The sequence below is a fragment of the Crinia signifera genome, chromosome 7 (assembly GCF_055691185.1).
Source record: "Crinia signifera chromosome 7, ASM5569118v1, whole genome shotgun sequence".
NCBI lineage: Eukaryota > Metazoa > Chordata > Amphibia > Anura > Myobatrachidae > Crinia > Crinia signifera.
In genome coordinates, this window is record NC_139223.1 from 182,245,119 (window position 1) to 183,398,551 (window position 1,153,433).

Here is a 1,153,433-nt window from a genome sequence, read left to right on the forward strand (position 1 = left end):
GTCACTGTCCCCTTTCAGAATGGCCGCCTTAATGGCTGATCGGTGTAATGCCATTCTTTCCTTGAATTGTCTTTCAGTTTTTCCCACATATTGTAGCGAACAAGGACAGGTGATGATGTAAATAACATATCTGGATGTACATGATAATCTGTAATTAATGTTAAATTTTCTTCCAGAAAAAGGGTGATTAAATGAACCCCCAGTTTGCATGTACCCACATGTAGTGCAATTTGGGCATCGGAAACAGCCCTTCTTTGGGGCTCCCAAGAATGTGCCACCTTTTTTCTTTGACATATCAGTAATGTCAGTATGGACAAGGTAATTTCTAAGATTCTTGTTTCTGCGAAATGCTGGCATTAGCCTAGTATTTAACAGATGCAAATTAGGGTCTGTATTAATGGCTGGCCAAAACGATTTGATTTTCTTTGTGAGGGAAGGGGATTGGTGATTAAATGTATTGGGCCAAATAAACCTATTGTTCTGGCTCTTTTTATCTTTCTCTTTCCTCCCCTGCCCCATCAATTGTGCTTGTGGCACTTTCAGAGCCCTGTCTCTCATTAATTGAATAGTGCTTCTATCATAGCCACGTTCAAAAAATTTCTCACTCATGTCATCAAGTGCTTTAATGGCCTCCGTCCTATCGCTAGTGATCCTGAGGACCCTGAGAAATTGGCTGTATGGGAGTGCTTCTTTTAAATTCTTGGGATGTGCACTAGATGCTAACAATAAATTGTTTCTGTCTGTTGGTTTTCGATAGATATTGGTACGAAGGGTGCTACCCTCTTTGGTGTCTTACTACCGGAGAAACCGCCTGCGGCAGACACGGATTTTAGGACAATCTGGCAAGGCACCCACGCCCTGATTTCAACTAGACCATATCCAGCAACAGTGGATCCCTCCTCACTTCACAGCACTGAAGCACCATATGGGATTAAGGTCCCACTTCCTATTTTTTACTTGTTATATTTTGTTCACTTTTGATCATTCACTATCAGCTTTTTAATTACTGGCCTATTGTTTGGTGTACCGACCATATCGACGATTGGTGACATAAAATGTCTCAGAAAAGGACCGAGACACCTGAACCATTGCAGCAGCGGGTGACACTGATTCCTGGCAAATTGCATAGTTACTCGGAGTCTGATGCCGAGACAATTCTTTTTGCTGATGAAGCCGACACTGAGCGCAATCGAGATCAACCACATGATGTGTTTAAAGAAATATTACGCCTCAAGAAAAAAGAGTTTGATTTTTTCCAGCATGGTGTGACACTGTCAAACTATTATCGGGATAAAAAGATCCCACGCGGATTTAGGGTGAGGAATGTCCCGACAATTGGGCGCTATAACAATGATTTTTGTGTCAAATGGACATCTATTTTGAACAAATGTTCTTTTGATCTCCTCCTCCTCGTTATTGAGGAGTCGAGGAAGGAGATGGACATATACAAAATGAAGGCTGCAACATATGAGGCGACCAATAAAGAGGCATTGCTTGCCGACACGTCAGTGGATTGGATGTCAAAACTCTCCAATGACTTGGATAAATATAAAAATGAGTTGACACAATTCAAGAGAGAGAAAAGAGCTAAGGTCGACCAAGATTATGAACAGCAGCGCATATACCCTTGGCTCACTGGAGCATATCAAAAGAGTGACAGTCGTCCGCTCTTTAGACGTAGATTACGACGCCCAGGCGGTGATACATCCGACAACCCCTCAACCGGCAGCGACAGTGATCTTCCCCCTGGTCCTCGCCCTTTAGGCGTCCGTACCCGTGCACAACGGGGCCCTATAAAACCAGACGCACCCGCCGCGGTGGGCAGAGCGCGAGGCAGAAGGGGCAAATAAATAAGGATCCTAATAAGGACAATATTTTCAACTTGTCATCCCGGACATTGTCACCGGCAGAAAAATCGGTGCTCAACAAGGGTCTTTCTTTTACACCTACTGCCAAATTTGATACACTACAATGGAAGGTGGATGCCTACAAGCTTAATAGAAAAATCAGATTACGTGAACACTTTGGTGATAAAGCTACAGTGAAAGAAAAAGACACCCTCCCAGATCATCTGATTCCATTACGTCCAAAATCCAAATTTGATCCCCCTAGTAATAATCCGTCTTTAAAAACATTCAGTCGATTGATTGATCAGGAAACCCCCAAACACCCGATGGACATTATTCCAAAATTCTGGAACATGTCCAAGGATGAAAGGAGTGCGTTGAAAGATCTTGCCTCTTATGAGGACATCACCATTAGACAATCGGACAAAGGGGGAGCGATAGTAGTGCAGAACCTAAGTGATTATAAAACCGAGATTGAGAGACAATTATCGGACATTAAGACCTATAGAGCACTACCATCGGATCCTACTATTCGCTTTAAACAAGAATTGGATGGACTGTTACGGAATGCATGTGCTGAGGGACATATTACTGATCTAATTAAAAGTTGCCTCACTGTAGACAAACCGATTAGACCATTATTATATACACTTCCCAAAGTGCACAAAAGTATGTCAGCACCACCAGGTCGGCCGATTATATCGGCCAGGGGATCCATTTTCCAGCCCATTTCCATTTATTTAGACGGGTATTTACAGCCGATTATACAAGCTAAAAAGACGTGTCTTAAAGACACAACAGCATTACTATCAGCTATTCATGCTTTTAAAGATTTGCCAGCAGATTGCCTGTTATGTTCGGTAGATGTATGTAATCTTTATACATGTATTCCACATACTGTGGGACTGGAGGCAGTACGCAGGACCCTTACCAATAATCCCTTATATCTAGGGCCAGACCTTGATTTCTTTATGACACTCCTGGAAATGATATTAAGTAAAAATTATTTTTACTATGATGGAGGTTTTTATCTGCAGACGGCCGGGGTTGCGATGGGATCGAATGTAGCCCCGGCCTATGCTAATATTTTCATGTTTCAGGTGGAAAATGATTTATTGTTTACTGCACCCTCAGTGTCAGAGAAAGTCTATGCCTATTTTAGGTATATAGACGACCTCCTAATTTTTTGGAGAGGTTCAAAAGAGGAATTTACATCCCTCATTGACAATCACAATAGCACTGATAGTCCAGTAAAGTTGACGTATCAGATCAGTGAAAACTCAGTAAATTACCTAGATGTCACAATCACCAAAGAGGGTAGCACCCTTCGTACCAATATCTATCGAAAACCAACAGACAGAAACAATTTATTGTTAGCATCTAGTGCACATCCCAAGAATTTAAAAGAAGCACTCCCATACAGCCAATTTCTCAGGGTCCTCAGGATCACTAGCGATAGGACGGAGGCCATTAAAGCACTTGATGACATGAGTGAGAAATTTTTTGAACGTGGCTATGATAGAAGCACTATTCAATTAATGAGAGACAGGGCTCTGAAAGTGCCACAAGCACAATTGATGGGGCAGGGGAGGAAAGAGAAAGATAAAAAGAGCCAGAACAATAGGTTTATTTGGCCCAATACATTTAATCACCAATCCCCTTCCCTCACAAAGAAAATCAAATCGTTTTGGCCAGCCATTAATACAGACCCTAATTTGCATCTGTTAAATACTAGGCTAATGCCAGCATTTCGCAGAAACAAGAATCTTAGAAATTACCTTGTCCATACTGACATTACTGATATGTCAAAGAAAAAAGGTGGCACATTCTTGGGAGCCCCAAAGAAGGGCTGTTTCCGATGCCCAAATTGCACTACATGTGGGTACATGCAAACTGGGGGTTCATTTAATCACCCTTTTTCTGGAAGAAAATTTAACATTAATTACAGATTATCATGTACATCCAGATATGTTATTTACATCATCACCTGTCCTTGTTCGCTACAATATGTGGGAAAAACTGAAAGACAATTCAAGGAAAGAATGGCATTACACCGATCAGCCATTAAGGCGGCCATTCTGAAAGGGGACAGTGACCAGCCTCTAGCGAGACATTTCGCTAGAGCCAAACATAATGTGACAGCAATACGTTACATGATTATTGATCAAGTGCCACCCTTGAAGAGGGGAGGTGATAGAAATGTCATGCTCCTCCAGAGAGAATCCATGTGGATCGAAAAATTGGGGACCCTGGCCCCTAGGGGGCTTAATGAAACGTTAGGGCTACACTGTTTCTTATAATGATTTAATGACATGCTGACCAGTTGTGATTGAATGCCTTCTTGCAGTGTGTATTTTATGAATTTATGATATATACACTCACAGTGGTAATGGTTCCAGTTGTAAATGTAAAATCTTGTATTTCTGCTGTATTTTTTTGCACACAGACCTGTTTGTGACCGACACGGGATAGACACGATGAGTTATAGACTTAAATATGTTAAGGATAGTTCCTTAGGAACGTACTAGATGAGTATATCTTCTGATATTTACAGTTATAGCACTTTCAGTGAATAGTCGACATCGTGTCAACCGTTAGCGGCGCAACAGCGATGTTGAGCATCCTTATGTATTCCGTTATGTCCTATAAGATCGTAATGTTATGGGATGGTCAGCACCTTATAGAGGCTAATATGCACTTTGCACTTTACTGTTTTAAATTGATATGTGAATTTTTAACACTGTTTGGTATTTGTTTGTAGTTGTTGCTATGCAACATGAACACACGGGGTGAGTCTGACGTCAGAGCCGTGCGACCAGCAGCTGACTGGAGCGGGCGGAAGCAGCGTCTCTTCAGAGGGGTTGGCGTGCTATTTATGGGGGTAAGTTATGTTTTCTCACTGTTACACTGTTCTTGATAAAAGTGCTATGCACTGAAACGTTGGACACTTCTACAGTGGTATTGTGTCATTATTCAGTCTGAGAGTGCCGCCACCACCAGAGATATTCATGTACCCGTTACACTAACGGGGAAGCTTTTGGAAGGCACCGGGCAAGTTCATCTTTAGTGGCCACGGAGTGCCGGCCCCACGCAAGTTATATATATATATATATACACAGTGTACAAAGGGGCGCTCCATGGTGCATGTGAAAGACATTTAATATAGAGTACACACTCCCTGTATATTGATTCATCCTGACCCTGGATGCTGTGTTCGTTATAAGAGAGCTGCAGTCCCGATTGTGGACTTTGGTGACTTTCTAATACCCCTATTTAAGGGCTATATTGCTGGACCAATATTGGACTTCAAGATTGAGCGCTGCTCACACAGATATTTTTTCTAATATATATATATATATATATATATGAACCAAACCCCTTCTTTTTCGCGCTAAATTCTGAGAGATTATTAGTTTGCTGCCTGTTTCCACAATACCCCTGTTGGCTGAGGGGAATTAGAAAAGATACGAGAACAAGTGTGGAAGGGCGCACTTCTCAACTTTAGTCCATAATATAGTAAACAATGTCCATAACTTGGTGTTATTCTCTTTATTAAAAGTCTTTTTAGACAAAAAGTGCTGTTTTCACCCTATGTTCACCCTTGTTCAATGACAACCCATTGGACCAATGGACTCTGATGAATTTGAATTGTCCGACCTATACCTACCCTCGATGCATTCAGGTCCCGTCCAGATACCTTTCTGCTGTAAAAACAGAAACACACATATAGGTGTACTTATGGGGAGTTCCTAAATAAACACTGCTGTTCTGATTGCTTCACTGTAGTCTGACCAGACCCGATTAATTCTCCAGTCTCCATTCTTTGAAAAAAAAAAAAAAATTTTTTTTTTATAAATATAAAAATAAAAAATAATAAATACAAAATTAGAATAATAATAATAAAAATGAAATATTAACACTTATTGTTTTTCCACTATGACTGAGATGAGGATGGAGGGTGAGGAGTATATCTGACGCTTTTTTTCCCCTGAAATCGTTCCTTTTTTTACCCAGTATCCATGTCCTATTAGAGATCTATAACACTTAGCCAGTACATGCTGATTACTAATTTATAATAAATTTTCACTTAAAAATCCGTGGACATGAAGAGTATATCTCCTCTAAATATTTACTAATAGAAACTGGCAAATATCACCGTCCCCGGCTTTCCCTCTATAATATCGTATAATGTATAACATTTGATATATAAAAAAACTCATCTATATCTTTATATTAAATTTTTTCCTCCAGTCCACGTTTGCGGTAAGCAAATGACAGCCCGCAAATGACTATAAGGATCTATGAACACCCGGAACCATAAGTGTGGGTGTTAGATTACATAAAAGTACACGCACGGCTCCAGTGAATGACAGGAAGCCGTGCGTTCCACCGATGCGTGCCAGCAGCCGAGACTTCCGGGTCCCGAACTTCCGGTGACACCGGAAGCAACGTTGTTAGAGCGTGGACGTGGCGTCCACGCGCTGATTGCCTATTAGAGGGATAAATAACCGGGCCCGGGCAGTTCAAATTCAGCAGCAGCTCCAGTCACCATTGGGGTTTTCTCCTCCTTCACACCAATGATTATGATGAAACTTTGCTGACTAAGTAAGATTATGTTTGGCTTATTTTTTTCTATGTACTATGCACTGTCTCTTTATGTATATGAAATTATTGAAAGATTTTTGCACTGTATGTTATAGGCTCCTTGAAAAAGGTCCATGCAGGACCGAAACGTCGGGGCATAACCTATATCTACTGGTGATTAATACCTGCTTGAATATTTGGAAAAAGGATTGAAAAATAAAAACCACCATTTGGATTTTACTACACTTTTCTTTGGAATTATTATTAGGCGAGTGCCTGACAATCCACAGCTTGATAGATGTGGATACCCCCTGGACTATGATTGGATGCATGCTCACTACATGTATTCTTTGTCTGGGCACCCCGTAATACCTAAAAACTGAGTGTGAGTGCGGTCTTTGCACAGAACTATATATATATATATCTAGAAAAATAAATTAGAGCGCTCCATAGTGCAGTATATCAAAGACATTTATTTTGTAAAAAGCAATTTTAGCCTTGCATAAAAACAGGCGGTTATAACGTACCGCAACAGGCGGTTCAACAACCGCTGGACAACAGCATATACAGTGGTCTTACACACTGAGCAGTAGGAGCGGTTACACTCGTTAGACGTTTGCTTGCATCAGGTAGGTAGGGACAAGGACTCCAACGCCAGGCCACGCCCCAACGCGTTTCGTAGTCACGTACTTCGTCAGAGGGCTGGCCTGGCGTTGGTCAGATACCTCTTTTATAGCCCGAAATTCCTGCACAGCTGTGATGCATTAATCATTTAAACCAACTCCATAGTATTCTATCAGCATACAAACACTGCAGATTGCGGGCCAGTACTGTCTCAGAACTAAAAGCTCTCACCTTAACAGTATTTTACCGCAGGTGTGCAGACATACATGTACATATTATACAACTTAAAAACATTTACATACACACATTACAATTAACTGTTTAAACACTAAAATGGGCAAAGTATCTTTCACATTGATGGTTCTACATCGATATCTCAGCATCAACAAATTTATCATGCCGAGGTATCACAAGTATATAAAAATGTTTTTACATCATATATTCTAAAAGATATATTTTAAAAATTACATAATAAAGATTACATTTAAAACATTTGAAGGAGAAGAGAGAGAAACACATTCTGTTATATTAAGACACATTGGCACGCATGATCACATACAAAAATCATCACCGCATTTAGTGACATCGCTAATAGTACACCATCATTTGGGAGTCATACATGTATGAACAAACATTATCAATCAATGGATTTCTTATCAGATGTTTTTTTTTATTGATTTATCGAATCACTTGTTCATCATATCAGTGCGTGTCTTTGTGTCCGCTTTTTAGGCAATCATGTTCTTTTCTTTGCAAGATACAACAATGGTGGAACGGGTTGTTGTAATGAAGGAAGAGAAAATAACAAGTTATTAGTTTCATAGAAACATTAGATTTCACTAGTCTATTATTTACTTTCAATACGGCAGACTGAATGAATGATATGGCCGATACATTGTTTCATTTAAAACATAAATATACAGAAAAATATAATACATCACTCAGAAGTCCCAATCATTTTTGTAATGACATTCTGAGTGATGTATTATATTTTTCTGTATATTTATGTTTTAAATGAAACAATGTATCGGCCATATCAACCACTGTATATGCTGTTGTCCAGCGGTTGTTGAACCGCCTGTTGCGGTACATTATAACCGTCTGTTTTTATGCAAGGCTAAAATTGCTTTTTACAAAATAAATGTCTTTGATATACTGCACTATGGAGCGCTCTAATTTATTTTTCTAGAAATCCTACACCTGTGAATTCAGGTGATTTGGAGCTGCTGGGCTAATTGAAAAGACCCAGAGGGCTTATTGAAATTGGCTGAGACGGATTATCTCCCGTTGTGTGTGCACAAGTCACACTATTTCCATTTGGTCTCTAAGGTTTTGTTTTCGCGCACTTATATTTTCTTTGTGTATATATATATATATATATATATATATATATATATATATATAGAGGTTTAGAAATAACAAGCAGCGGCACTCAGTCGGGATTTCAAAAGTGTATTCAAATGGTCACAAAATATCCAACGTTTCGGGGATTAAACGCCCCTTTGTCAAGGTGTGGTGATACGTTTAATCCCCGAAACGTTGGATATTTTGTGACCATTTGAATACACTTTTGAAATCCCGACTGAGTGCCGCTGCTTGTTATTTCTAAACCTCTACAAACTGCCTCCGGAAGGCACCCGGGTAATTGCACAAGAGTGGGAGTGCCGGACTGAAAACTAACCTATATATATATATATATATATATATATATATATATATATATATATATATATATATATATATATAAAGATGTGGTTGCGGGCCGGCACTCCAACTCTAATAGTTCAATCACCTTGGTGCCGCCATCCGGATAAATGGTAGTAGAAAACAAACAGCGGCACTCATAGGATTTTTCAAAATGTATTCAAAAAACGTGACCATAAACCAGCCTTTCGGGGACTAGCCCCTTTGTCTGGTGGGAGGACAGCTTGCTTGACTGCAGATATCTTCAGTTCCCGGAAATAGATTTAGATTTAAGATTTGGAATTAAAAACTGGAGAATCCCACATACCAAATGATATTGGGCAGTAGGGGATCAGAGTTAGGAGGTAGAGCAATCTGCCAACGAGAATATAAAACTACATACCAGGTGTGTGGAGCTGGAGCAGTAACCAGCTGCTGGAAGGCTGATATCTCTGGTTGTGGGAACAGTAGAGATAAGCTACTAGTGTCCATCAAAGGGGGAGAGTCCCAGCTTTTGGAATATACCCGAATCACAGAGGGACAGCAGGAGGTTATTGTTTATAATATATATGACTACCAACTTACTAGTTCTGAATTAGCTGTATTGAATAAGGGACTCAGTTTCGTTCAGACCCACAGACAGAATCCATTTGACTGTGAGGTTGAGTTATATAAGTTCCAGAGACAGCTTCAATTGAAAGATCATTTTATTAGACACCCAAGTGGTACGTCGGGTTCTGAAGACACCAAAAGTGTTAATCCCTTTAAGGTGAGGTCACAGTTTGACCCAGAGTGAATAACCTCTCTATTGACACGTTCATTCGTTTGGTCAGACAAGACGTAATACCTCAGATTTGGCGGTCTAAAATACGCAGATCTAACCTTGCCAAAACAACAACTGGCACTGAAATCCCTGCAGGAAAATTCTACAATTATGGTTTGTCCCACGGATAAGGACGGGGCAACTGTAATTTTGAACTGCATTGATTACATTAATGAGGTAATGCGTCAATTGTCCGATGGGGTCTGTTATAAACAACTAAAAAATGACCCAGCAGTGGGTTACAAAAAGGAACTTGACTCTATCCTGAATATGGGGAGTTTGAATGGGTGGATTGATGATGGCACTCTGGATTTCCTGATGCAGGAATTCCCCAGGGTGCCACCGATATATATCTTACCCAAGATACACAAATCGTTGGTCTCCCCACGAGGGAGACCAATAATCTCGTCAATTGGTTCCCTTTCACAACCTGTATCACAATTTGTGGATTATTTTGTACAGGATGTGGTGCAGAATACACCGTACTGGCTCAGGGACACAACTCATTTTTTGAATAGGCTTAACCAGTTTGGCATGCCATCACAAGAGTGTATTTTAGTGACGCTCAACGTCACCTCCCTCTATACCAACATTGGTCATGATGAGGGAATGGCAGCCATCAGAAGGTGCCTGGAATCCAGTCCACACTGCAGGACCACCGGTAGATTTTTTGTTATTATTTATCGGATTTTGCATAAAAACTACTTTCTGTTTGATAACGCCTTTTATTTACAGTTTCAGGGGACTGCGATGGGGTCCAACATGGCCCCATCGTATGCCAACCTATTTATGTATGATTTTGAAAAAACACATATCATGGCGGATCCGGAGTATTCTCAGTTTATTGCATTTTATTTATGGTTTATTGATGACTTATTCATAGTGTGGACTGGATCTCAGGTGGCACTGGATGGCTTTGTGGATAAGCTTAATATGACTGTCTGGTCCATTAGGTTTACTTGTACTAGCAGTGTAGACCAGCTTAATTTTCTGATGTGTTGGTGTCCAAGACAACTGAGGGTTTCAAAACTACTTTGTATAGGAAACCCACCGATAACAATAATCTATTATTGGCAACAAGTTTTCATCCCCAACCCCTGAAACGTGGTCTCCCATTCTCACTACTGGTGAGAGCAGCTAGGATCACGTCTAACAAGAGTGATCTGATCAGTACCTTGGATGAGATGGGACAGAACTTTATTTCCCGTGGGTATGACCAAACCGAGGTGAGATCAGCTAAAGAGAGATGCCTGCAACTTAAAAGGGAAGACTTGCTGGCACCACGAGTGAAGAGTGCCCAGGAGACCAAACTATTGTTTCCCAATACTTATTCTATCAATTCGGGAGTGCTGAGGGGGGCCATTATGAAGCATTGGCATATATTGAAAACCAATCCTGTCATTGGCGTACACTGTGAGCAGACTCCAATGTTTTGCTAAAAAAAGGAGTTCTAACATTAAACAACAAGTGGTCATCACGGATGTGGGCCCGAAACCAGTGACCAGAGCTACATGGTTGAATACTGGCACAGGAGCCAAGAAATGTACAGGTTGTGTCAATTGCAAATATATACTCAGTGGCAGTAGCTGGCAGCATCCATTGACGAAACAGGTATATCACCTTAAGCACCAGATGGACTGCACCACCAAATACACGGTAAATATTATACAGTGCCCATGTAACAAAATATATGTGGGCAAACCCATCAGGATGCTTAAAGAGCGTATCAATATGCATCGTTCTTCAATAAATAAAGCCCTGACTAAGATGGATGGGAACACACCTCCTGTTGCTAGGCATTTTGCACTTAAGGGAGATCGCCTGTGTGACTTTCGATGCTTACCTTTTGACTATATTTCACCACTAAGGAGGGGTGGGGATAGGCATAACTTGTTGCTACAAAGAGAGCTATTGGACCTATACACTCCAGTCTATGGCACCCTTAGGCTTGAATGAGGATCTTAATTTAGCGGTGTTCTTGTAATTTTGTAGACCCCACAGTCTATTGACATGTTATATTTTTATATCCAATTGTGAGCTGCTGTTGGGACACATTACTTATACCACTGTCTTATTATATGTTTTTCTTTTTCTTTTTTGTTTTAGTATTTTGGTGTTCTTTGTTGTATTGCAGGAATTGTGTCTATGGGTTGCCATGGCAACATATGCGGTGGATATTGGAGGCATGAGATTTATATATATATGGATGTGCGGTGGGCACTGGACCCGTTTTGGGGACAGTTATGCTGCATTGATATGCAGATTACCGCAGCCGTTAGTTTAATGTATCTGCTTTTGTTTAATGCCTAAGAGCCGCGTTGTCTAGGCAACCGATGCCGCATTTCTGGTGCCTAGGAACCTTTCCTGCTTCCCTGAGAACACAGACACAGTACATTGGTTCCAGGTCCCGAGGTGACTTCCGGGACGCCGAATACATGTGCTGTGGGTGCGGGAGCATTGAGGGGAGGACCTGGCGTCTCATGGTAATTTTTGTACATATTGTTCAAGTGAGATTTTGCTATACAGTATATGATGCTTGTGATTCATTGTATGGTTGATGCCCTTTGATGAAGGTGGTTGAACACCTAAACGGCCCGTCAGGGCTAAACTTGAGGATATAAGTGTATTGCTGTCTTCAGCTACTGCCACGGATATGATGAGTATTATGAATCCTTGTATTGTACCTCATTAAATTGATTTTTATTGCATATTATGTGCTAAGGTGTGCTGGACCTGTCTGTCTCAGGATTGGATTTATCTATCTGGTGACTGATATACAATATTGGATACCTGTCCCTGCACCCCAATTGGTTCCTTACTAAGAGGCGTTTCCCCTCTACACCTTATATATATATATATATATATACTAGGTGATTCATCGCGCCCTACGGGCGCTCTTCACACCGTCGTAAGGGGCTGCGCCCCCTTAATTTGTGAACATTTGTATATGAAAAAGATGGTTAGAATTGTATGAAAGATGGCCTGTATTGCAACTTGAGTTATAGGTGAAATGTGTTAAATAGAGAGCATATGATGTGGAAGGGGGTGTGTATTGTTTTGTTTAATTAAAAAGCGGTTACAGAGTAAGATGTACATTGATAGTGTGGATGGTACAGTGACATTTGTGGGTGTGGGGGGGGGGCTGTGTGTGCATGTTGTTTAGGTGTGTGTGTGCACAATAGTATAGTAGGGTGTTTCTGAGTCAGCGGCTCCCCACTGGCGGAGGTCACGACACAGGAAAACAGGAGGCTGGGTAGTGATAGGGGTGTGTGGGCATAAGGGGGACTAAAGAGGAGGGTGGGAGATACTGTGCAGCTTCTGCCAGTGGGTGAGGGTCCAGCGTGGCAGTACAGGAGTACAGGATGGTGGCTCTTAGTCAGTGTCTCCTCCTACTGGGTGGGAGTTCGGGTGCATGAGAGCAGGAGGCTGGGCTATGAGGCATGATAGGGGCATGTGGGCAAAACAGCATCAGCGACTCCCCAGTGGTGGAAGTTACGGTTCAGGAGAGCAGGAAGCTGGGTAGTGATAGGGGTGTGTGAGTATACGGGTGACTAAAGAGGGGCTTAGGGGTGCTGCCGTGGGTGGATGCCGTGAATTGCGGGAGGGGGGGTCGCGGGGGGGGGGGGGGTACCGCGAATTGTGGGAGGGGGGGCCGCGGGGGGTTGCAGTGAATAGCGGGAGGGTGGGTCTCGGGGGGGCGGGGGGTTGCCGCAATGACAGGAGGGGGGGTCAGGGGTGGGGAATCGTGGTAGGGGGGTCGTGGGGGGCACCGTGAACAGCAGGAAGGGGGGCCCGGGGGGTTGGCGCGAATCGTGGGAGGGGGGGTCGCGGGGTGCCGCAATCGCAGGAGGGGGGGGTGTGTCACGGGGTGGGGCCGCGAATCGCAGGAGTCACCGGGGGTGCCGCGAATTGCGGGGGGTGTGCTGCAAATCGCGGGAGGGGGGTCGCGGGGGGTGCCGCGAATCGCCACAAGAAAAAATCAACACAGAAAGTTCAACACATGTAAATGTTGACATAAGTGTGGCACTTCATCGGTGTCCATGTCGACACATGAGAATGAATATGAAAACATAAAAAAAAAGAAAAATAAATCTTCAAAAACTCATGTCAACCTTTTTCAATGTCGACCATAGCCGTGCCAGTGTTTTGCATGTGCCATTTAATCCTGAGGTTGTCGTGAATCGCACGCGGGGGTGGGGGGGAGGGAGGAGGTGAGGGGTGTCCGCGAATCACGGGAGGAGGGGTCGTGGGTGGATGCCGTGAATTGCAGGAGGGGGGGTCGCGGGGGGGTGGGTGCCGCGAATTGTGGGAGGGGGGGCGCGGGGGGTTGCAGTGAATCGCGGGAGGGTGGGTCGTGGGGGGTTGCCGCAATAACAGGAGGGGGGGTCAGGGGTGGGGAATCGCGGTAGGGGGGGTCGTGGGGGGCACCGTGAACAGCGGGAGGGGGGGCCCAGGGGGTTGGCGCGAATCGTGGGAGGGGGGGTCACGGGGTGCCGCGAATCGCAGGAGGGTGGGGTGTCACGGGGTGGGGCCGCGAATCACGGGAGTCACCGGGGGTGCCGCGAATTGCGGGGGGTGTGCTGCAAATCGCGGGAGGGGGGTCGCGGGGGGTGCCGCGAATTGCCACAAGAAAAAATCAACACAGAAAGGTCAACACATGTAAATGTTGACATAAGTGTGGCACTTCATTGGTGTCCATGTCGACACATGACAATGAATATGAAAACATTGAAAAAGTGAAAAATAAATCTTGTCAACCTTTTTCATTGTCGACCATAGCCATGTCAGTGTTTTGCATGTGCCATTTAATCGTGGGGATGCTGTGAATGGGGGGGGGGGGGGGGGGAGGGAGGTGCATACCTCCCAACTTGACCCTCTCCAGGAGGGACACATTGCTCTGTTTCTGGACTTTCTTCTTAATTTATGGATTACCATCACCTGTGCTTAAACACCTTTCTTATCAATTACCCTGTTTAAAACAGGTGATGACAATCATAAATTAAGATGGAAGTCCACAACCCAGCGTTACAGCTCCAGACACACTTTGAGTGACAGATGTAGCCAAATATATAAGAGATTTTTTTTTTTTTTTCATTTATGTTTTCGTTTTCCATATAATATAATTGGGTTCTCCTTTTCGGATAGGTCACTTATATTCAAACAACTGTTGAAGCCTCAGAACCCCTTTGACAGTCACCTATTTCAGGACACCTAGGAAATACTTCATCCCCCACCATGGACAATGTCCCATCTAGATCAGACACAATATCCATCACACCCCTTAACCAGGCATACATCACCTTATACACTTCACTAAATTTCTATTTAATAACACTAGTGAGTCAGTTTGGCACCTTCACATTTTGAAAATATTTTTAGTTTTTCACAGATTTTTATATTAGTGCTCACTGATTTAATCGACACATTTCCTGCATTTTCTTTCCCATTTCATCACATTTTTAACTATCATCAACAATATTTTTCACTTTATGTATACCAATTAGAGGTCGATAAAGGACATCGCATTTGACAGTATACTCTACTATTCCTGTGTCAATTGTACATTAATTTCTACTTCACTGCATATCTATAAACTTAGGTCTTATATTTAATAACAATTATTCCTCTAATAGGGACGGGCTCATCACTGTAAATACCCCCCAATTTCATTACCAGTTCCAGGCATTGGCATCTAACAATCACATTTTAATCAGCGGCATGTCAATGGTACACACCAATATACCAATATAGTGCCTCTAGCTCCGTGACATATACAAAAAAGTTTGCCCCCAAAAACAACCACATACTGTATTGTGGGAAATTTACTAAGAATACGAATACGATATTTCGTATTCGTATCTCTTATATATTTACTCAGATCTGTCACTCATCCCCTGTGCGGACCCCCCCGCGATTTGCGGAACCCCCCGCGACACCCTGCGATTCGCGGGACCCTCGTGAACCCCTCTCCTGCGATTCGCTGGACCCCCGCCCCCCCCTCCCGCGATTCGCGGCACCCCCCAGCGACCCCCCCTCCAGCGATTCACGGCACCCCCCCCCCCCCCGCGATTTGCAGCCCCCCTCCCACGATTTGCGGACCCAAGCCCACTCCCGCGATTCGCAGACCCCCCTACCGCTATTCACGGCACCCCCCGCAGACCCCCACCCACAATTTGCGGCCCCCCTGTGACCCCCCTCCCGTGATTCACAGCAACCCCGCAATTCACGGCACCCCCGCGCCCCCTCCCTCGATTCGCCGCTCCACCTCCCGTGATTCGCTGTGCCCCCCTCCCGCAATTTGCAAACCCCACCCCCTCCAGCGATTCACGGCACCCCCCTCCCTCGATTCACGGCACCCCCCGCGGCCCCCCCAAGCCCCCTCACGCGATTTGCGGACCACCTCCTGCGATTCACGGACCCCCTGGCACCTCCCGCGCCCCCCTCCCGCGATTCGCGACCCCCGTGATTCACACACCCCCTCCCGCTCCCCTCCCGCAATTTGCAGACCCACTCCCGTGATTTGCGGACCCCCTCCTCCCACGATTCACACCCTCCCCACCTCCCGCGATTCACGGCACCCAGCACACCCTCTTCCCACGATTCGTGACCCCGTCCCGCAATTCGCGACACCCCCCTCCAGCGATTCATGGCACCCCCGCGCCCCCTCCCACAATTCGCGGCCCCCCCTGTGCCCCCTCCCGCGATTTGCAGACCCAAGCCCCTCCCGCTATTTACGGCGACCACGGTGGACCCCTTCCCGCTATTCGCAGCACCCCCGCAATTCATGGAATCCCTGCGCCCCTCCTGCGATTTGCGCCCCCGTGACCCCCCCACGATTCGCGGCACCCCCGCAATTCACGACATCCCTGCGCCCCCCTCCCGTGATTCGCTGCACCCCCCTCCTGCGATTTGCAAACCCCCTCCTGTGATTCATGGCACCCCCCCTCCTGCGATTTGCGACCCCCCTCCCACGATTCCCGCCCCCCTCCCGCGATTCATTCCGCCCTGGAATATGCAGACCCCCGCCCTCTCCCGAGATTCACGGCGCCCCCCCCCCCGCGCCCCCCTCCAACGATTTGCGGCACCTCTGCAATTCACGGCACCCCGCGCCCTCCCGCAATAAGCCGCGCCCCCTCCCGTGATTCGCTGCGCCCCCTCCTGCGATTTGAAAATCCACGCCCCCTCCCGTGATTCACGGCACCCCCACCTCCTGTCGATTTGCGCCCCCCCGAGACCCCCCCCTCCCGTGATTCCCACCCCCTCCCGAGATTCTAACCCCCCCCTGAGCCCCCCTCCTGCAATTCGTGTCCCCCCGGAATTTGCAGACCCCCCTACCACGATTCACGCCCTCCCCACCTCCCGCGATTCACGGCACCCCGAGCACCCGCTTCCCGCGATTCGCAGCCCACCGTGACCCCTGTCCCGCGATTCGCGGCACCCCCGTGACACCCCCCCTTCCTGCGATTCATGGCACCCCCGCGCCACCCTCCCACAATTCGCGGCCCCCTCTCTGCCCCCCTCCCACGATTAGCAGACCCAAGACCCTCCCGGTAGCAATCCCATTCTATTCCTGTAGCCACTGACACCCTCAGGCACCCTGCCTGCAAACAAAACACTGAAGTCTCCTCCTGCACATTGGATTGTAAGCTCTGCTGCCCGCTCTGTGTTCTGAAATCCTGCATTTGCTCGTGTGCCGCAGTGGAGCTTGGACAGTATCTTCTTCAGCCTTGCCAGTCCAAAAGGAGCAGAAATCCTGCATTTGCTCGTGTGCCGCAGTGGAGCTTGGACAGTATCTTATTCAGCCTTGCCAGTCCAAAAGGAGCAGGTCACCATCCTCGTATCTCATCACTGTTATCCTATACGGGACAATTACCTGGAGGTATTATAGGAACGGACACAGGACATATCACGACCAGACTGTGGGTGACTATCCCTGCTCTCCATCTATTTGTGGTACCCACCATTTTTTATATTGTAATTTTTCTTATTGTATTTTATGCAAAAATTATATGTGAATATCTTAATTAAATATTTTAGAGACACCTGTTGCACATCATTATATCAAGCGTAGTCTCAAATCCCCTTTTTCCATTGTACTTTTTTTGGGCTAGACTTCCCAAACCTAGAGACTGCTGCTCAAGCAAAGCAGCTCTGCTCAGGCGCCCCAAGACCCCCCCACGATTCGCGGAACTCCCGCAATTCCTCCCGTGATTCATGGCACCCCCCCTCCCGCGATTTGAAACCCCCCTCCCGCGATTCTAGCCCCCCTCCCGCGATTCTAGCCCCCCCAGAATTTGCGGACCCCTGCCCTCTCCCGCGACCCCCGGCACCCCCTACCGTGATTTGCGGACTCCCGCGACCCCCCCTCCTGCGCTTCGCGGCACCCCTGCAATTCACGGCACCCCCGCGCCCCCTCCCGAAATACGCCGCGCCCCCCTCCCGTGATTTGCTGCGCCCCCTCCTGCGATTTGAAAACCCACGCCCCCTCCCGCGATTCACGGCACCCCCCTCCTGCGATTTGCAGCCCCCCCGTGACACCCCCCCTTCCAGCGATTCATGGCACCCCCCGCGCCACCCTCCCACAATTTGCGGCCCCCCTCTGCCCCCCTCCCGCGATTAGCAGACCCAAGCCCCTCCCGCTATTCACGGAACCTCCCGTGGACCCCTTCCCGCGATTCGCGGCACTCCCGCAATTCATGGCATCCCCGCTCCCGCGATTTGCGCCCCCCACGACCTCCCCACGATTTGCGGAACCCCCGCAATTCACCCCCTCCCGTGATTCATGGCACCCCCCCTCCTGCGATTTGAAACCCCCCTCCCGCGATTCCCGCCCCCCTCCAGCGATTCTAGCCCCCCTCCCGCTGTGTTGCCCACATGCCCCTATCATGCCTCATAGCCCAGCCTCCTGCTCTCATGCACCCTAACTCCCACCCAGTAGGAAGAGACACTTACTCAGGGCCACCGTCCTGTACTCCTGTGCTGCCACGCTGGACCCTCACCCACTGGCAGAAGCTGCAGTGTCCCCCACCCTCCTCTTTAGTCCCCCTTATGCCCACACATCCCTATCACTACCCAGCCTCCTGTTTTCCTGTGTCGTGACCTCCGCCAGTGGGGAGCCGCTGACTCAAAAACACACTACTATACTATTGCACACACACACCTAAACAACACGCAAACACCCCCCCACACCCACAAATGTCACTGTACCCTCCACACTATCAATGTACATCTTTCTCTGTAACCGCTTTTTTAATTTAACAAAACAATACACACCCCCTTCCAAATCATATGCTCTCTATTTAACACATGTCACCTATAACTCAAGTTGCAATACAGGCATCTTACATACAATTCTAACCATATTTCACACAATACAAAAGTTCACAAATTAAGGGGGCGCAGCCCCTTACGACGGTGTGAAGAGCGCCCGTAGGGCGCGATGAATCACCTAGTTCTTAATACGAATGCATACAAATGCATACGGCTGTTTCAGCAGTATACAAATTCGTGTTCCGGAGGGGAATTTACAAAGCAGTCAAATATGACTGCTTTGTAAACCCCTGATAGCGTATTAATTCGTATTAGCGGCCATATATACGGCCGCTAATACGAATTTGTCTAGCCAGTCTGTATGGATCAGTCAGATCTGTGCAGGCTGCAGTGTGTAAAAAAAATAAAAAAATAAATAAATGGAAAAAAATGGCATGGGGTCCCCCCCACAGCCCTAACCAGAACCAGGCTGAAAGAGCCGGGCTGGTTTTAAAAAATCAGAAAACCGGCCAACTAGGGGCTCCGCTGACTTTTTAAAACCAGCCCCTTACTCCAGGGCCGGGGCTGGTTCCCAAAATACAGGGGACAAAATGACTAGGGGTCCCCCGTATTTTAAGAACCAGTCCCAGGCCCAACCAGCCAGCAGGGTAATGTCACAGCCGGGGGACACTTATTATATAAGGTCCCACGGCTAAAACATTAACCCTACTGACCAGTCAGCCTGGCCAGGGGTCCAGGGGGAGTGGGGACCCCCCCTATAAAGGGTTTCCCCCCCTCCAGGACTAACCTGGCCAGGCTGAAGCCTGGCTCTGTCCCCGGTGCCCCTGGGCATTGGGCACCGGGCTGATTAAGTCTAAAAAAATAGAATTAACTATTGTCTAATACTGTAGAACTATGAGTCCCAGCAAGCCTCCCCCGCATCCTGGGACTTGGAGAACCACAAGTCTCAGCATGCGGGGCATTAAAGGGCTTGCTGGCACTTGTAGTTCCACAGTATTAAAAATAGTAAAATAAACACACTGACACACATTGAAAAGAAAACTTGATTTCATCCAAAGCCCATATATACTGATACTTACCTATCTTGAACCCGTAGGTAGGTCCCCGGGTCCGTAGTCCTGGGGCTCAGGGTCCGTGGTCCTGGGGTCCTGGACGTGGGGTTCGGTGTCCGACGAAATCCATAGGGGTACCTGTGGAAGGAAATTTTACTTACAAGTCTCCTCAGGCGAAGATCTGGTCCTCTTCCATCCAAGTAGGCATCCACGGGACATAGCAAGTCGGCCAATAGCGCTATTCGGGTAGCGGAGCCGCACGATGTAAACAAAGACATTGTGCGGCTTCTGCTCAGTCTGTCTGGGTACACGTATGTCATTTTGTCTTCCCTAGTCATTTTGTCCCCCCTAGTCATTTTGTCCCCCGTATTATGGGAACCAGCCCCAGCCCTGGAGCCCGGGGCTGGTTTTTCAAAAGTCAACGGAGCCCCTATTTGGCCGGTTTTCTGATTTTTTAAAACCAGCCTGGCTCTTTCAGCCTGGTGCTGGTTACGGCCGTCGGGGGGACCCCACGCTTTTTTTTTTTTTTTTTTTTTTTTTTTTTACACTGAAGCCTGCACGGATCTGACTGATCCGTGCAAGCTAAAGCCAAATACGCCAGAAAAATTAAGTGTATTTTCCTGGCATATTTGGCCGGCAATTAGCGGTCGTTTTACGCTAAATAGCGGCCGTATTTTCAATAAATTAGTAAATTAGGAATCACTTTCTATTCGTATTTTTCGATGGTGTATAAATTTGTATTTGTATTTTTGGCATAGTAAATGCCAAAAATACGAATACGTAAAAAAAAATCGTATTTTACTATGAAAATACGATTTTCTTTTTCGAATTTAGCTTAGTAAATTTCCCCCATTTTCTCCAGAAATAACCATATATTGAGCAGCAGCACTGATAGTGTAATGTTTAGCATTACTGCCTCACAGCACTGAGGTCATGGGTTCAATACCCACCATGGGTTTACTACGGGTACTCCGATTTCCTCCCACAATCCAAAAATATACTGTAAGGTTATTTGGCTTCCAAAAAAATTACCCCTACACTGTCTGTGTGTGCGTGTACATGTGGAAGGGAATATAGATCGTAAGCTCCACTGGGGCAGGGACTTGATGTGATTGTTCAACTATACTCTGTAAAGCGCTGCTTAATATGTATGCGCTATATAAGAAACTGTTATAAATATATATATTATAAATAAATAATAACTAAATAATATTCCTATCCGGACATTCCATAGAGATTGATAAGGCTACAACCAATAGGAAGAGGGGCCACCCCCCCAACCTCATGAATATTGATAAAAGGATGGTATTTGAGCGGCTTCTGGATGCCCGCCCAGTACGCATTGAGAATTGTTTCACGTGAGCGGGGGTCTAGCCTTGATCAATGAATGTATTTTTAATGTTTAGCTTAAAATTACTTAGCTCCAGTGGTGCTCCAATCTCTGCCTTTTAGTCATGGCGATTCACCGCACACCACTAGTGATGGCAAATGCCGGTACAGACTGCACATAGATTGAAATAGGCTGTGGGGCTGACCACGTCCTTCACATGGTAGTACACAGGCTCCGGCTGCACTGCAGTGATATATTGAGTAGCGACATACTGAGCTGGGTACTCACACAGGGGTGAGAGGACGTCTCTCTCCCTGGTGTCCATTAGCCTAATAGGACATAACGGGTGAGATTTAATAGGATGAGAGATTCAAAAAGTGAGAGATTTGGTAAGAAATCTCTAGGTTTTTGAAAGCGGCAATCATTTCCACTGCAAAACCAGTTTGATTTTGCAGTATAAAGGATTGCCGCTTTAAAAAACCTGGAGATTTCTTACCAAATCTCTCACTTTTTGAATCTCTCATCCTGTTAAATCTCACCCAACGTCTCAGCTTGTAATGTACACTTGCTAACAGGGTGACAGGAGTGGCCAGGACGCTGCCCGCACCTAGTCTCCCTGAGTGTTACCTTATTTATCAGATTTATGCTGACAATCAGCGACACGGTTCCCATAACAACAAACCTCATGTCACACTCAGCCACGGCGGTGCGCGGCGGGCTTACTACTCACCCGTTCGCGCCCGCCGTCGGCTAGCGTGTAGTGGTCTCCAGTTCAGCGGCAGCAGGCAGCGGCAGTCTGGTGGGCAGCAGGCCATCTTGGTTAAGGGCAAATAGCAGATTGGTCCTTGTCTGAGGTTTCCGCCCATACTGACCTGACAGCCAATGGCAGCCGTCCTCTAGGGATATAGGGGATCTGCCTAGGCCTGTTCAGTGTCAGTACAAAGAGTCTCCAGAGGCGTTCACAGCTCCCAGCTGACTCCGGCTCTCTGACTCACCTCTCCTGACTTGGTGCCTTGCTTCAGTGCTCTGTGTTGGTCTCGGTTCAGCTTAACCCCATCGCTGCCAGTTCTCTCCACAGTCTGGTCTCTGCCTGCATCCCTGAGCTTCCTGGCCTAAGCTCTTCAAGCCGTCTGCTTCCACGCAACTTCCCATTTCTTCTGTCATCATCCATCTTCTTTCAGTCTTCAAGGATCCCTCATTACCATCAAGTACATTATCTTTCCGGATTTCTTCATTTCTCAAGACCCCAGCCTGCCGTCCGCAGTGCTTGAACTGTCATTGTTTAAATGAACTTTTTCTTCTTTCAAAGTGCCGTGCTAGCTCAATTCTTATTACCACTAACTGCCACTTAAAGAAAGTATTCAAGTGTGTATTGTTCCATTTATGAATTATATTATTAAACCTGCACGATTTAATCCTTCCTCCTCTGGTCCGTCTCCGGTTGCTACACACCACACGACTTCATCCAGCCCTTCAGTTGTGACAGTTTGTACTGACCCGATGGAGTCGGGTGAAGAACAGGCTTCCATGGCGGACGCACTTCACAGCATCATGGCTCGTCTGGAGCAAGTAGAGGCTACCCAACGTCAAGTGGCTCAATTTCTTCAGGCCTTGGCTCCGCCCCAGGCGGCTCCCTCAGTTTCTGTGGCTTCTGCACCAGAGGTTCCAGTCCCTGTTCCTACACCTGGACCCGTGGTTCCTCATCTTATGCAATTACCAACCCCCAGCAAATATGATGGTTCACCGAGAGGATGCCGTGGGTTTCTGAACCAATGCGATGTTCATTTCACCTTGCAGTCTTCTCACTTTCCTACCTCCAAGGCAAATGTGGCATATATTGTGTCTCTCCTGGCAGGATCAGCTTTGGACTGGGTGTCCCCTCTCTGGGAACGCGCTGATCCCCTGCTCAATGACTATGAAGCTTTCATTACCTCTTTCCGTCGCATCTTCGACGAATCTGGCAGAGTGTCTTCTGCCGCTACTGAGATCCTGAGGATTCGCCAGGGCAGTCGTTCAGTGGGACAATTTGTTGTGCAGTTCCAAACTTTGGCTTCGGAATTAAAATGGAACGAAGAGGCTCTCGTCTCCGCCTTCTGGAATGGGCTGGCAGGTCGTATTAAGGACAAATTAACTACCCGTGACTCTCCTGCTACCTTGGTTGAACTCATCTCCTTGTGCAACAAAGTAGCTCTACGGATGCAGGAGCATCAACTAGAGAGAAATCGCTCCGATCGTCTCCGCCCTCGTCTCACTACCAACGCTGTTCCTGTTCCTAGACCAAGTCCCTCCACAACTACACCACCAGATGAACCCATGCAGATCAACCGCTCTCGGCTTTCCTTTGAAGAAAAGTCCCGTAGACGTTGAGAGAATCTTTGCATGTACTGCGGTTCTTCCGCTCATCTGCTGTCTTCCTGTCCACTGCGTCCGGGAAACGACCGCTCCTAACCTCCCCGAGGGAGGTCAGGTTAGGAGTCCTGCTTTCATCTCCCTCTTCAACGGTGCCCACCATTCCTGTTACCCTTGTGTGCCCTCAGGGAAAAATCAAGATCCAGGCTCTACTAGATTCCGGAGCGGCCGGGAACTTCCTTTCTTCTTCTTTCGTCCTTCAACGTTCCTTGACGGTGCAACCTTTGGCCCATCCGTTGGTTCTCACTGCAGTAGATGGGAGTCGCATCAGCAGTTGGCAAATCACCCTTCAAACCAATCCAGTGACAGTTCTCGTGGGTGCTTTACATCAAGAGACTCTAGAATTTTTTGTCCTTCCTCAGTCCTCACACCAGGTAGTCCTGGGCCTACCATGGCTTACTAAGCACAACCCTCATATTGATTGGACCAGTATGGAGATCAAAGCCTGGGGTACGAACTGCCTAACTACTTGCATGCCTCGTGTCATTCCACTCCCTCAAACTAATCCTCAAGAAGTAGGAGGTTCCAGTCTTTCGTCTTCACCAGCTTCACCCTTGTCGTTACCCACACCATATCTTTCTTTTTCTGATGTCTTCAGCAAGGGAGGTGCCGATACCCTGCCGCCTCATCGTCCCTGGGACTGTCCGATAGAGTTGATACCTGGGAAGTTCCCACCGCGAGGCCACATCTACCCCTTGTCTCTGCCTGAGACCAAGGTCATGTCTGACTACATTCGTGAAAACTTGAATAAAGGGTTCATTCGCCCATCTACTTCGCCAGCCGGAGCGGGGTTTTTCTTTGTAAAAGAAAAAAGATGGAACCCTCCGGCTGTGTATCGACTACAGGGGCCTGAACGATATCACGATCAAGAACCGCTATCCTTTACCCCTTATCACCGAATTATTTGACAAAATCCGTGGGGCTTCCATCTTTACTAAATTGGATCTAAGAGGGGCGTACAACTTGATCCGAATCCGATCTGGAGATGAGTGGATGACGGCTTTCAACACCCGAGACGGCCACTATGAATACCTGGTGATGCCATTTGGTCTTTGCAACGCTCCAGCCGTCTTCCAACAATTTGTAAATGACATATTTCGAGATTTACTGTATCATTCCGTTGTGGTGTATCTCAATGACATCCCCATCTTCTCGTTTAACCTCCATCTCCATCGGCAAACAGTAGCTGAAGTCTTGCGGCGCCTTCGCCAAAATAAATTGTTCTGCAAGCTAGACAAGTGTGTCTTTGAGGTCACTTCCATTCCATTCCTTGGCCACATCCTCTCCAGCACTGGGATAGAGATGGATCCAGAAAAAGTAAAAGCCATCTTAGACTGGACAGCACCCATAACGCTCAAAGGCATCCAGAGGTTCCTGGGCTTTTCAAACTATTATCGTTGTTTCATCCGGAACTTCTCCACCCTTGCTGCACCCCTTACTGCTCTCACCCGTAAGGGATCCGATCCAAGTCAGTGGTCACCTGAAGCCTCCCAAGCCTTCCAACAACTTAAGGATGCTTTTGTCTCCGCCCCAATTCTTCTCCAGCCAAACCTCGACAACCCCTTTATTCTTGAGGTGGACGCATCCTCAGAGGGGGTAGGGGCAATCTTGTCGCAGAGAGGGGAGGACCAGGTGCTTCACCCCTGTGCCTTCTTCTCCAAGAAGTTTCTTCCAGCAGAGAAGAATTACCCCATTGGGGAGCAGGAGTTACTGGCAGTCAAATCTGCATTGGAGGAGTGGCGGTACCTCCTGGAGGGGGCACGACATAAAATTACTGTGTATTCCGACCATAAAAATCTCTCATTCCTCAAGCACGCCCAATGTCTTACAGCTCGTCAAGCCCGCTGGGCCATGTTCTTCGAACGCTTCGACTTTCAAATCAGATTCAGACCCGGGACGATGAATGCCAAGGCCGATGCTCTTTCACGCTCTTTTGAAACTTCAGCTGACCTAGAGACTCCTCCTCTACCCATCCTCGACCCTCTGGTCTTTGCTCAAGTAACAGTCCAGCCTTCACCTCCACCAGGCAAGACCTTCGTTCCCCTCAGTCTCCGAAAGAGAGTACTGTACTGGGCACACGCTTCCCGCTTCGCAGGGCATACCGGGGCACAGAAGACCTTAATGTGCCTGTTGCGTTCATACTGGTGGCCTACCATTCGTCGCGATGTAACCAGCTTTGTCGCCTCCTGTGTAAAGTGCGCTCAGCATAAGTCCTCCAGAACGGCTCCTGCCGGTCCTCTTCTACCTCTAGCCATACCAACAGAACCATGGTCCCACCTCTCTATGGACTTTATCTGCGAACTTCCTCCCTGAAAGGGCATACGGTAATTTGGGTGGTGGTTGACCGGTTTTCAAAGATGGTGCACTTCTTCCCATTAAAAGGCCTTCCATCTGCTCCAGTGTTGGCTCAGCTCTTCATTTCCACCATCTTCAAACTCCATGGGTTGCCGAAAGAGATTATATCTGACCGTGGCGTGCAGTTCGTCGCAAAGTTTTGGAGGGCCCTCTGTTCTGCTGTACAAGTCAAGCTCAAGTTCTCCACTGCTTTCCACCCACAAACCAACGGGCAGACAGAACCAGTCAACCAGGACTTGGAAGCCTTCATTCGTTTGTTCGTCTCTTCCTCTCAAGAGACTGGGTAGACCTTCTGCCCTGGGCGGAATTTGCGCACAACAATTCTTATCATTCTTCCTCCGGCACCACTCCCTTTTCACTGTTTTTGGCAAGCATCCCCGATCTCCGGAGTTCTCAGATCTATCGCTGCTATCTATCTATTGCAGCTGCTTCTTCCCTACAACGGTTTGCAAAGATCTGGTCAGACATTCATACCGCTCTCCACAAAGCATCCGCTCGATATAAAAGGATGGCGGACAGGAAAAGAAGAGCGGCTCCTAAGTTGAAGGTTGGAGATCGAGTATGGCTGTCTACCCGCCATATACGCCTTCGGTTACCATCCATGAAGCTGGCTCCTCGGTTCATCGGGCCGTACCCAATCACTCAGGTGATTAATCCGGTGGCCTACAGACTACAGCTCCCTTCTTCCTTAAAGATATCAAACTCTTTTCATGTGTCTCTTGAAACCTTTGCGATTGAACTTATATCAGAAAAAGGTGCCTAAACCGCCCAAGATTGGCTCAGAGAGAGAGACAGAGTTCGAGGTGAAGCGCATTATCGACTCACGTTGCCGCAATACCCATCTTCAGTATCTGGTAGAGTGGCTTGGATTCGGTCCTGAAGAGAATTCCTGGGTTGATGCTGCAGATCTCCATGCTCCCCGTCTGGTGAGACAATTCTTTCAAAGGAATCCACACAAGGTGCGTAGGTGCCCTGGGGTCACCCAGAAAGGGGGGGGTACTGTCTCACTGAGACGCGGCGGTGCGCGGCGGGCTTACTACTCACCCGTTCGCGCCCGCCGTCGGCTAGCGTGTAGTGGTCTCCAGTTCAGCGGCAGCAGGCAGCGGCAGTCTGGTGGGCAGCAGGCAGCGTGGGACGTCGGCAAGTGTAGCGGTATGTGCTGTAGGGGCGCCGGGAGGCCGGCGCCGCCATCTTGGTTAAGGGCAAATAGCAGATTGGTCCTTGTCTGAGGTTTCCGCCCATACTGACCTGACAGCCAATGACAGCCGCCCTCTAGGGATATAGGGGATCTGCCTAGGCCTGTTCAGTGTCAGTACAAAGAGTCTCCAGAGGTGTTCACAGCTCCCAGCTGATTTCGGCTCTCTGACTCACCTCTCCTGACTTGGTGCCTTGCTTCAGTGCTCTGTGTTGGTCTCAGTTCAGCTTAACCCCATCGCTGCCAGTTCTCTCCACAGTCTGGTCTCTACCTGCATCCCTGAGCTTCCTGGCCTAAGCTCTTCAAGCCGTCTGCTTCCAAGCAACTTCCCATTTCTTCTGTCATCATCCATCTTCTTTCAGTCTTCAAGGATCCCTCATTACCATCAAGCACATTCTCTTTCCGGATTTCTTCATTTCTCAAGACCCCAGCCTGCCGTCCGCAGTGCTTGAACTGTCATTGTTTAAATGAACTTTTTCTTCTTTCAAAGTGCCGTGCTAGCTCAATTCTTATTACCACTAACTGCCACTTAAAGAAAGTATTCAAGTGTGTATTGTTCCATTTATGAATTCTATTATTAAACCTGCACGATTTAATCCTTCCTCCTCTGGTCCGTCTCCGGTTGCTACACACCACACGACTTCATCCAGCCCTTCAGTTGTGACACCTCATACAAATAATTATATTTAATAAGCACAATCTGACCACTGGATACATTGTAATTCATTGGCAGTGAATGCTACAAGTGTAATATCACCATTTACATCAGTGATTCTTTTATTCAGATGCACCACACATTCTTCAATTCTTTATTATAATAAGACCCGCAACGTATAATCCCCGCCAGGGCCAAAAAACGTAAACATTATGTGATTTGGGTGTTTTTTGACCCTTTTTGAAAAGATTCTAATCAAAATCCTTCAACGCCGCTCGATTATTCAAAGGAGAGCATTTGTACAACACTAAATAAGCATGTCTTCATATTTTTAATCCACTTTCAATTTAGTGATCCTAAAAACTCATTGGGGCAGATGATTTAAAAACTTGGATGTGGGAACTGGAAATAAATTTTATTGTTATCTATGTTTATTCATCCCCTATTTTATAGGCTATTCTTTTCGTATATTTTATTTTTTATTTAACTGACAGTGATGTCTGTAATTATTTATGGCAACTCTTGATGTTCAGTTAAATTCAGTAGCAACACTTTGGGTGACATTTAATAGAATGAGAGTTTTTCGCACTTAGTAAAATTGCACCATATCGCCGCAAATCGCACTCCCCCCCTCAGTTTTCATGTGTAAATCGCCTATTTAATGGGATGCGCATAAGCAGGTAAAAAGTGCGATTTGGTGCGATGTGGTGCGAGATTATGACACAGAAAAGTGTGATGTAATGCGCCGGTCATGTGCGAGTTTTGGACCAACCAGAATGCGATTTACAACACTGCCTCCGCATGCCAAAGAACCCCCTAACCTATTGGCCCACCTAAGTCCCCTACATTATGCATCACACCCCCTATATAAAGGGGCACTGGCCATTTTAATCTTTGATAGGGAGTAAGGAGCATGGAGAGGAGAGGAGCGATTGGAGTGAGAGGACAGACCAGTGGAAGGGGAGTTGGAAGAGGCAGCAGGGGGCCAGTCACACCCAGCACTACCAGAGGAGCCAGGGGGAGAGGCAGCAGAGGTATGCTGAGAGGCAGCAGTGGCAGAGGGAGAGGCAGCAGTGTGGCAGGCAGCATGGCCACAGCAAGGCCAGCACAGGTTCCGGAGGAGCAGTCCTAGATGGAGGAGGTGGAGGACCCTCTGGCATCCCCATCACAGTCTCTCACCCAGGATGTGTTCATCACCCAGACAGAGCAGGAGGCCCACATCTCAGAGGTTGACTGAGTGAAGTGGGGGAAGATGGAGGTGAGGAGGAGGGGGATACTGGCCTTGAGGAGGAGGTGGACATGGCCATGGAGGAGCTGGAGGAGGAGGGAGATACTGGCCGCAAGGTCAAATTCGCATATGAAGAGAATGTCGCATTAGTGAGGGCAATGCTACCCGTATATGATCGGCTGTTGGGGAAACACCATCATAAGAGCACTGCACAGCGTAAGAGGGCCATGCGGCTGGCCATTACTCAGGCCGTCAATGCAGTGAGCAACCACAAGCGCACTGTCCAAAATGTCAAGAAGCGCTTCAATGACATTAAGAGGCACCAGAAACCCAAAATGGGCGTTGAGATTAAAGAAGCTACCCGCACTGGGGGAGGACCTGCAAAACCAGTATCTTTTACCAGCTATGAGAAGAAACTGAGGAGGATCATACCTCCCGAGGTGCTTCCTGGCCTCCATGTGGCGTATACTGATAGACCACCAACGCCACCCTGCGCTGGGAAGTTGAACAAATGTACAACTGACCCATACATTGCAATGTTTTTTACATCTAATGCTGTCTTATAATGTTAGCATAACAATAGTGCTGGTGTGGAACTACATATCCCAGCAAGGTCATTATAGATACATGTAATGCTCATACATACAATCTGTTTATTATGCTGGGCCATGTAGTTCCACACCTGCTGCTTTTACACAAATGTATACCAGTTTCTGTAGCAGCGTAACATGGATGTGAGCCCACACTTTTAGGTCTCCTGGTGGTATACCATAATCACCTATATACCAAACATATCATGCCAGTCCACAGTAAGATTTTTAATGGCACTCAATAAGTGTAAATAATTTTCATAAATGCTGCCCATGCATGGTCCATAAAGTCTGTCCATCTTTTCCTTTGCAGATCATCCGTCCCAAAGTGCTCACGCACCGCAGCGCCCCAGAAAAGATCCCGCAGAGGCTGCAGGTAAGGGGAAGCAAAAAAGCACCATTACACATACAGTACACACACCCATTTCACATACACAATTGCCAACATTACATTCATATCCGGGTGCCACATGGCTATGGAAATGAATGTAATGACAACCAGCCTTCACTCTTATTACCAATGCTACCATGACATGAAGTCACAGGGTACATGTGTACGTACATAATACCCATTGGTATGTGACATAACCCTCAGTATAGCTTAATCACATCTAAGTACACATAAACTTCACTATTCTGCTTCAATACTTACCATTTTTTATGTATCCACAGGACAATCACAACTAGGGCAACACCCCACAACATCATCACAAGTGGTTGAGGAAGATATGGAAATCATTCTACAGCCGGTGGACTCCTGGGCACCTGAGGAAGAAAGGAAGCCGACATCAGAAATAGGTATGCAGGCGCAAATTACCCATATAGACCTCAATTTGGTAGGTGAACCTACCTCTACTGTTAGTAGTGTGTCTAGCACAGCAGTGAGTGGCTCACCCACTTCTCCCCTATGTCGGAGTGTTAGGACCAGCAGGGAGATGGAAGTCTCCCTGCCTGCCTCAGAACGTTTGTGGGGGGGAGGTGGGCTCCCCGGGAGCCAGGCAGCACAGGCTGCCCCCCGGGATAGCCAACAGGGGACCGGGTATTCACTACACCCTATTGTGCATATGTAATGATCGGGTGCAGTGAATATATGAATATCGGTACTTATGTATTATCTGGACTCCCATGTTAAATGCACCCCATTTTTTCATACCCCTACTATCCAAATACGCATGGAGTTGATTTTATATAGTGTGGCGAGCGCAGCGAGCCACCGTGCCCGAAGCGTGGCGAGCGCAGCGAGCCCCGCGAGGGGACACGGTCTCATAAGAAAAACGGGAGCCCAGATATTACATAAGTACCTGAATATCTAATGAGCGGCTCGGCTCCCGGCCCCCTGCTGGCTGCTGTGTAAAAAAAAAAAAAAAATAGCATGCCCCTCCTCAGAATAAAATTCCTGATTTTTTTTACACCAAATGTAAAAAACAAAACACTTTATTTTATAAGTTCACATTCCACTTCACCATAAAAAGATATCGATTGCTACTCGGTGAATCATGGCGATAAAAACCTTGAAATGTATTCGCCATCTGGTCATTGAATAGGGTGATTCACCGTTTTAGTCAAAAAATCGCCGTACAGCACGAAAATAGCACAAAATCGCCATAAAACATGGCGAATCAGCCTCATTGAATACTGCCCTAAATAAGCGATTTGTATACTTTTCTGTGCGAAAACATCTGGATGCAAATTAAGTGCGATTTTTTTACGCACTTTTAGAAAGTGCGATTTATGGCCAAAATTGCAAAAAACGGGCCGTTGCGCACCCTATTAAATGTGCGATTTGGCCCAAAAATGCGATCAAATGAGAAATCGCCGTTTTTATGCGAAAATATCGCAAAAAAACACAAATCGACTCCTATTAAATGTCACCCATAATCTCTTTGTCGTTGATACAGAGTATTTATATTAACAAACCGTGTCAGTGTTGTAACCTTTCCCTCTGTATATATTCCTTGAATTATAATTGTGACAATGCTGCCCTTCTATGTTGAATTGAGACAGCACTCTGGCCTTTATTCTGATCGGTGCGGATATTCCCGAATTCTTACGGTGCGGTCCGCACGCCACGCAGTGCGGCCGCGTGCGGCCATCGTCCGTAGAAACGCCCACGTGTCCTCCGCATTCGGACGGACTCACTCTTTAAGAACAGGGCGTGTTTACGGACGACATACAAACCATGCGTGTGCGGGGGAAACACTCAGATTCTGCACGGTATTACAGAGTATGCACGGTGATACCGCATCCGAATGGATGGCAAGCGGTGCGTCCGCACGGAAGCGGTGTATTTACGCAAAACTACCCACTATTATGTCTATTCTGCAATACATCACATGACCCACTTATTCAATTACCTATCCTCATAAAAAAAAGTTTATTTGGAATTGGAATCAATTACATGCCAATATATCCTTACAACCATGCCTAACACATCCATTGCACACATTAACCCTTACAGCAATTGAAGTGCAATGGTTTGTATTTGTCCCTGTGTAAAATATTATAAACAATCTACACATATACTGTTTAATGTGCAAAGAAAACCAACAACTTCGAACTTGCATAAAATATTTATTTTTACTACAATTAAACATTTAAATATAAAGCAATAAAACAATAAAATTAAAGGAGCAAGTCCCGAAGGTCCTGCAGGTCAGCAATTAGGAGCCGCAAATGGTGGCCCATCCGCATGAGGGCCCCACGAACACCCTCATCTGCTTGTGTTGTGGCATCTGTGGGCATGTCAAAGGGGCAAAAATTAGTCATGATATTCATGCATACATTTCACATACTGCTACATAAATCGCAGAAATGCTAGGTGACATGTATATATATATATATATATATATATATATATATGTAGAGAGATAGAGACACACATAGATAAATAGATATGACACATACATATATACATACATGCAAACTTATTTAATAAATACTGTGTTTTTGTCCCTCTACCCTTTACTCTGCAGAAGACATAACAGTCATAGTCTTTCTTCTGATTCACAACCCACCCATGACTAACCAATGACAAGCATGTCATGTCCTCCGTCAATAACAACTTGTCACAATCTCCTCAGTATAAGTTCAGTGATGGTTCGTGGCATGGGAGTTATGCAAATGTCAGGAATGCACAGTACACATCCTCAAAATCATAATTCAGTCTAAACCAACCTACAATTCTGTGAGGGGAAAAAAACAATCTGAACCACAGGGGGTGTTTAGGTAGAGGAGGCTCCAGGGACACTGTCAACTTGTGACTCCATTCCAAGGTAGGCCGGCCCATACTCCATTTATAGCATACATCATATAGTTTATAAATAACATTCACCTAAAACATATATTCCGCTATATGATGGGACAGAATCTACGCTTGCAGCAGGTGAATTTAATCCAAAAATGATACACTCATCCCTTTACTCCAGGAGCCTGTTTAACTACAACGGTTATGTGGCAGTCAAAATGGAGCTCCAAGCCATCCCACAAACCTGTGTAATTAAGAGGTGTCCTGGATGAAAGGGATGCCTTGGACACCCCATCTTACCCGTACCTGTATCTGTAGCTACCCACTTTGGGTTATGTATTAATAGTATTGTAACAAAATTTATCCTCACCAGTGCTACATAACAAATACCAGTACAACTAATTGATGAATGATGCATTATGTATACATACCGATCTGTTCGGCCTCCACCGCCTCACACGCCTCCTCCCCCTCTGAATCGGCCGACTCCGGGACAATCCTGGCCTCCTCAGCCACCTCCTCCGCCACCAACATCTCCTCAGCCACCTCCTCCGCCACCAACACCTCCTCCACATCCTCCTCCGCCACCAACACCTCCACATCCTCCTCCGCCACCAACACCTCCTCCACATCCTCCACCACCACCTCCTCAGGCACCTCCTCCTCCTCCACCACCTCCTCCACCACTTGCTCCTCCTCCACAACATACTCCTCCTCCACCATCTCCTCCAAAACTTGCTCCTCCTCCTCCACCTCCTCCTGCACTTGCTCCTCCTCCTCCTCCACAAGCACATCCTCCTCCTCCACCACCGCCGGCACCTCCTCATCAGCCTGTTGCCTCTCCTCAGGCACCTCCTCCTCGGCCTGGGCTGCCTCGGCCTGTTCCCGTGCCTGTCGTGCTCGGGCTCGTGCTGTGTGGTAGAAAACAAACATCATTGTCAATGTAGGGTCATTGGGGCACATGTATTAATCCATAACAAGAGATACATGGAAGGGTGATAATGATCGAAAACGATGCTTGAAAGTTGCTCCTTACTGTTAATGGACTCCAAAATGTGACATTTAAGTTATTATGTGATTGTTAGTAATTTGTTCAATCATTACAACCCTTGCATTTATCAATGTTTAACACATATTAGATCAGGCACATTGTATGCATCAGAATCAATAATGCTATGTAATTACATATAAAAGGCACATGACTGCATGTTAACCAGGAAGAAGCACACATAACAGTCTATGGACTTTTAAACCCATGGACACCCACTTATCATTCTACAATTTTTATTGTTTATATATGCTATGATGTAATTGCGAAATTTCATTGCGAAAATACTCACAAACAGCTATCTCCCTCCTAATCTCCTGGAGTAGCTGTGGCTGGCGCCTGCGGAGGTCTGACCAGCGCCTCTCTAATTGCCCGATGCTCCTCCGCACCCGGGTGCGGGCGTAAATACGGCGCCCTGCCGCAGCATAGGCCCGCCGCTTCTGGCCATTTGTAATAAAGGGCCCCGCACGGCCCAGCCTTGTCTCCATGACGGAGACCAGTGCCCGAAGTTCCGCAGGCGAAAATGCCTCTGCTCTGCGTGTCTCCGCCATGTTAGCACTGGCATCAATCAACCAATCATGTGCTGTCATTGGTTTATCACAGTTATTTGTGTTAATAACTTTATTGTTCATCTTTACATGAACAGCGTCTCTGCGCCAACACAAATGGCGAAAAATTCGCATGCCTTAAAAACGGTAGTGCTGATGTATGGCAATGAACAAATCTGATATATATAAAACACAGTGTGTATGCACTTTGCAAATCGAATAACGCATCGCACCGCCAAGCAACGCGTGCTATAGCTTGGCAACGCATAGCTGTACTTCGCATTACTTACTCTATGCATCTATGTGTATGCGTACATTTATGTTTAAAAGACACATACACATACGTGCAGGTATCCTGAGTCCACCATTATACACCAGCGCTGCCTGCCTGCCTGGCTGCCTGCTACTTGAAATTTATAAACATGTTAATAAATTCAAATATCATATATATATATATATATCTGCAAACAAATCATACATCAACACAGAAAAAAGTCACCACCACATTAGAGAATAAATCAATGTACTCACCAGACATCAGTGATAGTATCAACTACAATAATGAAGATATAACAAACACATAAGATCCCTTGCACAAGGTATAATAATGACCACCTATATTGTACTTCCACCAAAACTAAGCACATATGATAAATATCTCCTATTTCTTTGCCATTAGGAGGGCAGGCTGGCTAATTGTCGTTTTGTAAGACTGACAACTAACACACTGTACTTATTTGAAGGGGTGATTTTTCCAACAATTGGTGTGTTCTGGTCAACTATATAAAATGTACCTGAAGAATCTTTGCACCACAGAGTCCCGCAGCTGGTATCCCCTCCGGCATTCAGGGGCGCGGGATGGGCGCATGGGCGGATCTTGCGGCTCAGATGGAACCTCCCACTCATCAAAGGGTATCTCACGCCGCACAGCAATGTTATGGAAAAATACACACAGGCCCACGATCCTCGACACCATTTCAGGCGCATACTGTAAGTCACCACCAGTGCGGTGGAGCACTCTAAATCGACCCTTTAAAAGGCCAATTGAGCGCTCCACCACTTGCCTGGTGGCAACATGCACCCGATTGAATGCCTCCTGTGGGCCCGGTGCTGGGGAGCTGTACGGCGTAAGTAGCCAGGGCGTACATGGGTAACCGGAGTCACCCAGAACCCACGCATCACGGCCTTCCAGCTCTTGTAGTCTTTGCCAAATCCCGGTTTGTCGGATAACATGAGAGTCATGGGCACTTCCGGGAAACTTCGAGTTGAAGGAGAGAATTTCCATGGATGGGCCACATACCACCATCACGTTCAGTGAGTGGAACAATTTGCGGTTCCTATATATCTTCTCACTTCGAGATGGAGGCACAAATGGTACATGGGTGCCATCCACAGCCCCTATCACATTAGGGAAGCCAGCAATTTGATGGAAGGCCTGCTGGCTTCTGCGCAGGGTCTCGGTGGCAAATGTCATGGCCATGAAGTGCCCCTTGCGCCTAAACATGGCCGACGTCACACGCCTCAGGATTCGGCAGAAGGCCGGCTGAGATATTCCAGCAAGTACTGCCACTACTTGTTGGAATGATCCTGAGGCGCAGAAATGCAACACCGCCAGCAGCTGTGTGTGAGGCGGAATTGCTGTCGTGATCCCGTGAAGAGGTTCCAGATCACTCTCAATTAACGAGAGAAGATCCAGAATGACATGTGGCGGTAACCGGTACCTAGTAAGTACCTCATCATCGGGCATACCAAACAGAGTCACCCGTGTGCGATAGATTCTAGCACGTCCTGGCCTCCTTGGCCGACGAGTGGGGAGAGCCGCAAGTGCCCTTAGCCTCCTAGCCATGAAAGCCATCATTGCTTCAGCAACCTATAAAGAAATGAACATAAATAATGATGCACCTATGCACATAATGGCCATATCCGGCAACAAATAGATTTGTAGGCTTCAATACGTACAATAGATGGCCGCCCCGTGAAATCACGAATATCCATTTGACTCTATAATGATGTAACAATAATATGAACTCAATACACACCGTCCTAAACACACAGATGCTTACAACATCTAACTACTAAACACTACTTGAGTATCATAGGTGTCTGCATTTGTTGCCGACATCATGTACTATGAGACATTTCACCTATTGCTGGGACATGTTGTCCTGCAATAGATGGACACACACAGGTTTAAGACCTGTGAGTGAAATAGTGAACATGTGACATGTTGCAATAATGCTACAAAGCCTTTGCTGGCCCAACAATCTGTAGTCAGTGAGGCAATGGTGCATACATTAATACACTTACATTGTTAATGGATATCATATCTACAAGGACCATGGAAGAGCTTACCTTAGACCCTGACAACTACAGATCTGGAGACAAATGATTCTACCAGCAATTCACTATTTATAGGCCTCTCACATGTGTTGTCTATAACAGTAGTGATGAGTATTGCATGACTTGTGGCCTGGATTTTCTAAGGGATTGGGGTACTTTTAGATTTCAATCAAACTCAACAATACCACAGTAGTCATGAACCAAATGTCATGTCATGCTACCAAATAGCATGTATATTGTGCGATAGTCACAGGTGTATCAGAAGATTCTATGCAATGTTAGAATTGGTGACCGATATTTAATGTAGAAGTTTCGCCAGGTTTTACACAATGGAATTTCCGCAACTATGGGCGTGGCGTATGCGGCGCGAAAAAAACGCGCCGTACGCAGGCGGCCGTTACGCTCGCGCACGGAACGCAGCTGCCGCTGATGTACGCCAAACAGGATACACAAACAGTATATAAAGGTGTATTAGAATGTGACAAAGTTGCTGCTAACATGTCTGGATCGCAATCTGAGGTGGACCAGGAGTTGCAGCAACTGTTTGCCAGGATGGACTCCAGCACCTCCTATGTGCCACTGCACAGGCAGCCAGTGGGAAATGATGAGGCTGCTGGCCCTTCAACAGCAGGGCAACCTGCAGCTGGCCCTTCTACAGCAGGGCAACCTGCAGCTGGCCCTTCTACAGCAGGGCAACCTGGAGCTGGCCCTTCTACAGCAGGGCAACCTGCAGCTGCCTCATATGCAGCCTCAGCAGAATCATTTGGAACACAACCGGGGACTTCACAAGATACTACCATGGCCAGCACTTCAAGTACAGCGACACGTGCCAGTGGGCGTGGGCATGGACGTGGCAAGGGGAAAAAGAGGCCAACAGAGGAACCAAGTTCCAGAAATAAGGCATATGAAGCAGAGGAGCTTGCCATCCTGGTTCCGCGAGCACGTGATTGGATTGAGTGTCCACCGGAGAGGCTGACACACACACGCAGATGGAAGATTTGGGAAGACATAACGGCAGAGATTAATGAAGTGGCGCCACAAGTTCGTGAGACGGAGCACGTCAAGAAGAGGCAAGTTGTTTTGTGATACATGTGCCCAGTAATAGACAAGTAATGTTTGAATTCATGCTTAGATGGATTTGGCAAATGGCCGGTGAGGTTGGTACGATACACAGACATTATTGCCATGTTATTTAGTTGAGAGTTAGAGTAGGGTGAGTGTGAATGTGTATTGTAAGGGTTGATATCATAGTTGAATGTAATGTTATCTTTTTGACATTAAGCACATGTCGTAATATGTAGCACAGAGCAATGGCTGCAACAGCAAACATCTGGAGTGACATGTATTAATATGTCAACTTACATTGCAGGTGGCACGACTTCAAAACCAACCTGAAGAGGAAGATGACCAAGCGGTGGGAACACAGCCAGAGATCTGGGGCCGGGCCCATGCCATCAGGGCTAGAGTTCACCCCCCTGGAGTTGATGGCCGAGTGCTGTGTAGCAGTTGAGGAGGTCAGGGGGGTGAGCACCATGGATAGCGAGGCCCCAGCTGAAGTGTTTGCGTCTTTTATGGAAGGTAAATATTTGTCATGCCATAAGCTTGTGCAAGTAATTATCTTAGAATGTGTCCTAATTGTGTTTATCATTTTCAACAGACACCCCACTGCTTGGTGAAGACTCTTCTCAGGAGGTGGAGGAGTCCGTGCCACCTGGCCCCAGTGGTAGGCGTGTGCAGCAGCAGGCATCGGTCCAAGCCGATTATGCCAGCTTGGCCCAGATGCTTGGAGACATCAACCAGCAGGGAGAGTTGGCATCAGAACGGATGCGTAGGACAGAGGAGATCATGGCGAGCTTGGTCAGCACCCAGCAGTCTATCGCTGGGAGCATGCAGGCCATGGCTGAGGCGCATCAGGCCATGGCTGCAAGTGTTCAGGTGCTGGCCGAGCAAGCCACGCGTCAAAATGATCTCCTCCTCCACCATAATGAGCTTATGGTGGAGCTAGTTAACAGCAATAGGGTCCTAATGTTATCCGTTTCTGGTGCATTACCACCAGCAACACTCCCTGCTGGCAGGAGGGGTAGACCATCCACCCCCTCACCAGCATCTGCTCCACCTGGGCCAGCATCTGTCCGTGGCCGAAGAGCTGCTGCACAGGCCAAGGAGCCTACCAAGGGCAAACGTGCTCGCAAATGAACTTGTGGCTGCATTAATCTCCACCGTTATGTGGTCCCAACTCTTTCATTGTGCTGTGTGTGTCAGCTTCTTGTGTCCAATCACGTGCTGAGGGTAACCAGATTAGCCCTTGCTTCATATGTCATTTTTGGTTCCCCTGTTGCCCTCTTTTGCCTGCCATTACTGTCAGCTGTACTTGAAGTGATGTTGCTAAGTCCCTTTGTGTTCCAAATGATTCTGCTGTGGCTATGAATGTGTGCAATTATATTTATTTTCTATTATAATTTATTTCTGTACATTCCTGCCATGGTTTTTGGTATTTATTTTTTTTTGTTTTTTATTGCTTCACAGTGTCAGTGTCTGTGAAATGTATTTAAATAAATTTCTTTAGTTAACCAAAATTGTGTGGTTTAATTAGTACATGTAGAATACACATGTGTATTGATAGTATTAATATTCAGTGATGTCCATTCTTAGCAGTTTCAAAGTGTGTGACAAGTACAGCATATGTGTGTGTTTAGTAAAGGTTCCTTGAAGCAGCAATGGTTTCAATTAAAGCACTGACAAGCGTGCCATTAGTGAGTAATGAGTAAAGGAGTCGATTGTATTGGGTTCAGGTGTTAATGCTTGTAGTCATTAGGCGTTCCGTTCGCCTACCGCAGGACCGAGTGGTTTCCGCAAAGCAATACTTGCTTATGGACACCGCACATTTCTATCGGTTTTGTTCGCGTGCATTCGGAGTGCTATCCGAATGCACGCCCCCCAACATAAGTGTACTCCCCCGTGTCCGCCCATGTTTCCTCCCAGTTTTGCCCACTTTGAAACTACGCCCATGTGTGATTCCGCATGACGCCCATAATACGCCCATATTTCCAGACTGATTGCGGTGCACAGTTTTGTACGGGATTTGCACGAACAGGTACGGAGTCAATGCGTGGCACATGCGCGTTGCGTTCCCCACGCATGCGCAGACGCCGTAAAGACGCTATCCGAAAGTATGCGGAAAAGTACGCATCAATCAGAATAAGGGCCTATGTGTCACTCTGGGCCTTATTCTGGTCTGTGCGTACTTTCCCGAACTCTTTCGGATGGCGTTTTTTAGCCGTCTGCGCATGCGTGGGCAACGATATGCGCATGTGCCACGCAAGGTCTCCGTACTTGTTCGCACTAATACCGTACAGAGATATGGGCGTATTAAGGGCGTCATTCGGAAATACACAGGGGTGTAGTTTCAAAGTGGGCTAAACTGGGCGTAAACATGGGCGTACACGAGGGAGTGCACTAATTATGGTACGCGTACATTCGGACAGCACACCGAATGCACACAAACAAAAAGGCAGGAAACATGCGGTCTTCATACGCAAGTATTGCTTTGCGGACACCACTCGGTCATGCGCTAGGCATTCGGAACGCCCAATCAGTACGGGCGCACCTCAACCAATGTCAGCTGAACACAATACAATCCACTCCTTCACTCATTACTCATTAATTACACTCTTGTCATTGCTTCAATTGGAATGGGGAAAAAAACAGGCTTTTCATTTAGTATGTATGCATGTATGTATAGATGTATGTGTCATATATATAGTTATATATGTCTCTATATACATATATATATATATATATATATATATACACACACACCTGTCACCTTGCATTTATTACATTTATGTATGACTATGTTAAATGTATTCATGAATATCATTACTAATTTCACCCCCTTTAACATGCCCACAGATGATCACTTCACATGATGTAAGAGTTAATGTGTGTAATGGATGTGGTAGTAATGTGTTTAAGTATGTATTAGGATTTAATTGATTCCAATTCCAAACAAACACTTTTTAATGAGGTTACCTAATTGCATAAGTGTGTCATGTGACCGATTTCGGAGTTCAGATAAGAGTGGTGATTTTTGCGAAAATACACCACATCGGTGCGTACGGCCAGGTTCCCGTCCGTTCTGACGCGGTAAGACCATGCAGAATATGTGTGTGTCCACCGCACACGCAAGGTTTGGATGTCGTCCGTAAACACGCCCTGTTCTTCTGCTGTGAGTCCGTCCGTATGTGGAGGTCCTTTGGGCGTTTCTTCGGACGATGTCCGCACAGCGTGGCGTGCGGACCGCTCCGAAAGATTTCGGAAATGTACGCACCAACCAGAATAACCTCCTCTGTTATATTCATGACAGAGTTCAATTAAGGCTTGTTGTTATATTGCTACCATAATTTTGTCCTTGTGTATGATGTGTGATTCTGTTAGTGTTATAACACATAGATCTTTTAATGAAGTGTGGTCTGTATTCCATGAAGTGCAGGGATCCAGTATAATAGCCTTTGTTATTGGCGTATGTGTTCTTATTAATACAGACATTTGTTATACTTCATTTGTGGATTTAATACAGCCAATATTATATGCGGCTTCTGTCACTATATTTTTATGCTGCACTCAGCGTTTATATTCTCCCATGTGCAGCCAGGACATATGCGCCGCTCACCCTGATAATGGATGCGGCTATACACAGCTTCTGCCGCTGTGTCAGTTCTGTACCCGGCATCTATGTTCTGCAGCGTACAGCCAGGGCATACCCGCCGCTCACCCTGATATTGGTTTGCGGCTCTGCACAGCTATTACTGCTGTGTTTCTATTATGCCCGGCGTCTGTGCTCTGTTATGTGCAGCTAATTAATTACTGGATCCTATGCTTGATCTCCTTCAGTATGTATATACAACATTGAAGCCCGCTTCACATTGCACCTTTGACACGGTATATTGCTGTTTTTTTACCAATTTAAAACGGGAACAGCTGCAGTGTTAAAAGCTCCATTGTCAATTTACCGGTTACAGAATACCGTTATTTTGAAACGTGTTAAAAGCAGGATCCTACATGTTTCTGAGCCGTTTTCCCTGCAGTCTGAACAGCTCAGAAACAGTATTTGCTACAAATGATAACCACACATGATCCCCGCCCACAAGCAGGAAAAAAAAAAACATTTAAAATTACATTCTATAGCTTTCTATGGGTGAAACGGGTTGAATCTGAAGGTAACAAAAATGGTATTGAAACTGCAATATACCTTTACAACATGCAATATGAAAGGGGTTTAACTGGCTTTTGATCCATTTTACAAAAACGAGTTGAAAGCAGGTTTTTGCAATGTGAAACCAGCTTAAGTATGCATGTATGGCCTGCCTGATGCCGTTGGCTCTTGTGGCCTTTACTCTGGGTTAACTGTTCTGGTATTTCTTAAACGTTCCCGGCTCCACAGTACTCCATTTATAACCAGTGTCCCTGTGTTATTTTATTTCTTCAAGCAGGATTCTTTTACATATATTTATTCGTGTTGCCACACTTTATATTAGTATATATTTTACTCTATAACATTAATATCACTGTCGAGCCGAGTGTTTTTTCACTAAGTTTCCACTGCATCCAGCGTCTACTGCCTTATGCAGCTGGAGCCCGCTCGCTGTTTTCCTAATATTGGTATACGATTTTAACAGCTATCCATTGATCTATTCACACATAATTCTGACATTCTCAATTTAGGGGAACATAGATATATTTATGACTTTTTTTTATAGTATTTCCTCATTTCTACCGTTTCCAACAACCAGCGCCTATGCACATTTCACCAGCTATACCGGCTTCCTCAGGGCAAAGGTCCCTTCTGAGCGATATCTGTTACTTTCTTGTCTACCGTGTATGGGCTTATGATACAGTAAATGACTGGTGGAAGATCTAATAGACTAACCTACCCCAAGATAAAGAGTACTAAAATATCTGCTGCCGACATCAAAGTAGCACTTTTAGGAAGCCAGAGGTTACAGATCAGGCGTCAGTATGGCACCAAGCCACAAAGAATCTGCGTGATCATTTTCACCTACAGTATACCAGTGAGTCTCATGAGTATAAGATAGATATACAGGAAGGCCCCCAAGACAAACATGTTTAGGGCGTGCAAGCAACCCTTCAGCAATACTAGACATCACTGCTCTAACTGACAATTTTGTAAACTTCTCAACAAACAGGTATAGATACTTCTACCTCCCACACAGGGCTGTGCCTTCTGCACAAAGAGCAAAAGGCTTTCATACCCATCGTTGCTGTAAGAAGAAGAAATACCAGTCCTTCAGATCCAGCAACATGTTTTCCGGGCCACCTGTGAATCTGTAGAATGTGTTAGGATTAGGAAGGAATGTAGCACAAGTTTGAAAATGTGACAGTAATGAATAAACCTGTGCCCCAACTAGGTGGCGTGGAAAATGTGAACTGTTAATAGATCTCAAGGACCGGTTTGGCCAGCCCAGTTCTAGACTTAAGAACACTAAAAACATTTGTTCATGTAAATCTTAAAAATAAGAGAATATGGGCCTCTATAGATGGGAGTAATGTCTATTTCCTTTGTCCACTTCCAAACAACATACAGGTAGTCTCAGATTTTATAGTCCAGGCAACCAGTATACGATGACATACCTCCCAACATGACCCATTCCAGGAGGGATACAATGCTCTGTTCCAGGATTTCCCATTACATTATAATTGCCATCAACTGTTTTAAACAGGTTATTGGATAAATAAAGATCCGTCATGACAGATGATGGTATTTATAAATTAAGAGGAAAGTCCAAGAATAGAGCCTTCTGTCCCTCCTGGAGAGGGTATGCACTGAGACATTGATAAACACTGGCAACTACAGTATATTAGAGTGACACCTGTAACTGTGTATTACTGACAGGGATGTGCGCCGGGCTCTTTTTTCAGTTTTAGATCTGTATTTGGTTTTGCAGAACCATCCTTGCAGGTTTTGGTTCTATATTTATTTATTTTAAATGAAAAAATCTGCTAAAATATCAGAATTTTGTCCTGTTTTTGTTTTTACATTATTATTAACCTTATTTTCCACTCATTTCCAGTTGATTTTGACAACCTCACATTATTTTCAATAGTTCACCAATATTGGTCTAATATAGCAAGAGGGGACACCCCCCCAACCACATGAATATTGATAAAAGGATGGTATTTCAGCGGCTTCCAGACGCCCGCTTCGCCTTGAGAAAGCTCACTGCGAAGCGCGTGTCGTGTTTAGCTTAAAATTACTTAGCTCCCCTGGTGCTCCAATCTCTGCCTTTCAGTCATGTCGATCCACTGCACACCACTAGTGATGGCAAACACCAGTACAGACTGCAGCACATAGAATGAGATGGGATGTTGGGCTGACCACATCCTTCACAGCGTAGTACACAGGCTCCGGCTGCAGCGATGTATTGAGCAGCGACATAGTGAGCTGGGTACTCACACAGGGGTGAGAGGACGTCTCTCTCCCTGGTGTCCGTCAGCCTAATAGGACATACAGTAATGTCTCAGCTTGTAATGTAAACTTGCCTACAGGGTGACAGGAGCAGCCAGGACGCTGCCCGCACCTTGTCTCCCTGTGTGTTACCTTATTTATCAAATTTATGCTGATAATCAATGACACAGTTCTCATAACCACAAACTTCATACAGATAATTATATTTAACAAGCACAATCTGACCACTGGATACATTGTAAGTCATTGCCAGTGAATGCTACAAGTGTAATATCACCATTTACATCAGTGATTCTTTTATTTACATGCACCCGCAATGTATAAACCCTGCAAGAGACAAAAAATTTAAATCCAAATCAATATCCTTTCAGCACCGCTCGACAAATCCAAATCCCAGTGACAAATCCAAACCTTTGGCTCCGGCGCCCATCTCTAGTACATACTAGGGTAGATGATCTAGCAAAATATATAACTCAGAAGGTCCCTTCTGAGCAATATCTGTTACTTGTCTAGCGTGTATGGGCTTATGATACAGTAAATTCCAGTGGAAGATCAAACAGACTAACCTACCGAAAGATTTACAGTACAGCACATACAGTATGGGTTACAGTGAAGGCCAGTTACAATGCAGGATACAGTACGCATCAGATACAGTGCGGGATATAGTGTGTTTCATATACAGTGTGGGTTACAGTGAGCATCAGATACAATGCCTGTCGAATACAGTGCGCGCTGGATACAGTGTGGATTATAGTACAGGATACAATGCATGTGGATACAGTGCTGGTTCTATATAGTTTGGGTTGGATACAGTGCTGGTTGGATACAATGCAGATTAGATATTAGGGCAAATTCAGACATGTTTGCACAGGTCCGAATTCGGACCCTCTGTCTATGGTGCCTGAACTGCACATGCGCATTGTCTGTAATGCACAGGCCACAGCTGGGAGCACTTTTGGTACATTTTTCCTATGCCGAGGCTCATGTAGCCTGATTGACAGGTAGGGGGCGTCCTGGGGTGGACCCCAGATGTTTCATGGGCGCGCCCATAGAAACGCTTGTCGGGCCCCAGTGAACACAGGCATTTCCCTGATTGCTCGGGTCAAGCACATGACATTGGTGACAAGTTTACATCGCTAAAAGCAAGTGCTGTGTGACTCCTGGGTCACGCAGTGGGCAGCGAGCGCCGGACAGAGGAGGAGAAATCCTTTGATGGTAACCATCAAAGTAATTCTCCTTTATCCGCTCACAGCCTAGCATATGGGCTTATATAGCTGAGGGGGGGCAGTGGCAAACGCAGGATTTCCAGAAGGGGGTTTCCAGAGGGGCGGAGCAAAGCACGGAGATGGACACTTAGGTGACCCAGTATATGCCGGGTCAGTTAAACTATTATAGATAGACCAAATGTATATAAATAATAATAATAATAAAAAAAAAAATATATATATATATATATATATATATACACACATACAGTACATACAGGGGCGTCAACAGCAGTGTAGATCCCTGGGCATATCAATGTATTGGGGCCCCTACCGATCCTCCAATGGTAGGGGTGGGGGAAGCTTTGATGTCCTGCAGGTGGTAGGGGGTATTATATCAACCGCTCAGCATGTAGGGCCTGGATCAGTAATTTCCACTAATTACCCCTTTACTGCACAGATGGTGGGAGATGGGGTGGGAGAAGGGGGCATTGGGCTGAATGAAGGGGCCCTTATACATAACTTCCAGGGTGGTAGAGGATGTTTAATATGCAGAGGAGGGATGTATAGAGGAGTGGGCTTATTATTCATAATTTTCTGGTGGGAGGACAGCTTGCTTGACTGCAGATATCTCCAGTTCCCAGAAATAGATTTCTTAGATTTTAATGGAATTAAAAACTAGAGAATCCCACCTACCAAATGGTATTAGGGGATCAGAGTTCAGGAGGCAGAGCAATTTGCCAACGAGTATATAAAACTACATACCAGGTGTGTGGAGCTGGAGCAGTAACTAGCTGCTGGAAGGCTGATATCTCCGGTTCTGGGAAAAATAGAGACAAGCTACTAGTGTCCATCAAAGGGGGCGAGTCCCAGCTTTTGGAATATACCCTCAGAAAAAGTCAGACAGAATCTGAAATATCTGACTGGGAAGAGCAATTAACAGGCTTAAAGGCCCATACACACTTGACGATTTTCAGCTGAAAATCGCTCAAAACAGCCGTTTTGAGCGATTTTCTGCTCAAAATCGCCTAGTGTGTATGGCACAGAGATTGCCCACTAGCGATGATGCGCGCTCCCGCATCATCGCTAGAAAAGTGGTTCATCTGCTGGTTTTACCAGCAGATGAGGCGATGATGGATGGTTTTTCATCCATCATCGCCATGTGTGTACGCCTGCTGGGCTGAAAGATTAACCACTTTCAGCCCGTCGGACCGCCCGCTGCCTCGCCCCGCCGCCCCCCCCCCCCGCCTGTCATACTCACGGCACCCTGCGCTCTCCCTCTGGCCGCCCGGCTGCTGCTGCTCCCCGGCCAGGTTAAACACCCGGCTGGCCCCGCCCTGCACAACACGGAGCAGACAGCACAGAAGTGCTGTCTGCCCAGCTAAACACACTGACCACCAATGTTTATATATTTCTGCCCACTGCCACCAATGTAATAATTTAAAGGCAGCAAATATTATTATTATTAATATTATATATATATGTATATAAATATATATATATATATAATATATATTATATATATATATTATTATATATATAAATATATATTATAATATATATATATTAATATATATATATATATATATATATATATATTAATATATATATTATAATATATATCATAATATATATATATATATATATATATATATATATATATATATATATATATATATATATATTATATGGCCAGGTAGCGCCCCAGGCGGGGGGGAGCTCTGGCACTACTCGCTCCACTGGGGAAGGGGGTGTGATGCGGGTGCCGCGTTGCTCCACGGGGTATCGCTCCGAGGGAGGGAAGGGGCTGCGGGTGATGCGGCCGGCGCTGCATGGCTCCACGGGGCGAGGCCGGTGGGTGATGCGGTGAGGGCTGCCACGTCAGAACCCTTGGAATTCAAACCCAGCCCATTTATAATGAAAGATTTTCAGCAAAGTCTTTCGCCCTTCTGAAAATCTCTTGCTCTTTGGGGACAAAAGCTCAGTGTGTACGCACTACTTTAGTGAAAGATATATCTATCAAAGATTTTGGCAAAGTCTTTTGAAATGAAAATCTTCAAGTGTGTATGGGCCATTAGATGGGGACCACTGCTTTGAAGTCAGATATCTCCAGTTCCTAAGGGCCGATTTTTTAAATTCTTGTGCCCATGGAAAGAGGGGACCCTCAGCTTTCAGCCTAGGGCCCTTAGATGCCTGGGTACTCAGAAACCCCCCCTGCGTGCGCTACTGGTGGGGGGGGGGCATGCATTGATTATGCGGGATACAGTGCAGGTTGGTTGTACCTGCACTGTCGGATACAGTATGGGTTGCACAGATTTGTTGGATACAGTATGGTTTGGATACAGTGCGGTATACAGTGCGATCTGGATACAGGGGGTCATTCTGATCACCACGCTCCCCTGCGTGTTTGCACAGGGGAGTGATGGTGTGCAACTGCGCATGCGCATACACATGTATGTGCATGTTCTGGCGCTTGGTGCAAACTGGCACGGCGAACTTCGTGTTCACCCTCATGTTTATACATATAAGCGTGGTGCGGTGGCAAAGGGGCGCGCCCATGTGAACGCCCAGCATTTCTTGGGCATCCCCTTACACAGGGAGCTCGCTGATGTAAAACACCATAGAGGTGTTTGACATCGAGCTCTGTAGAAATCATTTGATGGTCGGTGCCCATCGAATGATTTCCTCCCTGCACACAAGGCTGAGTATGGATTTTTATGGTTAACATCCATTTACACGCGTGAAGGGGAACCCTGCGAATGAGAGGGGGGCGGTCGTTCGTGCAGGTGGCGTTTAACCACATGCAAAACTGCTAATTTTGACACTTTTGTTGTGGACCAGAATAAGGTCCACAGTGTGGTCTAGCTACAGTAAGGGTTGGATACAGTGCAGATTAGATACAATATTGTGTGGGATACAGTGCAGGTTGTTTGTAGTATTGGTCGGATACAGTATGGGCTGGGTACAGTGTGGGACACATTGTGGGCTGGATACAGTGCAGATTAGATATTGTACAGGACACAATACATGTTGGCTACAGTGCAGGATATAGTGTGGGCTGGATACAGTATGGGTAAGATACAGTGTGTTGCATACAGTGCAGGTTGGATACAGTGCAGGAAACAAGGTTGGCTGGATCCAATGCGGGATACAGTGCAGGTGGAATGGGATCATTGGATAGAAAGTAATTAGGTTGACACCACTAGGTTGACATGCATGAAGGTCGACGTGACTGAATGTCGACATGCATGAAAGTCGATGTGGGATAGGTCGACAGTTCATTAGGTCGACACAAGCATAAGGTCAACAGTCAAAAGATCGACATGGGGTTTTTCACTTTTTTTTTTGTCCCGAATTTTGACACAGTGGACATGGACACTAAGGGCGGTATTCAATGAGGCTGATTCGCCAGGTTTTTATGGCGAATTTGTGCTGTTTGGCGAATTTCTGTCAAAAACGGTGAATCACCCTATTCAATGACCACATGGCGAATACATTTCTAGGTTTTTTTCACCATGATTCACCGAGTAGCAATCGCTATCTTTTTATGGTGAAGTGGAATGTGAACTTTTAAAATAAAGTGTTTTGTTTTTTACATTTGGTGTCAAAAAATCAGGAATTTTATTCTGAGGAGGGGCATGCTATTTTTATTCATGTGCTGTAAGCACATGAATATATATTTAATTTTAAAAATAATATTTTTTTTTTTTTTTTTTTTTTTACACAGCATCCAGCAGGTGGCGCCAGAGCGGAGCCGCTCATTACATATTCATATATTCACTGCACGATCATTTTGATCGTGTGTAGTGAATATACGTGAGCCTGCTGGCACCGCCGGGGGGGCAGCCTGTGCTGCCTGGCACCCGGGGAGCACACCTAAGCCCCCACAAAGGTCTGGGCTAGGCAGAGAGACTACCATCTCTCTGCCTGGCTCCGTCCTGAGGCTCCCTGCGGCAATCGCCGCAGGAGCTCATATTCGCCTGTCAGGGGCAGCGAGCCCCTGACACGTTGAATACCGGAGCCCGCTGGCTCCGGAACGTGGCGAATGTGCAGCGAATCCTAAAAAGGATTCGCTGCACCTCGCAGGTATTCACATTGAATACCGCCCTAAGAGTTAGCACTGCGTCCCCTCGCATGGCTCGCTGCGCTCTCCATGCTTCGGGCACAGTGCATAGCTACGGCACACTATTTCATTCTCCCACCATGCCCTAGTGGATGGTAGGGCATGAAATACCACCTTTTGTCCCATGTCGTGTCGACATGGACACAGAAACGTACCACCGCGTCCCCTTGCTGCGCTCGCCATGCTTTGGGCACTGTGCCTCACTGTGCTCGGCACACTATTTCATTCTCCTACCATGCCCTAGTGGATGGTAGGGCATGAAATACCGCCTGTCGGCTCATAAAAAAAAGTAAAAAACACAATGTCGACCTTTTTGACTGTCGACCTTCCCCGTGTCGACCTAATGCTTGTGTAGACCTAATGACCTGTCGACATAACCCATGTCGCCCTTCAGTCATGTTGACCTTCATGCATGTCGACCTAGTGCTTGTCGACCTAGTTACTAGAGACCTAATGACTGTATCCCATCACTGCAGGGAATAGCCATTACTTTTGGATATTATCCACCCCGATCGCACTGTACATTTTGTATAACACAATGCATCATAGATGGGTTTAAAAATGTATGCGCAGTTGCGAATAATCACCCATCATCACTTGATCCCAGCATTGCATTCAGCTTGCGTGGAACTAAATATCCAGGCTGGTGGGTAGATGTGGGGCTCATCAACAAATTAAAACTGTGTTTATTCATTTAGTTAAATTAGGAAGTTTTCAACAACCATAATAGATACTGACTGCGACAAAGATGGCTGCAATAATATAAGTACTTGAGTTCCATTGAGGGAAACATCATCAACAAAATAAATGCAGTAAACTAGGTGCTGCAATACAATATATCAGGGTTGCCGACCCTCCCGGAATTCCCGGGAGTCTCCCGAAAATCGGGTCCCCCTCCCAGCCCCCCGGAATGGTGGGCAACCCTCCCGGAATCTGGGGGACCCCCCTGAGCCCCCCGAATCGCGGCATGTAAATGCCGCAAACCGCGGGTCTCAGAGGAGGGGGCGGTGCTAAAATGGCACAATCGTGTCATTTTAGTCCCGCCCCCTCCATGGAGATCAGTCATTTCTCCTATTTCCCGTAATGGGGTGGGGCTTAATGACGTCACAGTCAAGCCCCCCCCCCCCCCGATCGGGTAAGGAAAGTCTCCTCTCCGCGCTTCACCCGGAGAGGAGCATTTATAAGTCGGCAACCCTGCAATATATACATATTACATAAGTCTTGCAGTCTAATGTCACAACTACTTATCGTGTGCTAATGTAGTACAGCCATGGAAGGGAAAGAACATATTTATGAATGGCCATTATCCACCGATGTTTAATAGCTGTATTAGTAAAATGTGTTTGGGTGACATTGAGCGCCCCAAGGATGCTGCCCTCTTGTTATGAATAATCTCACCCTAGAGATTATGAAATGTAATGGATATGTTGTAGAGGTATAACAAGGATGGACGCTTCCTTTGTGGATGGACTTCTGGAGGAAAGGAGGAAATGAAAGAAGGAGGAAAGAGAAGGAAAAAGAAAAGGGGGGAAGAAAGAAGAGAAAGGGAGAAGGGAAAAGAGTTTGAACTTCCCTGTACTGTTTCCTTTCTTTATTTTAACGTTGTTGTACTGATTCTTTCGGTTCTCCAATCCACGATATATAAAAAGAGAAAGAGTCCATCCACAAAGGATGTTTAATAACTGTCAATGGTTTGTCAACAATTGCCATTGATTGTGTATATATTTGATTGTTCTCAGCCATCAATGGCACAGGGGCATAATGTTTTCCTTGTCCCAACATAGGGAATAAGAAGCTTAGCCCTCACCCCGATGTTCCACTATGCGCTGGCGAATCCCCTGATTGTCCATCTGCTGACACAGAACAGGGATGTCTGGGATTGATGGATTTCCATTGATGGTTTCCTGCCACTGAGGTCACAAACTGATTGATACAATCAATGGTCACCCCTTAGGATATTTCAAGATTGTACTGCTTATATTCCTATCATGGGCATTTTAAGAGAAGAGAAGAGGAGGCCTGTGTGCAGCCTCCCCGGTCCTGGTCCATTTCTCCCTGTCAGCAGCTGCGCAGCACAGTGCTATAGAGTCTGAGCATACTCTGCACTAGAGGTTCAGAAATGGCATGTGGTCATTTTTCCAAAGAATTACACTATCATTGGGGGATTCCAGAGGGGCACCCTTTATAAATACACTACTAATTCCTATGTTCTTACTGTATTTATGCAATTGGGGCAGTACGGATGGTGTAATGGTTAGCATTACTGCCTCACAGCGCTGAGGTCATGGATTCCATTCCCACCATGGCACTAACTGTGCAGAGTTTTTATATTCTCCCCGTACTTGCGTGGGTTTCCTCCGGGTACTCCGGTTTCCTCCCTCAATCCAAATACATACTGGTAGGTTAATTGGCTTCCAACAAATGTCTGTGTGTGCATGTACATGTGAATATAGATTGTAAGCTAAACTGGGGCAGGGACTGATGTGAATGTTCAACTATACTCTACAGCGCTGCGGTATACGTTTGCGCTATATAAGAAACTTTAAAAAAAAAAATCACATGTCATTACTTGTTATGGTTCATACAGAATGAATGTCATGTAATAATATGAACAGCAAGTCAGCCAAGGGTTAATGGGGTTTCCTGTAGAGCAGACATGTGTATTCTTTCTAGTAGAAAATTCCTTGATGTATTTATCATGTCATCCTATCTAGGCTGGGGGCTGGGCTCTAGGTGAAGACTATATAAATCATAGCATTCTACCTGAGCAGGCAGAGCAGCCACTGCTTGTGTGGCACCGCAAGGATCCTGTTCTCAGGTAGTGTTACTGTGTATATGGTCTCAGGTAGTGTCACTGCATATATGGTCTTGGGTACTGTCCCTGTGTATATATGGTCTCAGGATATGTCACTGTGTATATGGTCTCATATAGTGTCACTCTGTATATGGTGTCAGGTATTGTCACTGTGTCTTTCCTTTCGCTCTATCTGTCAATACTTTGAATTCTTTGTACAGCAATGTGTATATAGGTTTATACCAGTGTAATTATTATGGAGTTTATCTGATTTCTAAAAGCTTTTTCGGACGCGGTAGAAAAGTCTCACCTTTGTGGCCGACGTGGGGGTTAAACGACGAGGGTCGATTGTTTTCAGCGATACCCGCCATTTAACCCCCTCGCTAGATGCATTGAATACGGTATTGTCAATACTGCAAAGAAAATCATTGGGGTGCGGTTGCCAAACATTCTGGAGCTTTATAGAACTAGGGTTTTAAAGAGAACCAGGAATATTTTTATTGAATCTGAGCCATCCCTTGTATGAAAAACAAAGGAGTGGAATCAACGTTATCTAGTGGCGCAAAAGTATGAATAGTGTGCACACTTACAAAGGTCAAAACAAGAAAGAATAAAGGAATTTGTTATGTCTCAAATGGTGAGTACTGTAGTTATTTTGTAAGTGTCTCTGAATTGTCCCAATCCTGGTGATCACAGAAGATCCCGTGATGTCCAAGAGTCTGAGGTAAGTGATCCTGTGGTGACTCCAATATGTGATGAGTGATCAGTGCTCAGCAGACACAGTATGTGGCAAAATACAAATAAAACAAATGTGTAAATAATACATTTTCCTTGTTTTAATAAAAAAAAATCCTGTGATTTCTGAGATTCCTGTGCGTATCTCACCCACCTCTATAGGAGGGACAAGAAAACATACAGTAATGTACTGATCAAATTTTTGAGTCACCACAGGATCACTTACTTCAGACTCTGGGTCATCACAGGATCTTCTGTGATCACCAGGATTGGGACAATTCAGAGACACTTACAAAATAACGATTCACCATTTGTTTCAAGAGATGTAACAAATGCTTTTATTTCTCTTTTTGATGTTTTATGCTTTGTAAGTGTGCACACTATTCATACTTTTGCGCCACTAAATAACGTTGATTCCACTCCTTTGTTTTATATCAGTTATAGATCTGGTGAGATCTATTTAGGCACGGGTGAGGATCGTATTATCGACCACACTTAGATCCTCAGTCATTTGGTCAACACCATTGGGTCGACATGCAACTAGGTCAACAGGGTTCTAGTTCGACATGGATGAAGGTCGACAGGTGTCTAGGTTGACATGGGTTTAGGTCAACATATCATTAGGTCGACATGGGTTAGGTCGACATGGGTTTTTTCTCTGTTTTTTTTTTTACCCGAATGTTAACACAGTCGACATGGACACAGTTGGAAGTCAACCGCAGCCTCGCCATGCTTCGGGCACGGAGCCTCGCTGCGCTTGGCACACTATTTTATTCTCCCCCCATGACCTAGTGGATGGTAGGGCATGAATTACTGCCTGTCGGCACATGTCAGCTCAAAAAACAGTGAAAAAAACAACGTCAACCTCGAGACCTGTCGCCCTAACCCATGTTGACCTAACGCTATGTCACACACACACACATATACAAATACATATATACAGATGTAGCCACTCTCATTGTTGCCAAATAATATTATATATAGAGAGATAGCCGGTGTTGACCGGCATGCACCTGTCTGTGGTGGGCCCATGGTGTGACCGGCATGCACCTGTCTGTGGTGGGCCCATGGTGTGCCCGGTATACACCTGTCTGTGGTGGGCCCATGGTGTTCCCGGCATACACCTGTCTGTGGTGGGCCCATGGTGTGACCGGCATACACCTGTCTGTGGTGGGCCCATGGTGTGACCGGCATACACCTGTCTGTAGTGGGCCCATGGTGTGTCCGGTATACACCTGTCTTGGTGGGCCCATGGTGTTCCCGGCATACACCTGTCTGTGGTGGGCCCATGGTGTGACCGGCATACACCTGTCTGTGGTGGGCCCATGGTGTGATTGGCATACACCTGTCTGTGGTGGGCCCATGGTGTGACCGGCATACATGATGTGACGGGCATACACCTGTCTGTGGTGGGCCCATGGTGTGACCGGCATACACCTGTCTGTGGTGGGCCCATGGTGTGACCGGCATACACCTGTCTGTGGTGTCCCATGGTGTGACCGGCATACACCTGTCTGTGGTGGGCCCATGGTGTGACCGGCATACACCTGTCTGTTGGGGGCCCATGGTGTCCGGCATACACCTGTCTGTAGTGGGCCCATGGTGTGACTGGCATACACCTGTCTGTGGTGGGCCCATGGTGTGACCGGCATACACCTGTCTGTAGTGGGCTCATGTTGTGACTGGCATACACCTGTCTGTGGTGGGCCCTTGGTATGACCGGCATACACCTGTCTGTGGTGGGCCTGTGATGTGACTGGCATACACCTGTCTTTGGTGGGTTCATGGTGTGCCCAGCATACACCTGTCTGTGGTGGGCCCATGGTGTGACCGGCATACACCTGTCTGTGGTGGGCCCATGGTGTGACCGGCATACACCTGTCTGTGGTGGGCTCATGGTGTGCCCAGCATACACCTGTCTGTCGTGGGCTCCCAGATCTGAGCACTGTTTTTAAACCCCATGTCCTCTACCCTCTTTTAACTTTGTAGTGGCCAGACCCCTTTTTAGGGCCCCTGGTGGGGTCAGTATTGGGGGTCTAAGTGGCTGTGAATCTAAACCGTAATAATGTCCTCTACCCCCTCTATGCAACTTTACCATATATTGCATCCTTGACCCACTTTGTATAATGGGCAGACCCCTGTAAGTCATACAGTATGTGTACCAAGTTTGGTATAAATTGCTCCAGGCATTCCAGAGTTATGCTGGATAACTTCCGTCCCTGACCCACTTTGTATAGTTAGTGGACCCCGGGGTGCTAGGGTTTTCTTACGCCCACAGTATTTTTTTTCCAGAATGTTAATCATATGTGTAACAAGGCCCTCATTCTAACTGGGTGGCCCCGTTGCAAATTCGCAACAGGGACCGATGTTTAAGATCTGCACATGTGCATGTGCAGTGAGGCCATGCACTTTTGTGCGTGGTGCACGCAATTTGTTTCATTAAAATATATATATATATCTGACATTTGGAATTGGGACCACCCACTACCAACTTTGTAGTTTTGCCTTGGATAGCCCATAAGTAATTTTAGAGGAAAGGCCAATAATTCAATATAATGTAACAAAAATATTATTTAGTACAATTACATTTAGACATCCCGGGTGACATTCTATGCTATGCGCTAAATGCGCATGTTTTATTTGCGCACCACATCGCCGCAAATCGCCTATTTTAAATTTGCATTTTTCTGTCTAAATGCGCATATTTAATGTGATGCGCATTGGAGGCTGAAAAGTGCGAAGAGGGGCGATTTGCAGCGAAGTGGTGCGCTGTATTTAGTCCTGAAAATGTGCGATTTTCATGTCTGAGAATCGCACATTTGCAGGACAGCGCAAGGTTGTAAAAAAAAAAAACGAGCGCGGGGTCCCCCGCCCGAGTATAACCAGCCCCAGGCTCACTGAGCCGGTGCTGGTGACATAAAATCAGGGTCCCCGACAAATAGGGGTCCCCTTGATTTTATGAAACCAGCACCAGACTCAAGGTCCGGCGCTGGTTCCCAAAATACGGGGGACAAAGTGACTAGGGGTCCCCCGTATTTTAAGAACCAGCACCGGACACAACCAGCCAGCAGGGTAATGCCACAGCCGGGGGAAACTTATTATATAAGCTCCCGCGGCCAAAGCATTAACCCCCTGGCTGGTCAGCATGGGCAGGGGTCCTGGGGAAGTGGGGACCCCCCAATGAAGGGGTCCCCCCCCTCCAGGACTTACCAGCCCATGCTGATAGTCCGGGGCTGTCCCCGATGCCCCTGGGCGGTGGGCATCGGGCTGATGATTTGTGTAAAAAAAAGAATTAAATCTATTGTTTTACACTGGCGAACTATGAGTCCCAGCAAGCCTACCCCGCATGCTGGGACTTGGGGAACCACAAGTCCCAGCATGCGGGGCATTAAAGGGCCCGCTTGCACTTGTAGTTCTGCAGTGAAAAAAATAGTGCACAAAATCACACTGACACCCTGACGCCGAGGAGGTAACATCTCAGCGCATCCAGAGCAGAGATGTTTCCTCCTCGGCGTCTCTAGTTAGAATGATTTCTGGCCAATCAGGAGCCGACTTTCTCGGCTCCTGATTGGCCGAGAAATCATTCTGTGCAGAGACGCCGAGGAGGAAACATCTCAGCGCCGGTCAAAGTCCTGCAAGCCGGGTACCAGTCTGGAGCAGCGCTGTCACCGGAGGTCGCCGCCGGGGAGCAGGTGAGTTGGATTTGCCTCCTTAGGTACCCCTGGGGACTACCACGGATCCCGGACCCCGGATTCTTCACGCCAGGAGCCCCGGAACCCCAGGACCAGCCCCGGAACCAGGACCAAGGCCCCGGAACCGGACTCTTCTGCCCTGGAGCCCCGGAGGACGGACCCAGGATCCAGGGACCGACCTACGGGGTCAAGGTAGGTAAGTATCAGTGTGTGTGTGTTTTGTGTGTATTAAAGTTTTATTTTACAGGGTGTCAGTGTGATTTTGTGCACTATTTTTTTCACTGCAGAACTACAAGTGCCAGCGGGGCCTTTAATGCCCCGCATGCTGGGACTTGTGGTTCCCCAAGTCCCAGCATGCGGGGTAGGCTTACTGGGACTCATAGTTCGCCAGTGTAAAACAATAGATTTAATTTTTTTTTTTACACAAATCATCAGCCCGATGCCCACCGCCCAGGGGCATCGGGGACAGCCCCGAACTATCAGCATGGGCTGGTAAGTCCTGGAAGGGGGGGACCCCTTCATTGGGGGGGTCCCCACTTCCCCAGGACCCCTGCCCATGCTGACCAGCCAGGGGGTTAATGCTTTGGCCGCGGGAGCTTATATAATAAGTTTTCCCCGGCTGTGGCATTACCCTGCTGGCTGGTTGTGTCCGGTGCTGGTTCTTAAAATACGGGGGACCCCTAGTCACTTTGTCCCCCGTATTTTGGGAACCAGCGCCGGACCTTGAGTCTGGTGCTGGTTTCATAAAATCAAGGGGACTCCTATTTGTCGGGGACCCTGATTTTATGTCACCAGCACCGGCTCAGTGAGCCCGGGGCTGGTTATACTCGGGCGGGGGACCCCGCGCTCGTTTTTTTTATTTTTGAACCCTTTCTTTTATTTTTTACAGCAGAACCCTGCACAGAACATTGTGATCTGTGCAGGGTTCTGGCTAATTCGCCTAACAGACCCAGGTCTGAAATTAGTGCGATAATTAGTCACCTAAATAATGCGATGTGCAAATGCGCATAGCATTAAATAAGCGACTTGTATACTTTTGTATTGGAAAACATCTGGATGCGATAAAAATGCGAATTAATCTCGCATTTGTATTCCGCATACCTTAATGCACATAATATGCGATTTCAGTCCCTGAGCGCATCACATTAAATAAACGATTTAATGGGAAAATGCGATATCGCCATTTTGTGGTCTAATTACCGCAAAATAACGATACTCGCATAGCATAGAATGTCACCCCCCCTGTCTTCCCCCTTGAAAATAAATATGGTAATATTCTTATGTGGCGTGGAACTATTACAATTATCAAACTAAGTATATGAACCCTACAGATGACAGGGGCAATACTAATAACACAACCCTCCCCCCCCCCCCCCCCCCAAAAAAAAAAATATATATTTTTTTTAATTGTCAAAGATATTTCATCAAATTTAGAGGGGGAATTTAATAAGGTTTTTTCATAAAAATAGAAATACACCTATTTTTTACAAATTCGTATTTTCAGGATTTACTATCCTGAAAATACGTCAATTCGTATTCATGGCACTTTCGTATTTGTGTTTACAAATACGAATGTATGCGCCATCAATAGAATACGAATAGGAAGCACCATTCAAAAGTATGGTGATTCCTAATTTACTAAGCGGACGTATGTAATATACGGCCGACTAATTTTTGGCAATTAGCGGGATATGGCCGCTAATTGCCGGTAAAATACGCCTGGGAAAATACACTTAATTTTCCAGGCGTATTTGGTAGAAGCCTATACGGATCAGACCCGGACTTGGCAAAACAAAAAAACGCAAATACCTGAACCATGCCGAACTATCTGAAAGAGATGCAGGATGTGTGTTTACATCCTGCGGCTCCTCCTCCCAAATGTCGCTATTGGCTGCCTAGCGGCTCCTGACTGGCCTCTGGGCGACCAATAGCGGCATTCAGGAGGAGGAGCCGTACAATGTCAACACAGACAGCATGCGGCTCCTACCTCAGTCCGGTGGTTCGGTTTCAGCATTTTATTTTTTAGCCAAGTCAGGGGATCCTACTTGGAACGAAGAGGACCAGATCTACGCCGGAGAACCCTTTTAAGTATAATTTGCTTCCACAAAGGATCGGGTCATCTTTCAAGGCTCTCAGCCAATCAGCGGTCCCCCATTGAATTCAATTGGACACCTCAAAAAAATGGCACAACCTACTCCCCTGTAACTGGCACCCACAACCGCATTATACCCCCCCCCCGCAAGATGTGCTAGACCAGTCCCTACAGCCATGATAACCCCCCTCACCCCCCAGGTACTGCGCACACACAGGCACCCACCCCCCCTGCAGTACCGACACAGCCTGCATCCCCCTGCTTTGTGGTCAACTCCATAACCCCACACTGCTTACACAGCTGGTAACCCCCTGTCTGAGGACACCGCCAGCAACTCCAACACTGCCGACACCACCAGCACCCCTGCACTAAGGACACAGCCAGCACTCCTGCACTGCCGGCACAGACAGCATCTCCCGCACTGTTGACCCTGCCAGCAACCCATGATCTGAGGACACCGCTGGCACCCTTACAATGCTGACACAGCAGATAACCCTATGCTGAAGATAGCCCCAGCACCATCAAACTGAGGATACCGCTGGCATTCCCATACTGCTGACACTGCCAGCACTCCCGCACTACCAACACAGCCAACAACCCTGAAGTGAAGACATTGCAGGCACTCCTGTACTGCCAACATTGCAGACATCCCCTGTCACTGTAAGTGCACTATATATGCACACTGTAATGTACACTGTATCCTGCACTATATATGATACGCACTGTAGCCCTTATTCTGGTTCACTCGCAAAGGCAAATTCCTTCTGAAATGGACAAACCATGTGCACTGCAGGGGGGGGGGGGGGGGGCAGATGTAACTTTTGCAGAAAGAATTAGCTTTGGGTTGGGTTTTACTTCAAAGTGAGATCTACAGTATATTGCAGTTTAAAAGTAAAGCAGTCAGTATTTTCCCTGCACAGAAACAAAATAACCCTCTCAAATCTAAATCTCTCTGCACATGTTACATCTGCCCCACCTGCAGTGCATATAGTTTTGTCCATTTCAAAAGGAATTTGCCTTTGCGAGTGAAGCGCCTGTATCCTGCACTTTATCCAACCCATACTATATTCAACCCACACTGTATACAGCTTGAACTGTATCCTACTTGTACTGTATCTAACCCACACTATATCCAGCACTGTATCCGACGCATACTGTATCCAACCCATACTGTATTCAACCCACACTGTATACAGCTCGAACTGCATACTACCTGTACTGTATCTAACCCACACTATATCCAGCACTGTATCCGACCCATACTGTATAAAAACCCTCACTGTATCTCACACCGTATCCAAATGTATCCAACCCACTGTATATCCTGCATTGAATCTATCCCACAATTTATCCAACCCGCACTTTATGCAACACACCCTGTATCTGACCCACACTATATCCGACCCACACTGTATGCAGCACAATATCTAATCTGCACCGGATCCAACCATTACTATATCCAGACTAATCTATCTGACCCAAAGTATATCCCACGCTGTATCCGACCCATACTGCAACCAACCTGCACTGTATGCAGCCTGCAGTGTATCTGACCCATACTGTATACGACCAATACTGTATTAAACCAGCACTGTATCCACACGGATTGTATTCTGCACTCTGTCTAATCCACATGTATCTGACGTGCATTGTAACCCGCACTGTTGGCCAGATGCACTAAGGTTCAAAAGTGATAAAATGGAGAGTGATACCAGCCAATCAGCTCCTGCCATGTCACAGACTGTGTTTGAAAGATGTCAGGCAGCAGCTGGTTGTTTACCACTCTCCATTTTTTCACTTTTGAAGCTTAGTGCATCTGGCCCTGTATCTGAAACACACTATACCCCGCACTGTATCTGACGTGCTATATCTTGCACTGTATCTGATGCATACTGTATCCTCCACTGAATGCGGCCTGCACTGTAATCCACACTGTATCCGAGGCTCAGGAATGGAGGAGGGATGTAAAACCAAAAAACATGGCCGGCGCACATCTCTTTAAGTAACACACACAGTTACCCCAGCCACTCTAATATGATTGCCAGTGTTCATCAGTGTAATAGTGATTGCACAAACATGTTTAGTGCTCTTAAGTCTAGAACTGGGCTGCCTAATGCGATGCTTAAGATCTATCACCCGTTCACATTTTCCAGGCCACCTATCTAGGGCACATGTTTAATCATTACTGTCACATTCCTTCCTAACTGACACATTCTACAGATCCACATGTTGATTGGTTTGGTCACTCTTGGTCTCAAATATCCCCTGAGGGTATTTCTTCTTTTAAAGCAAAGATGGGTTTGCTCTTTGTGCAGGAGGCACTGTGTGGGAGGTAGAAGTATCTATACCTGTTTGTTGAGCAGTTTACAAAATTGGCCGTTAGAGCAGTGATTTCTAGTTTTGTTATAGGGTTGCTTGTACACCCTAAACATGTTTGTCTTAGGGGCATTCCAGTATTTCTATCTGATACCCATGAGACTCACTGGTATATATTAAATGGATCACGCCTAGGGCGAGATGCAGCAAAGTAAAAAAAATGTGGCTAAACCTCTAAAGATGTAATTTGGCTGCAGCCCCCATATGCACCAAGCCCAGTATGGCGTACCTTCTGGGGCTTTGGTGCGGTGGGCAACATGATTTTAAAATCAGCATTGAACATAGAAGACTATGGGCTTCTTTCGCATTTCCCCTGCTGTGAGGGATCCTAATGGATCCCTCTCAGCAATTCCGGCGACTTGCTCCTCACTTGACGCATGCGCAGATAGAACTTGGGGGGGGGGGGGTATATACCAGAAGTCCTATCATCGCAAAGGATGGCTCTTACTGCAAGAGAATTGTTCATGCATACGGTGCTAGTAAACGCCGGCATGCATGCAGAGGCTGGCAGCAAGCATTGCAAGTTTTTTATGATGCTTGCTACATCTCGCCCCTAGTCTTTGTGGCTTGGGGACATACTGACGCGCCTGGTTTGTAACTTCTGGCTTCCTAAATGTGCTGCTTTGATGAAGGCAGCAAATTTTTGGTACTCTTTATCTTGAGGTAGATCTTCCACCAGTCATTTACTGTATCATAAGCCCATACACACTAGACAAGAAAGTAACAGATATCGCTCAGAAGGAACACTCGGAGTGATACCTTTTATTATATCGTCTGCTGTGTACACTCAAAGGCGGAACAGCGGGAGACAATGGAGCCAGCTGCCACCGTGAATCTTTCTCTCCATTGTCTCCCGCTGCCCAGTGATTCATCTCCTTAGTTTTATCTTTATTCTTCAGCAGATGGAGTCACGGCAGCTGCCTCCTCTTAAGGGGCCTAAACATGGGGAGATTTGATGAGTGTTCTGAGTGATGCTACATTGTATATTTTTGATTGTTATTTGCTTCCATACACTATCAGTTTTTTTTCCCCCCACCAAACAGATTGGACAGATAAATGTGTAGGTTTGTACCCCGCTTTACTCTCACAGAGATTGAGCTGTGAGCCGGCGGTACTCTTTACCTAGCACGGCGCCCATCGCGGGCATCGCGGCCATCGCATGCACTAAAAAACGGGTGCGACGCGATGCCCGCGATGCCCGCGATTTTCCATAGGGATCAATGTTAAAAGTCTCAATGGACGTGATTTTAGTGTTCAATGCCTCAATGCCCGCGATTTTTCCATAGGAAACAATGTTAAATGGGCCACAGAGCCCAAATAGTCCCCCTGAAGTCTGAAATGGCCCCCACAATTGTTAACGCCACCCCACGATCAACGTGAACCTGAAGCGTGGCGAGCCCGCGAGGAGCGGCGGTACGGGTCCTCCGACCTTTTCATACCCCCACTATCCACGTCGGCGTGGAGTTGAGAACAGAACAGTGTGGCGAGCGCAGCGAGCCAACGAGCCCGAAGCGTGGCGAGCGGACGCGGATACCTTCACAGGTAAACGCGTCCCTTCGCGGGCTTCACAGGTATCCGCTGCGCTCGCCACGCTTCGGGCTCGGTGGCTCGCTGCGCTCGCCACACTATTCTATTCTCAACTCCACGCCGACGTGGATAGTGGGGGTATGAAACGGTCGGAGGACGCGCACCGCCGCCGCTCGCCACGCTTCGGGTTCACGTTGATCGTGGGGTGGCGTTAACAATTGTGGGGGCCATTTCAGACTTCAGGGGGACTATTAGGGCTCTGTGGCCCATTTAACATTGTTTCCTATGGAAAAATCGCGGGCATTGAGGCATTGAACACAAAAATCGCGTCCATTGACACTTTTAACATTGTTCCCTTTGGGAAATCGCGGCCATCGCGTCGCACCCGTTTTTTTTAGTGCATGCGATGGCCGCGATGCCCGCGATTTTTTACCCCCGATGACCGCGATGCTAATCGCGGGCGCCGTGCTAGGTAAAGAGTACCGATCCTACTGTCAGGAAAGCACAGAGAATATAGCATTACCTGGAAGTGCCAGATTCTTGGAATGTGGCACGCCAATTAGCATGAAACCTGTGCCAATAAACAAGGAACCCACACAGTTAAATTGAAGCACTATGTCTAGGTCCATGTCTGGATCCTTTTGTTGACATAATTGTGCCGATATGGCCAAGGTGGATCTAGTGAATGTCGGCATGCTGACCACATACCAGACAGACTACTAGCTTGCAGTATTCAACGTAGCTCTTTAAAATTTTGCTGTTGGTGCTTAACCTGATGGACAGTTGTGGACCTTGTCTTGAACTATTTGCTGTGATTTACAATTGCTGCATGAAGAAAGCTTAAATCTGTGTCCACAAGAGACTAATCTCAGCATCCTGCCAGAGATACAGTATAACTTGCATAGGTGAAGCTGTAGGGTGGTTTAGGGGTGCACCAGACCACCCGTTCTCCCAGAGCCGGATTCTGACTTATTCTGAAAGGGACCCAAACCACAGATCACGCCAGTCTTACAGATATGCCGTGCTGCGCTCCTGGCTCCATGTGAGTTGAAGCCTGCTACTGGGCACAAGGCACCAAGTATATATATATTTATGAAATGTATGTTCAGCACTGACCTGGGACTGCACCATATATTTTGTATATTGTATTGAGTATTGAGGAATGCATTCTAAACTTAAAATGCACTTTTCTTAAAATGTCCTTTTGCTAACAGAATGTCGGTAGAATGACACTGTACAGCAGGAGCAGGCTTTGTGTATGTAGTTCCTGTGTAAAGGTGTTAGTAAGGGAAATTGTGTATGTGATGTGTCAAGGAATCCATGCTTTCCTGTCCATTTGGTAAATATTTTAAGGAAATTGGATTGAACCCTTTGACATGTAGGGGGAATTTACTAAGCCTAATTCGTATAAAATAGGCGTGTTCGTATCAAAAAATACGCCTATTTTATATGTATTCGTATTTTGGGGATTTACTATCCCGAAAATACGTCCATTCGTATTCGTATTTATGGCACATTCGTATTTGTATTTACAAATACGAATGTATACGCCATCGACAGAATACAAATATGAATCACCATTCAAAAGATGGTACCATTTCATACCCCCACTATCCACGTCGGCGTGGAGTTGATTTTAGATAGTGTGGTGAGTGCAGTGAGCCACCGAGCCCGAAGCGTGGTGAGCGGACACGGAATACATGTAAAGTTGTCACAAACAGCGGTGCGCAGCCCCGTTTGCGACCGTGTCCCTTACCATCACGATGGTCCGCCCTGCGCTCCAGGTCCAATACCTGTGCTTCCTCAGTTGGTGGATCGTGGTGTAATGTCCCCTGTGCCTCCGTGGGCAGTTGGTGATGCCCTCTGCCCATCTCATGCCAGACCTGCCCGGCGTGGGCGCCGCCATGACCAGCAATGTGCAAACCAATCACACTGACCGCTGGTCTGAACTCTGACCTGTACACCTGTAGCAGATCCAAGGTGTACACAGACACTTCCTGGTTCTGATTGATGCTGCGGCTTGCAGCGAATCACGAACAGGCAAGGGAGATATACATCAGGCCTTGGGCCTAACTTCCTTGCCTTGAACAATTGCTTCCATCTGTTCTCTGAGTGTAATCCTGTGTCAGAGAAGTTCCCAAGGCTCCTGGCTATCCAGTCTCCAGCAATACCATCTCCTAGTGTCCTGCTGCTGCTGCTACTTACCTGGTTCCATTCATCTCCAGAGACTCCTGCTAATTCCATTACTGCGGTTGAGTGAGTAAGCTATCCCCTGCAGAGGATACCGCTGGCACTGGCTAGCAATCCCCACTAGCTCCCAGGCTAGACCCCTTGGCTCCCAGGCGCAACTACTTTTAAAAACCATCAGTGACTTTCTCCATCACAGTCCTGATCTGTTGACAGGCACTGTCTACATCACAGTCGACACTCAGCTTCTGTCGTCTCCTAGTGACTAACAACATCTGTGTCATCTCTGACATCCATCAGTTGCTGCATCTAAGTATTGTCGCATATTCACCTGTTGCCAACATCCCATGTCGACTTTATACTAAAGTGCCCCCAGAGACTGTGTTACACTCTTCTGGTTATCGACATCGTGTACCAACGACTTCCAGGTCGTCACCCCCGGCTCCCAGGCCATCCTGCAGCTCCCAGGCTGCCAACAGTCATCACCGGCTCCCAGGCAGTCTCGCAGCTCCCAGGCTGCCAACTATCACCACCGGCTCCCAGGCCGCCTCGCAGCTCCCAGGCTGCCAACTATCACCACCGGCTCCCAGGCCGTCTCACAGCTCCCAGGCTGTCTACAATCATCCCCGGCTCTCAGGCCGTCTCAAAGACATTGGCCCTTATTCTGATTGACGCGTACTTTACCGCATACTTTCGGATCGCGTCTTTACGGCGTCTGCGCATGCGTGGAGAACGCAACGCGCATGTGCCACGCCTTGACTCCGTACCTGTTCGGCCAAATCCCGTCCAAAACTGTTCCCCGCAATCAGTCGGGAAATATGGGCGTATTATGGGCGTCATGCGGAATGACACATGGGCGTAGTTTCAAAGTGGGCAAAACGGGGCGGAAACATGGGCGGACACGGGGGAGTACACTTATGTTGGGGGGCGTACATTCGGATACCACTCCGAATGCACGCGATCAAAAAGGGAAGAAATGTGCGGTGTCCACAAGTGTACTATTGCTTTGCGGACACCACTCGTTCATGCGGTAGGCGAACGTACGCCTAATGACTACAAGCATTAACACCTGAACCCAATAGAATCGACTCCTTTACTCATTACTCACTAATAGGACGCTTGTCAGTGCTTTAATTGAAACCATTGCTGCTTCAAGGAAACCGTACTAATCCCCCACATATGCTGTACTTGTCACACACTTTAAAACTGCTAACAATGGACATGACTGAATATTAATACTAGCAATACACATGTGTATTCGACATGTACTCATGAAACCACACATTTTTGGTAAAGTAAACAAATTTATTTCTATACATGTCACAGTCAATGCCACTGTGATGCAATGACCAAAAAATAAAAAATACCAAACAAAAACAACATGGCAGGAATGTACAAAAATAAATAAGAATACAAAACAAATATAATTGCACACAGATGGACTCCAGCACCTCCTATGTGCCACTGCACATGCAGCCAGTGGGAAATGAGGAGGCTGCTGGCCCTTCGACAGCAGGCCAACCTGCACCTGACCATTCTACAGCAGGGCAACCTACACCTGGCCCTTCTGCAGCAGGCCAACCTGCAGCTGGCTCATATGCACCATCAGCAGAATCATTTGGAACACAACCGGGGACTTCACAAGATAGTACCATGGCCATCACTTCAAGTACAGCTGACAGTAATGGCAGGCAAAAGAGGGCAACAGGGGCACCAAAAAGGACATATGAAGCAAGGGCTCATCTGGTTACCCTCAGCACGTGATTGGACACAAGAAGCTGACACACACAGCACAATGGAAGATTTGGGACCACATAACGGTGGAGATTAATGCAGCCACAAGTTCATTTGCGACCACGTTTGGCCTTGGGAGGCTCCTTGGCCTGTGCAGCAGCTCTTCTGGCACGGGCAGATGCTGGGGCAGGTGGAGCAGATGATGTTGAGGGGTTGGCTGGTCTACCCCTCCTGCCAGCAGGGAGTGTTGCCGGTGGTAATGCACCAGAAACGGATGACATTAGGACCCTGTTGCTGGTAACCAGCTCCACCATAAGCTCATTATGGTGGAGGAGGAGATCATTTTGGCGGGTGGCTTGCTCGGCCAGCACCTGAGCACTTGCAGCCATGGCCTGATGTGACTCAGCCATGGCCTGCATGCTCGCAGCGATGGCCTGCTGGGTGCTGACCAAGCTCGCCAGGATCTCCTCGGTCCTATGCATCCGTTCTGATGCCAACTCTCCCTGCTGGTTGATGTCCCCAAGCATGTTGGCCAAGGCGGCCAAATCGGCTTGGTCCGATGGCTGCTGCTGCACAGGCCTACCCCTGGGGCCAGGTGGCACGGACTCCTCCACCTCCTGAGCAGAGTCGGCACCAAGCGGTGGGTTGTCTGTGGAAAAAGATAAACAAAATTAGGACACATTCTAAGATAATTACTTGCACAAGTTTATGGCATGACCAATATTTACCTTCAATAAAAGACGCAAACACTTCAGCTGGGGCCTCGCTATCCATCGTGCTCACCCCCCTGATCTCCTCAACTGATATACAGCTCTCGGCCAGCAACTCCAGGGGGGTGAGCTCTAGCCCTGATGGCATGGGCCCGGCCCCAGATGTCTGGCTGTGTTCCCACCGCTTGGTCATCTTCCTCTTCAGGTTGGTTTTGAAGTCCTGCCACCTGCAATGTAAGTTGACATATTAATACATGTCACTCCAGATGTTAGCTGTTGCAGCCATTGCTCTGTGCTACATATTACGACATGTGATTAATGTCCAATAGATAATATGACATGCAACTATGATATCAACCGTTACAATACACATTCACAATCACCCTACTCTAACTCTCAACGAAATAACATGTCAATAATGTCTGTGTATCGTAACAACCACACGGGCCATTTGCAAAATCCATCTAAGCATCAATTAAATCATTACTTGGCTATTACTGGGCACATGTATCACAAAACAACTTGCCTCTTCTTCACATGGTCCGTCTCACGAACTTGTGGCGCTACTTCATTAATCTCTGCCGTTATCTGTTCCCAAATCTTCCATCTGCGTGTGTGTGTCAGCTTCTCCGATGGACACTCAATCCAATCACGTGCTCGGGGAACCAGGATGGCAAGCTCCTGTGCTTCATATGCCTTATTTTTTTTTGGTGCTTCCTCTGTTGCCCTGGCTCTCCCCTTGCCACGTCCATGGCCACGCCCCCTGTCACGTGTCGCTGCACTTGAAGTGCTGGCCATGGTACTACCTTGTGAAGTCCCCGGTTGTGTTCCAAACAATTCTGCTGATGGTGCATATGAGCCAGCTGCAGGTTGGCCTGCTGCAGAAGGGCCAGGTGCAGGTTGCCCTGCTGTAGAATGGTCAGGTGCAGGTTGCCCTGCTGTAGAAGGGCCAGCAGCCTCCTCATTACCCACTGGCCGCATGTGCAGTGGCACATAGGTGGTGCTGGAGTCCATCTGGTCAAATAGTTGCTGCAGGTCTGGGTCCACCTCTGGTTGTGATCCAGACATGTTAGCAACAACATTGTCACCTTCTAATACACCTTTATATACTGTTTGTGTATCCTGTTTGGCGGACATCAGCGGCAGCTGCGTTCCGTGCGTGAGCGTACGTCGCTGTTTTTTCGCGCCGCATACGGTGGCGGAAATTCCATTGTGTAAAACCTGGCGAAAGTTCGACATGAAATACTGGTCACCAATGCTAACATTGCATAGAATCTTCTGATACACCTGTGACTATTGCACAATACACATGCTATTTGCTAGCATGACATGACATTTGATTCATGACTACTGTGGTATTGTGGAGTTTGTTTGCAAGCTAAAAGTAGCCCAATCCCTTAGATAATCCAGGCCACAAGTCATGCAATACTCATCTCTACTGTTATAGACCACACATGTGAGAGGCCTATAAATAGTGACTGGCTGCTAGAATCATTTGTCTCCAGATCTGGACTTGTCAGCGTCTAAGGTAAGCTCTTCCATGCTCCTTGTAGATATGATATCCATTAACAATGTAAGTGTATGAATGTATGCCCCATTGCCTCACTGCCTACAGATTGTTGGGCCAGCAAAGTGCGTGTAGCATTATTGCAACATGTCACATGTTCACTATTTCACTCACAGGTCTTAAACCTGTGTGGGTTCATCTATTGCAGGACAACATGTCCCAGCAATAGATGAAATGTCTCATAGTACATGATGTTGGCAAAAAATGCTGACACCTTTATCTGTGTGTTTAGGACGGTGTGTATTGAGTTCATATTATTGTTACATCATTATAGAGTCAAATGGATCTGCGGGATTTCACGGGGCGGCCATCTATTGTACGTATTGAAGCATACAAATCTATTTGTAGTCGGATATGGCCATTATGTGCATAGGTGCATCAGTATTTATGTTCATTTCTTTATAGGTTGCTGAAGCAATGATGCGCTACATGGAGAGGAGGCTAAGGGCACTTGCGGCTCTCCCCACTCGTCGCCCAAGGAGGCCAGGACGTGCTAGAATCTATCGCACACGGGTGACTCTGTTTGCTATGCCCGATGATGAGGTACTTACTAGGTACCGGTTACCGCCACATGTCATTCTGGATCTGCTCTCGTTAATTGAGAGTGATCTGGAACCTCTACACGGGATCACGACAGCAATTCCGCCTCACACACAGCTGCTGGCGGTGTTGCATTTCTGCGCCTCAGGATCATTCCAACAAGTAGTGGCAGTACTTGCTGGAATATCTCAGCCGGCCTTCTGCCGAATCCTGAGGCGTGTGACGTCGGCCATGTTCAGGCGCAAGGGGCACTTCATGGCCATGACATTTGCCACCGAGACCCTGCGCAGAAGCCAGCAGGCCTTCCATCAAATTGCTGGCTTCCCTAATGTGATAGGGGCTGTGGATGGCACCCATGTACCATTTGTGCCTCCATCTCGAAGTGAGAAGATATATAGGAACCGCAAATTGTTCCACTCACTGAACGTGATGGTGGTATGTGGCCCATCCATGGAGATTCTCGCCTTCAACTCGAAGTTTCCCGGAAGTGCCCATGACTCTCATGTCATCCGACAAACCGGGATATGGCAAAGACTACAAGAGCTGGAAGGCCGTGATGCGTGGGTTCTGGGTGACTCCGGTTACCCATGTACGCCCTGGCTACTTACGCCGTACAGCTACCCAGCACCGGGCCCACAGGAGGCATTCAATCGGGCGCATGTTGCCACCAGGCAAGTGGTGGAGCGCTCAATTGGCCTTTTAAAGGGTCGATTTAGAGTGCTCCACCGCACTGGTGGTGACTTACAATATGCGCCTCAAATGGTGTCGAGGATCGTGGGCCTGTGTATATTTTTCCACAACATTGCTGTGCGGCGTGAGATACCCTTTGATGAGTGGGAGGTACCATCTGAGCCGCAAGATCCGCCCATGCGCCCATCCCGCGCCCCTGAATGCCGGAGGGGATACCAGCTGCGGGACTCTGTGGCGCAAAGATACTTCAGGTACATGTTATCGAGTTGACAGAACACACCAATTTTAGTAAAAATCACCCCTTCAAATAAGTACAGTGTGTTAGTTGTCAGTGTTACAAAACGAAAATTAGCCAGCCTGCCCTCCTAATGGCAAAGAAATAGGAGATATTTATCATATGTGCTTAGTTTTGGGGGAAGTTCAATATAGGTGCTCATTATTATACCTTGTACAAGGGATCTTATGTGTTTGTTATATCTTCATTATTGTAGTTGATACTATCCCTGATGACTGGTGAGTACATTGATTTATTCTCTAATGTGTTGGGGATTTTTTCCTGTGTTGATGTATGATTTGTTTGCAGATATATATATATATATATATATATCTATATATATGATATTTGAATTTATTAACATGTTTCAACATTTCAAGGAGCAGGCAGCCAGGCAGCCAGGCAGGCAGGCAGGCAGGCAGGCAGGCAGGCAGGGCTGGTGTATAATGCTGGTCTCAGGATACCTGCAAGTATGTGTATGTGTCTTTTAAACATAAATGTACGCATACACATAGATGCATAGAGTAAGTAATGCTAACTACAGCTATGCGTTGCTAAGCTATAGCACGCGTTGCTTGGCGGAGCGAGGCGTCATTGGATTTGCTAAGTGCATACACACTGTGTTTTATATATATCAGATTTGTTCATTGCCATACATCAGCACTACTGTTTTGAAGGCATGCGAATTTGTCACCATTTGTGTTGGCGCAGAGACGCTGTTCATGTAAAGATGAACAATAAAGTTATTAACACAAATAACTGTGATAAACCAATGCCACCACCTGATTGGTTGATAGATGCCATTGTTAACATGGCGGAGACACGAAGGGCAGACCCCTTTTCACCTGCGGAGCTGAGGGTTCTGGTCTCCGTCATGGAGACAAGGCTAGGCCGTGCGGGGCCCTTTATCAGTAACCGCCATAAGCGGAGGGCCTATGCTGCGGCAGGGCGCCGTATTTACGCCCGCACTCGGGTGCGGAGGTCCATCGGGCAGCTCGAGAGGCGGTGGTCGGACCTCCGCAGGCGCCAGCCCCAGCTGCTACAGCAAATCAGGGGCGAAATTGCTGATTGTGAGTATTTTAGCTATGAAATTTCGCACTTACAACATAGCATATATAAACAATAAAATGTGTCTCATGATAAGTGGGTGTCCATGGGTTTAAAAGTCCATAGACTGTTATGTGTGCTTCTTCCTGGTTAACATGCAGTCATGTGGCTTTTATATGTAATGACATAGCATTGAGGATTCTGATGCATACAATGTGCCAGATCTAATATGTGTTACACATTGATAAATGCCAGGGTTGTAATGTTTGAACAAATTACTAACAATCACATAATAATTTAAATGTCACATTTTGGAGCCCATTAACAGTAAGGAGCTACTTTCCTGCATCGTTTGCCATCATTATCACCCTTCCATGTATGTCTTGTTATGGATTAATACATGTGCCCCAATGACCCGACATTGACCATGATTTTTTTTTCTACCACACAGCACGAGCCCGAGCCCGACAGGCACGTGAAGAGGCCGAGGCAGCCCTGGCCCAGGAGGAGGCCCAAGACCCTGAGGAGGAGGTGGCGGCAAGGGTGGAGGAGGAGGAAGTGGAGGAGGAGGAAATGTTGGAGGAGCAAGTGGAGGAGATGGTGGAGGAGATGGTGGAGGAGGTGGTGGAGGAGGAGGAGGTGCCTGAGGAGGTGGTGGAGGAGGAGGAGGTGCCTGAGGAGGTGGTGGTGGAGGAGGTGGAAGAGGAGTTGGTGGCAGAGGAGGAGGTGTTGGTGGCGGAGGAGGAGGTGGAGGAGGAGGTGGTGGTGGTGGAGGAGGAGGTGGAGGAGGAGGTGGTGGTGGTGGAGGAGGTGGTTGTGGCGGAGGAGGTGGACGAGGTCATGGTGGCGGAGGAGCTGGCGGAGGAGGGGGCTGAGGAGGCCACGGTTGCCCCAGAGGTGTCCGATTCCGAGGGGGAGGAGGCATGTCAGGCCCCGGAGTCACATCTGATCGGTATGTTTACATAATGCATCATTCATGAAGTAGTTGTACTGGTATTTGTTATGTAGCACTGGTGATGATAAATGTTGTTACAATACTATTAATACAGACCCCAAAGTGGGTAGCTACAGATACAGGTACGGGTTAGATGGGGTGTCCAAGGCATCCCTTTCATCCAGGACACCTCTGAATTACACAGGTTTGTGGGATGGCTTGGAGCTCCATTTTGACTGCCACATAACCGTTGTAGTTAAACAGGATCCTGGAGTAAAGGGATGAGTGGATCATTTGTGGATTAAATTCACCTGCTGCAAGCGTTGATTATGACCCATCAAATAGTGGAATCTATATTGTTGGTGAATGTTATTTCTAAACTATAGGATGTATGCTATAAATGGAGTATGGGCCGGCCTACCTTGGAATGGAGTCACAAGTTGCCAGTGTCCCAGGAGCCTCCTCTACCTAAACACCCCCTGTAGTTCAGATTGTTTTTTTGCCGTCACAGAATTGTAGGTTGGTTTAGACTGAATTATGATTTGGAGGATGTGTACTGTGCATTCCTGACATTTGCATAACTCCCATGCCACGAACCATCACTGAACTTAGACTGAGGAGATTGTGACAAGTTCTTATTGACGGAGGCCATGACATGCTTGTCATTGGTTAGTCATGGGTGGGTTGTGAATGAGAAGAAACACTATGACTGTTATGTCTTCTGCAGAGTAAAGGGTAGAGGGACAAAAACACAGTATGTAGTAAATAAGTGTGTATGTATGTAGATATGTATGTGTCATATCTATTTATCTATGTGTGTCTCTATCTCTCTACATAGATATATATATATACACATGTCACCTAGCATTTGTGCAATTTATGTAGCAGTATGTGAAATGTATGCATGAATATCATGACTAATTTTTGCCCCTTTGACATGCCCACAGATGACACCACACCGGCAGATGAGGGAGTTATTGGGGCCCTCCTGCGGGCGGAGCACCATTTGAGGCTCTTACTAGCAGATCTGCAGGACCTTCGCGATCTCCTGATCTAATTTATAATTTTATATTTTTTTATTTAAATGTTAATTTTGGTTTATAATAAATGTTTTATGCAAGTTCACAGTTGTTGGTTTTCTTTGCACATTAAACAGTATATGTGTAGATTGTTTATAATCTTTTACACAGGGTCTAATAGAAACCATTGCACTTCAATTGCTGTAAGGGTTAATGTGTGCAATGCATGTGTTAGGCATGCTTGTAAGGATATATTGGCATCTAATTGATTCCAATTCCAAATAAGAAGTTTTTTATGAGGATAGGTAATTGAATAAGTGGGTCATGTGATGTATTGCAGAAGATACATAATAGTGGGTTGTTTGGCGTAAATACTCCGCTTACGTGCGGTAGCACCGCTTGGCTCCCGTTCGGATGCGGTATTCCCGAGCATACTCTGTAATACTCTGTAATACCGTGCAGAATCGGAGTGTTTCTCCCGCACACGCATGGTTTGTATGTCGTCCGTAAACACGCCCTGTTCTTAAAGAGTGAGTCCGTCCGAATGCGGAGGACCCGTGGGCGTTTCTACGGACGATGGCCGCACGCGGCAGAACACCGTGGCGTGCGGACCGCTCCGTAAGAATGCGGGAATATCCGCACCGATCAGAATAAGGGCCATTTTCTCAAACCTCCTGTGTCATCACTCCCAGCCTGCGTTCTGAGGACCAGGGCAGGGGGCCAGGACCTGCTTGTCATACGCAGCCAAGTCCATAGTTCCTTGCGGAACTCCCTGGTGAATACCGCTGGCAAGTTAGACTCTGCGCCCCTGCTTCTGGTCTCCGCCAACCCTCTGGTTCGCTGTGCCCGGGTCCCCAGTGCATGTCATGTCATATATAAAACCTCCTGCTTTCTACTATCCAGCACCCTCCACTGGTCCACCACGGTCACAGCCGGGAACACAGAAACCCGATGCTGACAGTTGGTTCAAGGCCGATGGACTCGGCTCACGACCCAAGCGTGGGACCAGATGTTACCGCCCGAATAGAGACCCAAGAAACTATTCAAAAACAGGTGACAAAAATATCTTTAAGAGGTATCCAGTCGATTGGATACACTGCAGCAGTCATTGTCAACTCATGTGTCGAGTGCCCAAAATTTTTATCGCTTCTCATTACTGTCTCCAATTGCCGGTACCAAGCAAATATGATGGTGATTCCACGCCCTGCAGAGGATTCATTAATCAGTGCCAAATACAATTTGAACTGTTACCTCACAACTTCCCCACAGCCAGAATCAAGATTGCATATATTATCTCATTGCTTTCCGTATCTGCCCTCGATTAGGTATCACCACTGTGGGAGAAGTCTGATCCTCTCCTAGCAGACTATGACAAGTTTATCCAAACCTTTCGCCGTATATTTGATAGACCAGGTCGCTCAGCCTCTGCCTCCACAGATTTCCTTTGGGTCAAACAGGGACCCCGGCGGGTGCCAGACGGGTTCCCGACAGTCGAAATCCCGACAGTCGTTTACCAGAACGCCGGGATACCGACTGTCAAAATGCCGACAGCCGGGTGCCCGACGGCCACCCTCTATTTTCCCTCATGGGTGTCCATGACCCCCATAGAGGGAGAACGCGAGCCACCATGCCCGCAGCGTGGCGAGCGCAGTGAGCCCGCAAGGGGCTTTTTTGTGCTCGCCATGCTGTCTGACTCTGGGCAGTCGGGATCCTGACGTCGGGATAATGACTGTCAGGATCCCGACTGTTGGAGTCCCATACCACACCCGACCCCGACCCATGGGGCAATATGTGGTCCACTTTCAGACTTTGGCATCCGAGTTACTGTGGAACAATGAAGCCTTGACAGCTGCGTTCTGGTTAGGAGTATCAGATCGCACCAAGGATCAGCTGGCAACCTGTGATCTTCCAGATCGGTTGGAAGAACTTATCTCCCTGTGTGTCAAGATAGATAGTGCCACCACTAGTTGGAAGTTGTGTGTGTGTGTGTGTATATATATATATATATATATATATATATATATATATATATATATATAAGATAGTGCTCGAAGTGGACATTTTGAAGTGGGGGTATGAAAGTTTGAATGCTGTACACCCCAATGCTAGGACCCCTTATACTATCTAGTACTAGTGCCCCTTACACATTTTACCACACCAAATGAGCCAAAATCCCCATTATGCCACACAAAATGAGTCAAAGTTCCCATGGAATGAGCCAAAAATCACATTATGCCACATAGAATGAGCCAAAATTCCCACAGAACAAATCAAAATTTGCATTTTGCTGCACAGAATCAGCCAAAAATCACATTATGTCACACAGTGTGAGGCAAAAATCACATTATGCCATGCGGAATAAGCCCAAATTCCCACATAATGAGCCAAAAATCACATTATGTCACACAGTGTAAGGTAAAAATCACATTATGCCACACGGTATGAGCCAGAAATCACTTTATGCCATACGGAATGAGCCAAAATTCCCACATAATGAGCCAAAAATCACATTATGCCACACAGAATGAAAAAAAAATTGCACATAATTAGCCAAGATTCACATTATATCACATGGTATGAGCCAAAAATCACATTATGTCACACAGTGTGAGGCAAAAATCACATTATGCCACACGGTATGAGCCAAAAAGCACTTTATGCCATATGGAATGAGCCAAAACTCCCACTTAATGAGCCAAAAATCACATTATGCCACACAGAATGAAACAAAATTTGCACAGAATTCGCCAACATTCACATTATATCACATGGTATGAACCAAATATCAAAATTTGTTACACAGTATGAGCCAAAATACAGAGACAGAGAGAATTGGGTACTTATGTAGTATCTGGGCTGCCGATTTCTAAATCGGGTCGGATCGGGCACATCGCATCGCATCGCATGCGACCATCGGATGCATGCGATGCGATGCGATGACCCGATTTTTCCATAGGAATCAATGTTAAAATGGACTGAGTTCATTTTAACATGGAATTCAATGGGAAAAAGGGGTCCTTTTCATACCCCTACTATCCAAGTGGGCATGGAGTTGGATATAAACCTGTGGCGAGCGTAGCGAGCCACCGAGCCCGAAGCGTGGCGAGCGAAGCGATATCGCATCGATGCGATATCGCAAGCGATGCGATGCGATATCGCATCGCATCTGATTGTATGCCTTAACTTAAGGCATACAATCAAAAAAATCGGCAGCCCAGATACTACATAAGTACCGAGAATTGCAACAGGGACAGAGAGAGAGGAATGACAGGGACATTGGGACGGAGTGAGACAGGGACAGAGAGTGATAGCAGGGACAGAGACAAAGAGAGTGACAGCAGGGACAGAGAGAGTAACAGCAGGAACAGTTAGAGTGACAGCAGGGACAGAGAGACAGGGATTGAGACAGCAGGGCCGTAAAGAAGATTACCTAAGGAGGAGGTGGCTCTGGTCGACGGCAACTGCTTTGGTCAGCAGCAGCAGTGGTGACTCTGGATGGCGGCAGTGGCAGTGAGGAGGAGGCTCTGGCTGTGAGGCCCCCTGTGTACAGTCCTTGTATGGTCACCGTAATTTCAAATCTGCCTGCGGACTGGCAGCCAATCAGGAGCGGACGTGCTGTTACTCCTTACTGGCTACCGGTTAAGAGCTCCAATTGGCACATGAATTGCGCTGAATCTGAAATGACGGTGCCAGGATTGTTCAATCAGTGCTTGAAGTGCCGATATGCCTTACCGATGTATACCAGCCCACTTCAAGCACTGATTGTATTTTAATATTCTTAAGTCTGGTTCTGATTGTGGGTATTTAAACAATTGCATAAAAGCAGTGTAATGTAAATATGGGTCACTACGTGCTGTGTAATAATGTGAATATGGGTAATTTCACTCAAGCTTTATTAATCTGGGATCAGGTACAGAGATTTACGCAGTACAGGGATATCGACCCGGACTTATCTATCCTTGCGATACCAGCAATAAATAAGATATCTCATCAATTAGGAACGGTATGGGGTAGGTACGGATTACGGACGGTGGGTCAATTCATACAAGAAGGCCGTATTCGATCCTTTAATGAACTTCAATGTTCAAATGATCTTCCTGACCAGATGGCTTTCAGATATATCCAACTAGGTAGTGTACTAACCCAGTTGCAAAGAAGTGGAGGGATTGTCAGGCCATCTCCGTGTAAAGACTTCATGTTACGTTTGGGTCCCCACCATCGATTGTCTAGGTTTTATAAATTTATACAATCTTATGCCCAAGGGGAGGAGCTATTACATCTGAAGGCACGATGGGTAGAGGACATTCCTCGGTTGGACGCCTTTTCGTGGAGTGAAATCTTGGCGGCCCCCAGTAAAGCTACCACCTCAATGCGTATACAGCAGGTCCAGTTCAATATTCTGCACCGTATATATATAACCCCGGTGAGCAGGAAAAGAATGGGCCTTTCGGGTAGTGACCGCTGCCCGAAGTGCCAGAGAGAACAGGGAACCCTCTGGCATTTATTGTGGGATTGTCGGGAATTGCAGGCCTTTTGGGGCGATATTATTAATATTTTGGTGGAAACGGGGGTTCCTCAGAACATACTTACCCCCTCTGGTATGATACTGGGGGTGTGGGAACATGGCATTCAGAATGAGCCTTTGTTGCAATTGGTTAGGAATGGTTCTGCCATCGCCAAGGTTATTATTGCCAGGCATTGGATGGGAAGTGCAATCCCTTCAAGTATTGAGTGGATACATCTAGTGAACACTAGGGGTGACATTCTATGAAATGAGATTTTTTTCGCACTTTCAAAATCGCCCATTATCGCACTTTTTTAATATCGCATTTTTGCCGCGAATTCGCATATTTAATGAGGTGCGAATTCTGGAATGAAAAGTGCGATTAGGTGCGATAATGTGCGAATTTTAGGCATGAAAATGTGCGAATTTTAGGCATGAAAATGTGCGAATCTAAGGAAATGTGCGATTTTTTTGTTCATCAAAAAAAAAAAAAAAAAAATTGGCGTGGGGTCCCCCCTCCTGAGCATAACCAGCCCCGGGCGCATTGAGCTGGGGCTGGTTCCAAAAATACGGGGGACAAAAAGCATAGGGGTCCCCCGTATTTCTGAAACCAGCCCCGGACTCTTGGACCGGTCCTGGTTCCAAAAATACGGGGGACAAAAAATCTGGGTGTCCCCCGTATTTTGAAACCAGCACCGGGCTCCAACAGCCCTCGGTGTCATGCCACAGCCGGGGGACACTTTTTATATAAGGTCCCCCGGCCGAAACATGAGCACCGTGGCTGGTCAGCCTTGGACGGGGTACCTGGAGGAGTGGGGACCCCCCCATAAAGGGGTCCCCCCCCCCCAGGCTTCACCCGTCCAGGGCTGAAGCCCGGGGCTGTCACCGGCGTCCGTGGCCAGTGGACGCCGGCCTGATAGTGTTAATTCTTCCATACATAACATTGCTTGATACAGAAGAACTACAAGTGCCAGCAGACCTCCCCCGCATGCTGGGACTTGGAGAACCACAAGTCCCAGCATGCGGGGCATTAATGGGCCCGCTGGGACTTGTAGTCCACCTGTAAAAAGAATGTTAAAAAACACACACACACACACAGAGAAGTATAACTTTATTACACACACACAAACACACACCTCACTTTTACACCCACATACTCACCGCTCCAGGATCCAGCGCTGCTCTCCCTTCTGCTGCAGAGCCGGTCAGCCCGCACTGACAGCGGGGACAACCGGCTCTCTCCGATGCCGCTAACAGCCTCTGTAGCGATGTCCCAGCGCTACAGAGGCTGAGAGCGTCTTTGGCTTATGCGTCTCCATGGAGACGCATAGCTCAGCCAATCAGGGCTGAGCTATGCGTCTCCATGGAGACGCTTCGGCCAATCACGCTCTCAGCCTCTGTAGCGCTGGGACAGCGCTACAGAGGCTGTTAGCGGCATCGGAGAGAGCCGGTTGTCCCCGCTGTCAGTGCGGGCTGACCGGCTCTGCAGCAGAAGGGAGAGCAGCGCTGGATCCTGGAGCGGTGAGTATGTGGGTGTAAAAGTGAGGTGTGTGTTTGTGTGTGTGTAATAAAGTTATACTTCTCTGTGTGTGTGTGTGTTTTTTAACATTCTTTTTACAGGTGGACTACAAGTCCCAGCGGGCCCATTAATGCCCCGCATGCTGGGACTTGTGGTTCTCCAAGTCCCAGCATGCGGGGGAGGTCTGCTGGCACTTGTAGTTCTTCTGTATCAAGCAATGTTATGTATGGAAGAATTAACACTATCAGGCCGGCGTCAATTGCCAAGGACGCCGGTGACAGCCCCGGGCTTCAGCCCTGGACGGGTGAAGCCTGGGGGGGGGGGGGACCCCTTTATGGGGGGGTCCCCACTCCTCCAGGTACCCCGTCCAAGGCTGACCAGCCACGGTGCTCATGTTTCGGCCGGGGGACCTTATATAAAAAGTGTCCCCCGGCTGTGGCATGACACCGAGGGCTGTTGGAGCCCGGTGCTGGTTTCAAAATACGGGGGACCCCCAGATTTTTTGTCCCCCGTATTTTTGGAACCAGGACCGGTCCAAGAGTCCGGGGCTGGTTTCAGAAATACGGGGGACCCCTATGCTTTTTGTCCCCCGTATTTTTGGAACCAGCCCCAGCTCAATGAGCCCGGGGCTGGTTATGCTCAGGAGGGGGGACCCCACGCAATTTTTTTTGTCAAAAAACACTTTTCCACATTTTTTAACACAGGGCCATGCACAGATCTCTATGATCTGTGCAGGGTTCTGGCCAATTCGCATATCAGAACCTGGTCTGATTTTTTTGAGATTTTTAGACACATTTTTCAAATTCGCATCTCATTAAATATGCGAATTGTATACTTTTCAATGTGAAAACATCTGGATGCGAGTTCTGGCGAAAACTAAAAATCGCACTTCTAAAAAGTGCGATTTCGCGGCAAAACCGCACTTTTTGCCGATTTTCGCATCTCATTAAATATGCGAATTCGGGAAAAAGTGCGAAAACGGCCGTTTTTGCGATAAAATTCGCCAAAGTCAGATTATCTCATCCCATAGAATGTCACCCCATATGCTCGTATGAAAGATTTACTTATGCCAGTAGAGGGTCCCATTCTAAGTTTTACAGAGTATGGGGGATATGGCGCAACTCTAGGTTCTATAAACTGGAGTAATGTAATGAAACACAGTCACAAGGGATTATATTTAATAGTTATTATTGTTGTTTTTATGGCTTTGCGGCACCAAATTATGACGCACTATGCACTTTAGATTCAGCTGTTTCACATATATATTAGAATTAAACATTTTGGATGCACTACATATATGTTATTATGAAATGAAGTGATATGATACTGTTTATTGTGTATGGATTTTCGTTTCACGTTTTAACCGATAAAGATCCACAAATTGCACTATGTACTAAGCACTTTAATTTACTTGATTTGCATTGTAAGAGTAATTGTAAAATTGATTAATTAGCTATAAAGAATATAGTACCTCCAGTACTTACGATTTGTGCTATAACATTTTGCTCCCCGCTTGCACTGGAAATGTAACTGCTCGAATTTCTTATCTTGACCGGTTTTTCTGTTTATTCTCTTTTTACCTATGTAAGAATCAGCTATAGGATTTTCGAGTCCTTGGTGTTTGGATACGATGATGTGTTTTTCTTTTTTCCGTTTGTTGTGTATTTTCTTTTTACTATTGTATTGGAATGTCTTTGTATGTCTTTTGAAGGAAAAAATAAAATAAAGACTCAATTTAAAAAAAAAAAAGAATATGGGTAATTTCGCACTGGCCCTTATTCTGATTCACTCGCAAAGGCAAATTCCTTCTCATATGGACAAAACCATGTGCACTGCAGGGGGTTCAAATGTAACTCGTGCAGAGAGAATTGGATTTGGGAAGGGTTTTACTTCAGAATGAGATCTGTATAGCAGTGTAAAAATAAAGCAGTCAGTATTTTCGCTGCACAGAAACAAAATAACTCACCCAAATCTAATTCTCTCTGCACAATGGTGGGTATTGCTGGCTGCTACTGTGATCTGTGCTGCTGGGTTATGGATGGTTTTCTGTGAGAGGGGTGCTGGATCAGAGATGGAACTAGCAGCACTGCTAGGGGGCACCATACTCTCACTGTGAGAGGACTGAACGCGCAGCTCGCTGTGAGTCCGGGGCATATGCAGAAGCTACTGAAGGACGCTGGGTCTTCAGCCAGCACCATTTAAACTTACAAGGCTGGCCAACATCTGGCTGGTGCCTATCCATGTCTAGCCAGTCCCAGTGTGCCCAGTCCACTGCTCCAGTAAGTCCATGGCAAGTGCAGTGCTACTGTGCTCCAGGCTCCTGTGTGTGCTGTCCCAGAGTCCTCCTAAGCCCTCCGAGCATGTAATCCCACATGGCATTAAGCGTAAAGGCCCTAGCATCGAGCATGAAAGCCCTGGTATCAAGCATGAAACCCCTAGCAATTAAAATGTAGGTAAGCAACATTTATGTGGCATCATATGTAATAGCCATTACGGTGTATGGTATAATATGTAATGGGCATTTCAGCATGTGACATAGGCCCTTATTCAGATCGCTTCGCTTGGAAGTGAATTTGGGCAGCGTACTGATGTTGTGCGTATACGCATGTGCAGAACCATTTCTGCACATGTCTGTAAGCAGGGAGGGTGAGAACTCTGCGAGAAGTCCGGACACCGAGTGCTCGCTCGGGGCCTTATGAGCAGGGGGTGGAGTGGGGCCATTACCGTATGCGCATGCCCTGTGTGTCATGGGCGTTTGCATAAAAACACAGGGCGCGCGTATGGAAATGCGGTTGTTTTGTGCATGTGGGGGTGGACAGCTGACTTAACCGGATGCCAGCTGCCCACCCATATCCCTGCTTTTTGACCATCAAATGATGGGGGAGGTTCCCGCAGGCATGCGAATGGATGTTCACATAGCATTCATTTGCATGCTAAGCGAATGAATTCGGGGTGCGAATGGGCGACGTGGGCGATCCATTCACTAGTCAGGGTTTGGTACATTTGCTATGCAATGGGGAAGAGGGGGAATAGGGTTGCGGAGGTAGATGCACACCTAAATGTACAATAAATGTACCATGATAATTTTATTAAAGTTTATTTTTACTTAATAATGGCCTTTGCGTTTTTCTTTTATTTAATGAAACTCAGGGTCATAAGGCATTTAGACACGGTGAAATATAGAGGTTAAAAAGACATACAGTTATTGACAACATACATTGTGTGTGAGGGGTTAAATGTTGGAAAAATTTGCCCCATGCATGTGTCTGAGCGAAGCGATCTGAATAAGGGCCATAATGTGTAATGGGCATCATGTTTGTCAAAAAATGTATAATGGGCATCACATTGTGTGGCATAATGTGTAATGGGCATCATGGTGTGTGCCATAATGTGTAATGGGCATCACGATGTGAGGCATAAAGTGTAATGGGCATCACAGTGTTAGGTGTAATGTATAATGCGTATCACAGTGTGTGGTGTAATGGGCATTACTGTGCGTGGCATTACTGTATGTGTGAATAATAATATGGAGTGTGAATCTGCACCATGTGTTTTTCTTTGCAGAACTACAATCCCAGCATGATAGCACCTCATGTATATAGGGTGTGCATTCTAAGACCCCCCCCCCCATAAGCTAATATTGTGTACACCTGAAGGACTTAGAGTAGCACCCCACCCACCTGATTTGAATATTATTTTACCAGCTTGGTCCCTGTTAGCCACAGACTGCAAACTGAAGGCACAATGTAGGTAATACCTAAAAATTTACACTAGTCTTGCTAGTCTTGGCGGCTCCCCCTGGGTTGGTGTGGCTGAGTTGCTTTTGGGGTGGCACACCCTAACATTTATTTAGCACTATTTATTTTCCACAATTTTCTAGCACTTCACATTTTAACCTCTAGCTTCTGCTCTTTCTTATTAATACACTTTTAGCTTAGTTTATGACCTGTGTGCTGCCCTGGGGTGAAGAACCTCGATTAATAATATGGAGTGTGCATCTGCACCATGTGTTTTTCTTTGCACTTCCCTGGGTAGCCTGCAACCACACTGAGTATTTTTAGGTTGGCATCACATACCACCTGTACACTCAGGGAGTGACACCCACGCCGATTGATGTAGACGTGTCCCCTCAGATGCGGTGCCGAAGCCCAATGTGGCTGCAATCTATGGCTCCCAGCACATTTGGGAATGCTGAGTGCCTATAGAAAGCCACCTTAAGATCCTGCCACTCTGACTCACAACGTGGGAATCTGATGTATGTGCGCCACTTCTTTAAAGCAAGTAACACTTGAGTGAAATGCTTACAGAAAGTGGCTTGTGAGACCCCCCAACAACCATGAGGTCACAGCCAGCCTGAGTGGAACCTGTGGCCAAGAAGTAGAGGGCACACATTGATTTCTGCAGCCCAGACACTGCATAGTTTGCACCCCCATAAGGGTCCAAATCATCTCTCACCGGCTCATATAAGTTCAAAAGGTTATTGCGATTCAGCCGAAACATCCTCACAAACTGTGGATCAGAGAGGGAGTCCAGGTACAGCCTAGCTCAATACCTACGTGAAGCATGCAGTAAACAGGGTACCTGAATCTGGCACGCAGCTTGCTCCCTCCTCCTGCGCAGCTCCTCCAAACAATCAAAGTCTCAAACAGCCAGCTCCACACCACTTTGCACAATCTATATCTCTCAAACCCTCACAGGTGTCCTTATTGATGTTTGGGTATAAGTAGGGGAGTTTATGAATAAAATTCAGGACACCTGTGTGAAAATTAACCATTTCTGCATTTGACCAAAGTTGCTTTTGGGTCAATTCGCCCATCAGGACCTGGTCTGCATCATTGGCGATTTTTAGACTCTTTTGAAATGCGAATTCCATTTGCGCATTCCATTAAATGTGCGATTTGTATACTTTTCAATGCGAAAACATCTGGATGCGATAAAAATGCGAATTAAAACCGGCAAGTGTAAAAGTGCGAGTTACGTGACTTAGCGCACCCTATAGAGTAAGCGATTTCACCACAAAGTGCAAAGACGCCATTTTGTTGCCTAAAAATTGCACAAATTCAACAAGCGCATCCTATTAAATGTCAAATGTCACCCTTTGTGTTTGACCTGCCAGTTGTGGGAAAAATAAGGTGCTGTTTGTACTTTTATCTTGTCTATGTGATACTTATCATATTTTATACATCAGATGTATACTGCGGTCCTTAAGTTATCAGGGTCTAATTCAGAGTTGTACGCACACGCATTCACTGCTGCTAATTAGTAACACAGCGACTATGTAAAAATATGCAAATGTTTCTGTTGCACCTAGATTTGTATTGAGACACCCACCAGCATGTCAGCTGTGTATCAAAGTTCTGAGCAGCAAATCAGACACTTGTACAGACTAATGGTGCCCATACACGTTCCGATGCGGCGGGTGCGATGCTATGCAATGAGATATGCGCTCCCGCGGCTTCTCATCGCACAGTACAAAAAGTGCTGCACATACTTTTTGTACTTGCTTTTCATCGCATCGCATGCACAACGCATGGACAACTAATGCACAAGGCATGCGATGCGTGCTATTTAAGCTCAAAACGCCCGCCCGCATCGGGACTTGTATGGGCACCTTAAGGATAATACCTCAACTGCAAAAGAATCAGATTTGTGTACAACTCTGAATTAGGCCCATAGGTATCTATAAAGTGTGTGATGATGTTTTAACAGCTGGTGAATATGTTATGTAGTGTTCCCTCTAGCAACTGGGCAGGGCAGGGCGCTGCTGCATGGGGCAGCATAAGGGGGTGGACCAGGCCTGCCAACATCACCATTGTGGGCGGTCCTGAGCTGCCGACATCTCAAAAGGAGCGTGCCCGGGCCACCGCTGTCACTAAAGGGGGCGTGTCCAGCCGCCACTAAAGGAGGCGGCAAAAATGCTGCGATCACTAAAGGGGGAAGACCCGGCCGCCACCGTCACTAAAGGGTGTGGACCTGGCCCCATTGAAGTCACTGCCAGGGAAGCCCTGGGCTTCTACGGTGGCGCTGAGCTTCACCGTGCACACCAGCGGAGACAGACAGCAGGCTGTTTTAGTGGGGCAATGTTAGCGGGGCAATCTGGTAGGGCGCTGCGCCCCACTAAAACAGAAATGGAGCTGGAAATCGGATATACTGTTCATATATAGAATGTCAACATAACTGTGCCTGAGCTGTTAACTTTCTCATTACATTAGATCAGTGAAAAATTATTTTGATTGGGCCAAAATGGAGAACCGCAGGAGCAGGGTGCTGGACAGCTCCGGGACACTCTACTCTAGTATACCGATCAGCAGTGATTTACCTCTAGATGAGATAGTAAGTGCCTCCCAGCTAATTCATACAAGAGATGTTTCCACTGATTGATGTTAAACACAAATCTCCCCACTTACAGAGCACTGACATGGTCACTGAAGAAAATTTCAAGAAGAGAGAGTCCCAAGATTCAGAGTAAGTATCAGGCTGCAGTGCATAGTACTTACACTCAGTTATACATAGCAATATAGGATGGAACCCTGAACTGCCGCTTGGTGCATTACATTCTGCACCCGCTTTATATATATATATATATATATATATATATATATATATATATATATATACACATACACACATACATACATACATACATATATATTATCCTTATTTTTCAAACCAACTGGTTCATACAATGTTCAAAAAACGGAGGCACTCACCAGTCTTTTTAGCTAGTCGGGCAAATTTACTCAGGCAACATGGTAACACTTATCGCAGATCAACGTTTCGGTCCTCCTCTCAGACCTTACAAGGTCCAAGAGGAGGACTGAAACGTTGATCTCCTGTAAGTGTTGCCATGTTGCCTGATTAAATTTGCCCGACTAGCTAAAAAGACTGGTGAGTGCCTCCGTTTTTTAAACATTATATATATATATATATATATATATATATATATATATATATATATATATATATATATGCTACAGCTCTGTATATATCATGGGGCTGACTCAGCCCCATATTCGATCGTGTGTGTGTGTGGGGGTGATGTTCGATGGTTCAGCCACATGTGTATGCGCAAAGCCCCGAGAACAAATGGCTTGCCCTCTCTCTCCAGGAGGGGTGGAACAGCGGCGGGCAGGGGCCAACAGCAGGGGAACGCCCAGCGGTTTATGGGCGTCCCCATAAAAACGTTGGTCATTCCCCTGCACACGCAGGCGTGGCGATGCCTGCTCGGGGATTGTCGTCAGCAATCTGCAGCTGGAATAAAAGTCAGTTTGGATAGGCTTTTATTACTGTAGAGGAAAGAAATCATTCGATGGTGCAACCATCAAATAATTTCTCCCCCATTTGGCCGCATGCGAAGGGATTCGGGTGCAGGGATTGTCAGACGTTCGGCTGGGTGGTGGGTGGCTGTTTTCGGTTTGCTAGGCTGCGAACATACGCAGCCTAGTTAATAGGTCTGAATCAGGCCCTATAACACATTTAGAATATTTAGACATTTTCTATAGATTTTACAATTTATATATTTGTGATAGTTTAATGGAATCAATGAACCAACAGTAAACATAATTTACAAAATAAATAAATTGAAAAAATAATAAATGGCCTTTTACTAACCTCATATGGGCCCTTATTCTGATCGGTGCGGATATTCCCGCATTCTTACGGTGCGGTCCGCACGCCACGGTGTTTTTCCGCATGCGGCCATCGTCCGTAGAAACGCCCACGTGTCCTCCGCATTCGGACGGACTCACTCTTTAAGAACAGGGCGTGTTTACGGACGACATACAAATCATGCGTGTGCGGGAGAAACACTCCGATTCGTCACGGTATTACAGAGTATTACAGAGTATGCTCGGGAATACCGCATCCGAACGGGAGCCAAGCGGTGCTACCGCACGTAAGCGGAGGATTTCCGCAAAACAACCCACTATGAAGTATCTTCTGCAATACATCACATGACCCACTTATTCAATTACCTACCCTCATAAAAAACAGCTTATTTGGAATTGGAATCAATTAGATTCCAATATATCCTTACAAGCATGCCTAACACATGCATAGCACACATTAACCCTTACAGCAATGTAAGTGCAATGGTTTCTATTAAAGCACTGACAAGCGGCCTATTAGTGAGTAATGAGTAAAGGAGTAGATTCTATTGGGTTCAGGTGTTAATGGTTGTAGTCATTAGGCGTACGTTCGCCTACCGCATGAACGAGTGGTGTCCGCAAAGCAATAGTACACTTGTGGACACCGCACATTTCTGCCCTTTTTTCATCGCGTGCATTCGGAGTGGTTTCCGAATGTACGCCCCCCAACATAAGTGTACTCCCCCGTGTCCGCCCATGTTTCCGCCCCGTTTTGCCCACTTTGAAACTACGCCCATGTGTCATTCCGCATGACGCCCATAATACGCCCCTATTTCCCGACTGATAGCGGCGAACAGTTTTGGACGGGATTTGGCCGAACTGGTACGGAGTCAATGCGTGGCACATGCGCGTAGCGTTCTCCACGCATGCGCAGACGTCATAAAGACGCGATCCGTAAGTACGCGGTAAAGTCCGCATCAATCAGAATAAGGGCCATAATGTGGGCAGGCATGGCTTATACTTATCAAATGTGCCTAGCACTACCCAGTTCTTGGAACATTATAGGGGGAAATGCACCTATTGTACATTATTTCAGTATAATATTCAGAATAATAAAGCCCAGGAGTTCCATAATTGATAAAACTAGCCAGACTGGTTGCAGAAGGATAAAATCTCTGCACAGCGTGTCGTGGAAATGTTTGCCCTGGATTACACTACAACAATGGGCACTACAGGCCAAATTTTAGACCTCTGAGGAGTTGGCGGCGGTAAATAAGAGGTACAGTATCTGATTCTTGTGAAACTGCAGAAAATCAAGCTCATTTCCTCCTGGGGCTGATCAGTTGTTACAAGTGGTGTAAGTAGAAAAAATGTCTTAGCGATATGGTGCCATGCGCCAAAGGCGCATGTCGAAAAATGGCCATGGTGTGGACAGGAGCATGGCCATATGACATGAGGGGGAGGGACTACATGACAAAAGGGGCATAACCAAATTTACTGCCGTTTAACCTGTTCATTATTTAATCCTCCTAAATGTTGAGTTTTGTGGACTATATTGCATTATCCAGGACTTCTGAGAAAATAGACCCTCTTCCTATACGTTCACACAAACATACATATACCAGTACATGCACCACCGTGCTACGTTACATTAGACACAGCCCCCCTTCCCATATCACACCCAGTACACGTGAATGGTAGACAGCATGCCGGTGATCAGAAGACCGACAGAAGCTGGGCAAGTATACTTGCTCTCTCCCTAGGCTTGCCTACCCTCCTGGAATTGCCGGGAGGCTCCAGAAAACTGGGTTCTCCTCCCGGCCCCCCTGGAAAGTCGGCAATCCTCCCGCAATTGCCAGCCAGCTAGCTAGCGAACCCCCTTCCATGCCGCACTAATTACTGGGTTTTCGGGGGTCCGCGGCAAGAGGCAGGACTAAAATGATGAATATTGCGCTATTTTGCGTCATTTTAGCCCCGCCCCCTACCCACGGACCCGCAAATCGCGGCATTTGCATGGATTGGGAGCGGGGTTTTCAGTCATCAGCCCTGTCCCCCGACCTGGAGATCCGGCTGTCCTCTCCAGGCTATTTGAAAAGTCAGCAAGAATGCTCTCTCCCCGACAGCATCATGGGACATTATATACAGCCACCCCACCCCCCTCATACTGTATAACATCCATCACACATCCAGTACACACAGCACTTCAGTACATTATACACAAACCCCATCCCCATATTACACCCAGCACATTATATACAGCCCCTCTCCCCCATTTTACATCAAATACACAGAGAACTTTAGCATATTTTACACATGACCAACCACTACCATATTAACACATTATACACAGCCCCCTCCCCGAGTACTATAGCACATTATACACAGCACCCCCATATTATACCCAGTAGTACCTCATTATGCACAGCCCCCTCCCTCAGTACATACAGCACTCACCCAACATTGTTTCTTCTTCCTGGCATGTGCATACAGCAGGCCCCAGGGCAGTGTGGTGGGGGAGGTGGCATACTGAAGGCAGAGGTGCAGGGAGAGCAGGGCTATGCACAGAGCCCTCTCAGTGTGGTGCATACCTCACAACTGTCCCACTTTTTCGTGGGAACATCCCATTTTTAAAGGAGTCCCCGCTACGACCTGCTGGGCAGCGTTGAATAGATGCTTTGCGCATGCGCACAGCATCTATTCCCCTCAGGCAGAGGGGCAGCAGCAGTAAAACATAGCGTGGCCTCACGCGAGTGATGAGATTTGAAGGCCATGCCTACCTCGCCGTGAGACCATGCCCCCAAGTTTTCTACCATAGAATGTTGGGAGGTATGGAGGCGGGGCAGGCCTCTGGGAAGGGAAGTGCTGACTGCCGTTCTCTGTTCTCAAGTATGTTCCGCTGACAGCATCTGATGGCCGGCTCTGATGTCTTCTTTTGCATGTCCCACCCCCGACATTTCCAGATATGCGAAGTGAGCACTTCCGGATCATTTGTTATGGCAGTACGGGGTACCGGCACAATATGTTTTAGTGGTACGCCGTACCACCACACTTGCACCAGTGGCTGTTACCCGCTGTAAAGGTGCTATGCATTCATGGGGATATAGAGCAGTGGCATAGCCACCGTGCGGCATACCCCGTGGCGGCTTGGATGCGCAGCACCAGTGGGGTCTATGGTGAGCGCCTGTCATCAGTCGCATCATTTTGCCAGAAAAGAAAATGGCCACGGGAGGGCTGCTGCGTTGCGTGCAGCTCCTACCAGGGCTCCGTCAGTCCTCCTCCCTGGTCCCCGGCAGGCAGCACAGTAGCACACCGCTGCGGGCAGCTCCTCCCATGGCTCCCGGCGCCATCCATCCTCCTCCCTGGTCCCCGGCAGGCAGCAAACCGCTGCAGGTTTGCTCCTCCCATGGCTCCCGGCGCCCGGCTCCGTCTGTCCTCCTCCCTGGTCCCTGGCAGGCAGCACAAACAAAGTAAGTTAAAAGTGGTGTCAATTATTTACAGCCTGTCGATATATAGATATATATAGCAGTTTGGTTTGCAGGATGGCACTCTATACATAATAGCTGCGGTGCCAGAAACATAAGGTTTTGAACCTAGAAAGCACTTACCCCCCTTAGTTGCAGAAGGATAGGAACCGGCACACGAAAGGATGGTGAAGAAAAAAGGATGGTGAAGAAAAGGATGGTTTATTGTACAAACATGATTGCACACATCGACAGCTGTACACCTGACAGCTGTTTCAACCGCAATGAACGGTTTTCATCAATATATGTCTTGCAGTAGGATGCCTGGAGCCATGTATATATCCAGAAAAAATAAGAATGTTACTCACCAGGGCTTCATGATCTTGCAAATTAGGATACTTTAATCCATCAAAATAGAAACTACAGATAGGTCAGGTTGACATTTCGGCCACAAAATGTGACCTTACTCATGACCACAACAAATAGACAGACCAACAGAGCCTTAACCACAGGGCCACCTCTTATTCCCAAAAAGGGACCTCCCACCGGTGACCTAACCAATCAGCAAAAGGTATATTTAGATCAATCATATAGCCGATACAACAACTAATCAGTTTTACTTACAAAACGCCATTATTCACTCATCCACGAGTTCCGGGCACATCACCCGGATATGCCACTTCCGGGATGCGGTTCAACAACCGGATGCGCGTCTTTTTGCGTTTCAACACTCAGCGCTACTGCGCTGGCTAGCAGTGCATATTCACTAGGTACCGGCCTCATATTGCCGGAAACGTCACTTCCGGGGCGCATATCACTACTCCGGATGTGTACCTAAGCGTTCCACTTAACTCCTCCTGTACTTCCTTTACTGAGCTGCGCTCCACCACACTATGTTGTGAGGCGCACGGCCATATTTATATATCATAACCCAAATTTTCAATTCTATAATAACCAATTGGTGTTAACTACGAGTGAGGGTCACTCAACGGGAGCAAGAGGGGGCTCCTTTCAACGTATCAATTAAAAAAATACATACACGGACACAACAAACAAAACCCACAATGTTACACATATACACATTCAATGGATGTATAACCTCATTGTATGTCACCATCGATCTTCCAGATCTACGCGTTTCTCCGCCTCCCAACAGGGTACTCAGTGGCTTCCTCAGGATGTGGAAGGACAGCGGGGACAATACTGAGTACCCTGTTGGGAGGCGGAGAAACGCGTAGATCTGGAAGACAGCGGGGACAATACTATCAGCAGCCACACAACCGGAGCTGGCGGGGATCCTTTGATAAGGCCGCATATTTTGGACTGCACCAGTGGCCGGAGGCACCCACCAGGTTCTGGAAGCTGAAAAAGTTTTGCCCACCTCTGGAAATGTCACAAGTTGTACAGAACTACCCGCCTATTCAGCTCGGGAATTGGCTAGACCTAATGCAGAGGTGCGGAGTCTAACCGTGCCGAGGGTTTTCTGCCAGTGACCCCTCCAATTGGGATTTGGGCTTCTGTGGCACTCGACACGTCGGTCGCGGTCCTCTGATTAGGTTTCCCTTTATGAGCTGAAGGCCGGGAGTAGGTGATATGGAGAAGCGGTCGGCTAGCCGGGTCGTATCAATACGGTCAGTTAGGAGCCCAGGGGAGAGGCAAAGGCGGTCCAAGACAAGCCGGGTCATACACGGGGAACACTGGTTTGCAGTAAACTGGGATGAGACGGAGGGATAGTCGAGACAAGCTGGGGTCATACACGGAGAAGTCACAAGCGGAGTACAAGGGGTTAAGCGGGAGAATCATCAGTCACAAGCCGGATCAATAACAGTAGCAATGGAGACAAGCACTAAAGCACAGTAACGCTGGAGTAGGTGTGAGCCTATACTCTGGCAGAGGTTTGCCCGCCAGAGACTTCCTTTATACTGTGGACTAGGCAGTCCAATTTCCTGCCTGTTCCGATAAACGCTAGAACGTGCGGCGCGCGCGCGCCCCTAGTGAGCGCGCGTCCGCGCACCCGGAAGCTGCAGACACGCTGCCGGAGCCTGTGCAGGGAGAGCCGCCAGCCGCCCATTACACCGCCGCCCACCGCCTGCCTCAGACCGGTGTCGCCCAGCCTGCTCAGGGCGCTGCCTGAGCCAGTGCCTGGGGCGCCCAGCCTGCTGCCCGCAGAAGCCACGTCCCCAGACCCGGTAAGAGACTCCCGAGGTCCGGGAGACTGTGACAGGAAACACATAAGTATACTGAACACCATGTGCACATAGGCGGGACTAATCATTTGAGACTACCATACTAATCCTATTAACCCTTAACAGACGCTCAAGTTATAAAAGGCTAAACTGCATGCATGCATTAACCCTGACTGGGGAAGCTATAGGGATTAATAACAATATAAGGTTTATCGATTGAAGGTTGCTGATTATTAAATATTTTATGTGTATTTTTAAATTTATTAAATAAGAGTATATACTTTGCACAAGCGCTGATTCTACTTGTGTATTTTTTCTGTTGTATATGTGGGAAAGACGAAGAGGTTGTTCCGTGAGAGGATGGCCCAGCATCGTTCCGTTATACGCTTGGCGCATGAAAAGGGCTCAACAGATAAGCCAGTGGCGGCACATTTCACCTTGCGTGGTCATCAGCTTTCTATGCTCAAATATATGATCATTGACTGGGTCCCCCCACTACGGAGGGGGGGTGACAGGGACCTGTCACCCCTAAGGAAAGAATCTCGTTGGATCCATATGCTGGACAGCGTTGCCCCTAAGGAGTTGAATGAGCACAATCACTTAAGCATATTTTTATGAAGTCCATATGATTTACAAGCACATGTGTGCTATTAAGGACTTTATAACATTTTTTTTATTTATTCATTTTTTTTCTTATAATATTTTTTTGAATATTTTTTTTGTCTATATAATTTTCAAGTATTTATGTAGCTGTAAGGTCCATTAACATTGTTTGTTTTTTGTTGTTGTTTTTTTCTGGATGATGCGCCCAATTGTCACTTTTTAGTGAACATCGATGGTGACATACAATGAGGTTATACATCCATTTAATGTGTATATGTGTAACATTGTGGGTTTTGTTTGTGGTGTCCGTGTATGTATTTTTTTTTAATTGATACGTTGAAAGGAGCCCCCTCTTGCTCCCGTTGAGTGACCCCCACTCGTAGTTAACACCAATTGGTTATTATAGAATTGAAAATTTGGGTTATGATATATAAATATGGCCGTGCGCCTCAAAACATAGGGCCTTATTCTAATCCACTCTTTCTGACAAAATCCTTCTTAGATGGACAAAACCATGGGTCTTATTCTGGTTGATGCGTACTTTCCCGAATACTTTCAAATGGCGTTTTTTAGCCGTCTGCGCATGCGTGGGGAACGCTATGAGCATGTGCCACGCTTGGTCTCCGTACTTGTTCTCAATAATCGTGTACAGAAATGTGCACCGCAATCACTCGGGAAATATGGGCGTCATTCGGAACTACACAGGGGCGTAGTTTCAAAGTGGGCTAAACTGGGTGTAAACATGGGCGTACACGAGGGATTGCACTAATTCTGGTAGGCGTGCATTCGGACAGCACACCGAATGCACGCAAACCAAAAGGATAGAAATATGCAGGGTTCATAAGCAAGTATTGCTTTGCGGACACCACTCGTTCATGCGCTAAGCAATCGGAACGCCTAATCAGGACGTGCGAACCTCAACCAATGGCAGCTGAACACAATACAATCCACTCCTTTACTCATTACTCATTAATTACACTCTTGTCAGTGCTTCAATTGGAACCATTGCATCTTAAATGGACCATTACTAAACACACACATATATGCTGCAGTTTTCACACACTTTTACACTGCAACCAATGGACACAACTTACTATCAATACTATAAATAGACATGTCACTTCTACATGTAACAAATAAACCACACATTTGGGGAACAAAATATACATTTATTACAATAAAATCAAAAATAAAATGGAAAAAGTTTCAAATGAAAAGGTACCATGGCAGGAATGTACAAAAATAATATATAATAAAAAAATAATTTTGTGACCTTCAGAACCACAGCAGAATCATTGTAAAACATCAGGTGGCTTCACCACAAAAGTATATAGCACCAACACTTCAAGTACAATACACAGTAATGGTAGCCAAAAGAGGCCAACAGGGGAACCAAACAACACATTTGAACCGAGGGCAAATGTGGGTACCCTCTGCACGTGATTGGACACAGGAAGCTGACACACACAGCTCAATGAAAGATTTGGAAAGACATAAGGGTGGAGATTAATGCACACACAAGTTCATTTGCGGGCACGTTTGGCCCTGGTAGGCTCCTTGCCACGTGCAGCAGCTCTTCGGCCACGGCCACGTTCGGATGGTGGCCCAGGTGAAGCAGATGCTGGTGAGGGGGGGGGGGGGGGATGGTGTTCCCCCTCTGCCAGCAGGGAGTGCTGCTGGTGGTAATGCACCAGAAACGGATGACATTAGGACCCTATTGCTGGAAACTAGCTCCACCATAAGCTCATTATGGTGGAGGAGGAGGTCATTTTGGCGCCGGGCTTGATCTGCCAGCACCTGCAGACTTGCAGCCATGGCCTGCTGCCCCTCAGCCATAGCCTGCAGGCTCACAGCTATTGTGTGCTGGGTGCTGGCCAAAGTCTGCATGACCTCCTCGGTCCTACGCATCCGCTCTGATGCCAAGTCTCCCTGCTGCTGAATGTGTCCAAGCACCTGCACCCACCTTTCATAATCCGGGTCGGCCGGTGGCTGCTGCTGCTGCACATGCCTGTGACTGGTGGCAGGTGGCACCGACTCCTCTACCTCCTCAACAGATTCCTGAGCAAGCGGTGGGGATGCTGGTGAAAGTGAAAATTGCAATTAAAACACAGTCCTAGCTAATTAGTAACAACTACTTATGCCATGGCAAATAATTACCTTCAACAAAAGCAGCAAAGACTTCCGCTGGGGACTCGCTATCCATGGTGCTCACCCCCCTGACCTCCTCTACTGCAATACAGCACTCGGCCATCTCCTCCAGGGGGTTGAGCTTCAGGCGGCCTGGCATGGGGCCAGCCCCAGAGGTGTGGCTGTGTTCCCACTGTTTCTTCTTGAGGTTGGTTTTGAAGTCGTGCCACCTGCAATGTAAGTTTACATATTAATACATGTCACTCCTGATGTTTGCTGTTGCAGCCATTGCAAACTGCTACAGATTACAACATGTGCTGCATTACACATAACTGACATTATATTACACTATGAAAATCAACCCTTAGAAGAATCATTCACACTCACCCTACAATAACTATCAACTAAATGACATGCCAATCATGTCTGTGGGTCCTAGCAACGTCAACAACCATTTTGCTAATCCATCTAATAAGTAATTCAAACATTACAGGTCTAGTACTGGTCAAATGTAACACACATGAACTTGCCTCTTCTTGACGTGCTCCGCCTCACGAACTTGTGGAGCGACTGCATTAATCTCTGCAGTTATGTCCTCCCAAATCTTCCATCTCCTTGTGTGTGTGTCAGCCTGTCCTGTGGACACTCGATCCAATCACGTGCGCGGGGTACCAGGATGGCAAGCTCCTGCGGTTCGAATGCCATGTTTCTGCTGCTTGGTTCCTCTGTTGGCCTCTTGCGGCCATGGCCACGGCCACGGCTACCAGTAGATGTACTTGAAGTGCTGGCCAAAGTACTCTCTTGTGAAGCCACCTGCTGTGTTGCAAATGATTCTGCTGAGCCAGAAGATGGCCCAGCTGTAGATGGCCCAGCTGCCTGCTCATCCCCCAATGGCTGGTCTCTGGTGAGGTGCACATTGGAGGTGATGGAGTCCAACTGATCTAGTAGGCGATTATGTTCCTGCTCTCCTTCTGATACAGAACCAGACATGTTGGCAGCACTGAGAAGAAAAAATTGATATAGAAATCTATATAAATTCTAAAGGCGCTTTATACGAGTGTGCTTGGCTTAAGCAGCAATCTATACACAGGGGGAGTCACCCCCAGTACAATATACAAGAGAAAGGGAAGTGGGTGATTGCGCTAATTAATGATAAACAAAAAAATAATAATAATTATAGTAATATACTTAAATTGAATAAAAATGGTCAGGTGTGGATAAAAATTATATTTCTCTTTCATCCAGCAGGGGACACTGGCGAGCTACATTGGGTATTAGAGCTGGGTTTGCTGGGAGCTGGCACACTATAACTTTAAGAAGTTGGCTCCTCCCCTCGAATGCCCCACAATCCCCAGTTAGAAAAATTGTGCTGAGGGAGCATTGTTATTTCTTTCTCTCTTCAACTAACAGCCTTTAGGCTGTATCTATATCACAGACACACTGATGCTGCTGCAGCAAGAAGTGTAGTCTTTGCGCCGCTGGACTTCTGCCCCGCACAGTCGGTCAGAGCCCTCCCAAAGGCACCTGCCCGGACTTTTTGGTGTTCCTGCGGCCCCCCACCAAAGGGACCGTCATACACAGAGACCCCCCGCCGGTAATTGTGAGTACCTAGCGTGCAAACGCGCGCGCGTATGCCACCCTCCGTCGCCAGCTCCGGGGGTGTTGTGCTACCCATACACAGAGGGCATCCTCTGGTAGTGGGGGAGACATGGGCACCCGGAGGACGCGCAGAGGGAGAAGGCTGGCGCGTTGCCAGCGTTATAGCGCGCGTTTTACATGTGGCGGGCGCCATTTTGGAAATACATAAATGCCACTATAGGTACTGCAGCGGGGGGAGAGGAAGGATTGTAAGGCTTAGCTATGCTAATATATGCTTTGCAATCCATGTATTAATGCCTGACACTTCTCTTCTTCTAGGAGTGCTCAGCGCTGTTTCAGGAGTTCTATAGCCTGCTGCATTGTTTCAGTTTACTGAAATCTCTGGTTACACACACTTAGGTCTCTCTGTGTGGGTACACATATAGATATCATATAGTGGGCTATCGGGGATTGGGCTTAGTCTCCCCTCTGGTGCCCTGCAGTCCCCAGAACTCCTCACCCCCATACTGTGTCACTGTGTGTGTGTGTGGGTGGTTTATCTGTCTGTATTCCCTGTCTGTATCATGACTGGAAAGGCAGCTACAAAAGCCTCTCAGAAGGCTTTCATTTGCATTTCCTGTGGAACTAAGTTTTCACAGAAGGCAGATAGCACAACTTCTAAGTGTGAGGCATGCAGCGCAGCTTCTCCCTCACAGGAGACTCCCACTGTCCCTCCTCAGTGGGCTGACATGCTGGCAGGTGCCATGACTAAATTAACTTCTGAGCTAGCAGAGTCACACTCAGCTCAGCCAGCGTGGGCCTCTACCCTAGCTAGGTCCATGGACAATTTAGTGTCCTCCTTGGGGTCCGCCCCTAGGGGCCATACAGGGCGCCAAAAACGCACTTTGCAAGCCCTTCATGATTCTGAGGATTCTTCTGAAGAGGAAGCCCCTCTTTTAGAGGATGCTTTGGATCTTGATGATGGGGATTATCAGGCTCAGGCAGATGAAGGGGAACCACCTCTGGCAGGAGTGGAAGCCCTCATTGTAGCGGTAAAGCAAACTCTTAATTTTCCAGAGGAGCCTGAGCCAGTCACACAGGACATGGATTTGTTTTCAGTACAAGCAAAGCCTCCTGTTGTTTTCCCTTTCCCTAAGCAGGAACAGTTGTCAGCTGCTTGGCAGAATCCTGACAGAAAATTTCAAATACCAAAGAAGTTTTCTAATAATTACCCTTTTCACCGCTCTGATTTAGCTAAATGGGTTACGCCACCTCCGGTGGACGCCTCCTTTTCCAGGCTATCCAAAAAGACCGCACTACCAGTCCCCGGGGCATCTGCCCTTAAGGACCCGGCGGATAGAAAGTTAGAGAACACCCTTAAGGGCATTTATGTCGCTGCGGGTTCTCAGCTTCGCCCTGCGGTTGTGTCGGCATGGATACACAAGGCCATTTCCAAGTGGTCTGAGCAACTTATTCAGGGTCTGGAGGATGGCACTCCTAGACAGGATCTTAAGGTGTTGGCCGAGCACATACAGGAATCAGCGTCCTTCCTGGCCGATGCTTCCAAGGACGTCACTATGATTGCCACTCGCATTTCAGCAAATGCAGTAGCAGCTCGCAGGGCCCTCTGGTTGAGGTCCTGGACAGCGGACGCTGAATCTAAAAAGGCGGTAGAGGCTATCCCGTTTAACGGGGAGATGCTCTTTGGCCCGGAGCTTGACAAATGGATCGCTCAGGCCACGGGGGGTAAGTCGGCGTTCTTGCCTACGGCCCCTCCCCCAGCCCGCAGGCAATATCCTGGGCCCTCTTTCCAGTCCTTTCGCCCTCATCAGTCCTTTCGAGGGCGCGGCAGGGGATCCTCCTTTTCTTTTAGAGGTGGCAGGGGTAGAGCCAGAGGTCAGTCTTCCACTCGCACCCCACTGCCCAAGCCCCAGGATAAGCCTGCCGCATGACTACCCACCACATGCAGCACAGGAGGCTCAGGTCGGCGCAAGGCTGCTACTTTTCAAGGATCAGTGGTTCGCAACAACAACGGATCCTTGGGTGCGCCTTCTCATATCAGAAGGCTACCGGTTACAATTTGTCGGCAGACCTCCTTCCAGGTTCATCAGGACCAATATTCCTCAAATTCCAGAGGAAAGAATGATGCCCCAGCAAGCCATTCAAAAACTTCTGCGGGCACAAGTGATAGTACCCGTTCCGGTGGAGGAAAGAGGACGGGGGTTCTACTCCAACGTCTTTCTCGTCCCAAAACCGGACGGGTCTGCAAGGCCCATCCTCAATTTAAAATCCCTAAATCTGTTTGTCCAGTACCAGAAATTCAAAATGGAGTCCATCCATTCTGTGATTGCCTCCCTCGAATCTCAGGAATTTCTGGCATCGGTAGACATAAAGGATGCCTACCTTCATGTCTCCATTTGGCCACCCCATCAGATCTTCCTCAGATTTGCGGTGGGGTCAGAACACTTCCAATTCCGGGCTCCCCCGTTTGGATTGTCCTCTGCCCCCAGAGTGTTCACCAAACTCTTGTCAGTTCTCATGGCTCACCTTCGGCTTCAGGGCCTGACCTTGGTGCCTTACCTCGACGATCTATTGATCAAAGGGCCATCGGTGAACACTCTGAGGGATCAGGTTCAAACAACCATCGGCTGTCTGGTCCATCACGGCTGGATTATCAATTACAAGAAATCAGCCCTACCTCCCACACAACGGCTCCAGTTTTTGGGCCTAATTCTGGACACCCAGGAGCAGCGGATTTTTCTGCCAGAAGACAAGATAGAGGCAATCATAGCCCTGGGGCGGCTAGTGCTACATCACAACAGGGTCCAGATCCTGTTGTGCATCCGGCTCTTGGGGAAGATGGGGGCAGCCTTCCCAGCATTGCAGTTCGGAAGGTTCCACTCTCGCCCACTACAGTTGGACCTGTTGAGCCAGTGGTCCGGGTCGCATCTATACATCCATCGGACAGTGCGGCTCTCCAGGGCCACAAGGTTGTCCCTTGCCTGGTGGCTCCAGAGGCAGAGTCTGGCTCAGGGTCGCCGCTTCGCGGTGTGGGATTGGACAATATTGACCACAGACGCCAGCCTCACGGGCTGGGGCGCGGTGGTTCTGTCTCGTCGCCTCCAGGGTCTGTGGACCCCCTGGGAAGCAGCGTTAACAATCAACGTTCTGGAACTAAGAGCCATTTTCAACGGCCTGAGTGCAGCAGAGGACCTCCTGTCAAACCGACCAGTGAAGGTGCAGTCGGACAATGCGACCGCGGTCGCTTATGTCAACAGACCGGGGGGAACAAAAAGCAAACGAGCCATGCGGGAAGTTCACAAGATTCTACGATGGGCAGAACAGCGAAACGTGATTCTATCGGCGGTCTTCCTCCCAGGGGTAGAAAACTGGGAGGCAGACTTTCTAAGCAGACATCACTACCATCCAGGGGAATGGGCTCTGCACCCAGATGTCTTTCACCAGATCACACGCCGGTGGGGCACGCCACAGATAGACCTCATGGCGTCTCGCCAAAACCATCAACTTCCTCTGTACGTCGCCAGGTCAAGGGACGCAGGAGCGTACGCAGTGGATGCCCTGGAGATCCCATGGCCATTCCAATTAGTGTATCTCTTCCCTCCGCTTCCTCTCATCGGAAAAGTTCTGAAGAAGGTTCGAAGAGAAAGGGTTCAGGCCATCATGATAGCTCCGTATTGGCCTCGCCGGAGTTGGTTCTCGGACCTCCAGAACCTTCTGGCGGACGACCCCTGGACTCTCCCGGACAGGCCGGACCTTCTGCAGCAGGGGCCGTTCTTCCACCAAGGCCTCAGGCCACTCCGTTTGACGGCGTGGCTGTTGAGACCGAGGTCCTTAGGCAGATGGGAATTCCGTCCTCTGTCATCCCCACCATGCTCAGGGCTAGAAAGCCTACCTCTGTGGCCCATTATCACCGGATATGGAGGGCCTACCAGCGTTGGTGTGTGTCCCGCGGATGTTCTTTTAAATCCTTTAGGTTACCTCGACTGCTCCGATTCTTGCAGTCAGGTTTGGAAGCAGGCCTTCGGCTTGCATCATTAAAGGTACAAGTATCTGCTTTGTCAATTCTGTTCCAAAAGAAATTGGCTTTGATGCCGGACATTCAGACTTTCTTTCAGGGGGTGGCTCGACTCCAACCACCCTTCATACCACCTACTCCCCCATGGGATCTTAATGTGGTTCTTCAATTCCTGCAGTCTTCCACATTTGAGCCTCTGGAATCTGTGGATATCAAATTCCTAACCTGGAAAACCGTCCTCCTAGTGGCGTTGGCTTCAGCTAGGAGAGTCTCCGAACTTGGGGCCTTATCCTGCAAATCTCCATTCCTGGTGTTCCATGGAGACAGAGCGAAGCTCCGCACGCAGGCATCCTTCTTACCCAAGGTCGTCTCGTCTTTCCACATCAACCAGCCTATAGTTATTCCATCATTGCAGGACTCGGCTCAGGGGCCTTCCACCCTTGATGTGGTAAGGGCTCTTAAAATCTATGTCAGCAGGACAAAGAGACTTAGAAAGACAGACAATCTCTTTGTTTTATATGACGCTCGGAGACGGGGATGGCCTGCGTCCAAGCAGTCCATAGCCCGTTGGATCAGATTAACCATTCACCAAGCATATGTGTCTCTTGGAAAGCCTCCGCCGTCAGTTAAAGCCCACTCCACGAGAGCGGTGGGCGCTTCTTGGGCGGCCAGACGTGGGGCTTCAGTGGATCAGCTTTGTAAGGCCGCCACATGGTCTTCCGTTAATACTTTTATAAAGTTTTACAGGTTCGACACTTTTGCTTCAGCCTCGGCTGATTTTGGGCGTCTAGTGCTGCAGGATTCCACGAGTTCTCCCGCCCTAGGGGGAATCTTTGGAACCTCCCCAATGTAGCTCGCCAGTGTCCCCTGCTGGATGAAAGAGAAAAGAGGAATTTGGTACCTACCGGTAATTCCATTTCTCTGAATCCGCAGGGGACACTGGCCTCCCGCCCTACTCGTGTCACCTGCTTGTTTCACCTGTTTCTCCTCAGTATACTCTTCCGGTTATGAGTGGTAGCTGAGTGTTAATGTTATGTTTGAGTTTTTTATGTTTCCTGGTGTCTTCTCCTCTCACTTACAATTTTCCTAACTGGGGATTGTGGGGCATTAGAGGGGAGGAGCCAACTTCTTAAAGTTATAGTGTGCCAGCTCCCAGCAAACCCAGCTCTAATACCCAATGTAGCTCGCCAGTGTCCCCTGCGGATTCAGAGAAATGGAATTACCGGTAGGTACCAAATTCCTCTTATTTAATTGTAACATCTAAAATAGTATAAGAAATTATATATACATAAAAAGGAAGTTCTGAAGCAGGGAATAAAAATTGTAAAAGATGGACACTGAATCAATAGTCACCCTTGTTAGGAGAGGAGTATGCCAGTCCATTTAGGGAATTATCCCAGATGTTTAATGGAGGGTCCTGGAAAGATTTGTAATCCAGGCAGTTGGGAAACACTCCAGTGCTGTTGCCACTTAGTATCCACAGGTTATGTCCGGGCCTCTATTAGGAGGTGGCGTGCCTCCAAGATGGTAACTTTGCCACGGATAGTGGTGAGAAGGGCCAGTCCACTTGTAGTTGTGTGCGAGCGTCCCAAATAAGGCAAAGGATAATCTCCAACTCCAAATATGTGTGACTGGGGTGCTGATGATCAGGGTCTAATGGGACCCTGATCATCAGCACCCCAGTCACACATATTTGGAGTTGGAGATTATCCTTTATTATTTTTTTGTTTATCATTAATTAGTGCAATCACCCACTTCCCTTTCTCATGTTGGCAGCACTAACTGTTTGACCTTGCACACCTATATATACACATTTTTTCATTGGCGTACATCAGCCCCAGCATTCCGTACGGCGACATATACCGTGTTGTTTGTGCGGCGCTTACGCCACGCCCATACCAGCAGGTCATCATATTTACAAAACCAGGCGTCCATTCCAAGTGTGATTTAGGCCTTTTTTTCAGATTTTGACTCCATACACCACCTACAACTTTGGCCAAACATCCAATCTTATATGTTAATGCTCATTTGTACTATGCACTAGCTTGCTATGTACAACAAATTAAACTAACCCATTCCATATGTGAATCCAGGCCACACCTCATGCATTACTCATCACTGCTTGCATCCAAATCACATGTGATATGGCAATAAGGATTGCCTTGATGCTAGCCACATTTTATAACACACCTATAGTGTTCCCCTGTATAAGGTAAGTGCAGCATGTCATGGTGTCAGGTTAGCCACCATGGCATAATAATGTGAAAAGGTATAGAACTCTTTTGTATGTTACTGTTGTATTGCTTAAGACCAATAAGCCTGTATAATGTAGTGCCTTACTTTAACTGTATTTTGAAGAAACCAATTTCACCTGTTGAAGACACACATGATTGATGAGTTATTTGCATCACAGAATTCTTTCACCATGTCTGCTTTGTATGTGTGGCGAAGGCAAGGTCAGCGATGGAAACCTATGGCAAGGGGTGTATGGCGATGCGACATTTTCGCAGACTGTTGCCCACATACACAATGTTCATGTCAAACTTATTAATAAAGTTTATACCAAATACTACACTTAACAGCCAACATGAGTATTTGTCCTGCGCCATTGCCAAAATGCCTGCATCAGGAAGAGCTACACCCTTCACCACTGCAGAGCTCCTGGTGCTGGTGCGGGTGATGGAGTGGAGGCTTGGGCGTGCGGGCCCATTCATCACTAATGCCCAAAAACGCCGGGCGTACACTGCTGCCCGGCGGCGCATATTCGCCTGCACACAAGTGCGGAGGATGGTCGCCCAATTAGAAAGGAGATGGTCAGACCTGCGGAGGCGGCAGCCAGACCTCCTCCAACGGCTGAGGCAGCGGATTGAGCGGGGTAAGTTTTTCAATGCATACATCATTACCAGGGATTTAAATCATTGTCATATATTTTTCAATTGACATTACATGGTGTTTAGTGGGTGTTGTTGAATTAGAAATGGCATATACCAGAGGTAACCAAACTGCTTACACAGATGGCACCCTAGAGCATAAAAATGGTTTCTAGCCACCCCTAGATCTAATTGTTATTCTGGATACCTTGTCACAAATGTACAACGTGAAAACCTTGTGTTTATATGTGACAGTGATGTGGTGACGGACAGGATTTGCAACTGGTTGGCCACATATGTTATTATTGGAAGCCAATAGCACGACTTTTGACATTAACATTGCACATTACCGATATCATTTAATCCTGTCCCAACAACCCAAGTCAGCCCTGCAATTGTCCTGTGGCACCCAGGGTGTGTAGCCAAACAGATTATGGAAAAATTGCATCTACTTTATGTGTGATCATTCCTATTTCACATGCAGTAATATGTACATAATATGTCATAAGCTTATAAAACTGATTGTACAATGACACAAGCATTTTTCAAATTTTATCCACAGCGCGGGAGAGAGCCAGACGGGCCCGTCAGCAGGCCCAGGAGGAACAGGAGCAGGGCCAGGAGGAACAGGAGCAGGCCGAGGAGGAGGAACAGGTGGTGGAGGGCCAGGTGGAGGTGGAGGAGGCCGGTAATGTGGAGATGGAGGAGGAGGTTGAGGGCCACCTTGAGGTGGAATACCTCACCTCCACCACCCCTACACACATACCTCCCCCTACCCACTCACCAACCTCCTCTGTCTAACTCCCCCCCCCCCCCTGCACCAACAGGAGGAGGACCTTGCCCTACCCCTCCCAGATTACACACCGCCTCCCAATGTGGAGGGAGAAGAGATGGTGGAGGTGCCTGGCAGGGGTAAGTAGACGTAATGCATCATTACTGACAGGTACAGTTTGTTATGTCACACAGCTGATTAAATTTTGCTGTAATATTGTAAAGAGTAGTCCAAACAAATGGTCAAAAACAGACACACTTTGGCCTTATAGGGCCATGCTGTAAACTTGCAATCTGGATGCTTATGTAGGTGATTTATGGAGGGTCTTTGTATAGAATCAAAAATACAACATCAATGGAATATGGGCAGCCCTGATTTATACTGGAGTCCCAAGTGGCCAGTTCCGCGGGGCCCCCCTCTAGCCAGTGGGCCCGTGTTGTTGCCATGTATTTTGTAAAGGTATTATGTAGTATGTATTGACCTTAAAAATTGTTTGGTGTATGGAAGCGGATTAGTGGTGCAGTTTCACCTATATGGAAATGTGACAAGGAAACATGAAATAATGGGTAGAGGGACTAGGCTAGCCTTTTAATGTGGTATCTATTCTATCTCTCTCTATCTATCATGCAGTTTAGGTATTAAGCAGTGACATGCAGGTATATATGTATGGCTAAATGTGGCATGTTGTAGTGGGTGTAGGTTTCTAGTAGATTGGTGAGAGTTTTGCAAGGAGAAGTGTCAGTGAGGCTCAAGTGTAGTTGTGTTTTTGATAGATACAGTGTCAAGTTTATGAGTCACATAATCTGTTGTGTACGCCAGTGTGTGTGTGTGTGTGTGGCAGCATCATATATTTTCTGCCTTTGGAGACAGTATTGGCTACAGTATGTAATTGTTTATATGTATAATTTCTCATGCTGTAGGTACTTAGGAGTGACTGTACAAGATGTACCTGAGTAGCATAATTAATGTTTAACCCCCTTTAACATGCACACAGATGACCCAGAAGAAGCAGAGGGTGTGAGGGGGCCCTCATGAGGCTGCGACAGGACCTCCTCAGAATGGCAGCACACGTTCAGGACCTGTGTGACCTCCTGCTGTAAATAGTTGTGTTTTGTTTTTTTTGTTTATGTAAATAAATTTGCACGTTAAAGTTAGAAGTGGTCTGTGTGTTATATTTATACTTATACAGTAAAATAATACAATAAGTAAATAAGTATAAATAGTGATGTATATTTATGTAAGGTGCAAAAGGTATATACAGAAGATAGATGTTTTTATTGCATATTAATGATTGAAAGTGAAGGGTAATGTTAACATGTATGTAAGTGTGTGGATGTGTATGTGTGAGTTTGAATGTGAAGAAGTAGATGATGTAATATGCATACATAGCACATGGGCTTCAAAGGGCCATAAAGAATGTGGTGAACTTAGCATGATGTGAGGGTTAATGTAAAGTGGTTTTTAAGTGTTTCATTATCAATTAGATTAATAATAGATGCCCCGGAAAATAAATCCCTTTTCAATGAGGTTGTCTAATTGCCTAAGTGTGTCATGTGATTGATTTGTGAGTGGTGGTGATTTGTGCGTAAATACACCGCATCGGTGCGTACGGCCAGCTTCCCGTCCGTTCTGACGCGGTAACACCATGCATACGCTGTAAGACCGTGCAGAATCTGAGTGTGTCCACCGCACACGCATGGTTTGTATGTCGTCCGTAAACACGCCCTGTTCTTAAAGAGCGAGTCCGTCCGAATGCGGAGGCTCGGTGGGCGTTTCTAAGGACGATGGCCGCACAGCGAGGCGTGTGGACCGCTCCGTAAGAATTCGGGAAAGTACGCACCGACCAGAATAAGGCCCCATGTGCACTGCAGGTGGGGCAGATGTTACTTGTGCAGAGATAATTAGATTTGGGTGGGGTTTTACTTCAAAGTGAGATCTATATTGCAGTGTAAAATAATGCAGCCAGTATTTACCCTGCACAGAAACAAAATAACTCACCCAAATCTAATTACCTCTGCACATTTTACATCTGGCCCCACCTGCAGTGCACATGGTTTTGTCCATCTAAGAAGGATTTTGTCAGAAAGAGTGGATTAGAATAACCCCCATAGCGTGGTGGAGCACAACTCAGTAAAGGAAGTACAGGAGGAGTTAAATGGAACGCTTAGGTACACATCCGGGGTAGTGATATGCGTCCCAGAAGTGACGTTTCCGGCAATATGAGGCCGGGACCTAGTGAATATGCACTGCTAGCCGGCGCAGTAGCGCTGAGTGTTGAAACACAAAATGACGCGCATCCTGTTGTTCAACCGCATCCCGTAAGTGGCATATCCGGGTGATGTGCCCAGAACTCGTGGATGAGTGAATAATTGCGTTTTGTAAGTAAAACTGATTAGTTGTTGTATCGGCTATATGATTGATCTAAATATACCATTTGCTGATTGGTTAGGTCACCGGTGGGAAGTCCCTTTTTTGGGAATAAGAGGTGGCCCTGTGGTTAAGGCTCTGTTGGTCTGTCTATTTGTTGTGGTCATGAGTAAGGCCACATTTTGTGGCCAAAACGTCGACCTGACCTGTCTGTAGTTTCTATTTTGATGGATTAAAGTATCCTAATTTGCAAGATCATGAAGCCCTGGTGAGTGCCATTCTTATTTTTTGTGGATCTATCTATCTATCTCAGCGGTGGCCAACCCGCGGCTCGCGAGCCGCATGCGGCTCTTCTCCGCTTTTTTTGCGGCCACATAAGTGAGTATTATTGGTGCTGAAGCCGCTGCTGCTGCTACTAGCTTCCTCCTACCACCAGAGCGCATGCACCGGATTACTCCTTATGTAGCCGCGGACCGGCAGCGCTGATCTGGCGCATGCGCTCTCACGCTAGGAGGACGCCAGAGACAGCAGCAGCATCTCCAGCGCTGTTGGTCCTTTTAATGTTCCCCTGCTGGCACCCGTGTGGGGGTGTTCCTGGCTGTCATCCCCACTGTAGCCTGGGCCCCTGCAGTGCGGTTCTCCTCTCCTCTGTCGCCGGGCACCCAGTGACTGCTGGAACAGATTTGGTGGCTGTGTCCTCAAAGACAGTTCACAACAGTGGCAGCAGGAGCTGGATAGGGACCCAGCGGCTAAAGCGGGAGCAGGGATCCAGACGCTACTGGCACAGATACCCTTCACTGCAGCAACAGCGGGAGAGATTTCTGGTAAGAACAAGACTAGGGTCTTCTCCTACTTCTCATTGCACTCCCTCTCTCTCCCTGTCATCTTATCCCCTGCTACCTCACCCCCTGTCATCTTCTCCCCTGCTACAGTACCTCACCCCCTGTCATCGTATCCCCTGCTACCTCACCCCCTGTCATCTTATCCCCTGCTACCTCACCCCCTGTCATCTTCTCCCCTGCTACAGTACCTCACCCCCTGTCATCGTATCCCCTGCTACAGTACCTCACCCCCTGTCATCGTATCCCCTGCTACCTCACCCCCTGTCATCTTATCCCCTGCTACCTCACCCCCTGTCATCGTATCCCCTGCTACCTCACCCCCTGTCATCTTATCCCCTGCTACCTCACCCCCTGTCATCTTCTCCCCTGCTACAGTACCTCACCCCCTGTCATCTCATCCCCTGCTACAGTACCTCACCCCCTGTCATCTTATCCCCTGCTACAGTACCTCACCCCCTGTCATCTTATCCCCTGCTACCTCACCCCCTGTCATCTTATCCCCTGCTACAGTACCTCACCCCCTGTCATCTTATCCCCTGCTACAGTACCTCACCCCCTGTCATCTTATCCCCTGCTACAGTACCTCACCCCCTGTCATCTTATCCCCTGCTACAGTACCTCACCCACTGTCATCTTATCCCCTGCTACAGTACCTCACCCCCTGTCATCTTATCCCCTGCTACAGTACCTCACCCCCTGTCATCTTATCCCCTGCTACAGTACCTCACCCACTGTCTTATCACCTGTTACCTCACCCTCTCTCACCTTCCTCCATCACTGACACCAGACCCTTTGACCCTGTCATTACATCCCCTGTCACCTCAGCCTCTCTTACCATGCCCCCTGTTAACTCACCCCCATACATATACACACACACATACATACAGATGGAGCCAATTTTATCTATCCGGCCGGTGCACCACATCTTTCCATCTTGACGCGCCGTTTGCTGAGAAGGGGACGTTCAATTGTCTCCCATGCACACGCATCCCATTCTCATCAATCGGCGCACCTAGACAGAAGGATATGGTGCTCTGGCCGTATAGATGAAACTGGCTTGATCTGTATATAGGCCACAACCCATTTATAAATGGGGCGTGGCTTTCTGGGAGCTAGGCCACGCCCATTTTGAATGGTTGCGGCTCTTTGTCTTAACAGAAAAAAATTTTGGGCTCTTCGTCTCAGGTGGGTTGGCCACCCCTGATCTATCTAGTTCCAAGTGTAGACTGCACTCACACTTTACTTATAGTATTACGGGGTGCCAGACAAAGGAGACACGCGGTGTGAGTGTATCCAATTATAATCCAGGGTGCATCCTTTGGACTTGTAATTAGGAGAGTGCTTGGCATTCCACACCATTTTTAGCCAGATCTGTCACTTATCCCCTCTGTGTATAACGTTCCCACCCAGCATTCTAGCAGTGTAATACACACCCCCACCCCCTTGACATCACCTCCCCCCGCCCACCCAGGGCTACAGTACACGCCCACCATCCACCATTACTCCACAGCCACCAGGTGAGCGGCAGGTCTTCCCCCACCGTACCCCCGCGGCTCCCCCCCTCACGATTCGCGTCTCCCCGCGACCCCCCCTCCCACAATTCACGGCACCCTCCCGCGATTGGCGGCCCCCCGCAACCCCCCCTCCTGCAATTCACGGCACCCCCTCGCGATTCACGGCACCCTCCCGTGATTCACAGCACCCCCAGCGCCCCCCTCACGCAATTCGCGGCTTCCCCCTCCCACGCTTCACAACCCCCCCTCCCTAGATTCACGGAACCCCGCGCCCCCCTTCCTCCCGCGACCCCACTACCGCATTTCACAGACTCCCGTGAGAATGGGGGATCCTGTACCGACAAGCAGGTGCCGCCCCTAGGTAGGAAATCCAGCCCTAGCTGCTGCGCTGCATGTTCTCCCACTGCCAGAAGTGTCCCCACGGTCCTCTGCACCAGCGCCACAACTTTTATCAATGTCTTGCCCACATACCACTATTATACAGCCTCCTGCTCTCATGCACGCTCACTCCCTCCCAGTGGGAGGAGACGCTCACCCACTGCTGGGAGCTGCATACTGTCCCCCACCCTCCTCCAGTTCTAGAGATGCCCATCGGCTATCAATGATTTCAAATCATCGATGGTTTATGGACGATGTTGAATTCTTTTGCCATCGATGTGGGAGGACCAGATGGTTTCCCTATATCGATGGCAAAGGAGAACCAATCAAGTTTCACATTTTTTTAAGGAGCCGGGACACAGAGCATAGCTCCACCCCCCCCACACGGAAGTCCCGCCACCGAGTTCTGATTGACCCACAGCCTATTCAGTCAGATATAATGGATGACCATCGATAGCTACAACAATCGATGGTTATCGAAGTAATATTTCACTACTATCGATGGCAGGGTGCAAAATAGCCATCAATGCCACCAGAGTCTGCACCAATGGCCATCCCTACTCTGCAAAAGCCAAAAACCTTTACTACCCTTCATGCCCACACACCCCTATCACTGCCCTGCCTCCTGTTTTCAGGCCCCGTAACTTCCACCAGTGGGGACCCGCTCACCCTGTGTTGTCCACATTCCCCTATCATGCTTTACCGCCCAGCCTTCTGCTATCATGCACCCTTACGGCCTCCCAGTGGGAGGACACACTGACTCAGGGCCACCGTCCTGTACTCCTGTGCTGCCACGCTGGACCCTCACCCACTGGCAGAAGCTGCACAGTGTCCCCCACCCTTCTCTTTAGTCCCCCATATGCCCACAGACCTCTATCACTGCCTTGCCTCCTGTTTTCCTGTGTCGTGACCTCAGCCAGTGGGGGACCGCTGACTCAAAAACACCCTACTATACTATTGCACACACACACCTAAACAGCACGCACGCACGCACACCCCCCCCCCACCACCCACGTAACTATACCCTCCACACTATCAATGTTCTACCCATAATTCTCACAATACAAAAGTTCACAAATTAAAGGGGCGCAGCCCCTTACGCCCGTGTGAAGAACGCCCGTAGAGCGCGATGAATCACCTAGTATATATATAATATGTGTAACACTGTAAATAGATATCTATTTTAGGCGGGGACCTTCCACTGCTTCAGGAGGTTATAAGCTGGCATGGCATTTGTGGGCAGACATAAGCAGATCAGTCCCAGTAACTAAGATCTGTGGGATGCCCAAGTTATGTGACTGTAAAATCCTCCTTGGCGAGTGAGCAGCAGAGGGACAATGAGACTGAGGCACATTGGTCACCCGTTGGTAACAAACTGATGCTGTTTGCTGTATTCTGCCAGCTACAAACCTTGTATTTGACCTGACTTAAGGTGCTGCTTGTACTTTTATCTTGTCTATGTGATACTTATCATATCTTATTTATTTATTAACAGTTTCTTATATAGTGCATACATATTACGCAGCGCTTTACAAAGCATATTTATGAGCAAAAACACATAACGAATTACAGCACAAGACAGTTTAGGACAAGTACATGGTTAATACGGATAAATGCATCAGGGGACAGGACACTGAAGCAATCATCAGGGTGGAAGTGGTTTATATATTCTAAGAAAGGCACATAAGGAGAGAGGGCCCTGCTCGTGAGAGCTTACATTCTAAAGGGGAGGGTTAGACAGACAGAGGTGACACAGAAGGGATGGAGGTGAGCATAAACAGTAGGTTAGGATGAGAGATGGTCAGGTTTTATGCAAGAGGGTGGGAAGAGGTCAGCTTAGTCCTTGATATTTTAAGTCTAAAGAAGCGCTGGGTAATCCAAGAGTAGACAGCAGAGAGACAGTTGGAGATATGAGTGAGGATAGAGGGAGAGAGATCAGGAAAGGAGAGGTAGATTTCAGTGTTATCAAAGAAGTGGGCCAAGAATAAAATTTTGGGGGACACCTTGGGCCAAATGTAATAGGGTGAGAGTTTCAGAAAGTGAGAGATTTTAGGAGAGTTTTCCCATGTTTTTTAAAGCAGCAATCAATTACATGGAAAAATCAACCTGGTTTTGCAGTGTAATTGATTGCTGCTTTAAAAAACACTTTCTGAAATTCTCACCCTATTACATTTGGCCTCTACTATCAATGGAAGAGCAGGAGAGGTGAAGTCATTAGAGGTACAGCTGGGCATTTTTAAAACTGACAGTGCAAATACAAGCATTAACAGTGATAGTAAAAGTTGTTTGCAGATGTAGAGATGGTGATATCACGGATGAATAGCCAGATTAAGTAGCCAGGAGTAGTATGTTGTGAGAATGAATTGAACTCACTCAAAGCAGTCTTTGGTTTTCTCAGTTGTTGTTTTCTGTCCTTCTGTTTCACTTCAGTGTAACGCCAGTATAACGCTACAGTTATATTTAAATTATGCCTCACTTTAAAAATGATGCACACAAAACTATTATGCACACAGCTAAACCATGCACACAGCCTATGTACTGATCTTTAAATGCATGTGCACTCATTAATTGGACTCTTCCCACCCAATCCCAACCCCCCTACTACAATGAATGGTAATAAAAGTGGCTTACATAAACATCCACGCATTCCAAGGTAGCATGTGCCATTACAGAGGGTGTAATAATCTGCAGTCCAGACCAAGTATGTAGAATGCTGGTTACCTATGACAATATCAAATAAATCTAGGACAGAGGGTAGAATAATCTGCAGCCCAGCCAGACCAAGTATGGAGAATGCTGGTTACCTATGACAATATCAAATCAATCTAGGACAGAGGGTAGAATAATCTGCAGCCCAGACCAAGTATGTAGAATGCTGGTTACCTATGACAATATCAAATCAATCTAGGACAGAGGGTAGAATCATCTGCAGCCCAGACCAAGTATGTAGAATGCTGGTTATATCTTATGTATATTTTATACATCAGATGTATACTGCAGTCCTTAAGTTATCCATGCCTAATTCAGAGATATACGTAAACGCATTCACTGCTGCTAATTAGTAACACAGCGACTATGTAAAAATATGCAAATGTTTCTGTTGCGCCTAGATTTGTATTGAGACACCCACCAGCATGTCGGCTGTTTATCAAAGTTCTGAGCAGCAAATCAGACACTTGTACAGACTAACGATAATTGCTCAACTGCAAAAGAATCAGGTTTGTGTACAACTCTGAATTAGGCCCGTAGGTATCTATAAAGTGTGTGACGATGTTTAACAGCTGGTAAATATTATATGTACTACATATGCGTCTGAGATGGAAATCAGATATACTGTTCATATACTAGATGTCAACAGAACTCTGCCTGAGCTATTAACTTTCTCATCCCCTTAGATCATGGGACAAAATGGAGAGCCACAGTAGTGAGGTGACGGACAGCTCCAAGCAATTCTACTATAGTATACCAATCGACATTGATTTACCTCTAGATCACAGAGTAAGTGCCTCCCAGCTAATTCATACAAGAGATGGTTCCACTGTTTGATGTTAAACACTAATCTCCTCACTTACAGGGTGTCAACAAATTCATTGCAGAAAACTTTAAGAAGAGAGAGTGCGTGATGTACACCCAAGATCCAAAGTCACAGTAAGTATCAGGCTGCAGGGCACAATTGTTACGGATGCCGCCTGGGCGCTGGGTGTAACTACCGGAGGCTGGAAGCTGGAGATCAGGCGTGAGCCATGGCCGTGACCGCTGTTTAGGACGGCCACGGCGAACCCTACACTCTCTCTGTTGAGCACCTCGGGCAGATGACAAACCCCTGCGAATGCTAGTCTTCCCCTGTTGCCGCCGCGTCTGAAGAAGCGAGTTATGCCCGCTCCAACCCCGATGCAGCTAGGTCTATGAGGGGACAAAGAGCTTGCAATCGTCAGGGTTGGCTCAAGAGGAATGACTAGCTAATGGGCCTATGCTGGTAATGACCCCTATCTGCCGGCACCAGGCCAAGGACAGGAATGCGACCCAGTCGCAGACACAAGAGAGAGCTGAGGGGAATCTCCACGGAAAAGTAACAAGGGCTGGAAGCGAATCCCTAAAACCAATAACCAGAATAAACAGGAACACCCTGCCTACCCCAAAGGACTAAGGAAGGGTAAATAGAACAGAAATAAGGAACTGGTAACCACCAGAGAGGGAGACAGGCTGGACCCACGGAGGGGTGGAGGCCCGTGCCCTCAAAATAAAACAAACAGGCTAGTAGCCAAAAAGATGGTAACACTGGCCGGCTGGCTGCCAGCAAATAAAGGTAAACACCAGGCTCCACTGGAGCACTTACATGACCTGGGACAGATGATGGAACCTGAGCTGTCAGCAGGGTCATGAAGGGACCAAGAGGCACAGACCTGGAACAGAGTCTGGGAGCTGATAACCAGGGCAGGCAGCAGGACTGTTAGAGAACCTTAGCAAGAGACTCCAAGGAACTGAAAACCACCGGGGACCAGAAACAGCTTAGCAGAGCTGCAAAGGATATATCCTGGGATCCAAACAGGAGACTGGAGCAAGGGACCAGGAAGCGTGGCTGAGAGCTGTCAGAAGTTCCCTGCACAGGAAGCAGGAACTAAACAGGAAGCGATCACTGGCAGAGTATTGCAGGAGAGCCTGCCCTATAAATGGCTCAGGTGATTAATTACACCTGAAGATCCATGGAGCTCCCAGGCTTGTGCTTAACGAGCTAATTACCTCACAGCCTTGTGAATAATTGCTCACAGAATATTAAGCTGATGTGGCACAGACCTGCCACTGGAGGCCACCAGTGAGTCAAATGCCAAACAAAACTGAATGAACCATTCAACCTGGTTCCTGACAACAATACTTACACACAGTGATACATAGTACTACAGGATGGAACCCGGAACTGCCCCTTGGTGCATTACATTCTGCACCCACTTTATAGCATGTACATCACAACTCTTTGTATATCATGGGGCCGATTCAGCCCCGTGTTTGATGGTAGGGGCGTTTCACACATGGCTAGCCGTTCTTTCCAGTAGGGGCAGAATGGGGGCAGACAGGGGCCGACAGCAGGGGAATGCTTAGCATTTTTTGGGCGTCCCCAAACAGACCCCAAAATTCCAGACATCCAAGAACAATGATCATCTGGATTTTGGAGAAGGGATGAACAAAAAACCAAACACAAGCCGAAACCACGGCTTGTCTCAGTGCCCCCCCTAGAGGGTGACCACAGGGCACAACCAGAAAGACAAACAAGATGATCCAGGGAAGCGGAAAAAGATTAATGCTTCTTCTTTTTCTTTTTCCTAGATTTTGATATAATCAGCAGTCTAAAGGTGCCCACAGACGCTACAATTGCCCTGTGCTATGCGTTTTTGTCTGTACAATGGTTCTATACAATTTTTCTTCCAGCTTGCGATGCAATGTGCACTTGGATGCATTCGATGCAATGTGATGAGCCCATGTTTGTAATGTTAAATTTCAGATGTAGTCTAAAAAGTACGTGCAGCACATACTTTTTTAGACATACAATATCGGGCTCCCGGGAACGTGCATCGCATCGCACAAGCCCATAAACACCATCCAATAATTGTACATAAGATGCAATTTGTGCATAAAAAGTACAAAACGCATTCGATAATTGTAGCGTCTGTGGGCACCTTTAGGCCCCACACATTATCAGATCTGATGGTACCTTCTATCAAATCACAGCTATGGGTTACTAAATCAGAAACAGAGTTGAAGTTTCGATCTGAGGAGATCCTGAGAGTCTTTTTAACAGATGGAATCTCAGAAAGGGAAGAAGGTCTTAATTGGCCATAGGCAGAACCTTTATTGGATTCCCCAGACTCAAAATTAAAGATACCAGATGTGTCCAAAAATTTTTTGGCAGGAGTCAGTGAGGCAAAACCAATAGCTAAACTCCTGGATTCCGGACCAAGTGATGAGGCAGAAGAATGAACAAACAGAGACTGTGAGTCTTCAGAAGCCAGGTCCTTAAGCCCCTGGCTTATGCTGGGCACCACGTTTCCAAGAGCTGGTGAAACCCCAACCTTCTTTTTGGGACTGAACTTCTTAATGTCACGGCAGGCGGGATTTGAGGACCCACCTCAGGGTCTTGCTCTGGTGGAGACTGGGCTGGAGGCCCCAGGAACTTGGCAGGCTGAATATAAGGTCTCTGCATATATCTTGGGCGGTGGGTTTAGCGGAGACTCCGAAGTGAGGGCGCAGAGTATAACTGCCCAGCGGTCTTCTCCAGTGACCCCCGCAAGGGAGATTGGTTTTCACTGCGTGGAAACGTCCTCCTCTCGGACCTCAGGACAGGAATTCTCTATGGGAACAACAACCTTGGGGATTAAGATTTCTGAAGCCTCCCGAGAAGCTGGCAAGACCGAAACGATCACCGGGTTTGCGGCCCTCAAGACCCTTGCTGAGGCTGTGGTCTTTGGGACCTCAGACGAGGATATGGCCACCCCTTCCGGGGACACAGCTTCTATGATACCACTTGAGGCTAGATGGACTGAGCCCCAACTCAGGGACCGGACTGACAGAGTCCCCTTCTGGGACCAGAGAGACAGAGTCACCTTCTGGGGCGAAACAGACTTTAGGGCCCCCACTCGGGGCTACGGCCTTTGGGCCCCCACTCGGGGCTACGACCTTTGGGCCCCCACTTGGGGCTACGGCCTTTGGGAGCCCACTCGGGGCTACGGCCTTTGGGACGAACACTTTTCGTACGGTTTTTAGAAAAACAGGAAGATCCCTTAGGATGGGATCATTAGCCTCCATGAGAGGTTTAACCAACTCTAAAGCTCTACCTCTAAAGCACGACAGAAGATAATGGACAGCAGAAGTAGGGGTTATTTTCATATTTGGTGTGGAATCCATCTGGGAGAGGAATTTACGAGCAATAGAGTGCAGCTGGGTCAAATCTCCGTCGAAGTATGGAGCGTCAGGAGTATTATTGGACTCGTCCGACGTGCCTTGGGCATAGAATTTGCTCAGCTGACCTCGAGCTACAGAGTTGCCCAATAAAGCCCCAAGCCCCACTCTCACTTGATGGACTCACGGCATCGGATTCGCCCATAGGAACCAGGATATTACGTATTATTCCTAGACCCACAGTCTCGGAGGCATCCCCGGGAATCTCAACTTCGGGGAGGATGTCACTACAGTCTATTGCCTGAGACTTCCTCTTTAGAGTCGTGTCCCTCCGGACCCTATTGGGAGCAATGGCCTCCACGACTTCCTGTGGGATTGTGCCCCTTAAGACCCTCTCAGAGATCACGGCTTCTAAGACCCCCTCTGGGGTTATGCCGCTTGAGACCCCCTCCGAGGGAACCACATGAGATTCCCCTACTGGATCTAGCAAGTCCAGCATTGAAAGAACATTGATCTCCCTGACTGGGATACTAGCAACCAACGTCTTTCTTTCCAGAATGCTAGCAGGAGGATTCCCCGTCCCTTTCAGATTCCGTGACATAACCAGGGGCGCCCTAGTCTTAGGACCCCAGTTGTAAGCCGGAGTGCTAAGTGCAGGGGATGTGAGGTCAGGCATCTCAGACTTAGTGGAGACAGGCACAGATGTAACCTTCTGATTCCACTTGGGTTGAGGAAAATACTTCCCAGCACCACCACCAGGGCTGCGTAATTCGCAATTAAGCAGGAAGTGGCCTGAACCCCCACAGTAGAGACATAATTTGAAGTTTCTACACCTTAACCGCTCCTCAGGTGAGAGCCTTGGTCGTGGAAAACTTCCATGTCCCCTCTGAACCGAAGTGTTACTGACTAACCCCTCTTTAGTCAGGGTTTCCTTAGGAGCTGATTGAGCCCCTAGAACCTCAGACAGGTCCAGGAAAATTTGGGTTAAAAGGTCTTGCAATTGCAGGAATGACTGCTGCAAACCCTTAACCTGCTCAGGTCTTAAGGCAGTAAATGCCGTATTTAAGACAATCAAGGAGGCTTGCAAGGCCTGCATCTTTAACTCCGTGCAGAAATAAGCAATCACACAAAACAGACAGACAGACCAGCTGGGTGAGCTCAAAAACCTGAAACGGACAATTACTGGAACTTAAGGGAGAAAAAAAAAAAACTTAATATGGGTAAATCTATAGGTCCAGTAATCAAGCACAACATCCAAAATACCATGAAACAAAATTGTATATATGCATGTATCCCTGTGACTACTGTGAACACATGCATATATCGGTATGGCCAGTGATAATGTTACGGATGCCGCCTGGCCGCTGGGTGTAACTACCGGAGGCTGGAAGCTGGAGATCAGGCGTGAGCCCGTGGCCATGACCGCTGTTTAGGACGGCCACGGCGAACCCTACACACTCTCTGTTGAGCACCTCGGGCAGATGACAAACCCCTGCGAATGCTAGTCTTCACCTGTTGCCGCCGCGTCCGAAGGAGCGAGTTATGCCCGCTCCAACCCCGATGCAGCTAGGTCTATGAGGGGACAAAGAGCTTGCAATCGTCAGGGTTGGCTCAAGAGGAATGACTAGCTAATGGGCCTATGCTGGTAATGACCCCTATCTGCCGGCACCAGGCCAAGGACAGGAATGCGACCCAGTCGCAGACACAAGAGAGAGCTGAGGGGAATCTCCACGGAAAAGTAACAAGGGCTGGAAGCGAATCCCTAAAACCAATAACCAGAATAAACAGGAACACCCTGCCTACCCCAAAGGACTAAGGAAGGGTAAATAGAACAGAAATAAGGAACTGGTAACCACCAGAGAGGGAGACAGGCTGGACCCATGGAGGGGTGGAGGCCTGTGCCCTCAAAATAAAACAAACAGGCTAGTAGCCAAAAAGATGGTAACACTGACCGACTGGCTGCCGGCAAATAAAGGTAAACACCAGGCTCCACTGGAGCACTTACGTGACCTGGGACAGATGATGGAACCTGAGCTGTCAGCAGGGTCACAAAGGGACCAAGAGGCATAGACCTGGAACAGAGTCTGGGAGCTGATAACCAGGGCGGGCAGCAGGACTGTTAGAGAACCTTAGCAAGAGACTCCAAAGAACTGAAAACCACACGGGACCAGAAACAGCTTGGCAGAGCTGCAAAGGATATATCCTGGGATCCAAACAGGAGACTGGAGCAAGGGACCAGGAAGCGTGGCTGAGAGCTGTCAAAAGTTCCCTGCACCGGAAGCAGGAACTAAACAGGAAGCTATCACTGGCAGAGTATTGCAGGAGAGCCTGCCCTATAAAGGGCTCAGGTGATTAATTACACCTGGAGATCCAGGGAGCTCCCAGACTTGTGCTTAACAAGCTAATTACCTCACAGCCTTGTGAATAATTGCTCACAGAATATTAAGCTGATGTGGCACAGACCTGCCACTGGAGGCCACCAGTGAGTCAAATGGCAAACAAAACTGAATGAACCATTCAACCTGTACTACAGGATGGAACCCTGAACTGCCACTTGGTGCATTACATTCTGCACCCACTTTATAGCATGTACCCCACAACTCTTTGTATATCATGGGGCCGATTCAGCCCCGTGTTTGATGGTGGGGGCGTTTCACACATGGCTAGCCGTTCTCTCCAGGAGGGGCAGAATGGGGGCAAACAGGGGCCGACAGCAGGGGAACGCTTAGCATTTTTTGGGCGTCCCCATAAAAACATTAGGTATTCCCCTGCACACGCAGTCGTGGAGATGCCTGCTCGGGGATGGGCGGCTGACGTCACATGACCTTTTCAGCAATCTGCGGCCGGAATAAAAGTCAGTTCGGACTGACTTTTATTACAGAAGGGGAGAGAAATCATTCCATGGTGCATCCATCTAATAATTTCTCTCCCATCTTGCCGCATGCGAGAGGATGTGTTGAAAACACAAAAAATATATGTTTTTTTTAAATAATAAAAGAGCCTTTTACTAACCTCATATAATGTCGGCATGCATGGCTTATACTTAACAAATGTGCCTAGCACTACCCAGTTCTTGGAGCTTGCCTACAGTATTTCAGTGGGTCTTTAGAAAAAAACGTCAATTCCCGGACCTGCCGGAACCGCTGTTCCACTGACCGGATGCACTGATGATCAGTGCTCAATCAGAGGATCAGGGATATTTAGCATTTTTAAAAGTACCATTTCCTCGATTCATGCCAGGCCCTGGTGGCTTCCCCTTAGGACAATACAGGCTGCTCCACAGCATCTCTACTGGTTAAAAGGTTAAATCTGGTCACCATTTAAGCCAAAAGTACTGTAGGTGCTGTGGGGCAGTGACGGTGCCATCAGGGGCGCCAACAGGTGTCAGGTAAGGGGAGGGGGTGTGTACAACTCAGTGACATGGTGCCAGCCCCATTTGTGTGCAGATTCATGACACACATGAGCGAGCCTGCATGGGGGCTGGTGGGCGCTGGAGAGTAGCAGGTGCAATCGAATGCCACCCCCCCCCCCCCACACACACACAAACCAAGGGGAGAGAGTAGTGACAGCTTCTGCAGCTACCTCTATCCCCAGTGCTGTTCACCGCAGCATATGTGCCAGACTGCTCTCTCTGTCCCTGCTGTCTACAGTGGGGGTGTTGCAACGAAACCCAGGACCCCCGGGCCCTTCAACAGGCCTGGAATTGGGTAAAGAGTACCTGCTACCCCCCTCACAGCACCACTGGGTGCTGCCGCATAGGCCCAGTGGGGTACCATTTGCACACCCATAGTTATAGCCCTGGTGATTGCTTCAGTTGTTTGGAAAATGAGAACTGAGGGTACACAAATGTATCTGAGGACATTCCAAAGGTATCCTAATGTATCATTTTATTCTTCTATGGTTTGCAGAAGGTTCCATACACAGCTATTCCTAAACACTTAAAATTGAATGTCAAGATAATTGGTGCTGTTGGATAATGCAGGTAGTATATGCTGACAATGTGTGTCCCTCTTATTGCAGGGACAGTATATGCAAGTGTGGATACACCAAGATCCAGCACATTGATGGAACACAGGACAACCAGAGTGATGAGTGGAACTATAGGAAGCACACAAAGGAACTGCCCACTAACGCATATGGGTACATTCGTTTTTTTTTGGAATTAGCAAAGGTAGGTTCTGCCAGTCGGTATAAATCAGACAGTGAATGCAGTATAATAACTAGGGCAATAAAAAAAAAGAAAGTAACTCATAGACATGCTCAGTCTTATGGTAAAGGGTGTGAGACCACTCATGCATTAGTGATGAGTGCAAGGGAAGGATCCTATGGATCCCTCTACAGTTGTCTTTGTTAATAGTTTCTAGGTCACAACTGCTAACACCATCTGGGGACAGCATTACCAGGGTCAGGCTTGTTGCTAAATTCAGCAAAAAAGCAGCTCCCATGGAGACCTCTGGGGCTGTTTTGTGAGTGGAAATAGAGGATTGCAGCAGATACTGTATTTCTGTTAACTACTGCTGTTCCGTTAATATAAATGATGAAATATTATTATTTGAAGGTACCCCACAAACAGTGTTTTGGGGGAGCTAATTGACAAATATTAATTGATAACTAGTAGGGGTGAGCACCCAGCCATTTTTCAGTTTTTATTTTTTTATTTTGGATCTGAATGTTCTTTGTGTTATAGATCTGTAATGGTTTTGCCAAATCCACCCTCGCAGATTTTGGTTTTGGACCTGGATTTAAAATAAAAAAATTATTAAATCATAAAAACAGCTAAAATAACAGAACATATTGGGAGTTTTTGTACCTACAGCATTATTAACCTCAACACATTAATTTCCACTCATTACAGACTATGCTGAACACCACATAGCTCACAATATTGTTTTTATCTAATTTAGACCAATGTGTTGCAGCAAGGTAGTTGGACCAAACTAAGTGACAGAAGTGGGTGGCACAAACAGCTGGCATATCTAGAAGTGGCACTGTAGCCGCAGAAAGAATATCAGTTTTATAAATGTTTTATGTTTTATGCCAAAAAATGCTACAAAGAGCACATCATGGCCTTAATTTAGATCTAATCGCAATACAAATTTGTTTGGAAAATGGGCAAAACCATGTGCACTGCAGGTGGGGCAGATGTAACATGTGCAGAGAGAGTTAGATTTGTGTGAGTCATTTTGTTTCTGTGCAGGGTAAATACTGGCTGCATTATTTTTACACTGCAATTTAGATTTCAGTTTCAACACACCCCACCCAAATTTAACTCTCTCTTCACATGTTACATCTACCCCACCTGCAGTGCACATGGTTTTGCCCATTTTCCAAACAAATTTGTACTGCGATTAGATCTGAATAAGGACCCATGTAAAGAAAATAGGCGCAAGATGGGATTGTCACCCTTATGTTGTATATATATTAAACAGCACATGCACAGTTTAACAAACCAGTAATTTTAGTGACAGGGACTGTCACTTGTGGCTGAAATGATTGGTTTGTTTGGACCCCTACAAAACAACCTGGCAATGGGCCATGCACAAACTGTCTCTACATAGGCAAGATGTCGTCATCATCATCAGCAGGACTGGTAATTGCTTTTCTAAATAAGTGAAATTTAGATGGGATTGGTACCAGGGACACAGTACATCAGTAAACTTTCTAAAACCAAAAGAAAGAGAAAAAGGTAGCGCTACTATATTTATTTATTTATTTACAGTTTCTTAGATAGCGCAGCAGATTCCATTAGTTTCTTATATAGCGCAGCAGGTTCCGTTACAGTTTCTTATATAGCGCAGCAGATTCCGTTACAGTGTCTTATATAGCGCAGCAGATTCCGTTACAGTTACTTATATAGCGCAGCAGATTCCGTTACAGTGTCTTATATAGCGCAGCAGATTCCGTTACAGTTTCTTATATAGCGCAGCAGGTTCCGTTACAGTTTCTTATATAGCGCAGCAGATTCTGTTGCGCTTTACAATAGTAGACAGTGAAAAACAAACTGGGTAACAACAGACAGACTTGGAGGTTAGAGGGCCCTGCTGCAGCTTGTAAGCTTTACAATCTATAGGGATATAGGAGGGAAACACAAGGACAGGCACCAGTAATAGCATAGCAGTCCCACCAAGTTACAAGTCCAGAAGGGAAGCTATATAATACATAAGTGCCTCAGAGGGTTATGCGTGTGATACTAAATATGATAGGCTTGCCTGAAGAGGTGAGTTTTCAGGGAACACTTGAAAGTTTGGAGGATAGTACCAATGAGCCTTCAATAAAAAAACATTTATTATACACTTGAGAAATAAAACATAGTTTAATTCAATACATAAAATGTCCAAGTCTACTTCACATACTGTATTGAAAAGTTTATGAGACTGTTTTATGCAAAATATGTGTATGTTTAATACATTTTGGCCCGTACAATCGAACATATGTTGGAGATGTATGGAGGAAAAAGGAGATTTGCTGCATGTCTTCTGGCCATGCAATAAATTAAAAGATCTTTGGCATGAAATTGAGTACTTAATTTGGCAAGTAATAGGTGTTAGGATAAATTTGACCCCCCAGATGGTATTACTTCATATATATAACAAGGAACTGAAACTAAAAGGTACATATATACTAAACCATATATATATTGCAGTTAAAACTGCAATAGCCCAAAATTGGAAACAGAATCAAGCACCAAATTTAAACTTAATAATAAGTTTAAAAAAATTATGCGTAAAGAATGGAAACATTAGATATATATGAAAGTAAGCTAGCTAAAAAATGGCATTTGTGGAAGCAATACGTCAAAAAGGAAGAAATACCACCTGGGGGATACAACAATAGATTCAAGATGGGGAATTGCACAAAAACCTTGAGATATAATAGCATCTAGATATGGGAACAACTGAGACTGGTTAATTACGGACCTGTAAATGTTAAATGTTTGTATGTAAGTGGAATGTTATATGTGAGATATAAGACATATATGTAAATGTCAACTATATCCAAATGTATGTAAGTTTTTTTTTTTAAATATAATAAAAAAGAAATAAAATAAAAGAAAGGTTAAAAAAAAAGAAATAAAACATACATGGGATATGCATATTACAAAAAAAAAATTATCAATAAGGGGCCACTGACATCTGCAATCAAATCACTGAATAATCATCTGTTCCTAGTATTATCGCCTGTAAGGAAAAGTTCCTAGGGATGTCACAGTCTTTGTTGATTTCTCTGATATGGGTATAATTACCAAACAATGAATTTTTTGCAATATGCATATCCCATTTATGTTTTATTTCTTAAGTGTATAATAAATGTTTTTTATTGAAGGCTCATTGGTATAGTACAACACTTTTGTTGGTAAGCTGCTCAATCAGAGGTGTGTCACTTAGGTGCCAAAAGGGAGGGGTAATTCTGGCTAGGAAAAAACATTTTGTATCCCAATTGCACACTGAGTGAAAAATAACTACATAATAATCATTGGTATAGTAGCGCTACCTTTTTCTCTTTCTTTTGCTATAACTCTTCTAAGGAGTTGCTCTCTCCTTACGGTAGCTGCTTGGCGAAAACATTCCACACCAGTGCCCATTTTTTCCGCTACCGAGGTAGCAGAATACACCCAACTTTCTAAAACCCACTGCATCAATGTCGGATACTGGATCCGCATCTAATACCAGCATAGTTGTTATGGTATCAGTAATTCGCTGTGCAACTGGATGACTGCTCTCATCAATTATCCTCCTTGCAAAGGATTGATAATCCTCGTCTGGATGCAATTCCACAGAATCATCCCCATTTTCAATGTCCGCATTCTATTCCCAGCACTTTCAGATGCAGGTGTGCAAATGGTGGAAGGAGCCTCCTCTTCCAGTACAGTATTGGAAAGGTCAGGCTTACATATGGTAACTGCATACACTCTTGGACTCTCCTTGGGATTTTTTAATATTACTGAACGCACAGTTGGTTCCTGTGCTTTAACAGGTTTCATTTTTTTGTAACTCTCCTACAGGGAGAAGAGCTACATCATCAATATGTGTGGCAGGACCCCGATGTATTATTCATACCAAAGGTAAGACACTTTAAAGTAAGAACATTAACCCTTTCAGGTCTAACGTCTAGTCAGGCTCAACAGCCCTAGCGCTAGTAGCAGATCCAATGGTGAGCCACTTTGAAATAAGAACATTAACATCATTCAACATTCAATATAGACCATTTTTTGAATAAAAAATTAATTACAATTAATTTAAACATTTAAACCAGACTGCTTGAATTGCAAAAAAAAAATGTGGCCTACAAAAAATAAAAACATAGCCAAGGCATATTGCCAAATTTGTTTCTCTTCAGCTAACTTTACTTGTTTTTTTCTTTGTTTATATTGTACTGTAAATTGATATTGCTTCTTTGACTTTACATGCCCTCTACTCCATTGGGCATTGGCCTTAGCAGATGAGGTGATGGACATGCAATGTAAGGACTAGTGGATGCAGCTTTAGCACTAGTATGTGGTTGCTGATCTCCTCTCAATTATTCATACTCTATTTCTATCAACAGGTGTGTGCTATACACACCACAATTTGTACCAAAAATGTACCACCAACAGCGTCACAGAACAATGCACCTAATTCAGACCTGATCGCACAGCACATTTGGGGCCTGATTCTGGTTGACTCGGTAAGCTGTGAAGCTTGCAGCTTACCAAGTCCCAGAGTGCCTGCCCCACTGAGCGCATCCACTTAACTATACCACAGCAGCCCATAGCTAATAGAAAACTTAGTGTGGCATACTAGTATCAATAATTCATTAAAGGGGTACTAGGACTTAGAAGGGCCGAGCGCAACACATCTTCAATTTATTTGTCCAAATTCCTGTACGGATCATAGTCACACCGTACCTAGTGTATGCAGCTTGCCCGCCCCAGATAAATCCCAGACAACTCAGTGCGCTGGGACAAACCCCCACAAAATAATTTGTAGCAAAACAAATTCGGTCTGGGGACTGATGGTTCGGGTCTGCGCATGTGTATCGGCGAATATACACATGTGCATACCCAGTTATAGGATATGACCACTATTTGGCGCACTGCTGCCTTTGGTCTGTACTATCCCGCAGTTATCACTATTTACAATACCAAACAACACAAAGATGGGAATTCCAGACTTCTAAGGCGCAAATGATCAGGATGGTATCTAGAACATCAGTGCTTCAATGGATCTTTTCGTGCTTTAGTGTTCTCTCCCAGTATGTTTCCAACGATATAGGAGGGAAATCAAAGGGAAACCAATACTTAGATACCGTTGAGTGTATTTATAGATGGTAGCTACCAATAGAGTGAGAAGGGAATATATAGATGGGCGTACCCCACTCACAGTATGTATAGCGGTGTATATTCACGTAGCGTTTTCTTTTCCTGCAGGTCAATCTTCTACACTATCCTCTTTGACTCCAAGTGTATATATATAAAATAAAAGATATAAACATAAATGTGTAGATTAGTTTTTTATGTCTTAGTGTTTATTACTTTCGACACCCGGTGAGGAAAATAGGAAGAATCTTTTTGTGAGCGTACCTCACTCACCCAATCAAAGGAGGAGGTACACATATAAAGGTTTCTTTCCTTTCAAGTGTCTAGAGGGACAGGTCGGAAAGAGCCCAGTGTATAATAGTTGTGTTTTAAACATCAATAGATGGGTGTACCCCACTCACGGTAAATCAGGTGATGTATGTGCTCGTAGCGTGTTCTTTTCCTTATATCTTCCACTTCTTTAGAGTGGCCAAAATTTGTCCATCAAATGTAAATATATAAAAAACGGGGAAAAACAAACAATGTGTAGACTCAAAGCAGGGCCAAAACTAGGGTTTCCGGCGCCGGGGCAAGGCAGTCATTTGGTCACCCCGCCCTACCTTCCCCTGACGGGGACCAAATGACCGCCTTGCCCCTGGCACCGGAGGCTGGACGACCCCCCCCCCCGATGCCAACATACCTGTGTGCAGCCAGCGGGGGTCCGGGGACAGCAAGCGGGGGTCAGGGGACAGTCAGGCGGGAAGCGCTGATGACTTTGAAAAGACTTGCCGGACGCTGATTGGCTGAATTCAGCCAATCAGCGTCCGGCAAGTCTTTTCAAAGTCATCAGCGCTTCCTGCCGCCAGGCAAATAGCGCTAGTAGGAGACGGAGTGAAAGTAAGCTGCCGCTACAGTGGCTACACCAGTCCCCGGAACCCCGGTGCCTGTCCCCGGATCCTGACCTCACAGCACCCCCCCCCCCCCTCCAGCGCCCGGTGCGCGTGACCCCCCAGCCCCCCTAGTTACGGTCCTGCTCAAAGAGCCGGTCCTGGTTTCATAAAATCACGGGGCTGAACAAATAGGGGTCCCCAGGATTTTATTAAACCAGCACAAGGCTCAAGGGCCGGTCCTGATTCCCAAAATACGGGGGACAAAATGAGTAGGGGTCCCCCCTATTTCAAGAACCATCACCGGGCCCAACCAGCCAGCAGGGTAATGCCACAGCACAGGGAGACTTTTTATACAAGTCCCCCCAGCCAAAGCATTCACCCCCTGACCGGTCAGCATGGGCAGGGGTCCTGGGGGAGTGGGGACCCCCCCAAAGAAGGGATGCCCCCCTCCAGAACTTACCTGCCCATGCTGAAGCCCGGGGATGTCCTCGATGCCCCTGGGCAGTGGGCATCGAACTGATAATTGTGTAAAAACATAGAGAAACTATTGTATACTGCTGTGGAACTATGAGTCCCAGAAAGCCTGCACCACATGCAGGGACTTGGAGAACCACAAGTCCCATCATGTGGGGCAATAAAGGGCCCGCTGGGACTTGTAGTCCCACGGTAGCACAAATAGTAAAATAAATACACTGTGTATTACTGTTATAACCTTTTTGCTTATAGACAGACGGTCCAGTTTGATATAGTCAGAAATATAGGATTAATATGAACGCATAGTGGTATTTAATGATATGTTAAAATACAGTAACAAGCACCAGTTAACTTTGCAGCAAGAGATTTCATGGCTAAAAATTTGTCAAGTGTATACACACTAACCAATCTAGAAATCATTTGATTGGTCCACCGGCTTCCTAAATAGCTCACAATGTTATAAAAACTTCTCCTATCATTCTTCTAACATCTTCTCTCATTCTGAGTTCACTCATCGGCTGCAATCCAAGGGCGAAGTGCCGACAGCATTAACTCACTAGAGCTGTCAGGATTTTGAGACACGGAGACTAGACACTGAACCTTCCTCTCTGCTGTATTAATACATGAGAGGAATTAGTAAGTGTTCGTGGCTAGTCTTGTAAAGACTCTCTTTCTCTCTATTTCTTTTTCATATAATATAGATCTCTTTGACCAGCAGAAGAAACTCATGCTTCATCCAATATAACATTTATACGATGCAGCACAGCAGGTCATCTGCCCCGAAATCTATATATTTTCCTACTTGGACTATCACTCTCGACTTTTATCCACAATCTTAAGCACCTATTCCTTGTTTGGCGTATACAATTTCCAATATTCCTGTACGGCAGAGTGTTCTATAACTTTTATGCTATATACTTGATACAGTATATTTAACACTTAGCTTATCAGACTGCAGGGACATCTCAACTTATAAAAGTGGTAAATTATTACCAATTATTGCTCTTATCTAATTAAATGTTTTTCGCTAACACCATTATCTTACCTAAAATACACACTACATGCTTCAGCAGAGTATATGAAGCAGTAGTGTAACAGGATTAACACTGTATGTTCTTCTATGTTATGTTTTGTATGTAATTTTATCTGATTTAAATAAAATGTTAAAAACTTTTTTGATTAAAACTAAAAAGCAGTGCCCCAGCCAAATAGAGTTTTTTTCTCTCTCTCTTACCTCTTGTAATCTGTCTGTCTCCCCTTCCTACTAGATTGTAAGCTCCTCCGAGCAGGGCCCTCTTCCCACCTGTTGTCAAAGCCCACTTCTCTTCACATTTCACTCACAGCTCTCTTATACTCAAACACTCAGTGACCATCTTCGTCCGTATACTCCTCTCCATCATTGGCCTCAAGCCTCTTATAGTATGTTGATTGAGTCCTCACTACTTATATTTAAGCTGTAATGTGTATTGAACTGTGGCGCTCTTTATTTGTACTGTGTTTTTGTCATTTATTCAATGTAATACTGTTTTGTCTCCCTGTATTGTTCCTTTGTATGGCGCTGCCAAACACTTGTGGCGCCTTATAAATAAAATTATAATCAGAATAATAATACTCTGGGGTAAGGCTCTGACAAAGCTTGTGCTGTTTTGTTATCAATATAACCTTTGGACATACCTTGCTGAAGTGTTGCTGTCAACTGTTCTGCAAAGCCGGGTGTTGGGTCAATGTCCAATTTCTGGTAGACCTGGGTATCCAGTAGCTCCCTGTAGGCTTCTTTTTTTTAATCCTGTAAATTCTGGATGACGATGCCGCCCCCCTTGTCAGCAGGGTGGATGGTAATGTCCTTGTAACTTGCTAATTGCGTTAATGCCCGACTCTGGTCTGCTGATAAATTGTGTCCTCCTGGATGTACGGGTTGATTATCATTTTCAATGTACTGTTGTAAGGTCTGGGTAAAGGCTCTTATGGGGGGTCAAAGGTAGACTTAATTTTGACTGGACAAGTGTCTTCAGTAGTAGCAATTGAATCTTTATTGTTAAAGTACTCTCTTAAGCGGAGTTGTCGGTTCAATCTGCAAATGTACACTTTTGAGGCCAGTTGATCAGGCATGTTGGTGGGTATAAAGTTGAGACCTTGTACAAAACACTGTATTCGTCAGCGGTAAAGGTTCTGTCAGATAAATTGTGGACAAAATTTGTCACTTTGAGTTTTTTTTTTTCCTTTGCCTTTGGTTCTGGCCTCCTCTGCGGGTTCTTCTAAAGGGACTGCCTGTTGATCCCTGGTTTTTACTGCTAAAGGGAGAGGATTATTTTGACCTCTGCGGTTTGAAGTTGGTGCGTCTGTGTCACTATTAGGTGCCACGCTGGACGATTCAGTTTCCAGAGGGAATCGTCTTGTGCATTTTGGACGTTGCTGGGATTTATAGTCACGTTTGTATGGGGAGGGGGGGGCTTGCTTCTGTGTCCACACCTAAACTCTGCCTTCTTCGTAATCTTGGTTGACTGTATTAAGCTTATTAGTCTTAAAGCGAATAAGATCAGTTTTGTTTTTTTCCACTTGCTGCGTAAGCTTGTTGAGTAGGATCAAGTCAAATGAGGCTTTGTTAAGTACCGCCACCCACCTCCGACAAAAGTCAGGGTTGTGTCGGACGATGGTTCGTGAGTTGCGGATCCTAAAACCCATTGGGATACGTTTGTCTCTGTAATAGTCAGAGAGCGTAATGCCGTGGAGCAAGTAGTCCACCTCGTGTTTCTTTAATCGTAGTAGTTGCTTGTATGAGAATTCAGCTGTACCCGCTGTTTCAGTAGCCATGAGTTTTTCTTTGAAGAGAATCCTATCGGCATCTTGCTGGGAGAAAGTGAGAGTTTCGCCCTCAGGAAGTGTTACATTTTTGAATCCTGTGTGTTCAGCCAGTATGGGTTCCATGATCTGGTACTATGTGATAAAGTGGTATGTCTGCACCCTCCTCTGCTCTGGGCCCAAAGGTGATGGAGATGTTGAGGTGCCTTAGCTGGATAATCGCTTGTGCAGGGGTTCCAAAGATACAGTGGTTGGATGCTCGGCACTCTGGTACTTCAGTTCTCTGTAGTAAGTTGCCGGGTGCCTTCCCCAGTTGAGTGAATATATGCAGGGTGTCGGGCGGCACTCTCGGACCTTAAGTTGTGTGAGGTATCAAGAAAAAGACCTCACAGCCAGGTAGTGATACAACATTTCGATGTTTAATCGTCTTCAGGTACAACCTGACACTTGAACAGACAGTGTTATTTATACATGCTGTGCCAACCTCGTGCTGAGAGACTGAGAAAGGTGGTGACGTCATCAATGGCAGACACTGCTGCCGAATGTGGCAATGATTTTTCTGCATCGTTAAATTAAAGAGCAATTTTACCTGCTATGGTGGTGAGTGCCCTCTCTGGCCTAAAAATTGCTATTATTGGAACTTTGTTTCCCTAGGGGAGCACCCCGAATTACAAAACTACTGGATTTGAGTGCGGATTTTCTGGAAAATATATATATATATATTATATATATATATATATATATATATATATATATATATATGGTACTTGTGGATTATCACGGCTCCCACGAATTGAGGGAGGGGGGCGGGGGTCCGTAAATCGTGTGAGGGGGTTCGGGGGGGCGTGAACCGCAGGAGGGGGAGGCCGCAAATCGCGGGAGCGGGGGGGTGTGTTTGACGTGAATAGCGAGAGGGGGGGCGAATCCCAGGAGGGCGGTTTGCGGGGGGCGTGAATCGCGGGAGGGGGGGTCCGCGAATAGTCTGAGGGGGCATGGGGGGCCGTGAATCGCGGGAGGGGGGTCGCGGGGGGTGCCGCGAATCGCGGGAGTGGGGTCGCAAATCACGGGAGGGGGGGTCATGGGGGGTGCCGCGAATGGTGGGAAGGGGGTCATGGGGGTGTGTGTGCCATGAATCGTGGGAAGGGTTTGCAGGGGGTGTTGTGAATCGCGCAAGGGGGGTGTCTGCAAATTGCGGGAGGGGGGCTTAAGGGGACCACGAATCACGGGAGGGGGAAGTCGCGAATCGTGGGAGGGGGTGTGGGGGTGCCGTGAATCGCAAGAGGGGGGGCGTGATTCGGGGGGTGGGGGCGCGGGAGGGGGCGCAAACCGCAGGAGGGGGGGGTCGCAAACCGCAGGAGGGGGGGGGGTGTCACGGGGTGTTTGTGTGTCGCCACAATTTGCGGGAGGGGGGCGCGGGGGGTGCAGCGAATCGCAGGAGGGGGGCTCCCTGAATCGCAGGAGGGGTGGTCCGCGAATAGCGAGAGGGGGGCGTGAATCGTGGGAGGGGGGTCGCGGGGGGGGGGTTGCCGCGACCATATGCAGGTATAATGCTGCCACCGGTGCCTTCCTCAGTACAACATATGACATATGCAACCCCCTTAGCAGGAGAAACAGCAGGTGGCACTCAGCGGGCTTTTAGTGAAACTAAACGGTGTCTTTTATTTAGATCGACGTTTCAAAGCCCCGTGGCTTTTTCCTCAGGTTGACAAACCAAAATACAAAAAGTAAAGTGCTTACCTATATAGGCATCAGTGAATGCAAGATACAGCCCATCAGAAAGCCATGCAGACAGTGGGGGCACCGGAGAGTGATGTCATGACACACAGCAGTGAGTCACCCAGGGAATTCTGGGGACTGTAGTCTGCTGTAAAAGAAATAGATAGAGAATAATGCATATAACAGCGCATAAATACAATATCATGCTCAGTCTCCGGACTCCAAGTTCCTCCACTATGTAGCAGGCTGCAAATGAAGGGTATAAAAAAAGGGATATAAACAGTGCAAAAAAATATATAAGGGAATGCCTATAAAGAGAAGCATTCCAGTTAAAGTGATAGTGCTCAAAATTTAAACGGTCTCACAGTTCTATGTTGCACATGATGCTAGGTATCCCAGCAAGTCCATAATATTGTCCAACGTAAAAGACTCTGAATAACTGTATTATGTTGCAAATTATGCTGAGAAACATTTTATCCCATACACGGACCCCAGGATCTCCCACTACAGAAAACAGTTTAGGGACGCCTTTTCATTTAAACCCTGGGGTTGCATAGTGTCCAGATCATAAATCCAGCGGGTTTCTCGCTGAAGCAACAATTTGGTCCTGTCTCCTCCTCTGTTCAAAACAGGAATCTGTTCGATGATCATATACTTGAGGTCTCTGAGCAGATGTTTAGAGTCTCTAAAGTGTATCGCCACTGGTTGGTCCGTGGGTTTGCTTTCTAAGGCTTTTTTAATAGAGGACCTATGAGCGGCCATGCGCTCTTTAAACATTCTAGATGTTTGGCCAATATAATAAAGATTGCATGGACACACTATAATGTACACCACGAACTTCGAGGTGCAGGTCACAGGGTGGCGAATTTTCAATTCAATGTCTTTATGCGGATGTTTGAATTTAGGTCCAGTTAAAAGAAAGTCACAGGTCGTGCATGTTATACATGTAAAACAGCCAGGTTTTCTATGCATTTGAAGACTATTCATTAGGGTAGCCTCGGTGATGTCATTTTTGCACAGCATATTTTTCAAGTTTCTCCCCCTCTTGTAACTGATCAAGGGATTCATGTTTTTGAATACAGGAAAGGTGGGGTCAGTTTTTATGATTGGCCATAGGGCCTTTGTAGCTCTGGGCAGCACCCCCGTTGACAGGGTATATTCAGACACTATAGGGAAACAATTCTTGAACTCTTTTTTGGGTTTACCTTTAAGTAATTCTTCCCATGTGATGTTCATGATTACTTGCTTCTGGAGGAGCAGGGTTTTCTTGTCATATCCCCTGCAGGTGAATTTATCCACTACCTTATCCAGGGCGCTATCTAGCATCGATCGGTCGCTGGTGATGTGTGAAACTCGCATAAGTTGAGACTTTGCCAGACTTTTTTTCAATGAAGGAGGATGGAAGCTGCTTGCTGTTAAAAGCCTGTTCCTGTCAGTGTCCTTTTGGAACACTGACATCACTATCATCTGATTTTTAACAGTCAGAGTGACATCGAGATAATTAATAGTGTCGACACTGTATGTCGATGTTCATTTTATTGGAGTGTCCAAAGCCTAAATTTTCTGCAATAAAGTGACAAGTGCTTCCTCCCCGCCAGTCCAGACCATAAGCAGGTCATCTATATATTGCAAATATAGTTTAATGTGGCTAGTGGTAGTGGGGCAAACATGTACACATTAGCGAACGCCGGGGCTACATTCGATCCCATCACGCAGCCCCGGCATTGCCTGTAGTGCTCCCCATCAAAGAAAAAATAATTACGGGACAGAGTCAGTTCAAGAAGTTTCATGTATAGAGAAATGTCCAAGGAATTAAAATTTACTTTTTCCAAGAATGTTTTAACTGTATACAGGCCATCCCCATGTGGGATGACTGTACACAGACTTTTAACGTCCATGGTACATAACAAAGTATGTGCTGGGAGAGGACCCAGTGTCTGAATCTTCTGTAATCAGAAGGTGGTGTCTTTGAGATAAAAAGGCTGAGAAATAATGAATGGCTGAATCAAATGGTCTAAAAATTGTGCAATGGGCTGAAAGAGGGACCCTGAGGCCGCAATAATGGGTCGTCCAGGCAGCTGCTCTTGATTTTTGTGAATCTTAGGTATTGTATACAATACTGGCATAATTTGCCAAGGTCTTACAAGTGTGTCCATTTCTTTTTTCCTGAGAAGCTGGTTGTTCACGGCTTGTTGCAAGGTGTGCTGTAGCTCTTTTTTATATACAACCATGGGATATCGGTTTAATTTTTCATATGTCTCAGTGTCACTCAATTGTTGGTAAATTTCATCCCGGTATTGTGACAAGTCTTGGACTACTATACCCCCGCCTTTATCGGTGGGGCGGATGACAATGGAGGAATCTTCAGATAAATTTTTAAGGGCTCTTTGTTCCGCTGGTGTCAAGTTGTGAAATACTTTTTTCTGTGCTTGCCCAAATCTGTCCACCGACTTGTCCAGTAGATGGGAGAACGTTTTTATCGATGCATTAGAGGAGGTAGGGTCAAAAGTGCTTGGTGCTTTTAAGTGCAAAGGTGTGCGTTTCTGAGAAAGTGCTTCAGTGCTAGATGAGCCTTGAACAAATTCCTTTAATCGTAAGTTGCATTCAAGCTTGTGATTTTCCACTTTCCAATTGAAGGTATTGTGCATATTGGTGGGGATAAAAGAAAGTCCTTTATTTAGGACCATCTTCTCTGTGTCGGTCAAAATTCTCTTCGATAGATTGTAGATTAGGGTTTATTCTTGGCGGCTCTTGTGAAGCCTTCTTGTTTGCCTCCGCGTCTTGTGGGTTTAGGGGTGGGCATCCAATTTTTCCCGTGTTGCGACCCCTAAAGGGGCAGACCGCAGAGAAGAGTCGTCAGAATCCTCCACCTGGAAATCACTGTCACTTTGTGACCCTGCTCTGGTGTTTCGCAGCTCTGGTGTTTCATTGGTGCCAGCTCTGTCGCTTGAAGGAGGGATTGGGTGGTTCCGAACCCGTGACTCACCTGTAAACTTTTTTGTCCTCATAATCTGTTGATACGGTTGTCCATTTATTTTTTTGTACTTAAGCAGATATTTTTTGTATTGTTCCATCTGGGCTTGTAGCTTCGTCCAGGTAGGTAAGTACAATGCATCTGTAAGCACTGGGGCATGGGCTTCATTGATCTCTGCAATTTTCTGTTTGGCCTTCTTGAGTTCTTTGCCAGCCTCCTCTATGACTAAAACCATGAGGTCGAAGCTGCATTTATTTAGCACTCCAACCCAGCGTCGGCAGAAGTCGGCACTATTGCGGCCAATGGTAGGGCAGTTCTTTACCCTAAATCCCCTCGGTATCATTTTAGCTCTATAATAGTCCGATAAAGTGCTTCCGAGCAACAGATAATCAATTTCTCACCTTTTCCATTTAAACAATTGATGGTATATATCGTCAGCAGAGGAACCTGGTTGTGCAAGCGAATCCTCTGTGGCAAAAAGGATATTGCCAATGTATTTTGGTTTGTCATCCTGAGGAAAAAGCCATGGGGCTTTGAAACGTCGATCTAAATAAAAGACACCATTTTGTTTCACTAAAAGCCCGCTGAGTGCCACCTGCTGTTTCTCCTGCTAAGGGGGTTGCATATGTCATACATATATATATATATATATATATATATATATAGTGGGCGGATGAGGGCACTCCAGAAAAGCAGCAGGGTAATTGCCGGGGTGCAGCAGGTGAAGAAGGGTATGCAGGAGGACGGGGGACACAGGCACTCCGCGGACTTGGTAAAATAACGGCACAGAGGCACACAGGAGTGGCCAACGTTTCGGAGCTTTAATCCGTTGTCAAGGCATGAACAAGTGCAAATACAAACAAACATACCTTTAAGCTCCGTCAAGATCCGCCTCCAGCGCCGCATCTCCCGCCGCGAGCCAGCGTCCATCCTTACTTCCGGGTCAGGTGATCTATGTCGCGGGTGTACGTCACTCTACCGCTGCCTGAGATTCCTGCCCGGAGTATCCTGTTGCCTAGCGACGCAGACGCAGAGGTGGCGCTGTGGAAAAATGACAAAGCAACACCATGAGACTACATATAAACAGTGAAAAAAACAGAATAATAAAAGAAGGTGGGAGAAAACACATTAGAGTAAAGCTGATTGGAGAACAATGCACAGCGGGCTAGGGACAGATAACAGTGGGAGCATTAAAACTGTTAAATTCACATGAACATTCCATAAGACAATTGTTCATTTAACCCTCTGGGTCTAACTGTATCTAGTCTCGCTATCCACTGTGTCTCAAGTTGAAGCAATCGTTTGCCCCTATCTCCGCCCCTCAAGTCTTCAGCAACTTGATCGATAATAATATATCTCAAGCTAGCCAGGCTATGTTTCTCTGCCACAAAGTGCTTGGCTACAGGCTGGTCCATGGGCTTGTTACTCAAAGCGGCACGTATGGCTGTGCGGTGGAGGGCAATTCTTTCCTTAAACGATCTAATGGTTTTGCCTATATAATAAAGGCCACACGGGCACTTTATAATATAAACAACATGAGTACTAGAACATGTGAGAGGGTATCTAATTTTGTACTCATGTCCAGAATGCGGATGAACGAAGGACTTAGCCTGAATCATTGCATTACAAGTCGTACAGCCCGTACAACGGTAGCAGCCTCCAGGTTTACATTGAGTCCCTGGTGGGAGTCTCTTGGAGATGTCAGTCCTGACTACCCAGTCTCTGATATTTTTACCTCTGGTGTAGCAGGACATTAACCGTGTATTTTTGAGCGGTTTCAGATGTTTATCATGCTGGATCGTAGGCCACAGCATTTTCGACATGGTTTTGATGTATGGATCAGCTGGATTGAATGCTCGTACCCAGCCAATTACATCTTGCTTCTGAGCTTCCACCTCTTTTCTCTTCAACGTATCAATTCTTGAAATAGTGTCAATCCGCTTTCTGGCTGACTGTAGAATTAGGTCCGAATAACCTCTGGTTTTAAATCGGTTCTGCATCTTTTTAAGATCTTCATTAAGTGCGTCAGGGGAGCTTGTAATCCTCTTAACTCTCAAAAATTGAGAGTAGGGTAACCCTCGAATCAGAGCTGGCGGGTGAGAGCTCTGAGCCAGCAGCAATTTGTTGCGGTCTGTCTTCTTTGTGTATACAGACGTATTCAATCTGCCTGAATTTAGTGTAATGCAGACGTCCAGGTAATTTACAGATTCTTGGCTCATGTTGTAAGTAAATTTAATTGGGCAATCAAGGGCATTGATGCCCGCAATCAAATCTACAAACTCAATTTGGGTACCCAGCCAGAACAAGATGACGTCATCTATGTATCTCTTATAAAAGAGAATTCTGGGTGACGTTCCAATGTTGAAAAAGAGGTTCTGCTCTAACGCGGACATATATACATTGGCGTATGACGGCGCTACGGGCGATCCCATAGCGCAGCCGGACCGTTGGCGGTAGAAATCTTTGTTGAAGATAAAGAAGTTTCTGTTCAAAGTAAGAGTAAGCAATGATATGAATAAGTCCACATTCGGTCCGATATATTCAGGATCCGATCTCAAAAGTTCCCTCATAGCACTTATCCCCCCTTCATGGGGAATGCTCGTATACAAGCTGCAAATATCGAGTGTGACCAACCAGGTCTCTGGAGGTAAGATGTCAAAACGATTCAAGTGGACCAGTAGGGCGGTAGTATCTTGCAGATATGTAGGTAAATTTTGGACTACAGGCTGTAAGAAGTGATCGAGGAAGCTGGACACAGGGCTGAATAAGGAATCCCTTGCCGATATGATCGGACGACCAGGGGGTGCGGATAAGTTCTTGTGGATTTTCGGCAAGCAGTATAATAATGGAACACGAGGGAAATCCGTTGTTAAATACTCTTTCACCATCGATGGTATCTGTTCCAAGCGTACTGCTTCCGTCAGTATCGCATCCAGCTCAATTTTGTATCCAATGGTCGGATTCGAGGATAATTTTTCGTATACTTCATTGTTGTTAATTTGAGAATAAACCTCAGTTATATAGTCGGCCAAATCCCAAATAACAATCCCTCCCCCTTTATCTGCGGGGAGGATCATGACATCGTCATATGAGCGGAGATCTTGTAAAGCAGATCTCTCATCTTTTGTGAGATTGGCATATTTCACTTTAGATGAGTTCAATTGGTCTATGCAGACTTTTGATTCCAATACATTGGTGAAGCTCTTAATAGATTGGTTAGAAGAAGCAGGGTCGAATTTAGACTTCTTTTTGAAACAGTCATAAATTGACGGGGTCTTAAGAGATGGAATGATATCGTCACGTGCAAAGAACTCCCGTAGGCGGAGGGTCCTGTTCAATCTTAGGGTCTCTATTTTCCAATTAAAGGGGTCAAATTTATTCGTTGGTACGAATGACAACCCTTTATTTAGGACATTAATTTCTGTCGGAGATAGAGTCCTTTTTGAGATATTAAAAGTCAGGTCCTCTTGCCTCTGCCTCGTCTCTTGGGATCTTCTGCACTGTCCTCCTCTTCTAGGGGGTCGTTGTCTTTTGCCCTTCCTGCTCTCGTTTTTATCATAGATCACCTGACCCGGAAGTAAGGATGGACGCTGGCTCGCGGCGGGAGATGCGGCGCTGGAGGCGGATCTTGACGGAGCTTAAAGGTATGTTTGTTTGTATTTGCACTTGTTCATGCCTTGACAACGGATTAAAGCTCCGAAACGTTGGCCACTCCTGTGTGCCTCTGTGCCGTTATTTTACCAAGTCCGCGGAGTGCCTGTGTCCCCCGTCCTCCTATATATATATATATATATATATATATATATATATATATATATATATATACACAGTATAGAAAAAGTCCAAGTACCGGCTCTCCCAGCTTAGAAACAATGCTGCCCCGGGTGCCCGCTGCAGGGAAGGGGGAGACCTCCGCAGGTATACAGCGCGTATCAGCAGCACTCCAAGGGACCAGAAATCAAGATACAAGATGCGGCTTAGTGAATAAACGGCAACGTTTCAGTGCCCAGTTTAATATCGCGGCACTTTCGTCAAGGCATAAAAAATTATACAGACTCGCTTACCTTAAATAGAGAGTGCACCCAGTGTTCAAACAAAGTCCATATCCGGTATCGGGATCACACGCCCGGCCGGAGGACGCAAGTAGGATGACGTCACAGCGCCGTGCGTCTCCTGTGTATAGCCCGTCACCTAGGTAACAAGAAATGTAGCACTGCTTAGTTACAACTATAAGGACAGATGCCACTACAAGACAGATAAATACATATTAAAAGAGACTAACAGTAAAGAAGATAAGTTACATACATGAAACAGCACTGTAATGAACACTAGACAAATGCATACCTAGGACACATATACGTGTGTAATCACTAGGCAGATACATAACCATGGGGATGCAGAACAAATAGCTGCTAGTGCTGTCAGGATATCAGAGAAACTCAAATACAGTGTATGAGTCCCAATTGCTCATTAAGACCGTTAGGGGCTAGTGTACCCAAACGATAAATCCATTGAGTTTCAAGCCTCAATAGTTTAGCACCCCTATTACCACCCCTCAGTGACGCTGGCACTTGGTCTATCATCCGATAGCGGAGGGTGGATAGCGGGTGTTTAAATTAAAAAAAATGGCGTGCCACTGGTTGGTCACTGCCATTTTTTTCTATAGCTTTTCTAATGGCAGATCTATGAGCCCCCATGCGCTCCCTGAACATCCATTCAGTTTTGCCGATATAAGAGCGTCCACATGGACAAATAAGTTGGTAGACTGTGAACTTGGATTTACAAGTAAGTCTATGTCTTATTTGTATAGCTTTACCTGTACGGGGATGATTAAATTGATCACCTGCAATTAAAAATTCACAGGTAGTACATCCACAGCGGATGCAGCCCAAGCTGGAGTTGAGAAAGGTTGACATTGTGGGTTTCTGGGTAATATCAGGTTTCACCAAGATATCTCGAAGACTTTGTCCTCTAGTGTAGCATGAAAGCAGTTTCGTGGAAGCCAGGGGTGTCACACGCAGCCGCGGCGGTGCGCGGCGGGCTTACTACTCACCCGTTCGCGCCCGCCGTCGGCTAGCGTGTAGTGGTCTCCAGGTCAGCGGCAGCAGGCAGCGGCAGTCTGGTGGGCAGCAGGCAGCGTGGGACGCCAGCAAGTGTAGCGGTATGTGCTGTAGGGGCGCCGGGAGGCCGGCGTCGCCATCTTGATTAAGGGCAAATAGCAGATTGGTCCTTGTCTGAGGTTTCCGCCCATACTGACCTGACAGCCAATGGCAGCCGCCCTCTAGGGATATAGGGGATCTGCCTAGGCCTGTTCAGTGTCAGTACAAAGAGTCTCCAGAGGCGTTCACAGCTCCCAGCTGACTCCGGCTCTCTGACTCACCTCTCCTGACTTGGTGCCTTGCTTCAGTGCTCTGTGTTGGCCTCGATTCAGCTTAACCCCATCGCTGCCAGATCTCTCCACAGCCTGGCCTCTGCCTGCATCCCTGAGCTTCCTGGCCTAAGCTCTTCAAGGTGTCTGCTTCCAAGCAACTTCCCATTCTTCTGTCATCATCCATCTTCTTTCAGTCTTCAAGGATCCCTCATTACCATCAAGTACATTCTCTTTCCGGATTTCTTCATTTCCCAAGACCCCAACCTGCAGTCCGCAGTGCTTGAACTGTCATTTGAACTTTTTCTTCTTCAACAAAGTGCCGTGCCGGCTCAATTCTTATTACTGCTAAACTGCCACTTAACAAAGTATTCAAGCGTGTATTGTTCTATTTATGAATTCTATTATTAAACCTGCACGATTTAATCCTTCCTCCTCTGGTCCGTCTCCGGTTGCTACACACCACACGACTTCATCCAGCCCTTCAGTTGTGACAGTTTGTACTGACCCGATGGAGTCGGGTGAAGAACAGGCTTCCATGGCGGACGCACTTCACAGCATCATGGCTCGTCTGGAGCAAGTGGAGGCTACCCAACGTCAAGTGGCTCAATTCCTTCAGGTCTTGGCTCCGCCCCAGGCGGCTCCCTCAGTTTCTGTGGCTCCAGCTCCAGAGGTTCCAGTCCCTGGTCCTACACCTGGACCAATAGTTCCTCATCACATGCAATTACCAACCCCCAGCAAATATGATGGTTCTCCGAAAGGATGCCGTGGGTTTCTGAACCAATGCGATGTGCATTTCACCTTACAGTCTTCTCACTTCCCTACTTCCAAGGCAAAGGTGGCTTATATTGTGTCTCTCCTAGCAGGGTCAGCTTTGGACTGGGTGTCCCCTCTCTGGGAACGTGCTGATCCCCTGCTCAATGACTATGAAGCTTTTATTACCTCTTTCCGTCACATCTTCGACGAACCTGGCAGAGTGTCGTCTGCCGCTACTGAGATCCTGAGAATTCGCCAGGGTAGTCGCTCAGTGGGACAATATGCTGTGCAGTTCCAGACTCTGGCTTCGGAACTAAAGTGGAACGAAGAGGCTCTCGTCTCCGCCTTCTGGAATGGGCTGGCAGGTCGTATCAAGGACGAATTAACTACCCATGACTCTCCTGCTACTTTGGCTGAACTCATCTCCTTGTGCAACAAAGTAGACCTACGGATGCAGGAGCGTCAACTAGAGAGAAATCGCTCCGACCGTCTCCGCCCTCGTTTCACCACCAACGCTGTTCCTGTCCCTAGACCTGGGTCCTCCACAACCACACCACCAGACGAACCCATGCAGATCAACCGCTCTCGGCTTTCCTTTGAAGAAAAATCCCGTAGACGTTGTGAGAATCTTTGCATGTACTGCGGTTCTTCCGCTCATCTGTTGTCTTCCTGCCCACTGCGTCCGGGAAACGACCGCTCCTAACCTCCCCGAGGGAGGCCAGGTTAGGAGTTCTGCTTTCATCTCCCTCTTCAACTGTGCCCACCATTCCTGTTACTCTTGTGTGCCCTCAGGGAAAAATCAAGGTCCAGGCTCTACTAGATTCCGGAGCAGCCGGGAACTTCCTTTCTTCCTCTTTCGTTCTTCAACATTCCTTGACGGTGCAACCTTTGGCCCATCCGTTGGCTCTCACTGCAGTAGATGGGAGTCGCATCAGCAGCGGGCAAATCACCCTTCAAACCGATCCAGTGACAGTTCTCGTCGGTGCCTTACATCAAGAGACTCTAGAATTTTTTGTCCTTCCTCAGTCCTCACACCAGGTAGTCCTGGGCCTACCATGGCTTACTAAGCACAACCCTCATATTGATTGGACCAGTATGGAGATCACAGCCTGGGGTACGAACTGCCTAACTACGTGCATGCCTCGTGTCATTCCACTCCATCAAACTAATCCTCAAGAAATAGGAAGTTCCAGTCTTTCGTCTTCACCAGTTCCACCCTTGTCGTTACCCACACCATATCTTTCTTTTTCCGACGTCTTCAGCAAAGGAGGTGCCGATACCCTGCCGCCTCATCGTTCCTGGGACTGTCCAATAGAGTTGATACCTGGGAAGTTCCCACCGCGGGGCCGCATCTACCCCTTGTCTCTGCCAGAGACCAAAGTCATGTCTGACTACATTCGAGAGAACTTGGATAAGGGGTTCATTCGCCCGTCCACTTCGCCAGCCGGAGCGGGGTTTTTCTTTGTGAAAAAAAAGGATGGAACCCTCCGCCCGTGTATCGACTACAGGGGTCTGAACGATATCACGATCAAGAACCGCTATCCTTTGCCTCTGATCACCGAATTATTCGACAAAATCCGAGGGGCTTCCATCTTTACTAAACTGGATTTAAGAGGGGCGTACAACTTGATCCGTATACGATCTGGAGATGAGTGGAAGACGGCGTTCAACACCCGAGACGGCCACTATGAATACCTGGTGATGCCCTTTGGTCTTTGCAACGCTCCAGCCGTCTTCCAACAATTTGTAAATGACATATTTCGAGACTTATTGTATCATTCCATTGTGGTGTATCTCGATGACATTCTCATCTTCTCATCGAACCTCCATCTCCATCGGCAAACAGTAGCTGAGGTCTTGCGGCGCCTTCGCCAAAATAAATTGTTCTGCAAGTTAGACAAGTGTGTCTTTGAGGTCACCTCCATTCCATTCCTTGGTCACATCCTCTCCAGCACTGGGATAGAGATGGATCCAGAGAAAGTAAGAGCCATCTTAGACTGGACAGCGCCCACCACGCTCAAAGGCATCCAGAGGTTCCTGGGCTTTTCAAATTACTATCGTCGTTTCATCCGAAACTTCTCCACCCTTGCTGCACCTCTTACTGCTCTAACCCGTAAGGGTTCTGATCCGAGTCGGTGGTCACCTGAAGCCTCTCAAGCCTTCCAACAACTAAAGGATGCTTTTGTCTCCGCCCCAATCCTTCTCCAGCCAAACCTCGACAAACCCTTTATTCTTGAGGTGGACGCATCCTCAGAGGGGGTAGGGGCAATCTTGTCGCAGAGAGGGGAGGACCAGGTGCTTCATCCCTGCGCCTTCTTTTCCAAGAAGTTTCTTCCAGCGGAGAAGAATTACCCCATTGGAGAGCAGGAGTTACTGGCAGTCAAATCAGCGTTGGAGGAGTGGCGGTACCTCCTGGAGGGGGCACGACATAAAATTACGGTGTACTCCGACCATAAGAACCTTTCATTCCTCAAGCAGGCCCAATGTCTTACAGCTCGTCAAGCCCGCTGGGCCATGTTCTTCGAACGCTTCGATTTTCAAATCAAATTCAGACCCGGGACGATGAATGCCAAGGCCGATGCCCTTTCACGCTCTTTTGAGACTTCCGCTGATCTTGAGACTTCTCCTCGACCCATCCTCGATCCTCTGGTCTTTGCTCAAGTAACAGTCCAGCCTTCACCTCCACCAGGCAAGACCTTCGTTCCTCTCAATCTCCGAAAGAGAGTGCTGTCCTGGGCACACGCTTCCCGTTTCGCAGGGCATACCGGGGCACAGAAGACCTTAATGTTCCTGTTGCGGTCATACTGGTGGCCTACCATCCGTCGCGATGTAAACTCCTTTGTCGCTTCCTGTGTAAAGTGCGCTCAGCATAAGTCCTCCAGAACAGCTCCTGTCGGTCCTCTTCTACCTCTAGCCATACCAACAGAACCATGGTCCCACCTGTCTATGGACTTCATTTGCGAACTTCCTCCCTCCAAAGGGCATACAGTAATTTGGGTGGTGGTCGACCGCTTTTCAAAGATGGTGCACTTCTTCCCATTGAAAGGTCTTCCATTTGCTCCAGTGTTGGCTCAGCTCTTCATTTCCACCATCTTCAAACTCCATGGGTTGCCCAAAGAGATTATTTCTGACCGTGGCGTGCAGTTCGTCGCAAAGTTTTGGAGGGCTCTCTGTTCTGCTGTTCAAGTCAAGCTCAAGTTCTCCACTGCGTTCCACCCACAAACCAACGGGCAGACAGAACGAGTCAACCAAGACTTGGAGGCCTTTATTCGTTTGTTCGTCTCTTCCTCTCAAGACGACTGGGTAGACCTTCTGCCTTGGGCGGAATTTGCGCACAACAATTCTTATCATTCTTCCTCCGGCACCACTCCCTTTTTCACTGTCTTTGGCAAGCATCCCCGATCTCCGGAGTTCTCAGATCTATCATTGTCCGAAGTCCCTGCAGCTGCTTCTTCCCTACAACGGTTTGCAAAGATCTGGTCAGACGTCCATACAGCTCTCCTTAAAGCATCCGCTCGATATAAAAGGATGGCGGACAGGAAAAGAAGAGCAGCCCCTAAGTTGAAGGTCGGAGATCGAGTATGGCTGTCTACCCGCCATATACGCCTTCGGTTACCGTCCATGAAGCTGGCTCCTCGGTTCATCGGGCCGTACCCGATCACTCAGGTGATTAATCCGGTGGCCTACAGACTACAGCTCCCTCCTTCCTTAAAAATATCAAATTCGTTCCATGTGTCTCTTCTGAAACCTTTGCGTTTGAACTTATATCAGAAGAAGGTGCCTAAACCGCCCAAGATTGGCTCGGAAAGAGAAACAGAGTTCGAGGTGAGGCGCATTATCGACTCACGTTGCCGCAATACCCATCTTCAGTATCTGGTAGAGTGGCTTGGATTCGGTCCTGAAGAGAATTCCTGGGTTGATGCTGCAGATCTTCATGCTCCTCGTCTGGTGAGACAGTTCTTTCAAAGAAATCCACACAAGGTGCGTAGGTGCCCTGGGGTCACCCAGAAAGGGGGGGTACTGTCACACGCAGCCGCGGCGGTGCGCGGCGGGCTTACTACTCACCCGTTCGCGCCCGCCGTCGGCTAGCGTGTAGTGGTCTCCAGGTCCGCGGCAGCAGGCAGCGGCAGTCTGGTGGGCAGCAGGCAGCGTGGGACGCCAGCAAGTGTAGCGGTATGTGCTGTAGGGGCGCCGGGAGGCCGGCGTCGCCATCTTGATTAAGGGCAAATAGCAGATTGGTCCTTGTCTGAGGTTTCCGCCCATACTGACCTGACAGCCAATGGCAGCCGCCCTCTAGGGATATAGGGGATCTGCCTAGGCCTGTTCAGTGTCAGTACAAAGAGTCTCCAGAGGCGTTCACAGCTCCCAGCTGACTCCGGCTCTCTGACTCACCTCTCCTGACTTGGTGCCTTGCTTCAGTGCTCTGTGTTGGCCTCGATTCAGCTTAACCCCATCGCTGCCAGATCTCTCCACAGCCTGGCCTCTGCCTGCATCCCTGAGCTTCCTGGCCTAAGCTCTTCAAGGTGTCTGCTTCCAAGCAACTTCCCATTCTTCTGTCATCATCCATCTTCTTTCAGTCTTCAAGGATCCCTCATTACCATCAAGTACATTCTCTTTCCGGATTTCTTCATTTCCCAAGACCCCAACCTGCAGTCCGCAGTGCTTGAACTGTCATTTGAACTTTTTCTTCTTTAACAAAGTGCCGTGCCGGCTCAATTCTTATTACTGCTAAACTGCCACTTAACAAAGTATTCAAGCGTGTATTGTTCTATTTATGAATTCTATTATTAAACCTGCACGATTTAATCCTTCCTCCTCTGGTCCGTCTCCGGTTGCTACACACCACACGACTTCAACCAGCCCTTCAGTTGTGACAAGGGGTAACTCTGGGTCACTTTGCACAATTGGCCAGAGTTTTTTGGATATAATATTGGTACCCTGGCTAGTGTGATTGAATTGTGTCACCCATGGGATCATGGGGACATTATTTTTGGTGTTAATTCTGGGTTTGAGAAGTTGAGCTCTATCTAAGCTGAGGGCTTTTAACTTAGCCTGTTCAAGGAGTTTGGGGCAATATCCTCTTTGCAAGAATTTATTGGCCATTTTGTCAAGTTCTACTATGGCGTTTTGGCGATCAGAGGAAATGCGTACTACCCGCAAAAATTGGGAGTAGGGCAATCCTTTTTTAAGAGGCTTGGGAAACTTTTGAAATGAAGAAGATTATTTCGATCTGTGGGCTTACTGAAAAGGGACGTGGCTATCTGCCCATCCACAACACTGATGTTTACATCAAGGTATGGCAATTCTACCCTACTGATGTTGTACGTTAATTTAATAGGGTGGTCCAGCTGGTTATGGCTGTTAATGACCTCCACTAGGGTTTCTTGACTACCGCTCCACATGATTAGCTGGTCGTCAATGTACCTGCAATAAAAAAATATATTTGATGCAATCTTATCAGACTCAAAAAATATTTGTTTTTCAATTTCAAACATAAAGACATTGGAGTACGATGGGGCCACACAGGACCCCATCACACACCCCCGCTCCTGCAGGTAAAAGTTACCGTCATATAAGAAATAATTTTTAGTAAGAGTTAACTGCAATAGTTCCAGAAAAAACTGCACATCAGGGCCCACATATAGAGGATTGTCAGTCAAGAACTTGCGCATGCTATCAAGACCCATAGAATGGGGGATAACTGTGTATAAGCTCTGTACATCAATGCTGCAGAGCAGAAGATTATCTGGAAGGTCTGTAAGCGCATGCAACTTGGTTAGCAAGGAGTTAGTATCCAGGAGATATCTGGGGTGTGCCTGTATACAGGGCTGAAGCAAGGTGTCCAGGTAAACAGCAATCGGCTGAAACAATGAGTTCTTAGCAGATATTATTGGACGGCCTGGCGGTTTGTCCATGGATTTATGTATTTTCGGAGTTGTATAGAGGATGGGTACCACTGGATATTGGGGAATCAAGGCTTCCTGAAGCTGTGCAGAAATGATGGTAGATGAAGTTGCCTCTCGAAGGATCTGTGTGAGTTGTTGTTTAAATTCAGATGTCGGGTCACCTCTCAGTAGGCTGTAGACTGAAGGGTCTGCTAGTTGAGCAGAAATTTCCTCTTTGTAGTCGGTAAGATTCATAATGACCAGGGCACCGCCTTTGTCGGCTGGACGAAATACAATACTGGGGTCTTGAGCCAGATTTTTGAGGGCTTGTGCCTCATTATATGTTAAATTATATTCCGGTCCTTGTGTGCTGGTAATATGGTCTTGTATATATATACATTTATATTTATATAAAGGGTTCCGCAGTGCCCAATTACAGAGTACACATAATCAAACAGGAAAACAGTGACTTATAGTTGAGGACAATTCAGGACAAATACAGGGTAAATGATTATACTGTAGGCGCATCAGCCGATTACCGCAACATAAGTAAGTATCCAGGTGGTAGCAAACAGCATGCTTTGGTGCCGTCAAAGACTACTAAAGTTAGAAAGGATACAGGGACGTGCAGTCAGGGGAGGCAGGGGAGGCAGTGCCTCCCCTGTCATTAATGACAAACATAATAAAATAATATAAAGAAAATACTTATGACACATATTATGTGTCATAAGTATATACTTTATATCATCCTATTCATTTTTACACCATCATTTTCTTTTTAAATTGATTTCGGAGGCACTGGGAGCAGTGCCGCCGGCTATCAATGTTCAGGTTCCAGAGGAGGAGGCGGGCAGGGGGCGGAGCCAAGGAGCAGGCTGAAAAATCCCATTAAAAAAACCTGTATAGGCGGCACCTATAGCGGTGCCTCAGTGACAGGGGGTGCTTTCTGCCTATATTAGAGCATGCCCCTCTCACTGAGGCACCGCTATGATTGGTGTCACTCTGCTGCCTGTTAGCGCAGCAGAAGAAATTCAGCTGCACCCTCCGCACCGCACCCCCCCCCTCCCCCGCCTTCCCCACACTTCGGGACCAAGAACCTCTGCACCCTACCGACCCCACCCCTCTCCTTCCCTACCCGGCAGCTGCACCCTACCGACCCCACCGCCCCCCCTCTCCTTCCCTACCTGGCGGCTGCACCCTACCGACCCCACCGCCCCCCTCTCCTTCCCTACCCGGCGGCTGCACAGACCGACACACCGGCTTCTCCCCGGCGGGTGCGTGATAGAACTTTGCAAGCACCTTCTTCTCCGGCCGGATCTCTGCACCCCAGCTCCGTCCACACTCTCAACCCCGTCAGCGCCATGCCCGGAGCCTGAGGGTAAGTGGTAGCCCCAGGACAGGGACAAGGCATACGGGAGACAAGTTTGATCCCCGCTGCTGCTGAGTGAGAGCCGGGGAGCAGTCAGTGTGGATATATGTAAGGTGCATTATGTGTATATGGGCATTAATCATGTGGGGCATAAGTGTACTGTGCATTATGTGTGGGCATTAATCATGTGGGGCATAAGTGTACTGTGCATTATGTGTGGGCATTAATCATGTGGGGCATAAGTGTACTGTCCATTATGTGTGAGCATTAATTATGTGGGGCATATGTGTACTGTGCATTATGTGTGGGCATTAATCATGTGGGGCATATGTGTATGGTGCATTATGTGTATATGGGCATTAATCATGTGGGGCATAAGTGTACGGTGCATTATGTGTGGGCATTAATCATGTGGGGCATAAGTGTACAGTGCATTATGTGTGGGCATTAATCATGTGGGGCATAAGTGTACGGTGCATTATGTGTATATGGAGGTTGAGTGCAGTGGCAGGTGCAGGATATGCAGCTGCTATGGCACCCTTGATGTTTGTAGGACCTGCCGCTTCCCTGCACCAAGTCATTCTGCTGCCAGTGCCTCACCAACCACTGTCCTCACCGCACGTCACTGAAAGGATAAGCACATCAGGTAAGAGGTCCCTGCTCATGAGAGCTTACATTCTAAAGAGGAGGGGCAGACCGACAGCTGTAACACAGGAAGGGTAGTATATATTTGATTGAAACTTAGATGGTGAAGTAACATACTGTATAGTAAAAGTATGGTTATATAGAATATACAAAGTTAAGAAAACAGTATACATTCCATGTATGTAATAGTTCAAGATAATTACATATCCAACGATTAGGAGGGTTGGGGCGCCATGATATCACTATAAGTCTTTGTATCCTGAAAGGCTAACCAACGGGACCATGTATCCACGAACTGAGCATGTCTATCGTCTACAGAGGATAGGACATCCTCCATATACATATAAAAATCTATTTTTTTAAACCAGATTTTTTGTATCTCAAGAGAGGAGCGGGGGAGAGGTGAAACAACCAGAATAACGGGTTAATATGTGGAGTGGGTTGCCAGCAGCCCCGGAGCACCGCCAACAGACATTAGGGACCCCAAATGCCCATCCTGGAGAGGGTGTCCGGGCACCTGTACCAACGGGACAGCAATTTATATTGGGTCTCGCGTACCCCCACACTTGTGGAGCACGCATGAGCCAAGCAGAAGACTTTCTCCCAATTGATTTCACCCACCTCCTCAACCAGCTCTTGATCCCATGCATCTGTGGGATCGAGAGCTGGGTGAGGAGTGGGATAGTTTGGAGCTAACATAGTCCAGAAGGAGATTGTAGACAGTAGCGCACGCAGGGGAGGTTTTCGAGTACCCAGAAAGTCCTCCAGAAGTCTAAGGGATCTAGGCTGAAAGCTGAGGGTCCCCTCTTTCCATGGGTACAAGAATTTAAAAAATCGGCTCTTGGAAACCGGAGATATATGACTTCAAATCAGTGGTCCCCATCCAAGCCTGTTAATTGCTCTTCCCAGTCAGATATTTCAGGTTCTGTCTGACTTAGACTTTTTCTGAGGGTATATTCCAAAAGCTGGGACTCTCCCCCTTTGATGGACAGTAGTAGTTTGTCTCTACTGTTCCCAGAAACAGAGATATCAGCCTTCCAGCTGCTGGTTACTGCTCCAGCTCCACACACCTGGTATGTAGTTTTATATTCTCGTTGGCAGATTGCTCTGCCTTCTGAACTCTGATCCCCTAGTCCCCAATACCATTTGGTAGGTGGGATTCTCTAGTTTTTAATTCCATTACAATCTAAGAAATCTATTTCCGGGAACTGGAGATATCTGCAGTCAAGCAAGTTGTCCTCCCACCAGAAAATTATGAATAATAAGCCCACTCCACTATACACCCCTCCTCTGCTTATTAAACATCCTCTATCACCCTGGAAGTTATGTATCAGGGCCCTTTCATTCAGCCCAATACCCCCTTCTCCCACCCCATCTCCCACCATCTGTGCAGTAAAGGGGTAATTAGTGGAAATTACTGATCCAGGCCCTACATGCTGAGCAGTTGATATAATACCCCCTACCACCTGTGGGACATCAAAGCTTCCCCCACCCCTACCGCTGGAGGATCGGTAGGGGCCCCAATACATTGCTATGCCCACGGGCCTACACTACTGTTGATGCCCCTGTATGTATATATATATATATATGTATGTATGTATGTGTATATATATATATATATATTTGTTTTTATTATTTATATACATTTGGTCTATAATACTTTAACTGACCCGGCATATACTGGGGTCACCTAAGTGTCCATTTCCGTGCTTTGCTCCGCCCCTCTGGAAACCCCCTTCTGAAAATCCTGCGTTTGCCACTGGTAGAGAATGGAGATAGTGTGGGGAGAGGGGACTTGTTGGCACAAAGGAGCTCAAAGGGCATGTGAGACTTAGATAATGTATAGGGGGGCCTAGGGATTGTAGGTAGTTGAGGACCTGTGTGTAACGCCAGTATTCTGTGAAGGGAAGTTTCCATTCAGCTTGAATCTTAGCAAAAGACTAAATTTGTCCACCGCTCACCAGCTGTCCGACACGGGAAATGCCCACGTCTAAACTTTTTTTTTTTTAAACTAGATACAACACTATCCCTCACACAATAAAATGAGGGGTTACCTTGCTCAAAGTGAGCTTCATAAACCACAACAGGCTAAGGATTACAGGCATGTTATGAGACTCTCGTAGTCTAGAGTTTGTTGTAACCTGCTTTCCGCCTAAAGAAATGTGTGCAAAATAATATTTTGCTTTTTTTTTTTCAAAATTAAGAACAAAACAACAAAAACAACATTAAAACAAACAAACTGTTGGGGGCATGGCTTGGACAGGAAGCCAAGCAGATGCCTTGGAAAGCTACTCCCAGCTACCCTGACCCAAAGTTGGGAATTGTGCCTTCCTTGCTGATTCAGCAGCCTAGAAAAGGGGTCCCCTGGCTCCAACATCTCCCCCTGTTTGGTGTGGTACCTGCCTCAGAGTTGGGCGTCCATTTGGTTGGGTGCTGCGGGTTGAGGTCTGCTGCTGCTTCCGGGCTGGGGACTGGATTTCTGAAGCGTGCCACACGAACTCCCGAACACCGCCGCAGCATCCCTCAGTGCAGCCCGGCGGCCCCCAAGATCGCTGGTGACCTGCCCTGCTGCGGCTGCTCTAGATGCGGCTCCTGACACCTGTGACACCACGTGGCGGCGGCTCTCTGAGGAGCGGGGGCCGGGAGAAGACCGGGCAAGCACACCTGCTGCTGAACACAGCGGGTGTGCGGAGGCTGCCACCCACTACCAGCCACTGACGGAGGCGTGTACCCCAGCATGGGACACCACTGAGCAGGTATATAGCTCAGTGAGGCCTGGTTCAGAACACTGGGTGTGGGGGGGGGGGGGTCCCCGTTTCCAGCCACTCACCCACACTGCTTTTGGTGTTGTTCCCCCACTGTGGGGCCTCTCCCTGGGGACATTGCAGCTCTAGGCAGGGAGACACGGCCTCCTGTATGCTTCTTATTCCTGGTGCCCTGGGTGCTGTGTGCTCTCTCCCTCCATCCTATATAGTGGCCCAGTTCTTCTGAATGGGGACAGCCAATATATTACAGCTACCAGTATATTACAATTGAGCTGTGGTGAGGATACCACCTGCCTGACCACAATGGGCAGCTTTCCTATGCATTAACAGCTCTCTCTCCACCCTGCAGTCTAAGGGCTCACTCCGATCATATGAGCCTGGTATCTACTGATCAGCAGTAAATGGAGGTGTATGGGCCCTTCACTCCCGCAGTACAAAATATTCCAGTGTTAATTGCAGCTTTTCATGCTCATCATTATGCCTTCAAGGAGAAGCAAAATATCCAAAACTGCGTCACGGGTAGCTTTCTTCAACCCTCTGCCACTAGAAGCACCCAGCCTTCTTCCTCAAATTCGGCCCCTAACCCCACCGCTGAGTGTGACTCCCCCTGCTCCATCCCTCCAGCTGGAGTCCCCAACCCGAACTGAGGCACCGACAGTTGGCACCCTGAAAATGTTGCTGACACAGGTTAAAGATGAGATCACCACAGAGATCCGCACTTCGCTTCATTCATTTCAACGCTCCATAGATAAACTAGGTGAACGCACGGATGCTCTAGAATCTAAAATGGGGGAAGTGGTCGATTCCCATAATGATGTGGTTGAGTTGCATGCTGTGCTGGAGGGTGAGGTCGCATTTTCACGGGATAGACTGGCGGACCTGGAGGATTGGTTACGCAGAAATTACCTTAAACTAAGGGGCATTCCTGATAACATTCCAATAGTAGCCTTCATGATTTTGTCATGGACATCTATAAAAAGCTCCTGCCTTCGGCCTCTTCCTCGGACCTACTCCTGGATCAGATACACAGGCTCCCAAAAGCTAGGAACGCACCTGAAGGGGTACCTAGAGATGTTCTTATGAGGGTACACTTCTTCCACATCAAGGAAGTGCTATTGAAGGCGACCTACTTCTGAGAACACTGCTGCACTGGAATCATACCAGTTGGTTGGAGATCTGTCCCAGGCGACCCTTGCAAAACGGCGCTCCCTTCAACCCATCGCCACAGTTCTTAGAAAGGTAAATGTCCTTTACCGTTGGGGATTCCCGACCCACCTGCTATTTATGCGTGAGAGATCCACCACCTCCATTTCTTCAGTAGACGAGGGTATGAAACTTTTGCAAAGATGGAATCTATCTGGTTCCCATCCGGACGCCTCTCCTTCCCATCGTCTCCAGCAGGACTGGTCGGCGGTGGAGTAGGGGCTCATCAGTAAGGAGATTTATATCTCTCAGAATTTTTCTGAGTGTCCTTTAAGATATATGTTTTATCTTCCATAAACTGTACTTGTTATTGGGCACGCAGTTGTTCGCTCCTAAGGGATTGCTATGTTATGTTTAGATAGTAGATTCACGTATAAGATGTTATTCTTTGATTTCTACTATTTAGTTATCTAATTCGTAGGTGCCCTACCTCCGCCTGCCCTACCTCCGTTGCCTCAGACTATGGTTGGCAGGCGCGTGCAGAACTAGGTTTCGCCAATAATAGCCGCGTTCGAAGGAGCCAGTTAGTCTAGCTCCAACCATGATGCCACCTGGTCTTAAGAGTGACAACGCGCCCACCAAGGCCAGGAGAGAGCAAGGGGAAAAGCTACCTAATGTCCACACAAGGCAAGGGCTCCCCCGACCCCCAAGGGGGTGACTACACAGGGAGATTGGGAATGCTCCCACAGGTGATGAGACAAGGTAATCTATGGCTGGACGCAACAATGCGTGACGGTGGTATATATACACAATGGTAACAATGCTCAGAAGGGAATCGGGACATCTGTCAGAATGAACTTAGGTCTACAGTCATTAGGTTGACCCCACTAGGTCCAGGAAGGTCGACCTGACTTAAGGTCGACATGGGCCAAGGTCGACATGACTTAAGGTCGACTTTGCATAAAGTTCGACATGAGGAAGGTCGACTGGTCATAAGGTCGACATGGGGTTTTTCACTGTTTTTTGAGCCGACATGTGCCGACAGGCGGTATTTCATGCCCTACCATCCACTAGGGCGTGGAGGTGGTCATTAAAGCTGTGGCGAGCGAAGCGAGCCACCGTGCCCGAAGCATCACGAGCGAAGCGAGGGTCCGATTCTCATTGCCAACTGTGTCCATGTCGACTGTGTCAGCATTCGGGTCAAAAAACAGTTAAAAACCCATGTCGACCTTATGACCTTCCTCATGTCGACCTTTATGCAAAGGCGACCTTAAGTCATGTCGACATTGGCCCATGTCGACCTTAAGTCAGGTCGACCTTCCTGCCGGTCGACCTAGTGGGGTCGACCTAATGACTGTAGACCTAAGTTCATTCACTTAAGGTCGACTTTGCATAAAGGTCGACATGAGGAAGGTCGACTGGTCATAAGGTGGACATGGGTTTTTCACTGTTTTTTGACCCGAATGCCGACACTGTCGACATGGACACAGTTGGCAATGAGAATCGGACCCTCGCATCGCCAGCTTCGCTCGCGATGCTTCGGGCACGGTGGCTCGCTTCGCTCGCCACAGCTTTAGTAACCGCCTCCACGCCCTAGTGGATGGTAGGGCACGAAATACCGCCTGTCGGCACATGTCGGCTCAAAAAACAGTGAAAAACCCCATGTCGACCTTATGAACAGTCGACCTTCCTCATGTCGACCTTTATGCAAAGTCGCATTAAGTCATGTCGACCTTGGCCCATGTCGACCTTAAGTCAGGTCGACCTTCCTGCCAGTCGACCTAGTGGGGTCGACCTAATGACTGTAGACCTAAGTTCATTCTAATAGATGACCGCATCCCCTCAGAAGATGGTATGAATAAACAATAATAAACAATGGCAACAATGCTCAGAAGATGGTATGCAATAATAAACAATGGCAACAATGCTCAGAAGATGGTATGAAATAATAATAAACCTCAACTGTATTATCCTGCACTGCGAGGGACAAGCCCCACAATGCAGACACCCAGGCTGGTATTAGGGGAACCAGGAGACAGGAGGAATACAAGGCAAAAGTCCAATGAACACTTAGCTGCAGCAGGGCAGGATGCAGGAACCAACACTGCGAGACTCTGGAGGACTCGGGAACCAGGAACACCAAGGGATTGCTAAGCAGGGTCCACAAAGCTATAACTGGCGTCTGTGCCCAGCAGACGCCAGCTATTTATTCAAAAGTTCTCGCCCCCACGGCTGCTGACGTCAGCTGCACCAGGGGTCGCTCGCCGGGTGGAAGTTTGGGAGCGTTGCCGCGCAACACCCCGAAGCCCAGCGGAGGGAGAGTGAGGGCGGAAGTTCGGGGAGTTGCTTGGCAACTTCCCCGGCGCCCGCTCTCCACAGTACCTTCGCCGCCTGTCCCGGACCTGCTAACTTCAGGAGACTGGCCGGGACAGTGGCGGCTAACAGTACCCCCCCCCCTTGAGGAGAGGTCAACCAACCTCGAGCTCCTGGCTTCTATGGAAACTGTTTAAAGAAAATTCTCTTTAGAGAAGGAGCATCGAGATCCTTATCAGGAACCCAGCACCTCTCTTCAGGGCCGTAGCCTTTCCAGTGGACCAGGAAAAACAACCGTGTGCAAATTATCTAAGAATCCAAAATACTGTCAATGACAAATTCCCTGAGACCTTGACGAATAACTGAAGCTGGTCTGCGGCCTATTAGTCAGAGGGCAGGCTTGAGTAAAGAAGAATGAAATGTGGCATTGATTTTTAAAGACTGTGGAAGAAGAAGTCTGAAGGCAACTGGATTGACTTTCTTTATTATTTTGTAGGGTCCAATAAAACGAGGACCTAATTTCTGGGATGTTTGACGGATGTTGATGTTTTTAGTGGATAACCATACCCAGTCTCCAACTTTAAAAGAACATGGTTTCCTGTGACGTTCGGAAAAGCGCCTTGCGGCCGTGGTTGCAGAGAGGAGAGCCCTGCGGACCATAGCCCAGGTACCTCTCCTACTGGTCACTCACCTGGAATTACCTGTTCTGGCGGGAACAGGATCAAAAGAAATTGCCCGAGGATGGAAACCAAAATTACAGAAGAAGGGAGACATCTTGGTGGCAGCATGCCAGCCATTGTTATAAGCGAATTCTGCAAAGGGTAAATTCTCCACCTAATCGTGTTGAGACTTGGATACATAGCATCGCAGGAACTGCTCTAAAGTCTGATTTACTCGCTCAGTCTGTCCATTAGACTGAGGATAATAAGCGGAGGATGGACTAAACTTGATCTTTAATGCTGAGCAGACTGATCTCCAAAACTTGGCAACAAATTGAACGCCTCTGTCGGAGACTATATCTGACGGTAGACCATGCAAGCGAAAAATGTGAGACAAAAATAGGGAGGCTAACCTCTGGGCAGACGGCAGACCATTAAGGGGAACAAAGTGTGCCATCTTGCTAAATCTACCCACCACCACCCAGATGGTGTCATGGCCCAAAGACTGTGGCATATTGGTAATGAAATTCATGGAGATATGCGACCATGGCCTCCAAGTTACTGACCAATGGGAGAAGTGCAGCAAGATTTATTTCTTGCACAAACGTCACAAGATGACACCCAAGCCTTAACATCTTTTTTCATAGTAGCCCACCAGACGGCCCTGGTCAGCAAAGAGAACATCTTATCCATCCCAGGGTGACCTGCTGACCTACACTGGTGGAACTCAAAAAAAAAAATTCTTACGGAGTTCTAAAGGGACAAACAACCTACCCTCCGGAATGGACTTGGGTGCTGAGGACTGTGCCAGCAGGACTTGATCCAAAAGACTCTGTGTGACCCCAACAACGATACAAGACGAAGGAATAATGGACTTTTGCTGTATATGAGGGTCTTGCACAGCCGAAAAACTTCTTGAGAGGGCATCTGCAACAACATTCTTTGAACCAGGCCTATATGTAATGATGAAGTTTATCCGAGCAAAGAATAATGTCCACCTGGCTTGTCTGGCATTCACCCTCTTGGCTGATTGGATGTATGCCAGATTCTTGTGATCAGTAATTATGGTAACCTGGAATTTAGCTCCCTCCAGCCAGTGCCTCCACTCTTCCAATGAAGACTTGATAGCGAGGAGTTCCCGGTTACCAACGTCATAATTACATTCGGCTGAGGAAAACTTCCTGGAGAAGGCACACGGATGCAAGAGACCATCCAGTCTATCCACTTGGGAGAGGACTGCTCCGATACCAACCTCTGAGGCATCCACCTCCAAGATAAAAGGTAATTCAGGGTTGGGATGTCTCAAGACTTTAGCAGAGATAAAGGCAGTCTTCAATTTCTTAAAAGCTTCAACGGCAGAATCGGTCCATAAGGAGGGATTAGCGCCCTTCTTGTTTAACGCTACTATAGTGGCCACAATCTCAGAAAAAAATGGAATGAACCTTCTATAGTAATTAGCAAACCTCAACAATCTTTGTGTGGACTTGAGGTTAGAAGGCTGTACCCAATCTTTGATGGCCTGGACCTTCACGGGGTCTATTTGAAAACCCCGGGGAGAGATAATATAACCTAAGAAGGAAATCGTCTCTACCTCAAATTCACATTTTTCCAATTTGGCATACAAACTATTCTCCCTCAACTTCTGGAGAACAGTGCAAACGTGCAAACGATGTTGTTCCAAGGAAGAGGAGAAGATTAGGATATCGTCCAGGTATACGACGACAAATACTCGTAAAAAATCCCTCAAGACATCGTTAATAAAGTCCTGGAAAACAGCAGGTGCATTAGCGAGGCCAAAGGGCATCACTAAATACTCATAATGCCCTGTATGAGTATTAAAAGCTGTTTTCCATTCGTCCCCTGCCTTTGTGCGAATTAAATTGTAGGTACCCCTCAAATCTATTTTGGAAAAAATGGAAGCCCTACGTAAACGATCAAAAAGAACAGAAATGAGAGGCAGTGGGTAAGGTTTTTTACTGTAATGAGATTAAGCTGTCTAAAATCAATACATGGGCGTAAGGAGCCGTCTTTCTTACCCACGAAAAAAAAAACAGCTCCTACTGGTGACTTAGAGGGCCTGATGAACCCTTTCCTAAGATTCTCCTCTATATATATATATATATATATATTACTCCATTGCCCTCTCCTCGGGTAAGGACAAGGAGTATAGTCGCCCCTTGGGTAATTTGGCATCAGGAATGAGATTGATCGCGCAATCGTAGGGTCTATGGGGAGGCAAGGTATCTGCCTCTTTCTTAGAAAACACATCAGAAAAAGAAGCATAAGATTCAGGTAATCCTGGTACTGAGGAAGAAACCATACGTACTGGGAGGGCCAAACAATTCGAGGCACACTGTTTACCCCAGCTTACTAACTCCCCCGTTTGCCAATCAAATCCTGGATTATGCAATTTAAGCCAAGGGAGTCCGAGGACTACAGATGCTATGGGACTACGAAAAACAAAAAAGGGGGTACTGTCCCCATGGCAGACGATTGCCATCAAGGCCATAAACTGATATCTCAGGAGTGATGGGAATGAGGGGAATCTCCTGATCCTGAGCAAGCTGAGAATCAATAAAATTACCCGCAGCCCCACTATCGACAAACGCCTGACCCTCCCATTTACGTACCTCAAAAGAAATACATATGTGAATTAAGAGAGCATTATTGAGAGATGTAACAGATATGCCTGACAGGATGTCTCCCTGCATACTCAGGCCTTGGGGTTTCCCGGACGCTCCGGGCATGAATTCACCAAGTGTCCTCGGGTCCTGCAATAAAGGCAAAGGCCTTGGGAGCGCCACCGTGCCCTCTCCTGAGGAGACAGACGAGTTGCCCCAAGCTGCATGGGCTCCCCGAGATCAAGTGGTGGATCCTCAGGAACACTGGGAAATGGAGCCGGAAGCGACCCTTGCTCTGAACGACTCTCACAAAGCCGGCGGTCAACACGGATTACTAGCTACATGAGATCGTCCAAGGAGGCTGGTGCCGGATACTGTACCAAAGAGTCTTTAATTTGGTCTGCCAACCCTATCCTAAACTGGGAACGTAAGGCAGGATCATTCCAACCAGAATCATTGGCATAATGCTGAAATTCTGAGCAATCTGCCACGCAACGACCCTGCTTAAGGGATCGCAGATGGGCCTCAGCCGAAGCTGCCTTATCCGGGTCATCATATAAAATACCCATTGCCTGGAAGAAAGCATCCACTGAATGAAGGGACGGACTGTCTGCCTTCAGACCAAAAGCCCATGTTTGTGGATCCCCCTGAAGGAGAGATATCACCAACCCCACTCTCTGTATCTCAGAATCTGAAGACGAAAATATAATTTGCAGCTCTCTCTGAAATTATAAAACTGGTGTCGGTCCCCGGAGAACCGATCAGGAAGACTCATCTTGGGTTCTTTAATTTGCGCAGCCACAGTTGGAACTGCCCTGCGAACCTCCTTTTGAGACTCAACCCTAATGGTGAGCTCCTGTAGCTGCTGAGTCAGAAGATGAATCTGGTCAGAAAACACCTGGGCCGAAACCCCTGCATTGGGATCCATATTACAAGGACTCGATAATAGTCATGGCCGCCCCCTGTGGTCTTTGAACATTATGATCTGGGGCCAACCTCGCCTGCCCTACCTCCGTTGCCTCAGACTAGGGTTGGCGGGCGCGTGCAGAACTAGGCTTCGCCAATAATAGCCACGTTCGAAGGAGCCAGTTAGTCTAGCTCCAACCCTGATGCCACCTGGTCTTAAGAGTGACAACGCGCCCACCAAGGCCAGGAGAGAGCAAGGGGACCAGCTACCTAATGCCCACATGAGGCAAGTGCCCCCGGACCCCCAAGGGAGTGACTACACAGGGAGATTGGGAATGCTCCCACAGATGATGAGACAAGGTAATCTATGGCTGGACGCAACAATGCGTGACGGTGGTATATATACACAATGGCAACAATGCTCAGAAGATGGTATGCAATAATAAACAATGGCAACAATGCTCAGAAGATGGTATGCAATAATAAACAATGGCAACAATGCTCAGAAGATGGTATGCAATAATAAGTCAAACCTCAACTGTACTATCCTGCACTGCGAGGGACAAGCCCCACAATGCAGACACCCAGGCTGGTATTAGGGGAACCAGGAGACAGGAGGAATACAAGGCAAAAGTCCAATGAACACTTAGCTGCAGCAGGGCAGGATTCAGGAACCAACAATGCGAGACTCTGGATCACTCGGGAACCAGGAACACCAAGGGATTGCTAAGCAGGGTCCACAAAGCTATAACCGGCGTCTATGCCCAGCAGACGCCGGCTATTTATTCAAAAGTTCGCACCCCCGGCGGCTGCTGACGTCAGCTGCACCAGGGGACACTCACCGGGTGGAAGTTCGGGACCATTGCCGAGCAACGCCCTGACGCCCAGCCGCAGGGATAGCGAGGACGGAAGTTCGGGGAGTTGCTTGGCAACGTCCCCGGCGCCCGCTCTCCACAGTACCTTCGCCGCCTGTCCCAGACCTGCTAACTGCAGGAGACTGGCCGGGACAGTGGCTCTAACAGTAGGCTTACTGCCTGTGGATACCTCTGCTGTGTGTCACCTCTGGGCATGTCCTGGTGCGCCCTTTGGGAGGGTCGCAGGTACTTAATAATATGTGTTTCTTTAATTATTGTGCATAATGACAAATGTCCTCTACTGGCGTTCTGGGGTATGGTCAGTTGGCTTTGTATTTATGGCAACATTCAAGTTAACAGATGCCAGCAATGGTATTTTTTATTTTTTTTAATAAGTTCCATGGGATGCAATGCTGAGTATACTTTTCATTTGCTCTGATTTAGCCTTTGGAGTGGTTTTATGTTCTAGATACTATCTTGGTTTGCATGCCCTGTGCTCTATTTAATTATTTCCCTGTTACCTAGGAGACTGCGAGGTGGATAGCCACTACCCCCCTGTAGATATGAGTGAGGCGTATCTATTATGGCGCCTTAGTATGACTCTTAGAGTCGCTGTCTTTCTGTTTCCCCTCTTCTTTCTTATCCTCTCTGTGCCCTGTTCGTCTTTCCCTCTCTGTTCCCCTCGCCTCAACATGTGTATGTCCCATGTGATTGATATAATGCTCCCAGATAATAAGGATCACATTTAGTTTCTGAATACTGGTTAACATTCTCTTGTTAAATGTGAAAGGGTTGAATTCCCCCCAGAAACATAAAGTGGCTTTGGCTTCCTTTCACAAATTAAAAGCCCAGATAGTAGCCATCCAGGAAACACACTTCAAAAAATCAGCCCCTCCCAAATTTTTAGATAATAAATATCCCCAGTGCTACACTGCTAAGGTCCCTCTTAAAAAGGCAGGGGTGGCTATATTAGTTTCTGCTAACTGTTCCTTTTCAGTTACCTCCCAACACTGCGACCCGGAGGGGAGATGCATTATATTAGTTGGCTCACTTGAAAATACTGAGGTTACCCTGGTCTCCTGTTTCGCCCCTAATACAAGGCAGGTGTCCTTTTGCAGGAAACTTTGCGCATTCGTGCAGAAACATGCTAAGGGAGCTCTCTTGCTTCTGGGAGACTTTAATATGGTCCTCGATACCACTGTTGACAGATCCCGTCCTGGTATACACGGAGGCCCCCATGCAGTAGACTATTCTACTGGTTTCCGCCAGATCCTGGGTGAATATGATCTGCATGATGCCTGGCGAGCCAAACACCCTGCATTTATGGACTATACCTTTTTTTTTCCACCCACATCAGTCATACTCACGGATCGACTTGGCATTATCTGACAAATGGACGTTAGCTTCCCTACATAAAGTAGACATATTGCCTATGACTTGGTCTGACCACTCCCCCTTATTGATTTCATGGGATCAGAGCTCCTATAGAGTTATTCCAAGCCCATGGAGACTGGGTAACCACGCGTTGTCCCATTTGGAATCCCGTCAAGCTATTGAAGATTCCCTCTCCCTGTATATCTCTACTAACCAACCAGGGGACACTAATGTGTTTAACCATTGGTGCTCCCTTAAGGGGGTTATCCGCAGCTCCGCTATACAAGCCGCAGCTAGATTGAAGAAGGCCCAGGCTAGGGATCTTATATTAGCTGAAACGGAGTTGTCCAAACTAGAATCTGACCATAAGGCGGATTCCCTTAACAGATCTATATATAGGCGTCTTATGCTGGCGAGAGATAAGGTAAACACTTTCTCCCTTCAGGAAGTTCAGCGGAATATAGCCAATATATACTCCTTTGGGAATAAATCGGGCCGACTCATAGCTAGAAAATTGAGAGGTCACAGAGCTAGGGCAAGAATACATTTTCTACAGAACTCTCGGAGAGCTAGGGTTGTTGATCCCTTCCACATACAGTAGCAAACACCTTTGCGGAATACTATTCCCAGCTCTATAACCTCAATTCTGATGCCAACACTCCTCAACCTGTCCCAGCTGACATTGAAGTTTTTTTTTTTTGAGCAACATTGCTCTCCCGAGGTTAGATTCTGAGACCTGTCTGTCCCTGTGCTCCCCCTGGTCCATATCTGAAGTAGAAGCGGCCATCGACGCCTTACAATGAGATAAAGGCCCTGATGGCTATCCTTCTAATTTCTATACATTTTTTAAGACAGATCTAGCTCTTATATTGCAGTCTTTTTGACCGGCTATAATCTTACGCTGCCTGGCGAGGCACCACGTGACTTTATGGATGACTGGAGGTGGAAGGTCAGGCGTGAGCCCGTAGCTGGCACCGCTGTTTAGGACGGCCACAGCGAAGCCTACACTAACTCTGTTGAGTCCCCCGGGCAGATGGAATACCCCTGCGGTAGTGCTAGGCTTCGCCTGTAGCCACCGCGTTCGAAGGAGCCGATTAAGCCTGCTCCGACGCCGATGTAGCCAGGTGTTATGTGGAGACAAGGGGTGAGCGATCGCCAGGGGGTATCTCGAAAGGCAGATCTAGCTAACGGGCCTAACTGATAAAAAAACCCTAACTAACCGGCACCAGGCCAAGGACGGGACAGCGCGACCGAGTCGCAAACCCACCAGAGAATAGGGAATCCTCAGAACCAGTAAAAACAAGGAAAGGACGTTCCCCAAAACCGGGTGCAGAGAGGAAAGGGGACACCCCTACCTGGCGGAGACTAGGGAGAAGGACCAAGGGGGAAATAGGAGACAGGAATAACGAAGTACACTGAAATGAAGGGAAAACAGTCCCGCGGAGGGGAACGGCCACGGAGGGCCACAATGGAATCAAAAGAAATACCGGGGCTCCACAGGGGCACTTACGTGACCCACGGAGTGATGGAGAAGGTGGAAATCATGCAGGCTCCGTCCCGGGACAGGAAAACACACAGCGGGAACCAGGAATTCCACAAGTTGGAACACTGGACACAGGAGACGCTGACACAGGAGACGCTGGACACTGGAGACACTGGACACTGGAGACGCTGGACACAGGAGACACTGGACACAGGAGACGCTGCAAAGCTGGAGGCACTGGGAAAAGGACCCCAAAAGCTCCAGGGACCGGGGTAGCATAGAAAACGCTATAGCCGGCGTTTGTGCCCAGCAGAGGCCGGTTATTTATTCAAACCCGGCGCCTGCGTGACGTCAGGCGCACAGAGCCGCCGGGCGGAAGTTCGGGGACGTTGCCTAGCAACGCCCCGACGCCCGGCTCCAGAGCGAGGCCTGGAGTGCTGCTCGGCAGCGTCCACAGCCTCCCTGCGCCGCCCAGCTCCTGCTGTCCGTCCGGGTACTGGGGGTCCCGGACGGCGGCATGTGACACCGCACAGGCCCACAGAGGACAGCACCAGGGGACAGCACCAGGCTTCAGCCTGGTCAGGTAAGTCCTGGAGGGGGGACCCCTTTATTGGGGGGGTCCCCACTCCTCCAGGGCCCCTGACCAGGCTGACCGGTCAGGGGGTTAATGCTTTGGCTGGGGGGACTTGTATAAAAAGTCTCCCCCCAGCTGTGGCATTACCCTGCTGGCTGGTTTGGCCTGGGGCTGGTTCTTAAAATACGGGGGACCTTAGTCATTTTGTTCCCCCGTATTTTGGGAACCAGCCCCAGACCTGGAGCCTGGGGCTGGTTGTTAAAAATCGGGGAACCCCTATTTGTCGGGTTCCCTGATTTTTAATTACTGGCCCTGGCTCTGTCAGCCTGGTGCTGGTTACAGCTGTGGGGGGACCCCACGCTTTTTTTTATTTATTTGCTTTACAATTTTTTAATCACTAAAGCCTGCACGGATCTGAATGATCAGTGCAGACTGCCTACACTAATTCGTATTAGCGGCCATATATGCGGCCAGCTAATACGAATTAATACGACATCGGAGGGTTACAAAGCAGTCGTATTTGACTGCTTTGTAAATTCCCCTCAGGAACACGACTTTGCATACGAGGTATGCAGTCGTATTCATTCGTAGCAAGAATACGAATACAATTTTTTGTATTCGTATTCTTAGTAAATGTCCCCCTTAATCTTTTGCACTGTTTGGTGCGTTTTTCTTCACAACCATCCTTTTTTACAATTATCTTTTTTCACAAGCATCATTATTTATGATATGCATCTGTAAGCCCTGTGATAGGCACGAATATACTGTATATATTCTTTGTACTATTTAGTAAAGCAATAGTAAGTAGAGGTAGGGACCTTAAATATATATGAACCTCCTTCCTGTTACATCACTTGGAGCACGTTCATCAGACATTTTTGACAAATTCAGAAACTTTGGCTAAAAATGTAACAACTAGTCTACTGTCACCTAGCTGTGTTCTCCCTGTTAGATCCAACCAGCTGCTATCTCTACCACCATCACCTTTATCGTCAATATCCTCAATCATGTTCGAAAGTATTACTTCATCCCATTTTATAAGCATGGATGACTCTTCTCCTATCCGTGCTTCCTCAGAACAGGATCCTTGAGTGCTACACCTTTTGCTACTGCTGCTGCTGTGAGTGGATCTTCATCCCAAGTGGGGACGAGGAAAAAAACTTGTAGTAATCTAACAAAATAATTACTGTAATAAAGTCCTTTGGTAGATGGAGCAAGTATGACAGCAGTCACCCAGTTGCACAGCGGATTACTGACACCATAACAGCAATGCTGGAATTAGATGTGCGTCCAGTATTCACCATTAATGCACTGGGGTTTAAACAGTTACTTTAGGTCCTGTGTTCCTGCTACCAAATACCATAATAATGTTAGTGTGTGAAGAAGAGTATGCACACACTGACAGGGATTAGGAATCGGATGATGAGGATGAGGATGACAGCGTGCCTATGTAGAGCCAGTTTGTGCATGGATAGATCATTGCCAGTAATGTCCACTGCCCAAACCAATCATTTCAGCCACAGGTGTGGCCGTCACTGTTACTGAACTGATTTAGTCTAATAATACAGTAGATGTTTTTGAGGGTCGATCCATTGTCATATCTGTAACACCTCTGTATTTCCACAACAGTACATCCGCTTGTCAGCTGACACAAAGCCAGAGAAATTGTATGAGCTGATGACAAAATACTGGGATTGTACAACTCCAAACCTCGTCATCTCAGTAACGAGTGGAGCAAAGAATTACTTGCAGAAGCCACAGATGCTCAAGATCTTCAGCCACCTCATTTACATTGCACAGACCAAAGGTATGTGCAATTTCATTGTTCACTTCACTGTTGAAGCCATACCTTGTTTTTTGCATTTCATAAAACTGCATGTTAAATTCTGTCTCAAATGGGAATGGATCATTGGTTCGACCTAAAGATGGTCGACAGTCATTAGATCGACACCGTTGGGTCGACATACTGCAAGGTCGACAGGAGTCTAGGTCGACATGGGACAAGGTGGACAGGTCATTAGGTTGACATAAGCATTAGGTCGATATGGTCGAGTTCAACAGTCAAAAGGTCGACATGAGGTTTTTCACTGTGCAGAGAGAGCTGGTATCCCGCACTGAGGATACCAGTGGCACCCCTGCACTGCCAACACGCAGTTCACAGTTGTGCACATGAGGGGAAAACCATTTGGAATCACTCAACATTGAATGGCTTTCCCTCAGTTTGCAGCGGCGAGTATGCCAGGACTTTCTCGGTGCTGCGATGGTTGTGGGGAATAGGAGGTTGCTGCTGCATCAGCGGCCGTCCCTCCCAATGGCAGGGGAATGCCTGTGTTTACTAGGGCACCCCCAGAAAATGCTGGGTTAGTGCCTCCAAACAGCTGCAGGGTATCAATGACCCTGCGAACAGTCAGTGCTGGCTATCAATTGCTGGCTGTCTTTGCGCGGATGGCTCGCACATGCGCACAGTGTACCATGCACAAGCATGGTCATCCTATAATCGTCAGGGCTGCGAATTCACATACTGACCAATACTGTATCTGACCCATACTGTAACCAACCCGCACTGAATCCAACCCTCACTGTATCCCAAACTGTATCTAGCCGCACTGTATCCTGCATTGGATCCAGCCCACACTGTAACCTGCACTGTATCCACACTGTACTTTATCAGACCCATACTGTATCTAACCCAAACTGTATCCAGCCCATACCATCTCCAACCTGTACTGTATCCTGCACTGCAACCAACCTGCACCATATCACGCACTATATATGATCTGCACTGTATCCAACCCGCACTGTTTTCAACTCACACTGTATCCAATTTACACTATATTCTGCACTGTAACCAACCATCACCATTTCACGCACTATATATAATCTGCACTGTATCCAGCCTGCACTGTATCCAGCCTGCACTGTATCCAGCCCTCAATGTATCTCACACTGTATCCAACCCACACTATATGCCGCAATAGATCCAACCCACACTGTATCCTGCACTGTATCCAACCTGCACTGTATGCAACATACACTATATACTGTACTGTATCTGACCCATGCTGTATCTAACCCACACTGTATCCAACCTGCACTGTATTTTATTTATTTATTAACAGTTTCTTATATAGCGCAGCATATTCCATTGCGCTTTACAATAGGAGACAGTGATAAAACAAACTAGTTATTTACAGACAGTTAAAGGTATGAGGGCCCTGCTTGCAAGCTTACAATCTGTAGGGAAATAGGCATAAATACAACATGCTTCACTCACATTCACATCATTTGAAGTTCACTCTATCAGGGTTTTCACCCCTTTCTCTCTGCATTTTGCAGCTATCTATCGCCCACCTGGGCTTCCCAAACAACAGTTTCTGGAAGATTTCTTCGCCTGGCTCCCCCACTTCTTATCTTCTGACATCTCCACCATCATCATACGCTATTTCAATATTGCTATTGACAGCCCACTTTCTCCTCATGCCTCTATCTCCTTTATCTAAGCTCCTCTCTTGGCCTCTCCCAATGGTCTTACTCCTCTCTTCACAAGGAGGGACACTGCCTTGATCTGGTATTCACTAGGCTATGCTCTGTTTCACTAACGCCCCATTCGCTCTCTCTCGGATCACAACCTTGTCACCTTCTCAACCTCCTCCATTTCTCCAAGCTCTATAATACCTAAATCATGCAAGCCTCCTCTAACCCACAGAAATACTAATGCTATTGATTTTCAACAACTTTCTACATCTCTGCATCAACTGTGCTCACCCATTTCTACACTTGTCTGTCCTGAGACAGCTGTAACCCACCTGAACCAGACTCTACAAACTGACCTTGGTGAAGCTGCTCCAGCTACTCCTAACAATCAACATAGGCTTAGATGCCAACCGTGTCACTAAATTAACAAGACACCTGCAAAAACTATCACGTAGATTTGAACGTCGGTGGCGTAAATCTCAAAATACAAGTGACTTTGTCACATTAAAGACTACCTGCCATTTCTAGCCTAATGCTCTGGAGATTGCTAAACAAACTTATTTTCAATCTCTCATCTCTTCTCATGCCACTAACACCAAGTGACTCTTTAATACATTTAAATCACTTCTTTACCCTCCTTCATCCTCCCTACCTGCTAATATCAGTGTGCAAGAGCTTGCTTCCTTCTTCAAGGAAAGGATTGCTAAAATCCAAGATGAAATGGCATGCTCTTCCTCAGCCGGTGACTTGCTTACTTCCCATCCTGAGCCCTTTGTCACTCTCTCCTCATTTGACCCCACAAGTGAGAATGAAGTGACCACAATCTTCTCATCCTCCTGCTCCACTAACTCTCCTCTTGATCCTATACCCTTACAGTAAAGCTCTGTCTCCTGTGCTTATCCCAAGCTTAACTAAAATCTGTAACTTTTTTTTTTCTACTGGTATCTTTCCTTCTCTGTTCAAGCATGCACTTAATACTCCCATTTAAAAAAACAAAACACAATTTTGATCCAAACTGTCTCTCTAACTACCATCTCTCAGTATCTCTCAGCTACCATGCCTCTCGAAGCTACTTGAGAGACTTGCCTACACTCACCTCACACACTTTCTTAACTCCTACAACTTATTGGACCCAATTCAGTCAGGCTTTCTCTCTCAAAACTCTACAGAGACAGCACTGACTAAAGTAGTCAATGATCTGGCCACTGCTAAATCTAAAGGCTATTTCTCACTTCTTATTCTTCTAGATCTCTCAGCTTTGGCACTGTGGACCACTCTCTTCTCATACAAACACTACAATCCCTAGGTCTTCAAAACACAGCCCTTGGTTCTTGGTTCTCTTCCTACCTATCTAATCGCTCTTTCAGTGTTCGCTTCACTGATTCTACCTCCTCCTCACTACCTCTGTTCGTTGGAGTACCACAAGGCTCAGTTTTAGGTCCTCTACTTTTCTCAATCTATACCTCCTCTCTTGGCAAACTAATCAGCTCTTTTGGATTCCAGTATCATCTGTACGCTGATGATACTCCAATCTATCTATCCTCCCTGGAATTGTCACCATCAGTATTGCTCCGTATCTTTGAATGACTTTCTACCATTTCATCTTGGATGTCATCTCACCACCTCAAACTTAACATTTCCAAAACAGAATTAATTATACTGTATTCCCACCAGCCAAGAGTAGTTACCAACCTGATATCTCTATCACTGTTGAGAACACTACAATTAATCCTACCCCACAAGCTCGCTGCCTAGGGGTCATCCTCGACTCTGAACTGTCCTTCATTCCTCACATTCAATCTGTCTCTTAATCATGTTATATGCATCTAAAAAACATATCCAAAATTTGTCCGTACCTTACACAAGACACTGAAAAAACTTTAATCCATGCACTCTTTATATCACGCATTGACTATTGCAATGGCCTCCTTACCGGTCTTCCTAAGAAAAGACTCTCACCGCTACAATCCATTTTGAATGCAGCTGCGAGGCTGATCTTTCTGGCTAGACTTCCATTGTCTGCTGATCCACTCTGCCAGTCCCTCCATTGGTTGCCTGTATATTTCTGCATTCAATATAAAATACTTCTACTTAAATACAAAGCCATCACTCTGACTACACCAACTTATTTCTCCTCACTTATCTTAAAATATATCCCCACCGACCTCTCCGCTCTGCACAAGATCTGCGTCTCTCATCCACACTCATTACTCACTCCCACTTACACTTGCAGGATTTTTGTCGGGCAGCACCCACCCTATGGAATGCCCTTCCACACACACTAAGACTCTCCTCTAGCCTCCAAACTTTCAAGCGTTCCCTGAAAACTCACCTATTCAGGCAGATTATCATATTCCAGAACCAGCCACTTAACCTTCATACTGTATATCATTAGTATATCCAGCCCCCACTGTATCCTGCATTATATCCAGCCCACACTGTATCCAAACTACACTATATCCTGCAGTATATTTAATCTGTACTGTATCCAACCCACACTATATTGTATGCTGAATCTGGCCCATGTGTAGAGAAAGGTGATAGCTAACAAGTTATCCGTATAGAGGCGCAGGGTGTAGAACTGTTTTGTTAAGCTGCAGTACAATATATGGGGGTGTCGCTCCACAAAAGAAAGCTAAAAAAGAAAAGAATACAGTAGGTGACTGCGCTATTATTTTTAATGAACAGTTTATTACAAATTGCCAGTACTTGTTTTATACAATTTATTATTTGAGAATTAAACATAAAAACAATAATAAAAATAAATGAAATAGAAGCAATTCATAGAAATGAAATTTGAAGTTAAAACTTGGTGACTGAGGTTATAAGTCTATACGGTACCGTATTATTGGGGAGAAATGAGTCCCAGCTGGATTTGGATTTTATTATGGGTAGTGTCTGTTCCTGTTAAGCCTCACTGGTGGTTGCTGTGTTGCTGATTAAATTGTCCCCAATTGTTGGGCTTTCAAGAGAATACAAACCTCCTGCTGTTTTATAGCCTGGATGGAGATGAAGGTCCTTTTTTAGGGAGGGGATACGGTCATTTGATCTACAGCATGATGGTCGACAAGCATTAGGTTGACACCATTAGGTCGACATGGGACAATGTCAACATGGGACTAGGTTGACATGGGTCTAAGTCGACAGGTCATTAGGTCGACAAAAGCATTAGGTCGACATGGGCAAGGTCGACAGTCAAAATGTTGATATATTTTTTTACTGTTTTTGGAGCCGGTATTTCGTGCCCTACCATACACTAGGGCGTGGAGGGAGAATAAAATAGTGTGCCGAGCATAGCGAGGCACTATGCCCAAAGCATGGCGAGCACAGCGAGCCATGCAAGTGGACGTGGTGCTACGTTTAACTGTCCATGTAGACAACAGTGGCGGAACTCCTGGAGGCAATGTAGTCATTTGCCACCGGGCTCCTGGCCAGAAGGGGGTGCTGACTCCATTGCCTTCTGGCTGAGGGGTAGCTTCGGGAACAGACTCAATGTGACTGATATAGTCTGTTATCTAAGCCACTCATCATCTGAGAGCTGTGCCGCCAGTCCCAACCTGACAATCTCACTGCTCAGCTGTGATAGCTAGCCGGGTGTCTGCTGCACTGGATGTTATGTAAGCAGCTCGCCTCGCTCCTCCTCTCATCTCTATGTGCTGATGTCCAGCGGCTCCTGCGCTGTGCTGAGTGGTGATGATGTCATCCACAGTGCCGCGCAAGCAGTTTGCCATACAGGAGTCTGGCTGCACTGTAGGTGTAGCAGGCGGACTGGGTTGGAGATCATGTTCATTCTGGCCAGTCCCACAGATGGACCAGCAGCAGCTTTCCCCTGATTGGAGACTCAGCCCACAGCCAAGCTACGCTGCACTGGACTGGGGGGCACAACAGCAGCAGTGTGAGTAACCCAAAACCCAGCTCATTGCCATTCTGTCACTGCAGGAAATTAAATAATATATAAAATGTCATCCCTACCTTCACACCCAGAACCCAGTCGCATAAGTAGAAATTTAGCGTCGTCATTTTGTGATACCCCCTCCCCCCGCCCACACATACATAATGTTTTTTGCTTGTTTCTAAGGGGTTTCTTGCTTGTTGCCAGAGTTTTTTGCTTGTTGCCAGGGGTTTCTTGCCCGTTGTTAGGGGATATGTCTTAACAGCACACCAGCGCTCCTGAAATCTTACACTTCCAGGTAGCGCTGTACGCTACGCTCCCCTGACAGATGCTAGAGGTCCAGCGGGTCTTTAGCATCTGCCCCCTTCAAGGCGGTGGACATGTTTGGGGCAGGGCCATCTTTACGTATGGGCTTAATGGGCACTTGCCCAGGGGCCCCAGGTGTATAAGGGCCCTATGCTGATAGCTGAGGATCCCCTTTTTCCAGGAATACCAGAATTTTGAAAATCGGCCCTGGGGAACTGGAGATATCCAACTTCAAAGCAGCAGTCCACATCCGACCTGTTAATTGCACTTCCCAGTCATATTTCTAAGGTTCTCTCTAACTTAACTTTTTCTGAGAGTATATTCCAAAATCTGGGACTCTCCCCTTTCTGTCAACACTAGCGGCTTGTCTCTATCATGCCCATAACCAGAGTTATCAGCCTTCCAGCAGATGGTCCCTGCTCCAGCTCCAAACGTCTGGTGTACAGTTTTATAGGTACTCTTTACCTAGAACGGCGCCCACGCAGGCATCGCATGTACATCGCATGCCATTATAATGGCATGCGATGCGACCGATGCGATGCCCACGATTTTACATAGAAATGCATGTTAAAATGTAAATCGCGTCGGTCGCATCGCAAGCGGCCAAAAAAATCGCATGCAATACAACCGACGCGATTACCGCGATTTTACATAGGGAACAATGTTGAATGGCCCAATTGACCCGAATTTCCATAGGGAACAATGTTAAATAGCCCACAGACCCCAAATACCCACCCTGAAGTGTGAAATGGCCCCCCCAATTGTTAACGCCACCCCACGATTAACGTCAACCCTAAGCGTGGCAAGCGCAGCGAGCCCACGAGGGGCAGCGGTACGCATCCTCTGACCTTTTCATACCCCCACTATCCATGTCGGCGTGGAGTTGAGAATAGAAAGTGTGGCGAGCGCAGGTATCCGCGTCCCATCGCGGGCTTCACAGGTGTCCGCGTCCCCTCACGGGGCTCGCTGCGCTCGCCACGCTTCGGACACGGTGGCTCGCTACGCTCGCCACACTTTATATTCTCAACTCCACGACGACGTAGATAGTGGGGGAATGAAAAGGTCGGAGGACGCGTACCGCTGCGCTCGCCGCGCTTCGGGTTGACGTTGATCGTGGGGTGGCGTTAACAATTGGGGGGGGGCATTTCACACTACAGGGTGGGTATTTGGGGTCTGTGGGCCATTTAACATGGTTCCCTATGTAAAATCAGGTTAATTGGGCCATTTAACATTGTTCCCTATGTAAAATCGCGGTAATCGCGTCGTTCGCATCGCATGCGATTTTTTGGCCACATGCGATTCGATCGACGCAATGTTTTCCCTTGCGATGCCCAAGATCAAAATCGTGGGCGCCGTTCTAGGTAAAGAGTACCATTTTATATTTAGGTCACTGGATTGCTCTGGCTCCTGATCTCTGATCCCCAAGTTCCCAGCACTTCCTGAAAGTTAGGTTTTTATACTATTGATGGCTAAGAAATCTATTTACTGATAATGGCGATATCTGCAGTCAAACAAGCTGCCCTTCCACCAGAAAATGACGAATATTAAGCCCACTCCATTATCCAACCCTCCCCTGCGTATAAAACACCCCCTACCTCCCTGGAAGTCATTTACAAGGGACCCTTCATTCAGCTCAGTGCCCCCTTCCACACGTTAGTGTTCTCCCTCCCACCACCTGTGCAGTAACGGAGTAATTAGCAGAAGTTACTGCTCCAGGTCCTACATGTTGAGTGGAAGATAGAGCACCCCCTGCCATCCATGGGACATCAAAACTGCTGCTGATAGCACCCCCCCCCCCACACCCCTAGGAGGGGAGAATGGGTAAGGACCCCAGTGCATTGCTTTGCCCAGGGGCCCACACTGCTGTTAAGATGGCCCTGGTTTGGTGGGCCATTTTCTGCAAATTCCATGACATCCAGACTGCCTAGAATTGGCTGCACCCCCGAGGCACCAGCTCCCTCCTCGCCACCACTTGGACAGTGGTGGTGTTGTTATGCCAATACCAGAACCCATCATTATGCTGCATGGAATATTCTCATTTATGGTCAGTATGCTGGTCAGATAGGGACACACCACACAGTGGCCTGGCGGGGATGTATAGTGTTCTGGTCAGACAGGGACACATAGACTAGAGCACACACCACACAGCATGATCGGCCTCATCATGGAGCACCCACAGCCAGACGCTCAATGCTCACCTCATGCCAGTGTGTTTGTGTGTGTGTGTGTGTGTGTGTGTTTATATATATATATATATATATATATGGAAAAGGGGGGGTTTTCAGAGGGCGCTTTAGATAGTAAATCAATCACTTTAAGTTGACATTAACATTTATTAAAAATATACAAACATATAAAAAGCCCATATCAGGGTATCATATATACACAAGTGGTGAACAATCGTATGAGAGTACAACTCAGTTCAGTTTGTCAATTCGGTCTAAACAAGGAGCCCAACGCGTTTCGTCATGTCATGACTTCATCGGGGCAGAAAATGCAACCGACAATAACTACTGTATGTGTGTCCTATATAAGAGTATCCGTAGACGGGTATTTCAATATCTCTCCGATACAATTCAGGGCAACAAAGATTTGTCCTCAAATTGAGTGTGATTATTTGGGGATTTGCAGGATGAAAAATCACCAAAATAATGTGATCAGGATCAGTAGCATACAGCAGGGGTTCACCACATGACGAAACGTGTTGGGCTCCTTGTTTCGACCGAATTGACAAACTGAACTGAGTTGTACTCACATACGATTGTTCACCACTTGTGAATATATATGATATCCTGATATGGGCTTTTTATATGTTTGTGTATTTTTATTAAATGTTAATGTCAACTTAAAGTGATTGATTTACTAGCTAAAGCGCCCTCTGAACCCCCCCCCCCTTTCCATTTCTATTATTTGTGATTTGCCTAACAGAGGACCCGTCAGAGGTGCTGCTCTTACATTGTAAGCGCAGGAAGGGGATCCCCCCATTTTTTTATATATATATATATATATATATATATATATATATATATATATATACAGTCCCAGCGTGGGTGCCGCACACCAAAAGAACTTCTTTAAATCCGTATAAAACAGGGTTTATTACAGCAACGTTTCGATATCACCGCGATATCGTCATCAGGCTTTAAACCAGGTTTAAAGCCTGATGACGATATCGCGGTGATATCGAAACGTTGCTGTAATAAACCCTGTTTTATACGGATTTAAAGAAGTTCTTTTGGTGTGCGGCACCCACGCTGGGACTGTGTATGTATTCTTTTGGTGTGAGCACCCAAACTACAGCGCTATTAGGAGGAAGTGCCTGGCCACGCTGGGAATATATATATATATATATATATATATATATAAAAAACAAACAGAAGTGGTCAGGAATTGCGCTCAGGAGTGGGCCTTTCGACCAGCTGCAACTCTGGAACGACTCTCCTGTTAGTGAGAGACACAAATAGAGTACATGGAAGAACGGGGGGTGTCCAGAGTGCGCTTCCAGTAGTACCACCTAGCCAATATGGGTATAAAGTCCCAACTTTATGTGATCCTGCCGTCACTTATATCCAAACGGAGTGTTCATAAGCTTCAAAATAACACCGAAGACTTCGAATTTTAAAAGATGGTTCTTTATTAGAAGCCCAACGCGTTTCGTCTACACGACTTCATCAGGGGCAATGGCATGGCCTGGTGTGGCCAGAAATCCAGATAGAGGTGAACAAATGGAAATATCCTTTTACATATACAGTTAAAATCGGTATTGGTAGGTATGGGAGATAAGCGCCAAAAGGGATAAATCTCCAAAAATAGCTCCTTGAGAGGAGATAAAGATCCACGGGGGTGGAATCCAAGGTATACGACTGGAGGGAATGTCTTCCTCTCTCACAGCCAGCCAGATAAAAGCAAATATAGAGTGATCCACAGCAAGAAAATATAGGTGCTTACTCCACTGCAGTGGATTCCACCCCCGTGGATCTTTATCTCCTCTCAAGGAGCTATTTTTGGAGATTTATCCCTTTTGGCGCTTATCTCCCATACCTACCAATACCGATTTTAACTGTATATGTAAAAGGATATTTCCATTTGTTCACCTCTATCTGGATTTCTGGCCACACCAGGCCATGCCATTGCCCCTGATGAAGTCGTGTAGACGAAACGCGTTGGGCTTCTAATAAAGAACCATCTTTTAAAATTCGAAGTCTTCGGTGTTATTTTGAAGCTTATGAACACTCCGTTTGGATATAAGTGACGGCAGGATCACATAAAGTTGGGACTTTATACCCATATTGGCTAGGTGGTACTACTGGAAGCGCACTCTGGACACCCCCCGTTCTTCCATATATATATATATATATATATATATTTCTAGGAGAGGAAAGAGGAGCGCTCCAAATAGTGCTTTATCTTTTTATTTCAATCACAAAAATAAAATCATCCACAGGTACATTGTAAATGGTGTCACGTACCACAATAGACGGTTAGGCACAACCGCGGGTGATAAACAGCATGAACTGGGGCTGTCTCCGACAGCAAACAGATTGGCAAACGGGTGCTCTCACCACTCTCACATCCACCACGGAGTTCAGACCGACGCCAGGCCACGCCCCTACGCGTTTCGTCACGAGGACTTCGTCAGAAGTCCTCTGACGAAGTCCTCGTGACGAAACGCGTAGGGGCGTGGCCTGGCGTCGGTCTGAACTCCGTGGTGGATGTGAGAGTGGTGAGAGCACCCGTTTGCCAATCTGTTTGCTGTCGGAGACAGCCCCAGTTCATGCTGTTTATCACCCGCGGTTGTGCCTAACCGTCTATTGTGGTACGTGACACCATTTACAATGTACCTGTGGATGATTTTATTTTTGTGATTGAAATAAAAAGATAAAGCACTATTTGGAGCGCTCCTCTTTCCTCTCCTAGAAATACCGTTTACCTGAGAATCCAGGTGCCCGCAAGGGTAATTAAGAGGAAGCAGCCGGTTGTACATCTGACCTAAAGTGCTGGGAAATTATCTCCTTCTCCCCCAAAGCTAAAGGACTGACTTGAATTCCACTGAAAGGATTAGGACTTGCGCGCTAATTGGACTTTTCTTGTGATATATATATATATATATATATATATATATATATATATATATATAGTATAGTATAGATGAGTCTTACAGCAACTGGTATAAATAAATAAACAGCCAACTCAGTGGGTATGTATATATGTGTGTGTGTGTGTGTGTGTGTGTGTGTGTATATATATATATATATATATATATATATATATATATATATATATATATATATATATATATATATAGAAGACGGGGCGGCACTCCAAGAGATGCACAAGTCCCAGCGGGGATGCAGTGAAGAACGGCGGTGCCCTCCGTAACTTGGCTCCGGTGTGGAGACAGGAATGTACAGCGTGGGGGGGACGGTGGCACTCGCGGTAATGGAATAAACACACAGAGGCAGTAGTATCCCAACGTTTCGTGGCAGTGTCGAAACTTTATCAAGGTGCCATAAACAATTAAAAAATACAAATGAGCTTACCTAAATAGCCCTCGGTGCTGTCCGCGGCGCACAGCGTCCGGTCACATGGCGTCTAATGATGACATCACACGCTACTGAGACGTAGTGAGCCCCGGAGGCTGCCTCGGACACGTGATCTAAAAACATGAATGAACAGAAGTTACACATCATACACAAGTGTAAACAAAGTTGCGAGAGGAGAGAATATACACATATAGACATAGCAAAAAACAAACCAGTGTTCACAGTAACAGCAGCGTATAGATAGCACTTATTGTAGTAAATTGTACAAGACAGATGCTTAAAGCATAAAGGGTGATTCTATTTATAGAACACATGTAAAGCTATCTGTGTAAATACTGGGGCAGCAGCATATTTATAAAAAACAGGATAAACCGAGGTTTTCATTCAAACCTCGGGGAGCCAAGGTATCCAAAGTATGGATCCAACGGCATTCTGTTTGCAATAAAATCAGTGACCTGTCGCCGCCACGGGGCAGAGGGGGCACATGGTCTATTATTCTGTACCTGAGAGAGGTCAGCGGGTGTCTTGTCTCCACAAAGTGTTTACTTACAGGGTGCTCACCGTGGCCAGATGTTATGGCAATTTTAATGTTAGACCGATGGGCTGTAGCACGTTCTTTGAATGCCCTGTTGGTCTTGCCGACATAATGTCGACCACAGGGGCAGCTTAAAAGATACACTACAAATTTTATGTGGCAACTAACCCGGTGTTTAATCTTAAATTTTTTTCCGGAGTATGGATGATAGAAAGTGTCACCAGTGTTCATGTAGCTGCAAGTAGTGCAGCCACAGCAGCGGAAGCAACCAGGTTTAGGATTACCTAGAAAGGTGGTCGCTTTAGGTGGAGGGTAAGAGGGATTACTTGGTTAAAAATAATATTGTGGATAGTGGGGGTATGAAAAGGTCGGAGGACGCATAATGCCGCCGCTCGCCACGCTTCGGGTTGACGTTCATCATGGGGTGGCGTTAACAATTTATTGGGGGGCCATTGCAAACATCAGGGGCCATTTTTGGGGTCTCTGGGCCTTTTCACATTGTTCCCTATGTTCACATGGGTCAATTGGCACATTGAACATTGACAAACAACCATTAACCTACCAACAATACATGACATACAAACACAAACAGACAGCCAATCAAGACATAGAATCAGACACGGACGACAGTAGCCTAGACCAAACATGCTCAGACTTGGACAGCTCAGCATTTTCCATACACGACATAGAAGACCAACACTACCTGAATACAGCAAGACAATCATTAGAAGCAGGGCATGTCACATTCAGAAGCAAACAGACAGTAGAAGAAACAAAAGCACCCATGACAGACACAACAGAGACCGAGCACTGGGACTTGGATTTTTTAGACTTGGAGGCAGGCCTAAAAACCTGCCAGACAATAGAAACCCAACACACACACACCCCCAACAAAAGGAAAGCAAGAGACGGATCAGAGGGTGCAGGGGAGGCAAAAAAAGTAAAACAACACGACTAATCACAGATAAAGACCAAGGGATTTTCAACCTCAGCACCACAACACTGACCGACATGCACAAAACAGTACTCCAAAAAGGACTAAAATTCGCCCCCACAAAAAAACTAAACAAATTCAAAACATACATGGACATCCGAGCATTCACAAGAAAACTCACACTTAAAAAATTCTTTGCACAAAACCCCATTAGACCAAAAGAAACACAAACAGACCAATACAGACATACATCACTCAAACCCAAATCAACGTTCAACCCAACTCATACAAAAGGCCATATCATCAAAACATTCGAACAATTACTGACACAAGATCTAGAAAAAATCAACACAGACACACATAGAAGGGGCAATTTCACCAAACAAGAGAGGGAAGCATTGGAAGAATTAAGGGACAACAAAGAACTGATCATAAAACCAGCAGATAAGGGTGGAGCAGAAGCACACAGAATCCTAGGAGACACAAACACCTACACGAAATTAAAAACAGACCCGACCCAACAATTCAAACAAGACTTACAGAAATTACTAAACGAAGGCCCGACGTTAGGAATAGTCACCAAACAAGAGTATGATTTCTTGAACCCACAACACCCGGTAGTGCCGGTATTCTACTACCTACCGAAGATACACAAGCACCAAACACAACCACCAGGAAGACCCATCATATCAGGCATCAACTCCCTCACCTCAAACCTATCCCAGTATATAGATCACTACCTACAACCCATAGTCAGTAAACAACCATCTCACCTAAGGGACACAACACATACAATACAGACATTACAGGACATCAACTGGAAGGAGGACATGTGGCTGGTCACAAGTGACGTAACAGCCCTATACACTATCATTGATCACACACAAGGAACAGCAAGCGCCAAACACTTCCTCACGACAGACCATACCATAAAATCAGAACAGAGAGACTTCATAATAAAGGCCATCAATTTCATTCTTACTCACAACTACGTATGGTTCGACCACAACTTTTATTTACAGCACACAGGGACCGCTATGGGGACCAAATTCGCCCCAAGTTATGCTAATTTATTCATGAGCAAGTGGGAGGAGGAATCCATCTGGAATGGCCATGACTTTGGGGCGAATTTGGTCCTCTGGCGAAGATACATAGATGACATTCTGTTCATCTGGCAAGGCACCGAAAAAACACTGACAGACTTCATCACCCACATAAATTCAAACAACAAAAACATCGTATTCACAACCACATACAACAAAACACAAGTTGAATTTCTAGATCTGGACATACACATCAAACAACAAAAAATAGAAACCAAGACCTATCACAAAAAAGTGGACGTTAACAGTTACATATCATCTGACAGCGGACATCACCACAACTGGATAAAAAGTATACCCCTAGGACAATTCACGAGACTCCGACGAAACTGTACCGACATAACCACATTCAAAACACAAAGCGAAGCACTCAAAACACAATTCATAGACAAAAAATATGACACACAATTAATCAACGACGCATACCAAAGAGCAGAACAGAGAGACAGAAATTACCTTTTAAAAACAAAACCAAAAACATCAGACAAACCAAATAATGACATTTACTTTATCACACAATTTAGCGACTCAGCCCAACAAATCAAAAAAATGGTCACCAAAAACTGGAATATCTTACTGCAGGACGAAACCTTAGCGGACATACTACCACCACAACCCAAAATAGTCTACAGACGAGCACCCGACATAAAACAAAAGCTAGTGAGAAACCACATACCACCCAAAGAAACCAGACAGAGCAAACTGGACAATTCACCAAACACAAACGGATTCCACCGCTGTGGAGTATGCATAGGATGCAAAACACAAAACAGTAAAACACACAAAACCACAAAAACCTTCACATCCACAAACACAAAAGAAACCTTTACCATAAAACATGAAGTCACATGCCACACCAAAGGTATCATATACCTGATAACATGCACATGCGGTCTACAATACGTAGGCCGCACCATCAGACCCTTCAAAACCCGCCTGGCAGAGCACATCAGAAACATCCGTAAAGGTTATGAACAACACAGCCTTTCTGCACATTTCAAACAGACACACGCACAAGACCCCAGGGACCTACAATTCTGCATAATCACAAAGATAACACCAAACTGGAGGGGGGGGGACTTCGGCAAAACACTAGACCGTGAGGAGCTAAAATGGATATACACATTGAAAACATTAGAACCAAAAGGTCTAAACATAGACTTCAACATCGCTTCAATAATTTGAAGGATTAGAAACTAGCAAAAAACCTTACCACTCCTTACCACACCACACCAAACATCAGACAAATCAGCCTAAACACAACAACATAAGAATATCCTGGAAATACAGCACATATAGATCACTTTTGAAACTCTTATCCATTTGTCTCAATCACATCCTGTACTTTATCTCTCCTACATTACCACCACGTTAATTTGACCCATACAGTCCTAATTCAACATATTAAAGATGACACAGCATGACAACATGATCATAACAACAGGGACCCTAGACAACCTGACACGTTCTCTCAGAAACAGCTTGACATAACCAGTAAGAACGCCCTTATTATAACAATAATACTCCCAGAGTAACACACTGTTATGTACAGCAATCCCTGACACATCCAAATACAACATATAGCAGTAGAGGACGGATGACCTAAACCAATTAATACCCCAGCAGCAACATCTGCCCGTACTCTATCTCTCCCACTTTACCACCACCGACCATCCCCCACCGCATCACCCCAACCTACTAAACATAGACAGTCCCAGAGCAAGACACCAACAGGAAGCACCACTTCAACACACCACAAACGTAACTACAGGGAATCACTAAACATTAACACCACCTTAAACCCATTAGAATCATATCAGCGCATACCCCGCAAGCCCAAACAATCCATTTAATAACTTGACATATAACAGTTAAAATCCATGACAAGCTAATAGGGAAAGACCTAAGGAACGGACTTGAACCTATCAGAGAGGACCAATTTGCATAATACCTCCCTCTGAAACACAGGACCAATACCCTCACGGGAAAAGCAACCAATCAATGGCAACCAGAGCCTTAAAACCCAGACCAGCAACCACTGACACTATCCTTGAAAAAGGCCTACTGGCCGAAACGCGTTGGACACAAGGCATTCAGCACCTCACATCAAGAAACATCCCCTGCAGACCAAAGAACAAACGGCGAAGTCTCCTCCGGCGCGAGTCGAGCGCACCGGCATCGTCTGACGTCACTCCGGGGATCAACGCTGATCTCGCAAGATCTGAGACCCGGAAGTCGCGTCCAGACCGACGCCAGTGAAGCCGGGCAGGCACACATCCACCAACGGGGACCGGAACGCTGCGGCTGCAGCGTCACCCCAGACCCACGGACAGGCTCCCCCATCTAGCGCGGCTGCGCATACAGAGGGGTAGAGCCCAACTCAGCAGGAGCACGGAAGGCTATTCCGGCCACAGGACACACAGGGTAAGAAGCGAGCAAGCGGGACGCCACACCTCGCTGAATCCCAGTACGTACCTACCTTACACTCCTGCATACCTTAAGCACTTGGTGCAAGATTATACCACACTTCTGCAAACTTAAGCACAATTGTGCCAGACTGTACCACCTTGACCCAGAAAACTGTCATTACTTAACTGCCTAAAGAGACATAAGCCCAGTTGACACCGTTGACACCCTCATTCCCCTCGGGGCTCTTAAACAGTGACAGACGGACGGGTATTTACCTTTGGAGAAAAGACATTCCAGTCACGACTGGGAACAGACTTTTCCCATCACGCATGCCATATTTTACAGTGATTATTTGCACATTCTTTTCAAATAAAAGCGTTTATTTATCTTACAAATCACCTCTCCTCATTACTACACCATTATACTTAGAGGCAGCGCTTCAGCCCAACCCATCTTTGTTTCCATTTATGACCCACAGGGGAAGCGGGTAACCCCTGAGGCTAAGCAGCGCCCAAAACATTAGCCATTCTAAGCGAGCGCAGTGTACACCCCAAACCAACATTAAACATTGAGCCCGATGTGAAATCGCGGGCATCGCGTCGGGCGCATGACATGCTTTTATGGCCGCTTGCTTGAGGAGGGATAGGCTAGTCGAAAAAGTGGGTTTTGAGGGAGCGCTTGAAGGTGGTAAGGGAATCAGAAAGCCTGATGGGTGGTGGGAGGTTGTTCCAGTGCAGGGGGGCAGCACGAGAGAAGTCTTGGACACGGGAGTGGGAGATGGTGATTAGGTGAGAGGTCAGTCGGCGGTCAGCGATGGAGCGAAGAGGACAGGAGGGAGTGTGGATAGAGATCAGTGAAGAGAGGTAAGGAGCGGTGGAGGAGGAGAGAGCCTTGTAGGTGGTGGTGAGGAGTTTAAAGAGAACTCGGAAAGGAATAGGGAGCCAGTGAAGTGATAGACAGAGGGGGGAGGCAGAGGTAGAACGGTGGGAGAGGAAGATGAGCCTAGCAGCAGCGTTAAGAATGGATTGGAGAGGTGCGAGGCGGGTGAGAGGTAGCCCAGAGAGAAGGATGTTGCAGTAGTCAAGGCGGGAGATGACAAGAGAGTGAATGAGAATTTTGGTCGCGTCAGTGGAGAGGAATGGTCTGATGCGTGAGATGTTGCGTAGTTGAAAGCGGCAAGACTGTGAGAGAGCACGAATGTGGGGGGTGAAAGAGAGGGAGGAGTCAATGATGACACCGAGGCAGCGCGTTTGGTCGGTGGAGGTGATCTCGGTTTCACCAATGCTGATGGAGATAGTGGGAGAAGAGGGGATTGTTCGGGGGTTGGAAGATTAGAAGTTCAGTTTTAGCCATGTTTAGTTTCAGGAAGCGTTGGGTCATCCAGGCTGAGATGGCCGTGAGGCATTCGGAGACCTTGGATAGGAGTGATGGGGATAGGTTGGGGGAGGAGAGATAGATTAGGGTATCATTGTCACGATCCGGAGTCTAAAGAACACTAAATGCCTGTCCAGACTTGCTCTGAGGTATACACCTTAATAGACTTCAGTGCAGTGATCTGGCTTTCTCTCACATGACATTCAGAAACCAAAACCTGTCTGCCTGATTCTGACATCATTCAGCTGGGTCCAATCAGCCCCGCCCTGATTCCTATAAGTATGCTGGGGAAATGGTCTAGAGTTGTCAGTGCAATGGTGTCTACAGCCTAAGTAGCATCTAAGGATCTACTCCTGTGTTATTCAGCCTCCAGACCAGTGCTATTGTCATCTCCAGCACAGCCTGACTCCTGGCAGTTCTGCTGCATTCTCTCCTGCTGATTCCAGTCAGTTCTGCTCCTGCAGTTACCACAGTGTCTATCTGGTTCACCATCGGTTTGCCATCGGCTCACCAACGTTGTCATCGACCACTGCGCTTCCCATCCACCTACAGCTCTACTACCCGGTACCATCTTCTATTACCAGACACCCTTCAGAGAGTCATCATCGATTACAGCCACCATCGGTGACCTAACATCGAACAGCTATCATCATCGGTGTACTTTCTTTCAGTGACTGTGTTATTGGTACTATCCCGAGCTACATACTTACCTGCAGTGCTCCGTTGTTGTCTCCGACACACCATCGATGTTCAACATCGGTTTCTGCAAAGTGAACCTCCAGAATCCAGATCGCTGTGATATTGTGATATTGAACATTTCTAGTTACTGTATTGCTGGCTCCAGTCCAGTCCTCATCATCTCAGTGATGTTTTGCTTATTTCCAGTCTTCTGAAGTACTTACCTGTCTATATGTGCAAAACTCATTAAACAACCAAGTTTTCATTTTACCTCAGCCTCAGTGTCAAGTCAGTCCTCAAGTGTGACAGTTTGCACTGACCAGATGAATCCATCGGAAGGACAGGATCAGATTACTGGGCCGATTCAACACCTGGCAGCCCGTATAGAAAATCAAGAGGCTGCACAGAATCAGGCCATCTGTGTTCTACAAGATCTGTCCACAAGCTTGGATAATATACAAACTTTACTACGAGGCACTGGGGCTCCTTCAGCAATCAAGGTAGAAACTTCGACTCCTGCATTCATCCCGGCACCTCGCCTACATTTACCTACTCCCACAAAATTTGATGGATCTCCCAAAAATTGCCGTGGGTTCATCACTCAATGTGAAATCCACTTTGAACTTCAGCCAAGTAACTTCCCGTCAGATCGCACGAAGGTAGCTTATCTAATTTCGCTCTTCTCCGGTTCTGCGTTGGATTGGGTATCACCCCTCTGGGAGAGATCTGATCCTCTGCTATCAACCTATACAGAGTTTGTGGCTTTCTTTCGTCGTATATTCGATGAACCAGGACGTACATCATCTGCTTCCTCCAACATCCTCCGGCTTCGGCAGGGGTCCAGAACTGTGGGCCAATACCTGGTGCAATTTCAGACGTTAGCTTCTGAACTTTCATGGAATGAGGAAGCCAAGCATGCAGCCTTTTGGAACGGATTGTCTGAACGTATAAAAGATGAGCTTGCCACCAGAGACTTACCCCCAAAATTAGATGACCTCGTGTCCCTGTGTAATAAAGTCGATCTGAGATTAAGGAAAAGGGCCATCGAGAGAGGAAGGACTTTGTCTTTCAAAACCTCCACCACTTCTCAACCTCGCTTCAATTCATCCCCAAAAGAGAAACCTCAAGCCCTAGCTCACAAAGAAGAGGGGCAGTTAGGGGTACTCTTTACCTCTTCCTCCAATACAGACTGTGTCCTCCAAGTCTTCCTGAAGGTTGCCCAGCATGCAAAAAAAATTCCTGCTTTGTTGGATTCTGGTGCTGCCGGGAACTTTCTCACCATAGAATTCGTTCAACGATGGAAAATCCCCATCGAAAAACTTTCTAATCCAGTCTACGTTACTGCCGTGGACGGTAGTAAAATTCTCGGAGGAATTATTACTCACAGGACTCAACCTCTGTCGTTAAAGGTTGGAGTTCTTCATTCTGAACTAATCAGTTTCTTAGTGATTCCAAAGGCATCTCACTCCATGATCTTAGGTCTACCCTGGCTCCGTCTTCACAACCCCACGATTGACTGGAATTCTTCTCAGATCTCTGCTTGGGGTTCATGTTGCTCTAAATCCTGTCTACAACAAGTAGTTCCTGTTCGGAAATCTTCTACTAAATCGTGTGATGTACCTCCTCCAGCATACAGAGAATTCACAGATGTATTCAGCAAAGCTGCCGCTGATGTTCTACCTCCTCATCGTCCTTGGGATTGTCCTATTGACCTCATCCCTGGAAAAATACCTCCCAGGGGTCGGACATACCCGTTATCTCTTCCAGAGACCAAGGCGATGTCTGAATACATCAAAGAGAATCTGGCTAAAGGGTTCATTCGAGCATCCTCCTCTCCGGCCGGAGCTGGATTCTTCTTTGTAAAAAAAAAGGATGGAGGGCTAAGGCCCTGTATTGACTATAGGGGTTTAAATGACATCACTATTAAAAACAAATATCCATTGCCTCTAATTACTGAACTTTTTGATCGGGTTAGTGGTGCCACAATCTTCACCAAGCTTGATCTCCGAGGGGCCTATAATCTAATTCGTATCAAAGAGGGTGACGAATGGAAGACGGCATTCAATACAAGAGATGGTCACTACGAATACCTTGTGATGCCATTCGGTCTCAGCAATGCCCCTGCAGTCTTCCAGTTCTTCGTAAATGAGTTATTTCGTGACCTGCTGTACCATCATGTAGTAGTCTATTTGGATGACATCCTTATCTACGCCAATAACCTGGAAGAACATCGTCACTGGGTCAAGGAAGTTCTGACTCGCCTCCGCTCTAACCATCTCTACTGCAAATTAGAGAAATGTATATTCGAAGTGAAGTCCATCCCATTTCTAGGATACATCATCTCTGGGTCCGGCCTTGAAATGGATCCCGACAAACTCCAGGCAATCCAAGGTTGGCCAATCCCAACTACCCTCCGAAGTGTCCAACGCTTCTTGGGATTCGCAAATTATTATCGAAAATTTATCAGAAACTTCTCCACTCTAGTAGCACCAATTACGGCTCTCACCCGCAAGGGAGCAAATCCTGCTAAATGGCCGGAAGAAGCTATCAAAGCTTTTCATCTCCTCAAAAAGAAGTTTATGTCCGCTCCAGTTTTAAGACAGCCAGATGTTACCTTACCCTTCACGCTAGAGGTCGATGCCTCATCTGTGGGAGTTGGGGCGGTACTATCACAAAGAGGTCCTGACAATCATCTGCATCCCTGTGGTTTCTTCTCTCGCAAATTCTCGCCTGCAGAGCGGAATTATGCCATTGGGGACCAGGAATTGCTCGCCATTAAATTGGCACTGGAAGAATGGCGTTATCTCCTGGAAGGAGCTGCCCACGAAATCAGCATTCACACCGATCATAAGAACCTCTTATACCTCAAAACCGCTCAATGCCTCAACCCACGTCAAGCCCGATGGGCCCTGTTCTTCTTCCGCTTCAAATTTAAATTGTCATTTTGTCCTGGGACTGCCAATCGCAAAGCGGATGCACTTTCCCGATCTTGGGAGCAAGACACAGAATTAAGTACCACAGAGAAACATCTTATCATTGATCCCATCGCCTTCTCTGCCGTAACTATTAATTCTTCTCCTCCAGGAAAGTCTTTTGTCAAGCCAGCTCTCCGTAAGAAGCTCCTCCAATGGGCTCATGCTTCAAGGTTCGCCGGGCATCCAGGTGTTCAGAAAACCTGTAAGTTCTTGTCCAGGTCTTATTGGTGGCCGTCCCTTAAAAAAGACGTACAGGAATTTGTTGCTTCCTGCTCTAAATGTGCTCAACACAAATCATCTCGCCAGTCTCCTGCCGGACAACTCATTCCATTGTCTGTCCCTCACTCTCCATGGACCCATCTGTCCATGGATTTCATCACTGATCTACCAGAATCCTCCAAATACAACACGATTTGGGTTATCGTTGATCGCTTCACAAAGATGGCTCATTTTGTCCCACTTATCGGACTTCCTTCAGCCTCTAAACTGGCTCAACTGTTCATTCGAGAGATATTCAAGCTGCACGGCCTTCCCCAAGAAATTATTTCAGACCGAGGCGTTCAGTTCGTGGCCAGATTCTGGCGCAGTCTTTGTGCTACCCTTCAAGTGAAATTGAAATTTAGTACTGCCTATCATCCACAAACCAATGGTCAAACTGAAAGGGTCAATCAAGATCTAGAGACTTTCCTTCGGTTATACGTTTCATCATCTCAAGATGACTGGATAGAATTACTGCCCTGGGCAGAATTCTGCCATAACAATCAGTTTCACACCTCTTCGTCCTCCACGCCATTCTATGCTAACTACGGTTTCCATCCAAGAGTTCCTGAATTTCAACCTCTGGCTACCACATCTGTTCCAGCGGTGAATTTGACACTCCAGCATTTCTCAAAGATCTGGAAGACCATCCGGTCCTCTTTACTAAAGGCGTCCAGCAATTATAAAAAATTTGCTGATAGAAAACGAAGAGCTGTTCCATCTTTAAAACCAGGTGATCGTGTGTGGTTGTCTACCCGCAATCTAAGACTCAGAGTGCCTTCAATGAAGTTTGCTCCACGATTCATCGGTCCATTTCCAGTAGAACAAGTTATCAACCCTGCAGCTTACAGATTGAAACTTCCTCCATTCTTGAAAATTCCAAACACATTTCATATTTCTTTGTTAAAACCATTAGTTCTCAATCGTTTTCTCTCAAAACTCCCCAAAACACCCAAGGTTCAGACGCAACGAGGAGTTGAGTACGAGGTATCAAAAATTCTTGATTCACGACTCCGGTACAATCGCCTTCAGTATCTCATCGATTGGAAGGGATATGGTCCTGAAGAGCGTTCCTGGACTGATGCTTCTGAGGTTCACGCTCCAAGATTGATACGTGAGTTTCATCGCAAATTTCCTCGAAAACCTCATAGGTGTCCTGGGGCCACCCGTAAAGGGGGGGGGGTGCTGTCAGGATCCGGAGTCTAAAGAACACTAAATGCCTGTCCAGACTTGCTCTGAGGTATACACCTTAATAGACTTCAGTGCAGTGATCTGGCTTTCTCTCACATGACATTCAGAAACCAAAACCTGTCTGCCTGATTCTGACATCATTCAGCTGGGTCCAATCAGCCCCGCCCTGATTCCTATAAGTATGCTGGGGAAATGGTCTAGAGTTGTCAGTGCAATGGTGTCTACAGCCTAAGTAGCATCTAAGGATCTACTCCTGTGTTATTCAGCCTCCAGACCAGTGCTATTGTCATCTCCAGCACAGCCTGACTCCTGGCAGTTCTGCTGCATTCTCTCCTGCTGATTCCAGTCAGTTCTGCTCCTGCAGTTACCACAGTGTCTATCTGGTTCACCATCGGTTTGCCATCGGCTCACCAACGTTGTCATCGACCACTGCGCTTCCCATCCACCTACAGCTCTACTACCCGGTACCATCTTCTATTACCAGACACCCTTCAGAGAGTCATCATCGATTACAGCCACCATCGGTGACCTAACATCGAACAGCTATCATCATCGGTGTACTTTCTTTCAGTGACTGTGTTATTGGTACTATCCCGAGCTACATACTTACCTGCAGTGCTCCGTTGTTGTCTCCGACACACCATCGATGTTCAACATCGGTTTCTGCAAAGTGAACCTCCAGAATCCAGATCACTGTGATATTGTGTTATTGAACATTTCTAGTTACTGTATTGCTGGCTCCAGTCCAGTCCTCATCATCTCAGTGATGTTTTGCTTATTTCCAGTCTTCTGAAGTACTTACCTGTCTATATGTGCAAAACTCATTAAACAACCAAGTTTTCATTTTACCTCAGCCTCAGTGTCAAGTCAGTCCTCAAGTGTGACAATCATCAGCATAAAGGTGGTAATGGAAACCATAGGAGCTGATGAGGGTGCCCAGAGAGGTGGTGTAGAGGGAGAAGAGGAGAGGGCCAAGGACTGACCCTTGGGGAACACCGACTGGCTGCGGGGTAGTAGGAGAGGAGGAGGTCGAAGTGGAGACGGAGAAGGAGTGATTGGAGAGGTATGAGGTGAACCAGGAGAAGACCGTGCCAGTGATGCCAAAGGAGCGGAGGGTGTTGAGCAGGAGAGGGTGGTCAACAGTGTCGAAGGCAGCCGACAGATCAAACTGTATAAGGATAGAGAAGAGGCCTTTGGATTTAGCCGATAGTAGATCGTTAGTGACTTTGGTCAGGGCAGTTTCAGTGGAATGTAGAGGGCGGAACCCAGATTGGAGGGGGTCTAAAATGGAGTTAGCAGTAAGGTGGTTTAGGAGACGATTATAGGTCAGACGTTCTAGGAGCTTGGAGGCAAAAGGGAGGAGGGAGATGGGCCTGTAGTTGGATGGAGAGTTGGGGTCCAGATTTGTTTTTTTGAGAATCGGGGAGACAAGAGCGTAATGGAAGGAGGAAGGGAAGATCCCAGACGATAGGGAAAGATTAAAGAGGTGAGCCAGGTGAGAGCAGACTGACGGACTGAGCTGACGGATAATATTGGAGGGGATAGGATCGAGCGGGCAGGTGGAGGGAGAAGCGGATTGAAGAATAGAGTGGACTTCAGTGGCAGTGGTGGGGTAAAATGAGGACAGAGGTTGGAAGGAGGGGAGTGGAGATGTAGGAGGGGAGGAGGGAGAGGTCATGGCAGCAGTTATGGCAGTCCTGAGAGAGGAGATTTTGGTTGAAAAGTAGGTAGCAAAATCAGCGGCTAGGATGGAGGACGGAAGAGCTGAAGGAGGGGGGGAGAGCAAGGAGTTGAAGGTGGCGAAGAGCCTGCGGGGATTGGATGATTGGGAAAGGATGAGGGACTTAAAGTAGGATTCCTTGGCCAGAGCAAGGGCAGAGCTGAAGGAGGAAAGAATGAATTTGAAATGGAGATAATCTGCGAGGGAGCGTGATTTCTTCCAGAAGCGCTCAGCAGTGCGAGAGCACTTTTTAAGGAATCGGGTGATAGGCGAGTGCCACGGTTGGGGGTTGGAGCATCGAAGGGGGATAGAGGAGGGAGGGCAGGCAGAGTCGAATGCCGAAGATAGGGTGTCATTATAGAGGGAGGCGGCGAGGTTCGGGCAGGACATGATGGCGATTGGGGCGAGAAGAGGACACAGCGTGTTTGAGAAGGCAGCAAGATCAAGTGTGTTGACGTTTTGCCGTGAAACAATGCGCTTGGGAGGGGGGTGAGAGAGGAGGAAGCAGTGAGGGAGAAGGAGATGAGGTGATGGTCAGAAAGAGGAAAAGCCGAGATAGTGTAGTCAGTAAGGGAACAAGAGCGAGAGAAGACGAGATCGAGGGAGTGTCCTTGGATGTGGGTGGGAGAGGTAGTCCACTGAGATAGGCCAAGGGAGGAGCAGAGAGAGAGGAGTTTGGAGGTGCCAGGATCAGTGGGGTTATCCAAGGGGATGTTAAAGTCACCAAGAATGACAGATGGCAGGTCAGAGGAGAGGAAGTGTGGAAGCCAGGCGGCGAAGTTGTCAAGAAATTGGGAGATAGGGCCAGGGGGGCAGTAGATTGCAGCAACACGGAGGTGGTAGGGGTATTATAGACGGATAGAGTGAGACTCAAAGGAGGAAAAAAGGAGAGAGGGTTCAGGGTGAATGACACTGTTGGTGTATGAGGCTGAGAGGAGAAAACCCACGCCGCCACCTTGGCGACCGTCAGGCCTGGGAGTGTGAGAGAAAGAGAGGCCACCGTGGGAGAGAGCAGCTGGAGAGACAGAATCAGATGTGGAGAGCCAGGTCTCGGTGATAGCAAGGAGTTGGAATGCGCTAGAGATGAATAGGTCATGGATGGCAGGGAGTTTGTTGCAGATGGATCTGGCATTCCATAGTGCACAGGAAAAAGGGGGGGAGGGTTGTGTATTTATGTGGATAAGGTTTTTGGGATTGCAGAAGCGAGGGGGGGTCGTTGGGAGGGTGGGGGTGCGGTGGCGAATGGTCAGGATAGGTATGGGATGGGAGAGGGGAGGAGCGGTTGGAGAAAGTGAAGTTGAGAGATTGACAGCCATGAGGACCAGAGGTGAGAGGGTAGGTTAGTGAAAGCAGACAGAGAGGGATTTGGGAGGACAGACAGCGTCTGTAGTAGATTTGCGAGGATGTGGTAGAAACAGAGTAAGAGAGCTTGGAGTACGAGAGAAGAGAGAAGGTAACAGGCAAGGAACAAGTGGGTAAAATCAGGTTGATTGAGTAATCCAATTAAGTATGAAACAACAACAAGTGAGAGGATGAGGGGAACAGAGAAGGTCAGAAGTGAGGCAAATGTTAGCAGGCGTGAAGAGGGAAACAGAGTGCAATAAATGTATGGCAAAGATAAGAGAAAGTAAAAGTGAATGAGTAAAATTAAATACAATGTTGGAAAAATATAGATAAAATGAATTAAATGTCAAAATTGAGCAACAGGTTACAAAAGGATAGAAATAAGATGAATATGTTACAAGAAAGTAGAATATGAAAATTTAGACTGTTTTCAAACTCACCTTTTTCAGTATTCTAACTCACCTGCTTCAGTTTCCAACTCACAGGTCAGTTAAGTAATCAAGCTTCACTTTAGTCAGCAAGCTTCCCTCTCAATGAGCAAGCTCCAAATGAGTTTAGTCCCTCCTTATATAGTATGTCAGGCCCCTGTTACACTCAGCTCCTCCCCCTAATCTCCCTTGAGACCTAGAGTTAGCTCCTCCTCCTAGTATCTGTTCACACCTAGTAACAATACACTATACAGATACAGGCACAACCAAAATCACACTCAGATTTCTCCTTCAAAATTACAGTCTCTATATAGAAAGACAGATAAAGAATTCAAGACAGACAGAACTCAAGATAACTCACCTGCTTCAGTTTCCAACTCACAGGTCACTTAAGTAATCAAGCTTCACTTTAGTCAGCAAGCTTCCCTCTCAATAAGCAAGCTCCAAATGAGTTTAGTCCCTCCTTATATAGTATGTCAGGCCCCTGTTACACTCAGCTCCTCCCCCTAATCTCCCTTGACACCTAGAGTTAGCTCCTCCTCCTAGTATCTGTTCACACCTAGTAACAATACACTATACAGATACAGGCACAACCAAAATCACACTCAGATTTCTCCTTCAAAATTACAGTCTCTATATAGAAAGACAGATAAAGAATTCAAGACAGACAGAACTCAAGATAACTCACCTGCTTCAGTTTCCAACTCACAGGTCACTTAAGTAATCAAGCTTCACTTTAGTCAGCAAGCTTCCCTCTCAATAAGCAAGCTCCAAATGAGTTTAGTCCCTCCTTATATAGTATGTCAGGCCCCTGTTACACTCAGCTCCTCCCCCTAATCTCCCTTGACACCTAGAGTTAGCTCCTCCTCCTAGTATCTGTTCACACCTAGTAACAATACACTATACAGATACAGGCACAACCAAAATCACACTCAGATTTCTCCTTCAAAATTACAGTCTCTATATAGAAAGATAGATAAAGAATTCAAGACAGACAGAATGCAAGATAACTCACCTGCTTCAGTTTCCAACTCACAGGTCACTTAAGTAATCAAGCTTCACTTTAGTCAGCAAGCTTCCCTCTCAATGAGCAAGTATGTAGTCGAGCTGGATATACCAGATAATCTATCTATACAATGTATAATCTAATGTCCATGTGTATGTCTTTCTTTATCTAAAATTGTTTTTTTTTTCTTTTTTTTTCTCTCTTGTAAGGTGTGTGTATCGTTCGGAAAAATGTATAACAGCAACATTCAAAGTCAAAATAGATGCACGATGTAAATGTCTGTAATGTTTAAATGTAAATGTGTAAAATAAAAATTCAAATGTAAAAAAAAAAAAAAGAAGGATGGTACCCTGAGGCCCTGTATTGACTATCAGGGCTTAAATTACATTACGATTAAGAACCGTTACCCATTGCCTTTGATCACAGAATTATTTGACAAAATTAAAGGAGCCGTTGTTTTTACCAAGCTGGACCTGCGAGGGGCCTATAACTTGATCCGTATTAGACCCGGAGATGAGTGGAAATCGGCCTTCAACACTAGGGCCGGACATTATGAGTATTTAGTAATGCTGTTTAGGCTGTGTAATGCTCCTGCCGTCTTCCAGCAATTTGTCAATGACATCTTTCGAGACATGCTTTACCATTCCATCGTTGTCTATCTGGTTGACATCCTCATTTTTTTCTCCCGACTTAGCCACTCATCATCAAATGGTGAAGGAGGTAGTGAACTGACTTCGTAAGAACAATCTCTTTTGCAAACTGGAGAAATGCGTCTTTGAAGTTACTTTTCTTGGTCACATCTTATCTCAGACAGGCCTAGAGATGGATCCAGCCAAGGTCACAGCTATTCAAGAGTGGACAACCCCAATGACCCTTAAAGGGATACAGAGGTTCCTGGGTTTCTCAAATTACTAATTCCGGTTCATTCGCAACTTCTTTTCTCACTGCTTTCTCAAACCAAATACAACCAAAAATACAAATACAGATCCTGATCTGGAAGGAAATACAGGTATCCAATGAGGCTGGTTGTTATGACGTGTGACGTCAGCCGCTCATCATTTCTGCCACCCAGCGGGTCCCGGCGTCCCCCGACGCCAGAACCTGTTGCTGGTTAACAAGCACAGCATTTCCGCCTGGGAGCCATCTCCAGGTGACAGCTCTGCTGCAGGTACCGCCCCTCGTACTAAAGCGTTTGGCCGTCCCAGAGGCTAGAAGCTGCTTGGTGCTCAGCGCCTTACACTGGTGCACATCTCTGCTTCCTATATTACATTACTCTGTTCATTATTCTGCCCAGTACTTCTTATACCATATTATTCTGCAAGTATAGCCACATCTCACAGTTGACAAAGTATGAAAAGAAGTTTGAGAACAGGATTTGGAATGCATTGTTTGCATGATATGTAAGAGTTCATGCATGCTTGATGCTGTGTAAATATACTGACTGCTCAGGAGGTGGGTGGCGGTTATTTCTATTCATCGTCAGTGATGTATTTCTCACACCCACAGGAGCCTGGATCTTCACAGGGGGCACTCACTATCGCCTGATGAATCACATCAGAAAGACAGAGAGAGCTAATTCTATTAGCATAAGATCATTGACAAGGGTGAAAGACTTCGGTTTTACAGCTTGGGGAATGGTATCTAATCGTGAGACCCTGATCCGGACATCCACCGCTGAGGTCTGATCACTGACATCTGTTATGGAATATTATACAAATGCATACTTTACTAAAATTGTGTGCATACAGAATATATTTATATATAGATATATATTAGGGCGGAGTGAAAAAATTGAAATTGAGAAATTCAAAATCGGCTAGTGTGGGAAAGTTGTGACTTGACCTGAATAAGAAACGTGCAAAAGCTTTTTGATCTGAGTCAACATCTTCTGTTCTGGCAAGAGGCCTGAAGTTTCACTTTTTAGGTGAAAATCACGAAACCTATGAAGATGCTCCGATCTAGTTAAAATTATGTCAGGATGTCCTAGAGTGGTTCATTAATATACTTTAGCTTAGTAAAAGAGAGTACGAGCTTGTCCTAGTGCAAAGTGACTGACTTTGGCGGGAGAAAAAATCCCTAATAATTGACCCATTTTCATGGTCACAATTGTGAATATTGTGTGTTTTCTCCTGAATATGTTTAAAATAGAAGAAGCACAAATACTCTAAATGGAATTTCAGTGACACTGTGTGATATATAACACTGCATTATGGCCCTTAATCAGACCTGATCGCAGTACAAATTTGTTCTCAAAATGGGCACTGTTACTTGTAATACTTATTGTAACAGTTACTGTTTTTCAATAACAGACTGTAACAGTTATTTCTTATTTATGTACACAGGATTGTCTATCTTTGTATATGCACTGCAAAGAGAGCAACATAAATCCAATTTCATGTATTTCAGTGGCACTGTTGGAAATATAACACTGCATAATGGCCCTTAATCAGACCTGACCACAGTACAAATTTGTTCTCAAAATGGGCAAAAAAATGCTGGACTGCTGGTAAAAGAAGAGAGCAAATGACAGTTGACCATTTGCTTTGAAATGCTGAAAAACTGCCATTCAGATATTACCAGGTGTTTGTTCCAACCGGCCCAATCTGACAATCGATCTGTAGATGTATGGCACCTTTAGATTTGTGTGAGTTATTTTGTTTCTGTGAAATGTAAATACCGGCTGCATTTTTTTACACTGCAATTTAGATTTCAGTTTCAACACACCCCACCCAATTTAACTTTCTCAGCACGTTACATCTGCCCCACCTGCAACATTGCCCATTTTGAGAACATATTTGTACTGCGATCAGGTCTGATTAAGGGCTATTATGCAGTGTTATATTTCACACAGTGTCACTGAAATTCCATTTAGAGTATTTGTGCTTCTTCTATTATAAACACGTTCAGGAGAAAACACACAATATTCACAATTGTGACCATGAATATGGGTCAATTATTAGGGATTTTTTTCTCCCGCCAAAGTCAGTCACTTTGCACTAGGACAAGCTCGTACTCTTTTACTATGCTAAATTATATTAATGAACCACTCTAGGACATCCTGACATAATTTTAACTAGATCGGAGCATCTTCATAGTTTTTGTCATTTTCACCAAAAAAGTAAAACTTTAGGCCTCTTGCCAGAACAGAAGATGTTGACTCAGATCAAAAGGCTTTTGCATGTTTCTTATTCAGGTCAAGTCACAACTTTCCCACACTAGCCGATTTTGAATTTCTCAAATTCTTTTTTTCATTTGTTTTTTCACTCCGCCCTAATATATATATATATATATATATATATATATATATATATATATATATATATATATATATATATATATATATATATATATATATGAGAGATAGAAGATTTTGAATCATATATTAGAGCCAAAATAGCCTAAATGATGCATGTTATATAAATAGAAAACAAACTCTAGAAAAGTTAGAGACATAATTATTCCAGTAAACGGAATAAAGATGATCTCCCCTCATCAGTTCTCTAGATAACCTCTTATTTTATACTACAGGCAGACTATGTGGCTGATTACTCCATGAATGACCAGGAGGGAGACCCTCTGTACTGCCTGGATAACGACCACACACACATGATCCTGGTGGATAATGGATGCCATGGGCAGAAAATGACTGAGGCCGAACTCCGAGCTTCGCTGGAGAAACACATCTCTGAACTTAATGTTCCTGGTATGGGAGTTATAGTAACCAGCCAGTGACACATCTTGTCAGTGCGGAACTGGGGCATACAGGTCCCACTGTAAAGAATCAGTGACAGTTGCCCGTGTAATAGTAAATGTCATCTCTTCTGGACCAAGGCCAGTCTGCAGATCAGGGAAGACCAACCCAGTCAGTGTAGGATTATCTCTTAGAGAGTGGTGTTACACCAACATTATAAGCCGCTATGGCTAAAAAAGGGAAATACTGTACAATGAGCGCAGATCTGCAAATCAAATCCAAATCTGCTGCTGTTTAATAAAGAGATACTCAACCCTTGTACTAGAAAGAATATTATATACAGAACAAAACAGCTCTTTTTTGGATTTGATCCAAATATTTTTTTTATTAGCAATAGAATTAACACAATTTAAATCATCACTGGCCAGGATTTAAAACAATTAATAAACATCACAGAAAGTATATAATTCAATATACAGCAATAATCTAAAAAGCTCATCAGACAAAAAAGCAGCTGCATAGTATCAAATGCAGTTAGTAAAGCTTTTTTTATGAGACTTATCATGCCAGAAATGCACTATAGTTGTTTGTAGAAGCAGATTTTACTTTAAGGCTTCTCAATCCTCAGGTGTAATTAGTAATGTTCTTTTGCTCCACACTTTTATTATATGCCAGTTAGTCAATCAAGCTGTTAGTAATATTGCAAGAGTTCTAGCTTTCAGAATGTATCAATATACTTATTCTGTGACTGGTCTATGTGTCCAGAGTTCGCAGGGCTGAGCAGGGTATATACTGTATGAGCTGTTTTATTCACCATCGGCCGGGGGACACTCTGCACAGGGCAGGATTTCACTCTGGGTGGAGCGTATTTACTTGCAGTCATCTGCAAATTTTCAAATGAGCGATCAGATCTAAATCAGGCTACACCTGTAAGAAATAAAATCATAAAACTCTTTTTAATATATAACATCTTTACAATGAGGGTGGTGGCCACCCTGGTAGCCTTTGTAAATGCACAAAATTCAGCATCCAACTCAACCTGCCATCGATAAGTAAAAACCCTCCCAGAAAGGTGGTATTCTGTCTCATTTGGGTGATACAGCTTTTATATGCATGACAATAAAGATGAGTGCACCCAAACACCTTAACCCCAACAGTGGCTGCTGATCTGCCATTCTTTCCTGACCAAAAACTTACTCTAATGCTACATAACGTCCTAGTTTAGGATTCACTTAAGTTCTATGTCCTTACAAATCTGACACTTTTTCTCCATTGATTATCTGCAGATTCTAATTATGGTGAAACAATCCCTATTGTATGTTTTGCTCATGGAGGCGGGAAGGAGACATTGAAGGTACGGATAATACAGATAAGTCAATAAAACATATATTGAAAGTGTTTTTTTATCTTTGCTTCTAAAAGCACTTGTATCTGGCACATTAGAGATGGCTGCCTTTAAGGTTGGGCTATTGAGCAATAATTTTGTTATAAAGGATATCTGCTTTTGTGCTAAAAATCTGTTTAAGTGCTGGGAGGCTGGTGAGCAGTGTGCACTCCCCCACCATACAGTATCCGCCTCATACCAGTTCCTGTATTTCCTGATATATATTTAGCACAGGGTTTAGTATGATTTACCAATGGACGTTTGACCGAAGGTCATTATACTGACACCCACTGACTGACAGTCAACATACCGACATGGTCAATATACCAAAATGTTCAACCAGGGGCGGATCCAGGAAAAAATGACAGGGGGGCAACAAGATAGGGGAGGGGGGGTGTTAGTGGTACCAGTGTGCATGCTCAGAGAGAAAGGAGGAGAGCAGATAGAGGGTGGGAATGGGATTAAAAATAGGCCCTGGCATTGAAAGTACGCAGGCCTACCTTGGCGTCAATAGTGAAGTATGTAGTTGTGGCCCCACCCCCGAAAAAGGGGGTGTGGCCACTCAAAAGGGGACGTGATCTTGAGAGTAGTGTACCACACCATATACCACTTCTACACATTATGCAACAAAATAGTAGACCCTATTATACCAGCCACTTACACATGAAGCAACACAGATTGAGCCAATACTGTATATTCACAACATGCTCCATAAATAGGGACATTGGGGGACATTTACCAAAATGGATTCGTAGAAAAAAGGTGTATTCGTAGGGAGAAATACACCTTTTTTTTACGAATTTGTATTTTCGGGATTTACAATCCCAAAAATACAACAATTCGTAGTCCTAAAGATGGAACATTCGTATTTGTATTTACAAATACGAATGTCCTACACCATCGATAGGATACGACAGAAATCACCATTAAAAAGAATGGTGATTCCTGATTTACTAAGCAGCCGTACTGACAATACGGCTGCTAAGTGGTGTGAAACACCCACGCAAATACGACAGGAAAATAGAACACCATTTTCCTGTTCTATTTGCGTTTCAGCCTGCACGGATCAGTCAGATCCGTGCAGGCTTCAGTGTAAAAAAATATAAAAATTAAATAAATAAATAAAAAAATGCCGACACAGGACCGGAGGACATCAGGACCAGGGCTACCTACGGAAAGAAGATAGGTAAGTATTAGTATGTGTGTAATGTATGTATTAAAGTTTTATTTTAAATGTGTGTCAGTGTGTTTTGTGCACTATTTTTTTAACTGTGGAACTACAAGTGCCAGCGGGCCCTTTAATGCCCAGCAGGCAGGCTGTGGTGCAGCATAGCAGGCACAGGGTCACCCAGTATTGGTGCAGCATAGCGGGCACAGGGTCACCCCGTATTGGTGCAGCACAGCAGGCACAGGGTCACCCAGTATTGGTGCAGCATAGCGGGCACAGGAGCTGAGAACGGATGGATTGCTGGATCAGTGCTGTTAGTTCCTTTGTTCCCTGCTGCTGCAGGTGGGTGGCTTATAGCTAAACGTTACCTTTCCCCCGCAGAGATGTCCGGCTCCATTAGAGGCTGCACAATGCAATGCCCCAGCAGGTGCCCCATTATAATGGTGTGACTATACAGCAATGTTTCATATGATCGCCTACATGGTGTACAGGCAGCATTGCTACGGTCTGCTCATCATGAGAACGGTCCCCACAGAGGAAACTAGTTATTTTGTCAATGCATGCATAGGTCATGTTGCTCTAGCACATACATGTGCAGTATATCGTGCGGGTCCAGAGTATAGGGGTGCAGGGTGTGGGGGGCGAAGGGTGTGGGGATTGAGGGGTGTGGAGGTGCAGGGGGTGAGGAGTGAGGGGTGTAAGGGGCACAGTGTGTGGGGAGTTAGGGGTGTGGGGGGCGCAGGGTGTGGGGAGTGAGGGGTGTGGAGGTGCAGGGGGTGGGGAGTGAGGGGTGTGGAGGTGCAGGGGGTGGGGAGTGAGGGGTGTAAGGGGCACAGTGTGTGGGGAGTTAGGGGTGTGGAGGTTGTGGGGGCGCAGGGTGAGGGGTTCAGGCTGTGGGGTGATCAAGGGACCGCGCACAGTAGTAGAATTTTTGCTACAATATCTTCCGAGTGTCTTCACAGCCGGACAGAGAGCAGAGAGCTGCCCGGCTGTATTGTCAGGACACTGCAGCAGCCCTAGGTCCTGACTCCCGGCAGGACCATCTGAACAACATTATGGACCCCCAGGCAAAGCAGTGCAGTGGGCCCCTCAGTGGCGCCATTGTGGGAGATGAGACCAGGTGCCAAAATATAACTTGGGCCCCCTCCTCCACGCCAACCCAAGTTCACAATATGCAACACAACAGTGAGTGACAGGGAGAGGCAGAGGGTGACAGGGAAACACAGTGGGTGACAGGAAGAGGGTGACAGGTGACAGTATATATATATATATATATATATATTTATTTATAGTTTCTTATATAGCGCAGCATATTCCGTTGTGCTTTACAATTGGAAGCAACATACAAAAACAAATGCAGAGGGGGCGCTTCATAATGCCATATCATATTCAGCATCTAAAACATGGGATACACATTAGTGTGGGCACAATCTTACTCACATTGCACAACATGTAGTACCCCAAACAGCAGTAATCGAGGTTACAAAGTGAAATTATTGATTAAACTTGCAATGCAATATTTTTACTAATCACATCACATCAAATAGAGTCACAGCATTTCCCTAGAATGCCTGATGCTGCATGGCTGGATAGATGCACTTAAATGCCACATCCTACTCCTGAACCGCACATGCTGCACACAGAGGGCCTTATTCTGGTCGGTGCGGTCGGATCCGTATATGCGTCCAGGACCAAGCGTCCTGAGCCCCGCCTTCCGTACGAATCGCTCACTCCGTCCGAATGCGGTAAGACGCTGACCGCACAGAGAACGAGTGTATTTCTCATGAATACGCCTCCTCCATCTCTGGGAACCTCCCCCATCATTCGATGGTCACAGACCATCGAATGCAGGACCGAGTGGTCAGGCAGCTCCCGCAACCTCAGACCACTCAGGCATTTCTCCGTGCAAAAGCAGGGATCTGGGCGGGCAGCTGACATCCGGCGATGTCATATGTCCGCCCCCTACACGTGCGTCACGGCCGCTTTACCATACGTACGCCCAGCGTTTTCATGGGAACGCCCATGAAACGTGGGGTGTACACATATGGTAATGAGCCCAAACAGCCCTTCACGCCCCTCTCCTCCCCCTGTTCGTAGTGTACACAATTCATGCGGAATTTGGACATGCGTCCCGTTTGCACATGCGCAGATATGCCTCTGCACATGCGCAAACACAAAACATCGGCGGACCGACCGCACGCGGACATAACCGCACCAACCAGAATATCCTCCAGAGGGAATGGGAGCAGCATGGCGGGAATCAGTGGACTAAAGATGCCACCACAGGCCAAGCCGCAACAGGGGAGAGCTGCATCACAGGTAGAAAGCATGGAATCCACAAAAATGGCGTTCCTAAAATGAATGCCACCTTCTAGGAGACAGATGCTAGAGGTCCTACTGGACCTTTAGTGTGTGTCAGGGGAAGACAGCGCATACAGCAATACTGTACATGACAGTGCACTAGTGCGCTTTGCATAACTCCATTGCAACAAGCATGTAACTCTATGGAAATGAGCAAGAAACTGCAATTAGCAACTAGTCAGAATCCCCTGGCAACGAGAGCACCTAACCCCTGGCAAAGAGCGCAAGCCCCCTGGCAACAAGCACGAAAAACCTTTTTGGAAGGCGGCACAAAGTTTCTAGTTACACCACTGGGGGGTCATGCTTTCAGTAATATATAGTTTATATTTAAACCAGTTTAATGCTGTCTGCCCTCTGCCATTTATCTCATGGCTGGCCCATTCCCCTCTGTGCTGACTGGCTGCCCCTGCACCTTGGGTGTGAAATAGGCGTGGGGCATTCCTACCAGACCCCCCACGCACGCACACACACAACGTTCCTGATGAATGGTTGGTGTGCCATACGTTGCTCATCACCCTTATGCCGCTACATCACCATGTTACCATCCTGCGCTTACTTAAGGGGAAGAGGGTAGCCCACTGCGTCCCTGCCTGACCATTTCTAATACCCCCCAGACAAAATCATACTCAGAGACAGCATGTGGGACAGTTTGTTTAAAGTAAGTAAAATAAATACTAACAAACAATTTAAGCTGCCAATTAAATTTATCTAAATAACACAAAAAGGATCTTTACCCTGTCAGTGATGAAGCACATAATGGGGCAGATGTATTAAGCCTGGGGAAGAGATAAACTGGAGATAAAGTGGAGAAAAAGTGGAAGGAGATAACGCACCAGCCAATCAGCTTCCAACTGTCATATTTCAAACACAGCTGATTGGCTGGTGCATTATCTCCTTCCACTTTTTCTCCACTTTATCTCCAGTTTATCTCTTCGCCAGGCTTAATACATCTGCCCCAATGTGCACTGAGGTGTCCTCTTTCAGGGAGATAACCGCAGAGCTGTCTTTTTCTAAAAGATTCGATCAGCCTTATCGCAAAGAGTTATCGCAAATACAGGCTGGGCATGCCAGTGCAGTTCCGCCGTTCAAGCTAAGCTGTGCTAGACTGCCTGCCAGTGACAACCATGGCCTCATGGGATTTGTAGTTTTATCATTAACTGCTCAAAGTTTGAGCAGAAAAATATAAACTACAATACCCATGATGCCACTGTTCCTGCTGCTTCTCTAGCCAGCCGGGCTTGGTGTCTCTGACACGGGAGGTGACTCAGGCTGAATTCCGGTGTCGCCCTCTGGCTTGCGGACCCGGCCAGGAGTCGGGACATAGGCTGCTGCAGTGTCCTGACAATACAGCCGGGCAGCTCTCTGCTCTCTGCCCGGCTGTAAATTCTTTCCTGCGGCGGGCAGGAGCTAAAGTTACAAAAAAAAAAAAAGTGTAAGAAATGACAGGGGGGGCATATGCCCGGGTGCCCCCCCCCCCCCCCCAAATCTGTGCATGCTTCTCTGCTATGGGCAGCACTTAGCAACACCTGCCCACTCCATCTGTTCTCAATGTCCACCAGCGGCCCGTGATGCTCATTCCCCACCGATGCACTAGACTAGCACATGGGGAACAGCAGCATACGGACCCATCTATAGACGTTCTTTCCTTGTCACCATTTACTCTTACCTGGGCACTATAATTTTGTGAGACAGTCAATCCAGCACTGACCTTAAAGTTAACCAGGGCGTCTAATCCACAGGCCAAAACAGCAGATGCCCAGGGCTTTTCTCAAATTGCAAACAAATTAACCAATTAAACTCACTCACTGGTTGTTCAGTTATCTGGAGGACTCTGACAGCCAGCAGCAGCAATTCTGGGTCTTATATTTGTTTATATTTATTTTTTTCCTTTTCTCGTGCACTAACATCCATTTAAAAGGTTACCGCTGCAACCTTATTCCACATACATGTACAGTAATAATAGATAAATATTGCATTATTATTTTTTATTTCCCCTAAGTATCATACTGTGTGTAGACTTCATTCATCTAAAGCAGCACCAGTGAGATTTCAAGTGTGGAAATTGCTACATAACACTACGTTCAACCATACTTGTTACTGCCACTATTTTGATTTCAATGTGATACATGCAAAGTAGCTGCTGTCAAGTTGACTGATATCAATGTCTGCTAGTCCAAGCATCACATTATTATTTTTCATCTGCATAATCTATCCTTTACATACTGTATTAACAGGTCAATTGTTCAAATTGGGCATTCTAACGTACGAGTGACACTTATTTATTATTATTTATTTACAGTTTCTTATATAGTGCAGCAGATTCCGTTGCGCTTTACAGTTGTAACTTATGACTTAACTGTCTTACATTTTGATACACTCTTCGGTACATATGTATTAGCTGGGCGCTCCTTACGTAGTTTGCGTAGTGGTGTATTGAGAATACCAATACACCACTATGCTGGCTACGGAAACTGCGTAACTTACGCAAATTATGCAACTTACGCAAATTACGTAACTTACATAACTGGAGCTGATCTAATACATAAAGGGTGATATTTCCACTATCCACGCAATACCCCCGGTCTCCACGTGGGTGTGGAGTTAATTTTAGAAATTGTGGCGAGCGCAGCGATCCCCGCGAGGGTCGCGGATATGCGTCCCCACGCGGGGCTCGCTGCACTCGACATGCTTCGGGCTCTGTGGCTCGCTGCGCTTGCCACACTTTCTTAAATTAACTCCACACCCACGTGGACACTGAGGGTATGATGTGGATAGTGGGTATATGATTGTGTAAGTGCGTGTTGTGTGTGTGTGTGCATTATAATTACCATCCTCGATGTCCCCGGTGCCTCCGGCACTTGGATCCCTGCATCGCGGCCACCATGACAGTGTTCCTTACTATGCTATTAGTGTAGTGCCACTGGGGGAGCAGGGAAACCATGTGTTGCTCCCCAGCGGCTGCCGGGATCTCTCCCCACCGCCACCATTACAGCACCACCGGCTGCCGCTGAATACCCACCCCGCTGCACGTCTTTCACCCCGGCCGCTGTAAGTGAACCCCCCATGTTCGCTCTGCCGCCCCTGCCCGCCGCAGAATCCCCGCCGCCCGACATTAGCCGGCCGCCGATATTAGCTAGCCGCCCGGCAATGACTACGCTGACAATGTAGCCAAAGCTACGTTGTCAGCGTAGCATAGCCGGGTGCCCGGCTAATACATAAGTACCCATTCTTCATACCGAAAATAACACTGTCATATTGGTCTTACAGCTTTTCTCAATGATAATTTAAGGTGTGTTTTAGGATATTGGGCCACCCACCCTGTGGTACATATACTGTATATCTGGTACTTCACAGGCTCAAAATCTATAATGCGTATTTTGTAACATCATTTTTACCCCACAGGTGACTATTAATAGACCTTGAATGCTGTAAGCATACTTACATACTGACACAAATTAATATCGCCATAGCGATATAGTATTGTTATATGTTGTATGTCTGTTTGTCTGGTTTGCCATAGATATTTTAGAATATATATATATATATATATATATATATATATATATATATAATTTAAATTTATATTTCTTTTTGATTTACCACTAAGAGTGCCCCCAACAAGAGTCATGGGTGGGGGGGGGGAAGGGGGGGGGGGGATTTGCTATGGTAAATTCGTAAAAAATAGGTGTATTCATACACAAAATAGATCTATTTTTTATGAATTTGTATTTTTGGGATTTAACCCCTTCCTGACAGAGCCAGTTTTTGCCTTCCTGACAGAGCCATTTTTTTCAAATCTGACATGTTTCACTTAAGTGGGGATAACTTTTTTTTGCTTTTACTTATCCCAGTGATTTTGAGATTGTTTTCTCGTGACACATTGTACTTCAAGTTAGTGGTAAATTTGGGTCGATACAGTCTGTGTTTTTTTGTGAAAAATACCAAAATGTCGTGAAAAAATGGAAAATTTAGCAATTTGCAAAATGTCACATTTTCTGCTTGTGAGACAAATAAACATACCACTCAAAATAGTTAATAACTAACAAAGACCATATGTCTACTTTATGTTGCCATCATTATTTCAACCTCCTTTTCATTTTTTTGGACACTAGGAGGCTTCAAATATGAATAGCAAATTCTCAAATTTTCAAGAAAATTTCAAACACTGATTTTTTTAGGGACCAGTTCAGTTCTGATGTGACTTTGAGGGACTTGTATGTGAGACACCCCCATAAATGATGCCATTTCAAAAACTGCACCCCTCACAGTATTCAAAACAGCATTTTGGAAGTTTGTTAACCCTTTAGGTGTTTCACAGGAATTAACCCCTTCCCGACATTTGACGTACATTTACGTCATGGTCGGGAAGTACTTCCCGACACATGGCGTAAATGTACGTCATGGCTTTAAACTGTCACCGCGTCTATAGACGCGGTGACAGTTTCAACATGTCTGCTGTCCCTGACAGCAGACATGTCCGTGCATGCCCAGGGGGGGCTGCGATGCCGCCCCCCCGTCGGCGATCGCTGTGATTGGCTGTTCAGTGTGAACAGCCATTCACAGCGTTTTCTGTGTCACCGGCGAATAACGTTCGCCGGTGACACGGGATCGGAGGTGATTGGTGCTGTAAAGTACAGCAACAATCACCGCGGGGTGTAAGGGTGACACTGGTGTCACCCCACCTCACCCCGCCCGCCCCCAAAGGCCGTGATTGGTCCGTCGGACCGACGGACCAATCACAGCCATGGAGGGGGGTTTAAACTAACGGTGACTGCACTGCAGACGCCATTCCGGTCTGGAATAGCGTGCAGTGCGGTCACCGTGCCCAGCTGCCGCCATATACTGACCTGAACTGAGCAAAATACTTACCTGATCACTGCTTCATCACTGCTTGATCACTGCTTGTAGTGTGCTTGTAGTGTGCTGGATGCTTCCTGGATCCTGTTGCTACTTGTGCCTTCCTGTGCTGTGAAATTGTGCTGCTGCAGTGTAATAGCTAGATAGAGAGATAGATAGAGAGAGATAGAGAGAGATAGAGAGAGAGATAGAGAGAGATAGTGTCAGAGAGTGCTATATTTTGTGCTGCTGCAGTGTGATATAGTTATAGATAGAGAGAGAGAGATAGAGAGATAGAGAGAGATAGAGAGAGAGAGAGAGATAGAGAGGCCTAGTGACAGAGTGCTATATTTTGTGCTGCTGCAGTGTGATAGTTATAGATAGAGAGATAGAGAGAGATAGAGAGAGAGAGATAGAGAGAGATAGTGACAGATTGTGCTATATATTTTTTATATAACTGACTGCTGCCCCCTCCTTTTGTGCTGATCAGTATAAATTAACTGATCAGCAACTTTTTGGGGGCGCAGGTTTTTTTTTATATATAGATATACCTGTCAGTGCTGCTGCTGCAGTGTCATAGAGTGATAGATAGTGAGAGATAGAGAGATAGAGAGAGATAGTGACAGAGAATGACAGAGAGTGCTAAATTTTGTGTCTGCTGCCCCCGCCTTTTGTGCTGATCACTATATCTGAGGTGATCAGCAACTTTTTTGGGGGTACAGAGGTTTTTTTTTTTTATATATACCTGTCAGTTGCACTGTCAGTTGCACCAAAGGTTGTGCACCTGCTGCACCTCACTGGTAATCAGTGTCGCATCACTGATCACCTTTTTTTTTTTTTGTGAGTGCTGTGGGGTCTTTTTTTAATTTTTTTTTTACACACACTGTGATTTTGTGGGTGTCCTGTGGCCACTGTGCGCTGATCAGTGACGTACATCACTGATCAGCTTTTTCGGCACAGGGTTGATCTATTTTTTTTTTTTTTATCAAATTCCTGTTGCCTTTGAGCGCTGTTCAGTGACAGACGTTACTGACCAACATCTGTGCTCAATTTTTGGCGCAGGACCTTTTTTTTTTTTTTTTTAACCCCTTCAATTTTTTATTTTTAACCCCTTCCTTTTTTTTTTTTTTTTATTGGTATAAAGTATTTTTTTTTTTCTGCACTACATACACACTACACACTACATACCCCCCGGGTTGAAATAAAGTTTGTACCCCCCCCTACACTATACACGTGTTGAAACATTTCACTACCAGTAACACAAAAATAAAAATGGCATCCCAAATGTCCTCCCAAATGTCCTCCCAGTCATCCAGAAGAATGTATTCTGCGGAGGAGGCATATGCCATGCTTGCCTCTGACTCTGACACAGCCAGTGATGCAAGCGGGGAATTTGAAGGATTCGTCTTAAGCTCCTCTTCCTCCTCTGGTGATGAGGGACCCCCTCAAAGACGCCCCCGTAGAGCAGCTGAGACCCCCCCCCCAATAATTGATCTCGTATGGACCCCACCACCAGACAATTTTGAGCCCCAGGTTCCTGAGTTTTTGGCCATGCCAGGAATCCAATTTGATTCCACAGGTCTCAGAGAAATTGACTTTTTCAAATTATTTTTCTCTGATGATTTTATAAATTTAATGGTGGACCAAACTAATTTATATGCCCAGCAGTTTATTGCTCAAAACCCCACGTCATCATTTGCTAGGTGGACCCCTGTAGATGCAGTAGAGATGATGACGTTTTGGGGTCTGGTGTTTCATATGGGCATAGTAAAAAAGCCAGAAATTAGGCAATATTGGAGTACAGATGTTCTGTACAGTACCCCATTTTACCGTATGGCCATGACCCGGACTCGATTTGAGACAATTCTTAAATTTATACATTACACCGATAATGCACAGTGCCCACCCAGAGATGATCCCACCTTTGACCGGCTATTCAAAGTCAGGCCGGTCATTGATCATTTCAGTGCCAAATTTGAAGAGGTGTACATCCCTGAAAAATTTATTTGTATCGACGAGTCCCTTATACATTTTAAAGGAAGGGTTAAATTCCGCCAGTACCTTCCCAGTAAGAGGGCAAGGTATGGCATAAAAATGTATAAACTGTGTGAAAGCACCTCAGGGTACACCCACAGGTTTAGGGTTTATGAAGGGAAGGATTCAAGAATTATACCGCCAGAATGCCCCCCCTCCCTCGTAGGTGTTAGTGGGAAAATTGTCTGGGATTTAGTGCACCCCTTCCTGGATAAAGGTTATCACCTCTATGTGGATAACTTTTACACTAGCATCCCCCTGTTTAAGGCCCTTGGTTCAAGAGGTACAGCAGCTTGCGGTACTGTGCGCAAGAACCAAAGAGGCCTCCCAAAAACGCACATTGCCCAAGTAATGAGAAGGGGTGAAAGCAGGGGAATATGCAACGAAAATATGTTGTTGGTCAAATATAAGGACAAGAGGGATGTCCTTATACTGACAACAATTCACGGAGACAGTACCACCTCCGTCCCTGTACGAGGTACCAGTACCCACACCTCCAAACCTAATTGTATCCTGGATTACAATAGGTACATGGGCGGAGTGGATCTTTCAGATCAGGTACTGAAGCCGTACAGTGCCCTGTGGAAAACAAAAATCTGGTACAAGAAGGTGGCCGTGTATATCATCCAGATGGCACTGTATAACGCTAACGTGCTATTCCGTTCTACCGGCCAGAGGGGGACATTTATGCACTTTCAAGAGGAAGTCATAAAGGGCCTAATATTTGGGAACCAGCAGGCAGAGGGCCCCAGTACTTCTAGTACTGGCCCCCGTATTGTACCAGGGCAGAAAGCAAACTATTTTCCAGTGTGACACTTGCCCCGACAAACCGGGGCAAATTTTTTCATTTTCACAGCCCAGTTGTATCAAAATTGGTGAAACCCCTGGGGGTTTGAAATGTACACTATACCCCTAGATGAATTCCCTGAGGGGTGTAGTTTGCAAAATGGGGTCACTTGTGGGGGGGTTCCACTGTATTGGTGCTTTGGGGGTCTTGCTAATGCGACATAGCACCCACCATCATTCCACCAGAATTTGTGCTGCAAAATCCAAATATCACTCCTTCCCTTCTGAGTCCTGCCACTTTTTGGTCACACATGAGGCATTGCCGTACTCGGGAGAAATTGGGGCACAGATTTTGGGGTGCTTTGTCTCCTTCATTCCTTCTGAAAATGAAAAATTTTGAGCCAGAACTGCATTTTTGTGTAAAAAAATGTAATTTTTCATTTTCACTGCCCACTTGTATCAAAATTGGTGAAACCCCTGGGGGTTTGAAATGTACACTATACCCCTAGATGAATTCCCTGAGGGGTGTAATTCGCAAAATGGGGTGACTTGTGGGGGGGTTCCACTGTATTGGTGCAACATAGCACCCACCATTCATTCCACCAAAATCTGTGCAGCAAAATCCAAAAATCACTCCTTCCCTTCTGAGTCCTGCCATGCACCCACCTGGTATTTTTTGTTCACATGTGAGGCATTGCCGTACTCTGGAGAAATTGGGGCACAGATTTTGGGGTGCTTTTTCTCCTTCATACCTTCTGAAAATTAAAAATGTTGAGCCAGAACTGCATTTTTGTGTAAAAAAATGTAATTTTTCATGTTCACTGCCCACTTGTATCAAAATTGGTGAAACCCCTGGGGGTTTGAAATGTACACTATACCCCTAGATGAATTCCCTGAGGGGTGTAGTTTGCAAAATGGGGTCACTTGTTTGGGGGTTCCACTGTATTGGTGCTTGGGGGGTCTTGCTAATGCGACATAGCACCCACCAAAATTCCACCAGAATCTGAGCTGCAAAATCCAAAAATCACTCCTTCCCTTCTGAGTCCTGCCATGCACCCAACTGGTATTTTTTGGTCACATGTGAGGCATTGCCGTACTCGGGAGAAATTGGGGCACAGATTTTGGGGTGCTTTTTCTCCTTTATACCTTCTGAAAATGAAAAATTTTGAGCCAGAACTGCATTTTTGTGTAAAAAAATGTAATTTTTCATGTTCACTGCCCACTTGTATCAAAATTGGTGAAACCCCTGGGGGTTTGAAATGTACACTATACCCCTAGATGAATTTCCTGAGGGGTGTAGTTTGCAAAATGGGGTCACTTGTGGGGGGGTTCCACTGTCTTGGTGCTTGGGGGGTCTTGCTAATGCGACATAGCACCCACCAAAATTCCACCAAAATCTGAGCTGCAAAATCCAAAAATCACTCCTTCCCTTCTGAGTCCTGCCATGCACCCAACTGGTATTTTTTGGTCACATGTGAGGCATTGCCGTACTCGGGAGAAATTGGGGCACAGATTTTGGGGTGCTTTTTCTCCTTCATACCTTCTGAAAATGAAAAATTTTGAGCCAGAACTGCATTTTTGTGTAAAAAAATGTAATTTTTCATGTTCACTGCCCACTTGTATCAAAATTGGTGAAACCCCTGGGGGTTTGAAATGTACACTATACCCCTAGATGAATTCCCTGAGGGGTGTAGTTTGCAAAATGGGGTCACTTGTGGGGGGGTTCCACTGTCTTGGTGCTTGGGGGGTCTTGCTAATGCGACATAGCACCCACCAAAATTCCACCAGAATCTGAGCTGCAAAATCCAAAAATCACTCCTTCCGTTCTGAGTCCTGCCATGCACCCAACTGGTATTTTTTGGTCACATGTGAGGCATTGCCGTACTCGGGAGAAATTGGGGCACAGATTTTGGGGTGCTTTTTCTCCTTCATACCTTCTGAAAATGAAAAATTTTGAGCCAGAACTGCATTTTTGTGTAAAAAAATGTAATTTTTCATGTTCACTGCCCACTTGTATCAAAATTGGTGAAACCCCTGGGGGTTTGAAATGTACACTATACCCCTAGATGAATTCCCTGAGGGGTGTACTTTGCAAAATGGGGTGACTTGTGGGGGGGTTCCACTGTATTGGTGCAACATAGCACCCACCATTCATTCCACCAAAATCTGTGCTGCAAAATCCAAAAATCACTCCTTCCCTTCTGAGTCCTGCCATGCACCCAACTGGTATTTTTTGGTCACATGTGAGGCATTGCCGTACTCGGGAGAAATTGGGGCACAGATTTTGGGGTGCTTTGTCTCCTTCATTCCTTGTGAAAATGAAAAATTTTGAGCCAGAACTGCATTTTTGTGTAAAAAATTTAATTTTTCATTTTCACTGCCCAGTTGTACCACAATTGGTGAAACCCCTGGGGGTTTGAAATGTACACTATACCCCTAGATGAATTCCCTGAGGGGTGTAGTTTGCAAAATGGGGTAACTTGTGGGGGGGTTCCTAAATTTTAGCATCTTATGGTGCCTAGAAACCTACATGGTGCCTAAAAAATAATCTCATAAAAAGGAGGCTCCAAAATCAAGTAGGTGCTCCTTCTATTATGAAGCCTGTGGTTTGGTCAACGTGCACACTAGGGCCACATATAGGATATTTATGAAAACAAAAGAATTGGGGGAATCAATTTTTAGTCACATTTCTCTAGTAAAATGTACTGTGTTCCTTAGAAAAATGTATTAAAATTGCAAATCTGCAAAAAAAATGAAATTTTGAAATTTCACCTACACTTTGTTTTAATTCCTGTGAAACACCTAAAGGGTTAACAAACTTCCAAAATGCTGTTTTGAATACTGTGAGGGGTGCAGTTTTTGAAATGGCATCATTTATGGGGGTGTCTCACATACAAGTCCCTCAAAGTCACATCAGAACTGAACTGGTCCCTAAAAAAATCAGTGTTTGAAATTTTCTTGAAAATTTGAGAATTTGCTATTCATATTTGAAGCCTCCTAGTGTCCAAAAAAATTAAAAGGAAGTTGAAATAATGATGGAAACATAAAGTAGACATATGGTCTATGTTAGTTATTAACTATTTTGAGTGGTATGATTATTTGTCTCACAAGCAGAAAATTTAACATTTTGCAAATCGCTAAATTTTCCATTTTTTCACGACATTTTGGTATTTTTCACAAAAAAACAGACTGTATCGACCCAAATTTACCACTAATTTGAAGTACAATGTGTCACGAAAAAACAATCTCAAAATCACTGGGATAAGTAAAAGCAAAAAAAAGTTATCCCCACTTAAGTGAGACATGTCAGATTTGAAAAAAATGGCTCTGTCAGGAACGCAAAAACTAGCTCTGTCAGGAAGGGGTTAAAACAAAGTGTAGGTGAAATTTCAAAATTTCATTTTTTTTGCAGATTTGCAATTTTAATACATTTTTCTAAGGAACACAGTAGATTTTACTAGAGAAATGTGACTAAAAATTGATTCCCCCAATTCTTTTGTTTTCATAAATATCCTATATGTGGCCCTAGTGTGCACGTTGACCAAACCACAGGCTTCATAATAGAAGGAGCCCCTACTTGATTTTGGAGCCTCCTTTTTATGAGATTTTTTTTTAGGCACCATGTAGGTTTCTAGGCACCATAAGTGCTAAAAGTTAGGAACCTCCCCCACAAGTCACCCCATTTTGCAAACTACACCCTTCAGGGAATTCATTTAGGGGTATAGTGTACATTTCAAACCCCCAGGGGTTTCACCAATTTTGATACAACTGGGCTGTGAAAATGAAAAAATTAAATTTTTCATTTTCACAGCTCAGTTGTATCAAAATTGGTGAAACCCCTGGGGGTTTGAAATGTACACTATACCCCCTGATGAATTCCCTGAAGGGTGTAGTTTGCAAAATGGGGTCACTTGTGGGGGGGTTCCACTGTATGGGTGCTTCAGGGGTCATTCAACCAGAATCTGTGCTGCAAAATCCAAAAATCACTCCTTCCCTTCTGAGTCCTGCCATGCACCCAACTGGTATTTTTTGGTCACATGTGAGGCATTGCCGTACTCGGGAGAAATTGGGGCACAGATTTTGGGGTGCTTTGTCTCCTTCATTCCTTGTGAAAATGAAAAATTTTGAGCCAGATCTGCATTTTTGTGTAAAAAAATGTAATTTTTTACACAAAAATGCAGTTCTGGCTCAAAATTTTTCATTTTCGCAAGGAATGAAGGAGACAAAGCACCCCAAAATCTGTGCCCCAATTTCTCCCGAGTACGGCAATGCCTCATATGTGACCCAAAAATACCATTTGGGTGCATGGCAGGACTCAGAAGGGAAGAAGTGATTTTTGGAGGTGGAATGAAAGGTGGGTGCTATGTCGCATTAGCAAGACCCCCGAAGCACCAATACAGTGGAACCCCCCCACATGTGACCCCATTTTGCTCACCAGCTTTGGGAGGGGGGCTGGCGCTGCGGCTGGTGGGGGGGTGGAAGGGGTGCTGGCGCTGCGGCAGCCGGGTGGGTGGGAGGGGGGGCTGCCGGGTGGGAGGGGGGGGCTGGCGATCGGTGGTGATCGGTGCTGTACTTAACAGCACCGATCACTGTATATATATATGTGTGTGTGTATATATATATATATATGTGTATATATATATATATATATATACACACACATATATATGTGTATATATATATATATACATATATACACATATATATATATATATCTATATATATATTTATATATATAGATATATATATATATAGGTCATATAAATGAAAACCCAAAATCCAATATTTAACTGTGCTGCTGCTGGCGGGGGGGTGGGAAGGGGGCTGGCGCTGCGGCTGCTGGCTGGGTGGGAGGGAGGGCTGGAGGGAGGCTGCCGGGAGGGAGGGCGGGCTGCCGGGCGGGTGGGAGGGCGGTTTGCCGCTCGGTGGTGATCGGTGCTGTACTTAACAGCACCGATCACCACCGTTCTCTGTGTTACCGAGCGGCTTAGCCGCCGGTAACACAGAAAACGCTGCAATTGGCTGTCCACTTTTGAACAGCCAATCGCAGCGATCGCCGACCGGGGGGGGCACCCCTGCCCCCCCTGGGCGGCGAGGGGGGATGTCTGCTGTCAGGGACAGCAGACATCTCCAAACTGTCACCGAGTCTATAGACGCGGTGACAGTTTAAAGCCATGACGTATATATACGTCATGTGTCGGGAAGTACTTCCCGACCATGACGTATATATACGTCAAATGTCGGGAAGGGGTTAATATCCCGAAAATACGTAAATTCGTATTCATGGCATATTCGTATTTGTATTTACAATTGTCAAAATACGAATAGGAATCACCATTCAAAAATTGAAAATATGACCGCTAATTAGCAGTAAATGGCCACTAATTGCCAGCAAATGCACCAGGAAAATACACTTACCGGTAATTTTCCTGGAGTAGTTGTCAGAAGCCTGCATGGATCAGTCGGATCCGTGCATGCTTCAGTTTATAAAAAATAGAAAAATAAGTACATTTAAAAAACAGTGTGCCCCCCCCCCCGGCTATAACCAGCCCCAGGCTCACAGAGCCAGTCCTGGTTTTAAAATTCAGGGAAACAATGAAGTAGGGGTTCCCCGTAGTTTTTTAAAACCAGCTCCAGGCCCAAGGGCCAGTCGTGGTTCCCAAAATACAGGGGACAAAATGACTAGGGGTCCCCCCTTATTTTAAGAACCAGCACCAGGCATAACCAGCCAGCAGGGTAATGTCACAGCTGGGGGACACTTATTAAATAAGGTCCCGTGGCCAAAACATTATCCTCCTGACCGGTCAGCCTGGGCAAGGGGTCCTGGGGAAGTGGGGACCCCCCCAATGAAGGGGTCCCCCCTCCAGAACTTACCTGCCCAGGTTGAAGCCTGGGGCTTTCCACAGTACCCCTGTGCGGTGGGTACCGGGCTGATAAATGGTGTAAAAATAGAAAAAACTTTTGTATATTGCTGTGGAAATAAGAGTCTCAGCAAGCCTCCCCTGCATGCAGGGACTTGGAGAACCACAAGTCCCAGCATGTGGGGCATTAAAGGGAACACTGGAACTTGTAGTTCAACAGCAGTACAAATAGTCAAATCAACACGCAGACACACCAGAAAAATAAAACTTTATTCCATACATACTGTAGCCCTTTCATCTTGAGCCCATAGGTCGCCTATCATCTGGCCTGAAGAAATCCATAGGGGTACCTATGGAAGGAAATTATACTTACAAGGGTCCTCTGGCATAGATCGGGTCCTCTTCGTTCCATGTAGCATTTCCGGTTCTTGGCAAAAAAAAAAAAACAACCCGATCCAAGCAGATCTGAGGTAGCAGCCGCACACTGTCTTTGTTGACATTGTGTGACTCCTCCTCCCAAATGCCGCTATTGGTCGACTAGCGGTGCCTAGCGGCCAATTTGGAGCCACTAGGCTGCTAGGCGGCCAATATTGGCATTCGGGAGGAGGAGCCACATGATGTCAACAAAGACAGCGTGCGGCTCCTACCTCAGTTCTGCTTGGATCGGGGTTCGGTTTCTTTTTTGCCAAGAACCGGGGATGCTACATGGAACGAAAAGGACCTGATCTACACCAGAGGACCCTTGTATGTATAATTTCCTTGCACAGGTACCCCTCTGGATTTATTCAGGATGGATGGATGGGCTCAAGGTAGGTAATTATGTATGGAATAAAGTTTTATTTTTCTGGTGAGTCTGTGTGTTTATTTGACTATTTGTATTGCTGTGGAACTACAATTTCCAACGGGCCCTTTAATGCCCTACATGCTGAGAGTTCTGGCTCTCCCTGCATGCAGGGAGGCTTGCTGGGACTCATAGTTCCACAGCAATATACAATAGTTTTTTCTTTTTATACACCATTTATCAGCCCGGTACCCACTGCACTGGGGTAACGGGTACAGCCCCAGACTTCAACCTGGGCAGGTAAGTTCTGGAGGAGGGTACCCCTTCATTGGGGGGTCCCCACTTCCCCAGGACCCCTGCCCAGGCTGACCGGTATGGGGGATAATGTTTTGGCCACGTGTCCCCCAGCTGTAACATTACCCTGCTGGCTGGTTGGGCTGGTGATGGTTCTTAAAATACGGGGGATGCATAGTTATTTTGTCCCCCATTTTTTTGGAACCAGGACCGGCCCTTGCAAAAACAGGAAATAACTGTATATCTTTGCATATGGAGTCTTAATGCACATGGTGCTCCTAGTTTTGCACACTTTATATTTAATTTATAGTGGCTTGTTACTTATTTCCTTTTTTCTCTTCCCTTCTACTTTCACCTTCTATTTTAATGGAATTACCTAGGAGTTTTCCCAGGTCTTTTCTTTTCTCGTTATGTTGATTTCTCTCATGTTATTATACCTTCTACTCTGCTTTATATTATGTGGCTTATGGCTATCTCAGTTGTTTACAATTCCGATGAGAATTTGCCCTTCTTCATACCACTATTTTGGGAACCAGAACTGGCCTATGGGCCTGGACCTGGTTTAAAAAAAATATGGGGAACCCCTACTTCATTTTTTCCTGATTTTTTTAAAACCAGGACCGGCTTTGTGAGCCTGGGGCTGGTTACGACCTTGGGGGGTGGACCACATGATGTTTTTTTATTATTTTTTTTATTTTATTTTTTACACTGCAGCCTGCACGGATGTGTCTGATCTGTGCATGCTGCCTATACAAATTCGTATTTAGCGGCCGTATATACGGCCGCTAAATACAAATCCATATGTCATCGGAAAATACAAAGCAGTCATATTTGACTGCTTTGTAAATTCCCCTCTGGAATACGAATTTGCATAGGGCTTTAAAATTCGTATGCATTCGTATTAAGAATACGAGTACGAAAAATCATATTTGTATTTCCCCCATTGTCTCTTCCTTCAATTAATTCCCAAAAGATGGCAATAATGGCTATTGCTTCATAGTAGGATGAACAAGACTCAGAGAGCTATCTGAAAAATGTTATGGGTGCTAATAATTGTATATGTAAAGTGTTGTTACTCAGGTTGTTCAATAAATGTTACATTATAAAGGCACCCTTTAAATTCCTTCCATTTATCTTATTACATTTTCTTTGAATATGTTTTATTATTAATGAGTACAAATAGTACCAGTGGTCACAACAACAATCTATCTCCATTCTGCAGGCTATACACACCGCCATTAGGAATAAGCTCCCATGTGTGGTCGTCGAGGGATCAGGCCAGATTGCCGATGTCATTGCCAGCCTAGTGGAAGCTGGAGACACTTCTCTTGTATCCTCAGTCATCAAGGGGAAGCTGCTTCTATTCTTGTCCTACAGGGTATCTCATTTGTCAGAAGAGGAGATGGAGACCTGGATACAATCGGTAGAGTATTAATCCAGAGATCAGCCATGCACCATGTGATACGGCCATGTTGGTTCAGTCACAGTGGAGCCCCTTGCTCTACTCTGATTATGGACACATGCACAGTGGACCTTCAGTTCAGTGGCATAACTATAGCCCCGCAGCCCCCGCGGTTGCGGGGAGGTGCTGAGAAGGTGTAGGCGCCGGAGGGCTGCGGGGCTATAGTTACTTGCTGCCGTCTGCCCCTGCCCGGTACCCCGCGCCCTCCCCGTGCACAGTATCTCCTGCCGGTGCTTCTGTCAGGTCCCGGCTCTCCCGGCTCCTGCAGCATATAAAAAGTGACTCTCAGAAAATGGCTGCCCCCATACAGCAGACCGTTTTTAAGGTTGTCCCTCCTTCCTTCCTCCCTCCCGCAGGATGATCTAGGATGATTTATGTTTTGCAGATAACAGAAGTAATGGAGAACAAGCATCTACTGACTGTGCTAAAGATGGAGCAGGATGGGGATGATGTTGTCAACAATGCTATTGCAGTTGCTCTCTATAAAGGTATGTAGATCAGATATATGTCAGATATATGTATTACTGTGCCTCTGACAATTGTGTTACTAAAAATTTTGTGCCCTGCTCAGAATAATTCTGCGCCCACCCCCTCCCACACCATGCATGTATTAGAATTTTTTTTTACCTAAATGCTCATTGACAGTGGTTTTATGCTTGTTGACAGGTGTTACATACTTGTAGCTAAAGGGTTTCATGCTCATTTCCAGGGGTTTCTTAATCATTGTCAGTGTTTTTTGCTTGTTAACAGGGGTTACATGCTCATTGCCGGGGCTTTACATGCTCATTGCCATTGCCTATATATATATATATATATATATATATATATATATATAGAGAGAGAGAGAGATAGAGAGATTCTGCTGGCCTTCTCTGGAGAGACCAGAAGTACCATTAGAGATTTTATTATAATGCCGGATGAATGACCTTTATCCACCTTATAGGTATAATCATTAATTCTATAAGAGAGGAGGCCAACCGGAATATTTGACCTACCAATATTTTAGGCATTATACTGCCATTCCTTAGAAAATAGAATATGGATGTATTAGATAAATAGGACATATCACGTCTCGAGCAAAAAGAGGTATTGGAGACATCAACAAACAAAAAGAAGTTGACAACTTAATTAAATTGCTTTAATCACATGCTGAAAGATTGTTGTATTCCCTGATGAAGTCTCTATGAGACGAAACGCGTTGGTAACAATCTACATGCAGTTTTACCCTGATAATCCTGTGAAGACAAATAAAAAATTGTTGGAAGATATCTCCTATGTGCTTCATTGGATGTGGATCTGTTGTATTTGGACATTTATATTCTGATTGTTGGCGCCATACCACTATTGGGTAAAATACTGTGCTCTATTTGTTCCCTACCCCCTCAGGGAACTTAGTCATGAGGCTGCCTAGTACTGAATAACAATTTTATGAAATAGGCCTTTAGCACGATTTGGAATATTGGGGATATATATATATATATATATATATATATATGTCGGGGTGATGTCCGGCAACTCCTCCCGCTGACAGGTGCAGCTCGATATCTTGCCCGGGCGCCCGCGTTGAGGGTGATGAATCACCAATGCATATAGTGGAACAAAAACACGTCACTCCGGGGCTGGTGTAGAAACACAAAGTTTACTGCGTACTGTCTACGCCGTTTCGGGCTGGGCCCGTCTTCAGGACAAATGTCCTGAAGACGGGCCCAGCCCGAAACGGCGTAGACAGTACGCAGTAAACTTTGTGTTTCTACACCAGCCCCGGAGTGACGTGTTTTTGTTCCACTATATATATATATATATATATATATTCCAAAAGGAGGCACTCGGTTTCCCCAATAAACACTCAGAGGCAGTGGTCACATCAACGTTTCAATTCTTGTTAGAATTTTCGTCAGGATACCAAAATTCTAACAAGAATTGAAACGTTGATGTGACCACTGCCTCTGAGTGTTTATTGGGGAAACCGAGTGCCTCCTTTTGGAATCTGTATTGTGCCATCTCTGGCTGGACAGGCACCGGTGCCAAGGTCTGACTGTTAGAAGAGTGCCGACTCCTTGCCTTTTATATATATATATATATATATATATATATATATACACAGCGTCCACAAACAAGCGGCACTCAGAGGCTGTTCAAAGTCAAAAAATCTTTGTGGTTTATGTAAACGACGTTTCGGGGTCTGCACCCCTTCCTCAAGCCACACACAAGTGAATACACTACAAACTGTGCACATTTAAATACTTACAATTCGCGGCAAAACTGATCGGCTCCCCCCACGCTGGCGGGTCCCCTCCTGCTGCTCTCCTCCCGTCAATCCAGGACGCTACCTCTGTAAGTCGGAAGTGCGTCATCTGGAAATGATGGCTCCGGAGTCCAGCAGTAGCTACCGCCCGGCTCAGCTTAGCGTCTCGTTGCCATGGAGATGTGGCTGCGGGAGAACACTACACAAACATCACACGTATATATAAAATACAGAATACAACAATAAAATACACCAATAAAATACAGTTATCACTTCTACATTTATGTTTTAATCGAACTGTGCTATTTTAAGACCCCTCTATATCAGGGGATTGTAAAACAAAGCTGGCAGTTGTCTGTTAGCATGCGTGTCTGTCTGTGATTAGCAAGTACACAATTTTTACATCATTGTCCCTTCACCTACAATGACAAGTGTTCATATAAAAAGGTTTTTACTACCCTGGTTTTGGTATCAACTGCTATTTATCTCATATACAAATGTTTTTTTTTTTTTTTTTAAATGTCTCTTCTTGAAAAGAAAAAGAGCTACTCTGGCTATTTAAATATATTAACACCCTAACCAAGTCTGGCTATTATGTAGTTCTTATTCAACTGACCCTTATGTTAGGATAATATGCCTGGTGGTGTTGGTATCCATATAGATTAATCGAATAATGAGCTTGCCATTTTAGTCTTTTTTTTTTATTGAGTCTTTATTTAGATTTTGATCATATAAAATAACATACAAACACAAAACATACACAAGTTCAATACGCAAGGAGTTAACATCACAGTAATTGCCACAATGATTCAATACTAAGTGAGTTAACCCTCATATCTATTAACCACTAACCCTAACACAACATACTTATAAAGGGCACATGGCGCATCTCTTTACCACAGTATTTCGTATACGGGCACTGCCTGTTGGACTTTCTAGTTTCTGTTAATCTAATTAAAAGGGAATCATTGAAGCTATTATATTTGATCTTGTGGGAGGAAGGGAAAAGGAGAGAAAACAACCAGAGAATTCATATGTAAGATAAGGAGGCACCTCAGGGCATTTGTTCTATAGAGATAACACTTGATACCGGTGCATGTTGGGGGGACACATTAGAGTTTGTATGCCTTGCCTGCCCCCCTTTCTAATTCATGCATTATTGTTACCGAGCCATTGATAAACGATGTGTGAGCGAAAAACAGCTAATTACTTAATTAATTTCCATACCAATAAAGAGAGGGAAAAAAAGAAAAACAAGGGAGAAACATAATGAGGGAGTGAACACGTAAGGGATCCCTGATCTAGGGATCTAGATATTCTGCCAAGCAGAACTATTAGTGAAATTTCAGTGACGCCATATTATTCTGAACAGTCCTTTGCCCGGACTTAACCATGCAACTTAAACTGCTCAGGCTGGCTAAGAAAAAAGAATAAATGCAAACAAATCTCATCAATAGAAAGTGACAGCTCTAAAACACCCACAAAAAAGAAATATATAAATCAACACATATCAAATACACGTGGTCTACCCTTTAAACTGGTAGAATGAAGATTGGCGCCAAGGGTTCCAAATTGAGTAAAATATAGTGCTACATCCATTTGATGCATGTGAAAATCGGCCCATTTTGAGCCATCCAGTATCGCGCTATGACCACCTTGGCAAGTGCAGAGAGGTGTGTTAATAAAAGGCATGTCTCTCTAGACATCTTTTCTACTTGCCAGATCCCTGTTATAAAATTAATATCTGTGGGTGCCACCTGTGTCACCCCCATACCCATAATTACCTGACTTATCCTGTCCCAAAAATGGCTCACCTTGTAACATGACCAAATAAGATGCCAAAAAGATGCTCCGTTCTCCCCACACTTTGGGCAAATATCTGTAACCAACCCTCTTATCTTTTTTAACTTTACCGGAGTCATGTATGTCCGATGTAAGATGTTGAACTGTACTTATTGGACTCGAATAGAGTTCATTGCCCTCTTTGGGGATGCTAGCTGCCAATTACTTTCTTTTATATCAGGAATATCTAAAGCCTATTTCTGCATTAACTGGATAAGCCTGTCTTCGGGGGAAATACCAGACAAAAACTTATATAACTTAGAAACCCTTTTCCGTGGCATAATTTTTCTTAATTGTATCTTAATATGAGTCTCCATTAACCACCCATCTCTGCCGCTACCATAACGGTTTATAGCACTTCTGAGCTGTAGGAATCTATAAAACATTGATTGGGGCAATGCAAATTCATCCTGAATTACGAAATATTTTAAAAACATATCCTGAAAAAGTTGGCCCAGTGAACCCACTCCATATTGGGCCCATAATCTCCCACCTTGCTGTCTAGTTATTTTCCTAGCTGTAGGCAATAGAAGAAAAGAAGAGTCTGGGTCCACTCCCTGGAACTTCTCCATGCTACATGCCGCTCTCCATACTCTAACAGCTTGTGCTACGATGGACGGATAGTTTCTGGGATTTAGGCTGGACAGTAATATTTGTAGGGGCGGAATACTAGGATCAATACCCCTAATCAGCATGGATAGCTCCAGGGACTGCCCCTCAGGCTCAACCCAAGATCTAAGGTGTAGCAATTGGGCCGCGAGATAGTACCTCTTTAAAGTTTGGGAGGGCCAGGCCACCATTATCACGATCTCTCCAGAGGGTCGCTATTTTGGCGCTTATTACCCCATATGAGTGATGAGATGATACTATCTAGGTTTCTAAAGTGTTCATCCTTAATGTAGATTGGGGACTGTTGAAATATGTACAGGATTTTAGGTAGAACCACCATTTTAATCAGGTTCACCTGCCCCTCTACCGACAGAGGAAGTTTGGTCCAGCACATAATCTTGGTTTTTACTTCTTGGATCACCGTTATAATATTATCTTTCAAGAAGTCTTCTGTTGTCCATGAGACCTTCACCCCTAAATAATTAAAGCCTGAGACCTTTAACAGTGGTACATCAAGCCTGCTACTACATCCTCTTTCGTCCCCCAGCACCATTAGGTGTGACTTGCTCCAGTTTACAGTGAGCCCTGACATTGCACCAAATTGACTCAATGACTCTATAACTATAGATATATCTCCATTTGGGTCCGCCATCCCTACCAGTAGGTCATCAGCATAAAGAGATATAAGATTATATCTCATATCCCTCCCCAAGTCATACTGGTGCAATTTCGATCTCAAAAGACAAGCGAGGGGTTCAATCGCTACCGCAAAAATGAGCGGGGAGGGAGGACAACCCTGCCGGGTGCCTCTAAATAAAGGGAATGGCTGTGATGTATACCCGTTAATCGAAACTCTTGCCCTGGGGCTCTTATATAGCAGCCTCAACCATCTGACAAATCCTGGTCCAAAACCAAATGCTTTAAGAGTACTCCAAAGACAGCCCCACTCGATGGAATTGAACGCTCTATTCGCGTCGAATGAGGCTACCGCAGCACTCAAACCTCTCGCGTTCATATGTTGTATATAAGAGAAGACCCTTCTGATATTGATCATAGTAGACTTCACACGCATAAACCCTGACTTCACACGCATAAACCCTGATTGGTCAGGATGTACAATGTCCTGAATAAGTGTACTTAATCTATTTGCCAGTACCTTTGTGATTATCTTTGTATTGGAGGGCATTAGCGAGATCGATCCATATGAGTCAACACTAGAAGGGTCCTTGCCGTCAGTTACACGGGTGTGGTGTGAGGCAGGGAAGGGGCGGACCACGGCGCACGCAGCGTAGGGCGACACGCTCTCCCCTCCCCCCACCTCCGGCACGAATGTAGCGAGGTAGCCGAGCCTGATGCCTGGCAGCTAACCCCGATGTGGCCATTGACCCTTCCCGAATCCTGAGCAGACCTGGTGTGGGTGAGGTGCCGTCTGTGGAGTCCGCTGGTTGTGGAGTTCCCCCTGCTGCGGTGGGCGCGGTGTCGGAGGTCCGGCCGGCGCATCGGTAATCCTCTGTGTAATCCTCTGTGAAGGTGTCGGGCTGCTGTGAGGAGTCGCACGGGAGACGTGCGGGGCGCGCGTCATCTATTAGCGCCTGCAGCCTCACTGTGTCTGCGTGCACGCTGCTGGCACCACAGATCGTACTGCAGCCCATAGCCCACGTGAACGGTGGCGGAAGCGGAGAGTGCCGGTGGGGGGCCAGCTACAGGAAGGTGAGCCAGCCTGAAGGTAACAGCCTTCCTACTTTGACAAGCGGAGAGGCCGCCTGTTCCCCCTCTGTTCGGGACTGTCTGCAAGAACTGTGAGTGCCCCGATCAATTCTTATTGAAAAAGAGCCTGTTTCTCTCAAACTCTTTGCTAGGACTGCTGTACACTGGGCATGTTGGGCAAGCTGTGAATTACTATGCAGATGGAAGACTTACAGTAGTGGGCCTATCATAGTGTTTTGAGAGACGGTGATTGCACTCCGTTGGCCCTGTCTGTGGATGAGAGGGGGGCAGTAAGCCGGCTGGCTTAATTCAAGGCGGGACTGGGACACTCTCTAAATTACGTATATGTTGTTTCATCTCTTGCTAAAGGGGGAATAGGTCTGGGATTGTGCTCCAGTGAATATCACGTATTACATCGTGTAACGGTAATATTTCTCCTGGAAAAAATGGGAAAGACAGGCCAAAACACTGCGGCCGCCAGGCTTGAGAAGTATGCAAGAACCCAGGCCCAGTCCCAGACTGGGGGCAGCTCACGCACGGCAACCCCTGTATCTTCCCCCAGTAAGAGCAAAGGGGCCCAGGCTACCCCGGACATAACCTTGCAGCAGGTTATAGAGGCAATTAATAAATGTGAAACTCGCCTTGCCGAGCAGTTGGGCAAAGTTCAGTCAGACATTATGCTTATCCGGCAAGATGCTGAAAAAATGAGAGAACGGATGACAGAGGTGGAGACGCGTGTTTCCTCTTTAGAGGATCTGGCCACTCCATTAAGCACTCAACTTAAATCCATCTCCTCACAAGTAGGCGAGCTGAGGTTGAAACTTACAGATATGGAAGGCAGGCTTCGACGAAGCAATGTTCGTTTTCTAGGTTTCGATGAAAGAGTAGAAGGCAGTGAGCCGGAAAAGTTTTTAGAGGACTGGCTGATCCAAGAGTTCGGAAGGAATGCTTTCTCTCCCCAGTTCGCTATTGAACGGGCCCACCGTATTCCGGGGAGACCTACTGCACCGGGGGCACCACCACGGACTATTATTGCTAAGTTCTTGCATTTTAAGGATAGGGACACCCTCCTGCGAATGGCCAGGGATAAGGGGGATCTGGCTCACAATGGGAAGAAGATTTCCACCTTTCCTGATTTCCCCCTCGAGGTGCAGAGGGACAGAATGAAATTCAAAGTGGTCAAGACCCGGTTACGGGAGTTGAACATTCAGTTCAATATGCTGTACCCCTCCAAATTGAGGGTGGTGTTAGATGGTGTGTCTAATATTTTTTTTTCCCCAGGTGATGTTGCGGAGTGGCTTGACCGTTCATACCCAGGGAAGCGTCAGGTTTTGGCTAGCTAAGTAGAACGGGGGGCCCTCTACCTGTTTGATTGAGGAGTTTCAGTCCTGCATAATGCTTGTCGGGTTTTCGGGGGACCTCGCTGGTTTACAGTAGGGGTAAAGGCCGGGGGATGGGGGGGAGGGGGTTATGTTTCCTAGTGGTTAATTAATTTAAGCCTCAAAAGAGGGGGGGAGAGCGAGAATTCGGGGTAGGTATGCCCGGGGTAGGGCTTACAGGGAGGGGGGAGGGGGGGCGGGATGTGTTTGTATTTGTCAATGTATTGTATGGGAGCTTACATGGTCCGGTCACCCCCGAGAGTGTATAGAACCTATGTGGGGATCAGTAATTAAGTTGTTGGCTGTGATGGCGATTTACCAGATAAGGTTGAATATGTATGGGGGTGCGCTTTCTGTCATGGAATGTTAGGGGATTGAACGACAGGGTCAAGAGGGCGACGGTCTTGGGGCAATGCAGAAAGTATGAGGCAGATGTCATATGCCTTCAAGAGACTCATCTCAGTGTGGAAAAATCAAATTCCTTAAGGCGGCCCTGGATTGGCTCTGTATTTCACGCCCCTTTCTCCAACATGTCTAGGGGGGTCTCCATATTGTTTAAAAAGTCCGTGGCATTTACTCATGGTAGTCATAAAATCGACCCGGGTGGTCGGTATATATTTATTGAAGGCCGTATAGACCAAGTTCAGATTTGTATACTATCAGTTTATATCCCCCCTCCTTTCTCCTATGAGGTTATCAAGAAAGCAGTGGAATTTGCGGCGGGCTTTCCTCAAGCTTCTGTTATTTGCCTTGGTGATTTTAATAAAGTTCTTGACTCCCGTTTGGATAGGTGGAGGCCTGGAGGGCAGCCTACGTATGAGGGTAGTAAGTTTAGGGAATTTATCCAGGAAGTTGGTTGGTGGGATCCATGGCGGATAAGGTACCCTGTCCGAAAACAATTTTCATGCTACTCCGATTCTTATGGGGTCTTTTCGAGATTGGACTTAGTGCTGCTCTCGAAGGACCTTTTAAATAAAGTCCAGAAGGTTGAATATAGGTCGCGGGGCATTTCGGATCATTCTCCGATTTCTGTTGATTTTGATTTGGCAAGGCAGGTTGGATATAGGAGCTGGAAAATGCAGCCATTTTGGCTTACACAGATGGGAGAGGCGGAGGAGGTGGAACAGTTGATAGGGGAGTATTTCCAACTGAATTATGGCTCGGTCTGTGGGTCCACCTTATGGGACTCCTTTAAAGCATACATTAGAGGGGTGTTTATTAAGAAGATTGCCTTTGCCAAGAAGAACTATCGCGTGAAGACCGAAAGACTGGAGGGTAGGTCAGTGGAGTTAGAAAATAATTATGTATCTAGTGGGCAGGAAGGGGACCGGGTAGCGTGGCAGGCTGCTCTTAATGAATGGCGAGATCACGTCCAGGACACCTTCTGTCAGAGAGTGAGAACTGGAGATCACAGGCGTTATGTAAATTCGGATCGGGGTGGTAAATGGCTAGCGATGATGGCCAAGAACGAGCGGTCCTCTAATCTTATCTCTGAAATCACGGATGACAAGGGCAATAGTGTGACGGACACCCCTGCTATTGTGTCCAGTTTCGTGTCATATTATAAAAAACTGTTCACCTCTCAGTCCCTGAATAGTAATGATATTATTGCTGACTACTTGGGGGCGTTGGAACTCCCGCAAATATCTGGGGTCTCTAAAGAGTTGTTGGACTCCCCAATTACTCTAGAAGAGGTAGCGTCTGTAATTCAAGCCCTCCCCCGAAATAAGGCCTCGGGGTTGGACGGGTTACCTGGGGAATTCTACTTAAAATATTCGAATGTCCTGGCCACTCCACTATGGGAATTGTTGGGTGGTGTTAAGGCGGAGGGTAGGCTTCCTCCGTCTATGGAGGAAGCATATATAGTTATGATCCCCAAGGCAGGGAAGGACCCCTCCCAGGTTGAATCCTATCGTCCTATATCCATTATGTCCTCGGACGCAAAAATTATTGCAAAAATATTGGCCAACCGTTTGGGAAGGGTGTTGGATGAAATTGTACACCAAGACCAGACTGGTTTTAGACCTGGAAGGTCGACGGCGGTCAACCTGAGGAGGGTCCTTTCATTTATTCAAATTATTAATTCCGGTAATAAATGTGCGGCTGTGGCCTCGTTCGATGCCAGTAGGGCTTTTGACGTAATTGAGTGGGAGTTTTTATGGCCGGTATTAAGAGCCTTCGGCATCGGGGAGGGCTTCATTGGATGGATAAGGTTATTGTACCGACAGCCATTGGCCCGAATATCGATTAACGGTTTCACCTCCGCCCCCTTCCCATTGGCCAGAGGTACTAGGCAGGGGTGTCCGCTGTCCCCGCTGTTGTTTGCGGTGGCAGTTGAGCCCCTGGCTCATTTACTTAGACAGAAGTTGGGCTGTTATAATTCAAGCGGGAGTAAATTGGTATCCCTGTATGCCGATGACCTCCTAATTGGTTCTGACAGTCCGGACGTTGATCTCCCAATAATTGTGAACCTTCTAAATGAATTTGGGGGTATGTCAGGTATTAAAATGAACTGGGACAAGTCCCATGTAATGTTCCTGGGTCCCGTGCCTCCCGTTATCCAGCTAGCCTGCCCATTAAAAATTTCTAGTAAATTCAAGTACTTGGGCGTCGTAATCTCCGGCAACCCGCGGGATTTCATCTCAGATAATCTGAGGCCGCTTTTAACGGAAATTAAAACTAAGTGTCGGAGATGGTTGGGTCTGCCCCTGTCGCAAATTGGCAGGGTCAATTTGTTGAAAATGTGTATTCAACCAAAACTTTTATACCTGTTGCTCCACTCTCCGTGTTATATAGGCGTAAAATTCTTTCATGAGTTGAACAGTGTTCTGTCCTCATTTGTGTGGAGAAATAGAAGCCTGAGGATTAAACTATCTATCTTGACCCGGGACAGAGTAGAAGGGGGTCTTGCCCTCCCGGATTTTAGACTCTATTATTATGCATCCCAGATAGGTCATCTTTGTCCATGGATACAGGGTTGCGAGGGGGTTGGGGAATTTAAGACCCTGGCGTTAATTGGGCAATCTGGGGTGTCTCCACTTCAATTGCTGCTGGCGGGGAAGTTATGGGGGAATGCACCCCCCCTGATAGCCCAAGCCTTACGCGTGTGGAGACAGGTGCAAAAGATGACAAATTTTGTGGATACCGATCCACAAACCTCGGTTTTTTCCATGTCAGAGTTCAAAAAATTGAAGGGCGTAGGAGGGGGAATGTGGGAGACATATGGATTGCTGGAGGTTGGAGCGTGGCTACAGGATGGGGGTATTCGATCTTTTGAGGACCTACAACAGGGGCACGACCTCCCTAGGAAAATGTACTTTAGTTACCTCCAGGTCAGGAGCGCGATAGCCTGCATGATAAGGAAGGGATCCCTGAAGATTAGGGAAGCTCCCTGTAAGGTATTTGTGAAAAAAATGGGTCCCAGGAAGCACCTTTCCAAAATATACAGATATATCCACTCCTTTAATCAAGAAAGCGGTTGGGACAAGCTGAGGTCTCAGTGGGCAAGGGTAATTCCTCGGGTCTTGTTAATAGATTGGAGGGAGATTCTATCGGCCACAAGTAAATCCTCAATGTCCCTTTCAGTCCAGCAGGTTCAATTCAATATTTTTCATCGAATATATTTTACTCCTGCGCGAATGAGGCATATGGGGAACACCGCCAATGCGGGGTGCCCTAGGTGTGGAGTGGAGCCCGGTACACACTGGCATTTAGTCTGGGAATGTGTGTATGTGCAAGCGTTTTGGACTGCCATTTGTAACATTATGTTGGAGCTGGGTATCCCAAGTTCAACCTTTAGTACTATATGTTTAGTTTTGGGGGTAGTGGACGTCCAACAAAGTGGGCAGTGGACCCAACTGATCAGGATTTTAGTATCATGTGCTAAAGTAATTATAGCAAGGAAATGGATGGCAACGGTGGGGCCCTCAGTGGCGGAGTGGACCAATTTAGTCAATGCTACCTGTTCTCATGAGAAATATGTGTATGCTACACGAGGGTGTTTTATCAAATTTCATAAGGTATGGGGGGGGTGGACGACTTCTAAATTATATAAAGCTTTGTAAAGACAATTTGTCTCACTTATTAATAATTATTCACATTTTTACTTAGTGAATTATTTTGGCACAGACTTCTAATTCTTATTTAGCTCTGTAAAGACACTTCGATTCACTCTATAATAATTGCTCACACTAGTAATTAGTGAAATATTCAGGCACTGTGTTTCATGATGATAATATTTGAACAAATTACAAGATATTGGTAAAAGGTTAGTGGCACGTTTTAGGACGTTATGACGATATGTGGACATTATTTTACTTAACTGTTTAATTTAAAAAATACAAAAATGAGATCAAAACTACAGAAAGCAGCGCTGGGAATTAATGATGGGTGAATCAATGCATTTAAAAAATACAAATTTAATAAAAAGTGAAAATCAAATAAAGAACATCATAATAAAATGACATGCATAAAACACTGGTATAAATATAAAAGATTAATCATCCGGATCTCACGTGGTTAAGATTGTCCACAGTCAGGGTTGTTGTGACCTGCAATGTCCACAGACTCTTTAGTCCCAATTTGTAGAGGAAATCCCAGGGAAACACAGCAATTGAGGGTCTTGTAAATCGGCTGAGGGAGTGGCTGGTGTTGGAGCCTACCTTCTACCTCACCGTATTTTGTATCCACATTTAGAAATGCGTAGCTGAGAAGTTTCCAATAAAGTGGGGACCTTGTGGTCAGGTAAATGTGTAGAAGATTCTGCAAAGAACGCCCTGGATCCAGAAAAGTGAAGCAGCACCACCAACGCGTTTCACTGGACTAACGCCAGCTTTATCAAGGTGTACTGCTATCTGTCCTGGGCTGATATTTATACCCAGTGTCCTTAGAGATACATTTGCATATTGCATTGATACACCCTAAAATGACTGAGCAAATCAGTTATAAAATTAGAGGAGACAGACCTTCTATAATATAAGTAGTAATTTATAACCTTTAAACACTCAAAATATCAGTATACAAGTCAGAAATAAGGTTAGTAATTAATTAATTATAGATATACTTCCGGGTGATGGGGTTAGTTGAATGTGTCTGGGTCACGTGTTTAGGTCACGTGACTGACTCCCAGCCAATCAGCACCTGTTATAGTTCTAATCATAACAATAATAACATCAACTAAATAAGTAGGTTTTACTTCATATGTATAGCTCACTAATATAGCGCTATAAATAGACGCTTATTTAATAAAAGCCTAAACAGTGCCGTCTGTTTATGCTTATAAGATCCCCTGTGTTGTATGCTGGATTCATAGCATAGGGTCCCTCGCGGAAACCCTTCCCCGTGGAGTCATTACTATGGTTCCTAGTGGCAAAGTGCAACTGTATCTCCGCAACCGGAAATGACGTCCCGCAAGTTGCGATGTAGCTTCTGTGCTTTCACGTTACATGTACTTGCGGGGACCGTATCACTGGTTTAATCCACATTATTTCCTAGCTCCACATTATGCTGTATATATCTATTAAGGCACGTATAACCCTCTTGTCTCTGGGGAACTACTGGACCCATAATCCTCTCTGTTGGTCACCGGAAATGATGTAACAATGTGCCCTCATTAGGATGTGCTATGTATAGCGTGGACTACAATACCCAGAGAACTTTGCAAAAACCTACTGAGAAATGAAATATTTTTATATATAAATAGACAGCAATATAAGGTATTTCAGAATATGGTCAGATCATTAGGCCTTTTGTTATTATAGGTGGTGTGGCTCTAATATTTATACTTGGAAAATGCAAATTGTAATAATAATAAACACAATAAAAACAATATAAAGACCCCTATAGGTTATAATTCATGGCGATGTGGTTACTGTAGTAACACAAAAAATAAGATAACAACAATATACATTATCCCTAATTATCAATCATTATAAACAGACAGCATAAATACTGCTGGATGGATCCAGTGAATATAAGATCTGATTTTGTCATATCGTAGATATGTAATTAGCCAGTAAGACACACATAAATTAATGGTCCTTCCAGAAGAAATAGTGATATTTAGCATATTGTTATGTACAGAATGATGATATTAGTATATTGTTATATACACATGTATACATTTTATATATTCATATAAAGAAAGTTTTTAAGTGTGGGGTAATGAGGTTCCTCGATTGCCTCTGCCAGGACGTATCCCGGAAGACCGTGTGATGTATTTAGACACACGGCCCCCGGGTCCATCTGGGGGCGCAAGAGAGCAACCAAAATACCAAAACCATGGATACCAGTATATTTAAGGTAAGTATAATAACCAAAACTCACTCGATAGATTAAACAGATGATATATGAATGAATACAAATGTCTATACTGACGCGAATCCTATATAGACTAAATATTAAATATACCAAAATTTCCTTATAGGACTACATTTAGTTCCAAGGATTCATTCAATCCATTCGGAAACAGGGAACCGAATCTGAAGATCCAGTATATCTCTTGGCTGCAAAGAATTTTATATCTGTTTCCCCCTCTTTTTGAGGTTTTTATATGTTCTAAACCCGTCAATTTTAAACATCTTGGATCACTATTATGCTGTTCATTATAGTGTCGGGATACACTGTGTAATAAATTCTTGTTGAGAATATTTCTCCGATGTTCCAAAAAACGTGTCCTCAAGGCTCGAGTGGTTCTGCCTACGTATCTGAGACCACAGCCACAGGTTAGCAGATAGATAACATAATCGGTATTACAATTAATGAAACCTCTTATTTCAATGGGTCTCTTTTCTCCTTCTATTGTCAGCTTTATGGTTTTATTTTGTATGTGTTCACAAGTAATGCAGGTATTTCTCCCACATCTATAGCAACCATTCGGGATTGTGGATAACCACGTACCCGATGGTGCTACTGGTTGTTTCTTTGGGTCTTTTAGTCTACTTGGAGCTAATAAATCCTTGAGAGATTTATTCTTTTTGAAGATGAAAGATGGTTGTGTGGGCAGTATACCCCTAAGGGTATTGTCATTATGTAGAATCGAAAAGTTCTTCTGTATGATTTTCTTAATATCTCTGTATTGTGTATTAAACACAGAGATGAATGGAAAATCTGTCTTTTTGTCCTCTGGAACGGTTCTTTTTGGTTTTATTTTTAATAACTCTGCTCTTTCCATTTTTCTTGTTTCCTCTAATGCTCCCATGACAAGACCTGCCGGGTACCCACGTGCAGTAAAGGACTCACTTAGTTGTTTAGCTTGTTCCTCATACATTTGTAAAGAAGAGCAGTTACGACGTAGCCTCATCATTTGACCCTTAGGGATATTCTTTATCCATGAAGGGTGATGAGCACTTTTATAATGTAAATAAGCATTAGTATTTACTTCTTTACAGAAATTTGAGGTCATGATACATCCATCTTCTATTTTTAGACTAACGTCCAAGAAGTCGATTTCTTTCTGGTTGTAAACATATGTGAATTTTAAGTTATATGAATTTGAATTTAAATGTGTGACGAAAGTGAGTGCAGAAGTGATGTCCCCATCCCAAATAATAAAAAGATCATCAATATAACGGCCATAGAGGACCAGACCCGCCTCCCAGTCGCCATTCCACACGAGGTGGTCTTCGACCTCCCCCATGTAGAGATTGGCATAACTGGGCGCGAATCTGGTCCCCATGGCCGTTCCCATCACCTGTAAATAATAATTATCCGAAAATGTGAAATAATTATGTTTAAGAATAAACGTGATAGAATCCAAAATAAATTTAATGTGAACTTCACTGAGATCCCCATCTTTTTTTAGTCTATTTGAGATTGTCTCTATTCCTAATTCATGCGGAATGTTTGAATAGAGACTCTCCACATCCATTGTTAGGAAGGCATAGGAATCTTTCCATTGTACTTTACTTATTAGATTTAGAAAGTGAGTGGTGTCTTTAATATGAGATCTCAGTGAATTCAACAAGAATTTATTACACAGTGTATCCCGACACTATAATGAACAGCATAATAGTGATCCAAGATGTTTAAAATTGACGGGTTTAGAACATATAAAAACCTCAAAAAGAGGGGGAAACAGATATAAAATTCTTTGCAGCCAAGAGATATACTGGATCTTCAGATTCGGTTCCCTGTTTCCGAATGGATTGAATGAATCCTTGGAACTAAATGTAGTCCTATAAGGAAATTTTGGTATATTTAATATTTAGTCTATATAGGATTCGCGTCAGTATAGACATTTGTATTCATTCATATATCATCTGTTTAATCTATCGAGTGAGTTTTGGTTATTATACTTACCTTAAATATACTGGTATCCATGGTTTTGGTATTTTGGTTGCTCTCTTGCGCCCCCAGATGGACCCGGGGGCCGTGTGTCTAAATACATCACACGGTCTTCCGGGATACGTCCTGGCAGAGGCAATCGAGGAACCTCATTACCCCACACTTAAAAACTTTCTTTATATGAATATATAAAATGTATACATGTGTATATAACAATATACTAATATCATCATTCTGTACATAACAATATGCTAAATATCACTATTTCTTCTGGAAGGACCATTAATTTATGTGTGTCTTACTGGCTAATTACATATCTACGATATGACAAAATCAGATCTTATATTCACTGGATCCATCCAGCAGTATTTATGCTGTCTGTTTATAATGATTGATAATTAGGGATAATGTATATTGTTGTTATCTTATTTTTTGTGTTACTACAGTAACCACATCGCCATGAATTATAACCTATAGGGGTCTTTATATTGTTTTTATTGTGTTTATTATTATTACAATTTGCATTTTCCAAGTATAAATATTAGAGCCACACCACCTATAATAACAAAAGGCCTAATGATCTGACCATATTCTGAAATACCTTATATTGCTGTCTATTTATATATAAAAATATTTCATTTCTCAGTAGGTTTTTGCAAAGTTCTCTGGGTATTGTAGTCCACGCTATACATAGCACATCCTAATGAGGGCACATTGTTACATCATTTCCGGTGACCAACAGAGAGGATTATGGGTCCAGTAGTTCCCCAGAGACAAGAGGGTTATACGTGCCTTAATAGATATATACAGCATAATGTGGAGCTAGGAAATAATGTGGATTAAACCAGTGATACGGTCCCCGCAAGTACATGTAACGTGAAAGCACAGAAGCTACATCGCAACTTGCGGGACGTCATTTCCGGTTGCGGAGATACAGTTGCACTTTGCCACTAGGAACCATAGTAATGACTCCACGGGGAAGGGTTTCCGCGAGGGACCCTATGCTATGAATCCAGCATACAACACAGGGGATCTTATAAGCATAAACAGACGGCACTGTTTAGGCTTTTATTAAATAAGCGTCTATTTATAGCGCTATATTAGTGAGCTATACATATGAAGTAAAACCTACTTATTTAGTTGATGTTATTATTGTTATGATTAGAACTATAACAGGTGCTGATTGGCTGGGAGTCAGTCACGTGACCTAAACACGTGACCCAGACACATTCAACTAACCCCATCACCCGGAAGTATATCTATAATTAATTAATTACTAACCTTATTTCTGACTTGTATACTGATATTTTGAGTGTTTAAAGGTTATAAATTACTACTTATATTATAGAAGGTCTGTCTCCTCTAATTTTATAACTGATTTGCTCAGTCATTTTAGGGTGTATCAATGCAATATGCAAATGTATCTCTAAGGACACTGGGTATAAATATCAGCCCAGGACAGATAGCAGTACACCTTGATAAAGCTGGCGTTAGTCCAGTGAAACGCGTTGGTGGTGCTGCTTCACTTTTCTGGATCCAGGGCGTTCTTTGCAGAATCTTCTACACATTTACCTGACCACAAGGTCCCCACTTTATTGGAAACTTCTCAGCTACGCATTTCTAAATGTGGATACAAAATACGGTGAGGTAGAAGGTAGGCTCCAACACCAGCCACTCCCTCAGCCGATTTACAAGACCCTCAATTGCTGTGTTTCCCTGGGATTTCCTCTACAAATTGGGACTAAAGAGTCTGTGGACATTGCAGGTCACAACAACCCTGACTGTGGACAATCTTAACCACGTGAGATCCGGATGATTAATCTTTTATATTTATACCAGTGTTTTATGCATGTCATTTTATTATGATGTTCTTTATTTGATTTTCACTTTTTATTAAATTTGTATTTTTTAAATGCATTGATTCACCCATCATTAATTCCCAGCGCTGCTTTCTGTAGTTTTGATCTCATTTTTGTGTTTCTTTGGGGACCGACCCACCCCATCCAAGCAGCTGCTTTAAGGAGGCATAACATACCAAGCGCTCTCAGGTCAGAGGCATTTTGTCCCTGACCCTTGTGTTTCTTAATTTAAAAAATCAATTATAAAAAAAAACTATTACTATAGCATCTTTTGGTGTAATTTAAGGGGATGTGTTAAGCTCAGGATTAATGGGTTCTAAGTATAAGCACGAATATTTATATGATTAAGAATCTGTGTAATGATTGAGGATAGGTTCTCCTGGGAAGCTTGACTTAGTGCCATTGCAGCCTCAGCCTTTGTAGCATATAGGTGTAGAGATTTCCTGTCTAGTTGGGGGAGTGACAGGCCATGGGGATGTAAGCGTTGTTTTATTGTATATGTGTTGTATTGTATATAAGTGTTATGTGTGTTTGTTTTTTGCATAACTAAATAAATACTTAATTAAAAAAAAAAAAGAAGGGTCCTTGCCTTTCTTAGGGATGAACACTATGGATGATTCAACCATAGAAGAGGGCAGATCTTCCTCTGACGTCATCCCCTGACAGAGTGCAACCACCCGGGGGACCAGGACTTTGTCAAATTTTTGAAACACCTCGCCTGGCAGTCCATCTAGACTGGGGGCTTTGCCAAGAGGCAAGGATTTAAATACGTTTTCAACTTCTACCGAGGTAATTGGTGCATCTAATAGGCTCTGAGCCTCTAAGCCAATTTGGGGAAGATCCAAACCTGCAAAGAATTCCCTCAAGTCCTCCTTGCTAGGTTTCTGGACGGATTGATAGACTTTGCCAAAATGGGGCAACAAACTCATCCACTATATCGGGGGTGGATGTCAACGTTTCTCCTTGGCTAGTTCTAATACTCGCTATCACATTGGATGGTCTATCCATCTTTAATAAGAGGGACATAAACGTGCCCACTTTATCTGATCCAGCGTACCAATGGTGGGAATGGACAAGTAGTCTACGATAGTTTATTTCCTGCAAGTACTCTAGCCATTCTGTCTGCGACCTTTGCCATTCCACCCTATCTGATTCAAGATTACTAGCTTAGTAGGCCTGTTCTAGTTCTAGGATCGCACCTCAAGATTGCGCACTTTCTCTCGGTGCACCCCCTTGAGGTACGAGATCTTCTTTATGAACACTCCGCGCAGGTAAGCCTTGAAGGCATCCCATATATAAGCATGCGAGGCCGAGCCCACGTTAGTCTCAAAGAAGGATGCTATATCGCCCTCAATCTGCACCTGATTGAGCTGGGAGAGCCAGTAAGGCTGGAGCTTCCAATACCTAAACCCCACTGGTTCCGCCAGGTCTAAGTGCACAACCAGGGGGGAATGATCCGATATCCCACGGGCCTTATATTCAATATGGGTAATCTTATTTATTAGGGTGTCAGAAACAAAAATCAGGTCTATCCTAGAGAATACCTTATAAGTTGCTGAATAGCAAGAGTATTGGAGGGTTTTTGGGTATCTCAGTCTCCATGGGTCTTTCCACCCAATGCCCTCCATAAATTCTGCAAATCTGTATCCCCCCTTGCTAACTATTTTATGGGACTTTCCCCATCTATCTAGTTCGGGCGACATGATGTTATTAAAGTCTCTTAGACAGATCATGTGGTTTGCGGGATGAGAGGAAGTAAAATCCACTGCCGCCCTCAACACCTCGTAAGAAAAAGGAGGAGGAATATATAAAGCCATAAGATTTATCCCCACATGGTTAATGCTAGACTCAATGAATATATATCTGCCCCCCGGGTCAATCTTTACTGTATGATCTTCAAAGACAACTGATTTTCTTTTTTTTTTTTTTTTTTTATATTCTTTATTAAATTTTCTCAATATACAAATACATACAACCAAACCAAACAGTTAAAAAATTTCTTACAATGGGTAGTTACTAAAATTTATTCCACATCATTCATAGACAATAACACAAACCTAGATACGTGCTTGCAGCTCAGTTCTATATCTATATCATTTCCTCCATAAGTTGTTTAACGTTTAAATACATCAAAGCAGATTAGTTGCCAGTTCCATTCTTTTATACCCTTTCATCGACCTTTATCAATGGACCGTTATCTTGTCCTGACCTGATGGGCTTGAGAGGTTAGTATACGTCGTAGATCTACTATGCATTAATCCCCCCCAAAAAATATAAAAGAGAATAAATAATAAAACAACCCTTCTACCCATATGTTTTTACATCTCTTCAGAGTAGAGAGAATGACATTTTTCTTTTCTGTGCACTAAAGTGTCGCTTATTTCAGAATTCCCCAGTGTCTTATTTAGTTATGCCTGATCACCATTAGTGAACACGAATCATTCCTTGGTCCTTAACGTGCATGAAATCTATATGTGCTCGCTTACCCCCTATTTATACATTTTGCTTATAATAGTGGCAGGAGGTAATAGTAAAAATCCAAACAGACATTATAAAGAAAAATTTCCGTTGAAGCTATCGTACTAGTATCTAAGATTATGCATCTTATTTAACTACAGTTTTATACTATATTTCGAATATATCCATTTTTCCCAAATACCGTGAAACTTCCCCACCGCCCTCCCTGTGATATACGTATACTTCTCATGTTCGACTGTACTATTCACCATGCTAAGCCAAGCTCGAGGGTCAGGTCCTTTTTGTGCCATCCATGATCTGGCTATTATTACTTTGGCAATTGCCTGATGGGCTTGATGGGCTTGAGAGGTTAGTATACGTCGTAGACCTACTATGCATTAATCCCCCAAAAGAATATAAAAGAGACAAAAAAAATAATAAAACAACCCTTCTACCTATATGTTTTTACATCTCTTCAGAGTAGAGAGAACGACATTTTTCTTTTCTGTGCACTAAAGTGTCGCTTATTTCAGAATTCCCCAGTGTCTTATTTAGTTATGCCTGATCACCATTAGTGAACACGAATCATTCCTTGGTCCTTAACGTGCATGAAATCTATATGTGCTCGCTTACCCCCTATTTATACATTTTACTTATAATAGTGGCAGGAGGTAATAGTAAAAATCCAAACAGACATTATAAAGAAAAATTTCCGTTGAAGCTATCGTACTAGTATCTAAGATTATGCATCTTATTTAACTACAGTTTTATACTATATTTCGAATATATCCATTTTTCCCAAATACCGTGAAACTTCCCCACCGCCCTCCCTGTGATATACGTATACTTCTCATGTTCGACTGTACTATTCACCATGCTAAGCCAAGCTCGAGGGTCAGGTCCTTTTTGTGCCATCCATGATCTGGCTATTATTACTTTGGCAATTGCCTGATGGGCTTGATGGGCTTGAGAGGTTAGTATACGTCGTAGACCTACTATGCATTAATCCCCCAAAAGAATATAAAAGAGACAAAAAAAAATAATAAAACAACCCTTCTACCTATATGTTTTTACATCTCTTCAGAGTAGAGAGAACGACATTTTTTCTTTTCTGTGCACTAAAGTGTCGCTTATTTCAGAATTCCCCAGTGTCTTATTTAGTTATGCCTGATCACCATTAGTGAACACGAATCATTCCTTGGTCCTTAACGTGCATGAAATCTATATGTGCTCGCTTACCCCCTATTTATACATTTTACTTATAATAGTGGCAGGAGGTAATAGTAAAAATCCAAACAGACATTATAAAGAAAAATTTCCGTTGAAGCTATCGTACTAGTATCTAAGATTATGCATCTTTTTTTTTTTTTTCAATTTTTATTTTTCCAAAATTACAAAAAACATACAAAATGACCTATATAATTTACAGATACTTTACATTGACCATGCAACTTACAATGTTATTCCAGTTCCAACAATAGTTCATGACGACTTAACAACATCAACCCGGATTTTAGTAGACCCAACAAAAAAAAAAAAAAAAAAAAAAAAAAAAAAAAAAGGATTGATATTCAGTGCACTTTATCACAATATACAATCAAATTTCTTTAGTGTTCATTGGTGTATATACTAAGTATCCATTAAACTAATGGCAGAAGGGGAACCCCGGTCCCAAACCTTTGGTGTACAAATTTACTAAGTCTAATTGTATCTAAGATACATAGTGGAATATTACCAGTGCATAATTAATTGATGATTAACTAGTGAGAAAAAAAAAAAAAAAAAAAAAAAAAAAAAATTAATCGGTGCACTTGATCACAATATACAATCACGTTTCTTTAGTGTTCATTGGTGTATATACTAAGTATCAATTAATCTAATCAAACATCCGTGTAATCTTACATAAAATACAATCCAGTGATTATTCTACATAACCAATAAATTAGGTCTAAAAACATAACAATGTTTGGGGGTCATAATTTCAAGCTTTAGGTCGGTTGTCGTCATTATTAAGCATGGTCTTATAAGTCACACAATATTAACAGTGTATCCATAGAACACATACCCTAACCCCCCCCTAGGAACAAGCTTACTCCCCTCCCCCCCTGGTTTGCCACTAATAATAGATAGTTGACTGTGCCTAATAACGTCTCTGCAGACTGCTCTGTATGACTATATTATTCCAACAAGACCACAATCCCTCACCCTTCTTCTGTGCCCCTCTGGCTATATATATATACCGCTCATGATCCATCGTGTTACCTGCTAAAGCAAGCCATTCTTCATACGTTGGACCCTCCGCTGCCAACCATTTTCTGGCGATACATACTTTCGCGATAGTGCAGAGGTTCAATATCATGTTCCATGTGTTCCTAGGTATTAACTCCCTGCCCTTTACATTCAAAATACATAATTTCGGGGTACATGCACTCCTAGGAATCCCAGCTTGCACAAGGAAGCCTATAATCCGATCCCAGAAGATCTCAATCACTGGGCAGCTCCAAATTAGATGCAAAAAAGACCCTTCCGCCCTTTTGCATTTAGGGCATACTATCTCCGTTCTACCACCAAATTTTGCTAATTGATCAGGGGTAATATATGACCTATGTATAATAAAAAATTGGATTTGCTGAAACTTTATTTGAGCTGTAGACCTGGAAGTACCTGCTAATGCTTCTCGCCACTCTTCGTCGCTTATGTTACCAATGTCCGTAACCCACTTATTCTTTAAGAGAGCGAGATTATCTTCTCCTGATTTCCCCAGGAGAACTTTGTACATTTGAGAGGTTAAGTGATTTGATTTGACCTTTCCCATAAGAGCTTTTACTTTAGATTCTTCTATAGAGGGGCCTCCAACCCCGAATTGAGCCCCAAGTGCATGTTTTAGCTGAAAGTGCCGGAAGCGGTAGGAGGCATCAAGATTAAATTCTTCTTTTAGCTCACGGAACGAACGGTATTCCCCCTGGGCATAAATCTGCCCGATCTCCGTTAGGCCTTTAGATCCCCAGACCTTCCCCATCTGGAGATCCTCAAGCTCCGGGAACAATTTAGAGCTCAAGAGGGGAGATTCAGGGTCCAACCCTTTACTACCCAGAAGATTATTAACTATTGTCCATATTTTAATGATTTGTTTAAGGATTGGGGGCCATGATTTTTTAATACCACCGGTTAGCAGGAGGTGTAGAGGCGAGTATCCGGGGGCTATTACCCTTATCATATTGTTAATTATGTCGGGTTCTTGTCCTATGCCTATACATGTTTTTATAATTGACAATTGAGAGGCCAGGTAGTACAACCAGAAATCAGGTAGCCCCAATCCACCCTGGGGCTTAGGCCTTGACAGCGTTTTTAACCTGACCCGGGCTCTTTTTTTATTCCAAACAAGTGAGGAGATGATTCCCTCAAGAGTACGGAACCATTTCCGGGGAAGGTATTTCGGAGTATGTTGTATAATATATAAGATTTTTGGATGTATGACCATTTTAATCAAATTTACTCTTCCTGTCATTGAGAGGGGGAGCTTAGACCAAGATGTTATTTTTAGTTTGATATCTTTTACTAAGGGGGTCAAGTTTAACCTTTCAAAATCCTCTATATCGTTGGAGATCCATACTCCCAGATATAAAAATCTATCTACCCTTTGTAATGGAATACCTGGGACGGGGAGTGTAAGAGGGGGGTTCCCCAGTCCAAGTGCACATGATTTACCCCAATTAATTCTGAGACCAGACATGGTACCGAAATATTCAATCATGTCCAAAATAATTGGCATTGATTGGGCATAATTGTGAAGGAAGAGTAAAATGTCATCTGCGTAGAGAGCTATGCGATCCTCCCTTTCCCCCATAGAGAGACCCCGAATGCTGTTGCTAAATCTAATTGCACTGGCCAATGGTTCTAATACTATGGCAAAGAGTGCCGGCGATAGTGGACAACCTTGACGGGTGCCCCTTCCTATGGGGAAGGAGGATGAAATATGACCGTTAACCATAACTCGTGCTGTAGGATGTATATATAGGAGTTTGATCCACCTCACAAAACCCGACCCTACCCCCATCCACTCGAGCACTTTCCACAGGTAGTCCCACTCCACTGTATCGAACGCCTTAGCGGCGTCTAATGATACTACCGCGGCGTTGCTTGTCCCAGCTTGCAGGGTTTGAATATGAGCATATAGCCTTCTCAGATTGGATGAGGAAGACCTGCCAGGTATAAAACCAGTCTGATCGCTGTGGATCAAGTCGCCAAGGATCTTATTTAGTCGAGTGGATAGTAGTTTGGCAAGGATTTTAGTATCACAGGGGAGAAGTGAGATGGGTCTGTAAGACTCCCTAGCACACGGGTCTTTATCTTTTTTTAGTAGCGTTATTATCAAGGCCTCTGACATAGAGGGGGCTAAACATCCTCTCTCGTACATATCATTGAAAAGGGTAAGTAATTTGGAAGCAAAGAATTGGGGAAAAAGCTTGTATAAGTCCTGGGGAAGGCCGTCCGTCCCTGGAGCTTTCCCACTGGGGCTAGCTTTAATCGCCTCAGTAATCTCTTGAACAGTTAAAGGGGCGTCCAACATGACCATATCCTCCTGAGAGATTTTTTGGAAGGGGATATGGGACAGGTAGGTCTCTATAACTCCTGCAGTACACTTAATTGTAGATGTATAGGTTTTTTTATAAAATTGTGCAAAACTTTGTACTATATCAGGGGTGGTGGTATAATCTTCTCCCTTATCCCCAGTTATTTTTGACACTATAGCAGAGGGTCTATCAGCCTTTACTAAGGCAGCAAGGAAGCTCCCGGGTCTATCCCCTTGTGCATATATTTTATGGTGTTTAAATACCTCACGTCTCTTAGCTATCTCATTTACTTTATTCAACCAGGCTTCTTGGGCTCCCAACCAGGCTTGTTTACTTTGCTCTGTTTTTTCTTTTATATGCTTTTGTTCTGCACCAATACACTTATCCTCTAATAGTGATTCTTCCTGCCTACAATTTGCCTTAAACTTAGCAATCTCTTTAATTATTGAGCCCCGAACGTTCGCCTTAAAGGCGTCCCAGACTATTTCGGGATCTGCCGTACCTTGATTAAGAGACCAAAACCCCTCCCACTGCTCCTCCAACCCCGAGCCCGGGACTATTTTGGGTAACCATTGTGGATTAAGTCTCCAGTACACTAACCCTCTCTCCTCTCCGGGGGTGACTGTCACTTCCAGAGGGGAGTGGTCCGATATGCCCCTAGCCCTGTGTCTCACCCCTGAGACTCTAAGACAGAAAGATTCAGTACCCAGGGCCATGTCAATTCTAGAAAGGGTTTCGTGTGTCCCAGAGAAGCATGAAAATTCCCGGATTCCAGGGTTCCATACTCTCCATACATCCTTTAGCCCCATATCTTTAATAGTAGAAGAGAATGGGGTATCTTTACTAACAGTGCTACTCTTTGACGAGTGCCATCTATCCCAGTGTGGGTCCTGGACGTTATTAAAATCGCCGAGTACCAACGCTGGTGTATTAGGGGCAGAAGCCATAAATTCTGCGACTTTTTTCAGCACCCCGTAGCTAAAGGGGGGAGGTATATATACAGACATTAACAAAAACTCAAACATCTCAAGTTTACATTTCATAAAAATAAATCTACCATTGGGGTCCATGTGTACAACTTCAGGTTTAAAAGGAATACCTTTTCTCACAAGTATAGAGACCCCTCTGGAATTTGTGGTGTGCGTCGAGTGGTAAGCCCACCCAACCCATTGTCTTTTAAGTGACAACACCCTACCACCTTCAAGGTGGGTCTCTTGAAGACAGGCAATATCAACTGCGTTTTTACGTAACTCATTCATAACTAATGCTCTTTTAAATTTATTGTTGAGACCCCTGGTATTCCATGATGTAATATTGTATTTAATAAGGCCCATATATAACTCTTACTTACAACATATTAGAAAACAGAGAAGGGCAGAGAGTTAACTGAACACAAGGCAAACCAAGGAGCGAAGCTTGTTCCTAGTACCCCCTTTCCCCCCAACCACCCCCCACCCTGCATGCCACCCCCTCTTCCAGACATGCCTACCCCCCTATCCAGCCCCACCCATTCACCCCCGCTACCCCAAAAAACACCCTGTGAGGCAATATATGTCATGACCACACCTTTGCGCTACTCTCCCGTCTGACAACTGACTTAATTCGAATAATATTATGTCACCTTAATCCTATCCTTAGGCCTTCTTTACATACCAATTTTGCTTATAAGAAAAAAAAAAAAGAACCATTGAGCTTAGTAGTTAAGGCTTGGTCAGCTATTTAACCTTGTAAATCATTCAGTAGCCAATGCCCGTTTACTAGGATAATTCCTATCCAACCAGTCCGCGGCCTGACTCTGGTCTGAAAAGAAAAAAGATTTCCCTTCCGCTATGACCCTAAGTTTTGCAGGGAATAAAACGGCATAATCCAGGTTCAGCTCCCTCAAACGTTTTTTGACTACATTGTATTGAGCTCTGTCTCTTTGGACTCCTTGAGAATAATCCGGGAACACTGATATTTTCTTCTGGTTCCACAGCAGTGGCCCTTTTTCTCGATTTAACCGCAGAATGCGGTCCCGGTCAGGGTAGTACAAGATTTTCGCAATCAGAGTTCTATCTGGTGCCCCTGGGGGTAGGGGTCTCATAGGCACCCGATGAGCTCTTTCAATTGCAAAGAACTTAGACAATGATTTATCCCCAAGTACTTCCATGAGCCAGTTTTGCAGGAAGCCCTCTGGATCGGACCCCTCAACCTTCTCGGGGAACCCCAAGAACCTCAGATTCTTGCGCCTTAGGCGGCCTTCCATGTCAGTAATTTTTGTATCCATTTTATCGACTTGTTTTTTCAAAAGATCTATTGTTTGCACCAAGGGAGTGATGATTTCTTCGAGGTTAGTTGTGCGTTTCTCTATTTCAGTGGTGCGTTCTCTAATGTGTTGAACCGCTGTGTTTATAACTCCCAGATCTTCTTGTAAACTCTCAATCTTGAGAGTTAACCGTCCCTCGCTTGCAGACAGAGCATCCAGGACTTTTTGAATATTAGGAAGTTCACTTTGTGTGTTTATCCCTTCAGGAGGTGTGGCAGGGGGATTGCTGTCTGCTCTAGACGAAGTATTGGGTGATGCTGGGGTTCTGGCGAACTTAGCCAATTTATTGGCTGCGGTATTCTGCGTTTTCCCCATTTTGAAACCGGATTAGAGCTCCGGCTATGGTACCGAGAGGGCTATTTGAAGTAACAAAGGCATGCACAGAGTTCTATGATTAGTCACAAGATAGTTTTGAGACCTTGAATCTCCAGAGGGACGAGTGTGGATGAGGTAAGGTACTGATTTTGAAACACCCTTCCTTGCAATCCAATCGCTCAGCCAAGTTTCTAGGTAACAACGCTTTTAGGAATAACAAGATCAGTGTAACAACTAGCAGAATCGGCCACAGCACAGTGCAATACCGGCCCCTTCCAAGGGTCAGCCCATATGATCACAACGTCGAATATACAAGGTAGGTTATACTACCTCTAATGCGTTTGTGCCAAGGGGATTAGATACTGGCTTTGATGTTAAAGTACCCAAGTATGACTGCAACAAATATGAGTGCTGGTATGTTGCTCAGGTCTGAAAACTGTGACCCAGCTGCACGCTCTGCCACCGCGTGCACCGGGGAGCAGTGGGACCTTGATAGCAAAAGATAAACCGCGCAGAGAGGCGTGACCACAGGATGTAGGGAGTAGGACGCTCCCGTGCTCTCTCCCGCCTGACGCTGTGATTACCCACGATGCTGTTACCTGCGTGACCACAGGATGTAGGGAGTAGGACGCTCCCGTGCTCTCTCCCGCCTGACGCTGTGATTACCCACGATGCTGTTACCTGCCTGAGCTAATTCCTTTCTTACCCGGCTTGTGAGCTCCATCCAAAGCCTTCCCGGTGTCTGGACCGCCTTAGGGAGCTCTTGTGTGGCCCGGGACTCCGGCTGGCGGGGGATTCGTAGCGGGGACAGGCTTCACTCTCGCGGCGTGACCCAGTGACGTGCGCAGAGACGCAAGAGGAGGGCGCCAGGCTATTGTCGTAGTGATCGCCACGAGGCGAGTGTCAGCGTACGGCTGACTGCGCGGTTACTCACATCATCAGGCTTCCACTGCTCCCCGGTGCACGCGGTGGCAGAGCGTGCAGCCGGGTTGTAGCGGTTGGACCGGAGCAACGTTTTAACATCTTTTCCCGTGGCGGCAGAGCCAGGGCACTTCAAAGCCAAAACCAGCGTGTAATCCTCCTGACTCGCGGTGGCAGAGTGTGGATTGGAGGTGGGACATAGCAGCGGCCTGCTCCAGGGACCCCTATGGTTGTTACACCAAGTACCCAGGATATAGCAGAAGAGCTAATCGTACATTGAATCTAAGGTACTTTATTCATTTGATGCATAAATTGACCCTTGGCAGGGGATTGTGTCGCATTGTGCTGTGGTCGGACGCTACTGGTGACATTATTGATCGAGTCGGGCTATCATTGAGGGGTTATCATCTAGGAAATCTGGTTGAGCGGTTGGATTGACTGCGCGGTTTATCTTTTGCTATCAAGATTATGCATCTTATTTAACTACAGTGTTATACTATATTTCGAATATATCCATTTTTCCCAAATACCGTGAAACTTCCCCACCGCCCTCCCTGTGATATACGTATACTTCTCATGTTCGACTGTACTATTCACCATGCTAAGCCAAGCTCGAGGGTCAGGTCCTTTTTGTGCCATCCATGATCTGGCTATTATTACTTTGGCAATTGCACATAAATTACCGGCCAGTTTTTCAGCCTCTGCTGACATTACATTATTAGGCCAGACTCCCAGCACCAAACCCAAAGGATTGATACAGGACCGCGGAATTCCAAAATGTATTAACACATTCCCCACTTCTTGCAAAAAACTTTGCAGAGCTTTACAACCCCACATTAAGTGCCAAAAATTACAGCCCATGGTCTTACATTTGGGGCACCTATTACAAAGGTCTTTTGAGAACTTGCTAATCCTAACTGGCGTATAATAAGTTCTATATAAGATGTTTATTTGTATTTGTTGTATCCTAAGTGATTTGGTGACCTTAGCCGGAACCCGAAGGGCCCTTTTCCAACTGTGCTCATCTAAATCAGGTATATCGTGCTTCCATTTCATCATCAAATTTACCAGGTCGTCTACTGGGGGCCTATCCTTCAAAAATTTATAACATCGAGATAAGCGTTTACCATTTGGTAGTTTATTCATAAATTTCCTAGTTGGGGACTCGCCAATATTGAGGGGTTTAACCTTATTCTCATGTACCACAGCGCTTCTCAATTGTGAATATCGAAATAGCATATTTTGCGGTAACTCAAATTCCCCTTGTAGCTGAGGAAACGATTTTAACTCATCACCCAGCATGATCTGACACAATGAGGATATTCCAAACTGGGCCCATATCTTATTGCCCTGATGTACCTTTAATTTTTGTAGCTGTGGCAATGAGAATATATTTAAATCAGGGTCATCCCCCCGAAACTGCATCATTCCTTCTACCCGCTTCCAGATAGTTTGGGCCTGTCTAATTATTGGGGGAGTTTTTTTTGAGCTAAATCTCGTCACAACAACTTGTGACGGGGTTAGCCCTGATTCAAACTTCGAAATAAAAGCTAGCAGGTCGTCCGAGTTTTCGTTCTTATTGACCCATCCAACCAGATGGCTCATTTGGGCTGCATAATAATATAATTTAAGGTTTGGTAGTGCTATCCCGCCACTATTCCTGTCCCTACATAAAGCTGACATTTTAATTCTGGGTATTTTATTACGCCATATAAAGGACGAGATTAAAGAGTTTATCCTACCAAAGATGTTGTCACCAATAAAAACCGGAGCCTGCAAAAAGATATAAAGCAACCTCGGAAGAATTGACATCTTCACGAGATTAGCGCGACCCATTACTGTAAGCGGAAGCTTCTGCCAACTTTTAAATTTAGTTTTCATTCCTTTTAGGACGGGCTCTAAATTGTCTTGAATATAATCCCTAGAATTTTTCGATATTATAACTCCCAGATATTAAATTTTCTCAGCTCGTTGAATCCCACAGCCACTTAACGTGCTGTTATTCCATCCTGTCTCGGATGTTAATATATATGATTTACTATAATTCATGGTAAGTCCTGAGTAGAGGCCGTATTCTCCAATGACATCTAACACCCCAGATAGTTTACCTGCACAATCAGCCATACCAACTAGCAGGTCGTCGGCGTAAAGGGAAATTATGTTGTCACCTATCCCCACCCTCCCCAAGCTACTTCTCAGTCTGCAAGCTAACGGTTCTATGGCCACCACAAAGAGAAGGGGCGATAGCGGACAACCCTGGCGTGTACCTCGGAATAGTTGAAACGGCTCAGAAACATATCCGTTAACCAGTATACGAGCTGTCGGCTGGTTATATAATGTGAACACCCGATCTATAAATTTATTCCCCATTCCGAAAGCCATTAACACGTATTTTAGATAAGACCATTCTACACAGTCAAAAGCTTTATTCGCACCGAATGAGGCAATTCCCACCTCACATCCAGACATATCTGCCATCTGGATATATGTATATACACTGCGTATGTTGTTGGCAGTCGATTTCCCCTTCATAAACCCATTCTGATCAGGGTGAACTATACTGCCAATAACATTATTAAGTCTATTAGCCAGTATTTTTGCGTATCTCTTAGCGTCAACTGTCATTAAAGATATCGGCCGGTAAGAGTCCACAGAGGTGGGGTCTTTACCACTTTTATGAATTAACGTAATAATGGCTTCGGACATGGATTTAGGGAGATTACCTCCTTCATCCATTTCTTGGAAAAGACGTAATAATCTAGGGGCCAGGGACCCAGCCAGCTGTTTATACAATTCCCCTGGTAAGCCGTCTATTCCCGAGGCCTTATTTGCTGGTAATGATCTTATCACATCATTTACTTCTTCTATAGTGAAGGGGGCATCGAGAACTCTCCTCTCCTCCTCCGACAACAAGGGGAGATTTGTTTCCCTAAGGTATTTAATTAGGGACTCCTCAGCTACTCTAACCCTGGATTGATAGACCTGACTAAAATGTTCTTTAAACGCACATGTTATATCACTTGCAGATAAGCACAAGCGACCGGTCTCTGAGTAAATTTTAACCACAGTATTCGAAGGTTTATTGACTTTGGTTAAATAAGCCATATATCTACCAGCTCTGTCGATGTTCTGATAAAAAAGATGGGTTTGTTTTACCAGGTTTTGGTTAACCAAGGTTTGAAGATGTTCTACCCATTTCTGTTTCATAGCCATCCATTCCACCCTAGCCGCCTCAGATTTTTCTGTTATATATTTCCGTTCCTTCTCTAACATTGACCCTTCCAGGTCTAACGTTAAAAGCTGCATTCTCTTTTTCACCCCAGCTATTTTTTTAATCAGATCACCCCTCAGAACCGCTTTGAAGGTATCCCACACTGTATCAAAATGTGATGTACCCTCATTAATCCTAAAAAATGGTATTAACAAGCACTTCAAGGTCATCCAGGTTGCCAATTTGTGTCATCCAAGAGGGATGCATTCTCCAATATGTAAACCCGGCCTGCTCGCAGGTGTCTACCTGCATCACCATCGGAGTGTGGTCCGAGATCCCTTGAGATTTGTATTCCACCGACTTAATTGACCTTAATAGATTTTTAGACACCAGTATCATGTCGATTCTTGAGAAAGTGTGGTGAGATGACGAATAGCAGGAATATTGTCTAACCAGGGGATGTCTTTCCCTCCACACGTCCCACCATCCAATTTCTTGGATATAATTGGCTAAATTACTGCTACCATCGGCATAGGCCCCTTTACTAAGCCACCTATCCAATCCAGGATTCAAAACAGCATTGAAGTCACCGAGGCAAATTACTGCAGATTCTGGTCTTTCTGTTACAAATTCTACCGCATGCCTCATAACCTCAAATGAAAATGGAGGGGGTATATAAATAGAAGGATACAATACCTAGTCATCTCGATAAGCCCGTCCAGGAACACATACCGACCGAAAGGGTCTATTTTTGAGATTAGTAATTCAAACCTGACATTTTTCTTAATGAGGACAGACACCCCACGCGAAGAGGGGGAAAAACGTGAGTGGAAAGACAACTGATTTTCTAACTAAGATAGAAACTCCTCTAGAAGAGGATGAACAAGGAGCATGGAAAGCTTTACCCACCCATGGTCGCTTTAAGTTGGACAATTTGTCCCCACTTAGATACGTTTCTTGCAGACAGATAATATCGGCCTCTAAAGATTTACAAAAGTTTAATACTAGTGATCTTTTCACCTTATCGTTAAGGCCTCTTACATTCCATGTTACAACTCTAACCATCCCAACATTTTCTTATCATTCTCTCCAGTGGTCTCTCTTTCCAGCTCAACTTCCTCCTTTTTTCCCCTTCTCCATGCACACATTCTGTTTTAGGGTATGACTTACGCAAGACACAACACAAACAAACATACATTGCATATACCCCTCCCACCCACCCCCACCCTGTACTACCTGCACCCCCTGGTGTACCTGGATCCCCACTTACCCCGCTACTCTCGTACCCCCACCCTTTAATCGCTAGAGGCAATTAATGGCCACCCTTCGTGTGGCCGACTCTCCCCTATCTTTAACACAAATTTTAATCTTACACTATTTCCACCCCCCCCCCCCCAATGCATGAACATCAATGAAAAAAAACAACTACAACAAAAAAAGGAACATTTAAATGCAACTATTTCTCATAACATGTCTTTAAGCAGAGCCCAAGTTTGTCACAGGCTTATGATTCTATTTGGGCTATTGGCTGGCAAGCGGTTTCCTACAAGGGAAGGAGCAATCTAGCCAGCCCGCAGCATCTCCCGGGGTGAGAAAAAAATGTAGTCACCCCATTAACTTCTATCCTCAATTTAGAGGGATAGAGCATGGAATATTTTAAATTAAGTTCTCTCAGTCTTGCTTTTACATCTCTGAATTTTGCTCTCTCCCGCTGGATTTCAACTGGATAGTCTGGAAAGGCCGAGATTTTTTTTGCCCATATAGCCAAAGTCCGCCTTATTCCTTGCTAGGCATAAGATACAGTCACGATGTCTAAAGTTTAATATTCTAGCTATTAATGTACGCGGGGGGCCCCCCGGCAAAGCAGGACGGGCCGGCACCTGATGTGCTCTTTCGATAACAAATTGGGAGGAAAGTGCATCTCTCCCTCATTCTTGCACAAGCCAGTCCTCAAGAAATTTCTCTGGAAGACTACCCTCCACTCTCTCCTCAAAACCGATAAATCTTATGTTATTACGGCGGAGCCTTCCCTCAGTGTCCGTCATTTTAAGTTGCATATCTGCCATCTGTCCAGCCATGGCTTTGACTTGATTTTGAAGAGGGGCCATAACGTCCTCCAAAGAGGAGACTTGGTTCTCCACTTCCGTGACCCTCTCTCTGATGATTTGGGCATCGTGCCGCAGCAATGAACTTTATTAATCTGCTCAAGCAAATGTGTTTCACAGGTATTGACTGCATCTAATACCTGCTGTAGTGTAACCTCCGTAGGACGAGGATCCTGTGAGCCCTTGGATGGAGTAGTTTGCCGAGTATTAGCCTGAGAGCTGCTCCCTACCTGGGTCTGTGAGCGTGCATAGTTTTCCACGCGGGCAGCCGCCGCGCTCTGGCCTGTCTTACCCATTCTTGTATGTGCCACACCACTGCGGATACTCCTGCATGCAATTTTTTAAAGGGGAGGGATTCTACTTGCCTCCTTACACTGTCCGGCCTATACAGGCCACTTAGGCGCCAGATGCGCCAAACTCAGTCCAGTCCAAGAAAAAATATATACCCGCTCGGCCAATGTCCCCCTAGAGGGCAGCAGCTTCCAATCTGGGTCACCCCCGCCCCAGGCACCAACCAGGCGCTCTGGCTAGTATACAATTAGGTCAAAAGCCCAGTTCTAAAACTGCACACAATCTGATCTTAGCATAAGTCCCAAAAAGTTTGATGGTACCTTAGTCAGTTGATTTGGATGACAGAGGTCTAACAGGACAGATACGCCAATATCTCACCATCTGTACAGGAGCTGGAATACACCAATCTGCTGGACTTGTAGTGCAGGTGCCCCAGCTCTCCTTGCTGGGTCTATCTGCTGCCGTCTGCTGGGTTCACCCTTAGCTGAATTTTCCACCAGCAGGTAAGGGTTACAGAAGAGTCAGGAAACTTTTCCGTACACTCGGGCTCGGCAGCACGCTACTTCCAGGTCCTGACAAAGCAGACAACAGCCGCAGGGAGGCCTGGACGTCAGCAGGGTAAGAGCGGCACTATTCCTTCAGTTCCTTCATGCATCAGGGGACGGAGGGTGCCACAGACCAGAGAGCCGGCATCAACCTCCTCGCTCACTCACATGCCGCCGGGGGCCACTGTATCTAGTCTGTAGATCCATTTGTTTTCAAGCTGTATTAGCTTTTTACCTCTATTCCCTCTTCTCTGTGACACTGGTACCTGGTCAATGACTTTGTGGTGCAATGTGGCCACATTATGTTTAAAGTTTGCAAAGTGGTGGGCCACAGGTTCGTCACTGGTGCCACAAGCCAGTGCCACCCTGATGGCCGTCCTGTGCTGCGCCATTCGTTCCTTGAACTGACGTTCTGTTTTGCCCACGTAATAGAGCCCGCACGGGCAAAACAGAATGTATATCACGAATTTAGAGGTATATGTCAGTGGTTTAGAGATTAAATTTTTTTTTGCCTGTGTGGGGGCAAAACATTTATTCAAATGTGCCGCCCCCTGTGACGCTGCGACGTCAGGTGCGTGGCGAAAAGCCTTCCCCCTGCTGTGGCGCTTGTGGCGGAAGTTCGGGGCATTGCCTAGCAACGTGCCCGACGCTTCCCTGCCTCCAGCGCCGGAAGAAGATGTCCGCCGTCCCTGCAGTACAGATGCAGCGGACGGAACCAAGAGGCGACTGCGGGACCCACGGCGCCTAACAGTACCCCCCCTTGAGGAGGGGTCAAGAGACCCCCAAGCCTGGGTTTATCAGGAAACTCTTTGTAAAATTTAATCTTTAAGGATGGGGCATGAAGCCTACCCTCCGGAATCCAAGATCTCTCCTCCGGACCATAACCCTTCCAATGTACCAGGAATTTGAGTTGATTGCGGAAGTACTTGGAGTCCAGAATCCTCTCAACGACAAACTCCTTGTGGCCTTGGACAATAACCGGTGCGGGTCGCCGGTACCTGGGTCAGATTGCGGCCTTGAGTAAAGAACAGTGGAAAGTATTATGAACCTTCATGGTTCGTGGGAGCTGGAGTCTAAAAGCCACCGGGTTGACTTGACCAATGATCCTGAATGGACCAATAAAGCGGGGTCCAAGCTTCTGTGATGCCTGACGGAGCTTAATGTTCCTAGTCGAGAGCCATACCCAGTCCCCTGTCTTGAACAAACAAGGCCTCCTATGACGGTCAGAAAAGCGCTTGGCAGAAGAGGAAGCCACAAGCAGTGCCTTCCGAACTCTACTCCACACGCTTCTCTTCTGTGCTAACCAGGAACTGTTCCCAGAAGGTCCAGAATCAAACGAGTTAGCTCTGGGGTGTTGCCCAAGATTACAAAAGAACGGAGACATCTTGGTAGCGGTATGCCAAGCATTGTTATAGGCAAATTCTGCCAAGGGATGGTTCTCGAGCCAGTTATTGTGGCACTTAGAGGCGTAACATCTTAAAAATTGCTCAAGAGTCTGGTTGACTCTCTCTGTCTGCCCATTAGACTGAGGATGATATCCTGATGATGGGCTCAGGTTGATCCCCAGAGCAGAACAGAGTGATCTCCAAAACCTGGCAACAAATTGAACGCCTCTATCCGAGACAATATCTGACGGGAGACCGTGGAGTCGAAAAACATGCAGTACGAACAAGGAAGCTAACTTTTGGGCAGATGGAAGACCGATCAGGGGAATAAAATGAGCCATCTTGCTGAAACGGTCTACCACCACCCAAATGGTATCATGACCTGAAGCAAGGGGTAAATCTACAACAAAATCCATGGAAATATGGGTCCAAGGTCTGGATGGTACTTTTAACGGAAGAAGCTGACCTGTGGGAGGCGTGCGGAGGGACTTGTTTCTGGCACAAATCTCACAGGACTTAACCAGGATATCCACATCTTTGTTCATAGATGGCCACCAGATGGAGCGGGACATTAACTCCACTGTCTTGGACATTCCCGGATGACCTGCCGACTTAAGAGCATGACTCCCGGAGTCTGGGAGGGATGAACAACCTGCCGTACGGTGTGTGTTCAGTCGCTTCTGCCTGTGCCAACAAGACTTTGTTTAGGAGGGTCTGAGTGAGTCCCACGCAGATCCGGGAAGCAGGAATAATGGGCTCATGAATGGCATCCCTTTCCTGAAGCCCAAGAAAACTTCTGGACAGGGCATCAGCCTTGGTGTTCTTAGCTCCGGGCCTGAAGGTTATAAGGAAATTAAAACGTGTGAAGAATAACGCCCACCTGGCTTGGCGGGCATTAAGCCTCTTTGCATCCTGTAGATAAGAAAGGTTCTTGTGATCAGTAAAGATGGTAACCTGAAATTTGGCGCCCTCTAACCAGTGTCTCCATTCTTCTAGAGCACACTTGATGGCAAGGAGTTCCCTGTTTCCCACATCGTAATTGTACTCTGCGGGCGAAAATTTCCAAGAGTGGAAGGCACAGGGGTGAAGACGGCCATCCTTGGGGTCGACCTGGGAAAGTACGGCCCCTATCCCAATCTCCGAAGCATCAACCTGTCACACCAGGGGGCTTAGTCGACGAGACTGAGACCTCTGGTGGGGACCTGGACCGGTACCTGAACCGGGAAGGTTGGAGAGGACCCTTGCGCATGGACTGCGCAACAGTGCACCCAGAGCCAATAAGCAGTCAGAGGTAAAATACAACCTGAGTTTATTTGCAGATGGTTGTAATATAAACAAACAGTAAAGTATGCAGGAGAAATGACAGTTCATGCGGATTGCAATACTTTACAGATGTGATGATATGTGGGATCGATGGTGGAACATCAGATGTGAAGACTGTGGGTCCGGAATGACGGACGGAAGACTTGAGCTTGACTGTGGGTCCGGAATGACGGACGGAAGCTTGGCTTGGAGATCCGGAATATCGGACTATCGATGGTGATGTGGGAACATCGGATCCGGGTATCGGATATGGAAGAAGGCTGTGGGTCCGGAATGACGGACGGGAGATGACTGTGGGTCCGGAATGACGGACGGAAGCAGGAGATCCGGAATATCGGACTAGCGATGAAACATCGATGGTGGATGATGCTGGAGCATCGGAAGGACCAGAGTCCCGGAGCTAGGCTTGGTCGCTGGCCTGAAGAGGCAGGATCACAGGCGATGGAATAACCTGGACTTCACAGGAGATGGAACAACCTGGAACACACTGCAGCATGGAAGACAACACCAGCAGAGAAATACACTTGCACGGAGTCAAGGACAGCTGACCATACACTGGAGACAACTGAAGCACTAGCAATGGTTCTGAGAGCTCCCAGCATACTTATCCCCACTGGGTGGCCAGGATTGGCCGAGGAAGTATGACAGGGAGATCAGAACCAACAGGATTGGACAGTACAGACATGTGACTGGGAAGAACATGGCAGCCCCCATGTCTGCTATGGCGGGAAAGTGTGTTTGTGCACACCATGCTGGATACTGGGAGCAATGGCGGTGAACAGGTGGATTGCCGTGCATTGGGGACTGTTACTGGGAGACAGGACGCCGGCAGAGATGACGTCTGGACCGCAAGCTGAACCTGCGGAGGCACTTAGCCGGTAGGAAAGTCTGTCTGACAGCTCGGATCGTGACAGCACCCCCCCCTTTAAGGGTGGCCCCAGGACACCTTTTAGGCTTGCGGGGAAACTTGGAGTGGAACGCCCGGATGAGTCTGGGAGCATGGACATCGATGGCATTGGTCCATGATCGCTCTTCGGGGCCGTAGCCCTTCCAATCGATCAGATATTGCAGACGACCATATCGGATGCGAGAGTCCAAGATCTTACTGACCTCATATTCTGTTCCACGCTGGGTGCAAACCTTAGGAGCCTTGGGGAGCTTGGAATGAAAGCGATTCAGGACCAGCGGCTTGAGCAGCGAAATGTGGAATGTAGCTGGCACTTTCAAATAGGGCGGCAACTTGAGCTTGTAAGCTACTGGATTGACGACTCGCTCAACTGGGAAAGGACCAATATATCGGGGAGCGAACTTCATCGATGGCACTCTCAATCGAAGATTCTTGGTTGACAACCAGACAACCTGGACGGAGGGCTGGCACAGCTCTGCGTTTCGTGCCGGCAAATTTTTTGTACCTGCTTGAAGCCTTCAGAAGTGAAGAACGAATGAGCTTCCAGGATTTGACGAATTGCCGGATGGTCGTGTCGACCGCTGGAACAGAGGACACAGGTTGCAGAGTGAAGTCAGGAACTCGAGGATGAAACCCATAATTGGCAAGGAATGGAGTGACATTTGATGAAGAATGATATTGGTTATTATGGCAGAACTCTGCCCATGGAAGGAGTTGAGCCCAGTCATCTTGGGAAGAAGAGACATATGTGCGGAGAAATGCTTCAAGGTCCTGATTCACCCTCTCCGTTTGGCCATTGGTTTGAGGGTGGTAGGCTGTGGAAAACTTTAACTTGATTTGAAGCAGGGAGCACAGGCTTCGCCAGAACTTGGCTACGAATTGGACTCCTCTATCGGAGATGATTTCAAGAGGCAGCCCATGAAGCTTGAATATATCTTTGATGAAGAGCTGGGACAGCTTGGAAGCTGACGGAAGACCGGTGAGGGGAACGAAGTGAGCCATCTTGGTGAACCGGTCAACAATCACCCAGATGGTGGTGAACTTGTCAGACTCTGGAAGATCAGTTACAAAGTCCATAGAGATATGCGTCCAAGGACGATGTGGCACTGACAGTGGCATCAATTGCCCAGGAGGAGACTGACGACTGGTCTTGTGCTGAGCACATTTAGCACAAGAGGAGACAAAGTCCTGTACATCCTGTTTAAGGGACGGCCACCAGTAGGACCTGGTGATAAACTCGTAAGTTTTCTGAATGCCTGCATGGCCAGCGAATTTTGAAGAATGCGCCCAACAGAGCAACTTCTTTCTTAGAGCTGGCTTTACATATCTTTTCCCTGTAGGGGGCGTGAGATTTGAAACTTTGCGGAGAAGGCCACTGGATCAATAATAAAATGTTGATGTGTGGACTTAGACTCACTTTCTTGCTCCCATGAGCGGGAAAGGGCATCAGCTTTTCGGTTTTGTGTCCCTGGACAGAACGACAGCTTGAAACGGAACCTGGAAAAGAAAAGTGTCCATCTGGCTTGACGGGGATTTAAACATTGAGCAGACTTGAGATACAGAAGATTGTGAACAGCGCCCTCTAGAAGATATCTCCATTCTTCTAATGCCAACTTGATGGCGAGGAGCTCTTGGTCACCGATGGCATAGTTACGCTCTGCAGGCAGGAACTTACGGGAGTAGAACCCACAGGGATGAAGACGACCATCGGGCGCTTTCTGCGAGAGGACTGCCCCAACACCCACGGAGGAGGCATCAACCTCGAGAATAAAGGGCAAGGTGGTATCAGGTTGTCTTAAAACAGGAGCGGAAGTGAACCTCTGTTTCAACAGATGGAAGGCTTCGATGGCTTCTGCCGGCCACTTCGCTGGATTAGACCCCTTTTTCGTTAAGGCAGTGATGGGAGCCACAATAGACGAGAAATTACGAATGAATTTTCTGTAATAATTGGCAAAACCCAGGAAACGTTGAATACCTTTCAGCGAAGAGGGAATTGGCCAATCTTGGATGGCCTGCAGTTTTCCTGGGTCCATTTGAAGACCAGAACCGGAGACAATGTACCCTAGGAAGGGTATAGACTTCACCTCGAAGACACACTTCTCCAGTTTACAGTACAGATGATTTGCTCGCAGCCGGGACAGAACCTCTTTGACCCAATAACGATGTTCTGTGATGTTATTGGCGTAGATTAAAATGTCATCGAGATATACAACTACATGACGATACAGAATGTCCCGAAAAATCTCGTTGACATAGTGCTGGAACACGGCTGGGGCATTGCTGAGCCCAAAGGGCATGACGAGGTACTCATAGTGGCCGTCTCTGGTATTAAACGCCGTCTTCCACTCGTCGCCCTCTCGTATGCGGATGAGATTGTATGCACCCCTCAGATCGAGTTTCGTAAAGATGGTTGCACCGCTGACACGGTCAAACAGCTCGGTGATGAGGGGCAACGGATATCGGTTCTTTACTGTAATGTCATTGAGGCCGCGATAATCAATGCAGGGACGTAGGCCTCCATCCTTCTTCTTGACGAAGAAGAATCCTGCGCCAGCAGGAGAAGTCGAAGGACGGATGAATCCCTTTGCCAGATTTTCCTTGATGTAATTGGTCATGGCTTGAGTCTCTGGAAGAGAGAGAGGATAGGTTCTACCTCTGGGTGGTTCTTTGCCTGGGATAAGTTCGATAGGGCAATCCCACGGTCTGTGAGGAGGTAGGACATCAGCGCCAGACTTGCTGAATACATTTGAGTACTCTTGGTAGGGAAGAGGCGGAAGGTCTGCTGCATCGGCTGAAGAATGACGAGCTGGGAGTACCTTTTGGAGACAGGTACCGGAGCAGGAAGGATCCCAGGAAAGGATTTCCGATGTCTTCCAATCAAGACGAGGATTGTGAAGATGGAGCCAGGGTAAACCCAGAACCAGAGCATGAGTGGCTCGGGGTAAAACCAGGAAGGACAAAAGTTCAGTGTGCAGGACTCCCACTTTTACTGTAAGTGGCAAAGTTCTGTGGGAGACTGTCGCATCAGGAATCCTACTGCCATCCACAGCAGTATGGAAGACAGTCTTGGAAAGACTTTCAGTGGGCAACCCCCACTTGCGGACCAGTTCTGCAGTAACGAAGTTGCCAGCGGCACCGGAATCAAGAAGTGCGGAGACAGTCTTGAAATGCTGACCAACTTGTAGGGAAACTGGAAGGACGCAATCAGTTGCTGATGGAGAGGACTTAATTACTCCTAGCCTACCCTCTCCTTGACGGGCTAGGAGGAGGAGTTTTCCTGACGCTTTGGGCATGCAGAGATTTGATGTGCAGGATCGGCACAATACAGGCAGAGCTGTGCCAACCGACGACGTCGACGTTCTCCAGGAGACAAACGGAAGCGGTTTATCTCCATTGGTTCTTCTTTGGAATGGACTGCGGGAGCAGTGGGTAAAGAAGGTGGAGGAGTTGGCACTTTAACTGGAGCGCTCTTGTGACGTTCTACAGCCCTTTCTCGGAAGCGTAGGTCTACTTTGATACACAATGATATAAGGTCATTTAGACCTGAGGGTAAGTCTCTGGTAGCGAGTTCATCCTTAATATGATCAGATAGGCCATGCCAGAAAGCTGCGTATAAGGCCCCATCACACCAGGAGAGTTCAGACGCCAGAATCTGGAACTGGACCAGATATTGCCCGACGGAGCGGGATCCCTGTCTGAGACGGAGGAGTTCAGTGGAGGCAGATGCTGATCGCCCAGGCTCATCGAAGATACGCCGGAATGTTGACACGAAGTCCTTGTAGTTGGACAGGATGGCATCAGATCTTTCCCATAAGGGAGACGCCCATTCTAACGCTGCTCCACACAGGAGGGAGATAATGTAGGCGATCTTGACCCTTTCAGTAGGGAAGTTGCTGGGTTGCAGCTCAAAGTGAATCTCACACTGATTGAGAAAACCTCGGCAGGTCTTGGGGTTCCCATCATACTTGGTGGGGACAGACAGATGAAGGCGAGGTGCAGCAGCCATTACAGGAGGATGAACTGGACTTGGAAGTTCTCTGACAGGCTCAGGGTCACTGAGAGTGGTCTGTAGCTTATCCAGCCGGGAAGACAGATCTTGCAGACAATGAATCACTTGGCTCTGCGCAGCCTCTTGCTGATCCAAGCGAACAGCCAGTTGCTGTACAGGGCTGGGTGGAGAAGCTTGGTTTGTGGCTGGATCCATTTGGCTAGTGCTTACTGTCACACCAGGGGGCTTAGTCGACTAGACTGAGACCTCTGGTGGGGACCTGGACCGGTACCTGAACCGGGAAGGTTGGAGAGGACCCTTGCGCATGGACTGCGCGACAGTGCACCCAGAGCCAATAAGCAGTCAGAGGTAAAATACAACCTGAGTTTATTTGCAGATGGTTGTAATATAAACAAACAGTAAAGTATGCAGGAGAAATGACAGTTCATGCGGATTGCAATACTTTACAGATGTGATGATATGTGGGATCGATGGTGGAACATCGGATGTGAAGACTGTGGGTCCGGAATGACGGACGGAAGACTTGAGCTTGACTGTGGGTCCGGAATGACGGACGGAAGCTTGGCTTGGAGATCCAGAATATCGGACTATCGATGGTGATGTGGGAACATCGGATCCGGGTATCGGATATGGAAGAAGGCTGTGGGTCCGGAATGACGGACGGAAGATGACTGTGGGTCCGGAATGACGGACGGAAGCAGGAGATCCGGAATATCGGACTAGCGATGAAACATCGATGGTGGATGATGCTGGAGCATCGGAAGGACCAGAGTCCCGGAGCTAGGCTTGGTCGCTGGGCTGAAGAGGCAGGATCACAGGTGATGGAATAACCTCAATTTTTGTAGCACCGCTTTGACATGACCCCTATGTTGATCAAGCGTAGAGGAGAAAATCAGAATATCATCGAGGTAGACAACCACAAAAATACCTAAAAACTCACGAAGAACATCATTGATGAAGTCTTGAAAGACCGCAGGGGCATTGGCTAACCCAAAGGGCATGACGAGATATTCATAGTGCCCTGTGGGGGTATTAAAAGCGGTCTTCCATTCATCTCCTGCCTTGATACGTATCAAATTATACGCTCCACGGAGATCGATCTTGGAGAATATAGTGGCTGACCGAAGCTGGTCGAACAAGACGGAAATCAATGGCAGGGGGTACGAGTTCTTTATCGAAATTAGGTTAAGCTGTCTAAAATCAATACATGGACGAAGAGTCCCGTCTTTCTTGGCCACAAAGAAAAAACCCGCCCCAACAGGAGACTTAGAGTGTCGGATAAAGCCTTTCTTTAAATTTTCCTCTATGTATTCCTCCATAGCTTTAGCCTCGGGTAACGAAAGAGAGTATCGGCGACCCTTGGGAAGTTTAGCTTGGGGCAACAAAGTTATGGCACAATCATAAGGCCTATGAGGCGGTAATGTATCTGCCTCCTTCTTAGAAAAGACGTCAGAGAAAGAGGCATAATGGTGAGGAAGCAATGTATTACCTAGGGTAGAGACCCGGACAGGAAGATGTAGACAACTGGTAGTACAAGACTCTCCCCATTGCAATAATTCTCCAGTCTGCCAATCAAAATGAGGGTTATGCAGTCTTAACCAAGGCAGACCGAGAACCACCGGAGCCAAGGGACTATGAGTTACTAAAAATTCTATTTTCTCAGAGTGCAAGGAGCCTATGTTTAGGTTCAGAGGTACCGTGCGATGGGAGATTATACCTTTCGGAAGAAGACTACCATCTAACCCAAAGACAGAAATTTTAGATGGTAGTGGTACCAGTGGAATTTCTAACTTGTGGACCAAGCGGGAATCAATAAAATTACCGGCTCCTCCACTATCCACGAACGCTTGGGACTCCCAGCGTTGTACCCCCAGACCTAAACATATAAGCAATAAAAGTGAGTTATTGGGAGATAAACTGGAATGGCCTGAGAGGATTCCTCCCCTAACCTCTAGGCCTTGGCATTTCCCGGACGCTCTGGGCATGTGCTAACAAGATGTCCCTTGACCCCACAATACAGACATAAGCCTAAAGACCGTCTGCGTGCTTTCTCCTGAGTGGATAACCGAGAGAACCCAATCTGCATGGGTTCCTCGCCCTCAACCACTAACTCCCTTCCAGTATCGGAAGAAGGACAGGAAGGTACCTCCCGCTCGGAGTGTCTCTCCCGTATACGCCTGTCAATGCGGATGACCAACTGCATTAAGTCGTCCAGGGTGGCAGAGGCTGGATATTGAACTAGGAAGTCCTTGACCTGATCTGCAAGGCCAAGACGGAATTGGCTCCGCAGTGCAGGATCATTCCATGTAGTATCCCCAGCATAACGACGAAATTCAGAGCAGTATGCCTCCGCCGTGCGGCGACCCTGCTTCAACACCCTGATACGAGCCTCTGCAGAAGCCGCTTTGTCTGGGTCATCATACAGAACCCCCATGGCTGTAAAAAAGGCTTCTACGGTTCTAAGTTCAGGACTATCTGCTCCCAGTCCAAAAGCCCAGGTCTGTGGATCCCCTTGGAGTAGCGAGACCACCAGACCCACCCTCTGGGTCTCAGAACCGGAAGACAAGAGACAGAGCCTAAAATAGAACTTACAGCTTTCCCTAAAATTAAAAAAACTGTTTTCGATCGCCGGAAAAACGATCGGGTAAATTCATCTTAGGCTCCTTAAGTGCTGGTAACAGATTGGAAGGAGCCATCCTAACCTCCCCCTGAGTCTCAACCCGCAGGGACAACTCCACCATCTGCTGGGTAAGAAGGCGGACCTGGTCAGAGTGTACCTGAGCGGGGTTCCCTGAGGCGGTGTCCATAACCTAAGTATCTGAAGGCCAGGGGAAAAACTAGAATGAGCCTGACTGGACTCAAATGACCCCACTCCTTCGTATCCTTTTTGGGCCGGTTATAATGTAAGGGACCGAGGACCACCTAGCCTGCCCTACCTCCGTAGCCTCGAGCTGGGGTTGGCGGACGTGTGCGGAACTAGGCTTCGCCAATAATAGCCGCGTCCGAAGGAGCCAGTTAGTCCGGCTCCAACCCCGATGCCACCTGGTCTTTGAGAGAGACAACAAGGCCAGAGGAGAGCAAGGGGACAACTATCTAAAGCCCACACCAGGCCAGGGGCCCCGGACTCCCGAGGGAGAATTCCACCAGGAGATGACTGAGGGAATCTGCCCTAATACGTGACGGTGGAATACAGAACCCAACGGCAACAATGCTCACGAAATGGTATAATAAACACAAAGGCAATAATGCTCAACAGATGGTATAATACAGAAAATGGCAACAATGCTCGATAGATGATATAATAAAGATAATGGCAACAATGCTCAACAGATGGTATAATAAACTGAGATAGGAATTTGCTGTGTGACCCCTGACTTATCTGGGAGATGACTGGACCACAGATAAGGACCTCCACGCTTCCCCGAATGGGTGACTCCAACCACAGGGGATGTACACTATGTCAGCAGCAACTGCAACCAGGAACCAGCGAGACAGGATGAATCTGCAGGATACCAGGACCAGGAACACGGCAATGCTATGAAGCAGAACGCTATAACCGGCGCCTGACTGTCAGGCAAGCCGGCTTTTATTCAAATGTGCCGCCCCCTGTGACGCCGCGACGTCAGGTGCGTGGCGAAAAGCCTTCCCCCTGCTGTGGCGCTTGTGGCGGAAGTTCGGGGCGTTGCCTAGCAACGTGCCCGACGCTTCCCTGCCTCCAGCGCCGGAAGAAGATGGCCGCCGTCCCTGCAGTACAGATGCAGCGGACGGAACCAAGAGGCGACGGCGGGACCCACGGCGCCTAACACATGCAACAGGTTTGGGTAATAATGTATATAAATTTTAATACGGAATAAAATATAGAATTATAAAATAAAGGATTACATATCCCATAAACACATAGATACCATAATACCGAGTCCGTTCCTAGAATGCGGACTCGGGACTGTGCAGCATATTGTGGGTGATTATACCTCTTATACACACGCATTGTGGTATCTATGTTTTTATGGGATATGTAATCCTTTATTTTATAATTCTATATTTTATTCCGTATTAAAATTTATATACATTATTACCCAAACCTGTTGCATGTTTTAGTTTGAGCGCGGTTCCAACCCCCCTTTTTCCTTGCTATACATTGTTTGGGATTGACACCCCAATTTTGGAACCGCTGCTTTGGCTTCTCAACTCCTCCCAGGCGCACTCTAAAGGCCACATCTGTGACCTAAACCTTTTTCCACACTTGTTTTACAATCCGCTGATATAGAGGGGCCTTAAAATAGCACAGTTCGGTTAAAACATAAATGTAGAAGTGATAACTGTATTTTATTGGTGTATTTTATTATTGTATTCTGTATTTTATATATACGTGTGATGTTTGTGTAGTGTTCTCCCGCAGCCGCGTCTCCATGGCAACGAGACGATAAGCTGAGCCGGGCGGTAGCTACTGCTGGACTCCGGAGCCGTCATTTCCGGATGACGCACTTCCGACTTAGAGGTAGCGTCCTGGATTGACGGGAGGAGAGCAGCAGGAGGGGACCCGCCGGCGTGGGGGGAGCCGATCAGTTTTGCCGCGAATTGAAAGTATTTAAATGTGCACAGTTTGTAGTGTATTCACTTGTGTGTGGTTTGAGGAAGGGGTGCAGACCCCGAAACGTTGTCTAAATAAACCACAAAGATTTTCTGACACTTTGAACAGCCTCTGAGTGCCGCTTGTTTGTGGACGCTGTATGTACAAGTGGACTTTGGCCCAGCTTGGATAGAGATGGCACCGGAGCAAGGTACTGTAATGATATATATATATATATATATATATATATATATATATATATATATATATATATATATATGGTACTTGTGTATTTTCACGGCGCCCACTACGTTATTTGCGTAGTGGGCTATTCAGGGTAGGGAAATCGCATCGCATGTCATAATTGTATGGCATGCAATGCGATGCGATTATTGTATGAAATGTATTCACAGCTCTATGTCAGTCAATACATTAAAAAGATACGATAAAAAATCGCATCCCATCGCATGCCATTATTGTATGGCATGCGATGCGATGCGATGGGATGCGATTTTTTTTATTGTACCCTATCTTTTTAATGCTTAATGCACATACAATCATGTTATTTAATGTGGTAAAGCATTAAATGACATATAATTTCATATTTTTTGGCCACCCCCAACCCCCCCACTATCCTATGCACACATAGAGTGTTAGGGGTGCACAGGCACCCCCTAATGCTGTACCCACCCTTATATACATTTTCTTTTTAGAACTGGTATTACATTATAACAAGCGCCCATCAATCAAGTATGTGTGTTTTGCATTGTTAATTGTTTAGACCATTGTCATATCACTACATACCTGTGTCATCCATATATGTTTATGACTTTATTTGCATGTACTGTAACACAGAGTAATTAGAAGATTAAAACTGAACTAGGCAGAAGATTGTGGTGCAGCTGAGAGATGATTTATATTGTATTAAGTGCCAATAGCTGATGGTAGACACGTCTGATTGGTGGTGTTAGACACACCCAATGTAGGCCGTTTTATATCAATTCGCATATTTTACATAAGAGGTGTTTTTTCTAATTTGACTCATTGTTTGCTCTTTTAATTAGTACTGTGTACTTTAATAAAATCTTTTGTATCTTACAACTGGATACGATTCTTGTATAGGTATAGGTAGTCGCTATTTCCTTTATCCAATTTGCTGCTATTTGTATATACACCCCTTACCAAGGTGTTTTTCTTAAAGGCCAGCTGACAACCCTCTTTTTTCTAAAGGTTACCTATCATAACTCAATTACTAGGGTGTATATTAGTCCAGAAACACAGGTGGCGCCATACATCCCCTTTTCTCTGGACATATATATATATACATGGGTGGGATGCCGGCACTCGGCTCTGTAGGCCACGTGCCCTCAGAAGTGTCAAGATGCAATGAGTTTGCTAAATTCTTTGCAGATAAAGTATCTATCATCCGGGCTGGAATCCCCACAGTGACACCAAAGGAGTTCCAACAGACCAAGCCTACCAGTTTAAGACACTTGCCTTCATGGGACATCTTTGACCAAGTGGATGTACAATACATTGCTGGAATTTCCAGACTGTTGCGTCCCTCCTCCTGTGATCTGGACCCTGCCCCATCCAAGCTTCTTTTAGGGTGTATGGAAATAATCGGCCCTGCATTTGCAAAAATAGTTCAATGCTCTTTGCAGACAGGCGTTTTTCCCGAACCACTAAAGGAAGCAATAGTCAGACCACTTCTTAAAGAATCTAATTTAGACCCTGACTGCATGACCAACTACAGGCCAGTATCAAATCTTCCTTTTCTAGGAAAGGTTATTGAGAAAGTGGTTGCAACTCAACTAGAGACCCACCTGTTAACCCATGACATTTATGATCCATTCCAGTCAGGATTCAGGAGAAGACATAGCACAGAAACAGCTCTGGTATGTGTGCTCAATGATCTTCTAAATGCAAGGGATAGAGGAGACTGTTCAATCCTAATCCTTCTGGACCTCTCTGCAGCATTTGACACCATTGACCATGGGATTCTAATTGAGCGCCTGAAGAATTTCTGTGGCCTGGGTGGCACAGTCCTTAGCTGGTTCAAATCATTTCTCGCTGGCAGGTCACAGAGAGTTGCATCGGGAGTATACTCTTCACCACCAGTGCCGTTGTCTTGTGGTGTCCCACAGGGCTCTATACTATCTCCCATGCTTTTTGCAGTATACATGCTTCCACTTGGTGACATAATCAGACGTCACGGCCTGGTCTACCACTGCTATGCAGATGATACCCAACTGTACCTGTCCTTTGCTCCAGGCACCGATAACACAATAACAACCTTAAATGGCTGCCTAGCTGAGCTCCAGGAGTGGATGAGTGCCAGTTGGCTGAGACTGAACCCAGATAAAACAGAAGTCCTGATGATAAATCACAGGACAAGACGGCAGCATAGCCAACTGACAGGTCTTAAGCTGGGGGGCACAGCACTAAAAAACTCTGATCATGTGCGGAATCTTGGTGTTGTCCTGGATAATGGCCTGACACTTAAACATCAGGTGTCAGCCACAATCAAATCCTCATTCTTTCATCTGAGAAACATAGCCAAAATCAAGCACTTAATTCCCGCAGAAGACCTTCCTAAAGTCATACATGCATTTATATCATCACGACTAGACTACTGCAATGCTCTCTACCTGGGTCTTCCAGCAAAAGAATTGCACCGCTTGCAGCTGGTACAAAATGCAGCCGCCAGACTATTAACTAACCAGCCCCGCTCCTGCCACATAACTCCCATTCTCTACGCCCTTCACTGGCTACCTGTAAAATGGCGAATCGTTTTCAAGATTGGCTTACTCACTTTCAAGGCCCTACATGACCAGGGCCCAAGGTACCTGCAACAGCTGCTGATCCCTTACTGTCCTACTCGATTACTACGATCCACTGAAGAAGGACTACTAACAGTACCCAGAATCTCCCTGAATTCATCTGGGGGTCGAGCTTTCAACTTTGCTGCTCCAACTCTGTGGAACTCTCTTCCTCGCACAGTGCGAGAAGCGCCCACTATAGAATCCTTTAAAAATAGACTAAAGACATACTTATTTACTCAAGCATTTCACTGACATCTACTGTTAAACTTGTTTTGTATTTTGAGCTGTAAAGACAATGTGTGAAGCACTTTGAGTCCTATTGGGAGAAAAGTGCTATATAAATATCATTATTATTATTATTATTATTATAGAAGTGACCCGCAACGCTGGGTCAAATAATACCAGGATGATGACCGCGGCACTGGGGACTTGAGTAAATAATGCAACACACAGCCAGTGTATACGTTGACGTTTCAGCCCTAGCGGGCTTTTATCAAAACAGCTTACATGCAATAAGTGTGAACACTCCCCTCTAAATACCCTGCAGTGTCACTCAGGTGAACAGGAGCAACGGGCACTTCCGGACGCCCATGGCAAGGCGCCGATACGTGACGTCACTCACATAGAGACGGTTGCCGCAGCAACCAATGTAGTTGTGTTCTGTATCTGGACAGAATAAAGTTTTGTTGAATACGAAGAAAAAAAGGCTACAAGTGCGTTGAAAACCCAATGCGTATCCCCCATCAACTCAAAATGAATATTACATAAGCTAAAAAATCTATGAAAAATACCTAGCCCACTGTCACTGCAACCTGTGTGTAACTGCAAAGCATTTAAAAAGGTGAAAAATAATAGGGAATATGAAAAACTACTTTTTATTTCGATGGTGCACACTACTTGCAGACATCGGGTGTGGCGATGGGGTCGAATGTGGCCCCATTGCTCGCCAACACCTATATGTTCGAAGTAGAACATGACATCTTCTTCAGTGATAAGGATATCAGCAGATATATCATCTGATATTTCAGATATATCAATGATATCCTGATATTTTGGTCGGGCCCAGAGCAAGCATTCAGAGACCTGATCGATACCCATAACGGTACAGAACATCCAATAAAATTCACATATTTCATGGACCAACAAGAGACCCACTACCTGGACGTAACCATTTCCATTAGTCCAGAGGGCATTTTGACAAACATCTATAGAAAGCCCACAGATCGCAATAATTTGATGTTGGCCTCCAGTGCCCATCCGGACTACTATACAGTAAATTTTTGCATGTATTACGCATACACCAATCTCCTTCCAATATTAAAATAGCCAAAATATTCTGGCAAGTCATCACCAGTGATCCAGCACTTAATTTACAAGATAAGAGGTTGATGCCAGCATACAGACGGGGGAAGAATTTAAAGGATCATTTGGTAAAAACAGATATTACCAATATGGGCAAAGTGAAGAAATCCACCTTCTTGACAAGAACAAAGAAACAGTGCTAGAGGTGCCCCAATTGCACCACATGCAGTTACATGCAAACAGGATCCACAGTGTGTCACCCATACACCGGTAAAAGATTCCCCATTAGATTCTATTTGTCATGCTCATCTAGTTTTGTCGTGTATTTCATTTTTTGCCCTTGTTCCCTGACGTATGTCAGGAAAACGGAGAGACAATTCAAGGAGCGAATGGCATTACATTGCTCGGCAGTACGAGCAGCATTGGAAAAAGGCTCAAGCGACCAACCCCTTGCACGACATTCCTTGGCCTCTGTGCTGTACATGATCATCGATCAGGTGCCACCGTTACCCAGGGGGAGATAGAGGAAGGAAATTACTACAATTGGAAACAAGATGGATTTTTAAATTGGACACGTTGGGTGACATTTAATGGAATGAGAGTTTTTCGCACGTCAGTTTTTCGCCCATAATCGCACTTTAAAAAAAAAAAAAAAATGCCGGCCTGATAGGGTTAAATCTTTCAATCCTAACATTGCTTTATACAGGAGAACTACAAGTGCCAGCAGACTGCCCCCGTAGGCTGGGACTTGGAGAACCACAAGTCCCAGCATGAGGGGCATTAATGGGCCCGCTGGGACTTGTAGTCCACCTGTAAAAAGAATGTTAAAGGAAAGCACACACACAGAAGTATAACACACACCTCACTTTTACACCAACATACTTACCGATCCAGGATCCAGCGCTGGTCTCTGCAGCAGAGTCGGTCAGCCTGCACTGACAGTGGGCTGAACCGGCTTTCTCCCGTGCAGATAACAGCCTGTGTCGCGCTACAGGCTGAGAGCGTGATTGGGCGATGCGACTCCATGGAGACGCATAGCTCAGCCCTGATTGGCTGGTTATGCTCAGGAGGGGGGACCCCACGCAATTTTTTTCCAAAAAAAAACTTTAACACATTTTTTACCACAGGACCATGCACAAATCTCAATGATCTGTGCAGGGTTCTGGCCAACTCGTATATCAGAACCTGGTCTGATTTTTTGGCGAAGTTAAGACACATTTCCCACATTCGAATCTCATTAAATATGCGATTTGTATACTTTTCAATGGGAAAACATCTGGATGCGAGTTCCGATCGCACTTTCTAAAATCGGCAATTTTTGCCATTTTTCGCATCTCATTAAATATGCAAAAACGGGATTTTGGCTGTTTTTTTGCAAAAATATTGCAAAAAACACACATCGACTTCTATTAAATGTCACCCATTATCTCCCAAAGGATTTAACGAACATTTGGGTTTGCATTGTTTCCGGTGAAATTTAGATTCAGAGGAGATGAAGTATATTAAATGTTATTTCCAATCTTGAGGTCGATATATAAGTGTGGTAGCTACATGATTTCTAAAAAGCTAAAATGAAAGTTACAGTATGGGTGAAAGGGAATCGGTACATCTGTCAGAATGAACTTAGGTCTACAGTCATTAGGTCGACCCCACTAGGTCAACTGGCAGGAAGGTCGACATGGGCCAGGGTCGACATGACTTAAGGTCGAATTTGCATAAAGGTCGACATGAGGAAGGTCGACTGGTCATAAGGTCGACATGGTTTTTTTCACTGTTTTTTTACCCGAATGTTGACACAGTCGACAAGGGCACAGTTGGCAATGAGAATCGGACCCTGCTTCAGGCACGGTGGCTCGCTTCGCTCGCCACAGCTTTAATAACCTCCTCCACGCCCTAGTGGATGGTAGGGCATGAAATACCGCCTGTTGGCACATGTTGGCTTAAAAACATGTCAGCACAGGTGGAGCAGTGGCAGAGCTCCCCGAAGTGCTGCTACACCGCGAGAGCCCTGTGCACAAAACCGCAAGGAGCCGCCGGGATACAGCAAGGCTATGGCTTCTACACGCTGACAGATGCGCCGGAGAGACACCCACAGCAGCGGCGCTACTCACACTGTAGCCGCATCATCCACACTGGGTCTCCGTGCCTCAGGTCCAAGCGAGGACGCTTTCACCTAACCAGCGCTGCTCAGCCCCCACAAAGGACCGGTAATATATAAAAACACACTGCTGCTATACTGTGGGAAATTTACTAAAGGAAATTTGTAAAAAAAATAGGTGAATTTGTATCCAGAAATACACTTATTTTTGACATTTACTATCCCGAAAATACGGCAATTCGTATTCGTATTGATGTGCTATCAATACCAATACGAATTGCCTTATTTTCGGCATAGTAAATGTCAAAAATAAGTGTATTTCTGGATACAAATACACCTATTTTTTTTACAGATTCCCTTTAGTAAATTTCCCCCACTGTGTCTTAAGTTACCGGGTGCCTGGCCCCGATCACACAAATATCGGATGTGTTCAATATTCTAGTAACAATTGAATGCTTTTAAATTTATGGATATCCCCAATTAAGCCTCACGAGCTTAAGGATTTATTCCTATACCCAGACGCGGGTTATTTTTACCACATTCATGGACAAGTTATTATGCCTAATATAGGCTGTTAAATCAGTGCTGCATATTTGTCTGTCCATTGTTTCCCCTCCCTTTCCCCGTTTTTTCATTTCATTTTTTTTTCCATTATTTTTCATTTTTATTTTCATTTCCATTTGTATTTAAATGTTTATGTGTAGGCTGTGCGAATAGATTTTTTATATATACATTAGTGTGCAATTGCACATTATTAACTGTGTTTGTGTACCAATAAATTTTACCTAAATATATTGAGCTTCTATTCACTTCAGCGCCCCTTGCTAGTTGTTCCTGCATGTAGCAGTGCCTAAAGATGAATAAACTCATTTACTAGCATAGCATGTACTGTAGCTGCTACACTTGCACTAGACCAGGGGTCCTCAAACAGTTTTGCTCTGGTACCCCATCAGGCAATAAAAATAATTACAGGACCCCAGCAAGTTACTGCAGAAGGTCATCACATCACATGGGTAGTCAGCAGACAGCACCTACATGGCAGCATTGTGGACAGTGGCGTAACTATACCTCCGCAGCCCCCGTGGTGGCGGGGGGGCGCAGAGAAATTGGGGGCGACGCCGGGGGGCTGCGGAGGTATAGTTACCTGTGGTCTGCGTCTCGCCCGGCTCTCTGCCGGGACCTGCCTGACGTCACGGTCCCGGCCGGCTCCTGCTGCAATGAAAACTGACAATTATAAAATGGCTGCCCCCATACTGCAGACAGTTTTCTGTCTGCAGTATGGGGGCAGCCATTTTCTAAGAGTCAGTTTTCATTGCAGCAGCAGGAGCCGGCCGGGACCGTGACGTCAGGCAGGTCCCGGCAGAGAGCCGGGCGAGATGCAGACTGCGGGGACAGGTAAGGGTAAGAATGGGGGGTCAGGTTAGGTGGGGGGGGGGGGGGGGGTTGCGCCGAAAAACCATGCGGCGGGGGGGGGGGGGGCGCTAAATACTTAGTTACGCCCCTGATTGTGGAGGCACACACTGATGTGAGGAGTCTAAAATAACAGTCCATTCTACAGATTGTTCAGACTCCTTGAATCACTGACTGAGATTAGAAAAGTCATCAGCCTGATGGTCAGCAACATGGAGTCTCGACCCCAGGCTGAGAAGGACGTGACCCACTTTGGGGTCAGGACCCACAGTTTGAGAACCACTGCACTAGATTATATCAACATATCAGTAATTAGACGTTTTCTGTCTAGTGCAGGTCAGAGAATGAAAGCAAGTGTCTGACATGCAGGGGCGCATCGGCCCTAGCTGAGATTTCCTGGTGCACTATTGGCTCAGGGTGCGCTTCATGCAGTTGCTTCTTTTACTATACAGTATATGTTTCTTGCCCTGTCCTCATGTTTAGGTGATCAGGCATATCAGGGCTAACTATGGTTTTTTTAGTGGCCAGACAAAGCATATATAGTTCCTGGTGTCTGGCCCCTCTTCAGGAACCAGCCACCGTACTACAGTATCTGGGCAATGTATATTATATTTTTAAAAAGGGGACAAATTGTGCACAGCAACTAAATAGCTTCTAACTAGCACTTATCAAAAACATTGTGTATATATATATATGTGTGTGTGTATATATATATATATATATATATATATATATATATATATATATATATATATATATATATATATATATATATATATATATATACACATATACAGGTACACCACCGATTTTCCGGCATCATCGGTTCCAGTGCCGTTCCGGATTATCGATTTTTCCGGATTATCGAAGGTTTTATGGATGACTAGTTTTTTAGTGATTTTACACCTTCATCACATTTCTAAAGCAATAATTAGTAAAGTATATGCAACAGCATAATATTAATGAATGAATAAACACAGTAGAGTATGCAAAACTGTTTATTACAGTGTAGTACGTGCTGTACAACCAAATCAGGTATCAGGTACATTTTGAACAAACACAGTAAGGGCCTTATTCTAGTTCACTCTTTCTGACAAAATCCTTCTTAGATGGACAGAACCATGTGCACTGCAGGTGGGCAGATGTAACATGTGCATAGAGAATTATGTTTGGGTGAGTTATTTTGTTTCTGTGCAGGAAAGATACTGACTGCTTTATTTTTACAATACAATATAGATCTCATATTGAAGTAAAACCTTACCCAAATCTAATTCTCTATGCACATGTTACATGGTTCTGTCCATCTAAGAAGGATTTTGTCAGAAAGAGTGAACTAGAATAAGGCCCAAAGTGCAGTATGAATTAAAGTCACTACAGGTACAGTACCTGTACTCTAAACCTCCTACAGCATGACAGTAACTCTAACCCCCCTGCAGCCAAACATCCACTACGCCATATGTACATACCTCCACAGCTGAACTCTAAACCTTCCACAGCCCACCTCTAAACCTTCCACAGCCCACCTCTAAACCTTCCACAGCCCACCTCTTATCACTTACTGTAAACCTCCCACACTTACTGTAAACCTTCCACAGCCCACCTCTAAACCTTCCACAGCCCACCTCTTACCACTTACTGTAAACCTTCCACAGCCCACCTCTTATCACTTACTGTAAACCTCCCACACTTACTGTAAACCTTCCACAGCCCACCTCTAAACCTTCCACAGCCCAACTCTAAATCTTCCACATCCCAACTCGTATAACTTACTGGAAACCTCCCACAGTCCAAATCCCCCTCCAACCTAATCATCATCTTGGACTTGAAGTATTTCAGGTGAGACAGTCGCATCTGGGATGCCTGGGGAATAGGGACCTGTTGTAGAAGTTGAAGGAATCGGAGATGCTACAGTACTGGTTCTGCTCAGAGGCACATTCTTACATAGCTTCTTAAACACGACATCAAGTTGAGGTTGTTTCATAAGTTTTGACCTTTCCCTGTACAGTTTTTCTTTCATCAATTGAAAATGCATTAGTTCTTGTGCTGTCACAAAGTTACGTTGTTCTAGTCCTTTGATTAGCTCACTTGTCATCTCAATCAGTTTGTCAATACTAGTGGGGATTTCAATTACATCTTCTTCACTCCCACCATCATCACTTTCAATGATTTTTTCAGGATTCAGAACCATATCTATTATTTCAGAGTCAGCACAGTGACGTACAACAGGTATTTCAACGTCAACCTCCATCCACTCTGCTAGGTTTTCTTCGTTCAGCCTACTTGATAGATCGTTGGCAGCAGTTCCAGTACCTGTACATCTTTTTGCATATTCAAGTAAATCAAGAACACATTCTTTATCATGTGCTCCACGAAATCCTGTGAAGGCAATACTTTGATCTTCATCAGGTGCATTTTCAAACACCATGGCAGGCCACAACTTATGCCATCCATTCTTTAGTGTTAATGAATTTACATTCTCCCAGGCACTAGCAACAAACCAAAGAACATCTTTCATGTTAAAGTCTTTGATAAATGACTGAATAGGCTTTCCTGAATTCACCACATCTAGCATGTGTTTCATGAAAAGTGTGCGATACTTGGCCTTCATAGAGTGCAATATTCCTTGATCTTGTGGTTGGATAAGCGATGTACAGTTTGGTGGTAAGTATGCTGTAAAAACATTATTTTTGCGCAGCAGTTCAGCACTAGGGTGAGCTGAACAGTTGTCCAGGATAAGAAGAATTTTGCAGTCCTCTGCTAGGCCTACAGATGTGCAGTGTGCTCTGGCTTCTGCCACAAAATACTTTGTAAACCACTCTAGCATTAACTCAGTGGTAATCCATCCATTTTTATTTGCACGATAAATTACAGGATACACTTTAACACCTTTTAAAGCCCTAGGGCATTTACTTTTTCCGATCACTAGTGGCTTACATCGGTGAGTTCCAGCAGCATTGGAGCAGCCTAAGACAGTAACTCTGTCCTTAGATTGTTTAAACCCTGTGGGGGCTTCTTCATCCTCCATTGATAAAGTTTTCCTAGGAGTGCATCTCCAATAAAGTGCAGTTTCATCCGCATTATAAACTTGCTGGGGGGTGAGGTTTTTGTCAGACACAAGCTTTGCAAACTCAACCACATACTCTTCAGCTGCTTCATGGTCTGCAGACCGTTTTTCTCCACACACTTTACGCATCGAAATTCCGTGACGTGTCTTAAACCTATGCAGCCATCCTTCACTGTAATCACACTCATAGTCAAGGTTTAGTGCTTTATGGAACAACTTAGCTTGTTCCTGTACCATGATGCCCGACAAGTCTACACCATCACTCCGACGTTGTTGAAACCATTCCAGCAACACTCGATCAAGCTCAGTGCTTTTACCAGTTTTCATAGTTTTGCAAATGCTCATTTGCTTCTTCGATTCACTTTCTGCAAAGAACTGCAATATTTTCTCCCTTTGCTTTTTCATCTCATACACTGTTGAGGAACCAAGACTGTATGTATCACACAGCTTCTTCACTGACACACCACGGTCAAGTTTTTGTTATATCTCAACTTTTGCCTGCACCGATATAGACTTGTGTTTACGCTTTATACCTGTACCACGACTGTTTTTGGAAGGACTAGCAGCATTACTGTCACTTGAACTGTCTGGGGATGCCATAACAGCCCCACTGCTGCTTGCTGTGTCACCTGCAGTGTGCTTGGAAGCTGTACCCAGTGGCACTTGCTCATGCTGTGTGTTCCGCCCATGTGCGGTACTTGCTGGGACCTTGGCCGCCATATCACCCCCACTGCTGCCTGCTGTGTCACCTGCAGTGTGCTTGGAAGCTGTACCCAGTGGCACTTGAACATGCTTTCTCTTCCGCCCATGTGCGGTACTTGCCTGGGCCTTGGACGACATATCACCCCCACTGCTGCCTGCTGTGTCACCTGCAGTGTGCTTGGAAGCTGTACCCAGTGGCACTTGCTCATGCTGTGTGTTCCGCCCATGTGCGGTACTTGCTGGGACCTTGGCCGCCATATCACCCCCACTGCTGCCTGCTGTGTCACCTGCAGTGTGCTTGGAAGCTGTACCCAGTGGCACTTGAACATGCTTTCTCTTCCGCCCATGTGCGGTACTTGCCGGGACCTTGGACGACATATCACCCCCACTGCTGCCTGCTGTGTCACCTGCAGTGTGCTTGGAAGCTGTACCCAGTGGCACTTGAACATGCTTTCTCTTCCGCCCATGTGCGGTACTTGCCGGGATCTTGGACGACATATCACCCCCACTGCTGCCTGCTGTGTCACCTGCAGTGTGCTTGGAAGCTGTACCCAGTGGCACTTGAACATGCTTTCTCTTCCGCCCATGTGCGGTACTTGCCGGGACCTTGGACGACATATCACCCCCACTGCTGCCTGCTGTGTCACCTGCAGTGTGCTTGGAAGCTGTACCCAGTGGCACTTGCTCATGCTGTGTGTTCCGCCCATGTGCGGTACTTGCTGGGACCTTGGCCGCAATATGACCCCCACTGCTGCCTGCTGTGTCACCTGCAGTGTGCTTGGAAGCTGTACCCAGTGGCACTTGAACATGCTTTCTCTTCCGCCCATGTGCGGTACTTGCCGGGACCTTGGACGACATATCACCCCCACTGCTGCCTGCTGTGTCACCTGCAGTGTGCTTGGAAGCTGTACCCAGTGGCACTTGCTCATGCTGTGTGTTCCGCCCATGTGCGGTACTTGCCTGGGCCTTGGACGACATATCACCCCCACTGCTGCCTGCTGTGTCACCTGCAGTGTGCTTGGAAGCTGTATCCAGTGGCACTTGAACATGCTTTCTCTTCTGCCCATGTGCGGTACTTGCTGGGACCTTGGCCGCCATATCACCCCCACTGCTGCCTGCTGTGTCACCTGCAGTGTGCTTGGAAGCTGTACCCAGTGGCACTTGAACATGCTTTCTCTTCCGCCCATGTGCGGTACATGCCGGGACCTTGGACGACATATCACCCCTACTGCTGCCTGCTGTGTCACCTGCAGAGTGATTGGAAGCTGTATCCAGTGGAACTTGCTCATGTTGTGTGTTCCGCCAATGTGCGGTAGTTGCCGGGACCTTGGACGACATATCACCCCCACTGCTGCCTGCTGTGTCACCTGCAGAGTGATTGGAAGCTGTATCCAGTGGAACTTGCTCATGTTGTGTGTTCCGCCAATGTGCGGTACTTGCCGGGACCTTGGACGACATATCACCCCCACTGCTGCCTCCTGTGTCACTTGATTTCACCTCAGACGCCATGATGCTTCCTGTGTCACCTGCAGTGTCCGCAGAAGCTGTACTCACTGAAACTTGCGCCTATTGCGTGTTACGCCCATGCGCAGAAAGTGTTCCGGATTAAAAGACTTTAATGGACCTCTTTTAATCTGGACAATTTTGCTCTGTCCGGATTAAAAGAGTTTAACGGACCTCTTTTAATCCGGACAAGTTTGCTTTGTCCGGATTAAAAGAGGTCCGTTAAACTCTTTTAATCCGGACAGAGCAAAATTGTCCGGATTAAAAGAGGTTCCGGATCAACGGTTGCCGGAAAATCGGTGGTGTACCTGTATATAGCAGGCTGGATGGCGCGGCACTCACGACTCTCTCAAGAACCTCACAAGATGCCTTATCAAGTCATCAACGTTTCAAAATTTAATTTGTCATCAGGATGACATTCCTGATGACAAATTAAATTAAATTTTGAAACGTTGATGACTTGATAAGGCATCTTGTGAGGTTCTTGAGAGAGTCGTGAGTGCCGCGCCATCCAGCCTGCTATACTGCCCTTTCTGAGCTGCGGAGGCACCGACCTTATTGTGCATTGTTATTTGGAGTGCCGGACCATCTCCTTCTATCTATCTATCTATCTATCTATCTATATATATATATAGTGATTCATCGCGCCCTACGGGCGCTCTTCACACCGTCGTAAGGGGCTGCCCCCCCTTAATATGTGAACGTTTGTATTGTGAGAAATATGGTTAGAATTGTATGTAAGATGCCTGTATTGCAACTTGAGTTATAGGTGAAATGTGTTACATAGAGAGCATATGATTTGGAAGGGGGTGTGTATTGGGTACTCTTTACCTAGAACGGCGCCCGCGATTGGAATCGCGGGCGTCGGGGGTAAAAAAATCGCGGTCATCGCGGGTACATAAAAATTGGGTGCCCGCGATGACCGCGATTTTCCCATAGGGAACAATGTTAAAAAGGCTGATTGACCGCGATTTTAATGTAAAATGCCTCAATGCCCGCGATTTGGACATAGGAATCAATGTTAAATGGGCAAATAGGCACAATTAACCCTTAAATGTCCCCCCAAATTTTTAATGCCACCCCACGATCCACGCCAACCCGAAGCGTGGCGAGCGCAGCGAGCCCGCGAGGGGCGGCGGTACGCGTCCTCCGACCTTTTCATGCCCTACTATCCACGTCGGCGTGGAGTTGAGAATAGAATAGTGTGGCGAGCGCAGCGAGCCACCGAGGCCCGAAGCGTGGCGAGGGGACGCGGATACCTTCACAGGTAAACGCGTCCCTTCGCGGACTTCACAGGTGTCCGCGTCGCCATGGACACCTGTGAAGCCCGCGAGGGGACGCGTATATCTGTGAAGGTATCCGCGTCCCCTCGCAGGGCTCGCTGCGCTCGCCACGCTTCGGGCCTCGGTGGCTCGCTGCGCTCGCCACACTATTCTATTCTCAACTCCATGCCGATGTGGATAGTAGGGCATGAAAAGGTCGGAGGACGCGTACCGCCGCCCCTCGCGGGCTCGCTGCGCTCGCCACGCTTTGGGTTGGCGTGGATCGTGGGGTGGCGTTAAAAATTTGGGGGGACATTTAAGGGTTAATTGTGCCTATTTGGGCTCTGTAGCCCATTTAACATTGATTCCTATGTCCAAATCGCGGGCATTGAAGCATTGAATGAAAAATCGCGATCACCACTACATTTAACATTGAACCCTATGGGAAATCGCGGTGATCGCGGGTGCCGTTAATGTACTACCCGCGATGCCCGCGATCACCGCGATGGGCGCCCTTCTAGGTAAAGAGTACCGTGTATTGTTTTGTTTAATTAAAAAGCGGTTACAGAGTAAGATGTACATTGATAGTGTGGAGGGTACAGTGACATTTGTGGGTGTGTGGGGGGGTGCGTGTTGTTTAGGTGTGTGTGTGTGTGTGTGTGCAATAGTATAGTAGGGTGTTTTTGAGTCAGCGGCTCCCCACTGGCGGAGGTCACGACACAGGAAAACTGGAGGCTGGGTAGTGATAGGGGTGTGAGGGCATAAGGGGGACTACAGAGGATGGTGGGGGACACTGTGCAGCTTCTGCCAGTGGGTGAGGGTCCAGCGTGGCAGCACAGGAGTACAGGACGGTGGCCATGAGTCAGTGTCTCCTCCTACTGGGTGGGAGTTAGGGTGCATGAGAGCAGGAAAGACAGACAAAAAGCTACTGTGTAGCTATATGGGCGCTGACAATGGATGCTTTGTAAAGCTGCTACCAATGGGACTGAGTAGGTCCCAAAAAAACAGAAAGAACAAAGAAAAAGGTAGCGCTGGGACCAATGAAGATTTGAAATAAAAAATTTACATTTATTGGTACACATACATGTTAAATATCATTAAAAATAAAAAATAAAAACAAGGTTCACTGCCCACCAAGCCACTAAAAGCAATAGGTTTTTCGGGGGGGGGGGGATCCGCTCCTATTGATGCCGCCAGATGGTAAACAGGGGACCAGTTGATATGACAGGGAGTATTGGACTTCCCTTATCCACAGAATAGTTAGATGAGGTATAATTACCAGTGCAGTCCTTATGGTAAGTTCCTTTGGGAGATCTTTAATCCTTTTGTGGATAGCGTGTTCGCTGTGTCATCCCTTATTGCTCGAACTGAAGAAAGGACCAAGTGTGGCACTGTAGGTATGTTATCCGGTCCACTGGTGGAGGCGGCTGGTTGGATCCCAAGAAGTAAGGTACAGATGCGTGAAGTGGCAGTTGGGGGCAAGATGATGTGGCAGCCCCTGACGCGTTTCGCTGTCAAAATTGAAACTTGATTGGTCCTCCTTTGCCATTGATGTAGGAAACTATCTGGTCCTCCCACATCGATGGCAAAAGTATTCAACATCGGCCATAAACCATCGATGATTTGAAATCATTGATGGTCGATGGGCATCCTTAGAACTGGAGGAGGGTGGGGGACAGTATGCAGCTCCCGGCTGTGGGTGAGCGTCTCCTCCCACTGCGAGGGAGTGAGGGTGCATGAGAGCAGGAGGCTGTATAATAGTGGTATGTGGGCAAGACATTGATAAAAGTTGTGGTGCTGGTGCAGAGGACCGTGGAGACACTTCTGGCAGTGGGGGGGCCTTGAATCGCTGGAAGGGGGGTCCGCAAATTGCGAGAGGGGGGTTGTGGGGGTCAGTGAATTGCAGGAGGGGGTTGTGGGGGTCCGCGAATCACAAGAGGCGGGCGCGGGGGGGTCATGAATCGCGGGAGGGGGAGGTCGTGGGGGGCGCGAATCGCGGTAGGGTGTGTTCGTGGGGTGCCGTTAATCGTGGGAGGGGTGTGTGTGAATCGCGGGGGGTGTGTCACGGGGGTTCCCCAAATCGCGGGAGGGGGCACCGGAGGTGCTGTGGGGTTCCGTGAATCGCGGGAGGGGGTCCGCAAATCGCAGGAGGGGGTGCCGTGAATCGCGGGAGGGGGCTTGGGTCCGCAAATCACGGGAGGGGGGTGCCGTGAATTGCTGGAAGGGGGGTCGCGGGGGTCCTGCGAATCGCGGGAGGGGGGGTTTCAAGGGGGGGTGTGGAAAGCGGGAGGGGGCGCCGGAGATGCTGTGGGGTTCCGTGCATCGCGGGAGGGGGACCGCAAATCGCAGGAGGGGGTGCGAGGGGTGCCGTGAATCGCAGGAGGGGGGGTGCGCGAAGGGGGGTGTGAAAAGTGAGAGGGGGCACCGGAGATGCTGTGGGGTTCCGTGAATCGCGGGAGGGGGTCCGAAAATCACAGGAGGGGGTGCGAGGGGGGTCTGCAAATTCCGGGGGGGGGGGGCGAATCGCGGGGGGCTAGAATCGCGGGGGGATGCAAATCGCAGGGGGGGTGTGGAAAGCGGGAGGGGGCACCAGAGATGCTGTGAGGTTCCGTGAATCGCGGAAGGGGGTCCGAAAATTACAGGAGGGGGTGCGAGGGGGGTCTGCAAATTCCGGGGGGGGGGGAATCACGGGGGTCTAGAATCGCGGGGGGATGCAAATCGCAGGAGGGGGGTGCCGTGAATCGCGGGAGGGGGCGGGGTTTGCAAATCGCGGGAGGGGGCGCAGTAAAGCACGGGAGGGGGGCGCTGCAAATCATGGGAGGGGGCGCGGAGGTGCCGTGAATCGCGGGGGTGCCACGAATCGCGGGAGGTGGGGTCGCATGGGGCAACAAATCACAGGAGTGGGTCCGCGGGGGGTGCCGTGAATAGCGGGAGGGGGCTTGGGTCCGCAAATCACGGGAGGGGGGGGGGCGCGAATTGCGGGAGGGGGGTCGTGGGGGTTCCGCGAATCGCCGGAGGGGGGTTGCGGGGGTCCCACGAATCGCGGGGGTCCTGCGAATCGCGGGTGGGGGGTGTTGCAGGGGGCCCGCGAATGGGGGAGGGGGGGTCGTGGGGGTCCTGCGAATGGGGAGGGGTGTTGCGGGGGTGCCATGAATCACGTGAGGGGGGGTTGCGGGGGTCCCGCGAATGGGGGAGGGGGGGTTGCTGCGAATCACGGGAGGGGGGTCGTGGTTGTCGGGGGGGGTTGCTGGCAGAGGGGGGGTGCGGGAGTAATGGTGGATGGTGGCTGTGGAGTAATGGCTGATGGTAGGTGTGTACTGTAGCCCTGGCTGGGCAGGGGGAGGTGATGTCAAGGGGGTGGAACGTCATACACATGAAAACGTCATATGCATAAAACACTGGTCTTTTCCCTAAGGGGGGCGGGTTTGTGTATAACGCTGGGCGGGAGCGTTAGCTACACAGGGGATGAGTGACAGATCTGGCTAAATATATAAGAGATATATATATATATATATATATATATATATATATATATATGCAGAAGCTGACTGGTTGCTATGGGCAACTTCTCCATTCTTTAGAAGGCATCTCCCTCTATTTAAGCAGCACAGACCATTCCTACTCTTCCCCAGTGGTGCTGTAAGAGGAGGGAAAGGGGTACTAATTACCCAGGCCCAAGTCTCATGGAGGGGCCCAGTGGGGCCCTCATTACCTGGAAGCCGAAGCTCTTCTCAACCCAGCACCAATGCAGTGTGGCCTGGGTGGGGATTAAAGTGCTATTTTTTCTGTATTATATTCTAAGGGTGCATTGTTACGTCTTCTACATTTAGGCCACACCCCCCAAAAAGTACCTGGGCCCAGTTAGGCTCTCTGCTGCCCTATTCTCCCCTCCCTTATAGCATGATGTGACTTGCTCCTTCCCCATGAAACAGTTAAGTACAACACTCAGGAACAGGGTTGGCAACAGAAATCTTGGAGCCCTGTACACTGATAATTATGGGAGCCCCTGTCCCCACCTAATCTTAAACCTACACAACCCTCTTCTGAATGTACTAATAAATGTATTGCCAAATATTGCCATTGGAGAGGCTTAAAAACAATTAAGAGCATGGTACACTAATTAGTATAAAATTACAATAATGATTACACTGTCACTCACTGCAGAGCTGAGCTCCCGGTCCTCACCAAAACTTTTGCAGAACCCTTTCTCTGTCTGTCCACTTGCAGAAAAGAACGCCAAGCAGGCAGGGCAGGCAGCCGCAGTGCATGGAACAGACAACCTGGGGTGCTGCAAAAGGGTAGTAAGCATGCAGGATACAGAGAGATGTCAGCGTCCAGCGGGTACAGCCAGACCGCATGCAGTGCAGATAGTAGACAGCCGACTCAGTCTCCGAGCGACTGCAGGCTGCTGCACACAGAGTGAGACTCAGCCATGGCACACAGTAGACAGCCTGATGACTGGGCCGCAGGTGTCACTGACTCACAGCTAGTATGTTACAGGCACAGAGCTGGATTAAGGCTTTTTGGGGGGGGGGGGGGGGGCAGGGTACTTAAAACAGGGGGCCCTAGGGTCTAAAATTAACATCATGGAATTATCATTCACTAGAAAGAAAATTACAATTAAGTGGTTAATTTGAATGATTCTTTCAGACTTGGATGGAATAATTAATATTTTATACAAAAATAATAATGTACACTACTTTTAATTAAAAGACTTATATATTTGAAATACAGACCGAAAGGCTAGCACCCTCCTCCAGTTATTGTTATGTCAAGGTCCATATACAATATGATAAATACAACCGCCAGTAAAGGTTTATTGCCTAAAAGCAACTCCAGTGAGTGTTATTTCTAACTGCGTGCTATAACCAGGCTGTAAGTCCCAGCATAGCTTATGCATACTCCATTATTATTACCTATTATTATTATTTATTAACAGTTTCTTATATAGCGCACACATATTCCGCAGCGCTTTACAGAGACTATTTGACCATTCACATCAGTCCCTGCCCCAGTGGAGCTTACACTCTATATTCCCTACCACAGTGACACGCACACGCAGACATTCTAGGGTTAATGTGTTGGGAGCCAATTAGCCTACCAGTATATTTTTGGATTGTGGGAGGAAACTGGAGTACCCGGAGGAAACCCATGCAAGTACGGGGAGAATATACAAACTCCACACAGTTAGAGCCATGGTACGCACAGTTAGAGCCAAAGGTCAGTCAGAGGTGGCAGTAGCTCCTGCTGCTAATGGGGATCTAAGATATACAGTATTTGCAAAACTACATTTTTCATCTGTATCAGGCCCATAGGCAAAGAGTGTCTGACTGCAGATGCAGAAAAAAATACAGACATGGCACTGCAGAAATTCAGTAGATAACTTATTGCTACAATGTTTTGAGGTCAAAGAAGACAAATATATTTATATAAATACACAGACACGTGTTGTTCAATATTCTTATAAGTTGTAACATAGATTTCAACATTCAGAATAAAATGTCTGGCGTTCACCACATTATTTAACCACAAATTGAGCCCATGCATTCAAATGAAACACCTAGGGGGTTATTCTAATCCACTCTTTCTGACAAAATCCTTCTTAGACGGACAAAACCATGTGCACTGCAGGTGGGACAGATGTAACATGTGCAGAGATAATTAGATTTGGGTGAGTTATTTTGTTTCTGTGCAGGGTAAATACTGGCTGCATTATTTTACACTGCAATATAGATCTCACTTTGAAGTAAAACCCCACCCAAATCTAACTCTCTCTGCACATGTTACATCTGCCCCCCCTGCAGTGCACATGGTTTTGCCCATCTAAGAAGGATTTTGTCAGAAAGAGTGGATTAGAATAAGGCCCTAATGTGGATGATATTAAGTATGTATATTGGCCAGAGCCATAGGTGAATCTAGATTTATGGTAATGGGTGGTCCCAGATCTAGACAAATTAGCATGGGGACCTTTGCGCGGCGTAGCCGTGTGTCAAAAAGGGGGCATGGCCTCATGGGAAGGAGGCGTGGCATCACAAAAAGGGGTGTGGTATTACACTTTAGACCATACACAGTAATGCCCATTACACATTTTAGCAAACTCTGTAATACCCATTACACATAAAGCCACACGCCGTAATGCCAATTACATATAAGGCCACACACCATAATGCCCATTACATATTGTGCCACACATCATGATGCCCATTAGATACTATTTAACAAACCGTAGTGCCCATTACATATTTCCCACATAAGTGCTGCTTACTTACGTGCTCATTGCTAGGGGGTTCTTGCTTGATGGCACCATAGTACCCATTACACATGATACACATTAAGCCACACATTATGCTTAATGCCCCCACATACTGCCACTTGTAGCGTCGCTTAAGCTATGCCCCAAAAGTGCCACTTACTGTAAATTTTTATATGAGACTTCGCTTCTGCTGCAGGGAGAGATGGAGAGAGGTGCAGCTGCTTCTATGGGGAGAGGAGCAGAGCGCAGCGCAGAGCACGCTCCCACTCCCCTCCTGGTGTCCCCTCTAGCCGAGTGGACATTTGAAATATTGTGTGTACTGTTGTTGTGCAGGACATTGAGGGAGCATGCCGGGTGCCGGCACCACATGATTAAAGGGGGGGGGGGGGGGGGCGGGCTGAGGCGAAAGCAGGGAGAAGAATTGGAGCGGAAGCTGCAGGGGTGACAGCTGGGCAGAGAGCAGGGGGCTGTCCGGCTGTATTCAGAGCACTTCAGGTCACGGCTGTTTGAAATAATACCCCTTTCACAACAGAAAATGCAGGGATTTACCCGGGAATATGGTCCCAGGATCATGGTGTGAGGGGGAGAGACAACCTCTCCCCTCTCCCTACCCCCCTTTAACCAACCAGATATATCTTCGGAACCAACTGACCCATTTACATGAGACCAGTATCATATTGAAGAACTTTTGAGTTGGCTTCAAATGATTTTGGTCCCGTGAAACTGGGCTGTTTGGTTCCAGAGAAATCTGCCCTCAAAGAACATAAACAGTCATGAAATTACATTTAAGAAATTAATAAAACGGTTTAACCTCAATATCCCTGGAACCAATTAACCCATATGGATCCAGCCTGGTATCAGATTGAAGGCCCAGCGATTTGAGTTTGACTGAGATCAACCTCGAGCTCCTGTGATGCCGAAGGGGAAACTGGCAGCCATTGAACTGGGTGGGGGTCGGAATTAGCGGGTCCCATGTTATCCTACAGGGAAAATGTTCCAGCTTTGCCTGGCAGTATCTCCGGTTCCCAGGGGGCTAGAGACATGGGGCTGGGCTCGTTGGAAAGCTGAGGGCTAATGGGTGGTCCTGTGCACCCCCGGACCACCCCCTAGATTTGCCTATGGCCAGAGCACGCACAGTGAAGCAGCGTTAGCCCTTGTTGAGAGAGAGAATGTATATATATACTCTACATCCATCTTACCAACTGTGACTAGTGTCCCTCTGTATCTGGAGTCATGGCCCTTATCCTGGTCAACCCCCGTACACCGATTTATGTTATTGCTGGTGGGTGCTCAAGCCTGTTGAAAGGGTCAACAAGCAAATACAGTGGCCTGGCATTGAGTTACGGACACGTGGGTGCTCATTAATTCCTGTGGGTGCTCAGGCCCTTGAGCACCCACAGAATCGGCACCTATGCCCGGCGCGCCTGTCGGTGGGGTGTGCGGTGCAGCACTAAGGATCGGTAATAGATATCTGTTTTGCGGCAGCCGACGGGTGGACGGGGGGGGGCTTTAATCCAGCTCTGTACAGGCGGCTGGGCCGGGACACAGAAGCTCTGGTGCCCTTCAGATCCCCGGGGCCCATCACACTTGTCCCCCTTGACCCCCCCCTGTCGCCAGGCCTGCTCAGGAAGGGGGCAATATTAGTCACAGGCTTCACACTGCAGCCTTGCAACCTCTACTGCAGACCTGGGATGCACCATGGTAGAGCCGAATTAAAGGGGACCCAGGGAACATACAGTATGCTCCAGGCTACCAGGACACAGAAGACAGGGATCATCATCACCTAACCAGTCAGACCCAAAACTAGATCCCATCACTTACAGACAAAGGATCATTGTAAAAGCTACAGAACTGCAAACCCCACACAATCACAGCCCCCACCTCAGGAATCTTCACTGTCACATGTGGTTTCCTGATGATATACCTAGGGGCTGGCTAATTTGCTTTCCTTTTGAAGCTGAGCAATTAGCCATCAACGACCAAAGCTTTGACACTATTGTATACAGAGCACCCCCCTGGGGTTAGAGTCAATAAACTGCGTTGAGACATACCAGGCAGACCAGATCTTGATCTGGGTTCTAGGGGAAATTACTCCCCTTGACGCTAGGCTGAGGAGATAGCACCACAATATCAGAAACATTATTATAAACTGAGCGAATGGACTTCAAAGGAAAGGGATCCCATCTGCCTTCCTGTTTCACCCACCATTTCCTCCTAACCATCCAGGGTAAATCAGGTCACTTCTCAATTACATTTTATACATTAGACAGTTAGGCCAGAATGGTGTGGTACAGTTACGCCCTTTCTGGCGTAAAAATGGCGGTTGCTCATGACAGGATGACGTCCAATCATGACAAGGGAATAAAGATTGTAAGCACCAGTGACATGCGTTGAGGTGCGGGGCTGGTGAGTCTCTGCGGACCCATATTTGAAATAGGAAGGAGTCCCGCCATCAAAGCCCGAGACAGTATCCCCGCTAACGCTGCCAATGCCTAATTGTGAGAGCTTTGATGAATACCTCCTAAGTATGTAAAATACAGAGTATATATTATATAGAAGCAGTGATGAAATGGGACTGCTTCTATATATACACACTGTATTTTATATCCAGATGGTGTTATAGACCATAGTAAATGGGCCCTCTAATCTGTGAGATATGGCTGCATGAAGGATGCAGGAAAATTTTCCCAGATACTGCAGCTCCCTTTGGAACCCATTCCCTCTGCCCCAACATACAGATCTCTGATCACCGCACAGCCCCATTAATCATTATATATGGCTGAACGATCCTAGAAATGCTGCTGATCTGAGGTTGTACATATAAGGGAAAGGGTAGGGGCTGACTTTGTCCTGTTTAGTGCACTGGATGCAGGGAGAAATCACAGACAGAGACAGACTGTGCTAATGATCAGTCTGAGGTGATGATAAGATACAGAACAGGACACAGACTCGCACACCAGAAATGCTTGCTGGAGGCTGGCTCATGAATAGGGATGGCCATCGACCATCAATGATTCTAAATCATTGAAGGTTTTTGGCCGATGTTGAATGCTTTTGCCATCGATGGGGGAGAACCAGATGGTTTCCCTACATTGATGGCACAGCAACCTCGATGATTGTTTTTTTATCAAAGTGCCGGGACACAGAGCATAGCTCCGCCCAGAGACACGCGAAGCTCCACCCACGTGTTTTTATTGGCCCACAGGCCAATTACTCAAACAAAGTAGATGACCATCAATGTGTAAAACTATCAAGGGTCACCAATTGCATAGTTTTACACTATCGATGGCCATTCCTACTCACCGATAGAACGAGGGAAAGCTAGTGAAGGGAGAGAGGAGGAGCAGGCGGGGCAGAGTGGATCTTATTGGCCGGGACTCGGGAGAGCTCTCCTACCTCTGCAAAGTGCTGCTGCTGGCTCACTCCTGTCTGTTTGACTTACCCAGCGGTGACTTCACTGCTGTGGGAGGGATTGATGCAGATTCCTGGACCACAACTTCGACACATGGTGGAAGCACATGGTATGGAGTTATATTATGTATGGAAGGTGATTTCCTTAATCTGCCCCTGCCCGCAACCATGACAGTGGATACAGGCTGTCAATGTGACAGCCTGATCCACTTTCCTATCACATCTGTCGCAGTGACAGGGGTGTGCCCAGGGCCAGATTAAGGGCATAATGGGCCTGGAGCTGAAACTGTTCATGGGTCTAATATGGGAAATGAAGGAGGTGAGGCCAATTCCATGTAGGCATACAGAATCCATACAATAATAATAATAATAATAAGTCCCATGTCTCTCTAAATATATAAAAATACAAAAAATTGCATAAATGTGGAAAAAAGGAATGCAATTTAATACTTATGATTTATGACCAACCATGTGGCCAGCTGCTGCCTGTCTAGTGATCATCCTGCTTCCATGGTGACGGGCCTATTTTTCTGTGGAGGCCTGATCTGCAGATCCATCTGCCCCATTGTTAATCTGCCCCTGGGTGTGCCTTGTATATGGGCTGAAGGCACATCCCTGTCACTGATGCAGATGTCTAGGTGCAGCTTCACCATTGTTTTTCAATGGGCTTTGCAGTAGGGATGGCCATCAGCCATTGATGATTAGAAAATATCGATGGTTTATGGCTGATGTTGAATTGTTTTGCCATCGATGGGGGAAAACAAGTTTGCTTCCCACAATTGATGTCAAGCTTAAACAAATAGTTTAGTTAGTACTTGTGTATTGTCACGGCACCCAGTACGCAGCAAGCCCCGCGAGGGGATGCGGATTACTTTACATGTAGTCCGCGTCCCCTCGCAGGCCTCAATGCGCTCGCCACGCATCAGGCTCACCACACTATATAAAATCAACTGCATGCCGACATGGATAGTGGGGTATGAAAGGGTCGGGGGACACGTTCCGCCGCCCCTCGCAGGCTCTCTGCGCTCGGCACGCTTCGGGATGGCGTTGATAATGGGGGTGACACTAAACTATGGCATAGGTGCTTTGAATTACAAGCACCCATCACGTGTCATACTAGCACACATGACATCATATTGTAAGCACCCATCACTGTGCTTGTACAATGAAATATCGTATCGCATCGCATTTGGTGCACTCAGTGTACTCAGTTGGGATAAGATGGGATACGATTGGATACGATATTTCATTGTATAAGCAGTCCTCTACACTTTCTATGGACATCGCATCGCATGCTACTACAACACGGCATGCGATGCGATTTCAGTAAGTTAGCGTACGTAGCAAAAGTGAGCACTGTGATAGTACACAAGTACCATTTCATTTTACTTTTTCCTGGGACACGGCGCATAGCTCCGCCCAGGACACCCATGAAGCCCTGCCCCCATATTCTGATTGGCCCACAGGCCAATCAGTCAAAGAAAATGGATGACCATTGATATGTAAAAAAATTGATGGTCATCCATTGGATAGTTATGCACCATCAATGGCCAGTTGCATTTTTACCATTGATGACCAACATCGATGGCAAAGGCAACGATGGCCATCCCTACTTTGCAGCCATTTTTTCTGCTCGTGATTCTGCACTGCTGACAGGTTGCAATTGTCAGCTGGAGGCACAGTTCCTGCAGCCTCCCAGCCTCCCTACAGTGTTCCACCTCATAATTTATTTAAAAAAATCTAAATACGATATTTATTACACAGTATATGTGTTATACATATCTTTGTATTTTTAAAATCAATTATGACAGGTGAAGCACTGCCTCCCCTGACTGCATGTCCCTGGTAAGCTCCACTCACCTGAAAGTCACTAATGCCTGAAATTAGCCGGCTGTAGGGTCTGTGTTCATTCGCAGTGGGGAGATGTGGGGTATAATTTGTAATGTAAAAGGTTTGTCATAGCAGCTTTAAGATCTGGGGCAACTAGACTGTCCTCTTATTTTGGTGTTGGTTCCTCCTACATTTGATTTAATCTGCCCATGTGAGGCTACTAGAAATTTTTCCAGGGCCACTTTCAGTTCTCAATCTGCCTATGTTTATTGAAATAACAAAGATCGTGTTCACCTTGCATGATCCTATAAAGAGAAATACTGTCTTTGCACTGAAAATGTTCCTCCTGTATGTACCTGTTGTCATGTCCTGTTACCGTAGCCTTCATCAATAAAGAAAAGGGTAAGAAGAACTGGAATGCTCATATGAAACTAATAGTGGAGTGGAACCAGCTGGAGCTGGCCAGGGAGAAGATGTTCACTAATGACTGGCAGTTGGAGGTAGGTTACATCATACTGTCATTAGTAGCAAGTTGCAACTTGTCGTTGTGTAACATACAAAATAGATCTTGTTTAGGCCGCTTTTAAAAATATGTTTCAAAGCAGCCTCAGCTGTGCAGGTGTTGCTCAGGATTCTGTTCCTGTATTTAATAGGATTATTGGGGGCTGCAGCAACTGCAATTCTGCACCCCAACATACTGTTCCATGGTAAAGTGCTATCCCATATGATTACAGCCAGGTGATAAACCCACTTACACAAAATAAGTATATGTAGATGTGCTGAGGCCAAATGATTCTTTTCTATGTGTTAGTGTATGAATTGACAAATCATTCTTTTGTTTCTGTCAATTCTTACTTTGTATTCTCTTTTCTCTGTTTTGTCTTTTTTTTTCTCTTTTAACATCCTTGTCTTCCTTAGTTGTTCACTGCTATCAGACTTCTAGTGTAGGGTGAGACCCGAAGGGACCACCTGAACAGTAGGATAAGGGTGGAAATTGACCATAAATGCTCTGAGTTAGTACAATGGCAATGGTGATTGGTTTTACCATATATGGGACGAAACCAATAATAAACATTGGTCACTGATCCATGATGGTGAGTGCCGGCCTACAATACCTATGCCTGAGTGCCATTGTGTGCCTATTCTAACCATCAATGGATCACTGCTGATGTTTAATTACTGATGGGGAAAAGCTATCAACCATTTATAGCAGAAAGTCAGTGTATGGTAGGGTCTTCTAAATTTGGCAGCATCATGCGGAGGGTGTGTGGGGAGCTGCTGGAGGGGCATAAGGAAAGAGGAATAAATGCCCTGCTCATCTCATCTGAGTGATTCCTTCATGATCGATGTGCTGGGTCCTGGGCAGCAAAGTTAGTTAGCCCCACCCTCCTACAATAGAGGGCGGGACTGACAGGCAGCAGGACCACCTTATGGATACTTAATACTTTGAAGGGCCATACAGGAAAATAGAAAATGGTACTTGTTTAATATCTGGACGCCCGATTATCTGATTGTATGCCTTAACTTAAGGCATACAATCAGATGCGATGCAACGCGATTTTCGGCAAAATCGAATCGCATTGCATCACGACCAAATCGCATGCGATGCGATCAACGTGATTTTCCATAGGGTTCCATGTAAAAATGGTCCTGTTCCTTTCCCCACTATCCAAGTGGGCATGGAGCTGGATATAAACCTGTGGCGAGCGCAGCGAGCCACCGAGCCGGAAGTGTGGCGAGCGCAGCGAGCCCCCCGAGGGGACACGGATTACTTAAAATGTATTCGGTGTCACCAAAATAATCCGCGTCCCCTCGCGGGGTTCGGTGGCTCGCTTCACTCGCCACAGGTTTATATCCAACTCCATGCCCACTTGGATAGTGGGGAAAGGAACAGGATAATTTTTACATGGAATCCTATGGAAAATCGGGTCCATCGCATCGCATTGCATGCGATTTGATTGCATGCGATGCGATGCGATTTTTCCGACCTGATTTCAAACTCGGGCGTCCAGTTATTACACAAGTACCTAGAAAATTACTGACGCACACTCTAAGTGCTAAGAACACTAATAGTAAAAATTATTTTAACAAACTCTTACAATTAAAATGGCGTATAATTGAATTTGTGGTCCACACATTTTGCCAAATACATGAGCCCTTCCACTAGAGATGAGCCCATTCATAAAACCGAATACCGCCAAACACCCCCAAACCGAACGAGCTTCCGAGCTTGTTCGGGTTTACCAACCCAGGCTCAGAGTACGCCTTTCCTTAGCTCGCGAGATCCGGACAATATATAAGGATGGCCGGGTGGGCGCCATCTTCACTCCAGTATAGGAGATTGGACAGGGCATGTCCTGGCTGAGCCTGTAACTGTCTCTCAGTGCCTGTCTTGCCGCCCAAGTGTGCTCATTCTCCCCCACCCTGCTGCCTGTGCATCAAGCTGCAGGTCTCCTGAGGGGATACGGTCATATTGTCTACAGCATTTAGGTCTACAAGCATTAGGTCTACACCACTAGGTCGACCTGCATTTAGGTAGACATGCATTTAGGTCGACATGACTAAAGGTCGACATGACTTAGGTTGACAGGGTCATTAGGTCGACAGGGTCATTAGGTCGACTTTTATAAGGTCTACAGGGTCATTAGGTCGACATGGGGAAGGTCAACAGGCAACTAGGGTGTGGTGGGAGAATAATGGCGAGCGCAGCTTGTGTCGACGCTTGAAAAAATGTAAAAAAAAAAAATTGGAAACAAAAAAAAAGCCATGTTGACCTAATGACCCTGTCGACCTAACACCTGTCAACCTAACACCTGTCAACCTAACACCTGTCAACCTAACACATGTTGACCTAATGACCCTGTCGACCTAATGACCCTGTCAACCTAACCCATGTCGACCTTCAGTCAGGTCGACCTAAATGCAAGTCGACCTAATGGTGTAGACCTAATGCTTGTAGACCTAAAAGCAGTCTGACGAATGATCCCATACCACACAGGAGTAGGAAATATAAACACACAAAAAACACATAAACAAACACCAAATACACGTGTATATATAGGGCCTTATTCTAGTTCACTCTTTCTGACAAAATCCTTCTTAGATGGACAAAACCATGTGCACTGCAGGTGGGGCAGATGTTACCTGTGCAGAGAGAATTAGATTTGGGTGGGGTTTTACTTCAAATTGAGATCTATATTACAGTGTAAAAAAAATGCAGTCAGTATTTACCCTGCACAGAAACAAAATAACTCACCCAAATCTAATTCTCTCTGCACATTTTAAATCTGCCCCCCTGCAATGCACATGGTTTTGTCCATCTAAGAAGGATTTTGTCAGAAAGAGTGAACTAGAATAAGGCTCATAGTAACTGCACCGAAGGGGCACATAGCAATTACATATTTCAATTTACACTAAATCTAGGGAGGGAGGGTACAGAGAAAGGGAAGTAGATAACAAAAAGGGAGGGGGGGGGGGGGCGAAAGGAGAAATAAATAGGAATTAATGGGGTTTAAAATGCCGATCCCATGTCTGTCCATAGAAGGCATATGGACAAAATGTGTAAGTTGTAAATATTAAATAGAACAGTGGAAGGAGAAAAAGAATTGTCTATGTGTTTATGGAAGTGACTACGTCAAATGTCCCCTGGTCATTCCACCTTTCTTTCTGTTTATTCTCATGTTTAATGTATTTTAATTTTATGTTTGTGGATAAAAATCAAAATAAAAAACGAATTTAAAAAAAATGAATGAGTGGTAATGCAAGATGGAATTGTCCTTGGGCCCTCCCACCCACCCTTATGTTGCGGAAATAGGATACTTTAACAAACCAAACATTTCAGCGACAGGGCCTAAAAAACGGTGGCAGAAATGATTGGTTTGTTTGGGCCCCCACACAAAAAAACAATTCATATCTCCCTGTATAAACTAGCTCTACAAGATATCTTCGTCACTCGTCATCCTCCTCTTCTGATTCCTCGCCCCCCTCCGTGTGTACTTCCTCATCCTTACAGATTATCAATTTGTCCACGCTGGACTCTACAATCACAGGTCCCGTTATAATCTCTGGAGGCAATTCCTGGTCTTCATTGAATAATTTTTTAATTCATTTTTAAAAAACATCATCTTCTCCACATTTTGTGGAAGCAACCTCCTTCACCGCTCACTGACCAGGTTCCCCGCTGCACTAAAAACTCTTTCACACTGAATGGGGGACAACTCAGGTAAAATAGAGCCAGTTTGTACAGGGGCATCCAAACTGCCTTTTTTTCCTGCCAGTACAGGTAAATACTGTCTGACATGTCTACTTGGATGCTGTCACCAAAGTAATCCTCTGCCATTTTTTCAATGGTGACAGCATCCAATGCAGCGATAGTAGACATGTCAGCAATCGATGCCAGGTCCTTTACTCCGGACCAGATGTCCAAGCTCCCTTCCTGCCCTGCATCCCCGCCAGCGGGTTGTGTGGGAAATCGCAGCTGTTTCCTCACAGACACAGGTGTGGTAGAAAATAAAGGAGGAGCTGGGGGCGTGTCACGGTTCCCTTCAGATGACAATCTCCAGACCAGCAGGTCTTTGCACCTTTGTAGACCTGTGTCCGCCGGAAACAGAGACACAACATACGCTTTAAACCGAGGATAGAGCACGGAGGCCAGAATGTATTCCTCTGACTTTAACAGCCTGACTACCCTCATATCCTGGCATATCCACAAGAGCGACATGTTTTGCAGAATTGCAATGCTTTCGCTCCTCCTTCACTTTCTCCAGCTGCTTCTGCAACACTCTGATCAGGTGAATCACCTGGCTAATGCTGGCAGTGTCGGAACTGACTTCACGTGTGGCTAGTTCAAACAGCTGAAGAACTTTGCACAACGTGGAAATCAGCCTCCACTGCGCTTGAGTCAAGTGCAGCCCCTCTCCTATGCTATGTCGTAGGTGGCCATGTAGGCTTGAATGGCCTTTTGATGCTCCTCCATCCTCTGCAGCATATAGAGGGTGGAGTTCCAGTGCGTCACGACCTCTTGTTTAAGCTGATGGCAGGGCAATTTGAGGAGTTTTTGTTGAAGTTCCAGCCTTTGGCAGGCAGTGGCAGAATGCCGAAAGTGTCCACAAATTTTGCAGGCCATGCAAACATCTCCTGCACGCTGCTGTCACTTCTGATGAAATGCTGCACCACCAAATTTATTGTGTGGGCAAAACATGGCACTTACTGTAAATTGCCCATGTGTAATGCCCGCACAAAGTTACTGGCATTGTCCAACACCACAAATCCCCAGGAGAGTCTAAGTGGGGTAAGCCACTGGGAAATGATTTCCCTCAGTTTCTCTAAGAGGTTGTCGGCATTGTGCCTCTTCCTGAAACGTGATACACAGCATAGCCTGCCTTGGAAGGAGCTGGCATGCAGGAGATGCTGCTGCTGCTGTGCAAGGCGATGCATCTACCCAGTGGGCTGTCAGTCATATAGTCCTTAGTTTGCCCTGATTCACTTGTCCACATGTCTGTAGTAAAGTGGACAGTGGGTACAGCCGCATGTTTCAGGGCACTGACGACACTTTTTCTGACGTCCCTGTACATCCCGGGTATCGCCTGCCTAGTGAAGTGGAATCTAGACGGGATTTGGTTCCGGGGACACAATACCTCCATCAACCGTCTAAATCCCACACCACTGATGGCGGACACTGGACGCATGTCTAACACCAACATAGCAGTCAAGACCACAGTTATCCACTTGCCATAGAATGACTGCTGTCATATTTTGTCCTCATGGCAAATGACTGTTGTAGGTCAATTGCTTAGTGAAAGACGTAGCGGTCTTATGACTTCCCCTCTGGGATGATGACCGACTCCCAGCAGCTGCAACAGCAGCAGTGGCAGTAGTAGACGTAGCACTGCAGGATCCTCTGGGGGAATCTCGGATAGAAGAGGAGTCAGTCATGCTGGTGACATGGCCTGCAGGACTCCCCCCGATCCAGATCAAGGAGGAATTTGATGAGGAGGCAGTTGGTGGTGAGATTTTCAGGCACTTGGCAAGATCCTTACCCCTGCTTATTGGAGCTTTACATAAGCTACATATGGCAATACATTTGTTGTCTGGATTCGGAATTTTTTTTTCCGGACCATAGAGGTGAATTTATTGGTCCTCTGCCCAGGCATGACAATGGGCTTTTTCATCCCATGGACAACAACTGTTTCCCCCCCTGGTGCCTCATTTAAGCAAACCACCTCAGCATCCTCCTCGTCAACTTCTTACTCAGCGCCAGCTACATCAATATCCTCCTCTCTGTCTACAAAATTGACACCATGATTATCTAAATCAGGAACTGCACTGTGGGTGATCCTTCTGGCATATGCAGAGGGAGTGCTGAAAATGGTGGAAGGAGCCACCTCTTCCCATACAGCGATGGTCAGGCATCGCAACCACCAACACCCATGAAATCTCCTCCTTGGGGGTTTGTGATAACATGGCTTCTTTAGTAGGCAGAGATGTTTGCTGTGTTTTTGATGACAGCTGAAATCTCTTCAAATTTCTAAAGGGGGGAGTAAGAGGGCTTGCATGGTCATGTAAAGTTTAACCACCAGTCATGAATACAGGCCAGGGCCTTAACTGTTCCTTGCCACTCCGTGTCGTAAATGGCACCTTGCCAATTTTACGTTTCTCCTCCAATGATTTGATTTAATTTTTTTTTTGGTCCTCCTTTTTCTTAACTTTGGCTTTTTGGATTTTACGTGCCCCGTACTTTGACACTGGACAACAGCCTTGGCAGATGACGTTGATGGCATATCATCGTGTATGTCATCATTACTAATTGCATTTGCAGCAGATTCAGAAGAGAGAGAAAGCGGCCCTTCATCTTTCCCTAATGGATTCTCAATATTTTGGATCTCCATTATTTTTGTGAAGTTATGCAATATTTTACACCACAGGACAGCACCACCGGAGTGCAAGTATATACGGCAGTAGATGCACCAATAGAGAGGTATTATGTATAAGGCAGTAAATTAATCAGGCCCTACCGGAAAGATATACTGTAGTCAATTAATTAGGCACCACCAGAAAGATATACGGTAGTCAATTAGGCACCACCAGAAATATATACGGAATAAATTAATTAAGCACCACCAGAAAGATATTATACATATGGCAGTAAATTAATTATGCAACACCAGAGAGATATTTTATATATGGCAGTAAATTAATTATGCCCCGCCAGATATAGAGAGATATATATATATATATATATATATAGAGATATATATATATATATATATATATATAGATATATATATATATAGAGATATATATATAGAGATATATATATATATAGAGATAGATATATAGAGATATATATATATATATATATATATATATATATATATATATATATATAGAGATAGATATATAGATATATAGATATATATAGATATATAGATCTCTTATATATTTGGCTACATCTGTCAATCATCTGCGGCTGTAACGCTGGGCGGGGTCACACACCACCCAGCCAGCCAGCAAAATCGTAGCCAAATATATAAGAGAACAGAACCCTGCACGCCACACACCTATGCCCAGAGGCGTACCTCCTGGCGTCGGAGCTCTGCCGCCGGCTCCCCCGCCCTGCTAATACAGCCAGTGTGCGCCGCGAATGCAAGGGAGACTTCGGGGGACGGAAGGAAGCCCAGGTTCTCCGCAGTTGGGGCACGCCCCCAACAGTGACAGCGGCGGACGGGCCCGGCGCACACTTGATGTACACACTACACAAAATTGTGCGCGCTGCCCTGCCTCCCCTGGGACATGCGTCGGCCGGGAGTCCACCTCCGGAGCTTTGACTCCCGTGTCCCGCACTGTGCCCCCTGCCAGAGGCGTAGGGAGGGCGGATTTGGGGCGCAGGGCGCCGCCTCCCCTCCGCAAATGAGAGTCCTGCTGCCCTACACACGCAGGGCAGCCTGCGCCAGTGACTGCCCTGACCAGCACCTGCCCCGTCTGCCCGGCAGCTCACCTGGTCCCGGCCGCGACGTGATGGGGTCACGTCACGTGTCTCACTCCAGTCCCTAACCAAGCTGCTGCTGCTCGGGCCGGCTCCCGGGCAGCGCTGAGCAGCAGGAATAAGGAGATGTACTAAAAGGAATGACAGTGTCTGTGCTCCTCAAGGTAGATTTTTTCGTTTTTTTTTTTTTAAAATAAAGAATTAAGGGAATAATCATGGGGTCTGGGGGTTTGGTGGGGTCGGGGGGGGGGGGGTGGGGGGGTCTCTCTGGTTTATGCTGCCACCCTGCTCTTCTCAAGGTGGATTTTAGTTTTTTACTAAAGATAAATAATTATGCCAATAATCATGGGGTTTGGGGGATTTGTGGGGGTGGGGTTAATCTCTCTTATATGTGTCTTATATAGCGCAGCAGATTCTGTTACAGTCTCTTATATAGCGCAGCACATTCCGTTACAGTGTCTTCTATACCGCAGCAGATTATGATGCAGGGTCTTATATAGCGCAGCAGATTCCGTTACAGTGTCTTATATAGCGCAGCAGATTCCGTTACAGCGTCTTATATAGCGCAGCAGATTCCGTTACAGTGTCTTATACAGCGCAGCAGATTCCGTTACAGTGTGTTATATAGCGCAGCAGATTCCGTTACAGTGTCTTATATACCGCAGCAGATTATGATACAGGGTCTTATATAGCGCAGCAGATTCCGTTACAGCATCTTATATAGCGCAGCAGATTCCGTTACAGTGTCTTATACAGCGCAGCAGATTCCGTTACAGTGTCTTATACAGCGCAGCAGATTCCGTTACAGTGTGTTATATAGCGCAGCAGATTCCGTTACAGTGTATTATATACCGCAGCAGATTATGATACAGGGTCTTATATAGCGCAGCAGATTCCGTTACAGTTTCTTATATAGCGCAGCAGATTCCGTTACAGCGTCTAACATAGCGCAGCAGATTCCGTTACAGCGTCTTACATAGCGCAGCAGATTCCGTTACAGTGTCTTATATAGCGCAGCAGATTCTGCCACAGCGTCATATATTTCAAATGTAACATGCCAACACATGTTAGCCACGCCCCCAATTCATTACCAAGGGGGGGGGGGATATGACCTTGCTCCGGGCACCGTGGCACCTAGCTACACCGCTGCCCCCTGCTGCTGCCAAAAAGACAGAAGCTGCCTCCCATCCCACCAGGGAGCAGTATCGGCTCCTGCCGTCCTTCACCGTCCCTCTGATGATGCCCTCCCCCCTGCTGGCAGCAGCACGCAGCAGGGAAGCTGCCTCTTTTCTCCCCCACTCCCACCCCACACCGAGCACAAGAGACAGCTGCAGCACATCTCTACTCTGTGTAGCTGCTCTGGTCTCCTCCCATCACCACAGCAGCAGTGAAGTCAGCAAATGTTGGGCGGTCTGGCTGGACTGGGAACAAAATGTAAGTGGCACTTTTGAGGGGCATTGTGAAAGCTGCACTACTGTTGCCATTATTTATTATTTATAAGCACTGGGGGCATTACATTCAACAATGTGTGGCATAATGTGTAATGAGCATCACAGTGTGCAGCATATTGTGTACTGGGCAGTACAGTTTGTGGCATAGTGTGTAGTGTGCAGTACGGTGTGTGGCTTAATGTGTAGGGGGCATTACGGTGCGTGGCATAATGTTAGTCCCCTCCGCCGCGCAAGGGTCCCACCTATTACAAATGGGGGGGGGCGCGCAAAACATGCCCTAGCTCCGGGCACCGTGGAACCTAGCTACACCACAGCCTATGCCCAACTAACCCCCGCAATAACGCACACCTTGAAACAAGCAATGCACCAAAATCCACCAGCACGGTCCCTGTGCCCCGGCTTCTGCGCTCAGGGCAGTCAGTGTCGCGTCACAACTCTCGCGGGAACATGCTTCGCACACACACTGTGCCGAGAAAGCCGTGCGCCCGCTGCCTCCTGCTGCCAACCCTGCGCTCAGCCCCGCAAGCAGACTTTAACCTGCGCCCGCTGCCTCACACTTCCTCCTGCAGCCTGCCACCCCGCTAGCCTGCAGATGCCGCCTGGCACACCACCCACCTTCACAACTACTGTGGCTGATGCCTGGCAACACCGGCTGCCTACACCCGCTGCCTGGCACCCCCTCCTGACGCAAACATACTCTGGCCGATGCATGCCACCACCGGCCGCCTGAGCCAGCTGCCTGCCACCCCCTCCTGGCTCACAACTACTGTGGCTGATGCCTGCCACCATTGCCCGCCTTGGACACCAACAGGCCACTCATCTATACCACCAACGGATAAAAGGTATTTTTCACACACCATTGTAACACACACACACACTTTCTATACCACCCCATGCACACCTACCTACACTTACAGCACAGCAATAACATCCATAACACTACATAACACCACCCCACAACACCACACCACCAACGCCCCCATTAATGCCCAAAATTGCTTTGTAAAAGCAAGACTTTCAAAAACCCCACAACACCACACCACCAACGCCCCCATTAACGCCCCCCATTAACGCCCATAATTGCTTGGTAAAACCAAGACTTTCAGCACCAATGTGTAACCTGATGGACGCAGGGACAGGCCTCCTAAAGGAGCCTCTCCTTGCGATGCACGGAGCATGGCCCTCTATGTATGCGCCGTTACGCGCTGAGCCACACCCCTTCCCCAAAACACCCTCACCCCACTAACCCTTGCCCACTCATTCCTACGAATATTTTGTTGTCATTTTAATGGGGCGCAGCCCCCTACGACGGTGTGAAGAGCGCCCGTAGGGCGCGATGAATCACCTAGTATATATATATATATATATATATATATATATATATATATAGTACTGTGCAGGGTCCGGCACTCCCCATTCTTACAAGCAAATACTTACAAAAAAATAGCCACAGGAGAAATGCAATAACCTTGATACCAGATAGCGTTTTATATAGTGGTGGTAGAACCGGATGTGGACTCCTGGACTCCAAGCACTGATTCAGTGCTTGGAGTCCAGGAGTCCACATCCGGTTCTACCACCACTATATAAAACGCTATCTGGTATCAAGGTTATTGCATTTCTCCTGTGGCTACTAAACCCTCAGAATTTACTGGGTATTTGATTAAGATGAGAAGTGGACATCTTTCTCACATCTAAATGTTTCTAAAAACACTCTGTGATCTCGTTGAAACAGTTACCGGTATATAATACCACATGAAAATGCCTGCTATACACGAGTTGTATTAAAAGGACTCTTTCAGTGTGAAAATCTCTGTACTGTACTGCTGTCAAATGCCCCTGATGAAGTCAAGCTGTTGACGAAACGCGTTGGGCTTATATCATCACTTGGAAGACACTTTTAATAAAAACAATTTGTATTATTGTAAATTACAGTTATTGTTATGTATTGGACATAATGCTCTAGTCATTTGCACTGTGAAAAGGGCGCACTCTGAGAACCCATTTTCTTCTCTATCTCTATTCTGGGTCCTGTCTAACAGAGGGCTCCTCAGAGGTGCTGCCATATTTCTGTACAAGCGCGGTAGAGGTACTTTGCTTATATATATATATATATGTATATATATATATAAATTAGTGAAGGTAGCTGGCACTCCCAGGTATACAATAAAGTCCAATTTGCGCGGTGCCTTCCACGGGGGGAAAGATAATCAGAGTAATGGTCGGCGGCACTCGCTTCAAAAAAATCACACTGACAAGAAGTTTTCATTGGTATGACATGTTTCGGTTATTAAACCGTCCTCAGATACAAGTGACAACATAAAACAATCTTACCTTTATAGAAGTGCATAGATAGACCTCCACCTCCTTCACCACGTTAAAACCGGAAGTATTCAGTGTTACATCTGAAACCTTCCATACACCAAAGTGAAACACCATACAAAGTTGCCAAGGTTCCAGCAGATAAATCTTAAAGGGAAACATTCATATTATATAAACTAATCAGATGATGAAAAGCAGACATACATGAACAATTATTATATTAAGCACTAAACTTTATAAGAAGCAATTGTAACTGAGAAGTTCATTAAGTCCATACGGTGTCATCGTTTTAAGTCGATGAATCCACCGCATCTCCTTTTGTAAAAGGAGCCTGTCACGATCCCCTCCCCGTCTGTTCTCTGCCACTTGATCTATCATTAGATATCGTAGGTTTGATAGATTATGCTTGCATGCCAGGAAATGCTTGGCCACAGGTTGGTCAACTATCTTACCCTCCAGGGTGAGTTTGATGGCACTCCTATGTTGTCCCATACGCTCACGAAATTGACAAATCGTTTTTCCTATATAATACATACTGCACGGGCAGATTATGCAATATATAACATATCTGCTTGTGCATGTTAAAGCTTGTTTAATCTTGATCTTATAGCCTGAATGGGGATGTGTTATATAGTTCTGGGCAAGCAGATGACTACACGTAGTAGTAAAGTTGATTTAGCTCGACTTAACAGACAACTTCGTTTAAAAGAATTTTTTGACAGATGTCAATCGGAGCAAACTGAAGTATCTGCTTGTCCGGTTAGAACAAAATCTAACTTCGATCCTGTCTCCACCAACCCGGCTAATCATTCCTTTACCAGGACTGTTAATAATACTATTGATCATTGCGATACCAATCCACACACCAGTCCCCAGAATTTGTCTAAGGTTGAAAGATTGGCCCTGAGCAAGTTGTCGACTTATTCAGACATAACTATCCGCCCTGCTGATAAAGGGGGCGCGATAGTTGTGCAGAATATGGTCGAATACAAAAATGAGATCTATCGTCAGTTAAATGATCCGCATGTATATATTAAACTTGACAGTGACCCTACAATACAGTTTTCGGTACTCTTTACTTAGAAGGGCGCCCATCTCGGCCATCTCGGGCATTGAATGCACAAAAAAATCAGGTGCGATGCGACAGACGAGATGCCCGAGATTTCCCATAGGGAACAATGTTAAATGTCTCAATTGACCCGATATTCCTGTTCAATGCCTCAATTGACCCAATTTTTCCATAGGAAACAATGTTAAATGGGCCACAGAGGCCAAATAGGCACCCTGAAGTGAATAATGGCCACCCAAATTGTTAACGCCACCCCACGATCAACGACAACCCGAAGCGTGGCGAGCGCAGCGAGCCCGCGAGGGGCAGCGGTACGCGTCCTACGACCTTTTCATACCCCCACTATCCACGTCGGCGTGGAGTTGAGAATAGAAAGTGTGGCGAGCGCAGCGAGCCACCGAGCCCGAAGCGTGGCGAGCGCAGCGAGCCCCGCGAGGGGCGGCGGTACGCGTCCTACGACCTTTTCATACCCCCACTATCCACGTCGGCGTGGAGTTGAGAATAGAAAGTTTGGCGAGCGCAGCGAGCCACCGAGCCCGAAGCGTGGCGAGCGCAGCGAGCCCCGCGAGGGGACGCGGATACCTTCACAGGTATCCGCGTCCCCTTGCGGGCTTCACAGCTGTCCGCGTACCCTCGCGGGGCTCGCTGCGCTCGCCACGCTTCGAGCTCGGTGGCTCGCTGCGCTCGCCACACTTTCTATTCTCAACTCCACGCCGCCGTGGATAGTGGGGGTATGAAAAGGTCGTAGGACGCGTACCGCCGCCCCTCGCGGGCTCGCTGCGCTCGCCACGCATCGGGTTGACGTTGATCGTGGGGTGGCGTTAACAATTTGGGTGGCCATTATACACTTCAGGGTGCCTAATAGGCCTCTGTGGCCCATTTAACATTGTTTCCTATGGAAAAATCGGGTCAATTGAGGCATTGAACAGGAAAATTGGGTCAATTGAGACATTTAACATTGTTCCCTATGGGAAATCTCGGGCATCTCGTCGGTTGATCGCACCCGATTTTTTAGTGCATTCAATGCCCGAGATGCCCGAGATTTTTTACTAACGATGCCCACGATCAAAATCGTGGGCGCCCTTCTAAGTAAAGAGTACCCAGTTTTCATTAGAGTTGACTGCAATTCTGGAAAGTGCTGTGCTGAACAAAGTCATTACTGAACGGGTCAAAGTGGCCCTATTGGAAAAACATCCCAAAGTCCCTATTTTGTACAGTTTACCTAAACTGCATAAAAATAGCGTTAATCCACCGGGCAGACCCATTGTGTCTGCCAGAGACTCATTATTTTACAAGATCGCTAAATTTTTAGATTTCTATCTGCAAGCCCCGGTCCAACATAAACCAACATATTTAAAGGATACTACATCTTTCCTTGAAAAATTGAGATTGCATGGCCCAGTGGCACCGGGTACCCTACTGTGCACGGTAGATGTGGTTAGTCTTTATACCAACATCCCGCACAGTAGAGGTATCCAAGCGGTCAAAGTGCTGCTTGAGGATAATCCCCGGTATGAAGGCCCACATCTACCACTTTTTCTAGAATTACTGCGTCTGGTACTAGAAAGAAACTTCTTCATCTTTGATAGATCGTTTTATCTACAAGCACTAGGGTGTGCTATGGGCGCGGCGATGGCACCGACCTACGCCAATGCGTTCATGTTTACTGTAGAAGTAGAATTGTTCTTTAAACACAAAAATCACATTAACATCGAATTATATACAAGATTTATCGATGATATCTTCTTTCTATGGCGAGGACCCAAAGAACAACTGATTGAAATGTTGGACACTATAAATGCGGCAGATACGGACATTAAATTTACATTTAACATACAGGAGGAATGTATTCAATTCTTGGATGTCCAAGTTGCGATCTCAGAAGGACAGTTCACTACGACACTTTACAGTAAATTGACAGACTGCAACAGTCTACTCTCTTACTCCAGTCATCACCCAATATCTCTAAAAAGAAGATTGCCATACTCGCAATTCTTGCGAGTTCACCGCATCTGTAGTGATCCACTCGAAGAGGAGAAACAATTGGATCTAATGGAGAAAAAATTCCTGGAGAAGGGGTATACTAAGAGACTTTTGACTAGTGCAAGAACTAAAGCTAAACTACAACCTAAATATGGAGTCACACATAAGTCTGATAAAAGCAAGGACTCAATTATTTGGATCAATAACTTTTCCACAGAAACTTCAGCAATTACCACTATGGCCAAACAAATCTGGCCTGTCATTGCAGCTGATCCTGACCTTAAAGGATTTAAAGGACGCCGCTTACTCCCCTGCTACACGAGAGGGAGAAACCTGAGGGACATATTGGTTCGTACGGACGTATCTGATCTTGGACCTACAGCACCTGTGCACTTTTTGTCCCGTAAACCGGGGAATTATAAGTGCTTAGGGTGCACTACGTGTAGTCATCTGCTTGCCCAGAACTATATAACACATCCCCATTCAGGCTATAAGATCAAGATTAAACAAGCTTTAACATGCACAAGCAGATATGTTATATATTGCATAATCTGCCCGTGCAGTATGTATTATATAGGAAAAACGATTTGTCAATTTCGTGAGCGTATGGGACAACATAGGAGTGCCATCAAACTCACCCTGGAGGGTAAGATAGTTGACCAACCTGTGGCCAAGCATTTCCTGGCATGCAAGCATAATCTATCAAACCTACGATATCTAATGATAGATCAAGTGGCAGAGAACAGACGGGGAGGGGATCGTGACAGGCTCCTTTTACAAAAGGAGATGCGGTGGATTCATCGACTTAAAACGATGACACCGTATGGACTTAATGAACTTCTCAGTTACAATTGCTTCTTATAAAGTTTAGTGCTTAATATAATAATTGTTCATGTATGTCTGCTTTTCATCATCTGATTAGTTTATATAATATGAATGTTTCCCTTTAAGATTTATCTGCTGGAACCTTGGCAACTTTGTATGGTGTTTCACTTTGGTGTATGGAAGGTTTCAGATGTAACACTGAATACTTCCGGTTTTAACGTGGTGAAGGAGGTGGAGGTCTATCTATGCACTTCTATAAAGGTAAGATTGTTTTATGTTGTCACTTGTATCTGAGGACGGTTTAATAACCGAAACATGTCATACCAATGAAAACTTCTTGTCAGTGTGATTTTTTTGAAGCGAGTGCCGCCGACCATTACTCTGATTTTATATATATATATATATATATATATATATATATGTCGGAAAGCGGCACTCACACGGACTTGAAATGAAGACACTACACATGCAGTGCTGATTGATGTTTCGGATGTAATTACATTTTCAAAATCATAGAACCAAAAGTGTACAAACAATGTGCTTACCTAAATACCATCCAGTGTACTGCTCCACCTCCATGCGCCCGGCCCGCACGGCTCGCCTGTCACTTCCGGGTTCCCGTCCGCCCTCTAAGTGACGTCACTGCGCCAACGCGTCGGCGTCAGTCCGGAGCTGTGGCTCGGTTGCCTAGCACCCGGCCTGTCCAGGATGCTAAGGGAGCAAAACACACATACAGTAAAACAAAATGATGATAAAAAATACATATAAAATAAAACTGCAAAACAACAATAACACAATGTCAAGTATCTCATCAGGGCAAGGTAACCATTAGTGACACATGTTATATGACAATTGCTCATTAAGCAATTATATGACAATTGCTCATTAAGACCATCTCGGGCTCATAGTTCCCAGTCTGTGAATCCAAAATGACTCCAACTGTAGAAGTCTTTTTGAACGGTCACCACCTCTTTTGTTCGCTGGAACATGGTCAATTATAATATACTTCAAATTGGCCAAGCTATGTCTTGCCTCAACAAAATGCCTGGCCCCAGGCTGATCATTATCCTTTTACAACAGTGCGGATTTGATGGCGTGGCGGTGGATGGCAATCAGTTCCCTGAATGTGCGAATGGTTTTACTCACGTAGCATAAGCCACATGGACAGTGTATCAGATACACTACGTGGGTTGAAGTACATGTCACTGGGTGTTTAATCATTATTTTATGTCCCAAATGTGGATGGCAAAAGAACTTTGAATGTATCATTCCACTACAGGTTGTGCATCCCACGCACCTGTAGCATCCCCCCACTTTTTGTCTTGTATTAGGGGGTATTCTGTTTGAAATGTCAGTATTCACCACCCAGTCACGTATATTGCGACCACGTTTGTAACACGGCATTAGGGTCACATTTTTGAGCTTTTTAAAATCCTTGTTCTGCTGTATTACAGGCCAGAGTTCACTTGATAATTTGGAGATACATTTGTCTGCTGTATTGTAATCCCTCACACACCCAAGTCTGTTGGCACATTTTGTTTCATTGGGGGGTTTTCTCTTAAGGAGTTCGTCCCTCAGGATAGCATCAACTTTAGCTCTGGCTCTCTTCAAGGTGTCGGATTGGTATCCTCTCTTTTTAAATTTAGACATCATTTTATCCAAATCAATAGGTAATTGATTGCTGTCGCTAGTTATTCTCTTCACCCTTACCAGCTGGGAGAAGGGTAAGCCTCTCACCAAAGCCGGCGGGTGATGGCTGTTAGCACTCAAAAGTGTATTGTGATCAGTCACTTTTGAAAAGATTGAGTTTGCAATCCTGGTTCCTTGAATAGCAATGTTCACATCCAAATAATGGATAGAGGATTGGCTCATTTCAAAGGTGAATTTTAAAGGACAATTCAAAGAGTTGATCAAAGCCATCAATTCTCTGAATGCTTGTTCTGTCCCACACCAGAATAGCAGTACATCGTCGATAAAACGAGTATAAAATTTCACAAATGGGGCCACCTCATCATTGAAAAAGAGATCTTTCTCTATACTATACATAAAGGTGTTGGCAAACGAGGGTGCGACGGGAGATCCCATCGCATACCCCGTTTGTTGTTGAAAAAACTTTTTGTTGAAAAGGAAAAACTGTTTGTTTTTTTAAACTCTTTATTTATTAAAGGAGAATGCAGTGAAGAGTAAACCGTATCATGTACAATCAGCACAAAAAAGAGAAGAATCAAATGCAGTTCTCCACAAGTTTTACAATTAAGTGAACAACAAAAGAAAAATAAACAGGGGGGGGGGGTAGGTCAAGGGTAAACAGTGCTTTTACCAGTACAGAGAGATACAGGGAGGTTCAATACAGAATGCATTTATATTATCGTTAGGTAGGGCATCGGGGGGTGGACTCATAACTGAAAATTCCTGTAGAACGAGGAATTAACTATTAAGGGGTAATGAAGGCGGGGAGTGGTCAGCCATTGCTGACAGCCAGGGACCCCATATTAAGTCAAATTTGTGGGGGCGGTCATGCAAGAAGTATGTAATCTTTTCCATATTTGCAACAAACCATATATAATTATTTAAAACGGTAATGGTTGGGGCTGCAGGAGACTTCCAATGTTTGGCAATTAGCGATTTAGCCGCTGTTAGTACATGGGAGAGAAGTTTGTTCAAAGGTGGGTCTACATTAGGGAAGGGGCGAGAAAGTAGGGGCGAGACCATGGGTCTAGTGGTAGTGAAATCCTGGAGAGAGACTTTAAGATATCCTGGACTTTCTGCCAGAATGGGGCAATCTGAGGGCAGTTCCACCATATATGAAGCAAGGTCCCGCGATGCCCACATCCCCGCCAACAAACAGGGGTGGTGGAGGGAAACATCTTAGCCAACCTGGCAACAATATAATACTTAAGACAGCGCTATTTTATTAAATGCACGAAGGTTGAAATTACCACTTCAATACTCAATACTTAACTAAATACTATTTTATTAAAACACATATATTTTTCTCTTTCAATATATTTAAATCATCATAGAATATATAAAAAAATAAACATTACATATACATACACATATTCATTCAGGTGGCCACCTGTTTAAAATAGAGATGAATTGATTTTCTGGACTCCTTTTCAAGTCTCTAATGCCAAGGGAAACAGAAACTTTATAACATAACAGTTGTTACTTTATGGTAAGAAAGTTCATACTCACAACTGCCAGTATGTATAGCAAGATAAATTCTCCGTGAAATATATAAATATATATATATATAATGCTACACAAGGTCCGGCACTCCGTATATCTTCCAAACACTTATGCCCAGGTGCTCATCAGCGGGGAAACGATGAATCGCTACCACATACGTACACCAACCAAGAAAGAGATGTCACTCCGGGTCTTTTGTAGAAAGTGCAAAAAACTTTACTGTAGAATGCCTACGCCGTTTCGGGACTCGCCCGTCTTCAGGACATGCACAGTACATAATGAATAAAGTGACATATTTATACGTTACCAGATCAGAGGCTGCCCGCTCTCTCATCCGCCCTCCGGTATGCACGCTGTGTGACTTCCGGGTTCTCCTGCCGGACCTGACGTCGCGCCTTCCCAGGGGGGCGTGATGATTGACCGGCAACTCTGCAAAAAACAAAAGTGCAAATTTTACATGACATGCAAGTTGCTTATATTATTACCAATATTACTCTATGATGCATGTTATATTTAATAAAAACAGTGAATTTATCACCCTGTGTGAGTGTTTGGCATTATATATGAGTCGTGCATCGAGTATGGCTGTGACCACTAGGTGGTATCTGCAAGCCGTGTATTCCACTATTTTGTGATTGTGTGCGGACACCATCGATATCGATGTTACAAAACACCTGCTAATTGATTTAAGAAATTTTTTTGGGAAAAAATTAACAAAAAGCTCTTTGGAAAAAGTAAAAATAATATGAATTAATTTAAGATAATATTATGTGAGTGTTGTTACTTTACTGGGGATCCAATAATTTATATTTCTGTATTGTATCAATGTTAGAATAACTTAACCCATTGTGTGAACTACTGAAATGTGTTAACTAAAAAATAGTGAAAAAATAAAAATAAAAACAAAAGTGAAAAGTGTGAAATAAATGGATTATATTCTAAAACAGTTCAATTTCTGACATTGAGATGCAGTACTTGTCTTTATGGCTATTATATTATGCATCTCCCATCTCCATTGCTTATTATTCATTATTCATGATTTAATATAAAATATATATGTATATAATTGCAGTCTATACTAGAATTATAGGAAACATCCGAAGTATAAAGCTTCATTCAGCCCATTTGGGCTTACAGTGTTCAGTTTATTGATCCACTTGTTTTCCAAGCACAGCAATTGTTTATCCCTGTCTCCTCCTCTCAGGGAAGCAGGGATGTGGTCTATCATCCGGTACCTCAATGTAGCCATTCCATGCTTAGCTGTGGCAAAATGCCTTGCTACCGATTGTTCGCTGGTACCACTGATGAGTGCGGCCCTAATGGCCGTCCTGTGCTGGGCCATTCTTTCCTTAAATTGCCTTGCTGTCTTGCCTACGTAATGTAAGCCACAAGGACAAGACAGCAAGTAGACCACGTACTTAGAGGAACATGTCAGAGCATGCCTAATTTTGTATGGTTTGCCCGAGTATGGGTGTCTGAATGTGTCACCCACAATTAAATAACTGCAGGTGGCACAACCCAGGCATTTGTAACAACCGGCTTTCCTGGATAGAAAGTGTTGTGGTTTGAGAACTCCTCGGCCTGTGATGTCCGTCTTCACCAATAGATCTTTGAGGTTTGGACCTCTCACATAGCTGGGCATCAGTCTCATTCCTTCCAGGCTCTTAAGTTCAGGGTCGCTATTCACTATAGGCCATATTGATTTGATTCTTTTGACCATATCTAGACTTTTGTCTGTGTAGTGAGTCACCCAAGTGAATCTTTGCTCCATGTTGTTCTGTTGGAATTTGACTGATGCCCAGCTATGTGAGAGGTCCAAACCTCAAAGATCTATTGGTGAAGACGGACATCACAGGCCGAGGAGTTCTCAAACCACAACACATTCTATCCAGGAAAGCCGGTTGTTACAAATGCCTGGGTTGTGCTACCTGCAGTTATTTAATTGTGGGTGACACATTCAGACACCCATACTCGGGCAAACCATACAAAATTAGGCATGCTCTGACATGTTCCTCTAAGTACGTGGTCTACTTGCTGTCTTGTCTATTTTTTAGTTAACACATTTCAGTAGTTCACACAATGGGTTAAGTTATTCTAACATTGATACAATACAGAAATATAAATTATTGGATCCCCAGTAAAGTAACAACACTCACATAATATTATCTTAAATTAATTCATATTATTTTTACTTTTTCCAAAGAGCTTTTTGTTAATTTTTTCCAAAAAAATTTTCTTAAATCAATTAGCAGGTGTTTTGTAACATCGATATCGATGGTGTCCGCACACAATCACAAAATAGTGGAATACACGGCTTGCAGATACCACCTAGTGGTCACAGCCATACTCGATGCACGACTCATATATAATGCCAAACACTCACACAGGGTGATAAATTCACTGTTTTTATTAAATATAACATGCATCATAGAGTAATATTGGTAATAATATAAGCAACTTGCATGTCATGTAAAATTTGCACTTTTGTTTTTTGCAGAGTTGCCGGTCAATCATCACGCCCCCCTGGGAAGGCGCGACGTCACGTCCGGCAGGAGAACCCGGAAGTCACACAGCGTGCATACCGGAGGGCGGATGAGAGAGCGGACAGCCTCTGATCTGGTAACGTATAAATATGTCACTTTATTCATTATGTACTGTGCATGTCCTGAAGACGGGCGAGTCCCGAAACGGCGTAGGCATTCTACAGTAAAGTTTTTTGCACTTTCTACAAAAGACCCGGAGTAACATCTCTTTCTTGGTTGGTGTATATATATATATATATATATATATATATATATATATATATATATATATATATATATATATATATAGGGAGGTGGGGGAGGCCCGTAGAAGTGGCTCAATCTCCTTTCTCTCCCCACAGCAGAATGCTGCGTGTACCCAACCTGCAGTTGGAATCAGTCCAGTGTAAAGTGTCTTTCACACACTGTGGGATACAGGGAGCACTCCTGCTGGTACAATTTATTGCACTGTGATGTGCTGGATGGACGCTTCCCCTCTGCTGCTTGGGGCTTAGGCAGCAGTAACCGTGTCTCTCACTGACGGGCGCTTCCCCTCTGCTGCTGATGGAGGGGGCTGAAGCAACAGTACCGTGTGCCGGGGTTTCCGCGTTACCGTCTGCTACAATGGAAAGCGCTGCTGGCGGCGTCTCTCACCTGCCGCCCTGCGGTATCAGCAGCGTCTGGTAAATCACTGGAGTGGAACAGCTGCAGAGTAATTGCCGTTTGCTGGGATCGCGGGTGCTGCTAGCGGCGTCTCTCACCTGCCGCCTGTCACAAACTTGGGGTGCACTACCACTCGGGGATTGGCTAGACCTGACACAGGGGCGCGGAGTCTAACCGTGTCGGGGGTTTTCTGCCAGTGACCCCTCCAAGCGGGATATGGGCTTCTGCGGCACCCGACACGTCGGTCGCGGCCCCCTGGTCAGGTTCCCCGTATGAGTGGTGGTAGCTTGTGGAATATGGAGCGTGGTCGTCAAGCCGGGTCAGTAACAGGTGAGCAGATACGGGACCAATGGATGCAGCAATGATTAGTCGAAGTCAGGCCGGGTCATACACAGGAAGGCACAGGATGCGGTACACAGGGAGCAGGCAGGAGGATGGTCACAGAACAAGCCAAGGTCATACACAGGAATCACTGGTCACGGTACCAAAGGATCAGGCAGGAGAATAGTCAGGAAACAAGCCGGGGTCAAATATGGTAATCAGGAAACTGGTAATATACTAAGCACAAGGACGCTGGAGCTGGTGTGAACCTATACTCTATTGAGTTGACTCAATGGAACATTTTTTAGCCATGGTTTATAATGGCTGCTTGAATAATGAAGGAAATTGTTGCAATCAACTTCCTTATTGTAATTTTTAGTAATAATTTTGGGGCCCTGAGTGGAGATGGTAAGATCCAAGAAATTAACTGAAGTGCTATCAAAGCAATAAGTGAATTTCAAATTAAAAGAATTGTGATTAAGATAGGAAACAAACTCCTGTGCTAAAAGTGCATCTCCATCCCAAATTATAATTAAATCATCGATGTATATATAAGGAATATCGCAATTAACTTATACTGATAGGTAATTTTGGGCACTAAAGTAGTGTAAAACAAAATGATTTGGGCCCATTATTAAAATACAGTTGAAATAGTAATTTTAAGTAATTGAGTGTTTAAGATTAAGATAAAGTGATGAGAATCTCTTTGATATAAGAATCTATGTAGATGAAATCTATCGGTGCCAGCGTAGCATAGTGGTAGAATGTTAGACTGGGGTAGGAGAATATAGGGGTTCTAATGTAAAAATACAAAAACTAAATTACTAATTGTTTTTATGACATAGATGATTAGTATATGATGGGAAAGTAGTCACTTAAAATATATGTACATTTATAGGAAATATAGCCAATTGGAGCACCTACATTGGTATATTATTGAGTGCTAAAGTAGAGAGAGATAAAATATTTTGATTATATTTTATTATTTATTTATTAATTTATTTATTTTCTATTTTTTTTTTATAACTTAGACTGTTGAAATGAATAGTAGTTTCTCTCCTTGATAATGATAGCACATATATATATATATATATATATATATATATATATATATATATATATATATATATGTTTTTTAGTAAGATTCCATGTAAATGTTTGTCTTTGAAATATGGTGTGCATGGAGTGCAACAGAAGAAAACTTGCAAACACCTAGTAATTGATTCTAATTAACAACACCTGGACAATCAAAAAGGACCAATAATGTTGATCCATCAATTAATGAACCGGGTATCACAGGACAGTTTGTTCAATGCATGGTTACTCTTTGAAAAAGCTCCAAATAGAGCGAAACGCGTTAGAGGACTATTGCCCGGTGGTATGCCAAGGGAATCCATCTATCCCATTGCACCCTCTCTGGTTTGTGATTCTGCAGCCTTTCCATCCTGGTGTGAATCCTGGTGCTGTTTGTCAACACAGGGCGGCAGGTGAGAGACGCCGCTAGCAGCACCCGCGATCCCAGCAAACGGCAATTACTCTGCAGCTGTTCCACTCCAGTGATTTACCAGACGCTGCTGATACCGCAGGGCGGCAGGTGAGAGACGCCGCCAGCAGCGCTTTCCATTGTAGCAGACGGTAACGCGGAAACCCCGGCACACGGTACTGTTGCTTCAGCCCCCTCCATCAGCAGCAGAGGGGAAGCGCCCGTCAGCTCAGTGCACATATCTACAGTATTACAGTCGACAGGAGGTACGCGGAAACCCCGCAACTGTGAGTGAGAGACACGGTTACTGCTGCCTAAGCCCCAAGCAGCAGAGGGGAAGCGTCCATCCAGCACATCACAGTGCAATAAATTGTACCAGCAGGAGTGCTCCCTGTATCCCACAGTGTGTGAAAGACACTTTACACTGGACTGATTCCAACTGCAGGTTGGGTACACGCAGCATTCTGCTGTGGGGAGAGAAAGGAGATTGAGCCACTTCTACGGGCCTCCCCCACCTCCCTATATATATATATATATATATATATATATATATATATATATATATATATATATATATATATATATATATATATATATTTTCACGGAGAATTTATCTTGCTATACATACTGGCAGTTGTGAGTATGAACTTTCGTACCATAAAGTAACAACTGTTATGTTATAAAGTTTCTATTTCCCTTGGCATTAGAGACTTGAAAAGGAGTCCAGAAAATCAATTCATCTCTATTTTAAACAGGTGGCCACCTGAATGAATATGTGTATGTATATGTAATGTTTATTTTTTAATATATTCTATGATGATTTAAATATATTGAAAGAGAAAAATATATATGTGTTTTAATAAAATAGTATTTGGTTAAGTATTGAGTATTGAAGTGGTAATTTCAACCTTTGTGCATTTAATAACATAGCGTGGTCTTAAGTATTATATTGTTGCCATTTAAAGGTACAGGTGTAATTACACCTGGGACCACAGTGAAGTGTGAGGTCACAGTCACACTAGTCTTTGACGGCTGCTTATAAACCTTTATCGTAATAAATTTTTCTAAATTTATTTTTAAATATAAATTACACCTACTTAGGGTGCCTACCATACGAGGGATTATCCCTCTAAGGAGTGGTATCTTAGCCAACCTGTCAGGAGTGTAGTACCATCTGTAGAACAGCTTGTATGAGGTCTCCTTGAGCCTGGTAGAGATGGAGCATTTGGCAATATTTTCTCTGATCTCCTCCCAGCAGGAATCATCTGGAGGGGGGCCTAGGTCTGTCTCCCACTCCCGTTCATGGCACGGGGAAGGGGCAGAAGAGGTCTCCACTAGTATAGAGTATATAGAAGATATCATACGACGTTTAAGTGGGCTTTCCCTACATAGTTTTTCAAAGGAGGAAAGATCTTGGTTAGCCTCTTCTAGTGGGAGTGAGAGAAGAAAATGGCGAATCTGAAAAAATTCGAAAAGGGGAGGGGATAGAGAGTGAAATTTATTTTTAATTTCATCTAGGGATGCCCAGTTATTGCCGGATTTGAGATCACAGGCCCTGTACACACCAGCCGATCACCACTGTGGAAATCGAAGGAGTGAAATTCCTGGGGGGAAATTAGGATTATCCCACAGTGGGGTGAGGGGAGAACAAGGTGAAGACAATTTATATTTTCTTAGGGATGTAGCCCAAAGAGAGAGTTGGAAGCTGAGCGATGGGAGAGAATTCACCTGGGAGCTTAGTGTAGGTTTAGGCAGGCCCCATAGGGAAGCTAAGGAGTTGAACCTTAAGTAGGATGTTTCCAGATCCAGCAATGCCATATGACCCAGTGGTGCAAAAGAGGCGGCTATTTGGCTTAGATGAGATGCTAAAAATCCCTACCCCCTCCTAAATGCGGGCATCTTAAGTATATGTAAGGCTAGTCTTTACATATGAATTTTTTGATAGAGGATTGGATGTCCCTGAGGGCTGATTCCGGAACTTTAATGGGTAATGTTTGAAAAAGGTAGAGGAGCTGGGGCTGAGTCATTTTTATTGCTATGATTCTGCCCAACCAGGAAATGATGTGGGACTTCCATTTAACAAGATCCGTGTTAAGTTTTTGGAAGAGGCGTGGGAAATTCTCTAGGTACAGAGATTTGTAATTTGAAGTGATAGAAATCCCCAGATATCTAATCTTGTTCTCTTGCCAGGTAAGATTATAGGAAGAGTGTAAAGAGCGTCTCAGGTCATCGGAGGCGTGCAGGAGCATAGCTTCAGATTTGGAATAATTGATTTTGTAACCTGAGATACTTCCATACTCTGCTATAATGTCGTATAGAGCTGGGAGGGATGATTGAGGGTCAGTAAGGGATAATAAAACGTTGTCAGCAAACAAGGAGATTTTATAATTATGGGGGCCTACAGGGACACCTTGAATTCTATCTGATGACCTAATCAGGGCTGCCAGGGGTTCTATAACCATAGCAAATATTAATGGTGACAAGGGGCATCCCTGACGGGTCCCGTTGGTTAAGGCAAAGGGATTGGATATAATTCCATTCGTCATAACTCTAGCAATAGGTGAGGAATACAGGGCTTACACACCTGTTAAAAATTCTGCTGAGAGTCCGAATGCCTGGAGTGTGCGGGTTAGAAAAGGGCATGAGATACGATCAAATGCCTTTTCGGCGTCGAGAGATAAAATGAAGGATGGGGTGTGTCTATTGTTGATAATTTGTATAAGATCAATTGTTCTTCTGGCGTTGTCCCTGGCCTGGCGTACTGGTATGAAACCAACTTGGTCATAATGGATCAGTCCAGGGAGAACACCATTAAGTCTGTTGGCTAAGATCTTCGCATAAAGTTTTACTCCAGATTAAGTTAAGAAATTGGCCTATAGCTGGCGCAGTTTCGGGGGTCTTTTCCTTCCTTGTGGATTACAATTATTTTGGCTTCTAACATGGTGCTGGGAAAAGGGGTTCCATGTAATACCGCGTTGTATAGAAGTCTAAGACGCGGGGTTAGTATAGGGGCAAATTTTTTATAGTACGCAGCAGTGAACCCATCTGGCCCAGGGGCTTTAGAGGTCTTTAACCCTTTAAGCACTGTAGCGATTTCCTCTTCTGATATATCTCTATTTAGATCAGCAGAAACCTGAGCCAACAGTTAAGGCAAATTGGCGCGCTGTAGGAAGTCAGAGATCAGAGCCTCAGGAGTGGCCCGATCTCCCACCCCCTCATTCAGATTATAAAGCGATGAATAGAAATCCTGGAATTCCTGATTTATAGTAACAGGGAACGAAGCTTATTTGCAAGTAGTTTGTCTGCTTTGTCACCTTTTTCATAAAAAGTCTGGTTAAGCTTTTTCAGAGCGTTTGCTGTGCGTTCGGAAAGAAAGATAGCTATATCTGATCTGGCTTTCAGCAGAAGCTCTAGGTTGGCTTGTGTAGGGGTTAATTTATGTTGGCGTTCTAGTTGTTGGAGTTTTACTGATAATGAAAGAAAATGAGATACCTGTGTCTTTTTAAGTCTAGAAGCGTAGCTAATCAAGTGGCCGCGTAGGACAGCCTTATGGGCTTCCCATAACACAGTGGGGAAGGTCTCAGGCAAGTTATTAAGAAGAAAGATTTCTGTAAGGCAGGAATTAATTAGGTCCGAGAATTCTAGAGAGTGCAGGAGGGAGTCATTTAACTTCCAGGTGGCGGAAGGTGGGCGAGAGACAATGGATTTTAGTTCCAATGTGATTGGGCAATGATCGGTCCACACCATAGGGCCTATATTGATGGATATAAGTTGATAGGACAGTCCCCGGCTGAGCAGAATCATGTCGATCCTGGAGTAGGAATTATGGACATTAGAGTAAAATGTGTAGTCTCTAGTTAGAGGTTCTAGTAGTCTGTAGGAGTCAGATAGTAAGTGTTTTTTCAGCAGGGAGGTTAGAGCTACGGAAGCAGGCGATGAGGGTCTAGGTGGAGATGGTGTAGTAGGGGTAGACCTGTCGATTGAAGGGTCCAAAACCTCATTAAAGTCTCCTGCCACTATTACCTCTCCTTTGCTGAAATTGGATAGAAAAGAGTCCAGTCTTCTAAAAACATTAGTTTGATTCTGGTTAGGGGCGTACACATTCACCAATGTACATAGAGTTTGGTTAAGTTTCCCTACTAGGATAAGCCATTTACCTTCTTTATCTGCCTTTGAATCCATAAGGTCAAATGTGAGGTGAGAAGAAAATAGGATGGAGACACCCCTTTTCTTTTGTTTAGAGTCACAGGCGTGATAAGTAAGAGGATAGTGTTTTGATTTTAACTCTGGGTGGAGTGATTTCTTAAAATGGGTCTCCTGCAAAAAAACTATGTCACTTTTGGATTGCCTAAGGGATACAAAGAGTTTTGATCGTTTAATAGGGGTGTATAAACCCTTAACATTTAAGGAGAGAATTTTAAGAGCCATGACTCCATAGGGGGGAGTGCTGTTCATGAGGCCCCGAAAACCACCGTTGATATATGAAGCAATATATACAGTAAATAACATATAGAATGACAATGTATCAACTCTGCATTAAACAATCGACCATAAAAAGAAAACAAAATAAAGGGATGGGAGGGGGTGTATTTGGTATAGAGGAGGAAAAGAAAATGATGGGGACCAGAGGAATATAACTCTGGTCTAACCTGTCGGTCAGGGAAGGAAAAGGGAATGTCACCTAGGGCCTTATTCTGATCGGTGCGGCCCGATCAGAATATGCGGCCACGACCGTGCAGGCGAATCCCCGCCTTCCATACGGATCGCCACCTGCCGTCCGTACGCGGATATGTGGCGATCCGCATGAAATTGGACGGGGATACGCCTCCTCCGTCTTGGGAGCAGCCCCTGCATTCGATGGTCGCCTAACATCGAATGCAGGGCCGCACGCTCCACCAGGTCCCGCCACACAAGACCACACGGACACTTGTCCGTGTGAAATCATGTATGGGGGCGGGCAGCTGACATCCGGCGATGTCAGCTGCCCGCCCCGTACCCACGCGTCACGGCCTCATTACCATGCATACGCCCCGCGTTTGCATGGGAACGCCCATGAAACGCGGGGCGTATGCATAGGGTAATGAGGCTAAGTAGCCCCTCACGCCCCTCTACGCCCCCTGTGCGGCGTATAAAGAATCCGTACGGCGAAATCGCCTGCACATGCGCAGAGTGACCTCTGCACATGCGCAGACGATCAACATCGGCGGTCCGTCCGCATGCGGGAATATCCGCACCAATCAGAATACGGGCCCTAGTGACAGTGACCGATCATGGGTGCAACACCCAATGGGAGGGGCATGGCCTAGGCCATCTACCGACATCTTGTCAGATGGGTATTTAAATGGTAAACATCCTGGGTCTATTTTATATTTAGGAAACAATGAAAACCAGTAATAAACTGTAATGTCTAGATCTCCATTACTATAGGGAAAATATTAACGCTATAAGCAAATATAATATATTCAAAACAACCTCCAACAGTAAACAGGTCTGCAAATATATATAGTAAGAATTGGGACCTTGGTGAGATACATTGTTCTTATCAAGAAGAAGTATAAACAAGGGGGTTTTGTCTGAGGAAAAAGCATATTTTTTAAGGCGTTGGGTCACGTCCGCCCCCGATTGCTTCTTGTTGCTTTTAGGCATGATAACGAAGAAAGGGGCTGGGTAGTGTAAGAACCTTTGGAGGTATGCAGAGAAGGTACCTTAGTAGGGGAACGGATCCTAAGTTATGTTTTCATATGTTTTGGGTAATTGCGTGTCTCTGAGACCCAGGATAAACCCCTTAGAGGTTCACATCTTCAGAGTGAGGTCGGTGGATAATGAATAGGTCAGTAAGTCAAAGTATGGCAGGCGATGAATTACTTTAGTATGTCGGAATGGATCATCTGGTATTTGGTAGACAGTGGGATCACTGGTTAGAAGAAAGGTATATGGTCGGAGCCCTGGTAGCATTCAGAGTGGTACCAAGGAATTGTCGCCACAGGGGAGACCTGCAGTGAAGTTGGCGAGAACGTGTTTCGGGTCGTGAAGAGATATAGGGAGCAAAGGGCTGTGGGGAGCAAAGGGCTCAACCATCCAGAGCACAAGCCTCGGCCCCTGTCCTCCCGCCGCTGCTGTCACCTCAGAGGGACCAGGAGTCGTACGCCACAGACTCACCAGCCGGGAGTCAATGAGCTATATTATAGATCTAACTCGAGCCTATAACTGGCAGTGCAGCATATAGGGCAGTACAGTGAGAGCCTGTCTGGTCGGAGCAGGTATAAAGCCCCGGGCCTGGTCCAGCCCAGATCCTGAGTCCTGGCTCTGGTAGACTTAGTGCACTGTGCAGTGGCTTGTATGGGACGGAGTATAGCTCAAGATAGGCGCCTTTTAATTCTGGTCTTCTGTATTTAGACTATCACACATCCCTCTCGGCTGGATTTACAGAGAGGTGTGGCCGTAGTCAGGGTCTTTGGGCTCCAGGGGATAGCTGGAGAGGCCTCCAGGTCGGCAGCAATAGGAGGTGAACCTCTGGTAGCACACATCTAGATGGCACCTATATAGGTGGTGATGTTAGAAGAGGTGCTATTACTGCATTCTTCTCCAGAGTATGGAGTGCCTCTGCAATAGAATGAGGGTGTTTATATGTATAGCAGGTCCCCTGGGTGCGGCTGCTGGTGGTATAAAGAAGGAGGCAGCAGACAAGCTCTGCTACTACCAAGATGGCCGCCGCTATGTGGAAAGAGGCAGGGAATAAAATATAAATTATGTGGGTCCAGAGGCACTCACCCGCTTGGAGCAGCGTCTAGGAGGGGCACTGAGAAGGCCTCCCTTCCCCGCTGAGGCCCGGTGTCGCCACGGGCAGGTCCGGAGGAAGCGCCCGCCGTGGAATCCAATCCGCGGGCCGGAGCCTAACTCGAGGTCCCGGCTTCCGGGACGCAGGTAGGCCGCAATCAGCAGGTGACTGCACGCAGTCACCCCGACTCTGCAGCCACCCGCGAACCACAGCAGCAGCGTCTAGGATCCCAGGGGAGTCCTCACAGGTGTCTGGGGTCCCCCCGTGCAACAAGAAGCCGGTGGCGGGAGTCTGCGAACCAGGATCTCCGGATCAGCGCGACTGCACCCGATGGCTGCCAGGCCACGCCCCCAGGAAAAACTTTTTTGTTAATGTTAGCTCAAGTAAGCGAATGAACAAATGGACTGGAGGTCCAACATATAAAAACTCCTCGTTCAAGAGCCGTAGCCTGCAACCCTTCTTGATGAGGGATGCTCGTGTAAAGGCTACTGATGTCTAAAGAGCACATCCACATCTCTGGAATGGCTTCACCAAACTGTTCCAATATATTGAGGAGATCTGTCGTGTCTTGAAGATACATCGGCAATCGTTGTACACATGGTTGCAAAAAGTGATCTAGAAAGGTCGAGACCGGGATGAAAAGAGACTCACGGGCCGAAATTATGGCCCGTCCTGGAGGTTTCTCCAAATTTTTGTGGACTTTCGGCAGACAATATAGTAGCAGAGGCTTAGGGAATTCAGTTGTAAGATATTCCTTAGTACCCAAAGGTATTTCTTGTTTCAGCACCGCATCAGCTAATATTTTGTCCAGCTCGCTTTTGTATGATTTCGTTGGATCCGTGGCAAGACGGTCATAGGTGTTAGGGTTGTTAATTTGTGAATACACCTCTTCCTTATACGCCTCAATGTCCCAAATTACAATACCCCCACCTTTGTCGGCAGGGAGAATCATAATATCCTCATATGATTTAAGACTTTTAAGAGCTTGCCACTCGGTTTTAGATCGGTTAGAGTAGGGTTGAAGTCGGGTCGCTGCCGTATTGACTTGTACATCCAGCACCTTAATGAAGCTTTGAATGGCTGTATTATTCGATGGAGGATCAAAGTGAGATTTCCGTTTAAATGAGTCAAAAAAAAATATATATATATATATATATATATATATATATATATATATATATATATATATATATATATATATATATATATATATACACACACAGGGCAGTAAATTAATTAGGCAGCAGATATATTATTTTAATTAGTAGATGCACCAGTACACTGTTAATTTATTAATATTTATTTATGTCAGACTCAGTAGTACAGTAAATGCACCAGCAGAGAATATGTACTAGTTATGTAAGGCTGTAAAAAATACACCAGCAGGGGGTATTATTAATTATACAGTAGATGCACAAGCAGACAGATATACAAGTGGTTAGTTAATAAGTTTTACAACAATGCACACTGCAGTCATATACATGTATTATTGAAGTGGCCAGGAAGTACTACTGCTGATGGGCTGGCTGCCAGCCACTGGCAGTGCAGAGCACACACCACCAGAGAGCAGAGCAGAGAGTGGCACTAGTAGGCACTGGCAGTCACCCCAGCCGCAAAAAAAACACAGCCCCTAATCTAACCTAACAAAGCTCCGCACACAGACTATCCTACTCTCTGCCGGCTCAGATCTGGGAAGTCCGAGCCCGCACATCGCTACCCAAAGTGTGTTTCGCAAAACACAAAAAGTGCCTGGTGCACACCCCTACCTTCCCCCACATCCAGGTGAACTTCATTAGATGGGTCCCAAACATCTCTAATACTAACACATTATATAAATGCATCTAGGTCTTACTTTCAATATAGCCCATATTAACATGTAGTCAGCAATGCAGGAACCTGTGCTAAATAAAACTGGGGTTGAGAGGGGTGCCAATGCCAGAATGAAGGGGCCTTACCTTCAAGTATACAAAATATATAGACAAACATTGGGGAAAGAGGGGGGGGGACTGGACTGCACATCATATTTTTAAACATAATGAGAGGTGCTACCATGTTAAGGTTTCTAGTACTATACAGGAAAAAAGAAAAATACTGTGTAGTGCCAGTCTGACACTGGGTGCTTCTGTCTCCCTATCTACTATTAATTGTTTAATTTCTGCATGTCTTTGTGCACAGTTGGCTATATGTTCATTTAGTCTGTTACCTTTATTCTTTATCTATTCTTCATTACTGTCTTTTCTCAGCATGTTGACCCAAACGAAACCATGTTTGCAGCGCTGGTGAAGGATAGGCCAAAGATTGTGCGTCTTTTCCTGGAGAACGGCCTGGATTTACACACGTATCTGAACTGTAATGTCCTCAGAAAACTTTTTTTTCAGCACTTTAAATCACCAGTACAGAATTATCAGCAGATTGACAAACTTGATACCAATGACTCTTTACTCTTCCTTGTATTGAATATGGTCTGGAATAGCTGTCATCGCTCGGAGATACAGGTGAGGGTACAGCAGCCATATGGGAGCTTTTTACAAGTATAACTTAATAGGTTTTCTGAGATTTTCTTAAATGCAACTAATTTACTAATTTACTTGAATGTAAATAGCCAAAAATGTTGTATGCTTTTTCCAAGGAGTGTTTGCAAATATTACCAAATTACCATGTTCTTTTCTGAAATACCAATGCTTGAGGGCCCACGTTGTCCTCTAATGTCATATTCCAAACCTTGCATTCAAACTATACTTTGTAATTGTAGTAGAGGATCAGTTATCTTGAAGAGGAAAAACACACATGTACATCTGTGCTTGGTTTGTTTCTATAAAAGCTAAACCAAGATTTTCCCTTTCTGCCAATCAAAGTAGCTGAGTTAACAGAGCTACATTGTTACTTGTGTCAAAATAACATATGTAAGAATGTACAGTAGCAGTAACAAAAAAAAATACAATGGCATGTATTTGGCCTCTAATAGACATAACTGTAATGCACTGAGTTTTAGACACTGGCAGGTGAGTACAGGGTCATGGTCTTCTATCACAGCTACTACAGGTGATTTCCAGGGTTCCCTGATGGGCCAGTCTGAACCTGTGTGGGAGCCACCATGTACGAGGTACCCAAGGTGATTGTCTCGGCTGCCCCACAGATAATCCGGAACTGGGGCAGATGCATAACAGGGATTATGGTCTTGTCATAGATTTGTATTGTCAGTGTATCTGAGGCTACCTTGTAGCAAGTAGTCAGAATTTGATGGGAGGGGCACAATGTACATCAGCCATTTATATATGTGGGAGAAAGTCACTGTCCTGACATACAGTATAGCGATCAGTTTCTCCACACGCTTACACCCCACCTAGGCCGCACCAGCTTTTGCCAATTTTGCTTGCACATTTGTATGTTTCTTAATATTGTGCACCAGATGCATGAAAGTGAACAATGCGCCCAAACCTCTGAAAATGCCGTTATAAAATGGTTATAACCTCTGTTTTGTTTTTTTATCACTTAGGATCTCAGTCCACTATTATCACATCCTGTAATTGCACTATTCATATGGGCCCTACTGCAGAACAAAAGAGAGATGTCCATCGTAATCTGGGAGCAGGTAATAACATCATATAAGACACAATGGGGGAAATTACGAACAGCTGAATGGCTGCGAATAGGCGTAGTTGTAGCTATTTGTAGCTGTTACTGCTCATAAATTCGTATTTCTGAAATTACAAATGGCAGTATATGACCATTCCTATTCTTTTGACTGGTGTGGATCATTTGGTCACCAGCAAGTTGGTCGACATGCATTTAGGTCGACATGTGTCTAGGTCGACATGCAGGAAGATCGACATGAGTCTAGGTTAACATGGGTTAGGTCGACAGAGTCATAAAGTAAATTTTTTTTTGACCCTCATTAGGTCAACAGGGGTCACCTAATGACTCTCTCAACCTAATGACTCTGTCGACCTAACCCATGTTGACCTAGTCTCATGTCGACCTAGTCTCATGTCGACTTTCCTGCATTTCGACCTAGACACATGTCGACCTAATGGTGATGACTTCATGACTGTCTAACAACTATCTGTTGACCCAATGACCGTATCCCCTTTTGACAGACATATTTGTATTCCTTTTCAGGTGTATTCCTATTCTAGGTGTATGATTGCATACGCCATCGAAAGAATACAAATTAAAAAACCCGATGTGTGGTCCCCCTGCCCGGCTACGAGCCCCGGACTCAAAGAGCCTGGTCCTGGTTTTCGAAATTCAGAGTTCAAACCAATTTGCAAAACCAGCACCAGGTTCAAGGGCTGGCCCTGGTTCCCAAAATATGGAGGACAAAATGTGTAGTGGTCCCCCAGTATTCGGACATCCAGCACAGGCCCAAAAAGCCAGCAGGGTAATGCCACTGCCGGGGGGAAACTATTTACACTAGTTTCCCCTTCCAAAGAATTAATCTCCTGACTGTTCAGTCCAGGCAGGGACCCTGGGGGAGTGGGGACCCCCCAATGAAGGGGTCCCCCCTCCAGATTTACCCCAACCTGGGCTGAAGCGCTGGTGCCCTAGGGAGATGGGCACCAGACTGATGGATTTGGTGTAAAAAAGTTAACCTTTTGTGTTATGTTGTGGAACTACAAGTCCCAGCAAGCTTGCATCGCATGCAGGGACTTGGAAAACCACAATCCCAACACGCAGGGCATTAATGACCCGCTGGGTCTATAGGTCTATTAGTTCTGCAACATAACAAATAGTTAAATAATACACATACACATAGGACAGTAAAAGTTTATTACACACTACAATCATTCACACACTATACTCACCTATTGGTCCAACTGACTCCTCTTGTGTAGATCACATTCTCATGGATCCATGTAGGCATCCAGGTCAGTTAAAATAAAAAAACAAGACACGTATTGTGTACATTCTCCCCTACCCTGAACTGCGTGATTGGCCGCCCAGCAGTCAATCAGGAGCCGAGTTTCAGCAAAACTCTGCTCCTGATGGGCGGGCAATCGCACAGGTTGGCGGGGAGGAATTTAAACAAATGTGACCCTTCATTATAGGAACGTAGATTACTCTGTCTAACTGTGCCTCAACCCAAGCTATTTACAATACATAGAGCTTTAGAATCAGCTAGCATGTATTTGGCTTTAATGCTGTTAGAATAGGATAAATACCTCTAACTATATTTTGCACATATATTAAAGTACCCTTTAAACCTTGGTCCAAAGGGTAAATTCTGTTTCCATCTTTAAGTCCTTTCGCTCCCCTTATGAACACCTAAAACTCACCAGATAATTGTCTATTTATGTTTGTTTTAAGCAATAATACAATACACGGTATAATGGTGTACCATTAAGATGCAGAATTATACAAATAGAAGCATATCCATTCCAAACATTGGGGGTTATTCTAATCCACTCTTTCTGACAAAATCCTTCTTAGATGGACAAAACCATGTACATTGCAGGTGGGACAGATGTAACATGTGCAGAGATAATTAGATTTGGGTGAGTTATTTTGTTTCGGTGCAGGGTAAATACAGACTGCTTTATTTTTACACTGCAATATAGATCTCACTTTGAAGTAAAATCCCACCCAAATCTAATTATCTCTGCACAAGTAACATCTGCCCCACCTGCAGTGCACATGGTTTTGCCCATCTAAGAAGGATTTTGTCAGAAAGAGTGAACCAGAATAATGCCCATTGTGAAGAATACACCCTTTAATTATTAACTGGGGCAGCACGGATGGTGTAATGGTTAGCATTACTGCCTCACAGCGCTGAGGTCATGGGTTCGATCCCCACCATGGCTCTAACTGTGCGGAGTTTGTATATTCTCCCCGTGCTTGCGTGGGTTTACTCCGGGTACTCCGGTTTCCTCCCACAATCCAAAAATATACAGATAGGTTAATTGGCTTCCAACAAAAAATTAACCCTAGAATGTCTGTGTGTGCATGTACATGTGGTAGGGAATATAGATTGTAAGCTCCACTGGGGCAGGGACTGATGTGAATGTTCAAATATTCTCTGTAAAGCGCTGCGTAATATGTGTGCGCTATATAAGAAACTGTTAATAAATAAATAAAATAAATTAACTGACCCGGGTAGTCTTAGTATAGTTGTGCGCAGTTGGGGCCCTTTAGTGTATCCCTCGATTTGTAATATAGGTTGAGTATCCCGTATCCGGATATCCGTTATCCGAATTATTCCAAAAAACATGTTTTTTTTGGAATAGTTTGAAATTTTTTTCTCTCCCACCCCCCCCCCCGACCCTTTTTTTATACTTACCTAATCCCCCGGCATCCACGGCAGGCCTTCAGCTTCATCTCCGTCACCAGCGTGCCTGGGAACTGACACAATGCACTCCTGGGACCGCTGAAGACGCCGGAGATGAAGCTGAAGGCCTGCCATGGACGCTGGAGGACTCCATAGACGACGAGGGACCATCGGGGACCCACCAGGGGACAGGTAAGTATGTAAAAAAAAATATTCCAAAAATCATAAAAATCCCTTATTCGGAATGCTCGTGGTCCTGAGCATTTCGGATAAGGAATACTCAACCTGTATTTGGATGAAGAAACAAGTAGAAACTCCCCCATTTATTTATTTATTTACAGGTTCTTATATAGCGCAGCAGATTCCATTGCGCTTTACAATTGTAGACAGTGATAAAACAAACTGGGTAACAACAGACAGACTTGGAGGTAAGAGGGCCCTGCTGCAAGGGATATAGGAGGGAAACACAAGGACAGGCATCAGTAATAGCATAGCAGTCCCACCAAGTTACAGGTCCAGAAGGGAAGCTATATAATACATAAGTTCCTCAGCAGGTTATGCGTGTAGAATTTAAATATGATAGGCTTGCTTGAAGAGGTGAGTTTTCAGGGAACGCTTGAATGTTTGGAGGCTATTGGAGAGTCTTATTGTGGAGAGTCTTATTGTGCGTGGAAGGGCATTCCATAGGGTGGGAGCAGCCCGATGAAAGTCCTGTAATAGTGAATGGGAGCTAGTGATCCGTGCAGAACAGAGACGCAGATCTTGTGTAGAGCGGAGTGGTCGAGATGGGAGATATTTTGTGATAAGTGCAGAGATATAAGCTGGTGCAGTATGGTTAATAGCTTTATATGCTAGCAGAAGTGTTTTATATTGAATGCGGTAATATACAGGCAACCAATGGAGGGACTGGCAGAGCGGATCAGCAGACGATGAGCGTCTTGTAAGGAAGATCAGCCTAGCAGCAGCATTTATAATGGATTGCAGTGGTGAGAGTCTGTTCTTGGGAAGACCAGTTAGGAGACTAAGACCATTTCTGTAGTATTTAGCAAACTTGTTATATAGCTGCTGTTCTTCTCAACTCCTGGGGTAATGTTCCAGCTGTAACTTACTGCAGATTATGAACTGAACTTTCTGTACTGGGGTGTGGTATATTTACCCGACAGTTGGGATTCTGACAGTCATTACTCAGACATCGGAATCCGGAATGCACAGCGGGGGGGCCGCAATGACGCCCCTTGCGGGCTCGCTGCGCTCGCCACCTATTTTATTCTCCCTCTATGAGGGTCGTGGACCCCCACGAGGGAGCAGTCGGGATTCTGATGTCGGAGTAATGACTGTCGGAATCCCGACTGTCGGGGAGCCGTCCGGCACCCCTGTACTGTATGTAACTTTGTATAATATATATAGATCAATCTGCTACTTTTGTTTTTATTTGGCTGCCTGTTAATTATTTTAGTTGCTTATTCTCCACAAATATTTCAGTCATATTAAACTTTCAACTCGCTGTCACAGTGCAGCCAGTTCAGTGTAATTAGGTAACTTGCAAACTCCTGTTATGACAAGTTTATGTAGCAAGTGCAACGATGCCAGTGCAATTGCAATGATGTTCCAAAAGAGAATATCTTCTAATACAACTAGATATACACAAACTGGATTTGTTGTTTCCTTTACAGTCCACAATTTATCCTATATGAAGTTTTTATTTCATGACAAATAATAGTATTTGACTAGCAGGGGCGGATTGGGACTTGAATTCGGCCCGGGAGCGGGGAGCAGGGGGTGTGAAGGCAGAGTAAGTAATGGGGGGGAGATGGGGTGGTGGCGGCATAAGTATTGCGGCACGCATTTTGGATTTGAGCAAAGTGCCCAGCCAGCCCATGGGGGAGTGCGACCGGCCTGTTTTTATGAGTTTTGGGTCGGCCCAACGGGAAATGGCCCGGTTTCCCAACCGTGTTGACTAGTCTCTTAGGGGCAGATTTATTAAGCTTGGAGAAGTGATAAACTGGAGATAAAGCGGAGAAAAGGTAAAAGGATATAAAGCACCAGCCAATCAACTCCCAGTCTTTTTCAAACACAGCTGATTGGCTGGTGCTTTATCTCCTTTTACCTTTTCTCCGCTTTACAGTATCTCCAGTTTATCTCTTCTCCAAGCTTAATAAATCTGCCCCTTAATCCTTGAAGCCCTTGTCACAATACCCCTGCTCTAGAGGATACATATGCAGTGGTTAGGTAAGCAGTGCTTTCACTATCTATGTCAGATTAGTCTCTCCCTCTGCTACCGCTTCTCAGATGCAATATGCCAGCCACAGCTCCTATTAGGGGAAGCTCTCCACACCTCTGTCCCATTCCCTGCACCTCTTCAAATGGGTGCCGGACGGGTCCCGACAGTCAGGATCCCGACAGTCATTTACCCAATGTCGGAATCCCAACTGTTAAAACACAGACAGACGGGTTCCCAATGGCCATCGGCTATTCTCCCTTGTGGGGGTCCACGACCCCCATAGAGGGAGAATAGGTGGCGAGCGTAGCGAGCCACTGTTCCCGCAGCGTGGCGAGCACAGCGAGCCCGAAGGGGCTTTGTTGCGCTCGCCATGCTGTCTGGGTCCGGCCAGTCGGGATCCCGACATCGTGCTAATGACTGTCGGGATCCTGACTGTCAGAACCCTATACCAAGCCCCTTCAAATCTGGTGCTTAATACCCCTTTTACACCGCTGAAAAATCAGGGTCAGCAGCGGGTCAGACCCGGATCTGCGGCGGTGTAAATGGGGTCAAGCCGTGTCCATTTACATGGGTCCTCTACCCAGGTCCTGACCTGGGTAGAACATGCTTAGGACCCGTGTAGAGGCCGGTGTAAATGGTCCCGCTGCGGGTTGAGGCAGCAGCGGGTTTGTGCATGGCGTGAGGAGGGGGGAGGTAAGCTGTCAGGCTGCTGAGGGGGGGGAGACGAAGGGGATGTATGCTGGCCACGGCTGCTACTGTAACTCCCCCCTGCAGCCGCAGGGTCACTGCGGTGGATGGGCAGTCAGCAGTGGGGTCCCTGCGGTGGATGGGAATTAGTAGCGCTTGCCATCCGCCGACGGGATCCCACGCACTGACAGCCCATCTGACGCAGGGACCCCGCGGCTGCATACATAGCCCCCGTCTGGGATAACGCCATGCTGCTGTACGGGGAGGCGGCTGCTGATGGGCTCCTCTCCAGCACAGCTCGGATACCTGTCTTTTGCCTAGCTGCTGTAGAACTACAAGCCACAGCAATATTTGCAGCCTCTGGGAACAGCAGATGCAAAACAGTGGGCCCTCTCCGTGTACAGCCGGTGTTGTTATGCACCTCTGGCATCATTGCTCTATCAGCGTCCATACAGCAGCTGCACCTATAGTATCATTGCTCTGTGTCAGCGTAACAGCTGCACCTGTATCATTGATGCTCTCTGTCGGTGTCAGTACGCAGCTGCGCCTATAGGATTCTTGTGTTGGAGTGAGTAGAATTGCTTATAACTCAGTGTTGGTGTCAGTACTACACCTACAGTATAGCATCATTGGGGCAGATGTATTAAGCCTGGCAAAGAGATAAACTGGAGATAAAGTGGAAGAAGATAACGCACCAGCCAATCAGCTCCCAACTGTCATATTTCAAACACATCTGATTGGCCTGAGCGTTAACACCTTCCACTTTATCTCCAGTTTATCTCTTCACCAGGCTTAATACATCTGCCCCATTGTTTTGTGTCATTGTGACAGCTGCACCTATAGCATTATTGATCTGTGTCAGAACAGCATCTGCACCTGTAGCATCATTGCTCTGTGTCGGTGTCCATACGGCATAGGCCCCTATAGCATCAGTGAAACAAGTTGTGTGCTACAATATACAGTCTGTAATGTTGTCTCGTCACTTAAATGAGGCCAGGACAGCACTGTTACAGCAAGAACAGCCTCCGTGCTGATGATCTGTGTCATAATGACATAACTATTCGAATGTCAGGAGAATACAGTACATGTAATGCCTGTGTATTGCTATACACACGTGCCATGTACAGTATAGTACTGCAGACAAAGATGCAGAGAGATAATGGGTGAGTGACTGTGTGACAAAAGCACAATCCTCTCATTGCACGGCCTGTAATGAATTCTAGAGAACAGCAATTATTCCAAATGGTTCCCCTGACGATAACAATGGCCAAGCCGGGGTTTTCATTTTTGAGGTGTTTATAGCACCTGGCCCTAGGGTTACCACCTTTGTGTTGAGCGATTTCTGGACAGTGACCCGCCCCTTGACACACCCACAGCCCACCCATTGACCCGCCCCCATTTGCTTCAAATCTATTCTTGATTTCGCACACATTAATACCACATACACGTTACGTCACACACTGTAATGCCCATTACAAGTTATGCCACACAATGATGCCCATTATATATTATGGCACACACCGTGATGCCCATTACACGTTATGCCATGAGTGGACAATTTTTTTTAAAAATAGGGAGAAAATGGACAGTGCGCCCCGAAGGCGCGTACCAAAAATGTGCCCCATAATGCCTATTACACGTCACACATCCATATTATACCACATGCCATAGTCTCTATTACACATTATGCCAGGGCTCAACAATTTTTTATAAAAGAAGGACAACAGTGGCCATGATGCCCATTACGAGTTATGCCAGGGCTCAACAATTTTTTAAAACTAAGGATAACAGGGATAGTGCGCGTCGAAGGCGTGCGCCAAAAATTTACACCGTAATGCTTGTTACAAGTCACACACCCATTACATATTATACCACATGCCATGATACCTATTACATGTTATGCGACACTCCGCAATGCTCAATTCCTATTATGCAACATGCTATAATGCCCATTACATGTTATACCAAACACTGTACAGTAATTCCCATTCCACATTTTGCCACACACTGTAATGCCCATTACATATAATACCACATGCCGTAATGCCTATTACATATTATGCCACATAAGTGCCGCTTACCTACATGCTTGCTGCTACGGGTTTCATGCTCTATGCCAGGGGTTGCATGCTCTATCAGTCAGGTCAGCAGGAGCAGAAGAGAGGGTCCCTGTTCAGGGTAGGAGGGGACCCTAGGGCCTGCTAAGGCAGGGGGGCAGCCACAGCCACAGGCAGCCCACACAGGGCTGGAGACAGCACTGGCCTGCAATACACAGTTGTGGGGCTGGGGTGTGCAGTGGAGGGTGCCTCGGTAGTCTGTCAGACAGACACTGACTGGGACTTGGGTCTCTGGGACAGCTGGTATGGTGTCAGTGTCACTCAGTCTGGACAACAGGCCAAGCAGTAAAGCAGCAGGGGGCAACTTAGGGCTCCTCAGATAGCCAGCGCAAGTCTGCTACACAGCAGCAGCCTGGGGGAGGCACTTTTACTGTTACTGATGGTAGGCAGTGGAAGCACACTAGAATGGCTGGACATGCAGCATCCAGCCTGATGTCAGCCAACCTTATAATTAAAATGTCGTCGGAATCCTTGACATTGACCCCTGACACTGCTCTCTAACACTGACCCTGACACAACTCTCTGGCACAGCTCACTGACAATGCTCCCTGACACATCTCTCTAACATTGACACTGCTCTGTGACACAGCTCTGACACTGCTCCCTGACGCTGACTGACACTGCTCCCTGACACAGCTTTCTGACACTAACACTTAAACACTTTCTGACACTAACACTTAAACATTAAAAAAAAACAGAAAACTGCTTGAAAAGTAGCGGAGGCTCGAGGTCCCGGGGATGAGGTGCTGCCCAGGGCCGGTGTAAGTGCTATCAGCGCCCCAGGCGGGGAGGGAGGGTGTTTGCCCCGCCGCACACCAGGTACACGGAGGGGGTCGATGCGCCCTGCTGCCCAAGAGCCGATCTGCTCCATTTGCGGGCTCCACGGGGATGATGTGCGGCCAGTCACCCGCTCCACGTGGTGAGTTTGGATATGCTGTGGGGAGGGGGGGGTTTGATGCGGCCACCGATCTGCTCTAGGGGGGGATACGGCTGTAGGCTCCACAAGAGATTTTATGCAGCCGCCGGCGATACAGCTGCAGGCTCCAAAGTAGGAGGTGTGGGGTTGGGGATATCTGCGGGCATGCTCACCTGGCTCCAGGGGGGGTGACTTGCTCCAAACCTCCGCCCTCCAGTGGCCCACCAGGAGCACTGACATGGCGCTTCTTACGAGCAGCAGCAGCCGCAGTTACACTTACTGTTCTGTGTCTCATGTCTCATGTAGCAGCGCACCTGCTCCCACAGGACTAACACATGTCCCGCACATCTGCCTGCTACAACGCCGACCCCGCCCGGCTATTTCAAATCTCACGGTCCGGCAGTCAATTAGAATCCACCACTCCTGATTGGCTGCTGAACCGCGAGATTTGAAATAGCTGACGAGCAGACAGGTCTGCACAGCGGCTATCTCTCCCCGTGTCAACTCCCAGCACATCTCCTCACCTCATGCTCTAGTAGTCACTAGTGGTAGTGGCAGCACGGTTCCCGGACATTGTATAGTCCGGGAACGCCACCCGTCCGGACTCCGGACATCTGTCTTAATTACCGGACTGTCTGGCGTAATCCCGGACGGGTGGTAACCCTACCTGGCACTGAAACCAAAAATGCCCAATTTTAATGACATCCACAAGGAAAGGCAGGGCTGACCCAGGTCCAGTGTAAATGGTGCAGACCCAGGTCCGACCCAGGTCAAAGTGCTGTGTAAATGGGGTATGAAGCAGGGTCCAGCCCTGGAAACTCCAGCGTTAGAAGACCAGGGTCCAACCAGGGTTTTTGGTGTAAAAGGGGTATAAATGTTCATTGTAAATGCAAATGTCTCTGAGACACAATGTGGTGTACAGTTTCCATCTCACCACTGGGTGACTTCATAACCCAGCTGTCTGCTTTGTCTCCTCAGCTCAGCTCCTGACAGGCAGCCACTTCCCCAGACTCTCTGACAGGCTGCCACTCCCCCAGACTCTCTGACAGGCTGCTGTTGGGGCTATCCCTTACTGTACTAGGCTCCACAGCACAATCCACTCCTGCTGTAAGGGCTTTCAGTACGTCTATATAAATGCATACCCTCCAGCAAGTGAGGGTCAGAAATCGGTACATTTTTTAAAAAATATCGGAGAGGGGCATGGCTACGGGAAAGGGGCGGGGCCACACCTCCTTTTGTATACTTTTAATACCTGTGTGTGTGTGTGAGTTGAACATAATCACTTTACCTGCCCTGCCCCGCTGGTCCTCTCCTGCTACGCTTCATTGTCCCTGCTGCACAGTGCACTGCAGTGCACACATACGAGTCCAGACAGCATGCATGACTGAGTGAAGTTCTCCAGTCTATCCCTGAGCAGGAGGAGGTGGGCCCGCCGTGTTGCACCTTGGGAGTTGTAGTCTTGTTTGGCAGCTCCCCTTCAAGCTCCCTGGGGAATAGCTGGTGGTCGGAAACTACAACTCCCAGAGTCCCTGCGGCCTCTGAGAAGTGAAGGAAGGAGGTGCCTGTCAAGCGCTGTGGCTGAAGGCTAGAAAACCGGTACAATCGGTGCAGCACGGCTTCCTGACCGTGCGGGGTTTCGCTGCCCGGCAGAAGCTGGAGCTTGTAAAATAGCCCTTACTGCTAAATCATCAACAGGCCTCTACTATCACTACGGCAGCTGCTCTTGCTCCCCCTTCTGACAGCTGGCTCACCGGGCCGAGACCCTGGCAGCAGATCAGGAGGAACTCTCCATCCACCTGCTCCTTACTTCCACTGTCCCCAGCCGCTGCTGCTGTGTTTACAGCCAGCTATTTTGCAAGCAGCAGCGGGGACAGACAAGGTGTACAACACTGGCCGGGGGATCAGAAGTCTGACAGACTCTCTGTCAGCTGCTCTATTTATACCCCTCTTCTCAGCTGGCCACACCCACAACTCTTTCCCGCCTTCTGCCTCCCTCACACTACAGCTGACTGGATAATCGACAGCCTCACAGTCAGCTTTGTACATGAAGTATCTAGTACTTTATTTCACTGTCATTTAACCCTAAAATAATTGCCCCTAATGTATATAGGTATTTATACCCTACGGCATCTCCCTATGCCACATATATATATTTTAGCCAATATACAGTATTTTCATAAATATATACATACATGAAATACATACTGTAAATTTATATATTTACACATGGATTTATTATTTAACCCCTTTTTTGGGTTACAATTCTGCTCAAGTCAATTTAACCCTTTATAAGTGTTACACAAACATTCCTGTTATTCCCGATCCACTGGCAACGCGTACTGTCGGTTTGTTATTTTACCTGTCCTGGATGCTACATGGAACCAAGAGGACGTGATCTACACCAGAGGAGTCAGTAAGTATAATTTCCTTCCACAGATACCTGTACGGACTTCTATTAGAGAAGGGGACAGACCAGCATTGGACCAATAGGTGAGTATCGTGTGTGTATGACAACTTTTATTGTCTTATGTGTCCATGTATTATTTAACTATTTGTTATGTTGTAGAACTGTAAGACCCAGCAGGCCCATTAATGCCCTGCATGCTGGGAATTGTGGTTCTCCAAGGCCTGCATGCAGTGCAGGCTTGCTGGGACTTGTAGTTCAACAGCATACCACCATTTTATATTCTATTATTACACTTAAATCAGCCCTTTGCCCCCCGATCTGAGTTTCAGCCCAGGCAGGGTTAATTCTGGAGGGGGGACCCCATCATTGTGGCGTCCCACTTCCCCAGGGTCCCTGCATGGGCTGAGCAGTCAAGGGGATTAATGCTTTGCCCGGGAAACTAGTATAAATAGTTTCCCCCCGGCTGTGGCATTACCCTTCTTATTTTGTCTCCCGTATTTTGGGAACCAGGACTGGCCCTTGAGCTTGGTGCTGGTTTTAGATATTGCGGTGAAACCCAATTTGGTTTGGACCAGTTCTTTGACCCGGTTCTTTGACCCTGGGGCTCGTTACAGCCTTGGGGGGGACCCCACATCATTTTATTTAGTTATTTTTTTTACACAGGGCAGCCTGTGCACATTTGACTGATCCATGCAGGCTGCTGATTCGTGCAGCCTCGCATGCGATACCTCAGCAACTGCCCGATGTATCATATGTGACCTCAAGCAATTGCTGCCAAATCCTGCCGGATCCAATAAATCTTACGTGCAGCACTTGATCTCTGGATCTGATCCAACATGCACGGGGCTGCACATCGGATCGGAATAAGTTAGGGCAAAACATACGATTTGGGCACTTTTCCCCCCCGATTTCTTGGCCTGATCCATTGTAAAAGTGTATGGCCAGAATAACTTATACCCCAGGTTTTTTTTATTATATATTTTTTTTATTGTACATATATCATTACAATATACACAATTAATAAATGCGCATTCATATAAAGGAAAAGAAAGTTACATAAATATCACATACCTCACAAAAATACACAAGGCGACCATTAATACAGTAATACCCCTTTTACACCAAAAATCCTGGATCCGACCCGGCATTTGGAAGAAGGATACAGATTTTCTCCATTTACACTGCGGTGCCTACCCGCAGTGTAGACGGAGGCGGTGCTTGGAGATGACATCATTTCCAAGCCCCAGGATCGCGGTGATCGCGCCGGATACACCAATCGCCGTGCTGGGGGAAGCCCAGCACCAAGGTAAGCTGCTGGGCTACCCCCAGCCCCAGTGCACCCCACCAGCTGCCGTCCGGGAGGTGAATGGATGCTGCACACAGGCATCCATTCACCTCCTCCGCTGTCGCCGCTGCTGTCTGCAGGGTATAGCAGACAGCAGCGCAGGCTGTGTGTGTGTGTCCCCCCCCCCCCCCCCCCCGTCCAACCTGCGGACACTGCGGTCCATAGGTTGGACGTCCCCCATTGATGTAAATGAGAGCCGGGTCATCAGACCCGGCATACCCATTTACACTGCCCTCTACCCAGGTCCTCGCTGTATTCTAGAAGTCCCGTGTAAAGGGACATGGCGTGTCACATTTATACGCCTCTGACCCGCCGAAGACCCGGAGTTTTGAGGCGGTGTAAAAGGGGTATTACTTTCATTCAGGAGTCACATTTGCACATTTACATATGGGGTGACCTCCTTATATGCAGGGCATGGCGAGACTAGACTAAACTCCTATAATCTCTTCTTGAGGGATAAATTTGTCTCCAATGTGAGGTTATTCTCCTGAACCTATCTCATTTGGTTTCCATTCAATTAGGGCAAAGAAAACCTTAATCTTCTCTTGAATTTGGGGAGATAAGGTCTCTATAAATCTACCCCATATTTAAAAAAAATATTTTGCTTTATGTATAGATGCCTCCATCCAGTCCATTAAAAATATACAATTTATCCAGAAACCTTTTTATAACTGGGGGTTGTGGCTGTATCCAAATTTGCAATATCCTTTTTTTTTTTTTTGAGACCGCCGATATATATCTAACAACAATTTTCCTTAATCTCCCCGACCTTTCCTTCCCATGCCAAGGGGTTTTATACTAAATATTGCCCATTCTGTCATTAGTTGAAAAACACTGTGTATACTGGGTAAATAGATTTTATAAACCCTTCCACATTTTTCAAAAAGCAAAGCACCACAGGGCATCCCCAAAAACAATGGACCAGATCTGCCCCACTAGTCCCACATTTCAAACAATTACTATTATTGGCTAGTCCTATCTTGTTCTCCTATTTGGGGAAAGATACGCTCTATAATAGATTTTCAAAAGTAATTCTATATAGGTCGGTTTAGGTAGCATATTGCATATATTCTCTAATTCAGCATGTAGAGAGCCTTATTCTGTTCACTCCCTCTGGCAAATTCCTTCTTGGCTGGACAAAAGCATGTGCACTGCAGGGGGGCAGTGGTAACAGAGTTAGATTTGGGTGGGGTTTTACTTCAAAATGAGATATATGTTGCAGTGTAAAAATAAAGCAGCCAGTATTTTTCCTGCACAGAAACAAAATAACTCACCCAAATCTAATTCTATCTGCACATGTTACATCTGCCCCCCTGCAGTGCAGCATGGTTTTGTCCATCTAAGAAGGAGTTTGCAAGAAGAAGTGAACCAGAATAATGCCCAGAGTATTCTCAGATAAGGCTGGAAATATCTCTGTCCATCTTCCTATACCCGTTTTTATTCCTTTTCCCACCGACATAGTTTTAAGAAAATTAACATAGAAAGAGAGGGCTTTTTTGGGGGGGATGGGATTGTAAAAATATCTTATTTAAGCCATTGGCCCAGTCTTCTTCTTTAAATATTTGGATTATCCCATGTACGTAGTGCTGAGCTTGGTTGAATGCAAGATCAAATACTCAAGTTTTTGACCCTGCACCCCCAGCCATTGTCCACTATAGAAAAAATTATTATACCCCACAGAAATGCCCCTTGCAATGTATTGCCCCGTACTGTGTGGAACATAATATGGTGCAAGAGGCATTACTGTGTGCAGCATAATACAGTATGTTGCAAGGGGCATTACTGTGTGACACAGTAATGCCCCTTGCACCATATTATACCCCAGTATTATACCCTTGGCACGATATTACTGGATATATGCCTCACTATGTGAGGAATATATCCAGTAATGAGTAAGCAATCCCAGCTGTTTGCGTCTTCCTTCTTTCACATATATAAAATCTAGTAAATGTCTTCCACAAAATGTGTGCTTCCTCCTCTAGTTTCTTTCAAAACTGTCCTCAGGCACTAGGTGCAAGTGAATGGCTCGCCCAGCCCTAGACTTGTACAATTTTGCCACCTACTGTATGCCCACTTGTGTTAATAGTGATTGGATATACGCTATTTTTCCATACTTTTTTCTTTAGTCACTTGTTCACGTTTCGACAATGTGACTGAAGAGCCCATAATTTCTCCCATAATTTGGTAAATACATTTATTTATTTATTTATTAACAGTTTCTTATATAGCGCAGCATATTCCGTTGCGCTTTACAATAGATTTTATTCTCAATTCACACAGACTAGAATTCACCAGTTATACAGAGTATTAGTAAGCCTGCTCGAAGCAAAGCTACCATGTGCATCTGTGTTTGTGCATGAATGAGAAAGAGATGTAGTTTCACTCACTGCCGAAAGATGACAGTGTTTCGAAGACACACGGTCACTAGACGTATATATAGAAGATAGTGTTTCAATTTTTGTGCTGTTTACGTTAGTTATTAAAACATCATGCAAAGTCTAATGTGCGTTTCCCTCTTTCTTTTTAACACTGGTAAATATGCGACTGTCTGCAGACAAGAGGATGCATCCTGGCTGCGCTTGGTGCTACCAAAATGCTGAAGAGCCTGGCAAACATAGTGAATAATACCAGTTATACCGAGGAATTGGAAGAGATCACAAATGACTATAAGACCAGAGCAGTGGGTAAGTTGCAAACTAGAACTAATTGTAAGCAAGGCCACCAGTAAATCGAGGGCCCAGATACTATGTAGAGGGTCCAAGTGTGTGGTGTGACCATGCCCCCTTTAGTACCAGTGGGGTGACAGGGACCACTGTGAAGGCAAAATTTCATTGCCACTTGTCCTCAGTTGTTCAGCACCAACGAGTGCAGACAGCGGTAGCCATGGAGCTATGGGTACCTTTTCACAAGATGCAGACATTATTCAGCAAGACTTGGGGGGGTGGGGGGATTTGTATCAAACATTGGAGAGAGATAAAGTACCAACCAATCTCAAGCTTCTGACTGTCATATTTGATGCTGTGTTTGAAAAATGACAGCAGCGGATTGGTTCTTTAGCTCTTTCCAGGACTTTAGCGCAGGACTGAGGAGGCAGGAATAAGGAGGCAGGCTGGCAATGTTAATTCAGTAGAACTCTTCAGGCTCACTCAGTACTTTACTTGAACTTTGGTTCTATAAAAAGATTAGTGGAAATGGCTGCCTATGGTAAATACAATTTTTGTTTTATTAAATAATGCTAAAGTGATCCTATAATGTGTGTATATATATATATATATATATATATATATATATATATATATATATATATATATATATATATTATAGGATCACTTTAGCATTATTTAATAAAACAAAAATTGTATTTACCATTTTTTATAGAACCAAAGTTCAAGTAAAGTACTGAGTGACCCCGAAGAGTTCTACTGAATTAACATTGCCAGCCTTATTTATTTATATTGCTGGCTGGATCTCAGAGAGCACACACACTTAGGAGCTGTACAGGGAATATCTTCCAATTCCTTTTGGCCCTATTGGGACTTTACACACTGAAAAGGTGGTTGAATGAACTTTTGTAGATATTGGAATTTTGAATTTCTTTATGTACTGAGACGGTCATAGTTACTTTGTTTGAACCTTCAATATACAGGTGTGATAACACCCAAAGACGTTTGTGTCTTTTTCTAATAACATAAGGTATCTACCATTGTAAAGGACTGAGTCCAGTCTCTATTCGACCAATAGAACAACACCTATTGTTTCAGAGCCTTAATGGGCATTTAATGTCTATAAGAAAAAAACCCTGATGAAGTCTCCAAGCGAGATGAAACGCGTTGGGTTCTGTCTTAAAGCTCTGTGAAAATAAAAAGAAAATTTATTCCACAAGAAACAAGAAGCTTCGAGTGTATATTGTTTTTATATTTTTTATCGATTATACATTTATTATAATTTTGGACATCTATAATTATAGGGCGCTGAAGACACTATTGTTGGTGTTATATATATATATATATATATATATATATATATATATATATATATATATATATATATATATATATAAACACCAACTGAGTGCTAATCTTAGTACATGCACTGTATTTTTTTGGGGTGTTCTTTAGCTCTGTCCTAAAATTGGCATAGATCACCTACTTACACCCAGGGCCGGATTAAGGGCCTAATGGGCCTGGAGCTGAAAATGTTCAAGGGCCTACTGTGAATACGGTAGGAGGTGAGTCCAATGCCATATAGACATGTAGAACACTATAAACCTCAGTGTTCCCCAAATATATACATGTAGAAAAACGGCATAAATGTGTAAACTAGGAATGCAATTTTAATGCTAATGATTTATAGCCAACTATGTGGTGTCTGCTGATCATCATTCTGTCATGGTGATGGGCCTATTTTTAAGTAGAGGCCTGGAGCTGCAGCTCCATCTGCCCCATTGTTAATATGGCCTCTGTGCCTCTCTCTCTCCCTACAAAATGCTCCCACATGTAAATTGCCTTGGGGACCCCACAATTCTGAGTTTGGTCTGCATGGGGTGTGGCCAACCCATTTTGGGCTACATATACCTAATTCAGTAATGTTTCCCATCCACATACATATATATATATATATATATATATATATATATATATATATATATATATATATATATATATATATATTCACTTCTTTGAGGCTTTTTGTTCAACTATGCATTCAATCAGTGGTAGCGTACAGTACCACTCTTTAGCTCTTTCTATATGGAGTTCCTGGGTTACATTAAGTATAGATGTACAAAGAGATCTGAAATAATCAGGGAGAATAACAGATTAATCATTTGTGGAAGTCTTTCCATATGAGGCGAAGAGCAGTATTACAGTTATTTATAATATTTAGCATGTTGTGGGTTCTAATAAACTAAATATGAAAAATTAAGTTGCAATATTAAAATGAGTTTTGTAGTATTGTGAAGTATGTGCTGCGCATGCGCTGCTGCCAACATTGCCACTTCTACTGCGACTGCTGGGAACCCCCCAGCGCACAGCGACCACCACACCGCTGCTTATACTCCTCTGAAACCTGGGACCAGTGATCGGTGCTTCGGGAAGAATGCCAGGCATTGGTATCTTTTCTTGGTTCCTAGTTGAGACTTTTTTTTTTCACTTTTAGATCTCTAAATGATCGGCTAGTGCAGGGATGGCCCCCCAATAAGAGGCAATGAGTCCAACTATAAATACAAAACACCAAATAAGACATTTCTATATTATTATTACAGCACTCAATTACAGGCTACAGAACAGCAAAAACACACCCCTGAGGAGCTGAAATAAAGATGGCCACTAAAAGGGTCCTCCCTGGCATCTCCATTTATCATTTCATACAAGAAAGAAGGCTGGATTTACTAAGGTGGGAAAGCCAAACCCAGCCCTCCTGTCTCACCAGAGATTTCAGCGGTATGCCAGTGTGGTGAAGGGCACATGCAGAGAGCTCAGCGGCATGTCAGCGCGGCAGGGCTCAACTGGAAGAGCTGACAGCCGTGGGTAACAAAGACTTTAGCGGCATGTCAGTAAGTCGGGGATAGCTCGAAGGACTGACAGCCACTGTTAACAGAGGCCTCAGTAGCATGGCAGGGGACAGCTGAAGGAGCTAACAGCTGCTGTCAGCAGAGAGTTCAGCGGCATGTCAGCATGGCAGGTGGCAGCTGGAAGAAACAGCTGTTGCTAACAGAGACCACAGTTATTGTGCGCTACTCCACTGTCCACTGGCTCCTGCACACGCTGCACTGCTGCTTGCCTTCTTTGACTGTGCCACAGTCAGAGGAGACAAGAGGCAGTGCTACATGTGTGGGTGCTGCAACTCATTAAGAAAAGAGCTGCATGTGGCTCAAGAGCCATGGGTGTGCCATCCCTGGGTTAGTGTGTCCATCAGACCAGGGCAGATTGGGATGGAAATGTATGGAAGCAGCCCTAATAGAGGCGTCATCTTTTTAGGTGGTGGGATCTGTTGAGGGAGGTGGGTTAACTACTCAAGGGCATGTTTCTCAGTTAGACACAGTTGCCACCTTCCTGTGCCTCAGCCTTTTCTATGTGAATACAAGAAGTTGGCAAATCTAGAAAACAACAAAATAAATCATGTGCAGCCATCTGGGAAAGTGGCAGGAGCAGGCTGGGAGTGAGGACCGGTCCGGGAGAGCGGCGCGAGATGTAGTGGCAGGCAGGGAGCGGGGACCGCAGATGCAGAGCAGAGACCTGGGGCGCGGCGGGAGAATAAAAAGAAATCCTATTCAAAAGACTGGGGGGCCGCTGATTGGCTGAGAGCTCAGCCAATCAGTGGCCGCCCAGTCTTTTGAATTGGATGGTGTCACACCAGGGGGCTCAGCCGACGAGACTGAGACCTCTGGTGGGGACCTGGACCGGTACCTGAACCGGGGAGATTGGAGAGGACCCTTGCGCATGGAGTGCGCGACAGTGCACCCAGAGCCAATAAGCAGTCAGAGATAAAATACAACCGGAGTTTATTTGCAGATGGTTGTATTATAACAGACAGTAAAGTATGCAGGATAAATGACACAGTTCATGCAGATTGCAATACTTTACAGAGATGGATGGTATCGATGGTGGAACATCGGATGGATATCGGATGTGGAAGCTGTGGGTCCGGAATGACGGACGGAAGGTTGGAGCTTGACTGTGGGTCCGGAATGACGGACGAAAGCTTGACTGTGGGTCCGGAATATTGGACTATCGATGGTGATGTGGGAACATCGGATCTGGGTATCGGATATGGAAGACTGTGGGTCCGGAATGACGGACAGGAGATGAGACTGCGGGTCCGGAATGACGGACGGAAGCAGGAGATCCGGAGTATCGGACTATCGATGATGATGTGGAAACATCGATGGTTGATGATGCTGGAGCATCAGAAGGACCAGAGTCCCGAAGCTAGGCTTGGTCGCTGGGCTGACGAGGCAGGATCACAGGCGGTGGAATAACCTGGACTTCACAGGAGATGGAACAACCTGGAACACACTGCAGCATGGAAAACAACACCAGCAGAGAAATACACTTGCACGGAGACAAGGACAGCTGACCATACACTGGAGACAACTGAAGCACTAGCAATGGTTCTGAGAGCTCCCAGCATACTTATCCCCACTGGGTGGCCAGGATTGGCCGAGGAAGTATGACAGGGAGATCAGAACCAACAGGATTGGACAGCACAGACATGTGACTGGGAAGAACATGGCAGCCCCCATGTCTGCTATGGCGGGAACAGATTCCTACCTGTTAATATGCTTTCCTCTACTCCACCATGGCAGCTACCAATGGGTTAAGTCCTGCAGGGTAGTATTCTGGAAAGGAAACAAAGAGAACACTTGGCCCTACATAAGCCCCTCCCTTCTAGGCCTCAGTGTCTTGTTAAACAGCTTATAATACAAATACATATGGGAAGGGAACTATGCTGCCATGGTGGAGTAGAGGAAAGCATATTAACAGGTAGGAATCTGTTCTTTCCTCTACCTCCCCATGGCAGCTACCAATGGGTTATACCCAAGCAGTAATATAATGGGAGGGATATAATATAATGATAATAATAGGTTACTTCACCTTGTTCTCTTATGAATAATAATTCATACATACAACTGCGCTCAGAACCTGTCTGCCAAACTTCGCATCCGCTGAAGAAGTTACGTCCACTCTGTAGTGCTTCGCAAATGTATGCACTGATGACCAGCATGCAGCTTTGCAGAGTTCTTCGATAGATGCCCTCTCTTTTTCTGCCCAGGAGGCAGACACTGCTCTTGTAGAGTGGGCTTTGATACCTACTGGAGGTTGTTGACCTCCTAACTTATACGCTTCCACTATACATGTTTTTATCCATCTGGAGATGGTCATTTTGCCAGCTCCTTGACCTAAGTTATAACAAAGAGTCTATCAGAATTCCTAGAGGACAAAGTTTTTGTCAAGGTAAATTTTCAGTGCTCTCACCACGTCCAATTTATGCAATCTTTCTTCTTTACTGTTGGTCGGATTTGCGCAGAATGATGGTAACGCAATCTCTTGATTTATGTGGAAGGTTGATACTACCTTAGGTAGAAATTGGGGAGTAGTTCTTAATACTACCTTATCTTTAAAGAAATTAATGAACGGTTGCTTTGCCCACAGCACCTGTAATTCAAACACTCTCCTGGTCGATGTGATGGCCACTAAGAAGACAACTTTAATAATCAACCATTTCATTGATATTTCTTCCATTGGTTAGAATGGGCTTTCTACTAATGTATTCAACACTAAATTGAGGTCCCATGGGGAGACTGGGGAATGAACGGCCGGCCTGATCCTCCTGGCTGCTTGCACGAATCTCTGAATATATTTATCTTCTACCAATTTAGTATCTAGCATGGCGGAAAGTGCTGATATCTGTACTTTGATAGAACTCGTAGAAAGGTTTCTATCTAGCCCCGTCTAAAGAAAGTCTAGTATCGTAGCAGTCTCAGATACCATTCTTTTTGCCCGTTTATAGAAAATCACATATTTCCTCCAGACTTGATGGTATGTTCTTGAAGTAGATCTCTTTCTGGCTTTAAGCAATGTTTCAATCGCCTTACCTGAAAAAAACCTCTGTCTTTTAGTGTCCGGACCTCAGTAGCCACGCCGTCAGCTTCCAAACTTCCGGCTGTGCTCGCCACAGATTGTTCTGACCTATTAGTCTGTCGTAATTGGGTATCGTCCAAGGCTCGTCTATTGCCATCTTCACCAGCTTCATAAACCATGGCCTTCTTGGCCAGCATGGAACAACTGCAATACTGTAGCCTTCTCTTCCTTTATCTTCCCGAGAAGCCTGGCTATTATCGGAACGGCGGAAATACGTACACAAGCTCCGCGTTCCACTCTGCTGTTAGAGCAACCAGTTGCTCTGCACCTTGATCCCAATGTCTGGAGAAAAAACTTTGACCTTTGCATTCTTTGCCGTGGCCTTTAGGTCTATCTGTGGCATGCCCCACATGCTCACCAGGGTATGGACTGCCTCTGTTGACAGCTCCCATTCTCCTGGTAATATCTTATACCTGCTTAGGCTGTCTGCTTGCAGATTCTGGCTTCCAGCCACAAATACTGCCGATAGACTGTTTACTCTGTGTTCTGCCCACTCGATTACTTTCGCCACTTCTGTCATAAGGGTAAGGCTTCTTGTGCCCCCCTGTTTGTTCATGCATGCCACCACTGTCTGGTTGTCGGACCTCCCTACGACATCTTTTCCTAGCAGGTGATCCTGAAGGTGGGTACACGAAATCAGAACTGCTCTTATCTCTCTGAGGTTTGAATGACTTCTGCTCATTTTTCGGGTCCAGACCCCCTGAACCATGTGGTGTCCGCATACTGCTCCCCAGCCAGTCTGGCTGGCGTCGGTTGTTACTACTACTTGACTGGATACTAGGAATTTTTCTTCCTTGATTCAGTCTTTTCTCTTGAGACCATCAGTCGAGATCTTGATATGCACCTTTTGATAAATTTGATTGTTTGATTTTTGTTTCTCCTGTCCCCGTTCCATTGGGTCAGGAAACAATTTTGTAACATCCTCATGTGGAATCGCCCCCATGTTACTGCCTCTAGTGCTGCTGACAGCAGCCCTATCACCATTCGGTGACTCCATTTTGAATTTCTTTATCTGGACTTATGAATTTAATCTTCTCAGATCCAGAATCCGGAATCCGCCGGATGCCCCTTTCTACTACAAAGAACCTTGAGAGCCACGGTTTCAACTGACTTTTTGCCATGTTTATAATCTAACCATGCTCCTCCAGGTACTCCTTCACTTTTTTGTGTGGTTTATTGCTTCTGACCTGCATCTTGCCATAAGGAGGTCGTCTAAGTACGGCCATATGGTAATTCCTTGCATTCTTAGATTTGCGACCAACACGATCAGTACTTTCGTGAATGTCCAAGGAGAGGTGGACCGGCCAAAGGGCAGGGTGACAAACTCATATGTAACATTTTTTTTTTTTTTTTTTTTATTCTGAACCTTAAAAATTTGTGGTGACCTGGAAATATGGGTATGTGCCGATACGCACCCTGTAGGTCTATTGTAGTCAGAAAAACCCCAGGTATGAGGTCGGGAAGGATCCTTCCTCTTCTTGATCCTTCTGTACCCCACTACTACTTTTTGTGCAATCATTTTCTCCAAGCTGGTGAATAATGCTGCCTTCTCTGTCCGGTTTTGAGGGACAGTAGAATCGATCTGCCACGTCCCTGGGTATCTTGCAAACTCTATTTTGTACCCTGATGTCAGAATTTCCTGATTTGTCTTTGACAAAACAGGACCAGACCTGGCTGTACTGTACAGTCTGCCTGTTCGGCATCATTGGTAGTTCTGTTTAGAGGAGAACCTCCCTTTCTGGCCCCTTTGGCCACGAAAAAAGCTTCTGTTGGTCGACCAGGACCTCCTGAAGCTACTGCCCGGCCTGTAAGCCCTTGCTTCTTTAAAGTCCGGTGCTGAATAACGGACTGATCTGTTGAGCGTGCCTCTTTTTGCCATGTCCTGTGGTAGCTAGACCGATTTTCCTCCAGAAATCTTTGTAATTATATCGTCTAGTTTGCTACCAAACAGGTACTTCCCCTGGAATGGCAGGGAGATCAGCTTCTGTTAGATTGCGTGTCAGCTGCCCACGGCTTGAGCCATAAGGCTCTCCTAGTCACCGCTGTAGTCGCAATGGATCTGGCTGCTTATTTGACGACATCTAGGGAGGCATCACACAGAAACTCAACTGCGATCTGTATATTTGCATACTTTGACAAGTTCTGATCTCTTGATACCGTCTAATGTGTCAGACTCTAGGTCTTGACACCAAGACCTTAGCACCCTGGCGGTCACCGCTATGGCTGCTGATGCATTCATAAAGGCCCCCGAGGTAACATGTTTTTTAAAATTTTTGATTTTTCTTTTTTTTTTTTTTTTTTTTTTTTTTTTTTATTTTATTTTTTTGCATTTTTCTGGCCAACCTCTATCTCTCTCTCCATCGCATCCTTAAAGATGTTAGCATCCTCCAATGGAAGGGTTTTTATTAATTTTTTTTTTTTATTATTTTTTTTATTAAATTTTTTATTTAATTTTGTTTTTTAATTTTTTTTTTTTTTTTTATAAAATTTTTTTTTTTTTTATTTTTTTTTATTTAATTTTTTTTTTTTTATTATTTATTTTTTTTTATTTAAAAATTTTTTTTTTTTTTTTTATTTATTTATTTATTTATTTTTTTCGAGATTCTGGCTATGGCCGCATCTACCTTAGGGCATCCTACCACTCATGGACCTGATCCGCTGCAAAGGGATACATCTTTGAAACCTTAAGTGGAATTCCCACCTTTTTATCCGGGTATTTCCACTCTTCTTCTACTATCTCTTTAAGGATTTTAGATAGGGGAAACACCTTAGCCCTTTTTTTCTTATCCATGAAGAGAAGATCCTGTAATTTTCCTTCCTCCTTGGAATACCCTATATTCAGGGACTTACGTATGAGTTCCAGCAAGATTTTCACCAAGACTGGATTAAAATCTGATTCATCCTTATCTTGGTTAATTTCACCTTCTTCTAAGTCTGCCTCCTTTACTAAAGGTTCCTCAGAGTCTGCAGACTCGTCTTATAATATTGCTCTGCTCCTCTTTTTAGATGATACTTTTAGTTATATCCTCTTTAGTAACAAACGTGTCAGCTATTGCTGCTTCAAGCATAATTACTAGTTCTGACATATTCTGGGTTCCACCCTGCTGAATGTCACAGGTGGTTCCAATGCATTTGTCTGGGAGCAGTTAATCACACATAGTGCATTTAGCAGCATGGTGTTTCTAAACAATAAAAACAGTCACCACTGTTATCCATTTGCAATCCTTTCAAATCACTCTAATATTTCTATTCCTCATTCCTGGCTTACCCTGATTTCCTTTGCTGCTTTTTATCTTCCTCCATTATGGCCGCTATCTGCTTTAACAGCTTTCAGCTATAAGCATTAGTAATCACAAGTATTGCAAGCCATAAGATTTTGCTCCAGCATTCACTGCAAGGAGTCTTACCCGGTCTGCTGAGTCCCAGTCTCTTGTGCATTTGTCTGGGCCCTTTTACTGGTGCTGCCTTCCGGACTCTGGAAACCCAGACAGTTCTGCCTTCCAGTGCCCCATTCAAAGCACGCGCCCCAGCATCCTGGCTTCCTTGTGCCCGGAGATCCCAGCGTCTAGTTCCACGCTGCTTGGATGCCTCCAGGCTACTCAGCAGACCCCAGGTACCCCTTACTGCTCTGGGCAGCGGAGACCCGTTCGTTTTTCTCTCCGGCCTCAACCCCATCTACTCCAGGTAGTGGAGAGGGCAGCAGCTCAGGGTAAGCCATGCTCCTACTACCCTGGAAAGGAAAAAAAGACACTGAGGCCTAGAAGGGAGGGGCTTATGTAGGGCCAAGTGTTCTCTTTGTTTCCTTTCCAGAATACTACCCTGCAGGACTTAACCCATTGGTAGCTGCCATGGGGAGGTAGAGGAAAGTGTGTTTGTGCACACCATGCTGGATACTGGGAGCAATGGCGGCGGACAGGTGGATTGCCGTGCACTGGGGACTGTCACTGGGAGACAGGACGCCGGCAGAGATGACGTCTGGACCGCAAGCTGAACTTGCGGAGGCACTTAGCCGGTAGGAAAGTCTGTCTGACAGCTCGGATCGTGACAGCTGGGTTCTATTCTCCCGCTGCTACCGCTCGCTACCATGGACTCTGAGTCTGCTCCTCGGTCCCCACGGCGAGAGGGAGAATAGAAACCATCCTAGTCAAAAGACTGGGCAGCCGCTGATTGCTCTGCATCTGCAATCCCCGCTCCCTGCTTGCCGCTACATCTTGTGCTGCTCCCCCGGACTGGTCCCCACTCCCAGCCTGCTCCGGGACGTCGGGACAACTTGTCCTTAGGACAAGTCACCCTAGTGTATGGGGCCCTAAGGCTTACCTTAAGAAAGTGTCCTACCCCAAACTATATTAAATTCGGTGTCATAGGAGAGACATAGGGAGAACAAAAGGTTTTTGGGGCACACTTGAAATTTTAAGATAGTGAAAAGATGGTGTACACATGGGTGACATAAAATCTAACCTTTATTGATAACACTTTAAAAAGCATATAAGCACACGTCAATTAAGTACAAAGAACATTTTCAAGAATGAATTGATTAAAGACATATGTCAATCAGCATATGAGTATATCTACGGAGTTTATTTTATAATCGTAATATACAATGCAGATAAAAACGAAATTGTAATGCTATAATCGTCAGGTGGGCGAAAATGGTTTGGCAGGGAATTTACCAGACCGTAATTATTAGAACAAGGCAAATCAACACAAGATAATAATATAATAGCAGCATGCACATAAATGTTGCAGAGACTAGTAATGTTTTGTGGTCTTGCTTCAGACCCTCCTGTGTCAGCAAATAATGGACCCAAAAGTAATGATATAAGTAACAGGTTTATATTATTGTTGTTGAAGCGGGATTTAATAGGTAAAGGGAGAGATGAGAATGCTCTTCGTATACATTCGCTGCTTCTGCTGTCCGAGTGTGTGATACAGCACTGGATATTCCCTGATGGTCTCCCAGGAGGTACTGATCCAGCCAGTCGCTGCTTAGCTGCTGAGTTCAGATGGGATCAGGCGGCCCAGCGATGTATGGCTGTATATAGCATTAGATGAGAGAGCCTCAAATGAAACTAGGAGCCAGTTGTCACTTCTGCTTTTCCCCGATGTGGCTCAGGAGAATGAGAGAGTGAGTGAGTCCAGATGAGAGATAATAATAGATTAGAATGAAAGATGAAAGATCAGAAGGGTAAGGAGAGGCACGCTCTCAGAGTAATGGTATATGTGCCCACTGCAGGATTCAATGGATTCGTGGTCACTTGAGCCAGTAATGGGGAATACTGCGCACAATGCCACATGCAGGGGTGAGTAAGGTCTTTATAAATCATAAATCATAGTATGTGCAAGATATATCAATTCATCAGCAACATACATCACAGCATGTGGTTCAAGGTATGTATCAAGACAGTATAACCCGGCGTATTGGTCAAGGACACCAAGTACATGAAAACCAAACCACAGGAGATACAGGCAGTGATTATCAATTTAATTGCCTATTACTAAACAGCTGTGGTGGAAGGTTTTAAATTAGGGTATTTGGTAGTGATTCAATGGTAACAGAAGTGGAGTGGGTAGGGGGATTGAAGAAATAGTATAGGATAATCAATAAAGCAAAACAACAATAGTGTGCAATTAGATTTTTAACCTGAGGGTCACATTAAATGGAGCTCAATTTCTCATATGGTAGACACCTAATTTATAGCGTGCCCCATATGATATCGCATAGAGGTCCTGCTCAGTGGCGGTATTAGGACCAAAGGTCCCGCTCAGTGGCGGTCTCAGAGTGTGTGCGCATCAGACACAGAGTCTGTGCGCCACCGGTAATCTGTGAAACAGAAGGCAGATTACCTCGTATCAAGAGCCGGCAGTATCAGCGCGTGGGTAGACGAGCCGTGCGGTGAGAGCCTCTACCGTCTAAGTCACTCCGGCCGCGCTGCTCTGAGAAGGACAGCGGGAGGGATCTGAGTAGCTGGATAGTTCCCTGACGTCAGAAGACACGTGTTTCGCCCCGATTGGGCTTGATCACAATGACGTGCTGGACTGGGGATTCCCAGTCTGTATAAATGAGGTTTGGCAGGCCAATCCTGCGTTAGAAGAATTGATGGACAAAGGCATGATCCAATAAGAAAAGGGGGTGTGTGGAAGCCGCTGGTGTTTGCAATTATGACATTCACCTGAGATTGTAGTGGCTGAGAAAAAGAAAAGGGATGACTACGTTCGACTGTCGGCACCCTTAGTACTGTGCTGGGATTATGGGTTTAGGGCTAAATTTATGGGTTTAGGGCTAAATTAATGTAAGTAAACATTAATTGGGATATTGTAAATGAGACACCGATGGTGTCTATTGTCATTATGATATGGTTTGGCATAATTAGTGTCGACTATGGTTGACATAAGTTGTGTCGACTATTGGCACCCTGATGCGGTATTGAATTAAAAAGGTAAATAGTGATAATAATGGTGGGAGCAGTGTGGCGATTACCAATGGGTGACAAGTAGGAAGTTATGAGAGCATGCTAAGAAAGGTATTGATAAATATCTGGTACTATTGGTGTCAGATAGGATTAAATTGTAAAGGAAGCTAGGTTTGATCAGTAGAGTGACAATCTAATGTAGTCAACATAATTCGTGTCGACTAATGGTACCTTGGTTGATGTTATTACAAAAAATATATATATATGTAAAATAAAATATTTTATTAGTTGGAGTGTGGAGATATTAATGTGGGGAAATACAAAAAAGGGGGAAAGAGGAGATAAAAGTTTAAACAGAGAATAATTACTATTGGACTTGAGTGGTCTGTGTGGAGACCAGTATAGTGGCCTTGCCGTGGACATGGGTATAGTGGGTTAATATAATAATAATGACGGCTACATTGGGTCTAGTATCTATTAAAATTGGGATATCATAGTGGTTTATCCGTTCTGAAAGAAAAATAAAGATATATAGCATGAAAAGTATACATTATATATCGCATATTTGGCATGTTTAGGCAATTGACCATCCCCCATTATGGTGTATCACGAGGTATGATGTTGTAATCATAATAACGTAACTGTAATATTAACTCAATAGTTATATTGATACACAATGAGGATAACAATTTCAATTTCTATTGTAATGTATTAACGGCGGATAACCAAACTATACAAATGGATGAAAAATTTAATTAATTAATGTACTATGCTAATGTTAACAACAGTATTGGTGGCTTTTTGACTAGACTAATTGAATCATAAGGTGACAAGCTGTCCAGATGGCCCGTACGTCCTAGAAGAGAAAGCGTGGTGTTTAAACAGGGTTTTTACAAGTTGTATGACCAGATTGGCACAAGATGGTTCAAAGACAATTTCCCTACTGGTCGGACCAAGGATTTTGCGAGAATATTTTGATTAAATCTATTGATGAATAACTGTAAATTTGGATGAGGTCTAATTATGGGAGTGGATGAGGTATATCAGAGGAAAGAGCTGAAATTGATGTCTTCGTTAAGACCTTTTGGAGAGAGAGTATCCAGCTGAAAAATCCACCAGCTCTCTTTTTGCAACAAAGTTTGGTTTATGTCACCCCCTCTACGTCCGAGATGGATTTGTTCAAGTCCTGAAAATGTTAGTAGAGAAGTATCCGAGTTGTGGTATTGAAGGAAATGCCTAGCTACTGAGGTTAGTTGTTTCATCTTCACTTTATCGGTAGCCGCATTCCTTATATTCCCAATGTGTTCGAGCAATCGTTGTTTGAGTGGGCGAGACGTGAGGCCAACATACTTCTTGTCACAGGGGCAGGAAATGCAGTAGATTACATTTGGACTTTTGCAGTTGAAGTAGCCATAGATGGTTATTGGATCTCCATAACGGTTATGTATAGTTAGAGTGTTCCTGATGTGACTGCAGGCTTTGCAGTTGCCACATGGGTGGCTACCCTTGATTCTGGGTTCTTTGCGTTGGTTTTTCACAAAGTGACTGTGGACAAGGTTGTCCTTCAAGTTTGGGGCCCTTCTCCAACTTAAATCCACCTGTGGTTTTAATTTCACTGCCAGGTCTCTGTCTGTCAGTAGTATCGGCCAATGTTGTTGCAGAATGCTCTTGATGTCCCTCCATTCTTGGCAATATGTGCCAACCATTCTGATAGTAGGTGGTTCAGTCTCTTTGATTTTATTTTTAAACAGGATTTCTTCACGAGGGGTGTGTTCCACTGCTTTCTTGGCTCTCTTGATGTTCCGGTTCGAGTATCCTCGTTCTCGTAGTCTGTCAGCCAGCTCTTTACATTTCGCTTGAAAAACTTGTTCGTCTGAGCAGTTGCGACGTACCCTAAGGAATTCCCCTTTGGGTAGATTCTTGACTGTTGGGGGAAAGTGCGAGCTGGTGCTGTATAGTAGACTGTTCGTGGATGTAGTTTTCCTGTAAAGTTCTGTACAAAGTTTATTATCTTGGCCTCGGTAAAGATGTAAATCCAGGAATGTTATGCTTGATGGGCTGCTCTCATGTGTAAATTTCAGATTGAGTTTATTGGTGTTAAGCTTCTGGATGAAGGTGGTAAGTTGTTCTTGAGTGCCCTTCCAGATTATGAAAATATCATCGATGTAGCGCATCCAATTGTGGATACACGCTACATCGTTCTCATCCTGGAAGACCACCTCCCTCTCCCACCATCCAAGGAAGAGGTTGGCATAAGTAGGGGCACAAGCCGCCCCCATAGCGGTCCCTCTTCCTTGGATGTAATAGTGATTTTCAAACACGAAATAGTTCTTATGTAGAACAAATTCCAGCAGTTCCAAAAGAAAATCATGAAATGGGGTTTTGCCTTCCATATCCAAGAAGTATCGTGCCGCTCGAATGCCCAGGTCGTGCTGTATACAATTGTATAGCGACTCCACGTCCAGTGATACAAGGAGATGATCATCGTCCAGTTGGATATCATGTACTTTTTTAAGTACTTCTGTGGTGTCCTTGGTATATGACTGTAGGCTGGTCACATGGTGGCGCAAATGGATATCCAAAAATGAGCAGGCATTTTCGATCAATGAGCCATTGCCTGAGACAATCGGTCTTCCGGGAGGTACCTGTAAGCATTTATGTATCTTTGGTAGTAGGTAGAATGTGGCAATTCTTGGATTAGGGGTTTGCAGATAGGTGAGTTCTGATTTAGTTATTGTCCCATTGGAAAAGGCCCTGTTGATCATGCGATCATATTCCAATTTGAAGTTAGTAGTTGGATCAAAGAGAGTTTTTCTATAGCATGATTTATCATCAAGTTGTTTGTGTACCTCAGAGAGATAGAGGTTAGTTGGCCAAAGAACAATGTTTCCTCCCTTATCTGCCGGTTTAATTTCAATATCATCCCATTTCTTGATCTCTTTGAGGGCTACGGCTTCTGCCTTGGTGATGTTATTGTGTGTTCGGGCCCATTTCTTCTTACGATGGAGTTGATCGAAGTCTTTGGCTACTAGATTCCGGAAGACTTTTACTTCCGGACATATAGATTCATTCGGGAAAAAGGAAGATTTCTTTTTGCATATAGTCCTCCCTGAGCCTTCTTCCTGGTTTTGGAGATCTTCCAGGTCTTGGATGGCTTGGAGTTCTCTGGGGGACCAATTGCTCGAGGGTAGTTGTGATTCTTCTGACTTATGCATCGAGTGAAATTTGGTTAGCAAAAGTTTTCGGGCAAAAAGATGTAAGCTTGTTTCCCATTTGAAGCGATCAAATCTATTGGTGGGAGAGAAGGATAGGCCTTTTTTCAGAAGCTGAAGTTGATCCATGGTGAGTGTATGATCTGATAAGTTTATGACTTGTAGTTCCGTTTTGGAGCCAGATGAATTTATAGGGGTCTGTTCCTCTGTGATTGTCTGCTTGGCGGTCGAGGTTCCCAACGGGACCAGTCTCGTCTTCTGCTTCTTACGACTTCTTCTGGTCTTCCTCTTCCTCTTCTGGGACCACTGCCCCTGCCGTAGTCTAAAAAATCACCTCCTCTATAGTTTGATTGATTTGAGGTGGGATTATCGTTATATTCTTCTGTACTTGAGTATTCAGACTCTGAGGCAGATGATATCCCTCTTTGATCACGGCTTCGTGGGCCTCTTCGTGGTTGTTGTGATTTGGTCCAGTTGAAAATCCTTCCAGTCGTAAAATCACGTTGGTCTCGGATAAACTTAGTCTTTTTCCGTTCTATAATGGTGGTTTCGTATGTCTCAAGGTCCTTTTTTATTTTTTCAAAGTTAGTCTGGAATTGCACATTCTGTTCCCATTTTTCTAGTTTTTTACCTAGGGCTTCAATATTTTGTGTACATTCATCCAGAACTAAATGATTATGTTTAATCAATATTGCTATCAGTTCTTGAGAGCACTTGAGTAGTGAATCTTCCCACTCCTTCCTAAGGTTGTCAGTGTGAAGGTCAAAGGCAGGAAAAGTTTTTGGTCTTAGACCTCTTGGAGTTATCTTCTGTTTGTGGTAATTCTCCAGGCTGGATAAGTCCCAATTGACTCTAGCCTGTCTTTGTAGAGTTTTCCTTAAGCTCTGTAAATCTTCATCCCAATTGGGGTCAGTGGTGTCCTGTGTCGAATGGGCTGGGAAAATATTCTCAAAATCCTTGGTCCTATGTTTACTAGCTAATTCACTCCTCAAATTGAAAGCAGACATACCAATACACAATAATACACAGTAAGGGTGTAATTTGGTGATGGTTATGGTAACTATTCCTGCCACCACGTATCGAAAAGAATTGAGAAAGGTGAAGGCGGAAGTTTTTTAGGTTAGAAAAGACAAGGTATGTGGTGCCTAACAGGCACTAGTTTGCCGTGCTCACTTCAGGAAACCGAGATAGACCTCGGCGGTATAGCTATTAGAAATAACTTGGTGAGGTGTCACAGGCAGTTTGTGAGAGAAAATTAGAAAAATTAGAATTTAGTTTTAAACCAACATGCGACCTTTTAACAAGAAAAATTCTTATGGGGTACTGGGTTGGTGGTGCTCCCAAAAGATTCAGCAGGATAACTGAATTAAATTCGGTGTCATAGGAGAGACATAGGGAGAACAAAAGGTTTTTGGGGCACACTTGAAATTTTAAGATAGTGAAAAGATGGTGTACACATGGGTGACATAAAATCTAACCTTTATTGATAACACTTTAAAAAGCATATAAGCACACGTCAATTAAGTACAAAGAACATTTTCAAGAATGAATTGATTAAAGACATATGTCAATCAGCATATGAGTATATCTACGGAGTTTATTTTATAATCGTAATATACAATGCAGATAAAAACGAAATTGTAATGCTATAATGGTCAGGTGGGCGAAAATGGTTTGGCAGGGAATTTACCAGACCGTAATTATTAGAACAAGGCAAATCAACACAAGATAATAATATAATAGCAGCATGCACATAAATGTTGCAGAGACTAGTAATGTTTTGTGGTCTTGCTTCAGACCCTCCTGTGACAGCAAATAATGGACCCAAAAGTAATGATATAAGTAACAGGTTTATATTATTGTTGTTGAAGCGGGATTTAATAGGTAAAGGGAGAGATGAGAATGCTCTTCGTATACATTCGCTGCTTCTGCTGTCCGAGTGTGTGATACAGCACTGGATATTCCCTGATGGTCTCCCAGGAGGTACTGATCCAGCCAGTCGCTGCTTAGCTGCTGAGTTCAGATGGGATCAGGCGGCCCAGCGATGTATGGCTGTATATAGCATTAGATGAGAGAGCCTCAAATGAAACTAGGAGCCAGTTGTCACTTCTGCTTTTCCCCGATGTGGCTCAGGAGAATGAGAGAGTGAGTGAGTCCAGATGAGAGATAATAATAGATTAGAATGAAAGATGAAAGATCAGAAGGGTAAGGAGAGGCACGCTCTCAGAGTAATGGTATATGTGCCCACTGCAGGATTCAATGGATTCGTGGTCACTTGAGCCAGTAATGGGGAATACTGTGCACAATGCCACATGCAGGGGTGAGTAAGGTCTTTATAAATCATAAATCATAGTATGTGCAAGATATATCAATTCATCAGCAACATACATCACAGCATGTGGTTCAAGGTATGTATCAAGACAGTATAACCCGGCGTATTGGTCAAGGACACCAAGTACATGAAAACCAAACCACAGGAGATACAGGCAGTGATTATCAATTTAATTGCCTATTACTAAACAGCTGTGGTGGAAGGTTTTAAATTAGGGTATTTGGTAGTGATTCAATGGTAACAGAAGTGGAGTGGGTAGGGGGATTGAAGAAATAGTATAGGATAATCAATAAAGCAAAACAACAATAGTGTGCAATTAGATTTTTAACCTGAGGGTCACATTAAATGGAGCTCAATTTCTCATATGGTAGACACCTAATTTATAGCGTGCCCCATATGATATCGCATAGAGGTCCTGCTCAGTGGCGGTATTAGGACCAAAGGTCCCGCTCAGTGGCGGTCTCAGAGTGTGTGCGCATCAGACACAGAGTCTGTGCGCCACCGGTAATCTGTGAAACAGAAGGCAGATTACCTCGTATCAAGAGCCGGCAGTATCAGCGCGTGGGTAGACGAGCCGTGCGGTGAGAGCCTCTACCGTCTAAGTCACTCCGGCCGCGCTGCTCTGAGAAGGACAGCGGGAGGGATCTGAGTAGCTGGATAGTTCCCTGACGTCAGAAGACACGTGTTTCGCCCCGATTGGGCTTGATCACAATGACGTGCTGGACTGGGGATTCCCAGTCTGTATAAATGAGGTTTGGCAGGCCAATCCTGCGTTAGAAGAATTGATGGACAAAGGCATGATCCAATAAGAAAAGGGGGTGTGTGGAAGCCGCTGGTGTTTGCAATTATGACATTCACCTGAGATTGTAGTGGCTGAGAAAAAGAAAAGGGATGACTACGTTCGACTGTCGGCACCCTTAGTACTGTGCTGGGATTATGGGTTTAGGGCTAAATTAATGTAAGTAAACATTAATTGGGATATTGTAAATGAGACACCGATGGTGTCTATTGTCATTATGATATGGTTTGGCATAATTAGTGTCGACTATGGTTGACATAAGTTGTGTCGACTATTGGCACCCTGATGCGGTATTGAATTAAAAAGGTAAATAGTGATAATAATGGTGGGAGCAGTGTGGCGATTACCAATGGGTGACAAGTAGGAAGTTATGAGAGCATGCTAAGAAAGGTATTGATAAATATCTGGTACTATTGGTGTCAGATAGGATTAAATTGTAAAGGAAGCTAGGTTTGATCAGTAGAGTGACAATCTAATGTAGTCAACATAATTCGTGTCGACTAATGGTACCTTGGTTGATGTTATTACAAAAAATATATATATATGTAAAATAAAATATTTTATTATTAGTTGGAGTGTGGAGATATTAATGTGGGGAAATACAAAAAAGGGGGAAAGAGGAGATAAAAGTTTAAACAGAGAATAATTACTATTGGACTTGAGTGGTCTGTGTGGAGACCAGTATAGTGGCCTTGCCGTGGACATGGGTATAGTGGGTTAATATAATAATAATGACGGCTACATTGGGTCTAGTATCTATTAAAATTGGGATATCATAGTGGTTTATCCGTTTATCTGTTCTGAAAGAAAAATAAAGATATATAGCATGAAAAGTATACATTATATATCGCATATTTGGCATGTTTAGGCAATTGACCATCCCCCATTATGGTGTATCACGAGGTATGATGTTGTAATCATAATAACGTAACTGTAATATTTATGGTGACATAAACCAAACTTTGTTGCAAAAAGAGAGCTGGTGGATTTTTCAGCTGGATACTCTCTCTCCAAAAGGTCTTAACGAAGACATCAATTTCAGCTCTTTCCTCTGATATACCTCATCCACTCCCATAATTAGACCTCATCCAAATTTACAGTTATTCATCAATAGATTTAATCAAAATATTCTCGCAAAATCCTTGGTCCGACCAGTAGGGAAATTGTCTTTGAACCATCTTGTGCCAATCTGGTCATACAACTTGTAAAAACCCTGTTTAAACACCACGCTTTCTCTTCTAGGACGTACGGGCCATCTGGACAGCTTGTCACCTTATGATTCAATTAGTCTAGTCAAAAAGCCACCAATACTGTTGTTAACATTAGCATAGTACATTAATTAATTAAATTTTTCATCCATTTGTATAGTTTGGTTATCCGCCGTTAATACATTACAATAGAAATTGAAATTGTTATCCTCATTGTGTATCAATATAACTATTGAGTTAATATTACAGTTACGTTATTATGATTACAACATCATACCTCGTGATACACCATAATGGGGGATGGTCAATTGCCTAAACATGCCAAATATGCGATATATAATGTATACTTTTCATGCTATATATCTTTATTTTTCTTTCAGAACGGATAAACCACTATGATATCCCAATTTTAATAGATACTAGACCCAATGTAGCCGTCATTATTATTATATTAACCCACTATACCCATGTCCACGGCAAGGCCACTATACTGGTCTCCACACAGACCACTCAAGTCCAATAGTAATTATTCTCTGTTTAAACTTTTATCTCCTCTTTCCCCCTTTTTTGTATTTCCCCACATTAATATCTCCACACTCCAACTAATAATAAAATATTTTATTTTACATATATATATATTTTTTGTAATAACATCAACCAAGGTACCATTAGTCGACACGAATTATGTTGACTACATTAGATTGTCACTCTACTGATCAAACCTAGCTTCCTTTACAATTTAATCCTATCTGACACCAATAGTACCAGATATTTATCAATACCTTTCTTAGCATGCTCTCATAACTTCCTACTTGTCACCCATTGGTAATCGCCACACTGCTCCCACCATTATTATCACTATTTACCTTTTTAATTCAATACCGCATCAGGGTGCCAATAGTCGACACAACTTATGTCAACCATAGTCGACACTAATTATGCCAAACCATATCATAATGACAATAGACACCATCGGTGTCTCATTTACAATATCCCAATTAATGTTTACTTACATTAATTTAGCCCTAAACCCATAATCCCAGCACAGTACTAAGGGTGCCGACAGTCGAACGTAGTCATCCCTTTTCTTTTTCTCAGCCACTACAATCTCAGGTGAATGTCATAATTGCAAACACCAGCGGCTTCCACACACCCCCTTTTCTTATTGGATCATGCCTTTGTCCATCAATTCTTCTAACGCAGGATTGGCCTGCCAAACCTCATTTATACAGACTGGGAATCCCCAGTCCAGCACGTCATTGTGATCAAGCCCAATCGGGGCGAAACACGTGTCTTCTGACGTCAGGGAACTATCCAGCTACTCAGATCCCTCCCGCTGTCCTTCTCAGAGCAGCGCGGCCGGAGTGACTTAGACGGTAGAGGCTCTCACCGCACGGCTCGTCTACCCACGCGCTGATACTGCCGGCTCTTGATACGAGGTAATCTGCCTTCTGTTTCACAGATTACCGGTGGCGCACAGACTCTGTGTCTGATGCGCACACACTCTGAGACCGCCACTGAGCGGGACCTTTGGTCCTAATACCGCCACTGAGCAGGACCTCTATGCGATATCATATGGGGCACGCTATAAATTAGGTGTCTACCATATGAGAAATTGAGCTCCATTTAATGTGACCCTCAGGTTAAAAATCTAATTGCACACTATTGTTGTTTTGCTTTATTGATTATCCTATACTATTTCTTCAATCCCCCTACCCACTCCACTTCTGTTACCATTGAATCACTACCAAATACCCTAATTTAAAACCTTCCACCACAGCTGTTTAGTAATAGGCAATTAAATTGATAATCACTGCCTGTATCTCCTGTGGTTTGGTTTTCATGTACTTGGTGTCCTTGACCAATACGCCGGGTTATACTGTCTTGATACATACCTTGAACCACATGCTGTGATGTATGTTGCTGATCAATTGATATATCTTGCACATACTATGATTTATGATTTATAAAGACCTTACTCACCCCTGCATGTGGCATTGTGCGCAGTATTCCCCATTACTGGCTCAAGTGACCACGAATCCATTGAATCCTGCAGTGGGCACATATACCATTACTCTGAGAGCGTGCCTCTCCTTACCCTTCTGATCTTTCATCTTTCATTCTAATCTATTATTATCTCTCATCTGGACTCACTCACTCTCTCATTCTCCTGAGCCACATCGGGGAAAAGCAGAAGTGACAACTGGCTCCTAGTTTCATTTGAGGCTCTCTCATCTAATGCTATATACAGCCATACATCGCTGGGCCGCCTGATCCCATCTGAACTCAGCAGCTAAGCAGCGACTGGCTGGATCAGTACCTCCTGGGAGACCATCAGGGAATATCCAGTGCTGTATCACACACTCGGACAGCAGAAGCAGCGAATGTATACGAAGAGCATTCTCATCTCTCCCTTTACCTATTAAATCCCGCTTCAACAACAATAATATAAACCTGTTACTTATATCATTACTTTTGGGTCCATTATTTGCTGTCACAGGAGGGTCTGAAGCAAGACCACAAAACATTACTAGTCTCTGCAACATTTATGTGCATGCTGCTATTATATTATTATCTTGTGTTGATTTGCCTTGTTCTAATAATTACGGTCTGGTAAATTCCCTGCCAAACCATTTTCGCCCACCTGACGATTATAGCATTACAATTTCGTTTTTATCTGCATTGTATATTACGATTATAAAATAAACTCCGTAGATATACTCATATGCTGATTGACATATGTCTTTAATCAATTCATTCTTGAAAATGTTCTTTGTACTTAATTGACGTGTGCTTATATGCTTTTTAAAGTGTTATCAATAAAGGTTAGATTTTATGTCACCCATGTGTACACCATCTTTTCACTATCTTAAAATTTCAAGTGTGCCCCAAAAACCTTTTGTTCTCCCTATGTCTCTCCTATGACACCGAATTTAATTCAGTTATCCTGCTGAATCTTTTGGGAGCACCACCAACCCAGTACCCCATAAGAATTTTTCTTGTTAAAAGGTCGCATGTTGGTTTAAAACTAAATTCTAATTTTTCTAATTTTCTCTCACAAACTGCCTGTGACACCTCACCAAGTTATTTCTAATAGCTATACCGCCGAGGTCTATCTCGGTTTCCTGAAGTGAGCACGGCAAACTAGTGCCTGTTAGGCACCACATACCTTGTCTTTTCTAACCTAAAAAACTTCCGCCTTCACCTTTCTCAATTCTTTTCGATACGTGGTGGCAGGAATAGTTACCATAACCATCACCAAATTACACCCTTACTGTGTATTATTGTGTATTGGTATGTCTGCTTTCAATTTGAGGAGTGAATTAGCTAGTAAACATAGGACCAAGGATTTTGAGAATATTTTCCCAGCCCATTCGACACAGGACACCACTGACCCCAATTGGGATGAAGATTTACAGAGCTTAAGGAAAACTCTACAAAGACAGGCTAGAGTCAATTGGGACTTATCCAGCCTGGAGAATTACCACAAACAGAAGATAACTCCAAGAGGTCTAAGACCAAAAACTTTTCCTGCCTTTGACCTTCACACTGACAACCTTAGGAAGGAGTGGGAAGATTCACTACTCAAGTGCTCTCAAGAACTGATAGCAATATTGATTAAACATAATCATTTAGTTCTGGATGAATGTACACAAAATATTGAAGCCCTAGGTAAAAAACTAGAAAAATGGGAACAGAATGTGCAATTCCAGACTAACTTTGAAAAAATAAAAAAGGACCTTGAGACATACGAAACCACCATTATAGAACGGAAAAAGACTAAGTTTATCCGAGACCAACGTGATTTTACGACTGGAAGGATTTTCAACTGGACCAAATCACAACAACCACGAAGAGGCCCACGAAGCCGTGATCAAAGAGGGATATCATCTGCCTCAGAGTCTGAATACTCAAGTACAGAAGAATATAACGATAATCCCACCTCAAATCAATCAAACTATAGAGGAGGTGATTTTTTAGACTACGGCAGGGGCAGTGGTCCCAGAAGAGGAAGAGGAAGACCAGAAGAAGTCGTAAGAAGCAGAAGACGAGACTGGTCCCGTTGGGAACCTCGACCGCCAAGCAGACAATCACAGAGGAACAGACCCCTATAAATTCATCTGGCTCCAAAACGGAACTACAAGTCATAAACTTATCAGATCATACACTCACCATGGATCAACTTCAGCTTCGGAAAAAAGGCCTATCCTTCTCTCCCACCAATAGATTTGATCGCTTCAAATGGGAAACAAGCTTACATCTTTTTGCCCGAAAACTTTTGCTAACCAAATTTCACTCGATGCATAAGTCAGAAGAATCACAACTACCCTCGAGCAATTGGTCCCCCAGAGAACTCCAAGCCATCCAAGACCTGGAAGATCTCCAAAACCAGGAAGAAGGCTCAGGGAGGACTATATGCAAAAAGAAATCTTCCTTTTTCCCGAATGAATCTATATGTCCGGAAGTAAAAGTCTTCCGGAATCTAGTAGCCAAAGACTTCGATCAACTCCATCGTAAGAAGAAATGGGCCCGAACACACAATAACATCACCAAGGCAGAAGCCGTAGCCCTCAAAGAGATCAAGAAATGGGATGATATTGAAATTAAACCGGCAGATAAGGGAGGAAACATTGTTCTTTGGCCAACTAACCTCTATCTCTCTGAGGTACACAAACAACTTGATGATAAATCATGCTATAGAAAAACTCTCTTTGATCCAACTACTAACTTCAAATTGGAATATGATCGCATGATCAACAGGGCCTTTTCCAATGGGACAATAACTAAATCAGAACTCACCTATCTGCAAACCCCTAATCCAAGAATTGCCACATTCTACCTACTACCAAAGATACATAAATGCTTACAGGTACCTCCCGGAAGACCGATTGTCTCAGGCAATGGCTCATTTATCGAAAATGCCTGCTCATTTTTGGATATCCATTTGCGCCACCATGTGACCAGCCTACAGTCATATACCAAGGACACCACAGAAGTACTTAAAAAAGTACATGATATCCAACTGGACGATGATCATCTCCTTGTATCACTGGACGTGGAGTCGCTATACAATTGTATACAGCACGACCTGGGCATTCGAGCGGCACGATACTTCTTGGATATGGAAGGCAAAACCCCATTTCATGATTTTCTTTTGGAACTGCTGGAATTTGTTCTACATAAGAACTATTTCGTGTTTGAAAATCACTATTACATCCAAGGAAGAGGGACCGCTATGGGGGCGGCTTGTGCCCCTACTTATGCCAACCTCTTCCTTGGATGGTGGGAGAGGGAGGTGGTCTTCCAGGATGAGAACGATGTAGCGTGTATCCACAATTGGATGCGCTACATCGATGATATTTTCATAATCTGGAAGGGCACTCAAGAACAACTTACCACCTTCATCCAGAAGCTTAACACCAATAAACTCAATCTGAAATTTACACATGAGAGCAGCCCATCAAGCATAACATTCCTGGATTTACATCTTTACCGAGGCCAAGATAATAAACTTTGTACAGAACTTTACAGGAAAACTACATCCACGAACAGTCTACTATACAGCACCAGCTCGCACTTTCCCCCAACAGTCAAGAATCTACCCAAAGGGGAATTCCTTAGGGTACGTCGCAACTGCTCAGACGAACAAGTTTTTCAAGCGAAATGTAAAGAGCTGGCTGACAGACTACGAGAACGAGGATACTCGAACCGGAACACCAAGAGAGCCAAGAAAGCAGTGGAACACACCCCTCGTGAAGAAATCCTGTTTAAAAATAAAATCAAAGAGACTGAACCACCTACTATCAGAATGGTTGGCACATATTGCCAAGAATGGAGGGACATCAAGAGCATTCTGCAACAACATTGGCCGATACTACTGACAGACAGAGACCTGGCAGTGAAATTAAAACCACAGGTGGATTTAAGTTGGAGAAGGGCCCCAAACTTGAAGGACAACCTTGTCCACAGTCACTTTGTGAAAAACCAACGCAAAGAACCCAGAATCAAGGGTAGCCACCCATGTGGCAACTGCAAAGCCTGCAGTCACATCAGGAACACTCTAACTATACATAACCGTTATGGAGATCCAATAACCATCTATGGCTACTTCAACTGCAAAAGTCCAAATGTAATCTACTGCATTTCCTGCCCCTGTGACAAGAAGTATGTTGGCCTCACGTCTCGCCCACTCAAACAACGATTGCTCGAACACATTGGGAATATAAGGAATGCGGCTACCGATAAAGTGAAGATGAAACAACTAACCTCAGTAGCTAGGCATTTCCTTCAATACCACAACTCGGATACTTCTCTACTAACATTTTCAGGACTTGAACAAATCCATCTCGGACGTAGAGGGGGTGACATAAACCAAACTTTGTTGCAAAAAGAGAGCTGGTGGATTTTTCAGCTGGATACTCTCTCTCCAAAAGGTCTTAACGAAGACATCAATTTCAGCTCTTTCCTCTGATATACCTCATCCACTCCCATAATTAGACCTCATCCAAATTTACAGTTATTCATCAATAGATTTAATCAAAATATTCTCGCAAAATCCTTGGTCCGACCAGTAGGGAAATTGTCTTTGAACCATCTTGTGCCAATCTGGTCATACAACTTGTAAAAACCCTGTTTAAACACCACGCTTTCTCTTCTAGGACGTACGGGCCATCTGGACAGCTTGTCACCTTATGATTCAATTAGTCTAGTCAAAAAGCCACCAATACTGTTGTTAACATTAGCATAGTACATTAATTAATTAAATTTTTCATCCATTTGTATAGTTTGGTTATCCGCCGTTAATACATTACAATAGAAATTGAAATTGTTATCCTCATTGTGTATCAATATAACTATTGAGTTAATATTACAGTTACGTTATTATGATTACAACATCATACCTCGTGATACACCATAATGGGGGATGGTCAATTGCCTAAACATGCCAAATATGCGATATATAATGTATACTTTTCATGCTATATATCTTTATTTTTCTTTCAGAACGGATAAACCACTATGATATCCCAATTTTAATAGATACTAGACCCAATGTAGCCGTCATTATTATTATATTAACCCACTATACCCATGTCCACGGCAAGGCCACTATACTGGTCTCCACACAGACCACTCAAGTCCAATAGTAATTATTCTCTGTTTAAACTTTTATCTCCTCTTTCCCCCTTTTTTGTATTTCCCCACATTAATATCTCCACACTCCAACTAATAATAAAATATTTTATTTTACATATATATATATTTTTTGTAATAACATCAACCAAGGTACCATTAGTCGACACGAATTATGTTGACTACATTAGATTGTCACTCTACTGATCAAACCTAGCTTCCTTTACAATTTAATCCTATCTGACACCAATAGTACCAGATATTTATCAATACCTTTCTTAGCATGCTCTCATAACTTCCTACTTGTCACCCATTGGTAATCGCCACACTGCTCCCACCATTATTATCACTATTTACCTTTTTAATTCAATACCGCATCAGGGTGCCAATAGTCGACACAACTTATGTCAACCATAGTCGACACTAATTATGCCAAACCATATCATAATGACAATAGACACCATCGGTGTCTCATTTACAATATCCCAATTAATGTTTACTTACATTAATTTAGCCCTAAACCCATAATCCCAGCACAGTACTAAGGGTGCCGACAGTCGAACGTAGTCATCCCTTTTCTTTTTCTCAGCCACTACAATCTCAGGTGAATGTCATAATTGCAAACACCAGCGGCTTCCACACACCCCCTTTTCTTATTGGATCATGCCTTTGTCCATCAATTCTTCTAACGCAGGATTGGCCTGCCAAACCTCATTTATACAGACTGGGAATCCCCAGTCCAGCACGTCATTGTGATCAAGCCCAATCGGGGCGAAACACGTGTCTTCTGACGTCAGGGAACTATCCAGCTACTCAGATCCCTCCCGCTGTCCTTCTCAGAGCAGCGCGGCCGGAGTGACTTAGACGGTAGAGGCTCTCACCGCACGGCTCGTCTACCCACGCGCTGATACTGCCGGCTCTTGATACGAGGTAATCTGCCTTCTGTTTCACAGATTACCGGTGGCGCACAGACTCTGTGTCTGATGCGCACACACTCTGAGACCGCCACTGAGCGGGACCTTTGGTCCTAATACCGCCACTGAGCAGGACCTCTATGCGATATCATATGGGGCACGCTATAAATTAGGTGTCTACCATATGAGAAATTGAGCTCCATTTAATGTGACCCTCAGGTTAAAAATCTAATTGCACACTATTGTTGTTTTGCTTTATTGATTATCCTATACTATTTCTTCAATCCCCCTACCCACTCCACTTCTGTTACCATTGAATCACTACCAAATACCCTAATTTAAAACCTTCCACCACAGCTGTTTAGTAATAGGCAATTAAATTGATAATCACTGCCTGTATCTCCTGTGGTTTGGTTTTCATGTACTTGGTGTCCTTGACCAATACGCCGGGTTATACTGTCTTGATACATACCTTGAACCACATGCTGTGATGTATGTTGCTGATGAATTGATATATCTTGCACATACTATGATTTATGATTTATAAAGACCTTACTCACCCCTGCATGTGGCATTGTGCGCAGTATTCCCCATTACTGGCTCAAGTGACCACGAATCCATTGAATCCTGCAGTGGGCACATATACCATTACTCTGAGAGCGTGCCTCTCCTTACCCTTCTGATCTTTCATCTTTCATTCTAATCTATTATTATCTCTCATCTGGACTCACTCACTCTCTCATTCTCCTGAGCCACATCGGGGAAAAGCAGAAGTGACAACTGGCTCCTAGTTTCATTTGAGGCTCTCTCATCTAATGCTATATACAGCCATACATCGCTGGGCCGCCTGATCCCATCTGAACTCAGCAGCTAAGCAGCGACTGGCTGGATCAGTACCTCCTGGGAGACCATCAGGGAATATCCAGTGCTGTATCACACACTCGGACAGCAGAAGCAGCGAATGTATACGAAGAGCATTCTCATCTCTCCCTTTACCTATTAAATCCCGCTTCAACAACAATAATATAAACCTGTTACTTATATCATTACTTTTGGGTCCATTATTTGCTGTCACAGGAGGGTCTGAAGCAAGACCACAAAACATTACTAGTCTCTGCAACATTTATGTGCATGCTGCTATTATATTATTATCTTGTGTTGATTTGCCTTGTTCTAATAATTACGGTCTGGTAAATTCCCTGCCAAACCATTTTCGCCCACCTGACGATTATAGCATTACAATTTCGTTTTTATCTGCATTGTATATTACGATTATAAAATAAACTCCGTAGATATACTCATATGCTGATTGACATATGTCTTTAATCAATTCATTCTTGAAAATGTTCTTTGTACTTAATTGACGTGTGCTTATATGCTTTTTAAAGTGTTATCAATAAAGGTTAGATTTTATGTCACCCATGTGTACACCATCTTTTCACTATCTTAAAATTTCAAGTGTGCCCCAAAAACCTTTTGTTCTCCCTATGTCTCTCCTATGACACCGAATTTAATTCAGTTATCCTGCTGAATCTTTTGGGAGCACCACCAACCCAGTACCCCATAAGAATTTTTCTTGTTAAAAGGTCGCATGTTGGTTTAAAACTAAATTCTAATTTTTCTAATTTTCTCTCACAAACTGCCTGTGACACCTCACCAAGTTATTTCTACCCCAAACTATCTCAGAAGGCGATAGACTCACTCGAAAAGCCTTTTACCTTACAAAAATTAGAATATGCCATTGTGGCAACTCCTTCTGGCAAAAGTCCAGGCCCAGACGGATTTACATCCACCTATTATAAGCTATTTAAAGACCAACTATCACCTAAACTATTACAGGCCTTCAACTCTATATCGGCAACGTCTCTTTTCTCCACCCAATCACTAGAGGCACAGATAACTGTATTGCTTGAGCACATTGGATTGGGGCCACAGGCTCTTAACTGGATCTTGGCATTATACCATTCCCAGTCAGCAAGGGTACGTGTCAACGGTACCCTCTCTGGCTACTTTCCCATTAGAAACGGCACAAGACAAGGCTGCCCCTCTCCCTCCTAATATTCGTCTTATGCATAGAAGCCCTGGCTAGAGCTATAAGAGCGAATAACAATATTGCAGGATTAAGCGCTGTTCGCAGATGATCTCTTATCCATTATCACACAACCCTCCCACACACTCCCACACCTTATGAACGAAATAAATGCTTTCAGCTCCCTATCCAATTTTAAATATATATTCATCTAAGTCCTTTGCTCTTAATATCTCAGTCCCACCTCCATCAATAGCTAATCTCAAAAACTCATATCCCTTTATTTGGAAAGAGTCTCATATTACCTATCTAGGTGTTCAACATCCTAATGACTTATCCCGAGTAGTTCCCATGAACTTCCAGTCGCTGATACAGAGGGCAGTATTCAATGAGAATACTCGGCATGTGAAGCGAATCCTGTTTAGGATTCGCTGCACACTCGCCATGTTCTGGAGGGCTGGAGCATTCGCTGCCAGCCCTCCCTGTCACCGTATTCAATGCCGCAGGGGCTCGCTGCCCCTGATGGCGATTCTTAACCCCTGCAGCGAACGCCACAGGGAGCCAGGGGACGGTGGCAGACAGGGAGATGGAAGTCTCCCTGCCTGCGTCGGACACTGTGGGGCAGAAGCAGCAGGGCCGGCAACAGAAATCTTGGGGCCCCATACACTGATATCTTTGGGGGCCCCCCAACCTAATCAAGCACAGTAGTGGTGCGGAGCAGGGAGAAAGGATGGGAGTAGTGCTGCGGAGCAAGGAGGGACGATAGGAGTAGCAGTGTGGAGAAGGGAGAGAAGATGGGAGTAGTGGTGCGGAGCAAGGAGGGAGGATAAGAGTAGTGGTGCAGAACTGGGAGAGAGGATGGGAGTAGTGGTGAGGAGCAAAGAGGAAGGATGGAGTGGCCGGTCACCATGGCTGCTGACAGGGGGCCTAACTAGAACTTGTTGGGCCCCATAGCAAAAATCTTGGAAGTGCCCCCCCCCCCCTCTCAGGGAGGGGAGACAGCGTGTCAGAGAGAGAGAGAGAGAGAGAGAGAGAAGGAAAGAGAGAGAGAGAGAGAGAAGGAAAGAGAGAGAGAGAGAGAGAGAGAGAGAAGGAAAGAGAGAGCATATCTGGTCCTTATTGTGTTAGTACTTCAGTGGCGGTGACAGTGCCTGGCCTTTAAACCAGACATTTCCTCTGCGGGTCCCACCCCATTAGAATGTGTGAGAGAGACAGAAACGGGGGGAGAAAGCAGTGAAAGAGAAAGTGTCAGAGTGAGAGAGTGTCTGGGGCAGGTAAATTGAGGAAATGAGAGGGGGAGAGCAAGAGAGTGTCAGGGTGTGTGAGATGGAAACTAAAGAAAGAAAGAGGCTGTCAGGGAAAGCGAGAAGTGTTAAGGAGAGAGAGAGGGGTAAGAGAGAATGTCACGGATAGAGCGAAAGAAAGAGAGGGGGGTGTGAGAGAGTGCCCAGGATTTAAGGAATAGAGAGAGGAAAAGGAGGAAAGGGGTTGAGAAATAGGGTGTCAGGGATAGAGAGATGGGGTGGTTAATAGAGAGGTAATAGAGAAAGTCTCAGGGATAAAGAGAGAGAAATAGAGAAAGGGGGTGAAATATAGAAGGTGTCATGGGTACAGAGAGGGAAGAAAGAAAAGGATTAAGGAAAGAGAGGAATAGGAGAAAGGGGGTTGAGAGATAGGGTGTCAGGGATAGAGAGAGGGTGTGAAAAAAGAGGGTGTCAAGGACAGAGGGAGAAAAGGTAAGGTATAGATAGAGAGGGTGTCAGGAATAGAGAGAAGGGTGACAGAGAGGGGAGATAGAGAAAAGGGGATAAGAATGAGAGGGTATCAGGGATAGGGAGGTGGTGGAAGATAGAGAAGGGGAGAGAGTGTATCAGGGATAGAGAAAGAGGGGGGGGGAGAGAAGGGTGTAAGACGGAGGGTGCCAGGGATATAGGCCCTTATTCTAGTTCACTCTTAGAGGCAAATTCCTTCTCAGATGGACAAAACAATGTGCACTGCAGGTGGGACAGATGTAACATATGCAGAGAGAGTTAGATTTGGGTGGGGTTTTTCTTCAAAGTGAGATCTATATTGCAGTGTAGAAATAAAGCAGTCAGTATTTACCCGGCACAGGAAAAAATAACTCACCAAAATCTAATTATCTCTGCACGTGTTACATCTGCCCCACCTGCAGTGCACATGGTTTTGTCCATCTAAGAAGGAATTTGCCTCTAGGAGTTAATTAGAATAAGGGCCATAGAGAGGGGACTGTCAGGCAAAGAAAAAGGGAGGGAGGTATGTGAAGGCAGCTCTTTTTTACCAACCCTTGCAATCCGAACAGGAGTCAGATCCTGCAGATACGCAGAGCGCGCTAACCAGGCAGCATGGAGGTGACTGTGGTGACCGGCAGATGTCAGAAGTCAGCAGCCAGGTCGCTTTCATGCCGGAGTCATGCCCTGGTAAAGGAGAGAGCAATGAAGAATGTACATCTACAACACTCCAAGCAGCAGCTCACACCTCAGTGCCATGGTTGGGGACAGGACATAAGGAGAGTGAGCAGGAGAGGGGGGTCCATGTGTGGGGCGTGGGTCTTGGGCGCCATAGATGGGGATGTCAGGAGAGAGTGAGAAGGAGAGCGGTACCTATGAAGGAGGAGGGGGGGGGGTGTAAATTATAGTATAAATAGTAAATTATACACTGTGCCATCCATATTACACTCAGTACATGCAGAACATTGCACACAACACTATAGTACATTATACACAGCCCCCCCCCCCTCATATTATACTCAGTACACGCGGCACATTGCACACACCATAGTACATTATAGACAACCCCTGAATTACACCCTATACACACACAGCACATAATGCACATTATACACAGCCCCCCAGCACAGTACAATATACACAACCCCCCCCCCATAGGACACCCCATACACACAGCACAGTACAATATACACAGCCCCCCCATAGGACACCCCATACACACAGCACATAATACAGTACAGCACAGTACAATATACACAGCCCCCCCCCCCCCATAGGACACCCCTTACACACAGCACATAATACAGTACAGCACAGTACAATATACACAGCCCCCCCCCCCATAGGACACCCCATACACACAGCACATAATACAGTACAGCACAGTACAATATACACAGCCCCCCCCCCCATAGGACACCCCATACACACAGCACATAATACAGTACAGCACAGTACAATATACACAGGCCCCCCCCCATAGGACACCCCATACACACAGCACATAATAGAGTACAGCACAGTACAATATACACAGCCCCCCCCCCCATAGGACACCCCATACACACAGCACATAATACAGTACAGCACAGTACAATATACACAGCCCCCCCCCCATAGGGCACCCCATACACACAGCACATAATACAGTACAGCACAGTACAATATACACAGTCCCACCATAGTATACCCTGTACACACAGCACATACTGTATTACCATAGTACAATATAGCACAAACACACACACACACACACAGCCCCCATTCCCTCAGTATACACAGCATTTACCTGTTTATTGCTCATTCCAGAGAGTCATGTGTTGGGGGGAGGCAGCATAGCACAAGTTGAGGAGCAGGAAGTGCAGTCTTGCTACACAGTCAGACGGAACAAAGTGTGGGGGCGGGTGCAGCTTCAGAGAAGCCCCAGGCAGCTGTCAGCTCTCAGCTCTCATTCTCCCGGAGCATAGACTTCCGGTCTGTGTGCACAGCCACCGCGGGGTTGTGGGTATCGGTGGCCGGCTGTGACTTCACCGCACAGGCCCCGCCCCCACCAGTTCCGGACGCAAGTATGCGCATTTTATGGGGGAATCATTAAAAAACGGGGGGTTTGCGGGGCAGCGGGAGGCAAGCCTGGGATGGTGGCTGATCTTGGGGCCCCTAAAATCGTTGGGGCCCGGGTCAGCTGTCCCCTTTGACCCCCCCTGTCGCCGGGCCTGAGAAGCAGGGCCCCCGGGGACACAGGCAGCAGAAGCTGCCCCTCGGGAGAGCTAGCAGGGGACCTGGTAGTGAGCCGCTTGCACTGCTCCCGATCCTGCATATGTAATGATCGGGAGCAGTGAATATATGAATATCTAATGAGTGGCTCTCTGCCCCCTGCTGGCTGTTATGTGTAAAAAAAAAAAAAAATTCAATATTTATTCATGTGCTGTAAGCACATGAATAAAAATAGCATGCCCCTTCACGGGATGCGGTCATCTATTAGAATGAACTTAGGTCTACAGTCATTAGGTCGACCCCACTAGGTCGACTGGCAGGAAGGTCGACCTGACTTAAGGTCGACATGGGCCAAGGTCGACATGACTTAAGGTCGAATTTGCATAAAGGTTGACATGAGGAAGGTCGACTGGTCATAAGGTCGACATGGGTTTTTCACTGTTTTTTGAGCCGACATGTGCCGACAGGCGGTATTTCATGCCCTACCATCCACTAGGGCGTGGTGGGAGAATAAAATAGTGTGCCCGAAGCATTGCGAGCGAAGCGAGCGTCCGATTCTCATTGCCAACTGTGTCCATGTCGACTGTGTCGACATTCGGATAAAAAAAAGTGAAAAACCCATGTCGACCTTAAGACCAGTCGACCTTCCTCATGTCGACCTTTATGCAAATTCGACCTTAAGTCATGTCGACCTTAAATCAGGTCGACCTTCCTGCCAGTCGACCTAGTGGGGTCGACCTAATGACTGTAGACCTAAATGCAGTCTGACGAATGATCCCATTCCCCCTTCACATAGTAAATTCCTTAGAGCACAAAAACAGCACACATTCGCCCTAGAACATGGCGAATCAGCCTCATTGAATACTGCCCAGAATGTGAGGAACAATCTTAGTCATTGGCATTATAAACAATTCTCCTGGTTAGGGAGAGCTAATGTTATTAAAATGAACATCTTGCCCAAATTGTTATACATTATCCAGACCCTTCCGGTCCATGTACATGAATCCTGGTTCATACAATCTCTGACCCAACAGTTTATATGGGCTCGTAAACGACCCAGGATCAATAAATTCAACATGGCCCGCTCTGTGCGTAATGGCGGTTTCCAAGTACCTATCATAAAAAACTATTATAAAGCAATATTGCTCAATAGAGTATTAGACTGGACCAGGGGCAGAGATTGTAAACAGTGAGTTGAACTAGAAGGGGAGTGCATGAAACAATACCCTGATATTTTTCCGTGGCTCCATATACTAGATAGACCTTCCATTAAACACCCTACTATCTCCCCTACACTCTAGTGCTGGAAGAAGATAAGATGCAATGCAAACATCTTCTCGACTTTTAGCCCCTTGACCTCCTTCCTCGCCAACCCAGACTTCCTCCCAAGAATGGTCCTTGCGCATTACAGACAATGGGCACTATAGGTCAGCTAGTCCAAACCTCAGGGGTCAAACAATTCTCTGACATCCGCATAAAGTGGGACATCCCTTCCAGCGACTTCTGGGATATCTACAAGTGCGACACTTCTTGAATACCACAAACACAATTTTTTTTTTATATCAGCGCTAAACCTAAAAAAACACACTAATAATTATATAAATATTTTGGGTATGGACCACATATACTGCTGCATTTATATATTCTTAAAATATGTATACAAAAGTGCTTCCAGCAGCGTCTATAAAGGAAATGCCTATTTCCCAAGGATGCAAATACACAAAACAAAAAAAAAAAAACATAAAGATGCGCTAGAAACAAGGGTACTTATGTAGTATCTGGGCTGCCGATTTTTTGATTGTATGCCTTAAGTTAAGGCATACAATCAGATGCGATGCGATGCGATATCGCATCGCATCGCATCGCATCCGATATCGGATGCGATGACCCGATTTTTCCATAGGAATCAATGTTAAAATGATTCCTATGGAAAAATGGGTCCTTTTCATACCCCTACTATCCAAGTGGGCATGGAGTTGGATATAAACCTGTGGCGAGCGTAGCGAGCCACCGAGCCCGAAGCGTGGCGAGCGAAGCGAGCCCCGCGAGGGGACGGTATTCGTCCCCTCGCGGGGCTCGCTTCGCTCGCCACGCTTCGGGCTCGGTGGCTCGCTACGCTCGCCACAGGTTTATATCCAACTCCATGCCCACTTGGATAGTAGGGGTATGAAAAGGACCCATTTTTCCCATTGAATTCCATGTTAAAATGGACTCAGTCCATTTTAACATTGATTCCTATGGAAAAATCGGGTCATCGCATCGCATCGCATCGCATCGAATCGCATGGTCGCATGCGATGCGATGCGATCTCCCGATCCGACCCGATTTAGAAATCGGCAGCCCAGATACTACATAAGTACCGAAACAATATATAAATCTAAATAGATATATTTATTATACTATAACTCACTAAGAATTGAAACTCTAAAAGGAATTAATTAGATCATCATCCAGATAATAATATTTAGAAGGTCCCTGTAAAGTTGTAACACAACTAGGTGTAAATGCTAGTCCCAGCGGTTATGTATATGGGTTGTTGTAGTTCTCAATTATATTTTATTCCTCTGGGAAGTAGATATCGAGATGATAAAGTCCACTATATGTGAGGCATGTGCCCTCTAAATTTTAGTCTGGCCAACATAATATAAAAACAAAGGCATGGGAGCGTCCTCCCTGTACCTGCAATAATGAGCCAGATTTGGATTTCCTTGTAGCTGTAATCATCAAAGAGTCCTGCTCTGTAAGTTCTTTAGAAGCCCGTACTCCTTGTTCTCGCAAAAACACCAGTGGTCTCTGGGTAAAACAGCTAGGTGCAGGTGACAGAGGATAGACCCTCCTGTACTCCGGAGATAATAAGGAAGGAAAAAAATGCTCAATGACGCGTTTCTCCACCGCCATGGGGACTTGGAGGCTTCCTCAGATATTGAGCTAATGTGTAGGCTACAGGGCTTTCTTTAAGTAGGGTGTTTTCATCCGTTTGTATTTGGTTAGGTCTAAATTGTAGGGGACTAAAGGACCTCCTGACATCCCAGGGGAGGAGAAGGGGTGGAGAGAGAAGGAGCAAGATCGGAAGGAGGATCCCAAACGGACCCTCGCAGGCTTGCTTCACTCGCCACGCTTCGGGCACGGTGGCTCGCTCCGCTCTGCTTTGCTCGCCACCTGGTTACTAAAGGCAACCAATGGTGGCGTAAATAGTGAAGGAGCAAGCACCCCGGCCTTGCTCCTCCCCCTGGGCGTGGAAGGTCCTTTACCCCACTACAATTTAGCATCTACTGTTTGTATTTTGAAATTAAGTCATTTCCGAGTACGTAGTCCGGTGTAAATGCACACCCCCTTAATACACCGGTGACTGGCGTGTGTGTCAAGCCTCGTTTTTGTCTATCACTGTCCAATCACCGGGGTTTTTACTCCAAGCCTCGTTTTCAGTTTATACCACTTGTTGTTATGCCTAGGCTTCTGATTATGCAATCCAAGCCTCATTTTCGGTTGTTGGTTTTGTTGCTACCAACATTATTTAGGTTTTGAAATTTGTAACATTTTAACACTTGACAATCCCATTTTATTTAGAATAGTCGGAGAGCTTGAACTTAACATAGTTTCCGACTTTTATTGATAGCTTCAGTGTACAAGTCCCACCTGTCACGTTCTTAAAAGCACCAGCTGCAGAGTATGGTAAGCTGGCTGCTTTAACGTTTGAGGTTGTGTCCACGACAGAATAGAAGAAACAATGAAAATAAAATATAATGGATTTAATAAATATATTGCAAACAGTGATAATGATGGTATAAACGGTATATGGCAGATATGCAAATATAAAGTCAATTGTCCAGTAGATTATTGTAAAAGATGATGAAGCTTGGTATTTGAGGAATATTGCAATATAACTTGGAGTGGAGCTGAATATAAAACCAGAGTTGAGTACTTAAGGGTTGCAGAAGGAATTGATGATTGGATGATTTGAAGGACGAATAAAGATTGTATTGCAGATTGGAAGATTGGATGATTGATTGAAGTTTGGAAGATTGGATGGTTGGTTGAAGATTGGATGATTGGTTGAAGATTGGAAGATTGGATGATTGGTTGGAGATTTGAAGATTGGATGGTTGGTTGCAGATTGGAAGATTGGATGGTTGGTTGAAGATTGGAAGATTGGATGGTTGGTTGAAGATTGGAAGATTGGTTGGAGATTTGAAGATTGGATGATTGGTTGAAGATTGGAAGATTGGTTGAGGATTGGAAGATTGGATGGTTGGTTGAAGATTGGAAGTTTGGATGGTTGGTTGAAGAAGAATAAATGAAGAATAATGAATGAAGAAGAGTTGTCCTTTGCTGTATGAGGTCATGGCTGCTGCCAGAGGTAACCGTGGAAGTAACCGTCGGGAGAGTAGCAAGGTGAGACCCCTTAGAGGACCTGACCTTGCGATCCACATTGGCGGTGGTACGTGAAGCAGTGAACGGCCAGCAGGATCTCTTCAGGGAGAAGCTCAGGATCGTAGCAAGAACTACAGAGCCAGGTAGGAGCAATGATGCTGTGGAGTGGACATCATTGTACTGACTGCCGGACTAGCCTGAGCAGTCAGTACTTACCAGGTGAGCTGTGCCAGGATTGGTCAGGCAATCAGACAGGGAGGCTGAGCCGTGCAGGAGAGGCTGGGGAAACCAAGAAGATGGCGCCCGCCAGAGAGGGCGACAGATTCTAGCCGGCCATGTGAAGCCAGAGACATAAGCAGAGGTGAGCGCCATGGTTCCAATGCACCTAGAGGGTTCAGGGCAGAGCACAGCACAGGGGTCTTTGGGTAAACACCATGGTGGATGTGAAGGTACCCCCCCTTTTATGAATGGCCCCAGGACAATCTCTAGGCTTGTTTGGGAATCTCCTATGAAAGTTATTCACCATCCTGGGATCATGTACCTCAGAGGCATTAGTCTAAGATCTCTCTTCCGGCCCATAGCCTATCCAGTCGATAAGATACTGTAACCTCTTGTACCGGATGCGAGAGTCCAGGATGTGAGCCACTTCATACTCGATGCCCCTATGAGTGAAAACTTTAGGAGATTTAGGTAAGGCACGATGGAATTTGTTCAAAATTAATGGTTTTAGTAAAGAAACATGAAACAAATTAGGAATCCTTAGATAATTTGGCAATTTTAATTTGCAGGCAACTGGGTTGAGAATTTGTGCTATCGGAAATGGCCCAATGAAACGTTGTGCAAACTTCATTTGAACACGTAGACGAAGATTTCGGGTAGACAGCCATACCTTATCGCCTACTTTCCAAGTAGGAGCAGGTCTTCTTTTTCGGTCTGCAAACCTTTTATACCTTTGCGAGGCTTTTATCAGTGAGTTCCTGACTTTCCTCCAATGCTGTCTAAGTTTCTGAAGAGACAAAGTTACTGCTGGTACAGATGTCACAGGTACTTGCTGGAACTCAGGAACCCTAGGATGGAAGCCATATTTAACAAAGAAAGGGGTAGAAGAAGAAGACGAATGGTATTGGTTATTATGCCCGGATTCGGCCCACGGTAATATTTTGCCCCAGTCATCTTGGGAGGAAGAGACATGTAAGCGAAGGAAAGTCTCCACGTCTTGATTGACCCTCTCTGTTTGACCATTGGACTGTGGATGGTATGCAGTACTGAAATTAAGCTGGATTTTGAGAACTTTACACAAAGCTCGCCAAAACTTTGCCACAAATTGTACACCTCGGTCAGACACAATCTCCTCAGGTAACCCATGGATCCTAAATATTTCTTTAATAAACAATTCAGCCAACTTGGGAGCTGACAGTAGGCCTCGTAGAGGTATGAAATGAGCCATCTTGGAGAATCTGTATATGATGACCCAAATGGTATTATAACTCTCTGATGGTGGAAGATCAGTGATGAAGTCCATCGATAGATGAGACCAGAGTTTTTTAGGAATAGATAATGGTCTTAATGGACCTACTGGAGCAAGATTGGAAGATTTGTGTTGGGCAGTGAGGACAGGAAGCAACATAGTCCTGAATGTCTTTCTTCAGGCCCGGCCACCAATACTGACGTGACAGGAATTCATATGTTTTCTGAACCCCGGGATGGCCAAAAAACTTAGAGTCATGGGCCCAACGAAGAATCTGTTGTCTTGAATTAGACTTGACAAAAGTTTTACCTGATGGTACTGGAACTTGCACCATTGTTATAGCAAACGCCAGTGCATCGACAATTGGACTTCCTTTATAGGATCTCGCTTCCTCCTCTGGCTCCCACGATCTAGATAAAGCATCTGCCTTTCGATTTTTTGCTCCAGGAGAAAAAGACAATTTTAAATTAAATCTTGAAAAGAATAATGCCCATCTGGCTTGACGGGGATTAAGACATTGAGCATTTTTCAAATACAGTAAATTCTTATGATCAGTAATGATACTAATAACATGAACTGCCCCCTCTAAAAGATACCGCCACTCTTCCAAGGCCATTATAATCACTAATAATTCTTGGTCCCCTATAGCATAATTCTGCTCAGCCGGGGAGAATTTTTTAGAGAAGAAACCACATGGATGCAACTGTCCATCAGCTCTCACCTGGGACAGGACTGCACCCACACCAATGGCAGATGCATCAACCTCAAGAATGAAAGGCAAAGAGACATCTGGTTGAGTGAACACTGGTGCAGAATTGAATTTCTTTTTGAGCAACAAAAAGGCGTCAGCGGCTTCAGTATCCCATTTGGAAGGTTTAGCATTTTTGCGAGTGAGAGCAGTTATTGGGGCAACAATGGTGGAAAAGTCTTTAATGAATTTCCTGTAATAGTTTGCGAAACCCAGGAATCTTTGGATACCTCGGAGAGTATGAGGACGAGGCCAGGACTGAATGGCTTCCACCTTAGCTGGATCCATCTCCAGACCGGACCCCGATACAATGTAACCTAGAAAAGGTATGGATTACACTTCAAAACACTTCATTTTTCCAATTTACAAAAAAGAAAATTTTCCCTAAGTCGGGAAAGCACCTCCTTGACAATCTCTCAATGTTTTTGTAAAGTGTTAGCAAAAACTAGTATATCATCAAGATAGACCACCACATGTTTGTAAAGTAAATCACGAAACAGCTCATTCATATAGGACTGGAAAACTGCTGGAGCATGACAAGGTATTCATAATGCAAAAGGCATGTCAAGGTATTCATAATGTCCATCTCGTGTTTTAAATGCGGTTTTCCACTCATCTCCTTCACGGATGCGGATGAGATTGTATGCACCACGAAGGTCCAATTTTGATGGTAGCTCCCTTGATTCTATCAAAGTTCCGTGATGAGTGGTAATGTATATCTTTTCTTGAAGGTAATTTCATTTAACCCCCTGTAATCAAAACGGGCGTAATCCTCCATCTTTTTTCTTTACGAAAAAGAAACCCGCCCCTGCCGGAGAAGATGAAGAACTTATGAAACCTTTGGCCAAATTTTCCTTAATATATTCGGGTACGGACAAAGGATAAGTACGACCTCGTGGAGGCTTCTTCCCTGGTACTAACTCGATTACACAGTCCCATGAACGATGAGGAGGCAATTTATCAGTAGCTTGTTTAGAAAAGACATCAGAGAACTCTTGGTATTGAAGAGGTAACCCCTCTGGGATTTGAAGAGAGACTTGATGGGTAGGTGCTGAAGATTTAAGACATGATGACGTACAATTAGTACTCCAATTTTGGATTTGAGAGTTTATCCAATTGATACTAGGATTATGGGTACGGAACCAAGGAAGTCCCAAAACAATTGGATAAGAGGATTTGGGAATGACAAAGAACTGTATTCTTTCTGTATGTAAACCAATTTGCAGAATTAAAGGTTGAGTTTTTTGGGTGACAGTCTCTCCCAGAATACGACTTCCATCCACTGCTGTGAGATATACTGGGTGGTGGAGTGGTGTAGTGGGTATCTGCCAACGCTTGACAACTTAAGCGGTGATGAAGCTTTTGGCTGCTCCCGAATCAAGGAGGGCGGACAGCTGTCTGAACTGATGTTTAACCTGCAAAGAAACTTGAATAATACAGTCTTTGTTATTGAGAGAGGAAGTAACAACCCCTAACCTGCCCTCTCCTTTACAGGGTTTTTCGATGGAATGCTGGGAATCAGCACAATACAAACAGAGGCGTTCAATTTGACGATGTTGACGCTCGGCTGGCGTTAGTTTAGAACGGTTACCCTGCATAGGTTCTTCCGTTGATAAAGAGGATGGCTTGTTAGCAAGAAAAACGGGTTTAGGTTCAGACCAATTTCTCTCTCGATCTCTTTCTCGGAACCTTAGATCAATTTTTGTGCATAAAGAGATTAAATCTTCTAGCTGAGAGTCCGTTCATGAAGGCTGCTAGAAAGGCCTCTTCATTCCACACCAATTCGGTTGCTAAGATTTTAAATTGAGTTAGGTATTGACCCACTGTCCTGGATCCTTGACGCAGCCTTAAAATTTGTGTGGTGGCGGAACTGACACGTCCTGATTCATCAAAGATGATTCTGAAAGAAGAGACAAACCGAGGATAGTCTGCTAGTAGAGGATCTGATTTTTCCCATGCATGGAACTGGAGCACAATACACCGGTGTCACCACGCGGTGACAGCGCGGCCACATGTACCCCAGTGAAGCCATAGACATAAGCAGAGGTGAGCACCATGGTTCCAATGCACCTAGAGGGTCCAGAGCTGAGCACAGACCCACAGGGGTCTTTGGGTAAACGCCATGGTGGATGTGACACCACCGCTTCATTCATTCCGGCATTATTACAGCAGAACTTGTCAATGGTTTGTATTGGACAGGGGGACAGCTATAAATATGCATTTTTTTCCAATATGCGTTCGTATAGTGTATAGTATAATATTAGTGTGATACGAGTATATTTTGTAAAGAGGCTTTGGCGGCCATGTTGTTTATGGGAAAGGCTGCCCTTAGTTATTTGAGGTGTACTTTTAGACATATTACTGGCTAGCAGATGATATACCATTTTTATATTATTTAAACATGCATTTTAATAGCGAGGAGACCTTTAAAAAAAGCATAAAAATAGGATCTAGAACCATGTAGCCTTCAATTTTTAGTACCTATGAAAAACTATTATATAAAATATATGATTGCATATTTAGCCCGAAGGGCTATATCAAATAAATAAAAATATAAAATCCCTAGAAAAAAATACATATAGGAAATTATAATAATACATAAAATAAATCAGAACAATGTATACAAGGTATGTCACTATATACAGGCACATACATACCCTCCAACATGACCCATTGCATTCGGTACATAATGCTCTGTTCCTGGACTTCCCTCTTAATGTATGAGTGCCGTCACCTGAGTTGAAACAACCTTCTTGTCAATTACCTAGTTTCACACAGGTGATGGCAATCATACATTAAGAGGGAAGTCCAAGAGCAGAGCATTTTGTACCGAATGCAATGGGTCATGTTGGAGGGTATGCAGGCAAGGATTAACACCTACACCCTAAACACAAGGTATAAGATACAGTTCAACAAAAGGGGGGTAATAGAGAGAGAGACACAAGTTTAGTTCGTAAATAAGTATGTTGTAGGGATATTTCTTGGTTTTGAGTCTTTAGAGGACACTAAAAAATGGGATGAAGTGGGGGGGGAAAAGAGAAGGGGATGATGAAGGGAGACATAATTGTCTATATGTCGAATAAAATCAATAGACCATCTTTTTTTTTTAAATTCATCAATCTTTATTTTAATTTCCATTTCAGGGCAGCATCTCTATCCTTATAGTGCAACAGTCGGGCTATTAGTGTTCTTGCGGGAGCACCAGGTAATGGCGGTCTCGAGGGTACCCTGTGCGCTCGCTCTACAGCGAATTGCTGGGTGAATATTTCAGTTGAAAAAATCTGTTTGAGCCATTGTTCGATGAATTTTTCTGTGTCTGTTCCCTCTGCCCGCTCTGGGAGCCCGACTATACGGATATTATTCCGCCGAAGCCTCCCTTCCATATCCGATACTGTGGTTTGTATACTCGACATTTGAGCGGAGAGAGTTTCCACCTTTTTTGTCAGTGGAGTAGTAATATCCTCCAATTGTGAGATACGGGTCTCTGTTTCCTGCACTCTTTCTCTGATATTTTGAAGGTCTTGCCTTAGTAAAGAAACATCTGATTGCACTTGGCCGATCTTCTCTGTTACCCTCTGTTCTGAGGCATTTATTGCCTGCAAAATTTGTTGCGTCGACTCCGCAATTGAAGTTTCCAATTCTACCCGAGAGGAGGGAGAACTTGGTACACTTTGTGAGGCAGCCTTAGAAGTTTGTGTGTTAATAAATAGGTGGCGAGTGCAGCGAGCCACTGTGCCCACAAGGAGCTTTGTTGCACTCCCCCCACTGTGCAGTCGGGATTCCGACGTTGGGCTAATGACTGTCGGTGTATTAAACCACACCCATGCAGGCTATAGATAGACAGAAGGGAGAAGATGCAGGCTACAAAGAGACAGAAGGGGGAAATGCAGGCTATAGAGAGACAGAAGGGGGAGATGCAGGTTACAGAGAAACAGAAGGGGGAGATGCAGTCTAGAGAAAGACAGAAGGGGGGATGCAGGCTACAAAGAGACCGAAGGGTGCAGAGAGAAAAAGGGGGGAAGGGATGCAGGTGATAGTGAGACAAAAGGGAGCAGTAAGCTCAGGCTACAGAGAGACAGAAGGGTGTGGGAGACACAGGCTACAGAGAGACAGAAGTTGGGGAGATGCAGGCTACAGAGAGATAGAAGGGGGATGCAGGCTACAGAGATACACAGAAGCAGGAGATGCAGGCTACAGAGAAACAGAATAGGGGAGAGACAGGCTACAGAGAGACCGAAGGTGTAAGATGCAGGCATGGCCAGATAAACAATGGGTCTGATGGAGCTGCAGCTCCAGGCCCACTCTCCAAATAGGCCCATTTTTGTAGATGAGGACTGTGGCTTTCCAATGAGCCAAGCCCGGTGTCGCTAGCCCCCTGGGAACCGGAGATACCGCCGGGCAAATCTGGAACATTTTCCCCATAGGATAACATGGGACCCGCTAATTCTGACCGCCACCGAGTTCCAACGGCTGTCAGTTCCCCCCTGGCATGACAGAAGCTCGAGGTTGATCTCATTCGAACCCAATTTGCTGGGCATTCAATCTGATACCAGGATGGTTCATATGGGTTAAACGGTTCCAGAGATATTGCGGGTAAATCTATTTTTTTTATTTCTGAAATGTAATTTCATGGCTGTTCATGCTGTTTGAGGGCAGATTTCTCTGGAACCAAATGGCCCAGTTTCGTGGGACCAAAGTCATTCGAAGCCCACTTAAAAGTTCTTCACTATGATACTAGTTTATGTAAATGGCTCAGCTAGCTCTGAAGATATAGCCGGTAAAATTACATAGTCGGTTAAGGGGGATGGGGGGGGGAGTTTTTTTCTCTCCCCTCCACACCAGAAAATGCAGGGACTAGGCTGATGTAAAAGTGACCAGCAGGAGAATGTCCCTGCATAATCCTGGGACCATATTCCCGTGTAAGGCCCTGCATTTTCTGGTGTGAAAGGGGTATTATTTCAAATAGCCGGGACTGGCAGTGCTCTGAATACAGCTTGGCAGCTATCTGCCCAGTTGTCAATGGCTGTCACTTCTGCCCAGTGGCGGCCGTTTACCAGTTACCACAAGCATGAATTTCCCCTTGGCAATAATCATGTAATCCCACATGGCAACGAGCATGGAACCCCCAGCAATGAGCATTGAACCCCTGCCAATGAGCACGTAGGTATGCAGCACTTATGTAGCATAATATTTAATTAACATTATGGTGTTTGGCATAATACATAAGGGAAATTATGTTTTGTGGTTTAACATGTAATGGGCATTATGGTGTAAATTTTTATTGTGCACCTTTGGCACGCAATTTCCCTGTTTGTGAAGCATATTGTGAATTTTGTCTCAATCCATTTGGTATAGTGTGACTTTTGGCTCATTCCATGTGGCATAATGTTTAAGAGGCAAGTACAGTAGAAGGGGGTTCATGATGTTGCATGATTTGTATAAGGGGTATATGGTGTGGTAACCTAGGTGACCACATAAAAGGTGCTTAAATGTTGTCTACCCAGTTTTGGCTATCAGTATTTTTTTAAGACTGGAATGCCGCCTCACCCTGCATGATCTTAGGACATCGACGTCCAGTGGGTGCACCTTTGGAGCGCACCCGGCAATATATGCCCTGCATCCTGTGAGTGTCAAATTTAATATATATATATATATATATATATATATATATATATATATCTGTAACCTGATGAAAATGTATCTCTTAAATTGAAACGTTGTTAATCTTTAGTAACATCTTGGACTGAGTCATTTATTGCTACGAGTGCAGCACCACTGCGTCTCTCTCTCTCTCTCTATATATATATATATATATATATATTCTTCCAATAACAGAGGCACACATGATCCATTTTTAATGCAAGTAAAAATGTATTGGGCAATGCATCATATCATATCGAGCGCTTTCAGGGGATAGCACCCCCGTCCTCAGGATATCAGCCCCAAACAGAAAGATGTAGTTTATACAAACAAGTGCACCTGTCCCCACCCCACAATAAATAACAAACACTTTGATTACTCACCTGTCCCCGTCGCCCGGATATATATACAAAATTCCAAAGGGTGGGAGGCACTCAAATAGACACAAAGCCACTGTAGTGAAAAAAAGCTGTGTATTTTAGCGCCAAGCGCTTTTGGGAATCACCCCTTCTTCAGGGCACAAATCACACAGGAGAAAAGCACAGACATCAACAACTTACCCAGCAAAATACCCGCCAGTGAGTCCCTCCAGGCTCCCCCGCCGTCGCTGGGTCACGCCGTCCGCCCACCGGAAGTTGACGGACCCGCACTTCCGGGAACACGGCTTACAGAGACAGGAAGCATCCCAGATGCGTTCCAGCCAGTACTTCCTGCGTTCCACCTGTCCTGCTGGTCTGATCCTCCTACTTGGTTGGACAGCAGCCCCTGCTGGCTGGCGGACAGAGTTACCTATGGGGACAAAATACATACATATAAAAAACAAAACTGAGCCCGGGGAAAAGTTATGGCACCACCATGCAGGCTCACTGCATGCACTGGTGCATCCACCAATCCCGCTTATGGCTATCACAAAAAAATATATATATATAACATACACAAAACATAATGCAACATACAACAGAGTAATACTAAGTGCAAGATTTATATATAAATAGGTCCAGGATCTAGCCTGAACCATAAACCATAAACATCATAGGAATTACGAATTAATAGGCACAGTCGAATCAGGACCCATGTGGACCTGGCATCTCACGTTATATCATAAAACAAACAAGAGGACCCTAGTGCTCCCACAAAGGGAATGGTTGTATAGGTCAGAAAGCAACAACCCCCCTCCTTCTATCTATATCAAATCAGGCTATTCCAATTAATTCCCAGTTGTTCCCAGGCAGACTATCCATTGTGATTCTTTCAACATAAGGGACTTTGCCCGATCGCCACCCCTCATTGATTGTGGCACATGATCGATCATGAAATATCTTAATGACTCCAGGGAGTGGCCGGCCTCCCTGAAGTGCCTGGCAACAGGTTGATCGATATCACAACCCTTCAAGGCCAACCCAATGGATGACCTGTGACCTGCCATCTGTTGTTTGAACTTGCAGGTTGTTTGGCCCACATAACTAAGGCCACATGGGCACTTATTATTATTATTATTATAAATTTATTTATAAGGCGCCACAAGTGTTTCGCAGCGCCGTACAAAGGAACAATACAGGGAGACAAAACTTGGCATAACATTGAATAAATAACAAAAATACAGTACAAATAAAGAGCACCACAGTTCAATACACATTACAGCTTAAATGTAAGTAGTGAGGACCCAATCAACATACAACTAGAGGCTTGAGGCCAATGATGGAGATGAGTATGCAGACGAAGATGGTCACTGAGTGTTGGAGTAAAGGAGAGCTGTGAGTGAAATGTGAAGAAAAGTGGGCTTTGACAACAGGAGGGAAGAGGGCCCTACTCAGAGGAGCTTACAATCTAGTAGGAAGGGGAGACAGACAAATTACAAGAGGTGCAAGCGAGGGGGTGGTGGTTAGATAGCAGGATGTAAACAGGCAAGGGGTCGGAGAACCAGCTGGTTTATGCAGTGGAAGGGTACGCTTTGATGAATAGGTGGGTTTTCAGTGCCCGTTTGAAGCTTTGCAAGGTCGGGGAGAGTCTAATGGAGCGAGGGAGTGCGTTCCACTGAAGGGGTGCAGCACGGGCAAAGTCCTGTACTCTAGCATGGGAAGCAGTGATCAGGGTGGAGGAGAGATGACAGTCGTCAGCTGACCGTAGAGGGCGGGAGGGTGTATGAAAGGAGATGAGGTTAGAGATATATGGAGCAATGGAATTAGAGATGGCCCTGTATGTGAGTGTGAGGTGTTTGAAGAGGATTCTGTAGGGGAATGGAAGCCAGTGCAGATTTTGTTGAAGGGGAGTAGCAGAATTAGAGCGGCGGGAGAGGAAGATAAGCCTGGCTGCAGCATTGAGGACAGATTGGAGAGGAGCTAGTTGGGATTGTGCGAGGCCGGTGAGAAGAGCATTACAGTAGTCAAGCTGTGAGATGACCAATGAGTGGATGATCAGCTTAGTTGCACTCTGTGAGAGAAAGGGCCTGATGCGAGCAATGTTGCGTAACTGGAACCGGCAAGAATGGGCCAGGGATTGGATGTGGGGTGCAAAGGAGAGGGAGGAGTCAAGAGTGACACCCAGGCAGCGGAGTTGGGGAACAGGGGAGATGATGGTGTTGTTAACAGTGATAGAGATATTAGTAGGGGGCATAATCAATAGATTTCAATAGATATTAGTAGATATTAATAGATAATATAATCAATAGATATTAGTAGGGGGCATAGGCACTTAATCATGTAGACCACATGTGTAGTGTCACAGGTGAGAACAAACCTGATGTTGTAATTTTTTCACAGTGGGGATGTATAAATGTCTTGCATGGGATTAGAAATTTGCATGTAATGCAATTGTGGCTCTGTAGCATCCTGCAGGTTTGACATACACATTCGGCTGTAGACTTTTTCCCAATCCTATAATATCAGATTTGACTAGGCAATCTTTTAAATTCCTTCCTCGGGTAAAGGCCAGGATGGGTCGTTTCTCCCTTAAGATGGGTAGGTCTGTCTGTACTCACGATCGGCCAAATGGCCTTAGTCGCCCTCTGTAAAATGGGGTGTACCGTAGAGAAATCGCTCACTAATGGAATAACATTGGAATTATCTTTTCTAGAGGATTTCAACAAATCTGATCTATTCATCTGCAGCACGTAATTGTACCCCCTGGTCTGGAATTTCTCGAGCACTTTGTCCAGGCTCACTGATACCTCCTCCCTGTCACTGGTGATTCTAGCCGTTCGAATCATCTGCGACAGGGGTAGGACTTTTTTCAGGGCCGGTGGGTGATAGCTCGTCGATCGCAGCAGTGTATTGCGATTGGTGGGTTTATTAAACCTTTGTACTGATCTTGCCATTTTTGAGCTGGACCTGGACATCCAGAAAGTGTATACATTCCAGATGGTGGGTATATGTAAATTTAATAAACGGGCTGCTGTTATTAACATGAGCCATGAGTTGGATAAAACACTCCTCTCCGCCCGTCCACAACAGGAACACATCGTCAATGTACCTGGTGTACATCAACATGTGCCCCCTAGTGGACGGGTCAGAGAGGAATAAATCAAATTCAATGGCAAACATATAAACATTTGCATAGGAGGGTGCCACGGAAGACCCCATGGCACACCCCCTATGCTGAGCGTAGACATCCCCATCAAATAAAAAATAGTTACGCCTCAGAGTAAGCTCTAATAGACTGAGGAATAACTCATGATCAAATGTGTCATTATCCAAATTGTCGGACAGGAAATCCTTCATGGCTCTGCGTCCCCCTTCATGGGGATTTGAAGTGTAAAGACTACACACATCCATGCTTCAGAGCAAAGTTCCTGGAGGAATGTTATCAAACTCCTGTAGTTTGTTTAAGAATGATGTTGTATCCTTTAGGAAAGTCGGTTGCAGAGGGAGAAGAGGTTGCAAAATGCTGTCCAACAACTGTGACTTAGACTGTAATAGGGAATCTCTGGCGGAGACAATTGGTCTCCCTGGTGGTCTAGCAGGGTCTTTATGCAGCTTGGGCAGCGTATACAAAACTGGGACTTTGGGGTGTTGCACTCGGATCGCTTTCAAAACTTTGGAGGGAATTTTACCCTCACGATGAGCTTTATCGAGCACCTCAAATAACTCTGTTTGGTAAACGGCTGTGGGATACCGAGTGAGTTTGCTGTAAACTTCCCTGTCCTGTAGTTGACGCATAATTTCTGCGCGAATGTCTTCAATATGCTGTATTACTATTGCCTCGCCTTTGTCAGCGGGGCGAATTATAATAGATTCGTCAGATTCTAGTGATTTGAGGGCCATAGACTCCCTTTTTGACATTCGGACGGATTGCATGTGGAGTGGCCAAGTGTCGGGTAACAGAGTCGTCCATCAATCTTGAGGTCTTTAATGATCCGTTAGTGGACACCGGGTCAAAGTTGGACCTCAAACTCTGACGGAGGAAGGGAGTGAAGATTATATCAGATGCTTGTATAGGGCTGTGCTGGTAATGATCTTTTAGCCGCAGCTTTGACTAACTATATATACCTATATACTATATAAAATAACACATTATTCCTTATCCTTGACATGATCTGTTATAATAATCAGCAGCTTGCTGTATTGGTATAGTTGGATACAGAGTGTCTACCTACTATATTAAGAAATTTCTTGCAAATATAGTGAAATACAGAGCATTTGTCTCTGAAGGCTGACTTTACCTTGGTAATAAAAACATAATTATTACTCAATGTACTTTCCGTCCCATGTATGTACTGTATATTTGTGTTTTATCTTTCGCTTGTTTTAGTATTAAACTAATAAAAGTTAGATTTTAGGATGTCAGTTTTTTCCTTGGTGCACCATATCGAGACAAATCTTTCTCTCTCCTTCCTTGTGCAATATACGATATTTGTCAATGGTAGCACACCCCTGATTAATACATAGTACAACGGTCTCACACTTATAAACAGGGGGCCAACTCTGTATTTACTCAGTGTCTTCATTAAAACACACAGTCTTTTGCGATTGTACCCACCTATCCTGTGTCTAAACAGAATATACTTTATTTATGCATTTTTTTTCAATAAGAATACTTTATAATTAATAAGCAAGTCTGTCTCTTACACATATAATAGGAACTTCTATTTAGAGATTTGATAGTTCATTAGTTAATTTAATTCTTTATTACAGTGGTCAGGTGTATGACCTTTGATTGTCAAACAGGGTATTTAAACCCTGATAGTGCAATGAACAAGTCACCTTTGAAAAAGCTTTTTTATTATAAAATAAAATTGTATTTCTTGTGTCTGCGGGAGCACACCCCTAAACCCTATGTAGAGTACTGTACTCTTATTGGTATAAAGAGGGGGCCGGGTTACATCAAATTCTATTATTCGTACTTTGAATCCTGTGTGACTGACCCACATCTCTGTTTGACCTTTGAAAAAGCTACAGATACAGTAGCAGCGAAACATATAAGGTGTTTTTTCTGGTTTAAACCATACAGCAGTTTCCTTCCTTCACCCCCACCATCTTGCCTGGAGACTTTCCACAATCTGCCTTTCCACCCTAAAGAACCAGTGGTGTTATTTTGGTTCACTCTTTCTGACAAATTCCTTCTTAGATGGACAAAACCATGTGCACTCCAGGGGGGCAGATGTAACATGTGTAGAGAGAATTAGATTTGGGTGAGTTATTTTGCTTCTGTGCAGGTAAAATACTGACTGCTTTATTTTTACACTGCAATATAGATCTCACTTTGAAGTAAAAACCAACCCAAATCTAACTCTCTCTGCTCAAGCAACATCGGCCCCACCTGCAGTGCACATGGTTTAGTCCATCAAAGAAGGAATTTGTCAGAAAGAGTGAACCAAAATAACCCCCCAAGTGAGGCAGAATTTTTTTTGGAGGCAAGCCACCTCCTTAAAGGCCCGGATATTATCAGTGGATGATTACTCTAATCCAAACTTCCATTTCATGCACCTTTCCCTAAATGGGTGGGTTATAATCAGGCTCTGCTGTGGACTTGGCAAGTCAAGATAAGCGTGACTATTCATTATTGTTTTTATATGCTTGTCTGGTCATTTTCCATTAATTTGTTTTAATTTTTAATCATGTTATTAAAAACAATTGTTTTGCCTTTATCACTGCACACCTGACCTCTTATTATTATATACTATTTATTATTATTATAGTGTATCCATCATTAATTATTCATTATTATTATTAGAATATTTATGTTATTTTAACGCAGTCTATCCCTTCCTGTTTTCTCTACAAAAGGTGGGACATGTAATGAAAATAATATAAAAAACAATAATAATAATACATATACAGTAGATCGGATATGCCTATTATATGCTGCACTCTGACTACAATTATGTTACTTGTCTAGAGCTATTCACGGAGTTTTACAGCGAAGATAAGAAAATGGCGTTGGATATGCTCGACTATACTTGTGAGACCTGGGGGAAGAGTAACAGTTTTGAGATTGCAGTAAAATTGGAAAATCATCAGCTCATAGCACATCCAGGGGTGCAGGTAAGACACAGAGGTGGATTTACCACAAGGCAACCTAGGTGCCTGTCTTGGGCCCAGCAGACCCCAAGGGAACCTATTTATTAGCCGAGGGCTGCTTAAGCTCAAGGTCTTTCCATGAGCATCCAATTTTTTGTGATGCTCATAATTAGTAAGGGTGCAGCTAGGTGGAGTTTAGGTGAGGTTATTTGCATGGGTGTTAACCTCACCTATACAAGAGCCATGGATGGAGTCTCATAGGGGGTATTTATAGCTGGTCAGGATTTAGGATGCTCCTCTTGACAGTTTTTTAAGCCCCTCTCACCTGACCCACACTATATTTTTTCTTTTGTTTTGTACTAATACTATAGTTGGTTATTTACAATCAAGCAAGGGGGAAGTCCCTACTTTTTTGGAAGGGTGGCAAGTGTGCCCTGCCCCTGCAGGAGGACAGTGAATGTTCCTTTGCTGGAGCGTCCATGCTTTGCCAGGATAAGGGGTGGTGGTGGGTCCTTCACAACATGGGTTATGCAGTTTTTAGGCGGTTTTCAGTCCCCTCCATTGGGGACTTGAGCTGGTGTTTGGTAACAACTTCTTTACCCTCCTCAATTACGCAGATAATTCAATTCAAAAAATGTATATGACCACTTTAATCTAAGCAGTTCCGAGTTTGTGTAATTTTTTATAGTTGTTAAGCTAGCTTAAGGAATAGATAAACATGTCATCGTAATAAGATATTAAATGCCATAAAGATACAGGGGGAAATTTACTAAGAATACGAATATTAGACACCCAGACTCGCTGCTCATTCTGCTTGGTGACTTCAACTGTGCCAACCTGAGCCAGGAGCTCCCAAAATACACCCAGCAGGTCACATGCCACACAAGAGAGGGGCGAACGCTAGACCACTGCTACACCACCATAAAGTCTGCATACCGATCCATACCCCATGCAGCACTGGGTCTCTCCGACCACTGCATAGTCCACCTTCTTCCGACATATATCCAGAAGCTAAAGTCTGCTAAGCCTGCTATCAAGTCTGTCAAAAACTGGTCAATCGAGGCAAAAACAAAGCTTCAGGCCTGCTTCGACTGCACTGACTGGATGGTGTTCGAAGCCTCTGCCTCTGACATAGATGAACTAGCGGATGCAGTCACATCCTACATCAGCTTCTGCGAGGACTTTTGTACCAACCAAGCAAATCCGATCCTTTAACAACAACAAGCCATGGTTCGGTAGCAAGCTCAGGAAACTCCGCCGAGCCAAGGAGGAGGCATACAGCAGCGGGGACAGGACACAGTACAAAGAAGCCAGGAACTCCTTGACTCGGGGTATCAAACTCGCAAAAAGGGAATATACAAACAAGCTGACACACAACCTCACAGCAAAGGACCCTGCGGCAGTATGGAAGGGCATGCAAAACATCACAAATTACAAGAAAGCCCAAACACAGTCTGAAACCAGCCATGAACTTGCAGAAGACCTGAACAAGTTCTACTGCAGATTTGAGCAGGCCGTACCTCCCCCACTCCATCCCAAAGACCACCACACCCAGGCCCTCCACGTGGACCAAGGCGAGGTAGAAGCAGTACTCAAAAGAATAAAACCTAAGAAGGCTGCAGGACCGGATGGTGTGTCGCCATCCAGCCTTAGGACCTGTGCAGCTCAGCTCGCCCCCATCTTCACAACGATATTCAACTCCTCCCTGGACTTGTGCAAGGTTCCTGCCTGCTTCAAACGCTCTATCATCATCCCGGTCCCTAAGAAAACACCCACGAAGGACCTAAATGACTTCAGGCCAATTGCACTAACCTCAGTGGCCATGAAAGCATTTTAAAGACTAGTACTGAAGCACCTGAAGGAAGTGACAAACTCTCACCTTGACCCCATGCAGTTTGCCTACCGGGCGAACAGAAGTGTAGAGGATGTGGTCAACCTCGGGCTGCACCATATTTTACAACACCTCGACCACCAAGGCACTTATGCAAGAGTCCTATTCGTGGACTTCAGCTCAGCATTTAATACTATCGTTCCCGGCATCCTGCAGCCAAAACTCCTCTCCTTAGGAGTCCCAGGATCAACATGCTCATGGATAGTGGACTTTCTAACAGCAAGGGAACAGGTGGTCAAAGCCGGCGCCTTCTCGTCCAGCACACGAACAATCAGTACTGGAGCCCCCCAAGGATGCGTCCTCTCCCCTCTGCTCTTCTCTCTCTACACGAATGACTGCACCTCAGCTGAGCAGTCAGTGAAAATCATCAAATTCGCAGATGACACCACTATTATCGGCCTAATCAAGGATGGTGACGAGACCGCGTACAGGCATGCAGTGGAGAAGCTGACACAGTGGTGCAGCAGCAACAACCTCGATCTCAACCCCACCAAAACAGTTGAGATGGTGGTCGACTACAGGAAAAAAACCAAATGCACTAGCCCCGCTAACAATAGCCAACGCAGTGGTGACGCGGGTTGATTCCTTCAAATTCCTAGGGACATCCATGTCCAGTGACCTAAAATGGGGATTAAACATAACCACAAACATCAAAAAGGCCCAACAGCGCCTGTTCTTCCTGAGGCAACTCAGGAAATTCAACATCCCACAGGAGCTGCTGTGCGTATTCTACACTGCCATCGTGGAGTCTGTCTTATGTTCCTCGATCACAATCTGGTACGGTGGCGCAAGCGAGAACGACAAACAAAAACTGCAGAGGGTAGTGAAGACTGCGGAAAGGATCATAGGGACCGACCTCCCCCCGATAAGGGATCTGTTCTCATCCAGGGTAAGGAAAGGTGCGGAGAAGATCGCAAACGACAAGCTGCATCCTGGTCACAACCTGTTCGACATCCTACCATCCAGAAGATGGTTCAGGTCCATCCCTGTCAAAACGTCCAGATCAGCAAGAAGCTTCTTTCCGTTAGCCGTCCATCACCTGAACAATCCAATCAAAGCGAATGCAATCCCAATATCAACAGCCAAACAACGTGTCCCTACTTGGCGACCTGACCACCATAGTCGTAGCTAGAAATTAAATGCTTGTAATGTCTTTATGTAATATATGTAATGTCTCCCTCCCCCCCTTTTCATCCCTGCTTGATGCTGCACTGTAATCCACAAAAAATTCCTAGTGTGCGCAAGCATACATGGCCAATAAAGTTGATTCTATTCTATTCTATATGATTTAATACGAATGAATACGATTGCATACGGCTGTTTTAGCCGTATGCAAATTCGTATACCAGAGGGGAATTTACAGCGCAGTAAAATATGACTGCTTTGTAAACCCCAATGTCGTATTCATTCGTATTATACGAATATGTATATAATACGAATTTGTATAGGCAGTCTGCACAGATCAGTCCGATCCATGCAGGCTACAGAGTATAGAAAAAATAGAAAAATAAATTAATAAAATGGCCTGGGGTCCCCCCCAAGGTTGTAACCAGGCTGAAAGAGCCGGGGCTGGTTCTAAAAATTCTAGAAACCATCGAAATAGGTATTCCCTGTATTTTTTAAAACCTGCCCTTACCTTACGTATATGCTTTTGCCTCTCGGTAAAGGGGTATGAAAAAAACCCCGAAACGAGCCGTTGGGGCTATGCAATAAATTTGGATCTTCATCCGTTTTGACATATGCTGCATTGACGTGTTATTCCATATATATATATATATATATATATATATATATATATATATATATATATATATATATATAGTCTGGGGTGTATCCACACCTGCTGCGGCGTGGAAAGTCAGGCACTCGCCTAATAATAAAGTCCAATGGTCAGATAAAAAGTCCAAAGTTAATGCAGTTTATTTTCAACTATTACATATAGTCATGGTTTTTCAATACTGTGCCCCGACGTTTCGGTCCAAATGGACCTTTTTCAAGGAGCCTATAACATTTATAATGAAGTATTTCAGTAAACAGTATAAAACAGCACTAATTAACAAAAAATCAAATGGAAACATATGGTCAAAGAATCGTCTTACTTTGTAGTAAAAGAGACTTGCTATCAGCGGAGATTTAGGGTAGAAAAACGCCTATTGTGCCCGGAGCTGCTGCTGACTAGCACTGCCCGGGCCCGGCTATTTATCCCCCCTTAATTGGAATCAATCAGAGCGTGGGAGTCGCATCCACGCTCTGACAGCGCAGCTTCCGTCAGTACCGGAAGTTCGGCGCCGTCTATTTGACACGCAAGTGGAACGCAGGGCTCTAGCCTTGCGTGCGCATCTATACTGGAGACACGGGGCTGCGTGTAGCAGATTCCGTGCATTCTACATACACATCCTAAGTGCTCAAGCGGTAGTTTCGCTATTGGAAGGAGGGGAAGCCGGGGTTTCTGTATTAGCGGCCAGTAGCATCTAATCATCTCTGCAAAGGGTCTAATAAATGCAATCTAAATGCGCACGCAAATACTGCGATGCGTTTGATGCATTACCAATGTTTGATATATTAATGTACAAAATAGTAACTTGTTGGCTGACCGTTAATTAGTTATGGATCTGAAAGTGGGTAGAGAAATGAAGCTGAAGAATTATTCAAAAGATGCGTGTGCATGCTAATTATTAAGCCAATTCCTAAAGGAATTCATAGAAAATAAGGTATTAATTGGGAAAAATAATAAGAACTCTTTTTCATTTTGACTCATTCATATACTGCCATCAAGATGTCTTGCGACTATCTATAATTGTTTGATGATTCTGTACAATTCCATGTATATTGTCTAGTATATTGCTTAGTCTAGAAATGAAACATATGGAAGGAGTCCATATTCTTTCTCATATATGAAATTTTTCTAAAAAATTTTTTTTATATATACATATACACAAATCGGCCCCATTTTTTCTAATATGCACTATACCTAGCACCTGTAATTAATGTGGTGACTCTCATCCTATAGATCAAAATACCTCTGAAGCAAATTTAACGCTGAAAAGATCACTTCTCATTTACTAAAACTCAGGCATCCCTATTCATCTTTATTACCATTTAGTATTACTTCATCTAATTTCTCTTTGCACGGATCATACCAGGGATACTTTGCACTCCCCTTTACTATAAGAACAATAAATACAATAAAAATAGTATAAAATAATCAAAAAAACCCCAAAAAAATTTTTTATTGCAGATAAAAGTCGACACAAATGTCGACCTAATAGAAAAAAATTTTTCCCAATTAATACCTTATTTTCTATGAATTCCTTTAGGAATTGGCTTAATAATTAGCATGCACACGCATCTTTTGAATAATTCTTCAGCTTCATTTCTCTACCCACTTTCAGATCCATAACTAATTAACGGTCAGCCAACAAGTTACTATTTTGTACATTAATATATCAAACATTGGTAATGCATCAAACGCATCGCAGTATTTGCGTGCGCATTTAGATTGCATTTATTAGACCCTTTGCAGAGATGATTAGATGCTACTGGCCGCTAATACAGAAACCCCGGCTTCCCCTCCTTCCAATAGCGAAACTACCGCTTGAGCACTTAGGATGTGTATGTAGAATGCACGGAATCTGCTACACGCAGCCCCGTGTCTCCAGTATAGATGCGCACGCAAGGCTAGAGCCCTGCGTTCCACTTGCGTGTCAAATAGACGGCGCCGAACTTCCGGTACTGACGGAAGCTGCGCTGTCAGAGCGTGGATGCGACTCCCACGCTCTGATTGATTCCAATTAAGGGGGGATAAATAGCCGGGCCCGGGCAGTGCTAGTCAGCAGCAGCTCCGGGCACAATAGGCGTTTTTCTACCCTAAATCTCCGCTGATAGCAAGTCTCTTTTACTACAAAGTAAGACGATTCTTTGACCATATGTTTCCATTTGATTTTTTGTTAATTAGTGCTGTTTTATACTGTTTACTGAAATACTTCATTATAAATGTTATAGGCTCCTTGAAAAAGGTCCATTTGGACCGAAACGTCGGGGCACAGTATTGAAAAACCATGACTATATGTAATAGTTGAAAATAAACTGCATTAACTTTGGACTTTTTATCTGACCATTGGACTTTATTATTAGGCGAGTGCCTGACTTTCCACGCCGCAGCAGGTGTGGATACACCCCAGACTATTATTGGGATATCCGCTCACCCCGTTTATCCTCTGTCTGGCACCCCGCAGTTACAAATATTTACGTGCGAGTGCGGTCTATACACGTACCTATATATATATATATATATATATATATATAATATATAGAGAGAGAGAGGAATGGAAGAGGCGGCACTCAAATGGGATTTTTCAAAAGTGTATTGTGGCAAAAGAAAGGACCAACGTATACTGTGTATGGCCTGGCACTCTCCCAACTGGAACACCGTGCACTGGTGCCTTCCAGAATCAATTGGTATCCTTGTAGTACAAACAAGCAGCGGCACTCTGAGGTCTTATAAAAAAATCTGTGTTTATTGCATGAACAAGTAATGCTGTGTATTCACCTTTGAAAATGGGGCGCAAGAGCTCCAAAACGTCGGGAGCACAGCATTACTTGTTAATACAATAAACACAGATTTTTTTATAAGACCTCAGAGTGCCGCGCTGCTTGTTCGTACTACAAGGATATATATATATATATATATATATATACACGGAATACAATTGTCAGCGCCCAAATTCAAAGCTTTTTTCAAATAGCCCCACAGTCCAGCTGGGGAAACCTTTTGTATAGCAACAAAAAGGATTAAGCACCAGAGTCCAGTATTTTGACCCACAATCAATCTTTTCCAATTCTCAGGAGGAGAATCCTCTGGAACCCACAGAGGTAACAATCTAGTGGAACATGGAAGGAAAAGAGAGCTTCATAGTGCATTAAAAGGAGTTTATTGAGGAATGCATAAAAAAATCTTTTTTTATGCATTCCTCAATAAACTCCTTTTAATGCATTCCACTATATATATATATATATATATATATATATATATATGTATGTATATATGAAAAGAGGGGGTTGTGACCTTCCCTGCGCTGTATAGATAGCTGCACTTATAAGTACCTTGCTGTTAATAGAGGTACAAAATAGAAATGAAAAAGAAGGGGTATAGAAGTGCGCTGATAGATGTTTTCACCAGTAAATACACATCAGTATAAAAATGTATAAACTTTATTCCATATAACAATAAAAAAACAATAGCTTTTCATACAAGGTATTCACATCAAATGGTCCAGTGTTTGATACCGCTTAAAGCCAATGGTTTCCTGAAATCAGCCTACGCGTTTCGTTTTGTCCCGTACGGGACTTCTTCAGGGGTAATGGGGTATCTAAATGGTGAAACAATGCCGTACGAAAACTCTTAATGGTCAATCAGATAAATATTTTTATACAGCTCATTGTGCTATGAGTTAGAAAAGATAATTTTGGAGGAAGCTTAGAAAAGGATAGTGAGGAATGGGGGAGGGGGGTAGAGGAGGATGATTGAGAAAACCCCTTCTCCCATCCACCAGTGTCTGATATCCAGAAGAGTACATACCAGTATATCACTAGTTTTTTGAACGGTAAGGAACCCAAGATGGGTAAAACCAAAGGGTTAAAATTACCAGTATCCAATTGTACAGTCATAGCATCTACAGGAATTAATGGATATACAAATTATAGAGCTGCTACATACAAAGCTGGAGGATGATCATTTTGAAAATTCACATGGAATGGTAGTGTATCACAATATTCAGACGTAAATGACCATAAAAAATGACTCAATATACATACCGTATTCACAGAATGTGTATAAACCACTTCCAAACTGATGAAACATTTTCAGAGGGGAAATATGGGCTGAATGTTCGTTTATCTTTTAACGAGGGGTATGAAACCTCCAATATAGGAAAGGAACCTTATAACCAGGATACTACATTTACACTCTCGGCTTTATGAGGTTCATTAGTCTTTTAACAAAGAATTTCAAATGGGGAATATGTATTTCTAATAAATAGATTTACAATATAGTTACACATTAGGATATGCAGAAATGGACAGTTCATTACTACTACGCAGTATATTACTACTTCGTATATATGGAGGATACCTCTCCAAACAGTATGCTGTACATCTGCCTCCTAGTGGTTTCTAAACATTTTGCAGATAAAGGTTCACAGCTAAAGCTTAACATGTCATGGTGTATCTATATAAGACCAACATAGTGCAACCTACCAGAAATGTTTGTATGAAGATAATCATCAGTCAGAGAGCAGCAGTGTTCCCTCGCTGTGCTACTGGGGTTTAAATGCCTCTACTAGGCGTGACCTCACTTCCTGTATCTGGGAAGGAGACTGATTGGGAGGTAAAGAAAGTATGTTTTAATCACCTTCTCTTTGGTTATTCAGGTGTGTTAAAGTAGCCTAATGTCAAATACAGGGTTAGCAATATAAACTGTATGAAATTTAACCTTCAATTTTAGTGAGCGCATTTATCGGGCACTCACTTCTGGGAACGCTGTGCGTTCCAATATGCGTGCCAGGGTCACTTTCGGTATGGTAAATATCAGTAACTGTGTGTCCTGTTCCCAAGTGCGTCGTGCTTCCGGATAAGTGTGTGTTCTGCCATCCTATTCCGGATCTATGTTGTGTCCCACCGCCAACTGTCTGGAAGGAAGTGCATATTACAATAGCGATATAATGGAATTTCTCACCTCGGATGAATAATCGCTACAGTAGATCCTGAGTGAACTTATAGTGTAAATCATAATCATACTGTGAGTGCCGATCTAATATACTAACTTGAGGGAAACATATGCGTTCCAATATGTGTTCCACCGCAATAATCAGAGGTGTGTGGGGTGTATAAGGATATGCAAATTTACATTTAAAGGACCAATTCCAGACCTTCCGAGTGGTCCTTATTAGGGGTCCTATAATTATATATAAGTGAAAGTGTCAACATTACCTATAATTGTGATGTGGATAAACAGAAACCCTACATATAGCATTCTAAATGAATAATCCATATAATCTGTTAAAATTTTGAAAAAATTATATACAGTGATATATTGTCGATATAGAGTCCTGCCAGGGAGGTGCATAAGTAATAAATATATCTAGGTGCTTCTATCTAATTCACTTATAAAGCCTTAATAGCCATAATGGATCTCGGTCCTCAATATTGGGATGTTATCGATATACAATGATACGATATCTCAGAAAAACTGGACCTAATTCAATGAAATTTTTTTCAATAATCTGTGTAAATGCTTCTATGTAAATGCACGAAAGCCTATCTCCTAGTGGGATGCTGTGTCTAACGGTAACTAAAAGTGGTCTATAAAACATCAAATACCTTGATGTTTATGTGTATAGGTTTATAACTACCTTGTGTCACGTTCTTAGTAGCACCAGCTGTAGTGTAACGGAGGTTGGGTGTATTAATGTAAGCATGTTGCATCCACGACAGAAGGGAGTGAATCAATAGGATAAATTGAAAATGGTTTAATAAAGATACTGTGATACAAGTTGATACTGATGGCACAAATAATATACTGTAGGTTATGCAAAAGTAAAAGTCAATAGTCCAATACGTTATTGTAGAATATGATGATGCTTGGTACTTAGAAGAATAATATAGTGTTGATTGAAGAATAACTGAAGAAGAGGAGTTTGATTTGGGTAATTGAATAATTGGTTGAAGGATTGGAGGTTTGAATGAAGACTGAAGAAATAACTGAAAGATTGGATGATTGGCAGATTGGATGATTGGTTGGCAGATTGGATGATTGGTTGAAGATTGGATGATTGGTGGAGATTGGAATAATAAAGAATGCCAATAAAGAAGACTGTCCTTGCTGGATTGGAGCGTGGCTGCAAACAGAGGTGACCGTGGATAATAACCATCGGGAATGATAAGTAAGATAATACCCCTTTGGGGGGCTAACCTTACTCGGTCCGCATTGGTGGCAGTGGAGTCCGTGGTACCCGAGAGGAGCAGTGGACGATCAGCAGGAGAGTACTTCCCTTGGAGACATGAGAGGTTTGTAGTGGGAACTACAGAGCCAGACCCGAGCAATGATGCTTAGGGATAGACATCATTGTACTGACTGCCGGTCTAACCCGGCCAGTCAGTACTTAACAGCTGAACTGTGCGGCTATTGGTTAGCCTATTGACAGGGGAGGCATAGCCGCACAGGACAGGCTGAGGTAACCAAAAAGATGGCGGCCGCCAGAGGGGCGACAGGTTTCAGCCGGCAGTGAGTGCGCGCAGCTGCGCAATTGCCGGCATTCAGACAGAGGCCTAACCAGGCACAAACACACATGGCGGTACAGGTCTCATGCCCCTCATGCCCAGCATGGCATCGGAGCACACAGCACCACTGTCACCATGCGGTGACAGTGCGGACACATGTACCCCACCAGGACCAGGGACACAAGCGGAGGTTAGACATGCAGTTAGAGGACTTCCGGTTCCGGCATGGTGAGGTGAGGAGCCTCTCCACATCGCTCCGTCACTCGCCTCAGCCCTAACCTCAACCAAACTGAATCCCGCAAGTAGAAGCAGGTCCCGATCCCCCTGCCGCCCCGCAGAAGGCATAGAGGCGACCGTAGGATCATCGCCGAACATGAAACAGGCGCCGGCGTCTCTGACACCGAGGCAGGACAAGAGGAAGGGAGATCACAACATGGCGCCGGACCCTGATAACGCACGCGGCACGCCTGCAGCTAAAAAGCCTATAACGGAGGACCGCCAACGGGAGGGAGAGATACCGATTCCCACAGGTACGCAATCCTTATCTCAGAAGGACTTCACTGCCTTAATCCAAGCAGCCGTTCAACCTTTATTGCATAAAGCAGTGGCGGACATCTCTTTACAAATTAACAGTCTATCCCTGCCCATTGTTACGGCTGAGGAAGGCATTTCCACTAATAAGGAAAACATATCTGCTTTACAGAAAGCTGTGCTGAAATTGGAAAAGGAAAATAAATTCCTTAACGAGGGGCTGGAGAATATTGAAAATAGAGCCAGACGGAAAAACCTTAGAATAACTGGTTTGCCTGAGTCCTTAAAGGGACCCCAATTGGACTTTTTTGTCAGAAACACTCTACCCTCCTTGCTAGAGGTGACGGGGCAATGTACGGATATGTCAATTGAAAGGATTCACAGAATGGGTCGCATTAATACACAGGAGTCCCCAAGACCTAGAGTCGTCATTTTTAAAGTTCTGAACTATTTACACCGGCAGATATTGTGGAATGCCTCGAGGAAATCTAATCCCATTATTTGGGAAGGACATTCCTTGCGCATGTTTCAGGACTTTTCTCCTGTTGTCACCAAATCGAGACGCTCTTTTTCACATATTTGCTCTGCTCTGGTTCAGGAGAATAGAAAATTCTTTTTAATGTTCCCGGCTCGACTTAGAATCTTTTCAGGCACAGGATATAGAGACTTTGAAACGGCTAGAGAAGCAGAAGCATTCCTTGATGCGGAGAAGTCCGGCAGAAGAGAAGAGGACATTTCTGACATTTCAACCCCTCCGAATGGCTGAGATTCTCACAGACTGAGTTACCAGGAATCTATTACAGGTTCAATTTGGGGCTACAATGCATGACTCTTTGAACTGAGTCAAGGAAGCCCTGGGCTTTGTGTTAAAGGGGTGTTGGGCTTGTTACAAGTTAAATTTTTTTTTTTAGCAGGATAAGTTTATCTGTATGTGAACTAATTATTTTCTTCTGTGCTATTTACACCCGTCGAATCAAATGATATTGCATGTAAGGGTTGAGATGTCTTACAGACTACAAAGTAATCCGGCTGGGGTGAATATCACAGAAGAATCGACTTGCTAATCCATTTAAAGCTAGGGATTTAATTAATACTATTTAGATTAAGAGGAGGCTGGGGCGGGTAGATGAAGTGAGCTGAGTTCTTAGTTTTCACCAGATAAAATCTACCCAGGACCTGCGAGCTGACGGCTCACAGGCCTATGGGACGCTGGAAGTCCCACCTTAAAGTTTTTGTTACTCCTCACAAGTTTGCTAGAATGTTTGTCTATATTTGTCTAATGTGTCCCTTATGTGTCTTCCCCTCTATCCCTTTACCGGTGCTGGAAGGAAGTGTTTACAGTGGAATGGTTAAACAACCAATGTTCTATTATGTCACTTAAGATTGGGTCTTTAAATATTCGAGGGATTCACACCCCAGCTAAAAGGAGGAAACTCCTAGTATATATGAATAAGCAAAAAATGGATATCATTTGCCTACAGGAGACTCACTTGATGCCTCCTGAGGTAAAAAAACTTCAAATGCTTGGGTGGGTGGTAGTGGGCTCCGCAAGCCTTAACTCTAAATCGTGTGGAGTGGTTACTTTGGCAAGGAGGTCCTTGAATTTGCAGGTGGTATCTGAGGTCTCTGATCCTGGCGGGAGGTTCCTATTCTCAAATATTTTGCTGGATAGTGTCAAACTGACTATCTGTAACATATACGCCCCTACAAATTATAAAAAAGTGTTTTTTACAACCATTTTAGCTAAACTCTACGCTCTGGACCCGGTGAGTCTGATATTGTGCGGAGACTTCAATTTGATATCCTCCATAGTATTAGACAGATCAGTGAGGCCTAGTGGCGCCCTTTCACTTCCTAAAATTGGAGTTCCCTACCTAGCAAAAGCTTTGAATTTGGTGGATGCCTGGAGAGTCCATAATCCGACAGAGAAAGACTTTACGTGTCTGTCTTTAACATATAAGTCATGGTCTAGGATCGATTATATCTTAGTAGCAGAACCCTTATTTGCAAAAATCTCAGATCCATCAATCCAACCCCCAATTTTATCAGATCATGGACTGATTTCGGTGATTTTGGAGCTCAGGGCACCCACCAATGTCCCAACATCTTGGAAGTTCCCTTCCCATTTAGCTCAGTCGGAGAGTTTAGGTGGTCACTTGAAAAAGACCTGGACCCTATTCCAAAAAGAAAATGTAGAATTTGAGGCAAAAGACCCCATGATTTATTGGCAAGCTGCAAAAACTGTCCTTAGGGGGGAGATAATTTCATTTACTGCAAATTTAAAAAAATCACAAAATAAAAAATATATTATCTTACAACAAAATCTTACAAATACTTTTCAATTATATAAACAAAACCCCTCCCCACATAATAAATCTGCCTATCAGAATGCCCAGTTGCTAAGTTCTGAATATTTTAACGCTCTTGGTGAGAAGTATTTATTCAATGTCAACTCAAAATTTTATAAGTTCGGCAACAAAATAGGGAAAATGCTTACCAATTTACTGCAAGGCTCTAGACAGAGGACGGTTGTACAACCCCTTTATATGGAGGATGGCAAACTGACAAAAACAGACAGTCAGATTGCTGAAATTTTAAAACACTTCTATGAAAAGCTTTATTCAGTTCCGGAAGTTGTAGGGGATGGGTTGATGGAAGGTGTAGCTGAGTCGGCAAACCCCCCTTTCCAATCCACCTCCCCTATCTATTGGAATACCCTTGCATACCCTCAGGTGCCGGAGGAGAAGATATCACAGTTGGTGGCCCCGATATCAGAGCTAGAGGTTCAATGGGCAATTGGAAAACTCAAACCGGCCAAAGCCCCTGGGCCAGATGGCTTTTCAAATGAATTTTTTAAACTCATGGAACCCTCCCTGGTTAAGCCATTAACAGCCAGCTTTAATGCTATAATAGAACGGGGAGAATTACCGGCATACTTCTCTGACGCCATTATCAAAGTCCTCCCGAAGAAGGGTCGTGATCCACACTCCCCAGGGTCATATCGACCCATTTCGCTCTTGAACATAGAGTACAAAATTCTAACGAAAATTATGGCCGAAAGGCTGAAAGACATACTTCCAATTATAATTAGCGAAGATCAATCAGGATTTATTTCGGGCCGCCACTCGGTCTCAAATATGAGAAAGTTGCTGGCGGCCGTACAGCAGTCGCATGCTCTCTCGGCGGACAGGTGCAGAGACAACTTAATTCTCGCACTGGACGCCGAGAAAGCATTCGACATGGTGCTGTGGCCGCACCTCTTTCAAACTATGGAAAATTTTGGGTTCCCATCAGGATTTATTAAGATAATTAGAACGCTATATACTGTCCCGATGTCTAGAATATCATGTAACGGTTTGCTATCATCTCCATTCCAACTTAGAAGAGGCACAAGACAGGGGTGTCCTCTTTCCCCGCTCCTGTTTGCAATTGCCGTAGAGCCCCTTGCCATAGCAATCAGGACATCGCCGCTAATCCAAGGAATTACTATTAGAAAAGTTGAAATCAAGATTGCATTATTTGCAGACGATACCCTTATATTTCTTTCCAACCCCTCCCACTCCTTGCCGGCTCTGCTGCACCTCATCGAATCATTTAGTAACATATCTGGGTATAAGATCAATATGTCTAAATCGGAGCTACTTCCTTTAGGAGCGGTAAATTGGCAATCTATACATGCCTTAAACTCGCCAATCCCAATCTGTCAGTCGAACTTTAAGTATCTGGGCATTCAGATTAGCAACAATCTTCCCCAATTATATACATTGAACTATAATCCAATAATTTCACAAATTAAGATTAAACTTGATGCATGGAAAGACCTCCCCATTTCATTAGTGGGGAGAATGGCAATTATTAGATCAATTATACTGCCAAAAATCCTATATTGCATGCAGATGATACCTAACTCATTAAAATCGGGAGATATTCTGACGCTAGAGTCTGCATTTTCGAAATTCCTGTGGAAAGGGAAGAGGCCCAGAATTGCCAAACATAAGCTCAAAGCACAAACAAATGCAGGGGGGTTAGGCTATCCCGATTTAAGATGTTACGCACTGTCCATCCAGTTCAGATATATTGGAGACTGGCTTCTGAACAGGTCTACATTTACTAATAGGACTTTAGACCAGGATATCTTCTTCCCTTACGCCCCAGGTGCGTTATTACAGATGAGACGTGGGGCCATCCCGCCAGAGATCAGAGACCACATCTTATTCAAAGATATCTACCAAGCATGGAATCAAATGCACAGAATTATGCACTCTAATCCATGTGAAAGCTCATATAAACCTCTCTGGGGAAACCCGGCATTCCCACCTTCACTATTAGACATTCGCTTTCTCAATTGGAAAGAGAAAGGTCTAGATTTGGCCAGCAAAATGTTTGATCCGGGCGGCCAGGTTATCCCCTTCGCAATTTTAAGCGAAAAATACAACCTAGGAAAGTCACAGTTGTTTATGTATTACCAAGCGAGACACTTCTCGACACAGCTCAAACCCAGTGTAATCAAAAATCCCCCCTATCAGGGGACGGGCATGATACATTCAATAGAATCATTATTAAGCTACATTTCTACGAAGAAATACAGACTAAAATGTTTGTATAAATTGTTAACCGAAAAGCTCTTCTCCAATTCGCCACACTGGGATGGGCTGGTCGAGAGGTGGGGCGCTGACTTGCCACATATTCAGAATTTAGAACAGATAACACACTTACATTCTTCTGCAATGAAATTCTTAAAGTCTGCATATCTTCAGGAGGTTCATATTCGAACCATTCATAGAGCGTATATTACGCCCCATCAGAGGCGGCATATGGTGGTAGAAGAGCTAGGATACTGTATCAAGTGTAATTGTCATAAAGCGGACTTCGCTCACTGCATGTGGGACTGCCCCAAAATTAAAAGGTTCTGGTGTAAAGTAATAGAGTTCATTAACAAAATGCTTTCAGTTAAATGGTACATGTCACCATCTGCATGTATGGGGCTTTCTTTCCATGAATGGAGGACTGAGGTTATAGATTCTGATGCACTTCCACTGCTGATAACAACAACCACAGTGGCGCGGAAATGTATCCTACTTTATTGGACAAAGAAAGCTGCACCCAACCTATTTCATGTGAAACAGAAGCTTACACAAATTATGTTCTTTGAAAGGAAATATGCAAGGTTAGACCAAAAAAAAGGGCTACGTAAATTTTTGACAAAGTGGACTTTCTTTATTGAAACATTGGATGATAATGTAAAGCAGAATGTGTTGGCAGATTTAGATACTCATTGATTAAATGAAACTTGCAAACAACCAAAATACATACATTCCATCAAACTTTAAAGTAAAAAACAATAGGTGTAATCCTTCGGTATATTTATTATATTCACTTTACTCATAATATTCATTATATTTATTATATTATGCATTTTGGTGACAGTTTAGCTGATAATTTGTTTTATTTCATAAAAACTGTGGAACCTTCCGGAACACTGGTAATTGGCAACTATTCTCTTCCCCTTTCCCCCCCCTTTTCCCGTCTGTATACGTGTACATGTTTAGTGGTAATTATGATAGTGGATATGTTGTATATTTTATTTGTGTGTAATGTAGGTCTGTGCAAATATAACAGACCAAGCATAGAAAGAATAAGAAATCTGAACAAAGAGCTCTACCTGTAAGCTATGTTAAATAACATGTATAGTCAATTGTTGTCAACCAACTGCATGTAAAATGTAAATTGAGGGCCTCAGTTTAAATCGCGTTCACTTGATTGTTTATACCTCTCTTTTTTTTCTTTTTTTTCTTATTCTGTTTTGAGATGATATATGACATGTCTTAAAAATTTCTAATAAAAAGATTATACAAAAAAAAAAAAAAGACATGCAGTTAGAGAGCCTAGGGCTGGGCACAGCACAGGGGATTTGGGTGAGAGCCATGGTGGATGTGACAGTACCCCCCCCCCCCCCCCCCTTTTACGAGTGGCCCCAGGACACTCTTTAGGCTTGTTTGGGAATTTCCTGTGGAAGTTAATTACCATTCTGGGAGCATGTACCTCAGAGGCATTAGTCCAAGACCTCTCCTCTGGCCCGTAGCCTTTCCAGTCGATTAGATACTGTAATCTCTTGTACCGGATGCGAGAGTCCAGGATATGAGCTACTTCATACTCAAAAAACTTTAGGAGATTTAGGCAAAGCAAGATGAAATCTGTTCAGTATTAGAGGTTTTAACAAGGATACATGAAAGGAATTAGGGATCCTTAAATAATTTGGTAATTTTAATCTGCAGGCAACTGGGTTGATGATCTGCACTATCGGGAATGGCCCGATGAAACAAGGTGCAAACTTCATTGAGGGAACACGAAGACGAAGATTTCGAGTGGACAGCCATACCTTGTCGCCTACTTTCCAAGTAGGAGCAGCTCTTCTTCGGTCTGCAAACCTTTTATACCTGTGTGAGGCTTTGGCTAGAGATTTCCTGACTTTCCTCCAGTGTTGTCGGAGATGCTGGAGGGACAAAGTTACCGCTGGTAAAGATGTTACAGGTACTTGCTGGAAATCAAGAACCCTAGGATGGAAGCCACAGTTAACAAAGAAAGGAGTAGAAGAAGAAGAAGATGAATGGTACTGATTATTATGCCCAAATTCGGCCCATGGTAACACCTCAACCCAGTCATCTTGAGAGGAGGAGACATGTAAACGAAGAAAAGTATCTACATCTTGGTTGACTCTCTCCGTCTGGCCATTAGATTGCGGATGGTATGCTGTACTGAAATTAAGCTGAATTTTTGAGAACTTTACACAAAGCTCGCCAAAACTTTGCAACAAATTATACACCTCGATCAGATACAATTTCCTCAGGTAACCCATGGATTCTGAAAATGTCCTTAAGGAACAGTTCTGCTAATTTAGGAGCTGAAGGTAGACCTCGTAGAGGTATGAAATGAGCCATCTTAGAGAATCTGTCTATGACGACCCAAATGGTGGTATAACCATCTGATGGTGGAAGGTCAGTGATAAAGTCCATTGATAGATGAGTCCAAGGCCTCTTGGGAATAGGCAATGGCCTTAATGGACCTACTGGAGCTAGATTGGAGGATTTATGTTGGGCACAATGAGGACAGGAAGCAATATAGTCCTGAACATCCTTTTTCAGAGCAGGCCACCAATACCGACGGGACAGGAATTCATAGGTTTTCTGAACCCCTGGATGACCAGAATCATGGGTACAGCGTAGAATCTGTTTTTTTTATACTAGGCTTGACAAAAGTTTTACCTGGCGGTACTGGAACTTGAACAGTTGTTACAGCAAAAGCAAGTGGGTGGACAATTGGACTTCCTTTGTAAGATTTCGCTTCCTCCTCAGTCTCCCAAGACCTAGACAAGGCATCCGCCTTCCTATTCTTTGCTCCAGGAGAAAAAGACAATTTAAAATTAAATCTTGAAAAGAATGCCCATCTGGCTTGACGAGGATTAAGACATTGAGCATTTTTTTAATACAGCAAATTCGTATGATCAGTAATGATGCTAATAACATGAACTGCCCCCTCTAATAGATACCGCCACTCCTCCAAAGCCATCTTAATAGCGAATAATTCTTGATCCCCTATAGCATAATTCTGTTCTGCTGGGGAGAATTCTTTGGAGAAAAAGCCACATGGATGTAATTGTCCATCAGCTTTCACTTGGGAAAGGACTGTTCCCACGCCGATGGCAGAGGCATCTACCTCTAGAGTGAAAGGTACTGTATACTGACATCTGGATGAGTCAACACTGGTGCAGAGATGAATTTCTTCTTGAGTAACAAAAAGGCATCAGCAGCTTTGGTATCCCATTTAGAAGGTTTGGCATTTTTGCGAGTAAGAGCAGTTATTGGAGCAACAATGGTAGAAAAGTCTTTAATGAATTTCCTGTAATAATTTGCAAATCCAAGGAATCTTTGGACCCCTCGAAGAGTATGAGGATGAGGCCAAGACTGAATGGCTTCAACTTTTGCTGGATCCATCTTCAGACTGGACCCTGATACAATGTAACCTAGAAAAGATATGGATGGAACCTCAAAAGCACATTTTTCCAATTTACAAAAGAGAAAGTTTTTTCTGATGCTAGAGAGCACCTCCCTGACAATCTCTCGATGTTTTTGGACACTGTTGGCGAATATTAAGATATTGTCGAGATAGGCCACCACATGTTTGTACAGGAGATCACGAAGCAGTTCATTCATATAAGACTGAAAAACTGCTGGAGCATTACTTAGACCAAAGGGCATGACAAGATATTCATAGTGTCCATCTCTTGTATTAAAAGCGGTTTTCCACTCATCTCCCTCACGAATGCGGATGAGATCATAAGCTCAGCGTAGATCTAATTTAGTAAAGATAGTAGCTCCTTTAATTCTGTCAAAGAGTTCTGTGATGAGTGGCAGTGGATAATGATTCTTTATAGTAATTTCATTTAACCCTCAAAAGTCAATACAGGGACGCAATCCTCCATCCTTTTTCTTTACAAAAAAGAAACCCGCACCTGCAGGTGATGATGAAGGGCGTATGAAACCTTTAGCCAAGTTTTCTTCAATATATTCTGACATGGCTTGTGTTTAAGGCAATGACAAAGGGTAAGTGTGGCCTCGAGGAGGTTTCTTCCCTGGTATTAGTTCAATAGAACAGTCCCATGGATGATGGGGAGGCAATTTATCAGTTTATCAGAGAAGTTTTGATACTGAGTAGGTAACCCTTCTGGCATCTGAAGAGAAACTTGACGAGTAGGTGCCAAAGAGTTAAAACACGATTTGGTACAATTAGTACTCCAGGTTTGAACCTGGGACGTTACCCAATTGATACTGGGATTATGGGTACGTAACCAGGGAAGGCCCAGGACGATTGGGTAGGAGGATTTGGGGATAACAAAGAACTGTATTTTTTCTGTATGTAGACCAATTTGCAGGGTTAGTGGTTGAGTTTTTAATGTGACAGTCTCTCCCAATATACGACTCCCATCTACCGCAGTGAGGTATACAGGGCAGTGAAGCGGAATAGTGGGTAGGTGCCAACGATCAACAACATCAGTGGTGAGGAAGCTCCCCGCTGCTCCCGAATCGAGAAGAGCCGGCAACTGCCTGAGCCGATGTCCAACCTGCAGGGAAACTTGAAGAATACAGTCTTTGTTATTTAGAGAGGAATTAACAACCCCTAACCTGCCCTCTCTTTTACAGGTTAGGTTCTGACGTTTCCCGGCTTCTTGGGACAGGAATCGACGGCAGGCTGGGGATCAGCACTGTGAGGTTATCAGACTCACTGTAAATCTGTAATTATTATATTTTATTAGGTGTAGTAATTAATGTACTATTTTAGTCCGTCTGTACCCTCTTATTCTCCATAGATGTTTCTATCCCCCAAATCTGTGTGTATTTCCAGATCATATAGTATTAGGCTGTAGAACTCCACAGTAATTAATGTACATTTTAGGCCTCTTGTTCTTTGCAGATGTTTCTATTCCCCATATCGGTGTGTACCATAGTATTAGACTGTATATTGCCCAATATGATCAGACAGGAAATGTTCACAGGGGGTAATCAGGACATAATGTAATCAGACTGTGTTTGTGCCTCTATCTTCAGTTCCTTTGTGTAACGCTGGTCAATACCAGACGCTGGTCAATACTATCAACAGGAAGGTTGTCCACAGGGGGTGACCACCACACAACGTAATCATCTGGGTATTGTATCTTGTGTTGACACTTCTCTGCATATCTCTGGCCACTTCCAGACTTTCTGGAACCAGACCCAGCAGGGGGGCAGCAGCAGATGGCCAGCTGGATATTACCTGGGGGGATGTGTCTGACTCTTGGGTCCACCAATCCGAACCAAGTACCGGCCCCCTGGCAGTTTAAGCCCCGTGGGAAATTGTAAGTTTTTAAAATGACTTGTACACCTGCCAGCTCAGAATGTTAGTCGCAATCCGGGCTAAGAGGTCATACACTGCCACTGGACCTTGTGAGCGCATCGTTTGCCTGGGGGGGGCATCCTACGTAAGCTCTGGTGGGGAGCGTCCGGTGCTGTGTGGATTCGCACAGGTTTCTGCTGTCACTGCTGTGTGGAATAAGTGATAGTTTCGTTATTTGGACTGTGATGCTACAAGGACTTTGCTACCCGGATGTTTTTATGCTACCATTTGAATCTTTTTCCTGTCTTCATCTACTTTCGTGTGCTGTGATAAAATTAACCATATTTTGGTTTCATCTGCTCGGTGTCTGAGTGATTGAGGAACCCCGTATCCTCACATTTGGCGGCAGCGACAGTGGGATCATTCAGACACCAACCATCGAGCACAGAAAGCACAGAGAACAGAGGATCAGACCATATGTAAGGAAACGGAAAATGCAATAAGGTGATGTTCAGCAAGTGAGCAGGTGTCAGTCCTGTGAAAGGGAAAATGTTTCCAAGGAAAGAAAATCGATGCCTCAAGACCCCTGGAGCAGAGGAGCTCAGGGATGGAGGTTCTTCAGTGTATCGGCAGGCTGGGAAGCCGGATCTGTTATTTATTGTCAGAAAAATGCAGTATATCTGGGAGTACTGGGAAGAAGCTCAGCAGATGATCAGCGGGTGGAGAGTATCCAGCATACAGGACAAGTTGTGTTACCTGGGGAATGCATTCCTGCACTGTAAAGGTGAGGCCACCTCGTGGAATCTGCTGGGGGAGCCAGAGTTTGTAGAATTTACAGAGGAAGTGATTGCTACAGTTACCCAGATGCTACAAAGAGGACAATATTCTGAGGCTGAAGGACAAGTCCAGAATAAATTGATGCCCCAGATAGAACCAGAGGAAAGGTCTAGAAGGGGGCTACTGCAATCTGGGCAGACAACCGAGGGGTCTGCCACAGAATTAATTGTTACCGCAAGAGAAGGGTCATTGTCAGGGGGGCCCCTAACTGCCCTTGAAGAAATGAGTATGGAGGAGCTGATAGCAGAATGTCAGCTGCGAGGTATACCCATCCAATCCTGCACTCGCGGGGAAATCCTTCAGCAGATCCTTCACGATCATGGAGATCCTACAAATGCATTTGCTGATTATCGGGCATGGATCCTCCATTTCGGTGCACAGTTGAGTGTGTGGGAACAATTGCAGTGTCTGGAGGAGTGCTTCGTGGTGGCAGAGGAAGAGGCGATTGATCGCGGGCTCCTGGATACCCCAGCATGGCAAGATCAGTGTCGCAGGGGGCGTGATGAAAGGCACCGTTTGCAACTGCTTCTCCCACAGCCTAGGGAAGAAGCTGCTCAGTGTTCTATACAGGGGAAGGTTATCCCCAAAATGAAGGAAGTGGGGCCTGTGAGCCAGGCACCCCAGGAGGAGCTGCACTACTGCTTCCCTTTTGCTGAGGTGGGAGATGCAGAATTATTAACCTGCTGCCAGGGGATCTATGAGGACTGCGTCCAAGAGGAGATCACCGTGGTTAGAGGAGTATCCGACAACATCCAGGCCACAAGCATACCAGTCGCAGATGATGTCTTGCTTCAGGCTGCCCAGCATATTCAGCTGGGGAAGGAGGTTATCCTGGAGACTGAGGACTGCGCAGAGGAAGCCACAGGTGAGACCCAGGCTTTTGAGGGGGTAGTACTGGCCGTGGACCAGCTTGCCCTGCAGCCACCAGCGGAATGGTTTCTGATGGAGGGTCCCTCCTCAGCCCTGAGCATTGAGACCAAATGCTGTACTAAAATTTGCCATGCCCCTAGTTTGGGTTTGAGGGAGGAAGGACTTGACAGAGGGGCGGAAGTGCCAGGGCCAGAGCTCCGATATTGGGCTGCCGTTTGGCAGATGTTCCTTGGGCAAGAGGGGGAGGTGGAAACTGCTCCCTGCCCCATTGTGCCAGAGGCAAAAGTATTAGCACACCCTATAGGTGTGCCCGGTGTGAAAGTTTACGATGTTGCAGAGGGGGGGTACCCAACATTTGAAGACAGGGAATTGCTAACTCACTTGTTAGTTAACATGCATAACTTATATTGTGATAGTGCCCTTGCTGATTCTGCAAACCAGCCGCCTCTTCCAAGATGGGTTTGGTATGATGTCACTCTGTGGGTAATTAATGTACTATTTTAGTCCGTCTGTACCCACTTATTCTCCATAGATGTTTCTATCCCCCAAATCTGTGTGTATTTCCAGATCATATAGTATTAGGCTGTAGAACTCCACAGTAATTAATGTACATTTTAGGCCTCTTGTTCTTTGCAGATGTTTATATTCCCCATATCTGTGTGTACCATAGTATTAGACTGTATATTGCCCAATATGATCAGACAGGAAATGTTCACAGGGGGTAATCAGGACATAATGTAATCAGACTGTGTTTGTGTCTCTATCTTCAGTTCCTTTGTGCAACGCTGGTCAATACCAGACTTAGTGGGACTGGGCACCGCAGGGGGTGATCCAATTCCCCTGCTATCAACAGGAAGGTTGCCCACAGGGGGTGACCACCACACAACGTAATCAGCTGGGTATTGTATCTTGTGTTGACACTTCTCTGCATATCTCTGGCCACTTCCAGACTTTCTGGAACCAGACCCAGCAGGGGGGCAGCAGCAGATGGCCAGCTGGATATTACCTGGGGGGATGTGTCTGACTCTTGGGTCCACCAATCCGAACCAAGTACCGGCCCCCTGGCAGTTTAAGCCCCGTGGGAAATTGGAAGTTTTTAAAATGACTTGTACACCTGCCAGCTCAGAATGTTAGTCGCAATCCAGGCTAAGAGGTCATATTCTGCCACTGGACCTTGTGAGCGCATCGTTTGCCTGGGGGGGGCATCCTACGTAAGCTCTGGTGTGGAGCGTCCGGTGCTGTGTGGATTCGCACAGGTTTCTGCTGTCACTGCTGTGTGGAATAAGTGATCGTTTCGTTATTTGGACTGTGATGCTACAAGGACTTTGCTACCCGGATGTTTTTATGCTACCATTTGAATCTTTTTCCTGTCTTCATCTACTTTCGTGTGCTGTGATAAAAATAAACCATATTTTGGTTTCATCTGCTCGGTGTCTGAGTGATTGAGGAACCCCGTATCCTCACAAGCACAATAAAGACAAATGCGTTCATCTAGACGACGTTTATGCTCAGCTGGTGTTAGTTTGGAACGGTTGACCTGCATAGGTTCTTCCGTTGGTAATGAAGAGGGTTTGGAAGCAAGAAAAATGGGTTTAGGGTCATTTCGATTTCTCTCTTGATTCCTCTCTCTGAGTCTCAAATCAATTTTGGTGCATAATGAGATTAAATATTCTAGCCTGGGGGGCAGGTCTCTAGCAGCAAGCTCATCCTTGATTTTGTCTGAGAGTCCATTCATAAATGCTGCTAAAAATGCCTCCTCATTCCACGCCAACTCAGCCGCTAGGATTTTGAATTGGATCAGGTTTTGACCTACCGACCTGGATCCTTGGCGCAGCCGTATAATTTCTGTAGCAGCGGAGCTGAAACGCCCTGGTTCGTCAAAGATTATTCTAAAAGAGGAAATGAACCGGGCATAGTCTGTTAGTAGAGGATCTGACTTTTCCCACAATTGAGAGCTGAACCTGAGAGGAGAGATATCACATAAGCCACTTTAGACCTTTCGGTAGGGAAATATGATGAAGCTCAAAATGAATTTCGCATTGATTGATGAAGCCCCTACAGTTTTTGGGGTTCCCATTGAATTTAGTCGGAGTAGGGAGTTGAAGATGAGCAGTTACTCCTGTTGCGGTGGACATGGGTCTAGGCGATGGTGCCGATGTAACTACAGACCCCTGGGGCCAAATGTAATAGGGTGAGAGTTTCAGAAAGTGAGAGATTTTGGGAGAGTTTTCCCATGTTTTTTAAAGCAGCAATCAATTACACTTCAAAACCAGGTTGATTTTGCCATGTAATTGATTGCTACTTTAAAAAACATGCGAAAACTCTCCCAAAATCTCTCACTTTCTGAAACTCTCAACCTATTTCATTTGGCCCCATGTCTTTTTGCAACGTAGTTTGAAGAGTGTCCAGTCTTTTTGTCAGGCCCTGGAGGGGCCTCCTGTTGATCCAGGCAAGCTGCAAGTTGTTGTACAGGAACAGTACCTCTCTCCTGACCGATGCTGGATATATGGAGTCAGTACAAACTGTCACGTTCTTAGTAGCACCAGCTGTAGTGTAACGCTGGGTGCTTTAATGTAAGGATGTTTTATCCACGACAGAAGGGAGTGAATCAATAGGATAAAATGAAAATGGTTTAATAAAGATACTGTGATACAAGTTGATACTGATGGCACAAATAATATACTGTAGGTTATGCAAAAGTAAAAGTCAATAGTCCAATACGTTATTGTAGAATATGATGATGCTTGATACTTAGAAGAATATTATAGTGTTAATTGAAGAATAACTGAAGAAGAGGAGTTTGAATTGGTTAATTGAATAATTGGTTGAAGGATTGGAGGTTTGAATGAAGACTGAAGAAATAACTGAAAGATTGGATGATTGGTTGGCAGATTGGATGATTGGTTGAAGATTGGATGATTGGTTGAAAATTGGATGATTGGTTGAAGATTGGAAGAATAAAGAATGGCAATGAAGAAGATGTCCTTGCTGGATTGGACCGTGGCTGCAATCAGAGGTGACCTTGGATATTAACCGTCGGGAATGATAAGTAAGATAATACCCCTTTGGGGGGCTAACCTTACTTGTTTCGCTTTGGCGTCAGTGGAGTCCGTGGTACATGAGAGGAGCAGTGGACGATAAGCAGGAGAGTACTTCCCTTGGAGACATGAAAGTTGTAGTGGGAACTACAGAGCCAGACCGGAGCAATGATGCTTAGGCATAGACATCATTGTACTGAATGCCGGTCTAACCTGGCAGTACTTAACAGCTGAACTGTGCGGCTATTGGTTAGCCTATTGACAGGGGAGGCGGAGCCGCACAGGACAGGCTGAGGTAACCAAAAAGAGGGGCGACAGGTTTCAGCCGGCAGTGAGTGTGCGCAGTTGCCGGCATTCAGTCAGAGGTCTAACCAGACACAAACACACATGGCGGTTCAGGTTTCATGTTGCTCATGCCCAGCATGGCACCGGAGCACACAGCACTACTGTCACCACGCGGTGACAGTGCAGACACATGTACCCCACCAGGACCAGGGACACAAGCGGAGGTGAGTGCCATAGCATTAGACATGCGGTTAGAGAGCCTAGGGCTGGGCACAGCACAGGGGATTTGGGTGAGAGCCATGGTGGATGTGACACCTTGGTCTTATATGTACAATCATCAAAACATTCAATGGTCTTATATACAAATATAGTGTTTTGACGTATATACCCACATAAAGAGAAGGCCTCCCTATTGAGGTGGAAATGTAAGAATTTGACTCTGACGTGCCCACCACGGGGAAACGGGGAGAGGGGAAAGAACAGAAAAGATAAAAGGAGATGTCTGTTAATTAGTAGATAAATAGATTGGTGATACGTGAACAGGTGCTTGCTATCAAAGAAATGAGACAATGACTACATTTTCATTGAGTCCCTTGGGGGACAGGGAACCCAGTGTGTAGATCCAGAAGGTCTCCTGTTTGGACAGTGTTAATTCTCGATCACCACCCCTTGGGTTTAGCGGGATGTGTTCTAGAGCTGTGAAAACCTTTTTTTTTTTATTGTTTTTTTTTAAATTGTAAAATGTCATCTTATGCTGTGTCAGAGGCCCAAGATTGTAATTTGTTAAAGCCTCCACCATAATGTTAGAATGTGTTTGGATTGATACTCAATGCTGGCAATGAAATCAGGTGTGGTGTTGTATGAAACACACCGCTCCTGACTTGATAGCTTGTGTGTGTTGATGAATTCCACATCCACTCCTGAGATTTAGCACCTACAGTATGATGCATTGTTTTGTGTGTGTTATACTGTTTTTGTCTGTGTTGTAGTGTATAAGGGTGTGTGTACTGTGTGTGGTGTGTTGTGTTGTGTGTATCTGTCCAATGTGTCAGTGTGTGTGAGGAGCACTACTGACAGTATATATATATATATATATATATATATATATATATATATAGGCGTCCTTGTTGCTGTGCACTCCCTGCTTACAGGTATACTGTCCCGGTGCCGGCTGTAGGATCTCCTCGCAAGGAACTCCAAAATATATCAACCAACTGCCTCGTAGGCAGCTCCAGCAGCACTTCGGTATGAATAAGGAATAAGGAATAGCAGACTCAGCTATACTGCAACGTTTCGAAATTTATTCGTCATTTATTCGTCATCAGGCATCAGGCATCATGCCTGATGACGAATAAATTTCGAAACGTTGCAGTATAGCTGAGTCTGCTATTCCTTATTCCTTATTCATACCGAAGTGCTGCTGGAGCTGCCTACGAGGCAGTTGGTTGATATATATATATATATATATATATATATATATATATATATATCCTGTGCTGGCTCCGGCACTCTGCTGTCCCCTAGGACTCACTTGCTCCGATGCCTTCAGGTGTGACCACTTGGGTCCACTAGTACAAACCCCTGGTATATCGAGCGGCACTCAGAGGATACACTGCAAAAATGTGTTTAATGCAACTTCAACGTTTCGGGGCGCTGGTCCCCTTCGTCCATAATGTTAGAATGTGTTTGCATTGATACTCAATGCTAGCAATGAAATCAGGGGTGGTATTGTTGTTGTTTGAAACGCACCACTCCTGACTTGATAGCTGGTGTGTGTTGATGAATTCCACATCCACTCCTGAGATTTAGCACCTATGATGCATTTATTCTTGTGTGTTTGTGTGCGTTGTACTGTTTTTGTGTGTGTTGTAGTGTATGTGGGTGTGTGTACTGTGGTGTGGTGTGTTGTGTTGCATCTGTCCAATGTGTAAGTGTGTGAGGTGTGCTACGTATAAATATGTGTGTGCAATGGTCGAAGTGGAAATTTTGAAGTGGGGGTATGGTAAGGTATGGGAAATTAAAGGCTGACGTTGTGTGTACACTCCAAAAAAAGAGGGTGCCGCCTCTCAAAAGGGGGCATGTCCTTTAGTGTAGTGTACCATGCTGTATGCCCCTTATACACATTATGCAAAACAGTAGTAGACTCCCTTACACTTGCCCCTTAATTATTATGCCATGCAGAAATAGACAAAATTCCCCTTATGCGACACAGAATGAGCAAAAAAATTCACATTATACCACCTGGAAAGAGCCAAAATTCCCGTTATGCTACATAAATTCAGCCAAAATTCATGTTATGCAACATGGATTGAGGCAAAATTGACATCATGCCACCTGGAATAAGCCCAAATTCACATCATGCCACCTGGATTGAGCCAAAATTCACATTATGCGACACAGAAAGTGGCAAAATTCACTTTATGCCACACGGATTGAGCAAAAATTCACATTATGCCACCTGGATTGAGCCAAAATTCACATTATGCCACATGGCGGGGTGACGCATGGACAGAGACGGTGGGGTGATGCAGGGACAGAGATGATGGGGTGATGCAGGGACAAAGATGGCGGGGTGATGCAGGGACAGAGATGGCTGGGTGATGCAGGGACAGAGATGGCTGGGTGATGCAGGGACAGAGATGGAGGGGTGACGCAGGGACACAGATGGAGGGGTGACGCAGGGACATGCACCTCTGGCACACTACATGTCACATTCATCCCACCTGCTACCTGTCACATTCATCTGACCCAGCTCCTGTTTACATCAATGGGGGAAGCCAAACCTCCAGACCGCAGCATCCTGTGGTCAGTATGGAGGTTGGATGGGGGTCACACACCGCCTCCGCTGCTGTACTCTGCAGACTGCAGCGGAGTCATGGAGGAGGTGAATGGATGTCTGTGTGCGGCATGTATGCACTATGTATATATGTGTGTGTAGTGTGCTGTGTGTATCTGCGCAATGTCAAAGTGTGTGTTCTGTGTGTTTCTGTATGTGTGCAATATTTAAGTGTGTGCGTGTATTTGTGAAACTTGCCTACCTGACTCTCTCTTTCAGGGAGAAAATGCTCTATTCCTGGACTTCCCTGGTAATGTCTGATTACTGTCGCCTGTGGTGAGCTGGTTAATTAAGAAGGGTATTTCACCACAGGTTCACACCTTACCAGGGAGAGGGTGAGGTATGCAAGGTGTGTGTGTATCCCCAAATATTCCTTATTGTTGAAATCCTCCACCATAATGTTGGAATGTGTTTGCATTCTTTTTCCAAAGGAGCAATGAATTCTGGTGTGGTGTTGTTCCGTCATCATCTGTTTTCCCGATCGTCAATCTTTTTTCCAGACCTTGATTCAAGGCAAATTGAATCTTGGTGTTTTTTAAATTTCTGAGTGAAATTTCCCAAAAACGGCTTCGAGGTGCACACCACCGGGTATAGAGGTACCTTGCTGCCAAATTTGGGGGCTCTGAGTGCCACGGTGTGCTCGCAATGCACTGGACACGCACACACACATGCACACACACACGCACACACACACTCTTCAACTTAGGCCTGGTACACACCAGAACGATCCTGATTGTCTGTATCCAGTTGAATGGATCTTTTACAGATCCTCACTGCAGCAGGTAGGATCTGTAAAACGACCAAACGACAGCGGTGACGCGCATCGGATTGGAATCGGATCGGAATTGGACCTAAACATGCCCAATCTACACACAATCTGCATCCAATCGGTCGGAATTGGATCCAGATTGATGGAATTGAGCCCTAATCGTTCTGGTGTGTACCCCCCCTATTATATAGAAAGAAGATGCACCACTAGAGAGATGATATGGCAGTATAATTAATTAGACACCAAAAGAGAGATATTATATATACGGCAGTATGATTATTGATTATGCACTACTAGAGAGATATTATATATACGGCAGAATAATTATTAATTATGCACCACTAGAGAGATATTATATATAAGGCAGTATAATTAATTAGGCACCAGCAGAGAGATATTATATATACGGCAGTATAATTAATATGCACCAGCAGAGAGATATTATTTTATTTAGTAGATGCACCAGTACACTGTTCATTTATTAATATTTATTTATATGTCAGACTCAGTACAGTAGATGCACCAGCAGAGAATATGTTTACTAGTTATATAAGGCTGTAAAGAATACACCAGCAGGGAGGTATTCTACAGCAGATGTACAAGCAGACTGGTATACAAATGGTTAATAAGTTTAACAACAGTGCACACTGCACATACACATGTCTATTACTGATTGAAGTGGGCAGGTATAGGTACTGACTGGGCTGGCAGCCAGCCACTGGCAGTGCAGAGCACACACCACCAGAGAGCAGAGCAGACAGTGGCACTAGAAGGCACTGACGGTCGGCCCAGCAGCTCCCTAACCTACCTAACCAAACAAAGCTCCACACACAGACTATCCTACTCTCTCTAACCAGCTGAAATCACGAGTGACAAATGGCACCAGATGTTTGCTATTTATATAGCGGTCTGGATTTCATGAGAATCCAGCCCGGACATTGACATTTTGCCCACGTGCCCAGATCCGAGTCAGGCTGGAAGCTCTGAGCGATGCTCGGATCCGGGCTCGGATTAGTGACATTCTTGCGGGCTCAGATCTGGGAAATCCGAGCCCGCACATCTCTAGTAGTAACTGGATTCCTATGTAAAATACAGTAGCTCTTAAAACCATAAATGTTCTTAATCCTATATTATAAAAACTTGGGAGTAGATTGACTTTACTAATCAAGTCGATGTCAAAACTACAGAAGACCGACATCTTGCACCAATTAATTTAACAATGCCAAGGGAGGAGGAGAAGAAAAGAAAAACTCTGGGTGGGGGCACCCTTATATCACAGATCAGGGTTTATGAAATTAATTAAGATATAGCCTTTGTTAGGTATGCTCTAAAATAGATAGTAGGTTCCTGTACCAGGATAGATTTCTAAAAAAGCGCAGCAAAAATATGTGTGATGATGATGTAGAGACTGTCACTGGTCTTAGTATGGGTATCGGAAATCCTCATTAATCCCCCAGTTGACACCAGGTTATGGTCTGTTGTGTTGGGGTGAGTTATTAAATCATAGGATTTTTCTCCAGGACCAGTTATGTCTCACAGCGCAGCAGGGATTTCTGCAGTGTGCGGTGCAACAATGTTATATTATGTGCAGCAGTGCGGGAGCATATAAATATTATCCCTTGTGGTGCACAGGGGACAATAATATACGCCAACTACACAGGACTTACATCTATCGCTGTATGGGAGAATATCACAATACATGCTTCCCATTAGCAGAGTACCCTGGCCGCAGTCCTAAGCCGCCCATTGGCTCTCCAGGACATACCCCCGTCTTGTAATTTGTCCAACACATAGGCACTCTGATTGGACAGGTCAGCACCACCTCTGCACCCATTGGCCATGATGCACATTATAGTCAGGAGTGATGCAGCCAACAGACACACCTCTGTGACCAAGCATAGCGAAACGTACGTCAGAGGATTCCGCCGGGACACGTGGTGCACACACGTGACCGGCTCACTCCAGGCAGGGACGCCAGCAAGAAGCGGCGAGTGCTCACACACTTTCATTCGGCACAGCAGCAGACCTCATCCCGGCTTTCCATTACCATACCGGTGGGGTCTCCCAGGTAACCACTGGTTTCGACCAGTGGACACTTTTTTTCTTACCTCACTGTACCTCATTGCAATTTAGCATTACGTTGATTTATATGCTCCCGCACTGCTGCACATAATATAACATTGCTGCACCGCACACTGCAGAAATCCCTGCCGCGCTGTGAGACATAACTGGTCCTGGAGAAAAATCCTATGATTTAATAACTCACCCCAACACAACAGACCATAACCTGGTGTCAACTGGGGGATTAATGAGGATTTCCGATACCCATACTAAGACCAGTGACAGTCTCTACATCATCATGACACATATTTTTGCTGCGCTTTTTTATAAATCTATCCTGGTACAGGAACCTACTATCTATTTTAGAGCATACCTAATAAAGGCTATATCTTAATTAATTTCATAAACCCTGATCTGTGATATAAGGGTGCCCCCACCCAGAGTTTTTATTTTCTTCTCCTCCTCCCTTGGCATTGTTTCATTACATTTGTTACTCTGGGGTGCACCACTGACTGTCCCATACAGAGGCACCAGAAGACATATACTGTCTGAGTGCTCTGGGACCTACTGTTCCTGCAAATAGGATAATAGTCAGTATTTACAGATCACTCATTACCTTTTTTCATAACTTTTTTTGATAAATACCAGTGCGGTCATACTCCTCATCCTTCCCCTTTCCCATTATCCCTTCCCCCTCCTGTTTCTACCTACCAATTAATTTAAAGCAGCAACAAAAAAATCTACTGATTCAAAGCTAATGATCATCTGACAACATTTTTCAGTATTCCACTAGTTGGTCCCACTCCTTCGCACACACATCGGACATAGAAGTATTTTGTCCAATATTAGAAAAAGTTCACACAATTCCCAAAGTGCCATATTAAATGAAGATAGTCCTAGGGGTACATATACTAAGATGGGAGTTCTGTTTCAGATGGGATGTTACTATGGCATCCAATCAGAATCTACTTCTTATTTATTCAGCACCTTCTAGAAGATAATAGATTAAATCTGATTGGTTGCTCACAGCAACATCTCATCTGAAATACTGTAAAACTCCCATCTTAGTAAATTTCCCCCAGTACTGGGTCCAATGAGTATTCAGACCTGTGTGCTGGGCTACATGTGTTCACATAGGAGAGGAGAGACTGCCACTGTTGAGGAATGTCTCTAGGCCGCTGGGTCATCTCCTGCCCTCTAGCAACTATGAGAAGCCTGCACTTAGGAGTGCAGCAGCTGTGGCCGCTGCTAGTGACATCATTAGCAGAGGAGAAGGATGGGGGGGTGGATGGCTCTCCGTGCAGGAGCCGGGCTATCAGCGTGTTGGCGCTCTGAAACTAATTTCCGGCATACCGTGCTGCACTTCCCTGAACTGCAGCTCTGACCCCACAGACTCCATGGGGTTTGCGGCACGATAGTTACGCCACTGTTCCCCCACCACCACCAGTCTCTCGCCAGCCCTGCCTATGTGCAGGGCTGCAAACGGATGTGTAAACATCCTTTTGCTAGCACCACACTGAGGAAATCATTCCATGGTTACTTACCATCGAATCATATGTCATCTCTGCCCGGCACTCGCAGCCACCACGTGACCAAGGAGTTACTTGGTGGCTGTTTATAACCACGTAAAATCGGGGCGGATGCCGATGTCATATGGCCTGCCCTGAGCAGGCAGGGGAACACCGGCATTCACTGAGTATGGTAGTGAGGTGCCATATTTGGGGGCATCTAAAAAATCACCAAATCACACATATCAAATGTGCGATCTCTGTCTACAATCATTTGCGTTTTCTGTTTTTCATTAACAAGATTTTTCTAGGCAAGGTGCGTTTTTTTTTTTTGTTTTGAATGGGTAATGTACGGTTTTCCATCAATAATAATAATAATAATAATAATAATAATAATAAAAAAAAAACAATGTGAGGGCCACAACCCCTTACCATGAGCATAACCAGCCCTGATCTCTTTGGTTTCAAATAAAGGGGAAAGGGTGATTAGGTCCCCCTGTATTTCCGAAACCAGCACTGGACTTTTTGGGTCATGGCAAAACATGCAATTTTGACTATAAATCACATTGTATTGCATGTATGATTTTCAGTAAACGTGCAGTTTTTGCTATTTTTGGGCAAAAAATTGCAACTTTCAAAAATCGCACCCTAATAAATGTGACCACTAGTGTTGACTTGCTATAATTATAAATTTAGGCCATATATAAGAAGTTGGTCTACCTGCCACTCTTTTTACGGGATCTGGATGTTAGGTCGATAATCTTTAGGTCAACAGTAAATACAGTACGTCGACATTCATGAAGTGAACATTGACAAAAGGTCGACATACACAACATTGGCATTGGCAAAATTTAGACACAAGAAAACGATTTACATGGCAATGGTCAACATTGTTTTTTTACCGTTTCCCCCATTTTTTTAGACAGTTTTTATACTTTGCCTTCTACATGGACTCCGTTTGGGGATGATAAAGTGTGCCGAGAAAAGCGGTAGCGTAGGATGGCACCTGGCTCTAAGCATCAGAGGTGCAAGTGCTCAGGTGTCGATATTGACACCAAAACAACGTGAAAAGTAAAGTATGATAAATTACATTAAAAAAATAATCATGAAAAACTCATGTTGACGATCGACCTTGCATATGTCAACCATAATCTTGTATCAACATTTTGGCAGTGTCAACCTAAGGTATGTCAAACCTTTTTAGGTGTCGACATAGTCACTGTTGACCATTAGTGGTTGACCTAGTGTCTGTCGACCTAGACATTTTTCTATCCATTGTATTGAGCCAGCAGCTTTCAGTGAACAAATCCACACAATTGTCTGTGCATAATCCCAGCATGCATCCTGTCTCAGCTCATTGTCTGTCTTTTACCCAATGCAGGAATACCTCTCCAATCAATGGTACGGGGAGATTTCCACAGAGACTAAAGAATGGAAGATTATCTTGTCCTCTGTGCTGTTTCCTCTCATCCACTCTAAATTCATAACATTCAGGTATAGTCATCTATACTATTACATCACATTGCACACAGGGGCTGCATGCATAGTGTATGGGGGCCTTAAAAGTTGTTGCACAAAAACATCACTAAACCCTGCTCCAATCACAGCAAGATGCTGCTGAATAGGAGGTGGGGCTAAATAATACAAATTTGGGTACTTGTTTTCTAGCAAGGCGCCACTGATGCAGATTGTATGTCATCGGGTTAGAAAAATCGGTCGCATTGCATGCGATGCAACCGATTCAACCCGATTTTTAATTGTACAGCCACCCTGATGGCTGATTACAATGTTAAATGGACCCCCAGACCCGATTTTTAATTGTATACCCACCCTGATGCGTAATTACTATGTCAAATGCCCCCCCATTGTTAACGCCACGCCGCGATCAACGCCAACCCGAAGCGCTGCGAGCCCAGCGAGCTCGCGAGGGGCGGCGGTACGCATCCTCCGACCTTTTTATACCCCCACTATCCACGACAGCGTGGAGTTGATTGTATATAGTGTGGCAAGCACAGCGAGACACCGAGCCCGAAGTGTGGCGAGTGGACGCGCATTACTTCACATGTATTCCGCGTCCCCTCACGGGGCTCGCTGCACTCACCACGCTTCGGGCTCGGTGTCTATATAAATTCAACTCCACGCCGTCGTGGATAGTGGGGGTATGAAAAGGTAGGAGGACGCGTACCGCTGAGCTTGCCACGCTTCGGTTTGGCGTTGATACTGGGGTGGCGTTAACAATGGGGGGCATTTCATATAATAATTAACCATCATGGTGAGTATACAATAAAAAATCGGGTCTGGGGGGCCATTTAACATTGGGTACAATGTAAAAATCGAGTCGGACGCGTCACATCACATGCCATTGTAATGGCATGCGATGCGACTGATTTTTTAATTATACAGGAACGTCTTTAAACACCGAAAATCGGGTCAGTCGGGTCTGATCGGGTCCCATCACATACCTTAAGTTATGGTATGCGATGGGACCCGACGGGCGCGTGCTAGGAAACAAGTATCAAAATTTGTTTCAATTAGCCCCTCCCCCTCTAGGAAGCGGACTGTATTCAACATATTCCGCCTCTTCCTCTTGGTTTGGGGCACAACTCCCATAACTTCTGTGAGAGTTGATAAGTATAATTTAAAAGTTATTGTCTAAAACATTTAGCTCACTGTGGAATACAATGGTCGTGCAATGCATGAATGCAGGTTAGACTCAGCAGTGCTAAGTTGCACCGCTTCTAAAATCACAGTGAAAAGATTTGTACGGACAGCTGATTTATGGTTCTGATGTTTCTGATGCACATGGAGCTAGTTATAAATTTAATTATCCCAGGCACTGGGATAATTATGAAAATAAATTGGACTCTTAATAAGAAAAAAGATGCTTCTGATCATCAAACAAACATGTCAAGCCTGTTACCTGGACATGTTGAACGCTTTGTTTTTTAACTAAAAAAAAAAAAACTCTTTTAGACAGCATTCATTGTCAGTAGGCTCAATAGTCATTGTAGTCATATTATTGAACAATATATTAATACACATTTTAAAATAGTTTTGCTATGGCTAGGTCTATATATATATATTTTTTTAGAATTCAATTTTGTACAATAGTTTTTAATCGGGGGCGGGGGGGGGGGGGGGGGTAACCAGAAATGTGTGGGCCCCACTGCAATATATGGTATGGACTCTTGTCCCACTGCTTCTTGAGATATGTTATGTCCCATAATAGTTATGAACCATAGTAGCACTGTAGTTAATATAAGGACCCATAGTAGTGCCTATTTTTTATACTGTTATTTCCCATTGATCACCTAGCGGTGGGCTACTGTATGATTTGGATACATAAATTATTTGGATGATACAAATTATATTATATTTCTGATAAGAGATAGCGGTTTCTGATGAAACCGTCACTATACCTGCACGGAGCAACGCGTCAAGAGGGGCTCTATTACACCCAATATCTGCCTATCCTTCATTAGCCGGCTGAATCACCTCCCCAGCACCAATACCAAGCTTGGAGACGCAGGGCTGTCAAACCAGCTGGGTGTCTGGCGGGACTGTCTCCCTCACACTGCAGCGCTGTTATCTACACCTCACAGCGGGACCAGTGTGGAGCCAGTGAGCGTCTGCTCAACCGCAGGAAACCGGACCACGTCACCGGTCAACGCAGTTTAAGGTCAGGAGGCATTTACATCTTGAGGAGGTTGCTCCCGGCGGTGACTCTCATAACAACGGAGTCTCGCTGGTGGTAGCGACTGACCACCCACACAGAAGCGACGGAGATTGCTCCTGGCGCCGGCTCTCATCCCAACAGAGCTACGCCGGTGGTAGCAACCAAGACGCTGCACCTGTTTTCCAGCTATCCTGTCCTCCTGCCTGACCAACTGGTTGTCTCATCCCCACCTGCCCATACCATCGGTCTCCAATCTGTGGTTCTGTTGTATGTCTAACTGGGACATTTGAAAAAATTACAATTGCTACCACAACTCAAACCATAATATCTGGATACAAATATAAGCTAATTGGCCACCTTGAATTGTGGACATAAAATCGTTACCTGCCAAGAGTCCCCACGTTACAATCAAACTATACACAACCTGAGTGGGTAAGAACATTGGGGGTATACTTTCAATATAATTGTGTTATATCGTGATAGGCATGTTATTTGGCACCAAAGTACTGTAAAAAAAATTATATATATTTTTATTTTTTTTATATTTTAATGTGTTTTTACTTTAATAAATTGTTATAGACATTACAGTGCGCTCTCAGTGATATTGTTTATACTTAAAAAAAAAATGCTGAACCCGAACCATGCCGAACTGAGGAGAAGCCTCACCGTGTCTGTGTTGAAATCATGCAGCTCTGGTAACGGCCGTGGGGGGGACCCCACGCCATTTTTATTTATTTATTTTTCATTCTTACGGACTGATCTGACTGATCCACTCAGGCTACCTATACAAATTTGTATATACGGCCGCTAATACGAATACCTACGCCATTGGTAAATACTTGACTGCTTTGTAAATTACCCTCCAGAATATAAATTTGCATACAGCTATAACAGCCGTATGCATTCGTATTCAGGCGGATTAAGAATACAAATACGAATTGTCGTATTTGTATTTTTAGTAAATTTCTCCCAGAAGGTTGTTCATAATTTCCACACTCGACTATTTGATGGATATTACAAAGGAATTCTGGGCAACTCCCGGGAAATTGTTTCTCATGTCTAAAAGGTTACTCTCCCCCCAGAGGATTGTAAATTATGGAAAGCACCTCCAGTTGATTTGCATGTTACACGTCTGGCAAAGCCCTCTGTTTTACCGGTTACTTCAGGTTCATAATTGAAAGAACCGACTAATAGACGTATGGTACACTGTCTTAAGTCTATTTTTATGCTCATACGGACTATTAATAGGCCAATAGTGGCAACGTCTTGGGCTACTAAAGCAATTGAGCCCTGAATTAAGGTTATAGAGGATGAATTGCTAGTAGATGCATTGGAAGATTGTAAAGATTGTAAACTGTGTATCACTCAAATTAAACCTGCACTATCATACACCAGTGATGTGCTGTCTGATGCTGGTATATTGTCCGCAAAAGCCTCAGCTACATCAATATTGGCACAACACATTGGGCCTTATTCTGGTCGATGCGTAATTTTCCGAATTCTTTTGGATGGCGTTTATTAGCCGTCTGCGCATGCGTGGGCAATGCTATGCGCATGTGCCACGCACGGTCTCCGTACTCGTTCTCACTAATACCGTACATAAAAGTGCACCGCATTCACTCGGGAAATATGGGCATAATATGGGCGTCATTCGGAAGTACACAGGGGCGTAGTTTCAAAGTGGGCTAAACTGGGCGTACACGAGGGAGTGCACTAATTCTGGTAGGCGTGCTTTCGGACTGAACACCAAATGCAAACAAACCAAAAGGTAGAAAATATGCGGTCTCCATAAGCAAGTATTGCTTTGCGGACACCACTCGGTCATGCGCTAGGCATTCGGAATGCCCAATTAGTACGCCCGCACCTGAACCAATGTCAGCTGAACACAATACAATCCACTCCTCTACTCATTACTCATTAATTACACTCTTGTCATTGCTTCAATTGGAATCATTGCAGCTTAAATGGACCATTACAAAACACACAAATCTATGCTGAAAGCACGGCAGCATTTTTTACACACATTTACACTGCAAGCAATGGACAGAACTTGCTATCACTAATATAAATATCCATGTCACTTTTACATTCACCAATAACAGCACACATTTGGGGATCAAATGAAAAATTTATTACAGTTAGGGAAAACATAAAATTTTAAGAGCATGTTATTTGGCACATGCCAAAAATTAAAGGTACCATAACAGGAATTTTAAAAACAAACAAAAATGTACAAAAATGTATTCTTTTCATACATAGCCACAGCAGAATCATTAGGAACACATCAGGTGGCTTCACAACAAAAGTATAGCACCAACACTTCAAGTACAGCAGACAGTAATGGTAGCCGAGAGAGGGCAAAAGGGGAACCAAACAAAACATTCGAACCGAGGGTAAATGTGGGTACCCTGTGCACGGGATTGGGTTGCACACATGAAGCTGACACACACAGCAAAAAGAAAGATTTGGGAAGACATAAGGGTGGAGATTAATGCGGAGCCAAGTTCATTTTCGGGACCGTTTGGCCCTGGTAGGGTCCTTGCCACATGCAGCAGCTCCTCGGCCACGGCCACATTGGGATGGTGGGGCAGGTGAAGCAGATGCTGTGGAAGGGGGGGGGGATGGTATTCCCCTTCTGCCAGCAGGGAGTGCTGGTGTAGGGAATGCACCAGAAACAGCTGACAATAGGGCCCTATTGGTGGTAAGTAGCTCCACCACAAGCTCGTTATGGCGGAGGAGGAGATCATTTTGGTGCAGGGCTTGCTCTGCCAACACCTTCAGGCTGCCAGCTATGGACTGCTGGGTGGCAGCCATGGCCTGCTGGGTGGCAGCGATGGTCTGCTGGGTGCTGGCAATACCCTGCATGACCTTCTCAGTCCTACGCAGCCGCTCTGATGCTAAGTCTCCCTGCTGGCGAATCTGGCCAAGCATCTGCACCCACCTGTCCAAATCCTGTGTGGCCGTTTGCTCCTGCTGCTGCACATGGCTGGCACGTGTGGCTTGTGGCACTGACTCCTCCACCTCCTCAAGAGTTTCACTGCCGCACGGTGGAGATGATGCTGAAAGAGAAACTTACTATTACAACACATTCCTATAAAATTAGTACAAACTACTAATGCCATGCAAACAAATTACCTTCTAAGTCAGTAGCAAAAACGTCCACTGGGGCCTCACTATCCATGTTGCTCACCCCCCGGACCTCCTCAATTGCAATGCAGCCTACAGCCATCTCCTCCAGGGGGGTGAGCTTCAGGCGGCCTGGCATGGGGCCAGCCCCAGAGGTGTGGCTGTGTTCCCACCGTTTGGTCAGTTTCTTCTTGAGGTTGGTTTTGAAGTCATGCCACCTGCAACCAAAGTTTACGTATTATTACATGTCACCCCTGACGTTTGATGTAGCATGCATTGTAATCTGCTACAGATTTCAACGTGTACTTCATTCAACATACAGTAGCTTACGTTATAAAACCAACACTTAGAAGAAACATTCACACTCACCCTACAATAAATATAGAATAAGAGACATGGCAATCATGTCTGTTGCTCCTAGCAACGTGACCGACCATTTAACAACTCCATCTAACATCTAATAAAAACATTACTGGTCTTGTTCTGCTCAAATGTAACACACTTGAACTTGCCTCTTTTTCACGTGCTCCGTCTCACGAACTTGTGGAGCTACCGCATTAATCTCCACAGTTATGTCCTCCCAAATCTTCCATCTCCTTGTGTGTGTCAACCTCTCCTGTGGACACTCTCTCCAATCCCGTGCATGGGGTACCAGTATGGCAAGCTCCTGCGGTTCGAATGCCATGTTCCTGCTGCTTGGTTCCTCTGTTGGCCTCTTTTGGCCACGCCCACGGCTACCAGTCGCTGTACTTGAAGTGCTGGGCAGGCTACTCTCTTGTGAAGCCACCTGCTGTGTTCCCAATGATTCTGCTGAGGCAGAAGATGGCCCAGCTGCAGATTGGGCATCTGTAGATTGGGCTGCTGTAGATGGCCCAGCTGTCTGCTCACCTCCCAATTTTGGTGAAAGTGCAATAAAGGTGACAAATCAATTAAAATAGAGCTGTGCGTTACATGTGTTTATTTTAATGACAGTTCGATGACCTCTTATTATTGGCAAATGTTTTAGGATTCTGCTCTTACAAGAATTTATAGGTGCAAATCTCAAGAACTACTAGGTATCACTTCACAGTAGAAGCAAAAATCACCCAAAGGTGAAAAGAAAAGAGCGCCTGGTACTATGTTATGTTTTGTCAGCCGCTCACACTGGGGGAGGGTCAATCCCCCGTAACAACAAGAAGAAGAAACACAAAGATATGGGTGGAGCGCTTAAAAATGAAAGAACTTAAAAGATCAATTGGGTATCACATTAGTAAGAAAACATCATGGTTTTATTAGGTAATGTGCTTTATAGAAAAGCAATTAATTAAAAATGAAAAAACAATTCATACATTGTGACTCAATAAAAAAAAAATTCTGACAATATTGGGGAATTAAAATAAAAAGAAAGTATACTTACAGTATGAAAAGTCACGCTTGTTGCTATTGTGCTTCCATTGGTATTGTAATCCACATATATATATATATATATATATATATATATATATATATATATATATATATATATATATATTGTATGTTATGTGTGTTTGGCTATATGAAAATATTACCACTATATTATAGTTCCATTTTTGCCTGTATAAATTCTTCAATGCTTTAATTAAGTAATCAAATTATTAAAATAAATATTTAATATTGATAATTTATAATAATTATCATAGTATATTGATATAAAATCGTGCTATTATATTGGTTGTGAATAAAGTGCTTGATCATAAATTTTCTTATATTAGAATATTAGTGCACATAATAATTAGTGTACAGTTCTTAATAATAATATTAAACACAAGAATAAAGTGAATTAGTGTCAATATTTAATTATTATATATGTGATAATACCCTTAATAATTATACATACTGTTATAAATATAAAATTATATTAATAAATAAATGATAAAGGTGACAACATAAGTTCACAATAACAATAAACTGTGCTAAAAAGGTGTGAACGTGTCAAATTACATTATAATACTCAAGATATTAATGCTTCTTAAAAAATTATCAATGAAATTTTTTTTATCATTACTTTGATACTACTTCATCATGGTGTTTATAGGTATTGTTTCCATATATTTGTCTTAATTCCCAGATGGAGAGTTGGGAGATCTTTACAATGATTTGGTTTATTTATGTTCTTACAAACATACAGTAAATAATGGAAAAGAAAGATATTCTCCATTATCTTCATTCTAAGCTGTCTGTAGAAAATTTTTAATTAGTGATTTATGATAGAAAGGCACCATTGTTGGTGTATTCATTTATCCCAGAGGGCTGAAGTTCTTCTAAGATGAAGGTCCAGAAGCTTTCTCTCTTTAATAATTCCTGGTTGATGTTGCCCCCTCTTATCCCTAAATGGATTTTCTCAATTCCAAATGCTCTCACAGATTGGGGGTCTCCATGATGGGAATCGGTACATCTGTCAGACCACACTTAGGTCTACAGTCATTAGGTCGACCCCCACTAGGTCGACTGGCAGGAAGGTCGACCTGACTTAAGGTCGACATGGGCCAAGGTCGACATGACTTAAGGTCGAATTTGCATAAAGGTCGACATGAGGAAGGTCGACTGGTCATAAGGTCGACATGGGTTTTTCACTGTTTTTTTACCCGAATGTCAACACAGTCGACATGGACACAGTTGGCAATGAGAATCAGACCCTCGCATTGCTCGCTTCGCTCGCAATGCTTCGCTCGCCACAGCTTTAATAACCTTCTTCACGCCCTAGTGGATGGTAGGGCATGAAATACCGCCTGTCGGCACATGTCGGCTCAAAAAACAGTGAAAAACCAATGTCGACCTTATGACCAGTCGACATTCCTCATGTCGACCTTTATGCAAATTCGACCTTAAGTCATGTCGACCTTGGCCCATGTCGACCTTAAGTCAGGTCGACCTTCCTTCCAGTCGACCTAGTGGGGTCAACCTAATGACTGTAGACCTAAGTTCATTCTAATAGATGACCGCTTCCCCCCATGATGGTGGTCATGAAAATGCTTAGCCACTGTAGGTTGTTGTTTGAATTTGCCCATATCCATTTTGGAATTTCTCACTGTACCCACATGTTCCAAGATCCTCTGTTTTTAGAGGTCTTGTGGTCATCCCGGTGTACTTTCCATTGCAAGGACAGATAATACATTACACTACACCAGTGGTTTTACAATTTATGTAATCTCTTATTAGATGTTTTTTTTTATTTTATTTATCTGTGATTTTGGTCGTCTTGATCATGTGGTAACAGGCTTTGCATTCCTCACATTTGTATGATCCTTGTATCGTTTATTTTATATTTCTGGATGTTGAAAGGTGACTACAGTATGTACAATTTTGTCTTTTCATTTTGATGCCTGTCTCCAACTGATTGTGGCTCCCGTGCCTATATTTTGGCCAAATCTGGATCGATGCTCAATGATTATTAATGACAGTATTTCTTGAATTTCCTTCCACTCAGAGCAGAAATCTCCTACCAATCGTACAACCTCTGGCTCTGATTTGGTTTTGTTGGTGTATAAGAGAGATTTCCTATAATTCCAATTTGCTTCATATCTGGCTTTTTTTTTACTGCTCTTTTTCTATATCCTCTGTTTAATAGCCTGTTTGTCAGTTCATCAGCTCTATTATTGAACTGTTTGGGATTTGAGCATTTGCACTTCAATCTTAAAAATTTGCCATATGAAATGCCTCTCAGAACAGGTAGAAAATGTGTACTCGATCTGTGCAGGACACTGTTGGTAGCAGTTTTCTTCCAAAAAAGATCTGTCGGAATATGACCTTATGCATCTCTTTGGATTTTTAGGTCCAAAAAAGTTACCTCCTTGTCAATAACCGCATGTGTTAGTCTGAGATTTAAATCATTGTTAATCAAGATGGCAAGGAATTCACTGAATTGAGCTGCTGGACCATCCAATATAATCAGAAGGTTGTCGATGTAACGTAGCCAGATCAAAATTTGTTGTGTGTGGTGTTCATGTTCTTCACAGAAGACAATAGTTTCCTCCCAACACCCCAACTACACATTAGCACAGGTGGGGGCACAGGTTGTTCCCCATATTTGCAAATAGAATTTATCATTAAATACGAAAAAAATCCTATTAAGTATGAAGGTCATGAGTTCCACCAAGAAATCTGCATGGGATGAGTGCGTCTCGTTCCTTAAAAAGTATCTCAGGGCTTTGATACCGTTTTGATGTTGAATACTGGTGTACAGCAATTCTACGTCACATGTTATCAATAGTACACCTTCATCTATATGGATTTCGTCCAGTTTCCTCCGCACATCCCTCGTGTCCTGTACATAGGAGGGCAGATTTACTGCATATTTCCGTAAATGTGTATCCAGATATTTACTGGCTTACTCTGTGAGGCATCCATTGCTGGATATTATAGGATGGCCCGGTTGAGTGGTTTAATTTTTGTGAATTTTCAGAATTCAGAATGATGGCATGATATTGTTTTTTATAATCCTGTAATGGATTGAACACTAGGCATTTATAACAGGTGAAGTCTGTTAATTGGGACATAGTTTCCTTAATATACAAATTTTTGGACCAGATGACGATATTTTCCCCTTTGTCGGAGGACTTGATCTCTATGGGGGTTATTCTAGTCCATTCTTTCTGACAAAATCCTTCTTAGACGGACAAAACCATGTGCACTGCGGGTGGGGCAGATGTAACTTGTGCAGAGAGAATTAGATTTGGGTGGGGTTTTTCTTCAAAGTGAGATCTATATTGAAGTGTAAAATTATGCAGTCAGTATTTTCCCTGCACAGAAACAAAATAACTCACCCAAATCTAATTCTCTCTGCCCCCCTGCAGTGCACATGGTTTTGTCCATCTAAGAAGGATTTTGTCAGAAAGAATGAACTAGAATAAACCCCTATATCGTCCCAGGTTTGGATGTCTTTGAGCACTAGACGTTCTTCTTTTGTAAGATTATCATTTCCCCTGGTCTTATTTTTCCATAATGCATCCAGGTCCTTGGATACAAGTTCCACAAATGTGCAAACAACTGCACAAATATTCAAATATTCATTCAAGGTGACTTTCTTTTTGCATATCGGTCTTGATGATGACTGGACAGCATCTTCCATCATAAGTTCAAGTATTTCGACCGCTGCAGTGTCTTCTGAGGTTAAACCAATCATAGAGTATTCTCTATTTGGGGATATGTCAAGAGGTCTTCTTCTTCAAAGGGTTCTGAGGAGGCTTTGGGTACATGTGTATTATCATGACGCCCAGTACGCAACTTTCTTAGTGGGCTATTCTGCGTAGTGAAATCGCATCCCATCGCATGGCACTTTTTCGTGGCATATGATGAATGAGATGCAATACAATCTCACTAGTTAATTTATTCACTGCACCCTGTCCACAGATCGCATTGCACCACATCGCATTACACTTAAAAACACATGCGAGGGGGCGTGGCCTGGACGTTGAACGGAGGAGACGTGTCTGGCCAGAGCGCTCTCCTTGCTGGATCAAATGGAGGGTTTGGATCCCCCTACAGCACCCCAGGGACCCACTGCTTGGCGAACAGATCCCCCTCCGGTGGCAGAGTAGCCGGAGCCTCTATTTACACGGCCGCCCGCGGCTTAATCCCGGGGGCCTCGCCCTACAGCTGAGCACCGCGGCGGAGTCCTCACCCCACCTGTCCATCCCTCAGCCGATTGCCTGGGACCCGGCGGCGATGTGCGGGGAAGCCGGCGGCCACTGAGACCACCCGAGGAGCTGCTCGAGGCACCGGGATCCTAGGCCCCGAGGACGCGGCGGCCATCTTGGACGGAGGGAAGGCAGCAATTACAGGCTGAGCCCCTGCCCGGCCACCAACACATCCCCAGCGAAAGCAGCAGGTGAGCGGGGGTGTTTCTAACTACCCTGCCCCACTTGTGTTCTTACCCGGGTAGTCTCCTGTGGCTCCTGGGCGGGACAGGGGCCCCCTAACATCCAGCACCTTATTAAATACTACACCTCCAGAGCGGGCTCTCTCAGCTAGCTGGTGTCCACCCTCACAGTGCAGTCCAAGCTCCCTCCTATTGGGACCACATTAACTGGAGCTCTGGGCCATTGGGGATTGGGGATTTCTTAACAGAAGGTGAGCCTCCTTTTAAAAACATACCTGGGGGGGTGTGGCCTGGCAATCCAACAGGGAGGACGTGTCCCACTGCAGCTCCTGCCCTGTCTCGCCTAGTTTCACCCACCCACTGCCAATCAGCCTAATCTTTCACCCAGCCGGCTACCCAGCGGAGCCCCCCCTGTGTCCCGACTGCCGCAGACCCTCCTACAGAGCCGGATAGCGCTCTTACGCGCCGCCGCGAGTTGCGGCCTGGCTGTGGGGCTGAAGCCGGGGCCACGATTTTGAAAGGTTGGACGCAGGGGGATGACGGGGTGCAGCGCGGGGACTCTGAGGCTCTGGGGACACCCGGGAGCACCCCCCAGCCACTACAAGCAGCTGAAGACCCTCGGGAGTCCTGCTGCTCGCCCCCACACACCCACCATTCAACCCGGTTCCAGCCGCTGGAGACGGTGGGCCCCGGGGGGGCGCGGCGGTGCACAGCTGCACAGCGATAGCCACTGACCGGAGCCCACAAGCCAGAGTGAGTACCCAGCGGGGGACCCCTGCATAACCAGCCCCCCAACAGCGATACTCCTATCCCTAGCCGCAGCAGCAGCTGTACCACTAATGCCATTTTAATCCCCAGCCTGGACGACTCACTTACTAATTAGCCCTACAGGCTCAGCTGTCTCGCACCCCTCTACACCAATAAGCCCTAGCCAAGACCTGTGGCCACCATCCCTAGTAAAACTGGCGGCTCACCTGCCCTTACAAGATAAGCAAATGATGTTTGGACCCTGAAGGGCCCCAACCCACCCCTCACACCATAATGCAGCTGAATGTGCAGCTTCTGTCCTCCCTATGAATCTGAGCTATAAGTCCTGAGCCTACAGAATAAGAGTATACAGCGACATCTGATTGCCCCCTATTGTGACTGTGTATAGCTTCCGCTATACGACCATCGATCATGCCTTCTAAACGAAATAAGGTATCCAAACCAGTCTCCCAAGTTCCATTTTTCAAGCCGTCCCCCAGAAACCAAGGGGGTAAGCTGGGGACCCCTTCTACATCATCTTCCCCACCCACCCACACTCCGGCACCAGATACCTCACCCTCCCCCCTGGTGGCTGAACAAGAGCCGTCAGGCAGGCCGGAGGTTGCTGACGACGCAGCATTAACAGTTGGGACCCTTAAACTGCTGCTCAATCAAATGAAGGAAGAGGTGTCATCTGAAATCAGAACATCCCTACAGACCTGCCAACACTCTATTGACGAACTGGGGGACCGCACGAATGCGCTAGAAACCAAAATGGGCGAAATTGTCGGCTCCCACAACACCTCATAGACTCTCACTCGGCGCTGGAAGAAGAGGTGGCAGCCCTACGTGAGAAGCTGGTCAACATGGAAGACAGATCAAGGAGGAATAACCTCAAAATGCGAGGAATACCAGAGAATATCTCCAACAGTAGCCTCCATGACTATGTGGTTAACATCTTTAAAAAGCTGCTGCCTTCAGTGCCCCCTGCTGACCTCCTGCTGGACCGCATACACAGGTTGCCCAAGGCGAGGTCTGCCCCAGAGGGGGTCCCTAGGGATGTATTAATGACAGTGCACTTTTTTCACATAAAAGAAGCCCTACTCAAAGCTGCAAGACCCTCTGCTGACTCTGCTGCAGCCCTGGGATCCCTTCAGTTGTTTGGAGACCTCTCAAGAGATACCCTTCTCAAAAGACGTTCTTTTATGCCGGTCACAACGGCCCTTCGTAAAGCTAATATAATATACAGATAGGGCTTCCCGACCCGCCTGTTAATACAACGAGAAGGCTCCACTATCGCAGTTTCCTCCGTGGAAGACTGCATGAGACAGTTGGAGGTTGCAGGATATCTCCCCGGATGCCTCCCCGAACCGGCGACTTCAGCAGGACTGGTCGTTGGTCGAGTAGCCCCGGAGTAGACCAGGATCTATGGAGCTTTGGCTCTCTAAGCCGCCTGAAGGCGCGGCTGCGCTTACATACACTCCCATTGGACGCTCTCCCCCAGGCCACCATTACCGTCCATGGAAGACTAGCCAGTTTTTCCTAAGCCTGTAGGTGGCGGGGAACAGTTGGATGGCTCGGAGGGAAGTATACATCCTCTACAGCAGTTGTCGCCAACCCGTCGCTCGCGAGCTACCGGTAGCTCGCCTGAGCGAAACGGGTGGCTTGACCACTGCTGCCGGCCCTGCCTGGTCCGCCCGCCCGCCCGTTGTTGCCGCTGGCTTGCGGCGCTATAGCCGCCACTATAGCCGCCGCCTTGCCCCGCTGTAGTCCGCGGGGACCAGAGACAGCACACAGGCGCTAGAAGTCATATTTGACCTCTAGCGTCTGACAGGGAGCACCGCGCTAAGCGCTCCCGGCACTTCCGGGTAACGCTGCAGCAGCGCAGCTCTGTGTTCCCTCCCTGTCATAGGCTAGAAGTCAAATATGACTTCTAGCATGGTGTGGGGCTGTGGGGGGAAAAACGGTAATTGCCAGCAGGGTGATGATGGAGCTGAGCTGAGCTCCGAACGCACCAGCAGCAATTATTAATTTATTATGCCCATGTGAAGACAGGCATAGTGGAGGGGGCAAGCAGTGACCCCCTTGTCAATGATCATTAACCCCTGTCAACAAAAATTAACCCCTGACAGCAAGCAGGTAATTTACATTTTTTTATTAGAAGCCTTACTGTGGGACATTGTGTGCAATATGTGTAATGGGCATCATTTGTGTGGCACATGTTTAATGAGCATCAAGGTGTGGGGCATATGTATAAAGGAGCTTCACGTTGTGGGTCATAGGCATAATCGGCATCACGGTGTGTGGCATATGTATAATGGTGCATCACGGTGTGTGTCATATGTATAATGGTGCATCACGGTGTGTGGCATATGTATAATGGTGCATCACGGTGTGGCATATGTATAATGGTGCATCACGGTGTGTGGCATATGTATAATGGAGCATCACGGTGTGTGGCATATGTATAATGGAGCACCACGGTGTGTGTCATGTATAATGGGCATCACGGTGTGCGGCATATGTATAATGGGCATCACGGTGTGCGGCATATGTATAATGGAGCATCACGGTGTGCGGCATATGTATAATGGGCATCACGGTGTGCGGCATATGTATAATGGAGCATCACGGTGTGCGGCATATGTATAATGGGCATCACGGTGTGGGGCATATGTATAAAGGAGCTTCACGTTGTGGGTCATAGGCATAATCGGCATCACGGTGTGTGGCATATGTATAATGGTGCATCACGGTGTGTGTGTCATATGTATAATGGTGCATCACGGTGTGTGGCATATGTATAATGGTGCATCACGGTGTGGCATATGTATAATGGTGCATCACGGTGTGTGGCATATGTATAATGGAGCATCACGGTGTGTGGCATATGTATAATGGAGCACCACGGTGTGTGTCATGTATAATGGGCATCACGGTGTGCGGCATATGTATAATGGGCATCACGGTGTGCGGCATATGTATAATGGAGCATCACGGTGTGCGGCATATGTATAATGGGCATCACGGTGTGCGGCATATGTATAATGGAGCATCACGGTGTGCGGCATATGTATAATGGGCATCACGGTGTGCGGCATATGTATAATGGGCATCACGGTGTGTGGCATATGTATAATGGAGCATCACGGTGTGTGGCATATGTATAATGGAGCATCACGGTGTGTGGCATATGTATAATGGAGCATCATGGTGTGTGGCATATGTATAATGGAGTATCACTGTGGGATATGTATAATGGTGCATCACGGTGTGGGGCATTTGTATAACGGAGTATCACGTTGTTGGGCATATGTATAATGGGCATCGTGTGTGTGTGTGTGTGTAGAAAAAATGGGGGATGTAGCCTCGCAGGAGTTCCACGGTAGTAGCTGAACCTTCTAATTTTTGGCGCGTGCCTTCGGCACGCGCAGATGACTCTTCTCCTCTGCCTCCAGTGTTGGGAGGTATGTTTTGGGGCATTACAGTTTGTGGCATTATGTGTAAAGGGCATTTTTTGGGATATTATGCAGATTTTTTATTTTTTTTTACTTTAGTAGCTCTTCGGGCGGTTTATTTTGTCGCGAGTAGCTCCCGACCCAAAAAAGGTTGGAGACCACTGCTCTACAGGTTGTTTACAATTTTATGGTTATTTACTGTTTGTCTGTAGGCCCTTATGGCCCTTCACGAGCCTGATTTGGACGGTCCGGCGTGCCCCTAATGTGCCCTTCTGTGTGACTGTTAATTATATCTTGAAGTGGGTCGGGCCCCTGCATACCGAGTTCTTTCAGTGTTACCCAGGCCATGCGTGGCTCAGGCTCGTTTTAGCTCATATTTTATGCTAAGGTTGAGTTTTACATAGATGTAGGACTTCAAGTTACTTTACTATATTTGTATGTGTTTTTATGTGAGCGGTGGTTGGGCCTAAATCCACTACCCCCCAAAGTATATACCATGGTTGAGGTGGCCTTGGACAGGCCCCTCACTACGACCCCTCCTGGGGTCGCCAGTCTGTCTCTTCTCTCTGCTTTTTTATTCTCCTTTATCTCTTTTTTCCCTCATGTGTCTTGTCCCCATGTTCGTCTTCACAGAGTAGCTCTTTATCATGACTGTGTTTTTTTCTTTCTATGCAAAGGTTATCATACGCGATCATCTGCTGGTTTTAGAAGTTCTATAAATGATTAATATTATATCCCTGAACGCTAAGGGTTTGAACTCGCCCCAAAAAAGGAAATTAGCACTGGCCTATTTTCATAAGCAGAAAGCTCATGTTGTTGCCATACAAGAGACCCACTTTATTAAATCGGCACCACCTAGATTCTTCAACTATAGATTCCCCCAGTGCTATACGGCAAATGGCCCCCATAAAAAGGCGGGCGTCGCTATACTTGTGTCTGCTAATTGTTCTTTTAATGTTACCTCACAGTATGCCGATCCAGAGGGTAGATTCCTAATATTAGTGGGCAATCTGGATGGAGTTGAAACCACTTTGGCCTCCTGCTACGCCCCCAACACCAGACAGATTACATTTATTAGAACACTCCTCACTACCGTACAGAAGTATGCTAAGGGTGCACTATTATTGTTAGGGGACTTCAATATGGTTCCTGACCCAATTATGGACAAATCTCACTCTCCAGGTCATAGGATATCTCACTCCCCTGACCACTCCAAGAAGTTCAAGCAGCTCATTAAAGAATTTGACTTGTATGATGTATGGCGTGCTAGACACCCGGGTGTGAGGGATTACTCCTTTTTCTCCCATCCCCACCGGTCGTACTCGAGGATAGATCTTGCCCTATCCGACAAGTGGACCTTGGCTTCCGTTAGTAAAGCTGACATACTCCCTATCACCTGGTCCGATCATGCCCCGATACGTCTGATTTGGGATCTAATCTCATTCAAGACCCCCCCGGGCCCATGGAGACTAGGCGGCTGTGCCCTGACCCAAATTGACTCTAAGAACTCTATCAGAGATGCCCTGTCCATGTATATTACCACCAATGACCCGGGCGATACTGGGATACTCACACACTGGTGCGCCCTGAAGGCTGTAGTGAGAGGTACTGCAATAAAGACTGCAGCTAGAGCAAAGATATTGGAGGCAAGGGAGATGCTAGCGGCAGAGGAAGAGCTAGCCAGACTAGAAGTAGCCCACAAAGACAACCCCTCTGATGAGTCCATATATAAAGCACTTGCGCAAGTTAGAGATAAGATCAATGCATCATCATTTAGGCCCTTATTCTGATCGGTGCGGATATTCCCGAATTCTTACGGTGCGGGCCGCACGCCACGGTGTTCTGCCGCGTGCGGCCATCGTCCGTAGAAACGCCCACGTGTCCTCCGCATTCGGACGGACTCACTCTTTAAGAACAGGGCGTGTTTACGGACGACATACAAACCATGCGTGTGCGGGAGAAACACTCCGATTCTGCACGGTATTACAGAGTATTACAGAGTATGCACGGGAATACCGCATCCGAACGGGAGCCAAGCGGTGCTACCGCACGTAAGCGGTGTATTTACGCCAAACAACCCACTATTATGTCTATTCTGCAATACATCACATGACCCACTTATTCAATTACCTATCCTCATACAAAAATGCTTATTTGGAATTGGAATCAATTAGATGCCAATATATCCTTACAAGCATGCCTAACACATGCATTGCACACATTAACCCTTACAGCAATTGAAGTGCAATGGTTTGTATTAGACCCTGTGTAAAAGATTATAAACAATCTACACATATACTGTTTAATGTGCAAATAAAACCAACAACTGTGAACTTGCATAAACCATTTATTAGCATGAAAAATTAACATTTAAATATAAAACTATAAAATAATAAATTAGAGAAGTAAATCTCGCAGGTCCTGGAGATCGGCTAATAATAGGCGCAAATGGTGGTCCGCCCGCAGGAGGGCCCCACGAACCCCCTCATCTGCCGGTGTTGTGTCATCTGTGGGCATGTCAAAGGGGCAAAAATTAGTCATGATATTCATGCATACATTTCACATACTGCTACATAAATTGCAGAAATGCTAGGTGACATGTGTATATATATATATATATATATATATATATATATGTAGAGAGATAGAGACACACATAGATAAATAGATATGACACACACATATATACATACATGCAAACTTATTTACTACATACTGTGTTTTTTTCCCTCTACCCTTTACTCTGCAGAAGACATAACAGTCATAGTGTTTCTTCTCATTCACAACCCACCCATGACTAACCAATGACAAGCATGTCATGGCCTCCGTCAATAAGAACTTGTCACAATCTCCTCAGTCTAAGTTCAGTGATGGTTCGTGGCATGGGAGTTATGCAAATGTCAGGAATGCACAGTACACATCCTCAAAATCATAATTCAGTCTAAACCAACCTACAATTCTGTGAGGGCAAAAAAACAATCTGAACTACAGGGGGTGTTTAGGTAGAGGAGGCTCCAGGGACACTGGCAACTTGTGACTCCATTCCAAGGTAGGCCGGCCCATACTCCATTTATAGCACACATCCTATAGTTTATAAATAACATTCAACAACAATATAGATTCCCCTATATGATGGGTCAGAATCGAGGCTTGCAGCAGGTGAATTTAATCCACAAATGATCCACTCATCCCTTTACTCCAGGATCCTGTTGAACTACAACGGTTATGTGGCAGTCAAAATGGAGCTCCAAGCCATCCCACAAACCTGTGTAATTCAGAGGTGTCCTGGATGAAAGGGATGCCTTGGACACCCCATCTAACCCGTACCTGTATCTGTAGCTACCCACTTTGAGTTCTGTATTAATAGTATTGTACCAAAATTTTTCATCACCAGTGCTACATAACAAATACCAGTACAACTACTTCATGAATGATGCATTATGTAAACATACCGATCTGATGGGACTCCGGTGCCTCACACGCCTCCTCCCCCTCGGATTCGTCCAACTCCGGGGCAACCGTGGCCTCCTCAGCCACCTCCTCCGCCAGCTCCTCCGCCACCATCACCTCCACCTCCTCCTCCGCCACAACCACCTCCTCCACCACCACCACCTCCTCCACCTCCACCACCTCCTCCACCTCCTCCTCCGCCACCAACACCTCCTCCACCTCCTCCTCTGCCACCAACTCCTCCACCTCCTCCTCCACCACCACCTCCTCAGGCACCTCCTCCTCCTCAACCACCTCCTCCACCATCTCCTCCACCTCCTCCACCATCTCCTCCACCATCTCCTCCACCTCCTCCACTTGCTCCTCCACCATTTCCTCCTCCTCCTCCACTTGCTCCTCCTCCACCCTCGCCGCCACCTCCTCATCACGCTCTTGGACCTCCTCCTCGGCCAGGACTGCCTCGGCCTGTTCCCGTGCCTGTCGTGCTCGGGCTCGTGCTGTGTGGTAGAAAACAAAATCATGGTCAATGTCGGGTCATTGGTGCACATGTATTAATCCATAACAAGACATACATGGAAGGGTGATAATGTTGGCAAACGATGCTTGAAAGTAGCTCCTTACTGTTAATGGACTCCAAAATGTGACATTTAAGTTATTATGTGATTGTTAGTAATTTGTTCAATCATTACAACCCTGGCATTTATCAATGTTGAACACATATTAGATCTGGCACATTGTATGCATCAGAATCATGAATGCTATGTCATTACATATAAAAGCCACATGACTGCATGTTAACCAGGAAGAAGCACACATAACAGTCTATGGACTTTTAAACCCATGGACACCCACTTATCATGAGACACATTTTATTGTTTATATATGCTATGATGTAAGTGCGAAATTTCATAGCTAAAATACTCACAATCAGCTATTTCGCCCCTAATCTGCTGTAAAAGCTGGGGCTGGCGCCTGCGGAGGTCCGACCACCGCCTCTCTAGCTGCCCGATGGTCCTCCGCACCCGAGTGCGGGCGAAAATCCTGCGCCCTGCCGCAGCATAGGCCCGCCGCTTCTGGCCATTAGTGATAAAGGGCCCCGCACGGCCCAGCCTTGTCTCCATGACGGAGACCAGAGCCCTCAGTTCCGCAGGCGAAAACGGCTCTGCCCTGCGTGTCTCCGCCATGTTAACAATGGCATCAATCAACCAATCAGGTGGTGGCATTGGTTTATCACAGTTATTTGTGTTAATAACTTTATTGTTCATCTTTACATGAACAGCGTCTCTGCGCCAACACAAATGGTGACAAATTCGCATGCCTTAAAAACAGTAGTGCTGATGTATGGGAATGAACAAATCTGATATATATAAAACACAGTGTGTATGCACTTAGCAAATCCAATAACGCCTCGCTCCGCCAAGCAACGCGTGCTATAGCTTAGCAACGCATAGCTGTACTTAGCATTACTTACTCTATGCATCTATGTGTATGTGTACATTTATGTTTAAAAGACACATACACATACTTGCAGGTATCCTGAGTCCAGCATTATACACCAGCGCTGGCTGCCTGCCTGCCTGCCTGCCTGCCTGCCTGCTCCTTGAAATGTTTAAACATGTTAATAAATTCCAATATCATATATATATATATATATATATATATATCTATATATCTGCAAACAAATCATACATCAACACAGAAAAAAGTCCCCACCACATTATAGAATAAATCAATGTACTCACCAGACATCAGGGATAGTATCAACTACAATAATGAAGATATAACAAACACATAAGATCCCTTGTACAAAGTATAATAATGAGCACCTATATTGTACTTCCCCCAAAACTAAGCACATATGATAAATATATACTATTTCTTTGCCATTAGGAGGGCAGGCTGGCTAATTGTCGTTTTGTAACACTGACAACTACCACACTGTACTTATTTGAAGGGGTGATTTTTAAAACAATTGGTGTGTTCTGGTCAACTAGATAAAATGTACCTGAAGAATCTTAGTGCCACAGAGTCCCGCAGCTGGTATCCCCTCCGGCATTCAGGGGCGCGGGATGGGCGCATGGGCGGATCTTGCGGCTCAGATGGAACCTCCCACTCATCAAAGGGTATCTCACGCCGCACAGCAATGTTATGGAAAAATATACACAGGCCCACGATCCTCGACACCATTTCAGGCGCATACTGTAAGTCACCACCAGTGCGGTGGAGCACTCTAAATCGACCCTTTAAAAGGCCAATTGAGCGCTCCACCACTTGCCTGGTGGCAACATGCGCCCGATTGAATGCCTCCTGTGGGCCCGGTGCTGGGTAGCTGTACGGCGTAAGTAGCCAGGGCGTACATGGGTAACCGGAGTCACCCAGAACCCACGCATCACGGCCTTCCAGCTCTTGTAGTCTTTGCCATATCCCGGTTTGTCGGATGACATGAGAGTCATGGGCACTTCCGGGAAACTTCGAGTTGAAGGCGAGAATTTCCATGGATGGGCCACATACCACCATCACGTTCAGTGAGTGGAACAATTTGCGGTTCCTATATATCTTCTCACTTCGAGATGGAGGCACAAATGGTACATGGGTGCCATCCACAGCCCCTATCACATTAGGGAAGCCAGCAATTTGATGGAAGGCCTGCTGGCTTCTGCGCAGGGTCTCGGTGGCAAATGTCATGGCCATGAAGTGCCCCTTGCGCCTGAACATGGCCGACGTCACACGCCTCAGGATTCGGCTGAAGGCCGGCTGAGATATTCCAGCAAGTACTGCCACTACTTGTTGGAATGATCCTGAGGCGCAGAAATGCAACACCGCCAGCAGCTGTGTGTGAGGCGGAATTGCTGTCGTGATCCCGTGTAGAGGTTCCAGATCACTCTCAATTAACGAGAGCAGATCCAGAATTACATGTGGCGGTAACCGGTACCTAGTAAGTACCTCATCATCGGGCATAGCAAACAGAGTCACCCGTGTGCGATAGATTCTAGCACGTCCTGGCCTCCTTGGGCGACGAGTGGGGAGAGGCGCAAGTGCCCTTAGCCTCCTTTCCATGTACCGCATCATTGCTTCAGCAACCTATAAAGAAATGAACATAAATACTGATGCACCTATGCACATAATGGCCATATCCGACTACAAATAGATTTGTAGGCTTCAATACGTACAATAGATGGCCGCCCCGTCAAATCCCGAAGATCCATTTGACTCTATAATGATGTAACAATAATATGAACTCAATACACACCGTCCTAAACACACAGATGCTTACAACATCGAACTACTAAACACTACTTGAGTATCAAAGGTGTCTGCATTTGTTGCCGACATCATGTACTATGAGACATTTCAGCTATTGCTGGGACATGTTGTCCTGCAATAGATGAACACACACAGGTTTAAGACCTGTGAGTGAAATAGTGAACATGTGACATGTTTCAATAATGCTACAAAGACTTTGGTGGGCCAACAATCTGTAGTCAGTGAGGCAATGGTGCATACATTCATACACTTCCATTGTTAATGGATATCATATCTACAAGGACCATGGAAGAGCTTACCTTAGACCCTGACAAGTCCAGATCTGGAGACAAATGATTCTAGCAGCAACTCACTATTTATAGGCCTCTCACATGTGTGGTCTATAACAGTAGTGATGAGTATTGCATGACTTGTGGCCTGGATTTTCTAAGGGATTGGGCTACTTTTAGCTTGCAATCAAACTCCACAATACCACAGTAGTCATGAACCAAATGTCATGTCATGCTAGCAAATAGCATGTGTATTGTGCGATAGTCACAGGTGTATCAGAAGATTCTATGCAATGTTAGAATTGGTGACCAGTATTTCATGTCGAAGTTTCGCCAGGTTTTACACAATGGAATTTCCACCACCGTATGCGGCGCGAAAAAACAGCGACGTACGCTCGCGCACGGAACGCAGCTGCCACTGATGTCCGCCAAACAGGATACACAAACAGTATATAAAGGTGTATTAGAATGTGACAATGTTGTTGCTAACATGTCTGGATCACAACCAGAGGTGGACCAGGAGCTGCAGCAACTATTTGACCAGATGGACTCCAGCACCTCCTATGTGCCACTGCACATGCAGCCAGTGGGAAATGAGGAGGCTGCTGGCCCTTCTACAGCAGGGCAACCTGCACCTGACCATTCTACAGCAGGGCAACCTGTACCTGGCCCTTCTGCAGCAGGGCAACCTGCAGCTGCCTCATATGCACCATCAGCAGAATCATTTGGAACACAACCGGGGACTTCACAAGATAGTACCATGGCCAGCACTTCAAGTACAGCGCCACGTGCCAGTGGGCGTGGCCATGGCCGTGGCAAGGGGAAAAAGAGGGCAACAGAGGAACCAACTTCCCGAAATAAGGCATATGAAGCACAGGAGCTTGCCATCCTGGTTCCCCGAGCACGTGATTGGATTGAGTGTCCATCGGAGAGGCTGACACACACACGCAGATGGAAGATTTGGGAAGACATAACGGCAGAGATTAATGAAGTTGCGCCACAAGTTCGTGAGACGGAGCACGTCAAAAAGAGGCAAGTTGTTTTGTGATACATGCGCCCAGTAATAGACAAGTAATGATTGAATTCATGCTTAGATGGATTTTGCAAATGGCCGGTGAGGTTGTTACGATACACAGACATTATTGACATGTTATTTAGTTGAGAGTTAGAGTAGGGTGATTGTGAATGTGTCTTGCAACGGTTGATATCATATTTGCATGTAATGTTATCTTTTTGACATTAAGCACATGTCGTAATATGTAGCACAGAGCAATGGCTGCAACATCAAACATCTGGAGTGACATGTATTAATATGTCAACTTACATTGCAGGTGGCAGGACTTCAAAACCAACCTGAAGAGGAAGATGACCAAGCGGTGGGAACACAGCCAGAGATCTGGGGCCGGGCCCATGCCATCAGGGCTAGAGTTCACCCCCCTGGAGTTGATGGCCGAGAGCTGTGTATCAGTTGAGGAGATCAGGGGGGTGAGCACGATGGATAGCGAGGCCCCAGCTGAAGTGTTTGCGTCTTTTATTGAAGGTAAATATTTGTCATGCCATAAGCTTGTGCAAGTAATTATCTTAGAATGTGTCCTAATTGTGTTTATCATTTTCCACAGACACCCCACTGCTTGGTGACGACTCTGCTCAGGAGGTGGAGGAGTCCGTGCCACCTGGCCCCAGTGGTAGGCCTGTGCAGCAGCAGCCATCGGCCCAAGCCGATTTTGCCACCTTGGCCCAGATGCTTGGGGACATAAACCAGCAGGGAGAGTTTGCATCAGAACGGATGCGTAGGACCGAGGAGATCATAGCGAGCTTGGTCAGCACCCAGCAGGCCATCGCTGGGAGCATGCAGGCCATGGCTGAGGCGCATCAGGCCATGGCTGCAAGTGCTCAGGTGCTGGCCGAGCAAGCCACCCGCCAAAATGATCTCCTCCTCCACCATAATGAGCTTATGGTGGAGCTGGTTAACAGCGACAGGGTCCTAATGTCATCCGTTTCTGGTGCATTACCACCAGCAACACTCCCTGCTGGCAGGAGGGGTAGACCAGCCAACCCCTCACCAGCATCTGCTCCACCTGCCCCAGCATCTGGCCGTGGCCGAAGAGCTGCTGCACAGGCCAAGGAGCCTACCAAGGCCAAACGTGGTCGCAAATGAACTTGTGGCTGCATTAATCTCCACCGTTATGTCATCCCAACTCTTCCATTGTGCTGTGTGTGTCAGCTTCTTGTGTCCAATCACGTGCTGAGGGTAACCAGATGAGCCCTTGCTTCAAATGTCCTTTTTGGTTCCCCTGTTGCCCTCTTTTGCCTGCCATTACTGTCATCTGTACTTGAAGTGATGTTGCTAAGTCCCCGGTTGTGTTCCAAATGATTCTGCTGATGGTGCATATGAGGCAGCTGCAGGTTGCCCTGATGCAGAAGGGCCAGGTGCAGGTTGCCCTGCTGTAGAATGGTCAGGTGCAGGTAGCCCTGCTGTAGAAGGGCCAGCAGCCTCCTCATTTCCCACTGCCTGCATGTGCAGTGGCACATAGGAGGTGCTGGAGTCCATCTGTGTGCAATTATATTTGTTTTGTATTATAATTTATTTTGGTACATTCCTAACATGGTTTTTTTTTGGGGTTTTTTTTATTTTTTTGTCATTGCATCACAGTGGCATTGACTGTGAAATGTATATAAATAAATTTCTTTACTTTACTAAAATTGTGTGGTTTCATTAGTACATGTCGAATACACATGTGTATTGATACTATTAATATTCAGTCATGTCCATTGTTAGCAGGTTTAAAGTGTGTGACAAGTACAGCATATGAGGGTGATTAGTAAGGTTTCCTTGAAGCAGCAATGGTTTCAATTAAAGCACTGACAAGCGTCCTATTAGTGAGTAATGAGTAAAGGAGTCGATTCTATTGGGTTCAGGTGTTAATGCTTGTAGTCATTAGGCGGTCCGTTCGCCTACCGCAGGAACGAGTGGTGTCCGCAAAGCAATAGTAGCCTTTTGGACACCGCACATTTCTATCGGTTTTGGTCGCGTGCATTCGGAGTGCTATCCGAATGTACGCCCCCCAACATAAGTGTACTCCCCCGTGTCCGCCCATGTTTCCTCCCAGTTTTTCCCACTTTGAAACTACGCCCATGTGTCATTCCGCATGACGCCCATAATACGCCCATATTTCCCGACTGATTGCGGTGAACAGTTTTGTACGGGATTTGCCCGAACAGGTACGGAGTCAAGGCGTGGCACATGCGCGTGGCGTTCTCCACGCATGCGCAGACGCCGTAAAGACGCGATCCGAAAGTATGCGGAAAAGTACGCGTCAATCAGAATAAGGGCCTTAGAGAGGTACAAAAAAATATCTCTAAACTAAATCAGAGTTTCTACCTCTTTGGTAACAAGGCGGGCAGATTGCTTGCCAGAAAACTGAGAGGCAGAAGAGCCAAGGCAAGAATTGACCTTTTGATAAATGCTAAGGGAGCTAGAGTTACTGACCCCTTCCAAGTAGCAGACACTTTCGTGGATTACTATGATAAATTGTATAATCTAAAGGCGGATCCACACACCCCTCAGCCATCGGAGGCTGGCATTACCTCCTTCCTAGATGAAATTAACCTCCCTGGGTTACAACCCGAAGCCTGTCAAGCCCTTAACGCCCCCTGGTCCTTGTCAGAGGTAGAGACTGCGATAGATGGACTCCCAAACAACAAAGCCCCCGGTCCTGATGGGTACCCATCCAATTTCTACAAATGTTTTAAGTCAGAGTTAAGCCCGATCCTATTGCAAGTTTTCAATAAGGCCTCCCAGACAGGGGAATTTCCAGGTGAAATGCTCGAGGCCAGGATAGTCACTATTCCTAAGCCGGGGAAGCATACTACAGAGGTCCAGAACTATAGACCCATTGCTTTATTAAATACAGATTTGAAATTATTCGCAAAATTGATTGCTAATAGGCTGGCCCCTCTACTCCCCTCCCTGGTAAAGGTTGACCAGGTAGGTTTCATACCAGGCAGACAGGCTCCGGACAACACACGTAGAGTATTAAACATAGTTGAAGTGTGTGAGCGTGCCCATTCTCCGTTGTTATTGCTTTCACTAGACGCGGAGAAAGCATTCGACAGGCTTCATTGGGGATACCTGAGGGAGGTGCTTGTGCGGTTTGGAATACAAGGAAAAATGTTGGACTCTATATTTGCTCTTTATTCACACCCATCCGTGAGAGTGTTTGTGAACGGATGCAGGGCCGGTGCTAGGGTGTCCGGCGCCCTCCTGCAAACCATACATTTTGCGCTCTTTCACATTGCCATTGCAACAAGCTGCAGCCCGATTGTGGGAGCATATGCAACATGCGATCCTATGGAGGATCTCCGGTGCATGTACATCTCAGTGCTGTGTCCGCAAAATGTTGCAGGCACTAAAGGTGCCCATACACGCTGCGAGAATCGCATACGTTATGTGCTAGATTGCATCGCACCGCATGGCATGCATGCAATGTGTGTGCGATGCAATCTGAAAGCAGTACAAAAAGTATGTGCATCACATACTTTTTTGTACTATGCGATGCCTGCAGGAGCGCACAACGCATCGCAGTGGCACTGGCACATCGCACTGAGAAGAGGGAAGGAAGGGTGGCACTGCTGCCTGTTCCTCATTTGTTTGACAGCTGACAGACGCAGGTAGCAATGGGTATGGGGCAGATCCGGTCATGACATGTCATCCAGGCATTCGCAGACAGCGCTTCATGCCTCAGCGCAAGTGTCTGTGAGGAAGAGGGGGCAGGTCACAGGAGGAGGACAGTGTGTGTGCGGTGCAGGGAGCAGCTCTTTATACTGCCGCCTGCTGTCAGACAGGCGCTGCGGGCGGCGTGCAGGAGGCAGCGACAGTGAGGGCTGAGGCAGCTTTAGCAGAGCAGGGAGGGAGACAGCGCCTTTTCAGCATGGCGCCTACCTGCTTTGCAGGAGCTGCTGAGTGGGTAGCGCCGGCCCTGAACGGATGCATCTCTAATAGTTTCCAGATAACAAATGGTACTAGACAGGGATGTCCCCTATCCCCTCTAATATTTGTATTAGCTATAGAGCCCCTTGCAGAGAAGATCAGGTCGGATAAAAGAATAGATGGACCGGTTATAGGGGAAATCCTACATAAAATTTGTCTGTTTGCGGACGACGTCCTCCTTTGCCTCCAAAAGTTAGATTCATCCCTGCCCGCGCTACATGAAATATTAGAAGAGTACTCCTCGGTCTCTTACTATAAACTTAACACTACCAAGACAGAGGCCCTCCCACTGAACATCCCCGAGGCAGAGGTGGCTCGATTGAAAGATCAGTATCGCTATGCATGGCAGGGGAGAGCAATTAAGTACCTGGGAGTGTTAGTGACTAGGGATACCCACCTGATGGAGTGTAATTTCTCGCCGCTAGTCAGCTCTTTCCAAAAACTAATTACGGAATGGTCTCTGCATGAAATTTCGTGGATGGGCAGGCTCGCGGCATCCAATATGATCCTCCTCCCTAAACTCCTCTACCTTTTTCGGACAATTCCCAGGAAACCTCCCAGGTCTTTAATGTGCAAAATCAATGCCATTTTTATGAAGTACATCTGGAAGGGTTCACGTCCCCACTTGTCCAAAAAATACCTGGCTCTGCCAAAGGTCCTGGGGGGAGGGGGGTTCCCGGATGTGGAGAAGTATCAAGCTGCGTGCCTATTAAGCCAGGCCGGAGATTGGTATGACTCCAAGTCCCCGAAACCGTGGGTAGTCATGGAGCAATCATTAGTTTTTAATGTCCCGCTGGTAGATCTACTATGGGTCCCAATATGGGCTATCCCGAACAAATCGGAGCTAAGCTCAGCAACAAAGGCGACACTGGAGGTTTGGTCTGGGGTGCTAGTCGGTATGGGTGGGCTAAGCTTGCCAAATGCGGAGATCTCTCTGGAAGCCATTTCTAAATTTATTCCCAACCTAAATTTGAACTCGTGGATTAGCGGGGTTATCCACCTTGGGACAATTAATGCAGGGGGACTCTTTACAGCAGTTGTCCGATCTTCGAGAGAAGTTCGGGCTGTCTAAGAGTGAGTTTTACAAATACCTACAAATCCGCCACTGGTTTATGGCCAACAGAGAGGGACCGACTCCCATGTTGCCGGCCCCCAAAGTCCTCACCTCCAAACTAAACAATAAGAAAAAGCTACCGGCTCAGATCAAGTGGGAAGCAGACTTTCATGTATCCTTTAGTGAGGAAACATGGGACGCTATCTTCTATTCAGGATTTAGAATGTCTAAATGCATCCAACACACCGAAATGTTTTTCAAACTCTGTCATAGAACCTATTTCACCCCAACTAGATTACATGCCATCTGGCCAAATGTCTCCCATTTGTGCTGGAGGAAGTGCGGCAGCGTAGGCACATTATTGCATATATTTTGGCAATGCCCGCTACTTGCTCCATTTTGGTCAGAGGTGTCCTTACTTATTAATGCTGTACTTAAACTCCAGGTACATCTGAACCCAGTAGTAGCTCTTCTCCACTACACCGAAATACTCTCAGGAGGAGACCTGTACATATTGAGGCACATCCTGATAGCTGCCAAAGCAGTGATTGGACGTCTTTGGAAGTCAATAGAGACACCTTTGGCCAGCCAAGTAATTAGTAAAGTACACAACCACTTCCTTTATGAGACAATGAATGCTAAGTTCTCCTCATCAGCGGCTTCGATTCATCTGAAATGGCTCAAATGGGCAGAGTTTAGAGAAGCACAGGGCCTCACTCTAGCTAGAATAGATACATGGGATGGGAGCACCCTGACATCCCCTCCTCATACGCAAGAATAACGGTCAGTACTTGAAATAATCTTTGTAATACTATTCTTATATTGCTACATGTCCACCCCCCCCCCCTACTGTGTCTTTTAAACCTTGTTTTCTTCCATTCTTCTCTCCTGTCTTCCTCCCTCTCCTCTCTTGCCTTCTTCCTTCTTTCTCTATCTTATTTACTACTAACAACACAGGTCAAACCTCTGCGCAGGTTTAGATTTCTTTACCTCTTAATGTACTACTAGCCATCTGTACAGTGTGATTGACATGTTTATACATTATGTAAGTTGGCTTTATGTTGCATATACCACCTTCTTGTAAGATTTGTTTTCTTGACCTAATAGAAATTTATTATTGAGAAAAAAAAAAAAACATGCGATCGGATGCGATTTTCTGTGCGTTGCGATTTACCATAAAACCCCCTGTGTATATGTATATGTGATGCAGCAAAACACACAGTGTATATGTATATGTGATGCAGTTGTATTTTTCACACCCCCACTATCCACACCATCCCAAAGCGTGGCGAGCGCAGCGAGCTCTGCATTACGCGTCCTCCCAACCTTTTCATACCTCCACTATCCACGTCAGCATGGAGTTGATTTTATATAGTGTGGTGAGCACAGCAAGCCACCAAGCCCAAACCGTGGTGAGCGGACGCGGAATACATGTAAAGTAATCCTTGTCCCCTCCCAGGACTCGCTGTGCTCACCATGCTTCGGGATCAGTGGTTTGCTGCGCGAGCCACACTGTATAAACTCTACTCCACACCGACATGGATAGTGGCGGCATGAAAAGATCAGGAGGATGTGTAACGCATCCCCTCGAGGGGCTCCTTGCGCTCGCCACGCTTCAGGGTGACATGGAGAGTGGGGGTGTTTTAGGAACACATTCACACCTGCAATATCATACATCTGACACAGTAATGACGTAATGTGTTAACGAATAACTGGAATTTACTTAATAAATAATAATGAAATAGCATATTAAATAAATTAATCACATTAATCTTAATAAATAATGACAATAATAGCAATGAATCAAGTATAACAACATTAATGAGTAAAAATCATGAACAAAAAAAGATCATAAAACTGTCACTCTGCCTTTTGGAAGCAGCAAAAGTGCATGAAGGATGCGCTCGAATGGGTTATCAGCACCCAAAGTCTTATGCCACATGAACTCCTGCAAGTATGATTGCCTATGGTGACGTGCTGTGCCTCTTTGCACCATTTGCATGAGCCCCAAAGGCGCTCAATGTTCAGTGTGTGTACACCTGTGTCCGGGTCCACAAAGTTATACCTGTGGGTAACTCTTGCATGTTGATATGCAGCCTGTTCCAACTGCTCTGTACTGTAGGCTCGCCAGAAATCAGAATAAATCGTTGTGCCCGGCTCGATGTAATCATTTATGGCACCACAGTAACAAAGCACTGACCACTTTCACATGAAATGCCTCTGACATTACTCTTTTGCTTCACAATTAAACTTTCATCTACCTCAACAATCTTCCCAGGACCACCGATACGCTGCTGGGGCTGCGCCATTAGGTTCATGGTGCAGGCCTCACGCACCCATCAATTGTAGAAGACCACAGTTTTATTTAATAATTGCAGCTGTCGCTCACAATAATCAATTGATGTGTGCTCCTCTGCCCAGGAATAGATAAATCCAATCAAGGTGAGGAAGGATAAGTGGCATCCCAGAAACTCTTAGGTTCACCTTCTGACAGCATGCTTTGATATGGCACTGCCACATGCACTCTTTCACTGACAAGCGCATAGGGTGCCCGTTAGTACAATTCTGCATCAGCGGCAGCAATTTATGCTGCTGAAAGAAGAGAAAAGCCCCTTCCTCTGTCTTAGGCAAGCTGAACATAGTTGTGACAGCTTCAGTCATTTTGGACACTTCTCCTGCAGCTCTCAGTGATGCAGCCATTCCTGTCAGTAATTCACCTCTGAATGTTTCTAACAAGGAGCAGGAACCCTACCTCTGACTGACTACGCAATTTATGTTACCTATGCTAATTCTGAAACCACAGTTACGCTAAATGCGTAACAGACACCAATATAGAAGTACCATATTAACGACTGAAATCGCATCACACGCATCGCATGGCACTATAACGTGACATGCGATGCGATTTCAGTACGGTAGCATACGTATGCTAATTGGGCGCCGTGATTATACACAAGTATCAGGCTTTGCTATAACATTTCTTGAGTTTTCTTCAAAATAATATGTCCTTTTCCCACCTGAATCTATCAAAATGGGCTAATGGTGAGAACGTGAGACCTTTATTGAGTACCTGTATGTGTCCTTGACTAAGTGTTTTATTTGGTACTTGTTTCCTAGCACGGCCACAATCTTGTGGATCGTGTACCTTTAAGTTAAGGTACACGATCCACACGATGGACCCAATTTCCTTTGAAATCAGGTCCATTTTGCCGGCATAGGTACAAAATCGGGGGCATCGCGTCGGTCGGGACCATTAACATTGGTCCCGACGCGACCGACGCGATGCCCCCGATTTCCCCATAGGCTTCAATGTTAAAATATTTTTTAACATTGAAATCGTGAGGATCGCGTCGGTCTTGTGCCATTATAATGGCACAAGATTAGATGGACTTGATTAAGTCCATCTCACCTTTAAAAAAATGTGAAAAATGTGAAATGGGCCAATATGACCCATTTAACATTATAGATGTCCCGTCGTCACCCCACGATAGACGCCAACCCGAAGCGTGGCGAGCCCGGGAGGGGCGGCGGTGCGCGTCCTCCGACCTTTTCATGCCCTACTATTCACGTCGGCGTGGAGTTGAGAATAGAATAGTGTGGCGAGCGCAGCGAGCCACCGAGGCCCGAAGCGTGGCGAGCGCAGCGAGCCCCGCGAGGGGACGCGGATACCTTCACAGTTATACGCGTCCCCTCGCGGGCTTCACAGGTGTCCGTGGCCACGCGGACACCTGTGAAGCCCGCGAAGGGACACGTTTACCTGTGAAGGTATCCGCGTCCCCTCGCCACGCTTCGGGCCTCGGTGGCTCGCTGCGCTCGCCACACTATTCTATTCTCAACTCCACGCCGACGTGGATAGTAGGGCATGAAAAGGTCGGAGGACGCGCACCGCCGCCCCGCGCGGGCTAACTGCGCTCGCCACGCTTCGGGTTGGCGTCTATCGTGGGGTGGGGTTTACGTCGTTAAATTTGGGGGTCTAGGGAATATTTCACATTGAATCCAATGTAAAATCGGGTCCCAGGGACCCGATTTACATTTCATTCAATCCAAAAATCGGGTCCAAAATCGGGTCGGTCGCGTCGATCACATCGCATGCGACCAAATCGCATGCGATGCGATCGACCCGATTTTTCCGACACGACCACCCCGATGTAAATCGGTGTGGCCGTGCTAGGAAACAAGTACCTTTTATTTAATAGATTAATGATTCTTAAGTTATCATCTTTCTCATCTGTAAAACTGACAAAAAAAGACAAGCGCTGACTGGTAGATAGGGTGGACACTATCTGTAGGGGGGGGGGGGGGTGTTCAATTCCTTTCAAGTATTGTGCGGAGTCTCCCAGATTGCATATAAGGATTCCTCTGTGCTTGAAATCACCAACCAGAAACAAACTTACATTGAAATTCTATTCTGGCATACACATAATGATTTATTTTATTACCACATCCTTTGAACATCAGCTTTACAATGTGACATGTACTCAACTTAATTTTGAGTTCTGTCACGCTCTCCCATAAAGGTATCTTTCTCCAATAAGTTGTAGCCGCTGTAAAAGGGGTTCACATACTTTATTCCAAAGTTCCAAACAGATGAATTAAAACGACATGAAGATTAAAAAGTTCTTAATGAGCGTGCAGAGAAGTCAGGTTCAGTGCGGGGACGGTTCTCAGTGGATGCACGGTTAGCGTACTGCAGATACGGCCGTGCTACTGCTGCTTGTTAAGGTGTCTGAGTCCGTCGGCGAGTTGTCCCGCTTGGCTTGCTCTCCTCACACGTCTGGCAGGTCAATCAACGCGTTTCGGATAAATGCTATATCCTTTTTCAAGACTAAGACTAAATCTCAGACTAAAGGTGGCCATACATCTGCAGATCGAGCAAATGGCTCCCAAGAGAAGCAAATGATTTCCTATATGTTTGAAAGAACATAAAAAAACCAAATCATTGTAAAGATCTCCCAACTCTCCATCTTGGAATTAAGACAAATATATGGAAACAATACCTATAAACACCATGATGAAGTAGTATCAAAGAAATGATTAAAAATTGTTATTGTGTTCTTTTTTTTTTTACCTTTATCATTTATTTATTAATGTAATTTTATATTTATAACAGTATATATAATTATTGAGGTATTATCACATTTATAAAAATTAACCCCTTCCCGACATTTGACGTACATTTACGTCATGGCCGGGATGTACTTCCCGACACATGGCATAAATGTACGTCATGGCTTTAAACTGTCACCGCGTCTATAGACGCGGTGACAGTTTAAACATGTCTGCTGTCCCTGACAGCAGACATGTCCCTGCATGCCCAGGGGGGGCTGCGATGCCGCCCCCCCGTCGGCGATCGCTGTGATTGGCTGTTCAAATGTGAACAGCCATTCACAGCGTTTTCTGTGTACCGGCGAATAACGTTCGCCGGTGACACAGGGATCGGTGGTGATTGGTGCTGTAAAGTACAGCACCAATCACCACGGGGTGTAAGGGTGACACTGGTGTCAACCCACCTCACCCTGCCCGCCCCCAAAGGCCGTGATTGGTTCGTCGGACCGACGAACCAATCACAGCCATGGAGGGTGATTTAAACTAACGGTGACTGCACTGCAGACGCCATTCCGGTCTGGAATTGCGTGCAGTGCGGTCACCGTGCCTATCTGCCGTGATATACTGACCTGATCCTTGCAAATACTTACCTGATCACTGCTTGTAGCGTGCTGGATGCTTCCTGGATCCTGTTACTTCTTGTGACTTCCTGTGTTGTGCTGCTGCAGTGTGATAGCGTTATAGATAGAGAGATAGAGAGAGATAGAGAGAGATAGTGACAGAGAGTGCTATATTTTGTGCTGCTGCAGTGTGATAGAGTTATAGATAGAGAGATAGAGAGAGATAGAGAGAGATAGAGAGATAGTGACAGATTGTGCTATATATTTTTTATATATATACAGCTGTACTGCGTGTGCAACTGACTGCTGCCCCCCCTTTTGTGCTGATCAGTATAAATTAACTGATCAGCAACTTTTTGGGGGCGCAGGTTTTTTTTTTTATATATATACCTGTCAGTGCTGCTGCTGCAGTGTCATAGAGTGATAGATAGTGAGAGATAGAGAGAGATAGAGAGAGATAGTGACAGAGAGTGATAGAGAGTGCTATATTTTGTGTCTGCTGCCCCCCTTTTGTGCACCCCCAGCAACTTTTTGGGGGTGCAGGGGTTATTTTTTATATATATAACTGTCAGTGCTGCTGCTGCAGTGTCATAGAGTGATAGATAGAGAGAGATAGAGATAGTGACAGAGAGTGATAGAGAGTGCTATATTTTGTGTCTGCTGCCCCCCCCTTTTGTGCTGATCACTATATCTGAGGTGATCAGCAACTTTTTGGGGGTGCAGAGGTTTTTTTTTTTTATATATATACCTGTCAGTTGCTGCCAGTTGCACTGTCAGTTGCACCAAAGGTTGTGCACCTGCTGCCCCTCACTGGTAATCAGTGTTGCATCAGTGATCACCTTTTTTTTTTTTTGAGGGTGCTGTGGGGTCTTTTTAAAAAAAATTTTTTACACACACTGTGATTTTGTGGGTGTCCTGTGGCCACTGTGCGCTGATCAGTGACATACATCACTGATCAGCTTTTTCGGCACAGGGTTGTTTTTTTTTTTTTTTTTATCAAATTCCTGTTGCCTTTGAGCGCTGTTCAGTGACGGACGTTACTGACCAACATCTGTGCTCAATTTTTGGCGCAGGACCTTTTTTTTTTTTCTGCACTACATACACACTACACACTACATTGAAATAAAGTTTGTACCACCCCCTACACTATACACGTGTTGAAACATTTCACTACCAGAAACACAAAAATAAAAATGGCATCCCAAATGTCATCCCAGTCATCCAGAAGAATGTATTCAGCGGAGGAGGCATATGCCATGCTTGCCTCTGACTCTGACACAGCCAGTGAGGCAAGCGGGGAATTTGAAGGATTCATCTTAAGCTCCTCTTCCTCCTCTAGTGATGAGGGACCCCCTCAAAGACACCCCCGTAGAGCAGCTGAGACCCCCCCCCCAATAATTGATCTCGTATGGACGTGGGGTCCAGACAATTTTGTCCACCAGACAATTTTGAAGCCCCAGGTTCCGGAGTTTTTGGCCATGCCAGGAATCCAATTTGATTCCACAGGTCTCAGAGAAATTGACTTTTTCAAATTATTTTTCTCTGATGATTTTATAAATTTAATGGTGGACCAAACTAATTTATATGCCCAGCAGTTTATTGCTCAAAACCCCACGTCATCATTTGCTAGGTGGACCCCTGTAGATGCAGTAGAGATGATGACGTTTTGGGGTCTGGTGTTTCATATGGGCATAGTAAAAAAGCCAGAAATTAGGCAATATTGGAGTACAGATGTTCTGTACAGCACCCCATTTTACCGTATGGCCATGACTCGGGCTCGTTTTGAGATAATCCTTAAATTTTTGCATTACAACGATAATGCACAGTGCCCACCCAGAGATGATCCCACCTTTGACCGGCTATTCAAAGTCAGGCTGGTCATTGATCATTTCAGTGCCAAATTTGCAGAGATGTACATCCCTGAAAAATGTATTTGTATTGACGAGTCCCTTATACATTTTAAAGGAAGGGTTAAATTCCGCCAGTACCTTCCCAGTAAGAGGGCAAGGTATGGCATAAAAATGTATAAGCTGTGTGAAAGCACCTCAGGGTACACCCACATGTTTAGGGTATATGAAGGGAAGGATTCAAGAATTGAACTGCCAGAATGCCCCCCCTCCCTCGTAGGTGTTAGTGGAAAAATTGTCTGGGATTTAGTGCACCCCTTCCTGGATAAAGGTTATCACCTCTATGTGGATAACTTTTACACTAGCATCCCCCTGTTTAAGGCCCTTGGTTCAAGAGGTACAGCAGCTTGCGGTACTGTGCGCAAGAACCAAAGAGGCCTCCCAAAAATGCACATTGCCCAAGTAATGAGAAGGGGTGAAAGCAGGGGAATATGCACCGAAAATATGTTGTTGGTCAAATATAAGGACAAGAGGGATGTCCTTATACTGACAACAATTCACGGAGACAGTACCACCTCCGTCCCTGTACGAGGTACCAGTACCCACACCTCAAAACCTAATTGTATCCTGGATTACAATAGGTACATGGGCGGAGTGGATCTTTCAGATCAGGTACTGAAGCCGTACAGTGCCCTGCGGAAAACAAAAATCTGGTACAAGAAGCTGGCCGTGTATATCATCCAGATGGCACTGTATAACGCTTACGTGCTATTCCGTTCTACCGGCCAGAGGGGGACATTTATGCACTTTCAAGAGGAAGTCATAAAGGGCCTAATATTTGGGAACCAGCAGGCAGAGGGCCCCAGTACTTCTAGTACTGGCCCCCGTATTGTACCAGGGCAGCATTTTCCTGATGAAATCCCCTCCACTGGAAAAAAGGGCAGGACACAAAAAAGGTGCAAAGTTTGCTATAAAAAGGGAATAAGAAAGCAAACTATTTTCCAGTGTGACACTTGCCCCGACAAACCCGGCCTATGTATAAAGGAGTGTTTTAAAATATACCACACATCTATGAATTATTAGGTTCCTAATTTCACCGTGCTTCGGGGGTCTTGCTAATGCCACATAGCACCCACCATTCATTCCACCAGAATCTGAGCCGCAAAATCCAAAAATCACTCCTTCCCTTCTGAGTCCTGCCATGCACCCAACTGGTATTTTTTGGTCACATGTGAGGCATTGCCGTACTGGGGAGAAATTGGGGCACAGATTTTGGGGTGCTTTGTCTCCTTCATTCCTTGTGAAAATGAAAAATTTTGAGCCAGAACTGCATTTTTGTGTAAAAAATGTAATTTTTCATTTGCACAGCCCAGTTGTATCAAAATTGGTGAAACCCCTGGGGGTTTGAAATGTACACTATACCCCTAGATGTATTCCCTGAGGGGTGTAGTTTGCAAAATGGGGTCACTTGTGGGGGGGTTCCACTGTATTGGTGCTTGGGGGGTCTTGCTAATGTGACATAGCACCCACCAACATTCCACCAGAATCTGAGCTGCAAAATCCAAAAATCACTCCTTCCCTTCTGAGTCCTGCCATGCACCCAAATGGTATTTTTTGGTCACATGTGAGGCATTGCCGTACTGGGGAGAAATTAGGGCACAGATTTTGGGGTGCTTTGTCTCCTTCATTCCTTGTGAAAATGAAAAATTTTGAGCCAGAACTGCATTTTTGTGCAAAAAAATGAAATTTTTCATTTTCACTGCCCAGTTGTATCAAAATTGGTGAAACCCCTGGGGGTTTGAAATGTACACTATACCCCTAGATGAATTCCCTGAGGGGTGTAGTTTGCAAAATGGGGTCACTTGTGGGGGGGTTCCTATGTATTGGTGCTTGGGGGGTCTTGCTAATGCGACATAGCACCCACCAACATTCCACCAGAATCTGAGCTGCAAAATCCAAAAATCACTCCTTCCCTTCTGAGTCCTGCCATGCACCCAAATGGTATTTTTTGGTCACATGTGAGGCATTGCCGTACTCGGGAGAAATTGGGGCACAGATTTTGGGGTGCTTTTTCTCCTTCATACCTTCTGAAAATGAAAAATTTTGAGCCAGAACTGCATTTTTGTGTAAAAAAATGTAATTTTTCATTTTCACTGCCCAGTTGTATCAAAATTGGTGAAACCCCTGGGGGTTTGAAATGTACACTATACCCCTAGATGAATTCCCTGAGGGGTGTAGTTTGCAAAATGGGGTCACTTGTGGGGGGCTTCCACTGTATTGGTGCTTGGGGGGTCTTGCTAATGCGACATAGCACCCACCAACATTCCACCAGAATCTGAGCTGCAAAATCCAAAAATCACTCCTTCCTTTCTGAGTCCTGCCATGCACCCAAATGGTATTTTTTGGTCACATGTGAGGCATTGCCGTACTCGGGAGAAATTGGGGCACAGATTTTGGGGTGCTTTGTCTCCTTCATTCCTTGTGAAAATGAAAAATTTTGAGCCAGAACTGCATTTTTGTGTAAAAAATTTAATTTTTCATTTTCACTGCCCAGTTGTACCACAATTGGTGAAACCCCTGGGGGTTTGAAATGTACACTATACCCCTAGATGAATTCCCTGAGGGGTGTAGTTTGCAAAATGGGGTCACTTGTGGGGGGGTTCCTAAATTTTAGCATCTTATGGTGCCTAGAAACCTACATGGTGCCTAAAAAATAATCTCATAAAAAGGAGGCTCCAAAATTGAGTAGGTGCTCCTTCTATTATGAAGCCTGTGGTTTGGTCAACGTGCACACTAGGGCCACATATAGGATATTTATGAAAACAAAAGAATTGGGGGAATCAATTTTTAGTCACATTTCTCTAGTAAAATCTACTGTGTTCCTTAGAAAAATGTATTAAAATTGCAAATCTGCAAAAAAAATGAAATTTTGAAATTTCACCTACACTTTGTTTTAATTCCTGTGAAACACCTAAAGGGTTAACAAACTTCCAAAATGCTGTTTTGAATACTGTGAGGGGTGCAGTTTTTGAAATGGCATCATTTATGGGGGTGTCTCCCATACAAGTCCCTCAAAGTCACATCAGAACTGAACTGGTCCCTAAAAAAATCAGTGTTTGAAATTTTCTTGAAAATTTGAGAATTTGCTATTCATATTGTAAGCCTCCTAGTGTCCAAAAAAATTAAAAGGAAGTTGAAATAATGATGGAAACATAAAGTAGACATATGGTCTATGTTAGTTATTAACTATTTTGAGTGGTATGATTATTTGTCTCACAAGCAGAAAATTTAACATTTTGCAAATTGCTAAATTTTCCATTTTTTTACGACATTTTGGTATTTTTCACAAAAAAACACAGACTGTATCGACCCAAATTTACCACTAACTTGAAGTACAATGTGTCACGAGAAAACAATCTCAAAATCACTGGGATAAGTAAAAGCAAAAAAAAAGTTATCCACACTTAAGTGATACATGTCCGATTTGAAAAAAAGGGCTCTGTCAGGAAGGCAAAAACATGCTGTGTCAGGAAGGGGTTAAATATTTACACTAATACATTTCATTATTGTATTTAATATTATTATTAATAACTGTACACTAATTATTATGTGCACTAATATTCTAATATAAGAATATATGATCAAGCACATTATTCACAACCAATATAATAGCTCAATTTTATATAATTATATAATGATAATTATTATAAATTAACAATATTATATATGTATTTTAATAACTTGCTTACTTAATTAATTCATTGAAGAATTTATACAACCAAAAATGGAACTATAATATAGTAGTATTATTTCCATATAGCCAAACACACATTGCAATAACCGATAACATTACATGTTTGGGATAACACATGCTCTTAACACTGTTGCCAAGTTGGAATATGTATCTGTCTTGACAAAGGACCTGTTTGTGTCAGAAACGTCGACCTGCATCTAACGTGTGGTGATGTTTTTTGTTTTTTTATAATATTTATTTATTTAAAAAAAATGTACAAAAAACACATACAGTTCCATGGGTAATTCAATAAATCCCACATATTGTTTACATATTATAATACTTGCCAGTCAACATACCAACATAAACACTTACATACAACATACATATCCATCCAGTGCTACCCATACTTTTCAGTTTGTTCTCGTATGATTATAAAATATAGTATTTCTTGTTTGTTTGCCCATCTTCTTTTCCCCTCTATTTAAGGAACTCCCTACCTGGTGATGCATCTTATATCTTTACTTACTTTGTTTACAATTGCCCTTCTATTTTTTTTACCTTTCTTCATTGCCTTGTAAATACACATATGACATTTCGGATATATATACCATAATATATATAACTTATATAGTAGCCCCATCTATACATATTTGTCTTTATTTCATTGGTAGACCTGGAGAGCTTCTATTTGTATACGAAACCCTTTCTTAATATACAAAAAAAAAATTTTTAAATAAAAAAAAAATATATATATATATATATATTATACCCGCATACTTCCGGGTTTACACTGCTGGAACACAGGTGACACGCACACTTCCAGTTTCTGGTCACAATAGCCGGAGATTCGGCGCTGTGCAGATTTTCCTCATGATCATGGCGTGCACAGACTGCCTTGGTATTACAAGGTAAGCACATAAGTAATCTAACATTATAGCAGTAATACCCGCAGTTGATTCGGTTTAAAGCATATTTTATCTGTGACCAATACTGACTATAGTTGGAGAAAGGGAGTGATTTCCCAGTATGAGCAGATTGATTCCTATTGGTTAATGACTGATTGACTTTGATTGGCCATGGTATATATGAGGCTCTCAGATTGATCAGTGTACTCCTGGTCTTGTCGTGGGGACACACTGCATTGCTGTACCTTGTCTTGAAAACGGCCCTCCGGGGTTTAAACGTCGACACTCTATGCTGACTTTTTTCAAATAAATAAGAATTTTACCTGCAATTGGTGGTGAGTGCCCTCTCTGGTGACCTACACTGGAACTATTCTACATATATATATATATATATATATATATATATATATATATATATATATATATATATTAATCCTTTTTTATTTCAAAATTGTATATGTGATCTATATGTGTATTCTACTTGTGTACTACCAATTAAACTTTCCAGTGCAATATACTTTAGTGCAATATACTTTACAGTGCAACTGTTTCGTATTTATTCGGTGAGTTATATTTAAACGATCAAAAAACTTGGTACTTGTGTACTAGCACGGCACCCACGATATTTGGTCGCACAACATATAATCGCTTCGCATCGCATGGCATACACCCGATGAACTGCGATGCGATGTGATTTAAAATTGTATAAGCCCCCTATACGATGTTTAATTGTATAAGCACCATAATGGGGGCTTACAATGTTAAATGCACCCCCACGCCACCCCCACTATGAACGTGAACCCGAAGCGTGGCGAGTGCAGTGGTACGCATCCTACGACCTTTTCATACCCCCACTATCCACGCCGGCGTGGAGTTGATTTTGTATAGTGTGGTGAGCGCAGCAAGCCACCGAGCCCGAAGCGTGGCGAGCGAACACGTATTACTTTACATGTATTCCGCGTCCCCTCGCGGGGCTCGTTGCACTCATCACCCTTCGGGCTCCATGGCTCGCTGCGCTCCATTGTATATGCGATAGAATGGCATACAATTCCATACAATTCGATGGTATACAATTTAAAATTGTATAACATCGAATCGCATACCATCGCATGCCTTATGGTCTGCGATGTGATGGGCGCCGTGCTAGTACACAAGTACCAAAAACTTTTATATAGAATTTATTTCCCTAAGCTATTTACTTCTTTAACCATTTTTGTCATATTTTATTAAACTTCTTTAAAGTGTTCCTGTGAATATAAATGTGTTTTTCATGTTGGACCATATAGTCCACCAGTGCTCTCCAGCCTTCAATGTCCGGGGCCTTTTTTGCCTTCCATGTTCTGGCTATCATAACCTTTGCTAAGGCTCACATGTTGGCAATAAATACCTTATCATCTCTGTTCATTACTCCATCATCCGTTATATTTTAAAGACAACATTTTGATGTAAGGATCCCCTCCTCAATCCCCAACTTCACCAGGGTCGAATTCACCTTGTCCCAGATCCCTTGTACTTCCTGACACTCCCATAGCAAATGATAGAACGTACCTGGAGCCTTGTTACATTTTGGGCATTTATCTGACGTCTTCCCCAAAAAATTCACCAGGTTCCCCATGGTGATATATGATCTGTGTAACAGATATAGTTGTATTTGTTGAACTTGTTACTTTGTATACTGATGCAACCGTGATGTTCCACTCCTCTATATCTATCCGCCCAATGTCACTTTCCCATTTCTCCGTTAAGTTATTCAATCCTTCCTCATTTTTCACCCGCAATAGAAGGTTATAAATTTGTGATACTTTTTTTTAACTTTTTTGCCTTCTGTTAACATGTTTTTAATTGGGGAGACCACAAATTCTGGGATGATCCCTTAAATTGTGTACTTAGTGCATCTCTCAATTGTACATGTCTGAAGAAGTAAGATGACGGTAGCGAGTATTCCTCTTGTAATTGGTTAAACAATTTTAATTCTCCACCCACATATAGTTGACTCACAGATGTGATCCTATATGGAACCCATACCTCTGCTACCTGAAGATTTTTTAGCTCCTTTAAACCTTTTGCATCCCATAACGGATGATCCACATCTATTGCTTGGAATTCCATTATTTTATTGGCTTCCCTCCAACTTTTCACCGCCTGTATAACCAATGGGGGATCTCGTTTCAATACTTGACCCTTTACTAATTTTTGTAAGGGTGTATTACACCTCCATTCTGCAATACTAATTCCTTTATCCCTTCATTATCTGTTGCTCCATCCATCCCCCCACCAATGATATATTTTGCCTCAGTTTAAGATCCGGTAGAGACATACGTCCGTTCCCTTTTTTCCTCATTCTGTAATTATATTCTAGAACGTGCATTTTTCCATATAAAAGAGGAAAAAATACTATTTATTTTTCTGAAAAATGAATTTTTTTATATAACAAGGTGCTTTCTGTAGCATATACAGTACAGACATTTTGGCAAAATTACCATTTTTAAGAGATTTACTCTACCTATTGTAGTTAGTGGTAGTCTACCCCATTGTTTTATCTTAGCATTTAAGTAAGCCAAAAGTGGCTCTAGGTTCAGTTTTATATATTCTTTAGGGTCCAGAGATATCCAAATAATTAATCGTGTCTACATACAGTATTTAAGAGGGACATCTATTCGAGGACCAACCAGGGTCCCAGGACTACCTGGAAGAATACTTGATTTCCCTCAGTTTACCCTGAACCCTGAGTGGTCGCCGAACTTCTCCATCTCTCCCAACACCACCGGGATAGATCCAACACCATCAGCCAGGAAAATTAGAAGGTTGTTGGCATATAATGCCACAACATCTGATTTTGTACATATTCTAAACCCATTTATTCCTGGATGGTCGCGCAGGATCCACGCCAGCGGTTCTATTGCCAAAGTAAACTGGGGGACAGTGGGCACCCCTGTCTTGTCCCTCTGTAAAGGGGAAACGTTTGTGATATGCCACCATTAATAGCCATTCTGGCATTTGGTGCTGAGTATAATAGTTGCACCCACTTGATAAATTTGGGACCTATGCCAAGTGAACTCATTACCGCCCAGAGGTATGTCCACTCGATAGTGCCAAATGCTTTTACCGCATCGAGCCACATCACCACTGGGCATGGATTCTCCCTTTGCAGAATATGAAGGTGGCTATAAAGTTTACGAAGGTTTAGCAAGGTAGATTTACCTGGCATAAAGCCAGTCTGATCTCTATGTACTAATTCCTCAATATGTCTGTTCAATCTTATTGCCAGTACTTTGGCCAGGATTTTGGCTTCACTAGATATTAAGGAGATCGGCTGATAGGAGTCTAGTAACATGGGATTTTTTTCCACCTTCAGATGAACCACAATTTTTGCTTCCAACATTGATCTGGGGAGGCTATTTTCCTGAAAAGCGGAATTGAGTGTTTATAGTAACATAGGGGCTAACACTTCTGAGTATTTTTTATAGATTTCCCCAGGAATACCATCTAACCCAGGTGATTTTCCATTTGGAAGGAGATTGATAGCGTCTTTTATTTCCTGCAGCCTTAATGGGGCTTCTAGGTCCTCCTTACCTTCTATTGATAAAGTGGGGAGTTTTATATTATTCAGGAGATCTTCAATTTCTGACTGATTACGTAGTAGTCTGGATTCATATATTTTGGTAAAGTAGTCCCTAAAGACTCCCTGGATATCAGAGTCCGTGAATGCTACTTTCCCTGTGGTGTCAGTTATCTTTGTTATTATTGTAGAAGGACTTTCTGTTTTTGCTATATATGCCAAAAAGCTTCCAGATCTATCTGAGCTTGCATAATTAGTATATGAATTATGTTGGAGCATTTTAGAGTGTTCTTCTCTTATACATTCCACCCACTCTCTCTGTGCCTCTAACCATTCTTTGCTTTTTTCCTCTGTATTCTTTTCTAAATAGAGCCTCTCTGACATCTCACATTTTTTTTCTCTAAGTCTGTTACTTTACTCCTGCTTTTCTTTTTTATATTACTAACATCTTTTTTCAAAGTTCCTCTGATGAATGCTTTAAAAACGTCCCAAACCACATTCATAGGTGCCGACCCCCATTTATTAGCCAAAAATCCTCCCATTGTTTCCCCAACTTATTCGCCTCACCCATTTTTCCTAGCCATCTAGGATCAAACTTCCAAAAATATTTTTTTTTCCCATTACCATCCTCTAATTCCAACAATATCGGCGAATGGTCCGATATCCCTCTGGACTTATATTCTGTGTTAGACACTCTAGGCATTAACTTCTTTGATATTATCATCAGATCGATCCTCGAAAACGAATGATGTGAGGTTGAAAAGCATGAGAACTGCTTATCATTTGGGTTTCTTTCCCTCTATGCATCGACCCATCCTAAGTTCTGTACAAAACAGTCAAATCCACCATTCCCCCTCTTCGTTCCAACCGGTGATCTGCTCCATCTGTTCATCTGAATATCCAGGATGTTATTGAAATCTCCGGTGCAGATCACCGGCAGGTCCGGAGAGGTGGTAATAAATTCAGCAGCCTCTATTAAAACCTTAAACGAGAATGGAGGTGGTATATACACTGCCAAAATAAACATCTGTACTGAATGAATATAACATTCCAAGAATATATACCGACCCAGGGTATCAATTTTCACCCTCTTACTGACAAAAGAAAGAGACTTTTTGATCATGATGGAGACTCCCCTGGAGCCTGTAGTAAACAGGTATGATAAATCTGGCCCACCCAGGTTTTTTTGAGTGATCTTAACTTATTACCCACCAAGTGGGTTTCAACCAAGCAGGTGATATCAGCATTATATTGTTTCGCTTGATTCATGATCATGGATCGCTTTACCTTGTCATTTATACCTCTCACGTTCCATGATAATATTTTCACCATTGTGGGCATCATTTTATCATGTCAAACCCAATCAAAATTTCAGGGCAATACTGGATACAAGGACACATACAACATATAACATAATATATAACACCCACCCCCCCTACCGCCCTCCCCCCATCCCCCCTCCCTGTATACAATCCCCCTCTATGGCATACCTGAATCCCTTCCCTTTTCACCCTATACCAAATCTTATAGGACTTTAATCTCAGACCACTAACATGCAGTGAGCCCCCTGGAATGTTAAATTACTTGATTCATGACTCAATGCCTGCAAGCTGATGTGCTCCTGGAGTCCATTTTTCTATCCATTTTGCTGCCTCGTTTGGTGTTTGAAAAAATACAGTTTCCTCTCCTGCAACCACCCTCAATTTAGCTGGGAACATCATGGAATATTTTAGTCCTTTATCTCGCAGCCTTTTTTTACTTCTATATATTTGGCTCTCTCCTTTTGAATCTCCATAGCAAAGTCTGGAAAGATCAATATTTTTGTCCCATTATGCTCGTTGGTCCTTGTTCTCGGGCCAGACGAAGCAGCGTGTCCCGATCCGAGAAGTGTAGCATCTTAATTATCATTGTCCGTGGAGGGGCTCCTGGGGGCAAAGGACTAAAGAGTAACCTATGGGCCCTTTCAATGGAGAAGAATTTGGAAAATGATTCATTACCAAATTTGTCCCTTAATCCTATTTTCCATAAATTTAATAGGGTCTGTCCCCTCTTCCCATTCTGCTAGCTCTATGAATCTCACATTGTTCCCACGGCTCCTCCCCTACATATCTGAGATTTTATTTTAAATTTCTCGCATCTGATCAGATATGGCCCCCGCTTTTGTAATTAGATGATTATTACTGTCCTCCAGTTTTGAGACTCGATCCTCGGCCTCCTTAACACGCTTCTTCACACTTTTTATATCCTGTCTCATGACTGCAATGTCTGCCTGTATATCAATGATTTTTTCTGTCAGTCTGTTTGCGACCTTTTATCGTCTCCAGGACCTGCTGTAATGTAACATCAGGCACATCTTGAGATTCGCTGCCTTTAAAAGGTGTTGTAATATGAGTAGTTGATTGAGTCTGTGCCCTCGATGTGGCCTGTGATCGGGCATAATTTTCTAACCGTGCTGCCGCCACGGCATTTCCCGTTTCCCCATCTTATGCTCTTTTCTCAGCTGGTTTAATTCACTATGGCGAAAAGTACAAAATATAACACTGTCCACTTGCTGCAGATTCAATATACAGAGGCAGGACTGTTTCTCACAGCTAGAATATATCACTACATAAGGTAGAGGGAAAAATATAACACTATCCACTTGCTGCTAATTCAATAAGCAGGGAAGAAAATACTGTGCACAACTACTTTTCCCAACTGGTTCAGCTCATTATAAAGGAGAGGGAAGGCTGTAACACTGTCCAATTACTACTGTTTAATGTGCATGAAAAAAGTAAAAATACTGTTCAGGGCTGCTTTTTTTGTATGGTTTAATTCACTATAGAGAAGAGGGAGAGGTATAACTCTGTCCACTTGCTACTGATTCAGTATGCAGGAAGGAAAGCGCTATGCAAAGCTGTTTCACACAATTATTTTTAGTTCACTTGCTGCTGAATTAACAAGCAGGAAAGAAAGTACTTATGCAAGGCTGTTTCACAGCTAATTTAGCTTAGTGTAGAGGAGAGGAAGCAATATAACACTATCCACTCATACCTCCCAACTTTGTAGCTGCAGAAATAGGGCGCGGATTATGTAAATGAGCGTCTATTCTGTCAAATTGGGGGGGGGGGGGGCTACCACGGGTGGGACATCGGGACAGGACCCGGTAATCGGGACTGTCCCGCTGAAATCGTGAGTTTTGGGAGGTATGTCCACTTGATGCGGGTTTAATATGCCAAGAAGAAAGTGCTATGCAAGGCTGTTTCTAACAGTTGGTTTAGCTCATTGTAGAGGAGAGGGGGCAATATAACACTGTTCACTTGCTGCTGATTTAACATGCAGAACAGAGAATATTATGCAAGGAGTCTTCTCCCTGCTGGTTAAAGTCACTGTAGATGGGAGGTAGAGAGGTAGCACTGTCCACTTGGTGATAATAATAGGTTACACATATTATGCAGGGGTACATTTTATAACATTATGCACTTGCTAGTAGTCCGATGTATAGATCACATACCTCCCAACATGACCCTCTCCAGGAGGGACACAATTCTCTGCTCCTGCACTTCTCTCTTGATAGTAAACAGGAAAAAAGAACCAGTGGGCGCCTTCTGTACGCTAAAACAATTTATTACACAAATAACACAAAAAGGTGATGGTAATCATACATCAAGAGAGAAGTCTATGGGAAAATTTGAGCGCTAGGGACTGGTGTACTGTGCCATGTACAGATGGCTGCCTTCTGGTAGAGGGATGCCGCCCTCACTTTGGGGGTAAACAGCAAAAAAGAACCAGTGGGAGCCTTCTGTACGCTAAAACAATTTATTACACAAATAACACAAAAACACAATATATACACACAAAATGATACTAAAAGACAATGGTTTGCATGCATGCAATACTTCAATAAAAAGATTATAAAAAAGCCATTTCACTGCATTTGCATGAGAAGTAACCAATAGTTACCAGTTCCTGATTGGATGGATAAATTGCCAGGTGTGGACAGATGTTTCAGTCTCGCATAAATTTGCTGTGGGCAAGATATTATAATTCTTTCCAAGTGGGATCAGGGCTTCCAGGACGGATACACACCGTATATATAGCAAAACTCCTTCTTGGTGCTGTCTCCTCCGATCATGAGGGCATCTGTGAATTGGCCTGATGGATGTACCGAGCCAAGTGCCTGGTGTTAACTGAACCCTTTCTCCGGGTGCTGCGCCAGCCGTCGGCCTGAATTTGGGCTAGGATGGACGGTGCTCCACTGGGTTAGGAACAGCCCAGCACTTCCATGTGCTGGCGTGTGCAGCACAGACCTCTGGTACAGACAGCGGCTGCTGGACTCACTTCCCAGCCGGCTGTCTGTATGTGCAGTGGGGACCTGGTTGCCGCAGATAAATGTCAGTCAGGCAGCGGGCTAGTATTGTTAGTGAAGTGCCCTGCAGGTCCTCAACTGCTGATCCTCCTCTATTGACTCCTCAAGACGCGTTTCGCAGCGCTCAGGCTGCTTTGTCAATTTTAGGAATTTGATTCCTTGGGTCCCAAGCTCCTGATGAAGACGCGAGACAGCAAAGACGCGAGCCAGCGTCGAAACGCGTTGAGCAGTATCTCTCCACTGCACCTAACTGCCATTTGCACTACCAGGACTGCACTATATCCCGCACTTTATTCCGGACCGGTTTCACTATTGTTTCCAGGACCTCTCCAATTCAGCAGCTATCAGCAGTGTCGTGCCAGGTATGCTTATACCAAAAGGACTGCCATAACAAAACCTGCTTGGATCACCTGGACCTACTGGGCATCTATGCAGCCAGACATCTAAGGAGACTTTTCATTTCCTCCGTCTCCCCCTGGTAATTATAAACGTGCTGGTGCCAACATTGTGGAGATATTTACATCAGAGAGCCTCTGTTCCATTATATGTGTTTTTAATGTATTTTTATTGTTATGAATTATTATGAGAGCTCTCATTGAATTATATATTTTTTATTAATAAATGTTATAAATATTCACATGTGGTAGTGTATACTTTTTCAGAAAAAACCTAGCGCTGTACATCCACTTTTTTCTTTCGGCAGCTGGAATAGTGTAGTGTGTTATTCCTATTGGTTTCCTTAGTATAAAGGCTGGTTGATATATTACCGTCCTCAACTCTGATCTCCACATCTAGGAATTGAACACACTATTTGCTATGAGCATACGTGAATTTGACTGGGCTGGACGTCAGATTGTGAAGTTGGATATGTCTAACAAGATCCTCTGCTGGACCCTTCCCAAAAACAACCAGATCGTCTAAGTAGCGGGTGTAAAACATAATACGTCCCGCTACATGACGATCGCTAAAGAACACATCTTCCTCTACCTTAAACATGAAAATGTTTGCATATGAGGGGCTATCGCTGCCCCCATAGCACAACCTGTGAGTTGAAGGTAAAAATTCTCATTATATAGGAATATTTTTTTTGTTAATATCAGCTCAAGTAACTGCAATAACAGGTCAAAATTCAGTCTAATATTCTGAGGGTGGTCTGTAATATGGTCTGTAACAGCAGTCACTCCCAAATCATGGGGAATGACCGTGTAGAGACTACTTACATCCACCGTAAATAAACAAACATCATCATCCAATCTAGGAAATGACTGTAACTTGCATAGTAACAATGTAGTGTCCAACAGGTACCTAGGGTGCACACGTATGCAAGGTTGTAGAACACTATCAATAAATATTGATGAAGATTGTAATAAAGAGTCCCGCGCTGAAATTATTGGGCAGCCCGGAGGGTCCACCAAGGATTTATGGATTTTTGGTATAGTGTACATTAACGGTACCAGTGGAAATGCAGGTAATAGGACCTCTTTAATCTGGATGGTAATTAGTTGTCTGTCAATGCCATTTTGAAGAACATCATTAAGTTCCTTTTTAAAGATATCCGAAGGATCCTGGTGAAGCTTCCGATTTATCGTCAAGATGTTTCATCACCTGGGTATAGTACTGGTCACTATCCTGGAGGACAAGGGCTCCACCTTTGTCTGCAGGTCTAAATATTAATTTATCATTGTTGGCCAATGCATATAAAGCTAAACATTCTGCTCTGGTCAAATTATCTCGAACCCTTTGCATTTTGGGAATTTCTGATGTTACTTCCTAATTTATTAACCGCATGAACGTTTGATCGTCGGCCTAAAAGATTGCGGATCAAATTGAGATTTGGACAAAATCTTTTTCAGTTGTGGTATTTCATTCCAACCGGTCGGAGGGATTTTAGTGCCAGCTGTATTATCTCGCGGCTTAGAAAGATAATCTTTTAATCTTAGTTGGTGTGCCAGACGATGTTGATGACTAGTTCTTGCTCCTGGTTTTTGGTGGTTTTCTTCCAGTGTTTCTGCCACCTCGTCTGCCCACTTTGGCAGGTTTATGGTCGCCACCTCCTTGCGGGTCGCATTTGTTGCGTGCCCCCAAAGGGTGTACCATGTTATGAGTATGTTGGCTTGCAGATCCACTTTCACCTTCACTGTTGGACGAGTTAAACTTGGTGGATGAACCATGCTTCAGGTCCTGTCCTCTATTATATCTCTTGAAAAACTTTTTTTAGGTACCACATCCGCTAAGGTGTTGTCCATTGGTAGACCAAATTAAGTTCATAGTCATTGCCCACCTTAGACTTTTTCTCTCTTTTGAACTCAATAAGGTTTCTTTTATAAGCTTGGAGCTGGTCATTAAGCTTTGCAAACCAGTCTGTGGTTGGATCCTCGCTTAGGTTGGTCTTATGATTGGCTTCAAATTCCGTTATTTTCTCTTTTGCCGTTTTGACCTCCTGGGTAGAATATTCAATACTATACACTATATATCCTGTGCATAGGCATGCGCAGCCCATTTTATTAGTGGGTGCACAATGGAGGGGCATGTCTATCACCACCTACTGGGCGTGTCTATCGCTGCCTGCTGGGCGTGTCTATAACCACTTACTGGGCATCAATGCAAACTAAATGCCCATTACACATTATGCCATACACCGTAATGCCCCTAACACTGTAATGCATACACTGTAATGCCCATTATGCCACACACCATAATGCCCCTTACATTATAAAACACACACCGTAATACCCCTAATGCTGTACGCCACACAACGTAATGCACCTAAAGCTATACGACACACACAATAATACCCATTACACATTACACTACACACCATAATGCTCATTACACATTGGGCCACTGCCCCCTGAAGTACTGCTTTTACACATAATGATGCCACTAGTTCCGCTTCCACACATAATCCCCCCACTAGTGCAGTTTATAAGCAAAATGCCCCTGGAAGTGCTGCTTACCAGAGGTTACAAGCTCATTACCAGGGGTTTCTTGCTTCTTGCCAGGGGTTTCTTGCTCGTTGCTAGGGTGAATGACATGCTCGTTGCTATGGTGGTTTACATGCTCTTTGCCATGGGTGGGGGGTTTACATGCTCATTGCCAGTTGGGATTACATGATGTTGCCAGGGGCATATTACATGCTAGTTGCTAGGGGGATTACATGATCATTCCAGTGGGTATTATATGGTTGTTGTCAGCGGGGTTTACAGGCTTGTTGCCACACCACCAAAGCACCTCCCTCGCTACGGCAGTGGCACACACACAGACGTTGATACCATTGAACATGGGCGGCTACTGCCCGCGGAGAGACGGGGGACAGGGTGGCTGCTGCGGAGAGAGAAGGAGCATTAAAGGAGAAGGGAGGACTGGGCAGCCAGGTGTGGAACGCATACCTGGAAGTATGCGTTCCAAGTGTACACTGCCCCGGCAGATAGGATGGTGCTTTAAGCACTATGAAGCGACACTTTATGTAAAGGTGAGCGAATAATCGGTATTATATTTGCAAGAGATGTCTAGAGTCATGGCTGTGTTTAAAAGCACTATTGGTGATAGATTGAATGTGGCCAATGGCGGCCATTGCCATACAGGTGTATCATGCATACCTCCCAACTTCTGTCCTGATGAAATAGAGAGCACCCGAAAAGGGGGTGGGGCGTATGCAAATGAGGGTGCGGCTTATGCTAATTAGCCGCAGCCTCATTTTCATACGAGAATGCACACAGCGTCTATTCTACTAGATTGGGGGGTCTCCCAACTGCCACCCCCGCAGCGGGACAATGCCTGCCGCGGGTGGGACAGCGGGACAGGACCCGAAAATCGGGACTGTCCCGCTGTAATCGTGACAGTTGGGAGGTATGATCATGGTGAGGTGATCAGGGAGGTATTTAAGGGCTGCAACAAACATGTGTCAGTATTACTCTGCCTGCCAGTGTTTGCCTGTGGATACATGTGCGCTGTCTTGACAAAGGCCCCTAGAAGGTCGAAATGTCGACAACACTTTACTACAAATAAATAAGAGCTGACTGTGACTACAATGATGAGTGCCCTGGCTTTTTATTAAGCACTTGTGGATATATATATATATATATAGATATATAGATATATATATAGATATATATATATATATATATCTATATATATATATATATATCTATATATAGATATCTATTTATATATATATATATATCTATTTATATATATATATATATATATATATAGATACATATATATATATAGATATATATATATAAAATATTACACATTCCGACACTCAAAGGATGCAGAGAGATATATTGCCAGGTGCCCTCCAAAGGTGCACCAGAAGGACGCCGATGTCTTAAAATACTTGCAGGGTGAGTCGGCACTCCAGTCATAAAAAAAAATACTGAAAGCCAAAACTTAGTAGACAACATTTCAGCACCTTTTATGTGGTCACCTAAGTTTACCACACCATATACCCCTTATACAAATCATGCAACACAATAGTAACCCCCTTACTTGCCTCTTACACATTATGCCACATGGAATGAGCCAAAATTCACATTATGCCTCACAGACTAAGGCAAAATTCACATTTTGCCACATGGATTGAGCCAAAATACACACAATATGCTTCATAAACAGGGGCCTTTGGTGCGCATTAAAAATTTACACCATAATGCCCATTACATGTTAGGCCTCACACCATAATGTCCATTACGTATTATGCCAAACACCATAATGCCTATTAAAAAGTATGCTACATAAGTGCTGCTTACCTACATGCTACTTGCCAAGGTTCCATGCTCATTGCCATGTGAGATTACATGCTCATTGCCAAGGGGGAATACATGCTCGCAGTAACTGGGGACAGCTGCCGCCAGGCAGAAGTGGCAGCCATTGACAGCCGGGCAGAGAGCAGGGGGCTTACCGGCTGTATTCAGAGCACTGCAGGTCCATGCTATTTGAAATAATACCCCTTTCACACCAGAAAATGCAGGGACTTACTTGAATATGGTCCCAGGATCATGCAGGGACATTTCTGGGCTGGCCCCTTTTACACTATCCTAGTCTCTGCATTTTCTGGTGTGAGGGGGAGAGACCCCCTGTCCCCTTGAAACAACATGAACAGCTATTAAATTACATTTCAGAAATGAAAAATATTGGTTTACCTGCAATATCTCTGGAAGCAAATAACCCATATGGGCCAGCCTGGTATCAGATTGAAGGCCCAGCGATTTTGGTTTGACTGAGATCTCCCTTAAGCTTCTGTGATGCTGGAAGGGGAACTGGCAGCCGTTGGAACTAGGTGGGGGTCAAAATTAGCGGGTCCCATGTTATCCTATGGGGAAAACTTTCCAGATTTGCCTGGCGGTATCTCCTGTTCCCGGGGGGCTAGCACATTTGGAGAGTGGGCCTGGAGCTGTGGCTCCATCAGGCCCATTGTTAATCCGGCCCTGATTATACTGTGGCCAACTGGAACATAGACAGCGGGTGCATAATTGGGTATAGGGTACAGCATTAGATGTACCAACAGTATAGTACGGCATCTGGAATCTCACGTCATGGAAAAATTTCAAAGGGATAGTAAGATTTAAGGAGAGATGAAGAAAAAGCACACATTAGGTTGAGCAGTACTCGGTACAGTAATAAGCAAGGGCATGCCCATGAATTGTAAACAATATAATCAAGTGCATCAAATATAACAACAAGGAAGAAAAATTTCAAAGGGATAGTAAGAATAAGCAGAGATGGAAGAAAAAGCACACATAAGTTCAGCATTGGACTTAACCGGCATATTTCATGATATCTGGGAAGAAAAATGTTAAAGGGATAGTAAGATGAAGCGGAGGAAAAGAAAAAGCACACAATTAGAAGGATGATGGTTGTATTCCATCACCAAGGTCTAAAAGACCCTTAAAGAAAACATTCAACGACAGTCTGTCATTAAGTCCCGATGGCTTGGCTGAATTTAGCCGATGTATCCATCTGGATTTGAGACATAGCAATTTGCCACCACTGTCTCCTCTTCTCAATCCCTCTGGAACATGGTCAACTGCCATGTGTCTTAGGTCTGACATTCTGTGCTTTTTTTGTGCAAAATGCTTGGCCACAGGTTACCTGTTTGTGTCCTTGTTCTTGATACAGGGATCGTCCACTTAATGAAAATAACAATTCATTGAAATACAGAGATTTCTACTCATCGCCATTTGTCGTCTTCCTCTGGACGGTTATATTCTACATCGGATTTCTGTTCCTCTTTGCCTACGTCCTCCTGATGGATTTCCAGCAGTTCCCGTCTGCAGCTGAATACTCAGTCTATGTGCTGGTGTTTATCTTGCTATGTGAGGAGATCAGACAGGTACAGTACAGTGTGTATGGATTGGCAATGCAATGTCAATAAATGTTTACATCATTCTATAAACTACTTGTATGTAATACTGAGCTCTAGGTCCCAAGATTGTAAGTTAGCTCTTTCATATAGCCCTGTCAAATTACTTTTATGTCAATGCTGCTAGTGTGATGCTGATGCAAGTATTTAGCTCAGACTCCAATTCTTAAAATCATTATTATTTATTAACTTAATACTTTACCACATCCTTGAATGAGGCAACATCCTCAGTTCATACATCTTCTCAGTGTTGGATGCCAACAACAGCATAGCACTGGGTGTGCTTGTTACAATCACTTATATGTTATAATAGTTTCTATAGACACTTCCACTACTATTACCTCCTCCCTAATACCTCACATTTTATGTACCCCTAGACAGTGGTAGCCAACCCTAGCCCTCGAGAGCTACCAACAGTTCACATTTTCCAGACAACCTAGCTGCTGCACAGCTGCACTCATTAATCACTGACACATTTTAAAAGATACACACATGGAGCTAATTAGTTCACTTGTGATTCTGTGAGGAGACCTGCAAAACATGCACTGTTGGTAGCTCTCGAGGACTAGGGTTGGCTACCCCAGATCTAGACTATGGGTGGTATTCAATGAGAATACCTGCGAGGTGCAGCGAATCCTTTTTAGGATTCGCTGCACATTCGCCACGTTCCGGAGCCAGCGGGCTCCGGTATTCAACGTGTCAGGGGCTCGCTGCCCCTGACTGGCGAATATGAGCTCCTGCGGCGATTGCCGCAGGGAGCCTGAGGACGGTGCCAGGCAGAGAGATGGAAGTCTCTCTGTCTAGCCCAGAACGTTTGTGGGGGTTAGGTGGGCTCCCCGTGTGCCAGGCAGCACAGGCTGCCCCCCGGGGGTGCCAGCAGGGGAGCGTATATTCACTACACACGATCGTAACGATCGTGTGCAGTGAATATATGAATATGTAATGAGCGGCTCGGCTCCGGTGCCCCCTGCTGGCTGCTGTGTTAAAAAAAAAATATATTTTTTTAAAAATTAAATATATATTCATGTGCTTACAGCACATGAATAAAAATAGCATGCCCCTCCTCAGAAGAAAATTCCTGATTTTTTGACACCAAATGTAAAAAACAAAACACTTTATTTTAAAAGTTCACATTCCACTTCACCATAAAAAGATAGTGATTGCTACTCGGTGAATCATGGCGAAAAAAACCTTGAAATGTATTCGCCATGTGGTCATTGAATAGGGTGATTCACCGTTTTAGTCAGAAATTCGCCAAACAGCACAAATTCGCCATAAAAACATGGCGAATCAGCCTCATTGAATACCGCCCTTAGTCTCTATTGGTACTTTGTCTATATACCAGCCCCATCTGTTATAGAACTGGGTAATCCCATTTTACTCATCTGGTAACAGGCTCCTTCTATCATAGTATAGAGTTTTCAAAAATAAGTCTTGAATAGCATTCAGGAGGGGTGAAGCTGCACTTGTCTATTGGATTAGTATGGATGTTCTGGCCATTGTCAGTATAATCCATTTATTATTCGGACCCAAATTCCAATAAGAATAATGAAGACATAGCATTGCTAATGAGTCTGGTTGGAGCCATATTGAAAAGATCTTATTTCTAAAATGGGTAATATGGCTCACCAATTTAGCTGGTCAGGGATTTAGACCTCAGTTGAGGTACTTCCAGGTAACAGCGGAGGTCCGGCAGTCACACTTAAATACGCGGTGCCCAAGTTATAAACTTAGCAGTTCGAGTGTCCCGCACCAGCAGATGGCCACGCTCACCTCCATTAGTCACCGCAGTGTCGGCTGTGGCACTCAGACCCGGACATGTTATTCTGGCATGTTTTAACATTACAGTTTAGACCCATAGTATGCTCCTGCAGCTATTTCTCCATATCATTTTCACCAGCAGATAGTTATGGCCAGTGTTCACTTTTAATTGTGAGTGGTTGGCACTATTCAACTTTCCTATCCTTTAGGGCGACCGCAGGAATAGGATTCGCAATAGTAAGATACAGTACATCCAAATGTCTTGTATATAGTGGGCCTTTTAGTAATGGTTCAAGGTACAAATGCCCAGTGTATGGGTCCAATAGGTAGCCCTCCTATCAATAGAAAAGCAGGCTGATTGATTGCACCCCTTAAGGTACCTGGGATGTGTAGCACCAACATTTAAATCTGGGAAAGAAATGAGCTACAGCCTCCTAGAATAGGTGTACTATCTAGGCAATGAGATTACTGTCATTGGAAACAAAGACAGTGGGGGTATAAGCCAAATACCTCTGCTGCCTCTTCAGTAGTGTAGTGTAGAGGGAGTCTAATGCTCCAAGGTGGGCTCCAGTCCTGAGGCCCGGCTTTACCACCAGCGGGGAGCCAATTCAGGCAGTCTGGGACACCGTTGCGGTAATGTTCAGGAGCTCCGACACCCAAAGTCAGGGAATCAGCTCCTTCTTCTGCAACAGCTGCACTCTCACACTGTGCTCCACAGGCAGGCAGGCATGCACACCAAACAAGGGCTGGCCTTAGAAACACCCCAAATCGCCCACGGCCACGCCTCTGACAAATGATTCCTGCTCAGGCTTTCAACTTAGCTGCAGCGGACGGTATGTCTCAACCTGAGGCAACCAGTAACTTGGCAGCCCAGCTCAGAGACTACTACCCGCTGTGTAAGGCGGCTGAATTTGCCCAGCCAAGGTGTTTTAAGGTTGGTAGCAGCAGGGGCAGAGGCTCCAATTTCACAGTTGCTGCAGGAGTCACTCAGCTGCATGTCTAAGCGGCTTCCTATCAAATCCACCCCCCCCCTAACATTGAGCCAAGATGGAAGTCCTTCTGAGTGTGCCTCCTATTTGTTTTTGTATTGGATACTGAGGTATCAGAGGAGGCACAGAGGCCAGTTGTGATTGTTACAAAGAGGAATTAAAATACCTTTTCTGTTGCCAGATGTACATGAACCGAATGAAGTATTTTACCAATATGTGGAATATTATGGACATATTAGCCCTCCTGATTTTCATTGTCGGGATTATAATCAGGTAAGTCCCTCTTTCTCTGTCTACAGTCAACCTTCTGTGACGGAACGCTGCCATGCCGGATCTCATGGTGTATGTTTTACCAGCGTGTTACTTTTCTTCAGTAGAGAAGTGCAGAATGCCAGAGATAATGGGATGTTATCCTTTACAATACACCAGAGCATGATTAAGGCTATGGAGGGCCCGGGGTACTTAAGAGAGGGGGGTCCTAATAGTGCCCACACACAGTGCTATTTGTGCTCAATGTATTTTGCACTAGATCGCATAACATTTAGTTCAAATTGCATGTGATAAGCTACAACATGTGATTTGTACTAGATGCAAACTAAAAAGTTAAAATTGCAGCTGACCATCACACCCTATGTGTGCACCGTAAGGTCTAATTTTAGGCATAGATCACCAAAACAGGCGGCACTCCAAGGATTTAGGGCAACAATATATTAATGTAAAATTATAATCCTGCGATAAAAACCCATCAATGTTTAGAAGCCGGAGCATTGTCATCAGGATTAGTAGTGAGGTGACATGTAAGTGCTGTTTTTGCAAAAACAGTGCTTACATGTCAACTCACTGCCAATTGTTGCGGCAGAGGGAGAATCAATTGGTCTATGCTTTAGAGGAGGAGGGCACTCTGGATGATCGGTTGAAGTGCCGGGGTGCCCTCCTTGAGATATGCTGATAGTTTTCACGGAGCCATGATACTGAAGGGAGAACAGAAGGCAGCATTTCACTGACTTACACATTGCATTTGTCATTGTCGGCAGTCCTAAAGAAGGGGCTTCAGCCTTGAAACGTGACATACAGATGAAGCAACTGTCAGCTTTGCTCAGCGCCTGCCAGAACCTTCCCTCTGGCGAGCGCCAGCAGACAGGGACTACATTGAACTGGGATGCACACATGTCCCAATCCTTCGGCGGCGGGGCAGCAGCATCCTGCCCGTCTCCGCTTCAGTGAGACAGGCAGGGTTAGGGGGGGCGCGGGGTGGACCTGGGGGGAGTTTGGTTGCCACGCAGCGCACCCCCTGGCGGGAGATGGCGGCTGGTGGGTGCTGGTGATAATTTCGACAGCCCCTGCCAGGGTGACAGGGGCTTCGTCTGTAGATGCTATGACCTTTATTATTAGCACTTAATTTAACAAAGTGCATGGCACCTTCTGTTCTTCCTTCAGTGTCATGGCTCAGTGAGAACTGTCTCTCTCAGCTTCACTCAGCGTAGTGTGTATGTTGCCTAGGCAACCAGAATGCTACATAATACAAGAAAAAACACTGTGAAAATAATATGAATAAATATAACAATTACACAAACAATTGCATAGATGCCTGGCGAATACGCTGGATTACAGATAATATTTCAACTACATAAATGTATGATGTTACATAAATACAATCTTTGTACAACAAGAATATGCATACAGCTGCTGTTCATCCAACAAATGTACTAATGAAAACAACCATACGAGATGCCTTCATTGAGTCCCTTAGGGTAAATCACATCTAATCTGGCGATCCATCTGCTCTGGAATTGGATCAACCTGAGACCTCTATTGCCTCCTCTGATAGAGGCAGGCACTGAGTCTATCATTCTATATCTTAAAGTATTCAGGGGGTGTTTATGCTCTGCGAAGTGGCGAGCCACTGGCTCCTCACTGGTTCCTTTTTCTAAAGCCTGTTTAATAGCCAATCTGTGCGCTGCCATCCTCTCTTTGAATTTACCTTAAATCTTACCTATGTAAACCAGCCCACATGGGCAGATTATATGATACTGTATATGACATAAGGGGTTATACCCCTTTTACACCGCCGAAAAATCCGGGTCAGCTGTGGGTCAGACCCGGATAATCGGCGGTGTAAATGGGGTATATCCGTGTCCATTTACACGGGTCCTCTACCCAGGTCCTGACTTGGGTAGAACCCGGACAGGACCCATGCAAATGGCGGTGTAAATGGTCCCACTGCGGGTGCAGGCACCCGCAGCGGGTCCACAGCGTGCAGTGCTGGGGAAGATGTGCCCAGCTGCTGCGGGAGGAGGGGGGTCCCTGCGGCTGCTGAGGGGAGGGGGGGTACCTGTCAGCCTGCGGTCGGAGCTCAGCGGAGGGGATGAGACAATGGACAGTCAGTGTCGGCGGTCCCTCCAGCGCATGGGATCTAGTACTAGTTCCCATGCGCCAGAGGGACCCCCGCCACTGACTGTACATTTGCAGCAGGAACTTCCCGGCTGTGGGGAGAGGTACAGCAGCGGCACACATCATCCCCTCCGATGAGCTCCGACCGCAGGCTGACAGGTACCCCCCCTCCCCTCAGCAGCCGCAGGGACCCCCCTCCTTCCAGCACCCGGGGACAGCACTCCCCATCTACCCCCTCAACAATTGTATTGAAACAGTAGTAATTATTTATAAATATATATATTATATATTTCTATAATATATATATATATATATTATATTTATATATATATATATATATATATATATATATATATATATATATATATATATATATAGAATAGCAGGAGATGCGGCACTCGAATGTAAATGAAATAAACACGCTGTACAAGCGAAGGTTTTTGCAATGTTTCAATCGTTTAAGATTTTCGTCAGGATTTATATATAATATTTAATGCAGGGCTGACCAAGGTTCAGTGTAAATGGTGCAGACCCAGGTCAAAGTGCTGTGTAAATGGGGTATAAAGCAGGGTCAGAGCCTGGATACTCCAGCATTCAAAGACCAGGGTCCTACCAGGGTTTTTGGTGTAAAAGGGGTATTACACACCAACACCTGAAGCACCCTGATCGGTTGGTTGTTAAAAAATATTTTAGCTTAGCCATGTCAGTTTTGACAAGCCAAGAGCGGAGAATTTTATTCCTTTTGAATAACATGGCATTAACCGTGTGTTTGCCAAAGCTAAGTGGTTGTCAGATGTAATTACTGGACAATGTTTTTTGACTACTTGAGGAATGCTGGTAGATTCTGTGTGAAATTTGTTTACCCATGGGAATACTGTTCCTTGTGGAATCTTTGTTTTTTTCAAGGGTTTCAGAAGGTCTTCTCGATTTAAACTAAGTGATTTACTCTTTGACTCTTGTAGTGATTTAAGAGAGTAACCTCTGCTTAGAAGTTTTTTGATGCGCACATCAATCTGAGTTACTGCTGTGGTATGATTGCTGTTAATTCGAACAATACGTACCATTTAAGAAAATGGCAGTCCTTGAATAAGGGAAGGGGGATGGCAGCTACTAGCTTGCAATAACTGATTGCGGTCTGTAGGTTTGGTGAACACTGTAGTGGTGAGTTGATCCCTAAACAGGCATATTTGAATATCCAAGAAATTAATCTCGGTTTGGCTCATGGAAAAAGTAAAGTTTACGAGGCCAGCTTTTTGCTGATAAGTATGCATGATGTTTTCAAATACTTCTTTAGACCCCCGCCATATTAGAAATAAATTGTCAATGTAATGACCAAACATTAACGTGTTCTGGATCATGGTGGTGTTGGAATAAAAAAGATCCTCTTTGACAATATACATAACTATATTAGCATAACGGGGCTAGATCCCATAGCGCAACCCCGTGTTTGAAGAAAAAACTTATCGTCGTATAAGAAGTTATTATACAAGATTAATTCCAACATTTCGATAATAACATAAATTTTTGCCTCAGTGAACATACTTTTTGTACAGAGAAATCTGAGTACCGCTGACAAGCCAAAGTCATGGGGGATGGATGTATATAAACTCACTACATCCACCCCAATGAGCCAGCAATCTGAACGAACACTTCCTATATCCCTAATTTTTTAAAGAAAATGTCCTGTGTCCAGCAGGAAACTTGCCTCCTGAGAAATTAATGGTTGCAGGACTGAGTCGAAGAATGTGGCCGCTGGTTGAAAAAGAGAGCCGCGTGTGGCAATTATAGGAAGCCCTGGAGGTTTTTCACAGTTCTTGTGAATTTTGGGAATTGTATAATAGAGTGGCACAAGTGAAAATTCCAGAACTAATGTGCTGATCCACTCCGACGCGATGGACGCGATTTTGCCATAGGCTTCAATGTTAAAATATTTTTAACATTGAAATCGGGAGCATCGCGTCGGGCCCTATTCCCAGGGGCCCTATTCACATTTGATTCAATGTAAAAATCGGGTCGATCGCGTCGGTCGCATCGCATGTGATTTGGTCGCATGCGATGCGACCGACGCGATTTTTCAGACACGATCACCCCGATACAAATCGGTGTGGCCGTGCTAGGAAACAAGTACCAAAAAATATTTTAATTTCAATTTGCAGTATAGTGCATTTTTCTCTATGTTCCACTGGAAATTATTGAAATTATTAGATGGTACAAAAGACAGTCCTTTACTTAAAAGTTGGTGTTCGCTAGTGGACAGCTCATAGGAGGATAAGTTGTAAATAGCGCTTATTTGGGCTTGGGTGGACGGCCGGCTCTTCCCCTGCCTCTTGTTTTGCCCACTGCTAGTTTCTCTTGCTCAGAGTTAGAGCTTCCAGTACTTTGAGAACTGTCATTCTCGAATCTGGACAATGGCTTTTTACTTCCTCTAAAGAATGGTTGTCTTCGCAATTCTGACAGGGTGGGGTCAGCGAGCCATTTATATACGGTGTGTCGCTCATAGTCCATGTTGACCTTTTGCATTTTTTCTTTTTAAAACCTAATCAGTTCTTTCTTGTATTGTGTAATTTGATTTTGAAGTTTAGCAGACCAATCTTCCTCAGTGTCTGCGACCAGGGTGGACATGTGAGTGGATTCAAATGCAGAGATTTTTGCTTTAACCTTATCCAACTCTTTGGACTGTTCTATCACAAGCAAAATGAGATCCAGTGAACATTTGTTTACTATACCGATCCACCGCTTGTAAAAGGCCGGATCATATTGACCTATTGTAGGGCAATTTTTTACCCTGAAGCCTCTAGGAATGTGCTTCAATATATAATAGTCGCTCAGAGAGAGACAGTGTAGATGAAAATCAATCTTTCTTTTTAAGTCTTAATAGGTCCTTATAGATAGAGTCACTAGATTTTGCCTCAATCTCATTGTCTATTCCTGTCGAACACAAAATGGCTTCTGCTTCCGATTCCGACCAGGTGAAAATATCACCTGTAGGAAACAATAGATAGCTTACATGATCTGTATTATCCTCCGTAGCCATGTTTCACATATTATTGGCAAATTGCGGTGCAATTGAGAGTGCAGCAAAAAGAAGTGAATCTGCCTGGCAGATGTACAGTGAAATTTAAAATCACCCTTTGCTGGGTGTTTAACTTGAAGCAGCGTGGCTACAGTATAATGAAAGGGTCTGGGTGACTGTGACTGGAACTGACAGTCCTCCTGTGTCGGCTCCGGGACTATGTAAAAACCGGACCCAGACTACACTCCGGACCGCCGGATAGGACATCAAAATCTGCAGTCCGGAGCTTGTACGGTCTGGTGGGTGTCCTGTCCGGGGGGTTTCTTGTCCGGGGGTCCCTGTGATCACCAGGGACATGGGGAGAGGGGAGATTACAGCCTCTCCATGTGGTCCGGACCATCCGGTTTTTGCTACATGCCTGGACCATACAGGGAGGCTTTATTCTACCCCCTCCTCCTCTACCTGGTGACAGGTGTGATAGGCAGCCCCCACGGACAGGACACCCCCCCGGACCGGAGGCTACAAGCTCCAAAATGATGTCTGGTCCGGCAGTCCGGGGGTTTTGTCCTGGTCCGGTTTTCACCCATACCCGTCGGCTCCTGTATATAGCCCAGGCATGTCCAACATTGGCCCTCCAGATGTTTTGAAACTACACATCCCAGCATGCTTTGCAATAGTTTTAGCATTCTCTAATAGCAAAACTGTGGCAAAGCATGCTGGGATGTGTAGTTTCACAACATCTGGAGGGCCAACGTTGGACATGCCTGATATAGCCTGCATGGTCCGGTACTCCTTTATAAATATAAAGAATTTACTGCCTCCGGTGCCCTCACTGGTAAATAGTACAGCGGTGCGGGGGTGCGGCACTCGGATAAGGATGCAGGCATGGGTGAGAGGGCGCCGACGGGACCACAGCCAGCAGCATGCAAGGCAGTCGGAGCTCCAGCTTCCAGCTACCCTGGCATTATTGCAGGCGTGCGCAAGGTGACCATCCTGACGGCTCCCCAGGTTTTATGCAAAGGGAAGCTCCTGGTAACTCCAGTGAGCACCATTCAGGCGTGGACTCGAGGCAGCAGGCACAAACCACAGAATTACAGTGTACCCCAGGTGGCAGCAAATAAACAGCGGGCTGACCCTTATAAGTTCTTATCAACTACAGGCAACAGGGAAGCTGAAAGAAATGCAAGGGGAATCTGTTGGTGTGCAGCAGGGGTGAGTAAGCTCACCTCAAACTAAGAGGTGAAGAAGCATAAAATCTGTAAAGTGTTGTCTGCTGGCAAAGTGGGACCGTGGGACCTTGTGGGTTTAAACAAAGGGCAAGAACTTTGCTATTACTGTGCCCAGTGTACATAACTTGGTTATATAGGTACAAAGGACAAGGACCCCATTGTATGAGTATAAACAACTTGAATGTTTAGAAGGGTGAACAAATTGTGTTTTCACATCAGGTGTGAATACTGTTTAAATAAATATACCAGCAGAAGCCTATAAGTCTGTGTAATATCCTCTTATAATGGGCAAATCCGGCAACACCGCGGCAGCTGCTTGCTTGGAGAAGTATGCCAGATCCCGGGCAGGTAACTCTTCAGAATCAACTATTACCACCCCGCAAACCACCCCTGCTAAGGGGTCAAACCCCGTTGCTACCTCAGATATAACCTTGCAGCAGATACTGGATGCTATTAGCAACAGTGACACACGCCTGCTTGAAAAAATAAACGATGTACAATCTGATATAGCACAGATAAAGCAAGATGTAAAAACTGTGAAAGATAGGACGAAGGAGGCCGAAAATCGAGTCTCCAGCCTAGAAGATTCTAACAGTAAATTGCTGAAATCTGTGAAAGAAAGGGCTGGACAGCTTCGGGATATAAATTTTAAGCTATCTGATGTTGTAGGCAGGCTTCATCGTAACAACATAAGACTGGTGGGTCTTACCGAGAGAGAAGAAGGGAGTGAAATACCTAAATTTGTGGAACAATTGCTGAAGGATAATTATGATTCCATTTCCTTCTCAGGCCAATTCGCTGTTGAAAGGGCACACAGAGTGCCAGCCAAACCCCTGCCACCAGGGGCTTCACCACGTACTCTTATCTTTAAAATGCTTAATTATCAAGATCGAGATACAATCCTGCTCCTTTCACACGCAAAAGGGCCATTGGATTACAAAGGATCGAAACTGGCAGTCTTCCCAGACTTCTCACTGGATGTTCAGAAAAGTAGGACTAAATTTGCAGATATTAAAAAGCGATTAAGAACTCTGGACTTAAAATACTCCATGCTGTTCCCTGCAAAACTAAGAGTCATATTTGACGGCGAAGCAAAATTCTTTCACTCGCCTAAAGAAGTGGGAGAGTGGTTAGATAGCAGATTTCCAGCAAAACGTCAATTAGTCCCGTAAAAAAAAAAATAATAATAATTAGAAAGATAAAAAATACTGTATGTGATTAACTGCTTTGATTAAGTAGGGCAGTGGTTCCTAACCTTTTTTCACTCCCGTACCCCTTGATTAGGCTATTCATTGATGAGTACCCCCTCCTCTCAATTTAAAATATAGACAGTACTTATGAGTGGAGTGGAAGTGAGCGGTATGCGTATGCTTATGCATGTCCTTATATTAAGGAGTAGCGGACAGGAATCGTGCCCTTCCGTGTCTGGCCGCTGGCTGTGTACTGTCTCCAGGGTTCCCACTTACACCTGTAGGATTAATGCTGCTGCTTCTTCCACCCATGTCAGTGCAGGGCAGATGATCGCTGATGTCTGAGGACAGCATGGGTAGCTCCCAGTGGATTGCTGGTCAGGCAAAAGCACAATGAGACGCTGATGACGCTGAAGACAGAACCATAAGTGACACCACATGGTTCTTCTCCATAGCAATTGGGTCTTTTTCTGTCATCAAAATACTTTTTCATCTTCCGCCATTACCAATATTATATTCAAGTACCCCCAACTGGTCTGCAGAGTACCCCCAGGGGTACTAGTACCCCAGGTTGGGAACCACTGAAGTAGGGTATCAACAAAACAGATTATATGAGCAGGTGTTCATGAATATAGGAAGGGTCAATTAAGGCTGGTACAAAAATGCAGTCAGATAGTGAATATAATTGTAGGACACTATTAGTCAGACAGCGAGTAACTTTTTTTGTGAAGAATTGATCGAATATGCCGGGGGAGGGGGCTATAACTGCCTCGATGGGTTATGTGGTTTAGCGGTTGTTAGCCTTACAAAAAGTGGGAAAAGTAGGGAAGGCTGTTAGTCTGCAAAGGGTAAGGGGGGTTTACTATAAAGTACGCCAAGGGTAGGGAAGTATACAGGGATCAGTAGGGGGGTAAATGAAAAAATAAGGGGGGAAATGTGTTGGACAAGGATAACGAGGCGCCAAAATAGTGTATGTATGTTGCTGGCCATAGTGGAGACATGGGAAATATGGAGTACACCTGAAATAATCAATAGATATAATAAATGGTTAGGTTGCTAACCTGGAATACCAGGGGTATGAGCAACAAGATAAAGTGTTCTTTAGTATTACGACACATTAGAGACTGTGGTACAGATATAGCATGCCTGACTGAAACACATTTAACCCCTTCCCGACATTTGACGTACATTTACGTCATGGTCGGGATGTACTTCCCGACGCATGGCATAAATGTACGTCATGACTTTAAAGTGTCACCGCGTCTATAGACGCGGTGACAGAGGGACGATGGCTGCTGTCCCTGACAGCAGACATCTTCCCTTGTGGCCCATGGGGGGCAGCGATGCCCCCCCCATCGGCGATCGCTGTGATTGGCTGTTCAAATGTGAACAGCCAATTGCAGCGTTTTCTGTGTACCGGCGAATAACGGCGCTCGGTAACACAGGGATCGGTGGTGATTGGTGCTGTTAAGTACAGCACCAATCACCACCGGGTGTAAAGGGGTCACTGGTGGTCACCCCACCTCACCCCACCTGCCCCCAAGGCTGTGATTGGTCCGTCGGACCGACGGACCAATCACAGCCATTACACCTCAGAGGAAATAACGGAGACAGCCCTGCAGCCGCCATTCCGGTCAGGAACAGCGTGCAGAGCGGTCTCCGTGCCCATCTGTCCTCTTATACTGACCTGATCAGCGTTAGTGGTGGTGGCATCCGTGCTGCCTGCTGCTGCTGGTGCTTCCTGGTTGTTGTGCTGCTGCTGCAGCATCATTGTGTCATATAATATAATATTGTGTAATATAATTTTGTCTCTGCTGCCCCCTGCTGCCCCCCCTTTGTGCTGATCAGTATAAATTAACTGATCAGCAACTTTTTTGGGGTGCAGGTTTTTTTTTTATATATACCCCGTCAGGTTGCACCAAAAGTTGTGTGCCTGCTGCCCCTCACTGCTAATCAGTGTTGCATCACTGATCAGCATTTTTTTATTTTTTTTTTGAGGGTGCTGTGGGGTCTTTTTTTTAATTTTTTTTTACACCCACGGTGATTTTGTGGGTGTCCTGTGGCCGCTGAGCGCTGATCAGTGACGTACATCACTGATCAGCATTTTTGGCACAGGGTTGATCTAATTTTTTTTTTGGGGATCAAATTCCTGTTGCCTTTGACTCATCAGCAGTTTTTTTTTAATTTTTGTTTTTGGAGGGTGCTGTGGGGTCTTTTTTTAAAAAAATTTTTACACCCACGGTGATTTTGTGGGTGTCCTGTGGCCGCTGAGCGCTGATCAGTGACGTACATCACTGATCAGCATTTTTGGCACAGGGTTGATCTAATTTTTTTTTTGGGATCAAATTCCTGTTGCCTTTGACTCATCAGCAGTTTTTTTTAATTTTTTTTTTTTGGAGGGTGCTGTGTGGTCTTTTTTTAAAATTTTTTTTACACCCACAGTGATTTTGTGGGTGTCCTGTGGCCGCTGAGCGCTGATCAGTGATGGACGTTACTGACCAACATCTGTGCTCAATTTTTGGCGCAGGAGCTTTTTTTTTTTTCTTTTAACCCCTTCAAGGTTGTACCAAAAGCTGCCTTGAAGCTGCTGCCCTTAAGTGCACTTACATGTGTTAAAGCACTACATACACACTACATACCCCCGTGTTGAAATAAAGTTTGTACCCCCCCTACACTATACACGTGTTGAAACACTACACTTACACAAACACAAAAATAATTAAAATGTCCCAATAATCCCAAAGACTGTTTTCAGCGGAGGAGGCATATGCCCTTATTGCCTCTGACACTGACACAGCCAGTGAAGTAAGCGATGAATTTGCATTCGTCTTAAGCTCCTCTTCCTCCTCTAGTGATGAGGGACCCCCTCAAAGACGCCCCCGTAGAGCAGCTGAGACCCCCCCCCCCCCAATGATTAATCCCGTATGGACCCCACCACCAGACAATTTTGAGCCCCAGGTTCCTGAGTTTTTGGCCAACCCAGGAATCCAATTTGATACTACAGGCCTCAAAGAAATTGACTTTTTCAAAGTCTTTTTCTCTGATGATTTTATAAATTTAATGGTGGACCAAAGTAATTTATATGCCCAGCAGTTTATTGCCCAAAACCCCACGTCATCATTTGCTAGGTGGACCCCTGTAGATGCAGTAGAGATGATGACATTTTGGGGTCTGGTGTTACATATGGGCATAGTTAAAAAGCCAGAAATTAGGCAATATTGGAGTACAGATGTTCTGTACAGCACCCCACTTCATCGTATGGCCATGACCCGGACTCGTTTTGAGACGATCCTTAAATTTTTGCATTACAACGATAATGCACAGTGCCCACCCAGAGATGATCCCACCTTTGACCGGCTATTCAAAGTCAGGCCGGTCATTGATCATTTCAGCGCCAAATTTGCTGAGATGTACATCCCCGAAAAATTCATTTGTGTAGACGAGTCACTTATACATTTTAAAGGAAGGGTTAAATTCCGCCAGTACCTTCCCAATAAGAGGGCAAGGTATGGCATAAAAATGTATAAGCTGTGCGAAAGTACCTCAGGGTACACCCACAGGTTTAGGGTATATGAAGGGAAGGACACAAGAATTGAACCGCCAGAATGCCCCCCCTCCCTCGTAGGTGTTAGTGGAAAGATTGTCTGGGATTTAGTGCACCCCTTCCTGGATAAGGGTTATCACCTCTATGTGGATAACTTTTACACCAGCATCCCCCTGTTTAAGGCCCTTGGTTCAAGAGGTACAGCAGCTTGCGGTACTGTGCGCAAGAACCAAAGAGGCCTCCCAAAAACGCACGTTGCCCAATTACTGAGAAAGGGTGAAAGCAGGGCACAATCCACCGAAAATATGTTGTTGGTCAAATATAAGGACAAGAGGGATGTCCTTATACTGACAACAATTCACGGAGACAGTTCCACCTCCGTCCCTGTACGAGGTACCAGTACCCACACCTCAAAACCTATTTGTATCCTAGATTACAATAAGTACATGGGCGGAGTGGATCTTTCAGATCAGGTACTGAAGCCGTACAGTGCCCTGCGTAAAACAAAAATATGGTATAAGAAGCTGGCCGTGTATATCATCCAGATGGCACTGTATAACGCTTACGTACTATTCCGTTCTACCAGCCAGACGGGGACATTTATGCACTTTCAAGAGGAAGTCATAAAGGGCCTAATATTTGGGAACCAGCAGGCAGAGGGCCCCAGTACTTCTAGTACTGGCCCCAGTACTTCTAGTACTGGCCCCCGTATTGTATCAGGGCAGCAGTTTCCTAACGAAATCCCCTCCACTGGAAAAAAGGGCAGGACACAAAAAAGGTGCAAAGTTTGCTATAAAAAGGGAATAAGAAAGCAAACTATTTTCCACTGTGAAACTTGCCCCGACAAACCCGGCCTATGTATGAAGGAGTGTTTTAAAATATACCACACATCTATGGATTATTAGGTTCATCATTTCACCGTGCTTCGGGGGTCTTGCAAATGCGACATAGCACCCACCATTCATTCCACCAGAATCTGTGCTGCAAAATCCAAATATCACTCCTTCCCTTTGGAGTCCTGCCATGCACCCAAATGGTATTTTTTGGTCACATATGAGGCATTGCCGTACTCGGGAGAAATTGCGGCACAGATTTTGGGGTGCTTTGTCTCCTTCATTCCTTGTGAAAATGAAAAATTTTGAGCCAGAACTGCATTTTTGTGTAAAAAAAATAGGATTTTGGGTACCTACCGGTAAATCCTTTTCTCGTAGTCCATATGGGATACTGGGCTTCACTACTATGGGGATTGAGACCTCCGCAGGAGAGACAGGCACATAAAAGAACTTTCAGTGTGGGTGCACTGGCTCCTCCCCTCAATCTCCCTCCACTAGTCAGTTAATGCAAAAACTGTGCCGAAGGAGAGCATGTGAGGAGTATGTGATAATGTATTGTGGTGAGATTCATCCAGCACACCCAAACGAACAAAAACATATAAAAGAGGTGAATCCTAACAACTTAAGAGGACACCTGTAAACTAGAACAATTCTATAGTCCTATTTATCCTATAGAAAACAAGGCAATAAGCCTAACCATGAAGTAGGATCTGACAGCAGAAAAGCCGCACTGAGGCGGGCTCCCAGTATCCCATATGGACTACGAGAAAAGGATTTACCGGTAGGTACCCAAAATCCTATTTTCTCTACCGTCCAATGGGATACTGGGCTTCACTACTATGGGGAGGTCCCAAAGCTACCAGAACGGGTGGGAACGTGCGGATTCTGCTGTAGAACCGCATTCCCGAACTGGGAATCCTCCCTGGCCAGGGTGTCAAACTTGTAGAACTTCACAAATGTGTGTTGCCCTGACCAAGTTGCGGCCCTGCAGAGCTGCATTGCCGACACCCCTCGAGCAGCCACCCAAGAGGTACCTACAGACCTGGTTGAATGAGCCTTTACTGAAAAAGGAAGCGATAAACCAGCTGATGCATAAGCCTGTTGGATAGTACATCTTATCCACCTGGCAATGGTACGTGTTGAAGCAGGTAAACCCTTCTTCTGTGCGTCATAAAGCACAAACAAGCTGTCCGTCTTACGGATCCTAGCTGTGCGCTTGACATACCCCTTAAGGGTGAGGACCACATCCAAGGTATCTGGTATATCCGGGTGTGTCGCGCTAGAAGGAACCACAATAGGTTGGTTTAGGTGGAACCCTGACACCACCTTTGGAAGGAATTGTGGCCTAGTCCTGAGTTCCGCCCTATCGTTGTGGAACACAAGGTAAGGGCTCCGACAAGATAAGGCCCCGAGCTCGGACACCCTCCTGGCCGAAGCTAGGGCCAGCAGAACAACTGTCTTCCAAGTGAGGTGTCGCAGTTCAGACTCCTCCAGTGGAACAAACCGGGCTGATTTTAAGAAAGTAAGAACTACTTCCAAATCCCATGGTGCAGTGGGAGGCACAAAGGGGGGCTGAATCCTCAGAACCCCCTGTAAGAAGGTTTGCACTTCCGGCAAGGCCGCAATCTTTTTCTGGAAAAACACAGATAGTGCGGAGATTTGGACCTTTAAGGAACCCAATCTGAGTCCCTTATCCAAGCCAGCCTGAAGGAAACGTAGCAGACTGTTTAATCGAAAACTGGCCGGAGGCAAGTCATTCTTCTCACACCAGGCAATATATCTGCGCCATATTACATGATAATGAGACGCCGTCACCGGCTTCCTGGCTTTTATCATTGTAGTGACGACAGAGGGATGGAGACCCTTGTGGACTAAGATCTGCCGCTCAACCTCCAGGCCGTTAAACGTAGCCGCTGTAAGTCCTGGAAGACGAACGGGCCCTGGAGGAGCAGGTCTTCTCTTAGGGGCAGACGCCACGGGTCTTCCACTAGCATGGCCTGAATGTCCCCGTACCAGGCCCTTCTTGGCCAGTCTGGTGCCACCAGTATGGCCTCCGTCCCCTGATGCCGGACCCGCTTTAGCACCCGAGCCAACAATGGGAGAGGTGGGAAGAGGTACACCAATTGGAAATCCCAGGTCCAGGTGAGAGCGTCCACCGCTATCGCCCCTGGGTCTCTGGTCCGTGCACAGTACATTGCTACCTTGTGGTTCAATCGTGAAGCCATCAGGTCGATCTGCGGGAGCCCCCACAGATCCACTATGGCATCGAACACTTGAGTGTGAAGGCCCCATTCTCCCGGGTGAAGATCGTGACGACTCAGGAAGTCCGCCTCCCAATTGTCGACCCCCGGGATAAAAATGGCAGACAGGGCCTGGACATTCTGTTCCGCCCAAGACAGAATCTTTGACGCTTCTCTCATGCAAGGCATGCTCTTGGTACCACCCTGTCGATTTATGTAGGCCACAGTGGTGGCATTGTCCGACTGGACCTGGATCGCCTTGCCCTGTAACAATGGAGCTGCCTGTAACAGGGCATAGTAGACCGCCCTCAACTCCAGCTTGTTGATATGCAGGCCCGACTCCAGTGGAGACCATCGACCCTGTAGGCGGACTCCCTGTGTTACCGCTCCCCAGCCCCTCAGGCTGGCGTCCGTGGTTACCAGAATCCAGTCCTGGATCTGGAACCGTCTGCCTGCCAACAGATTGGATGAATCTAGCCACCACTGTAGCGAGATCCTGGTTCTTGTTGCAAGGCCAATCCTTCTGCGCATCTGCAGGGGGGAGCCGGACCATTTTGTCAGAATGTCCAATTGAAAAGTCCTGGAATGGAAGCGGCCAAATTGTATTGCTTCGAATGAAGCCACCATCTTGCCTAGAAGCCGGAGGCAAAGATGGATCTGTACCAGAGGTGACTGTAGGACCTCGCTGACCAGCTGTTGTATTGCAGTGACCTTTTCCATCGGCAGAAAGACTTTTTGTTCCGATGTATCCAGGATCATGCCCAAGAAAACCATCCTCTGGGTCGGAACCAGCGATGATTTGGGCATGTTCAGGACCCACCCGTGGTCTCGTAGAACCTGTATGGACAGATTGAGAGCACTGCTTAAAGCCTCCGCCGACCCTGCCTTTATTAGCAGGTCGTCCAGGTAAGGCACTACATTCACCCTTCGGAGTCTGAGTAGTGACATCATTTCCGCCATTACCTTCGTGAAAACCCGCGGGGCTGTCGATAGGCCGAAAGGCAACGCCCGGAATTGGTAATGGTCGTTCCCCAATGCAAACCTGAGATAGGTTTGGTGTGGTGGCCAGATAGGGATGTGTAGATAGGCGTCTTTGACGTCTATAGAGGCCAAGAACTCCCCTCTCTCTAGACTGGCGATCACAGAGCGCAAGGACTCCATCCTGAACTTGAACACACGCAGGAAGGGGTTCAGTGACTTTAGATTCAGGATGGGTCTTACTGAGCCGTCTGGCTTCGGTACCAGGAATAAGTTGGAATAAAATCCCTGGCCCTGCTCCGTGTCTGGCACCGGTACAATTACCTGAGACTGAAGCAGCCTGGTAATGGCCCCCTGAAGGAGCACCTGATCCTCCTGGGATGCTGGGAGTGCCGACCTGAAGTATCTTCTGGGAGGGGGTTTGTCGAATTCCAGCCTGTAACCTAGAGAAATGAGACCCCTGGCCCATGGATCCAGACCCGAGGCGTCCCACACATGGCTGAAATGCAACAATCGCGCTCCCACCGCGAGAGAGTCTCGTGGCGGGAAAACCCCGTCATGCTGCGGGCTTAGAGGAAGCCGCGGCATTTGGACGGTCCTGTGTGTTGGAGGTGTTAGGCTTCCTAAACTTGCCTCTCGTGCCCCTGCTGGCATTGGAGGTGCCCCTAGCCTTGGGGCGAAACCTGTTCCCACGAAAGGACTGCTGGGAAGCACCTGTGAAGGTACGCTTTGCAACCGTGGGAGCTGATGGAAGGAAGGTAGATTTTCCTGCCGTGGCTTTGGAAATCCAACCGTCTAATTCACTGCCAAACAGCCATTCTCCTGTAAAGGGAATACCCTCCACACTCTTCTTTGAGTCTACATCTGCAGACCACTGACGCAGCCACAAGGCCCGTCTGGCTGAAACCGCCATGGCTGAATTGCGCGCGTTTATTGCGCCCAATTCCTTTTGTGCCTCGCACAGGATTTTAGCGGTATCCTGAATGTGACGCAGGCTGTCCCCTATCTGGGCCACAGTCATGTCACCCAACAACCCTTCCTGAATCTGGGTTGACCAGGTATGAATAGCCTTGGCCATCCAGCAGCTGGCTAAAACTGGACGCTGGGATGCCCCACTAGCCGTATATATGGACTTGAGGGTAGCTTCCAGCCTCCTGTCCGCCCCGTCCTTAAGGGTGGATACCCCTGGGACTGGTAGCAACACCTTTTTAGAAAGACGGGAGACAGAGGAGTCCACTACCGGTGGCTCCTCCCACTTCTTTCTGCCCAAAGGTTCAAAAGGATAAGCATTTGTGAACCGCTTTGAAAGAGTAAACCTCTTATCAGGGTTTTGCCATGCAGCCCTGAAAACAGTTTCTAACTCCACCTGCTCAGGGAAGTATACTGGCTGCTTCCTCTGAGTCATGAAGAAAGGATCTCCTTCTGCGGATGCCTCCAATGGGAGATCTAAAACATCCCTAATGGCCCTGATAAGTGGCTCGGGACCATGCACTGCCGCCTCAGGAGCTGGTTCCTGCAGACCCTGCTCCTCACCCTCCTCCAATATGTCCTCATCGTCATCATCTGTGTCAGGATCCATCGCAGTAGCCTGCCTCTTTTGAGGCTGTGCGGGAGGAGGAGGTACATTAAGGGTATGAAGAATATCCACCCTGGCAGCTAACATGGACAATTCCCTCTGAACCCTCTGCGTTTGCTGAGTGTTAGTGGAAAGCTGTGAAGCCACAGAATCCAACAAGGTCTTTATGTTGGAGGCCCAAGCAGGCTCCTGCTCGTCTGCCTGCGACGGCCCCACAAGCTGTGGGGGCACCCCACTGATCTGGGTGTCAGCACTGCTGGGCTGAGGTGACATACAAGCCTCACAAGTAACCTGGGACTGTGACTTGGGCACAAACTTGGTGCTACACACCATGCAAGTGAACTTTTTCACCATGATGAGACAGTACTACAATGTCTGCAGTACAACACAACCCCCACGCAGTCACACACGTGCACACACCGCACCGCTGGATATGAAAAACAGACTATGTGCTTGTTTTATGCTGTGTTCTGTAACTAATCAGTGGGGAAAAAACAGAGCAATTGGGGAGCCAAGTACACCCTTAACCTGAACTCACAGATCTGGGTGAGCTGGTAACGCTAACACAGTGATATGAACAACACAGTGTCTGAATAAGCCAGATAGCGCAGCAGCGCTAAATCGCTATGAAAAACCTGCTGTCTCTGCCGTGCTGCAAGTACCCGGATCCACCACGCCAGTGAGGAGCCCTCTGTAATGGAGTCTGGCAGCGTGTTGAAGAAGCAGGAAGTGACAGCGCGCGCCCAGCAGAGCTTGGTCCCGCTCTGAGTGAAGCCCCGCCCCCTGTACACGGAGCTGGCGCTTCTATATATTTATACTGACATTAATAAAGTTGTAAAATATATATAATACATTATAACCTGAGGGGTGTCCCTGGTGGTCCAGCGGCAGTACCCCTATGCCAGTTACCAGACGCGGTGTTCACGCGGTCCCTGCTGGAGAGCCGCCATTACTAGCCGTCGTCTTGCCGCACCAGAAATGGCTGCGGGGACCCCTTGTGGGACCCCCAGCCTGTACTCACCACTGAAGTCTTCAGACCTGTCAGGGGTGTGCGGCGGCTAGGGGACTTGCTCGCCACAGCGCAATGCTGTGCCGTGACAAGTCCCACGCAGGACCGAATTGTCCTGTAGCAGGGTCAGCTCTGCACCTGAAGAGGTCGGGGACTGACCCTTCCCCTGACACCCACGAAGCAGGACAGCTGTGTGGTCACCACAACGCCCCAAAATAACAAACTTTGAAAATAAATGTAGAAAAACTCTGGAGCATCCAGAAGCACTGCCTCTCCTGAGGCACATTTTTCAAAACTGACTAGTGGAGGGAGATTGAGGGGAGGAGCCAGTGCACCCACACTGAAAGTTCTTTTATGTGCCTGTCTCTCCTGCGGAGGTCTCAATCCCCATAGTAGTGAAGCCCAGTATCCCATTGGACGGTAGAGAAATGTAATTTTTCATTTTCACAGCCCAGTTGTACCAAAATTGGTGAAACCCCTGGGGGTTTGAAATGTACACTATACCCCTAGATGAATTCCCTGAGGGGTGTAGTTTGCAAAATGGGGTCACTTGTGGGGGGGTTCCACTGTATTGGTGCTTCGGGGGTCTTGCTAATGCGACATAGCACCCACCATTCATTCCACCAGAATCTGTGCTGCAAAATCCAAATATCACTCCTTCCCTTCTGAGTCCTGCCATGCACCCAAATGGTATTTTTTGGTCACATATGAGGCATTGCCGTACTTGGGAGAAATTGCGGCACAGATTTTGGGGTGCTTTGTCTCCTTCATTCCTTGTGAAAATGAAAAATTTTGAGCCAGAACTGCATTTTTGTGTAAAAAAAAAATAATTTTTCATTTTCACAGCCCAGTTGTACCAAAATTGGTGAAACCCCTGGGGGTTTGAAATGTACACTATACCCCTAGATGAATTCCCTGAGGGGTGTAGTTTGCAAAATGGGGTCACTTGTGGGGGGGTTCCACTGTATTGGTGCTTCGGGGGTCTTGCTAATGCGACATAGCACCCACCATTCATTCCACCAGAATCTGTGCTGCAAAATCCAAATATCACTCCTTCCCTTCGGAGTCCTGCCATGCACCCAAATGGTATTTTTTGGTCACATATGAGGCATTGCCGTACTTGGGAGAAATTGCGGCACAGATTTTGGGGTGCTTTGTCTCCTTCATTCCTTGTGAAAATGAAAAATTTTGAGCCAGAACTGCATTTTTGTGTAAAAAATGTAATTTTTCATTTTCACAGCCCAGTTGTACCAAAATTGGTGAAACCCCTGGGGGTTTGAAATGTACACTATACCCCTAGATGAATTCCCTGAGGGGTGTAGTTTGCAAAATGGGGTCACTTGTGGGGGGGTTCCACTGTATTGGTGCTTCGGGGGTCTTGCTAATGCGACATAGCACCCACCATTCATTCCACCAGAATCTGTGCTGCAAAATCCAAATATCACTCCTTCCCTTCTGAGTCATGCCATGCACCCAAATGGTATTTTTTGGTCACATATGAGGCATTGTCGTACTCGGGAGAAATTGCGGCACAGATTTTGGGGTGCTTTGTCTCCTTCATTCCTTGTGAAAATGAAAAATTTTGAGCCAGAACTGCATTTTTGTGTAAAAAAATGTAATTTTTCATTTTCACAGCCCAGTTGTACCAAAATTGGTGAAACCCCTGGGGGTTTGAAATGTACACTATACCCCTAGATTTCCCTGAGGGGTGTAGTTTGCAAAATGGGGTCTTTTGTGGGGGAGGTTCCTAACTTTTAGCATCTTATGGTGCCTAGAAACCTACATGGTGCCTAAAATATAATCTCATAAAAAGGAGGCTCCAAAATCAAGTAGGTGCTCCTTCTATTATGAAGCCTGTGGTTTGGTCAACGTGCACACTAGGGCCACATATAGGATATTTATGAAAACAAAAGAATTGGGGGAATCAATTTTTAGTCACATTTCTCTAGTAAAATCTACTGTGTTCATTAGAAAAATGTATTAAAATTGAAAATCTGCAAAAAAAATGAAATTTTGAAATTTCACCTACACTTTGTTTTAATTCCTGTGAAACACCTAAAGGGTTAACAAACTTCCAAAATGCTGTTTTGAATACTGTGAGGGGTGCAGTTTTTGAAATGGTATCATTTATGGGGGTGTCTCACATACAAGTCCCTCAAAGTCACATCAGAACTGAACTGGTCCCTAAAAAAATCAGTGTTTGAAATTTTCTTGAAAATTTGAGAATTTGCTATTCATATTTTAAGCCTCCTAGTGTCCAAAAAAATTAAAAGGAGGTTTAAATAATGATGGCAACATAAAGTAGACATATGGTCTTTGTTAGTTATTAACTATTTTGAGTGGTATGATTATTTGTCTCCCAAGCAGAAAATTTAACATTTTGAAAATTGCAAAATTTTCAATTTTTTTACGACATTTTGGTATTTTTCACAAAAAAAACAGACTGTATCGACCAAAATTTACCACTAACTTAAAGTACAATGTGTCACGAGAAAACAATCTCAAAATCACTGGGATAAGTAAAAGCAATAAAAAGTTATCCCCACATAAAGTGATACAAAAAAGGGCTCTGTCAGGAAGGCAAAAACAGGCTGCGGCGGTAAGGGGTTAATAGGGGTAAACTACTGGCATCTTTATCATGCTCCTTTTACATCCTCAGCACGGGGTATCTCTATACTCATTAAAAAAACAGTAGTGTTTGTCTGTAATAGAGTTAAGATTGATCCGGGAGGTAGATACATCTTTTTAGACTGTGTTATTAATACTTGCCATATATTATTACTTACTGTTTATATTCCTCCACCTTTTTCTTTTGACGTCTTGGTGAAGGCGGCTGATTTTGCAGCTCTGTCACCAGATATTCCACTGGTATGCCTAGGTGACTTTAATAATGTTCTTGATCCCAAGTTAGACCGGAGGAATAAAACCTCAGCAGGTATCCGCAGTGACAGCAGTTCTAGGAGCTTTTGTAATTTTGCGGGGGATATGGGATGGGTTGATCCGTGGAGGGATAAAAACCCAAATGTAACGCAATTTTCCGGTTTTTCCGCATCAAACGCAGCTTTTTCCAGAATTGATCTGGTATTGACCTCCAGGGCTTTATTACCCCATATATCTGAAGTGGGCTATAGGACCAGAGGTATCTCAGATCATTCTCCATTGGTCGTAGAACTAATGAAAACTATCGATAAAGGTTGTCAGTTTTGGAAATGGGATGCCTCATGGCTGAATAACCCAGAAGTTACAAATGGGATTATAGATCATTGGGGCGAATTCTGGTCCATTAACAGAGGTTCTGCATTGGAGATTATAATTTGGGATGCGTTTAAAGCATAATTAAGAGATTAAGAGGTACACTCAAAAAAAAAAAATAGGGGCAGTCAGAAGAGCAGGTCGGCAAAAAATATCTGAGCTGGAAAAAGTATGTAATGAAAATGAGGCCAAATATTTGACAGATGTACCACAGAGTCAAAAAGAGCTTGGGATATAGCCAGAGAGTTATGGCTGGACTACATAAGTACAGTAAACATTAAAAATATGAAGTACAACTCACAGAAACTGTATGCCAACTCAGATAGGTCAGGTAGTTACCTAGCCTATCTGGCCAATGCAGACAAACCCTTAAATACAATATAAAACAGTGGCTATAGGAATGGCATTTGAGGGTTACTTCAGTAAATTATATGAGTCCAGATCCCCAGATTCAAATTCAGGAATTTGTTACAAAAATTGGTCTGCCATCATTGGCGGAGGTAGATAGTCAGAATATGGAAGCCCCCATAGTAATGGAGGAAATAGTTGATGCTATTAAAGAGTTACCAGGGGGAAAGGCGCCGGGACTAGATGGCATTCCTATGGATGTATACAAAAAATAGGCTGAGTTCTTTGTTGCTGGAGCTCTTTACAGCATGCTTTAAGACAGGTGTTTGTCCTCAATCAATGATGGAGGTAAAGATTATTCGGTACTTGTGTACTAGCATGGCACCCCGATAATTAGTCGCACGATTTTTTAATCGCATCACATCGCATGCCATACACCCGATGGCATGCGATGCGATTTTAACTCATATTCGATATTAAATTGTATAAGCACCCTAATGGGTGCTTACAATGCTTAAATGCACCCCCACGCCACCCCCCAATTATAAACGTGAACCTGAAGCGTGGCGAGCGCAGCGAGCCCACGAGGGGCGGCGGTACGCGTCCTATGACCTTTTCATACCCCGCTATCCCCATCGGTGTGGAGTTGAGAATAGAAAGTGTGGCGAGCGCAGCGAGGTGAGCGCAGCGGATACCTGTGAAGCCCGCGAGGGGTTGCGGATACCTGTGAAGCGCTCGCCACGCTTCGGGCTCAGTGGCTCGCTGCGCTCGCCACACTTTCTATTCTCAACTCCACGCTGACGTGGATAGTGGGGGTATGAAAAGGTCGTAGGACGCGTACCGCTGCGCTCGCCACACTTTGGGTTCACGTTTATACATGGGGGGTGGCGTGGGGGTGCATTTAAGCATTGTAAGCACCCATTAGGGTGCTTATACAATTTATAATCGCATCTCATCGCATTGTATGGCATTGTATGCCATATACAATGGCATACAATTTTAAAATTGTATGCCATTGTACAATATCGGCCGATATCGCGGCGCATCGCATGCTATATGGTCTGCGATGCAATGGGCGCCGTGCTAGTACACAAGTACCGATTATTCTATTACCAAAACATGGCAACGATCAGGCAGAATTGGAAGCATATAGGCCAATGTCATTGTTGCCCTCAGAAGCTAAAATACTGGCAAAGATACTGACGTTAAGGCTAAACAAATATATAGATAGGATTATTCATCCAGCTCAAATCGGCTTTATGCCGGGTAAATCAACCTCTATCAACATAAGAAAGGTGTTTAGACACCTGCAATTATCACAAAACAGCTTGGATGGCACAGCCATAATGTCATTAGATGCCATCAAGGCATTTGATGCGGTAGAATGGCCATACTTGTGGGAGGTTATGAGGGCATTTGGTTTTGGGCGTAGATTTGTGAAATGGACACAGCTGCTCTATTCTAGCCCAACAGCCAGAGTCATGGCCGGCAACAGAAATCTTGGGGCCCTGTACAATAATATTTCTGGGGCCCCCCACCTAATCCCAAATCCACACAACGCTCTTCTACATGAGCCTCATTTAATCTTTTGCTGCTCCAGAGCCTGCTTTCAGGTGCAGACTTCTCTCGTTCTAAAGGTGCCCATACACGTTACAATTATTGTATACAATATTGTATACAATATCGCATCTCATCGCATCTCGGTTTTGCGATGAGATGAGATCTAGTACAAGTGCTGCACATACTTTTTGTACTAGATCTCATCTCATCGCAAAACCGAGATGCGATGAGATGTGATATTGTATACAATATTGTAACAATAATTGTAACGTGTATGGGCACCTTTAGTCCTGCTGACCTGGCGCCTGCTTCCTGTTGGCTCCCGGCTGCTGTTGGTCTGTCACTTTCACAAGAGATCGCTGAGCACTACGAGCAGGTAGGGCTGGTCATTTGTAGATGACATGCGAATGTGCAGTAAAAGTACAGAAGCCAGAGACTGAGGCCACAGCGGCAGGTACGGCTGTGCCCCTGCGGCCCCAGGCCCTGTGCACACAGAGTAGATGGCTCTGAAAAGCCGAACGGCAGGGTGCACACACAGTAGACAGCAGTGGCACACAGTGAGTCAGTCAGACTCAGCCACACACAGATGGGGCCCTTCAGATCACTGGGGCCCATCACACTTGTCCCCCTTGACCCCCCCCTGTCGCCGGCCATGGCCAGAGTATCGGAGAATGGGTGGACGTCTTCTGCCTTGTCCCTCTTTAGAGGGACAAGGCAGGGATGCCCGCTGTCACCTAGTTTATTCTAGCTGGCAATAGAGCCCTTGGCTTGTGCCATAAGGGCACATTCTGATATAGTGGGTTTCGGAATAGGGCAGGATATAGATAAAGTTGCCTTATATGCGGACGATTTATTGATTTTTTTGCAAGGTTATGCTAGAGAAGCTCCCAAGGTTTTGCATTTGATTAACATCCATGGTGGTTACTTCGGCTTTGAAATAAATGTGCACAAGTCTAGCATTCTTGCAGTAAAAAAAAACCCCATAAATATGGCTCGTAAAACATTATTGATTAAATGGACATTTAAATACCTTGGGATTTGGATATCTAGTGATCCCTTTGAATTCATTCAGTTAAATGTGCAACCATTGCTAGATTATGTCACTATTAAATTCAAGACCTGGAGTAAATTACCGCTCTCAATGACAGGCCGAGTTAACTTAATAAAAATGATTGTCTTACCAAAATTTTTATATACGTTTTATAACAACCACCAGTGTATCTGCCATTAGCTATTTTTAATAAGATCAACAGTCTTATTTAATATTTTTTTGTAATAATAAAAGGGTAAAAATTCAGCTGAACACCCTAACGAGAAAGACGGGGCAGAGTGGATTAGCCCTCCCCAACTTTAGATTTTATTACTTGGCAGGTCAATTAATACATATACACGTGACTGGGTGGCAGAGGACACAGGGAGTAATTTGGTTAGGATTTTAGTAGGACAGGGAAATATAAATAACAATCCACTACAGCACCTGTTAAAAGGAGCAATTGCTAGAATTGATGTACCATTGGTAATACAGGCGGTAAAAGTTTGGCGTGAGGTTGGTAAAATAATCAAATTTACTGACATAGAAATAGACCACCCAATATCTGACTATAAACGCTTTAAAGAACTTAAGACGCTACAACCAGATGGGATCTGGGATATGTATGGGATAAGTACCATGAGTCAGTTATATGACATAGATGGATTGAAATCCTTTATGCAGTTGGTAGAAGAATTTACACTCCCACGGTCTTATTTCTTTAGATTCTTACAATTAAGAAGCGCCTTAGAGGCCCAATTTAAAAATGAAATACCAAAATGTTCAATTTCTCCGGTTGAAAGAGCTCTAAAGGAAGGGGGTAGAAAGAAAGGTGTTTCAAGATTCTATAACCAACTGTTGGAAGTAATGCATGAGGAGAGGCTACAGGAACTTAGGACAAACTGGTCAGTCGACATACGACCCTTGTCAGAAATAGAATGGAATCTGGCTTTGGCCTCGGTTCCAATACCAACCAACTCAATATTAATACAACAGGTTCAACTGTTTATTCTTCATAGGTGCTATCTCACCACACCAAGGCTGGCAAAAATGGGGGGCAATCCTTCACTGCTTTGTCCTAAGTGTCGGAGTGGGATAGGAACACTGTGGCATCTATTATGGGAATGCTCAGTTCTTGTGACATTCTAGAATAGGGTGACTCAGACACTGATTAAAACAGGGATACCTAGTGCTTCGTTAGGCCCTAAAAGTTGTATATTGGGTATATGCGCAGATGGCGAATTAAACAAATTTGATAAAGCTTATATCGTCAACATGTGTGCTCTGGCTAAAATGCTTGGGATGCAGTCAATTTCCCGGCGGTCGGAATCCCAGCATTCAAAATCCCGATGCTGGAATTCCGACCGCCAAAATCCCGAAACTTTCTCTCTCCGTGGGTGTCCACAACACCCATAGAGGGAGAATAAATAAAAACATGGATGTCAAAAGACGGCACAGAGTTTACAGCTTGGATTAATCTGGTCAACTTCACGGTTTCACAGGAGAAATGTATTTATTTTTTATTTAAGTAGAAATAATATTAATATGCACACAAAGACTTGGCACAGATGGTATGAGACTGGTTATATGGTAACAAGCGCTCATTAACTTAGTACATTTATAATAATATAACATATTTTAAAAAAGAGTGTAATAACACATCACAAATAATGTTGATACATAAATGAGAGTGGAAGTATACTGGTATAGGGTTACATTTTATTAATGGTCGGATTACGACAAATAAACACTAAATAAATAGGCACAATGTTAGTAAATACTCAATAAAGTGTAAATTAATAATGGGTCATACAACTCCTTGCTGTGACATATAGAACAAATGGAAAGGCCTCTATGCAACAGAGCAGAAATGTTGAGATACAGTATAAGTATAGGCCATTCTGCTACCCTTAGGTTGGTTGTGAACAAGAGCTTAGAAAAGAACAGCATTAAAGGTTAAGCAGCATAATAAATCATATGTAGACAATATAGAAAGGTTGTATAGTTAGGATGTGCTTGGGAGAAGGTTTCCTGATGATCCCTCGTTGTCCATAGAGTAGATATGTCCAATTGTAATAATTGTATTGTATTGTATTGTTGATGTGTATTGTGTGTCGTATATTCTTAATGTATTGTATTGTCACTGTACAACAAACTGCTTTATGTATAAGTGCAGTAGCTTGATACTGTATGCAAATTCTCCATCATACTGTGTATCAAGCAGTGTGTTGATTTTAAACTGTAAAATAAAAATTAATTCAAACCTGTAAAAAAAAAAACCTATTATGGCAGAAAACTCGTGGGTAGCTGTAGATAGAGGGCAATACCCCCGAGAAATTCCTGGAGGACTGGTTAACATAGATGTTTGGCAACAAAGCCTTTACAGCACAGTTTGCAATTGAGAGAGCCCATCGAATTCCTGGTTGTGCTCCCCCCCCCCCCCCCCCCCGGGTGGTTCATCCCGTACATTGATAGCCAAATTTTTAAACTTTAAGGATCGGGACAGTGTGTTAAGACTGGCCAGGGACAAGGAGGACTTTGCCTTTTAATGGAAGGAGGATCTCTGCTTTCCCGGACTTTCCCTTAGAGGTCCAGAAGGATCGGGCAAAATTTAGGGAAGTTAAAGTAAGCCTCAGGGAGTTGGAATTAAGATATTCTATGCTCTATCCGTCAAAATTGAGAATTGTGGCAGATGGGACTACGAAGTTTTTCTTCACTCCCAAGGTGGCTTGATGCCACATATCCTGGAAGGACACAGGTTGCTGCAAGCTAAGAGGCCCAATCGTCTGGGCATCGGTTTCTGTATCTGTGTGCAGTTTTCATGTCTGTTTATCTCTATGCCAAAATCTATAATGTGATGATAAGGGTCGAGTGCCTTAGGTGGCACAAATATATTGAACTTGTTGGGCTGTTGTGCAACTTAGTGTGATGTAAACTAGCAGGGGGAAGTGAGCGGAAGTCTTTCCGTTCTTCCTTTCTATAGAACTCGTGCTAGGCAGGGCGGGTGCATGGGGGAGAGTGGGGGTAGGCCTCTTTGGTGGCCATTAGTCAATTGCTCCAGAAGAAATTACTGGTAGTGATAGTGTAAAGGGCAGGGTTATATGTGGAAGGGGGGAAGGGATATAGGTATGCCATGGGATTTGGTTATACAGGGAGGGGGGTGTTTGTATATGTGTTTATATGTTATGTATTTGTGTATGCATGTTCACAGCAAAAATAAGTTAAGAGCTCTCCTCAGTAGATACCTGAGGGGCCTTGAGTATCTGTTAAGAATGATTCGCCTATTGTACTTATCCCAAAGAGTGTGGGATAGAGGTAAAAACTTCATTTTTTCATTGATGTACAGTTTAAATGGTTAAGTTCGTAACCTGGAATGTCAGAGGCTTAAACTGTAGGGTGAAAAGAGCCCTGGTCCTGAAACAATGCAAGAGCATGGACTCTGACATCATATGTTTGCAAGAGACCCATTTGTCTAGTGAACTTCTTGGTGCCTTAAAACGGCCGTGGATTGGTCACAGTTTTCATGCTCCCTTTTCTACCTCCTCCAGTGGGGTAGCAATGCTGGTCAAGAAATCTGTGGTCTTTGAAGTGGGGGCAGTGAAGATCGATACTGGGGGAAGGTATATATTCGTGGAGTGTGCTATTGATCACGTATGATTCTGTCTACTTACAGTGTATGTTCCACCCCCGTTCTTATATGATGTGGTGAGAATGGCGGTGGAATTTGCAGCGTCATACCCGGATAATATGATAATCTGCATGGGCGACTTTAATAGGGTGCTGCAGCCACGCCTTGATAGATGGATGAGGTCTGAGAAAGAAATTCTTAGTGAAGGAAATAAGTTCTCGGATTTTATAGAAGAGATAGGGTGGAAAGATCCCTGGCGATTGAGAAATTCAGATCTCCAGCAGTTTTCCTGCTATTCTTCCTCCCACAAAGTGTTTTCAAGGATAGATCTGATTCTTGTTTCCGAGAAGGCCCTTATTAAAGTTAGGAATGTGCAATATAGGGCTCGAGGGATGTCTGACCACTCCCCGGTCACCTTGGAGATAGATCTAGAGACCCAGACAGGGTTCAGATATTGGAAAATGCAGGCATTTTGGCTAACTCAAATGGGGGAGCCGGAGGAGATGGGGGGAAGGATAGATGAGTTCTTTGAGGAGAATGAAGGGTCCTCCCCAAACATTGTTGAGTGGGATACCTTCAAGGCCTATCTGAGAGGGGGGTTTATTAAAAGGATAGCCTGTTTGAAGCTCTCAAATCAAAAGAGGGCGAGTGAACTGGAAGCCAAGATGATTGATTGTGAAAATAATTTTCTTGCTAACAAGATAGATCTAGCCAGGTCTATATGGCAGGCTGCCCAAAAAGAGTGGGTGGAGCACCTTCATGAGGTTACGTGTCAGAGGTTGGCCTCAGGGACCCATAGATGGTATGCAAATTCTGATCGAACCGGGAAATTTCTGGCACATATAATGAAAGAGGAGAGTCCGTCTAACATTATACCTATAATCAAGTTAGAATCAGGTGTAGAGGTGACTAAAACCCCCGAGATAACAGAGCTTTTCTCTGCATACTTCGAAGAGGAATATAAATCCAAACTATTATGTAGTAATGAAGTAATTGGTGAATATCTGGCAGGGATGGAACTCCCAAAACTCTTACCCTCCTCAAAGGACATTCTGGAGGCTCCCCTGACAATGGAGGAAGTAATAGCTGCTATTAACTCCTTCCCAGGGGGTAAAGCCCCTGGCCTCGATGGTATCCCTGGGGAGGTATACCAGAAATATATCAATAAACTGGGCCCGCAGCTGTTGAGGGTTTTTCAGGACATGGAGTCAGAGGAGTGTATACCTCAGTCAATGACAGAGGCTGCAATAATTATGATCCCCAAGAGTGGAAAAGATCCGACCTGTGTCGACTCCTATAGGCCTATATCATTAATAATGTTGGATGCTAAGATATATGCTAAAATACTAGCAACTAGACCCCAGAGAGTAATAGATCAAGTGGTCCATCCCGACCAAATGGGCTTTATGGTAGGGAAGTCTACTATGATCAATCTTCATAGGGCGTTCACCTATCTCCAGAGGGTGGAACTGAGGCGGTTGGATGCAGTGCTCGCGTCATTCGACACGAGCAAGGCATTCAACTCGGTCGAATGGCCGTTCCTATGGAGGGTACTCCAGGCCTTTGGGTTCGTGGAGAGGTTTATCAAACGGGTTTCAGTGCTTTACCAAAACCCTAGGGCTAGAGTGACTATCAATGGGTTTACATCCCCCTCTTTCTCTCTCTCCAGAGGGACGTGCCAGGGATGTCCTCTATCCCCTCTGCTGTTCGCAGTGGTGGTGGAGCCCCTGGCGTGTGTGTTGAGAACAGCCCTGTGGGGAGAGAATAGGGGAAGGGGTCCCAGTAGAAACCTAGTATCTCTTTATGCGGATGACTTAATGGTCAATACCTGGGGTATTGAAGCTTATACAGAAGTTTGGGGGATACTCCGGCCTTACAATGAACTGGGATAAATCCAATTATATATAGATAGGAAAAGAAGGGGGGTTTGGCCAAGAGATTGAGGTACAACTCAATAGGGTGGATAAATTCAGTTATCTGGGCATCTGGTTCACTAGGAACTCAGTAGATTTCATCTCTGAGAATCTAATCCCGTTTATCAAAGAACTAAAGTCCAAATGCCGAAGCTGGTCCAGACTTCAGTTATCACAAATAGGCCGATGGCAATTCTGCCCAAGTTTTTGTATATAGTGCAACACTCCCCAGTTTTCATTAAGGACGAGTACTTCAGGAAGATAAAGAGCATTGTATCCACATTCATATGGAAGGACAAGTTGCCCAGAGTTAAAATGGACATTTTGTGTCGGGATAGAGAAAGAGGAGGATTGGCCCTTCCAGATTTTAAAACATATTATATGGCTGCACAGATGGTACAAATATGCGCCTGGGTTAGGTCAGGAGAGGTAGAGGCCTTGTGGAGTGTGTGGACCCAGACTATAACCCTCTCCAGAGACTCTTTGTGGGGGGGCTTCGGAGGGATTTACCCCCTATAGTTAGTCAGGCCATTCAAGTATGGAGATGGTCTTGTAAACTAACAAAAGCTGCTGGTCTGGATCCAGACACTCCTATTCTCTCCCTGCCTGGAATGAGGGACCTCAAAGAACAACAAGGCGGGATAGTATGGAAATCCTACGGAATGAGTTCAATAGGCCAATGGTGTCAAGACGGGGTGCTGAAATCATTCTCCCAGCTACAAGCGGAGTTTGGTATACCGAAGGAATCTTTCTTTAAATACCTCCAAACAAGAAGTGCCATGACCCAATCGGGGAAGGTTGCATCGTGGGTGGTGGAGGAGGCTCCTTGTAAAATATTATCTAAACAATTAGCAAAGGGCAAGCGTCTGTCCAAAATGTACCACTACCTACACTCATTTATTCAATCTGAAGAACTTGGGGCTCTACGGGCAAAATGGTCCAAGGACATCCCCCAGAGGGATGAAAATAGGTGGAGGGTGGCTCTGGCAGGCCCCCGGCAGGTGACCAACCTAATGCGGACGCAACAGGTCCAATTTAATATCCTACATAGGACTCACATAACGCCGGTTAAAATGAAAAAATATGCTGGGGCAGTGTCCGATAGTTGTCCAAAGTGCGGAGAGGGGGCGGCCTCATTTGACCACTTGCTGTGGAGTTGTCGTGTGGTGAGTAGGTTTTGGGATGAAATTATTAAAACCCTAGCCCAAATAGGCGTCCCATGAGTAGCTTTAAATAAACTAAATCTAGTTCTGGGGATTTGGGCAGATGGGGGAATGAACCCGGAGCTGAAGCAACTGGCAAAGAACCTAGTGGCACTAGCAAAGGTAATAATAGCCTGTCGTGGATGTCCCCCCTGGGTCCGCTTCATGGAGAATGGGTTAATCTGGTCAATCAGACCAGTGAACACGTGAAATTTGTATTTGCCTCCCGGGGGGCAATCATTAAGTACCATGGTATATGGGGTTATTGGAATAGGTCAGTCAATCATAGAGTTCTTAATAGTGAGAGACTGAATAGTTAAGCACGTTATTAGTAGTTTTGAATGCATAGTCAAAACAGTATGTAGGAGGTGGGACTCATAAAGAAACACACGGGGTAATTTAGCCCTATTCTACAATATAATTTACAATATAATTTTTTCTGGCATGCACAGTGCACATGATGGGAGAAGGTAGAATATGTAGGTGTAAGAGGAGACCTCAAATATTATTTCCTCATATTATTTCCCTAGATATAGGGGATCTTATTTCACTAAAGTATTAAGAGATGATAGATACAAGATAAAATGGAGTGCAAACGAGCTTTGGCAAGTAAACACTAACACCGTAGGAAACGGCGCACTGGAAGGGATAAATTAATATAAAAAAAAGAGTTATGAGCACTTCCTCTCCTGTGGTTTCTCTATGGTTGTAAAAACAAGCAGAGTCCCTATAGTATATGGTACGCAAAAGCACAGAGGGGTGTACGGAAATAAGTGTAGGAAAAACAGAAGGAGAACCCAATAGGTCAACTTGGTAAAGAGGGGGCCAAACCTGAATCAAGCTGGGGTTTGGGTCGGAAAACAGGATGGGTGGGGATAGATATCGTGGTCAAGTAGGAGAGGCCCCTCGGGACAGGTCAGGGGTGCAGGAGCTGTGAACTTGTGTATGTGTATGCGTATGTCATTGTTTTTGTCTATGTTAATGTATTTGGTACAATGGTAAGCAAGATGGTAGCAAATAGGAATAGTATCCTGCACAGGACATAAACTAGTTACGTGTGAATTATAGAACCAACTAAACAGATAATATGTTTGTATACATACAACAAATTTAGTGTTGGAGGTGCCCCCAGGAATTAAGTACTGATATACTTAAACAAAGAGAAACAGTGGTCCATAGGTAGTGGGCCACCGTTCACAAGAAGAATTCCTTTTTGGAGGCACACTTTTGAAAGAGTAAGGATAATGTTGAATGAGTAAGATAAAACTTAACTTTTATTTCCAATTATTTTAAAATACTAATAACTCTATAATTTCATGTGTTGCACAATTTACCATGAAGAGTTAAATAAATAATAGTGAAACAAAAAAACAAACGAAAAGGCCACTCAAATTTACTATATATTTCTGTCGACACAATGGCAATTTTAGCATATAGTATTGTCGACACAGTGGCAGGTAGTGGTGTTATTAAATAATCATACAATGTTAGTATATGATTGATTAGGGTCCTTAATAGGCCCGGGCTGATGACATGTCCAGATTCTGTGAGAGGTATATACTGCTAGCACATCTTATATATCAGAATTTTTTTTTGTTAAGCTAGGTAAAAACAATTAATCACAGACATACCCGTTGGTAGTACAGATAGTAGTAATGGCATATCAGGTATCGTTAGGGGTTGGGAAAGCGAAAGTACAGTGAGATAGATTCAATTCTTTCTGCTGCCCAATGTCTTCACAAATAGGAGCGGACAGAGGGTGAGAGAAGAGATTGATGCACTGATAGAAAAACAGCAAATGAAAAGAGGACACTTCTGTAAGTGGTGTTTGGTCCAACCTGATACTAAAGCATTGCAGGGCGGAGATGCGCCACCAGAAAGTCTCTCTTCCACAGATAAAGAAAAATTTATAAAAGAACAATGATAATGGAGACAATAAAGAAATATTTAGCAACTATTGTACCAATAATTTGTTTGTCTGCGCTTCACAGGATGTGGTGATATCCGGTATTAAGCTCATACATATGTAGGATAGGAGGGGTTACCGTTCTTCCTATCATATTTCTTGAGATTTGATTTTGTAGTGTAAATGATTGGTGCTTTAAAAAAACTGGAGATTTCTTACCAAATCTCTCACTTTCTGAATCTCTCACCCTATTACATTTCACCCACAATATCTTGCTGCCTGGTGTGGTGATAACAATCTATTACTTAATATTAGTAAAACAAAGGAGATCATTGTTCATTTTAGAAAGAAGAGAGAGGCAAACAGGTTGTTCCTATCCAGATAAATGGGATGGAGGTAGAAAGGGTCCCGAGTTTAAAATTTTTAGGTACCTACATTTCGGAGGACCTTTCTTGGCCAGTTAACACCAAGAGTTTAGTGAAGAAGGCCCATCAATACCTTTTTTCTCTAAGGGTGCTAAAAATACATAATTTGTCAGTAAGTATATTGATGAATTTCTATCTCTCTGTGATAGAGAGTATTCTGACCAATTGTGTTACAATTTGGTATGGGAATTGTACAATACAGGAGCGCAAGATGCTGCAGAGAGTAGTTAAACGGCCGAGTTGATTGTAGGGACCACACTTCCATCAATGGAAGCTATCCAGCGGAAACGCTGTATGTTAATATTGTAAGGGATTTGACTCATCCAGCACAGGGTTTATTTACACTTTTGCCATCTGGCAAGCGTTTTAGATGTTTTAAAACCAGAACTAGCAGACTGAGGAATAGTTTTTTTTTTTTCTTCAGCGGCTGTAGCATTAAATTCTGTTAAGTGATTATTGTAGCAGTTTTTATGTATAGTAATTAAGTTGTTTGTTGTTGTATACTTGAATATGGACAGATGTTACAACTTAATTTTGTTGCCCTGTTGTGGGGCAATGACAATAAAGTGAATCAGAATCTGAGCAACGCCATTAAGCTGGTATTAACTATTGCAAGTCTAATATAACTCTCTAAGCCTATATAACTCGGTTCAAATACACAATGTACTACAAACTATTGCTCTCCATTGCCATAAACAACATTTGATCAGGGTCATTTGGGTATTTTCTGTTGTCATCACCCAACCACTAACCATGAGTGAAAGAAAGGTTTGTGAGTTATCATTCATATTCTCTGGCAAATGGCCATAAAATCACAAATTCTGCAAGGGTATGTCAACTTATGAGCACAACTGTATATATATATATATATATATATATATATATATATATATATATATATGCACACATACACACAGTGGTGAAAGGCACAAATTTAGAAATCCTTTCCTGCACTTCTCTATCCCCATCACCGCTCCATCTCTCTGTCTCCCCATCACCCCTGCACCTCTCCATCCCCACATCACCCCTGCACCTCTCCATCCCCACATCACCCCTGCACCTCTACTTCCCCCATCACTCCTGCACCCCTCAGTCCCCACATCAACACTGCACCTCTCCTTGCCCCTGTCACCACTACACCTCTTTTTCCTTGTCACCCCTGAACCTCTCAGTCTTCCTTGCACCTCTCCATCCCCTTGTCAACACTGCACCTCTTTGTCCCCCCTGCACCTCTCCATCCCCACATCACCTCCATCCTGCACTTCTCCTTCCCCCTGTCATCCCTGAACCTCTCCTTCCCCCTGTCATTCTTGCACCTCGCCTTTGTCACACCTGAGGTATTACAAAGAAAAAAATTACTGATACCCACAGTGCCAAACTTAAAAGTGATTTCTGCCCAGGATGATACAAATAAAAGACCTTCACCAAAAAAGCCTCAAAACATATTGACAAAAAAAATGTTTTACCACCCACTGGCGAAACCTTGTAATCACTTACATAAATATTTGTGTAAGTGATTACAAGGTTTCTCCAGTGGGTGGTACAACGCTTTTTTTTGTCAAAAAACCTGAGGTATTAGTTGAGCTGAGTCCACATGTGTGGATACAATCAGGTGTGAATGCAGGTGTTAATGCAGGGCCCGAAGGCGTGACCAAAGATGGAGGAAACAGGAATACAATTAAGTTTGTATTTATTGAACAATAATTTAAACAGTGGTAATTACTGTGGGATAATCTTGAGACTTGCAAATATAAAACGATAATAATTGTAAAAGACTTTGGCCTCGGGTTTGCCCGAGTAGAGGTCTATGGCTGTAATGGAACTAGTATGAGTAGGAATCAACAGGAGCTGAAGATGTTATGTCATCACTGATGTCAGATGATGACATCGATGGAGAAAGAAGTGGTAAGTATTGTGGAAGATACCGGCAGGTAGAAGCTGTGCTTTATACGGGGATTGGAGTACCAATACCACAGGAACAGAGAAGGATACACCTGGTGATGATGGGTACCGATGCTGGATACCGATGGTGGGAGGAGATGGTACTTGAGAAGATAAAAATATAGATGGACAGCAATAACTTTAAAATCAGTTGAGATAAACAATAGTAGGTATTGATTAAATTGATGCTAGTGATTAAATAGATGTTAGGGTGCAATCCTAACGAAGCAAAGTCTGTGAAGCTAGTGGTAAATGGTATGGACCGATGTTTGCAATCAATAGTTAGAGCAATTAAGTGATGACAATAGATAAAGACTTTCAATGAAGACAGTCGATGGTAACAATCGATGTTGACAGATGATAACTATTGCTGGTGGTTTAACAATGATGACAGTCAATGCAGACAATCGATGGTTGACGATCAATGGTGAAGCAATGGACAGACGACTTGGAAGCAAATGCAGAACTCAGCTGGAACGGAGAGGAGCCTCCAGGGACACTGGAGGTAGCCAGACTATGCAACATCCTGTTGCATAGTCTGGCTACCTCCAGTGTCCCTGGAGGCTCCTCTCCGTGAATGCACACAGAGACAGCAGGATCTCACTGGAGCTGTAGAGACATGCAGCTTACTCTGGAATCATCATTGTACTGGCGATTTCCCAAGGCTCAGCCCATTATAGATATAGAGAGAGCTGTATGGCGATTGGCTAGTAGTTTATTATGTCAGTAACAGGAAGTCTGTGATTGGCTGGAAGTGATCATGTTACTGAATATAAGATGGCCACACCCATACCACAGAATGGAGGCAACTTTGGTTTGTATGTAGCATGGCTGCAACCTGCAGTAATGGTGTAGGATAGAGCTGAATGTCATGGGTAGAGAAGGCCATAGCAGAGTCAGGAGAGAGCACTACAGTATGGTAGTGAGCACTACAGTATGCAACGCTGGCGCACTGACCAGACACCGGATTATAAACAGAATGTGTATATGGATTCACCCTCCTAGGTGCAGAGAAAACCTGGAGAGACACTTCATAGGAAGGAAAGTGTTTCTAACACCCCGATTCCCCAGCACATCTCTTCCTCCCCCCCCCCGCCCCTCTTTCACCTCTCTGTCCCCACATCAACACTGCACCTGTCCATCACCACTACACCTCTCCATCTCCCTGTCACCATGCACCTCTTTGTCCTCATCATCCCCACATCAACACAGCACTTCATCACCCCTGCACCCGTCCGTCCCCAAGTCAACACTGTAACTCTTCGTCAGCACTGCACCTCTCCATCTCCCTGTCACTGCTGCACCTCTACATCCCTGTCATTCCTTGTCCCCCTGTAACTCTCAATCCTTAAAACATAAAAAAATACAGGCCAAAACCTTTCAGACCTGTGGATAGGTGGCAGATAGCAGGCAGCAGACCAGCGGTGGTGTGGATGGCAGGCGGGCACTGGGGAGGGCAGTCAAGGGAGTACAATACACCTCCTGCTCTCTCTCTCCCCTGCTAGCAGCTGCAGACAGGTCCAGTCTCCTTCCCTGCAGCCTGCGCACCAGCCACTACCAGTGAAGGAGACGGGACCCGCCCACAGCTGCTAGCAGGGGAGAGAGAGGGAGGTGTATTCTACTCCCTTGTCTGCCCTCCCGATGCCCATATACTGCCACCAACCACTGCCTATATGCTGCCCACAGCTGGTCTGCTGTTTAAGGAGATAGCCACCACAGCCTAGCACAGCTCTGCAGGGTCGGCGGCTGTGACGGTTGCCATTAGATAATGAAATGTCACAGATCGGATTGCTAAAATAGATCTTATCTGTTGTAGGTGGCGGAGGACCCTTTCAGGGAGGGGGGCCTAGGGATACTGACCCCCAGAGCCCCCCACCCTTAATCCGGCCTGTATTCACATCTGAGCTGTATTGCCCATACTACTGTATGCAGCGGACATAACAGGATTGTACTTTCTACAATAATAGGAAGTTATATGGAATAATCCAAACAGGTTATTCCACTAGGTTGACGAAGTGTGCCACTTGGGGAAATAGTCCCTCGTGTTATATAAATGATTGTTCTCATTGAGGCAATATATTTCCAAAGGTATGACATACTCATCAGAAGGCAACAAGGTAGTTGTCGTGGTACAGGGAAACATGGAATGAAGGATCAGCAAAACTCTGTATGCAATTCTTAGGAGGGAAGTGCAACATTGCCAGAGGTTACAGTGCTGAGTAAACTGTAATGGCATCATGAATAATAACCTGTGATTCTGATTTTATTTTTTTTAAATATTCTCTTTATTATCTTTTTCAGTTAAAATACAACATCATTCGGACCTCCTATCCTTTATTTGTGCTATTTTTTACTAAACTACTGTATTTACATAAGGACTAACCTTAATTTAAGTTTACTTATTAAAAAAAATGGAATATGAGAGGACCGTGGGTCTCAAATCTCTATAAACATAAGTGCACCTGTATCTCATGAACGTCGACAACACTGCTTTTCTCACACTTGACTAATTATCTATATCATATTTCACAAAGCAACAAAATTATTTTCCTCATTTGACTGTGTTACTATTAGTGACAGTGATATTACTAATAAACATGTGAAAGGACCAGTGTTCTACTATATAAACTTTATTTAACTATCATATCTAATTACCATATCTGTGCACACTTAAATAAGTTACAGTGCTTAATGGGATTATAATATTTTGAATAATGCCACTTCCCCCATATACAATAAAATGTATCGATTGACTTTCTTGACAAAACATATACTTTTCATGCTCCATAGTGCAATTTACTAAATTAATCCATTCATGAATTCTCAGCCCGCTTTGTGCCATCCATGAACAGACAATAACCATTTTAGCTATAGCACAAAGGTTAGTCGCCAGTTGTCTAAACACTAAGGGCATAGTATTACTGGGCCATACTCCAAGGATATATTCTAATGGTTGCAGACCTTGGCTTGGAATCCCCAGGTTCCTCATTATTTTTTCTATTCCTTTCCAATACACATGTACGTTTCTGCACTGCCATGGAGATGCCAGAAATCGCACCCCGATTCCCTGCATTTTGGGCATCTGTTACAGTTATTTTGAGAAAATGTTCTCAACCTTTCAGGTGTTAAATAGGTTCTGTATAGAATATTTAATTGTATCTGTTGGATTCTAATTGAGCTAGTGGCCAAACCTGGCGCCCACAGAGCCAACCTCCAGTTATCCAGATTTACTTCCGGGACATTGGTGGTCCACTTAGAAACTAGGCCCCCCAGATCATCTTGTTGCATGTTTTTTAACAAATATTTATAACATTTGGATACCCGTTTATCACCACTCAGGCTGCAAATAAAATTCTTAAACATAGAAACATAGAATTTGACGGCAGAACCACTTGGCCCATCTAGTCTGCCCCTTTTTTAAAACATGTTACCTCAAACCATATTTGATCCTTATTTTTTTGTAAGGATATCAATATGCTTATCCCAAGCATGTTTAAATTGTACTACTGTATTTGCGTCAACCACCTCTGTTGGGAGGCTATTCCACTTATCTACTACTCTTTCTGTGAAAAAATTCTTCCTCGCATTTCCCCTGAATCTTCCTCCCTCTAGTTTCAGTGCATGTCCTCGTGTTCTGTTGCTCCTCTTCCTGTGAAGAATGTCTCCCACCTGTACCTTGTTAAAGCCCTTGATATATTTGAAAGTTTCTATCATGTCCCCTCTTTCCCTTCTCTGCTCTAAAGTATACATATTAAGATCTTTTAGTCTTTCCTGGTACGTTTTGTGATGTAGGCCATACACCATTTTAGTTGCTCTTCTTTGTACAGTCTCTAATGTATTTATATCCTTCTGGAGATATGGCCTCCAGAACTGAACACAATACTCTAGGTGAGGTCGTACCAATGACCTATACAGTGGCATTATTACTTCTTTCTTTCTACTGCTGATACCTCTCCCTATGCAACCAAGCATCTGACTTGCCTTCTTCATTGCTTTGTTACATTGCCTACCTGCTTTTAAGTCCCCTGAAATAGTGACACCTAGATCCCTCTCTTCCTCAGTAGTTTCCATTATAGTGCCATTTATACTATATTGAGTCTTTGGATTTCTGAGACCCAAGTGCATGATTTTGCATTTTTTGGCATTAAACTGTAGTTGCCATTCTCTTGACCATGTCTCTAATCTGCCTAGATCCTCAATCATTTGTTTTACCCCTCCTGGTGTGTCTACCCTGTTGCATACCTTTGTGTCATCTGCAAAAAGGCACATTTTACCCTCAATTCCATTTGCAATATAACCAATAAAGATATTAAAAAGCACCGGTCCAAGTACAGATCCCTGGGGTACTCCACTTGTAACCTTTCCCTCCTTTGACTGTACTCCGTTTACTACAACTCTCTGTTTTCTGTCCTGCAACCATGCTCTTATCCATTCAACTATCTTAGAATCCAATCCCAAGCTTTCAAGTTTATTTAACAGTATGCGATGTGGGACAGTGTCAAAAGCTTTACTAAAGTCTAGATAAGCTACATCTACAGCCCCACCTTGATCTATTACTTTAGTCACCCAGTCAAAAAAGTCAATAAGATTTGTTTGACATGATCTTCCCCCAGTAAACCCATGCTGTTTTGGATCCTGTAAATTGCTGGTTTTGAGATATTCTACAACTCTTTGTTTTAAGAGTGTTTCCATCAATTTCCCTACTACTGATGTAAGGCTCACTGGTCGATAGTTGCTTACCTCTTCCTTGCTTCCACTTTTGTGCAGTGGGACTACATTCGCTGTTTTCCAGTCCTCTGGGATTACTCCAGTAGCTAGTGACTGGTTGAATAATTCTGTTATTGGTTTTACCAGCTCCCCTTTAAGCTATTTTAGTATCCTTGGATGTATCCCATCTGGCCCCATTGATTTATCCACTTTCAGTTTTGAGAGTTCTGTGAGGACTTTCTCCTCTGTAAATGTACTTGTCTCTCCCTCAGTTTTCTGACTATACTTGCAACTTAACTGTGGCCCCTTCCCCTCTCTTTCAGCAGTGAATACTGAGCAGAAATAATTATTAATATTATCTGCTATTACATTGTCCCCCTCAAGAAAACTTCCACTCTCTGTCTTCAGTCTAATTATTCCACTTTTTGTTTTTCTCCTTTCACTTATATACCTAAAAAAAGTTTTCCCCCCTTTACCCACTGACTGGGTTATTTTCTCTTCAGCCTGTGCTTTTGCACATCTGATTACCTTCTTAGCCTCCTTCTGTCTAACAAGATACACCTCTTTGTCCTCATTCTTCTGCGGGACTCTATAATATTGATAGGCTTAGCCCTATTTTGCTGAGATAGTGCACTCCTAATTTGCAAATACCTATAAAAAATTTTATTTTGTTGTTGTTTTAGGAAGAGCAAATTCCACTTGCAGTTGGGAAAACTAATTTAACTCGTTATTGACATATATGTGATTCCATGTTGTCCCCATATCTTTCCACCCTGTTGTACATTCAATTTATTTAATATTGCCAAGGAGAATAGATATGTATCGGGATCAAGTCCCTCATATTCCATGTTCCTGCTCACCCATTTTTATATATTTCTGTCTTGTTTAATAATGGGGGGATATTTTTGACGTCCCTTCTGCTTCAGAATTGCCTGTCATGGAGAGTGGCCAGGGACTGCTCTATCAATCAATTTGACAAGTTCATCTAAATGCACGTCTTCATTCATCCAAACCACTAAATGGGCCATTTGGTCAGCATAGTAATATAGTTTGAAGTTGGGTATAGCCACTCCCCTCTATTTTGCTCTCTAGTTAATGTCTGACATTTTAATTCTAGGGCTTTTATTTCTCCATACAAAAGATGAAATTACATAATTTATCTTCCAAAAAACCTCCTCCTTTATAAGGATGGTTGATTGCATGAATACATATAAGAGCTTTGGCAAAATCGCCATTTTTACCAAATTCACTCGTCCTATAACCGTTAGTGGGAGCCTCTGCCAGGATTTGCTTCTAATTTTAATTTAATCTATTGTAGGGTCAACATTCTCTTTAATGAAGTCTCTGGATTGCCCAGAGATTATATTGGCCAGATACTTAAATTGATCAACCCTGGGCATAATTGTGCTATTGTCTATTACACTACCCCCATCTACATTGGTTATAAGGAGGTGTGATTTGTTACAATTTATTGTTAGACTGGAATATTGCCCAAATTCCTGAATACTTTCAACCACCATGGATAGCTGATTATCATAATCAGCCTTTCCAACCAGTAGGTTGTCTGCGTATAGAGAAACAATACTACGGTTCTGCCCCCCCCATTTCCTCCATTTCCTCATCCCATAATAAAGCTCTCAACTTGCATGCGATCGGTTCAATGGCAACCGCAAACAAAAGGGGTGAGAGGGGGCACACTTGAAGAGGGTCAGACACATATCCATTAATAGATAGTCTCGCACTTGGGGATTGATACAACAAGAAGACCCACTTAATAAACCTAGGACCCACCCCAAATGCTCCAAGCACTTTTCTTAAATAAAGCCACTCTACCGCATCAAAAGCTTTATTTGCATCAAATGATGCAATAGCCACTTTCCTGCTGGAGATGTCGGCCATCTGAAAGTAAGTATGACATATTCATCTGAAGGCTACAAGGTAGTTGTCGTGGTACAGGGAAACATGGAATGAAGGATCAGCAAAACTCTATGCAATTCTTAGGAGGGAGGTGCAGCATTGCTAGAGGTTACAGTGCTGAGTAAACTGTAATGGTATCCTGAATAATAACCTGTGAGTCTGATTTTAGTTATGGCAGCCCGATCAAATGTATATTACCTGAGTAACTGTTTTAGATAACTCCATATGTGTAGACGGATGTCTGTAAAACAATTGGACAACAGGAGGGCTGGTAATGGACTGGCTAGAATTACTTTAAGCCACCAAAGTTTTGGATTAGAATCTGGTGATGTCTCTCATTTTGTTCCAGAGATCAATAAAGGACATGCTAGGGCCTTGATGGCTAACCTTGACACTCCAGATGTTGTTGAACTACACATTCCAGCATGCTCTGCTTCAGTTTTGCTATTTGGCCATTCTAAATATGATGCAGAGCATGCTGGGGTGTGTAGTTCAACAACAGCTGGAGTGTCAAGGTTAGCCTTCGAGGTGCTATGGAGTAGAGATGAACCAGACTCCTCAGCTGACAAATAGACAGCCCCTTACATTTACACCTAAAGTTACGGGTTCTAGGAGCACTAGATCGCTCAGAACACTCAGCAAGATCACTCAGCACACAGTGATGTGCCAGCTGTGTGATCTGTCGGGGCCAGTGTTCTCCACTGAGAACACAGAATATAAAATGAATTATACAAGAATCAGCGCTTTTTCATTTTAATTATTTAAACACTTTAAATAATGGAACGGGATTGCCTGCAATAATGTAACAAATTTATTAAAAATACAGATACAATTTGAAACAATAAAAAAATTATTTCTGTTAGAGCAGTTTGGTGTGAGGCCAAGGGGAGGTTCCTGGTCTAAGTTTAGTCGTCTAAATTTGGCTGGGTTGTTAGAAAAAACAGCTTTAAAAGTCTCACCAAATGTCCAAACTTGTGTGTTTCTTATAGCCTTGTAGAGGGAACAGTCATTTGTGTCAGTATGCCTCAACTCTTGGGTCTGCTCACTGTGCCACCAACGCGTTTCACTGAACTCTGTCAGCTTTTTCAACGTGATGGAGTGGTGTGGCCATTGTGGGTTTATATACCCTATGTAATGAATAATTACTAACACATGTGCCGGGCAATCCCATTATTAACATACATTTTATTTCAAATTATAATTTTAAGCATATAGAAATTAATAGAATACAAACCTGTATAGATCGCTTTCATTTACTAATGAAAACGAGTGTTGGAAACCAGTAAAAGAGAAGTTTAATTACTGAAGTTGGAGTATCAGCGTTTCCGCTGTACTTCCGGGTTCTGACGATCCCAATGGCGTGTATACGCCTTTTGGAGTGCACAGTGCTTCTGGATATTGTAACGCACTGCTACTATTACCTCCGCCATCATGTTTTTATGAATGGGCGCCTCAGACCTTTTCGGAAAGCAGCAGGACTCATTGGCTGCACTTTTGGATTACAAAGTAAAATACGGCTATATAAGCCAGATTTAGACAAAAGAAATGCTAACAGTATATGCCGCCGATCACAAGCTGATCTGCCTTTTTTATGTTATATTATAGTAATGTCAGATTAAGCTCCATTCTATTTAGGTTTATTACTTATAATCTGAACCTTTTATTGCTGCCAATGAGTCACTGTTGCCTGAAAACACAATTTGCATGGTTAATTAGTACAGCAATATATAATAAACATTAGAGCCTCCTTATCTATAATAAATAATAAATAATTTTGAGAGATCAATAAGTTTTTTGACACCTAATGGTAAAAAACAATATATATGGAGTGAATGGTGTTTTCAACACCTATTAGTTACAAAATATGCACAATGTACATGGAATAGAGATATAAGAGGGTATTATATTCAAGACTTTTTTATATCAAGAGGTTGTACATAAATATGCATTCATAAGAGAATATATAATAATAATAATAATCGACTACAAATTAATTGAGATAAATAAAGTTGGAGGATGGAGGGAGGATGAAGCATTGAAGTATCAGTACTTGTGTATTATCTGGGCGCCCGATTTTTTCATTGCAGGGTAAAAAATCGCGTTGCATCGCATAGCATGCAATCATATCACATGCAATACAATGCAACGATTTTGGACCCGATTTTTAATTGTACAAGCACCCAGATGCCTGATTCCTATGGTAAATCCCCCCCCCAGACCCGATTTTTTTTTATTGTACACCCACCCTGATGGGCAATTACTATGTTAAATGGCCCCCCATTGTTAACGCCACCCCACTATCAACGCCAACCTGAAGCGTGGCGAGCGCAGCGAGACCCCGAGGGGCGGCGGTACGCGTGCTCAGACCTTTTCATACCCCCACTATCCACGTTGGTGTGGAGTTGATTTTATATAGTGTGGCGAGCCCCGCGAGGGGACGCAGAATATATGTGAAGTAATCCGCGTCCGCTCGCCACGCTTCGGGCTCGGTGGCTCACTGCGCTCGCCATGTCGGCGTGGAGTTGATTTTATATAGTGTGGCGAGCCCCGTGAGGGGACGCGGAATATATGTGAAGTAATCCGTGGCCCCTTGTAGGGCTCGCTGCGCTCGCCACACTATATAAAATCAACTCCACGCCGACGTGGATAGTGTGGGTATGAAAAGTTCGGAGGACGCGTACCGCCGCCCCATGCGGGCTCGCTGCGCTCGCCACGCTTCGGGTTGGAGTTGATACTGGGGTGGCGTTAACAATGGTGGGGGGGGGGGGCATTTCACATAGTAATCACCCATCAGGGAGGGTATACAATTAAAAATCGGGACTGGGGGTGCATTTAACATTGTAATCAGGCATCAGGGTGCCTGTACAATGTAATATCGGGTATAATCGCTTTGCATCGCATTGCATGCCATTATAAAGGCATGCAATGTGACGCGATATTAAAATTGTATACTCTGCCCGGGAAAGCCTCAAAATCGGGTCTTAACACATCGCATGCCTTAATTAGTGGCATGCGATGCGATATATCGGGCGCCCAGATAATACACAAGTACCGAAGTATCAACAAAAACTGTTAGCAAAAGTTATTATTATTAATTGATGTTATTTAATTCCACTGTTTCATTCAGTCCTTCTGGATAGATGGAATTCATTTTGAACATCCACAGGGTTTCTTGTTTACAGAGTTTTAAGAATCTGTCTCCTCCGCGTTAAGTGGAGGGAATGTGTTCTAAACCGATAATGGTGATTTATTTTGGATCGCCATTGTGGTGCAATGAAAAGTGTCTAGAAACACTGTGAGTTTGTACTGGATTTAAGATATTTCTTCTATGTTCTAGAAATCTAATCTTTAGAGGTCTAGTAGTTTGATCAATATATTTCAGGTTACAACTGCAAGAAATTAAGTAAATAACTTACGGTGTATCACAGTGGATAAAACTATTTATTGTATATGGCTTCTCATCTATTTCGGTCTTAATTGTAGTGGTTCTATTTACAATGAACTCGCAGGTGGTACATTTGTTCTTCCCACAATTACAACATCCATTAATTCTCATTTTCCCTAACCAGTTCATTTCTTGTTTCTCACCGGTTTCTGGTTTTAAAAAACTAGGGGCCAAACATTTTTACGAAAAATGAATTAGTGTTCTGGAGGGATGATGTTTCTCAATACGTCATCCTGTTTTAGGGCAGTATTCAATGAAAAAAATTCGCCGTGCTTTGCGAGAGATTTTTTCTCTCGCCATGCACTCGCCCTGTTCCGGAGGGCTCGCTGCCACTCCTGCGCCCTCTATTCAATGTGGTTAAGACTCGCCACCACTCGCGGCGAGTCTTAACCCCTGCAGCGGACGAGCGTCCGCGGCAGGGAGCTGGCAGGGAGCCATGGGACATTGGCAGCCAGGGAGATTAAAGTCTCCCTGGCTGCCCCAGAACATATGTGGAGGGGAGGTGGGCTCCCCGGGACCCAGGCAGCACAAGCTGCCGCCCCCTATAGCCAGCGGGGGACCCAGTATTCACTGCACCTGATCGGGCATATGTAATGATCGGATGCAGTAAATATATGAATATCTAATGAGCGGCTCGAGAGCTCCGGCCCCCTGCTGGCTGCTCTGTGTAAAAAAAAAAAAAATTTTTTAAAATAAAATATATAGTCATGTGCTATAAGCACATGAATAAAAATAACATGCCCCTTCACATAAAAAAAATCCAGATTTTTTGACACCAAAAAAACACCTTTTAGTTTAAAACTTCACATTCCAGCTCTTCATGAAAAGATGGAGAATTGCTACACGGAGAGAGACGGCGAAAATCACTTAGAAAGATGGCGAATATTTCACATTGAATAGGGTGGTTCACTTTTGGAGAGCAAAATGCTCCGTCCAAGGCGAAAAAAGCACAAATTCGCCATAAAACAGGGCAAATTTTTCTCATTGAATACTGCCCTTAGAGTATTGTAATGTTTTCTTATAACCTTTTTAATATCTCCAGAATAGTCATTGTAGGTCGATACAAAGCGAAGGATCTCTTCACAAGAATAGTGTGTTTGTTGGTGCTTCTCTATGTTATCAATCAATTTACTCCTATTTTTCCTTTGGGATAAATCTAAAGCTTGGGTAACCAGAGTTGGAGGGTAACCTCTATATAAATGCTTCCTTCATTGCAACTGCTTGGGAATAAAATGTAAGTTGGTCAGAGCAGTTCCTTCTTAACCTGAGGAACTCACCGTTTGGTACATTTTTGACCCAAGGTCTATAATGTGAGCTGGAGAAATGTAAATAGTTATTTATACTTGTTTCTTTAGTGAAATTACGAGTGGTTATATTATTATCTTTGATATCCAGAGGTATATCCAAAAAATCAATAGTTGTGGGGTGACAGTGATGAGTGACCTTTAAATTATAATTATTATTGTTTACATGTGCTACAAAAGAATTGATGGATGGTATATCTCCTTTCCAAATTATAAACAGGTCATCTATAAAGCGACCATAGAGGACCAGGTTCGCGTCTCAGGCCCCCCCCTTCCCCACACGAGGTGGTTTTCGACCTCCCCATGTAGAGGTTTGCGTAGCTGGTGAGAACCTGGTCCCCATCGCTGTTCCCATAGTCTGCAGAAAAAATTGATCAAGAAACATAAAATAATTATGCATTAAAGTAAACTTAATGGCTTTGGTAATACAACTTTGATGATTTTCAGAGAGGTCATTGTCTCTTCTTAATTTTTGCTCAATCACTAGAGTCCCTAAGCTGTGCGGAATATTTAATATAAACTTTGGACATCCAAAGTTACAAAAAAATATTCAGGTTTCCATGGTTTTGTTTGAATTAAACGTAAAACGTGAGTAGTGTCTTTTATATGTGATTTTAAAAGTGAAACTCTAGGCTGAAGGAATGTGTCAACATAAAAAAGAAAGATTGGAGGTGAGGGAATTAATACCAGATATGATGGGACATCCTGGGGGTGAGGTAAGTGACTTATGGATTTTAGGGAGGTGATAATAAATAGGGCCCGAGGGATGTGAAGGGAGAAGGAATCTGTATTCTTCTTTACTGTGAGTTCTTATGAATAGGGTTATTTGGAATATTTATGTTCTTACATAGGTTTTTAAAGTCATCTAAAGTGACTTTGTAGAAAGAGTCTATGCTAGAACCTTGGACTTTATTGGTTAAAGTTCAGATTTCTCTTTAAATTTACTTAAGTTGTAAGGAGTTTCGTTTTAGATGTCTCCATTCGATTTTCTTCTAGGAATGTTTCTAGTATTTTTAAAGCTGGCTGATCACAATCGGGACTGACTCATCATTCTTTCTCAATAAATTTAGTTTAGCAAAATACATATTTCTACAAAGTGTTTGAATAAATCGATTTAATTCAACAATATATCTTTTATATTGGGTTCAGATGATGGAGCGAATTTTAACCCTTTTATAAAGAACTCTTATTTCGGTTGGGCTTAAAACTTTAGAGGATAGATTAAAGATACTTTCCTTTATACGTTTATGTTTCTCTAATTTTGATTTCTTTTGTCTTTCCTTTTTCCCCCCTCTTTTTCCTCTGAACTGATGTTTCCTCTCCGGAGTTTTTTGCAGGTTTTTTGAGAGGGGTTCTGAGAACACTGGCGCTGACCCCTGCAACCTCTGCAATTAACTTGATTTATCCAACATGCTGGATATTGATAGCCATGGGCGCACATAGCCATGGCTATATATATTGTATATACACGGAGCGATGAAGGAGCATTTTCTAAGCAATTTAGTGAGATCACTTAGAAAATGCCCCTACATCGCTACATATAGGATCCATTAGATAGTCCGAACTCAAGGTCTATTGATCACTTCCCAGAGAAGAGATCTGCCCACACGAAGGTGTGAATACCCTCACCTAGTCACTGGTGAGGGACAGGATACATTTATTGACACAGGCCTAAAACTCCAAGCTGTAAACAAGATGAACTGGGAGACAGTCTGCTTTTTTTCCCAAAGCACTTCCAGAAACCACTCGGGTACCGTCCACAAGCACCATCCGGTTGCCAAAATAGCCAGCATACGGCCTGAATTCAAAGGCTATTGCTGGCTGTGGCCACACAGAAGGCTCGTGCATGCATACTGCAAACCGTGTGCATGCGCAATCCTCCGATATTCAGCAGGGCTGCAAATTTATGGAGGAGCTGAATTGAGGTGTCAGTCATTGGGAGTTGAATGAGGACCTTCCTTACTGGAGGCATCTGAAAAGGGGAAGATGCCTTCCTTGGGGGAGGGGCAGAGCATCATGCAGGGGAGAAAGGACCTCACTGTTCGACACCCTTTTATCATCATTTTCGGGGTATGCCCAGCAATCCCTGAGCAGCTGGGCAGCCCCTGACACACTGCCCCACTCAGGTATATACTGTGCGCATGCGTACAGCACCTATTCAATGATCTCCAGCTGTTACAGTTGTGGGAGCCTGTGATCGCAGAGCAGTGGTGATCGCAGGCTCCTCCAACTACCCCTCCCCCTCACACACATACACTGCACACTGCAGCCGATGGCCTCCCTGACTTACATAGAAACATAGAATTTGATGGCAGATAAGAACCACTTGGCCCATCTAGTCTGCTTCACTTTTAAACACGTTACCTCAAACCATATTTGATCCTTATTTCTTTGCAAGGATATCAATATGCCTATCCCAAGCATGTTTACATTGCTCTACTGTATTTGCCTCTACCACCTCTGATGGCAGGATATTTCACTTCTCCACTACCCTCTGTGAAGTAGTTTTTCTTTAGATTCCCCTGATTCTTCCACCCTTTTGTAACGAGCGCGGGTATGAGCATGCAGTGGTGGGCAGAGCCCTCAGCCGGGACCGATGTTTAGAACGGCCACGGCAAAACCCTACACTCACGCTGTTGGCCGTCCTGGGCTGGTGACCGAAGGCTGCGAGGTGCTAGGCTTCTCCTTTAGTCGCCGCATTCGAAGGAGCGAGTTAAGCCCACTCTGACCCCGATGCAACCAGGTTTTAGGATGGGACAAACCTACGGCGACCATCAGGGACAGGACCAAGAGGACGATCTAACCAACAGGGCCTATCTGAAAAGAACACCCTGGCTAACGGCACTGGGCCAAGGACGGAGAGTGTGACCGAGTCACAGGCACAGGAACCAGAAATACCGGGGTACCACCAAATAAATAACACGCCAAAACAAAATGGTACACTAATAATACCGGTACCCCAAAACAGGCGTGAACCCACAGCCATGGGTCTCTCAGAAACACGGAGAGCTAGACCTGTACAATAATAATATGAATTTAGGATAAAGGGCAGCTTGCTCGCAGAAATAAAGAGAAAAGGAACCAGGCTTCTCTGGAGCACTTACGTGACCAGACGAACCCACCAGCAGCACTGTATGGTATCATGCACACCGGGAGCGACTTGGCAGTGCAGGGTGGAAATAGCGCTGACCAAGATGGAGCCGGACGTGAATTGGACCACGACTGGAACGTGACAGGACCAGGGCAGGACGGGACACAGACAGCAACAAGATGACAGCTGACACTGACTGGACCATGACTGCAGACGGACTGGACTTCCACTGGACAGGACACAAGGAGACCGGGACAGCAGAGTGTAGCATACACTCTGTATGAAACAATATCACTGGCAGGGCTGAGCTGGGCCAGATCCCTTAAAAGAGATGTGCTGGCCAATCAGCCGCCGACGCCAGACCAGCCCCAGCAATTACTTATTAGGATCAGCTGTCCGGGCGCGCCCCGCCCAGCGTCCCCTGGTTGCTAGGCAACCTCCGGACGACGCGGCCCACTCACTGACAGCGTCCCCCGGCCAGGCGGAAGTGACTTGCCTTCTAAGGGCGCCGCAGCAGCGATATTGCCAGCGCTGCTGACACCTCTAGTTTCAGTGTATGTCCTCCTGTTCTGTTGCTCTTCTTTCTGTGAAGAATGTCTCCCACCTGTACCTTGTTAAAACCTTTGATATATTTGAAAGTTTCTATCATGTCCCCCCTTTCCCTTCTCTGCTCTAAACTATACATATTAGTGACTAGTGACTGGCCTACTGCATTGAACTTAACCATCTAAGTGCACACCAGCCACAGCATTCCAACCCCTCACCAGTGTAGAGACATAAATCACACAGGTGATTTATGGTAAAAAGGGGTCTGTTGACACCCTCATCCCCCCCACCCCCAGGGGGCTCTACACACACACACACACTGCGTTCATTTGATTTTGACTTCAGACGTATATACCCCAGTGTATTATGAATTAAAATAAAAACACATTTGTTTAACGACAATTATCTCACATTCCTTCATTTTCCCATATCTACCACATTAGGACAGAGCGCAGTACCTCCTCTTCCTATATTGTTACATTGCCTACCTGCCTTTACTGTAAGTCAACTGAAATAATGACACCTACTGTAGATCCCTCTCCTCTGCATAGTTGCATTTGTTGGTTTATTTCTTAATTGGAAGGTGTGTGCATTCAGGCCTGCTAAAACTCCATCTTGCAGCACTTTGCCTCCTGCAACAGCCTTGTCACCCATAAATCCTGGCGGCACCAGGGTGGGGGGTGGAATTAATCTACCCCCATGAATGTGGCTGTTATAGGTGAAGCCATAGTTTGCAAGAGGCAAACAGGACAGCAGGGTGTCTGCAACAAGGTGCCTGAGCACCGCCTCCCTAACATTATAACCGTCCACGAAAAGTTTAAAAAAAAGATTCTCCTTTTTTCTTGTTGTCGGTTTCACTATGGATCCCAATACAGTGAATCCGGCCCAGGTCTTTGCTGACCAGATTCACCTCCTAACCCAGCAATTTCAGGATTTCACCTTGAGGGTGGAGTCACAGGAGGTTAGTTAGGAGGGTTGTCCCTGTTATGAACTTGCCTGATTAGTTCACTGGGAATAGGAGTCAGTTTTTTAACTTCAAGGAAAGTTGCAAACTGTATTTCCGGTTATGAACCTCTCCTCTGAAGCTTAGAGGGTGAGTCTCATTATTTATCCTTCAGGGGGATCCACAGTCTGAGGGCAAACAGTCCAGCCCTTCTTTCTGTGGAATACTTTTTTCAGACAATGGGCATTCTGTACAAAGATAAGGGGTCTTTGGCTGAGGCCCATCTCCGGGCTCTCAAGCAGGGCCGTTGTACGGCAGAGTCTTATTGCTCTGAGTTTTGGCGATAAGCCAATGAGCCAGCTCTGCGTAGCCAATTCTGGCTAGGCCTGGCAGACCAGATAAAGGAATTTATGGTACAATATCCTGCTCCGAGTTCTTTAGATGAGCTCATGCAGCTGTTTATTCGCATTGACAGATGTGTCCATGAGAGATGCTCTAAGTGGGAATCTCTACCTGTACCCTGCCCTAGTACTTCCGAGGATCTCAGTGTGGACTATGGAGATCGGGGTTACTCACTTGTCCACCCAGGAGAAGGCCCGTCGTGGTGAGCAGGGTCTCTGCCTTTACTGTGGTGGCAGGGGACATGTGGTAAATGGACATTTGATCAGTTAGACAAGGCATCAATCTCTTCCAATTAATTTAATTAGGATTAAGGCAGGGGATTAATGGAAAACAGCTTTTAACATGCACACAGGGCATTATGAATACTTAGTTATGCCTTTCGGTTTGGCTAATGCTCCAGCTGTTTTCCAGGAGCTCATCAATGATGTGTTAATTTTGGGTATTTTTGTTGTTGTATATATGGACGATATCCTCATCTTTTCTTCACCGGCAACATGTATGTGCTGTGCTGCAGAAACTGAGGGAGAATAAGGTTTTGAGATTGAAAGTATATCTTTTTGGGGTTACATTATTTCTCCTAAGGGGTTTCAAATGGTCCCGGTAAAAGTCCAAGCCATTAGTGATTGGGTTCAACCCTCTAATCTCAAAGCGATACAGAGATTTTTGCTAATTATTACCGGAGATTCATCCCTTTATTCTCGGACATAGTTGCATCGTAGCTCTGACTAAGAAAGAGGGGATTCTTCTTGTTGGCCTGAGTTTGCTGTTGAGGCATTTAAGAAATTAAAGGTAGCTTTAATTTCTGCCAAAATTTTATGCCACCCGAACCCAGATCTTTCGTTCATTCTGGAAGTGGATGCTTCGGAGATTGGCATAGAGGCAATCCTTTCTCAAGTAGATAAGTTGGACAGTCTTCTCCAACCTTGCGCTTTCTTTTCATGAAAATTTTCTGCCACTGAGTGTATTTACGATGTTGGTAACAGGGAACTTCTTGTCATTAAATCCATGGAGACATTGGCTTGAGGGAGGGAAGTTTTAAGTAACTATTTTTACTGACCATAAAAATCTTTTGCATTTACAGTCAGCTAAAAGGGTTAATGCCAGTCAAGACAGAAGGACTTTATTTTTTGCCTGTTTTAATTTTGTCATCACTTTTAGGCCAGGCTCCAAGAATACTATAGCTGATGCTCTTTCTAGGAGTTTTTCTGAAGTCCAGGATTCCCATTCTTTCCAGGAACCCATTATTCCCTCTTCTCATATTGTGGTGGGGTTCAAGCAGGGTCTTCTGGATCAAGTTCTTCTTGCTCAGTCTTTGGCACCTAAGTCCATTCCTTCAGGTAGAATTGTTATACCCTTAAAGCGCAGAGAATTTTTCTTTTTCTTTTTGAATTTCATTCCTGCAAGTCTGTAGGTCATCCAGGGTTCTCTAAAACATTTAATTTACTTTACCAAGCTGTTTGGTGGCCTTCTATGAGGAAGGATGTTGAAAATGTATCTTGTCATGTGACATTTCTGCCCAAAATAAGTCGCCTTGAAGCTCTCCTTTAGGTCAGTTAGTACCCTTGCCCTTGAGACCCTGGTCACATATCTTGATAGACTTTATTATCTGCCACGCTCATCTGGATGTGATACCATTTGGGTAGTAGTGGATAGGTTCAGTAAAATAGCACAATATATTGCCCTTGTTGGGTTGCCTTCTGCTCAAAAGTTGGCTTCATTGTTTATTCCCACATTTTCCGGCTTCATGGTTTACCCTTGGACATTGTCTCAGATAGAGGCATCCAGTTTATAGCTAGCTTATGGAGGTCAGTCTGCTCTGCTCTAGGAATTAAACTCAACCCTTCGTCTGGTTACCATCCTCAATCTAATGGACAGACTGAAAGAGTTAATCAAATCCTGGAACAATTTATGTGATGCTGTCTCTAAATCCCAATGGGATTGGATGGAGAATTTACCTCTTGCTGAGTTTGCTTGGTGGCATGCTGCTACCAAGATGTCTCCTTTCTTCTATAATTTCAGTTTCTATCCTAGGGCCAAATATTTAGATTGTTTTCTTGCCAGAACAGGTAATTCTAGGTGGGTGACCAGTAAGAGAAGAGTCTGGGCTAGGGTCTTTGGGACTCTCGTCTCTGTGACCATGGCTGCAAGGCGCTTTTCTGACCACCAAGAATATCAAGCTCTGTCATTTTTCGCAGAAGTTGGGTCCTCGTTTTATTGGGTCATATAAGATTGTTAAAAAGAACAATCCAGTAGCGTTCAGACTTCTACTCCCTAAGATGCTCAAGATGCTCATTGTTCCTAATTCAAACCTGCCATTAAGCCTAGAGTTAAGCGACCAGCATCGGTCATTTGTCAGGGTCCCAAGGAATTTGTGGTTGACAATATTTTAGACTCCTCCAAAGTAGTCCACAAGCAGTTGTTGTGCACTGGAAGTGGTAAGGTCTGAAGGAGAGGTCTTGGGTATCTTCACGCTCCTTCTTTAAAGAAAAAATTCTTTAAGGGATTTCTTAAAAAAAAAGGTTTTAGAGATCTGTTGACCCCTCCTCAAGGGTAGGTACTGTTAAGCACTTCTGCCACCTATCTCCTGTGTTGGAAAAATGGGGAAAGGGGGAGGGGATGGGGGCCAGGTGCACAGGACTAATTTGCTAGCAGGTAAGAAGGTTAAACTCCAGTCAACATGTGAGTGAGTAAATTATGTTATAATCTCGTTGTGGAGGTGCTCCCGGGGAGTATGGTAAGTACAATTGGAAACGGGTTGATATTCAAGGGAGAATATCAGGAAAGAAACTCCCGGGTGGGGCACTGCCTTCTATAATATAAACGTATCAGTCTAAAATATCAACTTTATTAATACTAAAATTGATCCTGTTAATGGATCAAGAGACGAACATGAGACGAGGACATACAGATAACATGAATAGAAAAAATTGAGAAAAGATCGTGAAAATATGATATCTGGGTCTGAAAATGGGCTAAATGCCTCTGTTCAATATGGCTGTAATATCAGCGTATTCCTGTAAAGGATTATTTCAGACTAAGCACGTCTTCAATTAACCATATTGGTTATCATAAGCACATATCTAATAAATGCGTAACAAATGGCACACTGTCTGGCAGTACAACTTATTGTTATCTTAATTACTTTCTAATGGTCGAAAACTGTGTATAATCTCACTCTAATTGGACTGCAAGATCCAAGAGAAATTGAGAATTGTGGTGAAGTACCTGGGTTGAAAATGCTCGCCTAGTGGCTGCTGCCTGTGCATATGATGGCAACCGGACAACTGCACAGTTGAGCGGACTCTGCGAGCGTCACAGGTACAGGAGTTAAGACAAAAAGGAGGTTTCTGCTGTCTCCAGGGGTGACCAACCTGGCCCTGTTATACAGTGACAGCGCAGAGTCAGGTAATGGGTCCCCTGGGGATGAGAGAACCCCGACTATGGGAGATGCCAGAAAAGAAGAGCAATTTCACTTTAATCCCAGGTATACGCTACTGTCCAGTGTGTACGCATGTAGACGTAGTGAACAATGGTTGAGCGGTATATCTGGGTAGTGAATTGCAGAAGGAAGCACAGGGTGCACTCTGGTATTGTTCCTAGTGGGTCGCTGCTATACCGTGCAAAGGTAGTAAAAAAGGAGGAGATTTCAGAAAATGCACAATCTGTACTTCACATAAGACTGAATATCTTGCTCTAATTGGCCGCAAGCCCAAGAAAGAAATGGGCTAACAAAAATTTTATACAACTCCCAGTCAGATGGATATCTATGATAGAATATACACAATGGTTTAGAATGCAGTCCTGGTCTGTAGTCTTGTGTCGGCACACACTATGTGTCGACCTTACCCAAATACACTATATTCAATGTTGAAATTTTTGATGAATGGAGGGAACAAGTCCCACGTATGTGACAGGGTGAGAATATATATGAAGGAAAGAATCCCCTATAAATGCGGAGTCACACTTTAAAACCTTAAGTCAATCAATACATTCAAATATAGCATAAACTGGTATAGGCAGGGTGACAGGGTGGGGTAATTGGAGAGAGAAATCCTCCATGCAATACAGGTTCACAATTTAGTGCATGCAACTCCCAGTCAGATGGATATCTATGGTGGAATATACACTATGGTTTAGAGTGCAGTCCTGGTCTGTAGTCTTGTGTCGGCACACACTATGTGTCGACCTTACCCAAATACACTATATTCAATGTTGAAAATTTTTGATGAGTGGAGGGAACAAGTCCCACGTATGTGACAGGGTGAAAATATATATGAAGGAAAAAATATATATGAAGGAAAAAATCCCCTATAAATACGGAGTCACACTTTAAAACCTAAGGTCAATCAATACATTCAAATATAGCATCAACTGGTATAGGCAGGGTGACAGGGTGGGGTAATTGGAGAGAGAAATCCTCCATGCAATACAGGTTCACAATTTAGTGCATACAACTCCCAATCAGATGGATATCTATGATGGAATATACACAATGGTTTAGATTGCAGTCCTGGTCTGTAGTCTTGTGTCGGCACACACTATGTGGTCGACCTTACCCAAATACACTATATTCAATGTTGAAATTTTTTTTAAATGGAGGGAACAAGTCCCACGTGTGTGACAGGGTGAAAATATATATATGAAGGAAAGAATCCCCTATAAATACGGAGTCACACTTTAAAACCTAAGGTCAATCAATACATTTAAATATAGCATCAGCTGGTATAGGCAGGGTGACAGGGTGTGGTAATTGGAGAGAGAAATCCTCCATGCAATACAGGTTCACAATTTAGTGCATACAACTCCCAGTCAGATGGATATCTATGATGGAATATACACAATAGTTTAGAATGAAGTCCTGGTCTGTAGTCTTGTGTCGGCACACACTATGTGTCGACCTTACCCAAATACACTATGTTCAATGTTGACATTTTTTAAATGGAGGGAACAAGTCCCACGTATGTGACAGGGTGAAAATATATATGAAGGAAAGAATCCCCTATAAATACGGAGTCACACTTTAAAACCTAAGGTAGATCAATACATTTAAATATGGCAAACACCGATTGAGAAAGCTTCCTACGTGAAACGTACGTCTCGGTGTCCTAGGACCCCGCTGTGTACAAGCGGGACCCTGCACGCTTCACACATATCTACTTGGCTACTACTACTGCCCTGACAGCGCGATATTCCCAGCGCTGCACCCGGGAACCGGTGTCCGTGAGTTACCAACAGCCCTCAGGGCAATACTGTCATTATCTGCTTTTTAATGGTTGGAATTACAGGGTTATGGCAATACAACCCCCTACCTATATTTATTGATATCACATGTTGATTCACCTAGGCACTAAATTGTGAACCCGTATTGCATGGAGGATTTCTTTCTGCAATTACCTCACCCTGTCACCCTGCCTATACCAGTTGATGCCATATTTAAATGTATTGATCTACCTTAGGTTTTAAAGTGTGACTCCGTATTTATAGGGGATTCTTTCCTTCATATATATTTTCACCCTGTCACATACGTGGGACTTGTTCCCTCCATTTAAAAAATGTCAACATTGAACATAGTGTATTTGGGTAAGGTCGACACATAGTGTGTGCCGACACAAGACTACAGACCAGGACTTCATTCTAAACTATTGTGTATATTCCATCATAGATATCCATCTGACTGGGAGTTGTATGCACTAAATTGTGAACCTGTATTGCATGGAGGATTTCTCTCTCCAATTACCACACCCTGTCACCCTGCCTATACCAGCTGATGCTATATTTAAATGTATTGATTGACCTTAGGTTTTAAAGTGTGACTCCGTATTTATAGGGGATTCTTTCCTTCATATATATATTTTCACCATGTCACACACGTGGGACTTGTTCCCTCCATTTAAAAAAAATTTCAACATTGAATATAGTGTATTTGGGTAAGGTCGACCACATAGTGTGTGCCGACACAAGACTACAGACCAGGACTGCAATCTAAACCATTGTGTATATTCCATCATAGATATCCATCTGATTGGGAGTTGAATGCACTAAATTGTGAACCTGTATTGCATGGAGGATTTCTCTCTCCAATTACCCCACCCTGTCACCCTGCCTATACCAGTTGATGCTATATTTGAATGTATTGATTGACCTTAGGTTTTAAAGTGTGACTCCGTATTTATAGGGGATTTTTTCCTTCATATATATTTTTTCCTTCATATATATTTTCACCCTGTCACATACGTGGGACTTGTTCCCTCCACTCATCAAAAATTTTCAACATTGAATATAGTGTATTTGGGTAAGGTCGACACATAGTGTGTGCCGACACAAGACTACAGACCAGGACTGCACTCTAAACCATAGTGTATATTCCACCATAGATATCCATCTGACTGGGAGTTGCATGCACTAAATTGTGAACCTGTATTGCATGGAGGATTTCTCTCTCCAATTACCCCACCCTGTCACCCTGCCTATACCAGTTTATGCTATATTTGAATGTATTGATTGACTTAAGGTTTTAAAGTGTGACTCCGCATTTATAGGGGATTCTTTCCTTCATATATATTCTCACCCTGTCACATACGTGGGACTTGTTCCCTCCATTCATCAAAAATTTCAACATTGAATATAGTGTATTTGGGTAAGGTCGACACATAGTGTGTGCCGACACAAGACTACAGACCAGGACTGCATTCTAAACCATTGTGTATATTCTATCATAGATATCCATCTGACTGGGAGTTGTATAAAATTTTTGTTAGCCCATTTCTTTCTTGGGCTTGCGGCCAATTAGAGCAAGATATTCAGTCTTATGTGAAGTACAGATTGTGCATTTTCTGAAATCTCCTCCTTTTTTACTACCTTTGCACGGTATAGCAGCGACCCACTAGGAACAATACCAGAGTGCACCCTGTGCTTCCTTCTGCAATTCACTACCCAGATATACCGCTCAACCATTGTTCACTACGTCTACATGCGTACACACTGGACAGTAGCGTATACCTGGGATTAAAGTGAAATTGCTCTTCTTTTCTGGCATCTCCCATAGTCGGGGTTCTCTCATCCCCAGGGGACCCATTACCTGACTCTGCGCTGTCACTGTATAACAGGGCCAGGTTGGTCACCCCTGGAGACAGCAGAAACCTCCTTTTTGTCTTAACTCCTGTACCTGTGACGCTCGCAGAGTCCGCTCAACTGTGCAGTTGTCCGGTTGCCATCATATGCACAGGCAGCAGCCACTAGGCGAGCATTTTCAACCCAGGTACTTCACCACAATTCTCAATTTCTCTTGGATCTTGCAGTCCAATTAGAGTGAGATTATACACAGTTTTCGACCATTAGAAAGTAATTAAGATAACAATAAGTTGTACTACCAGACAGTGTGCCATTTGTTACGCATTTATTAGATATGTGCTTATGATAACCAATATGGTTAATTGAAGACGTGCTTAGTCTGAAATAATCCTTTACAGGAATACGCTGATATTACAGCCATATTGAACAGAGGCATTTAGCCCATTTTCAGACCCAGATATCATATTTTCACGATCTTTTCTCAATTTTTTCTATTCATGTTATCTGTATGTCCTCGTCTCATGTTCGTCTCTTGATCCATTAACAGGATCAATTTTAGTATTAATAAAGTTGATATTTTAGACTGATACGTTTATATTATAGAAGGCAGTGCCCCACCCGGGAGTTTCTTTCCTGATATTCTCCCTTGAATATCAACCCGTTTCCAATTGTACCTATCTCCTGTGTCCCTGAGCATTCCTTGTTTTGGTCGCTCTGAAGGCTCAGGGACACTGACTGGCGATGGCCATAAGCTTCTGGGGAAGGCAGCTGGAAGGCATCAGGGATGTTTCTAGGCAATGCCACAGACTTCGTCACTGCGATTGACCGTGGGGAAGCGTCAGGAACATTGCTAGGCAATGCCACTAACTTCCTCCCCATGATGGACGGTGGTGAATGGGGGCAGTGGCAGCATCTGACAGTGGCGATTTTTAATAAAGTTTTATGCAATTCTCTGTTTTCTTTGCTGCAACCAAGATCTTATCCATTCAACCATCTTAGAATCCAATCCCAAGCTTTCGAGTTTATTTAACAGTCTGTGATGTGGGACAGTGTCAAAAACGAGAGAAAAAAGAAACTCGGGTGGGGTGCACGCTAGACTCCCTCAAAATAGTATGCCTTACTGCAAAAACATATTAAGTTAATCAAGTTAATTGATTAATTGTCTATGGTCCCACACATTGTTGCCGACGGGGGGGGGGGGGAATAAAGGGAAAAGGGGAAAGAAAGAGCAAAGGAATGTAAATACTTCCGTATGTATGCCTTAATTGTGAATATTTTTCAATAACCTGCTGGGTTTAAGTATGGATATTCAAGCTCATGGTAATCAGAAAAATTCTGAGAAATATGTGACCTTCATATTTCCTTACACTCGGTCGTGTACCAGTGTGGGTTTCTTTCACTTATCGATTAGTGTTAAGGATTTAATCATGGGTCACCATAATGTCTCCGCTGTTTTTATTTTTATTTTATTTTAAAAAGTTGGGATTTCTATGTCCACAGAACTTCTGCTGCCCACTCGTCTTGCTTAATGTATAGGACGAGGGGTGAGAGAGCCCTGTGCCCATATAGGGTCCCAGAGGGATAGTGTAGAAGGATGATCCCTTTAGACTGATCTCCTGGGTGTCCCCCTGTTGCTTGGTGGCATTGCAGGGTAGGCAGTCCAGGTATATCTGCCTTGACCCTCCTTGAATGTAAGTAAAGGGATAGTATCAAAATTAGTGTAGATTGAAATACAAGTATTAGAACCTCTGTGGTACACTGTACTTCTGCTGCTCACTCGTCTTACTCATTTGCATAGAACGAGGAGTGAGAGAGTCCTGTGTCCATTTATAGTTCCAGAGAGATAGAAGAGAAAGGTGGCCCCTAAGACGGGAAATCGGGGTACCCCCCTGTTACTTTTGCATTGCAGGGTGGGCAAACCCGATACATCCGACGTGGACTCACCTTATAAACACAGGTCAAGTAAGGGTGCAGTATTTGTTGGGGGTGGCTTTATGCAGTTTAGGAGTTTTACCCTGCAAAGGTGTGTTTGATAATTTCACAGTTACTCACACAGCCATGTATTGCAAATATATGGTTCCCAGTATTTTGGCTGCAATTACCAATACAATTTGTTGTATCTCTTATAAATCTGTATTCATGAAATACCACTCACTTTCTTATCAAACAGTTTTGCGTGTGATAAGGGGACAGAAATTCCCACATATTATTTTCCAAGCATGGCTACACACACTGACTCTGTTGCCAATTGTTTGTTATACAATGTTGCCTCGCACAGTGAGTGTTTTGGTACATAAGTTTTAATTCCAATTTATGATCTTTTGCAGCAAAAGTTGCTACTTTTAACCAACACTTCACCAGAGAATTGCTATTGCTATACAGTGTTGTCTCTCACAGTTCTGTGCAGGAATACAGATTTTATCAACTAGCTATATATTCTTTTTTAGCCAGACAGATGCTGTAATTGGCCGTCACTACAATAGTGACCAATATGAAAATGCCTCTCACAGAAAAAGTTTCTATGCAGAAATGAAGTTTTTATACCAGGCTATATATACTTTTTTAGGCAAACGTTGCTACATTTAGCCGTCACTCCAACAGTAAGAAATATGTTGCTATTTTCACCCCTATAGTAGTGGTAAATCTTCACCGTTTATATCCACACCACAAAAACACCCCTATTGGTGTATCTCAACAATTGGAATTTGCATATGTTGGATCAGGTCCACAGCGAAAGCACACAATGGGTGACATTCTATGGTTTGAGATAAATGCGCATGTTTTTATATCGCACCACATCGCCGCTATTCGCCCTTTTTAAAATAGCATTTTTTGTAATAATTCGCATATTTAATGGGATGCGCTTTGGAGGCTGAAAAGTGTGAAGTGGTGCGATTTGCGGCGAAGTGGTGCGAATTTAAGCCACAAAAAAGTGCGATTTCTTCTGCCGGAGTGCGATTTACAAAACTGTCTCCGCATGACTAAGAACCCCCCAACCTATTGGCCCACCTCTGTCCCCTCCATTATGCATCACACCCCCTATATAAAGGGGCACTGGCGCCATTTCACTCTTTGATAGGAAGTAAGGAGCATGGAGAGGAGCAGTGGCAGTGTGAGTAGAGGAAGAGGTGTTGGTGGCAGAGTGAGGAGTGGCAGCGGGAGCAGTGGCAGAGTGAGGAGTGGCAGAGGAAGCAGTGGCAGAGGAAGCAGTGGCAGAGGGAGCAGTGGCAGAGGGAGAAGTGGCAGAGGGACCAGTGGCAGCAGCCAGCCAAGTGGGAGAGCCAGCAGTGTGGCAGGCAGCATGGCCACAGCAAGGCCAGCCCCAGACCAGGCCCTGGGCGTCCAGCCACAGCAGGAGGAGGTGGAGGATCCGCTGGCATCCCCATCCTATAGCCAAGACCTTGACCATACCCCACAGCAGCTGCAGGAGGGCCACATGTCAGAGGTGGAGGAAGATGGAGGTGTGGATGAGGAAGACACTGGCATGGAGGAGGAGGGGTACATGGCTGGAGTAGAAAATGAGGAGGAGGTAGAAGCTGGCCGCACAAAAAGTGGCCGAAAGGTCAGATTCTCCTACGAGGAAAATGCTGCGCTTGTCCGGGCTATCATGCCTGTGTTTGACAGTTTACTTGGGAAAACTCACCACAAGACCACTGCACAGCGCAAAAGGGCTATGTGGAAGGACATCACCCAGGCGGTGATCGCTGTCAGTCAGCACAAGCGCCTGGTCAGAAATGTGAAGAAGAGATTCAATGACATCAAAAGGCAGCTGAAAAGTAAAATGGCCATGGAGTTGGAGGAGGCCACCAAGACTGGCGGAGGAAGCCCCACCACTGTCTGCTACACGTCCTATGAGGTGAAGTTGAAGCGCATCATACCCCCTGACGTCCTGCCTGGCATGCACGTCGCGGATACCGATAGGCCGCAAACGCCATCCAGAGCTGGTAAGTGTGACCACATGCAATCTTAAACATACATGTTTCAAACTGTAATGTTCACTTGAATTGTTATGCTAAGTAAAGTGCTGCTGTGGAACTACATAGCCCAGCAAGGTCATGCACAATAAATTGCCTGCTCCTACTTTCAAATTGCTCATAATGCTGGGCCTTGTAGTTCCACAACTGCTGATATTGATCAACACTGTAACATTCTTTCTAGCAGCCTAACATGTATGTGGCCAAAAACACAGAGGTGTACTGGTGGTTTAGCTGCCATGGCTACATACCACAGATTATCCAACAGTTGTAATGTGTCCAATAGTTTAATTATACTCTAACAAAATAATCAGGTAAAAAACAGATGTCAAATAATGTGGGGACTAAATAATGTAGTCCTTAACCAAAGGAAGTATTGTCCATTAATGTCATTTCAATGCATGTTTGCCGTAAATGCTTATCCATTGCAAGGTACATAATGGCTGCCCATCTTTCCTTTCACAGATTGTCCATCCCGAAGTGCTCACGCATCCAAGACAAGAAGGTCTGTTGCTGCAGAATCTGCGGAAGCAGATAAATGAACAAAAAAACACGCCATTACACATACAGTACACACACCCATATCACATCAACAATATCTCACACTACATTCATCTCCTGCGGCTACATTGCAACGGAAATGAATGTAATCTGACCTAGCCATCTGACTTATTATTAATGTCAATGTTGCATGCTGTATCGGGGTACATGTGTAAGTACATAAGACCCCTAGGTATGTGCGTCCAGCATCTCAAGCCCTTTCTAAAACAGTACTGAAGAGAGTCTGGCCTATATATGCATCAGTACTTACCTCCTCATCTGTATCCACAGGTACTATAAAACTAGGAACACATCAAACTGATTCTTCGGTGATGGTGTTGGTCGAAATGGACATCATTCTTGAACCCGTGGAGACCTTTACGGCAGAGGAGGAAATACAGACCTTATCACAGAGTGATCTTCCCCCAAGTGGGGTGTCTCCCAACCCACCCCCACCCACAAACACACCCCATACAGCAGCTTCTGCTTCCCAAGTAGCTAACTCCTTGGTCAATTTCAAGGAGAAACAAATAGAATTTATGGCCTCCCAAAGCCTGCAAATAGGTAACATCCAGGGGTACATGGGTGACATGTTTCTTCAATTACGAAAATTGCACGTAGTGTACGGGTAGGTGTAGGCACTCATGTGCGCATTGCTAATAGCATTGGCACCCGTTTTGCAGATCTAACTTCTGCTGTAAGGGAACAGAATAGCCATATTGGCAGCTTTGCCCAAAGTATAGCTGCACTAAGCCAATCATGCACAGCGCAGACCAATGCCTTAATAGGTATGCAGGCCCAACTACAGCAGCTGGAAGGCAATGTCGTAGGTGGCGCAGCATCAACTCTCAGTAGTGTATATAGCACCCCAATAAGTGGCTCCCCCACTTCCCCACCCCGTCGGAGTATTAGGACCCGTGGTGGCCTGGGTGCAGGTTCTAGAAGTGGTGTAGGGTTGCCTGATGGTGGGAGAAGATAGGTCATATATTTGATAATTTTGTGATATGCAATACATCTTGTTACATCCCCCGACAGTTTTAATGTTTTACTGACAAAAATGCAGATTGCTTCTGACATAGTATACTGCAGTAAAAATGTCTAACCGCATACCATTTTGTCAGTGTATTATTTATCAACCAATTGTTGTGTGCATTATGACATAGTGTAATGGTATATGACCATAGGCGTGCGCAGCCCATTTTATTAGTGGGTGCACAATTGGAGGGGCATTTCTATCACCGCCTACTGGGCTTGTCTATCACCGCCTACTGGGCTTGTCTATCACCGCCTACTGGGCGTGTCTATCACCGCCTACTGGGCGTGTCTATCACCGCCTACTGGGCATCAATGCAAACTAAATTATATTAAATACAGTGTTGGCGTGAGTGGCCTCATTTATTGCAATATTATATATATATACACACATACATACATACAAGCACGGCGAGAATATACAAACTCACACAGTTTGAACCATGCTTGGAATAGAAAAGAAATACACATAATTTCTAAGTGTGTAACAGTAATCCTAACCCACACCCAGAGTACCCTCCTTGTTGTGCTGAAGCATATGGGAAATGGGTTGTACAGACAGTAATAAATGTAATGGCCTCTAACGATAGTGCAGCAGTAGCAGGGGAAAAAATACACTTTCCCATTAACCGAAATTTAAAATGAAAACTGACAATTTCTAAGATCACCAATGATACTTATTTGCACAGCAGTGTAGTGATTAATGATGCCCATACATGGTGTGATGCTGCTTTTGCTCCCGTGCATCGCAAACCACAATAAGAATGTGCAGCACATACTTTTTGTACTAGATCCTAGTACAAAACGCATGCTGTTGTAGTGTATCACATGCGTTTTGAACTATATTAATTCTAGTTCAAAACGCACAGAGGATATCGCTCAGTGTATGGGCACCGCACATTTAGTGCCTCCAAGGGAATGTTATAGCTAGAAATGTGCATGTAACTTTAATCATCACAATTCAATATATATTTTTTTTTTTTACAGTGTCTTGTATAGTGCAGAAGATTCCGTTATATATATTTTTACCCTTGGCCCTCTCTCAGTGACTGCTGCAGCAGCTCCTACTCACCACAGCAGTAAACTCTATGTGCATGTCAGTGGGGCATACCACTTTACATTAGGTGCACGCCAGTGGTGCCTCTAGCCCTGGCGTAGCCAACCCTAGTCCTCGAGCTACCAACAGCGCATGTTTTGCAGGTCTCCTCACAGAATCACAAGTGAGCTAATTAGCTCCATCTGTGTATCTTTTAAAATGTGTCAGTGATTAATGAGTGCAGCTGTGCAGCAGCTAGGTTGTCTGGAAAATGTGAACTGTTGGTAGCTCTCGAGGGCTAGGGTTGGCTACCACTGCTCTAGCCCCACTGGTATACCACTTTACATTAGGTGTGCGCCAGTGGTGCCTCCAATACCTTTAGGGCCCCTCCTCCTGTCGCCTCCCCCCCACACCCTCTGGCGATCATACCCGGAGCTCCCCTGCCGCCAGCCGCCATTAACTGTGACATAGGCGGCAGGCTTGGGCATGGTCGGCGCGGCTCGGGGGGACTCAGGAGAGTTCAGGCACCTGAGTCCTCCCGAGCCGCCGCGAAACATCCCTGAGCCTGCCACCTGTGTGATAACTGACAGGCTGCAGGGGGAAGTGGCGGCAGGGGAGCTAGCTCCGGCGTACTAACCCCAAAGGGGAGGTGTGGAGGAGTGGAGCGGAGATGAGAGGCGGGGGGCTCGGGTTCCAAATATCTGTGGTGGGTTTTGCTGGGGCAGGACAAACCTGTCCTGCCCCAGCAAAACCCACCACTCAAGGGGTTAATTGCAAATTTTTTTCCTATGAATAAATACCTAATCTAGTTTGCTTCCTCCTAGGAGGAACACTGCAGGCAGCCAGGTCACAACTCACGCTGGCTCCTGCTCAGCGTGGATACCATTCACTGCCTCTGCCAGGGCGCGTGCTGCTGGGATGGTTGTCTGAGGCAGCAGGAGGAGGAGAGCAGAGCTTGGGCAGGAGGGCAGAAGCGCGGCCAGGAGAACAGGCGTGCGGCCAGGAGGACGGGTGTGCGCTGTGATGTCACCACGTCACGCTAGCTTGTGATCGCTATAGAGGCGGGCCGGGGGCTAACTTGAATGAAGCAGCCCACACACAGCCCAGCCAGCGCTTCCTAGTCACCCGGCCGCAGTGTTGTTTGCACTGCGGGCTGGAGATCGGCGGCGGCAGGCAAGTAAGGCTGACCTGACCGTCGCCGGCTAACGGGGCTCCTGCATTTTGCGTGCAATCGCGTGGGGGGTGCCGGCGGGCATTAGGAGGTGCCTGTGCACCCCCGGCACCCCCCGTGCGCACGCCTATGTATATGACAATGGGATTGCTGTAAAGTAGTGTGGGGTAACTCCTGGCCTGTCAAAGGTTGTGGAACTACATATTCCAGCAAGCTCTGACACTCATGGTTTGGACTGTAATGGTTATAGTGTGTCAGGGCATGCTGGCACGTGTAGTTCCACAACACCAGTGAGCCATGTTTTACAGCAAACTTCATTCATACATGTATCAAATGTACTTACAAGCTTGATACCAGCAAGGGATAGGTCAGCACCACCAGCTGCATCAGTTGGGCTCTGTGTATTAGGCTAAATGTGGGTGGAAACAGATGGTATTGGTCAATAATTTGTTTATGAGTACACTTACAGCAAAGGTACATTTTGGAATACAGGGCACATGTGCTTACCAGAAAAGTAACGGCTGATGATGTGTGTGCGCACCAGATCCCCCCTCTGCGTAAAGCAGCGTACCCGATGACCGGTCCAAACACCGGAATCTACTCTTCAAAACGCCAAATGTGTGCTCCACCACATTTCGGGTTGCAATATGGGCTTCATTATACCGGTGCTGTGAAGGGGCCCTCTGGGGAGCGCAAAGGTGTCATGAGCCAGGAAACACACCCATATCCTGAGTCACCTAAAACACAGATAGGAAGTGATTGCCTTATATGGTAAGGTATGTGGTTTTTGCAAACAGGAGACACTGGTAGAAGAACAATATGCTTGTGAAACAGGAAACACACACACATTAGAGCAGGTACAAATAAGGACAGACAGGGTAATATGTAAAAAGGTACTTACCTAGTAGCCAGCCCTCTGGCATTTGGTGGTCGGTAAATCGGTTCCAGAGGGCTGAGTGTCTCAGAATATAGGCGTCATGGCAGTTCCCAGGAAAGCCTGCAACAACACTCAGGATTTTGAGGTGAGCATTGGAAACAACCTGCACGTTCAGGGAGTGCCCCCCACGCCTATTGACGTAGACGTGGCCCCGCACATGCGGTGCCCTAATCCCAATGTGTGTGCAGTCTATAGCTCCCAGCACGTGCGGGAATGATGAGAGTCTATAGAAAGCCAACTTGTGGTCCTGCCACTCCAACTCAGAACTGGGGAATCTGATGTATGTCCGCCACAACTTCTTTAAAGCAAGTAACACTTGAGTAAAATGCTTAGAGAAAGTGGCCTGTGATACCCCCAAGGACCATGAGGTCACAGACTGAGTGGAGCCTGTGGCCAAATAGTAGAGGGCACACATTAATTTGTGCAGCCCAGACACTGCATAGTTGCCTCCCCCAAAAGGGTCCAAATCATCTCTCACCTGCTCATATAAGTCCAACAGGTTAATGCGGTTCAGCCTAAACATCCCCACAACCTTCCTCCCTCCTGCGCAGCTCCTCCAAATGGGCCACATCACAAATCAGCAACTCCAAACCACTCTGCAAAATCTCCATGTCTCAAACCCTCACAGGTGTCCTTAATGATGTTGGGGTTTATGTAGGGGTGTTTCTGAGTGAAAATGAGGGCACCTGTGCTGAAATTAACCATGTGTGCACTTGAACAAAGTGAGTTCTGGGCCAAATCGCCAAACAGAACCTGGTCTGAAATAAATGCGATTATTAGACACCTAAAAAGTGCGATTTGCGAAAACGCATTGCATTAAATAAGCGATTTGTATACTTTTCTGTACGAAAACATCTGGATGCGATATAAATCCGAATTTATCACGCACTTTTGGTCCGCATGCGTTAACGCACATAATATGCGATTTCAGTCCCTTCGCGCATCCTATTAAATAGGCGATTTGACGGAAAAATGCGATATCGCCATTTTGTTTACTAATTAACGCCAAAAAACAGAAATCTCATCCCATAGAATGTCACCCAATGTCCCCTTAACTGGATGATTTTTATCCAATCAATGCCTTTCGGCACCACAAAGCTGGGGAGACGTGTGCAACCAATTGTACTCAATCCCTTTTACATGCCACCAAATTAAGCTTTAAAAATAAAAAGACATATGGAGTATAAGCCACGGTAAGGACTGAGTCTGCCGTGAGTCATAGTACATTACCGCCCTTGTCAGGCTGATGCTGGGTTTTTTCCTGCGAGTGTGCTGGAGCGGCAGATCTCCGTTCTCCTGGGGAGCAGCAGCGTTTCTGCCGGTTACGTCGGTGCACCACGTGATCGGATTTGTCTCTAAACGTACGTTTCGCAATAAAGCTTGTTCACTAGGCAGTGCCCTTAAGCCTAGAGTTAAGAGACCAGCATCGGTCATTTGTCAGGGTCCCAAGGAATTTGTGGTTGACAATATTTTAGACTCCTCCAAAGTAGTCCACAAGCAGTTGTTGTGCACTGGAAGTGGTAAGGTCTGAAGGAGAGGTCTTGGGTATCTTCACGCTCCTTCTTTAAAGAAAAAATTCTTTAAGGGATTTCTTAAAAAAAAAGGTTTTAGAGATCTGTTGACCCCTCCTCAAGGGTAGGTACTGTTAAGCACTTCTGCCACCTATCTCCTGTGTCCCTGAGCATTCCTTGTTTTGGTCGCTCTGAAGGCTCAGGGACACTGACTGGCGATGGCCATAAGCTTCTGGGGAAGGCAGCTGGAAGGCATCAGGGATGTTTCTAGGCAATGCCACAGACTTCGTCACTGCGATTGACCGTGGGGAAGCGTCAGGAACATTGCTAGGCAATGCCACTAACTTCCTCCCCATGATGGACGGTGGTGAATGGGGGCAGTGGCAGCATCTGACAGTGGCTATTTTTAATAAAGTTTTATGCAATTCTCTGTTTTCTTTGCTGCAACCAAGATCTTATCCATTCAACCATCTTAGAATCCAATCCCAAGCTTTCGAGTTTATTTAACAGTCTGTGATGTGGGACAGTGTCTTCATAAAGTCTAGATAAGTCTAGATAAGCTACATCTACAGCCCCCCCTTGATCTATTACTTTAGTTACCCAGTAAAAAAAGTCAATAAGAGTTGTTTGACATGATCTCCCCCATTAAACCAATGTTGTCCTGTAAATTGCTGGTTTTGAGATATTCTACAACTCTTTGTTTTAAGAGTGTTTCCATCAATTTCCCTACTACTTATCTTACATAAGCTTTTTAGATATTCTATAACTCTTTGTTTTAAGAGTGTTTCCATCAATTTCCCTACTACGTATCTTACATAAGCTCACTGGTCGGTAGTTGCTTACCTCTTCCTTGCTTTCACTTTTGTGCAGTGGGACTACATTTGCTATTTTACAGGCCTCAGAGATTGCTCCAGTAGCTATTGACTGGTTTAAGAATTATTTTAATGGTTTTACCAGCTCCCTTTTAAGCTCTTTTAGTATCCTTGGATGTATCCCATTTGGCCCCATTAATTTAGCCACTTTCTCATCTGTAAATATACTTTTTTCGCCCTCATTTTTCTGACTGTGGCCCTTCTCGCTTTCAGCAGTGAATATGGGGCAGAAATACTTATTATTATGATTGACTTAAACTTCAAGTAACATTCTCCCAATCATTCTTATGTCTAATGTCATAAAGCAGTGGTTCCCAACCGGTTTGCTGTGATACACTGGGGTGTTTTGGAGCACTTGCAGGGATGCCGTGGGTTGCTGGTCCAGGAGTAATTCCAATTATTTATGGTTAATGTAATCTGCAAATTTAGTGCTGGTGGCTGCCAATAATAACATTTGTTGACGAACAGAAGTGAATCCTGACTCTCACCACATAACTGAACCTAAGCATGACATATAAACACCATTTACTTAATTGAACTTTTTTTTTCAAATTTACTAAATAATAAAAAAATGAAAAAGAAGTGTATAAGTCCCTCCCAGTGCGCACTAGGCTGCCAACAGAGTATATCCCTTCAGGTGCCCTCCCACCTGTATTAAATAGTGCAAAAAAAGGAAAGATTGTGATAAGCCCACTGTCGGGGCCACAGATGAGTAGAGGAAGCGTGATAGGAAACATGCATCCCTTATCGGGAATACCATTCCTCTTCTCTGTATATGTCAATCAGGGGTTAACAGAAATAACAGCTTGATTTCAGACTGTATCCTGGGATGTGGTTCTGCTCTTAGGGTATCCCGTCCAGTGTATATGTAAATGATGTGCAAAGGAAATGCAAATAGTGCAATAATACTTTTATTTATATAAGACACATACAGACATATACATAAATATAAACAGCAAGTGGACAGTGGTGAGAGAAATAGGAAGATAAAGTGGTCTGTTATTACCAGATGTACATGAGAATTCCGTTTTAGGGATATTCTCATGTATAGCATGGATTGAAGGGGTAGAGTCTGATACTGTCCGGAATCAATCCTCAGAAAGTGTCCCCTTTGCTGCACTATATGCATTTCCTTTGCACATATTTTACATATACTGTACACTTGATGGGATACCCTGAGAGCAGGACCACATCCCAGGATACAGTCTGATATCAAGCTGTCATTTCAGTTAACCCCTGATTGACATATACAGAGAAGAGGAATGTTATTTCCCGATAAGGGATGCCCTTTTCCTATAACGTTTCCTCTCCTCATCTGTGGCGCTGATAGTGGGCTTATCCCAATCTTTCCTTTTTTTGCACTAAATAATAACAGTTTGGCCTATGGGTGCCTTGGGTGTTCCTTGATTTGACACAGTTTGGGAACCACAGTCATAATAGAATTAGTCAAAGCAGGTGTACAGCATGGATGGCTGCAGGTAAATATATAGATATGCTATGGGCTGTTTTCTGACCCTTTTTTCCCTATCTCCCTAGGCTGTCCATCTCTATATACTGGGGGAGAGTCTTCTTGTCACTGGATTATATCATTTTCACTATCCGCCTCATCCAAATCTTCACTATCAGTCAAAACCTTGGACCAAAGATCGTTATGCTGCAAAGGATGGTGAGATTATTTGTAATAGTGTCAATAATGTTTACTGAGTGGGGTCACTAGGTGCAGCCCACACCCTGGTGTCAACCTTGAGTGGGGTGACACCAAAAATAGCCTCACCACACCAATGCTGACTGCATCTGCTCACCTCCACTGTCTGCCACTGCCCCAGAAAGCCCTCCCAATCTGGCTTTGGGTGCAATGGGGGAGGGGGGGCAGAGCTTGATGGCCGGTCACAAACTACAGCTTCGCTGCTCAGCAGAGCCAGTAATTGCCAAACTCCTGCCCACCAGTACAGGAGACCACATGGTGGCGGCGTCAGTAGCAGCAGCAGATCCCACCCCTGCCTTAAACCCCGTACATTGAAAACTGGTCAAAGAAGTAGTCCATGGTGGTGGAGAAATCAGTCCATGATCAAGGTCAAGTAAAGGGGCCTGTTGAAGCCGTACTTGAGCTCAGACACATTCTCCACCCTGACTATGCCAATGACCCTAATAATGACCTGCTTCCTCTTCTCCAGGTCTGTCAGTGGCTTGGCCACATCTGCAGCTGCCGAGATGGGAGAGGGAGCACCGGAGTTGGACAGGGCTGGAGGCATGTACTTTATTACTACTCCAATGCTGTCTCCCCTCCCCTGGCTAATAGTAATAGTCTAGGGCTGGGACTCAGGTCGGCCAATGGTATAAGCAGCACCACAGGGGCATTATGCATATAAGTGTCATGACAGGTGGCTTTATATGTATAAGTGTCACCACAGGGGGCAAGATGAGTATAAGTGTCACCACAGGGGGAAACAAGCAGGTAATTTAAAAGTAATTAGAAGCCTTACTGTGGGGCATTTTTATTTGTGGGACATAAAATGGTGTCAGTTGACTAAATGTGTGTAGTATAATATGTAATAGGCATTACAGTGTGTGGTATAATATGTAAGGCCCGACAGTAACTCTGGCGCACGTGGCATCTCCAATGTTCGTGTGTCTCATTCCCAACAATGGATGTACGAGTGGCATGTTGGATGCAAAACTCGGTTATAAGGTCTTTTCCTGCAAGACCATGTTATTTACAGTGAGGCCACACACTCCTTTTGGAATGCACGGACAATTTTTTTTTTTTTTTAAATGTCTTTGGGTGTGGGGGCACATTTGTAACTATTCACACTCGAAGCAAAATTGGTGGTGTTTGCCAACATGACCAGGAAGAAGAGGAGCAGCTGGAGCATCCTCTACAGGTACTCTCCAGGCAGCTCGGGCTTTCTAGGCTGCACGGTGTCTTTCCTCCTTTAGTTTTGCCCCTGTGCAGCTGTGCTATCCTAGCAGCCATATTTCTGGATTGGGAGTGGATGGTGGCAAATTATAGAGGTAATTGTGATCATATTTTACCTCTGGCAATACACTACAATGGGCTTGGTTGGAGGTTCGTCCGCTTGCTACACAAAGCTCTGGAATTCGTAATATTCAAGAGCTTCGACCCAATGGTTAATCCTTTAGAAGCCTATAAATTCACTCGTCATTTATCCCTCCCATTGGATGGTATGTGATTTTAAACTTTCTATCAGCAGATGTTGAATTGCATGACATCATCACACAAATAACCTTATCTACTAAATAATATATAAACTTAACTTGACTAGAAATAACGACACAGACCACTGAAATGCCATTGAAATTAGTCAACTGTTATTTAATTATAATACATAAACTAAGTACAGTATGATGGCAATCAGAAAGAATGTCCAGATCATCAGTGACATTACGTCTTATTGCCACTACAAATGTCCATGACATTACTTTTTTTGGTACTTATGTATTATCTGGGCGCCCGATTTTTTCACTGCATTGCATCGCATCGCATGCAATATAGTGGAATTCAATGAAATGCAATGCGATTTTTAATTGTAAAGACCCAATTTTAAGTTTTATAGTCACCCATGGGTGATTTCATACCCCCACTATTCAACTACGCATGGAATTGATCTTATATAGTGTGTCGAGCGCAGCGAGCCCGAATCATGGCGAGAGCAGCGAGCCCCGCGAGGGGATACAGAATACATGTAAAGTTATCCACCTGCGCTCGCCACGCTTCGGGCTCGGTGGCTCGCTACACTCGCCACACTATATAAAATCAACTCCTTGCGTAGTTGGATAGTGGGGGTATGAAATCACCCATGGTTGACTATACAATTAAAAATCAGGTCTTTACAATTAAAAATCGCATTACGTTGCATTGCATGCCTTAAGTAGTGGCATGCAATGAAAAAATCGTGAGCCCAGATAATACATAAGTACCCTTTTTTTTCCCTCAGTGGCAACCCCAATAAATGGTGGGTCTCCAACTCTCTTCGCAATACACCACAATATGGCTGACCAGAGAGTTAAGCCCACTGACCCCTGATAAAGAAGTCAGAGTATACTGTACAATGTATTGAGCAAAGAGCACACATCCAAACAACAGTGCAATATTATTATTATTAATAGCCACTATACTGCAGTTCTTTCCCACCACAGATAGGTTGACAAACTCCAACCGGCAAAGAAAAAATGGGTAAAAAAAAAGGGAAAAAGGGTGGGAAATCTAGAGAGAAAGAGGAAGATGATACTGTAACCCGTCAGCGGCGGGTTGGTGGACAGGACGGCAGCAGCCTTCAGTGCTGTCTGCCTTTCTCCATTTGCAGTTCCTCAGCAGAGGAAAATCAATGGGCATTTGAGGAATAAAGGCATTGGCTTGAGGGGGCCAGTCATCAAGTCTTGGTTATTACTGACCATAAGAATCTACAGTATATTGAAACGGCCAAACGTCTTAATGCCCATCAGGCTAGGTGGGCCATGTTTTTTACCCGTTTCAATTTTTGCATCACCTTCAGGCTGGGCTCCAAGAATGTTAGGCCAGATGCTCTTTCACTGTGCTTTATTACTCATCACAAGGTACGGGCACCTGCAGTCCCTATCTTACCAGCCACATGTATTAATGCTGGCCTTACCCAGACTTTAGAGAGTCTCATCCACCATGCGCAGGATCATGCCCCTGCTCAAACTCCGGCTGGTCATCTCTTTGTTCTGGACAGTCTCAGACGTGGTGTTCTCCTTCAAATTCATGATAGTAAGATGGCAGGTCATCTTGGCGTGTTTAAGACCTTAAAACTCCTATCTCAGAATGTGAAGTGAAGTGGCCTAGTATTTCCCGAGATAACAAAGAATTTGTGCTCTCCTTCCCGGATTGTGCCAGACATAAAGGAGCTCTGTCTCTGCCGTTTAACGGATCCGTTCGGGACTTAAATAGTACACATCACATCGCATTGCATGCCTTGTACAAAGAGTATGTGCAACACATACTTTTTGTACCATACGATGAGATGTGCGGGAGCGAACATCTCTTAGTACAGAACGGACGGTCTGGGAACGGACCGTCTATGGGCAGCTTAAGGCAATTGCCATCGGCTAAAGCCATGGCCAGATTATTTCTTTGACATGTTATTAGACTTCATGGTTTACCAATGATAATGTCTGGTAATTTTGAAGAAGGTACATTATGCTTTAAAGGAGGCTGCATTACGGGAGGTGTTCTCAGATAAGTCCAAATGTCCCCGATCCTTTAAGGTTGGCGATTGGGTCTGGCTGTCAACCCAGATATCAAATTCCGGCAGCCATCACCCAGATTTGGTCCGAGGTTCTTTGGTCCATTACGAATTATCAAGAGGGAGGACCCGGTAGCCATCCAGTTACAATTGCCCAAATCTCTTAAAATTGCTAATACATTTCATACTCAAACCCATAATTTTTTTGATGGATAAAGGAACACCTTTGGTAGAGGTTCAGGGGCAGCAGGAATTTCTGGTGGAATGGATTTCAAGATTTACCAGTGTTCTCTGTGCTTCCTTGTCCATTGGAGGGGATATGGACCTAAAGAGAGATCTTGGGTCCTAGATAAAGATCTACATGCCCCCAAACTTAAGAAAAAGTTTTTCCTTGAGTTCCCCCATAAGCCTGTTGCTAGGGGTTTGTTAAGCCCTCCTCAAGGGGGGTACTGTCACCCGTCAGCAGCGGGCAGGACGGATAGCGGCAGCCTTTCAGTGTCGTCCACCTGTCTCCATTTGCAGTTCCCCAGTGGGTGGAGCAGCAGCGGCAGGGCTTCTGCTAGCAGGAACGGAGACAGTCCCCAGTCTCTTCTGCCCGCTTCAGTATCCCCTGGGGCTGGTCCCTCGGCAACCAGGGGATGTAGTGAAGGGCTGCAGCTGACAGCTTTTGACTGGGTGAATGAGAACTTCCACCCAGCAATTGCTATGGTTACCCAGTGAAGCAAGCCGGGCTAAGCAGCTGATCCATTAGATCCAGGGGTAAAGAAAAAGGTCACTCAGGGAAAAAAGGTGGGAAATCCAAAGAAAAACATGATACTGTTACCTATCAGTGGCGGGTCAGTCAGCAGGACGGCAGCAGCCTTCAGTGCCATCCACCTGTCTCAGTTTGCATTTCCCCAGTGAGTAGAGCAGCAGCATCAGGGCTTTTGCTGGCAGGAACAAAGACAGTCTTTAGCCTCCGCCGCCCGCTTCAGTATCCCCTGGGGCCGGTCACTCTGCGATGCTATGGTTACCCGACGAAGCCAGCCAGGCATAGCAGCTGATCCATTAGAGCCAGTAGGCTGGGCTGGACCTGGCTCAGGTGATTGGACACCTGAGCCCTTTTAAAGGATCCAGGTTAGCACAACCCCTCCGGTGATAGCATCCATTTTGGGCTCACTCACCTGCCTCTCTGCTGGCTCCAGTTACCCAGGTTCCCTCTACTGGCCTGCTCCTGGTTCCAGTCGTACTGCTGTCGGTCAGTCCAGTTCCTCAGCTCCTGGGTTCACTGGTCATCCAGTTCCACAATTGGCCTTTATGTGCTACACATACTAAATATGTATCCCCAGGGAAATAAAGATGGCTCCGAATTTGGGCAGATTTAATACAGCTCTCATGCAAAGTTAGTAAGCGATGTTAGTTGCCGGGGGTTGCTTATTTTATGCAGAGGTTAATATTAACCTCTGCATAAAATAAGCAACCCCCTGCCAAACTGTGTCAATTCAACTTCTTTCCTCAGCCTGCAAGCAAGGGGAAGTCCTGGTCATCCTGGTGCCTATGCACACTGCGTTTTCCAACTGGTTGCCCCTGCTGTTCTCTGATCTCATCACTGCTGTCTCTGGCATGTCACACTCACCATTTGTCTTCCTTCCTGGTACTTCCTTGGCTCATCACCATACCCTGCTGGTCTGATTCCAGTCCTGGTCCAATCTTCAGTCATCCAATTATCCAATCATCCAATCTTCAATCATCCAATCTTCAATCATTCAATCGTGGAATCTTCAGGTATTCTTTTTCTTTTTTAAACTCCAATCCTGAACATTGCCTTGTCCTCTAAGAATTAACTGCATGAATTATATTGTTTATGCAAGGACTGCTATCTTGTTTTATGCAAAGGACATCTTTGTTATCTTGCTATTTATCAGAGACTTGCATCTATTTATTATTTTGTCCATTCAAAGAAGTATTGATGCTGGATATATTATTCTTTGTATGAGTTCATTCATTAAACCTGCTCATTTTAACCCATCTCCTACTGGTCACGTCTCTCTTTCTGAAATCCACACAACACCATCAAATCCACCAATAATGACAGTTTGTACTGACCTGATGGAATCGAGCGGAAATCAGGGGACACCCGTGGATCTCCTACAGAACATTGTAAATCACTTAGAGCAGCTTGAATCCATGCAGCGGCAGATGGCGCAATATCTACAAACTTTGGCATCTCCCTGGGCCGTAACTACTACTGCCGCCAGTTCCTCATCTACTACTACAACAACCAGTAACAGTTCTTCTGCCTCCTTCTCTCAACCGGCCTCTGGGCATCTACAACTACCTACGCCCAATAAGTATGATGGATCTCCCAAGGCATGCAGAGGCTTCTTAAATCAATGTGACGTACATTTTACACTACAGCCATCTGAACTCCAAAGCCCAAGTGTCCTACATTGTGTCTCTCCTTACTGGAACAGCATTGGAGTGGGTTTCACCACTTTGGGAGAGATCGGACCAATTGCTTTCCAATTATTCTGCCTTTATTTCCACCTTCAGAAGGATATTTGACGAACCAGGCAGAGTGTCTTCAGCCGCTACAGAAATTCTACGAATTCATCAGGGCAGTTGACCTGTAGGTCAATACGATGTTCAATTTCAAACCCTCGCTTCTGAGCTTTCATGGAATGAGGAGCCTCTGTTGTCTGCCTACTGGAATGGCTTGTCCGGCCGTTTGAAAGATGAACTCACTACCCGTGACATGCCAGACACCCTGGCCGAATTAATTTCACTCTGTACTAAAGTAGATCTCCGCTTACAAGAGTGTCAGTTGGAAAGAAACTGCTTTGATTGTTCACGTTTCCGGTCCTTCACAGGTCCTGCACCTTCTTCCAGACCTGCTTCTTCCGTGACACCACCTGCTGAAGAACCTATGCAAGTCAAACATTTCCGTTTATCACTATAAGAAAAGGCTCAAAGAAAGAAAGAAAGAGACTTTATGTATGTACTGTGCGTCTTCTTCTCATCTTGTCACTGCCTGTACCTGTTGTCCAAGAAAACGACCGCTCCTAGTCGCCAAGGAGGATCGCCAACTAGAAGTATTATTGCCATTCTCCACCTCGATTGATTCCACTATCTTCGTCAATCTCATTACATCACAAAGAACAATCAGGTTGAAAGCCCTGCTAGATTCTGGAGAAGCAGGGGATTTCATCTCTTCCAGACTCACTACTCAATTCTCCATTCCAGTACAAATCTTTGGAGTAGATGGCAGTAGAATTCTTCACGGTCAAGTTTCTTTAATAACACATCCATTAGAACTCAAAATAGAACCTGCTCATCGTGAATTCTTGGAACTTCTTGTTATTTCCAAAACTTCTCATGATACCGTTCTAGGAATGCCCTTGCTGGCTAAACATAACCATCATATTGACTGGTCTGCTATGAAAATTATGGCATGGGGTTCACACTGCTCCTCCTGCCTACATCGAGCAATACCTCTGCAGCAAGTTCATTCTTCAGCATCTTCGTCATCTTCTTCGTCAGCTTCTTTGTCACCACCTTCCTCATCATCATCTTCCTTGTCTTCATTACCTCCGCAGTACAGCCAATTCTCTGATGTCTTCAGCAAAGGCGGGGCCGATACTCTTCCTCTTCATCAACAGTGGGACTGTTCCATCGAGTTAATTCCCGGAAAAACTCCTCCCAGAGGTCGTATTTACCCTCTATCTCTCCCAGAGACCAAAGCCATGTCCGATTATATCAAGGAGAACCTTGAAAAGGGTTTATTGGACCATCCACCTCACCAGCGGGAGCAAGCTTCTTTTTTGTCAAAAAGAAAGATGGATCTTTGAGACCATGTATAGACTATTGTGGCTTAAGTGACATCACAATTAAGAATCGATATCCTTCCCACTCATCACTGAGTTATTCAACAAGGTCAAGGGTGCTACAGTGTTTACCAAATTCGATCTACGAGGTGCTCATAATCTGATACGCATCCGACAAGGAGATGAGTGGAAAACAGCTTTTAACACTCATGATGGACATTATGAGTACTTGTTAATGCCCTTTGGCCTCTGTAATGCTCCTGCCGTATTTCAGCAATTCATGAATGACATGCTGTATTCTTTCGTGGTGGTCTATTTAGATGACATTCTTATCTTCTCACCCAAACTGCTTCAGCATAGGAGAATGGTGAGAGAGGTATTACGTTGACTCCGACAAAATCAACTCTTTTGCAAACTTGAGAAATGTCTTTTTGAAGTTTCCTCCATTCCTTTCTTGGGACATATCCTGTCCAGTACCAGCTTGGAGATGGATCCTGAGAAGGTAAAGGCTGTTGTGGGTTGGATGGCTCCTAGCACCTTCAAAGGAATTCAGCTCTTTGTAGGCTTTTCAAACAGATTCGGCATGAAAAGCCGGCGGTCGGGATCCCGGCGTTCAAAATCCTGACGCCGGAATCCCGAACGCCGAAATCCCGACAAGGGGGGACGTGGATCACCCCCCCTTGTGGGCTCGCTGCGCTCGCCACGCAGCGAACCTGGTGCCTCGCTACGCTCAGCACACTAATTTATTCTCCCTCTGAGGGTGTCGTGGACACCCATGGGGGGAGAAAGTGTCGGGATTTCGGCGTTCGGGATTCCGGCGTCTGGATTCCGGCGTCGGGATTTTGAACTCCGGGATCCCGACCGCCAGGATTTAAACTGCATCCCTTTCAAACTACTATATACGATTCATCAGAGACTTTTCTACGATTGCAGCACCACTTAGAGCTCTTACCCAAAAAGGAGCAGATCGAGCCCATTGGCCACCTGAGGCAGTCAGAGCATTTCAACTACTCAAGCAAGCCTTTGTTTCCGCTCCCATTCTTTTACAGCTTGATGTCACCAAACCCTTCGAGCTTGAAGTGGATGCGTTGTCCGAAGGGGTAGGGGCTATTTTTTCTCAGCGAGATAAAAATCAAGAACTCCATCCTTGTGCATATTTTTCAGAAAAACTGCTACCGGCGGAAAAAAATTATCCTATCGGAGAACAAGAATTGTTAGCAGTCAAATTGGCCTTTGAGGAGTGGCGATATTTTCTTGAAGGTGCTCGTCATAAAATTATTGAATACTCCAATCACAAAAATCTTTCCTTTCTACGTAATGTCCAATATCTTACATCTCGACAAGCTCGATGGGCTATGTTCTTTGAACGTTTTGATTTGCAGATTAAATTTCGTCCAGGTACCTTAAATGGAAAAGCTGATGCATTGTCTCAGTCTTTTGATTCCATCGATGTACAACCACTTGCTCCACAAACTATTCTCAATCCTATTGTCCTTGCTCAAGTATCTACTCATCCTGTACCACCTCCTGGTAAGACATTCGTGCCATAGAATCTTTGGAGAAAAATATTAGCGTGGGGTCATTCTTCTTGTTTCATTGGTCACTCAATTCAAAAGACTCTGACATTTCTTCTCCATTCCTATTGGTGGCCTTCAATCCAAGCTGATGTAACTAACTTCCTCACCTCCTGTGTAAAATGTGCTCAAAACAAGACACTGCATTCTTCTCCTTCTGGGACACTCCGTCCGCTACCAGTGCCCACAGAACCATGGACCCATTTATCCATGGACTTCATCTCCGAATTACCTCCTTCTAAGGGATTCAGTCATTTGGATTGTGGTGGGCAGATTTTCCAAAATGGCTATTTTTTCCCGTTAAAATCTCTTCCTTCAGCTCCAGCTCTAGCGCAACTTTTCATCAAAACAATCTTTAAATTGGACTTTCAAAAGAGATAATCTCTGATCGAGGGGTACAGTTTGTTGCCAGGTTCTGGAGATCCCTATGTGCCGCAGTCCAGATTAAACTTGAGTTCTCCACTGCCTATCAACCTCAAACCAATGGGCAAACTCAATGGGTAAACCAAGATCTTGAAGCCTTTATCCATCTTTTTGTATCCTCTTCACAGGATGACTGGCTAGAACTGCTTCCTTGGGAGGAATATGCACATAACCACTCTTATCATTCCTGCTCAGGTACCACTCCTTTCTTCACTGTTTATGGGAAACATCCTGGATCTCCTGATTTTACAGATTTACCTCCTGTCGAAGTACCTGCTGTGACATCTTCTCTTCATCTTTTTACTAAAATCTGGTCTAATGTGCATGAATCTCTTCTCAAGGCTTCAGTTCGGTACAAAAGATCCGCTGATAGGAAGAGACGTGCATCTCATAGTATTAAAGTTGGAGATCAAGTCTGGTTATCTACTCGAAATCTGTGACTCCGTCTGCCATCTATGAAGTTGGCTCCGCATTTCATTGGTCCTTATCCCATCATCCAGGTCATAAGTCCGGTGGCCTTCTGAAACTGCTATCCTCTATGAGAATCTCCAATTCTTTCCACATGTCCCTCCTGAAGCCATTTGCAGCTAAGCAAGTATCAGAAGCAAGTTCCCAAACCTCCACTGGTCAAAGCTAGAGCAGATGCTGAATTTGAGGTCAAAATAATCGTAGATTGTCATCATTGAAACTCTCATCTTCAATTTCTGGTAGAGTGGTCCGGTTACAGTCCTGAGGAGAATTTGTGGGTAGAGGAGAAAGACTTACATGCTCCCAAACTTGTTACTTAATTCTTCCAAATAAATCCTCACAAGATTTGTAAGTGTCCTGGGGTGACTCAGAAAGGAGGGGGTACTGTCACACGCCGCCGTGGCTTAGCAGGGCAGGTACAGTACTCAATAGTCCTTGCCCGCCAGCGGCTGGCGTGTGTCCGCTGGGGTCCTGGTCGGGTAGGCAGTGGTGGCGTTGTGCAGCTGTGAGCGGCAAGCATGGATTCAAACAGAGGCACGGCAGTCTGGCTGTCAGGAGGCTGGCACCGGAGTACGGTGCCACCATTTAGCTTGAGGGCAAAAGCAGTGATTGGCCAGGTTGGGTCTTCTCCTCCCATTCTGTCCAGTTAGCCTATGGCAGTCCTCGCCTTGGTATAAAGGGGATCTACCTAAGTCAATTTGGGTCAGTACAACTTGTTTCCTCAGCCTGCAATCAAGGGGAAGTCATGTTCCTCCTGGTGCCTATGCACACTGTGCTCTTCAGCTGGTTGTCCCTGCTGGCCTCTGATCCCATCGCTGCTGTCTCTGGCATGTCACACTCACCATTTGTCTTCCTTCCTGGTACTTTCTTGTCTCAACACCATACCCTGCTGGTCTGATTCCAGTCCAATATTCAGTCATCCAAACATCCAATCATCCAATCTCCAATCATACAGTCTTCAATCATCCAATCTTCAATAATCCAATCATGGAATCTTCAGGTATTTTTCTTCTTCTTTAAATTCCAATCCTGAACATTGCCTTGTCCTCTAAGAATTACCTGCACAAATTATATTTTTTATGCAAGGACTGCAATTTTTTTTATGCAAAGGACATCTTTGTTATCTTGCTATTTATCAGAGACTTGCATCTATTTATTATTTTGTCCATTCAAAGAAGTATTGATGCTGGTTATATTATTCTTTGTATGAGTTCATTCATTAAACCTGCTCATTTTAACCCATCTCCTACTGGTCATGCCTCTCTTCCTGAAATCCGCACGACACCATCAAATCCACCAATCGTGACACAGATTCACCTCCCAGATATTGGCTCAGGAGCCTTTAGTTAGTGTCCTCCCCAGTCAGGCCCCGTTAGTCAGTATTTCACCTGTTAACTGTTCCTGAATGGTCTCTGATACTGTTTTCCATCATAAGACCTGGTGGCACCAGAGTTGGGGTGGATCTAATCTACCCCTCCAAACGTGGCTATTAGAAGTAAAGCTGTAGCATTTGCTGGTAATAGTCACCCTCCAGGATGGATCAACAGAGGCAGAGCAGGACTTGCTGTGGCCATTCTAAACAGCGGTCACGGCTGATTCATAACAGATACTTCTTCCTCAAACAAATGTCCACTAACTCCTTCATAGGCTCTTCCACTATTCTAAGTGCCTCCTGTCCCCAAACCTATTAACTGTTTGATAAACTAAATTGTGCCAGAAAAAAAGCCTTAGGCGCAAGGGTTGAGCTATAAACGGTGTTTTTTTTAATGATAAAAACAGTAAAAACAAATAAAAAATTTTTGATGATATTTGTTTTTACTGTTTTTATCATTAATACCCCACCTTTTATAGCTCACCCCCTGCGCCTAAGGCTTTTTTTTTTTTCAATTTTTTTTCTACCAGTCTTACCTGTGGGTGTTTTGGAAAACACCTAGAAAAATTCCAGGGCTGCATAGGGGGTGCGCAGGGAAAGCATAGTTCATCCACAATTTCTAAATTGTGCAAGACTCGTGCAATCCTACTTCCTTGAAGTTTATGATCACTTGCTCTAATTTAGCACTCAATCTTCATTCCTGCTACATATCCCATCAAATCAGTCTTTAATAATGCTGTACACATTTCATTAAGGAACATCTCTCCTGATGATAGCTGTCATTTACATTGTGGGGGCTTATGGGTTTGCAATATGATGGCTACTGGGAGTCCATTTGCGCATGCATCATATGACATGTGCTATGGGGTGTACTTGAAGGGTTCAGTTGCATAGTAGAACTGCTATAAGAAGCCCACAGGGTCCAAGCTCCAGAATGTGTCCTTGCATTTTTATGATTAGTGGAAAAATAAAACTTTGGGAGGTTTGACTGCAAAATACAGGTTGGTGCATCCCATCGATTATATTCAAATTTTTCATACAAAAGTTAACTTTTTGTTTTTCACTTATTCACCTTGAGGGTCTTGTTTTTTCTTAGTTGATCGATGTCTACTTCTTCCTCTTCCTCTTCAATGTTTGGGTGATTGCCTTTGGAGTGGCTCGTCAGGGGATCCTGAGACTGAATGAGCATCGCTGGGAATGGATTTTCCGCTCAGTTCTATATGAGCCGTACCTGGCTATGTTCGGGCAGTGGTTTGAGGATACAGATGGTAATCCTTTTCTGGTCATTCATATTTATATATTGTAAGACAGAAATAGAGATGGAGGGGGAGATTATACTGCACGTTCCTATGGCTGACACCTGTTAGGGGGCTTGTGTTGGTACTGCCAGTCAGAAATGTACCAGTAACTGCAAAAAATGTCCTTTGCCATATGCCATCATGAGTGAAGTGTAAACAAGTGGAATATGCACATACTGCTCCCGTAAGCAATGGAATTTGCTGTGCTATTTAAATTAATAAGCTGTCCTACATAATAATAATGTAAACATAATTAAAAATAAAAAAGTCAGAGTTAATGGCTTTATTATTGTATAAAAATGGCTAACAGCAAATGAGGGCTTATAACCAATGCACCTGCATCTGGCTAGCATGGAACCCTGCAACCACGTGGAGCACTAGGGGGGGGGGGCAGATATTGGGGTAAATTTCACACATTGGGGAAAATTTACTAACAGCCTTTTTTTTAGTAAAAACACGAACAGGTGTTTTCGTAGCTATTCATAGCCGTAAATGCGTATTACGAAATTTACAAAGGCCAGAATTTTCGTATTCTTTTGACAGGCTTATTTCTATTCAGGAATATGAATGCATACGCCATCAAAACAATACGAATAGGAATCACTATTCATTTGAATGGGGATTCCAAATTTACTAACCGTCCTTATGTAACGAACGGAGGTATTTGTCCTAATTTTTCCTCATTTTCCAGCCGTATTTGGCAGAAGCCTGCACGGATCATCTAGATACATGCAGGCTTCTAAATGTAAAAAGTGATAAAACAATAAAAACAGCAATTGAGAAAATGAGGGGCCAAAAAGAATGGGGTCCACTTTATTTCTAAAAGCAGCACCAGGCTCAAGGGCCAAAATACAGGGGCAAAATGAGTAGGGGTCCCCTGTATTTTGAGAATCAAGCCCAAATAGCCAGCAGGGGGAAATCTTTATGTTCAAGTTCCCCCAACCAAAGCATTCACCCCCCGAACTGTTCAGCCGGGCGAGGATACGAATACGAATACTAATGCATACAGCCGCCTACACCATCGGAAAATATGAATCCAGTAAATACAGATGGAGCCAACCAGCTCCCACCAGGGGCGCGTGTGCACGAGACACTTGCGCACCCCGTGGCATCGTATCTTCCCCCGGGTCTCCGCCGCCTCCAGCGGTGCGCCTCGCCATCCCCCCTAACCCTGCCCATCTCCCTGAAGCGGAGACAGGCAGGGACCCACAGCACCGCCATCGAGAGACGCATCCCAGTCTCTATCGCCGGCGCTCGCCAGAGGAGGGGATCTGGAGGGCGCCGGCAATGGATGGAGCTGGCTCCATCTGTATGGCAGATTAGTAAATATGCCCTATTTACGAGTTGTATTTTCTCGGAATATACGGTTGTATTCATATAGTAGATTTCACAAATTGCATTTTAGCAAGATGCAGTTAAACAGGACCTGCTTGGCAGGATACCATTTTTTGTGTTCTCTGCCGCCACCGCAAGAGGACCTCGGACTCCCACCAGGAGACCCTGGACCCCGCCGCCACCACAAGGGGACCCTGGACCACCTCCGCAACTGATATAAGTGGACCCTGGATCACCTCTGACGCAGCTTTCTTCCCATTGGTGACTATACACCCCTTGTCCTGCTGACCGGATTTAAAGTAAAAACAATGAGGCTTACTGTACATTAAAATGTATGTGTTCTTTTTATGATCCGGACGTCTTGCCTTCCTGTCCAATCTCATGCTGCGGTTGGATCTGATGGCTGCGGCCCAGCCACATATGTGTAGCTGGCAGCATAGTCTCCTTCCTGGGAGACTATGGGTTCCCTTGAAAATGCTAGGTGTGGCCCCAGCTTAACTCTTTACATGAGCCCAGGCTTGTTGGAAACAGCCTGATACCACTTTTCCACCAAAATCAGGATTTTTGTGGGTGTTACCACTGCCCTATTTTTGTAGGTTTTTCCTGGGTTCACACTGTTTCCATTGAAATGGAAAAACCTGGGAAAGCAGGGCAGCAGGGGCACCGGCAACCACGGGTGGGCACCGGCATGCAGGCACAGCTGGATGGGTGGTCAGCTGCACGTGGACACTGCTGATCAATGGTGGGTGGGCACCACTGGTCATTCAGCGACTGATGGGGCATCTGTGAGCAGTCACCGAATGGCAGGTAACCGTCGGATGGGCAGCAGCAGGTGGGCAGCAGGTAGGCAGTGGGAGGCGGCTACGCAATGGCCAGCCTCCCCTGCCCGGGTCAAAAAACATGAGTAAAAACTGTTTCCACAGCTCGTTACCTGTGTTTTACCCTCTAAAAACACTGCTTGTGTCCTGGAAAAAAACAGGTCACTAGACCCGGGTTTTTTCCTTGTCACCATTCATATCTAAAAAAACGTGATTTTTAGGTTGGTGGAAAAGCGATATGAGTCAGCTGGAAATCAGAAAGAGAGAAAGGAGGAGACTGCTGCTGTAAAGGGCATTTTCTCTACCTAGCCCAGCCTGGTTGCAGAAAGTCCAGCCTGGCTGCAGAAGTAGAGACAGGTTTGCTCCTTTGTGGAGCTGGGGGTATGTCTGCACTCTATAGAGAATTATAGATATATATGATCCACAGATCAAATCCCCACATTAGATCGGTTCGCGGGGGTGCAGTTCCCAAACAGTGGTAGTTTAAGCAATGAACAGGAAGAGAAAAGGACTGTTATTTAGGGAGCACACTTGAACAAAGAATGATTACATAAAATTTTACTTTTAATGGGTCATATTTTTAAAAGGTCCCATTATATGACATGATGGGAAGCCGCAGTGAAATTAAAGAGGTTCAAATCACACGTACAAACATATACTGTACACACACAGATGGTGTTTTTAGTGACAAAGAATTAAGGAAAAAAAGTGATCCTAAAAAGATCTTGAACTGAAAAATGTCAATTTTCTTAATTGAGCAGGTCTTCAATGTGTAGAGAAAAAATAATAATTTATTGTCCAGAAGATGTTTTTATTGTATAAATACCTCTGACAATAAAGGTTCTTATGTTTTGTGCCCAAAATGTGTTTTACTGTTTTATCACTGATACTCTTATTTTACCCTTTGCTGGTCCGCTAGGGGGTCATGGGCGTTTTCATATACAAGGCCCAGGAATAGGTGTATAATTATCCCCTGTGTTATGTTCAAATGCCACCAGATGAAGTGCAGTCACCTGGGTTTGAAACCAGGTGGTCTTAATGATTCTGGTATACTTATTGTAATTAAATGACCGGCCGTTCTCTGATTGGCTGAGAGCTCTCTCAGCCAATCAGAGAACGGCCGGTCATTTGACAGGTATTTTAAAAAGCTAATAGCCGCCACTGCGCGTCCCGTCCCCGCTGCTGCTATTTGTTATCACATGCCCGGCTAGGTCAGCCAGCAGCACTCGCCGCACCCGGCACCCGGCACCACGTCCCCTCCCGACTCCCACAGAGCTGCTGATATATATGAACATCACCGCCCGGCCAGGTCAGCACTCCCCGGTGCTCAGGGACCCGCTGCCCACCCCACTGCTCCACCGGTGTCTGCATGCATATGCCTGTCAGGTGGGCAGGCATATGCATACAGGGAGGTCGGACGTGATCATATGTACTGGTCGTCTGACCTCCCTGATACAGTCCGATGCGTACGGGACCGCGCATCGGATCGGATCAGATATCACACACCTGCGATTTTGGCCCGATTTCACCCGATTATAGGCACAAAGTGCCGAAATCGGATGAAATCGTCCCAAAATCGGATAGTGTATGGGGGCCTTTAGGCTTTCATTGGTATTTAGGGGGTGGTCAGGTTTCTCTAAGCGTCGCTGATTGCTTAGAGTATGTGTCATTCATTTGTGACTACCTCTCCCATGATGCAGGGCGGCGCGTCACGTGATCAGCAAATTCTGCCCACAATCCTCTTTGTTGTGTCACGTGATCGGCGCCGTCCTCCCAGATGCCATTGCGGCGCGTCACGTGATCGGTGTCGTCATCCCTGTGGTGCGTCACGTGATCGGCGCGATGTCATTAGCTAGTGCCGTGTCATATTTCTGCGCCCATGTATGTCTGGGATTGCTCACGTGGTCGGTCACCTGACCCCTCGTCTATCTGTGTAAGGTGGTATGGGTACACCAATCATTGGCTTTCCTTTGCTCAACCCGGAAATATAGGGTATATCCAAAAGTCAACCCCGGCCCTGTATTGAGCATATCGAATAACTCAATGAATTATATGTCATTAAATTGCTTTTTTGTTTGTTATATTCAAGTTTTCCTTTAAGTGTCTTATTTACATCTTATACGGAAGGTCTGTTATTGGTGGTGGATAGTTATTCAATAAAAACTTCTAGTTATATGTGATTGTTATTCATTATCCATACCTCGATTGTAAGTATAGTACGTTCTTGCTATATGTATTTTTATGAGATTAGAGACATATTAATTGCATTGGTAACGAATCATTAAACAATATGTGCTGATCTATTCTGTTTGGATTAGTCTTGTTGTCATAGAAGGTTGTAAGTGGAATTCATTATTATCCTGATAAATAAATGTTCAAATCTCACTGGGCCATTTCAGAGATCATACAAATTATTATATAAGATATTTGGTTTGTATCTAGTGTAATAAAGTGGGATATATTTGTGTATACATTGGCTTTCAAAATAAATAAATAAATCTGCCTTTGTATAGGGAACATTAGTGTCATGGTGATTAAAGAGGTAGTGGAGATTAAGTTGGTGATTTAATGTGTAAAAAGAGTTTTTTGGAGAAAAAGATGGAAATAGAGATGAGGAGTAAAATAAACCAATTGGTGTGAATTACTGTGATGAATTGGTGTTGGGGATATTAATTGATCAAGACAAAATCACAGTCAAAGTGGATTAATGTGATAATATTTGGGGAAAAATTATTAATCCAAATATTGGATATAAGGTGAGGATAAAGTGATGGTGTAAAACTTGTGATAATGAATGAAGGAGGAACACTGTCCTCAAGATGTGATAAATCTGTGCTGAAAAATAAACTTGTGTAGGGGGGAGGTAAATTGTTCCAGTTATATTACTCATAAAATTCTGAGTCAGAGGAGGTATATATTTTATTGGTATAAATTTATTCTGAGGGTGTTCTCCAGTGGTCCATTGGTCCACTTATTGTGAAGGTGTTCTCCATTTTCTTCATTGGTTAATATAATTTTTATGGACAAAAGAAGTTTGCTGAAATAACATGGGATCATCTTCTCTTTTCTACTGGATTTCGATATTGGGCGGTGGGTATCTTTTTACAGTGAGAGTTGAAAGGTAAGTATCTGGACCTGTTGCTATTTACAGTGTGAGTTGAAGGTAAGTATCTAGACCTATTGCTGTAAGCCTGAGGTAGAATGGCTTGGGTATCGCAAAGGAAAGGGAAGGAGGGGTTTTAGGTGATAATATTGGATGTCAACATATATATCCTTTCTGTCAATTGTTGAACCTATTGTGACAATAGGTTCAATTGGTTAAACCTATTGTGACATATATAGTCATGTATATTCAAAGTAAGTCTCAAATGCAATGGCTTGGGTGTCGCAAAGGTAGAGAGGATAGATATCAATATATACTATCCTTGCTATTGATAACTGACACAAAAACAGAGTTGAATCGTTTCTTATTGTCATAATTAGCCGTGAGTACATCCTAGAGGGGTCTTCAATTGGTATGACACAATCCATGTCCTGATTTAAGTCATAGGTGACCTGATGGTAAAAGGTTCTGGGATTATTACCATCTGAGATGTAATAAGAAACAGGTATCCCTCAGATAGCCAGATGTTCACAGGAACGAAATATAGCTATTGGCCTCATTTAATCCTTTCGGAAAGAGGCTATCAAGGAGAAAAATCATTTTGGTCTCAAATTGGAGGATTTTTTTTGTCTAAATCTCCTCCTCTTATTCCCAGTTTAATATGCTTGATACCAAATGCTTTCAGACCAGCGGGATCTCCATTATGATACTTTAGAAAATGCTTGGCTACTGTGGTTAGTGTTTTGAATCTCAGTGAATCCCTCTGGGCATTGCGTATCGTTCCTACGTTTTCTAGAATTCGAACTTTCAGAGGTCTCTACGTCTTTCCCACATAGATCATGCCACATGGGCATTCAAGATGGTATACAGTGCCGATCGTTGTGCAGGTAATAAGGCTTTGAATTATCCATTGCTTGTTATATTCGTCTGTAACGGATTCTCGTGGGACCATATACTTGCACGCTTTGCAATGTCCACAACTTTTAGAACCTTTTTTAAGAACTCTTGGATCATTGGGTTTGGAGAGACTACGAACTAGATTGTCCTTTATTGTTCTTGATCTCCTCCAACTTGTTGATACTCTCGTTGGTAGAATAATGTGGAGGTCTTGATCCATTCTTAGGACATTCCAATGCTTCTGGAGGATGCTGTTAATTTCCTTCCAGTGTGCATTGAATGTCCCAACAAATCTGACAGTTTCTTCTCTCTTCTTTCTTTGTTTAGGTTGGAGGAGACTTTCTCTGGGGATTGCTTCTACTTCTTTAGTCGCACGTCCTATTAGTCTGTTACTGTAGCCTCGTTTCCTAAACCGGACCTGCATTTCTTTTTCCCTGATTTGATAAATATCAGGGTTTGAGCAGTTTCTTTTAATTCTCATGAGTTCACCCTTAGGTATTGCTCTGACCGTAGAGGGTAGAGTAGACTGTTAGTCGCGGTCTTTTTTCGGTAAAGATCGGTTGATACAGTGCCTTCATCATCAATTCTGATGGTCAGATCTAAGAAATTGATTTCTCTGGCACATCTCTGAGGTTAGTCTTAGATCCATGTCATTGGTGTTCAGGATCTGAAGAAATTCTTTAAGGGTCTTCTGCTCCCCCTCCCACAAAAACAAAATATCATCAATATATCTGAAATATATGAGGATATTATCAGTATATTTCTCCATGACTTCCGTGAATATTATTTCCTTCTCCCACCACCCCAGGTAGAGGTTAGCATAGCTAGGGGCACAAGCCGTCCCCATAGCTGTCCCTCGTACATGGAGGTAGTTGGATTCGTTGCACATGAAAAAATTCCTGGTCAAAATGAATTCCAGAAGTTCTAATAGAAATTCATTGAAATCAGTGTGCACTCCCATGTCCAGAAAGAATCTTGTTGCCTGTACACCTCTTTGATGATTTATACTAGTGTACAGGCTTTCTACATCGCATGACACCAGCCAGACCCCCGGATTGACTGTCATGTTCTGGAGTTTATTTAACATGTCCATGGTGTCTCGTGTATAAGATGGTAAGGCAGTTACGTGTGTTCTGAGATACAGATGGAGCAGGGCTTATTATTGCTGGCGGAGCGCCAGGACCGTGTCCCTGGCGATCCGCCAGCAATCTGGCGCTCTGGCTGAATGAGACGCTCGTGCGTCTCCCACGCACGAGCGTCTCAATAGCCGGGCGGCGAGGCGGCGCGGCGGGTGCAGTCCTGCCCGTCTCCAGCTTCAGGGAGACGGGCAGGGCTGCGGGGGGCTGCGGGGGGGCGGTGTGGACCGGCGGGGACCCGGGGAAGCCGGCGGGGACCCGGGCAAAAGCTCCGTCGGAACGGGACGCGCGTGCACCTCGTGCACGCGCGTCCCCTTCCGACATACAGATGGCGCGGGGCGGGGGATGGCGGGTGGCGAGTCCTCCGCCATCCCCAGCAAAGACAAGCCCTGCGCTATCTGTATTGGTCCACATATATGCTTGCCTTTTCTGTCAGGCTTCCCATTCCTGACAGTATGGGTCTGCCTGGAGGCTGTTTTTCATTTTTGTGGACTTTTGGAAGCAAGTACATGGTGGGAGTCACAGGTTTGTCTACTTTTAGGAAGTCATAGTCTTTCTTGCAGATGATATTGTTATTGCGTGTCGTTTGTATGATGGTGTTATATTGTGCAGTAAAAGTAAGGCTGGGATTGAAAACCAGTTTCTTATAGCATTTGGTATCGCTTAATTTTTTATTGAGTTCTTCAATGTACATTTCCCTAGGCCATAATACTATATTTCCGCCCTTGTCGGACTGTTTCACTATAACATCATCCCATTTTGAAATTTCTCGCAGAGCCAGTCTCTCCTTTTTGCTTACATTCTCTTTGTGATGTTTCTTCATTTTAAGGAGAGTGTCAAGATCTTTAGATACTAATTCTTGGTATATTTGCACTGCTGGGCATATTTGGTTATCAGGAAAAAAGAGGGATTTTTTCATTATTTTTGTTGCATCATAGGGTGCTGGTGGTATTGTTGGTGGGGTGATTTCTCCATTTTCTAACTCTTCTAAGATCTGTAGGGCGACAAGATCTTGATTGTCCAGGTCATTTTTAGATCTTTAGATATTAATCAAAATTATTAATACTCTGTAATAACATTATTTAAATTACCCGAAACCAGGGTTTTCTACAAGGAGAAAAACAAATATCCAATGTAAACTCAGGACCCCTCAGTAGCCTGAAAATCACAAAGGATATTATTTGTGGTGACCACCGAGATCCACTATAACTAAGAAACACTAATCCAAGTGCCCATCTGCTCTGATATAATCTTGAGCTTTCTCTCCGGAGTACTAGACCATACATATAACCAACTACTTGTGAAAGGTGGAATAATGTCTAACTTTAATTTAACGAAAGACTTAGCAGACCGACGTGATAAGCTAAAGAATGATATAGATTCATTATTTTCAAATAGAACTGATCATATGGAAATGTCTGGTGGAAGCTGGTCAGATGACATCTTTGCATTAAAGACTGCTCTCATGAAGCAAAGTAAAACTAGCTGGAATAGGAGCACTTTTGACAGGAAAAATAATTTAATACCAAGAGGGCTTAGACCCAGAGTCTTCCCAGCTTTTGATCTTGCCAATGAAGATCTGAAGAAGGAATGGGAGATGGCCCTTCTAAACTGTTCTAAAGACCTTATTAAAATTCTCATGAAGCATGACGACATTATCCTCACACAATTAACACAAGAAATCGCACAATTAGGAGAGAAGCTAAAAGGCTTTGAAAACAATGAGACTTTCCCAAAAAGGTACAAGAAGTACCGCAAAGAAATAAAGGATTTCGAAAATGAAATCATAGAAAGGAAACTTCGAAAATTCCAACGAGATAAAACTGACTTTTCAACAAATAGAGTCTTTCGTTGGAATATAAAACCACAAACTAGAAAAAGAACCAACACTCTACATTTCAGCACATTGGATATGGAATCCTCGGAGGGAGACATTTCAGAAACCTCATCACTGAGGAAAAATTACAGAAAGGCTTTTTTAGGCCAGGATCGGAGGGAGCTAAACCCAGACCCCGGAGAAAGATCAGGAGGGGGAAAGGGGGGTCAAAGAAGAAAAAGAGAGACCCTGGACTGGAGAGGGGAACAGAGAGAGAGGAGGAGATTTCGGGAATAAACAGCATCAATAATGGGAAGTCTGGGGAGGATAATGACTCACTACGGGTTATCAATCTGGCGAATAAAGAATTAACAAGAGAACAGGAGAATATCCTGAGCAGAGGTCTGTCACTTTCATTAACATCTGACCTTGACAGATTTAATCTGGAAAAGGACCTACAGCTCTTCTCAAGAAAGATCCTACTTAAAAAATTCTTTAGCAAAACCAGCCAAGAGAGACCTGAAAGATCTAATGACGATGAAAATGACCTGGACAATCAAGATCTTGTCGCCCTACAGATCTTAGAAGAGTTAGAAAATGGAGAAATCACCCCACCAACAATACCACCAGCACCCTATGATGCAACAAAAATAAAGAAAAAATCCCTCTTTTTTCCTGATAACCAAATATGCCCAGCAGTGCAAATATACCAAGAATTAGTATCTAAAGATCTTGACACTCTCCTTAAAATGAAGAAACATCACAGAGAGAATGTAAGCAAAAAGGAGAGACTGGCTCTGCGAGAAATTTCAAAATGGGATGATGTTATAGTGAAACAGTCCGACAAGGGCGGAAATATAGTATTATGGCCTAGGGAAATGTACATTGAAGAACTCAATAAAAAATTAAGCGATACCAAATGCTATAAGAAACTGGTTTTCAATCCCAGCCATACTTTTACTGCACAATATAACACCATCATACAAACGACACGCAATTACAATATCATCTGCAAGAAAGACTATGACTTCCTAAAAGTAGACAAACCTGTGACTCCCACCATGTACTTGCTTCCAAAAGTCCACAAAAATGAAAAAAAGCCTCCAGGCAGACCCATACTGTCAGGAATGGGAAGCCTGACAGAAAAGGCAAGCATATATGTGGACCAATATCTCAGAACACACGTAACTGCCTTACCATCTTATACACGAGAAACCATGGACATGTTAAATAAACTCCAGAACATGACAGTCAATCCGGGGGTCTGGCTGGTGTCATGGGATGTAGAAAGCCTGTACACTATTATAAATCATCAAAGAGGTGTACAGGCAACAAGATTCTTTCTGGACATGGGAGTGCACACTGATTTCAAAGAATTTCTATTAGAACTTCTGGAATTCATTTTGACCAGGGATTTTTTCGTGTGCAACGAATCCAACTACCTCCATGTACGAGGGACAGCTATGGGGACGTCTTGTGCCCCTAGCTATGCTAACCTCTACCTGGGGTGGTGGGAGAAGGAAATAATATTCACAGAAGTCATGGAGAAATATACTGATAATATCCTCATATATTTCAGATATATTGATGATATTTTGTTTTTGTGGGAGGAAGAGCAGAAGACCCTTAAAGAATTTCTTCAGATCCTGAACACCAATGACATGGATCTAAGACTAACCTCAGAGATGAGCCAGAGAGAAATCAATTTCTTAGATCTGACCATCAGAATTGATGATGAAGGCACTGTATCAACCGATCTTTACCGAAAAAAGACTGCGACAAACAGTCTACTCCATTCTGACAGTTCACACCTACCCTCTACGGTCAGAGCAATACCTAAGGGTGAACTCATGAGAATTAAAAGAAACTGTTCAAACCCTGATATTTATCAAATCAGGGAAAAAGAAATGCAGGTCCGGTTTAGGAAACGAGGCTACAGTAACAGACTAATAGGACGTGCGACTAAAGAAGTAGAAGCAATCCCCAGAGAAAGTCTCCTCCAACCTAAACAAAGAAAGAAGAGAGAAGAAACTGTCAGATTTGTTGGGACATTCAATGCACACTGGAAGGAAATTAACAGCATCCTCCAGAAGCATTGGAATGTCCTAAGAATGGATCAAGACCTCCACAATATTCTACCAACGAGAGTATCAACAAGTTGGAGGAGATCAAGAACAATAAAGGACAATCTAGTTCGTAGTCATCTCTCCAAACCCAATGATCCAAGAGTTCTTAAAAAAGGTTCTAAAAGTTGTGGACATGGCAAAGCGTGCAAGTATATGGTCCCACGAGAATCCATTACAGACAAATATAACAAGCAATGGATAATTCAAAGCCTTATTACCTGCACAACGATCGGCACTGTATACCATCTTGAATGCCCATGTGGCATGATCTATGTGGGAAAGACATCGAGACCTCTGAAAGTTTGAATTCTAGAACACATAGGAATGATACGCAATGCCCAGAGGGATTCACTGAGATTCAAAACACTAACCACAGTAGCCAAGCATTTTCTAAAATATCATAATGGAGATCCCGCTGGTCTGAAAGCATTTGGTATCAAGCATATTAAACTGGGAATAAGAGGAGGAGATTTAGACAAAAAACTCCTCTAATTTGAGACCAAAATAATTTTTTTCCTTGATAGCCTCTTTCCGAAAGGATTAAAAGAGGCCAATAGCTATATTTTGTTCCTGTGAACATCTGGCTATCTGAGGGATACCTGTTTCTTATTACATCTCAGATGGTAATAATCCCAGAACCTTTTACCATCAGGTCACCTATGACTTAAATCAGGACATGGATTGTGTCATACCAATTGAAGACCCCTCTAGGATGTACTCACGGCTAATTATGACAATAAGAAACGATTCAACTCTGTTTTTGTGTCAGTTATCAATAGCAAGGATAGTATATATTGATATCTATCCTCTCTACCTTTGCGACACCCAAGCCATTGCATTTGAGACTTACTTTGAATATACATGACTATATATGTCACAATAGGTTTAACCAATTGAACCTATTGTCACAATAGGTTCAACAATTGACAGAAAGGATATATATGTTGACATCCAATATTATCACCTAAAACCCCTCCTTCCCTTTCCTTTGCGATACCCAAGCCATTCTACCTCAGGCTTACAGCAATAGGTCTAGATACTTACCTTCAACTCACACTGTAAATAGCAACAGGTCCAGATACTTACCTTTCAACTCTCACTGTAAAAAGATACCCACCGCCCAATATCGAAATCCAGTAGAAAAGAGAAGATGATCCCATGTTATTTCAGCAAACTTCTTTTGTCCATAAAAATTATATTAACCAATGAAGAAAATGGAGAACACCTTCACAATAAGTGGACCAATGGACCACTGGAGAACACCCTCAGAATAAATTTATACCAATAAAATATATACCTCCTCTGACTCAGAATTTTATGAGTAATATAACTGGAACAATTTACCTCCCCCTACACAAGTTTATTTTTCAGCACAGATTTATCACATCTTGAGGACAGTGTTCCTCCTTCATTCATTATCACAAGTTTTACACCATCACTTTATCCTCACCTTATATCCAATATTTGGATTAATAATTTTTCCCCAAATATTATCACATCAATCCACTTTGACTGTGATTTGTCTTGATCAATTAATATCCCCAACACCAATTCATCACAGTAATTCACACCAATTGGTTTATTTTACTCCTCATCTCTATTTCCATCTTTTTCTCCAAAAAACTCTTTTTACACATTAAATCACCAACTTAATCTCCACTACCTCTTTAATCACCATGACACTAATGTTTCCTATACAAAGGCAGATTTATTTATTTATTTTGAAAGCCAATGTATACACAAATATATCCCACTTTATTACACTAGATACAAACCAAATATCTTATATAATAATTTGTATGATCTCTGAAACGGCCCAGTGAGATTTGAACATTTATTTATCAGGATAATAATGAATTCCACTTTACAACCTTCTATGACAACAAGACTAATCCAAACAGAATAGATCAGCACATATTGTTTAATGATTCGTTACCAATGCAATTAATATGTTGCTAATCTCATAAAAATACATATAGCAAGAACGTACTATACTTACAATAGAGGTATGGATAATGAATAACAATCACATATAACTAGAAGTTTTTATTGAATAACAATCCACCACCAATAACAGACCTTCCGTATAAGATGTAAATAAGACATACCTAAAAGGAAAACTCGAATATAACAAACAAAAAAGCAATTTGATGACATATAATTCATTGAGTTATTCGATATGCTCAATACAGGGCCGGGGTTGACTTTTGGATATACCCTATATTTCCGGGTTGAGCAAAGGAAAGCCAGTGATTGGTGCACCCATATCACCTGACACAGATAGACGAGGGGTCAGGTGACCGACCACGTGAGCAAGCCCAGACATACATGGGCGCAGAAATATGACACGGCACTAGCTAATGACAGAGCGCCGATCACGTGACGCACCACAGGGATGACGGCGCCGATCACGTGACGCGCCGCAATGGCATCTGGGAGGACGGCGCCGATCACGTGACACAACAGAGAGGATTGTGGGCAGAATTTGCCGATCACGTGACGCGCCGCCCTGCATCATGGGAGAGGTAGTCACAAATTAATGACACATACTCTAAGCCAGTGGTCCCCAAACTGTGTGCCGTGGCTCCCTGGGGTGCCTCGGGACACTTGCAGGGGTGCCACGGCTTGGTGGTCCAGGACCAACTCAAATTATTAATGGTTAATTATTTAGGAGCAAAACCAGTGCTGGTGGCTGCCAATCATAGAATGTGTACAAACAGAAGCAAATCATGCCCTTTACCACATAACTGCCGCTAAGAATCGCATATAAACCCAATCGAATTAATTTTTTTTGGACCTAGGGGTGCCGTGAAAAAAATTCTGATTCTCTAGGGTGCCGTGAATCAAAAAAGATTGGGAACCTCTGCTCTAAGCAATCAGCGACGCTTAGAGAAACCTGACCTCCCCCTAAATACCAATGAAAGCCTAAGATAGGCTGACAGAGATATCAATCAGGGGAATACAAGGGTCTGACATAATACAATGTCACATGACTAAGAATAACACGTCTGATTGGTGGCCTGATATCAATAAATATCTCCTGCAAAGGACACCCTGGTTGGCCTTGGTTAGATCTACACTGAAATGTCAATTAGCAGAAATAATCTTCAAATGTGTTTAGTTATTTAGAATTTGCCCATGTGTGTTACACTGAATAATCAAGATTCTCATGCTATGTTCCTGATATGAGCAGCAGAGGGCACCCTTGCCTGTAAAAGTATTTAAACTAGCACTGAGCTGGGTTTCCCTAGATCTGTTCACATAACAATTGATAGGTGGCAGCAATAGAGGCAACATTGCCAGAATTAGTAAGACCACCCGGTCCCCGATTTAGGTGACTGTATGCAATTGTCAATACCTGAACATAGCATTCAGAAGTCCACCAATACACCCAATTGTTCATGTATATAATATACTGATCAGGAAGCAATCCAATGTTATGTTCTTTCTGTAAATAACAGATGATAAAGCATTTAATCAGACATACAGCCGGAACTATCTTTATTGTATTTGTAAAATACCTACCAGATAATTACAATAAGTATACCAGAATCATTAAGACCACCTGGAGTCGGGAGGGGATGTGGTGCCAGGTGCCGGGTGCGGCGAGTGCTGCTGGCTGACCTAGCCGGGCATGTGATAACAAATAGCAGCAGCGGGGACGGGACGCGCAGTGGCGGCTATTTGCTTTTTAAAATACCTGTCAAATGACCGGCCGTTCTCTGATTGGCTGAGAGAGCTCTCAGCCAATCAGAGAACGGCCGGTCATTTAATTACAATAAGTATACCAGAATCATTAAGACCACCTGGTTTCAAACCCAGGTGACTGCACTTCATCTGGTGGCATTTGAACATAACACAGGGGATAATTATACACCTATTCCTGGGCCTTGTATATGAAAATGCCCATGACCCCCCTAGCGGACCAGCAGAGGGTAAAATAAGAGTATCAGTGATAAAACAATAAAACACATTTTTCACACAAAACATAAGAACCATTATTGTCAGAGGTATTTATACAATAAAAACATCTTCTGGACAATAAATTATTATTTTTTCTCTACACATTGAAGACCTGCTCAATTAAGAAAATTGTCATTTTTTAGTTCAAGATCTTTTTAGGATTACTTTTTTCCTTAATTCTTTGTCACTAAAAACACCATCTGTGTGTGTATATGTTTGTACGTGTGATTTGAACCTCTTTAATTTCACTGCGGCTTCCCATCATGTCATATAATGGGACCTTTTAAAAATATGACCCATTAAAAGTTAAATTTTATGTAATCATTCTTTGTTCAAGTGTGCTCCCTAAATAACAGTCCTTTTCTCTTCCTGTTCATGGCTGCAGAAAGTCCAGGGTGGCTGGGCAGCCAAGTAACAGCAAATTACCATCACTTGACTGCTACTGCTATACAGATGCCCAGAGGGGGAATTACCATTGTTGCAGCATGTGCAGTGCACTGGCCCCTGAGGAATAAGGGGCCCACTACTACCCCTGTCACTGATTGTCTTTCCCTGTCACACTGCCTCTCCCTGTCACCCTCTGCCTCTCCCTGTCACCCACTGCCATGCTGTGTCTTGTGAGCTTAGGTTGGGGTGGAGGGGGACCCAAAAATTATTTTTGCACCTGGGCTCACTACCCACAAGTTCCACCACTGCAGATGCCAACAGCTATGGGCTGGGAAGAAGTGTTACGGGTATCAATCATTTGCTCCACCCCTTTAGTGCTGAGTAAGGTTTTATTTTTTTTTCCATTGCTTCTGTGGGGGTGGGGTCATACCTTTCCCAGTTTGGCCACAACATCTAGTACATGGTTTCTCACTGCTGTTGATGGCCCTGGGGCCCTTCACGATAAAATAATACTCTGCCAGGGTCTGCAAAATGCATTGATTCAGTTCCCTTACAGTCCCTGCATTATCACTAATGTCCTCTTTCCTGCTCCTAGGCACCAACATTGATTTTGATCACTGCACTTTTACTGGGAATGAGTCAAAACCGCTGTGTGTGGAGCTGGATAGTGACAACCATCCTAGATTCCCGGAATGGATCACAATCCCCCTGGTCGCTGTCTACATGTTCTCCTCCAACATCCTGCTGGTTAACCTGCTGACTGCCTTGTTTGGGTGAGTAATGACCTGGTAAAGCTTTAGGACCAGAGTGCAGTATAATACCATACCATGTAATATTGCCAGATCATCCAAATAAAACCAGACAATGGGCCACATTTATCAAAGAATATTTGCGGCTAAATCCCAGAGTTAGCCGCAAATATTAAGTATCCCCCGAATGTACCAAAGGGGGACCGCAGCAGGAATCTCTGATCCCTGCTGAGATCCCTCCTGGACCGCCGCCGGCTGCATCCTCCATAGGTTTCTATGGGTGGTGTAAAACTGCCCGATGTATTAACATAAGGCAGCCCGGCTTTGCATCCCTGGGTTATCGCCATTCTGAGATGGTGATAGCCCATTGTAGCCTGTGGCTACGGGATCGCAGTACCCCGGCGGTAGTGCAGTCAGTGGGGTCAAGTGTGGGGGGTCAGCACTAACCATGCATGCGCAGACCCCCCAGCTCTTTTTCATGGCCCTTTCCCTGCGCCTCCAGCATCATAGATCCCGCCCTTAGGATCATATATTACAATGCGATCCTTGGCAGTAACATTCCGTCCAGATCGCATTTACAATGTGATCCACTATAAATGGGCCCCTTGATAACATATGCACTATGGGCCTAATTCAGATCTGATCGGAGGACAAATTTGTTCTCAAAATGGGTACGCTGCACTGCAGGTGGGGCAGATGTAAAATGTGCAGAGTTAGATTTGGGTGAGTTATATTGTTTCTGTGCACTGTAATTACTGTATGATTTATTTTTAAACTACAAGTTTGAACACACCTCACTAATATCTATAGGGACATACACATATTGAGATTTGTGCTTAACTTTTGTGCTAAGCGATTTAGGGTAGGAGATTTCCCTTGAACTTCCCGGTGTCTAGATCGCCCATACACATGTTGAGAATTGTGCTAAGCAAAACAAAAAAAGGGTTACTTTAAAAAGTAGATACAGGACGGGGTGGAGGCATAGACAGACGGATGTGGGTAATGATGGCGGCACTAACTGACAGATGGAAAAACAGAGTACAATATGGGGACATAGATGGACAGACAGAGAGGCAAAGCTGCTTCTTGTACATTAATCCACAGGCGGCTCTGGCAGTGTACGGCTGACGGACGAGCACTGATTGTGCTCCTACTGTACCTCAGTCACCCCTTGACAGAGCCACTTCCGGATTCCTGTACATGAAGCGGATATGCCTCTCGCCTCCCTAGGCCCAATTATATAGAAAAAAGGGTACTATAGGATGATTTTGCCCTATTGTGTCCAAAATGCCTTGAGCTTCTCCGTCACCTGGTGCCCCAGCAGCGTGTTTCAATACATGTGCTGCCCTACATCACTACACTACATTACATCCCCCTACATGCTGCACTCCACCACACTACATCTCCCTACACACTGGACTACACCACACTCCCCCTAGACACTGCACTGCACTACACCACATCACCCTACATCACCCTACATGCTGCACTACACTACATCCACCCTAAAAGCTGCACTTTAGCACTACACTGTACTACAATACTCACAATAATGTCTTTGAACATAGGCTGCTGGGGTTTAACTCCCTTACCACTTGCTGGAGCCCTGTGTGCTCATACAGGAAACATCAGTGAGATGTCAGAATAGTGTAACAAAACAGATGCTGATTGACCGTTTAGGGACTGCTGTGAATGACTGGATCGGCACTGCAAGGAAGGCAGATCAGGGCACCCGGAGGAGGGCATGGTGAGGCATGGAGCTGGAGGTAGACCCAAGGACCATGCACTCAGAGCCGGCCTTAGGCATAGGCAAACTAGGCAATTGCCTAGGGCATTTGGAATGCATAGGGGCATCAGCAGCTTCTGCTGATTAAAATGATATGCAGCATGCCTATATTCTGTGTGTGAGTGAGGCTGTATCTGCATATGAAATAGTGTATTCATGGAAATCACTGTAACATAGCATTCCGTATGCAGGTACAGCCACAGTCGCACACAGAATATATTCATGCCATATATCATTTTAATCATCGGAAGCTCCTTGTGTGTCCTGGTCACATAACAATGCAAATTAGATGACATTTCTGCAAAAAAAGGCACCCAACGTTAGCAGAACTGGCCAGGAGCGGCATGGCCTATTGAGGCAAGATGTATGAGGAAACATCTGTATCCAAGCAGAGGCAGAGGTCACAGTGTTAGCGGCTGTGCGAGTGCTGTCTGTGGGTGGGTTGGTTGTGCAATAGTGTTCAGCATATGTGTAAGGGGCATTATGTGTGTCATGTATAAATGCATTAATAATGTGCGACATGTGTAACAGGCATTATGTGTATCATGTGTATAAGGGCATTAATAATGTGCAACATATGTGTAATGGGCATTATGTGTGTCATGTGTATAATGGCATTAATAATGTGCAACATACAGTATGTGTAATGGGCATTATGATGTGTCATTATGTGTATGAAGGGCATTAATAAAGGTTGGCATAATGTGTAAGGAGCATTATGGTTATAAGGACATTAATAATGTGTGTTATGTGTAAGGGGCATTACTGTGTGGTATTATTAGGGGTGCCGAGAGAAAGGAGTAGGGGGTACAAATTACCCAGGCCAAAGTCTGATGGAAGGGCCCAGTGGGGGCCCCGGGCCCCCTCCCCTTAAGTGACAGCAGCAGCTGCAGCTCTTCTCTTCTGCCCAGCACACACTGCTTTGTGCTGGGTTGCAGTGTGGCCATGGAGGTGCTTAAAATACAATATTTTCTCAGGATTTTTTTCTAAGGATATAATGTGAATAAAGTGAGGAGTAATGTATTAGGTAAAGTGGTACTACTGTGTGATGTAACGTGAATAAGAGACACCATCACGGGGGGCGTGGCCTGGACGCTGAGCTGAGTGGAAGCAAGTGAGCAGAGCTCCTCAGCATTAACCCTACAATCCCTAACTCGGGTCCCCCTACCTTACCCCAGACACCCCACGCTACCTGTTACTGCCTGCGGCGAAGAGAGGAGTGGAGCTGCGGAGCCACGGGACTCTCAGTGAGCCCTTGCGGGTTGCGGCCTATCTCCCGGTGTGAAGCCGGGACCTCGAGTGTCGGGAGCACGGAGGGTGCCGTATCGGAGGCGACGCTGCGGCCGGGAGGCGCCGGACAGGGCAGAGGCTCGCCCTCGGGGAGTACAGCTGCTGGCTTGAGCTGCCGGACCAAGGAGACCCGGCCTGCGCAGCTGCCGCGAGGAGGACACAGCGGGGACAAGAGGCAGGACCCTTATAGGCTGAAGTGGCGGCCATCTTGGAAGTGGAGACCCAGCGCCATCAGCCGCACAGACCGCATCCCACCCTTGCTGCGGCACTGGAAGCGCACTTGAGCTGTGCCGGCCCCCGGACATAAGAAGGAGGGCGACACCCAGCTGCTAGGCAGCAGAGACACGGCATACTACACCCGCGGCTTGAGGGAGGAGGAGACCTGCACCATTGAGGCCTGTGAAAGTCCGGGGGTGCCCAGGAGGTCTGCTGGTGACAGAGATCGGTGGCTGTCTGGTCAGATACTGGGGAGGAATAGAGGAGCCGGAGCACAGGGGAGGGCATTGCATACTATATTATTGTTGTGGCCTCTGCTGCTGGAGCTGACCTGTGGCACTAGGGGGCCTTGGTCCCATCAACTGGCAGTTTATGGTCTGCTGCCTGCCCCTGGGATCTGGAGGACACTATACGGCTGACCCCCCCCCCCACTATTGTAGCCCCCCTAGCACTCCTTTCTACAACCGGGACTCCCTAGAGCGACCCTCTGGCAATCAAGAAGTGTAAAGTTATATATCCTTTGCTAGCAGGGATGGGTGCTTGCATATGATTCTCTCCTCTCGCTCACCCCACGTATCTTAATGCTCTTCAACGGAACACTGTATGTCTAATAATTGAAGTAATGCTACATGTCTGACCAAACCTGCTTCCCCTCCTCGCATTAATATCTGATTGGGTTTGGCTTTCTATACAGCGTTTATCTGGCCGGTATGCCTTCCAAGAGGAGCAAAATCTCCAAATCAGTGTCTCAGGTTCCCTTTTTCAAACCGAACCCCAGGAACTCAAGTGGCGGGTCAGAGGTCAACATCACGCCCTCCCGGCACTCTGTGCCTAATCCCCCTCCCTGTGACCCTTCTCCCTCTCATGATATCACGCCGGGACCCCCAGCACGTTCGGAGATCCCTGACGATGCGGCTCTAATGGTGGGTACTCTGAAGATACTGCTCACCCAAATGAAAGATGAGGTGACATCCGAAATCCGCACCTCACTTCAGTCCTGCCAGCGCTCTATTGACGACCTGGGAGAGCGTACCGATGCCCTTGAGACCAAAATGGGGGAGATTGTAGGATCCCATAATGATCTGATAGACTCTCATGCCTCCTTGGAGGAGGAAGTAGCTGCGCTGCGGGAGAAGCTAGTGGACATGGAGGACAGATCACGGAGGAATAACATGCGGGGTATCCCTGAGAACATTTCTAATAGCAGTCTCCACGACTTTGCCGTTGATCTTTTTAGGAAATTGCTCCCGTCAGCTTCCTCCGTGGATCTTCTTCTGGATAGGATACACAGATTACCCAAGGCCAGGTCGGCTCCTGGGGGCGTCCCGAGAGATGTCCTGATGAGAGTACATTTCTTCCACATCAAGGAGGCGCTTCTTAAGGCCGCAAGGCCCATGGCGGAGTCTGCTTCGGTCCTAGGCTCCTTACAACTCTATGGAGACTTCTCCAGAGCAACTCTACTTAAGAGACGCTCCCTGCAGCCCGTTACGTTGGCCCTCAGGAAGGCGAACATCCAGTACCACTGGGCCTTCCCCACCCACCTTCTCATACAGAGAGAAGGCTCTACAATTTCTGTTACTTCCGCTGAGGAGGGTTTGAAGATTTTGTCCGCTTGGAAGCTGAACGACACTCCCGCAGGGGCATCTCCGGCTCGGCGACTTCAGCAGGACTGGTCGCTGGCGGAGTAGTAAATATATATGTCTAGCCTCTGATAATAAGTACCTGTAGCCGTGTCATTTTGCATGCAACGTACTGTGTGAAATTTGTATTCTTATTTTGCAGAGATACTATCAGGCCCGGCCTCGGTGAGGCTAGGCTGTCCTTGATTATCCAGGCAATAATTTTTGGTATTATGACCGCATAGGTTGCCTGGTTGATGAAGCCCGGGCTTGCCTGAGTGCCCTGTTGGACTTATCTAATTTAGCGTCTTGTAGATATTTATATATATATATATTATATATTTAGATATATAAGTTTGTTTTGGGGACAGCCGCTATCCAGGCATGTGTCTTGATTCCACTCAGACATGTATGCTCCACAAGTTCTATTTCGTCATTACTTCATCAAATTAGGATATGTTGTGATATATTCTGTGTTAAGGATGTTTTATTTCATAGGATAAACGTGGGGTGATTGACCACTACCCCCACACAATCTGGTTGAGATGACCTCTGTCAGGTCTCTCACTACGACTCCTTATGGAGTTGCCAGTTCTATTCTTTTTTTTCTTCTCTCTACTTCTTTGCCCCTCCTTTTCCCTCATGTGTCCTGTCTCCACCTTTGTATGTCTCAAGCGATCTCACTCTGGGCGACTAGGCGCTACTTTGTAACGTTTCATACGCTCCCTACCTTGAAATCTGATTATGGTTAGCATTGTCACATTAAATGCCAAAGGTTTAAATTCTCCCCAAAAGAGGAAGTTGGCTTTGGCTTATTTTCATAAATTGAAAGCACATATCGTTGCTGTCCAAGAGACACATTTCCTTAAAACAGCTCCTCCAAAATTCTTCAATAATAGATACCCACACTGTTACACTGCAAATGGCCCACATAAAAAAGCAGGTGTCCCTATCTTAGTGTCTGCTTCTTGTTTTTTTGCTATCAATTCACAGTATGCTGACCCGGACGGCAGATTTTTAATCTTAGTAGGCCAATTGGACGGGATTGAGACTACACTTGTCACTTGCTATGCCCCGAACACTAGACAAATTACATTTAGCAGGAAACTCCTTTCTATTGTGCAGAAACATACTAAAGGCGCTCTTTTGATACTAGGGGACTTTAATATGGTATTGGATTCAGTTATGGATAAGTCCCGCCTCGCAAGTTGTAGAGACCTAAGTTCCCCTGACCATTCCAAGAGATTTAAACAAATTATTAATGAGTACGACCTCCAGGATGCTTGGTGTGCCAAGCACCCTGGACAACGAGATTATACTTTTTTTTCGCACCCTCACCAGTCGTATTCGAGAATAGATCTCGCCCTGACTGACAAATGGACTCTGGCTTCTATCAGCAAAGCTGAGATATTGTCCATCACGTGGTCGGACCATTTCCCGGTACTACTGGTGTGGGATTTGGGCTCCTTTAGGATCCCTCCAGGTCCATGGCGGTTGGGAGGGTCAGCTTTGACACATACGGACTCAAGGAAGTCCATTCAGGACTCTCTCTCTCTCTATCACTAGTAATAAACCAGAAGACACGGGGACATTCAATCATTGGTGTGCATTGAAGGCTGTAGTGAGAGGTTCTGCAATACAGGCAGCAGCCAGGGTGAAGAGTGCAGATGCCAAGGATTTGATGGCGGCGGAGGAGGAGCTCTCTAGACTAGAGGCGGCCCATAAGGCTGACCCCTCGGACAGGGCTACTCATACAGCACTGTTGCAGGTTAGAGATAAGATTAACGCCTCTTCTCTCCGAGAAGTACAAAAAAACATCTCTAGATTAAATCAGTGCTTCTACCTTTATGGTAATAAGGCCGGAAGGCTTTTAGCTAGGAAACTGAGGGGTAGAAGAGCCAAAGCAAGAGTAGATCTTTTAATTAACTCCAAAGGTACCAGAGTTGTTGACCCCTTCCAAATTGCGGACACTTTCGCGGATTATTATACTAAATTGTACAATCTCAATACGGATCCACACACTCCCCAGCCTTCAGGAGCTGACATAAACGCTTTCTTGGACAGCATTAGGCTGCCGGTGTTGGACCCCGGGGTCTGTCAAACCCTTAGTGCCCCCTGGTTTCTGCTGGAAGTTGAGACAGCTATTGATGGCTTGCCCCGGGATAAGGCCCCTGGCCCTAATGGATATCCCTCAAAATTTTACAAATGTTTCAAGGCGGAGTTGGGCCTGGTGCTGACTAGAGTATTTAATGAGGCATCTCTGACGAAGGGGTTTCCTAAAGAAATGCTCGAAGCCCGAATAGTAACTATTCCTAAGCCTGGTAAACCTCCCACCTCGGTCCAGAACTATAGGCCCATTGCTCTACTAAATACAGATTTGAAACTGTATGCTAAATTGATAGCCAATAGGCTAGCTCCTTTACTTCCATCGCTTGTGGGAGGTGACCAGGTGGGCTTTATACCGGGAAGACAGGCCCCGAACAACACTCGTAGGGTCTTCAATGTTGTGGAAGTGTGTGACCGTACTAAATCCCCACTATTATTGCTTTCATTAGACGCTGATAATGCGTTTGACAGGCTACACTGGGGTTATTTAAGAGAAGTACTATTGCGTTTTGGTCTTAGTGGCTGGTTCTTAGACTCTATATTCGCTTTATATACTTGTCCGTCCGCGAGAGTGTTCGTGAATGGATGTTTATCCTCCAGTTTCCCGATAACTAATGGCACAAGGCAGGGGTGCCCCCTATCCCCGCTCATATTTGTGTTAGCTATCGAGCCCCTTGCTGAGAAGATTAGATCCGATGGTCGAATAATTGGACCGACTATAGGAAATATCTCACATAAAATATGTCTATTTGCAGACGATGTTCTCCTATGCCTACAAGAGCCGGAAAGATCTCTGCCTGCCCTCCATGAGGTCTTGGAGGTTTATTCCTCTGTTTCATATTATAAGCTCAATGCATCCAAGACCGAAGCTCTCCCACTAAATATCCCCACTGTAGAGGTGACTCGCTTGAAGGACAGGTATCGTTATGCGTGGCAAGGGAGAGCAATTAAATACCTAGGAGTGTATGTTTCTAGAGACATACATCTGATTGAATGCAATTTTTTGCCGCTCCTACACTCCTTCCAAAAACTAATAACTGAGTGGTCTATCCATGAAATCTCCTGGTTGGGTAGAATTGCGGCCTCCAAAATGGTCCTTCTCCCTAAACTTATCTACCTCTTCCGAGCAATACCTAGGAGGCCTCCCAAGTCCTTAATATGTAAAATCAACACCCGTTACACTAAGTATATCTGGAAAGGTTCGAAACCCCGATTAGCTAGAAAGATTATGGTACTTCCAAAGGCCCTGGGGGGAGTAGGGTATCCTGATATTGAAAAATATAATATTGCCTGCATATTAAGCCAGGCTAGGGACTGGTTTGATACTAGCACTCCGAAACCATGGGTTGCTCTGGAGCGGTCAATGTCTGCGACCATTCCACTCGCAGATCTGCTTTGGGTTCCCCACCGGGACATCCCAGGCAGATCGGAACTTAGCCTAGCCACGAGAGCGACATTGGAGGTGTGGTCCGGGGTACTTAGTGGTGTAGGGGGGCTCGGCCTGCCGAGTGTAGAAACTTCGCTTGTGGCCGTTTCTAAACTTATTCCCAATCTGAAACTGGACTCATGGATTGGTGCAGGGATTTCCAAATACTTGCAAATCCGCCATTGGTTATCTCCTACTCAGGCGGGCCCGGCTCTTACTGTACCTGTCCCCGGGTCCCTCACCTCCAAATTGTATAACCGGACACATAAAGGAGGTATCTCCAGGTGGTATGACTATTTAATTTCTGAAACTAAGCAGGGGAAATTGCCAGCCCAGCTTAAGTGGGAAGTGGACCTTAATGTGTCTTAGTGAGGAAGTTTGGGACTCTATCCTTTACTCTGGTTTCAAAATGTCCAAGTGCCTACAACACGCTGAAATGTTTTTTAAACTCTGCCACAGGACGTACTTTACTCCCAAAAGACTACATGCTATTTGGCCGACTGTCTCACACCTGTACTTGAGGAATTGTGGAGGTGTGTCACAACTGAAGGGCTGGATGAAGTCGTGTGGTGTGTAGCAACCGGAGACGGACCAGAAGAGGAAGGATTAAATCGTGCAGGTTTAATAATAGAATTCATAAATGGAACAATACACACTTGAATACTTTCTTTAAGTGGCAGTTAGTGGTAATAAGAATTGAGCCAGCACGGCAATTTGAAAGAAGAAAAAGTTCATTTAAACAATGACCGTTCAAGCACTGCGGACGGCAGGCTGGGGTCTTGAGAAATGAAGAAATCCGGAAAGAGAATGTACTTGATGGTAATGAGGGATCCTTGAAGACTGAAAGAAGATGGATGATGACAGAAGAAAAGGGAAGTTGCTTGGAAGCAGACGGCTTGAAGAGCTTAGGCCAGGAAGCTCAGGGATGCAGGCAGAGACCAGACTGTGGAGAGAACTGGCAGCGATGGGGTTAAGCTGAACAGAGACCAACACAGAGCACTGAAGCAAGGCACCAAGTCAGGAGAGGTGAGTCAGAGAGCCGGAGTCAGCTGGGAGCTGTGAACGCCTCTGGAGACTCTTTGTACTGACACTGAACAGGCCTAGGCAGATCCCCTATATCCCTAGAGGGCGGCTGCCATTGGCTGTCAGGTCAGTATGGGCGGAAACCTCAGACAAGGACCAATCTGCTATTTGCCCTTAACCAAGATGGCGGCGCCGGCCTCCCGGCGCCCCTACAGCACATACCGCTACACTTGCCGGCGTCCCACGCTGCCTGCTGCCCACCAGACTGCCGCTGCCGCTGAACTGGAGACCACTACACGCTAGCCGACGGCGGGCGCGAATGGGTGAGTAGTAAGCCCGCCGTGCACCGCCGCGGCTGAGTGTGACAGTACCCCCCCTTTCTGGGTGACCCCAGGGCACCTACGCACCTTGTGTGGATTCCTTTGAAAGAATTGTCTCACCAGACGGGGAGCATGGAGATCTGCAGCATCAACCCAGGAATTCTCTTCAGGACCGAATCCAAGCCACTCTACCAGATACTGAAGATGGGTATTGCGGCAACGTGAGTCGATAATGCGCTTCACCTCGAACTCTGTCTCTCTCTCTGAGCCAATCTTGGGCGGTTTAGGCACCTTTTTCTGATATAAGTTCAATCGCAAAGGTTTCAAAAGAGACACATGAAAAGAGTTTGATATCTTTAGGGAAGAAGGGAGCTGTAGTCTGTAGGCCACCGGATTAATCACCTGAGTGATTGGGTACGGCCCGATGAACCGAGGAGCCAGCTTCATGGAAGGTAACCGAAGGCGTATATGGCGGGTAGACAGCCATACTCGATCTCCAACCTTCAATTTAGGAGCCGCTCTTCTTTTCCTGTCCGCCATCCTTTTATATCGAGCGGATGCTTTGAGGAGAGCGGTATGAACGTCTAACCAGATCTTTGCAAACCGTTGTAGGGAAGAAGCAGCTGCAGGGACTTCGGACAACGATAGATCTGAGAACTCCGGAGATCGGGATGCTTGCCAAAGACAGTGAAAAAGGGAGTGGTGCCGGAGGAAGAATGATAAGAATTGTTGTGCGCAAATTCCGCCCAGGGCAGAAGGTCTACCCAGTCGTCTTGAGAGGAAGAGACGAACAAACGAATGAAGGCCTCCAAGTCCTGGTTGACTCGTTCTGTCTGCCCGTTGGTTTGTGGGTGGAAAGCAGTGGAGAACTTGAGCTTGACTTGTACAGCGGAACAGAGCGCCCTCCAAAACTTTGCGACGAACTGCACGCCACGGTCAGATATAATCTCTTTCAGCAACCCATGGAGTTTGAAGATGGTGGAAATGAAGAGCTGAGCCAACACTGGAGCAGATGGAAGGCCTTTTACTGGGAAGAAGTGCACCATCTTTGAAAACTGGTCAACCACCACCCAAATTACCGTATGCCCTTTGGAGGGAGGAAGTTTGCAGATAAAGTCCATAGAGAGGTGGGACTATGGTTCTGTTGGTATGGCTAGAGGTAGAAGAGGACCGGCAGGAGACGTTCTGGAGGACTTATGCTGAGCGCACTTTACACAGGAGGCGACAAAGCTGGTTACATCGCGACGAATGGTAGGCCACCAGTATGAACACAACAGGAACATTAAGGTCTTCTGTGCCCCGGTATGCCCTGCGAAGCGGGAAGCGTGTGCCCAGGACAGTACTCTCTTTCGGAGACTGAGGGGAACGAAGGTCTTGCCTGGTGGAGGTGAAGGCTGGACTGTTACTTGAGCAAAGACCAGAGGGTCGAGGATGGGTTGAGGAGGAGTCTCTAGGTCAGCTGAAGTTTCAAAAGAGCGAGAAAGAGCATCGGCCTTGGCATTCATCGTCCCGGGTCTGAATCTGATTTGAAAGTCGAAGCGTTCGAAGAACATGGCCCAGCGTGCTTGACGAGCTGTAAGACATTGGGCGTGCTTGAGGAATGAGAGATTTTTATGGTCGGAATACACAGTAATTTTATGTCGTGCCCCCTCCAGGAGGTACCGCCACTCCTCCAATGCAGATTTGACTGCCAGTAACTCCTGCTCCCCAATGGGGTAATTCTTCTCTGCTGGAAGAAACTTCTTGGAGAAGAAGGCACAGGGGTGAAGCACCTGGTCCTCCCCTCTCTGCGACAAGATTGCCCCTACCCCCTCTGAGGATGCATCCACCTCAAGAATAAAGGGTTTGTCGAGGTTTGGCTGGAGAAGAATTGGGGCGGAGACAAAAGCATCCCTAAGTTGTTGGAAGGCTTGGGAGGCTTCAGATGACCACTGACTTGGATCGGATCCCTTACGGGTGAGAGCAGTAAGGGGTGCAGCAAGGGTGGAGAAGTTCCAGGTGAAACGACGATAATGGTTTGAAAAGCCCAGGAACCTCTGGATGCCTTTGAGCGTGGTGGGCGCTGTCCAGTCTAAGATGGATTTTACTTTTTCTGGATCCATCTCTATCCCAGTGCTGGAGAGGATGTGGCCAAGGAATGGAATGGAAGTGACCTCAATGACACACTTGTCTAGCTTGCAGAAAAATTTATTTTGGCGAAGGCGCCGCAAGACTTCAGCTACTATTTGCCGATGGAGATGGAGGTTAGACGAGAAGATGAGGATGTCATCGAGATACACCACAACGGAATGATACAGTAAATCTCGAAATATGTAGTTTACAAATTGTTGGAAGACGGCTGGAGCGTTGCAAAGACCAAATGGCATCACCAGGTATTCATAGTGGCCGTCTCGGGTGTTGAAAGCCGTCTTCCACTCATCTCCAGATCAGATTCGGATCAAGTTGTACGCCCCTCTTAGATCCAATTTAGTAAAGATGGAAGCCCCTCGGACTTTGTCAAATAATTCGGTGATAAGGGGTAAAGGATAGCGGTTCTTGATCGTGATATCGTTCAGGCTCCTGTAGTCGATACACGGCCGGAGGGTTCCATCTTTTTTCTTTACAAAGAAAAACCCCGCTCCGGCTGGCGAAGTAGATGGACGAATGAACCCTTTATTCAAGTTTTCACGAATGTAGTCAGACATGACCTTGGTCTCAGGCAGAGACAAGGGGTAGATGCGGCCCCGCGGTGGGAACTTCCCAGGTATCAACTCTATCGGACAGTCCCAGGGACGATGAGGCGGCAGGGTATCGGCACCTCCCTTGCTGAAGACGTCAGAAAACGAAAGATATGGTGAGGGTAACGACAAGGGTGAAGCTGGTGAAGACGAAAGACTGGAACCTCCTACTTCTTGAGGATTAGTTTGATGGAGTGGAATGACACGAGGCATGCAAGTAGTTAGGCAGTTCGTACCCCAGGCTTTGATCTCCATACTGGTCCAATCAATATGAGGGTTGTGCTTAGTAAGCCATGGTAGGCCCAGGACTACCTGGTGTGAGGACTGAGGAAGGACAAAAAATTCTAGAGTCTCTTGATGTAAAGCACCCACAAGAACTGTCACTGGATTGGTTTGAAGGGTGATTTGCCCACTGCTGATGCGACGCCCATCTACTGCAGTGAGAACCAACGGATGGGCCAAAGGTTGCACCGTCAAGGAATGTTGAAGGACGAAAGAAGAAGAAAGGAAGTTCCCGGCCGCTCCGGAATCTAGTAGAACCTGGATCTTGATTTTTCCCTGAGGGCACACAAGGGTAACAGGAATGGTGGGCACCGTTGCAGAGGGAGATGAAAGCAGGACTCCTAACCTGACCTCCCTCGGGGAGGTTAGGAGCGGTCGTTTCCCTGACGCAGTGGACAGGAAGACAGCAGATGAGCAGAAGAACCGCAGTACATGCAAAGATTCTCTCGACGTCTACGGGACTTTTCTTCAAAGGAAAGCCGAGAGCGGTTGATCTGCATGGGTTCATCTGGTGGTGTAGTTGTGGAGGGACTTGGTCTAGGAACAGGAACAGCGTTGGTGGTGAGACGAGGGCGGAGACGATCGGAGCGATTCCTCTCTAGTTGACGCTCCTGCATCCGTAGATCTACTTTGTTGCACAAGGAGATGAGTTCAACCAAGGTAGCAGGAGAGTCACGGGTAGTTAATTCGTCCTTAATACGACCTGCCAGCCCATTCCAGAAGGCGGAGACCAGAGCCTCTTCGTTCCATTTTAATTCCGAAGCCAGAGTCTGGAACTGCACAACATATTGTCCCACTGAACGACTGCCCTGGCGAATCCTCAGGATCTCAGTAGCGGCAGAAGACACTCTGCCAGGTTCATCGAAGATGCGACGGAAAGAGGTAATGAAAGCTTCATAGTCATTGAGCAGGGGATCAGCGCGTTCCCAGAGAGGGGGCACCCAGTCCAAAGCTGACCCTGCCAGGAGGGACACAAGATATGCCACCTTTGCCTTGGAGGTAGGGAAGTGAGAAGACTGCAAGGTGAAATGAACATCGCATTGGTTCAGAAACCCACAGCATCCTCTCGGTGAACCATCATATTTGCTGGGGGTTGGTAATTGCATATGATGAGGAACCACGGGTCCAGGTGTAGGAGCAGGGACTGGAACCTCTGGTGCTGAAGCCACAGAAACTGAGGGAGCCGCCTGGGGCGGAGCCAAGGCCTGAAGAAATTGAGCCACTTGACGTTGGGTAGCCTCTACTTGCTCCAGACGAGCCATGATGCTGTGAAGTGCGTCCGCCATGGAAGCCTGTTCTTCACTCGACTCCATCGGGTCAGTACAAACTGTCACAACTGAAGGGCTGGATGAAGTCGTGTGGTGTGTAGCAACCGGAGATGGACCAGAGGAGGAAGGATTAAATCGTGCAGGTTTAATAATAGAATTCATAAATGGAACAATACACACTTGAATACTTTCTTTAAGTGGCAGTTAGTGGTAATAAGAATTGAGCCAGCACGGCACTTTGAAAGAAGAAAAAGTTAATTTAAACAATGACAGTTCAAGCACTGCGGACGGCAGGCTGGGGTCTTGAGAAATGAAGAAATCCGGAAAGAGAATGTACTTGATGGTAATGAGGGATCCTTGAAGACTGAAAGAAGATGGATGATGACAGAAGAAAAGGGAAGTTGCTTGGAAGCAGACGGCTTGAAGAGCTTAGGCCAGGAAGCTCAGGGATGCAGGCAGAGACCAGACTGTGGAGAGAACTGGCAGCGATGGGGTTAAGCTGAACCGAGACCAACACAGAGCACTGAAGCAAGGCACCAAGTCAGGAGAGGTGAGTCAGCTGGGAGCTGTGAACGCCTCTGGAGACTCTTTGTACTGACACTGAACAGGCCTAGGCAGATCCCCTATATCCCTAGAGGGCGGCTGCCATTGGCTGTCAGGTCAGTATGGGCGGAAACCTCAGACAAGGACCAATCTGCTATTTGCCCTTAACCAAGATGGCGGCGCCGGCCTCCCGGCGCCCCTACAGCACATACCGCTACACTTGCCGGTGTCCTACGCTGCCTGCTGCCCACCAGACTGACGCTGCCTGCTGCCGCTGAACTGGAGACCACTACACGCTAGCCGACGGCGGGCGCGAACGGGTGAGTAGTAAGCCCGCCGCGCACCGCCGCGGCTGAGTGTGACAAGGTGTGGGTTCTATACTACACATATTCTGGCAATGTCCATTATTATCTCCATTTTGGGCGGAAATATCTTCCCTTATTAATGCAGTACTCAGAACTCAACTCCAGTTAGACCCAGTAGTTGCACTATTACACCATTCTGACTTAATTTCAGGGGGGATTTGTATATTATGAGACATGTCTTAATTGCCGACAAAGCGGTTATTGGACAATTATGGAAGTCGACAGAAACACCCTTGGTTCGACAAATTATCAATAAGGTACATAGCCACTTCCTCTTCGAGACGACAAATGCTCGGTACTCCTCCTCGGCTTCCTCAATCCATTTGAGGTGGTTTAAGTGGAGTGAATACAGAGAGTCCCAGGGTCTCTCGCTATCCAGCGAGGAGGCATGGGATGTTTCAACCCTCAATTCCCCCCCTCAACTGCAGGAGTATTGACCCACAACAGTGCTGACACCTGCTACAGCCAGACTTGCGCCCTTAACTGATGGGCAGTCTGCCCAAGCATTGCTATTCATCTTCCCGTATCCCTCTTGTGTCTATTTCTCTTCTCTTCTTCTCCCTTTAATAACCTGCCTTCCCGGCAGCCCGGCTGGGGCGGTCGCATCTCCTTTTATTCTTTCTATTAATATTCTCCTATCATTTTAAATATAGGTCAATGTTTACTCATGCGTTCTGCTAATTGTAACATTTAGTTATACAACTTCATTTTCTGTATTGTTTAATTTTAATGCACATGCTACTATGTATGTTTGCACCATATTTCTTAATATGTGATCTAAATCTGTGACCTAATAAAAATGTATTAAGGAAAAAAAAAGAGACACCATCACATGATATAATGTAAATAAAGTTGCACTACTGTGTGGCATAATTTTAATTGGGGGTACTATTGTGTGGCCATGCCCCTTCCCAGCAAGAAAACACCCCTGTTTGGGCTGCGCACTGAATGTGTGCACTGTTTCCATTTAAAATATTGCGGGTAGGGGCACCAAAATGATGACTGCTATGATGAGGGTTTATGGTGCTTGGGAAAGGGGAGCAGGGTCAGAGGCGGAACAAGTGTTGGTGCTAGGGGGCACCAGCCAAAATCTTACCTAGGGCGTCATTTAGGCTAGGGCCGGCTCTGCTTATTCAGTGTTTGTATTGTATTAAAACCTGTTGTATGTGTCCCCTTATCTGCAATGTCCTTCCAGATTTTTATTTCATATAATTAAAAGCTAAGTTTTAGAAAAGTAAAGCGTGCCCCCACAACAAGAGAGTGTTTTTATCTTTCTATTTACAGCTCCTGCCTGACATTTTTAAACACAGTCTGAGACATGTCAGGCAGGAGCTGATTGGCTGGCTGTTTATCACTCTCCATTTTATCCCTTTTCAAGCTTAGTGCATCTGGCCCTTAATGTGCTATTTTTACATGTGATTTATTCTATGTACATATAGCTAGGAAGGACTCCCTGGGAGCTGCCGGGGGAGTTCAATAGAAGTCAGATGCAATATATCTGATGTGCACTGAAGCCTGCGATTCCGATTTATCTTATGTGCAGCAGATTCAATCTCCGAACCGACCCAATGCACACTGGAACTCGGATTGGATGTCGAACACATGTGATTTGGCCACATTTCACCCGATTTCTCGGCACAATCCATCAGTATTGGGTAAAAGTGGCCAAATAGCAATATATATATGGCCAGCTTCAGTGTGTTTATAATAAACACCCAAAGCCATTATACAGTAAACCCAGTACATATAATATCATAGTTAGTCAAGGTGAGAATTTTGCTGAAGGTGACATGGGTACATGGGGAGCCATTCTTTTTTTTTTTCATTTAATTTTGAAAATGTAGATAACATATATTCCAGAAGCTTTAAGTGTTCCTGATCATGGTCGAAGATGTACCTGAATTCCAACTAAATCAGAATTAAGATTAAGACACTGGCCCAGCTTGGGCAATGGATCGAAACTAAAACATAATAATAGTTGTATATAATTACATTAACCACAGATGTGGCCACAACATGTAGAATATGGGACAAAACAGAGCTGGCCCTACAGCGGCATCTAACTCCTGGCTGTGATCTCTAACCCTGATATGTCTGAAGTATTACACACGTTGCACTTTCTATGAGGCTTCAAATGTGTTGAGTTTAATGTTTCCCTCTCCTTCTAGATTCACAGTGACCTCAGTTCATGAAAACAGTGACAAAATATGGAAGTTCCAGCGTTACTGTCTGGTTCAAGAATACCGCAAGAGACTGCCAGTTCCATTCCCCTTTGTCATCTTCGCTTATGTTTATGAAATATTCAATAAGGTGTTTAAATGTCACAAGCAACAAGATCCTAAGTCTACAACCTGCGGTGAGTTACAACCACCTATCTGTAAAATCAAGAGCTGATTGGCTGGTGCTTTTGTTATTACCTTCCATGTTATCTCTTTAGTGTTTGTGTCAATATTGTGAATGTCTACATTGAGACCACACCCATGGTGGTGTCGGGTGTTCCTATACACAACCTTCTCAAGTACATAATCTTCTCTGTGTCTCTAGCCTGTAGAAACATTGGTAAATATAACCGGGCCTGGGAAGGTTGGATAATGGAGAAATATTTGGTGAAACTGTCCAGCAAGGAAAATAACAGCATGGGGTAAGTAATGGGAGGAAGGAGGGTGGTAAATGCAGAAATATTATTAGTTTTTTTTTTTTTTTTAAATAACTCTTAATACTTACTGTATAATATTGGATCACTCTGCTTTCTGCAACTACTGATTGACAGATTACATTCCAAAGTCACTGCACATTATTCTACAGCATATGCGTTACCCTGAGTGTATACACAAAGGTGCTATGATTTCAACAAACATTGGTGCAGATGTATGACCGGTCGTTATGGGGGAGAAGGGGTATCAGCGCATGTTATGTGCACTGATACGGCTTCTGCCCCATGTATTAAGGAGCCAGTGTGCGGTAAAGGACAGGGGCGCTGTCTTTCAGCCATCCGGCACCTTCCCTTATGATAACAGAGGATTTAATTTAGAGCCCAGCGCTTGCAAACAACAGCATATTCAGTTAAGAGATACAGATAAAGCCAAAGTGTCACATCCACCATGGCATTTACCCAAAACCCCTGTGCTGTGCTCAGCCCTAGGCTTTCTAGCTGCACTTGTAAAACCATGGCGCTCACCTCTGCTTGTGTCCCTGGCTCCAATAAGGTACATGTGGCCGCGCTGTCACCGCGTGGTGACACCAGTGCTGTGTGCTCTGGTTCCATGCAGGGTATGGGTAGCGTGCCGCCATGTGTGTTTGTACATGGTTAGCTCTCTGACTGAATGCCGGCATTTGCACAACTGCGTACAATCCAGGCCGGCTGGAATCTGTCACCCTCTCAGGCGGGCGCCATATTGTTGGTTACCTCAGCCTGGCTGGGTGAGACCGGCAGTCAGTACAATGATGTCGATCCCTAAGCATCATTGCTCCAGCCTGGCTCTGCAGTTCTTCCACTACAATCCTGAGCGTCTCCTAAGAAGTCTTCCTGCTGATCGTCTACTGCCCCAAGTGCCACGGACTCCATTGCCACCAATGAGGATCCAGCAAGGTTAGCCCTCCAAAGGGGTCTCACCTTGCTTCACATTCCCGACGGTTACTTCCACGGTCACCTCTGTCTGCAGCTACGATCTCACTCAGCAAGGACAAGCTTTCTTCTTGTATTATCTTCATCATTTGTTTATCTCCCAATCTTCAACCCGCTCATCCAATCCTCAATCCAATTGTCCAATCTTCAACCCAATCATCCAATCTTCAATCCAATCTTCAACCCAATCATCCAATCTTCAATCTAATAATCCAATCCTCAATCCAATCATCCAATCTTCAATCCAATCATCCAATCTTCAACTCAATCATCTAATCTTCAATCCAATCTTCCAATCCTTAATCCAATCCTCCAATCTTCAATACAATCATCCAACCTTCAATACAATCATCCAATCTTCAACCAATCATCCAATCTTCAATTATCCAATCAAATCCTTTTCATTCATTCTTCAACTCTTCAAGCAACATTACAATATTCTTTCAAGTACCAACCATCATCATATTCTACAATAACATTGGACTATTGACTTTATATTTGCATAATCTGCCATATATCATTTGTGCCATCAATATCATTGTCTTGCAAATACCTTTATTAAACCAACTTCATTTTATTCTATTTGTTTCACTCCATTCTGACGTAGATGCAACCCCCATATGTTAAAGCACCCAGTCTACGTTACTCTACAGCTGGTGCTTCTAAAAACGTGACACAAAGCAGATACTCCAAACAGTCTTGCAGTGAGAGACTAATTCAATAGACCCTGCCCTAAACCAGCTACAGTGCCATCAGCTTAGAGAGCAATAAAAAGAAAAAAAATAGAATGTCCCAAGGCACAACCTGGAGATCCTTGTAGCCTCAATGTTAATGGAGGGTCACTGGAAGACCTCCTTTGTAGAAATCTGTTGCTGGAAGAATACCATTGATGGCACTTGACTCTGTATGATAAAAGTTGGTTAATTGTGACCATGATATTAAGAAATAAAAGAAAAAGGAAGATGATAAATTAGCCAAAAAGTGTCAGGAGAAGCACATTGGTGGTGTAATGAGGTGGGTATGTGTGTGCAGTGGTGGTGGGCAGAGCCCTCAGTCGGGACTGCTGTTTAGGATGGCCATGGCAAACCTTTACATACAGTAACTCTATTAGCCTTCTCGGGCAGGTGACCATAGACTGCGGTATGCTAGGCTTCTCCTGTAGTCCCCACGTTCGAAGGGGCAAGTTAAGCCCGCTCCGACCCGGTGCAACCAGGTTTTAGGATGTTACAAGTCTACGGCGACCGCCAGAGATAGGACCAAGAGGAAATCTAACTAACAGATGCTAAATGGACGAAAACACCCTGATTCACGGCACCAGGCCAAGGACGGAGAGTGTGACCTAGTCACAGGCACCGGACAAACCAATAACGGGGTGCCACCAAACAAAATACACCCCAAAGCAAAATAGCGGATACACTTAAACTGACGGTACCCCAAAACAGGCATGAACCCACAACCATGGGCCTCTCCAAACCACGGAGAGTTGGACTAGGACAATAACTATAACAAAGGATAATGGGCAGCTTGCCCACTGGAATAACGAAGATAAGGAATTAGGCTCCACTGCAGCACTTACGTGACCAGATCGAACACACACCGGCAGCACAGGATGGAAAAGCGCAAGCTAGGAGTGACGGCAGGACTGGATGACAAAACCGCTGACCAGGATGGAACCAGATCAAGACTGGACCAGGACTGGACAGGATAATGACTGGACCAGGACAGGACCGGATGCCGACTGTACCAGGACAGTAACTGGACGATGACTGGACCAAGACTGTAACAGGACGAGACCCTGACAGGACCGGGACAGACCAAGACAGGACTGAAAAATAAGACAAATATATTGGCGCTAGACCTTGAACCGTACTATGTCCTTATTTTAACTATTTGGGTGTAGACCATATACACTACCATGTTCTCACTCCTTTAGAAAAATAGGAGTAACACACACAGTAGGTTCCTGCAGCGTAGTTATAGGAAATGCCAATTTCCTGATAGTGGAAAGTACAAAGAAAAAACATAGAACGTGCTGGAAACAATATATATCTGAATTAGTACAAATATTTAATAAACTAAAAATTAAATACACATATAGTATATAACACTGGCCAGTGATAAATGACACAATACAGGTCGAGTATCCCGTATCCGAATATCCGTTATCCGAATTATTCCGAAATACGGACATTCCAGAAAGTGAAAATTTTTTATTTTTTTTGCTAAAAACTCACTGGGGACATTTGTAACAGCATCACTGGGGACATGATATGTAACTGGCACTATATATGTGCAAGACAATGATTGCTTGGCATTCAAATTCAGTGCTGAGATAGTACACACATTTTGTTTCACGTTTTGAAACCTTGTTTTTTGAACAATTAAAATATATTTGTGTGTATTTTATGTGGTAATAAAATATATTTGTGTGTATATTATGTGTTTATACAGCATAAATGCAAGATACTTCAAAATACATCATTGAAATATTAAAATATTCCGAAATACGGAATAATCCGTTATCCAAAATTCTCCTGGTCCCAATCATTTTGGATAAGGGATACTCAACCTGTACCATAAAAACACAATTAGTTGCAGACAAAATCCAGTGTGGTGGATTCCACACAAATTGGGTATAGCTGTTCTGTTTGTCCCATATATAGGTGGGGAGGGTTAGTAGCTCCCTTATGATTTAGATTTTGCCTGGCCAAACACAATAAAAAAATAAATAAAAAAAATCGGTACTCTTTACCTAGAACGGCGCCCACGATTGAAATCGCGGGCATCGGGGGTAAAATCGCGGGTAAATCGCGGGTACATCAAAATCGGGTACCCGCGATTACCGCGATTTTCCCATAGGGAACAATGTTAAAAAGGAAGATTGACCGCGATTTTAGCGTTAAATGCCTCAATGCCCGCGATTTTTACATAGGAAACAATGTTAAATGGGCCACAGAGCCCTAATAGTCCCCCTGAAGTCTTAAATGGCCCCCAAAATTTTTAATGCCACCCCACGATCAACGCGAACCCGAAGCGTGGCGAGCGCAGCGAGCCCGCGAGGGGCGGCGGTACGCGTCCTACGACCTTTTCATGCCCTACTATCCACGTCGGCGTGGAGTTGAGAATAGAATAGTGTGGCGAGCGCAGCGAGCCACCGAGCCCGAAGCGTGGCGAGCGCAGCGAGCCCCGCGAGGGGACGCGGATACCTTCACAGTTATACGCGTCCCCTCGCGGGCTTCACAGGTGTCCGCGTGGCCACGGACACCTGTGAAGCCCGCGAGGGGACGCGTTTACCTGTGAAGGTATCCGCGTCCCCTCGCGGGGCTCGGTGGCTCGCTGCGCTCGCCACACTATTCTATTCTCAACTCCACGCCGACGTGGATAGTAGGGCATGAAAAGGTCGGAGGACGCGTACCGCCGCCCCTCGCGGGCTCGCTGCGCTCGCCACGCTTCGGGTTGACGTGGATCGTGGGGTGGCGTTAAAAATTGGGGGGGACATTTAAGGGTTAATGGGCTCTGTGGCCCATTTAACATTGATTCCTATGGCCAAATCGGGTCCATTGAGCCATTTAACAGTAAAATCGGGTCCATCGCGGGCATTTAACATTGATTCCTATGGGAAATCGGGAGCATCGCGTCGCGGGCATCGCGGGTACATTTATGGCCGGCCGCGACGCGACCGACACGATTTTTCATGTTTAACATGGGTTTCAATGGGGAAATCGCGGGCATCGCGTCGGTCGCGTCGCGGGCAGACATAAATGTACCCGCGATGCCCGCGACGGGCGCCGTTCTAGGTAAAGAGTACCAAAAAATCATATATAAAAATATATTTAGTACCCCTCTCTTAGATTTGAGATGAAGCGAGGGGGAGAGAGAAAAAAATAGAAAATAAAATCCAAAGGGAGAAATCTCCCTGTACCTGCCGTATGTGCACCGGTGCAGTTTTAGTGGCTGCGTTCCAGGCTCCTGGTTATATTGAAGGTGGTGTGGTTACCAAACCCAGGAGATTTGCTGCAGGTAACAGGGCTCTGTTCCTCTGGCACTCCGGAGATGAGGTTGCTCAGTCAGAATTAGCAATATGATGCGTTTCCGCGCCTCCTTAGGGGTTTGGCGGCTTCTTCAGATAGTGAGCTGGTAAGAAGGCTACACGGATACCATTATATAAGATGTTTTAACAACTGTTCGTATTTGCCTCCGGATTACTTCCGGGTATGATGCTGTATGTGATTATACGCCCCCTTTCCTGGTGTATGCAATCAGACATGGCGCGTGTGGTCTCGATTCTGGACTGTGTGTAGATCATTGCGCTGGGTGTAATATCCCACTTGCGTTCCAAGCCTCATTATGGTTTTCATGACAGAGCGTTTCTTGCTTCATTTTCTTAACTTTATCAGGAACAATGTCTGCAGCGCATATTGACATTTTGCAAATCAGACCTCATTATCAGATCTGTGCAGTCCTGTACCGTCACCTTTTTTAAGTGTTAATCCATTTCTATATCATATTGGAATTTATAACATGCTTGTAAGGGTTTAGATGTATAGAGGTTTGCAGATGGGTTTATATTTGATCGCTGCCGCTGGATTTAATGAGGCTTTGGGCGCCATTTTACTTGAGGGCAAAAAGGTTCCCTTATTCACTTTGATGGTCAAAGTCAGTGATATTCTGATTCACAGACTAGTGTGATATTAAGGGACCTTAATAAAATAATCCCTGTAGGGACATGGGCTTAAATTGTTCTAATTTATAAAACAAAACGAGTTCATAGTACAAGTACCCTATAGCTGCTCACTTGTCAGTTCCTACAAAAAAAGGGGGTGGGTTTACTTAATTCTTATGAATTCTTACTAAATACATATATAATGAGAAGGGAATTAAAAGATAGGCAGAAAAAGGAGAGACTTAGTCCAAATAAAATTTCCTTTGAGTGTACTTTAAGTATCACGTTACATACCTGCATTATATGATTTACATGGAATAAGCGAAATATGTTTCGTATAGAATTTAAAAGGAAATAGACATTTTCAACATATACAATGAATGTGAGTTATAGACTATATTTCTCAGATTCCACTGCTGTAGGGTTGCGGAGGGGATCCACAGCAGAAGAAGGGGGAGATGGGGTAAAGAGAGAGAGAAAGAGAGAACAACTCGAGAGGGTAGCCAATATATTATCGGTGTAGTTCTTGGTTAGATGGCCTAAAAAGTTAGCATGCTGATCAGGTTCATGGCTGCAGTGGTTCCCAGATGGACCTCTGGTGAGCCCTACAGTCAAACCCTATATATTGTGTATAGTCACACAAGTATATATGTATAGATAGATATGGTACTCTTTACCTAGCACGGCGCCCATCGCGGGCATCGCGGCCATCGCATGCATTAAAAAACGGGTGCGACGCGATGCCCGCGATTTCCCATAGGGATCAATGTTAAAAGTGTGATTGGACGCGATTTTAGTGTTCAATGCCTCAATGCCCGCGATTTTTCCATAGGAAACAATGTTAAATGGGCCACAGAGCCCAAATAGTCCCCCTAAAGTCTGAAATGGCCCCCACAATTGTTAACGCCACCCCACAATCAACGTGAACCCGAAGCGTGGCGAGCGCAGCGGTACGCGTCCTCCGACCTTTTCATACCCCCACTATCCACGTGGGCGTGGAGTTGAGAATAGAATAGTGTGGCGAGCCACCGAGCCCGAATCGTGGCGAGCGCAGCAAGCCCCGCGAGGGGACGCGGATACCTTCACAGGTAAGCGCGTCCCTTCGCGGGCTTCACTGGTATCCGCATCCCCTCGTGGGGCTCGGTGGCTCGCTGCGCTCGCCACACTATTTTATTCTCAGCTCCACGCCGACGTGGATAGTGGGGGTATGAAAAGGTAGGAGGACGCGTACCGCTGCGCTCGCCTCGCTTCGGGTTGACGTTGATCGCGGGGTGGCGTTAACAATTGTGGGGGCCATTTCAGACTTCAGGGGGACTATTAGGGCTCTGTGGCCCATTTAACATTGTTTCCTATGGACAAATCGCGGGCATTGAGGCATTTAACACGAAAATCGCGTCCAATCACACTTTTAACATTGATCCCTATGGGAAATCGCGGGCATCGCGTCGCACCCGTTTTTTTAGTGCATGCGATGGCCACGATGCCCGCGATTTTTTACCCCCGATGACCGCGATGCCAATCGCGGGCGCCGTTCTAGGTAAAGAGTACCATAGATATTTACACACACTAATTATGCCAAATTTAAACCATAACATCTATAGCTGTTTATAAAGCCGTGGAATCCTGGGCGCAGAAGGCGCCTGTGTACTGTGGGACCCAGATGGACCTCTGGTGAGCCACATAACTTCCCAAACTATATCATATATTGTTAAGTTCTATTGTGTCGTTAAGGCCTTCAGGAACTAGGGATCCCAAGCGGAATATCCAATAGGCTTCACGTCTATTTAGCTGTCCAAACCTGTCTCCTCCTCTTTTTGTGTTCTTAATGTGTTCTATACCTACTACTGACATTCCTGTTAGTGTGCCTTCTTGGCATAGTTTGCAGTGTTTGGACAAAGGGTGTGTGCGAGTCCCACTTATTATGTTGCGTCGGTGTTCCATTATTCTCACATGTAGAGTGCGTATGATGCGCCCGACATAGTGTTTACCACACCTATAGGTAATAAGATAAATGACAAAAGTTGTTTTGCAGTTGATTAATTCTTTTATATTAAATGATTCTCCTGTCACTTGAGATTTAAATCTTATTGTTTTTTTTGGGCATACCTGACAAACAAGGCAGTTCGCATTGCCACATTTGTGGTAACCTGCTGGTTTTGTTGGTAGCCAACTGACACAGTCAGTGGCTGCATTCTCAGTTTTCTTGACAAAGTGGCTTTGTATAAGTTGGTTTTTTAAATTGTCTGATTTTAAATTGTCCGATTTGCGAAAAATTACATTTTCCGCTACCTGTAAGTTTTGGTTAAGAATTATGTCTTGTTTTAATATATTGGAATTCATTTTTATAATGCTAATCTGGTTTGCACAACTATTGTATTGGGTGGTAAAGATACATGATCTATTGGAATTATTGGTGTTGGTACTTCTTTGACTATTTAATAGTAAACGTTGACTTGGGATCTCTTTAACTTCATTAAACGCTTTTGTCAGAATATGTGGTGGATATCCTTGTTCTTTAAATGATTCCATCAGTGTATTTACTTGTCTGTAGAAAGCTGCTTCAGTCGAGCAGTTCCTCTTAATAAGAATGAGTTGGCCTTTTGGTATATTGGATATACCCAAGGTCTTGCGTGTGAACTCTGAAAATTTAGGTATCTGTTTTGTTCAACTGGTTTTGTGTAAGTTTCAGTTGTTAGTTATCCATCTTTGATTTCTAGTGAAACATCAAGGAAACTGATAGATTGAGTGCTATGTGCAGAAGTGAGAGTGTGACCAAAAGTGTTAGTATTAAGATTTTTAGGGAAATCTGTCAGTGAGCTATCATCCCCATTCCAAATAATAAATAAATCATCGATAAATCGACCGCAGAGGACCAGGTTCGCACCGCATTCCGCACCCCACACATGTTCATCTTCAAAGATGCCCATTTATAGGTTCGCGAAACTTGGGGCGAACCTGGTCCCCATAGTGGTCCACCGTGTCTGTAAATAATATTGAGTGTCAAATAGAAAATAATTGTGTTTCAAAATAAACCTAATAGAATCCAAAAGAAAAGAGCAGAGGGAGGGGGAGACTTCATCGTCTTCTAGTAGATATTTTTTGATAGTTGTAATTCCCAAATCGTGTGGTATATTGGAGTAGAGAGCTTCCACGTCACAGGTTAGTAATTTATAGACCTCCCTCCATTCTATATATTCAATCAGATTTAAAAAATGCTTAGTGTCTTTTATATGTGATTTCAATATTAAAACATATATTTGAAGGTGAAAATCAACAAAAGCAGATAGATTGCTAGTGAGGGACCCCACAACTGAAATAGTTGGATGCCCAGGGGAGTGCTCAGTGATTTGTGTATTTTTGGTAAAAAATAAAAGGTGGGTATGACCGGTTGTGTACTAAATCAAAAAGAAGAAGTTCCCTTTGATATTGCACCGTCATCAACTGCAGTATCCAGCATAGTTTTTAGCTTTTGTTGGAAAAGGGTGGTGGGATTGCTCTCAAGATTAGTATAAAAAATACTATTACTAAGCTGTCTAATGGCTTCAGCTATATAGTCATTAGTCAGGACTGGACTGCAGAGAGCAAAACACACTCTGCTGCAAACAATATCACCTGCGGGGCTGGTCAGGGCTTAAACCCTTAAGAGGGATAGCCCAGCCTATATGCCGCTGTCTAGGGAACCGACCCACCTGCCCTAATGGCTTTCAGAAGGCCGAGGGCATGCTCCCCGGTGTCCTCTGTTGCCAGGCAACCAATGGACGGTTGCAGGGGAACACCAAGGGGCGGAAGTGATGTCGCCCGGCCGGGTTGTGACGCTCACCCTTCTGAGGGCGCCAGGTCTCTGCTGCGGCGGTGCGGCAGCAGCCTGAATGTCAGCGCTGCTTACAGTTGGCGTACAAAACTCACAAAATTAAGTAGTGATATCCCGTGCATCAAGGTTTCTTTAAAGGATCACCTTCTGTGTAGACATAGGGATGTGAATAGATAGCGTACCATACTCACAAATGTATAGACAGGGAGACTCCTATAAAGGCTTATTTGGATCTGTCAAATTTCTTAGAATTTCATACATCAATCTCCGTATGGCAATATTAAGATACCTCTACAATGAGCTGTATTGGGAGATTTGTATTGTGCAGGTCCCCACAGGAGTCAGTTTGAAGTTGCTGAGTCTCGCTCACGATCTACCAACATTTATCATACGGAGTCAAGCGCCATCAATGTTATTCTTCCAGCAACAGTTTAGAGAGCAATATAGAAGAGGAAATGACTTACATGTTTATATCGACAGCCAGCCCTTTCATTTGGGGACAAAGTCGTTTTATCACATTTAATCAATTCATCAATTTTATCAATTAATCTGGGAGGATGCTCCCAAAATTAATTTACTATGTAAATCTGTTGCGCAAGTGTAAACTTAATAACGCTAAATACAGTTTAAACTGGAGATTTGAGTAAAGTTATTGAGGAAATGAACATATACAGTATAACATACTGAGGAGAATTATAACAGCTGCTTGGGAAAAAGACAGTATTTAAGTGATGGACAGCTGTACCTTTTATCTTCATTAAATGGTGGATGGGCCCCAGTGGCGTAACTAGAGATTTTGCTCCCCCCTGCCCAAAAAAATTCTGGCGCCCCATCTACCCTCTCATTTTTGTAAAAACAAACAGGACTGTTTCTTGGCAATTAGGTTCCCAGCTGCGAACAGTAAAAATACCCCCCCCCCCCAAATTAAACAAAAATACAGAGAAATTATGAAGAACCAATGCTTATTAGACAATATGCCACACACTCTAATGCACACTACAGAATACGCCATACACTGTAAGCTTGCGTGCAGGGCCCTCCTACTTCCATGTCGGTTTGTATCTACCCAATTTGTTTAATCACTGTTGTTTCCAATTGTAAAGCGCAACAGAATCTTCTGCGCTATATAAGAAACTGTAAATAAATAAATACATTATACCACACACCATAATGACACTTACACGTTTTGCCCCATACCATAATGCCCATTACACATTATGAAACATACTGTAATGTCCATAACACATTATGCCACACACAGTTATGCCAAATACACATTATGCCACAATGTAATACTCATTGCACATTATACCACACACCTTACACCTTAATGGAAATTACACATTATGCCACACACTGTAATGCCCATTACAGAATATACCAGAATATATAATGTCCATTACACACACTATAATATATATATATATATATATATATATATATACATATATATACATATCCCCTTGAAGAAGTCACTTCGAAGAAACGCGTTGGGCTACCTACCTCCTATCATTCCACAAGTTAAGAATTTTTTTATATATCTTTTTAGCATCTTTTTCTATATTTGACTTTTTTATAAGCAAGCTGGGTAGTGATAGGGGTGTGTGAGTATACGGGGGACTAAAGAGGGGCTTAGAGGTGCCGTGAATTGCGGGAGGGACGGAGGGGTGCCGTGAATCAAGGGAGGGAGGGGGCGCAGGTGTCCTCAAATTGTGGGAGAGGGCGGGGGTCCGCAAAGGGCGGGAGGGGGCGTGAATCGCGCTAGGGGGGGTTACGGCTGGAAGCCTTTCTCACAGACTGACCAGTCAGACTGACTGGGTCAGTCTGTGAGAAAGGCTTCCAGCCGAAACGGAACCGTCGACTGCCGACTGCTTGTATTATTCCTCAAGTTCTTTTATATATATATATATATATATATATATATATATATATATATATATATATATATATATATACACAGCAGAAACAACAGTGCGTAAATAGGTCAAAAAGCCAGTGTCCAATTTAGACAGTATACCCTTAGAGGATCTCCTCCACAAATGTCTCTTAAATTGCACTCAGGTGAAGTATGTCCCCGGCAGCTTTAGCTCTCCACCTCACAGAGGTAATCCTGAATCCACAGGTGGTTTATCTAAAAGAGAATGATGAGAGCAAGCGCTCATAGTGCATGAATCTGTTTAAAAGTTTTATTGGACACAGGGTAAAATACTGGTGATACAGAGAGCAGGGATCACGTACCGAATCGGGCGGTACATACACCGCTATACATACACCGCTATACATACACATGAAAATGCTGCCTCCGCAGCACATTTGTTGGAGAGGTTACACTCAGATCGATTACCAACAGGCAGCACACAGAATCCAGCAGACGGCAGCGGTCTGTTCCAGCAGCAGACGGCAGCAGTGATCAGTTCTCCAAAAGTTCAACTCCGGTCAGAGATGACGCTAGGCCACGCCCCAACGATTTTCGTCATCGACTTCGTCAGAGGGCTGAGTGTAACCTCTCCAACAAATGTGCTGCGGAGGCAGCATTTTCATGTGTATGTACAGTGGTGTATGTACCGCCCGATTCGGTACGTGATCCCTGCTCTCTGTATCACCAGTATTTTTACCCTGTGTCCAATAAAACTTTTTAACAGATTCATGCACTATGAGCGCTTGCTCTCATCATTTTCTTTTAGATATATATATATATATAGATAGATAGTTTGTGGTGTCGGCCTGGCACTCTCCCTTGTAGGCAACTGCACGGGTGCGTTCTGGAACTGATGGATAGTAAGAATAGAAGAACAGCAGCGGCACTCAAACAGGAACTTTTCAAAAAATATATTTGTCACAGCAAACGGTCCTACGTTTCGGGGATTACACAACCCTTTGTCAAGGTGGAAAAGCAATACAAACAGTGTACATAACGTGTTTACCTTACATAGGGTGAGAAGGCAGGTGTCCTGGCGTGCAGGGTCCGTCCCCCGGCATCAGCGTCACGGCCGGAAATACGAGGCGGCGGAAGTCACATTCTGTCAAAGGAGCCGACATCCGGAGTCTGAAGCACTCAATGGAGCGCAAGCTAGTGGGTTGTCTAGGTGACCAAGCTTGGTCTCTGATGTGATCGCTGTGCCTAGGGGATCTAACGCTGGGCGCCGTGCCACACTGCAATATAAAAGAATGAAACAAATTTACACAAATACAAAAATGTAACTAATATAAAGTGATTGTTACTGAGTGTAACGTGCAATAAATTCATACTGCACATTTTAGGTGAAATGAGGCAATTATGCCATAAGATCAATTAGTGAGTTTAAGAAAAAATGTGGATTTTAAAATACAGGGGGATGGCAGAAATATATATATATTTCCGGCCGTGGCGCTGATGCCGGGGGACGGACCCTGCACGCCGGGACACCTGCCTTCTCACCCTATTTAAGGTAAACACGTTATGTACACTGTTTGTATTGCTTTTTCACCTTGACAAAGGGGCGTGTAATCCCCGAAACGTAGGACCGTTTGCTGTGACAAATATATTTTTTGAAAAGTTCCCGCTGTTCTTCTATTCTTACTATATATATATAAATATATATATATATATATACACACACACACACAGATATATGCAGCATTGAAAAGGCACTAGGAACACAATGACATTTGTAAAAATCTTTTGAGACGTTGTGGATGAGGAGTGTGTCCTAGCAAACTGATTTCTTTTTCTTCAATTATATTGTCTACCATATTTGTAAAAAGGGTACCCCACACAAACACATTGTCACTACAATTCCCCTTATGCTGGGTACACACCAGGTGATTTATCAGTAACGATATGGATGCATGAATATCATCGAGTTTGTATGCAGCTCAATCTGAGAGTATTGTCAGTGGCTGCATATACGGAGTGGGGGGGTGGGTGAAATCCCTGACCGATATTGTGAACGATATCTGTCAGTATGCACTTCTTTATCATTCTCCCCCAGCAATCGCTTCAGCATTAGGGCAGCAAGAGAGATAGTGTGGGAGTTACTGACAAAGAGGGTGATAGAGGTAGACAAAGCGAGAAAGAGAGAGAGGTACAGTAGAGAGGGGGAGGAGACAGCATCAGAGAGAGGCGTGAGGAGACAGCATCAGAGAGAGGGGTGAGGAGACAGCATCAGAGAGAGGGGAGGAGACCGCTTCAGAGAGAGGGGGAGGAGACAGCGTCAGAGAGAGGTGGAGGAAACAGTGTCAGAGAGAGGGGGAGGAGACAGCATCGGAGAGAGGGTGAGGAGACAGCGTCGGAGAGAAGGTAAGGAGACAGCGTCGGAGAGAGGGTGAGGAGACAGCGATGGAGAGAGGGTGAGGAGACAGCGATGGAGAGAGGGTGAGGAGAAAGCTCAATCTGACAGTATTGTCAGTGGCTGAATGTACGGAGTGGGGGGGAGGGCGGGGTGAAGTCCCTGACCGATATTGTGAACGATATCGGTCAGTATGTATGCACTTTATTGTTCTCATCTAGCAATCGCTTCAATGTGTAGCCAGCATTAGGGCAGCAAGAAAGAGAGTGTGGGGAGTTACTGACAAAGAGGGTGTTAGGGAGAGACGAGAAAGAGAGAGAGGTAGAGAGGGGAAGGAGACAGCATCAGAGAGAGGAGAAGGAGAAAGCGTCAGAGAGAGGGGAAGGAGAAAGTATGTGTTGCCTGTGATCCAATTCTATGGTGCTGGTTCTTGATGGTGAGGAGGAGGGATTGCACCATCGATTGGATCTATGGTATACATATACATATGTATTATTCGTTTTTTAATGTGACAGCAGGTGTCAGGGTGAGGGCAGGGCAGCCGAGAGGAATGCCGGGCTCCGGTAAAATTTTGGGGGCGTGGCCTAAGTGTGTGTGTTGTGGGAACCTCCCACACTCAGGCCACGCCCCCAAAATGTTTAGAGGAGGGTGAAAGAAAACTCTAAAAACTGTAATCTCAGAAGTAGCACACATCTACAGCATGTGCTGTGCTGACTGCAGGCTCAGCATGACCTCTCACACTGTCAATGAGACACTCATGCTGAGCCTGCTGTCAGCACATCACATGCTGTAGAAGTGTGTGCTACTGTTGCTACCCAGGAGGGATGGAGGGGGAAGGGAGGGGTCAGACCAGGGCCCCTGCGGGGCCCCTTCAGCAAGCGTGGGCCCAGGTAATTAGTACCTGCTCCCCCCCCTCTCTCGGCTCCCCTGTGTGAGGGCACTCAGTTACCTTCAGGTTTTGGGTATTATTAATGTATAATGTACAACTCTGCCACTTGTGAAGCACCAGTGAATGGTAGCCTAATATAATGCGCATGTGCAATGATATAGTAATGGCTGTGCGCTCCACAGTGAGTGTGTGGAATGCAAGCCAGCAAGGATGTGGAGGCAGTAACTCTGTCTTACATCCGCTTTGTGCTGTATGACTCAATAATGGATGTGTGCTCCACAGTGAGGCCGTGTGGAACGCAAGCCGGCGGGGAAGCTGGGGCGGAAGTTCCGTCCTGGTTACCCGCAGGATAGCGTTACTTCTGGCTAGGTGGAACGCACGCTGAGTATGGTGTGCTAGATGCCGGACAAATGGAGCGGCACAATACCTAAGAAGCACTGTAAGTATTTTGATAGAGTTCTGCATTCAAATGGACATATAGGTATGGTTTGCTTTAAAGCTTTATATGTGGCATTATTGATCTATTAAGGGAGCTTCTGATATGATATGTCACTGCCCGGTGGGTGGGACTGTTTGGCCCTTAAATTACAGGCACCTGTTGATAGGGATTTGTCTGTCTTGTCCTGCACGAGGAGGTCATGAGTAAGGCCACGTTCCGTGGTCGAAACGTTGACCTGACCTTTGCTTAAGATGCCAATTTTGTCTATGGAAAAAAAATCCAGCTGTTATCTTTGGATATATAAAGCCCTGGTGAGTGCCATTTCTTTAAAATTGGACTAATATATATATATATATATATATATATATATATATATATATATATATATACGCTATTAGTGTTTCCCAAGTGATACTAAATAAACTCAGCTTGGGTGGAGACCCTAAGGACCTTATTCTGATTGCTAAATTCACAGCCTTGCAAGTCCATCAGACGCTGCCCTCCGCCCGCAGTGTCGCCCCCCCCCCCAGACACACACACGCGCAGTACCCCCCTCATGGCTGCGAATGGATGATTTACATAATCATCCATTCGCAGGCGGGGAGAAGTCATTCAATGGTCTCCGACCATCATAGTTCAGAGAGACCTATATAGTCACTCTAAACTGCAAACAGGGCGGTGATGTCAGCTGCCCACCCTCGCATGTCCGTCACAGCCTCAATAGCCTGAGAACGCCCAGCCTTCTCATGGGAACGCCCATGGAACACTTGGCGTTCCCATATGCTAATGGGGCTGCTGTGGCCAAGATCTCTGCTACTGATAGTAGAGCCGCTGCTGCTTTGGACCCAACTGCCTGTGGCAGTCCGCACTGCCTGGTAGAGTAAACAATTGGCTCTAGCACCACCTGTATTGTCAGCGGTGCTTCCCAACTGCATCCGCTTACAGCCGCCTGCTACTCTTGGGTGAGCAGCGGCACTACTCCGCTGGGGGGGGCGCCCACAGAGGAAGCCACAGCCTGTATGTACAGTAGCGCCGCCCACAGCCCCTACTTGCAGAGAACAGTGGCACTTCAATGCCCCTGAACTGCCGCTGAAGCCGCTGCCTAAAAAAACACAGAGGCGCCACCCATCACAGTGGAGTCACCCATTGCCTTCAGGAGCACTAAGGCCAGGAAAGAGGAGAAGCTGAACACAAAGTCTGATGGGAGCTGTCAAGATCAGCGCTGTTCTGGCTTCTTGTTGTCCCCATACACCTTAAAGACATTGCACCCAATTATACAATCTCGAGGGATTGTATGCAGATTGTGTGCACATTGGCCCTTATTCAGTTTCACTCGCAAAGGCAAATGCCTTCTCAAATGGACAAAACCAGTGGCGAGCTGGGCCAGGGTGCCATGTGCCCCCCGGGCTGCTTAATCAATTAGCGCAGCGGGCCGGTTTAAATACTGAAAAGGGCCCAGGTGGTCCAGTGTGTTTAGAGCGGAAGCCGCAGCTTCCGCCCGGCCGCGCGCAGGCAACACGGCTGGCATTATATTGCTGAATAGCGGATTCACTTGCTGCGGGCGGCGCAAGCTGAGAGGAGGGGCAGTGTGTGTCACGGACCGGTCCCTCCTGCTCCATCATGTAACGTGACTGACGCGCCGCGCTGCGGCATGAGACTGAATAGTGGTCTCACAGGCGGAAGCAGGCGCAATTAATTCCCTCACTGGCTCAACCCGCTACTATGTACCCAGGCCCCAGTGACTGGCCCAGGCCATGGCCGGCCTCCACAGGACTTCAGTATGCAGTGCACTGAGCACTTGTTCAGGATGCAGGATGCAGAGCACAGAGCACTGGTTCAGGATGCAGGATACAGAGCACTGTGTGCCCCAGGCAGTGGTGCCCAGGTCCCCAGACTCCAGGAGGCAGTGAAAAGGGACAGTCAAAGTCATTTTGTGCCCTCACTTGCACCCAGGCAGCCCCAGAAGCAGGTGTCCTAGCATGAAACCCCTGGCATCAAACAAGAAACCCGTAGCAACAAGCATGTAGGTAAGTGGCACTTATGTGGCAAAAAATGTAATAGGCCTTTATGGAGTGTGGCATAATGTGTAATGGGCATTTCAGTGTTTGGTATAACATGTAATGGGCATTACGTGGTTTGGTATAATGGGCATTATGGTACGTGATGTAATGTGTAATGGCTCCTACACTTTTATCCTGGCTCCTACAATAACATAAAATTTGTTCAGCCCTGGCATAACGTGTAATGAGTATCACAGTGTCTGGCTTAACCTGTAATGGGCATCACAGGTGTGGCGTAGTGTGTAATAGGCATCATGGTGTGTGGTGTAGTGGGCATTACGGTGTGTGGTGTAGTGTGTAATTGGCATCATGGTGTGTGGCATAGCATGTAATGGGCATCATGGTGTGATGTAATGGGCATCACGGTGTGTGGCCTAATGTGTAGTGGGCATTATGGTGTACTGCCAAAGTAAAATGTGCGATAAAGTGTACAGTAAGCGATTATCTGCAAATCCATTTGCAATCATTTACCATCAAATGATTTTACTAGTGTGTACAGACTGTGCGTAGCCCAGGACTCTGGTGCTGCCATAGAAAAAGGAACGGGCCGGAGCTGACTTCATAGTCTGTGACTGTTACTTATGGGCCAGTGCTCTGGACTTGCCGCCCCCCCCCCCCCCCCCCCCCGGCTAAAAGTTGCCAGCCAGCCCCTGGACAAAACCATGTGCACTGGAGGTTGGACAGATGTAACTTGTGCAGAGAGAGTTAGATTTGGGTGAGTTATTTTGTTTCTGCAGGGAAAATACTGGCTGCATTATTTTTACACTGCAAAATGGATCTCACTATAAAGTAAAACCACACCCAAATCTAATTATCTCTGCACGTCTTACATCTGCCCCACCTGCAGTGCACATGGTTTTGTCTATATGGGAAGGAATTTGCCTTTGCGAGTGAACCAGAATAAGGACCATTGTGTGCAGACAATCATGCAATGCGCGGTCCCACTGGTTGGGGGATTGGTCCTCTGATCAGACGTACTGCAGCAGTTGATCAGTTGGGAATGGGAGCCGATTGCATGTGATTTAAGCACATGCAATAGGTCATTTGATAGCTCATACAACCGGGGTCATTTGAGTGGCAGTTTTCAGGCAGTTTAGGTGTATACAATGGATTGTGAGATGCAGCAGCTGATCATACAGATTGTATGACGGATTGCGAGTACATTGTGTGTCCAAAAACTACCAAGAACTCCCGGGTAGTTGAAGGGAAAGTTGGACACAATCATGATTGTAATGCTGGCAACGGATCAGAACAACTTTCCTCCAACCATCCAACTAGTTGGTTGGATTGAAAAAACCTGGTACTGGATAGGAGCAAATGTAATTTTGTAATTACTGTAAGTCATTTGTTTCCCAAATCAGAAAATGTCACTCAGACAATGTACTGTAGTTGGACCTATTGGATTTAAACTATTTTACTGAATGTTTTTGGCCATACTCCTGAGTTTGTAGGCAAATTTCTTATTGGCATTTGCCCCCATACAGTACCAGATTTTTCAATCCAACCAACCAACTAGTTGGATGGTTGGAGGAAAGTTTGTCTGATGTGTGGCCAGCATAAGGCAGGTCTTTCTGATGTATGGCCACCTTCAGGGATGGCCATTATTGCCATTGCCATCGATAGTGTGAAACTATCCAAAGAATGACCATTGATATTTTTACCTATCGATGGTTATACATTTTGTTTGACTGATTGGCCTGTGGGCCAATCAAAACACTGGGGCGGGGCTTCACCGGTGTCAGGGGGCGGAGCTATGCTCCGTGTCCCGGCACTTAGAAAGAACATAATGCGCCTTTCCCCCGTGATATTGATTCAGGTGTTTTATTATGGCATAATTCGCTAAGATTATCTGCTTCTTTATACTGGTATTCAATATTTATGTATGTGGTGATTAAATGAGTGTGAGGAGGACAATCAGCTGCGACAGAATAGTAAATAGTCGGAAACGGGGTAGTCCAATATGGTGGATAAAAACTTAGCAGTATGAGATAAAATGGTGGTGATCATATCTTGGAATATTAGGGGTATGAATAACAAGATTAAGAGATCCCTTGTGTTGAAGCAGGTTAAACAATATAATGCTGACATAACGTGCTTAGTTGAAACCCATTTAGTAGGGAATAAATTAATGTGTCTTAAAAAACTGTGGGTAGGTCTGACGTTTCATGCCCCCTTCTCTACATCCTCTAGGGGAGTATCCATCCTGGTCAAAAAGTCCCTTCCGTTCATATGCAATCGTAAGAAAATCGACGCAAATGGGCGATATATCTTTCTCGATTGTACCATCCATTCCAATCAGATGCTGCTGTTGGCGATGTATATTCCTCCTCCATTCTCGTTTGAAGCATTAAAGAAGGCAGCAGAGTTTGTGGCTGAGTCACCAGATCTTCCAGTTATATGTACTGGCGACTTTAACAACATTCTGAACACCCAGTGCGACAGGTGGAGTGGGTCGCCAACAGCAGGCATCAGGAATAACAAAGGGTTTGATGTATTTGTTAAAAATTTAGGTTGGGTTGATCCGTGGAGGGGAAAAAACCCTGAGGCATCTCAGTTCTCTCTCAGGATCGATCTGATGTTTATATCGAAAGTTAATGCAAAATGTGTTAAACGTAGAGTATAAAACCAGGGGGATATCGGATCATTCCCCGATATCCCTGGAATTAATGGACGGTAGTGGAAGAAGGAATCCCTTCTGGAGGTTCGATGCAAGGTGGATGGATAACCTGAAGGAGAAAATGAACTCTCAGGAGCAATGGAAGGAATACTGGGAGTTAAACAGAGGCACTACCCCGGCAGACATTGTGTGGGACTGTTTTAAAGCATTCATGAGGGGGGGATTGGAAAAAAGCATTAGTGAATTAAAGAGAGAAAGCAGAGCCAAAATACATAAGCTTGAAGTGGCGTGTGATGCCCGAGAAAAGTGTTACATAGAGAGCAATAATGCAGAATCAAAAAAGAAGTGGCTGGATGCACAGGAGAAATGGGTTAATTGCGTGAAGGAGGAAAATGCTAGAATGATGCTACACAGTTCCCAAATCAGATATGCAATGATAGAGCGGGCAGATTCCTGGCCCAAATCGCACAAGTAGACAGCCCCTCCAATACGATTGTAAAAATAACAGATTCAACTGGGAGAGCAACAGGTGATAGTAAAGAAATTAGCGATACTTTTAGAGATTACTTTAGGGCGATTTATGAATCTAGAACAAAGTGCAGCCAGCTAGAGATAAGTGAATACCTGAGCAATATAGTTTTGCCAAAATGATCATATGAAGATATGACAGATCTTGAGATCCCACTTAATATACAAGAAGTGAAGGATGCTATCGGTGCATTGCAAGGGGGTAAATCCCCTGGACTCGATGGCATCCCAGCTGAGATATATAAAAAATACTCAGAAATGCTGGCCCCCTTGCTACTGGAGACCTTTAACGCAAGTTACAACAATAATAGCCTGCCTAAATCCATGCTCGATGCAAAAATAGTTGTATAATTAAAAGCGGAAAAAAACCCGCTACTGTTGGAGTCATACAGACCGATTTCTTTAATAGCCACGGAGGCGAAAATCCTGACGAAGGTGTTGGCAACTAGGTATAGTTAGGTATATATAGGTAGGCTGATCCACGCAGACCAAACCGGCTTTATGCCGGGGAAGTTGACGTCGGTCAACCTGCAAAAGCTGCATCTACATCTACAGGCCTCACACGCTGGCCGCCCCCTCCCGGGGGGGATGTCGCTCGACGCGGTCAAGGCTTTTGACGCGGTCGAGTGGCTTTACCTCTGGGAGGTGATGGGGGCAATGGGAATTGACCCAAGGGCTAGAATGGCTATAAACGGGCATATCTCAGAACCCTTCTCTTTGTACAGAGGTACAAGACAAGGATGTCCGTTATCGCCGGTACTATTCGCATTGGCCATAGAACCGTTGGCATGCATTATGCGACAGCACCCAGAAATAGAGGGATTTAGGATCGGCGACACGACTGACGATCTTCTAATATTCCTAGCGGATGGCAGTAAGGCAGCATCGCCAGTTATGACCGTCATCATGAAATTCGGTGGCTACTCTGGGTTTAGTATGAACTGGAACAAGTCCAGTATTTTTTCAATTAGAACAAGTGACTCGCATTCTCCCTTAGTAGACACCCCCCTAAGGTGGGTAGATTCTTTTAAATATCTTGGGGTATGGATATCTCGGGATCCCGGTGAATATAGGAAATTAAACCTAGAACCATTAGTAGGCTATTTATCTAAAAAAACTAAAGTGTGGGGTAAACTCCCTCTGACAACCGCGGGTAGAGTGAACCTGATAAAAATGGTGGTGCTCCCGAAATTCCTGTATATCCTACAGCAGTCGCCAGAATACGTCCCGGACTCCTTTTTAGGAAAATAAATAGCATACTAGTCTCCTTTATATGGAACAATGCCCGTTCGAAGATCAGAATGCAAACCCTAACTAGGAAAAGAGACAAAGGGGGCTTAGCCCTGCCCAATCTTAAATGGTATTACATGGCAAGTCAGTATACATATTAATAGATTGGGTAGGGCCCGTATTTAAGAACAATGCGGTAGTCGAGGCGGTTAGGCAGCATGAGAAGGGGTCAACACCCTTGCAGAAATTATTGAATGGACAGACTCCTAAAAAATATACACCCATAGTAGTCCAAGCAGTTAAGATTTGGAGAGTAATGAATAAGATGGTGGGATTTACTGAAATAGATGAAGAGTACCCCCTCAATGACCCCCAGGGTATAAAAGAAGTCAAGCTCCTCCAGGTAGCGGCAGTGTGGGAACCTTATGGGATAAATGCTCTTAGTCAGTTGTATTATAACAACATATTTAACTCCTTTAAGCAAATACAAGAGGAATACGCAATCCCTAAAAGCCATTTTTTTATATACCTGCAGCTAAGGGATGCACTGGGGGCACATTTTAGAAATAAGCCACCACTGTTTGGGACATCCCCACTTAAGAAACTACTTAGACTAGATAAGAAAAATAATCAAATCTCCATAATCTATAATCAACTACTACAGGGTGAAGGTGACGACCTAGGTGAACTGCGGGAGAAATGGGAAAGTGATATAGGCTCGATAGAAACGGATGACTGGATCAAGGCGATGTCATCAGTTCCTAAAGCGACAAACTCAGTCAGAGTACAGCAAGTCCAGCTGTTTATATTACATAGGGCATACATGACAACGACTAGAATAATGAAATTTGGCGGCAGATCGTCGGATATCTGTCCGAAATGTAAATCCTCTCCGGGTTCATTCTACCATCTAGCCTGGGAATGCCCAATTGTACAAGGTTTTTGGGAGAAAGTCATACAAACATTGGTAGGACTGGGTGTGAATAGGGAGCTCCTGACAAATAGAGGTTGTTTGCTGAGTATGTCAAGCAATGGGCATATGTTTAATGAGGACAAGGCCTTCATTAATAATGTATGCACCTTGGCCAAAGTAATAATTGCAAGGACCTGGCTGGCGGATGCAGGTCCAGTGTATGAGGAGTGGAGAGCACTAGTGGACTATACCGTAAAACATGAAAAATATATTCACATATGTAGGGGTACAGCGAGTAAATTCTATAAAGTATGGGGATGCTGGTTGGACGAGTGGCCACAGATATAAGAGGGGAATGGGTTCATTCCCCCCTGGCTCCTCTAGTCTCTCTGGGCTCTTGTCGTCTGGTGTTCTCTTCCCCCCGGCTCTCTGTTTTCTGTATCTGGCACCAACTCTTGTGATTATTTATCCGAATGCTTATATGATTTATAAAGGAAGAAGCACCACTAGGCCAGGTTATTAGGTCAATAACAGATTAATAAGATTAGATATGGAAACATTTAGATATAAACTAATATGACGTCAGAGGAAATGCGGGAGAATCATATAGGAATAAACCTGGGTTAAAACGTGGCAGGGCCGGGCAATAAATGTTTGTCTGTTTTTTCTTTTTTTCTTTGTGTATGGTATATAAACGGTGTCAAGAACTCTTAGAGACTATCCTGAAACTGCACAACAAGGATAAGGATAAATTAGCTGAGGAGGTGAATAGAATAAGCTAACCTCACTAAGGCCCATACACTGACACTAATGCACTTAACACAAACACACACACTATACACTTACACAACCACTAGGACCACACAACATACATAAAAACCCCACTCTTTTTTTTCCCCTTTTTCTCTTCCCCTCTCCCATGTATCTCATTTCCCACCACATGCATCATTAATATAAATACACATTGAACACTCACAACACATCACTAAGACCAGGTTAATGGTCTATCTATAAAAATATAACAAGTTGATTTAATTTATGCACTAGAGAATAATCTTCTCTGTCACACGAAGCACTATAGTCACGTTAAGCACACCAAGATAATAAAAAGACAATATATGGCACCTCGATTATGGATACTAGAGCTAGTGCAAGAATCCTCTCTATAATATTGAAACCATTTCTAGCTAGCGGGAAAAAATGTAAAATAGTTGTGAGACAAGTACCTTTTATTTTTATTTGTGTGTATGGTATTTGGTTTGATTGTTATAAATGTATGTTAATTATGAAAACAATAAAAAAAAAAAAAGAGTAGTTGTAATCGCAGCGGCAGTGGAGGACAGCCTAATACACAGGAGCTGCGAGAAGAAGCTAGGAAAGCTTTGCCATTATATAGGAAAGAAGCATAGTCAGTTCATCTACATGAAGTGACCACTTACAGACTGTCATCTCTTGAGGGGAAAGCCTTTCTAAAGGCCCCCATCCACTTGTGCGATATTGCCTGTTTTCATGCGATTGCAATGCTTTTCTGCGACGGATTGCATGAAAACTGGCACATCGTAGGTGCTTCTTGTGCAGTTGCAATGCCAGGTATGCTCCCGTGCGCACTGCAGTCACAGATCTCACTGGCTGCCATGAATATCTGTCACAGCCTGTTAAGCCCTGCTAGGATCTTATAAGATACATTGTATGCAGTCCTTTTGCATGTGTAGTACCCGGGAGTAGTAGTGCCCGGGAGTAACAAGGATCTTTGGTCCAGGGGATTGGAAGGCGATAAATGGATTAGACTTTGGGGAAACAAATGCAGTTAAACAAGAGTGGCTTTATTTGCTTCACTTTTTAGCAATAGGCATTACTAAAGACGGGCAAATTACGGATACCACAAGATCAATGAGATAAGATACAGGAATAAACAGAGAACATTCAACTAATCATAAATCACTTGATCATAAATCACTTGTCACAATACCTTACAACAGGGGCGTAGCTATCGTAAGGCAGCCCCCGCTGCTGCTTGGGGGAGCGGGGGCTGCGTGGGCGCCGGGTGCTGGCACCAGCCACTGCCCTCCGCCCATCTACTTACTGTGCCCCTGCCTCCCCCGCCATTTCTGTATCGCCGGGAGTTGGGACCGCATATCTACTAATATGCGTCCCGGCGCCTGGCTCCTTAGAGTCAAATGTACATAACAAAATGGCCGCCTCCTTAGAGCAGACCATTTTTTAAGATGCTAGAGGAGGCAGCGGCGGCCTCCTCTAGCATCCTTACAAACGGTCTGCTGTAAGGAGGCGGCCATTTTGTAATGGACATTTTACTCAAGGAGCCAGGCGCCGGGAGATGCAGTGACAGTAGAGAGAAAAAAGTGAATCAGTTAGCAGTGGGATGCACTCCTAGTCCACAATCTAGAATTTATACCCAAAATTGGGTGTATATTTTATTATTAAATAACTTTATTTTTTATTTTTAAATTTTTATTATTAAATTTTTCAGTTAGCAGGTCATAATGATGTAGTGGTGTTCTACAAATAATTCCACAATGATGTGAGACCTTAGAAGTAAGTAGCGAAAATATTAAAACAAAGTATAAAGATAAAGAGAAAAAGAAATATTAAAGATTAAAAATCACTCTGTGAATAAGTAGCCAATTGTGATAGTCTAGTTACTGCTTCTGATAACAAGTATGCTAGTAACTATGTTTTATGCCTGAAGTATTTACTGTAATGATAAAGTTGTTATTCTTTCTGTCTGTTTTTACGTTGACATGTGCGGCTTCGTGCACAATATTGCTCTTGTGTCAGTTATATTTGATAACTAGATAACTATGTATTGTTCACGTGCGTGCTGTGGTCTAAAACAATCAGAAACATGCATGTGAGGCAGTCCTCAGATTGGGTCTACCTTAGCACTACTAATGATTGTTGCACAAGCAGGTGGTTTGGCGTCCACATGGGGCGATTTAGGGATTCAATCCCCTCAAGTCTGAGTGGTACGTGCTTAAGGGATACACATATCAGGGCATACGATCACGTAATTAATTTCCAGGAGTCTCTTTGTCTAGGTGGATTTGTGACCATGAATGTATAAGGATGGGATCGTCCCTCACACAGTATTAGATGTTTAATATCTATTCGCAGCTTAGCGTATGTATCGGGCGATCTATGTGTCAGATCTAAGTTGTTGCACTAGGTGCTGTTGATCTGTGACCTTCTAATCATATAGGATAATCCTGGGATTGGATTAATCCAGACAAATTGTAGACCACACTTTACCAATTTATTGGCTGTTATACATTTGTGGTCTGCTCCTAATTTGGCATATAACCATATAGCTTAATTGTCAGGAGCCTCTCTGTCTGAATATGTTATGACACTGAATATGTAAGGAAGGGATCGTCCTTCTCACATTAGTACATGTTTTTTGTATACATATTCGCAGCTTGGCGTGTTAATAGATCGGTCTCTGCCTCAGATCTGAGTTATTGCACTGCGTGCTTTTGATCTGTCACCTTCCATCCACATGGGGCAATCTTAGAATTGGATTCACCTAGACAAATTATAATCCACAATTTACCAGTTTACTGGCTGTTATATATATGTGGGTTGCTCCTGTGTATTATGGTATGTCCCTTCGTGATCGTGTTCTCCTGTACACAGATGATATAGTGTGAAGTAATCTAGGGCATCCACACCATGCAATACTGGGATTGGGTCTGCCAAACCTAAGTGTGCGCACTACACCAAGGACAAAAGAGAAAATAATTTTTTCTCATATATATGAGTAGCCTAGTGTCCTCATGGGGCGATTAGTGAGTTCAGTCCCATAGGCACTAGATTTGTGCACTGTGATTAGTTCCTATGCAACAGGTATACATAAATTGATATAAAACCATATGATTGGTTACTGGGAGTTTGTAATAGGTAATAGATTATGTCTGCCGATTGGCATCCATACATAATACTCCAATAGCTTAATGTTCTCAGATTTTTAACATTTACTAATGCATAACGTGTTTATTTAGAGAACATAAGTTGTACGCTGTCTGACAGGCACACAGAGCAGTCCCGTGCTAGGATCTCTCTGCGTGCGGCCAGCAGCACTGTATACGTGTTGTTGCTGTGCGGCTTGTGCTCCTTAGTACTTGTGAGCTGCCGCAAGTATAGTATAAGTGAATGCTTTTCTGATAATGCAGTGTCTGCACGCCCGTTAGGGCAGAGACATTCACTTCTACTGTGGACGCCTGTCGCTAGGGATGTAATCCCCTTAGCCGGTGTCTACTGTTGCGCCTAAGCGCTAATCACATAGGAATCGCTAAACTAGCATAACACATGAAATTTTTATCTAACAAACAGACATTTCAATTATTAAACAGGCTATATTGCTACAGATTGCACAGAGGAGGGTTGCCAATGCGCATTTCGCTGTGTAGCTTTTTCAAGGCTAACACCTAAGTGCCTGACCCCCCCATGATTGGTGGTATTTAAGGGATCAGCCTCATATGGGCGTTTTTTACTTTGGGCCAATGATGGTCTGTTTTTTACTTTTTCAAACTGACTCTAATGTGTTCATTGGCCACTTATTATCAATGGAATTGTAGGGGAATGTGTATGGAATTTTGTGTTTAGTACTAGGTGACATCTGTCAGAGATGGCAACATTGTATACCAAGCTATTTCGCCACTTATTTATTTAAAGTGGTGTAGTTATGTTGTCGCCATTAGATGCCCGCTTTTGTATAAAATTACCCTCTGGTAATAATTTATTGAAAAATTGTTGACATTGCTGGTCCATTCCGTGATCCCTGGTTTTATTGTTAAATTACACTGTACTGCACGGGGGTGTTTTAGTGGTGTTTGTTATTGGTGTCATTATTTAGAACTGTGTTGGGAATAATTACAGTGCTGCCGCTGGTGTGATGTGTATAAAGAAAAACAAAGTTTGTGCAGAAACAAGTAAAAGTGTGCAAAACGAAATTAATAAATTAACTGTGCGCTGTGCAGTGATGAAATAATAATAAAATCACATAAATTATTAATTTTGATGAGAAGAGGATTAATTGGTTGCTGAAAACGTGAGTGTCCGATATTATCGTGTTTGGTGTTTATATATATTGTGTATCTGTTTAGATGCTACATTAAATTGTAGCAGAACAGCTGGGGAGTGATCCAGGTGTTCGTGCAAATGGTGATATGAAAAAACTTTGAACACAGTTTCTACAACTGGACCCGTGCTGTAATACAGAAATCAGATATTTTAGGGAGTTATTACTGTTTGACACAGCACGTTTGTGCTGATTATATGACTTCTTACAATGCTCTATCTTGGGCATGTCCAATGGTTATGTCTCATAATTGGACTGCCTTGTTCTTATATCTGAACATATCAGTAATTTGTGTCCCATTTGATGGGCAGTAAGTATCCGTGGGATTATGAACCAGGAATGTCGAGTATGGCATCTGATGGTGGTTCCTTTTTAGCTATTTTTGCTATAGGGACAGATGTAGGTTTGGTCAATGTGATTTGAGATATTAGTGTCCTGGCATTGTTGTTACAAGTTTCCAGTAGCTTGATATTTGACATTGATGGGAGTGGGTCTTCTGCAGAGAAGGTTGGGGTTGTTCTGGAGATATGCAGCTGACCGGTCACCATGCAAGATCTCATTCTTCCCGGGATCAATCACAGGTTTATTCCGGAGAGTGGTGTATATATTCATTCCTTTCAGAGGTAGGCAGAATAATGGATTTCTTCGTTCAGACCATGTGGTCTGAGACTATCCATGAGGAAGATGTATCTGGATTCCTTTTTCAGAAGTTCCAGTGTAATGTCTCCCCCTCTGATCCCCAGTGTTATCTTCTCCAAGGCGATGGCCTTCAGACCTTTGGGGTTACTTTGATGGTGCTTTCTAAAGTGCCTCGCCACACTTGTGATTTTCTTCATTTTCTCCCAGTCTTTCTCTGCATTTTTAATATTCCCCACATGTTCCAGGATTCTTTTCTTCCACGGTCTTTTTGTCATTCCTATGTATTTTTGTTCGCATGGGCATATCAAACAGTATATTACTCCCAGTGATTCACAGTTGATGAAGTCCTTTATCTTCATGGTCTGATCGTACCTGTTCTTCATTTCTTTGGTATTGCATACATACTCGCAGGCTTTACATCTGCCACACTTGTAGCAGCCTACTGTCACAGGTGTCTTCTTCCTTTTGCGTGTGAAGTGACTCCTTGTTAGTTGGTTCCTTAGATTGGGTGATCTTCTCCAACTGGTTTGGATACGATCCCCAATGGTGTTCTTGAGATCTTCATCTGTGGTGAGTATGTGTTGGTGTTTCGCTAAGATTTTATTTATTTCTTTCCAGTCAGTGCAATAGGTGCTGATAAATCTGGGGGTGGAGTCAGTACTTTTTTTCACTTTTGGTGTGAGTAATGTACTCCTAGGCAATTTTTTAGCTGTTAGATATGCCTGTTTCAGTAGTTTATTACTGTATCCCCTTAGTAGGAGTCTTTCTCTCAGTTCCTTAGCCCTTAGTTCGAATGTGCTATCCTCTGAGCAGTTGCGTCTCAGACGTATGTACTCCCCTTTTGGAATACCTCTCAGTGTTGCTGGAAAGTGCGAACTGGTTTCATGTAAGATACTGTTGGTTGCTGTAGTTTTGCGGAAAATATCAGTTATTAACCTATTTTCGTCTGTTTTTTGTATTTTTAGGTCGAGGAAGGTGATTTCTGCGTTGCTGATGCAGGAGGTAAGTTTCAGATTTAATGTATTGGTGTTTAGGATGTTGATCATCTCTTTGAGTAGGTCCATGCTTCCTTCCCATATTATTAGGATATCATCTATGAACCTATACCAACCAACTATGCAGTTGGTGTATCTCTCATTTTCGGTTCTAAACACCCACTCCTTTTCCCACCAGCCAAGATATATGTTGGCATACGTCGGGGCACAGGTACTGCCCATTGCAGTCCCACGGACCTGTAGGTAGTACCTGTCGTCAAACGTGAAACAATTGTGGGTTAGGACAAATTCCAAAAGGTTCAGTACAAATTCATCTATTTCCTCAAATTTTCTCATTCTGAGGAAATATTCTGTGGCTGTGATCCCCCTCTCGTGGCTGATGCTCGTGTATAACGATTCGACGTCCAGCGTACAGAGTAATGTGTTTTCCAGGACGTGTACCCCTTCTAATTTCCTCAGGATGTCCATAGAGTCTCTGATATAAGAGGGTAATTCGACTACAAAGCTTCTTAGATGGTGGTCTACAAAGGTACTGGCTCTTTCTGTTAAGTTTGAGATCCCCGAAATTATTGGTCTTCCTGATGGGTTATTTCTGTTTTTGTGGATTTTGGGAAGCATATAAAAGGTTGCCATTTTCGGATTGGCAACCTCTAGGTATTCCATTTCGGTTTTGGAAATGGTTCCTTTGTTATACGCAGTTTTGATCATTCTTTCATATTGTTTTAGGAAATTGGCCGTTGGATTAAAAATTAATCTTTTATACGTGGTCGTGTCCAGTAATTGGCGATTTGCTTCTTTAAGGTAGAGCTCCTTGTCCCATAGGACAATATTGCCCCCCTTGTCAGATGATTTGAATACTGTATCCTCCCATGTCTGCATCTCTCTAAGAGCTACCTGTTCCTCTCTGCTGATGTTACTGCAGCTTTTGTGTTGTTTTTTCTGCAGTAATTTATCCAAATCCTTGGAGACCAGTTCCGTAAAGATGTGCACTTGCGGACAAATTTGTGTATTGGGAGTGAAAGTTGATTTTTTCTTTAGTGGTTTTAGGTTAAGGGTATCCAATTCTTCATTGTCCTCTCTCTCTGCTTCTAGGTCCTCTAAGATTTTAAGAATTCGTTCATCCTGTTCTGTAAAGTTATTTGGGCCTTGTGTTAAATGTCCATCTTGGTCCCTTTTGGTGAATAGCTTTCTCAGGAGTAACTTTCTGGCATAGAGGTGAACGTCTTTTTCAACCGTGAACCTGTCCATTTGGTGGTCTGGTGAGAAGCTTAATCCTTTTGATAGGACACTGGTTTGTGATTCTGTGAAGAATCACAAACCAGTGTCCTATCAAAAGGATTAAGCTTCTCACCAGACCACCAAATGGACAGGTTCACGGTTGAAAAAGACGTTCACCTCTATGCCAGAAAGTTACTCCTGAGAAAGCTATTCACCAAAAGGGACCAAGATGGAGATTTAACACAAGGCCCTATCAAAAGGATTAAGCTTCTCACCAGACCACCAAATGGACAGGTTCACGGTTGAAAAAGACGTTCACCTCTATGCCAGAAAGTTACTCCTGAGAAAGCTATTCACCAAAAGGGACCAAGATGGAGATTTAACACAAGGCCCAAATAACTTTACAGAAGAGGATGAACGAATTCTTAAAATCTTAGAGGACCTAGAAGCAGAGAGAGAGGACAATGAAGAATTGGATACCCTTAACCTAAAACCACTAAAGAAAAAATCAACTTTCACTCCCAATACACAAATTTGTCCGCAAGTGCACATCTTTACGGAACTGGTCTCCAAGGATTTGGATAAATTACTGCAGAAAAAACAACACAAAAGCTGCAATAACATCAGCAGAGAGGAACAGGTAGCTCTTAGAGAGATGCAGACATGGGAGGATACAGTATTCAAATCATCTGACAAGGGGGGCAATATTGTCCTATGGGACAAGGAGCTCTACCTTAAAGAAGCAAATCGCCAATTACTGGACACGACCACGTATAAAAGATTAATTTTTAATCCAACGGCCAATTTCCTAAAACAATATGAAAGAATGATCAAAACTGCGTATAACAAAGGAACCATTTCCAAAACCGAAATGGAATACCTAGAGGTTGCCAATCCGAAAATGGCAACCTTTTATATGCTTCCCAAAATCCACAAAAACAGAAATAACCCATCAGGAAGACCAATAATTTCGGGGATCTCAAACTTAACAGAAAGAGCCAGTACCTTTGTAGACCACCATCTAAGAAGCTTTGTAGTCGAATTACCCTCTTATATCAGAGACTCTATGGACATCCTGAGGAAATTAGAAGGGGTACACGTCCTGGAAAACACATTACTCTGTACGCTGGACGTCGAATCGTTATACACGAGCATCAGCCACGAGAGGGGGATCACAGCCACAGAATATTTCCTCAGAATGAGAAAATTTGAGGAAATAGATGAATTTGTACTGAACCTTTTGGAATTTGTCCTAACCCACAATTGTTTCACGTTTGACGACAGGTACTACCTACAGGTCCGTGGGACTGCAATGGGCAGTACCTGTGCCCCGACGTATGCCAACATATATCTTGGCTGGTGGGAAAAGGAGTGGGTGTTTAGAACCGAAAATGAGAGATACACCAACTGCATAGTTGGTTGGTACAGGTTCATAGATGATATCCTAATAATATGGGAAGGAAGCATGGACCTACTCAAAGAGATGATCAACATCCTAAACACCAATACATTAAATCTGAAACTTACCTCCTGCATCAGCAACGCAGAAATCACCTTCCTCGACCTAAAAATACAAAAAACAGACGAAAATAGGTTAATAACTGATATTTTCCGCAAAACTACAGCAACCAACAGTATCTTACATGAAACCAGTTCGCACTTTCCAGCAACACTGAGAGGTATTCCAAAAGGGGAGTACATACGTCTGAGACGCAACTGCTCAGAGGATAGCACATTCGAACTAAGGGCTAAGGAACTGAGAGAAAGACTCCTACTAAGGGGATACAGTAATAAACTACTGAAACAGGCATATCTAACAGCTAAAAAATTGCCTAGGAGTACATTACTCACACCAAAAGTGAAAAAAAGTACTGACTCCACCCCCAGATTTATCAGCACCTATTGCACTGACTGGAAAGAAATAAATAAAATCTTAGCGAAACACCAACACATACTCACCACAGATGAAGATCTCAAGAACACCATTGGGGATCGTATCCAAACCAGTTGGAGAAGATCACCCAATCTAAGGAACCAACTAACAAGGAGTCACTTCACACGCAAAAGGAAGAAGACACCTGTGACAGTAGGCTGCTACAAGTGTGGCAGATGTAAAGCCTGCGAGTATGTATGCAATACCAAAGAAATGAAGAACAGGTACGATCAGACCATGAAGATAAAGGACTTCATCAACTGTGAATCACTGGGAGTAATATACTGTTTGATATGCCCATGCGAACAAAAATACATAGGAATGACAAAAAGACCGTGGAAGAAAAGAATCCTGGAACATGTGGGGAATATTAAAAATGCAGAGAAAGACTGGGAGAAAATGAAGAAAATCACAAGTGTGGCGAGGCACTTTAGAAAGCACCATCAAAGTAACCCCAAAGGTCTGAAGGCCATCGCCTTGGAGAAGATAACACTGGGGATCAGAGGGGGAGACATTACACTGGAACTTCTGAAAAAGGAATCCAGATACATCTTCCTCATGGATAGTCTCAGACCACATGGTCTGAACGAAGAAATCCATTATTCTGCCTACCTCTGAAAGGAATGAATATATACACCACTCTCCGGAATAAACCTGTGATTGATCCCGGGAAGAATGAGATCTTGCATGGTGACCGGTCAGCTGCATATCTCCAGAACAACCCCAACCTTCTCTGCAGAAGACCCACTCCCATCAATGTCAAATATCAAGCTACTGGAAACTTGTAACAACAATGCCAGGACACTAATATCTCAAATCACATTGACCAAACCTACATCTGTCCCTATAGCAAAAATAGCTAAAAAGGAACCACCATCAGATGCCATACTCGACATTCCTGGTTCATAATCCCACGGATACTTACTGCCCATCAAATGGGACACAAATTACTGATATGTTCAGATATAAGAACAAGGCAGTCCAATTATGAGACATAACCATTGGACATGCCCAAGATAGAGCATTGTAAGAAGTCATATAATCAGCACAAACGTGCTGTGTCAAACAGTAATAACTCCCTAAAATATCTGATTTCTGTATTACAGCACGGGTCCAGTTGTAGAAACTGTGTTCAAAGTTTTTTCATATCACCATTTGCACGAACACCTGGATCACTCCCCAGCTGTTCTGCTACAATTTAATGTAGCATCTAAACAGATACACAATATATATAAACACCAAACACGATAATATCGGACACTCACGTTTTCAGCAACCAATTAATCCTCTTCTCATCAAAATTAATAATTTATGTGATTTTATTATTATTTCATCACTGCACAGCGCACAGTTAATTTATTAATTTCGTTTTGCACACTTTTACTTGTTTCTGCACAAACTTTGTTTTTCTTTATACACATCACACCAGCGGCAGCACTGTAATTATTCCCAACACAGTTCTAAATAATGACACCAATAACAAACACCACTAAAACACCCCCGTGCAGTACAGTGTAATTTAACAATAAAACCAGGGATCACGGAATGGACCAGCAATGTCAACAATTTTTCAATAAATTATTACCAGAGGGTAATTTTATACAAAAGCGGGCATCTAATGGCGACAACATAACTACACCACTTTAAATAAATAAGTGGCGAAATAGCTTGGTATACAATGTTGCCATCTCTGACAGATGTCACCTAGTACTAAACACAAAATTCCATACACATTCCCCTACAATTCCATTGATAATAAGTGGCCAATGAACACATTAGAGTCAGTTTGAAAAAGTAAAAAACAGACCATCATTGGCCCAAAGTAAAAAACGCCCATATGAGGCTGATCCCTCAAATACCACCAATCATGGGGGGGTCAGGCACTTAGGTGATAGCCTTGAAAAAGCTACACAGCGAAATGCGCATTGGCAACCCTCCTCTGTGCAATCTGTAGCAATATAGCCTGTTTAATAATTGAAATGTCTGTTTGTTAGATAAAAATTTCATGTGTTATGCTAGTTTAGCGATTCCTATGTGATTAGCGCTTAGGCGCAACAGTAGACACCGGCTAAGGGGATTACATCCCTAGCGACAGGCGTCCACAGTAGAAGTGAATGTCTCTGCCCTAACGGGCGTGCAGACACTGCATTATCAGAAAAGCATTCACTTATACTATACTTGCGGCAGCTCACAAGTACTAAGGAGCACAAGCCGCACAGCAACAACACGTATACAGTGCTGCTGGCCGCACGCAGAGAGATCCTAGCACGGGACTGCTCTGTGTGCCTGTCAGACAGCGTACAACTTATGTTCTCTAAATAAACACGTTATGCATTAGTAAATGTTAAAAATCTGAGAACATTAAGCTATTGGAGTATTATGTATGGATGCCAATCGGCAGACATAATCTATTACCTATTACAAACTCCCAGTAACCAATCATATGGTTTTATATCAATTTATGTATACCTGTTGCATAGGAACTAATCACAGTGCACAAATCTAGTGCCTATGGGACTGAACTCACAAATCGCCCCATGAGGACGCTAGGCTACTCATATATATGAGAAAAAATTATTTTCTCTTTTGTCCTTGGTGTAGTGCGCACACTTAGGTTTGGCAGACCCAATCCCAGTATTGCATGGTGTGGATGCCCTAGATTACTTCACACTATGGCCCTTATTCTGATTGACGCGGACTTTACCGCATTCTTACGGATCGCGTCTTTTCGGCGTCTGCGCATGCGTGGAGAACGCAACGCGCATGTGCCACGCCTTGACTCCGTACCAGTTCGGCCAAATCCCGTACAAAACTGTTCCCCGCAATCAGTCGAGAAATATGGGCGTATTATGGGCGTCATGCGGAATGTCACATGGGCGTAGTTTCAAAGTGGGCAAAACGGGGCGGAAACATGGGCGGACACGGGGGAGTACACTTATGTTAGGGGGCGTACATTCGGATAGCACTCCGAATGCACGCGATCAAAAAGGGAAGAAATGTGCGGTGTCCACAAGTGTACTATTGCTTTGCGGACACCACTCGTTCATGCGGTAGGCGAACGTACGCCTAATGACTACAAGCATTAACACCTGAACCCAATAGAATCTACTCCTTTACTCATTACTCACTAATAGGCCGCTTGTCAGTGCTTTAATTGAAACCATTGCTGCTTCAAGGAACCCTTACTAAACACCCACATATCCTGTACTTGTCAGACACTTTAAAACTGCTAACAATGGACATGACAGAATATTAATACTAGCAATACACATGTGTATTCGACATGTACTCATGAAACCACACATTTTTGGGTAAAGTAAAAAAATTTATTTCTATACATGTCACAGTCAATGCCACTGTGATGCAATGACCAAAAAATACAAAATCCAAAAAATAAACAACATGGCAGGAATGTAGCAAAATAAATAATAATACAAAACAAATATAATTGCACACAGATGGACTCCAGCACCTCCTACAGTAGGAGCAAGTTTCATCTTTGCTCCTTTGGCCATGGCTAGCCATGGCTAGCCATGGCTATTCTATTGTTCTCAGCTGCAATACGTATTGTATTGCAGTTGAGAACAATAGATTAGCCATGGCTAGCCATGGCTAGCCCCGCCCAAAGGAGCAAAGATGAAACTTGCTCCTACTGTATGTGCCACTGCACATGCAGCCAGTGGGAAATGAGGATGCTGCTGGCCCTTCTACAGCAGGGCAACCTGCACCTGACCATTCTACAGCAGGGCAACCTACACCTGGCCCTTCTGCAGCAGGCCAACCTGCAGCTGGCTCATATGCACCATCAGCAGAATCATTTGGAACACAACCGGGGACTTCACAAGATAGTACCATGGCCATCACTTAAAGTACAGCTGACAGTAATGGCAGGCAAAAGAGGGCAACAGGGGAACCAAAAAGGACATATGAAGCAAGGGCTCATCTGGTTACCCTCAGCACGTGATTGGACACAAGAAGCTGACACACACAGCACAATGGAAGATTTGGGACCACATAACGGTGGAGATTAATGCAGCCACAAGTTCATTTGCGACCACGTTTGGCCTTGGTAGGCTCCTTGGCCTGTGCAGCAGCTCTTCGGGGACGGCCAGATGCTGGGGCAGGTGGAGCAGATGATGTTGAGGGGTTGGCTGGTCTACCCCTCCTGCCAGCAGGGAGTGTTGCCGGTGGTAATGCACCAGAAACGGATGACATTAGGACCCTGTTGCTGGTAACCAGCTCCACCATAAGCTCATTATGGTGGAGGAGGAGATCATTTTGGCGGGTGGCTTGCTCGGCCAGCACCTGAGCACTTGCAGCCATGGCCTGATGTGACTGAGCCATGGCCTGCATGCTCGCAGCGATGGCCTGCTGGGTGCTGACCAAGCTCGCCAGGATCTCCTCGGTCCTATGCATCCGTTCTGATGCCAAGTCTCCCTGCTGGTTGATGTCCCCAAGCATCTGGGCCAAGGCGGCCAAATCGGCTTGGGCCGATGGCTGCTGCTGCACAGGCCTACCACTGGGGCCAGGTGGCACGGACTCCTCCACCTCCTGAGCAGAGTCGTCACCAAGCGGTGGGGTGTCTGTGGAAAAAGATAAACACAATTAGGAGACATTCTAAGATAATTACTTGCACAAGTTTATGGCATGACCAATATTTACCTTCCAGCAAAGACGCAAACACTTCAGCTGGGGCCTCGCTATCCATCGTGCTCACCCCCCTGATCTCCTCAACTGATATACAGCTCTCGGCCATCAACTCCAGGGGGGTGAGCTCTAGCCCTGATGGCATGGGCCCGGCCCCAGATGTCTGGCTGTGTTCCCACCGCTTGGTCATCTTCCTCTTCAGGTTGGTTTTGAAGTCCTGCCACCTGCAATGTAAGTTGACATATTAATACATGTCACTCCAGATGTTAGCTGTTGCAGCCATTGCTCTGTGCTACATATTACGACATGTGATTAATGTCCAAAAGATAATATTATATGCAACTATGATATCCACCGTTACAATACACATTCACAATCACCCTACTCTAACTCTCACCGAAATAACATGGCAATAATGTATGTGTATCGTAACAACCTCACGGGCCATTTGCAAAATCCATCTAAGCATCAATTAAATCATTACTTGGCTATTACTGGGCACATGTATCACAAAACAACTTGCCTCTTCTTCACATGGTCCGTCTCACGAACTTGTGGCGCTACTTCATTAATCTCTGCCGTTATCTGTTCCCAAATCTTCCATCTGCGTGTGTGTGTCAGCTTCTCCGATGGACACTCAATCCAATCACGTGCTCGGGGAACCAGGATGGCAAGCTCCTGTGCTTCATATGCCTTATTTTTTTTGGGTGGTTCCTCTGTTGCCCTGGCTCTCCCCTTGCCACGTCCTTGGCCACGCCCCCTGTCACGTGTCGCTGCACTTGAAGTGCTGGCCATGGTACTACCTTGTGAAGTCCCCGGTTGTGTTCCAATCAATTCTGCTGATGGTGCATATGAGCCAGCTGCAGGTTGGCCTGCTGCAGAAGGGCCAGGTGTAGGTTGCCCTGCTGTAGAATGGTCAGGTGCAGGTTGCCCTGCTGTAGAAGGTCCAGCAGCCTCCTCATTACCCACTGGCCGCATGTGCAGTGGCACATAGGTGGTGCTGGAGTCCATCTGGTCAAATAGTTGCTGCAGATCTGGGTCCACCTCTGGTTGTGATCCAGACATGTTAGCAACAACATGGTCACCTTCTAATACACCTTTATATACTGTTTGTGTATCCTGTTTGGCGGACATCAGCGGCAGCTGCGTTCCGTGCGTGAGCGTACGTCGCTGTTTTTTCGCGCCGCATACGGTGGCGGAAATTCCATTGTGTAAAACCTGGCGAAAGTTCTACATGAAATACTGGGCACCAATGCTAACATTGCATAGAATCTTCTGATACACCTGTGACTATTGCACAATACACATGCTATTTGCTAGCATGACATGACATTTGATTCATGACTACTGTGGTATTGTGGCGTTTGATTGCAAGCTAAAAGTAGCCCAATCCCTTAGATAATCCAGGCCACAAGTCATGCAATACTCATCTCTACTGTTATAGACCACACATGTGAGAGCCCTATAAATAGTGACTTGCTGCTAGAATCATTTGTCTCCAGATCTGGACTTGTCAGGGTCTAAGGTAAGCTCTTCCATGCTCCTTGTAGATATGATATCCATTAACAATGTAAGTGTATGAATGTATGCACCATTGCCTCACTGACTACAGATTGTTGGGCCAGCAAAGTGCGTGTAGCATTATTGCAACATGTCACATGTTCACTATTTCACTCACAGGTCTTAAACCTGTGTGGGTTCATCTATTGCAGGACAACATGTCCCAGCAATAGATGAAATGTCTCATAGTACATGATGTCGGCAAAAAATGCTGACACCTTTATCTGAGTGTTTTGGACGGTGTGTATTGAGTTCATATTATTGTGTCATCATTATAGAGTCAAATGGATCTGAGGGATTTCACGGGGCGGCCATCTATTGTACGTATTGAAGGCTACAAATCTATTTGTAGTGGGATATGGCCATTATGTGCATAGGTGCATCAGTATTTATGTTCATTTCTTTATAGGTTGCTGAAGCAATGATGCGCTACATGGAGAGGAGGCTAAGGGCACTTGCGGCTCTCCCCACTCGTCGGCCAAGGAGGCCAGGACGTGCTAGAATCTATCGCACACGGGTGACTCTGTTTGCTATGCCCGATGATGAGGTACTTACTAGGTACCGGTTACCGCCACATGTCATTCTGGATCTGCTCACCTTAATTCAGAGCGATCTGGAACCTCTACACGGGATCACGACAGCAATTCCGCCTCACACACAGCTGCTGGCGGTGTTGCATTTCTGCGCCTCAGGATCATTCCAACAAGTAGTGGCAGTACTTGCTGGAATATCTCAGCCGGCCTTCTGCCGAATCCTGAGGCGTGTGACGTCGGCCATGTTCAGGCGCAAGGGGCACTTCATGGCCATGACATTTGCCACCGAGACCCTGCGCAGAAGCCAGCAGGCCTTCCATCAAATTGCTGGCTTCCCTAATGTGATAGGGGCTGTGGATGGCACCCATGTACCATTTGTGCCTCCATCTCGAAGTGAGAAGATATATAGGAACCGCAAATTGTTCCACTCACTGAACGTGATGGTGGTATGTGGCCCATCCATGGAAATTCTCGCCTTCAACTCGAAGTTTCCCGGAAGTGCCCATGACTCTCATGTCATCCGACAAACCGGGATATGGCAAAGACTCCAAGAGCTGGAAGGCCGTGATGCGTGGGTTCTGGGTGACTCCGGTTACCCATGTACGCCCTGGCTACTTACGCCGTACAGCTACCCAGCACCGGGCCCACAGGAGGCATTCAATCGGGCGCATGTTGCCACCAGGCAAGTGGTGGAGCGCTCAATTGGCCTTTTAAAAGGTCGATTTAGAGTGCTCCACCGCACTGGTGGTGACTTACAATATGCGCCTCAAATGGTGTCGAGGATCGTGGGCCTGTGTATATTTTTCCACAACATTGCTGTGCGGCGTGAGATACCCTTTGATGAGTGGGAGGTACCATCTGAGCCGCAAGATCCGCCCATGCGCCCATCCCGCGCCCCTGAATGCCGGAGGGGATACCAGCTGCGGGACTCTGTGGCGCAAAGATACTTCAGGTACATGTTATCGAGTTGACAGAACACACAAATTTTTTTAAAAATCACCCCTTCAAATAAGTACAGTGTGGTAGTTGTCAGTGTTACAAAACGACAATTAGCCAGCCTGCCCTCCTAATGGCAAAGAAATAGTATATATTTATCATATGTGCTTAGTTTTGGGGGAAGTTCAATATAGGTGCTCATTATTATACCTTGTACAAGGGATCTTATGTGTTTGTTATATCTTCATTATTGTAGTTGATACTATCCCTGATGACTGGTGAGTACATTGCTTTATTCTCTAATGTGTTGGGGATTTTTTCCTGTGTTGATGTATGATTTGTTTGCAGATATATATATATATATATATATATATATGATATTTGAATTTATTCACATGTTTCAACATTTCAAGGAGCAGGCACCCAGGCAGGCAGGCAGGCAGGCAGGCAGGGCTGGTGTATAATGCTGGTCTCAGGATACCTGCAAGTATGTGTATGTGTCTTTTACACATAAATGTACGCATACACATAGATGCATAGAGTAAGTAATGCTAACTACAGCTATGCGTTGCTAAGCTATAGCACGCGTTGCTTGGCGGAGCGAGGCGTCATTGGATTTGCTAAGTGCATACACACTGTGTTTTATATATATATCAGATTTGTTCATTGCCATACATCAGCACTACTGTTTTGAAGGCATGCGAATTTGTCACCATTTGTGTTGGCGCAGAGACGCTGTTCATGTAAAGATGAACAATAAAGTTATTAACACAAATAACTGTGATCAACCAATGCCACCACCTGATTGGTTGATAGATGCCATTGTTAACATGGCGGAGACACGAAGGGCAGACCCCTTTACACATGCGGAGCTGAGGGTTCTGGTCTCCGTCATGGAGACAAGGCTGGGCCGTGCGGGGCCCTTTATCACTAACCGCCATAAGCGGAGGGCCTATGCTGCGGCAGGGCGCCGTATTTACGCCCGCACTCGGGTGCGGAGGTCCCTCGGGCAGCTCGAGAGGCGGTGGTCGGACCTCCGCAGGCGCCAGCCCCAGCTCTTGCAGCAAATCAGGGGCGAAATTGCTGATTGTGAGTATTTTAGCTATGAAATTTCGCACTTACAACATAGCATATATAAACAATAACATGTGTCTCATGATAAGTGGGTGTCCATGGGTTTAAAAGTCCATAGACTGTTATGTGTGCTTCTTCCTGGTTAACATGCAGTCATGTGGCTTTTATATGTAATGACATAGCATTGAGGATTCTGATGCATACAATGTGCCAGATCTAATATGTGTTACACATTGATAAATGCCAGGGTTGTAATGTTTGAACAAATTACTAACAATCACATAATAATTTAAATGTCACATTTTTGAGTCCATTAACAGTAAGGAGCTACTTGCCTGCATCGTTTGCCATCATTATCACCCTTCCATGTATGTCTTGTTATGGATTAATACATGTGCCCCAATGACCCGACATTGACCATGATTTTTTTTTCTACCACACAGCACGAGCCCGAGCCCGACAGGCCCGTGAAGAGGCCGAGGAAGAGGCCCAGGAGGAGGCCCAAGACCCTGAGGAGGAGGTGGCGGCAAGGGTGGAGGAGGAGGAGGAAGTGGAGGAGGAGGAAATGTTGGAGGAGATGGTGGAGGAGGTGGTGGAGGAGGAGGAGGTGCCTGAGGAGGTGGTGGTGGAGGAGGAGGTGTTGGTGGCGGAGGAGGAGGTGGAGGAGGAGGTGGTGGTGGTGGAGGAGGAGGTGGAGGAGGAGGAGGTGGAGGAGGAGGAGGAGGTGGAGGAGGAGGTGCTTGTGGCGGAGGAGGTGGACGTGGTAATGGTGGCAGAGGAGCTGGCGGAGGAGGGGGCTGAGGAGGCCACGGTTGCCCCAGAGGATTCCAATTCCGAGGGGGAGGAGGCGTGCCAAGCCCCGGAGTCCCAGCAGATCGGTATGTTTACATAATGCATCATTCATGAAGTAGTTGTACTGGTATTTGTTATGTAGCACTGGTGATTAAAAATTTTGTTCCAATACTATTCATATAGACCCCAAAGTGGGTAGCTACAGATACAGGTACGGGTTAGATGGGGTGTCCAAGGCATCCCTTTCATCCAGGACACCTCTGAATTACACAGGTTTGTGGGATGGGTTGGAGCTCCATTTTGAATGCCACATAACCGTTGTAGTTAAACAGGATCCTGGAGTAAAGGGATGAGTGGATCATTTGTGGATTAAATTCACCTGCTGCAATCGTAGATTATGACCCATCAAATAGTGGAATCTATATTGTTGGTGAATGTTATTTATAAACTCTAGGATGTATGCTATAAATGGAGTATGGCCCGGCCTACCTTGGAATGGAGTCAGAAGTTGCCAGTGTCCCAGGAGCCTCCTCTACCTAAACACCCCCTGTAGTTCAGATTGTTTTTTTGCCCTCACAGAATTGTAGGTTGGTTTAGACAGAATTATGATTTTGAGGATGTGTACTGTGCATTCCTGACATTTGCATAACTCCCATGCCACGAACCATCACTGAACTTAGACTGAGCAGATTGTGACAAGTTCTTATTGACGGAGGCCATGACATGCTTGTCATTGGTTAGTCATGGGTGGGTTGTGACTGAGAAGAAACACTATGACTGTTATGTCTTCTGCAGAGTAAAGGGTAGAGGCAAAAAAAGACAGTATGTAGTAAATAAGTTTGCATGTATGTATTATGTATGTGTCATATCTATTTATCTATGTGTGTCTCTATCTCTCTACATAGATATATATATATATATATATATATATATACACACACATGTCACCTAGCATTTGTGCAATTTATGTCGCAGTATGTGAAATGTATGCATGAATAACATGACTAATTTTTGCCCCTTTGACATGCCCACAGATGACACCACACCGGCAGATGAGGGGGTGCGTGGGGCCCTCCTGCGGGCGGAGCACCACTTGAGGCTCCTGCTAGCCGACCTGCAGGACCTCAGAGATCTGCTGATTTAATTTATTATTTGATATTTTTTTATTTATATGTTCATTGTGTTTTCTAATAAATTGTTTATGCAAGTTCACAGTTGTTGGTTTTCTTTGCACATTAAACAGTATATGTGTAGATTGTTTATAATCTTTTACACAGGGTGTAATACAAACCATTGCACTTAAATTGCTGTAAGGGTTAATGTGTGCAATGCATGTGTTAGGCATGCTTGTAAGGATATATTGGCATTTAATTGATTCCAATTCCAAATAAGCAGTTTTTTATGAGGATAGGTAATTGAATAAGTGGGTCATGTGATGTCTTGCAGAAGATACTTAATAGTGGGTTGTTTGGCGTAAATACTCCGCTTACGTGCGGTAGCACCGCTTGGCTCCCGTTCGGATGCGGTATTCCCGAGCATACTCTGTAATACTCTGTAATACCGTGCATAATCGGAGTGTTTCTCCCGCACACGCATGGTTTGTATGTCGTCCGTAAACACGCCCTGTTCTTAAAGAGTGAGTCCGTCCGAATGCGGAGGACACGTGGGCGTTTCTACGGACGATGGCCGCATGCGGCAAAACACCGTAGCGTGCGGACCGCTCCGTAAGAATGCGGGAATATCCGCACCGATCAGAATAAGGGCCTATATCATCTGTGTACAGGAGAACACGATCACGAAGGGACATACCATAATACACAGGAGCAACCCACATATATATAACAGCCAGTAAACTGGTAAATTGTGGATTATAATTTGTCTAGGTGAATCCAATTCTAAGATTGCCCCATGTGGATGGAAGGTGACAGATCAAAAGCACGCAGTGCAATAACTCAGATCTGAGGCAGAGACCGATCTATTAACACGCCAAGCTGCGAATATGTATACAAAAAACATGTACTAATGTGAGAAGGACGATCCCTTCCTTACATATTCAGTGTCATAACATATTCAGACAGAGAGGCTCCTGACAATTAAGCTATATGGTTATATGCCAAATTAGGAGCAGACCACAAATGTATAACAGCCAATAAATTGGTAAAGTGTGGTCTACAATTTGTCTGGATTAATCCAATCCCAGGATTATCCTATATGATTAGAAGGTCACAGATCAACAGCACCTAGTGCAACAACTCAGATCTGACATATAGATCGCCCGATACATACGCTAAGCTGCGAATAGATATTAAACATCTAATACTGTGTGAGGGACGATCCCATCCTTATACATTCATGGTCACAAATCCACCTAGACAAAGAGACTCCTGGAAATTAATTACGTGATCGTATGCCCTGATATGTGTATCCCTTAAGCACGTACCACTCAGACTTGAGGGGATTGAATCCCTAAATCGCCCCATGTGGACGCCAAACCACCTGCTTGTGCAACAATCATTAGTAGTGCTAAGGTAGACCCAATCTGAGGACTGCCTCACATGCATGTTTCTGATTGTTTTAGACCACAGCACGCACGTGAACAATACATAGTTATCTAGTTATCAAATATAACTGACACAAGAGCAATATTGTGCACGAAGCCGCACATGTCAACGTAAAAACAGACAGAAAGAATAACAACTTTATCATTACAGTAAATACTTCAGGCATAAAACATAGTTACTAGCATACTTGTTATCAGAAGCAGTAACTAGACTATCACAATTGGCTACTTATTCACAGAGTGATTTTTAATCTTTAATATTTCTTTTTCTCTTTATCTTTATACTTTGTTTTAATATTTTCGCTACTTACTTCTAAGGTCTCACATCATTGTGGAATTATTTGTAGAACACCACTACATCACTATGACCTGCTAACTGAAAAATGTAATAATAAAAATTTAAAAATAAAAAATAAAGTTATTTAATAATAAAATATACACCCAATTTTGGGTATAAATTCTAGATTGTGGACTAGGAGTGCATCCCACTGCTAACTGATTCACTTTTTTCTCTCTACTGTCATTGTATATTTCTGAATCAGGGGATTAGCACCCTTACTTGCCAGGAAAAGTATTTTATAAAATTTCCAGCATAAAAGAGCATATTCTTCCACATTTAATACATCACTGATCAATATTTTTATGGTGCGGGTCTTCCCACTCCTTCTCGCCGGGAGATGCAGTCCCAACTCCCGGCTGAATATAGACGCGGCGGGTGAGGGTAAGAACAGCGCTATATTTATGGAGTCAGGGAGGCGCCGATATTATCCGGCGGGTGGGCGCAAAAATTGGCGCTACACCCCTGCCTTACAAACAATTATATTAGCTTGAGACCAGCGACTGTGCTGTTACCGAAATATCAATTGCACAATTTACTTGTAAATGGTACTAACGGCACACTTTACCGTCAAACGAGACTAACAGTACCCTTTACTTTCGAACAATACTAGCACTACACTTTACTTTCAAACAGTACTATTCCCCGGGGCGGTGTCCCGCTGAAGCGACCTGGCCTTCCTGCGGATAAGTAGCCTGGGTCTCACTTCAGGTATTCCTTCCTACGGATAAGTAGCCTGGGTCTCAATTCTAGTAGCCTAGACCCAAACGTCAGTCAGGCCTTCCTACGGAGCAATGGCCTGGGGGTCCCTTTTCCTAAAGTGGAAATATAGGGCCGATGTGTCCTGTTCCGTCCTGAATCCTAAAGGGCAGAGGAGTCCCTTATCTAAGGGAAAAATAAGTGCTCCTCGTTAGTGGTGTGGGCAAGGTTGGATATACTATCCTCCTAACCTGCCCTGTGCTGCCCGCCCTCCCCAAAACCTCACTGGCCGGAGGGGGTACTTGACAAGGCCACAGTAGTGGCCACCAGGGCCAGACTCACAGTTTGGTAGGCTGTAATAGGACCGGTGAGGTTCTTGTCCAAGAGGGGAAAATCCTTCGCCTTGCACACCCTGGCTGTTTAGCGCTGCCTCCCGCTGTGCAGCCGTCTGGTGCTGCTGCTTCTTAACCTGGGGGGAGAGAGTGGCTGTTCAGGTGCTGGTGGGGTCTGTCGGCGCTGCAGCTCTCCTGCCTGCCGTACCCACGCTGGCAGGGGCGGGCTGGGCCGGGGGGCAGAGTGCCATATGCCCCCCGGGCCGCTTACCCACCCACTGGCTGCGGGCCGTGCTGCGGCTGGATCAGCTTCTCCAGCCCTCCTGCACTGGCCGCGGCTTACAGAACACGGCCGCGGCTACAGGAAAATGGCCGCCGGCCCCCTGCACTGAGGACATGTTCTCAGTGCAGGAGGCCGGCGGCCATTTTCCTGTAGCCGCGGCTGTGTTCTGGAAGCCGCGGCCAGCGCAGGAGGGCTGGAGAAGCTGATCCAGCCGCAGCACGGCCCGCAGCTAGCGAGTGGGTAAGCGCTCCCCCCCCCCCTCCCTCACCCCAGCATATGTGTTTCTGTCACTGTGGGGGCATATCTGGCACTGTGTGGGGGCATATCTGGCACTGTGTGGGGGCATATATGGCACTGTGTGGAGGCATATCTGGCACTGTGTGGGGGCATATGTGTATCTGGCACTGTGGGGGGCATATTTGGCACTGTGGGGGCATATATGTATTTGGCACTGTGGGGGCATATGTGTATCTGGCACAGTGGGGCATATGTGTATTTGGCACTGTGGGGGCATATGTGTATCTGGCACTGTGGGGGCATATGTGTATTTGGCACTGTGGGGGCATATGTGTATCTGGCACTGTGGGGCATATGTGTATTTGGCACTGTGGGGGCATATCTGGCACTGTGGGGGCATATGTGTATCTGGCACTGTGGGGGCATATGTGTATCTGGCACTGTGGGGACATATGTGTATCTGGCACTGTGGGGGCATATGTGTCTGGCACTGTGGGGGCATATGTGTATTTGGCACTGTGGGGGCATATGTGTCTCTGGCACTGTGGGGGCATATGTGTCTCTGGCACTGTGGGGGCATATCTGGCACTGTGGGGGCATATGTGTCTTTGGCACTGTGGGGGCATATGTGTCTCTGGCACTGTGGGGGCATATGTGTCTCTGGCACTGTGGGGGCATATGTGTCTCTGGCACTCTGGGGGCATATCTGGCACTGTGGAGGAATATGCGTATTTGGCACTGTGGCAGAATATCTGGCACTGTGGTGGCATTTGTGTCTGGCACTGTGGGGGCATATGTGTATTTGGTACTGTGGCGGAATATCTTGCACTGTGGGGGCATATCTGGCACTGTGGACATCACATTGTGCGGTGTAATGGGCATCATGGTATGGGGCGTAATGGACATTACGGTGTGGGGAGCATTGGGTAATTGCCATCACAGTATGGGGTGTAATGGGCATCAAGGTGTGCAGCATAATGTGTAATTAGCATCACAGTGTGCGGTGTATTGAGTAATTAGCATCGCAGTGTTGGGCGTAATGTGTAACTGGCATCATGGTGTTCAGCATAATGTGTAATTGGCATTACGGCATGTGGCTTTATCTGTAATGGGTATTACAAGGTTCGCTAAAATGTGCAATCTGCAGGTACACAATACAATCATGGTACAGGCAACGCCCCTTATGATAGGCCACGCCCCTAATTTTTCGGCCGGTGACTTGGCTGATTATGGGCCAGTGCTCTGGACTTGCCCCCTAGGCTAAAAGTTGCCAGCCAGCCCCTGCACGCCGGATATCTCTCCTGTAGCTGCCTGCTGGCTCCTCTCCTCACTGCTGCCGCTTTCGCAGTCACTTTGCTGCATGGCTCAGTCGGATACTGGGGCTCTCCTCTACCCCTGGTGCTGTTGCGGCAATCAATCACCGCCGCTGCCGGGTCTCTACGGCGCTGCTGTTCCTCCCGCTCTCCTCTACCCGGCCGTCCTCCCCATGTGCACTTCCGTGACCTCTGACCTCTCTCTCTTCTTCCCCCTCCTCGCGCCGCAGCCGTCCCGAATCCCCGCTGGGTAGAGACTAGATCCCATGCAGTATTGGTTACAGGATGTGACATTCAGTGAGGGCGGAAGTTGTTAGATGCCCTCACAACGTTTTTTAATTTATGTGTAATTCATGTAGGTGTCAGTTATTTTGTTTTATTTTTGCACCATTGTACCCTCGCGGGCTCGCTACGCTCGCACACTTCGGGCACGGTGGCTCGCTTCGCTCGCCACAGATTTATATTCCCCCTCCAGGTATACGTGGACCCAGGGCATTATGGGAAAATTACCAAAACTGCATGGGATCTAGACACTACCATCCCCGCTGGCTTCAAACAGGCAGGACCCACCCCTTCAGTTCCGGCACTTGTGGGGAGGTAATTAACCCCCAGCTGCCGTGAGTAACTGAAGGGGGTCTGGCTGCCGTGGGACCCGCTGCGGGGTGCCACACATGCAATGTATCATATGAGATCCTCTGGAAAGGTCCCGCCCACATTGCAACCAAAACACATCCAATTAAGCTGCTAGAGTGGTGAGCTACCAAAACCCCTTTCAGTGGGGGGCCATTTGGTTACCGAGTGTCTTGAACCGCCACTATAAAATGCAAAAAGAGCCCCGGTGGTCCAGTGTGCAGCCGCTGCCACCTTTTCCAGGCTTCCCGGTCGACAGCACGCTTGTGGAAGGCGCCGCCTTCGAGGAGACAAACACTAGAGCTACTGCAGTACTTCTAGGCCCTTATTCTGATTGGTTCACTCGGGCCCATCTTCTTACAAAGAGTGTTTTTTAGCTCACTGTGCATGTGTATGACTCGCAAAGCGCATGTGCAGGATTGGCCAGCCGTGCATGCTTGTGGCCTTCCGAGAAGAAATTGCCCAGTGAAGGAACTCATGTAGAGTAGGCGTAATGTGGGTGTATTGATGGTCACGACAACAAAACTGGGTAAAACTAGGTGGTAACCGGGCGCGTATACAAGGGAAATGACTACAAGTGCGGGGCAGTGGCTTTGCTCCACTGTGTGAGCGCTCAGACTGATCGAGCTCAAAAAACACTTGGTCGGTAAAAGTGGGTCTCATGCCTCACAGCCCAGTCCCATCTCAGGCCCACATTCGCACGGGCGATCAACACGCACAATTGATAAACTACATGCACCTGCACCCAATGCACACCCATGCAGCATTCAAGTTTCTCTCATTATTTAATTAACTAACTACATGGCAGCCACAAGGGAAGCACATTTTTCAACTTCGAGCGAATATGTGCTGTGGCATGTGAAACACCCGCAGAGCCTGTTCACTCAGCCGCACGCTCAGCCACATGCTGGATGTCGGAGCGGACAGGCTAAGCTCTGTATGAAGACGTTACCGTACATGCGGTCACACGCCACATGCCACTTGCCTTTAGGTGAGAACGACGGAGTTTGGACGTCTTTATGCGCATGCCTTCCTGTCCATGTGCGGTCCGTATGCTAGGCAACGTGTGTACATGTGCCTGAACAAATCAACCAGAATAACCTCCCTAGTGTCTGTCAAGGGATAACAGCACATCAAATGCTAACTGGAAATGCAGATTCGGGTAGCGCTGGCACGCTGTTTGAAAGGAACCCCTCGGAAGCGTGGGTGTGCAGGTGCATGGGGTCGCAGGTACCGGGGGACACACAGAATGGATGCTGTGCAGTCCCAGCAGCATTGAAAAGAGGTGGGGAGGAGGACGGAGGATCTTTTACTGTACATGCCATGAGGTACAGTATCTACCCTGCCTGCATGTGATGTGAGGATGGAAGGGAGGAGGAGGGGGCACTATATAATCTGTGTGTCTGTATTCATGTACAGTATGTGTGTGACTATATATGTTTGTGTGTACAAGTATCTATGTATGTGTGACTGTATGAGTGTGAATGTATTTGTGTCAGTATGTATAAGACGTGTGTGTACTTTTGTGTAAGGTCAGTTACTTTCTGGTCTCCTGAAAGACCCTTGCTGTCACGGTCCTTGAAGCACCAGCTGAAGTGTAACGGAGGCTGGGTGCTTTAATGTAAGGTTGTTGCAACAACGACAGAATGGAGTGAAGCAATAGGATAAAATTAATCTGATTTAATAAAGATACTGTGATACAAGATGATAATGATGACACAAATAATATACTGTAGGTTATACAATAACAAAAGTCAATAGTCCACTACTTTATTAGTACATTATGATGATGCTTGGTATTCGGAAAGAATATTGAATGGCAGTGCAGTGTCCTGCCATCCGTTCCCGCAATGTGCGGTCGGTCTTGCCGACATAATGTAATCCGCACGGGCAGGATATTAGATACACAATATAGCGTGTTATATTGGCCCTCACCGTGGGGTTACTACTGGCACTGGGACTTTGCTACAGTTCGTGGGGTTGTGCCTGACCGTCTGGACAAATTTTCTGATCTGACTGATCCGTACAGACTGCCTACACTAATTCGTATATATATATATATAAAATGCTCACGCTGCTCGACAAGCAGCCACTGCAGCACATGGATAGAAGTGAAGGATCACAGGAGCAGGAGATTTAATGCAACGTTTCGATTTTAATAATCGTCATCAGGCATACCTTACACACATATATATATATATATATATATACGGCCGTTAATACGACATCGGAGGGTCAGTCGTATCTGACTGCTTTGTAAATTCCTCTCCGGAACACGACTTTGCATACGACGTATGTAGTCGTATTCATTCGTAGCAAGAATACGAATACAAATTTTGTATTCTTAGTAAATTTCCCCCAATATCTGATGTAAATGTGGGTGAAAACCTGGGATCCAGTGACCATCAAGCAGTATGGTTCAAAATAAATAAAGATACACCTGGACGCGGTGGGCAAGCCGTTACTTATGGTCATAAATAAGTGAAGAACCTCGCTAAAAATGCAAAATTTTATTGCAAAATTTTAAATTGGGAGCTTGATTTGTGCACCTGCACCTTTGACTTTGTATGCAGTTCTACTGAAAGGTCTCCGCAGGGTCGCACCTCTCAATTGGTGTGCACCCCAGGACCCCACCCCTGGTTCAAAATAAAGACAGAGACCAACTCATCGCCTACAAAAACAAAGGTGTTAGATTTTAGGAAGGCTGATTTTGTAGAGATGGGAAACTTTTAAGGGATTCTTTGGCAGATTGGAGGAACTTGGAAAGAGTGCAGGAGAAGTGAGTAAAAAATTTAAAAGTGCATTACTAAAAGAAATGTATGTGTGTCAAAAGAGTTAGGAAAAACACAAGGAAAAGGAAGCCAGTGTGGTTTGCGAAAGAAGTAACAAGTATTGTGAAAGCAAAAAAGTTGGCCTTATTGAAGCAGACGCAGAAGAATGAGGACAAAGTGGTGTATCTTGTTAGACAGAAGGAGGCTAATAAGGTAATCAGATTTGCAAAAGCACAGGCTGAGAAGAAAATGGCCCAGTCAGTGATTAAGGGGGGAAACATTTTTTTAGGTATATAAGTGAAAGGAGAAAAACAAAAAGTGTAGTAATAAGACTAAAGACAGAGAGTGAAAATCTTCATGAGGGAGACAATATAATAGCAGATCATATTAATAATTATTTCTGTTCAGTATTTACTGGTGAAAGAGAGGGGAAGGGGTCACAGTTTAGTTGCAAGTATAGAAAAATTAGGTGGAAACAAGTACATTTACAGAGGAGAAAGACCTAACAGAACTCTCAAAACTGAAGTGGCTAAATGAATAGGGCCAAATGGGATACATCCAAGGATATTAAAAGAGCTTAAAGGGGAGCTGGTAAAACCATTAACATAATTCTTAAACCAGTCACTAGCTACTGGAGCAAATCTTATTGACTTTTTTGACTGGGCGACTATCTGTGCGATTATCTAGACCAGGGGTCCTCAAACTACGGCCCGCGGGCCAGATGCGGCCCGCAGAGGACTTTCATGTGGCCCGCCTGCTTGCCGCTGCCCAGGCAATCAATCTGACTTGCCTCACTAGCCGGGACCGGGAGGATGGACGGGCAGGCTGGCTGGCGAATGGACGGACGGGCGGGGGCGTGGCCTGTGACATCGGGTGGAAGCAGCAGTGTCTGCTGGTCCGACCCGTCTCCCTGCTTCAGCTTCTCCTATGCGTGTGACGTCAACACGTCACACGCTGTGGCTGAGGAGAATCGGGAGAGGAGCCGACGCGAAGCAAGCAGCGAGGGAGCAGTGGAGCGGAGCAGTGCATATTACTTTGGGTAAGTAGAGGCCGTGACTGGTTGGGGGTATGTTGGGGGTGCTTGACCCCCCTTGTCCCCCTCCTGACTGTCAGAGCCGGAGTTGCCCTTCCACCATCTCCCCTCTCTCTTCATGTGTCGGAACCAGCATGTTCCTTCCCTCCTCCCCAGGCAGCTATGTTACCACATCACAGCGCTGCCACTGCCCTGCCTGCTTACTACTGCAGACAAGGTCCGGTTCGCTGGGGGGGGGGTCGTCATCGGGCGAGAGGGGGGAGGTTATCCTGCTTACTCTCTCTGCTGAGCCCCAGGGCCGGCGCTACCCACTAAAGCAGTGGATGCAAAGCAGGGAGGCGCTGGCCAGGAGAGGCGCACTGCCCACTTTGCATCTCTCTGCTGTCCTGCTTTTACTGCCGGCCCGGCTGCTGCACTGTCAGTGTTTACTGTGTCTATGACAGGCAGCTCCGGAAGCATGACCTGACCTTCAACCTCTGTCCCTCCCAATAACGCCTCCTCCCATGTCCGTCCCGGCGTCGTCCGCACAGGCTGGCAGTAGAAGTTTCAGCAGTCTCCCTGCTGCTTTATGTTCCTGCTATTAAGCACGGAACTCTTCCCCCTTACACTCCAGTTACTAGCCCTCCCCCTCTGCATTCTACATGCTGCTGCTGCACCAGCCAAGAGTGACTGAAAACAGCTTTAACCCTTTCACAGCTGACTTTTATACAGTAAGCTACAAGTGTGTGTGTGTGTGTGTGTTTAATTTTTACAGAGCTAGTGTGTGTATTTATATTTTATATTTTCTCTCTCTCTCTCAAACACACACACACACACACTCATGCACTGTATATATTGTATATTTTAACTACTTGTTGCACCCAAACTTCCCAATCTCCCATCACTGTCACCCCCTGTGGTCTCTACTTCTCTCCCACCCAACAGCTGCTGTCGCCCCCCCACAACCCCTCACCCCCTGTGGTCTCTACCTCTCTCATAAATGGTCACTCCTGTGGTCTATACCTCTCTCCCACCACTGACCACTGTTGCCCCCGTGGTCTCTACCTCTCTCCCACCTAGTTTTTGTTTTTACTATTGTCCGGCCCTCCAATGGTCTGAGGTACAGTGAACTGGCCCCCGATTTAAAAAGTTTGAGGACCCCTGATCTAGACTTTAGTAAGGCTTTTGACACTGTCCCACAACGCAAACTGTTAAACAAACTTGAAAGCTTGGGATTGGATTCTAAGATAGTTGAATGGATAAGATCTTGGTTGCAGGACAGAAAACAGAGTTGTAGTAAACGGAGTACAGTCAAAGGAGGGAAAGGTTACAAGTGGAGTATTTCGGGGATCTGAAATTGGACCAGTGCTTTGTAATATCTTTATTGGTGATATTGCAAATGGCTTTGAGGGTAAAATGTGCACAAAAATATGCAACAGGGTAGACACACCAGGAGGGGTGAAACAAATGTTTGATGATCTAGGTCAGGCATGTCCAAAGTCAGGCCCGGGGGCCAAATGCGGCCCGTGCTGTGATTTCAAGCGGCCCGCAGCCTCCAACTGGAAGCGTGCAGAGCATCAGATGTGGGAAGCACAGCACAGGACACTAAAGGTGGGGCCCCGGCGAGAGCGCTTTTACCTTAGTGTCTGCCGCAGTGAGGAGGTGCCGGCCACCCCAGTCAGATGTGTTTGGCGTGCTACTTCTGCAATCGTATATATCACCCTACTCCACAATCAGTGACAGCAGTGTTTGGGGAGGGGGGCAGCAAGGGGGAAGCTTGCTTCCGTAACATGCAGAGGGGAGGAGGGCAGCATCTAAGCCCAAGCATCTCCTGTCCTTGCAGTGCCTGCTTTGTCTCTCCTTCCCCTGGCTCACACAAGGGACTGGGAAACATACAGAGAAGGGAGGGGGCAGAGTCGGGGACATACAGTGAAGGAGGGTCAGGCTGGGGGACATACAGTGAAGGAGGGTCAGGCTGGGGGACATACAGTGAATGGAGGCAGAGTGGGGTACATAGTGAATGGGGTTCATACAGTGAAGGAGGGTCAGGCTTGGGGACATATAATAAATGGAGGCACTGATGGACATTAAGAGAAGGCAGGCAGGCTGGGGGACAGAGTGAATGGGTACAGAGTGGGGTACATACAGTGAATGGGGGACATACAGTAAAGGAGGGGCAGACTGGGGGACATACAGTGAATGGGGCAGAGTGGGGGACCATTCTGATGTGATTAATGATTCAAAGAATATCAGGCTGAATGGTCGGCCCCCACACATTTACACTTCACCAAATCTGGCCCTTGTCGCAAAAAGTTTGGACACCCCTGATCTAGGTAGATTAGTGGAATGGTCAAAATTCAAAATCATGCACTTGAGTCTCAAAAATCCAAAGATTAAATAAAGTATAAATGGCACTATAATGGAAACTACTGAGGAAGAGAGGGATCTAGGTGTCACTATTAAAGGGGACTTAAAGGCAGGTAGGCAATGTACAAAGCAATGAAGAAGGCAAGTCAGATGCTTGGTTGCATAGGGAGAGGTATTAGCAGTAAGAAGAAGTAATACTGCCACTGTATAGATCATTGGTATGACCTCATCTAGAGTACTGTGTTCAGTTCTGGAGGCCATATCTCCAGTAGGACATAAATACATTAGAGACTGTACAAAGAAGGGCAACTAAAATGGTGCATGGCCTACATCACAAAACGTACCAGGAAAGACTAAAATATCTTAATATTATTAAAATCACCCATGCATATTGTAGGGGTTTGTGGATGAGTAGCAACAAATTCAGCTGCTTTCACTAGGGTTTGGTAACTGAAAGCGGGAGGGATGTATATAAACATCATCAATATAGGACTATTATTTAGCATACAGTCCAAGAATATATACTGCCCTCCCGGATCTGTTAGCACCCTATTACAGATGAAAGATAATGACTTCCTAACCAAAACTGAGATACCGCGAGAGGAAGATGTAAAAGGTGCATGGTAGGTCTTGCCTACCCATGGTGTTTTTAACGCTAATAATTTCCCACCCGTCAAGTGTGTTTCCACCATACATGCAATATCAACCTTAGCTTTCTGGCAATCATACATTATGTCACGTTCTTAAAAGCACCAGCTGCAGAGTATCGTAAGCTGGGTGCTTTAACGTATGAGGTTGCATCCACGACAGAATGTAAGAAACAATGAAGATAAAATGTAAGGTACTTATGTATTATCTGGGCTCCCATGTTAAATGCACCTCATTTTTTCATACCCCTACTATCCAACTACGCATGGAGTTGATTTTATATAGTGTGGCGAGCGCAGCGAGCCACCGTGCCCGAAGCGTGGTGAGCGCAGCGAGCCCCGCGAGGGGACGCGGTCTCGTAAGAAATATGGGAGTCCAGATATTACATAAGTACCAAATGTAATTGATTTAATAAAGATATTGCAAGACAGTGATAATGATGGTATAAACGGTATATGGCAGATATGCAAATATAAAGTCAATTGTCCAATAGATTATTGTAAAGGATGACGGAGCTTGGTACTTGAAGAGTATTGCAATATAGTTTGAGGAGTGGAAACGAATATGAAACTTGAGTTGAATACTTGAAGATTGAAGAAGGAATTGATGATTGGATGATTTGAAGAATGAATGAAGATTGTATTGTGGATTGGATGATTGGATGGGGATTGGATTGAAGATTAGATTGAGGATTGGAGAATTGGATGGTTGGATGATTGGTTGAAGATTGGATGATTGGTTGAAGATTGGGGATTGGATAATAATAAATGAAGAAGAGTTGTCCTTCGCTGTATAAGGTCGTGGCTGCAGCCAGAGGTAACCGTGGAAGTAACCGTCGGGAGTAATAGCAAGGTGAGACCCCGTAGAGGACCTGACCTTGCTTGATCCACTTTGGCGGTAGGCAGAGTCCGGTGGTACTTGAAACAGTGAACGGCCAGCAGGATCTCTTCAGGAAGAAGCTTAGGGTTGTAGCGGATTACTACAGAGCCAGGTAGGAGCAATGATGCTGCGGGGTAGACATCATTGTACTGACTGCCGGACTAGCCTGGGCAGTCAGTACTTAACAGGTGGACTGAGCCGGGATTGGTCAGGCAATCTGACAGGGAGGCGGAGACGTGCAGGGGAGGCTGAGGAAACCAACAAGATGGCGCCCACCAGAGAGGGCGACAGATTCTAGCCGGCCCTGATGGTACGCAGCTGCGCAACCACCGGCTTTCACTCAGACGCTAGCCAGGCACAAACACACATGGCAGTATGCCACTCATACCCTGCATGGAACCGGAGCACAATACACCGGTGTCACCACGCAGTGACAGCGCGGCCACATGTACCCCAGTGGAGCCAGAAACATAAGCAGAGGTGAGCGCCATGGTTATAGTGCACCTAGAAGGTCCAGGGCTAAGCACAGCACAGGGGTTTTGGGTAAACGCCATGGTGGATGTGACATATTAAGAGGGAAGTCCAGGGACAGCATTCTGTCCCTCCTGGAGAGGGTCATGTTGGGAGGTATGTGTTACCCTTGCAAAACTATAGCTATTTATTTGAAACTAGCAGACCCGCCCCGCATTGCCTGGGAAAACTTCATGTTCATGTTTTTTTTTTTATTTCCAAAATTGCTGTAAAATTTTGTGTTACGCTGTGCCAAGATTGTAATTTGTTAAAACCTCCACCATAATGTTAGAATGTGTTTGCATTGATCCTCAATGACAACATTGAAATCAGGTGTGGTGTTGTTGTTTGAAACATACCGCTCCTGACTTACAGTAATATCTTGTGTGTGTTGATGAATTCCACATCCACTCCCATACCTCCCAACATGACCCTCTACAGTAGGGACACAATGCTCTGTTTCTGGACTTTCCTCTTAATTTATGGATTACCATCACCTGTGGTGAAACACCTTTCTTCTCAATTAACCTGTGTAAAACAATGGAAATCATAAATTAGGATGGAAGTTCAGAAACAGAGCATTCTGTCCCTCCTGGAGAGGGTCATGTTGGGAGGTATGTCCACTCCTGAGATTTTAGCACCTATGATGCATTTATTGTTTACTAGCTGACCTGCCCGGCGTTGCCCGGGAAAACCTTGGGGTTTTTTTATTTCCAAAATTGCTGAAAAATGTCATTTTACAGTATGCTGTGCCAAATACCTAAGACTGTAATTTGTTATAGATTCCACTATAATGTTAGAATGTGTTTGCATTGATACTCAATGACGGCAATTAAATCAGGTGTGGTGTTGTTTGAAACACAGGGCACCTGAGTTGATAACTTGTATGTGTTGATGAATTCCACATCCACTCCTGAGATTTAGCACCTACTGTATGACATACCCTCCAACATCTGAGGGTCAGAAATCGGTACAAAATCAGAAAGGGACGTGGCCACACCTCCATTTCTATACTTTCAATGGTACAGTTTCTAGGGTGTGTAATTACAGGTGCTGAGTGCTTGGAGACTGGGGTGGGCGTTACTCACCGTGCCCTAATTAATAAAAAATTCACCGCTCCCTGCCACTGCCGCTCCTCTCACCAATCCTGCCTGCAGCAGTCTCTGAGGTCTGGAGATCTGTAAAGCACATGCACCGGGCGTCTCTACCAAGCCGTGGGGCAGCCCCTGAGTGTGGGAGCAGGTCCGTGGGCCTGGCCACATGACGTCATGACGCGACGCACGCTACCCGCACCACTGCAATGCACCACTGGGAACAGGTGCAATGGGCCAAATTCTTCCCTACACCCGCCGGGCCAATCCACCGATCCAGCCATCGCAATCATAAATGGGTGCATTGATAAGGTTTGGAGTGTAAGAAGTTGAAGAATAAGAATGAGAGAAAGATTTGTCATGTTAAAGTGTACAATTTACTCAAAAAATCGTGAAAAATAAATATATAAGTGTACATAGAAGTACAATCAAGAAATGAAAGTAGGATTAAAAAATAAGTTCTGATTCAAACTGATAATTGTTTGGATGGGGGTGGGTTGTGAAACAAATCTATAGGTGGGGGTATGGATATTGTGGGCATAATTGGTGTTTGGCACACCTACAGGGGGTCCTCAATTGATGGGATTTTCACAGTACTCTGAGTGCCACGGTGTGTCTGCAATGCGACAGACACGCACACACACGCACACACACTCTTCAACTTATTATATAGATGTGTGTGTTGTACTGTTTTTGGTTGTGTGTTGTAGTGAATGTGGGTGTGTGTTGTAGTGAATGTGGGTGTGTGTTGTACCGTAAGTGGTGTGTTATGTGTGTGTGTTGTGTTATGTGTATCTGCCGAATGTGAGGTGCGCTACATATATATATGTGTGTAGTGTGCTGTGCGTATCCTGGCAATGCTTAAGTGTTTGTGTTCTGTGTGTTTCTGTATCTGTACAATGTTTAAGTGTGTGTGTTCTGTGTGTTTGTTGTACTTGTTTTGGGTGTGTGTTGTAGTGTATATGGGTTTGTGTTGTACTGCATGTGGTGTGTTATGTGTGTGTTTTGTTGTGTGTATCTGTCCAATGTGTAAGTGTGTGAGGTGCGCTACGTATATATATGTGTGTTGTGTGTTATGTGTGCATATGTGGTGTACTGTGTGTGTGTGCGTGTACAATGTGTAAGTGTGATGTGTGGTCTATGTATATCCTCAATTATTCCTAATTGTTTAAAGCCTTCACCATAATGTTAGAATGTGTCATTCATACTCAATGACAGCAATGAAATCAGGTGTGGAGTTGTTCCTTCGTCAACGGTTTCACAGATCGTCAATCTTTTTCCCAGATCATCAATGAAGGCAAATTAAAACTTGGTGTTTTTTAAATTTCTAAGTGAAATTTACCCAAAACGGCTTTGAGGTGCACACCACCGGGTCCAGAGGTATCTTGATGCTGAATTTGGTGGCTCAGAGTGCCACGGTGTGTCTGCAATGCGACAGACACGCACGCACGCACACACACACACTATTCAACTTATTATATAGATGTGTGTGTGTGTGTTGTACTGTTTTTGGTTGTGTGTTGTAGTGAATGTGGGTGTGTGTTGTAGTGAATGTGGGTGTGTGTTGTACCGTAAGTGGTGTGTTATGTGTGTGTGTTGTGTTATGTGTATCTGCCGAATGTGAGGTGCGCTACATATATATGTGTGTGTAGTGTGCTGTGCGTATCCTGGCAATGCTTAAGTGTGTGTGTTCTGTGTGTTTATGTATCTGTACAATGTGTAAGTGTGTGTGTTCTGTGTGTTTGTTATACTGGTTTTGGGTGTGTGTTGTAGTGTATATGGGTTTGTGTTGTACTGCATGTGGTGTGTTATGTGTGTGTTTTGTTGTGTGTATCTGTCCAATGTGTAAGTGTGTGAGGTGCGCTACGTATATATGTGTGTGTGTGTTGTGTGTTATGTGTGCATATGTGGTGTACTGTGTGTGTGTGTGTGTGCGTGTACAATGTGTACGTGTGTGTGTGTGTGCGTGTACAATGTGTATGTGTGTGTGTTATGTGTGGTCTATGTATATCCTCAATTATTCCTAATTGTTTAAAGACTTCACCATAATGTTAGAATGTGTCATTCATACTCAATGACAGCAATGAAATCAGGTGTGGAGTTGTTCCTTCGTCAACGGTTTCACAGATCGTCAATATTTTTCCCAGCAATGAAGGCAAATTAAAACTTGGTGTTTTTTAAATTTCTAAGTGAAATTTCCCAAAAACGGTTTCGAGGTGCACACCACCGGGTCCAGAGGTATCTTGATGCTGAATTTGGTGGCTCCGAGTGCCACGGTGTGTCTGCAATGCGACATACATGCACACACACGCACGCACACACACACACTCTTCAACTTATTATATAGATGTGTGTGTGTGTGTGTGTTGTACTGTTTTTGATTGTGTGTTGTAGTGAATGTGGGTGTGTGTTGTACTGTGAGTTTTGTGTTATGTGTGTGAACTACGTACTGTATATATGTGTTCTGTGTGCATCTGTACAATGTGTGTGTTCTGTGTGTTGTACGATATGTGGGCATACCTCCGAACATGACCCATTCCAGGAGGGACACAATGCTCTTTTTATGGACTTCCCTCTCAATTAATGATTGCCATTGTTTTAAACAGGTTAATTGATAAGAAAGGTGTTTCGCCACAGGTGATGGTAATCATAATTGAAAAGGGAAGTCCAGCAACAGAGCATTGTGTCCCTCCTGGAGAGGGTCATGTTGGGAGGTATGAAGGTGGACCCCTCTCAGCTCTGGGTCCCATAGCAGATGCACTCCCTGCAACTTTGTTAGCTGCACCCGTGAGAAGCTGTATCAATTGCTCTATAAATCTCACTTTGAAGTAAAACCCCACCCAATCAAAGTTACATCTGCCCCCCCCCCCCATGCAGTGAACATGGTTTTATCCATTTGAGAATGAATTTGCCTTTGCGAGTGAACCAGAATAAGGGCCACTGTGTACACTGAGTGCTGGATACAAACCCTCTATTCTCTGTGCACCACACACTGCCCAGTTCCAACTGGACTATGGTAGCCATGTGGCACAAGAACTGTACACCTGGGGCTTTATGAATGCTTGGGCATGGAATACACAGTCACACACAGGCCTCCGATCACCATACCCAGTGCTCGAGTTTAGCTGGAGTGGTATAAGGCACACTGGAGTAGCCATGGTATAAAGAAAAGCCCCAGTAATGGCACTGAGGGGAGTGTATATAAATGCATCTGTGTTCTGATAGCGCCTTTCTTCCCCTTCATGGTGGAGTACAGGTTCAAGGAATTGGAAGGAAAGGTGGAGCACAGGTTCAAGAAGTTGGAAGCAAAGGAAGATCGCAGGTTCAAGGAGTTGGAAGCAAAGGAAGATCGCAGGTTCAAGGAGTTGGAAGCAAAGGAAGATCGCAGGTTCAAGGAGTTGGAAGCAAAGGTAAGCCTGCTGTCTGTGTGTCACACTGCCTCGCACAGTGCCCCATATCTATACCCATATAATGTCATACTACATAATCTTTTCCACTCTTTCATACATCTATGTTTTATATATTCTCCACTAATATACCTGCCTTATCTCTCCATAGTTAAATGACACGAAAGTGTTACTGGAACTTATTAATAGCAAGATAAAATGACGTTCTGTACTCAGGGAAGGTGAGTGACCAAACATCTTCAGTTAAGAACTTTATTTGTTTATTTGTGTTAAGTAAAATATTAAGTAGTCAAAGAAAATCACCAAAATTAATATTAATTATTGTTGAGCAAATAGACACCCATACAAACACACACACCCACACACACACACACGAACAATATTATGTACTAGTAAGCCTGCTCGAAGCAAATGCTATCAAAGCTAGTCTGCTACCTTGGGATGGGTGTGGGTTGTTAGGTCTACACCACCTAGGTCGACAAGAATTGGGTCGACACCACAAAGTCGACATGGGTCAAGGTCTACATGTGTCTAGGTTGACATGGGTTTAGGTCAACAGGACATTAGGTCGACAGTCAAAAGGTCGACATGGGGTTTTTCACTTTTTTTACCCAAATGTCGACAGGGTTGACATGGACACAGTTTGAAGTCCACCACATCCCCTCGCTTCACTCGCAATGCTTCGGGCACGGTGCCTCGCTGCGCTCGGCACACTATTTTATTCTCCCACCATGACCTAGTTCATGGTAGGGCATGAAATACCGCCTGTCGGCACATGTCGGCAAAAAAAACAGTGAAAAACCCCATGTCGACCTTTTGACTGTCGACCTAGCCCATGTCGACCTAACGCCCTGTCAACCTAGACCCATGTCGACATAGACCCAATGTCGAACTTGCTGCCTGTTGACCTAGTGGTGTCGACCTAATGCTTGTCGACCTAGCTGGTGTAGGCCTAATGACCGTATCCCCTTGGGATTGCCTATGTGTTTGTGCATGTGTGAGAGAGAAAGAGATGTACTTGCACACACTGCTAACAGATGGAAGAGTTTTGAAGACACACAATCACTACATACAGATGGAGCCAGCCTTATCCTTGCAGTGGATGGCGTTTCTACCGCCATCCACGCTGGCGGTCGGTTCCCGCCAGGAGGCGCGTGGGCACGAGACGCCCGCATGCCCCGTGGCAACAGAGCTTGGCGGGGGTCAGCATCTCCCGAAGCGGAGACGGGCAGGGAGACACTGCCAAGCCACCATGATACTGGGACGCGCGTGCGCGTGAGACGCACACGCATCCCAGTCTCTCTCGCCGGCGCTCGCCAGTGCATCAGTCAAAAAAAACACATAGAGGCGGTAATCTTATCAACGTTTCAAATGTTTAACATTTGTCTTCAGGATATATGACAAAACACAAGTTACATACTGTACCTTTATAGATGAATACAGCGTGCTGGGAACGGAACTGAGTATCCGCCCACTCGCCGAGGGGGAGGTGACGTCATCAGGTAGCGGCCTCTCAGTGGCGCCTGGACGCTCAATAGGATCACCATGGTTACACATATACGACAAACTATAAGACAATACACGCAGCATATACTGTAGATCAATAACTGCTACACTCATATGGGGAATAACAAATATAACAAATATAAATGATATTAATGAGACCAATACAGTATAGTACCACATTATGCAAACGCATTCATTTAAATACTGATAATGACAGATTCTCATTTAACCCGTTCGGGGAAACAACATCAAGTCTAAAACTCCAGCGCACTTCAAGTTGCAATAATTTTTCCATTTGAAACCTCCATCACTTAATTCTATTAACCAAAATGTAATTCCTCCAGCCCTCTAGAAATTCGGCACTCCATCAACCTTTGACCCAAAGGCGCATAATGCTAGCATTAAAACCTTTCCTAGATTAATTGATGAAGATATTGAGATAGCTACCAAACATCAAACAAATAAGCATCCAAACCTTACAGTGTTGGAACGACAAGCTATTAACACTCTTGCTCAAAATAAAAACCTTGGTACTTGTTTCCTAGCACGGCGCCCATGATATTAAGTTGTATGCCATCTAATCGCATCGCATGTGGGTATATGGCATGCGATTAAAAATAGTATAAGCCCCGTAATGGGTGCTTATAATGTGAAATACACCCCCACGCCACCTCCATTATCAAGAACAACCCAAAGCGTGGCGAGCGCAACAAGCCCGCCAGGGTCGGCGGTTCGCGTCCTCCGATCTTTTCATACCCCCACTATCCACGTTGGCGTGGAGATGAGTTTAAGATATTGATAAGATATAATGGACGGTACATATTATAAAAAGATGTTATCAGAGATCTGCTCATTCAATCCTTTGGGCAACACAGTCAGTAAATTGTGAATCCATGCGGTTTCAAGTCAAAGAATTTATTTTTTTCGATCTCCAACACGGATGTCATCGGGGACGGGATTAATCAGGATGTATTTCAAACTAGCCAAATTATGCTTTTCTTGTTCAAAATGCTTCACTACCGGTTGTTCATTTAACTTGTCATTTAAAGCAGCACAGATCGCGGTTCGTTGGAGTGCGATCCCATTCTAAATGTCCTGATCATCTTCCCCACATTACATAGCCTGCATGGGCACTTTAAAAGATAGACCACGTAGAAGCTGGTACAAATGAGTGCATATTTGATGTAATACTTCATTACTGAGTGAGGATGGAAAAACACCTTGGAGTGTGTCATACTGTAGCTGTTACACTCACTGGGGAGCATTGATGAACCCTGGCCGGGTTTTCCTGAGGATTGCCTGGAGTGTGAAGGAACAGACGGAAGGGATGGACCACTACAGATGCCGGACATCAGGTCTTCAGCCAAGGGGCCTCTTGACGTCTTTTGAGTAGCCACCCAGGACACCCAGGCCTAAGTCTACAGAGCACACAAGCAAGCCTTCTTTCCAATAACAGCCCTTTTCCCATAAGACTGTATAAGTCTTCCGGTACTTGTATGCCGCCTGGTCTTACATCTTCAAGTGTCGGTGGTGACTTAACCCCAAGGGCCCCGGGCAGCTACCAGTAGGGAGCAGCAAGCATAGGAACTACACTGCCTACATAAACTAACCTAACACTAGAGGACAGGACTGAGAGACAAGAAGGGGTACAAGAAGCAAGGACTAGGATACATAAACTCAGGCTAACTGAGACAGGGCACTTAACAATGACAAAGTGAGCATGACAAAGACAAGGATATTGCAATGAATGATACCAAGAATAAATGCTAATGTAGCATATAAGACACGGGCAAAAGCAATAACTAAAGTATTTACATACACTGAACTGTGTGGCCTAAAGCCACAGCTTAAGAACAGGCCATACCTGGGAAGCTGACCTCACACAGCTAACTATGAATGTCTGCTAATCACCCTGCCAATGAACTGTGCAATGATAACAAAAGCTAGATGGTACTTGCTTGCAGGGGAAAGGGAATGAGCAGCCTGGAAGTAGCCAGAGGTAGCCTCCCAGGATTCAGGTAACAAGAGGTTAACCAGCAGGTTAACCAGCGGGACCGGACACACCAACAGAGTAGTCTCCAATCAAGTCTATAACTGGCGTTGTAGCAGCCCAAATGAATCCCTTATAAAGGCTGCTTCCTGTGTGTCCACCCCTGATTAGTAATGAACAGCAGCTGCATGCTGCCTCAGGTGCGCTTGCTGATTATTTCCCTGTGGCTACCTGGCGTCCCCATCACCTAGGCAACCGCTGGGGAAGAGGTGGTGCTGGCAGAGAGAGATGCGCTGAGCATCTGGCAACTGTTGCCGTGACGCTGTCCCGGACCAGCTGTGACGTGTCGTCCCGGGTGCCTAGCAACAGCCGGGACCAGAGCTGCAGGACCCGGCTGCGCCGGGCAAGCTCCGCTCATGTGGCCTCTAACAATAGCGCTGCATTTAGTACAGCCTGTACACCTATAACAGCCACCAGGCTTGGATGTAGTTCCCGGGGGCAGACGGGATGAGATGTCAGTTCTGACAACCCAGTCATGAATATTCCTGCCTCTTGTGTAGTAGTACATAGATGAATGTTTTTCAATTTGTGAAGAGCTTTATCTTGTTGTATCATCGGCCATAGGGAGCTGGCTGTAGACAAGATCTTGGCATCAGCAGTATTAAACGATCGTACCCGATCGTATATTGTCTCTCTTCTGTGTCACCTTGGGCACCTTGAAGGACTTTCAGCTTCAAGGTGTCCTGATGAGAAAGTTGGTTAATTTTGTTTCTTGCAATGGTACTTGTTTCCTAGCACGGCGCCAGATTTTCTACGTATGGCACCGTAAGGAAATCGCATGTGATGTGATGCGATGCGGTGCGATTTTATTTTAATTTAATTTTTTGGTACTTATGTATTATCTGGGCTCCCATGTTAAATGCACCCCATTTTTTCATACCCCTGCTATCCAACTATGCATGGAGTTGATTTTATATAGTGTGGCGAGCGCAGCGAGCCACCGTGCCCGAAGTGTGGCGAGTGCAGCGAGCCCCGCGAGGGGATGCGGTCTCATAAGAAAAACGGGAGCCCAGATATTACATAAGTACCAATTTTTTTAAATATATTTTTTCTTTTGCCATTGTACCCCAGTATATCGCATGCAAAAATAGGTTTAACGTACCCCCCCCCCCCCCCCCCACTATCCACGCCACCCCGGCGTGGCAAGCGCAGGCGGAACACATCCTCCGACTTTTTAATTACCCCACTATCCACGTCGGCATGGAGTTCATTTTACATAGTGTGGCGAGCCCCCGAGCCCGAAGCATGGCGAGCGCAAGCGGATTACTTTACATGGATTCCATGTCTTTTTGCGGGGCTCGCTGCGCTCGCCACGGTTCGGGCTCGGTGGCTCGCTGCGCTCGTCCCACTATATAAAATCAACTCCACGTTGACGTGGATAATGGGGTAATGAAAAAGTCAGAGGACGCGTTCCGCTGCCCCTCACGGAGCTCGCTGCACTCACCACGCTTCGGGGTGGCGTGGATAGTGTGTGGGGGTGGGGGGGTTCGTTGAACCTAATTCCATGCAACCATTACAAAGATAGGATGCAATAAAAATTTGCATCCCATCGCATGGCATGCCAGTAATGGCATGCTATGCCATGCGATTTTTTATCGCATCCTATCTTATTAATGTATTCACTGACTTAGCCCATTAAAAAAATAGGATGTGATAAAAAATCGCATCGCATCGCATGCCATTAAGGGCATGCGATGCGATTTCCTTACCCTGAATAGCCCACTACGTAAATGGAGTAGTGGGCGCCATGCTAGGAAACAAGTACCCTGGCACCTAATAAAGTGCAGTCGGAATAACCGCAATGTTTAAATTTAGACACCATTGTGTCAAGATGTTCGTCCAGAACTGATGGAGAGCTCGTTATTTTTTGTACTTGCATAATCTGAGAAAATGGGAGACCACGTTTAAGGGCAGGGGGATGATGGCTTTGCGCCCTTAATAGTGTATTGCGATTAGTCAGCTTGGTGTAAACAGAGTTGTTAAGTTTCCCCTTATCAGCCTGAATACACACGTCAAGATAATGAATTGAAGTCTGGCTCATTTGGAGTGTAAATTTGATAGGACAGTCCATAGCATTGATTTTATCAATGACAGAGATATATTGGGTCTTAGAACCCGTCCAGAGTACCAGTACATCATCAATGTACCATGTGTAACATAAGATTGATGATGACAGTTCTTCCTTGAAAAACAGATCTTGCTCTACGTAATTCAGCCACATACGCATTGACATAGGACTGTGTGACCAGAGATCCCATTGCGCATCCGGAGCGTTGTTGATAGAATTTGTTGTTCAAAACAAAGAAGTTGCAATGGAGTGTCAAAGACAGCAATTGAATAAAGAAGTCTACTGGTGGAACCACATACTCAGGGTTCTTTTCAAGCCGATAATAATGGGGATCATTATGCTAAGAACCTCTGAAATGCAATACAGCAATGATATTAATAGGTTTAGCATTTATATGTAGTGTGCACCTGCAATCTGCTCCTCCTGCTTGCTGATTTCAGCGTCTGCCTGTTTATTTACAAAGTCCCCGGGAGTACCACTATCCAGCTGCTATTCATCTATTCCAGTGCTGCACCCGGGCCATTACTCTGAATTATTGAAGTGCCGGCACCTGCCGTGTATATGTATATATGTGTGTGTGTGTAATACACACATATATATATATATATATATATATATATATATATATATAATCATGAAAAGCATGGTCTTGGAGGTAGTGGTGGTCGCATGATCAGATTAAGGTTCTTGGGGGCCCTGGACAACAAACTTGTGGGGCTCCTATAAATAAAAGTTAAATAGTGGCGGATATAGAAATAAAGTTCATTTGTCAATCAGTATTGTGATTGGTACTTATGTATTATCTGGACTCCCATGTTAAATGCACCCCATTTTTTCATACCCCTACTATCCAACTACGCATGGAGTTGATTTTATATAGTGTGGCGAGCGCAGCGAGCCACCGTGCCCGAAGCGTGGTGAGCGCAGCGAGCCCCGCGAGGGGATGCGGTCTCGTAAGAAAAACGGGAGTCCAGATATTACATAAGTACCTTGTGATTGTATTCCATTTCAGGACAAAGATGATGTAGGGGGGAATTTAATAATGTAGGTCACACACCAGAACGATTTGCCATCAATCCTGTCAATTTTGATGCAATCTCGGCTGATTGTATGTAAATTGGGCATGTTTTAGATCTGATCCCGAGCCAATGCGCTGGTCTTGTGGTCGTTTTGCAGATCCGACCTGCTGCAGCAAGGATTTGTAAAAGATCCCTTCTGCTGGGTACAGATAGTGATCCGATTGTGTGCAGATTGCGCGCAGATCGCGTGCTCCGACAGATCGTGCGACCATCGTATGATCATCTCACGATCATGATCATTCTGGTGCGTATCTAGCATTAGATGGGAGTTCTATTTCAGATGGGATGTTGCTATGGGCAACAAATCAGAATCTACTTCTTATTTATCACCTTTTAGTTATGTCCAACCTGCTGCCCTCCAGCTATTGTGAAACTACACACCCCAGCATGCCTTAAGGTGCATACACACTGTACAATTTTTGTTGATCGATTTATTTTGAAGACATTGATGACCAATTTCCCTTGAACCCAGTGTCCTAGACAAAAGGTGTTGACAAAAGATGTTGATGAAAGATGAAAGATCTAGCGACAGTTTATAGGCTCTTTTTGACATATATTCAAATTGAGCTGCTTACACAGTTTACACACAATCTTGATGAACAACTGGAGGGTATGCACATCATCATTAGTTGTTCGTCACATACACACTGACCAATATCAAAATGAACGAAATTGGTAAAAAAAAAAATTGGTAAAAAAAATTGTACAGAGTGTGTATGCACCTTTACTGTAGTTTTAGCAGAATGGGATCATTGGATAGGCAGCCACTAGTGTCCATGTCGACTGAGTTGACATTCAGGACAAAAAAAATGTGAAAACCCCATGTCGACATTTTGACTATCGACCTTCCCTATGTCGACCTAATGACCCTCTCGATCTTCAGTCATGTTGACTTTCATGAATGTCAACCTAATGTTTGTAGACCTATTGACCGTATCCTGTTTTAGCATTCCTTAATAGCAAAACTATGGCATGGCGTGCTGGGATGTGCTGAGGGCTGCAGATTGGACATGCTTGAACTAGAACAGTGGTTCCCAACCCTGGTCCTCAAGTACCCCCAAAAGTGCACGTTTTGCAGGTCTCCACACAGAATAAGTGAAATAATTAGCTCCACCTGTGGATCTTTTAAAATGTGCCTGAACAATCTGTGCACCTGGAAAACGTGCACTGTTGGGGGTACTTGAGGACCAGGGTTGGGAACCACTGTACTAGAAGATAAGTTATAGTATCTGACTGATTACCCATAGCAACATCCCATCTGAAATAAAATTCCCATTTTATAAAATTTCCCCTATAGAATTTTTGAATGAATCTTTGGTGAATTCATTGTAAGAAAATACAAACAACGGTATTTGTTTCCTAGCACGGCGCCCGCGATTTTGATTGTATTGATCGCGGGTGAAAATATTGCATCGCATGCAACCATCGCAAATATCGCATCGCATGCGATGTGATCGACGCAATTTTTACGTTGGAATCAATGTAAAATGGTCCTTGACACCCAATTTTACATTGATTTCAATGTAAAAAGCCCACACCCCCCAATTTTAATTGCAACCCCCCCCTCATGGTTGAAATGCCCCCCTCATTGTTAATGCCACCCCAATATTGACGCCAACCCGAAGTGTGGCGAGCGCAGCAAGCCCCGTGAGGGGACGCGCATAACTTCACAGGTATACGCGTCCGCTCGCCACGCTTCGGGCTCGGTGGCTCGCTGCGCTCTCCAAACTTTATAAAATCAACTCCAAGCCGACGTGGATAATGGGGGTATGAAAAGGTCGGAGGACGCGTACCGCCGTCCCTCGCGGGCTCGCTGCGCTCGCCATGCTTCGGGTTGGCGTCAATAGTGGGGTGGCGTTAACAATGGGGGGGCATTAACCATATTGGCCCATTTCCCATTGTTACCTATTTAAAATCAAGTTGATCACGTCGATCGCATGCCATTATAATGACATGCGATCGACGTGATCAACACAATTTTAACTTTAAAAACTCATTTAACATTGTTCTCTATGGGAAAATCGAATTGATCGCGTCGGTCGCATCGCGTGCCATTATAATGGCGTGAGATGGACGTGATCAACGCGATTTTCTCATTACCGGCAATTAAAGCTGGTAATTGACAGAAAATCGCGTCGATCGCGTCGATCGCATGCCTTAAGTACCTTAAATTAAGGCATGCGATCGAATACGACGGGCGCCGTGCTAGGAAACATGTACCCAAACAACATAATTAATGGATTAAAAAAATGGGAAGAAAATGGGACTCTTAGTACATATATTAAAATTAAAGGACATGTACATAAAAATGGACAGACATCATAAGATTACCAAAGGTAGCTCACAAAATATTAGTAGTTAAATAAACTTAGTTACCTAATGGAAAATAGTATATAGCGCTGTTGTTTATGAATAATTCACAATAATTGATATGTCTGGAGCCACACAGCACAAAGTCCGCTGTCATCCAGTCACACTGCCAGTGCCATTGACGAAGGAGCTAAGAAATGGCTCCTGGACGTCATAGATATCCCAGAGGCCATGGCAGTGACTGTGAAATCCCACAAGAGGCTGACAGTGACTTTAGCAGCACCGTGGCGGGCAGCGCTGACAGCGGCTGTTGGAGAAACAGCTGAATCATATTTTGGGATCCAACAAGTCCTTCGCCCAGCCATTGCGATCGCCGGCTCTGATCCGGCATGCATCGGATCAGAATCAGAGGACAGGCACATACGATTTGGGCACTTTCACCCGATTTCTCAGCCCATTGCATTAGAATCGGGTGAAAAGTGGACAAATCATATAAGTGTATGGGCACCTTAAGGCTTAATGCCATACTAGGCAAAACTTCAATCTATGCCCCCCACCCCAACCCCACACTGCCACCAATACACACTTTCCATCCCCTTAAGTGTTAGTGTGGAGGTGGCATCTTTGAAGTTCTACAGCTGTCACCGGCATTAAGTACAACCAGAATGTCCTCCTCATAGACAGCCCAAAGTTTCTGATAGGCAGACTCAATTGTGCCACCCAGATAAAGCTGCCCTAGGCATCTACCTAAAGCTGCCTAGTTTTATAGGTGCTGTTTCAGGGAATAATAAGAATATGGAGACATCACAGCGGCTTCAGTTATCACCAGTAACAATTATTTCCTGAAGAATAAACCCATAACTTTCCTATTCTCGCTTCCTCATCCCAAATTATTCTTGCCACCTCCTTCCCTTTCTTCTGTATATCCCTGACACTAGTGGGAGGGCTCAGAGTTCTTGCTAAGGGGCAGAGGACAGTTAGGAGCTGACAGGGGCGTAACTAGAACCATGTGGGCCCCATAGAAAAATCTTTTAAGGCCCCCCCCCCCATCCCATTGTCACTACAATATCCGTGAGGGGGTAGGAGACAGAAGTGAGAGAGTAATAGACAGAGGGTGAGGGCTTCATAGAAAAATAGGGAGAGAGATAAAAAGAGAGAGAGAAAAGTAGGGGTGACTAGGAGTGAGAGATTGGCAGGGAGAGCGTGCCAGCCAGAGATGGGGAGAGAGCTACAGATGGAGGGAGTTAGTAAGAAAGATAACGAAAGAGAGAGTGCCATGAAGAGTTGGGGAGAGAGGGTGTCGAGGAGAGACAACGCAGGTACAGGTGCCGCTGTATAACTTTTAATCACCCCCCCATCCAGTACAGGTGCTGCTATGTACCATCCCCACCCCCTCCCAATAAAAAGGCACCTCTGTGTACATTCCCAACCCCCTTCCCAGTGGTTCCGCTGTGTACCTGCCCTACCCCCCTCCCAGTAAAGGCGCCGCTTCAGGACAGATGAGGATACCTCTGGCAGCTCCACCAAGTCTTCACCCTGCTGGGTCTGTACACTGCACCGCCGGGTCCCTGTACCACACCTTCATGTCACCACTGCACACCCCCAAATCCCCGGCCACAGCACACCGCCGGATCTTCTCACCGCTGCGTGGAGTCTGCAGTGCACACTTAACACTGTCGCCTGTCATCGGCGCCAGAAGCTTGACAGGAGGTCAGGCGCTTTGTATTGCACGCCGGGGCAGGTCAGTACAGTGACGTTGAGCTTCTGAAGAGAGAGGGGGAGGAGAGAGGCAGCTGCAGGAAATAGCTGCGGAAGCCTGGATCTGGATCAGATCTTCAAGTGTTGCGCTTCCTGTCACTGGGGAATTAGACAGCGACGCTGCCAGCCTGTATTAATAAAGTTAAAAGTGCAGGGGAATGCTAGCTTGGCCTCGGGCCCCTGAGCCTCCGGGCCCCGTAGCAACTGCATCCCCTGCACCCTCCATTGTTACGCCACTGGGAGCTGATTGTCAGGAACTCCATTTAACATTGGGAATGAATTATACCAAGAATATCACTCGTTGTTAAATCTGTCCCTAAGTTTTAGTAGAAACCACCATGATTTAAAAAAAATTTTTTATCAGTATCCGATTTAAAAATATGGATGTATTTGTTTTCTTTATTTCAGACTATGCGGTTCTACATCCACTGTGGTGATATTTCCCAAGTTCAGTGAAGATTTGCAAGAAGCATTGAAAATGTCAAACAACATGGACTGAAATTGAAAGAGTATAGAAATGGCTTCACTGAGTGTTTGTAGGCATCGCAACAAACTATAGAAAAATCTTATTAGGTACATTAATATACTTAGAAGTCTTTCCCATTGTAAATCATAATCCCTACAATATTCAGAGATACAGGTCAGAGTACTCAACAGACTCCTATCCCTTATAGCACAAACTGTGCTTTTACATAGCAAACCCCCTGTGCTTTTATATGGCAAACTTTACCCCCCCCCCCCCCCTCTACTTTTACAAAGAAAACCCCCTGTGATTTTAAATGGCAAGCATAGTAACATAGTGGTTTAGGTTAAAGGGTATGGTTTAGGTGTGATATCCCTATTTGAATTATTTACTTTGTTTCAACTTTGGGCTATATAGTGGTTATGGGTTGTATCCCTGAATGTTCTTTTTCCAATAAAAATGTTTATCCAACCTTATTTTAAATGTATTCATTGTGTCTGCCAACACCACCTCTTCTGGAAGAGAGTTCCATACCTTTACTGCCCTGAAAGTAATAAAGCCTTTCCTTCTAAGGATACGGGGTGGGGTGTTCTAACACCCGCAGCCCCCCTCCGCCTGGCTTCACTTTTTTTTTTTTAATTCGGTCATTTTTATTGATTTTCAAAGAACATAGTGCCCAAACAGGCAAACTATTATTATTATTATTTATAAGGCGCCAAAATTGTTTTGCAGCGCCGTAGAAAGGAACAGTACAGGGAGACAAAACTTGACATAACATTGAATAAATAACAAAAATAGAGTACAAATAAAGAGCGCCACAGATCAATACACATTACAGCTTAACTATAAGTAGTGAGGACTCAATTAACATACAACTAGAGGCTTGAGGCCAATGATGGAGATGAGTATGAAGATGGTCACTGAGTGTTGGAGTAAAGGAGAGCTGTGAGTGAAATGTGAAGAGAAGTGGGCTTTGACAACAGGAGGGAAGAGGGCCCTGCTCGGAGGAGCTTACAATCTAGTAGGAAGGGGAGACAGACAGATTACAAGAGGTGCAAGCAAGTGGGTGGTGGCTAGATAGTAGTCTGTAAACAGGCGAGGGGTCGGAGAACCAGCTAGCTTATGCAGGACTAGTTTATGCAGTAATAGGCAAACACGTTGATATATATAAACATCTTGCATCAAGTAGAAAATATAATACAGCATGAGTAACAAAGAGTAGGTACAAAGCAAGGACCACATTTCCTGCAGGAGTTCTATATCGAATATACCCAAAGGCGCCATTCGGGAGATGTCCAGCATATTGAGACAGGAATGCACATGATGTCATATCGTAATAGGATATTTAGAAGCACTTAGCATAAATTCCCAACAGAATAGCCGTATAACGAGTAGAATGAAATAACAAAATAGGCTAATAGTATTGACGTTTCAAACCCAAAACAAAATACCTCCCCATAAGCCCCAAAGCAACCTACCACAAAACCCCCCACCCTCTACAACCCACCCCCAACTTTAGGCGTACCTGGATCCCTGAAAAATATCTACCCCTAACTACTATGGATTAGTGGCCTTTAGCTATGGTAGCTAATCTATGACAAAAAAAAGCTAACCTACCTCTCCCGGTTTACCCAACCCCCCACCCAACTAACAATCTATATTATACTATACTATATCGAGAATTATCCCATTCACCCTTCCCACCCACCCAGCTGGAGGATATCTACTGTATGGACCAACTGGGGCAATGTATTAAAGATAGAATACACAAAGGTCAAATAATGCTACCGCCTCTTCACTACCACCAGAAATGGCAGACATTATGGGGGAAATTTACTAAAGGAAATTTGTAAACAAATAGGTGTATTTGTATCCAGAAATACACTCATTTTTTACATTAAGGGGGAAATTTACTAAAGGAAATGTGTAAAAAATAGGTGTAAAAATAGGTGTATTTGTATCCAGAAATACACTTTTTTTTGACATTTTCTATCCCGAAAATACGGCAATTCGTAGTCGTATTGATGTGCTATCAATACGAATAGGAATTGCCGTATTTTCTGGATAGTAAATGTCAAAAATAAGTGTATTTCTGGATACAAATACACCTATTTTTTACAAATTTCCTTTAGTAAATTTCCCCCATATGTAAATAGTGCTGTATAGGCCTACACATAATAGTAAGACTTCCATAGGCAGGATATAGGAAAATGCATATGTATGTATACGCAGCATATTAAAAGAGTTGCCTAACAAACCAGAATATACAAAAACAAAATAAAGATAATGCAGCCCATACACGGTCCGTTTTCCCCGGCTCTGTTTAGTACTATGCGATGCGCGCTCCCGCGCATCGCATAGTACGGTACAAAAAGTATGTGCTGCACATACTTTTTGTACTAGGTACACATCGCATCGGATCGCAGTGCATGCACAAGGCATGCATTAGGGATGCGATCCGATGCGACGCATGCTAATTAAGTGCCGAACTGATCCGTTAAACGGACCGTGTATGGGCACCTTTATAATAATAAAGTACAGGTGTAAGAGATATGAATTAATCCGGCCAGGCCCTCAAGTACAGCTGAACCAGGCAAATAATAGTTTCCTTAGCACACATCCAAGGGCATACATATGGAAAGTGAGAATATTGCGGCAAGGAGAGCCAAGACATGTCATGAAGCCGAGGAGATGTAAATGGGTTCTGGAAGCAGGGAATAAAGGAGTCCTGGAGAGCAGAGCAGTCCACCAAAGTCATATAACAAAAATCTAGACAGCACCACTCAGCAGGAGGCAAACTTTTATCAGGTACAGAAGGGGACATCTCAGTATGGTAGGATGAAGTCAAAGGAGTAATGACACCTGGAGATTTTTGGTGGGCACTAACACTAGTAATAGAGTTTTGTCACTTCTGGGTGTTGTTTAGTATGTATGTGAGTAAGACACATTTTGAGTGAAAATGATGCCAAATGGCACTGGACGTGGCATGCCAAAACTAGCTATTTGGTTCAACAAGAGTGTATGAGTACAAGTGTATGGGTGTATGAGGTACACCTCGTTCTACAACTACTGTACTAATATTATAAATAACATTCAATTAATTCAGTTTTGACAAACTATAGGATACTTTCCTCCACTTTTGCACCATCATGATAAATTCTACAACTACAGTACTGTATTACAGTGTGTGGACATAAAGAAAACTATAGGCCCACAGATATGCCAAATCTGCTCTGTGCTATAAATGTATATGATACAAAACTGCTACATTTGCTGACTATAATAAACCATCAGATCTAGCCTGGATTACAGCAGTTTGGATAGACCAGTTGTCAGGGAACTCGGTCCTCATTACCCCACACAGTGCTACAATACAGAGGTTTTCTCTCACTCACCAGGAGTCCAACGCTGCCAGAGATGAGGGCAAGCCACATGCACAGCCAACAGACCCCAATATAATTATCCTACATCAGACTGACCAGCTGGACAACATAAATACAAATCCCATCTAAAGATATATGATATATTGGGGTAGATGTATGATGCAGTGACAGAGGCGTAACTAGAACTTTGTGGGCCCCATAGCAAAATTTATAATGGGGCCCCCCACCACCACCACTATTACATATTATGTGACACATCGCAATTTCCATTACACATTATGCAACACACCGCAGTGCCCGCCATTACACATCATGCAATCCACCCCAATGCCTATTACACATTATGTGACACACCGCAGTACCCACCATTACACATTACGCAACCCACCCCAATGCCTATTACACATTATGTGACACACCGCAGTGCCCACCATTACACATTATGCAACCCACCCCAATGCCTATTACACATTATGTGACACACCGCAGTGCCCACCATTACACATTATGCGACACACAGCAATTCCCACCATTACACATTATATAACCCACCGCAGTGCCCGCCATTACACATTATGCAACCCACCGCAGTGCCCGTCATTACAAATTATGCGACACACTGTAGTGCTGACCATTAAACATTATGCGACACACCGCAGTGCCCACACTCAGTCTCACAGATCAGCAGTTCTTAGGTAAATAGCTTCAAATCAGTCAGTTTTTAATAAGTGAAATAATGAAAATGTATGCAGACAAATACATTAAATAATAAATTATATATTAAGATTGCTTTGCAAAAATATAGAATAGTTCAAAATAGGCGTCTAATGCAGGTATTGATTCAGGAGATATTTATTGGCAATAATCTTAGTGTGATCCTCATATTTCCCAATATATTGCCATATTGTTGTTGGCAGAGTTGGGATTTAATCATAGGCCACTTTTGATGTAAAGCGAAATATCTCCATAGACAGGTGCTATAAGCTTGTTATTTGTGTGAGTACATTCAGTCATTGGTTAATTTATGAACAAGTGAGCACAGTCAGACATGAACCCCCCCCCCTCCCCCCCCCCAATGAACAGATAGCTGAGCTCACCAGCGATATTATATGATGATGATGCAGCAGCAGGAGTCCTCCCTCCATCGGCTGCCCTCACTGCCTGACTCTGGAGTACTCGTGGCAGCGTGTGTCCGCTTGGTCCTGTGGATGGGTGGCCTCCTGCCTAGGCTTCCGGAATTCTCTCCCATTCATGCAGGACCGCGCGGATGGGGCTCACACGAGCAGCAGCTGCCGTGCGCAGGAACTCGCGAGATGATGACAGTATCATCTCGCTAGTCAAAGGGCACGGCGGCGGCGTCATCATTCATCCGCCTCCGCACCAGCCAGCCTGCCCGGCTTCTCCCCCAGCACTGCCAAGCTGGCACAAGCTGCTTAAATGGCAGTCACGGCGGCTCTTTTAAGGGATAATATTATAGTACTGGTCACGGTGCAGGGGAGTGCTTGGGGTCCGTGCCCCCCCAGCTGCCGGGCCCCATAGCAGCTGCACCCCCTGCACCCTCTGTAGTTCCGCCACTGCGCAGTGATAAGAGTGGAGAAGTGAACCAGTGGAGAAGTTGCCAATGGCAACCAATCAGCAGCTTTGTATCATTTTCTAGTATGCAAACTATAAATGTTACTTCAGTGCTGATTGATTGCCATTTGGCAACTTCTCCACTAGCACACATCTCTCCCCATATCACTGCTTCATACATCCACCCCTGTATGTATTGTGCAGTTCATGTGGCTATATGAGTCCTTGTACATAAGCCCAACAATGTACCAGCTCTAATCATCTTTATGTATGGGAGCTAGGTGGTCTCAGGATCTGGATCACTCACAGAAAATGGGGTATATTCAATGCCGCTCGGCGAACGGCGGCGGGGGGTTTTGACGGCCACACTCACCGTTTCCACCTCGCCTCAGGGATCAGGCGAAGTAGAAACGGCGAGATCTTCATCATCAAACTCCCTGTACAAGGGAGTTTGCTAACCAGAATCAGGGCCCATGTTGGTGTCTCTTTGGAGTCTTTTTTAGAGAGAATCCCGAGGAACAAGATTATCGCCTGGAAAAAGTAAATAAAAGGTAAACACTTGCCCTAATTTATGTACAGAGGTAGGATAACTATTGGTGGCGCCACTTGTAGAACGCATTTGTAAGAATTTGTTTTATGTATTGTGGAGTTTTTGGCGACGGCTCCAAAGAGTTCTATAGGTTGCAACCATAAACGTGTGCACACTGGGAGACAAGACACTTTTTTGCTAGGTATCTTAATTACCAAATTAATTGTGCATATCCACTAGGTAGAAGGTGGATAAATACCTCCTAACTAAAGGTGGCCATACATCAGAAAGATATTGTACCCAATCATACAATCTCAATTGATTGTAAGATGGATTGTATGCAGATTGTGTGCACATCTTGTGTACACAATCATACAATCCATCACCAGATGGATTGTATGACTGATTGTATGATGGATTGTATGCAGATTGTGTGCACATCTTGTATACACAATCATGCAGCAGATGGATTGTATGACTGATTGTATGATGGATTGTGTGTCCAAAAACCACCAAGGACTGCCGGGGATTTCAAGGGAAATTGTACATCTTAAGATCGATCTTTCTGATGTATGGTCAGCTTAAAGGTGGCCATACATCAGAAAGATATTGTACCCAATCATGCAATCTCAATTGATTGTAAGATGGATTGTATGCAGATTGTGTGCATATCTTGTGTACACAATCATACAGCAGATGGATTGTATGCATAGGCGAATCTAGAATTATGGTAATGATTGGTCCCAGATGTAGACATAATAGTAGGGGAACCTTTGCGCGGCGTAGCCGCGCGTCAAAAGGGGGGCGTGGCCTCATGGGAAGGAGGCGTGGCATCACAAAAAGGGTGTGGTATTACACTTTAGACCATACACAGTAATGCCCATTACACATTTTAGCAAACTCCGTAATACCCATTACACATAAAGCCACACGCCGTAATGCCAATTACACATAAGGCCACACACCATAATGCCCATTACACATTGTGCCACACATCATGATGCCCATTACATACATATCAAACTGTAATGCCCATTACATATTTTCCACATAAGTGCTGCTTACCTACGTGCTCATTGCTAGGGGGTTCTTGCTTGATGGCACCATAGTACCCATTACACATGATGCCGCAGACCATAGTACCCATTACACATGATGCCGCAGACCATAGTACCCATTACACATGATGCCGCACACCATAGTACCCATTACACATGATGCCGCACACCATAGTACCCATTACACATGATGCCGCACACCATAGTACCCATTACACATGATGCCGCACACCATAGTACCCATTACACATGATGCCGCACACCATAGTACCCATTACACATGATGCCGCACACCATAGTACCCATTACACATGATGCCGCACACCATAGTACCCATTACACATGATGCCGCACACCATAGTACCCATTACACATGATGCCGCACATGATTAAAGGGGGGGCGGGCTGAGGTGAAAGCATGGAGAAGAATTGGAGCGGAAACTGCAGGGGTGACAGTCATTGACAGCTGGGCAGAGAGCAGGGGGCCGCCCGGCTGTATTCAGAGCACCACAGGTCACGGCTGTTTGAAATAATACCCCTTTCACACATTTTAGCAAACTCCGTAATACCCATTACACATAAAGCCACACGCCGTAATGCCAATTACACATAAGGCCATACACCATAATGCCCATTACACATTGTGCCACACATCATGATGCCCATTACATACATATCAAACTGTAATGCCCATTACATATTTTCCACATAAGTGCTGCTTACCTACGTGCTCATTGCTAGGGGGTTCTTGCTTGATGGCACCATAGTACCCATTACACATGATGCCGCAGACCATAGTACCCATTACACATGATGCCGCAGACCATAGTACCCATTACACATGATGCCGCACACCATAGTACCCATTACACATGATGCCGCACATGATTAAAGGGGGGGCGGGCTGAGGTGAAAGCATGGAGAAGAATTGGAGCGGAAACTGCAGGGGTGACAGTCATTGACAGCTGGGCAGAGAGCAGGGGGCTGCCCGGCTGTATTCAGAGCACTGCAGGTCACGGCTGTTTGAAATAATACCCCTTTCACAATAGAAAATCCAGGGATTGACTTCCGGTGGGCGGTGCATTGAACATGGCCGCTTTTTACTAGGGCTCTGTGAGATCGGAGGAGAAATCCACTGCCATCCCCCCCCAAAACGCGAAGGAGAAGGCACAGAACACTATAGGTGGATAGAGGCTGATCCCTGGATCAGTTTGATACCTCACAAGCCCCCAAAACCTATATTGCACCGGAGTTAGGCCTGGGAAGATACAGGCCCGCATGACCACCCATCCCTGGGTGCGAGCATCACGGAGAGCCTGGCGCCAAAAGGACTAACAGCCAGGATCTTCCATCCCCTTCCCCCTCCACTGTGGAAAGAAGCCCTCGTAACCCCAACCCCACACTGTCTACAGCGGATCCCGAGGTGGTGGTAAAGCGGGACCGAGAGCGGGGCTGCGGAAGACGTACCTGCAGTGAGCGACGCGCAGAGGGGCCGGCGGCAGCTGCTTTCCGCCTCCTGTGCAGCGGTGAGAGGCTCCCGTGATCCTGGGGCTGGTCCTGAGGTTGCAGCAGGCAGCACACAGACGCGGCGGCAACAGCCGGGATCTCCCGCCTCCCCCCTCCCCTACAGCGGCGAGAAGACCCGCGGCTCTGCCCTACGCTGCCTCCGACGGGTCCTGGGGCTGGCGGTGGCGGCGGGAAGCGAGGTCACAGAAGGCGGCCCTACAGCTGGCGGCGTACGGAGGCCCCCATACACAGACCCCTTCAGAAGCCGCCGGGACACTCGGACAGAGACGGGGACCCGTGGTGCTGCGCCCAGAGAGATTGCCCAGCAGCTAGAAGACTTGGACGGAGTTTTGCTGCGCCCGGGTCTACACCTACAACCAGCGGCATACAGCAGGGGACGACCCGTACTTGAGAGGTGTAAGCAGCCATCGACCTGCACTGAGGAGTGAGGCAGCGACAGCTGATGAGATCCACGTGCAGATGGTGAGATTGTTCCAAGCTGGTACCTTTTAACACTACATAAGAACACAGCACTCTCTGTTCCCCTTAATGACATAACATTTACCATCCCACGTGCTGTGTGAACCCCAAGGTCTACCCCACTCTGTTCCAGCTTTGCTGCCTGGGCCACTGCAGCCCCCATAACCCTGTTTAAAGGGTTTCTATGTGAGGAAAACCACATTGAACACGCAGCCTTAAATTGCATTGCCTAAACAATTCCAATTTGTGAGGAATACTGGGGAGACCTGCGAAGCCTTGGCTGGTATTTGGGTCCCACAGACTTCCTGGGGCTGTGAATAACTCTGGAGTTGAACTCTGCTTGAGCTCGGAGACACAGGTTGTCAGCAGCCTTCACTGCCTAACAGACGCAAGTTAGCATATCTGAGTTGAACATTTATTGACCTCTGCTGCCCTCCAGTGAGGAATCCTAATATTGCACATAACGTTCATATAACAGACCAAAGACTCAACACAGGACAGCTATATCACAGAGGCCAAGGACTGAGTCGGTAGCTGACAAGTGTTCTATATATTTTACTTATCACATCAGCTCATTCAGACCCATCAACTGATGCTTTGCAAGTCATTTTCGTTTGACACCTTGTTTGCCGCGATACCCTGATTTGTTCTTATTTAGTACTGCTGGAATACCGCCTTGTCCAGTTGCACTATAGGTTAAATTAACAAGGCATAGAGTAAGCCCCGTATCTCACATTTTGCTCTCCCCCCCCCCCCCCCCTTTTTTTTTTTTTTTTTTTCTCTTCACTTTTTATAGAATTGGGCTCTTGTTAATAGATAATGTTGGCTTAGGTATTATGCGTAATTAAGTAAGTGGTCACCCCCCTTGCTAAATATCATTTCTAAGTTTTCTCAACTACAATTCTACTTGGTTTCCGTGTATTGGAAAGTATCAGCTGTAGTTGTAAACGTAAACATTACCCTGCACTGGCCCTCGGGGTATGGAAAAATACCTCAGAAGGGACACACCAGCTCGGTCAAACCTTGGTCCCAAACATAACGCAATGGGCAAGAACAAAAGCTCGACAAGTAAGCAACCACCTTCCTCGCCGTCATCAGTTGACTTGGCAGAAGGAGATTTTGAGGGATCCTCGTTACTGGCTACAGCTAGACGAGATCCCTCAACCATTACAGAAATGGCACAGGAGATCTCTAAAATCCTACTGCCTCAGCTAGATAAAAAATTGGATATCCTCCAATCATCTTTTGATGCGGCCCTTGCCAAAATTGATTCCAACACCTCTAGAATTACGGCTCTGGAATCTAGGGTCAGTGATATCGAGGATCAATCGCAGGATCTTCAAAGGAATGTCACCTCACATTCTGACACGGTGGTTGCCCTACTGTCAAAAATAGATGATTTGGAGAATCGCAGTAGGAGGGGAAATTTGAGATTTATAGGTGTACCGGAGCAGGTAACGGGCCAAAATTTGACAGACCTTGTATCTGCCACCATACCGGAGGCCTTGGGGATCTCGGACGCGTCTCTTTTGCCATATGTAGAACGGGTCCACAGAATTGGTCCAGAAAGGGCAGCTAACAATGCTAGAGCACGGCCAGTGATAGCTAAATATCTAGATTACAGAATGAAAGAAAAAATCCTGGCAGCATATAGAAAGAAAAAATCCTTTGAGGTTGACGGGAACAGAATCTTGATTTTTCAGGACTTTTCTGCGACTGTCACCCAAAAGAGGAAAGAATTTTCTGAAGTATGTAGATGGTTGCATGACCATAATGTAAAATTTGCATTGTTATATCCGGCAAAGTTGAGAGTGGAGGATGAGGGCCAGATCAGATTCTTCATTGACCCCCAGCTAGCTAAAACACATTTTGGTATTGGTGTAAATGCTGGCAGATCTCCCGATAGAAGGTAGAAAAAATAGGACAAGGTTCAGCAAAAAGCTAGGATAATACCTACAATGTGGCAATTATATGGCAACATGCAGAAGGGTAGAAGATTCGAAGGGTGTGGTGACCACCACAATATAAATAATACTTCATATCGTTAAAAGAAAAAGAGAAAAAAAAAATTAGAAGTTTTGTTACAATTTATTGTTGGCCGGCATCGTCAAACAACGATGCATGCCAGGTTTAATTCGTTATTGGATGTTGTATCTCAAAAAAATTTACGGCACTGTCGATTATGTTTGTTATGTTTAACTTGGTTATTGTTACTATGTTCTCCTCCTTTGACCTCTTTCGAACACCTCCAAACATTCCTAATGTTTCATAAGATGGACCCCCTGCTAGCTGGGACGGGGAGGTTCATTCAATGGTTTCGGGTAGATCTAAAGAGTACATCGGAAACAGGGTATAGGCTAATAAGACCTTATAATGACGCATCCTCAAGAGGAAGTGGTTAAACCTGACACATTAAAAATGTTGTCATGGAATGTTGGCGGATTGAATTCAACAGTAAAAAGAAAAAGAGTAACCACACACATTAAAAGATTTAAGCCAGATATTGTGTTCCTTCAGGAGACGCACTGGAAGGAGGAAGATGAGGCTACTATACGGGCCCCCTGGATACATCAATGTGTTACAGCGAATTATTGCCAGAAAACAAGAGGGGTAGCTATAGTGTTTCACAAGAACCTACAATATTCAATACTGTTTAGCAAGTCCGATCCAAGTGGCAGGTATTTACTATTAGACGTAGAAGTGTGGGGGTCAAGGTTTACATTACTAAATGTTTACGCTCCCAATATAGCACCGCAAGAATTTATAAGAGAAATCACAACACTTCTAGCTCAACGTGATAATTATCCATTGATAGTAGCCGGTGACTTCAATACGGTAGAAGATCAGTCGCTTGATAGACAACCCTCCCCACGTCAGGCCAATCAAACGATTTGGACCCAGATACAATTATTTAAATCTTCACTACAGCTGACAGATGTCTGGAGATTATTCAATAAAACTGACAGACAGTACACGTTTTATTCGGCAGTACACCATTCATGGTCACGCATTGATGCCTTTTACACCTCAGATTCACTGATAAATAGAGTCACCAAAACAGATATACACCCAATATTGGTTTCAGACCATGCACCAATAACGATTTCCTTCACGCTCCCCAGTGATTTTCGAGGCCCATCATACTGGAGATTCCCGGCTTATCTCTATAACTCAACCAAATCTAAGGATTTCTTAATATCCAGTTGGATGAATTATCAAGACGATAATATAGAGGCATGGGACACGCCGGTTATATTCTGGGGAGCGTCGAAGGCAGTCATACGGGGCAATATTATAGAGTATGTCTCCAAGCAGCGTAAAGCAGCTAGGTCTACATATAATGGGTTGTTGAAAACGCTAACTGAATCACTAAATAGCTACATAAATGACCCCAATCCAAACTCCTGAGAGATATATCTTGAAGCTAAACAGATGCTGGACACTAATTTACTTGAACAAGCGAAAAAGGACGTATTATATACAAAACATAAATACTTCAGGTGGGGTAACAAGGCAGGGAAATTATTAGCGACCATGGCCAGACCGTGGACAAAAAAGAGTTATATAACAGCAATCAAAAACAAAACAACGGGCACCTTGTTAAACACGACAAAGGATATTCTTTTAGAATTTGAAAAGTATTTTACCAAGTTATATAAGGATTTCCCAATTGACCCTGTCAAGCAGGACTTTTTATTTAAAGACCTAATCCTACCGGAGCTGTCCCAGGAACAAGCTGAATCCCTAACAAGCACGATAACCTTGGAAGAAATGACTGCAGCTATTTCAACCTTACACCTAGGTAAATCCCCCGGGCCCGACGGGCTAACTAACGAGTATTTCAAAATTCTTCAGCATCAACTGGCGCCAGCTCTGGTGGAATTATATAATGATCTTCTCCAAAATTGTACCCCATTTCCATTCCTAACGGATACGAACACAATACTGATCCCTAAGCAGCAGAAAGACCCTCAGTCGATAGAATCGTATAGGCCTATTAGCCTAATCAATACAGATATTAAACTCTTAGCTAAAATCTTGGCAAACAGATTGCAGACGGTTCTTCCGAATTTAATCAAAACTAACCAGTTGGGCTTTATACGTGGACGGCACTCAGTAAAAGGGGTGAGAACAGCAATAGCCGCAGTGGCAGCCTCAGCTATGAGCACAGCCCATAACAATATGTTACTAAGTTTAGACACAGTAAAAGCCTTCGACTCAGTTCTCTGGCCTCACCTAACCATGTGCTTAGAGAGGAGAGGATTCAATACTATTTTTATAAACTTCATTAAGTATCTATACTCATCGCCAGTTACCAGACTTGTGGTTAATGGTAAGAGCAGTGGACCTATAAAATTGTTAAGAGGGACAAGACAGGGATGCCCTCTTTCCCCGTTATTATTTAATTTGGCATTAGATCCCTTCCTGCGTCTGTTAGAATCTGACGAGCAGTTCAAGGGAATCTCAATAGGGACTGAAACTGTAAAATTCACGGCCTTCGCAGACGATGTCCTGCTCTATATCTCGAACCCACAAGACTCTTTGAGACATATTTTGGATTTGTTTGAGATATTTAGAGAAGTCTCAGGCTTTGAAATCAATCTAACAAAATCGATAGCTCTCTCATTAACTAAAAGGCCTATAGCACAGGAGCTTATAGACAACATACCTATCAAGTGGGCGTCAGATTCCCTGACATATCTTGGGACACAAATTCCCCGACAGCTAGAAAAACTTTATAAACTAAATTATACCCCATTATTTTCCCAAATATATAAGGAACTAGAAAGTTGGAGGAGTTTGCCGGTATCCTATTTGGGGCGCATTAATCTAATTAAAATGATATCATTTCCACGAATTATGTACTTGCTGCAAGTACTTCCTTTGTTAGTCACCCCTAGAGATGTACAAACCCTCAATAAAAATTTTAGGCAATTCATTTGGAAGGGGGGAAGATCTAAGTTAAGCCTAGTTAAATTACAGCAGCCCAAGTGGAATGGTGGAGTAAACTTTCCCGACATTAGGCAATATAATAAAGCGGCGATGTTTCGTTACATCTCTGATTGGATATCCAATAGTGAGCACTATACGTGTACTTCATTGGAAAAAGAAATGGTGGAGGGGAAGTCACTAATATCCTTTTTACACCTCCATGACCAGGAGATACCAACACAGATTAAAGATAATCCATTGTTATGGAACACAAAAAAAACATGGCATTAGGTGAGACAACAGAAGGGACTTAATCCATATAAATCTTTACACCTCCCTTTTCTAAAAAACCCAGATTTTCAAGATGGCAGGGCAGCATATCCGTTTAATAATTGGCAACGGGAAGGCGTTGACAAAATCCATACTTTGGTAGATCGCTCTTCACAGAAAATAATGCCATATACGGAAGCAGTACAGAAATATCCATGCATTATGGGGCATCAAATGGCTTACTTACAAGCTACACACTATATAAATACAACAATTAGATGCTTTTCCGAAAATGATTGGAATGATTCTATAGATACAATGTTACTACAGGGGCCCCGAGAAAAGAAGGCCATCGTATGTTATTATCAGCACTTCAGAAACATACTGGATCACTCTAAGTCCCGGACAGGAATAGCGAAGTGGAGCGACAAGTTTCCGAATTATGGGGCAGAAGATTTGATTAAGGCGTTAATTAAATCTTGCACAAGTGTACCCTCTGCATCTTACACGGAAATGTTTTTAAATATTTACCATAGAGCATACTTGTCTCCGCAAAGAAGCTTTCTTATGGGGTCAAAAAGCACTAGCTCATGTTATAGATGCGGGGAATCGGAAGCAGACCTTTATCATTGCTTTTGGGCCTGCCCGATAGTTAGAGGATTCTGGACTAGAATAAGACATTATACAGAAAACACCCTGCGCAATAAATTACCAATGAGCGCAGAATGGGCAATTCTGGGAATACTCCCCCCAGATCTTAGAATAACTAAGGGTAGCAAGAGATTGCTCCTAGCAATTAGCGCAGCAGCGCGGAAAACAATTCTACAAGAATGGACGTCTCCGCTAGTTCCCTCCTTCTCATTGTTTAAGTGTAAATTGTTTCATTTATTTAGGATGGACTGGGTGGAGACGTCCCTGAGTAAAGAGTCAAAGATAGAAAAATTCTTTCAAATGTGGGAAAACTTCATCAACACGTTATCAATAGCCGTCAGAAAACAAATTCTAGATAGCGTAAAGAACACATCATGGTTTATGCTAAGGTCAATGACAAGCAACCCGCCAATTGTTCTTGATTAAATACAGATTAGTAAAGCAGAAAAGTGGAATAGGAGGAGAAAGCAAGAGTGGAGAACAAGGAGGACTGAAACGGAACTAGCAAGTTTAAACATTATAGAATGACTTGAAATACGGTGATTAAAGTGATCAAGTTGTAATATTATTTCCAAGTACATTGTGATATTGATTAAATGTTAGATTTAAGGCTACCAAAAGAATCGTTCCAACGGTTGAAAGACAGAAAACAAATTTCCTACACTATTTTTCATTTTCTCTTATCTTTATTTCTTTCGTGAGTGAATGTCTTAAATACATTGTAACAATTGACTGTTTGGAACTGAGCAATCACTATGCAAAGTTTTGTACCTGCTGTAACATCAATGTCTTCATGTATTTTGTATTGACAGTGCTGAATAAAAACAGTTTAAAAAAAAAAAAGAAAATCCAGGGATTTTCCCAGGAATATGGTCCCAGGATCATGCAGGGACATTCCCAGGCTGACCCCTTATACACCAGCCTAGTCCCTGCATTTTATGGTATGAGGGGGAGAGACAAACACTCCCCTCTTCCTACCCCCCTTTAACCAACCAGCTATATCTTCGGAACCAACCGACCCATTTACATGAGACCAGTATCATATTGAAGAACTTTTGAGTTGGCTTTGAATGATTTTGGTCCCGTGAAACTGGGCTGTTTGGTTCCAGAGAAATCTGCCCTCAAAAAACATAAATAGTCATGAAATTACATTTAAGAAATGAAAAAAAACCAACCGGTTTAACCTCAATATCCCTGGAACCAATTAACCCATATGGATCCAGCCTGGTATCAGATTGAAGGCCCAGCGATTTGGGTTCGACTGAGATCAACCTCGAGCTTCAGTGATGCCGAAGGGGGAACTGGCAGCCATTGAACTGGGTGGGGGTCGGAATTAGTGGGTCCCATGTTATTCTATAGGAAAAACATTCCAGCTTTGCCTGGCCGTATCTCCAGTTCCCAGGGGGCTAGAGACACGGGGCTGGGCTCGTTGGAAAGCCCCTTCCCTCAGCTACAAAATGGGCTAATGGGTGGTCCTGTGCACCCCCGGACCACCCCCTAGATTCGCCTATGATTGTATGACTGATTGTATGATGGATTGTGAGTAGATTGTGTGTCTAAAAACCACCAAGGACTGCAGGGGATTTCAAGGGAAATTGTACACAATCATGAGCGCAATCGATCTTAAGATCGATCTTTCTGATGTATGGCCAGCTTAACTCTATCTGCATGATTTCAGCTAATCACATATGGTACACCAATGCTAGTCTAGCCCCCTTTTTAGTGTTTAAAGTCTCAAACTAAACTGCAGCCAATGCTTCCTGTAGGCCTTATAAACCACCAGAGCTGCAGGGCTTAACCATTACCTGGTTGCTAAGCGACCATAGGAGCGCGAGAAGCCCCAGGCTGGCGCAGAGCGGGAGAGTGAGGAGTTAAGATCCCTGGTACCACCACTACCACAGGGTTGGCATTTGCGTGGAGCGGAGAAGAAAAAGGTGCAACTTGAGACTGTTTAGTGGAAAGTGCTGAGCGGTAGAGAGAGCCGCGACACCCCGCATGATAGGAGGGCCGAGAGGCGAGAAAGCGCGCGTACAGTGGCGCTGTGCTGGGAGGCAGCAGTGAGCTGTGGGGAGCGAGAGCAGCAGCGCAGTGAGGACTGAGGAGACGATGGCTGCGGGAGGCTCTGACAGACCGGGTCAGGTGATCAGGGACAGTACATGTGGCCGACTCATGCAGTAGGTTCAGGTGTGGAGCCACCCGGCAGCTACTACAGGTACACAGATCACTTCATCAGTCCCCTCAAGGCTCAATATTGCATCATTTTCTTATATGGCAATTTGTTATCTGTGACAAAGTACCCAAATCTGCATTGTGTTATACTCTTATTTACAAAACAAACACATGGAGAGAGTAATTCACTCAGGGGAGCCACAGGTAAACTGAATGTCACCTGATTAACCTTACAGATTCTTGAAATCTGTAGAGACATTGGCATCAAGTATTCAGGAAAACAATTAAAGAGTTACTATTACTTGCTAATACTCGGGAACAGCTGAAGATATGTTAAAAACTCTGGGCGAGATTTATTGTGTTTACCGATTTTGACAAAATGCGATTTAAACTCAAATCGCTGTGTATCGCCATTTTTTTTATCGCATTTTTCCCCAGAAATCGCTTATTGAATGGCTGGCGCAAAGCCGCCTGAAAAGTGCGATACATGTCGATAGACGGCGATAAGGTGCGAATTGAGGTGATGTAATACGCCATAAAAGTGCGATTTCCGGGTTCGGTCATGTGCGTATTTGCGGCCAACCGGAGTGCGATTTACACAAATACACCTGAACAGCCCATACAACATGCTAACCTATTGGCCCACCTTAGTCCCTTGCAATACGCATCACACCCCCTATATAAAGGGGCGCAGATGCCATTTTACCCTTTGAAAGGGAGTAAGGCGTTTGAGATGGAGAGGAGAGGAGGTTTTGTAAGGTGCAGAGGAGGCAGAGGGACAGCCAGCTTGGGCCCAAACACCCCAACCACTGGGAGAGGTAGGGGAGTGAGAGCCAGCACTGACAGAGGCAGGACAGGGAGAGCCAGCATGCTCCCAGCAAGAGCTGCGCCAGGGAGAGGCCACATGGTGGAAGCTGAGCAGGTGGCTATGGAGGATGAGGAGGAAGCAGGCACAAGCCAGGTGTCCTCACAGGAGGAACAGAGTGCCAGGCACACAGAGGAGGAGCTGCAAGAGGGGGATTTCTCGGAGGTGGACTGGCCTGTGCAGGAGGCAGAGGAAGCTGAATTGGAGGTGCTGGGTGAAGAACCAGGACAGGAGGAGGAGGAGGAAGAGGGTGAGCCTGGAAATGTGGAGGAGGATGATGCAGCTCGTACAGCTAGTGGGAGGAAAGTCAGGTTCTCATATGAGGAGAATATGGCCCTGGTGCGTGCACTCCTGCCCCTGTATGACCGCCTACTTGGTCCTCACCATCATCGCACAAGTGTGGCAAGGAAGAAGGGGATGTGGGACAGTATCACCTCCGCAGTAAATGCAGTTAGCACACACAAGAGTAGTGTGCGCAACATCAAAAAGCGTTACAATAACATCAAGCGCCTCCTCAAAGCAAAACTTGCACTGGAGAAGAAGGAGGCCTGTCGCACAGGAGGTGGCCCTAGGCAGGAGGTCCGCTTTAAGGCATATGAGAGGCTGCTACGCCGAATCATCCCACCTGAGGTGCTTCCCGGCATCCAAATTGCCGACACAGACAGGCCCCCCACTCCACCGCCAACTGGTAAGTGTCCACACATGTCAATGTAACATTTTGCTCTGTCATGTGCACATGCTATTATGCTGCTATGCTTTATGTGTCCAAAAGATTGCTGTGTGTGGAACTACATATCCCAGCAAAATCACATTTTGCTACCTTGCATTGCTAAATAATGGACTCTGCATGTTGCTGGGTTATGTAGTTCCACAGATCCTATTAATGTGTGCTGTCCTAAACACTGTAGGCCTGCAGTGTACTTGATTGTTAATCCTTATCAATCCTCTGGGTAGTTGGGAAAGCACTTTATAGTCACTTTTACATGTGTAATCTGCTGGTCTTTCCTGTTATTTGCAAGTGGATTCAAAATATTGTTCACAGCCATAATACTCAAATAACCACTTCAGTTCAAAGTCTTCAAATTCCTTATGTAATCATATCAGGGTCCAAAAGTTTGATTGAGGAAAAGTTTTTATCTGCATAATGCGAAAAATGCCAGTTATGTGCAAATGATAATAATAGAACATGTCTTCTTCTTTCAAACAGCTCCAGCTCTGCAGTCCCAGCCTGCTGTTGACCAACATCAGCCACATCCGATTGTTCACACTGTCCAGTCTGCAGGTGAGATATCATAGTGTTACACAAACACATTGCACATTTCACACATGGCTGTCCCCACCACAGTAGCCTGTGCCAATGCATAATGCATGAGCAACACCGAACCATTCCAACTAAGGTAACATGACCCACCATACACCAATCTGCATAGCATACTTACCACTCTTTTCTCATGTGTAGGTCCTTCACAACCGATGCCTGAACCAACGGATCCCATGCAAAATATCGACGACATGAGTGAAATCATCCTGGAGACGGTGACATCGTTGGAGCCTGCACAAAACCAAGCACACCCAGTCAATGAAGCCCCCTATACGCAGTCACATAGGCAGCAGCCCACAAGCATTGCACCCACCAACACCCCCACTAGTGCGGAGGAGTTGGCGCAATCCATCCATATTTTTAAGGGGAAACAACTTGCTTTTATGGAGGTGCAGACCACCCAACTAGAAACGGTGACGGGGTATGTGCGTAACATAGCTCTGCAAATGAGAAGAATTTCGCAAAGTGTGCGGGCTAATGTAGGGACACAAATTCGTCTTGTCTCTACATTAGACACATGCTTAGCAGAAATTGGCCAAGCCATTCAAAACTACTAGTTTTAGAGGTCTAAATACCAACCTGGTTGAACAGACCCAAGCAATTAATGGGCAAACAACTGCGTTGATGTCCCTACAAACGCAAATCAGCCTCAGTGCAAATAGTTTGTTAGGTCAGCACCAAACCACATCTACCCAAAGCAGGAGTGTATCCTCCACTCCCATGAGTGGGTCCCCCACTACTCCCCCACGGCGTAGTGTCCGTACTAGGGGTGGTGGTGCCACTACTGGTAAGGGTGCTAATACCCGGGGCAGTACTTAAACATCAATAATCTTCTTTGCATTTACATGTGTATCATGTTTATTATTTTTTGCATTCACTGTTGCAGTGATTCTTCCTGCAAATGTTTCATATGCTATGGCATATGGCCAAATGTTTCTGCAAGTAAAAATTATTTGCATCCAGCAAACTTGTTGTCATTTTTACCAAATGATTACCCACACTGTTCTGTTATGTATTGTCAACTAGTGACTTTTTAGCAGCCATGGGACTTTGGGTTGGTGTGCTTATTAGTAATGGGATTTTTAGGAAATAGTCACATTTGAAGGGGTTAAGCATTGGGAATTGCATACTGTATGTAGGCACCACTTTTTTTGCACCATTTCAAGCACCTGAGATCAATGATCCATGTCACCTCCATCCATGAAGCCATTGTTAAATAGTAGTTGCCAACATTTGCACACACTGAAAACTACAGTACTTACTTGACATTGTTATAAGTGTTATCATGTTGCCAGCCATAAAGTATGCTGTGGTGGGCTATCTCAACCAACAAATTCTATGTATGCATACACAGTGAGAAGCGAGCTATATAATATCTGGTGAAAAGTATTAACACTGGCTTAAAACCTGTTTATTAATTTCAGTGAATTTACATCTAACCAAAAACTGCGTATAAGGTGATACACACCAGCAGATATTGTGCAAAACTTACAAAATCATCTCATGACAGCGTACAAGGTCATACACACCAGCAGATATTGTGTACCGTGTAGCACACACCAATAGATACTATTTGGAATCAGATTGATCTATACGGACACCCATAATCTCCTAAAGATTAAGGCTCATATAAACCAAGAATAAATGATATGTGGTATTGAGAGATCAATCGTTTCACTTATGTGCACTGAACTCGCAAAAAGAAGTTAAAAACAGAACAAAACAGAATAGCATCACAAAGGGAGCAAAACTGTAAAGAATAAATAATGTGACAATTCTGAATAAACACATTTAAAGAGTAATGTAATAACTTCTTTACAGAATAAATAAAAAAACTCCCCAATACAAAAGGACCTAATATAACACATAAAAGGACACAGATCACAATTAAAGTGAACTTTATTAAAACCTATAAAATTGAAAAAGGTTTTTCACATTAATATATATGAAATATTTCACAGACTGGACAGTTTTATTTTAAATATATTCTAATAAAGCTTAAAAACGATTTTAATTCATACATCTCTTTCAAAACTACTTTTGTGCGCCAACAAAAAAGACATTCTTCTCTGTCCTTTTTTCTGTTGTTACATTTATTGTCTTTGGCTGCACCCCCTCTGAGATCTACAATAGATAATGTCTCGTTTGGGGTAACTTTGTAGCACTGCTTGTGCGGATATATCCCTCTCCCCTTTATCCCCAAAAAACCTACGTATTGCACAGGACTGATTTTTTCAATCTTCATAATCCTGCACAGCAAACAAGTTCTATAATCAAGGAACATCACCTAAAAGTATCAAAATACATTATGGGCGGTATTCAATGAGCCTTATTCGCCATGTTTTTATGGCGAATTTGTGCTGTTTGGCGAATTTTTGTAAAAAACGGTGAATCACCCTATTCAATGACCACATGGCGAATACATTTCAAGGTTTTTTTCGCCATGATTCACCGAGTAGCAATCGCTATCTTTTTATGGTGAAGTGGAATGTGAACTTCTAAAATAAAGTGTTTTGTTTTTTACATTTGGTGTCTAAAAATCAGGAATTTTATTCTGAGGAGGGGCATGCTATTTTTATTCATGTGCTATAAGCACATGAATATATATTTAATTTAAAAAAAATATATATATTTTTTTTTACACAGCAGCCAGCAGGGGGCGCCGGAGCCGAGCCGCTCATTACATATTCATATATTCACTGCACCCAATGTTACGATTGGGTATAGTGAATATACGCGGCCCCCTGCTGGCACCTCCGGGGGGCAGCCTGTGCTGCCTGGCACCCGGGGAGCCCACCTGCCCCCCACAAATGTTCAGGGGCAGGCAGAGAGACTTCCATCTCTCTGCCTGGCACCCTCCTCAGGCTCCCTGCGGCATATTCGCCTGTCAGGGGCAGCGAGCCCCTGACACGTTGAATACCGAAGCCCGCTGGCTCCGGAACGTGGCGAATGTGCAGCAAATCCTAAAAAGGCCCTATATCTTTCTTTTCTTACCAAAAAGAAACAATCTTCTCTTAAAAAAGAAAACCCGATCATTACGCATAATATGGCGACATTTAATTTATCGAAAGATTTTGATGACAGAAGAGAGAAATTAAACAATGGCCTGGACCTCTTATCAGGTGGAGAAATGGATACCAACGATCCATCTAATAGAAGTTGGTCAGATGATCTCTTCTCTCTTAAACAAATACAAATTAAGCAAAGCAAAACGTGGTGGAATAAGAACACATTTGTAAAATATACACAAAAATAACAATCAGCCAGAACAAGAGGTTGCATATCTCCAAACATGTGTTACCCTGCAAATGCAATGGTGAAAGAAATGTGGACACCAGAATACGAACTGCAACAACCAGGGTGAATTTAGTATTCATGATACACACCACCAAAAATTTATCCTGCATTTCTAGAGGTCAAAATAAGAACTTTAATGCCCATGGCACGAAAATGGATCGATGGCCAACTCAGGAAGTGGATGTCCAGTGCAATTTAAACATTTGGGGTCCAACCACAGAAGAAGTGAACCAGGTGTCATTATTTTGGCCCTTTTTTCCCCTTTTTAGATGGGGGATTGTCCCTTAGGGACCTGGCGGTGGTGAGCAGCTCCACCAGAATGTCATTCTGGCGGCTGATTTGCTGGACAATGCTTTGCATGCCAGCCGCCAGAGTGTCATTCATGCGGTTTAAGGCCTCACACTGCTGCCTCTTTGTGGCCTTCCAATCTGCCAGAAATTCCATAACCTGCTGCTGACAGACCGCAGACTCCTCCCCTTGCTGCTCAATCCTCTCCAGCATCACCATCCACCTGGCATCCCATGTGTCCTGTGGCTGGGGGTGTCGTGTTGGTGGAGGCCGGACCACTTGCTTCACCTGTGGCTCTGCAGAGGAAGATGCTGCCGGTTCATCCTGTGTTTCTGCTTCTTCTAGGATAATAATTTAAAACAATGTCACCATCACATACACAAAAAAAAAATATCTTTCCAAATACAATGCATTACTGTGACTTACCATCAAAAGCAGCAGCAAAGACCTCCACCGGGAGCTCACTATCCATATTGGATATCCCCCTGACCTTGGCCACATCAATAACATCCAAGGCGTCCTGCTCCAGGGGGGTATATTCCAAATTATCTGGCATAGGCCCCCTCCCGGTGGACATGCTGTGGTTGTACCGGTCAGTCATCTTCCTCTTCAGTGTAGTTTTGAAGTCTGACCACCTACAAGTTCAAAAATACAAATATCACCATGAGATATGTGCACCACTGTGCTAGTGAACATCATGACTACGTTACATTTCCTAGTGTGGGTGATCTTATGTTTTTTAGGCATATGTTTCCCACACACACATTAATGTCTCCATTATGAGGCATTTCAGTGTCTCATCTCATTCATTAGGCCACTAAATGCACATACATAGATCACTATGCAGAAATAACATCATCCATGGCCAAATTATGCACCTCCACCTGGTGTGAAACTACACATTCCACCATAGCTTGACAGTGTTGTTATTATGGAGTAATTTAACTATGGGAAGGCATACTGGGATGTGTAGTTTCTCACCAGCTACATGTGCACAGTTTGGACATTCTTGTTTCAGTACCATCACATGGAACATGTTACAACAACTCTTTTTCAACTACACACTTTCTGTTGTCCCATCACATACTTCACATGAGCAGAACTGTGCCCATAACCTCACATCACACCAATGGTGCATGTTTCATATATAAATGTGGGTTATTAGTAGAGACAGGATTATATGCATTTGCATATTTGCATATGCATTTGCATATTTTGCCAATTCTCATTGGTTATTGCATATTTTACCTAAAATCTAGGGATGGTGCATATTTTCGTCCCTCTCCCCTTTCCACCCGCGAGTCACAGCACTGCTTTGCCCTGCTGTTGCTGGCCAGGTAGTGGTGGGGTGTGCAGGCTGGGGCAATATGTGCGCAGTGTGGGGAACCTTGAATGTACGCTATGTCTGACACTGCTCTAGGCTGCCAATCCATGTTGATAAAAGTCAGTTGGAGCGGATGCCATTACGAAGCTCCTGAACCTTTGTCTGGCCCTGGCCTGGGACTTTATACCAAGAGACAGAATTCTGCAGCAGAGGAGGCGGGCAGAAGGGTTGTGTCACAGTGAGTATGCGGCGCAGGGAGGAAACCTTCCACTGCGCCGCCCTCACACGCTATGCTGACATTTGATCCATCGGCGCTGGAGATGAGTGTCGGTGTAGTTAATGCCAGAAGAGCCTAGGACGCTGCAGTCTGCTGTAGCAGCCATGAAGAAAAAAAATCCTGTGTTGAGCACTAGACATCTGCAGATACTGTGGGCCTATTTTTGAGGTTTATTTGCAACTAATTGTATGTTGATTTTTAAATAAATAAGTTCAAAAGAACTTTTTTTATTATTTAATGTAGCATATTTTAACACTTTTCATGCATATTTTAAGTATTTGTCATGCATATTTGCATGCATATTTCAAGCTTTTTATGTTGCATATAATCCTGTCTCTAGTTATTAGACATGATTGTGTTCACATGTGACATTGAAGTGTAGCACTATCTACAAACACACCTTTCTATTATTCTCAAACATACATGTAACATATGTACACACATATGACATTATCAGGGGGAGAAACACACTTGCCTTTTCTTCACTGATAGCCAATCTCTGACCACTGGTGACACCTGGTTCACTTCCTCTGTGATCTTCTCCCAAAGGTTTCTCTTTGCACTGGCACTCGGCTTCCTGGTAGCCAATTCGATCCATTCTCGTGCCCTGGGCACTAAAATTCTCAATTCTGCCTCTAGAAATGCAGGGTTTCTCTTTTTGGTGGTGGTATCCTGCTCAGTCCTCGCCCTAGATGTTGCAGCTCGTTTTCTGGTGGCCCCAGTTCTCTCACCATGCACCTGCTGGGTCACACCTGTTTGGAGAGATGCAACCTCTTGTTCTGGCTGGTTGCTTGGCTCTTGTGGAGCTGGTGGCATTGCAGTAGTGCCTGTTAGTGAGGGGCCCCCTTGCTCTTGGGTCCTCCTTGTCCTCTCCTGCTCCCTCTGCCTCAACCTTTCAAGCAAGGATTCTGCTCTTGCTCTCTGTAGAGCGTCCTCAGCTGCGGAATCATCTGAGCTAGACATGTTTGCAGCAATTATGGCCTGCATCTGACTGGATATTTATATGGTAAACTCCCGCCATGAACAAGGGGGCGTATATTTTCCCCCGCAATGTAGTAGCTCATTTACGCCGATATTTCCCGCCGATAATTCCCGCCGATAATTCCAGCTTAAATTACGCAGGTCTCAACGCACCTGAACATTCACCTGTACATGCACATACACAGATTGTTGACCATTGTGTGCTACATGGTTAAATGTGTGCACCTGTCATTCCAATGATGAGTGTTTTCAGGTGGTATCTGTTGGAGTTCGTGTATGCTTTCGGAATCACATTTAAAAACATAACAACGTTATAATGCTTTCCTTACATATGTTATGACGATGAATTTGTCATACACCAACATGTTGTATTGTGCCTTGTTATCAGCGTATGTATTAGTAGATGGTTGCGTGTATTATTTTCAGCACACTGTATATACAGTACGTCTCTACATTGAAAACGTTGTATTGTGCCTTATCAGCGTATGTATTAGTAGATGGTTGCGTGTATTATTTTTAGCACACTGTAAATACAGTACGTTTCTCTATAAATTGAAAGCATACTGTTGGTTATGGTGTGTGTGTATATCAGAACGGTCCGCGTAAGTTTCTATTCGCATACATTTTGTTAATGTAAGAAGGATTAATAAAGTTAATACTAAACAGACAAGTTTTTAGACCAATCAGCAACCACCAAAAGTTATATATGTACCTGCAATTAATAACTGCGCCATTGCCAATATGTCTTCAACCAGGGCTAACGCCTTTTCTAACCAGGAGCTGGTGGCCTTGGTTGAGGTCATGGACCGGTGCCTGGGGCCCAAGGGCCCATATGTGTCCAACAGGGACAAGCGGCGGGCATATAATGCTGCCCGCCGGCTAATCTACGCCCGGACCGGTGTCCGCAGAAGCCTGGCCCAAGTGGAGCGGCGCTGGTCTGACCTGCGCCGGCGGCAGCCAGTGATGCTCTGCTCAATTTGCCGCCATATTGCCCGATGTAAGTATATATTTACTAATATGTCTGTGTTTGTTAGCAATGATTTCTGTACTTTTTATAAATATGTTCATGAGTATGTGGGTGTATAGGGGGTGTATATGGGTGTATAGGGGGTGTATAGGGGGTGTATATGGGGTGTATAGGGGGTGTATATGGGGTGTATAGGGGGTGTATAGGGGGTGTATAGAGGGTTATAGGGGGTGTATATGGGTGTATAGGGGGTGTATATGGGTGTATAGGGGGTGTATAGGGGGTGTATATGGGTGTATAGGGGGTGTATATGGGGTGTATAGGGGGTGTATATGGGTGTATAGGGGGTGTATATGGGTGTATAGGGGTGTATAGGGGGTGTATAGGGGGTATATATGGGTGTATAGGGGGGTATATGTTGTCGCTCTGTTTTTGGGTGTAGCATATCAATTAGTTAGCATGATAAATGAATGAAATATAACAGAAATGAAAATTTGTAAGGTTATGAGCATGACTAATGTGAATTTTTCATTCCCCCATTTTTATGAAACCCAACCTTTGATTTCTATGCCATCAACATGAACATTTCAGCACGCGCCAGGGCACGCATGGAAGCCCGGGAGGAGGCAGCCCGGGAGGAGGCAGCCCGGGAGGAGGAAGAGGAAGGCCGTGAGGAGGAAGAGGAAGGCCGTGAGGAGGAAGAGGAGGAGGAAGGCCGTGAGGAGGAAGAGGAGGAGGAGGAAGGCCGTGAGGAGGAAGAGGAGGAGGAGCAAGGTCGTGAGGAGGAAGAGGAGGAGGAGGAGGACACATTGGGGCCTGCTGGAGCACACCCCATATCAACATCCCCTTCCACCAGCCACTCCCCTACCCCCACCCACACCCCTACCCCCACCCACAGCCCTACCCACACCCCTACCCCCACCCACACCCCCTCCCCACCCCATTTCCAACCCCCCTACACCTCCCCACCACCCACCCCCAAACCTCTCCAATCCCCACTCCAAACCACTACCTCTATCCCAAGTCCTATCCCATCCCCCTTGCTCCTGACCCCCCCAACCACCGGACACCCAACCAGCGGCGAGCAGGATGGCTCAACTAGCCGTAAGTAAATAATGTGGCTAATGTTTACCTACACATTTCTACACATAAACAATCGCAACAACCACATATGTGTATCCAACATCAACATTAGTTGCAACATATCACTGCAGGGCGACCATGAGGTGTGGCCTGGCCTTCTCCAGGAACAAGGGTCCCCTTGGTGGTTTTTTTGAGTGTGGCCTTGCCTCACCCCTTGAATAATTGACATAACAGTACATCCAATGACATATCCGACATTAGTGGTGTTGTAGTTGTGTGGGTCCAGGTGTTGTGTAACTCCACTTCCCAGCATGATGTGCAACATTAATTTATAGATTGTTTTGTTAATAGTGTGTGAGGCCATGCGGATGCATGCTTTACAAACATAGCTTTAGGCCTATAATTTGTACAGCAATGTCCTAAATTTAAAATAGTAAGGAGTGCTTACGCCGCAACAATGTCATAACCCTTAAATAGCACAGCCTAATTGTGAGGTTAGAGGTGAGTCCCCCAAAACAAAACTACCAATTGGGATACAGCATACATTCATCCAAGAAGGAGTAATTTATTTAATGTTATGTAATATGTACAGTATGTGTGTGTCAACAGAATAATATTTAGGACCGTGTTTACAGCATACCCATCTTCAATGTAGTTTAAAAATGTATGTGGCCATCACACAACTCACAACTTCTTATTATGTACAAATACAACAAACATTTGTGTATATTATATATTAAATATAATGTTTTTTTCCCTTCACTACAGACACTGAACAGCACCAGGAGGAGGTGGACCGGATAATGAGGGAAATCTTCCTGACCCTCCTATATCTCTCCATTCTTTTTGGACAACTGGAGGACCTCATTTAAATTTTTTTTTTGTTTTAAATTGTTGTTTAAAAAAATACAAGTTGTTTTACAGTTAGAAGTTTCCTGTGTTGTTATTCATAAATATATTTGAGGGTTTGTAAAGGCAGGTACATACAGATGTGTAATGTCACTTATATTTCTAATTTGAGGTGAGGGGTAACGATTGATGTGTGAATGTGTGTGTTTTTGAGTTAAATAACACATAGTGAAAATGCATGAATGTTTAATGTTGTTCGATTACAACATCACACATAACATCAGGGTAGGTATACATGTTACACATTTTGAACAAACTAATTATGGACATAATTTAGTACATACACACAAACACCAACATAAATTTATTTAAAAGTAAAAGCAATGTGGGGACACATAAATAGTGATTAAAATGCCACATTAGAACATAACAAATATACATGTAATGAGGGTTAAAATGTTGTGTTATTAGGGTCTTTATTAAGGTAGACAATTGAGTTAATAGAAAACAATAATTGAATAACAATTAGAATGATTAATTAATTGTCTTAATTATAGTTGAAAGGCAAGATTTGCAGGTCCATATATGTGAAGGGTATGCCAGCGTGCACGGATGTACGCTCACTCTCACGAGCGGTGACATAAGCTGAGTTTTCCATTGAAAACAATAGCGACCCATCCGTGCAAGCTGGCGTACGCTCAGATTTGCCGCGAGAAGTCGGTGGGAAGACGGACCAGAGACGGCCGTAAACGGTGGCGTACGCTCTGTTGTACGCCAGTTGTCGGTGTCTAAGGGGTGATCCGTCCGTGTATGTTGGCGTACGCTCAATTGTACGCCACTCCCCTTTGTCGGTGTTTGTGCCCCTACGTATGCGGCTGTTTTGTGGGTGGACTTTACCTAAACGGACGCGTATGGAGAGCGTACGTTGATATGGAACGTACGCACGTTTGGCCGCACCAACCAGAATAACCTCCAATGTTCCAAAGATCTAATTAAGATATTGATAAAGCATGATGAGATCCTGCTAAATCAATATACGAAAGATATAACAACATTGGCTGAGAAACTGAGGAAATTTGAAGGACTTGACAAATTCCAATCTATGTACAACAAATATAAGAAAGAAGTAGAAGAATTTGAGACTACTGTGATAGAGAGGAAACGTAGGAAACTACAAAGGGATAAAACGGATTTCGCCCAAGGTACTGTCTATAGGTGGAGAACATATAATCCTAGAAATAGGAATGAAACTAAGAACAATTACTCCACATCGGAGATCGATTCCTCCGAAGGAGAAGGCCCCTTAAGCATGTTCGACAGTAACCGTAGACCTTTTTTAGACATGACCCCAAGCAGGGGCGGATTGGGATTTCAAACCAGCCCGGGAAATTTCTCAAAGCAGCCCTTTGGCAGCAGGATCTCGTGAGGAGGCGTGGCCAGGGGGATTAAATATCCTGTACTAGATACATTTACACTAGAATACAGTAAGCAATATTTTTCCACACCTTGTATTTTGCCACAGTATTTCCCTTATTCTATGTAATACTATATATTTCTAAACTAATTATACATTACAGTTCTACTTTTCTTTCTAATCTAACACTTAAAAAGTGTGTATGGTCAGTAGTCAGTGTTAGGCTGTGGAGGTGTGTGTATGGGTAGAGTTAAGCTGGTACAGATCGATTGTCAGATTGGGTTGGTTGGAACAAAAACCTTGTAATGGATGAGTGACAGTTTTTGGCAGTTTTCCAGCATTTCAAAGCAAATGCTCAACTCATTTACTCTCATCCATTACCAGGTGTTTGTTTCAACCAGACCAATCTGACAATTGACCTGTAGATGTATGGCCACCTTTAGGCTGCGGGGAGTGTGTGTATGGTTAAAGTTAGGATGCTGGAGTGTGTTTATGGGTAGAGTTAAGGTGGCCATAAGGAGCCCATACACAGTCCGTTGTGTATGGCTCCGTTCTGTACTATGCGATGCGCGCTCCCACGCATAATATAGTACGGTACAAAAAGTATGTGCTGCACATACTTTTTGTACTAGCTATACATCGGATCGCAGTGCATGCACAAAGCATGCACAAGGCATGCGATCCGATCCGATGTGTGCTGTTTAAGCACACAACGGATCCGATTAACGGACCGTGTATGGGGGGCTATACATCTACAGATCATTGTCAGATTGGGCTGGTTGAAACAAAAACCTGGTGATATCTGAATGACAGTTTTGGCAGTTTTCCAGCATTTCAAAGCAAATGGTCAACTGTCATTTGCTCTCATCCATTACCAGAATTTTGTTCCGGCAAGCCCAATCTGACAATCTATCTGTATGTAAATGTATGGCCAGCTTAGGCTGCAGGGAGTGTGTGTATATGCAGTTAGTTTGCGGGGAGTGTGTGTATGGGTAATTAGGCTGCTGGAGTGTGTGTATGGTTAGAGTTAGGCTGCTGGAGTGTGTGTATGGGTAGTTAGGCTGCGGGGACTGTGTGTATGGGTAGAGTTAGGCTACTGGAGTGTGTGTATGGGTAGTTAGGCTGCTGGAGTGTGTGTATGGGTAGTTAGGCTGCGGGGAGTGTGTGTATTGGTAGAGTTAGGCTGGGGGAGTGGGTGTATGGGTAGTTAGGCTGCTGGAGTGTGTGTATGGTTAGAGATAGGCTGCGGGAGTGTGTGTATGTGTAGAGATAGGCTGCGGGAGTGTGTGTATGGGTAGAGATAGGCTGCGGGAGTGTGTGTATGGGTAGAGATAGGCTGCGGGAGTGTGTGTATGGGTAGAGATAGGCTGCGGGAGTGTGTGTATGGGTAGAGATAGGCTGCGGGAGTGTGTGCATGGGTAGAGATAGGCTGCGGGAGTGTGTGTATGGGTAGAGATAGGCTGCGGGAGTGTGTGTATGGGTAGAGTTAGGCTGCGGGAGTGTGTGTATGGGTAGAGTTAGGCTGCGGGTGTGTATGGGTAGAGTTAGGCTGCGGGAGTGTGTGTATGGGTAGAGTTAGGCTGCGGGAGTGTGTGTATGGGTAGAGATAGGCTGCGGGAGTGTGTGCATGGGTAGAGATAGGCTGCGGGAGTGTGTGTATGGGTAGAGATAGGCTGCGGGAGTGTGTGTATGGGTAGAGTTAGGCTGCGGGAGTGTGTGTATGGGTAGAGTTAGGCTGCGGGGAGTGTGTGTATGGGTAGAGTTAGGCTGCGGGAGTGTGTGTATGGTTAGTGTTAGGCTGCGGGAGTGTGTGTGTATGGGTAGAGTTAGGATGCGGGTAGTGTGTGTATGGGTAGTGTTAGGCTGCGGGAGTGTGTGTATGGTTAGTGTTAGGCTGCGGGAGTGTGTGTATGGTTAGTGTTAGGCTGCGGGAGTGTGTGTATGGGTAGAGTTAGGCTGCGGGGAGTGTGTGTATGGGTAGAGTTAGGCTGCGGGGAGTGTGTGTATGGGTAGAGTTAGGCTGCGGGGAGTGTGTGTATGGGTAGAGTTAGGCTGCGGGAGTGTGTGTATGGGTAGAGTTAGGCTGCAGGAGTGTGTGTATGGGTAGAGTTAGGCTGCAGGAGTGTATGTACTGTTAGTTAGACTGTGACTGTGTATGGTTAGAGTTAGGCTGTGACTGTGTGCGTGTATGGGTAGAATAAGGCTGTGTGTGTGTGTGGTTAGGGTTAGGCTGCTTGGGGGCATTATGTTTAGGCTATGGGGGGTGGTATGGTTAGGATTAGGCTGCCTGGGTGGGGTGTACGGTTAGGGTTAACCTGCCTGGGGGGGTGTATGGTTAGGGTTAGGGTGTGGGGTATATGGTTTAGTTGTAGTGTAGTGTACTAACCTTGCCCTTTGCACCTGCTTGAGTTTTATCATGTGTCAGGGAGTCCATTACATCAGATGCGCTAATCTGTCCCGGATATCCATGTAAGCACACACTTCTCCCAGAAACATCCCTGGTGGACAGCACGGCAGACATGGACACAGCAGCGGAAGTCACGGAAGCCTGGAGACACAGCACAGCAAAAATAGTGAGCTGGGCACTTCTGCTTAGCAATCCCCACACACAGACATACTGTATATACACCAACCACCCCATCCGACCCACACACACACACACACACACACACATACTATATACACACACGCACATCCCCCAACAAATATATGTTTATGCACACAACCCTCCCACACATATACTGTATATGACCACACACACACTGTATACGCACACATCCCTCCCACACACACACTGTATACGCACACATACCCCACACACATATATACTGTATATGAACACCACACATACACACTGTATACACACACATCCTGTAAACGCACACATCCCCCCCACACACACATACTATATACACACATATATACTGTATATGAACACACACACACACACACATCCCCCACACACATACTATATACACGCATATATACTGTATATAAACACACACACACACTGTATACGCACACATCCCACACACACACATACTATATACACACATATATACTGTATATGAACACACACACATTGTATACACACACATCTTCCCACACACATACTGTAAATGCACACATCCCCCACACACACATACTATATACACACATATATACTGTATATGAACACACACACACACACTGTATACGTACACATCCCCCACACACACATACTATATACACGCATATATACTGTATATGAACACACACACACACACTGTATACGTACACATCCCACACACACACACATACTATATACACGCATATATACTGTATATGAGCACCCATACACACACACACACTGTATACGCACACATCCCACCACACACATACTGTAAATGCACACATCCCCCCCCCACACATACTATATACACGCATATATACTGTATATGAACACACACACACACACTGTATACGCACACATCCCCCCCACACACACATACTATATACACACATATATACTGTATATGAACACACACACTGTATACGTACACATCCCCCACACACACATACTATATACACGCATATATACTGTATATGAGCACCCATACACACACACACACACTGTATACGCACACATCCCGCCACACATATACTGTAAATGCACACATCCCCCACACACATACTATATACACACATATATACTGTATATGAACACACACACACTGTATACGCACACATCCCCCTCACACACATACTATATACACACATTTATACTATATATGAACACACACACACACACACACTGTATACGCACACATCCCCCCCCCACACATACTATATACACACATAAATACTGTATATGAACACACACTGAATATGCACACATCCCCCCTCACACACACATATACTGTATATGCACACATATACCCCCCCACACACACACACACACATATACTGCATATGCACACATACAGTATATACCCCCCACACACATATACTGTATATGAACCCCCTACACACACACATACTGTATAAATATGCACACATCTCTCTCTCCTCCCCCCCCCAACACACACACACACATTGCATATGAACATATATTTCTCCTCCCTCCCCCTGAAAAATACAGTACTACTCGCACATGCCTCAATCCTCCAAGATCCGGTTCCCTCATTCCCTGATCTCTTGAGGGCGGCAGGGCCAGGCTGTGGACCTGGTGCGTAGCGTGCATATTGAAGCCACGCCCACCACCGATATTTGGTCCTATCCCGCGGCGGCTCTCTCCTAACGCTGGGCTGCGCGCGCCTGCTCTGAGACCGTCGGAGTCCGCACGGCACACACAGCAGACTCCAGCGGTGCGGCGTGCGCGAGCGGCAGCTATTGCAGTGCTGCCAGCTTAGTGAGCTGGCCGAACTGCTGCCGGCCGGACTGACCTCCGAGTAACCAGGCCGGCAGACATGACCAGCCGGCCCGACAGAGGGTGGATTGGGCCGGCCCAGCGGGATTTCTCCCGGGATCCCGGTGGCCCAATCCACCCCTGACCCCAAGGAATACCCGTTTCAATCTAGAAGATACAAGATCAGGCGGGGGAAGGGGAGCAAGAAGAAAGCGAGAATACAGAGACTGGAGAGAAGAACCCAGAGAGAGACGTCAGTACAAGAAGTAGAAGATAACCTAAGAGTTATCAATCTATCCACAAGAACTCTCAGTACAGACGAAACCTCCTTGTTATCTAAAGGATTATCCTTCTCACCTGTCAGCAAACCTGACCGATTTGAATGTGAAAAGGATATCCAGCTCTTCGCACGCAAAAAAAATATTTAGCACCCAAAAAAGGCTACAGGAACGAAACCCCAATCCCAATAATGCTTCCTCTTTCTCTAATGAAGATCTGGAAATTTTGAAGATTCTAGAAGATCTTGAATTTGAAAGAGATGAAGATGAGTCAAGGATACAACCATATAACAGCAAATTGCTTCAGAAGAAATCTACTTTCTTCCCAGATTTTAAGATTTGTCCGCCAGTAAAGGTCTATTTAGATCTTATATCAAGAGATTTGGACAACCTTCTCAGCCAATCAGATCCAATGGAAAATCATCGAATGGCCCTTAAAGAAATTGGATAAATATGGTATTAAAAGTATATAAGTAGTTTTATTTGCTTATTGCACAATAATATGTGGATTCAAACCACTTAATAGGTATAAAATACTCTACACAATATTATTACATATAGACATATTTGAACAAAATACAAAAAAGTTTGGAAATAAAAATATTGTAAAGGTTCATATAGTAAAAGAATTGGGGTTATACTTATGGCATGGATTCCTGTGATATTGTCCTTGTTTGGAGGTGCTTGTAAAGACTGGATTTTTGCAGCGTCCTATGGCAGAGTTATTGTTGGGTCCATAAACCTTGCCAGATGGAAGAGCGCTGGAGGGAGATGGTAAACCCAATATATAATCTGGGTATCCTCCATCCCTGCCTACCATTCTGCGTCTATCTATACAAATCCCGGTACTTATGTATTATATGGGCTCCCATGTTAAATGCACCCCATTTTTTCATACCCCTACTATCCAACTACGCATGGAGTTGATTTTATATAGTGTGGCGAGTGCAGCGAGCCACCGCGCCCGAAGCGTGGTGAGCGCATGTGGTCTCCGAAGAAAAACGGGAGCCCAAATATTACATAAGTACCCAAATCCCACCACATTACATCTCTATTCCCACTCCCTACCACCCTACGTCTATTTATTCTACCCCACTGTGTCTCTCTCTCCCCCCGCCCCCTTCAACCTTACATCTGTCTATTTGTCGTCTCCCTACCACCCTACATCTCCTTATCCCCTCCCTACTGCATTGGGTTTCTTTAGTCCTTCTGTACCACCCCCGCACCTCTCCCTCCCCATCAGCAGGTAAAAACTTACTCTGCATCATGGTGGGGTACTGATGGGTTGAATCTGCAGTGATTTTTCCGTGTGTTTTTCTCATGGGGGGGGTGACTGTTCAAGATTTTGCTATGGGGCCCACAATCTACTAGTTACGCCCCTGCATGCACACCACTAATTTATCCAGTACATCATACACCAGTTCACAGAGACTCTGTCCCCTTAAAAGTGTCCTTCCTACATTTGGGACAGCATCTTTTTTTGTCAAGATTAATGTACCAAACTTCAGTGAGTTAAAGTACTGAAAACAATTGCAGAGACACTCAGTCAGCACTGAGCACCATAGAGTCCGAGTACTCCTTCCCATCAGCCTTATATGTGCACCGATGCTAGAGCTGGCCACTGAAGATTATAAACTTAATCTGTTCTGTTCCGGTACTTATTCTGTAAAAGTTAGATATTTTTCTGGAACTTAGTTAATTTACAGATTTATTATGTATTTTTTTGTTGACATTGCATTGCCTATGCTGAATGTTATTTATGATGTATAGTGTATATTCATAACTGTACATCCTCAGGTGTTATTCCTATTAAATAGATTACAGCCACAGATCACTGTAGGGCCTTTGATCACAGGATATTTATTTAGCGTTCTCAGAGCGCTGTAAACTATAACAATAAGGAGAGTAATACTTTAAAGTACATGCATATTGTGATATTGATATTGCACAGTTTACACTAAAATCAACGCCCTATAGTGTTGGCAATAGCAATGGGCAATTCCCAGTATTCTAAAGCATTACTATAATTGACACCTATAATTTCTCCACTCAGTGAAATGTAGCTTTACACAGTATATTTTATTGGAACTTTTCTATCTGACTCAGGGCGGGAATGTACTAAGCGAAAAATGCCCCCCCCCCCCCCCATGAAACTCCTTCCCCCCTAGCATACAGATGGAGCCCCTCTTGACTTTGCCCGGCACTTGCCAAAACGTTCCCCGCTGACGCGTTTCGCCACTCTAGGTGGTTTTATCAAAGGTGCTACATTTGGCCTTAATTGCCAGAGATCCATGGGTTTTGAAACATGGACCTCGGTATCTACAGTTTCTTGTACCATAGGGGTAACAAGGATAACCTCTAGTAGTACATTACCCTCTCCGGTATAGTTCACAGACAATGTCTAGGTAGCCAGTGAAAAGGTAAATATTGACATAAGGTCAACAAAGTTCACCTTTTGTTAATGTTGACTTTTTGGTCTTGACCTTTTGACTGTCTGCTCAGACATTGTCATTGAGTCACCCGAATCCTGAAACCACCTAGCATACAAAAAGATGATTAGAGCAGGTACATTGTTGGCTTGTGTGCAAGGACTAATATTGCCAAACTGATCAGTGACTTTATCACAATACATGATATTTCATAGATGATTTTAGATGGGATTTGTATTTATGTTGTCCAGCTGGTCAATCTGATGTAGGATTATTATATTGGGGTCTATTGGCTGTGCATGTGGCTTGCCCTCATCTCTGGCAGATAGACTCCTGGTGAGGGAGAGAAAACCTCTGTATTGTAGCATTAAGGCATACAATCAGATACGATGGACCCGATTTTTGCGGAAAAAATCGGGTCAATCGCATGCAACCAAATCGCATGCGATGCAATGCGATCGACACGTTTTTTACATTGGATCCAATGTTAAATGGTCCCTGAGACCCGATTTCGCATTGGGTCCAATGTTAAATGCCCCCCAGACCCCATAATGCCCCTCCATTGTTAACGCCACGATCAACGCCAACCCGAAGCGTGGCGAGCGCAGCGTGCCCGCGAGGGGCGACGGTACGCGTCCGCTGACCTTTTCATACCCCACTATCCACGTCGGCGTGGAGTTGATTTTATATAGTGTGGCGAGCCACCGAGCCCAAAGCATGGCGAGCGCAGCGAGCCCTGTGAGGGGACGCGACATACGAGCCCGAAGCGTGGCGAGCGCAGCGCGCCCTGCGAGGGGACGTGGATTACTTAACATGTATTCCGTGTGCGCTCGCCACGCTTTGGGCTCGTATTCCGCGTCCTCTCGCCACACTGTATAAAATCAACTCCACGCCGTCGTGGATAGTGGGGGTATGAAAAGGTCAGAGGACGTGTACCGCCGCCCCTCGCGGGCTCTCTGCGCTCGCCACGATTCGGGTTAGCGTTCATCGCGGCGTGGCGTTAACAATGTTGGGGCATTGTTAACCATCAGGGACTGGGGGCCACCAGACTGCCGATGGCTTCCGTGCAGGTGTAGTGATGTATTAGTTCCACCTATTTTGGTTTGGGTCCACCTACATATAATTTGATGCCGCTCACATGAGGCCACTTCTAGTTTTGCCTGTAATGCACCAGTACTAGGAAGCATCATCTGCATCTTTTCTGTAATCCAGGCTAGATCTGATGGTTTATAATAGTCAGCACATGTAGCAGTCTTGTATTATAAATCTAGCATTACAAAGTACAGAGCAGATTTGGCATATCAGTGGGTTCAGTAGTTTTCATAAATCCCTCGGTGCTGGTGTACCCACAATTGGAAGGGAGACCTGCGGCGAACCCTGACCAACCTGAACTATCAACGGGACCCCTGAGAGGTACAGCTTGCATCAGGTCTCACGGCAACAAAAGTGCGGCAGTTGTCCAGTCACTCCCGACATTGTCTCTCTCCTTGGGACGTCACGGCGGTAGACGAGACGGCATTTCATCCAAGTATCCAGCCGCGCCACTGTTTGCTCTGGACGTGCTCCTGGCTACATACCATCATTAGCCGGTTGAAGCACAGGACCATCATTCCAGCAAGTGAGTTCCCTGCAAGCTTCATAACATCCAACTGTTCCCCCGATTCCCCATCATCACTTCATTTTCTCATATAACCCATAACTATTATTGGATGGACTTTTCAAAGACATCATTCCCTTACAATACATCAGCTCCCCGTTAACTGGTTTTTCTTCCATCTGCCATATAGCGGGTAAGAGCTACCGGACTCCATATACATTACCTGAACTGTGTTAGGTCTAAGTGCCTGCCCGTGTGTGTCTAATCATCTTTTAATTATTTTATTGAGATTGTGAATGTTTTTTTATTATTTGTTTTTTAATAAATATATGTTTTAATTCAGTGCGCTCTCTACATTATTATATCTGAATAATAATAGTCCCCCCTTTTTAGTTTTCATAAATATTAGCCGCAAATAATAAGTTTCCCCCAAATGTAAGAGGAAGGAACCACAGCACGAATCTCGGATCCCTGCTGCGATCCCACCTGGTTTCTATGGGGATGTGATGCGATGCTGCCCAATGTATTAATAAAGGGAAGCATCGCATCGAGTACTGGGATACCGCCATCTGAGATGGCCTATGGGCTACAGACCGCACTGCTAATGGGGCAGTGTGGTCAGCAGGGCTGCCACTAGGAATTTTGGGGCCCGGGACTGATTGTTAGTCTGCCCCCCCCCCCTCACTTCACTTACCACCCATCTCTTGCACCCCCACTCCCCCTTGCCCTGTGCTGCATGCACTCAGAGAGTTAAACGAAGCCCTAATCCCAGAGCGCAGGTTTCTTCACCTCCAGATGCCGGCAGCCAAGTAAGAGCTCACGTACCGTTAGCCAATCAGAGTTGTAGGATAAGGTAAATATGGGTCATCATACAGATACACTTGTCCTCATACACTCTTGTTGAACTAAATAGCCCTTTTGGCATGCCAGGTCAGTGCAACTTGGAATAATTTTTATTCAAAAATGTGTCTTACATACATACTAAACAACACTCAGAAGTGACAAAACTCTATTACTAGTGTTAGTGCCAACCGAAAATCTTTATTTCCTTATGACTCAGCTGTATTGTGTACTAAGAATTGTGCTTTAATTGTGTTATGTCTATTTCTGTGTACCCTGTACTGTTCTAATGTGTTCTATATGTACGGCACTGGCTGATGCAATCACCATGTGGTGCCGCTGAATGGCTGCCTGGGTGCACAGCTCAGTAAATATGGTCCTCATGTCTGTGTCCCTCATTAGAGTACATCTAGTGTGTGTATATATATATAAAGCACTCTTTCCAGCATATCCATTGGTACCGCAATTTTATTGTATACCTAAAGTACATAAATCGTTGGTGGACCCCCGGGCAGACCGATTGTGGCTGCAAGGGGGTCGCTGATGCAACCATCTTCGATTTATGTCGATAGTTTGTTACAACCCTGTATCCGTGGACATCCACGGTATCTTTTAGATACAACCCAACTTTTGAAACAACTGGGCGGACTGCCAAGATTTAATGAGAATATTCATCTGTTTACCATCGATGTCAGTGCGCTTTACACATCCATCCCGCATTCCATGGGATTGGCTGCACTGAGGCGCTTTCTGACTACCAATTCATTGTATCAGGGACCTTACATTAATTTTGTGTTGGAATTAATGTCCCTTATTCTGAAAAAAAACTTTTTTATATATGGTGAGCGATTCTTCCTTCAGCTGATGGGCGTGGCTATGGGGGCGGCGGTAGCCCCCTCATATGCCAATGTGTTTATGTTTGAGTTAGAACAATCTTTATTTTTTGATACACCATAGATTGCGGGAAGAATCGTTCACTATAATCGTTATATCGACGATTTACTCATTTTGTGGGAGGGACCTCCCGAGGACTTGATTGCTCTGATTGAGAAACATAATGGGGGTGATAGCCCGATTAAATTTACGTACACTCATAGCAATCGGAAGGTACATTTCCTAGATGTGCTGATCAAATTGCAAAATGGTGTCATCTCTACATGTTTATTTTCCAAACCGACAGATAGAAATAATTTGCTTGAATATAGTAGTTGTCATCCCCGCACAGCGATACGGAGTTTACCTTATTCCCAATTACTCCGGGTAAGACGGATTGTATCCGACCCCGTGATAGCATCCAAACAAATGGATGAAATGATCTTACGATTTGCACAGAGGGGATATCCAGTAGCAGCAGAAAAAAGGACAGAGAATAATGTCTTTTTTGTTGGCGCACAAAAGTAGTTTTAAAAAAGAGATGTATGAATTAAAATCGTTTTTAATCTTTATTAGAATATATTTAAAATAAAACTGTCCAGTCTGTGAAATATTTCATATATATTAATGTGAAAAACCTTTTTCAATTTTATAGGTTTTAATAAAGTTCACTTTAATTGTGATCTGTGTCCTTTTATGTGTTATATTAGGTCCTTTTGTATTGGGGAGTTTTTTTATTTATTCTGTAAAGAAGTTATTACATTACTCTTTAAATGTGTTTATTCAGAATTGTCACATTATTTATTCTTTACAGTTTTGCTCCCTTTGTGATGCTATTCTGTTTTGTTCTGTTTTTAACTTCTTTTTGCGAGTTCAGTGCACATAAGTGAAACGATTGATCTCTCAATACCACATATCATTTATTCCTGGTTTATATGAGCCTTAATCTTTAGGAGATTATGGGTGTCCGTATAGATCAATCTGATTCCAAATAGTATCTATTGGTGTGTGCTACACGGTACACAATATCTGCTGGTGTGTATGACCTTGTACGCTGTCATGAGATGATTTTGTAAGTTTTGCACAATATCTGCTGGTGTGTATCACCTTATACGCAGTTTTTGGTTAGATGTAAATTCACTGAAATTAATAAACAGGTTTTAAGCCAGTGTTAATACTTTTCACCAAATATTATATAGCTCGCTTCTCACTGTGTATGCATACATAGAATTTGTTGGTTGAGATAGCCATATACTGTTGCCAATTTGGAGTTGATATTCTCTGTTGCTTTTTCAGCATAGAAAATTATGCTGAGATTGTGCTTGGAATTAAAGCACAAAGTGATACTGTGGATCTGATTATTGCTGCCCCAGTTCCATCTGTCGATGGATTGGACTGTCTGTGCAACAATAGCTTCTACAGATTGTTTAATATGTCTACCGTCTATCCTCTCTTGCAGAATAAACAGTAATTTTGATTATATGATTTAAAGTATCCAGGTGGTATTGCCGACTGTTATGATTGTTAAATACTGTCTTGTGGAGACTGGTAATTTTAATTTAACATATTGCCAGCATATAATAGTGATTGTTTTGCTGGCTATACAATCTGTGTAGAAGAAATGTGTAAGATATCACAATTATCAGGGTTCAGTTATTAACAGCCAGTTTCACACAGTATGTATTTTCTGCGGATTCAGCTATTATTTCATATGCTGCCGCAATCTCAATTTATTGCTGTTGGCTGAACAACGTATATGTTCATTGAAAGCAACTGATACCTCTTAAAATCGCCTATTGATTTTGAGGCAAATTTCCAACAAAATAACTATGTACAGACACTGCACCTTTATCAAAAGGATTGATTAGGCTGTTGCGGCCGGCCACTATCAAAGCAATCCCAAAAGGTGAAATTTTAAGAACTAAAAGGAACTGTTCACAGACCACTGACTTAGCTATAAGAGAACAACAACTCTGTGAGAGACTTCACACAAAAGAGAAAGATGTTGATCGCACAGGAAGGTAGTATAGGTATAAGTTTTAGTAGACCCCTTAAGTAGTTAATCTGGAATGGTTAAATATAATGAATAAGGGTGTGCCACCACTGGGCATGGATTTAGAGCAAACAGGGAATTTTTCAAAGATAGAAAAAAAGAAAGTATGCCTCTTTGTGGTGCACCAAGTTAAAGATACATAAGATATAACTTTTATTTAATTCGAGGTAAAATTAGGCGAAATAAAAACAGACACAATACATATACAAACAAACATGTACAAATATATAAAAAGGATAATACAATCCTCACAACATGGGACCCCCTGTCCGAAAATAGTTACAATAAACTTTATTGATACATATTAAATTGCTTTGATCAGTGTGTTTTGACTGTGTTAACACTTTATTGATAAGTTCCTCAGATGCGCGACATAGAGGTGAGAATCCCTTAATTAGTACAAAGGGGAAAATAGTTTAATCGTAGAGCTGTGCTGTCTCCTGTGGTATCCAGAAATACATGAATTAGTGCATCTACAAATAATTAGCACACATATCTCTCTGGAGTATACACCTATAATTTGGCATGCATATAAGACCTTAATTGGCGGCTTTCAGAATTGTGCCATAGTCACCGTGTACATAGCACTTGGTGATTTTTAGTCGGTCAGTCAGGCTCTCCTGGGCATTCAGTATATAATTACAGGTTGCTCTCTATATAGTGGAGTAGTCTGATCATTTAAAACGTAGCGTTCTCAATGCACAAATAATTTATTAATTAGCACATATATACACTGGAGAGATGCACCTAAAATTAGTGTGCATCCATATTAATATGGGACCGATTTAAGAGCAAGATATACTTGCTGTTGGTAGTTTTTAAAGAAATAGACGGCACTAGAAGGTGTTGCCGCGCTCACCACATATATAATGATGTGGTTTCTCTAGGTCTATGCAGCATTGGTGTCTATGGGGTGTCTGAGGAACTTATCAATAAAGTGTTAACACAGTCAAAACACACTGATCAAAGCAATTTAATATGTATCAATAAAGTTTATTGTAACTATTTTCGGACAGGGGGTCCCACGTTGTGAGGATTGTATTATCCTTTTTATATATTTGTACATGTTTGTTTGTATATGTATTGTGTCTGTTTTTATTTCGCCTAATTTTACCTCGAATTAAATAAAAGTTATATCTTATGTATCTTTAACTTGGTGCACCACAAAGAGGCATACTTTCTTTTTTTCTATCTTTGAAAAATTCCCTGTTTGCTGTGAGAGACCAAAGAGGTTATAGTAAGAGATCAGTGAAAAAAGCCAAGAAGGAAGTAAGAGAACGCCCTCGAGTACGCGTCCTCCGACCTTTTCATACCCCCACAATCCACGTCGGCGTGGAGTTGATTTTATATAGTGTGAGCCCGAAGCGTGACGAGCGCAGCGAGCCCCGTGAGTGGACGTGGATACCTTCACAGCTATACGCGTCCCCTCGCTGCGCTCGCCACGCTTCGGGCTCGATGGCTCGCTGCGCTCGCCACACTATATAAAATCAACTCCATGCCGACGTGGATAGTGGGGGTATGAAAAGGTCGGAGGACGCGTACTGCTGCGCTCGCCACGCTTCGGGTTGGCGTTGATAGTGGGGTGGCGTTAACAATGGGGGGCATTTAGCCATCAGGGTGGGAATACAATTAAAAATGGGGTCTGGGGGGCCATTTCACATATGAAACAGGCATCTGGGTGCCTTCACATATTAAAATCGCGGCAAATCACGGCAAATCGCGGCAAATCGCATCACATGCAATCTGATTGTATGCGATGCAATTTGACGCGATTTTTAGGTGCGATGAAGAAAATTGGACGCCCAGATAAGTCACAAGTACCAGGTGGCGTACCTTACTCACCCTGTTTAATGGGGGGCAAAAAGCCCATACGGTTTCTTTGCCAGTGTATCAAATATTGATTTGTATGGAACCAAAAGGCCAGTTCAGGTAAAAAAATTCCACAAAGTTTTAATCCATAAAAAACACTGTACAACAGTCCCATGGGCAGGTCATGAGGACACATGAAAAAATTGAGTAGACATCCAAGAAACAATTCCCAAAAAAAAACAAGAAAAAAACAAAAACATTAAAAATGCAAGGTATACATACATCCAGGATTATGGCTGTTCCCTATCCTCTGGCAGGATCTATGCGTTTCGGTCTCAATGACCTTTATCAAGAATTTTTTTACCTGAACTGGCCTTTTGGTTCCATACAAATCAATATTTTATACACTGGCAAAGAAACCGCTACGGGCTTTTTGCCCCCCATTAAACGGGGTGAGTAAGGTACGCCACCTAATATGGTGTCTAACCAGTGCTATTTTTGTAGGAAAATAGGTTCAGGAACTGTGGGTGGGGCAGACGTGGGCGGGGATGGGGGTGGAGCTACCAAAGGGGCGGGTCATCAATTGGTGCATACATTTTTTTTAACACATAATGCCCTATATAGCAGTGCCATATATACACATGCCCTCATCAGTGCCATATATACACATAATGCCACCAGTAATGTCATATATACCCACCAGCAGTGCTAGTTACACAATGTCCCCCAGCAGTGCCAGATAAACAATGCCCCCATCCAGTGGTGCAAGTCTAAAAAAGTAATTAAGGGCACTGTGCGCAAGCGCCAAAGGCATGAGCAAAAAAATGCGTGTGGCCACATGGGGCATGACCAATGAGATTGGGGGCATGATACATATATGGCTCCAATAGTGCAGTACCAGATACACATATGCCCCCACTGTGCCAGATACACATATGCCCCCACGGTGCCAGAATTTCCTACCAGCAGTGCTGTTGTTGTTGCTGCTACCACCGTCTGCTGCTGTTAGGGAGAGGAGAGCGCAGCACCTTTGCTGCCCTCACCCCAGTCTGGTGTCCTCTTGCAGCGATTGGTCTGCGAGCCAATCAGAGCTTGCGGGCCAGCAGCCAATTAAGAGCATCATGTTCCATCATGTTACAAAGTAAAAATGCAGGCGCTGACATTGACACAGTACTCTGGATACTGTCTGTACTACTCTATGGAATATATTATGTATTGACGTAACATTTAGCCAGACAAGGTATGGGCAAGAAGAGAGCTTTACATGTTACCTCACTACTATAAGCAGTAAGACATATAACTCATTAATGCACAATACACACATGTTGCATCGGGCTCCCCAGAGTGGCATTGTACAATGACCCATTTTGAGGGGTAGGTACTGTGTGCCACGCCAGCTGATGTGGGACTACACCCCCCAGCATGCCCTGCCACCATGTTAGCATACTCTAACAGCAAATGTGTGCATGATGGGAGGTGTAGTTCCACCCCCTACCCTATTTTATTTCACTGTTGCACTGCCAGGACACACTGTGCACAAATCACACATGATAAATCCTGTGCACTGTGGTGGATGCAGGCCACCCTCCTGAACACTCTCTCCTGGCGGGGGGAGGAGGGGGGGGCTGCATGTTATACGAAACAGCTGGTTGTTTAAAAACCCTGCTAGAATGGTTTCAAATCTGCTCCGAGGGAAAGGAGGGGGAGAAGGCACCAACCTGTGTGCTCCGCGCCAGTAGTCCTGCTGAGGAGGAAGTAGAGGGAGCGTCAGCGCACCACAGAGGGGGAGGACGGGAAGGAGAAGGGACCGAGTGTCCATCAACCTGGTTGTTGCAGTAAGGGGGCGCAGCCAGGCGCCGGGCGGGCCTATCAGGACAGGCGCTGCAGGTGTCACCATAGTGAAGGGGTTGTTCCCAGGATCGCTTCACTGGTGTGTGACAGTCGGAACTCTCCGCAGCATTGCAAGTATGTACGCCAAAGGTTAGACGTTCCAGAACGCCGTTCCTGATGACGTAATTTTTATCTGAGCTTCAGGAACGGCGTTCCGGTCGAAAAATAGCCCTGTGTGTAACCCTATATAAATAATCACCCAGTGATTAGCCCAGTGCTATGCCGGCACCCCTGGACTGTGTGTGCTGAGTTAATAGCAATAAAAGGAAGGATTATTATTATGTTTTATCTGTAGAACTGCACTAAAGTGCCCACTGGTACTTAAAAAAACACAATTACCAGCATGCAGGGCATTAGTGTGTCCACTGGTACATGTAAGTTCACCTGTAAAACATATGTTACAATAAACGCAGGGCATGGACACCGTGAAATTCTTATTAAACACTCACATACTTACACATACCTACATCCCCCATTGCACTAGGGATTAATAAGCAGAATAGTGGGGGCTATGGACCCATCAAATCTTTTGGCGTTTGTTGACCACTGGGTTCTCTAAAAAATTACTAAATTTCCCCGGTTACTGGAACCAAGCCCCCGGTAGAGTCATTTTGCCAATTCCACGGTAGGAAGGCTCTAGCGCATTATAGTTAGGCTCTAGAAATCATATAAGCTTGTTTTTGGTAGAGGGGGTAATGAGCTTTAAGATAGTAAAGAACAGGGTTGCCGACCCTCCCGGAATTACCGGGAGTCTCCCAAAAATCGGGTCCCCCTCCCGGCCCCCCGGAAGGGTGGGCAACCCTCCCGGAATTAGGGGGACCCCCACTGAGCCCCCCGATCGCGGCATTTAAATGGCGCAATCCGCGGGTCTCAGAGGAGGGGGAGGAGCTAAAATGACACACTCGTGTCATTTTAGCCCCGCCCCCTCCATGGAGATCAGCGAACGGGTAATGAAAGTCTCCTCTCCGGGCTTCTATCGGAGAGGAGCATTTGAAAGGCGGCAACCCTGGTAAAGAAATGTATATTAATAATTATAACATGCCCCCTAGAAACCAGGAAAGATATCTGCTACACAAATCATTGAATCAATTTCAGTCATATTTGCCTACCCTTCCCAGAATGGAAGACTCCCAGAAAGGTGGGCAAGTAACCTGCTTTCTCCCGCAGTCCCCCCCCAAACCCCGCGGGAGGGAGAGCGTGGGCAGGTGTCCTGCAAATGGAGTCAGGGGAGTTGGGGGTGCCACAAATAAGGGATGGGAGAAGCTGAAAGTAGAGTCTACCCTGCTCTGTGACTGCTGTGGCTCTGCCGTGGATCGCTGTCTGAATGTATGTAGCTGGGAACTGGAGCAGGTTCCTCTGTGCAGTGGAGTTTCTGAAGCAGTCAGTGCAGGGCCGCCGCCTGAAGAGCATAGTGATTGCCATGTTTTGGGGGCGGGACTACATACTGTGTAATTCCGGACTCACCCATGCAGGGGAAGGGGTGAGAGCCAGAGAGGATGTTCCAGGTAGAGATGGGTCGGTCATGAGTGAGACGGTTCTTTTGAATGGCTCGCTTAAAAGAGACAGTGAGTCATTGCTCCCTAAAAGGAGAATGGTCATTCTTTTACTTTTACTTTCTTTACTTTTACTTTCGGTTTCATTTTCGGTTTCAATTTGCCTGAGCACAGCAATGCCACATATGGTAGCTTAGAGTAACTGTACTGACTGACTCAGGGCTGTAGTTCATCCAGCACCACAAAGTGCAATCCACGCCATGTCCGAGCTCAGCACTGCCGGTACTTGTGTATTGTCATGACGCCAGCCTACGCTATGTTTTCAGCGTAGGCTAAGCTACGTTTATCAGTGTAGAACAACGGCTGCCTAGTGTAATCACCTTGTGCGTCTCAGTAATTCTTGCAGCAGGGTATGGCAACCCTGCCCGTGTCCACTTCAGGGAGACGGACAGGATTAGGGGCTTGGTAGCCCGTGCATCTCCTGCACAAAGGGGGGTGTGGTGCGCAAGTGTGTCATGCACAATAAAGGACACATTTGGCAGTGCTACATTTTACATATTGGCAAATGCCTCCATTTCAGACCCCCACTATCCGCGTACGCTCGCCACGCTTCGGGCCGACGTGGATAGTGGGAGTGTTTCAGGAACACATTCATACCTGTCATGTCAGGCAGGTTTAAATGGTCAATGGTTCCCACACAATGTAATAAGCGCTGACTGACTACGCTAACTATGTAAGCTCCGGCTATCCGCAAACGTACTGACTACACTGGCTGCGGGAACGTGACGCTGATACTGACAGGGATGCTAACTACGCTAGCTGCGGGAACACAACGCTGATACTGACAGGGTCACTGACTACGCTGGCTGCGGGAACACTACGCTAACTACGTAACGGTCACCGTGATAATACACAAGTACCGCACTGCCACCTGTGGCAGCTGAGATGTACTAACTCTGGAGAGTATTGCATTGGAGGCAGAGCTGCTGAGTGCTGCTGCTGAAACAGGGCTGCTGCAGACCAATCTGGAAGCACCACAGGTCCCAGCAGAGGATTTGATGCTGCTCACAGGAGTGTACCCAGTACCAGAAGCAGCATAGTATCACAAAAAAGTGAGTAGCATGACCACACATTCTTACAGACTTTGGCTAGGCAGTGCACATGTTTTTTTATTTATTTATTTATTAGATCTGTGTGTTGCTGGGCTGTGTAGTACTTTTAACTTTCATTTTACAGCACCAGATTCATGAAGTAAAGGGGCCACATGCTGTGTAATTCCTGACTCACCCATGCAGGGGAAGGGGTGAGAGTCGGAGAGGAAAATCCAGGAAATGCGTGCACGCCTGCAGGCCAGTATGCGGGGCAGCGGTGTGATTCTGCTGCAGGTATGTAGAGCTGGGCTGTGACTGGGTGGAGGGGGAACTGTGGGCTCAGCTCAGGCCCAATAGCAGCTGCACCCTCCATAGCTACGCCACTGTATACAACAAAGTACAAGTGGTCAGTCCGAGGGGGATCTGATGGTGCCATTTGGGCTGAATTACATCATTGTACACCCCACCCTACACCCCACCCCCCCATACAGTGCCTGCTGGTTTTGGGGTGTTGTTTGGAGATTTGGGTACTTGTGCATTATCAAGGCGCCCATCGCATCGCATACCATAAGGCAGTGGTAGCCAACCCTAGCCCTCGAGAGCTACCAACAGTTCACATTTTCCAGACAACCTAGCTGCTGCACAGCTGCACTCATTAATCACTGACACATTTTAAAAGATACACAGATGGAACTAATTAGCTCACTTGTGATTCTGGCCCTTATTCTGATCGGTGCGGATATTCCTGCATTCTTACGGAGCGGTCCGCACGCCACGGTGTTTTGCCGCGTGCGGCCATCGTCCGTAGAAACGCCCACGTGTCCTCCGCATTCGGACGGACTCACTCTTTAAGAACAGGGCGTGTTTACGGACGACATACAAACCATGCGTGTGCGGGAGAAACACTCCGATTCTGCACGGTATTACAGAGTATTACAGAGTATGCTCGGAAATACCGCATCCGAACGGGAGCCAAGCGGTGCTACCGCCCGTAAGCGGAGTATTTACGCCAAACAACCCACTATTATGTATCTTCTGCAATACATCACATGACCCACTTATTCAATTACCTATCCTCATTAAAAACTGCTTATTTTGAATTGGAATCAATTAGATGCCAATATATCCTTACAAGCATGCCTAACACATGCATTGCACACATTAACCCTTACAGCAATTGAAGCAGCAATGGTTTCAATTAAAGCACTGACAAGCGTCCTATTAGTGAGTAATGAGTAAAGGAGTCGATTCTATTGGGTTCAGGTGTTAATGCTTGTAGTCATTAGGCGGTCCGTTCGCCTACCGCATGAACGAGTGGTGTCCGCAAAGCAATAGTACACTTGTGGACACCGCACATTTCTGCCCTTTTTGATCGCGTGCATTCGGAGTGGTATCCGAATGTACGCCCCCCAACATAAGTGTACTCCCCCGTGTCCGCCCATGTTTCCGCCCCGTTTTGCCCACTTTGAAACTACGCCCATGTGTCATTCCGCATGACGCCCATAATACGCCCATATTTCCCGACTGATTGCGGGGAACAGTTTTGGACGGGATTTGCCCGAACAGGTACGGAGTCAAGGCGTGGCACATGCGCGTTGCGTTCTCCACGCATGCGCAGACGCCGTAAAGACGCGATCCGAAAGTATGCGGTAAAGTACGCGTCAATCAGAATAAGGGCATCTGTGAGGAGACCTGCAAAACATGCACTGTTGGTAGCTCTCGAGGACTAGGGTTGGCTACCCCAGCCATAAGGCATTCGATGGTATGCGATGCTCTACAATGTCATACAATTTTAAAATTGTATGGCATTGTATATGGCATACACTGCCATACAATGTGATGCGATTATAAATTGTATAAGCACCCTACAACCTTTTCATAACTCCACTATCCACGTCGGTGTGGAGTTGATTTTATAAAGTGTGGCGAGCCCGAAGCGTGGCGAGGGGACGCACATAACTTCACAGGTATACGCGTCTCCTCGCGGGGCTCGCCACGCTTCGGGCTCGGTGGCTCGCCACACTTTATAAAATCAACTCCACGCCGACGTAGATAGTGGGGGTATGAAAAGGTCGTAGGACGCATACCGCCGCCCCTCGCCACACTTCGGGTTCACGTTTATACTGGGGGGTGGCGTGGGGGTGCATTTAACATTGTAAGCACCCCTTAGGGTGCTTATACAATTTTTCATCGCATAGGGGGCTAAAATCGCATCGCATACTATCGGGTGTATGGCATGCGATGCGATTTAAACATTGCGCGATCAATATCGGGGGTCCCGTGATAATACACAAGTACCGAGATTTGTTTTTCAGATACACCAGACCCATTCATGGACCCTTGAAATGCTGGATGTTCATATTAGGTCATGTATTTTTATTCTCCATCTTAAATTGTATGGTGTATGGAACCAGAGATAGCGCTATTGGTTATATAGGGGGAAATTTACTAATATGAAAAACCGAGTTTTTCGTATTAGTATTTTCCCTACGACTGCATACGACTGTTTCAGTCGTATGCAAAGTCGTGTTCCGGAGGGTCATTTACAAAGCAGTCAGATACGACTGCTTTGTAACCCTCCGATGGTGTAATGATTCGTATTAGCGGACGTATATACGGCTGCTAATACGAATTATTTCTAGCAGTCTGCACGGATCAGTCAGATCCGTGCAGGCTGCAGAGTGTAAAAAAAAATAGAAAAATTAAATAAATAAAAAAAAAAAAACGGCGTGGGGTCCCCCCCACAGCCGTAACCAGCACCAGGCTGACGGAGCCTGGAGCCGGTAATTAAAAATCAGGGAGCCCGACAAATAGGGGTTCCCTGATTTTTAACAACCAGCCCCAGGCTCCTGCTCTGGGGCTGGTTCCCAAAATACGGGGGACAAAATGAGTAGGGGTCCCCCGTATTTTAAGAACCAGCCCCAGGCAAAACCAGCCAGCAGGGTAATACCACAGCCGGGGGGAGACTTTTTATACAAGTCCCCCCGGCCAAAGCATTCATCCCTGTGACCGGTCAGCCTGGCCAGGGGCCCTGGGGGGGTGGGGGCCCCCCCAATGAAGGGGTCCCCCCCCCTCCAGGACTTACCTGACCAGGCTGAAGCCTGGTACTGTCCCCGATGCCCCTGGGCGGTGGGCATCGGGCTGATTCAAGTGTAAAAAAAAAGATGAAACTATTGTTTTTTACTGTGGCACTACAAGTGCCAGCAAGCCTCCCCAGCAAGCTGGGACTTGGAGAACCACAAGTCCCAGCCTGCTGGGCATTAAAGGGCCCGCTGGCACTTGTAGTTCCACAGTTAAAAAAATAGTACAATAAACACACACTGACACAATGAAAATAAAAGTTTAATACACACATTACATGCATACTGATACTTACCTTTCTTGATCCCGTAGGTAGCCCTCTGTCCTGGTGTCCTGTGTCGTCCTCCAGGTCCATGTCGGCTGTCCGCGTCGTCCTCCAGCGGCCAATCAGGAGCCGACTTTCCCGGCTCCTGATTGGCCGCTACGCGGCCAATAGAATTCAGTCTGAGGAGAGGCGCCGAGTATGAAACATCTCAGCATCTCTCCCCAGCGCGATACGGAGACAGCGGGGAGCACCGGCAGCTTGAACATTACCTGGATTACGTCGGATCAAAAGAAGACTTCTTCAGCGCAGGACCAGGTGAGTAGGATTTCCTTCCACAGCTCCAACATGGATTTCTTCGGGCCCGGACACCGCCATGGACCTGGAGGACGACACGGACCGTCGACATGGACCTAGAGGACGACGCGGACAGCCGACATGGACCTGGAGGACGACACAGGACACCAGGACAGAGGGCTACCTACGGGATCAAGAAAGGTAAGTATCAGTATGTATGTAATGTGTGTATTAAACTTTTATTTTCATTGTGTCAGTGTGTGTTTATTGTACTATTTTTTTAACTGTGGAACTACAAGTGCCAGCGGGCCCTTTAATGCCCAGCAGGCTGGGACTTGTGGTTCTCCAAGTCCCAGCTTGCTGGGGAGGCTTGCTGGCACTTGTAGTGCCACAGTAAAAAACAATAGTTTCATCTTTTTTTTTACACTTGAATCAGCCCGATGCCCACCGCCCAGGGGCATCGGGGACAGTACCAGGCTTCAGCCTGGTCAGGTAAGTCCTGGAGGGGGGGGACCCCTTCATTGGGGGGGCCCCCACTCCCCCAGGGCCCCTGGCCAGGCTGACCGGTCACAGGGATGAATGCTTTGGCCGGGGGGACTTGTATAAAAAGTCTCCCCCCGGCTGTGGCATTACCCTGCTGGCTGCTTTTGCCTGGGGCTGGTTCTTAAAATACGGGGGGACCCCTACTCATTTTGTCCCCCGTATTTTGGGAACCAGCCCCAGAGCAGGAGCCTGGGGCTGGTTGTTAAAAATCAGGGAACCCCTATTTGTCGGGCTCCCTGATTTTTAATTACCGGCTCCAGGCGCCTGGTGCTGGTTTCGGCTGTGGGGGGGACCCCAAGCCGTTTTTTTTTTCTATTTAATTTTTTTTCTATTTTTTTACACTGAAGCCTGCACGGATCTGACTGATCCGTGCAGGCTTAAAGCAAATAGAACAGGAAAATGGTGTTCTATTTTCCTGTCGTATTTGCGTGCCTGTTTTACACCACTAAGCAGCCGTATTATCAGTACGGCTGCTTAGTAAATCAGAAACCACCATTCTTTTGAATGGTGATGTCTGTCGTATCCTATCGATGGTGTAGACATTCGTATTTGTAAATACAAATACGAATGTTCCATCTTTAGGAATACGAATTGTTGTATTTTTGGGATTGTAAATCCCGAAAATACAAATTCGTAAAAAAAAGGTGTATTTCTCCTTACGAATACACCTTTTTTTCTACGAATCCATTTTGGTAAATGTCCCCCATAATTTTTTCTCTTTGCATTTGTGTGTGGGCACATGGCATAGCTCCGACCCATTAGATCAGTGGTAGCCAACTCCAGTCCTTGAGAGCTACCAATAGTTCACGTTTCCAGCTCACCTCACAGGTACACAGCTGTACTCATTACTTACTGACACATTTTAAAACATCCACAGGTGTAGCTAATTACTTCACTTGTGAATCTGAGGAGATCTGAAAAACATTGACTGTTGGTAGCTCTTGAGGACTGGATTTGGCTACTCCAGCACTAGATAAATCCTTCCAGATCAGGATTTATCTAATGCCAAGCCTTTAGTAACCGTTATACAACATTCAGCTGAGTCTGTGAGCACCTGTTTGTCTCCTGTAATGACATCCAATAAATAAATATCACAGACACATTGTTTTCACTATTCCTATTTGTCCTTTATTGTATGTTAATGATTTTTTACATGAAACAATTTAACCAATTACAGCTATACCTTTGATAACGGTGACATTCCTGAGGCTTAACCTGTGATTAATGTAATGACTCGGTGAACCTGGAGAATGACCTTGAAATGAGGTGACAGTCCACATATTCCAGGGTCCCTTCTAGTGCAGTTAATGGACAGCTCATCTGCCGGGTCAATGCATTGAAGTTTGTTAGAAAATAAACATATGTCTCATGACCTGTAGAATTCGTCTTTGGGATGTACAGTCTGATATACGGACACTAGGACCGGATTATAGAGGAAGGGGTCGCTACTCACACAGTAGCTGCAGGGTTCTGGAACTCCTACAGCTGGGTACTAGGTCTGGACCATCTGGCCATGGCCTGTGGAGGTGTGAGAGGATTCTGGGCATGGCCTGTGCGGGTGGTGGAGAGGGGGGAGCACAGGACCCTGCCACTCCACCCCACCGGGGGTGTGGTACAGGGGTCCTACAGTTGGGATCCTGACAGTCATTAGCCCGATGTCGGGATCCCGACTGGCCGGACCCAGACAGTATGGTGAGTGCAACTAAGCCCCTTGCGGGCTCGCTGCGCTCACCACGCTGTGGGCACGGTGGCTCGCTATGCGAGCCACCTATTCTATTCTCCCTCTATGGGGGTCGTGGACCCCCACGAGGGAAAATAGCCGACCGCCGTCGGGAAGCCGTCTGTCGGTGGAATTCTCCAGCTGGTGGAAGAATCTGTATTGGGTGTGGACTTCATCGTGCAGCAGTTGAGAGGGCGCATTACCTCTCCTACACCCATTATGTTTTAATCTAGTATCGATCTCAGTTAATATAATCAAAATACTGTCCTATTATGAATGATTAATAATACTATCTGGAGGTTACATGAAATGACTTTAATATATGCTAATATAATGCATAATTATGTAGTTAATATGCAAATATATTCCAGAAAGGAAACAGAAGGCATTTACTATGCTTGTTGGAATATATACCTGCAGGAAGCGAATATTTGGCAGCAGGGGTGAACGTGGTAGGGGCATGGTTTGGTGTTTATACTATTGTTTCCAGGGTTGGGAGGGCTCTTGCTTCTTTAGATGTTGCTACCTATTCCCCTTTTTGGGGTTCAATTAGTTGTTAGCTTTCTTGTTGCCGGAAGGAACAATAGCAGAGGCTGTCGTAATTTAGGTCTTCAGGTGCAGTGTTTCCACAATATATTGTGTGTGTACCCAACTGAAGGCTTTTTTGTGTGTAACCAACTAAAAAAGGCTTTTATTTGAGCTGTTCTCTTTTTAAAAAACACTTATTCATGACGCTGGTAGAGAACAAATGATTGTGTTGTTTGCAGCGGCGGCTCCAGAGGTGCGGCTGCAGCACAGTTCAAAATTCAAATAGGGGAGAAACACCAACTGCCAGTGAGTCAGTTTGGAATGGCAGTTGGTGGCTGTGGGTTTGGCTCTCATATTTGAATTTTGAACTGTGCTGCAACCGCCACCTCTGGAACCGCCACTGGTTGTTTGGGTTTTTTCATGCATCATGTTTGATAAACAATCGAACAATTGATAGCAGCAATGTTACAGTAAGTTCCATCCCCTTAAATAACATATTAGTAATATCTTATACACATTACTGAAGACAAAGGAAACACACACAAGACTCTAGGGCCATACAGATGTGTATACAGTGTACAACGTGAGACGCCGGCACACCTGAGCCACTCATCGAAGACACAGTAGAACACCACTCACCATGTACTAGAGACCCTGTAGAAAGTCACAGATAAATCATAATGGAACTTTGCGCGAGAATGATTCGCGGCTGCTGCATCGCAACACTTTCTGTACAGATTCAGACTCAGTCGCACACAGACTACAAATGTTGTGCATCAATCTGGTCAGTGTAATGTAGCACTGACATTTGTCCCTCCCAGTTTTATTGCGCGAAACCAAAAATGCTCATCGGGGCTGAGTCACCTTGGACCTCGTACTCGAGAGGGGCTGTCTGGCGTAACTGAAGCTACATTGTATAACGCATCTGTACTGTACAAGATTACTGAAGCCACATTGTATGACACATCTGTACTGTACATGATTACTGAAGCCACATTGTATGACACATCTGTACTGTACATGATAACTGAAGCCAAATAGTATTACACATCTGTACTGTACATGATTACTGATGCCACATTGTATGACACATCTGTACTGTACATGATTACTGAAGCTACATAGTATGACGCATCTGTACTGTACATGATTACTTAAGCTACATTGTATAACGCATCTGTACTGTACATAATTACTGAAGCCACATTGTATGACACATCTGTACTGTACATGATTACTGAAGCCACATTGTATGACCCATCTGTACTGTACATGATTACTGAAGCCACATTGTATTACACATCTGTACTGTACATGATTGCTGAAGCCACATTGTATAACACATCTGTACTGTACATGATTACTGAAGCCACATTGTATGACACATCTGTACTGTACATGATTACTGAAGCCAAATAGTATTACACATCTGTACTGTACATGATTACTGATGCCACATTGTATGACACATCTGTACTGTACATATTTACTGAAGCCAAATAGTATGACACATCTGTACTGTACATGACTGAAACCACGTAGTATGACTCACCTGTACTGTACATGATTACTGAAGCCACACTGTATAACATATATGTACTGTACATGATTACTAAAGCCACACTGTAGAACACATCTGTACTGTACATGATTACGGAAGCCACATAGTATGACACATCTGTACAGTACATGATTACTGAAGCCACATAGTATGACACATCTGTACTGTACATGATTACTGAAGCCACACTGTATAACACATCTGTACTGTACATGATAGCCACATTGTATAACACATCTGTAATGTACATGATTACTGAAGCTACATAGTATAACACATCTGTACTGTACATGATTACTGAAGCCACACTGTATAACACATCTGTACTGTACATGATTACGGAAGCCACATAGTATGACACATCTGTACAGTACATGATTACTGAAGCCACATAGTATGACACATCTGTACTGTACATGATTACTGAAGCCACACTATATAACACATCTGTACTGTACATGATTACTGAAGCTACATAGTATAACACATCTGTACTGTACATGATTACTGAAGCCACACTATATAACGCATCTGTGCTGTACATGATTACTGAAGCCACATAGTATAACACATCTGTACTGTACATGATTACTGAAGCCACATTGTATGACACATCTGTACTGTACATTATAGCCACATTGTATGACACATCTGTACTGTACATGATAGCCACATAGTATGACTCACCTGTACTGTACATGATTACTGAAGCCACACTGTATAACATATATGTACTGTACATGATTACTGAAGCCACACTATATAACACATTTGTACTGTACATGATTACTGAAGCTACATAGTATAACACATCTGTACTGTACATGATTACTGAAGCCACACTATATAACGCATCTGTACTGTACATGATTACTGAAGCCACATTGTATGACACATCTGTACTGTACATTATAGCCACATTGTATGACACATCTGTACTGTACATGATAGCCACATAGTATGACTCACCTGTACTGTACATGATTACTGAAGCCACACTGTATAACATATATGTACTGTACATGATTACTGAAGCCACACTATATAACGCATATGTACTGTACATGATAGCCACATTGTATGACTCATCTGTACTGTACATGATAGCCACATTGTATGACGCATCTGTACTGTACATGATTACTGAAGCCACATTATATAACGCATCTGTACTGTACATGATTAATGAAGCAACATAGTATGACACATCTGTACAGTACATGATAGCCACATAGTATGACACATCTGTCCTGTATATGATTACTGAAACCACATAGTATGACACACCTGTACGGTACATGATTATTGAAGCCACACTGTATAATACATCTGTACTGTACATGATAGCCACATAGTATGACACATCTGTACTGTACATGATAACTGAAACCACATAGTATGACACATCTCTGCTGTAAATGATTACTGAAGCCACACTATATAACACATCTGTACTGTACATGATTACGGAAGCCACATAGTATGACACATCTGTACAGTACATGATTACTGAAGTCACATAGTATGACACATCTGTACTGTACATGATTACTGATGCCACACTGTATAACACATCTGTACTGTACATTATAGCCACATTGTATGACACATCTGTACTGTACATGATAGCCACATAGTATGACTCACCTGTACTGTACATGATTACTGAAGCCACATAGTATGACACATCTCTGCTGTAAATGATTACTGAAGCCACACTGTATAACACATCTGTACTGTACATGATTACGGAAGCCACATAGTATGACACATCTGTACAGTACATGATTACTGAAGCCACATAGTATGACACATCTCTGCTGTAAATGATTACTGAAGCCACACTGTATAACACATCTGTACTGTACATGATTACGGAAGCCACATAGTATGACACATCTGTACAGTACATGATTACTGAAGCCACATTGTATGACACATCTGCACTGTACATGATTACTGAAGCCACACTGTATAACACATCTGTACTGTACATTATAGCCACATTGTATGACACATCTGTACTGTACATGATAGCCACATTGTATGACTCATCTGTACTGTACATGATAGCCACATTGTATGACGCATCTGTACTGTACATGATTACTGAAGCCACATTATATAACGCATCTGTACTGTACATGATTTATGAAGCAACATAGTATGACACACCTGTACTGTACATGATAGCCACATAGTATGACACATCTGTCCTGTATATGATTACTGAAACCACATAGTATGACACACCTGTACTGTACATGATTATTGAAGCCACACTGTATAACACATCTGTACTGTACATGATAGCCACATAGTATGACACATCTGTACTGTACATGATAACTGAAACCACATAGTATGACACATCTCTGCTGTAAATGATTACTGAAGCCACACTATATAACACATCTGTACTGTACATGATTACGGAAGCCACATAGTATGACACATCTGTACAGTACATGATTACTGAAGTCACATAGTATGACACATCTGTACTGTACATGATTACTGATGCCACACTGTATAACACATCTGTACTGTACATTATAGCCACATTGTATGACACATCTGTACTGTACATGATAGCCACATAGTATGACTCACCTGTACTGTACATGATTACTGAAGCCACATAGTATGACACATCTCTGCTGTAAATGATTACTGAAGCCACACTGTATAACACATCTGTACTGTACATGATTACGGAAGCCACATAGTATGACACATCTGTACAGTACATGATTACTGAAGCCACATAGTATGACACATCTCTGCTGTAAATGATTACTGAAGCCACACTGTATAACACATCTGTACTGTACATGATTACGGAAGCCACATAGTATGACACATCTGTACAGTACATGATTACTGAAGCCACATTGTATGACACATCTGCACTGTACATGATTACTGAAGCCACACTGTATAACACATCTGTACTGTACATTATAGCCACATTGTATGACACATCTGTACTGTACATGATAGCCACATAGTATGACTCACCTGTACTGTACATGATTACTGAAGCCACACTGTATAACATATATGTACTGTACATGATTACTGAAGCCACACTATATAACGCATCTGTACTGTACATGATAGCCACATTGTACAACTCATCTGTACTGTACATGATAGCCACATTGTATGACACATCTGTACTGTACATGATTACTGAAGCCACATTATATAACGCATCTGTCCTGTACATGATTACTGAAACCACATAGTATGACACATCTGTAATGTACATGATTACTGAAGCCACAAAGTATGACACATCTGTACTGTACATGATAACTAAAACCACATAGTATGACACATCTCTACTGTAAATGATTACTGAAGCCACACTGTATGGCACATCTGTACTGTACATGATTACTGATGCAACTTTGACTGCATCTATCTCTACATTTTCTGAGAAATCTCAAGGGAAGGTCGTAGGCAAAAACTAGCAACGTTAATAATTACCTGGGGATAAATCAGGCTGGTACAGTATGTGGATTTAAGAGTAGCTTATACAGTACGCGGTCTCACTACGCAGCCCCTGCGAGGATGACAATGATGTTACTCTGCATTCTCCTGGGGACTTGGGTCTGCTGCTCAGGTAAAGGATTAAGACTAAAAACATTATGGGGGAAATTTACTAAGCTAAATATGCCTATTTTAGGAGTATTCGTAGGCAGTCATATGCAAATAAGTGCATTTACTATGCCGAAAATACGTAAATTCTTTTTTGTATTCATGGCACATTCATATCCGTATTCTTAGTAAATTTCCCCCTATATTTGCAGGGAAATTTTACAGTGGTAGAAATCTGTTTATTTACTGAGAAAGTATTCACAATGTTCCATCTGTTGGATAGGGCAAAGGGTAAAGGGTAAATTTACTAACGCTTCTAAAAATGAAAATAGTAATGATGCCCACAATAATCCAGATTCTAGCGATCATTTCTCTAAACTCAGAAAATGATCAATTGAATCCAATTGGTTGCTATGGGCAACAACACTACTTTTCAATTCAAGAAACTTTAGAAAATCTCCCCTTAGCTTGACACTTTTTATAGCTGGGACAGTATTATTTACATGTTATGGACAATAAGAGAGTCGACTCCTGAAATAGGTTGACACGGCTAAGATCAACAGGGTTGGAAGGTTGACACATGCATTAGGTCAACAATGGGAAGGTCAACATGAGTTTTTCACAGTTGTTTTGAGCCGACATGTGCCGACAGGCGGTATTTCATACCCTACCATCCATTACGGCGTGATTGGAGAACAAAACAGTGTGCCGAGCGCAGTGACATTGTTGGCCTAATGTTTGTGCCAACCTTCCAACCCTGTCATCCTTAGCCATGTCGACCTATTTCAGGTATCAACTTAAGCCCTGTCGACCTTCAGTAGTGGACCCAATGTACAGTATGTTGAGCTTTATTGAGTCAACTCTATGACCCTTATGTGTGTGTAATAATTTTTTCATTCATTATTTAGCAAATTACAGTTTCAATACCAATACCAGGTGTCATATGGCTTTGGTTCTAAGCATAATTGTGTTTTGGTCTTAGCAAAACCACCCTTAACTTCCTCAAGTGTTTTGGTTTTGATTTTGGATTCGGAAAATTGATAGAAAACAGATGGAATCATGGACCTGTTTTTGTTATTAATTACATCAACAGGATCCATGTTCAGTCATTACCAGTGTGAAATGTCTCCTGAAATCCCAAGAAAGGAACATGCAATCCAAAACACACAAGATTCCATTTTTAGATCCTGCATTAGAACTTCAATAAATCAGGTACGCGGTTTGACGCGAAACCCCAAAGTGACTCCAGCAGGTGACACGATTCAACTAGGAACCCTAAAAGTTCAGGTGGACTCGGTTTTCCGCAAAACCAAATGGCTCGACTTCATCCAAAAGATGCGATAATCCGTCTTTAGATCTGAGATCAACACAGATGATCCAAGTTGGGACTCGGTTTGACTCGGAAGTGGCTACACTAATGCAGGGCAGAATTGAAGCTTGTTAAGGCTCCAGGGCAACAAGGTTATAAGACCCCTCCCACAATATTTACATTGCTTGTTTTTATCTACCCTGTGTGTGTTACGGATGGCCATCATTGCCATTGCCATCGATGGCAATAGTGCAAATAGCCATCGATAGTGGCATACTATGCAATGGATTACCATCTATGTTCATGGTCATCCATTTTCTTTGACTGAATGGCTTGTGGGCATATCAAAATATGGTGGTGGGGCTTCATGGGTGTCAGGGGTGGAGCTATGCTCCATGTCCCAGCCGCTTGGGAAAAAAAGAAATAAAAACATCTCCCTCATCGATGGCAAAACTATTCTACGTCAACCATAAACATTGATGGTCGATGTCCGATGTCCATCTCTAGTGTGTGTTGCATTAAAGTCGGGTGCAGGCAGGGAAGGGGCAGTGCTTTAGAAGTCAGACATTGGGGGAGATTCTCTAAACAAGAAATGCGGTAAAAACCCCGTTATCGGGTTTTTACCGCATTTTGGGATGCTGTAAGCATCCCCCGCCGAGTTAACGCGGCGGGGGGCATCGCCAGAAAAATCTGGCGATGCCCCATAGAAGCCAATGGGCTTCTACCGCATCCTTCCGCCGCCCCGCGCCGACCCCCCGCCGCCCCGCATCGCCCCCTTCCCCCTCACCTGTGTCCGGGCAGCACAGAGCTGTGCTGCCCGGACCTGTGACCTCCTCCCTGCACTGATCCTCTTCCGGGTGCAGGGAGGAGGAGAGCCCGGCGCAGCAGCATCAGCGCCGGGTGTGTGAGGGAGGGGGGAGCTGTCCTTTGCCTTAATTATCGCATATGTTACAACATATGCGATAATTAAGTATGCGATGGGGGCGGAGATTCTTAGAGAATCTCCCCCATTGAGAGTAAGGGACTGGTGGGAGCTCCGAGAGATGCTGATGCATCCAACAGACACAGCCACAAAACTGCCACAACTCACACAGGATATTACATACGGTCCTTACTGTACATAGCCAGATATTCAAATTGGACATCATATAGTTTTCTCCATATACATGGTCATAGCATACAGTAACCTCAATCAGTGTGAATACTTTTCTCCACCTCAGGGCTCCCAATTTATGAGGGCAGACAAGTCGCTGTTATCAGTGCATTAGGTGCATCTGTTGACCGGCTGAATAGCCAATCCCGGGGCAGGAACCTGCTCAGAGTGTCACAGACCAGAGTAACGAGGGTCGTGCCATCACTACAGGTGAGATGACATCCTTATAGTACTCTGACTGGCTCTCCCACCTCTAGGTTACCATCCATTGCAATCCTTCTGTATTGGTTGTAGGTACGTGATATAAAGGATGTGGGTGCAGTATTTGAAGTAACGTTGCAGTTCAGTGTAAGAGAAACCACGTGCAGTAAGAACACGGCTATGGACCCCAGGGAGTGTGAGTTTCGGACAGAGACAAACCAGGTGAGTGCAACATACAGTACTGTATGGCTTCTTCTTTACAGGGATGTATAAAGAGAGGAGAATGCCCATGTGCAGCCTCGGCCAGACCCCTTCCTCTCTGCCGGGATAATCTCACGCCCCCAATGTCTACCTATGGTGCTAATATAAATGTAGACCAAAACCGCGCAGGAGGGGACTCATGGAACTCAATCTTATAAAACCTTTATTTGGGACACCCTGTAAAAGGTAGGATATAAATGCATGGGTGCAGGTGTAAGCTGGGGAATAAGGAGGGTTTTGTGCCTTATACAGTACAGAAGTCACCTGGTTAGTTGTGATTAGCGTATACACTGTAGAGGAGTATGTACATTTATTGTCTTCAGTAATGACACTAAGGGGGATATTCAGACCTGATTGTATGGCTGTGAATTCGCAGACCAGATGATAATTGATAGACGGCTGATAGTACGCATGCCCAAGGCCATCCTGCGATAAAATTGATCGCTGGCCATACGCAAGTTGATTGACAGGAAGCCGGTGTTTGGGGGTGGTAACCGACAGTTTTCTGGGAGTGTTAGCGAACACGCACACAAATGCTACCCATATTGCAGACTGGTCCGCTGCGGGCTTGGGGTTAACTATGAATTCATATTTTACATTTTGCAGGAAATCCCCTGTGAAAGTCATGTATTCGTATCACATGGAAAGGCTTCAGTATTAACGGCCCGTTGTAGCCAACCTACGGACAGCTCATCTGAATCTCACAGCAGCGAAGAGGTAAGAAACCTGAGAAATAGCAATGAGACACAGGGACGGCTCTATCAATAGGCAGCTGCCTAGGGGCTCCGAATCCAGGGGGCGCCCCTGAGTCTGACGATCATCAAATGACGTATGATTCAGACATATCTTCACAACCTATCGAACACATAAATGTTGCCCAACCGAACTCACGTCCCCTACCCCCTGTTGACATGGGCTGACCATCACGTCATTTTTTCCCTGTTCGCAGATAAAAGTCAGTCTAGTCTGACTTTTCTCTTGGCCGGAGATGTCCGAATTCAGGGGGGGGCACATGACTTCAGCTGCTCCGGCCCCAAGAGGGCATCAACACGCATGCGTATTCAGAGAAACGGCCATCATTTTTATGGACACACCCTTAAAACACTGGACCACCCCCTGCTCTAACCCCCTTCCCTGTCGTCACAGTGCAAACGCATCAGCGAGTGTTTACTCGGGCGGTTTTACATGCATATATTTGCACATGCGCAAACTCCAACCACCGGGGATGGGGCCGAATTACGAACTGGTCTGAATTGGCCCCTTAATGCAAACGTCGGGTGTAAAAATCTCTTGGGGTGTTATGTCCAGACTGATATAGATAACATTAATTTTGTTCTTTTTACAACACAAGATGTTCCTGAGAATTCCCAACTCTGCTCGAGGAAGCGTGAGGACCAATATAGGTGAGACAATAACAGAGTTGAATTGAACTAAACCAGGGTTTACCCCTCCTGGCCCCCCTTAAAGGTGGGCAAACCTCCCGGTTTCCCCCGCACCCACCCAATCACCCTTGTCCTGTTTAAATACCACAATGCTGTGTTTACATACCGTAATTCCCAGCTTTCTGGGAGAAGCGTGGCTAAATTTACATACATTTTAGCCCTGCCTCCTCATCGTAAATCCGCAAATCCCAGTATTTTCCTAACTGGGGGCGAGGCTGGACGCTGATATCCGGCCGCGCCCTCCATGGTTCTGCTGACAGTCTCCTCTTCGGGCTTCTCCAAGAGAAGAGACTGTAAAAGTAGGAAACCCTGAACTAAACTAAAATCAACATTAAAGCCACCTTTATACTGTTACACCAAGGGGCAAAATGCCCGTCTCTCGCACAGCAGCAGATTTCACACCCTGCCCCCCAACATCACTATGGGGCATATTTATTCATTTATAAATTATTACTATCCATGGCTATAATAAGTTTTATCACTGTCTACTATTGTAAAGCGCAACGGAATCTGCAGCGCTATATAAGAAACTGTAAATAAGTAAATAAATACCATCTACGTGTATCACTGCGATGTAAAGTGATCATTATAGCAAAAAGAATGCTGCTTTTGGTACTTGTGTATTATCAGGGTGCCCGATTTTATCATTGCATGCCACTACCTAAGGCATGCGATGCGATGCGATTTTTCATTGTAAAGACCAGATTTTTAATTGTATAGTCACTCATAGGTGATTTCATACCCCCACTATCCAACTACGGATGGAGTTGATTTTATATAGTGTGGCGAGCGCAGCGAGCCCGAAGCGTGGCGAGCGGACGCGGATTACTTTACATGTATTCTGCGTCTCCTCACGGGGCTCGCTGCCCTCACCACACTATATAGAATCAACTCCATGCGTAGTTGGATAGTGGGGGTATGAAATCACCCATGGGTGACTATACAATTAAAAATTGGGTCTTTACAATGAAAAATTGCATCGCATGACTTGTATGCCACATGCGATGCGATGCAATGAAAAAATTGGGCGCCCAGATATTACACAAGTACCCTGCTTTTTCTGGGGTTATCGTACAAATAATAATTGCCTGTTGTACCCTCCCTATACACATTGGGCCTGATTCAGTACCACTTGCTAAGCATCGGTTCTTCGCTGCTCAGCAAGTGGCTTAACGATTAATGTACGGCCGCCGCCACGTGAAGCCCCTCGGAAGCATGCGAATGGATGTATAGCTGACACATCCATTCGTATGCAAGCGTACGGGGGGGGGGGGAATCATTCGATGGTCGGCGACCATCGAATGATTCTCCGCCCCCCCCCCCCCGTTCATTCAATGGCCCTGCACATGTTTATACTCGCAGAGCCGCACCATCTTACAGAATTAGGCCCATTATATGCACCACCTGCTACATAAATGAATGAGATTAGAGGAAAACGTTTGCGGTACTTGTGACTTATCTGGGCGCCCGATTTTCTTCATCGCACCTAAAAATCACGACAAATCGCATTGCATACAATCAGATTGCATGCGATGCGATTTGCCGCGATTTGCCACGATTTTAATATGTGAAGGCACCCAGATGCCTGTTTCATATGTGAAATGGCCCCCCAGACCCCATTTTTAATTGTATACCCACCCTGATGGCTAAATGACCCCCATTGTTAACACCACCCACACCACCCCACTAGCGCAGCGAGCCCCGCGAGGGGACGTGGATACCTGTGAAGCCCGCGAGAGGATGCGTATAGCTGTGAAGGTATCCACGTCCCCTTGCGGGGCTCGCTGCGCTCGCCACGCTTCGGGCTCGGTGGCTCGCTGCGTTCGCCACACTATATAAAATCATCTCCACGCCGACGTGGATAGTGGGGGTATGAAAAGGTCGGAGGACGCGTACCGCCGCCGCTCGCCACGCTTCGGGTTGGCATTGATAGTGGGGTGGCTTTAACAATGGGGGTCATTTAGCCATCAGGGTGGGTATACAATTAAAAATGGGTTCTGGGGGGCCATTTCACATATGAAACAGGCATCTGGGTGCCTGAACATATTAAAATCGCATCAAATCGCATCAAATCGCATCGCATGCAATACAATAACATACAATGCAACGCAATTTTCTCTTCAAGTGAATTTCAAGGGAAATCGCGTCAAATCGCATCAAATCGCATGCTTAGGGTACTGGCATACAATTTCAACATCGGGCGCCCAGATAAATCACAAGTACCACGTTTGCAATATTTAGCAGCATCCTGGTAATCTGACCATTATGTTTTCTGCCTTACTCACTAGAGAGGTTTCCATCCTCATGGGATCCACATGGCAAAAGGAATCTCAATTTGAACCCACGCTGGGAAGAGGAGGACGAGAGGCTTCTGGGCCAGTTCTTACTGGAATAGATGGTGTTCTGATACTTTGATAATGTGATCAGAGCTGATTTAAGCATCTTCATCCTGTCACTGTCCGTTGCTTTCATCTGACATAATTGCAGAGTAAATGTCAACTTTGAACACCTTTGAGTATCCTTAAATTGTGTCACATCACCACAGATATGTGCCTGCATGCTAAGCTGTACGCATCTAGGGGACACCACTGCCCCTGTCCGTGTCCATTGGTTTTATAGCTGTCCACGCTGTCAGTTTGCACTGCCCAGCAATCAAGGTCGGACCAGGGTAAAATCCTTCTTTTAACTCAGGTTGCTGGACCTGGGTTTTCCAAATGGCGCATCCACACTGCACAAAGACCCAGGTTTGACCCGGGTTACTTATTTGTGCACTATGAAATGTGTATTAGTAGCATCTGCAAAACTAACATACAATCACCCCTACATCAGACCCTACAGGCAGGGCTATTTTTCAGCAGGCTCCAGCAGGAACTGAGGCCCTTATTCTAGTTCACTCTTTCTGACAAAATATTTCTTAGATGGACAAAACCATGTGCACTGCAGGTGAGGCAGGTGTAAAACCCCACCCAAATCTAATTATCTCTGCACAAGTAACCTGCCTCACCTGCAGTGCACATGGTTTTGTCCATCTAAGAAATATTTTGTCAGAAAGAGTGAACTAGAATAAGGGCCTCAGTTCCTGCTGGAGCCTGCTGAAATATAGCCCTGCCTACAGGTATATATAAATCGTTCTATACACACTAATTACACCCTAAAGATACTACACATACCTCATACTTACCTACTTCAAAGCTTTCCTCTAAGGAAAATATGTGGATAGGAGAAGCAGGTCAGAGGCAAGCGATCTGGGATATTGGCATCATTGGGCCTCGCCCCTACGGGGGCAAAAGGCTGCAATTGGTCCAAATTTGCATTGAGGCAGGGATAACAGTATGCAATTAGCATAGAATTGCGTCATTAGGCCCCACCCCCTCCGCCAGACTGCTGTTAAGCTCCCTGTTCTGCCCAGTTTGAGGAAGGGGTGCCCACTCTTTTTTTGGGGGGGTATTGCAGGGGAATACCCCAAAAATTGTGAATCCAAATCAGAATCTTATTAAAAGCCCTAAGTGTGGCCATACATGGTCTGAAGATGCGTGGCTGCATCCACTGGATGATCGTGCCTACAGACCTGTATTATTATGTATGTCATTAACGATGATTGTCTACTGAACATGCAGGTCAATTTGGCGATACAGCTGGCATGTGATATCACTGAACGATATCAGCAGCCGATATTCCGTGTATACATATGATATTGGCCACCAGCAGACCCAGATAATATGGTTAACTATATCGGGGGCCGCAGCTAGGTCGACTAGTGTGTATGGGGATTAAGTGAGCTTCTATAGATAACAGAAGAGTTGGGTACAAATTTAAATGGAAAAGAAAAAAAACCTGAACATGTTGTTACTCCAGGTGACCAGCAGATGGCAGAGTAACACAATAAGTGCACGCCAGGAGAGACCTCTGCATGAACCTCAGTTGTACATAATTTATGTTCCGAGATCCAGTGTTCATGAGCACCAGCAGATGCATTTCTTTAGAGGCTCTGTACTGTACTCTACTCACAGCTATCTGAGTTCCAAACACTGTTTAACCATCATTATTACTACAACCAGTTATTCATATAGCGCACACATATTCCATAGCGCTTTACAGACCATTCCTGTTAACCCTTTGAGTGCCAACGTTGCTGTGAGCGATACTCAAAATACCAACTAAAGATGTCAACGCTGCTCAGAGCGACTGTTCTTTCAGTATAGATAAATAAAGTCAATTAATTGCAGTCTAGTCAAATATTGCACCCAAAAAAATCAGAACAGTCGCTGTGAGCGGTGGCATTTTTAATGGATATTTTGAGGATCTCTGACAGCATACCCTCCAACTGTACCGTTTTAGCCGGTACAGTACCGTTTTTTAACGGTCTGTACCGGCTAAAATAAACTGTACCGAATGTACCGTTTTTTTTAACATCAGCTCTGGCTGACTGGGGGACTCTGGGAGATGTAGTTCATTATACTGCCGACTGCTCCCCAGGGAGCATGGAGGAGCAGCCAGCCGGGACTACATCTCCCAGGGTGCACGGCGGAGGGCTGTGTTACGTTCAGCTCCCCCTGCTCAGGGAGAGACTGTGGAGGATGTCACGGATGTGCAGGGACTACAAGTCCTGGCCGCACAAGCCACCACCTCCTGGGCGGCGTGACATCAGTGCAGCATTGATCTGCCGCAGCATGGTGAACCCGACAGAGGGCAATGTTATGGCCAGACATCACACAGTGGAACGAGGTAGGAACGCTTAAAGAAATTGGCCATGTTGTCGAAAAGTAAAGTGGCCAAGGCCACGCCCCCTTTTGCCCATGGCCATGCCCATCTATCATTGGCCACACCCCTGTACCGTTTTTTAAGTTGGGAATGTTGGAGGGTATGTGACAGCAATGTTGGCACTCAAAGGGTAAAGGGTTAAGCATAGAAACCTAGAATTTGGTAGCAGATAAAAAACATTTGGCCTATCTGCTCTGCCCATGTAGATGCACATACTAGGGCTGTTTATTTATAAGTTTATTTTTTTGTTGAAACAGTTAAGCTACCATTATATTTTAAGATTGTGGGAGGAAACCGGGAGAAAAAAAAGTAAGTTATCCACTTCAGAGGGGTCTGGAGTGCGTTCTACTGCTCCGAATGGGACAAAATGTAATCTATAGAAAGTTCAAATGATGCGCTAGTCATTTGTGAAATAAAAATGTTTATTTCATACGGTACTTATTTCCTAGAACGGCTCCCACGATTTTGATCTTAGGCATCGCAAGGAAAAAAATCGCGTCGGTCGCATCACATGCGGCCAAAACATCACATGCCATGCGACCGACGCGATTACCGTGATTTTACATAGGGAACAATGTTAAATGGCCCAATTGACCCGATTTCACATAGGGAACAATGTTAAATGACCCACAGACCCCAAATACCCACCCTGAAGTGTGAAATGGCCCCCCCAATTGTTAACGCCACCCCACGATCAACGTCAACCCAAAGCGTGGCGAGCGCAGCGAGCCCGCGAGGGGCGGCGGTACGCGTCCTCTGACCTTTTCATTCCCCCACTATCCACGTCGGCGTGGAGTTAAGAATAGAAAGTGTACCTTTCATACATTTTCTGAAAGGTGGCACTATAAATATTATTCAATAGACTTATATATTGTAATGTCCAATAACCTGCACATAAATGGTTAATATGCTTGCTCAATATTTATGTTTAAAAGAGGGCATTCTAGTTCTTTTCTTTTAGATTATGATTTTAAGATTTTATATATCAATCTATTACAGTGGCAAACGCAGGATTTTCAGAAGGGGGTTTCCAGAGGGGCGGAGCAAAGCACGAAGATGGACACTTAGGTGACCCAGTATATGCCGGGTCAGTTAAAGTATTATAGATAGACCAAATGTATATAAATATTAATAATAATAATAATAATATGAAATATATACATACATACATACAGGGGCATCAATAGCAGTGTAGACCCCTGGGCATAGCAATGTATTGGGGCCCCTACCGATCCTCCAGCGGTAGGGGTGGGGGAAGCTTTGATGTCCTGTGGGTGGTATTATATCAACCGCTCAGCATGTAGGGCCTGGGTCAGTAATCTCCACTAATTACCCCTTTACTCCACAGATGGTGGGAGAAGGGGGCATTGGGCTGAATGAAGGGGCCCTGATAAATAACTTCCAGGGTGGTAGAGGATGTTTAATACACAGAGGAGGGGTGTATAGTGGAGTGGGCCTATTATTCATAAATTTTCTGGTGGGAGGACAGCTTGCTTGACTGCAGATATCTCCAGTTCCCGGAAATAGATTTATTAGATTTTAATGGAATTAAAAACTAGAGAATCCCACCTACCAAATGGTATTGGGGACTAGGGGATCAGAGTTCAGGAGGCAGAGCAATCTGCCCACGAGTATATAATACTACATACCAGGTGTGTGGAGCTGGAGCAGTAACAAGCTGCTGGCAGGCTGATATCTCTGGTTCTGGGAATAGTAGAGACAAGCTTCTAGTGTCCTTTAAAGGGGGAGAGTCTCAGCTTTTGGAATATACCCTCAGAAAAACTCTAAGTCAGACAGAACCCAAAATATCTGACTGGGAATAACAATTAACAGGCTTGGATGGGGACCACTGCTTTGAAGTCAGATATCTCCGGTTCCCAAGGGCCGATTTTTACAATTCGGTACTTGTTTCCTAGCACGGCCACACCAATCAGAATCGCGCTCATCGGGGGTAAAATCGGGGCCATCGGGTGCGATGGCCAGACGCGATGCCCGCGATTTCCCCATAGAGAACAATGTTAAATGCCTCAATTTACCCGCGATGACCACGATTTCCCATAGGAAACAATGTGAAATGGCTCAATTTAGCCAAATTATCATAGGGAACAATGGTAAATGGGCCAAAAACACCCCTGAACATTGAAATGTCCCCCCAAAAGTTATTGACGCCACCCCGCCATCAACGTGAACCCGAAGCGTGGCGAGCGCAGCGAGCCCGCGAGGGGCGGCGGTACGCGTCCTCCGACCTTTTCATGCCCTACTATCCACTAGGGCGTGGAGTGAGAATAGAATAGTGTGGCGAGCGCAGCGAGCCACCGAGCCCGAAGCGTGGCGAGCGCAGCGAGCCCCGCGAGGGGACGCGGATACCTTCACAGTTATACGCGTCCCCTCGCGGGCTTCCCAGGTGTCCATGGCGACGCGGACACCTGGGAAGCCCGCGAAGGGACGCGTTTACCTGTGAAGGTATCCGTGTCCCCTCGCGGGGCTCGCTGCGCTCGCCACGCTTCGGGTTCACGTTGATGGCGGGGTGGCGTCAACTACTTTTGGGGGGACATTTCAATGTTCAGGGGTGTTTTTGGCCCATTTACTATTGTTCCTATGCTGATTTGGGTAAATTGATCCATTTAACATTGTTTCCTATGGGAAATCGTGGTCATCGCGGGTAAATTGAGGCATTTAACATTGTTCCCTATGGGGAAATCGGGGGCATTGCGTCTGGACCATTTAAGCATTTTTAGGTGCACACGACGCGACCGACCCGATTTTTCACTGTTTTCAATGCATTTCAATGGAAAAATCGGGGGGCATTTATACCCATGGAAAGAGGGGACCCTCAGCTTTCAGCTGAGGGCCCTTAGACTCCTGGGGGGATTTCTGGGTACTCAGAAACCCCCCCTGCGTGCGCTACTGTATTACCTTAAAAGGTGGTCAAATTATTTTGGAATTCTTATATGTAACTAAGCCCGTAAAAAAGTTTTTACAAGAAACCCAAAAACTCAACGTTAATATTGACAGGAAATAATTACAGATCATTCACAGTGCTGGGTCCGAGGAAGGGGGGTTCGGGGGGTAATTTAAGGGATGAATATTCAAAAAGCATTTATTACATTCATTAAAATGGGTACACTTGTATACCAAATGGAAAATAAGATATCAATGAACCTAAAATCAAGGGTTATGGTATAGATCAGCAGTGGCCAACCCGCGGCTCGCGAGCCGCATGCAGCTCGCCACGCTGTAATGTGCGGCTCCCATCCCATCGGCGAAGCGGGGTTTTGAATTTGGCGCCAATTCGGCTGCCAATTCAAAACGTCGCATCGGCAGCCAATAGGAAACGGCCGCGGCGAGCCAATCAGACATCAGACGCCAGCGGGAGGGCGAAAAGTAGTCTCCACGCCAGCGGAGCGCAGGAGCGCTCCTGAAGACGCGAGAAGCCGCCGGAGGACGGCGCAGAAGACGGCGGCGGGGAGAAGAGTTCCAGCGCCGCTGAAGAGGCCAGAAGACGCCGGGATCAAGACAGAAGATCTCCGGCGCCTTCTGCAAGAAGAAAGAAGATGGCTCCCGGAGAGGCCAGCGGGGGTGGGAAGCAAAAGAGCTGACAAAGCTCCCCCCAGCGGCCTCTCCCAACACCAGGTAGGGGCCTTTGGCCTCCTACCCCCCATCCACCCTAGACCACCGGGTGTCGGGCACTAGGCCCGTGGGCACATTCGGCCCCTTCCGGGCCTGTGGGCGCATTAGTCGGACCCTCTTGGCCCGTGGCTCATTTGTTTGTTGGGCCCTCCTGGCCCTCTAGGTGGGCCCTTTAGTTAGGAAGCTGGGCCCTCCAGCATAGGTGTTGCACTGTGGGCAACACCTGTGCTGGAGGGCCCAGCTTCCTAACTGTGGGGGCATATGATGTTTGGCACTGTGGGGGCATATGATGTTTGGCACTGTGGGGGGGCATATGATGTTTGGCACTGTGGGGGGCATATGATGTTTGGCACTGTGGGGGGCATATGATGTTTGGCACTGTGGGGGGCATATGATGTTTGGGACTGTGGGGGCATATGATGTTTGGCACTGTGGGGGGCATATGATGTTTGGCACTGTGGGGGGCATATGATGTTTGGCACAGTGGGGGGCATATGATGTTTGGCACTGTGGGGGGCATATGATGTTTGGCACTGTGGGGGGGCATATGATGTTTGGCACTGTGGGGGGGCATATGATGTTTGGCACTGTGGGGGGGGCATATGATGTTTGGCACTGTGGGGGGCATATGATGTTTGGCACTGTGGGGGGGGGCATATGATGTTTGGCACTGTGGGGGGGCATATCTGGCACTGGGGGCATAAAGTTTTGTCATATGACCACGCCCCTGACCACTCCCCCGATCACGCCCCTTTTTGGCTCTTTGGCTTGACCGACGATGTTGGCTCTTTGGCTTGAACGACGATATTTTTCGGCTCTTTACCTCTGACCGGTTGGCCACCCCTGGTATAGATGATAGATAATGTCTTTGTCGACAGTCACTAGGTTGACCACTAATGGTCGACAGTGACTACGCTGCACTCTGCACTTTATTATATTCTCACTCTATGCCCACTTGGATAGGAAAGTATGAAAAACCACCTTTTAAAAAAAAAAAACTCATGTCAACCTTGTCCACGTCGTCCTTACGCTTCTGTCGATCTTCTTTCGGTGTCGAAATAGGGTATGTCGACCATTCTTAGGTGTCGACCTAGTCACTGTTGACCATTAGTGATCAACCTAGTGACTGTCTAAATGTCGACCGAAGGACCGCATCTATATAATAATTTGAAGCGTGTGTGTGCGTGTCTGTCACATTGCGGACATACCGTGTCACTCAGAGCCGCCAAATTCGGCACAAGGTACCTCTGGACCCGGTGGTGTGCACCTCGAAGCCGATTTTTGGGAAAATTTACTTAGAAATTTAAAAAACACCAAGGTTTCATTTGCCTTGATTGATGATCTGGAAAAAAGATTGACGATCTGGGAAACCGATTACGCTGTCATTGCTGTCATTAAGTGAATACAAACACATTCTAACATTATGGTGGGGTACCTCCCAACATTACCCTCTCCAGGAGGGACACAATGCTTTGTTTCTGGACGTCCCTCTGAATATATGATTGCCACCACCTGTTTTAAACAATTTAATTGATAAGAAAGGTGTTTCTCCACAGGTGATGGCAATCATAAATTAAGAGGAAGGTCTAGGAATAGCGCATACTGTCCCTCCTGAGAGGGTCATGTTGGGAGCAGCACGAACCGCCCGAGGATGGACGACTTGTCCACCTTGATAATCTCATTGGTAGATTTGACCTAAATGTGATGGAATCACAGAACAAAATCTGGTCCCACCAATAGAAATATTGGGGCGGATGTATTAAGCTTGTTGAAGTGATAAAGGGCAGTACGGATGGTGTAATGGTTAGCGTTACCACCTCACAGCGCTGAGATCAAGGGTTCAATTCCCACCATGGCTCTAACTGTGCAGAGTTTGTATATTCTCCCCGTACTTGCGTGGGTTTACTCCGGGTACTCCTGTTTCCTCCCACAATCCAAAAATATACTGGTAGGTTAATTGGCTCCCAACAAATTGACCCTAGACTGTCTGTCTGTGCGTGTACATGTGGTACGGAATATAGATTGTAAGCTCCACTGAGGCAGGGACTGAACGTTCCAATATTCTCTGTAAAGCGCTGCGGAATATGTGTGCGCTATATAAGAAACTGTTAATAAAGTGGGAGGTGATAAAGCACTAGCCAATCAGCGCCTAACTGTCAGGTTACAGGCTAGGGGGCACATGTATTAAGCCCAGTAAAGAGTTATCAGCTCCTAACGGTCATTTTTCAAACATAGCTGATTGGCTGGTGCGTTATCATCTTCTACTTTATCTCCATTTTATCTCTACTTTGTCTCTTCACCAGGCTTAATCCATCTGCCTCACTGTTTGAAAAAAAAATGACAGCTGGGAGCTGATTGGCTGGTGTATAATCACCCCCTACTTTATTACCACTTCATCAGGCCCCTCTATACCATAGGTTTCTAATTATACCATTGTTAGCCCCATTGTTAGGCACGTTGCTCAGGCCCTTTGGCCAATTGTGGCCAATTGTGTAACACGGACTAACCTGTATTACTGATGGCTGCCTCAAGATGTGGATTATCTGTGACAGGAGCCAAGTGCTGCGGGAGAGTATCGCACTGCAGCACATGGCTCCTTTCACTGCAGAAGAGAGGGCCTCATGTCTCCTGTGATTTGTGCAGCACCGCTGTGGCCAATGCGGTACTACGGAGGGGTAAGTAAAGTTTAACTTACTTTTTAGCCATGCTAAATTCTATGACTGCAGAAGTGTGAGCTCGCATGTGTAGATGTACCAAAGCCCAGATGTGGGTTCTCGTTTCCACCAAGTAAACATAAAATAAAAATAAATAAAAAGTAAAAATAAAGTCCTGATTTCAGTCTGTTTGTGCCAGTGCCATAACTAGGAGAATGCCAGTGGTGCCATCCCTATCTTGGCTACACCATCGCTTCCCTTTTCTTTTTTCCAACCCAGGCTGTTGGCGCCTTTAAGATCCCCTCTGCCTAATATTCGTTCCTACTTTCTGGTCTTTTAAGTTGTGCATGCCATCAATCTAGCTGGCAGTCCAGCCATTCCTCAATGCCAATCCAACTCCTCCCATTGGGGAATCTGCAAATTATAACATGTTACAAATCTCAGAACTCAGAATTCTGATCAATTTTGGATCATTTTTTGGTCGGAGTCAGCGGTGACTCCAAAGGGGGGGGGGGTGTCTGCAGCACAGTCCAAAATTCAAATAAGGGAGCCACACCCACTGCCACCCACTGCCATTTAAAACTGACTTATTTGTAGTTGGTGATACTCCCCCATTTGAATTTGCAGCCAAACTCCCCCCCCCCCCCCCCCCCCACTCCCCCTCCCCTGGAGCCACCACTTGTTGGAGTCAATAAATCAACAAATTTCCAACATGTTGGCTTTTGCAGATGACCCAACAAAGTCATCAACAAAACGCCAGCTGTACATGTTTCTATTTATACAGCTGGAAGTTAACTAAAGTGCATTAAGATCCAGCACAATGAGAATCTAGTCGGTGCTATTGGTAACTAACAATACTGCAGGCCACGAGCGACTAACAAGGAAGCAAACTAATGTGCAGAGTGACAGGCAGGCAGACATACTCCAGAATATCCATTTACACATCCGATTTCACACTCTGAGATGTGACAATGTGAGAATTAATTCCCGGCACTCATCACATAACGTTACAAGCCAACAGACGGGGTTAGCGACAGGGATTATACGCACACACGTGTAGATCAGTTTTATTGATCTGCTATTAAAAATAAACCCAACATATTAAGAATACACGGCTGGTTTGCATCCTCGCTTGCTGGGTAATTGTGGTGCAAAATGCACAGCCAAGTTCTATTCTTGTAAATCCGCTGGAGCTTACATTAACACCTATGTTTACTGAAATCCATGTGGCACTTATTGGGGGGGGGGTTGCAGGGAGAAGGTTACCAGCCCCCTCCTCTTCCCTTGGTTGTCTGGATGCTCCTGGTGCATGCTAATCACTGCTGTTTCCTTGGTGACGGTGATGAGAAGGGGAATGGCGGTGCTGAGGAAGGGGTAGTGAAGCCTGACGCTGACCCTGCACTGGGAGAGAGGAGAATGAATATCAGTGGGATCTGTTACCCTGAGAGACAGGAGTGGGAATACAACACTGAGCGCTTGGCAGCCGCGCTACTGTGAATCTGGGAGACAGACACAGGTGCTACTATGGCTGTACAGATATAGCACAATATCTGGCTTTATTTAGAAATACAAAGTCTTTATTATGCAACTAAATAAAAATGTTTATTTGAAGTTTTCAAGAAATTCAGATCCAACAATCAGGACGGAATTCCCCGACATATTGCAAAGTATTTGTTTTAGTTATGCAATATGAATAAAGTTATCCATTAAACTCTAATGGAAGTTTTGAAATGATAATATCCTAAATCTTATGTTCCTAAATTGATGATAAAGCTTCCCAGGATTGCAGTTTATATGCACACCCGTGAGATCCAATTAGTTATATTCTCTATGGGGCCACTTCAATCTGACTTGACGCTCATAGCAAAGAAGCGTAGGGATGGCCATCAACCATCGATGATTCAAAATCATCAATGGTTTTGCTCGATGTAGAATAGTTTTGCCATCGATGGGGGAGAACCAGATGGTTTCCCTCCATTGATATCAAGCATAAACAAATAGCATATTGTAGCTCCGCCCCTGGCACCCAATCAGTGAAAGAAAATGGGTGACCATCGATAGGCAAAAACATTGATGGTCATCCTTAAAGTGATGGCAATGGCAATGATGGCCATTCATAAAGTAGCATATTTTTCCGTGCCTAAACGTTCACCTAATGCGGCTCTGGGGAAGTGCCAGCTCTACGACCTCCGGAATGTGGTGATCAGCAGTGTTGTAATTTTGTGCAGATTTGATTCCACAATTGTTTTTGTTGGTGTATAGAGCACACTTTCCTTAGTTACCCATAGACCTGTTTTCTCAGGTAGTCCCCCACACCCCCAGAAGAGCAGACAGATCTCCTACATCCCATTCGCTTTCTACTGAAGTGGGTAGGTTGTGGAGTTAATACAGGAATTTGCGGCTCCCTGTAGAGGGGGCGGGGTTAAATTATGTGAATTTGCAAAACTTTAGCCCAACCACTTCTACACAGAGCTGTTAATACTAAGAGGGTGGGTCCTAATAACACAATGACCAGCTAGTCCACTCTCCGTTGCATGCATAGGCATTTCTATAATGGGTGCAATGTATCCAGGAGGAGTGCCGGAGGACTCACCGGCAGTCTGGATTCCGACAGTCATTACCCTGACCTCAGTATCCCGACTGCTAAAAGCCTGACACACAGGCAGCGGGTATTCTCCCTCGTGGGGGTCCATGACCCCCATAGACAGAGAATAGAATAGCAAGGGGCTTCAATGCGCTCCCCCCGCTGTCTGAATCCGGGCAGTTCTGTCGTCGGGCTAATGACTGTTGGAATCCCGACTGTTGGTGTGTTATACCACACCCATCCAGGAGGGCCCCAACTGCACACACTGCACCCATGTTTTGATACTCCCCTTTTCAGAGTCCGTAGCTGCCATCATGGCAAAAAAACGCTGGGAAAATCCCTGCTGCACAGTAGAAATCTATGTCACCAGAACATGGCGGCAGAATGTTTCCGGACACCTGTGCATGGGCAGTAGGCCCTGGCATGTTGCCAAAGTCTATTGTGCCGTGGAGAGGGGGGGGGGGCCCACGTGGCATCTACGTGAGACCAAAGCTTTTCACCGCTTCAATTATGCATTTGCATGAAAAGTTATCCATCAGTGGCTGTCAATCTACCAGGTAATATAACACTACCGCTTGCTGCAGTAAATGAGGACCAGAAGATATGTTGCTTCTACAATCAAACACACAGGGAAACAATTTAAAAATACTGTAGTATGAAAAGTAACTTTTTTGGTGCTCAGAAGAACAACAGAAGTTAGAAGACTAGAAAGAAGGGCCGTTATTTTCCTGAGTGTTAGGATATCACCCTCGTCCCCCCCAACATTCTAATTTTTTTAATGTGATTATATTGCAAGGAAGGAGGTGATGAGGGGAATCTTTTAATTTTCATCTCTTTCATCTTCCAGCGCTGGAGGAACAGAATCATTATACTAAACAGGACACATCTCGTGGGATCACACAGGCCCCAAAGACACAATTAGAGGATAAACCCGGAATGAACGCAGTATATGAAACTGCAAGACCACAAACTTAAACAAGTTGCAAAAGTTTAGAGTACAGTATACGTTCCATGATACCAGTTTACACCAAAGTCCTGGGTCTGACCCGAGATTTGGGACACAGGGGCAGATGTACTAAGCCTTAACAAGAGATAAATACAAGGGTGATAAAGAGAGATAAACGTCCAGCCAATCAGCTCCTTACTGACTTTTTTCAAACACAGCCTGTAACATGGCAGTTAGCAGGTGATTGGCTGGACGTTTATCTCTCCTTATCACCCTTGCATTTATCGTTAAGGCTTAATACATCTGCCCCATAATCTGTGGCATGACAGTTAGGGGCTGATTGGCTGGACATTTATTACTCTCTATCACCATCATGTTTATCTCTTTTTAAGGCTTAATACATCTGCCCCATAGTTCCAAACTGGGTCAGACACATGACAGTCCCATTTCCACCCTGGCTCTGACCCGGATTATTCCCGGGTCAGAGCCATTGACACTGCACACAGGTGCAGTAACAGCCAGAGTCTCTCAGCAGCAGAAGACTTTAGCCCGCGCTCCTGGACGTGTGTCAGCACTACAGGAAGTAGCGTCTCTGCCGGGGACCTCCCCATGCATTTAGGGCGGGATGTATTAATATACATCGCCGCCCTTCGCCTGACAGCCGCCGCGATGCTGCCGCATATGTACTAACATATGCGGCTAGCATCGGGTTGCGGTGACGGAGACCCCCGCGATACCTGAGATGTGGTCTGCGGGGGTCTCCGTCACCTCCCGGCAGCTGTCAGTGTCCCCCTGCGTCTCCTCCTCCCCCCTGCAGCCAGATGTCCTGCCGGCTGTGACACCTGCTGGGGGAGGAGGAGATCAAAGAGGACGGGAGGGGGGGTGCGCGGACGGCGGGCGGCGATAGAAGCCCATAGGCTTCTATAGGGTATCGCCACCCTCTGGGTGGCGATACCCTGCCAGGCGGACGGGTAATAGTACATAGGAAAATGCGGTAAAACCCCCATCTTACTGCATTTTCCCTTTAGTACATCCCGCCCATAATGGCAGTCAGGTCAGGTGATCCGGCTTGCCCCTTTTCACTGCACCTTAATCCGAGTCCTTTCCTGGATCAACCCTGCAAGATAGCCAGGTTGGATTCTCGTGTCAATGGACAGTGAAAATGTAGGGGTCAGGCCGCCCCTGGGCACAACATAATAAGTCACCTCCTTATCACCACTGCCCCCTTTTACGTCACAGCCTTCCGACTGCTAAATGGTCCCAACCTCACCCCCTCCACCACAACAATTTACTGACCATTCCTTTCCTCCTCGCTACCCCCAGCACGTGTCACCCCCTAGGCATGTGACTTATGGGAAATCCAGCTTTCGGGGAACCTCATGTACTTAGTAGTGGCCTGAAAATCACTTATACTGTAGCAGAAAGTGTCTGCATTTCACCTTCGGGGCTGCTTTGTGTTCTCGGTAGCAGAATACATCTGACAGTTACTTCCATTGACTCTACTTGATAGAAACACAGAGGGCTGATTAAGCCTGAAGGGGCATAAAGCACTGAGGGTTCTTCACAGGTTACACAGTGCTGTTGGTCACATGTATGTTAATGAGGATGGGCACAAGGCCTATCAGAGCAGGGGGAGGGTTCTAGACAGGGTAGGAAGGGATCACGAGTTATAGTGACAAACTCTCTGTCTGAAGAAGCCCCACCCACCCTGCCCTCTTTCTCTTCTTCTCCGGTGGCGGTAAAGAATGGTCATTCTTTAAGAACTCTGTGTGTGTGTGTAGGTAGTGGGGTGCACTCTCCCTCGACATCGATTGTCATGGGCCATGCTTTTGTCCGGGGATGGCCGTCACCACCAGGCCGGGTGGCTGACCAGGGAGAGTGATCACCAGCGATGTATGTATGCATAGTGATCTTTAACCCCACCTTTCCTATAGTGACCGTTCTTTAGTGCCGCCACCATTTATAGTCATAGTTTTAGTTGTCAAAATAAATTTGACATTCTTTTGAAACGCCAGCACTTGTGTCCGTGGGCGGGATGTTGTAACATCCGCGCCCATTATCGCCGGCTACCGCATTATTAGTAACGGCATATGCTATAACATATGCCGTTATTCATGCAAGGGACAGCTCTTGCGGTAAGAGCTGTCCCTTGCGATGCGGTGCCGGCACTGGACTTCCGGGTCTGTGACCCGGGAGTCCATCTGCGCATGCGCAGACCCCGGCGCCGGCCGCAGGGCACGCTGGGAGGGATCCGTGATGGATCCCTCAAACAGCGCTGCGGTAAGAAGCCCATAGGCTTCTGCAGGGATTCGCCAGCTTTAGCTGGCGATTCCCTCCGCAGCGCTGACACTGCGGAGGCGCCATATAGCATATAGAAATGCGGTAGAAACCCCGAAAACGGGGTTTTTACCGCATTTCTGCTATATAGCATCCCGCCCCGTGTCTTATTTTAGGTTAAGTTATTTAAGTTTAGAGTTAAGGTTGTGTTTAGGTTTGTCAACAGACAAGGTTTAAACCGGGAGGATACCCAATGGTGAGTTTATGCCTTGTAGCTATGGAGAGATCCAAACAGGTCCCAGCTATATGTACGTGTCAGGAGTCAGCGTTGGGAGCGGTTCCCGAGAGAATAGTACTGTGATTTAAAAACGGGTCAAGGAGAGAATTTAGTACAAGAGAAATTTAATTTGATTTGCAAGAAAAAAAAATTCCTGTTGGAACATGTTAAAAAAAAATAATGGAGACGAACATGTAGGGATGTATCTAGCAGAAGGATTTTATAATTTTTTTAATGTATGTGTTTTTTATTGACTTTATTTTATACATGTGTTATATTCAGGAAGGGGGTCTTATGAACCCCTTACCATTATACCGGGATCACCTGAGGATGCAAAGTCACCAGTCCGGGAATCCAATGCCACAATGAAAGTAATGTCACCGTCGGTCATATGTGAAGTAACTGTACAACAGCACGTGCGGAGCAGATGTTTCCTGTTCTGGCATCTCCTACCCTTTCCTACACTCATTTATCTTACTGATTTTATGGCCATGTACAGTAGACGTCTATGAGTGAGACAAGGTTTTGCTCTTTGACAGAGATAGCGAATCGGCTAGTGTGTATGGGACATTGGGTAGTGGCCAAGAGCGTTTAACATTGATGGGCCCCATACATCAGCAATCACAATTTATGGATTTTCAGATATTGGGATATTTTGGCCAGATAAATGGATTTTACAATCTATCTGACTTTGCCCACACATTACAGATTTATATCAGTGATCGGCAGATTTTTCCATCTAAAGATTGCATCTTCATATCTGGAAATTGCCCCAATCGATTGTCATTTCAGCTGTTCATAATGTAAATAGATGAAGAAGACGAATTGGGAATGCCCACACATATAAAAAAGATCTGCAGATAATACCAGATTATTAAACATGTTTAAAAACCTGATTAAGAAATCGATTGGCGATTTTGATTGGGATTGCCAAAAGGGGGAGCCCACACATCTAAAATTAATTGTGGCAATCATCTCCATATCTGAAAATTGTCACAATTAATTGCTGATGTATGGGGCCCTTTACTCTGCCATAGTATAAACTGTGACCGTTTTGCAGTTACTTTTGTCTATAAAGCCTCTATATATGAGCAGGGTGCACTTCAAAGGATCATTCATTTTAGGAAGGACTCTTCCTATGTCAGAATTGTCCTTTAATAACCTCAACTGTTAATATTTCCTAACGCCTTCATATCAATTGATATAGACTTTAGTATTTCTATGGAGCAAGGCTACAGGTCTGGAGTGCATATGCCTCTCTCTTCTGCGCATATAACAGGGCCCCCTCCCCATGTGTGGCCCCTGTACCGGTACTGTAACAGCAGCCTCTGTGCTGCTTGCAGGTGGATTGTGTGTCTGTAATTGAATAACCGGGTATTTTCTCCAGGGGGATCAGATAGCATGGTTCAGCTCACAGCTAAGTTAAGGCCCATACACACTGGGCGACTTTGAGCTGAAAGCTGCTGAAAATAGCCTGTTTGAGCGGCTTTCAGCTCAAAGCCGCCCAGCGTCTATGCCCCGGCGATGACCGGTGAGCGATGCTGCGTGCTCCCGCAACATCGCCAGGAAAGCCGCTCATCTGCTGGTAATACCAGCAGATGAGCAGCTTTCAGTACAGCTTTGCATAGCGCTGCGCTATGCAAAGCCCTTCCTCCCCCCTCCGTCAGCGCCGGGCAGGGGGAAAGCCGCTAACTGTGTATTCACTGGGCATAGTCGCCCAGTGTGTATGGACCAATAATCTGCCCCACAGACTGGGCCCCGTATACACGGCGAGATATTGGCTAATGGCCAATTTTGACTAAGCAATTTTGGGAGAGATTTTGGCTAGATGCACTGGAGATTTTGACTAAGTAATGATAGTCTATGATCTAGTCAATCTATGCTTAGCAATCTATGCTAGACAATTTTAACTAAGCAGGAGAAAAATAGGGAGATTTTGGCTATCCTTCTAGGAGATTTTGACTATCTAGTCAAAATCTCCTGCCAAAATCTCACCGTGTGTACACCCCTAAAGATACTGGAAGGAGCAGGGTTTCCCGACAGAAATGAGTACAGTAGTTACTGTATGGGAAGCGGCTTATACAGAACTAATGATGTCATTTCACTGCCAAATATACAGATGTTGATAGTTCCAGAGAAAATGAAAGAATGGTTTTTAGTCAGCAACACCATTTGTAGACAGTTCCCTACTGTGTTATGTGTTTATGGGGGGGATTCTTAAGGGGTGTACACATGGGGAGATTTTGGCTAATTGACAATTTTGACTATGCAATGATAGTCTATGATCTAGTCAAAATTGCCTTGTCTGCACAGTCAATCTATACTAAGCAATCTCTGCTAGACAATATTGACTAAGCAGGAGAAAAATATGGAGATATTGGCTAACCTTCTAGGAGATTTTGACTAGTCAAAATCTCCCTCCAAAATCTCACCGTGTGTACACCCCTTTAGACCAGGTCCTAGTTATGTTCTAGAACTAGGAGCCTCCACTGGTATCATCTGTTCTCTATCTTTTGTCTATCACATTAAGGTTCCCTAATATCTGACAGTTCAAACTGTTGTCCATCCTTTGCTCGGAACAGTATTAGTAAAATTAAAATACATTTATCTATCTGCTCCTAGAAAATAATAGCTAGTATCTAAATGGTTGCTATGGGCAACATCTTCACTTTCTAAAAAAAAAAAACACATTAGTAAATATTGGGGGATACATACAATATCCCGCAGTTAGGATGTCGGTGGTCAAAAGGCCGATCCCGGCATCCCAATGCGTAGCTTCCTGACAGTGGCTCCGTTCATACCCTACTTTGCTCCCCCTACCACCCTCACGCTTCCTTGCAGCAGCCTGACCCTTACCCTCCTAACCCAAACCTCGCTCCTCCTGCAGCCTAAACCTAAATCCCCCCACTAGTGCCTGTGTTCTGACAGAAGTTGGGATGCCGCCGCGTTGGTATACTGACTGCACCCCCCCCCCCCCCTCTTCCCCTAATGTCTTAAAATGACCCACAAATTTTATGGAATAGACCGGACTCCAGTAAGAGCAGGGCATCCTCTCGGATCTAGCCTCACTTTCCTGGGTGGGTGGTATGCAGAGACGGATTTAGACCTCTTGGGGCCCTAGACAAGATGTAGGTTTGGGGCCCACCTCAAACAATCCAAAGCACTATATATTTGCTGCTGATTGCAGGCGGTATAGATAGAGTACCTGGGCGCACATTAAATACTCAGATGGCTGAACATCGGCATTGTGTACAAATCTGAATCAGGCTCTAGGTTCTAATTAGGCTTAATACCTGGACTCGCTGTGAACCATGCCATCATTGCCCCGGTAGCGCTACAGCTTGGTATAATAACCCCCTCAGTGCTGACCCTTTGCATCATTGTGCAGTGCAGGCAGAGCCATGAGAGCACAAATCACAATGTCACAGCACTGGTACTTGCCCCTTGACCTCACCTTTGGGATCTCCTGTGGGCGATGGCCAGAACGTGGTCAGGTATGAGTCTTCCGCTAATAATAATATGCCTGCACATTTTATGGCTGTCTCAAGGCTTCACGGGGAAAGCAAATAGATAATTATTATGACATCTTACTTGTTCAAACAAAACCAGCACCCAGCACCTCGCTAACTCCCACAATCCCATTCTCTGCCCCCAGGTCCATTCCAGAAGCTGAGCTCAAACTTGTACCGTAAACAGCAAGTGAGAAAGAAAGTTTTGTTCAATATAAACTGTTTCTGCATTCAGGTCAACGCAGCGTTTGCGTTACGCCCATGTTACCCTGCTGATAATTCACAAGTTTTGCTTGTCTACTGTGATGTTTTTGCATGAGAATGATCTACTAGTTAAAAACCTGTCAAAATGGCGGCTTCTGCAATGTACTTTCACTTTGAGCTGTGACAGTTTTTACTTTCACTTTGAGATGTGACAGTTTTTAGCCCAAAACTCTCCACCCCACGCCCAATCCCTATCCGCCCCTAACGCCGATCTCTGTCTTCACAGCTCCCTCTCTCCCTATCCAGCAAGTTTGAATAAGATCAGTGTCCCTGCATAAATTACTTTCACTTTCTGTTAAGAGGTAATTTGGTTCATCGAGTGGTCTCTAGTGGTCACTGGGGGTACTTCACCTCATAGAAGTGAGGAGTAGTATGGGCGAGATTTACTAAAGGGAAAATGCCGTAAAACCCCCGTTTTACAGCATTTTCCTATGTATCAATCCCCGTCCGCCCCATTTTCGCAAGGCTGGGTATCGCCCCCCCTCCCGTCCTCCAAAATCTCCTCCTCCCCCTGGTGTGACAGCCGGGAGGACATCCGGCTTCAGGGGGGAGGAGGAGACGCAGGGGGACGCTGCCAGCCGCCGGGAGGTGACGGAGACCCCCGCAGCCCACATCACAGGTATCGCGGGGGTCTCCGTCACCGCAACCCGATGCTGGCCGCATATGTTAGTACATATGCGGCAGCATCGCGGCGGCTGCAGTGCGAAGGGCAGCGATGTATGTTAATACATCCCGCCCTTAGCCTTTTATAGATATAGATGTAAGTATTATATGGGAATGTCTGCATGAGGAGAGGTCTGTGGGGCATGAGGCTGATGTTACTATATGGAAGGGTGTGTTTACCCTGGATGTCAGAGGTGCATGCTACGTCTCTGTGCCAGCGGTAATGTGATGGGGACCGCGTCTGTTTAAACCATCCCGGGCCCACACTTTCTGGTGGCAGCACTGCCTGTCTGTACTTTGATGAGTGTCAGCTTTTTTCAAAGAAATATTTTGACAGATGAATCATTTTCTTTTTCATGTGATTCTTCCATTGTGACTAACTATAGTATCATTGATGTGATTATTGCCTCACATCAGCAGAACCAAAATGAGCATTTACTTGTGGTTTTCTGCTCATTTTACCAGATGAGACACACGCACACACGTTAACCCTTCAGAGGCGACTCCTGCTACTTCAACATCAAATGGTGTTACCTCGTATACCCAGCAATGGGAATCAGCAAAGGCCGTGAGCTTTACTGGATCCCCCCAGGTTAAACTATTACTAGCATGTGGGATCGTCAGCAGCACATGCACTGGGCTACGACCTGACCACTTACTACTTGTATAATTTGTAGTAAAACTGCGCAATGATCTGGCTGTGCAGCATGGTTGGCATAGTGATTAGCATTACCATGGGTCTCCTCTGCCTGCAAGGTGGGGGGAGAAATTGCACAGATAGATAACCACCAACCAATCACCTCCTACTTGTCATTTCAGGTTGATGTATGAAGCAGTGATAAGGGAGGAGAAGTGAGCAAGAGGAGAAATGGCCCATGTCAGCCAATCAGCACTGAAGTAACATCTGTAATTTGCATAATATAAAATTATACAGAGCAGCTGATTGGTTGCCATGGGTCACTTCTCCTCTGGCTCACTTCTCCCTTATCACTGCTTCATACTTCTACCCCACAGCATAATGACAGTTAGGAGCTGATTGGCTGGTGGTCTATCACTCTCCATTTGATCACTTTTCAAGCTTAGTACATCTGGCCCTAAAATAGAGTAAAATGTACTTATTAAGTAGAAACATTGTAATATTTCATTAATGAAAACACCCATCTTAGCTAGTCTTAATTAAGTTATACAAAGCTCACTCTGCCGGTTGCTAATGGTATTATAGTAAGGTTATTATTGCCTTTGTCTTACATATGTCCCGGCAAGTACACTTGTAAAATTCATGTAGCCTGGTGCATGACTGGGCGGAATTTGGAGAGAGATCTCGTAGTGGCACAAATCCAGCTAGGATAAATCCCGGAGAAGCGTCTGCCCTGAGGAGAGGGGAAGAACCAGGATTCTGTGCACATGGGGAAGAGAGAGATGGAACTCACGGATACTAGTGACAGGGGAACACAAGCTGCCATGTTATATCTGAGCCAGTCTTCTGCCTGACACCAAAAGGAAGATGACACCTGTCAACTTATACCACACATGATAATGTTTCTTTTGTTAGGGCAAAACACTTGCCTGGCTAGATCTGGACTACATGTAGAGAACACTGGTTAGCATTAGCACAGATCGCCCATACACACATAGCTTCATGATGTACTACAATTCAAATGATAGTATGAAGTGTTTGTGTCACAAAATAAGGTGATGCCACACTGTGGGTGTTCCTAAGGTCAAAGTTGAGACTGTTAGAGCCAGATGTATCAAACGTCAAAAAGTGATGAAATCGAGAGTGATATACAACCAGCCAATCAGCTCCTAACTGCCATATCACAGGCTGGGTCTGAAACATGACCGGTAGGAGCTGATTGGCTGGGTGTTTATCACTCTCCATTGTATCACTTTTTGAAGCTTGATGCATCTGGCCCTTAAGGAGATGCATCAAGCATTGGAGAGATTGTATGACTATGAGGAAGTTGGTCAAAGCCACAAATCAGCTTCTGTTATTATTTATCTAGCACAGTCGTTGGAATGACAGGTACAAGTTGAAGCAACTTAACCAATATATCTCTCTCTGAGGCTTGGAACATCCCGACCTACTGTATATAAGAAGCTTTAAATAAATGCTTATGTGAGGGTGGTTCAATAAATACGGAAAAAGATCAATACATATATGGCCTTGGTACAGATTATTATTTCACATACTGTAGTCCCCATATTTGTCTGAGCATTTGATCAAACGGTACCAAGGCATCTACCCCGGCATAGAGGAAGTGCCTGAAACCAGGACATGACGGCTTCTGAACTTCTCCATCAGTTGTGCTTCACCTTCCATCCAAATCCTTCTTCAATGGTCCAAACTAGATTGCCAGGTCTGTAGGATGATCCAGCACCTCCCACTACGCACTTCAGTGTGTGACCATGTTTCCGCCAGCCCGGCCATCTTGGGACAGTATGACATAAAAATAATAATAATAATAATAACAATAATTTTATTTATATAGCACTCTTTCTCCAATAGGATTCAAGGTGCTCAACAGATAGAATGAATATAATACAGTACAGAAACAATGAAGTACAGAAAAAGCTTTTCAGAAACAATACTTTAGGGAATGAAGGAAATGCTTGAGTAAACAGGAAAGTCTTGAGTCTGTTTTTGAAGCATTCTAGAGTGGGTGCCTCTCGAACTGTACAGCGAAGTGAGTTCCATACAGTTGGATCCACATGGCTAAAAGCTCGACTCTCAGATGAATTGTGGGAGAATCTAGGTACTGATAACAGTCCTTCATCTACAGAGCGCAGTAATTGGATGGGACAGTATGGGATTGGAAGCTACTTCAGGTACCTTGGGCCTTGGTCATGTAGGGCAGGGAAATTTAGTAAGTTGATCTTGAAAATGATTTGCCATTTTATGGGCAGCCAGTGAAGGGAGTAGAGAATGGGAGTAATGTGGCTAGAACGGGGATGGTCAGTTAACAGCCTGGCAGCTGTGCTTTGTACCAGTTGTAGTCGGTGCAGTTCTTTTGCTGGTAGACCAACGTAAAGGACATTGCACTAATCCAAACGAGACGATATAAATGCATGTATGATCTTCAGAGGGGATTACGTGTTTGATTCTGGCTATGTTCCTCAGTTGAACGAATGAGGATTTGATTGTGGCTGATATCTGATGTTTAAGTGTCAAGCCACCATCCAGCACCACGCCAAGATTCCGCATGAAGGTGAAAGAGGTGAAGATGGCTAGAAAGCTCTGTATCCTCGATGGTGAGAAATCTCACAAATGTCTGGATCTCACAAATGATGGTAAAAGTGATCCCCATTAGTCACATACCATCAATGACTTCAAATCCTTGATGTTCCATGGTCATCTTTAAGCTGGTGGCTGACCAATGGATTCAATGTGCCAGCCTTCCCAGAATTTGTGCAGGACTGTGTGTTATTTGCACATGCTAATACACATTCTGCTGTGTGTTGATTTGCTAGCACTGCACATTAATTGTGTTCATTTGCGTGTTGTACATGCTCTGCCCGGTCTGTATCATTAGTGTATCTCTGTTTGGTGACAGTCTGACAGCCGTCTGTTCTCCTGGCACAGACACAGGAACAGATGCCCCTAGTATCTTCCCAGTAAAGAGACTGGTCTAGGCAGCACATGTTCTTATTATACATAGAACCGTCTTGTTTTAGCAGGACAGTCGCGATACCAGGGCTTAATCCATCAGGTCAGCAAGTTGGGCGGAACCTGGGGTGCATGAATGAGGTCCTAAGGCTGTACAGGCTGCAGGGTGCTGTTTCAGACACCTCTCAAGTCAAATGCAGATGCCGTGGGCAGGGCTGCCATCAGGAATTCTGGTGCTCGGGACTCATTTCCAGTCTGGGCCCCAGGACCCCTCTCCTCACTTGACTTACCATAACATGGCTCCTGCTCCCCCATCTCCTCTTCCGCTGAGCTGCAGCCCGGAGGTCCCGGCAGCTGCTCTGCTGGTACGCGAGCCCTGATTGGCTCAAAAGCAGGTGCAGAATTTTAATTGGCCATCCTGGGTCGAATAAGCCTGTGCTCTGGGAATTGCTTTGTTCAGCGCACTGAGCGCAGTGCAGTGGAGGCAATCGGGGGGGGGGGGGGGGGGTTGCAGTGGGCAAAATGAGCTGCCTGGGCCCTTCCAGAGGCCGGAGCCCAGGAAAGCTGTACCCACAGCACCCCCCTATTGGAGGCCCTGCCTGTGGGGTACCACTATTTACAGCCCTGAGTACAGGAGTGCGATCACATGTCACCGAAAGTCAATCACAGCTTTCAATGTACGGCGTGATTCCACCGTACCCACTGCATGTTGTGCAGACCATGGGCAATGTACACAGCGCCTGTTCATACATCCCAACCTTACGACCACATCTGATTGGGACAGAGGAATGCCACAGTGCAGGCAGTACAATTGCTCTGGGGTCCGAAAGGAGAAAGGGTCCTGCTGTCTGCTACCTTCCTCACAAACTGTGACAGTACAGACATCAACACCTATCCCGTAAGGAAACTAAAATGTGTATGCAGCATTAAGCAAGCCGATATATTATAAGCCAGCATCATTGAAGTGTGCATTATGCCATGAAGGATAAGCCGATCAGCACATTCCTAAATGCCCTTTGATGTCCGATGCAATTCACACACTTGGCACCGTGTATGGGATCAGTGAGTCACCTCACCTGAGGCTAAGCAGCATGTCAAAAAATCAGAGCAGATTAAAAATGGGTGAGAACATTTCAATCAGCAACTGATCCAAACCCTCCAATACAATAAGCATCAGATATGTGGGGGAGGCTGAGATTAACACATAATAATATAAAAACAATAATATTTAATGAGCAAGTTGCAAAGGATCATCCCCTAGCGATTGCATATGATGTCCTGCTATTGGGAAGATGTTAGAGCTTATCATTGGAGGTGTGGGGGAGATTTAACAAATGTTGATGAGAGATAAAGGATTACATATTCGGATCGAACCCATGCAAAGCAGCCTTGCCTGGAACTCAGCATCAGCCTTGAAACCATAGTTGCCTATCCTCCTGGATGGATCCTGTGGGAGAGTCCCATTTAAAGCTCCTATCTCCTGCTGCCCTGCATTATAAATCAAATCTCCCAATTCTTTGAATTCTTCACTGCAGCCAGGGTTCCACCAACAATCTCTGCAGTCTGATTTGCTGCAGTCATGAAATTTGTCCATAATTCTCTACAGTCTACTCTCAGAAAAACCTTGTAGGACCCCGGCCAGTAGAGAATACAGCTTGCTTGACCCCTGTGATCTGTGTCTTCTTATCACAACGTTGGCTGCTGGTGTGTGCAAGTTTTGGAAGGTTTTATTAATAATCTTTAGTTAAACACACAAAAAGGACAATACAAAAAGCTAGATTTAAAATTAGAATTTTTAGCAGGAAACCTTTTCGCATATACTAGTTTTTCACGCTATTTGGAGGCAACAGTCCAATTAAATTGTGTCTTTTACTTATGTTTTGAATCCGATCCATGGAACCGAGCAGTACTGTTCAGATCCGGAGATTATCACTGCTGCAATAAGGATCCATTGTATCCCGCAGCGGTGAATGGGATTTCATGCGATACATCATATGCAAAGTGACTGCATAAGATGTATTGTATGCAACCTAGCCCCCGGGAGCCCAGCGGATCCAGGCCAGAGAGTTGCTGAGGTATCACAAAGATGAGGGCCAGATGTATATCAAGCTTCAAAAGTGATAAAATGGAGAGTGATAAACAGCCACCCAATCAGCACCTACTTGTCATGCTACAGGCTGGGTTTGCAAAATGACAGGTAGGAGCTGATTGGCTGGTTAATTATCACTCTTCATATTATCACCTTTTGAAGCTTGATACATCTGACCCTTAGGCTGGTTTCACACACTCCGGCTGCTGCCGGACGGTGAAATCCCACACGGCCAGGGAGCCGTGCCGCACTCAGCAGATTACAATGGTGGGGATGGCCACAGCCCGGCAGCCCTCCCTTCCAGTGATGGGATCCGGCTGCAGCCGTGCTGCCGGGCCGTGGCCGTCCCGTGTGAATGGACACAATAGTGTCTATTCACCACTACTGTGTGCGGCACGGCTCCCTGGCCGTGCGGGATTTCACCGTCCGGCAGGAGCCGGAGTGTGTGAAACCAGCCTGAGGGCCTTAAGAATTCCGACAAGGTCAGTTTGCATTTGGAACTGATTGCGCAGGCATCACATTTATCATGTACAGTTTATTGTCCTGAGTGAGAAGAAAAGATATATCACAGCGAATATGTCATTTTGAAATTCAGTATTTTAGGCAGCAATATTAGGACCACAAACATTTCCAAATTTTTTCATAAAAATATTTATAAATGCAATAAGCATTTATTTTAAGCGTAGAAACGCCCTCTGGGTGGATCACAACACGCCCCCTCAACGGGGCGCTTTACGCACCGCATTCTACTAGATGAAACTAGTTTTCGGAAGAAGGCGAGTATGTCTGATACATGGTCAGCAGCACTGAGCTTTCCAATAACAAATATTAGAAACATGAATATGTCCCTAAAAGGTTTGGGGAGATTTCCTTCTATAAAACTTCTTCTGAAGTGTCCTGCGCTCATTTCTAATCTCTACTTGTTACACACACCAGAACTAATCTCCCCTAATATTTCATAGAAGAAAAGTAACAGGAACTGACTCAGACGGGATGCAGAGGGGCGGCTGTGAATCACACAAGGAAGGGGGGGGGGGGGCTATTTAATATATGCACCTTCTGAGTTAGAACATTTCATTGCTGACTTGTCACTAAAGTTTTATGGCCTTTTAGACAAATACAGCAAAGAATCTGTACACACTGAGCATTCATTCTACTTGTCTTCATAAGTCTACAAACCTTTATTGGGGTAAAGCAAAAAAAAAAAAAACAATGATGAAATTGTACAGACTATCTACATAAAATAAATTGTAGTTTTGAACACAACATGGAGCACTATTTATTTATTTATTTATTAACAGTTTCTTATATAGCGCATACAGATTCCGCAGCGCTTTACAGAGATTATTTAAACATTCACATCAGTCCCTGCCCCAGTGGAGCTTACAATCCATATTCCCTACCACATGTACACGCACAGACTTACATTCTAGGGTTAATTTTGTTAGGAGCCAAATAACCTACCAGTATATTTTTGGATTGTGGGAGGAAACCGGAGTACCCGGAGGAAACCCACGCAAGTATGGGAAGAATATACAAACTCCGCACATTTAGGGCCATGGTGGGAATCAAACCCATGACCTCAGTGATGTGAGGCAGTAATGCTAACCATTACACCATTTTTCAGGTTTTGGATATCCGGATAAGGGATACTCAACCTGTAGAACTACATCCCTTTTATATATCTGCCACAGATTTTGGGCATAATTCATGCATGTACGCAATGCCGATGTTTAAGCAACGGAATGATTATTTGCAGAGTTATGTGCTGCAATTATATTGCACATGTGACAAGGTGCTCTCACTCCCACTGAAGTTTGTGATTGACAGGAGTGACTGTTTGGGGGAGGTAACAGGGAATGGCCGTGAAAACGCAGGCAAGTCATGGCCATTTCCCATGGCGTGTATCTGCCGCCAACTGCTGATCTTTTACATGCTTGAACTCAGTGTCTGAGTCACCACTACTGTGTCCAGTCTGTGTAGCCATAGGAGTCAATGTTACTCTTTATTGAGTATAGGCTGCGCATGTTTACACATGCTTCCTCGCTGAAAGGGGCGAGAATAAATGATGCAAATTGCTTTTGCATCACCCCATTCACTCAGAATGGCAGAATTTTGTTGCTGCAGGGGTGGGACCTATTGACTCAAGAACATGCCACCGGTGTCACCCTCGGAGGGATGACACCAAAATGTATAGCTTTTCTGCAGTGATAGGAGCCAGTTGGTGCAGGGTAATATTCTCCTGCAGTATCTGGCTCCTGTCACAGAGGAAGAGCCGGCACTGTACACAGTACAGTTTATGGCAGCAGCCAACATCTCCGGAGATAGATAATTCTCAAACTTCCAAACTATAAATTTTTAAAACGGATTATCTATTTATCTATGAATTTCTCAGGGCTTGTCCTGAAAAAATAGTTGCGCAGAACGGAAAAGTTGTCCAAGTTGAATTTGAATGTGCTGCATGTTAGTTAAAATGCGATGGGGATCTTTCTTCACAATGTTTATGTTCTCCTAGTTCACCATCAAGAGCATTTGAACCCTATTGGGTCATCAACTGATAAACGCCATACTTGACACAATGAGTTATGCCTTTGGCAGGACTGTTGTACTCAGCTGCTAGCTAATAGTAACTAGAGTCCATCTGGTTTTCTGCAGAAGTTGTGTCTTCCTCTGTTCATTGTGGTTTACAGCTACAGGACAGCTGCCGGCCAGATGTTATTTGGGTTGTGTCTCTACACACCATGACTTTATTTTGGATAAAAACCCCAGAATTACTGTTGCTACCATGTATATCTGTCACCCAGGGACCTGGCTTGCTAAGCCTCAAATGAACCAAAGTTGAACATATATAATATATATCTGGCAACTCTGTTCTTAGATATTATATCTGGACTTTCAATGTATGGACATTTTTAGATAACACTCAAGATAAGATGCTGCCTATCACACTGACCAGTCAATGACATGTGAATGACCTAGAACGTAAAAGTGTACCTGAGAATCTGCCCTCGGAGTACCATTGGTGTTATTGAACAGAGTGTCTCCTGTACCTTCCCTATGTTCTTAAATGTTGTCATGTTGCACTTATACAGCTGGAATTGTAATTAATGGTCCTGGGAACTTCAAAAACTTTCACAGAGTTTCCTTCGCCCCAAGCATGGCAGTCAAATGCTACTACTACCAGCAAAAATTTGTGAGGAGCTCAGGGAAGAGGCTGTCATGAATATACCTCGTTGATCAACAAGATTGGTGCTCAGTGAGACATCATCAGCAGGGAGTATAGGAAATTAAGAGTCCTGACACTAAACCCAGGAAATAATGACCATCATTATGAGCAACCAAAGCGGACAGACCCATCTTTGATGCCCAGACACCAACTTCGTATAAAGCAAAGGGGGGCGGAAAAGGTGGTGCTTGAGACTCATAAAAAAAGCTAGATTGTGCTTGTGTGTCAAACTTGCCTATGCTCCCGGAACAGGCGGGAGGCTCCTAAAAGTTGCCCTCTCGAACCCAGGAAAGGTGGGCAAACCTTCCACATGCCCCTGGACTGCTGGTCAAATACTAATCATCCACGGATCTACGGGTAGGGGCTAAGCACATGACGGATATGCACATAGTTTTAGCCCTGTTCCCTCCTTGTATACCTTGTATATGACTCCATTACCATTTCCCTAATGGTATTGTGTGTTGGCATGGTTTGTTAAAAGTGAAGGTACAGCTGTACACACTGTGGTTACACTGGTTGATGCACGAAGCTGAGTGGGGTTATTAGTACAGGTTGAGTATCCCTTATCCAAAATGCTCGGGACCGGGAGAATTTTGGATAACGGTTTATTCCGTATTTCGGAATATTTTAATATTTCAATGATGTATTTTGAAGTATCTTTTATGCTGTATAAACACCTAAAATACACACAAATATATTTTCTTACCACATGAAATGCACACAAATATATTTTATTTGTTAAAAAAACAAGGTTTAAAAACATGAAACAAAATTTGTGTACTATCTCAGATACTGAATATGAATGCCAAGCAATCATTTTCTTGTACATATATAGTGCCAGATACATATCATCTCCTCAGTAGGGCTGTTACAAATGTCCCCAGTGAGTTTTTAGCAAAAAAATATATATTTTTTTTTCACTTACTGGAATATATGGTTTTCGGAATAATTCGGATAACGGATATTCGGATATGGGATACTCGACCTGTACTGTCTTCTGGAAGCGGGTAGTTGTGCAGGATGCTGCAACAGCAATAACATGAGGAAAAGCAGAAAGTATCTTGAATCTAAGGAGGAGATGACAATCTTCCACTAGGTCAGTCTACACAGTAAAAAGATAGTGCCAACCAGTAGTAACTCCGGTGGCCATCTTGGTTAGGGTATGAAGCATCCCTGGAGGAACAATTTGGAGTAAGTGCAGTAACGATCTCCCAGTCTAACACAATCTTTGGCTAACCAACTAGTACTGAGGGTTGAATTTGATGCGAGATGCGAGATCTATTGAAGATGGGATGTTGCCATAGCAACCAATCAGATTCTTTCTGTTATCTTATAGAATGTGCTAAATAAATAAGAAATAAAATCTGGTTGGTTGCTATAGAACTCCCATCTTAGTAAATTTACCCCTGTGTCATGAAGCCATACATAAACCTGGAATGTCCAAAGCCCACTACAGTTAACAATTTAAGAGGTGATTCTGTTTTATCTTGTTTAGGTATGTGATTAGCTTTAGCTTTCATGTTAATTACAAGCAGTGTTATATGTTATAATTATAATTCACTGCAATAAACATCTGTATTTTACCTGACGTATATGTAAATAAATAATAACATAGACAGATATCTGCATAATAAATTCAGTTATATAAGTTAAAATAACAAGCAGCAGTTCAGCTAATACAATCGCTATGCCGGGACTGTGTCATATAGTAATTCTGCTGTAGTCATTAGGAGCATGCAAGGCTCTCCAGGAATGTAAACACAAGACAATCCTCAGCTAGTCTCCTGCCTCCACTTTGGCTGACAGATGTCTTCATCACCCCAGCTCTCAGCTCTCACGCTAATCCAGGTGAGACAATAAACCATTTTTAATAAATTGACTGTACAGAATTAAGCTCAGAAATGAAAACTTCTGTTCTTACTAAGCGGAAAGGCTTCTTTACAAGGTGTTACCCTGATTGAAATCTGGCATTTTTAATTGGACAATTTATTAAGGCTAAACTCAAAATGCTTACACATTCCGCTAATTACCTCTCCCACACACTTGTGCATGACAGAGGTGTGTCATATTATCGCAGTGTGTTTACCTATAGTCACTAACCCTCCCTTGTCACCAGCAGAAGAAAGATTAAGCGAGGGCTGCATAGGCATGAGGGCATTTAAGAGCCTGTGAATTTTGTGATTGTCCTAATAAAGTTGTTGAATAGTTCATTGCCCATAGAAGTGCACGTGATTGATAGTTGTAGTAGCCAATTAGGTAGAAAAGGGGTGGTAGCTTATGCAGGGGTATATGAAGGGGAGTCAGATGATGCTGCTTCCTCTTTGAGGGCGGGATGTATTAAAATACATCGCCGCCCTTCGCGGCCCCCCCGCCACGATGCCGCCGCATATGTACTAACATATGCGGCTGGCATCGCGATGCGGTGACGGAGGCCCCCCGCGATACCTGGAATGTGGTGTGCGGGGGGTCTCCGTCACCTCCCAGCCGGCTCCTGCATCCCTCACGCCGGGGACAGCTAAGCAAGCTGTCCCCGGCGCCTCCTCCTCCCCCCTGCAGCCGGAAGGACTGCAGCCGGCGTCACTAGGGGGAGGAAGGTGTTACCTTCCGGGTCCAGGAGGACCTGGACCAGGTAACAGAGGGAGGGGGAGAGGGGGGTCGGCGGGTATTACTGCGGAGGCGTCGGGCGGCGAAAAGAAGCCCATAGGCTTCTATAGGGTATCGCCACCCAAAGGTGGCGATACCCTACACTGCGGTGACGTGGCGGTCGGGTAATAGTACATAGGAAAATGCGGTAAAACGGGGGTTTTACCGCATTTTCCCTTTAGTACATCTCGCCCTGAGTCTGGATTCCCACCCTCCCTCCCTTGCTTTTTCAATTGCTACCTTGCCTTTTGGCCTTCACCGAATTTGGCTTTACAAAATTAATTAATAATTGGCGGGAAGGCGCTCTCGACCAGCGGTCATTTTTGAGGTACAGGTGGTCACTGTGCAGTATTGCCCCCCTCTGCCAGGACGGCTGGTGAGTCCTGCCCCCGAGGGGGGACGATGGCCACTTCCTTGAAGTGTCCTCGCCATGCAATAGGAGGGGCGGTAAGACCGTCACAGTGCGGGCTGTGCCTTAAATTCAATGGGGGGCGGTTCATCGCCCTGGTTATAAGTTGGGGCGTTGTAGTCACCGCCATTACTAACATTTTTTGACCTGAGCTGGTCTCCAAGCGCTTTCCTGGCCATCCCTTTCAATAGGGTCATACCACTTAATAAATATTGTCGACCTTATAACTTGTGCAGTTGTTGTCCGTGTGATTATTTTAGAATAAGGTGTCTGTGTGATTCATTTCTAGGGGTAATTTAGAAGTTAAGTTAAGGTAAATGTCAATCATGATAATTCAATAGGCACCTTATAACTTTTCATCAGGGCAGTGAACAGTATGTTACACTATACAGTACAGTAAAGGGTGCAAATACATTTATTAAGGTACTTGTTTAGTTTCACGGCGCCTGATATATCCATACCTTCCAACTTCTGACGTGCGCGATGCGGGACACTGCTGCTGCGCGCTGGAGGCGCGCTGGAAATTTCGGGGGTGTGGCCTAATTTTGGGGGTGTGGCTATACTCACGGCTCACCCGCAAGGCCACGCCCCCATTTTGCCGCTATGGGGGCATGACCCAGAGGCTCTGTGAGCATCTAGCCATGCCCCCAGCCCCCTGGCTGCGGGAATAGACGCTGTGCGCATGTGCACAGCGTTTATTCCCCGCTGCTTAGCAGCTGACAGGGGGGGGACTCCAACAGCCCCCCCTCACCGCGGGACACTGCCGCCCGCGGGTGGGACAGCGGGACAGGCCCTGATAATCGGGACTGTCCCGCTGAAATCGGGACTGTTGGGAGGTATGTATATCGGATGCGATATTGGCCGATATATCAATGCGATCCAATGCGATTTTTTAACCTGTTCATAACCCCACTATCCACTAAGCATGGAGTTGATTTTATATAGTGTGGTGAGCGCAGCGAGTCACCGAGCCAAAGCGTGGCGAGCGGACGCGGATTACTGCATTCGCCACACTATATAAAATCAACTCCATGCGTAGTGGATAGTGGGGTTATGGACAGGTAAAAAAAACGCATCGGATCGCATCGATATATAGGCCGATATCGCATCCGATATATCAGGCGCCGTGAAACTAAACAAGTACCTTTATTTATTGTAAGCAGAGTAAATACTTGCTGCGTTTGCGTGTAGCCCACAAAAGCTGAGCAACTTTATTTAATCTTTGGGCCTGTCCCTCATGGCCATTGCAGGTGATTCAGAACAGGCCTTTTGCATCTGCATGATTATACATAATTAAAGGATTGTATATTTTGATGATCTCTGTAAAGTCGGGGGATATAATGTTCGGTCGGACGGATCAGAATCTATCGATACCGATAGTGACACCATGTAAGTCAGTGAAGGACGGAACAGTGATCGTTTTATCCTTCATTAACATCACTCCAGTGTCTACAGGTGATCTGGGATGACAGGGATGTCGGAACGACTCTCCGTCACTCCAGTGTGTACCCAGCTTAACACTGGAGATAACCGCACTGGAAATGTTGTGTGTACCGCCACCGCCCCCATAGAATGTATAGGAAGATCGTGATTACCAAGATCTGTAAGATTTGCTTCTAGACTATAATTTTTATTATTTTACGGTGCACTCTTGACCAGGACGGGCTATAATCCTAATAAGAAGTATTTAATCAGTGTGATATGGATTGATAAAAATATATATACAAATAATATATAACACAAATATTACATACTAGCGCTTGCCTGTTTTTTCTTTATTGTTCCTCTCGCTGACGTCACATTGAGATAATACAGTACATACTGTACCTCAGTTTGCTCCAACAGGTGTCAGGTGCCCGCCCACTTCTGAGCAACCTTAGATCTGCGTGCACGTTCCACATTGGCGATCATCGAATGATGTGGGTGTTCCCCCGCAGGCTGCGAATGGATGTTTATGTAAAACAAATCCATTCGCAGCCAGTACACAAACGTATGCGCCGTGCGAATGGCGGGCCGGCGTACCACCATTCACAAGGCGGGATCTGGTTGACTCGCTCGGATGCGTCTTCTGGAAGTGTTGCCTAAAAAGGCAGGCTGGCCCAGCTGTGGGGAGGGAGGGCCGCTGATGTCCCCATGGTGGTCGCAGCGCTGAGTAAGTATAGATTTACTTGGTGGCTGCAAACGTGCCATGCACAAAGGCGGGGGGAGACTGTGGTGAGGCGACGTTCACCTGATAGCTGGGCTCCGAAGACGAGCCGCCTGGTCTGAATCGGGCCCTATATTCCATTCCTGACCTTTCACATGTACTGTACATACACACTAATGTTTATTTTTTTGGGAGCCAACTAACCCTCTATTTTTGGATTGTGGGAGGAAAGTGGAGTACCCAGAGGAAACCTATGCAAGCAGGGGAAAGAATATACAAACTCCACACAATTAGGGCCATGGTGGTAACTGAATCCAAAACCTCTGAGGCAGTAATGCTATTACACTATTACACTATTGTTTTAAAGTCTGATCTGTTTTGTTGGAATCTGACTTCAATGTTGTAGGTAACGGCAACATTGAATAGGTTGCGGGCACTATTTCCCCTGTCGGAAATTGGGGATTGAATACCCCCCTAACTCTTTTAGCACTCGTTTTTGGCGCGAAAATGGTTTCTGACATTAGTTTAATATTTACTGTGGCATAAGTTACTGTACCCCTTACATCCGGTATGAGGAACCTGTGGCCCTCCAGCTGTTGTTGAACTACACATTCCAGCATGCCCTGCTACAGTTTTGCTATTTGGCCATGCTAAAACAGTTGCAGGGCATGCTGGGATGAGTAGTTCAACAACAGCTGGAGGGCCAAAGGTTTCCCATCCCTGCCTTACACCATCTATAGACTACATAAGAAGTACAGTCCTCAATGTCAGGCTTTGCTGCATCCCCTTTGGAATGAGGCACAACGCACATTCGCAGGCGACTCTCATACAGAACCATTAGTCAGCAGCACCTCACCAGCAGCGATGGGCTACCGGCAACTTAGAGGAAGACAGTACAAGACCTTACCGGACAGCTAAGTGCGTTAAATATATTGTAAGTACTGATGACTCCTCATACATCATTGCTGCAGTTGCAACAAACAGCCCCTCTCTGCGCGCTCAGTCCCTCGCGACTCTTCTGGCGCAGGGAGGCTTTTTTGCATCTTTTTTTTTTATTAAAATGTGTGCTGGTGGCAACGAGATGCAGAAAATAACAGTATTATTGAGCCTTAAGGCCCCCATACACTATGTGATTTTCGGCCTATTTCATCCGATTTCGGCCCTTTGGGACGATAAATCGGGTGAAATCGGCCCAAAATCGCATGTGTTTGACATCTGATCTGATGTGCGGTCCCGCGCGCATTGGATCGGATCACGGCGTCGGACCTGCAGAACATAAGATATATCGGAATCTGAGCCATCATGGCTGCTTTTTAGCACCCACGATGTTCAGATCCGATATATCTTTATCTTAATAGCAGCGCCCCCCCCCCGTGCATTGACGGCTTCCGGCGGAGGTAGTGCAGGCGGGGACCGCAGGCGTCGCAGAGCAGAGACAGTCGGCGCGGCGGAAGAATAGGAAGAAATCCTATTCAAAAGACCGGGCGGCCACTGATTGGCAGAGCTCTCAGCCAATCAGCGGCCGCCCAGTCTTTTGAATAAGATTTCTTTCTATTCTCCCGCCGCGCCGACAGTCTCTGCTCTGCGAAGCCTGCGGTCCCCGCCTGCACTACCTCCGCAGGGAGCCGGGAGCTGTCAATGCGGGGGGGGGGGGGCGCTGCTAGTAAGACAGGGGGGCGCTGCGGGGGACACAGAGTTGGCAGTAACAGAGCCGGGCAGGAAAAGCTGTCAGCGCTGGAAAAAAAAGCCCATACAATGAATGGGCAGCCTGTGATTGGCTGAGCGCTCTCTCAGCCAGTCAGCAATTGGCTGAGAGAGCGCTCAGCCAATCACAGGCTGCCCATTCATTGTATGGGCTTTTTTTTCCAGCACTGACAGCTCCCGCCTCTCCCTGCCCGGCTCTGTCACTGTACCCCGCAGCGTCCCCTGCACGCTGCCTTAGCAGCGACCCCCACCAGCAGCCCTGTTCTGCAGCCCCCCCCCTGCTTCCCGGGTTTACATGTGATAAATCGAGACAATTTATCACATGTAAAAAATGGCACATCAAGTGCCAATCTTATCAAGCTCCCCCAGGGAGCTGCCGGGGAAGCTCAGGGGGAAGTCGGGGGCGACTTGTCCTCAGGACAAGTCGCCCTAGTGTATGGGGGCCTTAAATGTATGAGGACACGAACTGTGTCACAGCGATACTATGTGAAATATGCCATCGGCATTTGGTATCATGTTAAATGGGGTCCAGGCGTGTATCAGGTGTTTACAGGACTTTACATATTGTGGACGGTTGAATGCTCCGTTTAGTATTTTATAAAGCACTGTCTGAGTAATTATTTACAGTTCCTAGATAAGGTACAAAAGAGTTAATAGACTAATAGCCACCCCTTTTGGAAAACATTAACAGGTCCCCCTCTCACTGCAGGTATTGGTGGTAACATCCATCTGGGGTGTGGGGGAGGGGTGAGTGATATGTCATCCATGAGGAATTCCCTGAATAAACATTTATCTGGACCCCTGGACCTGAGATTGCAGTAATGCTTCTACCTCTCCAGATTCTCAACCCATTCATTAAATAGCCCCTTCCCCCCACAAGCCAATTCCTGGCTGGGGCCTGAGGGTGCACCTAGATGTATTGGACAAATTCACCTGTGTACAGTAAAACGTACAGTACAGATATACTGGGAGAAAAACAATCTATTATATATAATACATTTATGTACCTTGGTTGTAACTACCAAAGCAGCTGTTTTTGCACATAATTCTGAAAGCATGTTTTACTTTTTCCCGCCTGTTTCGCCTAAAGATTAATGATGTCAAACCTGTAATGCAACAATTTTGGACATAGATATGAAATCTGTAATTCGAGGCTTCAAAGTACGCACAAACTGATTTTTATATTTAACCTAGCTGAACTATCTTGCCTGAGTTTAAGGGGGTATTCAATCCGGAATTCCAATTGTCGGAAAGTCCTGACAGTCGGAATCCTGGGCCATTTTCATTCCATTCGACTTACTCTACAGCTGGAATTCAATGTTCCAGCTGTCGACTGTCGAAAAAAAAACAGTGAATTCAACAAACTGCAGCCGTTTCTGACAAACCAGATGCAACTTATTTTGAAGTCGGATCTGTTTCGCAGAAAATTGGGTACTTCTTTACTTTCACGGCGCCACTAGATAGGACAGATCTTTTGTATGCGATTTGACATAAGATATCGCATAAGATATAGGATAAGATTTACTATCCATTTCATTACCCCACTATCCACTAGGGCGTGGAGTTGATTTTATATAGCGTGGCGAGCGCAGCGCGCCACCGAACCCGAAGCGTGGCGAGCGCAGCGATCCCCGCGTGGGGACACGGATGTTGTTTCAAAGCAAGTCCCCAATATTGCATGCCATTTGCATGCAATTCCATAAAATACATTCCGTGTCCCCTCGCCACGCTTCGGGCACGGAGGCTCGCTGCGCTCGCCACGCTATATAAAATCAACTCCACGCCCTAGTGGATAGTGGGGTAATGAAATGGATAGTAAATCTTATCCTACATCTGTATATCTTATGCGATATCTTATGTCAAATCGCATACAAAATCGTATCCTATCTAGTATCCTATCTGTCCTATCTAGTGGTGCCGTGAAAGTAAAGAAGTACCGAAAATTGCCTTCAATGCTGTCGGTAACGGCAGCATTGAATAGGCGAGTGCTGCTATTTCCACCTGCGAATGCCCCCCTAAATCTTCAAGTTCTCAAGTTATTCATGACTTGGATGTAAAAGTTCTGCCTTGCATTCACCAGAGAGAGGTCTGAGTAGGACTCCAAGCCCCTAGTACAGGCCTGGCCAACCTGTGGCTCTCCCAGCATGCCTTGCCACAGTTTTACCACTCCCTAATCGTAAAACTGTGGCAAAGCAGGCTGGGACTTGTAGTTTCACAACAGCTGGAGAGCCGCACATTGGACAGCCCTAGTATGTCTTCTGGGATCCAATATTACCACTCTCTGAAGTTTTCATCTAAATCTATCCAAGACTGAGCGAGGGCCGCATAGGCTGGAGGGAATTTAAGAGCCTGTGAATTTGTTGTCCACAAGCAAGTGTAACAGAAGCATCTGTGTGAAGCCCTATGGAAATAGCAGTGGAGTGGCAGTTAGTTCTGCCAATCAGGTAGCAGGGGGGCGGCAGCCAGAGAGGGTTATATCAGTGATCAGAGACAGGAAGTGAGCCTCTTTGAGTCTGAATCCAGCGCTGGGAACAGTCACAAACGAAGCTAAGTATAATCTTTTGATTTGCTTTTGCTACCTGCATCACAGCATGTCTGGCCGTCCTAAGCGTTTAGCTCCCCCTCCCCGCTGGCTGGCAGATGCCACTTGCTACCGCTGCGTCACGCGGCGGCGGGCGGGGGTCAGCCGGGCACAGTTACTCGGTCACCCCCCCGCCAGGCTCCCCTCCACGCCCCGTCCCCGGAGCTCCGGAGGCGGGCATGCCCCTCTCCCCCGGTGCGCGTCACGCGGTCCCGGACGAAGCGAGTGCCTCAGCACACAGGGGGTCCCCAAAATTGTCAGGGGAGGCCAGGGTAGCTCCCGATGCCTCCGCTCCAAGCACCAGCGGGATGTACCAGGCTGGACCAGGCCTACAGGGTCCCGGAGTCCCTAGGCCCCCGTGCTCCCCTGTCAGGCATCAGACACGGGGGGGGGTCACCGCTTGCATCCACCCCCTTAGGCAGCCCAATGCAGCTTATAACAGGGGGCCCCTCCAGGTGTGCCATCCCTTTGCTGCAGGGGCCGGTCATCGCTATCCACTCAGTGGGGGGCGTGCAGATGCAGTCAGTTCTAAACAGGGTGCCCAACAGGCCACCTCATGCTGCCCTGCTTTTTACGGGCCCTAGTGACCCTGCAGGGCACATGCAGGGCCAAGCCCCTGCACACACACACACGCACCAAGTTTGGCTCAGCAACAACCAGGGCTGCCCAACACAGCAGGGGGCATGGGCCCCAACAGTGGTTTTGGGGGCCCTGGTTGCGTTCAGCAGGGGCAGCAAACATACGGGGCACAAGGGTTTCAACCGGGTTACCACCAGTACCCTCAGCCTCCAGCCCCTCCACAGACCCCGCAGCATTGGGGTTTCCCCTCCCCTCTGGGGAACGCGCCTCAGGGTTATACGCCTGTGCAGCCGCAGTATGCACCGCAGCACTCCTGGAACCAGGCCCCTGGTTTCCCATATTTCTCCAACCCTGGCGGGGCTGCCGGGGGGTACCATGGTCCTCCTTGGCAGGGCTACCAGCCACAGCCTGTGCAGTACTGGCCGGCCGGCCAGCAGCCGGCCCCCTTTGGAGGTGGGTACTCACATCCGTATGCTCCACAGCATTCAGTTGCCCCACCTCAACCCCAATTTGCCTCATCTGGGGTCGGGCAGGGAGGACGTTTGCACAGGAGTTTAGTGGGTGAGCCTTCACTTTCCAGATCAGTCATTAATGCTTTGCCTTTGTCTTCCGAGCATTCCACAGGTGCTGGTCGTGATGCCGGAGCCGGTGGGTCATCCCGGAGTCAGGAGCAAGGGGTCTCTCGGGCCCCGGAGCCAACTGCAAGGCCAGCGGCTAGACAGGCAACACCAACAGCGTCAGCATCAGTCAGCCGCCGGGTTTCCACAAGCTCTGCAGTGGGCGAGCATAGCAGCCTTCCCTTGCTGTCACCACTGTTGGGATTGACTTCCAGGGCTGCCGATCCAGCACCTCTAGTTTCAACCCCAGCCGATCAAGAGGAAGCCTCCATGGGTGGTGAGCATACTGATTCTTCTGGTTGTGAATCGTCCTCTGGTCACTCATCTGCTAGCAGCGATGGGTCGGGGTCCCCCAAGCGCCCGTGTAAATTTGCTAAGATGGTGGCCCGCGCAGTAGCAAAAAAGGTTTCAGGTAAGAAACGCCACAGGAAGGAGGATGCGCCTGGCGAGGCTCCCCCCTTAGGGGACATGGTGCATTGCTCCAACACAGCAGTGTCTCGGGGGTTGCGCAAGGGGATAAGGGATAAGATTAGGAAGGGCAAGTTTGTGGACCTTTTCTCCCTCACCACCGACATGAAGAAAGACTTAGACAAGGCCAAGAAAGCGGCTGGTAATGGGAGCTCGCTTTCAAAGGTTTCCACAATTGGCTCAAAGGGTTCTTAGTCTTTGCCTCGTGTTACCTCAGCACCAGGCCAGAGGAACATACTAATGTCCTTCGTTACCTGTACTTAGTTAATGAGACATTCATTTCCTACAAGGGCACTGCCTGGCGTGACTACGACGAAAAGTTTCGTGTTAACCACGACGGGTACAAAACCATGCCTATGGGGTGTAAACACGTGGAGATTTGGTTAGAGGTGATAGGCAAGGGCCAGCCCTCCACGGATCCCGCCACTAAGAAGTCCTTTCCTGGGGGCAAACCCGGGGCCAAGCCCGGCGGCAAAGGGAAGTGCTTTGCATTAAACGACGGCAAATGTGACCGGGGCGCAAAATGCCGCTTCCGACATGAGTGCCGTTATTGCGGGGCGGGCAACCCCGGGAAGTCCTGTCGGGCGCCAGGTCGCCACGCTGAGCAGAATGAGCCCAGCACTAGCAGTAAGTAAGGCCCCGTCCCCCATAGTCGTCCCTGAGTTGGCACGCCGGCTGGCTGGCTACCCTTACAGGGCCGACGCTATATTTTTGGGCCTCGGTTTCACCAATGGTTTTCGGCTGCCTATCCCCCAATCCGTCTCGGTGGTGTCCCACAGGAATCTTAAGTCAGCAAGGGATTTCCCCGAGGTGGTAAGAGGCAAGGTGCAAGCTGAAATCCGGCTTGGCCGGATGGCGGGGCCTTTTCAAACTGACCCGCTGCCCGGGATGTGTTTCTCCCCTCTGGGGGTGGTCCCGAAGAAAACCCCGGGCAAATATAGACTGATTCAGCACCTGTCTTACCCCCACGGGGCGTCCATCAATGACGCCATCCCCGAGCAATATTGTAGCGTCCACTACCAATTGTTTGATGAGGTGCTAGGCATGGTCCGGGAGTTTGGCAGAGGGGCCCTTATGGCTAAATTGGACATAGAGTCGGCTTTCAGGCTCCTCCCCCTACACCCAGAGTCTTTCAGGTTCATGGGTTTCCATCTGGACGGGGGTATATTTATTGACAAGTGTTTGCCCATGGGGTGCTCGGTCTCCTGCTCCTACTTTGAGAAATTCAGTTCCTTTTTGCACTGGTGCATTCAAGACGTCACAGGCTGTAGTGGCGTGGCACATTATTTGGATGATTTTCTCTTTGTGGGGCCAGGCGGGCAGGACACATGTGCAAACATCCTGGCATCCGCCATCAATGTCATGGCATCTTTGGGGGTCCCCATTGCCGCAGATAAGATGGAGGGCCCTGCCACGGTTCTGTCTTATCTGGGCATTGAGATAGACACTGCAGCGGGTTGCTGCCGGCTCCCAGAGGACAAGGTATCCAAGCTGCAGTCTCTCATTAGCGAATGCAGGCAAAAGAAGAGGGTCAGGTTGCGGCTCATACAATCTTTACTGGGCTCTTTCAATTTTGCTTGTCGTATTATCCCGATGGGTAGGGTGTTTTGCCGTAAGCTAGAGAGGTCCACAGCGGGGGTTAGGCACCCTCATCACACAGTCAGGCTATGTCGGGAGATGCGGGATGACCTTTTAGTTTGGTCCGTTTTTATCGAGCAGTTTAATAGTGAGCTCATCTGGCCTTCTGACCCCGCCTCTAGTGTTGAACTGCAGCTGTTCACCGATACGGCGGGATCCACGGGTTTCGGGGCGTACTTCCATGGGGAATGGTGCAGCTCCAAGTGGCCTCAGTCATGGGTTGATCGTGGTTTCACGGTCAACCTGCTGCTCCTCGAGCTTTTCCCGATTATAGTTGCTGCAGAGCTGTGGTGCTCCAGGCTGGCTAACCAGAACATAGTGTTCTGGTGTGATAACCTTGGGGTGGTTCATGCCATTAATAATCAGAGGGCGGCTTCCTCCGAGGCTTTGCGTTTGCTAAGGCACTTAGTTCTGCTCTGCTTACGGCATAACATTCAGTTCAGGGCCAGGCATGTCCCGGGGTGGATAACAATATAGCAGATGCCCTTTCGAGGTTTCAGTTCGCGAGGTTTCGCGAGTTGGCCCCCGAGGCTTCGCCGCTAGGGCTTAATTGTCCCCCTTTGGTGTGGCAGATCATAGAGCTGGCATGACGGACCTGGCTCTGCTGTCCTTGGCCCCTTCCACTCGTAGAACTTATGGGGCCGCATGGCGGGACTGGGTGGAATTCCAGGGCTCCCCCGAGGCTAGCGGTAAGTCGGTCGAGGACCGTTACTCTCTTTTGTTTGGGGTCACCATAGGCGAGGCAGGTCAAAGTCAGCTATGGCGGTGGCGTTGGCTGGCATCGCTTTCTATTCGCGCTTACGCGGCGATCCCGACCCCACGAGGTCTTTCGTATTGTCCAAAGCCATGAAAGGTTGGGCACGGGTGCGTCCGGTTCCCCCGGATTCACGCAAACCCATAGACATAAGTATGCTGGGGGACCTGGTGGGTTGTTTGGCTAAGGTTGCTGAGAGCGAATACGAGGTTGCACTGTTTAAGGTTGCATTTACATTTGCGTTTCATGGCGCTTTTCGCATCAGCGAGCTGGTGGCAGCCAGCAAACTCTCCCGCAATGGCATTCTAGGGGAGGATGTAGTATTCCGTGAAGGACAAGTGCTATGTAAGATTAAGCGGTCCAAAACGGATCAGATGGGAAGGGGCCACTTGGTTACCCTTAATGCACAGGCTGAAGCGGCCATGTGTCCAGTTTCCTTAGCTAAGGAATATAGCTCCCGCAGACCGGAGGCCGCCTTGCAGTTTTTGGCGCATGTTGATGGGCTACCCCTGACCCGATTCCAGTTTTCGGCTGTGTTTCGGCGATGTCTGGTAGAATTGGGTCTGCGGGAGCAAGATTTCGGAACGCATTCGTTCCGAATTGGGGCTGCTACTTGCGCAGCAGCGGCAGGACTTTCTCCTTCTGCCATTCAGGCAGTTGGCAGGTGGAAATCCTCCGCTTATAAGAGTTATGTAAGATTAGATAAGTTAGATAAGTTGTAGTTCAAGCGCCTGTTGCGCCGGCTCAAAAACGATTGTTTACAATCAGTTCTGGAATGACTATTGTTCTGGAATTGACGGTGTTAAGGGAATTTTTTACTTTTTCCTTCGTTGTGGACTAATTCAATTGGCTGTCCCCTAAAGTTCACAGAAGGTTTTTTACGTTTTTTACCTTCACTTGGGCCGTAGTTATGCATTTCGTTGTGTGTAAAGTCTATCATGATGTTAACCACTAGGTTTTCTCTTTTTCAGCCCCTTCCCTTTCCGATATGGCTCTGAGTAGGGTTTGGTTCGTAGGGCACTCTTTTATTTTTTGGGCTGCTAGGCACCCACTAGCCTCCAGTGCTCCTGTTCTGGAGAGGGCACTTGCTGTTAGATGGTTTGGAGTCAGGGGTCTCCATTGGGACAGTCTATGGGACCTGTTATCCGCCAAAGCCCGTAAGTGGGGCCTGATGTTCTGGTGATTCATTTAGGCGGCAATGACCTGGTCAAGAGGACGGGCATTGAGCTTACTATCAAGATTAAGACAGACTTGTTGCGTCTGGCAGACCTTTGGCCCGGTGTGAGGATTGTGTGGTCTGACATAGTCCCCCGCATTAACTGGCGGGGTTGCCGGAAAGTGTCAGCAATCGAGAGGGCCAGGAAGAAGCTGAACCATGCGGTGTCTAGGCATGTTGTGGCTCAGGGCGGCACAGCGGTTAGACATCCTGCTATCATTAAGGAATCTGTGGGATTGTACAGGCCGGATGGTGTACATCTTTCTGACTCAGGCATGGCAGTGTTTTTGGAGGACATTTTCTCTAGTTTAGGTTAGTTTAGCGTAGGTTGTTATTTGTTTAGGATGGCGGGGCCTGGTTACGCGTGGTGACCCTGCGGGGTCTTTGTAACACAGGCTGTGGCGAGAAGGCGCTCTCGACCAGCAAGCAGTTGGGGTGTCAGGTGGTCTCTGTGCGGTATTGCCCCCCCTTTGCCAAGAAGGCGGGCGAGTCCCCAGCTCCGGCTGGGGGCGTTGGTCCTTCATGGAAGGTCCACGTCATGCAATAGAAGGGGGCGGTATGTCCGTCACAGCGTAGGCTGTACCCACAAGAAGGGGTGTGGCCATTGGCGGGCGCTAAGGTCGCTACCATGGCAACACCCGGGTTTGGGTGCTGGTCTCAAGCGCTTTCTTTGCCATCCCTTATACAAATAGGGGTCATACCACTTAAATAAACAACCATGACCTTTTTAACCTTACGCAGTTGGTGTCAGTGTCGTTATTTTTAGATAAGGTGTTTGTGTCATTTATTTCTAGGCATAAGAGTTAAGTAATGGTACGAGTTAACAACAACATAATTCAATAGGCGCCTTATAGAATGCCCAGGACAGACTCCTAGGGGCTAAGTTCTGCCCAGTGTACACTAATGGAAGATCAACTGGGACCCTAAACCCCATAAAGTCTGGACCACCTTCCGTTGGCTTCTTCCCAGGCGGCACAAGGGTGCAGCGGTGTAGGGTGCAGCCAGGGCACCCGGAGCAACCTCACATCACACCCCCCCCCCCCCCCCGCCCCCATTTTTACTATGTGCAGGTATATGATTCTATAATCATTAGAGACAGGATTATATGCAACATAAAAAGCTTGAAATATGCATGAAAAATACTTAAAATATGCATGAAAAGAGTAAAAATATGCTACATTAAATTATAAAAAAGAGTAACTTTTAACTAATTTATTTAAAAATCAGCATACAATTAGTTGCAAATAAACCTCAAAAATAGTCCCACAGCCAGTGGCGTAACTATAAAGTTTGTGGCGCCCCACCCCCGCCCCCCTCCAGGCTCCTCTCCAGCATGTTTACCCAGCCTGTGATGTGATGACATCACACGCATAACGGAGAAGCTGAAGCAGAAGAAATACCAGCAGACACTGCTGCTTCCCTTGGCACCGACGCATCCCAGGCCGCCCTAGCACGCCCATCCTGCACACAGTAGCAAATAGCCGGCTCTGTGTACAGTCAATTGAATCAGTGGGGAATTTGTCATCTCTGCCATGATCCCACCCGCGCTGCGGCTGACTCGCCTCCAGTGCTCAGGCAGCGGCAGGCAGCAGCATGTCAGTGTGTCGAGCAGGTGCCGGCGCCCACACAGACCCTGCTGCTGCTTGCTCCCCAAGCGGCTGCATGGGCTGCCTTACAGTAGTTACGCCACTGCCCACAGCATCTGCAGATGTCTAGTGCTGTACACAGGAATTTTTTTCTTCCTGGCTGCTACAGCAGACTGCAGCGTCCAAAGCTCTTCTTGCATCAACTACACGGAGCCTCATCTCCAGTGCCGATGGATCACATGTCAGCATAGTGTGTGAGGGCGGCGCAGTGGAAGGCTTCCTCCCTGCGCCGCATACTCACTGTGACACAGCATTTCCTCCGCGCCGCGTGATGTCACAACCCTTCTGCCTGCCTCCTCTGCTGCAGAAGTCTGTCTCTTGGTGTAAATTCCCTAGCCAGGGGCAGGCAAAGGTTCAGGAGCTTCGTAATGGCATCCGCCCCGACTGACTTTTATCAACATGGATTGGCAGCTAGAGCAGTTGCAGACATAGCGTACATCCAAGGTTCCCCACACTGCGCACATATTGCCCCAGCCTGCCACTCTACCACTACCTGGCCAGCAGCAGCAGGGCAAAGCAGTGCTGTGACTTGCGGGTGGGAAGAGGGCGGGTCCTAAAATATGCACCATCACTAGATTTTAGGTAAAATATACAATAACCAGTGAGAATGGGCAAAATATGCAAATGCATATGCAAATATGCAAATGCATATGCAAATATGCAAATGCATATAATCCTGTCTCTAATAATCATATGTATTCGCCCTGTATGCCCCCCCCCCTTCCAGTCTGCACTACTGCAAATAGTGCTCCCCAAAATGAGCCCCTCCTAGCCCAAACATGTGCAGTGACCACAGTCAAAGTGACTCAGGCTGCACACTGGGCTAGGCTAGCTAGCCTTGATGTACGTTGAGCACTTACTTTAGTTGGGGATTGCCCGGTCAGGCCGCCGCCGGGCATTTCCTCCTATTTGGATGAGCACACAGAAGAAGCCGCATCTCCCCACCCTCCTCCATCCCCAGGCAGCGCAGCACAGCGCAGGACAGGAGGGATGGAAAGGGAGCTGGCTGAACGCGACAGGGGTGTGGCCACAGTCCGGGGGCAGCAGCATCATGCTGAATTACAGCGGCGGCCATGACTGGTGGGAACGGCGGCAGTGCGGAATGTGTACAATTGTGTGTGGGGTGCCGGGCAGGGCCGGATTTGTGCCTAGGCCCGTGAGGCACGGGCCTCAGGGCGGCACCAATGAAGGGCGGCACAGCGGGCTGCCATTCTTTTAACTAGCAGCATGGCAGAGCGGGTGGGAAGCGGCAAGTTACAAGCGGCGCCGCCACTGACATGATTCATCATATGTCAGCGGCAGCGGCGCTCGTTACCCGCCGCTACCCTCCCGCTCTGCCATGCACACAGTGACAGTACAAGTACATCACAGGCGGCGGCTGCCTGTATCAAAGGGTCCCCCTGCGTCTTCGCTGATTTGCTCAGGCTCACTGCCTCCAGCGCCCATTGGCTACTGTATACACACAGCCTATTGGCTGCTGTGTATTCAATGGGCGTGGAAAGCAGCTGAGCTGAGCTCATCCTGTGCCCTGTAATAATGTGCCCCGGGGCTGGGTCAGCACCGATCCCAGAGCTGCCAGTGCGGCGGAGGTCGGCGAAGCGGCAGCATTTCGAATTTGGCGCCTTAATGGCCGCCAATAAGAAGTGCCGCCCCCGGCTGTTCGAACCTCCCGCTCTTCGGGAGCCAAAGGCAGACGGCCGCGGCGAGCCAATCAGCGCTCGCCGCGCCGTCTCCAAGCCCGCCCCCGGCGTCTGACATCAGACGCCGCCGGGAGGCGAAGAAGAAGGATCCCACACCGGAGGAGCGCCCGTGAAGAGAGAAGACACCGGAGGGGAAAGGAGACAGCGGCGACGGAGAGAAGAGCTCTGGCGGCCGCTGAAGAGGCCAGAAGACGTCGGGATCAAGCCAGAAGATCTCCGGCGCCTCCTGGAAGAAGAGGGGAAGCAGCGCCACCGCTGGCCAGGACAGGCCAGCGGCAGAAGAAAGAAGATGGCGGCCTCCCACGGAGAGGCCAGCGGGGGTGGAAAGCAGAAGAGCTGACGAAGCTCCCCCCTGTGGCCTCTCCCAACCCCAGGTAGGCAGCGCTTGGGCCACCTACCCCTACCCTAGACCACCGGGAATCGGGCACTAGGCCCGTGCGTACTTTCAGGCCCCCTGGCCTGTTGGCATTGTAGTCGGGCCCTCTTGGCCCGTGGCCACTTGATTGTTGGGCCCTCCTGGCCCTTTTATATTTCGCTGGGCCCCCCTCCCCATGGCCCCTGTCCTGATAGGCCGGGCATTAGGCCCGTGGCCCAGTTAGCCGGGCACTAGGCCCGTGACGCAGTAGCCGGGCGTGAGGCCCAGGTAGCCGGGCACTAGGCCCGTGGGCTCAAGTAGGGGGGGGGGGGGGGCGGCCAAAAATGTTGTGCCTAGGGGCGGCCTGACCCCTAAATTCGCCCCTGGTGCCGGGGTGGTCATCAGGAGGTGCCTGTGCACCCCTGGCACCCCCCATGCGCATGCCTATGTGCACTTAATAAACGGGCGGGAGGCTGTAGCGGGCTACGTAAGTGTACATGGCGCCGCACAGGACACAGCAGGGGGCCGCCCTGCAAACCTTTGGTGCCCGCCGGTGCCACCCTAGCTACGCCTCTGCAAGGGTGTCCAAATGCATAACTAGACAACAAACGGACCAATGAATTATACCTGTATATATAGAATTTGTATGTCTAACTAATCTAAGATTACCAACATAATACCAATATTACTGTATGTATATCATTACCCATGTTCATAAATGGATAGTTATCAGTTATTTATTAATATCTACAAACAATTCACACACATGTTGGCATTTCATATTGCTGCACATAGTAGAGATTTAGGGATAAATGTTATAACCAGGGATGCCGAGAGCAGCCTTGGGCCCAGGTACTGATGGGGGCGTGGCCAATTATAGAGAGGCGTGGCTGTGGACCTTAAAAAACATAAAAATATGTTTCCTGCACAGAAGGACATTAGTGCCTACTCCTCCCCCTCTTGTTGCCTTTGATAATAGACTGTGAATTGATCTTCGATGTTTAGCCTTGCACGCATATCGTACAGTTGTTCAATAATCGATCGGTTTGCAAATTCGCACAACAGCGATCAGCTCTAAATAACCTCCGTAGACCCGAAATCATATATATAGTTTGCATCTAGTCAGAAAGAGTTGATTTTCAAGCAGCATTTGCAATCTGACTCTGGTATTGCAGTGAAGGGTTAATGTATTTTTCCCATTATCTCCCAGTTACCAGGATCGAGTTACTAGTCAGGAGAGGAATAAGAAGCTTGGTCTGAGATCAGCAGCTAAGAACATCCTCTTCCTGACTGTGCATTATTTATGATATACCCATATGTATCCGTCTGGTCAGGCTGCTGATGTGGAGTTCTGCTTTACAAGGACAAAGAATTACATGTTATTGAATGAAATCTATACGTAGGGCAAATGGATCATTCCGTGTTCTCCCATCCTGATTAAATCTGAGTAACCTGTTTGGAAATCAGGGAGTTACTCAGGCAAAACATCTAGGAAAAGACATTTCTGTGCGCAGCAGGCTGGTGGTGGGTTATTGGCTATGTATCTGGGGGCGCAGGGAACTTGTGGGCGGAGATGATGTTGCACAACTTTAAAAAAAAAGACACAGGTTGTGCAAACACGTCAGACCGGTCATATGAATGGCACACAGGGTTTTAAGAAATTCCCCTGAAAGGCAGACGCTCCTTCTATACACACTATACACTGTGCACACAATGGGGGTTATTCTAGTTCATTCTTTCTGACAAAATCCTTCTTAGATGGACAAAACCATGTGCACTGCGGGTGGGGCAGATGTAACTTGTGCAGAGAGAATTAGATTTGGGTGGGGTTTTTCTTCAAAGTGAGATCTATATTGCAGTGTAAAATAAAGCAGTCAGTATTTTCCCTGCACAGAAAAAAAATAACTCACCCAAATCTAATTCTATCTGCACATGTTACATCTGCCCCCCTGCAGTGCACATGGTTATGTCCATCTAAGAAGGATTTTGTCAGAAAGAATGAACTAGAATAAACCCTAATGTGCATACGATTACCGTGCATACACTATTGCTTTCAATTTTACTGTCTTTATTTTCCCACAGTCATACCCCTTTCAGGCATACAACCCAGCAATTACCTGGAATTTTGAGTGCCTGGTCACTTTGCCGGGAGCAGCCTGACCCCCTTTCACACTGAACACCAAATTACTGGGTTTAAAATTTAAACCCGGTAATTTGCTGAATAACACGGGTATTTCTTCTGTGTGAAACGGTCAACCCGGGTCGTAATTCCCAGATCCTCGTACCCATGTAACTTTCAGGGCCGGAGACCTGGGATTTACGACCCAGGTTGACCGCAGTCACACGGAAATCGGACCCTTGTTGAATGGCAAATTACCAGGTAGAACTGCATCACCCGGTAATTTGGTTTTCTGTGTGCAATGGGTATAAGAGATTAGAGCGGTATCTCATTAACCCCGATAAAACATCGGGAGCAGAAAAACTTTAGTTTTTTGCAATTTATTCCCGATGTTTTCCCGATGTTTTGTTTTACCAGGTTAATTTGGATCGCCCAATAAAAAGCCAAAGTTCTCATGAAAACACACAGGTTGAAAAACGGGGCTGCTTTAGGGGATTTTGCCCTGTGTGACTCTGGCTAATTAGACTGCACCTGATGAGCGCATTATCTGTGATTGTAGTAGGATACCATACTTACTGGAATATTTATCAAGTATAAGATTTCTGGCACAGTAACTGTCATTTTTTTTATTGATACTGGTCACAGTAATAAGACTTTAATTAGCATCCTACAGACCACGCATATGTGTCACACATTGGCTGAACCTTTGCCTTATTTTTTTCTTTTCTAAATGAATCCCATAGGTTACAGCGCTAATGCCAGTGGCGTAACAATGGAGGGTGCAGGGGATGCAGTTGCTATGGGGCCCGGCGGCTGAGGGGGCCCGAGCCCAAGCTAGCAATCCCCTGCACCCTTTAAATTTTTTCAATAATTCCACAGGCAAATGGCAATGGCAAGCTGGCAGCGTCACAGCACCGGTACAGCCTCAGTCTCTCCTCCCCTTCCTGCCTCCTGGGGCTTAACGTCACACTCTAGTGACGGACAGTCTGTCACCAGCCCTGGCGCGAAATGTAAAAGCGCCTGAATGACCTGTGCAGCTGTGGTGAGGAGACCCGGCGCGGAGGTTAGGAGACCCGGCGCAGGTTCTCGTGTGCTGCGGGGACCCAGCGTGGAGGTGAGGAGTCCCGGCGCAGGTTCTCATGTGTGCTGCGGGGACCCAGCGTGGAGGTGAGGAGTCCCGGCGCGCAGCTTCATGGCACTTATGTGCGGTGTCTAGACCCGGCAGTGCAGCGGGAAGAAGTAGCGTCATGAGGGGGGGATTCACCTGGGTACTTATGTATTATCTGGACACCCATGTTAAATGCACCCCATTTTTTCATACTCCTACTATCCAACTACGCATGGAGTTAATTTTATATAGTGTGGCGAGCGGGGACGCGGTCTCATAAGAAAAACGGGAGCCCAGATATTACATAAGTACCGGCACCTGTATTAAATTTAAAAGGTTCACAGCGGCACCTTAAAGGAAGGGAGTAAAGTAAGAAGCACACAGTGCCATCTGTACTGGTAGAGGTCTCCCTCCCTCTCCCTCTAACCTTAGCCCTGTCTCTCCCCATTAACCTCTCTCTCTTGCTTGCCCTGTCTCTTACTGACACTCTCTCCCTTGCTCCCCTTTTTCTCTCTCCCTGATCATATCACTCCTACTCGCCCCCTCCCTTTCTCTCTTGAACCCTCTCCTCTCTCTTTCCCTCTCCCTTTCTCCCTCTTTCTCCATGAAGCCCCTCCTCCTTTCTCCCCTCCCCCCATGGGGGGGGGGGGGGCTGCCAAGATGTTGCTATGGGGCCCTCATCAGTCTAGTTACGCCTCTGGCTAATGCCATATTCATTCCAGGGCTTAGTAATTATGACAGCTTTGCAACCCACAGAGAAACCTATAGGTGTTGTGGCTGCTGCTGCTGGAAAGGGAGAGATTGCAGCCGATATCGGAGATATGTGCTGCAATCCCTCCATGGTACATCGGGATGTTGTTTCAGGGGATAACGATGGCCGATGGCTGAAAACATCATTACTGCAGGAAGGAGACAATAATGTATCAACATTAGGCATTTGTTGTATATGTGCTAACTTCAGCTCCCTGCGGAATCCATGCTGTCAATGACTGTTGCAGACATTGTCCAAAGCTACCCCATACCCACAAGGTGGCTATATGCCTCCAGCTGTTGTAGAACTATCCGTGCCCTGTCACATAACCCGTAAGATTATCTGGGTGCTTATAGGCAGGAGGTCAGGACAAATTATCCAATCCTCCGGAGACTCTGGAGCACAGGCAGTGGCAAACGCAGGATTTTCAGAAGGGGTTTCCAGAGGGGCGGAGCAAAGCCCAGAGATGGACACTTAGGTGACGCAGTACATGCTGGGTCAGTTAGAGTATTATAGATGGACCAAATGTATATAAATAATAATAATATATATATATATATATATACACACACATACACACACACATATATATATATATATATATATATATATATATATATATATATACAGGGGCGTCAACAGCAGTGTAGACCCCTGGGCATAGCAATGTATTGGGGCCCCTACCGATCCTCCAGTGGTAGGGGTGGGGGAAGCTTTGATGTCCCCTGGGTGGTAGGGGTATTATATCAACCGCTCAGCATGTAGGTCCTGGATCAGTGATTTCCACTAATTACACCTTTACTGCACAGATGGTGGGAGATGGGGTGGGAGAAGGGGGCATTGGGCTGAATGAAGGGGCCCTGATACATAACTTCCAGGGTTATACAGGATGTTTAATATGCAGAGGAGGGGTGTATAGTGGAGTGGGCTTATTATTCATAATTTTCTAGTGGGGGGACAGCTTGCTTGACTACAGATATCTCCAGTTCTCGGAAATAGATTTCTTAGATTTGGGAATTAAAAACTAGAGAATTCCACCTACCAAACGATATTGGGGACTAGGGGATCAGAGATCAGGAGGCAGAGCAATCTGCCAACGAGTATATAAAACTACATACCAGGTGTGTGGAGCTGGAGCAGTAACCAGCTGCTTGAAGGCTGATATCTCTGGTTCTGGGCTCAGGAGAGACAAGCTACTAGTGTCCATCAAAGGCCCTTATTCTGGTTCGTGCGGTACGGCCCGCGTGCGGCCGTACCGCCGATGTTTTCCGTCTGCACATGCGCAGAGGTCAATCTGCGCATGTGCAGGCGAATTCGCCGCACAGAACGTTAGTACGCCGCAAAGGGGGCGTATAGGGGCGTGAGGGGCTTCATGCCCTCATTTCCCTATGTATACGCCCCGCGTTTCATGGGCGTTCCCATGCAAACGCGGGGCGTACGCATGGTAATGAGGCCATGACGCAACTCATGGGGGCGGAAAGCTGACGTCGCCGGATGTCAGCTTTCAGCCCCCATACAAGCTACCACACGGACGATTGTCCGTGTGGTCTCAGCTTGCGGGAGCTGCCGCGGCGTGCGGACCTGCCTTCGATGGTCGACGACCATCGAATGCAGGGGGCAGCTCCCACCATGGTGGAGGCGTACGCCTCCACCATTTTCATGCGGATCGGCAGCCGTCCGTGTACGGACGGCCGTGCCGATCCGTCTTGTAGGCGGGGATTCGTCTGGTGCGGTCGGAGCCGCATATGCGGCTCGACCGCACCAACCAGAATAAGGGCCAAAGAGGGAGAGTCCCAGCTTTTAGAATATACCCTTAGCAAAACTCTACGTCAGACAGAACCTGAAATATCTGACTGGGAAAGCAATTAACAGGCTTGGATGGGGACCACTGCTTTGAAGTCAGATATCTCTGGTTTCCAAGGGCCGATTTTTAAAATTCTTATACCCATGGAAAGAGGAGACCCTCAGCTTTCAGCCTAGGGCCCTTGGACTCCTGGGGGGGTTTCTGGGTACTCAGAAACCCCCCCTGCGTGCGCTACTGACAGGGGAGGTAAAACCACACCTCCAAGATGCCAGGGGAATGCCTCCATTTGTGCTAAATGGGGCCTCCAATGTGGCATAGCCACGCCTCCAATACTGGCCACACCCACAGATAAGATCAGGAGCTGATACCTGTACACTAAGGGGCCCATTGAGCAAAAAGCGATAGAATGCATTGTGAATGATCAATCTTTTTGCGTATGTTAAATGATGCTCCAGCCAATCAGCTCTCCACTGTCATTTTTTTTTAACATGGCAGTTAGGATCTGAACACAGGATGAGAGCTGATTGGCTGGAGCACTATCAATCATATGAAAGGTGTTTTATCATTCACAGACAGTTTTTCTTTTTCACTTGAGGAATATTCCTCAAATTGAGGAAATTATTGATAATATTAAAAGGGGTATTCCAGTGAAATCACCACAGTGGATCACCTCTGTGGTGATTTCACTGGAATACCCCTTTTAATATTATCAATAATTTCCACAATTTGAGGAATATTCTGATTCTCTGACTCTTAATAGATTTAGGGGCTATATTATCAACAAGTGAAAAAAACTGTCTGTGACTGATAAAACATCTTTTATATGATTGATAGTCTTCCAGCCAATCAGCTCCCATCCTGTGTTCAGATCCTAACTGCCATGTGTTTAAAAAAAAAAAAGACAGAAACGGTGCCTTACACCAGCAGCCTATATGATGTCACTGAACAAACATGCAAACATCACTTTGTGTAGATATTGGTTAAACTTTAATGGACTTTTCAATTTATTTGAGAGCACTACAGAAAGTCATTAGGGCTGTTGAAGTATGCTGGCACTTAATACTATTTGAAACAAGCACTAGTGAAGATCGGAAATGCTTTATAACTTTATGAATTTAATTACATACATATTTGAATTAGAATACACAGTATATATACTGGGCAGCACGGATGGTGTAATGGTTAGCATTACTGCCTCATAGCACTAAGGTCATGGGTTCCATTCCCACCATGGCCCTAACTGAGCGGAGTTTGTATATTCACCCCATACTTGCGTGGGTTTCCTCCGGGTACTCCAGTTTCCTCCCACAATCCCAAAAAATATACTGGTAGGTTATTTGGCTCCCCCCCCCCCCAAAAAAAATAACCCTAGAATGTCTGTGTGTGCGTGTACATGTGGTAGGGAATATAGATTGTAAGCTCCACTGGATGTGAATGTTCAAATATTATCTGGATAGTGCTACGGAATATGTGTGCGTTATATGAACTGGTAATAAATAATAATACTGCATATATAATATACTGTATTTGCTGGAGTATAAGACTACTTTTTTCCCCCTGAAAAACATGCCTCCAAGTGGGAGGGTCGTCTTATACGCTGGGGGCATTTCAGTTGGGATAGACATAGCTGCCCATAAATGTTGGGGGGTCGTCTTATACGCCCAGTCGTCTTATTCGCCGGCAAATACGGTATATATATTTTTTTTCAACCAAACTGCATAAATTGTATTGTTTGTGGAGTGTGAGGTGCAGGAGTGTATGTAGGCCCCCGATAGGGCCCTCAGGTACACAAAGAGCTCCTTGTCCGCACCCGCAGGTGACATGGCTGACGGCCACGGGGTGTAACCGAGACTGATCCTGCAGGAGTTAAACCGGTTCCAGAAGAGGAACTGTAGGAGAATGCTGGTGCAAAGGAAGGATTACAGAGATTCTGTTTGTAAAATATACTACAGTACAGTGTTACAGGCTACAGAAACATACGGTTCTAGTGAGATTCTCCATACTGTCTGTCTCTGTGCTGCTCTGAACGTTGCGGTGAGAAATAGGTGTCTTGTAACAATATAAGTAAGTTACTTAGCAGGGGCTTAATAAACTATAGAAAAGTGTATGGGAACTCTCTTTTGCTGTAGGGTTATTGTTCCATTCATTCAATCAGTAATACCAGGCCTCCCAGCCTAATGCCCCGTGACTCTTCTCTGTTATCCTGGGTTGTTAAGCTGGTGCTATGATGGGGGAGGGGAGATTACTTTCGTCTTTGAAGGATAGAGATCTCAGGACGGTGAAGAATGACCACATAGAATGTGAGCTGGAGGAAAGCTTAGTATGAGGGTCATTACAATACATTCCTCATGCATATGGCAGTAGACCAACGTCTCAGCAATGTCAATGCAAATGCCACACATATATGACCTACACTATTGTTTACACATCCCTTCAAAAGCCAAACATGGGCAGCAATGTGGGCATAGGGGTTAGCATTAATTTCCAGAGTTCCATTCCTGGCTAGGGCTCTAACTGGAGTTCATCGTCTGCAAAGTTAAGCTGGCCATACATCAGAAAGATTGATCTTAAGATCGATTGCGCTCATGATTGTGTACAATTTCCCTTGAAATCCCCGGCAGTCCTTGGTGGTTTTTGGACACACAATCTACTCACAATCCATCATACAATCAGTCATACAATCCATCTGCTGATTGATTGTATGATTGTGTACACAAGATGTGCACACAATCTGCATACAATCCATCTTACAATCAATTGAGATTGGATGATTGGGTACAATATCTTTCTGATGTATGGCCGCCTTTACCCTGTCAGTCACTTCATTGGTTACCTGTATTCTACTCTATTGAATACAAAATTATTTTACTTATACACCAAGCCATAAACCAAACTACACCAACATACATATCTTCTCTTATCTCAAAATATCTTCCAACCCGACCTCTACGCTCCTCCCAGGATCTGCGTCTCTCATCCACACTCATTGCTCGCTCCCATTCCCGATTACAGGACTTTCTTCGGGCTGCACCCACTCTGTGGAATGCCCTCCCAAGCACAATAAGACTCTCCTCCAGTCTCCAAACCTATAAGCATTCCCTGAAAACTCATCTCTTCAGGCAAGCTTATCAAATTCCAGAACCAGGCACGGAACCTTTCATGCTGGTGGAATCAATGCAATAAAGAATACAGTATCTATCCTTATGTATTAATGCCTATTTCCCTATAGATTGTAAGCTTGCAAGCAGGGCCCTCCTACCTTTTGACTGTCTGTAAATACCCTGTTTGTTGTATCACTCTCCTTTTGTAAAGTGCAAAGGAATCTGCTGCGCTATATAAGAAACTGTTAATAAATAAATCTGTGTAGTTTTGAATGGTATCTTCATATTTGTGTGATTTTCCTCCAAAAACATATCAAAGGCATAATTGGTTTCTGACCAAAAGTGCTGTGGTTACGAAACTTTTTGAAATCAAGGTTCCCTATATTATCTTGAGATAAGAGCTGCCCTTTGCGTAGCAGCCAGGGGGGCGGGCGATTGAGCGGGTCCCAGTTGGCTCTCCCCCCTCCTCCTGCCCGGCTGCTTAAGGGCTCTCCTCCTCCTCCCTGCACCCGGAAAGGAGGGAAGTACTGGGCTAGGGAAGAGGAGGTCACTGGTCCGGGCAGAATAGCAGGAGGCCGCCCAAACACAGGTGAGGGGGAGTAGCCGGGGTCAGTGCAGGGCGGCAGGGGTCGGTGCAGGGAGGCGGGGGATGTGGTAAGAAGCCCATAGGCTTCTATGGGGTATAGCTAGCTTTGTCTAGCGAGGGTGCCGGATGCCGCTCCGACAGTGGGGATCACAACAGTCGGTATCCCGACTGCCAGTGCTCTGACGGGAGATCCCGACTCACAGGGGCTATTTTACCTTGTGGGGGTCCACGACCCCCATAGAGGGAGAATAGAACCTGTGGTGAGCGCAGCGAGGCTCCGGACCCGCAGCGTGGCGAGCGCAGTGAGCCAACAAGGGGCTTCTTTGACTTTGCCCCCCTGTCAGAGCACCGGCAGTGGGGATCCCGATGTAGGGATACTGACTGTCGGGATCCCCACTGTCAGAGGCGCATACCACACCCGTCTTGCAATACCCTCCGCAGTGGTGACCCAGTGTACGGGTATCCCTGCATACCAAAATGCTGTAAAAACAGTACATTATAGTGATAGTGAATGCCACCCAATATGTTTGTTAGCCACAAGCACTGTTTTTTTTCCAAATATATTGACCATAATTGATTTGAATTGGTTCTGGACCAGCAACCCAAAGCACCCCTGCAAGGGTCCCAAGGCACCCCATACTACCCTAGTGTGTATGTGTGTCCATGTGATAAGCAAGTTACCTACCATCCCTATAGATTGTAAGCTTGCAGCAGGGCCCTCCTACCTCCAAGTCTGTCTGTTGTTACCCAGTTTGTTTTATCACTGTCTACTATTGTAAAGCGCAAAGGAATCTGCTGCGCTATATAAGAAACTGTAAATAAATAAATAATAGTTACCTACCCTCTCGTATCCTCCCACATTCTCCATTTCAGCCATAAAGCTCATGCTGCCCTGTATTGACCTCCTAATCTCATGGATTGCTAGCTGCAGGCAGGAAAGCAGGAAGAGAATGCGTGTGTGTGTGTGTGTGTTTCACAAGCATGGTGACCAGGCAGCATTCTCTGCTGCCTCCCAAGAAGCTCAGAAGGCAGATGCCCACAGACCTATCTGCCCCAGCTTGAAGGGGGGCCCATGGGCAGCTGCCCATTGAGCCCATACGTTAAGATGGACCTGCATTTTACTCCTTTTCACTTCCATATGAGTTGCATTTGGAAAAGCCCCTGCTTAGCGAGTGTCCGGAAATAACTGTCACAGTGTCCTGATCACCAAGCAGGTCACATGTTTCAGGTCACCCAGCAGGTGCACAGGGAGAGTTGACCAGCTGGTACATTTTACAGAACACAATGGTGATGCACTGTAAATGGAAGGCAGGCAGCTTGCCACATACATCTGCAACCAATTACAATGCCAATATTTTTCTGCAACTCTATTGACTAAGCGCCTGATACACAAAGCTTAAAAACTGATAAAATGGCGAGTGATAAACAACAAACCAATCAGCTCCTGCCTGACATTTTTCAAACCCAGCCTGTGACATGGCAGGCAGGAGCTGATTGGCTGGCGGTTTGTTACTTTCCATTTTATCACTTGACGCTTAGTGCATCTGGCCCTAAAACTTTTAATTTGTTATATGACCTGCCCTGTTTGAATAAAATCATCATAAAAATATGTCACTCATAAAATACATCCTTCTGCCATTAATGTATAGACTACTAGCTGATGTGCATAGTTTCAACCAGACAAAGATTTGCTGTGCAGGCAATTGTAAGCCTATTCACCCCCATAGGAGTCGAATTTGGAAAAATCCCTGTTTTGTGGGCGATGGCAAATAACGTCATAGTTTCCAGACCATTTAGCAGGTCACATGTTCCAGGTCAGGATGCACAGGGAGAGTTCACCAACTGTCACATTTTCCAGAGCACAATGGTGATGCATTGTAAATGCACTGCTCAGACAACAACATCAAAGAAATATGTGACTTCTTATGTTTTAGTATATGAACTGTAAACATGTAAGTCGGTACTTGTGTATTATCACGGCGCCCTATGATGTTCATCGTAGGGCATCTCATCGCATTGCATCGCATCGCATCGCATGCCATATAGCGGCATACGATGCATGCGATGCGTTTTTTAATTGTACAAGCACCCAGATGGGTGCTTACAATGTGAAATGCCCCCCCCCCCCATTGTCAGCGTCACCCCCAGTATCAACACCAACCCGAAGCGTGTCGAGCAGCGGCGGTACGCGTCCTCCGACCTTTTCATACCCCCACTATCCACGCCGGCGTGGAGTTGATTTTAGATAGTGCCCGAGCCTGAAGCGTGGCTAGCGGACGCATATTACTTTACATGTATTCCGCGTTCGCTCGCCACGCTTCGGGCTCGGTGGCTCGCTGTGCTCGCCACACTATCTAAAATCAACTCCACGCCGACGTGGATAGTGGGGGTATGAAAAGGTCGGAGGACGTATACCACCGCCACTCGCCACGCTTCAGGTTGGCGTTGATACTGGGGGTGGCGTTAACAATGGGGGGGGCATTTAACATTGTAAGGACCCATCAGGGTGCTTGTACAATTAAAAATCCTATACCATCGCATCGCATGCCATTTAATGGCATACGATGTGATGCAATATTTTATTGTACAATATCGCGTCGCATCGCATACCATCGTATACCTTATTTAGTGTAATGGTATACGATGCGATGGGCGCCATGATCATACACAAGTACCTGTAAGTCTACTATTACTAAGCTAATCCGAGGCGCACGCAGGGGAGTTTCTGAGTACCCAGAAACCCCCCTGACAAACCAATTTTTTTTTTAATGGAATTTAACTCACTGCTGCGGCCCGCAATTAAGCCCCATTCCTGGGAATTAGTCATGTCCCTTTTGTAACACCCGCGAATCACAAGTTGTGAACAAAACAGATCCTTGCTGGAAGTTGCCACTTTGTATTTTTACACAGTCCTCTGCATTCTCCTGCTGTCAGATGCAGCTTTTTCATTTGCAAATATACAAAGTTGCAACTTCCAACAAGGATTGTTACTATAAAGTTCAGTTTCAATAGCAGGGCTTGATTGATAGAAAAAAAGGTAATACAACCTTCTCAGCAAGACTTGGAGGGTTATTCTGGTTCACTCCTGGACAAAACCATGTGCACTGCAGGGGGGGGGGGGGGGGGGGGATGTCAAATGTGCAGAGAGAGTTAGTTAAATATAAAGCAGTCAGTATTACCCTGCGCAGAAACAAAATAACCCACCCAAATCTAATTGCCCCCCCCCCCCCTGCAGTGCACATGGTTTTGTCCATCTAAGAAGGAATTTGCCAGAAGGAGTGAACCAGAATAACCCCCTTGAGTTTCTTATATGGCTTTCTTTATTTTATTGAGAATATATAATTTTCCATGCCTCAATAGGAATAGAGAATTATGTAGGTTTTGTTTATATGTAATATTTTGTTATTGTATGTATTTATGGCTTTTTACCTAAATTAATACTATATGGCAGGGGTGTCAAATTCAAATTCATTGGGGGCCGCATCAGCAGTTTAGTCACCCTCAAAGGGCCGGTTGTATCTGTAGGTCCCCCTGTATAATTATAATGCCATGACACCACAGGCTGCTCCCCCTGTATAATATAAAATGAATGCCATGACACCACAGGCTGCTCCCCCTGTATAATAATAATGCCATGACACCACAGACTGCTCCCCCTGTATAATATAATAAAAGTAATGCCATGACACATAAATGATTATACAGGAGGAGCAGCCTGTGGTGTCATGGCATTATTATTATTATACACGGGGACACCTCAGGAAACAGCAGATATATATATATATATATTTTTTTTTTATTGTGAGTGTGATCCTCATCCTCACTTACTGTTTCTCCGTCTGTCCTGCAGCTGCTGCGGCTTCCAGCTTTTCTTCACTGCTTGCTGCGGCCACACTGTCCCCGACTCCCGGTCCAGCTTCCCTGTCTGCTCCTCCTTCTCTACAGACGCATGGGCGGGCGGCGTCATCATCATGACGTCCCCACCCAGTGTCTGTCACTGCCGGGCATCAGAGGGAACAGGCGGCCGGGCCCTCCTCCACGTAGCCGTGGAGGCCGGCGGCCATGTTTCTGTAGCCACATACATATGTGCCTACAGGAACATGGCTGCCGACAGTGCAGGTAAGGCGGCCACGGTGGGGTGGGTGAGAGGAGGTGGCCTAGGCAGGAGCTGGGACACACTTCCCTGCGTGCTATCTCCTCGCGCGGGCCACATGACGAGGTCTGGCGGGCCGGATTTGGCCCGCAGGCCTTGTGTTTGACACCCGCGCTATATGGATATTCATGAATTTATAATCATTTTCTTTTATGAAGGATATGTTTTAAAGTCTTTTATAGCTGATACAGCAGCGCTTCCTTAATTGACAGGAGTTATTTTTCTGTAATACTGTATATTTTGTGCATCTAATAGGAGGTCTACAATTCCCTTCAATTGGAAGCCTCAGCTGTGCCAGATTATTAGTCATTTTACCATCTCGTCACCACCATCAGTCACCTGTTTTTCCTGCATGTTTGACTTTAGTTATTGCCAGGAATGATCTGAAGTCAATTAACTGAAGTTTAGTTAAATATAGCACTCAAAAAAAACAGTCGCTGTGAGGCTGGTATTTTTAGCGGATATTTTGCACATCTCTCACTGTCAGCAACATTGGCACTCAAAGGGTTAATCTAGACAGTATATAGACTAGATAGATAGATAGATATTGGGGTGCCAGATGACTGGCCGACGGGGCTATTCTCGGGATTGTGCGCGTGCACGTGAAAAATCCCGGGACTTTGCCGTATGTCTCATACCCCTTTCGGACATACGGCAAAATCCCAGGATTTTTCACATGCACAATCCCGAGACTCGGGTATGTCTGAAAGGCTCTACCCGGGATTTTAGTCCTCTAAAATCCCGAGTCCTGCGCACCTGCAATGGACCCGGAATTTTAAAAAACCCGGGTTTGAACCAAGACTAAAATCACCAGGTAGTATGTCTGAAAGGGGTATGAAAGTACACATTCATTTCGGGTTGGGATCATTTGGTCCACAGCATGATGGTCGACAGTCATTAGGTCGACATGGGGAAAGGTCGACATGGTTATATGTCGAAAGGTCATTAGTTCGACAGGTTGTTAGTTCGCAGATCATTAGTTCGAAATTGTCGGTACTTATGAGTTATCCGGGCGCCCGATTTCTAAATCGGGTCGGATCGGGCACATCGCATCGTATGCGACCATCGGATGCGATGCGATGCGATGACCCGATTTTTCCATAGGAATCAATGTTAAAATGGACTGAGTCCATTTTAACATGGAATTCAATGGGAAAAAGGGGTCCATTTCATACCCCTACTATCCAAGTGGGCATGGAGTTGGATATAAACCTGTGGCGAGCGTAGCGAGCCACCGAGCCCGAAGCGTGGCGAGCGTAGCGAGCCCCGCGAGGGGACATAGAATCCGATGGTCGCATGCGATGCGATGCGATATCGCATCGCATCTGATTGTATGCCTTAACTTAAGGCATACAATCAAAAAATCGGGCGCCCAGATAACTCATAAGTACCAAATTGTCTAGGTCAACAGTCAAAAGGTCGACATGGGGTTTTACACTGTTTTTTTACCTGAATGTCAACACAGTAGACATGGAAACAGTATAAAGTGCACCGCATCCCCTCACATCGCCTGCTACGCTCGGCACACTATTTTGTTCTCCCACCACGCCCAAGTGGATGGTGGGGCAGGAAATACCGCATGTCGGCACATGTTGGCTCAAAAAACTGTGAAAAACCCCATGTGGACCTTTTGCCTGTCCTCCTAGACACTGTCGAACTAATGACCTTTTGGAACTAACATCCTGTCGAACTAATGACCTTTTGACCTAGAACCATGTTGACCTTTTCCCATGTGGACCTAATGGTGTCGACCGTCATGCTGTAGACAAAATGACCACATCCCTTCATTTCAGTATTAAGAAATACTACACAATTGTGCGCAATCCCATTTTTTTTTTCTTGCACGTATTTTGCCAAATAAATCCTCCATCTTGTGTTCCCATCCTGTCAGGGCGAGCGGACTGTTCCTGCATTTCAGTCATGAGGCCTCATGATAGGGCAGCAGTACTAATGAACAGAGGGTATTATAAGGTGCAGCGCAGCTGTGTATTATACAGTGGAGCTCTCAGAGGAATGTGTGTGTGGGGGTGGGGGGTTAGTGAGGAGACAGCAGAGAGGGGGATGGGTGAGAGATGTCTGCACAGGTGATGGGATAATCCACAAGGCTAGAACTCTACTATCAGAGGCATCCTCACTGGTTCTGTCCGTACATGCTGCATTATCACAGACAATATCACAGTGTCTGGACTGTAAGCTATGATGATTCCTGATAATGGTATCCCCATAATGGAGAGGAATGGAGGAAGGTGTGATAGGAAGGTAACCCATGGTTACCTACCTGACCCTCTCCATCAGGGAGAACATGCTCTGCTCCTGGACTTCCCTGGTAATGTATGATTGCCAGCACCTGTGAGGAGCTAGGGAAAGGTGTTTCACCACAGGTGATGGCAATCATACATTACCAGGGAAGTCCAGGAGCAGAGCATTGAAGGAGAGGGTCAGATAGGCCGCCCTGAGGTAACCTCCGGTGTGTAAGCCCCCAACTGTCACTATCCCATTGTCAACAGCTCACCTGAATGAACAGGGATACAATCACTAGGTTCACACATAAAAAGAGCGACATGCATTAGGTTGACATGCAGTAGGTCGACGTGAGTTTATTTTCTTTATTTATTCCCAGTTTCTTATATAGCGCTGCATATTCCATGCACTTTACAATAGGAGACAGTGATATAACAAACTGGGTATTTACAGACAGTCAGAGGTATGGGGGCCCTGTGCTCACTGGGATAGTAGTTTGCAGAGTGTAGTGAGGCTCCGTGCCCGAAGCATGGCACACCTGTACGGTTGACATAGACACCAAACTGAAACATGATGACCTTTTACATCTCAAACTAATGCTTGTGTCAAGGGGTTAGGACAGTGGTAGCCAACCCTAGCCCTCGAGAGGAGGGGTGGGTTAGGCTGCAGGAGGGGTGGGTCAGGGTCAGGCTGCAGGAGGGGAGGTTATGGATAGGCTTCCACTGCATAAACCAGCTGGTTCTCCGACCCCTTGCCTGTTTACATCCTGTTATCTAACCACCACCCCCTCGCTTGCACCTCTTGTAATCTGTCTGTCTCCCCTTCCTACTAGATTGTAAGCTCCTCCGAGTAGGGCCCTCTTCACTCCTGTTGTCAAAGCCCTCTTCCCCTCACATGTCACTCACAGCTCTCCTTTACTCCAACACTCAGTGACCATCTTCATCTGCATACTCATCTCCATCATTGGCCTCAAGCCTCTAGTTGTATGTTGTTTGAGTCCTCACTACTTACATTTAAGCTGTAATGTGTATTGAACTGTGGTGCTCTTTAATTGTACTGTATTTTTGTTATTTATTCAATGTTATGCCAAGTTTTGTCTCCCTGTATTGTTCCTTTGTACGGCGCTGCGAAACACTTGTGGCGCCTTATAAATAAAATTATAATAATAATAGGCTGCAGGAAGGGAGGTTATGGTTAGGCTGCAGGAGGGGAGGTTATGGTTAGGCTGCAGGAGGGGAGGGTTATGGTTAGGCTGCAGGAAGGGAGGTTATGGTTAGGCTGCAGGAAGGGAGGTTATGTTTAGGCTGCAGGAGGGGAGGGTTATGGTTAGGCTGCAGGAGGGGAGGTTATGGTTAGGCTGGAGGAGGGGAGGGTAATGGTTAGGCTGCAGGAGGTGAGGGTTATGGTTAGGCTGCAGGAGGGGAGGTTATGGTTAGGCTGCAGGAGGGGAGGGTAATGGTTAGGCTGCAGGAGGGAAGGTTAAGGTTAGGCTGCAGGAAGGGAGGTTATGGTTATGCTGCAGGAGGGGAGGTTATGGTTAGGCTGCAGGAGGGGAGGTTATGGTTAGGCTGCAGGAGGGGAGGGTTATGGTTAGGCTGCAGGAGGGGAGGGTTATGGTTAGGCTGCAGGAAGGGAGGTTATGGTTAGGCTGCAGGAGGTGAGGGTTATGGTTAGGCTGCAGGAGGTGAGGGTTATGGTTAGGCTGCAGGAGGGGAGGGTTATGGTTAGGCTGCAGGAGGGGAGGTTATGGTTAGGCTGCAGGAGGTGAGGGTTATGGTTAGGCTGCAGGAGGTGAGGGTTATGGTAAGGCTGCAGGAGGAGAGGTTATGGTTAGGCTTCAGGAGGGAAGGTTATAATTAGGCTGCAGGAGGGGAGGTTATGGTTAGGCTGCAGGAGGGGAGGGTTATGGTTAGGCTGCAGGAGGGAAGGTTATGATTAGGCTGCAGGAGGGGAGGTTATGGTTAGGCTGCAGGAGGGGAGGGTTATGGTTAGGCTGCAGGAGGGGAGGTTATGGTTAGGCTGCAGGAGGTGAGGGTTATGGTTAGGCTGCAGGAGGTGAGGGTTATGGTAAGGCTGCAGGAGGAGAGGTTATGGTTAGGCTTCAGGAGGGAAGGTTATGATTAGGCTGCAGGAGGGGAGGTTATGGTTAGGCTGCAGGAGGGGAGGGTTATGGTTAGGCTGCAGGAGGGAAGGTTATGGTTATGCTGCAGGAGGGGAGGTTATGGTTAGGCTGCAGGAGGGGAGGTTATGGTTATGCTGCAGGAGGTGAGGGTTATGGTTAGGCTGCAGGAGGTGAGGGTAATGGTTAGGCTGCAGGAGGGGAGGTTATGGTCATGCTGCAGGAGGGGAGGTTAGGGTTAGGCTGTAGGAAGTGAGGGTTATGGTTAGGCTGCAGGAGGGGAGGTTATGGTCATGCTGCAGGAGGAGAGGTTATGGTTAGGCTGTAGGAGGGGAGGTTATGGTTAGGCTGCAGGAGGGGAGGTTATGGTTAGGCTGCAGGAGGGGAGGTTATGGTTAGGCTGCAGGAGGGAAGGTTATGGTTATGCTGCAGGAGGGGAGGTTATGGTTAGGCTGCAGGAGGGGAGGGTTATGGTTAGGCATCAGGAGGGGAGGGTTATGGTTAGACTTCAGGAGGGGAGGTTATGGTTATGCTGCAGGAGGGGAAGATTATGGTTAGACTTCAGGAGGGGAGGTTATGGTTATGCTGCAGGAGGGGAAGGTTATGGTTAGGCTGCAGGAGGGGAGGGTTATGGTTAGATTTCTAGTAGGGAGGTTATGGTTAGGCTGTAGGAGGGGTGGTAAGGGTTAGGCTGCAGGAGGGGAGGTTATGGTTAGGCTGGAGGAGGGGAGGGTAATGGTTAGGCTGCAGGAGGTGAGGGTTATGGTTAGGCTGCAGGAGGGGAGGTTATGGTTAGGCTGCAGGAGGGGAGGGTAATGGTTAGGCTGCAGGAGGGAAGGTTAAGGTTAGGCTGCAGGAAGGGAGGTTATGGTTATGCTGCAGGAGGGGAGGTTATGGTTAGGCTGCAGGAGGGGAGGTTATGGTTAGGCTGCAGGAGGGGAGGGTTATGGTTAGGCTGCAGGAGGGGAGGGTTATGGTTAGGCTGCAGGAGGGGAGGTTATGGTTAGGCTGCAGGAGGTGAGGGTTATGGTTAGGCTGCAGGAGGTGAGGGTTATGGTAAGGCTGCAGGAGGAGAGGTTATGGTTAGGCTTCAGGAGGGAAGGTTATGATTAGGCTGCAGGAGGGGAGGTTATGGTTAGGCTGCAGGAGGTGAGGGTTATGGTTAGGCTGCAGGAGGTGAGGGTTATGGTAAGGCTGCAGGAGGGAAGGTTATGATTAGGCTGCAGGAGGGGAGGTTATGGTTAGGCTGCAGGAGGTGAGGGTTATGGTTAGGCTGCAGGAGGGAAGGTTATGATTAGGCTGCAGGAGGGGAGGTTATGGTTAGGCTGCAGGAGGGGAGGGTTATGGTTAGGCTGCAGGAGGGGAGGTTATGGTTAGGCTGCAGGAGGTGAGGGTTATGGTTAGGCTGCAGGAGGTGAGGGTTATGGTAAGGCTGCAGGAGGAGAGGTTATGGTTAGGCTTCAGGAGGGAAGGTTATGATTAGGCTGCAGGAGGGGAGGTTATGGTTAGGCTGCAGGAGGGGAGGGTTATGGTTAGGCTGCAGGAGGGAAGGTTATGGTTATGCTGCAGGAGGGGAGGTTATGGTTAGGCTGCAGGAGGGGAGGTTATGGTTATGCTGCAGGAGGTGAGGGTTATGGTTAGGCTGCAGGAGGTGAGGGTAATGGTTAGGCTGCAGGAGGTGAGGGTTATGGTTAGGCTGCAGGAGGGGAGGTTATGGTTAGGCTGCAGGAGGGGAGGGTAATGGTTAGGCTGCAGGAGGGAAGGTTAAGGTTAGGCTGCAGGAAGGGAGGTTATGGTTATGCTGCAGGAGGGGAGGTTATGGTTAGGCTGCAGGAGGGGAGGTTATGGTTAGGCTGCAGGAGGGGAGGGTTATGGTTAGGCTGCAGGAGGGGAGGGTTATGGTTAGGCTGCAGGAAGGGAGGTTATGGTTAGGCTGCAGGAGGTGAGGGTTATGGTTAGGCTGCAGGAGGTGAGGGTTATGGTTAGGCTGCAGGAGGGGAGGGTTATGGTTAGGCTGCAGGAGGGGAGGTTATGGTTAGGCTGCAGGAGGTGAGGGTTATGGTTAGGCTGCAGGAGGTGAGGGTTATGGTAAGGCTGCAGGAGGAGAGGTTATGGTTAGGCTTCAGGAGGGAAGGTTATAATTAGGCTGCAGGAGGGGAGGTTATGGTTAGGCTGCAGGAGGGGAGGGTTATGGTTAGGCTGCAGGAGGGAAGGTTATGATTAGGCTGCAGGAGGGGAGGTTATGGTTAGGCTGCAGGAGGGGAGGGTTATGGTTAGGCTGCAGGAGGGGAGGTTATGGTTAGGCTGCAGGAGGTGAGGGTTATGGTTAGGCTGCAGGAGGTGAGGGTTATGGTAAGGCTGCAGGAGGAGAGGTTATGGTTAGGCTTCAGGAGGGAAGGTTATGATTAGGCTGCAGGAGGGGAGGTTATGGTTAGGCTGCAGGAGGGGAGGGTTATGGTTAGGCTGCAGGAGGGAAGGTTATGGTTATGCTGCAGGAGGGGAGGTTATGGTTAGGCTGCAGGAGGGGAGGTTATGGTTATGCTGCAGGAGGTGAGGGTTATGGTTAGGCTGCAGGAGGTGAGGGTAATGGTTAGGCTGCAGGAGGGGAGGTTATGGTCATGCTGCAGGAGGGGAGGTTAGGGTTAGGCTGTAGGAGGTGAGGGTTATGGTTAGGCTGCAGGAGGGGAGGTTATGGTCATGCTGCAGGAGGAGAGGTTATGGTTAGGCTGTAGGAGGGGAGGTTATGGTTAGGCTGCAGGAGGGGAGGTTATGGTTAGGCTGCAGGAGGGGAGGTTATGGTTAGGCTGCAGGAGGGAAGGTTATGGTTATGCTGCAGGAGGGGAGGTTATGGTTAGGCTGCAGGAGGGGAGGGTTATGGTTAGGCATCAGGAGGGGAGGGTTATGGTTAGACTTCAGGAGGGGAGGTTATGGTTATGCTGCAGGAGGGGAAGATTATGGTTAGACTTCAGGAGGGGAGGTTATGGTTATGCTGCAGGAGGGGAAGGTTATGGTTAGGCTGCAGGAGGGGAGGGTTATGGTTAGATTTCTAGTAGGGAGGTTATGGTTAGGCTGTAGGAGGGGTGGTAAGGGTTAGGCTGCAGGAGGGGAATGTTAGGGTTACAATAGTAACCAAAATAATAGAGGGATCTTGACTGTTGGGATGGTCACCGCCGGGGTATCGTACTCAACCACCATCAACACAAGTTTTATCTAGTTTGAACATTAAATTTCCTTGACCAATATGAACAAGAAGACTCCTCTTCTGCCATATTTCAATAATTGCAACTATAACAACCGTCTTTTGGATAAATTCTTTCCTTTTAGTCATTGGCACTTGGGCATAATAATGAATCTGCCAGTCCATCCCTGTTGCCATGTGATGCCTTCCCTTTGTAGCAATTCCGCCGTCTTTTTGGAACACAACGTATCAGAAGCAGGTTGGGCCCTGTGAAGGAAGCAAAATCTGCATTAAACAAAGTCTCATTGTTCCTCAATTACACAGCAGGAAGTCACTCAGCAGCGGCGGAGTGGGAGTACAAAGGGATATTTCTTACCTGTCATCAGAATCTTTCATAGAGGATCAATATACATGTACTAATAATGGATTCCATTTAAAGTGGAATTCTATATAAATACATATTTTGTGGTGTGGTGCAATAATTGCAAAGAAATGCCTTTATGGAAGTTAACTAGATGCTGCCGTATTTTGGACGATATGACGTGCACCATTAGTAGAAATCCATACCAGAGATGACACTTCACACTCATTTATTCAAAAATAGATTGGTTGAAAGCAATTCCATTGTGAGAGAATGGTAAATCCTCTCAGCGCTCGCTGTAAGACCGGGAGTATAAAAGCTCTGCAGCTGTTGATTCTATTGAACGGATATCAGTTTATATCAGCTGATATAAATGTTTTCATTTCTTAACACTTGCGTACCGTAGTATGCCCCTGGAGTACACGTGTATAGTCCCAGATTGGCAAATAATTTTAGGTTTTATCATGTAGACATAGTGAATGTCGAAATTGAACATGCTGACATTCACTATGTCGACAATGGCTGTATGTTGACATTGTCAGCATGTCATTTTGGCTAGACTGTATGCGATTAGGATGAGGTTTCGTGTTAGTTGACAACTGTACAAAAAATCAAACTGTCAATGTGCCAGATGTCGACATTTACAATGTCAACTTTTTTGACAAACCCTAAATTGAACATACTTGCCTACACTCCTGCATGCTCACGGAGCCCCATCTCCCCCCCCCCCCCCCCATCAAAAAATGCAGAAATTTGTGGGTCTCTGGTGAGGGTGTGTGGTTAAAATGACGCAAATAGTTTCAATTTGTGTCATTTTAGCCCTGTCCCCTCTCTGCAGACCCCAGAATCACAGGGTTTTGTGGGATGGGGGCGGGGTTTAGTGACATCGGACTCCCCTCCCCCAACTAGGGATGGTCATCGTTGCCATTGCCATCAATGGTTGCCATCGATGGCAATTCTGCAACAGGCCATCGATAGTACTAAACTATGCAATGGATGACCATCGATATTTTTACATATCGATGGTCATCCATTGTGTTAGATTGATTGGCCTGTGGGCCAATCAAAACACGGGGGCGGGGCTTCGTGGTTGTCAGGGGGCGGAGCTATGCTCCGTGTCCCGGCACTTTGAAGAAAAAAAAACAGCAAACCATCGTTTTGCTGTTCCATCGATGGAGGGAAACCATCTGGTTCTCCCCCATCGATGGCAAAAGTATTCGACATCGGCCATGAACCATCGATGATCTTCAATCATCGATGGTCGATTGTCATCCCTACCCCCAACACACATCTCCCCTCCTGTCAAGTGGGTGTCCTGTCCGGGCTTCTCCCGGCTCAAAGCACGGTAAACATAGCGAAGCAAGCCATGTTAGGGGACACAGCGCATTAATTGGAGGGTCATGTGCACAGGTGTCAACATTGGCACTAAAAAAAACAGAGCATGTTGAACTTTTCATGTATCGACCTTTTTAGTGCCAATCTTGTGCACGTTGACCTTTTGGTCAAACCACCCAACTGTTCCGATTTTCGCAGGACAGTCCCTAATGGATATGGATTGTAAACGTAATGGAGCCGCAGTTTGACTGACAGGAAGCCGGCATTTGGGGATGGTAACCTGCCGTTCTCTGGGTGTGTTTGCAATCATGCAGACTTGCCCAGGAGGAAGGTCTGAGATGTCAGCGCCGACCTCGTTCAGTCTGTCTCAGTCGCAGATTAGCTGAAGCCTCAGAGCTTCTCAGATTTGCACAGATGGCAAAGTCTATTCGATGGTCAGGTAATACAAAGGGATGTGCATATAGATGCATTCGTAATTAAATATCAATTTTGCACGGTTAATTAATTATTTCAGACTGGGCGGCGGCAGTCTACTACGAATTGTCCAGTTAGTGAATTAATTAAGCCCTTTGAAATATGCGCTGCAGAACCCTTGTGGCACCATCAGGGGCACCACAGCAGTGGTCAGGGCTGTATAACACCCTAAGAACAGACATCCTGTATACACAGGGCCGGACTGGAGATCTGGCACTTCTGGCAAATTCCAGAGGGGCCGATGGCCAGGTGGGCCGATTTCTTCTTGCAAGGTGGAGGCTGCGCCACTGAGGTCCAGGAGAGAGGGGGGCATCACACACTGCTATTCTCCTCTCTCCTGCAAGCTGGAAGAGGCAGCGTATGCATGCACGGTGCATGTGTGCGCACGCCTGTGCGTGACCGGCATGTGCACGCGTGCTACAAAGGTCACACGCATGCATAAATGCCAGGGCTGATTCGGCGGCCCAGTATGTCACTGTGTGTACATGTAATTATATGCTTATTGTAATATGTTAATAGTTCTTACAGTTATTAAACACAATTCTTCCTTTCAGTGGTCCTCAGGGTCATCTCCTTTTTAGTTTGCTACAATTACAAATAACTGCTGTACAGTATGTGGTTGGTCCTCTGCATACAGTACTGTACGGCTTATGCTCTCAATAAGGCGGTGGCCGGTGTACTCTAGAAACTCTGCCACCGTCCTAAAGGTATTCACAGCGAGAACCTGAGAGCTTGGAGATTTGCCAAAGCCAAGAATCAAATTCCAGCGCCCCCATTGTTCACCTACAGAACAATGGGAGTTAACCCCTTCTGCTTTAAATTTCACAAACCCCAGAGTTGGAATAAAGTAAATCAACTTGCAACTTGGCAGAACTGTGTTGCACTGCAGATGGGGCAGATGGAAAATGTGCAGAAAGAATTAGATTTGGGAGGGGTGTCCTCTAACTCTGGGCCTGATTCACTCCTGTTCGTACAGGTCCGAATTTGGCCATGTCTCCAATGGTGGGGGACTGCGCATAGGTGCGAATGCGCGTTTGTAGTCCCCACGCAGCGAGCTCCTTCAGCAAAATGTTCATTCGTCAGGGTGCTCACTGCCTGATTGACAGGCAGGGGGCGTTCCAGGGTGGGCACCCAGCATTTTATGGATGTACCCACAAAAATAGGCGTTCCCTTGCATGCTCGGAGCAGGTGGTTGACGTCACATTCGTGGAACAACATGCAATCAAAAAGTAGCTCCTGGGCTACCTGTCGTCTGTGAACATAGGAAAGGTCATTCGATAGTGAGCAAGCATCGATAGTTTTTACCTCTCTGCTGGGGGAATGCAAGCAAATGTAGTAAGCGTACAAATATACCCAGCGTAGCGAGAAGGTCTGAATGACCCCCCTCAGTGTGAATATAGTTGTCCAGCACTTATGGGCTACTGTAAGCACCGCAGTTTACTTATACCCCCCCCCCCCCTACATTACAACATTTCCTTAGATACCGGCAATGATGGAGACAGAGAATCTTGAGCTGTCATTTGTGACTGGGAGACTGATTGATCCAACTTGGGTTCCTACCTAGAAAGTATTACACGCTTGTTCTGTTGTGCAAACCGAGTCCCTGAATGCTCGAATCAATCCCCTGTATACCCTGCAGCAATGCGCTCTCGCCTTGTACAGTGGATAGAGGTGTACTATCAGGGCTCGCTGTTCCAGTTATTATTGTATGCAGAGAGAGAGAGAGAGAGAGAGCACACACACCAATGGAAAACCTTCCTAGTGTATATATAAATTAATATATGCCAGTCTAATGCTAGCACAGTAGTATACCCAGGAAGCTTAATCCATGAGTAAAGAATTATAACACCAGCTGTACTAGCATATTTCTTTTATGTTATTTGGGGCACTGTTGCTATTTCTGTGTATGTGTGAGAGCTGAGCTTAGAAATGGTTGTTTTCAGTAAGGGCCACTCTGTGAGCCCCTGGTATGGGAAGTAGTGGCCAGCATTCCTTGTTAGGACAAGTGCTGGAGCGCTGCCATAACTACCAGTGTAGACAGCTTCCACGTGCTAATTGGCGAATTCTGCTGACTTTCGCTTCTATAACGAACTAGAGATTCCAAATCATAGAGCTGCCAGTCTGGAGTGCCCCGGGGTGCCTGGTGGTTGTTGTGACAGCATGAATGAAGCGGTGCCTGGACAGCATAATTAGGGCTCCCATTTGTCCGGCTTTTTCCTGGACGTTCCTCTCTCCTTTCTTTTTTTTTACTAAAAATTTCTAACTCGTAATGTTTGTTTTCTCATAATTCAGACCCCGGATGCATCCAATTTACTAGCAAAAGTGGTGTCAGCTGTTTTGTCTTCTTTAGCACTCACTATCCAACAGAGAATAGAGTCTGTACTGCATTGTAGCCATCAGAAATAAGGGTCAGCATTGGAAACCAGCCACCAACAATAAGGGTCAGTATTGGAAACTAGCCACCAACAATAAGGGTCAGCATTGGAACTAGCCACCAACAATAAGGGTCAGCATTGGAAACTAGCCACTAACAATAAGGGTCAGCATTGGAAACTAGCCACCAACAATAAGGGTCAGCATTGGAACTAGCCACCAACAATAAGGCTCAGCATTGGGAACCAGCCACCAACAATAAGGGTCAGTATTGGAAACTAGCCACCAACAATAAGGGTCAGCATTGGAACTAGCCACCAACAATAAGGGTAAGCATTGGAACTAGCCACCAACAATAAGGGTCAGCATTGGAACTAGACACCAACAATAAGGGTCAGCATTGGAACTAGCCACCAACAATAAGGGTCAGCATTGGAAACTAGCCACCAGAAATAAGGGTCAGCATTGGAAACTAGCCACCAACAATAAGGGTCAGCATTGGAAACTAGCCACCAGAAATAAGGGTCAGCATTGGAAACTAGCTACCAGAAATAAGGGTCAGCATTGGAAACTAGCCACCAGACATAAGGGTCAGCATTGGAAACTAGCCACTAGAAGTAAGGGTCAGCATTGGAAACTAGCCAACAGAATTAAGGGTCAGCATTGGAAACTAGCCACTAGAGATGAGAGTCTGTATTGTATTGTAGCCACCAGAAATAAGGGTCAGCAGCAAATTAATCCAAAATGTTGCAGTTAATATAAATATGTTAGTTTATTATTTATCCCACTAAGAGGCCAGTTATCCAACTTGCTGTGAGTTGCAGTGTCGGGCTCTTAACAAATGATGCAATTTAGAATTGCTCCAGTGCAGGAACAGCTGCTCCAAAAAGCCACAGCGCCTGTGATCAGTAACACCACTACTTCAGTAGCAGTGATATGTACAGGTGCCTGGTGTTCCCTGTGCACAAGCGACCTGAGGACACAGGACACTCACTGCAGAGGCTGCTGCTCAGATCCATTGCAACCCTGGACCTTCTTCCCAGAGAGCCAATGCCATCTAAAGATGGCATTGGTTTTAAAAGGCTCCCCTTTTTTGTGGTATTTTTGCTAACTACCTAGCAGCCCTGTCATGCCCCTAATAAAGAATGTGCCGGGAAGAGCTGTCTCTTGCATAATTGGATATGCATATGGCGTTAATAAATGCGGCTTTGCATGCAATAAGAGGCATCTAAATGATACATCACATCCAATATCTCAAATCTATGCAAAGAACCGATCAGAACTGATGATAAAGCTGTAATTGTGTCAGAAACATTTCCTCTCCTAAACACAGATTTGCTGCTATGGAATCCTGGAGGGAGCCTTTGCGGGAATTAAATGATTGACGGCAGCTTTAAAATAGCTCTCATTTTGTGTAACAGCAAACTACATAGGATGACAGCTCGGTGTATATGCCAGCGCTAGGAGAGGATCCTCTCCATTCTAGATTTAGGGGTAACCTGTAGAGCAGGTGCTGCCTGTTTGTCACTGGTGACATCATGGAAACAAAATACATCTTACCGACCTATTTACCAACATAAACCGCAGTCACGGACATGATGCCACACTAGCGACAACAACAAAAGTTTAGAATTACTTACATGTTTAACTACAGACGGCAGAAATCCCTGAGAAAATGGCCGCCGTACCCATTTTCCAGTGATTTGCACTTGCACAATAGATGTGGAACGCGGCGCCGGCTTCGCCACATGTGAATTGTATATTGACGCACTTAGGGCCTTATTCAGATCTGAGCTCAGTACAAATTTGTTTGGAAAATGGGCAAAACTATGTGCACTGCAGGTGGGGCAGATGTAACATGTATAGAGAGAGTTAAATTTGGGTGCGGTGTGCTGAAACTGATATCTAAATTGCAGTGTAAAAATAATGCAGCCAGTATTTACCCTGCACAGAAACAAAATAACTCACACAAATCTAACTCTCTCTATACATGTTACATCTGCCCCACCTGCAGTGCACATGGTTTTGCCCATTTTCCAAACAAATTTGTACTGAGCTCAGATCTGAATAAGGCCCTTTTAGTGTCATGAAAGTTGGGAACACCTCTGTCTACATGGAGTTATTCACTTGGATTCTAGAGGTTTAAGTAATTTATATCAGAGCTCTTTGACTGGGGACATAATGTAACATGAGTCACATCCGTATGTAACCTGAGTCACATGTCAAAACTGATTTTAAGTATAATCTGGTAAACATTCAAATTCTTGTCAATTCTAACATTTAACATGAAATGTAACATGAGTCACATGGAATGACCCGCAATAAAAACAGTAATAACGAGAAAAAAAAAAAGCCCAATTGTTACATTAAACATTTGATTGCATTGATAAAAAAGGCCCTAAATTATTTAACTACGAAGAAAATTAACCATCAAACTTTAACAAATGCATTTTTAAGCACTAATAATTGAACAAAAATAGAAGAATGTAGAAAAGAAGATTGAGAAATAAAGTACAGTTGTGTTGACCCAATGGATTCATGACTACTATGAGACAGCTGGACAGTTATACCCTTTTCACACCGCACTTGTTAAACGGTATATTGTCATTTTTTTTCCATTTTAAAACATTTAAGGCTGCAGTGGGAAAGTGGCAGAGCTGATTTACCGATTAAAGATAACCGGTATTTCAAAACTTTTTAAAAAGCAGAGTCCTACACGTTTCAGAGCCTTTTTTTATGCAGTGAGAATGGCTCTGAAACGGTATTTAGTAAAAACAACAGATTACAGACCTGTGATAGGCTGTCCCCTGCATTCTGCCTTGAAACGTGTTCAGGGGATTAAACGGGTTGACTGATATGAATGGTACTTAAACGGTATTTAAAACGGTAATCTACTGCAATGTGAAGGCTCAGACCCGTTTTAAATACCGTTTCAAAATACCGTTTTTTTTAAACGTTTAGGCAGTGTGAAAGTGGTATTAGGTTAGACAGTATGTGTATTTTATTGTAGTAATTTATAGACATCAGATCAGTCCTCAGTGTAGTAGAGTGGCAGCCATTGTTTTGTAGTACTCCTCTCTTTGTGCTTGGGATTGGTAGACATTTTCTTGTAGTATGGATCTTTGGGCCTACCTTAGCCCAGCTTCTTAGAAGGAACAGTTTGCGCATATACTCCACGGGATTGTTTGTGGCCGGAGAGGGTGGGGCCAAAACATAGCAGGCTGCAGGAGAAGGAAAAAAAGGACCTTATTCTGGTCTGTTTGTACGGACCCCTTCATTCGCAAGGGGTCCGATGTTTTGCATCTGCACATGGGCAGGGTCATTTCTGCGCATGTGCAGACGCAGGGTGCGTGCGCCCATGGTGAACAAGCTGTTCCCTTGGTGGATGCACCCATCCTTGCGGAGGGCGGGGGGGGGGTACTGCATGATGATACTACATACCCTACACTGTGTTGGTTCGACCATGTTTACGTCAACAATACCATGGTCAACGCCATCTTGTTAGATGTCTAAACATGATTAATCCTGTTTAGATAGACAATGATCGAAGCATGTGAAGGATCGACGGGAAGTGGTTGACAGTAGCAAGGTTTTTCGTGTTTTTTGGGGGTGGTTTCCCTGTGGACACTAAAGGCAGTTCCTAGTGACTGACAGCTCAGCGTCGTCACCCGAGAGGAGACTTAAAAGGTAGACAACTATGTATAACTAGTAAGCCTTGAAAGCTGGTCTGCTACCTTGTGATTGTCTCTGTGTTTGTGCATGTGTGAGAGAGAAAGAAATGTAGTTTCACTCACTGCCAACAGATGGCAGTGTTTCGGAGACACACAAACGGACACTAGACATATATATATATAGATTATATTGCAACCCATGGGTGGGATTACAGGACAGTGTCTAAAAAGCGGAGATGTTTGGCGGATATACTGCTGGCGGCGCTTCATCACCCAGTCACGCCTTTTTTGCATGGATGCACAGCTGTAAGTTCTTAGACCATTGCTGTATTGTGAAACAACAGATCCCAGCATGCCTTGCCATAGTTTTAGCATTACCTAATAGCAGAACTGTGGCAAGGCATGATGGGACTTGTAGTTTCACAACAGCTGGTGGGCCGCAGATTGGACAAGCCTGACTTAGACCATTGCTTGTATTGTGAATAAAGCCTCTTTTGTCTTTGAACTCCAGCAGTTCATTGTTTTCCTTTGTACTATTATTATTGTTTATCTATATGGCACCACAAGGGTTCCGCCGCGCTTAACAATACATAAATGAGCAAACACATCGCAATAATACTAATCACATATGTAGTATCACAAAGGATGGGCCAGATTCTGGTTTACACGCTCCCCTGCGTGTACTCGTAGGGGAGCGATGTTCTGCAACTGCGCAGTCATTTATGCACATGTGCCGCACATGTATACGTGTATACATAATATATTATTCACCCGATGCTCGCACACAACGGGGGGGGCGGGCTGGGGGATGCGCCCATGGTAACGCCTACCGTTTCATGTATGTTCCCATAAAAACGCTGGGCGTTCCCATGGAAATCAGGCAGTGACGCGGTTGCCAGCTGCCCGCCCTGTACCCATACAGCAAAACTAAGGCACCTGAGAGTAACTTCATTTTGCATACTCATTCCACATCATTCGATGGTCGGCAACCATCATATGATTTGGTCCCTGCAGCCGTGCGGTGAGCACGGCGAGCGAAGTGGGGCGGGCGGCTGGATGCAGCACTGCGTGTGAACCAGAATAACCTCCAATATCTCTTCCGACATCAGCTTCCTTTTGTGATGCCGCCAGTTCTTGGTCTTGGCCTGGGAGTCCCTATTCACATGCGCAGAAGGACACTGTGCCCATGGGGGTGCCGGGAGAGATTGAATTAGATCCCTCTAGAGCACAACACGGAAAGAAGCCCATAGTCTTCTATAGTCTTCAAGTGGAGTCAGAAAATAAGGTGAGACAGAGATAATAACAATAAACCCCACACGTTTTATTATACAATAAAGCCACCGCATTATATCTATGTTAGCACCCATTTACCAGGCACAGGTGAATATGACGATACATTACAAGTGTCGCTACACTGGTAATGGCTGAGAGGTGTCAATCTATTCTTCCACCAAGAGCTGAATGAAAAGGATTACCCCCCCCCCCCCCCCCACCTAAATATAGACTCCTCACAAGGGGCACGCACACTGCAGCCTGAGCACTTCCAGTGCAAGCGGGTATCCTGTGTGCTGCTGCTGCGTGGGAGAGAGGCTGTGTGCCGGGCTCTCCATCCCTCCCTCATTATCATTCTGCTGCTGTCTCCTGTGCCTGGTGCCTGGACATTCTTCTAGTGCTGCTACTGCAGAGTGATTTGTAGTCAGTGCAGAGCTGGGAACTCCCCTCCGCACACTACAAAGCCAGCAGCTCCTGGCTTCTAGTCTACAGTAGCACACACACCTGCTGCTGCACCACACACACATACACCAGCACAAGGGCAGGTACCCACTGTACAGTGTATGGGTATGGCTAGGTCCTAATGGTGGCCAACTGTTTACAATCGGACCCATCTGTAATAACATTGCGGCATTATAGTATATATGTAAGTACCTGTCTGGATCACAGGAACATACCAATGCAGTAAAGCTTCATCAGTCTACTTAATGGCATATTTGCCTACTCTCTCAGTATATCCATAAGTCTCCAGAATTTCAGTGATCTATCCCAGTACAGATGTGCCTTTATTTGAGAAGCATACCTCCCAACTGTCCCGCTTACTTACGATATTCGGGGACGTTTCCGCGTCCCGCCCGGGGCCGCGATTGTCCGGCGGTGGGGGGGGACAATTGGGAGCACAGCGTCTATTCAGCGCCGATGAGCGTCGAAAACGGGGGCGTGGCCGAAGGACGCGTCATTCCGCGAGGCCCACCCCTTTTCTCGAGGCCACACCCCCTTTTCAGGAGTGCGCGCAGCTTCGTTGCGCAAAAGTCCCGACCTCCCAACTACAGAAGTTGGGAGGTATGGAGAAGTGGGCAGGCTGTGTGCTGTCACTGTAGCTCCGCCCCCATTGCACAACTCCCGCCTCTCCCACCCGTCCCCCTCCAGCATCTTCCTTTTTATAATAGTCAACAGGTATTTTAAATGGGTCCTAACGGACACCTCTTCTCCTGCATCCTGACAATGTTTTGCATCATTTAGGAAAATTTACCAACACAAAATGAATTTGACACCAATCACACGGCTTCTGTTATCTGCATTACGCACCTCTACCTTCAAATGAGATCAAACCCATTGTTCTATTCTCTTGTGCATGCCAAAGAACAATATCACATGCATCCTGTTTATACTGAGTCAACAATTGGCAAATGAGCCCAGCATTTAATGCCGGAGGATTGTGTTCCGTGAAACGGGATATGTTCTTGTGCATTACTTTAATCATGCAGGCATGTCCAAACTGTGGCCCTCCAGCTGTTGTGAAACTACACATCCCAGCATGCCTTGCCATAGTTTTAGCATTAACTAATAGCAAAACTGTGGCAAGGCATGATGGACTTGTAGTTTCACAACAGCTGGAGGGCCATAGTTTGGACATGCCTGCTTTAATGTCTTCTACGCACAGGTAGGGCCGGATTAAGCCTTTGAGGGGCCCGGGGTCACTTTAGACAGGGGGGCCCCCTCCCACTTGTCATTACTGGCCGCAAACTGCAAGGGCGAATATTACACTGTCAAAATACAGAGTAAAGGCAGTATAAACTTGATCAATGGGTAACTGCAGGGGGGATTAATATAAAAAAAAAAAATATATATATATATATATATATATATATATATATTACCACATGAAAAGCATGTGTTTGTCCCTCTATACCTTACTCTGTACCTTAGCTGCATCTAATTAAAAACCCTCCCATTACAAGGCCGCTACTGCTGCTGTCCTCCATAGGCCTGAGAAGCATATGATGAGCTCCACCAAGCAGAGCTCAGCATAAGCCTCTCAGCCTCTAACCTCTTGTGCAAAGTCTCATGGGACTTGGTCAACTCCCAGTAATGCACTGCACACTTGTGCAGTCAGTGTGCCTTGGCTCCTGATGTTCAGCACCATTAATCATTGTCACATTGGCAGATAGGTGAAGCTGCAGCACTTCCCCACTCCCATGCACAAAACTTTTAGCTAAAAAAAAATAGATAGAGGGGGCCCCAGGGGTACAGGTCACAGTTACCCACTGCATCGCACATCCAACCTGCGCCCCCTGACTGTCTCCATCACAGACTGAATATATTCCATGACTGCTTCCCTCCACCTGCTGCACCATACATAAAGCTCTAACCCTCCCATCACTGCATCCAAGACTCCCCCCCCCCCCCCCACACACACACACTATGACACCAGCAATACAATGATGCATAGCAACAAAACAGACTCAATGCCGGTAATCCTCCACTCACAACAACTCAGCGATCATCATTACCATCATTATTTATATTCGGCGGCAGCTGTGCAGCGGGTGATAATCATATCTGCTGTCTAAGCCATATCACTCCGGCTTGCTAGTGTTTATTCCAGCTTTGCAGATCTGCCTACTGTGCAACAACTGGTGCCTGGGGGAAGTCAGGAAGAAATTGCCCAGGGTCCCAGCTCCTATTGAATACTGATTTTAGCCGCATGAGGCCGAGGCCCTGCTCTCTCCCGCTACCTGCAGATAATGTCAGATTTAGCGAATGCAAATCGGAGATGTTCCTGTGTCTGCGCTCCTGGAGATCTCTCCCCCAGGGAAGAGAACTAGTGATTAGGTTTCCAGAGATTGCTCTAGAAATGTCCAGTTTTCAAGTGGCTGGTGACCCCCTCCTGGGGTCGTATAATTCCCTGGAACAAAGCTGAAGGGGGGGGCCTCCACCCTTTGAGTGTCAAGGGAATTTGTCAAAACAGGTGTGAAAATTGCCAAGCAAACCTTTCTATTAACCCTTTGAGTGCCACTGTTGCTGCGACAGATCCTCAAAATATCCACAAAAAAATGCCAGCGCCACTTACAGCGATTTGGGTGCAATATTTAAAAAAACTTCAATTCATTGATCTGGCCGTATTTGTATTTATCTACTAAAAGAACAGCCGCTGTGACATATGCTAGGGAAAGGAGGAGTTTCATGGAGGACAGGGAGGGGGGTAGGAGTCTGCGGTGGACGGCGGGCAGCGATAGAGGCGGTGCCGCGGCTGCCGCATATTAGTACATTTGAAAACGTGGTAAAACGGGGATTCTACCGCAGTTTCCTCTTAGTACATCCCGCCCTTAGACCGCATCTGCAGCTAAACCCGACCATCATGAGTGATATGCGCGATCAATTGAATATCGCGCCGCGATCTACCATACCTAGACTGGTACTTAACTAATTTGCGCAATAAGTACGTACGCAATAACCTCACTCTGCGCTCTACAATTTCAAACTGATCCAGTTTCAACCCCGATATCAATGCACAGCGATGGTGGGCCTTTTTTTTTTTATGTATTGCACAAGCTAATATGAACACACATTGATGTACTAAGCCCGAAAGGTGAAAAAGTTTTTCCTTACCAAAATAAAGCAATTTACTTTAATTATTTTTCCATATTTAGTTTTAAGATATATAGGGACTGATAAATCAACAAGTTGTATAATATACAATACAATGACTGGTGCTCCAGCCAATCGGCACCCAACTGTTGTATTTGAAAAATGGCAGTTGGGAGCTGATTGGATAAAGCACCATAATATCATACACAAAGGCTTGAGAGGGGGGGGGGTCCCGCTTGGCCGCAAGGTGGCTGTGTGTGGCCGGAACCTGCAGAACAGGACCCAGCCACCGCCAACTGGATTTCAAGGGAATCCGCCGCAATGTGTGAACACATACATTGAAATGTAGGTGTTTACCTTGAATTGCGGTCGTCCCGGCGTCCAGTCCTATGACCCCACTGCTGCAGCCCCGCCGCTAATGTGTGGGCGGCCGTATAGGTGAATGTGTGCAGGCTTCTTGCGGCCCAGCGGGTCCTGTTTGGCCCCAACCAAAGAATTTTAAAACTCATTGATGCTGTTAAATGACATTTGTGTGATCATATATACATTTTGTCTATCATCCACCTTTACAAATAAAGAATGATAAATCTTGGTGCATATGATAAAACGTGTTCATAAATAAGCCCCATATTTTTATTTTGTGGTCTTTCAAGCAAACGTTTCTTCCTGCTGTTCGCAGGCAATAAGCCCGGGAGACCTGGCACCAATCGGCTGCCCTGCCAAATATATTTGATAAAACGACCCTAAAAATGTATTTTATTATCACAAATCGGTGGCGATAGAAAATCCGTCTTTTCAGGCCATGCTCATAAATGGAACCTAAAACCTGTAGGTGCTGTATAACCCGCTCTCCTAAATAACCTTTTTTCATAGCTGGGACCCCAATATTAGTGCGCCCAAGTGTCAGTGCCGGCGTGAGATTATTCTTGGGTCCCAAAAGCAGCAATTTTCAAAAGAATGTTTATTATATATTTGCAGCTAATTCCATGAAAACACCCATTTTGGGGGGTTAGCCGAAAATATTAAGTATCACCAGAATGTATGTAGGAGGGACCGCAGCGGGAATCTCCGATCCCTGCTGCGATCCCTACTGCCCCGCTCACGGCCGCATCCAAGATAGGTTACCTGGGGGGTTGTGAAGCTGCCCGATGTATCGACACTGGAAAGCATCGCTGTGGGTCCCAGGACTGTGGGCGCCTAAAAGTTCTATCACAGTCCACTTTAAAGATCTTGTACTGTGCAACCCACTTCTAGTACTGTACACTACAATACATTGCATTATCATAGGAAAATCTCCTATATATTTGGCTACATCTGTCACTCAAAGTGGGTGTCTGTGTCTATAACGCTCTGTTCCTGGACTTTCCTCTTAATGTGTGATTGCCTTCATCTGCTGAACACCTTTCTGAGAAATTAACCTGTTTAAAACAGGTGATGGCAATCATACATTAAGGGGAAGTCTAGAAGCAGAGCATTGTGTCCCTCCTGGAGAGGGTCATGTTGGGAGGTATGTGACAGAGTACCAGCCCAGTGAGCCCACAGACAGTGCCAGACACCCACTGCCTTCCCATGTTGCCCAGCACTGCTACTCCACAGCCACCAGGTGAGCGCCCCCCTCCCGCGATTTGCGGCAAAACCTCCCCCCCCCGCGCGCCCCCCCCTCCCGCGATTCGCGGAAAAAACACCCGCTCCCCCGCAACCCCCCCTACCGCGATTCGCAGCAAAAACACCCCCGCGACCCCCCCTCCCGCGATTCGCTGCAAAAAGAACCCCCCCACGACCCCTCCCGCAATTCGCGGCATAACCACCACCCCGCGACCCCCCCTCCCGCGAATCGCGACAAACCCTCCCCCGTGACCCCCCCCCCCCCCCGATTTGCGGAAAAAACACCCCCCCCGCGACCTCCCTCCCGCGATTCGCGGCAAAAAGAACCCCCCCGCGACCCCCCCTTGCACGATTGGCGGCACCCCCCCTGCGACCCCCCTCCTGCGATTCGCGGCACCCCCCCCCCGCAATTCGCAGCAGCCCCAGGATTAAATGGCACATGCAAAACACTGACATGGCTATGGTCGACAATGAAAAAGGTTGACATGAGTTTTTGAAGATTTATTTTAAATTTTTTAAATTTTTTCATATTCATTGTCATGTGTCGACATGGACACCAATGAAGTGGCACACTTATGTCAACATTTACATGTGTTGACCTTTCTGTGTTGATTTTTTCTTGTGGCGATTCGCGTCACACCCCCCCGCAACCCCCCCTCCCGCGATTCGCGGCACCCCCCGTGACCCCCCACCTCCCGCAATTCGCGGCAACCCCCCACCGGAACCCCTGTGAACCCCGCCCTCCCGCGATTCGCGGCACCCACCCCCGCGACTCCCCCTCCCGCAATTCGCGGCACCCCCCCGTGATTCGCGGCAGCTCCAGAATTAAATTGCACATGGAAAACACTGACATGGCTATGGTCGACAATAAAAAAGGTTGACATGAGTTTTTGAAGTTTTTTTGTCATTTTTTGAATATTTTCATATTCATTCTCATGTGTCGACATAGACACCAATGAAGTGCCACACTTATGTCAACATTTACATGTGTTGACCTTTCTGTGTTGATTTTTTTCTTGTGGCGATTCGCGTCACACCCCCCGCACCCCCCCCCACACCCCCCACTCCCGCGATTCACGGCACACACACACACCTCCCCCGCGATTCTCGGCACCCCACCCCGTGACCCCCCCTCCCGTGATTCACGGCACACCCCCGCGACCCCCCCTCCCATGATTCGCCGCAACCCCCGCCCCGTAACCCCCCCTCCCGCGATTCGCGGCACCCACCCCCGCGACCCCCCCTCCCGCAATTCGCGGCACCCCCCCCCCCCCCCGCGATTCGCGGCAGCTCCAGAATTAAATTGCACATGGAAAACACTGACATGGCTATGGTCGACAATGAAAAAGGTTGACATGAGTTTTTGAAGTTTTTTTTTTTCATTTTTTGAATGTTTTCATATTCATTCTCATGTGTCGACATGGACACCAATGAAGTGCCACACTTATGTCAACATTTACATGTGTTGACCTTTCTGTGTTGATTTTTTCTTGTGGCGATTCGCGTCACACCCCCCCCCCGCAACCCCCACTCCCGCGATTCACGGCACACACACACCCCCCTGCGATTCTCGGCACCCCACCCCGTGACCCCCCCTCCCGTGATTCACGGCACACCCCCCGCGACCCCCCCTACCATGATTTGCTGCAACCCCCGCCCCCGTAACCCCCCTCCCGCGATTTGCGGCAACCCACCCCGCGACCCCCCTCCCGCGATTCTCTGCAATCCCTCCCCTCCCGCGATTCGCAGCATCCACCCCCCCACAACCCCACCTCCTGCAATTCGCGGCACCCCCCGCGACCCCCCCTCCTGCAATTCGCGGCACCCTCCGCGACCCCCCCTCCCGCGATTCGCGGACACCTAAGTTGCAATACAGGACATCTTTCATACAATTCTAACCATATTTCTCATATACAAACGTTCACAAATTAAGGGGGCGCAGCCCCTTACGACGGTGTGAAGAGCGCCCGTAGGGCGCGATGAATCACCTAGTAAGAATATAACAGTCTACGGAGGTAGGACCCGGGTCTGCCAGTGAATGCAGGACTCTGACAATGTGCTGCTCCGGTTGCATTTAGGGCCTTATTCTGGTTCACTCTCAGAGGCAAATTCCTTCTCAAATGGACAAAACCATGCTGCACTGCAGGTGGTGCAGATGTAAAATGTGCAGAGAGAATTAGATTTGGGTGAGTTATTTTATTCTGTGCTTTATTTTTACACTGCAACATAGATCTCACTTTGAAGAAAAACCCCACCCAAATCTAATTCTCTCTGCACAAGTAACATCTACCCCACCTACAGTGCAGCCTGGGTTTTGTCCATTTGAGAAGGAATTTGCCTCTGAGAGTGAACCAGAATAAGGCCCTTAGTGCCTGCATGTAGACAATCTGCTGCTCTATACTAACACCAATGGGCTCACTCATATACCTCATTCCATATCCAGCCTTTGTCTAATTGGAATTTTGTTTAGCCAGGGCCTGAAGAAGGGACTTTTGTATCCCGATGAGGAGCACTTCGCACAAACGTGTGTGGTAACGGAACACAGGCGGGAAACCGCTGAGGAGATCTGCATTTGCCATGCATTGCTGCGGTGTGCATGTGACTGTCCGCCACATACCTCTCAGATGCCTCAATGTTCCACAGAACGCAGCTTGGCTATAGGATCTATCAGGAGGATCAGTCATGTGATCAATCCACGGGACGGTCTATATACACAGACAGGGGGAAATGTACTAATGTCAGAGTTTTATTGAAGATAGGATGTTGCTATGGGCAACCAATCAGAATATATCTATTATCTTCTAGAAGGTGCTAAATAAATAAGTAGATTCTGATTGGTTGCTATGGGCAACATCCCTTCTTAGTAAATAAACCCCACAGTCTCTATTCGGCACCTGCGCCCTATTACACACTATCTGTGTATACAATACAAGGAGCAACCATTGCCCACACCAGCACTTAATACCAATTACACAGGAACTGAGAATGCCTTGCCCACATTATTGTTATCATCCTTTATTTATATGGCGCCACAAGGGATCCGCAGCGCCCGATTACAGAGACGATAAATGAGCCCTATTCCGAATGATAGAAATGCTGCCTTCACATTGCTATTTAGTAAGCACACATGGCCTTATTCTAGTTCACTCTTTCTGACAAAATCCTTCTTAAATGGACAAAACCATGTGCACAGCAGGTGGGGCAGATGTAACTTGTGCAGAGAGAATTAGATTTGGGTGGGGTTTTACTTCAAAGTGAGATCTATATTGCAGTGTAAAAATAAAGCAGCCAGTATTTACCCTGCACAGAAACAAAATAACTCGCCCAAATCTAATTCTCTCTGCACATTTTACATCTGCCCCCCCTGCAGTGCACATGGTTTTGCCCATCTAAGAAGGATTTTGTCAGAAAGAGTGAACTAGAATAAGGCCCACAGAGAGCTGATGTCACTTTGGTAGCAAAAGGGGCATAAATTCATAATAAAAACCTTTAAAATAAATAACACTAAAAAACATTCCCTAGTGTTCATTCTAGCACACAGCTTATTTCAAAACCTATGCAGTTCCTCTTCCCTGCCTGGGGTGTCACTCTCAGCTGTGGTGCTTCTAGCACAGCATGGTCTGTACCTCAGCACTGGTATGCAGACCAGAAAAGTGCTAGAAGCACCACAGCAGAGAGAGTGACACCTACATCTACAGTCTATAGCCTTATTTTCATGTTTCACATGTACTTCCAGATGCTAAACTAGGAAGACCGATCACAAGCATACGGCGTTAATAAATGCCATTATGCTTCCAATGACTGGCGGGAGTTCCCATATACAGGGCCCCATTTACTATTGCATATTAGCCACAAATATGAAGTATCCTCCTGAATGTATGTAGGAGGGACCGCAGCAGGAATCTCTGATCCCTGCTGTGATCCCGCCTGCTCTGCTCCTGGACACATCCCCCATAGGTTACAATGCAGGATGTATCAACATTGGGCAGCATTGCAGTGAGTCCCGGGGATACCACCATTCTGAGATGGTGGTAGCCCAATGTAGTCTATGAGCTAAGGACTGAACTGCTGGTGCGGCAGTGTGACCATGAGGCGGGTGATCAGCGCTAACCACACATGCGCAGACCCACCAGCACCCGGCAATGCAGAGCGCAGGGACGGCCTCCCAGGGACATACATCACGCCGATAGGATTGCATATTGCAATGCGATCCTGGGGGGTAAATCAAACCCAGATCGCATTGCAAATGCAGTCCTATGGTAAAAGGGCCCCGACAGTGTGAGAAGCATACGCCTAGTATAGGACAAGTCATCGTCATCAGCACATACCTGCGCTGTCGTGTAGCTGGTGTATATGTGCATAACCGCCGGTCTGCAGGAGTCATATTTGTGTGAACAGTGAACCCAGCCTATGGGGGTTATTCTGGTTCACTCCTTCTGGCAAATGCCTTCTCAAATGGACAAAACCATGTGCACTGCGGGTGGGGTAGATGGCTCTTGTGCAGAGAGAATGAGATTTGGGTGGGGTTTTACTTCAAAGTGAGATCTATATTGCAGTGAAAAAATAAAGCAGCCAGTATTTACCCTGCACAGAAACAAAATAACTCACCCAAATCTAATTCTCTCTGCACCTTTTACATCTGCTCCCCTGCAGTGCACATGGTTTTGTCCATGTAAGAAGTCATTTGCCAGAAGGAGTGAACCAGAATAAGGCCTCCTATATTAGGAAGCCTCTACCTTCCCTTTTCTGCGCTACTAATAACCATTCCGAGCTTCTGGGCAGAACAATGAACAATCCATACACTGTGAAACCTGTAGCTCAGTTTAAGCATTAACATAACAAAACTCCAAACATTCTCCCTTTTCCCTTATAATTTAGATAGAAGTATCATTTTAAATGCTATGTATATACTGTAGTGTACAGGCCCACGTCTTATTATAACGTGATATCCTTTTAGACAGGTAAAACCATCTCACCCTTTGTATGATTCGCAGCTGTCACATCACGAAGCCGCTTAGCTGCTAACAGCAATTTCTTTTTTTGTTTTTCATTTTGCGAATAAAATATTTATTCATATACCAGTCGTATTATAAAAACAGCTGGGTATAAGGCCGCAGGACACAGAATAAAGTCTTAACACATGAAGATACAGGACAGATGACTGAGACAGCCAGGCCAAGCCAAGCCTGCAGCAGACAAACCAGCCAGATCTGTGTCTAGAAGGCACTGGGGAAGATGAGAACACCACCCAAGCTGAACGCATTCACAGGACATCAAGATGTTAAAGACATATACACAAGATCAGACCAGACATCTATTAACCCCGAAGATCCAGCTCACCTCTTGTTCTTACAATAAGATATAGCGTTGGTTGTAATTTATGTCTGAAGGCTTCTGCACACAGTACATCCGTACAAATAACCTTAGCACCTGTATACAACCATACTGTATGTGCAGATGGAGTAGGGTGTATTACCATGAACGGTACACTGTGATGCAATTAAATGAAGAAGGGTAGGACATATATCCATGTAGTTCTGCCAGATATAGTAAATTATATAAAAAGAGATTGCTAATAAAAAATCTTAAGTGGCAATAAACTGTACTCCATCTGTAAGGGTGGGCCACATTGTAATGTGGAAGCCTGTGGCTGGGGGATTATCACAGCCTCATGGAACAAGAGGATAAATCACTCATGTGCTACTTTCAGGAAAATTAACTCTTTTTCAGTAGGGCATAGGATCAAAAAATAAATAAAAGGCGAGATTGTCCGAAATGACCCAACGAGGTGACACAACAAAAGGACGGAACAGAACAGGCAAACAAGGGAATAATTAAATTTCAACAATCATTTTAGTAAGGAGTGCAAATAATATGGAGTCTAGAAAAGACAAGACAGGCCGTTCTAGAAATCTCTCATATTAATCTCATGCAGTAGAAATGGGCACATGATGATAACAGCATGGATCCCACCCCAAATATTAACCCCATTCATTGCGAGACAGAATCACAGAAATGTACCACAAAATTCATGTTACAGCTGAAACCTGTGGATTTGACGGAGAGAGAGGGGGGGCAGGGGGCACAGCTGTCAGACTGGCATCAGACAGACACTCCACTGCAGTACCCAGTACCCGCAGATGGCAGTGATACTGTACGATAGGTCCACAGACATATTGTCAACACTGTACACTAAAAACTTCAAGTTTCATTATTTTTGGTGGGAGGATCAATGCTACAGATTGCAAGATGTCTATCACACCAGATTTGGTGGTCCGCTCTCCGAGAGGGCACTTGCCATCTGGTCCTCTCTGCCAAGTGCCAGTCACTGTTATACATAATCTCGGGGTTAATATTGGTAATCCCATATACCCCCTATTGTGGCTCTGCAGGTGTTTAGCCAGGTATTGCTCAACAATGACATTGCTTTTGCCTGCAGTCATGGACAGGGGGGTAACTTGGCAGGGTCCAGCCCTGCCTTGGGTAGACAGACTCCTTGGCACACAGTGCAAGGAGTTTGCAGGTTCTGGAGAGGGTCTATAAATGCCAAGCCTGCGGTGGGGGCTCACGGGCCAGCCAAAACATGGGCAGTTCCATGGTGGGCATCTTTGGTTGGCATGACACCTAGTCCAGGGTTACCGCTGCTTTCTCTTTTGCTTGAGGGTCTTCCTCCTCTTGAGGATCATCTCATAGAGTTTGTCCATGCCCTCAGTGAGGCCCTCTCCAATGATGGCACAGGCTGGCTGGACATGGTATGGGGTGGAAGGGCTCAGCTCCGGCAGTGCCAGCTGCCTCTCAATCTCAGTCACTGCCAGGGACTTGGGCAGGTCCTGCTTGTTGGCTATGACCAGGAGAGGTGTCCCTTGGTTCTCTGCGAACTTGGTCACCTTGTGCAGCTCGGTCTTGGCCTCCTCCAGCCGGTCTGAGTCCACAGAGTCCACCACGTAGATGATGCCATCCGTGCACCGGCTGTAGGACTTCCACAGGGGGCGCAGCTTCTCCTGACCACCCACGTCCCAGAAGTGGCAGCTGATGCCCTTGGCCGCCCCGTTGCTCAGCCGGATCCTCTCGGTGTTGAAGCCGATGGTGGGCACGGTGTTGACGAACTCGTTGAACTTGAGCCGGTAGAGGACGGTGGTCTTCCCGGCTGAGTCCAGGCCGAGCATGACGATGTGTAGGGACTGGAAGGAGGAGATGTTGGAGGAGATGTTCCCCATGTCTGCCTGCTGGAGCCTCAGACACCGCAGAGGAACGGGAGAAGGACCTGCTGGGGGCGCTCTCCCGGGATCCCTAGCCGGTGCATGCCCTGGGAGCGGCAGACATCGGTAGCCCAATCTCCTGCCCAGCTAGCCCCAGGTGCATGCCTGCCAGCTTGCACGGTGCCCGGGCTACAGTGCTGCTGCTGCGGCTGCGGGATCCCCTGGGTGCACTGGGGATGTCACCCAGAGAGTCCTCCTCCTCCTCGGCTCTTACCTTCTATCTCTCCCTCCTACAGCCCTTCACATGATGATAATGCATCTCCTCCCCGATCACACCCCTCAGCCAGCCCGGCAGGGGAAGGAGGGGGTCTTAAAGGGGCAACAGCAGCCTTGCAGCCAGCCAGACACCAGCTGATATCCCCGGCTCACTGTCTCTAGGCAGCAGGTGAATGCAGCAGTCAGTGTGCTTTACCTGGACTCATAGTACATATATACATTATTGCTACTGTGCTCATAGCTGGGTGTAGGGAGTATTATGAGCTGTCCTATAAGATATCATGCTGTCATTTAAGATACCATGTCATGATAAAGATACTGTATATCAGGGATAGATGTCATGTAATGGATCGGATAGAGCTGTCATGTCATGTGAATTGAAAGGTCGACACAGACAAAAAAACTGGGTAAAAAAGGTTGACACACAGATAATGTCGACATGAGTTTTTCTATTCTTGTATCAATGTCGGAATCTGTTGCGCTATATAAGAAACTGCAAATAAATAAAATAAATAAATAAATAAAATGTCAACATGTCACGCTAAACTGGTGCTTTGTTCGGCATACTTTACCATTCCCAATTGTCGTCCATGTCGATGATAAAGTACGAAAAAGTCTAAAAAGAGAAGAAAATTGTGAAAAACTCATGTCAACATTTTACTTGTGTCAGCCTTTTGGGGTTGACCTATTGACTGTCTATCTAGACACTGTAGACCTTACTACAGCTTCCCATGTCGTGTCAGGTATAGATGCCATGGGTGAAATTTCATAGGATGAGAAATTCAGAAAGTGATGGATCTGTTGACCTAACCCCATGTCGACCTTCAGTCATGTCAACCTTCCTCTTGTCGACCCTATGACCCATACCCATAGATTCAGTAAAATCTCAAGAAGCTGCACAGTTTATGAGGTTTTACAGCAAACGTTTAATAAATAGACCCCTTACGCCGGCCATAGGTGCAATCGTTTTTTCTGTTCCATGAACGCTCTCACTAAAGGTCCATACGCACTGGGCCACTATGCCCAGCGTGTATGGACAGTGATGATAGCGTTCATCGATGGGAAGAAAGACGCTCAGTGCATACACACTGAGCCGCTTTCCCCCTGTCCTGCGCCGTCAGCAGGGGGAGGACGGCGTTGCATTACGCAGCGCTATACAAAGCCGTCCTCAAAGCCGCTCATCTGCTGGTATTACCAGCAGATGAACGGCTTTCCCGGTGATGATGCGGGAGCGTGCAGCAGCGCTCACCGCTCATCACCAGGCCATACACACTGGGCGGCTTTGAGCTGAAAGCTGTCCAAACCTGCTGTTTTTAGCGACTTTCAGCTCAAAATCGCCCAGTGTGTATGGGCCTTTACACCACACTTCTTGTGAGTGACTAAACTAAAGCTATCGTATGTGCTTAAAAAGCCGATCTGCTATGACCGCAATGAGAGCCGACAGATCAGAGGTGCAGCACGTCTGCTCTGAGGGCCAACCTCACGAACCGCGGGAGCACGCATTGTAACGAGAATGCGCACAATGTGCACTCCATGCGCACACGATCCGTTGTTCTGGTGTATGGGGGCCTTAAGAATCATTTCACAAATGTAATTGTTGGACTTCTGTTGTTGGAAGTATTAACCAATAATATGATAAACTAATTGACACATCCACATGTGATTTAAACATGGACTAAAACAATTGTTTGTATAAATTTGTTCAATTCATATCAAACTGATTTAACCAATTTGTCTGAGCGACCAATGTCTGTTTTCCAGTGTTGGGGAGCAAATGGTTGATTGCCACCATTTCTTCCCATACATTACCATATTTTCTTTTTGTTCCCATCAGACAGATTGGTCAGATAACTCTTTTTGGGTGGGATGTTGTAACATCCGCTGCCCGTATTCGCCACCCCCTCCGTCGGTTACCGCATCCATTCTAATCGCATATGCACTAACATATGCGATTAGTAACGCAAAGGACAGGTCTTGTTAGTAGTCCTTTGCATTGCGGCGCCATCAGCGCAGAGGGCATCCCCTGTCAGTCAGGGTTCCGCAAGGCTTAGGTCCTCCGTTTTTCTCAATCTATACCTCCTCGCTTGGCAAACTCATCAGCTGTTTCGGATTTCAGTATCATTTATATGCGGATGATACTCAAATCTATCAACCCCAGAGTTGTCACCAGTGGTTTTGGGCCGAGTCTCTGAATGTCTCTCTGCCATCTCATCTTGGATGTCTACTTGCCACCTCAAACTCAATATTTCCCAAACGGAATTACTTATATTCCCACCAGCTACCATCCTGATATCTCCATCACTGTTGACAACTCGACAATCTACCCTACCCCACAAGCTCGTTGCCTAGGGGTCATCCTCGACTCTGAACTTTCCTTTGTTCCCAAGATCCATTCTGTCACCAAATCATGTTAAATACATCTAAAAACCATATCTAAAATACGACCGTATCTCACACAAAATCTATTATCCATGCACTCATTATATCCCCCATTGATTGCAATAGTCTCCTAACTGGTCTTCTCAAGACTCTCGCCACTGCAATTTTAAATGCTGCTGCTAGGCTGATCTTCCTAGCAAGATGCTCATTGTCTGCTGATCCTCTCTGCCAGTCCCTCCATTGGTTACCTGTGTTTTACCGTATTCAATATAAAACCCTTCTATTCGCATATAAAGCTATTAACCATACTGCACCAGCAAATATCTCTCTACTTATCTCAAAATATCTCCCATCTCGGCCACTCCGCTCTGCACAAGATCTGCGTCTCTCTTCTGCACGGATCACTAGCTCCCATTCACTATTACAGGACTTTCATCGGGCTGCTCCCATCCTATGGAATGCCCTTCCACGCACAATAAGACTCTCCACTAGCCTCCAAACTTTCAATCGTTCCCTGAAAACTCACCTCTTCAGGCAGCCTATCATATTTATGTTCCATATGCATAACCCTCTGAGCGTAACTATTACATTTCCGCCCCCCTGCCGCAAAATCGGGCAGCCCCCCCCCCCCTTTTGGGTTAACAACCCCACTCACATGCGCCCTCCCCATGCACAGTACTTCCTGCTGCAACCGTCGCTTATGTCCGGTCCCGGCTCTCCCAGCTCCTGCAGCATATAAAAGTGACTCTCAGAAAATGGCTGCCCCCATAATGCAGACAGTATTTGAGGATGCTAGAGTAGGCGGCGGCCTCTTCTAGCAACCTTAAAAACGGTCTGCTGTATGGGGGAAGCCATTTTATGAGAGTCACTTTTTATATGCGGCAGGAGCCGGGACCTGACAGAAGCGCCGGCCGCGGCAGGAGGTACTGTGCACGGGGAGGGCGCGAGTTACCGACTGGCGGCAGGGGCAGATGGCAGCAGGTAACAGTAGCCCCGCAGACCCCCTGGTGTCCACACCTTCTCAGCGCCTCCCCACCACTGTGGGGCTATAGTTATGCCACTGGAGGCACTTATGTATTATACAGCTTCCCTTCTGGACCGACAAGCTATGCTATTACTGATGCCTGTCCTTGTGTTTCCCTCCTATATCCCTATAAGGGATATGTAAGCTTGCAGCAGGGCCCTCCTACCTCCAAGTCTGTCTGTTGTTGCCCAGTTTGTTTTATCTCTGTTTACAATTGTAAAGCACAACGGAATCTTCTGCGCTATATAAGACACTGTAAGGGCTATTTCACACTCTCCGACTCTCAGCCATGCCGCACACCGTAGTTAATAATGGACATAATCGTGTCCATTCACAGGGGACGGCCCGGCCGCAGCTGGATCCCACCACTGGAAGGGACGGCTGCCGGGCTGTGGCCATCCCCACCTTTCTAAACTCCTGAGCCGGAGCATGTGAGCATGTGAAATAGCCCTAACGGAATCTGCTGCGCTATATAAGAAACTGTAAATAATAATAAATAATGCTGGGAGGTATTCTTGATGGAGAGAAGCCATGGGCTTCTATAGGGTATCTTTAGCAAAAGCTGGCGATTCCCTACACAGCGGTACCCCGATGGAGGGTTTTTAATGCGTACGGAAATGCGGTAAAAACCCCTGATGACGGCAACAGTTCCGCATTTTTGCTTTAGAGCGTCCTGCCCTCTGTGTGCATGCAGCGTAAGATTTATAGCACCAAAAAAATAAAAATACCTTAAACATTCCCAAAGTAGGTGACAGTTGCTCCTTTAAATCTTATTTCAGGGTCTCAGAATTTGTATACATCTCTGCACAGGTTATTCCTTCCCTTGTTGAATAAAACATGAGATACAATCCCCCCACCAGCCATGAGATATACAAGAGGAGGCAGAGCTAACCTCAGCCTCGTTCCAGGGGTTGTTAAAGCAATTTATAGCTGTAAAGTCCTACTGCTCATGACGGACCCCACCTCTTGTTGCAGCATGCTGTTGCCCCTTTAAGAAAAAAGTGTGTTTTTATTTGAAGCTGTGAGTAGGGAAACCACTTATCTTATACAAGGAAGGAAGGCGAGATAAGCAGTGACTGATTGCTCACTCTCTGGAGCTAAGGAGGAGGTTGCCCAAAGGCTTTATTACTTATATTTATGCAGGTGACGGGAACAGTTTGGGTGTAAATGTGCAGAAATATAAATATTGTGAAAACAGTATCTGGTTCCCTTACATAACACGCTCCCATGTGGACGGAAATAATCTTCTATTTACATTACAAACAGCGCCTAGGCAGAGTGTAATCGGGGACAGTCACACAGCTGTCATTATTAAAGGGACTTGCTGTACTCGCGCCCTAGAACCGGGGTCCGCTGCGACATGCAGTAATAGTTCGTGACAAAGTATTAATCCCGTAAGGAATGCTGATATGCAGGAATATCATCAGACATCTGTGTTCAGCAGCTCAAAACATGTGATCACGTTGCAGCAATGGAATGTCACATATGTACCCCATGTCACACACAACCATCAACATACTAAAGCTCTGGGCAGGTTTAGGAATTACTGGTCATGTGTAAACATCAGCAGGAAACGGTTAATACGGTATCTTCATCCTCATTCTTCTGAAAGGTATTTGCTGGTGGCTGTGGTGGCCAGCAGTGCCGATAGCTAACCGTTACAGCTCACAGCACTATAGCTAACCGTCACAGCACTATTCAACTGACAACTCTGCACCCACCGTTTCCAACTCGCTGGAAATGGGTGGAAACGGCGAATGCGACCGTCAAAAGTGCAAGGATCGCCGCTAAATGCAGCGGCTCGCTGCATTAGCGGCGCATCTCGACGTTCGGGGGAAGAGGATTCCCCCGGAGGATAGAATAGGGTGAGCGGCCGGCGAGGGGGTTAGATGGCGAGGATGGCTTGTTTTCAGCGAGGATCGCCCTCGCCGCAGAAGCACCCTCGTAAATTGGCATTGAATACCGCCCAGTTACTAAGATAGGAGGTTGCTATAGGCAACCAGTCAGAATCTACTTACCGTATTATTTAGCACCTTCTAGGAGATAATAGATCAAATCTGATTGGTGGCCCATCGCAACATCCCATCTGAAATAGAACTCCCATCTTAGTAAATAAACCCCGTAATGCCCGGGGAAGGGGGGTTTTCCGTCCAGGGGGTACCATACAGGGAGGCTGCAATCTCTGATTCCCCATCTCCCGGGGACAGCTGTCGCAGGCACCTACCGGACAGGTACAACCCCCGGACTGGACACTTTAAACTGCGGAATGGCAGTTTCCTGAATGGAGCCTGTCCGGTCCAGCGTTCCAAGGTCTAGTCCGATCCCGGTCTATACCAAGTCCCCTTGCCGGCCGTATATCCCAGGCCCTCCGGAGAGGAGGGGGCCACATTGGAAGTGTAGGGTGCACAACAATATAAACTGCATCATCGCTAATCTGGGTATCCGGGAGATACCCAAACATTACCAGAGAGTAGACGAGTATGTTCTGCACCCAAATAGAAGTTTGGATATTGGGTGATAATATTATTTGTGTCTTTTCTCATCCTCCTGACATGGATTGGGGTTTGGGATGGCTGAAGAGGACGGTACATAGTAAAACAGACTGGGTTTAGAAAAGAAACGGCAAAATAAACACATCTGATGATGTCATCAAATGGGATTAATGCAGAGCCCTATTCATAAGGTGGCTCTAAAATGGCCAGTGAGTCAGTTGCCCCCAGATTGTGCCCAGGGTGATACATCTGTCAGGTATGTGTGTGTCATTCTCCATTGATCTATTGATCCTACAGGGGATGCGGTCACAACTGTATGTTTATAGTCACTAGGTTGACACATGAAATCGGTCGACACGGTAAATCAGGTGACACCAGCATTCGGTCGACATGGAAAAGGTTGACAAAAGTTTTTCATATATTTTTTTAAGGCAGTTTTTCATACTCAGACCCACCCGCTGGGCTACAAATCGAACAACTGCGCATGAGCACGGTCCACAGTGGGCACGCAAAGGCTAGCCATCGCTTGCCATTCATGCATTGATTTTAGGCGCTGGATGTTTGGGGACACAGCACCTGTGTTTTCTGGGAGCGTCCCGGAATATGCAGATGTTGCCCCCGTTGGCAGGGAGGGCCGTTGATGTCAGCCTCCTTATACCCACAGCGTTCGCAGTGCAGAGTAGGTCCAGACATGGGGACATTCATTCGATGGTCAGTGATTTCTAATGGATTTCCCCCCTGTGTGCACGGCTGTGAACGCATTCCCAACTATGCACATGGGTGGCGTTTACCTGATCACTAGACTCCGGACACTTGCACCCCAGCGACTCTGTCTGAATCGGGTCCATTTATCAATGAACATATGTTATGCACATAATGGAGCAGATATATTACGCCTGGTAAAGTAATAAATTGGAGATAAAGTGGAAGGTGATTACGCACCAGCCAATCAGCTGTGTTTGAAAAATGACAGTTAGAAAATGATTGGCTGGTGCGTTATTACCTTCGACTTTGTCACTTTACCAGGCTTCATACATCTGCCCCAATGTTTCCTAATGTGATTATGTTTTTGGACCAGTTAGTGCAACATCATATATGTATATATACACACATACACACACACACACACACACACACAAAGTGGAAATTTAGTGGGCGTATCTAAAATTGATAAAGTATGCAAACATTTTTAAAAAATCAAGTCGACCTTTTATGTGTCGATCATTGGCATGTAGACTTTCTGTCAACTGCTGTTCTAGCGACCGGATATCCCCCTCCCTCAGCCTATTCTTGCCCCCGGCAACCCAATTGTAACCTCCTCACCCTGTACTCACTGTCACGTTCTGCCCCTATTTGTCTACCCTCTTGGAATAGGGGCGCCAACAGATCGACTGGGGCCTGGTAAAATGGAGGTGGTATGGTCACCAGGCAGGACTGTGACCTCCCGGAAGGGACAGGGCCACACCCCCATGAAAATAAATGAGAGGCAGAGAGATGACTTTCACCCCAGCTCAGCACACGGCACTGAGCAGCGAGTGCTGTGCTGGGGAGAGAGGCTGTGCTGCAGCGGCAGCCTGTCATCTCCCTCCCCACTTCCGGCCGGCTGCCTTCCTCTCTGGCAGACCTGAGAAAAAAGTACCTGCTCCGCCCCTCTTGACGCCACTGCCGACCCCTGAAAGAATGCGCTGACTCGCATCATGGTGGCCCTGTCCATCATTATACAATTTTATTTTATTTATAAGCAGTTTCTTATATAGCGCACACCTATACCGCAGCGCTTTACAGAGAATATTTGACCATTCACATCAGTCCCTGCCCCAGTGGAGCTTACAATCTATATTCCCTACCACATGTACATGTACACACAGACATTTTAGGGTTAATTTTTTGGGAGCCAATTAACCTACCAGTATATTTTTGGATTGTGGGAGGAACCAGAGTACCCGGAGGAAACCCATGCAAGTACGGGGAGAATATACAAACTCTGCACAGTTAGGGCCATGGTGGGTATTAAACCCATGACCTCAGTGCTGTGAGGCAGTAATGCTAACCATTACACCATCCGTAATGTCTTCAAGGCCTAAGCACAGCACATCTGTCTGCTTGGCCATGTCCCATCATGCACCGACCAGGCTGCAGAAAGGTAGGCAACTATGGTCCTGCTAGGGGCGTAGCGCCAATTTTTGCGCCCCCCCCCCCCCCCCGCCGGATAATATCGGCACCCCCCTCCCTCCATAAATATAGCGCTGTTCTTACCCTGCCTCCCCCACCGCGTCTATATTCAGCCGGGAGTTGGGACTGCATCTCCCGGCGCCGGGCTCCTTGAGTAAAAGGTCCATTACAAAATGGCCGCCTCCTTACAGCAGTCTGTTTGTAAGGATGCTAGAGGAGGCCGCCGCTGCCTCCTCTAGCATCTTAAAAAACGGTCTGCTCTAAGGAGGCGGCCATTTTCTTATGTACATTTGACTCTAAGGAGCCAGGCGCCGGGACGCATATTAGTAGATATGCGGTCCCAACTCCCGGCGATACAGACACGGCGGGGAGGCAGGGGCACAGTAAGTAGATGGTCGGAGGGCACCCGGCGCCCACGCAGCCCCCGCTCCCCCAAGTAGCAGCGGGGGCTGCCTTACGATAGCTACGCCCCTGGGTCCTGCTGGGAACCTGACCGCATCCCATCAAATTGCAGATTTCAGATTCATACTATATATATATCAGGGTTGCCGACCCTCCCGGAATTACCGGGAGTCTCCCGAAAATCGGGTCCCCCTCCCGGCCCCCCGGAAGGGTGGACAACCCTCCCGGATTCAGGGGGGACCCCCGCTGCGCCCACGATTACGGCATTTAAATGCCGCAATCCACGGGTCTCAGAGGAGGGGGCGGAGCTAAAATGGCAAAATCGCGTCATTTTAGCCCCGCCCCCTCCACGGAGATCCGTGAATGCAACTGTTTACCACAATGGGGGCGGGGCTTAGTGACGGCCCCCTCAAGCCCCGCCCCCGAGCAGCTGCTGAAACTGAATATTAATGTCGGCAACCCTGATATATATATATATATATATATATATATATATATATATATATGTGTATAACAACATGGTGTCACGGTATACACGTTATATTCAATGTAACATAAACAAAGCCACAGATCAAAGAGTATCTGGGGTTTCACATCTGGTAAGGAAGTACAATATCTGCTTATGTGGTGATATACTGTGTAATGTTTCCTTCTCATGAATGAACCAAGCATTATACGAGTATAACTGTGTAATTACGCTGCGACTCCCTCTGGTGGTCATTTACAAATTAACAATGATATACATTTTCTCTATGTAGTTATACTGTAGTAGTGCAGTGTTTTTTAACCACTGGGCCGTGGAACACTAATGTGCCTTGTACTATTCTCGAGTGTGCCACCAGAGCTAGAGATGTCCACACTAGTTACACAGTCAACTTTACTGTTCCTTAAAAACACAGGAACAGATTCTTTTTTGGGTGCAATATTTACCTCAACTTAAACTAATTGACGCGGCTGTATTCGGATTTATTTATACTGTAAGAACAGCCGCTGGGAGCGGTGCTGGCATTTTTTAGCGAATATTTGGAGGATTACTCACAGCTACGTTGGCACTCAAAGGGTTTAGGTGTGTACAAACTAGATGATAAATTAAACCATCGTTAACGATATTACCCACATCGCCTAGGGTGTACGTACTATATTGTTAGCGATGCATGCCCCCACGGGTCGTTAGTGATGTCATCTGTACATGCAAGGTGACGGAGGATATCGCTAATGTGAAATCTATCATGGGTAAGTATCCACTTCGGTGAATCGGTTTCTCTGTTCTTAGTACTTCACATGAAGACAATTCTTTATCAATAGCAAACAATTTATTATTTACAGATACGAGTATAATGTGTTTCAATATCGTCCGTTCAATAGTTACAATATAAATAACAACAAGAAATAACAATTTTTATTACACTGGAACAGCGGATGTTGATCCTTCACTGTAATCCTCCACTCCTGCGCTTCTTTACTCTACACATAAATATATGACTAACCCTACCTTCTTGCTACAATGCAAACAAGTTTAATGCAATTTCACTTACCATTTACATATACTAAATGCAATATCCAATATTCATATAGCCATTACAGTAAATATTAGAGATCTCTTTTCTATCGGGTACCAGCATGTATTATTGCGCAATAATTATTAAACATCACCCTAGTCTTGTTGTGTCTTTTGTGTAACTGCAGTTACTGTACTTTTCCTTTAAGCGCTTATTAAGAGGAGTATGTCTTTTTATCCTGCAGATGTTAGAGTCTCACGCTGAGAATATCTTACCACAGCGTATTTGTGATCCAATAGTGTAAACTCGGAGATTATCAGGCAATGTCTGCAAATAGCAATAATGTATCCATTCAAGTAACTCCTTCTATGTGAATGCTGTCACTGCTGAATATTTCCTTATATCAGTAATGTAGGTGACTGAACTGCATTACTCTATGTTCGCTGCACGGACAGCTCAGTTCTTTAGTAGAATGCCCACGAAACATACAATAATGTTTCCAATATTCAGAGCTCTCCTGGCTGTGTTATATGTCACTCTGTCTTTAATAAATCTTTCTTTCAACACTTGCCTGCGTATCAGTCTCACCATATACTGCAGTGAAAGTAGACAATTTTCTGAAGCGACTCTACTGAAGCGACGTTGCTGGAGTAGGTTGCTACGGTGACAGTTACTGTTGTCGGGCACTAGCTGACCGGTATGTGTAGCTACTAGCTAGCGGTGAAACCCTTTAGGTATATGATCTGTTTACTCAAATGCAGGATCCTCAATGTAAATGAGTCTGGACGTTTTATGAGGTAATCCTCACTTTAGCTGGATCATAGTTTAACTCTCTGCCTGAAGTCTTTGCTGTGCTGTATAAATACTGTCCTGTATACTAATGTACTGTTCCTCAGCTAAGGCTGTGTGATGTTCCAGCAGTATAGCACTAGGTATATCACGTATAGGAAACTGTGCTGGCTCCCTGAATATCAATTCCTGCAGCTTGATACTATTAGATAGTTAGCCATTCCCCTCCTTTGCTATATATATGGGTGTCAGGGCGGGACTCACCACACCTCTCTTTTGACTGCGGATTAATATTCTCCTTTGACTCTGGCCGGCACTGCCCTCCGGATGCTGCGTCACTGCTGATTCTCCACCTCAGAGACCACCTGTCAGCACCGCTGTCCGCCCTGCCTGCTGCATAGCTCTGCCTGTTACACATCTCCTCAGGGACTCTCCATCTTCCCCTCACAGACTGCACAGCACAACTGTTCCTCACTCTCAACTGTCTCCCCTGACCCTGGTCATGTGACCAACTCCTGACCTCTTCAACAGTTGCAGAGACTGCTGGGAATTGTTCATTTCTCAGACAATGTCCCCTGTGGGGATAGCATATGTTTATAGCACAATATATCTTATATTAATAATAACTAGTATGGCATCGTATGCCTATAAATCACTACATGCACATATATATGAATTTATCACATTTTTCCCCGGTAAAACATTGCATGTCCTCAGGCAATGGACTTTATACATTTTTAAACATCAATATACTACATATACATATATATATACATACACATATCAAACATTGCAAAACATTACATGCATTTGAATCCAGAGAATTTTCATTTTTATCATAAACCCTTATTTACTTTAAACAAGTTTTGATTAGTCTCTGAATCGGAGGGGTTGCACCCCTTGGGGACTTTTAAGGAGTACACCTTCTTTTTGGACGAATGGGCCACGTTCCTCTGCCTCTCTCCTTTTCTCTGCGAGGAGTATTTCCCTAAGGCGCTGAAGATATGCTGGGTCTTGCATAGGATGGTAGGGGACTTGTGGTATTGCGTCTTCTTCTGTACAGTCCTGGCATGGCTCGATTTGGTTTCTGTGTACCATCTTAAGAACTTGGTGGTCATCTCCACCTCTTCTTATTCCATACACCCCATCGGGCTGTATCACTTCCGTCTCCTCAGGGAGGGTGTCAAGCTCTTGATTCGCTGCTCCGTTTCCCCTATCAAAAGGTTGCTGGTGGAATAATGGCGGTGGACTTCGGCACTGGATGGGTCTCTGCGGAGGGAACACTTCTTCCACTCTCTCCCCTTCACTTGCTTGGTCTGTTTTTATGCCTTCTCCACGAGACTCGGCAGCATCCTCTAATTTTGGCTGGTAAGACCATCTGCGGGACTGACGTCTGTTGGGAGCAAACCGGCTTCCTTTAACTGGTACACCGCCAGGGCCCGTCACGTTGGCTGCCTCCGCACCCTTCTCTCCTTCTACCACATCAAATTCAACCGTCTCGCCCTCTCCAACACTGCGCAGAGATTTCTGGGGGTTGTTTCTCTTTATGGCCGTCTGATGGACAAAGACATCCTTTTTTGTATCATTCCTGTGGATGAAGCCATACCTCTTCCGGACATTAAACCACGTGACAATTCCTTGTACCTGAGTAGCCAGCACTCTCTTCTCTACCTGGCTTCTCTGGCCATAGATAGTGTGCTGCATAATTCGGTTCAGAGTCTGAGGTTGGCTGTACGATTTTTGTGTCAGTGTCAAGATTAGCTCTTCCGGGCAATTTCTTAGGACATTCATTCCAATAATTATGGGCGGTAACCATTGTTCTTTAACGGCCGTAATTAAACATCCTTGATTGAGGAGGTGAGCTTGTCCGATCTTGATCTCAGCTTCAAAGTATCCGCAACACTCGATACGTTGTCCATTGCTGGCTAACAAATTCAACCCGGCCGGTGGTGTGGCTATTATACTTTCTTTCCTCCAATGCTTAATGAACTCATCCCAACGAATCGTAGTCACTTGTGACCCGGTATCCAACAATGCTGGTAGGCTGACTCCATTCACCTTGATTTCAATGGTAGGGCAACACCCAATGAGTTTTGGTATCCATTCTTGCGGTGTGGGACCTTCTACTGAAGATTCTCCCGACGGTTGGTCACGGACCTCGGGAGTTCTGTTTAAATGTTCCGTACTGTGGCAATTTCGCTCAAAATGCCCGCTCTTTTGGCAAAGCCTGCAGATGGGTCTTCCTTGTTCATCGAATGTATCTGTAGGAAGTCGTCGAGAGCTCCATGAAGCATTTCTCCCATCATTTCCGTAACAGGGATCTCTCTCCATCTGCCAGGGTCTCTGTGATGTCTGCGTCTCTTTCAATGTTCTCAATTCTCGACAAAGATCAGTCATGCCTTGTGTCAATTCAGCAATTTGCTCTTTCATTTCTTCGATGGGGTCTTTAAAGGCAGCAGATTGAACTTGCTGAAAAACGGTTTCAACAGGTGCTTTCATGGTTCCCTTTTTGGGTTTATCGCCTAAAACCTTTACCATCAAATCCTTGAAGTCTGCAAAGCTTATAGGTGATTCTTGGCGATGCAACATTTTTACTTGTCCTTTCGTATTTGCGTCGTAGATTCCATCGAGGAATTGATTAGTTAAGGTTTCATCTTCCTCAATTGATTCCCTAGGAGCACATGTCTTAATGTCCTGTAAGGCCTCTTGTAACTCCACTGCGTATTCCCGCAATGTTTCATTTGGTTGCTGCTTTCGGGAATAAAACTGTGCTTTTAATTCCGAGAGAGTCTTTGCATCAAACACTTTTGCCAACTTATTCAAGATGTCTGTTGCCGATCTTTTCTGACTTTTTGGCCATGACTTTACTTCCCTTTTTGCAAATCCTCTCAGTTGAGCCAATAGTATCTCTTTTTGTTGATTTTCATCTAATCTATATACTTGGAACATGGTTTCAATTTGTTCCCTAAAGTCGCGGAACGCATTGGTTTCAGTCATTCCACTATCTCCGGTATAAGTGGGAAGCCATGGCGCCCCCAAGTAATAGGGCATAGTTATCACTGCCGGTTTACGTGTCGTTGAACTCATTCTATCCGTTGCATTTCCTTGATCCTTGTTGCCAAGCATCTCTTCTTGACTATTGTCTTGAGACATTTTGAATGACGCTGGGTTAGGTTTTCTCCGCTTTTGATGAACGTATCCTGTTCGTCAGACGCCAATTGTGAAATCTATCATGGGTAAGTATCCACTTCGGTGAATCGGTTTCTCTGTTCTTAGTACTTCACATGAAGACAATTCTTTATCAATAGCAAACAATTTATTATTTACAGATACGAGTATAATGTGTTTCAATATCGTCCGTTCAATAGTTACAATATAAATAACAACAAGAAATAACAATTTTTATTACACTGGAACAGCGGATGTTGATCCTTCACTGTAATCCTCCACTCCTGCGCTTCTTTACTCTACACATAAATATATGACTAACCCTACCTTCTTGCTACAATGCAAACAAGTTTAATGCAATTTCACTTACCATTTACATATACTAAATGCAATATCCAATATTCATATAGCCATTACAGTAAATATTAGAGATCTCTTTTCTATCGGGTACCAGCATGTATTATTGCGCAATAATTATTAAACATCACCCTAGTCTTGTTGTGTCTTTTGTGTAACTGCAGTTACTGTACTTTTCCTTTAAGCGCTTATTAAGAGGAGTATGTCTTTTTATCCTGCAGATGTTAGAGTCTCACGCTGAGAATATCTTACCACAGCGTATTTGTAATCCAATAGTGTAAACTCGGAGATTATCAGGCAATGTCTGCAAATAGCAATAATGTATCCATTCAAGTAACTCCTTCTATGTGAATGCTGTCACTGCTGAATATTTCCTTATATCAGTAATGTAGGTGACTGAACTGCATTACTCTATGTTCGCTGCACGGACAGCTCAGTTCTTTAGTAGAATGCCCACGAAACCTACAATAATGTTTCCAATATTCAGAGCTCTCCTGGCTGTGTTATATGTCACTCTGTCTTTAATAAATCTTTCTTTCAACACTTGCCTGCGTATCAGTCTCACCATATACTGCAGTGAAAGTAGACAATTTTCTGAAGCGACTCTACTGAAGCGACGTTGCTGGAGTAGGTTGCTACGGTGACAGTTACTGTTGTCGGGCACTGGCTGACCGGTATGTGTAGCTACTAGCTAGCGGTGAAACCCCTTTAGGTATATGATCTGTTTACTCAAATGCAGGATCCTCAATGTAAATGAGTCTGGACGTTTTATGAGGTAATCCTCACTTTAGCTGGATCATAGTTTAACTCTCTGCCTGAAGTCTTTGCTGTGCTGTATAAATACTGTCCTGTATACTAATGTACTGTTCCTCAGCTAAGGCTGTGTGATGTTCCAGCAGTATAGCACTAGGTATATCACGTATAGGAAACTGTGCTGGCTCCCTGAATATCAATTCCTGCAGCTTGATACTATTAGATAGTTAGCCATTCCCCTCCTTTGCTATATATATGGGTGTCAGGGCGGGACTCACCACACCTCTCTTTTGACTGCGGATTAATATTCTCCTTTGACTCTGGCCGGCACTGCCCTCCGGATGCTGCGTCACTGCTGATTCTCCACCTCAGAGACCGCCTGTCAGCACCGCTGTCCGCCCTGCCTGCTGCATAGCTCTGCCTGTTACACATCTCCTCAGGGACTCTCCATCTTCCCCTCACAGACTGCACAGCACAACTGTTCCTCACTCTCAACTGTCTCCCCTGACCCTGGTCATGTGACCAACTCCTGACCTCTTCAACAGTTGCAGAGACTGCTGGGAATTGTTCATTTCTCAGACAATGTCCCCTGTGGGGATAGCATATGTTTATAGCACAATATATCTTATATTAATAATAACTAGTATGGCATCGTATGCCTATAAATCACTACATGCACATATATATGAATTTATCACACTAACGCAAGCCTTACTGCAGAATGCAAGATGGCGCCCTGCACTCGCCCACCACAGTTGCTCCACTGTTATTTACTGGTCTCTTGTTTTCATGTGAGGGCCAATATGTTTTATTTGTGTTACCTGTGGGGACCATTTTTTTTTTCATATGGGGGCCAATGGGTTTGATTATTATTTTTTTCCTGGGGGGGTTAATGCGTTTTTCTCTGTGGGGGTCTGATGCTGTGCCTTGACAATTTTTAAATCTTGTTTGGTGTGCTGCAAATTGAAAAGTTTGAACATCACTGCTGTAGCGCATACAGTACTTATGGGTTAATTCAGACCTGGTCGCACGCCCGCGAATTTGTACAGCATCCAGTTATTGATAGACTGCACATGTGTACAGCCCGTAGTACGCATGCACATTGGCGTCCTGCAATAATAGCCTGCTACAGGAAATAGGCGCCTGGTGGTAAACAGATGTTTTATGGGAGTGTCAAGAGAAATGCAGGCGGAAAAAATGCTGGGTGTGACTAAGCGTTTTAGGGGAGGGTGTGTGACGTCAGATCCAGGCCAGATATGCCTGTTTTCATCAGCCACCGATTAAGGGGGATATTCAATCTCCGGCGAGCACCTCCCACCGGGGAGATGCCCACCGGGCCCTTTTCAATGCTGTCTTCCCCGACAGCATTGAGCAGGGTATCTCGGCAGAACGAGCCTGACATCACTAGCTGTCGGGCTCATTCTGCCGAGAACAGCCGGGAAGTGACGAGCTGCCGGCTGCAGCTCACCTCTTCCCGGCCGCAACTCATGGCCACGCCCCCTTTTCGCTCCCCGGCAGGCGGGACATTGAATCCCGCCTGCATGTTCTCGGTCGAGCTGACCGAGAACGGGACTGGGTCACGGCGGTCGAGCAAACTCGACTGCCGTGACCCTGACATCAGTGACGTGTGGTGAGGTCAGTCACTGGTGAGGTGCTGATTGATACCCTGATATTATCTAGACTTCATATGAGGAGACATTGTGTCACTCTTTGAAGGAATAATGATGTACAGTATATATAAATATATATATATATATATGTGTATATATATATATATGTATGTATGTATGTATATGTATATATACATCCATCATTATTCCTTCAGTAGGTTTAGTGCTGCCAGGACTGGTCTGCTGAAAGATCCTCTGTGCCACTATCCCAGAGGGACATAATGTGTGGGGTGTTCTGAAGGCCATGCACCTAAACTGCTGCTCACTGCACAGTAGGACTAGTCCGACAACGTGATGAAATGTGCATAGATAGTATACATGCCGGGTGGAGGAAGACTGCGGAGTCCTATAGGAGCCTGTACCTGGGCTCACAGAAGCCAGATCTCCCGCTGGTGCATCGCTCCTCGGCCTCCTGCAATAACCTTTCAGGAGCAGCAGCCCTGAGCTGCTCACACAGAGCTAGGAACGCTACCGTCTCAGCCAGGGGCATAACTAGAAGTTTGTGGGCCCCATAGCAAAATCTTGAAAGGGGCCCCCCACCTCTGCCATTGTCACCACAATGCCCCTTAAGAGGTCAGGGGCAGAGAGATAAAGGTGAAAAAGACTAGGGGCAGTTAGAGAGATTAATAGAGGTGAGAGAGAGATAAAGGGGAAGTCAGAGAGGGTTGAGAGAAAGAGGGGACAGTGAGAGAGAGAGCAGAGGAAGAGAGAAAGACAGGAGATAGAGGGTTGAGAGAGAGTATGGGAAAGTGAAAAGTAGGCTACGGGTAGAGGGAGAGAGATGGGTTGCGTAGAGAGAGGAGGAGAGGATTTGGGGGGAGAGAGGGGAGAGGAAAGAGACAGAAAGGGAGAAAGGGGGAGAGGGAGGGAGATGGGGTGAAAGAGAATGGAGGTGATGAGAGGAAGGGAAAAAGAGAGACTGGAAGATAGAGGGGGTAGGTGGTTGGGAGGGAGAGAGACAGTTGGGGGGAAAGAGGAGAGGCAGAAGGAGAGAGGGTAGTGCAAAAGAGAAGGAGAGACAGGTTGTGACACTGTGTACCTCTCTCGAGTCTCCACCAACCCCCCCTCCTTGAGTGAAACCAGTGTCGGGACTTTTCATTAGCTACCTGCTCATAAAGCTGAGACTCTCCCTCACCACTTCTGGGACCCACTGCCGCCGAGTCTCTCCTGCACTGCCGCCACGTTGCCCCTCTGCAAACATCTTTTTCGGATCTCATCCACTGCCCCCGGGTCTCTCCCACACTGCCGCTCCGCACCTATGCCGGTCTCAGCCACCGCCGCCGGATACCCCATGCACCACGGCCACGTTGCTGCTGTGTCTCTCCCACGTCTTTGCTGGGTCGCCTCTCCACACCGAGTCTCGCGCACAATGCTGCCGGGTCACACACACACTGCCCCTGGGTCTCTCCCACACTGCGGCCACATTGACGCTCCGCACCTATGCCGGTCTCAGCCGCCGAATCCCCCCCATGCTCTGCGGTGACGTTGCCCCTCCGCACCACTGAGTCTCGCGCACTGCTACCGGGTCGCACACTTACTAATGCCGGGTCTCCTGCTCTCCAGCTAATGGCTATCTGCACACAGCGGTGACAAGGTAGGGAGGAGACCACAGCCACTGACAAAGTGGAAAAGTTAAACAAATGTTTTTTTAACAACTTGACAGGGATGTGTTGCCGAGTCCCGCTCCCACCACTGCAGATGCCCGCTGCCGCTGCCCGCTACTATCACTGCTGCTGATTCCTGACAGCGCAGATGCCCGCTACCACCTCCTCCGGTGCCCGACAATACAGGTCATACCTTCTGGGTAGGGGGTGTCTGGTGCCCCAGCTGGTCCCACTGCTGCAGGCTTTGATCGCAGCAGATAGGGCCGGCTCTGAGAGCGGATACAGGCTGTCAGTGTCAGCCTGTATCTTCTGTCCTATCACATCTGTCTCAGTGACAGCCCTGTCACTGAGGCAGGTGTGTAGGCATACCTCCCAACTTGTGGCCGGATGAAATAGGGACACTCGCGCGGGACACTCCGAAAAGGGGGCGGGGCGTATGCAAATGAGGGCGCGGCTTATGCTAATTAGCCGCGACCTCATTTTCATACGAGAATAGACGCTGTGCGCATGCGCACAGCGTCTATTCTACTAGATTGGGGGGTCTCCCAACTGCCACCCCCCGCAGCGGGACAATGCCTGCCGCGGGTGGGACGTCGGGACAGGACCCGAAAATCGGGACTGTCCCGACGGAATCGTGACAGTTGGGAGGTATGGTGTAGGTGCCGCTTCCCCGTTGTTTTCTAATGGGCTTTTCAGCCTCTTTTTGTGCAGGTCCCTAAGCTCTGCCCCCCCGCTGCTGACAGTTTTCAATTGTCAGCAGGAGGCACAGGTCCCGATGCCTCCCAGCATCCCCACAGTGTCCCACCATAGGCGAATCTAGGGGATGGTCCAGGGGTGCACAGGATTAGCCCATTTTGTAGCTGAGGGATAGGGCTTTCCAACGAGCCCAGCCCCGTGTCTCTAGCCCCCTGGGAACAGGAGATACGACCAGGCAAAGCTGGAACGTTTTCCCTATAGGATAACATGGGACCAGCTAATTCCGACCCCCACCCAGTTCAACGGCTGCCAGTTCCCCCTTCGGCATCACTGAAGCTCGAGGTTGATCTCAGTCAAACCCAAATCGCTGGGCCTTCAATCTGATACCAGGCTGGATCCATATGGGTTAATTGGTTCCAGGGATATTGAGGTTAAACCGTTTTTTCTTTTTCATTTCTTAAATGTAATTTCATGACTGTTTATGTTTTTTGAGGGCAGATTTCTCTGGAACCAAACAGCCCAGTTTCACGGGACCAAAATCATTCGAAGCCAACTCAAAAGTTCTTCAATATGATACTGGTCTCATGTAAATGGGTCAGTTGGTTCCGAAGATATAGCTGGTTGGTTAAAGGGGGGTAGGGAGAGGGGAGTGGTTGTCTCTCCCCCTCACACCAGAAAATGCAGGGACTAGGCTGGTGTATAAGGGGTCAGCCTGGAAATGTCCCTGCATGATCCTGGGACCATATTCCCGGGTAAATCCTTGCATTTTCTGTTGTGAAAGGGGTATTATTTCAAACAGCCGTGACCTGCAGTGCTCTGAATACAGCCGGGCAGCCCCCTGCTCTCTGCCCAGCTGTCAATGAGTGTCACCCCTGCAGCTTCCACTCTAATTCTTCTTCCCGCTTTCACCTCAGCCTCCCCCTCCCCCTTAATCATGTGGAGCCGGCGTGCTCCCCCGACGTCACGCACAACAACAGCGCGCACAATATTTCAAATGTCCACTCGGACACCAGAGGGGACACCAGTAGGGGAGTGGGAGCATGCTCTGCGCTGCGCTCTGCTCCTCTCCCCATAGAAGCAGCTGCACCGCTCTCCATCTCTCCCTGCAGCAGCAGCGAAGGCTCATATAAAAAATTACAGTAAGTGGCACTTTTGGGGGCATTGCTTAAGGGACGCTACAAGTGGCAGTATGTGGGGGCATTATGCATAATGTGTGACTTAATGTGTAAGGGGCATTACGGTGTGCAGCATCATGTGTAAGCGGCATTATGTGTGCAGCATCATGTGTAAGGGACATTATGTGTGCAGCATCATGTGTAATGGGTACTATGGTGCGCAGCATCATGTGTAATGGGTACTATGGTGTGCGGCATCATGTGTAATGGGTACTATGGTGCCATCAAGCAAGAACCCTCTAGCAATGAGCACGTAGGTAAGCAGCACTTATGTGGCAAATATGTAATGGGCATAACGGTTTGTTATATAGTATGTAATGGGCATCATGATGTGTGGCACAATGTGTAATGGGCATTATGGTGTGTGGCCTTATGTGTAAGTGGCATTACGGCGTGTAGCTTTATGTGTAATGGGTATTACGGAGTTTGCTAAAATGTGTTATGGGCATTACTGTGTATGGTCTAAAGTGTAACACCACACCCCTTTTTGTGATGCCACGCCTCCTTCCCATGGGGCCACACCCCTTTTTGACGCGCGGCTACGCCGCGCAAAAGTCACCTACTTTTGTGTCTAGATTTGGGACCACCCATTACCATAATTCTACATTCGCCTATGTGTCCCACCACATTAATTATTTAAAAAAAAATACTAATAAGATACTTATTGCACAGTATATGTGTTTAAAATATCGGTACTTGTTTCCTAGAACGGCCACAACGATTTAGATCGTTGTGGTCGTAAGATAAAAAATCGGATCGATCGCATCGCATGCGATTTGGTCGCATACGATGCGACCGATCCGATCTGCCGATTTTTCACCCGATTTTTTTTTTTTTTACACCAGATTTGTTTAAATTGCCCCCCCAAATGTTAATAAGTGTGCTAGACCCCACGATAGACGTGAACCCGAAGCGTGGCGAGCGCAGCGAGCCCGCGAGGGGCGGCGGTGCGCGTCCTCCGACCTTTTCATTCCCCTACTATCCACTAGGGCGTGGAGTGAGAATATAATAGTGTGGCGAGCGCAGCGAGCCACCGAGCCCGAAGCGTGGCGAGCGCAGCGAGCCCCGCGAGGGGACGCGTCTAACTTCACAGGTATACGCGTCCCCTCGCGGGGCTCGCTGCGCTCGCCACGCTTCGGGCTCGGTGGCTCGCTGCGCTCGCCACACTATTATATTCTCACTCCACGCCCTAGTGGATAGTAGGGGAATGAAAAGGTCGGAGGACGCGCACCGCCGCCCCTCGCGGGCTCGCTGCGCTCGCCACGCTTCGGGTTCACGTCTATCGTGGGGTCATGGCGGGCACATAAAAAATGTGAAATGGGTCATATTGGCCCATTTCACCTTTTTTATCATTTTTCCCTATGTGAGATGGACTTTATCAAGTCCATCTCATCTTGTGCCATTATAATGGCACAAGACCGACCGATTTCAATGTTAAAAGATTTTTTAACATTGAAGTCTATGGAAAAATCGGGTCAATCGGTCGGTCGCATCGCGGCCGATTTTAATTGGTCGCGACCGACCGATTGACCCGATTTCTGTCAATCAAATGGAAAAAAATTTAAAAAATCGGCCACATCGTGAGGATCGTGTCCCTTAATTAAGAGCCACGATCACTCACGATTGTGGCCGTTCTAGGAAACAAGTACCAAAATATCTTTGTATTTTTTTTAAATCATTTATGACAGGTGAGGCACTGCCTCCCCTGACTGCACGTCCCTGCCTGACATTGAATACCCCCCTAAGTCTCTGGTTACTCTAGCCCTCCGATAACTTATGCCCAATGTAAAAATCATTAGATGGTGAGTGTCTTAATAATGGCTTTGAAGATTTTCACGATAGAACTGTAGGCATTGTGTGAAATAGAGTGGCCCTAAAAGAGGCACCTATATACACACTACCTGGCGCTTGGCAATTACAGTATTTATAGTTTAGATATAACAAAAGAGAGTATGTATATGGAAATCCTTCAGCTGCAGCATACACTCCGTGGGCCCGTCAGGCACACAGAGAGAAAAGAAAATGGATAGGGGGGGTAGGAGTGAATTGCGCTGCTGATTGTGGATATTTATACACTAGGTGACCGTGTAAAGATGAATGCAGGACACACTGCAGCCTTTTTATATATAAATCTTTATCTAGAAAAAGCACATAAATTTACATCAAACAAATACAATAATGAATATAAAATATAACATATAAATGTAATAAAAGTTGGGATCCCAAATCAGCTAATTAACTTGGATATCTTCACAGCAGGATATAATTATAAGCTCAGTGAATAAGAAATGACTTGGAGCTGATAGTATTCTGCAGGTACTGGTTGCAGCAAAAAAATATATATAGAAGTCCCGTTTATTTAGGACTGGCCAGTCAGGTACATATATGATTTTTGGGCAATTTTTAGGCAGTCAAATATATTTCATGCTCACCAAAGTAGTAGTTTGGTGAGCATGAAATATATTTGACTGCCTAAAAATTGCCCAAAAATCATATATGTACCTGACTGGCCAGTCCTAAATAAACAGGACTTCTATATATATTTTTTTGCTGCAACCAGTACCTGCAGAATACTATCAGCTCCAAGTCATTTCTTATTCACTGAGCTTATAATTATATCCTGCTGTGAAGATATCCAAGTTAATTAGCTGATTTGGGATCCCAACTTTTATTACATTTATATGTTATATTTTATATTCATTATTGTATTTGTTTGATGTAAATTTATGTGCTTTTTCTAGATAAAGATTTATATATAAAAAGGCTGCAGTGTGTCCTGCATTCATCTTTACACGGTCACCTAGTGTATAAATATCCACAATCAGCAGCGCAATTCACTCCTACCCCCCCTATCCTAGAACTGTAGGCATGCACATCCATCCACAGCGATCACATTATTTCACAAGGCTGGAATTCACCCTAGCAGGGCGGCGCCTACTCAACACTGGCCACTGCGAATTCATAGATGTGCAGTCAGGTCTGAATTACCCCAGTAATGTGCCTTCTAATGTAGAAGTAGTACAAGATATGATGGAAAAAAAACAATAATAAGGCAAATCCATAACTCTAATGGTCAACTTTGATCAAATAAAAATACTATTCCGATAAATATAATAAGTGGTATATACAGATGGAGCTGGAAATGGAGCTGCTACAGATAGAATCGGCATGCGCCATCCCCCGCCCTTCCGCCAGAATAGGGCGCGCACAAGACGCTCGTGTGCCCCCTTCTGTCGGAAGCCTTGCTGCCAGCTGACCTGCTCTCCCCCGCTCCCTGCCTGCCTCCCTGAAGGGGAGATGGGCAGAGAAGCACCTGGTCCCCATCGCCTTGCAGAGTGGGACTGCCGGCCACGCCCCCCCTGCCAGGCTCTGCCAGCACTATGGATATGTCACGCTTACGGGCTAGCTACATCTGTATAATATGTGGTGCTCTCATTAAGGTGATTGGGGATGACACGCGGTTGAGGTTTCGAGGAAAACACAACATTAATCATACCTCCCAACTTCTTGGCTGCTGGAAAAGGGACACTCGCGCGGCTTTGCCTCGTGGGCGCCCGGAAAGGGGGCGGGGCATATGCAAAATGGGGGCGCGGCTTATGCGAATTAGCCGCTACCCCATTTTCGGCCGCGAATAGACGCTGTGCGCATGCGCACATTGTCTATTCAATCAGCTTGGGGGGGCTCCCAACTGCCACCCCCCCGCAGCGGGACAATGCCGGCCGTGGGTGGGACAGGGGGATAGGACCCGAAAATCGGGACTGTCCGGCTGAAATCGTGACACTTGGGAGGTATGCATTAATTGTATAAAATAATTATATCATAAGAGCAGAACATGTCCTTGAATACCTAAGATCGTCCATCCTATACTCAGTAACTAAACATTAATGTTATAAAATAAAGATAACATTCCTTTCAACTTTGCTGTTCCTTAAAAACACATTTATTTATTTTATTTTTTTCACTTTGAGAATTCTCATATGTAATGTATTGTATATAATTTGTATTTCATTTCTTTTAATATTGTAATAATTCAGTAAGCGCTGTATCATATCTCCATATATCTTGTTCTTGCACTTTTAGGAGCCTTACACCCTCCCGATACAGCAGCTATAGTTACACTGGTGGTTCCTTTCTTTTTATACTACATTTATTAGATGTGACTGCGGTGTTGATAGGAATGGCCATCCATCAGGATGGATGGTTTTGTCACCGATGCCAGAGATCCGATGGTTCTTAAGGTGCGTACAAACTAGACGATAAATTAAACCATTGTTAATGATATTACCCATATCGCTTAGTGTGTACGTACTATATTGTTAGAGATGCGTGCTCCCATGGGTCGTTTGTGATGTCATATGTACATGCAAGGCGACGGAGGATATCGGTAACGTGAGCCTTACTGCAGAATGCAAGATGGCGCCCTGCTCTCCCCCGCCACAGTTGCTCTTTGCGTCACGCATCGGCAAGTGTGTATTTCCCATTAGACATGTGTTAGGCACTTGCATAGGGGCAGTATGCTTGTGGTGATAACGTCAGCCAGAAATATACCAGTAACTGTCAAATATTTCCACTGTACCATATGCTATCTTCAATGGAGTATAAATGTGTAGGGCGCCCATATACTGTTCCTAGAAGCTGTCCTACTTAGTAAATATGTTTACATAATAAACCGTCCGCAGTAGACACATGTTGGTCGCCCATCTCCCAAGTGTCATTCAGCAGGGGCGGATTGGAATCTAAAAGTGACCCTGGAAAAATTTCTAGAAGTGGCCTCACGTGGGCACCACCAAATCAAATGTAGGCGGAACCAACACCAATATAGACAGGATTAATGCATCACTACATCTGTGTGAAAGTCGTTGGTTTCAATATGCTTGGCCCCAGACCTTTAAACTGCCGTGATAAACCGCAACCCTCCACATTTGAAATAATACCCCACTTCCCCCTCTAAAACTGACCACAGACCCCAAACTCTCCATCAAGCAAACAAACAATTTATTACTATGATCCCTCAAATATCACAAAAATCCACACTCCTCCACCAGTGGAACCCAGAAACACCCCAGAAATTGTTACACCTCCAGATAAAACCCACTTCTCTCCCTGTAACAGATGTTGGATAACTCAGCTGCTCTGAAAACCAGCAAAGTTTGTGTGGGAGACAGGAGGCAGATAGGGCCACTACTTTGGACAGGGCCAGATCATTTTAAAAAAAGATCAATGGCTGACAGGCAGCCTCACATGAGAATCTTCCCTGTGAGAATCCTGTGAATCTTCTCTGTGAGGTCTATAGCAAATCCACCCCTACTGTTCAGCCACATCCTAGCACCATCCCACCTAGGTATCTCTAGTTTCTTCTCCCTCTTCATCTCCAGACTCATCTCCTCACTATCTCTCCAATCTCATTACCCTTTCTGTCTGTCCATCTCCAGCTTAATTTCCTTGATGGCTCTCCATCTCCAGCCTCATCCTCCTCTCTATCTCGAACTTCTATCCCCACTCTTCAGCCTTATTCCCCTAACTGTTTCTCCAGGCTTATCCTCCTGTTTGTCCATCTCCAGCCTCATCCCCGGCTCTGTATGTCCATCTCCAGCCGCATTCCCCTCATTGTTTCTCTATGTCCAACTTCTTCTACCGTCTGTCTCTCCAGCCTCATCCCCACGCTGTTTCTCCATCCTCATCTTCCTTTTTTTCTATGTCCAGCCTCATCTCCCTCTCTGTCTGTTCATCCCCTTGCCCCACCCCTTTATCTGTCTCTCTGTCTTTAACTTTATGCCCCTTACTATGTCTCTTCATAACTTTATGCCCCTTACTATATCGCCCCCCCCCTTCTAGCCTAATTTCTCTGTCTCACCAACCTAACACCTCTCTCTGGGTGGGATTAATCAAACAGTCATTTTTCATTTAATTTCTGAGGTATGGCCATGTACCACTATGTTCCAAGCTTGGATATGGTGGGTAATGCATCCTTCAATGGCATTACCCAACAGAAGCTTTTTCGTTTTTACCCCTGAGTGGTGAGATGTATTGCATTCAAAATGTGATGCTTAAAGCATCCTGCCCTCTATCTCTTCAGTTCCAGACCCTTTTGCTCCTCTTTAAGGCTCCTTTACAAATAAGCAACTGAGTGTCATGGAATGTTGCGGTTTCTTGTGTGGCTGGGCTCCTAAAAGTCTCAGGACCAGGTACAACCTCCCCCTTAGTACCCCTCCAATGGAGGGGTACTAAGGGGGAGGTTGTACCTTGCTTAGAGTGCCTATAGATAGGTCTAGAAGTGGAGGGCCTCCATTTCTAGACCTATCTATAGGCACTCTAAGCAATGTGATAAATGCTTCACGCAGCATGTCCCACACCCTGACTATGGCTAATCTGAGCAGTATTTTAAGAAAAGAGCGGAATGTTATATTTCATGTTTATTTAAATTCTGTGACCAGCGGTAAAGGGATAACATTTGTCAATTGTTCATTGTCAATGGTATCTGTAACCAGTTGAATGCATTATTTTCTGGTTTCTTTTCAACCTTAACTTATATCCAGGTTTACAAGAAGCTCTAGACCAGGGCTGACCAAACTGGTCCTCGAGATCTACCAACGGTCCAAGTTTTTCAAACCACCTAACTGGTGCACAACTGTAGTCATTACTAACTGTCACATTTCCCAGACTCCCTAGCTGGTGCACAGCTGCAGTCATTACTAACTGTCACATTGTCACACATGCTGCATTCCTAGATCCACAGGTTGCCTGAGACACATTAGCTGTTGGTAGATCTTGAGGATGGGTTTGGCCACCCCTGGTTTAGACTGAAGCCCTGCATACTCCAAGGGGAGAAGTCGCATACGATCTCCCTTTAACTGCCCAACAGCTTCCCGGGCGTCAGGATCACATGCAATCCACTGTATGCACAAACAGTGGCGTAACTATATAATTTGCGCCCCCCCGCCAAACTTTTTCGGCGCCCCCCCCCCTCCCCCCTCCCCATACCCATACCTATACCTGACAGAGCCGCATCCAGTCTCCCTCAGCTCCGCTGCGCTGCTCCAGTCTCCGCTGCGCTGCTGCCCGGCCGCATCTGTGGTCACTGTCCCGTCACTCGCTCCCGGCGCCGGCTCCTGCTGATAATGAAAAGTGACTCTTAGAAAATGGCTGCCAAAACTGTCTGCAATACGGGGGCAGCCATTTTCTAAGTGTCACTTTTCATTATCAGCAGGAGCCGGCGCCGGGAGCGAGTGACGGGACAGTGACCGAAGATGCGGCCGGGCAGCAGCGCAGCGGGTAACTATAGCACCGCAGCCCTCCCGGCGCCCATAGTTACTCTGCGCCTCCCCGCCATGGCGGGGGCTGCGGAGGCCTAGTTACGCCACTGTGTATGCAGTCCTTTTGTACACAATCCCAGCCAAGGCTGCCAGAACCAACACGAGGAATGGAAAACGGGGCCGCGCATCAAATTAGAATCAGAGGTGAAACACATTCGATTTGACACTCTTCACCTTATTTCTTGGCCCGATCCATCGAAATGGTGTGAAAATCATACAAGTATATGGGCACCTTTAGTACTGGGTACAGTAGATGTCTGACCATCTGTAATCTCTGTAGACTGTCCCTACCCTGTTTTGCCCACACCTATGTATGGTTTTCCACAGGCGCTACGTTGGTAGATCTTGAACAGAGCATGATACTGATACTGCTGATACAGAACAGAGCATGTTGGTTACATAAGACCCTAAAATAGCTTTAAATCTGTTTCCGCACGGTGGTGTCGCATACCCCAGTGTCAGAGAGCTTCCAGCCTCGGGGTCTGGTCCCATCTGGAATGCCAGTGTCAGGAGCTAGAGATAATAACTGAAGTGTCTGCAGCAGGCCCTGTGTCACAGATAATGCTAAGCACTGGTCTCAGCACTGGTGACACTTAGAACTATCCGGATCCAGTGTATTCCGTTCTTCTGTGTATTTCCATTCATCATTTATATGCCTAGAAAAAAATATATTCCAAAAGCTCTAGAGCAGTGGTGTCAAACTCATGGCCCTCCAGCTGTTGTGGAACTAAACATCCCAGCATGCCCTGCCACACATTTTATATAATGGATTGCTAAAATTGTGGCAGGGCATGCTAGGACATGTAGTTGCACCACAGCTGGAGGGCCATGATTTTGACACCACTGCTCTAGAGTGAATGTGCAAACTTGGGGTGCGTACACAAATGGATACGATCGTTTTTTTGAGCCTACATGTCCCGACAGGTGGTATTTCATGCCCTAGCATCCACTAGGGCGTGGTGGGAGAATAAAAATGTTCCCGAAGCATGGCGAGCGCAGCGAGCTATGCGAGGGGACGCGGTGCACTTAATCCTGTGTCCATGTTGACTGTGTCGACAATCGGGTAAAAAAACTGTGAAAAACCCCATGTCGACCTTTTGACTGTCGATATTGACCATGTCGACCTAATGCTTGTGTCGAGCTTAACACCTGTCGACATTGTCCCATGTCAACCTAGACCCATGTCGACCTTGCAGTATGTCGACCTAGTGTTGTCAACCTAATGACTGTCGACCCAATGATCCCATTCCGTACACACTGCCCAACATATCATTAACAATATGTACAGTAATGATATTATTAAGATAAAGTATTGTGCTTATCTTCTAGTGTCTACTCACTACAGAATATCATTACCGATGTGTGCTCCCGTAGGTCATTCAATCAATGAGAGCCATGCTGCATGCAGAATGCTCGTTGCCGACGGAATCGGCACTTACTGATGCCGACAAACCCCCCCTGGTCCTGGTGCTATAGATATTGCTGGGTACACACTCACATCGTGTACAGCAGGGGTGGCCAAACCTGTCCTCAAGATCTACCAACAGTTCATGTATCTCAGGCAACAATGTGACAGTAATGACTACAGCTGTGCACCAGCTAGGGAGTCTGGGAAATTTGACAGTAATGCAGGGTTGCCGACCCTCCCGAAATTTCCGGGAGTCTCCCGAAAATCGGGGCTCCCTCCCGGCCCCACGGAAGGGTGGGCAACCCTCCTGGATTCAGGGGGGGCCCCCGCTGTCCCCCGGATTGCGGCATTAAAATGCCGTAATCCTCGGGTCTCAGAGGAGGGAGCGGAGCTAAAACGTCAAAATCGCGTCTTTTAGCCCCGCCCCCTTCACAGAGATCACTGAATTCTCTGGTTTACCAGCATGGGGGCGGGGCTTAGTGATGTCACGCTTAAGCCCCACCCCCTGAGCGGCTACTGAATCTCTCCTCTCCGGGCTTCTCACGGAGAGGAGAATAAGAAAGTCGGCAACCCTGCAGTAATGACTACAATTGTGCACCAGCTAGCTGCTAGGGAGTCTGGGAAATGAGACAGTTAGTAATGCCTGCAGCTGTGCACCAGCTAGGGAGTCTGGGAAATGTGACAGTTAGTAATGACTACAGCTGTGCTCCAGCTAGGTGATCTGGGAAATTTGACAGTTAGTAATGACTACAATTGTGCACCAGCTAGCTGCTAGGGAGTCTGGGAAATGTGACAGTTAGTAATGCCTGCAGCTGTACACCAGCTAGGGAGTCTGGGAATTGTTACAGTTAGTAATGACTACATCTGTGCACCAGCTAGGTGATCTGGGAAATGTGACAGTAATGACTACAGCTGTGCACCAGCTAGGGAGTCTGGGAAATGTGACAGTTAGTAATGACTACCGTTGTGCACCAGCTAGGTGATCTGGGAAATGTGACAGTTAGTAATGACTACACCTGTGCACCAGCTAGGTGACCTGGGAAATGTGACAGTTAGTAATGACTACAGCTGTGCACTAGCTAGGTGATCTGGGAAATGTGACAGTTAGTAATGACTACAGCTGTGCTCCAGCTAGGTGATCTGGGAAATGTGACAGTTAGTAATGACTACACCTGTGCACCAGCTAGGTGACCTGGGAAATGTGACAGTTAGTAATAACTACAGCTGTGCACTAGCTAGGTGATCTGGGAAATGTGACAGTTAGTAATGACTACAGCTGTGCACCAGCTACGTGATCTGGGGAATGTGACAGTTAGTATTGCCTACAGCTGTGTACCAGCTAGGGAGTCTGGGAAATGTGACAGTTAGTAATGACTACAGCTGTGCACCAGCTAGGGAATCTGGGAAATGTGACAGTTAGTACATCTGAGAGGAATCTTTTAAAATTACTGCTATCCAAATGTAGATGAGCCCCAAAGCAGTTAGTAAGAGAAACTATACTTGCTAAAGAAAACTCACTGATATGCGTCAGGTATTATTCATCTACACGTAGTTCAATGCATGCAGCCATAGGGATCTTTGTGTTTTATTACCAACACTGGGAAATGGCGCTGATGATTCAATGTAAATGTATTGGTCTCTCGTTCCTTTTTCTCCCAAAAATGTAAAGGTGCGTACACACGGGCAAAAAATCGCTGGCAATATGGTCGCTGAGAGACTATATTGCCAGCGATTGGAGTGTGCACCGTCGATAAATTGCCAGGTGCACGCTCCCGTTTTCAGTCCCCTAATGGTGGCATGCTCCTCTGACCAGTGACTTCCTCTTCTCTCGGCAATGTGTCATTTTCATCAGCGACCATCTGTGGTCGCTAATGAAGAACACTGAGCAATATGATTGCTGGCAATATATTGCCAGCGATCATATTGCTCCGTGTGTATGCAGCTTCACAGCTACATAACATGGGCCCTTATTCTGATCTGTGCGGAAATTCCCGCATTCTTACGGAGCGGTCCGCACGCCACGGTGTTTTTCCGCATGCGGCCATCGTCCGTAGAAACGCCCACGTGTCCTCCGCATTCGGACGGACTCACTCTTTAAGAACAGGGCGTGTTTACGGACGACATACAAATCATGCGTGTGCGGGAGAAACACTCCGATTCGGCACGGTATTACAGAGTATTACAGAGTATGCTCGGGAATACCGCATCCGAACGGGAGCCAAGCGGTGCTACCGCACGTAAGCGGAGGATTTCCGCCAAACAACCCACTATGAAGTATCTTCTGCAATACATCACATGACCCACTTATTCAATTACCTACCCTCATAAAAAACAGCTTATTTGTAATTGGAATCAATTAGATTCCAATATATCCTTACAAGCATGCCTAACACATGCATAGCACACATTAACCCTTACAGCAATGTAAGTGCAATGGTTTCTATTACACCCTGTGTCAAACATTATAAACATTCTACACATATACTATTTAAAGTGCTAATAAAACCAACAACTGTGAACTTGCATAAAGAATTTATTAAAATATCTATTTAACATAATGAAAAAAAAAAAAAAGGAAACATTAAATGAGCAGGTCTTTTAGGTCCTGCAAGTCGGCTTGAAGGAGCCGGAGATGGTGCTCTGCTCGCAGGAGGGCCCCACGCACCCCCTCATCTGCCGGTGTGGTGTCATCTGTGGGCATGTCAAAGGGGCAAAAATTAGTCATGTTATTCATGCATACATTTCACATACTACGACATAAATTGCACAAATGCTAGGTGACATGTGTGTATATATATATATATAGAGATATATATCTATCTATGTAGAGAGATAGAGACACACATAGATAAATATATATGACACATACATATATACATACATGCAAACTTATTTACTACATACTGTCTATTTTGCCCTCGACCCTTAACTCTGCAGAAGACATAACAGTCATATTGTTTCTTCTCAGTCACAACCCACCCATGACTAACCAATGTCAAGCAGGTCATGGCCTACGTCAATAACAACTTGTCACAATCTGCTCAATCTAAGTTCAGTGATGGTTGGTGGCATGGGAGTTATGCAAATGTCAGGAATGCACAATACACATCCTCTAAATCATAATTCTGTCTAAACCAACCTACAATTCTGTGAGTGACAAAAATAAATCAGAACTACAGGGGGGGTTTAGGTAGAGGAGGCTCCGGGGACACTGCCAACTTGTGACGCCATTCCAAGGTAGGCCGGCCCATACTCCATTTCGAGCATACATCCTACAGTTTATAAATAACATTCACCAACAATATCGATGCCACTATTTGATGGGTCATAATCTACGCTTGCAGCAGGTGATTTTAATCCACAAATGATCCACTCATCCCTTTACTCCTGGATCCTGTTTAACTACAACGGTTATGTGGCAGTCCAAATGGACCTCCAACCCATCCCACAAACCTGTGTAATTGAGAGGTGTCCTGGATGAAAGTGATGCCTTGGACTCCCCATCTAACCCGTACCTGTATCTGTAGCTACCCACTTTGGGGTCTATATGATTAGTATGTGCCCAAAATTTTTAATCAACAGTGCTACATAACATATACCAGTACAACTACTTCATGAATGATGCATTATGTAAACATACCGATCTGCGGCGAGTCCGGTGCCTGGCACGCCTCCTCCCCCTCGGAACTTGATGTGTCCGGGGCAACCGTGGCCTCCTCAGCCCCCTCCTCCGCCATCTCCTCGACCACAACAACCTCCTCCTCCAACTCCTCCTCCACCTCCTCCTCCAACTCCTCCACCTCCTCCTCCAACTCCTCCACCTCCTCCTCCAACTCCTCCACCTCCTCCTCCAACTCCTCCTCCACCTCCTCCTCCACCACCACCAGCACCTCCTCCTCCACCTCCTCCTCCGCCACCAACACCTCCTCCTCCGCCACAAACTCCTCTTCCACCTCCTCCTCCTCCACCTCCTCACGCACCACCTCCTCCTCCACCATTTGCTCCTCCTCCACTTCCTCCTCTTCCACCCTTGCCGCCACCTCCTCCTGGGGGTCTTGGGCCTCGTCCTGGGCCAGGCCTGCCTCCGCCTGTTCAAGGGCCTGTCGGGCTCGGGCTCGTGCTGTGTGGTAGAAAAAAACATCATGGTCAATGTCGGCTCATTGGGGCACATTTATTCATCCATAACAAGACATACATGGAAGGGTGATAATGATGGCAAACGATGCAGGAAAGTAGCTCCTTACTGTTAATGGACTCCAAATTGTGACATTTAAATTATTATGTGATTGTTAGTCATTTGTTCACACATTACAACCCAGGCATTTATCAATGTGTAACACATATTAGATTGGGCACATTGTATGCATCAGAATCCTCAATGCTATGGCATGACATATAAAAGGCACATGACTGCATGTTAACCAGGAAGAAGCACACATAAGAGTCTATGGACTTTTAAACCCATGGACACCCACTTATCATGAGACACATTTTATTGCTTATATATGCTATGTTGTAAGTGCGAAATTTCATAGCTAAAATACTCACATTCAGCAATTTCGCCCCTTATTTGTGTGAGCAGCTGGGGCTGGCGCCTGCGGAGGTCCGACCACCGCCTCTCCAGCTGCCCGAGGGACCTCCGCACCCGAGTGCGGGCGTAAATTCGGCGCCCTGCCGCTCTGTACGCCCTCCGCTTATGGCGGTTTGTTATGAAGGGCCCCGCACGGCCCAGCCTTGTCTCCATGACGGAGACAAGAACCTTGAGCTCCTCATGCGTGAAGGGTTCTGCCCTTCGTGTCTCCGCCATGTTGACAATGGCATCTATCAACCAATCAGGTGGTGGCATTGGTTGATCACAGTTATTTGTGATAATAACTTTATTGTTCATTTTTACATTAACAGCGTCTCTGCGCCAACACAAATGGTGAAAAATTCGCATGCCTTCAAAACCGTAGTGTTGATGTATGCCAATGAACAAATCTGATATATATAAAACACAGTGTGTATGCCCTTAGCAAATCCAATAAGGCCGCGCTCCGCCAAGCAACGCGTGCTATAGCTTAGCAAGGCATAGCTGTAGTTAGCATTACTTACTCTATGCATATATGTGTATGCGTACATTTATGTGTAAAAGACACATACACACACTTGCAGGTATCCTGAAACCAGCATTATACACCAGCCCTGCCTGCCTGCCTGCCTGCCTGCCTGCATGCTCCTTGAAATGTTGAAACATGTGAATAAATTCCAACATCATATATAGATATATATCTATATATGCAAACAAATCATACATCAACACAGGAAATAATCCCCAACACATGATAGAATAAATCAATGTACTCACCAGTCATCAGGGATAGTATCAACTACAATAATGAAGATATAACAAACACATAAGATCCCTTGTCCAAGGTATAATAATTAGCACCTATATTGAACTTCCCCCCAAACTAAGCACATATGATAAATATCTCCTATTTCTTTGCCATTAGGAGGGCAGGCTGGCTAATTTTCGTGTTGTAACACTGACAACTAACACACTGTACTTATTTGAAGGGGTGATTTGTACAATAATTGGTGTGTTCTGTCAACTCAATAACATGTACCTGAAGTATCTTTGCGCCACAGAGTCCCGCAGCTGGTATCCCCTCCGGCATTCAGGGGCGCGGGATGGGCGCATGGGCGGATCTTGCGGCTCAGATGGTACCTCCCACTCATCAAAGGGTATCTCACGCCGCACAGCAATGTTGTGGAAAAATATACACAGGCCCACGATCCTCGACACCATTTCAGGCGCATATTGTAAGTCACCACCAGTGCGGTGGAGCACTCTAAATCGACCTTTTAAAAGCCCAATTGAGCGCTCCACCACTTGCCTGGTGGCAACATGCGCCCGATTGAATGCCTCCTGTGGGCCCGGTGCTGGGTAGCTGTACGGCGTAAGTAGCCAGGGCGTACATGGGTAACCGGAGTCACCCAGAACCCACGCATCACGGCCTTCCAGCTCTTGGAGTCTATGCCATATCCCGGTTTGTCGGATGACATGAGAGTCATGGGCACTTCCGGGAAACTTCGAGTTGAAGGCGAGAATCTCCATGGATGGGCCACATACCACCATCACGTTCAGTGAGTGGAACAATTTGCGGTTCCTATATATCTTCTCACTTCGAGATGGAGGCACAAATGGTACATGGGTGCCATCCACAGCCCCTATGACATTAGGGAAGCCAGCAATTTGATGGAAGGCCTGCTGGCTTCTGCGCAGGGTCTCGGTGGCAAATGTCATGGCCATGAAGTGCCCCTTGCGCCTGAACATGGCCGACGTCACACGCCTCAGGATTCGGCAGAAGGCCGGCTGAGATATTCCAGCAAGTACTGCCACTACTTGTTGGAATGATCCTGAGGCGCAGAAATGCAACACCGCCAGCAGCTGTGTGTGAGGCGGAATTGCTGTCGTGATCCCGTGTAGAGGTTCCAGATCGCTCTGAATTAAGGTGAGCAGATCCAGAATGACATGTGGCGGTAACCGGTACCTAGTAAGTACCTCATCATCGGGCATAGCAAACAGAGTCACCCGTGTGCGATAGATTCTAGCACGTCCTGGCCTCCTTGGCCGACGAGTGGGGAGAGCCGCAAGTGCCCTTAGCCTCCTCTCCATGTAGCGCATAATAGCTTCTGCAACCTATAAAGAAATGAACATAAATACTGATGCACCTATGCACATAATGGCCATATCCCACTACAAATAGATTGGTAGCCTTCAATACGTACAATAGATGGCCGCCCCATGAAATCCCGCAGATCCATTTGACTCTCTAATGATGACACAATAATATGAACTCAATACACACCGTCCAAAACACACAGATAAAGGTGTCAGCATTTTTTGCCGACATCATGTACTATGACACATTTCATCTATTGCTGGGACATGTTGTCCTGCAATAGATGAACCCACACAGGTTTAAGCCCTGTGAGTGAAATAGTGAACATGTGACATGTTGCAATAATAATACACCACTTTGCTGGCCCAACAATCTGTAGTCAGTGAGGCAATAGTGCATACATTCATACACTTACATTGTTAATGGATATCATATCTACAAGGAGCATGGAAGAGCTTACCTTAGACCCTGACAAGTCCAGATCTGAAGACAAATGATTCTAGCAGGAAGACATTATTTATAGGGCTCTCACATGTGTGGTCTATAACAGTAGAGATGAGTATTGCATGACTTGTGGCCTGGATTCTCTAAGGGAATGGGCTACTTTTAGCTTGCACTAAAACGCCACAATACCACAGTAGTCATGAATGAAATGTCATGTCATGCTAGCAAATAGCATGTGTATTGAGCAATAGTCACAGGTGTATCAGAAGATTCGATGCAATGTTAGCATTGGTGACCAGTATTTCATGTCGAACTTTCGCCAGGTTTTACACAATGGAATTTCCGCCACCGTATGCGGCGCGAAAAACCAGCGACGTACGCTCACGCACGGAACGCAGCTGCCGCTGATGTCCGCCAAACAGATTACACAAACAGTATATAAAGGTGTATTAGAAGGTGACAATGTTGTTGCTAACATGTCTGGAACCCAACCAGAGGTGGACCCAGTGCTGCAGCAACTATTTGACCAGATGGACTCCAGCACCACCTATGTGCCACTGCACATGCGGACAGTGGGTAATGAGGAGGCTGCTGGCCCTTCTCCAGCAGGGGAACCTGCACCTGACCATTCTACAGCAGGGCAACCTACACCTGGCCCTTCTGCAGCAGGCCAACCTGCAGCTGGCTCATATCCACCATCAGCAGAATTGTTTGGAACACAACAGGGGACTTCACAAGGTAGTACCATGGCCAGCACTTCAAGTGCAGCGACTGGTGCCAGGGGGCGTGGCCAGGGACGTGGCAAGGGGCGAGCCAGTGCAACAGCGGAACCACCCAAAAAAAATAAGGCATATGAAGCACAGGAGCTGGCCATCCTGGTTCCCCGAGCACGTGATTGGATAGAGTGTCCATCCGAGAGGCTGACACACACACGCAGATGGAAGATTTGGGAACAGATAACGGCAGAGATTAATGAAGTAGCGCCACAAGTTCGTGAGACGGACCATGTGAAGAAGAGGCAAGTTGTTTTGTGATACATGTGGCCAGTAATAGCCAAGTAATGATTGAATTGATGCTTAGATGCATTTAGCAAATGGCCCGTGAGGTTGTTACAATACACATACATTATTGCCATGTAATTTCATTGTGAGTTAGAGTACGGTGATTGTGAATGTGTATTGTAACGGTTGATATCATAGTTGCATGTAAAATTATATATGGGACAATAATCACATGTTGTAATATGTAGCACAGAGCAATGGCTGCAACAGCTAACATTGGGAGTGACATGTATTAATATGTCAACTTACATTGCAGGTGGCAGGACTTCAAAACCAACCTGAAGAGGAAGCTGACCAAGCGGTGGGACCACAGCCAGACATCTGGGGCCGGCCCCATGCCATCAGGGCTAGAGCTCACCCCCCTGGAGGTGATGGCCGAGAGCTGCATATCAGTTGAGGAGATCCGGGGGGTGAGCACTATGGATAGCGAGGCCCCAGCTGAAGTGTTTGCGTCTTTTCTGGAAGGTAAATATTGGTCATGCCATAAACTTGTGCAAGTAATTATCGTAGAATGTCTCCTAATTGTGTTTATCTTTGCCCACAGACACCCCACCGCTTGGTGACGACTCTGTTCAGGAGGTGGAGGAGTCCGTGCCACCTGGCCCCAGAGGTAGGCCTGTGCAGCAGCAGGCATCGGGCCAAGCCGATTTGGCCGCCTTGGCCGAGGTGCTTGGGGACATCAACCAGCAGGGAGACTTGGCATCAGAACGGGTGCGTAGGACCGAGGAGATCCTGGCGAGCTTGGTCAGCACCCAGCAGTCCATGGCTGCGAGCATGCAGGCCATGGCTGCAAGTGCTCAGGTGCTGGCCGAGCAAGCCACCCGCCAAAATGATCTCCTCCTCCACCATAATGAGCTTATGGTGGAGCTGGTTACCAGCAACAGGGTCCTAATGGCATCCGTTTCTGGTGCATTACCAGCGGCAACACTCCCTGCTGGCAGGAGGGGTAGACCAGCCAACCCCTCCACATCATCTGCTCCACCTGCCCCAGCATCTGGCCGTCCCCGAAGAGCTGCTGCACAGGCCAAGGAGCCTACCAAGGCCAAACGTGGTCGGAAATGAACTTGTGGCTGCATTAATCTCTGCCGTTATGTGTTCCCAAATCTTCCATTGTGCTGTGTGTGTCAGCTTCTTGTGTCCAATCACGTGCTGAGGGGAACCAGCTGAGGCCTTGCTTCATATGTCCTTTGTGGTTCCCCTGTTGCCCTCTTTTGCCTGGCATTACTGTCAGCTGTACTTGAAGTGATGGCCATGGTACTATCTTGTGAAGTCCCCGGTTGTGTTCCAAATGATTCTGCTGATGGTGCATATGAGCCAGCTGCAGGTTGGCCTGCTGCAGAAGGGCCAGGTGTAGGGTGCCCTGCTGTTGAATGGTCAGGTGCAGCTTGCCCTGCTGTAGAAGGGCCAGCAGCCTCATCATTTCCCACTGGCTGCATGTGCAGTGGCACATAGGAGGTGCTGGAGTCCATCTGTGTGCAATTATATTTGTTTTGTATTATTATTTATTTTGCGGCATTCCTGCCATGTTGTTTATTGTTTGTATGTATTATTTTATGGTCATTGCATCACACTGCCATTGACTGTGACATGAATATAAATAAATGTGTTTACTTTACCCAAAATGTGTGGTTTCATGAGTACATGTCAAATACACATGTGTATTGCTAGTATTAATATTCTGTCATGTCCATTGTTAGCAGTTTGAAAGTGTCTGACAAGTACAGCATATGTGGGTGTTTAGTACGGGTTCCTTGAAGCAGCAATGGTTTCAATTAAAGCACTGACAAGCGTCCTATTAGTGAGTAATGAGTAAAGGAGTAGATTCTATTGGGTTCAGGTGTTAATGGTTGTAGTCATTAGGCGTACGTTCGCCTACCGCATGAACGAGTGGTGTCCGCAAAGCAATAGTACACTTGTGGACACCGCACATTTCTGCCCTTTTTTCATCGCGTGCATTCGGAGTGGTTTCCGAATGTACGCCCCCCAACATAAGTGTACTCCCCCGTGTCCGCCCATGTTTCCGCCCCGTTTTGCCCACTTTGAAACTACGCCCATGTGTCATTCCGCATGACGCCCATAATACGCCCCTATTTCCCGACTGATAGCGGTGAACAGTTTTGGACGGGATTTGGCCGAACTGGTACCGAGTCAAGGCGTGGCACATGCGCGTAGCGTTCTCCACGCATGCGCAGACGTCATAAAGACGCGATCCGTAAGTACGCGGTAAAGTCCGCATCAATCAGAATAAGGGCCATGGTCTAGAAGAAATGAGGTAGATTGCTAGACTAATCAGAGGGTAGGTAACTATGTGCTATACGTACATATATTTTGTTGCTGATTACGGCAGCACAATGTGAATAATACGCACAAGCAGTTGTTCCATAGTCAACAGGCTTGCAAATTCTATGAATAGCGATCATGATGAATTAGGCCCAATATTACTTCATCCACATTTCAACTTCCCTGTTTGTCCACTTGGTGGCACTAAAGACCCATTTTTTTTTCACATCCTGCACTCGTCCTCTAAAATGTATGTACAGGTGCACTGTGTTGTAATGCAAACAGATCAATAGCCAACCAACAAGTTTTCATCCCGTTGACTAACACCAAATTATCTGGCATGTCAAATAAAGAAAAAAGATCATAACAATGCTGACGTTTATTTTTTTTTAATTAAATAAAAATTAAGAAATGAGAGCTGATGATGGATTCATACCTGGTATAAGCACTGTTAGCTGCCTCATTTGACCCACGGACCCCCCCGCCAAGGAGCGGTTCGCTGGAGACGGAGGGCAATATGGGACGGTTGCCACCCTTTACGGGGGCAGGAGGGGTTCCCGATTTCCGGGACCCTTCCGGCCATTCTGGAAGGGTAGGCAAACCTGTTGTATATGCAATCCCATAGTAAATGGGCCCAATATTGGGACTATGTAAAAACCGGACCCGGACTAGACTCCGGGTCCTTGTAGCTTGTAGGGTCCGGTCCGGGGGTGTCCTGTTCGGGGGGGGGGGGTGTCTTGTCCGGGGGGGTCCCTATGATAGCTTTCACCAGGGACATGGGGAAGGGAAGATTACAGCCACCCCTTGTGGCCCTGACCGTCCGGTTTTTGCTACATGCCCGGACCATACAGGGAGACTTTATTCTACCCCCCCCCCCCCTCTCTACCTGGTCACAGGTGTCACAGGCAGACCCCCCCCCCCCCCCCCCCGGACATGACACCCCCGAACAGGACACCCCCTGGACCGGATGCTACAAGCTCCAAAATTCAGAGTTTGATGTCTGGTCCAACGGTCCGGGGGTTTTGTCCTGGTCGAGTTTTTACCCATACCCAGGGCCGGCGCTACCCGCTCAGCACAGCCTGCAAAGCAGGTAGGCTCCGGCCCTTAGAGGCGCTTCTTCCCCTCCTCTAACACTGTAGCTGCCGGCTGCTGACAGGCAGCAGGCTTAGCGCATCAGACAGGCAGCTGGGCTTGAAGCTGATCCAGTCCCGCACTGCTGAGTGGCGCTACCCGCCTCCTGTCCGGCGTACCTTTTTGGATCAGTGCTGTGGGGGGGGGGGGGGGGGGGCGTCAGGATTCCTTTCCCCCTGTAAAGCCGGGATGGTAACATGACGCTCTTGCCACGCACGTAGTGCACACACATGCCTGCTGGGGGGCAAGAGCCGGCAGGCGATTTTGTCTGGAGCAAGAATCAGGATGACTTGGAGAGGCACAGAACACACAGCAGGAGGACACGCTGGCAGGCACTGTTTGTGTGACAGTGTGTACAACAAAGGTGTGTGCCACTGTAACGGGGGGCCAGAATGGGGGGCCACTATAATAGACACAGGGCCTTCCCCCTTCATGAGGTGAGAGGCACTGTCTGTATTAACACCGACTTGGCAGTGGCACCCTAAAAATTAAGTATATGAAGAAACACTTGCATATTATAGGGATGGAAGGTGCATTGCATACCTCCCAACTTCTGTGATGATGAAATAGAGACCGCGCGAGCGCCCGAAAAGGGGCGGGGCACATGTGAATGAGGGCGCGGCTTATGCTAATTAGCCGCTGCCTCATTTTCATACGAGAATAGATGCTGTGGGTCTCCCAACTGCCACCCCCCGCAGCGGGACAATGCCTGCCGCGGGTGGGACAGTGGGACAGGAACCGAAAATCGGTACTGTCCCGCTGTAATCGTGACAGTTGGGAGGTATGCATTGTGTGGGCACAACTCTGAGCATTATATGCAAACAACACTACAGTATCATTGACATTTTGGCTAAGTGGTGCTACTATGGGCATTATTCGTAACACTACTCTGGGCATTATGATTAACTGTCACTACTCTGGGCATTATTCATAACTGTCACTACTCTGGGCATTCTGCATAAGCAGTGCTACCTTGGCCATTTTATATAAGCAGGGCTACTCTGGGCATTATGTTTACGCGTCTTTACTGCGGGCAGTGCCACTGCTGTGTGCATTTGTAGTGTCGCTAGTCTGGTCATTGTGCGCAAGGGGCATGCGAAACCAGTGCTTATCTGGGCATTATGTGAAAGCTGTGTTACTGTGGACATTATGCATAAGCACCTCTATTGTTGGCATTATATGTATGCTGTGCTACTGTGGGCATTATTTGTAATCGCACTATTGTTGGCATTATGTTTATGCGGCGCTAGACTGTGCATTATGTGTGTTAAAGTCGAGTTGCACACACGCCATTTTAGGATAGTATGGCCGCCATTTTGGTTCGCAGAGTTGCGCAAATAAAGTATACATACCCGAGTCTGTGTGACAAAGTGGACCAGAAGCGCAGCCATACTATTACACATAAATTCATAATACCATACTTACACCAAATAAAATATAGTTAAATTAAATGTTTAGAGCACTACACATAGTTTAATCAGCATTACATACTTCTGTCTGTATAATGTTTAGTATCGTTATGTTCCGTTTCTCATGCGCAGCACTCCGGTCGTTGCGAATACTTCCCAATTCACATGGTCCGATGATTACGGACAAAATCCATATTTCAAGGACTATTTCTGCTAAACTGTGTAAGACAAAGGAATCCAGTTATAACCGGTTCCTGTTGCTGTTTACGACACCCAACGACGATGCCAACACACGAAGGACACCAAAGTACACTCCCCCTGCACCAATCCAAGTCAAGTGTAATACTTTGCTCCAATCACTGAGGACTGGACATTCGAACCCCTGACCAATTGCAACGGCCTTTGACCTCCCCCTTCTGACCCTATAAGATAGCTAACCCTGGGCTGCCTCGGTCACTTTAGCATTGCTGTTATCCCCTCACCATTGACCCGGGCTATAGTTCTATTTGAATATAGCGAGCTCCAACCGGACTGCGCTGCGCTATTCCATGACGGTAACATTTGTATTCCAGTTCTGTGTAATGTGGCTGATTATATTTGTATCTGTTTCTGTTCCTCTGTTAGTGTTTTAAAGTATACTTATTATTGTTAGATAAATGTATCACGTGTTATCCTGTATTTTCTTCTTTCTGTAATCACCTTTTGTCCGCTAGGGACTAAATACACTATTTGGGAGGATCTATCTCCTCACTTGTTATATCGTGGTCTCGTCTATTATTCGCATCTAGCGATAACGTACATTACGGACATTGTCCTTAAAAGGTATTCGCAGATTAGAGACTAAGTACTGCGAAGGGATCTTATATTACTGCATTGATTCAAGCGTGTACAATACACGGTAAAGGTACGCTACGCTTTGTTCACACGTAGCTAGGAATAAAGGGTACGCAAGTTACGGAATAAGTACGTAAACTGCACATTTCACTTATTGTTCTTTGGCTATATAAATATCACCATTGATATGTGTAAGTAACATTCTTGTGCATTATGTTTAGGCAGCACTACTGTGGGCAATCGGTGTAACCTGCATTACTCTGGAAATTATGCATAAGGGGCACTACTGTGTGTGTAAATGGTACAAATGTCTGACGTAGCATAAATAATGGACTCTACTGTGTTTCATAATGGGAATAAGGGAAACTGATGTGTAGTATAATGTGAATCAGTGGCACTACATTTGGTATAATGTGAATAAGATTGTGCTACAGTGTGGTGTAATTTGAGAACACATTCCTTGTGAGAACACAACTCCTTTTTTATGGCACATGCCTCTAGTGTGCACTCTTTCATAAGGTATGGGAGGGCGCAAATTTAGAGTTTGCAGGTAGGCGCCGAACACCCTAGCACCGGCCCTGCCCATACCCCCCAATATTTACTATGCACACATCTCATTAAGAAGTTACCGCTCTCCCCTGGCTGTCTCCTGTATGTGCAGTATATATTGTGTAGTTACACAGGGAGCCCCAGCACGGTGTCACAGCAATAGGAGGATGATGTAACAGGAGCAGGGTATACTTAGTGGTACATGAAGTAAGTGCTTGGCTTGTACGGAACAGCAGTAAGAGTGTACACGTGGCTGGTGTGGTGTGACAAGCAGAAGATATATGAAGCACATGGTTATCCTGAGAGATGTAATCACAGCATGTGTGGTATGAGGAACCCACTATATACTTATAATATATACTTATGCCTAGCCGAGGGCATAGTGACATACGCAGTACTTAGTAGCCATGGTAGGGGATGGGAATAATAGTAAATACTTTGCTTAGTCACATGGTTGGCTTTCTGCTGGCACCGATGGGGCAGAATTAATGTTCACGAACCAAACCGTCTTCCTCTGCCCTGGCAGAAGCATCACCAAATTCTTCAGCTGGTTCCTGCTCTGCAGTTTGACTTTCGAGTTTCTGTAAATGAAAACTTGTGTAAGTGCTGTATGTCACGATGTTTCTTTTACCACAATATATGTAAGAATTTCTGCCTTGGCCACATGCTGAATTTTTAAGATCCAAGTGATTTATTCAATCCCAGAGCTTTTTAGAGCGTGTCCCCAGGGGCAGAAGTTCATCCAATTGTAAAGTGCAATTCGCTGCACTATCGTTAATAACTCGCAACTGTCCAGATTACAGCGGGTCAGGTGCCGGACGTGGTCCCGACAGTCGGGATCCCGACAGTCATTTACCTGACGTCGGGATCCCGACTGTCAAAACACTGACAGACGGGTGCCCGACGGCCACCCATGGACCCCCTCGTGGGGGTCCATGACCCAAATAGAAGGAGAATAGAATAGGTGGCGAGCGTAGGGAGCCACCGTGCCCGCAGTGTGGTGAGCGCAGCGAGCCCACAAGGGGCTTTGTTGTGCTGGCCACGCTGTCTGAGTCCAGCCAGTTGGGATCCTGACATCGGGCTAATGATTGGCATACCACACCCCCAAAAACCCTACCACTGGCTCTGTCTCTGCCTAATGGGGGGAGGGGAGTGGGAGTAATTAGGTGGCACAGAGAAATGAGTTCCCCCACCTCTGCATGACCATTTTAAGCCCTGGTGGCAATGATAGGCCACACCCCTCTGACCGATGCCCCGTTTTTGGGCCAGTGGCACCTTAGGTCCCAATTTGTAGTTTACAAAAACTTGGGAGGTATGCTATTTGAAGTAGATGCTGTTGCAGCATCCAGACACATACTCTCCTCCCCCTGTACTCACTGCCACCACCCCAGCAGACACACAGACTCCTCCTTCGGAACAAATAGAGGTGTGGTGGCGCTGAACTTGTGTGTCCGTGGAATGTATTCTAGTTGTGTAGAGATATGAAAAATAATAATTATAAACCAAGTATGAGATGATATCGGGGTGAGAAAGCTTTTAACGGAAAAAGAGCACTCAGTGGGGAAATCCGTACCAAAACTCACTAAATAGTGGTGTGACAGTGTTATAAATATATAACGGTATCTTTATGGGTCCACCTGTGCAGAAAACATGGAAGACAATACCAATGATGGAGGACAGTATTCAGACTGCGTACCGTACTCACTGAGTAGAAAGGAGCATTAACGCATACAAAGGTATCTTTGTCAGCACATCAGAAGTAACAATTTCAACAGCCAAAGTGGGTGCCTACCATACTCACTGAAAGCTTAGGTAGGATAAACACATAGAGGTTTCTTTTTAAAGACAGGTCCCTCTTTCTCCAATAGAAGTATCAACCTCATATGCAGAGGTATATGCAAAAAAGAGAAGGACCGGTCTCAAAAAAAAAGATTTAATATTGGAACAGCTGATATGTGGCCAATAGGCCAATAGCCACAAACAGATGGTCCAAAGAAAACAGCAAATAAAAACAAAATGGAATAAAACACTCACTTATCTGCCAACATGTTTTGGCGGTCACAGCCGCCTTTTTCAAGGTCCTCCCCCTGCCTTCACTGACTCCTCCCCCTGCCTTCACTGCTCGCAATATCCAGACGCCCCCTTCACTGCTGGTGCCCGGAGGTGACTGACTACCATTGTATTTGTGCACCTTCTTGGCCCTGTATTTAATAACATCTATCTGCGATTTCCCCTGCACTAGTGAACGTCCATACTTGCAATCAGCATACATGGCTACTTTTTTTTAACTTGTTCTCTGAAAGTTACAGTATATTACGTAGCAATAAAGCCAAGCAAGCTGGTTCTAAGGTGTGGATCATTAGGGCCACATCCAATAGGTTGACTGCTGTTGGTCAACAGTCAACAGGTCGACACATGACAAAGGTCGATAGGCTTTAGGTGTTAAAAATGTCACTAAGCATGTTGGTCTGTTACAAGTTTAATGTCAGTACAAGCTCATAAGGCAGTGGCGGATTAGGTACGGGGTGACAGGGGCGGTCGCCCCGGGGCACCCACACCGGCACTGCTGCCGGTGTGGGGCTCCTGTCACCCCGTGCTTGGGCAGTAAGATCGGGGAGTGCAGGCGGGCTGGCGCAGCGCAGACTGGCAGGGGGTCCCTGCCGCAAATGGGAAGTCAGCGGCAGGGTCCCTGCAGCGGATGGGAACTAGTAGCCAATACCGCTACTGGTTCCCATCTGCTGCAGGGACCCCGAGCTAACTTCCCATACACTGCGGGGACCACGGCGCTGACAGCTCAGACCACTGTGCTGCCCAGGTACCAACCTCCCGGGGGGGGGGGGTAGGTAATGTGAATGTGTCTGCGGTGGCGAATGTGTCTGCAGGGGGGGCCCCCACAATTTTGTTGTCCAGGGTTCGCCCCTGTCATAAGGTCTGATTCATTTCAGACCTGCTTGCTGGGCTGTAAGTGTTCTGAGCCCAGCTATTTATTTATTTATTTATTAACAGTTTCTTATATAGTGCAGCATATTCCGTTGCGCTTTACAATAGCAGACAGTGAAACAACAAAACAGGGTATTTACAGACAGTCAAAATGTAGGAGGGCCCTGCTCGCAAGCTTACAATCTATAGGGAAATAGGCATTGATACATAAGGATAGATACTGTATTCTTTATTGCATCGATTCCACCAGAAAGCAAGGTTCTATGACTGGTTCTGGAATTTGATAAGCTTGCCTGAAGAGATGAGTCTTCAGGGAACGCTTATAGGTTTGGAGACTGGAGGAGAGTCTTATTGTGCTTGGGAGGGCATTCCACAGAGTGGGTGCAGCCCGAAGAAAGTCCTGCAGTCGGGAATGGGAGCGGGTAATGAGTGTGGATGAGAGACGCAGATCTTGGGAGGAGCGTAGAGGTCGTGTTGGATGATATTTTGAGATAAGAGAGGATATGTATGTTGGTGTAGCTAGTATGTAAACCCCACCCCCTGCCCCGCGATAAAGCACCTTACAGAAAGGGTTGGAGGGGCTGCGATTAGATGTGTATGAGTACACACCCGTTCACATCCGGCCACCTAGAGGAAAAATAATTTCATTTAAACTCGCCACGGAATTACTTTACCTCCAGTCCCTGGTCTTCGCATCTGCCGCGTAGCCCAGGACCTACTCAGCGGCTACGAATAAAACTGCTGGCATCATCCGCCTGCCCCAGCAGGCATACACACACCTGTATTTTCCCAGACACACCCAGCGTTTCTTTGGGCGCACCCACCGTTTTTGCAGGCACGCCCATGAAATGGTCAGGATCCACCCCCACACGCCCACTCCCTGTCAATCATGCTGCAAACAGTTTGCAAATAGATATATTTGCTGAGGCCGCTCCCAGCCGGGCCTCACGCATGAGCAGTAGCAGAAACATCTGCCCGGGCCCTAATTCGGACCCGGACGATCTAGACTGAATTGGGCCCATACTGTTAACATGCTCAGTGATGAGCATTTTCCATCGGGCACTCACGGAGCTGAGGTCATGGGGTTCGATTCCCACCCTGGCCCTAACTGTGCAGAGTTTGTATAGGCTCCCCTTGCTTGCGTGGGTTTCCTCCAGGTACTCCGGTTTCCTCCCACATTCTAAAAAAAATATAATAATAATAATTAACCCTAGAATGAATATGTGCATATGTTAGGGCATACTTGCCTACTTTGTATTTCACCTCTCCGGGAGAAGCCCGGAGAGGCAACACGTCAGAGGTGCGGGGGCAAGGCTGACATCACTTGGGTTTAAATAATGCAAAATGCCCTGATTGCATCATTTAAGACCCGCCCCCTCCCCACAGACCTGCGATTTTACAGTAATTAAACTAACAGGCAAGGGGGGAGCGGGGGCAATCACCAGAAAGCGGGAGACTTCCCGGGAGGGCGGGAGAAGGACCCGATTTTCGGGAGGCTCCCGGCCATTCCGGGAGGGTAGGCAAGCCTGTGTTAGGGAATACAAATTGTAAGCTCCACTGGGGCAGGGACTGATGTGCATGTTCAAATAATCTCTGTAAAGCGTAAAGATGTGGCTGCTAGTGCACTTCCAGTATATACACGGCAGAGTGTAACGTGCTCATGTCCTGCAATGTCACCAGATGATGGGATAACTGTGAATTCATTCCTTGGATTTGGTACAAATTCCTGCTCACTGACTGCATCTTTCCCAGAACTGGACAAGCCCTAACATGTATTTTTGCATGCTGGGACACCACAAAGGGAGCTGCCGTCTGTCAAGCAGACATTTCATTTAGGTTTTGCAGAACTCAATAAGCATATCATTTGAATAGGTTTGTATTTACGGGAGATTTTATGATGAGTGATATTCTTTTTTTTTTCATCATTTTGTTACAAATGATAAATGGCGCTCCAGCAAATCTGCTCCTAACTGGCATATGTTTTTGAAAGATGGCAGTTAGCAGCTGATTGGACATTTATCATTCGGAATGAGTGATAACAAGAATTTCATGTTATTAAATCTGCCTCTTGATGCCATAAATGGTTAATGTACCTCCCACAGAAATATATATTATAGTTAATTATTCATCAATATCTGTGACTATGTAAGAACAAAAGATAATAGTACAGATAATAGCACATAGTAAAAATAATATATTATGATTATATACAGTATATATATATATATATATATATATATATATATATATATATATATATATATATATATAAAATTATGTGTTTAAAATATAATACATGAGTTAAACAGTTGGCCTCATTAAACATGGTAGGCATTTGTGCATCAGGACATAGAAAAAGACACACAAAATATGTGTGTTCTGTGTAGAATGGGGATTATTCTGGTTCACATACAAAGGCAAATTAACTCTATAATGGACAAAACCATGTGCACTAACATGTGCAGAGAGAGTTAGATTTGGATGGGTTTGTACTTCAAACTGATATCTAAATTGCAGTGTAAAAATAAAGCAGCCAGTATTTACCCTGCACAGAAACAAAATAGCTCACACAAATCTAACTCTCTATGCACATGTTACATCTGCCCCACCTGCAGTACACATGGTTTTGTCCATTATAGAGTGAATTTGCCTTTGCAAGTGAACCAGAATAACCCCCTATATGTATTGTCAGATGTATCTTCATGCATCAAACTCAAAACCATTGCGGTTTGTCAGGCTCACAAGTTTGTGTATTTACGCCAAGTGAGAATGTTACCATACAGTATATGCTAAACCTATTTGCACAATATAAGAGTGAATAGTGTCCCTGACTATTATTATGCAAAATAAATGTTATTGTTAAATATTGCAAATGTAATGGAGTATACAATTAGCAGCGAAAATGCATTGTGTAAAAAACAGTTTTTGACGATTTATCCCTAAGTTTCGCAGAATCCAATTAGATCACCCGTGAAATAAAAAAATACATGACAAAAACACAGGTTCACTGAAAACTGTGTTTTCGTGTTCTCATCCCCAAAATTCCAGGATGTTTTGGGGATTTTGTTTCTCCTGTCTGAGGCAGGTGAAACAAAATCACCTACAGTATAAGCCTATTTTATATTTGAAATTCAATGGGAATATTCTTTAATAAATACTCACAAACCTACATACAAATCATACCTGCCTATTCATCCAGTATGTCTGGAGGATGCCAAAACAGTAGTAGGTCACAGAGTCCTAGTGATATGAATTGAAGGAAAAGGAAAGGCCTAATAATACAATCTAAAGAGAATTTGTCATCTTTGCACTGACCCATATTTATATTTTTTTAGATTTGCAATGTTGTGCTAATCAATGGGGGATCAGATTGGCTTTCCTAGTGATTCAACCCAGATTCAGAAAGAATGATAAAGCTGGCACTCACAGGTTGTAATGCAGGTAGAAAATCTTCTTTAACCCCTTCCTGACACAGCCAGTTTTTGCCTTCCTGACAGAGCCCTTTTTTTCAAATCTGACATGTATCACTTAAGTGGGGATAACTTTTTTTTGCTTTTACTTATCCCAGTGATTTTGAGATTGTTTTCTCGTGACACATTGTACTTCAAATTAGTGGTAAATTTGGGTCGATACAGTCTGTGTTTTTTTGTGAAAAATACCAAAATGTCGTAAAAAAATGGAAAATTTAGCAATTTGCAAAATGTTAAATTTTCTGCTTGTGAGACAAATAATCATACCACTCAAAATAGTTAATAACTAACATAGACCATATGTCTACTTTATGTTTCCATCATTATTTCAACTTCCTTTTAATTTTTTTGGACACTAGGAGGCTTACAATATGAATAGCAAATTCTCAAATTTTCAAGAAAATTTCAAACACTGATTTTTTTAGGGACCAGTTCAGTTCTGATGTGACTTTGAGGGACTTGTATGTGAGACACCCCCATAAATGATGCCATTTCAAAAACTGCACCCCTCACAGTATTCAAAACAGCATTTTGGAAGTTTGTTAACCCTTTAGGTGTTTCACAGGAATTAAAACAAAGTGTAGGTGAAATTTCAAAATTTCATTTTTTTTGCAGATTTGCAATTTTAATACATTTTTCTAAGGAACACAGTAGATTTTACTAGAGAAATGTGACTAAAAATTGATTCCCCCAATTCTTTTGTTTTCATAAATATCCTATATGTGGCCCTAGTGTGCACGTTGACCAAACCACAGGCTTCATAATAGAAGGAGCACCTACTTGATTTTGGAGCCTCCTTTTTATGAGATTATTTTTTAGGCACCATGTAGGTTTCTAGGCACCATAAGATGCTAAAATTTAGGAACCCCCCCACAAGTGACCCCATTTTGCAAACTACACCCCTCAGAAAATTCATCTAGGGGTATAGTGTACATTTCAAACCCCCAGGGGTTTCACCAATTGTGGTACAACTGGGCAGTGAAAATGAAAAATTAAATTTTTTACACAAAAATGCAGTTCTGGCTCAAAATTTTTCATTTTCACAAGGAATGAAGGAGACAATGCACCCCAAAATCTGTGCCCCAATTTCTCCCGAGTACGGCAATGCCTCACATGTGACCAAAAAATACCATTTGGGTGCATGGCAGGACTCAGAAGGGAAGGAGTGATTTTTGGATTTTGCAGCTCAGATTCTGGTGGAATGTTGGTGGGTGCTATGTCGCATTAGCAAGACCCCCCAAGCACCAATACAGTGGAACCCCCCTACAAGTGACCCCATTTTGCAAACTACACCCCTCAGGGAATTCATCTAGGGGTATAGTGTACATTTCAAACCCCCAGGGGTTTCACCAATTTTGATACAACTGGGCTGTGCAAATGAAAAATTACATTTTTTACACAAAAATGCAGTTCTGGCTCAAAATTTTTCATTTTCACAAGGAATGAAGGAGAAAAAGCACCCCAAAATCTGTGCCCCAATTTCTCCCGAGTACGGCAATGTCTCACATGTGACCAAAAAATACCATTTGGGTGCATGGCAGGACTCAGAAGGGAAGGAGTGATTTTTGGATTTTGCAGCACAGATTCTGGTGGAATGTTGGTGGGTGCTATGTCGCATTAGCAAGACCCCCAAAGCACCAATACAGTGGAAGCCCCCCACAAGTGACCCCATTTTGCAAACTACACCCCTCAGGGAATTCATCTAGGGGTATAGTGTACATTTCAAACCCCCAGGGGTTTCACCAATTTTGATACAACTGGGCAGTGAAAATGAAAAATTACATTTTTTTTTACACAAAAATGCAGTTCTGGCTCAAAATTTTTCATTTTCAGAAGGTATGAAGGAGAAAAAGCACCCCAAAATCTGTGCCCCAATTTCTCCCGAGTACGGCAATGCCTCATGTGTGACCAAAAAGTGGCAGGACTCAGAAGGGAAGGAGTGATATTTGGATTTTGCAGCACAGATTCTGGTGGAATGTTGGTGGGTGCTATGTCGCATTAGCAAGACCCCCAAAGCACCAATACAATGGAACCCCCCCACAAGTGACCCCATTTTGCAAACTACACCCCTCAGGGAATTCATCTAGGGGTATAGTGTACATTTCAAACCCCCAGGGGTTTCACCAATTTTGATACAACTGGGCAGTGAAAATGAAAAATTACATATTTTTACACAAAAATGCAGTTCTGGCTCAAAATTTTTCATTTTCAGAAGGTATGAAGGAGAAAAAGCACCCCAAAATCTGTGCCCCAATTTCTCCCGAGTATGGCAATGCCTCATATGTGACCAAAAAATACCAGTTGGGTGCATGGCAGGACTCAGAAGAGAAGGAGTGATTTTTGGATTTTGCAGCTCAGATTCTGGTGGAATGAATGGTGGGTGCTATGTGGCATTAGCAAGACCCCCGAAGCACGGTGAAATGATGAACCTAATAATCCATAGATGTGTGGTATATTTTAAAACACTCCTTTATACATAGGCCGGGTTTGTCGGGACAAGTTTCACAGTGGAAAATAGTTTCCTTTCTTATTCCCTTTTTATAGCAAACTTTGCACCTTTTTTGTGTCCTGCCCTTTCTTGCAGTGGAGGGGATTTCGTTAGGAAAATGCTGCCCTGGTACAATACGGGGGCCAGTACTAGAAGTACTGGGGCCCTCTGCCTGCTGGTTCCCAAATATTAGGCCCTTTATGACTTCCTCTTGAAAGTGCATAAATGTCCCCCTCTGGCTGGTAGAACGGAATAGCACGTAAGCGTTATACAGTGCCATCTGGATGATATACACGGCCAGCTTCTTGTACCAGATTTTTGTTTTCCGCAGGGCACTGTACGGCTTCAGTACCTGATCTGAAAGATCCACTCCGCCCATGTACCTATTGTAATCTAGGATACAATTAGGTTTTGAGGTGTGGGTACTGGTACCTCGTACAGGGATGGAGGTGGTACTGTCTCCATGAATTGTTGTCAGTATAAGGACATCCCTCTTGTCCTTATATTTGACCAACAACATATTTTCGGTGCATATTCCCCTGCTTTCACCCCTTCTCATTACTTGGGCAATGTGCGTTTTTGGGAGGCCTCTTTGGTTCTTACGCACAGTACCGCAAGCTGCTGTACCTCTTGAACCAAGGGCCTTAAACAGGGGGATGCTAGTGTAAAAGTTATCCACATAGAGGTGATAACCTTTATCCAGGAAGGGGTGCACTAAATCCCAGACAATTTTTCCACTAACACCTACGAGGGAGGGGGGGCATTCTGGCAGTTCAATTCTTGAATCCTTCCCTTCATATACCCTAAACCTGTGGGTGTACCCTGAGGTGATTTCACACAGCTTATACATTTTTATGCCATACCTTGCCCTCTTACTGGGAAGGTACTGGCGGAATTTAACCCTTCCTTTAAAATGTATAAGGGACTCGTCAATACAAATAAATTTTTCAGGGATGCACATCTCTGCAAATTTGGCACTGAAATGATCAATGACCGGCCTGACTTTGAATAGCCGGTCAAAGGTGGGATCATCTCTGGGTGGGCACAGTGTATTATCGGTGTAATGTAAAAATTTAAGGATTATCTCAAAACGAGCCCGAGTCATGGCCATACGGTAAAATGGGGTGCTGTACAGAACATCTGTACTCCAATATTGCCTAATTTCTGGCTTTTTTACTATGGCCATATGTAACACCAGACCCCAAAACGTCATCATCTCTACTGCATCTACAGGGGTCCACCTAGCAAATGATGACGTGGGGTTTTGAGCAATAAACTGCTGGGCATATAAATTAGTTTGGTCCACCATTAAATTTATAAAATCATCAGAGAAAAATAATTTGAAAAAGTCAATTTCTCTGAGACCTGCTGAATCAAATTGGATTCCTGGGATGGCCAAAAACTCAGGAACCTGGGGCTCAAAATTGTCTGGTGGTGGGGTCCATACGGGATCAATCATTTGGGGGGGGGGGTCTCAGCTGCTCTACGGGGGCGTCTTTGAGGGGGTCCCTCATCAGCAGAGGAGGAAGAGGAGCTTAAGGCGAATCCTTCAAATTCCCCGCTTGCATCACTGGCTGTGTCAGAGTCAGAGGCAAGCATGGCATATGCCTCCTCCGCTGAATACATTCTTCTGGATGACTGGGATGACATTTGGGATGACATTTGGGATGACATTTGGGATGCCATTTTTATTTTTGTGTTTCTGTAAGTGTAATGTTTCAACACGTGTATAGTGTAGGGGGGGTACAAACTTTATTTCAACACGGGGGGTATGTAGTGTGTAGTGTGTATGTAGTGCAGAAAAAAAATACTTTATACAGGAATTTGATCCCAATAAAAAAAAAAAAAATTGAAGGGGGTAAAAAAAAAAAAAAAAAAGGTCCTGCGCCAAAAATTGAGCACAGATGTTGGTCAGTAACGTCCGTCACTGAACAGCGCTCAAAGGCAACAGGAATTTGATAAAAAAAAAAAAATAGATCAACCCTGTGCCGAAAAAGCTGATCAGTGATGTACATCACTGATCAGCGCACAGTGGCCACAGAACACCCACAAAATCACAGTGTGTGTAAAAAAAAAAATTAAAAAAAGACCCCACAGCACCCTCAAAAAAAAAAAAAAGGTGATCAGTGATGCGACACTGATTACCAGTGAGGGGCAGCAGGTGCACAACCTTTGGTGCAACTGACAGTGCAACTGGCAGCAACTGACAGGTATATATATAAAAAAAAAAAAACCCTGCACCCCCAAAAAGTTGCTGATCAGCACAGATATACTGATCAGCACAAAAGGGGGGGGTAGCAGACACAAAATATAGCACTCTCTATCACTCTCTGTCACTATCTCTCTCTATCTCTCACTATCTATCACTCTCTATCACTCTCTATCACTCTCTATCACTCTCTGTCACTATCTGTCCCTATCTCTCACGATCTGTGACTCTATGACACTGCTGCAGCAGCACACACAGAAGTCACAAGATCCAGGAAGTATCCAGCTGCTGGCAGCACGCTACCAGCGGTGATCAGCGGTGATCAGGTAAGTTTCAGGCAAGGATCAGGTATGTATCACGACAGATTGGCACGGTGACCACTCTGCACGCAATTCCAGACCGGAATGGCGTCTGCAGCGCAGTCACCATTAGTTTAAATCACGCGCCTTGGCTGTGATTGGTCCGTGGGTCCCACGGACCAATCACAGCCTTGGGGGCAGGTGGGGTGAGGTGTCGTCGTCACCGATGACCCCCTCATGCCCCCTGACACCCGGCGGTGATTGACACCTGTGTTACCGAGCGTCTGATTCGCCAGTAACACAGGAAAACGCTGTGAATGGCTGTTCACACTGAACAGCCAATCACAGCGATCGCCGACGGGGTGGGCGGCATCGCAGCCCCCCCTGGGCATGCAGGGACATGTCTGCTGTCAGGGACAGCAGACATCGTCCCTCTGTCACTGCGTCTCGAGACGCAGTGGCACTTTGAAGTCATGACGTATATATACGTCATGTGTCGGGAAGTACATCCCGGCCATGACGTATATATACGTCAAATGTCAGGAAGGGGTTAATCATCAATGTTACAGAGAAAAAATCCTGTGTCTTAATGAAGGAGAACAAGCACAATATGACATTTATTTTAGAATGTGCAAACAGACATGTTATAACTTATAATAACACATTTCCATTCACCGAAACAGTAAATCTTTGACAGTGTTATTAATAAACAGCAATAAAGTACTCATCCACCCAAAACCATGAGGCATACAGATAGAGCGCCTCTCAGTCAGCGCTGGGGCTTGCCAGAACGCTCCCATTGGCAAGCCGGTGCCCCATCTGACTGGGACACGCGTCCCAGTTTCCTGGCAAAAACTGCCGGTCTCTGCTTTAAGGAGACGGCTAGGGTTGGGGGGGGGAGCGGGGAGGTGGGATCGAGCAGCGGGGACCGGCAGCGAATCGGTGGGGACCGGTGGGGAGCTCCGTAGTAAGGGGATGCACACGCATCTCATGCACTCGTGTCCCCTTTCGGTGGCTGGCGGGGGCTGGAGGCTTGCGCACCCACCGTCAGCCCCTGCAAGAATGAAGGTTGCTCCATCTGTATGTTTCATCATAATAGCCTACCCTCCAGCAACCTGTAGGAGGCTCCCATTTCTGTTATAAATCTCCTGCTACCCTACATTGCAATTCTAATCTCCTGGATTCTTCAGATTCTGCCATGGGTGCCACGTAAGAGTTTCTTTGCAAGAACATTAATTTGCTGTAATCACTACGATTTGCTGTAGCTGCTGACGACTCCAAATGCAACTGAATTCATTTAGGAGACAAAATGTCTAAGGCATGCTGGTTAGCAGATGGAGATGTGTTGATTCACCCCCAGTCAAACTTGTATATAATTAGCACAGACTATATAGGTTTAGCACATACAAACTAGCTATTGTCTTGTTATACTGCGGGACAGGATACAACCGTTTAAACTGGGGTACTTCAAAGGAAGATTAGATTTTATGACACCTTGAGTCTTGGGAACCAATATTATCCCAGGGGAACAGGCAATTTCAATCACTGAATTGGTGATATAAGGAAAGAGACAGATAGAGTAGAGACACTCACACACACTGACACACATACAGACGCACGTGGACAGTCAGCAAGAAACCCATTCAGTCAGTCAGGAGGAGAGATGTGAGACAGGAGCAGGAGAGAGAACGGAACCGAAGCAATGGGCTGGAGTGAGAGACTAACAGTAAATATGGTAGTTAGGAATGTTCGTTTATGGGTATAGGTATAAGTTATGTCAGTATTGTAGCAGTCTGTCTGTCAATTGTTTAATGTTGTTTTATGTAATATAAGCAAGGAGGCGTATATAAATATATATATATATATATATATATATATATATATAATAGCATATACATCAATTACTGTGTTAATGTATTCTGTAATGGTTTGTTTTGCCTGTAAATAAATATCAGACTTTCTGAGCTAAAATTACAAGTCTTGAACTCTCATATTTTGGGAATCAGGTTATGAGTAGTACTCTGCATATTGTATTGTAAAGTCTATTGGAATATAATTGCAGATGTCAAATATATATGTTATATCAATACAAGATATAATAAATATATTTTATATAATATTTCACTCTCAATAATTATTATTGGGATAAGAGAGATATATGATTCCTAAAACTCAACACTCATTATACCCCTAGTGGGAATCCTTGTCAGGAGAGACAGCACCACATGATCACAGTGTCTTCTTATCTATTTTGTGCTCATGTGCACTCATTCATAATGTGATACTGGTAGTGACCTGTGACTTAGGGGAAAAAAAAACATTTTTGTGCAAATTTTTGTTTAGTTAAATACATTTATTTAATTATAGTAGTGCATAAAAGTTGCAGACAGTCCAGTGTTTACAATAAAATAACTCTTAATACACTAAAACATACTTAAATGCTTAGGGATGAATTCACACAAGGTCAAATTGCATTTGGAATTTTTTGCACAGGCATCACATTAATTATGTTCATTGTGTTGAGTGAGAAGAAAAGGAATATCACAGCGAATATATGTAGTTGCATCCAAAAAATGCTACATTACAGGCAGCAATGTTAGAATCAATACTTGTAAAACTTCCCAAAATACATTATTACTAATATTAGAGACTCTTTTTTTCCCCCACACAAAAAAAAATCCAAATTGCCAAAATATTTGACAATAAAAAATGTACATTTTCTGTGTGGCTCTGTAATTATTAATACATAAGGCCCTAATTGTCCTATTTATTATCCATGTATTTCTACAAAGGTACACTGTCACATACTTTCATAAAAATGATTATTTATTATAAATGTAATTCCCATGATGTTTCCTACTTACCTTTCAGGCCTGTTGTCCCCATAAACCATTATGGCGACTCAAATGAATCAAGCTCTGAAAATACAGTTTTAAAGATTGACTGGGGGAACCTTCTCCATCGTCGGAGAGTTCCAGCCTCCCGCTCCTACCCAATGGGAAGAAGTTCCGTTATCCTCTCGGATCCATCCACCCTTGTTCAGCCTCCTCCGTTAGAAGTCGCGCATGTGTAAAGTCAAGTTCTTGCATGATCACTAGCAGTTGCTAAATTAGCGGTGATTGGGATGGCAGGGGATTTGTAAAAATCTGTTTAAGAAATCAAGCAAAAAATCAGGCCAGATAGATGCTTGTTATAGTATTTAGGGAAATATTTTATTTTAAATAACATTTAATATTTAAAGCTACGTGGTAAGGTAAGGCTGGAATTGCAAAGTAAAATCCAATATCTACAGTGTGTCCTGTGCTGGGAAGGAAATACAGACTAGGAACAGGGAAAAGCAGAACCCAGGAACAAGCCAGAAGGCGGAACAATGCAGAATTAGGAGGCACTAGAGCTAAGGCAATAAGTAAGCAGTAGTAGTCAGGCGCATAACGGAACTGCTGTAGATACCTGGATTACAGCCACAATACCAAGGAAATCTTTCATCAGGCACAGGAACATTGTAATTTGAAACATTTTTTATTACATTTTACATACACAAGGAAACAATAATAGGTTCACACAGTATGGAGCAATACCACAAAGACTTGATTTTAAGGTCTACAATTGCAAAAGTTAAATAAATAACTTGCACAACCATTACACCGCACTTCCCATAAGAACAACATGGGGAAATATTATCCACCGCTGCAGCATCAAATTTATTGAGAAGCCTCTGAGTAAAAGTAGTAAACACCAGTGGTGATTTAATCCCCCTCCCAGGTAAAATCTGTCACTGTTCTCAGTGTTAGTGAAGCCAGACATAGCCTGAGAAACTCCGCTGGCTACACTGTGACTGGCAGTGACTTCCTATTGGTCACCTACATAACATGCAGTCCCTGTGGGAGGTATTCCCTCCCTCCGGGACTGCCAGTCCGGGCTGCTATAGGCAGAGAGCTGGCTTCCTGTGGGAAACCTTTCCGTGCCTTGCCATGCGGCCCAATTGGGCTTCTATGGGCTGCTACCGAAGGAGAATGCTTTTTCCACCTTTGAAGAGAAAAGACAACTGATGACTGTTCACTTAAAAATATTAATCCATATGCCCTTTCCTAGCTTTCCTCTATAAGCACACACACTTATTACATGCTGTAGTTTCTGCAAACCTGAAATCCACCCGCTGTGTACAGGAAAACTTTGGGGCGCCACATGTTGGTGGCCTTACTGCTCCCAGCCTATTGCCCTTTTCCTATATTTAAGCTGCCTTATGCTTACTTGATGCATCGCTCTACTTGGCGTGTACCATACCCCACCACTGCTAAGGGTCTTTTGTAAATGCCATGGATGTTCCAGACACTATAGGCCTGATTCTGGTTCACATGCAAAAGGAAATTCTCACTCTAATGGACAAAACCATGTGCAGGTGGAGCAGATGTAACTTATGCAGAGAGAATTAGATTTGGGTGGGGTCTGTACTTCAAACTGATATCTATATTGCAGTTCAGAAATAAAGCAGCCAGTATTTACCCTGCACAGAAACAAAATAACTCCCCAAATCTAAAGGCCCACATACACCAAGCCGATGTCAACGAATCAGGCCATCAAATCGTCCCAAATCCGGTCAGTTTGATATCCCCTCAGGTCCGTTGTGCGGTCCCATGCGCATTGGACCTGAGTCGGTGGTCGGACCTGCTGGCCGTCTGACCACCCAACCTTTGACCTCCCTCCTGGCGGCAATCTGGGTGGGGAGCAGGGATGCATACGATCCATCACAACAAATTGTGTTGGATTGCAATCGTCCCTGACGCTTGGGGTATCGGGTCGCCATACACTGCTGCAAGACATCGGTGTATGGCCACCTTAACTCTCTCTGAAAATGTTACATCTGCCACACCTGCAGTCCACATGGTTTTGTCCATTAGAGAGAAAATTTGTTTTTGCAAGTGAACCTGAATCAGGCCCTATGGTTGTTATCTCAGCCTCTTTTTAAAATTCATCTTGCCCAATAGGAGTGGCAGAGACAGCTACTGAAGAACCCCACAAGGCTTGTGTCTCAAATTACTGGCCTCCTGGGAATAGCTGCACCACCCTCCTCTTCCAAGTTATCTTTTATTGACAAAGACATCATCATCATCAACCAATCAAACGTGGATGATGACAAGTGTAATACTGCACATCTTCTAATCTCACCCATCCCCCACCACCAACACACACCCACCACCGGTAAGACCTACCACTTTCCTTGACCTTCCAGCTAAAGAGTCACCTCTGCACCAGGTTCCTGCTGTCATTACAACCTTGCCGTCCAGTTCCTTGCAAGAACTTTCCTTCTTCCACCACCTAAGGCATATCTTCTATATTGTTTATTATGTAGCCCAAAACACAACAGATTTACTTTCATCCCTTCCAGTTGTCAAGATGTTCTTTAATCAAATACTGTACCTGTTTTTCTCCATGTCTTGGTTGTGGCCAAGAGAATAACATTTTTCCTTGATGAGTCAACAGCACTTTTGTGCCAAAAACGTATGTGACTCAGTTTATTCATACCTCACCCGTGGCCTTTTCCAGTAAGGTTACAGGCAAGGCTTCCTTGAGAATTCAAATTAGTGTTATAAATTGTGCACTGAGGACCCGGCCGTAGACCTATCTGTTGCTACTCTGGTGTCAGCTGAACTGTTTCTGTATGTCCGTTACAGGGATATCTGTCTTCTGCCTGGCAAACCAAACCGCATTCTCTGTACACCGCTTTCTATCTCCAGAAATACTTCAGCAAAGGGTTAATTTCTATTTGAATGTTTCTGTCCACCAGAACATTAACAGTTAATAGCTCAGTGCTATGTAGCCAAGTATATTTCTGTCTGGTGTGAATTTTTGAGAGGCGCGAGATGATAACACTTAGGGTGCGAGGTGATATAACACCTGGGGAAAACAGAGCTGTTCAATTAAAACTTTGGGAAGTCAACTTACTGTTAATCATGAATGCAGTTTTTTTTTTACTTGTTATGAGGATGGTTGAAGTTAGATGGAGGCTGATTCAGCAATTAGGTCTGAATCAGGCCCATAGTGGGGACGGGCGCCACATCTACCGCTCTCTGCTGTTTGGGCAGTAAAGAAATGAGATCGATGTTGTCCAGGTGGCCAATCTTCTACACAAAATGGGGAAAAACACTGTAAAAAGAAACTGCCTTTAAAGTCTGTATAAAAAAAAAAAAAAATAAACATAGCAAAAAAACAAATTAGTTTTAGTTGCCACAGCCCATCAAGGTGCTGAATTTGGCCAACTAACGTTATGGTGCAGGAAAGTGATGTCATTTCATTTTTAAAGGTATTCCCAGCAACCCTCACACTTCTCTAATGCCCCTTTCAGACTGCATTAAAAAAAAACTGTGTTTTGCCGATTTGTAACCGTTTTAAAACGGTAAGCTGTGTGGTCTGAAAGGTGCAGAACCAATTTACCGTATTAAAAAAGCCGTTTTTGCAAAACGGTTAAAATGCAGGGTCCTACCCGTTTCAGACCCAGTATTTTGGCACCAAAAACGGGTCTGAAACGGTATTTTGAGTTATTAAAAAAGCAAAAAAACGAAAATTACTCTGGACACCATCACAGGAGGTCGGTGTACAGCTTGTCCCAAGGGGGGGACGACGTTATCAGCCACCCAAAATCAGAGCCTTACCCGACACATACCGCTACCAGTGAACCCGCGGGACCAGTCTACACCCGCAGCCGTATACCGCTTCTCCGAGAAAGACACACACAAGCACAAATAAAGCTACCGCTCCCCTCTGCGCCTGTCACTCCCTGACCCCAGTTACGCCATCACTGTTTCCCATACACATACCTCTTAAGTTTTTGCTGTAACTCGCAGCTGCTGCTCAAGCCTCCGTCACCACCAAAGCTTGTCTGCCTATATAGTATTGACACCACTGACTCCGGAACCCCCCCCCCCCCCAGTGGTTATTATGCGCAATCAGAGTCGATTACTCTCAGCTGCACTGGCTTTGACCCTGTATTTGAAAAGTTTCCAAACACGGGTCTGCCAGGTATGTAAAAAAATGGCATTTAAACGGTAATATACCGTTTAAGAGATGCGGTGTGATAGGGGTTTTACCTGGCAGACCCATTTTTGGAAACATTTTCAAATACAGGGTCAAAGCCAGTTAATGCGGTCTGAAAGCAGCATAACAGGTGTCCTGGGTTGCTCAATGCACTGAGTATCTACAAGGCAATGGCTGGCATTGTGCGGCATGACCAGTCAGTACTGATACAATCTTCCCTTTACAGCTCCTTTCCATCCTTAGGGGACATCACTATATATATAAAAGGCTAAGTCCTCCTCACCTTTTTGAGGTGAAATACCACCAGTGACCACTAGAGGCCACTCAACATACCAAATGACTCCTTGACAAAAAGTGAAAAATGATCTGTATGAAATTTGCTGGATATGCAGAGAGGGAGACAGAGACTGGGCATACCTCCCAACTTTGCAGGATGAGGAAGAGGGACGGTTGCGCGTGCCGCAGGCTTTGCAATCCGTGGGCACGGCCTATAATCACAGGACTCTAGAAATGCCATGCCTCCATTTTTGCAGCTGTGGGAGCATGGACAGCGCTGTATCTGCCCGCCTGCATATTAGCAAACCAGCAGCAGGCAGTGGGACACCCTCCCCTCCACACAGGGGCGGATCCAGGATAAAATGACAGGGGGGGCACCATGATAAAAAAGGGTTTGGGTGGGGGAGGGGCGGTGTTAGTGGTGCCAGTGTACATGCTAAGAGAGCGACAGGAGAGGGTGGGAAAGGGATTGAAAATAGGCCCTGGCATTTAGTACGCAGGCCCACCATGGCGACAAAAGTGAAGGATGTAGTTGTGCGCGCGCCAAAGGCGCACTCCGGAAAAGGGTGTGTGGCCACTCAACAGGGGGCGTGTCAACACCATATACAACTTCTACACATTATGCAACAAAATACTAGACCCCATTATACTTGCCCCTTACACATGATGCCAAATGGAATGAGCCAAAATTGACATAATGCCACATGGAGTGAGCCAAAATTCAAATAATGCCACATGGATTGTGTCAAAATTCACATAATGCCACATGGATTGAGCTAAAATTTACATAATAACACACACGGATTGAGCCAAAATTCACATAATGCCAAATGGATTGTGTCAAAATTCACATAATGCCACACGGATTGAGCCAAATGCATAAAATGCCATATGGATTGAGCCAAAATTCACATAATGCCACACGGATTGAGTCAAAATTCACATAATGCCACACGGATTGGGAAAAATTCACATAATGCCACACGAATTGAGCCAAAATTTCCATAATGCCACATGGATTGAGCCAAAATTAACATAATGCCACACGGATTGAGACAAAATTCACATAATGCCACATGGATTGAGCCAGAATTCACATCATGGGCCTTATTCTGCTTGGAGCGTCCGGGCCGTACGCGTACGTCCCGGGGTTTTTCACGATCTGCGCATGTGCAAATACGCTAATGCGCCGGCGCGAACACTCTACAACGCTTACGGCCGGTGTCTCAACGTGCGAAAAAACCTGTACGCGAGCGTACGGGTAATGGGGCGGCATAGGGGCGTGTTGATGGGAGCGGCCGAAATAATGAGGGAAAATGGGCGTAAATATGGGCGTACACGGGGGTGTGCACCAGAAATGAGCGGTGCTACTACCGCACGATCGACTAAGGCACCGTTCGTTTCGGACACCAAACAGGCGGCCGCCAACCGACAGCTAAAACCACTCCTACAGATACCGCTTGCCAGCGTGCGCCTGAGTTGGCTAATTAACGCTGATTAGTACTTAAACACATACACCTGAATGTAATAGGCAATGCTGCAGTCTATTAACTCCAAACCATGATTTCACTGCCTGCAAGCCACACATGCAGCACGCAAACACATTGGAAGCTTATGTTTCTATACTTCTCCACATTTAAAGGTTTGTTTAATTTAAGGTAAGAATCTTTTTATACGCTAAGGTAGGTATTTGATAAACAGACACATTCACTACCTGCTTTCATAGACTTTACGCAGTAGCACACTCAATCTACACAAGTCGACATGTGTCAACGTGTTCACTCTAATACTAACATAGGTTTTGTATTTAGGATACAATAACATAAACCACATCTAACACCTACAAACGATGTTTCTGCAATGTTTGAAGCCCATGACCACTATTTTCCACACAATCTTTGTATAGTACCCCAAATTATGACCTGTACCACTATCTCATCTGCTATGATTTGGATTTCACTACACTCTGGATGTAAGATGCCACCAATCACATTATTGCACTCTCATCTCTCTAACAAAGGATTCCTACATCTGCTTATGACACTGTCAAATCATATATATTTTAAAAGTTATGCATGTTTGTTCACAAGCTAATTTATCATGTTTGGCCCATTCACACATCTTTTTTTAGGGAGGACACATATGAATTCCTACACAAATGTACCTTTTCACCCTTGTTTGTCTGCCTCACCCACTCCATGAGGAAAGCATTGTTCTGGACCTGCTTTTACCTACTACTGTAGGAGCTACCTCACCTGCACACAAACTGCTTTCTCACCTATTAAGTTGCTCTGCACATGTGCTGACACAAACTAATTAGCAGGGAAAAGTTGGATAGGAACATGGGAATGGCCATGGAGAGGGTTACACATGGGAAACTTCCACCACACTTCAACAAATGTTCAAAAATACCCTGGTCAGTAAGTACACATAAATCTAGTATTTGTTTCACACAAGAAATGACACATACCACAATTTAGATTTAATTTGTAAAATAAATTTATTTGCTGTTCAGCATCACAGCTTGACACTTTAATGTGAGAAATAAAAAAAAACAAATAAAATAGACACACAAATAATAAAACAGCCAGAACAAGAGGTTGCATATCTCCAAACATGTGTTACCCTGCAAATGCAATGGTGAAAGAAATGGGGACACCAGAATACGTACTGCAACAACCAGGGTGACTACTAAGCAAGATACACACCACCAAAAAAAAAAACCTGCATTTGTAGAGGTCAAAATACGAACTTTCATGCCCATGGCACGCAAATGGATCGATGGGCAACTCAGGAAGCGGATGTCCAGTGCAATTTAAACCTTTGGCCTCCAACCACAGAGGAAGTGACCCAGGTCTCATTTGGGCCCTTTTTTGCCCCTTTTAGATGGGGCCTTGGGGACAGGGGCCTTTGGGTCAGCTGGCTTTCGGCGTCTTCCCCTAGTCGCCACAGGAGGGTCAGCCGAGGTGGAAGGTTGGGGAGCAGCTTGGGGTGGGGCAGCAGATGGGGGATTGTCCCTTAGGGACCTGGCGGTGGACAGCTGCTCCGCAATAAGTTCATTCTGGCGGCTGAGGTGTTGGCCAATGCTTAGCATGCCAGCCGCCAGAGTTTCATTAATGCGGTTCAACTCCTCAACCTGCAGCTGGTTTGTGGCCTTCCACTCCGCCAGAAAATCCGCCACCTGCTGCTGACGGATCGCAGCATCCACCCCTTGCTGCTCGATCCTGTCCAGCGTCACCAACAGGCTCTCACTCAATGTCTCCTGAGGCTGGGGCTGGGGGCGACGTCTTGCTGGAGGCTGGACCACCTGCTCCACCTGTGGCTCTGCAGAGGCCGATGCTGCCGGTACATTCTGACTTTCTGCTTCTGCTAGGATAAGAATTGAAAACAATGTCACCATCACATACGCAATAAAAAATATCTTTCTAAATACAATGCATTACTGTGACTTACCATCAAAAGCAGCAGCAAAGACCTCCACCGGGAGCTCACTGTCCATATTGGAGATCCCCCTGATCTCCCCCACATCGATCACGTCACAGGAGTCCAGCTCCAGGGGGGTAAACTCCAAATGGTCAGGCATAGGACCGCTCCCGGTGGACATGCTGTGGTTGTACCGGTCAGTCATCTTCCTCTTCAGGGCACTTTTGAAGTCAGTCCACCTACAAGTTTAAAAATACAAATATCACCATGAGATATGTGCACCACTGTGCTACGTGTAGGGTTACCACCTAGTCCCTTTAATTCTGGACACATGTTACTTACACAGGTTCTGTGGCAGTTTAAAATTAGGTGAAGTGGAGTCTTGAAGTCAGCCAGCCACAGAACCTGTGTAATTAATATGTGTCCGGAATTAAAGGGACTAGGTGGTACCCCTAGCTACGTGACATTTCCTAGTGTGGGTGATCTTTTGTGCCATGTGTGGCCAAATATTTCTTTGATGGACAAAACCATGTGCACTGCAGGTGAGGCAGGTGTAAAACCCCACCCAAATCTGATTATCTCTGCACAAGTAACACCTGCCTCACCTGCAGTGCACATGGTTTTGTCCATCTAAGAAATATTTGGCCAGAAAGAGTGAACTAGAATAAGGGCCTCAGTTCCTGCTGGAGACTGCTGAACAAATTGCCCTGACAAACACACTAACCTTTTCTTCACCGCGTCCCAAGTTCTGACCACTGGTGACACCTGGTTCACTTCCTCTGTGATCTTGTCCCAAAGGTTTCTCCTTGCACTGGCACCTGGCTTCCTGGTTGCCAATTCAATCCATTCGCGTGCCCTGGGCACGAGAATTCGCATTTCGGCCTCTACAAATGCAGGGTTTCTCCTTCTGGTGGTGGTATCCTGCTCAGTCATCACCCTAGATGTTGCAGCACGTTTTCTGGTGGCCCCAGCTCTCTCACCATGCACCTGCTGGGTCACACCTGTTTGGAGAGATGCAACCTCTTGTTCTGGCTGGCTGCTTGGCCCTTGTGGAGCTGGTGGAGGTTCACCAGGGCCTGTTACTGAGGGGCCCGCTTGATCTTGCAGGCGACTCCTCTCTTGGGCCCTCCTTCTCCGCTCCTCTTCCCTCTTCTGTAATGCTTGAAGCATGGATTCGGCTTGTGCTCTCTGCAGAGCGTCCTCTGCTGCTGAATCGTCAGAGTCAGACATGTTTGCAGCAATTGTGGGCTGCATCTGACTGAATATTTATATGTTAATCTCCCGCCACGAACAAGGGGGCGTATATTTTTCCCCGCAAGGTAGATGCAAATTTACGCCGATATTTCCCGTCGATAATTGCCGCTTAAATTACGCAGGTCTCAATGCACCTGATCAATCACCCGTATATGTATCTACACAGGTTGTGGAGCATTGTGGGCTACATCGTGAAATGTGTGCACCTGTCATTCCAATGATGAGTGTTGTCAGCTGGTATCTGTTGGAGTTCGTGTATGCTTTGTGAGTCACATTTCAAAACATCACGTTATAATGCTTTCCTTACATATGTAATGTGTATGAAATTGTCATACAGCAACATGTTGCATTGTGGCCCTTTAGGCAGCGTAGTTATAAGTAGAGGGTTGCGTGTATCATTTTCCGCCTACTGTATATACAGTACTCCTCCCCATGCATATCGCTGTATCGTGCCCCCTTTAAGCAGCGTAGTTATAAGTAGACGGTTGCGTGTATTAATTTCCGCTTACTATATATACAGTACTTCTCTTCATGGCAATTGGTGTATTGAGCCCCTTTAAGCAGCGTAGTTAGGAGTAGACGGGGTGCGTGTATTATTTTCCGCACACTGTAAATACAGTACTTCTCTCTTCATTGAATGCATGCTGTTGGTTGTGGTGTGTATATCGGAACGGTCCGCGTAAGTTTCTATTCGCATCCAGTTTGTTAATATAAGAGGGATTAATAAAGTTAATACCAAACAAACAATTTTTTCGACCAATCAGCAAGCACCAAAAGTGATATATGTACCTGCAATTAATAACTGCGCCATTGCCAATATGACTTCTACAAGAGCCAGGCCCTTTTCTACATCTGAGCTTTTGGCCCTGGTGGAAGTGATGGATCGTCACCTGGGGCCCAGGGGCCCATATGTATCTAATGCGGACAAGCGGCGGGCGTATAATGCTGCCCGCCGGCTGATATTTTCCACAACCGGCGTCCGCAGAAGCCTGGGCCAGGTTGAGCGGCGCTGGTCCGACCTGCGCCGGCGGCAGCCGGTTCTACTCAGCAGCCTTCGCCGCCATATTGCCCGATGTAAGTTTTGATTACTAGTATGTCAGCGTTTTTTAGCAATGTTTGGTGTACTTTTTATAAATATGTTCCTGAGTATGGGGGTGTATATGGGGTGTATAGGGGGTGTATATGGGGTGTATATGGGGTGTATATGGGGGTGTATATGGGGTGTATAGGGGGTGTATATGGGTGTATATGGGGTGTATATGGGGGTGTATAGGGGGTGTATATGGGTGTATATGGGGTGTATATGGGGGTGTATATGGGTGTATATGGGGTGTATAGGGGGTGTATAGGGGGTGTATATGGGTGTATATGGGGTGTATATGGGGGTGTATATGGGTGTATAGGGGGTGTATATGGGTGTATATGGGGTGTATAGGGGGTGTATATGGGTGTATATGGGGTGTATATGGGGGTGTATAGGGGGTGTATATGGGTGTATATGGGGTGTATAGGGGGTGTATATGGGTGTATATGGGGTGTATAGGGGGTGTATATGGGGGTGTATAGGGGGGGTTTAAGTAGTTGATCAGTTTTTGGGTGTAGGATATCAAATAGTTTGCATGATAAATGTCTGAAATTTCACAGCAATGATAATTTTGAAGGTTATGAGCATGACTAATGTGAATTTTTCTTTCCCCCTTTTTTATGAAACCCAATCTTCGATTTCTATGCCATCAACATGAACATTTCAGCACGGGCAAGGGCACGCATTGAAGCCCGGGAGCAGGCAGCCCGGGACCAGGCAGCCCGGGACCAGGCAGCCGAGGAGGAGGAGGAAGAGGAGGAGGAAGAAGAGGAAGAGGAAGAGGAGGAGGAGGAAGAAGAGGAGGAGGAGGAGAAGAAAGAGGAGGAGGAAGAGGAGGAGGAGGAAGAGGAGGAGGAGGAAGAAGAGGAGGAGGAAGAAGAGGAGGAGGAAGAAGAGGAGACCCAGGGTGCAGTTTTCACCCACACAATTTCCCCATCCCCCACCCCCTCCACAACCCCCACCCCCTCCACAACCCCACCCCCTCCACAACCCCCCCCCCCTCCACAACCCCCCCCTCCACAACCCACACCCCCTCCACAACCCCCACCCCCCCCCTCCCCACCCCATTTCCAACCCCCCTACACCTCTCCACCACCCACCCCCAAACCTCTCCACTCCCCAGTAACACCCAGTACCTCGGGCCAAAGACCAGGACCATCCTCCTTGCTCCTGCCTTCCCCAACCACTCCACAGCCAACCAGCGGCGCCCAGGATGGCTCAAGTAGCCGTAAGTAAATAATGTGTCTAATGTTGACCTACACATTTCTACACATAAACAATCACAACAACCACATATGTGTATCCAACATCAACATTAGTTGCAACATATCACTGCAGGGCGACCATGAGGTGTGTCCTGTCCTTCTCCAGGAACAAGGGTCCCCTTGGTGGTTTTTTTGAGTGTGGCCATGCCTCACCCCTTGAATAATTGACATAACAGTACATCCAATGAGATATCCGACATTAGTGGTGTGGTAGTTATGTGGCTCCAGGTGTTGGGTAACTCCAGTTCCCAGCATGATGTGCAACACAGGGCCAGATTATAATGGAGGCGCAAGGGGTCAGTGCCCCTGGGACCCCCTCTAGCTAGGGGCCCCCTGTGGTTGTCATTTTTTTTTTTTAAAAAGACAATGTTTAAGTTATGTTTTTTTTTTTTTGCTAAATGTTTTGTGCATGGGTGGGGTAGTGCTGCAGCTTCACCTATCTGCCAATGTGACAATGATTTATGGTGCTGAGCATCGGGAGGCAAGGCACACTGATTGCACAAGTGTGCAGTGCATTTCTGGGAGTTGACTAAGTCCCATGACACTTTGCACCAGAGGACAGAGGCTGAGAAGTTTGTGCTGAGCTCTGATTGGTGGAGCTCATTACATACTTCTCAGGTCCATGGAGAACAGCAGCAGCAGCTTAGTCATAGGAGGGTTTTTAATCAGAGGCAGCACTAGGACTGTGAGGTCTCCTCCAGAGTAAGGGGCAGAGGGACAAACACAGGCTTTTCATGTGGTGTGTGTATATATATATATATATGGTGTCTATTATTATTCCGAGTGCCGCCAACCCCCTGTCTATATATATATATATATATATATATATCCCCTGCAGGTAACCATTGACCAAGTTTATTCTGCCTTTACTCTATGTTTTGACAGTATAATATTCGCCCATGCAGTGTGCGGCCAGTAATGACAAGTGCAAGGGGGCCCCCCGCTCTAAAGTACCCCGGGCCCCCCAAAGGCTTAATCTGCCACTGGTGCAACTTAAATGTAGAGATTGTTTTGGTAATAGTGTGTGAGGCCATGCGGATGCATGCTTTACAAACATAGCTGTAGGCCTATAATTTGTACAGCAATGTCCTAAATTTAAAATAGTAAGGAGTGCTTAAGCCACAACAATGTCATAACCCTTAAATAGCACAGGCTAATTGTGAGGTTAGAGGACAGTCCCCCAAAAACAAAGTACCAATTGGGATACAGCATACATTCATTGATGAAGGAGTAATTGAATTAATGTTATTTACTATGTACAGTATGTGTGTGTTAACATATTTTTTTTTAGTACTGTGTTTACAGCAGACCCATCTTCAATGTAGTTTAAAAATGTATGTGCCCTTCACACATAACTCACAACTTTTTATTATGTACAAATACAACAAACATTTGTTTATGTTATATATTAACCCCTTCACGACATTTGACGTATATATACGTCATGGCCGGGATGTACTTCCCGACACATGACGTATATATACGTCATGACTTTAAACTGTCACTGCGTCTCGAGACGCAGTGACAGAGGGACGATGTCTGCTGTCCCTGACAGCAGACATGTCCCTGCATGCCCAGGGGGGGCTGCGATGTCGCCCCCCCGTCGGCGATCGCTGTGATTGGCTGTTCAGTGTGAACAGCCATTCACAGCGTTTTCCTGTGTTACCAGCGAATCAGACGCTTGGTAACACAGGTGTCAATCACCGCCGGGCGTCAGGGGGCATGAGGGGGTCATCGGTGACGATGACACCTCACCCCACCCTCACCCCACCTGCCCCCAAGGCTGTGATTGGTCCGTGGGACCCACGGACCAATCACAGCCAAGGCGCGACATTTAAACTACCGGTGACTGCGCTGCAGACGCCATTCCGGTCTGGAATAGCGTGCAGAGCGGTCACCGTGCCTATCTGCCGTTATACTGACCTGATCCTTGCTCATACTTACCTGATCCTTGCAAATACCTTACCTGATCACTTGATCACTGCTTGTAGCGTGCTGGACGCTTCCTGGATCTGACTTCCTGAGACTTCCTGCTGCTGCTGCAGTGTGATAGAGAGATAGAGAGATAGAGAGAGAGAGATAGAGAGAGATAGAGAGATAGTGACAGAGAGAGCTATATTTTGTGTCTGCTACCCCCCCTTTTTGGGGGTGCAGGGGTTTTTTATATATAAATAACTGTCGCTGCTGCTGCAGTGTCATAGTGATAGATAGTGATAGATAGTGAGAGATAGTGATAGATAGTAATAGATAGTGAGAGATAGAGAGATTTGTGTCTGCTACCCCCCCTTTGGGGGTGCAGGTTTTTTTTTTATATATATAACTGTCAGTGCTGCTGCTGCAGTGTCATAGTGATAGATAGTGATAGATAGTGAGAGATAGAGAGAGATAGTGACAGAGAGTGATAGAGAGTGTATATTTTGTGTCTGCTACCCCCCCTTTTTGGGGGTGCAGGTTTTTTTTTATACATATAACTGTCAGTGCTGCTGCTGCAGTGTTATAGATAGTGATAGATAGTGATAGATAGTGATAGATAGTGAGAGATAGAGAGAGATAGAGAGAGATAGTGACAGAGAGTGATAGAGAGTGTATATTTTGTGTCTGCTACCCCCGCCTTTTGTGCTGATCACTATATCTGAGGTGATCAGCAACTTTTTGGGGGTGCAGAGGGTTTTTTTTTTTATATATACCTGTCAGTTGCTGCCAGTTGCACCAAAGGTTGTGCACCTGCTGCCCCTCACTGGTAATCAGTGTCGCATCACTGATCACCTTTTTTTTTTTTTGTGGGTGCTGTGTGGTCTTTTTTTAATTTTTTTTTTACACACACTGTGATTTTGTGGGTGTCCTGTGGCCACTGTGCGCTGATCAGTGACGTACATCACTGATCAGCTTTTTTCGGCACAGGGTTGATCTATTTTTTTTTTTTTGATCAAATTCCTGTTGCCTTTGAGCGCTGTTCAGTGACAGACGTTACTGACCAACATCTGTGCTCAATTTTTGGCGCAGGACCTTTTTTTTTTTTTTTTTAACCCCTTCAATTTTTTTTTTTTAACCCCTTCAATTTTTTTTTTTTTTAACCCCTTCATTTTTTTTTTTTTGTATAAAGTATTTTTTTTGTTCTGCACTACATACACACAACACACTACATACCCCCCGGGTTGAAATAAAGTTTGTACCCCCCCCTACACTATACACGTGTTGAAACATTTCACTACCAGTAACACAAAAATAAAAATGTCATCCCAAATGTCATCCCAGTCATCCAGAAGAATGTATTCAGTGGAGGAGGCATATGCCATGCTTGCCTCTGATTCTGACACAGCCAGTGAGGCAAGCGGGGAATTTGAAGGATTCGTCTTAAGCTCCTCTTCCTCCTCTGGTGATGAGGGACCCCCTCAAAGACGCCCCCGTAGAGCAGCTGAGACCCCCCCCCCAATAATTGATCTCGTATGGACCCCACCACCAGACAATTTTGAGCCCCAGGTTCCTGAGTTTTTGGCCATGCCAGGAATCCAATTTGATTCCACAGGTCTCAGAGAAATTGACTTTTTCAAATTATTTTTCTCTGATGATTTTATAAATTTAATGGTGGACCAAACTAATTTATATGCCCAGCAGTTTATTGCTCAAAACCCCACGTCATCATTTGCTAGGTGGACCCCTGTAGATGCAGTAGAGATGATGACGTTTTGGGGTCTGGTGTTTCATATGGGCATAGTAAAAAAGCCACAAATTAGGCAATATTGGAGTACAGATGTTCTGTACAGCACCCCATTTTACCGTATGGCCATGACTCGGACTCGTTTTGAGGCAATCCATAAATTTATACATTACACCGATAATGCACAGTGCCCACCCAGAGATGATCCCACCTTTGACCGGCTATTCAAAGTCAGGCCGGTCATTGATCATTTCAGTGCCAAATTTGCAGAGCTATACATCCCTGAAAAATTTATTTGTATTGACGAGTCCCTTATACATTTTAAAGGAAGGGTTAAATTCCGCCAGTACCTTCCCAGTAAGAGGGCAAGGTATGGCATAAAAATGTATAAGCTGTGTGAAAGCACCACAGGGTACACCCACAAGTTTAGGGTATATGAAGGGAAGGATTCAAGAATTGAACCGCCAGAATGCCCCCCCTCCCTCGTAGGTGTTAGTGGCAAAATTGTCTGGGATTTAGTGCACCCCTTCCTGGATAAGGGTTATCACCTCTATGTGGATAACTTTTACACCAGCATCCCCCTGTTTAAGGCCCTTGGTTCAAGAGGTACAGCAGCTTGCGGTACTGTGCGCAAGAACCAAAGAGGCCTCCCCAAAACGCACATTGCCCAAGTAATGAGAAGGGGTGAAAGCAGGGGAATATGCACCGAAAATATGTTGTTGGTCAAATATAAGGACAAGAGGGATGTCCTTATACTGACAACAATTCATGGAGACAGTACCACCTCCATCCCTGTACGAGGTACCAGTACCCACACCTCAAAACCAAATTGTATCCTAGATTACAATAAGTACATGGGCGGAGTGGATCTTTCAGATCAGGTACTGAAGCCGTACAGTGCCCTGCGGAAAACAAATATCTGGTACAAGAAGCTGGCCGTGTATATCATCCAGATGGCACTGTATAACGCTTACGTGCTATTCCGTTCTACCGGCCAGAGGGGGACATTTATGCACTTTCAAGAGGAAGTCATAAAGGGCCTAATATTTGGGAACCAGCAGGCAGAGGGCCCCAGTACTTCTAGTACTGGCCCCCGTATTGTACCAGGGCAGCATTTTCCCAACGAAATCCCCTCCACTGCAAGAAAGGGCAGGACACAAAAAAGGTGCAAAGTTTGCTATAAAAAGGGAATAAGAAAGGAAACTATTTTCCACTGTGAAACTTGCCCCGACAAACCCGGCCTATGTATAAAGGAGTGTTTCAAAATATACCACACATCGATGGATTACTAGGTTCATCATTTCACCGTGCATCGGGGGTCTTGCTAATGCCACATAGCACCCACCATTCATTCCACCAGAATCTGAGCTGCAAAATCCAAAAATCACTCCTTCCCTTCTGAGTCCTGCCATGCACCCAACTGGTATTTTTTGGTCACATGTGAGGCATTGCCGTACTCTGGAGAAATGGGGGCACAGATTTTGGGGTGCTTTGTCTCCTTCATTCCTTGTGAAAATGAAAAATTTTGAGCCAGAACTGCATTTTTGTGTAAAAAAATGTAATTTTTCATTGTCACAGCCCAGTTGTACCAAAATTGGTGAAACCCCTGGGGGTTTGAAATGTACACTATACCCCTAGATGAATTCCCTGAGGGGTGTAGTTTGCAAAATGGGGTCACTTGTGGGGGGGTTCCACTGTATTGGTAATGCAACATAGCACCCACCATTCATTCCACCAAAATCTGTGCTGCCAAATCCAAAAATCACTCCTTCCCTTCTGAGTCCTGCCATGCACCCAACTGGTATTTTTTGGTCACATGTGAGGCATTGCCGTACTCGGGAGAAATTGGGGCACAGATTTTGGGGTGCTTTGTCTCCTTCATTCCTTGTGAAAATGAAAAATTTTGAGCCAGAACTGCATTTTTGTGTAAAAAAATGTAATTTTTCATTTTCACAGCCCAGTTGTACCAAAATTGGTGAAACCCCTGGGGGTTTGAAATGTACACTATACCCCTAGATGAATTCCCTGAGGGGTGTAGTTTGCAAAATGGGGTCACTTGTGGGGGGGTTCCACTGTATTGGTAATGCAACATAGCACCCACCATTCATTCCACCAAAATCTGTGCTGCCAAATCCAAAAATCACTCCTTCCCTTCTGAGTCCTGCCATGCACCCAACTGGTATTTTTTGGTCACATGTGAGGCATTGCCGTACTCGGGAGAAATTGGGGCACAGATTTTGGGGTGCTTTGTCTCCTTCATTCCTTGTGAAAATGAAAAATTTTGAGCCAGAACTGCATTTTTGTGTAAAAAAATGTAATTTTTCATTTTCACAGCCCAGTTGTACCAAAATTGGTGAAACCCCTGGGGGTTTGAAATGTACACTATACCCCTAGATGAATTCCCTGAGGGGTGTACTTTGCAAAATGGGGTGACTTGTGGGGGGGTTCCACTCTATTGGTGCTTTGGGAGTCTTGCTAATGCAACATGGCACCCACCATTCATTCCACCAAAATCTGTGCTGCCAAATCCAAAAATCACTCCTTCCCTTCTGAGTCCTGCCATGCGCCCAACTGGTATTTTTTGGTCACATGTGAGGCATTGCCGTACTCGGGAGAAATTGGGGCACAGATTTTGGGGTGCTTTGTCTCCTTCATTCCTTGTGAAAATGAAAAATTTTGAGCCAGAACTGCATTTTTGTGTAAAAAAATGTAATTTTTCATTTTCACTGCCCAGTTGTATCAAAATTGGTGAAACCCCTGGGGGTTTGAAATGTACACTATACCCCTAGATGAATTCCCTGAGGGGTGTACTTTGCAAAATGGGGTGACTTGTGGGGGGGTTCCACTCTATTGGTGCTTTGGGAGTCTTGCTAATGCAACATGGCACCCACCATTCATTCCACCAAAATCTGTGCTGCCAAATCCAAAAATCACTCCTTCCCTTCTGAGTCCTGCCATGCGCCCAACTGGTATTTTTTGGTCACATGTGAGGCATTGCCGTACTCGGGAGAAATTGGGGCACAGATTTTGGGGTGCTTTGTCTCCTTCATTCCTTGTGAAAATGAAAAATTTTGAGCCAGAACTGCATTTTTGTGTAAAAAAATGTAATTTTTCATTTTCACTGCCCAGTTGTATCAAAATTGGTGAAACCCCTGGGGGTTTGAAATGTACACTATACCCCTAGATGAATTCCCTGAGGGGTGTACTTTGCAAAATGGGGTGACTTGTGGGGGGGTTCCACTGTATTGGTGCTTTGGGAGTCTTGCTAATGCAACATGGCACCCACCATTCATTCCACCAAAATCTGTGCTGCCAAATCCAAAAATCACTCCTTCCCTTCTGAGTCCTGCCATGCGCCCCACTGGTATTTTTTGGTCACATGTGAGGCATTGCCGTACTCGGGAGAAATTGGGGCACAGATTTTGGGGTGCTTTGTCTCCTTCATTCCTTGTGAAAATGAAAAATTTTGAGCCAGAACTGCATGTTTGTGTAAAAAAATGTAATTTTCCATTTTCACATCCCAGTTGTACCAAAATTGGTGAAACCCCTGGGGGTTTGAAATGTACACTATACCCCTAGATGAATTCCCTGAGGGGTGTACTTTGCAAAATGGGGTGACTTGTGGGGGGGTTCCACTGTATTGGTGCTTTGGGAGTCTTGCTAATGCAACATGGCACCCACCATTCATTCCACCAAAATCTGTGCTGCCAAATCCAAAAATCACTCCTTCCCTTCTGAGTCCTGCCATGCGCCCCACTGGTATTTTTTGGTCACATGTGAGGCATTGCCGTACTCGGGAGAAATTGGGGCACAGATTTTGGGGTGCTTTGTCTCCTTCATTCCTTGTGAAAATGAAAAATTTTGAGCCAGAACTGCATGTTTGTGTAAAAAAATTTAATTTTCCATTTTCACATCCCAGTTGTACCAAAATTGGTGAAACCCCTGGGGGTTTGAAATGTACACTATACCCCTAGATGAATTCCCTGAGGGGTGTACTTTGCAAAATGGGGTGACTTGTGGGGGGGTTCCACTGTATTGGTGCAACATAGCACCCACCATTCATTCCACCAAAATCTGTGCTGCAAAATCCAAAAATCACTCCTTCCCTTCTGAGTCCTGCCATGCACCCAACTGGTATTTTTTGGTCACATGTGAGGCATTGCCGTACTCGGGAGAAATTGGGGCACAGATTTTGGGGTGCTTTGTCTCCTTCATTCCTTGTGAAAATGAAAAATTTTGAGCCATAACTGCATGTTTGTGTAAAAAAATGTAATTTTCCATTTTCACATCCCAGTTGTATCAAAATTGGTGAAACCCCTGGGGGTTTGAAATATACACTATACCCCTAGATGAATTCCCTGAGGGGTGTACTTTGCAAAATGTGGTGACTTGTGGGGGGGTTCCACTGTATTGGTGCTTTGGGAGTCTTGCTAATGCAACATGGCACCCACCATTCATTCCACCAAAATCTGTGCTGCCAAATCCAAAAATCACTCCTTCCCTTCTGAGTCCTGCTATGCGCCCCACTGGTATTTTTTGGTCACATGTGAGGCATTGCCGTACTCGGGAGAAATTGGGGCACAGATTTTGGGGTGCTTTGTCTCCTTCATTCCTTGTGAAAATGAAAAATTTTGAGCCAGAACTGCATGTTTGTGTAAAAAAATGTAATTTTCCATTTTCACATCCCAGTTGTACCAAAATTGGTGAAACCCCTGGGGGTTTGAAATGTACACTATACCCCTAGATGAATTCCCTGAGGGGTGTAGATTGCAAAATGGGGTGACTTGTGGGGAAGGTTCCTAACTTTTAGCACTTATGGTGCCTAGAAACCTACATGGTGCCTAAAAAAAAATCTCATAAAAAGGAGGCTCCAAAATCAAGTAGGTGCTCCTTCTATTATGAAGCCTGTGGTTTGGTCAACGTGCACACTAGGGCCACATATAGGATATTTTTGAAAACACAAGAATTGGGGGAATCAATTTTTAGTCACATTTCTCTAGTAAAATCTATTGTATTTGTTAGAAAAATGTATTAAAATTGAAACTCTGCAAAAAAAAAAGAAATTTTGAAATTTCACCTACACTTTGTTTTAATTCCTGTGAAACACCTAAAGGGTTAACAAACTTCCAAAATGCTGTTTTGAATACTGTGAGGGGTGCAGTTTTTGAAATGGCATCATTTATGGGGGTGTCTCACATACAAGTCCCTCAAAGTCACATCAGAACTGAACTGGTCCCTAAAAAAATCAGTGTTTGAAATTTTCTTGAAAATTTGAGAATTTGCTAGTCATATTTGAAGCCTCCTAGTGTCCAAAAAAATGAAAAGGGGGTTGAAATAATGATGGCAACATAAAGTAGACATATGGTCTATGTTAGTTATTAACTATTTTGAGTGGTATGATTATTTGTCTCACAAGCAGAAAATTTAACATTTTGCATATTGCTAAATTTTCCATTTTTTCACGATATTTTGGTATTTTTCACAAAAAACCACAGACTGTATCGACCAAAATTTACCACTAACTTGAAGTACAATGTGTCACGAGAAAACAATCTCAAAATCACTGGGATAAGTAAAAGCAAAAAAAAGTTATCCCCACTTAAGTGAGACATGTCAGATTTGAAAAAAAGGGCTCTGTCATGAAGGCACAAACTGGCTCTGTCATGAAGGGGTTAATTTTTTTTTTTATCCCTTCACTACAGACACTGAACAGCAGCAGGAGGAGGTGGCAGCCCTTATTCGGGAAATCTTCCTGACCCTTTTTTATTTTCAACTTCTTTTTGGCCTACTGGAGGCCCGCATTTAATTTTTTTTTATCCCCCCCCCCCTTATTATGTTTGTAATAAATAAAAGTTTATATTGTATTATAAATTGCCTGTGTTTTTAATAATAAATATGTTAGAGGGCTTGTAAGGGTAGGTACATACAGATGTGTAATGTAAGTTATATTAGTAATTTGAGGTGAGGGGTAATGATTGATGTGTAAATGTGTGTGTTTTTGAGTAAAATAACACATAGTGAAAATGCATGAATGTTTAATGTTTTTCGATTAAAACATCACACATAACATCAGGGTAGGTATACATGTTACACATTTTGGACAAACTAATTATGGACATAATTTAGTACATATACAGAAACACCAACATAACTTGATTTAAAAGTAACAGCAATATGGGGACACATAGATAGTGATTAAAATGCCACATTAGAACATAACAAATATACATGTAATGTGGTTTAAAATGTAGTTTTATTAGGTCTTTATTAAGGTAGACAATTGAGTTAATAGAAAACAATAAGTGAATAACAAATAGATTAATTAATCAATTGTCAGATTAGTAGTTGAGAGGCAAGATTTGCAGGTCCATATATGTGAAGGGTATGCCAGCGTGCACGGACGTACGCTCACTCTCACGAGCGGTGACATAAGCTGAGTTTTCCATTGAAAACAATAGGGACCCGTCCGTGCAAGCTGGCGTACGCTCAGATCTCCGCAAGAAGGCGGTGGGGAGACGGAGGAAAGACGGCCGTAGACGGCGCCGTACGCTCAGTCGTACGCCAGTTGTCGGAGTGTAAGGGCTGGGCCGGCCGCGTACGTTGCCGTACGCTCATTTGTACACCACTCCCCTTCTATGTTATTTCTGCCTGTACGCAAGCGGCTGATATGTGGGTGGACTTAACCCTAACGGCCGCGTACGGCTAGCGTGCGGTAATTGTGAACGTACGCACGTTTGGCCGCTCCGATCAGAATAAGGCCCCATGCCACACAGATTAAGCCAAAATTCACAATACACTTCATAAACAGGGACATTGAGGCAGATGTATTAAGCCTTAACAAGAGATAAATGCAAGGGTGATAAGGAGAGATAAACGTCCAGCCAATCAGCTCCTTACTGACTTTTTTCAAACACAGGCTGTAACATGGCAGTAAGGAGCTGATTGGCTGGACGTTTATCTCTCCTTATCACCCTTGGATTTATCTCTTGTTAAAGCTTAATATATCTGCCCCATAGTCCACCAAAGGGTCGCATTAAACATTTACACCATAATGTCCATTACACGTTAAGTTACACGCCATTATGCCCATTATGTGTTATGCCAAACACCATAATGCCTATTAAAAATTATGCTACATAAGTTCTGCTTCTCTACATGCTCATTGCCAAGGGTTCCATGCTCATTGCCAGAGGTTCCATGCTCGTTGCCATGTGGGATTACATGCTCATTGCCAAGGGGGAATACATGCTCGTGGTAAATGGGGGACAGCCGCCGCCAGGCAGAAGTGATAGACACTGACAGTAGCAGAGCCTGGCTGTATTCAGAGCACTGCAGGTCCCGGCTATTTGAAATAATACCCCTTTCACACCAGAAAATGCATTCCCAGGTTGGCCCCTTTTACACCAGCCTAGTCCCTGCATTTTCTGGTGTGAGGGGGAGAGAAAACCACCCCTCCCCCCTTTAACCAGTTATCTCATTTAACCGGCTATATCTTCGGAACCAACTGATCCATTTACATGAGATAAGTATTATATTGAAGAACTTTTTAGTGGTCTTTGAATGATTTTGGTCCAGTGAAACTGGAACGTTTGGTTCCAGAGTAATCTGCCCTCAAAGAACATGAACAGCCATGAAATTACATTTCAAAAATAATAAAATCGGTTTACACGCAATATCTCTGGAACCGATGGACCAGTCTGGTATCATATTGAAGGCCCAGCGATTTGGAATTGAACGAAATCAACCACAAGCTTCTGTGATGCCAGGGCGGGAAGTGGCAGCCGTCTGAACCGGGTGGGGGTTGGAATTGACGGGTCCCATATTATCCTATGGGGAAAAAACGTTACAGGTTTGCCAGGCGATATCTCCAGTTCCCGGGGGGCTAGAGACACGGGGCTGGGCTCGTTGGAAAGCCCTGGTCCTCAGCTACAAAATAAATGACAGGGGGGCACGTGCCCGGGTGCCCCCCCCCCCTGAATCCGCCACTGCCTCCACACACACACACACAGACACACAGACTGCGGGTCACTGCTCACCCCGAACGGGATGCTGGACCATCTGAAAAAACTGGACGTCCCACGATACCGGGACAATTGGGAGGATTGGTTTTAGATAATGATAAAACTTGTGGAGTATGATAAATGGTGCTCCAGCCAATCAGGTACTAAATGTCATTTTCCAAACACATGACAGGAACTGAGTATTATCACTTATTGATAATTAGATCCCTTAATATTCCGCTATTAATTATGGCTGTCTGCATTTGTGACTACTAGCAGAATCTGCAACCATGGGCCAGATTCAGGCCTGCTCGCTAGGTTGCTTATATTCTCTGCGCCCATGCCTCCTTCTTTCTCCTTCCACCAACATCATCCTTCCTTCTACCAGCACCATCTTTTTCCTTCCATCAACACTTCCTGCTTCTCTCCACCAGCACCATCTCTCTCCTTCCACCAACTTTTTATGCTTTCCTTTAACAGAGCACCATCCCTCTCCTTCCACCAACTTTTTATGCTTTCCTTTAACAGAGCACCATCCCTCTCATTTCACCAACACTTTATCCTTCCCTCCACCAGCCCCATCCCTCTCCTTCCATCAACACTTTTCCTTCCCTCCACCAGCACCATCCCTCTCATTTCACTAACACTTTATCCTTCCCTCCACCAGCACCATCCCTCTCCTTCCGCCAACACTTTATCCTTCCCCCCCACCAGCACCATCCCTCTCCTTCCGCCAACACTTTATCCTTCCCTCCCCCAGCATCATCCATCACCTTCCCTCAACACTTTATCCTTCCCTCCACCAGCTCCATCCTTCTCCTTCCACCAACACTTTATCCTTCCCTCCACCAGCACCATCCTTCTCCTTCCACCAACACTTTATCCTTCCCTCCCCCAGCATCATCCATCACCTTCCCCCAACACTTTATCCTTCCCTCCACCAGCTCCATCCTTCTCCTTCCACCAACACTTTATCCTTCCCTCCCCCAGCATCATCCTTCTCCTTCTACCAACACTTTATCCTTCCCTCCACCAGCCCCATCCTTCTCCTTCCACCAACACTTTATTCTTCACTCCCCCAGCATCATCCTTCTCCTTCAGCCAACACTTTATCCTTCCCTCCACCAGCACATCCCTCTCCTTCCACCAACACTTTATCCTTCCCTCCCCCAGCACCATCCATCACCTTCCACCAACACTTTAGTCTTCCCTCCAACAGCACCATCCCTCTGCTTCCACCAACACTTTATCCTTCCCTCCACCAGCACCATCCCTCTCCTTCCACCAACACTTTATCCTTCCCTCCCCCAGCACCATCCATCACCTTCCACCAACACTTTAGTCTTCCCTCCACCAGCACCATCCCTCTCCTTCCACCAACACTTTATCCTTCCCTCCACCAGCTCCGTCCATCACCTTCCACCAACACTTTATCCTTCCCTCCACCAGCACCATCCATCACCTTCAACCAACACTTTATCCCTCCCTCCACCAGCACCATCCTTCTCCTTCAGCCAACACTTTATCCTTCCCTCCACCAGCACCATCCCTCTCCCTCCACCAACACTTTATCCTTCCCTCCCCCAGCACCATCCATCACCTTCCACCAACACTTTAGTTTTCCCTCCACCAGCACCATCCCTCTGCTTCCACCAACACTTTATCCTTCCCTCCACCAGCACTAGCCATCACTTTCCACCAACACTTTATCCTTCACTCCACCAGCACCATCCCTTTCCTTCCACCAACACTTTATCCTTCCCTCCACCAGCACCATCCCTCTCATTTCACCAACACTTTATCCTTCCCTCCACCAGCCCCATCCCTCTCCTTCCATCAACACTTTTCCTTCCCTCCACCAGCACCATCCCTCTCATTTCACTAACACTTTATCCTTCCCTCCACCAGCACCATCCCTTTCTTCCACCAATACTTTATCCTTCCCTCCACCAGCATCATCCCTCTCATTCCACCAACACTTTATCCTTCCCTCCACCAGCACCATCCTTCTCCTTCCACCAACACTTAATCCTTCCCTCCACCAGCACCATCCATCCCTTCCACCAACACTTTATCCTTCCCTCCACCAGCACCTTCTCTCTCAGTCCGCCAACACTTTATCCTTCCCTCCATCAGCACCATCCTTCTCCTTTCACCGACACCCTCCACCAGCACCATCCTTCTCCTTCCACTGACACTTTATCCTTCCCTCCACCAGCACTATCCTTCTCCTTCCACCGACACTTTATCCTTTCCTTCAACAGCACCATCCATCTCCTTCCACCGACACTTTATCCTTCCCTCCACCAGCACCATCCATCTCCTTCCACCGACACTTTATCCTTCCCTCCAACCGGCTCCATCCCTCTCCTTCCACCAACACTTTATCCTTCCCTCCACCAGCACCATCCCTCTCCTTCCACCAACACTTTATCCTTCCCTCCACCAGCACTAGCCATCACTTTCCACCAACACTTTATCCTTCACTCCACCAGCACCATCCCTTTCCTTCCACCAACACTTTATCCTTCCCTCCACCAGCACCATCCCTCTCATTTCACCAACACTTTATCCTTCCCTCCACCAGCCCCATCCCTCTCCTTCCATCAACACTTTTCCTTCCCTCCACCAGCACCATCCCTCTCATTTCACTAACACTTTATCCTTCCCTCCACCAGCACCATCCCTTTCTTCCACCAATACTTTATCCTTCCCTCCACCAGCATCATCCCTCTCATTCCACCAACACTTTATCCTTCCCTCCACCAGCACCATCCTTCTCCTTCCACCAACACTTAATCCTTCCCTCCACCAGCACCATCCATCCCTTCCACCAACACTTTATCCTTCCCTCCACCAGCACCTTCTCTCTCATTCCGCCAACACTTTATCCTTCCCTCCATCAGCACCATCCTTCTCCTTTCACCGACACCCTCCACCAGCACCATCCTTCTCCTTCCACTGACACTTTATCCTTCCCTCCACCAGCACTATCCTTCTCCTTCCACCGACACTTTATCCTTTCCTTCAACAGCACCATCCATCTCCTTCCACCGACACTTTATCCTTCCCTCCACCAGCACCATCCATCTCCTTCCACCGACACTTTATCCTTCCCTCCAACCGGCTCCATCCCTCTCCTTCCACCAACACTTTATCCTTCCCTCCACCAGCACCATCCCTCTCCTTCCACCAACACTTTATCCTTCCCTCCACCAGCACTAGCCATCACTTTCCACCAACACTTTATCCTTCACTCCACCAGCACCATCCCTTTCCTTCCACCAACACTTTATCCTTCCCTCCACCAGCACCATCCCTCTCATTTCACCAACACTTTATCCTTCCCTCCACCAGCCCCATCCCTCTCCTTCCATCAACACTTTTCCTTCCCTCCACCAGCACCATCCCTCTCATTTCACTAACACTTTATCCTTCCCTCCACCAGCACCATCCCTTTCTTCCACCAATACTTTATCCTTCCCTCCACCAGCATCATCCCTCTCATTCCACCAACACTTTATCCTTCCCTCCACCAGCACCATCCTTCTCCTTCCACCAACACTTAATCCTTCCCTCCACCAGCACCATCCATCCCTTCCACCAACACTTTATCCTTCCCTCCACCAGCACCTTCTCTCTCATTCCGCCAACACTTTATCCTTCCCTCCATCAGCACCATCCTTCTCCTTTCACCGACACCCTCCACCAGCACCATCCTTCTCCTTCCACTGACACTTTATCCTTCCCTCCACCAGCACTATCCTTCTCCTTCCACCGACACTTTATCCTTTCCTTCAACAGCACCATCCATCTCCTTCCACCGACACTTTATCCTTCCCTCCACCAGCACCATCCATCTCCTTCCACCGACACTTTATCCTTCCCTCCAACCGGCTCCATCCCTCTCCTTCCACCAACACTTTATCCTTCCCTCCACCAGCACCATCCCTCTCCTTCCACCAACACTTTATCCTTCCCTCCCCCAGCACCATCCATCACCTTCCACCAACACTTTAGTCTTCCCTCCACCAGCACCATCCCTCTCCTTCCACCAACACTTTATCCTTCCCTCCACCAGCTCCGTCCATCACCTTCCACCAACACTTTATCCTTCCCTCCACCAGCACCATCCATCACCTTCAACCAACACTTTATCCCTCCCTCCACCAGCACCATCCTTCTCCTTCAGCCAACACTTTATCCTTCCCTCCACCAGCACCATCCCTCTCCCTCCACCAACACTTTATCCTTCCCTCCCCCAGCACCATCCATCACCTTCCACCAACACTTTAGTTTTCCCTCCACCAGCACCATCCCTCTGCTTCCACCAACACTTTATCCTTCCCTCCACCAGCACTAGCCATCACTTTCCACCAACACTTTATCCTTCACTCCACCAGCACCATCCCTTTCCTTCCACCAACACTTTATCCTTCCCTCCACCAGCACCATCCCTCTCATTTCACCAACACTTTATCCTTCCCTCCACCAGCCCCATCCCTCTCCTTCCATCAACACTTTTCCTTCCCTCCACCAGCACCATCCCTCTCATTTCACTAACACTTTATCCTTCCCTCCACCAGCACCATCCCTTTCTTCCACCAATACTTTATCCTTCCCTCCACCAGCATCATCCCTCTCATTCCACCAACACTTTATCCTTCCCTCCACCAGCACCATCCTTCTCCTTCCACCAACACTTAATCCTTCCCTCCACCAGCACCATCCATCCCTTCCACCAACACTTTATCCTTCCCTCCACCAGCACCTTCTCTCTCATTCCGCCAACACTTTATCCTTCCCTCCATCAGCACCATCCTTCTCCTTTCACCGACACCCTCCACCAGCACCATCCTTCTCCTTCCACTGACACTTTATCCTTCCCTCCACCAGCACTATCCTTCTCCTTCCACCGACACTTTATCCTTTCCTTCAACAGCACCATCCATCTCCTTCCACCGACACTTTATCCTTCCCTCCACCAGCACCATCCATCTCCTTCCACCGACACTTTATCCTTCCCTCCAACCGGCTCCATCCCTCTCCTTCCACCAACACTTTATCCTTCCCTTCACCAGCACCATCCATCACCTTCCACCAACACTTTACACCATCTCTCTCCTTCCACCAACACTTTATCCTTCCCTCCCCCAGCACCATCCATCACCTTTCACCAACACTTTAGTCTTCCTTCCACCAGCACCATCCCTCTGCTTCCACCAACACTTTATCCTTCCCTCCACCAGCACCATCCCTCTCCTTCCACCAACACTTTATCCTTCCCTCCCCCAGCACCATCCATCACCTTCCACCAACACTTTAGTCTTCCCTCCACCAGCACCATCTCTCTCCTTCCACCAACACTTTATCCTTCCCTCCACCAGCTCCGTCCATCACCTTCCACCAACACTTTATCCTTCCCTCCACCAGCACCATCCATCACCTTCCACCAACACTTTATCCCTCCCTCCACCAGCACCATCCTTCTCCTTCAGCCAACACTTTATCCTTCCCTCCACCAGCACCATCCCTCTCCCTCCACCAACACTTTATCCTTCCCTCCCCCAGCACCATCCATCACCTTCCACCAACAATTTAGTCTTCCCTCCACCAGCACCATCCCTCTGCTTCCACCAACACTTTATCCTTCCCTCCACCAGCACTATCCATCACTTTCCACCAACACTTTATCCTTCCCTCCACCAGCACCATCCCTTTCCTTCCACCAACACTTTATCCTTCCCTCCACCAGCACCATCCCTCTCATTTCACCAACACTTTATCCTTCCCTCCACCAGCCCCATCCCTCTCCTTCCATCAACACTTTTCCTTCCCTCCACCAGCACCATCCCTCTCATTTCACCAACACTTTATCCTTCCCTCCATCAGCACCATCCTTCTCCTTCCACCGACACTTTATCCTTCCCTCCACCAGCACCTTCCTTCTCCTTCCACCGACACTTTATCCTTCCCTTCACCAGCACCATCCATCTCCTTCCACCGACACTTTATCCTTCCCTCCACCAGCACCTTCCCTCTCATTCCGCCAACACTTTATCCTTCCCTCCACCAGCACCATCCTTCTCCTTCCACCGACACTTTATCCTTCCCTCCACCAGCACCATCCATCTCCTTCCACCGACACTTTATCCTTCCCTCCACCAGCTCCATCCATCACCTTCCACCAACACTTTATCCTTCCCTCCACCAGCACCTTCCCTCTCATTCCGCCAACACTTTATCCTTCCCTCCACCAGCCCCATCCCTCTCCTTCCATCAACACTTTTCCTTCCCTCCACCAGCACCATCCCTCTCATTTCACCAACACTTTATCCTTCCCTCCATCAGCACCATCCTTCTCCTTCCACCGACACTTTATCCTTCCCTCCACCAGCACCTTCCTTCTCCTTCCACCGACACTTTATCCTTCCCTTCACCAGCACCATCCATCTCTTACCACCGACACTTTATCCTTCCCTCCACCAGCACCTTCCCTCTCATTCCGCCAACACTTTATCCTTCCCTCCACCAGCACCATCCTTCTCCTTCCACCGACACTTTATCCTTCCCTCCACCAGCACCATCCTTCTCCTTCCACCGACACTTTATCCTTCCCTCCACCAGCAACATCCATCTCCTTCCACCGACACCTTATTCTTCCCTCCACCAGCTCCATCCTTCTCCTTCCACCGACACTTTATCCTTCCCTCCACCAGCACCATCCTTCTCCTTCCACCGACACTTTATCCTTCCCTCCACCAGCAACATCCATCTCCTTCCACCGACACTTTATCCTTCCCTCCACCAGCTCCATCCTTCTCCTTCCACCGACACTTTATCCTTCCCTCCACCAGCACCATCCTTCTCCTTCCACCGACACTTTATCCTTCCCTCCATCAGCACCATCCTTCTCCTTCCACCGACACCCTCCACCAGCACCATCCTTCTCCTTCCACTGACACTTTATCCTTCCCTCCACCAGCACTATCCTTCTCCTTCCACCGACACTTTATCCTTCCCTTCAACAGCACCATCCATCTCCTTCCACCGACACTTTATCCTTCCCTCCACCAGCACCATCCATCTCCTTCCACCGACACTTTATCCTTCCCTCCAACCGGCTCCATCCCTCTCCTTCCACCAACACTTTATCCTTCCCTCCACCAGCACCATCCATCACCTTCCACCAACACTTTACACCATCTCTCTCCTTCCACCAACACTTTATCCTTCCCTCCCCCAGCACCATCCATCACCTTTCACCAACACTTTAGTCTTCCCTCCACCAGCACCATCCCTCTGCTTCCACCAACACTTTACCCTTCCCTCCACCAGCACCATCCATCACCTTCCACCAACACTTTAGTCTTCCCTCCACCAGCACCATCCCTCTCCTTCCACCAACACTTTATCCTTCCCTCCACCAGCTCCGTCCATCACCTTCCACCAACACTTTATCCTTCCCTCCACCAGCACCATCCATCACCTTCCACCAACACTTTATCCCTCCCTCCACCAGCACCATCCTTCTCCTTCAGCCAACACTTTATCCTTCCCTCCACCAGCACCATCCCTCTCCCTCCACCAACACTTTATCCTTCCCTCCCCCAGCACCATCCATCACCTTCCACCAACACTTTAGTCTTCCCTCCACCAGCACCATCCCTCTGCTTCCACCAACACTTTATCCTTCCCTCCACCAGCACTATCCATCACTTTCCACCAACACTTTATCCTTCCCTCCACCAGCACCATCCCTTTCCTTCCACCAACACTTTATCCTTCCCTCCACCAGCACCATCCCTCTCATTTCACCAACACTTTATCCTTCCCTCCACCAGCCCCATCCCTCTCCTTCCATCAACACTTTTCCTTCCCTCCACCAGCACCATCCCTCTCATTTCACCAACACTTTATCCTTCCCTCCATCAGCACCATCCTTCTCATTCCACCGACACTTTATCCTTCCCTCCACCAGCACCATCCTTCTCCTTCCACCGACACTTTATCCTTCCCTTCACCAGCACCATCCATCTCCTTCCACCGACACTTTATCCTTCCCTCCACCAGCACCTTCCCTCTCATTCCGCCGACACTTTATCCTTCCCTCCACCAGCACCATCCTTCTCCTTCCACCGACACTTTATCCTTCCCTCCACCAGCACCATCCATCTCCTTTCACCAACACTTTATCCTTCCCTCCACCAGCTCCATCCATCACCTTCCACCAACACTTTATCCTTCCCTCCACCAGCACCTTCCCTCTCATTCCGCCAACACTTTATCCTTCCCTCCACCAGCACCATCCTTCTCCTTCCACCGACACTTTATCCTTCCCTCCACCAGCACCATCCTTCTCCTTCCATCGACACTTTATCCTTCCCTCCACCAGCACCATCCTTCTCCTTCCACCGACACTTTATCCTTCCCTCCACCAGCTCCATCCTTCTCCTTCCACCGACACTTTATCCTTCCCTCCACCAGCACCATCCTTCTCCTTCCACCGACACTTTAACCCTTCCTCCACCAGCACCAGCCCTCTCATTCCACCAACACTTTATCCTTCCCTCCACCAGCACCATCTCTCTCCTTCCACTGACACTTTATCCTTCACTCCACCAGCACCAGCCCTCTCATTCCACCAACAAATGTATTCTTTGTGTTGTAACTTGCAATAGATCAGTAAAAGTAAACCTCTGATAGGTCGTTACCTTTCAGACAACATTTGCATATGTCTAGTAAATAATCCACAATATGTACAATTATCAGGTGTTTTGTCATGGAATAAAAGAAACCATTAAGTTCGATAAAGACCATAGAGCATAAACCAGCCCTAGTCACCATAAATGTCCTTGAATACAATCGGGAATCTTGTCGTTTATTTATGGACTTATTTCTGTCTATTATTTTGTATTGATTTTCAGACAATATACTAGAAGGGAGTAAGTCAAGTCCCCTGATGCCAGTATATATAGATGTGACATTTTATAGTAGCCAAGGCTGACAGTCTGTGTTTTTAATGGACAAAGGGCTCTCTGAATCAGACGTCTGAGGGAGAAAGAGTTTCTGGTGTTTCCATAGTAACCGAGCTGTGAGATGCAAGTCGGTAATGGACTTTCTTTTTATCCTGAGCAATATGACCCCATAGAACAATAGATTAGTGTATATGGAAGTGGCTCATATGGTCATAGATACAACATCATACTCAAAACGTACAATCTCTTGTATTTTTAAGGGCAACGTTAGTTGATGAGAGGTAATTAATGGGCACAGATGGATCAAAATCACCCTTTTTTCTGCCAGTGCATAGAGGCTGTGTGGAGACAAAGTACTGAATGGGGATGACGGAGAGGGCAGCGCTCAGTGACATGAGTCATGTGTAACGAAAAGCATTGTGCCCTGAAAAATAAGCCTTGCCGAAATCTGGTCCTGATGATTCGAGGTTAGGGTGCTTAATACGGGCAGACCACACACACACTGGGGTGGAATTCCTGAAACAGCATCCCAGCAGATGATGGATGCTGAGAACAGGCTGTTCACAGGCTCCTAGTTGTGATCAGGTCATGGTTAGGTTGCTATAATCAAGGTCGGTATCCACAAACAATAGGCAATCAGTGCCACACAGCATTCCAGGCCAGATTCAGGCTCAGAATTTTAATTACAAGCAAAACATGGTAACAGAGCAGATATTGTGCACAGAATGCCCATCTAAGAGTCAAAAAGGCTATCCCAAATTTGTAATGTATGCGGTCATTGGGGCGACAGTGTCTAGATTAAAAGTCAAATGGTCGACCACTATTGATCAACAGGCAGAATGTCGACACATGAAGGAGTTTGACATGAGTTTTTCAAGGTTTGTTTTTTTCCTTGTTCATTCTCTACCATCCCACTGGGCATAGGGGCAGTGGTGTAGCTAGGTGCCAAGGTGCCCGGAGCAAGGGCATATTTCGCAACCCCCTTCCCAATTTGTAGTAGGCGGGGCTCTTGCGTGGCAAAAAGGTGGCGTGGCCTAACATTATACCACACACCGTAATTCCAATTACACATAAGGCCACACATGATGCCCATTACATACTATATAACAAACTGTAATGCCCATTACACATCTGACATGCTCATTGCTAGGAACTACATGCTCGATGCCCAGGGCTTCATGCTCGATGTCAAGGGGCTTCATGCTCGATGGCATGGGGGGATGAAATAGCTCGTTGCCAAAGGGGACTGAAATAGCTCGTTGCCAAGAGGGACTGAAATAGATCATTGCCAAGGGGGACTGAAATAGCTCATTGCCAAGGGGTACTAATATTACTCGTTGCCAAGGGGGACCAATATTGCTCATTGCCAAGGGGTACTAATATTGCTCGTTGCCAAGGGGGACTAATATTGCTCATTACAGAAATTTGGGTATATTGCGCTCTACCTGATTTATGTGCGTGGTGCTGCTTATCCTAAGGGTTGTCCAGAACCCCTTACGTATAGTTTTGATTAGATGGATGGATAGCGCACTCTATTGTTTGCTTGTAGTGAGAATCAGTTGGGGAGGAGGGAGGGGGGGGAGGAGGAAGGGGGTGAAGGGTGGAAAGTAGGATGGGGAAATGTGAGGTGGGGGATGAGAGGGTAAAGGGGTGGGGGGTAGGAAAGATGTAGGATGGGTCTCTGTGGTTTCTAAATAACAGTCAGGATGATGAATGATAAAATAAGGATTTTTATTTGTTTAAGACAACAATAATAATGGGTGGGTGCTCCGCTGGAGCTGGTGTCGACACAGTCCAATGAAGGGTGTTGATAAATGTCGGAATAACACCTTACTGTCCCTATGGGAGCCCTTGCGGGGATTGGGATGCCAACAGGTTCCCTTTTACCATATGTCCTAAAAGGACCTATGTCTCCTATATGGGATACAGTGGGGTGTGGAGTCTCTGTGGATGTGGTGGTTGACAGCGTGTTTCTGTGGTCAGGAGTCCCTTGTGGGATCAGGGTGCCAACGGGTACCTTTATACCATAAGCATTGGCAGAAAAATCTGGCGATGCCCCATAGAAGCCTATGGGCTTCTACCGCAACCCACCGCAGTTCTGCACCGACCCCCGCCACCCCTCACCGACCCCACACCCTCACCTGTGACCTCCTCCTCCCTGCACTAATCCTCTTCCGGGTGCAGGGATGAGGAGAGCCTGGCGCAGCAGCACCGGGTAAGGGAGGGAGAGGGGAGCAGCCGGGACCAGCCGGGACCTGCCGGGACCCGCTGACTCTCACCGAACACATTATACCACACAGTAATTCCCCTTAAACATGCTGCAAATTAGTAATATCATTATACACATAATGCCACACAGTAATGCCACTTACACATATGCCACAAATTATTACACCCCCGCTCCTACTACACGGCACTCACCCGACCTGGACTCTGCAGATGTTGGGCTGGCTGCAGGGATTCAGTCAGTGCAAGCTCATTCTGCTGGAGTCCGCAATGGCCCATGGAAGGAGGAGCTGCTGCAGCTGGTCATGCACAGCAGCCCTCCTCCAGGGAGGATGGCCATTTTGATACTGCCCACCGCTGCCCAAACTGTGTTCGCTCCTAGCACTGGAGCTCCTGCTGCTGCTGTCTCCTTTATATTAGCTGCATGCACCTATGCATTTTAAATGCCCCAAGCCTTTGGCATAGTTTGCATATCCCTAGGGCCGGCACTGGTAACATGGGCAAATGCTCAAGGCTGCAGGTGCAGATCTTGGGATAAGCTGCTTCTCCCATGGGCAGCTTTACGAAGCTTGCTTACGAGTTATTAGCCCCAAGTATCCCTAAACTGTATGTATTGTTTATAAATAAATTTTGTGATCAATATGTACAATCGAAAATATACATCACACTATTAGATGGCATTACTGTGTTTGCAAAATGAGTTCAACTAAGAAATAACAGGCATCCATGCGGGCGAAGCCGAACACAGACGCTAGTATTGAATATAATTCCGACACAGCGGCTTTGAGAAGCACCATCTACTAAATGTAGCCCTTTGACCAGGAGTGTTGGACACAAATTTTGAGGCCATTTGGTCTAATAGCATTAAACTAAATTGAATTCCCTTCTGTGTGCGTAGGTTTTTGTTAGTTAACTAGCATCAGTAAACATAATTAAGTCTTCAATGATTAACTCAAGTCTTCAATTAAGCATATTAAGCACCTGCAATGACATTGTTGGAATGTGACTGTTGGCATAAGTCTGTATCCCGACATAAGCAGACCACAGAGCAGTGAGAGAACAGTCACAGGCGTTCTTATGTAAATACAAGACTTTATGTAAAGTCATCATTCTGGCTGGTAGACCTCAGGGGCGGATTGGCCCGCCGTGAAACCGGGCCATTTCCCAGTGAGCCGGTCCAGATTTGGCCGCTTTTCCCCCCTGGCTGGGCCGCCGCTTTCCACCCTGGGCTGTCTGGCTGTACAGCCCGCAGTAAATATGGCCGTGGCCGGCCGCAGATTTGACCAGTTGGAAGATGGCCGCAGCCAGCCGCTGTGAGTGTGACACCCTCATTCATCATCATTACTCGCTCTCCTGCCACACTGAGCGGGGTACCGGTCTGGTGATTGCTGCTGCTGCCACCGCCGCTGTGCCCTGCTGGAAGGAGGCAATCGCTGAATTTTACTTGTGTAGGAACAACAAGGGAGTTGCAGAGCAGTGCAGTGCTCCAGCCTCCTCCCATCGCATGCTGGAAGCGACAGGGTGTGAATGGTTTGATGGGAGTTATTGAAGCAGTCACCCCCCCCCCCACCCCCCCCGCCCGGGCTGCTTCAATAACTACCAGGCAGGATTTAGTCACCATTCCGCCCCTGATAGACCTACAGTAAGGTTCCAAAATCGCACCCTGGATGGGTGAAGCCTAGAGGGGGGAACCCTTTATTTGGGGGGTCCCCACTCCCCCAGGTACCCCGCCCAAGGCTGACCGGCCATGGTGCTCATTGCACGGCCGGGGGACCTTATGTAAAAAGTGTCCCCCAGCTGTGGCATGATACCTCGGGCTGTTGGAGCCCGGTGCTGGTTTCAAAATAAGGGAGACCCCCACATTTTTGTCCCCCGTAATAGCAGACATACCAGTACAAATATATTCAGGATATAATACTACGAAACCAAGTAATATTCTCTCTGCTATATATTTCCCATTTGGGATAATTGATCTATGAGTGTATTGATATGCTGAATATATGAGCGCAATCAAATACATCTAGAGATAGTGAGAATACCCCCAGATTTGTTTTACTATACAACCCCTGTGACCATCACCTGCAGCGTGATCACAAAAGATTAAGAATACACATTTGTTTGTATGTCTAATGTTGTTATGTTTATTTATAATTATATGTGTGTGTCCTCTATTTTAAATAATTTTAATAAAAGTTACATTTTATATGAACTTATTATTCTGGGAATCACCTCCTACATACCACTGCCTAGTAATAGTTGTTGAGCATATACTGTTACTTAGGACACATCAGTGGGTATTGGACACCATTATCAAATTTTGACTACTTAGAATCTACTTCAAAAGAAAAATTATTTTTCTTAAAACAAGAGTGCCCCAACAAAGGGAGTACTTTTCTTCCTGCCTAAATGAACTACAAGTCCCAGCAGGCCTCTCCCGCATGCTGGGACTTGGCGAACCACAAGTACCAGCATGTGGGGCATTAATGGGCCCCCTTGGACTTGTAGTTCACCTGTAAAAAGAATGTTTAAATAACAACACAGACACAGAGAAAAAATATAACTTTAACAAACATACACTCATTTTAAACCACTATACAGTACATCACCATTCCAGGCTCCAGCGGTGACTGTCTCAGCAGCAGCTCATCCCGCACTGACTGCACGGTGCAGTTTATAGCGCAATTTTCATCCTTTTAAATGTGCAATTTTCAGAAAATGTCGGCTCCCAGTGGGGTAAGGTCTGGCTTGAAGTGAGTGTTTCTCGCGGGGGATCCATGCTCGCCAGTGACCAATCCCGTTTCCTGTATTTCTGATCCTTTTTCAAAAAAGTAATTGACACGCCTGCATTCGGGGTACGCTCATCGTTTCTATGGGCGTGCCCATCATTTTTGTGGGCACGCCCATGAAATGCAGGGTGGTCCCCTGCGGCCCACCCGCTGCTCTCGCATCCTGCAGCAAACACTGAGGCGTGTTTGAAACTTGCCTAGGGCGTTCGCTCCGGGGATGTGCACATGCGCATATTCTCGCCAGCGCAAACCCCCAATGTCCAGAGTTAATACATGTGTGCATTTTAAATCAACTAGAAGATGTTGTGTCTAACAGAAATCATAATAATATTGGTAACAATTAATAACAAAGGTATAGTCATACCCAATGATGAGCTGTACTGCTACCTGGACTATAAATGTATTATATTATTTATATCGGACTGTTCTATGTTGTAGCATCAGGGCAGCGGGGAATCCAAGGAAGGGAACTTGAGAGAAATATTTCCCAGGTTCACAGGTTCACAGCTTCAAAGACAGCATGGAGATATGCCTACTGTAGCTGTTTATGCTGTTCACAAGAACAAAGCCCCAGGGGTGAGAGCTCCTGCGTAGGATATCTGGAATTTAAGACAAGAATTGCCAAATAACTGCTACCTGACACACAGCATGCTGAGCACTGTACGGCTCATTTACTCTTGCAGAATTCAACCCATAATGCTCCACTGCTTGCTGGAATAGTGTCAGATTTACTTTTATAAAGTACGGACAATACAGATAGCATACCAGTGGGACTTCTTTAGCTGACAAGAGAGCAGGAATGCCCTGCGATCAAATATACACCGCCCAGTAGTGAAATCTTGCCCCATGGAAGCCTGTCAATTGCTAGCACGGTTTGCGAAAATAACCTGGATCTGCGATTCGCTGCAAATCCATATGCAAACTGCTCACCATCTAATGATTCTGTGCAGTCTGTGCATAGTAGGGATGGCCATCGTTGCCATTGCCATCGATGGTTGCCATCGATGGCAATTGTGCAACTGAATTCAGTGCTTCAGGAGGCAGTGCTTGGAGTAGCTCTAAAGGTGCCCATACACGAGCCGATATGGGTGGATTTTGGACAGTTGTGACCAATCGGCTCGGTTTGATGTCCCCTCAAGTCCGATGTGCGGTCCCGTACGCATCGGACCCGAGTAGGTGTTCGGACCTGCTGGCCCTCCGATAACCCATCCTGGGACCTCCAACGCATGCAGCAGGCGGTGGGCTGCGGGCTCCGGCCAGCTGGTTGGGTGGTGGGGGCGGGCAGTGGCGGCTGGGAATCGATGTGGAGCGGGTGTGGCATCCCAGAATTGGGCTACCCCCTTTTTGGTGCCACAGAATCATTGGTGGCCAGGGCTGCCTAAAAATACACAGGATTTCGGGGGGTTGCTAGGCAACCACCCCGCAGCAGCAAGGAGGACAGCAGGGACTTTAGGACCCAGCAAGGTGCTGGGAGAAGCAGGAAGTTAGAGACCTGCCTGTTGCTGGGCAGATTGGAGTGTAACCAGTTTGCTGTGAGCAGTGAGAGGAACCAGGAAGGCAGTCAGTCAGAAGTGTGCCTGAGAGTAAGGAGTAAGCAGCGCGTTACGCTGGGCGTGCTGAGGAGAGTGGTGAAGAGTGGAGCAGAGGCAGGACAGAGCAGCCAGAGAGAGACCTCTGCAGCAGCTTCCCAGTGGTGATTGTTGGTTGGGAGAGAGGGAGAGAGAGAGCCTGCAGCCCACACTCGTGTAGAGGAGTCCCCGCACAGCAGGACACCCACAGATCCTGTGTGTCCCCAGAAAGCCCTGACAGGAGTCAGCAACAGATGTGCAGGTACCCTGACAACACCCCACATACCAGTTACCCATCTCACCTTCCCCAATGGCCTTGTGGCCTGTCCTCTTTTTCTGCCACAAGTTAACCCAGCACAGTGCCATTTTAGCCTGAGGCACGGCCCAGCATACAGGGACTGCCTTTACCCTCACCCTTCCTTACTTGGAACCGGATAACCCATTTATTCAACCAAGTGCCTCTGACTAGCCAGAACCCGGACCCAGGCCTTTTCTTCAGCAAAGTCCCTTTTCAATGTTGGCATTGTGCCAAAATTACAGACACCTCTTTTGCCTTGGATTACAAATCCTATTACTAGCTGTTTAAAAGACACGGTGCACCTAGGCCAAACAGGTACACACATTACCGTTTTAAAACGGTAAAAAAACGGCAATATACCGTTTTTAAAGTGCGGTCTGAAAGGGGCATAACTGCGCAGTTCAGGGACTCGCTCTTTTTAGCCTGGACACTTATGGTTATTTATGCAAGGTATAAGTACTGCATACTATGTTCATTCATGTGAAAGCTATTGCATGTCTTGTTTGATGATTTGAATTGGTTACACGACAGTATACCGTGCGAATTGCGGCCTGCAGGTGTTACAGGTGGCCCCATCGCGCACGATATCTTCTTTATAGAATATCTTTATTCTTTCATCTCTAAATTGAATTTATTGTTGAACAGTGTATTGCATTTACTGCAGTGTATTGTGCGAAGTGCGGCCTATGGTGCCACAGTGACCCCATCGCTCACAATATCATGAGGGAGAATCGTCTTTTTTCATAAACTGCCAATTGTTATCATTGTTATTGCATTGTTTCGTCATTTTCATAGCGGTGATTCACAGTCCTTTTCGCTTCAAAAATAAATCCTTTTTGATCACCGTCCTCACGTGTGGTGACCATTCTGTGTGGTTGTGTTGGGTATTGTCTTCCCATGGTGCCTTTGTCCCTCCGCCCTCTGAATTGCAGGCAAGTGAAGCAGTCAGGTAGCAGCCAAGCAGTGCCGAGAGGAGAACAGGAACATCAGGTAACGGTCACACACCTGCACGTAGTCTGACAACATCACACTTGGCGTCACGAACAGGATTCAGCGATGTCAGACTCAGACCAAGCAGAAGCTCCCACATTGACCAGAAGGAGGAGACGACTTCCTGCATCACCTGGAGAAGGAAATCCAGTGTCAATGATGGCGGCACCAATCACCATGCCATACTATTATGGCGCGCCCTGGGTACCGACTTATTCGGGAAACAACACCCCGGGGACGCAAACGCTGAAAGAATTCAAAAACCGGATACTCTCCATGACACAGCTGTACCGGCTCAGCAACGAACAAGCGATTGAAATACTGGTGGGGCAACTGAGAGGCCCAGCACTACGTGAAGTAAGAACGTGGGAGGCCGACGAAAAGGAAACGGTGGAGCAAATTTTTGAAAAGCTGCAAGAGATCTTTGAATCAAAGACAATAGCAGATTTGAAGAGCCGCCTGTACTCGAGAAAACAGCGACCGAATGAACCACTGCGGGAGTATGCACTAAGCTTACAGGAAGCCATGAAGGCCATACAGTTGAGAGAAAAGAAACCAAAGGAACAAGTGGATGAAACACTAACCAACCTGTTCATCGAAGGAGCGCAGGAGGAGGCAGTCAAGTCCCAATTGCGCATGTGGAGACGACAACAACCTGACAGCACCTTCGCCAAATTTAAGGAAACTGTCCTACAAATCCTGGGCCTGAACCAGAGTGGTCGGGATGAAGATGAGGACTCAGCGGAAGGGGAAGCCTGCCACCAGGCCTCAAAAGGGCAAATTGCAGACACCCTATGCCTGAGCAGAGCAGTCACCCAACAGACACAAGCCCCCATGGAACCGGGCCCACTGGAAGTGCTAACCCGCCAGATGTCTGAATTAACGTGTAATATGACGCGCATGGCGCAAAAGTTGGAAGACCTAGACAAAAATCAAGGCAGAAACCGACGCAGAAAATGGCGTCAAGACCGTGACACAAGGAACCATCCGTGGCGGGAGGTGACCCGAGAATCGAACCGACGACCCACCAACAAGTATGATCTACAAGGCCGACCGATTTGCAGAAGGTGCCACGAGAGTGGGCACATTGTGAGGTACTGCCCAAACGCCACCTCCAGACAAGAGGATCCCGAGGCAAGAGACAGACTTTCAAGAGAAGTCCCAAAAACAATAATTCAGAACCAAGTCCAAGTGAATGTGCCATCCGACGCTGTGGATTGGCGAATCAGAACAAGAAAGTTAACAGGCCAAGTGATGTGGTTTGACGTAGCACGTGGCTATGGTATTATCCGAAGGACAGATAATGGGAGAACCATATATGTCCACTATACAGGCATCCAGAAGACCCATCGGAATGAATGCTTCCGGACCCTAGCAAATGGAGAGTGGGTCGAATTTGAAATGGCAAGTGGAAGGAGAGGCGTCAAGGCCATTAACGTGACAGGCCCCGGTGGTGCTGCGGTAAGAGGCAACAGAGACACAGGCCAGAGTGAACGCAGACGCTTCACGCATCACTGTGATAACCCACACAGCCACCGGCCATATGGTCAGCAGAACCAAAGGGAAAGAAGACTACAGGAAGGTCTTGGCGAGACTGACAGGCCTAACACGAATTCTCCGCGACCTGAGCAGATGCCCAGACCACCAGAACCTAAAGTCCCCAGGAAGAGGGAATGGCTGGAAACGAGCCAGAGACCAGTTGTGATGACTCAGAGCGAAGCAGAGCAGCAGTGCATGGAAGGTGTGGTTAGTCCACAACATTCTCCAGAGCAGAAGCGTGCCGCTACACAAGGAATGGAAGACGCATATGACGGAGAAGCCAACCCTCGACTAACAGACGTTGGAGCGACCAACCGAGGAAGTGGCAGTGAAACCGTGCATCACGTGGCAGCGGAAGAAAGGATGGACCGCATGGAACCGAAGGGCTCAGAACCCATTATGCCACCGTCTAAACCCAATGTCCCTACAGAGAACCCAAAGGAAGTCGAGAAGGCCGAAGCCCAGTCTAAGGAAGAGAGGCCTGGAAGCGAGTATGAGTACACAACGATTTCGAGTGAAAAATTCCTATTCTTGATGCAACAGGCCATCAACAGGTCCAAGAAAAGGCAGAGAGAGGAAGCACGTGCTCATTGCCGACCGCACGCAGTGATTTAAGGTGCAGTCGAAGAACACTGCTGAAGAACAGGAGAAAAGACTTGCCTGAGGCGGAGGAGCAGGGAACCCGGGGGGGACATGCCTCTGCACAACCCAGGCCCCATAGTTAACAGGTTTTTACACGGCTTAGGTAACCAGCCCTGAATGTAATTGTAAATGCTTTAATGTATAGATGCAAGGCAGAAATGTAGAAATGTTTTGCAGTTTATAGGTAATGTTACCTTGAAATGCTTTGTTCTTTAACAAGAGACTGTACCAGGACTTTAGTTGTCTCCGACATAATGCCCGCGGACTGGCATTCTTCCAGCGGGGAAGCATGTGGCATCCCAGAATTGGGCTACCCCCTTTTTGGTGCCACAGAATCATTGGTGGCCAGGGCTGCCTAAAAATACACATGATTTCGGGGGGTTGCTAGGCAACCACCCCGCAGCAGCAAGGAGGACAGCAGGGACTTTAGGACCCAGCAAGGTGCTGGGAGAAGCAGGAAGTTAGAGACCTGCCTGTTGCTGGACAGATTGGAGTGTAACCAGTTTGCTGTGAGCAGTGAGAGGAACCAGGAAGGCAGTCAGTCAGAAGTGTGCCTGAGAGTAAGGAGTAAGCAGCGCGTTATGCTGGGGCAAGGCAGGACAGAGCAGCAGAGAGAGACCTTGCAGCAGCTTCCCAGTGGTGATTGTTGGTTGGGGAGAGAGGAGAGAGAGAGCTGCAGCCAACCACTCGTGTAGAGGAGTCCCCGCACAGCAGGAACTCGTGTAGAGGAGTCCCCGCACAGCAGGACACCCACAGATCCTGTGTGTCCCCAGAAAGCCCTGACAGGAGTCAGCAACAGATGTGCAGGTACCCTGACAACACCCCACATACCAGTTACCCATCTCACCTTCCCCAATGGCCTTGTGGCCTGTCCTCTTTTTCTGCCACAAGTTAACCCAGCACAGTGCCATTTTAGCCTGAGGCACGGCCCAGCATACAGGGACTGCCTTTACCCTCACCCTTCCTTACTTGGAACCGGATAACCCATTTATTCAACCAAGTGCCTCTGACTAGCCAGAACCCGGACCCAGGCCTTTTCTTCAGCAAAGTCCCTTTTCAATGTTGGCATTGTGCCAAAATTACAGACACCTCTTTTGCCTTGGATTACAAATCCTATTACTAGCTGTTTAAAAGACACGGTGCACCTAGGCCAAACAGGTACACACATTACCGTTTTAAAACGGTAAAAAAACGGCAATATACCGTTTTTAAAGTGCGGTCTGAAAGGGGCATAACTGCGCAGTTCAGGGACTCGCTCTTTTTAGCCTGGACACTTATGGTTATTTATGCAAGGTATAAGTACTGCATACTATGTTCATTCATGTGAAAGCTATTGCATGTCTTGTTTGATGATTTGAATTGGTTACACGACAGTATACCGTGCGAATTGCGGCCTGCAGGTGTTACAGGTGGCCCCATCGCGCACGATATCTTCTTTATAGAATATCTTTATTCTTTCATCTCTAAATTGAATTTATTGTTGAATCAGTGTATTGCATTTACTGCAGTGTATTGTGCGAAGTGCGGCCTATGGTGCCACAGTGACCCCATCGCGCACAATATCATGAGGGAGAATCGTCTTTTTTCATAAACTGCCAATTGTTATCATTGTTATTGCATTGTTTCGTCATTTTCATAGCGGTGATTCACAGTCCTTTTCGCTTCAAAAAATAAATCCTTTTTGATCACCGTCCTCACGTGTGGTGACCATTCTGTGTGGTTGTGTGGGTATTGTCTTCCCATGGTGCCTTTGTCCCTCCGCCCTCTGAATTGCAGGCAAGTGAAGCAGTCAGGTAGCAGCCAAGCAGTGCCGAGAGGAGAACAGGAACATCAGGTAACGGTCACACACCTGCACGTAGTCTGACAACATCACACGGGCAGCAGGGTTCTGACTCCCTGCAGTGCTGGTCAGCGGGTCCGGAGGATGGGAACTGAGTGAATAGCAGTATTTGCTGGGCGGCGGCACGGGAAGCGCTGCTGAATTTGAAAACACTGGCCAGACGCTGTTTGGCTGAATCTCAGCCAATGAGCGTCCAGACAGTGTTTATAAATTCAGCAGCGCATTCTGCGCCGCCGCCCAGCGAATAGTGCTATTAACTCAGTTCCCATCCGCCGGACCAGCAGAGGGACCCCGCTGCCCGCCACACGCCGCAAGGACCCCACTGCCCGCCCCGCCAGCTTCCCACTCATATCGCATGCAATTTATTGCATGTATAATTTGGCAAATCGTAAGCAGCCTCCTGGGAAGCTGCCGGGCAAACTGCTCTGACTTGCCTAAGGACAAGTCGGACCCAGTTTATGGGGGCCTTTAGCGCTGCCTCCTCCCCCGATGATGCTCTGTCGCTCTGCCCCACCTCCGCATGACGTCCGTGAACCGGCAATATTGCCGGTTCGCTGAAGCGATGTGAATGGACCAAAATGCAGGGTTGCACCGGGACTGAACTGTTTCAAAGTCCCGGTGTGACCCTGCATTTGCGATCTGAAAGCAATATAAATAACCTTACAGCGCTGAAAACAAAAGAGGATTGTCGTTTTCTCAATGTGTACAAAACAGTAGTAGATTATTAGCTAATAGCTATGTGTTTGCCTAACACTAATTAATGTTTCAGTAAACACAGCAAACTACACAAAATGTTGGTTCTTTGTAAATAACACACTTGCCGCAAATCTGATCCCGTTTTGCAATGTGTAATTCATGTCCTGAACCAGGCGAATTCACAGGCCACAAATGAATGTTGGAGAGACCGGGATTATCTGCAGCGGATTATGCCGGCTGCCGGGCAGGCTGTGGCTGTTTATAGAACGTGCGCATATGCTAATCTGAGACAGCAGAGACGAAAAATCAGATTAGTCCCAGACAAACCAGTAATGCAAAGTTATAATCTTCTACTCATTTGTACGACATAGACTTTCTGCTGTGTAGATGGTGCAGAAGAAGGGAAGGAAAGTGTGATTACCCCCCCTCCTCTTCCAGAACAAGAGGGTAATTCAGACCTGATTGCACGGCTGAAAATTCACACGAAGGCCGATTATCTATAGACTGCACCTGCATATAGCCTGTAGTCCTGCGATAAAATCCTGCTAAATTTTTTTTATCGCTGGCCGTACGCCAGGTGATTGACAGGAAGTAGGTGTCAGGTGGTGGTAACTCCATACTTACCTACTTTCTGGCTGCCCTTTCCAGGAGAGGGCAGCCAGCTCAGGGGGGCGGCGCTGCGGGGAGTGAGAAGGGGCGGGGCAGGTGCGCAGCCACACACATGGCTACTTTTTTATGGGCGTGGCCAGAGCACTTGTGCCGTTTTAGCCCCACCCACCGCTGGGCAATGCCATTTTAAAGGCGGTGGGCAGGGCTAAAATGGCGCGATTCGCGTCATTTGACCCGCGGGGGGGGGGGTGTTGCGGGAGCCGCGCGGCTTTGCGGAAGGGTTGCCCTTATTTCCGGGGGGCCAGGAGGGGGACCCTCCCGGCCATTCCGGGAGGGTAGGCAACCCTGGGTAACTCTCTGTGTCATGGGCGTGCCAAGGAAAACAGCAGCAGGCCGGATAACCTGTTTTCATTGCAGCCGCAGAGTAAAGACAGGCCGGGAACAGGGATCTCATGCGATCCATCACAAGTAAAGGACCGCATGTGATGGATCACATGACCCTGCTAACTGGGAAGGTCCTGGGCGGCTCGCAGGTGATCAGCTGGGCATATACTGCTGCAAGAAATCGAGGTAATGCATGCCCAGCTTAAGGGGAGTAATCAATACCGGGTCACGGCTGTTGATCCGTCCCGACAGCCATGACCCTGGCCTGTTTTCATTTGCTCGACAGCATATCGCCAATGTTCCACTTTGCGAATGGCTAAAGGGGGCGTGTCCACGCAAACGGCCGTGGATTGTCGAGATTCGTCCGTGATCGCGTCAATTCACGGCCGTTATCGACAAAACGGGCCCGACAGCTTTTAAAGTCGATCTGCCTCTTCAGTGCTGTTGGGCGATGAATAGGCGCTCACCCCTATTTTACCTGTCGAAAATAGCAGAAGGGATTATGTCTCTGGCTACTCTGAGCCTGCGAGGACTGGTGCCCGGTGCTACAATCATTCAATGGTGAGCGGCTTACGATGGTTTAGAACATATGCACATGGCTACGAACAGATTTGCAGCTGTACACATTTATTCACAGGGCGTTCACATTCATATGCGCGGCGGTATTTCACTCTGGTGCGCCAGTGTCTATTAGCTGCTGGCTACTGCAAAATTCACGGCCATGCGATCAGGTCTGAATTACCCCAATATATGGTCACCTGAATAATAAGATACCCACCAATAGGGAATGTGTCTGACGCAATGACTATAAATGATATTTGGGTGGATCAAAAAAAACATGCTCAAATTCAGATCTTTGTGCACAGTAATTTCACTATCACTATCCTCTTGATCAGATTCCGTACAAGGGGCCTGATTCAGAGCATACTTGCTGTTGCTGCTGGGAGGGAACAGCAGCATCTTCTTTTCACTGGCCGCTTGCAACTTGATTGACAGACAGTCGGTGGTACCCGGCTGTTTAATGGGAGTGTCAGGGAAAAAACACAGCCGACGAGTAATTCCACAGCTACTCAGACACTGCATCGATGGTGATTGTGGTGCGAATAAATTTGCCTATCTTTGCTGGGCCCTACGATCACATTCTCAGCAGGGCGGTGGCTCTGCTTTTTAGCAATCCTGCAATGTGGTCTGAATCGGGCCCAGTATCTGCATACACATTGGCAGCAACACTAGCGTACATTTCAGCATTACGCCTGTGATCGTCAGACAACAGAAAAACACGTCACTCCTGCAATCGTTTCTCACTGCAAACACCACAATCTTTAATAATATTGCCCTTAAGGCCCATACACACTGCTTTCAGCTCAATAACCGCCCACTGTGAATGCCCTGACGATGAGCAACATCCCGTCTTCAACAGAACTCACATCTTAGTACCCCAATGGGAGAACAGCCGTCTGTCTGTGGAGGAGTGACAGATGGTAATAGGACGATCGGAAAACGACCTTTAAAAAGGAGGTGGGTGGGGCGTGGTCACTGCAACCACTTTACTGTAGCCACACACCCTGCTTTGTAATGCTGAAATTACCAGCATTTAGGACAAGGGGCATGGCTACGATGACGCAATTGGCTGCCTGGACCGCCTACTTAAATCGCTAAGTTTGCAGGTGGGCAGGGGAGGCCTGAAAATTGGGATACTTTCCTGTGCCTCTAAGGTCCCAGGAGGGTCAGGTGTTTTTCGGGATCCAACCGGTAGGTGGAGTACTATGCTGTATTATATTTGTTTGAGCAAACTGTACATTTTGAGATCATGCATTTTTACTTGCATAAATATGGTGTTTTTTTTTTATTGTATTTAAATATATAAAAGGCTAAAGCCTCCTCACCTCTTAGGTGAAGTTCCACAATTGACACTAGAGGCCACTCGACAGCCCAGATACTCTTTAACAGAAAGTGAAAGCTAAATAACCAGTTTCAAGCTTGCTGGATATGGAGAGAGGCAGCTGTGAAGACAGAGAATTTGAGGTAGGAGGCTGAGCAGATAGTTAGGGTCTAAGCCGCCATTTTGACTAGAGATGGTTTGGTTTTACTTGGATTTTCCCATTGGCTATTGGTTGTCAACTGTTTTTGGTAGCCAATAAGATCCCGCTTTGAGATCCAAGCAAATCTTAGTAAAACCGAACCCGCTCATCTCTAAATTTGACAGGCTTTTAACTAGAAACTTCATAATTGATTGGTTACTGTATATATTGATTTATTGTCATCCCTTGTTGTGGATAAAGACTACTAGAGTTTGCCGTTTGCCTTCCCTAGTGTATTTAAGTTGATACCTGTTCTTATCCCAATCCCCTGCTTTCCCTGATTGAAGTACTTGCACTCTATTAACCTCAGTGGTGCACATAGAATGATTGGTTTGCAAATGATCCCGGCACTCTACGTAGTAGGTTTGAAGTACAAGTGCAAACCCAACTGCATGCAAATACTGTCTGCTTTGAAATGTTCCATGTTATCACAGATAGCAAATTTGTATCTCAGGTTGCTTTTCCTATCTAATATTGACTGTGGCAATGTGCTTGTAATATTCTATTTTCCCAAGGGAAAATCTCTCACATGTGTGATGACCTCACTTCGGAGGAGACGGCCGGCCCAGAAGTCCCACGTCTGTAGTTCTCTCTGTTTTCTCATGTGTTTCTATTCAACCCTATCTGCTAGAGGGGCTTGTGCTATTCATCCTTTGTGATCCTTTAGCGTGAGAATTAGGCTGCGGCTCACAAACATTTATTTTATGTGTTAGCTGTTTGTATAGCGCGTACATATTCCGCAGCGCTGTACAGAGAATACTGCGGTCACCCACATCAGTCCCTGCCCCTGGTGTAGTTTGCGGTCTATATTTCCTGTCGCATTGACACTAATACACATGAGAGTTTATTGTTGCTAGGGGATGCAGTTAAAATCCCGGCGGTCGGGATCCCAGCGTTCAGAATCCCCACGCCGGAATCCCGACCGCTGGAATCCTGACACATTCTCCCTCCGTGGGTGTCCACGACACCCCTGGAGGGAGAATAAATTAGTGTGCCGAGCATAGCGAGGCACCGGGCCCGCTGCGTGGCCCGGTGATCCACGTCCCCCCCTTGTCGGGATTTTGGCTGTCGGGATTCCGGCGTCGGGATTCTGAACGCCGGGATCCCGACCGCCGGGATTCAGTACTGAATTCGTTGCTAGAACCCAGTTAAACGATCAGTTTATTTTTGGATTGTAGGAGGAATCCAGAGTACTTGGGGAGTACACACAAACTCCACTCAGTACACAGCTGAAATTTAACCTATGACCCAGTGCTGTGAGAAAGCAAAACAACGATTGCACCACTATGTTGTCCAACCGTGAAAAAATCATACAATAACTATATAAAATTATTGCGCGCCCATACACGGGAGCGATTGCATCTAGTTAAAAAGTACAGGAAGCACATACTTTGGTCCTTATTCAGGTCCGTTCGAAGCTAGCCTGCGTTCGCACGGGGACCGATGTTTTGTTAGTGGGCATGTGTATACGCATGATGCGTGCACCCACAGCAATCACACAGCGTTTCATGGGCATTCTCAGGGTAATGAGCAGTGGCGTAACTATAGCTCCGCAGCCCCCGCGGTGGCGGGGGGGGCGCAGAGAAATTGGGGACCGCCGCCGGGGGGGGGGCTGCGGGGCTATAGTTACCCATGGTCTGCGTCTCGCCCGGCTCTCTGCCGGGACCTGCCTGACGTCACGGTCCCGGCCGGCTCCTGCTGCAATGAAAACTGACAGTTAGAAAATGGCTGCCCCCATACTGCAGTATGGGGCAGCCATTTTCTAAGAGTCAGTTTTCATTGTAGCAGCAGGAGCCGGCCGGGACCGTGACGGTCAGGCTGGTCCCGGCAGAGAGCAGGACAGGTACGGGTAAGAAGGGGGGGGGGGGCAGGTTAGGTGTGCTCAGGGGGGGGGGGGCAGGTTAGGTGTGTGCGGGGGGGGGGGGGCGCCGAAAAAACGTGCGGCGGGGGGGCGGGAAATAGTTAGTTACGCCCCTGGTAATGAGGCCAGGACCTGGATGCGGGTAGTTGTCATCACCAGCCCTCCCATTTCCTTCCCAGCATGCACGCATATGTAAGTGACTTGAAAGTCACAACAGTGCACAACATCTTTCGGCATAATACCCACACAAAATGTTACAAATGTCTGAAAAAAATGTAATATATAAAAGTATATATTGAGCAAAAGTTCCATAGTTAATGGTACGCGGTCATTAGGTTGACTTTGGTCGACAGTCAACGTTATGACACGTATATTTTTTCACATTATAAAGCGGGTTCACAATTAGTTCATGGTGATGATGGTGATGATTTTGCATCTAGGTTTAGTCTTATGTATAATCTGTATTAAAGGGTGCACATATTTTAACCTAAAAAATTACGCCAACTCGTCTGCTCTCTGACACGTCCAGGGCTCCTGAATCTTGGGTGGCTCTCTCGTATGCCAGGAAAAATTAGCAAGTTTCCTGAAGGCCGCCCATGTCACCTTCCGCCGTCCATGTGGCTCGATGATGCAGTTCAGTGTCATCGCCCCCCCCCCCCCCCCAAATCAAATTCCCCATGCACTGGGCACTTCGCTGTACCATCCCCCACAAGAACAACCTACTTGGGGCACCTGTTGGCAGCTATGTATTATGTTAAACGCTGATTCGCAACATTGCCACTGAGTGAAAACAGGTTTGTAAACTGGTGTGTTATTATATGGTAGGGAGAGCGCGCACCACGGAAGCTACTTGGTTGATCTTGCCAGTAGAATATGCTTCTCTCAAAGATTGTGGGGCCCACATTGCAAAATGCCATCCCATCTGCTTTGACGGCTGCCGAGGGGTCTGTGCATGCGCGGTTAGTGCTGACCCGTGCTGATCTCACTGCCCTGCCAGCAGTGTGGTCTGTAACCCATCGGTTACAATGGACCTAATGCGATGATGCCTGATATTGATACAGCAGGCAGCATTGCATCCCCTATAGAAACTTATGGGGGATGTGGTGCCGTCAGGGCAGGAGGGATTGCAGCAGTTGCCAGAGATTCCTGCTGCGGTCCCTCCTGATACATATGGGGGGTGCTTAATATTTGGAGCTAACCCCCGAAAATGGGTGTTTTCAGGTAATTAGATGCAAATATTGAATAATAATTGGGCCCCTATACCATGCACATATCAGTACAGTAAGTCAACAAATGGTTCCTTAGTGCAAAATGTTTCAAGGTTTGAGAGGTAGGCAGCCCCTGAAAGGCTTTGTGTGCCGTATTTGTTTTTGTTAATGGTGCCATATTTTTTATCTTTATTATATCATGTTCATTTATATATGAGTAAATTAATGGATCAGGCCTCTGCATGCAAGGCCGGATCAAGGCTTGTGGGGGTCCTGGACAACTAAGTAGTGGGGGCCTCCTACAATAAAACTGATACCATAACCCTCAGTGCCCCCTATATACACAGTGCTACACTGTTCAGGACCGCGCATCGGATCAGATCGGACATCAGACACATGCTATTTGGGCCAATTTCAGCGATTTTTCAATCCACCGGCATCGGGTGAAGTCGGCCCAAATCTGCTATTGCCCCATGTTAGTAAATGAGGACCTTGGACAGATGATCTGGGGTGGGTCTGTCTTATACATTAATACTGCCCCCGTGCCAAAAAAGGGTCCTACCTGTTCCCATGCTTTCTAGTTGTGTTTCTGTCTCTTATCACCCAGTGCTACAACACAGTCATCTCCGGGAAATATGTGGCTAACACAGCATGTTACAGACACATAGATAAGACGTGTATGTGGGGTATCAGGAAAACTTCAAAAGCATCCTGATTCCTAACAAAGCTACGCACATAATTAAATGAAGAAAAATATCAATCTATCCTCATGGCCATGCCATGCACAGATCCTGGAATGTTGGCAGCGCCCCAGATAAGGCTCCGCTGCCAAAAAAGCAGAAAGTTTCAAATTAAAATGTCAAGTTTCATATGAGTCATGTAGCTGGAAACCCTGCGACTCAATCTGTTATCCTGAAGCACTGGTATACCTGTAGTGGGGTATGGATCGTTGGGTCGACCTAAAGATGGTTGACAGTCATTAGGTCGACACCATGGGGTCGACATACTGCAAGGCCGACAGGGGTGTAGGTTGACATGGGACAAGGCCGACAGGTCATTAGGTCGACACAAGCATTAGGTGGACATGGTCTAGGTTAACAATCAAAAGGTCTACATGGGGGTTCTCACTGTTTTTTTACCCAAATGTCGTCACAGTCGACATGGACACAGTTTTACATGCACCGCGTCCCCTCGCATGGCTCACTGCGCTCGCCATGCTTCGGGCACAACACTATTTTATTCTCCTACCATGCCCTAGTGGATGGTAGGGCATGAAATACCGCCTGTCGGCACATGTCGGCTCAAAAAACAGTAAAAAACCCCATGTCGACCTTTTGACCGTCGACCTAGACCATGTCGACATAATGCTTGTGTCGACCTAATGACCTGTCAACCTTGTCCCATGTTGACCTAGACCCCTGTAGACCTTGCAGTATGTCCACCCAACGGTGTTGACCTAATGACTGTCGACCATCTTTAGGTCGACCAACCAACCGTATCTCCCTGTAGTGTGCACCGAACTGTGTATATGATATAATGCTGCCTCCACGTTCTACCTGTTGCCCATAAACTCTGCAATGAATGTGGTATGTCAACATTCACATCAATGCTAAAATATCGACTTGGAGAATGTCAACACGTATGTCATATTGTCATGTTCAATGTCAACACTGGCATAATGTAGACACCACTGTATGTTGACAGTCGGCATGTCAATATGTTTTATATTCTAAGGGGTAAATTTACTAAGATGGGAGTTCTATTGAAGAAGGGATGTTGCCCATGGAAACCAACCAGATTCAGGCACATCTGTCGGATTTGTGGTTGGAGCCTTGAGGAAAAAGCACACATTGGGACAGTTATGGATCTTGCTTTTATTAAAGACACATAAGGACCTTGCGCTGGGTATAATCTTCTGAAAAAATATATATATATATATATATATATATATATATATATATATATATATAAACAGTTTCTTGAGTAGAAGCAGCACTCCAGCCTTGAAAGAAATAGTGTTTTAATCGGTCACAGCAAACAGCAACGTTTCAATACATAGTGTATTTTCCTCAGGCTCAGGAGGAAAATACACTATGTATTGAAACGTTGCTGTTTGCTGTGACCGATTAAAACACTATTTCTTTCAAGGCTGGAGTGCTGCTTCTACTCAAGAAACTGTTTATATAGCTGGCTTACAGCTGATAGCGGGCACCCGCCGAGGAATTATTAAAGTGGAGCTGCCGGACCCCCCACTCTACATATATATGTGTGAATGTGTGAATTAGGGGGCGGTCGCAAATCGCGAGAAGTGCCGAGGGGGCCCGCAAATCGCGGGAGGGGGGCGCTACGGGGGGTTCCGTGAATCGCGGGAGGGGGCGGCGCGAATTGCGGGAGGGGGGTCGCAAATCACAGTAGGGGGGGGGGTGCCGTGAATCGCGGGAGGGGGGGTCGGCGGGGGGCCCTTTTAATGCCGGGAGGGGGGGTCGCAGGGGGTCCCGCGAATCGCGGGAGGGGAGGATGCAGGGGTCCTGCGAATCGCGGGAGGGGGCTCGCGGGAGGGAGGGGTCGCTGGGGTCCCGCGATTTGCGGGAGGGTCGCAGGGGTCCCGCGTTTCGCGGGAGAGGGTGGTCGCGGAGGTCCAGCGAATCGCGGGAGGGGGTGGTCGGGTCTGGGACGGATATTAGACGCACTTACATCGACAGCCATTACATCGACACCAATAGTTCGACAGCTCAATAGGTCGACATGGTTTTAGGTCGACATACCATTAGGTCGACAGCTCATTAGGTCGACATGTTTTTAGGTCGACACTGCCATTAGGTCGACAGAGTCTATGTCGACAGTCAAAAGGTTACTGTTTTTTGGCCGAAATGTCGACACAGTCGACATGGACACAGTTTGAAGTGTACCGCAGCCGCTCGCTATGATTCGGGCACGGTGCCTCGCTGCGCTTGGCACACTATTTTATTCTCCCACCACGCCCTAGTGGATAGTAGGGCATGAAATACCGCCTGTCGGCACATGTCGGCTCAATAAACAGTGAAAAAACCCATGTCGACCTTTTTGACTGTCGACATAGACACTGTCGACCTAATGGCAGTGTCGACCTAAAAACATGTCGACCTAATGAGCTGTCGACCTAATGAGCTGTCGACATAATGACATGTCGACCTAATGGTATGTCGACCTAAAACCATGTCGACCTATTGAGGTGTCGAACTAATGGTGTCGATGTAATGGCTGTCGATGTAAGTGCTGTCTAACAATAGTCCGGATACCGGGGTGGTCGCGGGGGTCCCGCGAATCGCGGGAGGGGGGTCGCGGGGGTCCTGGCAGAGGGTAGGGATGTGCAGGAGTAATGGTGGATGGTGGCTGTGGAGTAATGGTGGATGGTGGGCGTGTACTGTAGCCCTGGCTGGGCGGGGGGAGGTGATGTCAAGGGGGTGGAACGTCAGACACATGAAAGTGAAACTGTTCTACACAGGAACGTTCTCCACAGGGGTTGAGTGACAGATCTGGCTAAATATATAAGAGATATATATATATATATATATATATATATATATATATATATATTATACACAGTATATATGTATGTAAGTCATATGCACAGTCTGGAATGTGATCCCTGGGGGAGGGGGTTGGCTCTCAGGGGACTTACCCTGTACAACTGTGGCCCAATACAACCCTGGCCCTCCCCTATATTCCCATGCAGAACTCTAATGGAACTTTCACATGTGACTGGGACTATTTCACACTTTGTCTACTTTTTCTTTTTCGGTATTGTCTTGTTGGGCTCGAGTTGTGTATTGTTATTACATAAACATCCAAGAAGGAAATGTTGGCATCTCCGCTCTGCAGTCATGTAATGAATGCAGCATTATTTCTCAGTCCCATTACATAAAGAATAAAAGCACTTCCTGCACCTTAGGGACATTGAGATTGGATGCAGGTAAGTAAACATGGCTGTAGTGAGTGACGCTGCTATGCAATCACCAGCCCTGCACTCACACACACAGAAGTCAGACGATAAGCTGCCCTTATCAGGTCACTCCCTTATCAGGAGTTTTATTATCAATAGAGAAGTGTCAAATGTGATGTATCTCCCTTCAGCATGTATTAAAGCCATTAAGGCAGAGAAAATCAAAAATTATTTTTGTTTGTTTTATCCCTACTTCTAATTGTTAAGCGCAACGGAACCGGCTTCGCTGTATAAGAAACTGTTAATAAATAATAAATACATGTATCAGTAACTCCGGCGGCGAAGTTAATATGGCAACTCTTACTAAAAAAACTATAGGCGCACTTATTGTTTTTTTGGTACTTGTTTCCTAGCACGGCGCCCATCGCATCGTATACCATAAGCCTAAATATGGTATGCGATGCGACGCAATATTGTACAATAAAAAATCGTATCGCATCGTATGCCATACAATGGCATACAATGCGATGGTATACGATTTTTTATTGTACAACCACCCTGATGGGTCCTTACAATGTTAAATGGCCCCCCACTATCAACGCCAACCCGAAGCGTGACGAGCGCAGTGAGCCCGCAAGGGACGGCGGTACGCGTCCTCCAACCTTTTCATACCCCCACTATCCACATCGGCGTGGAGTTGATTTTAGATAGTGTGGCGAGCGCAGTGAGCCACGGAGCCAAAAGCGTGGCGAGCGCAGCGGAATACATGTGGGGGTATGAAAAGGTCGGAGGACGCGTACCGCCACCCCTCGTGGGCTCGCTGTGCTCGCCGCGCTTCGGGTTGGCGTTGATAGTGGGGGTGGCGTGGGGGTGCATTTAACATTGTAAGCACGCATTAGGGTGCTTATACATATAAAAATCGTATCGCATGCGGCTATATGGCATGCGATGCATAAGATGCCATAAAATGTAAATCGTGGGCACCATGCTAGGAAACAAGTACCGGGGTTTTTTTCACATATAGGCAGGATTGCATCATACATCCCAACTTTGGAGGTATGTAAAGCGGGACTCTGGGCCACGCCCCTGTTTCACTGCCTTGTGATATGGCCAAAGCTCAGTGACTGCTGGCCATACCCCCTGCCCCATGCCTGCTGTGACTAGACGCTGTGTGCATTTGTCTATTCCAAGCTAAGCAGAACAGCAGGTAGCAGGGGAACTCCCAACTGCCCCCTGCACCGCGGGACACTGCCGGCCGGAGGTATGTTATAGTACATGTGGGATGTGTACGGGCTGCTGAGAACATTGCTGATGTCTCTGCCTGCATCTGAAATCTAGTGTTTTTTGGCGAGATCACACCCATGCGCTTGAGACTAGCCTGGACATCAGCACGTGGCTGATTGGATGCAGGATTGCAGATGGCGGACGTGCTGTTATCTCTCCCTGCTTCATCTTGACAAGAGCTTTAGTGGCACGATAAGTACCCTTATAAAATATCTCCCTCCACGGTCTCCAAGAACCATAAACAGAATCAGGAAAAATGTTAGAAAGTACGATACTCGTAGAGGGGCAGATGTACTAAGGGGTAAATGTATGAGGGTGTGGTATAGGGTACCGACAGTCGGGATCCCAACAGTCATTAGCCCGACATCGGGATCCCGGCTGCCTGGACTCAGACAGCATGGCGAGCGCAACAAAGCCCCTTGCGGGCTAGCTGCAGGCGCGGTGGCTCGCTACCCTCGCCACATATTCTATTCTCCCTCTATGGGGGTCATGGACCCCCACGAGGGAGAATAGCTGGTGGCCGTCGGGCACCCGTCTGTCGGAGTTTTGACAGTCGGGATCCCGACGTCGGGTAAATGACTGTCGGGATCCCGACTGTCGGGACCCTGTCCGGCACCCAATGTATGAAACATATGTTATGGGGGAGAATCGGTATAAGTGACATTATCTGCTCTGATACCGCTTCTCCCCCATGCATGAAGGAGGAGAAACGTGGTGCTATACCTCCCGCTATCATTATCGGCGCTTCTATCTGCTTTATCTCTCTCCAAACTTTGATAAATCTCCCCATAGCAAGTTTCCATGAGGCACTTATAGAAACAAGAGGCTAAGGGGAGATTCTCTAAGCGAAAAATGCGGTAAAAACCCTGTTATCAGGGTTTTTACCGCATTTTGGTTACCGCGGCGGGGGGCATCGCCAGAAAAATCTGGCGATGCCCCATAGAAGCCAATGGGCTTCTACCGCAACCCTGCGCCGACCCCCCGCCGCCCTGCATCGCCCCCTCCCCCCTCACCTGTGTCCGGGCAGCACAGAGCTGTGCTGCCCGGACCTGTGACCTGCACTGATCCTCTTCCGGGTGCAGGGAGGAGGAGAGCCCGGCGCAGCAGCAGCAGCGCCGGGTGTGTGAGGGAGGGGGGAGCCGCCGGGACCTGCTGGGACCCGACGACTCTCACCGCAAAGGACAGCTCTTAACGCAAGAGCTGTCCTTTGCTATAATTATCGCATATGTTACAACATATGCGATAATTATAAATGCGATGGGCGGCGAAGGGGGGCGGAGATTCTTAGAGAATCTCCCCCTAGATCTGTAAGATTGTGGCAAATAATTCACGACAATACTCATATTTACCTCGAAGAAACTGTAGATCACAGCGAAACGCGTTGCTTCTACCATGTACCCAGTTATACCAGCTAATACTTACCAAATAGCTCCATTTACCCAGTGACTTCAACACCAGCTCTGGACAAAGGCATTCCAGGTTTGCCAACCTAAACTTTCCACCGTACCATCGTGAGGACCTCTTCCTACAGAAATTAACAAACTGGTCTCTAAGTATTCCTCCAGCAGTGGACGCCATTGGGACTATATCAATATACTATGTTCTAGTGAGGACCCCTCCCGCATCCCCCCATCAGTGACCTATCCGGACATACTTACACCGGTTATACCCATGGTAATCAGCATACACCAATTTGCCTACTAGGAGCTATTTAAACCGATGACCCAAGATCCAACCATTTCCTATAACCTCATGATTCTTGACTATTTTGTGAGGAATAACTATCACTTTACTGTGGATGTTATATAAGTGTGTTTTTTAGTTTTATTTAATAAAACTGTATTTTATTCTACTGAACAGAAAGTCCAACTGGTAAATGTATAATTCCATATCGCTGCTTATTGCACATATATGCAATACTCTTTTGGACCTAACGTCAAATAAACCTACCACAACATAAACAGCTGATACTCTAGCACAATCTGCGTCCCTCACAAAAGTGAGTCCATGACCATCGTCCCTAGATAACCATCTCTATCACCAACTCCCTTTAGCTATTTTTACCTGTATCCAGTGATCGGGTATAATTACGTTAGTATGTGACTAAGCAATGCAGGAATGGTTATGTAATTGTTCTGGACTGCAGGGGAATTGGGAGTGCAGGACACTGTTAAACAATACGCCTAACATTTCATCAACAACTCCCCGTTACCATGACGATATCTCATGTGTGAACTTTGAGAAAGAGATGGAAAGTTGCCAGGGTAGTGTCTTACTTTTTGTGTTATGTTAATCTATCAGTATTTGTCTAGGGATCGCACCGATTCTGTGCATTTCTTGTGCGACTGTCACAGTAAAGTCAGCACAAATGCTGCTCTGTACGTCTTTATTTGTGGAGAAGAATGAAATTAAATTCACTGCCTTCGATCATCGCCATGGGAATATGCCACCTTTATTACACCTATCGCTTTAGACCAGGTACCCACTAGTGTCGCATTAGTAATATTTATCACTAGTATAACCGTACTTGTGAACTCTCCTAGAAGCTATGGAGAGTCCCAAATTAGTGGAGGGTCTGCCGACATAAAAACAGAGGGTACTTGTTTCCTAGCACGGCCACAATCGCGGCCATCGGGGGTAATTTTTAGTGGCCTGCGACGCGACCGACGCGATGCCCCCGATTTTTCCATTGAAATGCATTGAAAACAGTGAAAATCGCGTCGGTCGGGTCGTATGCGGCCAAAAATGCTTAAATGGTCCACCCGCGATGGCCGCGATTTCCCCATAGGGAACAATGTTAAATGCCTCAATTTACCCGCGATGACCGCGATTTCCCATAGGAAACAATGTTAAATGGGTCAATTTACCCAAATCAACATAGGGAAGAATGGTAAATGGGCCAGAAACCCCCCAAAAAAAACCTGAACATTGACATGTCCCCCCAAAAGTACTATACGCCACCCCGCGATCAACGTGAACCCGAAGCGTGGCGAGCGGTACGCGTCCTCCGACCTTTTCATACCCCCACTATCCACGTCGGCGTGGAGTTGAGAATAGAATAGTGTGGCGAGCGCAGCGAGCCACCGAGCCCGAAGCGTGGCGAGCGCAGCGAGCCCCGCGAGGGGACGCGGATACCTTCACAGGTAAACGCGTCCCTTCGCGGGCTTCACAGGTGTCCGCCTCGCCATGGACACCTGGGAAGCCCGCGAGGGGACGCGTATAACTGTGAAGGTATCCGCGTCCCCTCGCGGGGCGCGCTGCGCTCGCCACGCTTCGGGCTCGGTGGCTCGCTGCGCTCGCCACACTATTCTATTCTCAACTCCACGCCGACGTGGATAGTGGGGGTGTGAAAAGGTCGGAGGACGCGTACCGCCGCCCCTCGCGGGCTCGCTGCGCTTGCCACGCTTCGGGTTCACGTTGATCGCGGGGTGGCGTATAGTACTTTTGGGGGGACATGTCAATGTTCAGGGGGGTTTTTTGGGGTTTCTGGCCCATTTACCATTCTTCCCTATGATGATTTGGGTAAATTGACCCATTTAACATTGTTTCCTATGGGAAATCGCGGTCATCGCGGGTAAATTGAGGCATTTAACATTGTTCCCTATAGGGAAATCGCGGGCATCGCGTCTGGCCCATCGCACCCGATTTTTTAGTGCATGCGATGCCCGTGATGGCCCCGATTTTACCCCCGATGACCATGGCCTTATGCTCCATGGGAGGTTTCTGTCCTCCCTGAGCTCGCCTTAGGATCGTTGTGGCCGTGCTAGGAAATAAGTACCAAACAGAGTTGGCTAGTCTCCATGTGCCGTTCATTTGCCAACTGAAATCAGTAGATGCGATTCAGTCATGTCATCCTAACCCCGCCCTCCACTGGTGGGAAGTTCTTCCAGCTCCTGGGAGTTTGGGAAACACCACTGCCTACCGCCATTAGATTATATATTGCACCATTCTCTGCCGCTCATGTAATTGGAGCCACACCCCCTTCTGAGGACAAGCCACACAAGCACTGCGGCCCGATGGACATCTTAGTGGCCCTGAGGCTGAGAGGCGCAGATTTTGAATGGAGCAGAAGCAATGAGTTGGAAGTTTATCCAAAGAGGAAACACTAAAAGCCCATACACACTGGGCGACTTTCAGCTGAAAGCAGCCCAGTATACTCATCTGTAACAGCACATTTCCCTGTACTGTTCCTTTGTACGGCGCTGCAAAACACTTGTGGCGCCTTATAAATAAAATAATAATAATAATTTCCTTCTGCATTTGTTTTCAGGGCAACGTTAACACTAGCAAACCCCAGCAGATATACAATATTAGTATAATAGTACATCAATTAATGCTATTCCGTCCATTAGAGGAATAGACCTATCTAATATGAATTCCAAGTGCTAGGTGTATATTTATAAAAAGCTCTCTCTTATACCGCTTTCAGACTGCAAAATGCAGGGTCGCACTGGGACTTTGAAACGGTTCAGTCCCGGTGCGACCCTGCATTTTGGTCTTCACATCCCCTCAGTGTACCTGCAATATTGCCAGTTCGCTGACATCATCCAGGGGCGTGGCAGAGCGGCGGAGCGTCAACGGGGGTGTGGAGGAGGCAGCGCCTAGAGTTGGCGCTGCTCCAAGCATTGCCTCCTCCATAGTGTGAACGGGAAACGGATCACTCAACCCAATTAACCCGTTCACACCGCAAAGCAACACAGCAACGAACCGGTAAGAATCCTTATTTTTTACCGGTTCATATTGCCTTGTTGCTATAGGTTTGGGGGACGCGGTAACCCATGGTTGCCGACTTTTACAGTGTCCTCTCTGGGAGAACCCTGCCTGTCAGTAGCACTTCTGGGGGCGGTGCCTGAAGGAGATGTCATTAGTCCCTGCCCCCAGTAATGCAAATCCTGCAATTCGCGGGTCTCCAATGGGGGTGGGGGTGGCTAAATAGATGCGATTCGCATATTTAGCCCCCCCCCCCCCCCCCCTGCCGGAAATCCGCGAATCGTAGCAATTTAAAACTCTGCCACTGGGAAATGTGTGTGTTTGGGGGGGGGGGGGTCGGTATCTGGGAGGGTTGCCCACCTTTCTGGGGGGCGGGAGGGTAGGCAACCCGGCAGTAACCCCTTTCACGTCGCACCTCCATTTTGGGAGGGTAGGCAACCCTGCGGTAACCCCTTTCACATCGCACCAATTACCGGGTTGAACCAGCAAGAAACCAGCATGAACCCGGTAATTAGGTGCAATGTAAAAGGGGGATGAGTGTGACTAGGTAATAAAACACATCGTGTATTGATTTCACAAATTTGATAGATGAGATTGTACCAATTTTAACCTTGATTTATTTAACAAAAGTAAACTTTTATCGATACATATAATGATTTATTCAAGAGTGCCCCAGAAAAAGTCTTCTTTCCTTCTGTGCCATTTTCAGTCAGTTTTACTTAGAGAGCGATAACGTTGGCAATGATATTGAGTGGCATAAAATGAAACGTTTTTCCTGTAAGAATGATGGGTCACAAGTTGCGGATGAAGAACCAGTCATGAAGGAGTTAATGTATGGTACTCTTGGCCTCAGATTGTGGCACAGATTGTATAAACATGGAGCCTACCTGGCACTACTGTAAGTCATCCTGTTCCTGCAGACACAGTATTGTTAATCTCATGCAGCTCTGATTGTCAGACTCTTCCTGCAGGCTCTGCTGCGACTGTTTACAGACTGTCCATGTACATATGACTCATCTCCTCTGCCTGCTATGCTGTGGCATTGTGTGGCTCTCCTCCAGCTGATGGTTTGTAATTCACATTATTCAGAGGGCTCTTAAACATAATTTGAGACTTTGGGGGTAATTCAGCCCCGTTCGCTGGGCTGCGAGTTCTCAGCCTGAACAAATATCGTAAGACTGCACATGCATACGGATCGTACTGTGCATGCACATGGGCATCCCTGCAATACAAGCCAGCATTGGACTTTTAGGGCTGGCAGGATGCAGGGTGATTGACAAGCAGCCATCATTTGGGGGAGGAACCCAGCCATTTCCAGGGAGTGCAGGTGTAGCCAGGTGTTTTCTGGGCGGCCTTCTTATATCAGCTCCAGCCCTCCATTCGCAGCCCTGCACAGGGGCGGGATTTCACTCTGGTGGAGCAGTGGCTAATTGCGCACTGGGCTCCGAGGATTAGCAGCCCAGAAATCAGGTCTGAATTACCCCCTGTGTGTAGTTTTAAATTGCAATATTCCACACTGCGCATGCAATAGACAAACATAGCTGTCGAAATGTCACCTCCAGGGGTTTGAATTGCGTCAACACAGACCCTGGTGTAAGTGTAAAGTTGGAAGTGACGACTGTGATGCTGCTAACGATGAATTCATCTGATTAATTGGAAGTGTGAAAAGCACAGCCACTGATTCGCACACAGCAGGAACAGTGTTTGTGAAGTCATCTTATGCTGCACAAAACCCACTTTTTCCAGTCTTCATCTATACTTTTATTTTATGTTTTTTTCCAACCAATTTGGTAATTATACGGCCGGTCATTAACTTTAATTTATTTCCATTGAGTGTAGCAATTTTTAGCATTTGCCCATTAAGTCTCCAGTGGTGAAGCCTATGGCCAAAACACCAGTCGCCCACCCCATTTTCGGAGCCGCACGGCGGAAATATAGGACAGTCAAGAATTTGTGAACAGGGGGGGGGGGGGGGGAATTATTAGAAATGTGGCAGGGATGTTCGGGCAGTAGGGGGGGGGAGGTGGGCATTCGCTCGCCTGGCATGTGGCGTTGGATGGCTTGCTAAGCAGTGAAGATTCTTGCTGTGTATGATAAATGGTGATCCAACCAATCCGCTCTAAAATAGAGTCAAGCAGCTACCTGAGCCATCAGCCCATTAGATGAAGCCTACGCCCCAATCCGTCCCTTCCAGTAGCCTTTAAGCAAATGTAAATGAACTAATTACATTGCACCAGGAACCACTGTGTGATCATTGCCCAGACAGCAGCATTCAGCCAGTCTCACATACATGCATCACTGCAAAACAGAAAGATTGTCAGGAGCTTATGTACCACACTGGAATTTCCCGCGCTTTCTGCCCAGAGATGTACCGCAGCAATATTACTGAGCATAACACCAGGCACTCTGTACATGTAATATTGCTGCTGGACATCCCGCTGTACAAAAGCAGAAAAACAAAACTTTTTACCGAAAAAAAACGAAAGAGTTTGATAAATAAACCACAAATGGTGGGATGCAGCGAGCAGTGCATTTTGACACTCTCCCCATGCATATCAGGATCTGGATTGGTTTTGCCAAAACCACCCTTCTGGGTTTTGGGTTTGGATCTGTATTTTCTTGGAAAAAAATCTGAAAAACTGCTAAAATTACAGAATTCTTTTTTCTTTTTTTTTTTGTTCCTACAGTATTATTGACCTCAATAACATTCATTTACCTCCCAACTTTCTATGCTGCCGTAGCAGGACCTTTGTGCACCGCTGAAATTCGGGGGCATGACCTCGCGCGATGCCACACCCGCGTTTCGCCACTGCTGCCCCTCTGCCTGCGATAATAGACATTGTGCGCATGCGCAGTGTCTAATCACCACTGCCCAGCGGTGGCAGCGGGGACACTTCTGAACACCTCCCACCTAATATTGTTTTTTGGCCAACAGGTTGCACAGAGGTAGCTGGGTGACTAAGCTAAGCGACACAAGTGGGCGGCACAAATACTGAACTGATACAGCACACTTAGTAGCACCCCTGGACTGATACTGCACACGGTACTTGTTTCCTAGCACGTCGCCACCGATTTTGATTGTAAGCATCGGGTCGGAAAAATCGCGTCGATCGCATCGCATGCCAACCAAATCGCATGCGATGCGATCGACCCGATTTTTACATTGGAATCAATGTAAAATGGTCCCTGAGACCAGATTTTGCATTGATTTTAATGTAAAATGCCCCAAATCAGGGGGGGGGGGGGAATTATTAGAAATGTGGCAGGGATGTTCGGGCAGTAGGGGGGGGAGGTGGGCATTCGCTCGCCTGGCATGTGGCGTTGGATGGCTTGCTAAGCAGTGAAGATTCTTGCTGTGTATGATAAATGGTGATCCAACCAATCCGCTCTAAAATAGAGTCAAGCAGCTACCTGAGCCATCAGCCCATTAGATGAAGCCTACGCCCCAATCCGTCCCTTCCAGTAGCCTTTAAGCAAATGTAAATGAACTAATTACATTGCACCAGGAACCACTGTGTGATCATTGCCCAGACAGCAGCATTCAGCCAGTCTCACATACATGCATCACTGCAAAACAGAAAGATTGTCAGGAGCTTATGTACCACACTGGAATTTCCCGCGCTTTCTGCCCAGAGATGTACCGCAGCAATATTACTGAGCATAACACCAGGCACTCTGTACATGTAATATTGCTGCTGGACATCCCGCTGTACAAAAGCAGAAAAACAAAACTTTTTACCGAAAAAAAACGAAAGAGTTTGATAAATAAACCACAAATGGTGGGATGCAGCGAGCAGTGCATTTTGACACTCTCCCCATGCATATCAGGATCTGGATTGGTTTTGCCAAAACCACCCTTCTGGGTTTTGGGTTTGGATCTGTATTTTCTTGGAAAAAAATCTGAAAAACTGCTAAAATTACAGAATTCTTTTTTCTTTTTTTTTTTGTTCCTACAGTATTATTGACCTCAATAACATTCATTTACCTCCCAACTTTCTATGCTGCCGTAGCAGGACCTTTGTGCACCGCTGAAATTCGGGGGCATGACCTCGCGCGATGCCACACCCGCGTTTCGCCACTGCTGCCCCTCTGCCTGCGATAATAGACATTGTGCGCATGCGCAGTGTCTAATCACCACTGCCCAGCGGTGGCAGCGGGGACACTTCTGAACACCTCCCACCTAATATTGTTTTTTGGCCAACAGGTTGCACAGAGGTAGCTGGGTGACTAAGCTAAGCGACACAAGTGGGCGGCACAAATACTGAACTGATACAGCACACTTAGTAGCACCCCTGGACTGATACTGCACACGGTACTTGTTTCCTAGCACGTCGCCACCGATTTTGATTGTAAGCATCGGGTCGGAAAAATCGCGTCGATCGCATCGCATGCCAACCAAATCGCATGCGATGCGATCGACCCGATTTTTACATTGGAATCAATGTAAAATGGTCCCTGAGACCAGATTTTGCATTGATTTTAATGTAAAATGCCCCAAATCAGGGGGGGGGGGGGGGAATTATTAGAAATGTGGCAGGGATGTTCGGGCAGTAGGGGGGGGGGAGGTGGGCATTCGCTCGCCTGGCATGTGGCGTTGGATGGCTTGCTAAGCAGTGAAGATTCTTGCTGTGTATGATAAATGGTGATCCAACCAATCCGCTCTAAAATAGAGTCAAGCAGCTACCTGAGCCATCAGCCCATTAGATGAAGCCTACGCCCCAATCCGTCCCTTCCAGTAGCCTTTAAGCAAATGTAAATGAACTAATTACATTGCACCAGGAACCACTGTGTGATCATTGCCCAGACAGCAGCATTCAGCCAGTCTCACATACATGCATCACTGCAAAACAGAAAGATTGTCAGGAGCTTATGTACCACACTGGAATTTCCCGCGCTTTCTGCCCAGAGATGTACCGCAGCAATATTACTGAGCATAACACCAGGCACTCTGTACATGTAATATTGCTGCTGGACATCCCGCTGTACAAAAGCAGAAAAACAAAACTTTTTACCGAAAAAAAACGAAAGAGTTTGATAAATAAACCACAAATGGTGGGATGCAGCGAGCAGTGCATTTTGACACTCTCCCCATGCATATCAGGATCTGGATTGGTTTTGCCAAAACCACCCTTCTGGGTTTTGGGTTTGGATCTGTATTTTCTTGGAAAAAAATCTGAAAAACTGCTAAAATTACAGAATTCTTTTTTCTTTTTTTTTTTGTTCCTACAGTATTATTGACCTCAATAACATTCATTTACCTCCCAACTTTCTATGCTGCCGTAGCAGGACCTTTGTGCACCGCTGAAATTCGGGGGCATGACCTCGCGCGATGCCACACCCGCGTTTCGCCACTGCTGCCCCTCTGCCTGCGATAATAGACATTGTGCGCATGCGCAGTGTCTAATCACCACTGCCCAGCGGTGGCAGCGGGGACACTTCTGAACACCTCCCACCTAATATTGTTTTTTGGCCAACAGGTTGCACAGAGGTAGCTGGGTGACTAAGCTAAGCGACACAAGTGGGCGGCACAAATACTGAACTGATACAGCACACTTAGTAGCACCCCTGGACTGATACTGCACACGGTACTTGTTTCCTAGCACGTCGCCACCGATTTTGATTGTAAGCATCGGGTCGGAAAAATCGCGTCGATCGCATCGCATGCCAACCAAATCGCATGCGATGCGATCGACCCGATTTTTACATTGGAATCAATGTAAAATGGTCCCTGAGACCAGATTTTGCATTGATTTTAATGTAAAATGCCCCAAATCACCCCATTTTCATAGAAAACCCCCCTTGATGTTTCAAATGCCCCCCATTGTCAACGCCACCCCAGTATTGACGCCAACCCAAAGCGCGGCGAGCGCAGCGAACCCGCGAGGGGCGGCGGTACGCGTCCTCCGACCTTTTCATACCCCTACTATCCATGTCGGCGTGGAGTTGAGAACAGAAAGTGTGGCGAGGGGACGCGGATACCTTCACAGGTATCCGCATCCCCACGCCACGCTTCGGGCTCGGTGGCTCGCTGCGCTCGCCACACTTTCTATTCTCAACTCCACGCCGACGTGGATAGTGGGGGTATGAAAAAGGTCGGACGACGCGTACCGCCGCCCCTCGCGGGCTCGCTGCGATCGCCACGCTTCGGGTTGGCGTCAATACCGGGGTGGCGTTAAAATTGGGGCATTAACCATACTTTTTACACATATTCAATGTGAAATGGGCCATATTGGCCCATTTCACATTGTCACCTATGTTAAATCGGGTTGATCGCATCGCGGGCCATTATAATGGCCCGCGATCGACGCGATCAACCCGATTTTCACTTTAAAATTAATTTAACATTGTTCCCTATGGGAAAATCGCGTTAATCGCGTCGGTCGCATTGCGGCCCCTTATTAGGGGCCGCGATGGACGCGATCAGCGCGATTTTCACTTTTACCGGCAATTGAGCTAGTTAAAGACAGAAAATCGGGTCCATCGCGTCCATCGCATGCCTTAAGTACCTTAACTTAAGGCATGCAATGTACCCCGACGGGCGCCGTGCTAGGAAACAAGTACCCTGCACACTTTACCGCGCCCTTGCAGTAAAGGGAAAAAAATACTTTTTTTCTTTTATTTAAAAAAAAAAAGGCAGACTTCCGGTTCCGGCTCCCTGATGAGAGGAGGCTGAACGCTGCAGCTCCGCTCACGAGGCCGCCCAAACCACCTTTTACAAGGCAAATCTGCCTCCCTGACGCCGCCATCCACCAGCCCTTCCTCCCCAGAAGCCTTCCGCTGCATGGAGACGCAGCAAACAGCGATGCCCGCCGCCAAAAGCCGAGCACAGCGCGACACTGAGAAAAAAGCTAAAGATTCCAAGATGGTGCCCGGCACATCAGACGCCGCGCCCGGACCCCTCCTGATACCTCCAGACACCCCAGCACGCCGATCGCCACCCCCCCCCACAGCGGGGACATTAATACAGTACCTCTCCAGACGGAAGACACTGCTCCAGACCCCATACAGGTACTTCCAGCACCCTCACACCCAGTCACATATGGGGATATGGTTCAGGCCATAAGAACAGCCATTGGACCTCTACTTAAAGAGCAAACTGCTGACATCAAGCAGCAGATAGCTCAATTGTCTCAGAGGACACTAATAAATGAACACAGGGTGGGAGAGAACTTTATGGCGATTGCTGAGCTCAAACAGGAATCACACAGACACACTAAGGAACTCTACCAGGTTCACAACAAACTTCAGGACCTGGAAAACAGGTCCAGGAGAAATAACCTGAGAATTATCGGCCTCCCAGAAACAGTCAAGGGTCAAAACCTATATGACTTTATAAAGCTCACACTCCCCAATCTGCTTCAGATACAAGACCGCTGCACAGATATGGTTCTGGAGAGAGCTCACAGATTAGGCCCCCTGCGCCCACAGGAGGGAGCCAGACCCAGGGCTGTGATCTTTAAACTACTGAACTATTTGCACAAAGAATTAATCTGGAGTGCCTCCCGCAGACACAGAAATATTGAGTGGGAGGGTAACAAAATCCTCCTATTTCAGGATTTTTCAGCAGAGGTTGCAAAGGCGAGAAAAGACTTCTCCCCGATATGTACCTGGTTGATCAAGGCTGAAAGAAAATTCGCACTTCTATTCCTGGCCAAGCTGCGTATATTCGACGGAAATTCATTCAAAGAGTTCTCCACTCCCCTTGACGCAGAGCAGTACCTGAATGAGGACTCTCAGACCCATGCATCACCCCGCTCTATGTCTGAATGCGACTAAATCCACCTCGTACCCGACCTCAGAGAGGCTGCACCATCTCCACTTACCTTCAATCCAAATCCCCCCCCCCCCCCTGGCACCAACGACCCGAAGATCTTCATGCAACCATACCCATAGACAGATGTTTAATTCTGTGCAGATGTCCCGCGACCTGAATGGGGGCCCTAATCTACAGCCCCTCAAACTTTTCTACTATATCCATGGAGGAAACATGCACAGAAACTACCCGTCTAACTCTTCTTATCCCCCCCGGACTCTGAGGGCTACTACCCAGACGCGGCCTGAAGACAAGCATACCCCCTCCCCTCCCCCCCCCCCTCCTCTTCACCTGCTGCGCTATCCAGCCCAGAAATATCATATAACCCCCAGATCCAGGCTACAGATCTTGAGAAAAAACTCCCGAATCATGGGCTCCCCCATACCACTCCCCCCCCCCCCCCCCTCATGTTGGCGTTACAGTTAATAAGTTTATTTCGTTTGGGCTAAAGAGCCTTGGGAGCTTCAGAGCGTTCCCACCTGAGATGCATAGAATTGTATACCCTGACTGCATTCCTCCCGGAAGTTTACATGTTATAATACTAATGGAAATGTTTTCCTGTTTTCTCCCCTTCTTATACTTTTCTTCTCTATTCTTCTCCCTACCTTTCCTTTCCTCCCCACCTCCCCCCCAAGCACGACAACGAAATTTTACGTGTGACAAGTTACCCTCAGTGAGTATGAAACCTCTTGAATTCCCATATGATAATGTTTAATGTCTGTTAAGCTAGCCTCCTGGAATGTAGGGGGAATCAACTCCCCCTGCAAGCGAAAGAAAATCTTGATATATCTGAATAAATTACATGTGGATATTGCATGTCTCCAGGAGACACACCTGACTGCTACTGAGTCTCTAAAACTGTCCACCCTGGGATGGAAGGTACAAGCCGCAGACCCATACACTTCCAAGGCGAGAGGCCTGGTGATACTATCTAGAGGCTCAGTCCCAGTAAAGGTTGATCATGTAACACCTGATCCAGAAGGCCGCTTTCTGTTGTGTCATATCACGATCTCAGACAAAGTTTATGTGTGTGTGAATGTTTACACCCCAAATATTTATTCAAAACCCTTTGTAGATAAATTGGTTTCTCTGATATCCCCCCATTTACATCTCCCTCTATTGCTATGTGGTGATCTCAATATGCTAGCACACCCGGTATTGGACAAACAAATATTGTCAAAAACAAAGAGACGACAGCCCAAGTTTGGCGTCTCAGCATTAGCCTCAAAGCTACATCTTATTGATGTGTGGCGCACACTCCACCCCACAGACTCAGAATTTACGTGCCTATCGGCATCCACGGGGGGACTCTCCAGCATAGACTACATTCTAACATCGTCTAATATGCTGCCAAACATTGAAGAGGCTACTATAGAGTCCATTACACTCTCTGATCACGCAGTCACATGGATAAAACTGGCCCTTTTCCCCGAACCCTCCACCTTTATTTCGTGGAGATGCCCACCTTCCCTGGCCTCCTCACTCTCTCTGAGAGAAGAAGTGCTGAAGGCATGGGAGAATTATCATAAATCTAACTCAGAAACCCTTGATACTAACCCAATGCTATACTGGCAAGCCTCTAAGGCCGTCATCAGGGGCACAATAATATCACTAACCACACACCAGAAACGTAAGCTCACAGCAGACTATATCTCAGCCCAAACTGCCCTAACAGAAGCATATCAAACATATAAATCCCACCCCTCCCCACAAAACCACAATACCTACAACCTGACTAGAGCCCAATTTGATAAACTACTCTCCAAACTTGAAGCACGGTTCACCTTTAAAAGAGAATATAAATTCCATAAATATGGAAACAAGTCGAGCAGACTCCTGACAAACCTCCTACAGGGACAGAGACCACCATCCACGATCCACCCCTTAATCAAACCAGATGGTACACATACAACATGCAATAGCCAAATAGCAAATGTTCTGAACGAATTCTACGCTAACCTATACTCCCTCCCGACCTCAGCGATCCAACACCGAGACCAATTTTGGAAGAGCATCACACTGCCCCAACTAGACAAAAAATCAAGAGAGAATATCATAGCTGAAATTACACTAGACGAAGTCACCAGAGCCATATCCCAACTAAAACTCGGAAAAGCCCCTGGCCCTGACGGTTTCACGGCTGAATACTATAAACTCCTCCTACCCCATATAGCCCCAGTCCTCACCTCTATGTTTAATGCCCTCCTAAAGTCAAAAACGATCCCAATGCTATTTAAATCCGCTAATATTCGGGTAATACCCAAACCAGGCAGGAATCTGTCGGACCCGGCCTCATACAGACCTATATCCTTGTTAAACCTGGATTACAAGCTTATAACAAAGATCTTATCAGACAGACTGAAACCGGTGGTCCCAAATTTGGTCCACCCTGACCAGACTGGTTTTGTTGCTGGACGACACCCGGTGACGAATATCAGGAAAGTCCTGGCAGCACTCTCCCAATCCCAGGGTTCCGTGTCGGGGCCTTCAAGGGCAATCCTTTCATTGGATGCCGAGAAGGCCTTTAACATGGTCCACTGGGAACACTTATTTTACACCCTTGACCGATTTGGTTTTCCAGAGGAATTCATATTATGGCTGCAAACTCTGTATGGGGCCTCGTCCTCCAGAGTCATATGCAATGGCTCCATTTCGGAACCTTTCAAAGTACTTAGAGGCACGAGACAGGGCTGCCCCCTATCCCCTCTCCTGTTCGCCCTTGCCCTAGAACCTCTAGCTGTTGCCCTTCGCACATCCCCACTATACACAGGTATTATGGTAGGGCATACAGATATACGTGTGTCACTGTTTGCTGATGACATGTTGCTCTTCCTGTCAAACCCCCAACACTCCATTCCCACATCCCTAGAAATTATTACTCACTTTGGAACATTTTCAGGCTATAAAATAAATATTGCAAAATCTGAACTACTCAACATCTCTGGGCTCCCCCCGGAGTTCCCAGATAGCCCAGAACTGAAAACCATTAGAATTCAGACTTCCCACATTAAGGCCCTTATTTTGATCTGAGCGGTACGGACCGCGTGCGGCCGTACCGCCGATGTTTACACTCTGCACATGCGCAGAGGTCACTCTGCGCATGTGCAGGGGAATTCGCCGAGTAAAAAATTTAGACGCCGCAAAGGGGGCGTATAGGGGTGTGAGGGGCTTAATAGCCTCATTACCCTATGTATACGCCCAGCGTTTCATGGGCGTTCCCATGCAAACGCTGGGCGTATGCATGGTAATGAGGCTATGACGCCAGTGATGGGGGCGGAAAGCTGACATCGCCGGATGTCAGCTGCCCGCCCCAATACAAGCTTTCACACGGACGATTGTCCGTGTGCTCTAAGCTTGCGTGAGCGGGGGGAGCGTGCGGCCCTGCCTTCGATGGTCATCGACCATCGAATGCAGGGGGCAGCTCCCAACATGGTGGAGGCGTACGCCCCGCCATTTTCATGCGGATCGGCAGCCGTCCGTGTACGGACGGCCGTGCCGATCCGTCTTGTAGGCGGGGATTCGTCTGGTGCGGTCGGAGCCGCATATGCGGCTCGACCGCACCAACCAGAATAAGGGCCTAAGTATCTTGGCAGAGCCGGCCTTAGGCATAGGCAAACTAGGCAATTGCCTAGGGCATTTGGAATGCCTAGGGGCATCATCAGCTTCTGCTGATTAAAATGATATGCAGCATGCCTATATCCTGTGTGTGAGTGAGGCTGAATCTGCATATGAAATAGTGTATTCATGGAAATCACTGTAACATAGCATTCCGTATGCAGGTACAGCCACAGTCGCACACAGAATATAGGCATGCCACATATCATTTTAATCATTGGAAGCTCCTTGTGTGTGCTGGTCATAACAATGCAAATAAGATGAATTTTCAGCAAAAAAGGCACCCAACGTTAGCAGAACTGGCCAGGAGCTGCATGGCTTATTGAGTCAAGATGTATGAGGAAACATCTGTATCCAAGCCGAGGCAGAGGTCACAGTGTTAGCGGCTGTGCGAGTGCTATCTGTGGGTGGGTTGCTTGTGCAATAGTGTTCGGAACATGTGTAAGGGGCATTATGTGTGTCATGTATAAATGCATTAATAATGTGCGACATATGTGTAACAGGCATTATGTGTGTCATGTGTATAAGTGCATTAATAATGTGCAACATATGTGTAATGGGCATTATGTGTGTCATTATGTGTATGAAGGACATTAATAAAGGTTGGCATAATGTGTAATGGGCATTATTGTTATAAGGACATTAATAATGTGTGTCATGTGTAAGGGGCATTACTGTGTGGTATTATCAGGGGTGCCGAGAGAAAGGGGTAGGGGGGTACAAATTACCCAGGCCCAAGTCTGATGGAAGGGCCCAGTGGGGGCCCTGGGCCCTCTCCCCTTAAGTGACAGCAGCAGCTGCAGCTCTTCTTCTCTGCCCAGCACACACTGCTTTGTGCTGGGTTGCAGTGTGGCCATGGAGGTGCTTAAGATACAATATTTTCTCAGGATTTTTTTCTAAGTGTATAATGTGAATAATGTGAGGAGTAATGTACATAAGGTAAAGTGGTACTACTGTGTGATGTAACGTGAATAAGGGACACCATCGCAAGATATAATGTGAATAAAGTTGCACTACTGTGTGGCATAATTTGAATTGGGGGTATTATTGTGTGGCCATGCCCCTTTCCAGCAAGAACACACCCCTGTTTGGGCTGAGCACCGAATGTGTGCACTGTTTCTATTTAAAATATTGCGGGTAGGAGCACCAAAATGATGACTGCTATGATGAGGGTTGATGGTGCTGGGAAAGGGGAGCAGGGTCAGAGGCGGAACTAGTCGCGGTGCTAGGAGGGGCACCAGCCAAAATCTTGCCTAGGGCATCATTTAGGCTAGGGCCGGCTCTGTATCTTGGCATCCTTATACCAAATAAAATTGAAAATCTATATAAATTAAATTTTACCCCGACTATTCTGAAAATAACAAACTCCCTGGCAGGCTGGAAAGACCTCCCTCTATCTCTATTAGGACGAACTGAAGTTGTAAAAACCATCCTGCTCCCAAAACTCACGTATATCATGCAGCTACTCCCACTCAGTATCTCTAGGAAAGACGCCCTACACACTACAAAAATATGTAGCTCATACATCTGGCACTCAAAGAAGCCCAAAATATCTATGAAGAAGCTGCAACAACCAAAACATCTTGGAGGCCTGGGCTTCCCCGACTTACTCCTTTACTCTAAAGCCCTCCTCAACAGATATGCCCTAGACTGGATCCTTGACCGAGACCATTATACCATCCCTGACCTGGATAGAGCGCTATTCTCACCTTACTCACCCTGTGCACTGCTGCACTCCCCCAAAAAACTAATACCTACCCTGACACACTCCAATATCTTCTTTAGAGACACATATGAGGCGTGGCTCTTCCTGTGTAAAACTCTTAAAAAAGACCCATCAAACTCCCCTTGGCTGACAATTTGGGGCAATCCAATGTTCACCCCGGCTGTAAACTCCGCTGTGTTTAACCGCATCAAATCAAAGGGACTAAGCCTCATTTCCCAAGTCTATGACCCGGGAGGAGGCACATATTCATTCACACAGCTACGAGAGAGCTTTGGACTCCCCCACAATACCCTATTCCCTATCATGCAACTCACACACTATGTCAAATCCCTCCCAGCGGACACCTTCCCTCAAACCCCTCTAGACCCATTCCACAGGATCACTTCCAAATTCTTATCAAAAATTTTTAAAACGAAAATAATTTATGCAGAATTATTGGCCCCCCACACTGAACCCCTTTGGTCCCGAATCACACAATCTTGGACCCGAGACCTACCAGACACTCTCTCCCATGATACGCTATTTAAATACCACTCAAACATAATGAGTATATTGAGAACTTCTTTATTGCAGGAAACACACATTAAGACATTAAACAGAGCCTACATATCCCAATCACAAAGAAGTCATTACGTAGACGGAGAAACTGGGCAATGTCCAAAATGCAAAGGCAATCCCGCGACGATCATCCATAATCTGTGGAACTGTGGGCACATCAAAAAATATTGGAATAAAATTATAAACTATATCAAGACGCACTTTGAAATCACCCCCATCCTCCATCCTATACCCATGCTGTTTGCCAATTTTGATAGGTGGCAACTAAATACCTACCAGGCCAGACACATTCCCTTCCTTATCATATTGGTCACAGCAGCGAAGAAGCTGATTCTTAAAAATTGGATATCCCCCCATACCCCAACCCTACAAAACCTACTCCTCATGCTAACCAAAATGATGTATTTTGATAAATATGACTCCTCCCTCCCGAGATCCACCAGCACAGGATTCCTCAAAAGATGGGAACACTATGAGAGGATTTCAAAGCAATAGGCTACCTGACCAGATATACTCCTACTTTTTATACTTAAATAAGGTCTTGACTCGCGAGGAACACAAAATATGCTGAAAAACAACCAAAGTGCTTGTTACTCCAAGTTATCCCCCCCCCCCACCCCCCCTCTTTCCCTCCTCTATTTCATCTCTCCAACTCTTTTTCATTCTTTTCTAAATGTTTTAAATGTGTTTTATGTATTATGTAGATACCATTTAGTATCATACCCCTATTCAAAAACAACAAGGATACTTATGGTAGCTACGGGAATTCGGGACATTGCTATAATTAATGATATATTTGACAGACTTCAAGCAAGGCTGCGCACATACACCACCTGAAATGCGATGCCCTGAATCCCTCATTCCTCTCATGAGCCAAATGTGGTGTTCAAAACCACGCAGAATCTGAGAACCAAATACATTTACCTAGGCGGGCTCATATTATCCGATGTGACCACTCTGTATCCTGTTTGTATGCCGTCTATTTTGATACTGCGACTGTTGTTACTGTACTGTTTATACAGATTTGCCTATATGCACTTTAAAATAAAATAAAATTTGTTTGAAAAAAAAAAAAGGCAGCTCCCCTGGACTGATACGGTACACATTGCGGCCCTGGACTGATACGGTACACATTGCGGCCCTGGACTGATACGGCACATATGGTGGCACACCTGGAATTATATGGCACACTTAACAGCACCCTTGCAGTAAAAAAACAGCTTATTTTTCTTTTAATACAAAAAAAAGGGGGATGCGGTCATCTATTAGAATGAACTTAGGTCTACAGTCATTAGGTCGAACCCACTAGGTCGACTGGCAGGAAGGTCGACCTGACTTAAGGTCGACATGGGCCAAGGTCGACATGACTTAAGGTCGAATTTGCATAAAGGTCGACATGAGGAAGGTCGACTGGTCATAAGGTCGACATGGGTTTTTCACTGTTTTTTGAGCCGACATGTGCTGACAGGCGGTATTTCATGCCCTACCATCCACTAGGGCGTGGTGGGAGAATAAAATAGTGTGCCGAGCGCAGCGAGACACCGTGCCCGAAGCATCGCGAGCGAAGCGAGCGATGCGAGGGTCCGATTCTCATTGCCAACTGTGTCCATGTCGACTGTGTCGACATTCGCATAAAAAAACAGTGAAAAACCCATGTCGACCTTATGACCAGTCGACCTTCCTCATGTCGACCTTTATGCAAATTCGACCTTAAGTCATGTCGGCCTTGGCCAATGTCGACCTTAAGTCAGGTCGACCTTCCTGCAAGTCGACCTAGTGGGGTCGACCTAATGACTGTAGACCTAAATGCAGTCTGACGAATGATCCCATTCCAAAAAAAGGGCAGCTCCCCTGGACTGACATGGCACACATGGCAGTTCACACCTGGACTGATTCGGCACACAAGGTGGCACCCCTGGAATTATATGGCACACATGGCAGCTCCCCTGGACTGATATGGCATACATGGCAGAACACCTGGACTGATATGGTACACAGGGCAGCACCACTAGACTGATACAGGACACTGGGCAGCACCTCTGTACTGGTACGGCATGCAGGGTAGCCCTGCATTAAAAAAAATATATATATATGATTTTTATTTGATTTTTTTCAAAGAGCCCCTTAGTTGTCCCTTTTAATGTTTCCCCATATAGTAGCCCCCCTTAGTAGTGCCCCACAGCCCCCCTAGTAGTTGCCCCCTTAGTAGCGTCCCCCATAACAGGTCCCTCTCAGCAGACAGCATGGACATACTGTCTGAAGTTACCTGCGGGAATGAAGATGACGCAGATCACTGAGACTTAGAGTCTCGATCTCGCTAAAATCCAACCGCAAGAAGATGGTGTTCGGCCTCTTTCTGGATCCGGAAAAATGCAGAGGAGGATCAAATTGCTTGGATGCTGCCTCGGATCAGGTACGTTTGGGGGGGTTAGGTCATTGTTGCCTACCCTCCTGAATTGTGCAGGAGACTCCCTGAAATAGCAGCAATCTCCCTCTCTCCCTGATTAGTCTAGCAATCACCCTCATTTCTCCTAGCCCACATTACACTGTTACATTTTTGCACTTACTGGAGTTAGAGATATATCCCTTTTTTGTGCAGCTAAGGGTAGTTTCCATATCCCAGGGCACTGTTTCCTATGTATATCTACATGAACATCATCAAGGCGTGCGGTTTTAATAAAGCCCAGTACACACCACGCGACCCGTCCTTCATGCTGAGCGACCGGCTTAAGCACCCGCCATGCACCCAGCGATGCTGTGGCCTATGAACAATAGGCAAAACCCTGCGATCTAGCAGGAGCTAACGACGCGCGGGAACCACACATCGCCATCGCTGCCGGGCATACACACACATTTCTAGTCACAGCGCTTAGAAAAGGGTCTGAAATCGCCCGAGTGTTTGCCCCTTAAGCATCAGAATCAGGCTCCTGGTGTCCTCTTGTAATCAGTATTATTACTTTTAAAAATTATATTTAGTAATCTGAGCCCTATTTTACATTTACAAATATTCTTCAGGTGTACATTGCATTCCACATGGAGTGAGACCTACATTATGTTCTGACGTCATTCAGCGTATGGAGATATGTAGGTTAATGAAGTCTGGCAAACTATGAAAGTTCAGAGACATTATTAATGACAATGAAGCTGACACCTACTGACAACAGGACTGAGTATTCAGATCTAGAACATCAGCATTCTGATTGTTCCTCAGGTGGAAAGAAACACATATTTGGAATGCTATATTAGAGTCTCTATTTACCTGGCTCGTTTATCACAATCCGCATTTTGAAAGCGTACTACACAGGGGCTACACGTACTCCACAGGGGTGTATTAAGAGAGGAGGAGACCCATGTGCAGTGTTCATCTGTGCCCCTCATTTTTTCTAGGGTAGACATTGGTTTCCATAAATGGGGGTAATTTAGACCCAATTGCACGCCCAAAAAATTTGCAGTGGCCAGCATCCAGTGAAGAAAAATCTGTAGTAAAATCTCACCTTGCGAATTATTGCGTTCGCTGTGCAAATGGGTGTGCACGGTTGCACATCCATTCGTAGAAGTGCGAATATGTCCAAAACCCATCCTAACAGGCTCACCATCTAATGATTGTTACACTGGGCACCGTTAATCGCAGGCCCTGGATCTGATGTCACACACCCTGCCCTAAAATTCTCAGGCACGCCAAGCATTTCCCCAGACACTCCCAGCGTTTTCCTAGCCACGCCAGCGTTTTTCTTGGTACTCCCGCGGAATGTCCGGTTACCACCCCCAGGCGCCTACTTCCTGTCAATCACCTAGCGAAGGTCAGCGATCAGAAAACGTAGCAGGATTTCACCGCAGGACGGCCTCACCACTACGCGTCGTACGCATGCGCAGTCTATCGATAATCGTCCGATGTATCCTCAATGGTTTTCTTCCAGTGTTAATGGTTTCACTATTTCATTGCAGCTTCTGATTGTAGCCACCATCAAATTATGGGGTATGGGTCATAGGATCGACACTATGAAGGGTTGACATACATTAGGTCAACCACTAAAGGTTGACAGGGCTTAGGTCGACAGATGAAATAAGTCGGCAGTAAAAAAGGTCGACATGAGTTTTTAAGTATTTTTGTCCTGAATTTTGACATAAGTCGACATGGACACCGTAACAATGCAATGATCCCCTCGCGTGGCTCGCTGCGCTCCCCATGCTTCGGGCACACTATTTTAGTCACCAACCGCGCCCTAGTGGACGGTATAGTATGAAATACCGCCTGTGTGAAAAACTCATGTCCCATTCCCTTCCCATTGTCGCCCATATCAGATTCTAGTTCTTATTTATTTAGCATCTTCAAGAAGATAATAGCTAGAATCTCATTGGTTGCTATGGGAAACATCCCATCTTCAACAGAACTCCCATCTTAGTAAATGTACCCTTATGTATTTGTTAGTGTATCTGTATACACACCGGCTACGTTTAAGTGGACGTCTAATCATTCAGATCTGGGCCACTTTTCTGATGAGATTTGATGATACTACAGTGTTTTACTAAAGATACATTTAAAGTGTATTGCTACATTTATTTTAAACTCACCTCTGATGAAGTCCTAAGGCCTCGTACGCTGTACAATTTGGGCCCAATTTCACCCGATTCCGGCAGATCGGGCAGAGAAACTAAGTGACATTGGCCCAAATCAGATGTGTATGACTTCCGATCTGATGCGCATTGGACCAGAGTCAGAGGTAGGACGTTCTGCACATAAGATAAATGGTATGTGAAGGCGTCAGCGGCACATGGCAGGTGCTTTGTTAGAACCGGGGATGTATCGCATCTGATCATGTCCGTAGGTGTTTGCCGGCGTTGCTGCATCGCTGGCACACACCTATCTGCAGAGTGGGGAAGAGCCGGGCACCTCCGAGGCCCCACAATCCTCCCCTGCCGCTGGCATATACAAATGAAAAGACGGCTGCTGATTGGCTGAGAAATCCTATATGGCAGTGGTTTTCAACCACTGTGCCGTGGCACACTAGTGTGCCTTGAGCTGTTCTCAAGTGTGCCCCCAGATCTAAAGATGCCCAAACTAGTTTACAGCCACCACCAGTTCAAGTGTTATTTACTGGTCTCTTCTTTTCATTTAAAGGGCCAATGTATTTTATTTGTGTTACCTGTGGGGACCAGTGTGATTGTTTTTAATAGGTTTGTTTTTTTCCTGTGGGGGCCAATGTGTTTTGCCCTGTGGGGATCTCATGGTGTGCCTTGGCAATTTTAAAATCTTATTTAGTGTGCCGCAAGGTGAAAAGGTTGAAAATCACTGCTATATGGTATAGTTACATTGGGCCCTTCTTGCTATTTCTTTTTTCAATTCCCTCTTGCCCCCACTAATGGGGGGGGGGGGCATTGCAGGGGTTGATCTCTTTATATATATATATATATATATATATATATATACATATACAAATGACCGCACTCTCACCCAAGAAAGCAACAGTGGGGTGCCCAACCAAAAGCACCGGCCAAAAGGCTGGTACTCAAAAATAGTCCAGGAATCCACACACAAGGTGTAGAAAGGAGAGCACTCTCCAATCACAAATGTAATTTTGTGAAAAATCCAAAAGAGTTAGATAATGAAATAAAGAGACATCACAATCCTTGGAGATAAAGGTGATATAATAGTATGACAGCCCCGACGTTTCGGTCCTAATCAAGGACCATTATCAAGGAGCATTGTCATCAAAGTATATAGGTAGTCAGCGATGAGGTATTCTCTGCCATGTAGGACAGGACAAGATCAGCTACCTGGTAGCTGATCTTGTCCTGTCCTACATGGCAGAGAATACCTCATCGCTGACTACCTATATACTTTGATGACAATGCTCCTTGATAATGGTCCTTGATTAGGACCGAAACGTCGGGGCTGTCATACTATTATATCACCTTTATCTCCAAGGATTGTGATGTCTCTTTATTTCATTATCTAACTCTTTTGGATTTTTCACAAAATTACATTTGTGATTGGAGAGTGCTCTCCTTTCTACACCTTGTGTGTGGATTCCTGGACTATATATATATATATATATATATATATATATATATATATACAGTGGTCGAAGTGGAAATTTTGAAGTGGGGGTATGGAAATTTTGAAGTGGGGGTATGGAAAAGTAAAGAGTGAATATATATATTTTTTTTTTATCTTCAGATTAAAGTGGCGGTATGGCATACCCCCGTATACCGCCCCACTTCGACCACTGTATGTATATATATATATATATATATATATATATATACTGTATACAGAGAGAGAGAGAGAGAGAGGGTCATGGGTTTGATTCCCATTATGGCCCTAACTGTGCGGAGTTTGTATATTCTCCCCATGTTCTGGTGGGTTTACTCTGGGTACTCCTGTTTCCTCCCACATTCCAAAAATATACTGGTATGCCAATTGGCTTCCAACAAAAACTAGAATGTCTGTGTGTGCATGTACATGTGGTAGATAGATTGTAAAGCTGTGTACAGACGGTGCGATTTGGTTGCTGAGCGATTTTGGCTTAAAATCGCTCAGCAATATATTGCTCAGCGCACCATTTTCATCAGCCACCAACGATTTTGGCTGAAAATTGCAAGCTATTCTGTCTCATTCTGTCTCTACCTCATTTTAACTAGAAATCGCTTATAACTTGTGTACAGTGCATTGTGCACCAGCGACCAGCAATTTTTAGCCATAATCGGAGGAGCAGGCTCCTGCGACCAGCGACCATGAAGGGCTGGACGTGGGAGCGCGCTCCCGGCGATTTATCTCCCACAGCACATGAAATCACTGGCAATAGCGACCATATTCCCAGCGATATATGCTGAAATCGCCCCCGTGTGTACACAGCTTAATCTCCACTGGGGCAGGGACCGATGTGAATGTTCAACTATACTCTGTAATGTGCTGCGGAATATGTGCGCTATATAAGATACTGTTAATAAATAAATGATATATATTATGTATGTATAGAAGAAATCAGGTATCAGCAGAGTTCCCCAGTGCAGGGACATGTCTGGATTCCTGAGGGCAGACTACAGACACTGCAGAGATAGGATCTCATGCTGCTGCTGCTGCTGGCTGTGTAGTACTCTGCAGTGCAGTGCAGGAGTTAATAAGGATGAGACAAGCTCCCCCTGCCCGCCAGATCCCACCCCAGGGGCCGGCTCTGCTCCAGTCCCTACTCCTCCTCCTGCGAACTACCAGGACGGTGCAGCAGCAACAGCAGCTTCAGCTGAGCAAGTGGAGGGAGAGATGGGGCAGCGGTGACCCGGGATAAGGAGGAGGTAAGTCACCTTCCTATAGTACATAGCAAGTAAAGCAGCATAGATCAGTGGTAGGTGGATGGTAGTGTCTGGACTGTTACATGGTTATCTGCTCACTGTCATCTGCTACTTCCCCAGCGTGCACAGTTACCTACTAGTAGCCTATGCTCCTATACAGTGGGAACATGCATGTGTCTTGTATGTGAATTCTGTGACCCTGTAATGCCAGCTCATGTGTTGTTGATCATATTCTGCTAATTGCCCCTCTCAGGGGTATCCCTGTGTTGCATTGTCCCTGTATTCCCCAGTGTCTGTGTACTGAGCTTATTAATCTTTGCAGCTATGAATAGGTTTTGTTGTAAAGCTGTTTGTTTTGTGTCCATACAAAAAGCTGAGGCCCATTAACTCTTTGCATCCCACAAGTGGTAGGATCAGGAGCGCTCATGCCAGAGGGATGTTGCCCTGATTGCTCCCACATGTGGGCACCTTGGTGATCAGGGGGTCTGTCATTATGTGCCCCTGCCAGTACTGGGTGCCCACAGGACAAAGTGTTCCCTTCTACACTAGTCCCTGACATAGTCCCATTATCTTGTGGTTTACTAAAGACTTCCAACTCCTCGCCACTTCTTAGTAAATGATGTCATTTAACTTTGTCTTGTTTCGCTCACCACTTCCAAAAAGGAAACACATGTGATTTATGTCCTGAGCAGGCTGACACCAGAGCTTGCTAATGACCCCCATCAGTGAACCTCTAAAATTAGCCCTCCTGGTAAATGTTTACCCTTCCTGCATTTTCCTTATATTAAGTGTCTCCTCTCTGGCTCAGGAACACAGTGTTTGCATTAATTCCACTTTCCAGGAGCTGTCAAGATTAATTTGGTTGCAGCTGGTTCCCATGTGTGTTGCAGTTTGTATTTCAGCGAGGGCTGGGGGTGGGTACGGGCACAAATGTGTGCGCTATATACTGTAATAGTGAATGTTTAGTTCAGTGTATCCTCTTGTTTTAGTTAGTGGTGTTTGTAGAAGATACAACATTGGAGACACCAGCATTATTTCTGTGCTTACTTTTGAAAGAAACATTTGGTTTAACCCTTTGAGTGCCAGTGTTGCTGCGTGAGATGGGCAAAATATCCCTTAAAAATGCCAGGGTTGAAGTCAAGGAATGTGGAGCACTTTAGTTATTGCCGGCAAATGATTTGAATTCAATTAATTGTAGTTTTGTTGAACATTGCACCAAAAAAGTACAGTTGCTGAGAGCAACGCCGGCATTTTTAGCAGGTCTTGTGCACATCTCTAATGCTGGGTACACACCAGGACAACTAGGGCCCGATCCCCCACAATCTAGATCCAATTCCGATCAATTGGATGTAGATTGTGTGCTGATTGGGCCCTTTTCTGACCTGGTGTGGACCGATACCGATCCGATGCGCGGTCCCGCGGGTCGGTCGGTCGTTATTGAGATCCTACCTGCTGCAGGTAGGATCTCAATGACGACCATACAGCCGGGTGCGGGTCGCCATCGGATCGGACCCGCTCACGTTGCACATCGTGAGCGGGTCGTGCCCCCCCGCGTCACCGTGAGTGGGTCGGGCGAGACACTGACGACCCGCTCACGATGTGCATCGTGAGCGGGTCGTCCTGGTCTGTACCCTACATAACAGCAACATTGGCACTCAAAGGGTTAAGGAATATAATTGAATTCTACACTCAAACAGCAGAGGTGCAGACATGACCAGGGACTAGTGTACGCACATGTGCAGCGAAAGAACAATGTGGATTTAATAAAACAAAATGAGACATTTGTTGATATTGGCTGAGAATTTGAAAGCTTGGTTTATACATAAAAAATTCACGGGTTATCTTTATTAGGGATGGCCAACAACTGTCATTGTTAGCCACTGATGGTTTTTGCCAGTAATGGTGGAACAGACGGAAATGGATTTTCATTTTCCCTCGGCACAAGGGAACTGGGCTTACCCCTGAACCCCCTGTGGCATTGCTAGAGGCCCATACACACTTGACAACGTGTTCAATGAACGATACTGCTGAACGGTTTCCCTAGAACTTTCTGGTTCCCTCTGCAAATGATACTGTGCATACACACTGAACGCTATGACGAACGATCCGGCTAGAGACTAGTAATATGCAGCTTTTTGTGAACGACATAGAGAAAATGACGCTGTATGTCCTGGTGACAGAAACCCTTGATAACAACCTGCGGGAGATCTCATCGTTCATTGGATATACACTGGTCGATATTTTGAAAGATATCGTTCAGAAGGGCCAAAATAGCGCACAGTGTGTATGCGTGAACCCTGCCACCTTCAGTGATTGGCCTGTCATTCATTCATTGGTGATTACTCCAAGCACTTGAGGGAAGAGGGCCCTGCTCGTGAGAGATTACATTCTGAACAGGAAGAGGCAGACAGACAGGGGTGGCACAGATGGGGTAGACAGTGAGACAGCTGGCTTTCATGAAGAAGAGGGTCTTGAGAGGATCTGTAATACGCAATCCGGTTGATGTACCCATGCCATGTTAGGTGTTTATGGTTCTGCCTGTTTATTTTTTACAGACGTGTCATTAATGGGTTGTAAAAGTTGTCTATCCGGTTGCTGAAGAGGCATACTGTATTTTATTGCGTAAGTGGGGGTTCTGATCAAGAATGGTCGTCTTACCCTACTGGTTTCCCAATCCCGCAGGACACGTTATACGCTGGTGTGCCTGGGGGTATAAAACGACATGGCTGAGTCTGTGCCGCTTTTTCCTATGATCCGCTTGGAGGACTGGGAATCCTGCAGACCTTGGGGCCTTATGCATGTAGCGCAGCACATTTTTGCTAGGTCCTATTTAGAGTTTGTTTCTTTTACACTCCAACCCGCGTCCAGTGTCTCTGCGATTGTGTAAATGAGACTCCCAGAAGCCTGAAAGGGGAGACCAGCAGCAGCGGATGTCAGGACAGCAGCTGAAGTCTCCATGGTAATATGTGTGTGTGTGGAAGGCCCAGGTTTTGGGTGCTGAAGTGAAGTGCTCTCAGGAGGTTTTGCTAAGGGCAAATGTACATGTATTGTCCCAGCTGCTGGCAGACTGTACAGACTCAGACTAATTAACTGTTTCATTGCTACCGATGCTAAGTTCCACCACAATTCAGTTCCACGCAATAGGGTGTCGCACCTGGGTATGGAAATGTTAGGTGTGTAACAGCTGCCTTGTTGTGTATCCTGTCGTACACTGCAGGTCACCTCCTTTCCACTAATGCTTACATTATTTGCCACGTCTGTGAGGGAGAGATGTGAGCTGTAACACCTGTGGGAGTGTACCTGATGGGGGCACAGGGAGCTGCACAGGGAATTGTGGTTTCCTGTCCTTTAGAGGGTCTTGATGCACCATATAACAAAATGAAGATGACCACTTTTCGCTGCCCTCTGTGGCACTGAGTCTCTGAGCTGGTATATGTGACTGTACACAGCTGTGCATTTCTGCAGATGTCACCGCGCTGTGTGTATGTACATATCTCTGTGCATATGTATAATTTGCACATTTTATTTCTTTGAAATCAGCTTCCTTTAATGACCTATGTCATATTGAATGTGTACTTTATATAGAGTAGCTCCGATGAGAATGAGATAAAGTACCAGCCAGATAGCACCTAACTGCCATCTTACAAGCTGTGGTGCCCAATCGGCAATGCAATACTGGATTACATCACACAAGTGTATCAGTTACTGCAGGGGCAGAGCTTGCGAGAAGACTCTGGGTCAGATGTATTAAGCTTGAAAAGTGATAAAGTGGAGAGAGATAAACCACCAGCCAATCAGCTCCTAACTGTTATGTTACAGGCTGTGTTTGAAAAATGACAAATAGGAGCTGATTGGCTGGTGGTTTATCACTCTCCATTGTATCACTTTTCAAGGCTTAGTACATCTCGCCCTCTGTTCCTGCGACGCAACATCGCAGCACTATCTGCATATTTATCGGAAATAATACCCAGGGTAATGGCTGTGCTTGCACCACCACCAACTTTGCCGTTACCACCACCGCCAGCAGCCCTCTGCCCGTTGTGACACCCACCCCATTCCCAACCCTGATCATACTGTCCTACACCCGGGAATTGGCGATCTGAGCTCCCGGAGGACTGCTGGTGTTCCGGGTTTCCTGCTGCTTTGACCTCTGGTGCTGCAAAGTGAACTGCTGCTCTGCTCCGGGGGTCACATTAGAAGCAGCAAGCCCTGAGGACCAGCAGCCCTCATCGGAACATCGAGCTACGGTCCCTGAAAGTATTTTGGGAAATGCGATATGTGAAAATCGTTTGAAAACACTTTTTCTCACATTATCTTAGTAAAGATATTGTTAATAAATATGCTTATTGTTTCCCTGTCCACTTTCTCTCCAAAGCATAGTACATATGCCCCACATGTTGGGTGCCCAAGGTGATTTTGTTGTTTTCCCTATAATTCTGCCTTACACCACCGTAGGCTACAGATGATTGGCAAGCAGTGACCTCATTGAGTAACACTGAAACTAAGAGCCAATGTCATCGTGCCAATCCATAAACCAACGCTTTATTGTAGTGGAACTGGATACCTATGGGACTGACCTATAACCATAGCTCTTATCTGGGGATGAGATTTAGGGGGTCGATGTAGGGTCGGTCACGACTGTCTGGCTGGCCCTACAGACGTGACCCTGTCCTATTCTCGGTCTGCTTGGCTGAGATTTTGAAGGCGGGATTTAATGTCCCACCTACTGAGCGTGAAAAGGGGGCATGGCCACAAGAAGCTGCTGGGAATCGGCGAACTGCGGCTGGGAGCTCGTCAATTCCCGGCAGAACGTGCTTGAACAGAACGTTCTGCCGAGATCCCTGGTCAATGCTGTCGGGGAAGACCACATTTAATAGGGCCCAGCCACCATCTCCCCTGTCGGGAATGGCAGCAGGAGACTGAGGGCCTTATTTTGGTTCATTCTTTCTGACAAAATCCTTCTTAGATGGACAAAACCATGTGCACTGCAGGGAGGCAGTTGTAACATGTGCAGAGAGAATTAGATTTGGGTGAGTAATTTTGTTTCTGTGCAGGGAAAATACTGACTGCATGATTTTACACTGCAATATAGATCTCACTTTGAAGTAAAACCCCACCCAAATCTAATTCTCTCTGCACAAGTTACATCTGCCCCACCTGCAGTGCACATGGTTTTGCCCATTTAAGAAGGATTTTGTCAGAAAGAATGAACCAAAATAAGGCCCTGAATGTCCCCCTTAGGGGGTATTCTTTCCCTTTATTTACAATTCGAGTAGAACGGTATTTAAGTATTCAATCCCAGACGTTTTCGTCATAGTATACAGATCTGGTTCTTTGAAGAGCCAAATATACTGTCGCAGATGCTAAATTTGTGAATTAGCTGCTGTTTCAATGGAAAAAGACGTGGATTCGCAGATCCACTTCTTTTCCAATTTTTGGATTGTTTCCGAAAATTGGAATTTTTTTTTTAGAAATGAAAAACATTGAATAAATGGAATGTGAATTAATCTATTCTTTGCGTAAAGGGGTGATGTTTTGTCATTTTGCAATGGTTCGGCAACATTTACTACCCTCCTTGGCATGATGTCTTTCTTTCTAATATAGGGGTACAGTGAAGTCTGTGTCAGACATTTGTATATTACTTCAGTGAACTGTTCACACACACACACACACACACACACACACACACGGATTTCCAAATAAAATATACTGTAGAAAGAATAGCAGTTAATAAACTCTCTAGGCCCCCCTACCATCAACCGACCCCACTATTAAGTCAGCAATAACCAGGGGCATAACTAGATAGTCGTAGGCCCCCTATTTAGCAACTGATCATGATAAATATACAGTATGTTAAACATATTACTTAGATCAGTGATGGCTAACCTTGACACTCCAGCTGTTGTTGAACTACACAACCCAGCATGCCCTGCATCAGTTTTAGCATTGCCAAATAGTAAAACGGTAGCAGCCGAAGCTGGGATGTGTAGTTCAAGAACAGCTGGAGTGTCAAGGTTAGCCATCACTGACTTAGATGGTAAAGCTCTGGGCCCCATAGCAGCTGCACCCCTTGCACCCATGGTAGTTACACCCTTGGTTATAACCACCTCTTTTTTTTTTATCTGTTTTGGGTAGAAGGGTGTGGAATCTATTGAATGTGAAACAAGCTGCCCCAATATTAAATGAACAGTGTTAACCTTTAACTCTGTACCAAGTTGAATTGAAAACCACAGATCACCCGCATTCCGGTGGTGTCCAGAGACCCCCAATCTCTGTGTGCCCTTATTCGGCAATAAGATGTAGCGGGTGCAATTCTAGTGGTTATATCCAAACGACAAGATTGCTGAGCGTATCTACTGCCTGTTCAATGGGAAACTGGGAGAAATATTTGCACAGGATACTCTGTAGCTACAAATTGCTGTGATTTCCTGTGGGGCAGGGAATGGAGTTCTGTGGAAAGAAAGTGTACAAGTTTAATAACAATCACTGTACAGGACAGTATGTATAGCCGTTCTGTGTGGGCCTTCACCAGATTCATGGTATTAATGAATGTCAGAATGGGGTTCAAGCAGATATTGGCCATTTTTGTAATACCCTGTTCACACCATACGATATGCAGTAGTACCCATAACGAACAGGACGGTGCCGCAAAACAAATAATTGTGCATGTGATGTGATGAAAAGCATGTACAAAAAGTATGTGCAGCACATCCTTTTTGTACTGTACAATGAGATGCCGCGGGAGTGCGCATCTCAAAGTACAAAACGGACACCGCCGCATCGGACCGTCTATGGGCACCCTTAGCTTTATTTGGCAGAAAGTAGTACAGTTCAAGTTCGCCAGAGGTGCGGGAAGCCGGCCAAACACCTGGCTATTTTTTTACCCGCTATCCTTAAAGTGGCAATCTTTTACAAGGCTAATAGGTTGCCTTGTAATGATTGCCGCTTAAAAAAAAAAAAAAAAAAAAAACATCAGAGGTTTCCATGCTTCCCACACCTCTGGCGAACTCTGACCTTAATACATTCTTCTAATTATGTCTGGTACTGGGGAAAGTATTTGTTGGTTATGACTTGTTATTCAGGAAACACATTTGTAGTCGCCTACATCATCCAATTTGTAAATGATCTCTTTGATCTTATGCAAATTGAGTGAAATGAGTTGTATTGGTTGTTCTGAGGTAGTGCACATTTGTTCTCCGGGATAATACCCCCTCTAATTGCTCTTTTACTGTACAAGTTGCAAATAATATTGGACGTTCGTGTGCTCTCTATTTTGTACCCCCTGGACTTGAAAGTTTTGGGGATGAACCTGTAATGGGGTAATTCTTCCCCCTAAACGTCTGTGCTTTGATAAATTTGTCACACAAATAAGGGCATTATGGGACATAAATAAACAATGGCTCTCTTGTCTTTCCGCATCTCTTAATATTTACATTACACAAATAAAGAGTTAGATTGAAATCAAATGGAACAGAGGCAGGAAGCCGTGCGAGGTCTAGCTGTGAACGTATTATAAATAGCAGTTCTACCAGAATATAAAATCCTCTTTTATGTGGGAATTGCTGCTCTCCATATTGAGTTATCAGCTACCTGCTGGGGATGGTGGAACGGAAGTCTAGTCCCATCATTTGTCTATTTAGGGGTAGATCATTCCCAGGTGGGCATGGGCGCCACTGTGCTTCTGCCATAGCGTGAAGTATCTCAGCAACCCTGCACTAACTGGTACCTATTTCAGCTGGAAGCTCAGCACATGGGCCCTGCTTTCGATGTATACTTCGATAGTGTTGCAACTGAGCGATTATCGGTAGACTGAGCATGTGTCGCAGTAAACAGTTGCTGAGAATGTTGTGATGGCTTGGAGGGTGTCTGTTTCATTGTGGGCTGAATGAGGCCCATGATGCCACATACAGCCGTCTTCTCCCCATTTTTTTTATCCAGAGAGGCTCCTGGCCTTCACTATCTGCCACTGCTGTCATACAGTAGGCGAGATGTTCTGAGCTTGAGAGAGATGAAGTGGGGAGAGATAAATTACCAGTCAGTCAGCTCCTAACTGCGACGTTACAGGCTGGGTTTGAAAAATGACTATTTAAATAGAGAGTGAGTACCAATCAACCAGCTCTTAACTGACATTTTTGTACCAAATCCAGTATGTAACATGGCATTTAGGAGCTGATTGGTACTTTGTCTCTCTCCACTTTATCACTTTTCAAAACTTAATACATCTGGCCCTCTGTTTATATCTAGTGGCATGTATGTCGTTAGTGGTTCCCCTAGGTTACCGAAAGACAGACATGGTCAGCTTTCCTGGGGCTTCAGTGTACATTCTTATCTGGGATTAATCACCCATCCCCTCCTGGCATTTCAATACAATTCCCTAACTGTATTGGCATTTCCTTTCTCTGAGCTACCTCCAGTGTGTTTAGGATTTTCACCCCCCCACCGCTGCAGTGATTTCTATGGTTCAATGCGAGTCCACAGTCCTTCAGCACCTCCCGTGTTACCCCTAAAATAATAATGTTTTATTGCATTAGTTGAACAGTTTGGTTTGCTGGTGATATGTGGTCACTGCCCAGGCAGTGTGGAATCCTGGGATGGTGAGGGTGGGGGTACTCTACTTTCTCTTTTTATGAAAGGATTAAGGCCAGACTCCCTACCCTCCCAGATCCTCCATCCGCTTGCTACTTCCGAAACAAACTAACCATTTGAATGCCAGGAATTTAGTATAGTGCAGTGGTTCCCATACGTTCTTGAATCATGGCACCCTGGAGTATCAGAAAGTGTTCAAGGCACCCAGATCCAAAAGTTTCGTATTGGAATTTATTTTTTAAATTAAGTGTGCTTAACTGTCAACCCTGGGTTCTGTTATGTGGTGGACATAGAAGTTGTGGTTCTAGGTACACATATTGTCAGCCACCAGCTTTGGTTTTGTCTATCACTTTGAGCATAAATATTTGTTTGCTTTGAACCTGGACCACCAACCTGAGGCACCCTTTCAAGTGTCCCGAGGCACCCTTGGGTGCCTGAGCACACAGTTTGGGAACCACTTGTATGGTGTATTATATTTGTGGCTGATGAGTAATTGCTGTCCGATTTGTGGTGCCTATACTTTTTATGTTTCCCACATTTTATGGTATTTATACAAAAATAATTTCTGGATCTTTACCCAAACAGAACGGGTCTCTGAGCTCCTTCCCTGTGACATTCCTGCTGGTGCCCGTTAAGTTATTTTGGGGACCTGGGTGCTATTTAGAGCACATTGCTTGTGCGGTCTGTTCCAAGACTTCAACAAACTCTGTGTGGAATGACCAAATCAGGGCTGGTCAACATGCGGCCCTCTAGCTGCTGTGGAACTACACAACCCAGCATGCCCTGTCACACTTTTAGCATTCCCTAATAGCAAAACTGTGACAGGGCAAGCTGGGGAAGAGGAGGGGGGTGTAGTTAGCACTTTGAGTGCCAAGGGAGTTTGTCAAAATAGGTGTGAAAGTTGCCAAGCAGACATTTTTATTCATCATCATGATAATGTCTTAACTTTATATGTGAAATATAACTTCTTTCGGTACTTATGTAATATCTGGGCTCCCGTTTTTCTTATGAGACCGCGTCCCCTCGTGGGGCTCGCTGCGCTCGTCACGCTTCGGGCACGGTTGCTCGCTGTGCTCGCCACACTATATAAAATCAACTCCATGCGTAGTTGGATAGTAGGGGTATGAAAAAATGGGGTGCATTTAACATGCGAGCCCAGATAATGCCCTTTTTTTTTTTTTACACAGTATTTTTATTATTTGAATTTATATAACAAATCTGGCATTTTTAGCAGCTATCTTGAACAACTCACAGAGATTTTGGCACTCAAAGGGTTAAACAGCTGAGAGGCCACATCCTAAATAACTATGGACTAAATGCCTGTATGAACAATCGTTTTGGGCTTTGATGTGGCCACTTTTATGAAGTGATGTGGTGCGTTAGTAAATCGTATGAAGTGAATTTGTGCTCTGGTGAAAAAGTCACAAAAGTTTTCTTTTTTTGTTTTTTAATCTGTGTGTTAAAACTTCTGCAAAATCCTATCCCTTATCCCTCACAACCTTCCCTCTCCCTGAAGACCTGCTAGCCTTGCCTTACCTCCCCCGCAGCAACCATGCAAGATCTGCTCCCTTCCGGTTTATAAACACAATAGTTCACAGCTATAAATACTAGTAAGTTTGGGCAGACAGGCTGGGTATAAAGTGTCCAAACTTTCCTTCCCTCCAGGGGGGTCTTCACTTGTCAGAAGATGTTGAGAAGACCTCGGATTTCTTTTTGCCGGCCTGTAGTATGGCTACAGCAGAAGATGGAGTCAGTGATGCCAACTGCTCTCAGGTTAACCACTCTGCCTGCCACGGTCACCAACTTGGCAATTTTTTTCATTGCACCCATTGTAAAATGAGCATTTGAAGTGTCCTAATAGGGTTCCGGATGACGGAACGACATTTGGGATTCTGACTGTCAGTATTACTGTATGACTGGCGGGCTATTCTTTCTCATGGGGGTCTACAAGGGGTTTCGTTGTGCTCGTCCCTGTGTCGAACTACCTGCGGTTGAAATTCCGACTGTCGGACCAGCACACCGCACCCTCCTAATGATATTACTGAGAAACCACACATTTCAGAACACCAAGGGGAGCAAAATGGTGGCTCTGCCTCCACCTTTACAAGGCTACACAGGAAAATATAGTCAGACTGAGTGGTAAGAATTCAGTGGTTTTCTTTGCAACGCTGCTTGATTGTTGCCCCGATGGAGCGATTCATTTGTTGATATATTTTGGCATGAATGCCGCAGGTGGGCACATACTTGCCCTCAGAGGTAGCGGGCAGAAATGTGTGATGTCTGAGGTTTGAGACGGACTGGAGTTTTTTTAGTTGCGATAATTAATGCCTGCCCAAAAACAAATAAACTGTACTGTCAGGCGTTCATTCATTAGCTCCAAGTAGAAAAATGTAATTTAATCTTACTCGGCGTGTGAGAGAACTTTATCCCCCCAAAGGCCAGTACAGGGTTATGCACTATCTGGCAGTCCAGCTGCTGGGAAACTACACCTCCTAGCAAAATGGTGACTCTGCATGCTGGGATGTCTAGTTCCACAGCAGCTGCTTACCCCTGGGCTAGTACAACCTAGGGAACAGGGAGGGGATAGGGTTGCTTTGTCAATGGGGATAAAGGACCTTTTAATTTGTGCACCGATAAATGTACCTCAGTTGCTGTGAACCGTAGTCCTACCCCCAGGCTACCTTTTAAAACCTGAAACCTACTATTTCTGGGAACGAGATAGGGTACTGGAGGGGAAAATGGCAAAATCCAGGTTTGATTGATTACTGGCTGTTGTGACATAGAGCTAAGAACAGTCAATGGGAGATGTACAAACCCTCTGGGTATAGAGTATAGAATGGAGGCGGGTAATCCTAGTAGGATGAAGAAGAGTTAATGGGTGCACCTGAACGTCACCAAATCCTAAGCAGGTGACGAGCGTCATCCTGAGCTTATAATCAGGAGCAGCAGATGTCAGGACAGAGGCCTGTTACGGACACTGTGTACAGGATATAGGTGTTCTGTCCATAATAAATACAGAAATGCGATATTGTACCATGCAATATGCAGTAGGTGTCCCAAAAGGCTGAGTTATTACAGCACAGGATCGTACAAATAAAAATGAATGATGAAATGTAATTACTGAATCGAACAATGTCAAGGTCTCACTCCCTTTCCTCTTCCACATTTCTTCTGGTCTACTCAGCAGCACATTCATGGACGGTGGCTGTACCAGACGGGCAGCAAACAGATGGTCATATATTTAATGTATTTGAATTTCAGTCTCGCTTAGCCAATGATTGCAGACATCTGAGTGCTGGCTACAAATGACAGCACCTTTAGTACCTGTGAACTCTCTTCTTGTCTCTTACTAATACTTCTCCATAATCCGTTGTCAGCCCTTTGTCCATGTATTATATACTGCATGCCTTGAAAAATATACAGTACAATGAGTACTCCATTTGCCCATGTCACTGATGCAGCCTGTCTGCACCTAAGGTGCACCTGTTACGGGTACTGTGCGGTAGTAAGGGGCACCTTTTACGGGTACTGTGCGGTAGTAAGGCGCACCTGTTACAGGTACTGTGCGGTAGTAAGGCGCACCTGTTGCAGGTACTGTGCGGTAGTAAGGCGCACCTGTTGCAGGTACTGTGCGGTAGTAAGGCGCACCTGTTACAGGTACTGTGCGGTAGTAAGGCGCACCTGTTACGGGTACTGTGCGGTAGTAAGGCGCACCTGTTACAGGTACTGTGCGGTAGTAAGGCGCACCTGTTATGGGTACTGTGCGGTAGTAAGGCGCACCTGTTGCAGGTACTGTGCGGTAGTAAGGCGCACCTGTTGCAGGTACTGTGCGGTAGTAAGGGGCACCTGTTGCAGGTACTGTGCGGTAGTAAGGCGCACCTGTTGCAGGTACTGTGCGGTAGTAAGGCGCACCTGTTGCAGGTACTGTGCGGTAGTAAGGCGCACCTGTTGCAGGTACTGTGCGGTAGTAAGGCGCACCTGTTGCAGGTACTGTGCGGTAGTAAGGCGCACCTGTTACAGGTACTGTGCGGTAGTAAGGCGCACCTGTTACAGGTACTGCGCGGTAGTAAGGCGCACCTGTTGCAGGTACTGTGCGGTAGTAAGGCGCACCTGTTGCAGGTACTGTGCGGTAGTAAGGCGCACCTGTTGCAGGTACTGTGCGGTAGTAAGGCGCACCTGTTGCAGGTACTGTGCGGTAGTAAGGCGCACCTGTTGCAGGTACTGTGCGGTAGTAAGGCGCACCTGTTGCAGGTACTGTGCGGTAGTAAGGCGCACCTGTTGCAGGTACTGTGCGGTAGTAAGGGGCACCTGTTGCAGGTACTGTGCGGTAGTAAGGGGCACCTGTTGCAGGTACTGTGCGGTAGTAAGGGGCACCTGTTGCAGGTACTGTGCGGTATTGCTATTCAACACTATACTATTGTATGCTTTCCAGACAGAATTTAGTTGCATGTTCATCCGAGCAGCTCCTCCCATACGACCTGCAGGATCGCGCATCGTATGTCGGATAGTGCATACACACTGTACGATATAGTGCACTATCTAGCATACTATTCAACACTGGCTAGATAGCGCGCACACGAAATCGTACCGTGTGTATGCACCTTAAGGGACACCTTTTTTACAGTGACTGGGCAGTACTAAGGGGCACCTTTTTTACTCTAAAGTAACCGCTTCAGATACTTGACATGTGGTTAATCATTTTTCTTCTAAAGAAAGTGGGGAAAACCAGAACGATCATTATTGTGAGACGATCGTATGTTGGTCACACGATCTGCCCCCTGATCTCTACCCAGCAGAAGGGATCCTTGACAAATCCTGACTGCATCAGCTAGGATCTCCAAAACGACCAACCAATGGGGACGCGGATTGGATATAAAACAAGCCCAATTTACATGCAATCGGTCAAAATTGCATCGAAATTGATGGGATTGAGACCAAATAATTCTGGTGTGTACCCGGCATTATGTACAAATTAGATGGTTCTTCATTACAGTCATTCCACACAAAATATGCCAGTTGCCTTCTGAATGTCCATATGGGATCCTCTTGAAGTATTAATAGAAAATATATACAGTTTGTAGGTAGGGTTTCTAATCGGTCTGGGGTGCATTGTGATACCTCCGTCCTTAGTCATGAAGCTGATACGTGTACAGAATACAAAGTAGACCCCGTGAGCATATTCCCTCTGGAGGACAAGTAAAACCCGCCTGAACTAGTTCAGCAGATTTTGGAGAGCTTCCAATGTTCTGCGATATATTTTGATCTCGCCCCTTTCTCAGTATACAGCTTTTTATTTCATCCTGTTTGTGACTTTACTCAACGTGTCAGACCGCCAGTGAGCGCACATTGTTGTGGCTAGAACTGTGGTATTGAACTTGGAAAATACAAACGCGTGTTGTAAGATCACTGCTCGGCATGTTATACTATTGTGGTGTGGTTATTACTAACAATGTACAAATGTACATTAGCAATCGCCGGGATCGTTCTTGTGCTCTCTTCTCAAAGGAAGCCAATGTCAGACCGTAGTTGGGTTTTGAATATTGTTAATATGTAACCCTAATGACTATTGAGGAATTGCAAATGCTAACAAAAAGTATGGCCCTATGTATTGCCTTCCTTTCGGTGGCTAGCAAAATTGTGCCACCGTTTTCACAGTATGTGCAGTTGTCTCCCCATACACCTATGCGCTAGTCACACCAAATAGACAACCCCCCCCCCCCCTCCCCCCTTGGTGCAGCAGGTTCTTTGGCATTCGTTCTCTTTTCTATTTTACTCCCACCACTAAAACAATAATAAGCAATAAAACTATGGGCCTTATTCAGATCTGAGCTCAGTACAAATTTGTTCGGAAAATGGGCAAAACCATGTGCACTGCAGGTGGGGCAGATGTAACATGTATAGAGAGAGTTAGATTTGTGTGAGTTATTTTGTTTCTGTGCAGGGTAAATACTGGCTGCATTATTTTTACACCGCAATTTGGATTTCTGTTTCAGCACACGACACCCAAATTTATCTCGCTTTGCACAGGTTACATCTGCCCCACCTGCAGTGCACATGGTTTTGCCCATTTTCCAAACAAATTTGTACTGAGCTCAGATCTGAATAAGGCCCTATGTTGCTAGCATACACTGACCACTTGTAGATCTGTGTGCGACTGAGGTGGGGGGGGGGGGGGGGGTATTCAATCCCTACCTCTATTTCCAAGAATGGCAATAGTGGTGGGAGCCTATTCAATGCTGTTGTTCCTGACAGCATTGAAGAGACAGAACGGACTCGACTGCTTTTCGTTTTGTTGAAAACAGCCATGGATTGTCGTGATCACGTCCGGATCCTGACAATCCATGTGCGTTTTCGCAGAAACGTCCCCTTTTTGCCCATCAGCAGGCGGGGCGTTGAATCGGCCTGCCGATAAACAGGCGAGCGGAACGAAAATGGCCAGGGTCCCGACTGTCAGGACATACTGACATTCGGGGCCCGGGATTAAATACCCCCTGAGTCGCAAATCAAAGCTGTAATCTCTAGTCCATTGATGATTGTCTTTCTTTGGGCAGCACAGATGGTGTAATGAATAGCATTACTGCCTCACAGCACTGAGGTCATGGGCTTGAATCTCAAGCCCATGTGTGGCCCAAGAGGAGAATATATAGGGATCCGTGGGTCCTCCTCCCCGAAGCTCGGAGAGACCCTCTGTAGGTTTCCCACCGCCTTGCGGATCGGAGTCGCCCCCGAAGAAACCACAGATCTTCCCCGAAGGAGAGAGCTTTGGTACGTGGGGAGCAGGAAGCCCATAAGGGTCGCACACACAGCTCAAAAATGAGACCAAACAAATGAAAAACAGAAAACATGAAAAAAGTGACAAACGTGAGAGGGGTGAAGAGAAATAAATAATGAGACCCCAACCAGAAGGCCGAGGTGGGGGTGTGAAAAATTGTCCTGCGCCAGCCAAAAGGCCCCGGGCAATGCTTACTTAGCCCTTTCAAGTCCAACGTCTAGTCAGGCTCAACAGCCCTAGCGCTAGTAGCAAATCCAATGGTGAGCCACTTCAAACATTAACATCATTCAACAAAACTGGATGCAAATTTCATAATCGGTGACGGTCATGCCGTGAGAACAAATGCTATTGCACACATGTTTGATCGTTATCAGAACATCAATGTTTATTGTTGAGAACTCTTTATTTGATGTCCAACAACAGTCATTAGTGTTCATTCTAGCACCCGCTATCTTTGAAAACCCATGCAGCTCCTCTTCCCGGCCTAGGGTGTCACTGTCTGCTGTAGTGCTTCTAGCACAGTGTGGTCTGTATATCAGCACTGATATGCAAACCAGACCTGTGCTAGAAACACCACAGCAGACAGCGACCTCCCCGGACAGGGAAGAGGAACTGCATGGGTTTTCAAAGATAGCGGGTGTCATATTAAATTCTTGTACTTTTCTTGAAAACTACAATAAAATTGTCTTGGGGGGGGGGGGGGGGGGGGACACATCATTCAACATTCAACATTCAATGTAGACCATTTAAAAAAAAAAAAAAATTATTCATTTAAACCAGACTGTTTGAATTGAATTGCAAATAAAAAATTTGGACTGCAAATGTTAAAGGGCAGTGCTGGTGCCAAAATGTGCTGGTAGGGACACCAGTGAACGTTTAAGGCACCTCCGGGTTTCCCCTCCCTCCCTGGAGGCACGCTACACCTCGGCCTCTAAACAACCGGCCAGTCAGCGTCCAACCAAATGTTTCTCCACCCCTACCTAGGGTGTTCTCCAACCACTGGCATGGGAATGGATATTCCACCTGACTTTTTTCTCCATTGACTCCCTTGAGGGTTGAGCCCCCTAGGAAGAGCAATCTACTCAGTCCCGGTGTTTCTCGCATCCCAAGGTTAAGGTACTAAGCTGGAATTTTTACGGTCTCCCCATCAGAGGCTATGAACCTCTGTAATTGGAGAAATCTACTCAGTCCCAGCGTTTCCCCGCTCCTTGGGAATGGATACTAGACCGGGCTTTTCACTGCCTCATCCTTCAGGGGCTACAAACCCCATCAAGAGAGTCAGTGTTTCTCCCCTCCCTACCAGTGGGGGAAGGGCCCGTTCTCCCCTCCCCCAGGGCAGAGTTGGAGCCGTTACTGTGTCCAGCATTTCTCTATTCTTCTACCAGGGGCGGTCCACACCCTATGATAAGCACAGATACTACGCTTCATCTTTGCCAAAAGGCCTATTAACCTTAGTGAGCATGTGGTTGGGAATATAGACAGTGTTCTCTCTGCACATGTAACATCTGCCCCGCTTGCAGTGCAACTTGGTTTTGCCCACTAGAGCGAGATTTTGCTTTTGCAATCCATGCTGAATCAGGCCCCTTAATGCGGAATCTAGGAGTTAACACTTGTTACCCATGGGATTACAGCGAGGGGTAATTGGACTTAAAGGTGCCCACACACTAGAACGATTTTTTTTTTGGCCGATTTCCGATAAATCGGCATATATATTGGCCGATGTTTGCCGATAATTGGCCGATTTCGGTCCGATGCACGCTCCCGTGGATCTTTTGCTAAATCTTCTGATCTTACGTGCTGCATGAAAGATCAGAAGATTTAACAAAAGATCCATAGGAACACACGGGATCTTTTTTTTTTTTTTTTTTTTTTTTTTTATAAGTATTTTTATTGGGTTTTAAGTCATAAACATATATAATGACCAATCAGTACAACGGTTTAGTGCAATTGGTTGTATACATACAAACGAACAATGGTCCAACAATATTCTGACAATCAAATTGAATGGGGGGGGGGTAGAGGAGGGGGGTAGAGGGGGGGGAAGAATGAGAATGAGGGTTATAATATTTGAATTTCAACTTGACATAAGATAAAGAGAGTTACAATTCCATCAGGTAAGGTGGATCATAGCATTCCTTAATCACACATGGTCACATCTTAATTTAAAACAACGGTGGGTATAAATACATGCTGTTGGTAGTTAGTTACTTGTGGTGGAGGAGTGGGCACAGACGGGATCTTAAGAAAAATCTTTGGTAAAGATGTGCGCTTGCCTGAAATCTTTTGTCCAGGACGGGCAAAAGATTTGGAGGCTATTTTATGCGCACATCTTATGATCGCAGATCTTTCTAGTGTGTGGGCACCTTCAGGCTCATACACAAGGGGGGATTTTCCTTAGACTGCATGCTGAGCAATGTAGGCTCGGGAAATCACCCTTGAGCTTCCCGGTAGTTAGATCGCCCATACACACGTAGCAATGTGTGTATGGGTGACCTGTGCTAACCAATGTTCTCAGCTTACAACACTGCCCATGTATTTGAATTCATACTGTATTTCATTGTTGTAACAGATACAACTGCATATTGTTGACTGTATTACTATAATGCTCAGTCCTTAATAAAAAACAAAACAAAGGAACACCGGCGATGTGACTAGATCTTTGCTACATGTAGTCATGATCTGAGTGATCGATAGTGACGCAGGGGACCGCGCATCGCCATCACTATGGGGCATACACACGGAGCGATTTGTGCTTAATTTCTAAGCAATCTAGTCATATCGCTTAGAATGGGGAACCTTCGGCCCTCCAGCTGTTGCTACATTTTTGCTATTTGGCCATGCTAAAACTGTTGCAGGGCATGCTGGGATGTGTAGTTCAGCAACAGCTGGAGGGCCGAAGCTTCACCATCCCTGGCTTAGAAAATGGGCTATTATCGCCCCCTGTGAATGCCCCTTTAGGGTAGCTCTGGGCATTACTAGAGCCTTACCTGCGCATTAAACGCACCTGGGATGTGAATCTGCTTGTTGTGCATTGCTCTGAATATTATTGCAGATACACAGTTGATGATAATTCCAGTGGTTGAAGCCGGAGTAAAGATCTCAGTAGCTCTTGTAGTCTGTCGTTTAAAATAGCTTAAACATGTAAGTAACCTATTAGAAGCTTGGTTTTGATATGCTTAATATAGTTCTATATATCTATATACTACAATCTGCCATAAACCAAATTGGCCAGACATGTACAATTTGCTAATAGTTGCAGTCTGTAGATTTGTGACAATCGGCCAATCCGGCATGGGTCATAGGGTCGACACTTTGAAATAGGTCGACGGGCCTAAATTCGACAATGGGAAGGTCCTACAGTATCTCACAGACGTGGCCAGCTCACGGCAGTTTCAGAACGTGTTTGCTAAATTAAATCTTAAAACGTGGCATGTGCACAAGGTTCTCTGGTGACCGGGAGGTTGTGTTGACCCAGTATTTGGGAGGGTGTGTGTGTGTGGTATCCATCAAGCTGTTCCAGCCATTGTTCTGCAGTTTCACTGTATGCGCATGTTATCCCCATGTTTATTGTTGCTTGCAGTTTCACTGCAGTTTTTGTTTGTGTGAAGTTTTCTTGGGTTTTAATCCCTTTTTTGGTTTTGTGTTTTGGTTTCTTTTTTTAAACTGTGATTTTCAAAACTGCCTTTGTGCTATCTGTAGGCCCCCGGTGAGTGTTGGCGTTTGTCTCCTTGTCTCCATTCTTTGTTTTCAATTGACTTTTACAGTACATTTAAATTCTCATCATGATAAAACCGACCATGATGCTATACATGTGCTCTGCTCCTGTACCCCTCATCTCCTGTACCCCTCATCTCCTGTACCCCTCTTCTACATACACTTTGGGGGATTTGGGCCCGTTGCACATGATTTTGATGCATCGGGCCGATTTTTTTTTTTTTTTTACTTTTGATCCAATGTGCACCGAATTGAGGGGCTGATTCAGTCCTGATCGCAGTGCTGCGAATTTGGAGGATCACGCATGTGCACGGTCCGCAGTGAAAACCATAGCAGTGCATACCTGCGATGCTGTGTGGGAGTATGGGGCCTCTATCAATGGTGCCTGGACTGCACATACACATAGTCTGCAATGTAAATGTGCAGTCCTTGGGTGCGAGCGTCTAAGGTAAATTTTTCCTTCACTGAGGCGCACGCAGCATGATTAACAGGTAGGGGGCGCTCTGTGGTGGTCCCCCTGTTTTTTTTCTTGGGCGTGCCCACAAAAACGGTGGGAATGCCCATGGAAACACTTGCTACAAGCAGCCGCCGAGAGACTCTTCGGTCACGTGGCAGCTGCGAGCGCCAGACAGAGGAGGAGAAATCCTTCGATGGGAAGTAAACAAAGGACTTTTCCTCTGTGCGGGCCCTAGCAAGTGAAAGTGTACCTGTACACATCCATTCGCAGCCCTGCACGTAGGCTTGGTCAGTGAGAGGGCGTGCATTTGGCGGGGTGGTGTAAACCTGCTCTCTGGGCTCCGAACACACACAGCCCAGCAAGCCAGTCAGTCTGTATCACCCCAATGTCTGTGTATCTTATGTTGCAATGCACGTCCCCCTCCCAAAGTTTAAACTGCACCCATCATCAATTTTCACCAGCTATGCGAACAAATGTTTATTTTCTCCCCTGACTTCGACCCAAACGTCAGTCGGGCGAATCCCCCAATGGCCGATCTAATTCGGCGAGTAACAGCGATCGGCGAACTACAAGATGTTGAACATCGGTGACTCGCTGATTCCGATAATTTTTGGATCTGAACCTGTTGACTTGCGAATTTGGTTTATTTTTTAAAAATCCGTTGCATGAGGTCTGTGTGCTATATTGTAAGCAATTCATTTCCTCACTTCCAGAAGACATTGTTATACATTTATCTAGACTTTAGAGCATATAGGTGTTATTTTTTTCGCTTAACCTCTGAATAAAAAGGAATTCCATTATCACCTTGCAGAGTGTCAAAGAGCTGAATCACTGGCATCAGAAGAAGTGATAAACTCGCACTTGTCATTTCCTCAGTTTTTTCCTGTGTTGAACCTTTTGCAATCGCACAATACCTTGTCACACTTGTGCATATGCTCGTTATAACCCGCTGCTGTCTGGTAGCAATGATAAAGTTGATAATATTGTGTAAACATGCGCGGCAGTTCTCTGTAAATGAAGCATGATGTGGCTCTATGCGCCTTGTTTTCCGTGCGTTCATTGGGGAAAATGTTTCATCACGTTTATACTTGTTTGCTTTTGCTAAAATTGTTATCTTAGGACTGTAGGACTAGTAATTCTGCCAGTCTTGTAATTGGCATATATGGCTGCTTTTGCCTGCTGACTGTTTACATACTGGTGTGTGAGGGTTATAAAAATATCACACTTTCTCAATACCTCATAAAGATAAGACTTCATTCACTTGAAATCTCTTGCCTGTCTGTAAATTTGCTTAGCTGTCTTTAAAGTTATGAATCACAAAGGTTCTGTGGCTGGCTGACTTCAAGGCAGCATTTCCCTTGGTTTTAATCAGCCCCACAACCTGTATAATTCATGACTGCCCTGATTTTAAATGGATAGTACGGTAACCCCTATTAACGTTCCCCTCAATGGGCAAATGTTAATCTGTAATTTGGGTGGAACCATAATAACTATGTTCCAATTTTTTTTTCTTTTAATTATAAAGCACATTATGTAGTGCTGTTACAAACAATGTAATCACACACTTTCAATTATGTAATTGTTTATTTAGTACTCTGCAGTTTTTCATGTCAAATTGTACTATGTCAACATGGTTAAAATAGCAATATGCAACATGTTGACACCTGCACCATGATTAAAATCCACTATCCTTTTTAGTACCCATCTGTTACTTTTGTATATGTTTCCCACCACCATCATAACATGCAATCAGGATACATTTATTTTTTGCCCGTGGTGTGTTGTCCAAAGAGAAAAATGTTGCCCTATACCTCGTTTAGAACATGATGGTGGCGTTTGTGGATAGAGAGTAAATTTACTCTTTAAATGTCTTGTATAGAAGGGTGGTAATTGGGTACAATTAGGTGTGCACTGACCCTCATGTTTTGATCTGTATTTGTGTTTTTGGTTTTGCAAAAGCATGCTTATAGTATATGTTTTGGACCAGTAGTGCTATGTTGCTAACAACATAGCACTAGTACTGGGTTGCTGCCCCTGCTTTTCTATCATACAATTCATATTGTCATTATGGGGGAGCATTATTTTTCATGGAAAGTGCAGTGTGTATATTTCCTATATAACGCACTATTTATTTTCAGCCTGTTCGTTCATTGCTCAATAAGTCTGTATCTATTCTCCACAGCTGCCTCCAATTTCTGGTGATCACAGAACGGACTTCTAGTAACAGGACATGTTGCCCTGAGGGGGAGAGGTGACTTAAAGATGGCTGCTCAGAAGATTCGGTCTGCTAACACCAATGGCCTTCCTCGCTGCAAGTCTGAGGGGACGCTTATAGATATTAGTGGCAGTGCACCAGACCCAAGCCTTAATGATGTCAAAGGTGAGCTTTGCAATGACTATTGGCAGATAAGCAATTGCTTATTCTTGTGGTGAGCTCAGTTTGACTTTGTGAAATACTGTTTATAATAATTCTATCTATAATCTATATATTGGAGATGGATAACTCCATGCTACGATCAGGACTTGCCGTTACATCAATAAATCCAGGTGATGACCGCCTACATGTTATGTCCTGAAGAAAGTGAAATAAACTGAACTATTGCTGCACGTAGGTGGTCTTCTCCTGAATTAATTAATGTAACCCTAAGGAGTAAATTTACTAAGATGGGAGTTTTGTTAAAGATGGGATGTTTCCCATAGCAACAAACCAGATGCTATGGGATGTTTCCCATAGCAACAAACCAGATTTGACTTATTTGTTTAGCACCCTCTAGAAGATAATCGATAGAATAATCTGGTTGCTATGGCCACATCCCATTTTAGTAAATTTACCCTTAAATCCCATGTTTTGGAGAGAGATAAACAATCGTCTTCTCTCATTTCTCAAACACAGCCTAGAGAGCATGCCAGTTAGGAGTTGATTGGCTGGTACTTTATCTCTCCCCAATTGGTCCAAGTACCAGATATCTGCCCCATGGTGTTCATTGCATTGTTATACAGTTTATCATTTTGGATGAAATTTAATAGGAGGAGAGATTCAGAAAGTGAGAGATTTAGTAAGAAATCTCCAGGTTTTGTTTTTTTAAAGCGGCAATAATTTACACTGCAAAACCAGTGTGATTTTGCAGTGTAAATGATTGCCGCTTTAAAACAACTGGAGATTTCTTACCAAGGGGGAGATTCTCTAAGAATCTCCGCCCCCCTTCGCCGCCCATCGCATTTATAATTATCGCATATGTTCTAACATATGCGATAATTATAGCAAAGGACTGCTCTTGCGTTAAGAGCTGTCCTTTTGCGTTGAGAGTCGCCGGGTCCCAGCAGGTCCCTCCCTCACACACCCGGTGCTGCTGCTGCGCCCGGGCTCTCCTCCTCCCTGCACCCGGAAAAGGGTCAGTGCAGGGAGGAGGTCACAGGTTCGGGCAGCACAGCTCAGGGCTGCCCGGACACAGGTGAGGGGGGGGGAGGCGATATGGGGCGGCGGGGGTCTGTGCAGGGTGGCGGTGGTCGTTGCGGGGCGGCGGTGGGATGCGGTAGAAGCCCATTGGCTTCAATGGGGCATCGCCAGATTTTTCTGGCGATGCCCCCCGCCGCGTTAACCAGGCGGGGGATACTTACAGCATCCCAAAATGCGGTAAAAACCCCCATAACGGGGTTTTTACCTCATTTCTTGTTTAGAGAATCTCCCCCCAAATCTCTCCCTTTCTGGATCTCTCATCCAAATAACTGTCACCCTAAGAATGCATAGAATATTTTAGCAGAGCACTTTCAGTATTCATGTTTACTCTGTGGGTTTTAAATAAAGGTAGCGCGGTCCTACTGCAGGTTGTGTGATGGGAACAGATCAATGTGTGTTTGTCCTTAAACAGGCTTCAGAGAGCAGCACTCTCTGTACCTGGAGGCGTACCAAGGTTAGTAAATACATCTAGATTAGGAGAACTGCCTTTTAAAGGACTACAACCCCTACTAGAGGAGTTGGCTAATTTAAACAAGTTACTAAGTACAGCACTGAAATGATAGATGTGCCTTCAGCTGATCTGTATATACCATGGATATATTTGTTCTATGAGGGAGGTGCAGCAGTCTGTCATTATTCCATTAGAACGCCTAGTGGGCCCTACACACAGAGCGATATTCAGCCACTTTCTGAGAGATTTTACATAATTTCACTAGATCGTTCAGAAAATGGTTAACAATCGCTGTGTGCATAACCCACACAGCGTTTCTAATGTGCGGCCCCGCGGGTCCCTGATTTATCCAGACCTGCTGGATAAATCCATAATGGTCGCTCAGAAGGCCCTGCACATGTGTGTGTGTGTGTGTGTGTGTGTGTGTGTGTGTGAGTGGTGGCCTTCTGAACGACCACGGAACCCCCCCCGGAGCCACCCTGCCTCTCCTGCCATCTATTCTGCTCTGTCTGCCGGCTGGAGCCTGGAACACCCACCTGCACGGGACTATGTAAAAACAGGACCCGGCCTAAACCCCGGACCGGACATCAAAATTTGCAGTCCAAAACTTGTAGTGTCTGGTCCGGGGGGTGTCCCGTCCGGGGGGTGTCTTATACGTGGGTCCCTGTGATAGCTATCATCAGGGGGACATGGGGAAGGGGAGATTACAGCCTCCCTGTGTGGTCTGGTCCGTCCAGTCCGGACCATACAGGGAGGCTTTATTCTCTCCCTCCTTCTCTCCCTGGTGACAGGTGTCACAGGCAGACCCCCAGACAGGACACCGCCCGGACGCTACAAGCTCCGGACTGCAGATTTTGATGTCCGGGGTCTTGTCCTGGTCCTGTTTTTACCCCCACCTGCACCGTGCTGCCCCACTCTCCTCATGCGTGCTCCACTATGACCGGGAGACCCGGGCGTGCTTCCTGCTGGATGGCGCGGGAGTCTACACCGTGGCTGCTCTCATTTACGCAGCGCTCTGATCAGGGCAGAGAGGCACTTCACACACCCCCCCCCCCCTCCTCTGACACTGCAGCTGTGGGCTGCCGCAGCCTGTGTAAAAGTATGTGAAAGCCCGGCACCGGTGACAGCGCACTGCACAGGCAGCTGGTCGGAAGCTCCCCACAGGCAGCATCATGAAGCTTCTGTCATGATGCTGCCCACAGTATGCCTGCAGCCACGCACTGATCAGCTCCATGTGGGGACCCATGCTGTCAGACTGGAAGACATGGAGGAGGAGCTGAGAGGTGGGAGGAAGGTAACTCACTACTAGGGTATATAAATGACACTATGGTTTGCATTATGCATTAGTGGCTCTACTCTGCCCATTATGCGTAACCGCAGCTACTGTGGGCATTATGCGCAAAGGGGCGCTAGTCTGGGCATTAAGCATAATTGTCGCTACTGTGGGCATTATGCGTAAACTGCACTGCTGTGGGCATTATGCGTAAGCTGCACTACTGTGGGCATTAAGCTTAAGCGTCGCTACTGTGGGCATGATGTGTAAGCTGCACTGCTGTGGGCATTAAGTGTAAGCATTTGTGTGCATTATGCGTAAAGGGGCACTAGCCTAGCCATTAACCATAAATGTAGCTACTGTGGGCATTATGTGTAAGCAACCATCGGCCGGGGGTTCAACGGAACGGCCCGAGCCATCCCCTTTCTTCCAGAGTTTATATGTTTGTGGGGGGACCTTTTGAGAGATTTTAAATCTGTCATGCTGAATCTCCCATTATGAATCTCTGGCACAAATCTCTCTGTGTGTCTGTGTTTTTTAAGTCATCCACATTTAGCCATTTGTTTCTAGAAAGTGACTGATAATGAAGAAAAATAGTTTGCTTTATAAGTCAATGCAAATAGAAAGCGAATCCTCTGAGGTTCTGTCAATGCATGGAACATATATTTGTATATTTAGTGGCTTGTTTATATATGTAACCTGTATATTAGTTTTTGTGTTTCTTTTGAAGGTCTCCAAAAAATAGGCTGGTGTTCATTTCGCACCAAACTCCTAATGTGGGTTATTGCCGGGGCAACCATGTCACGGTTAGGACTAAATGACCCGGGTTGTATTACCTGGGAAGCCAACCTGGTAGCTACCAGGGTCAAACCCGGGACCGACCTGCTGTTTGAATAGTGTGACCCTAAAATTATACAGAAGGGTTACACTAAATGTATACAGAGATCCAGATCAGACACTTGGAGACTAAGTAATCTCATAATCTCCAAGAACCGGCAATAACCTGGGTCCAGCCTACGGTGTTAATGGGGTTTCTATACGTTGTGATCTGGCTTGAAACCGTGTTCATTTACCCACGTTAGACCCAGGTTTTTGTGTTATTATGCACCTCCCAGCTATCCAGTTTTTGGGCGGACAGTCCAGGTGCATGGACTACAAGATGGGTGTGGCTCATACGCAACCGTTTCATGTCGAAATGTTGTTGATGCTAAAATAAAATTGGAATTAACTCCGATATAATCTAACTATCTTCTTTTCTTTTTTCTCTCTCTCCCCTCCCCTTGTGTCTTCTTCTATATCTGCTTAAACCTTAGTAAAAGCACTAACTCATTTATTTTATACTAGTGTTTTTGGCCTGTCATTTGTTGCGTTGCTAGCCAGCTCCACTTTCTTCCTTATCCACTCCATGGCCCTTATTCTAATTGAGTCGGACCTCTGCTTGTGCGGTCAGACAGCCGCTGTTTGCTGTTTGCGCATGTGCAGAGGCGTTTCTGCACATGTGCAAAACCTCGCACATCTGAACACGATGAAAATGATCGGTCGGAACCATCCAAGCAGGGGGTGTAGAGGGGCGTGAAGGGATGTTTGGGGTCATTACCATATGCGTACGCCCCGCGTTTCATGGGTGTTCCCATTAAACCGCTGGGCGTACGTATGGTAATGCGGCCGTGACGCACATGTGGGGGCGGACATATGACATAGCCGGATGCCAGCTGCCCGCCCATATCCCTGCTTTTATACGGAAAAATGTCAGAGTGGTCTGGAGCATTCGGTGCTGCCTGACCGCTCGGTCCATCATTCAATGGTCGGCGACCATCGGAGGATGGGGGAGGTTCCCACAGATGGGGGAGGAGTTCACATGAAACATCCACTCACGGTCCATTCGCTCTGCGTCTTACCGCATTCGGACGGTGTGAGCGATCCGTAAGGTAGGCGGATCCACTCGAGCGAGGAACACTCGGTTCCTGTCCGAAATACGCATCCGTACGAATCAACTAGAATAAGGGCCCATGTTCTCTCTGATCTTATTCCCCCACCCACCTGTGCCTTTTGGAGTTCTCTCATGCTGTTTGAAACCCATTCTGGCACCTCACCCTTTGATAAATGTATTGACACCCCCCCCCCCCCCCCCCCTTATATGTATACTTGATGGCAGTCAGTGATGCCAAATATCTATGTTAGTATTGTCTTCATTTCCTTCATCACGGGACAGACGCTGAAAGTTGTCATGTTATCTAATCTTCTGGCTACTACCCTTTTGCAGCGATGTATCCAGCACTGACTTGTATTTCCAGAAACACTTTGCAAAGATTACAGTAAACAGGTTCCACTTAAAGTGTTTGACCATCCCTTATCTAAAAAGATCTAGAAAATGCAGCAAGTATCTGCTAAATGTGACCCTAGGAGTAAATATATGAAGATGGGAGTTCTATTGAAGATGGGATGTTGCCCGTAGCAACCTCTTAGATTATATCTATTGTTTTGTAGAAGCTGCTAAAGAAATAAGTAGTAGAATTGATTGCTATGGGCAACTTGGTAAATCTAATCTTGGTAAATTTGCCCCTAACTGTCACTGTTTTGTAGTTTCATTGTGTAACTTTGCCTGGTGGTATTGCTAATTTAAATTTTTTTCTTTTTTCGCCCTTTTTAGTTCTGTCACCAAGCTCCCTGCGCATTGATAGTCCTACATCCCTGGAGAATGTAAAGGAGGTTGTAGCTATCAAGGATTATTGCCCCAGCAACTTCACCACCCTTAAATTTTGCAAAGGAGAACACCTCTACGTACTAGATACATCCGGAGGTGACTGGTGGTATGCACACAACACAACAGAAATGGGCTACATACCGTCTGCCTATGTGCAACCCCTCAACTATCGGGACTCCTGCCTTAGTGACAGTGGTATGATTGATGGACTGCTGGAAAGTGTTGATGAGGGTGTGAAAGAGCTGGATCTCTTAGGTGATTGGACTGACTTCCTCAACCAGAACACGGTCAAAACGAATAACCCCTTCTTGCGGCCTGCTGCCTCAAACCCCTTTTTGAATGGGCCTGTAATAACACCGCAAAGGATTCTTCCAGATTCTGGGAATTCAGTGGATTTACTCCTATTTGACCCATTTGCTCCTTCTTCCACAAGCTCTACGGAAACGAGTGCTGATGTGTTCTTAGATCTGTTCTCTCATGCCAACCAGAAGGATGTGGTGGAAGAGCCGGCACCTGTAAGGAGGGACAATCCATTCTTCCGGAGCAAGCGTTCCTACAGCCTCTCCGAGCTGTCGATCCTCCAGGCAAAGTCTGATAGTCCAGCCACGGGCAGCTTTTTTGCTGGTCTCAAGTCCCCAGCTCCTGAGCAGTTCCAGAGCCGGGAAGATTTCAGGATTGCCTGGCTCAATCACCGTAAGCTGGCCCGGTCCTGCCATGATCTGGACTTGTTAGGCCAGAACCCTGGCTGGGGTCAGACTCAGCCTGTGGAGACAAGCATTGTCTGTAGGCTAAACAGCTCGGGGGGTGCCGTGCAGCTCCCGGACACAAATATAAGTATACATGTTCCAGAGAAACATGTTGCTCCTGGTGAGACGCAGCAGATCTCCCTGAAAGCCATGCTTGATCCTCCATTGGAACTCAACAATGACCGGTGTACCACGGTAAGCCCTGTCCTGGAAATAAAACTTAGCAATATGGAGGTGCAGAGCTGCCTCACTTTGGAGGTAAAGGTCTCCGCAGAACTGCGCAGTAATTTACCTATTGCAAGCATGGTGTCGTTAAAGTGCTTGCGGAGTGATGCAAAAGAGGGCCCTTACACCATGTTGCCACATGCTTATACATACGGGGACAATGTTCAAGTGAAGCTGGACAATTTGGAGCCGGTTATGTATGTTGTTATGGTGGCACAAGCCCAGGGTGTTGTGCCACCTTCCACCGTGTGGGACTATATTAACAAAAAGGTTACAGTTGGACTTTATGGCCCCAAACACATACATCCATCCTTCAAGGCTGTGGTTGCCATATTTGGTCATGACTGTGCCCCAAAGATCCTTTTGGTCAATGAGGTATGCCAGCAGGCTTATGGGACGGCACCAGTGTCCTTACAGCTCTGGGGAAAGCAGCAGTTTGTACTTCCCAGGCCTCAGGATCTTCAGCTTTGCCTTTTTTCCAACATGACAAATTATCGGGTGGAGGCTGGTGACCAGGGCAAGATGGTGCGAGGGTTCCAACTTAAGCTGGGCAAAGTTAGCCGGTTAATTTTTCCCATCAGCTGCCTTGATCCTGCACAGCTTTCGGATTTCACTCTTCGGGTGCAGATTAGAGATGAGTTGGGTAACATCCTGTCGCAGTACTGTGTACAAACTCCACAGCCCCCTCCAAAAACTGGACTTAAATCTACAGGACCAAGAAGGTTTCTGAAGAAGAAAGAAATTGGGAAGATAGTCTTGTCTCCTCTGGCAGTAACCTGTAAATACCCAACATTTCAGGACAGACCAGTAACCAACCTGAAATATGGGAAGCTACTAAAGACTGTTATGCGACAAAGTAAAAACGCGTATCTTCTGGAGTACAAGAAGGGAGATGTGGTAGCTCTCCTGAGCGAGGAGAAGATCCGATTCAAGGGGCAGCTGTGGACAAAAGAGTGGTACATCGGTTATTACCAGGGGAAAGTGGGCCTGGTTCATGCCAAGAATGTGCTGGTAGTAGGGAAAGTGAAACCAAGCTATTTCTCGGGCCCGGAGTTGACTACGAACACCCTGCTAGAACAGATCCTGCGCCCTTGCAAATTCCTGACCTATATCTATGCCTCAGTGAGGACACTACTGATGGAGAACATTGGCAGCTGGAGATCCTTTGCCGACGCCCTTAGTTATGGAAATCTTCCTCTTTCCTATTTCTGCCGGGTGGAACTGGACAGTGAGCCTGAGAAGGTGGCGTCCGTACTGGAGAAACTGAAGGAGGAGTGCAACAACAATGAGGGCAAGGAGAGGAAATCCTTCCAGAAAGAGCTTGTTTCGGTAAGATAAACCCCTAACTGCAAATATCAGGGTTACAGATTCTTTTTGTACTTGTATTGTGAGTTAAGCTGTGTTTTTAAGTGTGGTAGAACATTTTGCTGGTGTGTAGCAGTAGCCTGAGCATTGCATATAGCATTTTATGTAATCAATGAAACCAGCAAACCTGTTGACAATATAAATGCAAGGCCAATCTCTGCAATCCACAAGAGGTTTTGTAGCATTGTATAAGACCTAGGACATACAGGTGTGTCCACATGCATCTCTCCTCCATGCGATACAAGTAGTGTTCTACATAACGCATGAGCTCCATGTGACTCTGTAGTGTTAGCCATTTTTGTGACCTTTTTTCCCGTTAAATAGGGTTTTATTTGTAAACCGTAGCCTTACAGGATATGCGGCATGTCTATATTCGTCGTGTGACTGCCGCTGTATCTGCATATAGTGTTCCCGCTAGGCTGTTTTTAAAGGGCAAAATGCGCCCTGGTGCCTGCCCCAACTGCTTGCACGGGGAAGGCCAGTGCCGCCTTAGACGGCGATGCCCGGAACTTCCCCGGCATCACGGCACCTTCGTCCCTGTAGTGACGGCATCACGGCACCTTCGGCGGGGCCGGGCCCACCCCCTGTACTGACTGTGCCGGCCGGGCACGCCCCTTTAGTAATGGCGTCGGATGGGCCGCCCCTTTTCATGACATCGCGGCCCGGGCATGCCCCTTTTGTGACGTTGGCGGCCAGGGACTGCCCACAAGTGTGACGGCAGGGCCCGGACCGCCCCCCGGCGCCCTGTCCGACCAAAAAGCTAGAGTATAACAAAATGGATGCAAATAACAAAATGGAACATGAGTTTGTTTTCCTGGAAAACCGTGTCACATAGCATTTCGTTCCCAAATAAAGCAATCCTGCACATGGTCAGCTTCAAAAGGTGATAATCAACCAGCCAATTGGCTCCTAACTGCCATGTTACAGTCTGGGTTTGAAAAAGGACAGGTAGGAGCTGGTTGTTAATCACTCTCCCATTTTATCACTTTTTGAAGCTTGATACATCTGGCCCTAAATCTAGACATGCAACATCTCATTTTAATCAGCAGAAACTGCTTGTGTGTCTTATTCACCTTGTTTAGCAATTAATATTTCTATTTAATGGAAACCGTTGCAAAACCAATACAGAGTCGCACCACTAGAAGGGGCTGTTTAACACGGAAAAGAGTAAGATGTATGTGATAAAATACGAAAGGAGGCTAGTTGTACATGATGAAAATGATGCACCGTCATTTGCATTAGCTGATTGCACCCACCCATTGGCAGCGTGCGTCAGCAACTGCATCTAAAGACACCATTGCACTGACTGCAACACCCCCCAGCCTCTGGGTACCCTGCACTTACTCCCATACCTCCCTGCGGTAACCACCAAAACTAGATCGCTCTGCCTTGCAATGGGATGTATGCGCAGTGTGACTTGGATGCATGCACAGGTGGAAAACATCAGGCGCTTGCATCCTGGGTCGACCCGGCTTCGGGATAGTCTGCCCATATTGTTTAAATGATGGTGAACATTTTTTGTTTAACACATAATGAAATAACCTACAGATGCCGCACATGACCCTAGTAGTAATATAGAGCATATGCAGTGTATAATTTGGGTAATTTCCCTATTCTACCATAAGGTATAAATATATTTATGGACTCCGTAACTCTGTGGAGCAGACAAGGCCAGTAGTAACTGATCCCAACTCTCCGCTCCTTCTAGGCTTTGCTGAAGATGGACTGCCAAGGTCTGGTGGTCCGCCTGATTCAGGACTTTGTATTGCTCACGACGGCGGTTGAAGTCGCTCAGCGCTGGAGGGAGCTTGCAGAGAAACTGGCAAAAGTATCGAGACCGCAAATGGATGGTTATGAAGCACCCCATCGCGACAAAAATGGGCTCCTGGATAGTGAGGTAAGAACGATCAGCATGGAGTGGAGGGCAGAGCCAGGGCACAGCGCCTATTTATTGCAGTGCGAACCCAGGATATTCCCGAGTTGGCACCATTCACAATGCACACAGGTGCAATGTCTTCAATGCCGGCGCTTGAAGATGATATCCTCTCCAAGCATTGGGAAATCCGCTCGCCGGGACCCCCGCAGTGCCTATGCCATGCTGGGGGCAAGCCCAACACTCAGGAAAGCTGCTAGGCTGCCCCCAGCCTCACTCTGGGCCAGATGTATCAAGCTTCAAAAAGTGATAAAGTGGAGAGTGACAAACAACCAGCCAATCAGCTCCTACCTGTCATTTTTCAAACCCAGCCTGTGACATGGCAAATAGGAGATGATTGGCTGGTAGTTTATCACTCTCCATTTTATCACTTTTCAAGCTTAGTACATCTGGCCCTCTGTGAGGTGAATGGACGCCGCACACAGGCATCCATTCACCTGCTCCTCAGCACCACTGCTGTATTCCTAGTACAGCAGACAGCAGGCCCTCTCCCAACCTCCGGACTGACCGCAGGAAGCTGTGGTCGGGAGGTATGGGCTCTCCCATTGATGTAAAGTGGTCCCTGGTCAGATGACCCAGGTAACCCATTTACACTGCTCCTGAACAGGGGTAGAACTTGTGTTCCACCCGCAACATTTCCCAGTTTGGATTACTGGGTCTTTGGACCCAGGTTGTTTTTAAGGGGCCCATTTACACTGAGACCTGACCCGATTCAACCTGTCAATAAGCTTGACCCAGGAAATTAGCTTTGTTTAAAAGGGTCATAGGAGGCCAAATTAAACCACTGAAGAGTCTAAGGCTGCTGCCTTCTAAACACAAAATTTACCTACCAAATGTTTTTCAATAGAGGACCTAGAATCCCTGCGTAGTGCATGAAAAGTCCTCATTGCTTTGCAAAACTGTTTTACAGTCTGTCTGTGGTCAGACTCATGAAAGCTATGAAACATACAGGCATTGCGTCTAATAAATTGCACACCGCCATATGTCTTCTGAGGCAGGAGGTGCTATAAAATGACTTTATTGGCTATAATAGTCATTCAGTTAATTATAATCGTTCTCTGGATGGAAACACAGTACTCCTCCAATTTCACAGTCACCCCACCGTACTATGTTATGACTTATGGCCAGATTCAGTAAAGCATAAAAGCAAGTGCTTTTGTGTCTGGAACAACTTACCGGGTTGCTTCAGCGCTTGAAATTCACTCATTACCCCTATTCTCCATCTTCACAAACAAGGTATCTTCTTTATGGCATCCGAGAGCCTGCTGACACTGTACTGCGGGGGCAAATGCTAATTATGTCCTCCTATGTAACTCTATTACGCATGCATGCTTTCTTAGGAATGGAATGTTGCGGTATGAAACTAGCCCAGAACAGCGGTTTAGTTCCCCCTTACTCGGTTCTAGGTCTTACTAACTGTCACATTCTTTCTATTGCAGGCCATGTGGAAACCAGCCTATGACTTTCTCCTCACGTGGAGCTCTCAGATTGGGGACAGTTACCGGGACGTCATCCAGGAGTTACACACAGGGCTGGATAAAATGCGTAGCCCCATCACCAAGAGGTGGAAGCATCTCACAGGAACTCTGATACTTGTGAATTCACTGGAGATCCTGAGAGCCAATGCCTTTAATACACAGGAATATGAAGACTGCATCATCTAAGCGTAGCACCAAGTAGGACTGATCCAGCCAGGGGCGCGACAGAGGTGGAAGGGGTCCATTTTTAAAAAGTAATTATTGAACATAGAGATGTGCAGCCTGGGGCCGGACATGGTATTGTTCATAGATGCATTTCAGTCCCATTTGTGACATGGCACCCGTGAGCGCCCCCTACTGCTCCAAGGAACTCCGTCATTGGTACAGGAGAAGACTTCCATGAACATTGGTTAGATTTGCACCTTGTTTTAATCCATGCAGACAGACCTTGTAATGAAGTGTGTGCACTGGCTGTCCCTGGATTTTAGGCACCGGTTCGTTCTTGTCTACTATAACCCTGGGGTGTGTACAGTGTAAATAAGTCACGGGGTGGTTTAGAAGACAGAGATACACCTCTATTGTTGTCCTGACTACTTGTCTTTGTTTCTGGTTCCTGGACAAACACATTCATATCCCATCACCTCCCCTCTCCCCCACCACTTTTTATAGTTGTGTGACCCCACACGGGATTGATTGTGCTTTATACTTCATCGTCTGCGTGGGACATTTTATATGGCTGTACCGGTGTCATTTTGTTACCATGTGTTTTTTATTTATCTCTGTGGCTAAGTATAGCCATATGTACATATGTAATTTAATTCCGTGGGCCCTTGCCCTGAATGTGCGCACAGCATCTGTAGGACAAATGTGCCTGTTACAGCAATAAATGAAGAGGGGAGGGGCTTAATATCGCTCCAGGCGTTCTGTGGTGGGGTCCGAGACCGCCAACTCACAAATAGAGCAGTCTCGACTGGTTACCACTTATACCGACTTTGCCTGGATACAATGAAATCTAGTTTTGGGTGAATAAACCTTTCCCTCCTGAAGCTCTCTAGTCCTTGGGTCACTAGGACTTGTTAAGGTTTTTGCTGTGCCTTCTATCTGTTTTTACTAATGTGATTGTGTCACTGATCCCTGTTAGATGCATCTGCTCCCGGTTAGTGTCTCATTGTTCCTGTCTTTTATCACATGAGGTCTCATCAGCGCAGGAAAGGGGGATAAGTACCATTTTCCACTAAGTGGCCATCTTTGTCTTGTAGAGGCGGAGGAAAGGGATCAGGCAAACCTTCTTCTCTTCTAGGTCTTATTGTTTTTTATTTCTGACAGATTTCTAACTACCTCGCATCCATTTCACATAAGTCTAATAAAACCCGAAGGTCAAAGAACCAAATTTCGTGTGGGTGTGTTTTTTTTTTTTTTCTTTTCTTGTTTGTTTCTGTTGCATTCTTCAGAGTATTGAGGTCACTTCGATGACCGGGGCTTATCCTCACCATGGATAAGGATATAGGGCTCAAGGAGAGTTTAGGAAATGTTTATAGCTGAATAATCTCTTCTACGGCAATGGCGATGGAACCATTTCATACATTTAATGCCTAGCACGACCTCTAAATGGGCTTTCTTTTAAATGAAAGCACCGTAGCCTATTGAAGTCCAATTGCTGGCCTTAATACCAAGCTTGTAAATGGGAAAAGGAACCCAATGTTTACAATAACTAAATATCCATTAGAACAGGCATGTCCAAATGACGGCCCTCCAGGTGTTGTGAAACTACAACTCCCATCATGCCTTGCCAGAGCTTTGCTATTAGGGGATGCTAAAACTATGGCAAGGCATGCTGGGATGTGTAGTTTCACAACAGCTGGAGGACCACAGTTCGGACATGCCTGCTCTAGAATACACAGCTGCTAGGGGGTTGGCATTGCGGTATTTTGCACTCTGACCCCGATGTGTTTTATTGAGTGAACACAAATAAACGGAGACCAAGGTGTGTCCCTCGTTGACCCAGACAAAGGATCACCTTTGACGTAAGGAGTCACACTAGCGTTTTAAACAACATGAATGGGTAATTTATCTAGGGCATTTTCTATAAAAGTATTATTGATGTAGTCAAAATACATGGATATGTGTCTAAGTTTTTTTATAAGTAATAAATGTAACTCACAACAGCTGCTGTGATGCGCTGCTTCAGATCGTTTACACTTACAGGAAGTGGAGGAGCAAGAAATCACAGCTGGGAAGGAAGGTTTTTTTTTTTTTTTTAATGCTGTTTGTGATCAGCATCGAGTGAGCAGCTAATGCACAATGTAAGCAAAATGGCTGCTAGAGTAAGGCAGAATTAGCAAATACAAGCTGCTAGTGTTGTAAATATGTGTCCTGCTGTATCGGAAATTGCGATGCCAAAATATTGAGGCGCAAACATTCGCATCGCAGACCAGTCCTGTTAAAGTAAATGAGAGCTGGGCGCAGGCCGGCTCCCATTGAAGTCTATGGCCTAGTGAGAACCTGCGTACTCTTTGCAGCAAGGATATGAAAGGACACATCTGTACAGCATCATTGTAGAAGTATGAATACTTGTTTATGATAAGGGAAAAGTTCTGCGAGGCTATCTGTGTCAGTGGAACAAGTGGCTTGTGTCCATGACCTAGGCGAAGACGTCACAGAGTAGAAGATTAATTTCACAACAGACTATATGGAAAATGGGATTATCATATTGAGATCTGCCGTGCAGAATATTTGTAACTTAATCATTACAGACGTACACTACATATCCATCTATGCATTTTGACTATCAATAGTACTTTGGTTTATATGAAAGTGTCTTTCTTTTAAAGTAACCATCTATTCTACAGCAATGGGTTCCCAACTTTCTTAAATCACGGCACCCTAGAGTATCAGCACTTTGTCACAGCACCTCTAGAATAATAGTTTTTTTTAGTTCTACATTTGGAAAACAAATATTCAGTAAGTTTGCTTAGCGGTCATCCTATTGGCCCGTACACACTAGACAATGTGTGCAGTGAAAGATATTGCTGAACAATTTCCCTTGAACTCTCCAGTGCCTCAGATAAATGATATTGTGCATACACACAGAGTCTAGTAATATGCAGCTCTTTGCGGATGACTTAGCCAGTATGGAGCTGCATGTTCAGATGGCAGAAATCCTCGTTAACGACCCCTGGGAGCAATATTGTTAAAAATTGCCCAGTGTGAACGCACCATTTAGGGCCAGGTGTATCCAGCTTCAAAAAGTGATAAAATGGAGAGTAATAAACAAGCAGCCAATTGGCTCCTAACTGACATGTCACAGGTTGGGTTTGAAATATGACAGGTAGGAGCTGATTGGTTGGTTGTTTGTCACTCTCCACTTTATCACTTTTTGAAGCTCAGTGCATCTGGCCCTTAGTGTCAGTTCTGTGCTGGTGTACAGTTGTGCTTCTGATAGGCCACATGTTTTATGATTGGCAGCCACTAGCACTGGTTTTGCCGATCATGATCCAGAACCAAATCAAATTAGTTATGACCAAAGTGAACAGGAGGAACTGCTGCACTCCAGGGTGCCTCGCCTGGTATGAGCCATTAAGTTGACCATCTTTAGATTGACATGCATTGGTTCGACCACTGCAGGTTGACAGGGCTTCGGCCGACGCCTGAAATAGATCAACATGGCTAAAATCAACAGGGTTGTAATGTCAACACAAGCATTAGGTCGACAATGGTAAGGCCGACATGTGGGGGTTTTTTTGTCCCGAATGTCGACCTGGACACCGTCTAAGTGTACCGCGTCCCCTCACATGAGTCACTGTGCTCGCCATGCTTTAGGCACGGTACCTCGCTGCGCTCGGGGCACTATTCTCTCACCACGCTGTAGTAGGTGGTAGGGCATGAAATACCGCCTGTCGGCACAGGTTTGCTATAAAAAAAAAATGAAAACCTCATGTCAACCTGTTGACCAAATGCTTGTGTCAACCTTCCAACCCAGTTGACCGTGTTAACTTATTTCAGATGTCGACCTTCAATGGTGGACACAATGCATGTCGACCTAAATAGGGTCAACTTGGTGCTATACAGTGTATGGTATCCGTAGTACAATGCTATTTTTAGCACAGGTATGTAAAGCCCCGTACACACGGGGAGATATATGGCTGAGCAATATATGGCTGAGCTTCTCCTGTTCATCAGCGACCAGAGATGGTCGCTGATGAAAAAGAATCAGCCGGGGGAGCCTGGCAGTGGAAATCAGCTGGTTGCAGGAGCATGTTCCTGCGATCACCACATGGGCAAAAACGGGAGCGCGCACCCGGCGATATATCGCCGGTGCACACTCCCATTGCGGGCAATATGGTCGCTCAGCGACCATATTTCCCGCGATTTTGCACAAAATCGCCCCCGTGTGTACGCACCTTAAGACAGACCAGCAGCGAAATAGCTCTTGTACGATTCTGCTACCACACAGGTCAGGCAGATGCTGCCTCACATTCCACGGTAGGTTATTTCCACCACACTGTCTGAGTGTAGCCGGCACGTTGCCTAGTTACACCGCATTATTGTACCTGTGCCCTGCGGCTCTCATTACATGTGGCATTTTCCTTCCTATCAGAGGAGGTGTTGGAAGCAGAAGGCCGCTACGATCACTCCTGTGTCAGGCTGTAACTTCTATTGTGGTTTGGTTTTAGCTTTCCTTTGGACTCCTTTTCAAAGTTCTTATTTTAGGAAACCTCGTAGCTCCATTCAGGCTGACAGTGAGCGGTTTCCTGTGGTGGTGGGGGGCACAGACAGACCTCGCTGCAGGCGGAAGGGAGATTTGTAAACAAGGTGACAGCAGAACAATATATCAGTGCAGACCAGCATGGTGACAGACAGCAGGCTTCCTGCTGCCGGCGGTGCTAGAACAGGACCTGGCACCATCTAATGTTACAGAGTGATTCTGTCCTGCAGTGGGAGCAGAATATGTTGCCCTTACAATGTCTCCTCCACAGTATAATCAGACATTCTGAAGGGGGGGGGGGGAGATGGATGATAACCATATTTCTGAAGTGATTGTATTAATACGTTACAAAGATTATTGCACACAATGTGGGGGGGGGGTCGATCCCCACCGACAGCCGTGATCCTGGCCCGTTTGCAGTCAGATCGAACGCATAACGACAGACAGGATTCAATATCCCGTCTGCCGATGGGCTCAGAGGGGGCGTGGCTGCGAAAACGGAACGGCCAATATTGGCAGAACGGGCCCGACAGCTTTTGAAGTCAGGCCCGTTCTGCCGTGATCCCGCATCAATGCTGTCGTTAATGACAGCATTGAATAGGGAGCCACCGCTATTTCCCATGTCAGAAATAGTGGCGGCACATTGCATACCCCCGGATATCTATAATCTATCTCTCTCTCATATATATATATATCTATAGTTCTCTCTTTCCCCCCTCCCCTCTTCCAATATAAAAGAAAGTCCCTGAACATGTCTGTCTCTGTCTGTGCTACTCTCAGACTACTGCATGAATTTTGATGCAGTTTTCACTATTATGTGGTGCAGTTATCGAGGAAGGTTTAGGTATTTTAACCATCGGCCTATCCCTGTGGTAGGGCCAGGCAGTGTGTGTGTGTGAAAACACTCGGCGAGGGGCGGATGGCAGATGTCAGCACACCTGGTAACAGCCGCGGACCGGACTGTCCTTCTCTGGCTGCTGCCAACGCTCAGTCTCTGGGAAGGGAAGAACGCTGCTGCTGGGAGAGAGGGGGACGTGGCTGATTGGCCAGCATGGTGGTGGAGGCTGGAGAGTGACTCCCCTTCCCAGGCAGCATGGGTGAGAACCAGGCGGCCCTGAAGTTGGGAGGGGTGGTGGCTGTTGTGATGATTTTTTTTTTTCACTGATACCCAAGGGGAAACCCTGTCCCCTGTTACTGAGCCATTACTGTCACTTACATTATTTCACTTATATACTGTACTAGCAACCCGCCCCTGCTTTACATGTGCTGTCAAATGTGGGTTACAGGCAGGTATAGTTCCTGTCTGTAGTTTGTATATGCAGTGTTCATGGGTGAATACGTGCACGGAGGAGTTACTTCTGCCAGTCCACATAATGCAGTGGGTACCTGTACATGTACAGCAGTTCTCAATCATTGTGCAAGCAGCGTACACTGTGGTAGCCCATATTTTCCAAGCAATAACAAATGTACTTGTACTGCTATGAAACAAAATGTTTAGCCACTGCTACGTATACTGTGGGGTCAATTTACTAAGATGGGAGTTCTATTTCAGATGGGATGTTGCTATGGGTAACCATGTACCAGTACACATGGTACCCAGTCAGTGTGCCCATACTGACCCCGGTCCACAACCCACAGTTCCTATAATGAGCATGTGAGTGCCACAACTGGTCAATGCAGCACGGATGGTGTGATGGTTAGCATTACTGCCTCACACCACTGAGGTCATGGGTTCTATCCCCACCATGTGTTATATATACGGGGCAGTACGGATGGTGTGATGGTTAGCATTACTGCCTCACACCACTGAGGTCATGGGTTCTATCCCCACCATGTGTTATATATACGGTGCAGCACGGATGGTGTAATGGTTAGCATTACTGCCTCACAGCACTGAGGTCACGGGTTCCATTCCCACCATGGCCCTAACTGCGGAGTTTGTATATTCTCCCCGTGCTTGCGTGGGTTTCCTCCCTCAATCCAAAAATATACTGGTCAACTGGCTCCCAACAAAATTAACCCTAGAATGTCTGTGTGTGCGTGTACATGTGGTAGGGAACATAGATGTAAGCTCCACTGGGGCAGGGACTGATGTGAGTGTTCAACTATACTCTGTAAAGCGCTGCGGAATATGTGTGCGCTATATAAGAAACTGTTAATAAATGTAGCGATGGAAGAAGAAGGTCTGGTCTGATGATTTTTATGGACGGCAGGGGGTGTGTGCCTTGTTAAGAGGCGGCAGCAGGGTGCACTGTGGACAGAATATTTTCGACAATGTTCTGCTGGGTACCTTTAGGTTCTGCCAATCATGTGGGTGTTACTTTGACTAATTTCACCTGCCTAAACATTGTTCAAAAACAAATACACCAATTCATGGCAACGGTATTCCCTGATGCCAGGATCGTCTCTGCACTACACAAATGTATCAGGATGGTTTGAGGAACATGATAAAGGGTTCAAGGTGTTGACTTGGCCTCCACATTCCCTCAGTCCAATGAGCATGTGTGGAATGTGCTGGGTAAAAAGTCTGCACAGGAGGTCTTGTCATAACTTACAGCTAAGGGTCTGCTGCTGACATCTTGCTGCCAGATACCACAGGACACCTTCTTCAGAGACCTTGCAGCACCCATGCCTTGATGGGTCAGATCTGCTTAGGAAGGCATAAGGGGGATTTAAACAATATTATACAGTATATTTTGACCCGAATGTCGACACCATCGACATGGACACAGTTTGAAGTGCACCGCACCGCTCACAATGCTTCAGGCACACTATTTTATTCTCCCACCACGGATGTAGGGCATGAAATAGCACATGTCGGCTCAAAAAAACTGTGAAACATCCCATGTCGACCTAATGCTTGTGTCGACCTAATGTCATGTCGACCTAGATCCATGTTGACCTTGACCCATGTACACCTTAACCCATGTTGACATTGCTGCATGTCGACCTAGTAGTGTCGACTCAATGCTTGTTGACCTAGTTGTTATAGACCTAATGACCGTATCCCCTCTCAGCACTGAGGTCATGGGTTCGATTCCCACCATGGCCCTAACTGTGCAGAGTTTGTATATTCTCCCCATACCTGCGTGGGTTTCCTCCCACAATCCAAAAATATATTGGTAGGCTAATTGGCTCCCAACAAATTAACCCTAGAATGTCTGTGTGCGCGAGTACATGTGGTAGGGAATATAGATTGTAAGCTCCACTGGGGCAGGGACTGATGTGAATGTTCAAATATTCTCTGTACAGTGCTGCGGAATATGTGTGCGCTATATAAGAAACTGGTAATAAATAATGATATTATACAGAAGCATTGTTGACCGCATAAGGGCTTGAAAACATACATTCGGCAAATATCTATATCTATTTTTCAGTAGGCTCCAGCAGGAACTGAGGCCCTTATTCTAGTTCACTCTTTCTGACAAAATCTTTCTTAGATGGACAAAACCATGTGCACTGCAGGGGGGCAGATTTAAAATGTGCAGAGAGAATTAGATTTGGGTTAGTCATTTTGTTTCTGTGCAGGGTAAATACTGGCTGCTTTATTTTTACACTGCAATATAGATCTCACTTTGAAGTAAAACCCCACCCAAATCTAATTCTCTCTGCACAAGTAACACCTGCACCTGCAGTGCACATGGTTTTGTCCATCTAAGAAATATTTTGTCAGAAAGAGTGAACTAGAATAAGGGCCTCAGTTCCTGCTGGAGCCTGCTGAAAAATAGCCCTGTCTAAAACCATACCTCCCAACATTGAAGAGGTAGAGGGAGGGACGCTGCCTGAGAATTTTGGGGGTGCATCCTAGGGGGAAGGGGCCATGGCCTGTATGCGTGTCGCTCCCGTTTTCACCGTTATGGGGGCGTGTCTATTCATGAGTGACAGGAGGGGACTCCCAACTGCCCCCTATCGCCGTGGGACACTGACAGCTCTGGGCGGGACGCGGGAACGTCCCCAAAAAATGTGAGGTATGATGTAACCAATATCTATGAATTCTATTATCATGTAGTGTTCAAGGCTGGTTACTGACGTCATTCAGTGTGCTGGGGGGAAACCATGTTCATTATCTTCCCCAGTATTACCCCATTGTTTCATGCACCTGAGTGGTATTACTAAACCAGGGTTGCCGACTTTATTATTCTCCTCTCCGGGAGAAGCCCGGAGAGGAGAGTTTCAGCAGCAGCTCAGGGGGCGGGGCTTAAGTGTGACATCACTAAGCCTGCGCCCCCATGATGTTAAACCAGCTAATTCAGGGATCTCCGTGGAGGGGGCGGGGCTAAAATGACGCGATTGTGACATTTTAGCTTCGCCCCCTCCTCTGCGACCCGAGGATTGCGGCATTTTAATGCCGCGATCCGGGGGACAGCGGGGGTCCCCCCTGAATCCGGGAGGGTTGCCCACCCGATTTTCGGGAGACTCCCGGAAATTCCAGAGGGGAGATTGCATTAGGAGGAGATGCAGTTCCTAATATGCCACATGGAGTATTATAGGGTTACTCCAAGGTACTGTTGGTAGCTCTTAGTTCAGATATATTTAAAGAAGTAAGGAGCCATTATCATGTGGCTCCTTGCTAGTTAATTATAGTCCCAGATTGGGGTAACATGGGTGTGGGTAGCAGTGCCCCTGGATGGCTCTGGGGTAGCACACTATTACATTCTTTCTAACACCCACTAATCTATTCACTAACACTACTACTTTATTTTAATTACTTCCATTATTTGTGTATGACGTTTTGTATATAGCTCTGGCTTCCTATCACTTGTACTTATTAACACTAGCTTTTCTCACTGGTGTGCTGCTCTGGGCTTTCTGGCTTATGCTAATATTTTGGGGTGAAGCACCCTGCACCTAGATATAGCAATAGGGACCCCCAATATACAGAGAAGCCCTGAAAACTGCTGGGGGGCTTGAAATCATACATTTGCACAAATATGCCAGCATCACTCACATTGGTTATATAAATTCAAATAAAAAAATGCTGTGTAAAAAAAATATCAAAATCAAACTGGTTTTGAAGTGTAAATGATCAATTTACTGGAAAAAAAACTGGATATTTCTTACCAGATCTCTCACTTTCTAATTCTCTCATCCTATTACGTTTCACCCGATATCTGCTATATAAGGTAAACAGTACAGGTCATTATGATGAATCAAAAGTTTATTTGTAAAATTTCACACCTATTTTGAAGATTGTCGATGTTTACCATTTACCACTGTATCGACAGACTTAAGTTTTCTCTGCTGCAGTGCTGTAAGACATTTTGGTGCCCCCCATCCCCCGCATGCTTACCTGTCCGCGCATCCCGGCTCCCCTCCTGGCTTCAATCAATGCTATGGAGACGGTCCACGATAAAATGGCCTCCCCATAAAGCAGACTGTTCTCTGAAACTGTCTGTGGTATGGGGGCGGCCATTTTATCGTGGTCCGTCTGGATAGAATTTATTGAAGCCAGGAGGGGAGCCGGGACGCGCGGACAGGTAAGCATGCGGCAATGGGGGGAGGGGGCACGGGGGGCCGGCCGGACGGGGAGCCCCCCCATTAACGGCGGGGGGGCGCCCAAAACAAAGCTACGCCGCTGAGGGGTGTGTTTTTATGTAGAAGCAGAATAGTACCAATTCACATAACACTGCACAGTAGTGTCCAGTATTCAAATTACGCCACACAGTAGTGCGTCATAAAGTAGTGCCACTTATACATATTGCACCACAGTAGAGCCCCTTATATAGGTTATGCCACAGTAGAACCCTTATATACATAATGCCAAAAATGTAATTATCCAATTAATATGATTACAAGATGATTTATAGCCTATGTTACTAGTAGGATCTCAAGGAACATTTCAGTGAAAATCCCATCAAAATCGGTTCAGCGGTTGCCAAGTTTACCCACATATTATACATACAAGTGAACCATTTTAAGTAGATAGATATATAGCAACATATTATTTTTTAAAAAAAATACAAGATAATTGATTTTGGACAGAAAACCTCATGCAGTTATTTTGCTTTGACCTGTGATTGCCGAGACGGTCTTCTTTTTTTGTGTCTGGCTGGCAGATGTACTGAATGGGTTTCCTTTTTCATATTTGTTTCATTGTTTGGACATTCTTAGCATATTTCTGTACAAGCAGTCCTGGTTGCTCCTGGCGTGTACAGTCAAATGATCTGTGCTGCTGAAACATCTTGTTTTTTTTAGTGCATAACACTGTCACGTTCAGACCAGAACTAGGCAACTTGTAAAGGGATAAACACGTATGTAAGTATCATCTATTAACCCCTTCAGTGGTGTTTTTTTTTTTTTAGGGAGCGCTTCCCACTGGGCAAGTTTTTTTGGGGATTTGGGGATCTCTCTCTAAAAAAAAAACCCACCTTGTTTTCCGGGGCCGGGCAGTGCCGCTGAGCACTCCATCAGCTGCTGCCCGGCTCTGCCCCTGGCAACGCGGCTGTGTGCAGCGTGACGTTAGCAAGATCACGCCACACACAGCAGGGAGAAGGAGGCAGGGCCGGGCAGTGGCTGAAGCTGAGCACATCGCTAATGTCAGCGCTCAGCGGCGCTGCCCGGCAGGAGGGAGCGCCAGCAGTGGCAATCCCGAGAATTTTCCAGGTTTGCCAGTCTGCGCACTGGAGCACAGTCCGGAAAATTCTCAGGAGTACCAGGGAAGGGGTTAATAGAAATGCACATCAAAGCACACATTTATTGTTGCCTCTCCAGGAGAGGGTGCTGCTGGGCACCCAGGCAGTGGTGGAAACCGGGGGGTTTCTCCTGTTCCCCTGCTAACGGGAGTTAGCAACTGAAAATGCGAACAGATCGTAAGCGCAATGGAGCTGCAGTTTGACTGACAGGAAGCCAGTGTTTGGGGGCGGTAACCTGACATTTTTTTGGGGTGCTTCTGAAAAAACCCAGGCGTTTCCGGGCATTTTTAAAGAGGGTCTTTGTCAGATGTCAGCGCTGACTAATTCCAGCCTGTCTCAGTTACAGATTAGTGGCAGCCTCAGATTTGCTCATACGGCAAAGACCCTTCAATGTTTCTAGACTTGCGTATGGATCTGCGAATTGATAACTATCACTGATGCATTTGCAAATTTGCAGGGGTGTTCTCTGTTTCTGTCAGGGTGGAGGCTTAAATCTCGCCGTCAACTGCAACATCTCAGATTAAGGGCCCGTTGTGATTTATCCTGTGACAAAGTTATTAGAAGATGGGAATAAAAAGATACAATTGGCCATGCTCTGACATTGAGCGGTATTCAATGAGCATTTTGGCGATGTGCAGCGAATCCTGTTTAGGTTTCGCTGCACATTCGCCACTGCTCGCTGCGTTCCGGAGCCTTGCCGGCTCCAGTATTCAACGAGTCAGGGGCTCGCTGCCCCTGACTGGCGAATTTTAACTCCTGCGGCGATGTCGCAGGGAGCCCGAGGACGGCGGCAGGCAGGGAGATGGAAGTCTCCCTGCCTGCCCCAGAACGTTTGTGGGGGGGAGGTGGGCTCCCCGGGTGCCAGGCAGCACAGGCTGCACCCTGGGGGTGCCAGCAGGGGAACGGGTATTCACTACACCCGATCATGCATGTAATGATCGGGTGCAGTGAATATATGAATATCTAATGAGCTGCTCGGCTCCGGACCCCTGCTGGCTGCTCTGTGTAGCAGCACATTAATAAAAATAGCATGCCCCTCCTCAGAATAAAATTCCTGATTTTTTGACACCAAATGTAAAAAACAAAACACTTTATTTTAAAAGTTCACATTCCACTTCACCATAAAAAGATAGCGATTGCTACTCGGTGAATCATGCCGAAAAAAACCTTGAAATGTATTCGCCATCTGGTCATTGAATAGGGTGATTCACTGTTTTAGTCAAAAATTCGCCTTACAGCACAAAATCGCCATAAAAACATGGCGAATCAGCCTCATTGAATTCCGCCCATTGCCTGTTTCGACTTTGTTGCCAACTCAGAGTAAGTCTTTGTGGCCACTTCAAAGCAATAATAGTCAAAGCTGTTTAAAGGTATGAAATTGGTCTTCCCACTAGATGGCGCACTTGTTCCGTTTTGATATGCAGACACTACTACAAGTTTACTATTGCACTCATTCACACACTCTAATCCATTCGGTCCCTCCTGGCATGTTCGCACTGGGGATCGATGGTTCTTCACTGCGCATATTTAAGTTGCCCGCACCTGCACAGTCGGCGTGGCACATGCACGGGGGGGCGGGGCTTTATCAGCGGCAGGCCATGGGAAAGCCCAGTATTGGTGTGCTGGCAGCGTGTGAATGGGGAAATGTGATTGGTAGGATTTTGGAAATGTGCCAATGCACAAAAATGATGTAAAGCGACAGCTTTGTTTCTATAGGCAAATACAACATGATTTTGCCTGTAACATAAATTGTCGCCTTAAATCCTACATCCAAATCAACAAAAAAATTGCCACTGGAACAATATTACTCAAAACACCCCACTCCCCCTACTTACTAACTAGGCTCCAGGAGGAGTAAAGGATATGCCCACAAAGCCAGTGGGGGTGTGTCAAGGTGATGATACTGAAGGGGCCTACACATGGGGAGATATTCGGAGCGACGCTCAGCAAGATCGCTCAGCACACATTGATGTGTCAGTGCTGTGTGCTGAGCCATCTGTCAGGGCCAGTGTGCTCATACCTCCCAACAGTCCCGATTTTAGCGGGACAGTCCCGATTATCAGGGCCTGTCCCGCTGTCCCACCCGCTGGCGGCAGTGTCCCGCGGTGTGGGGGGGCTGTTGGGAGTCCCCCCTGTCAGCTGCTAAGCAGCGGGGAATAAACGCTGTGCGCATGAGCACAGCGTCTATTCCCGCAGCCAGGGGGCTGGGGGCATGGCTAGAGGCTCACAGAGCCTCTGGGTCATGCCCCCATAGCGGCAAAATGGGGGCGTGGCCTCGCGGGAGAGCCGCAAGTATAGGCCACGCCCCCAAATTAGGTCACGCCCCTGAAATTTTCGGCACGCCTACGGCGTGCAGCAGCAGCGTCCCGCCTGCAGGCCTGGCAGAGTTGGGAGGTATGGTGTGCTGGATATATTATCCAGCATGGTGGATCTTAATCGTCGGGCAATAGTGACACGTGGGGCCGTCCATTGCTATCGCCACAGCCCCTACACACTGAGCGATTTCAGGGCATTTTCTAAGTGATCTAGGGCCAGATGCACTAAGCTTCAAAAGTGATCAAATGGAGCGTGATAAACAGCCAGCCAATCAGCTCCTGTCTGACATTTTTCAAACACAGCTTGTGACATTGGAAGTAGGAGCTGATTGGCTGGCTGTTTATCACTCTCCATTTTATCACTTTTGAAGCTTAGTGCATCTGGCCCCCAGTGAGATCACTTAGAAAATGCCCTGAAATAACCCTGTGTGTAAACCCCATTAATCCTCATGGCCAGCCTACCAATATCATACCTTTGCCTGAGGTGGCAATGTAGCACAGAAGGCAATTGTGTTGATTCACACACTTCTCCCACTGTTATGAGAATTACAGGTATGGGGCCAGTTGCTCTAAGCTGCAAAAGCGATAAAATGGAGAGTGATAAACAACCCACCAATCAGCTTCTGTCTGACATTTTTCAAACACCGTCTGTGACATGGCAGGTAGGAGCTGATTGGTTGGTTGTTTATCACTCTCCATTATATCACCTTTTGAAGCTAAGTGCATTTGGCCATAGATCAGTCAAATGGGGAGATTCTCTTAACTAAAAATGCTGTAAAAACCCGGTTATCGGGTGTTTACCGCACTTTGGGATGCTCTAAGCATCCCCCGCCGGGTTACCGTGACGTGGGGCATCGCCAGAAAAATCTGGCGATGCCCCATAGAAGCCTATGGGCTTCTACCGCGACCCACAGCCGCCCTGCACCGACCCCCTCTCACCTGTGTGCTGGCAGCACAGAGCTGTGCTGCCCGGACCTGTGACCTCCTCCTCCCTGCACTATGATCCTCTTCCGGGTAAGGGAGGGAGGGGGGAGCCGCCGGGACCCGATGGGACCCGCTGACTCACCGCAAAGGACAGCTCTTAAAGCAAGAGCTGTCCTTTGCCATAATTATCGCATATGTTAGAGCATATGCGATAATTATGTATGCGATGGGTGGCGAAGGGGTGCGGAGCTGGGGTGCCGATGTTAGAACAGCCCGCCCTCAGTCTGAGCCTTGGAGGACACCCTGAGATTTGGTAGACTCTGGGATAGTCAGTAGAGCTGGTTAATGTATTATATGTATAGTATTTATACTTGGACACATACAGTACTTATACTGTAATATAAATCAACAAATGTTCATGTTACTGTCTAATCCACGATTTATTTGTGCTTAGCAATGTGATATAAAAGGAATGGTAAAGTCAACCAGAACCCGCCCTGCGATTGATAGTAGGCCGGGTTCATTCTCCCGGAATGCAAATGGATGTTTTACATAAACATCCATTCGCAGGCCATGGAGAACCTCCCACATCTTTCGATGGTCGCCAACCATCGAAAGATGTGGTGCGTGCACGCATATATAAAGTGTCTCTCAGGGCACTTATATATGCGTGCACTTTCAGGCTGAAATGGGTAGGCAGGTGACATCCGGTGATGTCATCTGCCCGCCCACGTCACCCAGCGATTACCATGGGAACGCCAATGAAATGCTGGGTATTTCCATGGGCGAGCACCACAACCCCTCCCCCCCCCCCGCCCGCAATGATGACAGTCTGTTCCCCAGCGGAAACATCGGTCCCCACGCGGAGGAAGGCCAACAGTGAATGAACCAGAATAAGGTCGTTGGAACACAAAATTAAATGATTCAATTGAATCTTCACCATCATCAAATATTGTACTTCCATGCAGATTTATTGCATATTGTTGCCTTAGCAGATAACAGACAATACTTATGAAACAGACTTGTTGGGTAGATACAATTGTTCCTGATGTACAAAACTGAGCACATGTTATATCCAAAAGTGTTAATAAAAGATTGTTGGACAACAGAAATTTGGTGAAGGTGTCGTTCCCCTTTTAATACTAAAATTCAGTGGTTTTGTTCATAATCCTGGGAATTGGCCTGAAGTTACAGGCGACCTATCTACTACTGTAAATAATCCTGCTCTATTGTTTTTTGGATTTAGGCTTCGGCCTGGCTTTTGTACCGCAGCAGCGTCTGTAGGTGAAGGAGCAGCATTTAATAGAGATGAAGAGTGCGGTGACCAACACGGCCAGTAGGAAGCCAAAGACGTCTATAGAGTGATACTGAATCCAATTCAGATCATGGGCAGCCGGACGCAGGTGGGGGGCCCCCTTATGTCTCATGACAAACTCCACCCAGTGCACAGCAAGGTCCAGGGGGTGGATTGGTCTGTCCAGGTGTAGAGCAGAGAGTCGCTGAATGTTCTCCTTGTAGCTAATGAGAAATCACATACAAATCAGGGTTACTATTGCGTCTGTGTAGAAGAAGAAGATGGAGAAGAAGACAGAGAAGAAAAACAAGACAGAGAAGAAGAAAGAAGAGAACAGAGGAGAAGAAGAAGTAGGAAGAAGACCAAAGAAGAAGATGAAGGAAGAAGATAAAGAAAGCAGAAGATGAAGAAAGAGGAAGATGGAGAATAAGAAGGAAAAAGGAGAAGAAGAAGAAAGAAGAAGACAGAGAAGTAAGAAGATGGAAGAAGTAGATGGAGAAAGAAGAAGAAATACATTTTATTTATAGAGTGCTCTTTCTCCAACAGGACTCAATGAGCTTATGGGGGTATTTCAGTTGCCTGTGATAATGCAGTAATTTATCACATGAGCATTTCCAACATATCGCGTGTAAATGCTGCACTCCTGTTTTCTTCCCCCAACGTATTAATAAGATGTTTGTGAAAATATCATTTACAAGATAATTCGTGCTGGCACTACTGGCATTAAATGTAGGTGAAAATGAGAAAATCTGCCCATGCCAAAAATAGACAAACTAACATAGGTTCACAGTATAGATATATATTAGTGGTCATACTAAAAGTATTGGGGGGGTTCTTTTCTGAACAAGTGAAAAAATTATAGAAAATAAGTGTTTTTTCTGAAAAATAAATGCTCTATTTAAATTTGGGGTAACTTAAAATTGGTATTAGTATACATTTGGGTAATTTTATATTGGTTTTAAAATAAGAAAAAGAAATAACCAATAACTCCCATTTTTTTTTCCCTCCAAACAATGATATGTCATTTATATTGGCCCAAGTAAGATAAGGAAAAACTGTCCCAGTGGTTCTGCACCAAGTCCCAATATTTGTACTTTAAAATAGGGATTTTCTGTATCTTTTCACTTGCTCTGGAGGTGGTGAAAAGATACGTGCATTACACCTATGGAGAAATATAACCAGTACTTGTTTGCATCTAAGAATATGTCCGTTTTCGTAAAAGACAGTATTGTGCACGAAAACAGGATATCGCGGACAATTGTCTGATCATAATCTGACTTCAGTTGAAAACTGGGGACATGGTTCGTGTTCTTCTTTGAACATGTGTCTGCCCCATTAATACTCAGAACAGCAGAGGCATTGGGAGTGATGTCCACCACAACCTCCAGGCCTCATAGTGGACACACCACCAAGTCTACCTCAATGCTAATATTGTGTTTACCTGGGAATGTTTATCACCGAGTGCAGAGCGTTGTGAAGATCTTCCGGTGTCATGTCCAAGACATTTAGCGTTATTCCAGCTCCGCGGGATTCTATTCGCTTAGCGTTGTCCATTTGGTCACCAAACAAGGGCAACAAGACCATGGGGACAGCATTACAAATACCCTCATAGACACCGTGGGAGCCGGCATGGGTGATGAAGGCTCGGGCTTTTGGGTGAGCTAGAGAGATACAAAGGGTAACAGTCTGTAAGTGTTTTATACAGTAGGTTTAAATCTCCTGCCTCTGAAATGACAAAGATTTGAACAGGGGAGCATACTCTAATTGGGCCCCGTCCTCTCCGGCGGTGCATTAAGTACTGGCATTGTGCCAGACTTTATTGCACATGCGCAAATTGCTGGGAATATTGCGCTTCAGCAGGACTCCCGAGGACGCATCTATTGTGCATGCGCAAATCTCTGGAAAACGGCTGTGGTTTCTTCTGCTGCGCTGCCGGAGGGTATGCGGTAGTTAGCGCGACATTGTCTACATCAACAGTCATTTGTTCGTCCCCCAATATTGGTTGACAGGCAGTAGCTCGACATATGAAAAATGTCAATATACAGTAGGTCGACATGGTCAAAAGGTTGACACAAGCAAAAGGTTGACATGGAAAAAAGAATGAGTTTTTCATGATTATTATTTTTTTCACTGACTTGTTCATAGTTTACTGTACCAGTGGGCATAGAGGGATAATATAACAGTGTGCCAATCGCAGCGAGGGGACGTGATACACTTCAAATAGTGTCCATGTTTACCTACGTCAACATAGACACCCAAATACTCATGTCGACCTTTTGCTTGTGTCAACATTTTGACCCTGCCGACCGAATGCATGTCAACCTAACGCCCATATAGATACACCAGTGTATTTAAACAAGAGAACACTCTGCTAACAGGCAGACTCAGAATGGAACTGGATCCTCACACACAGGGGGACATTTACTAAGATGGGAGTTCTATTCCACATGGGATGTTGCCATGGGCAACCAATCAGAATCTACTTTATTTAGCACCTTCTAGAAGATAATAGATAGTATTTGATTGGTTTCCCATAGCAACATCCCATCTTAGCAAATTTCCACCATAGATCATTTCTAATTAGGGGTCGTATCTAGTTACTTACAATGATTTGATCTCCTACAATAGCTCAGTAGTACAGAGGGACACTTACCCAGCAGATCATTCTGCGGCAGCCACTTCACCAGGTGGGTGTTGTTTCCTAGGTTTGACGGCGCTGGTCCTGTATACCGCCATATAACCTGCGAGGGGAGACACAACAATTGGCGGAACAGTTTATCACTATGCCGACACGGGGACTACATGTAATAGTTTCCCAGTTGCCGGAGGTTTCGGGATTCTGTGCTAATCTGACTGTTATTTAAAGCAGCAAATCATTTACAAGGCAAACCACTCGCACAGAGATCAAGGACCTTATTCTGATTGACTCGCAAGGCTGCAAATTTTACAGCCTTACGAGTCTATCAGACGCTGCTCGGCGCCCCCCCCCACCCCCCCCTCGATGCACGAACTAAACTGCGGGCGCCCTGTGCGAGGACAAGGCGGGCAGCTGACACCCGGTGATGTCAGCTGCCTACCCCCGGCATGTCCGTCAAGGCCTCATTAGCCTGAGAACGCCCAGTATTCTCATGCGAATGTCCATGAAACGCTGGACGTTCCCATACGTTAATGGGGCTGTCCCGTACCCCCCGTCCTTCTCCACCCCCCCGCCCGCCGTGTAGGGTGCGTTCACCCGGCGAACCGAAAGTTCGCCGTGGGTGCACGCACTCTGCACATGCGCATAAATGCATCTGTGCATGCACAGATGCACAACATCGGCGAACGCACCGAGGACTGAATGAATCTGAATAAGGTCCCAAGTCTGAATAACCGCCCATAGTTCCTCTATGTCGTGATCTCGATTCCCTAATATATAGTATAATCACTAATAGGCCGTTTTAACTGAGTAGATTTTGATGCGTTCAGCCCTTATATATCCCTACCGTTTGAGGAATGGATCTTAGGGCCTCCGCTATATCCATGGCCTTGTTCATAGGGATTTCAGACACCATCGATCCTAAGGAGAAAACCACAAAGCCGTGTTCTCCTGAACTGTTCACCAGCGCTTCAAACTCCTGAAAAAAAAAAGAAAGCAATCTAAATTTAAAAATAAATAGCATATTATTATTTTATTATAAATTACATAGGTAAATGCAGTGGGGGGGTTCCAGTTGCCCTGTAACTGCCCTACCCCAAAGCCTGGCCAGGGGGCACTAGATGCAGTATAAAGGGGACCTCCAGTATCAGAGAAGCCTTGAATTTCCAAGGAATGTTTATTATTTAAAAGCTATCTTTTCTTAGTTTTTAACAGGAAATTTCAGACAGCATACGGATTTCGGGTATCAAAATTGATTCCACTAAGTTTTAGGATGGGTACTTTAATAAGGAAATACTTTAAAAACATTAGGGTAATATTTAATAAGAATATATATTCAAAATGATATACACACTAACAGGATACTATACTGCATACTGCTGACACTAGGTAATAATCTACCCTAAGCAGATACAAACATTTACAATTTAGATATTAAAGGAGAATTATTAACACACACTAGTTCCATTCTATTAAGTATTTTATTGCACATTTTTCCAAACTTTCCTCACCTAGGGCGGGATGTACTATAGGGAAAATGCGGTAAAACAGGGGTTTTACCGCATTTTCCTATTTACCATTACCCGTCCGCCCCGTTTTCGCTTGGCAGGGTATCACCCAGAGGTTGGCAATACCCTATACAAGCCTATGGGCTTCTATCGCCGCCCGACGTCCGCGCCCCCCCCCCCCCCCCCCCCCTTCCTCCCGTCCTCTGATCTCCTCCTCCCCCAGCAGGTTTCACAGCCGGGAGGACATCCGGGAGGAGACGCAGGGGGACACTAACAGCCGCCGGGATGTGACGGAGACCCCCGCAGACCACATCAAAGGTATCGCGGGGGTCTCCGTCACCGCAACCCGAAGCTAGCCGCATATGTTAGTACATATGCGGCAGCATCGCGGCGGCTGCCAGGCGAAGGGGGCGATGTATATTAATACATCCCGCCCCTACTGTCTATGCTGTTAATATTTTACTGAAGAGTTAGTGATATTTATCACCTTTTCATGTTACTTGAAATAAAAGGTACATTTTAAATACAATATATAGACACACTTTTTTCTTTGTGTTTTGGAAGCAATTAGATGACCTCCAGTATCAGAGAAGCCTTGACTTTTCGGGTGCCAGATGCGGTCCTGACAGTCGGGATCCTGACTGTCAAAACTCCGACAGACAGTTGCCCGACGGCCACCAGCTATTCTCCCTCATGGAGGTAGAGGGAGAATAGCATGGCGAGCGCAGCAAACCCGTAAGGGACTTTGTTGCGCTCCCCCCGCTGTCTGAGTCCGGGCAGTCGGGATCCCGACGTCGGGCTAATGACTGTCAGGCTCACAACTGTTGGAACCCTATACCACACCCGACTTTTCAAGGTTTGTTATTTAAAAGCTAATCTTTAAACAGTGTGCTTCTGGGTTTTCAACAGTCCGATTTCAGGTATCAAAATTTATTCCACTAAGGACACACCCTTAAAGATATTTGGGGGACATCTATAAATATTCCGGATTTGCCCCAATTTGTTATTTCATTTTGTACAGATCCTTTAGGGCGCCTGTGGCACTGTGCCCACGCATCCCGCTGCTGCCATTCCCTGGAACCCCCCTCTCACACACACACCTATGTGCAGCAGCGGGTCCAGGCAGCGGGCAGCCAGGCAGCGGCGGCTGGGAGCTTATATCGCTACTTACCAGGCGGTAGGGCAGGAAGCGCTGCTGAATTTGAAAAGACTGGATGCTCCCAGGAACCTTTCACACCAGCGCTAGTCGCGGGTTGTTCTCGGGGCGAACCCTGGAATTTTGGCTGGTGTGAAAGGGGTGTTAGTAAATTAGTATGTTCCTATAAGTAGCCATGGAGAGTGTTGGAGATAACATATCTAGGTACATTGTTGGTTCATCTCTGTGTGTATAGCAGGAGCTTAGTTCACTTTGTAAAATAAATAAATCTAGTGCTCCAGGATAAATACCTATAGATCTGTTTACCTATATGACCCTTTTGTGTAACTTGGCCTTTACTCTAGTAAGCACCAATGACCTTTGCCTCTTTCATTTCACTTTTTACCTTGTTTCTAATCTTCAAGTTTCATTATTTGCATGCAAAAGTTACCTTTACTTTTTTTTTTAAATACTGGACATGACACACTGGTATCAATTCCATACCTCCCAATATTTGAAAGTCTGACATGCCGGAGCTGCAGCCGGCCCGAAAAATGGCCTAAGCTACTGGGCAGATGGGCAGGGCATTGGGTAAAGGGCCGTGGTCTAACCACCGCCCATTTACATGTGTGCCCAGCTATCCGCTAGCAGCTGGGCAGCCCCCGGTTTCCTCCCTGACCCCAACCCACCCCACCTGCAGTGGGCAATCAAAGCAGCAATGATCTCCAGCTCCCCCGAACTAACCCCCCCCCCCCACACACACACACACACACACACGGGACATTGCCACCCATGGGAGGGACAACAGAAGGACAGTCAATTGACAGGACAGTCAATTGAGATGTCTGTTACAATGCACCCCACCCAAATCTGACTCTCTATGCACATGTTACATCTGCCCCACCTGCAGTCCACATGGTTTTGTCCATTTGAGAAAAAAGCTGCTTTGCAATCAGAATAACCCGTTATGTAGTAAATCTGTGGGTTTAAAAGTAGCAGCATATCGTGCCCACAGAAACATACAGTATGTCATTATTAGTATCAGGCCTTCGCTAGGTGTAAGAGATCTGTCTGATAACAGGCTTCCCTTTCCAGCATGACTCAGCAATGCATCACACAGCACTTCAGTAAAGGCTCCCATACACTATGTGATTTTGGGCCGATTCCACGGCACAGGAGGTCGGACGTGCAGAAGGTACGATGACGTCTGACAGTGGGGTGGGTGGCGGTGATATGTGTGCGCCGCAGCGGGTGGACAGCAGTGGGCGGGTGCCAGTGAGTGTGGCGGGCGGCGGTGATATGTGTGTGCGCCGCATTTTTTAAATAACATTGTCAAATCACTGTCCGGCTTCAGCTGGGAAGGAGGCCGCTGACTGGCTGAGAGTGCTATAGCTCAAAAACCGTATAGTCGTTTAACATGTTATTTCAAAGTTGTAATAGCCGCTGCTTGCCCATCGCCCGCCCCACTGTCGCCGGCACCTGCCCGATGCGGCGCACACACATATCACCGCCGCCTGCCCCACTGTCACCGGCACCCCCCGCTGCTGCCCGCCCCCACTACCGCCGCTGCCCCCTGCCTGATCATCACCGCCCTGCAGCTCCCCAGTTTTTTTTACATGTGATAAATCGCATGCGAATAATCACATGTAAAAAATGGCACATCAAGTACCAAATTGTATGTGAGCCACCTGGGGAGCTACCGGGCGGCTCGCAGGAGAATTGGGTCCGACTTGTCCCTTGGACAGCCTAATGTTTGGGGGCCTTAACACTCCTATCGGCCACTCTGTCCTGCTTTTTACTCACCGCCAGTTGCGCCCAAGCACACCTGCTGTGCTCATTAGGCTTTTGCAGAAGCAGCTGGAGGAGCTAAAATGGAGCGAGTATGTGGGACTTGTGGATGGAGCCCTTCATACGCTTTGCCAGGATTCAAGTGTGGTCAACCTGTTCAGAAATCAGAACACTACATTTTGGCCACCATGCTCGATCCTAGGTTTAGACACAAGTCTGCATAGGCTCAAAGACTTGCTGGTAAGAAAATTGTCTGCTCAAGAGGAACATGCCTCTGCTAGATGCAGGGCTTAACGTGGTTCTGGAGAGGTAGTGGAACTAATTTTCCCTAAAATCCCCCTCCCCCTTCCACCATTCGACTGGGTCAGTAACAGGGTTTTCAGCACCCCCTACAAACTGCAAATTTGTGCTCTACCTGCCATACTTTATAAAGGGACAGTTAAAATTATGCCACACAGCACAATCATATTGACCACATGTAGTGTCTCTGATTCATATTACACCACATAGTAGTCACATTATGACACAAAGCAGTGCCTTTTTTTCAAGTTACTGTAGGAACAAACACAAAAAATATCAATTCTGTGAATTTAACCGTTTTTATGAATTTTTTCGATTTATTTTTTGATCCAAAATCAAAACCCAAAAGGATGCTTTAGGCAAAACTAATCCTGATCCAAAACACAAAAAGCGATCCAGATCCAAAACTAAACACAAAACATGTTTAAAATAATTAAAGTGAATTTGGGGTATATAGATCAACGTTTGGGGAGAGATAAAGTTGAGAGGGATACAGTACCAACATCAGCTATTAACTGTCATTTTTCTAAACACAGCCTGTAACATAGTAGTTAGGAGCTAATTGGCTGGTATTTTATCTCTCTGCATGGTTTGGTACATTTCCTCATATGTCAAATAAAAGTTGAATGTTTTGAACACTATAAAAGTAATAGGCAAAAAATCTCAATAATGTTATTTTGACAAAGAGACAGGTGCATACACACTTGCCGATGCGGTCAGTGGTGGAGCACCGGCATCCACCATTCTGCAACCAGATAGAGCTGGGGCGGATTTAGGGGTCCGACAGCCCCTAGGGACAGCATATTAAACCCCCCCAGCCCAGTCCCCTTGGCCGGTGTACTGCACACAGAGCTGGGGGGGAGGGAGTGTAGGGGCGGAGAGAGCTTCTGACACCAATGCCAAGCCCGCACTCGGCTGTTGCAACCTGATCTAGGAAGCGCTGCATGGGATTACCAGGCTGCACACAGCCCCGCTCTCCCAGCCGCCACTTGTTTCTCTGCCGAGCCGCAGACATGGTGGACTGTGTTCCAGTAAGGAGGATTGTATGGGCGGTATTCAATGAGCCTGATTCGCCATGTTTTTATGGCGAATTTGTGCTGTTTGGCGAATTTTTGACTAAAACGGTGAATCACCCTATTCAATGACCAGATGGCGAATACATTTGAAGGTTTTTTTAGCCATGATTCACCGAGTAGCAATCGCTATCTTTTTATGGTGAAGTGGAATGTGAACTTTTAAAATAAAGTGTTTTGTTTTTTACATTTGGTGTAAAAAAATCAGGAATTTTATTCTGAGGGACATGCTATTTTTATTCATGTGCTGTAAGCACATGAATATATATTTAATTTAAAAAAAATATATATATATTTTTTTTTTACACAGCAGCCAGCAGGGGGCGCCGGAGCCGAGCCGCTCATTAGATATTCATATATTCACTGCACCCGATCGTTACATATGCACGATTGGGTGTAGTGAATATACCCGGCCCCTGCTGGCACCCCCGGGGGGCAGCCTGTGCTGCCTGGCACCCGGGGAGCCCACCTCCCCCCCACATACGCTCTGGGTCAGGCAGAGAGACTTCCATCTCCCTGCCTGCCACCGTCCTCAGGCTCCCTGCGGCGTTCGCCGCAGGAGCTCATATTCGTCGGTCAGGGGCAGCGAGCCCCTGACTCGTTGAATACCGGAGCCGGCGAGGCTCTGGAACGTGGTGGGCAGTGGCGAATGTGCAGCGAAGCTCGCTGCCACTGACCGGCGAATATGAGCTCCTGCGGCGAACGCCGCAGGGAGCCTGAGGACGGTGGCAGGCAGGGAGATGGAAGTCTCTCTGCCTGCCCCAGAGCGTATGTGGGGGGGAGGTGGGCTCCCCGGGTGCCAGGCAGCACAGGCTGCCCCCCGGGGGTGCCAGCAGGGGACCGGGTATATTCACTACACCCGATCGTGCATATGTAACAATCGGGTGCAGTGAATATATGAATATCTAATGAGCGGCTCGGCTCCGGCGCCCCCTGCTGGCTGCTGTGTAAAAAAAAAAATATATATATATTTTTTTTAAATTAAATATATATTCATGTGCTTACAGCACATGAATAAAAATAGCATGCCCCTCCTCAGAATAAAATTCCTGATTTTTTGACACCAAAAGTAAAAAACAAAACACTTTATTTTAAAAGTTCACATTCCACTTCACCATAAAAAGATAGCGATTGCTACTCGGTGAATCATGGCGAAAAAAACCTTCAAATGTATTCGCCATCTGGTCATTGAATAGGGTGATTCACCATTTTAGTCAAAAATTCGCCAAACAGCACAAATTCGTCATAAAAACATGGCGAATCAGGCTCATTGAATACCGCCCATAGGCAGTGCAGCAGTGGCACACAGCGCTGCTGGCTGCTCACAGCCGAGAAAAACACGCCTTCTGATAGGGCGGCAGCATCCCCAATCCCGATTGGCCCTTTTGTAACTCAATGCTGCCTGGCCTGCTCAGCCATGGCAGCCTGCTGCCCTGTGATAGGTGCCGCCCCAAGGCAAGTGCCTCACACCTAGCGATGTCAGGAGCGTGCATCGTCAGTAACTGGACGATGTTCCACATGTGTTGGTCCAATCTGTCAGATTGATCCACAGATGATCTTGGGCGGATCCAGCTAAACAGTGCAGGTTTTAAGGATAGCCACACTTGATCACACTAAATTAGTAGCTTGGTTATTTGAGTTTACATCTGCCTATATCTTACATGCAGTGCAATTTTGTTTCCATATGAGTAGTACTGAAAGACCACATTATTGATGCAAATAAAAGCCATGTCTTCCCGGCACTGCTCCTGTAGGACCGGGGAGTGCTGTTTACAGTGTATATAGGCTACATAACATGATTTATTTGGTACTTTTGTTGGGGATGGGGGGGCTTTTTCAAATACAAAAGTAACAAGACAGCACACTCGGACCCCTAGAATACAGGTACTGTTAAAACGACTGTCTTTGACTTTGTACTCACCTGGGATAGGCGTTTCCTATTAGCGCAATTGATGCCTCCTATAAAGACCATATTAGGCATTACCGGTCTGATGAATTCAAACACAAAGTCAGACTTCACGAGCCATATGGAGGCTAGGCTGTACAGGTCCATCACTGACACCTCTTTCTGAAGGAACTCCGAAGCTAAGTAGCCATAGTCGTTGTAGAGAAACTTACAAAGTAAGGTGTCCAATGACCAAAGGATCGTGTTCTTTATCCTTTGGGGGAAGCTCATATGGTCGGTGTACTTGGTGAAATATCTGGGGACATAAGAAATAGGACTTGGACACTGTGTGGCCAACTGGTCCATCCCACATGGTAGACTTCTCAAAAAATTAAGAGAGGGGACAGCAAGATGTTCGGCTACAATCTGCCCACATGGGAAAATAGGAGACAGTAGTGCAGCATCAAATCCTAGTCCTTGAAGATAACCAATGAGGTCCTTGTTGTACAGGAGACCCTGACATGTAGTAAGTAACAGGCTGGAAATGTTAGTTATTTTTGCAAACGCTTTCGATAAGCTCTGAACACCGGGAAAATCTGTAAACATCTCGTAGCTGGATCTTGACATCTGCTCCTTAAGTTGTTCTGTTGTGTACGGCACTGGGTACGTCTTCAAGACATAATTTGTTGATGATTTTATATGAATGCTGCTCTGTGGAGCCACCACCACAATGTGATGTCCCCGTTGTCCCAACTCTTCTACCAAAGAGACCATACTCATCCAATGGCTTCCATCCATGGGGATCACCAGAAGCTTCCCAGCTTGGCAATAGTGAAGACATCCGAAACCCAGAAGAAGAAACTGATACAGAGATGGCAAATGCCCAGACTTTGTCAGCGACATACTGTCGTTACTGTACAAGCCAGAGCAGAGGGTGTAGTCCAGTTGAAGTGAGGGACTTGTTGTTTGTCCAAGGTATTGTGACACAATGAACCTTTGCAATCTCTGTATCTGATTGGGGGAGGCGGGGATGAATTGTGCAGAGATGAAACACCTTTGTTTTAATTACAATGATATGTCTCTGTATCTGATTGGGGGAGGCGGGAATGAATTATGCAGAGAGTAAAGACCTTTATTTCAATTACAACATGGAGGTTGGGTGGGGGGCACACTGCTGTACTCTGCAAACAGCAGCGGAGGCAGGGAGGAGGTCATCTCCAAGCGCTGCCCTGGTTTACACTGCGGGAAGGCACCGCAGTGTAAATGGTGTAAATCCCGGATCTGACCTGGCTTGGATCCGTGTTACAAATACCGGGTTGGATCTGGGATCTGGGTGTAAAATCGGTATTGCTCAGCTACCATATTCCCGCATCTCTTCTCACTGACTACTCACCTCTGGTAACATGCAGACTGCTGATCTGCTTCCCTACATCCCAGCTGTATTGTGTACTAAGCACTGTGCTGCAAATTGTTACCTGTGCTCTATTTTAGCTTTTCAGTTACTGTTTTATTTAGTTGTGGGTACCCTGTATTGTTGTAATTAAGTGCCCTATGTACAGCGCTGCCAACCACTTGTGGCTCCTTAACTAAATTGTAATAATAATGATACCTATCCCCTAGAACTGTGGTTCCCAACCTCGGTCCTCAGGAGCCCCCCCCCCCCGGCACATTTTAAAAGATCACAGGTGGAGCTAATGATTTCACCTGTGATTCTGTGTGGAGACCTGAAAAATGGGAACTGATGGGGGTACTTGGGGTTGAGAACCACTGCTCTAGTATATCTAAAATATACCCAAAATTTTAAAACTGATAAGTATTCCATAAAAATACTACATACATCTTTTAGTAAAATAAATGATTAAATAAGCATACAGTAAATGTCTAGAAAACAAAATGAATCAAATAACTTAAAAATGTCGAATGGGAAAAATGTCTGTTTATGACAGTTCAGCATAAAATGTTAATTAATGGTGTAAAAGTCTACTTTGATCATATTTTCATGCCAATGAAGCTTGTCAGAGGCAGGTTAAATAAGTAGACAAGTTCCATTATTTGCTTAATCATTATTTAAAGTGAACTTTGCTTTTGAAAGAGCTTACCCAATACTACTACACTCAAATGACACCTGAAATGGCACCGGAGAGGAATCTGAGTATGGCCAAGTCTATATAAAGGAGTTTTATATCATTGGTTAGAGCTGGAGTGTCCAAACTTTTTGCGACGAGGGCCAGATTTGGTGAAGTGTAAATGTGTGGGGGCCGACCATTCAGCCTGACATTCTTTGAATCATTAATCACATCAGAATGGTCCCCCACTCTGCCCTATTTCACTCCTGCTACTGCCCTCCTCCACTCTGCATTTAACGGGAGCAAGCTTCCACCTTCCTACCCCCCTCCCCAAACACTGCTGTCACTGTGATTGTGGAGTAGGGTGCAGGGGCGGAGATACCGCAAGGCAGCCCCCGCTTCTGCTTGGGGGAGCGGGGGCTGCGTGGGCGCAGGTTCCCAGAGTGAGTCTGTCACACTCACGCCACACTATAATGCGGCTGCCTGCTTGAGTTTTTGTACCTCGGCCGCCGCCTGCCGCTGCCCGTGCGCTCGCTGATCACAGGCGAGTCGGCACGGGCGCGGCCATGACACTGTGTCTGTCAGTGTCATACAGTGTCATAAAAAAAAAAAAAACATTGTCCAATGGGAGGGAGGGAGTGCGGGCAGGCTGTCCAATGGGAGGGAGGGTGGGCGGGCAGGGGTGCGGCCTGGGATGGTGTCAGAGGCAGGGGAAGCAGCAGTGTCTGCTGGTCCCTGCCTCAGCTTCTTCTATGCGTGTGACGTCATTACGTCACACGCTGGAGACAGAGCCCAGAGAGGAGAGGAGCCGGGAAGCCAGGGAGCAGACAGCTGAGAGAAAGTGTCCCACCCAGTCACTCACACCTAACTTGTTAATGACAGAGGTGAGGTTTTAGTTACACCAGTAATATTTAAAATATATACAGTATATATATATATATATATATATATATATACTGTATATATGTGTGTGCACTTCAAGCACTGAACTTTTTGTTTTTACTTTAGCATCAGCAGGCAGCCCCTACACGCCAGACTCTCCCCCCCCCCCCCTTCCGTGGCTGAGGACGGACAGCCCGTATCACCTCTCTCCCCACCCGGCAGCCCCTCTCACTGGCTGAAGAGGATGGGTGGCCAGCATCTCCTCCCTTCCCAAACCACGGCTGCAATTAACGGGCAGCGCTTCCGCACCACACTCACCTCCGCAGGAGTGCAGGCGGACAGCCACTTCACTTCCCCACCCGGCGGCTACATTCAACTGGCATTCCCAACCCGACGGCTGTGGGCGGCCAGCATCAACTCCCGGCCCGCCCTGCAGCTGCAGTCAGCAGGCAGCCCCTCTCCACCCTAGGGCCGTAAGTGGATTTAAGTCGAAATATATTTATTTGTGTGCTTTAACCGTCGTCTGCTCTGGCAGGGACTGCTGCAGCGGAGGAGGATTGTGCCCCTGCCTGTGTGTACCTCTGTCTCTGCCATGAGTGCCCCTGCCCATGTGTGCCAGTGTCCCAGCCATGTGTGCCAGTGTCCCACCAATGTGTGTCCCTACCAACATGTTCCTCTGTCCCTGATAGGGTGAGCACCTGCCCATGTGTTCCTTTGTACCTGCCATGTGTGTCCCTGCCCATATGTGCCTCTGTCCCTGCCCATGTGTTCCTCTGTCTCTGCCTCTGTCCCTGCCCATGTGTGCCTCTATCTGTCCCGTCCTGTCTGTGCCCATGCGTGCCTGTGTCCCTATCTCCTGGCAGTCCCTGTGTCCCCGAATGTGGGCTCAATCTGTGTGACATTATGTAAAGTTTGGCTTAACCGTGTAGCAAAATGTGAATTTCCTCAATCTGGCATGATGTGAATTTAGGCTCAGTCCAGGTGGCATGATGTGAATTTTGGCATAAAGGTGCCCATACACAAAGGGATCCTGTTTTGCGAGGCGATGGGCGGTTCCTTTCAAAAAGTATGTGCTGAATGTACTTTTTGAACTAGATCGCATCGCATATATATGTCAAAACGCATGCTGCTTTAGCACATTGCATAACTATGCAATACGATCTAGTTTAAAACGTACAGAGCACATCGATCCATGTATGGGCACCTTAGTGAATTTTTCCCCATCTGGGTAATATAATGTGATTTTTGGCTTTGAATTTTGACTCATTGTGTGTCACATAAGGTGAATTCTGGTTCATTCTGTGTGGCATAAAGTTTAAGGGGCAAAAATAAGGGAGTCTGCTATTGTGTTGCATAATGTATATAAGAGGTATATGGCGTGGCACACTGCACTCAAGACCACACCCTTTTATGTGACCACGCCTCTTTTTAAGTGCCCACACCCCCTAATTCTGTAGCGCATACATAGCACACACCTTATATTTTCCACACCCCCACTTTCAAATTTCCACTTCAACCACTGTATGTATGTTATATATATATATATATATATATATATATATATATATATATAAAAAATACCATGGGGGGGGGGGGGGGGGGGCACTCATTTTTTGGCTGGGGGGAGCAAAATTTATAGTTACGCCACTGGTAGGGTGATATACGATTGCAGCAGCAGGGGTAGGATGCCAAACACATCTGGCTGTGGCGGCTGGCACCTCCTCACTGCAGCAGACAGCAGGGTAAAGGCGCGCTCGCCGGGGCCCCACCTTTAGGCCAGTATTCAATGGCCAGGGGTCGTGGGCGGCAACGAATCCTGTGTAGGATTCGCTGCACTTTCGCAGTGATTCTCCCTGCTGGGAGATTCGCCGGCATTCGCCCGTCCACTGTATTCAACGCGTCAGGGGCTCTCGGCTCTCTCCCTGGCTCTCTCCCCTGCTGCTGCGGCCAGAGGATTGAGCAGAGACACGGCGGGGGAGCGCGCTGATGCTGCCAGGAGCCCCGCACAGCCTGAGGACGGGGACAGGTCCAGCAGCAGCAGACCTCCGGCTCCAGCAGTCCCAGCGCTGACATCTGCTGTCACCGCGCTGTGGCTGCCGGAGCCAAAGGTCTGCTGCTGCTGGAGCCATCCCTGTCCTCAGCCTGGCATCGCTCCCTGCTACATCAGAGCGCTCCCCCGCCAGGACACCAGTCGTCACATCCCCCTGCCGGGACTCCTGACTCGGGCATCTACTCAGCAACGGGGACAGCAGCCGTGGCCCGGGAGATCCCGGAGCGGTGCACCACCGAGCAGAATCAGCAGGAGGCTAGACTCGGGCAGGAGGAGTAGACCCCGTAAGTCCAACATGTGTTCAATGTTTCAGCGTTTTCCCCCCACCCCCCAATGTATGCAGGTGCCCTGATCCCCAGGACCTCACTGGTCTGATTCTTCTAGTCACAGCAATGTCACATTATTGTATGCAGTACATGACAGCTGTGCTGTAGCAGAGCTTCCCAGTTTCCACGCAGTGTGTCTGAGGAATTGCAGCCTCCCTGACGCAGCCCCCCGCCGTATGGTACGTTAAAAAAAAAAATTATAATATATTTATGTGATCCTTGTCCAGTAAAAAAAATAGCAAGACTCTTCAAACAATTAAATGACTGATTTTTTTACAACCCAAAAAAATAAAAAAAGCCTTTATTTTGAAAGATCACATTCCAGTTCCCCCAAAAAAGATGCCGAATGCAAATTGGAGAATCATGGCAAAAATCACTGGAGAAAGCAGTTCTCCATTTCAGCATTGAATACACTCCTGGTGAATTCCACTAAAACCCCCATTGAAAACCACTGGAGAATCATGGAGAATCACAAACAGAGAATCGTCAGACATTCGCTCTTCATTTGCAGAGAATTGTGTCCATTGAATAGGGCGAATTGTTTTTCCTGTGAAAAAAATTGCCTGATTCCCCAGAAAATATGGAGAATCAGAGGTATTGAATACTGGTCACAGTGTCCTGTGCTCTGCTTCCCACATCTGATTCTCTGCCCGCTTCCTGCTGGAGTCTGCGGGCCGCTTGAAATGACAGCACGGGCCGCAATTGGCCCCCGGGTCTGAATTTGGGCATGCCTGGGTTAGAGAAATGGCTAACAGACGATTTGTAGTAGGTGGGGCTCTTGCGCGGCGAAAAAAGGGGGCGCGGACAAACATTATACCACACACAACTAGGTCAACAGGGTTCTAGGTCGACATGGGTGAAGGTTGACAGGTGTCTAGGTCGACATGGGACAAGGTTTACTATTTGCCCATGGTACAACTGATGCAGGGCATGCTGGGATGTGTAGTTCAACAAGGTTCAAGGTTAGCCGTCACTGGTATAGGCTGTATCACTTTAAATAATATAAATAAGTGGTCAGGTATAAATATACAAACATAATAGAACCAATGAACTTTCTAAGCTCACAATCTCCCACCTCATGGTAAGGCTCCTGTCTCTTCTTCCTGGAACTGCTCTCAGGTCCAGTGAACTGAATGAGGACTGAAATCCCCACGCACACAGCAAACTTGGTAAAGGCTGTTACCACTGGGAATGTGCAGCAGTTCTGCTCTGTCCCATACACTGCGTTATATTGCTGCAGCTCAAGTAATCCTATTATATATATATACCATATTAAATTAGCTTCTTTCCATGTTCATAGTAACCATTTCCTTAGCTTTGCTGCTACCAGGACAATAACCTAGGCTGCACAGTTGGCCTTGCTAAAGAATCTGATAGTGATGATAAGAGAGAAAAATGTGGAGAAACCGCTTCCTATAAACAAGTGATGCCCCGGTCACCATTGCTGTCCAAATAGAATAAACTATTAACTCCAGGATGACAATTCTGTTTAACCCTGGAAGCGCTACTGCACAGTCTTGGTTCTTACCACCAAATTAGCGCAAGTTCTGATTTTTTTGGATTGTTTGTATTGGATATTCAAAACATGTGACAGCCAGTTAGCCAATAAGATCACACTCTGAGATGCTAATAAATCCACTCATCTCTACACTATGGGGGTTCTTCTAGTTTACTCGCAAATGCATAATCAAAACCATGTGCACTGCAGGTGCAGAGAGAGTTAGATTTGGGTGGGGTTTGTACTTCAAACTGATATCTATGTTGCAGTGTAAAAATAAAGCAGCCAGTATTTACCCTGCACAGAAACAATATAACACCCAAATCTAACTCTCTCTGCACATGTTGCAGTGCATATGGTTTTGTCCATTAGAGAGTGATTGTGACTTTGCGAGTGAACCAGATTAACCCCATAAACCCTTGATGGCTAACCTTGACACTCCAGATGTTGTTGAACTTCACATCCCAGCATGCTCTGCATCAGATTTAACATGGCCAGAGCATGCTGGGGTGTGTAGTTCAACAACAGCTGAAGTGTCAAGGTTAGCCATCAAGGCCCTAAACCAGGCTTGTCTACCCTCCCGGAATTGCCGGGAGGCTCCTGAAAATCGTGTACCCCTCCCAGCCCCCCGGGAAGGTGGCAATCCTCCCGCATTGGCAATGCAGCCCCCGCAACCCCCCTTCGTTCTGGCCGAAATACCATTTTTTGCGGGTCCACAGCGGGGCTAAAATGACGCGAATCGTGTCATTTCGCATCATTTTAGCCAATCCGCGGACCCGCGAATTGCGGTGTTTGCCTGCCATGGGGCGGGGCTTGATGACGTCGGCCTCCCCACGCCCCCTGCCATACTACCATCGGGTCTCCTCTCTGGGCTTCTCCCGGAGAGGAGACAGCAATTGTCGGCAACTATGCCCTAAACCCTTTAATTCACATTTTTTCAGTAAGCAGTGTGAGATTTCCCATACATCGTAAATGGGCTACAGACAAATGTGCTAAAAAACATTTGTAAAAAAAAAATCCCAAGATATCCCTGCTCTTGCAATGCTTTTTCCTGTCCATCCATATACAGAGAAAACAGTCCTGGGACCCGGCCAGTGTGAATGTTTAAACCAGACATGTCTAACCGTCGGCCCTCCAGGAGTTGTGAAACTACACATCCCAGCATGCCTTGCCATAGTTTTAGCATTCCCTAATAGCAAAATGGCAAGACATAATGGGCCTTGTAGTTTCACAACAGCTGGAGGGCCGCAGGTCAGATATGCCTGGCTTAAATCATACTCACCTACACCCAGGTGCCAGGGATCATTGCACTCTTGAGGGCAGCTGGTCAGCGGTACTGCGCTGCTGTCTTAAACCCTGGTGCAATTAAGTGATGCTGCAAAGCAACAGCTCATTTTACAGTTCTGGGGGCCATGTAACAGAAGTGGAGCCGGTAGCATCGATCACTGGACCTTGACTGTAAATAAGAATGAGCAGCGTTGGGGGTGGGGTCCCAGTATGAGGGTGCCATGAGAGGGGGGGGGAGCGGCATGAGGGTGACATGGGAGGGGGGGGCATGAGGATGACATGGGAGTGCCTGGCAGTGGTAGCGATGGCGATGGCAGTGTCTGCACATTTGCAACACATACTCAGGGAATATAAGGCTGCAGAGAATCTTTCCAGGGACAGAGCTTTCTCACTAGCTCTGTCCATGCATAGTACCTCCCAACATTTGGCGTGGCCTAACAGAAAGGGGGCGTGGCCTGTACTCTCAGCGCTGCCGCAAGGTCACACCCCATTTTCGCCACTGTGGGTGCATGATCAGCAGCCCCGTGAGCTGCTGGCTATGCCCCCAGCCCCTCCGGCTGCAGGAATAGACGCTGTGTCTAGTCATGTGTGACAGGGGGGACTCCCAACTGCCCCCCCCCCCCCCCCCGCAGCGGGACACGATACGCGGGACAGTTGGGAGGTATGATGCATGTGATAAATTATACATCCATGTGACGTAGTCAATTATTGCACTGAGGAGTGGGAAGATTATCTCAGATGCGGATGGTGATAAATCAGCCCTCAATTGTTACAAATGCATTTATGAACAGATGTAAAAAGTAGAGTATTGTATTATAGCTGGGTTGCTATAACCTTTAGCAGGATGTATAATAATTACTAGATTTACAATCATAGTTGCCTACTCTTCTTGAATGACTACAGAGTGTAAGCTTGCGAGCAGGGCCCTCCTACCTCCATGTTGGTTTGTTTCTACCCAGTTTGTTTAATCACTGTTGTTTCCAGTTGTAAAGCGCAACGAAATATGCTGCGCTATGTAAGAGACTGTAAATAAATAATTAATGTTAGACTCAATAGCAGAGCCTATTTTGTCCTGATTTTGCATTGCTAAATGTTGGGAAGTAGGCATCCCTAATAAACACCCCCCCCCCCCCCCCAACTGACCGTTGCACACAATTACCTTCATGATCCTTACAAAAAAATAAGGATCAAATATTGTTTGAGGTAACATGTTTAAAAAAAGGCAGACTAGATGGGCCAAGTGGTTCTTATCTGCCATATAAACGGAGTACAGTCAAAGGAGGGAAAGGTTACAAGTGGAGTACCCCAGGGATCTGTACTTGGACCAGTGCTTTTTAACCCCTTCACGACATTGCCTTTTAAGGTAATTTTTTTTTTTTTTCCTCCTTGCGTTCAAATAAGCGTAACTTTTTTAATTTTCCGGCTATATAGACACATGAGGGCTTTTTTTTTGCGGGACAAGTTGTACTTTTTAATGGTACCATTTACTATACCGTATAATATTCTGGGGAATCAGGAAATAATTCAATGTGGGGTAAAAAGAAAAAAAAACGCAATTCCACAATTTTGCGCTGGTTACGGTTTTTTTGGAGTTCATAGTTCGTTTAAAATGATGGGTTATCTTTATTCTATGGGTCGTTACGATTCCGGTGATACCAAACTTATATAGTTTTCGTTACGTTTTACGACAAAAAAAAAAATAGAATATGTTACGGTTTTTCGAATTTGCGTCGCGTCGCCATGTTCTGCGGCTTATAACTTTTTTATTTTTCCACCTACGGACCTGGGTGAGGGCTCATTTTTTGCGGGCTGAAGTGTACTTTTTAATTAATACCATTATGGGATATGGGCGACTTTCTGATCTCTTTTAGCTATTTTTTTTTGGGTAGGCGATGCGACCAAAAAACGTAGTTTTGGCGTTGGGGATTATTTTCCGTTTACGCCTTTAACCGTGCGGGATAACTAATGTTATATTTTAATAGATCGGACTTTTAGGAACGCGGCGATACCAAATATGTTTTTTTTTTTATTTTTTATTTATTTTTATTTGGGGAAAGGGGGGTGATTTGAACTTTTAATATTTTTTTATTTTTTTTTTTATTTTTAAACTTTATTTTTTTTTTTTTTTTACTTTTACTACAAGGCCCCCTAGTGTACTTGACCACTAGGGGGCGCGATCGCCTGTACTAGGTTCAGCCATAGAGCTCTATGGCTGAACGTAGTGATTTTATGCACTTCCTATTACATCCTGCCTGAGGCAGGATGTAATAGGTATGCATACACGGCCAGCACAGGGGTCTACATTAGACCCCTGGCTACCATGGCAACCGATCGGCACCCTCCGATCTCGCTGCGGGGGGCCCCGATCGGCGCCGGAGGGGGGCGCCCCCCCTCCGATCAGCTATTTAAGCACTGCGGGCGCTTTGCCCGCGGTGCTTAAAGGGTTAAACGGCCACGATCGGCGAACTCGCCGCTCGTGGCCGTGAGAGCAGGGACCTGGCTGTAATATACAGCCATTACCTGCTCTCTTTCAAGCCAGCTCACTCCGTGAGCTGGCTTGATTCCCCCGCAACCGACATATGACGTATATATACGTCATATGTCGTGAAGGGGTTAATATCTTTATTGGTGATATTGCAAATGGAATTGAGGGTAAAATGTGCCTTTTTGCAGATGACACAAAGGTATGCAACAGGGTAGACACACCAGGAGGGGTAAAACAAATGATTGATGATCTAGGTAGATTAGAGGAAAGGTCAAGAGCATGGCAACTACAGTTTAATGCCAAAAAATGCAAAATCATGCACTTGGGTTGCAAAAATCCAAAGACTAAATATAGTATAAATGGCACTATAATGGAAACTACTGAGGAAGAGAGGGATCTAGGTGTCACTATTTCAGGGGACTTAAAAGCAGGTAGGCAATGTAACAAAGCAATGAAGAAGGCAAGTCAGATGCTTGGTTGCATAGGGAGAGGTATCAGCAGTAGAAAGAAAGAAGTAATAATGCCACTGTATAGGTCATTGGTACGACCTCATCTAGAGTATTGTGTTCAGTTCTGGAGGCCATATCTCCAGAAGGATATAAATACATGAGAGACTGTACAAAGAAGGGCAACTAAAATGGTGCATGGCCTACATCACAACGCACCAGGAAAGACTAAAAGATCTTAATATGTATACTTTAGAGCAGGGAAGGGAAAGGGGGGACATGATAGAAACTTTCAAATATATCAAGGGTTTTAACAAGGTACAGGTGGGAGACATTCTTCACAGGAAGAGGAGCAGCAGAACACGAGGACATGCACTGAAACTAGAGGGAGGAAGATTCAGGGGAAATTTGAGGAAGAATTACTTCACAGAAAGAGTAGTAGATAAGTGGAATAGCCTCCCATCAGAGGTGGTAGAGGCAAATACAGTAGTACAATTTAAACATGCTTGGGATAGGCATATTGATATCCTTACAAAAAAATAAGGATCAAATATGGTTTGAGGTAACATGTTTAAAAAAGGGGCAGACTAGATGGGCCAAGTGGTTCTTATCTGCCGTCAAATTCTATGTTTCTATGTTTCTATGTTTCTATCAAATTCTATGGTCGGTCCGGTGGTGCAGCCGGCAAGCGGTGCAGAGGTGCCGCACAGAGCAGGTAGGTGGGCGGCAGCTGGGCGGGCGGTGCATGGGTGCGGCCAGTGCAGCGTGATCTCTGACACCACATCATGGTGCGCAGAGCCCCAGGATGGGTCGGGAACAGCTGGGCAGTCTAAGCGAGTGCTCGGGTGCTGACCAACATTAGACTGCGCATGCGCAATCTAATCCCGAATTAAAATCCCAGTAATTTGGGGGACAAATCCCGGGATCTCGCCGATCCCGATCCTGGGATTGGACACCCTATTGGAAAGTATGCTGTCTTATATGTACTCTGATTGTAAAGAAAGATAAGTTACGAACATGTAGCAATGTTCATCATTTACGCACTACAAACGTATAAACATAAATGATCAATCTAGTGTCGCCACGTATTCCGGCATTAAAAACAAGAATAACTACTGGAACCCGCCTTTGTAAATGTTAACTACTGTATATTTTTGCTACTAAAAAAAAAAATGGACATAAAATATAAAACTGTTTTGCAAATGTGTATGGCTATATATCAGGCGTGGTCAAACTATGGCCCTCCAGCTGTTGTGAAACTACAAGTCCCATCATGCCTTAGGAAATGCGAAAACTATAGCAAGGCATGCTGGGATGTGTAGTTTCACAACAGCTGGAGGGCCACAGTTTGGCCATGCCTGCTATATATTAAAACTAAAATAACACTTGCATTGCCCATTTCCCCCTATATGATGCCTATTTGTATGGCTAAAGGACTGATTCAGAGTTGATTGCAAATGCAAAATCTTTCTCCAATAGACAAAACCGTGCTACATGTGGGTCAGATGTAACAGCAGGGTTGCCGACTTTAAAAAAATCCTCTTCGGGAGAAGCCCGGAGAGGAATCTTGCATTACGAGTTTTGGGGGCGGGGCTTAACTGTGACGATTGTGCCGTTTTAGCTCTGCCCCCTCCCCTGAGACCCGCGGATTGTGGCATATAAATGCCGCGATCGGGGGGCTCAGTGGGGGTCCCCCTGATTCCGGGAGGGTTGCCCACCCTTCCGGGGGCCAGGAGGAAGGACCCGATTTTCGGGAGACTCCCGCAAATTCCGGGAGGGTCGGCAACCCTGTGTAACAGGTGCAGAGATGTTTAGACTTGCGTGAGGTGTGTTCAAACTGAAATCTAAATTGCAGTGTAAAGCAGCCAGTATTTACCCTGCATAGAAATAAAACAATCTGTCCCACCTGCAGTGCAGCATGGTTTTGCCCATCTGAGAAAGATTTAGCATGAATCAGGCCCAAAGTAACAACCAACACCTACTTGGACAAGAACGTTTCTTATGTGACACCATGGGGTAAATTTACTAAAGGTACTAAAAATTAAAAAGAGGTGATGTTACCCCTAGCAACCAATCACATTTTGTCTATAATTTCTTTATTGCATCCTAGAAAATGATAGGCAGAATCTGGTTGCTCTGGGAAAGATCACCTCTTTTAATTTTTGTACCTTTAGTAAATGTAACACCATGTGTGGTATTCAATTGTTTTTCACCAGCATTTCAGCTAGCTATCCCTGGGGGTGGTGAGCTGAAATGCACGAATGTGGGGCTAAACCTGACCATAATAATGGCGATATGTGCAATAAAATAGATCATTTGAATATCACCCTACGATCTTCCAATACTTTAGACAGGAGATCGGGCACGATGTAACAATTGAATACCACCCCATGTGTAAAAAAAATGATGCCTGCTACCTTCCCCCGTCCGAAAATGAATATAGTTTTTACCTTGTTCAGGGGCTTCTTGTTGGCACAATGAATGCCTCCAATAAATATCATATTTGGCATAATTGGTCTGGGGAACTCAAACACAAAGTCATATCTCAAGAGCCAGATAGAGGCCCTGCTGTAAAGGTCCGCAACAGAGACATCCCTCTGCAGAAAGTCAGAAGCTAGGCGGGCAAAGGGTCCGTACAAAACATAACATCCACCATATTCAAAAGATCTCAGAAGAAAGTTCTTCACTCTCTGGCTGAAGTCCATGTGGTCAGTGTATGTGGAGAAAAATCGGGGCACATAGGAAGGTGGGCTTGGGGCCAAAGTAGCGACATGGTCTAGACCATACAGTTCTCGCAAGAAAAACACGGAAGGAAGAGACAAATGTTGAGCTATTATTTCTCCACATGGGGAGAGAGGGTCACTCAACACAATGTCAAAATTGTATGATTCCAAATACCTGATGAGAGTCTCGTTGTGAAGCAAGTTCTCACAGGCAGCAACAAACATGTTGGTGATACTTGTCATTCTACCATGTACCCGCTCTACATTTTCTAGGAAGGTTCTGTGTTCAAACACTTCTTTACCTGCTTCGGATATCAAGGATTCCATAAACTCTTTGCTGTACGGCATAGAAAAAGTCCTCACTGTGTAATGATCTATTTGCTTTATATGAAAGTTGACTTCAGGTACAACCAGAACAATCTGGTGACCTCTCTGGGATAGCTTCTCCACCAACTTATGCATGCTGAGCCAATGGCTTCCATCTTGTGGTATAACGAGTAGCTTTCCTCCTTCGGTGAGCCCAATTGACACAACACAAAGAAGACCAATGATGGAGAGGGTTTGACCACTCATGTCTATGTCCACGGCACCGGCGGAGAGCTTAACTAAACCAAAACTATTACAGCCGCCTCTGGGTGTCTGCTTAAGAGAGGCTGAATATCTTGTGTAATTCTGCCCATTATTATAATCATTGCTTACTGATTGGAAAGTGCAATATGAACTTTGCTTATCAAGCAAACTTTACGATAAAAAAAGCAGTTACTCATTACATGGCAGCGATACTAAAAATGTTTCAAACGGTGCCAATGAAAATGCTGTGTAAGCGTAGTATGCATGAGGCCAGATAGCGATCAGTTTATATCAATCTCCTTTCCATAGAAGGTATTACCCTGTGGTGACCCGTCTATATCAAGCAAAAAAGCACAACTGCACCTAGAACTAAGCACTCTCCATTGTAAAAAAAAAAATTGGGAGTAAAGGCCCCCATACACAGGTTCCCTCAGACAAGTTGGACCTGTATTCCCTTGCGCTTCCCTGGCAGATCCCCTGGGAGGGCTCCTTCCGACTTGGCACTTGATGTGCCATTTTTTTTTACATGCGACAAATCACATGCGATTTATCGCATGAAATAAAATTCCAGGGGGCTGTCACGAGAGTTCAAGGGAAATCAGATGTGATACATCGCAGGTGCTAAAAAGCACCCGCGATGTGCCGCTGATGATCCGATTCCAATTCATTGTATGTGCTACACATAAGATCAATAGGATCTGAACACATGTTCCTGAATTGGACCGATTTTATCCAATATATCATCTGATCTGTCAGAATCGGGTGAAATCGGATCTGTGTATGGGTTCCTTAACTTTTACTCAACGTTTCAGTGGCGGTAGTTGACCACGGGCTGCGGCAATGACCACACATTGCATGGAGAAAAAAGGGAGACCGGTTAACATGTATAAAACATACGAATGAAACTAGCCAATGAAAAACTGTGGATGGGTTATATGCAAATGCTCGCCCCATTCCATGCTCCAAACATCCTCGCCACTTTGCGAATGGATGTTTTGGGCGTACTGGGTAAATACCCTGCACGCAAATCTACATCAGTGTGGACTGACCTAGACTTGAGGCGTGTCCGAGAATGGGGCAGTACTGTGACATCAGTCATCCGCCCCCAGAAGGCATGTGCCCGCCTGAGTTCGCAAAAAAAAGTGTGTTTTCACATTATTTTAGTATTACCTGAGCATCAAGTATTTTTTTTAAATATCATCTCGCTGTAAATCTGTTGAAATTCAAACGTTGTGGCCATTGGGCAACATCAGACTGGTGGTGAACCGTCGATATTGCAGCCACCAGAAAAAGTACAAAGGCAACAAGACCAGTAAACGGTTACTTAAAATTTTTAAGCATATTACATTTCCCATACATTACTTAAAGAAAAAAAAATGCAGTGAGCCCTACGATAATAACACCAGCTTCAGCTCGCTGCGAACTGCCTACACAGACACAGCTTTCTCTGCCTCTAGGCAGTGAAAACAGTACAGGGACCAGGCACTGTGATCCGCTGATCACTGCAAAAAAATTATATATACTCCCCTAACCAGGTCCGCTGATTGGTGCTCCAGTGAGGGCGGACAGTGATCAGGGTTGCTCCTGTGGCCCCCGGTGCGGTAAAGTAATGCTGCAAAGTGGCAGCTTACTTTACAGCGCCAGAGGGTACAGAAGCAGGAAGCCCTAAAGACCGGCAGCCCTGCAGGAGCTCCAGTTAACCATTCCATGGGTAGGTGAGTAATAGTAAATAGTATCAGGTTGGGTAGGTGCAGTGATGTTGGGGTATTTTATATGAAAAATACCCTGATAATGGTGCAGTGACCCATCGCAGGGTCAGAGCTTTCTCTATCTCTGCATGTAATAATTGCTACATCTGTGCAATGTAATCAATTATCACATTGCGATTTTGGCCGATATTATCACAGCACATCCGCTTCTGATAAATCCGCTGGAATTTCACAAGCTGAGCAGTGAAAAAACATAAAGTATGAGCTGTAAGGATCTAAACTATACTAGAACTTTTACAATGGCTGGCAGTTGAGTAAGGCTACTCACCTGGTCCACTTTCCTCTTCAGACCACAGCTTTGTCCCCCAACAAAAACCATATTTGGCATAAATGGTTTAACTGACTCCAAGACAAAATCATATTTGTAAAGCCAAAGTTCCGCCTGACTAAACAGCTGAAGTATCCTGACGTCTTTATGTAGGAATCGGGAGGCCATCTTTGAAAACTCGCTCTCAATTTGTTGACAAGCGATGTATTTTAATGAGCGAATGAGCAGGCTCTGCACATAACCCATCTGTACGGGGCCTAAGTTATAGCTGTCCGAGCTGGGGCACTTAGTGGCCTTGTTGCCCCATCCACAAGGTAGCAATGACAAAAAGTAAATAGATGGGAGATGGAAGCGCTCTGCAAGGATGGGGCCACACGGAAAGAATGGATCCATGACTGCAGCATCAAAAAGACTCCTCTCCAAGTAACTCAGCAAATCTTTGTCTGCCAGAAGGTCCAGGCAGGTATGAGAAAGGACGGACGCAGTAAACTTCATCCTTCTATATTCTGTACTTATAGCGCTGAGTAAGTTACTCATCAGAGTCTCATCTGGAAGCGGTTCCAGGTCCATATTTAGCCCAGACTGGAGAGAGGGTGCAGTGTAGGTTTTCACGGTCAAACCCTCGGAGGAGTCTATGATCACTGTGTTCTTAGGGATCACCAGAACTATCTTGTGTCCTTTCTGTTGGATTTTCTCTACCATACTTTGCATGTCCAGCCAGACATCCGTGTCCTGAGCGATCACCAGTAAATTCTCACTCTCAACCTGTCTGGGGGAATCCAGCAGGACGGAGATCCAGAGGAACAGAAGAGAAGGAAAAATCTGTGCCATTTCTAAGTTCTCTGCATTTGAAGCTACCCGGATCTTGGGAACGACTGGTCTGAAAGAACTATGTCAATATCACAGTGATTCAGGCACTGAACACTCCCTTCCTATATCAGCACTTTATCAGGCTTGCCATTGCTTGGGAGAACTGCAGAGTGGTTAGCATTGTGGGGACTGATAATTTTACTCTAAAGACCAAGCAGTTTCTTTCTCAGGCGTTTGGTTATTTGTTAGCATTGTCTCACACGTCAAAGACTGAATGATGACAAAGAGCAAATATCATAAGTTTGTGCTGTGAACTGCACCTGTTAGTATTTGTAAAACAAAAATAAGAATTTACTAAAAAAAAAATCATACCAACCTACAGAATGTTAAGGAATAGTCATAACAACTTCAGTCACTCTTAAGTTAAAACAATTTTACATTGCTTTTTAAGGGTCTTCCCCATACCGCCCGAGGGACATTTGACCGAAACCAAGCAGTGATCACCTACAACCTGGCCACCTTCCCAATTGCCAAGACATGGTTGTGCGCCATTTTACCTGCCCTCCCCACTGCTTTACCACAAGCAGCTTCATCCCAGGCTCATCACCTCTCAAGACTCCTTGAGTAAAGATTCCTCCCAGTGTAGCAGTTATCACCAAATTTAATTGGTGATGATCGTTCTAAGATCTTTCTTTGTCAACATACTTAAAGTAGAATATATCAAGTAAAAAATGTGGTAAATTCTCCAAAAACTGTAGTTTCTTTCTGGAGGTTTGCCTCAATACATAAGGAGGTATTTTCTGGGACCAAGAGTACAGCAGTCGACTAGAATTCACAATTGCCGACTGTATGGCTGCTCCAACCGGCAAATGATACTGGATAGCAGAGGGCATGGCTACGATGGCATGATTTAATGTGAATTGCGTCTGATCCCTCCCTGGACCGCCCCCTTCTCAGATGGCAGGTGGAAGCGAATGTGGGTTCTGGAGGCCAGTTCAGGGAGAATTGGCCACTTCCTAAGGGCGGCTGGGAGCACCACCTGAATTTCTACTTTACTAGAATGGTAAAAAAAAGTGGTCTAAAATCTGAGAAATAAAATTGATTAGAGCACTGCTGTGGTTTTGGCAGCAATCCCTATATAGAATAAAAACAAAGTTTTTAAAAAATGTGCTAAACCTATAGACCAGTGATTCCCAAACTTTATTAAAAATGGCGCCATAGAGAATCAGAATTTTTTTCATGGCACCCCTAGGCCAATGGTTTTTTATTGATACATTTTTTATATAATATTAAATTAAGTAATTTGTGTTTATATGTCTTTTTAGGTTTAATTATGTGGTAAGGGAAAGGATTCACTTCTGTTTGTCCACATATAGTATGACTGGGAGCCACAAGAACTGGTTTTGCCTATCACATTGATGATAAATAATTTGAGTTAGTCCTGGACCACCAACTCAAGGCACCCCAGCAAGAGTCCTGAGGCACCCCAGGGTGCTGCGGCACACAGTTTGGCAACCACCCTCACAAAATGTCCAACACAATTTTGTGCATGGTTAAGGTCAAGCTGAGCCATGAACACGAAGTATGATATAGACTGACATGTACGGACCCGGCAAACTTATCCCCTCTGTACTGATGGCACATGTACAAAACTCGGCCACTGCATGGTTGAGTAAATCTTCATTATGGAGTATTTTTACTTCACAGAACTTGGAGCCATGGATTAGCCCTGTGATGGCTAACCTTGACACTCCAGATTTTGTTGAACTACAAATCCCAGCATGCCCTGCTACAGTTTAGCCATTTGGCCATGCTAGAACTGATGCAGGGCATGCTGGGATGTGTAGCTCAACAACAGCTGGAGTGTCAAGGTTAACCATCACTGGATTAGCCTATGCCATGGGCGCAATCTATGTGAAGTACCCATGGCATCTTCCCCATATATGCATGAGGCTCCTCCCAGTGCTCGGTTCTCCTCTCACAGACTGATTAACATATTTAATGCTTCTGGCAACATTAATCCTAGTGTATTTGTTCACATAGTAGGGAATTTTGATGCAAAGCTCTAACCGGACAGGGAATTATTAAACTTTTTTTGTAAAGCACAGTGTAGGCACTGCAGAAATGAATAGCTAAATATATTTAATTGAAGAAAATGATGTATAACAAGGTGGAAATAGGTTTTAAATAAACAAAAAAATAAAATGCTATATGTGAAATCTCACCTGATTAAGAAGCTTCCGTGTGACACAATTGATCCCCCCTATGAAGACCATGTTGGGCATCACCGGCTTCGGGTAATTAAGCACAAAGTCAACTTTCATCAACCAGACGGCTGCGTGGCCAAGAATCTCCTGCAGACTGACCTCTCTCTGAAGGAATTCAGAGGCCAGTAACTCATAGGGTGCGTAAACAGAATCACACAGGAAGTATAGGACCACGTCATACAGGGAATTCTTCAACCGTTGAGGAAAAGTCATTTGCGAGGCCAAACTTGTCAACATCCGTGGGACATAAGATAATGGCAAGGGGCACTTAGAGGCTTTAGCATCTACATGGCAAGGTATGCTACTCATGAAGAAAACAGAGGGCACAGAGAGGTGCTCTGCAAGTATTTGACCACAGGGGATTATAGGATTTGTGAAGACAACATCAAAGTTCAGTTCTTCCAGGGACCGCATTAACTGAGTATTGTTTAACATCCGTACACAGGTGTCTAACATTAGGGCCCCTAATTCTCTCATCTTCTCATGCATCTTTGTAAATCTCTGCAGAAAAGGTCTTTCCATGAAAAGCTCACTTTGAAAAGATGAGAAATGATTCTTTAGATATTCGGAGGAGTAGGATACAGGGTAGGACTTCACCTCATAGTCTTGAGAGTTCCGAAGATGGATATTGACTTCGGGAGCAACAACTACAACTTGGTGACCTTTTTGCCTGAGCAAATTCACCACAGGGCACATGCTTAACCAGTGACTTCCGTCTAGCGGCACAATGAGAATTCTGCCACCCTCAACCAATGGTACATGGCTAGAAGTAAAAACCATGACGGTAACTGTAATGTATAAAGAGAGATGCGAGCTCGCCATGTCCTCACTCTGCAGAATAAAGTTAATTTGCAAACTGAATTTGAAGATCTGGACTTTTATATGTAATAGTCTCCACTACTTCATTGTGCAATAAATGAGGACATTGTGCCGAGGCGGTTGAGTATTAACCGAATGTGTTGATTTTAAAGGGCAAATGTCATGATGTTTTACATAATAACCATTGCAACCTTTGATATCATACCCTTTTACAGAGTGCATTAATATGTGGCCGATTTAGGAATTGATAGTTGATTGTAAATAGCTATTTAAGCTTTTAAGGTGAGAACTCACGTGTTCCGGGTTGCAGTTGTTTTTGACGGCAGTCCTCGCTCTGTGTAGTGTTTTCTACTGGTAAATTGATTTTTATGGAATATGTGTGTGTTGGGGGGGGGGGGTTGCTGGGGGGGGGGGGGGATGCATAGCGGATCATCTCTATTAAAGCAATCTTTCACTGTATCTTCAAAGTAGGTGGCCATTGTGGATTAACCTTGATGGTATAAAACCATTCACAGGAAAACCATTAATGCTTTCACACACCAATGGCCATCCCTGTTCTATGCCTTTACTGAACTACAGACCAATCAGAGCTTGGGGGCAGGGCTAGTATGTGCATGTGGAAGATCAAAACGGGCCTTGAATGCACAGTATGATATAGGCTGACATGTACGGACCCAAATGCATGCTCTAGCCTGTACTGATGGCAGATGTGCAAAACTAAACCACTGCTTGGTTGAGTAAACCTTTATTATGGAGTGTGAGACAGATGCTAAGTGATATGATTGCATGCCCCCTTATGATGTCTCCAGTTAGATGAAAACTATAGGCAAGGGCAGAGGCAGAACTCTGGGAGGCAATGGAGTCATCTGCCACCGGGATCCTGCTCCCAAGGGGGCACCTCTACTCCCCTGCAACTTTGAATAAGTTAATTGAAAGCCATTGATATCACTTCTGTTGCTAACTCCCCCTCCTAGCAGGACCATAGATGTCACAGTTTCTTTATTTTAAACATAAAATACATACACACACGTGCATACATAAATTTATATAAGGTGGTGTGTGTGTGTGTGTGTGTGTGTATGTGTTGGGGGGGTCACCAATATTTATCTTGCCTCCGGGCAACTGGGACGAACTTACGCCACTGGGCAAGGGAATAACTCTGTCCAAACCAAGCTTCCAGACAATGTAAATAGCAAGAGCCAAAGTAAAGGCCTGATGCACATACTGGCTAAAATAATGCACAATTATCACTGACTTCATACAAACGGGTAGGGACCCGTAATTACTGCAGTGCTCAAAATAAATAATCCCATGTTTGCAGATCACAGCCACTGTAAGTAGTCACCCTACCCTAGATCAGCTGCGTATACTCTCCACATATACACAGACACCTTAGAGTATTAACCTCACAGCACTTGGAGCCATGAATCATCCTTTGCCATGGGCACAATCTATGTAATGTTTAGGTATTTTCACCATACATGCATGAGGCTCCTCCCAGTGCTCTGTGCTCCTCCCACAGACCGATAAGCATGGTTTATTGGCTTCTGGCAACATCATACCCTCCAACTGTACTGATTTAGCCGGTACAGTACCGTTTTTAAGCAGTCTGTACAGGCTAAATCATAGTGTACCGAATGTACCGGTTTTAGGCTGGTGTCACTGAAGGCATGGGCAGCACAGGGAGAAGAGTGGTTGGCTGCAGTGCAGAGTAAGGATCTTTTCCACGAAGAGAAACTAACCGATATACCCACACATGTAGTTGCACAGAAAGCCCTATTACACTGAATGAGCTGCGCTTCCCTTCCTGCACTGGCCTGGGTGTCATTCAGAGCAAGCGACCTAGCACACACGGCGGCTGCAACTCGCACTGGTCCCAGGCGTGCAGGGTAGGAGGAGAAGGAGGAGAAGAAGGCAGCAACACTGGAGCAGCAGGAGTTACTATTCTGTGGCCCAGCTTGTTGTGCCAGTGCCCACCTGACCCGCAATGGAGGATACAGACGAACTGGTAAGACCAAGTGGGGTGTCTTGGGGGGTGGACGACTGCTCCCACTATAACACTTCTTCCGCTCTTCGTCTTTTAACTTATACCAGTAGTCGCATCTGCTGGCCAAGTTTTGCAAACGTGAATCTCCTGTTGCGAACTACAAGTCACAGCATGCACTGCTGGCCACTTGGAGCCTGATAGCAGCTGGGGATCCACTATAGCTGTGCTGTTATGGAACAGCAGATGGAGAACTGTAGAATATGAAAGCCGATGCTGTCTGACAGGGGAGATGCCCATCTGTAAATAAGTTTGTATAACACTGACAGTGCTGCAGCCAATGGTAGCCGCCTATACGCTCTGCGGCCAATCACAGTGCAGGCACTGCAGCCAATCACAGTGCAGGCACTGCAGCCAATCATAACACAGACACTGCGGCCAATCACAGCACATTGGTCTGGAAAGGAATTTGCATCGTGCCTGCCCCATGCGACGGCGGAAGTGCACGAGCAGCGGCACAAATAACGGGACCAGGGACACGATCAGCATAGGTAACCTGGGTACATATAGCCATGGGGTGTAGTAGTTGGTGCACAGTACACATTCAGAAAGGGGACGTGGCTGCACCCTTTTTGCCCATGACCACGCCCCTTTGTTAATGGTCACGCCCTCTTTCTCAATGTGTACCGATTTCTTATCTTCAAATGTTGGAAGGTATGCAACATTAACCCTGGTTTCACATACCAGGGAATTTAGATGGTAAGCTCTAACCGGACAGTGAATGATTAAATATTCTCTTTAAAGCTCTGTGCAATATGTAGGCACTGCAGAAATAAAAAGCTATATTTATTTAACCCTTTGAGTGCCAAGTGAATTTGTCAAAATAGATGTAAAAAATTGCCAAGCAAACATTTTTCTTCATTATAATGACCTGTAATGTTTACCTTATATAGGAAATAATTTTTTTTTTAAAACACCATTTTTTATTTGACTTTATATAACAAATTTTGGTACTTGTGTACTTTCACGGCTCCCATCGCATGCCATCGCATGCCATATGTAGTGGCATGCGATGCGATGCGATTTTACCATGGTTTTCTGCATTTTTGTTTAAAATCGCATGAGATCGCATGCGATGCGATGTAATTTTTCACTGAAATTATGGACATGAGTTGAAATCATGTGAAATGCACCCCAAATGTCATTTTTCACACTGTACCACCCCCACTATCAATGCCAACCGGTACGCGTCCTACGACCTTTTCATACCCCCACTATCCACGTCGGCGTGGAGTTGAGAATAGAAAGTGTGGCGAGCGCAGCGAGCCCGAAGCGTGGCGAACGTAGCAAGCCCCGCGAGGGGACGCGGATACCTTCACAGGTATCCGTGTCCCCTCGCGGGCTTCACAGATATCCGTGTCCCCTCGCGGGGCTCGCTGCGCTCGCTCTATTCTCAACTCCACGCCGATGTGGATAGTGGGGGTATGAAAAGGTCGTAGGACGCGTACCGCCGCCCTTCGCCGGCTCGCTGCGCTCGCCACGCTTCGGGTTGGCGTTGATAGTGGGGGTGGTACAGTGTGAAAAATGACATTTAGGGTGCATTTTACATGATTTCAACTCATGTCCATAATTTCTGTGAAAAATGACATTGCATCGCATCAAATCGCATGCGATCGCATGCGATTTTTCCCTGTACGATGCACATCGTGGGAGCCGTGATTGTACACAAGTACCCAAATTTTTAACGGATATTTTGAACATCTCACAGAGATGCTGGCACTCAAAGGGTTAAACAATATAATCTACAACAAGGAGGATATACGTTTAAAATAATAAAATAAAATGCTATATTTCAATTCCCACCTGATTAAGAACCTTCTGTTTGACACAATTGATTCCTCCTATGAAGACCATGTTGGGCATCACCGGTTTCGGGTAATCAAACACAAAGTCGCCTCTCATCAACCAGATGGCTGCGTGGCCTAAAATCTCCTGCAGACTGACCTCTCTCTGTAGGAATTCTGAGGCCAGTAACTGGTAGGGAGCGTAAACAAAATCACACAGGAAGTATAAGACCACGTCATACAGGGAATTCTTCAACCGTTGAGGAAAAGTCATTTGATCGGTTAAACTTGTCAACATCCGTGGGACATAAGATAATGGCAAGGGGCACTTAGAGGCTTTAGCATCTAGATGGCAAGGTATGCCACGCAAGAAGAAAACAGAGGGCACCGATAGGTGCTCGGCAAGTATTTGACCACAGGGGATCATAGGATCCGTGAAGACAACATTAAAGTTCAGTTCTTCCAGGGACTGGATTAACTGGGTATTGTTCAACATTCGTACACAGGTATCTAACATTAGGGCCGCTCCTTCTCTCATCTTCTCATGCATCTTTGAAAATTTCTGGAGAAAAGGTCTTTCGTTGAAAATCTCACGTGTAAAAGATGATAAATGATTCTTTAGATATTCCAAGGAGTAGGATACAGGGTAGAACTTCACCTCATAGTCTTGAGAGTTCCGAAGATGGATATTGACTTCTGGAGCAACAACTACAACTTGGTGACCTTTTTCCCTTAGTAAATCCACTACCGGGCGCATGCTTAACCAGTGACTTCCGTCTAGCGGCACAACGAGAATTCTGCCACCCTCAACCAATGATACATGGCTAAAGGTAAAAACCATGACGGTAACATATCCAACAAATAAAGAGAGATGCGAGCTCGCCATGTCCTCACTCTGCAGAATGAAGCTTATCTGCTAACTGCATTTGAAGATTTGGACTTTTATATGTATTAGTCTCCAATACTTCATTGGGCAATAAATTAGGACATTGTGCTGAGGCGGTTGAGTATTAACCACATGTGTTGATTTTAAAGGGCAAATGTCATGATGTTTTAAATAATTAACATTGCAACCTTTGATATTATACCCTTTTACATAGTGCATTAATATGTGGCCGATTCAGGAATTAGTTGATTGTAAATGGCTATTTCAGCTTTTAATGCGAAAACTCATGCTTGAGCAATAAATTGTACAGATCCGTGTTACAGTAGATGGCCATTGTAAGTTAACCATCAATGGTAGCATTGATGATTAACTGGGTGTGGTTTAAGTGGCCAATGTTCGGGATTCCGATGGTAAGTATACAGACATTGAAATTCCAACCGCGGGTACTCGCTGCGCTCGGCACAGGTGTTATTCTCAATCTATGTGAGTTGTGGACCCCCACGAGGGAGAATAGGCCCTGTCAGTCAGGATCCCGACTGTCGGGCAGTTAAACAGTCAGAATTCCGATATCATTATACTGACCGTTGGGATCCCAACTGTGAGGCAGTCATCCGGTACCTGGTTAACCTTAATGGTTTAAAACACAGGGAAGCCACTGATGCTTTCACACACCAATGGTCATTCAGATTCAATGTCTTTACTGAACAAAGGGCCAATCAGAGTCTAGGGGCAGGGCTTCGCAGCTGGAGACCAGAACTTAGTAAAAAAAAAATCAGAGGGCTCTATACCATTTATGGCGTAGACCCAGTTGGAGGGCGGTGCGGAGTAAAAAAAAAAATAACAAGTGTGCTCTGAATAATGACACTAGTGGTAACCAAGGGTCTGTTTAGCTGCAGCCGCCGCTATCTCCGCTGTGTCTCTGCACTCCATGGTGGCAGGCGCTGCCTCAGCACCTGTCGTGTGCCGGCTCACTCCTTGGCAACCACGCCGCTATAGAGAGATACAGTATGCTAAAAACATGGGAGGTTATTCTGGTATTTCCGAATTCTTTCTGAGCGGTCCGCACGCTACGCTGTGCGGACATGGTATGAAGAAACGCCCACCGGTCCTCCGCATTCGGACGGACTCACACTTTAAGAAGAGGGCGTGTTTACGGACGACATCCAAACCTTGCGTGTGTGGTGGACACACACATATTCTGCACGGTCTTACAGCGTCTGCACGGTCTTACCGCGTCAGAACAGACGGGAACCTGCCTGTACGCACCGATGTTATTGGTGAATGTAAAAGTGACATGTATATTTATATTAGTGATAGCAAGTTCTGTCCATTGCTTGCAGTGTAAATGTGTGTAACAAATGCAGCCATGCTTTCAGCATAGATTTGTGTGTTTAGTAATGGTCCATTTAAGCTGCAAGGTTTCCAATTGAAGCAATGAAAAGAGTGTAATTAATGAGTAATGAGTAGAGGAGTGGATTGTATTGTGTTCAGGTGACATTGGTTCAGGTGCAGGAGTACTAATTGGGCGATCCGAATGCCTAGCATGACCGAGTGGTGTCCGCAAAGAAATACTTGCTTATGGACACCGCATATTTCTTGCCTTTTGGTTCGTTTGCAGTCGGTGTTCAGTCCGAATGCACGCCTACCAGAATTAGTGCACCCATAATACGCCCATATCTCCCGAGTGAATGTGGTGCACATTTCTGTACGGTATTAGTGAGAACAAGTACGGAGACCTTGCGTGGCACATGCGCATAGCGTTGCCTACGCATGCGCAGACGGCTAAAAAACGCCATCCGAAAGAATTCGGAAATTTACGCATCGACCAGAATAAGGCCCATAGTGACTGTGCCTTGAGTCTTGGAGGGTGTAGCTGGCACAGGGCAGGTGCTGACAGCACCATGGAGTGCAGAGTCACAGAGGAGAGGCACCGCCAGTACCCGTACAGAAAGCTGAAACACCCGGCTCTCTCTCAGTGCCCTCCCTTCCATATCTGTGTGGGCCGGGTTGTCCGTCAGGAGCTGCTGCAGGGTGAGAGGTGTGTGACCCAGAGTCGAACCATCAGCGCAAGCCGTGGGACCGGAAGTACAGCTGGCCTTCCTCAGCTACCACAGGCCAGTGATAGAGGGGACACCTAGTCATATGGTGTAAGCTGCGGGTGAAAGTCAAGGAGAACACGGCTGAGAGTATTCCTAGGAACCGGAGGTCCCCGCTGGGGAGATCGAGAACTGCAGTTAGACATATCAGACCAAGAGCATCCCCCTACAAGCAGCCCTTTTCAAGCAATGGAGGAACAGGTAGGGTAATTGACCACAGTAGGGTAATTGTGCTTAAACCATTAGGGTCATCCTTCCCCCTTTGTAGCCTCATCCTAACCCCCACAGCCTAACCCTAAGCATACCCCCCACAGCCTATCCCTGACCATACCCCCAAAGCCTAACCCTAACCACCCCCTATAGCCTAAACCTAACCATACACCCCCACCCACAGCCTACCCTAACCATACACCCCCCCAACAGCCTAACCATACACTCCCCTTCCACAGCCTAACCCTAACCATAAACCCCATCACAGCTGCCTTAGGGATTTCATGGCTGGATAACTAAAGCCAATTTCTCCCGAGTTGCCGTTACAGCCTGCGCTGCTGCTTCATGGCACACACATAGCAAGTATAGCAATGAGGCAGAGCTGACAAGAGAGGGAGGGCCCCCTGAATGCTTAATCAAGCCCTGGATAGTGGCAGCTGAGGGTTGGGCTTGCGAGGCTGTACCTTGATAGAGCCACTTGCCACTGAGGCAGATTTGTCGGCTTCCGTTTCAGTAGCAGTGGTAATATACGGGTCCCAGCTAAAAAAATACTGCCTCTGCGCTTTATCACCTGAAGTGCTGGGGGTGGGGGGGAGTCTGGTGTTGGGGGGTGGGGGGGGGGGGGGTTGGGGTGTTATGCTTTAATTTGCCTAGGGCGCTGAGAAACCTTGCACCGGCCCTATGTAGACCCATTATTGGCCAATCCATATTGAAAGCATTTTTGCAACACAATAGTTCACCTTTGATCTTCAAGCAGGATTTATGCTCTAATGTAATGCTCTCACGTCTGTTGTGGAGCAAAGGCACAGATTACAATGGGATGAGGAAGACAGACACAGGTTATTGACTGCTCTGTATCAGTGGCGTAACTATGAATTGGGCGCCCCCCCGCCGTTAATGGGGGGGCACCCCGCCCGCCGCACCCCCCTCCCCCGTCGCACCCCTCTCCCCCGTCTGCAGCCTTACCTGTCTTGCTGGTCCCGGCTCCCTTGCTGGCTTTATTCTTCTGCTATGGAGACGGACCAACACAAAATGTCCGCCCCCATACCGCCCCCCATACTGGCTGCCCAGTTTCAGAGAACAGTCTGTTATATGGGGCGGACATTTTATTGTGGTCCGTCTCACTAGCAGAAGAATGACCGTCCACCACTGAAGACAGGTAAGGCTGCGGGCGGCGGATAGGCGGGCGATGGATGGGCGGCGGGCGGGCAAGCGGCGGACGGGAGGGGGCTAACTATAGCACCGCAGCCCCCCAGCGCCCTCACATGCACAGCGCCCCCCCGCGACCGCGGGGGCTGCGGTGCTATAGTTACGCCACTGCTCTGTGTGTGGTGTCACCTGTTACTTGAACAGGAGCTGGTGCACATGCTCAGTATACAAAAAGGGCTGGGAGTGCCACATATATACAAAATATATATTTACAAAATACGGTAGGAATTGGCGTATTCGTATTCAGTCGTATTCGTATTTTTGTAATTTACTAATGTGAAATAACATTAGTATTTTGTATGTTACGACCGTAACAACCTGTTGTATTCGTATTTTTACAAAAATACGAATGTATACGCCATTGAATGAATACGCCTTGCTTAATAACATTACTCCAATGTCATTTTGAAATTTACTATCAAGTCGGATTTCAAAATACGAACCACTGAAGGTGCTGTGAGGGTACGAGTTCCTCAATCACTCAGACACCGAGCAGATGAAACCAGAAGAATGGTTTATTTTCCACAGCACGCACAAATAGACAATAAACAGTGGCAAAGGTAAATTGCAGAGTAGAAAGATATTCAGGTAGCAGGCCCAAACAGACAGTCCTTGTATAGTCACAGTCCCAGATCAGTTCCACAGGGCAAACTATCACTTAGCCCACACAGCAGTGATAGCATATAAGTCCACACGATACCTAGACAGAGCATAACCTCTTAGTCCAGGACAGTCCATCAATTCTACCCCCTCCTGGCTTGTGTGCCAGTCATTTTAAAAACTTCCAATTTCCCACGCTTCTCCATACCATCAGTGGGCTTGCACTCAATCCCTATTGGTGGATTCAAGTCAGGTTTATCCCCCCTCCCAGGTACTGCTGCTGCCCATCTGCTTCTGCCCCCTGCTGGGGTCGGTTCCAGAAAGTCTGGAAGTGGCCAAGATATGCATAGCAGAGTCAACCCAAGATATAAAACACAGTCTGATTACATTATGTGGTGATCACCCCCTGTGGTGATTGTCCTTCAGCTATCCCCCTCATGTAAACAGCAGGAACAATAATCGGCTGATTACATTATGGGCTGATCACCCCCTGTGGTGGCCGGTTCCACAAAGTCTGCTAGAGCCCAGAGGTTTACAAAGAATTGTCAACCCCCCTGGGGAGATGGTTCCTCTGCTATCTCTTTCCTGTAAATAGCAGCACAATAGCCGGGTAATTGGATCACCCCCTGTGGACATTTCCTGTTGATAGCAGGAGAATATAGACATACATAGAGAACAATAGGGCTAAAATGTACATTAATTACTGTGGAGTTCTACAGCCTAATACTATATGATCTGAAATACACACAGATTTGGGGGATAGAAACATCTATGGAGAATAAGAGGGTACCGACGGACTAAAATAGTACATTAATTACTACACCTAATAAAATATAGTAATTACAGATTTACAGTGAGTATGATAACCTCACATTCCTTCCCCTACTATTGTAGTCCCGGTACCAAGCTGTTCTGGAACCAATAACAACCTGGAATAGCGGGATGCAGAGCAGAGAATCTGGGGTTTGGATTTACCACCTGAGTCCCACAGGGTGACATCATACCAAACCCATCTTGTAAAAGGCGGCTGGTTTGCAGAACCAGCAAGGGCATGATTACAGTCTAAGTCATACATTGGAACTAACAAGGGATGTAGCGATTCCTCTTCTTCGGATTCTGGGTACCCCCCCTCTGCAACATTGTAACCTACTAATACTTTTGCCTCGGGCACAATGGGGCAGGGACCACTTTCCACCTCCCCCTCTTGCCCAAGGAACAGGGGCCAAACAGCAGGCCAATATAGGGGCTCTGGCCCTGGCACTTCCACCACCCCGTCATGTCCTTCCTCCCCCAAACCCAAACTAGGGGCATGGCAAATTTCAGTCCAGCATTTGGTCTCAATGTCCAGGGCTGAGGAGGGACCCTCCATCACAAACAATTCCGCTGGTGGCTGCAGGACAGGCTGTGTCAGCTCTGTCCCCTTAAAAGCCAGACGCTCACCTGCAGCTACTTCTGCGCACACCTCCTTCTCCGCGATAGCCTCCTTCCCCAGCTGAGTATGCTGGGCAGCCCGAAACACGACGTCATCTGTGACTGGTGGGCTGGTGGCCTGGATGTTGTCGGATACTCCTCTAACCACGGCGATCTCTTCTTGGACGCAGTCCTCATAGATCCCCTGGCAGCAGGATAATAGCTCTGCATCTCCCACCTCAGCAAAAGGGAAGCAGTAGTGCAGCTCCTCCTGAATAACCTCCTTCACTTTGGGGATAACCTCCCCCTGCAGAGAACACTGAGCAGCTTCCTCCCTAGGATGGGGGAGAAGCAATTGCAAACGGTGCCTTTCATCACGCCCCCTGCGACACTGATCTTGCCATGCTGGGGTATCCAGGAGCCCCCGATCAATCGCCTCTTCCTCTGCCACCACGAAGCACTCCTCCAGACACTGCAATTGTTCCCACACACTCAACTGTGCACCGAAATGGAGAATCCATGCTCGGTAATCAGCAAATGCATTTGTAGGATCTCCCTGATCGTGAAGGATCTGCTGAAGGATTTCCCCGCGAGTGCAGGATCGGATGGGTATCCCTCGCAGCTGACCTTCTGCTATCAGCTCCTCCATACTCATTTCTTCAAGGGCAGTTAGGGGCCCCCCTGACAACGACCCTTCTCTTGCAGTAACAATTAATTCTGTGGCAGACCCCTCGGTTGTCTGCCCAGATTGCAGTAGCCCCCTTCTAGACCTTTCCTCTGGTTCTATCTGGGGCATCAATGTATTCTGGACTTGTCCTTCAGCCTCAGAATATTGTCCTCTTTGTAGCATCTGGGTAACTGTGGCAATCACTTCCTCTGTAAATTCTACAAACTCTGGCTCTCCTAGCAGATTCCAAGAAGTGGCCTCACCTTTACAGTGCAGGAATGCATCCCCCAGGTAACACACTTTGTCCTGTATGCTGGATACTCTCCACCCGCTGACCATCTGCTGAGCGTCTTCCCAGTACTTCCAGATATACTGCATTTTCCTGACAATAAATAACAGATCCGGCTTCCCAGCCTGCCGATACACTGAAGAACCTCCATCCCTGAGCTCCTCTGCTACAGGGGTCTTGAGGCATCGATTTTCTTTCCTTGGAAACATTTTCCCTTTCACAGGACTGACACCTGCTCACTTGCTGAACATCACCTTATTGCATTTTCCGTTTCCTTACATATGGTCTGATCCTCTGTTCTCTGTGCTTTCTGTGCTCGATGGTTGGTGTCTGAATGATCCCACTGTCGCTGCCGCCAAATGTGAGGGTACGAGTTCCTCAATCACTCAGACACCGAGCAGATGAAACCAGAAGAATGGTTTATTTTCCACAGCACGCACAAATAGACAATAAACAGTGGCAAAGGTAAATTGCAGAGTAGAAAGATATTCAGGTAGCAGGCCCAAACAGACAGTCCTTGTATAGTCACAGTCCCAGATCAGTTCCACAGGGCAAACTATCACTTAGCCCACACAGCAGTGATAGCATATAAGTCCACACGATACCTAGACAGAGCATAACCTCTTAGTCCAGGACAGTCCATCAATTCTACCCCCTCCTGGCTTGTGTGCCAGTCATTTTAAAAACTTCCAATTTCCCACGCTTCTCCATACCATCAGTGGGCTTGCACTCAATCCCTATTGGTGGATTCAAGTCAGGTTTATCCCCCCTCCCAGGTACTGCTGCTGCCCATCTGCTTCTGCCCCCTGCTGGGGTCGGTTCCAGAAAGTCTGGAAGTGGCCAAGATATGCATAGCAGAGTCAACCCAAGATATAAAACACAGTCTGATTACATTATGTGGTGATCACCCCCTGTGGTGATTGTCCTTCAGCTATCCCCCTCATGTAAACAGCAGGAACAATAATCGGCTGATTACATTATGGGCTGATCACCCCCTGTGGTGGCCGGTTCCACAAAGTCTGCTAGAGCCCAGAGGTTTACAAAGAATTGTCAACCCCCCTGGGGAGATGGTTCCTCTGCTATCTCTTTCCTGTAAATAGCAGCACAATAGCCGGGTAATTGGATCACCCCCTGTGGACATTTCCTGTTGATAGCAGGAGAATATAGACATACATAGAGAACAATAGGGCTAAAATGTACATTAATTACTGTGGAGTTCTACAGCCTAATACTATATGATCTGAAATACACACAGATTTGGGGGATAGAAACATCTATGGAGAATAAGAGGGTACCGACGGACTAAAATAGTACATTAATTACTACACCTAATAAAATATAGTAATTACAGATTTACAGTGAGTATGATAACCTCACAGGTGCAAGTGCCAGTCTCTGCTCTTACACATGTGTGGTACCTTCCCATACTTGTATGTGACTGCTCCCCTACTCCCTGTATCTGCTGCGGGGAGCCCCCTCCTCCTCTCCTGCCCTGCTGCTCCCTCGCACACTACTAGGTTGAGCAAGCGGGTGCCAGGCTGTACACCCACAGTAGCTGGCACACTGCCACATGCTGCAGTCCCTCCTGTACATGTCCCCGGGCAGAGCCGCTACCGGAGAGTGTGCCAGTCCCGTAGGCGGTACCTGGTGGTGGAGGCGCTGCCCAGCCCTCGCAGCGGGGATTTACCGCTGCTGGGATCTGAGTGACAAGAGAAGCGCTGCACCCCGGACTGGCACGCCCAGCCTCTTTATTCGCACATCGGGTGGGGCCGGGGATGGTTGCACGGATGCGAGCTCCCATCCACTGGAGCCTTCATCCCCGGCCCCTGGAGAAGAGAAGCCGTGCAGACGGGAGAGGAGGGGATGCAGAGATGGAGGAGGAGGAGGACGGGAGACAGAGGGTGGCGGAGCGGGCCGCAGAGCGAGCACGGACCGCGGCCACATCCACAGCCCCCGCCATAGGAGACCACCATGGCCGCCAGCAGGATCCCCCGACCGCATCACCCAGCTGCTGCGATCAACTCGGTGGCATCAACTCGGCCCCCGGCAATGATGGAAGAGATGTGTACCGTGCACAGCAGGATCCCCCGGCCACACCAGCAAGATCCCCCTGCCACGGCACACGTGGTCCTCAGGCCCCCAGGCCACTCTGCTGCAGCAGACTGCAGGAGCCTGTCTGCACCCACTGATGCTCCTGCGAACCCAGCGGCAGTAGCCCCCAAGGGCGGAGATACCACTATACTACCAGGGGTAGCCCAGAGAGGGCCCAACTTTGGCCCCTGGCCTCACAGACTGAGTATTTCATGCCCTACCATCCACTAGGGCATGGTGGGAGAATAAAATAGTGTACCGAGCGTAGCGAGGCACCATGCCCGAAGCATCACGAGCGAAGCGAGTGATGCGAGGGGATGAGGTGCACTTCAAACTGTGTCCATGTCGACTGTGTCGACATTCGGGTCAAAAACAGTGGAAAACCCCATGTCGACCTTGCCTTTGTCGCCCTAATGCGTGTGTCGACCTAATGTCCTGTCGACCTAGACCCATGTCGACCTTGACCCATGTTGACCTTGACCCATATCGACCTTGCTGCCTGTCGACCTAGTGGTGTCGACCCAATGCTTGTCAACCTAGTTGTTGTAGACCAAACAATCCACACCTTTCTGTAGAGATTGTACATGTGTCACATTCTTTTCCCTTTTTACTATAAATTATTTCCCCACTTCCCCAGGATCCCTGCCCATGCTGACCAGTCAGGGGGTATATGCTTTGGCCAGGGGGACTTGTATAAAAAGTCTCCCCGTGGCTGTGGCATTACCCTGCTGGCTGGTTGGGCCCGGTGCTGGTTCTTGAAATACGGGGGACCTCTACTCATTTTGTCCCCCGTATTTTGGAAACCAGGACCGGTCCTTGAACCTGGTGCTGGTTTAATAAAATCAAGGGGACCCCTATTTGTTTTGGCCCGTGATTTTATGAAACCAGGACCGTTTTTTTTAGCCTGGGGCTGGTCATGTTCAAGGGGGGGGGGGGGGGGGGGTTAGGGCGGACCCCATGCTGTTTTTTTTTATTATTATTATTTGACCTTAAACACAATTTTTAACACAGAACCATGCACAGATCTCAATGCATGGTTCTGTCTAATTCGACTGTCAGAACCTGGTCTATATGTTTGGCGATTTTTAGTAACATCCCATTAAATTTGCGAGTTGTATACTTTATAATGGGAAAACATCTGGATGCGAATTGAAGTGTTACTAAAAATCGCCAGGTCAGAATGTGTGAAGTTGCGGCAAAAAGTTAGATTTTTTTTCCCCACAAATCGCATCCTATAAAATATGCGATTTTCTTAAAAAGTGCAAAAAAATAAATAGATTCCTATTAAATGTTACCCAGAAATCTCCAAGCTTCATACATTTAGTTCTATCTACAAATATTTTATCTTGTATATAATAGCATAAATGCACCATACTATACTGCATAAGACTGCAGCTCACCAGTGCTGGAAACTCATTGAAAGCAAAAATGACTATTCAGCTGACGCCTCTATGGCCATTTGCCATTCCTGAATGTACCTTGCATACACCCCAACAGCCATACACATGGGTTAGAACCACAATAAACTATTAACAATAGCAGCTAAAACTTCAAATCCTGAAACAAAACACCAGCGCGGGCAGTCTACACCCACTTATTTTGCTCTCATAAAGGGGCAAAATATGATTGTTATTTTTTGGTAAATGTTCATAGAATTCATGTGTAATTGCTGGATTACATAGGCCCTTATTCTGATCGGTGCGGCCGGATCCGATTATGCGGCCAGGACCGTGCGTGCGAAACCCCGCCTTCCATACGGATCGCCAACTCCGTCCGTACGCGGTAAGAAGCTGGCCGAACGGACCGCACGTGTATTTTTCACGGAATACGCCTCCTCCATCTAAGGGAACCTCCCCTATCATTCGATGGTCGCAGACCATCGAATGCAGGACCGAGTGCTCCACCAGCTCCCGCAACCTCAGACCACACGGACATTTTTCCGTGCAAAAGCCGGGATCTGGGCGGGCAGCTGACATCCGGCGATGTCATATGTCCGCCCCCTACACGTGCGTCACGGCCGCATTACCATACGTACGCCCAGCGTTTTCATGGGAACGCCCATGAAACGCGGGGCGTATGCATATGGTAATGAGCCCAAATAGCCCTTCACGCCCCTCTCCACCCCCTGTTCGGAGTGTTCACATATCATGCGGGATTTGGCCGTACGCCCCGCTCGCACATGCGCAGAGACGCCTCTGCACATGCGCAGACACAAAACATCGGCGGGCCGAACGCACGCGGATATATCCGCACCGACCAGAATAAGGGCCATAGTTACATAGTAGGTAAGGCTGAAAAAAAGACTTGCGTCCATCCTAGATTTACGCCTCTTCCAAGCAGAGGCGTAAATCTAGGAGGCAATGGAGTCTTCTGCCGCCGGACTCCTGCTCCCAAGGGGGCACCTCTCCCCCTCTGCGAGTTTGAATTAGTTAATTGAAAGTCGTTGATATTGCTTCTGTGGCTGACCATAGTTGTCATAATCTCTTTATTAATCTAAACAGAACAGATAATCACCTGCTTTCTGATCACTGTCAGGACCATAACACAGCCAATGTCAGGATCCGCCCCTGAATATGACTCACATGCACAATATAGATACGTTAGCATTTCTGCCTCACAGCACTGTGTCATGGATTCATTTCTGCCATGGGCACTACCTATGTGGAGTTTGCGTCTTTTCCCAATGTGGCCCTCCCGCATGGACCAATAAATATACTTGCAGGCCAATTGGCTTCTGTCAACATTAACCCTAGTATGTGTGAGTTCATGCAGAAGGGAATTTAGACGGTAAGCTCTAACCGGCAAGGGAATGGTCAAACATTCTCTGCAAAGCGATGTTTAATATGTAGGCACTACAGAAATAAAAAGTTAAACATATTTAATTAAATAAAATCATGAGGACAGATGTTTAGATAAATAAAATACTTCATTTAAATTCCCACCTGATTAAGAAGCTTCCGTGCGACACAATTGATTCCTCCTATGAAGACCATGTTGGGCATCACCGGCTTCGGGTAATCAAACACAAAGTCACTTCTCATCAGCCAGACGGCTGCGTGGCCAAGAATCTCCTTCAGACTGACCTCTCTCTGTAGGAATTCAGAGGCCAGTAACTGGTAGGGAGCGTAAAAAGTATCACACATGAAATATGAGACCACCTCAAACAGGGAATTCTTCAGCCGCTGCGGAAGTGTCATTTGATCGGTCAAACTTGTCAACATCCGTGGGATATAAGATAACGGCAAGGGGCATTTAGAGGCCTTTGCATCTAGGTGGCAAGGTATGCCACGCAAGAAGAAAACAGAGGGCACAGATAGGTGCTCGGCAAGTATTTGACCACAGGGGATCATAGGATCCGTGAAGACAATATCAAAGTTCTGTTCTTCAAGGGACTGTATTAACTGGGTATTGTTCAACATCCGTACACAGGTATCTAACATTAGGGCCGCTCCTTCTCTCATCTTCTCCTGGAACTTTGCATATTTCTGCAGAAAAGCTCTTTCCGTGAAAACCTCACGTGCAAAAGATGAGAACTGACTTTGTAGTGTTTCCAAAGAGTAGGATACGGGGTAGGACTTCACCAAATAGTCTTGAGACATCTTAAGATGGATATTGATGTCTGGCGCGACCACCACTACATGGTGTCCTTTTTGTCTCAGCAAATCCACCACAGGGCGCATGCTAAACCAGTGGCTGCCATCTACAGGCACAACAAGGATTCTGCCACCCTCAACTAGTGTTACATGGCAAAAACTAAACAACACAACTGTAATTGTAATATATAAGGAGAGATGCGTTCTCGCCATGTCCTCACTCTCCAGAATAAAGCTGGTCTGCTAACGGCCTTTAAGATGGTACTTTTATATATGTCACCAAGCAATAACCTTGGACATTTTGCTTAGAGGGTTTACCTATTAACTACATATGTTGGTTTTAAAGGGCAAATGTCATGAAATACATAGTAACCATTGCAACCTTTGAGATCATTCCCATTTTCGGAGCACATTTCCTATACATTCTGCTGATTAGGAAGTCAGTTGAATGTAAAGATGTGAGCAGTGGACTTTGTTCAATTGAGTGTATTGAGCATTATTCAGTACTGGCCGCTCATACATGTGCAGTGCGGGTCCTGCTATCGCAGCACCATTTAGCCTACACCTCTGTTTGATTGACAAGCAGAGACATTCAGAGGAAGGGACTGGGGGACAGGATTCTATGGCCTCGCAGGCCACCCTGCAACAACCTGGCTGAGTAAGCTGAGTGTCCTTTACAGATGACCAGTGTCGGACTGGGACATAAAGGGCCCACCAGGAAATGCAGTGATAGCGCCATTTATTAGGGGTGTAGCTAATCTCCAGAGAGGGTGTGACCGGCTGCCACAGAGATTTGGCTAACCCCTAGAGAGTACAATGTCAATGTATGTATATTAAATACTGCTAGTGCATGCATGATAATATACCAGATAAATAATGGCAATGCACTGTAGAAAATACACCATAGCCCCAAAAGGAAGTACGGCCCCCAGGCAATGGGGCCCACTGGGGGGGGGTTCCCCTGTTCCCCTGTGGGCCAGTCCAACCCTGCAGATGACAATCGTTGCGATGTTGGTTCCAGACTAAGACTCCGGTTCCAAGTCTTGGTGTTCATCTAGAGTTTATCTACTGTAAGTTTGCCATGATTCTATAAGATAATGGCTGATACAAAGTTTAACTTATGCCTGTCTGAAGGCCGTAACTTTTCTAAATTTTCAAAGCACATGCTCAGAAAATGAGCACACATACTCAGGCAATGCAGAAGAACTGGGCTGTGATGGGGCTTTCTCATGTAAGCATGGATCAGTGGGTCGTATTTACCTAAATGCTGATAGCAGATGCCAATAAGTTGTATAGGTGCATACAAGGAGGTTAGACCACATGTTGATTCCAAACCCGAGTAGGTTTTATTGATAACAGGATACAAGAGAGGATAAACAGCAGTCAGTATGACAAGGTATCCATTTCTCTGTGCAGATGTAAAGCCAGGGGCGGATTGGCCCACCGGGAAACCGGCCATTTCCCAGTGGGCCGGCCCAAAACTCATTAAAGGGGGCCTGCCACGCTCCCCCCCACCCCCCCCCCCCCCACCCTGGGCTGGCTGGGCCGCGGACAGCGGCCGCAGCACTTTGCCCAAATAAAAGAATGGCCGCGGGAGGACTGCACCTCCCAGGCTCCCTGCTACCGTTCCCCCTCCACCCGGGAGCTGAAGAACAGCAGCAGGTGAGCCGCCCAGCTGCGCCCCCTCCCCCCAGCATGCTGCCAACAGCCCCCCCAGGAATTTTGAAATCAGAATATGGGCGCTAAATGAATGAGTATAGGAGGGGAAAAATAGAGGCTAGTACTTCCCTGTAATTTCCAATTCCTCCAGATGTAGTGTTTTCAGTGGGTTTCTCTTGTTGAGAGATATGAAATGACAAGAACAACAGGGCAGTGCCCCTCGTGTAATCCTGTTTAACCACTTCAGTACAATTTAAACAAGATACACATTATGGTATAATCCAATGATATTCACTCGGGATGTTACCCCCTCACAAAAATGAGCTAGTATATTCGCCCAATCAAATTATAATCTCCAGGTCATAGGCTGCAATCAAATGATGGAAGACGGGGGGGTACCCCCTAAACCATATACTTACGTAGTGATGGTTTTTAAAGCGCATGGAACGGTTTCTTTTGATTCCACGAATTCCGCACCCGGATAGGATGGATAAAAAGAATATCTGGATCCTTTTTATATAAAAACAAGTATCCTTTATTGGTGCAATTCAACAATAAAATAACAAATATGGGGCTACTGTACTGTAAGGAGCCGGTCAGGGCTGGACAGATAGATGTAATCAGATTGTGTGGAACAGGTTTACCGGGGCCCCTTCTCCTTGTCCACGTTCTGTCCAAATCCTTTCCGCTCCTCCAGCTGTGTGCCTCCAAAAAAAGTGTATGCAAAGGGAACTCCACCGACGCGTTTCGAACCATCAATGGTTCTTTTTCAAGGTGTAGTTCTTCCCTTTGCATTCTCGATATATAAGGTGTCCTAATAATTGGTCCAGGTGTAACTCTTTTTCTTAATTGGTCCGCTGTATGACTTAGAATTTTCCATAGCTGGTATGCTGAAAGTTATTCTCTATACAGGTTGCCGTGAGCCACGTCCTGCTCCCTCACATAACGTCACGTTTGGCAACAACTTCCGGTTGCCGCATCACTTGCATTGAGCCAGGTCCTGCTTCCTCACGTAACGTCACGTCCGGCAACAACTTCCGGTCGTCGCGTCACTTGCATTTTCTTCCCGGTGTTTAGCTTCCGTTCACAGTACCGTAACGTCACTTCCGGGCATCAGTCTCTGGTTGTGGCTCGTAGCTGTCATTTCATTTCCGTATTTGCGTTCCAAATTTGCGTTCCAGTATATTCCATTCCCGATCACGTGATTTCTTCCCGTGTTCTTTTTTAGCTTGACAAATAGTTTACTGTGCAGGTTATCTTCTTGTTATGAGAGACCTACAGGGTATTGAAATTACTTTAGCAGCATTTGTTTTTACAGAACGGGAATTTATCCTTTTCAGATATATTAAATTTAATATATAATAAATATAGCAGCATCTGGTCTAAGTATTGCTCAAGTCGTTTTTAGCAGCATAAATTAACTGGATACATATGTGACAAATAGTTTTTTAAATAGTTTTTTTTTTTAAAAGTGACTGATGAGTTTATTAAAAAAGAGATAAAGAGACATGTTAAGAAGCATAGAGAAGATGAAAGATATGAAATGAAATTTAAAATTATTTTTAAAATGTTTTAAAAGGGCACTATAAGAACCACTTGAGTTCAAAATCTTGGTTTAGTCCTCCTGGTCCCAATGTAATATAATTGTAAATAAATTTCATTTCTGTCTGTGCTAGTATTTTGGGTAAGTTTTTGTTTCTTTCGGTCGGTTAGCCACTTTTATGCCCCAGAAGCCCATAATATCATTGGTAGAGCATTTATGATGTTTTTTGAAGTGGAAGGATAGGGAGTGTGCCTCAACCCCCTTCCTTACGTTTCTCAGGTGCTCCCCAATTCGAGTTTTCAATGGTCTAGACGTGCGTCCAATGTAAAACTTTTGATTGCACATTTGATTGCAATATACGCAATCAAATGTGCATGTGAAAAGTTTTACATTGGACGCACGTAACTATTTGTCACATATGTATCCAGTTAATTTATGCTGCTAAAAACTACTTGAGCAATACTTAGACCAGATGCTGCTATATTTATTATATATTAAATTTAATATATCTGAATAGGATAAATTCCCGTTCTGTATATCATACAGCGGACCAATTAAGAAAAAGAGTTACACCTGGACCAATTATTAGGACACCTTATATATCGAGAATGCAAAGGGAAGAACTACACCTTGAAAAAGAACCATTGACGGTTCGAAACGCGTCGGTGGAGTTCCCTTTGCATACACTTTTTTTGGAGGCACACAGCTGGAGGAGCGGAAAGGATTTGGACAGAACGTGGACAAGGAGAAGGGGCCCCAGTAAACCTGTTCCACACATTCTGATTACATCTATCTGTCAAGCCCTGACCGGCTCCTTACAGTACAGTAGCCCCATATTTGTTATTTTATTGTTGAATTGCACCAATAAAGGATACTTGTTTTTATATAAAAAGGATCCAGATATTCTTTTTATCCATCCTATCCGGGTGCGGAATTCGTGGAATCAAAAGAAACCGTTCCATGCGCTTTGAAAACCATCACTACGTAAGTATATGGTTTAGGGGGTACCCCCCGTCTTCCATCATCTGATTGCAGCCTATGACCTGGAGATTATAATTTGATTGGGCGAATATACTAGCTCATTTTTGTGAGGGGGTAACACCCCGAGTGAATATCATTGGATTATACCATAATGTGTATCTTGTTTAAATTGTACTGAAGTGGTTAAACAGGATTACACGAGGGGCACTGCCCTGTTTTTCTTGTCATTTCATATCTCTCAACAAGAGAAACCCACTGAAAACACTACATCTGGAGGAATTGGAAATTACAGGGAAGTACTAGCCTCTATTTTTCCCCTCCTATACTCATTCATTTAGCGCCCATATTCTGATTTCAAAATTCCTTTTCTACGTTTTGCATACTCTAGGGAGACTAGGTGATCCCTTTTTTTAAAGGAATACAGGCAGCTTAGAGCGCAGAACTGACCTTCCCAAACAAACCAAACAAACACCCCCCCCCCCCCCAGGCATACCGCCACCGCCACCCCCTGCACCCGGGCATACCGCCGCCACCACCCCCGTGCGCGTACCGCCTCCGCCCCCCCGCTTTCCCGGCCCGGTTTCGTCGCCTGTGTAAAGTACTCTGACACTCCAATAACACAGTGACATGCTTGACCATATGTAGGGCCAAGTAAACAACTACCTTTGAACTATAAATATAAACAGCAAAAATCGTAAGACTGTAGACTTGAAATTCAACTTAAAACAGTAATAAATCAATCTAATCTCAAAAGTAGCTAGAAAAATCTATCAGCATTTCCAAGTCAGTTAATTAAAGCAGGTTGCTTAGAACAATAATAGTCGACCCTGGATTGATTTAAAACACTCTTCATGACAATCACCCCGGACCAGAGGCTCCCTCTTTGATGCAGATACTAGCTTGAACAGTCCAGACGAATGAGTCTTACACTGGCAATCTTAGTTTCTGCCCAGCTCTGGTTTAAGGAATGTACTGCCTTGAAATATAGCCCTGTGCCCAACTACAACCAATGCAGTGACCATCTTGGGCAAGCCTAAGACAAGACCTCACCTCACTGCTGCAAGTGATTGCAATCTAAGAAGACTTGAACGGGAAACTACAAAAAGGTGAAGATATCACTGCGCTTGTTACTTAAGGAATAAATGCAGAAAAAATTATTTAGAAAAAATAAGGTATCCGCTTACTCAATAGGAATGATGCAAGATTAGCTGTATAATCAAAAGGTTTATATAATAAATAATTTAAAAAAAATGAAGTAATACATACAAATTTATACAAATAAAATAATATATAAAATAGATGTATCTATTATAAACATTTAATTAGAGCTGGAGAAAAGAAGGTTAATGAATAAAATTTATGCTGGTGTGCCAGCAATATAATGCAATAAATGATTTCATATTTGGTATCCACCTACAGATCAAAGAGGCACTATATATAGGTAACATACTGTATAAGTATTAGTCACTGCCGCCACTGTATGTCAGTGAGCAGGAAGATATAGCCGCCAGTCGGGATAATGCAGGATAGTAAGCATTTTATATCAGCCAGTCCAATCAAAAATCTATTTTAATCAAACAAAATCATCTACAATGGTGGTTCCCAACCTGGGGTACTGGGGTAAGAAGTCTCCCACTGCCGTGGAGATGAACCACGTTGTGTCACTTCCGGGTCAGTGAAAACCCCAGAGAGTCTATATAGACAGTACACAGCCAGACACATAGGGACCGAAATCCTGACCGCACACTGCTCCTCTGCTACTTTTTAATATAAGGACACGCATAAGGACACACATACCACTCACTCGTAAGTACTGTGGATATTTCAAAATGAGAGGAGGGGATACTCATAAATGAAAAGCCTAATCAAGGGGTACAGGCGAGAAAAAAGATTGAGAACCGCCGATCTCCAACATGGAGGACAGATGTTTTAGATTTAAAAAAATACTATATTTGAATTCCCACCTGATTAAGAAGCTTCCTTGTGACACAATTGATTCCTCCTATGAAGACCATGTTGGGCATCACCGGCTTCGGATAGTCTAACACAAAGTCGTCTCTCATCAACCATACGGCTGCGTGGCCAAGAATCCAGAGTGACCTCTCTCTGTAGGAATTCTGAGGCCAGTAACTGGTAGGGAGCGTAAACTAAATCACACAGAAAATGTGAGGAAACTTTATACAGGAGATTCTTCATCCGCTGAGGAAAAGTCATTTGATCGGCCAAACTTGTAAACATTCGTGGGACATACTATAATGGCATTGGGCATTGAGAGGCCTTAGAATCTAGGTAACAAGGTATTGCACGCAAGAAGAAAACAGAGGGCACAGATAGGTGCTCGGCAAGTATTTGGCCACAGGGGATTATAGGATCCATGAAGATGACATCAAAGCTTAGTTCTTCCAGGGACCTTATTAACTGGGTATTGTTTAACATCCGAACACAAATATCTAACATTAGGGCTGATGTTTCTCTTATCTTCTCCTGGAACTTTGCAAACTTCTGCAGAAATGGTCTTTCAGTGAAAACCTCACCTCCGAAAGATGAGAAATGATTCTGTAGATATTCCAAGGAGTAGGATACGGAGTAGAACTTCATCTCATAGTCTTGAGAGGCCGGAATATGAAGATTGTTGGCTGGTGCGACCACTACAACATGATGTCCTTTTTGTCTCAGCAAATCCAGCACAGGGCGCATGCTAAACCAGTGGCTGCCATCTACAGGCACAATGAGAATTTTGCCACCCTCAACCAGTGCTACATGGCTAAATTTAAATAACAGAATGGCAACTGTGATCAGGGCCGGCGCCACCACTAGGCAGAACTAGGCATTTGCCTAGGGCGTCGGCCGCTGGAGGGCGGTAGTGAGCCGCCGAGGTACTATAGAGAGGTACCCGAAAGCAGGGAGCAGGGAGCAGGTAAGTCTGTGATTCTTCAACCTTCCTCCTCCCTCACCCCTCTCCTATCCCGCCCGTGGCATGAAACAATGCTGCTCCCCCCGCGCCGCCCGCTCCCCTCTCCTCTCCTATCCCGCCCGTGGCATGAAACAATGCTGCTCCCCCCGCTCCCCTCTCCCGCCCATGGCATGAAACAACGCTGCTCCCCCCGCGCCACCCGCTCCACACTGGGGGGATTTCTGTGCGGCACCACCTGCGCTCCGGGGGGGGGGGGTCGCCCACCGCAGTATCGTGTCCCCCCCCGCCGCAGTATCGTGAGCAGCGGGCGGGCGGCGCGGTTTTTTTTTGCCTGGGGCGGGCAGGGGGCTTGCACCGGCCCTGACTGTGATATATAAAGAGAGATGCGAGCTCGCCATGTCCTCACTCTACAGAATTAAGCTTATCTGCTATCTGCCTTTGAGGATATGTACATTTATATATATAATATCTACAAATAGCATCTACCGTGTCACTGAGTAATAACTGAGGACATTGTACTTCGAAGGTTTATATATTATCTGCACGCGTTGGTTTTAAAGGGCAAATGTCAGATTAATGTACATAACAACCACGGCAACCGTTAGGAGCATTGCCATATGCAGAGACTGCCATCTTCATCTAGATCACAATATAAATACCACCAACTCCATTTTCTGTTTAGTACATCACGTCCTAAGTTATAGGACTGCTTACTCTCCTGATTACTTCCCCAGTTGGACAGAACATGTAGGTAAGGGAGTAACTAGAAGTGTGTGGGCCCCAGACCAACATATCAAAGGGGCCCCTGAAAAACACATTCAAACCTAGAGAAGGGGGAATAGTACAAATTGCATAAGTACGTGATCCACTCTGTCCAAAATAATCATCCACCCACAGGATGTGAATTCAAAGGGCGGAAGTGACGTGCATACTGGTTAATATAATGCACTGTCACAATTATCGACAACTTCATACAAACAGCAAAAGGCTAGCTCTAGGGCACAGGTAGTTCCGCACCTCCAAAACATGGCATGACCACTGTAAGGAATCACAGTCCCCTGTTTCAGCCACTTATATGCTCCACACATATACATTAGCATTACAGGAAAAAAAAACATTTGGTATCCCAATTGCACACTGAGTGAGAAAATAACTACATATTAATCAGATAATACAGAGATCTTGGTTGCATATATCTGCAGATATAGGGCTAAGCCCCCAGGCCATACGTCAAGGCATCTCTGTCACTGGGGGTCCCTAATACTGGGTATGGGTCTGGGGTGTGGGCCCCCAACATGCCGACACAGGCTGAGTACTCCAGGGCAGCACACAAATGAAAATTAGTAAGGGTTAATAAGAAGCACATAAGTGCTATGTAGGGAAGTGAAGGTGGGATTAAAATACAAAATATATACAATGTGATAGGAAAAATAAGAGTTAATAAAGTGTTAGGGTGTGCTAACCTGGAGCAGACCAGCCATACCAACACAGGGGGCACCACACTCCCAAACCCATCCCATAAGCAATAACATATATGTCTGGGCTTAATAGCCCAGTGTAAGGCCACATGATAATGGAGTATAACGTCTGAGAGCCAGTTTACCTGGAGATACCCCTGGCTTCTCCAATGGCACTCAGGTGTCAGCCCAGACATATATGTTTTTGCTTATGGGATGGGTTTGGGAATGTGGTGCCCCCTGTGTTGGTAGGGCTAGTTTGCTCCAGGTTAGCACACCCTAACACTTTATTAACTCTTATTTTTCCTATCACATTGTATATATTTTGTATTTTAATCCCACCTTCACTTCCCTACATAGCACTTTGTGCTTCTTATTAACCCTTACTAATTTTCATTTGTGTGCTGCCCTGGGGTACTAAGCCTGTGTCAGCACACCCCATACCCAGTATTAGGGACCCCCAGTGACAGAGAGGCCTTGACGTACGGCCTGGGGGCTTAGCCCTATATCTGCAGATATATGCAACCAAGATCTCTGTATTATCTGATTAATATGTAGTTATTTTCTCACTCAGTGCAATTGGGATACAAAATGTTTTTTTTCCTAGACAGAATTACCCCTCCCTTTTGGCACCTGAATGACACACCTCTGATTGAGCAGCTTACCAACAAAAGTGTTACTGCCTCACAGCCCTGATTTTGCTTCTGCCATGGGCACTACCTACAGTATATGGAGTTTGTGTGTTTTTACCATATTTGCAGGGGGTTCCTCCCAGTGATCTGGGTTCTTCCCTAATTGGATAATAAGCTTTTGACAACATTCATGCGATAGGAATTTTAATGGTAAGCTCTAACCCGCAGTATGTAGGCACTACAGGAATAGAAAGCTAAATATATTTGATCAAACAAAATCTAAAAAATATATTTATAATTAATAAATAAATAAATATATATATATATATATATATATATATATATATATATATATATATATATTTGACTTCCCACCTCATTAAGAATCTTCTGTGTGGCACAATTGATTCCTCCTATGAAGACCATGTTGGGCATCACCGGCTTTGGGTATTCAAACACAAAGTCGCTTCTCATCAGCCAGACGGCTGCGTGGCCGAGAATCTCCTGCAAATTCACCTCTCTCTGAAGAAATTCAGAGGCCACTGACTGGTAGGGAGCGTAAACAAAATCACACAGGAAGTATGAGACCACATCAAAAAAAAGATTCTTCAGCCGCTGAGGAAAAGTCATTTGATCGGTCAAAGCTGTCAACATCCGGGGGATATAAGATAATGGGAATGGGCATTTAGAGGCCTTAGAATCGATGTGGCAAGGTATGCCACGCAAGAAGAAAACAGAGGGCACGGAGAGGTGCTCTGCCAGTATTTGGCCACAGGGGATCATAGGATCTGTGAAGATGACATCAAAGTTCTGTTCTTCTAGGGACCGTATTAACTGAGTATTGTTCAACATCCGTACACAAATATCTAACATTATCGCTGATGTTTCTCTCATCTTCTCCTGGAACTTTGCAAACTTCTGAAGAAAAGGTCTTTCTGTGAAAACCTCACCTCCAAAAGATGAGAAATGTTTCTTTAGATGCTCCAAGGAGTAGGATACGGGGTAGAACTTCATCTCATAGTCTTGGGACATCCGGATATGAAGATTGTTCTCTGGTGCAACCACTACAACATGATGTCCTCTTGGCTTCAGCAAATCCACCACAGGGCGCATGCTTAACCAGTGGCTGCCATCTGCAGGCACAACGAGAATTCTGCCACCCTCAACCAGTGCTACATGGCTAAAAGAAAATAACACAACCGTAACTGTAATATATAAAGAGAGCGGTGGGCTTGCCATGTCCTCACCTCTGCAGAATAAAGCTTATCTGTTAAAGGTCTTTGGAGATCTGTAAATTTTATATATACATTATCAGCTTCCACCACGTCACAAGGCAATAACCGAGGACATTGTACTTCAATGGTTGAGCTATTAATTGCAAATGTTGGTTTTGAATGGCAAATGTTAGATTAATGTATATTACTGTATGCTGTATGCAACCTTGCAGACAAGGATTGAACACAGGATTTCAGCCTTTACTGCTATAATGCGAATCCGTCGCAATTAACCAAACTAAAACTATAACCAAGGTACTGCGGTTTACAACAGAGGTAGCCAAACGGTCGATCACGATCTAGCAGTCGATCGCGGACCTTCCGCCAGTAGATTGCGATCATTTTCTAAAGTGTAAAGCCCCCGGTTACTTTAAAATTTCTTCTGAATCCTCTTCTGGCTTCTGCTTTTCCAGTAGTGCATTGCGTGGGTGCACAGGTGACGTCACTGTGCACCGGCACAGTGCAGAACCAAGGCGTTTCATCAGGCGTGAAAGCTCTGCAGTGCAGGAGGTCAGAGCGGCGGAGACTGGAAGTCAGAGTGGTGGCGGCTGAAGGCAGAGCGGCAGTGGCGGCTGAAGGCTGAGTGGTATCAGTCAGATTCTCAGTCGTCTCTCCAAAAATAGTGAGACTGAGTTTTTTTAAAGTTGCTTTTTTTCTAATATGCTTAGTGTGGTGTGGGGTTGAGTGGGTGGGGGGTGGGGGACAGAGAGGAACAAGGTCTCTTTATCCCGGCTGAATGGGATGTTGTTTTATATTTTCTATAAAAAGTGAATAAAGGTAACAATACTGGGGGGGGTGTACTGCCCCAGGGAATGGGGTTTTATTTAACATAGCAGTTTTATTTTTGTCAGCAGAAGGTTAGGTTTCAGGTTGGTTGGGCATAGCATATGTGACCCTCAGTGTAAGGTTGGTGGGCATAGTTTGCTTTATGGTAGTTTGTCTGATATGCTCAGCACCTGGCCTATCGCTTGGCCTATCGCTTTTTACATTATCTATAATACTGTCTCTGCACTGTCACACACACACACACACACATATATATATATATATATATATATATATATATATATATATATATATATATATATATATATATATATATATTAGAGATGTGCGCCGGCCACTTTTTGCAGTTTTGGTTTTGGTCTTGGATCTGTATCTGCCTCCGATTTTGGATCTGTATTCGGTTTTGCCAAAACCGCCCTTTTTGGTTTGGTTTTGGTCTTGGTTTTGGATCTGTATTTTTTTTTTAAAACTCATAAAAACAGCTAAAATCACAGAATTATTATTTTTTTTTTGCTCCTACGCTATTTTTAACCTCAATAACATTCATTTCCACTCATTTCCAGTCTATTCTGAACACCTCACACCTCACAATATTGTTTTTAGGGCAAAAGGTTGCACCGTGGTAGCTGGATAACTATGATAAGTGACACAAATGTGCGGCACAAGCAAGTGGCTCATCTAGGAGTGGCACTGCACCGGCAGACAGGATGGCAGTTTAAAAAACTAGGCCCCAATAAGACCCCTATCTGGCTTGATCGTGTTTATGATGTGCAGCCGAGGAGCAGTGGGCGTTTCGCGCAGTACTGACTTGTTCTGCAAGTGTGTAACTGTTTTTCAGTTTAATATCTAATAAGACCCCTATCTGGCTTGATTGTGTTATTATTAATAAATTTAATCTGGGGAAGTAGGAAGACCCCATGGACTCAAGTCAACAGGTATCCGCGCGACAGAACAGCGGCTGCTAATGCAGCTTTTTGTTGCTGCGTGACAGCCCCGGAGATATCGGTGCGGAGGTCATGAAAGAAAGTCCTCCTATCCGATTCTTTCTCCATCTATTGGAATTGACCCTCAAAAGGAACTTCTTCCTATTTAACGGCAAATTCTATTTACAGCTACAAGGATGTGCGATGGGGTCCTCAGTGGCCCCATCGTTTGCTAATGCATACATGTTTGTCATTGAGGAGCATCTGTTTACCAACAACCCCGTTATAGGTCCACAATTGAAGTTCTATATCCGTTATATAGATGACCTCCTAGTCATTTGGTCAGGGAACGGAGCCTTTTTTACCAACCATATTGATCAGCATAACCTGTCCACCTCTCCCATCAAGTTCACATACATCATGCACCCCAACTTGGTGCATTACTTAGATGTTAATATAAGCATCAAAGAGGGCAAAATAGTCACCTCCCTGTATGTTAAACCCACCGACAGGAATACAATGCTGTTGGCTTCCAGCCACCACCCAGTCCCCCTCATCAAAGCCTTACCACATTCTCAGTTACTGAGGGTTCACAGAGTCACCAGCGAACCAGCAGAGGTACCACCAGCCCTCCACCAAATGGTCGACAAATTTGCACAGAGAGGGTACCCTATACGAGACCTCACTACCACGAGAAACAAAGTGGCTAACCTGAGTCGACAGGAAGTGTTGACATCCAAAACCAAAAGCTCCACAGCCGAAAAAGTCATCTGGGTTAATTCATATCATTCTCACAGCCCTAAAATCAATGGCATTGCCAAAAAATACTGGCCTATAGTGAAGACAGACCCAGCACTCACTTCCTTACACTCTAAATCTTTGATGAGCGCCTACAAGAGGGGTAAAAATCTTAAAGACCTCTTGGTCCACAATAACATCCAGTACCCCCCAGCCATGCCCCCCACTTTCCTCAGCAAACCCAAATTGGGATGCTACCGTTGTTGTGGCTGTGCCACATGCAGCCATTTGTTGCCAGGGGATAGCTTTCATCATCCCTATACAGGAAAGCAGTATAAGATCAGACATAGGCTTGGATGTACGTCTAAATATGTCATCTATTTAATCAGTTGCCCATGCGGCCGACACTATGTCGGCAAAACTGACCGCCAATTTAAAGAGCGCGCTGCTGCGCATAGGTCAGCCATTAAAGCTGCAATTGCTACAGGTAAAAGTGAACAACCAGTGGCTCGTCACTTCAGTGAGGCACGGCATTCTGTCACCTCACTACGTTACAAAATCATCGATCATGTGCCACCACTCCCAAGAGGGGGAAACAGATCCCTCATTTTGCTCCAAAAAGAGTGTAGATGGATCTATACACTGGGCACCCTGGCCCCCAGAGGGCTCAATGAGAATCTTGGTCTCAGCTGCTTCTTATGAGTATTCTCATATGTCCACTCTATGCACATATTGGCTAGACATCGACAGTGTTGTGTCGACACAGGTTGACCAATCATGAACATTATGTTTATGCCATTTATAAAGTTTTGTCTCTCTTAGACTAAAGTCTTTTCCTAGAGAACCTTGATAACCTGCTTTATTAGTTACACAGACTGGTATGCAAATCGCTTTTTTAACGTTTTCATTAATATGTTTTATTTTTTTATTGTAGTTTTTCACTTAATATCCAAGATGCCGCAATGAGTTTACTGTTTTACTTTACACCCATGTATCCCTTCTTTTATTCAGGATACTCGTAGTATGTTTTTTGTTATACACTTTGTTTATATTCATTGCCGCTATGTTTTCATTGGTTCACAGTGGCGAGCCCCCCTCCGTGCGCCCTGCGCGTCCTCGATGGTGGTGTGACGTCATCCTTCAGCGTCTCCCCTCCTGCCGGTGCGTGCAGGCTCCACGGACGGAGCTCAACACTACTTAGGTAAGCACTGTATCACTTGTAATCTGTTCTCACCTTTACAGCACCTTGATAAAAAAAGCCCAAGGGCTTTTGAAACGTCGGTCATAAGAGCTGCCGTCTCCTGTCGTTTTTTCTGAGTGCCGCCCCCCCCCACTGCATTGTTTATATATATATATATATATATATATATATATATATATATATATATATATATATATATATATATATATATTAGAGATGTGCGCCGGCCACTTTTTGCAGTTTTGGTTTTGGTCTTGGATCTGTATCTGCCTCCGATTTTGGATCTGTATTCGGTTTTGCCAAAACCGCCCTTTTTGGTTTGGTTTTGGTCTTGGTTTTGGATCTGTATTTTTTTTTTTAAACTCATAAAAACAGCTAAAATCACAGAATTATTATTTTTTTTTTTGCTCCTACGCTATTTTTAACCTCAACCTTAAAAAACTAGGCCCCAATAAGACCCCTATCTGGCTTGATCGTGTTTATGATGTGCAGCCGAGGAGCAGTGGGCGTTTCGCGCAGTACTGACTTGTTCTGCAAGTGTGTAACTGTTTTTTCAGTTTAATATCTAATAAGACCCCTATCTGGCTTGATTGTGTTATTATTAATAAATTTAATCTGGGGAAGTAGGAAGTAGGAAGACCCCATGGACTCAAGTCAACAGGTATCCGCGCGACAGAACAGCGGCTGCTAATGCAGCTTTTTGTTGCTGCGTGACAGCCCCGGAGATATCGGTGCGGAGGTCATGAAAGAAAGTCAGGAGATGGAATACCACGTGGATCCCACTAACTTGCAGCCCAATGGGATTATTTGAGAAATTCATGGTATTCATTCTGTCCAGATTCTGTCCAGAAACTGTCTGGGAATTCATGGATCATATCTGGCCTGAATGCACAAAGGTCTTCATGATGACCATCCCCAGCTGTTGCTAGGCCTCCTTCTTCCCACCCACCCATCCATTCATCCATCCTGGACATCCTATCCAAAAAGAAGTAGGATAGAGAAAGAGGAGATCATGGATGTCCCCGATGACATCTTTTCATCTATAATAGATGATGTGGAGAGAGAAGACCTTCATATGATGGAACAGGGGCTGCCACTTATTTGGCTTCCCCCCAAGGAACAAGGCTCTGTATCTCAGGAAGTGTCTATGCCGATCTGATTGGTAGTCTCTGTCTGTTGGTCAACACTCTTCAGGGGATGGCAACACAGAATAACAACAATGATATTAATTTGCCAACTGATAACTAGCCTAATTCCTTGACAACAACAAGGCCCATGTGGCCAGTTTATAATATGACCCCCAGTGTGCAGCCTCCTCACCCTTATGACACTAATCCAGTAGCCATGTCTGATCCATCAGCCATGTATGGTCAACCCAGTTTTTGGCCTTCTACATTTTAACATCATAATAACAAAAAACACTTAAAATATTTTCCTTTGTTTATGTTTTTGTGTTGTACACTTTGAAGAGTTTTAGAATTTAGGAGATTTGTAAGTATAGCTTTTAGCTTAAAGAGCATGTAACTGTTTTTAAGCACTTATTTTTCTTTAATGTTTTAAGACAAAAACCTTTCTGTATCCCGATAACTGTTAAAAAAAAGTTACTGCAATTAATGTTCATGTTTGTTTTTTAGATTTTATACTGGTTTTGCTTAGAAAATATAATAAAAATATTTCACAATAAATTTAATCTGATTGCTAAACTCTAGGATTATTATCAGTCTTCCTTTCTAATCGTACATGTTCAGTTAAAAACCCAATAAGACCTCTATCTGGCTTGATCGTGTTTACGATGTGCAGCCGAGGAGCAGTGGGCGTTTCGTGCAGCGCTGAGTTGGTCTGTGAGTGTGCTGTGCTGTGTATCTGTTTTTATCAGTTTAATATCTAATAAGACCACTATCTGGCTTTATTGTGTGGTTTACCTCCAGCCGAGGAGCAGTGGGCGTTTCGTGCAGCGCTGAGTTTGTCTGTGAGTGTGCTGTGCTGTGTATCTGTTTTTATCAATTTAATATCTAATAAGACCACTATCTGGCTTTATCGTGTAAAAAGATGGTGTACGGACAGCAGCCACAGTACTGTATAAAAAGATGGGGTACGGACAGCAGTCACAGTACCTTATGAACAGATGGAGTACCAGCAGTCACAGTATCATATAAAAAGATGGGGTACGGACAGCAGCCACAGTACCGTATAAAAAGATGGAGTACGGACAGCAGTCACAATACCTTATGAACAGATGGAATACCGGCAGTCACAGTATCATAGAAAAAGATGGGGTACGGACAGCAGCCACAGTACTGTATAAAAATATGGGGTACGGACAGCAGCCACAGTACTGTATAAAAAGATGGAGTACGGCCAGCAGTCACAGTACGGTATAAACAGATGGGGTACGGACAGCACTCACAGTACTGTATAAACATATGGGGTACGGACAGCAGTCACAGTACCGTATAAACAGATGGGGTACGGACAGCAGTCACAGTATCTTATAAACAGATGGGGTACGGACAGCAGTCACAATACCTTATGAACAGATGGAGTAATAGCAGCCACAGTACCATATAAAAAGATGGAGTACGGACAGCAGCCACAGTACCGTATAAACAGATGGGGTACGGACAGCAGTCACAGTACCGTATAAACAGATGGGGTACGGACAGCTGTCACAGTACCTTATAAACAGATGGGGTACAGACAGCACTCACAGTACCTTATAAACAGATGGTACGGAGCTACGGAGAGCAGTCACAGCACGTGGGACAGAGACTTTTTTTTTTAACTTTTAATAATTTTATTCATTAAAAAAAAACAGTGGGGTACGGCCTGCGGTCACAGCAGTACCTTATAAACTGGTACGGAGCTGCGGACAGCAGTCACAGTACCATATAAACAGATGGGGTACGGACAGCTGTCACAGTACCTTATAAACAGATGGGGTACGGACAGCACTCACAGTACCTTATAAACAGATGGGGTACGGAGCTACGGAGAGCAGTCACAGTACGTGGGACAGAGAATTTTTTTTTTCTTTTTTTTACTTTTAATAATTTTATTCATTTAAAAAAAACTGTGGGGTATGGCCTGCGGTCACAGCAGTACCTTATAAACTGATACGGAGCTGCGGACAGCAGTCACAGTACCGTATAAACAGATGGGGTACGGACAGCTGTCGCAGTACCTTATAAACAGATGGGGTATGGACAGCACTCACAGTACCTTATAAACAGATGGGGTACGGAGCTACGGAGAGCAGTCACAGTACGTGGGACAGAGAAATTTTTTTTTCTTTTTTTTACTTTTAATAATTTTATTCATTTAAAAAAAACTGTGGGGTACGGCCTTGCGGTCACAGCAGTACCTTATAAACTGATACGGAGCTGCGGACAGCAGTCACAGTACCCTATAAACAGATGGGGTACCAGCAGTCACAGAAATGTATAAACAGATGAGGTACGGAGCTGCGGACAGCAGTCACAGTACCATATAAACAGATGGGGTACCAGCAGTCACAGAAATGTATAAACAGATGAGGTACGGAGCTGCGGACAGCAGTCACAGTACCCTATAAACAGATGGGGTACCAGCAGTCACAGAAATGTATAAACAGATGAGGTACGGAGCTATAGACGGCAGTCACAGTACCCTATAAACAGATGGGGTACCAGCAGTCACAGAAATGTATAAACAGATGAGGTACGGAGCTATAGACGGCAGTCACAGTACCATATAAACAGATGGGGTACCAGCAGTCACAGTAACGTATAAACAGAGGTACGGAGCTATAGACGGCAGTCACAGTATCGGCATATACTACACACAGTGGATGTACAGTATGCAGTGCACTGCACACACTGGGTTATGTGGAGTTATACACTTATAATGCTGCTGGTGGTGCTACTAAACTTAAATAAAATTAAAACTTGTGGCCACTGCATAAAGTGCCTATGAAACAAAGCTGGTGCCCACTGCCTATGAAGCAACAAAGCTGGTGCCTCTGCCCACTGCCTATGAAACAAAGCTGGTGCCTCTGCCCACTGCCAGTGCCTTTAAAACAAAGCTGGTGCCTCTGCCCACTGCCTATGAAACAAAGCTGGTGCCTCTGCCCACTGCCAGTGCCTTTAAAACAAAGCTGCCCACTGCCTATGAAACAACAAAGCTGCCCACTGTAATGCTGCACTAAAGCTGCCCACTGTAATGCTGCACTAAAGCTGCCCACTCTAATGCTGCACTAAAGCTGCCCACTCTAATGCTGCACTAAAGCTGCCCACTATCGCTCAGAGCTGCCCAATGTAGTTTTACTTTTTTTTTTAAGTAAACTTGTTTGACTTTGAACTGAGCACGCAGTGAGCACACCAGCGGAGCGCGCTGTTTCCCCGTCTCTGGATCCCAGATAATGGCGACGAACCACGGGCTCGGCGCCTTATATGGAATCCAGGTCTCGCGAGAATCCGACGGCGTGAAGGTGCCGTTCGGCCTCGCTTTGGGATCCGAGTCTGGCGGGAATTGCCGAGCCTCACCTTTGTAATACTCGGATCCCCAAGTTAGTAGCGGTTCGTATTCTTCAGAATCCCGACCGCACATCTCTAGTGTGCATATGTATGCACATTTCGGCTCATTCCCTGCGTCAGAATGTGAATTTCGGCTCATTCCCTGTGTTATAATGTGAATTTCAGCTAATTCTCTGTGTCAGGATGTGAATTTCGACTCATTCCATGTGTCAGGAAGTGAATTTCGGTCTCATTCCCTGTGACAGGATGTGAATGTCGGCTCATTCCCTGTGTCATAGTGTGAATTTCGTCTCATTCCCTGTGTCAGATAGTGAATGTCGGCTCATTCCCTGTGTCAGATAGTGAATGTCGGCTCATTCCCTGTGTCAGATTGTGAATTTCGGCTCATTCCCTGTGTCAGAATGTGAATTTGGGGCGCATTCCCTGTGTCAGAATGTGAATTTGGGGCGCATTCCCTGTGTCAGAATGTGAATTTGGGGCACATTCTTTGTGTCAGATTGTGAATTTTGGCTCATTCCCTTTGTCAGAATGTGAATTTCAGGCTCATTCCCTTTGTCAGAATGTGAATTTCGGCTCATTATTTGTGTCAGAATGTGAATTTTGGGCACATTACGTGTGTCAGAATGTGAATTTTGGGCACATTACGTGTGTCAGAATGTGAATTTTGGGCACATATCTTGTGTCAGAATGTGAATTTTGGCTCATTCCCTGTGTCAGAATGTTAATTTTTGACTCAAAACCTGTGTCCTAATGTGAATTTTGGATTATACTGTGTGTCCTAATGCAAATATTGGCCTATTCTGTGTGGCATAATGTGTAAGGGGCGTATTGCACTGGGAAGGGAATATTTTTTGCACATGGGGAAATGGCGGTAGAGCACCAGTAAGTAACTGTCCAAAAAGTAGATCCCGGGTTACAAAAGTCCGGCCACCCCTGGTTTACAACCTAACCGCCTAAGCAACACTGTTGCCAAGCTAAACCAATGCCTCTGGCATCTGCCTTGGGACAAACAAACAAGAAACATACACAAGTCAGCATGCGATTAGGCCTGCACCATGGGCCGGCGCCACCACTAGACAGCTCTAGGCATTTGCCTAGTGCACAAGCCACTGGAGGGCGACATTTTTGGAGCAGGCCCCCCTGAGGCACGGGCCTATGGGCGGCACCTGCTGGGGGCGGCACTGCATCCCAGCCCTAGGTTGCGATTCACCAGAAGGGGGGGGGGGGTCACAAATCACAGAAGGGAGGGAAGGGCAGAGCCTTGCACTCACCCATCTCCCCTGCTCAGCTCACCGTCCACATTGCACCATTGCGATCGTAGCCCGGCAGGGGGACCATGCTCGGAAGAAATCGCACATCACCTCTGCCAGCAGCACCTCCCCTTCTGCCAGCGCCCGAATCAAGCCCCGCCCCCGGGCCATGGAGGAATGCACAGAAGGGACACCAACACCGTCTCCCCCCATCAAGCGGCCAGAGCACCGCTCAGCTGAGCAGCAGGGAGGGAGAGCAGCGGCACCCACATGTGCGCCATGGACAGGGACTCTGCACGCACAGTCGGCCACCCCTCACACCAGGTAAGTGCCATCCCATCTGCACTTTATGCATTGTGGGGTTTTGTAGTGAAGGCAGTCATCGGGCTAAGGAGCAGCCATGCACATTCTGCCAATTTATAGTGGAATCTGAAGTCTAATCAGCAACAGCAGCTCTCTGCCTCTGTCCTCTCTGTCTGCGGTCAGCATTTACTTCCGCTGTGGCTTCTGTCCGAGAGCTCTGATTGGCCCTCCGTGTGCTCTGCCTGCATTGTGTGTGCAGGTAGGCACATGGGAGTATATAGCATATGCAGTGGCTGCTGCTGAGCTATGATGCCTGTGGTAGTGGTAAACACATGGGACTATATTATAGAATGTATAAAGTCATAGGCCAGTATTCAATGCCTCTGATTCTCCATATTTTCTAGGGAATCAGTCAATTCCCCGGGTTTACAGGGAATTTTCTCACTGGAAAAACAATTCGCCCTATTCAATGGACACAATTCTCTGCAAATGAAGAGCGAATGTCTGGCGATTCTCTGTCTGTGATTCTCCGCGATTCTTAGGTTTTTAGTGGAATTCGCCGAGAGTGTATTCAATGCTGAAGTGGAGAACTGCTTTATCCAGTGATTTTCTCCGGATTCTCCATTTTACATTTGTCATCTTTTTCTGGAGAACTGGAATGTGATCTTTGAAAATAAAGCGTTTTTTATTTTTATTTTGGTGTCAAAAAATCAGATTTTTTTTTCTGTGAAGGGACATGCTATTTTTATTCATGTGCTTGCAGCACATGAATATATTTTAATAATTTTTTTTTTTAAACAATATTTTTTTTTTTTTTTTTTTACACATTCACCAGCAGGGGGCCGAGCCGGGAGCCGCTCATTAATATTCATATATTCAGTGCACACTCGTCCCGATCATTACACATGCACGATCGGGACCAGTGTGTAGCGGCTCCCTAACACAGCCCCCTGCCAGCTCTGGGGACTCTCTTTCTGTCCCCCACAGCCCTCCTTCACCCCCGCAGTGTCCGGCGCAGGCAGGGAGGCTTCCATCTCCCTGCCTGCAGCCGTCCCCCAGCTCCCCGGCGACATTCGCCGGGGGGGTTAAAATTCGCCGCCAGGGGCAGAGAGCCCCTGAGGCGTTGAATAGGGAGAACTGGCGGCTGCCCGGCGAATCTCCATACAGGGAGAATTGGGGAGAAAGTGCAGCGAATCCTACACAGGATTCGCTGCAGCTCCCCAGAGCAAGCATTGAATACCTGCCATAGAGGTAGACACATGGGAGTACAGGGGGGGCAGTGTTGTGGCATAGTGACAGCTGAGTCCACAGCCCCTGGTTCACGTTGCCCGGGGTGCTCACAGGGGGGGGGGCAGTGTCGCGGCACACCGACCAACCTGAGCCAGAGGCAGGAGAAAAGCTGGGGGCTGCTCCCCGGCCACTCTGACTGTGCTGCAGAGCCACTCTCGTGCACAGTCCTCAACCGCCTCTCTCTCTTGCTCCCTTTTTCTCGCTCTCTTTTCTCTCCCTCCTTATATCAGGTCAGGGAGCAGGTGGCAAAAATGTGGTGCCTATGGGCAGACAGACACATTACTTTCAGCTGCACGCAATACACACTCATGCAGCATTAAGGTTTCTCTCATTTATCAATTAACTAGCTACATGGCAGCAACACGGGAGGCTCACTTTTAAAGTTTAACCATTTACACTTCTCTGCGTTCAAATCGCTTGTATATTTCATTGCTTTAACACACAAATGCACCACTCTTCTTAAATGCAATTATGTGCCAATTCTCTTACTCAAACCTTAACAAACAAGTGCTCTTGGCTTGTTAAGACAATACTACACAGAATTAGGATAATTGCCTAATGGGTTTGAGCCTGAGTTCCGTGTGGATTCGTGCTGTGCCGTGTTAAACACCAGCAGAGGATGTTTGCTCGGCTGTCCGGCCGTCCACATGCAGGAAGTCCATGCGGACATTGTAAGTTCCATACATGCATTAGCACACCACTCCCCTTTGTGTGTTGGTCCGGCCGAGCGGATACGGTGGCCTTATAGAGGTGCCTTCGCTCACCGTGTGGGTGCGTGGTGCATCCGTTTGGCTGCGTGGGAACGTGTATCCGAAGGAATGAGCCAGAATAAGGGCCAAGATCTTGAAGCAGGGGCTCTCTGACACATGCAGGATCTAACAGGACACCTGGCAGATGTGCTTGCTGGAATACTTCCACACAGGCTGTAATAAACTGAACTTTGGAGTAATCCCAGACAATAGTTAGCTGGGAACTCTGAGCAGCACTGGGAACATAGAAATCACCAGGAGCAAGGATTATAATAAGAGTATCACAGGAATATAAGGTTAGGTACTAGGAGCATACTGTACCTATATACCCACAGTGGCTTAGGAGGCAGCCACACGCAAACACTTAAAGCCCCAAGGGCTTGTCTGAGGGACAAGTTGTACCTGATTAACTTGAGATGTATCTTATGTGCAGGAGGATCAATCTCCTGGTTAAACCCAATGCGCACGGGAATGTGCATCAGTCCTACAGCATCAGGCACATCAGATTTTGTCAGACAGGCACATCAGATTTTGTCAGACAGGCACATCAGATTTTGTCAGATAAATTGGCCCAATCCATCTGAATTTGGTCAAATCTGACAAAATCTCACAAGTGTAAGGGGGCCTTAAGGTATGCATGGAAACAATCAAGATGGATCAGCCAAAACCCGGAGCACTGATCCGGTGAAAACATAAAAAACCCACACAGAACATGAGCTGCTGCGGTCGCAGCCCGTAACATTGCATGTGTTTTCTCCACCCAGCTCCACCCAGTGCTCGAGGTTTCTCCCACATATGTGATAAACATATTTGCAGGTTAATTGGCTTCTAACTGCATTAACCCTAGTGTGTGTTCATGATGTAGGGGATTTAAAATTGCAAGATCTCGGGTGAAATTTACTAAGATGTGAAATACACTTCACAGGTCATGTTGCTATAAGAAGCTACTTCTTATTTATTTTCCACCCTCTAGAAGATAGTAGACAGGATATGATTGGTTGCCCATCGCAACATGACCTGTAATGTGTATTTCATATCTTAGTAAATTTCACCCCTCATCTCTAATGTTCTGTGCAATATGTAAGCACTATATACAAAGTAATATAGTTAATTAAAATCATCTAGAACATGGAGGACAGATGTTTAAAATTAAAAAAATATTTACTACATATAAATTCCCACCTGATTAAGAAGCTTCTTTTTGACACAATTGATTCCTCCTATGAAGACCATGTTGGGCATCACCGGCTTCGGGTAATCAAACACAAAGTCAATTCTCATCAACCAGATGGCTGCGTTGCTGAGAATCTCCTGCAGGCTGACCTCTCTCTGTAGGAATTCAGAGGCCAGTAACTTGTAGGGAGCATAAAAAGTATCACACAGGAAGAATGAGACCACCTCATAGAGAGAATTCTTCAGCCGCTGAGGAAAAGTCATTTGATCGGACAAACTTGTCAACATCCGTGGGACATATGATAATGGCATTGGGCACTTAGAGGCCTTAGAATCTAGGTGGCAAGGTACAGCACGCAAGAAGAAAACAGAGGGCACAGATAGGTGCTCTGCAAGCATTTGGCCACAAGGGATTGCAGGATCTGTAAAGACGATATCAAAGTTAATTTGTTCCAGGGATCGTATCAACTGAGTATTGTTCAACATCCCCACACAACTACGCAACATTAGCTCTGCTCCTTCTGTCATCTTCTCATGGACCTTAAGGAATTTCTGCAGAAACGGTCTTTCAGTGAAAAGCTCACTTGCGAAAGATATGAACTGATTCTGTAGCTGTTCCAAGGAGTAGGATACGGGGTAGAATTTCACCTCACAGTTTTGAGATGTCTGAAGGTGGATATTGGTTTCTGGAGCAACCACTACAACTTGGTGTCCTTTTTCCCTTAGTAAGTCCACCACAGGGCGCATGCTTAACCAGTGGCTGCCATCTACAGGCACAACGAGGATTCTGCCACCCTCAACCAGTGATACATGGCTAAAAGTAAAAAACACAACGGTAAAATATCCAACAAATACAGAGAGATGCGAGCTCGCCATGTCCTCACTCTGCAGAATGAAGCTTATCTGCAAACTGCATTTGAAGATCTGGACTTTTATATGTAATAGTCTCCAATACTTCATTGGGCAATAAATTAGGACATTGTGCCAAGGCGGTTGAGTATTAACCGCATGTGTTGATTTTAAAGGGCAAATGTCATGATAGTGTACATAATAAACATTGCAACCTTTGAAATCATTACCATTTACATAGTGCATTAATATGTGGCTGATTTAGGAATTAGTTGATTGTAAATGTTTGTGCAATAAATTGTACAGATTCGTGTTACAGTAGGTGGCCAATTTAAGTTAACCATCAATGGTATCATTGGTTAAACCGGGTGGGGTATAAGAGGCTGATGGTCTGGATTTCGACGGTCAGTATACCAACATTAGAGTCCTAACTGCTGGTACTACGACAGGGGGGGGCAACCGCAAAGAAGCCTCTTGCAGGCATGGTGGCTTGCTGCACTCGCCACAGGGGGGGGCAACCGCAAAGAAGCCTCTTGCAGGCATGGTGGCTTGCTGCACTCGCCACAGGTTCTATTCTCCCTCTTTCGGGGTTGTGGACCCCCACGAGGGATAACAGCCCCTGTCAGTCAAGATCGGTATATTGAATGCCGGGATCTATCGAGCACTCGTCCATCACCCGGTTAACCATGATGGTATAAAACACAGGGAAACGACTGATGCTTTCACACTCCAATGGTCATTCAGATTCTATGTATTTACTGCACTACAGGCCAATCAGAGACTAGGGGCAGTGCTTCACAGCTGGAGATATGATCGTAGCCCAGACCTTAGTAGATTTTAAAAACAAAATAAACATCATAGATAGAACCGTCTATGGTGGAGACACATTTTTTCCGCTGCCATTGATGGCAAAACATTTGACATAGACTTTTAACCATCAATGGCTGAACCATTGACTCATCAATGGCCAACCCTAGTTGAAAGCATTTTTGAAATGCAATAGTTTATCTTTGATCTCCTTGCAGGATTTTAGCTCTCATCTGCTGTGAAAGAAAGGCACGGATTACAATGGGATAGGGAAGACAGACACGGGTTATAGACTGCTCTGCATGTAGTTTCACCTGTTAGTTGAACAGGAGCTGGTTCACATGCTCAGTACACAAAAAAGAGCTGCGAATGCCACAAAGTGTTCAAAAGACATACTGTAACTTCTTCATGTTGCTGTATAGATAAACTGCAGTAAGTTTGCCATGAGTTATAAATTAATGATTTAGGGGCTGTTACAGAGTTGTACTTATGCACAACAGAAGGGGGATGGGTCATTGGGTCAACCAAATTAAGGTCAACATACAGATGTATTTCATCTTTGCAGGGGCTGGCAGTGGATTCGCCACGCGCCAGCCCCTGACAGCCGCCGGAAGGGGACGCGCGCGCACCAGACGTGAGTGCTTCCCCTTACAATGGGGCTACCCCCGGGTCACCGCCACCGTTCCGCCGGTCCCCGCCACGTTCCCCCACCTCCCACGCTCTCCCCCCTCTAACTCTGCCCGTCTCCCTGATTCGGAGACGGGCAGGGTTCCAGTCCCCCCCGACGATGGGAAACTGGGACCCGCGTGAGTGTGGGATGCTCGTGTCACGGCTAAAGGGCTGGATGGAGTCGTGTGGTGCACAGGAACCGGAGACGGACCAGGAGGAGTAGGATTGAAACGTGCAGGTTTAATAACGGATTTCATAAATGATAAACTTCACTCAAATACTTCTTTAAGTGACAGTTGGAATAAATTAAATAGAGTCCAGCACAATACTAATAACGGGCAGGAAAATCTGGAAACGTATACTTGGTGAGCCAGAGTACATAGATGAGGATCCGGAAGGAGGTTGATTTGATGACAGAAGAAATGGATCCGGATGACTGAAAGATGATGGAATGAATGAGTTGTATGAAGGAGGACAGCGGGAAGCTGTGCAGGGTAATTCTGGGACACAAGCAGGAACAAGCACTAGGTAGGACTTGCAGCATTGGTGTCAGGAGAAAACTTCCTTGTAGCAAGATGCAGGGAGCAAGGCACCAGAGTCAGGAGAGAAAGAGCCAGGATCCGGGAATCAGCTAGGAGTTGTGAATGACTCCAAAGACTCATTGCACTGACACTGAACAGCCTAGGCAGATCCCCTATATCCCCAGGGGATGGCTGCCATTGGCTGTCAGCACAGGATGAGGAGGGAACCTCCACTCTGGGCCAATCTGTCTCCTGCCCTCAACCAAGATGGCGACGCCGGCCTCCCGGCACCACTACTGCTGCCATCCCTACCCAGAGCTGCCGCTACCCGCACACCGCAGACCGGAGCCTGCACACGCTAGCCGGCGGCGGGCGCGGACGGGTGAGTACTGTACCCGCCGCGCTCCGTCGCGGCTACGTGTGACAGTACCCCCCCTTTTCAGGGTGACCCCAGGGCGCCTATGGACCTTGTGCGGATTTCTCTGGAGAAATTGCTTTACCAGTTTTGGAGCGTGCAAATCAATGGAATCCACCCAAGAGTTCTCTTCGGGACCAAACCCAACCCATTCCACCAGATACTGGGTACGAGAATTGCGGCAACGAGAGTCTATAATGCGTCTTACCTCGAATTCAGCCCCACTTTCGGAGTTAATCTTGGGCGGTTTGGGAATCTTCTTTTGATAAGAGTTCAACCTTAAAGGCTTGAGGAGGGACACATGGAAGGAATTCGAAATCCTTAGGGAAGGAGGAAGTTGAAGTCTATAAGCGACAGGATTAATGACTTGGATGATAGGGTATGGCCCAATGAACCGGGGAGCCAGCTTCATAGAGGGCAGACGGAGGCGTATATGGCGGGTAGACAGCCATACCCGGTCTCCGACTTTCAATCTGGGCGCTGCCCTTCTTTTCCTGTCTGCCATCCTCTTGTATCGGGCGGAAGATTTAAGAAGAGCGGTGTGGACATCCGACCAGATTTTAGCAAAGCGTTGTAATGAAGTGGTCGCTGCAGGAACTTCGGAAGAGGATAATTCTGAGAAATCCGGAGATCGTGGATGTTTGCCGAATACTGTAAAGAAGGGGGTGGTTCCGGAGGAAGAGTGATAGGAGTTGTTATGCATATATTCTGCCCACGGGAGAAGATCCACCCAGTCATCTTGGGAAGACGAGACAAACAGTCGGATAAAGGCCTCCAAGTCTTGATTCACCCGTTCTGTCTGGCCGTTGGTCTGGGGATGAAAGGCAGTGGAAAACTTGAGTTTGACCTGTACCGCGGCACAGAGAGCTCTCCAGAACTTTGCAACGAACTGTACTCCGCGGTCGGATACAATCTCTTTGGGCAGTCCGTGAAGTTTAAAAATGGTTGAGATGAATAGCTGAGCCAGTACTGGAGCAGAGGGGAGACCTTTTAGTGGGAAAAAATGGACCATTTTCGAGAATCGGTCGACCACTACCCAGATTGCGGTATGACCTTTTGAGGGAGGTAGTTCGCAAATGAAGTCCATTGACAGATGGGTCCATGGTTCTGTGGGAATGGTTAGAGGGCGGAGAGGACCAGCGGGAGTTGTTCTGGGCACTTTATGCTGAGCACATCTTACACAAGAGGCAACGAAGTTGGTTACGTCGTGGCGGATGGTTGGCCACCAATAAGAACGTGACAGGAACATCAAGGTCTTTTGTGCTCCTGCGTGCCCTGCGAAGCGGGAAGAATGTGCCCATGACAATATTTTCTTGCGAAGTTCGGTGGGAACGAACGTTTTACCTGGAGGAGGAGATGGCTGTACGGTTACTTGGGCGAAGACCAGCGGATCGAGGATTGGACGAGGAGGTGTCTCTAGGTCAGAGGTCGTCTCAAAGGAGCGGGATAGAGCGTCTGCCTTAGTATTCGTGGTTCCAGGTCGGAATTTAATTTGGAAATCAAAGCGTTCAAAAAACATGGCCCAACGGGCTTGGCGGGCAGTAAGGCACTGAGCCTGTTTAAGAAAGGACAGATTTTTGTGGTCTGAATACACGGTGATCTTATGTCGTGCCCCCTCCAGAAGGTATCGCCACTCCTCTAACGCAGTTTTGACTGCAAGCAACTCCTGTTCCCCGATGGGGTAATTCTTCTCTGCTGGGAGGAATTTTTTGGAGAGGAAGGCACAAGGGTGTAATTCTTGATCCTCACCTTTTTGTGACAAGATGGCCCCGATCCCTTCCGAGGATGCGTCCACCTCGAGAATGAAGGGCCTGTCGAGGTCTGGTTGGAGGAGGATTGGTGCCGTCATGAATGCTCTCTTTAACTGCTGGAAGGCAGAGGATGCTTCTGGCGACCATCGGCTTGGATCAGCTCCCTTGCAAGTGAGAGCAGTGAGGGGAGCAGCGATAGTAGAGAAGTTCCGGATAAATCGCCGGTAATAGTTTGAGAACCCTAGGAATCTTTGAATTCCTTTGAGTGTTGTGGGGGCTGCCCAGTCTTGGATGGCTCTCACCTTCTCTGGGTCCATTTCTATCCCAGTGGCGGAGAGAATGTGACCCAAGAATGGAATGGACGTGACCTCAAAAACGCACTTTTCCAACTTGCAGAACAGTTGATTGTGGCGAAGACGTCGTAGGACTTCGGACACTGTCTGTCTGTGAAGTTGGAGATTTGGAGAGAAGATGAGTATATCGTCTAGATAGACTACGATGGAGTGGTACAGCAAGTCCCGAAAGATATCATTTACAAACTGTTGGAAGACAGCGGGGGCGTTACAAAGGCCGAAGGGCATCACCAGGTATTCATAGTGGCCGTCGCGCGTGTTAAAAGCCGTCTTCCACTCGTCACCTGGACGGATCCGGATCAAATTGTAGGCCCCTCGCAGGTCCAATTTAGTAAAGATTGCTGCCCCTCTGATCTTGTCGAATAGTTCTGCGATAAGGGGTAAGGGATAGCGGTTTTTAATGGTGATGTCGTTCAGGCCCCTATAGTCGATACATGGCCGAAGACCGCCATCTTTCTTTTTCACAAAGAAAAACCCGGCCCCGGCCGGAGAAGTAGATGGTCGAATGAAACCTTTGTTTAAGTTCTCTTGAATGTACGAGGACATGGCCTCAGTCTCAGGTAGCGACAGGGGATAGATGCGGCCACGAGGAGGGAATTTACCGGCCACCAGCTCTATCGGGCAGTCCCAAGGACGGTGAGGAGGCAGGGTGTCGGCACCACCTTTACTGAATACATCTGTAAATGAACGATATGGTGCGGGTATCGACAAGGGTGGAGCTGAAGAGGATGAAGGACAGTTACCCTCACGTTGTGGATGGGTCTGGTAGACCGGAAGGATCTGAGGAATGCAAGTAGACTGGCAATCTGTTCCCCAGGCCTTGACCTCCATATTGGTCCAATCGATGTGTGGGTTATGTTTGGAGAGCCAGGGAAGGCCCAGGACCATTTGGTGTGAGGACTGTGGAAGAATGAAGAATTCGAGGGTCTCTTGATGTAGAGCTCCTATGAGCAGTGTCACCGGGGTGGTCTGATGGGTGATTTGTCCACTACGAATTCGACTCCCATCCACTGCAGTGAGGACCAGCGAGTGATCCAGGGGTTGCACAGGCAGGGCATGTTGGGTAACAAAAGAAGAAGAAAGGAAGTTTCCTGCTGCTCCAGAGTCCAATAGGGCCTGAACTCTTTTTCTCCCTTGGGGACACACAAGGGTAACCGGAATGGTGGAATCAGAAGAAGAGGGAGATGGAAGCAAGACTCCTAATCGGACCTCCCTCGGGGAGATTAGGAGCGGTCGTTTCCCGGCCGCAGCGGGCAGGAAGCCAATAAGTGAGCTGAGGAGCCACAGTACATGCATAGATTCTCTCGCCGTCTTCGGGACTTCTCTTCGAGAGAGAGACGGGAGCGGTTGATTTGCATGGGCTCATCTGTTGACACCGCAGGAGGCGGGGTTAGTTTGGAGGCTGGTGCGACATTGGAAGGAAATCGAGGGCGAAGGCGATCAGAGCGATTCCTCTCAAGTTGGCGTTCTTGGAGTCGCAGATCGACTTTGTTACATAATGAAATGAGTTCAGCCAGGGTGGAAGGAGAATCGCGAGTTGCTAACTCGTCCTTGATGCGCCCGGCTAGGCCGTTCCAGAAGGCAGAAACGAGAGCCTCTTCGTTCCATCTGAGTTCGGAAGCCAGGGTTTGAAATTGTACGACATATTGTCCCACTGGGCGACTGCCCTGACGAATCCTTAGGATCTCCGTGGCTGCGGAGGACACTCTGCCAGGCTCGTCGAAGATGCGACGGAAGGAGGCCACAAATTCTTCATAGTTATTGAGGATGGGATCCGCTCGCTCCCAAAGGGGGGACACCCACTCCAGGGCTGGACCCGCCAGTAGGGACACGATGTAAGCCACCCGAGTCTTGGGAGAGGGGAAATTGGAAGGCTGGAGGGTAAAATGGACGTCACATTGATTCAGGAATCCTCGACACCCCCTCGGGGACCCGTCATATTTACTGGGGGTTGACAGGTGTAGCTGGTGAGGAGCAGCTGGCCCAGGGGGAGCAGCAGGGGCCGAAGCTCCGGAGGTTGGTGCTGCTGAAACTGAAGGAGCCGCCTGAGGTGATGACAAGGTCTGGAGAAATTGAGCCACTTGACGCTGGGTAGTCTCTACTTGTTCCAATCGAGCCATGATGCCTTGAAGAACATCCGTCATGGAGGCCTGTGCTTCACCCGATTCCATCGGGTCAGTGCAAACTGTCACGGCTAAAGGGCTGGATGGAGTCGTGTGGTGCACAGGAACCGGAGACGGACCAGGAGGAGTAGGATTGAAACGTGCAGGTTTAATAACGGATTTCATAAATGATAAACTTCACTCAAATACTTCTTTAAGTGACAGTTGGAATAAATTAAATAGAGTCCAGCACAATACTAATAACGGGCAGGGAAATCTGGAAACGTATACTTGGTGAGCCAGAGTACATAGATGAGGATCCGGAAGGAGGTTGATTTGATGACAGAAGAAATGGATCCGGATGACTGAAAGATGATGGAATGAATGAGTTGTATGAAGGAGGACAGCGGGAAGCTGTGCAGGGTAATTCTGGGACACAAGCAGGAACAAGCACTAGGTAGGACTTGCAGCATTGGTGTCAGGAGAAAACTTCCTTGTAGCAAGATGCAGGGAGCAAGGCACCAGAGTCAGGAGAGAAAGAGCCAGGATCCGGGAATCAGCTAGGAGTTGTGAATGACTCCAAAGACTCATTGCACTGACACTGAACAGCCTAGGCAGATCCCCTATATCCCCAGGGGATGGCTGCCATTGGCTGTCAGCACAGGATGAGGAGGGAACCTCCACTCTGGGCCAATCTGTCTCCTGCCCTCAACCAAGATGGCGACGCCGGCCTCCCGGCACCACTACTGCTGCCATCCCTACCCAGAGCTGCCGCTACCCGCACACCGCAGACCGGAGCCTGCACACGCTAGCCGGCGGCGGGCGCGGACGGGTGAGTACTGTACCCGCCGCGCTCCGTCGCGGCTACGTGTGACAGCTCGCGCGTCCCAGTCAGATGTAGCGCCGCTCGCCAGTAGGGGTGGTCTGGCGAGCCCTGGCGCTGGATGAGCGGTGCTACATCTGTACATTGGGTTGACCACTGAAGGTTGACACAAGTATTAGGTTGGCAATGGAAAGGTCGATAGACATATAGTCGACATGCTATCATGTTGTAGCCTTATTGCCAGGAATTTAAATTATTCTTGTGTTCTTGTTATGGTGCATTTGTTCCCTTCTATTATTGATTACATGTCTATTCTTCCACACCCAGCAAGTGAACAGATGGGTAAATGTATGAAGCTTGGAGAAGTGACATCTATGTGCAAGGTGATAATGTACCAGCCAATCAGCTCCAATATGTAAATTGACGGTTATGAGCTGATTGGCTGGAGCATTATCACCTTGTCTTTATGGGGATAGATACCACTCCAAACTTCATACATTTACTTCTATCTACAAATGTAACATAAGTGCACCATACTATACTGACAGGTCTTAAGCTGGGGGGCACAGCACTAAAAAAACTCTGATCATGTGCGGAATCTTGGTGTTGCCCTGGATAATGGCCTGACACTTAAACACCAGGGGTGACATTCTATGGAATGAGAGTTGTGTTTTTTGGCGATTTTTACTCCAAGAAACGGCTAATTCGCATTTTTCCGTGAATTCGCATATTTAATGTGATTCGAAAAGGTCCCTAAATCGCATATTTTTTGCGATAAGTCATGCGTACTGAAAGTGCGGTAAAAATTCGCACTTTTATCGCATCCAGATGTTTTCCAATAGAAAAGTATACCAATCGCTTATTTAATGGAATGGGATTTCGCAAATCGCACTTTTAAGGTGTCTAATAATCGCCATTTTTTCAGACCAGGTTCTGTTGGGCGATTTGGCCCAGAACTCAATTTGGTCAAGTGCACAAATGGTTAATGTCATCACAGGTGTCCTTAATTTCACTCACAAACACTCTTACATATACCCCCACATCATTAAGGACACCTGTGAGGGTTTTAGACATGGAGATTGTGCAGAGTGGATTTGAGTTGCTCATTTTGGATTTGGCCCATTTGGAGGAGCTGGGCAGGAGGGAGGAAGCTGCGCACCAGAACCAGGTACCACCCCAAATATTGCGTACCCCACGTATGTATCGTGCTAGGCTGTACCTGGACTCCCTCTCGGATCAACAGGTTGTGGGGATGTTTAGGCTAAACCGCAATAACATGTTGAACTTATATGAGCTGGTGAGAGATGATTTGGACCCTTTGGGGGGGGGGGCAACTATGCAGTGTCTGGGCTGCAGAAATTAATGTGTACCCTCTACTATTTGGCCACTGGCTCCACTCAGTCCGTGACCTCATGGTCCTTGGGGGTATCACAAGCCACTTTCTTAAAGCATTTTACTCAAGTGTTACTTGCTTTTAAGAAGTTGTGGCAGACATACATCAGATTCCCCAGTTCTGAGTCAGAGTGGCAGGACCACAAGGTTGCTTTCTGTAGACTCTCAGCATTCCCTTACGTGCTGGGAGCTATAGACTGCACACACATTGGGATTAGGGCACCGCACGTGCGGGGCCACGTCTATGTCAATAGGCATGGGCGGCACTCCCTGAACGTGCAGGTTGTATGTGATGCTCATCTAAAAATCCTAAGTGTGGTTGCAGGCTTCCCTGGGAACTGCCATGACGCCTATATTCTGAGACACTCCGGCCTCTGGAACCGATTTACCCAACAACAAATGCCAGAGGGCTGGCTACTTGGTAAGTACATTTTTACATATTACCCTCTCTATTCGTATTTGTACCTGCTGAAATGTGTGTGTGTGTGTGTGTGTGTTTCAATTTTCACCAGCCTACTACTCTTGTCCAAGTAAATACTATTTGCCCACTGCACATACCTTACCATATAAGGCAATAACTTCCTTTCTTTGGTTTAGGTGACTCAGGATATGGGTGTCTTTCCTGGCTCATGACACCTTTGCGCACCCCCGATGGCCCTGTACAGCACCGGTATAATAAAGCCCATATTGCAACCCACAATGTGGTGGAGCGTACGTTTGGAGTGTTGAAAAGTAGATTCCGGTGTTTGGACCGGTTATCTGGTTTGCTGCTTTATCACCCTGCAAAAGTAGTGATGATCGTCCAGGCTTGCTGCATGTTACACAACATAGCCCTATACCAACCAGCCTATGTGGAGGAGGATCATGCAGCAGTCGTGCAGGAAGCCCAACCTACCACACCTAGGGTAGTGAGGGGTACGCAGAGGGGGAATCTGGTGCGTACAGACATCATCAGGCACTACTTTTCTGGTAAGCACATGTGCCCTCTATTCCTACATGTACCTTTGCTGGAAGTGAACTCACCTACATTCCTTTTATCACTAACATCTTTTTGCCCCCACATTTAGCCCAATAGACACAGCCCAAGGGTACAGTTGGTGGTGCAGACCTATCCCTTGCTGTAAAAAACCTTGTAAGTATATTCACATGTATGTGATTTTTTGCCATAAACTATGGCTCACCTGTTGTTGTGGAACTACAAGTCCCAGCATGCCCTGACACACTGTAAGCATGACAGCTCAAAACATGACTGCCACAGCTTGCTGAAATATGTAGTTCCACAACCTCGGACGGGCCAGATTTGAGACAACAGCATCTTCCACCAATACCTTGCCCATATATCATTACATTATGGAACAGATCACACAACAAATGTTTGAAGAATAACACACAGACAAAATGGTATGCGTTGTGACATTTTTACTACAGTATATTATGTCATACATAACCTGCATTTGGCAGTCGCAAACAATAGAAATGTGTATTAATGTCACAAAAATGCAAGCATAGTACATGTATTATCAATTTATTTTATGTAAAATAATTATTTTTTCCCTCCATCAGGCCGTGCACTACCACCTCTTGACCCTGCGCACACGCCACCCCGGGTCCTAATACTCCGACGGGGTGGGGAAGGTGGTGAGCCACTTACTGGTGTGCTAGATACACTACTAATTGTAGATGTAGTTGCACCTATGACACCTGACACCTCCATTTGATGGATTTGTGCCTGCATAGCGATCAACGCATTGGTCTGCGCAGTACACGATTGACTAATTGAATGAATACTTTGTGCAAGGCTGCCAATATGGATATTGGTAATTGCTGGATTGAGGTATTTCCTCTTCCAAGCAGAGGTGTAAATCTAGGAGGAAATGGAGTCTTCTGCTGCCGGGCTCCTGCTCCCAAGGGGGCACCTCTCCTCCCCTGTGTCACGGCTGGTGCTGGGGCACGCCGCTCACCTGTTCGTCTCCGGTGGCGGGGTCTGCTGGCGGTCCGTCCGGGTGCAGGGCGGGGAGCATGGCGTCTTCCCGGCCGCGACCATCTTCCCGGGGCCTCCAGCGTGCGCTTCTGGCGAGGATAGGAATAGGTGTTTGTCTCCCGTCCGGACGCCACCATGTTGTTGTAGCCGGCCAATTGCATACCTCCCAACTGTCACGATTACAGCTGGACAGTCCCGATTTTCGGGTCCTGTCCCGCTGTCCCACCCGCGGCAGGCATTGTCCCGCTGCGGGGGATGGCAGTTGGGAGACCCCCAATCTAATAGAATAGACGCTGTGCGCATGCGCACAGCGTCTATTCTCGTATGAAAATGAGGTTGTGGCTAATTAGCATAAGCCGCGCCCTCATTTGCATACGCCCCGCCCCATTTTCGGGCGCTGAGTGTCCCTATTTCTTCAGCACACAAGTTGGGAGGTATGCAATTGCGCTGGTCCTCAGTTCAGCCCCACCAATTGGGATCAGCCCATGGGGATAAAGCTGATATCTCTGGGGCATGCAGACACCAGTGCTTTGTTGTCAATCCCTTGGAGGAAGTTTCAACCTGTGCTCCAGCCCTTGCTCTTTAGTGTTCCTGTTACCCAGCTCTTGTTACCTGCAATCCAGCACCTGCTACCCAGCACTTGTTACCTGGAATCCAGCACTTGTTATCCAGCACTTATTACCTGCAATACAGCACCTGTAACCCAGCACTTGTTACCTGGAATCCAGCCCCTGTTATCCAGCATTTGTTACCTGCAATCCAGCACCTGTCACCCACTGCCAGTTATCTACATCTGCTGCCAGTTACCTGCACCTGCTGCCGGTCATCTACATCTGCTGCCAGTTACCTGCACCTGCTGCCGGTCATCTACATCTGCTGCCAGTTACCTGCACCTGCTGCTGGTTACCTGCATCTGCTGCCAGTTACCTGCACCTGCTGCCGGTCATCTACATCTGCTGCCAGTTACCTGCACCTGCTGCCGGTCATCTACATCTGCTGCCAGTTACCTGCACCTGCTGCTGGTTACCTGCATCTGCTGCCAGCTACCTGCACTACTTTTTAATTAAAATAAATACTTTCATTAAATTTGGGAAGCAGAAACTGAAAAAAATAAAGTTTATTTTAAGGGTACCATTTATATTTTTCACCTCCGAAATGACGTAATTACTGTCCCAATTAAGCTAACTGAAAACTTCCAAATGCCTAAATAGTCATTAATCATAATTATTCATTGCTTTTTCCCTACCTTTCAGTTCGGTATTGCATTAGGGAGTGTGGACAAGAACAGGCAAATTTCAGAATGTAAATTTGGAATTAAAATTGAAAATGTAATTTGCAAAGCAAATTTGCTGTTCATAAGTCTTGCGAGTTCTCACTCGCGCTCAACTGAATTCCACCCATAGAATCACACAGAATATAGGCCCTCATTCTGATTGGTTTACCAATCTGCGAATTGCAGATTCGCAATGGTGACCGATGTTTAGTACTGCCTCCCATAATCGCTTATGCTCATGTGCAGGTCTTCACTCACTAGCATAGTCTCTGTGGCACTCGCAGTGGGAGGAGGATGGGGGGCATTCGGCCTCAAAACATCCATTTGCAGCGATGCAGGGAAATAGGGGGCTTTCGGCCGCACAGTGGGTGGCATTACAAGGTTTGCAAAGCAGCAAACTAACGCTGCTTTGCGAGCCAACCAGAATGAGGGCCATACATTAAAACAAATTCCAACAAACCAACTAGGGCATGGGTCCTCAAACTGCGGCCCTCCAGATGTTGTGAAACTACAAATCCCAGCATGCCTTGCCACAGTTTTGCTATAAGGGAGTGTTAAAATTGTGGCAAGGCATGCTGGGATTTGTAGTTTCACAACATCTGGAGGGCCGCAGTTTGAGGACCCATGAACTAGGGTACTAGTGATCTACACTGTCCAAAACATGGCTTATGTAATACACAGCCACAATTATCACCAAATTCATGCGAACAGCAACAGACTCTAGTGGGGTGGGGTACGGACTCTACTGCCGTGCTCAGAACAGTTAATCCCCCCATTGCAGATCAAAGTCAGGACCATGGCGCGCCCACTGTTAAAAGTCATGCCCTCTGGATCAGCCATATATATATATATATATATATATATATATATATATATATCTCTTATATATTTAGCCAGATCTGTCACTCAACCCCTGTGGAGAACGTTCCTGTGTAGAACAGTTTCACTTTCATGTGTCTGACGTTCCACCCCCTTGACATCAACTCCCCCCGCCCAGCCAGGGCTACAGTACACGCCCACCATCCACCATTACTCCACAGCCACCATCCACCATTACTCCTGCACATCCCAGTAGGAGGAGACACTGACTCAGGGCCACCGTCCGGTACTCCTGTGCTGCCACGCTGGACCCTCACCCACTGCCAGAAGCTGCAATATAGGGCATCTTTCATACAATTCTAACCATATTTCTCACAATTCAAATGTTCACAAATTAAGGGGCGTAGCCCCTTACGCCGGTGTGAAGAGCGCCCGTAGGGCGCGATGAATCACCTAGTATATATATATACATAGAGAAAAAGAGAGAGAGAGAGAGTGTGCAGAAAGTTTAGCATTTCTGCCTCACGGCATTGTGGCCATGGTTTAGAGCAGTGATGGCTAACCTTGACACTCCAGCTGTTGTTGAACTACACATCCCAGCATGCCCTGCATCAAGTTTACTATTTGGCCATGCTAAAACTGATGCAGAGCATGCTGGGATGTGTAGTTCAACAACAGCTGGAGTGTCAAGGTTAGCCATCACTGATTTAGAGTCTGCCGTGGGAACTACAGTACCTATGTGAAGTTTGTTTTCCCATATTTGCACAAGTTTTTTTCACCCAGTGCTCTAGGTTCCTCCCACATTGCGATAAACATATTTGTAGGTTAACTGACTTATGACAGTATTAACCCTAGTGTGTGTTCATGCTGTATGAAATTTAAAATGGCAAGATCTAATCTGTAGGCACTATATAAAATAAGGCAATATGGTTAATTAAAATGATCTAGAACAGGAGTGGCCAAACCTGTCCTCAAGATCTACCAACAGTTCATGTTTTTCAGGCAACCTGTGGATCTAGAGTAGGAATGACTGCAGCATGTTTGAATATGTGAAAGTTAGTAATGACTACAGCTGTGCACCAGCTAGATGAATGGGAAAACGTGGACCGGTGGTAGATCTCGAGGACCGAATTGGCCACCCCTGATCTAGAACATGGAGGACAGATGTTTAAGATAAAAAAAATACTTCATATGAATTCCTACCTGATTAAGAAGCTTTCGTTTGACACAATTGATTCCTCCTATGAAGACCATGTTGGGCATCACCGGCTTCGGGTAATCAAACACAAAGTCAATTCTCATCAACCAGATGGCTGCGTGGCCAAGAATCTCCTGCAGGCTGACCTCTCTCTGTAGGAATTCAGAGGCCAGTAACTGGTAGGGAGCATAAAAAGAATCACACAGGAAGAATGAGACCACCTCAAACAGGGAATTCTTCAACCGCTGAGGAAAAGTCATTCGATCGGCCAAACTTGTCAACATCCTGGGGATATACGATAATGGCAATGGGCACTTAGAGGACTTAGAATCTAGATGGCAAGGTACAGCGCGCAAGAAGAAAACAGAGGGAACATATAGGTGCTCTGCAAGGAATTGACCACAAGGGACCACAGGATCTGTGAAGACGATATCAAATTTAATTTGTTCCAGAGATCGTATCAACTGAGTATTGTTCAACATCCCTACACAACTACGCAACATTAGCTCCGCTCCTTCTGTCATCTTCTCATGGACCTTAAGAAATTTCTGCAGAAACGGTCTTTCAGTGAACAACTCAATTGCGAAAGATGAGAAAATGTTCTGTAGATGTTCCAAGGAGTAGGATACAGGGTAGAACTTCACCTCACAGTTTTGAGACGTCTGAAGGTGGAGATTGGTTTCTGGAGCAACCACTACAACTTGGTGTCCTTTTCCCCTCAGTAAATCCACCACAAAGCGCATGCTTAACCAGTGGCTGCCATCTACAGGCACAACGAGGATTCTGCCACCCTCAACCAATGATACATGGCTAAAAGTAAATAAAAGAACGCCAACTGTAATATATAAAGAGAGATGCGAGCTCGCCATGTCCTCACTCTGCAGAATAAAGCTTATCTGCTAACGTTCTTTGGAGATCTGGACTTTCATATATAACACTCTACTACCTCATTGAGCAATAAACTAGGACAGGGGCCCTTATTCTGATCGGTGCGGAAATTCCCGCTTGCGTACGGGCCGCCGATGTTTATCTTCTGCGCATGTGCAGAGGTCACTCTGCGCATGTGCAGGCGATTTCGCCGCAAGGATTCTCTATACGCCGCACAGGGGGCGTAGAGGGGCGTGAGGGTCTACTTATCCTCATTACCCTATGCATACGCCCAGCGTTTCATGGGCGTTCCCATGCAAACGCGGGGCGTATGCATGGTAATGAGGCCGTGACGCGTGGGTACGGGGCGGGCATCTGACATCGCCGGATGTCAGCTGCCCGCCCCCATACAAGATTTCACACGGACAAGTGTCCGTGTGGTCTTGTGTTGCGGGACCTGGTGGAGCGTGCGGCCCTGCATTCGATGTTCGGCGACCATCGAATGCAGGGGCTGCTCCCACCATGGAGGAGGCGTATCCCCGTCCAATTTCATGCGGATCGCCACATATCCGCGTACGGACGGCCGTGGCGATCCGTATGGAAGGCGGGGATTCGCCTGGTGCGTTGGAGCCGCATATGCGGCTCCGGCCGCACCAACCAGAATAAGGGCCATTGTGCTGATACGGTTTAGCTATGAACTACACATAGGTTTATTTTAAAGGGCAAATGTATTGATAGTGTACATAAAAATCATTGTAACCTTTGAGATCATTCCAATTTGCAGAGTGCCTTCACATATGGCTGATTAGGGAATCAGTGGTATATAAGTAGTTATTTAAGCTTTTAATGTCTCTCTTGCAGATGTGGTATATTAGCTCAACAATGTCTAGATCAGGGGAGGCCAAGCTGATCCTCGTGATCTACCAACGGTCCACGTTTTTCAAATCACCTAGCTGGTGCACAGGTGTAGTCATTACTAACTGTCACATTTCCAAGATCACCTCGTCAGACACAGCTGTAGTCATTACTAACTGTCACATTTCCCAGACTCCATAGCTGGTGCACAGCTGTAGTCATTACTAACTGTCACATTTCCCAGACTCCCTAGCTGGTGCATATCTGTAGTCATTACTAACTGTCACATTTCCCAGACTCCCTAGCTGGTGCACAGCTGTAGTCATTGCTAACTGTCACATTCCCCAGACTCCCTAGCTGGCGCACAGCTGTAGTCATTACTAACTGTCACATTCCCCAGACTCCCTAGCTGGTGCACAGCTGTAGTCATTACTAACTGTCACATTTTCAAATCTGCTGCATTCATTCCTACTACAGATTTACAGGTTGCCTGAGACACATGAACTGTTGGTAGATCTCGAGGACAGATTTGGCCACCCCTGGTCTAGGTCAACACCAAAAGGTCAACATGCACAAGGTCGACAGTGACAAACAGTCAACAAGGAAAAGGTTTTTCACTTCTTTTGGTGTTGACGTGGACCCCCAATTAGTGCACGCGTCATCTCACATGGCTCGCTTCCCTCAACCATGCTTCGGCCCAAGTGCCTCGCTCTATCACCGCAGCACTCTGCATACTTTACCATTCCTAATCATAGTCCATATGGATGGTTAAAAAAAATATATATATATATATATCCCAAAACCGCATGTTGACCTTTCCATGTGTCGACCATTAACATGTACACTTTTTGACCATATCGATCAAATTTATGTCAACCGTATGGTGTTGCCCTTTTGCCTGTTAACAAAGACATTGTCGACCTTTCATCCGGATCTGTCTCTGACAATGGGCCTGATTCAGACCTGATCACTCATCTGAAATGTTGCAGATGACTGCGAATAGATAGCCGCGCCGCCCAGACAGAAAGAAGTCCCGCTTCATTTAAATCTGCAAATGCACTATGAAAATAATGCAGATCACTACCCAGTCGCAAATACATACTCAGAGGTAGATGTATGAAGCAGTGATAAGCATAGGCGAATCTAGAAATATGCTAATGGGTGGTCCTAGATATGCGAAATCCGGGCAGCGGCGTTGTTAATTTAACACTTAAAGGTACAGGCGCCGGGCAGTCTAATGGGTGGTACGGTGCACCCCCGGACCACCCCATAGATTCGCCTATGGTGATAAGGGAGGAGAAGTGATAAAGTGCCTGGTACTTTATCACTGTCCAATCAGCTCCTGACTGGTAAGTTACATGCTGGGTTTAAAAAGGACAGATTGTCTGTGGTATAGTACCAGGAACTTTATCACTTCTCCTCCCTTATCACTGCTTCATACATCTACTAGATTGCGAGGGGATTGCAATGATAACCTAAATGCTATTTCTGTCGGTATTCGGCTCGCACATGTATGTTAAGACTTGTACACATGTGCAGTCAGGGGCGGGCTGGGTCGGGGGGCAGGGTGCCACATGCCCCCCAGGCCGGTATGACTGTGTTCTGGCTGGGCCGGCTGTGTGCATCTTGCACACACCGCCACAGCCATCGCAGCCGCCGGCTGCCTCCGTGTCCAGCAGCTTTCTGGCTGCAAAATGTAAGGCGACGGCCTCTCCAAAAATACGCCTTATAGGAGACAGACACTAGAGGTACTGCTATACCTCTAGTGTCTGTCAGAAGAACAGTGCGGCCAGCGCTACCCAGAAGTGCGAATTTAATTGGATTGAACCCCTTGGCGACGAGCATGTACCCTGGCTCCCCCCTATACTGTATATATATATATATATCACTCCCCATGGCAAAAAGAATGAAATCCCTGGCAAGAACCATGTAACCCCAGGCAAGAAGCGATATTCCTCTCACAATGAGCATGTAGGTAAGCAGCAGTGATATGATATAATATGTAATGTTATTGTAATGTTATTATGTGTAATGGGCATTACAATGTGTGGCATTGTGTTTTATGGGCATTTCTTTGTTGGCATTATGTGTAATGGGCATTATGATGTGTGGCTTATTTAATTGGCATAATGGTGTGTGGCTTTATGTTTAATGGGCATTACGGTGTGTGTCATTATGTGTAATGGGCATTTCTGTGTTGGCATTATGTGTAATGGGCATTTCTGTGTTGGCATTATGTGTAATGGGCATTACGGTGTTGGCATTATGTGTAATGGGCATTACGGTGTTGGCATTATGTGTAATGGGCATTACGGTGTTGGCATTATGTGTCATTCGCATTACGGTATGTGGCATTATATTTAATGGGCATTATGGTGTGTGGCATTATGTGTAATGGGCATTACAGTGTGTGGCAGTATGTGTAATGGGCATTACGGTGTTGGCATTATGTGTAATTCACATTCCGGTGTGTGCCATTATATTTAATAGGCATTACGGTGTGTGGCATTATGTTTAATGGGCATTATGGTATGTCACATTATGTTTAATGGGCATTACAGTGTTGGCATTATGTGTAATGGGCATTATGGTGTTGGCATTATGTGTAATGGGCATTACGGTGTTGGCATTATATTTAATTGGCATTACAGTGATGGCTTTATGTGTAATGGGCATTACGGTGTGTGGCATTATGTGTAATGGGCATTACAGTGTAAATTTTTGCAACGCGCCTTCGGCACGCACTGTGACCATTTCTGGTGTATGTGTGTGGGGTGAAGGATTGTTTAATCATTGCTGCATACTAGAGGGGAGGGGGTAGGGTGGTGAAACGATGGTGATGGGCCATTTGCTTGTGTTGCCCCCCAGGCTGTAAGTTGCCGGCCAGCCCCTGTGTGCAGTCATTCGATAATTGCGCGATCTGTGAATGTGCACATCAGCTACCAACTCTGGAACAGGACCAATGGAAAGAACTTGATTAAAGCGAATTGTGCTGAAAGATAGTGCTGATGTTTGAATAGGCTGATAAAAGGTTAATAAATAATACTTATGCTTAGTAGTTTCTGATTTGCTTCCCATACCGTTAAGTCGAGTTTTTTGGATACATAAAAAAAGTAATACAATGTTATCTGGTGTGTAGTATGGTTTAATAAGATAAGAGAGAGGAATTATTTCAGCTACAATGACTAGGGATTTTCCCACCTAGTTTGTTGTAAGAGTGATTATAAATATGTCTGTACTTTCAAATGATGATAAGGTGGCATACCTCACTTACGTAGATAGGGGGCGATATAGACTTATAATCTCTTTAGCGTTATTCACTAGTATATTGTACCTTACACATACATGAAGTGAGTGGATCTCATCAAGGTTTAGGTTTAGGACATGCTTTAAAGGTGACAATGATATATAGGGGTATATTCAATGTCGGGGGCGAGCTGTGACAGCGAGCAGGGCCGCCTGCTCGCTGTCACAGCTCGCACAGTCAGTATTCAACTGACACCCCCGCATACGCCGATTCCCCCTTGCTTGTTTTTGTAGCGAGGGGCAATCAGCGTATGTGTGACACCCACGAGTGGTATGAATTGGCAACTGTGTGGCTTTACCTCATTACCTGGGTTTCCGGGCCTGGTTCAGATTCTCTCCACTCTTCAGAGAGGTAAGAAAGATCAGGTGAGACAAGGGGTATGTTAAACAGTTTCCTCCGCAGAAAACAGATTTATTATAGACAATTGTAATTTGATGAATACTGATTGTTGGATGCTACAAGCAAGCTGTTCACTAAAATAGGAAACAATTCAATTATTTGCTAATACTGTAACTATTCAAAAATTACTTAGCATTTTATGTGAAAACTATTATCATATGAGCAATACTCTACAACACAATATATATCATCAAATATAGAATAACATTTAACTGTGCACAGTATGAATTGGTGTTAAGCCCCGTATTCCTGCATCCAGGAACAGTGTCTCTAAGTCTTCATCGTACGATTACGTTGGGGCCCAATTGATTATGTAGGTGCATTTTAAACATAAAAGAATCCTTTGCAAACGGCTTGGAGAACTGCTGTCTATAACAATAAATGGCTCGTGCAATACGGGATCCAGCCACAGGGGTGTAACAGGGACAGTATTATAGTTCCTTTCAGGTGCTAATAAACTGGACAGGACAGTCATGGGTTCCAGCAAATAGATGAAGCCAAAGTCATGTAGCAAACAAGTGTCTATGGGTGATGCCAGTATAGCACAATGTTATACAGTCCATGACTCATCACTCTGAGGCCTGCTGGCTTCTATTAAGTAATACTGCAGTCTGTTTTAGTTACTGTGGTAGCATGGTGACCTCTCACTGCTGGGGTTCTGTATGCAGCTGCTGTAGATAAGGATGGGTATGTGCTTGCCTGGATAGGCACTTTCTCTGCTGAAGCTATATACTGTCTTATACAGGGCTGCAGTTGTAAGAGAAGTCTCATTGCTCCCCTTTGGTGCCCACACAAGCCTCTGCTTCTGCTGCTCCCAGTTTCTGTAATTGATGCTGCACTTCAGTCTCTGGGACTTGACTCACACCTCTTGCATCCTTTGTTGCAACTTTCCACAGCTCAGGGTCCAAGACTTGATCCAAATACAGCTTTCAGCACTGCCTGTTACTCTCTTTCCAGCTCCTCAGAGCAGCAGCATGCTTCCTCCTCACACAGACTTCCTGTCCCAGCACACTCTCCTTCCAGTGCCCTTGCCCCTGCAGGCAATGCTGGGTCCTAAAGCCCTCCTTGATAGCACATTGCAGTCTTGTGCTGTCCACCTGTAAGAGCCTGCCAGAGAGTTAACCCCTGATGTGAACACTAACCCTTTCAATCTCTGAATAACTGTGTGGGGGTACCACATCCTACCCCACTTAAAGGTTGCATGTCCTCATGCAAGGATAGGAGTTGTCAAAGTTCCACATTCAGATGGTAGCTCTTGAGGAAGTTGTGGTCTGACAGTGTCTTGCAGGTTCTGTTGCATATGTCTACTTGGTTCTTCTGGATTGGCCATACTTTTAATTAGCTCATTTTGTGATTGGGCATGAGAATACTGTTGACTGCATCCATATGGTCTCCAATTATTGTATCCTGACACATTTTCTGCTTCTTTCAGATACATATTATCTTTCTGGGATTGGTATTTTTGACTGTAGTGATGCGTAGGAACTCTGCGACGTGGGTAGCTCCAATAACACTTTCTTTTTGCTGCATATCTGCTGCCTTGAACTGGAACACCACCAGGACCAGTGACATTTTCTGCCTGGAGACCTTTTTCTCCTTCGATGACATCAAATTCTACATTCTCCCCAGTCTTGAGGCTTTGATAATATTTTCTTGGGTTGTTCTTCTGGATAGCTGTGTAATGAACAAAAATATCCTGCTTTGTGTCAACACAATTGATGAATCCATATTCACGTTGCATGTGAAACCAGACAACTTTTCCCCAGATTTTCTTTGTGCGGACTGGAGGATCATTATCTAATATGGCAGATAACTCATCTGCACCTATATAGCATTGTCTGCCATAGCAAGCCTGCTATTCTTCAGGACCTGGAACAACTACTCCTTTTCTCCCCGAGGCTTGGCTTTGAGGTGGTTCCCACCGGTCACTAGGCATTTTCCTCCTTCTTGTTCTCCACCTTTGTTTCCTATGACTAGGTATTTTGGACTTTGATATGTTGCACATCTCTTTTCTCATCTCAGCCATCCACACCATCAAATCTTCCAGCTGCCTTTCAAGTATCTGTAGAGGATCTGTGGATGGCATCTGCACACTCTGCAATATGCTGACCTTCCCCTTTAGCATTGGATTAGGGTTTGAGTGATTATCTCCAAGTGGATGTGTATAGTTATGAAATTTTGGCATGTTCAGAGAGTCCATGTCCCGATCTGTGACAGTGCCTATCACCTTGATTGCTGCTTCTTTGAAGTCACGAAAGGTTTGTTTTGGGAGTTGCATCCTCAGCATTTGCAAATGGGTCCGGGTCCCTTCTCCATTAGCCCCTTCAATGAGCTGGGTTACTAATGCTTCATCTGTATTCTTGACCCCTTCTGCATCTATGGCCTGTATTGCATGCAAGGCTTCTTGTAGAGTTAGGGCATATTCGCGAAGGGATTCTCCCGGTCTTTGTTTACAAGCGTAGAATTTCATTTTTAGTTCCAATAACTTCTGCATCTCAAATGTGATGGCCAATTTTGTCAGTACTTGGTCCACGTTTTGCTTCTCTTTCAATGGCCATGACCTAACTTCCCGCAGTGCCAATCCTTTTAATTGTCCTATTAATATCTCTACTTGCTGTTGGTTGCTCAAGGGAAACAGAAGAAACATTGAGTTCATACCGGTTTTGAATTTGGTAAAAGAGGTCCCGGTACTTGTGAGTTATCCGGGCTCCCGATTTTTTGATTGTATGCCTTAAGTTAAGGCATACAATCAGATGCGATGCGATGCGATATCGCATCGCATCGCATCCGACCATCGGATGCGATGACCCGATTTTTCCATAGGAATCAATGTTAAAATGGACTGAGTCCATTTTAACATGGAATTCAATGGGAAAAAGGGGTCCTTTTCATACCCCTACTATCCAAGTGGGCATGGAGTTGGATATAAATCTGTGGCGAGCGTAGCGAGCCACCGAGCCCGAAGCGTGGCGAGCGAAGCGAGCCCCGCGAGGGGACGGTATTCCGTGTCCCCTCGCGGGGCTCGCTACGCTCGCCACGCTTCAGGCTCGGTGGCTCGCTACGCTCGCCACAGGTTTATATCCAACTCCATGCCCACTTGGATAGTAGGGGTATGAAAAGGACCCGATTTTCCCATTGAATTCCATGTTAAAATGGACTCAGTCCATTTTAACATTGATTCCTATGGAAAAATCGGGTCATCGCATCGCATCGCATCGCATCCAATGGTCGCATGCGATGCGATGTCCCGATCCAACCCGATTTAAAAATCGGACGCCCGGATAACTCATAAGTACCGAGGTCCCTTCATTGCAATGAACATCTCCGCTGTACATTGGGAGCCATGGTGCCCCGAAGTGATAAATTAGCGTAATTGGGTTAATTTGCGCCATTGCTGGGCTTGCCGTTCCTGCTTTACTGCCAGATGGCTCTACTGATGCAGGTTGATCTGTCGACATCCACCCTTGAGTTTTCAATCTCCTTACTTCGAATCCTGTTCGTAGTGACGCCAAGTGTGACACCCACGAGTGCTATGAAATGGCAACTGTGTGGCTTTACCTCATTACCTGGGTTTCCGGGCCTGGTTCAGATTCTCTCCACTCTTCAGAGAGGTAAGGAAGATCAGGTGAGACAAGGGGTATGTTAAACAGTTTCCTCCGCTGAGAACAGATTTAGGTACTCTTTACCTAGAAGGGCGCCAGCGATTGAAATCGCGGTCGTCGGGGGTAAAAATCGCGGTCATCGCGGTAATCGCGGGCATCGCGGGTAAATTGGGATGGCCGCGATGCCCGCGATGACCGCGATTTTCCCATAGGGAACAATGTTAAAAAGGCTGATTGACCGCGATTTGACTGTTAAATGCCTCAATGGACCCGATTTGGCCCTAGGAATCAATGTTAAATGGGCCACAGAGCCCAAATAAGCACAATTAACCCTTAAATGTCCCCCCCAATTTTTAACGCCACCCCACGATCCACGCGAACCCGAAGCGTGGCGAGCGCAGCGAGCCCGCGAGGGGCGGCGGTACGCGTCCTCCGACCTTTTCATGCCCTACTATCCACTAGGGCGTGGAGTGAGAATATAATAGTGTGGCGAGCGCAGCGAGCCACCGAGCCCGAAGCGTGGCGAGCGCAGCGAGCCCCGCGAGGGGACGCGGATACCTTCACAGGTAGACGCGTCCCCTCGCGGGCTTCACAGGTGTCGGCGTCGCCACGGACACCTGTGAAGCCCGCGAGGGGACGCGTATAACTGTGAAGGTATCCGCGGCCCCTCGCGGGCCTCGCTGCGCTCGCCACGCTTCGGGCTCGGTGGCTCGCTGCGCTCGCCACACTATTATATTCTCACTCCACGCCCTAGTGGATAGTAGGGCATGAAAAGGTCGGAGGACGCGTACCGCCGCCCCTCGCGGGCTCGCTGCGCTCGCCACGCTTCGGGTTCGCGTGGATCGTGGGGTGGCGTTAAAAATTGGGGGGGACATTTAAGGGTTAATGGGCTCTGTGGCCCATTTAACATTGATTTCTATGGCCAAATCGGGTCCATTGAGCCATTTAACAGTAAAATCGGGTCCATCGCGCCTTTTAACATTGATTCCTATGGGAAATCGGGAGCATCGCGTCGCGGGCATCGCGGGTACATTTATGGCCGGCCGCGACGCGACCGACACGATTTCCATGTTTAACATGGGTTTTAATGGGAAATCGCGGGCATCGCGTCGGTCGCGTCGCGGCCAGACATAAATGTACCCGCGATGCCCGCGACGGGCGCCCTTCTAGGTAAAGAGTACCCAGATTTATTATAGACAATTGCAATCTGGTGAATACTGATTGTTGGATGCTACAAGCAAGCTGTTCACTAAAATAGGAACCAATTCAATTCTTTGCTAATACTGTAAATATTCAAAAATTACTTAGCATTTTATGTGAAAACTATTAGCATATGAGCAATACTCTACAACACAATATATGATTAAATATAGAATAACATTTAACTGTCAACAGTATGAATTGGTGTTAAGCCCCGTATTCCTGCATCCAGGAACAGTGTCTCTAAGTCTTCATCGTACGATTACGTTGGGGCCCAATTGATTATGTAGGTGCATTTTAAACATAAAAGAATCCTTTGCAAACGGCTTGGAGAACTGCTGTCTATAACAATAAATGGCTCGTGCAATACAGGATCCAGCCACAGGGGTGTAACAGGGACAGTATTATAGTTCCTTTCAGGTGCTGATAAACTGGACAGGACAGTCATGGGTTCCAGCAAATAGACAAGTGTCTATGGGTGATGCCAGTATAGCACAATGTTATACAGTCCATGACTCATCACTCTGAGGCCTGCTGGCTTCTATTAAGTAATACTGCGGTCTGTTTTAGTTACTGTGGTAGCAGGGTGACCTCTCACTGCTGGGGTTCTGTATGCAGCTGCTGTAGATAAGGATGGGTATGTGCTTGCCTGGATAGGCACTCTCTCTGCTGAAGCTATATACTGTCTTATACAGGGCTGCAGTTGTAAGAGAAGTCTCATTGCTCCCCTTCGGTGCCCACACAAGCCTCTGCTTCTGCTGCTCCCAGTTTCTGTAATTGATGCTGCACTTCAGTCTCTGGGACTTGACTCACACCTCTTGCATCCTTTGTTGCAACTTTCCACAGCTCAGGGTCCAAGACTTGATCCAAATACAGCTTTTAGCACTGCCTGTTACTCTCTTTCCAGCTCCTCAGAGCAGCAGCATGCTTCCTCCTCACACAGACTTCCTGTCCCAGCACACTCTCCTTCCAGTGCCCTTGCCCCTGCAGGCAATGCTGGGTCCTAAAGCCCTCCTTGACAGCACATTGCAGTCTTGTGCTGTCCACCTGTAAGAGCCTGCCAGAGAGTTAACCCCTGATGTGAACACTAACCCTTTCAATCTCTGAATAACTGTGTGGGGGTACCACATCCTACCCCACTTAAAGGTTGCATGTCCTCATGCAAGGATAGGAGTTGTCAAAGTTCCACATTCAGATGGTAGCTCTTGAGGAAGTTGTGGTCTGACAGTGTCTTGCAGGTTCTGTTGCATATATCTACTTGGTTCTTCTGGATTGGCCATACTTTTAATTAGCTCATTTTGTGATTGGGCATGAGAATACTGTTGACTGCATCCATATGGTCTCCAATTATTGTATCCTGACACATTTTCTGCTTCTTTCAGATACATATTATCTTTCTGGGATTAGTATTTTTGACTGTAGTGATGCGTAGGACCTCTGCGACGTGGGTAGCTCCAATAACACTTTCTTTTTGCTGCATATCTGCTGCCTTGAACTGGAACACCACCAGGACCAGTGACATTTTCTGCCTGGAGACCTTTTTCTCCTTCGATGACATCAAATTCTACATTCTCCCCAGTCTTGAGGCTTTGATAATATTTTCTTGGGTTGTTCTTCTGGATAGCTGTGTAATGAACAAAAATATCCTGCTTTGTGTCAACACAATTGATGAATCCATATCCACGTTGCATGTGAAACCAGACAACTTTTCCCCAGGTTTTCTTTGTGCGGACTGGAGGATCATTATCTAATATGGCAGATAACTCATCTGCACCTATATAGCATTGTCTGCCATAGCAAGCCTGCCATTCTTCAGGACCTGGAACTACTCCTCCTTTTCTCCCCGAGGCTTGGCTTTGAGGTGGTTCCCACCGGTCACTAGGCATTTTCCTCCTTCTTGTTCTCCACCTTTGTTTCCTATGACTAGGTATTTTGGACTTTGATATGTTGCACATCTCTTTTCTCATCTCAGCCATCCACACCATCAAATCTTCCAGATGCCTTTCAAGTATCTGTAGAGGATCTGTGGATGGCATCTGCACACTCTGCAATATGGTGACCTTCCCCTTTAGCGTTGGATTAGGGTTTAAGTGATTATCTCCAAGTGGATGTGTATAGTTATGAAATTTTGGCATGTTCAGAGAGTCCATGTCCCGATCTGTGACAGTGCCTATCACCTTGATTGCTGCTTCTTTGAAGTCACGAAAGGTTTGTTTTGGGAGTTGCATCCTCAGCATTCGCAAATGGGTCCGGGTCCCTTCTCCATTAGCCCCTTCAATGAGCTGGGTTACTAATGCTTCATCTGTATTCTTGACCCCTTCTGCATCTATGGCCTGTATTGCATGCAAGGCTTCTTGTAGAGTTAGGGCATATTCGCGAAGGGATTCTCCCGGTCTTTGTTTACAAGCGTAGAATTTCATTTTTAGTTCCAATAACTTCTGCATCTCAAATGTGATGGCCAATTTTGTCAGTACTTGGTCCACGTTTTGCTTCTCTTTCAATGGCCATGACCTAACTTCCCGCAGTGCCAATCCTTTTAATTGTCCTATTAATATCTCTACTTGCTGTTGGTTGCTCAAGGGAAACAGAAGAAACATTGAGTTCATACCGGTTTTGAATTTGGTAAAAGAGGTCCCGGTACTTGTGAGTTATCCGGGCTCCCGATTTTTTGATTGTATGCCTTAAGTTAAGGCATACAATCAGATGCGATGCGATGCGATATCGCATCGCATCGCATCCGACCATCGGATGCGATGACCCGATTTTTCCATAGGAATCAATGTTAAAATGGACTGAGTCCATTTTAACATGGAATTCAATGGGAAAAAGGGGTCCTTTTCATACCCCTACTATCCAAGTGGGCATGGAGTTGGATATAAATCTGTGGCGAGCGTAGCGAGCCACCGAGCCCGAAGCGTGGCGAGCGAAGCGAGCCCCGCGAGGGGACGGTATTCCGTGTCCCCTCGCGGGGCTCGCTACGCTCGCCACGCTTCGGGCTCGGTGGCTCGCTACGCTCGCCACAGGTTTATATCCAACTCCATGCCCACTTGGATAGTAGGGGTATGAAAAGGACCCGATTTTCCCATTGAATTCCATGTTAAAATGGACTCAGTCCATTTTAACATTGATTCCTATGGAAAAATCGGGTCATCGCATCGCATCGCATCGCATCCAATGGTCGCATGCGATGCGATGTCCCGATCCGACCCGATTTAAAAATCGGACGCCCGGATAACTCATAAGTACCGAGGTCCCTTCATTGCAATGAACATCTCCGCTGTACATTGGGAGCCATGGTGCCCCGAAGTGATAAATTAGCGTAATTGGGTTAATTTGCGCCATTGCTGGGCTTGCCGTTCCTGCTTTACTGCCAGATGGCTCTACTGATGCAGGTTGATCTGTCGACATCCACCCTTGAGTTTTCAATCTCCTTACTTCGAATCCTGTTCGTAGTGACGCCAAGTGTGACACCCACGAGTGCTATGAAATGGCAACTGTGTGGCTTTACCTCATTACCTGGGTTTCCGGGCCTGGTTCAGATTCTCTCCACTCTTCAGAGAGGTAAGGAAGATCAGGTGAGACAAGGGGTATGTTAAACAGTTTCCTCCGCTGAGAACAGATTTAGGTACTCTTTACCTAGAAGGGCGCCAGCGATTGAAATCGCGGTCGTCGGGGGTAAAAATCGCGGTCATCGCGGTAATCGCGGGCATCGCGGGTAAATTGGGATGGCCGCGATGCCCGCGATGACCGCGATTTTCCCATAGGGAACAATGTTAAAAAGGCTGATTGACCGCGATTTGACTGTTAAATGCCTCAATGGACCCGATTTGGCCCTAGGAATCAATGTTAAATGGGCCACAGAGCCCAAATAAGCACAATTAACCCTTAAATGTCCCCCCCAATTTTTAACGCCACCCCACGATCCACGCGAACCCGAAGCGTGGCGAGCGCAGCGAGCCCGCGAGGGGCGGCGGTACGCGTCCTCCGACCTTTTCATGCCCTACTATCCACTAGGGCGTGGAGTGAGAATATAATAGTGTGGCGAGCGCAGCGAGCCACCGAGCCCGAAGCGTGGCGAGCGCAGCGAGCCCCGCGAGGGGACGCGGATACCTTCACAGGTAGACGCGTCCCCTCGCGGGCTTCACAGGTGTCGGCGTCGCCACGGACACCTGTGAAGCCCGCGAGGGGACGCGTATAACTGTGAAGGTATCCGCGGCCCCTCGCGGGCCTCGCTGCGCTCGCCACGCTTCGGGCTCGGTGGCTCGCTGCGCTCGCCACACTATTATATTCTCACTCCACGCCCTAGTGGATAGTAGGGCATGAAAAGGTCGGAGGACGCGTACCGCCGCCCCTCGCGGGCTCGCTGCGCTCGCCACGCTTCGGGTTCGCGTGGATCGTGGGGTGGCGTTAAAAATTGGGGGGGACATTTAAGGGTTAATGGGCTCTGTGGCCCATTTAACATTGATTTCTATGGCCAAATCGGGTCCATTGAGCCATTTAACAGTAAAATCGGGTCCATCGCGCCTTTTAACATTGATTCCTATGGGAAATCGGGAGCATCGCGTCGCGGGCATCGCGGGTACATTTATGGCCGGCCGCGACGCGACCGACACGATTTCCATGTTTAACATGGGTTTTAATGGGAAATCGCGGGCATCGCGTCGGTCGCGTCGCGGCCAGACATAAATGTACCCGCGATGCCCGCGACGGGCGCCCTTCTAGGTAAAGAGTACCCAGATTTATTATAGACAATTGCAATCTGGTGAATACTGATTGTTGGATGCTACAAGCAAGCTGTTCACTAAAATAGGAACCAATTCAATTCTTTGCTAATACTGTAAATATTCAAAAATTACTTAGCATTTTATGTGAAAACTATTAGCATATGAGCAATACTCTACAACACAATATATGATTAAATATAGAATAACATTTAACTGTCAACAGTATGAATTGGTGTTAAGCCCCGTATTCCTGCATCCAGGAACAGTGTCTCTAAGTCTTCATCGTACGATTACGTTGGGGCCCAATTGATTATGTAGGTGCATTTTAAACATAAAAGAATCCTTTGCAAACGGCTTGGAGAACTGCTGTCTATAACAATAAATGGCTCGTGCAATACGGGATCCAGCCACAGGGGTGTAACAGGGACAGTATTATAGTTCCTTTCAGGTGCTGATAAACTGGACAGGACAGTCATGGGTTCCAGCAAATAGACAAGTGTCTATGGGTGATGCCAGTATAGCACAATGTTATACAGTCCATGACTCATCACTCTGAGGCCTGCTGGCTTCTATTAAGTAATACTGCGGTCTGTTTTAGTTACTGTGGTAGCAGGGTGACCTCTCACTGCTGGGGTTCTGTATGCAGCTGCTGTAGATAAGGATGGGTATGTGCTTGCCTGGATAGGCACTCTCTCTGCTGAAGCTATATACTGTCTTATACAGGGCTGCAGTTGTAAGAGAAGTCTCATTGCTCCCCTTCGGTGCCCACACAAGCCTCTGCTTCTGCTGCTCCCAGTTTCTGTAATTGATGCTGCACTTCAGTCTCTGGGACTTGACTCACACCTCTTGCATCCTTTGTTGCAACTTTCCACAGCTCAGGGTCCAAGACTTGATCCAAATACAGCTTTTAGCACTGCCTGTTACTCTCTTTCCAGCTCCTCAGAGCAGCAGCATGCTTCCTCCTCACACAGACTTCCTGTCCCAGCACACTCTCCTTCCAGTGCCCTTGCCCCTGCAGGCAATGCTGGGTCCTAAAGCCCTCCTTGACAGCACATTGCAGTCTTGTGCTGTCCACCTGTAAGAGCCTGCCAGAGAGTTAACCCCTGATGTGAACACTAACCCTTTCAATCTCTGAATAACTGTGTGGGGGTACCACATCCTACCCCACTTAAAGGTTGCATGTCCTCATGCAAGGATAGGAGTTGTCAAAGTTCCACATTCAGATGGTAGCTCTTGAGGAAGTTGTGGTCTGACAGTGTCTTGCAGGTTCTGTTGCATATATCTACTTGGTTCTTCTGGATTGGCCATACTTTTAATTAGCTCATTTTGTGATTGGGCATGAGAATACTGTTGACTGCATCCATATGGTCTCCAATTATTGTATCCTGACACATTTTCTGCTTCTTTCAGATACATATTATCTTTCTGGGATTAGTATTTTTGACTGTAGTGATGCGTAGGACCTCTGCGACGTGGGTAGCTCCAATAACACTTTCTTTTTGCTGCATATCTGCTGCCTTGAACTGGAACACCACCAGGACCAGTGACATTTTCTGCCTGGAGACCTTTTTCTCCTTCGATGACATCAAATTCTACATTCTCCCCAGTCTTGAGGCTTTGATAATATTTTCTTGGGTTGTTCTTCTGGATAGCTGTGTAATGAACAAAAATATCCTGCTTTGTGTCAACACAATTGATGAATCCATATCCACGTTGCATGTGAAACCAGACAACTTTTCCCCAGGTTTTCTTTGTGCGGACTGGAGGATCATTATCTAATATGGCAGATAACTCATCTGCACCTATATAGCATTGTCTGCCATAGCAAGCCTGCCATTCTTCAGGACCTGGAACTACTCCTCCTTTTCTCCCCGAGGCTTGGCTTTGAGGTGGTTCCCACCGGTCACTAGGCATTTTCCTCCTTCTTGTTCTCCACCTTTGTTTCCTATGACTAGGTATTTTGGACTTTGATATGTTGCACATCTCTTTTCTCATCTCAGCCATCCACACCATCAAATCTTCCAGATGCCTTTCAAGTATCTGTAGAGGATCTGTGGATGGCATCTGCACACTCTGCAATATGGTGACCTTCCCCTTTAGCGTTGGATTAGGGTTTAAGTGATTATCTCCAAGTGGATGTGTATAGTTATGAAATTTTGGCATGTTCAGAGAGTCCATGTCCCGATCTGTGACAGTGCCTATCACCTTGATTGCTGCTTCTTTGAAGTCACGAAAGGTTTGTTTTGGGAGTTGCATCCTCAGCATTCGCAAATGGGTCCGGGTCCCTTCTCCATTAGCCCCTTCAATGAGCTGGGTTACTAATGCTTCATCTGTATTCTTGACCCCTTCTGCATCTATGGCCTGTATTGCATGCAAGGCTTCTTGTAGAGTTAGGGCATATTCGCGAAGGGATTCTCCCGGTCTTTGTTTACAAGCGTAGAATTTCATTTTTAGTTCCAATAACTTCTGCATCTCAAATGTGATGGCCAATTTTGTCAGTACTTGGTCCACGTTTTGCTTTTCTTTCAATGGCCATGACCTAACTTCCCGCAGTGCCAATCCTTTTAATTGTCCTATTAACCCCTTCATGACAGAGCCAGTTTTTGCCTTCCTGACAGAGCCCTTTTTTTCAAATCTGGCATGTATCACTTAAGTGGGGATAACTTTTTTTTGCTTTTACTTATCCCAGTGATTTTGAGATTGTTTTCTCGTGACACATTGTACTTCAAGTTAGTGGTAAATTTTCGTCGATACAGTCTGTGTTTTTTTGTGAAAAATACCAAAATGTCGTGAAAAAATGGAAAATTTAGCGATTTGCAAAATGTCACATTTTCTGCTTGTGAGACAAATAAACATACCACTCAAAATAGTTAATAACTAACAAAGACCATATGTCTACTTTATGTTGCCATCATTATTTCAACCTCCTTTTCATTTTTTTGGACACTAGGAGGCTTCAAATATGAATAGCAAATTCTCAAATTTTCAAGAAAATTTCAAACTCTGATTTTTTTAGGGACCAGGTCAGTTATGATGTGACTTTGAGTGACTTGTATGTGAGACACCCCCATAAATGATGCCATTTCAAAAACTGCACCCCTCACAGTATTCAAAACAGCATTTTGGAAGTTTGTTAACCCTTTAGGTGTTTCACAGGAATTAAAACAAAGTGTAGGTGAAATTTCAAAATTTCATTTTTTTTGCAGATTTGCAATTTTAATACATTTTTCTAAGGAACACAGTAGATTTTACTAGAGAAATGTGACTAAAAATTGATTCCCCCAATTCTTTGGTTTTCATAAATATCCTATATGTGGCCCTAGTGTGCACGGTGACAAAACCACAGGCTTCATAATAGAAGGAGCACCTACTTGATTTTGGAGCCTCCTTTTTATGAGATTATTTTTTAGGCACAATGTAGGTTTCTAGGCACCATAAGATGCTAAAAGTTAGGTACCCCCCCACAAGTGACCCCATTTTGCAAACTACACCCTTCAGGGAATTCATCTAGGGGTATAGTGTACATTTCAAACCCCCAGGGGTTTCACCAATTGTGGTACAACTGGGCAGTGAAAATGAAAAAAAATTAATTTTTCATTTTCACAGCTCAGTTGTATCAAAATTGGTGAAACCCCGGGGGGTTTGAAATGTACACTATACCCCTTGATGAATTCCCTGAAGGGTGTAGTTTGCAAAATGGGGTCACTTGTGGGGGGGTTCCACTGTATGGGTGTTTCGGGGGTCATTCAACCAGAATCTGTGCTGCAAAATCCAAAAATCACTCCTTCCCTTCTGAGTCCTGCCATGCACCCAACTGGTATTTTTGGTCACACATGAGGCATTGCCGTACTCGGGAGAAATTGGGGCACAGATTTTGGGGTGCTTTGTCTCCTTCATTCCTTGTGAAAATGATAAATTTTGAGCCAGATCTGCATTTTTGTGTAAAAAAATGTAATTTTTTACACAAAAATGCAGTTCTGGCTCAAAATTTTTTATTTTCACAAGGAATGAAGGAGACAAAGCACCCCAAAATCTGTGCCCCAATTTCTCCCGAGTACGGCAATGCCTCACGTGTGACCAAAAAATACCAGTTGGGTGCATGGCAGGACTCAGAAGGGAAGGAGTGATTTTTGGTGGTGGAATGAATGGTGGGTGCTATGTCGCATTAGCAAGACCCCCGAAGCACCAATACAGTGGAACCCCCCCACAAGTGACCCCATTTTAGTCACCAGCTTTGGGAGGGGGGCTGGCGCTGCGGCTGGCGGGGGGGTGGGAGGGGTGCTGGCGCTGCGGCAGCCGGGTGGGTGGGAGGGAGGGGGGCTGCCGGGTGGGAGGGGGGGGGGGCTGGCGATCGGTGCTAATCGGTGCGGTATATACACACACACACACACACATATATATATATATATATATATATGTGTGTATATATATATATATATATATATATATACATATATATACACACACATATATATATATATATATATATATATATGTGTGTGTGTATATATATATATATATATATATATATTTTTTTTTTCAGTGCATATATTTTTTAACTTTTTCTGCAGCTTGATGCTGCTGCGGGGGGGAGGGGGGAGGAGGGCAGCGCTGCGTGCGCTCCAGACGCTCCGGGGGAGCCGGGGGAGCTGCTGCTGCTGCCGGGTGAGTGCCCAGCGGGTGCGAGGGGGGGGCTGCACATCGGTGGTGATCGGTGCTGTACTTGACAGCACCGATCACCACCGATCCCTGTGTTACCGAGCGGCTTAGCCGCCGGTAACACAGGAAACGCTGTGAATGGCTGTTCAGATTTGAACAGCCAATCACAGCGATCGCCGACCGGGGGGGGCACCCCTGCCCCCCCTGGGCGGCGAGGGGGGATGTCTGCTGTCAGGGACAGCAGACATCACCTAACTGTCACTGCGTCTCTAGACGCAGTGACAGTTAGAAGTCATGACGTATATATACGTCATGTGTCGGGAAGTACTTCCCGACCATGACGTATATATACGTCAAATGTCGTGAAGGGGTTAATATCTCTACTTGCTGTTGGTTGCTCAAGGGAAACAGAAGAAACATTGAGTTTATACCGGTTTTGAATTTGGTAAAAGAGGTCCCTTCATTGCAATGAACATCTCCGCTGTACATTGGGAGCCATGGTGCCCCGAAGTGATAAATTAGCGTAATAGGGTTCATTTGCGCCATTGCTGGGCTTGCCGTTCCTGCTTTACTGTCAGATGGCTCTACTGATGCAGGTTGATCTGTCGACATCCACCCTTGAGTTTTCAATCTCCTTACTTTGGACTCTGAATCCTGTTCGTGACGCCAAGTGTGACACCCACAAGTGGTATGAAATGGCAGCTGTGTGGCTTTACCTCATTACCTGGGTTTCCGGGCCTGGTTCAGATTCTCTCCACTCTTCAGAGAGGTAAGGAAGATCAGGTGAGACAAGGGGTATGTTAAACAGTTTCCTCCGCAGAGAACAGATTTATTATAGACAATTGCAATCTGGTGAATACGGATTGTTGGATGCTACAAGCAAGCTGTTCACTAAAATAGGAACCAATTCAATTCTTTGCTAATACTGTAAATATTCAAAAATTACTTAGCATTTTATGTGAAAACTATTAGCATATGAGCAATACTCTACAACACAATATATGATTAAATATAGAATAACATTTAACTGTCAACAGTATGAATTGGTGTTAAGCCCCGTATTCCTGCATCCAGGAACAGTGTCTCTAAGTCTTCATCGTACATTTACGTTGGGGCCCAATTGATTATGTAGGTGCATTTTAAACATAAAAGAATCCTTTGCAAACGGCTTGGAGAACTGCTGTCTATAACAATAAATGGCTCCTGCAATACGGGATCCAGCCACAGGGGTGTAACAGGGACAGTATTATAGTTCCTTTCAGGTGCTGATAAACTGGACAGGACAGTCATGGGTTCCAGCAAATAGATGAAGCCAAAGTCATGTAGCAAACAAGTGTCTATTGGTGATGCCAGTATAGCACAATGTTATACAGTCCATGACTCATCACTCTGAGGCCTGCTGGCTTCTATTAAGTAATACTGCAGTCTGTGTTAGTTACTGTGGTAGCAGGGTGACCTCTCACTGCTGGGGTTCTGTATGCAGCTGCTGTAGATAAGGATGGGTATGTGCTTGCCTGGATAGGCACTTTCTCTGCTGAAGCTATATACTGTCTTATACAGGGCTGCAGTTGTAAGAGAAGTCTCATTGCTCCCCTTTGGTGCCCACACAAGCCTCTGCTGCTCCAAGTGTCTGTACCTGATGCTGCACTTCAGTCTCTGGGACTTGACTCACACCTCTTGCATCTTTTGTTGCAACTTTCCACAGCTCAGGATCCAAGACTAGGGGGTTTATTCTAGTTCACTCCTTCTGACAAAATCCTTCTTAGATGGACAAAACCATGTGCACTGCAGGGGGGGCAGATGTAACATGTGCAGAGAGAATTAGATTTGGGTGAGTTATTTTGTTTCTGTGCAGAGAAAATACTGACTGCTTTATTTTACACTGCAATATAGATCTCACTTTGAAGAAAAACCCCACCCAAATCTAATTCTCTCTGCACAAGTTACATCTGCCCCACCCGCAGTGCACATGGTTTTGTCCATCTAAGAAGGATTTTGTCAGAAAGAATGAACTAGAATAACCCCCTTGATCCAAATACAGCTTTTAGCATACCTCCCAACATGACCCTCTCCAGGAGGGACACTTTGCTCAGTTTCTGGACTTCACTCTTAATGTGTGATTACCATCACCTGTTTTAATCAGGGAAATGGGTAAGAAAGGTGTTTCCACACAGGTAATAGCAATCATACATTATGAGGGATGTCCAGAAACAGAGTAAAGTGTCCCTTCTGGAGAGGGTCATGTTGGGAGGTATGCTTTTAGCACTGCCTGTTACTCTCTTCCCAGCTCCTCAGAGCAGCAGCATGCTTCCTCCTCACACAGACTTCCTGTCCCAGCACACTCTCCTTCCAGTTCCCTTGCCCCTGCAGGCAATGCTGGGTCCTAAAGCCCTCCTTGACAGCACATTGCAGTCTTGGGCTGTCCACCTGTAAGAGGCTGCCAGAAAGTTAACCCCTGATGTGAACACTAACCCTTTCAATCTCTGAATAACTGTGTGGGGGTACCACATATGCGGCTGCAGAAACAACGAGACTCGCGGCTAAATGCAGCAGGCTCCCTGCATTAGCCGCGAGCCTTGCTGTTTGGGGGAATCCTCACTGTATGGTCGTCAGGTTCTGCCCTGCAATATGCCAGCAAAAATTTGTGGGCACAGCACTAAAGTGCGAGAGCAGATTTTTTCCAAGTCATAGTAGCTGAGTATGACATCACACAGTCGCCACCTCTGCCCTTCCCTTGATCGGTCCGCACCACCCCACAACATTATGTCACCATAGTATCACCACGGCCGTAACATCGCTATTTATACTGTGATCGCAATGGGGGTTATTCTAGTCCATTCTTTCTGACAAAATCCTTCTTAGATGGACAAAACCATGTGCACTGCGGGTGGGGCAGATGTAACTTGTGCAGAGAGAATTAGATTTGGGTGGGGTTTTTCTTCAAAGTGAGATCTATATTGAAGTGTAAAATCATGCAGTCAGTATTTTCCCTGCACAGAAACAAAATAACTCACCCAAATCTAATTCTCTCTGCACATGTTACATCTGCCCCCCTGCAGTGCACATGGTTTTGTCCATCTAAGAAGGATTTTGTCAGAAAGAATGAACTAGAATAAACCCCAAGTTGAAGATCTCCAAAAAATCACGATCTGTAACGTGTCTTTGGCAGGTGCTGACATCACAGGGAAATAAAACACAAATGATTTTGTTCTTTTATTTATTTAAAATTAGACATTTATCATTGATTTATATACATCTATTAACCCCATATCAACATAAAGAGTATTTTATTTAATTTCACCAATAGCATTTAAGGAATAGCAAGAAAAGTGTTTGGGTCCAATTGTACGCTACCAACCAGTAAGTGATTTAATTTTGCTTATTGAGATTATTTAATATGAAAAAAGAACTAAAGGCAAGTGTAACGCAGATTAAACACTAAAATGGGTCACCTTAATATCTTTCAGGCAAATGAATAACATGGTGTTGCCTGTAACAGACAATTGAGCCAATACAGACCTGCTTATTAAGCAGCAGATTCGGCCCCTTTGTTGATGGTAATTTTCTGCGCATGTGCAGATCCCAAACAGCAAACGCCTTCGGCAAAACTTTTAATCACCTGGTGCTCGTTGTCTGATTGACAGGCAGGGGGCATTCTGGGGTAAACACCCCGCGTTTTATGAGCGTGCCCACATAATTGGTGGGCCCACCGATAGAACAAATAATTGTATCCGCATTAGCACAGTTAGTTATTGCATACCTTCCAACTTTTAGATAAAGCGAGGAGGGACAAAGGCCAAAATTAGGGGGGGTGGCTTGCCAGGAAAGGGGGTGTGGCCTAAAATTGCGTTGTGCCATGGGGTCAAGCCCCCGTCTTGGCGCTGTGGGTTCATGGCCCCACCCGCTCTGACTGTGGGAATAGACGCTGTGCTCCTATTGAACCTCCCAACTCGGCGAATTGTACAGTTGGGAGGTATGGGTATGGATATTGTTCTGGCACCCCCAGTGGATCACAGTGTTCCACGGGTGGGAGGGGACACAGTTGGGGGAGAAAATGATCACCACTGCTGGATGCGCCCCCGAATTTATGAAAATTGGGTGGTCACGGTAGTCAGCCATGCCACCTCTGACAGAGACTCTGCCCCTTTTGTTTATTACCACACGGCGCGGCATGTCCTAAACCTTCACCTAGGAAAGTTGGGAGGTATGACGGAGACACAGCGGCTGGGAAATCGCTGGAAAAAGCAGCCTGCTGTGTAGATACTGTTGTACATGTATTCAATTATCAGACCTGATCTCATCTATTATTGAATATACAGGCAATACCAATTAACATAAACCGCTAGGCCTATAGAAATTTGGAGAAGGCAGATTTCCCCTTAAGAATCTCCTGAAGTTACAGGTGACCTATCTTACTACTGTAAATGATCTAATTACTCTATTGTCTTTTGGATTTAGGCTTCGGCCTGGCTTTTGTATGGCAGCAGCGTCTGTAGGTGAAGGAGCAGCATTTAATAGAGATGAAGAGTGCGGTGACCAACATGGCCAGTAGGAAGCCAAAGACGTCTATGGAGTGATACTGAATCCAATTCAGATCATGGGCAGCCGGACGCAGGTGGGGGGCCCCCTTATGTCTCATGACAAACTCCACCCAGTGCACAGCGAGGTCCAGGGGGTGGATTGGTCTGTCCAGGTGTAGAGCAGAGAGTCGCTGAATGTTCTCCTTGTAGCTAATGAGAAATCACATACAAATCAGGGTTACTATTGCGTCTGTGTATTTGTTTTTTTATATATATACACATATTTCATTAATGAGATGAGAGACAAATCAATACATATATAAATAATAATAACCTACGTAGAGGTCCAACAGTACAGGTTGGGTATCCCTTATCCGGATATCCCAAAACCGAAATATTACAAAAACTTTTTTCCACCCCGCACCTTTTTTTATACTCCCCTCGTCCCGCGGTGTCCATGGCGGCCATCGGATTTGTCTTCAACTGCATCCCCGGTCCCATGGATGCATTGCGTGGGTGCACCGATAATGTCACCGACACCCCCGCACAAATGTGCAATGCCTCCTTGAGCCTGAGGATGCAGTCGAAGATGAATCAGATGGTCACCGTAGATGTCACGGTAAACCGTGGATGTCGGGGGACCACCAGGGGACCAGGTGAGAATATATTCCGGAATAATTCCTTATCTAAAATGCTTGTGGTCTCAAGCAGTTCGGAAAAGGGATACTCAACCTGTACAAATAAGTCATATTAATATCAATAAGCCAGGTTGCTGTGTCATAAAGGGGGTGGGGCGGAGCATCACAGGGTGGTAGGGGAGGAGGCAGCACTTGGATCTGACGCTGCCTCCTCCCTATAGTGTGAACGGGACCCGCGTTGCTCAACCCAGGTTACTTGTCACACTGCCCAGCAACCCAGGTCCTTCTTTTAACCCGGGTCGGAATGCCGGGTTGCTGGACCCAGGTAATTTCAAAACGCCCATTGACTCTGGATGTCGACCCGGCAACAACCCGGGTCGGACCCGGGTTTTTTCTATGATGTGAAAGGGATATGAGCAATCTCCGCCGATGAATTAAACTCAAATTATTCAATTATTGCAGCTTTAATATCATGTAAAGTGGACAAGTCAAGAAATGAAGTGTCATCAAGGCGACAGGACCGGTTACTATGGGAGGAGAAACATAGAGCAAGTACGATAGAAGGTCCTGCATGATCTGTCCATGAGATAGGCGTAATGTCAGCGCTAGTAACAGCCGGGGGAATGGACTGAGAAACTAACAGCAGGTCAGTGTGCGAGTAAGTTTGGTGGGGACCAGAAAAATGTGTATAATCTCTGGCTGGGCGGTTTTAAGTTGCCATGAGTCTAATAAAGACAATCTGTTCAATTTATTGTTAGATATTTAGCAACACGAAACACATCTGGGGAGTGTTTAGGAGAATGTGGCACAGTTATAAGTTAGGATCCAAGACAGTGGGCAGTATTCAATGAGAACAATTTTTCGTGTTTTATGGCGAGTTTGTGCTTTTCTCGCGTTGGATGGAGACTTTTGCTCTCAAAAAGCGAGCAACCCTATTCAATGTGCACTTCTCGCCGTCTTTCTGAGTGATTTTCGCCGTGTCTCTCCATGTAGCAATTCTCCATCTTTTCGTAGACAAGTGGAATGTGAACTTTTAAAATAAAAGTTTTTTTGTTTTAATTTTGGTGTAAAAAAATCAGGAATTTTATTCCGAGAAGGGGCATGCTATTTTTATTCATGTGCTTAAAGCACATGAATATATATTTTAATTAAAAAAAAAATATTATTATTTTTCTTTTTTTTACACAGAGCAGCCAGCAGGGGGCCGGGAGCCGAGCCGCTCATTAGATATTCATATATTCACTGCACCCGATCATTACATATGCATGATCGGGAGCAGTGAATATACCCGGTCCCCTGCTGGCTCTGGGGGGGCAGCTTGTGCTGCCTGGGTCCCGGGGAGCCCTCCTGCCCTCCACAAAAGTTCTGGGGCAGGCAGGGAGACTTCGATCTCCGTGCCTGCCACCGTCCCACGGCTCCCTGCCGCGGACGCTCGTCCGCTGCAGGGGTTAAGATTCGCCGCGAGGGGCACCTCGCCCCTCCGACATTGAATACAGGGAGAGCGAGTGGCAGCAAGCCCTCCGGAACACAGCGAGTGTGCAGCGAATCCTAAACAGGATTCGCTGCACAATGCGATATTTTATATTGAATACTGCCCAGTATTTAATCCCCACCAATAATGAGATGACCTTGAGAAAGTCTTTCTATCCTTTTAAAGAGGTGTAGAAAAAAAGTGCTTTGGCCTGTGTTAGGTACATATAGTTAACTAGGTGAATCATCTGCGTCCTTATGGTACCTTTGAACATAAGCTATCTACAATCAGGATCAGAAATTAGCTTTGAGCGGAGCAGAGGCAAAATATATTTTTGGAACTGAGTCTGTGTATTATATATCTAGAGATGATGTGGAAGAGATTAAAAAGAACACGTCTTAGAAGAGAATGAATGACTTGTACCCATTTACCACTGACTGGAAAATCCCGGCTTTTTGCACATGAACCCACCCACCGCTGACCTCCTGCCGGTGCCACCTCCTGCTGCCCTGCTTTCTTGGGTTTCCCTTTTCAGTGGAAAAGTTATCGACCTGGGAAAAACCTGTGGAAAAATTGCAGTGGAATCGGGGAACATGGAAGGGATCCACCAAAATCCCTGGTCAAAATCCCTGGTGTGTGACCTGGGATTTTGGTGGAAAAACAGTATTGGGAATAAATGGCAGAGCAGGTACCAGCAATTCCTAATGCCTGGTCATAATCTTACCTCTGCTGATCACAGACTCGATGGGGATGGGAATTCTATTAAAGATGGGATGTTGCCCATAGCAACTATATTGGTTGCTATGTGCAACATCCCATATTCAACAGAAGTCCCGTCTTTAAAGTAAAGTTATCCCGGTGTATCAGATATAACTAAGTAGGTAGAAAACTTTGGACACAGTGATAGTTTCTTTAGAAGTCTGTAAAGACAAATGGCATCGGAACCATCGGAACGGGGACAAATTCAGCCTTGTCTGAGTCTTAAAGAATCGCCCCTCTATGTTTCTAATTATGTTATATTAGCGCATCAGACCCACAGATGTCATTGTTCTGTTAAATGCACTGGATCATATGACAAACCGTGAGGATGCACGGATCCGATACGTAATCCCGGCGGTCGGGATCCCGGCAGTCGGAATCCCGACACTGAAATCCCGACCGCCGAAATCCCGACATGGGGGGGACATGGATCGCCCCCCTTGCGGGCTCGCTGCGCTCGTCACGCAGCGGGCCCGGTGCCTCGCTACGCTCGGCACGCTATTTTATTCTCCCTCTATGGGTGTCGTGGAGACCCACGGAGGGAGAAAGTTTCGGGATTTCGGCGGTCGGGATTCCAGTGTCGGGATTCTGAACGCCGGGATCCCGACCGCCGGCAAATTGACCGCATCCCGGATGCACTTGTCCCAAGGGTGGAATGTCGATCTATAGCAAAATATGGGGTGGGGTGGGGTGGTGTCTGTCCACCCTTTATGAAGGGTGACATGCAGCCTCTGTGACCCCCAAAATGGCCACCCCCTGACTGGCTTCACAGCTATTCCAGGGGGGTATCCGGTTATGTGCATTCATTGTATAGTAAAGGACGGGACACGTCGTGGGTTGCCCCGAATCAGGCCCATTGTGCTTACCTGGGAATGTTGATCACAGAGTGCAGAGCGTTCCTCAGATCTTCCGCTGTCATGTCCAAGACATTAAGTGTTATTCCAGCTCCTCGAAATTCCATCCGCTGAGCATTGTCCATTTGATCAGCAAACAAGGGTAACAAGACCATGGGGACAGCATTACAAATACATTCATAGACGCCGTGGGAGCCCCCATGGGTGATGAAGGCTCGGGCTTTTGGGTGAGCTAGAGAGATACAAAGGGTAACAGTCTGTAAGTGTTTTATATATTAGGTATCTATCTAGTTCTCTAGCAGAAGGGTAATGCATTGGGAATTATTCGGGCAAGATAACATCCTGCTAACATGGCAATGCATATAATGACAGGGCACTTGGATGTGTTCAGCACCTATAAACTAATCCTATTCTAAAACATTATACTGTACCCTGAAATTAAAATGTGAACATTCTATATAATAAAAGGCTAACACTGCTCCTCACCTCTGTGGGGTGTATATGGTGCTGGTGGCCACTAGAGGCATTCGGCAGAGCAGTACAAGTGTTGATCTCCTACAATAGCTCAGTAGTATAGAGGGACACTTACCCAGCAGATCATTCTGCGGCAGCCACTTCACCAGGTGGGTGTTGTTACCTAGGTTTGACGGCACTGGTCCTGTATACCGCCATATAACCTGCAAGGGGAGACACAACAATTGGCGGAACAGTTTATCACTAGGCCGACACCATGTGCTCATATGGCATGATAGATTAAAAATCCCTACCGTTTGAGGAATGGATTTTAGGGCCTCCGCTATATCTATGGCCTTGTTCATAGGGATCTCAGACACCATCGATCCTAAGGAGAAAACCACAAAGCCGTGTTCTCCGGAACTGTTCACCAGCGCTTCAAACTCCTGAAATATTAAAGTTAAAAAATCTTGTTTAATAAAAAAAAAATTATTAAATTTTTTTGGGGTATTATGCCATCATTTATGGCATTACAAATGACCAGACAGACTCCATGAATGGGAATGAAAATGGAATTTAGAGTAAGCACCATTCCGTCTATATTTAGCTTAGTTTATATGCAAAACTCGCGTGTCTGCGTGAAAAGAGGATGATGGGAGGAGCAAGGTTGATCATGTGACTCATACGGAGGGAAAACATAAAGCAGCTTGTTCCGTAGAGTCTCTTTCTCACTCCCGCAACCTATCTCTAATGTCGTCTTTCTGACAATTTATCAACATCATGATGGAAAAAATATAGTTAATTTTTTTTAGTGCATTCGTGGAGCAGGGAGCTGTGGAGGCTCTCAGCTGGGGCAGTTCGGGGCTCAGCAGCAGCAGTCCCTGCAGGACAGCACACTCCAGTTGCCCGGAAGGGAGGGAGGAGGAGTGGGTGCGGCAGACCAAGACCCCTACCGGGCACCTCCATCATGCTTGCCCCCGCCCTTCGCGGTGATCTTGGTTACAGGCAGTGTTTAAAAAAATGTTAGAAGCTGGTTGGTTTGCACTTTATCTCTCTCACGCATGTCAACCTTTTTCATGCGTCAACCTTTTGTCCGATAGTGGTCAAACTTTTGACTGTCGACCTAGGCACTGTTGTCCTAACAGCCAGTACCCTTAACTCTGTTTAGCTTTCTAGTTGCACACATACTCTACTACTCCCATATATAAATGCGAGGAAGAAAAATCATAATTTTTATAAGATAATAGTTTCTGGTTTTGCTATGCAGTAAAATAGAAAAAAAAATGCTAACAAAATTGTTTAAAAAAAAAAAAAAACACTAAATAACTAAAATAATGCCTAATAAAAACTAATGAAATATATGACAAAAACACTGAAAGGACACGCAGGCATCAAACATCAAATGTTAATTCATGGTGAAAGGTCTTCTTTGATCAGGTACGCCATGTTCTTATTATCTGCCAATAAAGGTTAACAGAGTTAGGTAAGATCAGTTCATGCAGTTCCAAGTTACATAGTTTACTTAGTAGTAATTTCAAGTGAACTTTGTATTTAAACAAATTTAATAAACAGAAAAGCAGCATTATAATACATTGATATTATCTCTACTCTTACTTTAAATTAATTGTATTTTTGGCGATTTTAGGTAAAATTTACATTCGACCTATTCAAATTAAGTGCTGATTATTCAACTGTCGAAAAATCCGGCAAAGTTGGAAAACACGGGGATTGGTGTTTTTTCCAAACTGCAGCCATTTTTGACTATTTTTTAGTTATGTTTCGCCGATCACATTTTGATTTGTAAAATAAAAGTTAAACTGCATTGCTGAACCATGTCTAAAAACAAGCCGAAAACATATGCAATTGAATAGGAGAGTCCTTTTTTCTTGGCTAGCTGAAAAAAAAAATGGAATTGAATACCCTCCCCTAAGGGGCATATTTATCAACAATTCATTGACAATTTTTCTTTACTAAAATCACACCCTTTTCATATTATTTTGACCTAAATGCATTAAAGGGCTTATGGAACAGTTGCCCAAATTTATTTAAAAACAAAAAACTTAAAATATACTGCAGTGAGCCCTGTGATAACAATGCTAGCTTCAGCTGGTGTTATCGCAGGTATCGCTGTGATATGCCTAACTCCTGCACAGCTTTTTCCATACCTCCCAACAGTCCCGATTACTGCGGAAATGTCCCTGTTTTCGGGGGCGTTCCTGCATCCCTCCCGCGGCCAGCAGTGTCCTTCGGCGGGGGGGGGGGGGGGAGGGGGGCTGTTGGGAGTCCTCACTGCCAGCTGCTGAGCAGTGGTGAATAAATGCTGTGCACATTATTCAGCATCAAAACAGGGGTGTGGCCTCGTGAGAAGACGTGATTACAGGCCATGCCCCCTTTCTGGATAACCACGCCCCTTAATGTTTGCCTGTGCCTATGTCCCTCTTCAAGCAGCTTCAAAGTTGGGAGGTATGCTTTTTTTGTGCCCTATGCGGGGGCCAGTTTGGGAAGGGTTCAAGTTTGATCACACAGGATGAGCAAAAAATAAAAAGGTCTCCTGCTACTCCTATGACCCCCGATTTAGTAAAGTGATGCTGCAAAGAGGCAGGTCACTTTACAGCACTGGCGGTCAGAGCATCAGAGAGCCCCGTTGAACAGCACCCCTCCCGTAGCTCAGAGCCCTGAAGTAGGTGAGTATGATCATGGTTTAGGGGGGGGAGAGGTAACAGCGCATGGGGTCATCACGAAGGTAAAGGGGTGTCAGCAGTAGTAGCGTAGCGGCAATGGGGCAGATGTACAGTATTAAGCTTTAACAAGAGATAAATGCTAGGGTGATAAGGAGAGATAAACGTCCAGCCAATCACCTGCTAACTGCCATGTTGCAGGCTGTGTTTGAAAAAAGTCAGTAAGGAGCTGATTGGCTGGACGTTTATCTCTCCTTATCACCCTTGCATTTATCTCTTGCTAAGGCTTAATACATCTGCCCCAATGATGGCTATCATTGTCACCTGTGCCGCCATTACTTTGGGCATTTTTTATGGAAAATATCCCGATAAGGTTGCAGAGAGAATTTAGAAGGGACAGAATTTTCTTGCAAGCTCTGCCCTTGCATGCAATAATTGATAAATCCAATTGTAGCATTACGGATTGGGCCAATATTATCACAGCACATCCACATACTGAGATGGAAATGGTAATAAACTGCCCCCTAAACCTCTGGTCTCTGAAAAAGTTATACTCCATTCACACCAGCCTATTTTCCCGGGTTGGCCAGCAACAGCATTTGCGGTATGAGTGGGGTATTAGTAATTGTATTTGTATCATTGTCAAAAGTATTTGTATCATTGGTTAGTGGAATTGCTGAAAGAGGATTATAATAAGGCCCATTTTGGTGAAGACTCTAGATTAAATGTAAGGGTCAATTTACTAAGCCTTGGAAAGAGATGAAGTGAAGAGAGATACAGTACCAGCCCTTCAGCTACTAACTGTTATGTTACAAGCTGTGTTTGAAAAATGACAGTTAGGAGCCTATTGTTATCACTTTATCACTCTCCACGGCTTTTAAAAGTTCCCATTACAGGAGCGAAACCTGCTAGAGATTGTACCCGCAGTGGATTTTGACATCAAGACTGACTCAACATACCAGCTTACCCTCTGACCAAGGGAAGTCCGCATTGTGCCAGCCGCGCTGTAACACATTTATCATCCGGAGCATCAACACATACCAGAGCCACAATTTATGAGCTATGGGGTACATGCCGGCATTATACACAAGTGCAGCAGTATATACTGCTGGAGATTCACTGAGTTTTAATAAGAGATGTGCAGAAAAGGTAGCCAGGTGAGGCACTGCCTCACCGGCCATAGACTTTTTACTCCACAGTTTTGACTATAAAAAATATTAGAATAATAAAAAATAAGATTTTATATATATATTCTTTGTATTTTTGACATACTTTATAAACTGAAAACTCTGACATATACGCTAGTATGACAGGAAAGGCTGTGCCTCACCTGCCTCACCCCACCGCACGCCACTGTGCTAAATAGACGCTGTGCGCATGCCACTTTGTAAAAGGAAAGCATAGGCAAACACGGGGGGGCTAGTTGCCCTCTTCCCCACAGCCAGTCCAACAGCCAATGCCTGCAGTTTAAAGGACGGAATACAGCAGATGCACATGGCAATCATCGCACCAGGGAGAGGTGCTGCTTTGGCAATTGGGGAGCCCAAACATGATCAGGGCATTGACATGATGGGGATGACCGATAATGCTGGGAGTGGTCTGACCCTTACATTTGCCCCTGTCTCTGCATCGCCCACTAATGCACCACCATGCTACTATAAGTCCCCCCCCCCCCAAATGTGTTGACCTAACTCTTAACTCCTCCCAGGTCTTCGTATTCATGCCCATGTCACGCCTACAAGTCTGGGTGGTTATATGCATACATATTGTCATTGAACTGTTCCTATCGTGAAATGTACTACAGTATGTCACTGAAAGACGGATCCAGGTTCATACGGACATACGCAATGATGTGCAAATTCCTATCTGCTCAAGTGCTGTATGCAATATCTATCCATTAGCAACTGTGCACGGCAATACAGTAGGGACTAAGTAAGAAATGGACCCGGACAATTCCGGGGGTCTTGTCCGGGTCCATTTCTTACTTAGTCCCTACTGTATTGCCGTGCGGAATCGGTACATCTGTCAGAATGAACTTAGGTCTACAGTCATTAGGTTGACCCCATTAGGTCGACTGGCAGGAAGGTCGACCTGATTTAAGGTCGACAAGGGCCAAGGTCGACATGACTTAAGGTCGAATTTGCATAAAGGTCGACATGAGGAAGGTTGACTGGTCATAAGGTCGACATGGGTTTTTCACAGTTTTTTTATCCGAATGTCGACACAGTCGACATGGACACAGTTGGCAATGAGAATCGGACCCTCGCATCGCTCGCTTCACTCGCAATGCATCGGGCACGGTGGCTCGCTTCGCTCGCCACAGATTTAATAACCTCCACGCCCTAGTGGATGGTAGGGCATGAAATACCGCCTGTCGGCACATGTTGGCTCAAAAAACAGTGAAAAATCTCATGTCGACCTTATGACCAGTCAACCTTCCTCATGTCGACCTTTATGCAAATTCGACCTTAAGTCATGTCGACCTTGGCCCATGTCGACCTTAAGTCAGGTCGACCTTCCTGCCAGTCGACCTAGTGGGGTCGACCTAATGACTGTAGACCTAAGTTCATTCTAATAGATGACCGCTTCCCCTCTCCCTAATGACAGCTGTCACAGGCAGCCCCCGGACAGGACACTTTCCAGCATTACGGGGTTTTGGGGTAGATTTATCAAGCTTGGTGAAGTGAAAAAGTGTCTGATTTTTATCACCGGCCAATCAGCTTCTACCTTTCATTTATCAAACCAAGCCTGTAACGTCACAGTTAGGAGCTGATTGGCCAGTGATAAAAACCAGACACTTTATCACTTCACTGAGCTTGATAAATCTACCCCTTTGTCCGGGTCCGGATTTTACCCATACCCAATATAGTACATGATATTTAGAATCAGCTCCTCAATGTCAAACATGTACCATATATGCTCGAGTATAAGCCTACTTTTTCAGAACATTTTTTTTATGCTGAAAAAGCCCCCCTCGGCTTATACTCGAGTGAGGGTCCCACTTGAGTCAATAAGTTTTCCCAGTTTTTTGTGGTAAAATTAGGTGCCTCGGCTTATATTCGGGTCAACTTATACTTGAGTATATACGGTAATTAAATCTTACTTTGGTTAGAGGCTTTTTTTGATTGCAGTTGATGCCACCAATGAAAACCATGTTCGGCATTACTGGTCTTGGATATTCAAGGACAAAATCGTATCTCAGTAGCCAGACGGATGACCTGCTGAGGAGCTGGACATATGTAACCTCTTTCTGCAGGACGTCACATGCCAACCGTATAAATCTAAAATAAACAGTCCCACAATAGTAGGGTTCCAGCATTTTGACCAGGACGTTCTTTGTACGTTCAATAAAGTTCATCTTGTCAGAGTTCTTACTAAATAATCTGGGCACATAGGAGAGTGGGGTATCACACTGGGCACTTGCAAAATCATAAAGGCAGGGGAGTCCACGTAAGAAATTCACATTTGGCAGTTGAAGATGTTCTGCTAGTATCGCTCCACACAGTAGGAATGGATCAATGAGTACAGCGTCAAACTTCTCGCGACCGAGTTCCTGGATTAATTCCTGATTGAGTAGAAGGCTCTCACACATTGTGTAGAGTAAATCGAAGGCTTCCATCATGACGTCAAGCATTGCGATAGCAATCCAGGGGAAATAAGAGGGTACCGTAAAGTGATCACTTCCAAGTTTCTGAAATCGTGCAGCTACCTCTTGTTTGGTGAATGGAACAGGGAAGGTCTTTACAGTGTATAACTTCGATCCACTTATAGATAAACTGTTTTCGGGCATTACTACAACCACTTCATGTCCATTTTGAGCCAGTTTCTCCACCACAGGACGCATACTAAGCCAGTGACTACCATCCATAGGGACAACAAGCAGTTTACCCCCATCCGCTTGGCTTAGAGTTCCTAAGAAGATCAGGAGAACAGCAGAACCGGAGAAAATCATAGGTTCCATCTCTGCAGATGATCAGAAAGGATATTGACAATTTGGTTTTGTTTGTTGTCCTTATAAGCTGGATAATAGATTTTATCTGGTGATGTGCGGCGAATTTTGTCAGAAAAACTGTTGTTGATTAACCTGCTGTTTAATCTGCATGTTTGCAATGCATGCATAAAAGCAAGGGATTACATCACAACGCTGGGTCCGATTGAACGGATTGCCACTACCAACATTGGATGTACTACCAACAACAGGGGGGACACACAGTCTAAAAACGTAAAATGTATAAAAAAAAACTGTTAATATGCTTTCACTTATGGTATGGATCCGTTTCTAAAACTCCTAACCGCATGTTTTTAAACTAAACTGCATGGCAATATCGTATGTGAGCGAAACATTTAGATTCAAGTCCCTTCGCAACCCCTGTGAGTTCGTACGGGGGACCGATGGTGTTCGTCTGCGCATGCACAGACAAAATTGTGCGCGTGTGCAGATGCAGGGTGCGCGTGGCCACGGCGAACAGGGTGTTCACCAGGTGCACGCACCCAAGATTGAGGACGGGTGGGGGGGCAAGGTGCGGAGGGCCGGGCGCACCCCCCCCCCCCCAGGTGAGAGTCACTTAAATATACGTGCAGCTTCGACATCATTTGATGGTCGGCGACCATCGAATGATGTGGGTGTTCACCCACAGGCTGCGAATGGGTGTTTATGTTAAACATCCATTTGCAGGCCCTGCTAGCGTACAAATAGAAACATAGAACCAAAGAATTTGACGGCAGATAAGAACCACTTGGCCCATCTAGTCTGCTCCTTTTTTAAACATGTTACCTCAAACCATATTTTATCCTTATTTTTTTGTAAGGATATCAATATGCTTATCCCAAGCATGTTTAAATTGTTCTACTGTATTTTCCTCTACCACCTCTGATGGGAGGCTATTCCACTTATCTACTACTCTTTCTGTGAAGTAATTCTTCCTCACATTTCCCCTGAATCTTCCTCCCTCTAGTTTCAGTGCATGTCCTCGTGTTCTGCTGCTCCTCTTCCTGTGAAGAATGTCTCCCATCTGTACCTTGTTAAAACTCAAAATATATTTGAAAGTTTCTATCATGTTCCCCCCTTCTCTGCTCTAAAGTATACATATTAAGATATTTTTGTCTTTCCTGGTAAGTTTTGTGATGTAGGCCATGCACCATTTTAGTTGCCCTTCTTTGTACAGTCTCTAATGTATTTATATCCTTCTGGAGATATGGCCTCCAGAACTGAACACAGTACTCTAGATGAGGTTGTACCAATGACCTATACAGTGGCATTATTACTTCCTTCTTTCTACTGCTGATACCTCTCCCTATGCAACCAAGCATCTGACTCGCCTTCTTCATTACTTTGTTACATTGCCTACCTGCCTTTAAGTCACCTTAATGACACTTAGGCCCTTATTCTGATCGGTGCGGATATTCCCGAATTCTTACGGTGCGGTCCGCACGCCACGCTGTGCGGCGGCGTGCGGGCCTCGTCCGTAGAAACGCCCACGTGTCCTCCGCATTCGGACGGACTCACTCTTTAAGAACAGGGCGTGTGTACGGACGACATACAAACCGTGCGTGTGCGGTGGAAACGTACAGATTCTTGCACGGTCTTCTCGCACAAGCACGGTCTTACCGCGTCAGAACGTACGGGAAGCGGTCCGTACAGCCCGATGCGGAGTTTTTACGCACAATCCAACACTTTTGTACTGAGTACACACAGCGATCACATGACCCACTTAGGCTATTAGGCAACCTCCTGAAAAAGGGATTGTTATCAATTTCAATCAATTAAATGCTCATCTATACTAACCCACATTCCTACTACATTCATGACACACATTAACCCTTACAGCATGTGACCCTAACATACATCTAGATACACTATGTACATTTTGCTTATTTTAAAAATTTTAAACAACTTACACATATACTTTAGCATGTTAGGAAAAAACACTGACAACTTAGAACTTTAAATAAATATTTATTAACAAACAAGAGTAACAAAATGCAAATTAATTTTCCGCATCAATGATGCTTTCGATGAGGCTCGACATTTGCCGCATCAGGCCTCGTAGCCGAAGGAGGGCCCCACGGCGACCCTCCTCTGCTTGGGCAGGCTCATCTGTGGAGGAAAATCAAATACACACCTGTCAAAATGTAGGTTTGACTATGTTAAATGTATGCATGACTAATGATATTCATGCATACATTTAACATAGTCAAACCTACATTTTAAACATGCATTGTGACAGGTGTGTGTGTATATATATATATATATATATATATATATATATATATATATATATATATATTTATATATATAGATATATAGATATATATATCTCTATATATAAATATATATATACACACACACATATCTAACTATATATATGAGACATACACCTATACATACTACATGAAAAGCCTGATTTTGGCCCTCTACCCTTTACTCTGTAGAACACCTCACAGTCATACTGCTCCTTCTCAATCCATACCCACCCATGACTAAGCTCTGAGAAGCATGCCACGCGCTGCACCAATCACAATTCTGCAAACAAAGTTCAGTGTCTGTTATATGATGGAGCCTGGCAGGGGAGTTACCCAACTCTCAGGAATGCTCAGTACATTTGTGCAATCAAGCATGGCTTGGCTGCTGATGGTCTGCTCCAGAAATCATTGTCAGAATGCCAGTTAGGGGAAGCTGCAGCACTAACCCACTCACATGCTCAAAAGCATTACTAAGACCAAATACACACACAATTATGGTGCAAAACATACATGCAGACCGCAGGGGGTGGTTAGCTAGAGGAGGGCCCAGGGGCACTGACCACTTGTTACTCCAGTCTAAGCCACGCCTGTCCATACTCCATTTAGGCCATACTCAATCTAGTTTACAAAGATCATTCACCAGTAAACTCTACTCACCTATATGAGCCTACAGATTGTATGCAACCAGCAGGGACATGTAACCCTTACATGAGCAAGTCATCACTTTCTTCCTGGATACAGATTAACTACACAGGTTCAGTGGCACTTCAATTCGACCTGAAAGCCATCCGCACAACCTATGTCATGAATATGTGTCCAGGATGAAAGGGATGGTTTGGGCACCCTATCTAACCCCAAAGTGTGTCTGTTGCTACCCAATTTGTTGTTTGCCTTTATAGTATTTTCAAACACATTTGAATCAACAGTGCTACATATCAAATAGTGGATGACAAAAGGAATAACGAATCTTTATGTATACATACCACTTTCGGCCGCCTGCTCCACCTCACAGGCCTCCTCATCCTCCCCCTCTTCCTGGGCCTCCTCGGCTGGCACGACCTCCTCCTCGGCTGCCACCTCATGGTCGAAAGGCACCACCTCTGCCTCCACTGGCCACACAGCCTCCTCCACTCCATCACTTTCCTCCGCCACCCCTTCTTCATTAACTTCCTCCTCGCCCATCGCTGGCTCCACCTCCTCCTGGGCCTGGGGCGCCTCTGCCTCCTCCTGGGCCTGGCCCGCCTCTGCCTCCTCCCGGGCCTGCCTTGCTCGTGCACGTGCTGTGTTTGGGAAAAATAAAAAAAGTGCCAATTAGTGGTAATTTGTATTAAGCATTATCAACCTATAAATGCAAAGGTTAGAAGTACTGATAATTGTACATGCAAACAGCTCCTCAGTGGCCTTTACAAAACACAGCCTGTAACATGGCAGGTATGCTGTGACATTTGGGCCATTGTAAGCATCACAAGCATTAATCCTCCCCAATAACATATTTTATGACCATTACAGGGTGTCAAACAGGAAGTAGCACTCATATATTGTATGCCATGTTTAACTCATGATCAGGCTGGTGACCTTAGTGGATTAAATAATGTCAGGTAAGCAATCATGTCCAAATCCACATTTACTGTTTAAATACTCACATCTAGCAATGCTGGCCCTTATTGATTGAAGCCTCTCTGGCTCCCTGCGCCGGAGGTCGGACCACCGCCGCTCCAGCTGAGCAATGGTCCGCCGCACCTGGGTGCGTGCGTATATCCGCCGGCGGGCCACCGCATAGGCAGAGCGTTTCTGCCTGTTCGTTATGAAGGGGCCTGCCTGGCCCAGCCTGGTCTCCATAACGGAGACCAGTGTCCTCAGCTCTGCAGGCGAAAACGGTGCTGCTCTGCCATAAGCCGCCATTTTAGCAATGGCACAAATCAAACAATCATGTGCTGTCATTGGTTGATCAGAGTGATATTTGGTATTAACTTTATTGTTCATTTTTACACTAACAGCGTGTATGCGCCCGAACAGACGGCTAACCCATTGCATCGCACACCCATTCTAAACAGTGTAAAATAAGATGGAGACACATTCTATCTAATCACCAAACATGGGTATAAGCAACAGGTGAAATAGTGTGCATCATTAGACACTTACACCTAACTCAACAAGGTACTAAACAGCTATTTTATAATGAAAGCTATGCAGCAGAAACATAGCAAATAGTGGCAGACCTTTTCCCAAAATTAGGCCATGCTGCCATGTGTACACTTACCTTCTACTGGGCCATACTACAGAGGTGGAATGAAAAGTAGCTAGCATCTAACCTGAATTTGGAGTGTTTTCACATGTGATTTGGATGCTAGCACTGATTACTTGTGGCTAAGTGGTGGACTGGATTGACATATGGAATGGGTAGTGTCAGTTGTACTACATAGCAAACAAGTGCACAGTACAGATGTACATTCACATATACATTTCATGTCTGACCTCAGTTTTATTTGCTCATTGGTGTAGGAATCTGCATGTAGCTAATAAATCAGACTTACTGAGTTTGCCAGGTTTTTTGGAAATATTTTTCAACACCAAGGGGCGGGCCGTATGCGCCGCACGGTTGACGCTGGCGTACGGGACGCGGCCGTACGGAACGCAGGTTGCAGCTGATTAACGCCAATTACAGAAATAGTATTTAAAGTTGTCCTAGAGAGGCAAACACTTGTTGCAAACATGGCAGGCTCAGACTCAGAGGAAGACCAGGTGGTGCAGAATCTGTTGTCCCGCATGGAGGCCAACACCACCTATGTCCCCCTCAACCCAGAGCACCCAGATGGCCCATCAACATCAGGCCAATCAGCAGCTGGGCCATCCTCAGCATCAGCAGAATCATTGGGAACACAGCAGGTGGCTTCCCAACAGAGTAGCCAGCCCAGCACTTCAGGTACAGCAACCGGTGGCCGTGGCCGTGGCACTGGCAGTGCCCGTGCCAGTGGCCGCAGTGGGGCAACAGAGGAACCAACCACAAGAAACATGGCATATGAACCGCGGGAGCTTGACATCCTGGTGACCCGGGCACGTGATTTAATTGAGTGCCCAGCGGTGAAGTTGACACACACAAGGAGATGGAAGATCTGGGAGGAGATAATGGCGGAGATTAATGCAGTGGCTCCACAAGTTCGTCAGACGGAGCATGTTAAGAAGAGGCAAGTACATGTGTGTTACATTTGAGTAGTACAAGTCCAGTAATGTTAACATTCAATATTAGATGGAGTTGGTCAATGGGTGTTCACGTTGCTTGTAGGCACAGACATGTTGGCCATGACATAGAATTGATAGTTATTGGAGGGTGACTGTTTTTGTATCTTCTAAGGGTTGGTTTGAAAAATGAATATAATGTAAGTTTGTTGTCAGTAGGCACATGTTTCAGATTGCAATGGGTGCTACAGCAAACATGAGGAGTTACATGTATTAATATGTACACTTTGATTGCAGGTGGCACGACTTCAAAGGCAACCTCAAGAAGAAATTGACCCAGCGGTGGGAACACAGCCACACCTCTGGGGCTGGCCCCATGCCATCCAAGCTGGAGCTCACCCCCCTAGAAGAGATGGCCCAGTGCTGTATTGCAGTGGAGGAGATCCGGGGGGTGAGCACTATAGACAGCGAGTCCCCAGCGGAAGTGATGGCTTCTACGCTTGAAGGTAATTATTTGCCAGGCCATAAGTAGATGTTTAAAATTTGGTATGGAATGTGTGGTAATTGGTAATTTCTCGTTCAACAGCATCCCCACCGCTTGGTCAAGATTCTCTTGAGGAGGTTGTGGAGTCTGTGCCACCTGGCCCCAGTAGCAGGCCCGTGCAGCAGCAGCCGGGATTGTCCGCGGCTGAATTGTCCATGTGGGGCCGTGTGCTGGATAGTATTGTGCAGCAGGGAGAGTCAGCATTCGAGCGGGTGCGTAGGGCCGAGGAGGTGCTGCAGGGTTTGACCACCAGCCAGCAGAGTATTGCTGCGAGCCTGCAGGCTATGAGTGCCAGCCAGCAAGCTATGAGTGCCAGCCACCAAGCTATTGCTGCTAGCCTGCAGGTGCTGGCTGATCAAGCCCTGCGGCAAAATGACCTCCTCCTCCGCCATAATGAACTTATGGTGGAGCTAGTTACCAGCAATAGGGCCCTAATGTCACCCGCTTCGGGTGCATTACCAACATCATCACTCCCTGCTGCCAGAGGGGGAAGATCATCCACCCCCTCACCAGCATGTGCTCCACATGAGCCACCATCTGACTCTGGCCGTGGACGAGGCCGAAGATCTGCTGCACGTGGAAAGGAGCCTGCCAGGGGCAAACGTGCTCGCAAATGAACTTGTGTCCCCATTAATCTCCACCGTTATGTCTGCCCAAATCTTCCATTGAGCTGTGTGTGTCAGCATCCTGTGTCCAAATCCGTGCCCAGGGTCACCACTTTTGCCCGCGGTTCAAATGTCATGTTTGGTTCCCCTGTTGCCCTGTTTCGGCTACCATTACTGTGTGCTGTACTTGAAGTGTTGGTGCTGTACTTTTGTTGTGAAGCCACCTGATGTGTTCCTAATGATTCTGCTGTGGCTATTTATTCTATATTATTTCTTTTTTGTCCTGTTATGGTCCCATTTGTTTTGTGATGTTTTTTAAATTTTTACCAAAGTTTCTTTAATAAATGTTATTTTGGCCCCACAAATGTCTGTATTAATTGATACATGCAGAAGTGCCATGTGTATTAGTATTATTAATATTAAGTTGTGTTCATTATTTGCAGTGTAAAAGTGTGTGACAAGTGCAGCATGTAATGTTCCCTTTAAGCTGCAATGCTTCCAATTGTAGCAGTGAGAAGCGTGTAATTAACAAGTAATGGGTAAAGTATGTGATTGTATTGGGTTCAGGTGACATTGGTTGAGGTGCGTCCGTCCTGATTAGGCGTTCCGATTGCCTAGCGCATGACCGAGTGGTGTCCTCAAAGCAAGAGTAGCCTTTTGGACACCGCACATTTCTTCCCTTTTTGTTCGCGTGCATTCGGCGTGCTGTCCGAATGCACGCCTACCAAAATATGTGTACTCCCCCGTGTCCGCCCATGTTTCCGCCCAGTTTAGCCCACTTTGAAACTACGCCCCTGTGTCATTCCGCATGACGCCCATAACACACCCATATTGGCCGAGTGATTGCGGTGCACATTTCTGTACGGTATTAATGAGAACAAGTACGGAGACCATGCGTGGCACATGCGCGTCGCGTTCTCCACGCATGCGCAGACGGCTAAAAAACGCCATCCGAAAGAATTCGGAAAAGTACGCACCGATCAGAATAAGGGCCTTAGTGACACCTAGATCCTTCTCTTCCTCAGTAGTTTCCATTATAGTGCCCTTTATACTATATTTAGTCTTTGGATTTTTGAGACCCAAGTGCATGATTTTGCATTTCTTGGCATTAAACTGTAGTTGCCATGCTCTTGACCATTCCTCTAATCTACCTAGATCATCAATCATTTGTTTCCCCCCTCCTGGTGTGTCTCCCCTGTTGCATACCTTTGTGTCATCTGCAAAAAGGCACATTTTACCCTCAATTCCATTTGCAATATCACCAATAAAGATATTAAAAAGCACTGGTCCATGTACAGATCCATGGGGTACTCCACTTGTATCCTTTCCCTCCTTTGACTGTACTCCGTTTACTACAACTCTCTGTTTTCTGTCCTGCAACCTAGATCTTATCCATTGAACTATTTTAGAATCCAATCCCAAGCTTTCAAGTTTATTTAACAGTCTGAGATGTGGGACAGTGTCAAAAGCCTTACTAAAGTCTAGATAAGCTACATCTAAAGCCCCACCTTTATCTATTACTTTAGTCACCCATTCAAAAAAGTCAATAAGATTTATTTGACATGATCGTCCCCCAGTAAACCCATGCTCTTTTGGATCCTGTAAATTGCTGGTTTTGAGAGTGTTTCCATCAATTTCCCTACTACTGATGTAAGGCTCACTGGTCGATAGTTGCTTACCTCTTGCTTGCTTCCACTTTTGTGCAGTGGGACTACATTCGCTGTTTTTCAGGCCTCTGGGATTACTCCAGAAGCTAATGACTGGTTGAATAATTCTGTTAATGGTTTTACCAGATCCCCTTTAAGCTCTTTTAGTATTCTTGGATGTGTTCCATCTGGCCCCATTGATTTATCCACTCCGGCTCGGTGGCTCGCTGCGCTCGCCACACTATTTAGATTCACCTCCACGCCGATGTGGATAGTGGGGGTATGAAAAGAATAAAGGACGCGTTCCGCCGCCGCTGGCCACGTTCGGGTGGCGTGGATACTGGGGGTGACGCAATGGCATAGTAAGCACCCATCACATCACATGGTATGGGTGCTTATACAATGAAATATCACATTGCATCGCATCCCATCACATTTGCTGCCATGGGATTCTATGCGATATTTCATTATATAAGCACTCCTGTGCAGTTAACATGGATATCGCATCCCATGCCTTTATGAGTGAACAGCGATGCAATATGATTTCACTACAGTGCCATACGTATGTTAAGTGGGCGCCGTGATAATACACAAGTACCGAAATAATTATTAATATGATCTGCTATTACATTGTCCCCCTCAAGAAGACTTCCACTCTGTTTTTCTCCTTTCACTTATATACCGTATATGCCGGCGTATAAGGCGACTCGGCGTATAAGACGACCCCCCAACATTTCCACTCAAAATACAGAGTTTGTTATATACTCGCTGTAAAAGACTACCCCCTCTTCCGCACACCTTCCACAGACTGCTGCTATTGACATGGAGTCAGGGAGACAGGGAGGGCAGACAGGAAGCAGGGACCAGTATTATAGTACCGTACCATATATTAACCCCTTGAGTGGTGGGTTTTGCTGGGGCAGGACAAACCTATCAGGGCAGGTTTGTCCTGCCCCAGCAAAACCCACCACATAAAGTTTTAAGACCCCCTCATGCCGCTGTCCTCCCCCCCCCCCCCCCCCCCAGGCATAAAATATATTGTAGGGTAGCTCTCCTCAGCCCCCCACCCCCCTTCTTATGCACACGGTACCTTGAAATAAGAGTATCCAGGTATGCCAGCGCTGCTCCTTCCGTTCTGCCTAACCGCCGATCACGTTGAGCATTGAAGTCGGCGGCAGGCTCGGGTATTTTCGGCGCGGCTCGGGGGGACTCGGGAGCGCTCAGGCACACAAGTCCTCCCGAGCCGCGCCGAAAACACCCGAGCCTGCCGCCGACTTCAATGCTCAACGTGACCGGCGGTTAGGCAGAACGGAAGGAGCAGCGCTGGCATACCTGGATACTATTATTTCAAGGTACCGTATGCATAAGAGGGGGGTGGGAGAGCTACCCTGAAATAATTGTATGACGCACCCGGAAAATAATAATACCAGTATGTCACGCCGTGCACCCGGCGTATAAGACGACCCCCCACTTGGAGGCATTTTTTTCTGGGGTAAAAAGTCGTCTTATACGCCGGAAAATACGGTACCTAAAAAAAGTTTTCCCCCCTTTACCCACTGACTGGGCCATTTTCTCCTCAGCCTGTGCTTTTGCACAACTGATTACCTTCTTAGCATTCTTCTGTCTAACAAGATACACCTCTTTGCCCTCATTATTTTGTGTCTGCTTATATTTCTTAAAGGCCAACTTTTTTGCTTTCACAATACTTGCTACTTCTTTCACAAACCACACTGGCCTCCTTTTCCTTGTATTTTTGAATGTCAACTCTTTTGACACAAATTTCTGTTTTTTTCACTTTTAAATTTTTCCCACTTCTCCTGCACTCCTTCCAAGTTCCTCCACTCTGCCAAAGAATCCCATACAGAGTTTCCCATATCTACAAAATCAGCTTTCTTAAAATCTAACACCTTTGTTTTTGTGTGCGATGAGTCGGTCTCTGCGAGGGGGGGTGGCCCAGAATTCTCTGGGCGGGGTTTGGTGGACTCGCAAGGCTGCGGATTCGCAGCCTTGCTAATCAACCAGAATACCCCCTTAGAGTATAGGTTTTGTAAAAAATAATGGTTGAAATTTAATAGGATGAGAGAATCAGAAAGTGAGAGATTTGGTAAGAAATGTCCATTTTTTTTTTAAAGCAGCAATCATTTACGCTGCAAAATCAAACTGATTTTGCAGTGTAAATGATTGCCACTTTTAAAAAAAAACTGGAGATGTCTTACCAAATCTCTCACTTTCTGATTCTCAAAACCTTTATTCTGCCTTCGCCTGCCCTCATTAATCAGCGATCATCAGCATCGCACTGACACAGGAAGCAGCAGCAGCATTAATACTACAGGCGTTAGCGGGAAACCCGGAGACAGTACACAGCCAGCAGCCAGACACAAATGTGATGTGCACGGTAGGTTCGCTCTTTATCCGGTGTAATGAGGATGCAACAGCCGGTTGTTAAGGAACAGATATAAATGTATTGCCTAAAATTCAGCAAATGCAGAAATCACCCTCTTGACCAACCATGTGCTGCTCCCACGAGGCCAACTGTACAAATTACTGCCGTCAATAGTAACACTTCAGCATATTAACACTTACATGACAGTTATGTTCTAACTAGCATACTTTGGCATGAAACAGACTTTTAACACACATTAGACAGAAGCTTACACAACCAAACAACATCATGCTTACTCTGGACGTCTGCAGGTGACTAATTAATTTATTCTCGTAAATCACTTTATAGTTTTTTTTTTTAAATTCAATGATTTTTATTAAGATTTTTTTTTTTTTTTTTACAAATTACAAACAAAACAACAAAAACAAAAAGCAGAAATTAATAATAAAGTAAGAGTTACAAGTTGCCAGTGGCTACATACTATGCAGGTTTACATGTTATAAATGCTGGTGGGGTGATATACTCCGTGTACTATATGAATCAATACAATATGAATAAAAGATATAACAAGCTCTGTAATGTGTATGTTAATAAAGATTACCCAGATACACCAATTACGCTGCGTCTGTCACCGCAGGCACTCCATGGTCTATAGGGGTGCTGAGGCCGCAGTGGACAAGATAGTCTGACGCCATGCCTCACCCAGCGCCACAAGTGTCCTGCATTATAACCAGTAATGACATACATATATATGTAGGGGTCTCAGTCGTCATTGTGCATAAATTGTGAGTTGATCCAATTGTTCCAAATTTTGAAATATGTCTTCTCGGCCCCCCTGGACAGATAGACAAACTTCTCATGTCTAACTACAGTTAGCCAGACAGATCCACTCTCTCAGCGTGGGTCCCTCCGATGCCAGCCATTTCCTGGCCACACACACCTTAGCTAGTGTACAGAGGTTTACAGCATATCTCAACAGGTGTTTATCTAGGCAGTCCACTTCTAACAGTGATAGTATTCAGAATTGTGGATTGAAAATAGTGCGGGGAATACCAGCAGCGACACATGCTGATATGACTTCTTGCCAGAAAGCTGACATTACCGTGCAACTCCACAATAGGTGCCAAAATGTGCCCCCGGGGGAGTTGCATTTGGGGCAGTTAGAGTCTCCTCTACCTCCCATCTTCAGTAATCTCACTGGGGTGAGGTAAACCCTATGTAATATATATAGTTGGATTTGCTAAAATCTAGGAGATGTGGTGGCGGAGCGTGGGCTACCCAAGGCGGATTCCCAGTCTTCGTCTGTAATGGAACCCAGATCTAGCTCCCAATTCGTCCTAAGGTGTGACAGGTTATGATTATGCTGTGCGGCTGATAATGCTGCATAAAATCTGGAAATTGCCCTGGATGAGCCCCCCCGATGTCAGCAACATCCTGGCAGGTGAATTTATAAACCTTGGTGGGTCCCCAGAGAATTGAGTCTCGCAGGCATGTCTGAGTTGAAGGAAATCCCTTTATAGTTTACTCTTCCCTGCTAAACAGGCATATTATACCTACACTACGCAAACCAACGGTACCGGTACCCAACTAAAGCTCTAGCCACAAGTCTAAGGTTCGGCCTGTACTTTGAAATGAATGTACAATTTCCCAGTATGGAATACCTAAGGGGTAACCCGGCCTTCCTACAGATTAATAGCCTGGACCCCGGGATGTCAGGCCTTCCTACGGATCAATAGCCTGGGCCCCGTGATGTCCGGCCTTCCTACGGATCAATAGCCTGGCCATTACTGGGTGGGGAGAGTTGCCTTGAGGGTCCCCTCTTTCTAGGCAGGTAGGGGGTGATCACTATTGGTCTGTCCTGGACTCAATGACAAATAAGTCAGTGCACATGTGGGCTGGATAAGTGTGGGCTCCTGGAAGTCTCCCTGGCACTATCCCCAGTGTCCCTTCTAACGCCAGTATGTGGGAAAATGGAGTGCAGGCACAAGTCGCAGGGGGCGCCCTGTGGTGTCTTAATATAGTACCTGTGGCCTGAAATCAGTTGCGGGCTCCTGCCCGTCACTACTTGGTCCCCCGATGTCTGGACGGCTGGTTATCAGGTGAGGGGGGTCTCTGCTCAGGTCGCCTCCTGCTGGGGACACAAGCGTGGGCGTACTGCTGGGTTGCGCTGAGGATCCAGCGGCACCCCCCGTCAATCACCGCCGGGTACTGGGCAGGTGTCACGTTGCGGCGGGTGTCCTGTTCCCCTGCTCTCTGCGTGGCTTCCCTGCTGCGCTGCCGAGTTCTCTACTCTCCTAAGTGCGGCTCAGCTGCCGCTCGATACAGCCCCTGCTGCTCATCCTCGATTGCCTCCCGCGCAGTCCTCTTCCGCTGCTCCGGGTCTCCTCAGGCTCCATTCTGCTCCCTCTGTCCTTCCTGCCGGCTCCCTGCGGACGCACTTCCTTCGCGCCAGGCCTCTCCGCCAATCGCCGCCGGCTCTTCTTGCCCATCCATCACCCCGGGTAGGTCCCGCCCCCTTACGCTCCGGCGCTTGTGGGGAGATATTTAACCCCCTTGCTGCCGTGATACAGTTAAGGGGCTCAGGCTGCAGTGGGACCCGCTGCGGGGTGCCACACATAGGGACCCGATTACTGACTGCACACTACTCCTTCACTAATCCTTTATATAAGGACACGCATACCGCTCACTTGCATTCCACTCATGTGTACTTTGGATATATCAAATTGAGAGGAGGGGTACTCATAGGCGAATCTAGAAATATGGTAATGGGTGGTCCCAGATCCAAATAATGAAGCATGCTGGACCTTTGCGCGGCGAAGCTGCGTGCTGAAAAGGGGGTGTGGCCTCATGGAAAGGAGGCATGTCATCACAAAAAGGGGCGTGGTATTACACATTAGACCACACACCGTAATGCCCATTACACATTTTAGCAAACTCCGTAATACCCATTACAAAAAAAGGCACATGTCGTAATGAAAATTACACATTGTGCCACACATCATGATGTCCATACTATATAACACACCGTAATGCCCATTACATATTTGACACATAACTGCCGCTTACCTACATGTTCACTGTTAGGGGGTTCTTGCTTGATGCCAGGGGCTTCATGCTCGATGCCAAGGGGGAATACATGCCAAGAGGGAGTTGTAAATTGCTCATCGCTAAGGGGGAACACATGCTGTTGTTGCCAAGAGGGAGTGAATTGTTCCTAGTCTAGGCAGAGTTAAACGCTCATTGCATAAGTGGAGCGAATTTGCTCCCGGAAGGCTGCGGCCTACACCTCCTCACGCAGCCGGGGATTCGCGTGAAAACCGGAAGTCCGTCGCCGCCCTCCAGAGCGCCGGAGCGGTAAACTCGCTCCGTACGTGCCGGCGGTGACGGCGCCGTTCCGGCCCTTACCTTCAAGGAGACCAGACCAGCCGCCCTGGACCCTCGGGAGCTGGGAGCCGCAGAGACACGCCGCTGCCCGAACTGCAGGAGGCCTCCTGCAGGGAGACCCCCTCGGCGGCCATCTTACTAGAGGAAGGGCTCGAGAGGACCAGGCCACAGGCCGGACCGTGCCTGGCAGACTCTCGCCCTATTCACAACCAGCTACCAAAGCCCACAGGACCCAGAGGTGGTGAGTGAGGGGAGTGTGGGGGAGGAATTACCCAGCACTGACATACTGCTGCACAAGTCCCAACCACCCTAATGCAAAAGGAACCTGACAGAAAACAGGCTCAGGTGGAGTAAACTGGCAACTACAGACAGACTATAGACGCAGACCAGCTGCCCTGACTGGCCCCTGGCCCCCCCTCGCCCCATCGCGCTCCACCACCCACCAAAGAACCGCTAACGCTAACACAGAGACTGATACCCACTGGCTGGCGCGCCTAGACCCCTGGCACCGCGGAGCAGGCACCCTCGCACCCCTACCCCCATACTACAGCCTCTTA

At 45.8% G+C, this 1,153,433-nt stretch overlaps 7 protein-coding genes and 7 pseudogenes across 11 annotated transcripts; 5 read left to right on the forward strand and 9 right to left on the reverse strand.

Moving 5' to 3' along the window:
- Positions 1–113,468: 113,468 nt before the first annotated feature.
- On the forward strand, positions 113,469–674,010 carry LOC146021315 (transient receptor potential cation channel subfamily M member 8-like; the record flags this gene model as incomplete). Its single annotated transcript, XM_083155109.1, has 25 exons — positions 113,469–113,548; positions 120,812–120,962; positions 165,263–165,440; positions 194,310–194,482; positions 196,332–196,506; positions 197,781–197,848; positions 217,222–217,422; positions 217,847–217,949; positions 290,345–290,463; positions 322,800–323,051; positions 324,053–324,148; positions 339,069–339,198; positions 391,717–391,862; positions 425,990–426,102; positions 480,663–480,876; positions 483,838–483,929; positions 514,188–514,199; positions 554,900–555,029; positions 567,325–567,496; positions 583,703–583,880; positions 600,986–601,173; positions 601,362–601,458; positions 662,208–662,361; positions 662,510–662,579; positions 673,538–674,010. Coding segments are annotated over 24 exons (3,273 nt in total), but the record flags the coding sequence as incomplete, so codon positions are not given.
- On the reverse strand, positions 350,080–350,196 carry LOC146025277 (5S ribosomal RNA; annotated as a pseudogene).
- LOC146025278 (5S ribosomal RNA) lies at positions 356,722–356,838 on the reverse strand (annotated as a pseudogene).
- LOC146025279 (5S ribosomal RNA) lies at positions 361,361–361,477 on the forward strand (annotated as a pseudogene).
- Positions 367,986–368,102, forward strand: LOC146025280 (5S ribosomal RNA; annotated as a pseudogene).
- A 54,344-nt stretch (positions 674,011–728,354) lies between the features above and the next one.
- Positions 728,355–740,016, forward strand: LOC146019649 (uncharacterized). Of its 2 annotated transcripts, XM_083152150.1 has the most exons (7): positions 728,361–728,449; positions 734,240–734,358; positions 735,676–735,818; positions 735,903–736,031; positions 736,677–736,787; positions 737,422–737,473; positions 739,801–740,016. In XM_083152150.1, the coding sequence occupies exons 4-7, from the start codon at positions 735,990–735,992 to the stop codon at positions 739,905–739,907; spliced, it is 312 nt and encodes a 103-aa protein (XP_083008276.1). In that variant the 5' UTR covers positions 728,361–728,449; positions 734,240–734,358; positions 735,676–735,818; positions 735,903–735,989; the 3' UTR covers positions 739,908–740,016. The 2 variants fall into 2 exon arrangements, with proteins under 2 accessions (XP_083008275.1, XP_083008276.1); XM_083152149.1 differs by lacking the exon at positions 734,240–734,358 and having other exon boundaries at positions 728,355–728,449.
- An 88,115-nt stretch (positions 740,017–828,131) lies between these two features.
- ARL4C (ARF like GTPase 4C) lies at positions 828,132–829,814 on the reverse strand. Its single transcript, XM_083154580.1, has one exon. The coding sequence runs from the start codon at positions 829,512–829,514 to the stop codon at positions 828,933–828,935; it is 582 nt and encodes a 193-aa protein (XP_083010706.1). The 5' UTR covers positions 829,515–829,814; the 3' UTR covers positions 828,132–828,932.
- Positions 829,815–968,938: 139,124 nt separating this feature from the next.
- On the forward strand, positions 968,939–1,003,622 carry SH3BP4 (SH3 domain binding protein 4). Its single transcript, XM_083154581.1, has 5 exons — positions 968,939–969,074; positions 990,783–990,980; positions 996,432–998,785; positions 1,000,530–1,000,718; positions 1,002,194–1,003,622. The coding sequence occupies exons 2-5, from the start codon at positions 990,863–990,865 to the stop codon at positions 1,002,416–1,002,418; spliced, it is 2,886 nt and encodes a 961-aa protein (XP_083010707.1). The 5' UTR covers positions 968,939–969,074; positions 990,783–990,862; the 3' UTR covers positions 1,002,419–1,003,622.
- Positions 1,003,623–1,017,758: 14,136 nt separating this feature from the next.
- On the reverse strand, positions 1,017,759–1,089,848 carry LOC146020933 (UDP-glucuronosyltransferase 1A5-like). 4 transcript variants are annotated; one of them, XM_083154583.1, is made up of 5 exons: positions 1,088,965–1,089,848; positions 1,021,585–1,021,716; positions 1,020,756–1,020,843; positions 1,019,544–1,019,763; positions 1,017,759–1,018,326 (listed from the first exon to the last, which is right to left on the reverse strand). In XM_083154583.1, the coding sequence occupies exons 1-5, from the start codon at positions 1,089,829–1,089,831 to the stop codon at positions 1,018,035–1,018,037; spliced, it is 1,599 nt and encodes a 532-aa protein (XP_083010709.1). In that variant the 5' UTR covers positions 1,089,832–1,089,848; the 3' UTR covers positions 1,017,759–1,018,034. The 4 variants fall into 4 exon arrangements, with proteins under 4 accessions (XP_083010709.1, XP_083010708.1, XP_083010710.1 ...); XM_083154582.1 differs by lacking the exon at positions 1,088,965–1,089,848 and adding an exon at positions 1,052,540–1,053,434; XM_083154584.1 differs by lacking the exon at positions 1,088,965–1,089,848 and adding an exon at positions 1,047,832–1,048,728.
- LOC146020934 (UDP-glucuronosyltransferase 1A1 pseudogene) lies at positions 1,028,390–1,029,330 on the reverse strand (annotated as a pseudogene).
- Positions 1,071,701–1,073,339, reverse strand: LOC146020452 (UDP-glucuronosyltransferase 1A1 pseudogene; annotated as a pseudogene).
- On the reverse strand, positions 1,073,487–1,084,263 carry LOC146020455 (UDP-glucuronosyltransferase 1A1-like). Its single transcript, XM_083153594.1, has 4 exons — positions 1,084,036–1,084,263; positions 1,078,569–1,078,630; positions 1,075,133–1,075,937; positions 1,073,487–1,073,492 (listed from the first exon to the last, which is right to left on the reverse strand). Exons 1-4 carry the CDS (start codon positions 1,084,261–1,084,263, stop codon positions 1,073,487–1,073,489), a joined length of 1,101 nt encoding a protein of 366 aa, XP_083009720.1.
- Positions 1,089,849–1,103,856: 14,008 nt separating the features above from the next.
- Positions 1,103,857–1,104,777, reverse strand: LOC146021316 (UDP-glucuronosyltransferase 1A5 pseudogene; annotated as a pseudogene).
- Positions 1,104,778–1,126,724: 21,947 nt separating this feature from the next.
- Positions 1,126,725–1,138,917, reverse strand: LOC146020935 (UDP-glucuronosyltransferase 1A1-like). Its single transcript, XM_083154587.1, has 5 exons — positions 1,137,998–1,138,917; positions 1,132,531–1,132,662; positions 1,132,353–1,132,440; positions 1,131,776–1,131,995; positions 1,126,725–1,128,251 (listed from the first exon to the last, which is right to left on the reverse strand). Exons 1-5 carry the CDS (start codon positions 1,138,853–1,138,855, stop codon positions 1,127,960–1,127,962), a joined length of 1,590 nt encoding a protein of 529 aa, XP_083010713.1. The 5' UTR covers positions 1,138,856–1,138,917; the 3' UTR covers positions 1,126,725–1,127,959.
- Positions 1,138,918–1,153,433: the final 14,516 nt, after the last annotated feature.

Bases quoted from the DNA above. Each gene is read 5' to 3' on its own strand.
- LOC146019649 (XM_083152149.1), top strand. From the start codon at position 735,990: ATGGACCCCAGGGAGTGTGAGTTTCGGACAGAGACAAACCAG. The intron at 736,032-736,676 runs GTGAGTGCAACA...TACATTTTGCAG, and splicing joins TTCGGACAGAGACAAACCAG to GAAATCCCCTGTGAAAGTCA. The intron at 737,474-739,800 runs GTGAGACAATAA...CTTACTCACTAG, and splicing joins AAGCGTGAGGACCAATATAG to AGAGGTTTCCATCCTCATGG.
- SH3BP4 (XM_083154581.1), top strand. From the start codon at position 990,863: ATGGCTGCTCAGAAGATTCGGTCTGCTAACACCAATGGCCTTCCTCGC. The intron at 990,981-996,431 runs GTGAGCTTTGCA...CGCCCTTTTTAG, and splicing joins AAGCCTTAATGATGTCAAAG to TTCTGTCACCAAGCTCCCTG. The intron at 998,786-1,000,529 runs GTAAGATAAACC...CGCTCCTTCTAG, and splicing joins TCCAGAAAGAGCTTGTTTCG to GCTTTGCTGAAGATGGACTG.
- LOC146020935 (XM_083154587.1), bottom strand. From the start codon at position 1,138,855: ATGGAACCTATGATTTTCTCCGGTTCTGCTGTTCTCCTGATCTTCTTA. The intron at 1,132,663-1,137,997 runs GTAAGATTTAAT...TTAATATTTCAG, and splicing joins AAAAAAAGCCTCTAACCAAA to GAGTTTGAAGCGCTGGTGAA. The intron at 1,132,441-1,132,530 runs GTAGGGATTTTT...CTCCCCTTGCAG, and splicing joins TAAAATCCATTCCTCAAACG to GTTATATGGCGGTATACAGG.
- LOC146020933 (XM_083154583.1), bottom strand. From the start codon at position 1,089,831: ATGGCGAGCTCGCATCTCTCTGTATTTGTTGGATATTTTACCGTTGTG. The intron at 1,021,717-1,088,964 runs GTGGGAATTTAT...TTTTTTTTTCAG, and splicing joins AAAAGAAGCTTCTTAATCAG to GAGTTTGAAGCGCTGGTGAA. The intron at 1,020,844-1,021,584 runs GTAGGGATATAT...CTCCCCTCGCAG, and splicing joins TAAGATCCATTCCTCAAACG to GTTATATGGCGGTATACAGG.
- ARL4C (XM_083154580.1), bottom strand. From the start codon at position 829,514: ATGGGGAACATCTCCTCCAACATCTCCTCCTTCCAGTCCCTACACATC.
- LOC146020455 (XM_083153594.1), bottom strand. From the start codon at position 1,084,263: ATGTGCGGTCGGGATTCTGAAGAATACGAACCGCTACTAACTTGGGGA. The intron at 1,078,631-1,084,035 runs GTGTGCTCACTG...CCCCTCTTGTAG, and splicing joins GGAAACAGCGCGCTCCGCTG to GCGCTCATCAAAGATTTAGA. The intron at 1,075,938-1,078,568 runs GTATTTTTTGGC...ATTTTCTTTTAG, and splicing joins TCTGTCTTCACTATAGGCCA to CCATGTAGCACTGGTTGAGG.